Here is a 1,142,694-nt window from a genome sequence, read left to right as displayed (position 1 = left end):
TCAACATAGTAAGATGTTACAGAATCATTGACTATGTTCTCCATGCTGTACTACCATCCCCATGACCAGCTTATATTGTGATTGTGAATTATTGTGCCCCTCTATCCCCCTTACTCCTCCTTCCCTACCCACCCCAACCCCGCCTCCCCCTTGGTAACCACTAGTCCCTTCTCAGAGTCTGTGAGTCCACTGCTAATCTGTTCTTCCTGTTTTGCTTTGTTTGTTTTTGCCAGAATTTTTTTTATTATGGTATCATTGATATACAGTCTTAAGTTCAGGTTTCACATGAGCAACATTGTGGTTACTACATTCCCCCTATTATCAAGTCCCCACCACATACCCCATTACAGTCACTGTTCATCAGCATAGTAAGATGTTATAGAGTCACTACTTGTCTTCTCTGTGCTATACTGCCTTCCCTGTGCCTCTCTATATTATGTGTCTAATCATAATGCCCCTTAATCCCCTTATCCCTCCCTTCCCACCCACCTTCTCCAGTCCCTTTCCCTTTGGTAACTGTTAATCCATTCTTGTGTTCTGTGAGTCTGCTGCTGTTTTGTTCCTTCAGTTTTTGCTCTGTTTTTATACTCCACAAATAAGTGAAATCGTATGGTACTTGTCTTTCTCTGCCTGGCTTATTTCACTGAGCATAATACCCTTTAGATCCATCCATGTTGTTGAAAATGGCAGGATTTCTTTTCTTTTTTATGGCTGAATAATATTCCATTGTGTATATGTAACACATCTTCTTTATCCATTCATCTATTGATGGATGCTTAAGTTGCTTCCATATCTTGACAGTTACAAATAGTGCAGCAGTAAACATAGGGGTGCATATATCTTTTCGAATCAGGGATTTTGTTTTCAACAGGTAAATTCTTAGTGGAATTACTGGGTCAAATCGTTTTTCTGTTTTTAGTTTTTTGAGGAACCTCCATATTGCTTTCCACAACAGTTGTACCAGTTTACATTACCACCAACAGTGTAGGAAGGTTACCATTTCTCCACATCCTCACCAACATTTGTTATTTCTTGTCTTTTGGATAGTGGCCATCCTAACTGGTGTGAGGTGATATTTCATTGTGGTTTTGATATGCATTTCCCTGATGAGCAATTTGGGACATCTTTTCATGTGCTTGTTGGCCATTTGTATTTCTTCTTTAGAGAAGTGTCTGTTCATGTCCTCCACCCATTATTTAATCAGGTTATTTGGTTTTTGGGTGTTGAGGCATAAGAGTTCTTTATTTATTTTGGATGTTAACCCTTTTCCAGATGAGCCATTTACAAATATATTCTCTGATAACTGTGGGATGCCTTTTTGTTCTGATGGTGTCCTTTGCTGTACAGAAGCTTTTTAGTTTGATGTAGTCCCACTTGTTCATTTTTTGTTTTGTTTCCCTTGCCCAAGGAGATATGTCCAGGAAAAAATTGCTCATATTTGTATTCAAAAGACTTTTGCCTGTGTTTTCTTCTAAGAGTTTTATGGCTTCATGACTTACATTCATGTCTTTGATCCATTTTGAGTTTACTTTTGTGTATGGAGTTAGACAGTAATCCAGTTTCATTCTCTTACATGTAGCTGTCCAGTTTTGCCAACACTAGTTGTTGAAGAGGCTGTCATTTCCCCGTTGTTATATCCATGGCTCCTTTATCATATTAGTTGGCCATATATGTTTGGTTTATATCTGGACTCTCTAGTCTGTTCCATTGGTCTATGGGTCTGTTCTTGTGCCAGTACCAAATTGTTTTGATTACTGTAGCTTTGTAGTAGAGCTTGAAGTTGGGGAGCATAATCCCCCAGCTTTGTTCTTCCTTCTCAGGATTGCTTTGGCTATTCAGGGTCTTTTGTGGTTCCATATGAATTTTAGAACTATTTGTTCTAGCTCATTGAAGAATGCTATTGGTATTTTGATAGGGATTGCATTGAATCTGTAAATTGCTTTGGGCACAGTAGCCATTTTGATAATATTAATTCTTCCTATCCATGAGCACGGATAGATTTCCATTTTTTGGTGTCTTCTTTAATTTCTCTCATGAGTGTCTTATAATTTTCAGGGTATAGGTCTTTCACTTCCTTGGTTAGGTTTATTCCTAGGTATTTTATTCTTTTTGATGCAATTGTAAATGGAGTTGTTTTCCTGGTTTCTCTTTCTGCTAGTTCATTGCTAGTGTATAGGAATGTGACAGATTTTTGTGTATTAATTTTATATCCTGCAACTTCACTGAATTCAGTTTTTATTTCTAATAGTTTTTTGGTGGAGTCTTTAGGGTTTTCTATGTATAATATCATGTCATCTGCAAATAGTGATAGTTTAATTTCTTCCTTACCAATTTGGATGCCATTTATCTCTTTGTGTTATCTGATTGCTGTGGCTAGGACCTCCAGGACTCTATTGAATAAAAGTGGTAAGAGTGGACATCCTTGTCTTGTTCTTGATCTTAGAGGACACATTTTCAACTTTTCGCTATTAAGTATGATGTTGGCTGTGGGTTTGTTATATATGGCCTTTATTATGTTGTAGTATGTACTACCCTTCATACCCATTTTGTTAGAAGAGTTTTTATCATGAATGGATGTCAAATTTTGTCAAATGCTTTTTCAGCATTTATTGAAATTATTATGTAATTTTTATCCTTTTTGTTAATGTGAGTTGTATATTGATGGATTTACACATATTGTACCATCCTTGTATCCCTGGAATAAATCCCACCTGGTCATGATGGATGATCTTTTTGATGTATGTTTGAATTTGGTTTGCCAATTTTTGTTGAGTACTTTTGCATTTATGTTCATCAGGGATATTGTTCTGTAATTTTCTTTTTTGTGGTGTCTTTCTCTGGCTTTGGTATTAGAGTGAATCTGGCCCCATAGAATGAGTTTGGAAGTATTCCCTCCTCTTCTACTTTTTGGAAAACTTTGAGGAGAGTAGGTATTAGCTCTTCTTTAAATGTTTGGTAGAATTCAGCTGTGAAGCCATAGAGTTTTGTTTGTTTTTAGGTAGTTTTTTGATTATCAATTTGATTTCATTGCTGATAATTAGTCTGTTCAGGTTTTCTGTTTCTTCCTTGGTCAGTCTTGGAAAATTGTATTTTTCTGGAATGTTGTCCATTTCTTCTAGGTTGACCAAGAGAGTTTATTTTTAAATAAGAATAGGATCATACTGCACACCCTCTGTCACTTGCTTTTTGGTTGTTAGGCTATCCAAGGTAGCTTCACATGGCACTCTAGCTAGAGCTACCTTATCATGCCAACCACTGACATGGCTGCTCATTGTATTTGTACCATAATACAGCTCACTGGATGGATATTCAGGTTGTTTTTAGTTTCTGCTCTTAGAAACACTGCTGTAGTAAACACCTTTGTACAGATATCTCTGTTTTCTTGCATTAGTATTTCTGTAAGAGAAATCCTGAAAGAGGGGTTGGTAGGTCACTTGCTATCTGTGTTTAAAGTTTTGACACACACTGCCAACTTACTTGTCAATATTTTAAATTCAAGACATGTTCAAAGTGTGGGTTTTATTTTCAATTTTCCCTTTTTTAAGAGGAAGCTGAAAAGATTTGGTTTTGTTGTCAGGAAATTCTTGTTCTCTGTCTTTTGTAAGTGTTCTTTGAGTCTTAGTATCTGTAAAATAGGTATAATCTTATTATCATAGGGGATGTGTTTTGGCAAGTAGAAGATTAGTTGGCATCCATGATGATTATGGTTTTGCTTAGACTTTAATGTTGTTTGGATACGAGTAGGTGGAGATTGTGTCAAGTCTAAAATCCCAGTCTATATTTGAAACTGTGGGACTTGCACTGTGATTTCTCCCAGGGATGCAGAGTGGCTGAGAATGTAGGTCTGGAGCCAGAACCCACCTCTGCCACTCATTAGCTGTGTGATCTCTGTGCCCTTTGTAGTGGGGATAAAAGAGTGGCCACCCCCAGGGCTCTTGTGTTGAGCAAACCAGATCCCAAATGTGCATAAAGTACTTAGAGTGGTTCCTAGTGAGAGCCGGATTCTGCCCTTAGGATCTAGAGGAGTGCCTGTAGCTCCCTTCTCACTTCTGTTTAATCTGGGAATTTGAAGGTACATGTCACTGTGGTATTGGACAGATTGTATATGTGTGGTGGACGTGAGGAATAGCATTTGTGTCTGTGGCATGATGTTAAATCAGTTTGAGCATCCCTGAGCTTCAGTCATGCTGGATTATTTATACTGTTCGAGGCAGCTACCGGTGTCCGTTGCTCACCTTGCTTTTTGTTTGCTGCGGAGTCTATTGGTTCTCCTCTTGGGTAGAGCCCAGGTAACTTTAAGATTCATTTAACATTTATTAAGTGTCTGTTGGATACCATTCTGCCAGTACTGTCACACCTGTTACCTCATCCTTCCCCGTGCTCATTCTGGGAGGGTGGGCTGTGTCTGTTCTCCATGTAGAGGCTTGGGGTCAAAGAAGTTACTTGTGACTTCTTCATTAAAACTCACAAATTTTGAGTCAAGAGTCAGAACTTGAACCTAAGATTTCTGACTGCCAGGCTCTTGCCTTCATGTCATGCCTCCCACCATCCATGAGGTACTGTACCAGTGAGCCAAACACATTGCTTTGCTTAGCCTTAGTCCTTAACCTGAGTCTAAGATAGACAGTGATAGAGAAAAGGTATCAGGGTGCACCACTAGGTATTAAACTGTGTTAGTCTTCGGCAGGAACCCAGTAGCCCAGAACATTTCATGGATGATGGGTGATGATGTGTTTTAGGTGTTGTATGCTAATTTCAGTAGCTTAATTTACTCAACCTAGAAGATATTCCTACCTGCTGAAGTTGCTTTTACATAGACACTGTGTGGTCTGGGTGGAACATATTTCATATCAAGTAGTACCTTTAAAATAATACTTTGTATGTAATAAATGCTCAGTGAATGTGGACGTTTCTTTGCTCTCACTTAAAAATTAAATAGTCCCAAATGTTGGAAATAAAATATAAGAAACTGATCTAGTTCTGAGGTTACTCTCCTTCATCTTTGGCTGCCTTTTTCTTTTTTTAAAGAAGAAGAATTAAAGTAACATATGCACAAGGTTGAAAACCATATACACAAATATTATAGAATAGCTTATGATGAAAACCATGCTGGCCTTTAGAAAATATGTGGATTTTATTTTCTGTTAACAGCAGCAAGAGATGGTTTGTCCTAGAAGGTCTTTAACAGAGTTGTCTTCTAGAGGGAAATGAATTGAAAACTTTACTTAGTTCTTGTCTCTAAACTGAAATTTACCCATTTCAGTAATATACACTTACAGTCTTTATTTTTCTGGCATAGATAGATAGCTTTAGATTAATAAATGAATGTTTTCTGGCTTTTTTAAAAAGAAGAATATGACACATCAGAACTATTGTATTTACTGGTGGATTTAGCTTTCAGGTATTCTTAGCTCTGAGCCCCATGGCCTATGAGAGAAAAAGGGAACAGAATAAAACCGTGGAAGGGTTAGCAATAAGAGAATACCTCCTGAGATTGTTTAGCTAGAGAAGAAAATGAAACTAAAGAGAAACAAGACAACATCCTTTACACCAAGAATGGTCAGAAGAAAAGAAGAAAAAGTTTAAAGTGAAGCAGAAGGCAGTCCACAGTCACAAACAGGACATAATCCTAACAGTTGCTCAAATTGAATTTGATTATATCCAAAGTGGTTCTTACTTGGGGAATTTAATAAAAATGCAGATTCATTGCCCGACTCCACAGAGATGTGGTTTATAAGTCTTGAGTAGGTCTGAGAAATAATCTACATTTTTAAACACCCAGGAGACTCAGATTCTAGTGGACAGCCAGTTACAGTCTGAGATTGCCTTTTAAAGATTCTTCCTCTGAACTCCCAGATAGGGTCATGGACTTAATATCTATGAGCATCTTGAGGTCTCATTCAAATAGTAAATCTTTTCTATGTTACACAGACCACACTTAATAGGATCATTAGGGATAAATCAAATTTTCCTACCCCATTCACCTGAAGAACATTCTATATTATTAATCAATAGAACCAGAAAATTCTGCCTCAGCACACACTGATCATCAATATAGGTGTCCTTTACCCTTGCAAGGCCACGGAATGTCAAATTGAAATTTGTAAAAACTCTAAAATGACTAGGTCACATTTTTATCTTTTAATTGAAAAATTGCTTTAGGCGTGATTTGCTGCTTACAAAGTGTAAAAAACAAGTAAAACACATACTTTAAAAGAATGGTCTGTATGAGTAAACAAACCGAAAAGTGTATTAAAAGTGACAAAAGAAGATGGATACAGCAAAAATGATTGTTGATATTAGACAAAAAAGGATTAAACTGTATATACAACATTGTTTTGAACTTGAAAGTAGTTTTTCTTTAACCAGAAGGTAAAGTATCCAGAATATCAAATCCAAAGAGCAGCTTTCATGTATTTTGCTCTTGCCTGGGTACCTGGATGACCTTCTCAGTTCTGTAACAAATTATTCTTAATTATTTTTTCCACCGACACAACTTGCCAGATTTTATATTTCAGTATTTTGGTACATATTTGGGCGTATTCTCAGAGTAATTACAGACCAATGCAGGTTTTAATGTATTATGAGAAGCATAAACTACCTTGTTTTTTGATATAAAAAATTATGACTACACAGTTACCATATTTGACCACAAGAGGGCACTCTGGTGCCACTGAGCAGCCAGGAGGCAGTGTCTTCCCCCAACTCCGCCTCAGGGTTGGTTATGAAACAGTCAGTTTGGAGAAGTCCACAAACCCTCTAGTGTTCTGATTCGGAGTATCTCATTACAAGTATTTATTAAATATAAAGTTTTCAGAAAATGTAGAGGACTCGTATACATTTTGTGACTTAATCCAGCATGTGTGTGTGTAGAACCAGGGTATAGAACCCATACACCCTTCATGTGACTGGTGCCAGCCAGTAACAAAGTTTTCAATAGACAAAATGAAAAAAGCAAGGATACATGTCTGCATAATTAATCACTTACTAGCAAATAGTTATTAAGCACATACTATGAACCAGGCACCATTTTAGGTACTGGGGATATAGTGCTAAGCAGTAAAAAGGCATAATGCTGCCTTGATGGGCCTTAAAGCCTAGTTATCCCGTGGCAGCCTTACTTGACAAAATCAAAACTTGGCAACCTAAAATTAGAAAAGTATTTTCTATGTAATCGAAAGTCTAAAAACACACTTAAGTATATCTGTCCAGAAAAGTCAACTTTAAATATCAGTCAGTGAATAATGAATAGACCCATAGTTTTTCAAATATGACCACACAGTTGGGCTGGCTCAGCACTGTCCCCAAAGAGTTTTCTGTGATAATGGACATTCCATGGCTGTGCCCCCAGTTAGCTTCCGCCACATGTGCCTATTGATCACTTGAAATGTGGCTGGTGTGACTGAGGAAGTGCATTTTTCATCTTATTTAACATAATGTAAGTAACTACATGTGGCTAGTGGCCGTTGTATTGGGCAGTGTAGGGCTGGTTGGTCATACTTGAGTAATGAGCTATTTTGCCTTTGAGTTTCCATTACGGACTTTTTTGTTCCTGTAACTGGAAGAGCCCGCCTAGCTCCTATTTGCTTTGATTGCCATATTTAATTTCCCCTCAAGTCTGAGAAACAAGGAGAGAATTGCTTTCTGAATCATAGTTGATGTGCCTCAGATTGCTACACAGACAGCTCTTTGATCACAAAAGAGAACTACATATACTTTGTGTGTATGAGGGTAAACTAGTTGAAATATTAAAAGACCAAACGCTGTTTCTGATGAGAAATACTGAATCAGCAGAATTGAAAACACAACTGTGTGGTTCTAACAGGAATATAGTCTCTTCTGTCAGTCAGTGTTCACTTAGCATTCATTGTGTTCAGGGCAGTCGCTATGTAGGGAGAGAGACATCAAGGAGATGCTCAGCACATGTTCTTGAGCGACATTATTTGTTCCTATTGCAGCAGCCCAGGTCTCTAGCAAGAAGTCCAGCAACTCACAAGGAGTTCTTGGATAGAGGCAAGTTGTATGCAAAGGGATAGCACCTGTCTTCAAGTTGTTTTCATCAGTGATCTGTTGGCATGGATCGCACCTCATCCTGGAGCCCAGTGGCACCATTCTGCAGGACAGCAGGACAGGGGAGGAAGGGATGCACTCAAAATGTAAGCTCCTCCCTCCAGCACCTCCCCCCCACCCGCGGTGCACACTGTGCCTGTCTCACCCTTTGTATCTAGGGCCTCAAGCGTTCAGGCTGTCCCTCCTCCGTGCTCCATCCCAGCCCTTCCTTTCCTCAGTCTAATTCCAGAGCCACCTAACTGGCCTTCTTGTCCCCTCTCTGCTTACCTTCAGTTCACCCTTGCACTGCTGCCAGAGGAACGTCAAATACATTGCCCACAAATCCTGAAAAGCTCCTCATTTCCCCACAGAATAAAGCCCCTTTGTTAAAAATCTTTCTAATTTAGTTTCTCTATGTATTTTCTGAAAGCAGAATATTGCTTAATGTTTGTTTTTTATTTTGACCAGACACTCTGATGGGGGAGTTTAGACCGTGGGTGTTGGTTATGAATGCTCTGCTTTTCTCTCCTAGCCTCTCAGAGCTGGCCAGACCTGCGGGGTTCAGGCCTGTGCTCTCTTCTAGTGCGATCTTGGGCAGCCTGGCACCACCCTGGGGTCTGAATGTGTTTCCTTGGCTGTAGAAGGATAATCATGGTAACACTGTAGAAGTATTGTGAGGTTTAAACGGTATGTGCAAATTTTCTGGCAAGGATGTGGCACAGAGGGAGGGATTCAACATGTTAACTGCTATTTTTATTGTTAGTATTATCCTTTTTGCTTCTTGTCTTCTATATCTTATGTGAATCGAAATAGTTTCCCTTTAACTCTATCTGTTTAGAAGACAAATTCTCCATTAAAAACCCACCAGGATCAGATGACCAGCAGTTCCAGTCCCAGGTATATACCCAAGAGAATTGAAAACATACAAAAAAACTTACACACAAAGGATGTGTAAGCATTATTTATAATAGCCCAAAATTGGTAAAAACCCAAGTGCCCACCAATTTAGGATGAATGGATGGATGGACAAAACGTGGTATGTCCACACCACGGAATATATTTAGCCAGCCGTGAAAGGAATGAAGTCCCACCCCATGCCACAACGTGGCTGAACCTCAAAGATGCCATGCTACGTGAAAGAAGCCAGACACAAAAGCTGGGTGTTGTATGGTTCCACTGACACGAAATGTCAGGAATAGGCAAATCCAAAGACACAGAAAAGATTAATAGTTGGCAGGGACCAGGGAGAGGCAGGGGTTGGAGAGTTTAGGAGATTGCTGAAGGGTACAGGGTATCTCTTTGGGGGGACTGGATAATGGTGGTGATGGCTGCGCAACTTAAATATACCAAAACCCATTGAATTGTACACTGAAAGGGTGAATTTTATGATGTGTATTATTTCACAAGATACCTACCAGGGGTTATCTCAGAATTTCTACAAATACAATTTCTCACGTTGTATTCTAAAAAATTGACTCAAATTTCCTTTCACAAAAGGTAAAGTGTTTTGCTTTTAGGGTGTTACTCCTTTCAGTGCTCTTGCTATTTGAGGTTCTATGTATGGTCTCCTTGACTGTCAGTTCTGTCAGTCTTGTTTTCCTCGGCTCCACTCGTCATCCCAGTTAGAGTCAGCTGCAGCAGTCATTGACCCCCTCCTCCATTTCCAGGCCTGAGTCACACATCTGTTTCAAGAACTCTGATACCACCGGTTGTCTATCAGTCTGCACTCATTCTTGACATTCTTTGAGGAAAAGAAATTGAGACTTTACTGGCCTGATGATATCTTTGTTGCCTTAGTATATGTGTCACTGGCAACTTGTTTGGGTAGAACTTTCTTCCTTAGTTCATTCCTTCATTCAACAGCCATTTACTGAAGGTGAACATTACAGGTTCTCCAAGGGCAGAATCCTCATTCATCCAGCAAATAGTTATTAGTTGCTGAATAGTTGGGTGCTGGACAGGAGCATTTAAATGAGGAATGGGACCCTGCCTGCATGGAGTTTACCTGCTAGTATGAACAAGATGAGACCTTTCACTTTTGAGCTTGTGAGGTGACAGTGACCTGGGCTAGGAAGGGGTGAGGGGAGCTGCCTCAGACCTGGGGAGATGCCGGCTGTGTGAGCTAGGGGGGACTGTTCGGCTGAAGAGACAGCAGGTGCCAGGCCCCAGGAAAGAAAGGAGCTCACAGCCTGCAGGCCAGCAGGGCAGGAGCTTAGTGAGTGTGGGGTGTGGAAGGTGAACAGGTAATAGTGAGGCAGAGGCTTGCAGACCATGGGGAGGAACCTACACTGCACTCTGATGCAGAGGGACTCCATCGTAGGGTCTGGTTTACATTTTTCAAAGATCACTCCCAGCAGTGGTCTTACTCATGCTTGTCACCCCAATTTCATATTTTTTAAAAACAAAACTATACAGTTTTATTTGATTCAGTGTTTCCCATAGTCTTTTTTTTTTAATTGAGGTACATGCTATAAAATGCACAAATCTTAGTGTACAGCCCGATGAATTTTGACATGTGTAGACACTCGTGTAACCATCGCCCAGCTGAAGATATCACACATTCTCGCTAGATGTTTCCCCTCTTCACCAGCTGTGCCCATCCCCCCCTTGGCCACCACTGTCTGTCCTCTGTGTCTTTTTGTTTTGTTTGTGCATTTCCTTACTTAGATTCCACATGTAACCCTCATTTCTTTTAACATTTTTCTTGTAACCCCAATATTTTGTAACATAATTTCTTGTAAGTCCACATGTAACAAACTATTCATGGGTTCATTCAGTGGCTGGAATATATTGGGTATGCACCATGCCAGGAAATGGGCTGGACTCTGTGCCATTGCAGATGGCACACTCAGTGCTCTTACAAGTGCCTGATTTCTTTGAAATCATGGGTGCTGTGTGTTTATAAAATTAGTTGGCTTGTTACATCCTATCTGGTACATGCTAACTGCAGCCCTTGACTGGTCACACAGCAGTCCTTCAATATTACCCAACATATACAACAACAGCATTTTGGGGAGGTAAGGGGGCACTCTGGTTTCTTCCCATTTCTTCAGTATGTATTTGTCACTTCCACATTCCTTAGAGGGGGAAGTTACCTTTTTGCTCCAACTGTTACAGCTTTCTGCTGGGAGGAAAGAGGCTATGATCTCCACTCACTAATTCTTGCTACTCCAACTTCTTTCTTGCCTCTTCCTCTTAAGTCATTTAAGATTACTTTTTAGCTCAGCTATAACAGGTCCCTAACATTCTTCTAGGGGAAAGATGGCAATTGTGGAGTGATGTGAGCATTGGGATATATGACCTGATTGCTTGAGAGGTGTTGGTGGTAGTTCTGGAATGCGGCCTAATTAGGTACTTATGTTGAAAGGAAGTGTCAAATTTTCCATAGTCTTAGCTTTCCAGAATATAATTGGCTGCCTGCCCTTGAGTCGGAATTTCATTTTTAAAACAAGTGATTGGGAAGGCTCTTATCTTTATACCCAGACACACAGCTTCGGTTCCTCTTGCCTGGGAAAGTTAGCTCTCTGGCTATTACATAGTACACAGTGTTGCCTGGTTTAATCAGCTCCTGTGAATCCATTAAATCTCCCATTAATATTGTAAGGTGACAGTACCATTGATTAGACTCCCTCTTTTTGTCCTTCATTGATGCTATTGTTTATTTTTCTTGCCTTTTGTGTTTCCTAGTTTCCCCCTCATTCTTTGTTTTTTAATTGTGTTGGGTCAAAATCTTCCTTTTAACACTCTGATTCCTTTTTTTACCTGCATCTTGGTAATTTTTCTGTTTATTCTTTCTTCCTTTTTTCTCCCTTCATTCCAGAATCCTTTCCAACACACCTGCTTTTTCTCCTGTAAGGACTACGATATAAAAGAAAGCCTCCTTGACTGAAACTTCATATTGCTAAGCAGCTGCTTCAAATCCTCCCTGAAGCTGAAGGGAATAAGTGATAAAATCATGCAGTTAGACAGTGCATTCGAGTTCTTCAGAGAAACAGGACCAATTGGATATATGTATGTGTGTATCATTTATTATGTATATATAATTTACCATGATGAATTACTTCACAGGATTATAGAAATGGGGAAATCCAATATCTCCAGGACCAGGGTCCCAGTTCAAGTCCAAAGGCTGGGAGCTCCTGATGTTCCAGCTCAAAGGCCATCAGGCAGGAGAATTCTCTCCCACCTGGGAGAGGTCAGCTTTTTGTTCTAGTCAGTCCTTCAACTGATAGGATAAGGCCCACCCACCTCAGGGAGGGCAGTCTGCTTTACTGAGTCCACTGATATAAATGTTAATATCATTCAAAAACACCCTCACAGAAGCACCCAGGATAATATTTGACCAAGTATTTCAGCCCCCTGTGGCTCAGTCAAGTTGACACATAAAATTAATCCATTACAGGCAGCTCTTGCTTTCTTAGTAACTAAACAGTCTTGGGCTTGGGGTCATTTGTTGTTTAGAAGTTGAACCAAAAGAAGGAGGAACTCCCAGTTCAGAGCTATGACTTATTTTTTAAGTTGTACACCATTCTGGTTTTACATCCTGGTTATGTACCCTTTTACCAAGTTTTGCACATGCTCTTTTCACTGGTCTCTGGTCTGCTGTCTCCCATTCTCCATAGGAATTAGTCCAAATCTCCTCATGTGTCAAGGTGCCTTCCAATTCCTGCCCCTTTGCTCTCTGCTTAAGATATGGCCTCTTTCACAAATGGGAGAAACTGAGACTCAGGTTAGTTACTTTGCCCAAGGTCACACAACTTTTAAATGGTCAAACTGGGATTTACTTAAAACAACTAGAATGGTTAGTGCTGGGAGCCTGCTGGATGCTACATGCTATACGAGGTGCTACATGCTCTTAGTTTCCCAACACTCCCATTCCTGGAAAGGTGTGTCCTGTTTCAACCAGAAGTTTCCTGCCCCCTCCACATCTTACCTGGTGCAATCTTACTGTCTGGTGCCTGCCCCTTGGTGCAAAGGCCTTTAAAGGCAATTTGCTCCTGCAATTTTCTCTTATTTCCTATTTATTTTCCCTTTTATATTTATTACATAAACATAATTACCTTATTTCATCCTAAAAACCCTCCCCTGATCCTGTGTCTCTCTCAAATGATGGATCCCTCTTTTTCCTTTTACTCCCTATTTGTCTTTTTAATTCCAAGTAAGCCCTCAACCTGCGAAAACTACTTTCTGCCCATCCACTTAAACTATTCTTGGCAAAGTCATGGAAAGCATCCTATTTAATCAGACACAGTGACTGCTCTGCTTGACTCCATAGCATTTGTCACTGTTGACCATTTCTTCCTCCAGAAACTCAGTTCTTCTTTCTGGCACTGCTTTCCCCCCACTTTCTGCCCCACCCTGTGGGTGTGGAGGTCACACTGTGCATCAGAACCACCTGATCACCTGGAGGGTTGCTGGCTCCATGCCAGAGCAGATTCAGCAGGTCTCGGTGGGGCCCAAGGGGTTGCATCCAACTGGATTCCAGGTGATGCTGACGGAGTCCACATAAGCTGCTGAGGGTGCTCCAGAGACCACACTTTGGCACTGACATGGCTGGTTTTTCAGAGTGTTCTCTTATTGTGAGCTCTTATTAGTGCCAATCCTGTCTCTCTCAGATTCTGGTATCACTCATTTTCTGAAATTCCCATATCTCTCCAGTCTGGCAAGTACATGGCCTTTGAGATTGTCTTCAGTATTTCTTGGAAGGGGCACTTTTGGCATTTGGATGTGACAATTTGTTGAGTGAGACTGCCCTGTGCTGTGAAGGATGTTTAGTCACTCCCACTCCCTGCAAACACATTTCCGAATGTCCCTGAGGTGTGGTGGTGCCCCAGGTTGAGAAACCCTAGATTCCTCCCTTCTGTGTCTCCTGGATCCTAACACACACCTAGTCAGTCAAGCAGACACCTCTTTCTTTTGCCTCAACCTTCCTCACTTAATTGGTCACCAAATTCCAACCATTTATTCCTAAAATATCTCAATTCTGTTCCTTTTCTGAATTATACATGGTGTATCTAAAAGCACAGGTTTTGAAGTCTGGCACCTTGACAAATTCAAATCCCTATTTGGCCATTTAGTAACTGTGTGACCTTAGGAAGCTAACTAACCTCTGAGTCTCAGTGTCTCTGATCTGTAGAAATAAGGGAAGAACTCCTTCATAGTGCTGTTGTGAGGTTAGCGGTCGGGAACATGGAGCACTTTTTTGCTGACTGACAGGCCCTCAGCCTTTATAAAGCTCTCTGGCCTGACGGGTTCTCCCTTAGACCACTGCGGCTGCCCCTTCCTGCCTCCAGTCTCCGTGCCCCAGTGCTCGCTTGGCACTGCTGCAGCAGCAGCTTTCTGAAATGCAGCCTGGCCAGACCACTTTCTGCTTGGCAATCTTCGTGGGTCTCCACTGCACATACAGTTCACTCTACTCCTTAGCAGGGCCTACAAAGTTCTTTGGAACTATGGTTCCAACCTCATTTCCCAGCGTTACTCACGTCTGTCTGTCTGCCTGCTCCCTCTGCTTAGCCCCCCACCAACACTCTCTCTCTCTAAAGGATTCACGCCCCCACCCACTTAACGGCCCATGTTTCCTCCTTTCCCCGGAAGTCCCGCCCCTTCTAGCCCATCACCAATGCCGCATCCTCTTTCTCTGCGGAGTCATACCCCTCCCCGCCTCTGGTTGCCTGTGGCTCCCACTGTGAGACATGTGAGCCTCGGTGTGTTGCCTTTAGCTGGTTTCGGGTTTCTCCTTCACTTGCTGAGTGTGATGCATGGAAAGCACGGGCTCTGTGATCACACACACCCTGGACTGCATCCTGACTCAGCCACTCAAGTCGTATGACATTGCCACGTGGCCCTTTTGTTCCTGAGTAGCGTATGGGTTCTGCTGTCTGCCTCACTGGGTAGGACATCAATCACATCATGAAGGCACCTGATAGGATTCTCAGTAATGAGGAGGCATTGCAAAACGCCAGTCGGGGCTTTCCCTCGCCTTCGGCCCTTCCCCTAGGGAGGCACCAGCCAGGGCCATACTGATCATATGAGTTTTCTGTGGCTGCCAGACCAATTACCACAGACGCAGTGGCTTTGAGAACACAAGTTTATCACCTTACAGTTTGGTAGGTCAGAAGCCCGACACAGGGCTTGCCAAGTAAAATGAAGGTGTTGGCAGAGCTGCATTTCTTTCCGGAGGCGCTTGCGGATGATCCATTTCCTTGCTCATCTGAGTAGTTGGCAGAATTCAGTTCCATGAGACTGCAAGACTGAGGTCCCAGTGTCCCTGCTGGCTGTTGGCTGGGGGCCACCCTTAGGAAAGAGTGGTCCCTAAGAGCTTAGAACCAGCAATGGGACGTGTGATCCTTCTCAGTCTGCCCCCTCAGGTCCACTGTTCTGCCTCCCTCTTCCATTATAAGGACCCTTGTGATTAACTTTAGGCCCACCTGGGTAAGCCAAGATAATCTCCCCACCTCAAGGTCCATAACCATAATCACATCTCTAAAGTCCCTTTTTCCATGTAAGGCAACATATTCACAGGTTCCAGGTAGACATCTTTGAGGGGCCCTTATTCTGACCTCCATACCTATCATTTCTCTAAACTCTCTGATACATCACTATGAACAATATTCCCTTCCTTGACTGTCCTGTAGCCATTTTCTTCCAAAGAATCCTTTGTTTCTATGATACCAGACCATTCTTGGGTGGGGTGTTTTTGGCAGTCCTGGTCTGGCCCTCCTTTGGGTACTGGTACCCCAATTCTCCTTGGGGGCCTGCCCAGCTCCCATTCTCATTTGAGGTAGTGCTGGTCCTGCCCACCAGCTCAGGGGTCAGCTTGACAACACAGCTTCAAAGTGATAGGGCAAGGGATGGGGACCTGGCCCACACCAGGCCACTAAGACACGGTCCTGGGGCTTCTGCTGGAACTATTGGATAAGAGGCCTTTGTCCTTCCAGTGGGACAGGATACTGGGTAGAATGTCAGCCCAGAGATGGAGGCGGCATCTTGACATCACCAGGTTAGGAGAGAGCCTGCCAGGGAATGAGGCCAACACAGATCAGGGCAGACCTGAGCAATGGAAACCAACAGATTCCTGCTGACCTAGTTTAGGCCCCTGGATTCAGAATTGCCTTAATCCTGATGAGTACCTGCCTGGGCTTTTAAGTGATATGTGCCAATAAATTCTCTTTTTTACCTTAGCAGGTAAAGTTGAGTTTGAGAGGACCATGCATCTTGCCTAAAGCAGTGAAGGTGGAATTACAGGTTTTAAATGTTCAGATACTGTAAACTCTATCCTCCAGGTCTTCACTGAGATTTTGCTGAATGACCTTATACCATTTGTGGTGTTATTATTTCTCTGGAGTTTATCTGAGGATCAACAGCTCCTACAACCTAGTGGAATACCTCTCTTTAGTGACACATCTTGTTTCAGTGGTAGGTCATTTAATATTTTAATTTCTTAATTAATAATTCTGTGCCAAGCTGCAAGGAGATGTCTGCTTTTAGGGAGATGTTGGCAAGGCGAAGGGTGCTTGTACAGATGAAGCAGGCGGAGCTCTGAGGGGCCATGCACCCTGGCCAGAGGAGAAGGGAGTCCCGCCCGCTGCTGGCTGCCTGTTCCTGAGGCAGCCCACTGAACAGACGCAGTGCTCTCAGGCAGACCTTGAGGGACACTCGGGCACAAAGTATGCATCCAGGGAGCCCCCAGAATCGGAGGAAAACCAACATAGCGAATGGGAGGTGCAAAACTCAACAAACGAAAAAGAAAAAAACATGGAAGAAAGCATGACTCAGATAAGTAAGACTTTTGAATAAATATGAGAGAATATCACAAGCATGTTTATAGGCAAAAGCTAGGTATCTTGGTAATTACTGAACATTAAAAAATAATTACTTTCTAGGATATGATTTACTCTCAATCTAATTTAACATTTCAGCAAATCCTCCAAAAGCATGTGGATTAATGTACGTAGCATGGTAGCTGGTACACATGCTCTATAAACATTACCTATCATTCAAGTTAATAAAAGAAAAAAAAAGTTGAAGAATACCATTACAATATTTGTTTAATATAAATTATATAATTATACATATAATTATATAATATATGATATTATTAAAAATTATATTATTAAAACATAGAGCAAAACTTTAACTTCCTATACTTGCTTCAGCTGTATAGTGAGCATTTTTTTACAGTGAGACGGTATTCAAGTCTAGTATTGTTCTTTTAATAAAATAGATTTTTGTTTATGGTTTAAGTAAAGGAAAACATAAAAAATCCCACAAAAGCCTGCTATTACAGTATAGTTTCTAACATGGGAATTAGTTATATCCCCTTAGCACCAGTATTATAAGTGACTTAAAAAATATCCTTTGTGTTAATCCTTATTACTTTATAATCACCATTTAATCCAATCTTTTTAAGATGAAGGGCAAGATCCTTTAGAGGGTTGTGAAACCAATGTAGGGGATTATAATTATAATCAGCAGTTTCTTTAAAAAAAAAAAAAGGAAGGAAGGAAAATAGACAATAGAGCAGAACAGAATAGAATAAAATTTAAAACTTTTATGTGCTTCACAAGTTGTAAGGGTAAATATTGTGTTGTTCAACTTTGTGATGTGGAATGTATTTTTTAAAAGCTGTGGCTTGCACCCAAAAAATTCGAAAAAACCCTCACCTAATTCCTTTTTTTTTTAAAGCCAACTGCTGATCTATTCCAATAAAAATACTACATCCAGCATAAGAGATGGTTTTGAAGCTACCCCTTTTTCTAATCCAATTTCTTCCTGACTTTGTAAGGCTGCTAAACAAGACTGGATTTTTTTCTTTTATGTATTTGCTGTATGTATTATCTTGAATAATTAAACACTGAAGAAAAAAAAAAGCAAGCACCACAGATATATGCCTGCCATTTTTCTTAATAAGTGCCACTTTGAAAAGCACAGCCAAAAGAAGTTCTGGGTGTAATATAGGAATGTAGTCTGCTCCTTGGGCCTGCTCATCAGCACCATCAACCTGTCTCTCCCAGTAAGGTTCCAGAAGCTTCCTCTGGGTTCTAAAGTGGATCATTCCTTTGTAACTTAATAAGGGAAGTAGCCAGCAACTAAATGACCTGTCAGGAATTTCTTTTAGCCTAGATTTCTGTTGCAAAATATCAAAGAGAAACATTTAGCATCATGAGTGTTTCCGATTTTTCAATAAAGGATCAAGAAGTCATACAAAGAAGAAAGAATTTAGAAAGTAAATTTTCTGAAGTGTGTCTAGAGTAGGCATACAATACATCTTTGTTGTGCAATGTTACAGCTATATTTATCTAAATATATATATATATAATAAATTTTATTAATCACATACACTGTGTTTAATAAGAGAAATTTCTGAGGTAAACACATGACATACATTTACACACGGAGAGTTAACTGTCCCTTCTTTGCTGCTTTCTCCAATTCCAAACAGCTCACCGTGCATCCTCCCTTGGAGCTAAGTTGCCTGTTGACATGTCTGCTGCAGTGCCGGACTCATGATGACAGGCCTGGAAGAGTGTTAGTGTGAGGGAGTGAATGAGACACTCCAAATCTTGCACCAATATTTTTAAAGCCAGGTTAATTTAGTTAGCTGTCATTTCTGTTTTCCACAAAAGAGAACAGCTTTAATGATTCATAATCCCACATAACTGTTCTTTTTATAATACATTACACTGTGTGTAGTGTAGGATAGTTGTGATTATTTTTTTAATGTCCTATTTGGTATTCTGTCTTCACTTATCTAGTGCATTCTTATTTAGTGTGCTTAATTATCCAATCTTAATTTTACTGCAAGTGTTTGGACTATTTCCTTTTCGTAGAAAAGGAAACAAAACTAGATATACATGATGACGTTATTCAAACCTATTTGTACTTATCGAAGCAGTGCTCCTGCTGTTTGGCTCTAAGAACAGTGGGTCCTAAATAGAAAAACAACAACTAGTCGTGCCTTATTTACTCCTTAAGTAAATCCCACCTACCAGCATTCTCAGAATCAAGTTCTATTTCCAATCCATATTATTTCTTGGGATAGTCTTCCTAGGCTGGTGACTGGAAAAACTTTAGGGAAAGCCTTCAATTTTGTGTTCACACTTTCAATGGCCTTCTTTAGTGATCATTCTGATGGCAGTGCCCAAAGTGTAGAAGAGCCGTCAGTGTTCCAGTATGATTGGGGGCAAGGAGAGCCCCTTTGTCTTGGGGTGAAGGGGTAGCCAGGAGTTGGCTCTTGAGCAGATTCTCCAACAAGTGTGGAATGTCTCCTTGCCCCAGTGCCATCACCTCAGTAGCTGTGTAGGGACCTCCTCTGCTGCAATAGGCTTTATGTGTGTCCTGGAACATTAAAACATCAGTCAGAAAGGGACCAACGCTAGGGCACAGAGAGGTGCCACTTGTCTAATGGTGGGTGGTGGGTGGCTAATGATGACCAACACCTTATATAACAGAGGTTATGGCATAAACTGTTAGTTGTCTCTCAATAGAGTAGTCCATCTTCCTTTTCCCTTTGTATCTCATTGGAAGAGCTGACCTTCCACTATAGATATTCCCAGCCTCCACTGCGACTGGGGGAGGTCATGTGACCCAGTCCTAACCAATGAGATATAAAAGGAGTCTGCTGAAGAGCATCTAGGAAAGATTTTCCTCCCTGCTAAAAAGAAACATGCACAAGAAGAACTCTCCTTTCTCTTCTCATTCTGTTCTTGGATGCATTTATATGAGGATGTAATGCTTGGAGCTGTGGCAACCATCTTGCATCCATGAGGTGACAAGCCTAAGAAAAACCCCAATCCTCAGATAGTAGAAGAGAGAGCCTGCATCCTTTGTGACATTACGCTGAACCTTAAGACGTCTTCCTTAAGACTTCATGAGATGGTTAAGTGTTTCTGTTGTTTAGCTATCTTTATGTAGATGTGTTGTTACTTGGAGTCAAAAGTGTTATATATATATATATATATGAGAAAAAAATTTGACCTAGGAGAAGCTCATGGGTTTTTTTTCTTTTAACAGTATTAAAAGGACCCAAAATATCATTTACTCACTAGCTCATGGGTCCATTTTGGACCTTTCTTTGTCTTTTAGACTGAGGATTTTTAATGTCCTACCAGGGCCAGAGGACATGAGGGTGGTTGCTAAACTAGGGATGCTGATGATGGTCTAGAAAAGTGAGGAGGCTCTGAGAAGACAAGTGTGGCATCAGGGCCACCTGGTGGTCTGGTGATGGTGTTGGGGAGGGAGACCAGTCACTTGCAGGGAAAAAATATTTGGGGGATGCCTGAGTTCCTAAGTAGAAGGCAGGCTGTGAAGCAGGAGCATCTCAGAGGAGATGGAGAGGAGTTCCAAGTTCACAGATGTTCCAGAAAAGTGAAAGCTCCCTTCTCTCCTGTCTCCTCTCACCTGGCATGCTTCCCTGCCCCAGGACCTGGAAGGAACTCAGACTCTGTCCATTCTGGGGCCTGAGAACAGAACTGAAGAGTTAATATATGTAATGTGCTTAGAACTGTGCTTGCCACAGTGAGTGCTATATACTTGTGTGTCTGTCTGTTGTTATGCTATTATTATAGCTCTCAAATGATCAAACAGATGGACCTGCACATCTTATTTGAGTAGCCACTCATCAGAAGTGGGAGTGCTGATGTGAATTCTATGCAGGTCACTTTTGGGCAGATGGTCCATCTCTACACTGACGCTTGTGAGTGTCATGTAGGATTAGATCCCTCTGCTGCCTGTTTTAGAACTTATTTTCTAAAGGGTGGAGGCTGTAGGAGGCGCCCAGACCCCATCCCTTGCTCAGAGCAGGGCAGGTGAGGACAATGAAGCATCTGCCATGGGTAGTTCAGGTGGCATCCATGAAGGAAGGAGCCCCAGAGATGCCCAGGTGCCGAGGTGCAGCCAGAGTGTTCTGGAAACCAGCCAAGCCCTTCATGGGAAGGCTCTTGCTTTGCACGTTGACTCTGTGGGGCAGGGAGGACGGTGGACACTCTTATCTGGGAGGGAGTTCTTATCTCAAGAAGCATCAAGAAAGCTCAACTTGCCCCGTTCTTGGAGTGCATGCCCAGTACCATGCAGAGGGCAGGTTTTCTCCTGTTAGTGCCTGGGACCTGTACTCACGGGCTAACCACTTCCCCCTGAGGCTTCCCAGGGCTCCTGGAAAGCTCCCAGGAGTTTCTCTGGAAACTGGATGAAAAAAACCCAAACCAGGTGGTTGGGGCTCCCCTGACAGTAGGGGGCTCCCGTCACCCATATGACAAATGTGAAATAAATATTTTCATTACAGGAAATTCGGTAGTGTATTGGATGTAGAGTTTAAGATACATGCTTAAATATCTTTTACAAAGAAAATTGTAAAGGACTGTCGCTATAGAAGGTGCTTAAAAAGTAAAACCAGAGCCATTAGTTACAGCACCCAGTGTGTCTCAGATATGTAGCACGAGATACTTACTGAAAATTTTAAATGTTATTATCAACATTTACAGAAATTTTAATAAGTGTCAGACCCTGTGCTATGTGCTTTACATATATTTTCCCGGTCTTCCTGACACTCCCGTAGTGATGATGACGCAGGTACGTAGATGCCAAGTCCCGGTCCCGTGCCCGCCGTGGCCCCAGAGCTGTGCTCGCAGAGCCACCAGAACTCACTGCTTGGGAAGTCGTCCTCTTCCCTACAGACAGCCACGAGTGTTCTGGAAACCAGCCAAGCCCTTCATGGGAAGGCTCTTGCTTTGCACGTTGAAGGGCAGGGACAGAATATTTACCAGAGTCAGAGGCAAAAGGAAGAAAAGGAAATGGTCTCGTGTTCTGAAACCTGAAATCAAATGTCAGGTAGTGGAATCATTTCAGCCTAAGTGGGTGTTTGTCTCTGTTTACTTGGACCACTGCAGGCCAGGTTTTAGGGTCCACGTGTTCAGACCCAAAGGTTCTTTTCCCTTTGTTGGTGCAGGACGAGGCCGGCGGGCAGGAGGCGCAGCCCGGCCCCGACTGCTCTCTGGCTGCCGTGGGTCGCGTCCGTGCCTGCGACGGGCGCGCTCGCCGGCCTCCCCCGGGCTCAGGCCTGTGCTGTTAGCATTGCTGTCGGGAAGATGCGGGGGGAGAGCGCAGGCACTTGACGGAGACGTAGCTGCGCGCAAGATCCTCTGGGCCGCCTTCTGAAGGACGCCAGAGGGAGGGAGGGCAGAAAGCTCCTCCTGAGCGAGAAGAGCTCCGCGGAAGTGTGTTTCCCAGACGGATGCAAAATCCCAGGCAGTGACTTGATGTTCCAGTGACTCAGCCCAGTGGGTGGAAGTGATTTTAAAGCATGAGAGTATCAACCGTGTGCCTCCTCCCGTAGTTACACATCAGCAGACACTAACTCTCCGGCCTTGCACCCACTGAGGCCGCTGCTCTACCCTGCTCGGGAAGGGAGGGTACAACGCATCTGTCCCCGTGCGTCCCTCAAAGCCAGTGGGGTGCATCTGTTCAGCAATGTCCTTATCCCCAGAAACCAAGCCCAGGTAAACAACAGGGGACCAAAAGGTCACCTTGTATCTCCCCCAATTTTAAGCAGTCCTCTCAGAGTCAAGTAAGGCATAATTACAGCCACCACCATTAGGGAAAAGGCCACGAGTTAATAGGAAGGCAAGCCACCTAATTTCAGTTAAAGCATTTAGAGATGGGTAGCATTTTAGAAAGAGAGAGGCTGCAGTAATTGGATCTGGCAGCTTGCAGATGTCTCTCTTCAGACAGAAGAGGGGCATGAACACAGGAAAGAGGGCACAGGTTATGGCCTGGTTAGATCTAACGAGTTTCTCTGTGACTGGCACAGACTGACTCATGGGACCAACAGAGTGCCCAGCCACAGTGCCAGTCTTTGGTCATCCTTGCCCTTCTAGATGTGAGGGGTCAGTCAGGTCAGGGACTTTGCTGGGCCTTCCGAAGCATTGTAGGAACCCAAGCAAAATCCAAAGCTCTCAAAGCTAGCAGTGGCAGGAGAGACGAGAGTGGTTTCTTAGGAGCAGCTCTCATGAATAAAAATGAGTTGGAGATGGGAAGAATCGGATTGAAGAGAAATGCTGAGCAGAGAGTCCATTGCAGGAGCCAAAGGTCGCAGGGTTTGGAGTCTGTGGTTCCATCCCTTATCTTCGCCCACCCCAAAGCCTGAGGCTCCAGATGGTGAAGTGAGACCAAACATGATTCATTTTATGTGCATCAATTACAGAACATTCATTGTCTGCTGTCAGGACAAATACAAATTAAAATTTAATTTATGATTTAGATTTAAATTTTAAATATAAATTAAAATACAAATTCAGTCCTCCCTATTGAAAACAAAGGAAAAGATTTCCTCTCTCCTTTTGAGAAGTGACTTTAGAAAGCCTGCCATGGTAAATACCTTCTCTCTTTGAAAGAATATAAATCCTTTTGAAGTCTAGATTGACATTTTGCCAGCTTTATGATCCAGGAATGTCTTCCTCCAATCTAGGAACCATCTCTTTGAAATGTAAACATCAAGGGAGATAGTGCCCCAGTCTCCCAGCTTAAATGGGAGGACAGCAGCCAAATCTAGTGGGAGCGTCCCTCTAAGTTGCAAAATGAACTCTGGTCATAAAGCAGAAATTTGTTTTTCAGGTGGATAAAGCCAGTTAGTTAACACAGATGGTCACGCCCAATTACCAGGTAAGGTTAGGATGAACTATGTGTGACCAGCGGTGCCAGCAAGTCCCCTTACTTGAGAACTGGTAGTGGTTTTCCTTGAGAACATGTATGGAACATTGTATCTGTTTGGTTCATAAAGGGGTGAGACTGCTGTCTCTGTGATTCTTAGCTGATTGCTTGTACATCACATTCTGGTATAATGTTTATTCAATAATAAGACAGATTTTATTCTCTACTGCCTTTGTGAGGATTTCTGGATTGGGAGAAGATTTTTTTAACTGTATTTCCCCAACAGTACCCACCATGTGTCTATTCTGTGTCTGGCCTCCCACACTTAGTCCATATTTGTAAGCACAGTCTATGCCACCATGGCTCTTTATAGCTAAAGTTCTCTTCAAGAATCCGGACATTTTCCAAGAAATTAAAGCTCAGTGATTACTACTTTCATTTTGTGGTGGTTCCAGAGGGTAAAGGGCTTGTCCAAGTTCATGCAGCCTGGAGAAAAGCAAGGAATTGTTAAATCTCTGTACTCCAGGACACTCATACCTGCTGCCATATCACTCATCCCACAGGAACCCATATCATTTGGCTGTTCACTGTATTATAATATTCTAATTGTTTTTTTAATCACCTGCAGTATTTACTCTTCCCCCCAATTCCTGGTCATGGTCTGCATCATCACATTTGGTGAATTCTTAAAAATTCAGTTTGTTTTACTTCTAGGTCTGTGTGCAAGAGAAATAAGTACATATTTCCTTAGAAAGACTCATACATTAATATTCATAGCAGTCTTATTCATGATAGTCAAAACCTGGGAACAACCCAAATGCCTGTCAGTGGATGAAAGGATGAGCCAGTTGTAATATATCCATACAATGGAATACTATTCAGCCATTAAAATAAATAAACTGCTGATACATGCAATAACATTAGTGGCTCTCAAAAACATTACACTGAGCTAAAGAAGCCAGACACAAAAGAGTATACACTATGAGAGTCCACTTATATGAAATTCTGTAATAAGCAAAATTATAGTGACCGAAAGTACCTCAGTGGATGTCCAGGGTTGGGGTGGGAGAGACTGACTGCGAATGGGCATGAGAGAACTTTCTGGAATGGTGGAAATGTACTATATCTTCATTAGGGTGGAGGCTGCACAGATACCCATTTATCAAAACTCAAACTGTATACAGAAAATGATGTAGTTAACTGTATGTAAAGTATACTTCAGTGAAGTTAATTTAAAAAATTTTTTTACTCACACACCTCAACACCCAAAGAGCAAATAATCCAATTAAAAAATGGGCGGAGGATATGAACAGACACTTCTCCAAAGAAGAAATTCAGATGGCCAACAGGCACATGAAAAGATGCTCCACATCGCTAATTATCAGGGAAATGCAAATTAAAACCACAATGAGATACCACCTCACACAAGTTAGGATGGCTAACATAGAAAAGACTAGGAACAACAAATGCTGGCGAGGATGCAGAGAAAGGGGAACCCTCCTACACAGCTGGTGGGAAAGTAAACTAGTTCAACCATTGTGGAAAGCAATATGGAGGTTCCTCAAAAAACTAAAAATAGAAATACCATTTGACCCTGGAATTCCACTCCTAGGAATTTACCCAAAGAATGAATACAAGTTCTCAGATTCAAAGAGACATATGCACCCCTATGTTTATCGCAGCACTTTTTACGATAACCAAGCTATGGGAGCAACCTAAGTGTCCATTAGTAGATGAATGGATAAAGAAGATGTGGTACATATACACAATGGAATACTATTCAGCCATAAGAAAGAAACAAATCTTACCATTTACAACGACATGGATGGAGCTGGAGGATATTATGCTCAGTGAAATAAGCCAGGCAGAGAAAGACAAGTGCCAAATGATTTCCCTCATTTGTGGAGAATAACAATGAAGCAAAATGAAGGAACAAAACAGCAGCAGACTCACAGACTCCAAGAAGGGACTAGTGCTTACCAAAGGGGAGGGGTGTGGGAGGGCGGGTGGGGAGGGAGAGAGAAGGGGATTGAGGGGTATTATGTTTAGTACACATGGTGTGGGGGTCACGGGGAAGACAGTGTAGCACAGAGAAGGCAAACAGTGAATCTGTGGCATCTTACTACACTGATGGACAGTGACTGCAATGGGGTATGGGAGTGGACTTGATAATATAGGTGAATGTAGTAACCACATTGTTTTTCATGTGAAACATTCATAAGAGTGTATATCAATAATACCTTAGTAAAAAATTTTTTTTTCTTTATGCACAAAATTTGGAATAAAAACCAAAATGCAGTTTGCTTTCTCACCAAGGTGGCCTGATCCATAGGAGGACAGGAGAGCAGCCCTCTGAAGAGCCCTCTCAATATATCACAAGCTCAGTGCCACCATTAAGGTTATCCTAGTCCATCCCCAATCTTGGAAAAGATGTAAACATGGCTGGCTTATAACACACACAGCTGGGAGTGCCATGTTCCCAGGGTTGTGCTCTGGGGAAAGCCTGCACTGTCAGAAGACTCAAGTGCAGCCCACAGCTGGCAGGGTTCATGATGAATCATGATGCTTTTATAGGAATGAAAGACCTGTGATTCACACATGTCAAAGTTGAGGGGAATATTAAGGGCTCCCTTTCCCAAGGCAGGGAATAGAAAACTCTCTTTAAATATTACATGTGTTTTTAAAAATTGTCACTTCAGCTCCTCCCCATTTATTCATTTGGAAGAAATACCTGTCAGGTTTTGTATTTGCTGAAGTCAAGAACAAGAAAGTAGGGTGTAGGAAAATCACTTACCCCTTGTCAGTGTTTACTAAACGTGGAGCAGACACCTGCATCTCTGTTGTGTGAGCCACGCTCCTTGTCTCCCCACCCTCAAGGGCCATGCAGCAGGGAGAAAGCCTGGATTGTAATCTGGTGTTTAAAATAGACACCGTGGAGCTGGCAGGTCTGAGAATGGGATCCTAGAGAGATTTTTAAAGAGGCCTTTGTTCATTCCTCAGATTTCCATCCACCTTAAGCATGGGCTTCCTTGAGGCTTGGGGGGCAAAGTGATGGAGCATATATTGGAGTGATGTATCCATACGCCAAGCAACACAAAGATTTCTGGCCATCTCTATCAACTGGAGGAAAGGATGACACAGAGTCACCCTCAGGACCCTCAGAAGACACCAACCCTGCTGATACCTTGATTTCATACTTCCAGCCTCCAGAAATGAGGGAGAATACACTTTAGTTGTTTTAGCAGAAAGTGGACTTGTCTCAACAGTGTCCACATAACTATAAACCCCAAAGACAACTGTGGTCATACTCTATCCCTGAACCAACTTCTTTGGCTAAGAAATGGGAAGCTCTGATTGGCCAGTTTGGGTCATGTAGCCATCTCTGTAGGGCTGCTGCACAAAGGCTGACAGTCTCATTAGGACCTCACAGAATGGGCAAGGAGTTTCCCCAGAGGAACTAGTAGAAGGGGATGGAAGAGGATGCTGCTTAACACACTACATGCCCCATTTTCTTGTTTATTCACAAAGAGTATTCAGTTGACACTTCTAGGCCTGGAGTTGAAATGATATTCCTTCACCCTGTGTCACATTCTCCCTTCCAGAGTCAGCCTACCTATCTGAGCCCAACTACTGGCCTGGAGAGAGAACTTAAAATGAGTATGCTTAGCTTTCTCCCTAAGGCAGCAGAAATTCTTTTTTTTAACCATCTATCAGTTTGTTTATGCATTATTTATACACTACTTGCTTCTGGAGAGGATTTAAGGCATCTTATAATAATAACACAAATAGAATATAACCAGTAAGATGAAGGCACAAAACAGCAAACACCAAGTAAGAAGGGAGATAATGATTAAAAAACCTCTAAGCTGAAGAGGACTAATTGCAGCTGCTAATGGTTGACTAAGCACTTATCTGACCAAGCTGGCCACAAACTGTACCTATAATCTTTGGACACAGTACAAAAACAATTACCTGAAGGAACTGGCTGGGAACCAATTCTGGAAATATGGGACTGGCGTGGGGTAAGCTTTTGTTTTTTAGGGCTTCTAGACCGAGAACAGGCCTCAGTCTGCCCCATGTAAGATAGCTAAACTGCCAGCAGAGAACCTGAGTTCTTTCTGGCCTGGGGACTCAGAGGTGCTAGAGTTCTGGGAAACCACATTCCCTAGAAAGTGAGGGGAGAAATCAAGGAATGGAAAGAACCAGAGAGTCCTAAATTCTATATATAAACTTTGCCCAAATCTCTGATTCCTAAACCATGCATCCAAGGGGCAGATTGCAAGCAGCCCAGTGAAGGGTGTGAGAACAGAAGTGAAATCTGAGCTGCAGCTCAAGAGACAGAATTTGCAGTTTGAATCCAACCAAGTTTATTTCCCTACTAAAACAAAACTGATATTCATTGGAAGAGTAAAACAGAATCCAGAATCTCCACAACATAGCATTCATGATGCCCTGGATACAATCCAAAATCATTTAACACACAAAGAAACAAGAAAATGGACCTCATTCTCAAGAGAAAAGATCATTAGTGGAGGCTGAGATGACCCAGATGTTAGACCAAGCTGACAAGACTTTTAAAGTGGTTATTACAGCTATGCTCAATGACAGAAACAATATATGTACTAATTTGTCAGGAAATCTCAGCAGAGAAACAGAAACAATAAAAAGAAATAAATGGAAATCATGGAACTGAAAAATACAACTTTTGATGGGCTTAACAGGGAAGTGTAGATGAAAGAGGAAAAAGTCCATAAATTTAAAGATGGTCCAGTAGAAATTATCTGATCTAAACATGACTGCTTGCACTTGGCCTAAGCGTCCTGTCAGAAGCGCAACGGGAAGCCAGATGAATTGTCAGCCGCCAGGGGAAAGGCAGTTTGCCTGAATCCCTCCCCCGAGGAGTCATCACATTATGTTGCAAGAGGCTTTCACAGCCAGTCCTGAAGCACCTCGGGCCAGTTACAAGCCTGTCTTCTCAGCTCCAGAGGCCTTCTGCGCTCTGCCCTGCGATGCCGCAGGTCCTTTGTAGCTTGTGCCTTTTTGCCTCTGGGGAGCATGAGAGGGAGACCGGGAAGCTGCAGGACAGAGGAGGGGCTGTATTTCTGTTCACTTGCCATTCCTCTTGGCATTTCCTCTGGCCCTGTCCCCAGGCAGTTGCAGCTTCTGGCCTCTGGCTTCCTTCAACACTCCCCCCGGAGGCACCAGCACCAGCTGGGAGGTGTCTCCCTAGAGGCCTGGTGTCCTAGCTTTCTGGGGCCCCTCTTCTAAGTGTTTCATTTCTAGATAACCCCAAACTCTTCCCTTTACTCTGCTGACTGTAGGGGTGATATCTCTGTAACCTCAGTTTTTCTTCTGAAACCTTCAGCTTTCTTATACTTGTATTAAATTTTCTGTTAGAAAAACTTACATGGTTTCTGTTTTCCTTTGGCGAACAACTGGTACAAATCTCTTTGAGACTAATCACCATGTTGGGGCTGACTGTGAAAGATGAAGTTTGTTCTTGGATCCAGGACACCTCCTTTCAGGGCTCTGACCCCCAGATGCTTACTGCAACCATGCAAATTCTCCAGGCTTCATCCCTCCCTACCAGCTTAGACTCTTTCCTTCCCATCACCTATACCCTCAAGGACTGCATTCCAAAACCTAACATGTAGTCATGGATTTTGGTAAGATAAACAAATCCCCTAGTATGCTAGCTAGTTAAAAGGTTTCCTTCCCAAATAACCTACTTCCTTGGTTTACATAAACATGCTTCATAAGAAGCCTATGGAATGTCAGACATGGAGGGAATCTCAGGCCCAGTTGCCAACCAATGGTCTTCATACCTGTAGACACTCATCCACGCTGTCCATGTATAAGGAAACATGGGGGCGTGTGTTCCTTCTCCTTTTGACACCTCTCCAACTGCGCCAGTGGGAAGGCTAAAAGAGCTCATGAATTAGAGCAGAATCAGACTCATGCATTCCAACATTGTACAGTATGACAAAGGAAGGCTGCCAGAGCCTCAAAGATGCTATTTGTCAGAAATACAGCAAATTGTATTTAGCTGGTACAGATAAATTAGCTTAATTTTCTCAAGCAGTCAGTTTAAACAAAATTTGCTAACCTTTGCTTTGATTGAATGCAATTTGAGTTACTGGTTGTATGTAACTCTTGTCAGTTTGACAATGAACAGCTATCCTCCTTCCCCCTTTCTGTGGAAATGGGTTTTATTTTCTGTGATTCTTTCAGATCCCCCCATATTATGTATATTCCCATGCTCAGCTCCTAAACCTACAATTTAATCAACCAAGTGCTTTTAAAATATGTCAAGAAAATACATGGAAGTCCTAAGGCACAGGGGCAGGTGCTCAGTAAATGGTCACCATAAAAATATTGTGTCAGATTTTCCAGAAATGGTCACAGCAATCTTTCCTACCCCTCCTCATATTCTTTTAGAACCTCGTCATTGCCCCCATCAAGAGGTGGAGTCTGTGTTCCCTCCTCTTGAAACTGGATGGGCTTCTGTGACTGCATTGACCAACTGAGTATGGAGGAAGCGATGCTCGGAGACTCCTGATATTAGGTCATAAAACATCTTTCTCTCTCTTTCCGTCTCTCTCTATTCTCTCTACTTTCTTTGGAGCCCTGAGCTTCCATGTTAGCAATTTGACTACTTGAAGTCCCCACACTGAAAAGTCTGTGTAGCAAAATGTTTCAAAGAATGGTGCTCCAAGGGCCCTCCTGTCAGCTGTCAGTCACTGAGCCCAGGTGCCAGACATGGGAGTGAGTCCTCAGAGGGCTCTAGCCCCACTCACCATCCGAGTGCAGCTGCATGAGACACCCCAGAAGAGAACCTCCAGATCCATGCAGTAATAATAAATTGTTACTGTTTTATACCACTGAGTTTTGGGCTGATTTGTTATTTCATAATGCCTAACTGATAAAATATTTAATATTGGCAGGTTCTGACTATGAGTCAAACACTATTTGAGGGCTTTATAGGGATTGCCTCGTTTAATCCTGACTACCCTTATGAGATAAGCATTTTTACACACCCTTAGAGAAGTTAGTGATCTGTCCAAGGTCTCACAACAGTGAATGACAGGCTGATCTAGGATCCAGGCACCCAAACACCAAACCCTACCGCATGCAGCGTTCCCTTTATTCATGACTTTTCTGCTGGGTAATAGCATCTCTGACCCTCGCCCGTCTACAGCTCTGTCCCCCAGGAACAGAGAAGTGAGTGAGTGAATAGAGGAGAGGCCAGCACGGCCTCTTGAATCCAAGACTTCCAGCCAGTGCCTGAACCCCAAACCAGTTTTATTCCTTTAGCTTTAAGACTGTGCATTGTGATTTTTAAAATCTCCACTGGTGGTGGTGATGGTGGGTGGAGACATATTATGTCATTTTAGTCATTTATATTTAGTGAGGATGAGTTTATAGGAATCTCTCCTGTTGGAAGATTTTAATGGCAGCTGGAGGCAGGGGAGGGAAAGAAAGAAGACAGGCAGGAAGGGAGAGAAGGGAAAATGAAGGAAGGAAGGAAAACAGTAAAAATGTGGAGCAGACACTCAGGAGGAAAAGCGTTCAGAGGAGTCTGGGGTGCCAGAGGCACACATTCATACATTTGTACATTCAACACATATTCAGCTATTCATACAAATGAGTTTATTGTCATTCAAAAATTGTATTGAACACCTACAACATGCCAGGCCCTGCATTAAATGCTAGGAATAGCTTCTTCCTACCCTCAGTTAGTTCATAGGAATAGAGGTTCATACAATGTATTATAGGAACACTTACCCCTCAATGGGCAGATAAATCAGAGAAGGCTTCCTGGAAAAGGCAACAGCTGAGCTGAAGCTTAAAGGACAACAGTTAATATGCAAACAGGAGATGGAAGGCGTCCTGCATGAGAAAGGGCATGGAATGGTACATGTGGGGGCCAGGTGCAGTTCTGAGGTGCTGAAGGATAAAGTGCAAGTCAGGCTCTGCTGAGAGATGAGCTTGGCTTGGAGGTCGCAGAGAGAGCTGTGGTGGTCACTACAGAGTTTGGATTTTGTCCTGTGTGTGGTGCAGAGTCACTGAGGGAGCTTCAGAGGACTCTGAGAAATTGCTTATTGCTGATCGCCCCCTTCACTTCTGCCAAACTCTGCCTCGTAGGACGTGTCCAAATTCTACAAGTTGAAGACCTCCCCCAAAGCCAAACTTGTTCAAATTCCAGTGGCAAAATCGGGCAGGCTGGAGGGGCGGAAGGGCCCACCAGGGTGAGGAAAACTTCCCAATAGGGTCTACAGCTCTTCTGTCAGATCAGCAAGCCTGGCTTGGTGTCCTCCTGGCAGAGGCATTGCTCCCACCACTGCATGCATTTAGGGGCATGACTGAACAGACTTTAACAGCATCCAAATTCTCAGTTAGAAAAGCAAAAAAGAAGTTATTAAAAACCAGCAGCAAAACTGAAATGACAAAAAGCTGGTACACATGGGGCTGGGATATGGGTGCCTGGGTCCAGAGAATCAGCCACACGCTGACAGAGGGGGTGCTGGGCAGAGCGAGGTAAGGCCACAGCTATAGGGGTTGGGAGGGAAGGGAGAGAGGGGTAGGCCAAGGGGAGGAAAGGCCTCGGGTCTCAGAGGTCAAAACCAAACTGTGAAGACTGTGACTGTCAAGGCCTGGTGGCCAGAAGCTTAGCAGGAGCAGCCAGCCACCTGGACATAGTCCTTGTACTGGAGTGGCTTGCCTGGCAACTGTCACCCGCTCCTGAGGCATGGTGCCCAGAGAGAGCAGGACGGTGGCTCTAGGTTCCCTTGATGCCCTTCCTCAACTGTGCCTTCTTTGAATTCCTTTGACAGCACGCCACTCATGGCACTCATATCTTATCTTGAATGGTTAATTGATTTGAACTATATAAATACTAACTCTTGGACTAAACCGTAAACTCCTTCAAAGTAGGAGTTGTGCTTTGAACATTTTTTGTTCCCATTTATCATTTGTTCAAAATACAGTAAGGTAAGGTGCTAGGGCTGGAGACAAGAGGCCTGATCCACCTTCAGGGAGTTCACAGTCGGCCTGCGGAGGTAAGGAAGGAAACAGGAGATTCTGGCTGTTCTGCACAGTTTGGACCATCCTTTATCCATCTTGGAAATCCTACCCTACCTGAGAGGCTACCTCCTTCTGGCTTCAGAGACGGCACCTGCGGCCTAGGCCACAGGTATTAACAATCCTGCACTCGTTTCCTCAGCAACAGTGACTAGGCTTGTGACCAATAAGATGCGCCTGCTAAGGGAGTCAGGTGCTTGCTTTCCTGCTGAACTTGAGCCTGGGAGGGAGTAGGGCAGGAGCTGCAGCGGCTGCCTGCCTCCAGTGCCTGAGCCTCTACATTCTGCTTTGGCTCTAGTCCATCGGAGCTGAATTTTCTGTCGGCCAATAGAAAATACAGAGAGAAAATTATGAGAGAGGGGTGTTATGGGATCATATACAATTACATGTCACATGTGTGAGCATGAGAGAGATGTCTGATTGATTCTAGCAGGAAGGAGCACCTGACCTGAATCTCGACAGGCCCGCAGGAGTTAACCAAAGCCGTTCCAGGCAGAGTGGCAGGTCAGCACTTGCATCCTGACATCAGAGCAGGTGAAATTCCAGAGGCCTTTAGGGCCTCTGCACTCTACTCCAGGGCTTTCCCAGAGCTAAAAGAGTTTTGTGGAGGAAAATTCTTTCAGAAAATAGATGTGCACAGAGAAAACCATGAAGAAAATTCCTGAGAACAATATTGCTGTATTTTCTGCATTGCAGGTTTTCCCTGAGGCTTTCATATGTTAATGTGCACCTGACAACAGAATACTCGGTCTGCAGAGAACAAATTATGTTCTCTCTGTTGAACAGTTTTAGAAAGTTTATGAAGTGTACTTTTCTATGATGGTGTGAGTACTAAATCATCAGTAACACATCTTGCCATCCTGGATCTAATTGGCTACACTGTCATAAAACCAAATTACATTGTAACCAAAGACAATAAAAACATAATCTATTGGGTAAACAGTAGCATGATGGATTACTGAGACTTGTCAATAGTTGCTGTATCATTCAGCCTTTCTCTGTTTTGCACGTGAGTGGCTCTCACCCAGGCGTTATTCTGTAGTTCACTGGAATATGCGTGGACGGCCTGGACCAGTGGAATGCACGATGGGAGTATATGCACATTGGCTCAGTTAGCAGAAACCTCCAAGAGATGGGCCGGTTTTTACTCATTATGCCTCCGGCATTTGCAGAGACTCAGAAAGATGGTCAGGTGGTGGCAGGAACGGAGAGTTGGGATTTCATCTTTACGGTAATAGGAAGCCTTTGGAGGCTTTTTACTGATGGAATGCAATGATCAGGAGTGTTTTAGAAAGCTCATTCACAGGGAGAGAGGATTTGAAGTGGGAGCTGTTTGCCAGAGACAAAGAAAATAGGAAATTATTTCAGTGATGGGGAGAAATAGTTTAGGGGCTGAACTAAGGGGGTGGTGATAGGAATGGAGAGGAGGAAGGACCTGAGAAACAGTGGGGAGGTAGAATTGATTACTTGGCTCTGGAGCAGCTGTGGGGTGAGTCGGGGTGGGGGTAGGTGGGGGTAGGTGGGGGGATGCTCCATGACTTCTGGCTTGTTAACAGCCTGAACAGCTGTGGCTCTACAGTTTCTGGCCTAGAGTTCTGCCTGGGAGTAATGCAGAGGGGAGCTCAATTTGAATCCTGGTTCAGTCAACTACTTAGGACTGTGGCCTTGTGCAAGTAAGTTCACCTCACTGTAAAATGGGATGATGATACCCCTATCTTGCCAGTATAAAGTGACTGGCACTTAAGAAGTTTAAGAAGTGGAAGCTACTGATCCTGAGATAGAGAACACAGAAGGAGAGAAGCAGTTTAAGGAGAAATACAGTTTTATTTTAGAAACGTTGCCCTGGAGGTGACTTGGGCAGCTGCGTGAAGGTGTCCAGTAGATGTTAGGTGTACAGGTATGGAACTCGGAGTAAGGCATTGGCTGGAGCGAGAAACCACGGACCATCAACCTTCTGGAATTAGACCAAGGCAAGGATGTAAATGAGAACAATGGGAGGGAATGAGGGAAGGGAGAGAACTGGAGGGCCTAACAGAGAACTTTGGGAGCATCAGCACTCAGGAGCTGAGCAGGGAAGGGGCATCGGTAAAAAGGCTGGCACAGGTAGGCCCTGCCACTGATTCGCAGCTTCACTTTCTGTGGATTCGGTTACTCACGGCCAACTGACGTCCAGAAGCAGGTGTGGTAGACTAACGTGACAGTGCCTGTGCCATTCGCCTCACTTCCTCTCATCACACAGGCATTTTATCATCTCACATCATCACAAGAAAAAAGGGTGAGTACAGATATTTTGAGAGAGACCACATATGCGTACTTCTGGCACAGTATATAGTTACAATTGTTCTATTTTATTGTTAGTTTTCTTAATCTCTTACTGTGCCTAATTTATAAATCAAACTTTATCATAGATATGCATGTGGAAGGAAAAACATTGTATATATAGGGTTCTGTATCATCCATGGTTTTAGGCACGCACCGGGGGTCCTGGAACCTATCCCCTGTGGACTGGGGGTACCGCTGTAGCGATGAGGAATCAGGAGGCACAGACTGGAGTCAGAAGACCCAGGTTTGAGTCTCAGCTCCAGTGCTTACTGGCTATGTGGTCCTGGGCAATCCATGTCACCTTTCTCTCAGCCTCAGTTTTCTTATCTGTAAGATGGGAATGCTGCTGATAATACCTACTTCAGGTCACTCTGGTGAAACTGTTTTTTTTCCTTTTGATATTCTTAATGTACAATTACTTGAACAACGTTATGGCTACTAGACTCCCCCTATTATCAAGTCCCCCCCGACATACCCCATTACAGTCACTGTCCATCAGCGTAGTAAGATGCTATAGAATCATTACTTGTCTTCTCTGTATATACTGCCTTTCCCATGTCCCCCCACCACCCCTACATTATGTGTGCTGATGGTAATGCTCTGTTTTCCCCCTTATCCCTCCCTTCCCACCCATCCTCCCCAGTCCCTTTCTCTTTGGTAACTGTTAGTCCGTTCTTGGGTTCTGTGAGTCTGCTGCTGTTTTGTTCCTTCAGTTTTTGCTTTGTTCTTATACTCCACAGATGAGTGAAATCATTTGATACTTGTCTTTCTCCGCCTGGCTTATTTCACTGAGCATAATACCCTCTAGCTCCATCCATGTTGTTGCAAATGGTAGGATCTGTTTTCTTCTTATGGCTGAATAATATTGCATTGTGTATATGTACCACATCTTCTTTATCCATTCATCTACTGACGGACACTTAGGTTGCTTCCATTTCTTGGCTATGGTAAATAGTGCTGTGATAAACATAGGGGTGCATAGGTCTTTTTGAAATTGGGCTCCTGCATTCTTGGGGTAGATTTCTAGGCATGGAATTCCTGGATCAAATGGTATTTCTATTTTTAGTTCTTTGAGGAACCTCCATACTGCTTTCCACAATTGTTGAACTAGTTTACATTCCCACCAGCAGTGTAGGAGGGTTCCCCTTTCTCCACACTCTTGCCAACTTTTGTTGTTGTTTGTCTTTTGAATGGTGGCCATCCTAACTGGTGTGAGGTGATATCTCATTGTGGTTTTAATTTGCATTTCCCTGATGCTTAGTGATGTGGAGCATCTTCTCATGTGCCTGTTGGCCATCTGAATTTCTTCTTTGGAGAAGTGTCTGTTCAGCTCCTCTGCCCATCTTTTAATTGGCTTATTTGCTTTTTGTTTGTTGTGGTGTGTGAGCTCTTTATATAATTTGGATGTCAACCCCTTATCGGATATGTCATTTATGAATATATTCTCCCATACTGTAGGATGTCTTTTTGTTCTATTGATGGTGTCCTTTGCTGTACAGAAACCTTTAGTTTGATATAGTCCCACTTGTTCATTTTTGCTTTTGTTTCCCTTTCCCTGGGGAGATATGTTCTGAAGAAGTTGCTCATGTTTATGTCCAAGAGATTTTTGCCTATATTTTTTCTAAGAGTTTTATGGTTTCATGACTTGCATTCAGGTCTTTGATTGGTAAAATTGTTTTTTAAGCTATAAATCCTTATAAGTGGTTCCTTGTGATGATTTTTTTTTTTCCAGACTGAATCAGACTGGGTCTAAAAACAAGGTAACTTTAAGAGTGATTCAGTGACTCTGGCCTCACTTGCTTGGCAGGAATTCCAACCCACCCAAATTCCTCCCAGGTAGTTCTGGGGTTCTTAGGCAGGAGGTATGACCAAAGGGTCTATTTTGCTCTGAAGAAGGGGCTCCAAGCCCCTTCTGAGCAAATGGGTCCTTACACACCGGTCCTCCCATTTTCTCCCACTTGATGCCACCGCCTTGGCTATACCTGGTGGGACGAGGGGTGGGCCCTGCCCCTGCCCCAGGGCAGCTCCCCAAGTCTGCCCAGGGGACCCAGGGCTAGAGCCCCTGCCTCTTTCCTGTGCAGACGTTTGGACTTGGGTGTCCCAAGGGAGCCCAGTAACTGAGAGGGGTGGGAGCCTTGGCGGCAGGGTGCAGGCAGCTCACAGGGCACTCACAGCCTGCGGGGGGCAAGGATGGCAGAGCCACTCTACCTCCTGCTGGCCTCCAGCTGCTTGCAGTTTGCTTTCTTTTGTGCCTTCATAGTGAACTCCCACAGGTCAAGTGTTGCTGTGTCGTGTGGCTTAGAGGAGCCAACTGTGGGGAGATCTCAAGAACCCCTGCTGAGGGAGTGGCATTTGCTCAGAGTGAAGCCCATGGGCTACTTCACTGAAGAATGGAAACAAGGTTAAGTCTGTGGGCTGGGGGTAGTATCATGGCATCCACATGACAATAGACTCTTGCAGCCAGAAAACCAAGCAAGGAAGCTCTTTATATACTGGTATGGAGTGAGCCACAGGACATTTTTCTAAATGAAGAGCCTGAGGGTCAGAACAGTGCACATAATCTATCACTTATGCACAAAATGAAATTCATAAAACATCTTTGGACTGTCACACATAATCGAATGATATTAGTTGTCTATGAGGAGGGGAGTTGGGTGGCTGGTGGCAGTGATGAGAGCAGGAATTTTCACTGAATATCCTGTGATAATTTTTCTGTATCTTGAATCATGAAAACAAATCACCTTCTTATATAATCAAGTCAGAAAAAAATTTTAATGTGGCCTCTGATGTTGAGCAGTCCTGGGTTTAACAATTTATTGCTGTGTGATATTGAACAAGTTACTCAGTCTCACTGAACCTGTCTTTCTCATCTGTAAAATAATAACTGATAGGCCTGCCTGTCAGGACTGGTGTAATAGTCTACCCTGTGTGGCACATTGGAGCCATTCAACTTTGATTGGCTGCTGTCCTTGCCTATTTTCCCCCAAGGCATTTATTTGCCATTTCCCTCCTTGCCCTGTGTCCTGATCCTTAAGCTACAAAATTTCAGAGCAGTGTTGTTTTGTTTGCATTTTGCTCTTTTTGTTTTTTTTCTAGGAAAAAGACCTTTGGGTTGGGCTGAATAAATTAGAATCAGCCTCTGCTGTACTCAAAATAAGCTCTCCTCTTTGAAAAGGACTCATTGTCTTTGGATCCAGCCTATGCCTGACTCTCAATTTCTTTGGAGTGAGTTCTTCTCCCAGCCCTTCCTTGGGCCCTCCTGCAAAGAGTCTTTGGACAGAATCAAATGGATTCTCTAAGCATTTCTGAATTCCTGGTGAACACAGTCTACAGAAGGCTATTACTAGTTACTTTTATGGCCCCAATTCCCATCATCTTCAGTCACAGTAATTTTGTACACAGTGGTAACTGAAGTGTGGCCAGGACTCCAGCATAGTGCTGGCTCCTGGGCTCAGGGGCTGGCCAGAGGAGGGCCACGCTGTGGTTCTGGCAGGAGACAGACAGCAACCATGCCAACTCTGTTCCTATGTCACTAGGGGAGGGGCTGCTATCTTGTTTGCTTGTTTTCTTAGTTTTGCTTAAGCCTTGGAATGGCTGGGCCTGCTGTGATCATATCTCTGTGTGTGAACAGTAAAAGCTACAGGAATATGACTGTGGAAAGGAAAGCTGGGTCTTGGTCTGGTTTTCCCTCTGTAGGGAGTGTTAATGCAGATTCCCAGGCTCAAACCTCGGAACACAGGGTCCATAGGTCTTCACTAGGACCAAAATGCATTGTACTAAGCCCTCAGGTAAGAGTGGTACATGTGTTCCAAAGGCCAGACTTGGGAAAGCAACCATAGGTTTTTCCTTGCCTTTTCCTGTCTTTCCATGAAAATGTGTCTCCCGACCCACTCATGGTGGTGTTGCCTCTCCTGGGCCTGCTGATCTCAGAGTGGGTGCTCATATTTGTTATTCATCTATGAGAATCTTCCAGGCTTAAATTCAGGGTGCTCTCTTCAGAGAAATTTGCATTTGTTTCCACCAAGAGCCAGGAAGAGCTGCCAACTTGGAACCACTTCTACCTCTTCCAGTGTTGTGGTTTAACAGAAGAGCTCCCATCCTTGCCGCTGGCCCAGGTGTTAGTATCTGGATCATGGGGAGGGGTCCCTTGGCAATTTTCCCCATTTCCTGCAAGCCCAGCATTGCAGCAGTAAATATGCTTTATCTGGGATGTAGTCACCTCTCAGGTAATTGCCAGTGCACTACAATCGTATTCTGCCCTGGCTACCTTGCAGAGGCCTGACAAGACAAGAAGCAGAGTAATGACAAATTCTAGAATTCTTTTTGTGTCTGCACCTCCCCTATTAAAGGTGGGTTTGTTGGATCCTGTGGGCTTGGGATCCCCCCCTGGCATCTACTCAAGGACTTTGCTCCTTTTGGGATCCTCCCTCTGCTGCAGATTTCTGCCTCTTGGGGGGACAATTCTCATCCCAAATGTGCTCTATTTCCCATCTTTAAAAGCCCCACTCTTGACCCATGCTACTCTAACTCACTTTTTTATTCCCCTATAGAACCAAATATCTGTCGTTTGTCTCTGCATGCCACCATCACTCCTTCACTTTCCATTTACCTTCGTTGTTCTTGGTTTCTATTTATAGTGAGGTGACTCATCCACGTATTTTAACGAGGCATGTAATTCTTAAGACTTGTTATGAAAACTAGCAGCCCCCTGCTCTGCTTCCTCCATCAGAGACAACTACTTACAAGTCTTTTTGCTGATTTTTTGGCATTTAACTGTGTTTTTAAATGAATGCTAGTATTAAGCTATTTCTTGAACCCTTGGTTTTAAGCAGAATCTACTGACTTCCCCTTAGAGAGGATGAGGATTTAACTCTCATTCTTTCCTCTTCTCCCAGCACATCCATACACCCTTGTATCCTTTGCCCTTCCTTGCAACAGGGGAAGGAAATTGTTACAGCCTAAGTTTACTTAGCTCAAAAATCAGTGTTTACTTTCTTATGATTATATGTGATCTTGGGAGCTGAGCCATGTAGTAAATCTAGATTACTTTCTCTTTCTTATACAACTTCTAATTTTCCCTGGGAATAACTTTTTTTAAATTTGTTTAGTTTCCTATGTGCTTACCACCAGCTCAACTTCAAACTGTCATTTGTGTAACAAAGGAAAACTGAATTAAATCTCCAGGTTTAAAATCTAACACTAACATTAACTTGAAAATGAACTCAAGTAGCCCTCAATACTTTGTAACAACTAGCAGGTGGCAGTTTCTCTTTGTTCTCCCCATTTTCTGAGTCTCAGGGTCAAAGATAATGCAGAAAGCTGATTTTGCAGAATCCAAGCCATCCTGTCCCAGGATACTGAGGAGGAACCGATAAGAGAAACAAAAAGCAATTAAAAGGGAGTGATAATGTCTGCTCAGATCCTTGCAACTTGCTACTTTATGTGCCTGTGAACAACACCACAGCCTGTCTCCCACAATTTCCCCTTGAAAAGCCCTGCTTGTTTTGGGAAGACAGTGGTTCTTTAAGGCATAAGCCTACCACTCCCTCATTTGCTGGCAAATTAATAAACTGTTCTTTCCTTTCCTCAAAACCTTGTCATTGTGTTTTGTGATTTGACTTGGTGATGAGGACCAGTTTTCAGTAACAATTATTTAACTCTCCTTGAAATGTTTAGATGTAATATCAGTGTTATACTCTTGAAGAACATCTTCCACAGCCTTCAGACCTTTTCCAGTGTAGATCTTCTCCAGGTGCCCTCCAACCTGGGGCAACAAGGTCCTGGAGAAGGCCCCTGCACCATCACCTGGGACTTCTTCTCATCTTTGTCCTGGGTCCTGACTACAAACTCTTCTTTCCTGTTTTTATGGAACATATCTTCCAGTTACTTCTTGAGAAAAGTATATAGTAAGTAAATTTTTTGACACCTTGAGTGAAACTGCCTTTATTCTGACCTTTTACATACTTGATGGTTGGGCTGGGAATAAAAAGAATCTAGATTGAAAATAACTTCTTGAGAATTTTGAAAGCAATGTTCCATTGTATCTAGCCTCCAGTGTTCTGACTGAGAAGCCCAAAGACATTCTGATTCTTAAGCCCCCATATGTCACATATTTTTCTCTTTGGAAGCCCATAGGATCTACTCTTTGTCTGCAGTGTTCAGAAATTTTATAATGATGTGCTTTGGGATAGGTTTACCCTAATCCAATTTGACAGTTCAGTTCTAGAATTATTTCCTTCATCATTCTCTCACCTCTGTTTTTCTTATCTCTTTCTGGAATGCCTATTATTTGTGTACTGGACCTCTTAGACAGATACTCTAATTTCCTTGTTTTCTTTCCTATATTCCATCTCTTTGGCTTTTCTGTCTTGGTTTTATTTTTCCAGCCATCCTACTGAGTTTTTTATTTCTCCATCATATACTTAATTTCCAAGGGCTTTTGGTGGTGGTTGTTTGTTCTCTGAAGGTCCTATTTTATGTGTAATCTATTTTTTTTTATGATTGCAATATCTCCTCTAATCCTCTAAGCATATTAAATATATATAATTTTCTGGAAGTTTTCTTTCTCTTGTATAGTCTCTATTTTCTCCAGGTAGCTCTTTCATGTTAAAAACTTTCTTCAGGTATCTTGTAATACCTGCTTTCTGCTTATGCTTGACGATGAAGACCAGAACTCATTTGAAGCTTGCTTAACACAAGTGGGGCTTATCAGCTGTACATTTTGTAGGATAGTTATCTGGCTTGGCTATCCCCTTGGGAAACCCTGAGGTAAATATCTTTCCTCTGGATTGGTTAATTTCTTAATCTTAGCACATGTTAGCATACAGTCTCTTAATCTTCCCACTTGGTCTAGGAACTCATTGTCTATCTTTCCAGAGAATAAATCCAGTCTCTCATCAGGCTGGGGAAAAGCAATTAGAGATTATTCAGTATATGGTGCAGGGCAGACATAATTACCTTTTAAACTGATTTCTACTGATTCTCGTTGTTTTAATGCCAATTCCCAGCCCCCCGCCTTACCTCCACTTTTAAAGTTTCCTGGGGCCACCAATTCCTGAGACTTTGACGTGTGGGTTGTGTTGCCCTAAATTCCCTCAGGAGTTCCCTCAGGAGTTCCCTTAGGAGTTGCCCTAAGTTCCCTTAGGAGTCGGCGTCCCTCATCTGCTAAATCAGGTAAAACTTGCCCAGTGGTTTGCAGCCTTCAAAATTTTGTTGTTTTGTCCTCTCTCCTTCTCACCATCCTTATGGGTTTATGTTAAAGACAATCACTTTATTGTTGTTTTGCAGGGTTTCAAGAGAGAGTAAAATCAGGTGCATGTTCACTCGCTCACTGGCTCGTTAACCCACCCACCCGGCTCCGACTCGGCGCCTGCGCTGACCGCTCTCCCGAGTTCACCTCCAGGTTCTCACCTCCAGCCAGGCCGCTTGTCATCCTGGACTTGCCCCTCGGCTCAGCAGCCTTCCTCAAAAGCGAGCACACTCTTCTCAGCAGGGTCTCTTTCCTCGGCCTCAGGGACACCACACCTGTTCAGTCTCCTCCAGCTTCCCTGGTTTCCCCTCTGTTTTCTTCCCAAGTTCATTTTCCTCTAACGCATCCTCTGAAGAGTGGTTCCCTCAGGGCTGGGGCCCAGGCCATCCCTTTTCTCTCCCTGTACACCTACCTGTCATCTCAGAGAATCTCACGCTTCTGCTGATGGCTCCGACACTGGCCCATCTTTCACTTCCCATCTTCTCTATCCAATTACCTACTTAATTTCCAGGCACGTTTTACTTTAAAGGAACCAAAACAGAACTCCTGATCTTTTATCTCTAAATTTATTCCTCAGCGAGTCTTCCTCACCTGCCCAGATACACAAGCAGAAATCAGAGCGTCATTCTTCTCTCCCTGTTCCTCCCCCTGCCATCCCGAACACCGGCCGGCCTTTGGGACTCTACCTCCACAATGTGCCTCGACTCTATCCATGTTCTCCATCTGCACTGCCACCTCCCTTCATCTACAAGCCACTAACATCTATCTCTTGCCTTGATTATTGCAAACTGGTCCCCTACTTTTTCTCTTGGCTCCCTATAATGAGTCCTCCACTCAAGTGATCTTTTAAAAACTGAAAATCAGATTATTCTGTCTTCTGATCAAAATACTTTTCAGTGCTCTTAGAAAAAAATCCAAAGTTGTTACCATGGTCTACACCAGACACCATGGCTTTTCTACTGGGCACCTTTGCGATTTCCCTGGATGCCACCACTTCTGCGTACTGTAGTCGCCTGCGAGGACATGAAGCCCAGAGGTGCCAAAGCACATCTCTCTCCGATTTTTGTATGTTTCTTCTGGTTAGTAGTGTGTCAAAGGTGTGAAATTTATGCCCTAATAGCAAACGGTTTAAAATTTAAAATATATATATTTATTGAGGAATAATTGACATATGACATTAGTTTCAGATATACAACATGACTCCACATTGCATATACTGTGAAATAATCACCACGATAAGTCTAGCTAACACCCATCTACTCTCTTAGCAACTTTCAATACACTATTATTAAGTGTAATTATCATGCTATACATTACCTCTCGTGTCTTATCTATTTTATAACTGGGAATTTGCACCTTTTGATCTCCTTCACCCATTTGCCACACCCACTCCTGCCTCTGGCAACTGCCACAAACAGCTTTGAGTGAAACTGTTTTCCAGGTTTGCTACGGCCTCCTCCTTTCTATAGGATTTGGACACATGTTCAGAGAGGAAGGGAGCTGGGGAGGCTGAGGGCATGAGTGGGGCGGGAGGTGAATCCGGATCACCGGCTCTGGGCTACACTAAGAACCATCCCTCTTTCTGACAGCTGAGACCTTGCTTTTCGAGCAAGCTTGCTTTCCCCAAATCTTCCTCCCAGCAGGCTTCTCAGGCTCTCCAGCTAATAAACCAGATAGACTTAGATATATTTGAACAATTTAGTTTTAACTTGTTTCCTCCACCATCACCTACTTTAACTCTCTAATGATACCCCCCCAGCCCCTGTGACTATTCCCCCCTAAAATGTCTGCAAACATTCATTCTTTAGGGACCAAGAGAAAACAGTGTTCTAGTTGCTTATTCAATAAGGTGCTTTTTTTTCTCCCACAATCCTGAAGTTCTTACTTGACATGCTTTCATAAGAGTGAAACCACCTGTTTTCTGACTTGTGTGACAGCAGCAATTCAGAGTTCATAAGTGAGTTTGTCTGCTGGTAGCTGAGAACTGGCAATGCACATCAGCTAATTCAACCCTATGAAAGAATCAATCAGGAGGTAAAATCCACAACGCATATAATTCAAGAGGTTCTACCAGCCCACACATAATCTCACTAGCTCACTGCTCCCCAGTGCTGCCAGGATAATACGCTATGCAACATAGATAATAAACAAAATCAAACCCTCATTCTCATATTCACGGTTTGTTCCTGGATTTGGTCATATGATTGTTTATGAGGGAGTTCTAAAGTGTGAAGGGAGTATTTTTCACCCTATTTCCAGTAACTTCTATTTTTCTCAATTCTACATAGGATTACTCACAGCATAGACATGGCTTGGAACTGGAAAATTTCTCCCAAGGCCCTTAATAGTCTTCATCTTTCCTCCTGTGAACAGTAGGAGAGCACAGGTAGCTTTCCCACAGTGGGGTTGCCCTTGGAGAAGACCTTGAGGGGTCTCCACCTGGGTCTGTGGCATGCTCAGCGCCTTAGATGTAAGAAGTTAGTCCGCCCCGTGGAAAGAGCTCTCAAAGGGGAGACTGGCACTGTGATCAGTGCATGGACTTTGGTGTCACATGGATCTGGGTTTAAATCCTGGCCTTGGTGTTATGGTTGACATTGTACAAGTCACATATTCTCCATAAGTCTCAGTGTTCTCATTATGAAAATGGGTCTTTAAATAGCACTTACCTCCTGGTGTTGCTATGAGGATTAAATGAGCTAAGCCACATTTAAAGAGCTTATTATTCAGAGACCGGGACATATAAGTGCTCCATAGATGTTAGCTATTGTTAGTCATCAGAGCTGGTGGAGGCCACTGCCTCCTTCTGAGTGTACCTGTTTCAACCAAGGAAAATTGTCCATGTGTCCCAAAGGTCCATCTGATCCACTGTTTATCTGAAAGGGTGTCTTCGCAGGAATGGACACCCTTCAGTGTCCCCAGCTGGTTTCCATGGTCCCTCTGGATGCAAAACCAGCTGTATCTGTGCAGAAGGCTGGTCCTGCTGTGAACTTGGCCTCTCCATTTCCATAAGTGAAGACACAAAGAAAGCGAGGGGGGCCTCCACACTTTCGGAGCCCCACTGGGGGTTAACTTAGTTTGTTCCCACTCTTTGTCTTTCTCTGAGGATGCCAGGGTTTTAAGGACACTGTGTGAGAGCATCTAAGGTCAGCCCTGCAATGTCAAAAGCAGGACAGAATGAAGACCCAGCCATCTGTCAGTTAAGGATAATGAACGACAAGAATAAAACATTTTTAAAGATTAAAATAATAGCTACTATCTACTGAACACTTGCTATGTGTTAGGACCTGTGTTGAGAACTTTCCATGCACTGTCCCCTCTTCCCAAGAGCACTGTGAAGCATACCGTGCTTCCATTTCACAGATGAGCCCAAGACACAGGAAATGCCTATGGTCTCACAGTTAATAAGCCAGAGCCAGAACTGGAGCACAGCTTTGTTTGGCAGGGGAGGGAGGATGCAAAAAACATCCTAAATCCTTGATTTAATTACCCCCCCAATATAGGCAGAGTCAGATCAACGCCCATAATGGGTAGTGTACCAGGAGCTCATGCATCTGGACAACTTCTGCCTATAAAATTCTTGGTGGGCTGCCTTGGCTTCCCTTGCATCAACTCCTGAGCTGTTTTTACCAGCTTACTATGAATGAAAGACCTGGTTGTCTGCCTTGTTCATTTTTTTTCCTTCCTTGTATTTACTATAATCAGGAAGTCATGTTTTTCATTAAGATAAACCAATTACTTTTCTGCTAAGTGAAGACTAGCAGAAAGCAAAGTGACCCTATTTCCACATAAATTTTATGGAGACAGGATTGAGAGATGGCCTGACTTCCCCACATCTCACCCATCTCCTCTATATCTGTACCTTACCTGAGGGAGGCATCAGTCACAACAGCCACAGCCAAAACACGGCATTGACAGTGTAAATGACTGATCCTTTCCCCCTCATCCGGGAAATGAAGACTAAAAGTTGCCATCTGCTCCCCGGGGCTCTGCTGGGGTTTGGTCTACCTTTATACGTACATATGGTTAACAGTCTGCCTCACCCTAAGGAGCAGTATGGTAAATATGAAAATGAATTTGTCCTTTTTCACTTGGCTGGGACTCATTGTTATTTGTTTCGGTAGGCAAGCAACTCTGCAAAGGGAAATAAATTAAGACACACCATAGCTCTTTAATGATCAAAGGTCTGGGTTAACTGTCACATAATTAAGCGAACAGCAGACAAAAATTGTCTGCAAGTGCTTTCTGTTCTTTCAGAGAAAGTATCTCAATGATCTGGCCTCCTCTGTGCTACACGAATATTTCTGAGAACATGAAAGAGCCCCAAGAAACAGCGCCTCGCTGCTCCAGGCCCTGGTGAGGAGAACACTCCGCTTTGCTCCTTGAGCTTTGCCTTAAAATCCCAAACCCTGCCCTTCTGGGATCCTGGCATCGTAAACTAGCAATCTCCTGCCAAAAACATCAGCCAAAATCTCTTCCCTCTCTTTCAGTTCTTCTCTTTTCAGCAGATTTCATTTTTACAGGTGCCTACTGATTCTCAAACTGCTCTTCAGATTCACGTGCTGACAAAATCTTCAAGAGTTCAAGCTGAAGGTGCAATCAGAGAGAGCTGATGCATGGAAATGGGACCACCGGTCTTAATAAACACTGTAGAAGACACTACCCAAATCCTTAGAAGGTGCTCTTTCTCCAGACTTGGGAAATTACTATCCACCCCTCCCTTGTTCTAAAGAGAAGTAGAACTCCATGTGTGTGGACTGAGAGATCTAGGCTCTAATCTGTCTCTTCCTGACATTTAGAGTAAACTTTGGCAAATTTATTGCTCCAGGTGAAAGAGAAGTACAGAGGAGAGTATTAGTAATTCACCCAATACAATGTTAGAAGACACAGATAATGATGATGCTAAAGGTCCTTCACATGTAATGCTCTGTGGATGTTTTATCAAAACCTCTGGGTTTTCAGAATTCTCCTTGGAATTAGTGCTGTGCGATTGTGCCTTTCTGGATATATGCTTGCCTCTAATTCAGTCCCCTTTTCTTCTATTACAATCTACAGTTTGAAGTTGTTCTAGCATTTAAAAAAATCACCCATCTACCCAATCATCACCAGATTTTCCTCTCCAGGCTACTTCCACTAGAATGTGGCTCACATTCCCTTGTAAGAGAATGTATTGGTTATTCATTACATCTTATCGATGAGCTAGTACGACACAGAAAGGACATACAATGAAATCAGAAACTTGGAAACACCAGCAACTGCTTTGTCCTGGGTTTCCTTTGGGGGTATGACAGAGGGCACAGGACACTAATCCAGGCATGAGACAGGTTCTAAGACTTTGAAAGAACTTGATGAATCTCTTTAGAATTAACCCAAAGAAACTGACCTCCTTTCTCATGAGAATTACTTGGTTTATAGATTAATGGAGGGAGAATTTACAGTGTTTAGTTTCATATTTAAATTAATTTCCTATGAGTGTTTTGTGGTAACATGTCCACTTACTTTTTCTTTTTCTTCTCTATTGTTTGCAAGATTTACTTTTTCACCTTTCCTAACCTCTTAAATAAAGTAAAAAACTAATTTATCCTCTCGCTGTCTTAATATTTCAGCTTCCCTCTCTAGTTTTCGGCCTGGCGGTCACGTTTTCCCCATCTGTGTGCATCACATGAGGTGCGGTACCACGCACTTCCCCAGAAAGTCATTCTTCAGAGGAGAGAGATGCATGCACAGGTGGCCCGTGTGAGGTGACTTGCTGACTTTTTTTAATCAGTTGTGAGGAAAGGAATCAGATCTGGTGCTTTGGGATGCTAACGCGAGCTCTCTTCCTTTACAACAAAATCACAGCTTGAAGATCAATAAGGATGTGTCAGCTAGCCAAGATGGGCGACCGGGAGGGGGGCTCAATGGAAACTTTTTAGAAGCTTCCAGAAGGAGGGGCTACCATTCTGGTTTGGTTGTTGGTCCTGAGGGCAGGTTTAGGGTCCTGCAGAGCTTCTGTTCTGTCCTGGAACCTGACTGCCTCACTGAGGGTCTCCGCTCTCAGCACAGGATAATTGGGCAGAGACCAGGGATGCCGGATCACGGAAATAAGATGGGGGGTGGGAGTGTCTGGGCCCTAAGCCCTCTGTTCCAGTTCCCACAGAACAGAGCCGGGGTGGTACCCACCACAAGGGATTTTAAAGCCACTGATAATACAATTACTGATGTTACAAATGCCAATCAGCAGTAGTTTCTAGAGGCATCATCCACTTCATTGTTCTGGAAGGCTTTGTTTTGGCTAAGGCGCTTAAACTCCCTGATGCAAACTCCCCCTTTTAAAATAATTCTTTTTTGCTGTTGATTTTAAACTTGATGGGAAAAAAATGACCAATTCATGCCAGTTGAGTTAGAGATCCTGAACAGGTAGTTTAAGATAATTTTACTTGACATATTTACATTTATTCCTGAAATTTGGGGAAAAAATTCAATACCAACTAAAAAGCTATAATGAAAAGAGCACAGAGCCAACAGTTAGAGGCCCCAGCCACCAGCTGAGACTGCAGGTCTGCCCAAGAGAATACTACTCTGTACCTTCGGGTGATTCCACGAACCTCTCTGGGCTCTGATTTCCTACCTGGTAACATTAAAGGACTGGATCCGCGGATCTCTAAGCTCTTCTGGGTTAAAAAATTATTTGAGTTTACAGTGTTCTATTATAGCAAGGAGAGAGTCCATGATAAAAAAGAATGCTACTCTGTTGATAATGATTATGTAGCCACGATGGTGAAGGATGGAAAAGAAAAAATATCATTTAGTAAACTCAGCAAATTCACAGACATTATCTCCTGTGAAAACACATAATTTCAGAGATTTTCTTCTTAAGGAAGAGAGAGAGATGCAACTGTCGCTTCTTGGCCCAAACGTGCAGCGATAGCTAACAGTGACTGAGCGCTTTCTATGTGCCAGGCACTTTTTGAAGCTCTTTACACATACTCACACAATTAACTGTTCCCATTTACAGATGAGAAAACTGAAGCACAGAGAGGTTAAGTATCTTGCCCAAGGCCATCCACTTGGTAAGTGGCAAAGACGAGCTCCAAACGCAGAGAGTTGGACTCTGGAATCCATACTGTTAACCACATCCCCATATTGCCTCTTGTCATTCACTCATTAAGCAAACATTGGATGAGCACCAACTATCTGATGGCATGGAATTCATCCTTCTTGAGAATTTCAAGCTGACTGAGACAATGTTCTTGTCCTTGAGAAGTTTAAAATAAACACGGTAGATATTAAGAGATGTGTGTGGAAGGAGTGACCACACTTGACCTAAGCTACTTAGAACTTTACAGCCACCTCCTATATCCTGGAACTGCTCATAGTTCCATCCAAACCCACGGACAGTGCCTGGTAAGAGGGTCCCTGCTCCAGGTCCCCACTCTACAGAACCACTCTGGTCATTCAGCCCTGTTGCTCCCTTTGGACAAGGAACCCAGGGGCCATTGGATGTGTTCACCTGGAGTCTGAGCCCCAACCCTTTCTAACCTCCTTGCTGGATACCTGGGCCCTTGAAATTTCCCTCCCCAAAGGCCAGGACTGACTTTCAGAGCTAGAATTGGAAGCAAACCCCTTGAGGGCAGACCGCATCACCCAGGCCCAGATTCCTCAGCTAAAGGGCAGCAATTTGTAGGAGGGGAGTGTGGATGGAGCTTGGACTTGTAGGACCACAAGGACCCTTGCAGAGCAGGACAGACCCATGGCAGGAAGAGGAGTCATGCACTAGGTCAACTCAGCCTGCTCTGGGATGTTCAGCATAGAACTCCAAAGACAGAGAGGATTCTACATTAGAACCTGGCCTTTCAGGTTGTTGCAAAGATAACTTGTCAAGGGAAGAGGAGAGAACGTATTTTCCTTGAGTTTGCTAACTTGGTTTATAAAACTAACATGAGACATATGGTATGTGGGTTTCCATTCGTACTCTTGTCCAGCCCCTCAGGCCTGTCAGCAGGTACTGAATGAGCAATTGCCCCATCTCAGCACTTTTTTAGGGTTGCTTCACAAAGTCCTGCTGTTGTCTCTAACCATCATCCCTCTTCTCCCAGCTGGCTGCCTACTGGCCCCCACAGTGAAAGCTCCTTGGCCTCTGTGGGCCTCGCCACCTCCAGGCACATCTTCCTCCCCTTCGGCTCCCTCCCACCCTGCCGGGGTTCTATCTGCCACTATTTTAATCACTCCTTACACACTGCCTCCTCCCAGCCTTGGCTGAACCTTCGCTCATCAGAAACTTGTACCTGGGCAGCTGAACGCAGCTGAGGAATCTCCACCAACAGCAGGATGAAGATACCATCCTCAACTGGCTGCAGACCACCCCCCAGTTCTGACAGCTCAGTCTCCCAGTCTCTGGAATCATGATGGAATTCTTCTCTATGATCTTCTATCTCTGAAACCCCCTCTCTACCTCACTCTCAGTGGCTAATCTTGCTTTTTACCTCACAGAGAAAATAGGACCCACCCCTTTGGAAAACCCTCAGCATCCTAGTTCTAAACCTGAACCAGCCTGGCCTCACAGGGTCCCTGTAACACATTGCAAGTAGAGGGCCCACTGCCCCTGGAGCCTGAGCCCCTCACAGTTCTGTGGCCCTTCCTGCCCTGCCTATGTATTTCCATATCCTTGCCTCCTCCCTTAGCCCTAAACATGTTCAAACTTTTTCAGTTAAAAATCATTGATTTAGATTTTCTTTCCAGCCAATAAATGCTGTCTAATTCCTCACCTCTCCTTCACTCTTGAACCCACTTCAGTTTGGCTTTCACTCCCAATATTCCACTAAAATTTGACTTTCTGACTCTAAATGGCACGATCCTCTTTTCTGTTCCCATGCTACGCAGTCTGCCCTGTGTGCACGCACAGTTGGAACTCTGTTCTCTCGGGGTCTTTGGTTTGCTACTCTGCTCTTTTGCCTCAGTTGCCTTTTCTGGCTCTTTCCCTCTACTCACCCTCTGAATGCTGATCATCCTTTGGGCTCATTCCCAGGCTTCTCATGCTCTCTCCCTAGAATCTCATTTGACTTCTGTGGCCCCAGCCTGGGCTCCAGCTTTATATTTATTTATCTAACTGCTGACTTGCCAGCTTCCTTTAGATGTCACCTGGGAAGCTAAAAGTCAACATGCTCATGCTCCCTAACCTGGCTCTGATGACCCCACGTTCTCTTGATACTCTCTCTTTTCGCACTCACCATTCCAGCTCAGTCTTGTTTTCACTCTGCCTCCCAGAGCCTCGGCAAGCCTGGGTTGGAAGGCTACCTCTCTGAAGCGCCAGGCCACGTGGGCTGCTGAAACATCTCTGGAGTCAATCGGAAACTTGGTGCTGGTTTCCCCAGCTTCCAGTAACTGTCTCCTGGAACTGGCAAAACGTCAACTGGCCCCATTCCCAATTGGTACATTTATTACAGATCTTATTTTGAATTTGAAAAAAATTATTATTTACTACTTTCTATTGACTGTTAATGGAGGCTCTTCCAAAGCTGGGTACGGACAACACCTTCATCCTTCAAGTCTTTGACATACCTTAAGAAAGTATTAAGCAGTGGTTAGAATATCAAACTTGGAGTCAGATCCTGGGACAAAAAGATGTTGCTTTTCATAAGAAAGGAAACAAGCCTGGGAATAAGAGATTGCACTGAAGCAGGGGAGGCAGGTGCTGGGAAGGTTGAGCACTAGAAAACAAAAGCAGGAAAGGCCAAGATGTTTGGGAAAAGAGACATTTCTTCAGGTGTCTCGCATATATTGATATCCTAAAGTGATTGTTCTAGCTGAGACCTATCTCTTGAATGACAGGCTTGGAGCCATGTGATAATGAAATCTGACATTTATAAAAGCTATTTTTGCTCCATTTTGGCAAGTAAGCTAAGTGCTTTACTTTTGTGACAACACAAGTCTCACAGGCATCTCAAATTCAAGCCAAACAGTTTTCTTTGTCTACCCACCATTTCCAGACCTCTCCACCCCACTATGTTTGCCTCTAATATTCATCTCCTCAATAGGATTTGTGGCAATCCTAGCCGCCCTTCTGACCTCATCCCTGTCTCCAGGAGCCTCCTGATCCACTCTCAGAACCCACACGGGCCTCTCTGCCCACCCATTCTCCACCTGCCGCCAGAGTGACACTTCACAAAGGCAGGTCAGCTGCTGGCAGTGCGTGGCTTAGAGCCCTCCCGTGTTTCCCCTGCCTTTAGGATCAAGTCTAAACCCCTTTCTAGGGTTCTTTCCTCGCGGCTGGCCCCACCTATTCTTCAACCTCTTCTCCTGCTCACTCATTTCCGTTGCTCACCATGCTCCAGCTCCACGGGCCTTTCTTCATTTTTTAGAACTGCCTGGCACCTTCCCAGCTCAGGCTCTCTTTCCGTTTGGACTGCTCTTCAGGTGGCGCCATTACAAAGTAGTTGGCTGTGAAAGACATACATCACCATGGAACTGAGGGAAGCAGAAGCTCCTTTAGAAATGTTGAGAATTCTGTCCCTGAGAGCTGATTCTTCTAAAACCAAATACAGCGGCGCCTGAGGAAAGAAAAGAGAGCACAGGGCATCGGAGTTCCAGTGGGCTGGGGAGTAGCATATCCTGATAACTGCACCACCTCCACCCCACACAGCTGAAGCAAGGGAGGTTGAAGAGTCCTGCTGGGGCCCTCCTAAAAGGAGAAGCTAAGCCTGCAGGGGAGGCCAGCCCCGGCCCTGGGGTGGGAGTGCTGGCTTGGGGCTCACACGAGAAGGAGCAGCCCATGGTCTTGGCTCTGTGAGCCTTTGCTCACTTCAGCCTTGCGGATTCTAATTAGTGCCTGCCAGAGGGAAACCGAACAGCTCTGCCCTAAACTGGATCTTTGGCCTGAATTGCAATAATTAAATTGAATTACTACCAAAAGATTCTTTATTCATTCAGTGAGCATTTATTGAGGGCCTACTATGTGACAGGTAAATGCCCTAGACTTGGTGTGTCAACTGGATGCCATGTCCTAAATGTACTCTATATATAGACAATGTACTCTAGTCTACCTTCCATGCATTCTATAGGATATAAGGAATACTATACCTATATCTGTATATTTTATAAGATGTATTAAATGGTACATACTACAGTCTATATACAATGGGTAATATACACAATATATAGGTATTCTATTAGCAGCACTTTCTCATAATAGGTATTTAGTAACTATATACTGAATGAATGAAAACTATATTTACTCAACACCATGTTCTCTTCTGGCAGAGCAGGCCATCAATTTATTTTTCCAACTCTTCCCCTTTTTCAGCCCTTTCTTTGAAGGTAGTTGCCTTCTCTTCCCATGTGATCTGGCTTCTTTGGGACAGGTAATTTCGCCGGCCCACCCAGGTCTGAGCTCTAGGGTGCTCACATAGTACCCAGAGGGGAGTATGCACCAAGGTATGAAAGACAGCTCTCAATGAATTCCAGGAATGTCACAGCTGCCCAGTGGGCTAGGAGGGAAGCCCGCCATGCCTTCCAGAGCCATCCAGAGAAGCAGGGGGCCGGACAAGGGCCGGACGCGAACCTGCAGCATGCCCCATGGTTCCTGGCCTCTTGCTCTTGAGAGCAAAGTTTGAAGTCGCAGAACTGGGAAGGTGTTAGTGACAGAGTCTAGGGCAATTCACTCAGAAATCATAGCCCTACTCCCCAAAACAGCTAAGACTAAGCAGGGGCTCTGACTGCCCCTTAATTCTTAGTAGCAATTCTTCGTCCCCAGTTTTCCGGGCTGTCCGCGGCTCCATTGCTTTTGAAACAAGTGACCAGAAAGCTTGGGGTCTCTTCCCAAGCCCCACAGTTCTACCGGGGACGGATGAATGCAACAAAGAAGGAAGGGTGTGGTCGGAAGGGAGGGCAGATGGATAAATGGAAGGATGGGGTGGAGGGCTGGAGGCACAAGAACCTGGGAGCGGGAACCCCGGTCAGCTGGGCCGAGGCCCTCGAGGACCCCCGGCCGCCTCCCATTCCCAGGCCGCCGCTCCAGCTGCCCCCCGGCCGCCTCGGGCCCACCGAGGGAGGGTGCGGGGGAGCGCAGGGACCCGGGGCGGGGTGGGAGGAGTGGGAGGGCTCAGGGCGATGGGAGGAGGAGGTGGGGCAGGGGAGGGCCTCGGAGCGGGAGAGGAGGGGCACGCGGGCAGAGGGCGCGGCGGGGGCTCAGCCGCTCGCCGGGACGCGGGAGGGCGCGGGGACGCGATGCCGCCCGCGCTTTGCGGAGCTGGGCTGCGCCGCCGGGGCTGAGCCGCCTGCGCAGCGGCCGCCGGGCGCGCCCGCTGCGCGGGAGGATGGGCTGCGGCGGGAGCCGGGCCGATGCCATCGAGCCCCGCTACTACGAGAGCTGGACCCGCGAGACCGAGTCCACCTGGCTCACGTACACAGACTCGGACTCGCCGCCCAGCGCCGCCGCCGCGGACAGCGGCGCCGAGGCGGGCGGCCTGCACGCGGGTGAGTGCGCCGGCTCCTGCAGAGTCCAGGCGCTGGGAGGCTGGGGGCGCAGGAGAGAAGCGGGGCGGGAGCGGGCGCCAGGGCAGCTCGTGCCCCGAGAATTCGGTGGGACTGGGAGGGAGGGCGGGAGACCCGCAGACTGACGGACCCAGGCCCCGGGAGCGGGCGCCACGAGCGACCCCTGCGGAAGGCTGGGCTGTCCCCCGGAGCGCGGGGAGCCCGGCACTCGTCTGCCTGCTCCAAGGCGGGCTCAGGGCGGGACTGATGGGGTGGGGGTACCGCGCACCTGGCGCGCACACCTCTCCCTCCGCCCGCCCCGCCCCTGGTCCGCGTGGGTTCGCGTCCGGCCCTTGTCCGTTTCCTGCTCCAGCCGCCTGGGTGCCCGCCTGTCCATCCACTGGCCATCTGGCCCCTCTCCCCCTTGATTTAGAGACGCTGCGCCTGACCCCGGTGAAGTCTTCCTCGCCATTCTCCCTTTCTCCCTGATGGGAAGGAGTTTCCTCGCGGGCTTTGAAAACCAGAATCCTAGGGCAAAATGAACGCCCTCACCCCATCACTAGTTCTGCACTTCAGCTTACTTTTCCATCTGTGGTTTCATAGTCAGGACTTCCCTCCCTACCCCAGGGGGTCTCTATGCTTATATGAGGCAGGGCATGAAAGTGGGCTATGACTATCAATTAAATACTCTTATGGTTTCCCCTCTGGCAGAAATCTGATAGAAGCATATGCAAATAACTTTCTGGTCTGCTCACAAATCAGGATTTTATTTTTTAAAGCAGATACTAATAATCGTAGAGATGGAAATAGATTAACTGTTGCCACAGACTGGCCTTTAATCATAAAGGTGTTGGTGTAAAAGGAAAAAAACTTCACTGCTTACTGTATGGATATTGTCAAAGCCAGATCAATATTTGGATGAATATGTTTTAACTGTTTCCTGACCCCTTTATGTTGTCATTTTTGAATGATGAAATAAAAAATAGAAAATGAGGCAAATTTGAATTATAATGTGTATTATAAGGGGAAGGAAAAGAATGTGAACCACTCTTAAAAGATCAGTAATCCTGAATCCATGCCCCCTAAATAAGAGCTGTCACTTTCAGTGTTTCCATCTTTTAGGACCAAAGTTGTCTCTTTTTTCTCATGGAATTTGTGATTCCCCTTTTCCAAAGAGAGAACTGTCAGGGAAAACTGTGCAAGGCATAACACTGTATTTGTCTGCAATTTTTCAGACTCACAGAAGCAATCAAATGGTTATTCTGTGTTGCTGATGCTTTCAGCAAGTTTCCAAATAATATGTTGGCCCAATTCAGTGTCAGAATGAGGATAAGACATAAGCCTTCAAATAGGACCTGGAAAATGTTAGATCTACCAGCATTTCCCAAGGAGGTGTGGTATTTCTCAGCAGAGAGTCGAAGGCCAGAGCTGCACTCCAAGAAAATAGGGTTAAAAAAATATAGTGTGAAAAGGAACAAAGGACAGCTTCAGGGAATGGTAGCCTTGATGACTGGGAGTATATTTGTGTGTGTGTGTGTGTATGTACTTATGCATGGTGTGAGAGTTATGGGATGGCTAAATTGGTACATATGTATCCATTCCCAATGTTTATTCATTTATCACTCTGTCATTCTGAGTCATATTCCGTTATGCATCCTGAGATCTGGTTCCTGCAACAGGTGGGGCCTGGGATTCAAGCATGCTCATTTGCTGTTCCTTGCCAAACATGGGACAGCCCTGCCAGGCAGGTGGTCCTGAAGACTGGCTTGTTCATAGAAGAGGCTCAGCTCCAGTCTCAGGGGCATCCTAAAATTGGCAAGACTTTTAGATGGGAAGGATCATTTCAAATCCCTAGAAATTTCCATCAGCCTCAGTGTAGAGGCTGCAGATCAAGATGGAATCACGGCTTCCCATGAAGTGATTGGTATTCCTTAGAGCCTTTAAAAAGTGGCTTGATTTCTGTGGGTTTTTCAGACTGGAACCCTAATATCTTTAGTCAGAAGGGGTCATCCAAAGAAGTTGCAAGTCCCCTGTGTTTCCGCTGCCCAGGGAGATGAGCCAGGACTCTTTATCCTTTTCTCCCTCCACGCCTTCCCTGCCTCACCCCTGCCAGAGTTCCCCCTGTGAATTCAGTCTCTTGCTTTGGGGGCAGCGAATGGCCCACAGTGACTGAGTTGGGGTAGGAAGTCAGAATGCCATCTTTTCCTCTTTTCATCAATTCTTTCCTGATGGAGGACAAAAGGAAAGGCTGGATTCAGGAAAGTCTAGATTGTAAAATCACAACAATGGCTTCATTAGTAGCATCTAGACCTGGAGAGGGTCTCTGGAGGTCACCTACACAGGGCAGGTGGGACTCAGTAAATTGCCCTGATCAGGACATTTGCTCAACCACTTCCCAGCTCATATTTACCCGCAATTTTCTCAGTCTTCACTAGTTATTTCTTTGTAGGCCCCTGGTCATTCTCCTTTAGTGTCAAATTGAAGCCACTTTTCTTCTGGCCATGCCATCCTCAGGAGCTATACGGGCAGGGGGTGGACTAAATCATCTTCATCTCTTCCTTGCTAGCACACTGTGGAAAGTGTGTGTGACTGCTGGGTGGGATTTTATGAAGGTTTTCTGAATGAATAGGCCCTCTATCTAAACTGACCCTTCATTTTTATCAGCTCTTCCTAGATTCCCTCTTCCTTTTCTTTTCCTTGGAGGCCTCGCTATTGAAGTTTTCCCACTTGCCTTTCTGATCTCATAGCTTCTTTAAAAAGTCCCCCCAGTTTTACATTGAAGCACCCTGCCCAGCTCAAAGATTCCATTTCTTCTGGAGCAGCCACACAACCTGTCACCAGCTCCACACCCATGTCTACTGAAAAGCCCCATTTAAGCATCTGCTCATAAATCTCATTTCAACTTCCTGTAGTTCAATCCAGATGGAGGACATGTAATATGACAGGTGTTCAAAAATATTTGTTGGATGAATTTTGCATTTTATTGTAGGAGGGTTGCGGGTGGGCTGGGGTGGTGGATATGCTCTTCTGCCAGCCCCGCAGAGGGAAGAGTTTCTTGCCTCCTCCTCACCCAGGAAGTGATCCTGAGCCTTAGGTTCTGTTTTTGGAGATTCTCTTCACTAGCCAGCAGAATTCAATTAAGTTTTTAGATTCAGGTACTGTTGTAGGCTGTAATTAAAGACTTAGCGGAAGCCACAGTATCGATACCCGTTGCTTCCCTGTGTCACTGAAACCTGTCTCTCAATCACAGGAGGAAATTAAATTGGTCTGGCATGATTTAGTCTGCATAAAATCAGTTTGCTGGATTGATTTTTACTCCTGTTGTTTGACGGGGATCTCCCAAGGAGACAGGGGGTCTCTGAGGCTGCCATGCCCCAGCCAGCTCAGCCATTCCGTACACTAATAACTTACAGCTTCACCTCAATTTAATTACATCCCGAAGTAGTCCCCTTTGCACTGTTAGTTTTTTTCCCCAATTTTTCTAGGTAATAAAACATTTCAAATTTCTCTAAAGTGCTTCTACTTCCTAGTTTTAAATTGCCATAATAAATGCCTTCTACTTCAGTGCTTTAAATTGACTTAGTAAACGCAAGATGTAAGACTGTGGAATCAAAGCTTCACAGCAAAATGATTTACCTAAATAAATTGAAATGTGCCAAGTAAAATGAAGAGCACTTAATATTACCTTAAGTTAATCTTTTTTGATGACTTACCAGCGCCAGGTGCTGTCTTCAGCAGCACTTTATATAAATCATCTCACTTAATCCGTCTCACCATCTTCCTTTAACAAGTGAGGGGACGAGGCTCAGAATGTGCAAGTGCCTCTTCCCAGTCCAGGACTGGAGTCCAGCTCTGTCCCAATCCAAAGCCCACACTCCTGGATCCTGCCTCCCTGCTTCATGGGGAATAACTAAACTTCTCGATGTTACAATTGATGGGACTCAAAGTCTAGCCTGATCTCTAGATATTCTAGTCCAGTCTCTGCACAGTTTTCTTCAGCATCCCTGGGGATGGGACGGGTCTTTCCTAGGGAAGGAGGCCTCCTGATACCTTGTGGAGCAATTCCCCTTGCAAGAAACTCTTCCTGCTGCCTCATAGTTCTACCTGGTGATCTCTGGGCCCTTGGAATCCAGGCTTGCACAGGCAACTCTTTCAGTATCTAAAGCCAGCAGGTGCATCTCCCCTCACCATCACCCCTCAGGCCAGGGTCTGAGGTCTGACCTTCTTCCTCCAAACATGGTTTGTCAGAGTCCCTCTTGATACAGGAGACCCGTGGTGAGCTCCAAGCTGCTGATGTCAGCTGAGCAGCACAGGGCAACACAGGCACTGAGCCTCTCCTGGTGCGGTGAAGTCAGGTTGAGATTGGTTAGTTTTCTTGCTGCTCTTACTGTCATATTACTTTGATAACTCACATTAAGCTTGTGATTAGTTAAAACATTTAGATCTTTCTAGTGAAATTCAAGTTCTATGACATCAGGGACATTGTGTTTTCACTGCTATATGCCCAGCACCTGGGATGCTGACTGGAAGGAACATAAGTGGCACTCAGTATGTGTTTGAGTGAATGAGTTTTTGCCCCATGAATCCTGCATTGGTACTATTGATTTCTGTAACCCAAATCTGGGATTTTTGTATTTATTCCTTTTACAATGGTCTTGTTGTTTTTGGTTTGATGTTTAAATTTGCTGACCCCAATTCATTCTGATAGTGCCATTAAGACAATGTTCTAGGTCTGTTGACAGACTAAAGATAAAAGACATTTATTTGCTCTTTTGTTCATTTGATACACATTTGGTACCAAGACGAGTAAGAGATGGCCCTTATTCTCAAGAAGTTAGTTATATGGGTGAGAGAGACATAAGGGTGGACACACCTCAGGCCAGTGTGGTCCATATGGGGACAGCATGAGAGAAGCGTGCAGGGGACCGACTAGTTGGGTCTATCAGGGGAGGGGCCCATGTGTGTACAGACACCTGCAGTTGTCCAGCGGAGGCAGCAGGGCTGTTTCTGCAGGTTGGCACAGCCAGGGCGGTGAGGGAAGGGGGAAGGTTATCCTGGGGCTTCCTGAGGGGTAAGCCTCCTCCCTGCCCTCAGCTCCTTCAACACACCAGGTACCCTTTGTGGTTATATTTTTGAATAATTATTGACTAATGTCTCACCCTTCCAGGTGACAAACTCAGTGAGGTAAGGGGTCTTTTTCTCACCATTGTGTCTCTGTGCCTAATGCTGGCCCCGGCTATCGAGTGAATCTTCTGACATGTCTCTGTGTCTATTTCTTTCTTCCTGTAGTCCCGGGAGATGCTTTTTTTTTTTTAGGAGAGCAAGGCAGAGGCTTTTATTTAGAGAGAAAGCGAGAGGACAGAGCTCCTGGCTCAGGCCATGTTTTCTTTGCTCAAAAGATCATCTGCTCATCCTTTTCTGGTTGTCTACCTGCTTGGTGGCATAGTAAGAAAACATCCCCATCTCTGTACCTCCTTTGCCAAACCTAAGACTGTTATAAGTGTTGTTTTGCAAAAATCTCTACAAAAATCACGTGGTAATAAACCTTCTGAGATTGGGTCTATTGTCATTTAAATTCAGGTAGCATTTATCGAGCTCTACTACATATGAAAACATTTTTTTGGGGGGGACATTAGTTTATATAACTCTCTAAAATAGTCTCCTAAACCGTTGCTGTCACCATTTACCAGATGTGGAAACTGGGGTTCAGCAAGATGAAGAGATTGAGCAAGGTCACCCAGCTAGGAAGAGAAAGAGGCCCCAACAGCACTCAGGTCCGTTGTTTCTAAATCCAGGGCAGTGTCCTCGATTGCATTTTACTTTAACTCCCAAGCATGGATTTCATACCTTCCTCCACCCCATCTGCCTTAGTTCTTTTGAGAATGAGTCACTTGGAGAGGGAACCTTCTGCCTGCATCTGCAAGGCTCAGGACTGCAGTTCCTAAGGGGACATCAGCAGCCCTGGGGCACTATAGCTGCCCCTCCCTGACCCAGTGCCCAGAGCAGGGCTGCAGGAGGTCTCAGAAAACCACCTGTATCTACTCACCTCATGAGCTTGTTAAATAAACTGTTTGGGATGAATAATATTTTATTCTGGTTTCAAATGCAATGGCTGTTTCTTTAAAAATTTTAGAAAGTATGGAGCTGCACAGGGAAGGAATGCCTCTGTTGGCATTTAGGTTTCGTCCTTTAGGTCCCGTATCTAGGTGTATATAGGGCATGTTTCATCCTGGGTGGGGATTATATTTAATGTAAGAATATATAATTTATCCTCCTTTTGCCCCATGGTCCCAAGCACATAAGCTGGTGAGAATTATGCCTGGGGCTTGCCTGGGCTTCCTCCGCCTTATCTCTAAGCATCCTGACCCTCCCCCAAGGCAACAGGCCGAGTGGATCCGCCACAATAAAAGGCACCATGCTGCTGCCCCCCACCCTCTCTCTGTCTCTGTCTGTCTCGCTGCTCTCTTTGTCCCTGTCTCTCTGTCCCACCGCTTTCTCTCTCTCTCTCTCTCTCTCTCTCTCCCTCTCCCCACCCCCATCTGGGGCAGCCACTTTCTCCTTCAGATAATAAAGTCTCTTGTGTGGGCCCGTGGCTCCTGAGTCGTTCTGGGTAAGGAGGGTCATGGTGAGATAACCTTTCATTGGTGCGGTGACTTCGGATGAGGTTCTCCCATTGACTTTGCTCTTCCTCCTGGGACCTGAGCTGCTTTGGGAACCCTCACTGCCCGATCCTCCTCCACGGGCTCACCATCCATTTCCCCGGTCGCTTGTCTTCTCACCCAACACCGGCCTTCGATTTGGTGAGTCTCCCCTTCATGGTCGACTTAAACGTCCCTTTGAAACCTGGGAAGTGACCGTTGAGTGTCCAGCACCCCCAAGGGCTCCTCTGGGACAGGGGCACCCCCAACCACGACTTTCAGAGTCACGGTTGATCCCCATAGTCGATCCTTCTCTGCCTCCCCTTGGTGAGAATCCTCATCCACTGAGGCCCAGTCTCCCTTTATCTACGTTTCTACTCAACTCGAAAACTCCTGGTACCAGGTACCGAGCCTCCCCGGCGTTTTCGCCTCGACTCCATAGTTAAAGGTGGTGACAACCCCCTAACTGTGTCTGGTCTTCTCCGCGACCTTCTCAATCGCTCAGGGATGCCTCAGCGACTTCTGAACGGTCTCATTCTCACCATGGGATCTGGCCCCTCTGTTTCCGCAGATTCACTGCTAGGGTGCTTACTCAATAATCTAAAGCCCCTCCACCTCACTCCAGACCTCAAACCTGTTCACTACTTTAATGAGATCTGGCCACAATATCCCTTGGACAATCAGTCTAAATGGCCCCCAAATGGCTCTTTAGATCCTAAAATTCTCTGCGACTTATACAACTTCTGTGAGCGTACAGGCAAATGGAAAGAGATCCCATATATCCAGGCTTTCTCCTACCTCCGAACCAAGCTCTCTCTCTGTCTCCCCTGCAATCCTAAACACATACCACATACTTAAAGTCCTCACCTCTAAGCTTTTTTCACGTTCCCAAATATCCTCAGCTGCCTATAAAACTCCTAGACAATACACCACCACCATGGGCTCTCTTGTCCCCTCCTGGCTCATGCCAGGAGCTCTGTCCTCTCACTATATCATTACGTCTCAATCTGTATGTTTGTATCTAAGTGTGTAAATGAAAAATGTTTTTCTACCTCTGGATGGTATTAATAAAAATTGATTTAAAGACAAGCGCTTGTAAAAATTGGGCATTCTAAAACTTCCAGAAAATTCTAATAGAAGATATTAAGCATTAATGCTAATTTAAGTTGAACTGAATAGACATGTCCTTATGGTTATCAGCTGCCTAAGTTTTCCTAAAGTCATTTAAGTTGATGGTATCTGTTAAATCTTTCAAAGAAAAATGCTTAAAGTGAAGTGTAGCTTTGTCTAATGTTAGTAACTATTTAAGCAAGTGCCTTAAAACTTTTAACAGCTTCGCAAAATCAAATTCAAAAAGGTGCTTTTACCTCTAGTTCACTCTGATATTTTCCAGAGGGCCCCTGGAACATGTCAGAGGAATTTTTTCTCATTGGAGAAAATATTTGGCTAATTTGGCTTATTTACCTGCTTAATTACCTAGAAGGCACTGTCACAGGGAATGATGCTAAACTTTGTTACTGAATGTTTTGTGTTACAGAAAGATCCAAATTTCCCTATAACAACTGTCTTACAGTAAGCTCTCATCAATCTTTAACCGTTGTCATTTGTAAGTTTTTTTGTCATCTATACTCACTGTTTTATTACTCCTAAACTAGTAAAAAACTAGATTTCAGCAGAACAGGTATTAGTTACATAGGATTAAGTAAACTGAAGAAGATGATTTGGTGGCTTTTAGTTTCAAATGTTGTTGATAAAGTGTTTTAAACTTTTTCTCTTAAGCTGACAACAGTTTAGTAAATGACTATCTTTATAAGCAGAATTGAAACTTTATCTTTCTCTCTACCTGATCCCTCCAGAATTTAAAAACTCTCAGTGACTATTTTTATATTTCATGGTAGTATGTTTATTTGCATAAGTTCAATAAGAATCTGCTTTCCTTGTAAGAGGACTAATTAAGAACACTGGTTATATTACCAAGACTTTTACTGGAATGTCATACCTGAGAGACATGTGTGTAAACTCAGATATGAACAGACAGCTTTAAGGAACTAAGATTGACTTTATAAAGCCAACAAAGCCCCTTAGAAGAACTGGCCTGGTACCTTGCTTACAGAGTTCCCAGCAGCCTGACCAGGTGAGTAAGGAAGGTCACTTCCTGGCAAGTGCAGGAACCTCTGGAATGTCTTGGGAATCTCAAGAAGAGAGGAATTTACCCAAATCTACAGGTACTGCAGGCACAACCTGATGGCAAGACTGGCTTAGCTTTCTGGCCTCAAGAAGCCCTTAAAAGTTCAATCTGAAATTCCTTACAAAAAGTTACAGCAAAGCACATTTAAAAGAGCCTATGTAATCAATTGCTCTTCTTGCTGCACTTATGCAAATAATCAAGCCAAGTGTTACTTATTTTCTTAACCTGGTTACTTCTAATAAAAATGAGGGTGATTTAAGAGAAAAGTAGTGTTTCAATAATGCAGTCGTATCTATACTAAATCCTAATACTAGTCATTGAGATGTAAACTCGATCCAGAATTCTAGTTTCCCCATGATACCTGGCTATGATTCTCAATTAGACTCTTCATGTTTCTAGTTCTCATATTCAACTATGCATTCTTAATCTCATCAAGTTTGTCCTTCCAGAATGAAAAATCCAACTCCAGATGTTGCTATTTAACCTAATAACAATTTGTTCTGTCTTGCCTAAAAGCCACAAAACTGCAAATAGTAATAGAAATGAAACCTGGACTAGAAGCGCCAACCTTCCAAGGCCCTCTCAACTGACCAGTGATGGAGATCTAGCTGCACCCTTTACTGCGCCCCCTCTCACCATGAAGCAGCCAGAGCGGTCGTTGCCCCCTTTCCCTAGCAGCAGCTAGAGTCTCTATCTGTAGAGGGAAGAATGAGACAAGGGACCATAGGCTTAGAGTAAGGTGAGAGCCTCTGGAGAAAGCAAGGCAGGATATTTGCAGTAAGAGCGATGTATAACTACATGCTAGGAAACCACCCCCCTACTAAAACTATGTTGAACATTAAGCTCTAGAATCATTCTTCAGCGAGATCAGTTAATGTTCCCCAGATAAAGAAGAGTAGCACATGTTTTATTATGCTAATCATTTGTAACCATGTATAAGTTTACTTTAGCATACTAAAAGGCCCAAGCCTATGTGCTGTCTTTCCTCCTCCAGATCTGACGAGGTAATTTTGCAAACTGAGCAACTAACTGCAGACCCAGCTGTAGATGGCATAGTAAAAGGCAGGATTCTTTAGCAAATAGACAATGCCTCAGCCCACCTTGGAAGCTGAGCAGGCAGCCTTTTGATATGTTCCCAGACCAAGGCGCCGGTGTCCCAGAGAGAAATCAAGGCAGGAAATTCCTTATGTTAAGTTAATTTTTAATATTCAGAGAACACTTAACAAGTCCTTCCCCAAGCCTTTAAAGATAGTCCCCACCTTTTTGGACAGGCTCTAACACAAGACCCCAAATCCCTTACTCTCTCAAGCTCCACCGTCCTTCAATATGTAGATGATCTCCTCCCGTGCAGTCCCTCCCTACAAACCTCTCAACAGGATACTATTCTCCTTTTAAACTTTCTCTCAGAACACAGCTATCGAGTTTCACCCCCCAAAGTTCAGCTGTGTCACTTAGGTCACATACCTGGGAGTTCAGCTCTCCCCACGCTACAAGGCCATTATCATAGACAGGAAAAAACTTCTCCAAACCATGCCCATTCCAAACAAAGGCACCATCCCTAACTCCCAAATGGCAAGGACCATACAAAGTAACCCTTTCCACACCAACTGCAGTTAAACTCCAGGGTCTTCCCCATTAGATACACAGCTCCCACCGTAAGCCGTTTGTCTCAGCTTATTCTCCTCCCATCAAATCTCCCACAGGTTCCTACTCTACCTTGACAGGACCTCTTATCTTACTCTCCGCATTTCACACTGCTCATCTCCACTTCCACTCATCACTGAAGAAGTTTCTGCCAGCACGGAGTCCTAAGACATCCCTTACAAGGCCATGCGTCATGCCTCAAGATTGTTAACCCTGGTCTCAACACCTATTCTCTCACCAGACCTACCTTCCCAACACCGGACCTTCTCTTTCAGACTGTCCAAAAAATTGCACCATCAAAGATTCCCTTTGCCCTGCAGGTTGCTTTTCTGCCTACACATAGGTCCCCATCAATGCTATAATTCAGCCACCCTATGTAAACATAGCAATCAGCCCAAATGCAAAAAATTTCTAACCAAACCTTAACCAGCTTATATTACAGGATTACCAACCCCTCTCCAAAGACGGTGATCCTTATTGAACCTGGAACACGCCATCGCCACTGCAGACCAAGGGCTCATCTGAGGACCGCCCCCCATCAATACAAAAATGAACTTCATCGCCCCTAATCAGCAGGAAGCAGTTACTGAAGACTAACCTTCACCCCTTCCCAAATCCTCTACCACTTATAAAACAGAAAAGGGAGGAATGTAAGAATATAGTAATTTATCCTCCTTTTGCCCCATGGTCCCAACCACATAAGCCGGTGAGAATTACACCTGGGACTTGCCTGGGCTTCCCCCCGCCTTACCTCTAAACATCCCGACCCTCCCCCAAAGCAACAGGCCGAGCGGATCCGCCACAATAAAAGGCACCACGCTGCTGCCCCCCCCCCTGTCTGTCTCGCTGCTCTCTTTGTCTCTGTCTCTGTCCTGCCGCTCGCGCTCTCTCTCTCTCTCTCTCTCTCTCTATCTCTCTGTCTCTCTGTCTCTGTCTCTCTCTCTGTCGCTCTCTCTCTCTCTCTCTGCTCCCCTCTCTCTTTCTCTGTCTCTCTGTCCCGCTGCTCTCTCTCTCTAATAAAATCGTTTGCGTGGGCCCGTGTCTCCTGAGTCATTCTGGGTAAGGAGGGTCGCGGCAAGATACCCTTTCATTTAAAGTATGGGAAAAATCCCTCGAATTGCTTAGAAGCTCAAAGGCCAAGAGAAAACATTTTTATTTTTCTTTGTGTTTAGAAAAATATTTGGAGATAGTGGCTGCCAAAGTCTAGTTTGAAGGGAGGTAGAGCAGGGAAAGACCACGGGTAAGTGAAGGGATTTTTCTCCCTTTTTTCCTTTCAGTACAAAGCAAATGTAGTTGAATTCAGGTACATTACATCCACAACAGATGCATATTGTGACTCCAACGTTATTCTCCCCCTTTCAGTTTTCCTTCCAACCCCCACAATTGGCTCAGGCAGAACAAGCTGTTTTATATTCTGCCCAGCTGTTTTCTGGGACTGCAGATTGCTTTATGGATGTAGAAACTGGGCCTGTGGAGTGTGAGTGTGAGTGAGTGTGTGTGTGTGTGTGTGTGTGAGTGAGTGAGTGTTGGTGTGTGTGTGTAGGGACCAGCTCTCTGGGCCTCAAATGCCTGTGGGGTTATGTAGGTTGGCTGCACAGTGTTCTAGTTGGTATGCCCCGTATCAGCTTGGGGGCTCCATGTCGTTCTTCACGTCACAAGGGAACGATATTTTCAAAACACTTCCCAGGTCCTGTCACTCTCTTGTTTGATACTGCCTGGCAGCTTACCATTCTATATATGTAGAATCAGATCCCAACCGCTTTTCGTGGCCTGCATAAACTGGTGCCTGCTGCTCGTCCAGCTTGGTTTATCATGTCCGTTCTCTGTTGCGTGGACTGTTGCAGCCAGGCCGACTTCCTCTCTGCTCTTTGAACACCCCAGCTCTTTCCTTCTGCCCTTGCTGGAATGTGCCCCTCACCCACCTTTCCCCAGCAGACTCCACCTCACTATTCAGCTCTTAATTCAGATGGCCTCTCCTCAGGGATAACCTTCCTCAATTACTGTCTGATTATTTCCTTCCTGATATTGCAGTCTGCTTTGTCTCATTTATTTATTGTTTGTTTCTTTACTCCTTCACTCCATGAGGTCAAGGACCTGACAATCTCATTCGCTAAGGTAGCCCAAGTACTAGCACCTTGCTGGGACAGAGCAGGCACTCAATGAGTATTTTTTGAATGAAGGGAACTCTACTCACCTTTTTTATTTAATTGAAGTATCACTGATATACAAGCTTATATTCAAGTATACAACACAGTGGTTTAACAGTTACCCATATTATTAAATGTTACCACCACTGGTGTGGTTGCTGTCAACACAGGAAGATGTTACAGAGTCACTGACTATATTCTCCATGCTGCACTATCTCCATGACTAACATTATGATTGAGAATTTTTGTGCCTCTTTATCCCCCTCACCTCCCCACCCACCCACTCCAGCCCCTCCCTCATGGTAACCCCCAGTCCCTTCTTAGTGTCTGAGTCTCCTGCTGTTTTGTTCATTCTGTTTTGCTTTGTTATTCTACAAATAAGTGAAATCATATGATATTTGTCCTTCTCCACCGGGCTTATTTTTTTGCACTGAAGAAAATAACTGGAGGTAGGTAGCTACACTGTTCAAGGATGCTATCAAGGACCTGGGCTTTTTGGTATTTAAATACCCTGAATTTAAATCTTTCAGAATGGTCTTTTGACATTAAACTCTGTGTGGTGTATGTGAGATGCGCGGTGGGCATTCCTTTGTTTCCTGCTTCATTTTCCTGCAAAGTTAATGCCAGCCAGAAATGGATGTGCCAGCAGATACTCTGTGGCACTGATTTCCAATTTGTGGGAACATTTGTGGAGGTTCACACTGATGCTGAGGCTGGTGGGAGTGCTCTGTTGGGGAAGCAGCAGCCAGCCAGTTGGCTAATATAAAGAGTTGACAGTATTTCCTGTGGAAGTTCAAAAAAAATCACCCTATTGTCTCTAGGGATTGTGGACTTCAGGGTGTGAGGAATCTGAAAGGATTCGTAGAGAATAGCAGGGCTGTTTGGGAAGCTGGTTGTCATAACAACAGGGCACGGCAGTGGCTGTAGCTTGCATACCCTTCATAAGAGGAATGATTCAGGTTTAAGCACGAAACTGAGGCCTCATGAAATTATTACATCCAAGAATCACTTTTCGAGGACACTCTTCATAGCAGCCAGAGTCAGATTTGCTTGCTGGGGTAATACATGACGTGTGTGCAAACACCAGTGAGTCCAGCCACTGCCTCCTGAGTGTGGCTTCCATTGATGGCGTGCCCAGGCATTGCATATTTACTACCTAAGTCCACTCCCCCCCATCTGACAGGTGAGAGAAGTCAGCCAGGTGAGGTGACTTGCCCAAGTGCGTGCAGGTTGCAAGTGGCTGAGCAGGGTTTGGAACCAGGTCTGTCTTGTTCTGAGCCCTGCGGTCTTCCCTCTGGGCCAGCCCCTTAGCTGATCACTAGCCCAGTCCTCATTGCCTCCCTTCTAGACGTTCAAAACAGCCACTCCAATGCCTTTCACACCATGACCAGGTGAATATTCCCGAAGCACAGCTGGGACCATTAGTGTGTTATTCACCTGCTCAGAGCCCTTCAGATTTCTTTGCCTCCTGAATGCAAAGGTCTTGGCTGGCATTTAAGGATTTCTCTGCACCCTCATCTTGAGCTAGTTGTCTGCAAGTCCTTTCGACTCAGCCTGCCTCAGGTGCTGCCCTTTGCCCAGAGTGCCCTGCCCTCTTGTCCCCCCAAGCCCCCTAAAAGGCCTACAGCTCTGTGAGTCTGCCTCAGTCACCTGTTCCCTTCTGGCACACCCCTCTATTCTGTTTTGAATTTTCTTATTTATGGCCATGACTTATTTCTGCTGTCAGACTGCATACTCTGCAGGGCTGTCAGGAAATAGACTTGGAGATGGAATTTTACTGGGGAGAGCTTTGGGGAGCACCACTGTGAAGGGCAGACTGGGTGGAGGGAGAAGTGGAAATGCCGCTGTACAAAGCCTCAGCCGACTCTCAGGGAGCTCTGGAGCTAGGGTGGCCCTTCAGATATTATAATGAGAGGCATTTTTACTGTATGTCAACCAGGTATCAGATGCAGGCTGCCCCCAGCAAGGAGAAGTGACCTTGGGTGGGTCACCTCCTTCCATGGAGGGCAAGTCCTAGAGAGGCACTCAGCTGTGGGCCTTCAGTGGTTACCTCTCCTGGCAGCTGGAGGAGCAGCTGGTGGTCGTCATGTAGGGAGATTCCTCTGGGCACCACAATGACCTCTACACACAGGGACCACATGCCTTGCCTTATGGTCATTATCTGTCAGCTTCCCTAGTGGCTGCACAGCTGATTCGCTTGGGAAACCTAAAATAGAGGCCCCTTCCCTAGGGCTTCTGATGTGGTAGGTGGGGTGGGGCCAGAAATCTCCCATGTTTAGCAAGTTCTCTAGGTCAGTGCAGAGTGGAGTTCCACAGGTCTGGGGTGGGCCTGAGATTCTGCATTTCTACCAGTCATCCAAGCGGTGCTGACACTGCTGGTCCATGCACCTCTCAGAGAAGTGAGGTCCTAGGTCAGAGAAGTTGATAAACGTTTTCCGTAAAGTTCTAGGCGGTAAACTTTAGGCTGGTAAATTCTAGGCTTTGTGGGCCACAAGATCTTTGTTGCAACACTCAATTTTGCTGTTTTTAGCACCAGAGCAGGCATGGACGATACATTAAATGAGTGTGGCTAGGTGCCAGGGCCTTTGAGGTGACTGTGAGGCTCAGCCAGGTTTAGGAGACACTGTCTTTCACCCAAAGATGGGTTAGAAGACAGAAAAGAACAGGAATTACTCCCAAACCTCAAATGCGCCTCTGAATAGCTCACACTGACTAAGCCCTAGAGCAGTGTTGGTAGAATGAACAATAAATGGGATTAAGTGCACTTCTCACCTTGAAGGCAAATTTTAAAGGTTATTAAGGGATCTTATAACATTAAGTCATTAAGGTATTAGATATTTTATTATGCAAATCAAGCTCTTGAGTGAGATTTGGGAAGAAAATAGTATTATGACACCAGCCAGAGTAAGGCAGTTCCTGGTTATCTGAGGAGCTCTTACTCCAGGAATGTTGGGACTCTGGTGTCCCTTCAGCACCTGTCACCACCGATTCACAGCTGCAAGGGTAGCTGCCAGAGTTGCATTTCCCAACTGGCCCTCATTCAGTCTGTGTTCTTCTAAGGGTGGAGAGCTCTGCTGCTAGGAGGTGTGAGGAATAATCATCTCCCTTAGGTCTCTCTGAGCTTGGCTCACCTTTCTTTAAGTTACCCCCACAGGCTGAAACGCTGGAGTTGGAAATGTTTAAAAAGTCACTGCACGACGGTTGTGAGTCTGGGCAGCTGATAAATGGGTTGCTGTTATGGTGTTTACTTTTCAGAATCAGGTGTTCCTTTGTAGAGGCAGGGACTTCTAGCTATTACATAAGGCTTCAGAAAATACCCAGTGAGCTTAGGGAAAACATTATTTGAATAGAAGGTGCCAAAATGTTAGCAAAAGGACCCAGGAGAGTGTCCCCATGCCCGTTAGCCTTAGTATTTTTCCTTTTGCACATGAATTCAAAATTCACACTATTCTTGGAGCCCCCAAATTCTGTAGCCATAAGCAAAAATCAGTGAGAAATATAATAAAAGCTTATATGAGGTGATTTAACCATGCATACGCGCACACCACACACACACACACACACACACACTCTCTCTCTCTCTCTCTCTCTCTCTCTCCCTGAGATATGGGCAACTGAGCATGTCTCTTCCCAGCAGATACCAACTAGTTGCAATTGCTCAAAACAGGTCTGGAACACCTTAGTTGTAGTGCCAGGCACTTTTTAAACATAACATTTCAAACATATATAAAAGTTTAATACTTTAATAAAACCACATACACACGTATTTTACACAGATTGGAAGACTAGTACAGCAAACCTCCATGTGCCCATCACCCAGCTTCAGCAACTGTCAACACATGGCAAGTCTTGTTTCACTTCTACCTCTACTTTCCCTTCACCAATTGGACCAGTTTGAAGCAAATTCCAGGAGTCATGTCCCTTCATCCATAAAGTCTTTAGCATGGATCTCTAAAAGGTAAGGACTCTTTTTAAAAAGATATGACTGAATCGTTTCAAATTGTCATTTTTGGAAGTTGAAGTGGTATAATATCAGCAATGCTATATGCTTCACAATATATAACCTTCCTAATGTATAACCATAATACCATTATCACACCAAAAATTAATGAAAATTCCAATAATTCTCTAACCAGAATTCAATGTCCAAATTTCACAAATGGTCTGATAAATATTTTTTCTATAATTGGCTTGTTTGAATTGGGATAGAAACAATGTCCACACATTTATTTCATTGATATTTTTCTTATTTCTTTTAATTTATGTGTTTCTCACTTCCTTCCTTGCCCTTTCAATTTTTATTTGTTGAGGAAACCTGTTTTTTCTGATCTGCATAGAGTTTCCCATTTTTTTGGATTTTGCTGATTGTGTCCTTATGGTGTTTAATATGTCCTTGTATTCCCTCTAAACTAGTACGTAGAGCTACAAGCTTTTGGGGTTCAGGTTCAGTTTCTAGCACAAGAATACTTCATATGTGATGATATACTTTTCCCATTGCAACACATCAGGAACCACACAAGATCTGATATCTCTCACTTTTGTGATGGTAAGATCGGCAGAGACAGCCCCATCACCCGCTGTGAAATTCCTCATTAGCTCACAGTCATTGGTGATCAGCTGTCAGTCACTGATGATGATTCAGTAGGAATTGCAAAATGGTGATACTCAACCTTTTTTCAACATTTATTAGCTGGCACTCTTTCTTAAAGGATAACTTTTCCTTATTGCCCATTTGGTTTCCCTGAAAAGGTGGAGTAAATGCCTACTTCTTTCCCTTTAGTTACCAGCTGCCAGTGTGTTCCCTAGTTTCCTCCAAACTTCTTCATTTTTTTTTTTTAAAGTATCATTGATGCACAATCTTCTGAAGGTTTCATGCTAGTGGGAATCTCTTGATCCCTGACTCCTTTTTACGCAGTTCCAGTAGTCTCTGATAGTCCTTGCTTTCTGGTATGATTTGTTTTTCTAGGCTTAGCTTGTATTTTCCTGTGTTAGACTTGGAATTAGACATTTCTCTAAGGAGCCCCAGTTCCTTGAATTGAAATTTGGTATTTACAAACTACAGCCTGGGCACCTGGCATGCTCATTGCTACTGGATCAGTAGTTGTTTAAGTTCATGTCTTTTCCATGGAGTTGTTTTCTTTTTCAAAGGGACAATATATTTGTCTTGATATTATCAATTCAAAACTTCCAATTGTAGAGCTTTTCCTTAAATTTTTTTATTTTATATTTGTTCTTTTTTTTTTAGATGCTGAAAATTTTGGTTCCTAACAACATTAGAGGTACTTATTTGTCTTGTCTTATAATACATCTAACAATATGATTACTGAAGATATTTTAAAATTTTCATGGGGTTTTTCAATCCTTAGGGTATATCCCAAAGAGGTGTATAGTTAGGTTGCTGTTTTTAAAGTCACTTGAAATAATTTCTTGCTGTGCCATGTAGCCATCAACTTAGTACGTTCATTTGATTTTGCTTTTGTGACAAAATTGCTGTTTTTTAATTTCAGTTTAATATTGTTTTATGTTGCGATAAAAAATGTACATGGTTCCAATGACAAATCTACAAAACAAGCTACATTAAGTCTAGCTTTCATCTCTGCCCCCTGTAGTCTATTCCCTTTGTCCTTTTGTAGATAACCATTTATTAGGTTTTTGGCTTATCTTTTCATTAAACAAAATAAGTGTATACACAGTTACAGAGGCACACCTCACTTTATTACACTTTGCTCTCTTGTGCATCACAGATAACTGCATTTTTACAAATTGAATGTTTTGGCAAACTTGCATCGAACAAGCCTATTGCTGCTATTTTCCACAGCATTTGCTCACTTCCTGTTTCTGTGTCACGTTTTGGTAATTCTTGCAATATTTCAAACTTTCTCACTGTTATATCTGTGCTTTTGACTCACTGAAAGCTCAGGTGGTAGTTAGCATTTTTCAGCAATAAAGGATTTTTAAATTAAGGTATGTACATTGTTTTTTTAGACATGACACTATTGCACACTTAATACAGTAGTGGAAACATGGCTTATATGGCTTATAGTGGAAACTGGGAACCCAAACAATTCATTTCACTCTTCTTATTGTGATATTCACTTTATCAGAGAGGCCTGGGTCTGAACCCTCAATATCTCCAAGGTTTGCCCGTATATATAGTCATACGCTCTCCCTTTTAAAGATAAAAGGTAACACACTATACGATTTTGTGTCTTGGCCTTTTCACTTAATGTATTTCAGAGATCAGTTCAAAGGAGTATAAATAAATTCCTCATTCTTTTTTATAGCTACAATTGTGTGAAAATGTCCTAGTTCATTAAATCAGTCTCCTACTGATAGCCACTGGGTTTGTTTCTAAACTTCAGCTGTACAAGTAGTCTTTTGTGTGTGTATGTGTGTGTGTGTGTGTGTGTGTGTGTGTTTCATTTTGCTAGTGTATCTTTAGCTAGATTCCAGTAGTGAGATGGCTAGGCCAAAGGCTGAATGCTGGGTATTGCCAAATTCCCCTCCCCAGGACTTGTATATTTTGCCTTCTCTCCAGCAGTGTATGAGAATGCCTGCTTTTCCATACGTTTTACAACTGAGTACATTGTCACCTTAGGGGGTTTTGTCACTGTAATAAGTAAGAAATTGTGGCTTATTTACTTTTAATGTGCATCTCTATGAATGAGATTGCTCTCTTTTCATAAGATTTGGGGCAAACTATCTGTTCCCCCCTTTACACATATCTAAGCCTGTTCTTTTGACCATTTTCAGTAGTTGCAAATCTTGAGGATGACAGATATTTTGAAAAGCAGAAAGTCCCTTAAGCTATTTGGTGAATAAAATTGTTGGATCTTTGCTGCCAGATGGAACAGCTGGGAGCCGGCTGGGCATCTCTCTCTTAGTTGGGCATCTCTCTCTTAGTCTGGTTCCAGGGCTCTCCCATGTGGTCTTTCTTCACAGGCCAGTGTGGGCTTCCTCACAGCATTGGTGGCAGTCAGTGTTTAGGGAACCACTCTGAGCTTTAGCACACATCCCAGCTAAAAAAGCAGAAGCTGTAGCCCCTCTATGATCTAGCCTTGAAAGTCATACAGTTTCACTTCTGCATTCTGTTGGTTACGAGTCACAAACTTGCCTAGATTCAAAGGGAGGGAATTAGCCCTTACCCCTTGATGAAGGAATGGCAAGGTTCTAGAAAAGCATGGCAGTTTTAAGAACTGTGAAGGGTCTGAGCTTTTACCTGACAAGTTAGCCTGTGACATTTTCTCGGAAGCTGGTGAGACATGAGACTTGTGGGTCAGAAATAAAGGACTTTATTATATGGCCAGCAAGACTTATGAGCATCAGTGTATTTGCATCAGGTCCCCTTTCCTATAGGTATCAGGGACCACACAGATGGGTTCAAAAGGATTCTCGCACAAACAGTAGATTGCATGACAGGTTTCTGTGCCTAGTAATCTACTGAAGCTCTTCTCACAGAGTGATCTTGTCAGTGCAGAGTCAGCACTCATTACCCTTGGCCTCTCTGCATCTCTCAGCACCTATGTATCTTTGTTCACTCCCTCCTCCCTACTATGGAAATCAACTTCTCCCTTAGTTTCACTGCCACCACTGCTGGTGAGTGTCTCTTCTACCTCTGTCTTTGTCTTCTCTTCCTCATCCTCCTTCCCAGTTCCCATACCCCAACCCACAGGGGCCTGGCTGTGCACGCCCTGCCCCCACTCCCCCACCTCATTCAGTGCCCTTGCTCCTGGTGAGCTCATCCACACCTCTGACTTCAGTCATCCCCTTGTGATGTTCCATGATTCTCTCTTCTGATTCCAGTTCCACATTTCCAACTGCTCACAAGACATCAGACGACTATCAGCCAGATGCCTCAAATTCAGCTTGCCCCAAGCCAAGGTACCTCTTCTTCCACACACCTGCCCCTCCCGTGTGCTCCCTCTCAGCTCACTACAGGCACCCTCTGGCTCTCCAGGTGAAAGACTGGAGTTATTTTTGTTTTACTCTCATCTTTCTGTCTCCTCTGCACATCTAATATGAAACCAAATCCCGCAGACTGTCTCTGACATCTCTTGTGATGAATAGAGTCCTTCCTTCCAGTCCCAAGATTACTGCCCTAGTCTAGGCTCTTAATGATGCTCGGTTTTGATTCACCTCCTGTTGACTGAGCTTCCTGGGTGCGGGGTAACCTGATGGCAAGGCAGGTGTCCCCTTCCCTTCTTGGTGCTCCTGCTTGTCTCTCCCCAAACTACAGCTTAGTTGCATTTTATGTATTTCTCACACAGTGAATGCCCTTTTCTCCTTCCCTTCCTTCCTCTCCACAAATATTCCTCAGCACCCATTGTGGGGTGGGCACTGTTTTAGATATTGTAACAGTGAACAAGACAGGTAAGACTGCTCTTGGGGCTTACATTCAGGCTGGGGGTAGTGGTGATGGGCAGAGAAATAAATAAGCAAGGTGATTTTAGGTATTGGTAAGCACCATGAGCAAAACCAAGGTAATGATTCTCGATTTTTTTATTTGTTGCTTTTTTGTTTGTTCATTTGTTTTTTAGATTCCATATAGAAGTGAAATCATATAGTATTTTTCTTTCTCTGAGTTATTTTACTGAGCAAAATATCCTCTGGGTCCATCCACGTTGTCACAAATGGCAAGATTTCTTTCTTTTTATGGCTAATATTCTACTTAATTTAATTCTAATATTAATTGAATATGGCTAATATGTACCACCTCTTCTTTATTCATCTATCAGTGGACACTTCAGTTACCTCCATATCTAGGCTATTGTAAATATGGTGGTTTCCATAAGGCATGGGGGTGGGGAGAAGAGCAAAATAGGTGAAGGGGATAAAGAAGTACAAACTTCCAATTATAAAATAAAATGGTCACGGGGATGAAAAGTACAGCATAGGAAATATGGTCAGTACTATTGTAATAACTGTAGATGGTGACAGATGGTAACTACACTTATAGTGAGCATTTCGTAATGTATATAAATGTCAAATCACTATGTTACACACCTAAAACTAATATATTAACTCTATTTCAAGAAAAATTTTATTTAAAAGCCAAGATAGGGGGAGGACGGGTGGGGAGGGAGGGAGATTTGGTGCACATGATGCATGTGGGGTCATGGGGAAGACAGTGTAGCTCAGAGAAGACAAATAGGGACTCTGTGGCATCTTACCACACTGATGGGCAGTGACTGCGATGGGGTTTGGGGGGGACTTGATAATAAGGGTGAATGTAATAACCACATTGTTTTTCTTGTGAAGCCTTCATAAGAGTGTGTATCAGTGATACCTTAATAAAAAAAAAAAGCCAAGATAATGAAAGGGAGAGTAACTGGTGATGGGGGTGGGAGGAGCTAACAGATTGAGTGGCAGGCCTCTGAGAAGTGGTATTGAAGTAAACTGTGCGTGACAAGCAGTGTAACCTTTTGGATGTTAGGGGCCAGAGTGCTTCAGGAAGAGCCACCAGCAAGTGCAAAGGACCTGAGGCTGGAATGAGTTTGATGTGACTGAGGCACAGAAGGAGGCCAAAGGGACTGGAGGGCATGAGAGGGGTGAGCGGTAGGAGAGGATCTGTGCAGGGGATGGAATCGAAGGCTTGGTGACGGGCAGGAGTCTGGCCTTCACACCAGTGGCAGTGGGAAGCAGGGCTCGGACGAGGCCCCTGCTGGCACTTGAAGCCTCTCATTTCTGACATTTTTCTTCAGTCATTCCTCACACCGCTGCCAGAGAGTCTGGAGGTGGATGTGGTCCTGTCACTTTCCAGCCCAAAAACCTTCCATTGAGCCCTGTTTCCTACCAGACAAATGAAGAAGTTTTCTGCAAGGCATTCTAGGCCCTTGACCATCCGGCCTGAACCTCTGTCCCTACCAGTTCCACTCTCTTGAGTCCTCACTGATTCCTAGGCCTGCCCTTTCCCTTCTGCACTGACTTTCTTTAGTCTCATAGTTTCCAGTGATGGACATTTTACCTTCATACTTGCTCACTGTACAAGTCTGCATCTCCCCCACACACCCGCCATTGCAAAACTGCCCTATGTTCTCCCCAGGTGGAATAAACCTCTATTTCCCACGATTCTGTTTTTCCCCCTTTTCATTATTATTTTCACTGTTATCTGGTCTGCACTGTGTACACGTGCAGAGGTCTGCCCTACCACAGAATTGAGGGTTCTTGGGGTCAGAAATTGTGTCTTGCTCATCACCTGTTCCTGATGAAGTCCTGTATAGCTCTGCTAATGTTTTCTGAGATTGACAAGGTAAGCACAGAGCCACTTTGCTATCCCATCTTACACTTGAAGATGATGAACTGTTGCTCTGCCCAAAAACTGTGAGTTTTCAGGCATGACTGCATGGATATTTAGCTGTGTGGTTGCACAGCTGCATGCTCCAGTGAACATGTCAGTGCTTCACTGCCTGACCTCAGGGTTGTGTGTCTGGACTTTATGGCTGCATAGTTATATGGCTGTTTAGCTGCATGAGCGTATGGAAGCATAGCTGTCAGCCACAGCGTGCATGGCTGAATGGCTGGGTGGCTACTTTACCAAGTGGCTGTGTGCCTGCATAGCCAGTATCTCCATCACTCTGACATAAAACCTTCCCTTTGTCTTTTTGTGAGTTATGTCACAGTTTCCACCAACCTGAGCCTGGCTGTGCTTTCCACAGGGAAGCCGTTGGCACTTTGGGTGGGACTGCTGCCTGCATTACTAAATATCAAGCATCCCCTGACCTGCCACCGAATGGCAGCAGGGCTCCCCTGTCCTCAAGACCACCACAGTGCCCCTGTGCCTGTCTCAGCTACCCCAGTCTGTACCTAAGGCCCTGGGATCATGGGCACAAAGGGGATAAAGTGAAGGAAATCTACAAAGAAATCGTGGTCATCAGCAAAAAGTTATAGCTGAAAGGGATTCAAATAGTTGAGTACAAACTGTCATCCAGCAGGGCCTGCACCGTTTGCTTTTTCCTGAATGACCATACATTGTGGGCACAGGAAACAGATCTGTCTTAGGAGAGGAGGTCATCTTTGCACAAGGGAGCCAGAATTCAAATTTCTGCCATTCTGTGCTGTGCTTGATTCTTAGAGTCCCAGAACAAGAGGGAAGGGATATAGATTAAAAAAAGGAAGCAGAATCTAAATACTGATTGTTGAAAAGAGAGCAGGAGAGAGCCCTGCTTCCCCAGACTGATTTTTTTCCTCTACCAGGGACCTCCTTGAATCAGGGCTTGAAATGTAGAAGCTGTGTGGTGGGAAGGGGGAGCACCTGGCGGCAGGTGCCCTCTAAGCAGACTCTCCCAAAGGCAGCATGTTGGGGAGTGGGACACAGTGTTTACTGTTATCCAGGAAGACCTGATTTTATTTTTTTAAAGTTCTCCATAGTGCTTAGATAAATATGTTTGCATGTGTCTCTGGGTTGTTGAATTTGTTCAAATCCAGTGAACACATTACCATTAATGAGGTGCTTTTGCCTCTTGGAAAGCCTGGTAATAATCCTCTTAAAAGAAAATCATACCCATTTAATTTCTTCCTTCGTGTGTAATGCTAAGTACATCATCTAAACTGGACTGTACTACACGATGCCTAAAGTGACTTGGCTTGCCCATCACAGAACATATTAGGATGCTTTAAATCCAAATGGACTGTGAAAACACATATCTTACTATTTAATTCTAATGATTGGTAAATAAGACAAATCGAGAACTAAGAGTGATATCTGGGGTGAAGTGTAATCCTTTTGTGTTCATGAGTCACTTAATTCCACTATTCTTTCCAAAATGGTGCCTGAGTATCTATTTTGTTATCTAAGTTTTAAGTTTCTTTGGTGCAGGTTTTGCTTTTGGGATGGTATAGAAGTAGACATTATTGAAGGGCTGACACTAAGATATACCAAATATCGGTATCCTCCCAGTAAGAGAAGTGACCTTGCCTTTTACTCTGTATTAATGAATGAATGAATTTATTCAACAGTTATTAGGGAAGCCCTTAGGAAGTGTGCAGCATAGTCCTAGTCACTCAGGATAGATCCACGAAGAGCCTTGTGGGCTTTACAGTGTAGAGCAGCCCTGTGCGGTAGAACTTCCCGTCATGATGGAGTGTCCTATGTCTGCAGTAGCTATGGCTATGGATCGCTTGAAATGGGGCCAGTGCAGCAGGGTTTTTCATATGCCTTAATGTTAATTTAAATATGCATAGCTCAAAGTAGCAAGTGGCTACCACATTGGACAACACAGAGGATGAGCTAGAGGACAAACTGATTCACACAATTAATTACAGTTGTTTTAAGTACTGCAAAAGAGAAGCCAGGTACTATGGGAAAATAAAACTGGGAATGTAACGTAATCTAAGGGTTAGCCTAGACTTCTGTAAGATACTGACAGTTGTGTTAAAAACTGAAGAGTGCTCAGGATTCACTAGGTTGAGGTTGATGTGGAGAACCGTGTTACCGAAAGGGACAGCATGCACAAAGGCCTCGGGGCAGGGAGAGGTGGCGCTGCCCAGGCCGTGTAAAGAGAACATCAGGAAAGCAGTGAGCAGAGGAGGCAGGACTTGGTAGGAGGGGCTGGATCCCTGCTAAGGATCTTCCACGTAATCCTAACAGCAATGAGAAGCCGTGATAGGATTTTGAGTAGTAGTTTGATCGAATTTAATTTTTAAAATTTTTAAATATTTTTCAGGTATACATGTGCAGACTTTCAAGTCAAATAGTCTCTACAAGGCTTGCTATGAAAATCAACAAGTGCCCTGGTATGCTTCCTAGTTTTGCAGTTCCCTAGAGATTACTACTGTCAACGCTTTCAGTTCATTCTCTTGGTATTTACTTTGATGTCTCTAAATAATATGCAAGGCTTACTCTTTGATGTTTCACTTTAAGGTCAGGTCTGCTGATTACCCACATGCAAGGTGAGGATTTTGCTCTTGCACGCTTACCCCCCACCACTCCCAATGGAGTTGTAACACAATTTGGTTAGATCAATGTTCATTGTTTTTATTATTATGCCTTTGTAAACACTAGTCACAGCTGAACCATATGATATACTATGATTACTTTTCCTTTCACACAACATTTCATTTTTTGCTACATTAGAATTTGTTTTAAGAGGTTGAGCTTACCACTAATTCACATTAAACTGTCCTCTGGCTGTGTAAATCTTTCAAAATATTTAAGCACAGTAGGAATTCTATCAATTATTTTCTTTTTGAAGAAATTGCCCTTGAAGCTTTCTGACCTGCTCCGGTCTGAGCTAGTTGCTCTCCAGGCTAGCTGCATAGCCCTTGGCTCCAAATCTGTCTTCACCATTAACCTGAGGATCCTTTTGGTCTCTGTTGTGTTGAACTGATCCTGTATTTCCTGGATCCAGCATCTTCCTCTTTCTTGGCTGATTCTTTTATTTGGCCAAGAAATTGCTCACGTAGCTTCCTGTGTGGGAGGTAATGTTTTTTGAGGCTTTGCATTTCAAAAGTTTCTTTATGTCTTCTCTAGTTAATTGATAGTTTGGCTGAATGTAAAATTCTAGGATGGAAATCGCATTCCCTTAGAGTTTTTAAAAGTATTGTTCCTCTTACCTGTATTAGTTAATCCTACCACCATTGCTAAGTTCCCACCTGGGTTAGTGGTCATCACTAGGCTTTTTCAATTGCCCTGGCAACGCTAATTCTAAAGAACAAATTAAGAAATGATGGGTGGCCACAGGGACCTGTGGAGAGCAGAGAACAACAGTGAGGAGAGAGAAGGTGGACCTTGTAGAGGACTTCTGGGTTACCTGTTCAGCAACTCATCCCTTTTTAAGCCATTCTGTAGGTTATGAGGGCAGAGGTTTTGATTATTTAGCCTTCCTTCAGCTCCAATCCCAACTCCTATGGGTTAATGCCATCAGATCTTGTGAAAGGTGAGGATTGCCAGGAGAAATCCTTAAGGGATAAAGCACTCTGTAATAGGTTAGAAAGTGGACCTCAGTGGGGAAAAACTATTAGGGTCTGTAAGCCAAGAATTTTAAAGTGGAAAATTTAGATGTATTTTCTTGGTGGTAGCATGGAAAACTATGGGCAAAGGACTCAGTGATCTTTCACAATCCTTGCTAGGAAAAAAATGGTCATGAGAAGAAAAAATTGTTTGTTCCAGCACAGTTTTCTTCATTTTTAGTACAAGGATTGTTTTACAGTGTCAAAAAAAGCTTAAAAAGTAAAACACCCAAACTTTCAGTATTCAGTGATGGGGAAAAATTCACCCCACCCAAATTGACAAAAAGCTATTATGAATTCAGTAATGCTTTTAAATGATTTTCCATTTTTGAGTCTACTTGTATTGGGAAAGCAGTAGTTCACATGTGAAACATACCATTTATCCAACCTATAGGCAATGCTTAATATGTTGTTGAGTCTACAGACCTTGCTATATCCCACCTGGGCAGTGGTTCCAAAACATAACAGTCCTGACCAAGGTATCATTGGCCTGCAGTAAAATGAGGAACGGAGCCTGTGTGACAAGCTTTTCCTAGTGTCACTACAATGTTAGTCCTACAAGGAAAGGGGCTGTGTCTTCTTCATATGTTCACTTCTATATCCCCTAGTACAGTGCATGCCACATAGTAAGTGCTCAATGATTATTGAGTAAATACAAAATCATTCAATTTAAAAGACAATTTTTATTCTGATTCTGGTATATAGTAGTTTGAATTTTTTTAAGCTTTATTTGGCAAAATAAAAAGTTAACAACCCTGTGTGGTTTCCTGTATCAATTAGGATTAGAGTTAGTTGTGAAGCAGAACCCCCAAAAGTGGTGGTTCAAAACAAGATAGATGTTTATTTCCTTCCAGAACTGGTAGGGTGGCTTTAAAATTCCTCAAAGACTCAGGATTCTTCTAGCTTACTACTCTGCCATGCTCAGGTGGCCTTTGAACTTTTGGTCCAGGCATGACACCCACATTCCAGGAGCGGGATAGAGGAAGAGAAAGGAGAAGGACCTGTCTCCTTCCCTTTAGGAAACCTGCTAGCATCCTGAATCACTGATATCTCATTGGCCAGCACTTAGTCACATGACCACATCTAGTTGCAAGGGGAGCCGGGAAATGTCTTTTAGCTGATTGGCAGGTTAAAAACAAGATTCTGTTACTAAGGCAAAAGCAAATACTTAACATTAGATGGCAGCTAACAGTTTGGCACAGTTCCCCAAATTTTGGATCACTTTGGAAATATGGGAACCAGTGCTGCAGGCGGCTTTCCCCCTTCCATCTCCATTGTGGTCAATTATACAGGTTGAGATGTACCCTGGATTACTCCAGGACAGAGCTTGTCAGAATGTGGCAGAACTGTTTTATCCTCTTAAATGACTCATCTCTCTGCCTTCCCACCCTAAACAGTTGGGAGCCCAGAGACTTTTCTCTCTCTCTTTGCTCTGACTCTGCTTTAGCTTCCTCAGGGCTGAGCAGCAGAGACCTCACCTCTGGCCTCATGTTCTCTCTGTCTCCACAACTTCCAGTTTACTCTTTTTTCCTTTATTAGTATAACTCTCCAATAGTATGAGCTCCAGCAAGAGGCAAGGTTGCATTTGAATGACCGCAAAAAATACAAAATTGAAAATGTGTGCAAATCAAATGGCTCTGAATGACTCCTGTTTCCTCCCTTACTTCTGTTCCAGTGTCAGGATTGTTTTGTCATCGTTTCTGAAGGATATCCTTTTAGCAGTGGTTCCTGACCTGATTCCTCTCTTGCCTAATTATACTGGGAAAGGAATTCAGGTATAAATCTATTAACTTATAAGGGTCCAGGAAGTCACCACCCCCAGGCAAGGTGACTTACTTCAGCAATTTGTAAATGGTACCTCAAAACCTTTTGATTTAATCATTCATATGTATAGCAAGAGAGTTGAATACTGAATTAAGATTAGCTCCTTTGAATGCCCGGAAACTGCTATTGGGTGGCCTTTGGCTGGAGCAGAGTGCGAATTCTAAGAGGGCTTCCTTGGTGAATACACTAAGCACAGTGCTGAGCATCATTTGTACACTGAACTGAACTTCCTCTGTAGCAGGTCCCTGCTTTAAGTGTATCACCCTCTCAATTACTATTCCTGTTTTGTAGGTAATGAAATTGAGGCTTACAGATACGAAGGAACTTGCCCCAAAGCACACTGCTGGTGGAGCCAGGTTCAAACCAAGTCAGCCTTCTTCTCAAACCTTTCCCTGAAGCCATAGCATCTCAGACTTTTAGAATTCATGGGCCAGTAACATTTAAAAGGGAAAAAAATGTGCATAAAAAATTAAAAAGGAAAAAAAGATGTGACCGTGTGTGCATGCCAACATAGAATAGCTAATTTTTTGTTTTGCCATCAGGGCATGAAAAAGGCCTGACATTTATTATTACTATACACTCAGGAAGACCATTTCTAAATTAATTAAACAAATATTTATTGAGCATCAGTTATATGCTAGGCACTCTTTTAGGCACTGCAGAATATAGTGACAGAATGAACAAAAATCCCTGCCCTCATGCTTAAATTCTAAATAAGGCATGATGGATTAAAAGAAGAAAAAGAAGGGAATTTCATTGTGTATTAGAAATGCATGCTCTAGAAAAAATAAGGCTGGTATTTTGGGGAGGAAGCCCCTGCAGAAGGTGAGGGAACACTCCAGTCTTGTGAAGGGAGGACATGGGCAGTTCTAGCTCACACACACACACACACACACACACACACACACACACACACACACACACGCCCGCTGCCTCATCCCATTTCTCTCATTGTCCCCCACACCAGGGGGCTCACCTCCATGACCTGACATCTGGAAACCTCTACCCTGTGCCCTCGCTCTTAGACATTGAAACGGGAAGGTCTGGTGAAGAGGGTTCAGACTCTGCTTCTGGCTTTGTTTCCTCCCAGCCTTACCTGCCTGTGGGCTTTCAATTCCCAGGCTACTGATTGGGTGAGGTTTTATTCTGCCCAAGCAGTGATCAAGGAAGTTCCTCCTTATGCCTCAGTGTAAATCAGCATTCCCAAAGAAGAACCAAGAAAACTAATACTTTTGCTTTTTGAAGGCAAAGGCTCTGGGGCCCTATCTGCCTTTTCCTTTGCTAGACTTGCTAAAAGAGTTGAGCTGGTGAGGACTGGTTTCTTTTCCCTGTGGGAAGAAAATTTATACAAAATATCCTTTCATTCCTTTTATAAAGGCTTAACTTTGGGTTTTTGTTGCTGAAGTTGTCCAGAGGGATATTTCTTAAACTCTAGAATAAGATAGTAGGGATGTTTGGATCTCAGAAGTTCTGTTTCTCTTGATTGCCACCTATCTTATGTGACTTTTCCCACCTTCTTAGTAGCCTGTGTTCCTCCAGAACCCGAGTTTCTGGTTCCTGAACCCTGGTTTTCGTATCTGTGATATTGGGATAATAAGAGTATCTACCTTACATAGGGCTGTTGTGGTTATTAAATGAGGGAACATACCATAACTAAAATTTATTGGGAATGTATTCTGTGCCACGCACAATATTCTAAGTGCTTTGCTCATATGACTTAGTTGAATTCTCCACAAAGTCTTCCATACAAGAGCCATTATTGTCCCCGTTTTACAGAAAAAGGAACTGAATCACAAAGATGTGAAGTAGATTTTTCAGGGTCACTCTGTGTTCCTCACGCGGTAATGATTTTCATTAATACAGACTCTGGTGAAGAAATTAGGAGCCATCTGGTTTACCCTTGTCTTCAGATCTCAGCCTGTAGCTGCTGCTTAGTAGGGTAATTCCATTAATGGCAAGGGAATATATCAAAGTGTATTTCTCAAAATGTCAATAGGAAGGAGGTGTCACTATTTATTTAGCCCATTGGTGGGGGGTCACAGCTGGATGATACAGCAGAATGGAGAAGATGAGGGTGTGGTTATTAAAAGGGCCACACGAGGCATCCTTGTGGTGAGGCAGCCGTTCTGTATCGTGACTGTGGTGCTGGATACATGAACCTACACGTGTGATAAAACTGCATGGACCAAATAAAGTACACAAATGAGAGCAAATAACACTGGGAAAATCTAGATAGGTTGGGTGGATTGTGCCAGTATCAGTCCTGGATGTGATTTTGTCCTATAGTTCTGGGGTAAATTGGTAAAAGTCACACACACACAGATCTCTATGTATTATTTCTTACAACCGATCTCAAAAGTTTAACTTAATATCAAAACAAAATAAGTAGTTCAGAAAGAGAATATGAGAAACTGGTTGTTTTTTAAAATAGGCAGTGGAAAGAAGGAAAGCTGAGATAAGATTGTTAAATTAAATATAAAACTTATTGTGTTTTATGGGGCAAAAAAAGAAAAAACAGTCTTTGGGGTTATTCTCTCTAGTAGATAGAAAAGAGACTCATGATACACTATCAGTTCACTGAATTTTAAAATATTTGGGTCATGATCAAAGGCACAAGCAGTCATGCATACTCTGGAGCAGGGCTTCTCAACCTCTGCACTGGAGACATTTTCGGCCTGGAAAATTCTTTGTTGTGGGAGGCTGTTGGGTACACTGTAGGATGCCTACTGTCATCCCTGATCTCCACCCAGTAGCTGCCCCCCACTCAACACCCAAAACATTTCCAGATGCCTGCCAGGGGTGAAGTTAAGAAACCACGATTCTGGACAATCAGGGCCCGTGGAGCCAGAAGACCTTTAGGTGAGCTTGTTAGGAAGTGCGCCTAGCATGATATTTATCATCTTTGGCATTATTCCCAAGTTTTGGATAATTCTTCACAAATGAAACTACCAATTACAGGGTCACTGTGCTGGAAAGAAGCACAATGCAATCTATCAGGAGTCCCAGATGGTTCGCAGAACCAGAGCCTGAGAGGACTCACTAGGACTGGTCCAACCTCCTCATTTTACAGCTGAGGAATGAGAGTAGAGATGGCCTCCCTAAGGGAAAATTCTTGGCAAAGTGTGTTCAGTTAAACCCTCTTTTGTTCCATAACAGATTTGAGGCAGTCATTATGGAATCATTAAAACTTTGCGAGCACCAATTATGTGCCAGGTACTGTACCAGGCTCCAGGCTTGGACGATGAATAACACTGGGTTCCTGTCCTCAGGGTATGATGGTCTTATGGGGAGATGAAGCTGTGGGTGAACCATGGCTGGGAGATGAATGTTCAGTAGTGACAGTTGAAAATGGTATGGACGTGGGTGCAGGGGTGGGAGAAGGTCCTGATGCCCAGGTCTCAGGGAAGTCTAATGAGGACTGGAATTCCCAGTTCTTGGTCACAGAGGGGTGGTTGTACCCACTGCAGAAACCTAAAGTTGTTGCTCCTGGCCCAGAGGGAGTGTGAGGCCTGACAGTGATCCGGCCCACAGGGCAGGCCTTGGCCAGGTTCTGGGATTCCTGGTGGCCCACAGGAGAATGATAGAGAGATGGATGCAGAAACAGGGAGCTGTGAAGAACCCGGGGGAGAAAGGATCTGATTTACAGCCACAAGGTAAGGCCCAAGGTAGGTGGGCTTGTGGGAGGAGTGAAATTCCAAGGTGGAGAACTGAGGACAGCTGGAGCCCAAGGAAGAAGAAACAGCTGTGTTTAGCCACAGGTGTTCAGAGCCTGGTGGTGCCAGAGGCCCACTGCCATTGTGGGTTCTCAGGGATCTGACCCCCCAGGAACCTGAATCCAGGGCTTCAGTGCTGGCTGCACCGGGGCTCATGTGCTTGGCCACAGGGAGGAAATGCCTCCTGGGACTAAGACTTGGATGCCAACCTCTTAAGAAATACTTGGCAGAGCGTAAGTGGCTGACACGGGAGCTGTTTCCAAGATGTTTTACATGCAGAGCATCCACCTCACACACTAGCAGGAAAGGAGGGAGGCTTCCATCTTCTGCATCCTTCAAGCTCTCACCACCTTCCTCATGATTAATGATAGGGACCAGAGAGAGTAAAGTAGAAGATAGGGAGCAGTGGGATTTCAGGAGAGGACTGGACAAGATAAGGGAGAGAGTGAGGGGCAAGGCAGGGCGCTGCCCGGAAGTTCCAGGAGCTAGTTCAGTGAGCTTTCCCAAGGGAAACCCTTTCCGGAACAGAGGACAGTATGCCGAGGTGTGATGGCGATGATTGTGTGACGAGGAAGATAGCTTTGGAAATGAATGGAGACAGTGGTTTTCAGATCCCCAGATTTTATCAGCCCAACTTTTTAAAGACAAGCAACTGACCAAACAGCTGTGTAATGGCTTTTCTGCCCTCCTTTCCTTTCTAGGTGGTTAGATTAGAAACACTAAAAAACCTCCACAACAGCATCCCTGGGAACAAGCTTGATAGGGGAGAAGGGGAGAGAGGGTTGGTTTTCCTTTCCCTGGGATATGAGATCTGGGGTCCCTGTAAGGGTCCCCCTGCCCCTGCCCTTGTCACCCGGAGGAGGGTGGTTGTGCTGTGGGGGAGGAAGCGGCAGGGACTGGCTGTGGGAAATTGTAATTTTAGAGCATTAATCTTTGCAAAAGTTCCCTGGGTGTCAGGCTGTGACTGAGGATTCAGGTGAGTGGTTAGAGGGGACTCCATGCCACTAATAAAGTTCCCTGTGTGCTGGAGTTAAATGGTGTCTGCCTTAATGGGTATCCCCCTGGACCTAGTGGCCACAGCTACAGGGCATCTGGACCTAACAGCAAAACCAGAGTAAATGAGAATTTGTTCACTAGAAGCTCTTGTAAATACTAACATTTCTTAGCAGTTTCTGTGGGCCAATCATGCCGCATGGATTATTTCATGTAATTCTCACAACAATCCTATGAAAGAGGTGTCATAATATACTTGTAGGCAAGAAAACTAAGGGTTAGAGGGAATAAGCAACTTGCCAAAATGTCCCACAGAAAAACTGGAGGAGCCGAAGTTCAGACCCCTTAGGAATGGTGACTTCTGTGCTGCTTGGAAGAGGTCACATTTAGCTCTCGCTTGTCCCATCGCTGTGTGGCATGGCCCACCCAGACCGCGATGACCCCAGTTCAGACACTGCTCTGTGCTGTCCCGCTGGTGGCGGGGCCTGCTTTGGTAGCAGGTTTAAAGTTGCTTCCCTTTTTACCTGGGATTTTGCAACAAAGTGAAGCCGAGAACCTCCAAACCTGCGTTATAGAGTAAACGTAATGCTGTTCACTAGATGTGAATACACATAACCATTCTTTATGTACTGGATGGTTTGCAGTGTCATTCTGGGGCCAATGCCTGATCCCTCCTTGTGAATTTTTTGGGTGAAGCCCTCAGCTGGATATAAACATTGTTTCCTTCCTTGCTTCATCCAGGGCCTTTTCTCCTCTTGTCCCCCTCATTCTGCATCCATTGCTGTCTCATATCCCACCCTGGTTTGCCACAGAATTAACTAACACCCCCAAATCCCCCATTTCTTCATCTGCGATTGTGTAACATCTACACTCCATCTACATTTTCTGGGGAGGCTGTTTAGTGAGGCCCCAGCCATCCCCCTGCCCAGTAGGCTGTTGTTTAGATCTACAAGATGCTAGAGTGCTCAAACGTTTTCTCCTCCTTTAGATGAACTCTGCAAAGTGCCTGCTTTAGCCTATTAGGCCCAGGGGCTTTTCTTGCCCTATAGCCCATTCTGTGGTGCAAAGAGGGAGAAAGAAACTGAGAAGGTGGTTTTACATGGGCCACTGGGCTTTTAGGAAAAATTTGCCATCTGAAAATCAATTATCTCTAAGGAGACTTAAATGTGGATTAAAAATTAAGTGACAGGACTCCAGCACTATTTTCATGACTTCTGGAATCCAGAGGTGAGAGCAGATAGGAAGTAATTTCCATCCTCAAAGCATTAGGCTGAGAGGCCCTGAGGGAAGGACTGTCTCATGGATTGTGCTGTACACTTAGTTCGTCTGTCTTCATCAGGAGGCGCTAACTGGCCAGGAATCCCTGATGCCTGTATTAATCCCCAAATGCTTATTAGTGAGCGAGCTTTCAGCTGCAAGGGGCAGAATGTGCTGCCGAAGGCTGCTCGCCGCAGACGGTTAGGAGCTTGTGGTCTCCCACAGCAAGCCGCCGGGAGGAGGGCTGGGCCGGGGCTAGTTGAGGGCACAGTGCAGTGGGGTCAGGCTTCGGGGTCTCCCCCGCGAGGACGGGCCTCTGCTCGCTCTCATACAGCGCCTCTCAGAGGCGGGAAAGGCGGTTTCCTCCTTTGTCACCTTTCCAGTGGCATTTGCATCTCTAGACAGAACTTAACACTTGCCAACCTCAGAACAAATCACCGGGGAAGGAGAAGACAGTACCATCTCAGGCCAGTCCTGCTTCATCGTTTCAGGCCTGGGGAGGGGCTGCTGTGACAGGAGATGGGGTCTGCCAAGAAGGAAGAGAGCGGTGGGCAGCCAGCAATGTGAGCAGGAGTCCCTTGGGAGAATACCAAAGGTGGGGGGAAGGCTGCGGGATAGCAGGGAAGGTCGTATTTCTCTTTCTGTCCAAGACACTTCCATCCCCAAATCCCACTGTCCTTATTCCTCTGGTTTTGGCCCCAAGCCATTTGCCCTCTTGCCTTGCTTGAATAGAGAGACGATAGTCTAAGGGCTCTGCTGGTCCAACAGTGCTGTGTAGGTAGAATGGCTACGCTTCATGGGTAGGTGGGCAGACTGGATCTGGGGAGGGGGCACCGGGCAGTGATATAAGGTCCAGGTGATTCACACCTTGGGAGAGCTTCTCTGGCCCAGGTATCACGAGGAATGTCTCCCTGCTGTAGTGGACACGAGGGCTTCAGTACAACTGCCACAGAATTGCGAGCAGCGTCCATTCTTTTCCAACACAGAGGCTGGGGTGAGTAACTTCCGAGCCCCACCACCCGTCTTCCATGTTGCTCCACCAGCTTGGGCATGTAATGACGCTCATTGGTCGCGGGCGTAGAAGTCATGGTTGTATCGTTGGGATACCGGAGTTTGCAGAGCACTGTTAGTCGCTGACTGAGGTTGCTGCAGGCAGGGTGGGACAGCTACCCCGAGGCCGGTGTATTCATTTCAGGTGGCTGTTGTAACAAAGTAACACATGTGGTGGCTCCAACAACACAATTTACTATCTTCCAGTTCTGTGGTCTCACTGGGCTGAGGCGTTGGCAGGGCTGTGCTCCTTCCTGGAGGCTGTTTCCTGGCTCTGTCCAGCCTCTGGACGCTGTTCACATTGCTGGGTTGGTGGTCCCTTCCTCCATCTTCAAAGCTAGTGACATTGCTTCTCTCTGTGCCTTTCTTTTGTCACGCTTTGATTCTCTTCTGCCTCCTTACACTTCTAAGGACTCTTGAGATTATACTGTACCCACCCAGATAATTCAGGATAATCTATTTTAAGGTCAGTTTTAAATAGCAACCTTATATTGTAATTAGCAACTTCAATTCCATCCCTTTTGCCACCTAACCTAACATATTCACAAGTTCTGGGGATTAAGAGCAGACATTTTTGGGGAGGGGGCGTTGTTCAGCGGACCACACCATGTCCCCAGGAAGAGCTGTGGTCAAAACAGAGACGGCTGCAGGTTGTTTATTGAGTGCCTACTGTGTGTCAGACAGTAAGCCAGGTGCTTTGTAGATGATCTCATTTACTCTCTCCCAACATTCAACATATACTCTCCCAAATTTACAAGTAAGAAAATGCTGGCTCAAAGAGGTTTAGTGACTACTTCATGTCCCATAGCTGCTGACTGGAATTCTCTCTGCATGTCCCCAGTTCATGCTGCCCTCTGTTCCTCTTTGCTCCCTCCCAAATAGGCCCAGAGGCTTCCAAAGGTACATGAGCACATGTACGTATATGTGGGTGTGAGGGACAAGACAGAAAGAGGTCACGCCCTGAACCTGAAGCTGAGGGGAATTGACGTAAAGTAGATGAGAGAGGCAACCTGAAGCAGTGGCTCCTCCAAGGAGAGCCTGTGGACTCCTTGGCTGCTGAGAACAGAAGGCCGTCGAGGTGCAGGCTCAGGAGACCCAGCTGCACTACAGCACGGAAAACTGCCATCTACTCGATTGATTTATAACTTGCTGATGTAAGGGTACCTTTGGAGCCTGATCAAAGCAGGATCTGAGTCATAAAAAATCTTGGTTTTTTATCCGCCCTCTGTAAAGGGAGGGCACAAGTGCAGTGAAGGACAGTGGGGCTATCTTCCTGACCCCGGCTTTGCCACTCTAAAGCCTGGGTGCTGTAGCGTCAGAATCTTCCAGTTCTCTGTATTCTGATTCTTTGCTCACCAAGAAACTTTCTGCCTGATTTGGTCTCTCATAGCTGAGTGGCTGCCCTATAAAACCATGGTTTCCAACCTCAGCCAGTCTGTGTCGATCATTTGATTCACTTGAGATTGGCCTCTTTCTTCACTCTGTCCATCAGCACTCCAAACCTTCACCACCCCGAGGCCCGCATTCCCATCACAGGCCCCTTCCTTTTGGGGGAGCATGCACGCCTTCTGCTGAGAAATGGACACATGGTTTTCTCCTCCCAACTTTTCTAATTTTTTCCTGTGTTTTCATATTCTGGTTTTTGTTTTTGTTTTTTCCCCCCTAATTTCTGATGTTTTCCTCTATGCTAGGTTGGAATTTTCACATTCTCTTTCTATTCTGGTGGTTATCCTCAACTTTTAGCACATACTTTATCTGTCTGACTTAACTTCATTTAGTTTAATGCCTTAAAGATTTGTCCACAGTGTCACAAATGGTTTCTTTTTATGGCCAAGTAATATTCCATTGTGTGTATATATAAATCATATCATATTTATTTATCCATTGATGGACATGAGATAGGTTCTTCTGTGTCTTGGCTATTATAAATAATGCTGCAATGAACAGGGGGTATACTTACCTCTTCAAGATAGTGATTTCCTTTCCTTCATATATATATACCCAGAAGTAGGATTGCTGGGTCATATGGTAAATCTAGCTTTAATTTTTTGAGGAACTGCCATACTGTTTTCCATAGTAGCTGCACCAATTTACATTCCCATCAACAGTGCATGAGGATTTCCTTTTCTCCACATCCTCACATGCACTTTTCTCTCTTTTTAAAAAAAATATATAAAATAGCCATTCTGACAGGTGCAAGGTGCTGTCTCACTGTAGTTTTGATGTGTATTTCTCTGATGATTAGTTATGTTGAGCACCTTTTCATGTACTTGTTGGCCATTTGTATGTCTTCTTTTGAAAACAGTCTATTTAGGTCCTTTGCCCACTTTTTAATTGGGTTGTTTTTTTGCTATTATTTGGTACCTTATATATTTTAGATATTATATAGATATTTAGATATTGTATAGATATATTAACCCCTTATTTGCAAATATTTTCTCTGATTCCGTAGGTGTTGCCCTTTCATTCTGTGGATTGTTTCCTTTGCTGTGCAGAAGCTTTTTAGTTTGATATAGTCCCACTTGTTTATTTTTGCTTTTATTGCTGTGCTTTTGGTGTCAAATCCAAAAAAATCATCTCCAAGACCCATGCCAAGGAGCTTCTTCCCTGTGTTTTCTTCTAGGAGTTTTACAGTTTCAGGGCACACATTGAAGTCTTGACTACATTTCAAGTTAATTGTTATGAGTGGTGTAAGACAGAGGTCCAGTTTCATTCTTTTGCACGTGGATATCCAGTTTTTCCAACACTATTGAAGAGACTATCTTTGCCCCTAACGAAGCATTATACTTTAGTTTATGCCAAGGCCTCCCTATTTAGCTGGCTTGCATTACTGCCTCACAGGTGTTCCGGGAGAACAGAGATGAACATGCCCTCTAGAAAGAACCAGGTGTGTACTTTTCCCCTGTTGGGGCTCTGTCCTTGAAGTTCAACTGCGTATCCATGGAAGATGTCTTACCTCCATGGAATTGCAGTTCCATAGGTACCCCAAGTTCTTACCTAGAGGTCTGTTGTATTAGCTACACCTCCCTTAAATTGGTGTTTATTTCTTTCACCTTCCCATATACACCTATGGCAAACATTGTATTTCTTAGAAATGGTTGAATAATGAGGTATCTCAATCTCTGAATTTTCTTGGGCACTAGAATTGGAATAGAAAGCTATCCCTCATTGCTAACAGGAGGAGAGGAGATTAGGGCAGTTTATCACTCCCTGCCTGCATTATTCAGTTAGCTAGAAAAACCTTTCTGCAATTCTTAGAAATCTGCAGGTTGTGAGATAATTTTAAAAACAGCTTTTAAGAGGGAAAAACACTGAGGTTAAATATGAACATCAATTTTAAAAATATACCTCCTAAAAAGCTTTTGTACAGCTAAAGAAACCGTCAACAGAAGGAAAAGGCAACCTACAGTATGGGAGAATATATTTGCAAATGATATATCCAGTAAGGGGCTAACATCCAAAATACATAAAGAACTCATATGACTCAACACCATAAAAATAAATAACCCTATTAAAAAATGGGCAGAGGACCTGAATAGACATTTTTCCAAAGAAGAAATACAGATGGCCAACAGGCACATGAAAAGATGCTCCACATCACTAATCGTCAGGGAAAATGCAAATCAAAACTACAACGAGGTATCACGTCACACCAGTCAGAATGGCCACTATCCAAAAGACAAGAAATAACAAGTGTTGACAAGGATGTGGAGAAATGGGAAGCTTCCTGCACTGTTAGTGGGAATGTGAATTGGTGCAGCCACTATGGTAAGCAGTATGGAGGTTTCTCAACAAAATAAAAATAGAATTGCCATACAACCCAGTATTCCATTTCTAGGAATTTATCCACCCCCCCAAAATCTGTGATTCAAAAAGATATATGCACCCCTGTGTTTACTGCTGCATTATTTACAATAGCTAAGATATGGGTATCCATTGGCAGGTGAATGGTTACAGATGTACATATATACAACAGAATATTATTCAGCCATAAAAAAGAATGAAATCCTGCCATTTGCAACAACAAGGTTGGACTTAGAGGGTATTATGCTAAATGAAATAAACCAGGTGGAGAAAGACAAATGCCATATGATTTCACTTATATGTGGAATCTAAAAACAAAACAAAACAAAATGAACAAAATATGGTTCAAGGTTATGGTATTTTTAAAAACATAATCCAAAACGTCCTCAAGTCTCCCTGGCCTCTGGGTACACATGGGCTCACATGAAAAGTAAAGAGCTCATTTCACTGTTTCTTGCTTCCACTTGTTCTCTTAGGACCCTAGCCTTTTTGCAGTTTCCCAACGTATTTCAGGGGGTCTCCCAGGCTGTGTCTCACAAGTAAGACTGGCTTGCTTGCTTCTGTTCTTCTACCATGGGGTTCTGTTTTTGCTTTTTGGGTTTTAACTTTCTGGTTTAGAGGCTGCCCCCTCGCTCCCCACACACATCCCAGGCTCTGGCATAACTTCCAGGCACATATACTTTTGTAGCTGGGCATCACTGCCCCTCCAGTGGGCCCCGAAGTCCCCTCTTCTTAGTGCCAGAACCACTGAGACTCTAAAGCAGTGGGTCCCCAACCAGGCAATTTTGCCTGCCAGGGGACACTGGCAAGGTCTGGCAACGATGTGGGTTGTCATAACTGGGCGGGTGCTATTGGCACTTCGCATCTAGGGGCCAAGGGTGCTGCCAAACCACCTGCTGTGCTCAGGAAAGCTACAGCGAAGTGCTATCTGTCCGCAAACGTCAGTACCACTGAGGCTGAGGGACTGTGCTTTAGAGCCAGGGTATCTGGAATGAGCAGTTATGTTAAAAAGGGAAGGAAAACTCTCCCCTTTTTGTGTTAGGCTGTAGTCATAGCGGGACCTCCTGAAAGTGTTGCTTGTACCTGTGTCATAGATAACTTATGGCAAACAGCTTTCTAAATTTTTGCTCACTGCCCCGCTTCTCCCTGGGGTCAGGTTGTGCACAGAAGACAGATCTCAAGGACAAATGCTGATTCTCTTTAAAATTGTTCCTCCCTTCTGACCTGAGGCTTGGCTCTTTTTACTGGGTGAGGCCTGCTGGGCCTGGCTGATTCTCTTAGGGTGACTTGTTTTGGTGGGAGGGCTCTTCAGGCCCTAATGCAAACGTGCTGCTACCTCCCACCAGTTTGGACATGTCTGAATTCTGGAGCAGATCCCAGCTTAAGCTCAATGAGAGAATCTCGTCCAGGTACTACAGAGCTTAGACGACTGCTATTGAAGGGTAAAGCTTGTGGTTTGCACTGCATGTCAGAACTCTTTTGGTGGCAAGTAATAAATCAACACCCACTAAAACAAAATTCTAGGCCAGAGAAGGACTGCATTGGTTCAGATATCAAAAAAGCCAAGGGGAGGGCTGGCTTGTGGTGAGGCTGCGTTCAAGGCTCACATGATGTCGGGGACCCTGTGCCTCCTTCCCCATCTCGCAAATCCCTTCTTCTATGCAGACTCCATTCTAAGAAAGGGTCTCCCCTCAGTGTCCAGACCACTGCCAGCTCCCCGAGTCCAAGTCCACTGGGTGAGAGAGAGAGCCTCTGTTCCAGCAGCTCCTGCAGAGGCCCTGTGAGTCACCAACTTGGGTCATGTGACACCGCTGAGTCAATCACATGGTCAGTGAGAATGCATTGGTGATTGGCTGTGCCCTTGATCAAGTGCTCCAACCCGGCCCACCCAGTGTGAAAGTGGGAGGGTGGGGTTACTGGAAAAAAATACTGTAGTGGTGGGGGACAAGCCCTCTGCTCCTGTTGTAGAATATTAGGCTCTATTAAATGGGCTGTGGGACTATTAAGTAGATCAAGAGAATCTCTGATGAAGAATATATCTCTTTAAGATGAGAAAGGATTGATAGTTTTATGTTTAAGCACTGCACGGTGCTAGGTGTGGGGAGCAGGGAAGGTGTAGGGAGTTCTAAATGAACCTCTGATAGAAAACATTGCCTGCTTGTTCCTCCAGTTGGTTTCTGTAGCCCTGTAATTTGGTTTATACTCTTTAGTCTTTCAGGACATGAAATTTATAAACCCTGTTTGATTTTTCCATGATAATATGCCAAGATGTTTTCGATTGTGATGCATACTTATATTTTTCTGTATCTTAATTTATTCATGTTTCAGATGTTTCCTAAAATTGCTTGTGAAATCTCATTTTTATTTTAATAGGCAACTTTCTAAAATAATGTTTCATTACTTTCCTTAAAAAGTCAAAATGTGGCAATTGAAGTACTTTTAATTTCCATTAAAGTGCATTTATTCAACTGCATATCCAAGTACTATTTTTAAGCATAACTTAAAAAAAATCCGTTCTTAAGAATAAAAGTGCCTTTGTATCTGCCTCAGTACAGTTGTGAGGCTTAAAATAAAGCAACTAATTCAGTGCTGAAAGTGTGGTGGGCTCTCTCTATAACTAGAAACTCCCTTCTGCTTATTTTTAGAACCATTAAAAAATCTGATGAAGAAAAAAATGGAGTATATCCACTGCAGTTTGTAGAAATGGTGATGTTCCTGTTTGCCAAGAGGTTATAAGACTTAAAGCTAAGTTACAGCTCTAACTTAAATAAAATATGTAATTTAACAATTAAAAATTATTTTGAGAACAGATTGTGCAAGAATCTGCTAAAAAAGTATTGCTCTATTTCCAAAGCCTTATTTGAGAAAAATATAGTGTAAATGAGAGCAAAATCTAAAATGCCAAAGTTCTTTGAGAGCTTTCTTCCTGGGTTAGCATAGGGCATGTGATAGACTTTGTTCCTGAGGGAATGAACAGTTTAACAGGGGAGAGAAAACCTGGAAGCTTGGAATAAACAAGAAATCATTTAGTGCTGAATTGTGTGATGTTGACCTTAGATGTGGATGTTATTGAGCAAGCACTGACCAGTGCTGCCTTCCCCAGCCTGGGAAGAGGGAGGAGGGAGGATGCGCATTGCAGGCAGGAGGTCATCCTGAGCAGTAGCCCCCAGGTGTACACGACCCTGGCCCTTATGTGGAACCTAAGGCTCTACCAGCCTGCCTGCAGGCGAGTTGTGTGATTCAAGACAAGCCCAGATGATGGAGCACTGAAGAGCTGGGCAGAGGTGTTTGGATCTATGCAGTGGAGCGATATGGTGTGAGGAAGAAAGCCATGCTTTGGGGATATTGATCTTTCTATCTAGGGTATGTATTTTCCAGACAGTGGAGAGAGACTGGAATCAAGGAGCCTAGCTGTAGGCTATTGCAATAACCCAGAGGTGAAATGCATTGGACTTCTCCAATGGGGGCATAAATGGAGAGCAAAGAACTATTTGGGTAGATGTATAAAGGAAGAAATGATAGGGCTTAGTGTCAGACTCAATTATAGAGAACGAAGGAGAAGAGAAAGGAAGTAACTCAAGTTCTTAAAGCTAGAAGCTAGAAAATTGGTGGCATGCGTGACATAAATGAGAGAGTCAGCAAGGGGACCTGGACTGAAGGTAATACAGCAAGTTTGGTTTGGACAGTTGCATGTAAAGTGGCTTGAAAGACTTCCTTGTGGAAATGAGACTGCAGGACTGGTTCTTCTGGGCTGTCAGCACCTCTTCTTCCATCTCTCCCTCTTTTCTCCCTTGTCTCTTGAATCCATCCTGTTCCACCCACACCCATCCCATTGTTTAGCTGAGACGCTCCATTGCCTTTTGCCTCCCGATAGTGCACTAGTCCTAACAGATTTCCCTTCCTCCAGTCTCATCCTCTTTAATCCATCATCTTCCATGCCATTAAACTTTCTCTCTTATTTTATTGATGCTCATAATTTTGCTTTTCAGATTACTGATTCAGTATTTATCTAAGGACATTATAGAGCATTGCAGTGGATTATGAATGGAACGCCTTTGATTTTCTCTAAGAAAAGCAAGGAAAAGATTTAGGTTGCTTTCTAATAACTTACAAGTGTTGAAAATCGCTTCCTTCAGTCTAATGTCATTCTGTGAAGGGACCTGAGAAGGATGACTGGATTTGTAAGCACCGCATTGATTTCTCTTTCTGACTCTCTCACTAGATGTGAGCATCTGCAGGGTGAGGACCGTGATGAATGCCTGAGTCACCAGAGCCTGGTGGAACATCTGGCATGTGCTGGCGTTTAGCAAATGCTGGTTGAGATGAACTGATAGGAGCAGAGTTGGATATCAGATATGAGCTAAATTAGTGAAGATGGATGTAGTCTCTGAGAGAGAAGTATATTAGAATGTAGAGTGGGGAACAAGATTTTTAGGGTGGCCATCTTCTCAGTGATGTATGAGCTGCCATGTGCTGATTTTTCTGGACAGAACTAGGAAGCCGTGGGTGAGTAGTGCGGGAACTGAGTAAACAAGCCCTTGTACTGCAAATCTCTGAGTTCTTGCATGACCCTGAGTTCATGAAGCCTTCCACAGGGCTGCCTACCTTCTTATCTATCCCTGAGGTCTGATCCAGATATTTTGAATGGGAAACTTGAAGAAAAATCAGTTTTGCTATTATTGTTTTACACTAAACTGTCTTAGAGGATAATTCTTAGAAGGAATTTTTATTTCTCAGGCTCTCTATCCCCTGGTTCTGTTATGCCAAGCCCAGCAGAACTGTTTCGGAGTGGAATCTGTGCATTTGGTGTGGGATCAGGTCCAAAAGTAGGTTTATTGACTTCATGGATAATGTCCAAACTTTTCCACTGGAAAAGCCACCTCCTTCTGTAATTATCAGGAGCTTTAATATAATTTGAAGCAAAGCCAGCTGTACTTACTCCCAGAATCTTGCAAGAACTTGTAAGAAGGGGGGAGCTTGAACTTGAACTTCTCAAATAAAAAGTAAGCTTAAGCCTAATTTTAAGGCTACCCAGGGAAAGCTTCGGAGAGAGGAACCGTGGATTTAAGAGCCAATTATTGCATCTCAGAAATACAGTATCATATCAGCCCATTAGAGTTTTTATTTATGCTTCCAGTAGAAAACCGACAGCATCTCTGTCATTTGCAGATGGTGCAGAAAGATGTTGGATATCACCACCTGCTTAAACATTCAGAGGGAACTGAATAGTGAGAAGGTTGTCAAGCTTAATCCTGTTCATTCTGGCTGTGTCCTTTTGAAATTGTTACCGAAAACCTTTGTATCTAGATTGTGGTTACAGATGATTATCCTAATTCATTTGCTGCTGTTCTTCTTTAACCCCACTTCTTTCTAAGTACACAGTTGCACTTCTCAGGTGTGTGTTTTGGCAAAAGACATTTTCTGAAGTGGTGTAATTGCCAGCCACCGCCTTCGGAGAGTAGTTTCCAATTTGATGAGTCCAGCTTGGAAGACAGTCATCTCAAAAATGCATTCAGATGGCCAAGGGAAATTCTAGAAGGAGGCAGAGCCCCAAAGGCCAGGCTCTCCTTGCTGGACCCCCTGCCTGCAGGCTTGAGTCCTTCAGCAGATTCTCCCATGCTGTTCTGAGGCTGCCGTCACCCACAGGACACGGTACAGATTCCTTAACAGGGGGCATGCGGCTGCCCATGCTTTGGCCTCCACCACTCTTTGGACAGTTTTGTACTTAGCCACCAGCAATACTAGTTGGACGTATCTGTTCCCCACATTCCAGATATCACTGCCAAAGGACAAGGGCTGAGTCTCTCTCCCTTACTGCTTCAGCCCCAGCCCTGGAACAGATCCTGGCACATTGGAGAGGTGCAGGAAAGGGTCGTGACTGTGTGACCCACTCTACCATGGCCCGTTTTTCTGTGACTCCATCCATTTTTCTAAAGCACAAGAGAGGCCTGGTAGCTGGCCAAGCTCCAGATGATGTGTCTTTCCAGAGAAGGTGAGGTGCAGTGAGGGTTTGTAACTATTAGGTCTTATCTTTTATCCCTGTCACGTGTGTCACATGCCAACCCTCTGATAACATGTAGTAAACAGACCCTGATATAACAGAAATCTGCTCTGTAACCTGGGGCTTCTGTTGAGCTCAGCCTTCTGACCTCTTTATTTGGCTTTCTGGGTGTTAGATAGTTTGGGGTTACTGTGCCCTGACCAGACCTGGGACAAAGTTGTGGACTTGGCAGAGTTGCTCTTCGATGACACTCTCCCCATTTTCCTTCATCCGCCTAGTGCTCCACCCTTTCAGAAAGGATCTGAAATCAGCTGTGCGCATCTTGTTATATACCTGGGGGTGGGAAGTTGTGAAATTAACCCAGTGTGCCAGGCTGATCTCTCTTTTTCTTTGATCACCAATCTTTGATGCAAATGTCAGAATTTTTATTTTGTACCCAAGGAAATTGAGGCTTAGTGGGGCAGTGAGAGACAGGAGCAAGATGTGTTGGGAGTCACACAGATCTGAGTATTGAGTCCTGGCTCCACAGTTGTCAGGTTTGTCTTTGAGCAAGTTATTTGGCCTGTCTGGGCCAGTGGCCTAGTCTATAAAATGGGAATAATCATAGCAAAGAGCTTGACACCTTTTAGAACAAAAGTAAAGAAAAGGTAAGTGTTATTTAATTCTCTTGGGAAAGGTCAGACAGCTTGCAAGTGGGGTAGCTGGCATCTGCTCCCAGGCCTGCCCGGCTCCAGGGCAGTGTCTGTCCCCCTATAACCCTTCCTCCTGGGCGTACAGCCAGCAGGCCACCAGTGATGCTTGTTGAATTAGTATGAATTTAAGTCATTCAGCTCACAGATACTTAGGGCCCAAGAGGTTCAGTCTTAGAATGGAGTCAGATTCAGAGATCTGGAATGAAGGAAAAAAAGCAGTTCAAATCTTACTCTGTCTCACAGATAATATCACAAAGAAAGGAGTTGCTTTTTTTTTTTTTTAGCTTTATCAAGGTATAATTGACAAAATTGTAAGATATTTGAAGTGTACAATGTGACGTAATATACATACACATTATGAAAGATTCCCCCATCAGTCTAATTAACACATCTGTCACCTCACATATTTACTTTTATTTATTAATTTTTTTGTGAACACTTAAGTTCTACTCTCAACAAATTCCAATTATACAGTGCAGCGTTTCCAACTATAGTTGCCAGGTTATACAGTAGATTCGCAGGTCGTATTCATCTTACAGCCCAAAGTTTGTACCCTTTTATGAACCTCTCCCTATTTCCCCCAACCCCCAGCGCCTCGCAACCTCTTCTCTACTTTCTGTGAGTTCAACATTTTTTTCCCTAAGATTCTTCATCTAAGTGAGACCACGCAGTATTTGTCTTTCTCTGTCTGGTTTATTTCACTTAAGTGTAATACCCTCTGTTTTGATCCATGTTGTCACAAATGGCAGGATTTTGGAAGTTTACTTTCAATGCAAAACAAAAGCTCTTTGAAATCCTCTGACTCAGGCTTTTCTCCAAGCCAGGCAGCAGTGTCTCCCATCTCCCCCAATCTCTCCTCCCCCTTTCTGCCCCTGACACTGCTCTTCTGGTTGCTGTTCCTTCCCCACATAAACCCTATACATGAATCAACTTAGCATCCCTCTTTTCTTTAACTTCCTTTCCACCAGTTAACTACCTGGATTCTTCAGCCCAGAAGCAAGCCATGAGGTCATCCAAGTGAACAAGAATCCTCTCTGCTTTTAAAAGATTGGGAAAGGTGGAGAGGGGTAAATTTAAAGTTACCATATACCCTCTCTTGGAACTAACTAAATTTTAAACCTTAGTGCTGATCAGAGTGTAAAAGACCCCATAGCCTGGGTAAGGAATTTCAAGCATCAGTGGAGAGGAGGGGGCATTTTGGAGGCAGGGTCATCCTTCCTCTTCTGCACAGAGTTGGCCCTGTAGCCCTCCTGGCCTGGAATCGCACACCCAGGTGTCAGGCCCTTCTCACCTTGCAGAGCCCTATCGTCAAGGCTCCCCTTTGCCGCAGTGATGCAGCCATCTGCAGAGAGAGGCAAGGAAAGCCCTGTGTGATTCGCTCCTGACCTGGACCATTGCCAGCTCTGGGCCAGCAGCATTGCTCAGCCCTGTCACCAGCCCTCTCAGCAGGTGGGTTCAAGTGACCTTACTGAGCTGAAGCTCTTGTCTGCCTTCACCAGAAGTTGGGGGTGTTCTCATCGAGGAGCAACTGTCCCTCCTTCCTGCAGCATGGACTCCCAAAGGGCAAATGGAATCTGGGGAGCTCCATGGGACCGTCTTCACATTTGCTCTCAGCCCTGACTCCTGGAAAGATGCTGGGCTTGTTTGGGAGTCCTTGGGAGCCACTGCAACCTGCAGAGGGTGGGTGGCTGGCGGCATGTGACTGGTCTCGCTTTTGGGGCTGATTTCACTGTTTATGTGAGTTCTCCCTTCACTCCCTGACATCTGCCCAGTTTTCACAACAGCAAACGTGTTTCAAGTTTGCATTTGCTTTCTTTGGAGTTTCAGCCATTTGGTATACATCGTGGGGGAAAGCACAGAACACAGAGAAGTCTACAGGGCAGCTTCTGGCAGTGATGATATGCTCTGGCAACCTGCCCAACCATTCACAACTCCTTCAACAAACAGTTCTTGAATGCTAATATATGCCAGGCGTGGTATGAACAAGGCAGGCATGATCTTTGTCTTCCTGTAGCAACCAGGCTAGTGGGGCAGGCAGGCATGGAACAAAAAGGTCCAGCAGTGGTGAGTATTCTGAAGAAGTACAGGGGGCTGTGAGAGGGAAACGGGCCCCATCCAGGTGTGAGGGAGGCATCTGGGAAGGCCCCTGAGGAGGCGTGTTTAAGTTGAGACAGAGAAGTAGTCAGGTAAGAGAAGAGCATTGTGAGTAGAACAGCATTACGAAGGCAGTGGAGTGCCTTCAATGTTCAGTAAGGCTGGACCCCAGGAAACAGTGGGCAGAGTGTAGACCCATAAAGCCAGGGAGGCAGGACAGCTCACAGAGCCTCACAGGGCATGCAGGGAGTTAGGACTTTATCCTACAGGCATTGAGAGGTCAGTGAAGGGGTGGGTCAGGATCAGATGTGTGGCTCTAAAAGACTCCTGGCTGCCCCGTGGAGCATGGAATCCATAGGCTCCATCCCTTTTTCTTTTAGTTTGGCAGCCTCACTCTGTCCCCTTGGTAGGATCACCAAATGTCTGCAACCCTCTGGTTTTGTGAGCTTGCCCAGAATTATTTCCAACCCACAGCAATTAGCCGTGATCCAGCCTGGTGCAGAGATTGCCCAAGGCCCACTGGCTGTCATCCTGGAACAGGAACTGTTAAGCTTAGGAAATGAGCCTGGAGTGGCTTCCAAGTGTTGGGAGATAGATGAGGAATCTTCAGTGGGTGGCTCAGAAGGCTGAGCACCTGGCAGGAGGACAAGTCTCAGGGCTTCAGGGGCCTAAGAAAATGCACGAAGGTAGTTTCACTTATCTTCCCACTGTCTGTACTTCATTGTGACCTGGTTGATTCTGCTGGCAAGTTACTTGGATTCCAAAGTATTCTAAAGACCTTCTCTCTAGAGGAGTAGGACCTTTGAGCTGTGGACTATCTTTAAAACAACAAACAAAAAAACCTTTCATTTATTTTGATGACACCATGCATCCCCTCTTTATTGCCTAGCCCTGAAAAGGGATACTATGACTCATCATGGATTTTTAAAATTATGTTAGTAAACAGGAATGCATGTGAAAGCAAAGGTTTTGGCATCTGACAGACCTGGGTGGAAGCCTGACTCTGGCATCACCTGTAGGACCTCAGGCAGGTTACTTAACCTCCTTAACCTCAGTTTCTTCTTCTGCAAAAAGGTAGTGTTGGGTGGGGGGAGGGGGGGTGGGTGATGGCACAGGGTGGGTAGGGGGGCAGAGGATCATACCACCTACTTACAAAGTTGGTGTGACAATGAAGGAGAGTTGGGAATCAATTCCAATCCCATGCTCTTAGCTCCCAGTCATTTCAGGCATCTTTCTGTTTTATATCCTTAGCTCTGAGCATGAGGCTGGCACCCAGTGAGAACCCACAAATGTGAGTTTGATTTCATTTCTTCTATTAACCTTCATGCTAACAATGCCCACTCTTTCCTTTTAAACACTGCTCAAGAATCCTCTCCTCTGTGAAGACTAACCAGGCCTGATGGAGTCATATAAGTAATCCCAGGCTCTTACAACAATACAGTTGGTCCATCCATATTTACTGTGAGGATGCCTCATTGAATTGTCTGACTGCCCTGCAGAGACACAGATATATCATCCCTTGATTTTGAAACGGTTGAACTTGCTTCGTAGAATAGGCTAAAAGCAATGTGTTAATTCTTGGGTGTCATTTTTGTGCATCGTTATATGTGATCACTATATTTTATGGTTAAATATAATCTAATAAATAAAAAATAGACAAATATTCTGGGTGGGTCCAAAGCCATTATTAATAAGAAAAAGCAGAATATGACATCGCTCTAATTTTTAAAAATCATTTTTATTTCACAAGTAATATATTTAAAAGTAGAAATGTCATAGATAAGGTCCCAGTAACCACTCTCTGATCTTGGTCTCCTGCCTTTTCCCAGAGAAAAGCATTGTTACCATTTTGCTGAGTGTACACACACACACACACACACACACACACACACACACACACACACACAAGGGTTTATATACATACATATTTGTGTAGTATCCCTATGTGAAAAATATAAAAATAATAATGTTTAATAGAGTTTTATTTTTCTACATCAAAGCTGTCATTTTTATATACTTACCTCTATTTGCTTTTCTCCACTCATTATTATTTTTTGGACTTCTTTTTATATAAATCTGTATACTTTTATATTATTGTATAGAATTCCATAGTATAGGTAAAACACAGCTTATTTAGTAATTACAACTGATGAATGGCTATGTTGATTCCATTTTTCACTATTACAGTGGTATAAAGAATGTCCTCAACAAGCCTCTTGGTGCAGTGGTAAGAGGTTTTCTATAATAGACACTGAGCGTGAAATTGCTGAGTCATGATGGTGTGTACATTTTAAACTTGAATAGATTCTGCCAATTGTCCTCCCGAATAGTTCCATTTGCACCAGCAATATATGAGCGAACAAATTAACCCCCCACACCCTTTCAACATTTAATACCAGCCTTCTTAAACTTTGCCTTCCTGACCTTATCTTTTCTGATGGGTAAGAAACCATATCTTGTTATTTATATTTTGTATGGCTCCATCTTCCAGTAACTCTTAAATAAGCTGTTATATTTCTGATTAAATTACAGAAGCATAAAGGATTCAGGTGGACAAGTGTTTTATATCACCTATTCACAGCCCAGTGCTAGGCACAGGGTGGGCACTCATAGATGCTAGAGGATTGATTGATTGCTTTGGGTGATTTTAAAATTTCAAGAATTAAAACAATTCAATTGACCTCAGTCTTCTAATTCTCATCGGCCCAAATATATTTCTTATATTTAATAAGGATATATTACCTAATTTCTAATGTCCACGTAAGAGAACAGTTTAGTGAAGCTGGCCTGGAAAGAGCCTGCTGAAGAAATTGGTTATACTGAACTCAGAAAATGTTACGGAGTGAAAAAACAACCAGGAGAACAGCTGCCACTTTCTTAAAAGGCTAACTACTGCAAAAGTGATTGAACCAAGGCCTTAAAGGAAACAGGGAGGAAAATTACACTGGAAGACTCTTTTCCTAAGGAAAAGCTCCACTGACTAAGCAAGAGTCTAAAGGCTGGGCTGTGAAGACTAGCATGGGGCCAGGCACCTTTGGAGCCATGGAAGGGTGTAACCCCCCAGGGGGTTTTAAATCCCTGGCTGATTAGTTCTGCCGACTCTGTGGAAAGAAGCCAGGCCACGTGCAGGATACACAAGGAAGTGGGGTAAGAATAAAAGGTTAAAATAAGCCTCCCATTCAAGCGGAAATGAAGCCATGATGGGCAGGGCCTTGGCCAAGGAACACACTGGCCCCTGGAGGGGCTCCCTCCCTCCACCTGGCTTCTGGAACTTTCTTCTCAGCCATCAGTTCGGCCCTCTAGGAGAGTGTTCCAAGGGATTGCTCAGGCAAGCAAGTCTCCTGAGAGCCAGTTTCAGTCTGACTAGGACAGTGGGATTTAGACTGGGCCATATGAAAGAGGAAGGGGATGTGCAGGTAAGGTGTGTGGGTGGATACGGTTTGTTGTCTTCTAAATGGTTGCCTTCTGAATGTTCACTACTTTGTCTTGCCCTCTGCCTCTCACAGAGAACTGTGTCAACACCTTTGAACTGTGTTCAAATTCTTGTCCCTTCTTCCTCCAGTGGGCATGCAATGTTTCCCCTCCACTCCACAGTGTCCTCCCCGTGCAGATCTGGGGGACTTGGCAGACGAAGGGTGAGAGAAGAGAAAGCAGGCTGGTGAAGGGAGGCAATTAGTTGAGAGACTGCAACCCTATTGGGCTGCAGGCCTCAGCCTACATCAGCACCCAGCATGGTGCCTGGCACAAAGCTGGCACTGAATAAACCCTTTTCAAATGATTGGCTAATTGACAGACAAATGGTAAAAGAACAAATAAGTGATCTGTGATGAGGAAGACACAGATGGAGGAAGACTGAAGCTGAGTAGAAATATTGGTAGGTAAGGGGGACAAGGGAACAGTGTTGTGGTGTAATCTTATTTCTTAAAAACTATGTTTGCATGTCTATGCATTGAAAACAGTTTGGGGATGCAGTAGGCAAAATGGCAACTAATAGTTACCCCTGGTTGGTAGGATTATGGGTAGTTTTCATTTTCTTATTTTTTCTTACCAGTATAGTCATGTTTTCTTAATGAAACATCTATTTCTTATATAAGAAAAATATATAACATTATTTTATAAAGGGAAAAGCTAAGTGTTAAGTGCTGAACTGAGTTCCTGGGATCAAAATTCAGATGTTGAAGTCCTAACCCCCAGCACCTCAGAATGTAAGTGTATTTGGAGATGGGACCTTTAAAGAGGTCATTAAGGTAAAGCTATGTCACCTAGGTGGGCCCTAGTCCAGTAAGACTGGTGTCCTTATAAGAATAGGTGATTAGGCAAGTAGTGACTCTATAGCATCTTACTATACTGATGGACAGTGACTGTAATGGGGTATGTGGTGGGGACTTGATAATGGGGGGAGTCTAGTAACCATAATGTTGCTCATGTGATTGTATATTAATGATACCAAAAAAAAAAATAGGTGATTAGGACACAGATGCTCAGAGGGAAACAATGTGAAGACACTGGGGAAGTTAGCCATCTACAAGCCAAGGAAAGAGACCTAAAAAGAAACCAACATTGCTGACCCCTTAATCTCAGGCTTGCAGCCTCCAGAACTGTGAAAAAATTAATTTCTGTTGTTTAAACCACCCAGTCTATGGTACTTTGTTGTGGCAGCCAAGGCTAACTACTACTGAAGGTAGACATTTAAAAAGTTTAAGATAAGTATTCAAGGAGAGAAAAAGGGAAAAAGGAAGAGCATCAGGGAACTGTTCCGAGCAATCTGGGAGGAAAGCTCTGGAAAAGTGTAAGGTATTATGGTCATAGCAGTACTGCCTACTTTAGAAACAGTAAGATTTTTGATGGAAGCGAGAGCTGAATTTTTATTACAGAGTGGGGACAGCTCCACAGTGATCAACACGAAGATACGGCAGGTGCCCACCCTGGAGGGTCTGCTCTGTGGCGATCTTGGAGCGGAGGAGGAAGCTGCACGTCAGGGAGGGGCCGCTGAGGGGACCAAAGGGACAGAGAGAAGAGGAAGACTGACATCTCCGAGGGTATCCATGGGGAGAAGAAGAGTGAGATTCGGATTCTTCCTTTTGGCTGCTTCCCGGTTCAGTAGCTCGTCTGCTATCTCCTGGATGTCTCTGGGAATGGCAATCAGGCCTGATTCACCAAGGACAGATGGGGCCTCTCTGTGCTGCTTCCTGCGGCTCTTTCAGTTCCAGCTATTCATCTCAGCAGGCGTTTTCTTGCATGTGGCTGGGTACCGTGGGGAAGCCATTTCTGCCATCAGCCCCCACAGCCAGAGGCAGATGTGACAGGCTGGCTGTTCATCGCGGGGACCAGTGGCCCTCCAGTGCCCCCCTCGCCAGGACCCACACCCTTTGGGGGCTGTTAGGCTAGTAATGCAGTTGTCCTTAGTGATGTACGTCCATTGGTCAACCTCTCTCCCAAACCATTGCTCTTCAGAATCAAACGTGCCCCTTCATCTTCTTTAGTCAATATAACATTCCAAAATGTGTGGCTCACCATTTTTAAAATTACAGCTTTATTGAGCTATAATTCACATACCATACAACTGACTGTTGAACGTGTACAATTAGATGGTTTGTAGTTTCTCAGAGCTGTGCAACCATCCCCACATCAGTTTTAGAACATTTTCATCACCTTAAAAAGAAATCTGTATCAACAGTCACTCCTCATTCCCCCCCCAATAATCCCAGCACCAGGCAAGCACTGCACTCCTTTTCTGTCTACAGTTTACCTGTTTCTGGACATGTCATATAAATGAAATCATTTAATATGTGGCCTTCTGTAACTGGCTTCTTTCACTTAACGTAATGTTTCAAGGTTTAACAATGTTGTAGCATGTTATCATTACTTCATTTTGTTTATTGCCAAATAATACTCCATTTTACTTTTTTAATTTAAAAAAATATGTTTGTATCACATTTTATTTATACATCTCTCAATCGATGTGTATTTGGGGTGTTTCTACTTTTTTGGCTATTATGAATAATGCTGCTCTGAACATTCATGTACAAGTCTTTGTGTGACAGAGGTTTTTATTTCTCTTGGGGATATGCCTCAGAGTGGAATTTCTGGCTCATATGGTAACTCTATGTCTCCTCTTCAGAGGAACTGCCAGACTGATTTCTAAAGTGGCTGCACCATTTTACATTCCCACTAGCAGTGTATGAGGATTCTAAATTTTCCACATCCTCACCAACACTTGGTAATATCTGTCTTTTTTTATTATAGCCATTGCAGTGCATGTGAGGGTTATCTCCCTGTGGTTTATATTTATGTGTCACTGATAACTAATGGTGGTGAACATCTTTTCATGTGCTTATTGGCCAATTGTATATCTTTTTTGGAGAAATGTCTATTCAGATCCTTTGTCTATGTTTTAATTAGCTTATTTGTCTTTTTACTATTGAGTTGAACAAGTTCTTTCAGAGTAAGATCCTTTATCATAGTATCCCTTATCAGATAAATTACACCATTTTCTTCATGGTGTCCTTTGGAGCACAAAAGTTTTAAATTTTGGTGATGTCCAATTTATCTATTTTTTTCTTATTGCTGCTTGTGTTTTGGGGGTTATTTTAAAGAAACTGCTGGCTACTTCATGGTCATGAAGATTTATGCCTATCTTTTCTTTTAAGTGTTTTGTAGTTTTATCAATTATAGTTAGATCTTTGATCTATTTTGGGTTAACTTTATATGTGGTGTGAGGTAGGAGTCCAGCTTCATTCTTTTGCATGTAGATATCCGGTTGCCCTACACACTTGTTGAAAAAACAAGTCTTGCCTCATTCAGTTGTTTTGGCATCTTGCCCCAAATCAATTGACAATGAATGTAAGGGTTGCCTACCATTTTTAACGATTGTCTTTTATTAGCCATACAGAAAGTCACATGTCAGCTTCTTACACATAGCATATAGTCAAAAATCACTCGTCAGACTGAAGAAATGACAGCTACCTTCCCATTCTGGTTCATTTTGAAAAATGAGACAAATTCTAAGTGGCTGGGTAATTGCAGTTTATTTAATTTATACCTCAGTTCAGACAAAATTGTCATTGGCCATGTGTTCAGGGCCTGAGCTCAGACAGTGATTGATGAGCTCCATCTGATGTGACTTTCAGAGATTCTTCCCAAATAGACCAGTAACGTCTCAACTGTGGTTTCCAGTCATTGAGGGAATGACTTGCAGTTGATTTCAATGACTTCGGACAGACTGTGTTTACCTTCGCCAAGGAGAGCCAGGTGCTTGGGTTAAGGAGGAATTGCCCCTTGTCATTCTCTCCACATGGCTTCTGGATATCATTTTTAATTTCTATGCTCTGCCTCCCTCCCAACTCCATTTCCAAAATAGCACGAAACTGGCAAGAAGTCGTTGGTTGGAACTTCCCAGCCAGCTTTGGACGCAGCTATTTCTGGGACATGGAGCAAAGTGGCAAGGAGGGAAGAGGCAGTGTGGGAGGGCAGATGGAATATGCCTAGCATGCAGGGTATGTACGCTGTCGGAGCTTCAGTTCACTAGAAGCAGAGTCTGAGATGGGGGTTTTATGTAAGTGAGTTCTGGAGACCCTCCTAGGAGGTGAACCATGTGAGGGAGGGAGCAAAGGAAACAGGATGGCCGGGGAAGGGGCTGAGCAAAGATGTGGTTTCAGGGTTAATCTAGCCTCAGCCTCAGCCTCATCCTGTGGGTTGCTCTGGAGCAAAGGGACAGAAATTCTCCTGCTCAGAGGCAAGTAGTCTGGGATGTTGTATACACACACATAGACACACTTTTAGTTGATCATTGGCCATGGGCTGCACCTGATATAACTGGCCAGGCCCCTCCTGGTGAAGGGGCTTCCCTCAGCCAAGGGAAAGCCTTAGGAAAAGGTGGTAGGCATGAGCCATTGGCCACCAACATCCAGCACAGCTCAGGGGATGGGTGCAGGGATTGGGTTAGTGGACCTAGGTGGGCACCAATAGAATCTGTCAAGGATGTACACCTCCTTGTTAACAGGGAATATCCCTGGGTGAGGAGATAAAAATGATTTTTCTTATGTGTTTTTCTTATAGTTTACAAGTTTTCCAACATTGAGCCTATTATTTTTGGAACTGGAAAATACAAGTTAAATCTATGCAGCAAAATTATAGCTTTATTGCTGGTAGAAGTAACAGTAAATGACCCCATATTCCTGACCCCCTGCAGTGACCTCCTGGCCACACTGCGCAGATGGTCCCAGCTCACTGTTTGGCAATGCCAGTCCCTATGCCTGGCCCTGTTTCTCTGCTTATTTATCAGGCTCAGTGGGCCAGTTGTTTAGCACTTAAGGAGAGGTGATTGTGTGACTCATAAATCAAGAATGTAACTAATGTGGCTAATAGAGCACCATGAAGAGACGAGGCAGCTGGTGATGGGCCATAAATAAGTACAATGTATAAATAGGTAGGTCACATGGAAGGCAGTACAGCACGGAGAAGACAAGTAAGGACTCTGCAGCATGTTACTACACTGGTAGACAGTGACTGCAGTGGGGTGGGGGGATCTTGGAACTATGGGTGAATGTTGAAGCCACAATGTTGTTCATGTGAAACCTTCATAAGCTTATATATCAATGATAACTTAATTTAAAAAAATAAGTACAATGTATGTGCCAAACATGTTAGAACCGTTTCTGCTACCTGCTCAGCCCCTGGTGCTCCCAGCTTCCCTTTCCTGCTTTGTTGCATTCTTCTGGGTCAGCAGTTGGATTGCACTGTGGGGAAGGGGCAAAGGAGCTATGCTCCATGTCCTCTAACTCCCACCGGGGTCTGGCTGTGGGCATGGGGAGAACTGGGGTCAGGTGTGTGCCTTGAAATATCTTAGGGCAGGACAAGGTGATGGCCATCCCTTCCCATCCCAGAAGCACCATGGTACATTCAGGGATGGCTTAGTAGAGCCTCTTACCCAGTCTCAACTCGGGTGCTGAGTCAAGAACCACACAGACAACTGTAACATTCATACAGCCCAGTATACAGTCAAGGCAGTACTGGCTAGCCTTGAGTCCCACTCCACAGCCCCAAGGGCCGAAGGCATTTCTACCCTAGACTTAAGAAGTAGGGTCTCTGCCTTAGACTTATGCTTTCCTTTTCTGCCCTCCCTTGGCCCCACTCTTCCTTATAGAGCAAGTTATCCAGGGGTCAAGGGGACATACCTACCAAAGCCCCCAGTCCCCTTCAGGATCAGTTGCTTTATTCCCCCAGTCGTCATAAATATGTGGTCCTACCGTGCATAACTACCACACAGCTCACGCCACTTGTGCCTCACCCTGGCAGTGTGATGGCACTGGAACTGGTCTATATCCTATGCAGACAGAGAAGTTCAACCAGACAAGTTCACCTTTGGATGTCCAGCAATGTCAGGTTGCCACAGAATTTCTAAATGCTTGCATTCAGTTTTTAAACTTATTCCACAGCAGACCAGTGATGACTGTCTGGTCCCTAGACCACTCTAAGAATCTCTATTCTAGACTCTTCTGTGGGTGCCAGCACCCTGGAATTACCAGTCCATATCACCCTAAACCTGCTTCCAGGGTCTTCACGGCCCTCTGCTTCTGATCCATTATCCAGGTTTGCAATCTCCTCAGCCAAGAAGCAGCTGTTTGTGGGAACAGTAGGGATAGAGATTGAATATGTGTACTGGGGTGTCCATACCCATGCAGTTGAGGCTCTGTTGGTACAGGATGGAGGGGAGTTGGGAAGGGAAGTGGGACAGGCTGCCAGCTTGTGGAGGAAGAAAGGGCAGGCCCAGCTGAAGGAATCCTTTTCTTTGCACATCTGGAACCCATCCACAGGGCCCCAATATGCTATGGCCCCCCAGTTAGGAGACTCTATTGTGACGTTCAGTGTTTGAATTCTGATTTATATCCCATGGCCAGAATTGAGAGCCTCTTAGCGTTTTGCAGAGAGGTGGGTGATATAGAGACATGTGTGTTCTTTGGATTCACTGCTTCCTCCCTGAGCTGTGTTGAGACTGTAACCTCATCAGTTCTGTTCAGGCAACCAACCACCTCTCCCTCCCTTAGTATCAAATACATGATTTTCTGATGCATACCTCATGGCAAACGATTTCTCCACACTCTGGGAAGGGATTTTGTTTGTTTTCCTTAAGTTTGATTAAAAGCAAACCCAGGCAAATGGAAAGAAAGATAGGCAAATGACTTGACAATTTTTAAAAACCCACACAGTTAGCCAATGGGCACATAAATAACGTAATATCTCTAGTAGATCAAAAAGTGCAAATCCACACAATAAAAACTTTGTTGTACCTCTTAAATGGGCAAAGATGAGAAAAAAAAAGAAAATTCAGTGTTTGTGAGGGTGTAGTGAATGTTGCCAGTTCACTTACCAGTTAGCAGAGGGCAACAGGGTAATTGGAGAAAGATTTATAGAGGTAAATCTGGCAACGTATTTCAAAAGACTTTACAGTGCGCATAGACTTTGAAATCTTGAAGACATTGTTCCATAGTTTTCTTTTTGTTTACTAATGAAAGGTCGGATGTAAATCTCATTCTTTTGAAGCTATTCAAGTTATCAATGACATTCTAAAATTTCACTAAGATCTGGATATCTGGATTTATCATCTCTGGATCCCTAATTAGAAATTTCTAATTTCTGGATTTCTCTGGATCTCTGCCTGCATTTCTTAACATGGTTTTCACACATTCACCTGCCCCTCCCAGGAGCACTTCTTGGTGTGCTCTTCCAGCTCACTGAACTGCTCTTCATGGCTCTCCTGCTATTCAGTTTCTCTACTGAGTTGTCAAAATTCATTTCAGCAGTTAAAGTTATTACTTCAAATATCTCTAATTGAACCTTCTTGGTCACTTTTATCCTCATTTTGTGGTCATGTTATCTGCCTTCTGTCATTTTCTGAGCAGATTCATTACACTTATTTAAAATTCTCTGCAGCATACCGTTTTATCTCCCTTTCTTTTGGGGTCTTCGTTGTAGAGTTTGCTGTTTGTCTTTTATGGTGTTGGCCTTCTCCAAATGTGTGTTTATTCTTGTTTTTGTACTAATTTCTCTAACTGAAATTTCCTGTTAGAACATCAGGGCATCTATTTAAGAAGCCCACTTGGAAGGCAGAGATGGAAATTAGTACTGATTTAACTCCTGGCACTGTTTTCCGAAAGCAGCCTTCGTGGCATGAATTTCTCTTTCTCTCAAGCGTCACCAGCCCCTGAGGGCTTTGCTCTCCCCTCTGAGCCAAGTCCTTTTTTCTCTGATTCTTCTACTCAGGATAGTTCTAACATCAAATGCATGGGATTTTTCCCAAATCAACCAATTGTCCAAAACCAGTCAGCAATTGGGTGTCCTACAGTTAGTTCAATCTTGACACTAACTACCTGGAGTTAGCGCAGACCCCACAGGGTAAGACCTCAGTCCCGCAAGACTGCACCCAGGTTGCTACCTGAACTTCTGACCAGCTGGCCATAAATCAGGGTTCTTATACCCCCTCCTCAGGTCCAGTAATTTGCTAGAATGGCTCACAGAACTCAGGAACACTTTACTGATGTTTACCACTTTATTATAAAGGATACAAATGAACAGCCAGATGAAGAGGTACATAGGGTGAGGTCTAGAAGGGTCCGAAGAGCAGGAACTTCTGTTCCTGTAGAGTTTGGGGTGCACCACTGTCCCAGCACATGGATGCTTTTACCAATGTGGAAGCTCCCTAAACATTGTCCCTTAAGGATTTTTTACTGTGTTTTCATCCCGTAGGTGTGATCCATTAACACAACCTCCAGCTCCTCCCCCTTTCCAGATGGGGCTGAAAGTTCCTGGCTCCCAATCAAGGTTAGGTCTTTCTGGCAACCAGCCCCCATCCTGCAGCTATCTAGGGGGCCTCCAAGAGCCACCTCCTTAGAACAATGGTGTTCCTGTCACCCCTAGTGATACTCAGGAAGCTACAAAGGTTCTAGGAGCACTATGCCAGGAACTGGAGATGAAGACCAAATATGTATTTCTTATAATTCCATGATATCTCACCCTCACGGACCGCTCTGTCATTGCTGACTGGCCTCAGCTGCTGCAGGAGTAGAATGACTGACCTGCCTGGGCTGCCCCTGGCCTCCCTGAGGCTGTCACAGAGTCTCTGCCCCCTTCTTATCTCCCACTTGGTACACCCCTGCATGCTTCCTGGGCCACCTTTCCTCTTTTTTCCACCTTTCCTCTAACAGATACTCTTCATCCATTAATTGCTATTGTAGTCCTCTTGCTTTTCACTGTGACTGCTTATTTTAAACTTCATTCTATCATTTCTTGGTATTTTTATGGGAGGCACACATGGTCGGCCCCACACCTTGAGATGGAATTCTGTCAAAGTATATAACCTTCAAGCCAGTAATCCCACTCCTGGGAATTTATCCTAAGGAAGTAATTGAGAATAAAGCTTTAACCCCAAGGAGTTTGACCAACAGTAATGTTTATTATGAAAAAGTGAACACAGATATCCAAATCGAGGGGATTAGTTAAATAAATGGCGACACATCCGTACAATGACAGACTAAATGTGTGAAAAATAATATGGCAGAATACATTTAATGGCATGGAAAAATGTCATTGATGTATTAAGTAAAAATTTCAGACTACAAAATTATTTTAAAGTCTCATTTTTGTAAAAGGGCACATGTGATCTTATAGAAAAAAAGTTGTTCTGTGAGGGATGTGGGATTTCCTGGCAACTTATACTTCTTCTTTATGGCTATCTTTTCCCCACATTTTGGGGGATTTTTTGCAGCCACTGCCATGTACAAGACTTGAGTGCCGTCCTCTTCTCCCTTCCCCCAGGTACGCCGGAAGAGGGGCTGTCCTCCAAGGGTGTTCCCCGACCTGCAGCCCCAGGTGGAGTGCCCAACCCAGAGAAGAAGATGAGTTGTGGGACCCAGTGCCCGAATCCCCAGAGCTTCAGCTCAGGAGCTCTGACCCAGAAGCAGAACAGCCTTCGGACTGTGGAGGTAGGTCACAGGTACATGTTCAACTTGGGGCCAGAGAAATGGGAGAAGCCTGCTTCAGGACAGGGCCAAGCTGAGACTGTTCCCAGGGAAGGAGCCCTGGTGGCTCACTTACCAACAGAAATTCTCAGGCCCACTGTGTGAAACTCTTTGCAAAGAAAATAGCAAGACTGCACCCCACACAACTCCTGCCTTGAAGGTTGCTGTGTTTGGTTTAATCCACGGAAATGGGTCCTTGATATTTGCACTCTAAAGGAAGTCTGTGTTTGCTTAGATACAGCTTTGTTCAAAGATATCCCTTTCTGTGGCAACTCTCACCATGTCGACAGTGAGGACTGTACTGGTTACATGAGCCACTCAGACCAGATGGTCGGCCTGTGCCGGGTGTTGGCAGGGAAGGAGAGAGACCAGTGTGGTAGGAGACGAGCCTTGCGTCCAGTCTCCCCTTCCACCCGGGCGGGCGGTGGGAGGGACCGCAGGGCCTCTCGTGGCAGATGGGGCAGCCTCGCCCCGGACTGCTGATGTCAGAGAGGAATCGGGCCTGCGGAGTCCCTGAATCAGTTGGCATCCTTCTGACTCTTCTCTCCCAGGGAAGTGCTCCTCCTGCTCCCCGGCTCATCCCCTGGGAACAAATGCCCCTGGTGGCCAGCGTGGGGGTCTGCAGTCTCTTCCCCCTCCCACTCCATGCCTCCCTCCTGCTTCCTCATTGTCCCCATGCCCCAACCCTACTCAAAGGACACTGCTTGCCCCATGCTCCAAACCCCAAATTTCCCCTCATTCCTGTTGACTTAGCATCCTGCCCCCTCAAGCCAAGGCCACCTGTTTTCTGAGAATACAGTTGGTTATCTAGTGGTTGCTCACATTTGTGGGTTACTTCTCAGAAGTTTTGGTCAAAAAACCTATTGCAAATTCAGTGCTAATTTAGCTTATTAACTGAGTAGGCTTGCAAGAATCACTTAATCTCTTAGAGTCTTAGGCTCCTTTTCCACACAAAGGAAATAGTACCAAACAAGAGAACAGAGGGCCTGCTCTCTGTAACCTGAGAACTGCCATAGGCAAGGCAGTAAGGATTAACAGCGGATGGGTAAGCAAACAGCACCGTAACCCAATTAAATGAAACACTGCTGGTGGCTCTTCCCACAGCATAGAAGATGTCAGTTGAGGGGTAGATCTGAGGGTGCGGTGGCCTCCCTGGGGTCCTGTATTGCGTACTTGACCTGTACATTAGCCAGCCTTCGGGAGGCCTGATCAGCATCGCTGTCTCCCACGGCCTTCCAGGCCCCACAGAACTATGCTCAGAAGCTGGGTGACTGTTCTGGTGCAGGCCCTGGCTTGTTCCCTAGCCTCCTCCCCACACTTGTAGTCAGGATGGCTGTGGTGGGGAGGAAGGAGCTTTGCTTGGCATGTGCCGTGATCCATACACTTGTTTTTCCACCTCACCTCCTGCCCCATCATCCATCACTTAAAAACTGTGTTCTCCTCCTTACAAAGTGTTTTTAGGTCTACTGGGGCATGAATCCTCCCAAGAGCATTGTCAGGTAAACATCATCTCCATTTTATAGACTGAATAGGCTATTTAAGTGCTGAGGTGGGTGTCATTAGCATTAAATTGAAACAGGTGACTATTAGGTGGAGCACAGAGATCTTAAAGTATTTTTGATGATGAATGATGTATTAGTCAGCCATTGCCATAATAATGCTGCATAAGAAAGCACCTCAACACTCAGTGGTTGAAAACAATCTTTCTTCCCCCTCGCAATCAGCTGCAACTTGAACGGCAAGGCCTGACTTGAGGTCTAGCTCAGTTTGTTCCTTGTATATTATCCTGGGAGTCAGGCCAAAAGGGCAGCAGCTCCCTGAGGTGTATTCTTCTCATGACCATGACAGAGGGCAAAACTAATCTACTAAACTACTCAAAAACATATTTCATTTCTCTGCTCACTTCATTCTGACTAACCTCCTATTGGCTGAAGCAAGTCACATGGGCCCAACATCAGTAGGGTGAAGAAGTGCTCTGTCCCCAGTGGAGAGACAGCAGAGGACTAGGGGCAGTAAAGCCATTTACCACATATAATACGCAGGCAGAAAAATGTACAAGTCAGTTAGAGGTTCAGTGAATTGTCAGGGACACACCCCTGTATCCATCTTTCATATGAAGACATAGAACATTGTCACTACCCCAGAAATCTGCCTTGTGCCCCTCGTCATGGTGACTGGGATGTGCCAGTCACCCCTTACACCCAACTACTCCTCTGACATCTAACATGATAGACCAGTTTTGTTTATTTTTGAGACTTTTATAAATGGAATCATAGAGAGTAGGTGCTTTTCTTGTGTCTGACTTAGTGAAAAACATTCAAGTTGTTGTGAGTTGCAAAAAGTTCCTCATTTTCATTGTTATGTATATTCCATTATATGAATATACCACAGTTTAACCATTGTACTTGAAGGGCATTTGGGTTGTTCCCAGTCTGGGGCTATTGTGGACAGCACAGCTGTTAACATTCTTGTGCTTACCCTTGGGTGGACACTTCGTTTGGAATAGAATTGCTGGCTCATAGGATGGGGATATATTTGACTTCAACTGATACTGACAAATAGTTTTCCAAAATGGTTATACCACTTTACATGCTAACCAGCAGTTAAAATTTGTGTTTTGCCACTTACAAAGTATTTTTAGGTCTACTGGCACATGAAATCCTGCAGCCGTGGAGGACTTCAGTTATGGAATGTATGAATTTTTTTTCTAATTAAGGTATCATTGGTATACAATCTTATGAAGGGTTCACATGAGCAACATTGTGGTATCAACATTCACCCATATTATCAAGTCCACCCCGACCCCATTGCAGTCACTGTCCATCAGCATAGTAAGATGCTATAGAGTCACTACCTGTCTTCTCCATGCTATACTGCCTTCCCCATGACCCACATACATTATGTGTGCTAATCATAATGCCCCTTAATCCCCTTATCCCTCCCTCCACAACACCCTCCCTAACTCCTTCCCTTTGGAAACCGCTAGTCCCTTCTTGGATTCTGTGAGTCTGCTGTTGTTGTTTTTTCCTTCAGTTTTGCTTTGTTGTTATAATCCACAAATGAGTGGAATCTTTGGTACTTGTCTTTCTCTGCTTGGTTTATTTCAGTGAGCATAATACCCTCTAGCTCCATTCATGTTTTTGCAAATGCTAGGATTTGTTTTCTTTTTATGGCTGAATAATATTCCATTGTGTATATGTACCACATCTTCTTTATCCATTCATCTACTGATGGACACTTAGGTTGCTTCCATGTCTTGGCTATTGTAAATAGTGCTGCGATAAACATAGGGCGGCATATGTCTTTTTGAATCAGGGATCTTGTTTTCTTCGGGTAAATTCCTAGGAGTGGAATTACTGGGTTAAATCAGAATGTAAGAATTTAAAGCCAGTAAACTACGCTTAGTCCTCTTCTTAGGCATGTGGTAGCAACCTTCTAGGCACAGCACAGAATGCTAAGCCCTTCTTATATTATCTCACTTAATCCTTACAATGACTCTAAAATGTTGATACTGTCTCTGGCTTACTAATGAGAATGGAGATGCAAAGATAGCTAAGGAAAGCACTCCTCCATACCACACACATGCCCTCTGTGTGGTTGTTAAAATGGGGCAGGTGGAGCCTCCCCTCTGCCCCCTCCCAGGCTCCAACCACAGTGGAAACTGTCACAGGAGAGGAACATACACACCTGACCAACAGAGCACCACAGGGCAGGTGGTGCATACCGATAAGCTATGATGCAGCTTTTGTTTTCACTGTTCAATGAACACTGCCTATGTTGTAACTATTTCCAAAATAAGATCAGGGAGCAGGTAACTTCAGATTTAAGTGTTCAGGCAATTGCTAAAGTGCATCAGTGGTCTTGGTGTCCTGAGACCTCACCAGCCACCAGATGTCCTGAGTCCCTCAAAGGCCACAGCATAGGTTTTCTATGTAAGGTGTCAGTTTACAAGACAAATTTACCTCTGATTGAGGCTTCTGTCAGCGGAGCCATTGCATACCAACTCAGCTGTCAGCAGTCTAGAATCTGCCCAAAGGAAATAGTTTTCTTATTCTCTCCAGGGCCCTTGATATGCAACCTCTTCTGAGTCTTCTTCTGTGTCTGGTTCAGGCAGTATCCACTTGCCTCTTTCTGTCCTCCTTTGGTCCCCCAAGATGACCTATTAGCATTTCACAGCATCCCTTGTATCTCATCAGTCCCCTGACTGGTGGTTCTTTGGCATTTTTTTAAAGCTTTCCTTCTGCAGAAGAGGCCTTCATGAAGTGTGCATCATCATGCACATGCCTGCTGCAGTATATTCCCATTCAGATTCTCCCAACAAATTTGTGTGTCAAAGGCAATTCTCGCTAGGCCTGGAAAAGGTCCTCATCAGCTCCTATAAGCACTCTAGATTCATTCTTCTAATGTTCTTTCATCGAGTGCTGTCTAGGTGCCAGGCACTGTTCTAATGCCAAGGATCCAGGAGTGGAAAAGGTGCACCTGTCCTTCACTCTAAAGCAGCTGCCAATTTTAACAAGGATGAGAGTGGGGAGTCAGATAATATAGAATAAATGAACAAAGCCCTTATAGATTTGAAATAGTGTTATGAAGGAAATAAAAGGCCACAGGTAGGGGACAGCAACTACTCTATGTAACATAGATGTCCCCACAGTTCAAATCTCTTTCTGAAGAGTGGAGGGGCAGCTAATGATGCTAAGGACTGGGAGCAACAGCGTTCTGAGCCCTTCTCCACTTCAGATCCCGTCAAACCAGATCTTCCTTCTTTCAGTTCCCGCAGCCCCTGTCTTATGCTCAGTTTTACTAGGTGCTAATTGGCAAAAAGAATGTGACAAAGATGATCTTCCAAAAATCGGAGCTGTCTGTCTCAATAGGGAGCCATTCCTCTTTCTCTGCTGCACCCAGATTTCCTCCAGTCACCTGGGACATTTCTGACCCGGCAGCATCTGATTAACCACTGACTAAGTCCCTTTCCCCAGCTCCTCCCCTGGACTCGACAGACAACACAGGGGGAGGCTCTCTGCTTGCTTGTTCGCTCCAGCTAATTAATGCTCAGGAACTCTGGGCTGCCTCCTACCTGAATGTGCCTTTCCTCAGGCTCAGGACTCTTGTTTTTCTCCCCCAGAACTGTCTCCTCAAGTATTCAGCTAAGGTAGAAATGCATATGTGGATATGGCTCTGTGCAGACAGGTCTCGGAGTGTGTGGCTGGCCTCACAGTGAGGCTTCACGTCTGCATCTTTTTGAGTTGCTTTATTATTTTTGGCAAACTGGCCAGACCAGGACAAATGAATTCACTGATGCCCAGACTGATTCTCAGCGAAGGAGCTTCTTCCTTCTGCTCTCCCTCCCCCTTCTCCCTGGCAAGGCTTGGTCCAGTCCAGGAAGGATTCTGTGGCCAGAGGGGAGGCCTGATCCAGAAAGGAGGATGGGAGCAGCCCAGAATCTCTCCTGGATGGTAGTAATATGAGACAGAAGAATTAGGAAAGAAAATATGAGTTTCTCTGAGAAAAACAAAAGCATGACCTTAAAAGGAGAGAGAACAAAGGGAATCACCGAGGAAAGCCAAAGGGAGGGAGCCGGGTTAGAAAGGCACTAGTTCAAGCCTGGAAAAAGGAAGCGATTTAGCAGTGTAGGGATGTCAGTGTGCGTGCGCGCGCGTGTGTGCACGTGCGCACCTGTGTGGTGACTTCCACAGTGCAGCTATGCAGTGGCTGCTACCTTATGTAGATGAAAATGAAGAATTATGAGACTCACCACTCATCTAAGGGTCTGCAGAAAAACCAGTTCAATTAGAAGACTCTTGGGGAAGATTCCCCCCTATTCTTTACATCCTTGCGCACCCTGCCTCGGAGTCACGTGCCTTTTATGTACTCACAAGCCACTTGTTGATTCATTGAGACCGGCCTGTACTTCGCCAAGACTGGAGAGGTTCCCTGCAGCTCCACTCCCACCCAGGCCCTCCACCGCCACCATCACATGGTTGATGACTGTTCTATGGGAGCCCAGTTGCTTTTCTAAAGTGGGTTCCGCTGCCTTCCTAGTGTTTGATCTGAGGCTCAAGTTGAAAAGCACTTGATGACCTGACAGATAAAAACCCCTCAGCTAAGTAGCCTAAGTGAGGCCACATGTGGGGCTGTGGTCTGCACAGGATTTGCTCCCGGCCCAGTGAGTTCTTGAGTTTTGCCTGAGGGTTGGTCTGATCCCTGCCTTTGGAGGTTAGTGTTCTGGCCCTTGGTGGAGTTGCTTAGATTAAATGTTTCCTGATTTACTTCACATTAACACCACAGAAACTCATGAAGCAGCAGCAAGGACGGCTATGGAGCTTGGGAACCGCTAGGGGCTTGTTACTGTCTGGTCTTCCTTTAACAGGTCTGAGCGCAAAGAAGAAAAATGTTTTGAGTTGTAGTTGACAGTGCTCAGTCTTTAATCTTTTGGGATGGAGGAGAGGAGGGAACTAACATTTCCAGAGTGTCTCCTATGAACCAGACACACTATGTATGGCACCATCTTTAATCCTTCAGCTGTACGAGGTCCGCAGCGACATTCCTGACCTGGCCACAGGCTCAGAAAGGTTAGGTGTTTGTTCAGCATGACACAGGGAGGAGGGATTTGGCTGGGCTGGAGTTCAAGCCCTGTCTGTTTCCCTCCAAGCCCTATGCTCTTTCTTCCCATTACCTGAAACAAAATGGTGGGGAATTTAGCGAAAGTTTTGGCAGAGTCATGGGAGGCTGGATGTGGGACCCTGGGCTGCCATCTTTAGTTCAGATCACTACCTATGTGGGCATTGGTCTTGGGCACATTACAGTGGCCTAAGTGAGCTCGGCTCCCTCACCAGGAAAGGGAGCCCTGACATCCACCTGGCTCTTGGCGATGGTGCAAGGAACGATCAACTATAAGCATGACTGCAATCCTGTAGGAAGGTCCTAGGATGGTTAGACAGGGCAACACAAACAGGTTCTGTTCCTAGGAATTTTCTCTCTCACTTTCTTTCTAAAAATTTATCTTCACACATGTGTTCTTCATCAAATTATTTGTTGGATGTCCATTATGTGATAGACACTAAGCTCGATTCTGGAGACACCATGCTGAACACTGCAGACTGGTCCCTACCTTTTTGAAGTTTATAATCTGATGAGGTTGTAGAAAATAAGCAAGTAAACAAGCAAATATGTAATCCAATGAAGGAAGGAAGCAAAGAATATCAGGAGAGAGAATAAGATGGTCCCATGGCTGCATGTGCTTAGAAAACCTCTTCAGTGTTCCATAAGAAATCATGAGCCGTGATTAACTCTGGGGAAAGCACAGTTGTGGCCAGAGCTTTGTAGCAAGTATTACTTTTCACTGTGCCCTTCTCTACTCTTTGAATTTCTTTTGCCATAATTATGTATTGCTTTTATAATTAAAAATACTAGTCATACAGAAAAATTGGTGTCTGATAAATCATAATCTCAGTAAGCCTTGCTTTCCTCATTGTCTGCCAGGAACTATTAAAAGGTTAGTACAATCCCATGTTAAGTATAGATATGTCATGGAGTCAAAGTAAAGCTGAGAACATCTCTATTTCCATTTTGCGGGAAAGTGAGAGAAGGCTAAGCAGACTTAGCTGCACTCTTAAGTCCCAGCCTCAAGAGAGCAGCCAGGCTGCCCCCACTGCTAAACACCATGAGAATCAAGTTCACCTGGGTTTGAGGCCTCTGGGAAGTTATCACAGTCAGTCTGGTTGCCCTTGAGAAATGGCTGCCAAAAAATTCAAGAGGCAGTATCAAGAGGACTAAAATCTACCATTCACAGAATACAAAGCCTGCAGAAATGAGGCAAGGGAAGAAGAGAAAAGCTGTAAAACTGGGTGAGAAACAAGAGGGGGCCCATTCACAAGCGTCAATGGTGATAAAACTCACAAAACAAGAATTTAGAGGTGGAGGAAGGCTTGATTTAGCAGACAGCTGAAAAAAACAAAGGTGCCAAATAGGTTTCTCTCATCGTTGAGTTGGGAACCAAAAGGATTTTTTTAAGCCGGTAATTGCAATAGGATCGTTTCCCTGTCATTAAATAAAGGGGGTGAGATGTTAAATAAAAAGGTTTGGCTGACTGAAAACCAGAGGGGAAGATATCCCTGTTATACAAAATGTCATAGGCCCTGAGGAAGAGAAGGATGTAATTGTTCTGTGTATCCATATAGCTCTTTTCCCATAGGAGGGAAAGCAACTTACTTCTCAGAACAACTAGAGAAAATAATCTGGCATTGTAGTTCTCTGTCATCTTCCTCCGTCTCACCTGGGCTTGAAGTCTGAGGTTTCCAAGCTGTGACCAGATTACAGCAGTGACCAGCCTCCTGCATATCCATTCTGCTGCAAAGGGCGGACACCTCTCTGTTGATGTCTCAGACTTGAGAGCTTTTCCTTTATATAATGCTTCCAAGAAAGTGAGTTGTTGTTCTAGTTGTTTAATTTTCTCAGTTTAATACAGCGTAATTATTTGAAAGTGGATTTGTTTATGGCTTGGAACCTGTGCCCATCACTGGAATACAGCACTCCAGTTTGTCCTTTATCTAAATGTGTATCTTAGAGCATTATTATTATTGTTGTTCTTTAGAAGTAGGGATAGCAATAGACATAGTTTCAGTAGAATAAGAAGGTTTTCCATTTATATTTAGTATGTTTGACTGAGATCATCATTTTGCAAATAGAACCAATGCTAGTAACTATTATTGAGGTAACTAACTATCCTGATTTGTGGAGGCCTGAGGAAGTTCCTGGAATCTGGACTTCCAATTTTAAAACAGGTCAGCCTTGGGCAGACTGGGAGAAGTTGTCACCCTGTTAATGCTAAATGGTATGCTTATTTCTCTCAGAAAAACCTAAGAAGCAGGGTTATTTCTCCATTTTTCAGGTAAGGGAACCGAGACTCAGAGGTTAAAACAACATGTCTTGTGGCAGCTAACTGATAGCAAAGCCTTGCCCTAAACCCAGGACTCTCTGGCCCCAAAGCTTGTACTCTGAACACCTCCACTGGGCAAGCTTGATACACAGATTTAAGAAATTGCCACATTGTACTTGAGAGTAAAATCATGCAAATACTGTGGCTGTTCCCGGAATGACTATCTTATAGCTTTTGGCTCTTTACTCAATCTAGGAAATGAAGAATCATCAAACTACTGAACTTTTGCATGGATTTTTAAGCTTAGAAAAGCAGGCTGAAGTATAGAGTAGAGTGTTTTCTGTGTATAATCTTTAATGACCTTTTGTGAAATCTTGCCAATAACTCCAAAGAAAAGTAGTTATGCAGTTGGGAAAGTTTACATTTCCATACTGGAAAGTTCTCTCAGTGCCGACCAGTTTGAGGGGAATGCTGCCATTAACCTGGCTCATTTCAAATACAGACTCTGTGTCTATTCCTCAAAGCTTTTTAACAACACCCAGAATGGAAATCAAATGGAATTAGCTTCACATTTGCCACATTTTTTCTTTAGGAAACAAAATGGGTTGTGGGACTTTATGAGTTCTCTGCTTTAAGCATCACTGCTAGCCCTGGCAAGACCTGAGTATTGACTTAAACAACATTGACTGCTGGTTGTTAAGGGTACTTTGACCAAGGTATTGTGCTTATTTGTTCATTTAACCAAAGTTAAATTGAGAGACTCCTACGTCTCAGACTATGCTAGGCACTGGAAACGTGAAGAGGAAAACAATGAAATCCCATATATGAAATCAAAGCTAAAATTGCATATAGTCAAAACTATCCTTAAACATCCTTCAAATCACCTATAAAGTACTTTCTTAGGTCCAGTTCCTTAGAAGCAGAGCCTAAGATGAGGATTCTTGGGTAATTGACTGAAAGAATACTCTCTGGAGAAACCCAAAAATGTTGGGAGAGCAGGATGGGGCAGAGGACCAAGTTTAGCAATATGGGAGCTCAGCTGAACAGCTGTAATGTAGCCTCAGCTCGACCCCATAGGGAGTTCTGGAACAGGAATGGCAGCATAGATTTATTTCCCCTTGAGACAAAAGGGTCAACCTTTTTTATCCCCAATAATCAGACCTTGGCTTTGGGCTATCTCCAGAAATTAGGGCATAACATCTTAACATTTCTAGGCAAGGTGGCCCCAGTGAGATGAAGGCAATTCTCAGAAGTATGATGCTGTGAGCAGGTAGCAGCCACCGCTCATGGGAGTAGGGGACTGGATGCCCCAGGTAAGCAAAGAGAATCTGCAGGGGGCATCGCGAGTGGCTTCGACACAGGATTTATGTGACATTCATTTGTTAATAAACACAACAAACTGATTAATTTTTCTCCGATGGTGCAACAGTACACCATTTCTTTAGATGCACTACATTTCTCTAGTTGGCTTGTGTACAGGGGTCATATTGTATGAAAAATATGTGTCCATCACTTCTAGACTCATGTCTAGCAAAGGGAGACACTCATTCCCTGGGAAAGGCTCCCACAGATCTGAGACTATGTTTTCCAGGAAGCAGATGCTGAGATGTCTTTATACAGGATGTTCATTGGGAAATGCCCTGCCAACACCTGCAGAAGGAAGGGATGGAAGCAGGAGCGGGCAGAGGGAGAAGCTGAGCCAAAGAGCGGGCCTGACAGCAGCCTTGGCTGACCCCCCACCTATTGCTCTGGGGCTTAATGGCCTGTCAGAGCTGGCCTGGATTGGGCCCGAATGGCCTGACCTTTGTACCCCTGCATATATCCCCTCACTGGGCCACCTCAGGAAGGCTTGGCCCTCGGACAGGTGGCCCTCTGTCGCTGAGGCCATCCTGAGGGACAGCTGGAGACTACTTGCTAGCTGCTCTCCTGGAATGGGGACTGGGCGGCACACTGTCCATCCGCAATGGAGACGACTCAGACGCCTCTCATGCTCACTCCAAGCATACCTTCATTAAGTGGAATGGGCACAAAACTGTCCCCCACTGGTTGTTTTCCCTTGATGGGGGGACACATATGGTTGAAGAAGCTACAATTTAATCAGTGCTTTGGTGTTACAGTGAATTCTGGATCTTTATCTCTGGCTTATCTTCATTTAGAAGTGGATAATCTATCCTACTTTTTGCTTATTATACTTAGTAAGTCTTCTGTTTTTTTCATTTTTATTCAGTGACAAACATCGTGCTGACTACCTTATATGCATTACCTTATTTAATCCTTACAAAAACCTTGTGAGGTGGGTACTATTGTTATTTCCTGCTTTACAGATGAGGAAACTAAGGGCTAGAAAAACTTGCCCATAGTAAAGTTATCTAGTTAGTATTTGAACAAGTCTGTCTGACTCCAAAGCTCAAACCCTTAACCAGTGAAGCCAGCTGTGAAGCCATGTTGCCCGCTGGCGGTCCTTTGCTAATGAATGCATTCGTTAGCATTTTACCAAGCATGCCTTATGCCAGGCTCTATGCTAGGCTGGTATTGGAGATTCAACAGAGACACCTTTGAAAAGGAGTATTTGTGCATTTGTTATTGTGAGCCACTCTTCCTAACTGTGTGTGTGTGTGTGTGTGTGTGTGTAACAGTCTTAAGAGGTTAATGCAAATATGAGGATCTTCGGGTATTTCCTAGTAACTCAGTTCACTGTGTTCAACTTTTTAACAGGCTAAAAGAGATGCTAAGCAAATGTCTGCAAAAGAAGTCACCATTAATGTTACGAACAGCATCCGACAGGTGGACAGGAGTCGAAGAATCACAAAGAACTGTGTCAACTAGCAGAGTATCCAGCTGCCAGGGCAGGTGGACTGCTTTGACCCCCTTCATGCACTGCATCCCATCATGGAACCTGGAAGAAGCGGGTGCCCCTTGCTGAACGTGAACACTGCTGAGTGCCTTGAGAGACTGTCATGCCTGGCAGCCAACAGCCGGCTGCCTGAGCCGATGGGTCGTTCACAGCTGCCTACTGATTGCCTGAAGTGCTGGCGCAGTACTCGCACTTGGTAATAAACCACCAGTGTTCCGTTCAGTTCGCCTCTTTGCGACTCCTGCAATGCGGTCTGATGGAAGAGCGGTGAGCGAAAGCCACAGGCCAGTGTATGAAACAGAGGAAAGCAGGTTCCCTAGGAGAGAGGGTCACTAAGTTTGCTGGCCACGGGAGCATGCGCTGTCTCAGGCAGGCTTGTGCTCTTGTTCTTTTCTTTTGAATACCACCATCACAAAGCCTGTGGTCACTTAGAAGTTGACTTTCACCAAACTCCAAACCCAAATCTATGAGAAATCAAGAAATGGGAAAACTCCCTGTTTTCTTGTTTTCTTAGCTCAGTGTGAGACAGATTCAGATCCAGTTTCACTCAAACTAATGCCATAGCACCCATGGTGACTTTGGGAGGTCTCTATAATGCAGTCACATCCGTTTCTCATTTGGTCAGTGTCCCCCAAGCCAGCGTCCTTGGCAGCTTCTGAACCATGATACCGTGGCCACTGTTGTTAATGCATTCAGAGCCTAGGACAGCCCTCAGGGCTCAGCCAGACATGGCATTCTTCATAGCTCCCTGGGCCGCTTTGCTTCTATTCTTGAATGTTTTCTCTTTCCAGACAGGTCATTTGCAATTGTTAATCAAAGACGGACACCACTCACCCAGGGAGGTACCCTGGAATGTGTTGGCAGCACATACACTTCCCTTTGGCCTCTCTGACCACAGCCCCAGGCTATGTCATAGGTATCTGCAAAGAATCACTTCAGAAAGCCAGCACCTGGTGATGCATATTCACACTGACATGAGATTGATGTGTACTGTGTTAGAAATCAGAGGCAGTAAAAAAATGTTTCGATAGGAATGACATTTTCTAACATTTCTTTAAACATGTTGAGGTGGGAGTATTTTCCTCTGAAGTCATGTAACATGATTTTTACAGGACTGTTAAGATGCCTGAGATGGGAAAGGTAGGACTACGGTTGTACCAAACACTACCAATAAACTCTGTGCTTACCAGAAGTGGGCAGCCTAATGGTGTGTGTTTATATAACACAGTCCAGAGAATTGACATGAGCAGGTTAAAATTCAGATACTCGTCCTCCTTACTGGTCAATTCTGTAATTCCTCAAACACAAGTGAGTAGTGTCCTTCCTTCCTTCCTTTGGTAGATTGTATATTTACTCATGAAACATTAAACACCAGCCCTGTGTCAGGCACCTCACGGATGCTGAGAGATTTGGAATCTGGCCAGTCCCACTGGTGTATCCTGACTCTAACAGTGGACCTAATCACCAGGAAGTTAACTTACACCCAAGGTATCGTGAGTGCTGTGAGTTGTTCTGGAATGGAATCCCACTTTTATATTCCAGGTAAGGTTTCTGTCTTAAATGCCACATCTGGGTGTTCTCCGCATCACTATACAAGCCTTTATCATACGTGAAACCAGTTTCCCAAATGTCTGTCATTTTGTGATTCTTTGAGAAAGGGCTATTAGGGAACTTCATGTTCTAAAAATTTTTTTAATAATAACACAAATAAAAGCAAAACCTGTGACTCACACATCCCCAGTGGCATTACTCAGCAGGAGCCCCCAGCTGCCAAAGGCCGGCGGTTCTGCACATCGAAGGGCTCACTGTCCCAGGGCACACGCATTTGTGTGTGGTGGTCTTTCGCTGTCACTGTGCTGTCGGTCACGACCCAGGCCTAGTGTCTCTTTTCTACCTTGTTGCATCATTTAACTCCTGCACAGTGTTTGGAATTGATTGACTTGTGAGGGTGACCTTGTTTTATACAGAAACAGTTTCTCTCTTCTGGGGGAGAAGGGAATGAAGGACAGATGTGATCTGCCCCTCCCTGGGACCATCTGGATTTCACTGAGACAGGGCCAGAAGTCAAACCATGTTACTGGCAATTTTTTCATGTGTGTATGATATGGTAACTGATTCTTACTATCCTATTAGAAAAAGACTTTCTATTGCAAAGTTTGGTCAATAAAGTCATCAGTTTCAAACCTATGGACAGTTACAGAGAATCTTTACTAGAATCTTAAATTTGTATGTAGAGCTGTTCAGATTTTTTATTTCTTTTAAACAAAACCCTTTTACATAAGTGGCCCTATGAATCCTCCACTATTAGCCTCAGTTTATAGTTATAAAAGAATTTATAGTCCTCTCAACTAGTAGTGGTGGAGCAGGGATTCAAGGGAGGGAAGTTGGTGTGCAAATCCCGTGCTTTTTCCCACCATGTAACATGAGGCCTTTCCCGGCTGGAAGGTCTGGCATGACTGGGAGGCTCGGCCATGTGGAGGGGAAGTGTCATGCAGCCTGAGACCAGGCTGGGCCCCAGGCCAAGAAGGTGATAGCAGTGACTGGAGAAGGTGGGCGAGCTCTTGTGTGCTTTGGGTCTGGCCCAAGCTCCCTTCTCCCTCTGGAGAGGATGAATCTGACCTTCAGTGAAAGTCAGAAAGAGGAGACACTTCATGATTCAGAGGCGATTGAAACTGCCTCCTCAGGAGAGCTGCAAAGACCTAAAGGTGAGGCACGTCCTGGCAGCCGGGGCCCGTTCTGCCAGTGTCCTGACCTCATGGGGGTGCAGGCAGGGCGCGGTACTGCCTCACCTTTTCCCTGACCTCCAGGCTGCCGGCCACACTCCTCTGGGCACTCCCTGTCTAAGCCCTCCTAACCTTTGCCTGTTTATGATCCTCGCCAGCTCCACATGCCCCAGCAATGTGCTGTGGCATACCTGCTCCTCCAAGCAGGGCCGCTGAACCAAATGGCAGGCATGCTTTGTTCGGCTGTCATGGTGTTAAAACTTGAGCATGTCACAGAAAAAGCTAGCTCTGGCAGAGACTTCTAGTTTAGACCTCCAATATCCATTCTCCTCTTCTCCTTAGCTGGGCACATGTCCACCTAAAATAAAGATTAGACTTTCCAGCCTTCTTTGTAGCCAGGAGTAGCGACATGATTACGTTCAGGCCGAGGAAATGAAATAAGAGTGTGGCACAGAAACTTTCAGAAAATCTCCTTGTAAAGTGGCCAGGCCCTTCCTTTCCCCTTTATCCTTCCTGCTTCCAGGAATGAGGAGGTGTTAGCTGGAGCCACAGCAGCCCTCTGGGTCATGAGGTGACCTTGGGAATGGAAGCCATGCCAAGCTGAGCAACAAGTGAGAAGACGCCTGGGTCCCTGTGGCCACTGAGCCTCCATGAGCCCAGAACTGCACACCCACGGCCTCTTTCTGTCAGAGAGAAATACATTTCTGCCTCACTTCACGGCTCTTTCAGGTCATTACTCACAGTCAAACGTGGTTCTAACTGATGTACAAATTTTCCACCTTCTTTTGAAAAGTCGGAAGATCTTTCATCCCTGGGCCCTCTTTGCCACTTGGCCACAGTTGACTAGAGCTGATAAAGACGTGTTAGATGAAGCAGGGGGGTCTCCAAACTGTGATCCCCCCACTCATTATGGGTTACACATGCAGCCTCCCAGTTTGTGTTTCCTGCCTGAGACAGCGTTTGCAACCTCTGCTTCAAATTGTCTTGCCAACTGTTTTCATGTCCTTTCCAGGAGTCATATCAATATAGTATTATTTTATATGGAATATTTTATATTATTTTATTATTATGGTATTAATGTGGTCCTTTTCCATAATGCCAGTCTAAGAAGTCAATCTCACGAGAATTTTTGGAGTAGGCTAATTACAAACATGAATTAATTTTTAAAATTTTGTACTCATCCATTCTTTCATGTGTACAATATATATTTATTAAGAAGCTTTGGTGTGTCAGGAGGTGGGATAGGGTGAGAAGTAAAACAGAGCTGGCATTCTAGTGGAGGAACACACACTAGAAACATAAAGGAATAAATTATCTTGCTAATTTAAGATGGCGATAAATGCTCAAAGCATGTCAGCAGGACCGACTGGAGGGAGGCAGGAACGGCAGCCGGAGACCATCAGGAGGCTGCTTCCATTGCCATGAGGTGGTGATGCCGAGGACAGGGAGACAGCTGTAAGGATGGGTGGGAGTCGGCGGATGTTGAATACATTTTGGAAATAGAAACATCAAGATGTGCTGAGGGGTTGGGTGTGGGAAGGGAAAGGAGGGAAATCAGCATGATTCCTAAATTTTTTATCTGATCAACACAGTTCTTCATGAGATGGGGTAACACGGAATGAGAAGTTTTTCAGGTGGTTCACCCAGCTGGCCTCTATTTCCTAGCCTCCTGGGCAATGAGCTCCTAAACTACTTCAGCAATATTTAACTCTCCTTAAATTACTTCAGATTGTTTCCACAAACCAGCCCCCATCAGAAGAAATGCATACTAATTCTCTTGGGAATATGGAACTATTAGAAGATTCTGACATGACCGGGCAATGGATCAGCCAGATTTTTTAACCCAGCAAAAAAGCCAAGTCTGGGCACTTATTGCCAGAGCGAGTTGTGGCTTTTGTTTCTCAGTTAGGCCTCCTCCAGGTAGGACTCCACTATCAAAGGAAAATAATATTGCCCTTTCTGATCCAAACAGTCCTTTTCATAACATTGCCATGTGCCAAGGAGATAGATGAAAATTTGTGTTTGCCTTTTAATTTTGTATCATTATCCAGAGAACATCTCCTTCTGTTCTAATAGATAAATCAGCTGCAGGAGGGCCTATGAAACAAGGCGTGGCAGCCAGAGAGCTGGGAAAAACCAAGAATGCTGGTTTCAGGTACGTGAGACAGATCCTAAGCTGGGATTTTACAGCTGTGTGCCCTGGGGCAATTTGTGGAGCCTTTCAAGAGCCTCACTTCCCTTCAGTGGAAATAATGGCATCTTCTTGAGGGCATGTTGTAAGGATTAAGTGAAATAACAGATGTAGATAACACAGTGTCTCCACAGAATACTAATTATGGCCCTGTGCCAGGTATGGTGCTAGGTGTCACATGCCACCAAGTGAGCCTTCTCAGCCCCACTTTACAGATGAGGACACACCTGAAGGCCAAAGGCCACACAGCTACTAATGGCAGATCTGGAATGTGAACCCGTGTCTACCTGTCCATGAAAACCCTCTCTGTCCATTGCACCTGCGTAAGTGCTCAAGAAATGGGGCTCATTTCCTTCCTGTCATGATGGAAGGCAAGTGGCTTCACAGCTCTTTTTATAGCATCAGTATCTTGGCACTTCCAAGCTGTCAGTGCTAATGCCAGGATCAGTGAGAGTACCCTACACACACATTTGCCAAATTTCACCTGGGTTTCTTTTAACTTTTTTTTCTTAACAGTAACAAAGGCAGTAGGCATCTTCTGAGTTGTGCTACAGTATTAACATTTGTGGATAAAATGAAAGTTCCTGTGGCCAGGATTCTCACCTGGCCCTGCTCAGCTAGCTCACTGCACACATGTGGGCAATATGTTGCTATTGACTCTATATAAAGAGCTCCATCCAGTGCTCTGGGCGACATGGTGGCATGGCTGCAAGGCTGCAGGAGATCAGAACAGATGCTGGAGTGGCAGCAGTGCCAAGGACAGAGACTGGGATGGCTGTGTGGTCAGAGAGGCCCAGAGGACAGCTGCTCAGAGGATGGCTGTGCGGGCCGAGAGGCACAGAGGCAGAGACCAGCTTACTGCGTGCAGACTTGCTCTGAGTGGATGGGATTTTAGTAATTGATGTGCCACCGTGGAAATAAAGTTGGGTGCAACCCTTTCACCCCAAGAACGTTCTACTGTCATTTCTTTGGTCACATCGAATCCGTAGTGAACTTGCCTGGGGCTGAAACCCATTGGCAAGACAGCATTTTTTTGAAGGTAATACTAAGTTTTTTACTAACTTTCTAAAACTGCATTGCAAACGTGAGTAATGTATATCTACCATAGTCATCACTCCTTCCTCTTTGTTCCAGAATAGGAAAACAAGGCCTGAGACAGCTGGGTCCTCGAGGAGAAGGGACATGCTAGTGCACAGGGTAACACCACACCGTGTACACATAGCTTGTGTCTTCTCCACAGCTGCTTGTGGTAAGGAACAAAATGGAATAGAATTATTTTCTAGTTAGAAAAAAATTAGCAAGTGGAAAGATTACAGTTGCTTAGCACTATGGCTACACACTGGAATTACCTGGGGAGCTTTAAAAACTTTTTGTCTGTGCTCCATCCCCAGAGATTCTGGTTTAATTGGTCTAGGGTGCAACTTGGACATCAAGATGTTTCAAAACTCCCCAGAGGGTTCTCATGCACAGCCAGGGTTCAGAACCACCGGCTTAGCAGATCACAGATGGAATTAGTATCTCCAAAACTCAGTGCGGGTGTCCTAACCAGACGCTGTAGGTTTGGATCCCAGTATCACCACTCACTAGCTTTGTGGCCATGGGCAAGTCATTACACCTCCTCAGGCTCTTGTTTGCCCATTTATAAAATGGGGCTAATAATATCTATGGTAACAGGATGCAGTGGTAAGGATATATGCATAAGGCTCGTAGCTCAGTGCCCGGCACATGGAGATAAACACAGGTTTTTAAAATATTGTTGAACTGTGATTCAGACCTGAAATTTTCAGGCCACGGGCAAGGCCTGGAAATATAAAACTCAGTTCTCAAGGGAAAAGGCACCAGGGAGCTAGCTCTTTATTTAAGTACATTGTATCTTCTAACACCACAAATGCACCTATTTTTTTTTCAAGATAAACACTTCTTGTTCAATACAAAGTGTACCTCGGGCGCCTTGGGATGAAGAGAGCACCCGTCTTTATGGAATCTTTCTAAGGTGCGGGTACTGGCTCTGGGCAGAAGCACTGACTGGATAATGCAGATGAGAACTCTTGCATAGTTGATTTGGGGCTCTAGAGACTCAATGTTTCTCTTTAAACTTGTCTGAGCTTTCATTTGCAAGCTCTCTGGAGGGTGGCTTTTCCCACATTGGTTCCTAGCAAGTAAGACTTGATTTAAGAAGTAAAGGAGTTCCAGGTGAGGAGTTGTAGGGCCATGGATTTCAGGTTTTCACATTTCTCTTTTGCATCAACAGATTGTCCAGAACCTGGCATCTAAAATGCAGTGCTGTTCTTTGGCAAAGGAGAACACTCAGTTCCAGCATGTTTTCACAAAGCTTCCAACACGGACCCAGGGCAGGCCCCCGGTTCTCCCCATTCATTTAAGACGTCCCAGTTTTCTCGGCGTTACAACCAGGAAAAACCCTAGTGAATATGTGTATTCAGATACATCACTTAAGTGGGTACCGAACATCCAAGCTTTCTAAAGAAGAGATCCTTCTAAACAGCTGTAGTTGAGATTCCTGAAAGGAAGAACAGGGACAATTCACCTACTCATTCTTGTGCAAAATCAAGGCTACTTTTTGAGACACAGAAAAGCCTCTGGACAAAGAATGACTGAGACTCTGGTAAACCCTACATTCACTGCCAAAGCCTTGGTTGCGTGTTATAGACTCAGGCACAGGGCCTGGGATTCAGACAGACTTAGGCTCAACTCCAGGCTGGGCTACTTGTCAGTGTAAGCAACTCATTGGACATGATCACAGTGCAGCTCTATTTTCGTCTCTAACTGCTCCTTTAAAATGTATCCTAAAAGGGAAGGTTTTCTCCTTCCAGTTCCAGCAGCCTTAAGACTTTCCAGCTCAGGTTATGTTATCTGAAAGTCTGTTATCTCATGGATAACAGAAAGCCCTACAGTTGCTGAAAGTGGCAAACACGCTCCCAATTCAGAGATTAGAATGGCAAGTCCTGGGAATGTACCACATGTCAATCTTGACTCCGAGGTGAGCTCTCTCCCTCCCTGCCCCTTGTTAGGAAGCGGCCAACCTGCGGTAGGGAAGTTCTGATCAGCTCCTCTCCCCTCTCTGCTCACTGCCTCTCTCCTCCATTCTGGAGTTTGGGGAAAGGGAACCCAGAGTTCTTACTTGACAGTTAGAAGCTTGCTTCCGGTTTTAGGGTCTTCAAATAAAGTTCTTATAATTTGCATCTTTGGTGTTTTTGTTCTGTTTTGCCTTTGTTTTTTGTGTTCTCATAAACTCTCTTGCTGTCTCTCAACTGCACCTCCTGTGCTGGGGGCCAAGTGGCCTCCCTCCCCTCTACCCCAGTTCCAGGGCCATGTTTCACAGAGGCTGCCTCTGTGGAGGCCCACCACCCTCCCGGGCCATCCTGGGCAGGAACCCACAGGGCTGCAGCCTGGCGCTCGCTCCCTCGGGCAGCATGTGCTTGGCCCACGGCAGGTGGTGGGAGCGGGCCTCTCTGCTGAGGGGACATCTGAGCCAAGACCTAAGTGACTGGAAGGAGCCAGCTGCACAGAAGCCAGGCAGCGGGAAGGGCAGGCAAAGGGAAAGACAAGGACAAAGGCTCTGAGTGTGGCTGAGGCTTGGGAAAGGCCAGCCTGGCTGGAGCCAAGGAGGGGTGCGGGGTGGGCGGCGAGATGCAGAGCAGGCAGAGGCTGATCGGGACGGCCTCACGGGCTGAGCAGGGAGTTGGGGGGGTTACTTTTAAAACGTCCTTCTGACTTTTGGCGAAGTAGATGGATTTAAGATACATTTTAGAGGTATACCCACAGAAGTTCCTTTTTTTTGGCCTAGAATTAGGACAGAGCATGAGGGAGGAAATCAAAGATGATTCCTAGTTATTTAGTTCAAAAATTGGCTAGTTGATGGTGTCCTTTACTGAGAAAGAGAAGCCCGATTCCTGGATAGGGTGACAAGGAAAGATTCTGGGGTGTGGGTCGCAGGCAACTGGGGACAAGCAATCACCTCCCTCCTAGATCGGTGACCTTCTAGCCATTTTCTCCTTTGATGACAGCAGCTGAGGTAGAAGTAAGTATAGTCAGTGACTTTATCAGTATCTTCAAAGGAAGATTGTTTTCATTGTGTTCAATTCTTTTTTCTGTGTCAAAAGAAATACTACATTCATTTTGAAGGAGATTTAGCTTTTCCTGAGAGGAAATTATGAATGGTAATTACCATGTTTTCTTCTTCCTCCTGGGATAAATCAGAGCAAGAAAGAGAATCTTTCTGATGGCACCACAGGATTAATCCTTAAGACATTCATTGTTGATTCTAAGCTGGTGAGAAGGAGGCAGGAGAGAATACGGCCCCTCAAAGAGAGCCCTTCCTCTCCCCCACCAGTAACTCCTCCTGACCATCAACTCCTCCTGGCCCTTCTACTTACTGCCACAGCCTTTCTCTTCCTCCCTTGCCTCTCTCCCTTCCTAACACCACTTCCTGGCCCTATAAATTTGTCCTCATTAATGTGCTCGCCTCTTGCAGTCAGTGACCCACCAAACTGCCCAAAACAGAAACTCTGGGGTCACCTTGGACTATACCCCCACCCAGTTTTCGAATCTTGTCTCACACACTTCCCAAATGGCTCTCACGGCTGTCTTTACTGTTCATATCTCACAACCACTGCCTTCAGCCAGGCCACCACACCTCCTGGATTTCTGCAGTTTCCTTACTTCTTTGCCTCCCAATTTGCCTCTAGTCCAGACATCACAGTGCTGACAAAATTACCTTCTAAAATGCAAATCTGATCATAGCATTTGCAGCCTCAAGATTTAGATTCCAATAAGACTGATATACTAAATGCTCACTTTGAAACCTGGCTCCTTCCGTCACCTTTAATTAGTTCCTATATTCAGATCAGAGAATCTTCTGCATCTTCTCATTGGGAAAATGGGACATCATCTTCTGTTTGAGATTGCTTTATCTGTGGCAGGGATTCACTGGATTCATGTCAGGAAACATTCGTCATTTCCTCAGCTGGTATCTCTCCCTCCAGCCCAGCCTACCCTCTTGCACAGTGAATCTTGCAAAGGAGAGGCTGAGGTGTAGTGGGAGTATCAAGGGACTTGAGAGAATTCCATCTCTGCCCCTTACAATCCATGCAAATCATTTAATCTTCCTGAGCCTCATTTACCTAATCAGTAAAATGAGGGCACTCAATAAACATTAATTGTAGTAGTCCCCCTTATACATGGTTTCGTTTTCCACAGTTTCAGTTACCTGAGGTCACCTGCCATCTGTGAGGTCAGGGTTAGCCTAATGCTAACAATGCCTACAGCATTCACCTCACTTCCTCTCATCACATAGGCATTTTATCACCTCACTTTGTCATGAGAAGGGTGAGTTCAGTACACTAAGGTATTTTGACAGACAGCACATTCACACAACTTTTACTACAGAGTATTGTTATAATTGTTCTTTTTTATTATTGTTATTAAACTCTTACTGTGTCTAACTTATAACTTAAACTTTATCATAGGTATGTATGTGTAGGAAAACACATAGTATATAAAGGGCTCAGTACTATCCATGGTTGCAGGCAGCCACTGGGGATCTTGAACATATACCCTGCAGATAAAGGGGGAACTACTGTAAATCTGAGCCTTCCCTGCTCTAGATTTTCTGTAGCTCTCATTGCCTGACTTAGAACCAATTTCTCAGGCTGGGGGCTTTTCCAAGCCCTTCCTTTGCAGCTCTAACCAACTTACCATATTTTGTGCTTCACACCAGGCTACGTGCTGCTCTCTGAATGTGCTCGCGCTTTCTGCCTTCGGCACAGATCTCTGCTGGAGCATCGTCCTCTCTCCACTTGGAGTCTCATTCCTTTTCTGAGGTTCACTTCCAGTGCTTCCTTGTTCCTCACTGAAAATTTCTTAAACCTTTTAACCAAATGTAATCTTTCCCTGCCCCGAGTGCCCCTGCTCTCTCTCCAGCTTCTGGTAGCAGTCTACCTGTGTTATAGATGTTCTTATGCTTGTCTATAAAGAGATTAGGGTACTTGATCTCATTGTAAGGGCCTCAGCTCCAGAGAACATACCATGTTGGGCATTCTATAGGCTCAGCAAATGTTTATCAGGTTGAAAGCATTTATGGGACATAAGGCATTAGCAATGTCCATGACCTAACTGCTTAATTAGGAGTCCATTCATTCATTTGTTCCTTTATCAAGCATTTACTGAGTGATTTATGTCCTGGGGATATAGAGAGAATCTTAGACATAGTTCCAGCTCTGAATGATCTCATAGCATAAATCAGGCAGCTAATATAATTGATCTCATAGCATGATCAGGCAGCTAATATAATTTGATAAGTACATAATAGGAAATCAGAAGAAAAATGAGTATAAATACTTTATTATTACTGACTAATGAAATGCCCTAACATATTCTATTTTAATTGGCATTTCACAGGGAAGGCAGTACAGCATGGAGAAGACAATGACTGTAACATCTTACTACACTGATGGACAGTGACTGCAGTGGATGGGGTGAGGACTTGACTATATGGGTGAATGTTGAAACCACTGTGTTGTTTATATGAAACCATCACGTTAATAAAAAATATTTTATTTTAGTCTTTATAAAATCCCAGTATAGCTCATAAGCCATATTGCTTAGAAAAGGAACCAAGGAATCATGACTTGGGTGCCAGACAATGTATATACACTATCTCACTGTCAGAGATATTGTAGGATATTATTATTATCCAAATTTTAAAGAGGAGGAAACTTAGTAAGAGTTGTTGGGTAAGGTCATACAATTCGAAGTTCTTAGCCAGTTTTTAAACCTAGGACTCTTTAATATCAACTGCCCTGTGATACCAACTTTCCAGGCAGCAATCAGGCAGCTACCTGAGGGCCCCAGGATACCCTGTACTTTGTGCCGGTGTCTGTTCTAGGAACCTGAATTACTGATATAGAGCTGTGGGAATTTGCCTCTTGGCCAGAAGACCTAGACATCCAAGGAATGAGGACTATTTGGCCTGGAGACGATAAGACCTAGAAGCCATTCAACCAGGAAAGATAAGATATTCTAGGTAACAGCTGGGGTGGGGGGAATGGCCTTCCCTGAAGTCCTGCCTTTAAAAACTCCACCTCTTTTGAAGCACCACTCCAAGGCCTCAGAAAGGAAGGAAGGCCTATTTTTTGGTGTAAGTTTTTATCCGGTAACATCAGCTTCCACCCTAGTATTAGAACAGAGGAATGCAGGCAAACTGTGAGCATGTGGGTGACGCAGCTTGGAGTCCCTCGAGAGGAACACCATGTGGTTTTCAAGGATTAAGAGAAAAAGAAGCTAAACATTCTCGAAACATTGTGAAAAGCTTATGAAGATAGCTTTCTGGAGATAAAATGTAGTAATTCCTAAAGCAGATATTTTTACCACAAAATAGAAACAAATTATATGATGTGGTACGTTTTCACATTTGTGTACAAAAAAGTGAGGAGGTAAAGAGCAGACTTCGTATTTTTCTGTCTTTACCTAAAGACCTCTCAATTCCACTAAAGGTTGCCTTCAGTCTCAGGGAGAGACCGAGCAGTGGCTGGGTGGGCTTGTTCTGTGTCCACGTGGAAAATGGGGAGGATTGGGTCTCTTACTGCAGGTGGTACAAACATCAGTCCGCAGACGCAGGGGTTTGAGAGATGTAACCTTTTTTTTTTGAGTTCTATTTTCTACTATAGTCTTTCATTCTTCCATGTGAAAGAAATGTAATCCCAGTCTATTCAGGGTTCCTCCTTTTCCTAAGAGCTACTGCTACCTCCCAGGAGTGCCAGAGCACTGGGGTGAGGGTGAGGGTGAGAGAGCAGCTGGCCATCAGCCATTATCTGTGCACCCTGATGTCCCCTGAGGCTTCATCTGGACTTCGGGCTCCATGATTCCTCCTTCCAGGCTGCAAGGTCCCTTCTTACTGAGGGGTTTTCTTACATTCTCACGCACAGGAAGCACTCTGTGGCTTCCAGGCCATACTGGGCCCAGGAAAGCAGCTCTGTGCTGAGACACTATGTGTTTCATGCAGTTTGGGGCATCGCGGTGCTTGCGTTGCTGTGTGCCCTGCTGCCTCCTGCAGCCTGCCCAGCCCGCGCTGCTCCTTCCCCAGCACGTCTTCTCTCCCTGTGGCGGTTCACATACGGAGAATGGCTACAATGTGGCTTGCACACTGGGTGTCAGTCCTTTCTTGCCCCAGGCTCTGGCATGATGTCTTCCAAGGGAAGGGAGGACAGCAGCCCAGGACCCTAATCTGGTGACAGACCTGGCCTTACAAGGAAGCAAAGCAGGTGATGTGATTTGCATGGCACAGGGGTAATTAGGAGGCCTCACCTGCTCTGCCATCTTCCTCACCGACCTGCTGTTGTCTGGCTTTCCTCTTCCGCTGAGGAAGGTCTCAGGAGACGGACTTCTTTGGCTTAGAGGCATGAGCTCTGCTCCAGGGCTGGCCGCGCTGAGCTCACTGGGAGCAGCGCCACTGTCCGGGGAAGGGGCCCAAAGTGAGCTTCTGTCAGCAAAGCCTCTTAGGGAAACAAAATGTCTTCTCCCGCCAAAACGTCTCAAGAAAAGCATTTAGCTTTAAAAAAAAGAAAAACAAAGGAAACCCTGCTTTTGTTCCATGTGGAGAGAAGGCCTTTCAGCTGCTTTTTGCCTCTTCTGGCAGCTGCAGGTTGAAGGGCAATCGAAGAAACCAGACGCTTGCAGAGTGTTCTCTGTTCGTTCAGAAAGTCTTTTCCTCACTCTTCCCTCCTCCCCGTAAGAACTCTGAGCCCTCAGTGACCCAGTCTCCGTGCAGCAGAGCCGTCTCATCCCAAGGAACTCTGGTTTCTGTATCTTGACATCATTGGAAAATCCTGAGAAAGATGAGAGGTAAGAAGCCTCGATGCCTTCCTGCGTACGGGGGTGCCGGCAGGGCACAATGGCTTTTGCAACTAGCCCTCAACTCTGTGCTTCCAAAGTTGGTAGAACTTAGCTCTTCCTTCCTTCTTGTAAATGTTGATTACAAGCTAGAGCAAAATTTCCTTAGCTTTTATGAAACCTTTCAGAAATGTGAGTGCTAAAGACATTTTCTAGTTTTCTCTAGAAAGTGGTTTATTCTGGTTTGCTCCTGTTTTAAGATTCAGTTGCCCATGGAGCTTCGGGATTGAGCTGCTGGACCACGCTAGGCGATGGTCAGGAGAAGCAGCAGGGCCCCAGGGTGTACACGGAAGATTGAAAATTCTCTTATTCTCCTGCCAGTTCTCCATTTACTTGAGGCAACCTGGAGAAAATAGTTTGCGTCTTTGTGCTGTTTTCTATTCTGGATTCAAGTTGGGGAAAAACAATGCTGACTACATATTTAACCGCAGCTAATCAAGTTGGAAGTAAAACTTTTGCTGTGTCAAAGTAATTTTATAATGAATGGGGTTGTCACACATTCGTCATATGTAAGTTCATTCTGCAACCATGACATTTCATGTTAAGTTTAGTATAGAGAAATTTTCAACCTTCACTGCACATTAGAATAATCTGGGAAGGTTTAAAAAATACTTAAACCTGCCCCAATCTCAGAGATTCTCACTTAATTGGGTTGCAATGGGACCAAGGTATCGGTATGGTTTTTAAAAGCTCCCCAGGTGACTCTGATCTGAAGCTGGGGCTGGTAACCCCTGGTGGGGAGGAAAGAACACAGGGCTTGAAGTTGTACAGACTTCAGTTCAAATCCTGGCTCTATCATTTACTGGTTGAGTGATTTTAAACCTCCTTACACCTTAATCTACCTGTGATGTGATTGTCCTACTGCTGGGTTAATGCTTACACACATGTTGGCAATGAGTCATTATTGTTGGTGTTACTATATAAAGAGATCCACCCAGTGCTCTTCTGGGAGGCAGAGATGGAGCTGGACTGTGGACATGTCAGAGGGTGATTTTAAGCCCAAATTTCCTCTTCTGTCAAAAGGAAGATGAGATGGAGTTTAATGGACTTGTATTAAATATTAAATGAGGTAATTAAGATGTAAAATATGAACTTGCCAGGCACAGAATAAATATGCTATAAATATTTGTGTTCTTCCTCCCTTTTATTTGTGATCGTTCTCAACAGATTAAATAATAATCCCTTAAGTAAAAAGGGGCAAACCATACAGACCTTCTGTTTAGAATAGAAGTGAAGGCATTTAGTATTGATCACGGTGGTAGCAAAGGGAGATGAGGTCAAATCTCAGCTTGCTCATTGATGACACTCATACAAGGGTTGCACATCACAGCTCTCAGAACATTCTGGGTTGTTTTTGTTTTTGTTTTTTTCAGTTAAACCTTGTGGCACCATACTGTAGGACTATATTTTAAGTTAAACACCTAACTTTTTCTGAGGTGTTTTTAGATATCATAAATTAGTTGGATTTTCTGCTCCATGTACTTTTTTTATTTGCATGTTCTCCAATGGTGGCTATCATTAGGAAGCTTATGATGTTGAAAAACAAAACAATAATTGAAATACCCTGTGGAACAAGATACCTTTAGTTGGTTAAAAATTGGGTATTGTGGAACATGATTCAGTGAGTGTTTTTAAATAACCTTGTAGAAATTTTGTTGGAAATCAGTTGAGCAGAGAGTCAGTTTGGTGATGCAAGACCAGATCATTTTCTTGTCAGCACCAAAGAATAAGGAGCTAGTCTAGCACAGGGAATGACTCACTGTGGCATTGCTTTCCCTTCCCTTTGTTAAGGGATATAGACATTAGGTACCACACTGAAAAAAAAAAGAAGTCCCATAGCTAAAGAGAACTTGTGTCATTTACTCCAAATTTTGTCTCTCAGGAGAGTGTAGAGAAAATGTTTCTATGGCCAGGATCCTCACCTGACCTTAATCTACTTGTGATATAATTGGCCTACTGTTAGGTTAATGCTTACACACATGTTGGCAATGAGCCATTATTGTTGTTACTATATATAAAGAGATCCACCCAGTGCTCTGCTGAGAGGCAGAATGGGGCTGGATTGTGGACATGTCAGAGGCAGCTGTGATTCCAGCACTCAACCTGCCACTGTGAGAATAAAGCTTGGTATGAATCCTTTTACCACCACTGTTCCATTGTTGTTATTTGGTCTCACTGATTCCAGAGTGAACTTGCCTGGGGCTGAAACCCTATGGCAAGATAGAAGCAATCCTCAAATCATAATAAATAAATCCCTAATACATGGTTTTTTTTTAAAAGAAAGGAAGTTAAATTTTTCTTATAAAAGCAGTGTGCATACAAGTATATATTTTATGTCATACAGTGTGAGCTAAGTTTTTGGGCTCAGGAGGAAAACGTCTGTTCAAATTCCAGCTCTCCAGTTACTAGCTATGTAGCTATGCTAAGCTTCAGGTTCTTCATCAATGGGAGGAGAATAATAATAATGCATCTACATCACAGTTTTGATGTGAAGACCAAGTGCTAATGCTGGATGCAAAGTAGTCACTCCAAGTGAGCTTTTGATGTTAAAAATGTAGGTGAGATTACATGTTTAGAATTGATGACATATGTGGTTAACCCTGGCCCAATCTCAGAGATTCTGACTTAATTGCATTGGAATGGGACCAAGGTGTCAGTATTGTTTTAAAAATCTTTACAGGTGATTCTGGTCTGAACCTGGGGCCAAGAACAACCAGTGGGGAGGAAAGAACACAAGGTTTGGAGTTGGACAGACTTGGGTTAAAACCCTGGCTGCAGAGCACTTAGAATAGTGTTTGATATATAGGAGGTGCTAATTAAGCCTCAGCTATTATCATCAGTGTCATTGCCTGCCTCCTCCTCATCTCCACAGTAGCCTGGATTTTATTACCTGATGATGTTTAGTCCTGAGTTATTTTTGTGATGCCTTTTTTCTTTTCCCTCTAGTTGCCAATGAATTTATCCTAATATGCATGATATTTATTCCAATATTTCCCCCAAATGACTCAAAGTATTAATCAGCTCCATATGACCATAAGACAATGTTGAATTCATGGTAAACATTCAATATATATATTTGTTAATTGATATTTCAAAAAGTTACCTCTCTACATCGTTACTCATTGTATCAATGGTCTGACAATGGGACAGAACACTTAGAATTGAGACTTCCCAAATCATCAATCTACATTCTGTGATAAGGAAAATTTTTTAAACTTGGATAAACTTTGTCATCAAAATTGCTTCCCAGTCAAATTCTGTCCTAGGAACCCCATAGTATGCCTCTATCTAGAGGTGAAATGGGTCTCTCCTTACGGAGTGTCCTGCTGTGTTGCTCATTGGTGCAAAAGGATGCCAGCTTTCCTCCCGCCTGTCTGCTTTCTAGAGCATCTGCTCACAAACACTATCTCTACCTGCCAGTATTCCATAGCCTTACAAAAGATCATGTAAGTCTGATATTTTATTTCTATTAATTCTCATTGAGAAAAGGGATATTTACTGGCCATTGGCTGAAGAATGTGCAATTCTCTTCTAAGTACTTTAAATGCTAGAGTTTTATCACACTAAATCTGAGGATACCTATAAATAACTGAGGTTTATTAGTACCAGCCAGTGTAAAAGCCTACATTCATTTTCTGACTTAATTCTCAAAATAAGTCTTTGAGGATTCTCTTATTACCCCCCCTATGGCTGACACTGTGGATTGGCTACTCAAAAGTAATTTACATTTCTTTCCTCCTTCCTGATGACTGATGTGCTGATATGAGAATGAGGTTGCAGCAGCCATTTTGTAACCACGACACAGAAAACGTGAAGACAGAGGCCTCCTTGCTAAGGATGTCAAAACAGAAAGACAGAGAGACCCAGAACCCAGACAACATTCATGAACAACTACATTGGCCCTGGGTGGCCCAACCCTGGACTTGTCATTATATCAGAAAAATAAACCCTTAAATAACTGACAGATTTTTTTATTCCTTCAGCAAAACACATTTCTAATTAATGCACTTTATTTTATGAATGAGGAAACTAAAATTCAGTAAGTCTGAGTAACTTTTTCTAAGTCAAGCAACGGGCAGGTGTCAGAGACAGGACTTGTACCCAAATCTATCCAACACCAACACACATGCTCTTAACCAGAAAAGCAGTGGTGCTGCCCCCCATCATTGTATTTCTATGTTTACCATGGCTCATGCCTTCCGAATTATGTGTCACAGAATTCAGGGATGACTCATAGGTGAACCTCAGAAGAAAAGTTTCTGTGGTAAAATAAGAAACATTGCATCTTATATAGTATTGTTTTGTGTGTGAGAACTACAATGTATATCAATATATCAGAAATATTGCAACAAAGAAACCTGCATGACACTGATTAACTCAGTGTTTGAGTTATATGACCATAGGACACTTTTTTAAATTTCTTTAAAGTGAAATTCCTATTAATTTCCTTCAGAACATTGTTACCTAGAACACCAGTTTGGGAGGTCGTTCACTGAATTTTAATTATTTCCTCAGCTTGGGTTTAAAGTAAAAGGAGGTGAGTCACAAACAATTTGCTTCTTGTGAATCGTTGTTGAGGATTTTGTCCACTGTGCAACTCAAAGCCCCCTATGAAGCCCCAAATGCAACTCCTGAGGAAATTGCCTGCTTCTTTTTTCCTAATAATAAGAATTATGTGCCTTCTCTTTTGCTTTGTTCTCTGGAAACGCAGAGACAAATGGGAAACTCAGTGCCTACTGGTTCAGGTTCCTGGGTGTTATGTATTTGTTTTGTCATCTAATCTTGATTTTCCTCTTTATTTTCCGTGGTCCTTTTTCTGTATTTGAGTTCCATTGGTAGTATCGTGTATATTCTTGTGAGTGATATTATATTATTTTTGGAATGGAGTGGAGTATAAACAAACTAGCTGAACAAAAATCAAGACTATCCTGAAAAAATATGTCACATGGCCTCTGTCAACATGCTCATACCTATGGTATGATCAGAGAATCAAGTTAATTAAATCAATACTATAAAACTTGAAATTGCTTGTATAATGAATATAGGCATATTCAATATGTATTCATATCTATATGAATATGTGAATATATGAAAATGTCATATGTCAAAATATAGACATGGTCAATATGTCTATAATGTCTATGAATAATAAAAGATGAAAGTAAATCTTCAAATGGGAGATATATTTTTGAATGAAACATGCCTCTACTTTTATTTGAATATATTCTAATATAAATTCAACTTTTATTGGAATTAATTCTACTTCTCTAGATTGCTGAGCTAAGTCAATGTCCATGCCACCAGATTAGATAACCAAATTAATTACAACTGTAGGGAAAGAAAACTTTTCCCTTCTTCCCTTCTTTATTTTTTGGCTAGTCTAATAATGAAATTGACAAGGCAGAATAACAGGAGAAAAAAATTAATTTTATATGTATGGGAGCCCAGATATGAGACTCAAAGAAGTGACCAAAGCAGGAAGCTTTTATACCTTTTAGACAAACAATAAATTGGTGAAGAATTGACAAAACAAAGGGTTTGGACTTGGGGTGGGAAATTAATAAAGAAGGAGCAAGGCTTTTTTATCCAGCTTTCTCAGTCTTCAATTCCTGCCTCTCTCAATAAAGATACCTTCTACTCTCCTGGAACAGGGAGGATAACTTAACCTGAGATATTTATTTGCTGCCTTCAGTGGGACAAAGGAGGATCAGAGTGTCCTCCTTGCACCAGCGGTTTCTCAAGTAACTTTAAAATAATCAATTGCCAAAGTGGCATATTTTGGGGCGGCATATTCTGTTCCTCTTCACAACTTTTCAGAAAAATAAAATTAAGAAACTCAAACATACCCTGCAATATATACCTATTTCAGGAAACTTAATTTAGTTAACCAAGGTTGAATAACCATTACTTTCATAAGGGATAGAACTTACTATAATTGTCAACACCAGGAGCAATAAATTATTCATGAAGTTGATGACCTGAACCATTCATTAAAAGGGCAACCTGACAAGCCCCAGATCAATAAACAAATGTTAACTAAGGGCAGGCTGTGCAATTCAGTAGGAGATACAAAGAAATATGATACCTGTTGAGGGAAGAACTGCTCAGGTGTTGAGCAGCAGCTAGGAGGGGCAGTTCTGAATATGTTACCTGCAGCCTCTGTTTTCAAACAAACTCCTGTAGAACTGCTTTCAGACATTAAATTTATTGGTAACTTTTCTTTTCTCTCTATAGCTTCTCTTAGATTTTAAAGCTCTAAATTCCAGGCTTTAATCCAACATATGGTGACTGCTTGGATATATTTTATATGTGAAGATATACCATTTTGAAATATTAGCATTCACTTTTTGTTCACAACTCTTTAGGCAGCAAGATGTCCTCCTTATGGTTTTTAGAAAAGGGTAATTACAATATAAATGCAAAGAAACAAAAGGATTTTAGCCTTTGGGTTTCAGTGTTGACCTCTGAGATGGCAGAGATAAGAGAGAAAAAGGTTTTCAAGAACACCCTTGTTAACCTAGTTAGGCTGCATAAAAAAAAAAAGGCTTAAATTTAGAAGTTTATTTCTCTTTCTTGTAAGAGAAGTCTGGTAATGTAGAGCTGGTCTTGTCACCAGATATCCCGACTCCATCTGTATCTCAGTTCCCTCCTAGTACCAGCTAGCAGCCCCAAGATTGCCTCCTGATACAGATAGTTGCTATAGCTCCAGCCATTATATCCCTATCTGAGGCAATAGGGATTAGGGAAAATCAAAGACTATCCTACTGAGTCGGATCACTTATGCAGCCATCACAGAAGTCCCCCACACCACTTATGCTTAAGTTTCATTTGCCAGAATTTAGTCACATGGCCATGCTTAGCTGCAAGGGAGCCCAGAAGATGTAATCTTTTGTAGGGAACACAGCTGACCTAAATAAAATCAGCACTCTGTTACTAAAGTAGAAAGGGAGAAAGGATATAAGGTTGCAAATAGCAGTTTCTGCCACAACCTTGAAGAACTCAAGGTGTAAAGTCGGTACCATAAATATACATTGAGAATAGTCCTTGATTATGCAAGAGCAAGTTTTCTCACCCCAGGAAGAGAAAAACATCCTTTGGACTGGGCAATGTGGGAAGGAACAGAAAGGAAGTGAGGAGCAAGTGGAGGTTGTGGGTCTCCAAGCAGGTTCCTGTGCCCTAAGATTCACCACCAGATTGTCCAGAGAAAACTCAGATTGGGGAATCTGAGCAGAGGGTCTGCGCTGAGCCCTCAGGTGAAAAGCCAAGAGGTGACAGCCTCAGGGACCTGCCCCAGACCTGTGTGGTGAGACACCTCTAATTAGCAACGGCAGCCTGACATGTCTAGGCAGGCAGAGCCTGAGAAAACTGAGTTCACCTACAACCCTGGAGTAGTGTGGGAGCGCAACCAAAATGTACGTCCCTGAGCTCCTCCCCCTCCTCTAGGAGGGGCTCAGAAGTACCTGAGAGAGGCCAGCAGGCCTGAAGAGGCTTTGAATTTGAGATGAGTGGATGCAGGGTGACCTTCCTGGACCTTCTACCAGAGTTCGGATGGAGAACCCAGATGTCCAGGAATTTTCCAGCAGGGATAATGTACATTTCCATAGATGCTGGCAGGGACATATGCCTCCCCCACCTCCAACTCTGTGGCTTTGTGAAAGTTCCCCAGAATGTAGACATGATCCAGGAAATGGTGGGGGCATTAAAACCCCAAATTGGAAAAAAAATCCTGATTTGAATGAGAACACTCAGATTTAATTGAGTTTTCTCTAAAATGTCTAGGATTCAGTTATGCTACCAGACAGGATGGGGGCTTGGGATTAAAATAAGGTTGAGTGAGAGAAAAAAAATTTTATACAGCTCAGTGTATGACTTGTGAAAATCCATCTGCAGCACATGATTTCTCTCAGTTTGTCATTCTGCTCAGACTTTTGGCAACTTCTTTCTTCAAGGGTGTTATGAAAAGTAGTGACAAATGAACGTTTTGCTGTTTCTACTAGAGTTATTCTGAGAGAGCCGAATTTCACTGTTGCCATCGATTCGATAACATTGTACCTTACATCCATGACTCACAAACTACCTCTCCACTCCCTGCCAGCAAGCACCTACGCAGATGGCCTACCATGTATTTCCCAAACTTTAGCTGCATCTAAGGTGATCAATCTGTCCTGTCTTGCCCAGGGCTTTTCAAGTTTTAGCAATGAAAGTCCTGTGCTTTAGGAATCTTTTTAAAAACAGTCCCAGGCAAACGATGATGGCTGTTCACCCTTGTAGCAGCAGAACCATCCGGACGGCTTGTTAAACACAGATTTCCTGGGCTTCGTCCCAGAGCTTCTAACTGAGGGGTCCGGTGGAAGCCCAAGATTTTGCATTTGTAACAAGCTCCCAGGGGGTTTGATATTGCAGGTCTGTGGACCATATTGCACTGGTCTAAGAGACTCATTGGTTTTCTCCCAACATTAGTGCAACAAGGCAGTTATGTTGATCCACATATTTAATCAATGGTAAACTTGTGGCAAAAACTTTTACTAAGATCTTAAGTTTTTCTCCTCTTGTTTCATAGCAGTTTCCTGGCCAGGCCAGCTCAAACTAAGCTCATCCCTGGGGATTTAGCCTAGAGCCTGTCTCTCCAGCCGTTGCAGAACTTCTGTAAGCATCTAACTTTTTACATTAAGTCCCCTTCTGCTAAACTCAGTGAAAGGGTGTCCTGTTATCTATAACTGCATCCTGATTGATAAATCATGGGACACTAGAACACAGGGCTTGAGAAATGGTAAAGGAAAGGGGGAAAGAGTTTGTGCAGATTTCAGCAACCAAGGGAGAAGGAAAAGCAGAGAGACCTTCTGCAGGTGTAAAAGCCTGTCTAGGCAAAGATGCCCCCACACACCTTGGCCATTGACAGACAAAACACGTAAACCCAGCCGTAGGGCACCATATCGTTCTTGAACAATGACTACAGTCAGCAAGGAGATGACATCATCCTCTCTCTCAGTCATGACAGTAAGCTTGGCTCTAACTCTGTATACAACGAAAGCAAAATCTGTTCTCTAATAGATGGAAACGAGCAGGCGGGAAGTCCATGGTGATCTTTCTGTGATAACTAGCTTCTCCCAATTCACTATCACATCCTAAGAGATTACACAGTAAAATCACCTGAGGCCAATGAAGATTACTAGAGCCAGAGACCAACATCCTGCTGTACTGAGAAGTTCAGCGTGGTCAAAAAGAAAGGAATCCCCAAATGCCCACATATCAACTAGGAAATCAACTTCAAAGCCATTCCTTTTGAATCTTTACTTCAGCCTTGAAAAACCAATAAAACCAATTCATCAGGTAAGGTAGAAAAGAAAAAGAGATGACAAACACACTCTTAACCACAAGGTCACTAATTTGTTAAATCAAGCATGGAGGGGGAAAAGTACACCATGAATGCACATAGTCCTTGATATTAATGCAAACATGCCAATTAAATTCTTGCAATTGGATTATGCATGTGTAATGTATACCCAGCATTAGATATTAAAGTTAATATTTCTCCTGATGAAGTAGCTCTTCTGCTAGGCCTTGGTGAATTGTTCAGCATGCACTGATGGCCCATCCATCAGCAGTGGCAGTGACTCTCAGGGAAGTACCACACACTTTTTTCCTTTTTATTTTATTTTCCAGCTTCACTGAGATATAATTGATATATATAATAGTGTGAGTTTATGGTGTATAAAGCGATAATATGATACACATACTATATTGCAAATCATTACCACAATAAATAAGGTTAGCTAACACTTCCACAACCTCACATAATTAGCATTTTGTGTGTGTAGTGAGAACATTTAAGATCTACTCTCAGAAAATTTCAAGCATATAATATAGTATTGCTCACAGTAGGCACCATGTTGTACATTAGATACTGGAAGTACTTGCACATTGTATTAGCCTGATTCTCTGATGCCTGTGTAGGCATCTTATGCCACCATCTTTGACTTACTTTAAAATACCCTTTTCTGATTTGCAAAATAATTACAATTAACCCTTTTTATGTAAACTTGATTACTGTCCTGTAAGGTCTGGCTTTTACAAGACCAAAGAATCAGCATCATCCTTGTTTTTATCCTCTCAAAACTTGATTTATTATTCAAATAGAAACTTTTCACTCACAGGGCTATGTACAAGGTATAAAATCATCATATGTTACATTTTTCCTCTGTTTTTCTCTCCTGCTGCACTTGCAGTGAACTTACTGTAATTATCTCATCCATTTGTTGGAAGGCACTTTACAGCTCTTCAAGTTATGGGGTAAAATAAAAAAGGGGGCAGGCATGTAATATCTTGTTTATACTCCAGCACGTCTCTGATCTTCAAACACAGCAACATGGCCTTTTCAAAATTTAAACTCAATCAGGTCTCTGCATGCTTAAAATCCCTCAGTGGTTTCCCATTATATTCAGAATAAAAACAAACTCCTCTACATGGCATACAATAGCAGGCCTCTTGTCTACAGTGTTATGTAAGTTAATAAGTATAAAACTCAGAACTGTGCTGGCACATAGCAAATGCTCAGTAAATCTTAGCTATCTTTCCACTTCCCTCCTCACTAACTTCCTCCTCCTCATTATTATATGACAAGTCTTTCCATGATCTGTCCCTTGCCTCACTCTTCAGTATCAGCCACCTTCTTCCTCTAATATGCTGCATCCACATTGGTCATCTTTCTGATACTTCAACACATCAAGCTTTTTCCCATTTCAGAACATTACCCCAAACTGTTCCCTTCCTTTCTTCTAGAGAGTTCCTTCTCATGTTCTCAGCCAAAGTAGTTCCTTCTCAGAAAATCTGAGACATATAAAGATTCAGAAAGCGTGGCCCATACACTACGGGATGAGAGAGTGGGTAGAGGAAATCATTAGAAACATTCATGAGGAAGCCCAGATATTGGACTTTTTAGACAAAGACTTTAAAGCAGTAATTAAAAATATTTTCAAAGAACTAAAGGAAACCATATCTAAAGAACTAAAGAAAAATATAAGGATAATTTCTCATATTTTAAAATAAGGAATTTTCAAAAGAGAAAAATTACTGGAAAGAACTAGTACAAATTCTTGAGTTAAAAAGTAGAAAAGCTGAAATGAAAAATTCCTTAAAGGGATTGAAGAGCAGATTTGAACTGGCAGAATGAATTGGTGAACTTGGAGATAAGTCAACTGACATTGTCCAGTCTGAAAAAATAGAAAAAAGAATGAAGAAAATTGAACAGGGATCTGAGGGACACCATCAGGTATTTCAACATACTCAAAATGGGACTCCCAGAAGGAGAGGCAGGAGCAGGAAGAATATTTGCAGAAATAATGGATGAGAAGTTTCCAAATTTGATGAAAAATGTTAGTCCAAGAAGTTCAGTAATGAACTCCAAGTAAAATAAATGCAGAGATCCACACTTACACATACTATAATCAAACTGTCAAAAGACTAAGAGTTTTGAAAACAAGAGAGAAGTGATTCATCACATACAAGATATTTTCAATGATATTAAAGGCTAATTTCTCATTAAAAACTATGGAGGCCAGAAAGCAGAGGGATGACATATTCAAATTGCTGGAAAAGAAAAACAATAAGCTGTCAAGCAAGAATTCTATATCCAGGAAAACTACTTTCCAAAAATGAAGAGACTCTGTGCCCTTAGGAATGAGTTTTAACCTTTTATTATTTCCCTATAATTTTCTAAGTGAAACTAATATTAATTGCCATTTATGCATCACTGGAATTTTGTTAAAATTTACAACATATTAATCCTGAGCCAATCAAGCTAAGAAGGACATCAATGGGGCCCAACATGAGGCATGATCTCTCACCTGCAAAATAATACTTATTTGGCCCATATCACAGGGTGTTGCAAATATCAAAGGATGCTTTGTCTGTGTGGTGCTTTGCACCCACAGTATACCATATAAAATGAAGGGAATCACTACTGTTTAATAAGCTGGAGAAACAGTTCACTAAATTTTAGTTGTCTGAGTTACTGTTCAGTTCTCACATTTAAGAACACACCCAAATTTTCTATAGAAATTTTGGTCTTTGACAGATTGGTGTGTTATAAATACAAACTAATAATATTGTCATTAGCTGGCATAAATCATCCTGTTATTGTGACTAAAGGGCATGTCAACAACAAAAAAATCTAAAGTACATAATAAAATTTTCTCAATACATTGCCAGAATTTAAGACAGAATTGAGACAAGGATATAAAAGCACTTGATTAACTGTAAAAGACCAAATAAATGCCAGTTTTATTGTCTTTTGAACTCATTAAGTTTTATTCATTATCCTTTGTTTTTTAAGTTCACATTATAAAATACCAATCGATTTCCAATTCAGTCCCATGAGTATTTATTGGTGCCATCTGCTGGAAGTTCCTGAAAAATTGATGAGATTAAGAGGAACCAAATGGTAAACAGCACAGTATGTTGTATTTTAAGTACATGTATTCCTCATATATTGAAATTAATGTTGGTAAAGTTCCTGGCATGAATTTCTTGTACTAAAATTTGCTGTATAAAACATTTTGACGCTAAATAAATGAGTATGTTTCATAAACTGTAACATTCATTCAATCAATGTATTTGAGCTCTTGCCATCTGCCAGGCCCTGTGATAAGAACTAGGGATGCAGGGAGGCGTAAGTAACTGTTCCTGCTTGCAAGGGGTTGGGGTCCTCCATTTACTGGGAGAGATGACAGATCCACAAACTAAATGTAACACATTGGGGTAACCACATGCAAGACACTGAGGAGGGGACTTCCCAATCCAGGAGGTTGTTTGATATATTTTAAATATTGAAATCTAGCATCTTTGCAGGGGTGGAAGAGAGAGGAAGAATTATAGAAGAAAAATCTAAGTTGAGAAAGTGAAGCCATCAGCCAAGTAGAGGTAGGAATAAAAGAAACCCAAGGTTCCTCCAATCCTGTGAAATATTACAGGTGTCAAGTGGTCTCCATGAACACTGAGTTTGATTTAAATTAATCTAGCCTTTCATCTATTAAATGCACCACAGATTTCACTGTAGAATGTATATGCTCTGCAGACCAGTATGTTTATCAAAAATTCCCGCGTAATTTGCTGTACAATGAATTCAGACAAAGCACAACCACATGAGCTTTAATTATCTTCAGCAGACTCACCCTGATCAGTTCATTAATAACACGATCATGCAACCCTGCATTTTACACAACCAAAAGTTTGGGCCCCACTTAGGGAACTCTAGGATTTTGTTCTTTTTCTTTTTTTTAAGTTTAAATTATCCTTTTCTTTTTTTTAAATTGAAGTATCTTTGACATACAGTCTTATATTGGTTTCAAATATACAGCATAGTGTTTCACAGTTACTCATATTATTAAATCCTCACCCCCACTAGTATGGTTACTGTCTGTCAACATAGGAAGATGTTACAGAATCATTGGCTATATTCTCCATGCTGTACTACTATCCCTGTGACCAACTAATATTATGACTGAGATTTTAAAATTTTGTGCCCCTTTATCTCCACTACCCTCCCTATGCACCCACCCCAACCCCTTCTCCATGATAACCACCAGTCACGTCTCAGTGTCTATGAATCTACTATTGCTTTGTTTGTTTTGTTTTGCTTTGTTTATATATTCTACAAATAAGTGAAATAATAGGGTATCTGTCTTTCTGTACCTGGCTTATTTCACTAAGCATAATGCACTCTAGGTCTATCATGTCGTTGCAAATGCAGGATTTCTTTTTTATGGCTTAATAATATTCCATGGTATATATGTACCACATCTTCTTTATCTATTCATCTATTGATGGACACTGATGTTCTAAGATATCTTGCCTTTTGGAAGATTGCAGTGATAAACACAGGGGTGCATATATCTTTTCAAGTTAGGGATTTTATTTTCTTTGTGTATATTCCTAGAATTGAAATTACTGGGTCGAATGGTATTTCTACTTTTATTTTTGAGAAACCTCCATACTGCTTTCCATAGTGGTTACACCAATTTACATTCCCACTAACAGTGTAGGAGGATTCCCTTTTCCCCACATCCTCACCAGCTTTTGTTATTTCTTTTCTTTCCGACAGTGGCTATTCTAACTTATGTGAGGTGATATCTAGGATTTTATTCCTTAGTCTTTCTATTCTTCTAATACTATGGGCTGGTTTTTTACTTTAGATGGATTTACAGGTATGAGTAATGAAATTTGTCTTTAGACCAGTGGTTCTCAAACTTTGGTGTGAATCAAAATCACCTGGAGGACTTCTTCAAAAACAGATTTTCTGGGCCCCACCCAAATAGTTTTTCATTTAAGAGGTCCTGGGCTATGTCTAATAATTTGCATTTCTAACAAATTCCCAGATGATGCTGAGGCTGCTGGTCCAGGAACCACTCTTTGAAAACTCCTGTTTTAGATAATGATAACATAAACTTAAAAAGAAATACAGGCAAGGTATTCATCAGTTTTGTAAATGCTTAAAATTATTTATAATGATTTTTTTCTAATTTAAAAAGCAGTGTAAGATACATTGAAAAAAATTGAAACATAGAGATTAATTATAAAGAAGAAATATTGATTACTTAAAATCTCAAACACAGAAATAAACACTGTAAACATTTGGTATCTTTCCTTCCATATTTCTTTTGATATGTGATGTGTATGTATGTGCACACATATGCATATAATCGCATCATTTTGTACACAATTTTTTGTACTTTTTTAAATATTCTATTTTAACCATTTTCCACACTGTTTCAACAATTAGTTAATACAGGTTAATTAATAGTGAGATTATTGCTATAAGCAACTGAGAATCAAAACAACCTTTTATATTGTTGTTTTCCTGGGGAAAAGGTCCACTGAGCTCCTTACTTCATCATCTTGAAGTCCTGCCTCATCCTTCTTTACTTTTCTCATCACTGATCAACAGTGGGTGGGAGGAGCATGAGTAAGTAGGACGTCCTTGATCAAATGTATTCCCTTGTGGAAAGGTTCTTCGGAACAAATGAGAGAAAAGCTCATGTTGTTGGATCTTCCCATCCTTTGCATCCCCAACATTTTAACCACCAGTGAATAGTATTAACTTTGAATATATTAAGTACAGTAGGATGTAAGTTGCTGTGATTGGGACTAAGATCAACTGATTATCAAGGAATTAGACTAATTGTTTTAGCATTTCTAAGAAATATAATTTTAGATTTGTAGGTAAAAATTTAGAGAGAGTAAAGTTCAAGGCAGATCTATAATTTCAAAAACTTTAAAAAATATTCTTTGAATTCTGTACACAATGATGCCTATCATAGAAAAAAAGAGCTGTATCTTTCCTTCTCCAACAAATTATTTTGCTTGTTTGGGCATTCACTCTAGTTAGCAATCACTCTTGTTTTGGTCTAGACAGTAATCATTGCTTTTGTTTAAATCCTAACTCTGTTCATTTCCTTTTCACCATATATTACTGGTTAAGAACTTAGAGTCAGAATCTAGTCAGAAGTAGTGTAGGTATTTCAAATAGGAGATTTAATCACAGAAATAGTTACACAGTGTTGAAAAAAAAAAAGCAAGAAAGTGATGTTACCAGGCCCATCAGCTTCCATCCCTGGCGCTGCTGAGGCTCACTGGTGCCCCAGCTCCCACCCACCACCAGCAGCCTCTGTGGCCACTGCTGCTAAATTGCCAAAGGACACTGGAGTCAGCAGCCGTCAGAGGCTTCTCCCCTTCTGCCTGCCTACCCTCCACGCCGCCCATTGATACTGGGAATCTATTGAAGAGAAATGTCGTTTTCAGAATCTAGAATTCAGTTCTGTCCAGCAAACCCGTGCGCGGTGGTGAATGTGTTCTGTAACCTGTGCTGTCCAGCATGACAGCCACTAGCCAATGGGGACTACTGAGTGCTTCAAGTGTGGCTGTATGACTGACAAGCCAACTTTTAATTTTTATTTAGTTTTAAATTAATTTAATCTGAAAGGCCACACATGGCTCATGGTTTCTGTATTAGACAGCGCAGATTTGGTGCCCTGTGATGCAGAGCTGATCATGGAAGGGCAGGACTGCAGCTGAGAGCAAGCAGGTAAGTGGTACAGAATCAAAAGTCAGAGAGACTGAGGTTCCCTTCCTAGCTGCCTCACTAACTAGCTGCATAACCTTGGGCAAGTGACTCAGTCTCTAGAAGCCACCTGTAAAAATGGCAATAATAATAATGCATACCTCCTAGGATTATAGAGTAATTGGCAGAACTAAACAAGATGATGCAACCCTTCAGCAAATGCCTGACTCATAGTCACCTAAAGTAAATATTTCCAAAACTTTGATCATAGGGCACAAGGTAAGATGCAGGAAGTCTGGAGAGAGGGTAGCCCAATTTGTCTCCCAGTGTTTTTCTCAGATCTAATTCTGTGAATATATTTAGTGAACATTTCCCTCCTTTTCTGTGTCTTTTGTCTCTGTCTAGCAAGTGATTTCAGTCTTTCTGTTCTTCTTGTAGTATGGACTGGTTTTATTTCTTTGTTTTTTAACTTGACTGGCTTTATTATCATACTATTAAAACCATACTATTATGGAAAACCAACTTCATTAGCATACACTGTAGAAGTTCACCATTATGTCAAAATAATGTTTGTTGGACATGACACAGTGATGTAAGTTTTCTTGATATTTACTGTTTTGTTCCCAGGGCGATTTTTCTAACATCACTATGACAGGTTACAGGGCTTTAACCAGAGCACACTGCACAGTGTGTTTATGTCTAACTTTTCCTTATCATATTCTTAAAGGTAAGACAGATTTGTAAATGTTTTCTAATAGTTTGAACACACTGTGGGGCTTAATTTATTACAAAATATTTGGTGCCCACAATCTCTTCTGCTTTCTCAGTAGTTTAGGAGAGCAGAGTAGAATCTGGACAGTTATTTTTTCCACTAATAACATTGACATGGCCTATATATTGTCAGCTGCTTAGAGAATAAAATTCTAATTGAAGATGACAGGAATCTCACAAGGCATACCCACCCTTGCCGCATGTTGAAAGAGCATCTTATCTTGGTTCAAGTTTGAAATAGTGCTAATGAGACACACCTAGAAGTAAGAAGAGTCTATCGTGAGGGTAAAAAAAAACGTGTTTTTTCATTGCTCAACTACGTAGTTAAATATGCTATGTTTCTTAGATAATTTACAAGGGAGCCTTTTGAAGAAAGTGTAAACATAGAAGGAATGTTGAACCCTAAGTGGAATGTAACCTAAGAATAACAAGATTGGCCTGCTGCAGTATAGTGCACTGCTATTAGGACTATGTGGCGACATGTCCACAGGCACATCAGGCCTTTTCCTTAAGCCAGCCAAAGTCATATATTGCTCTGAAATTTTCCTGTGGAAATGCTATTAACACTAGTGGCAGCTCTTTACATTTAAGTAAAAAAATAATAATAAATCACAAGGCCCTCAGTCCTGCTATCCTCTCCCCCTCATATTAGAGCTAATCCTCAGGTCTGAGAGTTATCCTTAAGGACATCATTTGCCAACACAGGTCAGTTTTTTAAAAAGGATTCCAAGGCACTAGAACATGGAGATTAACAATTTGCTCCAATCTTCCTAACTGTCAGCAGTACTTAAGCCAGTGATGGTAAGTTAGCCCTTGTTGATTAGTGCTGCCTTTCAATTTTATTTCCACACTGGTTATGCATATGAGACTATCCCTTGAAGAAAATCACAAAAAAGCACATAAGAAGATTCAGATAAAGAGGCAAGCAGTTGTTTTACTACACTTAAGAGGACACAGAAAGGGAAATGTAAGAAAAACAGTAAAGCTTATAAGCGTTGACCTCTAACATTTGACAGTGCTATTATTACTGCTTTACAAAAAAGACTCCATCAGCTGCCTCTCCCCTCAGTTGCCGCTGCAGGGCACCTATAATCTGTTTAGTACCATATGAGACTCCTACCACGCACAACGCGTGGGCAAAAGAGGGCGATCTCTCTCTGACTTTGGCTTTCCAGACCACCATACTCGATTACCGATAAGAGGGTGGCCTGCACATTCTTGGGGAACAGAGACTCACAATATAGAAATACTTAATTGTGGAGTGACTTTGAATTTCAATTTGCTTGCACTCTCTACAGTTAATCCAACACTCCCACATAATTCTATTTCTGGAAAAAGGAGAAAGAGGGCCAGAGGAAGTGAATCTTGGGCTATGGAGCTGTAAGCTATCCTGAAGATCACAGAATCCCCTTCCTTACACACTGAGGTGAAGACTTCAAGAGCTGGAGTGACTTGCCCCAAGTTTCCCCTCTGATTTTCTCCATGACCCCATGCTCTACCTCATGAAAATGCATTCAGTAAAATTCACACTTTCAGCTGTGGGAGATTTCAGTGGAGGAATCTACTGACAGGCACCTGCTAAGGGTTTTATGCACATTTTCTCATATAATCCTCATACCAAATCTATGAATTGTTATTCTCATTTTCAGATTTATAAACTAGGGCTTTGAGAGTTTAAGTCACAGACCAGTAAATGCCTGGGCCAGAATTCAAACCCAGATATGTCTGACTACAAAGGCCATATATTCATACCACTATGCTCCACTGTATTGTCTACATAAAATATAACTCATTTTAAAGAAGGAAGTATTATGGAGAACATCACCAATGATTCTGTAACATCTTCCTATGTTGATAGATAGTAACTGCACTAGTGGGGGTGAGGATTTAATAATATGGGTAACTGTTGAACCAATGTGTTGTATACCTGAAGATAATATAAGATTGTATATCAATGATACTTCAATTAAAAAAAAAAAGGAAGAAAGAAGCATTGTCAGAACTTGGAGAGTAATTTGAGACCCCAGGAGACAGTAAGCTCCCAGGAAACACATCCAGGGCAGGAATCATCCTGTAATAATATTAAAAACAATGATAGCTGCATTAACTTAGTATCTGCTAAAGGCTAGGCATTTTGTATGTGTTCTTTCATTTAATTATCACAACCACCTTGTGAGGTGGGGGAAACTATATGCCCGTTTCTCAGATAAGGAAATTGAGAATTAGAAAAATTAAATAACTTCCTAAGTCACACGGTTGGTGATAAAATGAGACTTAAAGTTAAATCTAAGTGATTTGAAACACCATGTTCTTCCTTATCTTCAGATGAGAGCCTGACCCATGGAATCTGATGAATGGACATTGAATGCATGAACGAATGAATGAAAAAAATGAAAGAATGGAGATAGGAAATAAGTATATACCTGATAGGTAATGCCCAAATAGGCCTTGATAAGAATCCCTTAAAAGCAAATGAGTAATAAATACATAATATTTTGTTTTGCTCCAAAAGGTAGAACTGGGACAAATCAGTGGAAATTGCAGACTTCCTGTAGCTTCCTGTACAGGAATCTGGCTTCAGAAAGTTCATTGCCTGGGTGACCTTAAATTCTATGATTCAAAGATTCTATGAGAGTCAATGTCTTTATAGAGGCACAATAACAAAGAACATTCCAACAGTGAGAGACTCCCTGTAAAAAATTGACCTGCCCATATATGAAGGTGTTCTGGCTACATGACCACCTGCTAGGAGTGCTGTAGAAGATATTATTAAATTGGATAATGCAGAAGATTCTTTGCAAAAATAGCTGCACTTATTCCCTTCCCTTTATCCATTCATCTTTACAAGATGATGTTGACATTCCTCCCATTGAGAGATGGCATTTTCCCACGCCTTCAGTCTGTGCTGGCCTTGTGACTTGCTTTTCCAAAAACAATGCAACAGGAGCAATATTACACCAGGTATGAGTCTAGGTCTCAAAAGGCCTTGCAGGGTTTCACTCTCCTTCTAGAAACCCAAAGAACCCTGTGAACAAACCCTAGCTAGATAGTCTGCTGGAGATACCAGACTATATGGAGAAGAGAAGTATTGCAGCCAATAGCCAGCCAATCTCCAGAAGCACAGCCATCCCAGTTGACCTGCCCTGAACACTGGTGCATGAAGGAGCAGCTAAGACCAGAAGACCCACCCAGTTAACCTGTAAATTCATGGGTAGTAGTGGTTGCTGTGTGGTTCTGAAAATCACCTCATGAGATGAAGGGAAGAGACAGCGAATGCCTGATGTCCCAATCAGGCTACAATCATTTGCCTGAAGTACTCAAGTTAATCAGACATCTTACCACTTGCCAGGCAATAGTTCTAATGCTTCATGTAGATTAATACTTAAGCCTTGCAACAACCAATGAGAAATGTGTTATTATTATTATTGTAGTGATTTGATGTATGTAGAAACCAGGGCAGAGAACCAAAGGAATCTAAGGTACAGAGTTAGTAAATGTCCAGCCCAGGTTCAAACCCAGGAAGTATAAAGCTACAGCCTTTGCCATTAGCCACATTATACTCCCTCCTGCTTTCCAACATAAAGGGGAAGATTGTCTGCAGGCTCTTCTACTTACCTCCACAATACCTGGTTGTTGTAATTATCCCCCCATTGTCTTTCTCCAGGTTCTGTTTACAGAGCCTGGGATGTCACCAAATAACCTTATTCATTTTCCAGCCTTCTCCCACCTCAAAGTCATTTTTCTTCCTATTTCTAAGGAATTTCACTATTATACTGGAAGCTTAGAACCATGATCAGGAAACATGTTTAAAAAGACTCATTACTGAAAGCATGGGAGCAATTGGAAAAAATGCTCCTTTTTCCAAGAGAGAATCAATTTTCCACTGTGAGAATTTCCATCCTACCCAGTAATGGAAATGTGCACAAGTTAGGTTTAGAAAAATATATAAGATGGGTTTATGCAAAAGGCTGAAGCAGGGACTCAAATGTGAAATAAAATGATAAAAGCAGATCTAATAATCATGCCTAATGTCCAAGATGTGTCCAGTTTTTTCCTCCCTGATATAGTTTCCCTGCAGCTTATGATAGTTATAACATGTCTCAAGTCACTGTTTTTCTTTTTGAATACAATGCTTCAACCATACTTCAACCATAGTTAAACCAGTCCAACAGGAAATAAGCCAAGGAATGTATCTGCTCCAGCGCTTCCTGTGGTCTGTATATACAGCTCTCTGCTCTGAGATCTCTTAAATGGGAACTCCAGTTGCCAAACTAGATGAAACATGACCAAGACATACAGACTTTTCTAGAAATTTCCTCTGCCTTATCTAAACTAGGCAGTTTCACTAATTTCCATACCATTGTGTGTGAGTGTGTGTATATGTTTCTGACACCTCTCAGTGCCCTGTGTAGCATTCCTCCGAACCCTCCAACCCCCTCCAACCCCCCCCACATACACAGTAGGACTTAGTAATTTTTCACTTAAGTGATGTGGGACTGTTGAAATCCCCTATTATGACCCACCCCCATCCTACTGCTAGGGATTAAAAAAATTTTTTTTATTAAGGTATTATTGATATACACTCTTATGAAGGTCTCACATGAAAAAACAATGTGGTTACTACATTTACCCATATTATCAAGTCCCCACCCATACCCCAATGCAGTCACTGTCCATCAGTGTAGTTAAGATGCCACAGATTCACTATTTGCCTTCTCTGTGCTACACTATTTTCCCCATGACCTCCCATACCATGTGTACTAAACATAATGCCCCTCAATCCCCATCTCCCTCCCACCCGACATGCCCTCCCACACCCCTCCCCTTTGGTAACCACTAATCCCTTCTTGGAGTCTGTGAGTTTGCTGCTATTTTTTCCTTCCATTTTGCTTCGTTGTTATACTCCACAAATGAGGGAAATCATTTGGCACTTGTCTTTCTCTGCCTGGCTTATTTCACTGAGCATAATATCCTCCAGCTCCATCCATGTTGTTGCAAATGGTAGGATTTGTTTATTTCTTATGGCTAAATAGTATTCCATTGTGTATATGTACCACATCTTCTTTATCCATTCATCTACTGATGGACACTTAGGTTGCTTCCATTTCTTGGCTATGGTAAATAGTGCCATGATAAACATAGGGGTGCATATGTCTTTTTTGAAATTGGGCTTCTGTATTCTTGGGGTAGATTCCTAGGAGTGGAATTCCTGGGTCAAATGATATTTCTATTTTGAGTTTCTTGAGGCACCTCCATACTGCTTTCCACAATAGTTGAACTAATTTATATTACCACCAGCAGTGTAGGAGGGTTCCTCTTTCTCCACATCCTCGCCAACATTTATTGTTTGTCTTTTGCAAGGTGGTCATCCTAACTAGTGTGAGGTGATATCTCATTGTGGTTTTAATTTGCATTTCTCTGATGATTAGTGATGTGGAGCATCTTTTCATGTGTCTACTGGCCATCTGAATTTCTTCTTTGAAGAATTGTCTCTTCATATCCTCTGCCATTTTTTAAAAGGGTGTTGAGGTGTGTAAGTTCTTTATATATTTTGGATGTTAACCCCTTGTGGGATATGTCATTTAAAAATACATTTGCTCAACTGTAGGATGCCTTTTTGTTCTGTTAATGGTGTCCTTTGCAGTACAGAAACTTTTTAGTTTGATGTAGTCCCATGTGTTCATTTTTGCTTTTGTTTCTCTTGCTCGAGGAGATGCATTCAGGAAGAAGTTCCTCATGCTTATATACAGGAGTTTTTTGCCTATGTTGCCTTCTAAGATTTTTATGGTTTCATGACTTACATTCAGGTCTTTGTTCCATTTCGAATTTACTTTTGTGTATGGAGTTAAACAATTATTCAGCTTCATTCTCTTGCATGTATATCGCGTTCGCTCCTTGTGGCGGTGACGACAGCGATACGTACACAGACCTGGTTCACTTCAGTTCTTTATTGTTGCTCAGAAGGTCGGGAGAAGGTGAGTGAGAAGAAGCAACAGCCGGAGGGAGCGAGTGAGAGGAAGAATGAGAGGAGATAGAGAGAGAGAGAGAGAGAGCTTCTCTTTCCTGATTATGCCTTATATAAAGGAAGCTGGCCTATGGTGATCAAGATCATGCGTGACCTTTAAGCTGATTGGTAGCATGCCTTCTGCATGACTTGAGCACGAGCACGGAAGCATGGGGCAAGCCTATAGGAGCAACTTCCTTATGCTAATGCCACCAAACCAGGAAGGGTGGCACCCAGGAAGCGGGTGCCATCTTAGGGCGTTGGTCAGCTACAGTGGAAGGGCGGTGTTCAGCCATAGTGGGACTCAGCCTCGGCCGTAGGCCGGCCCCTACACATGTAGCTGTCCAGTTTTGCCAACACCAGTTGTTGAAGAGGCTGTCATTTCCCCATTGTATGTCCATGGCTCCTTTATCATATATTAATTGACCTTATATGGTTGGGTTTATATCAGGGCTCTCTAGTCTGTTCCATTGGTCTATGGTTCTGTTCTTGTGCCAGTACCAAATTGTCTTGATTACTGTGGCTTTGTAGTAGAGCTTGAAGTTGGGGAGCATAATCCCTCCAGCTTTATTCTTCCTTCTCAGGATTGCTTTGGCTATTTCAGGGTCTTTTGTCATTCCATATTAATTTTAGAACTATTTGCTTTAGTTCACTGAAGAATGCTGTTGGTATTTTGATAGGAATTGCATTGGATCTATAGATTGCTTTAGGCTGGATGGCCATTTTGACAATATTAATTCTGCCTATCCATGAACATGGGAAGTGTTTCCATTTATTGGTATCTTCTTTAATTTCTCTCATGAGTGCCTTGTAGTTTCCAAGAGTATAGGTCTTTCACTTCCTTGGTTAGGTTTATTTCTAGGTATTTTATTCTTTTTGATGTAATTGTGAATGGAACTGTTTTCCTGATTTCTCTTTCTGCTAGTTCATTGTTAGTGTACAGGAAAGCAACAGATTTCTGTGTATTACTTTAGTATCCTGTAACTTTGCTGAATTCAGATATTAGATCTAGTAGTTTTGGAGTGGATTCTTTAGGGCTTTTATGTATAATATCATGTCATCTGCAAACAGGGACAGTTTGACTTCTTCCTTGCCCATCTGGATGCCTTTTATTTCTTTGTGTTGTCTGATTGCCATGGCTAGGACCTCCAGTACTATGTTGAATAGAAGCAGAGAGAGTGGACAACCTTGTCTTGTTCCTGATCTTAAAGGAAAAGCTTTTGGCTTCTCGCTGTTAAGTATAATGTTGGCTGTGGGTTTATCATATATGGCCTTTATTATGTTGAGGTACTTGCCCTCTATACCCATTTTGTTGAGAGTTTTTATCATGAATGGATGTAGAATTTTGTTGAATGCTTTTTCAGCATCTATTGAGATGATCATGTGGTTCGTCCTTCTTTCTGTTGATGTGGTGGATAATGTTGATGGATTTTCAAATGTACTATACTTGCATCCCTGGAATAAATCCTACTTGATCATGATGGATGATCTTTTTGATGTATTTTTGAATTTGGTTTGCTAATATTTTGTTGAGTATTTTTGCATCTATGTTCATCGGGGATATTGGTCTGTAATTTTCTTTTTTTGTGGTGTCTTTGCCTGGTTTTGGTATTAGAGTGATGCTGGCCTCATAGAATGAGTTTGGAAGTATTCCCTCTTCTACTCTTTGGAAAACTTTAAGGAGAATAGGAATTAGGTCTTCACTAAATGTTTGATAAAATACAGTGGTAAAACCATCTGGAGCAGGGGTTTTGTTCTTATGTAGTTTTTTGCTTACCAATTCAATTTTGTTGCTGGTAATTAATTGGTCTGTTCAGATTTTCTGTTTCTTTCTGGGTCAGCCTTGAAAGGTTGTATTTTTCTAGAAAGTTGTCTATTTCTTCTAGGTTATCCAGTTTGTTAGCATATAATTTTTCATAGTATTGTCTAACAATTCTTTGTATTTCTGTGGTGTCCATAGTGATTTTTCCTTTATCATTTCTGATTCTGTTTATGTGTGTATGCTCTCCTTTTTTCTTGATAAGTCTGGCTAGGGGTTTATCTATTTTGTTTATTTTCTTGAAGAACCCGCTCTTGCTTTCATTGATTCTTTCTATTGTTTTATTCTTCTCAATTTTATTTATTTCTGCTCTAATCTTTATTATGTCCCTCCTTCTACTGACTTTGGGCCTCATTTGTTCTCCTTTTTCTAGTTTCATTAATTGTGAGTTTAGAGTGTTCATATGGGATTGTTCTTCTTTCCTGAGGTAGGCCTGTATTGCAATATATTTTCTTCTTAGGACAGCTTTTGCTGAATCCCATAGATTTTGCAGTGTTGACTTATTGTTGTTATTTGTCTCCATATATTGCTTGATCTCTGTTTTTATTTGGTCATTGATTCATTGGTTATTTAGGAGCATGTTGTGAAGCCTCCAAGTGTTTGTGGGATTTTTCATTTTTTTTGCATAATTTATTTCTAGTTTCATACCTTTGTGGTGTGAGAAGCTGGTTGGCACAATTTCAATCTTTTTGAATTTACTGAGGCTCTTTTTGTGGCTTAATATATGATCTATTCTTGAAAATGTTCCATGTGCACTTGAGAAGAATGTGTATTCTGCTGCTTTTGGGTGTAGAGTTCTGTAGATGTCTGTTAGGTCCATCTGTTCTAATGTGTTGTTCAGTGCCTCTGCATTCTTTCTTATTTTCTGTCTGGTTGATCTGTCCTTCAGAGTGAGTGGTGTGTTGAAGTCTCCTAGAATGAATGCATTGCATTCTATTTCCCTTGTAATTCTGTTAGTATTTGTTTCACATATGTAGGTGCTCATGTGTTGGGTGCATAGATATTTATAATGGTTATATCCTCTTGTTGGATTGACCCCTTAATCATTATGTAATGTCCTTCTTTGTCTTTTGTGACTTTCTTTGTTTTGAAGTCTATTTTGTCTGATACAAGTACTGCAACTCCTGCTTTTTTCTCCCTATTACTTGCATGAAGTATCTTTTTCCATCCCTTGACTTTTAGTCTGTGTATGTCTTTGGGTTTAAGCGAGTCTCTTGTAGGCAGCATATAGATGGATATTGTTTTTTTACCCGTTCAGTGACTCTATGTCTTTTGATTGGTGCATTTATGTCCATTTACATTTAGGGTGATTATCGATAGGTATGTACTGATTGCCATTACAGGCTTTAAATTCGTGGTTACCAAAGGTTCAAGGTTAACTTCCTTACTATCTAAGAGTCTAACTTAGCTCACTTCCTATGCTATTACAAACACAATCTAAAAAGTTCTTTTTTCTCCTCCTTTTTCTTCCTCCTTCAGTCTTTATATATTAGGTATCATATTCTGTACTCTTTGTCTATCCCTTGATTGACTTTGGGGATAGTTTATTTAATTTTGCATTTGCTTAGTAATTAACTGTTCTACTTTCTTTACTGTGGTTTTATTACCTCTTGAGACAGCTATTAAACCTTAGGGACACTTCCATCTATAGCAGTCCCTCCAAAATACACTGTAGAGATGGTTTGTGGGAGGTAAATTCTCTCAGCTTTTGCTTATCTGGAAATTGTTTAATCCCTTCTTCAAATTTAAATGATAATCTTGCCAGATAAAGTATTCTTGGTTCAAGGCTCTTCTGCTTCATGGCATTAAATACATCATGCCACTTCCTTCTGGCCTGTAAGGTTTCTGTTGAAAAGTCTGATGATAGCCTAATGGGCTTTCCTTTGGATGTGATCTTATTTCTCTCTCTGGCTGCTTTTAATAGTCTGTCCTTATCCTTGATCTTTACCAATTTCATTACTATATGTCTTGGTGTTGTCTTCTTTGGTTCCCTTGTGTTGGGATATCTGTGCACCTCCATGGCCTGAGAGACTATCTCCTTCCCCAGATTGGGCAAGTTTTCAGCAATTACCTCCTCAAAGACACTTTCTGTCCCTTTTTCTCTCTCTTCTTCTTCTGGTGCCCCTATAATACAAATTTTATTCCATTTGGATTGGTCACAAAGTTCTCTCAATATTCTTTCATTCTTAGAGATCCTTTTTTCTCTCTGTGCCTCAGCTTCTTTATATTCCTCTTCTCTAATTTCTATTTCATTTGTTGTCTCCTCCACCATATTTAATCTGTGTTTAATACCCTCCATTGTGCTCTTCAATAATTGGATCGCCAACGGATTTCATTCCTGAGTTCTTGAATATTTTTCTGTACCTCCATGAGTATGTTAATGATTTTTATTTTCAAATCCCTTTTAGGAAGATTCATGAGGTCGATTTCATTTGAATCTTTCTCTGGTGTTGTATTCATAATTTTACTTTGAACCAGGTTTCTATGGCGTTTCATATTTGTATATGGCGCCCTCTAGTGTCCAGAAGCTCTACTCTCTGGAGCTGCTCAGCCCCTGAAGCCATGTCGGGGGTAGCAGAGAGGTAGCCCCTGGTGCCTGGAGGGGAGGAAAGAGCTGTTTCCTGCTTCCCGTCTGCTATGCCTGCCTCCACTGCTAGAACCAGTGGGCGGAGCACACAGGTATAAGCTTCTATGCTTTGTGTTTGTAGTTGTTGTAGATGGGGTTTCCCTCTGGCTGGCCTAATACCAGGGTAGGGTTTGCCAGTTTGTAAGGCAGGTGGGGCTTGCTGGGAGAATGGCGCAGTAGGCTCCATATCACGGAGGGGGTCCTTTGAGCTGCGTAGCCAGCCAGGAAGTTGGAGTGCCTGAAGATCAAGAAAGTTCCCAACCTGCTGGGCAGAGTGCACCTGGACAATTTTGTCTACCTGTCCTTTCTCCTGAGCAGTAAGCTCTGTGCAATCCTTGCCCCTTTAGGAGCCCTCTTGCTATTAGGAAGTCTCTCAGACTGCCCACCTTTCTTTTGTCCCAAACAGCTGGATACGGATCCCTGCTTTCCACAAGAGGCTGGAATCTCAGTCTCTCCAGGTATTCTGCCTGTTTTAGCTTTCCAACCCCCTAATCATGAGAGTACCATGACAGCACCATGAAATGCAGGTTTGTGCTCCCATAGCAGATCTTCAGAATTAGGTGTTCAGCAGTCCCAGGCCTCTACTCCCTCCTCCCTCGCTCCATTTGTCTTCCTCCCACTGGTGAGCTGGGGTGGGGGAAGGGCTTGGGTCCTGCTGGGCCACAGCTTTGGTACGTTACCCTGTTCCATGAGGTTTATTCTTTTCTCCAAATGTATGCAGTTTGGCGCAGCCCTCTTTCCTGTTGTTATTTCAGAATTGGTTGTATTAATTATATTTTCGTATTATATGCAGTTTTAGGAGGAAGTCTCTGTCTCACCTCTCACACCGCCATCTTTAATCCTCTTCTACTGCTAGGGGTTTGACTGCTGCCTCTAGGCAGATAGTGTAAATACCCATCTATCTGCTTATGACCTTCCTTCTATTTCACTCATTTATCTAACTCATTTTATTTTAGAGCATTCCTATATTCTCAACTTGTTTTTGCCTATAGCTTTTTAAGGCCCTGATAGAGCCCCCTAACTTCTCTCCCCTCTTTAAATTAACCACCAGGCTCTCAAAAGATGCCAATCTTGTTCTGGGATGTTTTCACGGAAACTGTCCTTTTTCTTCTCCCTTTTTAGATGGACTTCATATTTCAAGGCAGTTCTGGGTTCACAGCAAAATTGTATAGGAAGTACCAAAAGTTCCCATACACCCTCTGCCTTCATAGACACACAGCCTCTCCCACTATCAACATCCCACACCAGAGTGGTACATTTGTTACAACGGATCAATCTACACTGACATGTCACTATCACCCAGAGTCCATAGTTTACATTAGGGTTCACTCTTGTTGTACATTCTATGGATTTTGACAGGTTTATAATGACACATCCATCATTATAATACTATACAGAATTAGTTTCACTGCCCTAAAAATCCTGTGTTCCACTTACTCATTGCTCTCTTCCCCGAGCCCATAACAACCACTGGTCTTTTTCCTATTTAAATCATCTCTCTCTTTTTAAAAATAAATAGTATCCTTAAGATTGTAAACCATTCAATTTGAGCAAAAGTATAGTAATTTAAGTAAAAGACATGTTTTAAAATTTAAAATGAAAGTGATTATCCAAAATTATATTTAAAAAGAGACCAAAATTGACCCAAGTTTTTGTTGTGGTTTTAGTTGTTCATTAGTAGATTCATTTGGAGGCTGAATCCACATTGAGTGTGGATTCTACTTTCAGACATGGTAGTATGGGGGAAAAAGATCCAGCCCATGGGAGAAGATAACAAAAACTCCTTGAAGGAAAGAAATTCCTCATCATTAATGGAGAAGGTGAAGAGTCAGGCCAAGCAATGTGGGAGAAAAATTTCCTCTTCCCATGAACTTTCTCTTGGCAGCAAAGGCCTCTAGATTGGAGGAAAGGGTGGAGGGACAAGACTGGCAGGGCATACCCTCATTTGACAATTTCTGCAATAAAGAAATTGCATGGACATGTACTGCCCAGTGCTCCAATTTCCCTCAAATAAGTAAGTTAGTAAATGTTTTAAGTTTACAAAAAAAATTTGACTTGTTCTACAAAGTTTATTATTAATAAAACCTAGGTCAGCCACCTCCCCTTCCACCATTCCCCATTTCCTAGAGGAAATCACTTCAATTCTTTATAATTGTTATTAACTGGCTCAAAATCCACCTGAGCTACACCATTTCCCTGCTCTCCATGGTACTATTTTCCTTCTTAAAAGAGGAGTGAATTCTGATTGTTAGGTCCTTGAAGCTTACTTGATTTTAATGACTCTTTTTAAAAACAGAAGGTAAGATTTCAAATACAACATTGGACAAAGCTTTGGAAAGGCCCCTGAAGCATAAGCTTCGTTAGGTTCATGCATATGCCCCTGCCTTCCAGTGAAAACACATAAAGTCTATTGTATTAAATTATCCCATTGCTACCTCTAAACTGTCTCCCAACCTACATACCATGTCTGAAACACGGAATCTTTCAATAATTTTACATTTCAGTTGCTCCCCAAAGCTTATCTCTTCCATAAAATCTTTCCTATTCAATTGCAAAAATAGTAATATTGCTTTAATTCCACTTTCTCTAAAATTCAATAGTACATTTTCCTTTATTTATCACCCTGTAACACATACTTAATCCCACTGGCTTTAAAGGCAATTTAAAAAAATTACATATAATCATTAGCAGCCTATGAGCACAATTAGGTATAAAGCTGGGATTGCATATTAAAGGAAATTAATTTAGTTATTATGTAAATTATTAAATTTGAAGCAGCAGCCATTTTCTATATGCTAAGAGCTTTAGGGAAAAATACCATTGCTAATCCTTCACTTAAAATGGCTGCTTTGTTAGGAAAAAGGATAAGATATTAAATATTAAAGATGACTATATTTATTAAAGTAGGTATTGAAGTCAGTAAAAACCAAAACCGAGTAAGGTAAACTCACAGGCATAAAAATGTACCTCAAAGCATTAGTTGGCATGAAACTGTCTTTCTTTAGCATTAGGAATCTCTTTATTTGCAAATGACAATACCAGAGCTCGAAGGAGGCCATCTTATACATCAAACTGTTATTAAAATATGTGGCTCTTTCTTGCAGTGTCATGTTACTACTGAAATTCTTATTTTCCAGTAATACTGGAGGCTGTAATTAGAATGTGTATTATTTCTGGCTAACCATAATGGATACAACTACAGGAAAAGGTTAATTGCTATGCTCCAAACACCACAGCAATTAGCTTTTAGAGCAAGGAGAGAGACAGGTAATGCACTTCAGGTGAAAGTTTGTAAATAAAGGCTATTCTCTGTGTTTGTCCACAGTCTCCCTAAATAAAGGCAGTAAGTTCAAATTCACACATTTTACTTGGAGGGACTGGAGCCATGGCTAGAGCTCTCAAGGTCTAGGCAAAGTAGTTTGGGAAAGAACTTCTGGAGGGAAGGAGCCCATGTAGCTGACGTTCCTCTCTTTCTCTCTGTTCTCTTCCATGTCTCTCTGCTCAGCCCAGCCTCCTCCAGCCAGGCCCCTACTGCTGTTTGCTCCCCAGAGTCTGGGCATCCAGCCAGTAGTCACAAGCAGGTCTACCAACATTGTATGTGTAGACCCCAGGCAGGAGAACAAAGAGGATACCATACTATATGTCTACATAGTTGAAAGTCATAAATCAAGCTAACAAATTATTATATAAAATGTGTTGTCTGTCCTCCTACCTCTATCCTAAGACAAAGTTTTTTTAAATATATAAAGCTATGTTTTAATGAACATGGGCAAACTATTAAAAATGAATACATATTATTGTGCATATTTGTATAGCCTAGAGATCAACTGGAGATGTTTGGATAAGTAAAAAAAAGAAACTTTCACTTTGCAAATGATACATTTACTCCATAGAATTTCTTCTCTTTTTCTTTGGCAAAATCACTTAATATGTTGCTATAATCAAGATTTTCATATAATCTATGTTCTACTGACAATAATGTCAAATTGTGTAACTTTCCTGAGTTATTGCAGCTCTTAGAATCTTTAAACATAATTTTAACTTGGTGAAACTGTTCTGGTAAGGCAGTAGCAACTGGGTGTCAATCAAATTCTTAAAAGAAACAGTTATTTTCAAAAATGAAGAATTGGAATTTCTGGTCTGGCATATAAAGAGCTTAGAAGTCATCACTTCATCCTTACAAGTAAAAAACAGAACAAACTGAAGTCAACAACTCTTCTTAGATCTGTCGGAGAATTGAGGTCACAAAGCAAACTGCTGCTCTCAAAATTGGAGAGACAGACAGGTAGATACAGAGAATCACAACTGACCAGAGCAGAAACCTCCAGGGGAACCAGTAGGGGGTAGGAAAACCTGAACTGTAGGAAAACCAAAACTGATGCATTGCTGGGGGCTCAGTAGACAACTCTGAGAGTTTAAAACTCCACAAGGGACTGTCTTCTGGGAACCCACCCACCCACACTTTTGTGAGTTTTACCTTCTAAAGGTCTATAAAATTCTCATGGTGAATATTGGAGAAAAATCCAGGGAAAACAAACCACTTTGAAATATACCAGAGCATTCTGTCCTTCTTAACAAGGCCTGCCTTCCACAGAATTATTTTACCAAAGCCTCACATATTGGGGTTTTATCAGAGCCTAATAAACCTAGGAGAAGGGAATTACCCAACCCAAGCCCCCTCTAGCCATACTGTCCTACATAAGGGGGGTATAAACTGAGAAGCATTTGTGAAATTCATGGCCCAAGGGCATAGGCTCACCAAAAGACTGAGATTTAATCACAGGTCTATAAAATGTTTCGCCACCCCACATCACTAGTCTAAGCTTCCACCTTTGGAAACTAGAAAAAGAAGAGCAAATTAAATCCATGTTAAGCAGAAGAAAAGAAATAATAAAAATTAGAGCAGAAATTAATGAAAATAAAAACAATGAAAACAAAAGATAGTTCTTTGGAAAGATCAATAAGAAAAATCAATAAGCCTCTACTCAGGCTAACTACAAAAAAAAAAAAAGGAGAGAAAAGACACAAGTTACTAATATCAGAAATGAAAGGACATCACTGCCGATCCTAAAAACATTAAAAGGACAATAAAAGAATACTATATGTGAGTAACTCTATGCCCAAAAATTTGATAACCTAGATGAATGGACCAATTCTTTGAAAAATACAAGCTGTCAAAGCTCACACAAGAAGAAACAGACAATCTATATCTATTAAAGAAATTCAACAGATAATTAGTAACCTTCCAAAACTGAAAGCAGCTGGCTTAGATTGGTTCACTGGTGAATTGTACCTAGTATTTAAGGAAGAAATTATATCATCTTTGCAATTTCTTCGAGAAGGTATAGGCAGAGAGAATACTTCCTAACTCATTCTATGAGGCCAATATTACTCTAATACCAAAACCAAACAAAGACATTACAAGATATAACTACAGACAGAATATCACCAACATAGCATTACAAACATAAAAATCCTCAATAAAATATTAGCAAACACAATAATATATAAAAATACTTGTACACTATGGCCAAATAGAATTTGTCCCAGGTAAATCAGGCAAGATTGATTCAACATTTGAATATCAATTCATGTAATCTATCACATGAACAGGTTAATGAGGAAAAAAATTACATGATCATATCAATATAAAAGAAAAGCCCTTTATGAAATCCAACACCCATTCGTGATAAAAACTCTCAGCAAACCATGAATAAAGGGAAGTCAAGTTCTTAAAGAACATCTACAAAAAAGCTACAACTAACTTACACTTAATGGTAAAAAACTAGAAGCTTTCCTGCTAATATCAGGAACAAGGCAAGATGTCCCTTCCCACCATTCTTTTTCAGCATTGTACTACAAGTCCTAGCAAATGCAGTAAGACAAGAAAAGGAAATAAAAGGTATACAGATTGGGAAGGAAGAAATAAAATTGTTTTTGTTTGCAAATGACATGATTGTCTATGTAGAAAATATGAAAGAATCAACTAAAAAACTCCTGGAACAAACAAGTGATTACAGTAGGCTGCAGAACACAAGGTTAGCATAAAAAGTCAACTGCTTTCTATATACCAGCAATGAGCAAGTGGAGTTTGAAATTAAAAACACAAGACCAGTTTGGAAACAACAACAAAAAAACACAAACCCCAACAATATCATTTACATTAGCCTTCCCAAAATACTTAGATTTGTATAAGGAAAATATACACAAGATCTATACAAGGAATATATAAGATCTATATGAGGAAAACCACAAAACTCTGATAAAAAATAAGAGAGATAATTGATGCACAGGGATAGGAAGACTCAATATTATCCAGGTATCACTGCTTCTCAACTTGACCTATAGATTCAAGCAATAGCAGTCAAAATCCCAGCAAGTCAATTCTTTGATATTGACAAGGTGATTATGAAGTTTACATATGGAGAAGTAAAAGACCTAGTATAGCCAACACAGTATTGAAGAACAAAGTTGGAGACTGACACTGCCTGACTTAAAGACTCACTATAAAGCTATGGTAATCAAGACAGTGTGGTACAGTGAAAGAATAGACAAATCAGTGGAACTTAATAGAGAGCCCAGAAATAGGCCTATATAAATGTAGTGAACTCACCTTTGACAAGGAAGCAAAGGCAATACAATGGAATAAAGATCGTGTTTTCAATAAACAATGCTGGAACAACTGGACATCCACATGCAAAAAATTGAATCTCATCACAAATCTTCTACCCTTCATAAAAATTACCTCAAAATGGACCCAGACCTAAATGTAAAATACAAAACAACAAAACTCCTAGAAAGTAATAGGAGAAAATCTCTAAGTCTGTGGGTTTGGTGATTACTTTTATATATAACACCAAAAGTAAAATCCATGAGAGAAGTAATTGATAAGCTGGACTTCATTAACATTAACTTCTGCTCTGGAACAGACAATGTCAAGAGAATAAGAAAATAAGAGACTGGGAGAAAATATTTGCAAAAAATATATCTGATAAAGGATTCTTATCCAAAATATACAAAGGACTCTTAAAACTCAACCATAAGAAAACAACCTGATTAAAAAATAGTCCGGAGACCTCAACAGACACCTCATCAAATTTAAAAAATTACATGTATGTAAAGCAAGCACATCAAAAGATGTTCACATCATGACATAAGGGAAATGCAAATTAAAACAATTTTTGTGTGAAATACCACTACACCCCTACTAGAATGGCCAATATCTGGAACACTAATAACACCCAATGCTAGTGAGGATGTGGAGCAACAGGAACTCTCAAACATTGTTGGTGGGAATGCAAAATGGTACAGTCACTTTGGAAAGTGAAATATTAGGTGAAAGAAGCCAATCTGAAAAACTACATACTGTATGATTCCAATTGTATGACATTCTAGAAAAGACAAAACTGTGAAGACAGTAAAAGGATCCCTGGTCGTCGGGCCTTAGAAAGGGAGGAGGGATGAAGAGGCAGAGCACAGGAGATGACATGTGGCATAGTTGGTACTAAAAACTAGGTTGACTTCTAAAGCAGTTCAACTTTCCATTAGCTTTCAGTAAAATGGTAGGACTGCCGGCCCTGTAATCCCATTGCCACCTGGGCCTCAAGTTGGTGACCAGACTCCCCGAATTCATAAAGGCGTTTTTTAAAGGCGGGTCATCATGAAGCTACCCACTTTCCAACTAAGGTCACTTGAGCAATTGACTTTACAGAGCAAAATAGCCAGTTTAAGAATTCTTGGATCCTGAAATCCGAAATGAAGTGGGTTCTTTTAAAGGAAGCTTTATTTAGAGGCTCACCAAGAGCTTCAAAAAACCTTCTGGGCTGAGCCCCTCTGGACCTGGATAGCGAGACAGGGTCCAGCCCGGTGCTTCAGGTACCATAGGCGGAAGGGGTGGGGGGATTCCCGGCCCCACAGCCGGACTGCGGCACCCCGACACCATTCACCGGGGCGCGGCCCCGGCCGGCACAGCGCGGGCGGGGCTCGGGCGGAAGGCCAGGCCTAGCCGCCGCCGCCGCAGCCGCCGCGAGCCCGGACCTGCCCGCCGGAGCCGGCGGCGCAATCTCGCGGGATCGCTCAGCTCTCGCTCCCCGTGCGGCTCCGGAGGCGGCTGCAGTCCGGGATACTCTCCGGAGCCGTCTCAGGTCTTGGGGGAACGGTAGGCTGGAGCGGGACGGGGAGGAGCGCTGCCTTCGATTGCCGCCCGAGGTGCGGCTCCTCGGGCACCGGCTGGGCGGGAGGCCGTGGCCGCGCGGGTCCCGGGGCGGGGCGGGCCTCCAGGGGTGCGGGGCGGGCTGGGGACGCGCGCCCCGCCGCAGGTGTGGGGGCGGCGGCGGGACAGGCCGCGGCCGCCGAAGTTTCCGCAGAAGTTGGGGCCAGCTCCGGAAAGGTGGTCTCGGGACCCCGCGCCGCCGAGCGGGACGGGGACTCTACTGACTGGCGCCAGGCCGGAGGCAGGTGCCGGGGTGTGGGGCGAGTTACCCTGCCGGCGCTGGGAGCCTGGGCACAGGGGGGTGCGGGTATTCGCGATGCGGAGCCCAAGGCCTTCTCCCCGGCACTCCGTCGCCCTCCCGGCACAGCTCCGCTCATTTTCCCTCTCGGTGGGATCACCACTCCCCCCACCCCGCGAAAACTAATTTCGCTCTTCCGCAGAAGTCCTAGACGTATCCCTCTAGCCGGCCTTTTGAAAAAGAATTCTAAGTATATTCCCAGAAGACTGCCACAATAACGGGCTCTTTGGAGTCTTTAAAGAGTTTCAGAACCCATTAAATCTTAAGAAATATACCTAGGACTCAGTTTTCTTGTTTGCAATAAGATATCCAGCAGGGGCCCTTAGATTTTAAGATTCTGTTCATCCTTTTTAGCTTACTACCAACCCCCAGCATTACTTTTTTTCTCCATCTCACTCATCCTGTACTCCCTTTTTGCCCAGTGTTCCATACATCACAGACCTGCTATCATCCCTAGAGATGAAATTTTCTCAGCAGATTATATAATCTGTGCTAAGGCAGGTGGAAGAAAGTCGCCCTAAGACGGAATTGTCTTTTTTTTTAGTATTAGCTACCTAGGGTGAAAATCTTAACTCTGCACTTTGACGTCTGGCTTTGAGTTTATGACAGATGTTGGTGATACACTCTCCTGATTGTTTTTACAGTAATTGACCCAGAACTCATTTTCAGGAAAAGAGCGACTTTCAAAATGGTAAAATAATAAAATGAAGAAGAGTTTGAATATTTTATCTGAGAATGAAAAGAGTGATAATCCAAGCCATGTGGTAAAGTCAGGAATTTGAAGAAAATGGAAGTGTTTGCATTTCTGTGGACATGTATTTTTCTGCCCTTCACAAGAGGGCACAGTCTTTTCACCTGTGAACCAATTACTGTTCCCAGATGTATGAAAATGGCCTACAACATGACATTTTTCCCTAATCTGATGGGTCATTATGACCAGAATACTGCTGCTGTGCAAATGGAGGTGAGTAGTCTTTAAACTTTATAGAAAAATAATTTATTCTCCGTTCTGGAATAAACTGTATGTATGACTTTTTTTGAAACACAGTAAAGGATTTCTTCACATTGTGTACAAGTCATATTTTAAATAAATTTTTTTGAAAAACGAAATTCCCCTACTATGTTCCGTGTACATTTGTGGCCCTGTTTAGTGGGTTTGCTTAAGGTGGGGTTTATTTGAAGGATAGTTATGAATGATTTCAAAATATCTTGCACCTGGCAAATATTTTACTTTCCTAATTCAATTACGGTAGTTTCTCCAGAAATGTGAATTCTGAATTTTTCCTGTCATTGAACATACAATCTGTATTAATCTGGACTAAAAGTGCCTGGATTTACATATATTTTCGTAAGTGGTTGCAATGCTCACTTGGCACACAGTGAGCCAAGTGTAACGCTCATAGTTTTTCTGAAACAAATCAATTACTGCAAGATTTTGGAGTTTTAGATAGTGTTTTGCTAAAAAGTGACTTTTTTAAAGCATAGCATTCGTGTATTCTTTGTAAAATAGCTGTTAACAGAAAAGAGGAGAGTGACATTAAAGATTGCCTTAGGTGCCTCACTCAGTTACCTGCCTCTGGTTTGGAGATAGGCAGATTGCTAGGGAGGTGTGGGAAGAGTTGCCTGTAGAGACAGGAACTTGCCCTCCCGTACAGATCTGTTAGATTGATAAATCTCATGAAGGAAAAAAGACAAATGTTCTTATAATTTTTCTCCAGAAAAACTCCCAAGGCTTTTTTCCCTCAGATTGTTGCTAAGAGATGAAATCTCTAACACCATTTTTAAAACTGACTAGACTTGATTTTGCAGCTTCAAAAAAAAAGCCTTCCGTTGTTTAGTTGAATAGTTGTATGACTACCTCACTAGACTCATGTGTAAAATAGAGCTTTTTAAATACTAAGTAGATCTACTTACTGTAAAAGGATATTACAAATTACATTATTGTAATCTTTCAGTGGTTTTTCAAACCAGTGCAAGATGTCATTTTGAACGTTGAGTAAATGATGCAATAGTACTTTCATTGATTCATAAAAACTATTTTGATGGTTTAATCTGATTAAATAAAGTAAGTAGTGGGAATACCTTCAAAGAATAATTATATCATTCATTCACATTTTCTATGATAATATATGTTTTATACCTCATGTCTCATATAGTTCTTAAAAATGTTTTTTTAAAATCTGTTTTCCTTTCTTTATAGTAGCTATGTACATTTTAAGTTTGAATGCTATCCCTGACCTTACAAATTCAGGTCATTTTGAGTTCCTTATCATTGAGTACTGTTATAAAGAAAGTGGAGAGAAATATCCTGCTATTAAATCTGTAATTGTGAGATGATAAGAGCTAGTTTTGTCCCACACATGTTTTTTTAAATCCAATTGTTTCTGACTTTTAAAAAAGTTTTTTTTAATTTTTTAAATTTACCTAACTTCTTTGCCAGGTAGTTTTGTGTCTGGACATTATCAAGAAGGCTTTTTCATTCTTACCTTCTTTATTTGATTGCCAAGATTACCATTATCTTCATTACCTAATCTTCCTCCTACACAAAATTTTCTCATGGCCTTTACTACCAGGTTTTATTCTGTAAGTCACACTTCAGTAGGTTAAGGATATAAAAGAAGAAAGCCATTGAGCAGTCATTTAATACCAACATTAACCTATCTATAAAAGAAGAAAGGGAAATGGAAAGGCAAAATAATATTAACATGAGTCAGACTTTAAATTCCTATGTATTATTTTTTTGGTCCATGGTATTGTACTTTTCCTATTTCCCCATCCTTATTTGTCCTTAGCCAGCAGCATTCTCTTTTAGTTCCTGTATTGAATGTCCAAAATCCTATAATATGAGAGTTTTAAGTAATCTCTTTAATCTCAATCTCTTGTGCCATTGATCCACTCTCAGAAAAAGAGAATATTTTAAAATTTAAATAAAATGAGTAGGATTACAAAGGAAAGCAATTACACTGAAATACACTTCTATTTTACAGCCCAGGTTAAGAACCCCTGAGCCCTTCATTATGTAGAAGAAACTGAAGCCCGGAGAAGTTAAAATATTTGTCCAGTAACTATAATCTAACACAATCTTTGTCAAGGTGGAACATAATGTCATTTTTAACTGTTTTTTTTTTTTGCTTCTTTTACCCTTAACCTTTTGGATAACAAAGAAAATATTTCAGTCTTTGTTGTTTCTTTGCAAACTTTGTTCTGTAAAAATTAAACTGGGAGTTTTTTTTTTAACCTCTATTGAGCTCTACCTCTTTCTCATCTTTGCCGGAATATAAACTCTCATCAGAATTTTTAGGTAAAAATTAAAATCCTTAATCTTCAGTCTTTCCCCTGTAGTGGTGTTGAAGTGACTTCATTAAAATGCAGATCCGCGCAGTCCACTTTGGGGTAAAAATTCTTCACCATTTCCCTAAAGCTGGAAAAATAGACCTGACAATAGCTTGACACCCAAGGCTCTTCATATGGGACCCTGCCTTCCTGTCCATCTTCCCATCTGATCTTTTCCCATATTCTGCTTCAGCCAAACTGACCTGTTTATAGAACTCACATCTATATTACTAACTCTCATTTCCTTTGCTCATGTTTTCTCCACTGCCTGGTGGGCTCTCTACCTACCCTCTTCACCTGCTTTATTTCTTGAAGCCTCGAAGCAGATGCCTGTGCTTAGTGAAGTCTTCTTTCACCTTTCTCCCAAGCATATTTAATCAGCTCACTATCTACACTTTGATAATACTTAATGCATATGACTGTTCTTATATTGTGTATAGTTACAGCCGGTTGTTTATATGGCTTTCTCACTAATTGTGAACTGGTTAAGAGTAGATACGGTGTTTTACTCATTTCTGTCCCTAATGCTTGGTGTCTCAAAGGATGGTGGATGCTCAATAAAGTTTAAATATTTGTCCATTAACTATAATCTAACACAATCTTTGTCAGAATAAAGAAAAAGGTGATGTTTCCTGTTCTAATAAACCAGCAGAGAATTTTCCCTCTAAATCTTTAACTTCCACCTCTATCTTCTGCATGTCCAAGTGAAAGACATTCTGGTATTTTTTAGGTGGTTTACGTATCATCCACTTTCCTTCTGCCTGAGCCTAGTTCTAATAAAATGTATCAGTTGACATTCTCTATGTTCTTTCTTACATTAGCTTGACATGTGTTTGTTAGAATTTATTTAAATAATTTGATTTTTAACCATATTATTATTTACATGGAATGAAGGAATTCCATCTTTTTTTTGGACTATTATAAACTCTATGTGTCAATTTTTTTTAACATTGTAGCTTAACACTATAGTCCAGTTAAGTGCTAAATTATAACTGCATATACCTTGGCTTTTAGTTTTAAAAAAGTGTTGTGTAGCTTTCCTATAAAACAGATTAGGTTTTACACCTCCAACTCAGCTGCCTTTGGTTCCTGCTGGTCGAATTTCTGGTGTTCACAGTGAATTAATGTTAAGATGAGGGGCGGCTGAGGAATTAACTGCTAATTATAACAACCAATTGTGCTTTCCTAGCTACCAAGACTTCATGTAAGTCAAGAGGTTTATCTCACTCCTTTTTTATGCCGTAGTGTTCATTTTATGTGATGGTTATCCTGGTTTATAGAATTTATGGCATTTATTGTCATTGTTTATCTGTGATTATATGAAATGGTTGAGAGCAGTGGTTCTCAAGTTTAGTTTATAGACCAGCAGCTTTTGAGCTTGTTAGAAATGCAAATTTTTTAGTTTTGTTTCAGATTCCTTGTTTAATTATCTGAAGCTGAAGTCATTTGTATTGCAAAGAGTTAGTTTACAATTCTGAATAGTAACTTGGCTTTGTAATGAAAAGGATGTTGTACAGGCTAACTTTCCCAAGTGGAAAAACAAATGGCTTCTGGTTTTCCATTGTGTTCCTTTTTGTTTCATATCTAGTGCATTGTTTCTCAGATTATGAGGTTGATGTCCCTTGAGAGACTTATTTCATCCAGAAAGAGCTGAGACTGATCTAGGGAAAATGAAAACAGGAATATTGTATTTTTCTTTTTGCATTGCCGTCATTGAAGTCTAGGCAAAAGCAAAGCTATGTATTGTGTTTGGAACAGCATGTGGTCAATCCACTTTAGAGCAGTCTAAAAGGGAAGTGAGCCAAAACAAAACAAAACAAAACAAAAACTTCTTTCCTTTCCACCTGTTAATATGCACTACTATAATGTCTATATTTGAGTACAAGTAAAGGGATGGAGGAAATTGTATAAACTTATAAGAAAAACATCTATATCTAATAGGCAGTGATTTTTAAACATTTTCCTTTTTCTGCTTTTAGAAGAGTCTAATGGACCCTTTCTTTTCCTCCTTACTCTACTCTTATGCCTCCTGTGCAAGGAAAGAAAATTGTAGTGTGACTAAACTCTGAAATTTTCGGGGAAGACTTTCTGAAAATAGCTGTAACTGTTCTAAAAGTAAGCGATTAGGTTATTTAAAATGAAATAGATATTTTAAAGTGTTCCAAGTCAGTTGTATGTGAAAGGGTATCTCGCCGCGACCCTCCTTACCCAGAACGACTCAGGAGCCACGGGCCCACGCAAGAGACTTTATTATCTGAAGGAGAGAGTGGCTGCCCCAGACGGGGGTTGGGGGAGAGAGAGAGAGGGAGAGAGCGCAGGGAGAGCAGGGGGACAGAGAGACAGAGACAAAGAGAGAGAGAGAGAGAGGGCAGCAGAGAGACAGAGAGAGAGAGAGCGAGCAGCGAGACAGACAGACACACAGAGACAGAGAGCAGCAGAGAGAGAGAGAGAGAGAGAGCAGCAGCGTGGTGCCTTTTATTGTGGCAGATCCGCTCAGCCTGTTGCTTTGGGGGAGAGTCGGGATGTTTAGAGATAAGGCGGGGGGAAGCCCAGGCAAGTCCCAGGTGTAATTCTCACCGGCTTATGTACTTGGGACCATGGGGCAAATGGAGGATAAATTACTATATTCTTACATTCCTCCCTTTTCTGTTTTATAAGTGGTAGAGGATTTGGGAAGGGGTGAAGGTTAGTCTTCAGTAACTGCTTCCTGCTGATTAGGGGCGATGAAGTTCATTTTTGTATTGATGGGGGGCGGTCCTCAGATGAGCCCTTGGTCTGCAGTGGCGATGGCGTGTTCCAGGTTCAATAAGGATCACCGTCTTTGGAGAGGGGTTGGTAATCCTGTAATATAAGCTGGTTAAAGGTTTGGTTAGAAATTTTTTGCATTTGGGCTGATTGCTATGTTTACATAGGGTGGCTGAATTATAGCATTGATGGGGACCTATGTGTAGGCAGAAAAGCAACCTGTAGGGCAAAGGGAATCTTTGATGGTGCAATTTTTTGGACAGTCTGAAAGAGAAGGTCCGGTGTTGGGAAGGTAGGTCTGGTGAGAGAATAGGTATTGAGACCAGGGTTAACAATCTTGAGGCATGACGCATGGCCTTGTAAGGGATGTCTTAGGACTCCGTGCTGGCAGAAACTTCTTCAGTGATGAGTGGAAGTGGAGATGAGCAGTGTGAAATGCGGAGAGTAAGATAAGAGGTCCTGTCAAGGTAGAGTAGGAACCTGTGGGAGATTTGATGGGAGGGGAATAAGCTGAGACAAACGGCTTACGGTGGGAGCTGTGTATCTAATGGGGAAGACCCTGGAGTTTAACTGCAGTTGGTGTGGAAAGGGTTACTGTGTATGGTCCTTGCCATTTGGGAGTTAGGGATGGTGCCTTTGTTTGGAATGGGCATGGTTTGGAGAAGTTTTTTTTCCTGTCTATGATAATGGCCTTGTAGCGTGGGGGAGAGCTGAACTCCCATGTATGTGACTTGAGAGGCACACAGCTGAACTTTGGGGGGGTGAAACTTGATAGCTGTGTTCTGAGAGAAAGTTTAAAAGGAGAATAGTATCCTGTTGAGAGGTTTGTAGGGAGGGACTGCACGGGAGGAGATCATCTACATATTGAAGGACGGTGGAGCTTGAGAGAGTAAGGGATTTGGGGTCTTGTGTTAGAGCCTGTCCAAAAAAGGTGGGGACTATCTCTAAAGGCTTGGGGAAGGACTTGTTAAGTGTTCTCTGAATATTAAAAATTAACTTAACATAAGGAATTTCCTGCCTTGATTTCTCTCTGGGACACCGGCGCCTTGGTCTGGGAGCATATCAAAAGGCTGCCTGCTCTGCTCCCAAGGTGGGCTGAGGTATTGTCTATTTGCTAAAGAATCCTGCTTTTTACTTTGCCATCTACAGCTGGGTCTGCATGCTAAGTTAGTTGCTCAGTTTGCAAAATAACCTCGTCAGATCTGAAGGAGAAAAGACAGCACATAGGCTTGGGCCTTTTAGTATGCTAAAGTGAATCTTATACACGATTACAAATGATTAGCATAATAAAACATGCTACTCTTCTTTATCTGGGGAACATTAACTGATCTCGCTGAAGAATGATTCTAGAGCTTAATGTTCAACATAGTTTTAGTAGGGGGGGGTTCCTAGCATGTAGTTTTACATTGCTCTGACTGCAAATATCCTGCCTTGCTTTTTTCAGAGGCTCTCACCTTATTTTAAGCCTATTATCCCTGTCTCATTCCCCCTCTACAGATGGAGACTAGCTGCTGCTAGGGAAAGGGGGCGACGACCGCTCTCTGGCTGCTTCATGCTGAAAGGGGGCGCAGTAAAGGGTGCAGCTAGGTCTCCATCACTGGTCAGTTGAAAGGGCCTGGGAAGGTTGGCACTTCTATTCCGGGTTTTATTTCTGTTACTATTTGCAGTTTTGTGGCTTTTAGGCAAGATAGAACAAATTCTTATTAGGTTAAGTAGCAACATCTGGAGTTGGATTTTCCGTTCTGGAAGGACAAACTTGACGAGATTAAGAATGCATGGCTGAATATGAGAACTAGAAATATGAAGAGTCTAATTGAGAATCATAGCCAGGTATCGTGGGGAAACTGGAATTCTGGATCGAGTTTACATCTCAATGACTAGTATTAGGATTTAGTATAGATAAGACTGCATTATTGAAACAATACTTTTCTCTAAAATCACCCTCATTTTTATTAGAAGTAACCAGGTTAAGAAAATAATTAACAGTTGGCTTGATTATTTGCATAAGTGCAGCAAGAAGAGTAATTATTACATGGGATCTTTTAAATGTGCTTTGCTGGAACTTTTTGTAATGAATTTCAGATTGGACTTTTAAAGGCTTCTTGAGGCCAGAAAGCTAAGCCAGACTTGCCATCAGGTTGTGCCTGCAGTACCTGTAGATTTGGGTAAATTCCTCTCTTCTTTAGGTTCCCAAGACATTCCTGAGGTTCCTGCACCTGCCAGGAAGTGACTTTCCTTACTCACCTGGTAAGGCTGCTGGGAACTCTGTAAGCAAGGTACCAGGCCAGTTCTTCTAAGGGGCTTTGTTGGCTTTATAAAGTCAATCTTAGTTCCTTAAAGCTGTCCGTTCATATCTGAGTTTACACACGTGTCTCTCAGGTATGATGTTCCAGTCAAAGCCTTGGTAATATAACCAGTGTTTTTAATTGGTCCTCTTACAAGGAAAGCAGATTCTTATTGAACTTATGCAAATAAACATACTACCATGAAATATAAAAATAGTCACTGAGAGTTTTTAAATTCTGGAGGGATCAGGTAGAGAGAAAGATAAAGTTTCAATTCTGCTTATAAAGATAGTCATTTACTAAACTGTTGTCAGCTTAAGAGAAAAAGTTTAAAACACTTTATCAACAACATTTGAAACTAAAAGCCACCAAATCATCTTCTTCAGTTTACTTAATCCTATGTAACTAATACCTGTTCTGCTGAAATCTAGTTTTTTACTAGTTTAGGAGTAATAAAACAGTGAGTATAGATGACAAAAAAACTTACAAATGACAATGGTTAAAGATTGATGAGAGCTTACTGTAAGACAGTTGTTATAGGGAAATTTGGATCTTTCTGTAACACAAAACATTCAGTAACAAAGTTTAGCATCATTCCCTGTGACAGTGCCTTCTAGGTAATTAAGCAGGTAAATAAGCCAAATTAGCCAAATATTTTCTCCAATGAGAAAAAATTCCTCTGACATGTTCCAGGGGCCCTCTGGAAAATATCAGAGTGAACTAGAGGTAAAAGCACCTTTTTGAATTTGATTTTGGGAAGCTGTTAAAAGTTTTAAGGCACTTGCTTAAATAGTTACTAACATTAGACAAAGCTACACTTCACTTTAAGCATTTTTCTTTGAAAGATTTAACAGATACCATCAACTTAAATGACTTTAGGTAAACTTAGGCAGCTGATAACCATAAGGACATGTCTATTCAGTTCAACTTAAATTAGCATTAATGCTTAATATCTTCTATTAGAATTTTCTGGAAGTTTTAGAATGCCCAATTTTTACAAGCACTTGTCTCTAAATCAATTTTTATTAATACCATCCGGAGGTAGAAAAATATTTTTCATTTACACACTTAGACAAAAACATACAGATTGAGAAGTAATGATACAGTGAGAGGACAGACAGAGCTCCTGGCATGAGCCAGGAGGGGACAAGAGAGCCCATGGTGGTGGTGCATTGCCTAAGAGTTTTATAGGCAGTTGAGGGTATTTGGGAACGTGAAAAAAGCTTAGGGATGTGGACTTTAAGGCAAGTAGTAGGTGTTTACGATTGCAGGGGAGACAGAGAGAGAGCTTGGTTCGGAGGTAGGAGAAAGCCTGGATATATGGGATCTCTTTCCATTTGCCCGTATGCTCACAGAAGTTGTATAAGTCGCAGAGAATTTTAGGATCTAAAGAGCCATTTGGGGGCCATTTAGACTGATTGTCCAAGGGATATTGTGGCCAGATCTCATTAAAGTAGTGAACAGGTTTGAGGTCTGGAGTGAGGTGGAGGGGCTTTAGATTATTGAGTAAGCACCCTAGCAGTGAATCTGCGGAAACGGAGGGGCCAGATCCCATGGTGAGAATGAGACCGTTCAGAAGTCGCTGAGGCATCCCTGAGCGATTGAGAAGGTCGCGGAGAAGACCAGACACAGTTAGGGGGTTGTCACCACCTTTAACTATGGAGTCGAGGCGAAAACGCCGGGGAGGCTCGGTACCTGGTACCAGAAGTTTTCGAGTTGAGTAGAAACGTAGATAAAGGGAGACTGGGCCTCAGTGGATGAGGATTCTCACCAAGGGGAGGCAGAGAAGGATCGACTATGGGGGTCAACCGTGACCCTGAAAGTCGTGGTTGGGGGTGCCCCTGTCCCAGAGGAGCCCTTGGGGGTGCTGGACACTCAACGGTCACTTCCCAGGTTTCAAAGGGACGTTTAAGTCGACCATGAAGGGGAGACTCACCAAATCGAAGGCCGGTGTTGGGTGAGAAGACAAGTGACCGGGGAAATGGATGGTGAGCCCGTGGAGGAGGATCGGGCAGTGAGGGTTCCCAAAGCAGCTCAGGTCCCAGGAGGAAGAGCAAAGTCAATGGGAGAGCCTCATCCGAAGTCACGGCACCAATGAAAGGTTATCTCACCATGACCCTCCTTACCCAGAACGACTCAGGAGCCACGGGCCCACACAAGAGACTTTATTATCTGAAGGAGAAAGTGGCTACCCCAGATGGGGGTGGGGGGAGAGAGCGCAGGGAGAGCAGGGGGTCAGAGATACAGAGAGAGAGAGAGAGCAGCGAGACAGACACACAGAGACAGGAAGAGACAGAGAGAGAGAGAGAGCAGCAGCGTGGTGCCTTTTATTGTGGTGGATCCGCTTGGCCTGTTGCTTTGGGGGAGGGTCGGGATGTTTAGAGATAAGGCGGGGGAAGCCCAGGCAAGTCCCAGGTGTAATTCTCACTGGCTTTTGTGCTTGGGACCATGGGGCAAATGGAGGATAAATTACTATATTCTTACAGTATGTGTAGTCGTTACTGTTGTGTTTTAAATTAGAAACCACAAATTTACCTTCCTTGGTGATGTTGTGTTCTAGTAGGGAAAGTACCTTAACTACATTTGAGTCTGTAGAACTAGGGTTAGACTTGTATGTGAACAGAGGGCAGTATTTCTCCGAGGAGGCTGCTGATAGGCACAGGGTTCCTATAGGGCCATTCCTTGGTATCCATTATCTAGGATTCTATTCTTACAGGCTCTCAGGAGAGCTAGTCCACAAAGAGACATGGTTCTTTCAGGCGATGGGAAGACTGTTGTGTTGTGATTGTTTACTTTCCTTGAGAATGTGGCATGTAGATAATGAAGTCTTTAACTTGTATATTTGTCATGTATTCATTCATTAATATTTGTTGAATGTGTACCTGAGTATATAGTTTTCCCCAGAATTATAGGTTTTTCAAGTTACAAGTTTTAAATTAAGAGACTGACTCTTCACTGCATAGATTCTTTCATAGTACCAACCACATACTGTGTATATTTGTCTAATTTCCAAAGGAATACTCTTTTGGAGAAATAATTTTAAAATTTATGATTTTAAATTTTACTCCCTGCTAAGAACTACTTAAAAATAACAAGTATTCCAGTGTGGAAATAATGCAAATTCCTGCTTTTTATTCTTTTCTTGTATACCAGGTTCCACTTTGCATTTTTTAAAGGAGCTGACTTACCTGAGATTGGTCACAGTCATGAAAGTAAATGACAGAGTTTGCACAACCTTATTATACAGCAGTCCATTAACATTCTCAAAGAATTTACTCAAGATCCTTGTAACCGCTTTAACAGTATTTGCTCTGTGAAATGTAAACATTTAAGGACCCCTTTAGGTCTCTGCTAAGTCTATTGTCCAGCTAAGCCCATCACCTCTTTTAAAAATCATTTTTTAGACTTCTTCATTTCTACCAGGAACCTACCATTTCGTTAAAGGAGCTTACTGTTTATTTTTCTGAACATTAAATCTATAATCACCCAGATTATTTTATTTATTATTGAGTGGTAGAATCTGAAAAGCATTATTGATATTTTATGTTGTGGTTAGTAATTGGATGAGTTTCTGAGCCTTCTTTGAGAATTAATTTGAAAAGGAGAAATTCGTAAGTGAGACCATGAAGGCACTGGGTTACTGAAGAGAGTTGAAGGAGGTGTGTCATGAAAGGGGAAAGAAAGGGAACAGACTTAACATACTAGGAAGTTTGAATCTTTGCTCAATTCACAGGCTTACTTATCATGCTAAATACTAATTTAATAATATGATGAGATCTAAGTGTAAGATTCAGGACATAGGAAATATCACAGTGAGTCAAGTTAGTAGTCTTTCCATCTCAAGGTTTGGTTTCTGAGAATGATACCTGAACATTTTGTGGAAGAGCATAAAAGGTTCTCATCAAGATTTTTACTTCAATAGATTAAGGAAATATGTTCATTCTGTTTCTTTTCAACTGATTGGGATGAGTTTAATAACAGGCTGACTACCTGTTATTTAAAATGCTTTTATTCTAAAATAATTTGTTCCAAAGTTACCTGCTTCAGGAGGTACATGTATCACCTGGAATGTGATAAACATAGTTTGAGGTTTTACAGTCTTTATGTGTCCTGTGAACATTTATTTTTTCAAACTGAAGAGTTTTGTTTCCTGTAAAAGATTAGCAGTCCTCTTTTGAAATCTTTTCTCCTTTTTGGCATTCCTGCTCCTCTTGTGCTTTAAGGAAGGGTAATTTTCATGGAGAGTTAGGTGGCAGCATGACAGGGTTAAAGAAGACATATTCTAGAGTCATACAGACCCCTGGTTCATATCCTGGTTGCCACTTACTACTTACATTACTCTGTAACAGTTGCTCTTAGAGCCCCAGTTCTGCAAAGCCTCCCATCTGCAATGTGAAGGAAGATAAGAGCATCTCTCTCACAGGATTGTTATAAAAAGAATTGATACATAAGAAAGCACGTGCCTAGTTTATGATAAGTGCTGAGTAGATTGACGCTCTGACATAACTATCAGTAGCAATACTATGGGTAAAAGTAGCATTAAATCAGGAATTAGGGCACTTAAATTCTAATTCAGATGACATTTTGGGATTTTAATAGCAACTTCAGTAAGAAATTGGATTCTGTTTTCTCACTGATAATCTGAAGGTTTGGATTATTAGGCCAGTGGTTTTCAAACCCCTGAAGGTGCTTTGAGCTCCCTGTAAGGAAGGGGGTCAGTGAGAAGTATCTCAGAAGTTCGGCTTCCTTTTCAGCCCGAGAGCTTGGCTTTTATTTATTTAATACATTGTGCTTCTTTGTAAACTCTTATTTAAAGAAAATGTTCCTTGTCAAAATACACACAACACACACACACTTCAACAGTAATAAACGTAGGAGCCCTCTCAGGTCTCTTCCAGATCTATTAGTTTGCAACAGAACTCGCAAATTAGTGGCCCACACAGCATCTGACCTGAAGACATGTTTTGTTGGTCTTCACGTATTTTTAATGTTTACATTGAAGTGCCAAAATGTAAAATTTGGGGATTTGACATAAAAATAGATTCTCTTTTCTTGTGAAAAATTGATATATCTGACAATTTGGTACCCCCCATTCCTAAATAATAGTCTCCTGGGGTTGAATAGCAGCTGCTTTCCAACTACTCTTACTGTCTTAATACCCCTTTGAATTTGCCTGATAGAGCCTCTGAAAGTATTTGAGTTTTCAACATCTGATTTGTCTTCAAATTGCATGAACATCAGTATTATTGGGTTAACCAATGTTGGCACTCTAGGAAAATTAAAGGTTGTAAGAAAATTGTTTTAATATAATAAAAGTACATGTGTTACTTTCATTTTGTCTACCCTTAAACAGACAATAACAGTTAAGTGGGACCATCAATTTATCGTAGCTATTGCAGAATGGCTTCTCAGTTAGAAGAATTAAACTGTGTTTTAATTCTTCCCATCATAGTATCTGATTACCATACACTCAAAAATTTTTGGAACTAGGCTTATTAACCCAGTTTATTCTTAGTAAACAAAGAAGTAAATGCTACCAGTTGTCCCTTTCTTCTACCTCAGTCTCGGAAGAGGTTACTCATACAGTCTGGGCTTTTCTCCCGTCAGGATAAAGAAAATTGAGAAAAGTATTCTGCTGTTTGCTCTCCAGCAGACTCCTGTTAGGTGGGAAAGGGTCAGGTCTCAGCATTCAAATAAGAGAGATACAGTTATGCCAACCGTGACAGCCCTGTCTTTGCTCAGTTACTTTGCTCCATGAGGACAGGTGAACTCTCCACTGGTCTAACGTCCCCCAAAGCTGTTGTCTTCTTAATTGTTGGGTGTGGAGTCTGTATGTGTCCTTGAAATCAGCTTGTTAATTATAGTGTTGTAATCACATTTTGTATTGACTTGTAATTTTTGTCTGTTTTGACCTTTCATTTCCTAAGAAATATGCATTGACATTTCTCATTACAATTACGGAATTGTCCATTTTTCCTTGTAGTTTTGTTGCTTTTTACTTTGGTTTTTTAGGCTATTTTACTAGGTATATACAGTATTAAGCAATGCATTTTAAAATATATCTATTGCAGTTTACCCAAGCAGGAGATACTTGCTTTACTGCTGAAAGTAGAAGTCCTCATTCCTTCTTTTGTCTTTAAGAAATACCACAATATTTATAGTTCACTGATAAGACTTTTCCCTGTTTTTTTTTAAATACAGCTATAGATTTTCTTCTTTTTTTTTATTTTGGTTTCATTAATCTACATACATGAGGAACATTATGTTTACTGAACTTCCCCCTTCACCAAGTCCCCCCACAAACCCCATTACAGTCACTGTCCATCAGCGTAGTAAGATGCTGTAGAATCACTACTTGTCTTCTCTGTGTTGCACAGCCCTCCCCGTGCCCTCCCCCCATTATACATGCTAATCATAATGCCCCCTTTCTTTTTTCTCACCCCCTTATCCCTCTCTTCCCACCCATCCTCCCCAGTCTCTTTTCCTTTGGTAACTGTTAGTCCATTCTTGGGTTCTGTGAATCTGCCGCTGCTTTGTTCCTTCAGTTTTTTCTTTGTTCTTATACTCCACATATGAGTGAAATCATTTGGTACTTGTCTTTCTCCATCTGGCTTATTTCACTGAGCATAATACCCTCTAGCTCCATCCATGTTGTTGCAAATGGTAGGATTTGTTTTCTTCTTATGGCTGAATAATATTCCATTGTGTATATGTACCACATCTTCTTTATCCATTCATCTACTGATGGGCACTTAGGTTGCTTCCATTTCTTGACTACTGTAAATAGTGCCACGATAAACATAGGGGTGCATATGTTTTTTTCAAACTGGGCTGCTGTATTCTGAGGGTAAATTCCTAGAAGTGGAGTTCCTGGGTCAAATGGTATTTCTATTTTGAGCTCTTTGAGGAACCTCCATACTGCTTTTCACAATGGATGAATGAATTTACATTCCCACCAGCAGTGTAGGAGGGTTCCCCTTTCTCCAGAACCTCGCCAACATTTGTTGTTTGTCTTTTGGATGGTGGCCATCCTTACTGGTGTGAGGTGATATCTCATTGTGGTTTTAATTGGCATTTCTCTGATGACTAGCGATGTGGAGCATCTATCTTTTCATGTGTCTGTTGGCCATCTGAATTTCTTCTTTGGAGAACTGTCTGCTCAGCTCCTCTGCCCATTTTTTTATTGGTTTATTTGCTTTTTGTTTGTTGAGATAGGTGAGCTCTTTATATATTTTGGATGTCAACCCTTTATTGGATCTGTCATTTATAAATATATTCTCCCATACTGTAGGATGCCTTTTTGTTCTATTGATGGTGTCCTTTGCTGTACAGAAGCTTTTCAGCTTGATATAGTCCCACTTGTTTTTGCTTTTTTTTCCCTTGCTCAAGGAGATATGTTCATGAAGAAGTCGCTCATGTTTATGTCCAAGAGATTTTTGCCTGTGTTTTTTCTAAGAGTTTTATGGTTTCATGACTTACATTCAGGTCTTTGATCCATTTTGAATTTACTTTTGTGTATGGGGTTAGACAAAGATCCAGTTTTATTTTTCTTTATGTAGCTGTCCAGTTTTGCCAACACCAGCTGTTGAAGAGGCTGTCATTTCCCCATTGTATATCCATGGCTCCTTTATCGTATATTAATTGACCATATATGTTTGGGTTAATATCTGGAGTCTCTATTGTGTTCCACTGGTCTGTGGGTCTGTTCTTCTGCCAGTTCCAAATTGTCTTGATTACTGTGGCTTTGTAGTAGAGCTTGAAGTTGGGGAGCAAGGTCCCCCCAACTTTATTTTTCCTTCTCAGGATTGCTTTGGCTATTCAGGGCCTTTGGTGGTTCCATATGAATTTTAGAACTATTTGTTCCTGTTCGTTGAAGAATGTTGTTGGTATTTTTATTAGGATTCCATTGAATCTGTAGATTGCTTTAGGCAGCATGGCCATTTTGACAATATTAATTCTTTCTAGCCAAGAGCATGGGATGAGTTTCCATTTGTTAGTGTCCTCTTTAATTTCTCTTAAGAGTGTCTTATAGTTTTCAGGGTATAGATCTTTCACTTCCTTGGTTAGGTTTATTCCTAGGTATTTTATTCTTTTTGATGCCATTGTGAATGGAATTGTTTTCCTGATTTCTCTTTCTGTTAGTTCATTGTTAGTGTATAGGGAAGCCACAGATTTCTGTGTATTAATTTTGTGTTCTGCAACTTTGCTGTATTCCGATATCAGTTCTAGTAGTTTTGGAGTGGAATCTTTAGGGGTTTTTATGTACAATATCATGTCATCTGCAATAGTGACAGTTTAACTTCTTTACCAATCTGGATTCCTTGTATTTCTTTGTTTTGTCTAATTGCCATGGCTAGGACCTCCAGTACTATGTTGAATAACAGTGGGGAGAGTAGGCATCCCTGTCTTGTTCCCGATCTCAGAGGGAAAGCTTTCAGCTTCTCGCTGTTCAGTATGTTGGCTGTGGGTTTATCATAGATGGCCTTTATTATGTTGAGGTACTTGCCCTCTATACCCATTTTGTTGAGAGTTTTTATCATGAATCAATGTTGAATTTTGTTGAATGCTTTTTCAGCATCTATGGAGATGATCATGTGGTTTTTGTCCTTCTTTTTGTGATGTGGTGGATGATGTTGATGGATTTTCGAATGTTGTACCATCCTTGCATCCCTGAGATGAATCCCACTTGGTCATGGTGTATGATCCTGTTGATGTGTTTTTGAATTTGGTTTGCTAATATTTTGTTGAGTATTTTTGCATCTATGTTCATCAGGGATATTGCTCTGTAATTTTTTTTTTTGGTGGTGTCTTTGCCTGGTTTTGGTATTAGAGTGATTCTGGCTTCATAGAATGAGTTTGGAAGATTCCCTCCTCTTCTATTTTTTGGAAAACTTTAAGGAGAATGGATATTATGTCTTCTCTGTATGTCTGATAAAATTCCAAGGTAAATCCATCTGGCCCGGGGGTTTTGGTCTTGGGTAGTTTTTTGATTACTGCTTCAATTTCGTTGCTGGTAATTGCTCTGTTCAGATTTTCTGTTTCTTCCTTGGTCAGTCTTGGAAGGTTGTATTTTTCTAGGAAGTTGTCCATTTCTTCTAGTTTTTCCAGCGTGTTAGCATATAGATTCTGATAGTATATTCTAATAATTCTTTGTATTTCTGTGGTTTCCCTCGTGACTTTTCCTTTCTCATTTCTGATTCTGTTGATGTGTGTAGATTCCCTTTTTCTCTTAATAAGTCTGGCTAGGGGCTTATCTATTTTGTTTATTTTCTCAAAAAGCCAGTTCTTGGTTTCATTGATTTTTTTTCTATTGTTTTGTTCTTCTCAATTTTATTTCTTCTCTGATCTTTATTATGTCTCTCCTTCTGCTGACTCTGGGCCTCATTTGTTCTTCTTTTTCCAATTTCAGTAATTTTGACATTAGACTATTCATTTGAGATTTTCTTCCTTCTTTAAAATGGCCTGGATTGGTATATACTTCCTCTTTGAACTGCCTTTGCTGCGTCCCACAGAAGTTGGGGCTTTTTGCTGTTATTGTCACTTGTTTCCAGATATTGCTCGATCTCTATTTTAATTTGGTCATTGATCCATTGATTATTAAGGAGTATGTTGTTAAGCCTCCATGTGTTTTTTTGTTTTCTTTGTACAATTTATTTCTAGTTTTATACCTTTGTGGTTTGAGAAGTTGGTTGGTAGAACTTCAATCTTTTTGAATTTACTGAGGCTTTTTTTGTGGCCTAGTATGTGGTCTATTTTGGAAAATGTTCCATGTGCACTTGAGAAGAATGTGTATCCTGCTGCTTTTGGGTGTAGAGTTCTGTAGACGTCTATTAGGTCCATCTGTTCTAGTGTGTTGTTCAGTGCCTCTGTCTCTTTACTTATTTTCTGTCTGGTGGATCTGTCCTTTGGAGTGAGTAGTGTGTTGAAGTCTCCTAAAATGAATCCATTGCATTCTGTTTTCTCCTTTAATTCTGTTAGTATTTGTTTCACATATGTCGGTGCTCCTGTATTGGGTGCATAGATATTTATAATGGTTATATCCTCTTTTTGGACTGACCCCTTTATTATTATGTAATGTCCTTCTGTATCTCTTGTTACTTTCTTTGTTTTGAAGTCTGTTTTGTCTGATACTAGTACTGCACCACCTGCTTTTTTCTCCCTGTTGTTTGCATGAAATATCTTTTTCTATCCCTTGACTTTTAGACCGTGTATGTCTTTGGGTTTAAGATGCATCTCTTGTAAGCAGCATATAGATGGGTCTTGCTTTTTTATCCATTCTATTACTCTGTGTCTTTTGATTGGTGCATTCAGTCCATTTACATTTAGGGTGATTATTGAAAGATATGTACTTATTGCCATTGTAGGTTTTAGATTTGTGGTTACCAAAGGTTGAAGGATAGCTTCTTTACTATCTAACTGTCTAACTTAACTCACTTATTAAGCTATTACAAACACAGTCTGATGATTCTTTATTTCTCTCTCCCTTCTTATTCCTTCTCCTCCATTCTTTATATGTTCGATGTTTTATTCTGTACTCTTTTGTGTTTTCTTTGACTGCTTTTGTGAGTAGTTGATTTTATTTTTTGCCATTAGTTAGTTTTGGGTTGGTTTACTTTCTTTGCTGTGATTTTATTTTCTCTCATGACATCTATTTAGCCTTAGGAGTGCTTCCTTCCAGAGCAGTCCCTTTAAAATATCCTGTAAAGGTGGTTTGTGGGAGGCAAATACCCTCAACTTTTGCTTGTCTGGGAATTGTTTAATCCCTCCTTCATATTTAAATGATAATCGTGCTGGATACAGTATTCTTGGTTCTAGGCCCTTCTGTTTCATTGCATTAAATATATCATGCCATTCTCTTCTGGCCTGTAAGGTTTCTGTTGAGAAGTCTGATGATAGCCTGATGGGTTTTCCTTTGTAGGTGACCTTTTTTCTCTCTCTGGCTGCCTTTAATACTCTGTCCTTGTCCTTGATCTTTGCCATTTTAATTACTATATGTCTTGGTGTTGTCTTCCTTGGGTCCCTTGTGTAGGGAGTTCTGTGGGCCTCCATGGTCTGAGAGACTATTTCCTCCCCCAGTTTGGGGAAGTTTTCAACAATTATTTCTTCAAAGACACTTTCTATCCCTTTTTCTCTTCTCCTTCTGGTACCCCTATAATACAAATATTGTTCCATTTGGATTGGTCACATAGTTCTCTTAATATTCTTTCATTCCTGGAGATCCTTTTATCTCTCTCTACCTCAGCTTCTCTGTATTCCTGTTCTCTGATTTCTATTCCATTAACGGCCTCCTGCACCTCATCCAGTCTCCTCCTAAGTCCTTCCAGAGATTGTTTTATTTCTGTATTCTGCCCCCTAACTTGATCCTTTATCTCTTGCATATTTCTCTGCAGGTCCATCAGCATGCTTATGACCTTTATTTTGAATTATTTTTCAGGAAGATTGGTTAAATCTATCTCCCCAGGCTCCCTTTCAGGGGTTCTCTGGGTAAGTCTGGACTGGATCAAATTCTTCTGCCTTTTCATGGCGATAGAGGTAGTCGTAGGCAGTTGGCACGTGTGTCAGCTGGGAGAATAACATACCGCACATGGGGAGCAGCTTCTGGTTTTATTTCCTGAGCCGCAGTGGTTGGAGCAGCTGTCGGGGCAGCCCAGAGCCCCGCGGGGAGAGGCAGGCGCACCAGGTGTGCTTTCCTGCGAGAACGGCGTCCTTTCACGCCCTGTCCCAGCTTCCTCTGTCTGTGCTGGGCTGCCGCACACTGGCAGGGCCTCTGAGTCTGGCCCGGGTGGCTGCGGAGGAGACTTTGGGCGGCTGCTATGGGCACGGCTGTTCTCAGGCTGCTCCCCTGCTAATGCAGGGCCATGCCAGAGGGAAAATGGATGGGAGACTGTTTATTGCCGTGAGTGGCTTCAGAGCTGTGCTGTCGCCCAGGGGGTTAGGGCACCTGGAGTTCCCCAGGATTCCCAGCTGCTGGGCTGAGTGTGCTGGGACGCTGCTGTCCAGCTGTGAGGCCCCTGTCCCTTTAAGACTTTCAAAAAGCACTTGCTTTTCTTTTGTCCCAGGGGCACCGGCTGCGGAGACCCACTCGCAGATTTTACTGTTCCGTTTTCCTAATATCCAGCACACCATGCAATGTGTGTCTGCGCTTCAAGTGGGAATTAGTAGAGATGGTTATTCAGCAGTCCTGTGCTTCCACCCCCTCCCCGCTCCGACTCCTCTCCTCCCGCCAGTGGGCTGAGGTGGGGGGAGCACTTGGTTCCCTGGCTTGTATCTTACCCCCTTTGTGAGGTGCTGAGTTCTCGCAGATGTAGATGTAGCCTGGCTGTTGTACTGTATCTTCTGATCTCTCTTTTAGGAATAGTTGTATTTGTTGTATTTTCAAAAATGTATATGGTTTTGGGAGGAGATTTCTGCTGCCCTATTCATGCCGCCATCTTGGCTCCTCCTATATTAGATTTTCTTTTTATATTTAAACTTTTTCTATCATTTCGTTGGCTTTTGGAGAGGAAGAAAATGCTAATATATAAGTTCAGTGCATTCTCCTTTAATCCGAATTTTCATCCTGTCTTACATTACATGTTCTCTTTGGGTAATTTCATTCAGTATTTCAGTTACCATTTTTGTGATGATTACTTCCAAATTTGCGTCCTTAACCTAAAAGTTTTTCCCCTGCAGACTCTATTTAACTGCCTACTAGTAGATACCCACTCACATGTCCCATGGGGACTTCAAACTGTCCATCAGTAGGTGAATGGATAAACAAATGATGGCATAGTCATCAGTAGAATACTACTCAGCAGTTAAAAGAATGAGCTAGTGTTACACTGAACAACATGGATGAATCTCAAAATAATTATGCTGAGTGAAAGAAGCCAGACAAAAAAGAATATATACTGTATGATTCCACTTATGTAAAATTACAGAAAATACCACTCTGTAATGACAGAAAGCAGATCAGTGTTTCCAGGGAGGTTTGGGCAGGAGGAAGGGGTGAGGGGGAGAAATAAGAGGGAAGGATTACCAAGGGGCTAAAGGAGACTTTTGGTAGTGATGAGTATATTTATTACTTTGATTGTGATAATAGTTTCAAAACCCATCAAAGTGTACATTTTATACATGTTAAGTTTGTCACACATTATATCTGAATAAAGCTGGAAGAAAACTCTCAGTGCTTAAGCCTTTTAACAGAAAAGCAATGTCCCTGCCTACCCTTCTCTGTTCCTACCCCAGATCATTGCCCCAAAGGCAGCAGCCACTTTTTACTCTTTTGGGTGTTCTTCTGATACATAGGCCATGTTCTCATTCTTTCCTGTTAGGGTAGATAATTTACTTCTCTTACTCCACTACTTATACTCCTCCCAATGTCCTAATACAATTTTTGGTTAAATCAGTAGTCAGTGCTAGCATTACTAGGAATATTAAATATCATGCATTGCTGAGTCACGTAGTATACCTTGATTGCATTTATTTATTTTTTAAATACCGTCCCCTCATAGTTAATGCAGTAATTGCATTTTTCCCCATTTGCTTTGTTTTTTATGTACCTATGGCTAATATTTTTCAGATATCCCAACAGACTTGTTAGACATATGGTAGCAATTTTCTCAGATGCTTAGAATATCATATAATCTGTCAGTTCCAAATTCCATTCCCAACCACTTGGAGACCTTCCTCCTTCAACTATCTCCTTCTATCAATATGCTCTGTTTGCTTTCTGAACTAAATACTTATCTATTGTGCCTGAGGCTTTCTCTGCCATTCTTCAGTGTTTGATCAACTAATTCTTGAGTTTGGGTCATTTTCCTTCCTGGTTTATTCATATGCTCTTTAAATTGGTTCTAGAAATACTACATTTTCTAGTTGCTTCCTAAAAAGGGATACTTGAAAGTTAAAACCTTTTATTCCTTACAGGGCCAAAAAAGGTCATTATTTTGCCCTCATCTAAATATTCAGTTAGGTATAGAATTATTCTGGGTTGAAAGTAATATTCTTTCATAATTTCAGAGTTATTTCTGCATTGTCTCCCAGCATCGGATATTTATTATCTTGATTGTGGTAATGGTTTCAAAACCCATCAAAATGTATACTTTGTACATGTTAAGTTTATCATGCATTAATTATACCTGAATAAAGCTGGGAAAAAACTCTCACTGTTTAAGCCTTTTAACAGAAAAGCAACAGCCCCTGCTCACCCTTCTCTATCAATATTATCAAATATTCAGAATTTAATTTCTTTGTATGTGACGTGTTTTTTCTATCTGGAAATATTTATGACCTCTTTATCTTGATGCTCTGAAATTTTTTATTGATATGCCTTGCCATTGTTCATTCATTGTTCTGGATAGTCATTCATTTATTTAATAAATATTTAGAGAAATTACACACACACACACACACACAGTTCTAGACACTAGGGATATAGGAGTGCCATAAATAGACAAAATCCCTTCCCCTCATGGAATTTACATTCTACTAGGAAGGCATAAATTAAGAAATAGAGTAGTATATAATGAAATGTCAGATACAGATGAGGACTATAAATACAAACAGAGTAATAGAACAGAGAATGATAGGATAATTTTTTACATAGGGTGGGCAGGAAATGTCTCACTCAGATGAGCAGAGACCCAAATCAGTGAGAACACAAGCCACGTGACTGGTGGAAGAGTGTTCTAGGTGAAGGGATGGCAAACACAAAGATTCTGAAGCAGAAATACACATGGAATGATGACAAGCAAAAGGCCAGTTTGCTGTCCATGGAGTGAATAAGAGAAAAGAGTAGTAGGAACCTAAATTGGAAATGTAACCAGAGACCAGGGAATGGACTTGGTAAGAACTTTGGAATTTGTTCTGTTAGAGTCTTTTGAACAGCACAAACTTACATTTTAAAGAGTCACATTAATGGGAGCATGAATTGGTATGGAAATTGACTGTAAGATTCCCAAGAGTGTTAAGTAGTGAGACCTATTCGGAGTCTATTTCAGTAAGTCCAGGTGAAATATGTAGTGGCTTAGATGTAGTGAGAAATGGTCAGAGTTGAATTATACAGAGTTTACTGATGGACTGGATATGGGGTTGGAGAAAGAGAGGAGTAAGGAATGAATCTTTAGATTTTTGGACTGAGCAGCTTGGTAAATGATGGCAACACTTTACTGAGATGGGGAAGACCGAGGTACTGTTTGGGGGATAGGATGCAGTGGGATTGAGCTGTGTTTTGGATATATTGGGTTTGAGATACATGTTGATAGGCAAGTAGAATTGTCCAGGAAGCAGGTGGTCATTCAAGTCTTGGCCTCACAGGAGAGATGGGGGTCAGAGATAAATTTGGTAATCCTTCATGTATAGTTGGTATTTAATACCGTGGTTCTTTGATGAGTTTTCCGTGAGGAGTGATACAGATATGGAAGAACTCTTGGGATTGAGTTCTAGAGCATTTTAGAATTTACCATTGGGAAATGGAAGAGGATCAGAAAAGAAACAGTCAATGAGATAGATCCAGAAGAGTTTTTGAAAAAATGTTTTTCAGGAGGGCAGGATTCACTCTGTCAGATGTTGTTAAGAGTTGAGTATGATAAGGACTCAGAATTAACCACTGGAGTTGACAATGCAGAGTTTATTGGTGACTGATAAGCAGTTTCATTGAAGTGTGGGGACAAAATCTGATTGAAAAGTAGGCTCAAGAAGGAATGGAAAGAACAGAATTGGAAAAAATAAAGACAACTCTTTTGAGGAATTAAAGGGGAACAGGAAAATGGAACAATGGCTGGATGGGGATTGGGATGTGGAGTCAAGGAAAGATATTAATGTTTTTTTATGGTGGGAGAGAATAGAGCAAGTTTGTCTAATAGAGGAATCACTATAGCCTAGGGATGGGGGGAAATTATTACAAGAATAGGAGACAATTGCAGAAGCAAAGTCCTTGGCCAGTGGGGAGGGATCCAGTGTATAAATGGAAGACTTGGTTGAGTATGAGTTCAAGCTGTGCATCCATTGAAGTAGTGAAGGCAGAGGAAGTGGATAAGGTGTAGGGAGGTTGGTACATTTGGCAAGGGGATGAGGACATTATCTGGTTGTTTCTGTTTTATCAGTGAACTAGTAACAAAATCATCAACTGAGATAAAGGAGTGTGGAATTGAGGATTTGAAAAGAGAGGACAATGTGAGAGAGATTTCTACAAACGAGGTAATTGACTGAAGTTTTAGCCCAGAAATGTGTTAGTAGTGGCTTTCAGTGTGATACCAGCCTTTTCAGTTTGGAAGCTAGAACCCTTCTGTTCTAAGAAATGTTCTTATATTCTTTATTTGATTATCACTCCCAACTCACTTTTCCCTGTTGTTCTTTCTGTAACACCTTTGTCAGGTGTTGGACACTTAGAAGACCTTCTGATGGGGAGGATTTTTTCTCTGGTTGTCTGATTGACCATCTCTTCCCTCAGGCTCTTCTTCTAATCCTTCTATAGAGTTTTTTATTTCAGCTATCTTATTATTTTAATTTTCCATGGCATCCTCTTCTTTTCAAATGGATGCAATAGCTTGTCATATAAGATATTAAAGTTTTTGTTTTGTGATCTGTTTTTTTTTTCTGTTCCCTGAATAATATCTCTTTTCTCTAAATTTCCTATTATCTGTTTCCTTGTTTTGGTCTCGCTTTCATATGGGAGGCTTTCTTCAAATGCCTGATTATCTTTGGCTGCGCATGTATATTGTGGGGGTGCTAAAAAGCTCCATGTGCATGAATGGGGCTTGTTATTGGTGGGCTTCGTAGTAAGGAGAGCTCCAGGGCAGCTAGCTTTTTCATTGTCAATGTGTAGAGGTCTTTCTTCTGGACTGTTCAGGTTTTTCAAAGACTGTGATTATGTGCCTGTCTGTCATCCTTCTGGGAATAGAGCAGGAAAAGGAAGACAAGGCCTTCAAGTTTCTGTAGATAGACTGTTATTCAGTCCCCCTCTCTGTGCTGTATCTTCGTCCTGCTCTGTGCCTGATATCTCACGTGCAGAACATCTCTAGCTCCGTTTCTCCTGGAAGCAGCCCTGGTAGAATGCAGTGGTCATACAGCTTTCTGGGGTAGGGGCCAGTGATGGGGGCCCAGAGAAAGGAACTGTTGAGTAAACATTCCTCCAATTTTAGCCTTTTGCACTACTTGGTACCTTGGAGAACTGAGTCTCCAAGAACTGAGAACATAGATTCTCTCTGGCCAGTAAGTGCATTCTTATCTGAATTCATCCACTCCTACTTTGTAATCCATCCCAGGTCCCTTTAAGTCTCTTAACACCTCTCATAGCTTTCTGTTTTTAAAAATTTGGGGCTTTTGTTTTTGTTCTCTGGAAAACGTAGGTATGCTAACGTAGTCCCTTCTGCCCACTTACTAGTGGATCAATACCTTCTTTTTCTTCATTATCATTTTAGTAAGGAAGCAAGAAGGAGGGAAGGAAGATAGGTGGTTAATCTAACAGGTTTATCCACAACCTATCCACACTCTCTAAATATCACAATAATGTTATTGAGTGCTTACTATATGCCAGACACTCTTCTAAGTGCTTTACATTTATTAACTCAGTATTCACAACAGTCTTATGAGACAGATATTATTATTATTGCCATTTTACAGATGAATAACTAAGGCACAGAATAGTTAAGAAACTTGACAAAGTTGTATGGCCAGTAAGTGAGACTAGGATTCAAACTCAGCTCTTAGACTATAGAGGCACTTCTTGCTTAAAACTCTCCAATAGTATTCCATTCCTTTATTTTAAAATCTAAGCAATTTAGCATGTCATTTGTATTCTCTATGATCTGGTCCAGTGTACCTCTCCATCTTACCTCTCTCTACTTTGTCCTTGACTCTACCTCTTTGACCTTACGTTCTAGCCATACTGAATTTCTTGCCCTGAACACACCATGTTCTTGTGAGCCTCACAACTTTTTCATGCTGTTCCTTCTGCTCCAACATTCCTTTACTCTCTACAATGCTCAGTACAGTGTTAAGGTATCAGCATATACTTACAAATTGAGTATTTGTGTAATTTATTTCACCTAGCAATCAACTTCTGCTTTTGATTTGTTTTGATTTAGCATATCTTCTTGAAATATGTATAATTGAATATAAATAATATTCCATTGTGTATGAAGGATTCATAAGTCTGAGATTAAATAAAAGTATCTCCTCAAAATTTAATTATATTGAGAGTGATATTCAAAGATTCTTTTGGAGTATAAGTGAAAAGATATACTTTAAATAGTATATGAATTAATTCCATTCATTTGTTATTAAAATGTTTTCTAACCTTACTTTGTTGTTTTTCTTATTAGCATTTTCTTCCTCTTGCAAATCTGGAATGTTCACCAGATGTTGAAACTTTCGTTTGCAAAGCTTTTGTACCAACCTGCACAGAGCAAATTCATGTGGTTCCACCTTGTCGTAAATTTTGTGAGAAAGTATATTCTGATTGCAAAAAATTAATTGATACTTTTGGTATCCGATGGCCTGAGGAACTTGAATGTGACAGGTAAATTATGTTTTCAACTGAAAGCTACTAATGATATCTTAATATTGGTATTAGTTTTCTAGAATGTTAGTGACAGGCTTTCATTATTTAATTCAACAAATGTTTATTGCACAGTTAATATATGCCAGCTACTGCGGTAGTAAGTGTAGAAGACACAATGGTGAGCAAAAAACAGACTTGTTGTAGGAAGTTATAATGGGGTGGGAGGAACAGATAATATTTTTAAAATAATTATAATAATAAATGTATATTACAACTATGCTAGATATAGTAATTCTATGAGAACATTTAAGAGGCCTTTGATCCAAATTGGGGGGAAATTATAATTTTTTTGCACATGAGTCTTGATTAATTACTTTTGTCTCCTATTCTCTAGACACTGGGGGCTTATAATTTGAAATATTCTACTGATATAATGGGACCTCATGTAATAAATCTGGGAAGAATTATTATAAATCTGGCTTTTTGTTTATCTGCAGACTGAAGGAAGTATAGAACCTTTGTGGAACTCTTACTTTGCAGTTGCATAATCATTTCTGAGAACAGTTGGTAATGTATAGTAGAGTTGAGGATGCACATACCCTACATCCTAGGAATCCCCTTTTACTTTTTTTTTTTTTAAGTATCCTTGATATATAATCTTATGTTGGTTTCAAATATACAGCACAGTGGTTCAACAGTTACCCATATTATTAAATCCTCACCCCCTCTAGTGTGGTTACTATCTTTTAATGTAGTAAGATGTTACAGAATCATTCACTGTATTCTTCGTGCTGTACTACCACCCCGGTGACCAGCTTATATTGTGATTATGGATTATTGTGCCCCTTATCCCCTTCACCCTCCCCCTGACCCACCTCAGTGCCTCCCCCTTGATAACCACTAGTCCCTTCTGAGTGTCTATGAGTCTACTGCTATTTTGTAGGAATCCCCTTTTATAGACACTTTTACACAAACAAATAATCATGCACAAGAATACTGATGGCAGCATTATTCCTAGTTTTTAAAAAACGGGAAGGTGGCTAAAAAGTCCATTATAGGAGAATGAGTAATAACTGTGATGTACTTACACACTAGACTACCACCATACAGTTGATAAAGTTCATCACCCACCTCTATAGACATGGATAAATCTAAAAATTATAGTGTTAAGTAAAAAAAGGAAGTTATATGCAACATGATGTCATTTATATAAAATTCAAAACCTGTGAAACAATACTATATAACATTATGGTTAGAAAGTAGCATAGTAACAACATTTTAAAATGCAAAAGGAGAATAAAAACTGAACTTGTAGTAATGAGTATTTCAGGGGAGAGAAAAAAGGAAATAGGACCACAAAGGGGCTCCAATTGATCTGTGTTATATTGTTCATTTAAAAAGATAAAAGGCAAAACTGACATAATATTAAGTTTTGAAAGTGTAGTAGATATATGAGTGTTCTTTTTATGGACATTTGTTATTTTCAGTTCTTATCTAAGCATACCTAAATTGCTTTCTAAGTAAAAACCCTCATTAATTTGTAAACTATATAGATCCTCTAAAATTATATGTAGAAACTCAACTCAGTAGTAAAGTTCTGCACAAAACAGAAATATCCCTGTATATCAGTCAGGTCAGCCATAAACAAAGGAGTCAAGAAGTACAAATTTCTGGTTATAAAATAAGTCATGGGGATGTAATGTACAGCATGGGGAATATAGTCAATAGTGTTGTATTGACTTTGCAAGGTGACAGATGGAAACTGTTTATTATGGTGACCTTTCTGCAATGTATATAAATGTCAAATCATTATGTTTTACACTTGAAACTAATATAATATTGTATGTCAATTATACCTCAAAAAAAAAAAAAAAGCCCCACCAACAATGAAAACCAGCCAAACTGAAACAAAATGGTGAAGTGAGTTAAGCTGGTCTCAGCCTATCTCTTGGTGATCCTCTTGACTTTCTTTAAGAACTTAGAGTTCACTTGAACTCTACCCTATCAGTCAAAGAAAGGAAAGGATCTATTTTCACTCATTTTAGTTGTCATCACCTTAGTCATATAGTTGATCCACTTTGTTCATGGGTATTAGAAAACAAAAATGAATTTCCCCAATACTTCATATTTCATATGCTATAAACAGATAATCCCACACTTTTTTGTCTAGAGACTATCAATTAAGATAAATTCTTCTTAAATATTTAATCTTGAAAGCAGAAATTTAAAAAAATTATTAACTAATTGGTTTTTGAATAAGAGAATTTTCATGCTTACTTTCCTTGTATTTAACATATATTAGTGTGTTGAGGCCTCCTAAAGAACAAGTTTTTAGTCAACTTCCAAACTTTCTACATAACTCTAGCCTGTAATCTTTTAAGTTAGTATGTCTTCCCATCAATTGTGAATGTATAAGGAAATATTTCATAGTTGGAAAGCATAGCATTAAAATAGTGAATCCATAAAAATGTTGACTTCATATATTTAATTTTTATAATCTTTACAGATTACAGTACTGTGATGAGACTGTTCCTGTAACTTTTGATCCCCACACAGAGTTTCTTGATGATCAGAAGAAAACAGAACAAGTCCAAAGAGACATTGGGTTTTGGTGTCCAAGGCATCTTAAGACTTCTGGGGGACAAGGCTATAAGTTTCTCGGAATTGACCAGTGTGCACCTCCATGCCCCAACATGTATTTTAAAAGTGATGAGCTGGAGTTTGCAAAAAGTTTTATTGGAATAGTTTCAATATTTTGTCTTTGTGCAACTCTCTTCACATTCCTTACTTTCTTAATTGATGTTAAAAGATTCAGATACCCGGAGAGACCAATTATATATTACTCTGTCTGCTACAGCATTGTATCTCTTACATACTTCATTGGATTTTTGCTAGGTAATAGCACAGCCTGCAATAAGGCAGATGAGAAGCTGGAATTTGGTGACACAGTAGTTCTAGGCTCTCAAAATAAGGCTTGCACTGTTTTGTTTATGTTTTTGTATTTTTTCACAATGGCTGGCACTGTGTGGTGGGTTATTCTTACCAATACTTGGTTCTTAGCTGCAGGAAGAAAATGGAGTTGTGAAGCCATTGAACAAAAAGCAGTGTGGTTTCACGCTGTTGCCTGGGGAATACCAGGTTTTCTGACTGTTATGCTTCTTGCTATGAACAAAGTTGAGGGAGACAACATTAGTGGAGTTTGCTTTGTGGGTCTTTATGACCTGGATGCTTCTCGCTACTTTGTACTCTTGCCACTGTGCCTGTGTGTGTTTGTTGGGCTGTCTCTTCTGTTAGCTGGCATTATTTCCCTAAATCATGTTCGGCAAGTTATACAACATGATGGCCGGAACCAAGAGAAACTAAAGAAATTTATGATTCGAATTGGAGTCTTCAGTGGCCTGTATCTTGTGCCATTAGTCACACTTCTTGGATGTTATGTCTATGAGCAAGTGAACAGGATTACCTGGGAGATAACTTGGGTCTCTGACCATTGTCGTCAGTACCATATCCCATGTCCTTATCAGGTAAAAGATCATTTGTATTATTTCGCTATTGTAACATAGAAAATCTTTTTTCCTTGACACATACTTGGATTAGTCATCAACATAAAGTTAGGTAGGTTCAGGTGATAAAATTCAATAGCTGGTTCCCCGTGCATTAGTTGAAACCAGGTTAAGTGTCTCAAGAGTTCTTTCCTCAAGTTTAACTTCAGTTACAACAGTAAAGTGCCTCCTATAAGCTATTCTTTTAAAAATTAAATTGGGTTGCAATGACAGATTAATAGTAATAAAGAACAGGTCTTATAATAGCAAAAGGGAAGTAGCTTCTGAATTGGGGAGTTGTTTTTTATTCAGTTAGTAGAGGAAAACCTTATTTGGGTAAATTTAATTTGATTGTATCATTCTATATAGTTTTGCTTAGTATATGCCTATGAAACAGAACTTAATTTTTGTCTAAACCATCCTGTCATTTCTTAACTGAAAAAAAGCACAGTTGAAACAAAGTATGTTTTACAGGTTTCTGATGCTTCTGATTAGTATAAAGGTGGTGTTTTTAGGATTAAAAAGTAAATCTCTGAAAATAGAAAATCTCTTAAAACATTTCAGTAGAGGTTTTTAATTAAGAAACATTGTTTTGTTTTTAATAGATTTTAATACATTTTTCTTGAATATTTATATATGGTATGAACTCATTATATTGAATGTGAGTAGCAAATCAAATAATGTTTGAACTGAATTATTTTCCATAATAATTTACATTATAGAAAGTTAATGAGTTACAAACACAGTGGAGCCTGTTTTATAGACTGATGTGTGGAGATAATGGTTTTATTTGCCTCATACACTGTCCGTAGTCTGTAACCTATAGTCAATTTTCACTATATATTTAATAAAGGAGCTGTCCTAAAGCGATCCCAGTATATTAAATGTCTCCTAGATTCCTCAGTATTTTTGGCAAACTAGGAGAGAAAAAAGAACTACTATATACTGCTAAAAATGTTCTGAGGTCTTAATATTTTTAAAAATTACGTTTCATGTAAAAAAAAAACTATGAAGTACTAGAAGATAAAATGAGAAAATTCTATTCTTAAAGTGGAGAAGGGTTTTATAAGTATATAAAATTCAGGAACTATGAAAGAAAAGATTGCTAAATTTGACTCAGTAAAAAAAATTTTAAGATTCTGCATGACAAAAAAACCCACCTTAATCAAAGTAAGAAGACCAATTGGAAAAATTTATTTACACATCACATCATAATTCAAGGGCTAATTCCTTTACTTTATAAAGAGTTCCTATAGATGAATAAGAAAAAGACCAAGAATCTGATATAAAAATGAGAAAAGAATATGAAAAGAGTTCAGAGAGGAGAATAAAAGAGCTATTCTTAAACATGTGAAAAATGTTATATAAGAGAAATGCAAATTATAATAAAATTATATTCGTACTTAGGACATGGCAAACATTTAAAGGTTTTATAAGTGCTATCTATATTAGTGAAACTGGCAGAATATACATTCTCAGACTTTGCTATTGAGTTAGTTCAACCTGTGGAAAACTTGACAATATTATTTAAAATGCACATACTCTTATCCTGCTCTTCTGAGAATTCATAAACAGATCTGCTCACAAATGTGAGAGATTACATACATACAAAGATAGTCACTGCAATATTATTTGCAATAACCTAAACTTCCATTAATAGGAGTAGTTGAATAATTTACAGTTCATAGGCAAAATGGAATAGAAAAAGACTAAAGAGCTCTATTTGTGCTAATATAGATTGGTCTCCAAGAAATATTACAAAGTGGAAAAAGCAAAATATAATACAGAGTATGTAGTATTTTGGCACTTGTGGAACATTTAAAAATATTTGAAAGTTTGTGCTTGAAAGAAAAGTGTGATTTAATTTTTATAAAATTTCCACATTTTACTGATACTTATTTTACTATTTTTATAACAAACATCAACAGTGAATAAATACTTAAGTATATTGTTTAATGAGTTTAAATGTATTTTTGGTAGGTTGTAGTAAAGGAAAATAGATAAATTGTTTTAACATATTTAAGTGTTTTCCCCTTTCTAGCTATATATTTTGATACACAGAAAAAAGTTCTTTGTTCAGAACTTCAGAAAGTATGTATTATACTTAAAGCAGTATTCATTATATTATGTTGTAGCAAACTTATAATAAAACAGATGGGAGATTAACATTTTTTTAAGTTTTACATTGACTATATAGACTTTTCTCTAAGGTATATCATTGAAATGTTGATTATTCACTATTTTTTTTTGTAGGCAAAAACAGAAACTCGACCAGAATTGGCTTTATTTATGATAAAATATCTGATGACATTAATTGTTGGCATCTCTGCTGTCTTCTGGGTTGGAAGCAAAAAGACATGCACAGAATGGGTTGGGTTTTTTAAACGAAATCGCAAGAGAGAGTAAGACCCTATTAAATTATCAGATACTGTTTTAAAACAAATAGATCAATTACCAAGGAAATGTTCAAATTATCATTGTACTGAGTTTTATTATATCAACTGTTCTTTCAAGTTTGGAAATCTTTTTCATGGAGAAATATGCTTTATTTTGGCCTTTTTTTTTATAATAGTCTTTGAGATATACTACTCTATTGAAATTTGAATGAAAGAGTTGTAGAATGTGCTTTTTATTTCCATGGCTTGTAATATATCTAGTATTATTACTGCCATCATTTGATTCATTATTTTGCATGCAGCATTTTTAATAATTTTGTTCTTTTTAATTAATAATAAAAGATTAAATAAGGTCAATTATGTATAAGGAAACCTGTGAAGTGTGATTCAAGTGTGATGTATGATCATTATTCACTACCTCTAAATTTTATTACACACACACACTGACTTAAAATATCACTTCTTTACCTTGCCAAAGATGGTAAAAAATTCAAAAAATATTCTTTAACAATATAGTAGATTAACATAAATAAATAGTCCACTTTAGTTGTTATATATAATATACATTGTATACAGCCTATCATCAAAGTACTATAGAGATTTTAACTTCTCCATTGCTTTGATTAATGAGCTTTTTTTTGTGATGAAAATTTCACAACTGTAGAGCTTTCATCAGTAAGTTTTTGAAGTCTGAAGAATTGCATTTAACTGGACTTTTTTTTGCATTATTATTATATGTCTATTGCATATTTACATATCCACACTAACTTTAGTATAACTTGCTAATTTTAATGACAGAAAGAAAACAATTAAATTTAAATAAAGACCATTAGTTATATTCTATGTCCTTTCTTTTACTTTTATATTTAATATATTTAGGGTACACATATAATCCCCTATTTAATATTACTTTGTTTTTTCTCGCACTCTTCCTTTGATTTTGCCTATTTACTTTCTTACCAGGCTCCTCTTTATGCTGACAGAAGCAACTAACATTGTAGGCGCAAAAATTTCACTTTCTGACAATCTATTCTTATCTCATAGTGTTTGTGATCCTGAACTTTATAAATAATATAAATCATGTAGAATTTATAGCTTTAATGAATAAGGATTTTTGACACAATGTATGTGATATGCTTTATGGCTTCTACTATCACCTAATCAAGTAAATCCTCTCCTTGGATTTCTTGCAGTCCAATCAGTGAAAGTCGAAGAGTACTACAGGAATCATGTGAGTTTTTCTTAAAGCACAATTCTAAAGTCAAACACAAAAAGAAGCACTACAAACCAAGTTCGCATAAGCTGAAGGTCATTTCCAAATCCATGGGAACCAGCACAGGAGCTACAGCAAATCACGGCACTTCTTCAGTAACAATCACTAACCATGATTACTTAGGACAGGAAACTCTGACGGAAATACAAACCTCGCCAGAAACATCGGTGAGAGAGGTGAGAGCAGATGGGGTGAACACCCCCAGATCAAGAGAGCAGGACTGTGGGGAACCTGCCTCCCCAGCAGCGGCCAGCTCCAAGCTCTGTGGGGACCAGGCCAACAAGAAAGGCCAGTCGGGGAGTGTGAATGATAAGAGCAGTGTGTCTGAAAGTGCACGGAGCGAAGGAAGGTGAGCTTTGATTTTGTTGTCTTAAATCATGAATCTTTTGAATACTTCATTATACATTTTTTACTAAAGTATAAAAAAAAATCTGGAAAGAAAGCATAGTTTGAGATGACATGTTTATATTCCTAATCCAGGGAAGTTTGGGTTCAGCCTGTAAACATGCTATTTCATAGTTGAATTCTTAGCTTTGAGAGAAGAGCCTTCATTTATATTGTTCAAGTAGAAATGTAATGTTCATTTCCATGGTAATGGTTAAGGGTTGTATGTATATTTAGGTAAATGTTTAAGACTCATCTGAAATACAGGCTATTATGTTTTAATTAGTACTACATTATAGTACTGTCTAAAGGTATTTGTCATTTTATATGAAGATGACTATGAAATGTGTTTATTTTCTGAACATGAAAGGATATTGACATTATCTTTAATGAGTTTTTTCAAATGGTAATGGGTGGTCCAAACACAGGTAAACATTGAATTAGTCAGAATATTGACAGCTAACTACTTTAAGGTCTCAAGGTTGTGTTACCTTGCCTTGCCAAATTAGGTGAAAATGCACCTTCTCTGTATTTCTACAACAGCTTTTGTATAGTGGATCTAATTAGATACACACCTTATTTTCCACTATATTTGTAAACTCCTCAAAGGCAGAACTGAGGTCTCAGTCATCTTTGTGTTCCCATTGTCTTACACAGTGACTGAGCAGTGGTGGGAAATCAATCAGTAAATGGAGGGCAGGAATCCTGTCTTATTAATTATATTCCCCATGAGACACTATGATCAGCCCATGTATGGGTAGTGATTAATGAAGTCTCTGAAGTTAGTGAAGCTTGTATTTTGAAAAGAGATTATTTGTATTTTGAGATGTTAGAGTATAATGAAGAATTTAGTTAATTATCCTCTGATAAAGGTGGACACTGGTTGGCAGTAAAACTCAGGAAAAGTAGATAGCAGTTATAAGGACATCACATCACGTTTGTGCTTTGGTATGTATGTATACCAACTTCTGTTCTTTTACCAGGGTAACTCCGAAAAGTGATACCACTGAAACTGGCCCAGTGCAGAGCAACAACCTGCAGGTCCCCAGTTCTCCAGAGCCAAGCAGCCTGAAAGGCTCCACATCACTGCTCATTCACTCGGCTGCAGGAGTTAGAAAAGAACAGGGCACCGGCAGTCACTCAGATGCTTAAGAAACAGGTCATCACATTACTAAGAAGCAGGTTTGGTTACACTGGAGGTGACAGTAGCTTCTTGTCAGAATCACTGTTATTTCTTCTTTTGCACTTAGGGCTGCATTGCCTACTGTTACACTGGAAACAATAGATCCCGAGAATAGTATGACTCAGTTCGCCCAGAGGGTAATGACAACAATACACCAGAAAAGCAGAAATGTGCGGGTTAATATTCCTTAAGTTGTGTGGGAGGAGGGAGTTAGAGGAATCTTCATTTTCTATTTATGAAGATTCTGTTAAAAGTAGTTTAAGATATACTATTTCACTTTTATGGTATAAAATCAAGATTTTTCTTTGCTGAAGTATTTAAAACTTATCTTTATACCTTTTTATATATTTGAAAATAAGTTTATGTGTATTTTAACTTTTTTAAGACATGCTGGAAAATCTCTTCAGCTATTTTGATTGTGTTATTCTGATCTCATTTTAGCACTACTTTGGTAGCTTTTACACTGAATTTCTAAGAAAAATTTAAAATAATACTCTTACAGTATGAAAAATATTTGACAGACCAAAAGGTGTTATAATAGGAATTCAACTTTAAAAATCCTCTTATCCTACCTTACCGTAAATTTATGAATTTTATAAAGTCTCATTGTTCTGGGAGTTTCACAGATCTATTATTCAGCTGAAATAAGGTGCTCACTGAGAGTGTTCAGTGTGGATTGTATCATGCTGCTTGCTGATCCTTTTGCATTTTTTAAATAAAATGTCCTGAAGGTCAGTAGATGAAATATTACTCTTTTATAAATTAAGCCAAGTGCAATTGATTTTCTCCTTTTAATGTTTCATGACCACCCAGGATTGTATTTTTATGACTATTTACAGTTGCTTGTACTTTTGTTTTTGAATGTTCGGAATACTATAAATGCTCTGTATTTGTGCAGTTTCTTCCTCAGATATTTTATAGAATTCCTTTCTGCAGCTAAATAAGATTTTGCTGAACATTCAAAAGTGTGTTAGCAATATTAGTGCCAATCAAATATGGAAAAAAATGTAGTCCTGATTTTAAGAAATGTGTTTTATATAACATAATTTAAAATGTTAAAGAATTTTCTTAATTTTGTTTCAATTCTGTTTCCTTGAATAGGTTTTCTGATGCTTTTGAAGTGTTTTTCTCTATTAACATTCTGTTATGAAAGCATAAGAAAGGAAATTATTGTACTGTTTGGAAAATGTTGTAAATATTAACTTTTCCACATTTTTGAACTTTGTATACAGAAACATTGTTTTGTGTGATCTTTTCAGTAATAAAATTTTCTCTGTAAGAGATTGTGGAGTATTCTGTGATTATGTGCAGTGGTCTTGGCCTAGAAAGTGGTAAAACTTTTCAGATAAGAGGCTCCATGACTAATAAGCTTTTAACTAGAGGAGAAGACCAGACACTTATTTTTTATTTGTCACAGTGCCATCCCAGAGTATAAATTATACAGCTCTATTAATCATAAATTTTTTAAGTGAGTAGGAGACCTGGAGGATCGGGTGAAGCAAACAGAACCCAGAACCTTGCTTTTACTCCTGACAGTGGGAAAGAATAGTCATCCTCAAGACCTCTTTTAAAAACAAATAAGATAATGAAGAATTGCCAGGCTAAGATCTGTGAGAAGAGAGAAATTAATACTGCCAACCCCAATATTCAGAGCTTCTTTCTCCCAGGGAGCATTTGATGATTGGGAAATAGTGGCTGAGAGCTTAACAGTTATTAACAGATTCAAAGGGATGGACAAGGAGAAGGGGGTCCAGCACACCACACTACACTTAGAACTGTAATTTCAAATTAAGTGAACTGTAAGGAAAGCAACCTGCTTCAAATTACCTAGGTGGATTAAATCTCTAATCCTGGAGTTAGAATAAGGAAGTACCTAATGGATTAGTAGTACCTTCAGGCACCAAGCAGAAGCAAATGAAAATCTTCCCTGTGAAAGAAAATTTCATTCTACATACGCTACAAATACTTTTTCAAATAAATGTCCATCATATAATCAAGAATACTCAGGCAGGCAAACGATGATACATGAACAAGAATTGGCACGAGCATCAGATGAGAGAAAAAGATGCAGAGGTACTCCTGAATTAGTAGGCACAGATTTGTTAAGCTCATGTAAGTTAAAAAGGTCAGCAAGACCATCCAAAAGACAAACAACAAATGTTGGCGAGGTTGTGGAGAAGGGAATCCTCCTACACTGCTGGTAGGAATGTAAATTAGTTCAACCATTGTGGAAAGCAGTATGGAGGTCCCTCAAAAAGCTCAAAGTAGACATACCATTTGACCCAGGAATTTCACTTCTAGGAAATTACCCTCAGAATGCAGCAGCCCAGTTTGAAAAAGACATATGCACCCCTATGTTTATCGCAGCACTATCTACAATAGCCAAGAAATGGAAGCAACCTAAGTGTCCATCAGTAGATGAATGGATAAAGAAGATGTGGTACATATACTCAATGGAATATTATTCAGCCATAAGAAGAAAACAAATCCTACCATTTGCAACAATATGGATGGAGCTAGAGGGTATTATGCTCAGTGAAATAAGCCAGGCGGAGAAAGACAAGTTTCAAATGATTTCACTCATGTGGAGTATAAGAACAAAGAAAAACTGAAGGAACAAAATGGCAGCATAATCACAGAACCCAAGAATGGGCTAACAGTTACCAAAGGGAAAGGGACTAGGGAGGATGGGTGGGAAGGGAGGGATAAGGGTGGGGAAAAAGAAAGGGGGCATTATGATTAACATGTATAATTTAGGGGGGCATGGGGAGGGCTGTGCAACACAGTGAAGACAAGTAGTGATTATACAGCATCTTACTACACTGATTGACAGTGACTAATGGGGTGTGGAGGGGGGGACTTGATGAAGGGAGGAGCCTAGTAAACAATGTTCTTCATGTAATTGTAGATTAATGATAACAAAATAATTAAAAAATAAATAAATAAAAATTTTTTTAAAAAGGTCAGCAAGGAAAATAATGAGATACCACAACACACTTATCAGAATGGTTAAAATCCAAAGACTGGCAATATCAATTTCTGGTGAGGATGCAGAGCAACAGGAACTCTCATTCACTGCTAATGGAAATGCAAAGTAGCAGAGCCACTTTGGAAAAAAGTTGGGCAGTTTCTTAACACAGCTAAGCATGGTCTTACCATATGATCCAGGAATCATGCTCCTACATATTTATCTAACTGATGCATGTAGATGGTCTACCCTTGAGGTGCACTATATCTCTCCACTCCTTAAGTCTGGGCACTACACAGTGACTTTCTTTGGAAAGAACTACCTCAGCCAGGTGGTGGAGGTCAGCATCAGCAGTAGTAAGGCATGTTGAGAGTATGTACCTTCATAGAATATGATGAAAACAGCACTTGACCTCTAGTCTCCCCCCAAAATCCATAACCTCAGTCTAGTCATGAGAAAAACAGGCAAATCCCAACAGATGGACATTTTACAAAATAACCTGACCAGTACTCCTCGAAATTATAAAGATCATCAAAAACAAAGTCTGAGAGACTATCAGAGCTGGGAGGAGTCTAAAGAAACATGATGAATAAATGTAATGTCTCCTAGAGAAGAAAAAGTACACTAGATAAAAACTAAGGAAATCTGAATAAAGCTTGGGCTTCAGGCATTCAATTCAGGGAAACACTCTTTAATTTTGTGTGGTAATTTCCTGCCTTTTGCTTGATCTTTTGCACTGAATCCCTTTTAATCAGATACTCGACTTCTTAGGTGGATCTTTTATAATTTTCTCATTGTTCCTTTTGGCCATCTCCTTATGTTTTTGTTCTCTGAGAAAATTTCTCAAATGCATCTTCTAAAATTCCACTGAATTTTTACTTGGGTCATATTTTAGTGTCACAGAACATTTTGTATCTCTGTTGGGTTTTTTTTTACATTTTTAAAAATTTTGGTATCATTAATATACAATTATATAAGCAAGACTGTGCTTACTAGATTCCCCCCCTTATCAAGTCCCCACCACATACCCCATTACAGTCACTGTCCATCAGCGTAGTAAGATGCTGTATAATCACTACTTGTCTTCACTGTGTTGCACAGCCCTCCCCATGCCCCCCTAAATTATACATGTTAATCGTAATGCCCCCTTTCTTTTTCCCCGCCCTTATCCCTCCCTTCCCACCCATCCTCCCTAGTCCCTTTCCCTTTGGTAACTGTTAGTCCATTCTTGGGTTCTGTAAGTCTGCTGCTGTTTTGTTCTTTCAGTTTTTGCTTTGTTCTCATACTCCACAGATGAATGAAATCATTTGATACTTGTCTTTCTCTGCCTGCCTTATTTCACTGAGCATAATACCCTCTACCTCCATTGATGTTGTTGCAAATGGTAGGATTTGTTTTCTTCTTACAGCTGAATAATATTCCATTGTATATATGTACCACATCTTCTTCATCCATTCATCTACTAATGGACACTTAGGTTGCTTCCATTTCTTGGTTATGGTAAATAGTGCTGTGATAAACATAGGGGTGCATATGTCTTTTTCAAACTGGGCTGCTGCATTCTGAGGGTAAATTCCTGGAAGTGGAATTCCTGGGTCAAATGATATTTCTATTTTGAGTTTCTTGAGGAACCTCCATACTGCTTTCCACAATGGTTGAACCAATTTATATTACCACCAGCAGTGTAGGAGGGTTCCTCTTTCTCCACATCCTCACCAACATTTGTTGTTTGTTTTTTGCAAGGTGGCCATCCTAACTGGTGTGAGGTGATATCTCATTATGGTTTTAATTTGCATTTCTCTGATGATTAGTGATGTGGAGCATCTTTTCATGTGCCTGTTGGCCATCTGATTTTCTTCTTTGGAGAAGTGTCTGTTCAGATCCTCAGCCCATTTTTTAATTGAATTATTTGCTTTTTGTTTGTTGAGGTGCGTGAGCTCCTAGTACATTTTGGATGTCAGCCGCTTATCAGATATGTTATTTATGAATATATTCTCCCATACTGTAGGATGCCTTTTTGTTCTACTGATGGTGTCCTTTGCTGTACAGAAGCTTTTCAGCTTGATATAGTCCCCACTTGTTCATTTTTGCTTTTGTTTCCCTTGCCCATGGATATGTATTCATGAAGAAGCTGTTCATGTTTATATTCAAGAGAGTTTTGCCTATGTTGTCTTCTAAGAGTTTTATGGTTTCATGACTTATGTTCAGGTCTTTGATCCACTTCGAGTTTACTTTTGTGTATGGAGTTAGGCAGTAATCCAGTTTCATTCTCTTAGATGTAGCTGTCCACTTTTGCCAACAGCAGCTGTTGAGGAGGCTGTCATTTCCCCATTGTATCCATGGTTCCTTTATTGTATATTAATTGACCATATGTGCTTGGGTTAATATGTGGACTCTCTATTCTGTTCCACTGGCCTGTGGCTCTGTTCTTGTGCCAGTACCAAATTGTCTTGATTACTGTGGCTTTGTAGTAGAGCTTGAAGTTGGAAAGTGAGATTCCCCCCACTTTATTCTTCCTTCTTAGGGTTGCTTTGGCTATTTGGGGTCTTTTGTGGTTCCATATGAATTTTAGAATTATTTTCTCTAGTTCGTTGAAGGATGCTGTTGGTATTTTGATAGGGATTGCATTGAATCTGTATATTGCTTGAGGCAGGATAGCATTTTGACAATATTCTTCCTACCCAAGACCATGGGGTGGTTTTCCATTTATTGGTGTCCTCTTTAATTTCTCTTAAGAGTATCTTGTAGTTTTCCGGGTATAGGTCTTTCACTTCCTTGGTTAGGTTTATTCCTAGGTATTTTATTCTTTTTGATGCAACTGTGAAAGGAATTTTTTCCTGATTTCTCTTTCGGCCAGTTCATCGTTAGCATATAGGAATGCAATAGATTTCTGTGTATTTTGTATCCTGCAACTTTGCAGAATTCAGATATTAGTTCTTGTAGTTTTTGGAGTGGATTCTTTAGGGTTTTTATGTACAATATCATGACATCTGCAAACAGTGACAGTTTAACTTCTTCCTTACCAATCTGGATGCCCTTTATTTCTTTGTGTTGTCTAATTGCTGTGGCGAGGACCTCCAGTACTATGTTGAATAAAAGCAGGGAGAGTGGGCATCCTTGTCTGGTTTCCGATCTTAGAGGAAAAGCTTTCAGCTTCTCACTGTTGAGTATGATGTTGGCCGTGGGTTTGTGATATATGGCCTTTATTATGTTGAGGTACTTGCCCTCTATACCCATTTTGTTGAGAGTTTTTATGAATGGATGTTGAATTTTGTGAAATGCTTTTTCAGCATCTACGGAGATGATCGTATGGTTTTTGTCCTTCCTTTTGTTGATGTTGTGGATGATGTTGATGGATTTTCGAATGTTGTACCATCCTTGCATCCCTGAGATGAATCCCACTTGATCATGGTGTATGATCCTCTTGATGTATTTTTGAATTCGGTTTGCTAATATTTTGTTGAGTATTTTTGCATCTATGTTCGCAGGGATATTGGTCTGTAGTTTTCTTTTTTTGTCAAGTCTTTGCCTGGTTTTGGTATTAGAGTGATGCTGGCTTCATAGACTGAGTTTGGAAGTATTCCCTCTTCTTCTATTTTTTGGAAAACTTTAAGGAGAATGGGTATTATGTCCTCTCTAAATGTCTGATAAAATTCAGCAGTGATTCCATCTGGTCTGGAAGTTTTGTTCCTGGGTAGTTTTTTGATTACCAGTTCAATTTCATTGCTGGTAATTGGTCTGTTTAGATTTTCTGTTTCTTCCTTGGTCAGCCTTGGAAGGTTGTATTTTTCTAGAATGTTGTCCATTTCTTCTAGGTTATCTAGTTTGTTGTCATGTAATTTTTCATAGTGTTCTGTAATAATTCTTTGTATTTCTGTGGGGTCCATTGTGATTTTTCCTTTCTCATTTCTAATTCTGTTTATGTGAGTAGATTCTTTTTTTTTCTTAATAAGTATGGCCAAGGGCTTATCTATTTTGTTTATTTTCTGAAAGAAGCAGCTCTTGGTTTCATTAATTTTTTCTATTGTTTTATTCTCAATTTTATTTATTTTTAATATTTTTATATTTTTAATATTAATTATTTATTATATTTTATATATATATAAATTATAAATATATATATAAAATATATATATAAATATTTTATATATATATAATTAATATTAAATATTAAATATTTTTAATATTTAAATACTTCTCTGATTTTTATTATGTCCTTCCTTCTGCTGACTTTGGGCCTCATTTGCTCTTCTTTTTCCAGTTGCAATAATTGTGACTTAAAACTATTCATTTGGGATTGTTCTTCCTTCTTTAAATAGGCCTGGATTGCTACATACTTTCCTCTGAGAATTGCCTTCGCTGCATCCCACAGAAGTTGGGGCATTGTGCTGTTGTTTTCATTTGTCTCCATGTATTGCTTGATCTCTGTTTTAATTCAGTTATTGATCCATTGATTATTTAGGAGCATGTTGTTAAGACTCCATGTGTTTGTGAGCCTTTTTGTTTTATTTGTACAATTTATTTCTAGTTTTATACCTTTGTGATCTGAGAAACTGGTTGGTACAGTTTCAGTCTTTTTGAATTTACTGAGGCTCTTTTTGAGGCCTAGTATGTGGTCTATTCTGGAGAATGTTCCATGTGCACTTGAGAAGAATGTGTATCCTGATGCTTTGGGGTGTAGAGTTCTGTAGATGTCTGTTAGGTCCATCTACTCTAATGTGTTGTTCAGTGCCTCTGCCTCCTTACTTATTTTCTGTCTGGTTGATCTGTCCTTCACAGTGAGTAGAGTGTTGAAGTCTTCTAGAATGAATGCATTGCATTCTATTTCCCCTTTTAGTTCTGTTAGTATTTGTTTCTCTTAACTGATTTTGTGGATAGCTGATTTTATTTTGCCTTTACTTAGTATTTTGTTGGTGTACTTTCTTTGCTGTGGTTTTATTTTCTCTGGTGACAGCTATTTAGCCTTAGGCATATTTCCCTAAAGCAGTCCCTTTAAAACACATTGTAGAGATGATTTGTGGGAAGTAAATTCCCTCAACTTTTGCTTATTGCGAATTGTTTATTCCATCCTTCAAATTTAAATAATAATCTCGCTGAATACAGTATTCTTGGTTCAAGGCCTTTCTGTTTCATTACATTAAATATATCATGCCACCCCCTTCTGGCCTGTAAGGTTTCTGCTGAGAAGTCTGTTGATAGCCTGATGGGTTTTCCTTTGTATGTGATCTTTTTTCTCTCTCTGGCTGCTTTTAATACCCTGTCCTTGTCTTTGTTCTTTGCCATTTTAATTATTATATGTGTTGGTGCTGTCCTCCTTGGGTTCCTTGTGTTGGGAGATCTGTAAACTTCCATGGTCTGAGAGACCATTTCCTGCCCCAGATTGGGGAAGTTTTCAGCAATTATTTCTTCAAAGGTACTTTCTATCCCTTCTTTTCTCTCCTCTTCTTCTGTACCCCTATAATGCTAATATTATTCCATTTGGATTGGTCACACAGTTCTCTTAATATTCTTTCATTCCTAGAGATCCTTTTATCTCTCTCTGCCTCATCTTCTCTGTATTCCTGTTCTCTCATTTCTATCCCATCAACAGTCTCTTCTACCCCATCCAGTCTGCTCTTAAGTCCTTCCATTGTTTGTTTTCATTTCTGTTATCTCCCTCTGGACTTCATCCCTTAGCTCTTGAATTTTTCTCTGTAACTCCATCAGCATGCTTATGACTTTTATTTTGAATTTTTTTTTCAGGAAAATTGGTGATTTCAGTCTCTCCAAGCCCTCTCTCTGGTGTTTGAGGAAATCTGGACTCAACAAGGTTCTGCCTTTTCATGGCAATGGGAGTGGTCGCCAGCAAGTGGCGCATGTGTCAGCTCGGAGAACAAAGTCCCTTCATGCTTGCTGGTCGCCTTGCCTGTCTCCAATTTCTGTGCCGGTTAACCGCACACAGGAAGCGGCCTCTGGGTTAATCCCCTAAGCTGCCGTGGGCGGGGCAGTCTTCCAGATGGCCTAAGGCAAAGGCAGGGGTCACAGGCCAGCAGCACGTGTTCTGCCACAAGGGCAAAGCCCCTTTCTGCCTCCCAGTCTCCGCACCTGTCTCCATTGTCTGTGCTGGTCAACCGTGCGCAGGGAGCAGCCTCTGGGTTAATGCCCTAAACTGCAGTGGGTGGTGCGGCCCTAGGGATGGCCTAGGGCACTAGCGGGGGTCGCAGATGAGCAGTGCATGTTCTGCCATGAGAACTAAGCCTCTTTATGCCTCTTGGACTGTGCGCTGGTCTCTGCTGTCTGTGCCAGTCAACCGCGTGCAGGGACTAGCCTCTGGGTCTAGGCCGGTTAGCTGCGCGCTGGGAGAAGCCTCTGTGTGACTGCTATAGGTGGGGATGCTCCTGGCTGTTCTGCATCATTGGTGGGTCAGCTGGTTTGCTTGCAGTGCCAGCAGTGCGGAAGGAATGGCCGGCTGCTTATCACTGTGAGGGCTTCAGAGTTGTGTTGCCACCCAGCGGGTTAGGGTGCCTGAAGTTCCTTAAAGTTGCCAGCCTGCTGGATTCAGTGTGCTAGGATGATTTTCTCCACCTGCTAAACCCTTGTCCCTTTAAGACTTTTAAAGCGCCTGCTTTTCTTTTGTCCCAGGGCAGCTGGCTGTGGGAACCTGTTCACAGTCTCAATCTTGGACCTTGCTTTTCCTCTCCTTCAATATCCAGTGCACCATGCAATGTGTTTCTGTGCTCCCGGGGCAGACCACCAGGGCTAGTTATTTAGCAGTCCTCTGCTTCCACTCCCTCCCCACACTGATACCTTTCTTCCCGCCAGTGTCGTGGGGTGGGGAGAATGGCTTGGGTCCCGCTGAGTCACAGTTTGTATCCTACCCTTTTCCGAGAGATGTTGGGCTCTTGCAGATATAGCCTGCCTCAAGTACTGTATCTTCTGGTCATTCTTTTAGGAATAGTTGTATTTGCTGTATTTTCAAAATACATATGACTTTGGGAGGAGATTTCTCCCACCCTCTGTTGTTTTTTAATAGTATCTTTCTCTAAATGGGAACCCTCCTACACTATTGGTGGGAATGTAAATTGGTGCAACTGCTGTGGAAAGCAGTATGGAGGTTCCTCAAAAAACTAAAAATAGAAATACCATATGACGCAGTAATTCCAATTCTAGGAATTTACCTGAAGAAAACAAAATTCCTGATTTGAAAAGGCATATGTTTATCTTCACACTATTTGCAATAGTCAATACATGGAACCAACCTAAGTGTCCATCAGTAGATGAATGGATAAAGAAGATGTAGTATATATATATAGAGGCAATGGGATATTATTCAGTCATAAAAAAAGAAATCCTATCACTTGTAGCAACGTGGACGGAGCTAGAGAGTATTATGCTCAGTGAAGTAAGCCAGGTGGAGGAAGACAAATACTGTATGATTTCACTTGCTTGTGTAGTATAAAAACAAAGCAAAACAGAAGGAACAAACAGCAGTAGATTCATAGACACTGAGAAGGGACTAGTGGTTACCCAGGGGGAGGGGTTGGGCTGGGGGCAGCAGGGAGGGTGAGGAGATAAAGGGGCACAATAATTCGCAATCACAATATAAGTTGGTCACAGGGACAGTAGTACAGCATGAAGAATATAGTCAATGATTCTGTAACATCTTTCTACATTGGTAGATACTAACGGCACTAGAGGGGGTGAGGAATTAATCACGTGGGTAACTGCTGAACCACTGTATTGTACATTTGGAATGAACAAGTTTGTATATCAATGATACTTAAATAAAAAGAGGTATCTTTCTCTTATGATTTCTTATATATATTTGAAGATGTATAATTTACTTTATAAAGATCATATAGAAAACACTCATTTTTAATATTTATTTTGTAACAGATGACTTTATTAAAGTCCCTTAGTCACCCTAATAATTCTGTAGTGGATTTTTCCTGGGTTTTCTATGTGAATGATCTTTTCATCTCAAGTAATGGTAATTTTATTTATCACCTGTTAGCTAGAACTTGGAGCCAATCATTAATAGAGGTAGCAGCAGGCATCCTTATCTTGTTTAATGAAAATGCCTATAGTACTGTTGAGAATAATATTGCCATTTGATAAGATATATTTTTTAATGAGTTGATAAAAATTACCTCATTTAACAATTTTTAAAAAATTGGCAGTGGCTGTTGAATTTTATCAAGTGCCTTTTTGCTATCAGCCTTAGTGAACATAGGCTAACTGCTATAATAATCCTCAAAATCTTCATAGTTTAAGAAACTGTTACTCATGTGACCCTTAGGGGCAGATGTCCTTGAGGTGGCCTTCCACTGATGACTCAAGGATCCACCACTTTCATCTCGTGACACTGCCATCCATCCATAAGGGCTTCAGATTCTTTTGCAGGATTCTCTGCACCCTGCCAGCAGGTGAAGGGAAAGAGTAAACAATTGCACAAGAAAAATGTTATGGATCAGAGTGGGAAATAGCACACATCATTTCCAGCTACCTTCCATTAGCCAGAACTTCGGCACAGATCCATACCTAACTACAAGGGAAGCCGGGAAATGCAATGTAGCTGTAAGGGAGAAGAAAAAGGCTTAGTGAGAAGTCGGCCAGCAAAATTTCAATCTACAAATGTGATGTAGTTAATATATTTCCTGATATAATGCCATTCTTTCATTCTGTGAATAAGCCACTTCAGATAAAATTTTGCATCTATATCTACCTGTATTCTAAATGTGTCTCAACCACAAGCATATTTGTAATCAGTAAGATTGAATTTTTATTCATGTTTACTAGCAAACTTCAAAACCATCATCTAATCAGTAAAAAAACAGCAGTTTCTCTTTTTCGTGGAACCAGTTTTGCTGCAAAAAGAGCCTGCTGTTTCAGAGGTGGTGACACTAATTTTTATAAAAATTACATAGCATTTTTTTAACCAAGGAAATTGACCCAAACTACTTAATACATTTACATCTACAATAACAAAGTTGGCATGAGCAACGTGCAGCTAAACTCAGCAGCAGTGAAGATGTGATTAAAGCAGCATTCACTTTGAAAATCAGTCATAAACCCTCAACAGAGTTTTATGGAATGCTTGTCTTTCAGAAAGACTTAGTACACCCATTGGGATCCAGCTGCTAGGCTAGCCATGAAGGACTCTTCCCTAGACTTTCCTTGAAAAACTAGACCAAAAACAGCTTGGAATTGCCATCCGTCATCAAAATCGCAATTTCAGGGCTTCCTTCCTTCTCAGAAATGCACCACTGGTGGGCATTTCCAGTTACTACTGCTGGAAAGTTTTAACATTGCCAAGGCAGACACTGGCACTCTCAGGAAATGAAAGAGATAATTTTTTAAAACCACGAAAAGTAACCTGCTGTTACTTTTCTGCATTGAAAGCATAATCTTTAATACCGCACTGCCCACAGCACAAGTCACAGACTTCAAATTCCAGATGCTGAGAGTTTAACAGTAGCTCCTGTGATCTGTCATGTGCAGAAATCAAACCTTCATTAACTCACAGTGGCAGTGAGTCAACAGAGAGAGCAGAGAAGAAAAGATTCAAAGGCTAATGCAAATTATCCACAGACACTGGCACCCGGAGCTAAACAGTAGTGGAAAGTTGCACAGTGAGGTTTACAGTGGACATGGCTGAAGGAGAGGCAACACAGGAGCAACATGAAAAGGAGTATGATAGAAGGAAAAGATTCAAGGACTGGTAGGGGTGGATACTAGTTAAAAATAAAAAATAAGTGCAAACATGATTGCAAAAATAAATACCTTTTAGTTTCCAAATCTGAGGTTTATATTTTCCACTCCAGAAGGAAAAAGAGGTAAGCCAGGAAAAGATAGCTTAGTATCTCTCCATCTTATTTTCCAGAATGCTAACTAAATTAAAACTGTCTAGCTTGTGGGTTTATTTCCCTGGGGGCCTATTCTAAGACCTAACTCATTGCCCTGTCAGGAAGACATAAATCTGAATATATAGACTCCAAGATTTATCTGGAAAAATTCACCAGCAAATTTTAAGCTCACCTAGTGGTTTTTTCAGTTCCTGTGAATGACCAGTGGCCTCCGTGAAAACCTTCATAAAACAGAACCCTCCAGAGCCTGTAAACTAAGCTGACCACCAGCAAGACCCTTGCTGGCATTTCAGCCTCTTCACTGCCACCTCTGTTAGCGAAGGCTCCAAGTGCAGGAGAACGGCGCGCTGTGTTGCTAGAGCTGGCCCTGTTGGCAGGCTGTGAGCAAATAAGAAGTACAGTAAGACAAAACAGGAGGACTGTGTTTCCTTGACTGACAGTCATCACTGCCTCTTTGTCCCTCGTCCTCAGATTCCAGCAGGGCCTTCCAGGCTTACCCAACAGATGCTGAGAGGTCCAAATGTTTTATGAAAGCAAAGATGAAGAAAGGGTGTACAACACGTCCAGCACCAAGGGGAGGTTGCCCCGGGGACTTTGGAGGCAGGGCAGAGTCTGGCTACCTAGACACCCTGAAGAGACCACGAACAGTATAAAAACCTGTTCTCTCCATTCAGCAAGTATACAGAGTGATTAAGGAGACTGAATCCACACAGGCAAGAGAAAAAGCATTCATAAAAAGGAATGAAATAGATTATATAAATAGGAATATCCAAGTGCTCCATGACATAAATGATATGTCAGGTACTGTCCCAGGTGTTAAGGTTATAAAGGGGGAACAAGGGACAAGGCCTCTGCTTTCACAGAGCTTATATTCCAGGGTTGAATAAGACAATAAGCAAGTAACTGAATATACAAACAAGATAAATTCAGACAAGGATTAGGATTATGCCAGAATAATATTCAGTGAATATAACTGAAGCATCATTTATAACAGAAACTTGTGTCTGCAAACATGCAACTGGTTATACAATTTATTCCATTATTAGAAATCACGATATCACATACGTGCACAGTAATCCTATTTGATTCATACTCCAATACTATTGTGTATGTATGTTTAAGGACTAGAAACACATGTACCAAACTATAGACAAGAGCTCTTTTAGAGAAGTGAGATTATAGTGAGGGTTAGGAGCAGGGAAACCTTTCATTTTCCACCTTTGGGCCTTCTATATTGATTGATTTCACAATGAGCATATGCTATTCCCCATTCACCTCCCAAACTGGGAGTTGGTGCTCAAAATGGTAGAAAAAGTAGCCTGTTTTGCAAGCTTTTATTACTTGTTTAATTTGACATTTCAGGTAAATGAAGGCTTACTGCAGTTCAAGATACACAGCAACATGAAGATAAGCAGCTTTTAGAATTTTATTATCGTCACTATTATTCTAGAATTTTAAAAATTATCACTCACCAGATAAATATTTCCTTTTTTTCAATTTTGTGAAAGACACAATATGCTTGTTCCTACATGCATAAAATTTCATTCATCCCATGTATCTATTAATGTATAAAATACATAGTTGTTTTTACTTCCTACTGTAACTTGGTTTGGAACTTAACTTTGATGAATGATCTGTGCCTCTGGATAGCAATCTTAGAGATATTTGACACGTCTTAGTCCTATGCTAAATTCTAAGTTAAATGTTTCAAGATGACTTTGGTCAGCCAAGCATGACTGCAGGCATGCAGACATGAGCAAATCACTAAGGAAAACAATTAAAACCCTTACTTTGGGTACGCAGCTTGGAAACCAGCATATCTGCTGAACTTATTAACAATGACTCATAACCACATGAGTTAAATATACTGAGGAATTAAATGTTTAGCTCATAGTTTTGGATGTGCTGAGGTGGATGACTATAACTCCAACATAAAACTGGAACTGAATTAAGTATACTGGACTTAATTCCTAACTTCAAGGCCAAGAGTTTGCTAATAATGTACTCTGTTGGGTGCAGGCAGAGGGGAGCCTCCCTGTCTCCCTCTGCCTTCAGTTTTCCAGGACTCTGTCAGACAGGAGGGGAAAATATCTTTGCAGCTGCCCGTGATGTAACTTGAATTTTTGCTTCTGATGTGAAATCCAAGAATGGAAGAACAAAAGGAGTGCTGGTGACAAGTTATAAGGGGAGCAAAGTCTGTACTTCCTCACCTTCTTATGAACTCCTAAGAAACCCCCAGGCTGATCCTACTTGTACCTGGACTCCCTCCACCAGTGGCAGCAACAAAGGGATGCTTGCTGGCACACTGTCATCTTCTCTCAGCACATTCCTGGCCTTGGGGTTCATCCCTCTGCAGCAGGAGCACCCCACAGCCCCAAGGTCCTTGCAGCCAAACCCTGTTCTCTAGAAAGGAGCTAATACACTTTCCCAGTCTAAACTATAAATGCTGATGGAGTGTAATCTTCTCAGATAAATGGACAAACTATGGAATTTTCCTCAGTGATAAAAAGAAGCTAACTCCTGAGAGCTGCACTAATGGATGGCTCACAAAAGCAATGCTCAGTGAAAGACACCAGATGCGAACACAAAGAGTACCTAGTCTAGAAGTGGGTGAGTGATGAGGCTAGATATATTAAAGGGGCTGTAAGTTTGCTCGGGCATGTCTAGAGTCTCTCCATAAAATGTGTGGGTCTGTCATCTACTTGGGAGCATTCAAAGTTCTGAGGAAAAAGGATGGTCATCTTTAATATCCGGTTATACATAACTGTGTTCTCAACCAGAGCTGTTGTTCCCCCACTCAGCACTTGTTCCCCCATCCTTTTTCATTACAGAACCCACTCAAGTAACAATTCTCTTCTACATAGAGTTTCCTCTTGATTTGCTTAAATCTCTTGTGGCTATCTCCTTTCTCTCCTTAAGGATTGTTTTACAGTTGGGTATGTGACCCCTTCCTGGCCAGTGAGATGTAAAAGGGCAGGGGGCTACCAGGAAAGATTCTCTCCCTCTTAACAAAGAGATACCACAAGAGCTGGTTCTCTTCTTTTCTCAACATTGTTGCATCCAATAGGAGCACCTCCACTGACTTTCTCTTCAGGAGGGATTATGACATGAGGGCAAAGCCAAAACCCTAAGAGTGGCAGAACATAAAGACAGAAAAAAAGAAAAATCTGAGTCCTTGATGATGTGGCTGAGCCACTGAATTATCCAACTCTGGAGCAGCCCTCCCTCTGAATTTCATATTAAGAGAGAAGATAAATTTCCTTATTGTTTAAGCCACACTGAGTTGAATTTTCTGTTACTTGCTGTTGAAAATACCTTAGCTGATATAATAATCAGCTTCTTGGGAGTGATGCATTGCTCCAAATACAGTGTCTGTCACATAAAAGACACTTGTTCAGTGTTTGTTGAAATATTATAGGAATGTATATATCAGACCCTCTGATGACCTCAACTAGAGCCTCATTATTCCATCCAAGGAAGCCTGAATTTGAGCTTGTATACACTGCAAAATAAAAGGACATGGTGGGATTTATGTGGAGTGAGCGCACTTGGGAATCACTGCTGGTTAAGAGTCTGCAGGGTAGCAACAGTAACCATCTGGCTGGAGAAATGTGATTTATGCCTGCAGGGACTCCAAGCTTCAGTACAAAACCCTTGAAAATTCTGCTATAAAAACTGAGGAATGATGGCAGAGCAAGATAATAAGTGAGAGCTGAAAGACTTTCCCAGCCTGAGTTCTGGTGAAGACAAGTGAAACAGTTACTTAGCCTCTAGAATAAAAGGTATAAAGCTTTTGTTTTGCCCTGAGTTTCTGTATTCTTTAGTACTCAGAGAAATACCATTCCATACGGATTTGCTTTGCATATTGCCACAGAGTGAATTTTGCAGTGAGGGAAATGGCAGTTTCTTTTGTTCACACAACCACCCAGAGCCATGACTTTAAGGTCAACACTGAACTATTTCACTCGGTCATACCCAATTTTTTTAAAGCAGACTTTATTTTTAGAGCAGTTTTAAGTTCACAGCAAAACTGAATGGAAATCACAGAGATTTCCCATATACCTCCTCCCCGACACATGCACAGCCTCCCCCATGATCACCATGGGGTACATTTGTTAGAACTGATGAGCCTACACTGACATATCATTGTTACCTAAAGCCGACACTTTGCATTAGGGCTCACTCTTGGTGTTGCACATTCTTTGGGTTGACAAATGTATAATGACATGTATCCACCATTACAGTTTCATGCTGAATAGTTTCACTGCCCTAAAAACACTACATTCTGTGCTTTTTAAAATTCATTCCTCCTCCACCATTCCTGGCAACCATTGATCTTTCCACTGTCTCCGTAGTTTTGCCTTTTCCAGAATGTGATATAGTTGGAATCATAGTATAATATGTAACTTTTTCAGATTGGCTTCTTCCAGTTAGTAATATGCATTTAAGAGTCCTTCATGTCTTTTCATGGCTTAATAGCTCATTTCTTTTTAGCGCTAAATAATCTTCCAATGTCTGGATGTACCATAGTTCATTTACCCATCTACCTACTAAAGGACCTCTTGGTTGCCTCCAAATTTTGGCAATTATAAATAAAGCTGCTATAAACTAAAAAAAAAAATGTGCATTTTTTTTCTTTCAACATAAGTATTCAGCTGATTTAACTCATGTTAATACCAAGGAGCATAATTGCTGGATCATATGGCAAGAATATGCTTAGTTTTGCAACAAACTGCCAACATGTCTTCCAAAGTGGCCACACCATTTGCATTCCCACCAGCCATGAATGAGAGTTCCTGTTGCTACACATTCTCATCAGTGTTTGGTGTCAGTGTTCTGGAATTTGGCCATTCTAATAGGAATGCCATAGCATCGCACTGCTTTTTTTAATTTGCAATTCCCTCATGACATGTGATGTGGAGCACCTTTCCATGTGCATATTTGCCATCCATACATCTTTGCTGAGGTATCTGTTCAGGTCTTTGGCCCATTTTTTTAATTGGGTTGTTTTCTTATTGTTTAGCCAAATTTTCAACTTCATTTTGGTGATAGATTTCAGAAAAGACGGATCCTCTTCCCAACCTGGTTCTATCCATCTGTTTCAGATGCTCTGAAACGCATGTGAAGCCAAGGCTAGAATTTCAGTTCAATTCAATGCACATTATTTATTATCTGTTATGTGCCCAACATATATATTGCTTTAAGTATTGTGGAAGATAGAAAAAAAAGGTCAGATACAGTCCCTGCAATCTTGGCAATCTTTGGGGAAGCCAAAACTATGGCAATGGAATAAATGAGATTATAGTAAAGAACATGAAAGGTTACTGCCAAATCTGTGGTATCTCCTCTAAGTACTTGCTATGAAATTCTCTTTAATTATAACTCAAATTTTCCATAATATGTGTGTATTTTAAACTTTCAAATATAAAAAGTTATTTTATGAAAGCTGATGATCAACTGGGAAGGTAGTTTACTGAGACCTTATAAACTGCACATACATTGTATTTTTGCTGGTGCACTAAACTATAGCAAACAGAATAGAAGAGGGACTGGAACGATCATCCTACACTTCTCTCAAATAGGTAAATTGGTGGAGAAAGTTTGTCACAAGGGCTCATACTTTCTTCTTGGGAGTGGGATATAAAACCCACATCAGTGGAAATAAAGACCTGTATGGAAACAACCAGCTAGGAAGCTAATGTGTAATAACAGTCATCATAATAGAGCTCTGGCAGCAATCATTAAGAACAATTTGGAGATAAATTAGTAATAATGGAGTATCTGCCAGCGGGCCGGTCCTTCAGGACCCTGACTACTGTAACGAGTCTTGGAAAGAACATAGCATCATGAGAGAGCCTAAGTTTCGTCTGAGGAATTACTAAGTGATAACAAAATGCCTGTGGAATCCTCACCAGAAAATCCAGCTTCTCAGTGACATTTCCCAGACTCACATGAGGCTCCTCAGTAAGTGGGGGCTACAAGTGATGACCCCAGGAGGGAACACAGCACATTCCACTGAGATTAGAATCCCTGGGGAAGCAGGAAGCAAACATTACAGTCAAGACACTGAGGAAGCAGAGAAATCTGTGCAAGCTCCCTGGACTTTTCACAACACACTCATGAAAATGGATCTTCTCAGGAACGTTCCATTGCAACCACACTGATTTGGGGCTACTTCCCTAAAAATAGAGCTGGGTTCTCTGATTAGCTTTTGTGTACTAGAGAGACTACTGGTACAGGAAGAGAGTATGTGTCATGGGTTAATATGTACGCACGGAACCTTGTGACACATCCTTTGAGCATACTTCCCCTGGTGCTTTATCCAAAGCCTGGATATCCAGAACGGAAATAACTGAAGGCAGATGGGATGAACAAATCTAGGGCTTTCCTGTGGTTGGCATGAATGGGGAAATGGTAAGATTATCACTAGGAGGAAGACTGTATTCTGTGGTAGACACTCCGTTGTCTACCCAATGCCCGCCACTCTCCCTTCCTCCTGGCTGATAGAACCCACATGTTCACGGTCCTCCAAGCAGTTGTGTCCTTGAAGACACAGTCTCTTTCTAGCCTCATGGGGATAATGTCTCTTGCCAAGTGATTTGTTTTAGGCAACAGGCATTGCAACAATCCTGGCCAATGAGACAGGAAGGAAGGGAGCCAGGAGGCCCCTGGAAGGCATTTTCTCGTTCTTGAAAGGGGACATGTGACAGGTCACTTCATGTTTCTGCCTCTGGAAGAATGCTCATCTATATTAATTTATTCATTTACTAATATTTACTCTTCAGCATGTGTCCTGAAATCCAAAGTCTACCTGTTGTGAACCAGAAAAGAAAGCTTTAAAAATATCGGTGAGCTCAAAAGCACATTCCAATAAAGCTCTATTCTTTCAATATGGAGCAGAAATGCAAGGGAAATGGACCAGAAGAAGTAAGGGCTGGGCCTCTAGCTGAATGCTCTGAAGGTGTAGGACGATGGAGAATCGAGGCGAGGAAACGCATGCTATGGACCAAGGCTAACGGCAAGGAGATGGGAAGGAGAAGAACAGCACCAGGGAAAATCAACGAATTGCAAAGCCCAGGAAATCACCAACAATCCAGAGAGGATGTAGTGCCAAAGTCCTGGGTGAGGCGCGGAACTAACAATCCAAGAATCGGAAGACCGATGCTGCTTGAACAGGGTGGGATTTCTAATCTTCTACTGAGGACGTTTGCGCTCTGTGGTGATTTCAGCTTCCTCACTGCCCAGGCCTGTGTGTGCGCATCCGCGTGCGTTTGGTCGGAGAGACGCTGAATCCCATCGGCTGGCTGCATCCTGAATACAGCACAGGCCAGGGTTCTTCCCCGGTTGTCGGGCCTCTCCTGGACTTCCTCCTCCTTTTCCCTCCTCTTTCCCAGGGCTCCTTTCCTCTTCTGCCCCGCCTATAAATCATCTGTTTTCAAACTGCGGTCCAGGTACCCTCGGGGGTGCCTGAGGCACTTTCAGGGAAAATGTGACATTAAAACTATTATCATAATAAAAATACGATGTCATTGGACCTTTTCACTATCATTCTCTCACATTCAGTGGAGATGTCCAGAGGCTACATGATGTATGATTTGGCAATAGAATGAATATAGAAGAAAATATGAGTATCCAGCTGCAAAAAGATTTGCAAAAAGGCAGACTAATGCCACTCTCCTTTTCAATTTGTTTTAGAAAATATAGCAGCTTTTCATGAAAATATGTTATTTATTCTAACATAAAATGGGGCTAGTAATTGCTATTTTTAAATGAATGAATAAGAAATATTTTTATTTTTTAAAACTCAGTTTCATTTTCTAATGTCTGGTGCCTGGGGTCAGTCCCCCACCAACCCCTTGCCACTCTAATGCTTTAAGACTGTTTCAAGAGAAGGTATCCAATTTCAGATCCCGAGACATGAACCACCTATTAAGCTTAGTTTCAGAGTTTTAGACAATATCAACTCACATCCTATTTCTGGAATGCAATCTGTGTCTTCCAGAATCAACTGCAATTGCCCAGTGCAAACTGCCCCCAAAGAGAAGGCCTGACGGGACACCACTGCACATTTGACAGTGTGTGATCCTGCCTGCTCCCTGCCCGGGTGACTGGACTATCATCACGATGCAAACATCCTCCTCAGTGATTGCTTCCACGCAGCAGTTCCTGGAATGCAGCAGATGATCTCAGGAAAGTTTATGCCGTCCTCTTGAGTACAACAGACCAAGGCTTCTCTCTCCCTTTGGTGACAGCCGTCAGATCTTTGTATCTTGTCTCCTCTTAGCCATCCTGCTCCAATTTTTTAACTGTTCCTTCCTAAGATGATTTCTAAACTCCCTTACCATCATGCGCACTCTACTTAGAAAATTTCCTGTGTTGTATTTGCCAAAATGCCTCTTATAACACGTTGCCTGGATCGAACACCGTACTCCAGCAGTGTTCTTAGCCAGGCAGGACAGGTTATGTCTGTCAACTCATTTATTTCTTACTGTTGTTATGATGTCACTAAGATTACCTTGGTTTTAGTTGCCATATCATCCTGGCTTTGATAATTGTGAAATGTGGAGCAATACAACGATAATCAGAGAGGAAACGCAGGACTTTGCCTTTGCATATGTGCATGAATATAGGCTAAGGAGGTGTGGTGACTGGGAGATAGTCCTGGAATGTAATATTCTACCCATGACCTTGACATGTCATCAGATACTTAATAAAGGGTTACCAAGAAGCAGAAGTTCCTGAAGACATATTAGATGCTGAGCCTGTGATCTGGCTTTTAGAAGAATTATACTTTAGTGAGAGGGATAGAAAAGACTAGGACATGGGTACAAATCTCCTACCATGCCCAAGGGAACAATCACCTTAAACACTGGGTGAGGGGGTCAAAAGGTAAAACTTGCAGTCATAAAATAAGTAAGTCCTGGGATGAAATGTATAGCATGGTGACTATAGTTAAAAATACCGTATTTTATATTTGACATTTGCTAAGAGAGTAGATCCTCAAAGTTCTTATTACAAGAAAAAAAATTGTCACTCTTCATGGTGGATGTTAGCTAGAGTTACTGTGTTAATCATTTCATTGTACATTGTACATACATTGTACACCTGCAACTAAGATCAAGTTATGTCAATTACATCTCAACAAAAATAAATGAATAAAAGGCCCATCACAGGACTCTGGTTACCTGATAGAGAGATTTCACAATGAAACCACATGCTCCAGGCATCTCTTGTCATGCTGGGTATGGGAGTCAGGTACAACTAGCCACAGCATTTAACCAGTGAATTTAAGATACAAAAGAAACTTTGTAAATAGTTGGGTTCAGTAGATGTTTATATCTGTTTAATGGATAAGTGAGAATTTTAATTATTTCCCATTATTCAATTTTAGGTGACTTTCTTCTGTACAACAATTCTTTGGTTTTCATTTAGCAAGTGGCTAATTCAATATTTGCCCTGCTTCCCCCACCCACTAACCTATCCACCCTGATCTTTTCCTCAGAAACTGCTGCCAAGCAGATCTTTTCCATTCGGCGTTGATGCAAGCAGCTTGAGCTACCTCTTTCAGGTTTGGGTCATCTATCTATTGCAAATCATGCTTCCTATAGAATCCATAAGTAAATTAGGGGGTCAATAGTGTCCACAAAGATAGGAATCATTGGCCAAGAGTTGGGTGGAAAAGGTCACAAAGGGATGTTTCTGATAATACTGTAATACTGATGATTCTGATAACACTGCCAAAGGATCTGATAGTATTGTCAAAGGGTTATTTTCAAGTCATGGTAAAGAACACAGGAAGGGAATTTGCCTAGAATTAATTTAAATTTTCTACATGGTGATTAGCAAGTCTTATAACTGGTAATTTCTATGCCATAATTAACAATGAATTATTCCACTAACTCTTGTTTTTTTCCTTTGGACAGTTCCCCATTTCTTGTTTTGTAAACAGATCTCTTGCTTTCTTTCTCCTTCCTGCCACCAGTCACTTCCCATTTTTTCACTATTTAGTGAAACTGCATTCAGCTTGCTTTGTCATTTGCTATCAACTCTAATCGGTGAGGGAAGAGATTAATATTATTGGTTTGTTTCCATTTCCATTCCAATGACCCGACTTCCTATCAACAAAGCGATCACTTCTATCACTTTCAGAAGGAGCTGGGAGGGAAATAACCAGAAATCATGGCATAGCTGATTGGGTTGGAGATCTGGAGGGAGACCTGGATACATTTTGTAAACCTAAATGTTTTAAGATGTATGCCAAATATCCTGCTTACTTTGGCTTTCTTTGATCATAAAACAGACGGTTCTTTGTGCCTTGAAAGAGACACACAGGCTGCAAAGAGTCATCTGAACTGCCCAGAAATGTCTTTAATCTTGACCATTTTTCAAACACAGATCTCCATGGTGAACAATTTTCTGAGGAATTCTTACAATGCAGAGTCTGTTCAGAGGATGCTGATTTCAAAAGCTCTGTACACAGGACATAATGAAGGGAGGAAGAAAGTGCACAACTTTCAGTAACTTAAGAAAAAGGGAGAAAATTCAATGGGAAATGAAAGACTACCCAAGTTGAAGTATGCAGCATGTTAGGATTCAGAAGGGATGACATGTAACTCTTCCAGGTCTAACACAGACTAGCTCTCGCCCTCAAGCACTGCAAAGGATGTACTACAACTTCCAGCTGTATAAATTAGCACAAATAAAAAAAGATGCATGAAGAATGTACTTACCATGATTGTAGGAAATGGATTTTCACTCATCTTTCATCAATGATTTAGGGTCTATAATTTTCCATCAACTTTTATTCGCTTAGAACTGTAACAGTTCCAATCATTCATGAAGTGGTAAAGGTGCTGCATACTTAATGTTTATCATTCAAGATATGGATAGATTAACTATTTAATACTGATCCGAATATTCTGGTAATGTAGGTATTTAGTAATGTGCATGAAGCCACTGTGTTGTTGAATTTTAGAGCTTGCTCGTTTGTGTGCACGTGTGAAGATGAGCCAGTGAAAGGAGGAATTCAGTCCCCGCTGTCAGGACTGATCAGTACTGTTTGCCCTTAAATCAATCCATTCTTCGTGCTTGTCCTTTTCTGCTCTGTATCACAGGGGGCTGACCTCTGCAGGTTGTTTCACAGGCTCTGTTTCAGGCACCCCTAGCAATGGTTTGACCAATCAGAGACTGGAAGGTGGAAAGAAGGGGGAAACCGGAGTATTGCCCATCTTCCTTCTCTGGCAGTGGCTTAATCTCTTTCATGGCCCCAGTTCCAATGGATACACGCAACGTGATTCCAGCTTTGGTCACTTCACATTACTCCAGTTTAAGGGTGGTAGCAGCTTTATAGCTTTGGCCAATTTGGGATTGTTTCACTCTTGCAGTGACCTGGGTTGGGGTTCTAGCTTTTGTAGTCAATTTCTTAGACCGAATTCATTCTGTTTTAAATACTCAGAATGGTTTCTGTTTCCTAATTGGATCCTGAATGATATAACTGATGTATAAGTTTCACTTGTTGAATCATGGCTTCCTTTAATTTATATGGAATCCACTAGTTTTTAATAAAAAATAGTAGCTAATATATATACAACACTTTATCGGTACCAGGTAAAAGTACTTAGCAAGTCACTTAAGCAGAGGAGAGCTACAGCATTAACCTCCGGTTTCTCTTGGCAGCAGCTGTGCTACATACTCTCCGATGTACCCTTAACTATTCCACAATGTTTAACTGGAACTAAATTAATCTATGATGGCAGAGGGCCTAAGTTTTAGACCAAGAAAACTCAAGTGCACTCAGGCAGTAAATTCCAGAGATGGTAGGATAAATGACTTTGCAAACCCACAGAGGTATACAGGTAAGCATAGTTAGTGAAGTGACTCAGACCCATAGTGGGAGTACTTTTGTGATAGTTTCAGGAACTGGGAGACAGGTAATGTGACAGCCCTCTGTATGCTGTAGAGAGCACTTACACATTATAGATTATTTTTGTAATATAGATAATGATATTTGGTTTACTTATCTTACAGTGTAATTTGATTAATTATGTGACTGTGTAGTTGAAAAAAAGGATGATTGTTAATACAGGTTCGCTCTTTGCTGAAAACCCGATATGGACCCCAAATTCATAAAAGAGAGGGACTACCTGAACTCACTGTGTGATGGCAGCTGCAACTGAGGTAGAAATTGCTATCGGACAGAAGACAGAGCATCTGTGTCCCTGCTCTCTTCTCCAGCCTCGAAACTGCTGCCACCACAGAGGTCTGGCTCCAGAAAGGGCATTATCTGGGCCCTTGCTCAGCCTTACAGAGAGGCAGTTTCATCTGTGTGGCTGCACTTAGAAGGGTCCCATGCTTGCTGTTTAGCTCAGTTGACACTGTCTTGAAATTCTTCATAATTTTTTAACAAAGAACCCTACATCTTTATTTGCTCTGGCCCAGCAAATTATGTAGCCAGTCCTGGTGTTAAGACCCATTTGGAGTTTTGCTTCTTCTGACAAAAAGGAATGAAGTTTACCTGTATCAGGCACTGGCCCAGGAGTGTGCATTCTTGCAATTGCCCTGTCCTGTTCCCAGGCCAGATGGATCCTTTTCTTTAATATTCATCAGTTGAGCCACTGTAACTTCCTGGGAACTGGTTGGGTCTCTAAAGAAAACCCTGCTGAATTGAATTTGACCTCAACAGCACTACCATTCTGCCAACATCATCCATGTTGTCCCAGGTGTGGCAAGACTTCAGTCCTGACAGATTCCAGCCAGTGGTGTATAAAGGACCCTACCTGTGGTGGCCTGGCCCCTGAGGATGTTCTCTTACAGAATGTATGAAGGAGAACAGATGAAAGGACAGAGGGGGTTAGAAAAAGACAGTATCAGTGGGAGGCCAAGAATGAGTACTCAAACTGACTTCTACACCTGAATGGTGCTTAACTTCCCTGGGCTTCAGTTTCCTAATCTGTGAATGGGGCAAGTAGAGAAGGTATCAGCCCCCACAGGATTGTCGAGAGGACAAAGAAATTTCTGTAAAAGACTTTGTGTGGTTCCTGGCGCCTAGTAAGTGTTAGCATTTCTTATGAACCATCAGTACTGTCATTTGGGTCATTGGCCTCTGGGAGAATCGGATGACAGCTATGGTTCCTTCCCCCAACGCCCCGCCCAAATTCACCTCCCCAAAAAGAGCTCGCTGACAGAACAAGGGTTCCACAACCCTTGAAGGCAGTTCCTGGACCCAGGGAAGACCCGTGCCTCTACAGTGTTCACTTAGGGGGTGCGATCTCCACTCCCGTCCTCCATGCTTCCACCTGTGGCTCCCTGACCACCAGCACCCGGCCCGACCCTACAGGCGGCCTCTCCACGCGGTGCGCACGGCCGTGGGAGGAGGCGGGTCCGGCCCCCGGCCCGCCCCACGTCGGGCTCGGGGCGGGGGCTCCGGCCTATTAGCGGACGGAAACTCCGGGGTCCGGGGGAGCGGGAGGGAGGCGCGCGGGCGAAAGGCTCGTTGCTGCAGCCTGCGGCGGCTTCGGAGCGCGGCGGGGCCCGGCTCTGATCCCGTCCGCGCCTGGTCTCCTCCTCCTCCCGCGACTCCGCGCGCCATGCGCCCCCAGGGCCCCGCCGCCTGCCCTCCGCGGCTCCTCGGCCTCCTGCTGTGTCTGCTGCTGCAGCTGCGGGCGCCGTCCAGCGCCTCCGAGCCCCCCAAGGGGAAGCAAAAGGCGCTGCTCCGGCAGAGGGAGGTGGTGGACCTGGTGAGCCCGGTGGAGGGGACAAACCGCGGGCGGCACGGGGAGGGCGTTAGTTCGGCTGTTGGGGGAAGGTCTGTACAGCCCCGTGTGTGCGTCTTGCGCGCGCCGGGGTGTCCTGCTTTGTCTGAGGCGACGTGTAAGGAAGGACCTGGGCTATGCGTGTAGTGGAGTTCTGGAACTCGCTGGGGTGACCAAAATGATAGGGCCATCGTGCATGGAGATGCGACGTGGGTTGGGTGGGACGCCCCAAAGTACAGGGAGTCGCCCAATAATTTCTTGTCTCTGAGGGAGACCCCGGAAGGATGGAGAAGGTTAGGGCGGCAATAAGAGTAGAATGAGGAGCTTGGGTAGGTTAGACTGTAGGTCTGGGGGCTGTCTGGGAGACGCTGGACTCGCTGACCCCCTGGGTGGGCTTCGTTGGACCAGGGCCCTGCAACGTGTCATTTCTTGGGGCTGGTGGCCACGTCTGCCTGCAGGAGAAAACAACCCTCACAAAGCATCCGTCCAACTCTTTGTAACTTGAAGACTATGAGTCATGTTGGTTCCTCTTCCTAGGAAGTATGGGCTGCAATTTACTTTGTTGGACAACCACAGCTGGGTTCAGTGGGTTTAAGGCCAGAAGGGGAAAATGAAGGGGCTCGGGCACTACCCCTCCAAGGACCAGTTTTATTGTGCTCTTTAGACAGATGGGCAGTGAGTCCTTTCAGACACCTGGGGTCCTCAGCCTGTGGCCAGCAGGTAGGAGCATCAGGTCGAGCTAAGGGAGAAGACAGTTTCTAGGAGAGCAAATACATCGTCCAAGTGCTTCTGAAGGGCGAATCTATGGAAAGGTCTGTTTGCTTAAACCTCTTTCCCTCTAAAAGTCAACACATCGAGTGGAAGGCAGAGCAGTTCTCTGTCCTGTGGCAAGAGTGAGCCTTTCACAGCTACCATATTTCTTGGCACATAATAAACTTCAATCCTCATGCCAGTCTTATTTGGAGACATTGCAGGACATAAATGGGGGGGTAGGGGGAGAGGAATTTTTAAATAAAAACTCTTAAATTTGTTAATCTGACATTGTAAACTGGTTAATAAACAAAGCTCTCTGGCAGCTAATTCTATGCCAGTTTCAGAAGCCCTGGAAAAAAATTATTGCCATTTCACACTGTACTTTTTTGGTGATGTGCTGTGTAATTTTGTTTCACAAGGCAGAGGATGTGTTCAGAGATACGGTTCTATTTTAAGTGTCTAAATTGTTAAAAACTACCAAATTACTGGGTTTAAGTGCAGTTTGCATTTTATGAATTTGTAATTATGATGCATAGAATGCCCCTTTTCCCTATAAAGCTAGCAATTTTTTTTCTTGTTCTCCAGGGATTTACGTACCTGTGGTTTCCCACAACTCTAGCCCAACTTGCAAACCTTAGTGTGCAGCCAGGCTCAGGTGCATCCTGCAGATTGGATTTGGTTTGGGTCTGGAGGGGAAAAAAAATCCACGTGGTAATTAAGAAGGTTTCAGCAGATTCCATAAAGCAACTTCTTTGTACAGGATCTTTCAAAGCGCTCCTTTCAAGCTTCCAGCAAGCTCTGCCCCCTAGTGGCTAATAGAAGAAACAAGGGTTCCTTCCACAGGCGGTTGGTTATTCAACCCTTACCTGGCCTTAGCTAAGCCATGTGCAGGATTCCCATTTTAAAGTGAAAAAAAAGATAAAATAATTGTGGAACTGAATTCAATAAAATTATGTGGCTTCTGAGATGCAGCTTTTAGGTAAAAAGCTGGATAAAAATTCTCAACCTTTGCACTATTGACATTTTGGGCTAGGTAATTCTTTGCTGTGGGGACTGTGCATCATCGAGTATTTAGCAACATAACATCCTTGGCCTCTACCTACTAGATGTCAAAGCAGTCTCCCCTTCCAACTTGTGACAACCAAAAATGTCTCCAGACATTTGCCAAGTGTCCCCTGCGGGACAAAGTTGTCCCTAATTTAGAACTACTGACATATAGAAAAATAAAAATTTTTATAGCATCTTGCCCTGAGGGGAATAATAGTGAAAAAAGTTAAAGAATACCAGAAGAAGTCTTACTGCTTCTCCCTTACCACTTGAAACCTGTGTCCAAACATTGCGTATTTCTGCTGGTGAAAGTCTGAAACAAACCTAAGTTTTTAAAAATATTTTATACGTTAGTGTGTCTTCAAATAGTTTTGCAATTTTGTTAAATACTTTTCTTACTATTTCTCTGGCAATAAATAAAAAAATTAATTTTTTCTTTTTACAACAGGAAAATAGTGTGGAAAGTCATGACAAAAATCATTTATCAAAACAAAGATCAAATTGGGGATGTGAGAAGCAAATTGTTTGGCAGGTATTGGATACATAAAGATCCTTTCTAGGTAGTGTCATTCCTTGACTTTATAATATGATCATGTCTAATCGCAGATGGTGAAGTTAAAAGATAAGCTTTGAAGTTATTTCAGTATGTACAAAGAACTTTTTTTTTGGTTCTCAGTGGACAGATCATACAGAATAATAGTTTAAGTGGATTATATTTGGGGTTTGGAGGGTCCTAATAAATGGACTGATTTAGGGATGGACACAGGAATTAGATAGATGGAGATCAAAATATCACCATTATCACTTATCCAACTACACTGGTGTGTGTGACTTAGGTGTGTTATCTGGCCGGTTTACTAATGCTCTCATCTCCAGGCCTAGACCCTGGTAAGGTCTCAAGGGACTGAGCACACTTGCCCAGGGTCACTGCCTCACCTGGGCTTGGGGAAATAATAAGAATGATCATGGCTGACATATGCTGTGCTTACTGTATGCCAGGCATGTTCTAAGTACATTATTATTAAGGTATCAATGATACACAATCTTACGAAGGTTTTACATGAGCAACATTGTGTTTCAACATTCACCAAATTATCAAATCCCCTCACAACCCCATTGCAATCACTGTCCATCAGCATAGTAAGATGTGATAGAGTCATTACTTGTTATGTCTGCTAAGCGCATTATTATATATTATCTCACTTAAATCTCATAAATAACAGATCCCACAAGGTAAGAATCTTTATTATACTCCCCGTTTTATAGATAAGGAGACAGGCACTGAAATGTTGAGTAGCTTGCCCTATGTAGTGATGGAGCCAGGATTACAATCCAGAGAATCTGGCTCTAGAATCCATGCTCTTAACTTCTACCTGATACTACTGATGTTCCTAACCCTAACCCCCATCACCACCTCCCAGAAAAACAGAGAGAATCCTAGTGAGTAAGAGGTTGGCAGATTACTGCCACTCTACTGAAGACCAGTAGTCACCTGCAACCAGGTCATTTACTCCTTCTCAAGGAGAAGTGAGGTTGGAGATGAGAGGTATCACCCGCATGATACTTCCTATATAAAAATAGGACAGAGAAGCAGGAGATGTGCATATCAACTTAGAGCTATTGCCAGTTTAAGGTAACTGTTAGCTGTTAAGATTATATTTTATAATTATATCTCTAGGAATTTATCTTAGGGAAGTAATTCAAAAAAAGAAAAAAGCAATGGATGAAAAATTTCATTACAATTATCTTGATAGAAAAAATAAAAATAACCTATGTATTCTAAAATAGTGCAATGTTTACATAAAATGGTAAAAGTGTCATCCTGAAATCCAAATCCCTTTATAACAGGTAAGGTTAAAAGAAAAAAACCTCATATCAAATCACATTCTGTACAATAAAAATCTGTGCAGCAAAAAGAATAGGAAAGAAATCTCAATTATTTTTGAAATAACTTTAAAAATCAGTTCTTTATACTGACTCATCTAGAACATAGCAAGTGGCATGAAGGGCTCAAAATAAATGGAGTTCTAATCAGATTGAGTCTTTGAATATTAAATGGTGAGATATTTTCCTCCTTTTCCTTTGTCTGCTGTAGTATAATGGAATGTGCTTACAAGGGCCCGTGGGGGTGCCAGGACGAGATGGCAGTCCTGGGGCCAATGGCATTCCTGGTACCCCTGGAATCCCAGGTCGGGATGGATTCAAAGGAGAAAAGGGGGAATGCCTGAGGGAGACCTTTGAAGAGTCCTGGACACCTAATTACAAGCAGTGTTCATGGAGTTCACTGAATTATGGCATTGATCTTGGGAAAATTGCAGTAAGTAATGTTGAAGTTATTTTAAAATTTAAGCAAAATTTAAAGGTTTTCATAGTTGAGTGTTAATTTTAGGTGCGATTTTATTTTATTTTTACTAAAAGACTCCTAAAAATTAAGGAATAGGCACCATGTGACTTTTAAAATTAATGAAAACAACTGATAACCTCTCAAAGTTAATTTTACAAAGGTATTTCTAAGATAAATCACTAAATTATTTTAACCCTAATAATATCTAAAATAACTTACTCTTTTTTAAAAAAATACAAACAAAAAGGGAAAGCATAGGTGTCTGTGTTGTATAGTAAGCAACCTTCCAATCTTGTCCTAAAGTGAATTTAAATTTAAATTAGTCAAAGAATTCTGCTGTGGTTCCAGACACAAAGCTGGGATGAAATTTCCAAGAAATTATCACATGATAGGAATATCTAGAAGTGGGAAATACACTGGTGTTTGTCCTTATTCTGGGTGGTAGGCCCAGCTTAAAATTGCTATGCTTAAGAGAAGTGGAATGGACCAGAGATGAACTACAGTAACCATTTAAAATTCTTCTGCCAACTATTAGGGGGAAAATTCTCAAAATAGCTTGTCTGGCAGTGCATTTTGATGAATGACTGAGTAATGTTTGCTTCAAAAGTAACTGGCAAGTCCACTGGGATGGCATAGAGTTGAAGAAGTTGGTGGTATTTCTAAGTCACTTTCTTCTTTTGTTGACCCACTCTGTGTGTGGTCCTATGCCTACAATATATTATTCTTTGATATTAACCACTACTACCACTAAGCAAATAAAAGAGATTTTATTTTCATAAAACTCTAAAGTTTTAAGAAGCAATCTGTGTATTATCCCTGCACCTCATCTCAGCTCTTTAATGTCTACTCTTTGATCTATAAAAATGTTTGAGGCTATCTTAATTTGATTTTCATATGATAGGATTTCCATATAGCTTCCAACTGTAAGCTTTATTACTTTCATATGTGACTTCTTAGAAAGCATTTTGTTAAAATGTTGTCTGTTTTAAATATCTGACATTGATAGATTGGTTACTTATTTATAATTCATCAAAAGTTGCTGATTCTCTCTAAAAGCTAACCATATGAACTCTGAATTATTAATATGTTTTTAAGTTCCTTTTAGTAGTGGTTAGAAGAGGTTTGGGAGCCTTCTGCAAATAAAAGTAGTAAGACCAATAGACAGACAATTATTGCAGAGATGAATTAGAAAAAAACCAGGTCCTTATAATTGTGTGTCCTGTAGGTAAAGACTAAAATCTGTACCTGTGCTTTACCCCTGACACTGTTGTTGCTCAAAAAGAAACAGGTCAAGAGAAAAAACAATGGACAGTGCTAGCCTAGAATGTAAGTTCCATGAGGGCAGATATTCTGTTTTGTTTACTGCTATATCTGTAGCATCCAGTGCATAGGTCTCAAACACTGAAGACTGTTTTTGGTAAAACTGAAAGATACCTTCAATGGGGTGAATAACTCTAAGAATGTTATAATTTGATTTTCTTCGAGTTCCTAATATCAGAGTCCTTAGATCTAGCAGAGAATCTCTCTCTATAAAAGTGAAGCTTTTTGAATGTGGTTTGGGAGAAAGGATAGTTAAATAAAATTCACAGTACAATTTGAAAGCATCTTCTTCATTAAAACTGCAAATGCTAATTAAACCCTATTTCTGTGTTTGTGATAGGAGTGTACATTTACAAAGATGCGTTCGAACAGCGCTCTAAGAGTTTTGTTTAGTGGCTCACTTCGGTTAAAATGCAGAAGTGCGTGCTGTCAGCGTTGGTATTTCACATTCAATGGAGCTGAATGTTCAGGACCTCTTCCCATTGAAGCCATAATTTATTTGGACCAAGGAAGCCCTGAACTGAATTCAACAATTAATATTCATCGCACTTCTTCTGGTATGTAGAAAAGTGGCTTTGCAGAATGTACCTCACATCTTTAGAGACCAGTCATGAGTTTTGAGTCCCCCAGCACATCAGGTCACTAGCCTGTAATAAGGAAACCTGTAGCAAGTTTTCAGTGCATAATTCTCCATCCTGAAATTTCCATTTTAGAATTTCCTGAAATGAATCTTTAGAAACTATACATGGATGCTTGGGTCCCATCTCTGACCAGCTGAATCAGAACCTGTTGGGGGTAAGACTGATACCACCACTATCAACATGTGGCTGCTGGCCATTTTGGGTTTCGTGAGTCACTGTGGGCTGGCATCCCATGACAGCATATGCTGGGGAAATCACAAGATGTATATATATCACTAGCTTTGTTTCCCTGATTTCTTGAAGGGATTTCTCAGTAATCTTGTATTGAAAAATGGTAGAGGGAAGGGAAACGATCCCCTCACTTTTAAACAGATGAAACTGTATTTCAGCCTTCTTTGGGGACCTGTCAGATACTGAATTCAGCAACTATGATAGCACTCTTATCCCTAAGAAATCAAGGGCATCCCTTCTACATTTTTCCTCAAATTCCCTCAATATCCTTGAGATATAAAGAAGATATTCTTATGCCCCTCTTTACACATAGAGAAGGCCCAGGGAACTCAAGTGTCTTACCCAGGATGGTAGGAGCAGGTTTGGTGGAGCAGAAAGCAGATCCCTGCCCTCTTGTCTCCCCAGTCCTCTCTTTGATTAGATTAAGCAGCCTCATCACTAAATCCTTAGATATATGTCCTGGAAAGGAAGATGTGCTTTCCATCTAAGCAGCAGTCTCTAATAAGAAAAATCTACATATAAAATTAAAATTTGTTTAGAAAGTTATATGTTGATATAAGCAACTTAATTTGTATTATCTTTAAGGTGTGTGTGTATTAATATCTTGCTATCATGTAAGCTCTCAGATGCAGAAACTGTGACCTATGCATGCATATATTTTATAAATTATTTAACATAGCTTTATGTAGCTGTGGTGTGGAAATCTATTTGGTGTGATCAGTTGAGTGGAATGTCAGAAGAAATTTATTATTCATAACAGTTTCTGTATTAAGATGAATTGAAGGTTACCTATATAATCACTTTCCTTTGCACACTGATATTCTTTCTTGAGGGAAAGGAAAGGGGGTGCACTTATAGTTAGCATATCAGAGGATGACTTACAGCCTTGAATATGCCCTTGGGAACTTGAAAAACATTTGAATGTCTTTTTACTTGGGTCTAGGAGGAAAATAGGTTGAAAGGCCCTAGTGCAACACATTTTAGGTGCTTAATAAGCTGCAGTAACACATCACCACAACAAAAGTATTCATTCATTCAAAAAACATTACTTCATTTGTTAAAGACCAGTAAGTGACTATTTGTAGCTGTGTGAGAGTGATACCAGACCTAAGCTTGTCTCATGTCCTGTAGGGTGAAGTGAACAAGTTTTAGGCCACAGATGTGAAGACCTCAGGAAAACCATGCACATTTCTGGACATTCCCACCTGCCATGGTGCTGAGAATACTAGGTTAAGTAGAACCACAGGCATCCTGCTTAGTTCTCCCAACTTTGAAAGGAGTCTGAACCAGAGTCAGGTCCCTGGGTTTTGAGGGATTTGCCTTAGTTTCATTGATGTGACAGCTAATGGAAGCAGACTGCTTCAGACCTACATCTCTGAGGCTCAGCCGGAATGTACTAACCTACCAAATGGGAAACCTGACCAGTCACATGACATCACCCTGACACTCCTTATATGTCAGGAGTCATTTTCTTACTCTGCCAGCCTCTGGTTCCTTTCCACCCTTACCCAGACATTAAGGAGCTTTTTGCCTGTTGAAATGACCACTGGGGGAAACTTTTTTTAATGTAGAAGAACCTTGGTAAGATGGAATGCAAGTTGTATAGGAGTATGTGAAAGTTCGGAGAGCTTGAGAAAAGGTGTATTGATAAAGCATAAGAACACAGAGGGAAAGCAGGGGGTTTTGTTTGCTTTTTCACTGTGAGGAAATTTTGTATAAAATGGTATTCCCGGATTGAAGAGCTGGCATAATAATCATGGTAGAATTTCTTTTAATGTTATAAAAATTCTTTCTTCTACTTGAATACCATCAAGTGTACAGGTAAGTATTGGGAAAGGCGGTCCTTAAAATATACTTGAATATCAAATCAAATTCTTGGCTTTTAAAAGTATAGGCCTCCTTTATTTAGTCAAATAAATGGCTGTTGTGTTTTAAGTCATCTCTAACTAAACAGATTCTGATTTTATGATTGAAGCCTGTAAGAAAACTGTCTGTTAAGCTTATAGCACAAAATGGATAGGTATACATATTTAACAAATATTTACGTGCTAAGAAAAAGGACTTACCTTTATCAAGTATTAAAATTTTTAATTCAGTGTACATTAAGTAGATTTGTTATCTGCCTTGCTAATGTCATAAAATTTAGCTAAAGATTTTTGCTTTTTGTTCGAAAAAAGATGTAACTTTCACCTTTGTTTTGCAGTTGAAGGGCTTTGTGAAGGAATTGGTGCCGGATTAGTGGATATTGCCATCTGGGTTGGTACTTGCTCAGATTACCCAAAAGGAGACGCCTCTACTGGATGGAATTCAGTGTCTCGAATCATCATTGAAGAACTACCTAAATAAACTCTTTAATTTTCATTCCCTACCTCTTTTTTATTTTACCTTTGAATGGTTCATTTTAGTGGCATTTTATATAATTATGTATACATCAGAAAGAAAAACAAAGCTTAATGTGTTTGCAGACCAAAGTGTGATTTCACATAGTTTTTAAATCCAGTATTAATTTTACTCACTTTCTTTCAACCAAAAATGGTTTTAGGACTTTGTAACTGATTAGAATATTTTCTTCATGTTACCATTCCCTGAACCTATAACTTGGAATATCCTTGTGGTCTGTATTTTTCCTGTACTCTTAGTATAGCACTTTTGAAAACATAAGAGCTGCCAGTCTTTATACAAGTTGTAAATGTCCAGAATTATTTTATATCTGTGAAATAAAACTTATTTCAAACAACTTTATCTTCAACCCAACTGACACTAAAATTAGAATGTCTAGTACTTTTTATCTGAAAAGTTGAGTATAAACCTAATTTTATATTTTATTCATTTAATAATTACATATTAAATTTTAGTACATGAATAGTACTATTCCATATTTTGCTGAATACAAAAACAAAGGGATATTTATTTGCTAGGAACTACACTAATACTTTAGGAATTTCATCTTTATTTAACAAAGAGTAAGAAGATGTGAAAATTGGTCCCATTTGCTTACCATTTGGTAGGGAGGATAAGATATATTAAAAAAAATAATAAAGTTTAATATGTTGATTACCATAAAAGTTGTTGAAGGGGATGGTATAATTCAAAGGAAGATGTATCACTCTGGTTGAGGTGATCAGAGATAATTCACGGTGAAGGAAGTATAGGTGTAACACTGATGAAGTTAAGTAAATTCTGCCCTGGAACTGGAAGTATCAGTGTGAATTCATAAAGTACTTTATCCTAAAGCTATGAAACAATAACAAAGAAATTCCCATCTTTGTTTACTGAAAAGGTCAGAAACTATGACCAGTAATGCCCAGATTGTGATGTTTACATACCATTTCCTCCTGAAAGGAATAAGGTTCCTTGAGGAAATGGGTAATTTCAGTTCTGGGGCAGAAAATGTACACTATCCCAGGACATCTTGGCATACCAGAAAACAAGGCAATCAGGAAAGACAAAGGATCCAAGGGCCAACTTGAATTGGTTCCCACTGGCAATGATAGAATTTAAGCATCAACAAAGATAATAATGGTGATGATTTGAAAGATCAAACATGTTTAAATGCATGAGTTAATAACATAAAATTTATTGGTCAACTTAGAAGATGCCAGCAAAGCAACTTACTATGAAATTTGGTAACTAGAAAAAAATAATTTATTCTGCTTTATATGAACTGTATTTCTGAGTAATCAAGTTGTTGATGATGGGAAATTTATTTTTATAGAAGTGTGTGTGTTGGGCTGTATTTTACAGTAATATATCTTGTATAACAAATGAAGCAAGAGTGATAGATATCCTCTTTCAACCCCTTGTGAATTAAGGGTTCTGGCAATAATCTTCAATGACTGATAATCCAAAAAGAGACAGATCAGACTATGTGCCTCCTAATGGAGTACATACATCACTCAAGAAGTAGTTTTGCCAGGAAACAATCAAAATCTGGATCTGATTTAGCCTCCAGATATAATCATTAAATTTTGGGAAGTACAGGGGATAGAAGAACATGTTAATTGACATAGAGTGGTAATCAGCAAATCCAGACTCGGGGAACTCAAAAGACAACTTGGTTTCTTCAACAAATAAATTGCAAGGAAATAGAAGAAGAAAAAAAAAGAATTAAAGAGACTGAAGGTAATATCAATCCATTACCATGTTTGGACTTTTGGATGTTTGAGATAATTGAGGACATTTGGACATAGACTGGATATTTGATATTAAATAATCATATTTTTTCAGGAGTGATAATGGCATTGTTATTTTTTAGAGATACTAAAATATTTTATTATAAAGTGATAGGATGTCTAGAATTTGCTTCAAAATAATTGGAAAGGAAAAGTGGAGTGAGAGGAGGTTTAGATGAAATAATGTTGACAGTAGGTAGACATTAACCAAGATGGGTAAATATTTTGACAAATGGGGACTGGGATTAAGGACATACTGGTGGGAACAAGAACATTATTTAAGACTTCTTTGAATCGGCACAGACTCAATTTTTTCCTATGTGAATGCCTACCAAAGGGCATCCACTGCAGAAGAGGATCTTAATGAGGTAGACAAAATACCACATTGTGGTTGTCAGTCAGCTGCTTTACCCAGCCACTGTAGTGCTATTTCAATGCGCCCATGAACAGAGGCTGTGGTGGCAAGGATGGAGGCTATGTACGGATTCAACAGCATGGAATTTCCCTTACTTAAGTTGGCTTGGCTAGAGCTATTGGTGAGTACAGACCAACATTGAGTCCCTAATACGACACCATTCCCAGGAGGGATGAGCCAACCACCTAGTTGCAGGCTGACTACATTGGACCTCTTCTATCATGGAGGGGCAGAGATTCCTTCTCATGAAAATAGATACATATCCTGGGTACACATTTGCCTTCCCTGCCCATATATGCTTCTTGACAGCACTACCATCTTTGCATTCAGAGAATGCCTTATCCACTGTCTTGGCATTTTACACAGCATTGCTTCTGATCAAGAAACTTCATTTCACAGCAAAGAAGTGCAGGCTCATCCCATGGAATTAACTGTTCTTACCACATAGCCATCACCTGGAAGTGGCTGGCCTAAATGAAAGATTAATGGCTTATTGAGGACTCATTATGGTACCAGTTGAATGACAACATCCTGTAAAAAATGGGGTTCTGTCTTACAGTGTGCAGTATATGCTTTGGATCAGAAAATGTTAGGTGGTGGCATTCTCTCCTATAGCCAGAATACAAACGGTAGAAGCAGGAGTGACTTCTCTCATTCTTACACCTAATAACCCATTTGCAGACTTTTTACTTCCTTTCCTGGCACCTTTGAGCTCTGCTGGTTTGGAGATCTTAGTATTCAGGTGGGGAATGCTTCTACCAGGGAACACAATAATGGTTCCACGGAACTGGAAGATGAGACTGTGTATTAGTTTTCTATTGGCTGAATAACAAATACGGTGACCTAAAACAACACAAATTTGTTTATCTTATGGTTTCTGTGGGTCAAGGGTCTAGGTACAGATTAGCTGAGTTCTCTGCTCAGGTGTCACCAGACTGTAATCAAAGAGTTGGCTGGGGCTGTGAATCTCATCCAAGACTCAGAATCCTCCCAGCTAATGTGGTTGTTAACAGAATTCAATTCCTTTCAGCTCTGTGATTAAAGTCCCTGTTTTCTTGCTGTCAGCTGAGGACTGGTTCTCAGCTCTTAGAGGTCACTCTCAGTCCTTGCCACCTGGGCCCTCTTCTCACAATATGGCTGTTTTTCTTCTAGACCAGCAAGAGAACTCTAATGCTTTTAAAAGATTTGCCTCATTAGGTAGGTTGGACCCACTCAGGATAATCCCATTCTGGAGTATAGTCAACTGTTTAGGGAACCCTAATCACATCTGAAAAATTCCTTTTGCCATATAGCATGATTTTGGAAGTGAATATCCAATTTTGTTGTTAGGTCCCAACAATGCTCAAGGGGATATTATACAAGGTGTTTATACCAGGGGGCAGGTCTTTCTTAGACTTCTGCCTTCCACTGACTGTCACCATTTTGCCCTTCTTGTACCAATTGAACCAACAGGTGAAATCTTTTTTACTGTAGTGATTGATCCCAATTACCAAGGGAAATTGTTTGCTGCTATGGTGGAAGCAAGGAAGAATGTGGCTGGAACCCAGGAGAGTTTCTGAGTTTCCTCTTAGTACTTCCATGCCAATAGCAAAGACCAGTGGAAAACTGTAGGAACCAGAAAGAGGCAGAATGATTCAGGATTCACCTTTCAGGAAGGAAGATTTGGATCACTCCACCAGGTAAAGAACCCAGAGCTGTGGGTAAGGAAAATATGCAATGTATAGTTGAAGATAGAAGCTGGAGATAGCAACTATGACCTGTGAACAATTACAGAAACCAGGACTATAACAACTTCATATATTTTCTCTTTGTTATAGGCATGTGTTTATTTACATATGCCAACCCCTTTCTTCTTTTCTCTCCTTCCCAATTTTACTTTATATGAAAGTTAGTGGTGGTCAACTTTGCAATGTCATCTTTAATTAAGAGAATATTCAGTGGGACCATGACTGAAGCTGAGGAGTTTAATATAGACAGCAATGGATTCAATGACTGTAGGGGGTTTTGTCTTCTCATTATGGGAAAAAGTCAAGAAGTTCACTTATCAGGATAGCTGTATCTTGCTAGGCTAAAATACAGTTAGTTGCTTTGTTGTTGTGAGGGAATAGAAATCTGTGTAGAAGGGTGCAGATGGAAGTTGAGTAGTCAAAGGGGTTGACTAAAGGTAGTTACCAGTTGTGGATAAAATGAAAGTTCCTGTGGCCAGGATTCTCACCTGGCCCTGGTTGGCTAACTCACTGCACAGGTGTGGGCAGTACATCGTTATTGACTCTATAAAAGAGTCCTGCCCAGTGCTCTGCGTGACACGGTGGTATGGCTGTAAGGCTGCAGGAGAGCAGAGAAGAGGCTGGAGTAGTGGCAGCACCGCGGACGGTTGTGTGGGCAGAGAGGCCCAGAGGCAGAGACCGGCTTGCTGCATGCAGACCCGCTCTGAGTGAATGAGATTTTAGTGACTGACCTGACACTGTGGGAACAAAGTTGGGTATAACCCTTCTACTCCAAAGATGTTCTACTGTCATTTTTTTGGTCACACTGAATCCATAGTGAACTTGCCTGGGTTGAAACCCATTGGCAAGACACCAGTTTATTGCTTATCAGCTCCAAATTCATCCTTCAGTACCCACTCTGTGCTGAGGGACTGGGCTATAAGCATTTCTTCATTAGAATGAGCATATTGAGTAGAGGATACTGGAAGGACATTGCAGGAGGAAAGAAGCTTGTCTTTCTGGTTTCAGTATGCTGGAGTTTGCTTTTTCTTGTTCCTGATGCATGATCTGGCAATGCTGTGTGTGTGCAGACATCTGGTGGTGCTTTGCTTCAGTTGCACACCTGGAATTCATAGTCCAACTACCTTGCAGCTTAGCCCAGGAGGCCTAATCACCTTGCTGCAGACATCTTGAGAGGGACATGTGGTCCTACCCTTATGCTTTAGCAGTGCCCTAAATTCCCCAAACATGCCCACCCACCAGTCTCAGCTTGCCTGCCTCCTACTGGATTGTTCTTGAGGCCTTTCCAATGTGGACAAAGCCTGCTTCTGGCTTTGTACCTGGAGAAACATTTCAACTAATTCCCTCTGCAACCTACTCACCAGCCTGTTTGGCCTGTGTCCTACAGCATGATTTTCCTGTGTATCATCACTTGATTCTAAACCAGCTCTGTCCCAGGCAACCCAGCAAACTTTCTCACCATCCAGTGGTCTCCAACCACACCTTCTCCAAAGAGGTCTGGATGCCAGAAGCGGCCCCTCTTCCAGGCTTGTCCTTTCTCTCCCTTAGCCATTGTACTGTTTAGAGTTCTCTTAATGTACTTATTTTACTCTATCATAGCCTGACAATTCTTTAAGCTTCTCCTGGTTAATTTATCATGCGCTTCATCTCCTGGTTAGACCTTCATTGATAGTGCTATTAGCTGATTGGAGTTTTGGATAAGGAAGTGAGTGTTAGCAGCACTTTCTCTCTCTCTTCTCTTCGGGAATAAACTGCTCACAGAAACCATGCATCCAGCCCCATTTCTCCTTGTCCTAAGTTTTGCAAGGGCAGGCTGTAAAACAGTCTTGTTTTGGTGCTGCCTGGGGTGGATGGCTATGACAGTAAGACTCTGAGGCTTGGTATAAGGGAGACTTCTTTTACACAGCTATAAGCCTCTGCCTTATCAGCCTTATTACTAATGAAGACAACATTCCATACTCCACTTACCTCTTGTCTATTTGAATTAGTTTAGAACTTGGGTGAGGAAGAGGTTAAAAAAACTTAAAAAACTTAAAAAAAAACTTAAAAAAAGCAGCTTGTTGCTTTTTCTTTTGACTTAAGTGTGAATTGGTTTTATCATTTTCGAGTCTTGAGTAGAATAAGACTGTTGTAATTAACATATACTGTAATTTAATATTAACACACAATCCTGTAAAATTTAAGTCAGAAAACAGACTAGGGCAACTTTCAAATCATCCAACTTCTGTACAGTTAGTCTTTCTACCATAAGCAGATTTTATTTATTTTTTTACTGGTCAGTCTTGTTTTATGTTTTTCATGGTGAATCCTTCCTCTCCCTTTAATTTTTTGAGTATGAAGGAATAATCTCTTTAATTTTTATGAGTATTAAATAACAGTAGTGTTTTCCTGTTTAACATTTTTTAATGTTCTGTAAAACATAATCTATACAACATATGTAAGGGGCCCAAAGTGCTCACTTTTCATATAGGTGATTTTGATTTCCACAGAAACAAGGTTTCACCAACACCATGACAGTTGATGAGAAAGTGACATATAGACCTTAGCGTGCATATCAGATTCTGTATCTAGGCAACTCTCAGTTCAACAATAGAAAACCTAATGAAGGATGGCTTAAAAAATAATTTATTGGTTCACTCAATTGAAAACTACAGAGGTACATGTTGCTAGAGGTGAGAATTGATTTAAAAATCTCATACTATGTGACTTAGGACCTAGTTTCTTTCCTTCAATTTTTAATTGTCATTTCCTTGCTGTTGACTCCATTTTGGACAAACTCAGCCCAAGTCATGATCCTAAACTGGCTTTGAGCTCTGAGAATAACGTGAATACTAATTTGTGAAAGAGCAAAGAGAAAATCTGTGTCAGTCTATGCAGAAAAAAATGTCTTTAAGAATCACTCTGCTTGCCAGCTTAGGCAACTGTGCCAATTCCAAACCATTCATTATGAACAGCAATGGCACACTCAGACTGGCTCTGCTAATCAGGGCCTCCTCTGGGGCAGGTGAGGACCATTCCTTTGAAATCAGAGGCGCGAATGGAGGGGGTAGTTTCTGAAAAGAAATCCAGCTACTTCTCCAAGAAGGAAGAAAAATAGATGCTGGGCAGCCAGTAACAGGTATTCCTCACAGGTACTTCCAGGGACTATTTCCTGTTTACTCATTTAAAATTAAATTTAAGACTTTAACCCAAAACTACACATATTTCTTGCACGTTACCTAACACATTTTCATAAAACAGACATGAAGAATAAATAAATCATTTTACAGTATTTTATTTCTGGGAGTACTTTTATAACCACTAGAGATGTTGCTATGAAAGTGGTAATAATACTTTATCTGGTGGATTTTATATTCAGTACAGTGTCCACATTTAAAAAATCCTCTCTGATGACTCATGAACTCAAACATACTTTTCAGTTGTTATCCCTTTTTTAGTATGTTTAAAAAACAAGGCCTTCTAAAATTGCCAGACCACAAAGCACGTATTGAAACGTAATAGTCTTCACAAGGCACAGCATCCATCATTGTCTTGGATCATACTCTACCATATGTTTGATCTATGGAGCTGAGCTCCAACAAGCGTTTACTTTTTGGGAGTTAGGGGGACCTGTATCTTAATCTTCAAGAGTTCTGGCTGACAACAATCATAATCTGGTTTTCCCTTTGCCAATTTCCCCAATTCCACTCCTTGACTCTCAGTACTTTTTCCAAGCAAAATTTCTCTACTTTTACCTGCTGAAATCTGAGAGCAAGCCTATAATGAAATGGATACTTAGTTTGCCCCATCTGCTTAGCTGCTTGCAATCTGTCTTCAGTCTCTTATGATTTGAATCTGCTTAAAGTTATCATGGCATTAATCTTCATTCTACTGAAATATTTACTTGGTTGATAACCCCTTTTTGAGTTTGTGCTTCTTATCTGATTGGTCTTCCTGTCATCCAAAGATGTAGCCATGTCTATTAGTGACTACACTTCTCTTTTATCCATCAAATAAAATCGAAACATTCAGTAAGGCTCTCAGAGTTCTCATCCATTGTTCAGCTCTTTCATTTCTTCCTCTCATTGTCACACTGATTGACAACTCACTGCTTAAGACATGTCACCTGTGCTTTCTTTTGTCTATGGTTCCCTGAAGGTCCCCTTGAAATATCTTCCTTTGAGGCCCAGCTTAAATATATTTCCCTCCATGAACCCTGCCAGACAGTCCTGCTCAAGCTGCACTTTTTCCAAACACACTGGTTAATGTCCACTTCTCCAACCTCCTTCCTGGCCACTCCATCCTTGCTCATCCCCTCTAGCCAACTGAATTCCTGCCTTAGGACCTTTGTACTTCCTGTTTTCTCTGCCTCAAATGTGCTTCTTCATTATGGCTTGCTTCCTTCCGTCAAAATATTTCAAATATCTCTCTTCAGAGAGATCTTTCCTGACACTAACCATCCTTTGTAAAATAGCTACACTATTCCCAACTCTGCTGTCCTTTTATTTGTAGCATTTAGTACCTGAAATTGTATATATATATTTGTATGTTTTTTGTCACTCACACTAAAATGAAAAATCCTGAGGGCAGAATTATTGTCCAGCTTATTTCCTGTTATACCCTTAATGCTTGGTACCATACCTGGTACATAGCAGGAACTATTTGTTTTTGAATGAGAGGAATGAGTTTTTTGTCTCAGGACTCGTACAGGACTTCGTAGAAATCATCTTGCACGTTCTTACTCAAGAACTGCAGTTATTTCATGCTTATTTATTTATTCTGCAAGCTTGTATGCTCTTAGAGGACAGGATTTGTGTTTTATTAACTTGGGGTACCCAGGAAGCACTCAGATACTGGCACTATCTCTAATACTCCAATTATCAACTACAGCTTGTCTTTTCATAAGGGACTATCAGGATTTCATATGAATTAGAGTATAATCCAGAATTTTGAAAAAATACATCACATTTAATTTACAAAGCATTCCTGTGCATGTTATAAGAGATTATAGTAAATACAATTATGTACTTCTTGTTTCATCTTTATTTTTATAACAATACCATTTTCAAAATATAAAAAATAGACCTATTTTCAAAGAACCATTTAAATATGGCTTTGAAACCCACAATATTTTATTTACAGAAGTAGATGAAAGTGCAAAAGCATTCATAGATGTTTATGATAAATAAAAATATTAGTATTATTCTGGCATCCTTTTGCAGCAGGCCTTAATGGATATTTACATCTCATAAAAGTAAAATCAATAAGGGCTATTAATGTAATTTGTATTTAAAACTAAGTATGAGCAACCAATGTAGATTAATCATTTATTTGGGATCTAGACTCATATATCTGAAAACTGAAGTAGGAAGTTAAAGTTTTTAATTTCCATATAGTTTGTCAACAAACATATCCCAGTCATTCCAGTATCTGTACGAAGTGATCTATTAGCAAACCCAGTAAGTGATTCAGAGCCAAATATACTAAATAAGGGCTGACAAAGCTGGATCCTGGTTCAGAATTTATGAATTTAAAAGACATTAAGTACCTATACCAAAACAAAACAACTGGATCCAGGATTACATTTTAAATTATCAAAGAGCCTCTGATAAAAAATTAATGATGGAATGACCACAGATGCCAGGTATTTCCCAAATTAAGAAAAGCACATAACATCTCAAATTTCCGGAGTTAGTGCATTCCAACTGAATTAAGACTAAAGCATAATTACAGTGGATTTTTTTCTCAGCAAAATTTCCTGATTCTAAAATGGTCCAAATTGGGGCAATGCCTTTTCTGTGAATTCTTAAAGTTTAATCTACCCTTGGAACAGTGATGACATTCTTTTAAGAGGCCATTTTCTTGCTATTGCACAGAGATCAATTTTAAAGCCAATCCAGGCAAATGTATTCAGAAAAAAAGCATATTTGACTAATCTATTTAGCAAATGTTGCAAATCAACCTCTATTTGAACAAAGAAATGGAGAAATTTGTGAATCTCTCCACTTGATGTCAGTTTTACCATTGTGCTGACGGCAGCCATTTCAGGCAGAGGTAGCCAAGTCCCATACATATGGGGAAGGCAGAAAGCAGAAAAATATTGCGAAGACTGAGCAGTTCTTTGACCTCTAATGATTATTGACCAATTTGAGTTATGAGCCATGTTTTTGCGCAGTAGTCTTCTGAGTTTTGTATCTCAAACCTAAATAAGTATGTTGCTGCCTTGGGCAGATGTATTGGAATTATTTTCTTCTGGTTTACTTTTTCTTTTCTCGAAGGTCAAGTAGAAAATGTGAGACATTTTCATACACCACAAAGGTAATACAGCAGGCTGGAGTCACTCTAATCAAATTGGGGGCGATTCCTTTGTAAAATCCACCGATGCCTTCTTTCCTTTATAGAGGGGAAAAATAGATAATACACTTAATTTCCTATGTAGCTTGCTTGAAGACACAGAAGTTTAACTGACATAGGGTATGGAGCCAGCAGTCAAACCTCACTGTGATTGAAGTCCATGTTTTCAGTGTCCTGAAGTAATGTGGTTTATGAGCCATTTGCAGGGGATCACATTTCCTTTGTGGACTGATTGAGGAAAAGAGGGCAGGGACACCTCAAAGCCGAACTGAAAAGTGCTTAGTGATAACCATCTTTCAAATGACCTTCAATGTATGAACATGCAGGAGTATTAACTCATCTAATGCAGGCATTAAAAATCTCAGAGCTTATATAAATGCTAGACAACACTAAATATAGCACACACAAAAATAAAACTTTATTTCTTTAACACCTAGAATACAAATATGGCCTTGGAACTTATTACTTAGGTTCTCAGTATTTACTGAATTGAACTGTACTTAAACATTCTAAATATTCTTTCCTGGCCTTTTAGAAATAAGCAGAAATATGGGAATATTTACCTGTAACAGTCCATTCCCATGTTGAGAACAAGCATCTTTCCATACATGGAGACAAGTATTTGCAAAAGTAATGGTGCCAATAGCAGGTGTGGGCTGTTCTTAATTGTATTAAACTAGGTTTTTTTATGACTTATTTTTTTTGACTTCTTATATTCAGTGCCATTCAAATATTTTACATCTAAAAAAATTTGTTAATTTGTCAAAGCACTTTCACAGATCTCTTTTGATTTTTATAACCACCTTGTCAGCCTAGATATTCAAAGTCTACAAATGAAGAAATCAAGCCTCAGAGAGATTAAGTCCATGGTCCATATGTAGGAAATGGAAAAGCAGGGGCCACCAGCCATGTTTTCACCACAGCACACTGGCCTTTGCTATAAGAAATGTCAACTGGCCATAGGAGGAAAAGATGGTGGAAAAAGAGGAGGAAAAGAGAAGTGAGGCAGAAACCTCCTCCCCAAATCACATAAAACAAAAAAACAGAGCGAATACAGCTAATTCTAAAAAGGTGACCTGAAGACTGGAGAACAGACTACCTACATCTGAGGAAAAGGAGAAGACCTCACAGAAAAGGATAAAGTAGAAAAGCCACAATCCGGTGCAATCCAAGCCTTCCCCACAGCCCAGCCCACAGGCAGGAGGAAGAGAAATGGGGAGGGGAGGGAGTAGAAACCCAGGGCTGCTGAACACCCAGCCCTGGAGATCTGCTCCAGGAGCATGAACCCACATTACATGGTGTTTTGCAGATGAGTGGGGATGGAAAGCAAAGACGGGTGGAATACTCGGAGAGACTGAGATTCCAGCTGCTTGTGGAGAACAGGTATGCACAACCGGATCCCCGGAACAAAAGAAGGGCAGGCAGTTTGAGGACTTCCCAGCAGCAAGAGGGACACTAAAGGGGCAAAGATTACACAGAGCCTGCTGCTCTGGAGAAAGGGCAGGTGAACAAAAACTTCCCGGCATGCTCAGCACAACAGGTTGGGAAATCTCAAGAGATTCAGACACTCCATCTTCCTGGCTGGCAACGCACCCCCGAGGCCCCGCACTGAGGTACACAGCCTGCCACTCCTTCCTCCTGGCAGGCGCCAGTCCCACTCACCTGTAGCCCCTACCATCATGCCAGGCCAGCTGGAGGGTGGCCCCACCAAGGGAGGTACAGGGGCAGACTTCAGAGACTCATCCCTGTGCACATGGCCCACTGCAGCTGGCAGTGGAGGCAGGTGTTACAGCTGGGAAGGCAGGAAAAACCTCCCAGAAGAGCTCTTTCCTCCCAGTAGGTGCTGGTTCCAATCACCTGTGACCCCCACCATTGCTGCAGGCACACGCAGCTCTAGAGAGTAGAGCTTCTGGGCACTGGAGGGCGTCGCCTATACAAAGTTATTATTCCATAGGAAACTAAAAAAATGAAGCAGCAAAGGATTTGGTCCAAACAAGATTACAAGAAAAAATGCCAGGAAGAGGGCTAAGTGAAACTGAAATCAACAATCTTCTTAATAAAGATTTCAAAATAACAGTCATAAACATACTCATGGAGCTACAGAAAAATACTCAAGATCTCAAGGAGGACCTCAACAAAGAGATAGAAACTTTGAAAAATACAGTATCTAAAATGAAACATACAATTGAGGGATTTAAAACTAGATTAGATGAGGTAGAAAAGATGGTAAATGAAATAGAAATTAGAGAACAAGAATACAAAGAAGCTGAGGCACAGAAAGAAGAAAGGATCTCTAGGAATGAAAGAATATTGAGAGAACTGTGTGACCAATCCAAACAGAACAATATTTGCATTATAGGGTTACCAGAAGAAGAGAGAGAAAAAGGGACAGAAAGTGTCTTTGAGGAGGTAACTGCTGAAAACTTCCCCAATCTGAGGAAGGAGATAGTCTCTCAGGCCATGGAGGTACACAGATCTCCCAACACAAGGGACTCAAGGAAGACAACACCAACACATATACTAATTAAAGTAGCAAAGATCCAGGATAAGGACAGACTATTAAAGCAGCCAGAGAGAGAAAAAAGATCACATACAAAGGAAAACCCATCAGGCTACCATCAGACTTCTCAGCAGAAACTTTACAGGCCAGAAGGGAGTGGCATGATGTACTTAATGCGATGAAATAGAAGGGCCTCCAACCAAGAATGCTCTATCCAGCAAGATTATCATTTAAATTTGAAGAAGGGATTAAACAATTTCCAGATAAGCAAAAGTTGAGAGAATTAACCACCACCAAACCAGGTCTGCAGTATTTTGGAGGGACTGCTACAGATGGAAGTGTTCCTAAGGCTAAATAGCTGTCACCAGAGAAAATAAAACCACAATAAAGAAAGTAGACCAATTAATTACTAATCAAACACAAAATTAAATCATCTAACTACAAAGTCAGTCAAGAGATACACAAAGAGTACAGAATATGACACCTAATATATAAAGAGTGAAGGAGAAAGAAAAAGAAGGGAGGGGAAAAAAAAGATTGTGTTTGAAATAGCATACTAAGTGAGTTAAGCTAGACTGTTAGACAGTAAAGAAGCTACCCTTGAACCTTTTATAACCACAAATCTAAAGCCTGCAATGGCAATAAGTACATATCTACCAATAATCACCTTAAATGTAAATGGACTGAATGCACCAATCAAAAGACATAGAGTTACAGAATGGATAAAAAAACAAGATCCATCTATGCTGCCTACAAGAGACTCACTTCAAACCCAAAGACAAACACACACTCAAAGTGAAGGGATGGAAAAATATATTTCATGCAACTAATAGAGAGAAAAAAGCAGGAGTAGCAGTACTTGTATCAGACAAAATAAACTTTAAAACAAAGAAAGTCACAAGAGACAAAGAAGGACATTACATAATGATAAAGGGCTCAGTCCAACAAGAGGATATAACCATTATAAATATCTATGTAACCCAACATAGGAGCAACGACATATGTGAAACAAATACTAACAGAATTAAAGGGGGAAATAAGATGCAATGCATTCATTTGAGCAGACTTCAACACACCACTCACGCCAAAGGACAGATCCACCAGACAGAAAATAAGGAGACAGAGGCACTGAACAATACATAAGAACAGATGGACCTAACAGACATCTACAGAACACTCCACCCAAAAGCAGCAGTATACATATTCTTCTCAAGTGCACTTGTAACGTTTTTCAGAATAGATCACTTACTGGGCCACAAAAAGAGCCTCAATAAATTCAAAGATTAAAATTATGTCAACAAGATTCTCAGACCACAAGGTATGAAACTAGAAACAAATTATGCAAAGAAAACAAAAAAGGCCGCCACAAACACATGGAGGCTTAACAATATGCTCCTGAATAATCAATGGATCAATGACCAAATTAAAACAGAGATCAAGCAATGTATGGAGACAAATGAAAACAACTCAACATCCCCAAACCTATGGGATACAGTGAAGGCAGTTCTAAGAGGAAAGTATAGCAATACAGGCTTACCTCAAGAAAGAAGAACAATCCCAAATGAACAGTCTAAACTCACAATTAATGAAACTAGAAAAAGGAAGAACAAATGAGGCCCAAAGTCAGTAGAATGAGGGACATAATAAAGATCAGAATAAAACAATATGAAGAATTAATGAAAGCAGGAGCTGGTTCTTTGAGAAAATAAACAAAATAGATAAACCTCTAGCCAGACTTACCATGAAAAAAAGAGAGTGCATGCACATAAACAGAATCAGAAATGAGAAAGGAAAACTCAAAGAAATATACAGAATTATTAGAAAATACTATGAAAAATCATATGTTAACAAATTGGATAACCTAGAAGAAGGAGACAACTTTCTAGAAAAATAAAATCTTCCAAGAATGACCCAGGAAGAAACAGAAAGTCTGAACAGACTAATTATCAGCAAAGAAATTGAATTGGTAATCAAAAGACTACCTAAGAACAAAACTCCTGACCTAGATGGCTTCACTGCTGAATTTTAACAAACATTTAAAGAAGAGCTAATACTAATCCTCCTTAATGTTTTCCAAAGAGTAGAAGAGGAGGGAGTCCTTCCAAACTCATTCTATGAGGCCAGCATCACTCTATACCAAAACCAGGCAAAGACAACACAAAAAAGAAAATTAGACACCAATATCCCTGATGGACATAGATGCAAAAATCCTCAACAAAATATTAGCAAACTGAATTAAAAAATACATCATTGTGATCAAATGGGATTTATTCCAGAGATGCAAGGATGGTCCAATATTCAAAAATCAATCGACATCATATACCACAAGAAAATGACAACACATGATCATCTCAATAGATGCTGAAAAAGCATTTGAAAAAATTCAGCATCCATTCACGATAAAAACTCTCAAAAAAATGAATGGGTATAGAGGTAAGTACCTCAACATAATAAAGGCCATATATGACAAACCAACAGCCAACATCATATTTAACAGCAAAAAGCTGCAAGCTTTTTCTCTAATATCAGGAATAAGACAAGGATGCCCACACTCCCCACTTTTATTCAACATAGTAATGGAGGTTCTACCATGGCAATCAGATAACACAAAGAAATAAAAGGTATCCAGATTGGTAAGGAAGAGGTTAAACTGTCACTGTTTGCAGATGACAAGATATTATACATAGAAAACCCTACAGAATCCACCCCAAAACTATTAGAACTGATAACTGAATTCAGCAAAGTTGCAGGATACAAAATTAATACACAGAAATCTGAGGCATTCCTATATACTAACAGTGAACTAGCAGAAAGAGAAATCAGGACAACTCCATTTACAATTGCATCAAAAAGAATAAAATACCTAGGAATAGACTGAAACAAGAAGGTGATAGACCTATATTCTGAAGACTATAAGACACTGATGAGAGAAATTAAAGAAAACACCAATAAATGGAAACACATCCTGTGCTCATAGATAGGAATAATTAATATTGTCAAAATGGCCATTCTGCCTAAAGCAATCTATGAATTCAGTGCAATCCCTATCAAAACACTAATGGCATTCTTCAACGAAGTAGAACAAATAGTTCTAAAATTCATATGGAACCACAAAAGACCCCGAATAGCCAAAACAATCCTGAGAAGGAAGAATAAAGCTGGGGGGATTATGCTCCCGGAATTCAAGCTCTACTCAAAGCCACAGTAATCAAAACAATTTGGTTCTGGCACAAGAACAGACCCACAGATCAATGGAACAGAACAGAGAGTCCAGATATAAGCCACACCTATATGGCCAATTAGTAGATGATAAAGGAGCCACAGATATACAACGGGGAAATGACTGACACCCTCTTCAACAGCTGGTGTTGGCAAAACTGGACAGCTACACGTAAGATAATGAAACTGGATTACTGTCCAATTCCATAAACAAAAGTAAATTCAAAGTGGATCAAAGACCTGAATGTAAGTCATGAAACCATAAAACTCACAGAAGAAAACATAGGTAAAAATCTCTTGAATATGAGCAACTTTTTCCTGAACACATCTCCTCAGGCAAGGGAAAAGCAAAAATGAACAAATGAGTCTACATCAAACTAAAAAGCTTCTGTACAGCAAAGGACACTATCAGCAGACCAAAAAGTTATCCTACAATATGGGAGAATATATTCATAAATGACTTATCTGACAAGGGGTTATCATCCAAAATATATAAAGAACTTACATGCTCAACACCTAAAAAACAAGTAACCCAATTAAAAAATGGGCAGAGGATCTGAACAGATACTTCTCCAAAGAAGAAATTCAGATGGCCAACAGACACATGAAAAGATGCTCCACATCGCTAATTATCAGGGAAATGTAAATTAAAACCACAATGATATATCACCTCATATCAGTTAGGATGGCCAACATCCAACAGCCAAGAAACAACAAATGCTGGTGAGGATGCGGAGAAAGGGAAACCCTCCTACACAATTGGCGGGAATGTAAATTAGTTCAACCATTGTGGAAAGCAATATGGAGGTTCCTCAAAAAAACTAAAAATAGAAATACCACTTGACCCAGGAATTCCACTCCTAGGAATTTTCCAGAAAACAAGATTCCTGATTCAAAAAGATATATGCACCCTTGTATTTATTGCAGCTCTATTGACAATAGCCAAGATATGGAAGCAACTTAAGCATCCATCAGTAGATGAATGGATAAAGAAGATGTGGTATATATACACAATGGAATAATACTCAGCCATAAGGAAATAAATCCTGTCATTTGTAAGAACATGGATGGAGGCTAGAGGGTATTATGCTCAGTGAAATATGCCGGGCAGAGAAAGACAAGTACCAGATGTTTTCACTTATTTGTGGAGTATAACAGCAAAACAAAACTGAAGGAACAAAACAGCAGCAGACTCACAGACTTGAAGAAGGGACTAGCAGTTACCAAAGGGAAGGATTGGGAAGGTGGGTGGGGAGGGAGGGAGAAGGGAATGAAGGGGCACTATAATTAGCACTCAATGTAGGTAGGTCTCAAGAAAGCAGCACAGCATGGAGAAGACAAGTAATGACTCTGTAGCATCTTACTATGCTGATGGACAGTGACTGCAGTAGGGGGGGTGAGGACTTGACAATATGGGTGAATGTCGAAACCACTATGTTGTTCATGTGAAACCTTCATAAGATTGTTTATCAATGATACTTTAATTTAAAAAAAAAAACAATGTCAACTGGGTAGTTTACGATTTGCAAGGTAGCTCCTAAGAGCCATTTTGACAAATATGCTCTCACCTCCATGTCTTTGTGATTACATCCAATACACCATTGTAGGACATGTGTTGATCCTGAAGACGAGCTCTCACAACTTGATATGGGTACGTTGCTGCTACAGCAAATATTTTGGATAGTGCTGCAACAGATATATATTCTACTGTGCTCTAAAATGACAATGCAAAACATTTGCTTCTTTAGACAGGATTCCTTTAAAAATATTAAAGTAAAAATTATATAGGAAAACAAACATTTTAGTGGATTTGTAAGTGAAAAATATTGTATCCTTCCTTAACACAAGCTCTGTGCAAAAAAGGGGTTCCATTTTTTAACATGTGTGTCATTAGCCTACAAAATATTTAAGTATATATTTAAAAAGTGACAGACACAGTAATCATCATGATAGAACTACCCACCAAAGTAAATGTGACAAAACTTCTATTAACCGCCCATAAAAGTAAATGATATCATTAAAAAAAAAAATCTCCTTACCAACTGGGCTTCTGGTAATCTATTGGTATGCTGGTTGTATTTCAACTTCAACAATTCATATGCCATAAACTGAAGGGCACCATGTGATGTTCCAAGCAGCCCAGGAATGAATCCCTGAAAGGGAACAATGTAAAAAAAGAAAGAAAGAGCTAAACTAAGTAAGTACCCAAAGAGACCACATCTTCCAGGGAGGGGAGTAAGGACTGGGTGACCTAAACGTAAGACTTAATGAAACGGTTACTCAACCAAGTTTTAGACAGTCCTTCTCACACACACCAGTGTCATGATGATACATCTTATGGGAATGAAGATAAACAGCTTAAAGTACAATTTCAATATTGTAAACTAGATTTCAATTTTCATCAAACTATCTTGTGCCTTCATTTGGCTTATTTTTATGACTGATGACAGGTCATTCAGACAGTAGAGCCAAGGGAAATTACAATGGTCAGTAATTCAAAATACACTGATAATAATTCATTACCTTATATAATCCACGTACACCTTCATACTTATATATTTTCACAAGTGTATCAAACATTCCTTTATATTGTCGCTGTGGGGGGTTAACAACACCATCATACTGTAACATAAGGCGAGTTTTTGTTACCCACAATGGATTTGTAATGCAGAGGGTCATGGCACCTAAAATCAGATTTAAGTAAGATTACTCAGCATACAGGTACTTTCTCACTTATGACAATCCAAATTAAGAACAGTCCATTGATAAAAAGAATGGGGTTTCCCAGGGCCTATCCCTCCAACAGTGAGATGTGATTTTAGGTTAAAAGGTAGACATAGTTTGATGTCCTAAAAAGATCTTCAGGGTGATTAGTGAGAGGTAAATTAAAAGGATGATGGAAGTGTGAAACACTTGACCTTTGAGATGGGAAGATAGCAAATATCTGCTGGCCCATAAACTATGGGGATCAGTGTAGAGACCAGAGAGAAATCCTGGGAGGCCACCTCCTGTAAGGAGCTAGAGATGCTGAGGTGTAGGGCAAAGCCTAACCCAGAGGGGCTGAAGATGAGGGGGAAAGAACCAGGAATCCTACATATTGATTATCAGTGCACAGGCACACATATCTCCACCCCAACTTGGCTCTAATCTTCCTCAAATCCATTCAAAGTAGCTACTACACTTCAAAAATTAAAGAACTAAGCAATAAAACATTATATTCATTATAGAAAGTGATAACTTTGTAAAAAAAAGTTCATCTAGTTAAGTTTTTCACTTGCTGAGTTTCCTAACAGTCTTTTATTCAACAATACTCAGTCCTGTTCTGATTCAGGTCTCTGTTAGTGGCTAGGTATTAAAAAATGAGTAAGATTGTTTTTTTAAGGCAAGAACTATCAGTAAACAAGGTATCAAAGGATGAGTTATAGAGACTTATGGGTTCTACTTTGTTTTTCCCTTCTGAATATTATACATACATGAGGAAATTAAGAATACTAAATTGTCTAACATGAAAACTGAAATTTACTTTAATTGAATAAACACTATACCGAATCATCTTCAACTATTAGGGATTCGTAACTTTTCCAAATTTTACTTCTCCTTCTGATAAATAAAATTATTGAAATCTATTCAGAGTAATCAATTGGAGTATCTGCTTTCTAAGAAATTTCATGGGATAACTGATTAGTATAGTTAGATGAGCATATTTAAACTCTGGTATTCAAAGGCAAAAAGACAAAATAAAAAAGTGAAAATCAGATTGGAAGTTGACATGTTACATTTCATACACTGCCTTACCAGCTTCAGCAGCTGAAACAAGGTATTCCATTGCCTCTAAACGTTCAGCTCTTCCTTCTGTCTTATATGATTTGATGGCATTATAACTAAAAGAATTAAACATGAATAGTTTAATAAATATTTGAATAGGTGTCATAAAGCAGTAAAGTCTGTTTTAAAATGTGTGTAACTTAATATAACAGTACCCAAAAGTAAAAGTCAGTGTATAATGCAACTACAAATAAGACCTTTTTCAAGAATGGATTTGCTGGAAATGGTTTATTGTAAGATTATGCTGCTCTCCCCACCTAGTGCTAGCAATTACATATGTAAAATATTGTAATCACACACTAATCAATTATTAAAAACAAGAGATAGGAAAACTGGGAGAGGGAGGTTGTAATGGTGGTATGACTGGGCAGACGAGGCAAAAGAAACAAAAAAAGACACCTAACTAATATGTGCTGAACACCTATGTTCAGGTCCTATGGTTGGCAATTCTGATAGAACACTCAAAGGCTCCTTCCTAACAGACTAACAAGGACCATAAGCAGCACATGATCATAATAAACACAGGACAGTATTGTAAGAGACTGAGACACTATCACAGAAATCACAGAAGGCTTTGTGTAGGAGGGGACATTGAGCTGGGTATGGAGAGACAGGTACAGCTTCAATAAGGAAACATGAGCGTGAGCAAAAGTTAAAATAACAAGGGTGGATGAGAAGACAAGGAAAACTGAGCCACATTTGAGTGGTAGTCTGATATTTGGGTTTTATCTGGCAGAAAATGGTGGGCCAGTAAATGTTCCTCAGCAGGGGAGTCATACCAGCTTCTTTCTTCTAACTCCAATTTTTACTTTTCTCTTAGAAGACCCCAACTAAAGAAATCCTTCCAAACTTTATTAATGCCACTGAAACATGAAACAAGTACACTGTTTTATTGTAAGAGTCTCATCACATGGAACTTATATTCTGATGTGTTGTCTTACAGACTCTTCCTTGGAGAACCTACACAACTCTGAAATTCATAATGGGATGGATTTTATGCATACAGTTTCACCCATCTAAGTATGTTTTAGAACTGAAAATAAGAAAACACATATCTGAACAATACTAAGGCTGAATTTTATTTTACTTCCACTTAAAAAACACTTTAAGATTGGTTTGGATGCCGCCATAAAACTGTGAGAAACAAAGTAAAATATAGGACACAAAAGAGAAAAAAGCAAATATATCAGGTATTGATGTTTTCCTTAAAGTGCCATCTATCAAAACAAAGAAAGCTCTCTCCACTCATGGATTCAGTTTAAAACATTAGAGGCATGGTCAGGGCAGCACATGTTCCTCCACTGCAGTACAAGGATCTTTGTTCCCAAGCTCTTTTAATAGTCAGCTGAATGTGCCTGCCACTGGCTCTTCCTGGCTTCTTCAGCAAGCACACAAAAACATCCAATGACACTGGATAGGTGACGAGATAAGGAAATGAATGAGCTCGGAAGGTGATGGAGCAGGTCAAATAAGAGGTAAGAAGGAACGTGTCTCAAACTCTTTCAACCATGCAATGGCTTTTACTTTACTTTCTGTGCTCAAGAGGGATCTCCTGTGGCATATGTGCTCATGAAGGCCCCAAGATCTGTCCTCTTCTGCTTTTCCAACTTTATTATGTATCAATTATATTTTGGTAAGGCATCTTCCTGAATTCATCTCACAGAAATGGCTTCTGTAAGAGTGTTTTTCCATCTCATCCTTTCACTTTCTTCCTATTAAGAACTTTCTTAAAGACCACTTGCCTTTAATAGCTGACAGAATGGAACAAATAAGCTATTTTGCTCTTTCTGACCCTTCCAATTCAGAGAAACTGATTAAATTACTCATCCTGCCTCATTAACTGATATGTAAAGATCACTAAAAACAAAAATTCCTTTTATTTAATATCGTAACTCTCTTAGATCTACTCACAAGAAAAAGTAGAGTCCCCAGGATAAACCTGCACCCCACACATTTGGGGTTACTCCTTGGTAAAGTCCTCGTAGTCCATCAAGTTTCCAAATGGTAGTCAGGCAATGCAAAATTCCTTTATATTTTGGTCTCAGCTCCAATCCATCATTCACTACAGTAAAGGATACACAAAGTTAGGTGAGAACAAAGTTCTAGCTTTGAGTCACATATAAACATAGATGTCACAAACAGTCATATTAAAGAGATATGTAGGCTTTCAACATATAATTGTTCAATTACTGTATCCCGAATATCTTGTTGCCTTTGCAGATACACTGTGCATGTATACATCTCTACCATGTTCTGGCCCAGAAGCCTGACCTTGCCATCTAGCCTCCAGTTTACGGGGGCTGGTGGGAGCCCCTGGCAGGAGATCAGAGGGATGGAAGAACTCATTCAGCTCCCTCCCTACGGGGTTGCTTTGGGTTGATTGCTTTGGGCAGGCTGTGTTCCTCGACTGAAGGTCACAGATCCACTCAAGGTGGCCCTCTCTTTTTTTATTTTATTTTATTTTATTTTATTTTTTTATTGAAGGGTAGTTGACACACAGTATTACATTACATTAGTTTCAGATGTACAACACAGTGATTCAACATTTATATACATGATAATTCTAGGTACCAGCTATCACCATACCAAGTTGTTACAATATTTTGACTATATTCCTTATGCTATACATTACATCCCGGTTACTTATTTATTTTACAATTGGAAGTCTGTTTATATATATATATATATATATATATATATTTTTTTTTTGTGAGGGCATCTCTCATATTTATTGATCAAATAGTTGTTAACAACAATAAATTTCTGTATAGGGGGGTCAATACTCAATGCACAATCATTAATCCACCCCAAGCCTAATTTTCGTCAGTCTCCAATCTTCTGATGCATAACGAGCAAGTTCTTACATGGAGTACAAATTCTTACATAATGAATAAGTTACATGGTGAACAGTGCAAGGGCAGTCATCACAGAAGCTTTCGGTTTTGTTCATGCATTATGAACTATAAACAGTCAGTTCAAATATGAATATTCATTTGATTTTTAAACTTGATTTATATGTGGATACCACATTTCTCTATTATTATTATTTTTAATAAAATGCTGAAGTGGTAGGTAGATACGAGATAAAGGTAGAAAACAGAGTTTAGTGTTGTAAGAGAGCAAATGTAGATGATCAGGTGTGTGCCTGTAGACTATGTGTTAATCCGAGCTAGACGAGGGCAATAAACATCCATGTATGCAGAAGATTTCTCTCAGAACATGAGGGGGGAGGTTCTAAGCCTCACCTCTACTGCTCCCCATTTTCTCACCAGATGGCCCCCTGCGACTGTGCCTGTCTTAGGTTGTTCCTCCCTTGAGGAATCTTACCCGTCTCTGGCTAACCAGTCATCTTCCAGGAAGGTGGCCCTCTCTTAATGACTCTCTCCCCTTATCCTCTGGCCCTTCAGGTGGCAACAGCTCAGACTATTTCTAGACTCAGAATACAACAGTATTCCTTGTGGTTTTCCTCTAAACTGTTCCTATCTTTGTAAACAATCCTTTTAAGCACCCCTCACCCTCCAGAATAATCCTATTTTAAATGTGCCTTCTGTTTCCTACAGGAAAATGGAATGAAAGAGAATGCCAGATTATAATCTAGATTACATTTTTATGAAATTGGTATTTTACTATATATAGTTTTGTATACTGCTTTTTCCCTCACTCAAGACTATACTGTGAGCATTTCTCCTTGTTAAAAAAAGATTTTGAAAAATGACATGATTTTCCTTCTTATAGATATTCCATCACCTACAATCATTTCCCTAGTTGACATGTGAAGTGTTTCTCTTTTTTTTTTGGCTAATATTAAAAGGTCTCTGGAGAATATTCTGTACAATTTGTACACATTCTTATGTCCTTAAAATTAGTTATTAGAAGGGAAACTAATATGGGTCAAAGGGTATAAATTTAAGGTTACAAATACATACTGAAAATGCCCCCTCAAGAAAGTTTATACAAATGACAGCCCACTAGCCATATACCAGCCTGTCCAGTTCACTATTCCCTTGTCCACTGTACATAATGGAGCCTGGCAAAGAAGAATCACTGTTCACTGTTGCCAAGCAAAGGGGGAAAAGTCAATGTGTTTCATCACTAACTAACTTGACAATGTTACACCATGAAATGAGATTAAAGTACACCAGGCTTTGACAGAAGTTCTGTGTATGTTATCTAACTTCCCTAACCAGCTATAGGATCTTATTCTTCCTGAGCTTCAGCACCTTCATTTATAAAATGGGATATGTATCACCTACCTTACATATTGTTAAGAAGTTTATATAAGTTTAAAAGCAAGGGACAGAGTGACTGGCTTTCAAGAGATGCTTTGCTGTGTACTTCATAATCTTTCTGATACTTCCCTTGGATTTTATGTCTGTTCTTTAAATTTCTTCAAAGAAACTTTTCATTTTCCTTTCAATAATCAGCTCACAATACAATCTCTCTTTTGAGGCAAAAAACAAAGCAAACCACAAAATACCATCCTTGCTTTTCATAGGCATGACCCAATGATTTTATTGTTTTAAGAAGTTACTTAATCATTGGAATATTAAGGATCTCAGTGATAGGCGCCAACAATCTATACTCTATACTTCCTTAATACTATCATCTTACCTACCTTATCATATTGTTAAAGTCAAACCTTTAATTTTGAAAGATAAGTCATTTATACACAGATATTATTTTTTTTAAAAAAAACACAAGAAAGCTATTTACTTAAAATTGCCAGGCAAAGGAGGAGTATAAACCTAAGTAGGACACAAGATCTGACCCTGATCCTGAGGAAGACATAATCTCAAGGCAAAACGGATCAGCAATCACATTACAAAGCTGTGAGAACTGTGGGAAATGAAGTGCTACTGGAATCTGGAGGCAGCATGAGAAATGCCCTGTGTAGAAGAAACTGGGGAGATACAGTAGGGCAACAGGGAAAGTGAGAGTGAAGACTGATCAGAAATTTGTCTTTGAGAAAAGAGAAGGGTTTATCCCTAGACAAGTGGGACAGCTGTTGTGCATACATGGGAGAACCATAGTGCCTGGCACTGTTTGGGAGAACTTGGAGGATTTGATACAGCTGAAGTGTGTAGCTGTGTAGCTGGAAGGAAATTAGGCTAGAAAGAAGGGCAAGGCCTATTATGGACTGAATTGTGGGTCCCCCAGCCCCCAAATTCGTATCTTGAAGCCCTAACTAGTGTCTCCCTATTAGTTAAGCAGCTAGAAGAGGTAACTACAATCCCAGCAGCGACTTTCTCACCTTCATTGCTTCTTAATCCATTGCATCTGATCTGGGCCTCCATGCATTACTGCAAATGCTTTAGTTAAAGATGTCCAAGTGCACTTGGGGAGTTCTCTCTTTCTTACTAACCCTTTCATAGCCTGACATTGTTTGCCTTCTAACACACTCTTCTTTGGGCTAGTTCCACACTACAGTCTCCTGATTCAAATATAATTTCTTTGGCCATTAAATTTCCTTTACAGTTTCCTTCTCTTTGGCCCATCCTTTAAATGTTGATTTTTATAGGCAATTTTCCCACATAACAGGGGTCGTCTTTCAGTCACTAAGTAGGTTCATTCACCATGCCTTGTGCTATGGTCTCTACATTTCTAGTCCTGATCTCATTCCTAACATTTAGACCTGGCTTCTGTTTTTACATGGTATAAAAGATGTGTTGGTCTGGCTTGAGCTATACTAAATTACCGGCTTATGGTTTTAAACTAGCAGCATAAGCTGTGGACTCAAACTTCCTGAGTTTGAATCCCAATTCCAACACTTAATTGTATGACCCTGAGTCAGTTACTTGTTTACTCTGTGTCTGAGTTTTCTCATCCATAAAATTGGAAAAATAATAGAACCTAACTATAAAAATTTCGAAAGGTTAAATGAGTTGGTACATATAGAGCCCTTAAAATCACACAGCAAGCATTCAGTAACTATTAGTTTTTTTATGCTACTGAGTCTGTTAGTACTATATACTTACACATTTATTGTGTTATTGATAATTGTATTTTTGATTATTGATAATAAATGTATGATATTCTTGCTACTGGACTCTACATTTTGGTTCCCTGGTTAACTTACAGATTACTACGCTTTCAGGTTATTTAGAAAATTACTATTTTCACACCTCATTCACCTTCTTTGTTGGGGTGCTCTCTCTCTGTCACTATCCTTGGTGATTTAAAATTGTATCTTAAAGTTAGAAAGGGTCTTAACAATCACCTCATCCAACCTATTCACCCAATATAGGAATATCCTCCAACCTTTACTATCTGACCTCTGAACCACTTCCAGTCATCACCAGTTTCATTTCTGAACACCACCACTTTGCCAGGCGAAATCTGCTTCTCTGTAATTTCCACCCAACCTCGGTCCATCCTTTAGATCAACCCACAGTAGATAGCTCCCTTTCCAACAGGGCAGTTCTCTACCAGGTACTTAAGTTCCTCCATGCCAAGCTAAGCTAGTTCCTCCAGTTATTTTTCACATGAAATGATTTCTAATCTTTCTACTGCTCTGGACACCTTTGAGTTCCAATTAGTACCTGAACCTATTGAAATATTCCAGGTTTGGTTTAATGGTACATTCAAGACTAAGACCATCTATTACTAGTATTATAATTTAAGGTCTTAAATTTTATGAAAGCATAAAAACTGCAGCACTAATACTGATGGCCAATCAGCTATTCTGATTTCAGTTACTCATCTTCCTAAACTTTCCTCCTTTCCATCACTATTTCACAGCCACACTTTATTCTTTATTAATTATTATACACTGTATTATTACAAAGTCCTGCTTCAACTCCTAGATCTTTACTTTTGTCCTCCCATCCAATCTCAGTCACCTTATCCGTCACCTCATCCACACTGGTCTCCTACTACTCTCCCCATTTCATCCAGATTAGCAATCTCTTTAGGTACCAAGAATTCTCTTTCTTCAGGTATGGTCTGCTTCACAGCAGGGTCTTAAGCTCTGCTAGTAAACCATACTATTCCTCAAAACTTGATTTTTCAACTGTCACCTCTTCTGCTCCTACACAAAACACGGGAGTCACCAAGTCATGAAGACCTGAACCTGCAGCCAAGTCCCAAATTCTTTCCTTAATGTTCAGGCTTCTGTGGAATTACACTAGGGATTCCTAGAGGTAGTATGGTAAGTGGTTAAGAGCCAGAGAGTTCAAAAGTTGGACTGCCAGGATTCAAATCCCAAACTTGTGACTTGAGCAAATCAACTTCTATTATCCTTGCTTATAGAATAGGGATAATAAATTCACAGGGTTGTTCACAGAAGTATTTAAGATAATGCATGTAAAGCTCTTAGTTCATTGCCTTGCTCCTAGTAAATTCTCAGGGGATGTTACTTATCATAATTTTTATTTGTGCTTTCCTCATAAACTCCATGGAAATGATATGCTTTTGTGAGTTTTCTTCTAGGGAATAATTTTCACAGTTATTCATTCATAAAATGGCTTCTTGCCTCCTCTCCAGCTGTCAAAATATTAGTCCTTTTAGGGGGAAACCTCAAGATGTAATAACTTGTACGGATACAGATAGCTATGACTATCAGCAATCTGTAATTTTCTTGATACTTTACTCATATTTTGACATTTGAATTCATTATATTTTGGCCTTGATTTTATGTTGTCCAGAATTATCTTTTATATGACTAAGTATCAAGCCTACAATTAGACAGTAAATTCCCTGAGGGCAAGAACTTTTTTTAGGTTCTTCTGTATTCCATACAGCAGTCTACAAATATTAAGAGAACAATATACTATCAAGTGAAGAGAATCTGATTCCTTAAGAAAACCACGTATACAGATCTAATTTTCAAGGCAGAACCTGTAGTAAGAAAACTGAAATACTGGAAAATAGCTCCTAAGTAGAATTATCAAAGGCCTTCTTTGAAACTACCTTTTCCAGAAGTTAGCGTTGAGCTTAACTCTAAAGTATATTATTAATTTCAATATACTTAATTCACTGAACTCAACGTACTTGGTTCAATAAACCTAAATAAAAAGGAAAATCGTATTTGGATTCTAGCTATTCTTTCACAGGACCTTGTACCACACGAAAAACGCCAAAAAAGAAAAACCTTCACGAGAATCCTACCCCAAATCCATTCTCAGCCACTTGAAGATTACGCCCAACCTTAGCCGCTGCCAAACACATGGACAAACCACAATGTCAAAGCATTTCTAAGTGTGAATGATGTAATAACCCCTTTTTTATTTTGCAAATCAGGCTTTGAGCCCCACATTCTACATCAATGAGAACTTTTCTCAGACTTTTCTATCCATGCTCTCCATCTCAGTCTTGGGAAACGGGGAGACGGCGGCCAGACCGGTTCACTCAAAGCCAGTTCTAGGTGAGCTCGGGCAGAGACCATCTTCAACGCTCGCTTGGCAGTACGGAACAAGCAAGGGAGACCAAGGCCTCCTTTTCCCTCTTCACCACACATTCTGGGGTGACAAGAAGAAGAAGGAGCCCAGGGTCTAAGCGGGCTCTTACCGGCGAAGCGGATCTTCACGAGATCGAGCGGATGCAGCGCGAGGTTGGACAGGACCCCGCCGCTCACGCCTGCTACCAGGGTCTCGTACCGGACGTGGCGGAATATCGTGCTCCATGTCGACGACCCGGACGCTGACTGGCCCTGGCCTGTCATAGTTTCGGGCCCCGCTGATACCACGCCCAGAGCCCCGGAGGTGGGACGAGATGCGGTGGTCGCCACCGTGGCAACGGTCGCTGCCCTGGAGCGGGAGCCCTCTTCCGGGACCAGGCGTACAGACTCAGACGCCAGGGCGCGGGAACCAAGCCATGAGACCCTAGAGCCGAGGGCGTGTGAAAGGGTCACAGCCCCGCGTCACGCCGACAGAGAACGCGAAGGGACGGGGAGCCTGCCTGGGCCGAGTCCCCGCCCCGCCCACGGCTGCTCCGGTTGGGGCAGAAGAAGGTGAATGGGAGAGCACAGCAGAGGAACCGCCCCCTCACAACTTTGTCCGCAAAACTACGGAGCGCCGCAGGGTCCAGCTGGCTTCCACTCCGTGGAAGTCACATAACAGGAAGTAGGCTAGAAGAAGCGGAAATAGCTCGTGCCGGAGCAGGGTGGCGGAAGACCGGAAGCAAGAAGGTTGTGGAGCCTGGGAGAACTAGCAAGATGAAGGTGAAGATGCTGAGCCGGAACCCGGACAGCTATGTCCGCGAAACCAAGTTGGACTTACAGAGAGGTGAGACAAGTTAGCAGGGAGTACCCCAGCCGTGGGTGTGGCTTCGGCTTCCGCCGAGTAAAGTTGAGACGAGACTGGCGCTCCAGTCTCGTTTTCCCTTTTCCCCTTTCCCTTAACCCGAGGCCGACTTTGTGCGGACGAGGTGGTTGTGGGACTGCGTAGCAGATAACTTTTTCTCAGTTCCTTCTTAAAGAACTTTCTCTAGTGGAAAAGAGGAAAGTTATTTATTTGGGGGGAATTCTTCCGTCTCCCGCTTCCAGCTGTTGCTCTCTGTTCGCAGGTTTCTGTTACAGGAAAGTGGGAACTTAAATGAGCCAAACTCGTGGATTCAAGGATTTTACAAAGAGGCTTCTCTGCATCTTCCTGCTGCTCTGACTTTTAACCACTTACTACTTAAAATTGCTCGCTAATGGATGTGGGAAGAGACAAAAGTGAAAGTTAAAGCCATCAGTTTTCTGAACTCTTGTGGAGAAATTTGATGGGGGAATGAATAAACTGAAGTCAGTGAGTCTTACCCGTACTGGTCCATTTCCCCTTTAACATGCTGACTACTTAAGAACTATATATTATGACAGCTCAATATTTAAATGACAAGGGGACCAACCATGAGTAAACAGACTATTCTCAATGAAGAGAATAACAGGTACAAAGGCCTTAAGGCAGAAATAAACTTAAGGCCAAAGGGAAGGGCCATGTCATCGGAGTTTGAGTAAGGGATGAGCCGTAAAAGATGAGGATGGAGCAGTATTTCAGTATTTTGATTGAGTAATAGAGATTGTCAACATCTCTACTTCTTGAACCTGTGGCCCCCATTTTCTATTTTAGTTTCACCAGTCATTAGTGTTCTGCAGGGAGCTTACATTGACGCTTTACAATCTGGGTGCATTTCAAGCATTTTCTTTCAGGTCTCCCATGGCACACACCATATTGAAATTTAGCTTCTCTGAAAAGTGATTTTTCCATACCTAGTCCCTGTGGGTCCTCGCTTCTACATTTAAGCATTCTTCTATGTTTCTATCATATGTTTATATTAATATCAATGTTTTTCTCTCATTGCTTCATGATTATTATTTTGATTATCAGTCTTTTGCATCCGACTGAGCTTTCAGAGTAGGAAAGAATTGTAGTTGTTCTATTTCCACTGTGTTTAGACAGTACCTGGCACGTGGTGGTTGCTTTATACATGTCTGTATGAGGGGGTGAGTTGTGTCACTGGCTCTTCATAGACTCTCAATGATAGGTTATTAGTCATCTGATCTTGTTGTTAAGGCTCTTATTTTCTATAACATCTTCCAATTTCTTTATACTCTTTGATGTAATAGCAAAGTGGAAAAACAGAGTATTGGAGCTCTTTAAAGCAAAATATAAGAACGATATTTGTTATCTTCTGTTACTCTTTCAGTCTTTTCTTGTTTAGGTATAATTTCCTTCAGGTAATACTTGAGCATTCTGATTCATAGACTCTGTGGTGGGCATCAGAGAATCTGTATTTTGAAAACTCCCTTGGTAAGTCTGACACAGCTGGTTAACATACAGATGTGTGAGAACAGTTTACCTAAATATACGCCAAAAGTTTGTTAGCTCTGATATCCTAGTGCTTGTGGCATATGGCAGGTGCTCCATATATGTATATTGTTGATGGAATATGAACTTAGAGGTAAGCATGATCATGGTTATTTGAAAAACTTTTTAGAGATTTAAGCTGAATATTTTTAAGGGATGCATAAGGTTTAGTTAGATAGGTTAGGAAGAAAGTTGCAGTACATTCCTGGTGGAAGAAATGAGTTTTGCAAGGACTCAAGAGTGGGAAAGTATAAGGCAGTTTTAGGTGACAGTGAGTAAACCAATTTGGCTGGAGCTGAGTTTCAGAAAGTACTTGAAGTCAAAGAGGTAGGATGGGGCCAGATTGAGAAAGACCAGAATGGAGCTTGAACTTAATTCTGTTGGTCACAGGTCCCTAAAATGGATGTACTGGGCTGTCCATTGCAGAGTGGAAGAAACAATACTTCAATGTACATTTCTTAAAAGCAAATCAATATTTATTTATATAATAGTTGCACTGACACTGGCACCCTCATTTTAGCTATATGTTAAGTAGTCACATCTTGGGTACTTCCCGTATCCCAAGGAAAGGCTGGAGAGTTGACTAAATGTGTGCTTGTTCCTACCTTCAGAATATTTTTCAGCATCTGACAGTTTACATTTATTGGGGTTTATATTTTAAATAATAGAATCTTTATAATAATTTATTAAGTGTTGGGGGCCCATGAAAATCTTCTGTGGAGGGCCTTGGTAATATCACGATAAAGCTTTTAGAAGAGTTGTGGAACATAATGATGAATTAAGCATTTCTTAAGTTTGCTGAATTTTTCTATGGCTGTGAATACTAGGTAGGAGTTTTTTTTTTTTAAACTCAGATGATCTACTTCAAGGCCCATTTTAATGAGTGATGAGCGATTGCTTTCAAAAAATCTTACTCTGGAGGCATCATTTTGAAAATATATATTTGGAAATGTTTCCATCATTTAAAAAATTTTGTATTAAAAATCATTTTAAAAATGTCATCTATAAAAATTCATTTTTACCTACATGAAAAATTGTTGAATGGGATGATCTATCTTGTTGAGTATTTTTTAAACTGTTAAAATTATTAAAACAAATGTAAGAACTGCTATTGACATCAGAATAAATGGATATTTTCTAGACATATTTCAGAAATAACCTTTGCAAAACTGGTCAGTGGGGCTGAAAATAAAATATACTAAATAAATGTAGCCAACTATGGATGTCTTCCTTTTGGATCTGCTTGTCTTTGTGACATATGTACAGGCAGTCCGCACTTTGCACAGTACCATATTAACTAAACCAGTCCTGGTCTTGACATGTTCATAGTGACTGAAGTTACATCTGTTACCACAAAAATATACAAAACAATAATTCGTTCTGGAATATCTGTGCTCCCAATAACAATACCATGCAAAACTGAGTTCTGTCTGTTAATCTTTTTCAACTACGGTGGCAGTTACAACCAAACACTGAAATGAACAAAGTCAAAATCTTTTAATCACTCTATCATAGTGTTAAATTGAGATTCTTCTTTTTAAAAACAAGCATCTTTAATTGTCAGCTCTTGTTATATATGTATGTATGTTACCAGGGAGAATGCTGCTCAAAAACTCTCTTATTAATGGGGTACACAATCAAGAGTTTGAAGACTACCCACAACAGGGAGCCTTTGAAAGGTTTTGAGCATGAGAGTGACAAGTAAAAAGCTACGTTTTAGGGTGAGTAGTCTGATAGTATAAACTTCCACCAAATAAAGTAGGGCTATTACAGTAGTCCCAGATATAAAGTAATAAGGGCCAAAACTAAGTTGCTTGAGGTAGGAAAAGAAAGAGGAGAATAAATGAGAAGTATTTCAAAGAGAGCATAAGCTGGACTTTATGTTTTTGCATTGGGGAATGTGGAAGATTGGATACATAAGAATGACCAACGTTTGAGCTTCATTGAATGTTGACTATATACCAGTAACAGGGAGTCAGAAGAAGAGAGAGCATGGTGAAGCTGTGGGCTAAGAATATGCATTTATTTGTAGACATTGAGGGGTTTCAGATGTAGAGGCTTAGAATTCTTTCCTATCCATAATTATTACCTGAGACAACATGTTTGGCAGCATAACATAATAATTAAGAACATGGATGCTGGAACTAGACTGCCTTGGTTTGAATCCAGGCTCTATCATTTTATAGGCAAGTTACCTCTCTGTGCCTCAGTTTCCCCATCTATAAAAGTGAGGTGTAGTAATAGAATTTAACAAATAAAGAATATAGTGGAAGTCTGCCCATGAAAGCTTACAACTCAGTTGAAGACTGTAGTAGGACATGTAAAAGGAAAAGCTTGTGTGTATACATATGGCCTAATTATTTTGCAAGATGTGTGTATTCCATGATTTTCTGGTAATATTGGAAAGGTTTCTGGATAAAAGTTGGCCTACTTTTGTATTCTCATAGTGCTAGGCACAGAGCAGTATCCCTAACAAAGGCTTATGAATAACGAATGATTAGCTTAGGAGGACCACAGGAAATATTAAATATGAATCATTTTATTAAGAGAAATCATTCTTATTTCAGTTCCAAGAAACTATGATCCGACCTTACATCCTTTTGAGGTCCCACGAGAATACATGAGAGCTTTAAATGCTACCAAACTGGAACGGGTATTTGCAAAACCATTCCTTGCTTCCCTGGATGGTCACCGAGATGGAGTCAATTGCTTGGCAAAGCATCCAAAGAGCCTGGCTACTGTCCTCTCTGGGGCATGTGATGGAGAGGCAAGTGTCACTCTAAATGTTGATACTTTTAAACAAACACTAGCAATGTTACAAATGTTCTTCCTTTAGTTTTGAATTACTGTAGGTTTTAATTGGTTTGATTTCATTTTTCTACATCCTATTTTAATTCTCAAGACTAAATGCTGTTTGAATTATTAACTTCAGTAGCTTCTTAGCTGAACTTTAGAAATTAAAAATGTAGCTTAAGGCTCAATTTGACAGTAAATAATAAAGCATGCTTACAATAAAGATACTTAAGTGTGAGTTTTTTTCCACAGAGGATGTTATTAAATATTCAACACTTAATTATTTCCCATTCTGGCAAGGAAAGAAAGCTTTGAAACACTTCAAACTAGAGTCAGAAGAGTATTTATATTTAACAGATAGAATTTTCTGCTTGTTGATATACTTATCCATATACATTGCATTATTTTAATTTACAGGATTTTGTTTTTAGCTGTCTTGGTAGAGTGAATCATATCTTTTTCAGTGTTGAATTTATTTTTCCTTGGAATGTAGTATTCCTGTACCTGAAACATTTTATATTTATAGTTCACTGAGATTTCCTGGTATGCTTTACAATAGGTTAGAATTTGGAACTTGACTAAACGAAAATGTATCCGTACAATACAAGCACATGAAGGTTTTGTACGAGGAATATGTACTCGCTTTTGTGGGACTTCTTTTTTTACGGTAAGTAAATGCAGTTAAGTCATTAAGTCTTTTCAGCATGTCAGACTGGTCTAAATGAATATTTTCTGAGTTCATTTATTTGTTCCAAGGCCCCTTTGGAGTTTGGCAATGGAAAATAACTTACTAAAACCTGTATGTAATCTGGCCTTCCCCACTTAATGTATTATTGAATAAATAGTCTTTAGAACACTGAAAAGTGGGATTAATGCAAAATGAGGCTGGAAGGTAATTTGGTTTACTCAGGAAGATTTTAAGAGGAATGAGTAATTTGTATTTTGTCAGAAAGATAAGCATCATTGAAGGATTTGTCTATGTGTGTTAAGTATGGTAACATAAAATCTGCCATTTTAACCATTTTTAAGTGTACATTTCTGTGTCATTAAGTACGTTTACATCATTGTGTTGCCATTACCACTGTCCATCTCCAGAACATTTTTATCTTCCCAAACTGAAACTGTGTGCCCATTAAACAATAACTCCTCATTCTTCCCTGTCCCCAGCCCTTGGTAACCGCTGTCCTTCTTCCTGTTCCTATGTATTTGACTATTCCAGGTACCTCATATAAGTGGAATCATACAATATTTGCCTTTTTGTGTCTGACTTATTTAACCTAGCATAATGTCCTCAGGATTCATCCATTTTAGCATGTGTCAGTATTTCTTTTCCTTCCTAAGGATGAATAATATTCCATTGTATGCATATACCACATTTTGTTTATCTATTCATCCATCAGTGGACATTTGGGTTATTCCCACCTTTTGGCTCTTGTGAATAATCTGCTGTGAACATTGGTGTACTGATACCTGTTCAAATTCATTGAAAGTTTTTTTAACAGGGGAATGAAAATCTTAGATGAGCTTTTGACAGCAGTAAGTGATCCTGTTTGGAGGCTGTTCTAATCTGAGTAGGCAGTGATAAGAGTCAACACTGGGGAGTTGAAAACACTAGAGCATGGTTGTTTAGAAAGATTTTGGAGAGAGGCATGGCAACTGAGGGGTACCTAGGAAAGTGGTGGTTCCTGTTACAGAAATGGAGATGTCAGAAATGTCAGAGAGTGGGAATGGGGAGGATATGGTGTGGTGAACTGGACTGCTATTGGGCTACTTAAGTGATGATGTCTGTAAGACCTTTACAGATGCAGGTCTGGAACTCATAAGGGAAGTCAGAGATAAACGTGATGTCAATACAGAGATAATTATTAAAGTCATGGTATGGAATCCTTGGGGATAGTGAGGGGGAGAATAGAAATACAGAAATGTTGGGGAAATTGCCTTGGGAAATGCCCACCTCTAGGAAGTGGGAAAACTCTTGGAGTAGCTGGAAAGCTAGAAGAGTCTGTAAACTAGCTTAATGTCCCAGGAGGAGGTGATAGTTGGTTGTGTGAACTGCTACAAAAGATGATAAGAATGAAGACTGAGAAAAATATTTTAGGATTGTAGACCTGTAAAAAAAAATAGAAAATTTACGTTATTCCGCTCTTTTAGTTCTAACATTGTTAGCACTTAGGTGTGTCTTTTCAGATGTTTTAACCTGTATATACATTTTGTGTATATATAACACTGATCAAATTTGTAAATCTTCCCAATTTTTTTATTTAGTGGTGTTTTTTCTTTTAAAGAACAGGTTGAGTAGCATGCTGGGTGCAAAAGCCAGATTGTAAGGTAATAGTAAAGGAAAGAGATGACTTCTGGGAAACCTGACAGCTACTTTTAAATATTTGAAAGATTGCCAAATGAGAGGCTTTGGACTTACTTATTGGTACATACAGGAACATTAGGAATAGGTATTAATGCTGAAAGATTGGGTTTGGTATAAGGAAAAACTTATTTGCTACCCCAAATCAAACTAGGCTGCTTTCCATAGCATGCAGTTGCTTTTCACTAGAAGGGTGCAGGCAAGCATTGTGACCCTGTGTACTATATGTTGTGGAAGAAATTGATGGGAAATTGGAGCAGATTGCAATAAACTTCTTCAGTTGCTTGTTCCTCTGGGTATATTGATTAGTTTAATATCCCAGCCATAGGATTTACTGGTTAGGGGGGTTTTTTATGCTTAAAATGAATAAAGGTTGAAGATGTTTCGTATTCACCCTTCATTTCTCCCTTCAGGTATTTTAAAGTATGTTTGGTTGGTTACAGATAAGACATATATGAAAAGTACTTGCTGGCATTTTAGCACTTAATGTTTCAAAAAATGTTTACAGTGTTGTAAAAGATATACTTACTTACCTAAATTTCATAGTATCTACTGTGTCTCAGTTTGTCGTACTGAGGTTCTTCTTTGGCTTGCTTAAATAAGATATTCTAGCCAAGTGCATATTCTTGTATAGGTCCTCATTTCTACACATGTTGTTATCCTTTCTCAGGATTAAGAATTGATGGTCTCCTAAGGCTTGTACTCAATAGACTGTATAGAACAGTTTACTCATTTACAAGGAAGTTTAAGTCTTGAACTTGCAGATAGTACTTACCAGAAACTTGATTGGAAAAAACAGTCTTCAGGGAGGGCATTCCCAGTGACATTTTATCCTGGCTTCACAAATGTTAAAAATTCCACTGGGTCGAGCTAGTTCAGCCAAGTACTAGGTAACATCTTACTGGCTCCCGGAAGAATTAAGTTTCCAGAATTGAATTTTGGTATGATGCCAGTAGCTTAGGTTCAGAGTTGTGAATAAGGTACAGCCCTATTAAGTACTTTTTGTCTATTACAAGCATGTTGTTAAGGATTCTCTTAGCATCCTGTCTGACTCTAATGCCAAGAACTTCTCTCTTAATCATTTTTATATTCTAGTATCATGGGGACTGTGAATTGTTTTGCAGGAAAAATTTTCCTTTTATGAATTTGCTGCAAGAATAGAGCTAAATTCACACTCTTCCCATAGATAAATACATACCTTCGTTAAATTTTTATTTAAAAAGTGGATGTAGATTATATATAACATAGAAATCTAACAAATATACCCTGTAATTCTACTTTCAGTCAAAACTCATGGTTTGCTATATATACAGTTGTTTGCCACATGTGTGATTGTTTTTAACCCCTGACCAGGATATATTACGTGTTATGTTTTGCAGCTTATCTCACCTAATGTCTTGATAATAACTGCCACATACCCAAGTCTAAATTACCATAGTTTGTTGCCTTGCCTTGCCTTGCATTGGGTTAAAGTGCCAATAGTTCTATCCACCAGTGCTTTCTCACCATCGGTGAAACTCATTGAAAAAGCAGCTCAGTGAAAAGGCAGACGATGTCTTTATTAACTTGATAAAAATAATTTTGAACTCCTGGACCACTGAAAAATTCTCTTCAGTCTTTTAGATGTCTGTGTTCATAGTTTGAAAACCATCGACTTAATAGTTTCTGGAGTTTTGTGTCATGCAAAGAAGGGTGTTACCTATGCCAAGACTATAAAAATATATTCTTTAAAGCATTTTTTGTTTTTATTTCATTTTTTACATTTAAAACTCTCTAGAATTTTGTTTTTATGTCAGGCATCATATTGGTTCAAACTTTTTAAATGACTAACCTGATAGCACAATACCCATATATTATAATTGATATTTCCCTCCTTAATTTGAATTGGCATCCTTTTTACAATATGCATTTTTTGCCATATATTTTACCTTATTTGTCCTGCTTTTGTTCTACTTTGCTCTACTCACACTGTTATACTTTTTTTTAAATTGAAGTATAGTTGATGTATAATCCTAGAGTGGTTTCAGATACACAACACAGTGTTGAGCCGTTATACATATCAAAATCTCACCCTCACTATATAGTTAGACTATCTCTCAGCATAGGAAGATGTTACAGAATCATTGGCTATATTCATGCTGCACTACTGTCCTGTGACTAATTTATATTATGATTGGGAATTTTTCACACTGTACTTTATGTACTTTATGTATTTGCCATGAATCTTTACTATACAAGATGGGATATAAATGCATCAGTAAATACAATGCTGGAAGGATATGGTATGTGTTATTCTTCAAACTGGGGATGTTTATAATTTAATGTATGTGTTGGCAAATTTACAGTTCATAACTGTTGTTCATTATCATCATTGTCATAAATATTTATAGGTTGGTGATGACAAAACTGTGAAGCAGTGGAAAATGGATGGACCAGGCTATGGAGAAGAGGAAGAACCATTGCATACAATATTAGGAAAGGTACAAAAATAACCTGACCCATACTTCACCTATTAAAATTCCTCCCTTTTACTTAAAATTATTTCATAATTTTAATCTCTAGAAAAAAAGAATGTAAATAAGAAATTAGAAACTTTGGATTGCAATAATTGACCCGTATTAAGCAATATTTAATGCAGTTAAATCCCTTTGCAGCTAAAGAATATGAATATTTTTGATGTTCATTGTAGTAGGTTTCAATTTTGGTTTTTAGCCAGATGATGCAGTAAAACATTTCCTATTGCAAGGCCATGGGAGGAAATCTGTAAGGTAAAAGGTCAGAGAAAATAATGCTTGAGCTTCTGTCTGAGTTACATCATCATAGATCTTAGACAAAGTAACTGAAAGAACCTTTAGGATTGAAGAGATGTAATAATATGCTTTTTATATAAATCTCATTTACATGTCTTACATTATTCTGCAAGTCAGATGATGTGGTTTAGTTATATCTTAAGTATAATTCACATCATTTACATTTTGGTATTAAGTGAACTAAAATTAGATATAATCTTTAAAATATGCATTTTAAAAATCACTTTGTCATTTCAGTATTATGGTTAGTATATATTTAGGTTTTGCTTTTCAGGTTTCAAGAAGTTCTAAATGTCTTAAAGGGACATGGAGATGGGTTATAAGTATGAGATGGAAATAATTTGCAGGGGGCAAAAAATTAGTAATTCCTAAAACAAAATTGGTTTCATTATTGTAAATGTTTTCTCTAGGCATCCCTAAGACTTTAAATATATTTAGTCTTAATACTACCTCTGGTAATGGGCATTAATTCTTTTTTTTTTTTTTTAATTTTTTATTAAGGTATGATTGATATACACTCTTATGAAGGTTTCACATAAAAAACAATGTGGTTACTACATTTACCCATATTATCAAGTCCCCAGCCATACCCCAGTGCAGTCACTGTCCATCAGTGCAGCAAGATGAGCATTAATTCTTTTTTTTTAAATTTTATTTTGGTATCATTAATCTACAATTACATGAAGGACATTATGTTTACTAGGCTCCCCCCTTCACCAAGTCCCCCCCACATCCCCGTTCACAGTCACTGTCCATCAACATAGTAAGATGCTGTAAAATCACTACTTGTCTTCTCTGTGTTGCACAGCCCTCCCCACGCCCCCCCACACACTATACATGCTAATCGTAAGAGCATTAATTCTTATTGTGGGAAAAGTTTCTAGGATTTCACTTTATGAATAGAATATAATTAGAAGCCTGCAGATGCTAAGAGTTCTTAAAGGCTGACAGTTTTTGGCTAAATATTTCCCTTTAATCTGCTTTGCAAACATTTTTTTATTATACAGTACAAAGACAGACTTTAATCGAATTTCAAATAGATCAGTTACATATTTTAAGTGAATAATAAGTTCATGAGATTTTAGTGCTTTAAATAATAATTGATGTCCACCTTGTCAATTTTATTCCTCCTAAATTTTAATCCAGTTGTTTCTGTCCTGGGAATCAGTACTTCATGTGTTAAATGTGAAACTGAGCTTTTTAGAAATTACCTTTGTATTTCATTAATTGGTTCTAAGATCCTTCAGTACCAATGATGATTTAGAAATTAGTTCAGTGATAGGTATTCAAACTTAATTAAATATATCCCATGTTAACATTTTTCTTTATTCCTAGAATATATGATAAGTTACATCACTCTGTATGGTACTGTTTTATCTTTTGAACAAGGGCTTCAAAGAAATATCTTTATGAACAAAGATTTCTTTAAAAAAGAGTATAAAATATATTTAAAATATTGTTCTGTAGATTTGAAGTATTAATGAAAAGATCTCCCTATAATAATAACTTCTTTGCTTTTAAAGACAGTATATACAGGAATTGATCATCACTGGAAAGAAGCTGTTTTTGTCACATGTGGACAGCAAGTAGACATTTGGGATGAACAAAGAACCACTCCTATCTGTTCAATGACCTGGGGATTTGACAGTATAAGTAGTGTTAAATTTAACCCAATTGAGGTAATGTTCTTTTCTGAAAAATGTCCTGCTCATTGTTTCCTTATTACTTAATAATTTCATCTCTGTTTAGGAAACTTTTGAACGTGTGATACATGAATTTTCTGAATTTTAATGGTGTTCTAACATTTGGTCAATTTTCCAGATTGTATCTGAGTTCTGATAGCTTTGGTCAGAATCTCTCTGTGTTCTCCCATAGTTTAGTCCTAGATACCAGTGTTAAGCACCGTTAGAAGAGGGTCTGTGCATGTGATAATGGAGGTGGAATTGAAGAAAATACTGTTTTGTGAAACTTAGTTTTATTCATGTGTTCAATACCTATGTTCCACAGATTGTATCATAGTACCTTTAGGAAAATGTTCATTGTTCTTAACTCTCAGAGGTCAGAAGATGGAGCATTGAGCATGTTTTCTCTAATTATTTGTAAGTGACAGAGGCACCAATGCTTCATGATAATATGCATGATATATTTTACTGCATGGTAATTAGTTACAGATATATTTTTCTTTGTTCAGAAGTCTGAGTTGTGATTCTAATTCCTTCCAGGTCTAAGGGAAGTGTTGGAGATTAACTACTACTTACTGTTTGTTCAGGTCCAAACTCAGGAAGGGAGGCTGCCTTGAAGACTCCAGACCTTTCCCTGAGCTTTTTCTGAATACGTACCAATAGATCAACTCATTGTCCAGAAGACTCAGTAGTGATGCCTTTTCCTGCAGAGAAAAGGAAATTGCTGCATGTATAAGTGATTTCAGAAGTTATCAGGAGATTATAATGTTAGATGGTATAAGAGAAAATACTGATATGCAAGTTTAACACTCTCAGACCGAAGCTGATAAAAGAGGGAAGAAAAGTTAAGACACGATGGCAGGGTATAAAAATTGTTTGTGTGATGTATTGGAACACTGGGTGCTGTAGTGTGAAGTGAACTTAGCCTTGTGGTGCTGCTGAGAAGTCAGTCAGAGGACACCCTTCCTGCTCCCAGAACATAGTTTACACACTTCTGGGTGGGCCTACAAGGTCTAGAGCAAAAGTTGGCAAACAATGCTCCATGTGCCCACTGCCTGTTTTGTAAATAGTTCTATTAGGATACAGCCATACCCTTTTGCTTATATATTGTTTGTGGCTTCCTTTGTACTACAGTGGTAGAATTGAGTAAATACTACAGAGACCTTATGGCCCATAAAGTGTACAATACTAACTCTGCAGCCCTTTATAGAAAAAGTTTTCTTTTTTTTTTTTTTGGGTAGAAAGCTTAATGATTTTATTTAAACTTTTAAAAAGGTCTGGTTCTCATTTCTGTATTTCTTTTGAACTTGAATGGTATTTCATTTTTTTTTTTTAAATAATTATTTTTTATTGAGGGGTAGTTGACGCACAGTATTACATTACATTAGTTTCAAGTGTACAACACAGTGGTAGAACATTTATATACATAATTCTAGGTTCCAGCTATCACCCTACCAAGCTGTTACAATATCTTGACTATATTCCTTATGCTATACATTACATCCCGGTTACTTATTTATTTTACCATTGGAAGTCTGTCCTTTTTTTTTTTTTTTTTTTTTTGTGAGGGCATCTCTCATATTTATTGATCAAATGGTTGTTAACAACAATAAAATTCTGTATAGGGGAGTCAATTCTCAATGCACAATCATTAATCCACCCAAAGCCTAATTTTCGTCAGTCTCCAATCTTCTGAAGCATAACAAACAAGTTCTTACATGTAGAACAAATTCTTACATAATGAATAAGTTACATAGTGAACAGTACAAGGGCAGTCATCACAGAAACTTTTGGTTTTGCTCATGTATTATGAACTCTAAACAGTTCAAATATGAATACTCATTTGGTTTTTATACTTGATTTATATGTGGATACCACATTTCTCTCTTTATTATTATTATTTTTAATAAAATGCTGAAGTGGTAGGTAGATACAAGATAAAGGTAGAAAACATAGTTTTGTGTTGTAAGAGAGCAAATGTAGATGATCAGGTGTGTGCCTGTAGACTATGTGTTAATCCAAGTTAGACATGGGCAATAAAACATCCACGTATGCAGAAGATTTCTCTCAGAACAGGGGGGGTGAGGTTCTAAGCCTCACCTCTGTTGATCCCCAATTTCTCACCTGATGGCCCCCCTGCGACTGTGCCTGTCTTAGGTTGTTCCTCCCTTGAGGAATCTTACCCGTCTCTGGCTAACCAGTCATCTTCCGGGGCCATACAGGGAAATGTGAAGTTGGTAAGTGAGAGGGAAGCCTTATTGTTTGAAAAGGTTAGCTTTTTACTTCTTTGCATATTTATGCCCTATGGCTTCTATGCCCAGCATTTGTCTTGAGGTATCTTTACCACTTGGAAGAATTATGATACTCGGTAAATTTGATATGAGGCACGAATTCTATTTAAGGGTTGTAATTAGGAAGGAAGAAGAAAAGCTATAGAAGTAGCAGGCGGCAGAAAACATGGAAGATTATTTCTTTGACATATCTTCTTGTAGAGTAACTTCAGCATATATAGGTTTTAAGCTACTACTTAAATTGCGCACACACATTAACATAATAGGAGTATAGTTACATAACCAAAGCATATCTGTAATTACCAGCCATCTCCAGTGAAACCAAGAAAACCAGTTAGGCACCTTAGGCATTTGTGAAAACTTATCTATGATATGGTGGATACTGTCCAACTGAACTTGAACAGTCTGAGAGAAATCAGACAAATTAAAACAACCCATTCCTGGGGACTGTTCACATGCCATATGTTCTTTTAACAGTAAATAGTCTGTAGTTGTATAGTTTTAAGACTTTGGAGCGCTACAATTTGCACTTCTCCAAATTCTTGGTTGAGTTCCAACAGTATAGATCCAGTCAAATTTGTTGTTTTACTGTATGCACAGGCCAGCTTAGATATCTCCTTCCTCATTCCCATGGCAAGTCCAGGAACTGGTGGGATGAGTGCATCTACAGCTGTAGCAGTGCATGGATCTTTGTTGGGGTTTTTTGATGATCATCTTCTGGCATGAGTCTTCCAGAGAGTGCAGATGTTGGAAGTTCTTTTTCATATCGTATCTTAGTTCATTTTCGGGGTAGCCCAATTAGGCTTTGATCCTCTGTATAAACACAAACAGACCCTTTGCCTACACTTTTATATGCCCTTTATACTCTTGTGTAGAACTCGTTGGAGGTTACCACACAGGAACTGCCCTTTTTTTTTTTTTTTTTGCTTTGTTTTTGGTATCACTAATCTACACTTACATGACGAATATTATGTTTACTAGGCTCTCCCCTATACCAGGTCTCCCCTATAAACCCCTTTACAGTCACTGTCCATCAGCATAGCAAAATGTTGTAGAATCACTACTTGCCTTCTCTGTGTTGTACAGCCCTCCTTTTTCTCCTACCCCCCCATGCATGTTAATCTTAATACCCCCCTACTTCTCCCCCCCTTATCCCTCCCTACCCACCCATCCTCCCCAGTCCCTTTCCCTTTGGTACCTGTTAGTCCATTCTTGAGTTCTGTGATTCTGCTGCTGTTTTGTTCCTTCAGTTTTTCCTTTGTTCTTATATTCCACAGATAAGTGAAATCATTTGGTATTTCTCTTTCTCCGCTTGGCTTGTTTCACTGAGCATAATACCCTCAGCTCCATCCATGTTGCTGCAAATGATTGGATTTTCCCTTTTCTTATGGCTGAGTAGTATTCCATTGTGTATATGTACCACCTCTTCTTTATCCATTCATCTATCGATGGACATTTAGGTTGCTTCCAATTCTTGGCTATTGTAAATAGTGCTGCGATAAACATAGGGGTGCACCTGTCTTTCTCAAACTTGATTGCTGCATCCTTAGGGTAAATTCCTAGGAGTGCAATTCCTGGGTCAAATGGTAAGTCTGTTTTGAGCATTTTGATGTACCTCCATACTGCTTTCCACAATGGTTGAACTAACTTACATTCCCACCAGCAGTGTAGGAGGGTTCCCCTTTCTCCACAGCCTCGCCAACATTTGTTGTTGTTTGTCTTTTGGATGGCAGCCATCCTTACTGGTGTGAGGTGATACCTCATTGTAGTTTTAATTTGCATTTCTCTGATAATTAGCAATGTGGAGCATATTTTCATGTGTCTGTTGGCCATCTGTATTTCTTTTTTGGAGAACTGTCTGTTCAGTTCCTCTGCCCATTTTTTAATTGGGTTATTTGTTTTTTGTTTGTTGAGGCGTGTGAGCTCCTTATATATTCTGGACGTCAAGCCTTTATCGGATGTGTCATTTTCAAATATATTCTCCCATACTGTAGGGACGCTTCTTGTTCTATTGATGGTGTCTTTTGCTGTACAGAAGCTTTTCAGCTTAATATAGTCCCACTTACTCATTTTCGCTGTTGTTTTCCTTGCCCGGGGAGATATGTTCAAGAAGAGGTCACTCATGTTTATGTCTAAGAGGTTTTTGCCTATGTTTTCTTCCAAGAGTTTAATGGTTTCATGGCTTACATTCAGGTCTTTGATCCATTTTGAGTTTACTTTTGTATATGGGGTTAGACAATGGTCCAGTTTCATTCTCCTACATGTAGCTGTCCAGTTTTGCCAGCACCACCTGTTGAAGAGACTGTCATTTCGCCATTGTATGTCCATGGCTCCTTTATCAAATATTAATTGACCATATATGTCTGGGTTAATGTCTGGATTCTCTAGTCTGTTCCATTGGTCTGTGGCTCTGCTCTTGTGCCAGTACCAAATTGTCTTGATTACTATGGCTTTATAGTAGAGCTTGAAGTTGGGGAGTGAGATCCCCCCTACTTTATTCTTCTTTCTCAGGATTGCTTTGGCTATTCGGGGTCTTTGGTGTTTCCATATGAATTTTTGAATTATTTGTTCCAGTTCATTGAAGAATGTTACTAGTAGTTTCATAGGGATTGCATCAAATCTGTATATTGCTTTGGGCAGGATGGCCATTTTGATGATATTAATTCTTCCTAGCCACGAGCATGGGATGAGTTTCCATCTGTTAGTGTCCCCTTTAATTTCTCTTAAGAGTGACTTGTAGTTTTCAGAGTATAAGTCTTTCACTTCTTTGGTTAGGTTTATTCCTAGGTATTTTATTTTTTTTGATGCAATTGTGAATGGAGTTGTTTTCCTGATTTCTCTTTCTGTTGGTTCATTGTTAGTATATAGGAAAGCCATAGATTTCTGTGTGTTGATTTTGTATCCTGCAACTTTGCTGTATTCCGATATCAGTTCTAGTAGTTTTGGGGTGGAGTCTTTAGGGTTTTTTATGTACAGTATCATGTCATCTGCAAATAGTGACAGTTTAACTTCTTCTTTACCAATCTGGATTCCTTGTATTTCTTTATTTTGTCTGATTGCCGTGGCTAGGACCTCCAGTACTATGTTAAATAACAGTGGAGAGAGTGGGCATCCCTGTCTAGTTCCCGATCTCAGAGGAAATGCTTTCAGCTTCTCGCTGTTCAATGTAATGTTGGCTGTGGGTTTATCATAGATGGCCTTTATTATGTTGAGGTACTTGCCCTCTATTCCCATTTTGCTGAGAGTTTTTGTCATGAGTGGATGTTGAACTTTGTCAAATGCTTTTTCAGCATCTATGGAGATGATCGTGTGGTTTTTGTCTTTCTTTTTGTTGATGTGGTGGATGATGTTGATGGACTTTCGAATGTTGTACCATCCTTGCATCCCTGGGATGAATCCCACTTGGTCATGGTGTATGATCCTTTTGATGTATTTTTGAATTCGGTTTGCTAATATTTTGTTGAGTATTTTTGCATCTACGTTCATCAGGGATATTGGTCTGTAGTTTTCTTTTTTGGTGGGGTCTTTGCCTGGTTTTGGTATTAGGGTGATGTTAGCTTCATAGAATGAGTTTGGGAGTATCCCCTCCTCCTCTATTTTTTGGAAAACTTTAAGGAGAATGGGTATTATGTCTTCCCTGTATGTCTGATAAAATTCCAAGGTAAATCCATCTGGCCCAGGGGTTTTGTTCTTTGGTAGTTTTTTGATTACCGCTTCAATTTCGTTGCTGGTAATTGGTCTGTTTAGATTTTCTGTTTCTTCCTGGGTCAATCTTGGAAGGTTATATTTTTCTAGGAAGTTGTCCATTTCTCCTAGGTTTCCCAGCTTGTTAGCATATAGGTTTTCATAGTATTCTCCAATAATTCTTTGCATTTCCGTGGGGTCCGTCGTGATTTTTCCTTTCTCGTTTCTGATACTGTTGATTTGTGTTGACTCTCTTTTCTTCTTAATAAGTCTTGCTAGAGGCTTATCTATTTTGTTTATTTTCTCGAAGAACCAGCTCTTGGTTTCATTGATTTTTGCTATTGTTTTATTCTTCTCAATTTTATTTATTTCTTCTCTGATCTTTATTATGTCCCTCCTTCTGCTGACCTTAGGCCTCATCTTTTCTTCTTTTTCCAATTTTGATAATTGTGACATTAGACCATTCATTTGGAATTGCTCTTCCTTTTTTAAATATGCTTGGATTGCTATATACTTTCCTCTTAAGACTGCTTTTGCTGTGTCCCACAGAAGTTGGGGCTTAGTGTTGCTGTTGTCATTTGTTTCCATATATTGCTGGATCTCCATTTTGATTTGGTCATTGATCCATTGATTATTTAGGAGCGTGTTGTTAAGCCTCCATGTGTTTGTGAGCCTCTTTGCTTTCTTTGTACAGTTTATTTCTAGTTTTATGCCTTTGTGGTCTGAAAAGTTGGTTGGTAGGATTTCAATATTTTGGAATTTTCTGAGGCTCTTTTTGTGGCCTAGTATGTGGTCTATTCTGGAGAATGTTCCATGTGCACTTGAGAAGAATGTGTATCCTGTTGCTTTTGGATGTAGAGTTCTATAGATGTCTATTAGGTCCATCTGCTCTACTGTGTTGTTCAGTGCTTCCGTGTCCTTACTTATTTTCTGCCCAGTGGATCTATCCTTTGGGGTGAGTGGTGTGTTGAAGTCTCCTAGAATGAATGCATTGCAGTCTATATCCCCCTTTAGTTCTGTTAGTATTTGTTTCACATATGCTGGTGCTCCTGTGTTGGGTGCATATATATTTAGAATGGTTATATCCTCTTGTTTGACTGAGCCCTTTATCATTATGTAGTGTCCTTCTTTATCTCTTGTTACTTTGTTTTGAAGTCTATTTTGTCTGATATTAGTACTGCAACCCCTGCTTTCTTCTCACTGTTGTTTGCTTGAAATATGTTATTCCATCCCTTGACTTTTAGTCTGTACATGTCTTTGGGTTTGAGGTGAGTTTCTTGTAAGCAACATATAGATGGGTCTTGCTTTTTTATCCATTCTGTTACTCTGTGTCTTTTGATTGGTGCATTCAGCCCATTAACATTTAGGGTGACTATTGAAAGATATGTACTTATTGCCATTGCAGGCTTTAAATTCCTGGTTACCAAAGGTTCAAGGTTAGCCTCTTTAGTATCTTACTGCCTAACTTAGCTTGCTTATTGAGCTGTTATATACACTGTCTGGAGATTCTTTTCTTCTCTCCCTTCTTGTTCCTCCTCCTTGATTCTTCATATGTTGGGTGTTTTGTTCTGTGCTCTTTCTAGGAGTGCTCCCATCTAGAGCAGACCCTGTAAGATGTTCTGTAGGGGTGGTTTGTGGAAAGCAAATTCCCTCAGCTTTTGTTTTTCTGGGAATTGTTTAATCCCACCGTCATATTTGAATGATAGTCGTGCTGGATACAGTATCCTTGGTTCAAGGCCCTTCTGTTTCATTGCATTAAATATATCATGCCCTTCTCTTCTGGCCTGTAGGGTTTCTGTTGAGAAATCTGACGTTAGCCTGATGGGTTTCCCTTTATAGGTGACCTTTTTCTCTCTAGCTGCCTTTAACACTCTTTCCTTGTCCTTGATCTTTGCCATTTTAATTATTATGTGTCTTGGTGTTGCCCTTCTTGGATCCTTTCTGTTGGGGGTTCTGTGTATTTCCGTGGTCTGTTCGATTACTTCCTCCCCCAGTGTGGGGAAGTTTTCAGCAATTATTTCTTCTAAGATACTTTCCATCTCTTTTCCTCTCTCTTCTTCTTCTGGGACCCCTATAATACGGATACTGTTCCTTTTAGATTGGTCACACAGTTCTCTTAATATTGTTTCATTCCTGGATATCCTTTTGTCTCTCTCTATGTCAGTTTCTATGCGTTCCTGTTCTCTGATTTCAATTCCATCAATGGCCTCTTGCATTCTATCCATTCTGCTTATAAACCCTTCCAGAGTTTGTTTCATTTCTGCGATCTCCTTTCTGGCATCTGTGATCTCCTTCCGGACTTCATCCCATTTCTCTTGCGTATTTCTCTGCATCTCTGTCAGCATGTTTATGATTCTTATTTTGAATTCTTTTTCAGGGAGACTGGTTAGGTCTGTCTCCTTCTCTGGTGTTGTCTCTGTGATCTTTGTCTGCCTGTAGCTTTGCCTTTTCATGGTGATAGGAATAGTCTGCAGAACTGGGACGAGTGACGGCTGGAAGGACTTCCTTTCTTGTTGGTTTGTGGCCCTCCTCTCCTGGGAGAACAGCGACCTCTAGTGGCTTGTGCTGCGCAGCTGCGCGCAGACAGGGTTTCTGCTTCCTGCCCGGCTATGGAGTTAATCTCCGCTGTTGCTGTGGGCGTGGCCTGGCTCGGGGCAGCTACTCCAAAATGGTGGAGTCGCGTTGGAGCAGGAGCTGCTGGGAGGCTATTTATCTCCGTAAGGGGCCTCCCTGCTCCCTGCAGCCCAGAGGTTAGGGTGCCCAGAGATCCCAGATTCCCTACCTCTGGATTAAGTGACCCGCCCTGCCCCTTTAAGACTTCCAAAAAGCACCCTCCAAAACAAAACAACGCCCACCAAAAAAAGAAAAAGAAAAAAAATTTTTTTAATTAAAAAAAAAAAAAAAGTTTTTAATTAAAAAAAAGAAAAAAGAAAAAAAAGGTGGTCGTTCGTTTTTCTTTATTCTCCGGTGCCAGCCTCAGGCCTCTGCTCACCGGTCTTTCTGCCCTGTTTCCCTAGTCTTGGGGTCCCTATCCCTTTAAGACTTCCAAAAAGCGCTCGCCAAAACAAAACAGCAAAAAAGCAAAAAAAAATGGTCGCGCGCTTTTCTTATGTCCTCTGTCGCCCAGCCTCCAGTGCCTGCTCACTGTTCTTGCTGCCCTGTTTTCCTAGTATCGAGCGCCCTGCACTCTGGCCCGGATGGCTGGGGCTGGGTGTTCGGCAGTCCTGGGCTCCGTCTCCCTCCCGCTCTGCCTGCTCTTCTCCCGCCAGGAGTTGGGGGGATGGGCGCTTGACTCCCACCGGGCCGGGGCTTGTATCTTACCCCCTTCACGAGGCGCTGAGTTCTCTCAGGTGCGGATGTGGTCTGGATATTGTCCTGTGTCCTCTGGTCTTTATTCTAGGAAGGGTTGTCTTTGTTATATTTTCATAGATATATGTTGTTTTGGGAGGAGATTTTCGCTGCTCTACTCACGCCGCCATCTTCTGCCCCATATATGAGAAAAAGTTTTCTGAACCCTGGTCTGGAGTATCTATTTCTACTAGATCTCATTCATGCCATCCTGCATCTCCCTTCCCTGTGTTCTCTTTGATTGTAGAAGTGAGATATGGCATGAAGGGGCAGGCAAGGTGACACTAGGCAGAAGCAGTCTGTAAACATAAGTGACTTGTGGGAACATTTTATGTCCTATTTGCTGTGCAGTTAAGTTAGAACTACATTTCCTACCAGCATGCCTTTGCATTGACCTTGTACAAGTCACACTTTTTCTTCTATATCTGTTTCTTTATTTTTAAAATGAGACTAATTATATCTTCCAGTGTACTTCATAGGTTTGTTGTGAGTGTAAAATGTGATAATATATGTGAATATTTTTAAAAGATGTTACCCAAATTTAAGATGGTGATGTTATTACTAGTAAAAAAAAGACAGATACTGATTCTTATTTCTCTGAGGGATAAACAAGATCTTTTGCTTCTCTCTTTTGATGAACATCTGTGTCAGAAGAGCTGGTGGCCAGTTCCAAAATCTGAACTATTATTAACTAATCATGAAATTAATATTCTGATATTAATTTTAATAAAATTAATAATAAAAGTGATGACCTATTGACCATGTTTTTCAAACTCTCCTGTATAACAACTCTGTTAAGTTGTGTTTTTTTTTCTTCAACCTGTTTGAATTGAGTGGCAAAAACAAATGGTGTGGATGTCTCCACTTGCTAGAAAGGGCATATTGCTGTGAACAATGGAGTGTATTTGTCTCCTCTAATCATTAATTCATTTTCTGATAAAATTTTTAGACTTAGAATTCTGATAAAACCAAAAGTTTATGCTAAGCTTTGCCACATTTTCCAGTGTGGAAGTTGGCTTTTGGTCTGGGTAGAATTTTGTGCTTTGCTCAGATTAAAGTCTTTATTTCTAGAAATGGAGCCTGGTCAGACCTTGAGGTGACATAGTGAAAAACCAAGAAAGGTAGAGAGGAGTCATTAACTCAGGTAAAGATTGGAAGTGATTTAACAAGGAGGGTTTTGGAAAGGACTGAGAAGAGATCATGATTGTATCATTAGCTGTATGATTTTTTTATTTTTATGTGCACACATGTAGTTGGCCATACAACTATTTAGTAAATAACTCTTCTTGTTACTTCTATGCTTGCAATAGGAAGTAGTAGTAGGCAGAAGCCAAGACTTGCACCAGGAATCAGAAGTGAGGAGAAATGGTGCTATAAATGATGGGATTCTGGGTTCCACTCATATGTAGAGGGTTTATTTTCACTTAAAGCCAGGGGTTGTGTGTGTACCTTTCACATTTATAACTGACTTACAAATAAATATTTGAAACATTGTAAACAATGGGACAAAGGACAGGCTTAGTTTATATAGAGGTTAATTTACTAATAAAGGAATTATTTAACTACTAATAAAGCAGTAACATAATTAGGAAATATTGCCATATAGATAATAACTTTTAAATAACATTTCCTAATACTGCCCTTTTGCAGTAAAATTGACATATTCCCACAGTGCAATGTATATTGGTATAACTCTTTGGAAAACAATTAACCCTGAATATCAAAAGACATAAAATTGTTCATACTTTTTAATTCAGTAATGCTGCTACTGAAATTTAATCCTTGAAAAAGAGGAGCTGAATGTAAGAAAATGTTTATTGACATGTTATTTATAATACTGAAAACAAGAAAAAACAGGTCTGAGTTGAAGAATGGATAATTAAAAATGTTCTGTTATAAAATAGAACACAGAATATCTGTATACTGTCATCACTGGCATCTGAAGGACATGCATGGGGATTTAATGAAAATAGGTTGCTGAGATTATAAGTGATTCATTGTACCCTCTTAAAATGGCTTTTAATGTTACAACTTTGCATCTTAAACATTAAGGATAATTAAATCATTTGTTCATTGAGTGGACATGCTTTGCTGCCAAGCTTGGCTTTTAACTGGTGATTGTTTTACTTACTGTTTAGACATTTCTCTTGGGAAGTTGTGCTTCTGATAGGAATATAGTACTCTATGATATGAGGCAAGCTACTCCTCTGAAAAAGGTGAGTTTCAATTTGTTGTCTTCTTGTTAGTGCTTTCCTCTGTAAACTGAATGTCTGAAAATATAAAAAATATTTCAGAATTAAAAAAATTTTTTCATGAAAATGTTCTTAGAACCCAAAGTGATTATAGTGGCATTCTCTTAGCTCCCTCTTGCTTTTTAAAGACCCTTAAATTTCCACCAGGTACTGTATCCTAGTAGTCTCTATATCTACTGTAATGCCAGTAAATTTCAGGCATCTAGTTGGTGCTTATTAATTGAAAGCTCTTAAGCATTGCATCTCATTACTTAAGGCCCCATGAGTATCATATGAGTCTTATTTATTCCAGAAAGTTTTGTAACTAATTCATATAACGTGTTTAATTTGTTTAGTTGCATGCTGATGGGTCTTAATTGACGTTTTGTTTAGACAAGCACTGTCCTGTTCAAGGTGACAGATTTCCCAACAGTTCTAAGGCAGTCATTCCAGGGCTTAGGTAACAAAGCAATCATGCTGACTCTCAAGAGGGAGAGAAATAATTGTCAGTAGAGAGAGGAGTAAAAGGATATAAAGTTGATTTCAAGTGCTAAAATTGTGAGCATACAGGAAGGGCTAGTCACATTCATGTGCTATGAGTCCATTGTCATAGCCCATGTGTAAAAGAATACTTTGAATATTCTTACTGTTCCTAAATCATTTTTATAATATGGAATAAATTCGGAAATACAGTAAGTATATATTCACTGAAGTTTAAACTCAATAAATAAGAAAATCTTTCCAAAATACTGCTTTAATAATATCACTCATTTATGTGATACAGTGGGAAGATCCTACATGAATTTTGGTGTTTGACTTTAATTAGGTAACAATCTGTGTTTCTTCTGTAAAAAGATGATATTAATAACCACTTTGCAGCACATTGGTGAGAATAAAACATGATATTTTAAGCATTTAGCAGAATGCTAATACAAATTACTGAAGGACAGTAGTTTCTATCCTTTTTCACCCCTTCATTCTCAATTTTTAATGCTGCTCCATTACTTTTTAGATTGAAGAAAAGAACTATAGCTTGCTTGTCAAGGCCTTCCAAAATCTAGCCCCAATTTGTATTCCATTGATTTGTTTCAGTCAATAAGGCAACATTTAAGTAGGGTTTGTCATGTACAGGTTACCTTGATGAATGCAAGGATGCTATTTTCTATTATTTCTTTGTTCTGTCTACTAAACTCTCAATGTTTCTTCTCCTTCCTGTCCTCTAAGTGCAGCAGTTCTCAATCAGGGGTTGTACTCCCTCACCATGTATATTGTTGGAAGTGCCGGGGGGGCGGGGGGTATTTTGAGACCGCTACTGGCATTTAGTGGGCAGGCACCTGAGGCTAAACATCCTACAGTGGACAGTCACACACAATAAAAGATTATCCTACCCAAAAGGCCAGTACTGTTACTGTTGAGAAAAGCTATAATGTACTGGTCCTTCGCAGGTCAGCTAAAATAAATCATGCTTGTCTTTTGCAACCTTTCTTTTCCACTTTAACCTTAAGTTTACCAGTAATTTTGCCCCTAATTTGATACTTAATCATTTATTGCTTCTTTGTTTATATTTTAACTTTTCTTAAATGTGTCTCATTTTCCTGACTAAATTAAAAGCTTTTGAGGTAAAGGGACCACTTATTAAGCATTTTTATATTTTTCAGTATTTACCATTGTGCCTATGTATTCAGGAAATAATTATATTGATTGATTTCTTTTCCTGTTGCACCAAGATAAGTTCTGTGCATGTAATAGGTGTTTACTAAATATTTGCTTCAATCAGTGAAAAAAGAAGGAAAGGAAATGAAGTGGGAAATGTATCCATTGTAGAAGGAATTAATTTCATGGTAATGAGTTAGCATATGCTTCCTTTTTCAGGTCATCTTAAATATGAGAACAAATACAATTTGTTGGAACCCTATGGAAGCTTTCATTTTTACTGCAGCAAATGAAGATTACAAGTAAATTTTCCTCTTTTTAAAACTTAGTTCTGTCAGAAATGGCTCAGTTGTATGTCTTACTAGTAAAATATATTTTCCCAGATACTGTTCTTTCATACATGTTAAAAAACTGTCACTGCTTTTACTGAAAACAAAGCAAAACAAAACATGTTTCCTCAAGTTGGATAAGAGCTTCTTAGAGAAGTATTCTCAGTTTTCAAAATTATATAGGACCAGGGGCAGTAAACTATGATATATGGACCAAATCCTGTCTGCTGCCTGTTTTGGTAAAAAAGTTTTATTGGAGTATAGCCATATTCATTTATGTATTGAATGTGGCTGCTTTGGTGCTATAATGCCTGAATTAAGTAGTTGCTGTAGAGACCGTATGGCCCACAACGCTGAAAATGTCTGTTATCTGGCTTTTTATAGAAAAGGTTCACTGATTTCTCATGTATAACATAAATAATGACTGAAGCATACATGTTTTACTGGAAACTAAAAATATCTGCCCACAAAATTTATAGCTCTTCAGGTAGCTGATGCTCATGCAGTCATGTTATCAGCTATTACTGTAGTTAGACAAAAGGAAAAATATAGTTTCAATTTTTACATTAATATTTGCAGATATGTTATTTGGTGACTCCATGTGAAGGTGACTTAGCAGCCTTGTGTTCTTGACCTAGATAGAATTTCATGATTCCTTTAAAACTTGAAGCATTTCACACTGGCTGTCTTAATCTTTTTAGTATCCCTTTAGGGGTAGGGCATGTATGTTATCTCCTTTTTACATGAAGTTATTGAAGCCAGGAATTTAATGTTCTAGTGAAGAAAGAGTACCTTTACTCATCTTTTTTTATCCATAGCATTTATTATTGTGTATGCATATGATGGATTTTTAATACATGTTTTTGTGAAAAGGTGGTTTGTCATTGGTTTGAACTTTAAATCTTATGTATTTAAGTTTTGTGTTCTCTCTACTGCTATTATTTACAACAGCATAAGTGAGCTCAGAACCAGGATTTACTGCATGATGTTTTAGTGTACCAACTAAAAACATCCCTTATGCCTTCCTATAGTAAAAAGCAGCTCAGGTGAGCTCTCATTAACAATACCAAACCAAACTAATAGAATCCCTTTTAGCTTTTATTGACATATTGATATTAAATGGCCTTGTTCCAGTTAAAAGCAATCAAACAAAGTCCTGCTGACCAATATTAAGGTTTCTAAAGTTTGTTCTAATTAGCTATTTTGGCAAGATACCTTTTTTCAGAGCATCCCTGAATATCCAGTTGCTTACCTTGGGAGGAATTATATAGGCATCTGAAACAAAGAGCACATCCTTTGTAAGAAGTGACTGTGAAAGTGCTGTAATTGTTCTTTCTTGGAGGTGATCTTACTGTGGTATCCTTTTTCTGTATTTTTAATATTTTCTTTCTTTTGTTACCCTTTAAACTGTCTAATCATTCTGAATTAGAAACCCAAGTTCAAATCTAGACCCAATCAGTAACTTCTGTAGAAATTTGGACAAGGCATATAAACTAACTCTGTGGCATTAGTTCCATGATCTGTAAGATAAAAGAGTTGGAATAGTTGATCCCTAAAGGATCCTATGACTCAAAAGTTTATTTATGTAAACATTTTCTATCCAAATGGGGTGATTTTCTTGGAATTTGAATAAATTCTTAACCTTTTGTGTAGAAAATAAAGCAGAATTTACTAAAAAAACAGGATGTACTAAAACAAACACTGCTCTAGATTGGGAATGTAAAGCAGTTGTCAACTCAGAAATTGAACCTCAAAGATCAGTATGACCTTGGCTGACAATCTTGTGGTATGTTAGAAGATTTTAAAAAGGAACAGTGACTTGTCTCTGGATGGGAATTTCCTGGTATTTGGGAAATTAGCATCAGTGACTTTTCATTTGAAGTGTTAGGTTATTTAAAATAATTTATTTTGAAGTAATTTTAGGCTTACTGAAAAGTGGCAAAAATAGTACCTGTCAGCCAATTTCCTCTAATGTTAACATCTTACATAACCATAGTTCAATTAGCAAAACCAAGAAATTAGCATTGATACAATACTATTAACTAAGCTGCAGACTGTCTTCCATCACCAGTTTTCCACTTGTGTTCTTTTTCTGTGTTAGGATCCCACAGTGCATTTAACTGCCATGTTTCCTTAGCCTGCTCAGTCTGTGACTTTCCTGCAGACTTCCCTTGTCTTTCACGACCTTAGTACTTTTGAAAAGGGCTTCCTAACTTGTTAATTATTTTGTAGACCACCTTTAATTTGGGCTCACCTGGTATTTTCTCATTATTAGATTGAGGTTATTCATTTTTTGCAAAAATATTACAAAACTGATGTGCCCTTTTTCGTTCATCAAATCAGGTACATGTTGTCAATGTTGTCTTATTACTAGTGACATTAACCTTGATCACTTAGTTAAGGAGGTGTCTGCCAAGTTTCTCCATTGTAAAGTGACGATTTTTCCTTTTGTAAAATATATATCTTTGAGGAGATACTTTAAAATTATGTAGGTATCTGTTTATCCTCAAACTTTTGCTCAACGATCTTCACATCTTGAAGTGTTTTGATGTTGGGAACTTGGTCACAGTAGCACTGTTTCACTGTTGCCCATTGTCCACATTAGCTAATTTTGAAGCACTGTTCTTTTAGCTGTCATTAAGAATTCTGAAACCTTGAAAATCACAAAGTCATTGTTTTTTCCGGGTGTGCACAACGTATAGTTTTTCTAATTCTAGTACACCCTTTGAAAAGCCATGCTCAGTCATATATCACTGATAGGAGTATAAATTAGTGCAACTTTGTTGGCAGTGGTTTGTCAACTTAGAAGCCTTAAAAATGCTCGTGCCTTTGGATTTAATAATCCTACTTGTGGAAATCTGTCTGGATTTGGTTCAATCTGTCCCATTCAGTTAAAGATTGAATGTCAAAAATTCAAATATCGTAATTCCATTTAAGAATTATTTCTAACAGTTGGAGACTTTTTATTAATTTTAAGTTTACTTAAATTAAAAAATAAATTATTAATTATTTTAACTCATATTTGAATATGCACCATGAAAATATTTTCAAAGTTTACTTAATGGATAAATACAATATGCTACATGAAAAATAAGAATACAAGGCTTTATATGTTGTTATCAATTTTATTTAAAATATATATTAGAAAAGATGAGAAATAATTACACAGAGCTGACTTTCTCTGGGTGATGGAATTGGAGGTAAGTTTTACATTCTTTGTGCATTTTTGAAATTTCCACATTTTTCTACCATGTGATGTTTTATAAAGGATGAAAGTGTGTAAGTGTAATTTTGAGTGTAATAAAAACTCAGTGTTTTTCCCTATCCTTTACCTGCTGTGTAAAGAACTGAGTTGTATATTTAGATGTGCATTATTTAGCTAACAGTCTTAATTTCACTAGGGTTGCTTAGTATTGTATATGCCTCTTTATAGAAACTTGTATCAGTTAATTTAAAATCCTTTTACAGCTTGTATACTTTCGATATGCGTGCCCTGGACACTCCCGTAATGGTACATATGGACCATGTCTCTGCAGTGCTTGATGTGGATTATTCTCCCACTGGGAAGGAGTTTGTGTCTGCTAGTTTTGATAAATCTATTCGAATATTTCCTGTGGACAAAAGTAGAAGCAGGTATGTGACTACCAATAAATCATTTGTTTTGTTTGATTTTTCCTTGTCTTGATCATATTTCATATATATTATATATGTATGTATGTATATATTAATCTTCTGAAAGGTGGTTTGTTTATGTGTATATAATGGGGCTCATAACCCTAGGTATTGTGACTTGGGTACCAACTTCACTTAGTAGGTAGAGGCCCTGGAATGATCAAGAGGTGAGAGGTATGAGTATTCAGCTGTCCTATACTCTGTGTGTCTCATTCTATAAGCATATTGAGTGTAAGTTTTTAAGACATGTGTTATTTGGTACAGCTTGGCCTCCTGCTACAGGTTGTATGTTATGGATGTTGTATATGTCTATACATCTATAATGTATTATATATTGTCATATTGAGGTAGTTTACAGAAAACAATGGCATTTTAAGGTTTTCGAAGGTAGTTTTGACTGTTCTTGAGTTTTTGCTTTACATGTTGACTTTAAAACCAAACTCTTGTGTTAAGATGCAGCCTGTTGCATAGTATGCTGTGGTTTACAGAGTGCTTCTCATACACATTCTTGTTGTTCCTTAGTAATGCCTTATACGTGTTTCTGGAAGCATATTCAAAGCTAATCCAAGTTAGAGGAGATTTCACTGTAAAGTAATGATAACTAACAGATTACAGTGGTATCGCTCATGCTTGAATATATGACCACCTCCATTTTAATACAACAAGAATATTGACATATTAAAATTTTGAAAGAAAGTGAATATTCTTTCTAAATTACCATATAATTAATAATTGTACAGTATATGCATGCATATACCTACATACATATACTTGATGGAGTGGCCTCCTCTTGCTTGATGGAATGAAAGTTCAGTGGGGAGAAGATAGATGGACTTATTGAAAGATGGCAGAATGACTAGAGATAGTAGAAAAGAAGGAGAAAATGAGTAGAATTAGGGAAAAGGAAGAACAGAGAACTTGGAGAGGGTGGGAGGTGATGATCTGTGCTAGAGGGCAACTGAGGAGCTGCTAAAGCCATTTACCCAGCTTCATAAAGATTGACGGTAGCAGACACTTTTCTGGGACCATTCCTTTACCTAAAAAAAATCTAGAGAACATTTAATTTGGTGGCGTAACTACAAAAGGGTGGAGAAATCTCATCATTGTAGTGCAATGATGAGAATTTTGATCATTGCTTTTAATGATAACTAGCTTCTGTAGTGCTGAACTTTCTGAATCTGCTGAAGAAATGATGGTTTTTTTCAAAGGCATATCATGTCCTCCTCCTCCCATCTTTCTGTTCCAGCAGGGTCAGGACTAGGGTGCATCTAAGTAAGGTGCCTGGGTGTGGATTTCAAGGAGTTACTCATTCTCAGGGTGGTTCAGGTCCATCCCTACACCTGCACTGCCCTGAGAGCAAGTGCCACCCAAGTTTACATGGTGGGCACCTCACTTGCTTCACCCTTGTCCCAGCCCTGTGCAGAGAAAATGTCTTTCAGATGGTGCCTCCTTCTGCTGGCTCCTCCGCACCTTTTTTTGTCATAGCCATTCTGCTTGTCTAACTCTTTGGTGTTTTTACTTATGATAGTTGCATCTTTCTCCCCTGTAATTTAAGGAAGCCATATTGGTTTCCTAAACCTTCTTGTATCATCAATTACCAGCAGATAATTATCATCATCACTGTGTATATGATTTAAAAGGTGCTTGAATTAAAAGTACAGACTGGAGCATACTGGTCGATAACTTTGATTTTCATTCCATCATGTCTGTTGTAGAACTTCTGGTGTTGATTCCTATATAGCTATTGCTTCCTTTGCAACTACCTTGATATTCTCCAAACTGTCATGAGTGGTTTGTTGGGATTTTTCAGTCAGGACCAAGGCAAGCCTAATAGTTTCCATTCTTCTCACATCTTTGGGAAATAATAAGAATCAAGGGATTGTGGCTCCCCATCATTTTCTTTGCACCAGAAGCTCCAAAGGTAGTAGGACAATAGTTTTCTAACTTGATTCAAGAGCAGACACAAAGAATGGGAAAAAGAACTAAGAAAGAGTAAGACAAATCGGAATGTTTAGGTACCTATGATTGCAAGGGCCCAGCAGCTGAGAGCAGTCTGGATTATTCTAAAGCCATTGTGAGCAATTCCATTCAGGTCTAGCTAAAAAGCTCAAGTTACTGCAAATTGTATGAAGTATGGAGTTCTTAAGCCCCGTTTCCAGGGAATTACCTTGTGGTGTCATTTGGAGCTTTTGAAATCAGTCTTAATATGTGTTACTTCTGTTGGTGTGTAGCTTTGTAATTGGATTTCCTCTGACCTTTGTCATCATCTGCTCGAAAGCTAGTTCTGGTTTGTTTCTATGCTCTGCTCTAGTTTCCTGTCATTACAAACATTAAATAACACAGGCAGTGCTTTGAATAATCTACTTTAAAAACAGTTTCCTTTGAAAGACCTTAAAATGGTTAAAGCATATTTTTTAAGTAAATCTTGAGTAGATTATTAAAAACTACAGTTACGTCAATATTTGAAGTTCAGCTTCATTTGGGATTTTATTCACTGTTTACTAGCAAACAAGTAAATCAGTTGTATTCACATGAAACAGCTTATTTTGACTGTGTGTTAAAGAACTTAAGTTTTTAACATGTGTCCATCTCCTAATAGTACAATTTTTAGTGAGCTTTGTAAATCTGTCGTATGTGCTAGCATAAACAGATCTAGATGATAAGAACTCTGCATAGGTTATCATTAGAAGGATTCTAAGTTGGTTAAGTAACCTTTGGATTTGACTGGTCTAATACACAAACAGGTTATTTTAGTGATTACCAAAGTCTGATTGAATTTTCTAACACTTAAATCAATTATGTTGCTGTGGGGAAAAAAGAGCCTTATAAGTAGAGATTATAAGGTTAAGATTTTAAGTATAAGATCATAAGGGTAGAGATTATAAGATGAATCTTGTAAAAGCAGAGCACTGAGAGAAATAAAAGCAGTCTGTGTCTACTACTTTTGATTTTAATAGCATGTTCTTTCTAACCATCCTCTCCCTTTTAAAATAAATTTCTTAGTATTTATCTCACATGTTCATTCAAGAGGTCAAAATGAATCTGTTAGAAGCAGTGTGAAGGACTGGCTTTGTGAGCATGTCTCAGTTTTGTTTATAGGCATGAATTCTGTTTGATTTGGTCGTCACATATGGGTTTTCTTTTTTCACTGGGTAGAGTATACTGAGCTTGTTTCCTTTTTCTCAAGTAGTCTGCATTTCGAGTCATTTAATCCAGATATAGAATATTTATTTGTTCAGAATTCTCACCTTATTAGTGTTTCTGACCTTGTCTTTTACTTTTTAATGCTTTTCTTAACACTTCCCAATATAGTGTCTTCTGTGAATTTTCTTACCATGTTTCACAGTGTTTCCAAATAAGTATGACATCTTATCTTTCCATTTATTAAATGATTCTTACCTCAGCTCATCAAACACTTTAGAGCCCTTCTTTTCACACATGTAAGTCATCAACTCTCACTTCAGTTAATTAAGCTTTTTAAACATTTTGACCAAAACAAAAATCAGACATTAGGATAAGCATGTCAGGATGTGCTCTTTGAATGCCACTGCACTTATTTTATTTTCCAGTAAAATGGAAAAAAAAAAAAGTGTGGCTGCTGACCTGAATTGCTTTTGCTTGGGGCAGGGTGGAGGGGGATGGAGTGAGGTGTGGAGGTAGGCATTCATTTTATTGTTCCAAAATTACTCCAGCTTCAGCATACTTTATTTGTATTATATGCCGTAAGTTATTTTGTGAACTTTTCTGGGTGTCTAGTTTTATTTGTGTGTGTTTTTATTAGATTGTAATTTCTCTGAGGATAGGATATATTTTTTAAAATTTCCCAGTACTTAGCATAGAACCTTGCTAGTTTGGCTCTATTTTTAATGAGAAATATGTTAAAATTAATTTCTTAGGACTGAAAAATGATATCCTGATACTTTGTAGTCAGTGGGGTTAAAGAAACACTGTACCCAAATCCTAAGGATCTTAACTTAATTCCTCTTCTGTAGGGAAGTCTATCACACAAAGAGAATGCAGCATGTTATCTGTGTAAAATGGACTTCTGACAACAAGTACATTATGTGTGGATCTGATGAAATGAACATTCGTCTTTGGAAAGCTAATGCTTCTGAAAAATTGGGTGTGGTAAGAGATCCCATTTTCTTTCATTGACATAAAACTAGGCTCTAATTTTATTGGGTACCATTATATTAAAGAGAATTTATTTGAAGTACTTTAGGTATTTTGATCAAGTTGATACAGCTGTGATAAAAAGAAATGAGCAACAAAACGACAAGACTGTTTTGAAATTTACTTTTTTCATGTCAGAGGCACGTTCAGAGGTCTTTGTTAATTCAGATGTTTGATAATATTTGAGCCTTCTTGATTCTTTGTGTTTTCCTTGAGGTAGGGAGAGAACATGTTTGGACTAGGGTCTTAGAACTTAGAATGTTTCTTCTGTTAAAAGAATAGTAATCAGGCAGATCAAAGACTGCAAGGCCCTCTGAGTTCTTTTAATATCAAAGACATAGTGAAACCCTTAACTTTAAAAAAAATAGAAATTCAGGATTTAAAAAAGATTCAATGAAAATATAACAAATGTTATTGCCTAGCTTCTTCGGGATTGTGGGGTTATGGTTTTTGTTCTTGATGTTTTTCTAAATATCTCATGTTCTAAGAAAATTCAGAATGTTTATATCAGAAACAAATATTCAGTATAAAAAGGAAAGGTTAAATATGAGTTATTTTCTATTTAGCCCAGCAGGAAAATCAAGATAGGATACATAGTAATTGAAGTCAGTTCTATTTTGGTTTTTAATCATTGGTAAATAATACATGATACCTAGGTTTCAACTCATCATTAAATGTTCCTCCAAATTGTATCACCATTGTGGAATTGAACACATTTTCTTTTCTGTTTCAGTAATTTGTACAGAAAAATAATTTGAGTGATTAATTTAGGTGCTTTTTCTTTTACTTATGCCCAGGAAAGGTTCAGGTCAGTGATCCACATGTCCCACCTGCTTAGCACTGTTTTTCACTTGGTGGCATCTGTCTGCTTTTCAGGTGTGCTGCCTGAAAGGCAACGTAGCGCTCACAGAGCCGGTGTTTCTGATACAACCTTGTAAAGGGTAGATTTACATTGGCAATATTGGTTGGTGTCATAAAAGTTTGGTTTTTTTGGGAAAAGGTGCTTCTTAGCTTTATTTTACTGAAGCAAAACAAAGAACTCACCATTCATTGAAATACCAAAATGTATTTTTTTAGCTCACATCACGAGAAAAAGCAGCCAATGATTATAACCAGAAGTTGAAGGAGAAATTTCAATATCATCCTCATATAAAACGTATTGCTCGTCATCGACATCTACCAAAATCGATCTACAGCCAGATTCAGGAACAGCGCATCATGAAAGAAGCTCGTCGACGAAAGTATGTTTGGGGGCATCTGACTCAATCTCAGTACTGTTTCTTTACTCCCCCCACCTCATCTCACCAAAAAACAAACATACCTGTCTTTCAAGGGAATAGCTGATGTGCTGTCATACATTGCAGATGTTTTCGAAGATTTCTCTGGGCTTCTTTTTCTTTTTCCTGACAGAAGGGAAAGTAGTGATCATCTGAGACTGTGAGAATTTCCATAACCTATTTTCCAGGTTATGTTTACAGGGCAACTAATGAAAATTATATAAAAATAAGAAAACACTTCTCAAACTAAAAGCTACTGTAAATAATTTTTTTTAATGACTTCTAATGTAGCTGGAATGAAGAGGTTATTTCGTATTTTACAACTTAAAGCAAAGAATTCATAGTGCACATTTTGTAAATTTTGTATATGTGCTTCATCATTAACGTTTTGGGTCTAAAGCGAAGCTCCCACAACCATATCCCCTGTGGAATATTCTCTTTGGGAAAGGATGCTGTTATGTAATAAGAGAAAAAGTGGAAGTTAACAAAAACTGAAAACTTTTCAATAGGTTGTTTTCCAGAGAAAGGAAAGGCTTTGTGATTTTTCTGAGAAAATTTTCTTTGGTTAAGATGGTTTTTCATAATTTTTCATCTTCCTTATATTTTGTATATTTTGTTTATTTCTAGGGAAGTGAATCGTCTCAAACATAGCAAGCCTGGATCTGTGTCCATTGTGCCAGAGAAGAAGAAACACATAGTGGCGGTTGTGAAATAATATTTGGTATTCCTACCAGTCCTGATGTATAATTATTAATTACATTTTGACTTGCAAACTCTACAAATAAAAGTACTGGCACTAGTATAATAACGAACAGTTCAATTATGTGTGTAAAGCTTTATTGTTGCTCATTTTAGCTACCCTGAAAAATTATCCTTAAAGGTGGCCTGGTTGATAAGACTGTCCAACATTTTGTCCTTGATTTGCTTTATTTCACTGAAGAATATTGTATTAACAAACTAATTTATTTTTTGCTGTTAGAAATCACAGATATACTTTTGTTCTCATCTGTTGTTACAGGCCCTGTACATTTGATTTACATTTAAGACCAAACATCTATTTTGTTACCTTAATATTACTTTTGGTAATTATTGCAATGATTCTTCCTATGATTCCACATGACATATAGAAGAATTATGCCAGAACTTTAAAAAATTACATTTATTTTGTGTGCTTTATGTTTGGATTTTTGAGACTAAAGATGATCAGCCTACATTTATATAACTTCTATAAATTACAAGTTATGGTCGAGTCAAGATAATAAAACATCCTTTTTCCTCAGCATTGTAACTTCGATCCATTTCTACTAAATAATTTCAACTATCTATTCAACAATAAATAGTTCTGTGTGACATAGGTTGGGTTTTTGTTTCTTTTTAATCATCAGCTTAGTAAACTCTAGTGTAAACATATAAGCCCACATTTTAGGAAATTATAAATAAAGAGATTTTAAAAATCCAAAGAAAACTAATGTTGTTTAAGAATACATGTTTGTAGTAAAAATACAAAGAAATGCACAGGAATGGTAAAGATCGAAATCTGGAGATGGGGAGGAGGATGCAGTCAGGGTGGGATATACAAGAGACTGTAGATCTTCTTGTAAGATTCATTCCTTTCTTTTTTATTAAAGTATTGATATACAGTGTTATGGTGGTTTCACATACACAGCGCAGCGGTTCAGCATTCACCCATATTATCAAACCCTCATCCCCTCCATTGCAGTCACTATCATAGAGTCATTAATTGTCTTCTCCGTGCTGTGCTACCATCCCTGTGACCTATCTATAGTATGATTGTGAATTGTAGTGCCCTGTAAGGTTCATTTCTTAAGCTGTATATTAATTCTATGATTTTTAATCCTTTCTTGGATATCTTGAATTTAAAAAATATTTTTCTTAAGGCTGACGAGATCAATCATCTACCTTTCAATCCTTATGATCTATTGTGGGCATAAAGTTACTTGATATTCAGCAAACCAAGTTCTCTTGTGCACATACACTGCAGTTAGTTGAGTGTGGTATCAAAGAAAATACGCAGATGTTGATCCATAAACATGACCTTCTGTATCAGTTTGAGTTTTTCAGGAAGCAGATGCCTAAGTGGGATTACACGTGCAAAAGAGGTGCTGGAGTGATCTGTCTGTAAAGAACTAAGAGGAGGGAGCAGGAGTAAGTAGGGAGATCCATGCATCTGTACTGTAGGCTTGATACCTGTGACAGGAGAGCAGGAAGAATGGGAGACTGGTAAGAAGAGCCTCTCAGATTGCAGGGTAGTTCTAAAAAGGTTAGGCAAGGCTCATGGGGTGTCCTCAAGCCTCAGTTACTTACCAAAGGAGTCCCATGTTGTACAAGAGCAGGCCATCACTAGTACCCTCACTGTGCTCAGTCAGTGTCAGGGAGCAGCCCTGGGGAAGCATGGCCTTGCAGTGAATGTGGCAGTGAATCCAGAGGGGTGACAGGGAGGACCTTCGGCTAGGACTCGACCAGCTGTACTCCCAGCAGCCCATTGTCTTGAAAGAATTCTGAGCAGAGCATTTCTGTAGCTGTACCGCTTGCCCTACACAGATCTACCTCTTGCAGGTTTGGAGAGCAACTCATTGATTCCCACGTCTGCCTCTCAAAAGAGGGAGTTTGGTTGTAGAATCACTATCTGCTGTCACTAAACAGCCACAACTAGTACTCATCTCTGTCTTCCATCATTCATTTAAGATATTCATCCACAGCCATCATCTTAGCAGGTCTTGGTGGCTTACCTAATGGTGTGATCCAAACCTTCATTTCTGAGTGTTCTGAACCCTTGGTAATCATACCCTCTTCAGGCTAGAGTTTACTCCATACATCCATTCACAGTTGCAGTGGATCAAGAGGATACCAGCAGGCACTGAAGGGATTGCCTGAGTTCTACATCTATTTCTCCATCCCTTGATTCCTGTTGATCAAAGTCAGTTACTCCTGCCAGGATAGTGACAGTTTCTGGACTACTGGTCCCTAGATGTAAGTCCAAAGTACAGCTTATAGTTCAGTAGGACTTTTGCTGTATTCCCTAGCAAGAGTGTGCCCTCTTTGGCCAATACTTTCAACCCTGCAGAGCCCTAGAAATGGGAAGTAGCATCCTCCAGTGGGTCACTGGGGTGATCTAATGAGAGCCACTCCTTTTTCCCCCTTGGTTCTTAGACCCATAAAAGGTTTGTGATTTAATGCATATGCTATATCCTGAAGGATGCTACTCCATCCTTTCCAGCATATTGTATCTGAGCTGGTCCTTACATTGTGTCATTAATAGGCCTTTCTAGTGATCTATGGGACTACGTATTTCTGGATTACGTATATGTGATAATGACCAGTGGGTCCTATCTCTGGGCACATTCTCTCACCCTTGCTGTGAGGTAGGACCCCAGATGAACACTGTTGCGTGGGATTCACACCTATGAGTTAGGCATTCCATTAACGCCAAGATAGTGATGCTGGCTGAGGCTTTATGACTCTGGGATCTGGAAATACCTGATAGATGGGTATCCTTGTGATAATGAATTGCCAGCCCTTCTGGAACCAAAGGTATCCAGTGTCAAGTTGACACCAAGTGATTTGTTCTTCTCAAGGAATAATGTCACTTTGGGGAGCAGCGTTGGTGTCTTCCTGACTGTTTGGACGGCCAGAGACACGATAGTTGTATGAGCTTTGGTAAGTGGGAATTCATCGGTTGAGCCCATTCGTAGCCTCTATCTCTGCCTCTGCCATAGGCCATTCCATCCTTGTGCCCATTTTGCCTCTTCCAGACTGGCTAAGATGAACTGATGGAGTCATTTAGTCTGTGGTAGCTCAGTGCCTTCATGTTGGAGATTTCTGGTAGACATTAAGTGTTACACGAAAATATTTACTATCTGCCCATTCCCTCACGTTCAGACCTCTAACTCAGAACTTGTCTGCTCTTCTGTCCCTTTTCCTTCCACACCCTGACCAAAGAGCCAGCCATTAACCACTGTCCAGGAATCTCAGCCAAGGCCACTTCTACATAAACTGATGACCATGTACATTGTTCATAGATCTGCCTGTTGGGAAGATTTTCCTTTACCACTTTCAGGGCCACTGCTTTTTGGGCCTGCAATGCAGCCACGGTCCCTTTGTGTTTTGCACCTATGCATTGAGCCAAGCTGACCCACCAGTGAACTGAGCCTGGGCATTACCCTCCTCCAGCTGGTTTCCCGCCCTCCCTATGTGGCTGTAGGTACAAGTGGGAGGAATAGCTGTGATGCAACCGTGCTGGGTGACATGGAGGTCTGTGCTACCTGTGCATATAGCTGCCTTGTCCCTCTGGTCCTGCTTGAGCCCAGTCTCAGATGTACTGTTTTTGTCTTCTGATAGACTGCTGTTGAATTCATAAACTTTATATCTTGGTGGTTCTGACTCAGCTTATAAGGGACACAATACTTGGTGCTCATGGTCAAGCATTCTGGATCTACCAGAGCTCAGTAACATGCTATTTCTCAAAAGTTGTACTTCTCCACTGCAGATTGCATGGCCTTGCTCTGTAATCATATGGTCTTGTGTTGTGATTCTTTCACTGGGATTGCCATAAACTCCATCATACATTGCATATTTTCCCACACTGCACTGAGCTTCATGTGCCATAAGATCTGCTGAGTCACGACCCAAGCTTCAGGGCTGGTTGTACCACAGCCTAGACCTGATCTGGGCCCCCCTGAGGTCTGGTAGCTTTCTGTGTTACCCAGCATAGAGCCAGAGCTGCAAGTGTTCCTGTGAGATGTGTTGCTGGCAGAACTCAGGGCCTGCCAGGCACAGTGCTGCCTTCCAATGCAGCAGTTACACTTTGGCAGAGAGAACATGGCATGCCCCTTACTGCTGGACCCCTAAAAAGTCACTAATGTGACAGATGGCTGAACCTTCATAGGATTAATTTCTCACCCTCTTGACCACTTGAGTCTTACCAAGGCTTCCAGAGTAGCAGCCATCTCTTGCTTGTCCCATCCAATCAGCAGGAAATCATTAAAGTTGATGCACAAATGTGGTGTTCTGTGGGCTGTCCATTCAGTCCAGATCTCTTTGGACTTATGAGAGAATGCGGGACAGCTAACAGCCCTAAGGCAAGATTAAATGCATGTTTTTGGTCTATGTGAATGTGTTCCATTTCTGAGCCTTTTTTCTAGCTGAAATAGAGAATATTTCTGCCAAATCAATAGCTGCATAACCACATACCCGAGGCCCAGCAATGTATTTGCTCTAGCAACAATACGATGTCCAGCCTGGCAGCTGAGGTCAGCACTGCTCCTTTCAATGGCAGTGGCCTACATTACAGTCATTCTCCAGGATCCATATGGTTTGTCCAGACATCAGATCGGCAAATTAAATAGAGACATCGGACAGATCACACCTGCTCTTCTTCCCTCCCCACATAATCTTTTAGGTCCTTAATGGTGGCATTAATCTCCCCTATTCTACCCACCCCCAGTGCAGTATTGTCTTAGATCTACTGTCTTGTTTGGGGGCATAAGGTGGGATTTAAGAGGTTTTTATTTGTTTTCTCTATCACAGCTCTTACAATAGGTCAAGGACACAGTATGGTGGTCACTGACCATATCATCCCCAATTATGCACTTGGGAACTGAAGGAATGACACCTGGGTAGGTGCATGGACCAGTTGACCTAATATAAATTAGACTTCCGATAAATCTCTGTTCATTAAACAACCCCCATAAGCTGCCATTCTAACACAAGTCATGATAATTCATCAGGTCTTTGGGAATAAAATGTCAAATCAGACCCTGCATCCAATAAGCCTTGAAATGCCTGGTATTCCCCTTTCTCCAATACACAGTTACCTGAGTAAAGGCCAGAGGTCCTTTAGAAGAACCACTGTAGTGTGTACTAGGAGCTTTGCAAGGTCCTTCCTCTGTGGACACAGCCACCTCTTCACTCAGTGGTTCCAGATAAAAAAATTGGCTCAGGTCTGGTCACTGAGCAAGAGATTGTGCTTTTTTATTTTGACTACATTTGCCCTCCTCCTCCTCCATTCTTGCCTCTTTCTGGTTGGTAGATGTTAACGAGTACTCTCATTGGATACCCATTTATTTTGCGTCAAAGACACGAAGCTTTAACTATTTCCACAACTCCCTGCAGATTAAGGCTATTCGGCTGCCCCTCCAACCTTGCTGATCGTTATTGTCTCCTGGTTTGTAATGGTTAAGCACCACCACCTGACCTTTATTACGGGCACATGCTTAGGGGAAGGGCATGATCACCATGGATTTCAAGGAGCCCAGCTCTGTGACCACCTCCCCTGCTATCAGCTCTGGCCTGTGAGGAGAACCAGCGCTGAGCTTCTTGGTGATGCTGGTTCTCCTCTCACTGGCACATTCTTGTTGGCCTCAGTGAGTGGTGTGTCTTCTAGGCTTTCCCATGGAACACAATCTGGTAGTCTTCTGGCCTTAACATAATACATCCATCCAGCTTGCCAGCTTCTCTCAGCTCTTTATTTCTTCTCTACAGGCTGCCAGGAGAACCTAGGCATTTCTACTTTGCTCAGCATTGGCCATCACATTCTGTGGGTTTCCAAGAGCCACCCTAACAGTGAGTTTGCCCCATTCCCAAGGGTGTCTGCCAGGATGTCAGATCCCATGAGATATGAAAGCAGCCTCAGTATAGTTTTTTATACTAGAATCTAACTTTTTCAGCGCTATGTTCCTGCCCCCTGGATCAATCCCAGCACACTCCCCCAGCTCCTGCCTGTCTGTACACACTAGCTAATTCTTGTAGCGCGTTTGGTATATAATCTATTTCTTCTCTTGTGAGGCTCAACATATCCCCAGCCAAGAAATGCTGGAAGGTAAGCGTAGTTATTGGCCTGGTAAGCCCAAATTGCAGATGGGGAGAGCTCCACACCTGTTGCTTTGCAGGGGAGAAGCCTCTGTGGTATCTTCCCAAATGGGAGAAGTACTAGCACTTATTAGGAAGGGGTGACCACTTCTAGGCGTTCAAGGTTTGCAGTGCCTAAATCCTTGGAACATCCTTGGAGATCGCATACTTCAAAGTCCTGTTTTCCCTCCCAGAGCTTTGTCCTTAGCAAAACAGACTTACATTGAGCATTTAATTGTCTCGGGAATTCTGCAATTTTCATCAGATCCCTTGTCTGCTCTTCAGCTTTATCTACACTTTGACTGCAGGAGGTAAGGGCTTCTTTGTGAGCAAATGAAGACTCTGGTCTCTGGTCCTTAGCCTCAGTTTCTCATTATTCCTCCTCAGGGCACCAGTACAAGTTAATACGCACGTTGTCCCTATAGACATTGTGCCCATCATAGCTTTCAAATGCTTGCAAGATTCATCACACCTGCAAAGGTAGTTTCCTCCATCAGGACATTTTCCTAGGTCATTACCATCGAAATCTTCAGTAATTGGGCCACTCAGGATGGGGCCAGGCAGTGAGCAAACTTGTTTGCAAAGTCTACTGTATTACTTTTTTCTTTAACCACTCCTATTACCACTTGGGTCTGTTCATTTTCTCTGAAAAAGACACCAAAACAGGGTTAGACAGACAAGAGATGTATCGGAGGGGGAGCTGCCTGCAAATAAATAATGGGAAGGGAGCAGTAGTTAGGGAGAGCCTTCCCACTGTACTGTAGGCTTGACACCTGTGACAGGAGAGAGGGAAAGAAGGGGGACGGGGTAGGAAGAGGCTCAGGCTGCAGGCAGTCCTAAGAAAGCTTTCGAGCCGATGGGGAGTCCTTGAGCAAAGTTGCCTATTAAAGTCTGATCCCTCAGGAATGGGCCAGAACTAAGACTCCTGCTGTTCTCGGTCTTTGTCTGGGAACAGCTGAGGACAGTGTAGCCTTGGCAGAGCCTGGTGGTAGATCCAGGGGGCTGCAGCTGGGGTTCTTAGCTTTCCTCTCCACTGCCAGTTCTCTTGAAGGAGATCTGACTGGCACACTTCCATGGCTGCCACAGCTTCCCACTGTCATACCCATGGTAATGATTTAATATCTGTATTTCTATATAGGAAATCTCAGATTATTTAATAAGTACAGTAATTTTTTATTTGTCCTGAACTTTATGTAAGTGAAAGTGCTTTTCATTTGCACAGTGCTATTTAAATATTGGTCTTAAGTGATATTAACTTAAAATTGTTTTAAAGTGGTATTAATTGGCATGGAATTGGAAGTGACTATGGCAGAGAAAGGAGCCAAATGCAACATTTAGCTCTTGGCAGGTAATGGGTGCTCATTAAATGTTTTTTAACATAAAATAAAACCCCGACTTAGGTTCCTGGTAAAATATACTGATGACTTTAATTATGTATTTTCATGACTTAAGGCCTTTTCTCTGAATTCCTTTGCCTTCCATAAACTAAAAATACAGAATATTCCTGTAAGGAGTGCCTTCATAAAATACATTTTTTTCCAAAATATCAAAAAAATATATTGTCCACATGCATGGATCAAAGCATGTGACTCAGTTTTTTGATGGTGCTAATATAAAAAATTTACTTGAGAAAATAAAAAGTTGATTAAATTCAAGCCATTGAGCTTTGTATCATAACTGGTTAAATTCACCTTTATGAAAATATTCAAGCTATCCTTTTCATCTATACCACACCTTAATTTTCTTTTTCTTTATTGAAAGTATAGTTGATACACAATATTATATTGGTTTCTGATGTGCAACATAGTGATTGGATTATATACATTAGAAAATGCTCACCACGGTAAGTGTAATTACTTGCTGTCATCCTACAAATATATTACAATATTATTGATGACAGTCCCTATGCTGCACTTTTCACTCCTGTGACTTATTTTTTATAATTGGCAGTTTGTACCTCATTATCCCCTTCACCGTTTTTATGCAGCCTCCCACCACCTTCCCCTTTGGCAACTACCAGTTTGTTCTCTGTATTTGTGAGTCTGTTTCTATTTTATTTGTTTTTTGTTTATTATGTTTTTTAGATTTCACATACAAATGAAATCATACAGTATTTGTCTTTTTCTGTTTGACTTATTCATTTAGCATAAGTCCTTCCAGGTCCATACATATAGTCACAAATGGCAAGATTTCATTCTTTTTAATGCCTGAGTAATATTCCTTTGTGTGTGTGTATAGAGAGAGAGAGAAATTGTGTACCACATCTTCTTTATCCATTCATTTATCAATGGGCACTTAGTTTGCCTCTGTATCTTGGCTATTATAAATAATGCTGCAATAAACATAGGGACGCACATATCTTTTTGAATTGGTGATTTTGGTTTGTTTTTGTTTTTGTTTTTTGTAAATACCCAGAAGTGGAATATCTGGGTTGTATTGTAGTTTGATTTTCAATTTTTTGAGGAATTTCCATACTGCTTTCCATAGTGACTGTACCAACATACATTCCTACCAATGGTGTACTAGTGATCCCTTTTCTCCACATCCTTGCCAACACTTCTTACTTCTTGTCTTTTTTGATACTAGTCATTCTGACTGGTGTGAGATGATATCTCACTGTGGTTTTTTGATTTGCATTTCTTCAATGATTGGTGATATTGAACATCTTTTTATGTGTCTGTTGGCCAGCTATAATCTTCTTTGGGAAAATATCTATTCAGGTCCTCTGCCCATTTTTTACATTGCATTTTTTTTTTTTGGTGTTGAATTTTATGAGTTCTTCATATATTTTGGATATTAGCCCTTTATCTGATGTATCATTTGCAATATATTCTCCCAGTTAGTATGTTGCCTTTTCTTTTCGTTGATAGTTTCCTTTGCTGTACAGAAGCTTTTCAGTTAGATGTATCACCACTTCTTTGTTTTTGCTTTGGTTTCTCTTGCCTGGGGAGATGTATCTAGAAAAAAATTGGTAATGCTGATGTTCAGGAGTTTACTGCCTATGCTTTCTATTAGGAGTTTCATAATTAGGTCTTTAATTCATTTTGAGTTTAATTTTGTGTATGGTGTAAGAGAGTAGTCTAGTTTCATTCTTTTGCACGTGGCTGTCCAGTTTTCCCAACACCATTCATTAAAGAGGCTGTCTTTCCCCATTATATACTGTTGCCTCCTTTTTCATATATTCATTGACCAAAGTGTTTATTTCTGGACTCTCTATTCTGTTCCATTGATCTATGTGTCTATTTTTGTGCCAGTACCATACTGGTTTTTGGTTACTGTAGTTTTGTAGTATGGTTTGACTTTGGGATGCATGATTCTTCTAGCTTTATTCTTTCTCAAGATTGCTTTGACTGTGTGGGGTCTTTTGTGATTCCATACAAATTTTAGAATTTTTTTGCTCTGGTTCTATGAAAAATGTCATTGGTATTTGGACAGAGATAGCATTGAATCTATAGATTGCTTTGGATAGTGTGGCCATTTTAACAATAATTAATTCTTCCAATCCATGAGCATGGAATATCTTTCCATTTATTTGACTACACCTCAGTTTGAATCAACTAATTAAAATAATTGATTCAAATCATGAAAATGTATCCATACACAAAAATGCAGTTAAATATTTAAAGTTAGGCTAAATGAATGTTACAAAATACCTTCCTGATATTACTGTTTTGTTGAAGAGTAATCACTATAACTGAAGCAGAAACCAGCCATAATTCTTAAGGGATGGGGGATAAAAGCACATAGATCAGATCATTCAGTTAAAAAACAAAGCCCCAGTTTTCCCCTTTGCTAGATTTCCTTTTAACCATGGTATGTTTCTTCCTTAATTTTACAAATATAAAGGAGGACCACAGATTTTATTATTTTATTAAAGGAGATAGGCAAGGGTTTTCAATTATGGAAAAACACTATTCCAGGATTCTGGCCTATCCACAAACCATCTGACCACTTTTGAAAGCCTATATATTTGCCATTACCATTTTTACTTAAGGGGAATGTCATGGGAAATGATGGAAGGTGAATGGTCAGAGTTTACTATCATGTATGATGACTGAGTTCTCAACTTGAAATCAAACAAAGATGTCAATTAAATGAACCTACAGGATAAACATAAGTCCCTTTTTTTGAGATACAACAGACATATAATAGTTTCAGGTGTAAAACGTAATGATTAGATATTTGTATATATTGTGAAATGAATATCAATAAATCTAGTTAACATTCCAACACCATACATAAACAATTTTCTTTTCTTGTAATGAGAACTTTTAAGATCTCTCTTAGTAACTTTAAAATATACAATACAGTATTATTAACTATAGGCACCAAGCTATATTATATCCCAAGACTTAATTTATTTTATAACTGAAAGTTTGTACCTTTTGAAATCTGTCCCCAACCCTTGCCTCCGACAACTCTCAATGTGCTATCTTTATCTTTGAGTTTCGGTTGTAAATCATTTTTTGTTTGTATGTTTCTTAGATTCTACATATAAGTGAGATAATTTGTCTTTTTCTTATTTCACTTAGCATAATGCCCTGTAGTATAAGCCCTGACAGTTGGCTTTTCTTTTTGTAATGTAAGTGCCTGACTTAAGCTTTGATTGTCAAGGCATCTACTTCAAAGATGGCTATTTCCAACACATGTATTGCCAGTTGCAAGACTACATAAAAAGTCAGGCTGCACCTCTACCCCTACCCTACTCCTTTGTTTTAGAGATCTTGGTTGATTTCCATAACTATTTGGGCCACCTGTTTTTCTTTTCCCCCACTTTAAATTCTCTCTCTTGTGTTTTAAATTCATCGATAAAGAGTGAGCATGCAAACCCTAGGCCCTCACCCTTCCAGGGAAAGCAGAACCCCAGGCCTGCATGCTCTCTGTTTTTCTCTCTACCAGTAACCTTACTATGTGGCCCCAGGTGTGCCAGGTAATTTCTAGGTTCTGTACATAAAAACCTTGTTTCTTTCAAAGTTTCCTGATGGTTATTGCTGAGGGTGTCTTGGAGTCATAATAAAGCCACAAAGGCTCATTCAGGCACACAATATGCCCTCGAGGTCCATCTATGTTGTGACAAATGACAAGATTTCCTTATTTTTTTATCCTTTCATCTGTTGATGGACAGTAGGGTTACCTTCCATGTCTTGACTATGACTATTGTGAATAATGCTGCAATGAACATGAGACTGCAGATATTTCTTGGAGATCCTGATTTCAATGCCTTTGGCTATATACCCAAGAAGTGAGATTGCTAGATCATATGGTAGTTTTATCTTTAATTTTTTGAGGAATCTCTATACTGCTTTCCTAATAGTTGCACTAATTGACATACCCACCAGAAGTGTACAAGGGTTCCCTTTTCTTCACATCATTGTCAACACTTACCATTTTTTTTCATAATAGACATCATTAAAAGTATGACATGATATCTTATTGTGCTTTTGATTTGCATTTCCCTGATGACTGGTGATGTTGGCTTTTTCATGTAACCATTACCCATCTGTATATCTTCTGTGGAAAAATGTGTATTCAGATCCTCTGCCATTTTTTAATTGGATTATTTGGGGTTTTTTGCTATTGAGTTGTATGAGTTCTTTATATATTTTGACTATTAACCCCTTAACCAATGTATGATTTGCAAATATTTTCTCTTATCAGTAGGTTGCCTTTTCATTTTGTAGATGGTTTCCCTTGTAGCACAGAAGCTTTTAAGCTTGGTATAGTCCCACATATTTCTTTTTGCTTTTGTGTCAAATCCAAAAATCATCGAGATTGATTTCAAGAAGATTACTCCCAATGTTTTCTTCTAGGAGTTTTATGGTTTCAGGTCTTATGTTCAAGTCTTTAGTCCATTTTGAGGTAATGTTTTTGTATGGTGTAAGATAGGGCTCCAGTTTTATTCTTTTGCATGTGATTGTTCAGTTTTCCCAACACCACTTATTGAAGAGACTGTCCTTTTCCCATTGTATATTCTTGGATCCTTTGTCATATATTAATTGACATAAATGTGCGGGTTTATTTCTGGGCTCTTTATTCTGTTCTATTGATCTATGTGTCTGTTTTTACACCAATACCACACTGTTTTGATTATTATAGCTTTGTAGTATAGTATGCAATCAGAAAGCATGATGCCTCCAGCCTTGTTCTTCTTTCTCAAGATCACTTTCAGGGTTTTTTTGGGTTCCATACAAATTTTAGGATTGTTTGTTCTATTTTTGTGAAAAATGCCATTGGAATTTCAATAGGAATTGCATTAAATCTATAAATTGCTTTGGGTAATATAGACATTTTAACAATATTAATTATTCCAGTCCATAAATATTGAACATCTTTCCATTTATTTGTGTTTCTTCAATTTCTTTAATCATTGTCTTAAAATTTTTAGTTTGCAGGTCTTTCACCTCATTGGTTAAATTTATTCCCAGGTATTTTATTCTTTTTGATGCAATTGTAAATGGAATTTTTCTCAGTTTCTCTTTCTGATAGTTCATTATTAGTGTATAGAAATGCAACTGATTTCTGTGTTTTTATTTTATATCCTGCAACTTTACTGAATTCATTTATTTTAACAGTTTTTTGGTGGAGTCTTTAGGGTTTTTTTATATGTATTATGTCATCTAACTTAAAAAAAACAGTAAAATGATGTTTAAAAAAGAGAGAACACTTGGCACATAATTTCAAATATCAGGAAGGAGAATCACTTCTGAAATAAGTCTTATTCCTCTAGCACTGAAGAGATCAATAAAAAACTTACTTTTTTTTTTTCTTAAAAATGTTTAAGAATAATCAGGATTCACAGCTCCTATTTACCTGGGAACCCAGCATTTTATCTTTAATCCCATGGTTCTCCACTGGGGGCAGTTTTATCCCCCTGTGTACATTTGACAATATCTGAAGACATTTTTTATTTTTATGATTGAGTGGGGTTCAGGGGTTGTTGATGGCATCTAGTGGGTAAAAGCCAGGGGGTTATGCTGCTAGATGTTCTACAGTGTATAGGACAGTGCCCCCATAACAAAGAATTATCAGTCCAATATGTCAGTTGCCATTGTTGAGAAACCCTGCTTTAGTCAAATTTAGTCATTATTTAGGGAAATAATAACAGAGTCTTTTTATTTAAAATCAGAATTTTGAAGTGCAAATTTTAAACAGCGTATAATTAATATCGGAAAAAAGATCCGTGTAGGAAAGCTTTTTTCATTATCTAGCAATATCTTACCCTTACAAGCAATAAGAATGAGCCTAACAGGAAAGAGCATATGTCCCTTATAGCTTCCCCTTGAGTAATCATTTCCATCACTGAGGCCAACTTTCAAGTGATTTGCAAAGTTCAGTAGAATGGAAGTTTACTTGACCTTTTTTTTCTTTCACTACTTTACTCTGATCTTTCTCTTTTGCTGTTTTTCCTGCTCATGTTTTGGCTGATCTAAAATCTGGCTGCACCTTAGCCCAGTGAACATCAGTGTTCATAACACCTAAAAACAGAGACAACCATAGTGTGGTGCTGGGCACTGCTGACTTGAAGGGCAGTGTCAACTGCTGAGTCACAACTACCTCCTGCTTCAACCTGTGGTTTCCATAGTGATTCTCAGTGAATTGCACTCTGCAGAACCTGACTGATTAAAGACATGAGCAATTTCCTGCAAGTCAAGCTTTTTATTAATCTAGAAATGGTAACAAGATTTTGGCCATTTTGAAATGTAACTTTGCCAGTCAAAATCTTCTGGAATAAAATGCACAGATACGTTTTGAAAGTGAGGTTGTTAGGGTAGAACCCTGAGGAAGCAAGGAAAGATGATGGTGATATGAAAGAAAAGTTGTGTCAAATGCCTTGTTATTAAGTCTTACCACTCAATCCCTGCTATGACCCTTATCTTTGATGGAACCAGAGAAAGCATATTGTATTCAACCAATTTTTTTTATAATCCCCACTCATCTTATTTTCAGAGAAAATGAGGGGAAAACAACAATAGATTTCCTCCCACCTGTTACCCGTTTAGTGATGTGGACATAAAACAGTCTTTTTGTCTTTCTCTCCATTCCCTTTGCCCCTTCCATCCTTTCTTCCTCCTCCTTTCTTTCCTCCATTTCTTTCTTCCTTCCTCTCCTCTACTTCCTTCTCATCTCCTCCACCTTCTTCTTTATATTCTATAATTTTACAATTATAGAACAAATTTAAGGAGATTTTAAAAAATTGGTGTGGTATCTAGGTACTAGGAAAACTTAAGGACTACTTCATGGTCAAAAAGGGACAGTCAGAAAATCAGGCATCTTAAGTCTTTAGAAAACATTCATGGTCAGCTTATAAGTTCGAGCAATGAATCCAAAACCCTGGTGATTATACAGGGCCTTAAAGCCCCATAATAGAAGGTACTAAATAAGTATTTGGTTATTCAGCCAAAGAGATTTAAAAACATGATGGATCAGGCTTTTCTAGTTTTTTAGTGTATGACACTTGTAATAGTGATAGTGGTGAATACATTTAAGAGGAAACATTAAGTTTGCTTTGAAAGTTACTGAATAGTTATGGTGAAACCAGGGGCCAAGAATTTATTGAGTGGATGGATGCTTTATTGAATGAGCATTCTTCCATGTAGTCAACATTTATTTGGTCTGAGCTATGGATGTATGTTTTAAGTCAGCTTCGTGCCTGGGTCTCACTATAGGCAGTCTCCAAAAATGAAATCATTTTGCTCTAAGTCCCAAATTCATCTGTTTCTGCATTGTCTATATCTGAATGGCACCTTACCCACAAAGATACCCAAACAGAAACCTGGATATAAGGTTGCAAATTTTATTATGAATAATAGTAGTGATCATACCAATAGCTGCTAATGTGTATTGAACACCCACGACACTGTACATTCTATGCATACATTTAATTTAAATTATCATAGAACCCCAAAAGGAAGGCCCTGTTATAATCCATATTTAGTCTCTGTACTTTGCACTTAGTCTATAAAAGATTCTGAAATGAACTCAGTCTCAAAGGATGCAGACATGAAAACAAATAATTTCAGTACATCATGATGCCTTCTCAGGATCCTATAGCAGCACCAAGAGGAGAAACCTAACTTCCTGCGGGGTGAGGAAGAAGCCCTCCAGAGGTGGATGATGTTCATCAAATGCCAGCTGGTTCTGGCATACTGCATGGCTGAGTAGAAATACAGCAGGAATGTTTTCAAGATAAATCTGCGTTCCCTCATTTAGATGCGTTTCTATTACTGAAAGAGACTGTTGCAGCAGTGCTCGTATCAGAAACTTACTATCCTAGGTCAAATAACACAGAAGGTTTGGGCTAATATTCTCCAGAGACATAAAGAGTTATAGGATAACGTTTATTATGTACTAAAAATTAGTAGATCAGAGAGCACAAAAAATATATTTAGGGGTCTTAGGCCTGGGGCCAAAGGGTGAGTGTTAGGCAAAGATGAATGTTGGTGTGAGAAGTGGAGGCACTGAGCCAGAGCAGGGTGTGGATCCTGGTAGACAGCCATGACAAGATCAGCCAGCAGCAACACAAACAGGCTCCAAGTAAGTGCGCACGCAGAGCCCACGCATCCGCGAAGGAGTGGAGAGCAGACTGACGGCAACAAAATGGAAACACATCTCTTCTGATCTTTGTCCAATAATACATCCAACCAAAGGAGCAAACCAGTTTTACTTTTAGGACCAGCTTTAAAATTACGCCTCAGTGACTTTGTGATTCCTGTCTTGCCCCCATTAAATAAAACATCTCTTTACTGCAACTAAACATGAAGATTAAAAATATAATGATTGGTTGAGTTGATACATTGATTTAAACACACTATAGCTTTATTGTAGATTGGAATCATTTTGTTGCAAGGAACAATATTTTCCTCAAGGCAATTGAAGACGTGTGTGGGGAGGAGTACCCCAGAAGCCCTGGGCCAGGAACCCCAGTACAGCTAAGCCAGAAAGCTGGGGCTCTGGAGCTGGGCGCTGGAGAGCCACAAGAAAGGAAGCTCCTTCTGCACTGGAATAGAGAGGTCTTAACCAGCTGCCTCTTCTGCTTGTGATGTCTACTCTTGCATAACTTGAGCTATTTCTGTCCTCAAACAGCTACCCCACCCCGACTCAACGTGACTTTTCAGTTCCAATGCCTGGTCAACTGGCTACTTACTGCTATGTCATTCAGCTTCAGTGTCCCAGAAAGGAAAACCCCATAGCTGGTACCAGCTACTTGAGGGCAGAGTCCCTTGTGGCAGAGCTGCTCAGAGGCACTGGCTAGCAGGTCTGCCCTTGACCACTTGTATAGCATGGGCTAGAGGTTGGACATCTTCAGAATGTGGGTACTGAGCCCTTAAAATGCTTAGTACATCCCACTTAATCATCTAAATAAATAGCAACATCCTGTCAGTACTTTGATAGAGACATGGAAGTGCAGAAAATAGGAAGGACTTGGGAGTCCAAAGTAGGGGACAAGTTGCTCCTAAGTTGAGAAAAGGGCATAAAAAGAGGAAGCTGATTTCAACCTTAACTCATTTTGACTGCCTCTGTGTTCCTAGCTCTTCAACCCCAGGTCTCCTGAATCTCACCCACTTTGGATGCAAACACCCTCCCAGGGTTAGTCTTGCCTCTTTTGCTCTTAATTGGGGTAGGAATTATAAGGGCTTTGGGCTTGGAACTCAGTTAGGCTCCCTAGACCCCAAGAGTCTCTCTCCAGATCTGCATGTAGATCCCAATTGCCATCCTTTCTCCGTGTGGCTCCACTCTGAGCCCCTGAGTAGTGCCATGGAACCCTAACTAGTTCCCACCAAATTGGATTCCACATGGCTGGATCCTTCTAGCCCATGCTCGGATTACTGGCATAATGGAAACTGTAAGTGCCTTGTCTGCTTCTTAAACTTTGCTCCTCAGGAACCCTCCTCTGTGCTCAGAGACCAAGCACTGATGAGCTCCACCCAGGCCTGCTAAACCCCAGCGAGGCAGAGAGCACGGCAGCCACTACCAGCAACTGCGGCCCCTGTTTTGCCAAGCCAGAGCTTCTTTGTTGTTGCTGAGGTCCCAGCATACCTTTCACCCCAGAAAAACACAAATTTTGCTGACTTCATAATTACCTCAAAGGGAATTTTATCTTCACCTTAGCAAGAATAAAATAGAAGATCTGTGCAGAGGTGTTGCTGCCTGCTAACACGTTCAGGAAGTCTTGCTTTGCATGATTTATGAAGCTTATTGTTGGCTTTAACACCTTGAACTTCTCTATGAAGAAACTTATTTCCCTGAGGATTCCTTAATCAAAACATCACAACACTAGATTTGTGAAAAAGATCCCTAAAGAAATTAGACTTTGTTGGGTTTGGTATAATGGTAATACATGTTCCTCAAAATGATTGTTTTCAATATTTGTTATTTTCACTTAAAAATTCATGTGGGCTTACATGTGTTATCACAGTACATAGAATTCCAAATAAAAAAGTTTCAAGCTCAAATATAACAACTAAGTAACTAGAACAAATATATTTGGGTCTAGTTTCAATTCTGTAAGGGAATAGGTCAGAAAATTAATTTATACAAAGCAATCTTGTTAATTAGATTCTTTACAGGTGAAATGTGAAGCTTTGAATAGCATTATCTATTCTGATTTATAATTAATGAGCTCAATTTCTATTGTAACAAAGAAATTTCCTATTCATCAGGGACATTCAAATCACTATCATTCATTTTTATTTTTTATTTTTTTATTTTGGTATCACTAATATACAATCACTTGAGCAACATTGTGGTTTCTAGATTCCCCCCTTATCAAGTCCTCACCACATACCCCATTACAGTCACTGTCCATCAGCATAGTAAGATGCTATAGAGTCACTACTTGTCTTCTCTGTGCTATACTGCCTTCCCCATGCTCCCCCCATGTTATATGTGTTAATCCTAATGCCTCTTATTCCCCTTCTCCCTCCCCAGTTCCTTTCCCTTTGATAACTGTTAGTCCATTCTTGGGTTCTGTGTCTGCTGCTGTTTTGTTCCTTCAGTTTTTGCTTTGTTCTTATGCTCCACAGATGAGTAAAATCTTTTGGTACTTCTTTCTCCACCTGGTTTATTTCACTGAGCATAATACCCTCTAGCTCCATCCATATTGTTGCAAATGGTAGGATTTGTTTTCTTCTTATGGCTGAATAATATTCCATTGTGTTTATGTACCACATCTTCCTTATCCATTCATCTACTGATGGGCACTTAGGTTGCTTCCATTTCTTGGCTATTGTAAATAGTGCTGCGATAAACATAGGGGTGCATATGTCTTTTTGAAACTGGGACTATAATTCATTTTATAGAGAAAAAATGTGAAATATTTCCTAGAGGAAATATATTTTAAAAAATAATTTTATTAATCATGTTTTGCTTCAATTGGAATACATAAGGTAGAAGAAATTAATTCCTCCAAATCTACTTATAATTCATAATAACCAGTGATGCCTTTAAGTGTGTATCTATAGGCAAAACACTTTTTTCTCTATGAGACTCAGTCATGTCATATGTAAAATTGGTATATTAAGGTGGGTAACTATACCTTCATAGGGCAGGTGGAGGGTGTCTAAGGAGACAATGCCACCCTGTAGGCAAATAGCAATCTTGACAAAGATGCTTGCCTCAAGATCTAAGAATCAAAGTCAAGGGTAGACCTAAGTGGTTGTTATTTGTGTTGGTCAGTGGGAGTAACTTGGGCGGAGTAACTCTTGGGCAGAATTCCTTTGCTGCCTGTAAAAACATTTCTGAAACCCTTGGATGAAATTCTACCCCTTCATTAAACTAACACTTCAGTAAATTATCTTAAGCAGCATGCAGTGTTCATTTGTCCTTTTTGTGGCTGCACAGCATCTAATTTCATGGGACTGCATTGTGTGACTCTTGCAAGTGAAGGAACCAGACACTTCCTTTCCCCATTCATTTATGGACATAGCCAGTTGGATGCTTCTGCCCAGCACTTTGAATCTGGAGCTAATGAAGCTGGTATGCAGGGACAGTCCCAATTTACTCAAGGAGGTGCATCCTGCGGCAGCTGAGGGCAGCAGTGGCAGTCACGTCCATTCCTGCAAACAGACCAAAATTCCCAAACAGACCATTCCTGCAGTGGGACTTTGGCCAGCTTCCTGCTCCCAGCCTTCCCTGGCTTCTGTCAAACTTCCAGCTTTGGACTCCAGCCTTCCAATCCAATCTGTCATTTATCCTATACTTTTCCAACAAATTCCTTTTCTGCTGAAGTTAGCAATAGTGAGTTTCTCTTTGCTTTCAAGAACAAGTATATAGCTCTTGGCCAAATAATTCATTAGGAAATTAGCTTCTGGTAGTTACATTAGAAAGGATCTTAATTTATAACTTTCCTTCAGTAAATCTTGCCTTTCTGAGAATTATTTTTCTTTAAAAAACAGTTGAGTCAAACTCTACAAAGAATAGCAAGCCCTATACAATCTTTCATCTGGGTATCTTGAATATGAACTGCCTCCTCTACTGGTTTTGATTTTTCTCTTATTGGGGCTGTATATTTCCCCCTCTCTCTTCCTTTGTAATCCTGTCTTGCTCTTTTCAAAAGCATATTCTCTCTTCTCTTAATCCCTGTGCCACATTCCTGTCACTGATCCACTGGTTATCCCCAGTTGGTCAAGGAAGGGGGATTCCTTAGAGAGAAGAGACACAAAGGAAGGGGAACCGTGGTGAACATCTAGGAAGGGAGAAGGGGCAGGAAGGAAATTCCCATCATGTTTCTACTTTAGTCAACTCCACGTTCTACAGTTCCTGCTCTCCACTCTCAGGGTGGAGAACTGAGGAAGGGGTAATGGTAGAAGAGGAAAGAAAACCTTGTCACTACTTCCCATCCTCAGCTTCTTATTTTCAACTAGATTGCAAGGGACTTTGTGTTGTTTATGGTTGATTTCTCAGTACATAAACAGAACCGATTATAGATGTTTGAGTTATTTGAATAGATGAATCTCTTCAATGTGATTTACATAGGTTGTTTTTCTAGCTATATTAAGCTTAAAATCTTATGAGCTAGTTTGGGAGCTTATCCACAATTTATAACTTGTTATACTGGAAATTATATTCTAGGAGTCCCACAGTGGTCTTACAGATAATTTTTGCAGGGCAATTCGAGGTGGGTCAGGAACTGCCCTTCCAGTGGAAGAGCACTAGTGCTGGCAGTGATGACTTAGTAAGTAAAGGGGACTTCAGCCCAAAGTTGATTTGAGTTGATAAAGAAAATATTAATGTGATCTTAATATATGAATTGACTAATAATCTCCATTTAAAAATATTTGCTCCATTTACAGCATCTTACTAAGCTGATGGACAGTGACTGTGAAGGGGTATGTGGGAGGGGGCTTGGTGAAGGGGGGAGCCTAGTAAACATAATGTCTTTCATGTAATTGTAGATTAATGATACCAAAAAAAAAACCCAATAAAATTCTGTATAGGGGGAAAAAAATATATTTGCTCCAATTCTGTCTTCAGCAGTAAATCTGTACCAGACAGCTAGAGTGAATTAGTAAAAAAGAAGTGTCTCCTGAGCTTGAAGATAGCCCACACCCACCAAGACTCCTCCCCGTGTAGTCCTAGGCGTCAAGGATGCCTTCTCCTCCACTTGCCGTACTGTTTTCCTGCATCCCGCCCCTCGGCTTCTACTTGCTCTGCAACATACTAGCATTGTTAAACTAATTAGTTTGATAATTACCCAAACACTCGATTTCTATCTTGGAATGTCCTTGGCTCCTCCCAGTTTTCCACCAGTCATCAAGTCCTAAGTACATCCTAATTTCCTTTGAATTTTCCCTCTCCTCTTTTTTTTTTTTGCTTGGGTAATCTGCACCTCATCATTTATTTTCATAATTATTAAAGTATCATTGATATACGGTCTTATGAAGGTTTCACATGAACAACATTGTGTTTTAAACATTTACCCACATTATCAAGTCCTCACCCCCACCATTGCAGTCACTGTCCATCAGTGTAGTAAGATGCTACAGAGTCATTGCTTGTCTTCTCCATGTTGTACTGCCTTCCACATGATTTACCTCTATTGTGATTATGAATTTTAGTGCTCCTTAATCCCCTCTTCCTCACCACTCGCCCTCCCACACCCCTCCCCTTTGGTAACTACTAGTCCCTTCTCAGAGTCTGTGGGTCTGCTGCTATTCTGTTCCTTCAGTTTTGTTTTGTACTTATGCTCCACAAATGAGTAAAGTCATTTGGTACTTGTGTTTTTCCACCTGGCTTATTTCACTGAGCATAATACCCTCTAGCTCCATCCATGTTGTTGCAAATGGTAGGATTTGTTTTCTTTTTATGACTCAATAATATTCCACTGTGTGTATGTACCACATCCTTATCTATTCATCTATTGACGGATGCTTAGGTTGCTTCCATATTTTGGCTATTGTGAATAGTGCATCGATAAATGTAGGGGTGCATATGTCTTTTTGCATCAGGGATCTTGGTTTTTTTTTTTGGGTAAATTCCTAGGAGTGAAATTCCTGGATCAAATGGTATTTCTGTTTTTAGTTTTTTGAGGAACCTCTGTATTGCTCTCCACAATGGTTGGACTAATTTACATCCCCACCAGCAGTGTAGGGAAAAGAGAAAGGGAAAAGTTCCCCTTTCTTCACATCCTCTCCAGCATTTGTTTTTTGTCTTTTGGATGTTGGCCACCCTAACTGGTGTGAGGTGATATCTCATTGTGGTTTTAATTTGCATTCTCTGATAATTAACAGTGTGGCGCATCTTTTCATGTGCCTGTTGGCCATCTGAATTTCTTCTTTGGAGAAATGTCTGTTCAGATCCTCTGCCTATTTTTAAATGGGGTTATTTGTTTTTTGGGTGTTAAGGTGTGTGAGTTCTTTATATATTTTGGATATTAACCCCTTATCGGATAAGTCGTTTACAAATATATTCTCCCATATTGTAGGATGCATTTTTGTTCTGCTGATGGTGTCCTTTGCTGTACTGAAACTTTTAAATTTGATGTGGTTACATTTGTTCATTTTTTATTTTGTTTCCTTGCCCGAGGAGATGTGTTCAGGAAAAATTTGCTCATGTTTATATTCAAGAGATTTTTGCCTAAGTTTTTTTCTATGAGTTTTATGGTTTCATGACTTACATTCAGGTCTTTGATCCATTTCGAGTTTACTTTTGTGTCTGGGGTTCGACAATAATCCAGTTTCATTCTCTTACATGTAGTTGTCCAGTTTTGCCAACACCATTTGTTGAGAAAGCTGTCTTTTCCCCATTGTATATTCATGGCTCCTTTATTGTATATTAATTGGCCATACATGTGCAGGTTTATCTATTCTGTTCTGTTGATCTATGGGTTTTTCCCTCTCCTCTTAATCCCCACTGCCAGCACCCTAATCTAACCCACCATCAAATCTCACTCAGACTACAACAATAGCCTCCTACTGGGTCTTTTTACATAAATTTCTCCCTCATCTAACTTGTTCTGTAAATCTTTTTAAAAAGCAAATTTCACCATGACTTGCTTATATTTAAAAGCCTTTCAGTAACTTACTGTTACCATTAGAGAAAAGCCCAGAGTCTCAACGTGGTTTACAAGGTTCTACGTGTAACACCATGTAGATGTTCTCTCCATAACAGCAGCCTTCCTTTTAATGTCACACTCCTCCCATCTCTGTGCAACCAACTGGACTTCTCTCAGTTCCGTAACCACATTGTGCTTTCTCCTGACTCAAAACGTCCACAGATTGTTCCCTCTGCTCTCATGGCTTGTCCCAAATTCTTGAGGTCTTCTCAAACATAATTTCCTCTGAGAATACTTTCCTGACCCTACATGGCAGGTAGGGCCCTTGTTATGTTATCCCAGAGCACTTCTCTGCCAACTGTGAGCTCTAAGAAGACGTGAACCATGCCTGTTTATCCTTGGGTGTATTCCCAACTCTCTGACCTCTCTACTTTGTCATATCTTTCCAAACTCTCTTTTCCCTGTACTCTAGGAGTAGATGTTATTTATTTTATTGTTTTCTCATTTCAAACTCTCTCTCAGAAGCCCGGTTGTCAATGAGAGGTCTCTAGTCAACCTATTTCAAAAAGCAATTTTAGAGAGAAAGAGTGATAGAGTAGTTCATGGCCCTTCAAATTAGACTGTTTGGGTTCAAATGTTGACTTTGCTGGTCACAAAGAGTGTAACCCTGGGTGAATTACTCAACTTCTAGCCTTATCTGAGTTTCCTCATCTGTAAAGGGGTGGTAATACTTACTTTAAAAGACTGTTGGTAGGATTAAATGAAATAATATATGTCAAACATTTAGAACAGTGCCTGGTATACAATACATATTATGCAAGTATTTGCTATTATCATTTCTTGAACACTTGGTCTGTGTCACATTAGACTAGCAAAGTTAACCATGTGAGGGTAGGGCTTATGTTGGTATTTATTTTTGTTTTTTCAATGATTAACAGTGCCTAGCACTAAGTAGTTGCATGTTAAATACTTGTAGCACAAAAATCAAGGAAGACTGAATGAATGGTCATCATTTGTTAGATATCATAATACAGAATAGGAGAGAAGGCACCTAACCTTTGTTGAGCAATTTCCACAAACCTCCTCTCCTTATCTGAAAATGGTGGTAATAATATCTTCTTTACAGGACTGTTTTAAGATTTCAGTGACAATAAATTATGTAAAATATTTATCCTGATACCCCACACACTAAGCTCATCAATTATTGGCTATTATTACTCCCCAAGCCTGGAAGCAAGTAGGTCCAACTCTTCTTTCTCTGGGTCCCAATATTGGTTTTCAGTTCTGCCTCCTTGTCTGTTGCCCTGTATTAAGGCATTTGTGACAAGATATTTTCTGTTTTTTAAATTTCTGATTGCTGTCATATAAAATCTCTATGAAAGGTCAGAAGACTCGTCTGCCTTCAATATTAGCCAACATTTTTCTCTGTCCATCCCTGCGGATATTGAGAAGATAAACTGAAGTGATTAGAATGTACTTTCCAAATATAAAACATGACAGTATATAAGTTTGCCAAAGGGGATTAATAACCAGATATCTGCAGAACTTTACAAAGCCTTTGTCTATCTCTCAACTTTAATGTCTAAGATTGTAGATGTGATAGAAGTCTGTAAATAGCATGTAAAAGCAAATTTATTGAAGCCTAGGATAACTGCATTACTGGCTGTATCCACTGTGTTCTTTCTTCAGATGCTGTGATAAATGAAAAAAAAGATTGCCATAGAAATAGTTAAACTATGCCCTTTGGCAGATTAGAAAGCCATTTCAACCTAGGAGAAGATAACATATTTTGCCTTTAAGTGATATTTACAGGTTATTTCTATCACCATTGCAACCCAAGTTATTAAAGCTCAAGTGATAAAACTATAAACATTGCACTTTATGAAGACTTTTGCTCTTCTGGTAAAACGTATTTTAACATTTATATACAAACCTTAAAGCTGCTATGTTTTTGCCTTGGAAAATGTATTTTTTTAACTTCTTCCCCCTAAGATATTATAAAAGTCTTCCTTGAAATCTATTCTGCCACAAAGTTGGCTTCATTTTCTTTGAAGCTCATTTTTTTATTTTTGAATCATTTGTCAGAGGCAATATGTAGTATTATAAAGGATGCATCAGCACAGGAAATGCTTATGAAACATGGAAAACCCATTTAATAACTCATAGTAAGTGTTAGCAGAAAGATTTGTGGATGGTAATATTCAGATCCTTATGTGGTCATTTAATCTGTTCTTCAAAATTCAGAAAGTAATCACAAATCCACAGTTAGGAAAATCTGCCAGCTAATGCAAGCATTTGCTGCAGGGACAAAATTTGTCAAGGTTAAGCTTATTTTGTCTCGCTGGGTAAGATAGGTTGTGTGGATAACAAAGAGTAAGCTGAATTTTTCTTTTTCTTTTTTTGTAAATTGAATGAAATTTATGTCATTGTAAATCTGACCACCATTCCCTGAAATATTGCTAATAAAATCTATTTTTCAGGTGTGATAACTTAAAAAGATTTGTATTTCCTAGGAAAATAATAATTTCCCTCTTTACCTGGCATTAGGGATTTAGTCATGACCTTCCTTTGCCCATGCCAACGTTTGGATAATTGCTTCCTTCCCCTATGCTGGTGGCAACTATTTATATTGGGGTGCATGTGTGTTTGTATGTGTGTGTGTGTAAGTAACTGTATGTGTTTAATTGTGCATTTAAAGGGAGGAAGAACCGTAGAAAAAAGGTACTTGCCAAATAATCTGAACTTCAAACCAATATCCCTTAAATTTCTAAATTTGGGTTATTTAGCTTGTCTCCCATCTTCCCCTCATCTCCAGTTCTGAATGGATTTCTCTTAAACATAGTAAAACCAAATGAGTCAATATGCATGAAGATTTTTTAGGACCTGGAAGGGAAGGCCACAGATCATTTAAGGTAGAATATCAGTTTTGTTTTTTGGTGAAGTAAAAACTTAAGCATGACTTTAATTTGTATAAAATCATATATTTATATTATGTATAAAATCAAAATTATTTTATTTCTTCATCTAAGAATCTCTAATATTTGTAATAAGGAAAAGCATAGCAGTAAAAGTTGACTAGCCTAAAACCCATTCCCCATCTTCTCCATTCCCCATCATCCACTAGAGGGCTGGAAATGCTGAATATTATCTTTTTCTTCCCTTACAGTTAGGGGTGACCATGTGAATCTGTTTTGGCCAATATGGCATAAGCAGAAGTCTACTGTTAGGTTTCTGGGAGTTTCTCTTTCTAATGAAGGGATAGATGTGTTTGGTGCTACGCCTTTCTTCCTCCCTCCCTTTCCCTCCCCCCTTCTTTATGCCGTAAATGAGAATGTGATGTCTGCCACTACATGAGTCCAAAGTATGAGGCTAAGAATGGTGGGATGAAAAGATATAAAAGGCCTGGGTCTTTGACAGCATCATTCAGGAGATCCAACCTCCTGTCTCCTAGCTTCTACTTATGAGACAGATAAATCCGTGTTGGTTTAAACCACTATTAATTTTATTTTCTGTATATTACAGCCAAGAAAACATCCTAACTGATTTAAGACTTGATTTGGGTTTCAGTCTGAGAATCACCCCCAATCCCAAAGGGTAAGTATTACTTTCCATTTTGTTTCTTGTCTATTTTAGGTGAGCTTGTAGTTATCTGTAGTAATCATTGTTTTTTTCAATTGAGTAAGTAAACTGGACCTGTCCAAATGGTGGAAGAGAGGTGATAATTAGTGTTATGCAAACATTAGCATGTTTTCAAGGTGTGCATATAACATAGTTCATGAATCATTCTTAGGATACTGATAACTTTTAACTAGTTTGGGAAATGAGTTCAATTACAGACCAGGAAGAAGAATATTTAGCGTTAATCTCTTTTATTCAGAGGTTCTCATGGCTCATATCAAGGCATTTTCTGTGGAAGTTAAAGAAACTGACTTCCATAAAGTAGAAGACATACCTTCCTTGGAAGGATTCTTACTTTTTCTACCACAATTCTGTATCTCCAGGAATAGAACATACTCTCCTGGCAAACTCACTTGTTTTTAGTAGAATGATGTATGACTCTTCTAAAGCACTTCCCCTGGTCCTAATTAGTACTCCACAGAATGGCACATGCACTTCTATAGTACTAAGCTGTCAGCTGCAGTGCCATGTACTATCAGCTTCATCATCTGAGACCATCAAGTTCCCAATGGTCTCCCAGTCACTTCAGATAGCCAGTCATGTTCAAGTTAATGTCACTTGTTCTGAACCAATTCTCCATCAGTTATGGGGAAACAAAGCTATCAGCTAAACTTTGAGCATTCACACTCATAAAAAGGATTCTCCTGAAAAGATAGTTTTTTATGATTTTTGGAAAATTATTTCAATTCAGTGGGCTATACCCATCATCAAAAGTCATGGATGTAACAATGTTGCATTCTGTTGATTCTGGCTTCAATTTGCATGTCAGATGATTCAATAATGATCAACTTCTTTTTGTTTTAAATTGAAATTAAATTCACAAGACATAAAATTAACCAATTTAAAGCATACAGTTCAGTGGCATATGGTGTATTCACAATATTGTGTAACCACCACCTCTATCAAGTTCCAAAACATTTTTATCTCCCCAAAAGACAACCCATACCAATTAAGCTGTCAAGCACCATTCTCCCCCTCCAGCCAGGACAACCACCAATCCGCTCTTTGTTTTTATGAACCTCCCTATTCTGGACATTTCATATAAATGGAGCCATACAATATGTAACCTTCTATGCCTGGCCTTTTTCACTTAGCATAAAGTTATTGAGATTTATCCACATCATAGCATGTACCAGTACTTTTTTATTTCTTCTTATGACTGAATAATATTCTACTGTATTCATACATCACATTTTATTTATCCATTTTTCCATGGATGAATGTTTGAGTTTACACCTTTGGGCTATTGTGAACAGTGCTGCAATAGACATTTATGGACGAGTATTTGTTTGAGTACCTGTTTTAAATTCTGTTGGCTAAGTACCTAGGAATGAAATTGCTGGGTCACGTTGTGATTTTATGGTAGCTTTTGGAGGAACCACCACACCGTTTTCCACAGCAGCAGCACCATTTTAGGTACTCATCAGCAATGTACAAGAGTCATAATTTGTTCACATCCTTACTGACACTTGTTGCTTTCTTTTGTTTTTTATCATAGCCATCCTTGTGGGTGTAAAGTGTTTTCTCGTTGAGGTTTTGACTTGCATTTCCCTAATGACTAATGATGCTGAGCATCCCTTTATATGCTTGTTGTTCATTACATATTTTCTTTGAAGAAAAGTATGTACAAATTCTTTCCCATTTTAAAATTGGATTGTTTGTCTTACTATTGTTGAATTGAAGAGTTCTTTATATATTTTGGGTACATCTCCCCTCTTGGTTGTATGATTTGAAAATATTCTTGCCATTGACATGGGTTGGCTTTTCAGTTTTTTGATATGTCCCTTGATGCACAAAAGTTTTTGTGATGAAGTCCAATTTATCTATCTTCTTCTCTTATTGCCTGTGGTTTTGGTGTCATATCTAAGAATCCATTGCCAAATCCAAGGTCATGAAGATTTATCACTGTTTTCTTCTTAGAGTTTTCAATCATCAGATGTTTCTGTGAAGTTAGCACAGCCTAACTGCTGAAAAGTAAAAAAGGAATAAAGTTTATGTAACAACCTGCTCCAGGGAGAGCTTACCTAATGCCAAAGACTTTTTGTTTCAATACTGTATAATTAGAGGTTGGTCCTGGATTCTGCTACCTAGACATCACATTGTCCTCTTAGCATCTAATTAATGGAGATTGTTAACTGATGAGCTGAGTGAGAAAAAGACAATTTAATAAGAAGGTTAGCATAGCCCTTAGAAGACAGGCAGATGGTTTGGGGACAACACGCCAAGCTTCTTCCAAATGAAGCTTGCCTATCACACAAATCCATTTTATTTCTTAAACAACTCCATTAGTGAATATCTTTCATTGAATATCAAGGCACAGCCCACCAGTAAGATGCTAGACACAGCTTTGAAATGAGTAGTAGGATGTCCTCATAATGCTCTCCAACAAGTGCCACCAGCCTTGGGAATGCTGGACTAGAGATTCAGTTTGTCTTCAATACCTATCGTACTTACTAAGGTTTCAAAGAAAGATAGGACAGCATCTGACCGACCTGTGTCCCAAATAGGAATGATTTGCTTGGTAGATTCTTCACAGATTTTTAGCTTTGCATGTTGAGAAATTATTATTTTTTATTTCTCACAAAATTGTTAAAGTTTAGAGGGAATTTATTCACTCTAACTTAGCTTACAAGCTGCTTTAAAAGTTAGGATGCCAATTTCAGAATTTACAGAATTTATATCTACTCAGAAATCAACATTAACTATTTGCTTGAACTTCCCTCTCTTAGTGGTAAGTCCACTTGGGGAAACAGATTCTTGGTGCTGCATGTTAGTAAAAATGCAGTGAAAGTGCAGGCAATGGTTGTAGGAAGTTCTCCTGCCTGTCTCCATGCAGTCTGAGGGCACTCATAAATGGATATTAGCTGATTTTCCCCAAAGAGTTTCTGTCATTTCACAGGTACTGCTCTTTGGTAAGTTGTAGCCTGGCCAAAAACATGTTCAGAGTGTCTGGGAACATATTCTATCTACATCTCTGTCTGTAGCTCCTTCCATACTAGAGATCTTGCTCTACAATTAACCTAAAGCCCTGTTGCCAAATGGCTGTCCCTCTGGCTTACACTTTGAGTAGTCCAGTAGATTCAATCAGTTAAAAGTAAGCCTCTGAACTACCCAAGTAGGAGGAAGTTAACTGTTTAATTTTCTCATGCTTTTTTCTCTCAAAAAGCAAGAAAGAGCCTGAAAAAAAAGTGAGGAATCTGTGTATCACCAGTAATATGTAAATTGATTTCAGCTGTCACACAGATGGAAAGCTTTTATCTTTAAGATTATACACTTATGTTAATGTGTGTTAGAAAAAGATCTAACTAGTTTATCAAACTCATGATATCATAGATACTCTTGCCTGGGATGAAGTTAAAGTGTGACAAAAATTCAGTTAGAATTGTTTTTAAAGAAGAACATTAAATAGATAAACAGATAGGTGGTATGAGAATGTAGCAAAGATGATAAAGGTAGTACCCAAAGACCAAAATTTGGCAAACACTGAATTTGTTTAACTTGTATGAGGTAACAAAGTGTTAGCAGCAATAATGGAATATATCCTGATAGCTGATTAAATATATCCAACTAATCACATTCCATTCCCTGTCTTCTGTTTTGACTAGTAGTAGATGCTTACTCCTTGATTGCCTGACATTACAACGCATCAGCTTTCTTTGGGGAAAAAAATGCTTACTAATGCAAGCTCTATGTGGGACCTCTCCCAATTTTCCTTTTCATTCAAGCATTCAAATTCAGCATTTATCTATAAATGCTTGCGATTATGCCTCATCCTAACTTCTCTTATCAGTAGGTCAGCCTTGCCGTTCTCCCTGTCTTTCTTTCTGCTCACCCACTCCTGAGCTGTATCTCTCTTGAAACTTCCATTTAGCAATTTATTTTCCTATCTGGCACTAAATGTACAGTATTTTCCTCAGCCATGACATTCCTATCCACTCCTCTTCCTATTTCTTTCTGCCTACTGCAACACTTGGTGAAAATAATGATAATAAAACTAGTTAGATGTAATTACTGGCCATTTTAATAAAATTAAGTGTAGCTTGCTTCTGTTCTATTCTAGGTATATTAACTAAATAATTGACATTGGTCCTCTGAAGGCGATGTGTCCTTCCATCTGGGTAGGCTGGATAAAACTAATATAGCTTGCTCTCCTGCCTTCCTTTCTTTAGGTCTGAGGCAGACTTCCAGTCTTCCTTCTGTTCTGACAGCACAACAAGAATTTGAGGCTCTGGCACTCCCGCTGCATAGGCCACAGCTTTCTGAGACCCAGCGACTTTAACTGGGCTAAAGGCAATGGTTCCACTGGAGACATGTTTATAAACTACTTAAAAAGTGAATCATTTCTGCAGATGCAATATTATCCAAGTTTTATTAGTTTTAATATAAGAAGCTAATCTTCCCTTGATCTCATCCCCAAATTTTGGAGCTATATCCCATTTGGAAATGTAATGAGTTACTGTATCCTTCCATGTGATTCCTCAGCATCTCGACATCCAGGCCCTAGTCTATCCTTGGATAGGGCCTTCCTGTCTTAACCAGGTCCCCAAATGTCTAGTGATCTTTGTTGACAGGTTTTTTAGATTAAAACGTGTAACTAAAAAAAGATAACCATTTCCAGTGGATGTGTGGGTTTAAAAGTATGGTACTCCTGTCCACATGGAGGTAAAAATAATGGAAATGGAAATAGGCTTTGTGTTGTTTAACGAGGGATAGGGTGAAGGATCTGGAAGTACTGGAGCATAACTGTGAGAGAAAAAGATGGACAAATGAAATGTGGAAGTTACTTAAAGAGGCACTTGGGGAAAGTTTCAGATGCATGGGAAACTAGAGCGGGGATAGGAGGTGGTAAGGATGCTAGAAGAGTCTAGTGGGAGAAATACATTGGCTCTATACAGATTATTTAGAAAAGGCTTGAGAAGAGGAAGCAGCAGCTTAAATCACTTCAACTGAATAGACAGAAAGGATCTTGAGATGAGAAATTTGATAGGATGGAATCTAAATAGAACTGTTCAAGCAGCATCTGGAGGTTGCAGAGAGAAAGCTGTCTTCAACTGGGACCAAGGAACAGTATATGGTGGCTAGAACTGAGCTGAATGACCAACTCACCTGGGTGAATTTTGAGAAGCAATCTGGTAAAATTTGGTTTAATGAGTGAGTTAGGAATCATCAAGGTGGTTTAAGAAGCCAGACTCCATTCCTGTCACACTGGATAATTTGTTTCCTGAAACATCCTCACTGCAGAACAGTCATGTTGATACCTAAGTGACTGACTGACAGGGCTGAGATAAGAAGACCCAGAGAGGAGAGGAAACTAGAAACCAAAAATTAATAAATAAATAAAAGGAAAGGCTACTGTCCATATGGCAGGTGGTGTTAGATATACAAAAAACATATTATTATCCCAAGGTATAAAAAAGGATTATTTTGGGGTATGAGACCTTTCTAGTACCCTTAAAATCCTGCCATGTCTAGTCCTAAGAATGAACTGAGGTGGGTCAAAATGCACTTAAAAAATACACACTGAATCTAATGTATAATTGATGCAAAAGTGAAGTATTTTTAGATACATTTTCAAATTAAATTTTTCCTGTGTCAGAAGCTAAACCAAAGAAATGCATGGCCAAGTTCTTGATTCTTTATCTTTCTACCACAACTGCTCCATTCTTCCCTACAGATAAAGGTTTATATTATCATTTAGGTTTCAATGATATGTTTTTGATTGCTTATGATTCAGATTACTTTTAAATTATTTGTTTCGAATGTGATAAAACTCTAAACACATTTTTCTTAGAGCCCTTCCCAATACCAAAGACCTATTCTATTTTAAATAGTTTTCTATTGTTGTTGTTTTTGGCTTGTTTTTAAAATAAAGCTGTTAATTGAAGCCAGTGGTTATCATAGGCAGCACAAAATTTTGATTTGGAGTTGTGGAAAAGATTTAGAATTTTACTAAAATGAAGAGACTTGGTGGAAGAATCAGACCTCTAGGTGAAAAAAGGAAAACAGGGCATCTGACACTGCGCTACCTCAGAAATGGGAGGCTGGTATCAAGTGTCAGGAATAGATGGCACCTGGCTCAGGGAGAGCCACCAACCAGATAAGATAAGCTTGGGGATACTCTCCTGGGCACTTTCCTTAGTGCCCTACCCTCATCCACTGCCATGGGATAAAAACTCAGGGCACATTTGGACAAGGGCAGAAAAAGCTGATCCATATTGCAGATAATAAAATGAGAATTTACTAAACATACACCTGGCACCAAACATGTAGGCAGAATTTGACATTTGCACATGCAAGCCTGAGGGGGCAGGTAGAGTGGGTAGGGGTGATGGATAAGGCTTTTTTTCAAGAGGGAGCAGTCACATAAAAAGCAACACTGTGTCTTCTCTACTTTCTCAGTCTTGACTTCACGCTGCTTCGTCTACATCGTCCTATCATGGTACTAACAGCTGCCAAGTCTGATGTAGGAAATTACTGCAGAGGAGTGACACTATGGTTGATACCTAAAACCCTTCTTCTCCAAGGCAAATTAAGTGAGAATTCATCCCCCTCCTGGCTTCTCCACCTTCCTTCCCAAATGCAACACATATGTGTGCATGATATTCAGGCTGTTTGTAGTCCTCTGTGACTTTTTCCCCCACTAACATGTCCCTAACATTCACCTGTAAATGCTTCCTGTCTCTGTGGAAATGGCCCTCTTCATATTCTCTGCACTACATGGATACTGAAGACCTACCAGAACACACTTGGTGGATATTCTTGGAGAAGAGCCTGTAGGTGGGTGTGATCTCCCCTTGGGACTGCAGCTTCCAGGAACTAAACTCTTACTAGTCCACACGCACCCTTTAGCAATTCCTTAACAAATTAGTTGTACTCTTCTTACCTGCTGCTTTGGCACCTGGAGTTTCTTCCTCCTGAGCTCTGCCACAAGTGAGCCAGTGTTCCCAATCTATATCTCCATGGAAGTTTCTGTCTTTCCTTGGATTTCAATGCACTTTGTTGCCCTGTGATAGTAGCTCTGTGATGGATTTAAGAAAAGGTATGATTATGTTGATTATCTTGATTTTTTTCTTTTTATTATGGGGGAAACAATATTCTTTCCAGCTCTCTATGTTCTAGATGGAAGTGGCATTATTTCTACTCTTTAATATATTTGATTTGGGCTGATGGCAGGAAAAGCATGCAGATATTTCTAAGAAGTAGTTACAAATGTGAAACACAAAGCATGAAAATTCAGGTGTCATCAGTAGATATGATCACCAAACCTTACAGAATAGATGATATTTTAGGGGAAGAATAAACTGGAAAGAAAAGAGCTGTTGGTTGGAGACACAGAATGAAGTCATTAGCTTACTGTAAAAAGGATAATGTTTGTGTATTAAGTGAGTGATGAGAAGTGGATGGTTGAACAAAACAGTAATTATACTTTCCTGGTAGCCTGCTGTCATTCCAGTTTTATATCTGATTTCCTGCTATCTGTGCCTTTTAGTGAAGCAGAACTGTTCCTTGAGAATCATCTGAAGGGTTTTCCTTTCTTTTTCTCTCAGCTAGTTAATATTGATATATTCTAGCTTTGTTAGAAAAGAAAGAAATTACTATTTCTTTCATTTTTTCCTTCAAATTCTTTTAATTATTTAAAGTGGTGCTGCTCCAAATAGCTAAAGACTAATTTTAAATACCAAATGGTGATTCCTTCATTTTCTCTGCACAGCCACATCTCAGCCCAAGGGCTCAGGATGGCAGCAGCATGAGGTTAATCCTGGAATCACAGGCTGCTTGCTTGAAAACTGTGTGGCTGCTCATCTCTCCTGGGTAGGGAGCTCCCACTAATTGCATATACAGAATGACACATGAGAATTAGGCTTTCTATTTAGGAGTTAGGTACTTTGAGCAAAATTAAGCATGGTGTAGGTAGAGTGGGTTAGGGTGAAATGAACCCCGCTCTGACAAAGTCCTAAAAATACACACATTCGGATAACAAAGTTGTATACACCCTCAAGAACAAGGTAAATCACATCTGAGGTGTCTTGCTAGTTTTATGATAAAATCAGCATAGTATGATAATTAAAGTAATTAGGGCTATGGACTTTGAGTTTAAATCCCAGCTGTATCACCCACTAGCTGTGGACCCTTGAAAAGTTATTTGGTACCCCCAGGTTTCAGTTTCCACTAATGTTATATAGGAGTTAATAATCACAATATAATTTCATTTTGAGTGCATAAAATTCTTTAGAACAACAAAGTATATGCATATGTCTTATTTGTTTCAGATTTAACAAATTGGGAGAAGGGTCAAAAGAAAATGTTCAGAATTCAGCATGGAAAAGGGATGGAAAACACAGAAAAGAAAGAAAATGATGAACGGGACACAGTGAATAGGTTTGATATATAGCTGGAGTCCCAGGAGACGAGAGAATGGGGAGAAGCTTATTATTTGCCAGACACTGCTCTAAGTGCTTTCCAGATATAACTTATTTAATCCTTATTAAAAACTCTATGAGATGGGTACTCTGCTTGCCACGCTGATTTTACAGATGAGGAAACCAATGCATTGATAAGAAACTTGCCCAAGGTCACTTGGCTTATAAATGATAGAACTCGGATGTAAAGCCAAGCAGTCAGGCTTCCCAATCCACATCCTAAACCAGTCCTATTGTGAGGACTTTAAATATATTAACTCAATGTGCTTACCAGAAGCCCCATGAGGTGAGTGCTATCATGATCCTTATTCAGTAGGTGAGAGAGGTTAGGTTATTTTCCTATTATACAGCCAGCTAATGGTAGAGCCGGCATACAATCCCAGACAAGCCTAGCTCTAAAGCCTGGTCAGAATCATTATATATGTACATCGTGTATATAAAATTAATATAACAATTTTTCCTTTTGGGGACTGTGTCTCCTTCAGAAACGTATTATGAGAATTAAAAGGGACCCTGTATTTCAGCACTTAGCCCTGTGCCTTGCACACACTCAGATGGCAGTGCGGCTCTTAGTGTTACTACGACTGCTGCTTATGCTCTGATGGCTCGTGGCTCCCTAAGAGCAGGAGTAGCATTGCAGTGAAGTAGGAATAGCAGGAATGCACAGGACACTACCTGAAATATGTGACCCTTGCTCTCTTGCTCTCTTCCTAAGATGTGGATCTTTGCTGGAGAATCCTTGTATCCCTGTTTACTTACCCTCATTGCCTAACTGCAATACAGCGGATGACTAGACACCAGAAAACTTGTAAGGGAAGAGAAAGGGCCTTAAATCTTTTGCTGGAAGTTTTAAAATTTAACAGAATTTGAATGTACCTGAACTGTGGGCTAGGTGGCACAGTGCATACGTCACTCTTCCCAAATGATGCTAAGGCATTTATGACAGTGGGAGCTTTTTTATAATTTCACGCTATGCCAAGTACTTGTCTAAGTGCATATGTGTTAATTTAAGTATTCCTCAGAAGAGCCTTATGAAGTGAGTGCTATTATTCTGCTCATTTCACAGGCGAGGCCCAGTGCCCAAGGCCACACAGTTAGTAAGTGGTACAATTGGGAATTGAACCCAGTTGGGCTCCAGAATCCACACTTTTACTTCCCTCTCACATTGCTACTAGCTTTAACATTCTTCCCACATTACTGACTGCTCATATATCTTATGTAAGAAACAAAAGACCAAATATGTAATATTAAAGGACAAGATAGGAATTTTTTATGAACTTGTTTTGGAGCCCTCCCAGTTAAGGATGCCTCTCATCTCTCTCCATTATGCACTCTGGATCTTTTACCTGCAGTGTTTTCAACCCTTCACTGAATGTGAGATTCTTAATAAGACAAAGGTTCTCAATCCATTTGGCAGAACTTGCTTGGCAGCAGTGTGGATAGAGGGGTCTTCTTGCACCTACAGCCAAGCCCTGTGGGGATACCCAGATAGGAGGAGGAAGTGGGGTGGGATCCCCTCGGCCTTTTATTACTTTTCTTGGAGTACAAATGGTTGGCACATCCTGATAACCAATGACAACTGCATTTCACCTTATATGGGATCCTAAGAGATCAATTTCTCCTAATTTATTTATGAAGAAATGTGTATAACACATATATTTCTGTATTCTAGGTATAGTATATAAATTATAATTTATCTATCTATCTATCTATCTATCTATCTATCTATCTATCTATCTATCTATCTATCTATCTATATACCATCTAACTATCTGTCTATATCATCTATCTATCATCTATCATATCAAAAGACCAAGTAAGCAGGATTTGTAAACAAAGATTTAGGGGATTTGTAGGTCTTACATGTTCTTCCTCAGTGTAGATATACAGCTTATTCTGCTTTTGGAAGGGGCACAGAAAAATTTAATATATCTTGCTAAACAGCAGTGGACAATAGTCATGGTCTGCTAATCCATCTGTTTCTCATGAGAAGAACAAAAGTTTACAAGGCATTTGGTCTCCTTCTGTAAGAGACTTTTCCTAAGGGTTTTACATAGCCACGTGGTTTGCTCATTTACAGCTTAGTGATACAGGGTTGAATAATCTATGCTGATGTGTAATACACTGACTAATTCATTTTGCAAACTCATAGCCAGCTTGGAATATTTCTCTAGATTAGATCATGTATCTTATGATATAATCTATAGATATAAATATGTAATATTTTGTAATATTTTTAGATATACTAGTGAAGGATTTTAGAAAATAAGAGAGAGGATAATGCTGAAACCGTTTCTTTGGATAGCTGTGGTTATTACTAATGCAAATTTACCCTGAAGCTACCAGTGAATTCTAGGAAGGCAAGGCTTTTGTTCTTGGAGCCCAGAGAAGAGTTTAACTTAGTAATTTGGATGTAGCAGATACTTTGTTAATATTTGTTGAACATATGCCTGATTAAATAAACATATAAATATAGATAGATACATCTTATAGGTTCTGTTTCTCTGGAGAACCCTCACTAACATAGGTCTTCATCTTTAGGGCCCCCAGTAGCAGCCATATTGGAGATATCAGGATGCAGGAAGGCCTGAAGGAAAAGCAGCCATGGGCAAGCTCCAGCTCTCTCAAGAGAAGTTCCCGGGCTGCCACAGGACATTTCCACTTACATCCCTTTGACCAGAACCTAGCCATACTGGCCACAGGAGCTGCAAATGGTGCTGAAAAATACAGTATTTATCCTGGGTGGCTATGTGCTTAGCTGAAAATTCTAATACCACAAAAGCAAGGAAAATGGATATTGGACACAACTAACAATCTCTTCCATAGTCTTCAGAAGTGGTACCTTCAAAATCATTTCAGTTAAATATTTACTTAATTAAAACGTTTCCCATGATATCTTTAGAACTTAACTCTCATATGTGATATAACTCAACTATATAAAATAAGGTCCTTAGAAAGAAATACTACTTGGTAAACACATTTTCACCATTATATCACTTTAATTTTCTTCTCATGTACAAGAATGAGAACCTCAACCATGCCTTTTAAAATTTATTTTATTTTTTATTATTACCTTTTTTATTAAGGTATCATTGATATACAATCTTTTGCTCAGGTTTCACATGACCAGCAATGTGGTTACTGCATTCACCCATATATCAAGTACCCCCCCCCACCCCATTGCAGTCAGTGTCCATCAGTGTAGTAAGATGCTATAGAGTCACTACTTGTCTTCTCTGTACTATGCTGCCTTCCTCTTGGCCTCCCTATATTATGGGTGCTAATCATAATACCCCTTAATCCCCTTATCCTTTCCTTATGCCTTTCCCTTTTGTAACTACTAGTCCATTCTTGGGTTCATGAATCTGCTGCTGTTTTGTTCCTTCAGTTTTGCTTTGTTGTTATACTCCACAGATGAGTAAAATCATTTGGTACTTGTCTTTCTCTGCCTGACTTATTTCACTGAGCTTAATACCCTCTAGCTCCATCCCTGTTGTTGCAAATGGTAGGATTTGTTTTCTTCTTATGGCTGGATAATATTCCATTGTGTTTATGTACCACATCTTCTTTATCTATTCATCTGCTGATATACACTTAGGTTGCATCCATATCTTGGCTATTGTAAAGAGTGCTGTGATAAACATAGGGGTACATATGTCTTTTTGAATCTGTGATCTTGTTTTCTTCGGGTAAATTCCTAGGAGTGGAATTCCTGGGTCAAATGGTAATTCTATTTTTAGTTTTTTGAGGAAACTTCAAATTGCTTTCCACAATGGTTGAACTAATTTACATTCCTACCAACAGTGTAGAAAAGTTCCCCTTTCTCTGAATCAGCATTTGTTGTTGTTTGTCTTTTGGATGTTGGCCATCTTAACTGGTGTGAGGTGATAGCTCATTGTGGTTTTAATTTGCATTTCCCTGATGATTAGTGATGTGGAGCATCTTTTCATGCGCCTCTTGACCATCTGAATTTCTTCTTTGGAGAAGTGTCTGTTCAGATCCTCTGCCCGTTTTTTAAATGGGTTATTTGCTTTTTGGGTGTTGAGGCATGTGAGCTCTTTACATATTTTGGATGTTAACCCCTTGTTGGATATGTTATTTACAAATATATTCTCCCATACTGTAGGATGCCTTTTTGTTCTACTGATGGTATGCTTTGCTGTACAAAAGCTTTTTCGTTTGACGTAGTCCCACTTGTTCATTTTTGCTTTTGTTTCCCTTGTCCAAGGAGATATGTTCATGAAAAAGTTGCTCATGTTTATATTTAAGAGATTTTTACCTATGTTTTCTTCTGTGAGTTTTATGGTTTCATGACTTACATTCAGGTCTTTGATCCATTTTGAGTTTACTTTTGTGTATGGAATTAGACAGTAATCCAGTTTCATTCTCTTACATATAGCTGTCCTGTTTTGCCAATACCAGTTGTTGAAGAGGCTGTTCTTTCTCCATTGTATGTCCATGGCTCCTTTATCATATAGTAATTGGCCTTATATGTGTGGGTTTATATCTGGACTCTCTATATTATTTCATTGATCTATGGGTCTGTTCTTGTGCCAGTACCAAGAAGTCTAGATTACTATGGCTTTGTAGTAGAGCTTGAAGTTGGGGAGCATAATCCTCCCAGCTTTATTCTTCCTTCTCAGGATTGTTTTGGCTATTTGGGGTCTTTTGTGGTTCCATATGAATTTTAGAACTATTTGCTCTAGTTCATCGAAGAATGTTGTTGGTATTTTGATAGGGATTGCATTGAATCTCTAGCTTGCCTGGGGCTGAAACCCTCAGGTGAGACAAGGGGTTGGTGGAGAGAAAGGGTTAGCCAAAGTACAGAGGATTTTTAAGGCAGTGAAATTATTCAGTGTGATATTATAACGGTGGGTACATGTCATTATACATTTTTCAAAATCCAGAATGTACAACACTAAGAATAAACCCTAATGTAAAGTATGGACTTTGGGTGATAATGATGTGTCACTGTAACAACTCTACCACTTTGTTGTTGATAATGGGGCATAATGGGATGCTGATAATGGGGGAGATTATATATGTGTGGGGCAAAGGGTATATGGGAATTTTCTGCTGAGTATTGCTGTGTACCTAAATGCACTAAAAAATAAAATCCATTTAAAAAATCATATGTAGTGTCAATTTTTGTGAATCAAATAATATTTTTTCATTCATTTAATAAATACTTATTGCTCTCCTACTATGTTCTAGGTATGACAGAAGATAAAAGCATCCTTAGGGACTTTTCAAAAAATCTGGGCAATAATCTGTTGAAAAATAAGACTTCCTATGGTCAAGCAGACTGAAGATTTAGGTGTTTTTTATGTAGAAACTGGAGGGACACACCAGTCTTTAGAGATAAGAGAGACCAGGTTCATCTTTTATTCAAAACAATTTTTTAAAGTCAATATTTGTTTTTAAAATAAAATTTTATTTCTATTAAAGTAGTTTTAAGAAGTGAAAAGTACTGAATTCATAGGAGAGAGGCACTAAGCTATTATAACAAAGATAACCCCAAATACAATGGCTCAAATAAAATAGAAATTAATTTTTCTCTCATTTAACAGGCTGAGGTATGAGGCAGTCCATGAGGGTGGGTAGCTCTGCTCCAGTGGGTTACCCAGGGATCTGGGTATCTTCCATCATTATACTCTCAAATCCCCTAGAGTATTTTTCTTTTCTGCATGGTTGTGTGTAAATTAATTAGGGGAAACCTCACTAACATGGCATAGGGAGGCCTGCAGTAGAAGCTCACACCCAACAGTCCTCATAAAGAGACTCCACAGGAAGAGACTGCCACCATACTGTTTTGCTACTTTACTACCTAGCAGGAAGAGGAAGGCTTCCATCTTGTGCCTCCCCACAAGGGCCCAGCCAGTAAGAGATTGTCACAACTCAGCCAATGAGAAGCCACAATACATGGGACTCCTAGTTTGCCCCAGTGACCTTTTTGCTTAAAAAAGCCTTCCAAGTTTGGCCCTTTCCTCTATAATAAAGAGTAGTTCTCTCATCTGTTCTCTGGACATGCCTATGGTTCTGCAGTGGCTTGTATGTCCCAGATTGCAATTCTTTGCTATTCCCAAATAAACTTGTTTTTGCTGGTAAGATAACTGGATGTTTAAAGTTTAAGATTAACAATTGAAACTGGCTTACCATTGATAAATCCATGTTCCAGCTTGAAGGAAGAGGAAAAGAAGAAATGAACACCAAATGGCTGCCTTTTAAGGACTAACTCCGTGAGGGGGAAATATTTTCCCAGTTTGGAGCAAAATATCTTTGAAACAAAAATCAGTCAAAAGGAGAAATAAAGTGGAAGAAACCCATTTATTGCTTACAAGTAGTCCACTTCTGCTTGCCCGTGTCTCTCACAACCCAGCTGCAAAAAGGGAGCCCACCCAACCTCTCCGGTCCAGATAAGCCCACACTCCTCCTTGTAATTACTATTGATAATGGAGATGGACTACTTCTCTCCACACCTTGGAAACACCTATTGATTTGGAGATGTACTAAGGCCAGGCAAGAGATTCTGGAAATATTGCAATTTTACCCACAAGGACATAAAATGGAAGCAGCAACATTTTTCATTTCATATCCCACTGGACACTTTAGCTGGAAGGGATGACAGGAAATAATCATCTTCAGCTGAACAGTCATATGCCCAGCAACAATTCAGGAGGTTCTTTTGCCAGAAAGACAAGGAGAAGAATGGATTTGAGGGCATTTATAGTCTCTGTCTCAAGTACTTGGAGGCTTTCCTCAAATGTCTGGTAATTCTTGGCTATCCACTCATATTTAAGAGTGAGGTACGAAGGAACTGATCTGAAGATTGATCTGCAGTAGTGAGTAGTACAGGGTGGAGGTGGGGGACTTAGGTTTCACTCTTGGTTTATTTGACAGTTGGCCAGTTTTTTCCTTGTATGTCAATATTTGTAGGTCTTTTTTCTGGGATTGCTCAGTTTTTCTAGAAAATAGTCCTCCAATTCTGTCTAAGGACAGATATATTAGTTTCCTTAGTGCTACTATAACAAAGTGTCACAAATTTGGTTTCTTAAAACAATAGAAATTGTTTTTTCACAATTCTGCAGGCTGGAAGTCAGAAGTCAAGGTATTGGTCAGGGCTATGCTCTTATTGCTGAGGAAGAAATTTCCTCTACCCATTAAGGTTCTTCTAGCTGGTCTAAGTATCAAATTGACATGAGACAGATTAATGGGAGAAAAAGCCAAAGTTAATTATGCAGTTCAAGGAATCCATAGATATAGATTCCGAAGACAGAGAGGGACAATAGGATTTATACGTCATCCTGAACCAAGGAGAAGGGGATGGAGGTCTGAGACTTCAAAGGAAAAGGGAAGCAATTCACAGGAATATGAAAGAATAAATATTTGTAAAATATTGTTGAGTAAAACAAGTATTTGCTGGGTCACAGAGAAACAATGGGGTACAGAGAGGAATTTTAACAGATTAGCCACATCCCTTCCTTTCTACCACACCTAGTTTGTATCTTGATGTAGTTACCTATGGTGATAACTCTCTTTCTGAAGCAGGTCCTCTATCTAAATTATTTTCATTGGCAGTAGCGGTAAGGTCAGAGTTTCTTTCCGAGCCCTTTTTATGGTCCTTGATTATTTTCAGCTCAACATAATCTGCATGTCACCATCTTGGGGTGGCTGCCTTTGGCCCCTACACTCTGAAGCCTCTAGGGAAGACTCTTTCCTGTGCCTCATGTTTTTAAAATAAACTTTTATATCTACCAAGTAACTTTAAAAAAACTAAATAGTATTGAATTAGTAGGAGAAAGGCCACGCTCTTGTATCAAAGATACCCCCAAATACAATGGCTTAAGTTTTAGCCATGTATTTGATGGCCCCTGGCAATGCTTCAATGCTGATGGCTCCTGGCAATCATTGGTGTTCCTTGGCTTACAGCTGCATCATTCCAGGCTCTGCTTCCATCTTCACGTGGCCTCTGTCTAGGTGGCCCTGTCTATTCTCTCCTCTGATGACGAAACCAGTCACTGGATTTAGAGCCCATCCTAATTCAGCATATGTCTTCTTAATTACTTCTACAAAGATCCTATTTCCAAATAAGGTTACATTCTAAGGTTCTGGGTGGACATTAATTTTGGGACACTTTTCAGTAGACTGCAGCAGGTGTTGTTGGCTCTTATGTGCCAGAATGAGGTTAGGAGAGGGGGTCCATTAGGTTTTCTTTATCTCTTATGTTGCCCCTTGTCTTCCTACTTCATCTCCATACCTGGGAACAGAAGTCCAGAACTGTTTAGGGTTCCCATATATCTACGGTATCTTGATGAAAGTGCATATATGGTAGGGGTGGAGGATGGTGGGGGTGGAGGATGGTGGGGGTGGATGTGGAGTAAAATTGCATGGGGTTGGGAAGGGAACCTAGGGAATCTGCAGTTGTTTTCTGTCCAGATTTTTCATCCAAGGTTTCTTTCAGCTCCAGACCTCACCTCTGTCACTTGCTTTATCCTGGGCCTTCAAGCTGAAGCCTTTTCATGGTTCCAGATTAAATCTGCTTCATTCTTTAAAATCCTCCCTGCTGGGCCCTCCCTGCTCCCCTACTCCCACCCCCAGGAAGCCCATAGGTGTTGGCCTAATCCATTTTGCTAAATCTGTTGCAACTTCTCCATCCATTCCCATGTTTAGGCAGATGTTCAAATCATATTAAATATACAAGAAAGGTTAAATTTCACATGGCCTTATGGGAATCACATGAGATGTATGTCTGAAAACACTAGGGATAGTAATTGTCATAGAGTAAGACTGATGCCAGGGTTCTTGTTCGCAGAGTAGAAGAATGAACTTCATGAATGAGCAAGGTGGGAGATTTACAGAGAAAGTTTGATTCGGGATAAGAGATATGGAACTCCCCACAGGTGCAGGGAGGGGCAAGGCTGCCACTTGGGGTGTCGGTGTCTAGGGCTTCATAGCTGTTGCAGTGGGAGCTGTCTGTTTTCTATAAGTTCAGTTAGAATGCTAGTTATATTTTAACCTATCTCATTAAAGGTTACCCTATTTTAAAATAATGTGCCTATGTCACTATGGTCCGCAAGCTCTTCCATATCACTGGGTGGTCGGGGAGGGGGACTTCTCTATAGATTGCTCATTGTTTCAACCTCAAGCACCCTGTTTTTTTTTCTTTACATTCCTGAAGTCTTAGTAAGACTTTGTCCTTTTCCAGGGGCCCACACTCTACTCTAACTGGGCAGGGGTTATTCCCTGCTGCTTCCCTATCTCAAGACTTGGGAAGATTTTATTTGAATCTGAATTTCCTGTGAAAGAGGTGTCTTTTGCAGAGCAAATTATGCCCTATTTTATCTTTCATGTAAATCTATATGTTTATATGTTGAATTTGCATCAGGCAGGCTAATACTAAAAAAATCCTCCTCTTTCATTTGGAAATATTTTCTTATGAATAAAAGATAAGTTTAACTTGTTTTAAGGACTCTTCATTTTTGAATAATAAGGCCAAATAAATTTTACAATATTATTTGTTTTAAAAAGAAAAGCTTGTTTTTAATGTGACATTTGATAAATATAATGAGTTGGAAAAATGCATTGTCTGGAAATTTTCATATGCAAATGTAGTATTATAAAGTTGTTCCATATATTTAAGATTCTTAAGGAATTAACAAATTTATATTTTTAGTTTATATGATCATACAGAGTACACTAATATTTTGAAGACAGTAACATTTTAATATAAAGTTTTGATTTTAAGATGTATTAAAATCCAAGAAGATATTGTTCAGGAAGTAAATGTACTAAAAACAATTAGTGTAGTTATTTGAAAATTTTCATAAAATTCTCAGCTTTACATATGATAATGCATTGGTATGTTAATAAAAAAATTGCTTCATATAGATTACAAGTCAACTTTTTGATCTTCAATTAAGAAAAAATGGGTTATATGGACACTTCTCTTTCTTCTTTTGTGCATTAGGATTTAACATTTCTAGTCACAAAAAAAAGTTTTTAAAGGAGTTTAAAAGTTTAAAAGAGTTTAAAAGTTTTCCTCTTTAAAAATGTTTTTAAAGAGGAAATATTTGACTTTGGAGTAGAATTCATTTCACTCCTACTCTTCCTCTGCTTAGGCCAGATAATTCTCTTATTCAACCATGATATAAATCTCAAATAAATTTGAGCTATTATGGGTTTATTAATCCTATGGGAGCATAGGAGGCATATGAGTTATTGCTTCATATCCATTCCCCACTTGCCCCCAGTCTATGAGGGATGGTGTCCTGAAAGAGTTTCCTCTCTCCTTCTGGCTTTTGGTGAGGTGTGAGGCTTTCTGAATTGGCCCCACCCTCTACTTAGGGCATAGCTGCGGCCTGTAAAGCTGCTTAGCTGTAGTGTGACACTGGCTGTTGGCTTCTCAGCAATAGGGTGTCCCCTCATTGGTGTGGCAGCTGTCAGGTCTCATGTTGTGATGTTGCCATGCCCAAGGGCCACAGGGAGTTGGTACCTTTGGATACCCTTCCTTTTGCTGTCTATGTAAGTAAGAAACTGTCTGAATCTAAAAAAGGGTGTTGTTTCTTTTCTAGCGGAATCTATTAGATCTTGTCTTGTGCTTGACAATAATAGGTAATAACAAAGTTTGTAAACATATATGTATATATACATATATATATGTAAAAAGTTTGTAAACCCATACATACACACCTATGCACACATCTTAAATACATCAGGAAAAGATGTATTATCCAATAAATCATTTTGGGACAACTGACTATTTAGGAAAAAATCTTTATCAGTACTTCATTTCTTACACTGTCCTCCTATGCAGTTCAGATAGATAAATTTGGATTAAAAAAAGGAAATGAAACCATGAAAATACCATTGGGAAAAATGGATACATTAAAAAAAATATTTTGGAGATGCGGAGGCCTTTAGTATGGTATAAAGTGCAGACTTTATAGAGCCAAAGAATAATGACAAAGTTGGCAACATAAAACTGAAATATTTATATGAGAAAAATGTACCATAAAAATATTCAAGAGGAGAAAAGCAAACCGGAAAATATATTCTTAACACATGTGACAGACAAATGACCAAGTTCCATCACATGTGAAGGGTTTTTTAGGCATCAGTAAGAAAAATACCATAAAGGAGAGGAATGTATTTTGTAGTAACACCCCCCAAATGGCCAATAAACAATTGTCATTCATAATTAAAGACATGAACATTAAAAGAGCAAGAAAATATTATTTTTCGTTTATTGGATTGGCAAAGACTAAAAATAGTTATAATATCCAGTACTGATGAGGGTTAGAGAAACAAGTCCTCTTGCACAGTTGGTGGGTGCATAATTTTGTGCAGCCTTTGTCAGAGGGCAGTGTTTGGCAGTCATTACAAAAATTTACATCTACCATTTGACCTAGGAATTTGTCTTCTAGGATATACTTGCATGAATACACAAAAATGTATAAAAAGATGTTCACTGTAGCATCGTTCATGGCAGCAAGAAAACTGGAAATAATTCAATGCCTATAAGTAGGGGATTGGTTAAATAAACTGACTATTTAGGAAAAAATCTGTATCATTGATGTAAACAGGAAACTAACAAAACATTAAGAATGCTATAACGCTACAGTGCTAATATGGAAAGGGCTACAAGATACATTTTAAAATAAAAATGCAAATTGGCAGAACAGTATTGTATTACCTGATTTGCCTTGATTATATATTATATATATATACATAATACATTTCTGAATGATTTTGAAAGAAACTTAATAATGGTTACCTCTGTAGAGTGGAACTGATGATACAGTGGCTGGCCTTTTTTTTCACCAATGATCATGTTCTTAGAGATTATATATATTATAATTTATTATTATAGATATACTTGTATATATTGTATATTTTTCCTGGTACTAAGTTTTTTGTTTGTTTAATTATATAACTGGTTATTACCTATACTCCAACACTAATGTGAACAGTTTTCTCAATCTCCACCTCCATTAAACTATTAACACCACTGAGGTATAACTAATGTGTTCTTTTTAAAGTCAGCAAACTTAAGCCTAACTTGCTCGATTTTGTTTTTAGTACTAATAAATCTCAACCTAGTAAGCTGCTGAAAAAAGAGGAAAACTTTTGACTTTTTGTTTGCTATGAGTGTAATTTATTTAAAAATATTTAATATCAATTGTAAAAACTTACACCACAACCACAATGAGATGTCACCTCACACCAGTTAGGATGGCCAACATCCAAAAGATAAGGAACAACTAATGCTGGAGAGGATGTGGAGAAAGAGGAACCCTCCTACACTGGGAATGTAAATTAGTTCAACCATTGTGGAAAGCAATTGGAAGGTTCCTCAAAAAACTAAAATAGAAATACCATTTGACCCAGGAATTCCACTCCTAGGAATTTACCCAAAGAAAGCAAGATCTCAGATTCAAAAAGACAGATGCACCCCTATGTTTATTGCAGCACTATTTACAATAGCCAAGATATGGAAGCAACCTAAGTGTCCATCAGTAGATGAATGGATAAAGAAGATGTGGTACATATATACAATGGAATATTATTCAGCTATAAGAAGAAAACAAATCCTACCATTTGCAACAAGGTGGATGGAGTTACAGGGTATTATGCTCAGTGAAATAAGCCAGGCAGAGAAAGAAAAGTTCCAAATGATTCCCTTCATTTGTGGAGTATAACAATGAAGCAAAACTGAAGGTACAAAACAGCAGCAGACTCACAGACTCCGAGAAGGGGCTAGCAGTTACTAAGGGGAGGGGTGAGGAAGGTTGGGTGGGGAGGGAGAAGGGGATTGAGGGGTATTATGATTGGTACACATGGTGTGGGGGGAGGTCATGGAGAAGACAGTGTAGCACAGAGAGGACAAGTAGTGACTCTGTGGCACCTTACTACGCTGATGAACAGTGACTTCAGTGGAGTATGGGAACTTGATAATATGGGTGAATGTAGTAACCACAATGTTTTTCATGTGAAACCTTCATAAGAGTGTATATCAGTGATACCTTAATAAAAAATTAATAAATAAAAGAAAGGTTAAAAAAAACCCTACACCACATATACTGTATAAATTTCTAAATTTGTACAAATCCCTAAAGATTTTTCCTAAATCATAATCTTCAAATTTAAATTTCAGTTTTTCTGAGTCAAAGCATTAAGAATAAACAGAGGCCCAGCTCATTGTATAACACTGTTGGACAAAAAAGGAGTTAAAAATATGGTGCATATCCTCAAGCAGCTTACAGTCTTCCTAGTAAAGCATTAAAAGAGAAGTAGCTCTTATCTGCATAATCTAAGTACAGAATTTCAGAAAGAGGTGGCATCTGTGTTGTAAAAGCTAGAGTAATGGAAAAGGCCTTATTCTGACAATGGGACTTGAACCGGACTTTGAAAATGAGACAATTTAGAGAACGGAAGCAGCGAGGTCATTCCAGCAATATACTGGCATTTGCACAGTCATTAAAGTAAGAATGTGCTTGGCATTGTGGGGGAAGGGCCTGGACAGATGTTCCTGTCTGAAATGAGTGTATGTTTTAGGCACTTCTGGGAAATAAAATTTATACAAGTAGGACAGAGTTGGGTTGTGGAGGATTCTCATTTCTCAGAAAGAGAAGGTTGGCCTTGATACTCTAAGTAATGCAGATTCTTGAGAGGATGAATAGTGACATGGAAATAATTATTAGAAATATTAATCTGATAGCCATATATGGATAGACTGAAGTAGTGTGAACTGCACTGGAGTAATAGCAGTAGAGAAGGAAAGGAAAAAGGAAAAGGAGACAAAATAGTTAAAACAGACCAAGCCTAGATGAACTGATCAATATGCTCTAGGTGACACTGTTAATTGGTTGATTAAAGCTAACAAGAACTGTATTTCTCCACACTTTATGAACCTCCTGGGTCTAATCTTCCCTTCAAATTCAGAAACATTTTATACACATTAAGATGTTTTCCCCAGCCATTTCTCCTGTCATTTTTTTCTAAATTATACTTGTAAAGACCCAACCCACAATTCCCCCTGATCTCCGTGCTATTTCTCTTTCATTTTTAAATTCTCTAAGCTTTCCTCTGAATTTTTGTCTTTTATGAAATATTATTTCAACTTGGTTAAATCCCCTACTCCCAATTATTACTTGGACAAAAAAGGAGTTAAAAATACGGTGCATATATTCAAGCAGCTCACAATCTTCCTAGTAAATACTTGAAGCCATTAGGGAGTTATCTTTGTACCAGCCTAACATAGCATTACATGGAACAGAAGGTCATCATCAGGCACCATGAGGATCTATAATTAAATTGATGATGGTAATAGAAATGTCCCAACATCTTCAGTCTTGTTTTGCTGAGATTTTCCTATTTTTGCTATCACCTTCTCTTTAGGGAAACCACATGAGTAGTTATGCTTAAGAATGATCTTATAAACTCTGTAAAAATATTACATACTGTCATAATATGATGTCTTTTTCATATAAAAGCTAAACATGATACTTTCTGAAGGTCATTCAATGCAAATTCTGAAAGGAAAATATCTAGGAGGAGACGCCAGGTAAATAACCCTAATTCTTTCATCTCCATTTTCATCTCCCCTTGGGAAAATTTGTGTGTCTGACTTTGAATTACGCTGGGTGACAAACTGTGGTCCAAATGTGGACAATATTTCCTTAATTCTCCTTAGGACAGAATAAATAGGTGGTCATTTTGAAAACTTTACTAAATATTAAGATAGAACAGAAAATTAAATAGGAAAAGAGCATAAAAGATATGGTTCTGATTATGAGATAATTATAAACTAACAACAACCTTAGATTACATCAGTTTTGCAAGCATGATTTCCTCCTTTTTATCTCCTTGCCTCTATATGACAGGGAATCTCATTTACCTTCAGAAATGATCTATTTTCATTATATACTGACTCATTTTTGGGCCAAGTTTAGGAGCCTGGTTTAAATGTCTTGTATTAACTGGAATCTTTTCATGCAGTTCAGGTTTCTAGCTTAAGGTATAGCGTATCTTATCCATAGTGGATTATTGGAATTATTATAATTCACACAATGAGTTTTCCAAATGTTTCTGGCTGAGGTTAGCAGATCTGCCAACTTCTTGAGCATTCTGTGAGGAAGTGATCTAAAGGATTATCATCATTACCATCATCACTGAATGACTTTAATCATATCACTATAATACATACACAGTAACAACAGGGTAGTCCTCTAATAGAAACACAGAGGGAATGATTAAAGAAAAAATATCAGCAATCCTGGAGCAGAAAATTATGACTTACTACCTTCTGAGTTAGAAAAGAGTTTAGTCATTTTTCCTTTTCTTCTAAAAAAATTAAAAGATATATTAAAACTAAAATGAAGGTGAACTCTAATTTGAAAATGTGGTGTTTCATCAATTCATCTAAAAGAGACATCTAAATTTTTTTCAATACTTACGTTAACAATAGAAATTAAAAGCAAAAGGAAAAATACTGCAACATTAAATGAAGAAAATCACATTCCAGTGCTTAAGTGTTTTTCTTCCAGATGTCAGCTTTTTAGAGTTCAAACACTGCCTACCAATTGTTGGCTTATTAGCAGAGCTTACTGTTCTTAAGTTAATTTCAATATATACTTAGTTGGGTAAAAGGCACTATGCTAGAGGATAGGTGAATAATTTCACACCTTCAGGAGTTCATAATCCAGTGGGGAAGACAGAACAATTATTAGAACCATTACCTAGGAATTTTTTAAGATTTGAGAAAGAGAAACTGCAGTAGTTATTTGCATGCTTATTATTTATTGAATCTGTTTTTAGAAATGAGATTTTTCCTTAACATGTCAATAATTCTCACTGCTACACTTTGCTGTGTTATTGTGGGATATTTAACACTATACAGTGCCTTCATTTCACTTGGCATTATTAGGAGCAGACTTAGTAGAAAGAAAAAAGAATTAGGTGAGTGGTAATGCTCTCAATTCATAAATAGAGAAGATTGCATCATAATTAGCTAGATTTGCTTTCTTCTTTTGAAGTGCAATGATTTCAGGAGAATTTTTCTGAATATTTCACATTGATTATATTTGAACTAAAAATGTGAATTAAAAATTAAAATGCCAGCCAGCTGCAAATCAAGTAACATTTGCACTAAGAAGCCTTTATCATCAGAGAGAAATTGGATACCTAAATTTCAACTCATAACATTTTGGTAAAATACATGTGGTCTCCATTAATAAAGTATTTTGCACAGAAATAGCAAAATATTTTTATTCAAAATAGTGGGTCTGTCATCACTTCCATTTGCAAAGGATGAAGACTGTCAATAATAAGTCTTGTTTGCAAGAACATCTTGGATTCTAATAGTTAGGGAAGGAGTAAGAGTCAAGGGGGTAGTTATGAAATAGATGAATGTTTTCCCAGGTGCCTTTTAAAGGAAAACACTTTGGAAGATCCAAAGGACATATGAAACTTTTAGATTGTCAAGGCTAAGAAAGCCACTGTGAAGGTATACAATATATAATCATCAAAAAATATCATCATCAAACACAGATATTAGAAAATCATGTTAGCCTCAAATTCATTCTGAAAGCAGAAATGGGATTCTGTAGGCTCTTGTTTTAGGGAGTGAAATTGCCTGAGTTATTTTACCCAGGGATCTATTGCACAATTTGTTCCTCTCTCCCAAGGGCAGTTCTGAGAGCTGTGATAGTTTTTTCCACCCACCCCAACTTCTTTCAGCCACCTAGTTCCACTATATTTGGAAAGAACTGAATCCACCATAAACTATTTTATCCTTCATTGAGTGCTCACTGTATGCAACTCAGTGCTGAATAGGAATATAATGTCCCTGGCTTCAAGGAACTTAAAATCTACTTAGGGAGGCAAGACTTATACACATAAAAGACCACTTTAAGGCAAGTCAAGGCAGAATTTTTAGTAACTGATACTGTCAAAGAGATACTTTTAGCTGGGCCTTAGGGACATTGGAGTGGACATTCTTGGCTCCATAACCAATATTCATTACCTGCTTTGCCATTACTAATGGCATCCAGACTTTAATTTGTATAATATCCTCTACCATAAACTCAGGTACTTTGAGGGAAGTGGATCCCACCCCAGGCTTCAGGAGGAGCTGTGGATAGTGTAATCCAATCATCTGCACATTCCATTTCCCTGGTAGTATCAATGATTGTTTCTATGGGGCTGAGGGTAGGGAATGGGAAGAGTAGGATGCAACCCAATAAAGTAAATTTCAGGACTTCTGTTTCGATTGCTGGGAAGAATCTCTCTCTTCGTTTAATGACATGGTGTATAGATGTGAAGCCTGGAACCTCTAGAATCATTTTTCCTGATGTAAGTCATCCTGAGGCCCAAGGAAATATACAGAGGAGGGCACTGCAGAGAAACAGAGGTAGAGTCCCTAGATCAAGCCAATCTGAAATCTGTTTTATCACTAGAACAATATATTTCTTCATTGTTTAGACTAGTTTAAGTTGGTCTTTTGTTTCATGTAGCTGAAAGTCTTATGATTTATATGGGTGCATTTCAAAGAAGTGAAGAGGCTGGGGCATTCTGTGCATAAGTAATACTGAAGAAATGCAAGTAAGTCAGGAACAAGTTGAAGACAGAGTAGACTAATATGTTTGGGGTGGAGAGTCTGTAGACTGTAATAGTAAGGGCAAGTGTAACAAAAGTGGTTCAGATGCAGATGTATAAAAATTAAAATTCAAACTATGGATTTTGGACTTGTTTTGTAGGCAGGGTAACTTAATGGGTTTTGAATGGGAAATACAGGAATAACAAACATTTATTGAGCACTTACAATGTGCCAAGCATTATACAGGCTATTACCTCATGTAATTTTTGAAATCTTTAATGAGGTGCTACCTTTTTTCCTGTTTGACATGTGAGGAACATGCTTAGTAACATGATTGGTAAGTGGCAGAGCTGACATAGAGTCCTTGCATTCTGACCTTAGAGCTGACACTCCTGTTGCTTTAGTCTGCCTCCTACATGTCATAATAAAAGTGGTGTTTTCTGAAAGGTTAATCTGGGAACAGTTTACAGAATGATTTGGAGAAGAGTAGAAGAGACTGAAGCAAGGGAAAATAGTTTTGGCCAAAATTTTAGAAGTGAAGAGAAAGTCCTATTCATTTTATAGAGGAATTTGGGGCTTAAAGATTTTAATACCTAATCTGACATAACTAATTAGTGGTAATACTGACTCAAAGTCCAGTGATTTTTTTCTCCTACAACATGCCTAGGATATTGCACTTATTTGAGTGGGATGTGATAATAACCTAGGTTAGAGTGGTGGCAATGAGAATAATTTAAGGGATATCTCTGAGACATCATAATTGATACCATGTAGGTGCTGATTAGATGTAAGAAAACATAAGGATAATGGGGTATGTGGTGGGGAGTTGATAATGGGGGGAGTCTAGTAACCATAATGTTGCTCATGTAATTGTACATTAATGATAGCAAAATAAAAAAAAGAAAAACATAAGGAATAATCACAGATTTTTTTGCAAATGATGATTTACTTGCTTTCACATTTCACAGTATATTTTATCATAGAAAAAAATCACTTTAAATGTAAAGACTTAAAAATGGGTTGATAAAAATGAAAACTAAAGAATAGTCAACATTATTTTTCTGCTGACATAACATATATTATGGTTATTTCCCCAACATCTATTTCACTCTTCCCCCATTCTGTGGCAACCATGTGGTTTGTGTTGGCTAATCCTATCAGGTAATCCCATTCTCTTGCTAAAGTGATAGGTTCAGATTAGTCAGACCTAAGTCATCAGCGCATGGTCTGCCCTGGCTACAGGGGTGAATGAGAAGTGCTCCAATCAGTGCATAGTTTAGAATGTCTGTTGAATGGTATTGGGAGCAGTCTAGCTCAGGTATGGAAAGGCCTTGATTGTTTTTGTCAGTCATATTATGTCAGTGAAAGGAATCATTGTTAAAACCATCACTGTGGACAGTCACCTACAGATCCAGAATGAAACCAAGTCCCTGATTAAACATAACTAGACTGCTGGATCAAGCAATTCGGAAACCTTATGTACTTACGGATTTTCTACTTAAATGAGTGAATTTCCGTATTGTTTGTCAGTGTCTGTTGAGTTTTCCTTTACACATCACTGAAAGCATCGTAAGAGGTGAAGCATTCTTTCTTTATTGTAAACTGGCTGTAGTTATGAAGAGAAGTATTGGAAGAGCTTCTACCTTTCAATCGCTGAACTCAGTTTTTTCTTCTTGACGGAACGATGCATGACAATTGCACAGAGCTTTAAAATTGAGCATTACTTATCCACTGCTTACATATGAGGAATGTGTCTGTTATCATTCTCATGGACTTACTTACAAATGAGCTCATTTTCTCAAGGGTATTATGATCTTGAGATGCCCTCTGGGATTTCCAAACCTTGGTATTGTTTCTCAAAGGAAAATAATGTTGCATCTGCCAAGTTCTCACCTTCAATGTGGTTTTCAAATGCTCCCATCTCTTAATTCACTGACTGTTGCATGAAAAAATTTATTATCTTACCAGAAGAAAAAGGTACATTTTAAAAGAAATAAGGAATAAAGACAATGTGGTATTTTTCATAATGTTGACTCCTTGCAATACAGATACTAACTGATCCTCTATCAGTGCTGCCCAAGAAAAATTTCTTCTGGGATGGTGCTATGCTCAATGGTAGCCACTAGCCACATATAGCTATTGAGCACTTGAAATGTGACTAGTGTAACTGAAGAACTGAATTTTTAGTGTTATTTAATTTTAGTTAATACAATAAATTAATATAAATTTAAATAGTCACATGTGGTCAGTGTGGCTATGGCTAGTGGTTACATATTAGACAACATAGCTCTTGATGGACCTGAGACTACTACAGGATTAAATAGAACAATGACAATAGATTTCTGTAGCCAAACAAGTGCGATTTTATAGCCTTATCTTTGGGATGCAGTTCAACATTGATTTAATGAGATTTTATTCACTTAAATTAAGTGAGACTACTGGATTCTTGTGTGGACTCACCTCTCTCCCTCATCAAATCTTACTTATCTTACATCTTAAAAGTATCTTAAAGCTATCCCCTCTTTTATACCTCCATTACCATTGTTCAGGTCCTATCTGACCTTTTTTTAATAGTGTCCCAATTTTCTCTTTACTACCACTCTTGCTTCTCTCCATTTCACTTAGGTTCATAGAGTAGTCTTTCCTAAACAGTCTCACCATATCACTTCCCTGATTTAGAATATACTTCACATTCATAATGTGGTCCATGGATCAGCAGTATAGGAGGCATCACTTGGAACTCATTAGAAATGCAGAATCTGGGCTCCACCCCAAACTAACTGAATCAGAATCTGCGTCTTTAATGAAATATACAGAGGTGATTTTATGCACATTCAAGTTTGAGAAGCAGTTTCAGGATGAAGTCCAACTTCATTAGCCTATAGAGGTTCTGTTCCAGCTCTGTTTTCAGCCTCATCTCCAATAACTATCCCTTCCTGGCCTCTTAAAACCCATATTCCAAGTCATACAAAATAATTTGCAATTCTGTATATTCATTTTTGTTCCTCTACCTAAATAACCTTTTTTTCCTGGTCTTCAAGAGATGGTCTTTGCCATTTGAAAAATTTATTTTCTATGGTTTCTCATAAGAGTTAGGTATATTCTCTTTTCACTCCCACAGAATTTTATAATTATTATAGCATGTACCACAATGCATTATAAAGTATCTGTGTGTCTCATACTAAACTGTGAAGTTTTTGAGGCAAACATTATTTCTTATATAGTAATGTTTTTCTCAATAGTTTCCAATACATGCTTGTTATTTGAATGATGTTTCAGAAGTGTTAGATAATGGTAGTATTTTATAGAATCATTACATTTAATAGGTATAAAGAATCTTACTGATCACCTTGTAGAGGATTTTTTACAAGAGGGAAATTGAAGACCCTTCAGATTGAATGACTTTTCCAAAAATATTGGTATGGTGTCATTTTCTCTGTATATATTAGGTATCCTGTAAAATATCCAGCCAATAAGTAAGATAAACTTATTTTTCTCTCTCTGGTATTTGGGTCAACTAAATTTCTCTCAACTAAGTAAGGTATACTCTAATAAATGGGTTATTCTTGATCTCTTCTGCTAATCTTTTCTTCACCTCTCTCTTGTGGGAAATGACAGGACTCGTTTCTATCTCCCTTTCAGTTTAGTGTTATATGATGCTAATCAGAAAGATAGTAAAGTAATTAGGGATGCAGTACCATCAGTACACAGCTGATAGTAAGCTTTGCATCTCCTTTCATCAGATCTAGGATGGGTGTCTTGAATTTCAGTGTCTGGCAGAGTAAAGGACACGGACGAAAGCAGTTGGATCAGGCACCATCTAGATAAGACTAAAACAAACCTTACAGGCAGAGGGAGATACTTAAAGCATACCGCAGCCAGTTCACAATGAGGAAGAGAAACCCATCCTAAATTTTTGAAAGCCACAATTTTGTGGGAAATCTTGGATGTCAGGCTATTCGTAAATGATTAGATCTTGGTCAAGATTTCTGTAATCACTTCCTACATGCTTTCAAATGAACAAGTATTTTTTCTTCCAATTGGGAAGCTTGCTATGGCTTTATCTCCTTGCACCAGATTTCAGCCTATGTGGATGGCTTCTATATGAATTATTATGCTTATCTTACAAATCCTAGGCAGTTTGATACACTTTTACTATCAATCTTCATTAGATGATGGGCTCAGTATTCTTTGTATTCCTATTAGTTATTTCTAGATCCCAGCTGAGGTCAAAATCTTGTCCTGGGGAAGAATATAATCTAATCAGAATTATTTGTCCTTTTCTAATGGAGAACTCATTAACTCTATTATCAAGCACATTTATTAAGTACCTAGCATGTAGTATGGTAATTACAGGATGGTTATAACATAGACCTTTACTCTAGGAACATACTGTTTGAATTTCCTAGATTTTCTATACCCATAACATATTGAGAATCTGAGCCTAATTCATATTACACTACATATGGTATGACTGGAAAATTTGAGGTGTAAACTGTGATACTTTTAAGAGTGAAAGGAGTTGCAATTAATAATTACACTTGATCAACAGATTAAACAAGAGCTGTCCTGGGCAAACTGGGATAGTGTCAGGCAAACTGGAACATATGGTCACCATAACTAAACATCAGCTTCTGTTATAAATGTTTTACACATTTTAAGTATGATAATTATTAGTGAGCAGATTAAATGTAACTTTTATGATACCTGTTATATGTCAGACACTACCTTAAAAATGTACTCAGATTTTAGTCAGGAAAATAGAATATGTACATATAACCATATTAAGCAATTGTGCATAGTGGCTTGAATATTGGACAGGAAGCCAGGAGACCTAGATATGAAAATGTGCCTTAAAATTCAATGTCTTTGGTCAAATAACTTAATCTTTCAGGCTATTTTCTTACTTATAAAATGGAATGCTCATTAATTATTCATAGGATGGTGTGAGGAGGTGTCAAAAAATGTGAAAGCAGTTAACATATTATCTATCAAATAATAAATTCTTGATAAGGGGTTTTCTGAGTTTGTTGATTTCCTAGCTGAATGAAAGGCAGCTAGAGTAGAAGTTAAAGACTCTTTTTCCAAAGACTTACATTATGAAGAATTTTTTACTATCTTCTATGGCCAATTTTACCCCATTCACACTTCAATCCATATTATTTTGAAGCAAATCTCAGATATCACATAATTTTACCCACAGGTTTTTCAGTATGTATCATTAAGGATTATTTTTTAATTCCGTCACAGTATCATTATTAACCTAAAAAAACAATTCCATTATCATCAAATATATACTTACTGCCCAAATTTCTAGCGCTCTTATAAAATTTTTTTCCAGTCTTTTTTCTAAATCAAGGTCCAAATCACATCCATGAATCCTTGCACTTTGTTGATGTCTTTTAAGTTTCATTTAAAGTATAGCTCCCCCTCCATCTCTTTTTTTCCTTGCAATGTATTTGCTGAATATGTTTTGTCCTGCAGGATGCTCTACAGAGTGTTCCACATATTGCAATCTGATGGTGCAGTCTAATATGTTCCTCTGTTCTCAGTATTTCCTGTAAATTGGTAGGTGGGTCTAGAAGATATTCAAATTCAGGTCTTTTTTTGAGACAGATTCATAGGTTGTGTTGTGTTCTTCCAACAGGAGCACATAATGCCTGGTTGATTATCTTTTATGATGTTAGCTGCTGTTGCTCTTTAATTTATATTTAATACCTAGATCGATTTGTTCATTAGGGATTTTAAATTTATTTCTGATCCCATCAATTCACTTGTTTTTTTTTACTTAAGTGGTCAGAGTTGTAATTAAGATGAAGATGTAATAAGAAAATAGTAACATCAATTATCCTATATGTTGCAATCTCTAATATTGTCCTATTCCACTTTGAAGATGTGCTCATGATTGCAAAGAAGAAACAAAAATAGAAATAACGTTATAATGCTATAAATGAAAATGATTAGAATACGATTTTCTCAGATCCTTTAATATAAATGGCTCTATGGGTCTTATGACACAATAATCAAGAAACAACTTCCTATATTGCTACATGTACAAAAAGTAATTAATAAAGCTTATCTACACTAACATACACTAATTTTTTCATTACTTCTTGGCCTCATGTCTTAATAATTAAGCTGAACTAATCTCTACCTTTTTTTTCTAGGAACAAACAATGTATTCTTTTTATGATGCTGTGCTCTTTCATTATCACTAATATAACATTGTTATTTTAATTTAAAATGACAATGTGGCCCTATAACCACGTTATAGGTTAAGCACGTTACTTTTCCAGTAATGCTGCTTAACTTTTAATAAACTAGTCACATTCTCTCACCCAGTTGCTGATCAAGAAATAACATGTCATTTGACAACTGGCAAAGATTAACAGTCAGCTGTGGCCACTGCACTAACTGACTCACCCAGGGATTTAAATCATAACCTTGGACTCATTATCATCTTGTTATAATCTACCGAGCCAAATAGACAGAAATATAATTTCTGAAGACAGGAAGTAAAAAATTCTGCTATTTGTATCTCCAAGCCTAAACCACTGCACATCTGTGTTTTTTTGGTAATTCTATTAGCAGGTGTTTCAGATATGGATGAGGAACTGAAGGCAGGATATTCTCCCAAAAATCAAAGCAGATCATCAGTTTTCTGGCTAAAAAAGCCTCCACTGCCTGTCTAGTGACTATAGAACAAATTCAAATTCTCTCACATAGCATATAAGTTTGTGGCACAAGCTTGTCACATCCTATTTCTCCAGCTTTATCTCTTGCTAAAACTCCCTGCCTCCCTCTCTTCATACTCCAATAACAGTGTTTTTTCTCATTATTTTGCAACTGCTCATGTAATTGTACACTGCATATTTATTGAGTCCCTAAAATACATGAGACAGTCTGGTTGGCTCTGGATGAACTAGAGTGAAAGGCAAATTCCTTGCCCTTAAAGAATTCATGGTCTAATTGAGGAGAAAGACAAGGAAATAAATGACTACATCACTGTTTGACAAGTACATTCTGTGACACTATGTACTATCTGTGAGCAAGGTATGCACAGTGCTGAGACAGCCAGGGGCAAACAGGTGGAAGGAAAGAAAGGGAAGGATGAGCATATGGTGCAGAAGACAAAGAAGTTAACAGAGAGGAGGATTATGGGAGAGGGAGTAGAAAATGTGATCCAAGATGAGTGAATAGAGTCACAGAGATGAGAAGCTACTACGTGTTCGTAATTTCAGGAAGGTTGTCATGGCTGAAGAGGGGGATGTGCTGGTTGGCTGGGTTGGAGATAAGGTTCAGACGTAGGCAGAATCTGCATCCTAAGGAACTTATATACCTTGACAAAGAGTTTAGATTTTCTCTGCCACTGTTTTCCACTTTTGAGAATGCTTTTTCTCTCCCCATGTGCTTCCCTTTTTGGGGAATGCCCAATTAAACCAATAAAGATGACAAATTGTCTCTACAGAAATTCATTCAACAAGTATTTGTTGGAACATTATGTGCTATGTACTGTTTTAAGTGCTTGGGATGCATTAGAAAAAATCCTACTCTATCAAGGGCTTACACATACATACATACATATATATATATATATATATATTTTTTTTTTTTTTTATTCAACAAGGTGTCTCTGATGATTAGCTATGTGGAACATCTTTTCATGTGCCTGTTGGCCATCTGAATTTCTTCTTTGGAGAAGTGTCTGTTCAGATCCTGTGCCCATTTTTTAATTGGATTATTTGCCTTTTGTTTGTTGAGATGCATGAGCTCTTTATATATTTTGGATGTCAACCCCTTATCGGATATGTCATTTATCCAGGGCTTATATTCTAATAGGGGGACATTGATAATTAATGATAAACATTAGAAATTGGGATATTATTCAACTTGGAGTAAAAGTAAATTTGTCAGAGAGTGGCAAGTTCTATGGAAAAAAGAAAAATAGGGTAAGGTAAAGGAGATTGGAGTGACCAGGGAATGAGTGGGGTAGTATAAAATGGGATGGGTAACTGAACAAAATTCGAAGAAGAATGAGTCAGCCACGTGAATATCTTAGTGAAGAATGTTCTAGGCAGAGGGAATAGCTAGAGGAAAGCCTAAAAGAAAGTAGTAGGCGAGGTCACAGAGATCACGTAAAAATGAAAGTCCAAAGACTCACAGGCTTCACAAACTTGTGTTCCTACAGGAACTGAAGAAAGGACTTGCATTTTGGTATTAGTCTGCAGCCTTTCAAGGAGACCTTGAGAATCGAATGATGAAGATGGCTAGTTACTTCTTGAGTTAAGTAAGAACAATGCAGTGTCAACAATGCATACACTTCAAATATGTGCATATATTTGAGGGACATGCCCAAGTAAAACATGCCATATAGGATACAGTGGAATGTGATAAACATTTCAAGTACAAATCTAAACCAGAACAAACAAAACAAAGCTTATTGTAGTTAGATTAAGAGAGAAAGACCTTCTGAAGGTATTTTGCTTGCTTTAGTTCTGAGCACAGCAGTTTTACATTAAATTGGGCCTACTACTTTGAAAAGTAGTCCATTCAAAATTCTGTGTGATATATTGTATCTAAATGGTTTTTTTGGAAAAAGTGTATGAATCAGGGTAGAAGATGGTATTAAGGTACTTCTACTCCTAAGGATTCTCTTTAATAGGAAAAACACATGTAGTTGTAGTGAAGAAAAGTAAAAAGGAAACACGGTAACAGCTCACTCACTTCTGCTTCAATCCTGTGAGAAGTGAGGTGTCTCTGTGGTACTGGCTCCTGCACACTGTATTTCATATGCTGGCACTCTCTCCAGGTAGATGAGAGGCAGTAGGGGTGCTGTAGGGAGACACAGCCACAGGCACCCAGCTTGCTATGTGACTGGTAGAAAATAGTGCAAGGCCCAGGATGTGACCCTCTACTGTAAAGGAAGCCAAAATTGTCCAGTTTAGACAACCACTTTTAAGTTCACATTTTATGTACTCAAAATAACTAAGCTATTTTAACCTCAGAGGTTCAGCCTCAGAATAGTGTGTGTATTCTGACTCCTGTTTCTGCTTGGGTTGATGGTTGGCGGGTGGAGGTGGTGTTACTTCTTCAAATTTGGCTCCGAAATAGTTGAATAAGCAGAGTGTTCCACCCATTGTTTTTGATTATTTTTAGTTCGGCTCTCCTTTCTTTTAAAGGAGCTCTTAGTGTATTTTAGCAGTACTTAGGGTATCCTAGGCTAAAGTCATAGATCTGTGTATTTACTGATACCTGTCATTTTATTTGAATGGAAAGTGTGGATATTAATAGAAAACATATTTCAATTTTAGGTAAAAAAAAAAATCAGTCTCTCTAGAAGAGTTCTTTTTGCTTGTTTTCCACTTGCCAGTTTCTCCTCCATTATCTGTTTTGCAATGCACATAGTGTAGTTCTCAACCTTTGCTGTAGTCACTTGGGAAATTTTCAGAATATACTACCAGGGTTCTGACCCCAGAGACTGATTCATTTGATGTAAGGCTGGCTCCAGGTGGTATTTTAAAATAGGGACCCAGGTAATTTTAATGTGCAGCTAGCATTGAAAACCACCATGGTTTCAAATTGGAGTAAAAGTATCTAGGTTCTAGTTGCAGTACTGCCATTTACTTGCTGGTGGATCTTAGTCCTCAATTTCCCCCACAGGATGATGAAGTTGGATTAGTGATTTACAAAAATTCTTTAACTCTAAAACAAAATTAAATAAATTAGGATGTTATCTAATTTGCTTAGCTTCAAAGAGATGAAAACTGAATTATTTGGAATATGAGTTTGTTTGAAGCAGATGAGTAATTAAAACAAAGAAAAAAGTACTTAACTTCCCTCTTTTGAACTACAAGGCATGAGAAAAAACAGACACAGAAATTTAAGTTTAGAAATCACAGGAGATTTCTAGGGCTGCTTTGCCTGTTCCCAGCTCTCTTAAATTGGGAGCTAGTCAGATGGTACCTGGGGACAGAGGGAGGAGGGAGAAAGCTTACTACACACCAATAAGGTATATGTAATACAAATCCCAGAGGCCTTACACTGCTCACTGGACCATAATCCAGCCTGGTGCTAAACATCGCGAGGGTGGAAGGCGGGGTAGGGGTGTGTACATACACGTACACACACACACCAACTCTGTCATCCACTGCTCTTGCCAACAGCACCCAGAAGAGGGAGTGGTCCACAGACACCACCTCCAGCAAGGCCCGACCTGGCTTCACCTCTACTCCTTCCTGCCAGCTCGCTGCCCCTCCCCACCCCACCCCACCCCACCCATAAGGTTGTTAGGGCTGTGGTCAGCCCCACCAAGAGTAGGTGGCGGCAGTGGCCACTGCTCTTCTGTAGAAGCTGGTTTTCTGTCTGCTCTCGACCTCTTTCACTGCTTCGAAAACTAGAGTCTGATTCTAGTCCGACCCTTGCTTTTCTGCCTAAACTAGGCCGACCCAAAAGGCCAAACAGACCGAACCTTGGCCCGAGCATCGGCTCATCACCCTGGGGGCTCATCCCTAGTCCTCGCACCCTCACAGCTTCCCGTCTCCTTCTTATCCTCACACCTCTCCCAGACGAACCCTAACTCCCCCAATCTCAACTTCCCACTTCCCCACCTTTCCCTAAATCCTCCATCAGTACCTCTCTCGTATTCTTCGCCATCAGCTCTGTTGTTCAGAACTTCCTCATCCCCTTCCTTCCACCGCGACCCCTCCGAGTCCCAGGTCCTAGACGTCCCCTGCTCTCCGCACCCGCTTATACTTCCCTTTCCCTCCCCTCAGGTAAACTCTTGGGTCCCCCGCCCGCCCCCCAACTCTCTTCCACCTTCTAGGACCCCACCCAAGACAACTCGGGAGCCCCTCCGTGCTCACACCGTCACCTCCGGGCCGGACACCCGAGAGCACCCTCCCTTTCAAAACCCCGGGTGCCCCCACTCCCCAGCCACACCCCATCTCCGGACCTGACCCTTCCCCCTCGCTCCCACTCCTCTACTTCCCGAACTGATCCACAGGGCGTCCGCATCCACCCAGACCCGCACTCTTCCCACCAAACTCGCGTCCTCCGGCACCCCCCACTCTCCATCCTCCCCCTCGAAAACTTGCTCCCGGACCCCGCCTCCCCGCTCACACTATTCCCCGCGCAGCCTCTCCCCGCCCGGCCCAGCCCGCACCTCGCGCTCGGGCGGGGCGGCTGCCGTCCGCGGGGGGCCCGCCTTGCCTGGGCGGCGGGGCGGTGACGCGGCCCCCGCGGGAGGAGCCCGGGAGGCGGAGGAGGTGCAGGCGGCGGCACCGAGCAGCGGCGGCGTAGGGAGCGGGCCTCTGCGCGGCCGCCACCGACCCAGAGGGCGGCGGCGGCTGAGGGACTGCGGGCGGGCGCGTGAGGAGGCAGGACGGCGCGGAACTCTGCTGCGCGTCGGGGCTCGCTGGGATCCGGGCGCGAGCAGGGGACGGGCCCCGGCCCCAGGACTCTCTGACGCTGGCCCTTGTCCTCCCTTCGCTTTCGCTTCCTCGCTCCAGCCCGGAGAGGTCTCCGGCGGCTGTCGCTTCTGGGGGGTCCTCCCTCCGGGGCGCTGGGAGCCCTGTGACGCGTCCGCCAGCGGGACCTCTGAGCTGCTTCTCTGGGAAATTAGCCCCGGCTGCCTCACTACCTTCTCCGCTCCCGCCTCGGCGCCTCTCCGGCTTGAGGGACGCTGCCTTCGGGCTCTCGGAGCGAGATCCTGGGACTCCCCCGAGGGGCTGGTGCGCAGCTCCCCTTTCCTCCCAGGGCGGCGCGCGCGCCTCCCGCCCCGGCCGGCGCGCGGCCCTGCCGCCGGTCACCCCACCCCTAGCAGTCCGCGCCACCCTACTCCACCTCCCTCTCCCGCCGCTCCGCGCGCACCTCGTCCCGGCCCGGCCTCCCGCGCCTCTATCCCCGAGACCACTCACTCTGCAGCCCTTTCCCCGGGGAAGAAGAAACATTTCCCGGAGCGCACTCCTCAGGCCTCGCCCCCTCCGCGCTCGTCTCCCCTCCCCCAGCTCGTTCTTTCTCGGGGGAGGGGGGCTGTCACCTCGGATTGAAGGCCATTGATTTGTATGTATTTGTCCCAGCGCTGGAGGCTGCCCGAGCCGCCCGCGCGGGTGCCGCCGCCGCCGCCAGGGGAGTTGCTTCCCTGCTTCCCTAGGGTGGTTAGGCTCCACCAAACATGTCGGCTCCTGTCGGGCCGCGGGGCCGCCCGGCTCCCACCCCGGCGGCCTCTCAGCCGCCTCTGCAGCCCGAGATGCCCGATCTCAGCCACCTCACGGAGGAGGAGAGGAAAATCATCCTGGCCGTCATGGATCGGCAGAAGAAAGAAGAGGAGAAGGAGCAGTCGGTGCTCAAGTAAGGACCCGGCTCCTTTTTCCCGCCTCCCTCCTCCCCGCCTGCCCTCCGCCCCCTCGCCCGCTGCCCTGCGGCCGTCGGCGCGCCCTGACCGCCGTCTTTCCTCAGCCGCTAGCGCCGGGGCCACGAGGGCTGCCGCCGGCCCCCGCCGCCGGGGCTGCTTTCCGGGTGTCAGAGCACGGGTGTGTGTGTCGGGGAGGGAGGACGCGAGGCCAGCTTAGGTGAGGGTGGCGGGCTTTTAGGCGTGGTAATTATCCCCGGCGTCCTTCCGGCTTTCCCCGCGGGCCAGTTTGGCTCCGGGACCCCGGTGGGGCTGGGGCTGAACCCGGGCTCCGTGCGTCCCTGCTCCTTTCCCGTCGCCCCCGCGCGGAGGCAGTGACTGGGGCAATGAATCCAATATGGCCGTGCACAGGTGCTCCCTGGCCGGGACCCGGGCGAAAGCGCGCCGGCCCGGAATGCGGGCGCCGCCGGGGCCCCTAGTCCCTCGCCTCCGCAGGGCGGCTCTGCCCCCAACGCGGGGAAGAGCAGAAATGCCCGGGGTCGCTGCGGGCAGAAGGGCGGCGGTGCGGACGAGGAACCTAAGCTCTGCTGAGTGTCGGGTGGGTGTGCGCCCGCCGCCATCTTCCAGCCCCTCCCCCTTGGCGGGTCTAACTCCCTGCACTCTGCTGCTCTTCTGTTTGCAACTAGTAAATCTGTTTAATCCCGAAGAGACTCTGAAGATACTCCAGTTCCTACCATTACTGCCGTTTGGGATGCTTCCTACCCTGTGAAGTTCTATTCGTGCTCATAGTCTAAGCAGCCAGGATTTTGCTGAGGGTGGAGACTGAAAACAGCATCCAGGAGTCGGTTTAGCGGCTGTGTAACTTCAGCACCAGGGAACTGTCCAGACTGAAATACCTATAGCTTTGAGACTCCTTTTCTTGTCAGTCTAGCAAAGAGATTTGTTTCTACAGGTTTGCTTTAAAATGTTTTATGGTTATTTGATTTCTCAGTTACTATGTGAAAGATTGTGCAGAGCATGTGTAATCTTTTATGTTTTTACAGCCCAACATTTTTCTTTTTAATTGAGATCAATTTTTCACTAAGATTAACTTGTACAGTTTATAGGCCAAAGGTGGGACCATTCTATTGGGTGTTATCAAATATACTTACCCCAGCTTCTCCAGAAGCACACAGTGGAAAGTGTAGAGTTCCTCTATGGAGGAACTTAACATACTGACCTCTAATCATGTAAATTAAAATAAACTAGGTTGTTGAATTCAGTGTTCTATAATACCCTTATTAAAAAAAATGATCTGTCTGTACATATACATTTCATATCTTAATGACAATAGTGTAATTTATGAAAACATCAAATATCAGTACATGTTAGAGGAAAGTACTATTTCTCAAAAAAGATTGAAGGGCTAAGAGAGCAAAAGTATTCCTGACTTGTTAATGGAAATGAAGAATTTATTCAAAGCTCATTTCTGAGTTTGAATACTTGTTTGGGAATGTGATTTATTAGTAGGCTTGGGAAATGAGAGAGGTTAAGAGGTTAACTTTATGTACTAACTTTATATACTAACAATGCCAAGCTTTTGATGACTTAGAGTTGTTATTTAGATATATAAATCCATATATTTCACTAAATTGCTCTAAAACTAGTGTTGCCAAAATCATGCTAAAATAAGATGTAGTTTTATTTCTTTGACCCATATATTTAAATGTAGAATGTGTTCATTTCTTCATAGTACGCTAAATCATAGTATTTATTGGGTAGTTCCAAATCAAATAGAAATTTAAATGAACTTTAGAATACTGAATTAAGGATTACTCAGAATGAACAGTATATTAGGAAAATGTGAAACGGTTTTTCAGGTAGGTGCATGTGAATGTGTTACATTTCTATGTAAACCTACATACTATGCAAATGCATATAATGTTTGTACATTTATATTAGCATAGTTTAGTTAGAAACAAACATTTTCTAAACATAAAAATTCATATAATCTATGAAATTACATTGATGAAAAATCTATTCATACTTATTTTAAATATCTTCTTGCATTTCCACCTAACTTAGTGTTAGAAGGGATTGTATCTCAAAATGGCCTAAGTCGTTTTAGAATTATTTTTATATTTATTTTAACAAGAGTTTTAGAGGTTAAAGCATAATATGTTTGAAAATTTAATTTTAAACATTCTCTAAATATGCTTTGGTTTTTGTAATAAAATAGGAGTAAGCAAGGAAAATGGAGAAAAGACTAGACTTTATAATAGGATTATAATAATGATAGACATACTGGTTTGAAGAATTTGACATTCTATTAAGTAAAATCAATATAGAGTATTAAGTTACTCATGCTATATATATATATATATAACTTAATGGGAAATAGTAATTATTGAAGAATATTAGCATTATTTTTTTCTTATATATATATAATGCTAATATTCTTCAATAATTACTATTTCTCATTAAGTTTTAGGGTCCATTTATCTGGTCATGACTATACTATCCTTTGTTTCTTTTTTAGTGATGTCCATTTAATTGCATGGTAGCATCTGTTCTGAGAGAAGGTCATGGTCAGAAAGAAAGAAGCTGAGATTCAAATTTGTATCTGCTGCCTTTTAACAATTATGTTAAAAAATAAGTGTGTAAAAAATTGAAACTATTGGATGAGAATATTTTTGCATGATCTGTGAGTTTCAGTATTCATATGAACTATTCATACAAAGTGGGCTGGCTGTACATACCTGAGGGCATTGTAAGATGATATATCAAAGTACAGGAGGAAAATGTTAAAACTTATATTTACATTTCTATTTTTCTTTGAAAAAGAAAGCAGTCCTTCCTGATAACATATAGACAGATAATATATAGACAGTGTTAAGATACATATAATTTCTAGGTATATGTATATTAAGAGGTTCATGCCTGAAATATTTTTAATGAGAGAGTGAGTGATCAAAACAGAATTAGGCCACACAGTAATTTCTCTTCTTAGGAGTCTGAATAATTAAAAGCTATTTATGTTTAGTTATTAGCAAAGCCTAACTGAGCATCCACATACTCAGAAAATCTTCCATCACCACCAAATAATTTCATTTTACATGCAAGTGAAATACTAGAATTTTGGAAGAATTTTTATATCCCAGTAAATCCCTCAAAAGATCAACAATTACTTTTTTTATCCTTACATGAATTCTTTAACAGTTTTAGTTTGGATAACCCAATCAGTAAAATCTATAATGTCCTTTTACTCATTAATGTTTTAAGCCTTGTCTTTAAGACTGTAAACTTCTTGAGGGCAAGAATAAAAATGTATTCTTCTTTGGACTTTTGTGTTTTGCAGCATCCTAAATACCTGCATATGGTAGATTCCTAATAAGTAATGTTGATTTGACTTGTGGTAATGTTAATGAGGTAGTTTACCAATTTTTTTGGGAAAATTAAGAATATTCTTTTTGAAAGAAGGCATAATTTATTAAAAGTTTATGTTTTCCAGTGAGGTTTTTGTTCTTGTTTTTTGATGTGGTATAGTGAACAAATTGTATGAGGGAAGCAAGCCTACTGACATCAATAGAAAATTGATTTAGAAATAGAAAATCAAATAGAAAATATTCAGTAAATATTTATTGAGTTTCTACTATGTGTATATCGTAGTCTTTCAGATGAGGTGTTTATGTAACAAAATAGAAGTTATGTCATTATCTTTCTATTCTCAGTTTAGATTTTCTGTTAATGACAAATGGATAATTTACTACCCAAATAAAAGAAGGCAATATGTAGATACTTCCATGATAGATTAGCATAATAATTTAGCTTATATTTGAAACATAGGCAAGCAGTTCTAAATTTCTTTTTAATACTTCAATTTTAAAAGTGCTTTACAAAGTCAATTGATAAACTTCTTTATTTAATAGGTAGTATACACACATGGCACAAAATTTATTAGCTACCTTCTTAGTTAGCCAGAGGCAACTACTATTGCCACTTTATTGTATACTCTTCCTGAAATATTCTGTGCATAAGAGTAGATGTGGGTATATATTAAAGACTGTGTAGTCTGTATATTTGTGTATGTGTGTGATGTATATGTATAAACATAAGAACAAAAACCAAATGTGTGCTGCAGCTTTTTAGGAGATCAATTCTACACCTGCTAATATATATGTCTCATTCATTTCAATGGCTATGTAATATCCCATTTTATGAATGTCCTGCAATTTCTTTACTAGTACCATATTTTTGGATATTTAAGTCAGCTCTGATTATTTTGCCATTAGAAACAATATTGTGATAAATATCTTTTTACATATATCAATTTCCACATTTATTGTTATATTTCTGGGATAAATTCCTAGAAATGGAATTTTGTTTGTTTAAAAGGTCAGTATATTTTAAATTTTAATAAGTATTGCCAAATTTACTTTCACAGAGGAAGTATGCATGAGTGATACATATGAGGGAAATTTCCACATCCTTGCCAATGAAGTTTGTGATAATCTTTGCCAATATTTTGGTGAGAAAGATGCCATTGTAAATTTAATTGCAATTTTCCTATTATCAGTGAGATTGAGAGCTTTTTATATTTGTTTACATTTGTTTTGTATCTCTCTTTGTGTTGGTCATTATTAGTCATTTGTAGAAGCTCTTTAATATATAATGTCACTTGGTTTATGACCTTTTTTTTCCCCTTTTTTACAGGTAAGGATTTTTCAAAATGTATTTGAACTTACTACTTTTTGATTTATGGCTTTTGGGTTTCTGATATACTTAGAATGATCTTCATTCTAATGTTAAAAAAAACCCTGTTTTTCTTTTTATAGCTAAATGAAATTTTATGAACATGGCATGTCATATAAAAGATTAAATTTAATCATGTAGACTTGAATAAAAATCATTATTGAATATGTAAATAACTATGGCCATTGACAAAAATAGGAAACCTACAGTTTTTAAAGATTCAAAATGCATTCTAAAATTTGATTGGCATTCTATGAGAAAGTACCTAATAAATTTTTAATACACATTCTATATTTTAAAGTAACTAGGACAATTAAATAATATCTTCTTCTTGACCGTATATATTGATAAAGAACTGATTGTACTGTGTGATGAGGAGAGAAGTAATGGAGGCAAGTGTGATGGACCAGGTAGATTTTGACTTGAAACCTTATGTTAGTAATTAATAACTGTTAAGGTCTTGTTTGCATTCTTAAACTCACTGGCCCATGTTCCCTCAGCTATATTATCAATTTTTTACCTTGGATGTTGTGATCAGTATAGATTATTTAAGTGTGTTGGCACAAGTAGGTTTGCAATAAATAGTTGTTATTAACTGATGATAGACAGTAGTCTCTAAATCTTAAGATTGTAGCATTTCTGGATGAAATCTCCCTGTACCCGCTTTTTTTTTTTCATTTGAGATTATTGTTGTGTACTCAGAAGTCAAAATATGCCTGGAAGAATTTTTTAAGCGACATCATTATTTGTCTAGAAGGCCAGGGATGAGGAGAAGAAGAAAGGTGACTAATCGGAAGCATTTTATTTAGCGAAACCATTCTTAGGGAGTCTGGTAACTAAGGGATTGTAGTGAAAATAATACTGACACCAAGCTGTTGGTTATTGACAAGACACTGTTTGTGGTAGGTGAATGTGAGGGAACTAATTTGTGGAAATTACTCTGATTGTCCTTAGGTTTGCCCAAGAGCAATTTTTTACTCTAGTGATAAACTGAAATATGTATTTACTTGTCTTGTCTTATTTGTATTCTATTTGAGAACTCAGAGAATCTTACCAGGTTATTCTAATTCTGAAGCATGCTTTTTAGAGCTTAGGATGCATCTGTTTTTTGTTTTTTTTTTTTGCATTGCCTGTTAAATACATGCAGTCTTTGTATGATTGCCTCTTTCTCATCCTTCTGACTTTAGCTTCACATCTGCCTCCTTAGAGAGCTCTTTCCTGACCATGCTTTCTTATGTACATTCTCTTCTTTATTCTTTATCACAACATCTCTAATATTTTCTCAATTATTCTTATTAAAATTACAGTGATTTCTTTATTTGGTCTGTCTACCTTACTGGATTATAAACTCCCAGAGATCAGTTAGCATGTCTGTCTTGTTCGCCATTCAGCCTCAGCTTCTAATTCAATACAATGCCTTACATATGTAGTAGTACTCAAAATTATTAGTTGTGTGACTGAGTGAAACATTGGAAATGAAATATTTTGTTTATTTAGGTGCTGGTTGCTTTCAAGGTAAAATTCAATAATCTAAAAGAAAAAGGTCTTCTTAGGTAGTAGTGCTATTATTTTTTAAATCAAATGTAATTTTTAAACATATGTCCAATTTTGCTTATTTGGAAGCAAACTTCAGTGTTTGTGTATGATTGCAACTCATTTTTCTTTTGGACTAAGAACATACCTGTTTTGACTAGAAACCAGAAGAGTGTTGTGATATATTTTTTTTAATGTAAAGATGTTACAAATTGAGGACTATTTTGCTTTAAAAATTGTTACTTTACTTTCAAAGCATTTGCACATATCCGAATGTATGGAATGTTTAGGATAGAAATATAGGCATACCTTGAAGATATTGTGGGTTTGGTTCCAGACCACTGCAATAAAGTGAATATCACAATAAGGCAAGTCAAATGAATTTTTTGGTTTCCCAGTGCACATAAAAGTTATGTTTGTACTACACTGTAGTCTAGTAAGTGTTCTATTGTACTGTGTCTAAAAGACATTGTGCATATCTTAATTAGAAAATACTTTATTAACAAATGCTAACCATCAGTCTGAGTTTTCAGTGAATTATAATTACTGATCACAGAGCACCAGAACAAATACAATAATGCAAAGGTTTGAAATATTGCTAGAATTATGAAAATGTGTCAGAGAGACATGGAATGAGCAAATGCTGTTGGAAAAGTGGCATCCACAGACTTGCTCTATATAGGGTGACCACAAACCTTCAATTTGTAAAAAAAAATACTGTATCTGTGAAGCACAATAAAACAAGCTATACCTGTAATTCATTTCTTCCAGGGGCAGGCAGTCTAAGGCCAACCGTAATCATATGAATACATAAAAATGTAAAGTGTCATGAAAAACACTGTAAAGATGTTTTTAGCACATTATCACCATAGTAAAAAATATGTCAGACTAGTCTAGCTAGTGAGTAGTTTGTTGCCTCTTTGGGAATGTTTGAGAGCATCAGTCAGTTTATCCTTTTAAAATCTTGAAGATACTAGAGATTAGAGATGCTTTTGTATTCTGTAGTCACCTAATGAAATGCAGATGTCTCTGGGTGTTAAAACCCTTTTAACCATTATCAACTAACCCTTAAAGAACTCACTTATAAGAAACATGATAAATCACAATTAAAATATTGTTTTAAGTTCTAGACCACTGTGTGTAGTGTATTACGGATATATTCATACAAGAGGAACATCTAATGCAATCTTGGGGAGATGACATGCTGAGTCTCAAAGGATAGCAGATGTTAGTTGGGCAGAGGAAGATATTACAACAAAAAAACTAAAAATATTGAAATATTGCTAGAATTATGAAAATGTGTCAGAGAGACATGGAATGAGCAAATGCTCCTTCCATGAGAGCAAGGAATGTTCCATAAAAGGAAGACAGACCTGGAGTTTTGAATAGATTCATGGTGTTAATATATCCAGCAAAAAAAAGGTTTATAAGCTATAAGGGTTTCTTCCATTTACAAATAGATTTCGGTCCTGATCTCCTAGTTCTCTCCTTTTTCTTTGCCTAAAGAAAAAGACTCTTCTTTCTCCCTTTTTGTCCTTTTTAACTACTGCTCTATTATTTCCCATGCTATCCCCACCATATCCCAAGTTGTTTGATAACTTTGTAAGGGGTAAAGTAAGCTCCTATGCCTGACTTGCTCAACTGACTGCTAAATATGATATACACCTGTCTTTGTTTATCTCCCTGATGGGCAGCCCTCTGAACTCAGCTAGTCTCAGGACCAGTATTCTCTTGAGGGAGTGGTTGGGAAGCAGCTTCTTTTATTATTTTATTTATTCTAAAGGGTTTACAATATGAGTATAACATGAATATGTAGAAGTGACTACAACTTGGGATATGGTGGGATAGCATGGGAAATAATAGAGCAGTAGTAAAAAGGGCAAAAAGGGAGAAAGAAGAGCCTTTTTTCTTTAGGCAAAGAAAAGGAGAAAACTAGGAGATCAGGACTGAATCTATTTGTAAATGGAAGGAACTCTTCTCAATATCTTAGCTTATAAACCTTTTTTTTTGCTGCATATATTAACACCATGAATCTTTTCAAAACTCCAGGTCTGTCTTCCTTTTATTGAACATTCCTTGCTCTCATTGACAATTTAGTCTCAGTGAACTTTTCACAGTCTGGTTTTGTATCATTCTTTGGTTGTTTTTAACTATTACACAGTCTTTGTTTTATATGTTAGATTTAATTAGGGCAAATTTCCTCGTATGTATTCCTCTATCACTTCTAAGGGAATTTTAGAAATGAAATTTAGGAAAATACAGAGAGGAGGAAATAGTAAGTTGCAGTTGGTAAAGCTTCTGTTGTTTTTTAATGTTAGCTTGCTGAATTATTGCAGGATTTCAGAAAGTATTTGTATTATGAGAAAGATAAATTTTGTTGGATTTTGTGATGGGAAGTTCTAGAAGTAGGATTTAGAGATAGGGTTATAGAAAGGAAAAAGTTAATAACAGGTTTAGACCCAGGAGTGATATAGTGTTATTTCACCTACTTTCTCTCTAGAACAGTTACACACACAAAAAAAATTGTGGACAACTAGATAGTATAAATTATGCTAAGAATGAGCAACCTTTATACAGTTTATATATTAAAGATCTGTATTAATATCTATATATACATGTCAAAAAGCTCTAATTTGTAATTTCATACAACAGAGTGCTAGCTGAATGTTTTTTAAAGACATTTAGAATTAAGTACTGTTGTACAGTTCATACAGTATAAATTTTTAGTATTTTTATGTAATACGCACGTAACTTGGTAGGTTCTGCTAAACAGAGGTGCTGGATAAATGCTCTTTTAGGCATAGGAGGAAGATGGAATTCTCTATGCCCTTCAGCATTTTTTTTTCCAACAAAGCTTAAGTTTAGTTGGAGGGGAAAAATAACTTTGCAGTTTCATGCGTCCTGCAACTAGGCTGTTCCAGGGTGCTAAAACTGGGGGACAAAGGATATACTGAACAGTATAGCTAGATAGCAGAATAACCACAGTGGTGTTTATTGGTATTTGGTGCTTTGGTATTGTTTAGTTGGCAGGTGAAGATGATGCTCACATCCATCTTGTCATTGTATTAGGTGTCTATTATACTTTATGTAATGGTTTGCTTCTCAGGCACATATATGAAAGATCTGTTTTATCACACATCACCTCACACATAATCCTTTTTGACCAGAAGCTGAAAGACTGAATTAATGCTTTTATTAGCACAAAATCTTTTTTCTGTCAAAAATGAACTTTGTGGTGGAGGGACTAATATCACCTTAACTAATACAAATTCTCTTATGATTATTATCTGAATTGCAACACCTGCTTTCTTCTCTCTGTTGTTTGCTTGAAATATCTTTTTCCATCCCTTGACTTTAAGTCTGTGCGCGTCTTTGGGTTTGAGGTGAGTCTCTTGTAAGCAGCATATGGATGGATCTTGCTTTTTTATCCATTCTATTACTCTGTGTCTTTTGATTGGTGCATTCAGTCCATTTACATTTAGGGTGATTATTGAAAGGTATGAATTTATTGCCATTGCAGGCTTTAAGTTTGTGGTTACCAAAGGTTTAGGGTTCGCTTCTTTACTATCTTACTGTCTAACTTAACTCGCTTGTTGAGCTATTATAAACACAGTCTGGTGATTCTTTATTTCTCTCCCTTCTTATTCCTCCTCCTCCCTTCTTCATATGTTGGGTGTTTTGTTGTGTGCTCTTTTTAGGAGTGCTCCCATCTAGAGCAGTCCCTGTAGGATGCCCTGTAGAGGTGGTTTGTGGGAGGCAAATTCCCTCAACTTTTGCTTGTCTGGGAATTGTTTAATCCCTCCTTCATATTTAAATGATATTCGTGCTGGATACAGTAGTCTTGGTTCGAGGCCCTTCTGTTTCATTGCATTAAGTATATCATGCCATTCTCTTCTGGACTGTAGGGTTTCTGTTGAGAAGTCTGATGATAGCCTGATGGGTTTTCCTTTGTAGGTAACCTTTTTTTTCTCTCTGGCTGCCTGTAATACTTTGTCCTTGTCTTTGATCTTTGCCATTTTAATTATTATGTGTCTTGGTGTTGCCCTCCTTGGATCCCTTGTCATGGGAGTTCTGTGTACCTCTGTGGTCTGAGAGGCCATTTCTTCCCCTAGTTTGGGGAAATTTTCAGCAATTATTTCTTCAAAGACATTTTCTATCCCCTTTTCTCTCTCTACTTCTTCTGGAATACCTATGATTCTTATATTGTTCCTTTTCGTTTGGTCACTCAGCTCTCTTAAAATTCTTTCGTTCCTGGAGATCCTTTTATCTCTCTCTGCATCAGCTTCTCTGCGTTCCTGTTCTCTGTTTTCTAGTCCATTAATGGTCTCTTGCATCTCTTCCATTCTGTTTTGAAGTCCTTCCAGAGCTTGTTTTATTTCTGAATTCTCCTTCCTTAGTTCTTGCATATTTCTCTGCAAGTCCATCAGCATGGTTATGACTTTTGTTTTGAATTCTTTTTCAGGAAGACTGGCTAAATCTATCTCCCCAGATTCCTTCTCAGGGGAAGATGTAGCAGATGCCGAAGCTGTCTGGGTTAGTCTTGTCTGGATCATATTTTTTTGCCTTTTCATGTTGACAGGTGCTATTGACTGTCAGCTGGGAGGGCCAAACTTTTCACTTGCTACTGGCCTTTCTTTACTGGGACAACTGCGACCCCTAGTGGCTTGTGTTGGGTAATTGCGTGTAGAGTGGGTCTTTGTGTCTTGCCTGGCCGGAAGGGAGAAATTTCCCTTTCTGTGGGCGGAATTTGTCTCAGGCTGCTTCTCTGCTTTTGCAGCGCCCAGTGGGGTGATGGATGGGGGGGCTGCTTGACTGTTTGCCTCCGTGAGGGGTCTCAGAGCTGTTGCCCAGGGGGTTAGTGCACCCGGTTTTCCCTGTAATTTCCAGCTGCTGTACTGTGACCTGGGTTGTTTCCGTCAAGCTGTTAAGTCCCTGTCCCTTTAAGACTTTCAAAAAGCCCCCGCTTTTCTTTGTCACAGGGGCATCAGCTTCGGCACCCGCTCAGAGGTCTTACTCCCTGTTCCCCCAGTATCCAGGGCCCCCTGGGCATGTACTGTGTCTGCGCTCTGGCCCGGATGGCTGGGGCTGGGTGTTCAGCAGTCCTGGGCTCCGTCTCCCTCCCGCTCTGCCTATTCTTCTCCCGCCGGGAGCTGGGGGGAGGGGCGCTCGGGTCCCGCCGGGCCGGGGCTTGTATCTTACCCCTTTCACCAGTCGCTGGGTTCTCGCTGGTGTAACTGTAGTCTGGCCACTGTCCTGCATCTTCTGGTCTCTCTTTTAGGGCTAGTTGTGTTTGTTGTATTTTCAAAAGTATATATGTTTTTGGGAGGAGATTCCCACTGTCCTACTCATGCCGCCATGTTGGCTCCGCCTCCCCTTCTGATTATTATCTGTTACTTATTTAACTTTGGAAAAGCTTTAAAGTTCACATCTGCATTGGTCACCTCAGAATTACTTCCATGGTACTGCATTTTATTACCACAGGCTGATATCTCTTCAGTAATTGTCTGGTCTAGGCTAACTTAAGTCTTAACCCAGCCATAGGATTCTTGAATACAGAATTTATCAGGAAGAGCCTGTTCCATTTTCTTGGTGACAAATGGGCTGTACCCCAACTGCGGATTTGTTGTTGAAGGTGCAAGAAGGTACATTCACTGTATCTTTGCTGAGGTAATTACACTGGAAGCAAATAAAGCACATAGACTTAAGGATGAGACAAAAATTAGCAATACTAAGGATCCATTTTAGAACAAATTGAAGCCCAGTGTTAGAAGTTTTGCAGGTCGGAGGCTAATGGTTAAATTCCATCTCTAAACTAAAGGTTAGAAAGTATTATAGAAATTTGACGTGAATTTTACAAGACTAGAGGCAGATATAGTTGAATGTTACTGAGCTTTATCATCGCATGTTATGTATTTTTTTATTCACCCCTACAGATCTACCCCACTTTTTTACTACTACGCTGTCAACTATAGGAGGCTGACTTCTATGGATTGTACCAGCTGGTTCCCTTGTTCTCTTACTTCCTGTTGGGTTCTGTTAATGTCAGACATTCCCAAATTGGAGGAGGAAAATGAGGTCAGATTGTTTGATCCTGGCTTCCTCCATACAAGGTCTTTGCAGTTTGGCTTTCTACTGAAAACAACAGTTCCATTTGGTTACCCTTTTAGTATAGCTGTTTTCTTCTGGTTCTGGAAATTGCTTTCACTGTTGCTGGCCTAGTACTGCACCATTCCTTGTTGGTTTCTTTAAACCCTCCTCACAACTTTATAAAACAGTCCTTTTGTTAAACTCTTCTTAGTTACTCAGTTTGAATATGCCATCTTTTCCTTCCAGGACCCAAACTGACACACTGTGGTTCAGTAAAAATTTATTGGGATTATGAATGTGAATGGATCATGACTTCGGGTATTCACAACTCATTTCCTTCTGTATAAGCATAGTAATCTTTTTATGAATCCCTCTGTGTATCATGCTTTTTAACTCTTTGATTATGCACGTACCCTTACTCTTTACCTAATGAGCTGTTTTGTTCTTCGCTCCATTGCTGTGAAGAGACATCTCTTTGATGCATTTCTGCCAGTTAACTGTCTCTTCTCTCAATTTCCATAGCATTTTGTATATAATTATTTTATAATGTTTCTGATATTTAATGGTAGTTACTAATCTCTATGTTCTCTTTAGTATAACTGGTTTCTTTGAAGTCATGGACCGAGCTTAATCATCTTTTTATGCCCAACGTGGTACCAGACAAACAGCTGTCAGTCAATAAACATTTGCTAATAAAAGCTGGTGGTGGTGGGAGTTGTTCCAATTCCTTTCCTCTTTCTCAGCTCTCAAACATAATCAGTCATCAAATCCTATCATTATTGTCTCCCATATAACTTTGAAATCTGTTTCCTTCTTTCTAGCTTCATTGTCACTTCATTGTTTCATGCCTTTATTAGATATTCCTTCATTATTCATTTCTAAACAGTCTCTACTTTCTGGTCACTCCTCTAATCCAATCTCCGTAATAGTACAGCACTCTAACACACAAATCTATTTAAAAATTCTTAATATTCTTCAGTGCCTCCCCATTGCATGTACCAAGCAGGCCAGATTTCTAAGTATGTCACAGAAGTCTTTTAGTGAAGTTTTATCAGTTCTTACATCCTGGCAGTCTTTCCTGAGCATCACCTGTTTTGATTATATCAAACTGTTTGAAGTTAGTTTCCTATTTTAAAAAAAATCTTCCATCTGTAGTTTACCATATACTGTTCTCTTTGCTTAGGGAGCCCTGCCCACTTTTCTCTGCATAAGTCCTACTAGTTCTTACCTAAATTCATCTCAGGTTATCAACCTACTGAAAACTGTGTTAGGTGACTTTTATGTGCTCATTACTCTGATTACATACTTCTATTATTACTCTTACTGCATTAATAGTCAAGAGCCAATGTTTATTGAGTGCTTACTGTGTGATTAATATGCTACATTAATTTTGCATTATCTAATTCAGCCACTGCAATAACCTTATGAGATAGCTATTAGTACTTCTTCCAGTTTACAGATGAAAAAAATAAAGACTAAAGATCTCTGCTCAAAGTTTTAAATATGGACCAAGGATTTAAACCTAAGCAGTCATATTCTAGAATTTGTGTTCCTAATATCAACACTTTGTTAAAATTCCTCTTTTTTAATAGATTGTAGAGAAAGGACAGTGTTCCTAGTGGGTGGTCCATTGTGAGTGGGTATAAATGTTTCTGTGATGAATAAGTCTAGCACTGCCTAACAGTGGATAGGTACTAATACCTCAAGAAATAATAATCTTTGGGATTTAGTGGTCATATTTGTAAGAAGTTTCATTGTTAACTTCTCTTGGATGTGAGAGCTGTTGGTTATAGTGCATGGTATTAAATTAACAATCTACGGGGAACAAACGAAATCAGTGAGAACAAAATACACTTAAAAAATACAATTTTTCCATTTAAAAACTTCATTTAAAAATACTTGATCACCAACATTGACCCAGAAAGAAACAGAAAATCTAAACAGACGAATTACCAGCAACGAAATTGAAGCGGTAATCAAAAACTACCCAAGAACAAAACCCCCGGGCCATATGGATTTACCTTGGAATTTTATCAGACATACAGAGAAGACATAATACCCATTCTCCTTAAAGTTTTCCAAATAATAGAAGAGGAGAAAATACTCCCAAACTCATTCTATGAAGCCAACATCACCCAAATACAAAACAAGGCAAAGATCCCACTAAAAAAGAAAATTACAGACCAATATCCCTGATGAATGTAGATGCAAAAATAATCAACAAAATATTAGCAAACCGAATTCAAAAATACATCAACAGGATCATACACCATGACCAAGTGGGATTCATCTCAGGCATGCAAGGACGGTACAACATTCGAAAATCCATCAACATCATCCACCACATCACAAAAAGAATGACAAAAACCACATGATCATCTCCATTGATGCTGAAAAAGCATTCGACAAAATTCAACATTGATTCATGATAAAAACTCTCAACAAAATGGCTGTAGAGGGCAAGTACCTCAACATAATAAAGGCCATATATGATAAACCCACAGCCAACACACTGAACAGCGAGAAGCTGAAAGCTTTTCCTCTGAGATTGGGAACAAGACAGGGATGCCTACTCTCCCCACTGTTATTCAACATAGTACTGGAGGTCCTAGCCACGGCAATCAGACAAAACAAAGAAATACAAGGAATCCAGATTGGTAAAGAAGAAGTTAAACTGTCACTATTGCAGATGACATGATATTGTACATAAAAACCCCTAAAGATTCCACTCCAAAACTACTAGAACTGATATCAGAATACAGCAAAGTTGCAGGACACAAAATTAATACACAGAAATCTGTGGCTTCCCTATACACTAACAATGAACTAATAGAAAGAGAAATCAGGAAAACAATTCCATTCACAATGGCATCAAAAAGAATAAAATACCTAGGAATAAACCTAACCAAGGAAGTGAAACACCTATACCCTGAAAACTAGAGGACACTCTTTTTTTTTTTTGGGGGGGGATAATTATTTTTGATTGAAGGGTAGTTGACACACAGTATTACATTACATTAGTTTCAGGTGTACAACACAGTGATTCAACATTTATATACATGATAATTCTAGGTACCAGCTATCACCATACCAAGTTGTTACAATATTTTGACTATATTCCTTATGCTATACATTACATCCTGGTTAATTACTTATTTTTCAATTGGAAGTGTGTACTTTTTTTTTTTTTTTTTGTGAGGGCATCTCTCATATTTATTGATCAAATGGTTGTTAACAACAATAAAATTCTGTATAGGAGAGTCAATGCTCAGTGGACAATCATTATCCTATGGCCTATGATAGTGAGTCCACCTGGATACTGGATTCAGAAGAATAAAAGAACCACACCAGTGCCCCATTCCATCCCTCCCCTGACTCCTGATGCCCAAGTTAGGGAAGAGAAACTAAACGGGAGCTTCTTTCACTTTCTACCCATATCCTGGTCTGGTTTCCAATGGCACAACAAACAGAGGAAACTACATATTTTGCTTTATGGTGGACAATGCACAATCATTAATCCACCCAAGCCTAATTTTCATCAGTCTCCAATATTCTGAAGCATAACGAACAAGTTCCTACATGGAGAACAAATTCTTACACAGTGAATAAGTTACATGGTGAACAGTACAAGGGCAGTCATCACAGAAACTTTTTGTTTTGCTCATGCATTATGAACTATAAACAGTCAGTTCAAATATGAATACTCATTTGATTTTTATACTTGATTTATATGTGGATACCACATTTCTCTCTTTATTATTATTATTTTTAATAAAATGCTGAAGTGGTAGGTAGATACAAGATAAAGGTAGAAAACATAGTTTAGTGTTGTAAGAGAGCAAATGTAGATGATCAGGTGCGTGCCTGTAGACTATGTGTTAATCCAAGCTAGACATGGGCAATAAAACATCCACGTATGCAGAAGATTTCTCTCAGAACAGGGTGGGTGAGGTTCTAAGCCTCACCTCTGTTGATCCCCAATTTCTTACCTGATGGCCCCCCTGCGACTGTGCCTGTCTTAGGTTGTTCCTCCCTTGAGGAATCTTACCCGTCTCTGGCTAACCAGTCATCTTCCGGGGCCATACAGGGAAATGTAAAGTTGGTAAGTGAGAGAGAAGCCTTATTGTTTGAAATGGTTAGCTTTTTATTTCTTTGCATATTTATGCCCTGTAGCTTCTGCCCAGCATTTGTCTTGACGTATCTTTACCACTTGGAAGAATTATGATACTCGGTAAATTTGATATGAGGCACGAATTCTATTTAAGGGTTGTAATTAGGGAGGAAGAAGAAAAGCTATAGAAGTAGCAGGCAGAAGAAAACATGGGAAGATTGATTATTTCTTTGACATATCTTCTTGTAGAGTAACTTCAGCGTGTATAGGTTTTAAACTACTAATTAAATTGCGCACACACATTAACGTAATAGGAGTATAGTTACATAACCAAAGAATACCTGTAATTACCAGCCATCTCCAGTGAAACCAAGAAAACCAGTTAGGCACCTTAGGCATTTTTGAAAACTTATCTATGATATGGTGGATATTGTCCAACTGAACTTGAACAATCTGGGGACTGTTCACATCCCATATGTTCTTTGAACAGTAAATAGTCTGTAGTTGTAAGATCTTGGAGCGCTACAATTTGCACTTCTCCTAGTTCTTGGTTGAATCCAACAGTATAGATCCAGTCAAATTTGTTGTTTTATTGTATGCACAGGCCAGCTTAGATATCTCCTTCTTCATTCCCATGGCAAGTCCAGGAACTGGTGGGATGAGTGCATCTACAGCTGTAGCAGTACGTGGATCTTTGCTGGGGTTTTTTAATGATCACCTTCTGGCATGAGTCTTCCAGAGAGTGCTGATGTTGGAAGTTCTTTTTCATATCGTATCTTAGTTGATTTTCGGGGTAGCCCAATTAGGCTTTGATCCTCTGTATAAACACAAACAGACCCTTTGCCTACACTTTTATATGCCCTTTATACCCTTGTGTAGAACTCATTGGAGGTCACCACACAGGAAATGCCTTTTTTTTTTGGTATCATTAATCTACACTTACATGACAAATATTATGTTTACTAGGCTCTCCCCATACCAGGTACCCCCTATAAACCCCTTTTCAGTCACTGTCATCAGCATAGCAAAATGTTGTAGAATCACTACTTGCCTTCTCTGTGTTGTACAGCCCTCCCCTTTCTCCCACCCCCCCATGCATGCTAATCTTTATACCCCCCTTCTTCTTCACCCCCCCTTATCCCTCCCTACCCACCCATCCTCCCCAGTCCCTTTCCCTTTGGTACGTATTAGTCCATTCTTGAGTTCTGTGATTCGGCTGCTGTTTTGTTCCTTCAGTTTTTCCTTTGTTCTTATATTCCACAGATGAGTGAAATCATTTGGTATTTCTCTTTCTCCGCTTGGCTTGTTTCACTGAGCATAATACCCTCAGCTCCATCCATGTTGCTGCAAATGATTGGATTTGCCCTTTTCTTATGGCTGAGTAGTATTCCATTGTGTATATGTACCACCTCTTCTTTATCCATTCATCTATCGATGGACATTTAGGTTGCTTCCAATTCTTGGCTATTGTAAATAGTGCTGCGATAAACATAGGGGTGCATCTGTCTTTCTCAAACTTGATTGCTGCATCCTTAGGGTAAATTCCTAGAAGTGGAATTCCTGGGTCAAATGGTATTTCTATTTTGAGCTTTTTGAGGAACCTCCATACTGCTTTCCACAATGGTTGAACTAATTTACATTCCCACCAGCAGTGTAGGAGGGTTCCCCTTTCTCCACAGCCTTGCCAACATTTGTTGTTGTTTGTCTTTTGGATGGCAGCCATCCTTACTGGTGTGAGGTGATACCTCATTGTAGTTTTAATTTGCATTTCTTTGATAATTAGCGATGTGGAGCATCTTTTCATGTGTCTGTTGGCCCTCTGAATTTCTTCTTTGGAAAACTGTCTGTTCAGTTCCTCTGCCCATTTTTTAATTGGGTTATTTGTTTTTTGTTTATTGAGGTGTGTGAGCTCTTTATATATTCTGGACATCAGGCCTTTATCGGATCTGTCATTTTCAAATATATTCTCCCATACTGTAGGGTTCCTTTTTGTTCTATTGATGGTGTCTTTTCAGAAGACTGTACAGAAGCTTTTCAGCTTAATATAGTCCCACTTGTTCATTTTTGCTGTTGTTTTCCTTGCCCGGGGAGATATGTTCAAGAAGAGGTCACTCATGTTTATGTCTAAGAGGTTTTTGCCTATGTTTTCTTCCAAGAGTTTAATGGTTTCATGACTTACATTCAGGTCTTTGATCCATTTTGAGTTTACTTTTGTATATGGGGTTAGACAATGGTCCAGTTTCATTCTCCTACATGTAGCTGTCCAGTTTTGCCAGCACCATCTGTTGAAGAGACTGTCATTTCGCCATTGTATGTCCATGGCTCCTTTATCAAATATTAATTGACCATATATGTCTGGGTTAATGTCTGGATTCTCTAGTCTGTTCCATTGGTCTGTGGCTCTGCTCTTGTGCCAGTACCAAATTGTCTTGATTACTATGGCTTTATAGTAGAGCTTGATGTTGGGGAGTGAGATCCCCCCTATTTTATTCTTCTTTCTCAGGATTGCTTTGTCTATTCGGGGTCTTTGGTGTTTCCATATGAATTTTTGAATTATTTGTTCCAGTTCATTGAAGAATGTTGCTGGTAGTTTCATAGGGATTGCATCAAATCTGTATATTGCTTTGGGCAGGATGGCCATTTTGACAATATTAATTCTTCCTAGCCACGAGCATGGGATGAGTTTCCATCTGTTCATGTCCCCTTTAATTTCTCTTAAGAGTGACTTGTAGTTTTCAGAGTATAAGTCTTTCACTTCTTTGGTTAGGTTTATTCCTAGGTATTTTATTTTTTTTGATGCAATTGTGAATGGAATTGTTTTCCCGATTTCTCTTTCTGTTGGTTCATTGTTAGTGTATAGGTAAGCCACAGATTTCTGTGTGTTGATTTTGTATCTTGCAACTTTGCTGTATTCCGATAACAGTTCTAGTAGTTTTGGGGTGGAGTCTTTAGGGTTTTTTATGTACAGTATCATGTCATCTGCAAATAGTGACAGTTTAACTTCTTCTTTACCAATCTGGATTCATTGTATTTCTTTGTTTTGTCTGATTGCCGTGGCTAGGACCTCCAGTATTATGTTAAATAACAGTGGGGAGAGTGGGCATCCTTGTCTAGTTCCCGATCTCAGAGGAAATGCTTTCAGCTTCTCGCTGTTCAATATAATGTTGGCTGTGGGTTTATCATAGATGGCCTTTATTATGTTGAGGTACTTGCCCTCTATTCCCATTTTGCTGAGAGTTTTTGTCATGAGTGGATGTTGAACTTTGTCAAATGCTTTTTCATCATCTATGGAGATGATCATGTGGTTTTTGTCTTTCTTTTTGTTGATGTGGTGGATGATGTTGATGGACTTTCGAATGTTGTACCATCCTTGCATCCCTGGGATGAATCCCACTTGGTCATGGTGTATGATCCTTTTGATGTATTTTTGAATTCGGTTTGCTAATATTTTGTTGAGTATTTTTTCATCTACATTCATCAGGGATATTGGTCTGTAGTTTTCTTTTTTGGTGGGGTCTTTGCCTGGTTTTGGTATTAGGGTGACATTAGCTTCATAGAATGAGTTTGGGGGTATTCCCTCCTCCTCTCTTTTTTGGAAAACTTTAAGGAGAATGGGTATTATGTCTTCCCTGTATGTCTGATAAAATTCCGAGGTAAATCCATATGGCCCGGGTGTTTGGTTCTTTGGTAGTTTTTTGATTACCGCTTCAGTTTCGTTGCTGGTAATTTGTCTGTTTAGATTTTCTGTTTCTGGGTCAGTCTTGGAAAGTTGTATTTTTCTAGGAAGTTGTCCATTTCTCCTAGGTTTCCCAGCTTGTTAGCATATAGGTTTTCATAGTATTCTCTAATAATTCTTTGTATTTCTGTGGGGTTCATCGTGATTTTTCCTTTCTCATTTCTGATACTGTTGATTTGTGTTGACTCTCTTTTCCTCTTAATAAGTCTGGCTAGAGGCTTATCTATTTTGTTTATTTTCTCGAAGAACCAGCTCTTGGTTTCATTGATTTTTGCTATTGTTTTATTCTTCTCAATTTTATCTATTTCTTCTCTGATCTTTATTATGTCCCTCCTTCTGCTGACCTTAGGCCTCATCTGTTCTTCTTTTTCCAATTTCGATAATTATGACATTAGACCATTCATTTGGGTTTGTTCTTCCTTTTTCAAATATGCTTGGATTGGTATATACTTTCCTCTTAAGACTGCTTTTGCTGTGTCCCACAGAAGTTGGGGCTTAGTGTTGTTGTTGTCATTTGTTTCCATATATTGCTGGATCTCCATTTTGATTTGGTCATTGATCCATTGATTATTTAGGAGCGTGTTGTTAAGCCTCCATGTGTTTGTGAGCCTTTCTGCTTTCTTTGAACAGTTTATTTCTAGTTTTATGCCTTTGTGGTCTGAAAAGTTGGTTGGTAGGATTTCAATCTTTTGGAATTTACTGAGGCTCTTTTTGTGGCCTAGTATGTGGTCTATTCTGGAGAATGTTCCATGTGCACTTGAGAAGAATATATATCCTGTTGCTTTTGGATGTAGAGTTCTATAGATGTCTATTAGGTCCATCTGCTCTACTGTGTTGTTCAGTGCTTCCGTGTCCTTACTTATTTTCTACCCAGTGGATCTATCCTTTGGGGTGAGTGGTGTGTTGAAGTCTCCTAGAATGAATGCATTGCAGTCTTTTTCCCCCTTTAGTTCTGTTAGTATTTGTTTCACATATGCTGGTACTCCTGTGTTGGGTACATATATATTTAGAATGGTTATATTCTCTTGTTGGACTGAGCCCTTTATCATTATGTAGTGTCCTTCTTTATCTCTTGTTACTTTCTTTGTTTTGAAGTCTATTTTGTCTGATATTAGTACTGCAACCCCTGCTTTCTTCTCACTGTTGTTTGCCTGAAATATGTTTTTCCATCCCTTGACTTTTAGTCTGTGCATGTCTTTGGGTTTGAGGTGAGTTTCTTGTAAGCAGCATATAGATGGGTCTTGCTTTTTTATCCATTCTATTACTCTGTGTCTTTTGATTGGTGCATTCAGTCCATTAACATTTAGGGTGACTATTGAAAGATACATACTTATTTCCTTTGCAGGCTTTTAATTCGTGGTTACCAAAGGTTCAAGGTTAGCCTCTTTAGTACCTTACTGCCTAACTTAGCTCACTTACTGAGCTGTTATATAAACTGTCTGGAGATTCTTTTCTTCTCTCCCTTCTTATTCCTCCTCCTCCATTCTTCATATGTTGGGTGTTTTGTTCTGTGCTCTTTCTAGGAGTGCTCCCATCTAGAGCAGTCCCTGTAAGATTTCCTGTGGAGGTGGTTTGTGGGAAGCAAATTCTCTCAGCTTTTGTTTTTCTGGTAATTGTTTAATCCCACCATCATATTTGAATGATAGTCGTGCTGGATACAGTATTCTTGGTTCAAGGCCCTTCTGTTTCATTGCATTTAATATATCATGCCATTCTCTTCTGGCCTGTAGGGTTTCTGTCGAGAAGTCTGATGTTATCCTGATGGGTTTTCATTTATAGGTGACCTTTTTCTCTCTAGCTGCCTTTAAAACTCTTTCCTTGTCCTTGATCTTTGCCATTTTAATTATTATGTGTCTTGGCATTGTCCTCCTTGGATCCTTTCTGTTGGGGGTTCTGTGTATTTCCGTGGTCTGTTCAATTATTTCCTCCCCCAGTTTGGGGAAGTTTTCAGCAATTATTTCTTCCAAGATACTTTCCATCCCTTTTCCTCTCTCTTCATCTTCTGGTTCCCCTATTATATGGATATTGTTCCTTTTGGATTGGTCACACAGTTCTCTTAATATTGTTTCATTCCTGCAGATCCTTTTATCTCTCTCTATGTCAGCTTCTATGCATTCCTGTTCTCTGGTTTCAATTCCATCAATGGCCTCTTGCATCCTATCCATTCTGCTTATAAACCCTTCCAGAGTTTGTTTCATTTCTGTAATCTCCTTCCTGGCATCTGTGATCTCCCTCTGGACTTCATCCCATATCTCTTGCGTATTTCTCTGCATCTCTGTCAGCATGTTTATGATTTTTATTTTGAATTCTTTGTCAGGAAGACTGGTTAGTTCTGTCTCCTTCTCTGGTGTTGTCTCTGTGATCTTTGTCTGCCTGTAGTTTTGCCTTTTCATGGTGATAGGAATAGTTTGCAGAGCTGGGGCGAGTGATGGCTGGAAGAACTTCCCTTCTTGTTGGTTTGTGGCCCTCCTCTCCTGGGAGAACAGCGACCTCTAGTGGCTTGTGCTGGGTAGCTGCGCGCAGACAGGGCTTCTGCTTCCTGCCTGGCTGCTATGGAGTTTATCTCTGCTGTTGCTGTGGGCGTGGCCTGGTTCGGGCAGCTACTCCAAAATGGTGGAGTCGCGTTGGAGGGGGAGCGGCTGGGAGGCTATTCATCTCTGTAAGGGGCCTCCCTGCTCCCTGCAGCCCAGGGGATTAGGGTGCCCAGATATCCCCGGATTCCCTACTTCTGGATTAAGTGTCCCACCCTGCCCCTTTAAGACTTCCAAAAAGCACCCACCAAAACAAAATGACCACAAAAAAAAAATTTTTTTTTAAATTAAAAAATAAGTAAAAAATGGCCGCTCGGTTTTCTTTATTCTCCGGCGCCAGCCTCAGGTATCTGCTCACCGGTCTTGCTGCCCTGTTTCCCTAGTATTGGGGTCCCTATCCCTTTAAGACTTCCAAAAAGCACTCGCCAAAACAAAACAGCAAAAAAAAAAAAATGGCCGCTCGCTTTTCTTACGTCCGCTGGCGCCAGGCCTCCGGTACCCGCTCACTGGTCTTGCTGCCTTGTTTCCCTAGTAACCAGGGCCCCACGCACGCACTGTGTCTGCACTCTGTTCCGGATGGCTGGGGCTGGGTTTTCAGCAGTCCTGGGCTCCGTCTCCATCCCGATCTGCCTCGTCTTCTCCTACTGGGAGCTGGGGGGAGGGGCGCTCGGGTCCCGCCGGGCCGGGGCTTGTATCTTCCCCCCTTTACGAGGCACTGGGTTCTCGCAGGTGTGGATGTGGTCTGGATGTTGTCCTGTGTCCTCTGGTCTTTATTCCTGGAAGAGTTGTCTTTGTTATATTTTTATAGATATATGTTGTTTTGGGAGGCGATTTCCGCTGCTCTACTCACGCCGCCATCTTGGCTCACCTCCCTCTAGAGGACACTCTTAAGAGAAATTAAAGGGGTCACTAACAAAGAGAAACTCATCCCATGCTCTTGGCTAGGAAGAATTAATATCATCAAAATGGCCATCCTGCCCAAAGCAATATACATATTCAATGCAATCTCTATCAAATTACCAACAGCATTCTTCAACGAATTGGAACAAATAGGTTCAAAAATTCATATGGAACCACCAAAGACCCTGAATAGCCAAAGCAATCCTGAGAAGGAAGAATAAAGTGGGGGTCATCTCGCTCCCCAACTTCAAGCTCTACTACAAAGCCACAGTATTCAAGACAATTTGTACTGGCACAAGAACAGAGCCACAGACCAGTGGAATAGAATAGAGACTCCAGACATGAACCCAAACCTATATGGTCAATTAATATATGATAAAGGAGCCATGGACATACAATGGGGAAATGACGGCCTCTTCAACAGCTGATGTTGGCAAAACTGGACAGCTACATGTAAGAGAATGAAACTAGACCATTGTCTAACCCCATACACACAAGTAAATTCGAAATGGATCAAAGACCTGAATGTAAGTCATAAAACCATAAAACTCTTAGAGAAAAACATAGGCAAAAATCTTTTGGACAGAAACATGAGCGACTTCTTCATGAACGTATCTCCCCGGGCAAGGGAAACAAAAGCAAGAATGAACAAGTGGGACTATATCAAGTTGAAAAGCTTCTGTACAGCAAAGGACACCATCAATAGAACAAAAAGGCATCCTACATGGGAGAATATATTTGTAAATTACATATCCAATAAAGGGTAGAAATCCAAAATATATAAAGAGCTCACGCACCTCAACAAACAAAAAGCAAATAACCCAATTAAAAAATGGGCAGAGTTGCTGAACAGACAGTTCTCCAAAGAAGAAATTCAGATGGCCAACAGACACATGAAACAATGCTCCACATCACTAGTCATCAGAGAAATGCAAATTAAAACCACAATGAGATATCACCTCACACCAGTAAGGATCGCCACCATCCAAAAGATAAACAACAACAAATGTTGGTGAGGTTGTGGAGAAAGGGGAACCCTCCTACACTGCTGGTGGGAATATAAATTAGTTCAACCATTGTGGAAAGCAGTATGGACGTTCCTCAAAAAGCTCAAAATAGAAATACCATTTGACCCAGGAATTCCACTTCTAGGAATTTACCCTAAGAATGCAGCAGCCCAGTTTGAAAAAGATAGATGCACCCCTAGGTTTATCGCAGCACTATTTACAATAGCCAAGAAATGGAAGCAACCTAAGTGTCCATCAGTAGATGAGTGGATAAAGTAGATGTGGTACATATACACAATGGAATACTATTCAGCCATAAGAAGAAAACAAATCCTACCATTTGCAACAGCATGAATGGAGCTACAGGGTATTATGCTCAGTGAAATAAGCCAGGCAGAGAAAGACAAGTACCAAATTATTTCACTCATATGTAGAGTATAAGAACAACGAAAAAACTGAAGGAACAAAACAGCAGCCAATTCACAGAACCCAAGAATGGACTAACAGTTACCAAAGGGAAAGGGATTGGGGAGGATGGGTGGGAAGGGAGGGATAGGGGCAGGGAGAAAGAAAGGGGTATTACCATTAGCATGTATAATGTGTGTGTGGGGCACGGGGAGGGCTGTGCAACACAGAAGACAAGTAGTGATTCTACAGCGTTTTACTACACTGATGGACAGTGACTGTAATGGGGTTTGTGGTGGGGACTTGGTGAAGGGGGTAGCCTAGTAAACATAATGTTCTTCATGTAATTGTAGATTAATGATACCATAAAAAACAAAAAACAAAAAACACTGAATCAAAGATGTGAGAGAGTAAACCACCTCTTTTGCTGTGCTAGTCAGTACATTTTTTGCTATAGGTTGGAGTATTTTTCTATTTGAAATATGGTTGTTAGCATTTTAGAAACCACCACCAACAAAAAATTCCCTGGTTAGTGATGATGGTAGTATTGCAGGGGTAGGACGCTAAGTGAATCTTGAGAGAATATGTGTAGTTGGATCATCTGGTAGATATACTTCAAAAGAACACATTAATTTAAAATAAAGGGAACTTGAACACTGATATTTAAATGATCATCTAGTACAGAGGGTATGCATCTTTGAGGACAAAGCATCTTCATTAAGACCAGGTTCAGTGTCTAGGATATGAGGTGATGAAGCTGATTTCTAGGTGATAAAGAATATAAAGAATATAAGAATATGAACAGTGACCACTCTTCAAATATGTTAACAAGAACAAGGTATCACGGTAACAATGTTGAGCTGAAGAAATGACCCAGAAGGTGTGTGTCTTATTCGATGTTTCATTTGAAGGAATCTGTGCTATGATTACTTTAAGTCTCTTTGTTCTGTCTATACCCCCATGTTTAATTTCTTGGTAAAGAATTTCCCCTTTCTAGTAATTTTCTTACAGTAAGATTAGAGTCTATTTTAGTTGCTATAATAATAAGAGCTTAGAGTACCCCCTGGAAACACTCTTGTGCTACCATAGATAAGCTGAGATCTGAGAAGAAATATGTGAAACTGGAGGAAAGAGAAGTGGACGTTCAGGAGTATGAGACTAATATTCAGTTTTTATCATATGTTCCATATAAAATTTTCTTTTAATCTCAATATATCTCTAGACTTGTAGCAGTAATTGAAGGAGGGAACTAACATTTGTTCCATGTCTACCATGTGTTAGGATCCATATCACAAAGCTTGTAAATAAATAGAACACAGATTTATAGCAAGATCTTTCTACCTCCAAAACCCATTATCTTTCCATCACATTGCTGTCTAGTCTTGTAGAAAACAGTTAAGAGCCTAGTGCTTAAGTGCCTGGACTTTGGAATCAAATAAGATTGGGTTTGAATCCCAGCACTATTACTTGGTAGCTGCATACCTCCGTGTGTTTATCTGTAAAATGGGGATAAAAATACCTATTTCAGAAGCTGTAAAAGCTGTAATGAGGATTAATTGAGTTTATATTTGTACAGCCCTTAAAACAGGTCCTAGCACATGATAAATACCACATAAGTGTTTGTTAAATACACAAATTAGCTAGAAGAGGAAAACATTAATAACTTCAGATAATATCAATCCAATTCATCATCATTAATTACTTTGATGAACCCCTGATTTTTTAATACCTGTTGCAAGGTAAAGCCTGGATTTCCAAGGATTTAGTAGTATTCCTTGTATTTGTTTTCTACTAATAAACAGTGGCTTAAAACAACACAAATGTATTACCTTGCGGTTCTGTAAGTCAGAAGTCTGACACAGGTCTCACTGGTCTAAAACCAGAGGAACTGGCTTCATTTTTTCTGGAAGCTAAAGGGGAGGATGTTTGCTTGCTCATTTGGGTTGTTGAAATTCGAGTTCAGTTCCTTGAGGTATTAGAACTGAGATCCACATTTCCTTGGTTATCAGCTGAGTGCTCTTCTGTCTGTCCTCCTAGAGGTCTCTTTCAGGTGCTTGTACATAGCCGCCTACATCGCAGAACCAACAGTGGGATGTTGAATCCTTCTCATGATGCTCTCTCTGTGCCCCATCTTCTGTCATTGCATCTCTCTCTGTCCATAGCTGGGAAAATATATATTTTTTAGGAACACATGATATTCCCGAATAATCTTCCCATCTTAATAACATCTATAAAATCCCTTTTGCCATGTAAGGGTACATATTTACATGTTCCTTGGATTAGAATGTGAACATCTTTGGAGGCCATTATTCTTACATTTCTTTAATGAATGCCACTAGATATAAATTTGAATATATGTTTTTTATACAGTAGACTTTGTGCCACTCTTATTTTTTAATTTTTTTATTGAAGTATCATTGATTTCAGGTATAAAACATAGTGGGTCAGCAGTTACCCATTATTATTAAATCCTCACTCTCACCCCCATTAGTGCAGTTACTATCTGTCAACATAGGAAGATGTTAGAGAATCATTGCTCTTTTCTCCATGGTGTACTACCATCCCTGTGACCAACTTATATTATGATTGAGAGTTTTTGTGCTTTTTTATCTCCCCGTCCGCCCACCCAACCCCTCCTCCATGTTAACCACCAGTCACTTCTCAGTATCTGTGAGTCTACTGCTATTTTGTTCATTTTGTTTTGTTTTGTTTTTATATTCCTCAAATAAGTGAAATATGGCATTGAAACAAATCATATGCCTGGCTTATTTCACTTAGCGTAATACCTACTCTTATTTTTTTGAACTTTGTATTCCAAGATACAAATTCCTGAATGATTATCTCCAAAATAATATTTTACAATGAACTTTTCCATGGGTTTATAGTACTTTATTGCCCTCAAATTACTGCCAATCTGCTCTTCACTTTTTATTTATTCAACATTTTCCTCCTGAATTAAAATGTTCATCTACCTGGGGGGTGGTATGGGGGGTTGGTGGTAAGTAGTAATGATTATTCTGGGCTTTGTACATAAAGAACATATAGGTACTCTTCCTAAGTACTCATTTTAGTTAATAATTGGATATATTTTTATAGAGGGAGGGATGATTTTGCCATATAATTAACAGTGAAGAGTTAATGAAATCTTTCCAAATTCAGTATTTCCATTATCTGATGGTCATTTTTATAGACTCAACATAAGCTTTATGTTGCAGTATGAGTAAATAAAGATTTGGATTTAGTCTTTTGATAAGAATATGGTTTCTCATGGTATGTTTGATTGAAGAGCTATTTCTTACCCCACAGTGTGTATGCTTTCACATATTATTAGTTAGGAGATCTGACTTAATGAAATGACAGTGTTTGTTTTATGACTTAAAGTGTATGACAGTGTTTAGAATATAATCAATTATTTTAACTTAGGTATGTAAAACATTAAAGATAGCTATGAAATAAAGTAGAACAAGAAAATAATCCAAGGTTGTCTTTCAAAATTACTAATTATTAATTCATGTTGTTGTATTTAGTTTTTATGTTAGATATCAGAGTCCAATCAGGAGACAGAAACTGCAATAGTAATTTGAACTGTGAGATTTTAATATAAAGGATTATTAACCTGTAGTAGGGAGCAGTTACCTCCTTTAGGGAAGGAACAAACTTGGAAGCTGCCTGTTCCCCAGGGCTAAGGCCTTGCTGCAGGGTGTGTCTGTGGTCATGGAGCTGCTACAGACTGGGCATGCAAAAAAGATACCGTGTGGAGGGGGTTGGTGGGGCTTGCTGACAAGCTGGCTGGAGCACTCAGGGAACTCACTGGGAAGCCACCTACTGGGGTGTCAGCAAGGCTTGTTGGAGTACTGCCTGCTAGGTGCTGCTGAAACTGCTGGAAGCATGCCCACTGGAGTGCTGGTGAAATGTGCTAGGAAGGTGAGTGCAACTGCATGTCCTGGAAGCTCTTGGCAGCCAAGCTCTGTAGGAAAAAACATAGCATCCAGAACTCAAAAGAGAAGCTTCTTCTTCCTTCCTTTAGTGTCTCTCCAGCTCCCTCTACTGACAAAGCTTTAACATTGTGCAACTGGTAAGGGAGTCCAGGCACTCATGGAGCAGGACACGGAAGAGTGGATTTGGAGCTGACAGGCAATAAAGTCATTGATTTACAGTAGTACGTTAACCCCAAATATCAGAGGCTTAAAACAACACAGGCTTATTTTTTTTCCATGTTGTATGTTTTCTCTGGGGGCAGTCTACTCCATGTCTTCCTTATCCTGGGACATAGGCTGAAGGAGAAGCTATCTGAACATTGAGAGCAGAAGAAAAGAGAGGCTATAGTAAATCGCCGGTTGTCTCTTAGAGTTTCCTCTCAAAAATATGTATACAACTTCTTATATTTCACCAGCCAAAGAATGTTAACATGATTATGCCTAACTCAGGTAGAGAAGTGTAATCCTACCATGTATGAAGGGAGAAATAGAAATATTGTTGAAAAATATAAGTACCACAAGATTGACAGGAATGGTATTAAAATTTTTGGCAATTCCTAGGATAATTAATTATAATTCTCCTTTTAAAATTTTATTTGCTTTGTAGTTTTTATGAATTTTAGTGAAAAATAACATCAACATAAAAATTGATGATGCTCTTTTTTTTTATTAAGGTATTGATGTACAATCTTATGAGCAACATTGTGGTTACTACATTCACCCATATTATCAAGTCCCCCCCACATTCCCCATTGCAGTCACTGTCCATCAGCATAGTAAGAAGCTACAGAGTCATAGAGTCACTACTTGTCTTCTCTGTGCTATACTGCTTTCCCCGTGCTCCCCCTACATTATGTGTGCTAATCTTAATGCCCCTAATCCCCTTGGTCCCCTTCCCCCACTTTCTCTTTGGTAACTGCTGGTCCCTTGGAGTATGAGAGTCTGCTGCTGTTTTGTTCCTTCAGTTTTGCTTATGCTGTTCTACTCCACAAATGAGTGAAATCATTTGATATTTGTCTTTCTCTGCCTGGCTTATTTCACTGAGCACATAATACCCTCTAGCTCCATTCCTGTTGTTGCAAACTGTAGGATTTGTTTTCTTTTTATGGCTGAATAATATTTTATTGTGTCTATGTACCACATCTTCTTTATCCATCATCTACTGATGGATACTTAGGTTGCTTCCATGTCTTGGCTATTGTAACGAGTGCTGCGATAAACATAGGGGTGCACATATCTTTTTGAATCTGGGATCTTGTTTTCTTTGGGTAAATTCCTAGGAGTGGAATTCCTGGGTCAAATGGCATTTCTGTTTTTAGGTTTTTGAGGAACCTCCATATTGCTTTCCACAATGGTTGACCTAATTTATATTCCCACCAACAGTGTAGGAGGGTTCCCCTTTCTCTGCATCCTCGTCAGCATTTGTTGTTGCTTGTCTTTTGGGTGTTGGCCATCCTAACTGGTGTGAGGTGATATCTCATTGTGGTTTTAATTTGCTTTTCCCTGATGATTAGTGATGTGGAGCATTTCTTCATGTGCCTGTTGGCCATCTGAATTTCTTCTATGGAAACGTGTCTGTTCACATCCTCTGCCCATTTTTTAATCAGGTTATTTGATTTTTGGGTTGATGATGCTCTTAACTTCTGGGTCAGTGACCTCAGACCAAACAGTGAACTTATCATTTGTGTCAAACAGTGAAGTTGAAAACAAATTTAAGGGTAAGAAATATTTTTTGAAGGTTATATACAAACAGATTTTTTTTTGAAACTTTGTATTAACAAATTTTTATATTAACTTATGCTTACATAAAATATGAAATGTCTCTTTATGTAGAAAAAGTTTTTTTCATTTATGGTCAGTCTTGGATAGGGGAATAAAAAATAAGATCTAGAGATCTGGATTAGAGCCCCAGCTTCATCATTTACAAGCAGGTTATCTTGAAGAAGTCACTTAAATTCCCCAAACTCTGTAAGACGAATACTGAAAAGACAGGTCCAAAATCCCTTAACTGAAACTTGTAGTGCCAGATGTATTTTAGAATTGAAACATTTTGGATTTTAGAAATTTGAAGATCCGTAAACCATACTGTGTTTTAGAACTCAGGATTTTGGACTTTAGAAATGTAAAGGTGCATATACCATGTAATATAATTCTCTGTGGAGTCCGGACAGCAGCCCCTAATTAAACACGTTTATATTTTTCTGATGAAACATGAATATTTACAGGTGGTTTAAATAAAAATTGTATATAGCCTCATGCTAATTAAGGTCAGGTATTTTGGCCCAGACTTACAAAAATGTTCTGTTTTTAGAGCTTTTTGGATTTTGGGATGTGGGTAAGGAATTACTGGCCTGTGGTATCTTTATCATAGGGTTAAAGAGACACTATGGAATTGAAAGTGCCTGTGAGCTATGAATTGCTTTAAATATTAATTATCATAATCACAGTGGCCATTGATGTTATCATTATCGCCAACCTTTAAAATAATATTTACAGGGAGGAATCGAAAATTAGATTTAGCTGCTGTAGGCTCACTTAAATAGACCAATATTGGGGTCTTTATTTACCCTGGATCTTTTGAATTTTTATTTAAAATGATTTAAATGGTACTGTTGTCAGAGCTTTTTACATGAAAAATCTGATCATGTAACTCTTGTTTAAAATAGTGTCTTCCGCTTGCTAGCAGTGTGCAGCCTTTAAAAGGAGTCCTTACTCTGAACCATGGAATACAAAATGATGAGTAATTATTTTTTCATTTCTCTCTGGATGGGTATATAACTACTACCATTCTAGATGTGTAAACGATAAATTAATTTATGCATACAATGATGCTTCAGTAGTTCAGAGCTTAAAGTATACAGTTCTTAGCAGGGCAAACAAGGCCTGTCTTGATCTGTCCTCTGTTTATTTCCTTTTTTGCAGTCTGATTTTCTCCTCTTCCACTGTATATTTTAACTAAATAGTTAAATTCCTCTACTTGGTGCTTCCCAAACTTTTTCAGGTTGTACAATACATAGAAAACAATAGTAGACATGTATGTCATATTGGGGTAAACTAGAAAAGATTTAGGAGCATTTACATGGGACTTTGTGAAAAAATAAATCACATTGTCTATTATATAATTATAAGTAAAATAAGATGCAGGGTATTATGAAAGATAGTAAGTGTTGAATTGTAAAAACCTTTATATAGTGTCTTTCATCTTCTAAAATGAGAAACAGCTGGCATCTATGAGCATGCTTAAAAAAATCACGTTTTTTTACTTATTCTTGAAACAGATATGCATAATTCCTAATCAAGACTGGTCATTGGTGTGATTTTTTTCAAACTCTTGTTGGCTTCCATTGACAAGCTCTACATAAACAGTTGGTAGCAAGTTGCAGGAAATAACTTACTTTTCTTTGATGCAAGCTCCTTTTGTCCTATTAGCCAGATTTTTCAAAATTCATCCTCTTTAATTTTCAATTGAACGGTGGTAACATACTTTCACTATTCTTCCTTTTCTTTCATTGACAAATGTAATGTTGAAATTTTTTCTGATAATGTGAATAGATTTCAAATCTAATTGAACTTTAAAAAAATCAGTTATTTTAGAGTAATGTTGATATTCTTCATGCACATAAAATACTAACCTTAATTAGGACTCAAATTATAACATTGTGTAACATTGGCAAATCATTTTAACCTGATTTTCATGAAGCTGAACTACTGCTTTAAATGTTAAATTTTGTCATACTCATTAATATGCTTTCACACAGTTCATGGAAATTTTTGATTAAGTTCATTCAAGTGTTCAAAACTGTCAGTTAAATAAGCCATTCTCTGAAGTCAACTACCAACCTTCAACAAATCTGTTAAGAGAGAATCACTCATAATGTCAATGCTTATTATTATTATTTTTTTTGTAGATAATTATTTTTTATTGAAGGGTAGTTGACACACAGTATTACATTACATTAGTTTCAGGTGTACAACATAGTGATTCAACATTTATATACATGACAATTCTAGGTACCAGCTATCACCATACCAAGCTGTTATAATATATTGACTATATTCATTACATCCCGGTTACTTATTATCTTACCATTGGAAGTGTGTACTTTTTTTTTTTTTTGTGAGGGCATCTCTCATATTTATTGATCAAATGGTTGTTAACAACAATAAAATTCTGTATAGGGGAGTCAATGCTCAATGCACAATCATTAATCCACCCCAAGCCTAATTTTCGTCAGTGTCCAATCTTCTGAGGCATAACAAAAAAGTTCTTACATGGAGAACAAATTCTTACATAGTGAATAAGTTCTTACATGGTGAACAGTACAAGGGCAGCCATCACAGAAACCTTCGGTTTTGCTCATGCATTATGAACTATAAACAGTCAATTCAAATATGAATACTCATTTGATTTTTATACTTGATTTATATGTGGATACCACATTTCTCTCTTTATTATTATTATTTTTAATAAAATGCTGAAGTGGTAGGTAGATACAAGATAAAGGTAGAAAACATAGTTTAATGTTGTAAGAGAGCAAATATAGATGATCAGGTGTGTGCCTGTAGACTATGTGTTAATCCAAGCTAGACAAGGGCAATAAAACATCCACGTATGCAGAAGATTTCTCTCAGAACAGGGTGGGTGAGGTTCTAAGCCTCACCTCTGTTGATCCCCAGTTTCTCACCTGATGACCCCCCTGCGACTGTGCCTGTCTTAGGTTGTTCCTCCCTTGAGGAATCTTACCCGTCTCTGGCTAACCAGTCATCTTCCGGGGCCATACAGGGAAATGTAAAGTTGGTAAGTGAGAGAGAAGCCTTATTGTTTGAAATGGTTAGCTTTTTATTTCTTTGCATATTTATGCCCTGTAGCTTCTATGCCCAGCATTTGTCTTGAGGTATCTTTACCACTTGGAAGAATTATGATACTCGGTAAATTTGATATGAGGCATGAATTCTATTTAAGGGTTGTAATTAGGGAGGAAGAAGAAGAGCTATAGAAGTAGCAGGCGGCAGAAAACATGGGAAGATTGATTATTTCTTTGACATATCTTCTTGTAGAGTAACTTGTCAATGCTTATTTTTAACCCACAAATTTTAAAAGCTTTCCCTTTGAATAGACAACACACTGAGATATGGAGCAGCAGAGTAATATTCTGCATCCCTGAGATGAATCCCATTTGGTCATGGTGTATGATCCTCTTGATGTACTTTTGAATTTGGTTTGCTAATATTTTGTTGAGTATTTTTGCACCTATGTTCATCAGGGATATTGGTCTGTAGTTTTCTTTTTTGGTGGGGTCTTTGCCTGGTTTTGGTATTAGGGTGATGCTGACTTCATAGAATGAGTCTGGAAGTATTCCCTGTTCTTCTATTTTTTGGAAAACTTTAAGGAGAATGGGTATTATGTCTTCTCTGTATGTCTGATAAAACTCTGCAGAAAATCCATCTGACCTGGGAGTTTTGGTCTTGGGTAATTTTTTGATTACCACTTCAATTTCGTTGCTGGTAATTGGTCTGTTTAGAATTTCTGTTTCTTCCTTGATCAGTCTTGGAAGGTTGTATTTTTCTAGGAAGTTGTCCATTTCTTTTAGGTTTTCCAGCGTGTTAGCATATAGATTCTCATAGTATTCTCTAATAATTCTTTGTATTTCTGTGGGGTCTGTTCTGATGTTTCCTTTCTCATTTCTGATTCTGTTGTGTGTAGATTCTCTTTCTTTTTATAAGTCTGGCTAGGGGCTTATCTATTTTGTTTATTTTCTCAATGAACCAGCTCTTGGTTTCATTGATTTTTTTTCTATTGTTTTATTCTTCTCAATTTTATTTATTTCTTCTCTGATCTTTATTATGTCCCTCCTTCTGCTGACTTTAGGCCTCATTTGTTCTTCTTTTTCCAATTTCAATAATTTAGATTATTCATTTGGGATTGTTCTTCCTTCTTTAAATATGCCTGTAAAATTGCTATATACTTTCCTCTTAAAACTGCTTTCGCTGCATCCCACAGAAATTGGGGCTTTGTGTTGTTGTTGTCACTTGTTTCCATATATTGCTTGATCTCTATTTTGATTTGGGTGCTGATCCATTGATTATTTAGGAGCATGTTGTTAAGCCTCCATGTGTTCGTGAGCAGTTTTGCTTACTTTGTACAATTTATTTCTAGTCTTATACTTTTGTGGTCTGAGAAGTTGGTTGGTAGAATTTCAATCTTTTTGAATTTACTGAGGCTTTTTTTGTGGCCTAGTATGTGGTCTGTTGTGGAGAATGTTCCATGTGCACTTGAGAAGAATGTGTATCCAGTTGCTTTTGGGTGTAGGGTTCTATAGATGTCTATTAGGTCCATCTGTTCTAGTGTGTTGTTCAGTGCCTCTGTGTCCTTACTTATTTTCTGTCTGGTGGATCTGTCCTTTGGAGTGAGTCATGTGTTGAAGTCTCCTAAAATAAATGCATTGCATTCTATTTCCTCCTTTAATTCTGTTAGTATTTATTTCACATATATTGGTGCTTCTGTATTGGGTGCATATATATTTATAATGGTTATATCCTCTTGTTGGATTGACCCCTTTATCATTATATAATGTCCTCTTTTACCTCTTGTTACTTTCTTTGTTTTGAAGTCTATTTTGCCTGATACTAGTACTGCAACACCTGCTTTTTTCTTCTTGTTGTTTGCATGAAATACCTTTTTCCATCCCTTGACTTTTAGTCTGTGCATGTCTTCGGGTTTGAGGTGAGTCTCTTATAAGCAGCATATAGATAGGTCTTGCTTTTTTATCTATTCTATTACTCTGTGTCTTTTTATTGGTGCACTCAGTCCATTTACATTTAGGGTGATTATTGAAAGATATGTACTTATTGCCATTGCAGGCTTTAGGTTCGTGGTTACCAAAGGTTCAAGGTTAGCTTCTTTACTATCTTACTGTCTAACTTAACTCACTTACTGAGCTATTATAAACACGGTCTGATGATTCTTTATTTCTCTCCCTTCTTATTCCTCCTCTTCCATTCTTTGTATGTTATGTGTTTTTTTTTGTGTGCTCTTTTGTGTTTCCTTTGAGTGCTTTTGTGCGTAGTTGATTTTACTTTTTGCCTCTAGTTAGTATTTGATTGTTCTGCTTTTTTTGATGTGATTTTATTTTCTATGGTTACATCTGTTTAGCCTGAGGAGTGCTTCCATCTAGAGCAGTCCGTCTAAAATACCTTGTAGAGGTGGTTTGTGTGAGGCAAATTCCCTCAAGTTTTGCTTGTCTGGGAATTGTTTAATCCCTCCTTTGTATTTAAATGATAATCGTGCTGGATACAGTATCCTTGGTTCAAGGCCCTTCTGTTTCATTGCATTAAATATATCATGCCATTCTCTTCTGGCCTGTAAGGTTTCTGTTGAGAAGTCTGATGATAGCCTGATGGGTTTTCCTTTGTAGGTGACCTTTTTTCTCTCTCTGGCTGCCTTTAATACTCTGTCCTTGTCTTTGATCTTTTCCATTTTAATTATTATATATCTTGGTGTTGTCCTCCTTGGGTCCCTTGTGTTGGGAGTTCTGTGTGCTTCCGTGGTCTGAGAGGCTATTTCCTCCCCCAGTTTGGGGAAAGTTTCAGCAATTATTTCTTCAAAGGCACTTTCTATCCCTTTTTATTTCTCTTCTTCTTCTGGTACCCCTATAATGCGGATATTGTTCCATTTCGATTGGTCACACAGTTCTCTTAATATTTTTTCACTCCTGGAGACCCTTTTATCTCTCTCTGTGTCAGCTTCTCTGTGTTCCTGTTCTCTGATTTCTATCCCATTAATGGCCTCTTGCATCTCGTCCATTCTACTTTTAAGTCCTTCCAGAGATTGTTTTATTTCTGTATTCTCCCTTCTTAGCTCTTGCATATTTCTCTGCAGGTCCATCAGCATGGTTATGACCTTTATTTTGAATTATTTTTCAGGAAGATTGGTTAAATCTATCTCCCCAGATTCCCTCTCAGGGGAGAATGTGTGTATGATTCTGGTCTGGATCAAATTCTTCTGACTTTTCATGGTGATAGAGGTAGTCATAGGCAGTTGGCATATGTGTCAGCTGGGAGAAACAAGGCCCTTTCCACTTGCTCCTGGTCTTCCTTTTCTGTGAGAATGGTGACCCCTAGCGGCTTGTGCTGGGAAGTTGCATGCAGATGGGGTCTTTGATTCCTGCCCGGGCCGCTGTGGAGTAAACTCCTCATGGTTGCTGTGGGCATGGCCGCTTTCATGCTGCTCCTTCGTGAGGCGCTGGGTTCTTGCAGATGTAGATGTAGCCTGGCTGTTGTCCTGTATCTTCTGGTCACTCTTTTAGGAATAGTTGTATTTGTTGTATTTTCAAAGATATATATGGTTTTGGGAGGAGATTTCTGCTGTCCTACTCATGCCGCCATCTTGACTCTCCTCCCCAGAGTAGTATTCTGAACTCATTTCTTTGTATGAAACCAAAAGTAGTTGGTATTGTAGCAGCTTGGGATTGATTAGATTTTTCATTTTGAAAACATTTAATGTAGAATTAGTACCCACAGTTAAGCTTTTACCTTCATGAGCTTCTCTGGTAATAAAATATTGTTACTTGAGTTTCAGATTTTGTAGATTGAATTCTGGTTGTAGTGTTTTTATACCTTTCTATCATTGCATACTTATACAGTATTCCTGTAATATTTTGTTTCAAAATCTTAATTTATTGATTTGACTCTTTCATTTTTTGGGGTACTTTTTTGTAGACAAGTAACATTTTTAGTTATTTCCATTCAGGGGCTATAATGTCAGTTATTAACTAGATTATTAACTAGATTTATTAATTTGCAACAAAAACTTTAGTTAGTAATCTTCTTGATTAGGGTTGTCTCTACATCCTCTCACATGCTGTCAATATGTTTACTAATAATATTGTTGAAAGTGTTACTCATTTTATCAGGTATTTTTTGTCCCTTTTTAGGTTTATGACTTAAAATATAATGTTGGCAGTTCCCATGCAAATGGGTAAATAAGTAGTTCTGCAATTGTGCTTTGTTATTTTTCATTTAAAGGCACTTTAAATAAAGTTAAAATATTTTGCTTTGTTGTAAGGTGCTGGCATTATTTACTTGGTCTCATTGCTTTGTAATAACTTTTTATGCAAGTAAGACATTTTGTTTGAGGAAGAGAAGAATTATCAGAACACAGGAATCCAAATTTGAGATCTGTATTATACTGCATAACTAGTGGTTTAAACTTTTACTTCAATAATTAAAGTTTTGAAAAATTCACATTTGTACTCATGCTTGATTAAATATATTTTTAAAAGTCTGCAGTCCTCTTAATTATATTTAGTTATGTTAATTTTTTATTTTTAAAATTAAAATGACTCATTCTCAAGTTCTGTCATGAATGAGTCTGTTGCTTATTGTTAACAACAAAAGCCAATATGAGGAATGAGACAAAGACGCTCACTCTTGCTACTTTTATTTAACATTGTATTGGGGTTTCTAGCCATGGTAGTTAGGCTAGAAAAAAAAAAAGTCATCAAACTGTAAAGGAAGAGGTAAAATTGTCACTATTTGCAGATGGCATGATACTGTATATAGAAAACCTTGAACATTCCACCAAAAAACTCTTAGAACTTAAAAGTAAACTCAATAAAACTATAGGATACAAGATCAAAATACAGAAATCTGTTGTGTTTCTATACACTAATAATGAACTATGAGAAAGAGAAATTAAGAAAACAAACCCATTTACAATTGCATCAAAAAGAATAAAGTACCCAGAAATAAATTTAACTGAGGAGGTAAAAGACTTGTACACAGAAAATTATAAGACATTGATGAGGTAAACTGACACAAATGGAAAGATATTCCATGCTCATGGATTGGAAGAATTAATATTGTTAAAATGTCCATACTAGCCAAGCAATCTACAGATTCAGTGCAATACCTATCAAAATTCCAATATCATTTTTCACAGAACTAGAACACATAATTCTAAAATTTGTATGGAACACAGAAAACCCCAAATAGCCAAAACAATCTTGAGAACAAAGCTGCAGGTATCGTGCTTCCTGATTTTAAACTATAACACAAAGCTGTAGTAATTAAAACAGTATGGTATTGTCATAAAAATAGACACATAGACCAATGTAACAGAATAAAGAGCCCAGGAATAAACCCACATATAAATGGTCAATTAATTATGACAAAAAAGCCAAGAATTTTCAATGGGGAAAGGACAGTTGTTTCAATAACTAGTGTCAGGAAAACTGGGTTGCTACATGCAAAAGAATAAAACTAGACCATAGTCTTAGATCATACGCAAAAATTAACTCAAAATGGATGAAAGACTTGAATGTAAGACCTGAAACCATAAAACTCCTAGAAGGAAACATAGGCAGTAAGCTCCTTGACATTGGTCTTAGTGATAATTTTTTTGGATTTGACATCTAAAGTAAAGGCAACAAAAGCAAAAAGGAAAAAGTGGGACTTTATCCAGCTAAAAAACTTTTGTGCTGCAAAGGAAACCAACAAAATGGAAAGGCAACCTACTAGATGGGAGAACATATTTGCAAATCATGTATCTGATAAGGGGTCAATATCCAAAATATATAAAGAACTCATACAACTCAATGGCAAAAACAACAATAGAATTAAGCAATTAAGAAGTGCATAGAGGGTTTGAATATGCGTTTTTACAAGTAAGACATATAGATTGCCAACAGGCACATGAAAAAATGTTGAACTTTACTGATTTTCAGGTAAATGCAAATCAAAGCTACAGTGAGATACTACCTGTAAGAATGGTTATTATCAAAAAAGGAGATAGCACGTGTTGGAGAGGATGTGGGTAAAAGGAACCCTTGTATACTGTTGGTGGAATGTAAATTGGTGCAGCCACTATGTAAAACAGTATAGAGGTTCCTTAAAAAATTAAAAGTCTATCATATGATTGAGCTAATCCACTTCTGGGTATTTATCGAAAGAAGAGGAAAACACAAATTTGAAAAGATGTATGTACTTCATGTTCATTGAAACATTATTTACAACAGTCACAATATGGAAACCTAAATGCCCATCAATAGATGAGTAGATAAAAAAGATGTAGTTTATATATATACAAAGGAATATTACTCAGTCATAGAAAAGAAGGAAATACTGCCATTTCCAACAACATGGATGGAACCTGCGGATGTTATGCTGAGTGAATTAAGGCAGACAGCAAAAGACAAATACTATGTGATTTCACTTATATGTAGAATCTTAAAAAATAAAACAAAACTAGACAGCAGATTGGTGGTTATCAGAGGGGAAGGGGTTTGAGGGTGGGTGAAAATGGTGAAGGGGGTTAATTGTATGGTGGTGCTGGCAACTGGGCTTGAGTCTAGTTACTATTGTGGTGATCAATTTGTAGTGTATACAAATAGTGAATTATTATATTGTACACCTGAAACTAATATGTTACATACCAATTTTACCTCAGTCATCTTAAAAAAAGCCAATAAGAGAAAAAAAGGAAGAAGAAGAAGGATAAACAAAAAATAGTCAAAATAATTTATGTTCTATTAGGGACATCTAATATGCTGATGCTGATGAGGATATTGAAAACAATCATACATACTTTATATGTTAGAAAAATGTGAATAGAAGGGCAAATTAAATTAAAAATAAATATTTTACATATGTATATAAAACAAAGAACTTCACTGTAAATAACCCTATTGTTGGCAAAAGTAATAATTAGATGACCTGAGATGATCAGTGGGAAGGACAGGGAGAGGTGCTACATGGTGCCACTTCTACAAAGCCACGTATACTTTGTACTCCCTAAAATAATTTAGAAAAAATAGGTATCCCCTTGTACATGTTTAAATTCATATGTAAAAATTTCCAGTATAGCATATAGTATAGGGAATCAAAGATAATGATTGTTTTTGGCTTAGGTATTTATTCCTTCTTCTTTTAAATGTGTCTTGAGTGTCTGCTATGTATCAGCCACTGTACTCATTCAGGAAATAGGAATAAAATCTAAACTCTACTCTTGAGGTGCTCACAATCTGGTGGGCAAGAGTCATGTAAATAAATAATTATAATTCATGTTAAATGCTTTAAAGTAGTTATGTATTAATTGTTGAGCTGAAAAAGTTTGGTGAGTATAGGAACATGCAGGATTTACGGAGAAGGCTTTATAACCAAAGATAGCATTCAAACTGGCTTTGCAGGAAAATTATTATTCACAATGTGGAGGAGAAGACATTTTAGATATGTGAAGACCATGAACTGTGAAAGAACATAGTGTCTTTGGGGCAATGGCCAGTATTCCTATATTGCTGGGTGTGTGGAAAATGGAAGGGACGTATGGAGTGGTGGAAGCTAGTTGGTGGGGGTCAGTTTTAAAGGGCCTTGTTTGCAGGTCTGGTATTCAACTGATATGCCCTAGTACAGATATGCACTAGTACAGGGATATTAGTTATTAAAATATTGAATCCGTTTCATGCAGATTGGTAAATTTTGTTGAGAGAGTAAGCTACCCAATGATGTTGTCCAGTGCAGTCTGTAGAGGTGGATTATGGGTCCTAGTAATGTGTTGGTGTGCATTAATGTGAGAGGGTCCTGAGGCACAGGAGTTTGACTCATGTTTTGTGGAAAACACTAGCATCCATATGTTTATGTGACAATGACATGCAAACAACAGGCCCAGCTGCCTTATAGCTGCAACAAAGTGCTGCTGGGTGCTAGGGACTATTTATTGTCATTTTAATGAGAAGATATTGGGAAAAGTTTGGTATGGTTCTAAATATCAAATCATGGCCCCATTAAAGATTAAATAAACACTTTGTAAAACTCAACATGATTTGGAAATTATTAAAATGACTATGTGAATAATTTACCCTACAACTCTTATTATACAGTAAGCAAATATCTACATACCTACATCTATAGTTTATTTGGAAACCTAAATGTCCATCAATAGATGAGTGGATAAAGAAGATGTAGTTTATATATTCAAAGGAATATTACTCAGTCATAGAAAAGAAGGAAATATTGCCATTTACAACAACATGGATGGACCCTGTGGGTATTATGCTGAGTGAATTAAGGCAACAGCAAAAGACAAATACTATGTGATTTCACTTATATGTAGAATCTTAAAAAACACAACAAGGTGGTTTTCAGAGGGGAAGGGGTTTGAGGGTGGGTGAAAATGGCAAAGGGGGTCAATTGTATGGTGGTGCAAATTTATGTATTGATTTGTATATTAAGTTTATATAATTTTATCAGTTGTTAAATATTCAGAATCACCTATTCTGGTATGCCTTGTTAAGAAAGTTGCATTTTTCTCCTTTGCATGTTTGATATCAGTGGAAGAGTTTAAAACAAAAGCATGATAGGGACTGTTCTGTCAATAGATTTTATTGACTTAGAAAATCTAACTAGTGTGATTCACAGGCAGTATGGCACAGAATAAGTCATTTTGCCACTCTCAGATTTGGTCTCCTCATCTATAAAGTGAGCGTAGTATTGAAGAGTGTCTTAAGATTATAGTAAAAGTTTCTTTGAAAAGATACACAAGCCCAGGGTTTGCTAAAGTAATCTAACAAATGTTACCTTCCTCTCATTCTCAAAAACAAAAAACTGAAAAACAAAACAAAACAAAACAAAATCTGACTAGTGGGAATTCTCATCAGTGTATTTCCACAGGACTGCTTCTGTCTTGTATTCTGTATCTTCTGTCTCTATCCTGTGTTTGTCTTCTGTATTGCTGCAAAGTCCCCTCTTAAAAATAAAACTTAAATCACTTGTTCCCTAGATTAAAGATCTCTCTAGGCTTCCTGTTGCTTTGGATAAAATTCAGACTCCTTACTTTTGCATCCAAGATCCTTCCCAGTCTCTCCTCAGTCTATATTTCCAGCTTCATCTTTCACTTCTCCCTTTCACAGATGTTTTGGTTGTAATAACAATTTCACTATTTCTGGGGCATTGAAGTAGGGGAGGGGACCTTCTCATAAGGGGGATATGTGTGGAATAAAGAACTCAGTGAATAAATGTACCATATATACTATATATCCTGAAATATTTGATATCGGGACTAAATCGGCGCTCTCATTTAAAAGCTATACTAAAATCACATTTTGAAGAGAATCAGATACTGACATAAAACTCTCATTATTCATTTTCTTCAATAGGAAATCTTACAGAATTGTTTTGGAACACATGCTTCCAATCTGCCACCAGATTTTGCAGCAGGAATTTATATAACCACACCATAGCTCAAACTGTTTCACAGTTTACCATATGTTTCAATATTTCCAGTGTTTTCAAACACTCTCCTCTTTCCCACCCTTTCCAGTTTATATTTCTCAGCTTTGTCCCAGTTTTCACCCTACAATTCTCATTCATTTCTGTTATTCATGAATAATCTCTGTTATAGCATTTCAGTTTAGAGTCAATTAATGATTCTCTTTTCTGGATGCTTTTCTAGACTATTAACATAAGCAGTGCTTCATCCTCAATTTAGATTCTTGATTCCTGGCCAAGGCTCAGCATTCTAACCTCACTGCTTGTTTTTATGGCTTTGCTCCTTGTCTTTTACCTCCTTTTAAAGTTACTATAATCAGCAATATCATAATTTATAGTGGGTTGGCAATATAAGATATATATTGATAGAAGTTCTAGTAAAAATTTCCCTCTTATGAATCTTGTTTTCATCTGGTTACAGTTTAGGACAAATTCTGTAGTCTAAATCTCATCAGTTAAGATAGCTTTATATAAGTAGCTGGATCTTCAGGATACTGTAGATAGTTCTTTTTTCTGCTTATTTTTTCTCCTAATCCCATTTCATTAGCTGGTTGCAAGGAATCAAGGCAAGAATAGAGCAAAATTTGTGTGTGTAAGCAGCATAATGGGAAGGCTTTGGCATTAGTCAACTCTGGGTCATATCATAGCTAGCTAGTTACTAGTTGCTCGCCTTGAGCAAGTCACTTAATCTCTTGGACTGTGTTGCTTTAAGTTGAAGACATCAATGCCTGTTTCATAGGGTTGTAGTGAGATGCAGATATAATGCACCTGGCACACAGAAGATATGCGATAAAATAAACATTAACAGGAAAAAATAGGCACTAAGCATTTTAAGTTACTTTTTCTGCCACCTGTTTGTGCTTGCCATCTCTGAAGTTAGATTCATTTATTTATATGAGGGTCAGTAGAGGTTAGATGAGACTAGAGTGAGAGAAAGTGAGAAGAACACAAGTGAAATTCTTTGGGGTATTTGTCCTTGAACATTTTCTTCACTAAAGGATTTTTGAGGTTGTGGAGTATAGCAGATAGCCACTTTGAGGCTGGAAGGTGTTTTTAAAATGATTCATTTAATTATTTTTTTCATAGAAACCATGAAAATAGTTAATTTGAATCTCAGCTTTGCTCTATTTTTGCCATTAGTAACCTGACAATTGAATTTTTAAAGTGTTCTATAACTATTTAAAAAATAATAGTATATAAAAATTGCTTTGTTTTAAAAATTCTGCAAAAAGTTTGTTCTAATCTAAGCCCTGCTATGGGTTTATCATGTAGGTTGACACATGTATATTTCAAGGCTGATTATAACAATTTTGGGTGGATCTAAATTGTAGGAGTCCTAAATTTATATTTTAATTCTATTTTGAACATCCTAGGTACTGAAATTACCATTTTTCACGTAAAAGACTAATTACATTATATAGAAATAGAAAATTCAAAGACTTAATTTTATCTCAATTTTAACTACAAAATTTAATAAAAATAATAGACATTCAAAAATGGACAAAACTCTTCTCTCTCACTTACCAACTTTACATCTCCCTGTATGGCCCTGGAAGATGACTGGTTAGCCAGAGACGGGTAAGATTCCTCAAGGGAGGAACAACCTAAGACAGGCACAGTCGCAGGGGGGCCATCAGGTGAGAAATTGGGGATCAACAGAGGTGAGGCTTAGAACCTCTCCCCACCTGTTTTGAGAGAAATCTTCTGCATCCGTGGATGTTTTCTTGCCCTTGTCTAGCTTGGATTAACACATAGTCTACAGGCACACACCTGATCATCTACATTTGCTCTCTTACAACACTAAACTAAGTTTTCTACCTTTATCTTACATCTATCTACCACTTCAGCATTTTATTAAAAATACTACTACTACTAATAATAAAGAGAGAAATGTGGGATCCACATATAAATCAAGTATAAAAATCAAACGAATATTCATATTTGACCCGATTGTTTATAGTTCATAATGCGTGATCAAAATCGAAAGTTTCTGTGATGACTGCCCTTGTACTGTTCACCATGTAAGAACTTATTCACTATGTAAGAATTTGTTCACCATGTAAGAACTTGTTCATTATACTTCAGAAGATTGGAGACTGTTGAGAATTAGGCTTGGGGTTGATTAATGATTGTGCTTTGAGTCCCCTATACAGAATTTTATTGTTGTTAACAAACATTTGATCAATAAATATAAGATATGCCCTCTCAAAAAAAAAAAAATGGACAAAACTCTGTATACTCTCACCACCCTACACAACTGATCATTTTTGTATTTCCCTTATAGTTTTTATCATATGAATTATAGTTCAAAAAATTTTTATCAATAAATTATAGTTTTAATAACATAATATAAATCATGTTTTATATATATGCAATTATGGTATACATACAATTCTAAATTCTGTTTAGTACTTTATTATATTTTACTTAATAGTTCATTATAAATGTTTTATCCATGAATATTTTTTCTCACCCTCTGTTACATGCTAAGGCATATTCAATTAACTGGGTTCCCCTTTATTCTAATTTTTAATACTTGCAGAACATTGCATTTGAAATTAATACTTGCAATTATAATGAAAAAGTTCAACATTTCACTATTTATTTTTGCTGTATGTTTTGCTTTTATCTCTACCCTGGTGTTGAGCCAATTTGGGACATAGCCCCAGTTCTCGGATTCTAAAGTTTTACTCTTAACAGACAGCTGTGTTCATAGTAGTTCTCTAAAGATTTAGGGATAATGATGATAAAGTTTCCACACAGTGGATACTTCAAAATTGAATTAGATTTTCTCATTCTTAAAAAGCATTTTACCATTTTGTCTGCTTGGAACCCAAGTTATGGCCATCTTTTTTAGCCCTACCTTTTTATTTCCCCTTTTTTCCTTATTTCCTCTCCTCTGTCCTATTTCTATTACTTTTTATACATGTATTTTTTTCTTTCAACCCATCCCTTGAAATTCCTCTTGTACTCTGAAGTAGTTTATTAAGGTATTTTTCCTAAATGCACATGCTTTCTTCCGAAAGACAAAAATCTCCAGTATCATTTGGTAAAATCTTTTTTCTCTGTTTTATTGCATAGGTTTTTCCATAAATTGTTGTTCAGTTTGGGGTGATCTTTAGGGGGTTTCTTGAGACTATAAGTTCACTTGGACCTTAATAGTATGAAAATGTGGGTTAGAGTTTTACTGTATCTACTTAAGAGAAAGGTTGAAGAGCACAAGGTTGACATTATAGTTAAATTTCACCATTATTTTCCTTAGGTTTATATACAGTATATTGATAATCTTGATTAACAAATCCTCTAAGGACAGAACTCCTTTAAAATCACCTCAGTAAAATAGAAAAAGAAATAATTAATCTTGTGAAACAAGGTTGTTGTGATTCTTGTGACCCAAAGACAATGTTCTTAATGACATGCAGCTTCTATTTATCTGCCCAAGTTTGATGATAAAGAAGGCTGGGTCATGGTAAAATCGTGAACTTGGTGGAACCTTACTTGTGTTCTTCCTAGTTTTCCTATTCAATACTTTTCCCCCATTTATGAATGACTTCTTTGGGTACCTACTGCTCTCCTACTCTTTAATCTCTAGCACATTAGGGAAAGAGTACTCAATCACTTATATTTTCACAAATGGCAAATAATAATAAGATAATCTTAAAATTTCCAAGTAGTTAGTAATAAAGTTATAACCTTAAGGAGATACTAATTTACTGGTTAACTCAATTATGTTTATTATGTGGAGACTAAGGGTGGGAATTCTGTGTGACGTGCCATTCCATTCCTTTCTGAGGTTAGTTCAGTGCCTCACAGCTAGTAGGTGCTCAGTAATGAATGTATGAATTAATTAAAGACACCTTGTTTAAAGAGTTTCAAGGAACTGACAGAGGATATGAAGGGGTACACTATCAGGGAATTGTAGAATAGTATTACAAATACTATTAAAAATACTCTAAAAGCTGACCCTGAAAGTAAACTTGAGTTAATCATTTTGGTATATCCAGAAATGAGGATGTGTGTGTGTGTGTGTGTGTAAGAGAGAGGAAATGGGGTGATGGTTTACTTTTCAGCATAGAGCAGAAAGAGTAGACATCTTGAATATTCAGTATCCATTCTGCTAATGTATTCCATGCCAAACTGTGCAGGTTCCACCTTCAATTTTGGATTGAGCATCAACTTATTTGCTGAGGAAAGGTGTGATTGACTTTTTCCATCCACTTCTTTGGAAGAAGGAGTATAGGAGACAAGAAATTATGTGGGGATTATAAGTGCATAGGAGGCACTTGCCCAAGGACTGAAAGGGACTTAGTGCATGTGCACATATGCATGTGTGTGTTTTAGGATTGTTAGAATCAAGTCATTCTGTGACTATTGGTTATTTTCCCTAATTCTGTGTTGAATAAGGAAAGGAGATAGGTTGAGAATAGACCAGTAAGCAGGAGTCAGATTAGTCAGGGACTTATACAACATGCCAAGGAGTTTGGTGTTATTCTAAATATAATGACAATGTAAGAAGATAGGTAAGTAGTAGGATGTAGGGGGAAGTAGTGGTGGAGAGTGTTTCACAGCAGGATAAGTGATGTAGCAAGTGTCTGGCTTAAATAAGAGTTCAGTTTTAAAGAAACGTGAAATTTGATTTGTGATCCTAAGTTAATAAATAAGGTGTCTTCAGATATAACTTGCAGATGTTTTTTTCAAGTTTTCAGATGAGTTAAAATATTTTGACATTGTCTTATTGCTGTCTTCTAAACATGTACGAGGTTTTCTTGTTTATTGTGGGATAATGATGATACATTTGAAGTGATGCATGAAATATAACCTAAAGCTATAAATTACAAATTCTATTTAGTTAAAATTAGTTTCTTGCCATGAGGCTTTAAGGCTAAGACGATGTTGCCACTCAAGTGGTGACTTGTGGTAAGAAAATATTTTCTAGGTATTGACAATTGTAGTTATAATAAAAATTGGATTTTAATTTAATCGGATTTTCTGAGGAAATAATTGTTTTTGTATTTGAATTGTTGATTAATTAAATTGAAAGTTTTCCAACCTCTTTTTGCCCTGAGTTTCATTATAATAAATAATGACATAGATACTATTGGTATACTTAAGAGAGAGGTGAAGAAGAAAGATAAAAGGAAATGAAGAGAGCAGAGAGAAATGGAGTGGATGAATGAGAAAGAGAAGATAAAAGAAACACAAAAATAAGGAAACAGAAAAAGAAGTGGCCCATGCCACTGAGTGTTGTATAATTAGATATACATATCTCATATAATAACTAATATGTATCTAATATAGTAACTCTAAATATTTCAAACAAAGGGAATTTAATACAGGGAATCAATTACAGAAGTATTGGTAGGGTTGGACAAGCAAAACGTGGCTGATGAATTTACCAAAAAATCAGCAACTGCAGGAAACCATTACCACTCCTCTGGCAAAGAGAGAAAAAATGAAAATGATATTAAACAGCCCATAAATACTATGATATTAAGGTTGTTGGAGTACCACTTTTGTACCCTTGGAGTTGCTGCTGCTTTTCAGGAAGCCCGGGAGCCTGTGCTTCTAGTGATGTAGAAAACCCAGTCTGGTTAATGCTGAACAGACCTCGGAGATCTAGAGCCTGCAGCTACTCACTGCTGCCCCCAGCAGGACTGCGCTGGTGTTGCAGCTGGTGTTTCCGTGAGAGTCGCCTTGTGTGGCCACTGCTGCCAGAGCCAGAGGCCGTGGTCAGACTTCGCTGAGACTCCTGGAATCTTGCGTGGTTTCCTCTGCACAAACTAGAAACAGGAGGAAAATAAATGGTTAATCTTCTCCCATCTAATTTTCGCCAGTGTTTCCTAGTGGTAGAACTTAATTGGAAACCAGCAATCAAGGGAGTGTAAGCAATGTAGTCATAGGCTTCTGTAGGCTTCTGTTCCATTAAGTAAAAGGAGATCCTGGAAGGGCAGGAATGGGGCTGAGAGCTGACAAAGAACCAGCACAGACAAGTCATAAAATGGTGATGGTAGATTAGGTAATTTGGACTAATTCTCTCACTGAGAACAGCTAGAGAAGCTGGATCAGATATAAACATCACCTGTTTGAATGAATCAGCGAGCTAACACATCAGTGAAGACTATGGGGACAAGATCCTGGAGAAGAATGAAACCTGAAGATGTAAGCTGGGTATGTGAGGCTTTTTCCCTCAGGAGAAATTTCTGTTTTTGGTAGAGGTGTCTGAAAGCTAAGCTGAAAAGAGCTTTTAACACACATGGGGTTGCGCTAAGGGAGCAACAGTTTTGTTCAAGGCCCACCAAGAAGGGAGCTTTCCAGGCTTTGGTTTGGAACCTAGAAGGGCTATGCCTTAGGAGAAAGGATGAACCAAAAATAGGATACTTTACTTATAAAATAAAACCCAACTTAGAATCATCCTTATCATTGATTAGATTAAGGGTATCCAGAATTGTTAGTGATTCTAGCCATCTGTTAGAACAAAAGTAAATCTTTTCTAGAGGAAGATAACATTATCCTAGTCCTCAAATAATTTCCACAGTTTTTACATAAAATGCCTTGCATGGACACAAAAATAACCAGGCATACAAGAGACAAGATCTTATGACTGAAAGTAAAGAGAAACAAACCATAGCAACAGACTCACAAGGAATTCAAAGAATGGAGTTTGCAGTCACTTGGTAAATGAAGCAGACAAAAAATTAGTGAAATAGAATATGTGAGCAAAATGATTAATATGCTGCACCTACAACATATAGGGAGCTCTGCACCCAACAACTGAAGAATACATATTCTTCTCAAGTGCACATGGAATATGAAAACGACCTTATCCTGGATCATAAAGTAATTATCAACCAAAGATCAGATGATTGAAGTATGTTTTCTGACCACAGTGCTGGAATCAGTAACAAAAAGATAATTAGAAAATTCTAATGTATTTATAAATCAAGAAATCCACTTCCAAATAATGCAAGAATCAAAGAAGAAATAACTAGGAAATTTTTTTTATTGAAGTATCATTGATATACCATTTTACATTGGTTTGAAAGGTACAACACAGTGGCTCAACAGTTACCCTTATTATTAAATCCTCACCTTCTCTAGGGCAGTTACTATCTATCAATGTAGAATAATGTTACAGATCATTGACTATATTCTGTATGCTTACTACCATCTCCGTGACCAACTTACATTGTGATTGCGAATTACTGTAGCACTTTATCCCCTTCCCTCTCCCCTCCTGCCCCAGTCTTTTGGCCTTGTTAAGCACTCGTCACTACTCAGTATCTATGATTCTACTGCTGTTTTGCTCCTTCTGTTTCGCTTTGTTTTTCTGTTCAACAAACAAGTGAAATCATATGGTGTTTGCTTTTCTCCCCCTGGCTCATTTCACATAGCATAATATTGTCTAGTACATCTATGTTGTTGCAAGTGGCAGTATTTATTTTCTTTTTATGGCTGAATATATTCCATTGTGTACATGTACCTTATCTTCTTTATCCATTCATGTACTAATGGGTGCTTAGGTTGCTTCCATATCTTGGCTATTGCAAATAGTATGGCGATAAACATAGGGTGCATGTATCTTTTTGAATCAAGGATTTTGTTTTCTTCAAGTAAATTCCTTGAAGTGGAATTACTGGATCAAATGGCATTTCTGTTTTTGGTTTTTTGAGGAAACTTCCATACTGCTTTCCACAATTGTTGCACCAATATACATTCCCACCAGCAGTGTAGGAGGGTTCCCATTTCCTCACATCTTCATCGACATTTATTATTTCTTGTCTTTTGGATAGTGGGCATACTAACTGGTGGGGTGCCCGTTGGCCATTTGTATTTCTTCTTTGGAGAAATGTCTGTTCTGGTCCCCTGTTCATTTTTTAATTGAGTTATTTGTTTTTTGGGTGTTGGGGTGTATGAGTTCTTTATATATTTTGGATGTTAACCTCTTATCAGAGAACTAATTTATGAATATATTCTCCCATACTGTAGGGTGCCTTTTTGTTCTGCTGATGGCGTCCATTGCTGTGCAGAAGCTTTTTTGTTTGATGTAGCCCCACTTGTTCATTTTTAAATTTTGTTTCCCTTACCTGAGGAGGTGTGTTCAGGAATAACAAGGAAATTAAAAAATATCTTTACTTGAATGATAATGAAAACACAACTTGTCAAAATTTATATGATGCAGTTAAGGTCCTTTGAAGGTAATTAATAGCTTTAGAAGCATATATCATAAAAGAAGAATGGGTGGCAATTAATGACCTAAGTATTTATCTCAAGAACGTGAAAACAAAAAACCCTAGCAAATTAAGGCCAAAGAAATCAGAAGGAAATAGTAAATATGGGAGAAATGGATGAAAAGAAAAGCAAACATGAAATAGAAGATAAACAAAGAAAATATTAATGAAAGTGATAGTTGAAATCACTGAAGAAAAAAAAAGATAGGAGTGATGAAAAAAAATATGAGAAAGAAGGCACAACTACCTAATCCCAGGAATGAAAAAGAGGATATCACTAAAGACCTTATAGACATTAAGAAGAAATTAAAGGATATAATGATTAATCTTATGAGAACAGAAATAAAAATTAATTGATACGGGTAAATGTATACACAAATAGAATTCTCAAAATTGCTACAAGAAGAAATAGAAAACTTTAACTATCCTGTCTTAATGAAATTGAATCTATAATTTAAAAACTTTCTTAGAACGAAAACTTGAAGATCAGATGGCTTACTAGACATGTAAGAAGGAAACAATGCTTGTCTGAAACTCAGAGAATAGAAAAAAATGAGAAGAATTTAAAATTCATTTTATGAGGTCAGCAAAATTTTGATAACAAAACCTCAGGTTAATTTAAAGGAAAATTATGGGCCAAATTTTGCTTAGGAATGTAGATGCAGAAGTCATAAATAAAAAGTCATAAAATAAAATTAGCAGATACATAAAGAAATAAAAAAGACAGTAGAATATGATTAAATTGTGTATACTCCAGGAATATAAATTTGTTTAAAACATTTGAAAATGTATTTATAAATCAAGAAATCCACTTCCAAATAATGCAAAGATCAAAGAAGAAATAACTAGGAAATTTTTTTTTATTGAAGTATCATTGATATACTATCTTACATTGGTTTGAAAGGTACAACACAGTGGCTCAACAGTTACCCTTATTACTAAATCCTCACCTCCTCTAGGGTAGTTACTATCTATTAACAGAATTCCAACATTAACAGAATAAAGGAGAAAAAAGCTGATGTCATTAGATATAGAAAATGTGTTTGATAAAATCCACTATGTATTTTTGATAGAAAGTCCTAGCAAATTGAGAATTGAAAGGTACACCATTAATCTGATAAAAATATTACAAAGACTGCAGCAGATATCATATTTATGATAATACATTGAAACATTCTTGTTAAGATAAGGAATGAGAAAAGGATACCCACTCTCACCACTTCTTTTGAGTTCTATAATATAATATGTTCTAATATGTTCTAAAATATAAAAAAGTTCTATTCTATAATATAATAAGGTAAGAAAAAGAAATACACTGAGTAGGTATTGAGAAGGGGAAAATAAAACAGTATTTGGAGATGTTAGTATGGGGAGAATTAAAAAAACATTATAGATACACTTAGAATTAATAAGGATTTTAATAAGATTAAAGTTTATTTCTATATAAATATAGGAATTTTAATAACATTAAATAATCTCATTAAATTTAATGAGATTAAAGTTTATTTCTATATAAATGCAGGAATCAAGTTTATTTCTATATAAATAAAACACCAGAAAATAAATCTAAAATATGACATCAGATAACTAGAAATGAATTTAAAGAAATATATGCAAGGCCTTCACACTGAAAGCTATTCATGTTATTTATGTTTAAATAAGAAATTAAGTAATCAAATAATGTTGATAGATTGGAAGTCTCTGTTATTAAACTTAATTCCAGCCAAATGTATCTATAGGTTTGGTGCAATCAAAAAGAATTAGAATAATTAAAAAATTTTTTTCAGTAAACTAATATGCAAATTCTTACATGTTTATATGGAAATGCAGAGGACCTCAATAGTCAGAGACACTCTTTTAGAAAAACCAAGTGAAAGCAATTGCTCTGTCAGACATTAAGAATTATTTTAATTCTTCCATAATTAAGATGTGGAGTTAATGGAGCAAAGGTAAGCAAATAGATCAGTGTGACAGAATGGACACTTGGATTTATGAAATGCACAGCAAAGCAGTGGGGAGAGATTGTCTTTTCAGTAAGTGGTGCAGGACCAGTTGTGATATCCTGGTGGGAACCAATTTACGTTTTCCTTTTGCTTTACACTATATCCACATGTCAATCCCATTTAAGTGTGAAAGCAAAATAATAGATTTTGTAGAGAATAATTTAGGAAAATACCTAATGATTTTGGGATGAGGAAATAATTCTTAAATAGAAAAAGAGCAGTAACTATTACAGCAAATGATTGGTGAACTGTATTGTATATTGAAAAGAACTCTCATTCATCAAATACTACCACTAATTACAAAGAAAGTCATAGAGTAGAAGATACTTGAAAATTTGGGTAAAAACCATGGCCTGACTGGACAGTCATGGTATCTTTTAGGTGGATTAATATGCATTGTATCAGATACTTGCTCTACTAAGTGATTTCTTAGGTTCTTTAGTATAGTTGTTCAAATGGGATCTTATAAAGTTCTTTTTGCTGGTAAAGCATCTAATTTTAAAGTATTATATTAAATAATATATTTAGTCCAAAGGGACTGCATTTTTTTCTATATTCTACTTATGACACTTGTAATAAAACAGTCTGTTTCTGTTTCTTCAGTAGACTCTGAGCTAGTTTTATTTATTATATAGTTTGAATTCATTATTGTTTGATGGATAAATGAATAGTACAGATTTAGGTTGGCAATGATACCACTAGTGGCAAACTATAAACATGATTATTATGTTTTAAAAGAGAAATTCCAGGCCATTTCTGGCTAGCCAAACTCAGTTTACTCACATACTGGAAAGTCAGTTTTTATACTTTTATACTGAAAATGGTGAAGAGTTTACACAATCCCCCCTGAGAATTGTGTAATGGTAAATGAAGGCTAGAAGTGAGCATTGTACCAGGAGTCAGGTCATCTAGGCTCTGGTCCTACCTCTTTGCATCAGTTCTGTTCCCTCTAAATTTTGTATCTTTATTTGTAAAATTAAAAGCCTAGGTTAGATTAAATCTATGTACTTCTTCCACTTTCAATGTGCTATATTATGATTAGAAGAATATTTAATTTCTACCCAATTGTTGCATTATGAAGCAAACAAATTTTACTTTAGATTTTTCATAATTTTGAAATGTAAATCTTTTTTTTTTTTTTTTTTTTTTTAGATAATTATTTTTTATTGAAGGGTAGTTGACACACAGTATTACATTACATTAGTTTCAGGTGTACAACACAGTGATTCAACATTTATATACATGATAATTCTAAGTACCAGCTATCACCATACCAAGTTGTTACAATATTTTGACTATATTCCTTATGCTATACATTACATCCCGGTTACTTATTTATTTTACAATTGGAAGTGTGTACTTTTTTTTGGTTGTTGTTGTTAGGGCATCTCTCATATTTATTGATCAAATGGTTGTTAACAACAATAAAATTCTGTATAGGGGAGTCAATGCTCAATGCACAATCATTAATCCACCCCAAGCCTAATTTTCGTCAGTCTCCAATCTTCTGAAGCATAACGAACAAGTTCTTACATGGAGAACAAATTCTTACATAGTGAATAAGTTACATGGTGAACAGTACAAGGGCAGTCATCACAGAAACTTTTGGTTTTGCTCATGCATTATGAACTATAAACAGTCAGTTCAAATATGAATACACATTTGATTTTTATACTTGATTTATATGTGGATACCACATTTCTCTCTTTATTATTTTTAATAAAATGCTGAAGTGGTAGGTAGATACAACATAAAGGTAGAAAACATAGTTTAGTGTTGTAAGAGAGCAAATGTAGATGATCAGGTGTGTGCCTGTAGACTATGTGTTAATCCAAGCTAGACAAGGGCAATAAAACATCCACATATGCAGAAGATTTCTCTCAGAACAGGGGGGGTGAGGTTCTAAGCCTCACCTCTGTTGATCCCCAATTTCTCACCTGATGGCCCCCCTGCGACTCTGCCTGTCTTAGGTTGTTCCTCCCTTGAGGAATCTTACCCGTCTCTGGCTAACCAGTCATCTTCCGGGGCCATACAGGGAAATGTTAAGTTGGTAAGTGAGAGAGAAGCCTTATTGTTTGAAATGGTTAGCTTTTTATTTCTTTGCATATTTATGCCCTGTGGCTTCTATGCCCAGCATTTGTCTTGAGGTATCTTTACCACTTGGAGGAGTTATGATACTCGGTAAATTTGATATGAGGCACGAATTCTATTTAAGAATTCATTGTAATTAGGAAGGAAGAAGAAAAGCTATAGAAGTAGCAGGCGGGAGAAAACATGGGAAGATTGATTATTTCTTTGACATATCTTCTTGTAGAGTAACTTCAGCATGTATAGATTTTAAGCTACTACTTAAATTGCGCACACACATTAACATTGTAAATCTTTTAAGAATTTGAACAGTACATATCCAGTTTCTGCCAATTATTGTAACATTTTCTGTTCTATGAATATGGCTTTAAAATTGTATCTCCTACAGAAAATACATTTAGGGTCAGTAACGTCATTTAAAATTATTTAAAAACTCTAAGAAAAAATCAATCACACTTTGAATAACAAAATATTTGCTGTAGTATTGATTGGCTTTATTGCATTTGAGTAAACAGCATAGGTTTTGGAAGCAGGCAACACTGGCCTATCATCTCTTATTTTGGCCTTTATTAAATGTATTTTACCCTAAGGAACTGTAATTTAAGGTAATAATTTTTACCTTGGAGGGTGTAAGAATTAAGTGAGAAGACATGTGATGTACCTAATAGAGTGCTTACCCATAGCTGTTAATTGCATTTAATAATTGATTATTTTCTATATATTTTCTATTTTTCTTTCTCTCTTTTCTATTCTCTTTTTCTATTTTCTCTTTAACAATACATAGGGCTCTTTACCTGAGGTTACATAACGACAAGAGAAATAGTTAGAAATGACACACTACACAATGTTCGATAAATAGCCAAGGTTATTTTAGGCACAAATATATACAATGAAGTACGTAATATCCAGGTGTAATTATTGTGTGCTTCTAGTGTTAATTTTCACTTATTCCTCACTTCAGTTATGGTGAAATGCTCAACGAAGTGTGGCTGAAAGAAATAGCTTTGTTATGGTCCCAGTCAGATCCTCTTTCATTTTTTGGTTCTCCATTGTCCACAAATATGATTTTCTGTTTCATTTAACTTTATTTCCCACTTGTTACATCACAGAATTGTGATTTATTAGGTCTAAATGTGGTCCTTGGAATGAAGAAAAAGTTTTCTAAGACATTGCAATTTTTACATCTCTTACCTCATTGATTGGTTTTGGCTGACTATGGGCCAAATCTGATCCACTCTCTTTTTGTATGACCTATGAGTTAAGAATGATTTTTACATTTAAAAATGGTTAAAAAAATTCAATATATGGCTTATGAAAATTATATGGAATTCAAATTCCACTGTTTATAAATAAAGTTCCATTGGAATGAAGTTATCCTCATTTGTTTATGTCTTGTGGGTGGCTGATTTTGCACTATAGTGGCAGAGTTGAGTAGTTAGGAGAGAGGATGTATGTGGCACCCTTTTCACTTCTGCTGGGTTCACTACAATTAAGTTGCAGTTAAAACTCAATGGCATTTTGAGTGCCATGTGTATTGGTGTACAGTGAAATTTAGCTCTGTTTATTTTTTACTTATCAGTGCATACCCATAATGTCAAAACAAGAAAAGTAGAACTTCAAATGTTGTGCTTTTAAAGCACAATGGAGTTGTGGATTATTTATTTATTTTTATCAAATTAGATGGCAAAGTGTTGTGTTAATAATATGTATTGACACTATAGTTTTGCTAAAAGAATGCAATATGTGTTGATATTACCATACTAAGCACCCATTACAGTGCTCCCATTTAGGGAAAATTAGAAAATTTATAGAAGAATTTCTTTACAAAAGTAAAAAATGAAAATGAGGCCTCAAAGAAAGTTTCCAAATGACTCATTCGATAGCTTGTCCATTTACAGTGGTTAATTAGTTTAATCACATTTTATTGCAGCAGCCTTTCAATGAGAACAGTTTCTTAGAGTTGAGGACATTAAAACAACATCTTATAGTCAATTAAAAAACAACACAAATTATTTTGAGTGGTTTTCCTTGTCTCTCACTGAATTGACAGATGCTATTGATACTGCTCTGTTTTTGTTTTGAGGAGTCAGTATTGAGTTTAAAGTGACTGAAGAATGCATCTCAATGTATAGAGTGGGAATAACAAAGAAGCAAGAACATTTTCAAAGAATTTGAGAAAAACACCATTTCAGTACAACCTAAAGTAGAATCTGGTAGGATGTGTTAAAATTGATGATAAAGATGTATATGGAGTAGAAAAAGGATAAATTAGACACATTTACAAAGTTTGTGAAAATATAAGATATGTAGGCTCATGGTTGTTTGTGTGTTATTTGTGAGTAGGTACTTTGCCAAAAATATTTGAATTTCAACAGTGAATTCATTCCCTCTTTTGGACTTAACCATCAATTCTGTGCTTTTTTTGTCAAAACAGAAAATTGAATAGCATGACTTGCTCTATTACATAGAAGTTTGATGGTTAAAAGTGGTAACATCTCTTATCCTTTTACCATATATTGATCCTTAATGATAAGTACTTAATATAATCTCCATTCTGCCTCCTGAATAGGACAGAACTACCTTACCTTAACACACTTCTAACCAGTGTGTTGTTAAAAGCCTTTCAAAGCTCTTCTTCATTGCCACTGTCAAATTGCCCATTCACTTTGAATATATATTAACTCCTGAGAGTTTAATGGCCTTATTTGCTTTCTTGGCATTCTTAGTCATGAAAAATGTCCATGTGTGTTCCTTCCAATTTTCTTTTTTGCCCCAATCTTTAGGCAAAACAAAAAAAAGTAAGCATAGTAGTATATAGGTGTTACACATGATGATTTTTTTTTTTTTTGAGAGGGCATCTCTCATATTTATTGATCAAATGGTTGTTAACAACAATAAAATTCTGTATAGGGGACTCAATGCACAATCATTAGTCCACCCCAAGCCTACTTCTCATCAGTCTCTGATCTTCTGAAGCATAACGAACAAGTTCTTACATGGTGAACAGTGCAAGGGCAGTCATCACAGAAACTTTCGGTTTTGATCACGCATTATGAACTATAAACAATCAGGTCAAATATGAATATTCGTTTGATTTTTATACTTGATTTGTATGTGAATCCCACATTTCTCCCTTATTATTATTATTATTATTATTATTATTTTTAATAAAATGCTGAAGTGGTAGGTAGATGCAAGATAAAGGTAGAAAACATAGTTTAGTGCTGTAAGAGGGCAAATGTAGATGATCAGGTGTGTGCCTATAGGCTAAGTATTAATCCAAGCTAGACAAGGGCAACAAAACACACATGATGATATTTTAAAACATTATGATTTATATATCATTTAACAAATATTTATCATTTACTATGTTCCATCCACTGTTTAGAAATTTGGGATACAGCAGTGAATTAAACTATCAAATAAATAATAATATCAACCCTGCTGTAGTTTACATTCTACATTAATGTTTCCTTAAGTAATTACAATATTCTGGCTCCATACACTTCTTTTCCCCAACACTTTCAGTTATAATTCAGGCCTAACTGGAAATGATTTTGAAAGTGTATATAAATCAAACATACATAAAAACATAGTTTTGCTGTGCTTGATGTATCTGTTATGTATAGGTACTATAGAAACAGTGCTGAAAGTGGATAATCTGTGCTTTAGTTCTAACTGTCATATAAGTAAATGGGCATTCTCCAACCATGTGTAAAATTAAAATGTAAGATTGGATCATTTCTAAATTTTCTTCAGCTCTAAAAAATTTCTGTGATTCTAAAGTTTGAAAAGGATATAAAAAGTACCTCCTTTATAGAATATGTTACTGTCCTAAGGATACTGTCAACTCATTGAGGATCTAGAATTCAAGCCTTATTCTTTATGGATTGAAACTATATCACCTGTATCGATCTGAATCAGAATCAAGGAGACTAGGTAAGGCTACTGATAAACCAAAATGCTTACATCTTTGCAGATTCTATACCTCAGCATTTCTACTTAAAAATTTCCCATCCTAGTTGTAGATAAGGATTTACCCAAAATATGATAAATAGTCAGCAACCTCAATACTGGTTAACTAGATGGTATGTTGAACAAAAAATCATTTCTGGAGCAGAACCAAAATTTAAAATGATGTGACACTAGCTTTTTAGGTTTAAAGAAATTTCTTTCTCTTTTGCTGGCCAGTAAGTACTTACTGAATTATATTGATTCATTAGGTTGTCAGTAACTGGAAGGTCTGAGATTTTTACTCTGCTTACAAGTTGGCCTGCTAGTTTCATGAATGCTGTTAGAAGGTATGAGACTCTGGGTCACAGATGGACAGTTGATAACTTGTTGCAAAAGTAGCAGTAGCCAGAATATCATCATTTGTGTCAATTCTCTGAACTCCTATTCCCATAGGGTGATATGAAGAGGGCCTATACATGCAGTGAGTTCAATTATAGGAGAAGAACTCTGAGCCTAGGATCCGCATATCTTTTATAACATGCAGTAAGCATGCCCTTTGCTTTGGAAGGAGACGTTATCTTTATTTTCCAAGTCTGTAAGCAAATCTGTCCTTGGCTTTGGAGGCAGATTTTATCTTCTATGTCTGTTTTCTATACAAACATCCTTGAGAAGATAGTATAGATGAATGAGAAGTCAGCATCTGTCCTCACAAAACATGCTGAAAGGAGAGAGCCATGGAGAATTGTCTCTCAATACATTCTTTAGTAGAATTGTTATGTTAAAGGATGAAAAAGCAATTTAGATTTCATCTTGTCTGTCTAGTATTTATCCACTAAAATACTAGAAAGTGATAAATGTATATAAAAATCTTCAGGATTGAGTACACCTGAAAGCAATATTGAAGTAAATTCTTGAATGTTGCCTGTTACTCATGTCAAACATTTGACCACATTTACTCTTTGAATCAATGAGATGGAACGGTAGCACATGTGATAATTCAAGTTACATGTACAGTTACATGTCCATGTCTAGGGATTTGGAGACTTGAAAAACACAAGGCAAACATATTGTACACTCATGAAATTTAACATGTTTTAATTTAAAAAATAAGTTTATTTCAAGATTCTCATTCACTTTATCAAATTCCTTAATGAGAAATGAAACCCCAGATACCGTATTAATGTTCTTTTGAGGTTCTGTTAATAATTAAAGACGTACTCTTTAAGTAGGAATCGGTTAGCAGCTTGACTTGTATTGCTTGCAATCAAATAAACAAACAAACGAGCAAAAAAAAACCTCCCCCCAAAAATCCAAAAATCAAAGACTAATGAAAACAAACCAAAATCAAAGCTACTATCTGTACCTTTAAATTCTTAAATGTGTTCTGAAATTTGTTTGACAAAGTTAGGTTGGTTTTAAAATTTAGCGCAGTGACTCAGTTGCAGCTGTTTCAAATAATTGGTCATGAGCTTTTTATACTATCTGGCTTAATTTAACAGAGTACAGCTTCCTGCCGTTTTTTCCTCGTTGTGATCAAGAATCTGAAATATCTGAAATCTTAAGGGATTGTCTCAGTTGTTCATATTTAAGACTATTTAAGAATAACAGTCTAGTATAGGCTTTATGAAGAACAGTTTTCATACATTTTTTATTTTAGGTACTTTCATCTGGATAGGTAAAAATAATAGGCATTCCAAATAATTATGTATTTTTAAAATAAGAAACCCAAGCTCATTGTGTCAATTTAGAAAATTAAGGCATATAAAGGAAGTACTCTTTTCACTTAGAGATAGCTGCTTAAACATTTAGTAGATGTCTTAAGTTGATCTATTGCTTTTGTAATGGTTAAACTTATTTATCTATCATGACTATGGAGGAACTTAAGCAAATGACCAGTCCTGAGAACCTTTTACCTTTAAAAAAAGCAAAATACTTAATTATATTACTAACAACAATACAATAGCACTAACAAAATAAAAAGGTATGCTCCTAATGTATCATGATTTAATGAATATTAGCTATTTGATAACCATAAAAATGAGTTAGTGCCTAAGTGACTGGGTTACTCAAGATGTTTATATAGGCAAATGTTTTTTTTGTCTTGTTTTTGATGGCCTCAAATCACAGTGTGTACTATTGCACTGCAATGTCTAAGTCTGTTGCATAGTCCTGGTCTTACCTCTGTATAAAGGAGGATCATAACTTTTTTAGCCCTGTGCTAAAGTTAATCTCGCCTTCCAATTCTCATCTCACATGTGTTTATTTGAAATATGATTATAGGGAAAGTGAACTGATTATTTTTATTGAAGTATCATTGATAAACAATCTTATATTGGTTTGAAGTATACAACACAGTTGTTCAACAGTTAGCCATGTTATTAAATCCTCACCCAACTAGTGCAGTTACTATCTGTCTACATAGGAAGATGTTACAGAATCATTGGCTATATTCTCTGTGCTGTGCTACTACTATCCTTGTGACCAGCTTATGTTATGATTGAGAACTTCTGTGCCCCTTTATCTCCTTCACTCTGCCCACCCACCCATGGTTACCACCAGGAAAGTGAACTGATTTTTTAAACACATCAGATCCTATAACTTTGAACAAATGTTGTCTGCTTTAAAGTAGTTACCTTGGGAGATTATGGGATTGTTCCGACTATTCTGTCATCACTATTCACATTTTTTAGGGATTAAGCGTGGTCACCTTTTTGTGAGAGTGAGAACAACAGAGAAGGTGAGTGGGGAGGGAGTGAGAACAAGAGCAGAGAGACAATTAAGTAACATAGCTCCATCTTCAGATTTTTAGCCACAGCTTTAGAGAATCCTAATGCTGGGGACTCTGGCTAGGTCCTATTAGGGCTCTCATTTGAGAGATGACAGACACATGGACTGAAAACATGTATGTGTACAGAAGTTCATTTCTCTCATTGTGGTTTTTGACTTGTATTTCCCTAATGACTAATGATGTTGAACATCTTTTCATGTATGTGCATGTCATTGGCCATTTTTATATCTTCCTTGAAGAAATGTCTGTTCAAATCCTTTGCCCAGTTTTGAATTGAATTATCTTTTTATTATTGAGTTTTGGGAATTGTATATTTTGCATACAAGTCCCTTATTGGATATGGGATTTATAAATATTTTTTCCCATTCTGTGGATTGTTTTTTGCTTTTGTGCTGATATCCATTGATATACAAAGGTTTTAAATATTGATATAGTCCAATTTATCTTTTTTTCTTTTGTTGCTTGTACTTGTCATATCTATACAGTATTGCCTAACTCTAAGTCAAGAAAATTTACTTCTCTGTTTTCTTCTAAGAATTTTATTGTTTCAGCTCTGACATTTAGGTCTTTGATCCATTTTTAGTTAATTTTACATTATGTGAGGTAGGTGTCTAATTTCATTTTCTTGCATGTGGATATTCAGTTTTCCCAGCACCATTTGTTGTAAAGACTATTCATTCCCTATTAAATTTTTTTGAGACTCTTGTTGAAAATCACTTCATCATTGGGTTTATTTGTACAATTTCAATTCTTTTGATCCATACAGCTCTCTTTATGCTGCTACTACAGCATTTTGATTATTCTAGCTTTGTAGTAACTTGAAATCAAGAAGTGACTAAACTTGCTCATCTTTTTCAACATTGTTTTGGCTACTCTGGGTCCTTTGAATTTCCATTTGAATTTTAGGATCAGCTTGTCAGTATGTGCAAAAATGCCAAGTTGGATTTTTATAATGATTGCATTGAATTGGTAGGTCAATTTTGGGAGTATTGTCATCTCACTAGATATTAATAATAATATCTCACAATATATTATGTCTTCTGATACATGGACATGTCTTTCTGTTTATTTTGATCTTGTTTAATGGCTATTAACAATGATTTGCAGTTTTCAGTGTACAAATCGTACCTCTTTTGTTAAATTCATATCTAAGCATTTAATTCTTTTTGATGCTGTTTTTAAATGCAGTTGTTTTCTTAATTTCATTTTGTAATGTTCATTGCTGGTGTACAGAAGTACAGTTGATTTTGTATATTGGTCTTTTATCTTCCAATTAATTCTAACCTACTCACTTAAGACTCTTCTCAAATATCTTCTTTAGGAAGTGTTCACAGACTCTTTTGTGATCCCTACTCATGCCCTCATTATACACTGCACTTCTATACTATTTTGTTATTATAGGTTTATTTCTAGGTTTATCATCTAAACTATTAGGTTGGCTTTCAATCCTGATGTTGTAACATACTTGTGTGCCAAGTTTAGTGAAAAGGTTTGCCCCAAATATTTCTTACTAACAATAGTTTGAAGTACTGAAGTTTGTGAATGATTTACTTACTACCTAATAATAGCTAACATTAAAACTGTAAATTCTAGCTTTAAAAACATAATAAGGGTTCTTTTTCCTTCTATTTTTCAGTGGCACTTACTCTGTCCTCTTATTTAAAATACCTAGAGAGTTTTGAAGAAGAGACCAATTTTGAAAAAAATAGAGTTCAGGATTTAAAAAATTATGTGTTCTGTTTCCTATTCTTTATTACTTATTTATCCTTGATAAAATGAAATTTTTTTGTTCTTTGAGTTCACTGAACTCACATGCATATCAAATGCTTTAATGAATAATTGTCTCCTAGTCCATTGATTCTCTGATTCTTTACTACTGTAAACATTTTTTTCAAGGAAAAAGTGTTGGTAGGAAAATGCAAATGTGCTTACAGATAGAAAAGGTTTAAACCATGAGTTCCTTAAGGGCAAGGAATTAGTTTGATTTATTGTTAGAACAGTGCCTGACACATAATAGTTATCAATACATTTATTATTAAGTGAATGTTTCCACCTGTAAATCTTAAAGAAAGCTTGTTAAAAAAATAATATTTATTGAGCCACTTACTAAGGGCCAGACATTCTAGACCTTGGGTTTAAATAATAATTAGAACTTTCATGAAACTTACTTTTTAGTAGTAAGAACTTAAAAACAGAGTTTTCAAATCAAGTCTGTAGTATTTATTGACAAAGTTGTAGCTTTTTACTGCTTCTCTAATATCAATTACTAAAAGTAGATATTTTGAAGTCAGTTTTGACTATCATACTATCCTGGTGACTAATTGGTCTACTTCTAATTTTTCTGTTTTCTTATCTGTCTATATCTATTCTCACCCATTTTCTTTTTTTTTTTCTTTTCTCTCCATCCCCCACATTATACATGCTAATCATAATACCCCCTTTCTTCTTCCCCACCCTTATCCCTCCCTACCCTTCCATTCTCCCCAGTCTCTTTCCCTTTGGTAACTGTTAGTCCATTCTTGGGTTCTGTCCTTCTGCTTCATCCATTTTCTTATCCATTCTTATCTGCCATCAGTATTATCATTAAAGAATGCAGACCTTATCACTCTATTATAAATTCCACTAAAGCAGCTCTCATGTGTATGTTTGCTTTAATACAGTTCCTGGCAAATAGTAGATATTCAGAAAATAGTCATTAAATGAATAAGTCAATGTTACTCTTTTTAAAAGCAGCATGATCCCTATTTGCAACAGAATAAATTTAAAATTCCTTAATATGATTTACAAAGTCCATGATAATCTGATCAGTTTACCTTTTCAACTTCAACTGCTTATTTTCCTTTTCCCACCTTACCCAGACCAGTCCGTTTGAGGTTTCCTGTAAATGCTGTAATAGGACATTTGTGGAAATAGGATATTAGTTTGAAGATTTGGCCAAGATTCTAAGGCAACAGATATTACCACCCAGTAGAGTTATATTCAGCTCTTTATCATCTGAGTTTATAGAGTAAAGCTATGTTCCTTGTGTGTGTGTGTGTATACATTTCCTTTCACTTTGTGATTTCTTAGACAAAAGATGTTATATTAGTACCTTTTTTTTGGGTAAAAAAACTTATCTTAAATAAGCTTAAGGAAAAAGAATTATTGGCTTATTTAACTGGGAAGTCCAGTAGGTGATAGGACACAGGGCCTCAAACAATGTAGGATTTGCTTCTCTGTTCTCTTGGTTCTGTTTCCTTTTACTTGTCTTCAAAAATTTTTTTCTATCTGCTATGCAACTGACAAAAACAGGCTACTTGCATATTTAGATAACATCCTCCAAACTTAGCATTCTTATGTATTTATAGTACCAATAAAAAGAGCAAGCATAATAGTAATGATATTAATAGTTAATATTAAATTATTTAATGCTCTTTATATGCCAGTGTCTACAGTAAGTTCTTTTTGTATTTTACTGTATTTAATCTTCATAATATCTGTGAAGTAGGTATTTTAAGTATCTACATTTTAAAGATGAGGAAGTAACAGATAGACCTATTAAGTAACTTGCTTAATCATTCAGTTATTTAGGGCTCGAGCCAAGAAATAAAATCCAGGCAGACTGTGCATGCTTACTATTATGATATACTGTCTGCTCAGTATCAATCCCGGGAAGAACTCTTACTATCTTTGTTTCAGTCACATGTCCATTCTCAGACTAACTCTATTCAGAAAAATAATGGTTCCATGTTTACTCAGAGCTGAGTTATCTACCTGGCCCCTTTGGCAGCCTTATTAAAACCACATAGCATGGGGGAGGGTATTCCCTAAAGAAAGTTATCTTGGTCATATAAAAAAACACATATGTCCACTAAACAAACATTTTATTGACCATGGTGCTTGGCAACAGAGAGCTCCATATTAAACATTGAAAGCTCAATTGTAACTGTCAGAGGCCAATGGTATTGTCAATTTGGATTATAGATCATTTAAATGTGTTTTTTGAGGTGACCATTTGCTGGAAGTATATTGAGTAGTTAAATTATGAAAACCTGCGACTAATACACTTTTTAAAACAATTCACTTGGGACTGTTTTGACACTTTAAAGCCACCTATATTTTAAGATAAATTTGATTTATAATAATATTAAAAAGTCTTAGATGGAAGAAAGGAAAATGAAGCAGATAAAATAATGACAAAAGATACTTTTCAAGCTATTCTTTATTTAAAAAAAAGTGAAATTCAGATAAGGTAAGACCAAACTTATTAAAGCAGATTAACTAGGATAACCTTAGTCATTAAGGCAGGATTTGTCTTTTGTCTTTAAGCAGATTTGATTTTAGATATTTGTGTTATTTTCAACTGGTATGTCAGTATTGTGTTTACTTGTTTCAGGTCTCTGCATCTTTCTCATAATTTTCCTCAGTTGGCCATTGACTCTAATAAGCTGTTTGGTTTTTTTCCCCCCTTCTATCAAAATGTGTTTCATCTGGCTAGTAGTATATGCAGACTCTATTCTTTTGTGAGGTGAATTTCTTCCTTGTACTGTAATCTATTTAGAATTATTTAAGAGACATTTATTGGATGCTTTTTAAAGAAAAACTGGATATCAAATTTGCCCTAGGTTTCCCCAGTTTATTAAATAAAAAGATATTTGGACAAAAGGTATTTAAAACAGTAATAATCCTGATATGGAGTGCTTTGGTTATTCTTTTTACAATAGTGAATCTTCAGACAGTAATAATTCCCTATAGCAGCCTTCCCTTGTGTAATTTCCAGTAAGACTGTCATGTAAAAGCAGGTATCTCTCAGCCTAATATTGTTCATAGCCATATCCTGAGCTCCTTGCCCTAGTTTAATGATAATATGTTTGACTTGTATGCTCTCACAATATCCCTTTCAAAGAATTTCATATCACTATTCCATGTAAGTCACTTGACTTTGCCCCATCAGTAAGCATTTATATCCATAAAGTTGATTGGAAAAGAGTTGGAATTTCCCTGAATCGAACATTTATAATTTGAAGTCATAGTTACACAGGGTTTCTTTACTGGAGTATAATATACTTACAGAAATGTACACAAATATTATATGTACAACTCAGTTAATTTTTACAGAGTGAGTACATCTTGTAATGAGCACAAAGATCTTGTGATAGATCATTATCAGCACTCTAAAAGGCTTCTTCATGCTCTCAGTCATTAACACTTCCCAAAGTTAATTACTTTGCTGACAACTGCAGTTTAATTCTTCCTGTTTTTGAACTTTTTATTATATATTCTTTTGTATTTGGTTTCTTTGTAAACATTATGTTTATGAAAGATTTATCCATGTTTTTGAGTTTAGTTCTTTCATTTGTATACTATTTAGTATTCAGTTATATAAATATATCATCATGCATTTATCCATTCTATTCTCAAAGACATTCAGGTCGTTTCCAGTTTAGGGAGTGTTGTAGGCCAAGTAATGGCCCTTCAGAGATGTCTATGTCCTAAAACTCAGAACCTGTGAATATGTTATCTTATGTGGCAAAAGGAACGTTATGGATATGATTAAGTTAATGTTCTTGAGATGAGAACATACTCTTAGACTACCCAGGTGGGCAAAATGCCATCAAGGGACCTTTATACGAAACATATAAGAGAGTCAGAGAAGAGGCCATGTGACAACAGAAGTAAAAGGAGAAAAGACAATGCAATGCAGGGCTCCAAACCAAGGAATGAAAAAGGCCTGTAGAAGTTGGAAAGGGATTCTTTTTCTAGAGTCTCCAAAAGGAAGCAGTCTGCCAATACCTTGAATTTAGCTCAGTGATACGTATTTTGGACTTTTGAGTTCAAGAACCATGAGAGAATAAATTTATGTTGCTTTAAGCCACTAGGTTTATGATAATTTGCTACAGCAGCAATGGGAAACTAATACAGGAATATTACAAATAATGCTGCCACAGACATTTTTTACTTTTCTACTGGTGTGTACATGTATTCATTTCTGTTAGGTATATGTCTCTAAGTATGAAATTGCTGGGTCATGGGGGAATCACATGTTCAGTTTTAAATGAAAGAGTTTCCCAAGGTAAACAGAATTTATTTAACTTGCTAAGTAAGAACTTTCTGGTTATGAGCCAGTTACAATTATTAAGACTGTAGCAAATGTATACCAGCCAAGTACCAGGGAGTCCCAGGAGTGAGGCAGAACCCAAAAGCATAGTTTTACACGGTAATCAAAGACATCTTAGAAAGAAAGAATAAATTTATAGTGAATGCAAACAATAGAGAATGATGTTATCAGAGTAGTCCAATTTTGGTGACACAGTGGTAGAATGAATAGATGAATAGGGGAGAACAGTGAAAGAGTAGGTTGGGTTTCCTAGGAAATAGATTCTGACACAGAGATTTGCCTGAAGGCAATTTATTGAAGAGTGCTCTGGGTAATACTGTGCAGGGTATTAAAGAAGCAGAACGAGGGAGAATGAGTACTATGTGATGCAGTTGCAACAAAGGCCTTAACCAATCCTTGGGGGAGTCCTGGAGGTGGGATGGCCCTTCAGGTTTGCCCTGACTTGAGGCAAAGGGGCCGGGATTTTGTGTGTCCTTATCCTGGGTCACTGGATGTGGACTGCCTTGGGGGAGGCTCATCAACTTGGATGAAGCGTCTCCCTTCAGCTGAGCGAAGTTTCTGGGGAGACATTCCATTATAAGCTGTCAGCAGGCAATGCTCTTGACAATACTGGGGTTTGTATGCCTTTGTCCCAAAAGGGGATCTGGGCAGTGCACCACAGCATACACTACAAAAATGTACAGAGTCTGCTTGATTAACAGGTGTGTTTAACAATTCTTGCGAGAAAAACACAGTTTTTTTTTCTTACAGTATAACAAGAGGGAATAGTTTAGGGAAACAATGGAAATATCAGATTTAGAACTGACTAAATTTCAGAAGTCAAGTATAGTGAGGAGGTTGCCCATCCATTGATATCTTCTATTGTGGTTTGGTGAAGAAAGGAAAAAATAGAATCTTAAAGCTTGAAAAGGAGTACCTAAATATATAAAGTAAATATTACAGATCTGAAGGGAGAAATACAGCAATACAGTAATAGTAGGGGACTTCAATACCCTCCTTTCAACAATAGATAGAACATTCAGAGAGAAAATCAGCAAGGAAACATTGGACTTAAACTACATTTAACCATATGGACCTTGCATACATTTACAGAACATTCCATCCAATAGCAGTAGAATGCACATTCTTCTCAAGGGCACATGAAACATTCTCCAGGATAGATCATATGTTAAAATAAGTCTTAATAAATTTAAGAAGATTGAAATAATATTGGGTATCTTTTCCTGCCACAATGGCATGACACTAGAAATCAATTATAAGAAGAAAACTGGAAAATCCACAGAATGTGGAGATTGAACAACATGCTACTGTACAACTACTGGAACAATGAAGAAATCAAAAGGGAAATAAAAAATATCTTGAGACAAATAAGAATGGAAACACAGCATACCAAAACTTATGGGATTTGTTCTAAGAGGGAAGCAGTTCTAAGAGGGGAGTTCATAGGAACATTTAAAAAAATGAGAGAGCTCCAGTTAACAACCTAACTCTACACCTCAACAAACTAGAAACCAAAAAGGTAGGAAATAACAAAGATCAGAGCAAAAGTAAATGAAATAGAGATAATAGAAAATATCAGGAAGTTAAGACCTGCTTTTTTTTAAGATAAAAAAATAGACAAACTGTTAGCTGGACTCATGAAAAAGAAAAGACTCAATATAATTACAAATGAAAGCAGTGTCACAACTGATGCTGCAGAAGTACAAAGGATCATGAGACTACTATGAACAATTACATGCCAACAAATTGGGCAACCTAGAAGAAATGGATAAATTCCTAAAACATACAACTTACCAAGACTGACTCATAAAGAACCAGAAAAATCTGAATAGACCAATAATAAGGAGATTGAATCAATAATCATAACCTACCAAAACCAAAAATCCAGCACCAGATGGCTTCACTGGTGAATTCTATAGAAAGTTTAAAGAAGAATTAAGACCATTCCTTCTCAAATTCTTCCAAAAATTGAAGAGAAGGGAATACTTCTAAATTTATTTTATGAGGTCAGCATTGCTCTGACACAAAACCCAAACAAGGACACTGCAAGAAAAGAAAAATACACACCAATATCCCTGATGAACAATGATGGAAAATCTGCAACAATTTTAGCGCACTGAGTTGAAAAGTACATTAAAAGTATCATATGCCATAATGACCTCGATTTATTCAAGGGATGCAGGGATGATTGAACATTTGCAAATCAATAAGTGTGATGCACCACATTAACAAAATGAAGGATAATAATCGTATGGTCATCTCAATAGATGAAGAAAAATAATTTGACAGAATTCAACATCCATTCATTATAAAAAATCTCAACAAACTGTGTATAGAGGCAACATACCTCAACATAATAAAGGTCATTTATGACAAGCCTACAGATAACATCATACCAAAGATCAGGAACAAGATATGGATGCCAACTCTAACTTTTATTCAATGCTGGAAGTCCTAACCCAAGCAATTAGGAAAGAAAAGAAATAAAAGTCAATCAAATCAGAAAAGAAGAAGTAAAACTGTTCCTTTTGGAAGTGAAAAAGACCTACCAAAAAGCTGTCAGAATAAATGAATTCAGTAAAGTTGCAGAATACAAAATCATTGTGAATTTATTCATTGTGAATGAATAAAAAATACAGAATGAATTGTGTTTATTACACTAATAGTGAAGTATCATAAAGAGAAGTTAAGAAAACAATTCCATTTCCAATTACATCAAAAAATAAAATACATTGGAATAAATTTTACCAAGTTAGTGAAAGATCTTTCTACTGAATACTATAAGGCATTGATGAAAGAAATTGAAAAAAGACACAAATAGAAAATATTTTGTGATCATGGATTGTAAAAGTTAAATATTGTTAAAATGTCTATATTATACAAAGCATGTATAGATTCAGTGCAATCCCTATCAACATTCCAATAGCATTTTTCACAGAAATAGAACAAACAGTCCTAAAATTTGTATGGAACCACAAAAACAGCACAGGAAATCTCGAGAAAGAGCAAAGCTGGAGGCATCACACGTCCTGATTACAAACTATATTACAAAGCAATAGTAATCAAAACAGACATATTGATCAATGGAACAGAATAGAGATCCCAGAAATTAACCCTTGAATCTATGGCCAATTAATTTATGACAGAGGAGAAAGAATATACAGTGGGGAAAGTATAGTCTCTCTAATAAATGGTGTTGGGAAAACTGGACAGCTAAGTGCAAAAGAATGAAGCTGGTCCCCTATCTTACTCTGTACACAAAAACAAACTCAAACTGGACTAAAGACTTGAGCATAAGACCTGAAACCATAAAACTAGAGAAAGAACTAGTAATCCCTCTTCTTGTATATATTCAAAAGACATGAAAACAGGGTATTGAGAGATATCTGCACTCTCAATTTTATTGTAACATTATTTACAATAGCCAAGAAAGGGAAACAACCTAAGTGGATATGGAAACAATTCATCAATGGACACACACACACACACACACACACACACACACACACACACACACACACACACACACACACTGGAATATTATTCAGCCATGAGAAAGAAGGAAATCCTGTCTTTTGTGACAACATGAATGGACTGATGGACTGTTAGGGCATAATGCTAAGTGACATAAGTCTGACAGAGAAAGACAAATACTGTGTGATATCACTTACATATGGAATTTAAAAATTTTAAAAGTACCTAGGGTTACCTAGGGCTGGTGGTATGGGTATTGGGGAGATGTTAAAGGGAACAAACTTGCAACTAGAAGATGAATAAGTTTTGGAGATATAATGTACAGTATAGCAATTATTGTCAACAACAACATGTTATATATAGTTGACTTTTGAACAACATGGGTTTGAATTATGTGGGTTCACTTGCATATGGATATCTTTCAATAACTATATTGGAAAATTATTTGGAGATTTGCAACAATTTGAAAAAAAACATTTTCCCTAGTTTATTTTATGTAAGAATAGAGTATATAATACATATAGTGAACAAAATATACATTAATTGATGTTAATGTTACCAGTAAGGCTCCTTGTCAACAGTAGGCTATTAGTAAAGTTTTTGGAAGTGAAAAGTTATATGTGTGTTTTCTGCTTCATGAGGGTCAGTGCTCCTAATTGCCTAGTTGTTCAAGGGTGAACTGCACTTCAAAGCTGCTGAGACTGGATCTTAAATGATTACACCACAAAAAAGAAATGATCATTATGTGAAGTGATAGAGGTGTTAGCTAATGCTAAGGTTGTAATCATTGCAAATATAAATATAAGTATAAATATAAATATAGCAAATCAACAGAATATAACTATTGTAATATATAAATGAATCAAGTCAACACATTGTACACTTTAAACTTTCACTATATGTCAATTATATTGAATTAAAAATGGCAAAATAAACAAAAATGTGGGAAGTTGTTTTTGGTACACATCTGCTACAGGTTACTCTCACTATTTCTCTTACGAATTGTGTTGCAGTGAACATGCTTATATATTTTGGATTTTAGTGTATTTGCACCTTTTACTCATAGAGGTTTTTCTAAATTGCTCTTCTGAAATTTATCTTTAATTGAACTAAATTTTATGTCATTTTTTCTTGAATAAAAACTTGTTTTGTAAAATTTTTTGTAATGTCTTACTTAATAATAAGTCAGTTGACTAGGGATAGATTCCAAATTTCAAAGTTGTTGAGCTATATATATATTTTCTCTTGCAAAATATTGAATGATCTACATTGGAATTTGTTCTTTTCTTATTAAGATATCATTGATACACAATGTTAAGAAGGTTTCACATGAGCTACACTGTGGTTAAAACATTCACCCATTTTATTACATTGCCCCCCACACCTCATTTTAGTCACTGTCCATCAGGGTAGCAAGATCCTATAGAGTCACTACTTGTCTTCTCTGTGCTATACTGCCTTCCCCATGACCCACCTACCTACATTATGTGTACTAATCATAATGCCCCTTAATCCCCTTCTCCTTCCCTACGCACTGTGCCTCTCCAGCCCCTTCCTTTGGTAATCACTAGTCTCGGAGTCTGAGAGTCTGCTGTTCTATTGTTCCTTCAGTTTTCTTTTGTTGTTATACTCACAAATGAGTAAGATCATTTGGTACTTGGCTATCTCCACATGGCTTGTTTCATTGAGTATAATACCCTCTAGCTCCATCCATGTTGCTGCAAATGGTAGGATATGTTTTCTTCTTATAGTTGAATAATATTCCATTGTGTATGTGTACCATATCTTCTTTATCCATCATCTACTGATGGACACTTAGGTTGCTTCTACATCTCGACTATTGCAAATAGTGCTGTGATGAACATAGGGGGTGAATATGTCTTTTTGAATCAGGGATCTTGTTTTCTTTGGGTAAATTCCTAGGAGTGGAATTCATGGGTCAAATGGTATTTCTACTTGTAGTTTTTTGAGGATCCTCCATATTGCTTTCCACAATGGTTGAACTAATTTACATTCCCACCAGCAGTATAGGAGGGTTCCCCTTTTTTCGCATCCTCTTCAACATTTGTTGTTCCTCGTCTTATGAATGTTGGCCATCCTAACTTGTATGATGTGATATCTCATTGTAGTTTTAATTTGTGTTTCCCTGTAGTGATGTGGAGCATATTTTCTTGTGCCTGTTGGCCATCTGAAATTCTTTGGAGAAGTGTCTGTTCAGATCCTCTGCCCATTTTTTAATCAGGTTATTTGCTTTTTGGGTGTTGAGGCATGTGAGTTCTTTATACACTTTGGATGTTAACCCCTTGTTGGATATGTCATTTACGAATATATTCTCCCATGCTGTAGGATGCCTTTTTGTTCTACTGATTGTGTCCTTTGCTGTACAGGAGCTTTTTAGTTTGATGTAGTCCCATTTGTTCATTTTTACTTTGTCTCCCTTACGTGAGGACATGTGTTCAGGAAAGTTGCTAATGTTTATATTCAAGAGATATTTGCCTATGTTTTCTTCTAAGAGTTTTATGGTTTGATGACTTACATTCAGGTCTTTCATCCATTTTGAGTTTATTTTTATACATGGAGTTAGACAGTAATCCAGTTTCATTTTCTTACATGTAGCTGTCCAGTTTTGCCAACACCAGTTGTTGAAAAGCCTGTCATTTCTCCATTGTATATTTATTTATTCTACATTGTATATATTATGAAATATATCCATGTTTCCTACATCATGTTAATTGGCCATATATATTAGGTTTTATCTCTGGGTTCTCTAGTCTGTTCCATTGATCTATGGGTCTGTTCTTGCACCAGAACCAAATTGTTTTAATTACTGTGGCTTTGTAGTAGAGTTTGAAGTCAGGGAGTGTAATCCCCTCAGCTTTATTCTTCCTTCTCAGGATTGCTTTGGCTATTTGGGGAATTTTGTAGTTCCACATGAATTTTAAAACAATTTGTTCTAGTTGAAGAATGCTGTTGGTATATACTTTTTTAAGTGGATGTTTTTAAAAAATTTTATTTTGGTATCATTAATCTACAATTACATGAACATTATGTTTACTCAAATCCCCCCATCACCAAGTCCCCCCCCGACATACCCCATTACAGTCACTGTTCATCAGCTTAGTAAGATGCTGTAGAATGACTACTTGTCTTCTCTGTGTTGTACCACCTTCCCTGTGCCCCCCCCATTATACATGCTAATCATAATGCTCCCTTTCTTTTTCCCTCCCCTTATCCCTCCCTTCCCACTCATCCTCCCCAGTCCCTTTCCCTTTGGTAACTGTTAGTCCATTCTTGGGTTCTGTGAGTCAGCTGCTGTTCTGCTCCTTCAGTTTTTTCTTTGTTCTTATACTCCACAGATGAGTGAAATCATTTGATACTTATCTTTCTCCACCTGGTTATTTCACTGAGCATAATACCCTCTAGCTCCATCCATGTTGTTGCAAATGGCAGGATTTGTTTTCTTCTTAAGGCTGAATAATATTCCATTGTGTATGTGTACCACATCTTCTTTATCCATTCATTTACTGATGGACACTTAGGTTGCTTCCATTTCTTGGCTACTGTAAACAGTGCTGCGATAAACATAGGGGTGCCTATGTCTTCTTCAAACTGGGCTGCTGCATTCTTAGGGTAAATTCCTAGGAGTGGAATTCCTGGGTCAAATGGTATTTCTGTTTTGAATTTTGAGGAACCTCCATACTGCTTTCCACAATGGTTGAACTAATTTACATTTCCACCAGCAGTGTAGGAGGGTTTCCTTTTCTCCAAAACCTCACCAACATTTGTTGTTGTTTTGTTCTTGGGTAGTTTTTTGATTACCAATTCAAATTCATTTCTGGTAATATGTCTGTTCAGATTTTCAGTTTCTTCCTGTGTCAGTCTTGCAAGGTTGTATTTTTCTAGAAGATTGTCCATTTCTTCCAGTTTATCATTGTGTGTTAGCACATAATTTTTCATAGTATTCTCTAATAATTCTTTGTATATCTGTGGTGTCCATAGTGATTTTTTCCTATATCATTTCTGATTCTGTTTGTGTGTGTGGACTCTCTTTTCTTGATAAGTCTGGCTAGGGGTTTATCTATTTTGTTTATTTTCTCAAAGAACCAGGTTGTATTTTCTTTGATCCTTTCTATTATTTTATTCTTCTTGATTTTATTTATTTCTGCTCTGATCTTTATTATGTCCCTCCTTCTACTGACTTTAGACCTCATTTGTTCTTCTTTTTCTAGTTTCATTAATTGTGAGTTTAGACTGTTCATTTGGGGTTTTTCCTCTTTCTTGAGCTCAACCTGTATTGCAACATGCTTTCCTCTTAGAACTGCCTTCACTGCATCCCACAGGTTTTGGGGTATTGAGTTGTTATTTTCACTTGTCTTCATATGTTGCTTGATCTCTGTTTTTATTTGGTCATTGATCCATTGATTATTTAGGAACATGTTGTTAAGCCTCCATGTGTTTGTGGGCTTTTTTGCTTTCTTTGTGTAATTTATTTCTAGTTTCATACCTTTGTGGTCTGAAAAGTAGGTTAATACAATTTCAATCTTTTTAATTTTCTTGAGGCACTTTTTGTGGCCTAGTATATGATCTATCCTGGAAAATATTCCATGTGCACTTGAGAAGAATGTGTATCCTCTGCTTTTGGGTGGAGTGTTCTGTAGATGTCTCCTAGGTCCACTTGTTCTTCTGTGTTTTTCAGTGCCTCTTTCTCTTTACTTATTTTCTGTCTGGTTGATCTGTTCTTTGGAATGAATGGTGTGTTGAAGTTTGCTCAAATGAATGCATTGCATTCTGTTTCCCCCTTTAATTCTGTTAGTATTTGTTTCACATACTTAGGTATTCCATTATTGGGTGTGGAGATGTTTATAATGGTTATAAATTATATATAAGTCTTGTTGTACTGACCCCTTTATCCTTATGTAATGTGCTTCTTTGTCTCTGGTGACTTTCATTGTTTTGAAGTCTATTTTGTCTGATAGAAGTATTGCAACTCCTGCTTTTTTTCTCCCTATTAGTTGCATGAAATATCTTTTTTTCATCCTTTTACTTTCAGTCTGTGTATGTCTTTGGGTTTAAAGTAAGTCTCTTGTAGGCAGCATGTAGACAGGTCTTGTTTTTTTATCCATTCAGTGATTCTCTGTCTTTTGATTGGTGCATTCAGACCATTTACATTTAGAGTGATTATCGATAGGTTTGTACTTATTGCCATTGCAGGTTTAGATTCGTGGTTTCCAAAGTTTCAAGGGCAGTTTATTTATGAACTAACAGTCTAACTTACCTTGCTTAGTACACTATTTCAAACACAATTTAAAAGTTATTTTCTTTTTCCCCTTCTTTTTCTTCCTCCTCCATTCTTGTATAGTAGTTGTCATACTCTGTACTCTTTGTGTATCCCTCAACTGACTTTGTGGGTAGTTGATTTAATTTTGCATTTGCTTAGTAATTACTTGGTCTGCTTCCCTTACTGTGGGTTTATGATTACAGCTATTTAGCCTTAGGACCCCTTCCATCTTTAGCAGTCCCTTTAAAATACACTGTAGAGACAGTTTGTGGGAGGTAAATTCCCTTAACTTTTGCTTACCTAAAAATTGTTTAAACCCTCTTTCAAATTTAAATTATAATTTTGCCAGGTAGAGTATTCTTGGTTGGAGTGCTTTCTGTTTCATTCCATTAAATATATCATGCCATTCCCTTCTGGCATGTAAGGTTTTTGCTGAGAAGTCTACTGATTGCCAGGTGGGCTTGCCTTTGTATGTGATCTTTTTTCTCTCTCTGGCTGCTTTTAATACTCTGTCCTTTTCTGTTTGATTATTATATGTCTTGGTGTTGTCTTCCTTATGTCACTTGTGTTGGGAGATCTTGCAGTTCCTTGACCTGAGAGACTATTTCCTTCCCCACATTGGTGAAGTTTTCAGCAGTTATTTCCTCCAAGAGACTTTCTATCCATTTTTTTGTCCCTTTTTCTTTTGGTATCCCTATAATGTGAACATTCTTCTATTTGCTTTGGTCACACAGTTCTCTTATTATTCTTTCATTCCTAGATATCCTCTGTGCCCCAGCTTCTTTGTTTTCCTGTTCTCTAATTTCCATTTCATTTACCGTCTCCTTTGTCTCATCTAATCTGCTTTTAAATCCCTCCATTGTATTTTTCAATTTAGATACTGCATTTTTCAAACTTTCTAAGTAATTCTTGATGTCCTTCCGGAGGTGTTGAATATTGAATATTTTTCTCTCACTCCATGAACATGTTTATGATTTTTATTTTGAAATCTTTATCAAGAAAACTGGTGATTTTAGTTTAATTTAACCCTCTTTCTTGTGTTTTAGAGATTCTCTTTTGTACAAAATTTTTTTGCCTAGTCATATTTATAATGATAACTATGGAATAATAACTGTGTGGGCGGTGCCCTCTGCAGAATCTTTATGCTCTGGAGCATCAAATCACCTGGAGAGATGGTGGGGTTCACAGGCGCACAGTGTTGGTGACTGCCGGTAGGAAAGAGCTCTTTGCTGTTTCTCAGCTGCAGTGCCTGCCTCCACTCAGGTCCAGTGGGCTGATCATGCAGTGAGGAGCTTCTGCTTTATGTCTCTGTAGCTGCCATAGGCGTGGCTACCCTCTAGCTTGTCTGGCGCTATCATGGGGGCAGCAGGTGTGCAAGCTGCTGTCAGGAGGAAGGAGTGGTAGGCTGAATGTCACTGTGGGGGGCTTCAGTGTTCTGTTACCAGCCATGGGGATGGTGTGTCTGAAGCTCCTGAAAGTTCCCAACCTGCTGGGATGAGTATGCCAGGACGATTTTGTCCACCTGTCCTTTCTTCTGAGCAGGAAGCTCTGTGTAATCCTTCCCTCTCCCTGTTGGGAAGCCTTTCAAAGTGCCCACCTTTTGTCCCGGAGTGACCGGTTGTGCATATCTGTTCTCCACAAGCAGCTGGTATCTCAGTCTCTCTGAGTATTCTGCCTGTCTTTACTTTCCAACCCCTCTAATCTCCAGAGCACCATGTAATGTGGGTTCATGCTCCTGGAGCAGATCTGGAGCAGATCTCCAGGAGTGGGTGTTTAGCAGTCCTGAGCTTCTACTCCCTGCCTGCTCCATTTCTCTTCCTCCCACCTGTGAGCTGGGGTGGGTGGAGGGCTTGGGTCGCATTAGATTGTGACTTTGCTACTTTAACGTTTTCTGTTAGGTCTTCTCTTTCCCCCAGATATAGGCAATCTGTTGCAGACTTTGGGTCACTCTTTCAGAATTAGTTGTATTTGCTGTACTTTCATGTTATATGTGGTTTTGGAAGGAGGTTTCTGCCTCACTTCTCATACAGCAATCTTCCCCACTTTCTTTTTTGTAATTTATCCTTTTATTAGTAAAGAATAAGAAGAAAATAAAATGTTAGCTCCTTGTAATATGAATCTTAATGCATTTTTCCCCTAAAGCAACATAAATATTTCCATAGCATAGTTGTATATGTATGAAGTGTTAAAGAAATGAGTAAGCCGTTTGGTAAAACAATGTGGTGGAAATGAGGTTCTTAATTCTGGTAATGGAAAAGTATCAAATAGATAAAGAATATATGTTTATTTGTTCCATCAAGCATTTTAAATAAAATGGGTCAAAATTATGGTAGAGAAGAAGTGATGATGGAACATAATAATGACCACTTTTTTTTTTTACTATGTAGTTCTAGCTGCACAAAAAGTTTAAATTTTCTGCCGGCCTGAGAGAACACACATAATAACACATTTCCATGTCTTTCTTCTCTCATGCATGATGCAGCAAAATTCTGTCAGCCTTTTTCCTTTCTGGCATAGCACATTATTTTCTTCTGGCCTGTTTCTTCTGTGTGCCTGTTTCTGCTTTCTCTTCTGGCTCTGGCTCCATTTAGCCTCCTACTTCAGGTTCTACTTACTTTCTTGGTTTTGGCTGTGTTTATCTTCAATTCTCTGCTTCCTTTGTGAGCCCAGAAGGTCCCACACCTCCTGCCTCTGCCTACTTAGTGTTTATTTCCTTTTCTCTGCTTAATGCTTATACTTCCCTTCTGCCTCTAATAAGCCTCCCTCTTCTGACTTGCTCTCCTTTGTAATCTTTTACACATAGAATTTGAAATTTGCACGATTTGAATATATATACATAGTGACCCAACAGCCTATTACATATGCATGTATAATAGACAATTATTAAGGTACCTCATGTTATTTGCCTATTTTTAAGTGTCAACATGCTTTCCTATACTTATGGAATATTCTGAAAATTATGAGAACTCAAAAGATAGATGTGGCCTGAGTTTATAAAGAATATTCTATCATTACTGTAGCAGAGTGTTTTTCAAACTTGGTGTCATGAAATAAATTTAGAGGGAGTACAACTAGCAATTAAGAATAGAAGAGAATATAGACTATTATAGTGTATTGCATTTAGTAGATATTATTCCATGGAATTTTATTATGTGAATTTATATAAATGTATATACTATATGTAAAATGTACTTCTTACTGTGGGTCAAGTTAAAAAATGTCTGAATGTCATTGAATAGAAAATATACCTTTAGCTTTGGCTGCTTTCATATGATACCTATTGAAAGAGACCATTCCATATGGTTCTGATCAACTTTAGAAGCATACATATAAGCCTTGAAAAAGTGGGTCTGAAATAATCTGATTTATAGTATAAGCCTTTAAATTCTATCATAGCCTTTGCATGAGTCCAGAAAAACACTCTCTCTGAGTTGTGTGACTTAGCAGTTAATTTTATGATGCCATCATGGAAATTGGTATTCCAAAGGGAAATTCAGCATTTGAAGCTATGTTTTAGCTTCTTTGGTCCTATGCTACATTTGGAAATGAGTAGACTAAGAGGAATGGACTGAAATATGCAGAGATCTTTAAGTACTTACTCATCTTCCTATTTATAATCTTACCAAAAATTAAATTCATTGAGGTAGCGATTTTTTTAAATCTGAAAAGTATACATTAGGGACTGTAATAGTGTGTTAGGACCAGAAATGTGGCTGACTAAAGTGGCAGCAATTTGTCAACAAATTAAGAACAAACAGTTTTAGAAGCAAAACCTTATCCTTATGCTTTGTCCTCATACCAGGACATTATTGTCACCTGCCTGAATGGGAAGTGTTCTTTGACATTATTATAGAACATCGTTTTTGCAGTGAATCCTAGTCTCAAAATCTTCCAGACCAAGAGCATCTCTTCCATAGTTTAAGATACAGAAATCTGGGTTTCAACTAAATACTTGTTCTGAAACTTGAGGTAGAGCTTATTTTTTAAAAAAATGTCCTGGCTTTAACTACAAGTAGTTCTATGGTCTACTTCTATGTAGAAGTGGGATGTTCAAGATAGGATATTTATTTTTTTGCAATAATTACTCTGCCATCTGTACATCTAGTAGCTAAAATGTTTTGATCTTTCAATTAACATAGAAGACCTACTCTTAGCCACCTCACCCTTGAATATTTTGTTTTCCTAATTTTGCCAAAAGCTAGGGAGAGACAGCTGACATGCAAGAATTGTCTCAAATATATATTAAAACTTCTCTTCATTTCCTTCTTAAAAAAACAACAGTAATTACAAGTGCTAATACTACCACTACCAATTGTTGAATACTTAATATGTAAACCATGACTTTTCTGTCTGTATTGTCTGTTTTATATAAATGTCAAATTTGTGAAGTATGTACTGTTTTAATTCCCTGTTTTTACAATTGGGAAAACTCAGGCTCAGAGAGAGAAGGGAATTGCCCAAGGTATCTCATGTAGTGGTAAAATCAGGAGATAAATATAGCATGTCTGATTTCAGAGCTTATATTCTTAATTCATGGTGATCATGGTAATTACCTTTTCAAGTTTCCAAGATTGATCTGTATAATCAGATGGATCACTAGAAAGCTATATATCTAAGTATATCTACTTCTCATAAAATAGATTCATTATTATGTTCTTGACAGTTGCCAAAGTCCCATAAAATTAACAGCTGTGTCATTTCTACATGTTTGGGATAATGTTATTAAGGATATTATTTACTGTTTTGTTCATTGCTCTTCATCTGAATACCCTTGTGACAGATTCTTAACAGATATTGGAAACTTTTGACTTTACTGGGGAACTGGCTTTTTTTTTTTCCTTTTTTTTGAGAACTGTGTATCTCATTACCTTTCTCTCTTTCACATCTAGCTAGTTCTTGTGTTTTATTTATGTTTATATCTTTTTTTCTTCCTGGATAATAGCTGCCATAAAAAAATTCTTGTTTATTTTTTAATTTTTTAACTATTACATACTTTTATTCTTTTATATAACAAGTAGTCTTCGAAGTGGGTGTGTGCTGGGGTTGGTTCCCGGTTCAGCTTGGTCATCAAGAAGCCAGCATCTTTCCATCCTTCAGCCCTGCCATTCTTAGGCTATTACTTTTATTTATTTATTTATTTATTTATTTATTTATTTTTGGTATCATTAATATACAATTACATGAGCAACACTGTGGTTACTAGATTCCCCCCATTATCAAGTCCCCACCACATACCCCATTACAGTCACTGTCCATCAGCATAGTAAGATGCTATAGAATCACTACTTGTATTCTCTGTGCTATACTGCCTTCCCCATGTCCCCCGCCCCACATTATATGTGCTAATTGTAATGCCTGTTATTTCCCTTATCCCACCCTTTTCTTCCACCCTCCCCAGTCCCTTTTCCTTTGGTAAGTGTTCATCCATTCTTGGGTTCTGTGAGTCTGCTGCTGTTTTGTTCCTTCAATTTTTGCTTTTTTCTTATGCTCCACAGATGAGTGAAATCATTTGGTACTTGTCTTTCTCTGCCTGGCTTATTTCACTGAGCATAATACCCTCTAGGTTCATCCATTTTGTTGCAAATGGTAGGATTTGTTTTATTCTTATGGCTGAATAATATTTCATTGTGCATATGTACCACATCTTCTTTACCCATTCATCTACTGATGGACACTTAGGTTGCTTCCATTTCTTGGCTATTGTAAATTGTAATCTTTTCTATGTTGGCAATTCTAATTGGTGTGAGGTGATATCTCACTGTGGTTTTAATTTGCATTTCCCTGATAATTAGTGATGTGGAGAATCTTTTCATATGCCTGTTGGCCATCTGAATTTCTTCTATGGAGAAGTGTCTGCTCATATCCTCCGCCCATTGTTTAATAGGGTTATTTGCTTTTTCGATGTTGAAGCATGTGAGTTCTTCATATATTTTGGATGATAACTCCTTGTCAGATATGTCATTTACAAATATATTCTCTCCTACTGTAGGATGCCTTTTTGTTCTGCTGATGGTGTTTGCTGTACAGAAGATTTTAGCTTTTTTAAATTTTTTAATGATTTGTTCATTTTTTATTTCATTTCCTTGCCTGAGGAGATGTGTTCAGGAAAAACTTGCTCATGTTTATATTTAAGAGATTTTTGCCTATGTTTTCTTCTAAGAGTTTTATGGTTTCATGACCTACATTCAGGTCTTTGATCCATTTTGAGTTTACTTTTGTGTATAGGGTTACACAATAATCCAGTTTCATTCTCTTGAATGTAGCTGTCCAACACCAGTTGTTGAAGAGGCTGTCATTTCCCCATGGTATACCCATGACTCCTTAGCGTATATTAATTGACCATACATAGTTCAGTTTATATCTGGGCTCTCTAGTCTGTTCCATTGTTTTATGAGTCTGTTCTTGTGCCAGTACCAAATTGTCTTGATTACTGTGGCTTTGTAGTAGAGCTTGATGTTGGGCAGCATAATCCCCACAGCTTTATTCCTCCTTTTCAGGATTGCTTTGGCTCTTTGGGGTCTTTTTTTTTTTTTTTTGCAGTTAGGGCTTGTAGGAGGATGTTGCTCTGCTGGCCATATCCTGGCTTCAATAACTCTCTTTGGTTTGTACACACAGTTCTATAGGAGAGGCAGCAATGTGTGTCTTTGGGATCTTTTGTGCTTCCATATGAATTTTAGAACTCTTTGCTCTAGTTTGTTGAAGAATGTTGTTGGTATTTTGATAGGGATTGCATTGAATCTCTAGATTGCTTTAGGCAGGATGGCCATTTTGACAGTATATTAATTCTTCCTATCTATGAGCATGGAATGTGTTTCCATTTATTGATATCTTCTTTAATTTCTCTCATGAGTGTCTTGTAGTTTTCAGAGTATAGGTCTTTCATTTCCTTGGTTAGGTTTATTTCTAGGTATTTTATTCTTTTTGATCCAACTGTGAATGGAATTGTTTTCCTGATTTCTCTTTCTGCTATTTCATCGTTAGTGTATAGGAATGCTACAGATTTCTGTGTATTAATTTTGTACCTCCAACTTTGCTGAATTCAGATACAAGGTCTAGTAGTTTTGGAGTGGATTCTTTAGGGGTTTTTATGTACAATATCATGTCGTCTGCAAACAGAGACAGTTTAACTTCTTCCTTACTAATCTGGATGCTTTTTATTTCTTTGTGTTGTTTGATTGCCAAGGGTAGGACCTCCAGACCTATGTTGAATAAAAATGGCGAGAGTGGGCATCCTTGTCTTGTTCCCAGACTTAAAGGAATAGCTTTCAGCTTCTTGCTGTTAAGTATAATGTTGACTGTGGCTTTGTCATATATGGCCTTTGTTATGTTGAAGTACTTGCCCTCTATAGCCATTTTGTTGAGAGTTTTTATCATGAATTGATATTGAATTTTGTCAAATGCTTTTTCAGCATTTATGGAGATGATCATGTGGTGTTTGTCTTTGTTTTTGTTGATGTGGTGGATGATATTGATGGATTTTCGAATACTGTACCATCCTTACATCCATGGAATAAATCCTAATTGATCATGATGGATGAACTTTTTGATGTATTTTTGAATTTGTTTTGCTAATATTTTATTGAGTATTTTTGTGTCTATGTCCTTCAGGGATATTGGTGTCTAATTTTCTTTTTTTGTAGTGTCTTTGCCTGGTTTTGGTATTACAGTGATGTTGAGCTCATAGAATGAGGTTGGGAGTATTGCCTTCTCTTCTACTTTTTGGAAAACTTTGAGGGGAATGGGTATTAGGTCTTCACTATATGTTTGATAAAATTCAGCAGTGAAACCGTCTGGTCCAGGAGTTTTGTTCTTATGTAGTTTTTCGATTACCAATTCAATTTCGTTGCTGGTAATTTGTCTGTTCACATTTTCTGTTTCCTCCTTGGTCAGCCTTGGAGGGTTATATTTTTCTTAGAAGGTTGTCCATTTATTCTAGGTTATCCAGTTGTTAGCACATAATTTTTCATCGTACTCTCATAATTCTTTGTATTTCTGTGGTGTCCGTGTTGATTTTTCACTTCTCATTTCTGATTCTCTTTATGTGTGTAGACTCTCTTTTTTTCTTGATAAGTCTGGCTAGGGGTTTATCTCTTTTGTTTATTTTCTTGAAGAACCAGCTCCTGCTTTCATTGATTCTTTCTATTTTATTCTTCTCGATTTTATTTATTTGTGCTCTGATCTTTATTATGTCCCTCCTTCTACTGACTTGGGGCCTCAGTTGTTTTTCTTTTTCTAGTTTCGTTAATTGTGAGTTTAGAGGGTTCTTTTGGGATTCTTCTTTCTTGAAGTAGGCCTGTATTGCAGTATACTTACCTCTTAGCATGGCCTTTGCTGCATCCCACAGATTTTGCTGTGTTGAATAATTGTTGTTATTCATCTCCATATATTGCTTGATCTCTGTTTTTATTTAGTCATTGATCTGTTTATTGTTTAGGAGAATGTTATTAAGCCTCCATGTGTTTGTGGGCTTTTTTATCTTCTTTGTGTAATTTATTTCTAGTTTCATACTTTTGTGATCTGAAAAGCTGGTTGGTACCATTTCAATCTTTTTGAATTTACTGAGGCTCTCTTTGTGGCCTGGTGTATGATCTATTCTTGAAAATATTATATTCTATGTGCACTTGAGAAGAATGTGTATCCTGTTGCTTTTGTATGGAGTGTTCTGTAGATGTCCATTAGGTCCATCTGTTTTAATACACTGTTCAGTGCCTCTGTGTCCTTACTTATTTTCTGTCTGGTTGATCTCTCCTTTGGAGTGAGTGGTGTGTTGAAGTCTCCTAAAATGAATGCACTGCATTATGTTTCCCCCTTTAATTCTGTTAGTATTTGTTTCACATATGCAGGTGATCCTGTGTTGGGTGCATAAATATTTATAATGATTACATCCTCTTGTTGGTCTGACCCCTTTATCATTATGTAATGTCTTTCTTTGTCTCTTGTTACTTTCTTTGTTTTGAAGTCTATTTTGTCTAATACAAGTACTGCATCTCCTGCTTTTTTTCTCCCTGTTAGTTGTATGACTATCCTTTTTCATCCCTTTACTTTCAGGCTGTGTATGTCTTTGGGTTTGAAGTGAGTCTCTTGTAGGAAGCATATAGATGGGTCTTGTTTTTTAATCCATTCAGTGACTGTGTGTCTTTTGATTGGTGCATTCAGAGCATTTACATTTAGAGTGATTATCATTAGGTATGTACTTATTGCCATTGCAGGCTTTAGATTGATGGTTATCAAAGGCTCAATGGAACTTCCTTACTGTCTAACAGTGTAACTTAACTCACTTAGTGTGATATTACAAACACAACCTCAAGGTTCTTTTTTCTTTTTCCTCCTTTTTCTTCCTACTCTATTCTTTATATATTTGGTATCATATTCTGTACTCTTTGATTGATTATTTATTAGGTATCATATTCTGTACTCTATCCCTTGATTGATTTGGGGGTAGTTGCTTTGATTTTGTATCTGCTTAGTAATTAATTGTTTTACTTTGCTGTGGTTTTATTACCCATGGTGACAGCTATTTAGCCTTTGGAGCCTTTCCATCTATAGCAGTTCCTCAAAAATGCACTGTAGAGGTCGTTTGTGGGAGGTAAATTCTGTCATCTTCTGCTTATCTCAAAATTGTTTAATCCCTCCTTCAAATTTATATGATAACCTTGCCGGTTAGAGTATTCTTGGACTGAGGCCCTTCTGTTTCATTGCATTAAATGCATCATGCCACTCTCTTCTGGCCTGTAAGGTTTCTGTAAGTCTGATGATAGCCTGATGGGTTTTCCTTTGTATGTGATCTTTTTTCTCTCTCTAGCTGCTTTTAGTAGTCTGTCCTTATCCTTGATCTTTGCCATTTTAAGCTTGGTGTTATCTTCCTTGGGTCCCTTGTGTTGGGAAATCTGTGCACCTCCATGGCCTGAGAGACTATCTCCTTCCCCAGATTGGGGGAGTTTTCAGCAATTATCTCCTCAAAAACACTTTCTATCCCTTTTTCCTTCTCTTCTTCTTCTGGTACCCCTATAATGTGAATATTGTTCCATTTAGATTGGTCACACAGTTCTCTCAATATTCTTTCATTCTAAGAGATCCTTTTTTCTCTCTGTGCCTCAGCTTCTTTGTATTCTTCTTCTCTAATTTCTATTCCATTTACTGTCTCTTCTCCTACATCTAATCTGCTTTTAAATCCCTCCATTGTATGTTTCATTTCAGATATGGAATTTCTTAATGATTTAATCTCTGTCTTAAATTCATCCCTGAGTTCTTGAATATTTTTCTGTACCTCCATGAGCATGTTTTATTTTTTATTTTGAACTCACTTCCAGGATGATTGGTGAGTTCAGTTTCTTTCATTTGGGCCTTTTTCTAGTGCTTTTGAGATTTTTGTCCAAACCAGGTTCCTTTGATATTTCATATTTGTATGTGCGCCCTCTAGTGCCCAGAAGCTCTAGTCTCTTGAGCTCCTCAGCCCCCTGGAGTGATGTTGGGGGCCACAGGGGATCGACATTGGTGCCTGGGGGGAGGAAAGAGCTGTTTCCTGCCTCCCAGCTGCAACGCCTGTCTCCATTGTCAGAACTAGTGGGCCAGCATACATGTGTAAGCCTCTGGGCTTCTGTAGCTGCTGTAGGTGGGGCTTCCCTCTGGTTGGCTTGACACCCCAGCAGGGACTGCTGGTTTGTGAGCTGGTGCCAGTAGGCCAGAAGGAAGGTGTAGGAGGCTGCTTATCACAGTGAGGAGTCTCTGTTCTGAGTTGGCAGCCAGGGGAATGGAGTGCCTGAAGCTCTTGAAAGTTCCCAACCTGCTGGGCAAAGCACGTCCAGACAACCTTGTTCACCTATCCCTTCTCCCATGCAGCAACCTCCATGCAAACCCCGCCCCTTCAGCAGCCCTCTAACTGGTAGGAAGCCTGTCAGACTGCCCTCCTTTTCTTTGTCTCAGAGTAGCTGGATGTGGATCCCTGTCCTCCACAAATGGCTGGAATCTCAGTGTCCCCAAGTATTCCACCTGTCTTAGCTTTCCAACCCCACTAATCTCCAGAGCACTGTGCAATGTAGATTTGTGTTCCTATAGCAGATCTCCAGGGCTGAGTCTTCATCAGTCCTAGGCTTCCACCCCCTCCCTGCTCTCTTTCTCTTCCTGCTGCTGGTGAGCTGGGGTGGGGGAAGAAGGGCTTGGGTCCTGCCAGATCAAGAGTTTGGTACGTTTCCCTGTTTTTTGAGGTCTGCTCTGTTTTCCAGTTCTGTTCAGTCTAGTGCAGCCTTCTTTACTGTTGCTCTTTCAGGATTAGTTGTATTAACTATATTTTCATAATATATGTGGTTTTGGGAGGAGTTCTCTGTCTCACCTCTCATGCTGCCATCTTAAATCTCCTACTTTTTGTCTTTAAGCTTTTCACTTCATGGTTGCAAAATGGTTGTGGCAGCTCCAGGCCTCACATCTTCACAGGGTAATATCCAAAGCAGGAAGCATCAGGTGTAAAATTCTTGTTTATTATATAAAACTCTTTTAGACACTGTGCTAAGCACTTTTCATATATTATTTCACTTAATTCTCACAACAACCTCAGATTATCCCTGTTTTTAAGATGGTAAAATCCTTTGTCTCAGAGATTTAAATAATTTGTTCCAGTGATGTAGAAATGACAGAGTTTATTAGAATTTAGGTATTTTTAACTCTTAATACTGTTTTTGGCATGATTCTATACTACTTACCATATGTTATTTTTATTCCTTGCAACCACCTCAAAAAGAATACCTGCATTTGAAAGAAAGAAGAGATTAAGCTGAGTTTTTTCACACAGCTAGAAAATTAGAGGTAGGCTTCTTTCTAGAACCAAGTGGCCCCAAATCTTATACTCTTTTCATTAAATTTTATCAACCACTTCAAAATATTTTTATTTTAAATTATTTGAAACACCTTGTTGAAATAGTTGAGACATGAATGAATATATATAAAGTAGACAAGGTAAAATATAAGGAAACATTTTCTAGTGTACTCAAAGAATACTTGTTTGATTGGTTGAAAAAGGTAACATTGTTGAGTTTTGCTTTTGTCAATGTAGAAGAGCATTAAAAGTGGCTTTGAGGTACTAGACATTTCAGTCTCCCTTCCCCTTCTGTGCTCAGACATCATTACATTTATTATGACTTTTAAAGTAATAATTTAAAATATTATTGTGACACTTTGGTGCCCTAATGCAGCTTATGCCAGTACATCTGCTCTTTCTTTAAATTAGCTTATATTGGATGTAGAGGTCTAGGGAGCTCAAATGTAATTTTAGACTATTATCAAGATGACTATGAATCAGAGGTTACTTGTACAGTAATTATCAGTCAGGGAGACTATTTACTGCTTGGCTGTATGTATTGGGCTTGGTCAAGTGGTGGCCAAGAGTCTTGCTGCTTTTAACTGAAGTTAGAAAAATAGAATTTCGGAATGATTGGATACTAGACACACTTGCTTATATTTTATAATTACATCATTTCCTTCAATTTATATCAAGTGGAGATGGAAATACTCATTTGTGTGTGCCCCTCAATTGGTCAATATTTTAGAAAAACAGTAGGCTTGCCATGTTGGGTCAGTCCTATATTTGTTGAGCTTAAAATACTGTCTTTGACAATGGTATCCCTGAATGATTCATTGGAACTTAGAGTTGTCCTTCATAATGCCAGTATTATCCTTCATAATGCTGATTCAGACTATAATGGAACACTGAGGTTTATCTGAAAGATAGAGACCTTAGATATGGAAAGATTTAATATATCCATATTTATTATATATATAATACTTATGTCGCATTAATATGCATAGTATTCCAGTTGAGTGATTTTTTAGATTTTACATTTCCTTAGGGACAATTTCTATTGGTTGCTTTTTTTCCTGTATGTGGTCCATACTTTATTTCTTTGCATGCCTCATAAGTTTTTGATGGACAGTTTATTTTTTATTTAAAAAATTCAAATTTAATTAATTTTTATTTTTAAGTTAAATTTACATTGTGGTATATACATACAGTAAAATGCACATATCTTAGTGTGTGGCTTGATTAATTTTGACATGTATGTATTCATATAACCATCACCCATAACAAGATATTAAACATTCTCACTAATTTTATTTCCCTTTGCCTAGTTCACCCATCCTCCCCCTCTTGCCCTTATGGCAGTCACCAGCCTGTTCTTTGTATTTATGAGTCTATTTCAGTTTTGTTTTTTGTTCATTTGTTTTGCTGTTTAGATTTCACTTATAAGTGAAATCATACAGTGTTTGACTTATTTCTCTCAGTATAATATCCTTTAGGTCCCTCTATGTTGTCACATATGGCAAGATTTCATTCCTTTCTATGGCTGAGTCATATTCCATTATATATATATGTCTGTCTATATATTATATATAATAGCACATGATTTTTTTTGGTCTCATTAATCTACAATTACATGACATCCATTGTGTATATGTACCACATCTTCTTTATCCATTCATCTACTGATGGACACTTAGGTTGCTTCCATGTCTTGGCTATTGTAAATAGTAATAGCACATGATTTTTATGCATGTATATATATATATATATATATATATATATATACACACACAACATACCCTATCTATTTTATTCTTTTATCTATTGGTAGACATTTAGGTTGTTTCCATATTTTGGCTATTGTAAATAATGCTGTGATAAACATAGGGATGCATATATATTTTCAGATTAGGGATTTTGTTTTCTTTAGATAAATTCCCTGAAGTGGAATTATTAGGTCATTTGGTATTTCTATTTTTAGTTATTGAGAAACCTTCATACTGCTTACCATGGTGGCTGCACTGTACCAATTTGTAATGTCGCCAGCAGTATACCAGGTTTCCCTTTCTCCACATCCTTACCAACACTTGTTATTTCTAGACTTGTTGATATTAGCCATTCGGACTGTTGTGAGGTTATATCTCATTGTGGTTTGCATTTGCATTTCCCTGATGATTAGTGATGTTGAGCATTTTTTCATGTGTCTGTTGGATCTCTGTATGTCTTCTTTGGCAAAATGGTCTGTGTTTTATAAAGTACTCCAGGGAAAAAGCTTTTTTGCATTGGGCAAGCTCCAAGTGAGGTAAAATATAGATAACCTTGCAAATGGAGTCTTCTAGGTACCACCAGATAAGTCAAATAATGGCACTTCTTTGGGAATGAGACTTTGAAGGCCCTCCTACCCCTTTCTGCTCTTTCTTTTGGCTGCCAGTCTGCTGTTTCACTGTGATTGTGGGTAGTTGATTTTCAAGGCTACTGTGGAAATAAAGCAGGGGGATGGGAGTACTGCAGATACTACAAAGCTCACTGTTCTTTCTGAAATCACCCATTTTTCTAGAATAAATGTTCCTTGTTGCTGTAAGCTTTTGGCTAATCTCCTGACTTCTGAAAAAGTTGATTCTGACAATTTTGCCAGTTTTCTTACTGCTTTGTGAAGTAGGTAACTTTTGGAGGTTCTTACTCAGATATTTTTGCTGATGTTGCTCACAATAGTAATATCTTTTAAAAAAATTGAAGTATAGTTGATATACAATCTTATATTGATTTCAAGTATATAACAGTGGTTCAGCACTTACACACATTATTAAATCCTCACCCCAACTAGTACAGTTACTATCTGTCAACATGGGAAGATGTTACAGAATCACTGGCTGTATTCTCCATGCTGTCCTACCATCAGCGTGACCAACTTGTAGTATGATTGAGAATTTTTGTGTCCCTTTATCATCCTTACCCTCCCCACCCATCAACCCCAACCCCTCCCCCATGGTAACCTCTGGTCACTTCTCAGGGTCTATAAATCTACTGCTATTTTGCTCATTTTGCTTTGTTTTTCATTTCCACACATAAGTGAAATCATATGGTATTTGTTTTTCCTTGCCTGGCTTGTTTCACCTCGCATAATACCCTCTAGGTCCATCTATGTTGTTACAAGTGTCACGATTTCTTTATTTTTATGTCTGAATAATATTACATTGTGTATGTACCACATTTTCTTTATCCATTTATCTGTTAATGGACACTTTGGTTGTTTCCATATCTTGGCCACTGTAAATAATGTGGCATTTAACAAAGGGGTGCATATATCTTTTCAAATCAAGGATTTTGTTTTTCTTGGGTAAATTCCTAGAAGTGGAATTAGTGGGTCATATGCTATTTCTCTTTTTAGTTTTGGAGGAACCTCCGATCTGTTTTCCACAGTGGCTGCACCAATTGTGTAGGAGGGTTTGCTTTTCTCCGCATCCTCACCAACACTTGTTACTTCTTATCTTTTGGATTGTGGGCATTCTAACTGGTATGAGGTGATATCTCATTGTGGTTTTGATTTACATTTCCCTGATGATTGGTGATATGGAGCATCTTTTCATGTGCCTGTTGGCCATCTGTATTTCTTCATTGGAAAAATGTTCAGGTCCTCTACACATTTTTTAATGAGTTCTTTATATATTTTGGGTGTTTACCTCTTATTGGATAAATTACTTATGAATATTTTCTATCCTACTGTGGGCTGCCTTTTTCTCCCATTGATGGTATCCTTTGCTGTCCAGAAGCTTTTTAGTTTGATGTAGTCCCACTTGTTAATTTTTTATTTTGTTTCCCTTGCCTGGGGAGATGTGTCCGGAAAAAATTTGCTTATGCTTATGTTCAAGCCATTTTTGCCTATGATTTCTTCTAAGAGTTTTTGGTTTCATGTCTTACATGTAGGTCTTTAATTTGTTTCAAATTTACTTTTATGTGTGTAGTTAGACAGTAATCCAGTTTCATTTTTTTGCATGTAGCTGTCCAGTTTTCCCAACACCAGTTATTGAAGAGAATATCTTTTCTCCATTGTATATTTATGGCTCCTTTATTATATATTAATTGACCATATATGCCTGGGTTTACCCCTGGGCTCTCTATTCTGTTCCATTGATCTATGGTTCTGTGCTTGTACTGGTACTATACTGTTTTGGTTACTGTGGCTTTGCAGTATGCCTTGAAACCAGGGAGCATAATACCCCCAACTTTGTTCTTCTTTCTCAGGATTGCTTTGGCTATTGGGGGGTCTTTCACGGTTCCATATAAATTTTAGGATCATTTTCTCCAGTCCATTGAAAAATGCTGTTGGTATTTTGTTAGGGATTGCACTGAATCTGTATATTGCTTTGGACAATATGGCGGTTTTGACAATATTAATTCTTTCTATTCATGAGCATGGATAGATTTCCATTTATTTGTATCTTTCTTAATTTCTCTTATCAGTGTCTTATAGTTTTCAGAGTCCAGGTCTTTAGCCTCTGTGGTTAGGTTTATTCCTAGGTATTTTATTCTTTTTGATGCAGTAGGTCTCAGTCTTTTAGTGGGTCTGAGTTTGCTACTCCTCTTCCCCCATGGCTAGAGTGGGCTGTGGTTTGGTATTTTCCTTTTCCCACATCAAAGGCTAGAGGAGAATATTATTGAGCATTTACCTTCCTCAGGCTTGTTTGGTTTTGGTAAAATCCTGGGTGGTTTGACCCTAAAAAAAGATTTCCCTTTGACTTTAGAATTGATAAGGAGAGTAAAGAGCTTTGGGAGTATTTCAAATGGTTACTTTCCCTTTCCTCTGCTGCATGCACAGAAAAATTTTTCTCTGGTTTTTCAGTGAACAACTGGTAAGGCTCCTACAGGTAAAATTTATAGAAGTGTGATGGTGTGCCTAAGACTGGAACCTTTTGGAATTTTAACTTCTCAATCTAGTCCACATTGAACCTCTAGGAATAGGTCAATTATAGTTAAAAGTTATCCTGCAGATACTGGCTCCAGGTCTGGGCTTCTACCTTGGTCCTCTATTCCTGGAAAACTGTGATGCTCTGCATCCACTGTCTGTTTCTTTATATTTGAGGACAGCAGTTTGCCCTGTGACCTAAATTCTTTGATGGCTATGAGAAGAGTTGTTGATTTTAAGTTTGTTCAGTCTTTTTCTTGTTGTAAGGATGGGAGTGATGATTTCCAAGCTTTTTTTTCTTTTCAGGAGAGCCAGGGTAGAGGCTTTTATTTAGAGATACAGTGAGAGGAAAGAGCTCCTGGCTCACGCCAGGAGGGGACAAGAGAGCCCCAATTTCCAAGCTTTTTATGTTATCAGACTGGAAACTGGAAGTTCCTCATACACTTTTGGGGATGTAGAAATATAGGGGTTCATTGTCAATAATGTTAGTGTATTTTCAAAGAAATACATGATATAATTATACTTCTGTATTAACACTTTATAAATTATCTCAACATTTTTGTAGTGAGATACTTTGAGGTTTGATTTTATCTAAAGTATTGGGAAAAAGGAGAATAATTTTATATATTTATCCTTGAAAAACATGAGGTTTAGGGCCTTGAATCCCCACACAATTGAAAAACCACATAAAACTTTTAACTCTTCCAATACTTTACTAATAGCCTATTGTTGACCAGAGCCTTAACAATAACATAAACAGTTAATACATATATTGTATATGTATTATATACTGTATTTTTACAATAAAGTAAGGTAGTTAAAAATGTTTTTCCAAATGTTTGCAAGTCCCCCCAAATTTTTTCAATGTATTTATTGAAAAATATTCATGTATAAGTGGACCCATGAAGTTCAAACCCATTTTGTTCAAGAGTCAACTGAACTCTGGATTGTTTTAAAGACAGGATAAATATTTTTACTATCATATTATGATACATATTTGATTTGAGATGCTGATATATACATTTGAATATTTCATATGTATGAAATATTTTACAAAACCCAGAAATAATTCCGGAATTGGTATTTAAAATTCTTATAGCTCTTAATTTTTTCAAGTAAAGATTTTGAAATTAGAATTTAATTTGTACTTTAATGTCATTTTATTTTTAAAAGCTTTGTCACTAATTAAGAACAACATGATTCCTTGCAGAGTATCAACCAGAACTTCTGTAACATATATCTTCTCATTTGCATATTATTTCAATATTTGTTGTTTTTAATATACAACATCATATATACAAATATATATAAAGGGTAATCTTGAGTTATTCTCTCCATTTTGGTGAGCTAGTATGGTAAGCTAGTATCTTTCGTGAACTAGCATTTTTTTTTGTCATTATCTATATAGGATCTGTTTTGTTATAAACTGTTAAGAGATTTTTGTCTTATCCTCAAGGAAAAGCAATGATTAATTTTCAGACAGAGTCCAATGTCACTATAGTTTGCTTGTGATATTTGGTGCTGAATACAGTCTTTTGTTATTAATCCATTATATGAATTTATTTAAATACTAAATGATTTGTCTTTAGCTGTAGAATGACTGTTACATTTTTTGAAGTTTATGCAGAGAACACAAGATACTCCTTTTTAATATATTTTTGAGATATATAATTGCCAATTATATTTATGCTATATATATTGTATACAATAATGTACCTGTCACTTATTGCTTATATCATTAAAAATAGGGAGACATTGGACATGGGAATCAATTTGATGTAAAGAGATTTAATTTACAGTGTTAATATATTTTCCTGATGAAAGCTCTAGATTTTGCTGACCAATTTTAGCTACCAATTCTTACTCTTCCTTTGGGAAAGTAAGAGTTAATAAGCTTATCACTGAATCGTTGGTTTACCTCTCAGAATCAGTCCCGGGCCAACTGTTAGAAGCCAAATTTCAGATGTATAAACCCTTGTGTATGATTTTTTTCTACCTTTTAAATATCCAGTGCTGTGTTAGTGAAGCACTGAATTGATAATAGTTTAAGTGAATTTTTAGTCCTTTATAGTTATATGGATAATTTACTTTAGCTTATAGATATTTTAAATTTAGTATACATACTTATTTTAGTAGCTATTTTTAGGCAAATTGGATACATAACTCCCAATTCCTTTATCTGCTCCTTTAAGCTGTAAATAAATTCATTTGTAAGACTTGTAAAATATGTTTGTAATGCCCTATATTTTATTTAAAATATTTATGTGTTTACTTCAATTTATATTAAGGCAGAAATTTAAAAAGTAAAGAGGAAATCTATTTACTTTTGGTTAACTAAGTATAACTGTGTTTAAAATGATACTCTAAAATAGTTATTTTAAAGCATTAGTATCAATAACAGTATGCAGAAAACTTGAGCACTAAATTATGAAATCATTTGAGCAGTAGTAGAGTTTTAATATAACAGCGATAGAGTTTAATATCCACCCTCTATTAAAAACAAATGACTCCTATTTTGTGTTAAATTAATTCAAATATGTAATTCCAATGTATAGCAAAGCATGAAGCTTTTCTTTGTAACAAAGTTCATTTTCATTTTTATATGACCACAAATCTGTAGATAGAAATTCTATCTAGTACAGTGCACTCAGTTGTGCAAACTTATCTTTTTAGGGTTAAAGAAGAACACAAACCACAACCGACACAGTAAGTAAATGTATTAAGAGTGCAGTAGGCTTGACTTCTGTACCTTTTGCCACATTCTGCTTTCTGCACCTTGGATGGTATTAGCTTACACTAATACTGGATAGGCTGCAGCTAGTGTGTCTTCTGCTTTCTGACTCTCTGGCTTGTAAGAGAGCTGCCTGCAGCTTCTTACTTCATCCACACAATGACTGGATGTAGTTTTTTGCTGCCTGCTTGTGGACTGGTTAAGTGTTCAAATTTAATTTCCCTACCTTCTGACTTGCCTGGATGGTAATTAGAGCTCACATTTCCATTGGCTGTAGCTTTTGTGCCTGTATTTTTTGTATTTTTATTATTATGGTAAAGAAAACATTTGACCTACCTTGTTATTCATTTGGTTATTCAGTCACATTATTTGCTTATTTAAACAGGTGGTTTCCCTTTAGTGGGATCACTGAACTGGTAAATAACGTTCTTCAGCCCCAGCAAAAACAACAAAATGAAAAGGAGTCCCAGACGTAAGTAAGCTGATCTATATAGATTAAGTACTCTCTCTGATAGTGTAACATACTGAAGAGTATGTTAAAAATACTGCCCTTGGAATAGTATTCCTTAGAAATGGAAATCATTAGGTTATGAGTTTGATTCTTTCACCTTTAATTATTCCGTGGAAGTCTAAAAAGGAAAGAACGATAAGCTATAGTGTAGTAAAAACGAAAAGGTGATTCTTCCCCCAGTTTTACAAGTAATGTAAACTGTATTTCTCTAGTAAAATATCTTACTCCAATAATGCAATATATTCCAAAGTGCGTTTCTTTAAAAAACAACTCAGAGGATATTAAGAGCAGTTAACCAACCCCCAATTCAGTCTTTGGTTAAATAGCTTTGGAAAGGTTTTTTTAAAAAAGGTTTAGGAGGTTTCTTCATTGTAATACTTGTGAGTGTCTAAGTATGCTCCCAAGGTGTTAGAGCACACAGCGTTTACTAAAATTATTCGATCACTGAATCCTGTTTTCACTGAACGTTACAATTTGGGAACTGCAGCAATTTTTTCTCACATTGACCTGAAGGTCAAAAAAAAATTCCATTTATTTTACTTGTCAACAGATTCGGATACATTCATTAAAGAATTCTGTACACTTTTATTTTTTTAACTTTGTGCAATCAGTGTTATTTATGTTACGAAGTGGAGGTAACTGAGAATGTGAGGAAGACTGCATGTATTTAAATTCTAGTCTCTCCATAACTGACATATTACTGAAAGTGCTCTTACCGCTCAACCTCTGTGCTTTTTAAAAGTAGGAGTTATGTCTGTGTAGAAGACGGTTTGGTTGTAGAAATGGACAGACTGAGAGGTGCCACGAACACTAGGAGAGAATGATAATGACTGCTAGGAACACTAAGATGAAATATTCAGAAAAACATGCACATTTTGCCTTTAGTGCAAACTAGAAGATAAACATCTTTTTTGTGTTGTTACTGATGAGAGTAATCCCCTTATCCATTTTATGTTACATTGTATGTATTTTGTTTAAAATTTTGTCAGTGTTTCAGTTTCAACTGAAGTGAAACTTACGTTGTGATACGCCACTTCTGTAGTTAACTGTAGTCCCCCTTTTCTGCAGAAGATACTTTCCAAGACTCCCAGTGGTTGCTTGAAACTGAAGATAGTACTGGACCTTAAATAATCGTATATTTTTTCCTACACACATATCTATGATTAAGTTTGTTATAAATTAGGCACAGTAAGAGATTAACAACAATAACTATTAATAAAACAGAGCAATTATAACAATATATTGTAATAAAAGTTATGTGAATATTGTCTCGCTCTCAAAATATCTTGTACTATACTCACCCTTCTTCTTGTGATAATGTGAGATGATAAAATGTCCATTGTGACATGCCATTAGGCTACTATTGACCTTCTGACAATTAGTCAGGAGGATCATCTGCTTCCAGGCTGCAGTTGCCCACAAGTTACTGGAACTGGGGAAAGTGAAACCACAGATAAGGGGGAACTACTGTTGTAGTTTTAAAATTGGAACTGTTACTGTGTTTAAGTTACTTGAAGTTAAGACCCGGTTTGTCTGTCTACTGTTTTATCTTTGACATCTAGCGGAATGTCTGATCCATAGTAGGAACTCAGTAAATATTTCTTCACAAGTGATTTTGCGTGTTTATCCTTTTATGTTATAAGAATACTGTGTCACAGGGACAGAAATTAATTAATTTTCTTATTAAAATTTGTATTAATATGGCACACATACTGTTTTGCTAATTTTTCTCTAAAGCACTGAAACTTACATAAAATCAATAGCAAAACATAATTAGAAGCAACTTTGCCTGAATTTTAAGTGATTTCAGTTATGTGTCTTTGTAAGTTTTAGAAATAATAAAGATTAAGTTATATCATGTAGTAGATTACAGTGTGCATTAAATAAAATAGGTATTCTGTTAGTAACTAAAAAGTCATCTCTGACTATTGAAATAAAGTGATTCAATTTGATTGGCATAAATAAAGATCAAGACAAACTTGAGAAGAAATAGCTTTACTCCATTAATAAGTATAATCAATTTGCATAATTTTTTAATGAGAAGATGGTAGGAGAAAAGACTAAAACTTTCAGATGTTTTAAAAATTAATTCTTGATTAGTAGATACTATTTCCATTAAAGTATCTTGGACAGCTAATTCATTCTTGTTGCTCTGTGATTTATGCAGTTTTAAAATGCAGAATTAATGTATTTTCTCAATAATTTCCTTCTTCATCTTATGTTCTTGTTACACAAAGATTTTTGGTATTCATTTTTTAGGAGCTTTGCTTTTATCTTTCTGATCCACAGACCAGGGTTACTTCTGAATCTTCTCTTTTAATTCATCTCAGAGTTCTAATACTTCTTTCTGGGTCATTCTCATTTTTTTGACACTCATTTGAATGGAATAACTTCCTGTCTATTCGCCTTCTAGTCATTCATCTATAAAATTATTTCTAAGATCTGAATTCTGGGTATTCATTTTAATTTATAAATGTTAAAAAGTAGGACTTAATATTCTTTCATACCTCTGTGTCAGCATTTTCATAATAGAGTAACTAAGTAAATATTCTATCAGTATCAAAAATCTAATATTCCCTGAATAGTTTCATTTTAATGAATTTATATAAATCCCATTTTGTGGTTTTTCAAAGCCATGATAATGTCTGTGTCTTGAGGTCTGTATTTTTGGGGTCTGTTTATTTTGTAGTTTTTTAAAGTAATATGACAATTTACTAATTTTGATTTGGGTAATTCATGTGATTGCAGGTATAAGTAGAACACTGTATCCAACTTTGACTTTATGTAATTTTGAGGCATAGAAAATTGATTGAGCCATTTGTTCAGTTGTCAATTAAGTCAACCTTTGCAGAAATTACTCAGTTTACAAATTAAATAATTTTAACTTTAGTTTTTCTTCTTTCTTTCACTATTTTTTGTGTCAGTATCAAAATGAGGGACAGTTTGTATAAAGACAGCATAATATACATTACATGTAAAGAGCAAAACAAGTCTAATCAATTGGATTTGTTTTGAAATTTCACATGATAGCAGTTTTATTTATGATACAATACATAATAATAAATATACTTTAAAAATACTAGGAACATCTAAAATTTGAATGATCTCCATTAAGTGACCACTTAATATAATAAAATCGTCTTTGGTTATGAGGTCTTGTAGTGAGAAAAATTATGAAGAGGAAGTGTTTTTAGCATAGAGAACGTCATATGTTAAAGTCTTTAGGTAGCAAAGGATCTGAGGTACACAATGAAGTCGAGTGTGGGTGTAATATAGTGGACAAGAGGGAGTGTGGCAGGAGATGAGGTTCTGGAGGTTGAATTTAGGACAGTGGTTTTATAGAGAATGATAAGGGGTTTGGATCTGAGTCTCAGTATAAATGGGAAATACTGAAAAGTTTTAAACATGGGATAAATGATTCAATTTATGTATAAAGATCAATCTGGCTGTTCTATGAGTAGAGTGAGAATAGAAGTGGAGAGAGCAAAGCTATTAAATTTCATGAAGGACTGCTAGAGATCATGATGACTTGGATCAGGTTAATTATGTGAAGAAGTAGGGAAGTAGGTGTGGGACATATTTGGAGGTTGAAATGACATGATTTGTTTGTGGAGTAGATTTAGAGGGAGGTAGTAAGGAAGAGAATGGCTCAAAGATGACTGCCATATTTTGATTGGAAGAACAAAATGGGTGGTGATGCCATAACTGTGATCAAGAAGAAGAAAGGATAAACAGGTTAGCAGTAAAAACTGAAGCTTAAGTTTTCAACTTTTAAAGCTTTTAAGATGTCTATAAGTTAGCCAACTTTGAAGGAGAGATATAGATTGGCTGGAGGTACAACTTTTGGAGTTGTCAGTGTGGTATGGAAAGCTAGAAGTATAGATAAGATAACTTAATGTGTGATGAAGAGCAGGTAAGAAGGTCTGTGATTGAGTTGAGGCCTGAAGAATTTTCAGTGAGCACATCAGGAATCCAGAGATAAAAGGAGATAAAAAGACTATGGTTTCTGCTCTCAAATATTTTGCATTCATGCGGGAAAAACATGCTAAGCAATTAAAAACGATATTGTGGAGACTTCTGGTTTCCTTTTTGATATGTAAGGAATTTGTATGTTGTCATTCCCATCCTTACAATAAGAAAAAAGCTGAACAAACTGAAAACCAAAAACTCCTATTAGATCCATTAGAAAATTTAGGTCACAGAGCAAATCAATGCCCTGAAAGTTGAAAAGAGGCAAACAAAGAGAAGTGTAGCTTACTGGGATCCAAAACCACTGGAGCTGAGATCTAGTAGGAAAAAGAACTGTTAATTGATGAACCACTGAAGGCTGAGTGTTAACTGACTGAGAGTTAAAAATACCTGGGAGCTCAGGGTTAGGGGAACCTCAACCCAGTTTTGTGAATTTTACCTCTAGAAATCTCACCGGATTCTCAAGGTGAAAGAGAGTCCTACCAGGAGGAAGGGAAAAGTAACCATTTTGAAATATTCCCAGAGGTTTTCATTCTCAAGAGAAACTGCTTTACCAGAGCCTAACCAACATAAAAGAAGGGAAATCCCTAACAGCCTTTCTCTCTAGCCTTCTTGTCCATCCAAAGGGAAAAAGAAGCCAAGAAGCACTTGTGAAGGTCACAGCTGAGGGGCACAGGTCCAATAAAAGACTAAGACTTTTCTATAATAGGATTATAGAATGCTTTTCTTTCAAGTGGCAACTCAGGGATCCAGGCAGCTTCCATTTTGTTGGTAAGCCAACTGCGACACATAGCTATCAGTGTTGCTGCATCAGAGGAAGTGAAACAATGGAAAACTCATATTTATTCTTAATTGTATAAGATAGGAAGTGTCTTAGGTCATTTTTACTCACAGCTCATTGCCCAAGACTTGTCACAGCCTCTTAATTAACTGTAACGATGTCTACAAAGTTTTTCTGGGATCCTAAAGAGAGGTCACTCTATGTAATGAGCACTAATAATATTTACTACAGTTGGCTTACATTTGTTTCTCACTTATTGCAATGAGAGGGAAATTTCAGGATTACAAAAGATAAAGATTTGCCAAAGGAATGCTTTGTACCAAGGAAAACTCCAGTGTTAGTACCCATTTGTGGTACTATTGGTTCTACTGAAACTGCTGTAATGAGTTAGGATCAAGGTCTAATTTTTATAAGACTGAAGATTAGGATTAGTAATATTAAGAGAATCCAAATATAGACCTCTGGAAGGAAGGAAATTTACTGTATGTAATATGTCAAGGTACAGCTATTAAATTTTCGCATTTGGTATTTGGGATTACAGGGAGATTTTGCATTATTTCCTTAAAATAATGAATTTTTCTTGCCAATTATAATACCTCAACTCAGGTTCAAATAGGGTATATATTAATTACCTAATATGTGTCAGACAGTGCTCTAGGTAAAAGATGAATGGTCGTAGATAGACAATATGCATAAGAATAATTACATTATAATATATTGTGCAGAGGTACAACATAAGAGTGAGTGTTCGGCTCTGCTTGGTGGGGATCAGACAGGGTTTGTTGGAACGTGACCTAGTCTTGAATTCTGAAAAACTGTGTACTAAGTGAAAATAAATTATGTTCTGGTTGATGGAATAACGTGTGCAGAGGTGTGAAAAAGCATGATGTACTTGGAGAACTGTAGGAGAATGTTACTGTTCTAGTGTAAATGTTAGAGAAGAAGCAGCCATAGATTAAGCTGTAGAGCAAAGTAGGATTCAAATCATGAATGAATCTGTATGGTAGTAGTCCTGAGAACCATCTAGAAGCTTCTTTAAAAGTTAGCTTCTTGGATCCTACCATTTGTAACACATGGATGGAGCTAGAGTGTATTATGCTAAGTAGAGTAAGCCAGGCAGAGAAAGACAAGTACCAAATGACTTCATTTGTGGAATATAACAACGAAGCAAAACTGAAGGAACAAAATAGCAGCAGACTTACAGACTCTTTGAAGGGACTAGTGGTTACTAAAGGGGAAGAGTTAGGGAGGATGTTGGTAGGAAGAAGGGGATTAAGGAGCACTATAATTCACAATCACAATATAGGTTAAGTTATGGCAAGGCAGTACAGCACAGAGAAGACAAGTAATGACTCTATAGCATCTTACTACACTGATAGACAGTGACTGCAATGATGGGATGGGGACTTGATAATATGGGTGAATGTTGAAACCACAATGTTGTTCATATGAAGCCTTCATAAGATTGTTTATCAATGATACTTTAATAAAAAGAAGTTAGATTCTTGGGTCCCTATTCTAGAGATTTAAATTTAGTAGTTTGGGGTGGATTCAGGGAATCTGCATTAAAAAAAAACCCAAACCCTCCAGGTAATTCTGATAATCAGGAAGATTTGGCAATCAGTGTAAAATGTTATGCAAATATATTTTACTAGTTTATAACCTTGTAATTTACATGCAGTTTTTAAAAGTACATTTTCATATATTTACTAATATTAGTTATTATTAGTTATTTTGATATCTTGGTTGCTAGCAAGATAAATAGCAATTGTGTTGCTGTATCAGGTAATAATTCAGGGTTTACAGTTATTTACAGCAACCTCAGATTAAGTACAATTAAGTTCACACAAATTGTACAAAATTTTACACATTGTAAACAATATGATCATTTTTTTCTTTTTTTGTTATTGTTTTTAGATGAGGAGCAATGTGTTTTATCCACCCAGCAGTGCGTAAAAGTGTTTTATTTTCCTGATATCATTTTCAAAGAAGTACATTGTATTGGTTAAGCAGAAAGAAGTTGAAGGTAGAATATTTATAATGGCTTAGAAGTTTTTTTCTATTTATCATTTGTTTTCAATTGACTTTGTTAGATGTATTTCTTTAAGAAACAAATTTCAGAGAAGCAATAAAACATTCTTTCCCCTCAGCATCAGAGATGGGTACCTAGGTATTTAGGATGAATCATTTCCTAGTGTAATAATAACCTATAAGCGTATTTTCTCTTATTTTAAATACTGGTCTCTAGCATCAAGAATATTTCATCTTGTGAATGGAATAATCATTTCAATTCCAAAGATCCTATATCTAGTGTTTATATAAAGTTTTTTTTTTTCTTTAAGAAATGGATCTTCTGAATTTCATTGCCTTTTGGGTAGTGTTTATGATAGCATCGTGAAATAGAGAAGCAAAGCGATTTGTATTAAAAATTATATTAAGGATAAAGGATTAATATTACCTAAAGAACTTCATGTAAGTTTTGATATAAAGAGTATTTCAATGTGGTTTTTTTAATTGTGCAATAGTTGCAAATTGAGTTGGAGAAATATTGTCAGCCTAAAGAGTGAGGCAAATATGATTTGTTTGAGACAGTTTTATATTTCTCAACTTTGTCTTACCGATTTTTGTAACTTGTAATTTCACAAACTAAGTTGGATATTAGATAAAACGGGAAATAATCCTTAGCATGAAATTTGAGATATTCTCTCACAAGCTGCTTTTTCAGCTTCTTCTACTATATTTCTTCCCTCTTCTTTCCTCTTGCACACTTTATGCCAAATGAGAATATTTTCAACTTCCTGAATTCTCTATATGCTTTTAGGCATTGTATACAAAATAATGCAGGTTGTATCATTCTTTATTTTCTGCCTATCACGGTTTTGCACATCTTTCAAGTCCAGGATGTGTGGGATTTTACAAAACTAAAAAGTGTCCCTCTTCTATTAAGTCATGTCAGTACCATTCACAATTAATGGCTCTTTGTGCTTCAGTACCATTTTACATATATATATTTATTTAGTATGTGTTTCATTTTGCCTTGTATTATAGTTCGTTTACATCTATCTCATGTCTATACCTGTCCATAAGTATTATCCTGTCTTTCTGATGACAGTACTTGGTCATTTCAACTCTACATTATATTTTTGCTTCATCACTTGTTAAATGGTACACACACAATACACAGTTGTTTATTCATCATCAATTCAAATGTTTGGTAACTATTTACTAAAAACTTGACAATGGACCATGCATTATGCCAGTCAGTGGGATAAAATGGACATCAGAAACAGAAAAACAATCCTGTCCTCATAGATGATATTTTCTAGTAAGACTGATGGGCATTAATCAAATAATCATATGTATAAATAGAAAAAAGCAATGTGGAAATGTACTATACTGTAGTGCTTTGCAAATATTTAATGGAGGGATTTGACATAGACAGAGATGTTAAGGACTATCTTAAAAAGAAGTGATATTGAAGTGCAATGAGAATAATGAGGAGTTAAGGAAATTAAGAGTAGAAGATATGGTTATATAGGCCTCATGAAATTGTGGGGAACTTGCTTTTACTTTTTTTCTGAAACAACAAATGGAACATGATAATATCTTACAGAGATCCTTATTCCCTTTTTTATATGCATGCTTTTTTTCAAGTTTGTGACTCCTATGGACTCATTCTCAAATAATATTTTCAAATGCATAAAATATAATATAAACAATAATGGGGAGCCAAGTAAGTTGAAATACAGATCCATCCATGGATTTCCAACAAGCTGGATTACAAGTTAAGGTGGAAAAATTTGACTTAAAAATTCACCTGTGAAGCCATATAGTTGGTTATTGCTTTTGAGGATTGGCAATAAATGGACTCACCATGTTAGTAGGAGGGAAGACTCAACATTTTAAAGATGTCAATTCTCCAAAAACTAATCAATAAATGTAACACAACTTCAATAAAAATTCTACCAGGAGTTTCAAGAGAACTGGATGAAAGAATTTAAATACTTATATGGAAGAAAAACGTGTTACAAATAATAAAATGATTTTCAAAAAGAATAGCAAAGGGGAGGCTCCAATTTGCCCAGTAATCAAAACAACTTAAAAAGCCAAAGTACTATATATTTTGGAATATGTGGAGGTCCTTCCTCCCTCCCTTCCTTCTTTCCTTCTTTCCTTCTTTCCTTCTTTCCTTCTTTCCTTCTTTCCTTCTTTCCTTCCTTCCTTCCTTCCTTCCTTCCTTCCTTCCTTCCTTCTTTCCTCCCTCCCCCCTCCCTCCCTCCCTCCCTCCCTCCCTCCCTTCCTTCCTTCCTTCCTTCCTTCCTTCCTTCCTTCCTTCCTTCCTTCCATTATCCAGTTTGTTAGCACATAATTTTTCATAGTATTCTCTAATAATTCTGGTATTCTTTTTATTTCCTTCACCTTTTTGGTTAGGTTTATTCCTAGGTATTTTATTCTTTTTGATGCAATTATGAATGGAATTGTTTTCCTGACTTCTCTTTCTGCTAGTTCATAATTAGTATACAAGAATGCAACAGATTTCTGTGTATCAGTTTTGTATTCTGCAACTTTGCTGAAGTCAGCTATTATTTCTAGTATTTTTGTGGTGGATTCTTCAGGGTTTTTTATGTATAATATCATGTCATCTGCAAACAATGACAGTTTAACTTCTTCCTTGCCAATCAGGGTGCCTTTTATATCTTTGTGTTGTATGATTGCCATGGCTAGGACCTCTAGTACTATGTTGAATAAAAGTTGGGAGAGTGGGCATTCTTGTTTTGTTCCTGATCTTAAAGGAAAAGCTTTCAGCTTTTTGCTGTTAAGTATGACATTTGCTGTGGGTTTGTCATATATGGCCTTTATTATGTTGAGGTACTTACCATGTACACCCATTTTGTTGAGAGTTTTTAGCAGGAATGGATGTTGAATTTTGTTGAATGCTTTTTCAGAATCTATGGTGATGATCATATGGTGTTTGTCCTTGTTTTTGTTTATGTGGTGGATGATGTTGATGGATTTTTGAATATTTTACCATCCTTGCAGCCCTGGAAAAAATCCTACTTGATCATGATGCATGGTCTTTTTTATGTGTTTTTGAATTTGGTTTGCTAATATTTGGTTGGGTATTTTTACATGTATGTTCATCAGGGATATTGCTCTGTAATTCTCTTCTTTGGGGTATCTTTGCCTGGTTTTGGTATTACAGTGATGCTAGCCTCATAGAATGAGTTTGGAAGTATTGCCTCCTCTTCTAATTTTTGGAAAACTTTAAGGAGGATGGGTATTAGATATTCACTAAATGTTTGATAAAATTCAGTGGTGAAGCCATCTGGTACAGGAGTTTTGTTCATAGGTAGTTTTTTGATTACCAATTCAATTTCATTGCAGGAATTTGTCTGTTCAGATTTTCTGTTTCTTCCTGGGTCAGTCTTACAAGGTTGTATTTTTCTAGAAGGTTGTCCATTTCTTCTAGGTTATCCAGTTTGTTAGCACATAATTTTTCATAGTATTCTCTAATAATTCTTCGTATTTCTGTGGTGTCTGTAGTGATTTTTCCTTTCTCATTTTGGTTCTGTTTATGTGTGTACACTCTTTTTTTCTTGATTAGTCTGGCTAGGGTTTTATCTATTTTGGTTATTTTCTGAAAGCACCAGCTTCAGCTTTCCTTGATTCTTTCTATTGTTTTATTCTTCTTGATTTTATTTATTTGTGCTCTGATCTTTATTATGTCCCTCCTTCTACTGACTTGCGGCTTCACTTGTTCTTCTTTTTCTAGTTTCATTAATTGTGGGTTTAGACTGTTCATATGGAATTTTTCTTCTTTTCTGAGGTAGGCCTGTATTGCAATATACTTCGTTCTTAGCATGGCCTTCACTGCATCACAGAGATTTTTCATTGTTGAGTTATTGTCTTTTGTCTCCATATATTGCTTAATCTCTGTTTTTATTTGGTCATTAATCCATTGATTATTTAGGAGCATGTTGTTAAGCCTCCATGTGTTGTGGACTTTTTTTTCTTTGTGTAATTTATTTCTAGGTTCATATCTCTGTGGTCCAAGCAGCTGGTTGGTACAGTTTCAACCTTTTAAAATTTACTGAGGCTCTTTTTGTGGCCTAGTATGTGATCTATTCTTGAAAATATTCCATGTGCACTTGAGTAGAATATGTATCATGCTACTTTTGGGTGGAGTGTTCTGTAGATGTCTCCTAGATCCATCTGTTCTAATGTGTGGTTCAGTGCCTCTGTCTCCTTACTTATTTTCTGTCTGGTTGGTCTGTTCCTTGTAGTGAGTGGTGTGTTGAAGTCTGCTCAAATGAATGCATTACATTCTATTTCCCCTTTTAATTCTGTTAGTATTTGTTTCACATACTTAGGTACTCCTATATTGGGTGCATAGATATTTATAATGATTATATCCTCTTGTAGGACTGACCTCTTTATCATTATGTAATGTCCTTCTTTGTCTCTTGTGACTTTCTTTGTTTTGAAGTCTATTTTGGCTGATCTAAGTACTGCAACTCCTGCTTTTTTCTTCCTATTAGTTGCATGAAGTATCTTTTTCCATCCCTTCATTTTTAGTCTGTGTATGTCTTTGGATTGGAAGGGAGTTTCTTGTAGGCATCAGATAGACAGTCTTGTTTTTTTATCCATTCAGTGACTCTGTGTCTTTTCACTGGTGCATTCAGACCATGTACATTTGGGGTGATTATCAATAGATATGTACTTTGCCATTGCAGGCTTTAGATTCATGGTTCCCTGAGGTTCAAGGGTAACTTCCTTACTATCTAAAAGTCTAATTTAGATTTAGATGGTTTATGGGAGGTAAATTCTCTCAGCTTTTGCTTATCTAGAAATTGTTTAATCCCTCCTTTAAATTAAAATTATAATCTTGCCAGGTACAGTATTCTTGGTTTGAGGCCCTTCTGCTTCATTGCAACAAATATATGATGCCACTCGCTTCTGGCCTATAAATTTCTGTTTAGAAGTCTGATGGTAGCCTGATGGGTTTTCCTTTGTATGTGATCTTTTTTCTCTCTCTGGCTGCTTTTAATAGTCTGCTCTTATCCTTGATCTTTGCCATTTTAATTATTATATGTCTTGGTGTTGTCTTCCTTGGGTCCCTTGTGTTGGGTTATCTGTGCACCTCCATGGTCTGAGACTGTCTCCTTCCCCAGATCAGGGAAGTTTTCAGCAATTACCTTCTCAAAGGCACTTTCTAACCCTTTTTCTCTCTCTTCTTCTTTTACCCCTATAATGCGAATATCATTCCATTTGCTTTGGTCACACTGTTCTCTCAGTGTTCTTTCATTCCTAGAGATCCTTATTTCTCTCTGTTCCTCAGCTTCTTTTTATTCCTCTTCTCTAATTTCTATTCCATTCACCATCTACTACATGTAGTCTGCTTTTAAATCCTTCCACTGTAAGTTTCATTTCAGATAATGTATTCTTCAATGTTTGTATCTCATTCCTGAATTCCTCTCTGAGTTCTTGAATATTTTTCTATACCTCCATGAGCATGTTTATGATTTTTATTTTGAAATCTCTTTCAGGAAGATTGATAAGTTCAGTTTCACTTGTCCCTTTTTCTGATGTTTGTGGGATTTTGGTTTGAAGCAGGTCCTTTGACATTTCATATGTGTGGCTCCCTTTAGTGCCCAGAAGTTCTACTCTCTGGGGCTGCTCAGTCCCTGGAGTGATGTTGCAGGTCGCAGGGCAGCGACACTGGTGCCTGGGGGAGGAACGAGCTGTTTCCTGCTTCCCAGCTGCTATGCCTGTCTCCACTACCAGAACCACTGGGCTAAGGGCACAGGTGTAAGCCTCTATGCTTTGTGTTTGTACCTGCCATAGGCAGGGCCTCCATACATCTGGCCTGATGCCAGTGCAGGGGCTGCCAGTTTGCGAGCTGGTGCCAGCTGCATGGAAGGTTCAGCAGGCTGCGTATCATAGTGGGGGGCCTTGGAGCTGCATAGTCAGCCAGGGTTATGGAGCACCTGAACTCCTGAAAGTGCCCAATCTGTTGGGCAGAGTGTGCTTGGACAGTTTTGTCCACCTGTCCTTTCTTCTGAGCAGCAATCTCTGTGCAATCATTGCCCCTTTAGCCATCCTCTCATTGTTAGGAAGTCTCTCAGACTGCCCACCTTTCTTATGTCTCAGAGCAGCTGGATGTTGATCCCTGTTTTCCACAAGTGGCTAGAATCTCAGTCTCTCTAGGTATTCCTCCTGTCTTAGCTTTCCAACCCCACTAATCTGCAGAGCACTATGCAATGTATGTTGTGCTCTCAGAGCAGCTCTCCAGGGCTGGGTGTTCAGTAGTCCTATGCCTCCACCCGCTCCCTGCTCTGTTTCTCTTCCTCCCACCAGTGAGCTGGGGTGGGGGAAGGGCTTGGGTCCCACCGAATCACAGCTTTGGTACTTCACCCTTTTCCATGAGGTCTGCTCTCTTTCTCAGGTGTAGGCAGTCTGCTGCAGCCTTCTTTCCTGTTGTTCTTTCAGGATTAGTTGTATTTGCTATATTTTCATATTATGTGTGGTTTTGGGAGGAGGTTTCTGTCTCACCTCTCACACCACCATCTTTAAGGCAATTCTGGAGTTCTTTTTTATTTTTCCTCCCAGACAGGTCTCTAATAAAAGACAATTGCTTTGTGTTCTTATTAAATCTGTCTTATTTTGTGAAGCCCTCAGTTTCTTTAGTTTGAACTATAAAGTATTGTTTGGAGAAGACACAGTATCCTAAAAGGACCTTAAATAAGCATGCCTATATCTATAGAGGTTACCTGATGGAATCTGTGAAAAAGGATATAAATATATTTGCATCATTTGAGAAATTCTCAGAGGTATGACCTCACAGTGACTAGTGTTGGAAGATGTAGTAAACAAAATTTTTAAAGATTACTCTAACAGAGGGGTAGTGTAAGTGGTCAGCTTATGGAGATCATGAAAACACACCTATAAGATGAATGGAAAAACAACATTAGCAACAAAAACATATGGGGGTGGATATAAATGATCAGGAAACAGCAGGATTACCAGGAACTAACATGTTGAAAATGTTCCAGTATCTCAAAGAACTCATAAGTGAAGAAAATTGACTTTGGGAAACACTGAGTTCAAGAGTTGCTTTAGTGACAATGGAGGCGTTGATATGGAAAACACACATAAAAAATTTGGATGAATAGCTTTAGGAAATAAATTGGAAAAACCAGTATTTCTGAATTAATGTATTATTGTATATGTCTTTAAAATATTTATTTATAATAAGTTTCAAGTTAAATAGGAATTTTACTTTAAATTTGCCTCATCTATATCAGGGATCTGCGAAACATGGTCAGTGGGTCAAATCTTGACTGCTGCATGGTTCAGTAAATGAAATTTTATTGGAACACAGACAAGCTTACTTGTTTATATATTATCTATGGCTCCTCCTGCATTCCAGTGGCTGAGTTGAGTAGTTATAATAGAGACCCTATTGCTCACAAGGCCTAAAATATCTATTGGTTGGCCCTTTACAGAAGAAGTTTGCTGGCCTCTGATTTACATTACTGGAAAATTATACATTCAAGTTTATATATTTAAAATCTTTTAGACCTTTCATTGTTTTTGGAGTTTGGTTCTGACCGTGTTGTTCTGGAGTAGGACATAATTTAAAAAACCTGAAGAAATAGAATACTGAGTCCATAAATAGCTCTACGCACATGTGAGAACTTAGTATATGATAGATTGCCATCACCCATCAGTAGAAAAGAGGATAGACTATTTAAAGGTGGTGGGCAAGTAGAATCTCTATATGGAGAAGATTGAAATTAAATTCTTGCATCATATCAAATATAAAAATAACTTCAGATCGATTAAAAGCCTAAATGTAAAGGACAAAATTATAAAGCTATTAGAATAAACTGTAGAATTTTTTGTGTCTGACTTAAGGATAAGTAAGGTTTTTTTATAGTAGCCACAAAAACCACATACCATGAAGAGAGAAATAGATGTATTTGACTACATCAAAATTAAAGATTTCAGAATTACAGTTTAACAAAGGGCACCATGTACAAAATCAACAGTTAGATGTCAGTCTAGCATATTATGCTTAATTTATAAAGGATTATCATATAGACTGTGTAGAGTACTGCAAATCAGCAAGAAAAATACAGGAAATCCAACAGTATTGGTAAAGGATGGAATGAGTAGGCAATTCATACGAGGAGCAGTCAAATTGTCTGGACTTCATGAGGAGTCAGAAACACATGAATTAAAAAAATGGAATATCAATTCATAGGTATCAAAGATGTAAAAATTTTAAAAGTTGAATCATGTCATATATTGGCATAGACAAGAGAAAACTGGAACCTTCATACCCTGCTTGCAGGTATGCTAACTGGTTTAAGCCATTTCAGAGAGCAGTTTAGAAATATTTAGTGAACTTGAGTATGTATTATATTCCTGCATGTGTACTCCAGAGAAAACTGTATATGGGTTTCTAAATATTTCATTACAGAAATATTACAGTAGTAAATGATAAAAGGCCAACTAGAAAAGTAAATGTATGAATAAAATGTGGCTTGTGGAAATAGGGAACATTATACAGCCATTAAAATGCATAAACTAAATGCAGAAACAATAGTGATAAAGGGCATGGATTCTGGAGCAACACTGAATTTGAATCTGACTTTAACACTTATCATCTGTGTGACCACGAGCAAAATTAATTCTTTGTACAATAGGAATAATAATAATAGTACTTGTGTGATACACAGTAAGTACCATATGCAATAGCTATAATTTACTTTATACATAGATTTTAATATAAAAATGTAAAAAAGGAAAAAAGTGTGAAGTTGGGTATCAAATATAAGAAGCAATATAAATAAGTGCAATTTATGTAAATCTACAATGCCAGTCACCTGATGGAAAGGAAATCACACTGGGGAAGGGAAAATATTTAAAATCGGAGCCAAGCATGGATCACTATTCCCAGACTTAGTATCAATTCTATATTGGGTACCTAGGGTTTAAAAAGAGAGAGAGAAGGAAAAAAAAGAAAATGGTGTGCATTGCAAATCCATTCTAGGCAGAGGCAATAGCATATATGAAATACAAAGACCCTGTAATGAAGTGAACCATGGTGAATCAAAAGCACAAAAGAAAGCCAGATGGCTTAACAGGAGGGAAAAGAAACATTGTAAAAATGAGGTCGAAGAAGTGAATGTACATCAGGACATTCGAGCTTTGTAGGTTTTCATAAGAAGTTTTTTCTTCTTAAGAGCAATCAGAAGTCATCAGAGTATTTTAAGCATTGCTATGACAATTAATTTGTTTTAGGAAAGATAATTTTTTCTGTAGTATACATAGTAGATTGAAAGGGAGAATTGTGGATGTGAACAGCTTAGTTATATCGTGGTCCTTGTTGGAAACAAGTTCTATGGTATTGAAGTTGCTATGGAGACAAGTTAAGTAGTCAAGGTACATTGTAGGAAGTAACATTGAAAGGACTTAAGGATAGATAAATTATGCATTTGAGGGAGAAAGATATTTCCAGAATAATTCTAGATTTTAGGCCTGTATAATTGAATGGTGGCACCATTTACTGAAATAGCGAACACTGGAAGGGATTCTGGTTTGCATAGGAAAATTAAGAGTCCCATTTTACACATAAGGAATTTCAGGGGGCATTGAGATGTCAAGTGGAACTGAATATTCAAGCACAGAGGAAAAGTCTGAGCTGGGGATTTACATGTATAAGTAATTTATATATAGGTAGGAAGCCTTAGGTATGGGTTCATTCTATAGAAGACATTACAGAATGGAAAGAGAAGAGTGCCTGAGTCCTTCAAAGGAGGAAGAAATGAAAGGCCATAGATACAGTAAAGGCAGGAGAGTGCTATGAAAACCAAGGTATTAGTGAACATAGGTGAACATAATTTCAAGTATTGTTGAGAACTCAGTAAGATGAAGAATAAAAAATTTCTCTATTAATTTTAGGTACAGGATGACCATTGATAAACTTGTGAGAATTAGGAATTTGATGGTAAACTATATTAGATTTGTTGAATGACTGGGGTGAATAAGTAGAGATGGAATTTTGCTTATTTATAAATGGGAAGGGACATATGCTCCTCTTGGCCAAGAATGTAGTTAGCTCCACAATCTGCCTGTATGCCACCACTTCTGCATTTTGTAGAACTGGAAAGATGAATACACAAAATCTCTCAAAAGGCCTTCTCTTACTACCTCAAACTATTTTAGTCAAGTCCTGCAGCTTCTCATTCTCTTTTCTCCCCACAACTGAGCATTTGATTCCAACCTGCAGCCTTAATAATGCTGCCGTCTCTGGAATTTCTACAGTTCTTACATAGGAGAGTTTTAAATAGTTCTAATCTAGCACTTTGGGATACATAATTTTACTTTGCTACTAATGTAAACTGGCCTTTGCCCCATGTGTGAGATGGGGCTTTCACTTCCCTTGAGGCATTATATATTAGAGTGCAGTTCAATTAGCAAGATGCCTGCTTCTCCAGTACCTGTAGAACTGAAAGGAAGCATTGTTCTTTCCAGTTTTCTTCCTTTTTCCTCTTTCTCTTTCTTTCAGTGGAGTTCAGCCATTTATTGAGAGTATGCCAGAGATCCTAAGTGTATGAACAGGTATGCTGTAGGGAATGTATAACGTTATCTCATACGTAGAAGGACAATTCTTCTAAACAAACAGTGGGAGAAGAACTGATGGCAGAGCCCATTCAATGTTTCACTTAAAATCATGCCTATTCCAGTAGCTATTTCATGGGCTTGAACCTCTGTTGCGGTGCTTGATTCATGTAACAGAGTTTCACTTAAACCTGGTGGGAGATCATCAGGGAGAAATAGTATATTATCTGAAGTTCCAGGAAAAGTCAGTAAAACTGGTATTGCTAGTATCTGAATTTACTGGATGTTAGGTATGAAATTGGAAATATGCTTTGTGATTATGAGGACTCAGTTTTAGAGCTCTATTTTAAATTTGTACTGATTTTAAGTTAGCACTTTGAAACTAATTTTTAGAGTCAGATTTTTTGAGGTATAATTTATTTACAGTAAAATTCAGCCCTTTGAGATATATATTTCAGTGAATTTTGAAAACATAGTTATAAATCTACCACCATAATCAAGACATAGAATATTTCCTTCTCTCCAAAAAGATCCTGTCTCATTTGTAATTAATCCTCTTGTTTTATACCAGCCCTTAGCAACCATTGATCTGATTACTGTTCTCATAATTCTGCCTTTTCCAGAATGTTATATAAATGAAATCATATATAGAAGCGAACAAACTATGGCCTATGGGCCAAATCTGGTCATTGCCTGTTTTTGTATAACTAATGAATTAAGAATAGTTTTTACATTTTAAAATGATCAAGAAAATTTTTTAATAATAACATTTGAGGCTATAAAAATGAGAAGAAATTCAAATTTCAGTGTCCATTAATAATATTTTATTGGAACACAGCCACACTCATTCATTTATATCTTGCCAATGGCTTCTGTCTGGTTCATATTTTTTATATCCTATTGAAGGAATACTTGCCTGACCTATATAAGGAGTGTTTGTTTAAAGATCACAATTTTCTTGAATGTTTTCTTCTAGAAGTTTTATTGTTTTTAGTCATTATAGTTAGTTCTATAATCCATTAAGTTGATTTTTATATAAGGTATGAGGTATGAGTTGAGGTTCACTTTTTTTACACATAGATTCCCAATTACTTTTTGCATGCATGAATTTCCCATTGTTGACCTGACTATTCTTTCTCCACTGAATTACCTTGGCACCTTTTTAAAAGATAATTAATTAATGACCATCTAAGTATTAGATTATTCTGGGCTCTATTCTGCTACATTGATATGTGTGTTTATTCTTTGCCAATACCATATTGACTTGATTACTTCTGTAGTTTTTGAAGTAAGTCTTGAAATCAGGTAGTTTGAGTCCTTCCACTTTCTTTTTCAAAATATTTTGCCTATTCTTGGAATTTTGCTTTTCCATATAACTTTAGACTTAGCTTGTTAATTTCTTCAAAAAATCATGCTGAGATTTTGATTGAGATGACATTAAATCAGTAGATCAATTTGGAGAGAATTGTTATCCTAACAATAATGAGTCTTCTTGTTATACAGTATATTTTTCCTATTTACATGTCCTTTGATTCTTTTTCACCATGCAGGAGGGGTAAGGGACTTCTGCTATGTTTTTCTATTGTCCATCTTTGACAGGCCCTTCAACTAGGGCCTTACAGATAAGGCTTGCACAGAGTTCTTAGCCTCTGCTTCCCATGGGAGAAAAATCTACCTTGTATCTTTGGTTTGGAGTGAGAGTCTGCACTCCTCCCCTAGTGATAAAAGGCCTTTGATATTTGGGTTGAATTTTCATGAAGATGCTTTCTTGTCCTTCTTTCACAGGTAGAGTGTTTCTAGCTTTCAGTCTTATCCCTGGCTGCAGGGGGTCTTTGGCTTTGCCTGTGGGATGACCAGAGTATACCCCTCTCTTTGTAGCTTAGAGCTTTGGCTTTTTTAGGAGTGATTGTCTGGGGAATTGTGCCTATGCTCTAGGAGCCACTGGTCACCACTTTTACATTTGTACCTGTGGATCCCTGAAAGATTCTTTGTTTTTCCACCCTACTCCTAATCTTCCTCATGAGTAACCAGTGGAGGCCTGCCGAAAAGTGTTTGTGAGTGAATGTGAACTTCCCTTGAATCTGGGCCCCTAGTTATTCCATACTGTCATGATAGTTCATGCTTGGCCTTTTACTATTTGTTAAAGTTTTAACTGATTTCCTCTTGCCTGGCTGTATGGTAGCCTCCTCTTTTTCCTGTGCTCAGCCAAAGGTGAAACAGTATGTCCTGCTTTTCTTTGGAGGGCTTGTTGCTTTTTGGAGGTGAGATTGTTTGCTTTATAACCTTAACTCTCAGATGGGCTCAAGAAAAGTTACGATTTTATAAATTATTTAGCCTTTTGTCATTTTTAGGATGGGAGTGGCATTATTTACAGTTTTGTAATGCTAAGCAGAACTAATCACAGTTTTAAATTATTTTTTATTTTCCTTATAAAGATAGTAGAAATGAAAAGTTTTATCACTATTATTTTTAGCTAGAGTAAATAATGCCTTTTATTTTAATTTTTCTTATCCTTTATTTTATGGTAAAACTTGGCCTTTTAGTTATACAGCCTTATTTAGTAGACTCCTAATATTTCAGTGTTTTTATAGCCAACTAATGTCCAGACTGTTAAACAGATTTAAACAATTAGTGAGAGCACTCATCCAGTATTCTTCCCTCTGTTTGGATTTTTAAGATCACTCCAGTTGAGATTCTGTCTCATTGATTTGAAGTTAATAGGTTTTGGCTTCATTGTGTATGTTAAATTAGCTCTGTCTGTTTGGGAAGCTAAACTGTTGAAAAATAATATTGTAAATATTTTAGGGCATATGATTGAAAATATATTGAAGATGGTCGGCAGAAATTTTACAATTATGATTGAAAGAAATATCTCCATGAACATATATTGTATTAATTGGTTCTTAAATTAACATGTATATCAGAAGGCAGAATTAGTTGTATACTTTTATCATGTGGCATGCCATATTCTATAATCAGAATTAAATTTTTATTCTTTATTTTATCCTACAGATATTTTGGATATAAAATTGTCTCTACAGATTGTGATTGTTATTATTTATTTTAAGACCATCAAGAAACCAGATTTTTCTTGTTTTCTTTGCAGAAAACTTCATCAGCAGTTTGAAATGTATAAGGAACAGGTAAAGAAGATGGGAGAAGAATCACAGCAGCAGCAAGAACAGAAGGGTGATGCCCCAACCTGTGGTATCTGCCACAAAACAAAGTTTGCTGATGGATGTGGTCATAACTGTTCATATTGCCAAACAAAGTTCTGTGCTCGCTGTGGAGGTCGAGTGTCATTACGCTCAAACAAGGTACAGCATGAAAATTGCATATAGTAATTCTCTTATAATTAAGCTTACTGTAAATAAAAGAAGACATCTGAAATTAATATTGAAGTTAACCAGTGAACAAACACCTTCTCTTCATTTTACATAAAAGAAATTTTTAATTTTTCCCTGTCAGTTAAAAAAAAATTTGTCTTTTTGTCTTTAGCTTATGATTTTGTTTAGAATCATATGACCTCAGACTTTCAGAGAAAATGAATAAAACTTAGAAATCAATTGGACTAACTCTTCTATTTTACAGATGAAGAAAACTCAGATCTAGAGAGACTAAAGTTCATTCTTGAAGTCACAAAACTCATTGTTAGAGCAGTGACACAGCTTTTTCCACTACTACATATATTTTACAAACTTTGTAGACCCACTCTTCCTTTTGCCCATTTTCTTTCCTTTTGAAAGGAGGCTCTTTCTAGCTTTGAGATTCTGTTTCATAATTTTATAGCTTTTGAAGCTACATTATCCTTTATTTTTATTTTCACATTAATGAAATAAACATCAGACTGTGGAATTTTAAGAAGAAATGTTAAGGAGGCATTTGTTTAGATTAGATTCTTGCATTTTATCCAACCACTTTGGGGATTATGTTAATGCTACCCAAGAAATGCTTTGTTGAAATTAACAAAAGCAATATTTTTAAGTGTTCATCTCAGTTAGTTCTTAAGGATTGCGTTCATCTTCTCATTAGTATTTTATCACTAGTTTTAAAATAGGAAGCTGATGTCTTTGCGTGTATTACTTTGACATAATTATGGGAATTTGCTTCCTTGTGTGATTTCATTTCTCCATTTTCTCATTCCCTTTTCTCATTATTTTGATTTGCCCAGAACTAAAAACTTTTCTTCATTTTTCCTAATCTTTCCCCTTGATTTACCTGGTATTTTTTCTCCCCTTGACTGGTTACATTGACTAGAAACTCCATTAAAATTCTGAATAGAAGTAGTAAGAGCAGGCATCCCTGTTTTGTTCTTGATCTTAGGAAGAAAGCATTCATTCTTTCATTATGAAGTATTATGTTAGCTGTCAGTTTTTCATAGATGCTGTCTATTCCTAATTTGCTAAGAGGTTTTATATATATATGTGTGTGTGTGTGTATATATCAGGAATAGATGTTGGATTTTGTCAAATGCTTTTCCTCCATCTATTGAGATTAATTATTTGTTTTTTTCTTTCTTTGTTTATATGGTAAAGTACATTGATTGATTTTTAAAATGTCAAAACAACCCTGTATTCCTGGGATAAATCACATCTGGTTGTGATACATTATCCTTATTATGTATTAATGGGCATTATATACACACACACATATATGTATACATATATATATATATAAGATAAAATATATATGTATACATATATGTAAAATGCATATATATATATACACACAAATATAATAGGGTTTATTGGATAAAAATTTATTTACAGTTTTTGTTTTTATATTCATGAGAGTTAGTGTTTATAGTTTTCTTATAATATCTTTCTTTGGTTTTGGTATCAGAGTAATTCTGACCTCATGGAATGAGTTGGGAAGTATTTCCTTCTCTTTAGTATTTTAGGAGAGTTTCTGTAGAATTGGTATTATTTATCCTTTAATGTTTTGTAGATTTTATCAGTTAAGCCAACTGGATATGCAGTTTTATTTTTTTGGGACGGTTTTAAAGTATTTTCATTTTCTTTAATAGATATAGGGTTATTCAGGGTATCTATTTTTTCTTGAATGAACTTTGGTGGTTTGTATTTTCATGGAATTTGTCCAGTTCCTCATAAGTTGTCAAAAATATTGGCATAAACTTTTTCATTATTGTATTCCATTATTATTATTTTAACATCTGTAGAATCTGTTATAATGCTACTCCTTTCATGCCTAATAATGGTAATTTGGTTTTATCTTTTTTTCCCTTGCTCAGTCTGGTTAGATACTTGCCAATCTATTGGTCTTCTCAAAGAACCAGCTTTTTGTTTCATTGATTTACTCTATTGTTGATTTTGTCTTTGATCCTTCTTATTTCTTTTCTTCTGCTACCGTGGGTTTAATTTTCCCTTGTTTTCTTTTGATTTCTTATGGGGAAAACTAAGGTCATTGTTTGAGATGTCTCTTCTTTTTTAATATAGGCATCGTGTGCTGTCAGTTTCCCCTAAATTTCAATATGTGACAATTTAGTGACATCCCCAAATTTCCAATATGTTGTCTTTTCATTTTCGTTCAGTTAAAAATGCTTTTTAATTTTCCTTTTCTTTTTTGGCCCAGAATAATTTAAAGTATGTTGTTTTTTCCCCAAATATTAGGTAGGGGGTTTCCAGAGATCTTTCTGTTAATGATCTTTAATTTAATTCTATTATGGTCCTGGACACTTTGCCTTGAATCTTTTGAAATATATTGATATTTATTTTATGGCCCAGAATATGGTTTATTTTGGTAAATGTTCTATGTATATTTAAAAAGGATATATATTCTATTTTTTGGTAGTGTTTTTAAATGTTCATTAGGTCAAGTTGGTTAATAAGAGTGTTGGAGTCTACTGTGTCCTTGTTGATTATCTGCCTATTTATTCTATCAATTATTAAGGGAGGGTTTTGAAATATACAGCCATATTTGGATTTGTCTTTTTCTCTTTACATTTCTATCAGTTTTTATTTTATGTATTTTTAAGCTCTGTTTTTAGGTGCATAAACATTTGGAATTATTATGTCCTATTAATTAATTGATCTTTTTATAACTATTAACTGATTTTCCTTATTCCTGGTAGTATTCTTTGCTATGAAATCAACTTTATCAAATCTTAATATAGCTACTCCAACTTTCCATTGGATAATATTAATATGGTTTATGTTTTTGTATTCTTTTCTGTTAAACTAATTTGTGTCTTCATACTTTAAGTATTTTTCTTATAGGCAGCATATAGTTAGGCCTGCTTTGTTATACAACCTGACAATCTCTGCATTTTAATTGAGGTATTTATGCAGTTTACATTTAATATGATTATTTGATATGGTTAGGCTTGATTATATGATTTTGCTCTTTTTTTTTTTCAACTTTACTCTCCCTTTTACTGTTTCCATTTAGAGTTTTCATGTCTCTAACATTGTGTATTTACTCTTGTTACATGAAAACATAGTTTTCATGTCTAGAATTTCAATTTTGGACTTTAAAAAAATCTTTCATGATCTATTTAGCTTTTTGAACATGGAGAATACATTACTTGTAATAATCTTCTGATGTCCTCCTCTAGTAATTCTAACATCTCTGTCAGTTTTGGGTTGGTTTTGACTGATCTTTCTTATTATGGCATATATTGTACTGACTTTCTGTGGTTGGTATCTTATGTTGAATGCCAGGCATAAATTTTATTTTCTTGGGTGCTGGATATTTTTGCATTCCTATAACTCTTCTTGAGTTTTGTTCTTGGATACAGTTAAGTTACATGAACACAATTTAATTTCAACTTGTATCATCTGATTTCTTTTTTCTAGTCTTCTTTTGGATTAATCAAGTAATTTTTATGTCTCAATTTTATCTCCTTTGTTGACTGGTAGTTTTGTTGGCTCTGTTTTGTTATTTTATTAGTTGCTTCAGGATTTGTAGTGTACTTCTTTAAATTATTGTAGTCAACTTTAACTGATATTATATCTTTCATATATATTATAAGAAATTTACAATAGTATACTTCCATTTCTACCCTTCTGGACTTTATGTTATGGGTGTCATGTATTTTACCTTCACCTATTTTATGAGCCCTACAATACATTGGTACTATTTTTTGTTTAAAAAGAATCTTTTAAGGAGCTTTAAATAATGAAAGGAACATTGCGTATTTACTCTTGTTATTACCATTTCTGGTACTGTTAATTTCTTTTTGTAAATCTGTGTTTCTATCTGGTGTCGTAGTTGATCTGCCCAAAGGATCTCCTTCAATATTTCTTGTAGTGTGAGTCTATTGCTAATGAATCCTTTCAACTTTTTGTGCTGGAATTTTACCTTTGGTTTCTAAAAGATATTTTTGCTAGCTATAGAATTCTAGATTGACAGTTATTTTCTTTTATTATTTTGAAGATTTACATTACTACCTTTTCCCTTTTACTGTTTCCATTTAGAGTGATATGATCCTCATCTAATTTATGTAATGGGTCTTTTATGTCTGATTGCTTTTAAGACAATCTTTTTATCACCAGTTATGTTTGATTTAATTATGTTTTTTGGTATATTTTTCTTCCTCTTTCTTGTGTTCAGTTTTTTTTTTTTGAGCCTTTTGGATCTGTGAATTTAGTTTTCATGGGGTGTTGGAAAATTTTGACCATTGCTTTTTAAGATATGTTTAATGACCCCTCTTCTCTCTTTTCTCCTTCAGGGACTCCCATTACTCATACATTTAGCTGCTTGAAGTTGTCCTACAGCTCACTTACATTCTTTTTGTTAAAGCAAATTTTCTTTTTCTCCATTTTCCATTTTGTATGTGTTTTATTGCTATGCCTTAAAGTGTAATGATCTTTTCTTTTACAGTGTCAAAATTTAATATCATTCAATATATTTTTTCATCTTAGACATAGTTTTCATGTCTATAATTTCAATTTTGGACTTTAAAAAAGTCTTCCATGATGTATTTAGCTTTTTGAACATGGAGAATACATTATTTATAATAATCTTCTGATATCCTCCTCTAGTAATTCTAACATCTCTGTCAGTTTTGGGTTGGTTTTGACTGATCATTCTCATTATGGCATATATTGTACTGACTTTCTGTGGTTGGTATCTTATGTTGAATGCCAGGTAGAAATTTTATTTTCTTGGGTGCTGGATATTTTTGCATTCCTATAACTCTTCTTGAGTTTTGTTCTGGGATACAGTTAAGTTACATGAACACAATTTAATGCTTTTGCATCTTTTATGATATGTTAGTTGAATCTGGAGCAGTGCTCAGTTTAGCACTAATTATTCTTTTCTGAGGCAAGGCTTTCCTGAATTCTTTAACCAATGTCCCATGAATTAAGAGTTTTTCTAGTCATGATGGTGGGTAGATCCATTGTTCTGTCTAATCCTTTCAGGTGATTTTTTTCCCCACTCCTGGGTATTTTGTCACATACATACTCACTGATCATTACTAAGTGGAATACTTATAGGGACTCTCTGCAGTTCTCAGCATGTGTAGTTTTCTCTGTTAAGTTGTTCAAGGAAATCTAGCTGTGTTGGCCTCCTCAGACTCTGAGTTTGTTCTCTTCAATTCAAGGTATCTGCTAAGCTAAACTTTATCTCTTCTGTATTGCTCTGTTGCTTGGAAAGGCTCTCAAAGCAGTAGGCTGGGGCAATTATATTGCTTATCTTGTTTGTTTCCCAAATTTCAGCTATCAGTGGTCTTTTTTGCATGAAGTCCAGTGTTTTGGAAACCATTCTTCCATATGTTTTGACTTTTTAAAAAATTTGTTTTAGGTAGGTGGAAAAACCTAGTCCTTACTACCAGATTTTGGTCACAAACAGAAGTCTGTAATGACATTTGATTATTGTTTGCTTGAAAGTATATTTTCTGGTTTCTAACTTTGGCCCCTGTATACAAAACAGAAATGTAGTCAGTAAATTAAGTACAGTGAAAAATTGGAATGCCCCTTGAAAACCTGGTGTATAGTAATCAACTATAAAACTCTGCGTATTGTTGATTAGCCTAATGGGATGGTTTTTAGAAGGAAGGAACCAGAAGCACTACTGCTATTGCTCATATTTTCTCTTACATCTGAAGGAAGTGTTAGGGGAATGGAGCTTAAGAAAAAAATCTAAATTTTTAGCTCAAAGAAGATAATCCTAAATTAGTTTTCTACATTTGCATTCATAATTTACTTGGTAATGCATTCCTTTGTATGATATGTATAAAGGTTGTCTAAGTTCTCAGTAAAAAAAAGTATTGCATCAATTTTTCTTTTCAAATTGTATCATCCTATATATTCACAGTTGCCTTATGTAACAGAAGAAGGCTTTTGCTTTCAGTAGATGATGAATATATTAGATTTATCAGAGTTCCAAAGGATTAAGCTCAGTGAAGTTTGGTCAGATTACTTTTTATGAAGTAGAATAATGAGAATACAAATATTTTTCTTAAAATTTAATTATGAAGCTTTAAAAAAATTGTTTTAATAATCTCCTAAGGGAACAAGATAAAAGTAACCCTTTGTTTTAATTGTGAGGCTTTTTCATGTGAACACATTCTTAACAATTAATGAACTCTTCTGAGGTACATTTAAGATACAGAGAGAATAAAGTATAGGACACATGGAAATGCTAATACAATAACATTTTATGAAATCTTGCTTTAATTTGTTTTCTTTTAAGGGGATCCCACTTAATAAACTAAAACTTTATATTTAGTCAAATTTAAGAACTTTATAAGGCAGAAATTATTACTTAATCATAGAATGGTAACTCTAGAAGGAAAGACATTAAAGATAATTTACAGTGAGGATTATTTTAAACTTACAATTATGACATTAATTTTTTATTTCTTTTACTTTTTGCTGGGACAGATACATTACCACATGTATAATAGGTAATCTAATTTTGAAAAAAATAAAGAATATTAATTTTTCAGAAATGTATTTAATTTACAAATGTAATGTGAATCATTTCACCATAAATTATGAGATTTGAAGCAGAATGATTTAAAACTTTAGAATGAATATAAAAGAAAGTGATCCTTAAGCAAGTCCCTTATAATATATTGATATGTATGTTCAGTATATTAGAGAGTAAGAATGGAATAATGTAGATGTCATACTTTATAACCAAGTCATTATCATTTACATGAGCGATTTTGATGATTTGTATTTAAATTGCACTAAGAGATAAAATAGTGATTAGAATATTTCTGCAATCCTCTAGGAAGTTTTTAAAAAAATTTCAAGTCACGGTAATTACCTGCAAGTCTATAGGTAGTGTGCTAGTGAAATACACAGTCAGTTTCCACATACCCAAGACAAATATGTTGTATATAAATTTTCTTTTAGACTTCATTGAATTATTGTGTGTCAGCATATTGGGAAAATTTTACATTGCCTGGGAAGAAAGTAGCTTAAGTTGAAACAATTATGTTCCTGTCTTGGTGTTGTGTGACTTTTGTTTGGCATGTTAGTTCATGTCTTAGTGTCCTGTTTTAAAATCTGTAAAATAGAAACATCAATCTAAATGATTTCTAGGTTTCCTCTGGGTTTGTTTGATATTGTATGGTTTTAAAATTAATAGTAGATTGCTCTTGATATTCTTAAAGTGCCTGGAAAATATATTCACAAAGCCAAATATTTCTATTGCTAAAGTAATTTTTAAAAAGGAATTGAGAAACTTCATTAATTCTCTTATGTCACTGTATCTAATGTATTAAGCTTTGCTTTTTATCTCCTCTCACATTTAAATAACATGGGAGTGTTGAGGGCAGTGCTCTTTTAGAAAACTATGTTCATAGGAATTTGAAGAATAAGTAAAGCAGGCAAGCTTATCAGAATTATATAATTTACAGTTCTACCATTAAGCAAGTGGTTGCATTAGGTGAATCCTCAATTTCAAGCCTTTAGTCTGAATAAATCTAGAAAGTGTGAGAATCTTATTAGAAAATGTTAGTAGAATTTAAAAGGAAGAAAGAATTGTTTTTCCTCATTGATGTCAACTTTCCTAAGTGCATGATGATGTAGTGACCATATGAAACAGCTTAACTTATTCTAACAGCAGAATCTTAGGACATTTTTATACCTCCTAATGTTTTTAGCATTAGAAGGAAGCAAAATATTTCAAACCCAGCATAATAGAAGACATTTTCACCAAAGTTCATATGAGCTCAATCCTTCTCCATATTGCATTTTTTGTACAGCTTTCATCTGGTTCAGTCCCCAAACCCCGACGTATCTGTATAAGCAAAATTCACTGTGGGTAACTAGAATATCAAGTGAGCTTACAAAAACTATTGTAGCTACCAATTTGGTGATGTTCTATTCAAGAATCTATGAATGATTCCATTGGCTTTTTGTACTTGGAGGTATGTGGCAATAGTCTTGCGAATAGTATACCCCTGCAATGGAAGGAAGGATTTCTGGAGAATAGATGGGTGTGAATAACTTATAGGGCAAAGATTTCGTATGCATTTTTCATTTTTTCTTAAAATTGGTCTACCTGAGAACACTTATTGTTTGGTGAATTTTTCTTTTCAACTCACTTTTATAATTGCTCTTTGACTCCTCAAAAGAAAAGTATGCTCCTCAACCCTGCTTAATCTGAATCTTGTCTTTATATAACATCATCATGTAAAAATCTCTGGGACACCAAATGAAGTAATAATTCTAGAATGCACTGTCCCAAGGAGAGCTCCATCATTATCTTTCATCTCTTGTGCGTTTGCTTACCCTGCTACTTTAAACTAAACTATAGCACTGCTTCCCCCTAGACCCCACTTCTACCTACAACCCTTATCCACTTGATGAACACTTACTCATTTTTCTGAATTTAATCATCTTTCCTCCATGATGCTTTCTTTGGGTGCCCATATAAGTTAACCACTCACTCATTTGTGCCTGAGTGGATTCTACAGACTTCTAATCTAATACTCATAACATTCTACTATTATTGATTGATTGTATGTCTCTAATTCCTCTTGCTTACTGTAGATTGCTATATGCTTGGCACATAATTCTTCATTATGAATACTTGAGTGAATGAATGAAAGAAAAATATCTGGTGTACTTATCATGGGCATGTTATTCTGGGTTAGGCATTGTCTTTTGATCTAGCTGCTTGCAACTCAGCACTGTGGTAATGTTTTCTTGAAGATGGCAGTCCAAACTTGTGGATGAATGAAGATAAATGGTATAGGCAGTATGTAATTGTTGCAGTTCTTGAAAAATGAGACCAGGCTTGACACAGAAGATGGAGAAATATTGTACTGGTGCAAAAGAGAGGTGGTTTTGGAATGATTGTAGAAGATAGGCAAAGAGAGAGAGACAGTGATGGTAGCTAATGGGAATATACAGCATTGGTAGAGAAAGAGGTGTCTGTCTTTTTGGCAATGCACAAAAGAAAGTATAGAAGGACTGAATATCTAGAGAAGGAGTCGAAGGGAAACTGATAGTTTCCTAGGTGACTGAGGAACTAATAACAGAAAGTTGCACAAAGAATAGATGTTGGCAGATGAAACTGCCACCATTCATCATTGTCTGAAATGGTACTATGACTATCAAGAGAAATATCAGAGAGGAAAGAGAACAATAGATCAATTCTATAGATGATCAGGACAAGAATATATTAATACTCAAGGTAGATTGATCTTGGAGAGAGGCAATGTGATTAGTTACAATCAGAAGAGATAGTAAGGATGGGCATAAGGAGAATTGATTATGAAGAAAAAATTTTTGAGTATAAAATTATTTTAGAAAATAAAACATACATTTTAATAGCTATTTAAAAAAGTTTAAATATATATGTCTTTATATATTTATACTATTAAATTGTTTAAAGATACTTCTGGACATTCTCTAAGTTATTATTAGAGTTTTAAAGTCTAGTAATATGACCTAAATAATTAATTGCTCAACTAAATTGTAGAAAAATATATAAAGCCAACAGAGGACACTCATTATAGAGGTAGTATTGTGTAGCAGCTTCAGCGCAAGTTCTGAAGTGAGACTAAGTTTGAATACAAGATTCATCATTTACTACCTATGTGACCTTGTCCAGAATGTTTAATCTCTCTGCCTAGTTTCCTCCTCTGTAAATAGAAATAATAGTAGTACCTATTGTGAAAATTAATTAGTATTTGTGAAGCACGTAGACATATACCTGACATACAGTAAGTGCTATGGGGGTGTGTTGCAATAATTTTATGCTATTAGATTTCTTACCTATTGTATATGTCAGGTATCATGCAAGATGCTGTCACATGTTTTCTTATTCAGTTAGGTAATTGTATTTGTATATTGGGTTAATATTTTTATTTTATACATAAAACAAGTCTGCCACAATGAATATGCATATAAAATATATAAGGCAATTTCAGTCTTTGAATTGAGCCATTTAGTTGTCTTTTAAAACACAAAGTACAAAGTTGAAATAAGCATAAGCACCCAAATGATTCATTGAAATTCACTTTTAAAGAACATTTTAAAATCCAAATTATCCATATGCTTAAAGTAAAAATAATCCTCCACAGTGACTTATTTTTTATATTTCATGTGACCTTTTAATCCATCTTTGTCTTAAGGTCCTTAATAATATTTTATATTTATACATTATATTTGCTCTTCAAGCAACTCAATTCCAGTTTGATTATTAATGAGATTAATATCACTTTTGACAAATGCAGTGAAACTACTGACTTAGTTTTATTATTAAAATCTGGTTAGAAGATGTAGCCAGTCCTTTGGTTTTGAATTGCTTTGCTTTGGAAGGCTTTTGGTTCAGAGAGAAGAACTATTTTGATTAGGGTTTATCATACTCATTCTCCTTCTGACAATCTCCTTGGGAGATTTATTCAGTCCTAAAGCTTCAAATATAGATATGCTGCTGATTTACAGTTATGATTTCATTAACTGAATTATTCGTTGAAGCTCCAGGTCCACCTACATAGCTGCCTACTGAAAATCTCTGTTTGGATGTATTAATAGGCACCTCAAATTCACCTTGTCTATACCTACATTCATTATTTTCCCCCAAATCTGTTTCTCATTCTTTTTGGGAGGTGGTTGTTTGTTTTTCTTTCAAGGAATTGTCCTCTTATCCTCCCAGTTATCCAAGGCAGACTCTGGGAGTCTTTCTCTACTTCCTCCTCTATCTCAATGAAGTCTTAAGGGGTTTTACCTCTCAGTATCTTCTAAATCAGTGTACTTTTTTCTATTTCTCCTGCTACTATAATAGTTAATACCATCGTCACATTTGTTTTACCCAAAATACTGAATCAACTTCCTAATTGTTCTTCCTTCTTCCAGACTTGTCGTCTTCCAGTCTGAACACTGTAGAATAGAGAACACTCAGTAAATAGTACCTAATAATATTATGTCTTTTTTATAAATCATATCGTAGACTTTGTTTATATATTTTTATTCTTGTTGAAATATTATGATGGCAGTATTTTTTCATATACCTATTGTAGCCAAGTTTTCCATGAATATTATAATAACATTGAACTTATTTTATCTGTTAAGAAGGATAAACTATTAGCAAATTGATAAGTTACAACTTCATTTTCTTTCTTTCTTTTCAATTTCTACAATGTGAGCTTTCTTGTGAAAGAGTTATGCTTCTAAATTTTTACCAGATATTAACACAGTTAACTATGGAGACTTTAGTTCACCCATATGTTGAAATCTAGTTATTCCCAACTACATGTATTCCAAATTATGCCAATCTTGTTTGTTTTTTCATGCTTTTTGCATATTCCATGTTCTTTGCATAAAATGTTTTCTCTCGCCAGTCTTGCTTGACATTCTCTTAATTCTCCTTTAAAAATGTGCTTGCATCTCAGAAACCTTCCTCTTAATCCTTCTCCAAGTTCTGTTGCCTCTTCAGTCATTTGTGTTTCCATAGTGCTTTGTTATTCCTGTTCTGCAATGATTTATTTCTCTGTCACATTTTAATTCCTTGATGGCAAAAACGGTCTTACTCATTTTTTATATTTTGGAAACCTAGTATATTACTGATACATGTATAATGAATGATCCATAAATGATTTTTGTTGGACTAAATGGTAGACAGTAGGTGTAGATGTCCTTGACTGTGTAAATAGCTTTTATATGATCTTTATTTTTAACATTTGTTCAAATGAAGCAGTCAAGAACATAGTAATGTAAAAGATACAATCCTATCCCTTTTATGCAATAGCCTATGTTTTAATAGACTAGAATATCAGATATAGAACTATGTACTAGGCATTGTAATGAGAACTTTTTATGTTATGTTATTCAGTTCTTTGAAAACCCTATTGTAAACATTAATACCCTATTTTGCAGATAAGGAAGTAAAGGTTTAGAGAGCTTAAGAAAATTACACAAGATATACTGGTAGAAATGTTATTTTAAAAAGGTAGAATTTTAAGAAGTCTAATTGCAAAATCCTTCCTTTTAGTCACAAGTATAATGTACTGCCACCAATATTTCAGAAAAACAGTGATACCTCAACACATTATTTTAGTTTCGAATGTATATAAGTTGTTAGATTATTACATTATCACTTTTACTAATATTATAATTATTTTATATTTAAATAAAGAGAAATGCAACAAGTTTAAAATTTAGCATATTTAAATATGTTCTCTTGACCAAATCATGTGTCTTACCATTTGCCATATTTGTAATATTGGGAAATTATGACCTCAAACTACCAATTATAATCAATAACATTTTATCTCTAATGACTTCTTCTAATTAATTTTTTTCTTTTTTTTAGTGGAAAAGTTTAACTTAATGGGACAAAAATAACTTTTAGAAGCAATATGCCTCATTCACATAAAATTGCATTTTGTGTATTTTTTGATAGTATGATGAAATTAAAGATAAATTTTTATTGTCTTTGTACATAAAAGCTATTTTCTTTAACATTTTTCAGTTTTCTTCTTTAATTGTGTGTTTAATTATGATTCTATTTGTGGGAATAACATTCTCCTTTATATTTGGGTATTTACTTGCTTTTATATAAATTAATCTGTTATATATCTTAATATGTTTTAGGATATAGCATGCTCTGCTTGAATGTATGGAAACGTTTTTCCTCTTAAGATGTTTATATTTTAGTCAAAATGTAATTTAGACTTTTCAGAATTTTCATTTCACTAACAAATTCTTAAAAACTCTTATTTGTTTTAAGAATGGAATTAATTATTTCTTTTTTGTTTTGTCTTTTTTGTCCTTTCTGACTTGCTTTCGTGGATATTCACACCAGGAGGACAAAGTGGTTAGAGTCTTTTTTCTGTCTAATATTATTTTTTTCTTATTATTATTGCTAATTTTAATCTTATAGCTGTATTTAATTTACATACTTTCATGTGTTTTGTTATAGTTTTAGTGCATGATAATTGCTAAACATTAATATATTTTAAGCATGCTATCTGATTTTACTAAAACACACATATTTTTTACTATATTACAGATTGAAATTTAATGACTTTGTTTGATTCTTAAAGAGGCTTGCATCCTTAGAATTTCATATTTTTTTAAAGGAGATATTCTATCATTCCTCATTGTGATAAGAAATCCTTTAATCTTATTATGTTTCCCTAAACTCATTGTTGTACTGGTGAGAGTTTTTAAAAGGTTTTGAGTTAATATAAAGATTCAACCTTTGTAATAATGAGTCATATAAAACATTGAACATGGATTTTCTGAAGTATATATTTGCAGTTAAGTACTTAATATATTTTTATTTTTATTAATAATTGTTTTAGAGATTGGTAAGATGTCTACCTCATATCCTCATGTAGAGTATCAGATATAATTAGAATTTAAAAATAGTTATAAAGAATTTGATTATATGCCAGGTTTTAATACTCTGCTAGTGTCTACCCTTAGAAGCCTAATTTGGATTGAGGTTTGCTCTGGAGACAGGTGGCTTCCTTCAAACATAGATAACATCTTTCTATTCTGATTCTTTTTGATGAGTCAGACTAAAACTTGAGGTCTTTTCAAGTTTTCCAAACTCAAATTGGCATAAAAGCCAAAGAGAACATCCTTTAGCTGACATCTAAATAGTGCTTACTTTTTTTTTCCAGAATCTTCTCATTTTTTTCAGGCTTCAGTTACTTATTAGGTTGTGGATAATGTAGGCGTTGGCAAATATAGATATATGTTTAAGATGAAATCTCTGAGCAGAAGAAAATATACTGGGACTATCTTCTTTTTCTCTCTACAGTAATTCTAACAAACTTCAAACTTTTGAGGGTTTTGAAGATGTACAGGTCAATTACTGTAGACATGTCTCAGATTGTGCATCATCATTCTCTTCAATCCAGAACAGGTTCCCTAGAGAACCTGTCAGCTTTCTATCAGGCAACCTTATTATCTCACTCTTAATTAGTGCAATTCAGGCAATTCAGAGCCTTTAGAATCTCTAGTGCTACTTTTGTGTCCAGAGTTAACACAGCATACAGAACGGTCTGATAATTGTCTGTAGTTTTCATAATGAATTCTGACACCTATTTCAGAAATGAAATACTTAGTGACAACTCAGCTGTAGAAATGACGTTCTTCTACTGAGAAGATTTCATAATGCAGTAGTCTGTATTTTAAAACAGATTGACTAACAGATAAAAATACACTAATTTTATGTGGATTTGGAACATTGCCAATAAAATTCAACAAGGCTTTTTATGATACTCTTTATGCAGCACTGTTCAATAGAACTTTTGCCAATGATGAAAATGTTTTATATCTTTAACATCCAGTACAGTGGGCTGTAGTCATATAGAGCTATTCAACACTTGAAATATGGCTATTGTGATTGAGGAACTGAAATTGAATTTTTAATTTAATTTAATTTTAATTAAGTTTAAAGACATATGTGGTTAGTGGCTAAAGAAACCCCAAGCTTAGATAGCAAATATTCTATGATTGTTTGGCCTCCAAGGCAATATCCTGTACTCATAGCAGCAGTATGATGTGTATTCGAGCAGTGGAGATAGAGGCTATACAGAATGCAAGAAGGGTACATTTGCTAATGCCAACCTTGTATAGAGCCAAGGGGGGTAATGGATAAAGAACATTGTTCCAAGGGCAGAAACAGGGAATGAGAATTCTAGCAGTCAAGGAAGAACTTCCCAGATAGCTGAATCGGAGTCTGGTAGATAGGATAACCAAGGAAATTAAGGTATTGTTTATGTAGGGATTGCTGTGTGCTATGGACAGTTGACCACTGTATATTTTTCATTCTTCACACTTTCTTTTTAAATTAAGAAATCATTGATATACAGTCTTATGAAGGATTCACATGAGCAGCATTGTGTTTTCAACATTCACCCATATTATCAAGTACAGCATACCCCATTGCACTCACTGTCCATCAGCATAGTAAGATGCTATAGAGTCATTACTTCCCTTCTCCATGCTGTAGGGACTTCCCCATGACCTTCCTATATTGTGTGTGCTGATTATAATGCTCCTTAATCCCCTTTTCCCTCCTGCCTCACCCACCCTTCCTAACTCCTTCCCTTTGGTACCCGCTAGTCCCTTCTTGGAGTCTGTGAGTCCACTGCTGTTTTGTTCCTTCAGTTTTGCCTCTTTGTCATACTCTACAAATGAGTGAAATCATTTGGCACTTGTCTTTCTCTACCTGGCTTGTTTCACTGAGCATAATATCCTCTAGCTCCATCCATGTTGTTGCAAATGGTAGGATTTGTTTTCTTCTTGTGGCTGAATAAAATTCCATTTTGTGTGTGTGTGTGTGTGTGTGTGTGTGTGTGTGTGTGTGTGTGTATACCACATTTTCTTTATCCATCCATTTGCTGGACACTGGACACTTAGGTTGCTTCCATGTCTTAGGTATTGTAAATAGTGCTGTGATAAACATAGGGGTGCGTATGTCTTTTTGAATCAAGGATCTTTTTCTCTTCGGGTAAATTCCTAGTGGAATTCCTGGGTCAAATGGTATTTCTTTATTTAGTTTTTTGAGGAACGTCCATGTTGCTTTCCATAATAGTTGAACTAATTTACATTCCCAGCAGCAGTGTAGGAGGGTTCCCCTTTCTTCGCATCCTTGCCAGCATTTGTTGTTCTTTGTCTTTTGGATGTTGGCTATCCTAACTGGTGTGAGATGATATGTCATTGTGGTTTTAATTTGCATCTTTCTGATAATTATTGATGTGGAGCATTTTTTCATGTGCCTGTTGGCCATCTGAATTTCTTCTTTGGAGAAGTGTCGGTTCAGATTGTCTGCCCATTTTTTAATCGGGTTATTTGCTTTTTGTGTGTTGAGGCATGTGAGTTGTTTATATATTTTAGATGTTAACCCCTTATCTGATAAGTCATTTATGAATATATTGTCCCATACTGTAAGATGCCTTTTTGTTCTGCTGATATTTTGGATGTTAACCCCTTATCTGATAAGTCATTTATGAATATATTCTCCCATACTGTTGGATGTCTTTTTGTTCTGCTAATGGTGTCCTTTGCTGTACAGAAGTTTTTAGTTTGATATAGTCCCACTTGTTCATTTTTGCTTTTGTTTCCCTTGCCTGAGGAGATGTGTTCAGGAAAAAGTTGCTCATGTTTATATTCAAGAGATTTTTGCCTATGTTTTCTTCTAAGAGTTTTATGGTTTCATGACTTACATTCAGGTCTTTGATCCATTTTGAGTTTACTTTTTTGTGTATAGAGTTAGACAATAATCCAGTTTCATTCTCTTAGATATAGCTGTCCAGTTTTGCCAATACCAGTTGTTGAAGAAGCTGTCATTTCCCCATTGTATATCCATAGCTCCTTTATCATATATTAATTGACCATATATGTGTGGGTTTATGTCTGGGTTCTCTATTCTGTTCCATTCATCTATGGCTGTGTTCTTGTGCCAGAAAACCAAATTGTTTTTATTACTGTGGCTTTGTAGTAGAGCTTTAAGTCAGGGAGCATAATTTCCCCAGCTTTATTCTTCCTTCTCAGTATTTCTTTCACTATACCAGGTCTTTTGTGGTTCCATATGAATTTTAGAATGGTTTGTTCTAGTTTGTTGAAGAATGCTCTTGGTATTTTGATAGGGATTGCATTGAATCTGTAGATTGCTTTAGGCAGGATGGCCATTTTGGCAATATTAATTCTTCCTGTCTGTGAGCATGGAATGTATTTCCATTTATTGGTGCCCTTAATTTCTCTCATGAATGTCTTTAGTGTTCAGGGTAATTATTGTATTTTCTTGATGAATCAGCTCCACTTTCATTGATTCTATTCTTTTATTCTTCTCAATTTTATTTATTTCTGCTCTAATATTTATTATGTCCCTCCTACTTACTTTAGACCTTATTTGTTGTTTTTCTAGTTTCATTAACTGTGAGTTTAGACAGTTCATTTGGGATTGTTCTCTTTCTTGAGGTAAGCGTGTATTGCAATATTCTTTCCTCTTAGAACTGCTTTCACTGCATCCCACAGGTTTTGGGTTGTTGAGCTATTTTCATTTGTCTCCATATATTGCTTGATCTCTGTTTTAATTTGGTCATTGATCCACTGATTATTTATGAGCATGTTGTTAAGCCTCCATGTGTTTATGGGCCTTTTTGTTTTTTGTTTTTTTTTGCACAGTTTATTTCTAGTTTCTTCCCTTGGTGGTCTGAGAAGCTGGTTGGTACAATAACCACCTTTTTGAATTTACTGAGGCTCTTTTTGTGGCCTAGTATATGACCTATTCTTGAAAATGTTCCATGTGCACTTGAGAAGAGTATGTATTCTGCTGCTTTTGGGTGGAGTGTTCTGTAGATGTCTCGTAGGTGCATCTGTTCTACTGTGTTGTTCAGTGCCTCTGTCTCCTTACTTATTTTCTGTCTGGTTGATCTCTCCTTTGGAGTGAGTCATGTGTTGAAGTCTCCTAAAATGAATGCATTGCATTCTACTTCCCCTTTTAATTCTGTTTGTATTTTTTGTACATATTTGGGTGCTCCTCTATTGGGTACATAGATATTTATAATGGTTATACCCTCTTGTTGGACTGACCCCTTTATCATTATGTAATGTCCTTCTTTGTCTCTTGTGACTTTTTTTGTTTTGAAGTCTATTTTGTCTGATATATAAGTACTGCTACTCCTGCTTTTTTCTCCCTATTAGTTTTATGAAATATATTTTCCCATCCCTTCACTTTTAGTCTGTGTCTTTGGGTTTGAAGTGAGTTTCTTGTAGACAGCATATGGTTCTTGTTTTTTTATCCATTCTGTAACTATGACTTTTGATTTGTGCATTCAGTCCATTTACATTTAGTGTGATTATTGATAGATATGTACTTATTGCCATTACAGGCTTTAGATTCCTGGTTAGCAAAGGTTCAAGGGCAGCTTCTGTACTATCTAACAGTGTAGCTTAACTTGCTTATTATGCTATTTCATACACAATCAAAAGTTTTTTTTTCTCCCTCTTTTTCCTCCTCCTCCACTTTTTATATATTAGGTGTCATATTCTGTACTCTTTGTGTTTTCCTTGACTGACTTTGTGGGTAGTTGATTTAATTATGCATTTTGTTAGTAATTAATTGGTCTACTTTCTTTACTCTGGTTTTATTTTCTCTGGTGACAGCTATTTAGTTTTAGGAGCCCTTCCATCTACAGCAGTCCCTTTAAAATACACTGTAGAGATGGTTAGTGGGAGATAAATTCCCTCAACTTTTGCGTATCTGGAAATTATTTAATCCCTGTTTCAAATTTAAATGATAATCTTGCCGGGTAGAGTATTCTTGGTTGGAGTCCCTTCTGTTTCATTGTATTAAATATATCATGCCATTCCCTTCTGGCCTGTAAAGTTTCTGCTGAGAAATCTGCTGATAGCCTGATGGCCTTTCCTTTATACGTGATCTTTTTTCTCTCTGGCTTCTTTCAGTACTCTGTCCTTGTCCCTGATCTTTGCCATTTTAATTATTATATGTCTTGGTGTTGTCTTCCTATCTTCCTAGGGTCCCTTGTGTTGGGAGATCACTGCACTTTCATGACCTGAGAGACTATTTGGTTCCCTAGATTGGTGAAGTTCTCCGCAATTATTTCCTCAAAGAGACTTTCTATCCCTTTTTCTCTCTCTTCTTTGCATCCCTATAATGTGAACATTCTTCTGTTTGGATTGGTCACATAACTCTCCTATTATTCTTTAATTCCTAGAAATCTTTTTTTCTCTCTGTGCCTCACCTTCTTTGTTTTCTTATTCTCTAATTTCTATTTCATTTACTGTCCCCTCTACCTCATCTAATCTGCTTTTAAATCCCTCCATTGTATGTTTCATTTCAGATACTGTATTTTTTAAAGTTTCTATCTGTTTCTTGAAGTCCCCCCTGAGATCTTGAATATTTTTCTGGTGCTCCGTGAGCATGTTTTATGATTTTTATTTTGAAACATTTATGAAGAAGATTGATGATTGCAATTTCTCTTAACCCTCTTTCTGGTGTCTGCTGTATTTTTTAGCTGTTTAATTTTTCTAGTCCTATGGTATAGTAACTGTGTGTAGGTGGCACCCTCTATTGCCCAGAAGCTCTACTTTGTGGAGCTGCTGAGCACCTACTGCAATGGTGGATGTAGCAGGCAAATGGCACTGGCACCTGCCAGAAGGAAAGAGCTTTTTTCTGCTTCCTGGAGCAGTGCATGCCTCTACTGCCAGGTCCATTGGGCTGTGTGCAGGGAGCGGCCTCTGTGCTTTGCCCCTGTAGGTGCTGTAGATGGGGCCACCCTCCTTCTGGCCTGGCACAATGATGGGGTAGCAGGTGTGGAGACCTGTGCCTACCAGGAAGAAAGAGTGGCAGGCCTTGTATCACTGTGGAGGGTCTTGGGGCTGCATTGCCAGACAGGGGGATAGAGAGTCTGAAGCTCCTGAAAGTTCCCAACCTGCTGGCCTGAGTGTACCAGGACGATTTTGTCCACCTGCCTTTCTCCTGAAGAGCAATCTCTGTGTAGTCTTTGGCCCTTTAGCACCCCTCTCACTGTTGGAAATTCTTTCAAAGTGCCTACCTTTCTTTTGTTCCAGAGCAGCCGGCTGTGGGTACCTGTTCTCCACAAGTGGCTGGAATCTCAGTCTCTCTGAGTATTCTGCCTGTATTTGCCTTCCAACCTCATGAATGTCCAGGGCACCTTGTAATGTGGGTTTCTGCTCCCAGAGCAGATCTCCAGGGTTGGGTGTTTACCAGTCTTGGGCTTCTACTCCCTGTATGCTCTGTTTCTCTTCCTCCTGCCTGTGAGCTGGGGTTGGGGCAGGGCTTGGGTTCTGCCAGATCATGGCTTTGCTACTTTACCCTTTTCTGTGAGGTCTTCTCTTTTCCCTAGATATAGGCAGACTGTTCTGCCAGTCTTGAGGTTGCTCTTCAGGATTAGTTGTATTTGCTGCATTTTTGTGTTTTATGTGGTTTTGAGAGGAGGTTTCTGCCTCACTTCTCACACTGCCATCTCTTTCCCCCTCCTCCTCATTCTTCTCATTTTTGAGTGAGAGTTTTTGTTACAGTAACCATTGTGTATGAGGTGTGTCAGGAACTGGTAGCTTGTTGTTTGTGTATGGGGCAGTGGTTCACAAAGATCCACACTCAACAATGATGGAAGGATTTGCTTTACTTTAGAGGTCCTAGATTCAGGGCTAGATTTTATAACTAGATGAGACTTTGGGATTATCTCCCTAATGGAGGAGGTGAATGTGTTACATGTGAAACATATGTATGGAACTTTGAATAAATGCGTTGAAAGAGCTGATTGTTCTAGATCCTCTTCAATGACTAGCCTAACAGACATTTTCAACTTTCTTATCTCTTGCAATCCCCAAGTGAAGGACGTAAGAAACAGAAAAATTTTAGCTTTCCTTGCAACTTGGAATAGATATGTGATATAGTTCTAACAAATGAGATATAAAAAAATGTATAAGGGCTTCTAGGAAGTCATGATATAAGAGTGAAGATGTAGCTCACACTACCTTTTAAAGCAAAAGTGATGCTTAAGCTTCATTCATTTGTGAAGATGAGAGAAAAATAAGTGTATTTGAGTCACTAGTAATGATATTGTTGAGAGACTGGGCCAACTCCGTGGGACCCCTTTCTTCAGTGTGAGAATAATCCCCACCCCCTGTTTTCTCCACCAGTAATCAGATTTTCTATTACAGCCAAAAGCATTTGTAATGGACACCTTAGCAAAGATGCAATGTGTAGCAGGGAAACCATACAATTATCTATAGCTGTGCTTCAGAAATACAGAAGTGGAATAAAGGTGTACATGTTAAGCATTGCTCAGATACTCATCTATCTGTTTTTGCCTCTATAAATGTTTGAAGAATTAGGATCACTTAACACAATGTAACATTCAGAGTCATATATTACAAACCACCTTAGGTTGCAAACAGCAAATTAATATGAATATGTTATCTTGGAGATTGACTATCTCCTTAAATATGGATCTATCTTACTTCACATAGAATCAAAGTAAAGAGGAATGAATTATTCTTTATAAAATTTGGATGTTTCTCAGACTTTTTTAGGATGTGTGGAACAAATAAGGTAACTAAACTTCTATGGTAAATTATTTGCTTTAGGTTAGAACATATTTCTAACTATCTTTAAAAATAGTGAGCTACTCATGCCTATTGAGAGCAGAGTGGAATTATGGTATTGGGAACAAAACGATGTTCCTTTCTCTATCTAGAGATATATCATTTATTTAAAGACCACTTTAATACAGATCTTAAATTTTTCCTCTTTAACTTTTTGCAGTAGTTATTAGTTCTCTTAGGTTACCTGTATCTCTTGAGACAATAATAAATAAAAATTTTACTCATTATTGACAGGTTACTAACCTTTATTGTAAAATATGATGTTGCTAATGATTATTATTGAAATGAAGAGTGTGGAAGGATGATATATGACTTGTAGTATTTCTCACATTTTAGAAGTATAAAGGTTATCTGTTGGGTTGCAACTGCAGCTATGTTATTTAGAGCAAGACGCTCTTTGTTTTCACTGCAATCCGATGCCTTTTCTGATTTAAGCACATTATCCAGGCTTTCATACCCTGTATGTATGTCTAGCTACCCAATGTTATTCTCATATGGGAGTTGCAATTCAGCATATACTTAAAAGTATTTTTCAGTTTATAGTGTCTTTTATTGTTCCATTTCATCTGGACAATAGTTGTGTGGAGCTGCATTCCTTCCTGTTAACACTGTTTAACAGTGGTAGATTAATTTATTTGCTTTTGCATTCCTATTTAATAATACAGTAACATGTATGACTTTAATAAAATTGTTCTAGAAACTGAACATAACAGCTTTGTTGGAGCCAAGCTTTTATAATGAAATGATAAGTTTAAATTCTACTATTCCCATTCTGCCTGTTTTATTGTAAGCCTGACAAAGACCTGAAGTCTTACATTGTTCAATGTAATGCAACACAGTGTAATACGAACATCTAGAGTTTTTCAATACAGAAATATTTTGAACTGTATTATTTACAGAACATAACAATTCAACAAGAATACAGGAAAAAATTCATTTAGAAAGCAGGAAGAGTTTAGAGTAAATCAAAAGATAAAGATTGCTGGATTTTTTTGGAATATATTATATATTCTAAACTTAGTGAAAAACATATAATTCTAAAACTTATTCACCTGATTACCTGCATAATTTGTGTAAGTGGGCAACTGAACTTGGAAAATCTGGTTATGGTCTCTTATAAATAGGACTCAAACATTCACATTGTGTAAGTTCTATGTATCATTTCATAGAAATGAAGTATCTCTAAAATAAAATATCCTACAGGAAAATTATGAAAAATATATATGACAAATGAAAATGCTGGTAATGATAATATGTTGAAGTTTTATAGAAGTTGATATTAGTAATAAAAACTGACTTAAACAGATTTTCAATTTAGTTACAAGAGAGTTCAGAGAAAGTTGGAGAGACTATAGTAAATATTTACAATTGCAGCATAGGGTAACAAGAGCAGAGAAAGGTCATACATATTCTGATTATATATTTTGCCACTTTCCCATCTTTTAGATAATTTTTCCTTTGATCAAATGATTACAATTGTGTATTCCATTCCATCCAATCTATAACTGAAAATGAAGCCTGTTTCTTTGTCTTCTAAGGGATTCCCATAACTTCAAACTCCCGTAGATGAGAGCTTATGAGCTCCTGAGATAGTACAAGTGTCGGTGGCTAATGGGGTAGTGGATTTGAGAATAGAGAGCTAAAATTCAGTAGTTTCATGGTTGAATAAAGAGGATAGAAAAGATAGAGGAGTCCATGATGATAATTAGATTTTTGCATTGAATGAGGATATTTGTGCTAAAGCCAGCATATGGAAGATAGAGGGAATATTTGCGACAGGAAGACAGCACAATTATTTTCGTTATGGAGATAGTTGAGTTTGAAGGGCTTTTAGGAAACTAAGCAAGAGGTGTTTGTTAATAATAACAGCTAACATTTATTAAATAATATGTGTAAAGAGCACTGAACTTTTTAACATATGTCATTTCATTAATTCTCATGACAGCTTCTCTCTAACAGTGAGCTGCGGGAGATGGTATAAAATGGGCTGAGGTGGGATGCAGCACGAAGTGGCTAAGAACATAAAGTCTGCTCTCAGAATGCCTGAGTTTAAAGCCGGGCTTTATCACTTTGCTGACTACATTATTGGGCCAATTACTTTGCATTTAAGCCTTGCTTTCTCATCTCTTACATGGAGGTAATAAATAAGTATATAATAACAGGGCCTAACTCATAGAGTTTTTGTATTTCAATATTGACTCCATCCGCAGGACTCCTAGGGTCCTCTTTCCTAAGTGCCTAAGGTTTACTTTCATAAGGAACGTAAAACTCACCATCATATTTCAAAACTAAATGGCAGTTTTGTTGCATTTTAACATAAAGGGTAAACTAGAACCAGATATGATACTGGTTTGGTCATTCTTCTGTGATTGTCATGGGGTCCAGTGGTGATCTAACGGGTCTTGGATGTTTTCTTCCACTCTTGGCTCTGCCTAGTCTCCCCAAGGCCCTCACTGAATTTGACTAGGACAGAGCCAGGAGAGAACACGTTATGGGCCAGCTCTTTTTTGTATGGAGCTGCTTGTGAGTCTTCATCCCTGGCTGAATAAACTAATTTCGTATTTTCATGATTCCTGTTTTCATTTTCTTCTTCCTTTAAAGTGGTCTCTGCTCTCAGTTCCCCTCCTACACGACTGGTACTTCAGTGTCCTTAACTCCTTCTTCGGTCCCATTCTGACCTCCAATTCCAATGTCTTTAGAGTATAGTACCTCATTATTACTGTGTTACAGTACATACAAAATGTTTATGCTTATTTTAAAGGACATTATTATGTATTTGGATGAGTAATATAGGGACATACTACAAAATTCAAAAGATTAGTGATAACGAAGTTTCTTTCCTGTGTTTTTTAACAATATGAGTCCTTTAAATATTAAACAAAGTAATTCCTTTTGACATATGCTGCAAATATTGCAGGTGTTCATTTTTCCTTTTGTTTATTTATATGTAAAAATGTTTAATTGCCTTGTAGTTAAGTTTATTGGTCTTTTTTGGCATCTGGGTTTTATAACACAAAGAAAACCCTTCTTTACTCCAAGATGCCAAAAACAAATTCTCCCATATTCTCTCGTGGCTTGTGTGTGTGTATGTGTGTGTGTGTGTGTATGTGTGTGTGTGTGAGGTATCCCATTTTTTAAGTATTTAGGACTTTGACTTGTTCAGAATTAATTTTAATATAAGCTATAGGACACAGATCCAGCTTTATTTCATACTGTTACCCATTTGTCACAGTGCTACTTATTTTGTAACCGATTTTTATTCACTAATGTACACAGCCCCCTTTTTCATATATGGAATTCCCATATATATTATGGTCCATTCTGGACCCTTTAATCCTTACATTGGTTTTTCTCTTCTTGAGCCAGAACCAAGTAGTTCATAGTTTAATGACTGTACCTTTTTAATATGGTTACTGGTACCTTATAGCACTGGTCAGTGGCCTATTAGGGAGTGGCAGTGGGAGTGGGCCCCCCGCCCTGGCTATAAGCAATAGAGGGGTGGGGGGAGAAATTATGTTGTCTGTCAAGAATAGTTAAAAAACTAACTAAAAGTTTATCATTATCTCCATATGAGATACTGAGGTACTTCTAAACCATTTGGTGATAAAATACTTCTCCCTACTGGGACTGATTGTGTCAGATCCCTTCGCCCCTCCTCCACTGTTACAACACTGGAGCCAGTTACCACACATTGCTCTTTTCCTCTCAAAAATTTCTTGGCTATTAAAAAAATTGAAGTGATACCTACAATAAAAATTTTCAATTTGTTTATTTATATGTAAAATGAATTCCTTTAAAAAAATTGAAGTGTAACTTACAATAAAATGTGCAGGATTTAAGTATAGTTTGATGAGTTTTGAGAAATAGGTATTTTCAACATTACCATCCCTCATCAAGATGTATATTATTTCCATCAGCCTAGAAAGTTCCCATGTCAGTTCTTCACCACCCTCTCCTAAGAGTCTATCACTTATCACCCTTCTGGCTTCTATTACCATACATAGTTTTGTTCTTGAACTTCACATATAAATAGAATAATAAATTATGTACTGTCTTCTTTCTCTCAAATCAAAGTCTATGAGATTAATTCATGTTTTTTCCTATATCAATAGTTTGTTCCTTTTTATTCCTGACTATTGATACTGAATGAGTATATCACAATTTGTTTATCCATTCTCCTGATGAAGGGCATGTGGGAAGTTTACATTTTTTTTGGCTGTATCAAATACAGATGCTATACATACAAACATTTGTGTTACAGGTCTTTGGTGGGCATATATTATTATTTCTCTTTGATAAATACTGAGGAGTTAGAGTTGCTGGGACAAGAAATTTGGTATATGTTTAACTTTAATTACAAACAGTTTTCCAAAGTTCAGGTATAATTTTAACTTCCATTAGCAATACATGAAAGTTCCATTGCTCCACAACTTCACCAGTATTTGGTGTTGTCAGTCTTTTCATTTGATTTATTCTGGTGAATGTGGAGTGATTTCCATTTCCCTCATGACTAATAATGTTGAGCAGCATATGGCTGTACATATTATGTATATTGTGAAATGTATGCTTAAATCTGTCCATTTTAAAATATCATTTTTGTCTTATTTATTATGGATTTGCAGGCATTCTCTATATTCTAGATATAACTATCAAATCTATATATTAAGTATATTTTCTCTCACCATATTGCTTGCTTTTTTATTTTTTAATGTTATTTTTTGGAGAACAGAAAAATTTAATTTTGATGTACTCCGGTTTATTAACTTTTTTCTTTTACTGTTAGTGTTTCTCGTAGCCTAAGGTAACTTTGCCTACCCCAAGGCTGCAAGGTAAGTCTCTTGGCCATATTTGTTCGTTTGTTTTTCCTTCTATGTGTTAGAATGAGTTTGTTCAGTTCTAAATAAATCATAAAAGTATTTATTTACTGGTATCATGTTAAGTTATGGATAAATTTGAGAATTGTCATCTTTATGATATTAAGTCTTCGTATTTAAAATTACAGTATTTTAAAATTTATTCATCTTTGTATCTTCTAGTGGCATTATTTATTTAATTTTGCATATTTCTTGACAATTTATTTTAAAATTATAAATGAAGTATTTTATTACTTTTTCTACTTTTATGTAATAGTATATTGATTTTTGTATGTTATTATATACAGCCACCTTTCTAAATTATACTGTTTACTATAATTTTTCAAATGTTTCTCTTGAGTTTTAGCCATATAAAACCATATGACCTGAAAATAAGAATATAATTTACCTCCTCCTTCTTGATTTATTTCTCCTGTTTAATTGCATTAGCTAGAACCTTTAGAACAATGTCAAATAAAAATATATTCACTTATATAATTAAAATAATCTACATGAGCTGTTATTTTTTTGTATTTTAAAATTTACTTTATAATGGTATGATTGCTTTTACTTCTTCCCCCTGCCCTGTACAACATGCAAATATGTTTCTATTTCTGTTGCAGATGTATCCCAGAATTGTATGTACTAATTGTCTACTTCATGGTTTCTAAGAGTTAGAAGTCATCCAGCTGTCTTACTTGTCTTTTGCTGCCTTTTGGCCAGTTTCAATTCTAAGGATAGTCACTGAGATGTTAGTGTAGGAATTTTTGGTCACTTAATAAAGTGGTTAAGAGGGTTGGAGTATGGGGATGAAAAGTCAGATGACTTTTTACTTTAACATGATGTAAAATTTTTGTAGAGATCAAGGAAGACAATGAAAAGAAAATATTTTTCTTACTGAGTTTGCCTTTATTTAGGAGTTTTTTTCCCTTTATTGATATCATTACATGATTTTTCTCCACTAATTTGCTATGTGGTAAATAAAAATCTTTGATTTTCATAAGCAACTTTGCATCCTTGGGGTAAAATTCACTTGGTTATGATATAATATTCTTTAAAAAATATATGCCTATTTCTGATTTGATTTACTAATATTTTATAGAGAATTTCTTTATCTGTGTTCATGGAGAATATTGGCCTGTAATTTTCTGTTTCTCAATGTCCTTTTCTGGTTTTGGTTTCAAGGTTGTGCTGATCTTATAAAATGAATAACTTTATTCAAAAGAGTTTATTTCTTCCTTAAACTTATAGCAGAATTCACCAGTGAGGCCAGCTGAGTTTAGAGTTCTCTGTGGGGAGTTAAAAAATTATGTGTTCAATTTTATATGGAGTCATTCAGATTATTTCTTATTATGTATTTTGATGTTTATTTTTGAGGGAAATTGGAAGTTGTTGAATTTGTTACCATAAAGCTAATCATCATAATCACTTATTAACCTTTCATGTTGATGTGATCTGTAGAGGTTTCCCCTCTTTCATGCTTGCTACTGATGATTTGTGTTTTTTCTCTATCACTGTTTCTGTCTACACAATCAGTCTTGGCAGAAGTGAATCAGTTTTTTTTTTGTCTGTGTTTTGCTTTGTTAAATTTTTGTTAAGTTGTTTTCTACTCTTTTCTTTATTATTTCCTTCTTTCTATTTACTTGGGTTTATTTTGCTTCCTTTTCTAGCATCTTAAAGTATAAGCATTATTTTTATAATTTCAACAGTTTTAATTTTCTATAATTTTAACAGTCCTTATTAATTCTATACTGTCCTTTCAATAACTGGCATTTAAAACTATGAATTTCCTACTAAGAACTCCTTTAGCTACATCACAGAAATTTTGATATGTATGTTTACATTTTATTACCGAGTTAAACTATTTTAAAAAGTTCCCTTGTTGATTTTTAAATCTGACCCATAGGTTACTAAAATGTGTTGCTCTATTTCCAAATATTTGGGTACTTTTTAGACATCTTACTAATTTCTAATTTAAAGCCATTGCAATCAGAGAGTGTGCTCTGAGATTTTGATCCTTTGGAATTAATATTGAGACAGCATGTAGTCTTTCTTGGTGAATGTTCTGTATGCACTGGGGAAGAAGATGATTTCTGATGTTGAATGTATTTTTCATATACATCAATTAGATTAAGTTGTTAATGACTTGGTTCAAGACTTCTAAATCCTTACTGATTTCTTGGGTACTTATTTTATAAGTTGCTGAGGGAGGGAGAGGTATTAAAGTCTCATAACTCTGGATTTATTTACTTTTCTCTTTAATACTTGCAATTTTGTATCATCTGCTGGAGAGCTTTTTTATTAGGTCACTCACATTCAAGATTGTGAATGTGAATGTTTTCTTGATGAATTGACATTTTTAATTATAATGTGTTTCTCTTTCTGTTTGGTAACACTCAATTTTGATGTCTACTTTTTTTGATATTATTGTAGCCACACCAGCTTTCTATGCTTAGTGTTTCTGTGGTAAATCTTTTGCTATTCTTTTACTTTGAAGCTGTCTTTATTTTTATTGAAAGTTTTGAGGAGAAAAGTAGACAAATTCACAATCAGAGTTAGGAGACTTTAACACTCCTCTTCAGTATCTGATAAAATAAGCAAGCAAGTACCCCACATGTCTCATGTTTACAATGAATTTCTTGTAAATAACATCTAATTGAGTCTTGCTTTTTGTATCCTGTCTGGTAATCTCTGCTGTTAATGAGTCTGTTAACATTTAATATAATTATCAATACGTTTTAGTCTACTGTCTTTGGTGTTTTTTTCTCTTTGTCCTCTGTTCTCTGTTCCTCTGTTTCTCCTTTCTTGTAAGTGCTTTTTTTAGTTTGTTTTATCTCTATTGACTTTTTCAGTTGTATCTCTTTCTGTTATCTTTATTATGGATTGCTTAAGAGATTACAGCATACATCTTTAATTTATCATAGTCTACTTTCAAAATGTTCTCTTACTTTATGAATAATGCAAGGCTCTTACATCAGGTTACTTCCTGTGGCCACCCTCCTGCCTTTTGTGCTCTACATGCCTTTACCTGTATGTGCTAGAAACCCCACATTACACTGTTATTAAAATTAACCATAAGTCATCAATAGTTTTTAAAAATAAATTGTATGTGTCTGTGTATGTGCATATAATTAAGTTTAAACAATGGTCTTTTACTAACATGTTTGTTCTTTCTGATATTCTTTATTCCTTTTTGTAGAACCAGATATCTTCCCTTCAGTCAAAATCTTTTAATACTTCTTGTAGTGCAGGTCTGCTGGAGATTTAATGTTTCAGTTTTTGCACATTTGAAATGTCCGTATTTCACCCATGTTTTTGAAGGAACGTTGGCTGGATTTAGAATTTGCATTGAATCGTTTTTTGTCTTAGCGCTTTTAAACTTTTTAACGAATTTAGTTCTTATGTTGCTTTCTGGACTCCTCTATTTTTATGTCAAACACTAGACAGCTACTGCTTATTATTCATGGAAAGACCTCAATTATCTGCAGATTTTCTCTCAGTCCTCCTGTCCTGCCCCTGTACCTCAACCGGCACTTTATGCCTGTTCCTCAGAAGGGGTCTCTCAACTTTCCCGTCCATCCCATTCCCAGCCACACTCTCATACTATGTCCAAGTGAAGGTGTACCAAGTATAGCAAAGAAAGGCACCCTTTCACTGAAGGTATAGAGTTTTCTGTATCCTAGATTGTGCATCATTATCAATTCAACTCAGCCCTGTAAGACCACGGCTTTACTTTTTTTTATCTTTGTGCTATCCCTGTGTAGATATTAAAATCTTAAACACAGTGTCAGTTCTGGAGTATACTGCTCTGGTTTGTATCTCCATCTTCATTTTTGGCACCTTAGCTTTTACTTCCTGTGTACTCAGCTTTGTATTTAAATTAATTTTTGTTTTTATAGGCAGGATAATGTTTAGATTATTTTCATATTCCATCTTCCTAGTTTTAATGAGCTTTGACTTGAGTTCCTTGAGATAATTTGTGGTGATTAGAATATTTTTTGTTTTAATACCTATTATATTTTAGTGAAGATGTAACTCTATATAACAATGGGTAATATAGATACTTGGACATCAAAGACCTGTTAATCACAAAGCTACATTTTAATGAAGGGAATGGTCCAATAACAAATAGCTTGTTCCATATTTTCACTAGCATGAGTTGACCTAACCAGTTTACTAGCTTTGAAATTGTGCATGAAAGGCCAATTATTTACAATAAACGATTTACCTAAGTTCTTTGACAAGGTGAAGAAATGTATTCTGGTGTTGAAAGGAATGTGGCTTTGATTTCTTTCAGATCTTACCTTGGACTAATTTTGACCTCTTGTGAGCAGTTATGAAATGGTTGGCATGAGTAACCTTTTTCTCTGTAGAATTTCTACTTGAAGTTTGGCACAATTTTAGTTTTTGACTGATTTTAATTTGAGAATTGGTTTTTACATGGAATCAATAGTTTGGTATGTTTTTGGGAGGGCTTAGGGGATTCTTGAAACATAATGAATGGTCTCAAACAAGTTTTGCCACCTAAAATGACTCCTATGAAGGTTTCTTTTTTTTTTTTTCTCTATTTTACCAGGGGTGATATTTAGCTAGAACAGAATCTTATATAGTCCTTTGTGAACAGGAGTGTATTATCAGTTATTTGGCTTGTATTCCTCAGATAAATACTCCAATTTACCTGTAAGGTCAACTGAATGTAAACCAAATTCTAAGGATGAAAGAGTAGATTATGGGGAACTCCTATGGCTTTAAATATGATCTGCATGTTTACTAATGTCTTAGTCCATCTGGGCTATTATAACAAAGTACCATAGACTAGCTGGCTTATAAACAACAGAAGTTTATCTTCACAGTTATGGAAGCTGGGAAGTCCAAGATTAAGGCATTGGCAGATTCCATGTCTGGTGAGGACTCACTTTCTGTGTCATAGATAGCATCTTTTCCCTGGGTCCTCACCTGGTAGAAGTGTTGAGGGATCCCTATGGGGTCTCCATAAGGGCATTAATCCCATTCATGAGGGCTCTGCCATTATGATTTAATCACACCTAAAGGCTTAACCTCCTAATACCATCACCTTGGGGATTAAGAGACAGATATTTAGTCCATAGCAACTAATGTTTTCTAAATGTGTATTTTAATCCTGACCTGTGCTGTATAGTCATATATCCTTTCTACTTGACATCTCTTTTGGATATATAATAGATATCTCAAATTTAATATGCACTCCCCAAAAGAGCATCATTGGATACCCTTTTCCTTGAACCCAAAGCCTAGGCATAATCCTATATTATTCCCCTTTCTTTATACAATTGAACTTTATCACTAAGTCCTGTTGGCTTCTCCTTCTAAAATATAGCTTTCCATTTCTATTATTATCGTTTTACTCTAAGCCACTATTTTCTGTCATTTGGACTCCAGCAATAGCTTCCTAATTAGTCTCTCTGCTTCCTTCTCCAACCCAGTCTCCATACATCTTTAGGGAAGATCTTTTTCAAAATGGAATCAGATTATGTCATTCCTGTGCTTAAATTCTCAAGTGCTTTCTCACACAACTTCTTACTGGGTCATGCGGGGAAGGCAATACCCATCTGGATCTGTGTCTTTTTCACATCATCTCACACCCTTTTTAACCTTATCTCATACCATTCTCCCCTCATTTCTTTTTTCTGTCCCCGAAGCCACCAGGTCCTTCCCTTCATATAGGCATTCGCATATATATTGCTTCCTCTACCTGGAATGCATTTCATCAGTTTTCCATGTGGAAGGCTCATTCTCATCTTTGGTACCAGCTCACCTGTCAGCACTTCAGAGAGGCCTTCTCTGACTGTGCTCTGTAAGGTGTTACTCCCATTCAATATTGCTTGCTCTCTATCATATTACTCTTAATTTTCTAAAAAAAACATATGTGTATCTTGTTTATATATTTGTTTATTTACTTATTTATTGTCTATCTTTCTCACTGGACTGTAAGCCACATGGAAAATAATTTCTCTATTGCTGCATCTCTAGTAAGTAGCTTGGGGCTTGGCACATTATAGGGGTTTCAATAACTATTTGTGAATATATGAATAATTGAATTAAATAGATATTTCCTGATAGCATTAATTTTTCTGTGCCCTTAACCAAAAATGACAATATGAAATAACAAAAGACATAAAATGAGATAATTACTTTTTTATTTTTAAGAAATAACAGCATCATAAAAGCAAAATTTTACATTTCAATCACTTGATTTACTTAAAATTTTAAAAAATTACATAAAGCATATCAAATGAGCTTAGGTAAGACTGACTCCATCAGGCCAAGTGATTCTTCCTCTGTCAACATCAGTTTTCCAATTTTTTCTCAAGTCATTTAGTATTAAGAGAACTTACAGAATCAAAGTGAAAAGTTCAGTTAGGTATTATGACAATCATCTCTTTATCATGTATTGCCCACTCTTCAGTGTGCCTTCCAAGATATTTCTTTATATGTGTCTTAGGTACCAATTGTCTCTGGGAACAAATTATAGTACATTCCTTAAGTCTAATAGAGTGCCTACTGGCCCAGAGTCTATTTCTTAATATTTCGGACCAGGTCTTTATAAGTACTATAATCATGTATTTGTGGTTTGTTTCGCTTTTGAGGGCCATTCTTATTATATTGGATGGTGGAACTAGATTAAAATGGGCATAAGTGAGAAAGGTATGTTCTCATCTGGAGCCCTCCTAGTAGATCTGGGTAAATAAAACCTATAATGGGAATTCAGATTTGGTGCTTTGTACAGCACACTCTCTGGATCGACACTATCTGAGAGCCCACCAGAGTGTAATCAGCCTGGGAGCTGAACAAATTGGATCTCTAAGAATAGCTCTGTGTTAACTCTAGCATCCACAGAGTAACTGACCTGGGCTTTCAGTGAATAGGTAGTGATACCTCAGGGACTTATGTCTGCTAGGCAGGATGTGCATTGGTAAAAGCTGGGTTAACTTTTTGTCCAAAATTTATTTTTAGGTATTTATCATAAGGGAATTTGCTGAGTTGTTTGTTTGACTTCTGAAAATGCCAGCACATTATGCTTCTTGGAAGTGAGGGTATGCTTATTTAGTTAAGATGGCACCAAAGGAGGCTAGTGTGAACCTAATAGCATAGTACTGGAATTTATTGTGATGTTGAAAAAGCAGGGAAGTGGCCAAATAAAAGATAATAATCATTAGGAATATACTGAAAGTAGCCCATACAAGAGCCCAAGTTCATGAAAATCTAAGAACCTTGACTTCAATAAATATATTTGGTTTGGGGAGAGGACAGGGTAATAGAGAAAGCTAGTAATTGCTATTGGGATTTAGTTACCTTGGCATATAAAGCCATTCATCTTGGGAATTTTTTTCTCTTGTGTTCTCTTAATTGTTTAAATTATTGCAGTAACATACACAAACATAAATTTTACTGTTGTGACTATTTTTAAGTATACAGTTCCATGGCATTAAATGCATTCACACTGTTGTGCAACTATCACCATCATCCATCTCCACAACTCTTTTTATCTTATAAAACTGAAAATCTATACCCATTAACCAGTAACACCCTTTCCTCATCTGGCAACCACCATTCTACTTTCTATCTCTATGAGTTTGACTACTCTAACTATCCAGTATAATTGAAATCATGCTGTATTTGTCCTTTTGTGTTTGGCTTATATCACTGAGCATAATGTCCTCAAGGGTTATCCACATTGTAGCACATGTTAGAATTTTCTTTCTTTTTAAGGCTGTATAATATTCTTGCTTATCCACTCATTTGTGGATGGACACTTGGGTTGCTTCCATGTTTTAGCTATTGTGAGTAATGTTGCTGTGAACAAGGTTGTACAAATATCTCCATGATGCCCTGCTTTCAGTTCTTTTGGGTATATACCTAGAAGAAGAATTGCTGGATAATATGATAATTCTGTTTTTAATTTTTTAAGGGACTGCCATTTTGTTTTCCATAGTGACTATGATATTTTACATTCCTACCAACAGTGCATAAATATTTCAATTTCTCTACATCCTCACCAATATTTGCTATTTTTTGTTTTTTTTGATAGTAGCCATCTTAGTGGGTGTGAAGTAATTTCTCATAGTAGTTTTGATTTGCATTTCTCCAATGATTAGTGAGGTTGTGATACTGTGATTTACAACAAGAAATATATATTTAGTCTTTGTCCCATTTCTGGCACAGTTACTAAAACCTTTGGAATTTCCTAAATGATGAGAATGATCAGGGTGTCTTTTGTTATGTTAATGAAGAGACTTAAGGACTGCACCTAAACATGGGACTAGGTTGCCTGGGGAACCAACCATGCGATTACCCCTGACCTCAGGGAAGGGGAAAGGGGCTGGATGTTGAACCAGTCACCAGTGACCAATGATTTAATCAATCATGCCTATATAATGAGGCCTCCATAAAAACCCCAAAGGGGTTTTGGCAGCTCCCAGGTTGGTGAACATTTGGTGAGCCTGGAGCGGTGTGGAAGCTCTACACCTCTTCCCGCAGACCTCATCCCATGGACTCATCCATCTGGCTGTTCCTGAGTTACATCTTTTTACAGTAAATTGGTGATCTAGTAAGTAAGATGCTTTTCTAAGTTCTGGGAACTGCTCTAGCAAATTAATTCAACCTGAGGAGGAGGTCATGATTACCTCTAATTTATAGTCAGTCAGTTAGTTAGTCAGAAGTTCAGGTAACAACTTGGACTTGGAATTGGCATCTGAAGTGGAGGGTGGTCTTGTGGAACTGAGCTCTTTGCCTGTGGAATCTGATGCTGTCTCTGGGTAGATAATGTCAAAATTGAGTTGAATTCTTGGTCACCATGCTAGTGTCAGAGAATTCCTCTTTGGTGTGGGGAAGCCTATAACCACTCCCGACACCCCTACTCCCGATACTTATACACATTAGAACTGGGTCCAGGAACCCAAGAGATTGAGCATCTTTTCATGCACTTATTTGCCATTTGTGTATCTTCTTTGCAGAAATACCTATTCAAGTCCTTTTTCTATTTTTGAATTGGGTTGTATGTATGCTTTATTATTGTTGAATTATAGGAGTTCTCTATATATTCTGGATATTATTCACTTAAATATATAATTTGAAAATATTTCCTCCCATTCTGTGGGTTGCCTTTTTTCTGTGTTGATAGTGTCTTTTGATGCACAATTAAAAATTTTTAATGAAGCCAAATTTGTCTATTTTTTCTTTATTGTCTCTGCCTTTTGTGTCACATCCAAGAAATCCTTGCCAATTCCAGTGTTCATGGAGTTTTACCCTATGATATTTTCTAATTTTTTTATAGTTTTAGGCCTTACATTTAGGTCTTTGACCATTTTGAGTTAATTTTTGTATATGGTTAGATAAGGGTTCAACTTTATTCTTTTGTTTCTGGCTATCCAGTTTTCCCAATACCATTTGTTTAAAAGACTGTGTTGGCACCCTTTTCAAAAATTATTTAACTGTATATGTGAGGGTTTATTTCTGGACTTCTTTTCTATTCCATTGGTCTATATCTATCTTTATGCCAGTACCACACTGTGTTGACTACTGTAATTTTGTAGTAAACTTTGAAATCAGAAGTGTGAGTTCTCTAGCTTTGTTCTTTTTCAAGATTGTTTAGGCCATTTAGGGTCCCTTAAGATACCTATGAATTGTAGGATGGGTTTTTCTATTTCTGAAAAAAATATTATCAGGGTTTATTTAGGGATTGCACTGAATCTGTAGATTGCTTTGGGTAGTACAGCATACCTCAGAGATATTTCAGGGTTGATTCCAGACCACTGCAGTAAAGCAAATATTGCAATAAAGTGAGTCAAATGAATTTTTCGGTTTCCTAGTGTATATAGAAGTTACGTTTACACTATACTGTACTCTAAGTGTGCAATACATTATTCCTAAAAAAACAATGTACATGCCTTAATTAAAATATACTTTATTGCTAAAAAAGTGCTAACCATCATCTGAACTTTTGGCAAGTTGTAACCATTGATTACAGATGACCATAACGAATAAAATAATAACGAATAACTTTGGAAATATTGTGAGAATAATCAAATTGTGAAACAGACATGAAGTGAGCAAATGCTTTTAGAAAATGGCACTGATAGACTTGCTTGACCTGGGTTGCCACAAATTTTTAATTTGTAAAAAGCTCAGTATATGTGAAAAGTAATAAGTGAAGTATAATATAACCAGGTATGCCTGTATTGGGATATTTGTCTGTAGATTTCTTTTCTGGTGGTGTTTTTGTCTGGCTTGGTACCATGATATCATTGTGGCCTGAAAGAATGAGTTAGGAAGTATACTTCCTCTTTAGTTTTTTAGAAAAGTTTGACACCTTAGTAATATCAAGACTTCCCATCCATGAACATGAGATGTATTTCTATTTTTTATGTTTTCTTAATTTCCTTTAGCAGTGTTTTATAGTTGAGATTGTACAAGTCTTTAATCAATGTGGTAAAGTTAATTCCTAAGTATTTTATTCTTTTTGATGCTGTAGTAAATGGAATTGCTTTTGTAGTTTCCTTTTCAGGTTGTTCACTGTTAGTGTACAGAAATACAGCTGATTTTTGTGTATTGACTTTGTATCCTTCTACTTTGCTGAATTCATTTAGTAGTTTATTTCTTCATGTGACTTGGAGTTACTGTCTAGTGTCCTTTCATTTCACCCTGCAGGATTCCTTTTAGCATTTCTTGCAGGACAAGCCTCATAATGAACTCCCTTTGCTTTTGTTTATCTGGGAATGATTGATTTCTTACTTTTGAGTCACAGATTTGCTGGATATAGGATTCCTGTTTGACAGTTTTCTATTAGCATTTTGAATATATCTGCCACTCCTTCCATCCTCAAGTTCCTGATGAGAAATCTGCTTATGATGCATTGAGGATCCTTTGTATGGGAGAAGCCACTTATTTGTTGCTGTTTTCAAAATTTTTATCTTTATCTTTGGCTTTAGGAAGTAGGAAGTTCGATTGTAATGTGTCTTGGTGTGGGTCTCTTGGAGTTCATTTTACTTGTTGGTTTCCTGCATGCAGAACTTGCATTTTATTAATTTCTTTATCATAAGCATTTAGCATAATTACTAAGAAATAGGAGATGGTTGATATTCAGATTATTTAAAAATTAACAGATCCTGGATGCCAACGAATCAGTCAATAAAGTGAGTCATCAGAAAAGACAATGGCTATGATGCCTTACTATTGTGTACTGGCCAGATATTAGTCCTGTGTGTTTAGTCAATGCCTGTAGATGGAATGAATGGTGAGTGGCAAGACCTTTATTCTTTTTTCTTTTTTTTCATGTAGTGATTGTGTTTGTTGGTTCTCCTGCATGAGTAAAAGAAATTGTCAGTCTTCTATGATTCTTTTTAAAAATTAATAGAAGGGAATAAGCTGAGAGAAATAATATTCTTTACTTCTATGGAAAACATTTTATTTTAATTTCTCAATTTCTTATCTGTTTTTTGTATAAACTTATTTTTATAAGTAATTATGCTCTATAGGAGCTGTAAGGGAATGAGATTTAATGTTGATATCTTTATTTTGACCATGATTAAAGTCATCTTACACAATTAAAAGACAGAATAAACATAAGACAGCCTCATCATGTCAGATATATAGATCCACTTTGGGGTTGAAAGCATGGCCTATTTAGGCTTTATACCTTGAGGCCTTTCTGAGGAGTGGGAGATGGTACACAAGAAAGGTCTCTGCATTAACAAGCACTGCCAAAATTCATTCTAAATGGTTATAGTATGATTTTATTAAAGTGTCATTGATATACAATCTTATGAAGGTTTCACATGAGCAACATTGTGGTTACTACATTCACCCATATTATCAAGTCTTCCACCCCACACCCCATTGCAGTTACTGTCCATCAACATAGTAAGATGCTATAGAGTCATTAACTGTCTTCTCCAAGCTGTAAGGACTTCCCCGTGACCTACCTATATTGTGTGTGCTAATTATAATCCTTAATCCCCTTTGTCCTCCCTCCCACCCACCTTCCCTAACTGTTTCCCTTTGGTAACCGCTAGGCCGTTCCTGGAGTCTGTGAGTGTGTTGCTGTTTTGTCCTTCAGTTTGCTTTGTTCTTATACTCCACAAATGAGTGAAATCACTTGGTACTTGCCTTTCTCCGCCTGGCTTATTTCACTGAGCATAATACCCTCTAGCTCTATCTATGCTGTTGCAAACGGTAGGATTTGTTTTCTTTTTATGACTGGATAATATTCCATTGTGTATATATACCATCTTTATCCATTCATCTACTGATGGATACTTAGATTACTTCCATATCTTGGCTATTGTAAATAGCCAAAGTGCTGCCATAAACATAGGGGTGCATATGTCTTTGAATCAGGGATCTTGTTTTCTTTAGGTAAATCCTAGGAGTGGAATTCCTGGGTCAAATGGTATTTCTATTTTTAGTTTTTTCAGGAACCTCCATATTGCTTTCCACAATGGTTGAACAAATTTACCTTCCCAGCAGCAGTGTAGGAGGTTTCCCCTTTCTCCGCATCCTCTCCAGCATTTGTCTTTCCTTGTCTTTTGGATGTTGGCCTCCTAACTGGTGTGAGGTGACATCTCATTGTGGTTTTAATTTGCATTTCCCTGATGATTAACTAAGTGGAGCACCTTTTCATGTGCCTGTTGGCCATCTGATTTTCTTCTTTGAGAACTGTCTGTTCAGATCCTCTGCTCATTTTTTAATCAGGTTATTTGCTTTTTGGGTTTTGAGGCATGTGAGTTCTTTATATATTCTGGATGTTAACCCCTTATCTGATAAGTCATTTACTAATATATTCTCCCATACTGTAGGATGTCTTTTTGTTCTGCTGATGGTGTTCTTTGCTGTACAGAGCTTTTTAGTTTGATGTATTCCCATTTGTTCATTTTTGCTTTTGTTTCCCTTGTCTGAGGAGATGCATTCAGGAAAAAGTTGCTCATGTTTATATTTAAGAGATTTTTGCTGATGTTTTCTTCTAAGAGTTTTATGGTTTCATGACTTACATTCAGGTCTTTGATCCCTTTTGAGTTGACTTTTATGTGTAGTATGAATTTTTATGAATTTTACATGGCAACAAATTATTGCTTAGTAGAGGCAGTTTAGAATTGCTAACAAAATTTGTTTAAGAAAATTCTGTATTTAGTATATTTAAAGAGTATTAATACCAAAATATTCTTTTTTCAAATTGCATACAACCAGGTACCTCTAAAAAGATAAAAAAGGATATATTCTTGAAAAATTATCTCCAAACAGAATTGTCTGTATTGGATCATTTTCTAGGATTTTCATTAAAAATGAAATGTGTGTTTCCATTCTTAAGGTCTAATTATTATAGCTGTTGTAATTAATACTACTGCAGCCTGTATACTTATACTAAGACACACTTTAGCTGTGTTCATGTGCCAGTTGACAAGCATTTGCAGGTGGGAGCATCAGATAAGCAAATTTTTATAAATGAGAACTTTATGCAGTATACTTAAAATATATTCCATGAATTTTAGTTCCTGAAATGATTGAAGATATTCCTTGATGGAAAGTAACAAATGTATTGAATTTACTTGTATTTAAGGATATCTATATATGTAATATATTAGCAACATTTATTTAGAAGTTGCTACCAGGTAGTGTGCACGGGGAATATAGAACTGGATAAGATATAGTCATTCCTCCTCAAGAGCTCAATTATCTGCATTTTTAATATAGAAAACAGAGTCACGAATAAATACTTTGCCCAAAGTCCCACAACTAATAAGTGTTAGATCTGGGATAAATTAGCTCAGGAGTTCCCTAATTCTGTGCTTGGATTGGGTTTGTCATAATTATCTGCAGGAATTTTTTTGCACATTTCAGTGCACACTGAGCTGACTGAATGAGCTGAGGATAGTGCCCAGGAATGTTTATTTTTATGTAATTACTCAGATTATTCTGATGTATCATCAAGTTTAGACACCACCCACTAATTTCTCTGACTCAAAGATGACTCCTTTTAAAACCTGAGGCACTGCCTTTCTCTCAGTGTTAACACATTCAAAAGTCAACATGCCATGAATCCAAGATTTCCAAAGATAGAATATATGTGAATAATAAAATTATGTGTAGGTAGCTTGTGGCTTAAAGCTTTCATCAAGAAATGATTTATAAATATGAACCTTGTTCCTGGATCAGAAAGCATATCTGCCCTTTTGCCATAATTAAGAATGTATGGGAAATGATTGCACTGAATAGCTATTGTTTTATGGCAACATGGGAAGTTAATATTCTGTTAGTGTTCAGGAGTATGTAGCTTTTCGTATTAGTAGTACTAATCGTATTAGTGACTAGTATTAAGATTGTAGAATAGTGAATGGAAGGGAGGAGGAGAATACATATAATTTTTACATGTCAAGTGGAACAGAAGATGTACTTTTTCACAGAAACAATTTTGTAAGTGATGATTAAATAGAGTATTAGGGAGTATTGCTGAATAAGCTATGCTGACTTAACGTAGATGGCTGCTGGCTTTTTGTCAGTCAGCTAGTGGAAAAGGGAAGAAACTCCTCAGTAGGTAAGGGCTTAGAGGATTTGTTGCAGAGGAGAGTGATCCACAGCCTACACGACTCTGCTCAGATACAATAGTACACTTTAGCACAGTGTAAGATGGCTACACATTGGGGAACTTGCTTAGTGTGGGGGTTGGGAGTGGAGGAGGATGAATGTTATAAGTAGCTGAGATGGCATTTCAGACATTGATCTTAAAATGTTTATTTCAGCCTTTTACTGAAGTTATAAAAAATTTTTACCTTATCACATACTTTTAAGATGATATCTAATATTTTCATCATGTGTTAAATGGTTGCAAAGGATATAATTTCTAACATTATTAATACCGACATTTTATAGTAGAACTGTTATGGTTCCTTCAAAAATGCATACAGTGGAATCCAAATAGTGTACCAGTTTGATAACCTCCATTATTCTTAAAAGTCAAGGAATGAACAAACTCTTGGAATGGTTGGAAGTTTTCTTCCTTGTTTTTCCTTCAAGTTGTATTTACATTCTACTTCTCCACAGTATTTTATCCTCGTGTAATATGTTTTCAGTGGAAAACTTTTAAAAGTCACCATTTTATACTCTGTTCCAGTAAAATATGTATAATAAAATTAAATATTTAAAAACAATGACCATAAGTCTTACTTAAAAAATTTTATAATGGATTGAGTTTAATTATAATTATTAAGGGTAATAGCAATAATAAACTATCACCAAAAATTATGTTTAATTATCAACTGATCACTCATTTAAGTTATTATGAATTCACAGTTGATTAACAAATAAAAATCTTGATTAAGAATTATTAAATATAAGAAATAAAATTTTATTAGAAATACATTTTTTAGTTAGGTAATTGAGACTAGATTTCTTTTAAATTTTGTACATAAATCTTTGTGTGACTATCACAATCTGAGACAGAATTCAGCATCAATTCTATTTCTATTTCTTTTATTTTTATAGATGCAAGTACTGAGGAAATTTGTTCACATGAATGACTAAGTATGAATAGAGGTGTGGTTATAAAAATTCATTGAATCCTTTGAACTCTTTCTAAGTTATGTGACATAAAATACAGTGGACTCTTGAAAATGCAGGGGTTAAGAGTGCTGTCATCTGTGTAGTCAAAATCCATGGGTAACTCTACTAATAGTCTACTTTTGATTTTATGGTAGTAAATAATAAAATAGACTAGATACATTTTATGCATTCATGACATGCCTTTTTCTTAATTTTTGATGTATCTATGGTATGTGGTTCATCTGTGAGCTTTTTCAAATTGTCATAAATCTCCAGGAAATTTTCCAATATGTTTCTTGAAAAAGATCTGCATATAAGTGAACCTGCATAGTTCAAGCCCATGTTGTTCAAGGGTCAACTACATAGTAATCATCAGCTGACTATTCATTTAGGTTTCCCTTCAAAATAAAGAACTGAAAATTATTTGGTGTCAGTTTCTGGGGGTTATATAAAAAGGCCTTACTAAACTTTTCAAATGACAATTGATTCTTACTACTTTTTCACTTAGAGGCACCTTGTTTAAGCCATTATATCAACAAGGATTTGGAAAATGTTAATTTAAGCTGCCAATGACAATTTATATTGACATAATTATTTTGCCTTTGTACGTGCTTTATTTTTTTATAAATAATTTAGAATTGCATATTTTGTTTGTTTGTGGAATATATGAGCTAATAGGCAAAGCTTATCCTTAGCATCACATCAGTTAGCCAAATGAAACTCTATAAAATAACTTTACTTTCCAATTTATATAAAAATATTAATACAATCCTTTGATAATCTTAATTGGATTTCTTAATGTGATTTCTTAATGTGACAAAAGCTATGTATGAGTGGACCAATTTACTCATGTGTCACTTGAAAAAATTAATATGCTATATTAATATAATAATATTCTCATTTTAATGATAGCACCTAATACTCTAATCAGTACTCAACTTTTTGGGAAAAGTTTCTTTATGAATATGAGTGTTCTTAACATATGGTTTAAATTCAGTTATTGTCCATGAGGCTATTACTTGTGATTACTCACTGAATCAGTGCTGTTCATGGAGATCCTTATATTCATTGCCAGCTAAATCCAAAAAAAACTGAATATTGGGTATTTCACAGTTTTGAAATCCCTTCTGTGATTGATTCCTGGTCAGGTCTCTGTGTGCCATAATTTTATGTTTTGTTTTCAGTATAACTGGTAATGATTGTTGTGCACAGTTTCTAAACAATGCCTTCTGTGATTCTATGAACTCTAAAGTGTGGTGGTATCTATACAGGTTTAATAAAATTGCACTGATGGACATACCAGCTAACATATCTTAGCTATTCACTGTGGAGCAGAATAAGATTTTTTTGTCATGTAAGATTTCCTAGTTTTAGCAGTGAGTAATACTAATTTGTAATCATTTTCTAAAGCTAGTTTTTATTACTGCTTATAAGTTGCTAATATGCTTAATTTTTCTTAATATATGAATGGCTTTCTTTTAGGGTTTGAATGTTTTGCAAATAAATGGTGCTGCAAGAGAGATGGTTTCACACTATTGCTTGACCATAATGTCTTAAGAACAGAGTCTCTGAGGGTGTCCCTGAAGCAATGCATTCTTCCACAAGTTGGATATATAACATTTGTATATTCTTATACCTCCCTTCTTAACTATGTACAAATTTTAACGAATTGTAAGTTATTAAATAACATTAGTTTTATTACTGGGTAGCATATCACAAACAGACTTTGTAAGGTATGATCTACTTATTAGCAATGATGATATTTTTATAAAGAACAGTGCCAGTTAAAAATAATAATCTCAACTGCTTCTTACCCTCAAATTATATTTTTCAGTATTATTGCAATCAGAATTAGGTTCTTACTATGCCTCTTTTTGAAGTTTGTTCAGCCAGTACCTTGTTTAGTCATGGGTGTATAACTAGCATCTTTAATGTTTTCTGAACACAGAAGAAAACTGCACATTTAATAAGCAAGTATTGGTCTTGCACAACTCCATTTATATCAGTAATCTGCAAGTATATTACATATCATGTATATATATAACAGGAAGCAGCCACATATTTCTTTATTCTCAAGCTATTTACCAGTTATATTTAATGACTAGAGATGTATTGATAAATTAAGAAGATCATGACTACATGTAGGATAAGACTTCCAGTTGAATTTCTTCATCTGCAGTTTCCATTCCATTGCGGTGATACTAGTGTCTGATTTGAAAGTATTCTCTAAAAATCAATAACTCTAGATTACTGGACATGAAGAAAAATGCACATTATAGTTTATTTACAACTTAACTTAGCTGTTAAGACCGTCAGCAATACAACTGAACTGATGTGTCACTGCTATCATCTCCTATAAATAAGCAGTCTATATTTCTGGATTATTTGTCTTATGGTTTTATTGGTACCTCAGATTCTTCTGTTTGCTTTTATCTTTTATCTTTCATAAGGAAGGAAGTATTTGAGGAAGCAGTTTTATTTGGTCAGACTGATCTAAAGCTTCTCCATTAAGTATACTCTTTGCTGAAGGTTTTTGGTATATAATCTTTACCAACCTAAGGAAATGGCCTTTTATTCCTACTTCTGTTATCGAATTAAAGAAATAAATTTGTATTCCTAGTTTTCTAAGAGTTACTTTAAACCATAAAATAGTGTTGAGTTTTATCAAATGCTTTTCTTGATTAATATGATCATATAATTTTTCTTTTTTAGTTTGTTTTGTTGCATTGTGTAAGTTGATTTTCCGATGTTGCACCATCCCTCCCTTCCTGGGCTTATTACATGGTGGTTGATTGTGATATGACATGTTTTTTAGTTGTCTTGTATTTATTTAAGTTTGAGCTTATGTTTTGGCTCCCTCTACATTTATATGAGTAGAATTTGCCTATGCTTTTTTTTTTCGTCAAAATTATACATGCCTCATAAAATGAGCTGTATGACTTTTGTTCTTTCTTAAATTTAATATTATGGAACAATTTATATAAGGATATGAAATTTGGTAGAATTTGCCTATTAAAATGGTAGCAATTGCTATAGGAACCCTTTTCATAGGCTTCAGCCCACTCCAGGTGACACCTGCAAATGGTTCCTGCATCTCTCTGCTTAAGGGCATTTTATGGACACTGCAATAGGTTTAGCCAGAAGGAGGACATAAGTGCCAGGGAGCTAATTGCTAAATACCCCACCTCCTTTACTCTTAGTTGGGTGATTCTGAAAGGGTTCCAACAAGACCAACTCTTATTGCCTCCAGCTTTAACCTGCTCTTTAATTGGCTGTTTGTTGGCTTTTCTCCCTTCCATGTTTCACTTCTCTGCTTTTTCACTGTACTTTTTGAGATTATCTTTCAAATAAATAACCCACTTTGCATTTAAGTCTTTGTCTCAGGATCATTTTGGAGAAGCTCAAAAAGACAAAAATCATCTGGCCTGAGATTTTCTGTAGAAGAGGTATTTAAACATTTTTTAAAATTGAGATATAATTCACATAACATAAAATTCACCATTTAAATTATACAAATTAGTGGTTCTTAGTATATTCTCAATGTCGTGCAACTGTCACCATAATTTAATTCCAGAACATTTCCACCATCCCGGAAAAGAGCTCTGTGCCATGCCCAACTCACTCCACACCCATTAAACTATTTTCTTTCTCAGTGGATTTACCTATTCTGGACATTTCATAAAATGGATTTATATAGTATGTGGCCTCTTGTGTCTGGCTCTTTCAGTTAACGTAATGCTTTAGAGGATCATCTGTGTTGTAGCAAGAATTTCTTTAATTCATTTTTATGGTTGAATAATATTCCATTTTAAGAATATACCACATGGTGTTCAATTGCTCACTGATTGAAGGACACTACGCTTATATTTTTTGGTTATATGAATAATGCTGTTTGGAGCATATATTTACTAGTTGTTTTATGAGCATATATTTTCAATTATCTTGGGTATTACCCAGTAGTAGAATTGCTGGATCAAAGGGTAAATCTATGCTTAAGTTTTTGAAGAACTGTCAAACTGTTTTCTATAGTGATTGCATCATTGTATATTCCTACCATGAATATACAAGGGTTACAATATCCCAAATCCTCACCAACACTTGTTATTTTCCATTAAAAAAAATTGCTTATCCATCCCAGTGGGTCTTCTGGGTTCAGTTGCTTCCATCCCTGTCCACCACAGGTATATCTAAAATCTTACATGAGCCAAGGAGATTTGACCCTGGGTACCAAAATTTTCTGCTATATGAGACTTAAGATGTACTTCACATGAAAAAAACTAATGTCCCTTGATCATAAGAGTCTGGGGTATGAAATCTGGCTATATTACTTATCAGCTGGAAGACCTTATGTATGTAACTTAACCTTTTCAGCCTTCAGTTTCTTCTACCATAAAATGATATGAATTAATTTAGATTCAATGAGATAATATTACAAATATACAAGAATTAGAAGAGTGCTTGAAACATAGGGAGAACTCAAAAAATGCGACTTATTTTTGTTTTTTTATTATTGTTGTGAGTAGCAATAGCAGTACCAGTGGTAATAATAGTGGTTATGGTTGTGGTGTTATTAATAATACCAGGGTTTGGGCTAGAGTCCAGAGTTTTACTCACAATCAAGTCTACTCTAGAGCCTTGCTATGCAAAGAATAAGCTGCACCCAGGAGAAGCAGAATCAGTTTGGAGATTGTTACAAATTCAAAATCCCTGTCTCTCTGCCCCCAGACCTGGTATCAGAATCTGCATTCTATAAAGATCCCTTGGTGATTTGAATACACATTGCAGTTTGAGAATCACTGGTCTAGTACATCATTTTGCTGCTGTTAACTTACCCAGTTCATTATAGCAGACAGTCTCCACACTTTTGTTTTAAATTTGTTTTAATAGTTTTACTTAGGTGTAATTGCTGTACAAAAACTGTACATATTTAAAATATACAATTTAATGTGTAAATTTGATTTAATATGTTCAATTTCTGTACATACAATGATGAATGTATAAACACAATCAAGGTGATAAACATATCCATCACCTCTGAAATAAGCAAATAAATGTGGTTCTCCCCTCCCTCAAACCTAGTAAAACTTAAAATCAGCTGGGATATATCAAAAATAGAACCTTGACTGAACAAGTTTGGAAATGTCTGAGATAAGCTATACATATATTATTTTCATTTAAATATTTAAGCAATTATAGTGCACCTAAAAGTAATCTTAAAATGCTTGTGCATTTTCAATTTTATTAAGCAATATTTTTATCAAGAAAATATACTTAATAAGATTTTAAATTGGAGAGTTCTTAAGTGTTGTTTTGTTTTTTTCTTAAAGACACTTTAATGAAAGACCATGGTATTTGGATTGTAGAAATTTGCTAAACAAACAGATTTTAAAGCAAGTAACATATAACTGTTATATACTTACTGTTCAAATATTAATTCACTCATTCCTTGAACACACCTTGGTATTTTTTAGGCACTTGGGATTATAGCAGTGAGTATTTAACTCCCTGGAGAATATACTTTAATTAAGAGATGTATGCAAAATATAATGTTTGAGATGAGTAAGTGTTAAAAGATGTAAGGGCACTGGAAAAAATTAAAATCTAGATACTTAATTTTGGGTGGTGTGGAATTTAAATCTGGATGACCTTGAAAACTGGCAGTTAAGCAACAATTTGAAAGAGGGGGTTAGCAGAAAAGCAGTACAGAATGAGGTAATAGTGAATATACAAAGGTCCTGTATATACCTGTATATACAAAGGTAGCGGCAGGCTTTGTATGTTGGAAAAATAGCAAGAAAGTGAATGTGGTGCAGCAGAGCAAGTGGGTGAGAATGGTGAGATGCAAAGTTAGGGATTACAGAGGACCTTTTGGATCATGTAAGGACTTTGGCATTTATTCTGAGCAAAATGGGGAGCATTACAAGTGTCCTGCTGAAAAATATATGATGTGTCTTACATTTTAAAGGGTTTACTTTAACTGTGTTGTTTAGATTAGTGGGGAGACTGAGAAAAGGGTGGAACCTGGGAGACCAGTATGAGGTTGTTGTAGTAATTTAGGCTGGTGATGGTTTTGGCTTAGACTAAGGTGGTTATAGTGGAGGTGGTGAGATGTCATCTCTGTAGATATTATAAGAGTAGAGCCAACAAACTTTCCTGGTGGAATCAAAGTGGGATATGAGAGAAGATTATTCTAGGATTTATGGTATATATCCTATACCATAGGATTATTCTAGGATATATAACTGGGAGTATAGAGAGTTACCAGAAACTACTATGAGTAAGACTGTGGATGGGGCAGTTTTGGGTAAAGATCTGGAATTCAGTTGTGTTAAGTTTGAGATGAGTCAAAATACAAATGCACTGAAGCTTTAGATATATAAGGTTGTACTTTTAATTTTGTGTTGTATCAACACACTAGAATTGTAATTCTTAGAATAGCAAGTCTCCTTTGGGTGGGCCAAATTGGACTTGCCTTACATTGAACTCTGCTTTCAAGGTCAGATGACTGTATGCGCTTAGTGATCTTATTGCCTTTTAGCAGTTATAGGAACAAGAAGCATAATTTGCAAAAGGAAGTTCATATAATAGTCCATGACTTCTGAAAATTTACTTGCAAAAAATCAAGGACGATCCTAAATAGTTTTGTTCATCAACCTTATGTTTTAAAGAACTACTAGCAAGAATCTGAGAGGCACATATATGAAGCTTTATAGTTTGAACTTTTTCTCTGAATTATTACCTCTCACTTAAAATTTCTCCTCCCCAAGATTCCTTCTGATTTCCATATCACCATAGTTTGTTACTATTTTCTTAGTATTGCCTATGGTCTTACACTGCCAATTCTCTTTAGTATGGATAAAGCATCTTCTTTACCATCTGCATACCTTCATATAATTATGTTCTGGCACTCTTTTCATAAGATGTCCACTTCAGAAATTATGTTCTGTTCTCCATTTTAAGTGAAACATAGTTAAATATTTCTATTTTAAGAAAAATTAAACTTGCTTTCACCCATTTTTAAACCATAATTTTGCTTTAAATTTATTGAAATGATTTTATAGTTTCATAATTTATATATCATAGCTAAGTTCTTCTAAACATTGGAAAGAAACTGTCAACTGATGGTGTGTTTGTATTTACTCTTGAATCTTTGAGTCAGTCAATATGTGATGGAAAATGATTATTCTGATTAATATCATTATGTTTGGTAATGTAGAATGATACTCTTTCAATTCATATTTTCATTTTATTAAAGTTAGTATATTTTTAACTGAAATTTAATTTATTTTTAGGGAAAAAGCAGGCTACCAATGCAGTGTTTATATGCACAATCCAGTGGGTTCAGATTGAAAAAGCGCTATAGCACAGACTAGTGGGAAAATTGAATAACAGCAGAAATATTCACTTTTCCTAATTTGTTAGACATACTTACTGTTTGGAGATTTGTCTTTCCTTTAAGATTACTGAGAAAATTTTAAGCTTAAAATGCAATTCTGAATTAAAATTAGATTTAAAAGTCAAATATTTATTATAAAGGCAACAATTACCAATCCTGATAATAATCAATACACAATCAGATTCTGCTCAATGACTGTTTACCTAGGCAACCACTTCCCTAGTTTTTTAATAAAATTTAATTTAAAACAGCAAATTTATGACATCAGTCACATGCTTTGATGAAAGGAAAAATGAAAAAAATACTACAAAATATGTACTGTGAATTGGTTGGTTACCTTTAATATATTCTGACTCCTTTAGTCACATCCCTCCAAAAAACAAAACCTTAAAAAGATAGCTATATTATAATTTAAAAATTATATTTTTAGAAAATTGTCATGAGTTTTCAGTTAACTAAAATATGTATGTTAAATACACATTTACTTTCAGTGTGATTATAAATATTATTTTCACTAATACAATCAACCTTAATTGGTTAGTAGTCTGACATTCCTACTTATACATTCCCATTTTCTCCCACTGTTTCTTCTTTACCCTCTTTTTTATTTTGAAATATTTCAAACATGTCAAGAAGTTTAGAGAATAACACCACGTTTATACAAATCTTAACATTATGCTATATTTGGTTTGCAATTTTATTTTAGAGATACAACAATTATCTTGAATACTTATCATTTCAAATGTATTTTCATTTGTATAGTCTGACTTTATACACACACACATATACCTACTAAGCTGTATATAGTATTATTTTACAAGGTTTTTAACATGTATCATGGATCATATTGTGTATAGTTTTCTGCAACTTGTTTTCTTTAATTCTGTATTTTGAGAGTTATCTCAAAATTTAGATTCATCTAAATCTAATTTATTCATTTTTGACTGCTGAATATAATTCTTCATGAGTATGCTACACTTTATCAATTGTCATGTTGCTTTAGGTTATCCAGGATTTTTTCTGATAGAAATAGTGTTCAATGAACACTTATGCCTCCTTGAGAATATCTCTAGGGTAGAAATATGATTTCTGGGTTATAGAGTGTATTGGTAGCCTTTTCAGTTTCACTAGGTATATATTGTAGGATGGCTCTTGAAACTGGTTGAAGTTTATAGTCCTAAGAGGAATGGTTGTTCTGATTCCTCTGCTTCCTCTCCAGTGGTTGGTGTTGTCAGATTTTTTAATGTTGCCAGACTGGGAGTGAAATAGTAACTAGCTTTAAATTTGCATCTTCTGACTGATGAGGTCAAGCACCTTGATTTGTTTCTTGTCCACTTGAGTTTCTCTGTGGAATTGCATATTCTTTCTTTGACATGTTATTCTACTGTGATGTTGTATGGGCATTCTCTATAGAGTCTGACTGCCTGTCCTTTGTTAACTGGGTACATCAAAATAAAACCTCTCCCAGACTGTGGTTTCTCTTTTGCTATATTTTATCTTATTATTTACTAGTCAACATTATTTAAACATTTTAATTCAGTAGAATTTTCTTTTTTAGTTAACATCCGTCATCTCATATAATGAAAAGAAACAAAAATTTCTCCCTGTGATGAGGACTCTTATAACTCTTTTATATATATCACAGAACAGTGTTAACTATAGCCATCATGTTGTACATTGCATCCCTAGTACTCATTTAAATTAGAACTGAAAGTTTGTGCCTTTTGATCACCTTCCTCCAAGTTCCTCCCACACCTTCCATCTTTTGTAACTACAAATATGATCTTTTTCTATGAGTTGAGTGGTTTTCTTTTAGATTCCACAAAAAAGTGAGATCATAATAGTATTTGTCTTTGTCTCACTTATTTCATTCAGAATAATGCCTTCAAGATATATTTACATTTTTGCAAATGATAAATACATTTTTAAAATGATTTCCTCATTTTTATTGCTGAGTAATGTTCCATAGAGTGTGTGTGTGTGTGCGTGTGAACTGTTTTACTTGTTCATCCATCAGTGAATACTTAGGTTGTTTCCTTGTGTTGGCTTTTATAAATAATGGTGCTCTGAATATGCAGTGCAGATATATTTTCAAGTTAGTGTTTCATTTCTTTTGGGTATATTCCCAGAAGTGGATTGCTGGATCGTATGGTAGTTCTATTTTTAATTGTTTGAGGAAATGCCAATTATTTTTTATAGTGGCTGTACCAATTTACAATCCCACCTTTTTCACTCCATCCATGGCAGCATTTATTATCTCTTATCTTTTTGATGATGGTCATTCTAACAGGTATGAGGTGATATCACATTGTGGTTTTAATTTGCATTTCCCTAATGACCATCGATGTTCAGTATCTTTTCATGTACCTGTTGGACATTCATGTATTTTCTTTGGAAGAACACCTGTTCAGGTCCTTTGCCTGTTTTAAATTGGATTATTTGTTTTTTTGCTATTGAGTTTTATTAGCTCTTTATATATTTTGGATATTAGCCCCTTGTCTGATATATGGTTTGAAATTTTTATTTTGCCATTCTGTAGGTTGTCTTTTCATTTTGTTGATGGTTTCTTTTGTTTTGAAGATTTTTAGTTTGATGTAGTCCCACCTGTTAATATTTCTTATGCTTCAAGTGTGATTTCCAAAAAATCATTGCTGAGGCTCACATCAAGGAGTTTTATTCCTATGTTTCTTTTAGGAGTTCCATGATTTCAGGTTTTACTTTTAAGTCTTTAATTCAGTTTGATTTAATTTTTTAAGTGGTGTGGGACAAGTGTAAAATTTCATTCTTTAAATGTGAATATCCATATCTTTTCTCTATTGAGTATTCCTGTTTGTCTTGTTAAGTATTAGTTGACTATATGCCTGGACTTATTTCTAGGCTCTTGATTCTGTTCCATTGGTCTGTTTGTTTTTATGCCAGTACCATACTGTTTTGATGATTCTGGCTTTATAGTATATCTTGAAATTGGGAAGTGTGATGCCTCCTGCTTTCTTCTTCTTTCTCAGGATTTCTTTGGCTATTTGGGGGCCTTTGTGGTTCCATATAAATTTTAGGAATGTTTATTTCTGTAAAAAATGCCATTGGAATCTTGATAGGGATTGAATTATATCTGTAGATGGTTTCTGGCAGGAATGACACATTAATAATATTTGTCCATCTAATCCATAGACATTGGGATACCTTTCCATTTATTTTTACCTTATGAAAGTTCTTTCATCAATGTCTTGTAGCTTTCAGAGTAGAGGTCTTTCTCCTCAGTGAAATTTATTCCTAAGTATTTTATTGTTTTTGAGCTTATTATAAATAAGATAAATTTCTTTCTTTTCCAGAAAATTCATTAAGTGTAGAAATACTACTGATTTTTGATTGTTAGTTTTGTATCCTGCAACTTTGCTGAATTTATTGATTAGTTCTAAGTTTATTTAGTTGAGTCTTGAGGATTTTCTGTAAAAATATTTTCTATAAAATTATGTCACCTGCAAATAGAAACAGTTATACTTCTTCCCAATTATAATGCCTTTATTTATTTTTCTTGCCTGATTGTTTTAGCTAGGGCTTCCAGTACTATGCTGAATAGGAGCGGTGAGAGTGGTTACCCTTGGCTTGTTCCTGATCTTAGGGGAAAAGCTTTCTACCTTTCATCACTGAGTATGGTGTTAGCTGGGGGCTTGTCATATATGGCTTTTATTATGTTGAGATGTTTCTTTTAAGCCCTAATTTAAGTGTTTTTATCATGAACAGACATTGAGTTTTCTGTGTCTATTGACATGATCATATTGATTCTTTTCTTTCGTTCTATTAATGTCATATATCATGTTGATTAATTTGCATGTGTCAAACTGTCTTTACATCCCAGAGATAAATCCCACTTCATCATGGTGCATTATCCTTTTAATGTGCAGTTGAATTTGGTTTGCTAGCATTTTGTTGAGAATTTTTGCATCTATATTCACCAGGGATATTGGCCTACAGTCTTCTTTTCTGGTAGTGTCCTTATTTGGCTTTGGTGTTAGGATAATGCTGGCCTTGTAAGATAGGCTTGGGAATGTTCCCCCTCCTCTTTGACTTTTTGGAAGAATTTGTAAAGGATTGGTGTTAATTCATCTTTGAATGTTTGCAAAGTTCACCAATGAAGTCCTGGTGAAGACATCTAGTCCTGAGCTTTTCTTTTTGGGAGATTTTTGATTATTGATATACTCACTAATAAGTGGTCAGTCTTGATAGGTTGTATGTTTCTAAGAATTTTTCCATTTCTTCTAGGTTGTCCAGTTTGTTGGTGTATAGTTGTTCACAGAAGCCTTTTGTGATCCTTTGTATTTCTGTGATATCATTTGTAATGTCTCCTTTTTCATTTATAATTATATTTAATTTATAGTTATAATAATTACAATTGATTTGGGCCCTCTTTTTTCCTTGGTTAGTCTGACTAAAGGTTTTGCAGTTTTATTTTTTCAAAGAACTAACTCCTAGGTTGGTTATCTTTTCTGTTGTTTTTCTGTCTTCTCTTTTACTTATTTCTGCCCTAATCTTAGTTATTTCCTTCCTGCAGCTAATTTCTTTGTCTAGTTCTTAAAGGAATAATAGACTTAGGTAGTTTATTTGAGCTCTGCCTTGCTTCTTAATATAGGCATTTATTGCTATGAACCTCCCTGTTAGAATTGCTTGTGCTGTATCCCATAAGTTCTGGTATTTATGTTTCCATTTTCACTTGTTTCAAGAAACTTTTTTTCCCCTCTTTAGTTTTTTGCTTTGAGCCTTTGGTTGTTCAGGAGTGTGTTGTTTGATTTTCACGTGTTTGTGAATTTTCAGTTTTCCTCTTGTGTTTCCTCTAGTTTCATACCATTGTGTTCAGAGAAGATACTTGGTATGGTTTCAGTCTTGTTGAATTTGCTAACAGTTGTTTTGTCACCTAACATATGGGCTTTCCTATAAAATGTTCCACGTGTACTTGAGAAGAATGTTTATTGTGCTGTTGTTGGATACTGTCTGTAAGTGATGTGGCCGAAAGGCAAGGAATGCTGGTAGCCATCAGAAACTGATTGCCAGAAAACAAGGGAATTATTTTCCCTAGAGCCTGCTAATGGAGTTCCTTGGGGACCACTGCTTCCTATTATTGAACTTCAATGTGCTACATTCATAGCTTGTTAGTAGTGAGCTACTTCCTTTGAAAAGAAACAGATAGCAGTCTCATAAACTCGAGGGATTCACTCACTTTTTGAGTATGCACCAAAAAAAGGGTTATCAAGTAAAACTAAATTGTTTTCAATTAATTAAATTAGTGAGCTGAGGTGATTAAATCATTGAATATTAATTTCCATGATAAATGATAAATAACCAATAAACAACCAATGAAATTAGAAAACAGAGGAAATCAGGTAATTGGGTAGCAATTTCAACTGCTTAATAATACAGTACAAAGTATGATGGGTTCATCTCACATATTCTGGCAATTTGAGATGTCAAATATTAATTAAAAGACAGGAAATGATAATGAAAATAAAAGACAATTTGGTTGAAAAAATCATTTATTGTATTACAATGTAGTCAGTTTTACTATAGATTTCAGATATCTGCACTCCTATTTATCAAAATAAAACACACAATTGCAACAACAAAAAAAGACCTACACAATTCAATTTATACTTGAAGCCTCAGGGAAATTATAGAGAATTAAAAATTATAGTGAGCTTTACCAGTCTGCCTATACTTTAACATTTATCCCTCTTTCTACTTACCCTAAACTCTACATGTTAAAGTAGTTTGTTCTATGCTATCATATAAATCTTAACTTTTAACATTTTTCTGCTAAAATAGACATGACTTTATAGAAGGATTTTTGTTTCTGTACCCATAATTTTTAGTTTTTAAATATCAATAAACACATTAAAATAAAATAAACCAGACGAGAAATTAAAGGATATGAGCAAAGCTGAAGCCTCAGGCCCACTGTCTTCCCCAAGCCAAAAAGCAGGCACTAGTGGGTGAAAGCATGGCTGGTTTGGGATAACAACTAAAAGTGCTCCATGTAAAATGAGAATCTAGAGTCACATTTACTTCTTGATGCCCAGGGCCTTCTTCATTAATAAAAGGAGCTGGGAAAATGCTCTAAAAAGCTGCCTCAGACTATAAATTCCATGGAGCTATGGGCACACGCCACACAATTTAGGCAAGTGTCATACAGTCTTGTAATAAGGCACTGAACAAAGCCAACCATGGTCTTGGTTTTAATAAGTGAATTTGCAAGATCACTAATATATTAATTCACAGTATTATTAACTACCGAGTTGGAGGCAAGGCCCACCTCCCTACTGAAGACCTGGTTCTGACTGGAGAGTCTAGAGACTGCTTGAAGGCAATCACAGAATTGTTATAAGGAAGGGATAAGCTCAGGGGAAAGTAAGAAGGGAGGGAAAGAGGAGGAGAGAGGAAGAAGGCAAAAAGCATTTCTCTGCAAGTAATTTTCAAAGCCACAGCCAGCAGAAAAGAGTATGTAACAATGAAGACTTGGTGATGTTCCAGGTTAAAGCTTCTTCTGTACTGTTGCCGTGTCCTGAGAGACCTACGGAATGCGCTATCAAACTTCCTCGCTTCAGCCTTTTACAAATGTGGCTATTGCTAGAGATGCCATGTGCAGTTCATGGGGAATTGGGAAAGTTTTACTGTTTGTCTTGGAGTATGAAATGAACCAAAATTTCTGATTTTTTTTTGTAATCCAGATGCTTATTATATAGAAATTACAGTGATTTCTTAATTGCTTAGGAACATATTTGAAAACCTTTATTCTGTAGGAGATGGGCCAGTTCTTCAACTTTTCAAATCCACCGTGCAGTGCTGGGGAAGGGCTTGTAGGTTGGTAGCCCAAAATGCTACTGAATTCTGCCTTTTAAGAGACAGAGACACCATGGATCTGATGATGGGGAACACTTGAGGGTCATGCTGTGATTGAGTTTCTCTGGATTTTCAGGGCTCTTGCATCCTTTTGAACTCCTCTGCATCCCTGTTTTTTCCCAAACATAGCTTAAGCTACAGGAGAAGAAAGCATCGCAGCATCTGTGGTGTGAATTCATTCCTTTTATATTCATAATTATGATATAAACATTTGTGCAATAATCATATTTACTTACTGTCTCCCCCACTACACTTTAAACACATCAAAATATATGTCTTGTTGAGCTGTATTCACTATTAACATAGTGTCTGGCATATACTAGGCATTTAGTGAATATTGTATGAATGAGTAAATAATTAATGAATTAGTGTTAATAGTTATTTGCCCATTTAGAAATAAATTGGAATTTTATGGTCTGAATCAATTTGTATGATAAAGTACATTTTCATTTGAGTTTATTTACTAATATTGAAGGTAGTATTAATCTTTTAGTAGAATATAGTAGGTGATTATGTTCAGTGGTGTGCTGGAAAATGCTAACAATTGGCTTCCTGTATAATACAGCCCTGATTTGTGGCATTTTTCCAATTTCCATTGTCTAAATATACCCCCCAGGGATGATTTCAAAGCTAACCTATATGACTCACTGAATATGGAGTTGGGAAGAAATGTGTATAATTGGTTGTTATGACTCAGTAAAAACTGGCTCCTGAACAACATGGAAGTACTTTTATAGATGAGTTTTAGTAACGTGTTGTTTTACACATACAAAGATTGTTCTGATCATATACATTCATTAGAACATGCACTTTAAAAAGATTTTTAATTAGTTAAGGTAATGCTATCAACTGTAAAAGATGAACTCAAAAAGTTTCTGTAGCTCAACCTAATAGAAGTCTATTTTTTTACCTATGTTGAAATCCACACTGGTGTGGCTGATTAGCCAGAGGGCTCTCTTCCAAGTGCTCCTTCAGGTTCCTGGACTCCTTTTTTGTGGCTCTTTTATCCTCCAGCTTCTTGGATGACAAGCAGCATAGTAACATATGAGATTGGGTAGTAGCATGTAAGAGTTTTTTTATTGTCATGGAAGTGGCATACATCATTGCACTTGTAATCCATTGGCCAGAACCTAGATGGCCATGGTCATCCCTAACTACAGGGGAGATTGAGAATTCAGTTTTCTAAGAGAAAAGAGAAATGTTTAATTGCTAGACATTCCACAGTTTTCTAGTCATGTGATAGGTTAAACTGATCAGAAAACTGATTAATACACACATTTATAAGCAGTCTGGCAATGTTTAGAGGTAGAGTCTAGTAAATTCTTTAACTACAGAGTTAACTGGATCTTATGAACTTGGTCTATGGTCTTACTAGTGCCAGTCTCTAATCAATAATCTTTCTCTTCCCTGAATTACTTTATTATTCATTATGCCTGTTTAGATGAAAACCAAAGAATTTTGTAGAACTTTAAATTCATTTGAACTATTGTATGTAAAGTTAACATAATTTTGATTTTTGCTTTCTTTGTCTATTCAGTTTATCTATTACATTTACCATTTTTATGAGAGATATTTCTTTTTTCCTTAGTTTTTTTCTCCCTTTCAACTCCACTAAGGATATTTGTGTAATGGAACATACAGTAACAAATGACAAATTTGGGTCATTAAGTGTTCCATCTCTTAATATTGCTATATTACTTTGAAAAATTTGTCATATTTAGATCTGTTATGAACAGTTAACTGTTAACTGTTTTTAAGAACAGTTAACTTGTTAACTGAAGTTAATAATATAATTTTGAATCCTATATATATCTTTGTATTCTCAGTGCCTGAATATTTTTGATAATTATGAGGACCAGCAAACTGAATAGACTCTGTGTGATTTACAGGCATATATATATTACTAAGATATTTTTAACAGCATTCATCATAAGATATATTCGCTGGTTAACTTAACTGGGTAAAGTGTTCCATAACAAATGTCCTGTAATTCTATTCCCAAATTGAATTTTGTTCCATAGACACAGAAGTTGCCTCTAATAGTCATTGGTTATTTCATAGCCAGTTAGTGAAAAGTTATCTCACAGCATATATAGGTGTATGTGTTTGTGACATGCAGTTAAGTTATCATCAGTTTATAAGTCAAGCTGCATGTGTGTAAAGGGCTCAAGCAAAAAATGTCAGTCCCTTTACTACTTGATGTGAGTGGATTTAGGCTTTCTGAGCTTTAAAGATTAATAAATTATTAATCCAAACTGAGAGGAGATAGTAAAAGAAGAAAAGGAAAGTGAATTGGGTGTTAGGATATGAGGATAATAAGAGGTAACAGTTCAGGAGGGAACATGACATCTAGTCAGAAGAATAGCAACTAATATGAATAGCTTACAGAGTATGGGGAGGACATATAACACACAAGAGAGTTTTCAATAGGAAACAAACATCCTTCATGCCTTATACTCATTTATCTTATATTAATATCCACTGGGTTTTTGCAGATGAAGAAAAGAAAGCCCATAGTTCTTCCAATTCTTTTTCTCATTTTGGGTCACATAGAAATGATACTATTACTACTTGTACAGTGAACAGTTCACACTGAAGTTAACTGGCAAGGCCGCTCATGGCCTGACATACTGCTCTGAGGAGCGCACGTGTAATCCATTCAGCATACTGAGTTGGGGATTTCTGCTTCAGCCATGGTTCTCTAACTTTATCAAGCATCAGAATCACCTGTAAGATTTGGCATAATAAAATCCGATTTCTGAGTCCTGCCCCAGAATTTCTGATTTAGCAGGTCTGGAGTAGTGCCTGAGAATTAACACTTCAGTGAGATCCCAGGTAATACTGCCAGTGTCCCAAGGTTATCCTTTCTGAATCCCTGTCCCAGAAGATATTAAAAAATCTGCTTAACTTTTGACAAATAATGAAGCAGAAATAGGTTGTTTCTGCTGATTGTAATTGGATAATTGTCTCATAAACTCATTTCTGTTTTCATTGTCAATAGGTACAAAATGCTATTTTCAATACTCTGAGTGTGACTTATTCCAGATAAAATCATATAATGCAATTATATAGCATGTATTATCACAATAATACAAGTAGTAATTTGTTTAAAATAAAACAAGTTGAAATTCAAAAACTAACTTCAACGTTATTTTGTGGTTCTGTATTGTACCTTTCACTTCTAAAGGAGATCGGTAATACCGACATTTGTCACAAGATGGCATCAAAAGGCTGAAGATTGTGGTTTAAATTTTTTTTTTTTTTTAAAGATAATATTTATCTTTTATGTGTATTCAAACCAAAAGAAATTTGAACTGCAAAGTGTATTGTAAAAGTTTGAGTGGGATTTTGGTATTTCTATATAAAAATATTTTACTTACAAAAATAAATAATAATACAAATATCATATTTCCTCCAGAAAGACTTCAAAAGAATTCAAGTTGCCAAGCATTTAGAAGGTCTTTCTGTTTTATGATTTATTGGGTCTTATTATGCAAATAGGAAGATACAGACGTTGTCCCCAGTGAGCTTCAAATTCAGCTGGGAGAAAATAATTATATATATAATTCAAAGAGAGAATAAAATAATAGAAAATGTTCAAGTACAATAATATATGATATGGACTGAACAAACAATATGAACTGGATAATGGATAATTAAACAAAATTTTTAAATGATATTTTACCAAAACATTTTTGTTTAGGTTGAAAACACCATACTGAATTTTTCTATTTATTACTGTGATTATTTATATTGTTATAATTTACTATGAGGAAATGTTTAGCAATTTGGAGGCCTGTGTAAGATTCAGCATTTGACATAAACAAATCATCAGAAATGCTCAACAGAAACATGAACTCATCTTTTATTTCATGAATACATAATTTTTATTTTTTCTGAATTGAGAAAGATTTTTCAGATGAGGGTGAAGGTTTTCTGGTCACACAGATCTTAGTTATAATATTCTTAGATTCCTGAAGTCTGAAAAGTGTATCTTTTAAAAAATCAAGTGTAGAATAGTGGTTACAAGGTAATGGGGGGAAGGAGAAAAGGGATTTGCTATTTAATGGGTATAGATTTTGAATTTTTAACATGAACAGATTTTGAAGCTTTGTTTCACAGTGTGACTATACCTAACACTACTAACTGTACACTTAAAAAATGGTTAAAATGGTACATTTGATGTGTGTTTTCAATAATTCACAATCACAATATTAAGTTGGTCACAGGAATGATAGTACAGCATGGATAATATAGTCAGTGATTCTGTAACATCTTACTAAGTTGATAGATAGTGACCACGATAGAGGGGGTGAGGATTTAATTATATGGGTAACTGTTGAACCACTGTGTTGTGTATCTGAAACCAACATAAGATTGTATATCACCTATACTTTAATAAAAGAAATGTGTGTTTTATCACAATTTAAAAAGGAAATGAGTTTCCTTTTACAAATTATAGGCAATTAATAGGTTTTTATTGAGGATCAACAATATTCCCAGTTTTTGTTTCTTTTAGCCATTAGGAAGTAGTTAAAAAAAAGCCCCTTCAAGAAGCTTGTAATTGGTGATAGAAGATTAACCTGATACTAGTAGGTAATTTGCTAGGTCTAACATATACCAGCCATTGTGCTAGACATTTTAATAAATTATTTGTGATCTTTAGTTCTCAAAACAATATTAGAAAATAAGTATTATCATCTCTGTTTCTCTGTTTTATCATTAAGGAAACTAAGTTTTATGTATGAAGGTTCAGAACCTTGTTCAAAGTTACAAAGTTTCTAATATTGAAGTTGGTCTTGAACTCAAGTCTGTCTAGCCCCAAAATCTGTTCTGTTTACTGCACCATACCTCTAATTTAAATAAAAAATAAAGAACACCAACAACTAGTAATTTGGCACTCTGGGTCGGTATTTCTACTGTTAGTAAACATTGTCTATTTCATTATAATTATTCTGACAAAATTAAAAGAAAGGATATATATATAATTAATGGTAGTATTTAATCTGGGCTACATTTTAACTTAAGAAGGAAAACCATGTAATTCTTTTGTTGGCTTGAATTGTTGTCTTTTTGTTTGTTTTTAACTTTTGGAAACACTAATTTCTTTTCCCTATGTATTCATGTGCAGGTTATGTGGGTATGTAATTTGTGCCGAAAACAACAAGAAATCCTCACTAAATCAGGCGCATGGTTTTATAATAGTGGATCTAATACACCACAGCAACCCGATCAAAAAGTTCTCCGAGGACTGAGGAACGAGGAGGCGCCTCAGGGGAAGAAAGCAAAACTGCATGAACAGGCCCACTTCCAAGGACCCTCAGGTGACTTATCTGTACCTGCAATGGAGAAAAATCGATCTCATGGGCTCACAAGACAGGATTCTATTAAAAATGGGTCAGGAGTGAAGCAGCAAATTGCCAGTGACATAGCTTCAGACAGGTAAACATTTTGCTTAATCTTTAGGTAAATATATTTTTAATCTTCATTCCAAACAGAAGTAAAAATACATGAAGTATTTGGGCAACCGTGAGTTGTCTGAATGTAATGTAAATGTTCGTATGTTTTATTAAGTGCTAAAAGTGATGTTCAGGACTTGAGCTATTACAGTTTTGAACAATCTTAGGTTTGATGAAGGAATGTTAGGTCACCAGATTTTACAGAATAAATAAGTGAAATAAAACAGGAGACTTGAATAGAAGGTTATTGTCACAGGAAAGGCAAACTGGGATAAGAATAATGGGCATGAAGGAGAGATGGTTTTAAGACACTTTAGAGAGATATTGATTGGGCTAACTGGAACTTGGAGTTAATAAGATGGGGAAGGCTAATTATGTCTCTATAAAGTTCTACCTAGGGCTAAAGGAAGAGGTGGTTTTCCAAGTGGATAAATGCAGATGAAAATGTTTCATGAATTTGATGTATCAATGGGCTAACTCTTTATTACTATTTGGCTCAATTCTATGGGCTTTTCAATATTCAAAGTGTTAGACTTTTACAAATAGTATTTATTAAGGTCCTTTTATTTCCTACCTTTGGTAGGGAGAGTGTAAAATTTTTATTGGAAGATCATTTTTCTATAACATATTTGAGGAAAGTTTTTAAAACAAAGTCTAGTTTACACTATTTCTGTTGTCCAGAAGTGGCTCATAAATTTCTGTGTGAACAAGTACAAAGTCATGCATTTGTGAAAAAAACAACTAAAATTTTACTTATAGGTTGGTGGGTTCTGAGCATTCAGTTATTACAGGTAATATAACTAGGAGTCACTTTAGATACTGCCTAAAGCCAGCACCCTGATGTGTTGCTACGTCTTTGAAGAGTAATACAATGATGGTTTCACCAGTTCTTTTGAAAACTAGCAAATGTGAATCCTTTCTTCGGGCAAGACCCTCGTGGTTTTATGGATGGAATACTATGAACAACACATCTTAGTGTAAAATCTCAGGAACCCAAGAATTTTAAGTTTAGAGACCATGTTAGGTTGAGGCCTACCTTAAGTTGACAAAGATTTGGGTCCAAATAGTTTATTTGAAAGGCAATCCTAGACACACCTATATGTGAGTGGGAAGTGATTCAGTTCAGAGAAAGAACAGAATACTGAGTGCATTCAAGAGCAAGTTACTTCTTCTGGAAATTGTGCCCCGTTTTACTGGTACTTCTGGGAGAGAGGGTAGAATGACTTCAGTTATCCCACCTAATGGGCAAGGAGACTAGGGTATTTATTCCTAACTCTCCTTTGCTATTGGTCTTAGGCTGTTCCTGGAGAGTATTAACTCTCTGGAACTCACAGGCCAAGCATGTTCCTGTGACCAGGGGCACTCAGGAACAGTAAGAAGACATTGCTGGGTAGGGAACAGTGAATGAAGAGGCAGTGGGATTGGGATAGTAGCAGTGTCTGCTGCCCAAGGACTTTAGAAATCAATAAAGTCTATAAAGTGGCAACTAAAATGGTCAAGGTATATGAGCTTGGATGAAAAAGATAAAAGATAACCAATGGATATAGAATTTTAATGAATGAATAATTAAATAAAATAGATAATGTGAACATATACTCATTCTTCAAAAACTAGATAGATGCACGATACAGTCTCCTTTGGAGCTTAGAAAGATAGGTTTAGGAAGAATAAAAGGAAATACTAAAACACTGGGTCGCATAATAGATTATTAAGTTTTGGAATGCATATTATCAGAAAGTTGTGAATATTAAAAGTAAATCCAACAAACCTATGAGTAATTAATTCATCACTGTAGTGAAGCAAGAAGCATTATCTCTAATCTTTGAAGGTGGTGATGGGAAGAAATATATCTCTTTCAATATGGTCTCAATGCTTCTTTCACATACAAGTACTAGACTGAATAAACAGTAGCATATGACCTATTGTGGGGAAGCAAGATATAGTTACTTCTTTTTTCTTTTGCCTGGTGCCTTTGGCTGCTCCTACTAGGAAATGCATACTTTAATGACTTAAAGTATCCTGTAATTATATCCTTCATTTTTGAATCTCACATAAGTCAAACCAATAGCTCCTTTTGTTTATAAGAATTATGTTAGTCAGGGAAGAAGTTAGGGTTTAATATCAGATTTGAGGTTATGCCTATGTTAATAATTTGTTTTAACTTTTATTTGGAAAATAACTTTCTCTTCAAGAATAATTCAATTCTCCTTATCATAAAGAAAGAACATTTGTTTTATTATTTTAAAATGCAGATTCTATAGTAATTAGTCATATATTTATAAACCCATAGAATTCTTTCCCCTAGAACAAGGAGTCAGTAAACTATGTCCCTGGGCCAAATCTGGCTTGTCACCTGTTTTTTCTAAATCAAGTTTTATTGGAACACAGCCACCCTACCCATTTTTTAATTGTCTATGGCTGTTTTCAGCTGCAACTCCAGAGTTGAGTTGTTACAGTAGACCATATGGCCCTCATAGCCTAAGATACTTACACTCTGACCCCTTACAGAAAAGTTTGCCAGTTCCTGCCCTAGAGTAATTAGTTCTTTTAGTTCTGTTGAAATGTATCATTTCTTTTGTCCATGTTTTTTTGTTAATGTTTAAATTATTTCAGTTAAGCCTGGTTTCTTGTTCCCCTCTCTCCCTTTCCTCTTCCCTGTCTTTTTTTCTCTCTCCCCACCTGTGTCCTTTCTTGCCAGAATGGGTCTTCTAGAAGTATTTGAGTTGGACAGTGAAATGGAGCTACTGATAAGGAATGTAACTCCAGTTTAAAGTATTATTAGTAATTTGTTTCTTTAATATCATGTAGAAACCAGTAGCCTCAAAAAGAGAAAACTGGTCCATAAATTTAAATCTCTATGGGTCTAGAATTATGTTCGACACATGTAAAAGTATGTTACATTTCCTTTTTTAAGAAGCCTTAGTTTTGTGTTTAACTATGTGCTAAAGTAGTTTTGACCTGTTTTATGACTTTTTACTTCTCTCACAGGTCTTAGCACAGGGCTTAGTATTTATTGAATGAATGAATACAAAGTTGGCTCAAGACCTTAATTTTGAGTTGATGAGTATTTGCTTAATTCATTTATTTATATAAATGGCTAATATCTATTATCAGTTTAGATGCAAAATAATGTTAAGTGTTTTCAATTTTTTTTATTTCAAAATAAGTTTTGAGGTAACCTTTTAAAAAATGTTATGTGTTGTTTGCTTACCCTTTGCTGTGTCCTCCAGGAATACCCTAGTGGCTTCTCAACCTTTAATTTACATATATAATAACTTGCTGTTTTTATTAAAATACAGATTTGAATTTAGTAGGTCTGAAGTAGGGCCTGAGAATCTGTTTTTCTAACAAACTTCCAAGAGATGCCAGTACTGCTAGTGCAGACCAGTAGCAAGGCACAAAGGCATCTAGAAATATATTAGGGAGAGAAACACCAGTGTCCTACAAGATCTTGAAAATATTCTAGTTCTAAAATTCTTTGTTATATTGTATTTTAAGGTCCTCAGCCATGGTATAAACTTGAAAGTATTCTTTTCCATTATTTTTTTCTCTCCTATAACTAATAGTATCATGTTCAATTAGTAGAGGATTATCTTCATTCATATTTTAATAATTCATTGTTATAATTCATTTATTCAACAGATACTTATTGAATTTCAGTATAGATATTACTTGTTACCACATGGCTCAACAAATTTACTATGGTTCATATTTGAAATTGAATATATTTGGCATATTAGGTTAAATCTCCAATAGGACATTTTGACTCTGATCTTATATTGCTATGTAATATTTCTTACTCTATTTTTCCCTATATGCTAATTCTATTATAAAATAAAAAATAACCAGTGATAGGGAAAAGTAACAGGGCTACTTGTTTCTAATGGACTAAGAGGTATTTTAAGAAGCATAACTACAAGGGAGTAATATTTCATAGGCAATACAGATTCTTAAGAATTTGTACTTTTTACTGTTTAAATAATAATCCTTAATGAAAATACTGAGAGACTTCATTATGATTTTATCTGGAATTTTAATTAGGCAAGAGTGAAAAACTAAAAAAAAAAGTCATGATGACCCAATTACATTTCAGGGCATTCCATTAAATGGTGAAAATGCTACTAGGTATAAGTGATGACGAGAGTAATAAAGATGTAAGGTGGTTATCTTGGATCTAAAATGTAAAGGTTTAAATCATGTTCATTATAGTGAGTATTTACGGTTTGGTAATCACCATTATTTCCGTAATTTCCAAGTATTTAACTCCTCCCAGAACAAAGTTCAGAACCTTAGGACATTCCAAGTATGTTTGTGATATTTGATTATTTTAAAGTAAAATTCATAAATTAAAATACATGCTTAAGACTTCTTCTTCCAGTATAGATGGAGTAATAGGTAGTGAATTTACTCTTCTGCCTGAAACATCTGAAAAAACAGATAATGTATTTGAAAGAATGGTTTTTTAGAAATTGGGCATAAGGCAACAAAAGGAAGTAATACTTGAGAGATAGGAAATAAATAGAATGAGCTCTGTGATCACCTTAGAGTACTGCTTTGATAAAGTTTCCATGCTGTTGTACAGGGAGGGGAGTCTAGGCAGACCCTAGAGGTTTTCCTGAGTTGAGACAGTTCTGAGGGTTTGTGGAGACCAAGGCAGCTGGAGTTTGCTAGACACAGTGCCAGAGAAGAGAAGGCTGAGCAGCAAGATACCTTGGAGATCTGCAAGAGGGTCCTCCTTGTGTATCTGGTAGAATAATGATTGTTACATGCATGTGAAGAAACTACTCAAGTCCAGACAGAGAATCTTCCAGGGTTATTAGAAGAAACACTAACCTGCATTCATACAGGATCAAGAATAGAATAGTGTTCTCCCAGCAGCCAGACTAAAGAACCTAAAGATTCCTGGAACCTTGGGTAGACTATTTTGGAAAGTCTTGCTTCAGCAGTGGGGAATAATTAATGCTAAATTGAGCACTGCTCTGGGACAGAATAACAAATCATAAAAGCAGGACCTGAAAGGACCAGACCATTTCCAAGTAATTTAACTCCTCTCAGAACAAAGTTTAAAATTCATAAGAATACAAAAATATGCAGCACTGAACTAGGTAAAAATTGGTGCTTACAAGCATTTATAATAGTTGGTATACAATAAAAAAATAACTCTGGGCATACAAAACACCAGGAAAACACAATCAATAATGAGAAAGTAATCAGACACTGGATACCAACCCAGTGGTGACACAAATATTTGAATTATCAGGCAGGAATATTAAAATAGTTATTATAATTATGTTCCATATAATTTAAAAAGTGAAATAGAGATATGTAAGATATTAAAATGACCCCCAAATTAAGCTTATAAAGGTGAGAATTGTAATATCTGAAAAGTACCCTTGTTAGGTATAATGGAAGGTTAGGTATTTAGGAAGAAAAGATTAGTGAATTTGAATAAAAATTAATGGAAGTGATACACAATGAAATACAGAATAAAAAGTGAATAAAGTAATTTGTAAAGGGAGAGAGCATCATGGGCTATGGGACATTATCAAGTACTTACTATACATGTAACTGGAGTCTTTGAGGGGGAGGAGAGTATAGAGAGTACTAAGAAAAATTTGGAGAAAGAATTTTTCAAATTTATGAAAAGTGCTAAACTGCAGATCCAAGAAGCTCTACAAATTTCACACACAACAAACACAGGAAAAAGCACACCAAATCACTTCATAATCAAATAGCTTAAAACCAGTGATAATGTGGAAATCAGCCAGAGAAAAAAACAAGGATAAAGATGGCACCAATTTCTTGTTGAAAACAAGGCAAGAGGGAAGAGAATGGAGCAAATACCTTTAAAGTACTGAAAGATTAAAAAAAAAAAGCCATCAATCAGTTTTCTAGACCCAGTGAAAATATCCAAAGAATGACTATTTCAGATATACAAAAGTTGAAAGATTCATCACCAGCATAAATTACGCTATAGGAAATATTGAACAGAGTCCTTCAGGCAGAAGGAAAATTATACCAGCTGAAAATATGTATCTACACCAAGAAATGAAGAGTAATGGAAATGATTAATATATTAGTAAAGACATAACTTTTTTCTTATTATTTTAAATATCCTTAGAAGATACTTGGCTATTTAAATAAAATAATAATGTATTGTGGTACTTATGCCATATGAAAAATAAAATACGTGACAGCAATGACAAAGTTTGGGAGGGGAGAAATGTAAGTACACTATTGCTAGGTTCTTATACTTAAAGTGGCATAGTATGGTTTGAAGAGGGACTATGATATGTTAAAGGTGAACTATAAACCCCAAAATAAACTGTTACAGCTAGTAAGTCAACAAAGGAGATAAAATGGAATGTAAAAGGAATATAAAATATAGTCAACCAAAAGAAGACAGAAAAGGTGTAAAAACAGAACAAGGACATGTCAGACAAATAGAAAGAAAAGAGCAAGATTGGTAGACAAACCTAATCATATTGATAATCATGTTAAATATAATTTGTCTAAACACCCCAAGGAACAGATTGTCAGACTGGTGGTAAATGAAGACCCAACCATCTCCTGCCTGCAAGAAACACACTGTAAATATAAAGACAAACATAGTGAAAAGTAAAAGAATGGAAAAGATATACCATACCAATACTACTCATAAGCTGGAGATAGCTGTAGTGGTTATACTCAGATCAAAGTAGATTTCAGAGCAAATAATATTACTAGGAATAAATAATTTTACTTCATGATAAAGAGGTCCGTTATCAAGAGGACATAAAAATGTTAAATGTTTATGTCTTTATTAACAGAGCTTCAAAATATATGAAGCAAAAAACTGATAAAATTGTCTAAGAGAAATAGACAAATCCCACAGTTGTAATTGATCAGCAAAGATATTGTAGACTTGAACAACAGTCTCAACTAGCCTGACATAATTGATGTTTGTAGCACAATCCACCAAACAACAGCAGAACATTCACTCTTATTAGGGGTACATAGAACAATCACCAAGATATACCATATTTTGGTCATTAAACAAATCTCATTAAGTTGAAAGTAATCCAAGTAATAAAAAATGTGTTCTCTGATCACAATGGAATTATGTTAGAAATTAGAAACAGAAAGATCTCTGGGAAATCCCCCAATATTTGGAAGCTAAATAACACACTTTTAGGTAATCTATAGATCAAAGAAGAATTCAAAAGAGAACATAGAAACCATTTTTAACTGAATTAAAATGAAAACAGTAGCAGAATTTGTAGGATGCCTCTAAAGCAGTACTTAGGCCAGAATTTATAGCACTAGGCACCTATATTAGTAAAGAAAAGCCTCAAAGCATTGATCTTGGCTTCCATCTTAAATTTAGAAAAGCAATGCTAATTAAGCTCAAGTAAGCAGAATAAAGGAAACAATAACGATTAAAGCAGAAAAGAAAATGGAAACAATGAATGCAAAAGCTGAATCTTTGAGAAGACCAATAAAATTATTAAACTTCTAGACAGACTAATTATGAAAAGAAGAAAAGAAAGAGAAGATAGAAATTTCCTATGTCACAAGCAAGAGAGCTAACATCAACACGAACTCTCATTATGCTAAAATATTAAGGAGGAATTATTTTGAAAAACATTATGCCTATAAAATTGACACATTAGCTGAAATGGACAATTCCCTTGAAAGACACAAATCACTGAAGCTCACTCAGGAAGAAATGAATACTTAAATAGCATTATATGTATAAGAAAATTGTATTTATGATTAAAAACCTTCCTACAAATAAAACGACCTGATGGCATCACTGGTAAACAGACTTTAAAGGAAGAAATAATGCCATCTCTACACATACTTTTCTGGGAAATTAAGGAGGATAGAATATTTCTTAGTGCCTACTTCCAGCCAACATTATCCTGAAACCAAAATCAAAGATATTACAAAGAAAAGAAACAAAAAAAAACAACTTGTGAACATCATTCATAAATATAAATGCAAAAATTCTAAACAAATTTAACAAATTGATCAATATATAAAAAAGGATAATGCATCATTTAAATGGTGTTTATCCTAGGAAAATAGAGTTAGTTTAACATTTGAAAATCCTGGTAATTCACTATTTTAATAAAATAAAAAAATTGTATTATTTCAATACATCCAGAAAATCATTTGACAAACTTAAGCATACATTTTTTTATTAAGGTATCATTGATATACAATGTTATGAAGGTTTCACATGAGAAACATTGTGTTTTCAACATTCACCCACATTATCAAGCCCCCCTGGCCCCCAACCCCATTGCAAGCACTATCCATCAGTGTAGTAAGATACTATAGAGTCATTACTTATCTTTTTTTTGTGCAATACTGCCTTCCCCATGACCTGCCTGTGTTGTGTGCTAATTATAATGCCCCTTAATCCCCTTCTCCCTCCCTCCCTCCTCAACCCCTTCCCTTTTGTAACTACTAGTCCCTTCTTGGAGTCTGTGAGTCTGCCGCTGTTTTGTTCCTTCAGTTTTGCTTTGTTGTTATACTCCACAAATGAGTGAAATCATTTGGTACTTGTCTTTCTCCACCTGGCTTATTTCACTGAGCATAATACCCTCTAGCTCCATCCATGTTGTTGCAAATGGTAGGATTTTTTTTCTTCTTGTGGCTGAATAATATTCCATTGTGTATATGTACCACATCTTCTTTATCCATTCATCTACTGATGGACACTTAGTTTGCTTCCATTTCTTGGCTACTGTAAATAGTGCTGCAGTAAACATAGGGGTGTATATGTCTTTTTTGAATCAGGGATCTTGTTTTCTTTGGATAAATTCTTAGGAGTGGAATTCCTGGGTCAAATGGTATTTGTATTTTTAGTTTTTCGAGGAACCTCCATATTGTTTTCCTCAATGGTTGAACTAATTTACATTCCTACCAGCAGTGTAGGTGGGTTCCCCTTTCTCCACATCCCTCCCAGCATTTGTTGTTCCTTGTCTTTTGAATGTTGGCCGTACTAACTGGTGTGAGGTGACATTTCATTGTGGTTTTAATTTGCATTTCTCTGATGATTAGCTGAGTGGAGCTTTTTTTCATGTGCTGTTGGCCATCTGAATTTCTTTTTTGGAGAAGTATCTGTTCAGATCCTCTGCCCACTTTTTAATCGGGTTATTTGCTTTTTGGTGTTGAGATGTATGAGCTCTTTATATATTTTGGATGTTAACCCCTTACCAGATAAGTAATTTATGAATATGTTCTCCCATACTGTAGGATGTCTTTTTCTGTTCAGCATCCATTTTTAATAAAAACTCTCAGCAAACTAGAAATAGACAGAACTTCCTCAACCTGATCAAAGATATTTATGATGATTCTGCAGCTGATATCACATCTAATGGTGAAAGACTGGATAATTTCCCTGTAAATAAAAGATAAAATAAAACCTGGGAACTATTTACATGCACAGAAACATGGATAAGTTTCAAAACCATTGTGCTGAGTGAAATAAGCCAGGCACAAAAGAGTACATATTATATGATTCCATTTATATGAAGTTCAAGAAGAGACAAAACAAATCTATAGAAGAAACCATAACAATGCTTTCCTTGAGAGAACTTTCTGGAGCCTTGGAAATGTTCTGTATCTTGACAGAGATGTAGATTACTTGTGGAATATATTTGTTATTAATTGTTGTGACATTGCACTTAGGGTCTGTATACTTTTTACTTAATATAAATTATATTTCAGTAAAAAAGAATTATGTGCATAATTGCTACACTAGAATTTTTTCTTCAAACATTTTCAAAGATAAAATTGAGATATAATTTACATATAACATAGTGTTTGTGTATAACATAATAACTTGATATATGTATATATTGTAAAATGATCACAATAAGTTAACATCTGTCACCTCACATAATACAAAATTATTTTCTTGTGATGAGAGCTTTTAAGATCTACTCTCTTATGTTTGCTATGTTTTAAAATCACCGGTTTCACTGAAATTTTATTGGTACTAAATGTTTAAGGTTTATTGTGGAATTGGGATTAGGAATAATGAATTTCTCTTCATAATCAACCTTTCAGCATTGGCTCAGAGAATGCTGTTAGTAGACCTAGAACCAAATAGTTGTATTTAGAATTTACAAAGTGTGGATTACATATGATTTAAGGACTAATGTAACTTATTTCTATGAGCTGTCCTATGAAACAGTGGTAGAGTTCTCATGAGTCTTATTCAAAATGGTTATCTGAGATACTTGGTAAGGAAAAAATAACATGAAGATCAGAGAAAAAATATAAAAAAGTGTAAAGGGAAGTAATTTTAAAAAGGGAATCAAAGTATTGTTAAGAAAGAGGATTAAACAACAAAGAGCTAAGGAACTAGAAAAGGTAGAACTCAATGGTTACCTTTGGGAAAAAAAACCTCAGTAACTTGGAAGCAGTGGTCTCATAACCTTTATTCCTAGATGGTTCTTCTTACAGTTTTTAGAATATCAGATGCAACAAAAAGGCAACAGCGATGGTTATATGTTTGTTGCCCCTTCTAGTGAATTATGCATGTTTAATAAATGCTTGGAGCAGATCAGGTGTTGAATTGGTTTTCTGTAATACTAATATATTTAATGTGACTGTTATCATTTTTGTAGCATCTTTGTCTTTTATTGGCAGAATGATCAATCATGTTCTCATATAGCCAACACTAGAGACTTCTTTATTTTTAAGAATATGATATGAGCTTTGAAGGATTGTGTGTCTTCTTTTGAAAAATGGATGTTTAACGTACTATGGTAATAGGTTTGACTGTGTAGAAGTCAATATGTTCTCTTGGAATAAATAACTAACAGTTTTAATGTTAATAGGTGAAAGAAGAGAATTTTTATTCCTATTTTCAACTGAATTAACCATTCTCAAGTTTCCTTCATTTAAGTGACCTGTAAATAGAATTACAATATGTGCCAGTTTGCCCAGAACAGTCCCACTTTACACCTGCTCTTCTGGCAGCCTGCATAGGTTGGCATTGTCCTGGTTTTTTCCTATGAAGTATTTAATTAACTGTTGAATTAAAATAAGCTGGCATGAGTTTGGTAGGCCTCCACTTTGATATGACTCATTCTGTGTGGGACCTGTGCAGTGAACACAGCTCTCATATGAAATACAACCAGCAGTAATTCATCTTTTCAGACATGAGAGAGCTCCCATTTCTCTTTAAAGGATGAGATGTAAGGTGCTTGCTGGCAAAATAAAGTGGGATCCAAAAGTCTCAGAGGTGATGGGAGAAGTGTTGGATATTGCTGCCCTCTTGTCCTTTGGAATATAGGTCAGTTTTGTCATGGCTCCTCCTTTAGCATTTGAGCTACAAGAAGAAATGTTTGTGGGAGACTTTGGAAATTATAACTTAGGTGTATGTGAAATATGTGACTGAATTATCATAGAATGTATAGAAGGTAGTCTGGATGTTTTTTCTACAGCAGCATTTCCATTTATTGTATAGCATAAACCTATAACTATTCACGCATTTTATTATTTCTGTAATTTAAAAAAATTTGCAATAAGTATTTAATCACTTTAGCGCTTTAGCAAGGTGCTAAAACATCCTCATTTTTACTGATGGATGTGTAATTTGCCCAGATTTCTTGTTTCATTTGCCATCCACCAGGGCGCTCACAGTCACTGAACACATGAATGCAAAAATGAAAAAATCTGGGGAAGAAGCAACAATGTCTATTTCCAAAGTTAGTGGAGTTGTTTTAAGGAGACCCAAAGATGACAAAATATTTACACTTACAGGTAGTGTATTTTACATGTTGTTCTGTGAAGCATGACTTTTCCTTTATGTTAAATGACTGTTCCTTAAAATTAATTTTAGTCATTTTCAATCTTAAGTTTTTTTGTGCACTGAAAAAGTAAATTATTGGCTCCATTAATAGAAGAAATTTACTGCACTGATAAGTGTTGACACTTAAGAAAGCACTTTAAAAGCAGTGCTGGTCAACTAAAGATATTGAAAATTTCACTATAAAAGCAAGGGAGGAATTGAACAAATTAAACAAATTTCATAATGGGAGAGCCATGTGGATCTTCTCCATCATTGTATTCCTAGCACCTCACACAGTAATTGATACATAGTGGTGGTCAGTGAATAGTTGTTGAAATAATGGCTGGAATAATAAAATGGCTTAAGGAAAAAGAGAGATGAATTATTAGGATATTGAAGTGTCTAACAGAACTCCAGGAAAAGAAAGAGGATAGACCTTATGAACAACCGGATTATGGACTCCAGTACTATGATCTCAATATCTCATCTCTATTTTTGAGCCTGTCTGTTGTATTCTTGTGTCTCTCCAAAATGGTTATCACTGCTCAGCTGTTCTACATGATGGGAAAATGACCATCAATAGAAATTTGTAAAATAAATGAGTGAAAGGAGTTTTGAAGTAACCTTCAAACTGAAAATCGGTAAGTTATCAGCGTATATGTTTTTTTTTTTTTTTTAAATAATTATTTTTTATTGAAGGGTAGTTGACACACAGTATTACATTACATGAGTTTCAAGTGTACAACACAGTGGTAGAACATTTATATACATAATTCTAGGTTCCAGCTATCACCCTACCAGGCTGTTACAATATCTTGACTATATTCCTTATGCTATACATTACATCCCGGTTTTTATTTTACCATTGGAAGTCTGTCCTTTTTTTTTTTTTTTTTTTTTTTTTTGTGAGGGCATCTCTCATATTTATTGATCAAATGGTTGTTAACGACAATAAAATTCTGTATAGGGGAGTCAGTGCTCAATGCACAATCATTAATCCACCCCAAGCCTAATTTTTGTCAGTCTCCAATCTTCTGAGGCATAACAAACAAGTTTTTACATGTAGAACAAATTCTTACATAATGAATAAGTTACATAGTGAACAGTACAAGGGCAGTCATCACAGAAACTTTCGGTTTTGCTCATGCATTATGAACTCTAAACAGTCAGTTCAAATATGAATACTCATTTGGTTTTTATACTTGATTTATATGTGGATACCACATTTCTCTCTTTATTATTATTATTTTTAATAAAATGCTGAAGTGGTAGGTAGATACAAGATAAAGGTAGAAAACATAGTTTAGTGTTGTAAGAGAGCACATGTAGATGATCAGGTGTGTGCCTGTAGACTATGTGTTAATCCAAGCTAGACCAGGGCAATAAAACATCCACGTATGCAGAACATTTCTCTCAGAACGGGGGGGTGAGGTTCTAAGCCTCACCTCTGTTGATCCCCAATTTCTCACCTGATGGCCCCCCTGCGACTGTGCCTGTCTTAGGTTGTTCCTCCCTTGAGGAATCTTACCCGTCTCTGGCTAACCAGTCATCTTCCGGGGCCATACAGGGAAATGTGAAGTTGGTAAGTGAGAGAGAAGCCTTATTGTTTGAAAAAGTTAGCTTTTTACTTCTTTGCATATTTATGCCCTGTGGCTTCTATGCCCAGCATTTGTCTTGAGGTATCTTTACCACTTGGAAGAGTTATGATACTCGGTAAATTTGATATGAGGCACGAATTCTATTTAAGGGTTGTAATTAGGAAGGAAGAAGAAAAGCTATAGAAGTAGCAGGTGGAAGAAAACATGGGAAGATTGATTATTTCTTTGATATATCTTCTTGTAGAGTAACTTCAGCATGTACAGGTTTTAAGCTACTACTTAAATTGCACACACACATTAACATAATAGGAGTATAGTTACATAACCAAAGCATATCTGTAATTACCAGCCATCTGCAGTGAAACCAAAAAAACCAGTTAGGCACCTTAGGCATTTGTGAAAACTTATCTATGATATGGTGGATATTGTCCAACTGAACTTGAACAGTCTGAGAGAAATCAGACAAATTAAAACAACCCATTCCTGGGGGCTGTTCACATGCCATATGTTCTTTTAACAGTAAATCGTTTGTAGTTGTAAGACTTTGGAGCGCTACAATTTGCACTTCTCCAAATTCTTGGTTGAGTTCCAACAGTATAGATCCAGTCCAATTTTGTTGTTTTACTGTATGCACAGGCCAGCTTAGATATCTCCTTCCTCATTCCCATGGCAAGTCCAGGAACTGGTGGGATGAGTGCATCTACAGTTGTAGCAGTGCGTGGATCTTTGTTGGGGTTTTTTGATGATCATCTTCTGGCATGAGTCTTCCAGAGAGTGCAGATGTTGGAAGTTCTTTTTCATATCGTATCTTAGTTCATTTTCGGGGTAGCCCAATTAGGCTTTGATCCTTTGTATAAACACAAACAGACCCTTTGCCTACACTTTTATATGCCCTTTATACCCTTGTGTAGAACTCGTTGGAGGTTACCACACAGGAACTGCTCTTTTTTTTTTTTTTTTTTTCTATCACTAATCTACACTTACATGACGAATATTATGTTTACTAGGCTCTCCCCTATAAACCCCTTTACAGTCACTGTCCATCAGCATAGCAAAATGTTGTAGAATCACTACTTGCCTTCTCTGTGTTGTACAGCCCTCCCTTTTCTCCTACCCCCCCATGCATGCTGATCTTAATACCCCCCTACTTCTCCCCCCCTTATCCCTCCCTACCCACCCATCCTCCCCAGTCCCTTTCCCTTTGGTACCTGTTAGTCCATTCTTGAGTTCTGTGATTCTGCTGCTGTTTTGTTCCTTCAGTTTTTCCTTTGTTCTTATATTCCACAGATAAGTGAAATCATTTGGTATTTCTCTTTCTCCGCTTGGCTTGTTTCACTGAGCATAATACCCTCCAGCTCCATCCATGTTGCTGCAAATGATTGGATTTGCCCTTTTCTTATGGCTGAGTAGTATTCCATTGTGTATATGTACCACATCTTCTTTATCCATTCATCTATTGATGGACATTTAGGTTGCTTCCAATTCTTGTCTATTGTAAATAGTGCTGCAATAAACATAGGGGTGCATCTGTCTTTCTCAAACTTGATTGCTGCGTTCTTAGGGTAAATTCCTAGGAGTGGAATTCCTGGGTCAAATGGTAAGTCTGTTTTGAGCATTTTGATGTATCTCCATACTGCTTTCCACAATGGTTGAACTAACTTACATTCCCACCAGCAGTGTAGGAGGGTTCCCCTTTCTCCACAGCCTCGCCAACATTTGTTGTTGTTTGTCTTTTGGATGGCAGCCATTCTTACTGGTGTGAGGTGATACCTCATTGTAGTTTTAATTTGCATTTCTCTGATAATTAGCGATGTGGAGCATCTTTTCATGTGTCTGTTGGCCATCTGTATTTCTTTTTTGGAGAACTGTCTGTTCAGTTCCTCTGCCCATTTTTTAATTGGGTTATTTGTTTTTTGTTTGTTGAGGCGTGAGAGCTCCTTATATATTCTGGACGTCAAGCCTTTATCGGATGTGTCATTTTCAAATATATTCTCCCATACTGTAGGGATCCTTCTTGTTCTATTGATGGTGTCTTTTGCTGTACAGAAGCTTTTCAGCTTAATATAGTCCCACTTACTCATTTTTGCTGTTGTTTTCCTTGCCCGGGGAGATATGTTCAAGAAGAGGTCACTCATGTTTATGTCTAAGAGGTTTGTGCCTATGTTTTCTTCCAAGAGTTTAATGGTTTCATGGCTTACATTCAGGTCTTTGATCCATTTTGAGTTTACTTTTGTATATGGGGTTAGACAATGGTCCAGTTTCATTCTCCTACATGTAGCTGTCCAGTTTTGCCAGCACCACCTGTTGAAGAGACTGTCATTTTGCCATTGTATGTCCATGGCTCCTTTATAAATTTTAATTGACCATATATGTCTGGGTTAATGTCTGGATTCTCTAGTCTGTTCCATTGGTCTGTGGCTCTGCTCTTGTGCCAGTACCAAATTGTCTTGATTACTATGGCTTTATAGTAGAGCTTGAAGTTGGGGAGTGAGATCCCCCCTACTTTATTCTTCTTTCTCAGGATTGCTTTGGCTATTCGGGGTCTTTGGTGTTTCCATATGAATTTTTGAATTATTTGTTCCAGTTCATTGAAGAATGTTGCTGGTAGTTTCATAGGGATTGCATCAAATCTGTATATTGCTTTGGGCAGGATGGCCATTTTAACGATTATAATTCTTCCTAGCCACGAGCATGGGATGAGTTTCCATTTGTTAGTGTCCCCTTTAATTTCTCTTAAGAGTGACTTGTAGTTTTCAGAGTATAAGTCTTTCACTTCTTTGGTTAGGTTTATTCCTAGGTATGTTATTTTTTTTGATGCAGTTGTGAATGGAGTTGTTTTCCTGATTTCTCTTTCTGTTGGTTCATTGTTAGTATATAGGAAAGCCACAGATTTCTGTGTGTTGATTTTGTATCCTGCAACTTTGCTGTATTCCGATATCAGTTCTAGTAGTTTTGGGGTGGAGTCTTTAGGGTTTTTTATGTACAGTATCATGTCATCTGCAAATAGTGACAGTTTAACTTCTTCTTTACCAATCTGGATTCCTTGTATTTCTTTATTTTGTCTGATTGCCGTAGCTAGGACCTCCAGTACTATGTTGAATAACAGTGGGGAGAGTGGGCATCCCTGTCTAGTTCCCGATCTCAGAGGAAAAGCTTTCAGCTTCTCGCTGTTCAATATAATGTTGGCTGTGGGTTTATCATAGATGGCCTTTATTATGTTGAGGTACTTGCCCTCTATTCCCATTTTGCTGAGAGTTTTTAACATGAATTGATGTTGAACTTTGTCAAATGCTTTTTCAGCATCTATGGAGATGATCATGTGGTTTTTGTCTTTCTTTTTGTTGATGTGGTGGATGATGTTGATGGACTTTCGAATGTTGTACCATCCTTGCATCCCTGGAATGAATCCCACTTGGTCATGGTGTATGATCCTTTTGATGTATTTTTGAATTCGGTTTGCTAATATTTTGTTGAGTATTTTTGCATCTACGTTCATCAGGGATATTGGTCTGTAGTTTTCTTTTTTGGTGGGGTCTTTGCCTGGTTTTGGTATTAGGGTGATGTTAGCTTCATAGAATGAGTTTGGGAGTATCCCCTCCTCCTCTATTTTTTGGAAAACTTTAAGGAGAATGGGTATTATGTCTTCCCTGTATGTCTGATAAAATTCCGAGGTAAATCCATCTGGCCCGGGGGTTTTGTTCTTTGGTAGTTTTTTGATTACCTCTTCAATTTCGTTGCTGGTAATTGGTCTGTTTAGATTTTCTGTTTCTTCCTGGGTCAATCTTGGAAGGTTATATTTTTCTAGGAAGTTGTCCATTTCTCCTAGGTTTCCCAGCTTGTTAGCATATAGGTTTTCATAGTATTCTCCAATAATTCTTTGCATTTCCGTGGGGTCCGTCGTGATTTTTCCTTTCTCGTTTCTGATACTGTTGATTTGTGTTGACTCTCTTTTCTTCTTAATAAGTCTGGCTAGAGGCTTATCTATTTTGTTTATTTTCTCGAAGAACCAGCTCTTGGTTTCATTGATTTTTGCTATTGTTTTATTCTTCTCAATTTTATTTATTTCTTCTCTGATCTTTATTATGTCCCTCCTTCTGGTGACCTTAGGCCTCATCTGTTCTTCTTTTTCCAATTTCGATAATTGTGACATTAGACCATTCATTTGGGATTGCTCTTCCTTTTTTAAATATGCTTCGATTGCTATATACTTTCCTCTTAAGACTGCTTTTGCTGTGTCCCACAGAAGTTGGGGCTTAGTGTTGTTGTTGTCATTTGTTTCCATATATTGCTGGATCTCCATTTTGATTTGGTCATTGATCCATTGATTATTTAGGAGCGTGTTGTTAAGCCTCCATGTGTTTGTGAGCCTCTTTGCTTTCTTTGTACAGTTTATTTCTAGTTTTATGCCTTTGTGGTCTGAAAAGTTGGTTGGTAGGATTTCAATCTTTTGGAATTTTCTGAGGCTCTTTTTGTGGCCTAGTATGTGGTCTATTCTGGAGAATGTTCCATGTACACTTGAGAAGAATGTATATCCCGCTGCTTTTGGATGTAGAGTTCTATAGATGTCTATTAGGTCCATCTGCTCTACTGTGTTGTTCAGTGCTTCCGTGTCCTTACTTATTTTCTGCCCAGTGGATCTATCCTTTGGGGTGAGTGGTGTGTTGAAGTCTCCTAGAATGAATGCATTGCAGTCTATATCCCCCTTTAGTTCTGTTAGTATTTGTTTCACATATGCTGGTCCTCCTGTGTTGGGTGCATATATATTTAGAATGGTTATATCCTCTTGTTTGACTGAGCCCTTTATCATTATGTAGTGTCCTTCTTTATCTCTTGTTACTTTCTTTGTTTTGAAGTCTATTTTGTCTGATATTAGTACTGCAACCCCTGCTTTCTTCTCACTGTTGTTTGCTTGAAATATGTTTTTCCATCCCTTGACTTTTAGTCTGTACATGTCTTTGGGTTTGAGGTGAGTTTCTTGTAAGCAGCATATAGATGGGTCTTGCTTTTTTATCCATTCTGTTACTCTGTGTCTTTTGATTGGTGCATTCAACCCATTAACATTTAGGGTGACTATTGAAAGATACGTACTTATTGCCATTGCAGGCTTTAAATTCGTGGTTACCAAAGGTTCAAGGTTAGCGTCTTTAGTATCTTACTGCCTAACTTAGCTCGCTTATTGAGCTGTTATATACACTGTCTGGAGATTCTTTTCTTCTCTCCCTTCTTGTTCCTCCTCCTCGATTCTTCATATGTTGGGTGTTTTGTGCTGTGCTCCTTCTAGGAGTGCTCCCATCTAGAGCAGTCCCTGTAAGATGTTCTGTAGAGGTGGTTTGTGGAAAGCAAATTCCCTCAGCTTTTGTTTGTCTGGGAATTGCTTAATCCCACCATCATATTTGAATGATAGTCGTGCTGGATACAGTATCCTTGGTTCAAGGCCCTTCTGTTTCATTGTATTAAATATATCATGCCATTCTCTTCTGGCCTGTAGGGTTTCTGTTGAGAAATCTGACGTTAGCCTGATGGGTTTCCCTTTATAGGTGACCTTTTTCTCTCTAGCTGCCTTTAACACTCTTTCCTTGTCCTTGATCTTTGCCATTTTAATTATTATGTGTCTTGGTGTTGCCCTTCTTGGATCCTTTCTGTTGGGGGTTCTGTGTATTTCCGTGGTCTGTTTGATTACTTCCTCCCCCAGTGTGGGGAAGTTTTCAGCAATTATTTCTTCTAAGATACTTTCCATCTCTTTTCCTCTCTCTTCTTCTTCTGGGACCCCTATAATACGGATATTGTTCCTTTTAGATTGGTCACACAGTTCTCTTAATATTGTTTCATTCCTGGAGATCCTTTTGTCTCTCTCTATGTCAGCTTCTATGAGTTCCTGTTCTCTGATTTCAATTCCATCAATGGCCTCTTGCATCCTATCCATTCTGCTTATAAACCCTTCCAGAGTTTGTTTCATTTCTGCGATCTCCTTTCTGGCATCTGTGATCTCTTTCTGGACTTCATCCCATTTTTCTTGCGTATTTCTCTGCATCTCTGTCAGCATGTTTATGATTCTTATTTTGAATTCTTTGTCAGGAAGACTGGTTAGGTCTGTCTCCTTCTCTGGTGTTGTCTCTGTGATCTTTGTCTGCCTGTAGCTTTGCCTTTTCATGGTGATAGGAATAGTCTGCAGAACTGGGACGAGTGACGGCTGGAAGGACTTCCTTTCTTGTTGGTTTGTGGCCCTCCTCTCCTGGGAGAACAGCGACCTCTAGTGGCTTGTGCTGCGCAGCTGCGCGCAGACAGGGTTTCTGCTTCCTGCCCGGCTGCTATGGAGTTAATCTCCGCTGTTGCTGTGGGCGTGGCCTGGCTCGGGCAGCTACTCCAAAATGGTGGAGTCGCGTTGGAGCAGGAGCTGCTGGGAGGCTATTTATCTCCGTAAGGGGCCTCCCTGCTCCCTGCAGCCCAGGGGTTAGGGTGCCCAGAGATCCCGGATTCCCTACCTCTGGATTAAGTGACCCGCCCTGCCCCTTTAAGACTTCCGAAAAGCACTCGCCAAAACAAAACAACGACCACAAAAAAAAACAAGAAAAAAAATTTTTTTAATTAAAAAAAAAAAATTTTTTTAATTAAAAAAAAAAGGTGGTCGTTCATTTTTCTTTATTCTCCGGTGCCAGCCTCAGGCCTCTGCTCACTGGTCTTTCTGCCCTGTTTCCCTAGTATTGGGGTCCCTGTCCCTTTAAGACTTCCAAAAAGCGCTCGCCAAAACAAAGCAGCAAAAAAGCAAAAAAAAAAAAAAAATGGTTGCGCGCTTTTCTTATGTCCTCTGTCGCCCGGCCTCCAGTGCCTGCTCACTGTTCTTGCTGCCCTGTTTTCCTAGTATCGAGCGCCCTGCGCTCTGGCCTGGATGGCTGGGGCTGGGTGTTCGGCAGTCCTGGGCTCCGTCTCCCTCCCGCTCTGCCTGCTCTTCTCCCGCCGGGAGCTGGGGGGAGGGGCGCTCGGCTCCCGCGGGGCCGGGGCTTGTATCTTACCCCCTTCGCGAGGCGCTGGGTTCTCTCAGGTGTGGATGTGGTCTGGATATTGTCCTGTGTCCTCTGATCTTTATTCTAGGAAGGGTTGTCTTTGTTATATTTTCATAGATATATGTTGTTTTGGGAGGAGATTTCCGCTGCTCTACTCACGCCGCCATCTTCCGCCCCTCTTCCCAGCGTATATGTTTTATATAATGCTTGGGAATTTATATGGTAAGTTAATTTAAATAAAAGCTATAGGGAGAGATTTAATAGTCAAGAAACAAAACTTTGCCTTGAAAATACAGTTAAGGTCCGAGATAACACATAGTTGAACTGGGATTTATGCTACTTAGTGTTGAAATAGATACAACATTAAGTATAAGCTCTGCCATTTGAAAGTTATTAAAATGTCTCATCATTTGATTATATGCATAGTTATACACATATAAAATATTTTAGGATGGGCTGGGTGCATTTTGGCCTGACAGTGAATATCAAGTTTGATCTTGCCGGTGGACCATACAAAAATTACTAGGTTAAATTAATTATTTATTTGTTAGCAAGTATTAAAATTTGTTTTGTTCAAAATGACTTAGTATTATTACTATAGCTTTGATAGCTACTTGAGAACTCACTATACTTATTTAAAATATGGTTTAAGATCTTGTTTCATAATTATCACAATATTTTGATTTGCATTTTCTCTTTGAATTCTTGTTTTTGGAATGAGTTTTATGACCTCTGAGCTCATGGAGAAGGATTTTCTTATGCTTCAAGGTATATTTCTGCTCCTGTGTATTATCCCCCTATTCTGTATACCTACTTCATACCCTAGCATCTTAATTGTTTTTCCTTCTGCAACCAGTTACTAATTTGTTTGTATTTTTATATATTGTACAAATATAGGAATATATATGTACTTTTATGTGTATACATACTTATTCCTTTAAAATGCTAACATATGTATGTATGTATATATATGTTATATGCATATTTATATAAATACATGCATTGTTATTTTTCTTTTTTCATTTAACAACATATGTTAGATTTACCAGTACATAAGGAATGTGCTTCATCATTATTTTTATGGATGTGTCAAAATGAGTCCCTAATGGTGGACAGTTAGATTATTGCAAAAAATGTTGCTATTACAAACACTGTTATAATAAATAATATATGTATATATTATAATTTTGTATAAGGATAAATCTGTAGATGAATAAAATGACCAGAAGTGGAATCACTTGGTCAAAGAATATGTGCAGTTTTAATTTTTTGTAGGCATTGCCAAATTGCTCACTATAGAAGGTGTACCAATTTATACTTTTGTCAACAAGTACTAGGGTTCCTGCTTTCTAACTCTTTAGCCAGTACATGTTATAAAACCTTTTTTCTTCTTTACCAATCTGACTGGTGAAAAATGATACTGCATTATACTTTTAATCTTTCCTTCTTATATCATAAATGAGTCAGGTTGAGCATTTCTTCATTTTTAAGAATATTTACACTTCTTTTTTTTAACTCTATTCACACATCTTGCCCATTTTTCTGAACTGTTAGTCTTTATCTAAATGGATTTTTAGCATTTCCATTTATATTATGGAAAATAACCCTATGTGGAATAGATTGTGTATTACCTTGCTATTGCTGTGTAATGAATTACCACAAACCTACTGGCTTAAAACAACATAAATTTTTCTTCAAAACCATCAGGAGAATGTTTATGCTGCTTTGACTCTCTCTGTCTTCTGTCTCTGACTTCTATAAACTCTCTTTTAAAGAGCTAACCTGCATGACCAGGCATACCTATGATAATTTCCTTTTGATTAACTCAGAATCAACTGAGTAGGGACCTGAATCATAGCCACAAAATCACTTCACTTTTGTCATATAATGCCATGTAATGCATTAGAGTGGTAATCCCATTGTACTCACAGGTCCTGCTCACACACGAGGGGAGAGGATAACACAAGGTTTGTGTATCCAGGTGGCAGGGATCCTAGGGCTCATTTAGATTTCAATTTACCTCAGATTGCACATACTTTCCCCCAGTTTGCTATTATCTTTTGGTTTTACTTACACAGTTGTCTTTCCTGTGCATAAGCATAAACATGTCTTTTGCTGTGGTGGAATATTTTTCCTTTTATGACTCTCCATTTAAAAATAAATGGTGATATAATTCCCTTGCCGTAAAATTTACCCTTTTAAAGTATATAATTCATGGGTTTTAGTATATTTATGAATTTGTGCAACCATCACCACTGTCTAATTCCAGAGCATTTCTATTACCCCCAAAAAGAAACTCTGTACCCAGTAGCAGTCACTCCCTGACCTCAGCTCCCTGGCAGACACTAATTTACTTTATGTCTCAATGGACCTGCCTGTTCTGAACATTTCTTGAAAATGGAATCATACAATATGTGACCTTTTGTGTCTGGTTTCTTTTACTTAGAATACTCTTCAAGATTTATCTATTTTGCAGCATGTATCAGTAATTCATTCATTTTTTATGGCTGAATAAAATTTCTTCGTATTGAGATATCACATTTCATTTATCCATTCAGCAGCTGATGGACATTTGAGTTGTTTCCACTTTGTGGCTATTATGAGTAATGTGTGCAAGTTTTTATGTGATTATATATTTTCAATTCTCTCGTTTGTTTTTTTGATTATAGTCATCCCTATGAGTATAAGTCTTACCTCTTTGTGAGTTGGCTTTGCATTTCCAGAATGACTAATGATGTTGATCATCTTTTCTTGTGCTTATTGGCCATTTATATATTTTCAATAGAAAATGTCTAGTGTAATCCTTTGTTGTGGCCCTCTCCTCTCTAAGATTAAAAAAAATTTCTATGATTTTTTCTAAAACTATTATGACATTAGTTTTACATTGTAAAACAGGGATCTTCCTGAAACTTAGAGTATGGTGTGAGGTGCAGATCCAATCTTACTTTCTTATATATGATTACCCCTTTTCCCACAGTTGTTTATTGAGTGATCATTCTTTTCTTCCCACTGATCGGAGATGCATTTTTATCATATATTGAATTACTGTATGTTAGGGTATATTTGTAGATGTTCTGTACTGTTCTATTGATCAATCTGTTTAAAGAATGTACTTAGTTTCGAAAAACCCATTTCTGTTACTTAATCCAAACCATTAGTATTGAAAGCACTGTTCTATTGATCAATCTGTTTAAAGTGTGTACTTAGTTTCAAAAAACCCATTTCCATTACTTAATCCAAACCATTAGTTATTGAGAGCAAGAAACTTGGCAACACGAGCTTTAATAATACATTTAATTTAGTTATTTTACTGTCTTATGGTGTATATTGAATTATGCAATGAGGGAATTATGAAGTGGAAACGTCCTGGAAAGTCAGGTTATGTTTTTACCAATAATACTTCTTCCAGTTATACAGTTTGAATGTACAGTAGCCACAGGAAAAAATGAGAAGAGAAATAGCAATTAGGATAGAAATAAAGAATGAAAGGTCCTTTTCTTATAATATATTGCTGGAAATGGCATTGATAAGCTGAATGGCAAGTAAAAGATCATTCAGCTTTTGAATAAGAATAAATCTGTATTTATAATTTTTGTCACCAGATGGCAAAGGTGCATCCCAAAAGCAAAACGATTTAATTCTGTGATTGTTCTTCCTGAAGTAGTTGCAGAGCTGGTGTAGGACTAGTAAGTGAATTAAGTTGGCACTTGAGATTGTGAAAAACAGGACTTATTGTGTATCATTGCCTTTCTTATTTGTATATAATATTTATTCCCAAATGTTTATTTCTGGTTGTGACATCTCCATGCACCAGCCTTGTGTTTACCACTGGATATTGTACAATCTTGCCTTGTGTTCCACAAATACTTGAAAATCAAAGTGCTCCAAATCTAAGTGTCTGTTCCTTCCCAAGTAACAGCTTCCTGTCATTCCCTAGCCCTTCTGATTGTACAGTCAATCATCCTGCTGTCCAAGTTAAGGTATTTAGATGTTATTTTCTAATCCTCTTTCTCTTGATTTTCATATTCAGTGAAAATTTATTTGTTTGTAGTCAGTTCCATCTCTGCTTCATTTCTTGCATTCAACCTTTCCCTTCTAATATGGATATTATCACTGTCCTCTTTAGGCCATAACTATGTCTTGCTTCTGGCTTCCTGCCTCTCAGTTTACGTGCTTTCTATTTTGTTTAGAAAATTATGATTTTTAAGTACAAATATGACAAAGTCATTCGTTTTCTCACTTTTGATGCCTACTCATTTTGGAGTTAAAGTCAAACCATTAGTTTTCTAAGGGAAACAAACATTTGTTGAGTACCTTCTATGGTCTAGGTTCTGTGAGAAAAAATTTAAGGCATTTAATTTTATAGTGATGTTGTAAGGTGAGGTCTAACATACCCCTATTTATATTGAAATCATTTCTCATGAGTCCAAAATTAGAGGTAGAGTTTTAGTTGAAAAAGGTTTTTTTGACTCAGAATCCTGTCTTTCTACTTTTGAGGTTATTACTTGTTCTTTCTAACCTCATCTCTATTACCTCTGTTTTTTCACCCATGCAACCTGTAATCTGTCTGTAGCACATGACTAATGAATTAAAAAACATCTTTCATTCTTAAAATTCCAAGTATATGCTAATGCTATTCCTCTTATCTAAAATTCTGTTCTAGCTATGCATACACTAATTCAACAAATATATACTGAGTGTTTGTATACTGTTGGTGTCAATATAAATTAGTGCAGCCACTATGGAAAACAGTATGGAGATTGCTCAAAAAATTTAAAATACCATATCATCCATCAATTTCAGTTCTGTGTATTTATCTGAAGAAAATGAAAACACCAGTTTGAAGAGATATATATACCTCTATGCTTACTGCAGCATTATTTACAATAGTTAAGATATTGGAAGCAAACTAAGCTTTCATCAATAGATAATGGATAAAAAAGATGTAGTATATATATATATATATATATATATATATATATACACAATGGAATATTTACTCACCCATAAAAAGAGTGAAATCTTGCCATTTGTGATAACATGGATGGATCTTGAGTGTATTATGCTAAGTGAAGTAAGTCAGACACAGAAAGAAAAATACCACATGATTTCACTTATATGTGGAAACTAAAAAACAAAACAAATGAATGAACAAATAAAACAAAACAGAAACAGAGGCATAGATTCGGGAAAAAACTGCCAGTTATTAGAGCCAGGGGAGGTTGGGAGGTGGGTGAAATACGTAAAAGGGGTCAAGAGGTACAAAATCTATTTATAAAATAAATAAGTCATAGGCATGTAATGCACAGCATAGAAAATGTAGTCAATAATATTGTAATAACTTTGGTGACAGATGGGTAACCACTTATTAGGGTATCATTTTGTAATGTATAAAAATATTGTCTCATTATGATATACACCTGAAATGAATAGGATATTCAATTATATGTCAGTAAAATAACAAAATAATAATGCATTAAAGAAATCTATAGGAGGTATGATAACTGAAAACTCTCTTATTCTTTTTAATGATTTAAAGGAAATTTAGATTTAAATTTCAAGGTTTTTCTTTCCAGAATCAAGTAAGTATACTTCCTAGGAAGAAAAAAAAAGTGTGTATATATATAATTTAATTAGTGTTGATTGTGTGCCAGACAGATTTCTAGGTGCTGACAGCATAGCAATAAACAAAACAGATGAAATCCCTCACAGAGATTGCTTTTCAGTTTGGAAGACAAAGAAATAAGAAATAACGGGTATACTGGAAAGCAATGTAACTTGAGGCCTTTGCATTAGATCTAATTGTACAGACTGTACAGAACAGAACTCCAGGGGGCGCCATTCACTTAACTGTGAACAGTAAAAACTGGCCTTGGCACCTCCCAGCCCCAAGAGACAAATGCTGTAGAGGAAAACAATACAGGGGAAGAGAGAAAGGAATTTTTTTGAGGGGGGATGGTTAACATTTTAAATTATGGGTTAGGGAAGGCCCTAATACTGAGTTAAGACTTGAAAGAGGTGAAGAACTAAGTCATGTGGATATCCGGGAAGAACATTCCAGACAGAGAAACAGTTAAGTGCCAAGATTCTTAAATGATGGTGTATGCTAGCCCTTCTGCCTAAATCTAACTTTTTTTGAAAGCCCAGCTCAAGTGTCCCTACTTACATATAAACCCTCCTCATTTATTTTTCATAAGAATGACATTTTTTGCTTATGAAGAATACTATAGTACTTTCCACCGTTTGACCTTCAGTACACTTGTGCTAATAATGTTTCTTTCCCTCTTACTAAATTTTGAGGAACTTGAGAGCATTCTGCCTTTTATACCTTTGTGTCCATACATGTTTGGTTTAGGTTCTTGAAATAGTAGGCATTCATTGAACATTAATTGAATTGGATTGAATTGAAATAAATCAAATCACTGAAAAGACGATTATATAACCAGTTATCTGTTCCATACCTTTTACCTGTTACAATTATGCTGCGTTTACAAAAATTGAATTTATTTATGAAACCCAGTACTGTGTGTTTCTTCGTCTCTTAGACTCATTCTTTTCATGATGTCTCTGTAAAAACACGTTAGCCTGCATAAAAGAACTAAACTTCTGTGTGCACATGTAAGATTGGTCTCTAGAATTTTGTTGTTTCTTAGACACCAAAATGATGGAGCATTTTAAGCGCCTTAACATATTTTTAAGGCAGTTTTTATGTGTGTTTGCTTTGACCTTCATATATTAGGTTAATTTTAAAGAATTCGATTTAATAATATCTTACTCTTTCCCATGTTCTTCAATCTATTTTTTGGATAGCATGACCTATGTCCCAATTGGTCAGGGCCAGTCCTTGCTTATACAGTATAATTAAGAGTGCCTATTTCACTCTCATACTGGTATGGACAATAAATTACATAATCTTCCTATTCTTATGGACTTTCTATGTGATAGCTCGTGAAAATACTGCACAAGACTTCTTAGATTTATGGAAAGTTCCCCATGGAACTATATTGCATCAAATATTACTTTAAGTACTTAGGCTGTAATATTTATTGAGTATATACTTTATTTATAACCCTAGTTTATATGGAGAAATACAAGGACAGTGGATGATGCTGTGTGCCATAGGAACTTATAACCTAATAAGTAAGTTAGGACTAATGATGTCATTATATAAACATAAATATGTCATCTTAGAAACATAAAATTAGTAAAAAAAAGTAATCAAATATAACTTAGAAATATATGGAAGTAGAGAATTAAATGAACATAGTAAAATGAAGGAATGAAATAGGGCAGGTTTGGGGATTTGTTTTGTAGATCAACAGAATTTTGGTGAAGGGATTTTAAAGACAGAAGATAGAGCATGATATAAAAATAGTAGGAAAGCAAATTGTGTAGTATACATATTCCAAGATCATCAGTGTCTCTTCTGCCACTCCTTATTTTATTTTGGTTCTCATTTAATTTTTTGGTTCTTATTTAATTTGTGAGTTTTGTTAATCATATTTATTGGTTTACGGCACTTCAGTGATCTCGGTATTTTTATGTTTTTTTTTCACCTAAATACCTATCTTTGAATAAGAAAATCTTCATTGTGTATGTATGTGTTTAAATTACATAAATGATATGGTGCTTTAGATATTATATTTAAAAAGATGTATTCATGTAGGCATACTAGTTCATTGCTCCAGATTGCTGCTTTATACCTATTGGTAGACAGAATAATGGTCTCTAGAGATTCTGCACCCTGGCCCCTGGAACTTGTGAATATATTACCTTACATGTCAAAAGAGAGTTTGCAGGTGTGATTACCGTTATGGACCATGATATGGGGAGATTGCTCTGGATTTTCTAGGTGAGTCCAATCTAATCATATGAGTCCTTAAAAGTGGAGAATTTTTCCTGACTGGATCAAAGAGATGAGGTAGAAGGAGGAGGATTCAGTGTACAAGGTGGACTGGCTAGCCATTGTTGAGTTTGAAGATGGAAGAATGAGTCAGTTCGGCAGCCTCAGGAAGGCAGACCACCCTCAGTTTACAGCCAAGAGGTAAATGGTGACTTTGGTCCTTGGCTGCACCACAAGGAACTGGATTCTGCTCAACCTGAATGAGCAAAAAAATGCATTCTCCTCTAAGGCCTTCAAAAAAATTTAGCTGGCACCTTGATTTTAGTTGACTGAGGCTTCTATCAGACTTTTTACCTACAGAACTGTAAGATAATTGACTGGTGTTTTTTCAAACCACTAAATTAGTGGTAATTTGTTATGGCGGCAATAGAAAACTAATACATATTCCCTAGTGTGTATCTACTATATTTTATTTGACAGTTCATTAGACATGAATAATTTAGGCTGTGTGAAAGCTCACAAACAGTGTATCAGTGAACATCCTTGTAACATGTCTGCTTATGGACCTATGCAAGACTTTCTCTGTTGCCTGTATATCTAGGTGTGGGATTAATGTAACATAGGGTAGGTATACTTTATTTCACTTGTTTTGTTCTCAAGAATGAGTCTATCCATACTCTTACCTGCAGTGCTTGAAGGTATATCATTACTAATACTTAATATTATTCAGATTTGCTTCAGCCAGTCTGGTAGATATTAAGGGATATTTGTTTTATTTTGCAATTTTATGGGTACACTGAAGGCAGACATTCCATATACTTGTTAGCTATTTGGGTTGTCATTACTGTGAATTATTTATTTATGTCATTCACCCATTTGAAAAAAAATTATCTCGTCATTTTTGTCTACAGTGTCTTTGTTGACCAGACATTCTTACTTTGAAGTAGTGAAGTTCATTACCTTTTTTACTTTATAGTTTGTCATCTTTTAGTCATGATTAAGAAGTCAGACTGACCCTAGATATACCCTTTAAACTAAACTAAGGTTTTAGTTATTTTTTCCCATATGTCTGTAATCACCTGTTATTTACCTGTTGAGATAGTGAAGTATGAATTCCAGTTCATTTCCCATATAGTGAGTCAATATTCCCTTTAGGGGCTATTAGACAACCATTTGCATACCACTGGTTTTTGGTAGAACTTGTGTTTATAACATGTCTATAATGTATATGTAGTTGGGCCATTTTTGACTTCTCCATTTTGTTCTATTGGTCTGTTTATCCTATGATAGTACCATACTATGTTTTTTTTAACATTCTTTGAGATTTTTTGCATAGATGATATGCCACCTGTAAAAAAGGCAACTTTATTTCTTACTTTTCAATTTGTAAGTCATTTATTTTCATTTCTTGTACTGTTTTACTGGCTACAATGCCAGAAATGGTGACTATGGCATCTTTGCCTTGTTTCCAGTTTTAGTATGAAGGTTTTGAGTCTTTCACAATATAATGTGTTGCTGGTTGTAGGTTTTTCATAGATGTTCTTTATGAAATTGAAAGAATTCTCTTCTTTTGCTAGTTTGCTGAGAGTTTTTTTTATCATGAGTGGTTGTGGAATTTTGTCATTGCCTTTTTCTACCTCTAATGAGATGGTATTATGTTTTTTTTACCTTGGTCTACTTATATAATGAGTCACACTGATTATTCTTGCTTTCCTGGATAGCCTTTTTGGTTATGATGGTATTATTTTATTTATATATTGCTGGATTTGATTTACTAATATTTGGCTGTACAATTTTTTATGTTCATGAAGAATATTGGTAGTAGTTTCCTTTCCTTTCCATCATTGTTTTTGGTATCAGGAATGCTGGCCTCATGAGATGAATTAGGAAGTGATCTTCTGTCTTCAGTTTTCTGTAAGAATTTATGTAGAACTGTTACTAATTTTTCTCTAAATAGTAGAATTTGACTCTGTTGCCAGGGGCCTAGAATTTTTGTTTGGCTAGGTTTTTTTGAATTGAATTTCTTTAATAGATATAGAACTGTTCAGATTATTTATTCTTGAGCATATGGATATTTTTACTGTCTAGTTGTATAAGCCATGGCAGCTGTTTTCATTCTGTGGATGTCCGGCTGATCATTTGGTAATCATTTGTCTTCTTTCTTTTAAAATGCTAGAGACAGAATATGATCATTTTGATAGAATACTTCTTTCCAACTTAACCTTTTCCATGTCCCATACTGATCTATATCTTAGAACTATATTTCATTATAATTTCAAGTCACCTTTATATCTGCAGTATCTTCGGGATCCTTCAGTGACCATCCCTCTGTCTCTGGCTGGGTTTATTTGGTGACTTTTCATTTTACAAGAAGAGGTACTGAGTTATAGTTATTTTCCTTTGTCTTATAGAAGTTTTATCTTTTGGTTTATTGTCCACCTGTTTTGGACAAGTGAGGAAGTTTTACCCACTTCCTTTAGAGTGTAACATGACTATACAGGTTTCTTTTCAAGTAGTTGCTTTTCAGTCATACTTCAAATATTATAAGCCAAATATTCATTCTTCTAATCAGTGACATTTAATTGACTGAGATTCTACTTATAATTTATTATTTCTTGAATGTTTCTATAAATTCATTTTTTTTTGATGGATTGTCCCTGTATTTTTATATACTTTGAACAGTCTTACAAATGTGAAAATCATGAAGATATTCCTGAATATAATACAATAAAAAAAATAATAATAACAGACATTATTCAAATTTATAATAATAATCAAATTAACTCAAACATAAAATGATATGAGAAATATTCAGGTCATATATACCAAAAATCAGTTTCTTATAATTACAATAAAAATTACATTATTGTAGTGCTGATTGCATGCAAGATATAGAGTCAATTTTGCCACAATGTGAAACATGCATTCTTAAAAACCATTGTGCTGTGCAAAATTGACCATACCAATCACAGGGCTTGTGGGAACAATGGGTTTAGGGGCACAAAACTCAACTTTGTCAGTAAAAGAGAAAAAAAGACCAAGAAACACCTTCATTAGTGACACATAAAAAAAACAAAGGACACTAATAAAATGGTAGTAATTTTTTACACATGTTCAAAGATTAAGAAGAGCATGAAAGCTAAAGTAACGATGGCATTTTAACTTGGAAATGACCTGATATTTGCTTATGGAAGTGGGTGGTAGAAGGCTGCAGCTTGTGAGTCACTGTAAAGGTTGTAAGGAGGGTTACCTGAATCTCATGGACAGTTGTCACATCAGATGAGGATGGCTTGGCTCCTAACACAGGGTGAACCGAGGTAGCTGGTAGATGTCTGAGGTGTGCATGTGTATGCATTTTGTGTATTCCTACATGATTCAGTTTAAAGCTATGCAATTCTCTGATTTTGTTTTGTATTTCTCACAAACAAAAGTGGCATAAGCAGACAGGGAAGTCTTGATGGGCTCAAGCTGTTCCTTATATATCAACTGCATTGGAACAAATATAAATTCATTTTTAATAAGCTTCTTTTGAGTGCCATATATTCACTTGTAAACTATAGTTTGTTTTGGTATTGAGAATTATATCAACGAAAATGCTTTAGTAGTAAAATCAGAAGTAAAGAAAACCTAGAAAGATGTTAAGATGGGAGGAATTTGTTAGTTGGCTTTGTTAGCCAGCAGCATTCTTTTAAAGCTATTGCTGAGAAATATCAAAATGACTATTTTTGAGACTTTTCGTTCATCCCAACATTAATGTATATCTTGGAGTACTCAAGTACCTCATGAAGTAAAAATATACAGTTTAATAAATTTTAAGAAGTTCTTAACTAACATTAGCATAAATGCTCATATAATCCTTTTTCACAGATTTTTAAAAGATATATTGACAGCAGAGATATATGTGTGAGTCTGCACAGTGAACTATGGTACTATATTGCATCTAGTCTGGCTTTTATGGCAATGTTGATGTTATATACTGACTTCTAGGTGGTCTCACCTGCCTTTCCCTTACCTTTTGGTTTTCCCATGTGAATCAAGTAAACCAATTGGTCAGAGGTGGGAAAGGGTGAGGGTTGATGAGTATAGAAATATATTTTAGATTTTTTAGTAAAGTGAATAAAGTAGTAATAGACAGAACTAGTTTGAGGTAAATGTTTACTTCTATATTTTTCACTGTATATTTTCAACTCTTCTAACTACTGTGATAAGACAGGGCTAGGATGCAACAATTGGGAGTAAGATGAAAGGAGAAGATGGGTGAGACTAAGAAGACAGCCACTAGATTGTCTTGTTGAGTACTGAAGCTAAAGGAAAAAGAATAGTATTTTCAAGGCTTACAAAAGGTCTAGCATATCTCATAAGAGTTAAAAAAAAAAAGGGAGTTGGAGTCAAAGCTTTAAATAAAGATACATTTTCCTATTTGATATCTTTAACTGTTAAAGGATTCATGAATCTGAATTTATCAGTCAATAATAACATGTATAATGCTAGTCAGTATCATGGTGGAGACTTTGAATTTTTTAATATTCATTTACCCTCAAGTATCTGTGCTCATATTCTCTACCTTCCTGCATGTTACTATAGATAACAATCCCTGTTCTAGTTCTGCACAGAACCTGTCTGTTTTTATCTACTGAATAACATAACTCCTGCAATTCCCTGAAATTGTGAATATATGGTATTGGATGGGGAATATTTAGTCATTCACAAAAATAAATGATCATAATTCAAATTTTTAAGCTAAATGATACTGAAAGCTGAATAACTTGAGTAATTTTCTCAATTTTAAATTTCATTCTACTTTGGGAGCATGACTACTTATTTACTTTAAATCAGGAACACCAATGACATGATATTGTATATAAAAAACCGTGAGGAATCCACTCAAAAACTGCTAGAACTAATATCTGAATTCATCAAAGTTGCAGGATATAAAATTAATACACAGAAATCTGTTGGATTCTTATACACTAACGATGAACTAGCATAAAGAGAAATCAGGAAAACATTTCCATTCACAATTGCATCAAAAAGAATAAAATACCTAGGAATAAACCTAACCGAGGAAGTGAAAGACTTATACCCTGAAAACTACAAGACACTCTTAAGAGAAATTAAAGAGGACACTAATAAATGGAAATTCATCCCATGCTCTTGGCTAGAAAGAATTAATATTGTCAAAATGACCATCTTGCCTAAAGCAATCTACAGATTCGATGCAATCCCTATCAAAATACCAACAGCATTCTTCAACGAACTGGAACAAATAGTTCTAAAATCCTTATGGAACCTCAAAAGACCTTGAATAGCCAAAGCAGTCCTGAGAAGGAAGAATAAAGCAGGGGGGATCTCGCTCCCCAACTTCAAGCTCTACTACAAAGCCACAGTAATCAAGACAATTTGGTGCTGGCACAAGAACAGACCTATAGACCAGAGGAACAGACTAGAGAGTCCAGATATTAACCCAAACATATATGGTCAATTATATATGATAAAAGAGCCATGGATATACAAGGGGAAATGATAGCCTCTTCAAAAGCTGGTGTTGGCAAAACTGGACAGCTACATGTAAGAGAATGAAACTGGATCATTGTCTAACCTCATACACAAAAGTAAACTCGAAATGGATCAAAGACCTTAATGTAAGTCATGAAACCATGAAACTCTTATAAAAAATATAGGCAAAAATCTCTTGGACATAAACATGAGTGACTTCTTCATGAACATATCTCCCCGGGCAAGGGAAACAAAAGTAAAAATGAACAAGTGGGACTATATCAAGCTGAAAAACTTCTGTACAGCAAAGGACACCATCAATAGAACAAAAAGGCATCCTACAGTATGGGAGAATATATTTATAAATGACATATCCGATAAAGGGTTAGCATCCAAAGTATATAAAGAGCTCATGCACCTCAACAAACAAAAAGCAAATAATCCAATTAAAAAATGGGCAAAGGATCTAAACAGACACTTCTCTAAAGAAGAAATTCACATGGCCTACATGCACATGAAAAGATGCTCCACTTCACTAATTATCAGAGAAATGCAAATTAAAACCACAATGAGGTATCATCTCACACCAGTTAGGATGGTCACCATCCAAAAGACAAACAACAACAAATGGTAGTAAGGATGTGGAGAAAGGGAAACCCTTCTACACTGCTGTTGGGAATGTAAATTAGTTCAACCGTTGTGGAAAGCAGTATGGAGGTTCCTCAAAAAACTAAAAATAGAAATACAATTTGACCCAGGAATTTCACTCCTAGGAATTTATGCTAAGAATGCAGGAGCCCAGTTTGAAAAAAACATATGTACCCCTATGTTTATCGTAGAATTATTTACAATAGTCAAGAAATGGAAGCAACCTAAGTGTCCATTGGTAGATGAATGGATAAAGAAGATGTGGTACATATACACAATGGAATATTATTGATCCACAAGAAGAAAACAAATTGTACTATTTGCAATAACATGGGTGGAGCTAGAGGGTATTATGCTCAGTGAAATAAGCCAGGTGGAGAAAGACAAGTATCAAATGATTTCACTCATATGTGGAGTATAAGAACAAAGCAAAAACTGAAGGAACAAAACAGCAGTAGACTCACAGAACCCAAGAATGAAGTAACAGTTACCAAAGGGAAAGGGACTGGGGAGGATGGGTGGGAAGGGAGGGATAAGGGGGAAAAAGAGGCATTACGATTAGCACACATAATGTAGAGGGGGAGGACGGGGAAGGCAGTACAACACAGAGAAGACAAGTAATGATTCTATAGCATCTTACTACGCTAATGGACAGTGACTGTAATGGGGTATGTGGTGGGGACTTGATAATGGGGAGAGTCTAGTAACCATAATGTTGCTCATGTAATTGACATTAATGATTCAAAAAACAAAGATGGTATATCAATGATACCTTAGTAAAAATAAATAAATAAAAATAAATAAAATAGGAACACCAAAATTTACAGAAAGTGATACAGTTTTGTGAGACTATCTTAGATTGAAGCAAGAGATTCTTCTGGTGGCTTTCAAGAAGTAAGTTACCATATTGTAAGGGGCTGTGGGAGGCCCACGTGGCAGGGGGAGTCCCTGGGAGCCAAAGGCATCCCATGGCTGATGACCAGCAGGAAAATGGGACCTCACTCTTAGCTACAAGAAACTGAATTCACATGAGCTTGGAAAAGTACCCAGAGCTCCAGGAGGGAATAGGGCCTGGCCAACACCTTGATTACACCCTTCAAATCACATACTTCTGACTTACAGGAACTATAAAATAATAAATGTATGGTTTTTCTTTACACCAGGAAGATTGTGTTGATTTATTTTACAGCAATAGAAAACTAATACAGGATATTTCAAAAAGAAAAGAAAAATTTTGTGAGAAAATTGGTATTACTCTACATTTGCAATTATCTGAATATCTTAAAGACAGCTGGATTCTTTTATCTCCTCTGTATTCAATATCTTGAGATATCACACATAATGTAGCCTCTGGATAACTCCACTGTACACCCATGAGAGAGTAAAAGCCCAAAAAGCAAATAGCATTTCAGTATTATTATGAATAAAGGTTTGGCCCTGCAGTCCTCTGAAAGAGTCTTGGGGACCCCTGCTCTGAGGTCACTAGACTACACTTTTGAGAATTGCTAGATTAGAGAATAAATTTTTAGTAGCCTCCTGTTCCATCACCAATAGAGTATCTAATTGTATATAGACAGGATTATATAAGATAACCTAAACTATACAGAAGTATCAGCTTTCTTGCCGGCTTTTCACTTGATTTTGTCTTTGAGCTTATTTCCTCTGCTCCTTATTGTAAATAAATGCAAATGATCTTTTCTGACTTTAGTTTCTAGGAGGAGTAGGTAAGATAATGTTTAATATGTGCTGGTTTGAAATAGAGTTTTTCTTGAAATGATCCTGACATCTTTTGACTGTAATCTTTACCTGCAAAGATGCTTAGCTACTGAGAGATTTGTTTATAACTCAGGAGGAGCTTTTAAGATGTACTGTTTTTTCATTTGGAGTAAATTTGTAATAATTGTCTCATTTTAATCATGATATCCATTTTTATGTGTGTGCATATGTGTATTACTTAATAATGGTACTAGTGCATATTTCTCATTAGTGTTTTTGTTTTGTGTGATCTCTTTTATCCCTAGGAATCCTGAAGAATGAATTAGTCTCATACATCTCCAGGTAGCTCAATACATGATAAATTGCTATTGTCCTAAGGTTTGGGATAGTTTGTTTTTAGGAACATTACTATAAAATCATGTGGGTTTCCTTTTTAGTAATCTGTGACTCCTCTAGCTTTCTCAAACAAGTAATGGAGCAAAAATAAATAGTGTAGATACTCAAAATTGGTGTTATGTATAATCAACTATTTTTATTTCTGTGAAAGGTATAGCTGGGAGATGCTTGTATATATTATTTGACACAGTTGGAAGTTTTGAAGTATGACCTAGAGCTTTTTGTCTGGAAAGAACGTCTTCCAAGGTCAATTTAAAGGTTATTGGTGGAACAGTTGTCACTATGCTTACACAGTGCTTGAACTGGAAAATTAAACTAAGTGTGACATCCAGCTTATGGTGAAGCCCCCTTCCATATTTTTCTTTTCAGTCCTTCTCTTTTATTATATTTCCACCTGAGAGTTTTTTTTTTGCCTACTTTTTAGATATTAGTTTTCAACTCATTCTTCCTGTTATATTTTCAAATTCCTATTGACTTCTCTGTTTATCCAATCTCTTTAACTATTTTACTCTTTTCTTTGCATGAAAATGATTTCTGTTGATAAAGCAGGATTAACAAATTTTAGTCATTTCTCTCAGAAAGTTTTAATTTGTTACACAAATAAGACTCCAAGACTATAAAATATATGGACTCAGAATTGTTATGTAAAATAACTGCTTTTCACATCTGTGATGCATATCTGAAATTCACTTATATAAATTATTTGATACGGTAAAAAGTTTTGAGGTATAATTTAAAATCCCTGTCTGGAAAGTGTTAAGAAACCTGTTTCTTTTGGTCAATTTGCTTAGTAATAACTGGAACCATGTGAGTGGGGAGGATTATGAATATTTGATTTTTTTCATTGCAGTATTCCCTGTTCTGCCTAAATAAATACATTTAGTGCATTACTGTGTTTTATTCTCTCCAAAAATGTGAGATTTGAGATTATGTTTATGTCCAAGCCTACATTGGTTTTTTAATTTACATTTTCCTCTCCTCTGTTTTTAAAATTCTGGGGACACTTATAAACTATAAAAGTCACTGACATTTTATATGAGAGCATTCATATGGAGTTGCTGAATGACAAAGACATGGCACTACTATGTAAGGAACACTAGATTTTGTATAAGGAGATGTGAATACCTATTCTCAGTTTGTCACCAACCACTTGGACAAAAATAAAAAATGCATCTCCCTTTCTGTAAAATGAGGGAGTTTAGATTCTGTTTTAAATGTGATAGTATATCATTGTAGGGGTTAAATCTGGAGGGAAAATGATACTATTTATGATTTTGCATGGTCATTCTGTTGTGAGGAGAATGGTTTGTAGGAGAGAAGAATTGATGCAGAGAGAAGTTAAGAGGCTTTTGAAGTAGTCTAGGAGAGAGATTTTGGTAGCTTGAACTAGATTATAGAAGCAAGATTGAAATGTTGATAGATTTGTATTTCACTTTGAAGGTGGAGTTGACAGAACCTGTTGATAGATTGGATATATGTGATGGAGTGTGAAAGGAACATATCAAAAATAGCTCCTTGATAAATCATGGTGTTTTACAAGATAGGGAAAACTGAGGAGGAACAGATTTGTGTGAAGAAATCAGGAATTCTGTTTTGTGATATTATATTTGAGGTGATCTTTTGATTTCCATTTGGGAATGTCAGGTTGACAGACATATGAGTTTGGGGTTCTAGGGGAAGATGTAGAAGTTATAACATATAGAATATATATATACTTTACCTATACATATTACATAGAAGCCAAGGGGTATAAATCACCTAGGGAGAGCGTGTAGATTAAAGAACAGAAGAAGTCTACCCTGTAGCCACAATAGAGCCTCAGATATTCCCAAAGTTTAAAGATCTAAGAGAGGAGTAAGAGCCAACAGAAGACACTGAGAAAAACTGCCACTGAGCAAGTAGAAAGTCAGGAGAATATGTCTCAGGAATGAAGAGTAAAAATGGTTTAGGAGCCATGGACAATATAGCATTAATGTCAAAGAAGGCACAGAAGTCATATTAAGAAAAGAAAAGAGAATTTTGTCTTTGAATTTGGCAACATGGAAGTCTTTGGTGAGAGCAATCATAATGAACTATTAGAGATGGAATTTGATTGTTGTCGATTGAAAAAAGAATGTGAAATGGGGAAGTAGACATAGCAATGACAGATAACTACTTCAAGAAATCTTGCTGTTAAGAGGAGCGTAAAAATGGGGTAGTACCTAGAATGTAATGTGGGATCAAAGGAGATTATTTTAAGATAGGAAAAATATAGTGATAAAATCACTGGTGCTTTGATTCATACATAAAATAAATGTAATTCATTTATCATTATAAGTATCATTAGAACTAAGAGGCTACTAAAATAGATTCAATAATTAATAACCTGGGTATTTTGAGGAAGGAGTTTGTAAGAAAAAGAGTAGGCTAGAAGGAAAATTGATAGAATAAGTCTTGTTTACATTATACTTTCTTTTCTTCTTTTGAATTTGGTGCTTAATCACCTTTGACTTATAAGTATCTGTGTTCTCTGATTAATCTTGATCCCTGTCCATTTCTAAGGGCATGTCTAATTGTATTTTTTTTTAAGTTGGTAGGATTGGATCAAAATGCATGTAGATTTGCATGAGTTTATTTGCATAGATAGAGTCTCCTACTTTGGCTGAACTAAGACTAAAAATTTTGTTTGCTTACCTGTCACCAAAGGAGGAAAGGGGGTTGATGAAGGAAGCTTAGAGGAAGTCTGCTCCCAGTCCATTTTCAGAGGCCAGGTCTGGTGAGTGATTTCAGGCTAAAAGAGCTATTTTCAGGAGAATTTTTTTGAAGCACAGGGTCACAAGTGGCAATTCTTTAGATTCCAGATGACATAATATATATAAACGCAGAGCGGATCATACCAGTTTTCTTAAAACATTGTCTTTTATTGGCTTCTAGGCCACCCTCCTGATTTCCCTCGTACCTCGTATTGGCTGCCCCTCTTTTTCCTTTACTACTGCATTTGCTTTCTAATTGATCTCCCTACATCCACAGGTAGTCAGATAATGTTTTAGTGTATTTATGATGTCTCCAGTTTTCCTTTTTCCCAGGATAAAGAGTAGAAGGAAATTGCATAAAAGAAAGGAATTGTGGATGGAAACTCTTAGAGGTCAGTATTATTGCATAGTATTTCATTTGTTTCCATATTTTGCTAAAACACATTTTAAAGTTGTGCCAACAATTATTCTTTCTAATTTAATATAATAACATGTGCAGTCAGTATTCCATTCTTGAAGAATCTAGGGAGACTTAGAAGTTATTGGGTGACAAAGTGCCTTGTGGAGGCAGTTTGCAAGCTTTAGTATGAATACTTGGAAGTCTCAATGTGAGAAACACACTAGTCCAAACTCAGTAAGTGGACACAGAGACAAAGAGAACAGCGGAGCGAGGCTTTGCTGGCGGTCTTGCAAGATCAGATAATAATGTCTGAGCAGATAATCACTCTGGACGTTTTCATTCTGTTGCTGGTGTCTGGTAAGCAGGCATACCTGGGGCAGTTGGTGCAAGTAATTTATTCCCTAGCACGTGCGTCCCTCCCCAGGTTCCTCATTGGCTGAGTACTACAGGGTTTACATTCTTTCCCTGACATCGCCTAAGCAAATTATAGCCATATGAGACTTTCCCTTACATTTCTCTTAATTTTATTGGCAGATTAAAACTTCTTTCTTTTCCCAAACAGGTACAGCCTGGTCCTTATCAACTCCCGACCCCCTACTCAGCCTGAGCAACTTCCAGGCATGTTTTTCACCTTGTGGCCCTTTGTTAATACTTTACTGTTAAAACGTTTGAACCTCCTGGTGAGAATAAATCACATTTAGGTTTTATGCTTTTTCTAACATCAAGGCTGTAAACGTCCTTATACTCTTCCTGGTGAATGTAACTATTGGAGATGGAGTTGGATCGTATTCATATTAATATAGCTTCCTGAAATTGTAGTGTTGCTTCTAGTGGCTATCTTCCTTGACAGTGACAACATACCTGATGGTTATCAAGGGAATATGTACTTGGAACTAGCAGCCCTAACACTGGAGGGACTGACTAAATTGTGTTTTCAGAGATCTTGGTTCTGTTTCCTCTAACAGGTAGAATCTCTAGGTGTCAGAGCAGATAATCACTCTGGACGTTTTCATTTTGTTGCTTAAGTCTGGGATTGGTACTCCCCAGCCTGACTCTTGTTTCCAGGGGAAAGATATTCTTGCTGCTGCCAGCCGGTAGGTGTGTGAACTGCTCTAGTAAGAAGTACTCCAGCACTGCACTGTTGAGGCAACCCTGTGATACCTCCCACAATGATGCATCTTGAGCCAAAGCAGCATAGGATCAGCCCGCATATTTCTGGCCTAGAAAGAGAAGTCAGAGAGGTGATAGTGTTGGTGGGGCTTCATACATGTTTGGAGGCTTTCGCTGTGCTCCCACTTTCCTTTCTGCATTAGATGATAGCAACTGTTAGGAAGTCTGTTTGCAGCAGCAGTCACAAGTAGGGACAGGCAGATACAGAGTTCAAGCTCCATAAATACTATAGAATTTTTTGTACATCAGAAAACAACTAAGCATCAACACGTTTTAAGAAACTTAATGGAAACTGCTATAGGAATTTTGAACCTAACTGTTTTTCTGACTTGTATCTTGTTGTGTACTCATTTAGGTCTGAATTATTCTTCTCTTCCATCCTTTCATATACTGTAAGGTCCACTAAGTTGGAGCACAGGCCTGTTTACCTTTATTGGATGCCTTTTCTTAGAAACCAAATCATCTGTCTTTTATTTCTTTGCTTATTTGTTATCTTTGAGGTGAATGGTTCTATAGGCTTATCTCGGAAATATTTACAGTGTAAGACTTTAAATTGCAAAACATATGAAGACATCTTTTTCTTTGAGCCATCTTTCTCATAATAGATGTTTATCAGTCAGATGCTTCAGATGGTCAGTTTAACAAAAATAATGCAGTAGAAGAGGTAGTGGAGTTGCTTCAGTTATATAGATAAAACTACATGTGTATTTTAAGAAAATGAAAAGTTCCTTCAGCATTTCAGAGAGTTTTGTTACAGATTATACATATTATATATCATATGGTTTCAGTAATTGCTTAGCTATGTTCAGATGTTTGCATGTATGAAGCATTTTAGCAGGAATACTTTCATACCCATAAAAACTCAAAATAAACCCAGATGTATTTAAAACTATAAAATTTAAATATGCTGAGAGGCTTGTGTTATTAATTTAGAAGAGCATAAGTTCCCAATTTTTATTTTTTTTATTTGACTTTTGAGTTTGTGTTACATTTCTTAAGGCATTTAATTTACAGCCACTAGGCATTTGTAAATCAATTCTTTTAATTGATTTTAATTTAAGAGAAAATACTTCAAGTAATTTTGAGGATGTTATAAAGAAGTTAGTGTTAAATGCTGTTTTCTCATTTGGATGTTTCATAGTTCTAATTAAACAATTTGATTTGTAGAATTTTAGGAACTTACTGATAAAGAAGAAGTTACCATTGGTAATGGTTATGACTAATCATGTGAAAACTAATAATCGAGAATTTGATTTACTTGAGCATTAATAAGAAAAAGTTTGTGGGTGAATATCATACTTAATATGTTATGGTTAATGATTTCATTGCAATTGTAGAGTTCTCCACAGTAGTAAGATTAAACTTTGGGCTTTTCTTGTGGCTGGTGTATCAAACAGTATAATGAAAAAAAAAATCTGTGATGTTTTTATTCAGAGATAATCAGTATTAACATTTTGTTGTTTATTTGTCTAGTGTTCGCTGAGATTTTGAACATTTAAAATTTTTTGCTACACTTACTAAATATTTCTCAAAAAAGTTTTACCAGTGTACATTCCTGCCAACAAATATGGTATGAGTGCTTATTCTTTAACCCTCTGGCCAAATCTTTGCCAATATAATAGGTAAAATTACATTACTTTTTTTTTTTGATTACTTTCAGATTGAACTTTTCAAGTGTTGAGTGGCTTTTTAGATAACTTTTAATGAAACTGCTTTGCTGTTAGAAGTTTCTTAACACTTCTGTGGGAACTCCAGTTAGCCCGTCGTTTCCATTGAGGTGCCTACTAGAACAGCCATAGGGAAACCAGTTGCCTCCACCTACACCATTTGTGAGAGTTAATGCCTGTCTGCTGGACTCAGTGTAAATATGGAGCTGACCTTACTTGGAGGACATTCTGAATTTATCTGATTTTCCCAGAAAGGGGTAAGCATAAGCTTTGCATCCTGTTACAGCCTAATGGAAGTGATAGAGCCTTGCCCAAAGAAATTCTATAAATATGTGTTGCATGAATAAATGTGATAAATAAAAGTTACTTGAACATAATTTTTAGAATCCTGGTTCCAATAATTTGAATCCTCAGAGAGTTAATAGTGAGGTTACTTTTAAATACTATATACTTTAGAGCTTATAAAATGCATTTATATATATGATATGTTTTAATACAATTAATAACCCTCTAAGGTCTGTGATATAGCTTATTTTACATGTGAAGAAACCATAGCCCAGGAATTCAAAGTGAATGTCTTGAGGTATTATGACTAATGAGGTTTGGAGTCAGTACTGAAATCTAGGCCATTTGACTCCAAGTGTCATGTTCTCTTTCCTCATAGAAGCTTACAATATTCATACCTGTGATCCTGCAGTATATAGAAAATGTAAAACAAATATTAGCTATAAATGTTCTTTACAGTATTCAGGATATTCATAAAAAATTATAAAGTACATCCAAAGCACAATGTTTTTGAAAATATTGGTCACTCTTATATTTATGAAACTTATAACATGGTGTGGTAGGGTAAAGCAAAAACAGAAACTAAGAACCAAATTAAGCCCTGAGTGGTTTCCTATCATATTTATGGGATGTGACTAAAAAATAATTGACTTTTTAATACAATTTAGGCTTCTTTTCATCCAGTAAATATTTACTAAGCACCTACTCCATACTAGGCACTATACTAGACAAAAAACAAATGTGAGCTTTAATTCATGGAATTGAGGGTAAAAGACATTAAACATTGTTTTCAAGTAAATATCTAGTTATACTTTTATCAAGTGCTGTAAAACAGTGAGGCCCTAATCTAGTTAAAAGAAAGTCACATTTAACTAGTCACATGTTCTTTTCTTCACAGAAAGAAACATTTAGCCCTTAAGAATGAATAGGATCAGGTGAAAGGTGGTAATGGTGGGGAAAGTGGGAGAAATTGCTTCTGGAATTCTGAAGGAAAGAGAGAAAGCTGACCAATGTGTGTGTTGTATGGTGAGAGCTGGAAAATAAGGCTCTGAGGAAGGCAACTTCTGTATTGTTTACTTGTTCAAAGAAGTCATGTTAAGTTTCATTTCAGTGATGTTCGCATCACTTAGACCATTTCTGGAACTCTTCCTATGATCTTTTCTTCATATCCAATTTTGAAACATAAAAGAAGCTTTTTTTTTTTTAAACAGCACCGTTTTGCAGTATAATCACTTCATTTAACAGATATGCTTGAAAAGGACTTTCTTTTAAAAATAGAATCTACCCATAAGGGGGAAATATATATACATATATATTTCATCACAGATTAGTATAAGCTTTGAAATGAAGAATCTAAAAATGTGTTTCCACTTAATAGAAATTGACCTTTATAAATGTTAAAAATCAGCTTATGATCAGAAGCATAATATTTTGAAGTACATGAGGTTGCTCCTGTTTGAGTTAAATGGAAGAAACCCATTTAAAGTTACTTGTGAAGTTACTTACGAAATTTAAAAAATTGAGATTTTTGCTGTAACTGAAATATCATTGGTCAGGTTACTGGCAGGTGGTTTTCCTATTCATCTCACAGAAACAGACCTATTCACAAATAGATGCATGTGTTTGTTGTGTGTGCATGCCCATGTGTGCACATATACAGAAGGTAGATGATAGGGGAGGAGCATTTGGAATGGAGTCCAAAGCAGAGACCTTCATTCAAATACTCTTATCTTTTACAAGCTGTGTGATCTTTAATCCCTTAAAGCCTGTCTCTTTTTATCTATAAAAGATAGCAGCATTACCTCAAATTTTAGCCCTAACTCCTTCTCTCCCCTTCCACACACATACCACTGTCTACATACAGGAACTTAAGTATGCTAGAACGTTTTTAAAAAAGTGGTGAATTATTTTTTGTGGATATTAATTAAATGTGGAAGTGCTTTATAAACCAGAAAATACTTTATTATGTATATATGTGAGTGAGTGTATACATATATATATATATGTATATATATATTTCATAAATAGATTAGTGTGCATCTATAAAAATATAAAATAATAAATAAGCCAATGAAGCACTCTTAGTTGAAGACAAACCCATAATTGAACATCTTAGTTTATAAAAGAAATAAATTGAAAATTTATATCATTGCATGTTTATTTTGTGTTGCTTTTTTGTGACATGTTTATTCATGTCGAAAAAGAATTCACCAGTTTTTAAAAAACTTACTGTCCCTATATGTCGATAGTGGTATGTGTATGGAAGAGGAGAGAGAGGGTTATGGCTAAAAGTTGAGGTAAAAAAGGGTTAAAAGCAATGTATATGTTAAGGAAATGTCATGGTTTTGGATCAATTAAAGATCAATAAATATATTAATCATCTCTATGAGTTGATTTTTTAAGTTTGGTTTACATTCTACCTTTAGAGCATCTTTTGTAGAAAGATGAATGTACCTGGATGTAGAATAACCTAAGATTTTTATCTGAACCAGAGCTATCCATTGATAATGGATGGTGATCTGGGCAATGTAAGACAACTGGAGCCTTCAGGAACTATCTTTTTCTGAAAAATGCTATGACCACCATTTTTGAAATAAGTTATTAACAATTAAAGTCTCCCTGGCCTTAGCTGTGTTTTTTTTATTTGTGAGAAAGTTCATATTTAATATGTGCTGTTAAAGTGATTTTTAATTGATGGTGTATAATTTCTTTCTAAAAGTACGTGAATAATCATGTAGTCCATATGTATGACTTTTAGAAAGGGACCAGAGATAGCATTATACACTGTTTTAAAAAGATAGATAAATAAAGACATTTTAAAATTAAATAAGTTAAGACAACTAAGTATATTTTTCAAGTATCTCTTTAGAAGTACAACATTACAAATGCAGCCCTATTGTCTGTCATATTTTTACTGCTTCGTGAAATCAAAAGAAGGATATATAATTTATTTTTAGAGTATTTGGTCCTATGCAGTAGTCTGCACATTGAAGAGACCTATATACTCTGTTGTTGGAGCTACTCATTTTTCAGGGAAAGAGAAAAAGGTTGGGAAATGCATAATTTCTCTTCCTCTTACCAGTAGTCACATTGAGAAGATACCTTGTCCCCATTTTTATTACTTCTGAGATTTTATTGCTGGCAGCCAGATGTGCTGAGACTCCTGACGACAGCATCTATTCATTGCGTGTTTTTAATAGGCTTAGAGAAATATGAGTAGAGTACATGAAAGCAGCTGAGCTTCACACTTCAGCTGGGAATGCCCAAAAAGCTTACTGCTGTTTAGAATTCTTGCTACAGTCAGGAGAAAGCCGAAAGCCGCTCGGGTACCAAATCTTCTACGACTGAATTAGAAGAAATAATGACTGTACAATTAACTATCAACCTCTGCTCATTTAAGCACAGTTTTTACAGAGCTCAGGAGAAATATGGAACTTGATTGGCATGTTTTTATTTGATGGTGTCTGCAAATAGATGACTTTAAAGACAGGTGGTAAGGAAAAATAAGAGAAGAAAAAAAAAAAAAAAGGAAAATGCAATTTGAGACATTGCGCCAGGTCTGCAATTCTGTTTTATCTCATTTTCATGGGGTTTTTTCATCCCCACCAAATATTTTACAAAATGAGCTTTTTGGACAAACACTGAACAATGCAAGGTGAGTAAAGCCAAACTATATTTTCTTTTAATATTGACATTTTCAGAATAATAATCTTATATGTCTGTAAAATTGTTCTGTTGAAATGTTAGTTATGATAGTGTTTTTTATGATAAATATGAAATTTATGTAGGATTCTTAATTGATTTTAAGAAGGAAAATAAGCTTACTTCAAAGCACAAAAAAGCTTCTTAAATTTAACTAGCTTGACCTCTGAAACATAAGGCAGGCTGTTTCATGATTTCTTTTTCTAATAAATAAAATGATTAACTTAAAAGGCCTGATAGGTTTTCTTTGTGATCATGGCAATGATTACATTGCATATATAGGGATGGGGCTATATAATCATATGTGATTTGTTGGAAAATGTGAATTAGCAATCATGCATGCTTTCTGTAAAACATGTGGAAGATGGTCTCTAGGTCTAAGACATTTTTCTATGCAGGGTAGATCAATAATCACTTTAAACAAGCTATATTATGGAGCAGTTAGTAACAGCTTTGTATTAGGTGGCTAGTTTGGAAGGATGCTTTGTTATAAATTCCTACTGCTTTTTCAATCTTGTGTGTGTGTATATGTGTGTGTGTGTGTGTGTGTGTGTGTGTGTGTGTGTGTGTGTGTGTGTGTGTGTGTGAGATGAAGGTTGTTAAATCATGAACATGTTTTAGATGGTTTCTCTGGCTTACACTAAAAGAGCTAGCCTATTAAAGAATGCTCTTAAAATGCAGTTTTATCACCCAGTTCTTCTCTTGTTTAATTTGTTTGCCTTTTGAGAATTTCTAATGTTCTATACCTAGTATAGAAAAGATCCCATTTTAAGTAAATATATGGCAGAAAGACAGAGAAAGAAATTCTGCGAACATGATAATGCACTGAAACCTTTTGGAAATTGAAGGAGAACTAATAGTGTATAGAATATTGAATGGTTTTGTGGTTTCTTTCTTCTAGGATCTCTGAACAATGTTGAGGCAGCCTATTCTACAGATAAAAAAATACTTATTACACAATATGTCCTAATTTTGCAAATGAAAGGGAGGCTTTAAAAATTTTTGATATTTAAAATGTCTACTGATGATAAATATATCTATGACCTTTTCATTGAATATGGAATAACATATCTGCTCTTTATAAAATTTCACTTCTTTCCTCAGTGTAGTTCTGTTCAATTGATTAATCTGACTTTTTTTAATATGTAGTGTTTGGACTAACTTAAAATATGTAACAGTATCTGAAATGCTGTGATATTCTATAATAGGCTGTCTGTATTTTAAGATACTGGGTTTTTAGTTTAGTAACACATCACTTGAGTGTCTGTAATTTGTGATAATAAACAATCTGTATTGCAGGTTATATTTAACTAAGAGAGGCAGTATGGCTTTCTTAAAATTTCCACTACCCAAAGGTACTAGAGTGTTAGAATTTGTACTCATGTTTTATGAATCTTTTCCTTGTTTGATTTCTATCTCTTTTCTTTAACATTACAAATCTATATGTTAAAAGACATTAATATTAGGGCTGGGTGTTATGTTCAGTTTAAAAATTATGCTGTTAACATTATGGTATAAAATCAGTTTTAAAGTAAATTTTATTTTAAAATATGAGAATATACATTTTTTTGAGGGAATCGTGCATCCCTATCATTATGCTTTTCTCTGTTTAGCTTCAAGTTTCTTTTATTGTTGGCATGCTTATAATTGAAATGCTCTCGTTAAAAATCTGGAATTTTATGGTGCTGCAATTAAACATAAATTGTGAAGTTTCTAATGCTTCTGTGAGACGAGACTTATTTAACTTACTTTCACTTGTTTTAATCTAAGATTATCTGAAACTTACCAGTTAATCAGTACTTACTCCATTTTAGAGAAAAACATCACTGCCTTTATATGTTAATTTCTTAGTCTTCAAAAAATGTAACATTTTTTATACAAGGATCTGTTGATTTCCATAAATAAATCAACTACTTAATTTACTTTTAAAATCCATCAAAACCAGTTATACAAATAGTTATCTTAGAAGTATGAAGAGTGAAAATAAGTTTATGTAACTCATAGTTAAGGCCACAACATATTTTAACCTTTTGATTACTTTGTGTTCACATCAGATTCAATGGTCTTTAAAAATTCTTATTCTGCTTAGATTCTTCTAAAAAAATACAAATGCCTAAGCATCAATATATAACCAGTTAGCAATGAATCAGAAAGTAAGATGTTGACTAAAAAATCATTCTTGAAGAAAAAAGTCATGGGGTAAGAATGATCTGAGTATGTCATTAGAAGATGTGATCTTAAACGACTTTAAAACTGTTCCTAAATAATAGGCCTTTCACCTTTGTGGCCTGGACATTAATGGTCTTGAGATTGGAAGCATCGATTATCTCACTATCATCCTGGAAAGAACAGTTTTGGTTATTATAATGTGAATAGTAATTGTTTGTTTGGACTAGTTCAAGTAGAATATTAAGTATTTGCATTGTGACATTAAATATGATCTTTGATAGAAAAATATCATAAATATGGACAATTATATTTTATTTTGATGATTGTTTTGTGGGAGAAATATTAGAATAATACTATGCATCAATTTTAGTCAATACATTAAAAGTGGACTGTTTCAAGTAGTTTTCTTGAGACTTTTCCTAGGTAACTAATCTCTCTATATCAGCAACTGAACTTTCATTAGGTTTTCAGGTGGTAGGGCAGTTTACTTCTATGGACGTATAAGCAATAAAAGGTCAAAAGATGAAAAGCTTCCATAATTATTACTCCAAAAACATTTCCAAGTTCAACTTGACAAAGGATCAAAGATTTTAAATACACCAATAATATTTTATGTATCATAAATCACTCAACTGGAGATTACTATAGTTTGTTATTTTAGTATGAAATAAATACTGGAATTTATTTATAAATGAAAATCATTAGAATATTTTAGACTAACTTTTGTTGGAAACCATATAGCATGACCCTTTTATTTCACGCTGAAATTTCTTAGTTTATTCTATTATCATTGTGGCTGTTGAGTACCATTTTAGTGCATAAAGAAGGTGGCAGGATATCCTCTGTTCTTTTACAGTGAAAATGAGGCAACTGAAGGTACAGCAAGAAAAAGAAAATCAGTGTCTGCATCCTATGTAAATTCGGTTGGTAGGTTTTGATGAAATACCACTTTAGTTTAAATTCTGATTATCAAGTTTTATTAATATAAACTAATTTTCCCCAAATTAAAGTTATTTAATCAGAGTACAAAGGTAACTGCTTTTGTCCCCAGCAAAAAGTCCTCACATACTAAATACATTATGAAATCTAGATTTTGTGATCTTGTCTTCAGAAGTAAACATAAATTTGGAACTGCTGGAAGGTATATTTTTAATAGAGTTCACTGCATTGAGTAATCAGTTGCTTTGAGCAGTATTCATATGAACATGATAGTGATGACTATCTTTTGTGATGAAATCTGTGGAAAAATGTACTTAATATACTCTAAATTTTTCCATTTACTAATTTTAGTAATCTTTATTGTACATGAACAAATATATATATATATACACACATATATATTTTTTAAAAATTTTTATTAAGGTATTATTGATATATACTATATGAAGGTTTCACATGAAAAAACAATGTGGTTACTACATTTACCCATATTATCAAGTCCCCCCCATACCCCAATGCAGTCACTGTCCATCAGTGTAATAAGATGCCCAGAGTCACTATTTGCCTTCTCTGTGCAACACTGTTTTCCCCGTGACCCCTCACACCATGTGTACTAAACATGATACCCCTCAATCCCCATCTCCCTCCCTCTCCACCTGCCTTCCCACACCCCTCCCCTTTGGTAACCACTAGTCCCTTCTTGGAGTCTGTGAGTCTGCTGCTGCTTGAAAAAATATATTTTTTCCTCCAGATGGAATTATTTCTTCATTGTTCAGTGTGTGACAGTGAATTTGCTGTGCTAACTGGCCACACAGGGGCATAATAGGACTGGAATTTATTCAGAGTAGGTGTAAAGACAGCTTTACTGTCCCTTCTGTCTACATAAAATAAAATATGCAGACTTTCATATTTAAAACTAAGATTACAAAAAACAGTAAATGAAAGAATATTTGAATTTGTTGGTGTTTTGAGTTACATATTAAAGTAACCATTTGGTCTGGTTTGCTTGGACTAATCCCAATTTGTGTCTGCTGTCCTCCACTAATTATTTCTTTTCTCTCAAAGTATTATTATTTGGCAATAACTTACAGGGCCACTCGAATTATAAAAATGAAATGTAGAGCTTGAATTCATCTAGTATAAATGGACTCTTTTCCATTGAAACATTCCCAAAGTTCTAAAGCATTAATATTGTTTTAAATAAAATTTGATTTTGCAAAATAAATGTTTATTTAGTCTGGGAATGTTTTTGGTCAGAAATATTTAGTCCTTTACATAGCATTTACTCTTGCTTTAGTTTATAATGAAGTCATCAATTTGTGTTCAGGATTTCTGGCACAGACACTTGCTATTCATCATGGCACATTAATGACTACTTTGACATTGAACGAACAGCATGCCTACTTTTCATAGCTCAGCGAGTGCAATCTGCACAGTATGCATTGTTTGCAGTTGGTAGGATCACAGCACTATCTATTTTTCATGATAGGAACATATTTCATGAATAGTCTGTATTCTGAAATAAAATGCACCCAATAGTCTGATGCACACATGTGCAAGTTTATGTGCATATGGAAACATTGTTAAGTATGTATAACAATTATTATAAAAATAATAATTATTTTATAGCCATAATACCGATTTTAACAATTATCTCTATTTCTAATGGAAATGACTTTGATTCATAAATGTGTATCATTAATATTTTTACCACAATATTTACTGTAGGCCTCAGCTATGTACCACAATTATTAATATAGATACTTAATCTGATACTGATACACAGTCTAAGTATTTCTTTATTGAAAGAAATTTTTATAAAGTTGCTGCTTTTATTGATGACTGACAGGTAAATGTTAACTATACTTTTTTACTATCAACTTCTATATGATCATAATAGGATCTTAGAAAACTCATAGAACTTAGTTACTAGTAAATTTTCTGTTTAATTCGGGCACTGTTCACTTAATAGTAAAATGAGTTCATTTCATATGTACTAAGGGCTACATATTCTTATCCATTTGTAAATTACTCACAAAGATTTATGTACCCAATAAAAAAAATCCCTAGGACTGATCTACAATATGAATTTAGTTTCTGAATTTGGGAAGTTTGAAGTATCTCAGATCTGTGTGTGAACATTTCTTTTTGGATAAAATAGAAAAAGCCATTGCATGGTACAGGGTCTTAAAACATGAGGGCACTTTATATTGCCTCATTTTTTAAACTATGCCTTTTGTTTTTAGTAGAGAACACTTACTTCAAAATCTAACTCAGTATGTAAAGCAGGTCAAAGTGGGGTAGTTCTGATTTAGAAAGTGGGACATGGAACCCATATTAGGCTCTAAGAAACACAATTTTTAGCTGCTTACTTAAGTCAAACTCTAGACTTCTCACTTCTTTATTTCACTGCTGTTTTGTGTTTAATGTATTTTCTACTTAATGTGTTGTTTTTTTCAGTTTGCTTTCAAAATTTCCTCTTTATTTTTTGTTTCTAATAATTTTCCTGAGATGTGCCTATATGTGATTTTTACTGTATTTATCTTCTTCAGGTTTGCTCTGTTTCTGCATTTTTCTACATCTCACCTACATTAGGTAAATTTAACTTCTACCTAATTTGATAATTTTTTGTTTATTGTTCTAACAATTTTTTTCTGTCCTCCATTCTTTCTTTCTCTTTTCCTTCTGATTTCTCAATTATCTGCATTTTAGGCCTTTTATAAATTGTCTGAAAAATTCTTGTAATTTTTTTCAATTTTTCCCAGTTCTTCAGATTGAGTAATTTTCATATTCCTTGATTCTTTCTTTCATAATCTGCTATCAGATGAAAGCTCATCTATTGAATTTTTAATTTCATATAGTTTATTTTTTGTTCTAAATTTTCATTTGATTATTTTTTATAGTCATTATTTCTCCTTTGAGATTTCCTATCTTTTCACTCATTATGAGTGTACTGACTTCACTTCCTTTAACATAGTTTTTATACTAACTTTAAAATCCTTTTCTGCTAATTTTAACATCTAGGTTATCCCTCAGGATTTATCATTGAGTGTAGGTTTTTTCTTGAGTATGGGTCATGTTTTCCTATTACTTAGCACATCAGATAATCCTAATTTCATTTTGGACATGGTTAACAAGACAAATAGAGACTCTGATACCTGTTCTGAAGAGTGTTGATTGTTTTCTAAAGCAGGAAGTTAACTTGGCAGAGCTTGAGCTGCAGACTTTGTTTCCCTGAGATATAGCTGCTGAAATTTTGGTTTATTTTAATTTTAAACGAGCTGCTTGAAGTCTTCCTTTATAAAATTTCATAAAATTTTATTTTTATTATATACAGAATCAATATATAGGGAAACACATAACTTTTAAATATTTTTTCTTTACTTGAGATTTGAGCAGTATTTATTATATACAGAATTTTATTTTTCCTCCTGGTAGCTTTTTTTTTGTCATACCCTTGCTCCCCACTTTCTACCTTCTGTGTTTGCTCAAACTCTTTCCTCTAGTTTTTCAGGCTGGTAAGACTCTGAATTTTCTAACATTGATTTAGCTTCCAGGCATTGATTTAATTTGGCTAAAAGTCATAAAAAAATGGGAACTCGCCCAGTGTCATTTCCTTCTTCCAAGTATCAGTTGCACCTCTGTGTCTGTCTTCTTTGTCACTAAATCCTTCAAATAATTGTTTGTTCCTATTTTGTCCAGAATTTATTGTCCCTGGAAGGGTTAGTATGATGGGAGCTCCTTAGCCATTATTAAAAGAGGAATCCATTCTTTAATGTTTTAAATTGTATTTGTTAAACACTTTGCAAGCAGAAATCATATTTGTAATTTCTTTAGTAATCCCATCTTCATTTTCTGTAATGTGTGCTTTTCCAAATATCACTGGATAGCCAGTTGTCCAGTGACTTATTGGGAACTGCATGTCTTAAATTATCATTGTATCTTTAGTATATAGGGAAACACATAACTTTTAAATATTTTTTCCTTACTACTCTACTTCTTCCATATTTTAATGACTACTGCTACTAGTAAAATATGAGTAACATGTGCACAGGCTTTCTTTACAGAAAATACAATATTGTTATCTTTGATCTAACTGTAAGAGAAAATGTTTCATCAGATACAGTGAAGAGACAAAACCACCATATTTATTCTTTATCTTTTAATTGGATGGTCATCTATTTCAAAGATAATTTCCACAGGGAATCATTTATTTATTTATTTATTAAGGTATCATTGATATACATATGCCACCATCTTTACTCTCTCCACAGGGAATTTTTTTATAGGAAATTTGATGATGTTATGATGAGAATGAGTAGGCAGAAGATGGAATTCCACTTTGTGAGAGTAGTCGCCAATTGATTCAATTGGTGTCAGTCACAGTATAAGAAATAAAAAGCATGTGCTGAAATTCTGATAACTGTTTATAATCATGACCACCTTTTAAATTAATAGATTTCCCAATAACACAATGTATTTTTTGTGTTGCATTCCCAAATGTTACTTCTTTGTGCCTTGCTGAGATATATCTTAATTTTGAAACAAAATTTGGTGAGAGTGGGTTATTAAAGTCTCCAAGTGTTATTGTTACTTGCTCTTATCCTGCTGTTGTTTTTTGTGTTTTGTTGTCAGTATGCTTTGACTTCTTTATCAGGTTTTTTGGTATAATTACTACAGGATTTTCCCTTGCAGTTACCAAGGTTTACATAAAATATCTTAAACTTTTAAGATCCTATTTTAAACTAATAACAATGTATCTTCAGTAAAATTTGTATACTTCATTGTTTTGTCCTCTTTACAGTTTAGGTTATTGCTTTTACAATTTACTTATTTTTTATATTGTGTAACTACTATATATTATTGTAGTTATGGTTATTTTTACTACTTTAAAAAAATCTTTTAAACTAGAATTATAAGTCATTTGTGCACCACTATTACCATATTGCAGAATCTAACTATGACTGTATATTTTTCATTAACACTGAGATTTAAACTACATTTTTAAGTTTTTATGATTTAATTAGTGTTCTTTTACCTCCACTCAGTAATTCCCTTTAGCATTTCTTATAAGGCAGTTCTGGTGGTAATGAATTCTGCCAGATTGTGTTTTTTTTGGGAAATGTTTATCCCTCCATTCCTGAAGGGCTTTTGCCTGGTGTGGAAGTCTTGTTTGACAGTTATTTTCTTTCAATATTTTGAATCTGTCATCCCATTCTCTCCTGGCCTGAAAAATTTCTATTGAGAAATCCATCATAGTTTTATGGGGTTCCTTGTACATAACTTCCCTCTTTTCTCTTGCTGCTTCTAAAATGCTTTTTTTGTCTTTGATTTTTGATAATTTAATTATAATATGTCTCAGTGTGGTCCTGTGTGGGTTCAACTATTTGGTGTCCTTTGGATCTCATGAATCTGGATGTCCATTTCTCTCCCAGATTCAGGAAGTTCTCAGTCATTATGGCTTTCAATATTTTTTCTATCTTTTTCTCTTCTAGAATTCCCGTAATGTGAGTATTGTTTTTTTCCATTGTGTCTCCTAATTCCTGTAGGCTCTCTTCTCTCGTGTTCATTCTTCTTTCTTTTTGCTCCTCTGACTGGGTAATTTCCAGTGTCCTATCCTCCAAGCCTCTGGTTCTTCTGCATGGTCCAATGTACTGTTGAATTCTTCAGTTCGTTATTGTATTTTTCAATTCTAGGTTTTCTGCTTGTTTTTTGATGGCTGCTATTTCCTTGTTGAACTTCTCATTTTGTTCATGCATTGTTTTCCTAATTTCGTTCAGTTGTGTGTATGATGGTCAGGCTGTGTACTATAGTCATTAATAGATGAGGCTATAAATTAGCTTTCCTGCCCTGGCAAGGCAGCAGGTTGGTACCCAGGGTCTATACAGCTTGTTGTTTGGGAACCCAGAGTGTGTACTAAATTCTCTGCTCAGGTGAGGCCACTAGTTTTGCTCTGCAGATGGTGGAAGCCATAGGCTCTGTTCTGCTCAAGTGAACTCTGTATAGGACTGTCAGATGGGCTCTGCAGGCTTCTGTGTGCTCTATTTAGGACAGGCTGAAGGCTGTATTCAGTGAAGAGAAGAGCTACAAACCAGATTCCATGCCCAAACACAGTAGGAGAAACAGTTCTAAATCTCATAAAACTCTTTGCTGTCTTAACTCATGCCAACCTGCACCCCAAGTTTCCTAACCGAACAGGGTTACTGGCTTTGCTGTCAAAGTGTTGGCTCTGTCTTCCACCTCCTGGCTTGAGTGCCACTGGGCTGCATATCTTCTGGTCAACTGGGGCTGAAAGTCAATGGATGAGGCAACGTCACGGCTCCATAGCTTCGGTGAGCAGGGCAGTGGCTGATCCAGGCTACTCTCAATTTCCTAAACAGGTTCTCCAGTTGGGAAGGGCTGGGAGCTACTTGCACCACTGGCTATGAATTAAAACCCCTGCCTGTTTATAGCACTGGAACACTACCTGCTCAGTATTGGCTTTGCCCTGGGGACAATTAGCTGTGCCCACCTGCCTCTCAGCTCAAGTACCACTAGGCCATAAGACTTCCAGGAGTTGTTGCCAGCTCTTCAGGTCAGATGGGGTCACAAGACATTCTCTACAGTGGATGGGGCTATGATTCAGCTTCTTGCCTGGGTGTGGGAAAATTAGGCTCTAAAATGGACAAAACTACTTTTTTAAGGATCTGAATTAGGCAGTTCTGCAACCTGCTAAGTTCCCTGACCAGAGTGCATCTCTGACTTGATTCTGCAGATGAGCAAAACATCTGGTTGGGATTGCTACTTGGGCACTGCAAGTATGAATTTGTTCTGCCAAGATCCATGTGCTGGTTTTTGCAAGCCAAAAACCTTCTCCCCTTGTGCATCACAGTCAGATTCCCAGTGGTTGGGCTACGGATTCCCCTGTAGTTGCTGTGGTGTGAGACCAGAGTAGGGGTTGCTGAAAAGTGACCCACAATGCTGAGGCAGCTAGTTGTTCCTCCTGGGCACTCTTTTCCCATTAGAGGAGCTGGAGGCTCAAGGGAAACCTCTCCGCATGGTGCTGCACTGGCCTGGGGGAGGGACAATCCAGTCATTGTGTAACCACTTCTCCTACCCCCTAATGCAGTCTATCTTATTCTGTGTGGTGCAGGGGATGCTTTATTGTCATCCCCATGTTCCAGGATTCTCAGCTGTCTTGTTCTTGGATAGTTTTAGTTGTTCTTACTGCAAGGTGGAGAAAAGTCAGGAACAATGTATGTTACCATCTTGATAACATCAGTCTAGCTAGTATAATTTAGTTTTTACTTTCCTTATTATTAATTTTGCAATAAATATCAACATTTTTTATTTTAACAGTTTTTTTAAAAGCTCTTTACAGGTACCTAGACATTTACTGTTTTTGGTTATCTTCATTGCTTTCTCAAGATACAGGTGTCTTTTTGGCATTTCTCTTCCACCTGAAGAAGTTCTGTTAGTGTTAAAATCTTTGAAACAGGCAGTAATAGCAGGTATATAGGAGGTCTTAAAGAACACAGGGTCTAGCATTTTCATGGATAATGTCTGCAGATTGCTGAGAAAAACTGTACTGTCTGTGGTAACATTAAATTAGGTTATATGGTCTCATCTAGGTCCTTAATGCAATTTCTGGGGAATTATTTATTTATTCTCAATAAATTAGTTACCACAACTTCCCATATTCTCCTACACACACCTCTATTGGGAAATTAATTTCTTCTTGATCTTTACCTCCAGAAACAATAAATGCTAAATCTCTGTAATTTATTTCCATATCTGAAACTGTTGCCTTCTTTCTTACTATCTCTGAAGAATAAGTTTCCATACTGTTTTCTCTCTCATACATGATATTACTTTGTGAATTATCTCCTTTATTTGGATGTTTATTGTTAAACAAGGAAATAACTAGACTTGACAATGTTCTTTCTTGGTGTAAATCTCCATTATCAGCAATGAGATGCAAGCAAGCGAATCAGGGTAAGATTTTCAGTCCTTGCATTGTGATGGTGCTTTGTCGTGTTGCCGCTATCTGCAGAAATGCAGGTGAGCCTTGTTAACCCACTCAGCTGGGCATCTCCCTCATCACATTTTACAGATGGCTTGGATGTTTTCAGATGTCTCTTAGCATCTGCTTAAAATTCTCAAACTGTTTTCACCAAATTTGTTTGAATCCTATTTGTGGTTATATTTGATTATGCATTTGTAGACATTTGAAGATTAGCATTGAGAAATAGCTCTATATTTTATACTTACCCTATATTAACATTACTTCTAGTGCAGCTATAATTGAGGTGAAAAATAAAAACAAAACCCAAAAATGTACGAGATTAGTGTGTTCAAGGAAATAGAGCTTAGCTTCATTTTATGTGGGTTCATACAATCTTGCACATAAAGCAAAATCTTAGTTTTCGATTGATTTTCATTATTCTTTAAGTGATTTGATAATAGAATACTTTTTGATGTCTTCAGTCATGTCAAATGAAAAAAGAACGTAGATGTAGTTTTTATTTTTGTTTCACAAATAGGAAAACAAAAAGGCATTGGAGAAACTATACCAAAATATTAACAGCAAATGCTTGGGTTTTATAATTAAATATTATTTAAAAAATAATGTGACAATGAATTTTATGAAAATTTAATAAGCTAAAATATATAAAGCACTTAATAAATGGTCTGACAACTTATGAACACTAAGAAAGTATAATAATAATAATAATAATAAATTACACCTTTTTTATATTCAGAATTTTTTATACTCAGAAAGATTCCCTGAAATCCAATTGTTAGGTCAAAAAGTTATCAACTTTTTAAGACTCCCATTCTTGCCAAATTGCTTTCCTAAAAGGTTAAGCTAATTATATTTCCACACTGGGCACATGAAATTACTTTTCATAATCGGCATTGGTTGCTTTCATATTGTCCATATTTTACTTCATTGGTTGTTATATGAGTTTTAGAAATATTTTAAGAAACTACTCATCTGCATTAGTTTGCTAGGACTTTCATAGCAAGATACCACAGATGGAGTGGCTTAAACAATAGACATATTTCTTTCACAGTTCTGGAAGTTAGAAGTCCAAGATAAAGTTTGGCAGGTGTGGTTTCTTCTGGAACTTCTTTCCTTGGATTGCAGATAACTGCTTTCTTGCTGTGACCTCACATGGTCCTTCCTCTCTGAGCATGTGTCCCTGTTGTCTGTGTTCAAATTTTGTCTTATAAGGACATCAGTCAGATAAAATTAGGACCCCATTCCTAATTTAGGTATTGTTACAATGGCAGGCACTCTTATACTAGCATGTTAGTATAAGGCTGGTCAGAAGGAAACATACTGCTTAATTAAGTGAAAAAACAGGAGATAAATAATGTGGATCTGAATATACAGACTGTAGAATAAAACAAAAATGCAAGAAAAGGGCAAACAAGGTCATAGAATGGAATTCATAGCCTTTGTAAGTATATTTGATAATCATTTTCCTGCTTTTAACTGAATTGAGACAGCTCTGGACCCCAAATATAGTTCTATTATAGCAAGAGGAATAGAGGGATTTGATCAAATCAAGTGACATAAATGTTACCTGCAGTTCACCTCAAAGTTTTTATGTTTTTGATGCTTTCTCTCATTTACTGCTTTGTTGTATTTCCTGTTTTTCCTACTATGTTGTCTTATACACTATTTAAAATGTTACCTGTCTTTCTTTTCCAAGAATCCTTTTTGTGCAGGTTCTTTTTTCTGTTTTTTCCTTTTTGAGACTTAAACAACCTTAGACAAAACTGAACTATATCCTTTAATTTTTATCTGGAACCTTGACCCTGGTATAGGTATTAAATTTTGCTAAGTCCTTTCCTAGGATGCTGCGTATACATAATTTTCTCCTGTGACAAGTTAAAAAAACATCTATTTTAAACAAAGGCAGCTATCAGGTATTTTTATCTATTCTTTTTTACTTAAAAATTATTACCTACAATTTGCCAAGTGCTTTATAGCACCCTGTGGGGGAAGTTGGTGAACGAGACAGCCAACCTCCAAGGTGTTATGCTTGGATTCATACTGTGACATGTCCACTCACTACAAGGAAAACCTGTGTTCAAAAGAACCACTCTTAAACCCGGCTTTTGGTCTCAACTTGAATCTGCCTTAATTGAAAAGCCACTTGCAGATGACTGACTCTCACTTCCTTTTTCAGTTTGTATGGACTCTTGGGCCTGAGGACTAGAAGTCAGAATCTTGATATTTAATTTATATTAATCTTGAAGTCTCCTATCTTGTTTTTGCCTTGCACTTGAAAAGTCTAGTTCATTAGAATTTGTGCTGGGTTTGAAAAAGAAAAACAGGAGTATCCTAGTGCAAGTTGATTAGAAACTGAGCATGACAGGAAATCAGGTATTATGTTTTTGAGTACATGCTCTTCAGGAAAAAATAATAAGGGAGTGAATGAGGTAGGATAGGGAAGACCTAGTGAAGGATGTGGTTTCAGGCTGAGTCTAGCCATGAGAGTGGGGGCCTCTTGAGTGTCTTGCCTGAGGGTTTCAGCTCTGGGCAAGTTCACTATTCAGTGAAACCGAGAAATGACAACAGAATATTCTTGGGGTAAAAGGGTTTATACCTGGCTTTCTTCTCATGCAGGTAGGTTGAGCACTAGAATTACATCTGCATCTAGCAGTCTGCAGGCCTGCAATTCACCTCCGTCTCTGCCTCCACCCACAGCACTGGGTGGAGCTCTTTATATAGTGACTTAGTAAATAATAGCTCATTGCTAGTGGGTGTGGAAGCAATAGCCTAGAAGTAGGCTAACTACATCTTCAAATAGTTTAGGATCAGATGAGGATCCTGGCCATAGGAACTTCCATTTTCCCCACAAGCACGAACCATTCCTCAGAGTTGTTCCTCCTATCCACATACCCCTATCTCATTGATTCCTTGGTTAAAAGCTATCCCTAGGATGCATGTCACCTCCTGGGTGAGATGGCTGTCCTGAGAGCATTTCTTTGGTGAACAGGGGTAGCTCTGAGCCATTAGCAGCCAATACTCACAGCAGCTGGAAGATGGGTACAGTGGCCTGACAAAGGGGATTTGGGCAGGCCACCAGTAATGTGTACTTTAGTGTATCCCTTGCACTAGGGTCAGTTGTTTCAAATTAAGTTTACTCCATTCAGGCACAAGTCCTCTGGGATTCTGTCTTTACAGTTTCTGTAGAAACTTGTATGAGGAGGACTATCTCCCCTAGCACTGTAGTTGACCTTATGACTATAGTTGATACTTATCAACTACATTTCCTCCCTACTTCTGTTGGTCTAAGTGACTTGCCTGGTAGGTCACTCTGACCCTCATCCCTGCAGAGTCTTAAGTCCCTTATCATCATGTCCTTATCATGGTTTCCCATTTATAGTGGTGACATGACTTACAAATAATAAGAGACACTCCAGTGGATAACCTGAATGTCAAACATATGCTCCTGCCCCCATTTTGTAACAACCATCTTACCTCCTTAAAATGATCAGGGTCAGTTTCTCCTGCCAGTATGGTTATTCTTTTCTGGCACAAGAAATACACAATGAGCAGGTAGTAGCCATAGCTTTGATTATGTATTCCTGTTGAAGCATTCCCTGCTTTGGGATCTCTAGACCTGTAGAGCCTAAAGCAGCAGTATGGTGCAAACTTCCCAAGTGGATAACTGGCAATAATGGTTAGTGGGCCACTCTCACTTCTATTCCTTGGTTCCTGGCTTGTGTGTTCTACCTATTGAGGGCACAAAAACATATAATAGCCTATGATTTAAGGAGTATATTGTATCTTTGAAGATAATGTCCTTTCCTTGTAGTGTATCTACTACAAGCTGGAGTCTCAGCTACATGTTTAAGAGGACATTCTACTGCTCTATCAGACTGAAAGGTTTCGGGTGACACAGTATGTGGTAGGATCAGTGGATCCCATGATTATTGTCCTCACTTCCTTACGACTACAAAGAAGACATTTATTTCTCCTTTGTTTAACTTGAAGTATGTTATGGTATACCCCTGTAGGTAAAGCAGGCACTCTGAGCACATCTCTACTGGTACTTGCTGAGGCACTTTGGGCAGGAAAGGTGAACCTATACCTGAATAACCATCTATGCCTGTTTAAATGAATTATGGACCCTTATAGGATAGAAGATCTCTAGTGTAGCCAACTAATTACAATATATCTAGTTGGTCTCTGTGAAGGATGGAATCATATTGGGGTGGGGGTTCAGCAGGAGCAGAGGCTTTATCAGTTATGATGAGAGTAGAATATGTTGTTGGGCACATGCATAACTTACATGTCTGCCACAATGGCTTTATTTCACTTATTGGAGTTGTGGGGTTGGTGAAGGCAGAGGCTGGCTGACATCTCACCAACTCATTGGTCTCCTTGTTATTTAATAAAACTTCCTTTGTAACAGGTACTCTCTGGCAAAGATTATGTGGAATACAAAGGTCCACATACCTTCACCACATTCCCGTAGGTCCATCTCCATGCCTCTTTATTGAAACTCTTTGTCTCAGACCCAGATCTTCCAATCTTGCTTTTTTTTTTCTGGCTACTATTCAATCAGCTAAGCTACTCACCAATATTCATGAGTACATATATGTTTTTTCTTTTAACAAAAGTGGATAACAAGATGTACTCCCTGCAGCTCTGCCTATGGCGAGGATGCCATCATCACTGCATTTCAGGGCCAACCTTGACACTGACACTGTCCAGCATCACACAATTTTTAGCTTATAGTCATGTACTGAGCTGAACCATTCATTATCCAAGCTTAGCTTCTTTCTTTCTTCTTCAGTTGATTGTAAGTAGACATGAACTTCAGACGAGGCACTGATGCATTAGTGTTAAGTGACTTGGTAGCCTCGGCGACTTGTTTGGACAACTTACTTGTGTCCTCTCAACCTAATCCCAGATGAACTGCTTTTATTTTATTATAGAATGCTCCTTAGCCTGTCTGAGGTTATGATTTGTTGGTCTCATTATGGCCTTTTTGGATGCAAGGTCACTTGATGTACTAAGGTAAGATGTTCTATCTCTACTAGGATCCAGAAACATGATAGAAGTTCTTTCTTTGAATGGTTCTCTGCTTTGATAGCATGGCCTTATTCCAGAATCATATAGGTTTGTATTGTTCTTCTCCTGTTGGGGCTTCCAGAATTCCACATAACTTCTTGTTCTATCACATATATCTGTAGTACTATAGGTAACGTGGGATTGTACAGAAGCCTGGACCCATTGCAGGTCTCAAATTTTTGCAAAGTTGAAATTTGAGCCTTTGAAAAAGGCTCCAAATAAGCAGCCTTTTTCTTCTCTGACAAAAATGGGTCAGAGCAATATTCTCAAGTATAGAATATGTTACTCTCAAGACCCAAAGGGTTCTAACAAATTTTAGACCTTTTTCTTAGTGTTTGTAGGTACAAGGTGCAACCAACATTCTTTTCTGTTGGAGATGTTCTGGCATGTTCCATACCACTGAAATCCTAAGAACTTAAACTTTTGAGGTTTATTTCTTACTTTAACTTTTGTAGTGCATGCAGGTTACTGTTCTTGTCCAGTTAACATGCTGTTACTAAGCAGTGGATCAGAATGATGTTCTGTGGAACATTTAGATGGCAAGTTTCCTTCTGACTATATTGTGTCAGAGAGCAGTAGAATTAACATGTCCTTGGGGCAAGTCTGTGAATATATACAGTTATTTGGCTTATATGAGTGTGAATTGTTTCTAAATCTCCTTTCTGGTGGTAGAAAAACACTTCCACAAAATAAATAATGACACGTCACATATTCAAGACTGTGTTCATCAACTTTAGTAACGGTATCACATTTGACACAGCAGTCGCAGCTGGGACTATTTTATTTATAATAGTATATCATCATTTTCCATGGTCCACTTGTATTTGCGAATGCCAGACAGGTGAATTACATGGGGATATTGTAGGGACCATCAATATGGTATCATTTAGTCTTCAAGGGTGTCACTAATCACAGACATTTCCCTCATAATGCAGTTTTTCATTTACTATCTTGACAGTTGTGGTGGGTGGCAGGTACTCTCCAGATTAAAATAAACAGTGTTACAGTCCTGCCAATTACTAAGTACGTCCATTTTGATTACACATTTGGGAATCAGGGAAATAATCCATGGATGGATCTACTGTGAGATAGATTTGGACTTGGATTGCATTTGTTATCTGACACTAAGTGCCCCTATTCTAATTGGGAGTGGGGGATCATGATGGCTCTTTAGGTCCCTGGAAATTATTGCCCATTTGGATCCTGTATTCAGCCCTAAAACAGTCTGGTTATTCTGTCCTATCATTCCCATTGATATTAGGGAGCAGAGTTTTTTAATAGCATCTTCTACCTGTGTCCTTGGCCTATGGAGAACAGCCACTGCTAGCTTCTCAGCTATGCTCATGTCCCCCTCACCACTGTATTTGTACCAATATGGTAAATGGCATGCCCCCTGAGTTCTCTGAGGAACTAGTCAGTCAGTGTGTTTTCCAGTCTTAACATACCAGAACTATTCTAGCATGCACAATTCACTAAAACTTTGGTATCTCCTTCCACAATCACCCAGGGAAATACTGGTGTCTCTACTTTGCTTAATGTAGATCATCACTTTTTAAGCATTCAGCAGCTATCTGACTGAATATTTATACCATCTGTTGTGGGCTTTGCCAGAGTGTTAAAATCCTATCTTATCCAAACTCTTAACCAGCTTTATATTTTTCCTCTTTGACCTAGCAGTTTTAGGGATCACTGCCAATTGTACTCTCTTAATACCTGTTGGTGTGTGTTAGCCAGGTTCTGTTTTGGTGTATAATCTCTTTCTATCCTTCACAAGCCCAGTACTTTCTCAGTTGGGTTATGTTAAGATTTGACCCTTTCTTATCAGCTAGCCAAGAGAAGAGGTAGAGGCAGATACTGAGGAGGCCAACACATTCTTCTAAAGCAACTACCTCATTGAAGAATTCTGCAGTCAAGAGGGTTTTTCATCTCCCAACAAGCAGAGGTGGGGGTAGGTCACTTCCATAGGCCTGAAAAATTCAGAGGAATCTTGTTTTAAAGACCTCTTGTGTATCTACCAGTACAATCTCAAGTCTCATGTTCCTATTGCTGCTCTGTCAGGACGCTCTCTTTGACATAAAAGATTTGCCTAGGCTGAAAATTTAGCCTTTTCTGAAGTTCTTTCACTTATAATTAAACTCTGCAACTTGATTACTTTAATTAGTCTTCAGCTCTGTCTTTCTTCTGGCTTTAAGAGAAGAGAACCCTTCAATTAAGGCATGGAAAGCCCTTTGACTTTCTTACTTTGCTTTATATTGGTGACTGATTGTCATGCTGAGCTTGTCATTTTTTATTTCCAGTGCATCCGTCTTGCTTTCAACAATAGCCATCCCGTTCTAGTATTTGCAATGACTATTTCTCCAATGAGATATTGTATGATCCAGTGTATCCCTTTCTACCTATAATCCATTCCAGCTCACTACAGGTAAAAATCTTAACAATTGCATTGCCATTGCATATAGGGAACCATTGATATTCAGCTTATACCAATAATAGATTACTCATTTCCTGTTGGCCAGTGAGTGATCCAATTCCAAAATGTCTTCCTTTGAGACGGTCTCTTAGGCACATTCCTGGCGTTAAATATCTTAGGTCAAGTTCATTAGAAGCAGAGTCTGAGCCAGGGATTTCTGTGTGCATGATTTGTTGAGGGACTGTTCTTTGGGAAAAACCTTTAAGGAAATGATAAAAGCAGGACAGAGAAGTGGTAAGGGCTGAAAAATGATGTGGTCTCAGCTAACGTCTAGCCTTGGTCTGATCTGGTGTGTGTACACATGGTGAGTGTGTGTTTGGGAGCTTGGATCTTGAGTGTAATACGCAAGGGAGTGTCTTGTGGCAAGAGTGGGCAAACTTTGGTATTCCTCATTGTGAGTAGATCATTGGCCCTGGGCCATGCCTGAGGAAGGAATTGCAGTGCTATTTTCTAGTGGAGGTGACTCCTGTCAGTTGATGAGGACAGTTTGCTGAAGGGGCGAAGTGCATGCCATCGTTGACATCAACACTCACAGCAGCTGGGGGAAGGATTTGTCAGCCTGGTAAAGGGGATCTGGAAGGACATGAACAGTGTCTACCATAAGGAGAAACAAAGTTATGTATATCTTCTTGGAGTACAGAGACTTAGGGACTGTCTGTAGGTTTCAGTGTTCTACCCTAAGAATTAGCTATTTTGTCTAGAAAAGGAGGGATCTGTATTTCATAGAGTAGTTAGTGAGAAAAATGTTGGAAAGAAAGATGATGTAAATATAAGTGTTTATAAGTAACTGCTAAAGAGGATCAATGTAGAAAAAGGCAAGCATTGAGTGAATTCCATACTACAAAGATAACAATAATTTAATATTGGAAAATATTCCAATATCATATCTAATAAAGAATTAACATTTATTTCTTTTTACTCACGTATCTAGAAGTTTTTCTTTAAACTTGAAGATAATATTACTGATGGAGTGCTACTGTTTAGGTACAGTTATTAAATCACATATGACTACATACTATACAAATGGAAACATTTCTAAGATTTGCATCTATGATTTCTATTTGTAGAGCAAAAGAATACTATCCTATTTTATGAAAACATTTTTGTGGAGTGGGTATTTAATTTTTAAATGTAATATATACTTTGATGGATAATAAATTGTCAAGCAAAATTCTCATTCCATCACCCTTGGGGTCCCTAAGTCATTGACAGCTTGGTAGATTTCCTTTGGTGCATGTGCCATTTGGAGTCCTGTTACAGAGGCTGCTAAGTACGCTATCTTGGAGGAAGGATCATCTTCCAGTGTAGCTCCCTGGTGCCTATTCAGTTCTCCAGTGAATGCCAAAGACCAAATGCTCTGGATTTTGGTTGAGGGAGAAGAAACTGTGGAGGTACCCTAATTCTGATCTTTTTATCTTTTGTAGCTAACTATTCTTTCTGCATGACTCTGACTTTCTAATTTTACTGTATGCTTGTATTTCCTGTTAACAACTCTAAGGAAGCAGAGCTAAGAAAGTAGGCTTGGGGTTTAGCAGGTAAGTCATATATTTTTAATGTGAATGATTGAAATGTACTGGATCTGTCCTGTTTACACATGATCTTCTTATCTGAAAGCATATTTAGAATCCTATTGCTTTTCTTATCCAGTACTTACTACTGGATAAGACTGCTAATTCTTGACTATAAAGAGTATTAGTTATATAATTTTCTATATTCACTCTATCACGTCCTCTAATAGGACAAGCTTTTGGTAATTTTAAGTACGTGTTAACATCCTAGTTATTTACTCACTTTGTCAAAATTTTAGGAAATTTGTTTTTAAACTCTTACTATACTTTATAGTTTTACATTGTGAATTATTTACTGTCATACGGTGTGAATTTTTATATTCAGTCTTAGCTCTTCTCATATTCATATAAGGTTTTTTCTTTATGATGTAATATGGTAGATGGAAAGGGAAAAAAGTGCATAGTTGCAGTCACAGAGTTATGTTGGTTTTCTTACTGATATTTTTTTAGAGCCAGAGAAACTCTTTTTAAAGTTGTTGTGAATTTTCTATTGCCATGTGTAATATATTTTTAATAAGAATTATAAGCAATTTGTTATTATTTTTTAATGTTTGTTAAGTTGACCTATAATTTTGATAATCCAAAAATATTTGTAATACCCTCAAAATATTAAAAAATCTGCTAATATTATGGGGATGATTCCTTGAAATAAAATTAATAATCTAAGAAAAATAATGTAAGTAAAAAAGTCATATTCTGCATAGAACAAATGAGCTTTCAAATATGTGCTTAACAGTTGAGCATATTTCTTTTTTTTCATGTTCAGAAAATAGTTTGATTTCAATATTTTTTCAATTGATAGCTGCAGAACAGTTGCGTGTCTGTGTATATGCCTATATATATATGATACATATTTACACACACATATATACATATGCAACCCAAAAGCTGAACACTCAAAGGATGACAGTTTTTTATCTTAAATAAATAAAGCCAAAGAAATTATTTGCAGTACTATTCAAAATGGGACTTAGTATATGCTGTGATGTTGTTTTCTGTATATATTGGTGATTGTACTATAAAGACAACGAAGAACATGAAAATATAATTCCACTTTTAGGAAAATCATTAATTAATTCATGATTCAGTACCACAAAGAGCCAAGAATCAGAGACATCTGGATTGTAGCTCCCTATCCCTCCTGTGTAGATGCTGCAAGAAATATTCAGGCAGATGGTATTTAAAGCAGTCTTCCACTGCAGTGTCTATATCCTTTCCCCTTACTGCAAGATAGATTCTAATGACTTTTTTTTCCCAAAACATTATCTGAGAGAGGGAAGGAGCTACTTTGACAATAGAACTATGGTTGCAACTTCAGCAGAACTGGATCCTGTTTTTTCCCATATGGCATAGTTAGCTGGTTTGCATAAGGGGAATCAGCACTAACAGAACTAAGAAACAGCAAGTGATGAACAGAATGTAATATGGATGCAATAGCAGTAGAGTCAAGCAGGGAATTGGAAACTAGTTTTAGAAGTTTAATTAGAAATGAATTAAGTACACACAAAAATGCTTTTCTTTATTTGAATTTTGAAAGTAAGATTATAGGTAATAATACACTGGTAATATTTAAATTCTACAGTTTACAAAGCATTTTTGCATACAAGTTTTAACTTATTAACCTGGCACAAAGTAATATCTGTGACTTTTGCATTGGAATGACATTACAAAATACTTTTCATTCAGAAGAAGCTGTCATGTCTGCTTTGTGGTAATAATTTTCAGTTGTAACTGATTAATTTGTTAGGAACAAGTTCACATGGCAACTTGGAAAGAAGGGACAAAAGGCACAAGAAAAGAAAGTTGAAGACCTTTTACAGTTTATCAGGATATGTCTAAAAGCATTCATTTTATTATTATTTATTATTGAGGTACATACAATAAAATGCACAAATCTTAGTGTATGACTCCATGAATTTTGATAGGCGTATGCACCCAACTAACCATCACCCAGATCAAGATATCAAACATTCTCACTAATTATTTTCCTCTTCACCTATTTCACCCATTCCCCTCCCCGTCCCCTCACCGTGGCAACCACCAGTCTGTTCTCTGTGATTGGTCTGTTTTTGTTTTTGTTTTTTAATTCCACATAGAAGTGAAATCATATGGTATTTGTCTTTCTCTGCCTGACTTATTTTACTTAGTGTAATACCCTCTAGGTCCATCCATATTGTCACAAATGGCAAGATTTCCCTTTTTTGGTGGGGGGGAGGTGCTGAGTATTATTCCATTGTATATGTGTAGTGCATCTCTTTTATCTATTCAACTATAGATGGATACTTAAGTTGCTTCCACATCTTGGCTATTGTAAATAATGCTGCAGTAAATATAGGAGCACATATATCTTTTCAATTTTGTTTTCTTTGGGTAATTCCCATAAGTGAAATTACTGGTTCATACAGTATTTCTATTTTTAGTTTTATGAGAAAACTCCACACTGCTTACCATAGTAGCTGCACCAATTTACATTCCTACCAACTGTGTATGAGGGTTTCCTTTTTCCACATCCTTGTCAACACTTGTTATTTCTTGTCTTTTGGTATTAACCACTCTGACTAGTGTGAGGTCTTATTTCATTGTGGTTTTGACTTGAATTTCTCTGATGATTAATTATGTTGAGCATCTTTTCATATGTCTATTGGCCATCTGTATACCTTCTTTGTAAATATGTCTACACAGGTTCTCTGACCATTTTTTAATCAGATTTTTTTTTTTGTGTGTGTTGTGTGAGTTCTTCGTAATTTTGGATATTAGTCACTTATCATATGCATCATATGCAGATACATTATCCCATACAGGAGGTTGCCTTTTCATTTTGTTGATGGTTTCCTTTGCTGTGCAGAAACTTTTTAGTTTGATGAAGTCCCATTTGTTTGTTTTTTTAGTAAAAAATTATTAATGCTAATGTTCAAGAGTTTACTACCTATGTTTTCTTCTAGGAGTTTTATGGTGTCAGGTCTTATGTGTAAGCTTTAAATTCATTTCAAGTTTATTTTTGTATATGGTGTAAGACAGTGATCCAGTTTCATTCTTTTGAATGTAGCTGTAGTTTTCTCAAGACCATCTATTGAAAAGACTCCCTTTTCTACATTGCATATTCTTGTCTCCTTTGTCATCTATTAATTTATCATATAAGCAAGGGTTTATCTCTGGGATCTCTTTTTTGTTCCATTGATCTGTGTGTCCACTGTTGCATCAGTACCATACTGTGTTGGTTACTATAGCTCTGTAGTATAGTTTGAAATCAGGGATCCCTCCAGCTTTGTTCTTCTTTCTCAAGATTGTTTGGCTTAAAAGCATTCCTGTTTAAGTAACCAAAGCATTCACCCTACTTATGACACATCTGCCATATATATAATATATATAATACTAGATGCAATAAAATAAACATCAATTAATGGTTTGTTTAATTTACCACCTTTAAGTTGGCGGCATAGTATAGGTAACTCAGGTTTTTTTAAAAAGCTTTCCAAAGAAGTTTCAGCTGAGTTAATTTTTTCCTTTAGATATTTTTGGAGACAGTGAATATCATTACATTAAGCTTTGAGTTTTTTCCCTCCAAATCTGCAGATTCTCAAAAGTTTAATAATAGCTAATAGAGTATTAGCTAGAAGGAAGAAGAGAGCAACTTGAAAAACGAATCTGTATCTTAGTTGGGGTGCAATGGCCTTCCTCCCTTTTCCACCACTTTGGGAAGGAATTATGATCCCCCTCCACAAAAACCAAGTGAAGGGAATCTCTGAGTTACTTTTAGTGATTAGAGGTTCTAACAGGAAGGGGGTGAAAACATTCTATTTCCTGGGCAGCTAACTACTTAGGTAATAGAATTATTGATCTGCCTATTCTTGTACCTATTTCAACAGAGGAAAAGACAGTTGGAAAGAAAGGGAGGAGGGGATGTGTGGACAAAGAACAGTTTTATTTCCATGTGTGGGGTGGAAAGGAATGTATATGATTCATGACTGTCAAGGTTATGTAGCAACACAAGCAACTCTGAGATCTTAGTGCTTAACATAGGAAACTAGTTTACATCTTGCTCTTATGTAATGTGGTACAGTATGGCCCAATACGGTACTCTGTGTGAGAGGGACTCTCCACAGCATTTGCCTCCTATGTGGTTCAGCCATACCAACTTTATCATCTTGCAGCTGCACTATCTGGTATGTGTGGGCAGAGAAGGAAGAACTGGAGAATTGGGTATGGGTTTTTGTTTTTTACCACCACCTCAGCCCAGAAATGATACATTTTCCCTCACAGTTCCTTGGCTGGTATCAATCATTTGGCCTCTTACATCTGGAAAGAGGATAAGAAGTACAGTTTTCTGTGCCCAGAGGGGAGGAAAATTTGATGTTATAGGACCTAGCAATGTCTACCACAGTGAGTTTCCTATAGTTCAATTCGATGTCATTGAAGATGTCTATACTTGAGCCATTCTAAAGTATATGGAATGGGAAAAGTAGATGTAACAGAACACAGTGGAATGTATTGACTGTAGGAAAATAGTAACATTTTCATATTTATTCCCTGGAAAGCTAAGACAGCTCACCAAATTACACACATAAAGAAATGGAGTGTTTTAAGAGTACGGGTTCTGAAGTAAAACTAACTTGGGCTCGAATTCAGCCTCTGTTACTCCCTAACTGCTTCCTTTTACTTATGCTAAGCCTCACTTTCCTTATTTATACAAAGGGTATTATAATAGAACCTTCTTCACACTGTTTGTTAGAAGCAAATGAGATATGGTAAATCAGCATGCATAGTATTTAGCAGATAGTAAGTAATCAAATGTTGCTGGCCATTGTTAGGTATTTTGGGGGCTAAGGAATGGGTGAACTGGAAAGAAACTAGGAATAAAGAAAATGATGTGGGGAAATAAATATGACAAAATATTTTAAATTCAATAATTCTTCTAGGTTTGAACAAAGGAAATGAAATTTGCTTTTTATACTGTGACTTCTACATATATAGTAAGCAGACATATCCAAAAATAATGCCTTTCATCATTGAGCACTTACTGTGTTTCAAATACTGTTAACCACTGAACATATATTAGCTCATTTAATTTTTATTACATTTCTTATTACCACTAATAGATCAGGAAACTGAGGCCACACTACTAATTCCAGGGTTAGGTTTAAAAATACCTGCCTATTATTTTGTTAAAGTGGTGTTCAGATTTTCATTCATTATAAGTAGCTATGAATATACTATAGTTCTGTTGTGGAGTGAGGTATAAAAAAAGTAATGTAACTTCTGTAACACGCCATGCATTATCAAGTAGGCAGCATACTAAGCATTTAATTACAAGTGCTTTTTTAAAACTAAAGACATTATTATTATTATTATTATTATTTTTTGAGAGGGCATCTCTCATATTTATTGATCATATGGTTATTAACAACAATAAAATTCTGTATAGGGGACTCAATGCACAATCATTAATCAACCCCAAGCCTAATTCTCAACAGTCTCCAATCTTCTGAAGCATAACGAACAAGTTCTTACATGGTGAACAAGTTCTTACGTAGTGAATAAGTTCTTACATGGTGAACAGTGCAAGGGCAGTAAAGACATTATTTTTTAGTTTTCTCTGTTATTTGTTATTTTCCCAGGTGTTCAACTGGTTTTAAGATTGACACTTTCTCTGTATCTTTCATCTATTGGGAGTGTTCACACAGAGCACAGTGTTTAAGGCAGCAGCTTTGGAACCTGAAGAGCTGTTGTTGATGTCCACCAGCCAAAGACAACTGGGAACATGTCCCTAGTCAAGTTTGATTTTATTATTTGCTACAACCATTAATTAATTTTACACTTTTGTGAAAATTAATTTCATTCCTTGTGGGCTATCTTAGCTAGAGCAGTTAAGGGAATCTTGTTATAGGATTTGGGCTTATATTAGGTGGTTTGAGGAAAGAGTCAAAGATGTAGGCATCTGTGTTGAATTTGGATGCTGTTAGAAAGCAGAGGCAGTTTGAGTATCTTAATTTTTGTTTAGGAGGTGGGAAGAACAGGGGCACTAGAGCTGTTCCTGGAGAAGAACGAATAGTCACTTTGCAGCTGGGGGAGGGGTATACTTGGTCATTTTGGTTGCACAGTGTCTTTGCTTTTATCTGTGTTCAGACATGCTGGAGTAGCATTGTTTTTGCCTTATCCTGTGATAGTCACAGAGAGTCCCTATCTGATGTTAATGTTTGTGAATTTGTTTACATTTCCCAGGGCGTACCGGTGCCCAGCTGATAGCAACTAGGCCATCTACAAGCTGATAGCTGTAAAGGCAGCCTTTTCTCTCACTAGTTTAAAATTCCTCCTCTGCCATTTACCAGCTGTGTGATTTTAGGTGAGGTAAATAACTTTGTGCTCAGTTTACACATCAGAAAAATGGAGATGATGATGGTATTTTCATCATAGGATTATTTTGAAAGATGAGTGAGTAGGTACATGTAAAATTCCCAGAATACTACCTGGTATATAATCAGTGCTTAGTTTAGCTAAATCATCACCACCACCAATAGAATAATAATAAAAGTAATAATTTATAATACTCTTCACCACACACATTAACTTATGGCATAATGTATCCAAGCATTCATACCCCATATCGAAGTTTATCTAATTTGTCTATCAAGTAGACAAAAATGCTTGTGTTGGCTAATCAGGTCATCCTCTCTTTTGTTCATTGGTGGAGAAACACTGCCAGATTTTAGTTGTTTAATGTCATTTGTGAAATACATCTATTCATTAGACAATACAACATATATTTTCCTACTAACTTTTTTCCTTAATTCTAAATCTATTCATTTAGTCCCTCAAGAAGTAAGATTCATAGTAATCCTTTGTTTCACTCATTTTCCTTCTCTCCTACATCTAATCTCACAAAGTTTTACAGATTTAACCTTCCAAAAATATTTTGTTTCAGTCCCTTCTTTAGTTAAGGATGTCATAATTTCTTATCAGAATCATTGGAATAATCCAGTTGATCTTCCTACTCCTTGACTTATCCTGTTCCTTGGTTTAATTGACTGTTGCATGAATTAACTTGCTAACATAAAATATCTGACAACCTCCCATTTGTCTACAGGATAAAAGCACAAAATGCTTAGCATAGTACAAGAGCCCTTTAAATATTCACCCAATTTTCATTTCTGGTCTTTCCTGCCACTTCTGAGTTTGATCCTGATTTTCTGTTTCTACTCAACTGTTTTCTATATTTTTTTGTGCCATTTCAAATTCTTTGTGCAAAGCATTATGGCATAAATAATTCTGATAAATAATATAAGTTGCAGAATATGAAAATATAGAATAATGAAGAGAATTTGAAAATAATTTTTATTGTGGGAGATCTCAAAATGATGATTCAGTTATATAATGTAGTGCCACGTAATGGTAAGGCCTTTCAGTTTTCTCTGTATAACTCAGTGGAGAATTTTAAATGCAGTTTGACAAAGTCTTTTCCTGCCTACTGTCCATACACTGACCATTGGATCTTTGGAAATCATACCTACAAGGTTTTTTTTCTGACTTCATAAATACACTTTAATACACATGTTACAACATGGAGCACAAACAAAAGGGTGTAGGATGGGGTGGAATGCCATGATCAAAGAATTGCAGAGATTTTCAGGTATTATTAAATTTAATCCTAAGGTGTTTGTTTTCCTATTTTGAATTCTTTTAAAAAGTAAAATTAACTCTATAGCTATCAATGACTGAGAAAGAATTCTTTTACTCTCCCTGACTCTCCCTTTCTCAAACAGTGACTAAGCTCCTGTTTAATGTCAAACTCTCTATTAAGTATACTTTGCACTAATGAATTGCTGTCTCCAGATGAATAGTGACGACTGGTTAAGCATTGCTATTTTTTTCTAGTTCCTTGTTTAGCTAAGCAGTGGATGTGCTGGTAAAATAAGCAGTGGCCTGCTGGTAAATATTTGACAATCAGCTCTCCATGGGAAAAAAATCCTGATTTATAGCATTTGCTAATTTTCATAATGTAAATATTCCCCGTATAGGTGATTTAAGCTACTTGAAAACTAGTCTGGAGATAGCTCAAAGATGATACAATTGCTCAAGGAAATCAACAGAGTCCTACATTCTTTTTTTGCTTACTGCTCTGCTACTCACAGTGTGTGGCTGTCAAACTCATGGTTGAAGGAGGGCAGATGAGTTAAAGGAAGCAGGTCTACATTCCAGTCATAAAGGAGGAAGGGCCTAAGTATGAAAGGTGTATGTCACCAGGGTCTCTCTCTTTCCATTAGGAATAAACAGCTCTGTAGAAGCTCTACCTAATAAACTTTATCTAAATCTTACTGGCCTGAACTATGTCATGTGACCACCCATAGCCACAAGAGAGGCTGGAAAATATTTAGACTAGGCCAACTGTTGATCTGAAAAAAATTAAGATTTTGTTTGTAAGAAAAGAAAGATATTTAGATACTCAGTAGGCAAGCAGCTTTGTTTGCCACATTCTCTTTTGCTTTTGTTCCTGGTTCAACCCTATGAACTCTATAAAGCTATAATTCCTTACTACTATCTCATCAACTTACAATTTAAAGCAAAGTGTATTTTGAACCTTAAACCATGACCCCTGTGTTCAGTAGAGCTGTTTTAAGTTAACACAATTCTAGACTTAAATGTTCTAGGGTTTTGGTGAATAGGTTATCCTCCTTTCTTACTCCTGTGTTGCCTTCCATGTAGAGAGAGCTACACCAGGATAATATGCTTGGCTTCCCTGGATTCCCTATATTACTCTGTCCTTAGGGATAAGAAAGGGAACATAACTAGCACTTTCTTTTTCTTCTCTTTATTTTGGGAGCAAGCTGCACGCAGTATGCATTCTTTTCTGTTCCTGCTTTGAGTTTTACAGGGACAGGCTATAAAATACTCTTAGACCAGTGTCATTTCTGCCTGGATAAGTATGTGTGTATGATTCTGAGATTTGTTATTAGGAAACCCAGTTTTACATAGATAAAATTCATTCTCCAATTTTAGTTTTATCAGTAATAGACATATTCTTTCATATGCTGCCTTTTTAATGTATTTCTGAATTAGCTTAGTAGTTGGGTGGGAGGTTGTTCAATGTGAATTATTTTAAAACAGCTTCTTGCTGTTTGAGCCACTTTGAGTGTGATTTATTTTTATCACTTTCTAGCCTTAAATAGAACAAGTCTAATGTCATACTTATATGAAATTTTAAACATGCAACCTCATGATTCTTGATCACAAAAGGTTTTGGTTTCATTAAATGACTGTATTTACTGTAAAACTGGAAATACTTTAAAGTATAAAACTGGAAACACTTTAAAGTATATAAATACTTGTATACCATGGACTGCTTGGTATATAAGGGTCCCGGCGTGCTTACTTTCTGCAAAGTAAAAACCATTTTCCATAGAAACAGAGTTCATAATAAGCATGATAGCTGATGATGAGAGAGTTATTTATAGGCTTTAGAGTCTGTATCACAGATTCTGTGTCAGCCAAGATTTCAGTTGCAAGTAGTAGAAAACTCGATGGAGTTCGGCTTAAAAAATAAAGGGAATTTATTGGTTTACCTGGTTGAAAAATCCAGAGGTACTTACTGCTTCAGGTGAGAATTGATCCTGAATCATATATATAACATGACTTGGAACCTAATTTCTTTCTTTCTATTTTTAATTGTCACTAAGTGGATGTGGACTCCATTTTGGGAATTCTCCTCCAACTCATGATCCTAAATTGACTTTAGTAGCTCTGAGAGTTACACAAATGCTCAAAGAACAGGATATCGGTGTTGTAGCAATGTCAGATAAGTGTCCTTAAGAGTCACTGAGATTGGACCGTTTAGGTCATCGCGCTATGTCATTATGAACAGCGGTGGTACTCTGCTTATTATGGCTCACGCCTAGGGCAAGAGAGACATATTCAATCCAAATCACGAAGCTGAAAATGGAGGAGACATATTCTCCCTTCCAAGAAAGAAGTGAAATGGGTGACAGAGGGCCAACAACATATATTCATTACAGTTGTTTCCAGAGTAACTTTTTTTTTTTGTTAATTTTATTTTGGTATCATTAATCTACAATTACATGAAGGACATTATGTTTACTAGGCCCCCTTCACCATGTCCCCCCCACATACCCGTTCACAGTCACTGTCCATCAACATAGTAAGATGCTGTAAAATCACTACTTGTTTTCTCTGTGTTGCACAGCCCTCCCCGTACCCTCCCCACACTATACATGTTAATCGTAATGCCCCCTTTCTTTTTTCCCGCCCTTATCCCTCCCTTCCCACCCATCCTCCCCAGTCCCTTTCCCTTTGGTAACTGTTAGTCCATTCTTGGGTTCTGTGCTTCTGCTGCTGTTTTGTTCCTTCAGTTTTCTTTTGTTCTTATACTCCACAGATGAGTGAAATCATTTGGTACTTGTCTTTCTCCGCCTGGCTTATTTCACTGAGCATAATACCCTCTACCTCCATCCATGTTGTTGCAAATGGTAGGATCTGTTTTTTTCTTATAACTGAGTAATATTCCATTGTGTATATGTACCACATCTTGATCCATTCATCTACTGATGGACATTTAGGTTGCTTCCATATCTTGGCTATTGTAAATAGTGCATTGATAAACATAGGGGTGCATCTGTCTTTTTCAAACTGGAGTGCTGCATTCTTAGGGTAAATTCCTAGAAGTGGAATTCCTCGGACAAATGGTATTTCTATTTTGAGCATTTTGAGAAACCTTCATACTACTTTCCACAATGGTTGAACTAATTTACATTCCCACCAGCAGTGTAGGAGGGTTCCCCTTTCTCCACAACCTCGCCAACATTTGTTGTTTGTCTTTTAGATGATAGCCATCCTTACTGGTGTGAGATGATATCTCATTGTGGTTTTAATTTGCATTTCTCTGATGACAAGCTATGTGAAGCATCTTTTCATGTGTCTGTTGGCCATCTGAATTTCTTCTTTAGAGAACTGTCTATTCAGCTCCTCTGCCCATTTTTTAATTGGATTATTTGCTTTTTGTTTGTTGAGGTGTGTGAGCTCTTTATGTATTTTGGATGTCAACCCTTTATTGGATCTGTCATTTATGAATATATTCTCCCATACTGTAGGATACCTTTTTGTTCTATTGATGGTGTCTTTGCTGTGCAGAAGCTTTTCAGCTTGATATAGTCCCATTTGTTCATTTTTGCTTTTGTTTCCCTTGTCCGGGGAGATATGTTCAAGAAGAGGTCACTCATGTTTATGTCTAAGAGATTTTTGCCTATGTTTTTTTCTAAGAGTTTTATGGTTTCATGACTTACATTCGAGTCTTTGATCCATTTCGAATTTACTTTTGTGTATGGGGTTAGATAGTGATCGAGTTTCATTCTCTTACATGTAGCTGTCCAGTTTTGCCAGCACCATCTGTTGAAGAGACTGACATTTCCCCATTGTATGTCCATGGCCCCTTTATCGAATATTAGTTGACCATATATGTTTGGGTTAATGTTTGGAGTCTCTATTCTGTTCCATTGGTCTGTGGCTCTGTTCTTGTGCCAGTACCAAATTGTCTTGATTACTGTGGCTTTGTAGTAGAGCTTGAAGTTGGGGAGTGAGATCCCCCCTACTTTATTCTTCCTTCTCAGGATTGCTTTAGCTATTTGGGGTCTTTGGTGTTTCCATATGAATTTTTGAACTATTTGTTCCAGTTCATTGAAGAATGCTGTTGGTAATTTGATAGGGATTACATCGAATCTGTATATTGATTTGGGCAGGATGGCCATTTTGATGATATTAATTCTTCCTAGCCATGAGCATGGGATGAGTTTCCATTTGTTAGTGACCTCTTTAATTTCTCTTAAGAGTGTCTTATAGTTTTCAGAGTATAGGTCTTTCACTTCCTTGGTTAGGTTTATTCCTAGGTATTTTATTCTTTTTGATGCTATTGTGAATGGAATTGTCTTCCTGATTTCTCTTTCTGTTAGTTTATTGTTAGTGTATAGGAAAGCCACAGATTTCTGTGTGTTAATTTTGTATCCTGCAACTTTGCTGAATTCCAATATTAGCTCTAGTAGTTTTGGAGTGGAGTCTTTAGGGTTTTTTATGTACAATATCATGTCATCTGCAAATAGTGACAGTTTAACTTCTTCTTTACCAATCTGGATTCCTTGTATTTCTTTGTTTTGTCTAATTGCCGTGGCTAGGGCCTCCAGTACTATGTTGAATAACAGTGGGGAGAGTGGGCTTTCCTGTCTTGTTCCCGATTGCAGAGGAAAAGCTTTCAGCTTCTCGCTGTTCAGTATGATGTTGTCTGTGGGTTTATCATATATGGCCTTTATTATGTTGAGGTACTTGCCCTCTATACCCATTTTGTTGAGAGTTTTTATCGTGAATGGATGTTGAATTTTGTTGAATGCTTTTTCAGCATTTAAGGAGATGATCATATGGTTTTTGTCTTTCTTTTTGTTGATGTGGTGGATGATGTTGATGGATTTTCGAATGTTGTACCATCCTTGCATCCCTGGGATGAATCCCACTTGGTCATGGTGTATGATCCTTTTGATGTATTTTTGAATTCGGTTTGCTAATATTTTGTTGAATATTTTTGCATCTACGTTCATCAGGGATATTGGTCTGTGGTTTTCTTTTTTGGTGGGGTCTTTGCCTGGTTTTGGTATTAGGGTGATGTTGGCTTCATAGAATGAATTTGGGAGTATTCCTTCCTCTTCTATTTTTGGAAAACTTTAAGGAGAATGGATATTATGTCTTCTCTGTGTGTCTCATAAAATTCTGAGGTAAATCCATCTGGCCCGGGGGTTTTGTTCTTTGGTAGTTTTTTGATTGCCGCTTCAGTTTCGTTGCTGGTAATTGGCCTGTTTAGATTTTTTGTTTCTTTCTGAGTCAGTCTTGGAAGGTTGTATTTTTCTAGGAAGTTGTCCATTTCTTCTGGTTTTCCAGCTTGTTAGCATATAGGTTTTCATAGTACTCTCTAATTATTCTTTGTATTTCTGTGGGGTCCGTCGTGATTTTTCCTTTCTCGTTCCTGATTCTGTTGATGTGTGTTGACTCTCTTTTCCTCTTAATAAGTCTGGCTAGAGGCCTATCTATTTTGTTTATTTTCTCGAAGAACCAGCTCTTTTTTTCATTGATTTTTGGTATTGTTATATTCCTCTCAATTTTATTTATTTCTTCTCTGATCTTTATTATGTCCCTCCTTCTGCTGACCTTAGGCCTCCAGAGTACTTTTTCCATTTTCCTCATTCAGAGGATTTTAAGTAACTCCCAAATTCACCTATTTTTAGTTTGTTACCTAACACATTTTTAGAGACTAGACATGAATTAAAGGTTAACAAGTAATTTCACTGTGTGGTATTATTTTCTATCAGTTACTTTCAAAATTGCTAAGGACACTTTTCTACAAATGCGGTCAAGTGCATAACTTATGTGGAGGAATTTGTATTAAAAAAACATGTTCCATCTTCAGAAGAAAGTAACTCCAGAGTCTAATGTGGTGACTCATCTTCATGGTTTCCAACATACTTCTTAGTTGATACCCTTCTTTTAATGTGATGTTTAAAAGAGAACATCATGTTTTAAATATTATCAAATTATACAGAAACACTTGTTGAAATTTAACAGCGTTCCTTCATTAAGCTCAGCTCCATCAGTGGCTTCCATCACATTCTGTTTCAACTTATTTGGAGTCTAGATCCAGCAAGCATCACACTTTGTTTTTCTCCCCTCCCCCCCACCCCCGGCTGTAATATATCACTGGCAGAGACACATAGACCAATGGAACAGAATAGAGAGTCCAGATATTAACCCAAGCATATATGGTCGATTAATATATGATAAAGGAGCCATGGATATACAGTGGGGAAATGACAGCCTATTCAATGGCTGGTGTTGGCAAAACTGAACAGCTACATGTAAGAGAATGAAACTGGATTACTGTCTAACTCCATATACAAAAGTAAACTCAAAATAGATCAAAGACCTGAATGTAAGTCATGAAACCATAAAACTCTTAGAGGAAAACATAGGCCAAACTCTCTTGAATATGAGCAACTTCTCATGAACATATCTCCACGGGCAAGGGAAACAAAAGCAAAAATGAACAAATGGGACTATATCAAACTAAAAGCTTATGTATAGCAAAGGATACCATCAGTAGAACAAAAAGGCATCCTACTGTATGGGAGAATATATTCATAAATGACATATCCGATAAAGGGTTGATATCCCAAATACACCAAGAGCTCATGCACCTCAAAAAACAAAAAGCAAACAACCCAGTTTAATGGGCAGAGGATCTGAACAGACACTTTTCCCAAGAAGAAATTCAGATGGCAAACAGGCACATGAAAAGATGATCCACAACGCTAATCATCAGAGAAATGCAAATTAAAACCACAATGAGATATCACCTCACACCTGTTAGGATGGCTACCATCCAAAAGACAAACAACAAATGTTGGCGAGATTGTGGAGAAAGGGGAACCCTCCTACACTGCTGGGGGGAATGTAAACTAATTCAGTCATTGTGGAAAGCTGTATGGAGGTTCCTCAAAAAAAACTCAAAATAGAAATACAATTTGACCCAGGAATTCCACTCCAAGGAATTTACCCTAAGAGTGCGGAAGCCCAGTTTGAAAAAGACATATGCACCCCTATGTTTATCACAGCACTATTTACAATAGCCAAGAAATGGAAGCAACCTAAGTGTCATCAGTAGATGAATGGATAAAGAAGATGTGGTATATATACACTGTGAAATATTCTTCAGCCAGAAGAAGAAAACAAACCCAGCATTTGCAACAACATGGATGGAGCTAGAGGGTATTATGCTCAGTGAAATAAGCCAGGCAGAGAAAGACAAGTATCAAATGATTTCACTCATCTGTGGAGCATAAGAACAAAGCAAAAACTGAAGGCACAAAACAGCAGCAGACTCACAGAATCCAAGAATGAACTAACAGTTACCAAAGGGAAAGGGACTGGGGAGGATGGGTGGGTAGGGAGGGATAAGGGGAAAAGGGGACATTATGATTAGCACACATAATGTAGAGGAGGGGCATGGGGAAGGCAGTATAGCACAGAGAAGACAAATAGTGATTCTATAGTATCTTACTATGCTAATGGACAGTGACTGTAATGGTGTATGTGGTGGGGACTTGATAATGGGGGTAATCTAGTAACCACAATGTTGTTCATGTACGTATATATTAATGATACCAAAATATATATGTATATCACTGGCAGAATGTAGAGGAGTGTTAGAGACAAGCTGATAAGAAGGTAAGAGACCTTTATTGAATGGAGAATTACTTCCAGGAAAGAGCAGAATTATTTAAAAAGAGGATGTTTTATGGAGCACTATTTGGGGTGCAATTTTATCTTCTTCACCTCCTCAGTAAACCTTCCTTCAAATTTCTTCATGTTTTAATGCTTTTGTGGTGTAGATATATGGTTCTGGGCAGACTTTCTGATACTGGGAATGGAATGAAACAGTAATACCACAATGAAACAAGAAATATACAAATAATTATGTCTTTGAGCCACTATTGAAGACAATTTGCTAAAGATTTTGCTGTATAGTATTTTACTGGTCTTAAAAAATTAATCAAGAGTATCTATCTTTTAGAGTATGCAGTACATATGTAAATGGTGGGCTGATTAATGCCTAATTTGAAGCAATGCATATTGCTATAGATAGCTAAGGAACACCAGCACATCATGCTGGCATGCAGATGTTAGGTGCTCTTTTCTCTGTTTGTGATAAAGCATTCTGCTAACTGGAAGATAAATCAGGTTTCTTTAACTGAATCAGAGCTGAATTTGCAGATCATGCAGACATAATTTGTGACAGTCCTTTAGGTTTACCAAGATATATAACATGGCATGTGTGTATTTATTGGCACATAAACATAGGGATTCTGTAGGAAAAGTTCTATAACTGCAAATACTAGTATAATGAAGATTCCCACAATTAAATAAAATATACTTCGCTTATTTTTTTTGTTTTGTCATAGTACATGCTCCAAACTGTACTGTATTGATATGGCTATTATGAATTCTCTTCCAAGAAAAATCGTGTTTAGGAAGTGCTTTTTTTTGTACCTGTCACTCTCAGAAATAATGTGATTGAATTGTATTCTCATGCAGATTGGTGACAGGTCACTTGACAGACTGATAAAGAGTCTTCCTCTTCTGCTGTCAGGAATCAGCTTTTCTTTGACTCCTCCCTTCTCCCTATTTCAGCAGTGCAGTTTTCACCGCATCTATGAGAAAGTCACTTAAATTCTCAAATCACTCTTACAAATCAACAAAATTGTCCAAAAAAGATACAGTAGCTGGGAGAGTGAAAGGTTGATATTCTCAAAACTCATACACTGAAGGTACATCTTTTGCTTGTTCACTTGAGAGTAGTATTCTGGGTGATTTGTGAGTTTGCTTTACAAGGTAAAATATAAGGAAGGAAAACAAGTAGTATGAATTTTGCCTAATCCTTTTAAGTTTATATTGTAGATATACTGGGCAAATTGGACAAGTGGCATTTATTTATCTCATAGTGTAAAAAATACCTTGTTGATGTAGCTTTATTTACTTATCATTAAATGTTTATTGAGTACCTATTGTGTACCACGTATTTGGAAATAAAGTGACCAAAACAATGATCCATGCCTGCAAAACTTGAGGAAATGGTAAAAAATGACAGATGAAAAAATACCACAGTTAGAACGTGACAAGTGTTAAGAAAATCTTTAAAAAAGCAAAGCAGGTTAAGGGGGTGGGGCTGGGAGCACAGGGGGTGGAGATGGAGATTGAAGGATTAAATAGGGTGGCCAGGGTTGGCTTCCTTGAGAAAGTGAAATATGAGGGAAGAATCAAAGAAGGTCACTCCTGATTAGAAGACTAAAAAATATCTTTACTTTTATCTGGAATATCAACATTCCAGGCAGGGGGAGCTGCCAGAGCAATGGTCCTAAAGTGAGAACAGGAGGGAAACCAGCACTGCTGGGTCTGAAAGTGCCAGGGATGAGCAGTAGAGCAGGAGGCCAGAGAGAACAGGTGCCAGATCCCATAGTCCTTGTAAGCAAAATGGGGTGTTACTGAAGGGTTTCAAGAATATTAGTAATACAATCTGATGTGCATTCTTGCTGCTGTGTTGAGACTGAGCTGCAGGCGTATAGAGTTGAAGCAGGAAGACCAGTGGGAAGTTTCTGCTGTAATTCACATGAGAATAATGGTGACTTCATCAGGCTTGTAGTAGTGGAAGTAGTGAGAAGTGTTTGGATTCTGGATATATTCTGTAGGTAGATCCAACAGAATTTCCTCATGGATTGGATGAGCAAATGGAAAGAACAATTACCATTAACTGAGATGGAATATACTGCTTCTACTTCAACTCACTTATCTATATATCTCATTTTAAAACACTGTATGATCCTTTTTCCCAATAAGGAAGTACACACTTAAGGTGAAAATAAGTTATACATAATGTTTATTTGCAGATAAGCAGCATCTGTCTTTTATTATAGCACACACTTCTAGATGGGATTGCTTCCTTTATAGGAAGCAATTTCTCTTCTCTGAATAGCTGTAGTTGTAGGCACCAACCAAAAATCTAAAAGGTGTTTTTTTGGAGCAAATAGTAAAAGGAGGAAAGAATGTAATAAGTGCATTAAGTGAGTTCAGTAAAGGAAATTAAAAGTCATATTAAAGTAATATAACTGCTTTAGGGGAGAATGGACTTAAAACAACTTTCTGAGGGCTTTCACTGATCATTCGGGGGGGTAGTTGTTAGATAAGCTTACTTATATATATTTTTTTCCTCTTTTGTTTCTCCTCTTCTGCTCATTGTACTTTCTTATATTGTTTCAATGAATATTTCTTTATTGTAGGATTGTTTCTAAGCCTGCTGTAGACTCAGATGGAGCACCTTAAAGAAGGGAAATAAAACCAGGTTTAAAGTATCTTCTAATATAGAATGGTTCCTAGTCTTTATGTCTTTTTTCTGACATGGTATTTTTGGGAGGGGTAGTGGGAAGAGAAGAATTGGCACAATGGGTTATTATAGTGAAGCATCATTTGTGCACTATTTTCTGAAGATTTGAATATACAAATTTCATCTTTCAAATATAAGTTGAAAATACTGTCATGAATAAAATAAAAATTAATTTAAACTGGTATCTAGTTCATAGAATCTTTTTGTTATTTTGTACTTAACGAAGGAGTCTATAGATTCTAAAATTAGAATTATTCTTATGAAAACTTTTTAAACCCCAGATTAGCTCATCATAAATTTGAATGCATGGGAAATACTTACCCAGAAAATTAAGAACCCCCCCAAAACAAAATATGAAACATGTAAAAGTAAAGAGTTAAAAATCGGAAAATAGTCCTAAAAGAACAGTATAACTCTTGAAGGGTAGAGAGGGAGAAAAAGAAGACCCAGAAAGATTGGTAGAGTGTAAAGTTATTAGAAAGGTTGTGAATGAAAGTCTGAGATAGACAAATAAGAGGAACACTCAATGGAGTTGGTGGTGGAGGAGGATCAGCAGCAGAGTGTGCATTGCAGTTGGGAGAACACTGCAAAGAGAACTCACTGAGATGGTAACATTTAATTGGAAGGAAAAGAAGGCTTGTTACCATAGCATCAGCTGTAATGTTGTTCCTGGAATCTTCTGGACTTATGAGCTTGGAAGAATCAAAATATTCTGTGGAATTTTTTTTCAGTTTGATATGGACTGTGGGGTCCAAATGGTTGAATTTTATTATTGGTTGACATTTCTATGAAAATGAGTTATTTTGAGTTTTTCTTGCGTTTCTGTTGGAATAAGTGTTTTTAGGAATCTCTGAGGGTAAAAATGACTGTCCCTGCTACTCCTCCACAATCTGAGATCTGTATTACTTCTAGGTGAGAATTTTTTAGATGAATGTAACACAATTAGTTGAAATGTGCTACTACATGTTCGTAGGCCCTCACTTGAACTTGAAACTCGGGAGACCAAAAAAAAGCACAGCACTTTGACTTTTCTTTCCCCCTTTAAACGCTGACCTTAAGTTTATTTGGAATCACTTAAATATAATTCTCAGAACTGTATTATTAACATATAGGTAATTGGCTGTGGGTAGAAAGAAATTGGTGATGTTATTTTCATTTCTATTTTTTTATGTTTTTGAATGACTGAATAGAGGCATTGAGAGGTTAAGATATAAAGTGAGCAAAGCTTAATTTAAACTCAGTGTAACCAATTTCTTAGTTCATGGAACACATTATTATTTTATTACATTTCTATAGAAAGTGTTATTTCCTGTCCCATTACACCTTTGGGGAAGCCTTCTCCTTTCCATAAAGATTGAGAAACTTCTTATAGAATAAATGAAAAGAAAGTACAGAGTAGGCCTATTAAACTATTACCATCTTTTGTTACCATTATACATTTGATAGTGAAAGCAGTGCAGTAGACTTATTAATAACAAACACAATGAATTCTGTTGTTTTAGAAGTACTGTAATTCATTTAAGAGAATGTGGTTTTATAAATTTCTGAATCTGTCTGTTTTAAGTATTGTGTCCAGAAATGCCTTGGATGTAGGATGCATTTGGTGTTCTGAATTGTGAGGCACTAATCAGCTAAGTATGATAATCCTCCTAACAGCGTACATTCTTACTTGACCTGGAGCTATATACAGCCGCATAATAACAGCATTAAAGAATAACCTGTTTCTTAACAGGCCCATTACTACAAGATTTTATGACTCCATCTGTGAATGAGTGTTATTTTATGTGTAAATTTTTAATAATTGAGTTTTGAAAGAAATGATTGTAAGTAGGTAGAGACTTTCAAATCCTTTGATTAAGGATGGATCCCTGTGATTTTGCCAGAGCTACGAGGATTAAATGAAAGCACTGCCTGGCACGGTGTTGATGTATTTTTGTCAACATGATGCTTCACTTTCGACAGATGTGCGTTGGTTAAGCAAAAGGTAAAAGTATAATAATGTGTTAAATATTGTGATATGTAAAAAAAGATTGATTAAAAAATTTTTTTTTGATTAACATACATTGATTTGTTACAGGAATTATAGGAATGAAACATAACTTTCATGTTTTATAAGATTGGATACTTCTGTTAAATCCTTTATTTAATGAGTCTTAACAGCTTCAGATTTCAGAATTTTATTGCAATGTTATGTTTAAATTATTTGGTTAGTGTTGTGTAATTGAATTAATAAAGTATCATTTAAGTTTATTTAATAATATCTATGCTTTATAAAGCTTTTTACAATGTAGAGTAAAAAAATCTTTTTTTCAGGTTATAGATTTCTTAAATGTTTCTATTTTTTAATAAAAATGAGTTATTTAATGATCTCTACTAGTAAGGATTATGAGTAATATTTTCATATAGAAGTGCTTAATTACAATGACAATATTAATTTACAGAAATTTGTAATCCTCCAATTCTTTACTTTCAATGTTATGATTCTTAAGAATTACATAGGTCCAAAGAGTTAAAAGTAAAAGTATATGAATATTAAAACTTAAGTTTCTGTGTAAACTCCACTGTCCTTATGAATGTTTTCAAATATTTAGTGGAATATATTTTCAGAGACTTGATGATTATTTTATAGTATATATGGTCAGTATTTTATGTAGTATAACACAAACCACATATGATGGTAAATATAGTAAATATTAAAATAGTGTGCTAAAAACACAATGAATTAATAATATACAGTATGTAAATTGAGACTGCCTTTGGGAAATTGTTGGAAATGACTTTAGTTGGGAAAGAATCTTTTTATTTGAAGATTTCCTATCAGTCAGTCTGATTTTTAGACATGGAATTTTAAAAAGACTAATTGGTAGAGTTTCTTGCTAAAACTATTATGCCTAATCAGAATGACATTTATAATGGAGTATCAAGGAATACATAGCTGGAATATTTAGAAATAGATTGAATAGTTAGTCAATATGACAAAAATGTATAAACAATAAACAGAAATGCTACTGACTGAAGTAGATTTAGTATATATATCTTTATGTGATTTTCTATAAACTGGTTCCAGTTAAGACCAATATAATATGGTGAAAGAGAAAATGATTGTAACAACTAGGTTCCAATAGAGACAATTAAGATGAAATGATTATTAGGTAAATACAAAGTGTACTAAATATGTACTGGTGGTGTTATAGCTTAAATAGGGATTGGTTGATACATAGGAATGAAAAGTAAGGCCCAATATGATGTCACAAATACATTTTCATCTAAAAAAAAAGGCATAATTTTGGATTCTGTCTCAATTTCTTATGGTCTTTGAAGGAAGGATTGAGCTAAATAAAACATTTCAGATGAATCGTTCCATTCTTCTGACTTAGAACTTCTACATTACATATTAAGTACTTTATGATTGTTTAGAGAAATGTACAAATTATCATTATATACTTTTACCTATTAAATGTTTTCCATCTGATAGTAATAAATGCTAAGGATTGCTAATTATAAAGGCCAGTGGCAAAGATAGAGATTAGAGATGTAATACTTAAATTTTCTTGGATTTTCTTCAGTTCCTGAAAAAATGTAGTATCAAAGAAATACAGCAGTTTTAATTTGAAGAAATATATATGCAATAATTCATGACATAGTTGCTAAAATTTTGACAGTATTTTAATACTTTGGAATATTATAGCAGATTCGTCATTGTTTGTTGAGGGTATTCTTGGAATAAAATCTTGCCTTGCTTCTAGCATAGCTTTAATATGCTGTAAGGTACTTTACCTTAAAGTGTATTTTTAAAAACTTAGTCCATGTTAAGTAATAGTGACAATAATCATTCCGAGTTCAGCAATCATAACCACTGTTCTATTTTTACTTAAATCCAGTAGAAATCAGCATCTACAGTAGGAATCACATGCTTCAGGCAAATTTCATAATCTCTAGAATCAAGTGATTGCTGGATTTAATATTGAATTTAATTTTTCTAAGTTATGATTTGTAAGCACTTAGATGGCTTGCTAAGGACTAATTAATAATAGATTATTCTGAATTCTGTAATAAATAAATATTCTTATTTATGAATAAAATAGAATATATTACCTGTGTTTAAAGGCTCACTGTCTTCACTTTATACCCTACTTATTTGCATAAATTTATGATAATTCCTTAGGAATGAAGTGTTCCTTTTCCCCCACTACCTCTGACCTACAATATCTAGTGTGATATTAAATATATTACTAGAAAACCCTAATGTACAAAGAAGTTCTGTTCTAAATGTTTAGTTGTATAGTGATTTTCACTCAAAATGCATTTTGCTTAGGAGGTTATTTTGTAAATGATAGTTGGATTTCTGAAGCCCAACAAAAGCCAAATTAACATATAATAGAGCTAAACCACACTGCTTGTAAAAATAGTTCCTTTTCTTTTGAGAGGGAGGGGTAATACTGTTTTCATTTTAAAAATCACATTTTACTTCCTTTTTTATATTTCTAAAATTCAATACGTGTATATAGCTATAAAATTTCCTACTCAGTCACACAGAATTTTAGGGAAATTAGAATTTGTTTAATTAATATCTAAATGAAATATTAAAATTTGTTTTTTTTATGTATCACATTAATCTGAGAAACACTAGAATCACTCTTGGAACAGTATCAATTTCTTGATCTTATGAATTTATTCATACTGTTGTTTTTTTAGAGACAAATATATTTATTAACTTAAATTGAAAACAATTGTTATACATTTTAATAGTTAGATGGTCAATTTGAGAAATAACTGATTTAATTGCTTATTCTTTGGAGTTCCCTAGAGAAATTCTTATTTCTCTCAGTACTTTTTTTCTTTTAGTACAGTAAGTTACATATTAGTAGTCAAGTAATGAGATGTGAGTATGTTGCAAATTGGCACCAGTTAATTACATCTTGACAGGAGTATCCTTATTGTTTTTTTGCTATGCTTGAAGCTTTCATTTAGTCATATCAATTTGATGAAATTATGGTATCAAGATTATAAAATTATAGTCCCCAAGAAATGGAAGATTCATTCAACATCTTAAAATCAAGATTCATCTCTTAATCATTTCTATATTCCTAGTCTGTATTACAGTGGCATTTAGTTCTTACCTGGAATATATTTGTTAAAATAATATATGAGTTAATGCATGTAATCTATGTCTATCACTTTAAAGTATACCCACTGAAAGATTAAATGGCTATATAGTTTCAAATAATTGTTTAATAGCAAAAGTTAATAGGACTAAGATACCCAGATCCCTTAATCCTAGTTGCTCATTTCATGATAATTTGCTACCATGCTGGAGTAATTTTTTAAGTCATATGCATAAAAATAATGAAATGAATTATGCGTAACAGACACACATATATAGGATGTTATCTAGGCCAATACTATGAAATTTATTTTGAGTGGTCTGGTTTTGAGTGTATGTTTTAAAATGTAGGAGTCTGGTTTTATGTAACAATTGTAAACTAAAAGATTTATAATTAAGTCCTAGATGGTTTATATGTAAATGTAAGAATGTAAAGGTAACAAAATTTTTTATGCAATTGCTTAGTCGTAAAACTTTGAAGGGAATAGACCAGTTCCTTCATTTACTGCAGTACTTTTTCCTTTCTGGTTCTAGGTTAGTCTAGCAATGCTTGTGTGAGATTTGAAAGGTAGAAAAGTTACAAAAGCCATCATTGTCAAGCAACACTTGTTGGCAGACAGATGGGCAATATGAGTCTTAGTGACTCCTTGGCAAGGTGCTGATAACTAACCACCCTAATGCTGTAGGCAGTGGATAATTGGGGACAAATTCTCAAAGACTTGAGATTCATAGCAGCTTCCTAATGACAATTTTGAAAACCCTGGTCTTTGGTTATTCAGGCTAAGAAAGGCAGCATTAATGCCTCTGTCCTTCATTCCTTAGCTGGTTCAACAGTTTTGTAGCTTCTGATTCCTGTATTAAAACCCTTACTCCTGGAAAACCTAGAGTGACTCCTGTTTTCGTTAATTAACCCTAATTGGTACATTGGCAGATTGTATTCCAGATACAGGGGAAAGGGATTCAGTGACACAGGGGAGATAGAAGCGAATGACAGGGTTACTGGGTTGGGTCATCCCACATGTATCCTTTCTCTGCTCCTGCTTTTGGGCCAAAAACAATTGTCTAAGAAATTCACAACTGAACTGTCTAATCCTCATCATCTTTAACTTCAGGTGACCCTACTTTTTTATTATCTGTTCATATATCCTGGTAAAGTCCCCTAACATTTATTCTAAACCTTTTCTGTCATCTTGATGATTCCAGTCTCATTGCTTCTCATGGATAGTAGTTGACATTATCTGAGTTTGTGACCGAGAAGAGGACAGTGAATATTTTGTTGTCAGGGTACTATGTGTGATTGCAAGGTCCACCAGATTATACCAGTGTTAGAGGGGCAGGTTGAAAACTTAATACAATCTATTCTTCTGAGGCTGTATGTAAATATGAGAGGTCAGGTATGAAGACAGAGGAGACATGTCATCAAGTTGGCCTAATCTTAACGAAGATGGAATAAAAGTAGCAGTCGTTTCTTTTTGCAATGAATTATTGTTGGTATTTATTTAAATTGGTTATCTCAAGTTAGAGCAATAAAGGAGGGTTGGAGATATAATCATAAGGTGAAGATTAGTTGAACCAGTACTAGGAGTGATCTAGATAGCTGATGAATGAAAAGTGATTTTTGAGAACCAACACGTAGTATTAGAAAGTACTCAACTCTTGAGCAAGTTGGTTTGGCTTCATTATGTTTTGTAGTAATTTTCATATCAACAAGTTAGGAATAAAGAGTACAGAAGGTGGAATTTTTCTAAGCTTCTCTATAACAGTTGGTAAAAACTGACGTATTGAGCCAAGCAAGGAAATTAGAATAAAATCTATTTTTGCAGCAGCAGAATTTGATGTCCATAATCTAATTTCAGGGCATAACTATATTTCATATGTAGTATGTCAGGCATCTAATAACCATATCAAAATACCTTTTTAATTTCCTATTTGAATGGAATAAAATGTATTAGTAAAACTTTTGTTACGGCATAACTTTAAAATTACATTTTAAAAAAGTAGCAGAAGAACTATTTAAATTTACCCGTCAACCTGCTAGTGAATCAATAAAAAGTAAAATTGTTTAAATGTTGCTGTTCTCATCATTCTTTTTTTGTTTTTGTTTTTGATTATGTAGGAAAAGAAGTCCATCAGTGTCCAGAGATCAGAATAGAAGATACGACCAAACGGAAGAAAGAGAGGAATATTCACAGTATGCTACTTCAGACAGTGCAATGCCTAGATCTCCATCAGATTATGCTGATAGGAGGTCTCAACATGAACCTCAGTTTTATGAAGAGTCTGACCATATGAATTATAGGGACTCCAACAGGAGAAGTCATAGGCATTCCAAAGAATATATTGTAGATGATGAGGATGTGGATAGCAGAGATGAATATGAAAGACAAAGGAGAGAGGAGGAATACCAGGCACGCTACCGGAGTGATCCAAATTTGGCCCGCTATCCAGTAAAGCCACAGCCCTATGAAGAACAAATGCGGATTCATGCTGAAGTGTCCCGAGCAAGGCATGAGAGAAGGCATAGTGATGTTTCTTTGGCAAATGCTGAAATGGAAGATTCCAGGATTTCTACGCTAAGGATGGAACGACCATCAAGGCAGAGATCTATATCTGAACGTAGAGCTGCCATGGAAAATCAGAGATCTTATTCAATGGAAAGAACTCGAGAGGCTCAGGAACCAAGTTCTTATCCACAAAGGACCACAAACCATAGTCCTCCTACCCCGCGGAGGAGTCCAATACCCATTGATAGACCAGACATGAGGCGAACTGACTCACTAAGGAAACAACACCACTTAGATCCTAGTTCAGCTGTAAGGAAAACAAAAAGGGAAAAAATGGAGACAATGTTAAGGAATGATTCTCTCAGTTCTGACCAGTCAGAGTCAGTGAGACCTCCACCACCAAAGCCTCATAAATCAAAGAAAGGAGGTAAAATGCGCCAGGTTTCACTGAGCAGTTCAGAGGAGGAATTAGCGTCCACACCTGAATATACAAGTTGTGATGATGTTGAGATTGAAAGTGAGAGTGTAAGTGAAAAAGGTAAGCACTATATTCTAATTACACTTTTCCCTGTAGTTGATTAGATAAGGATTTACTTTTTAGGTTGTACTTCTGAGTAAACATTTAATAGTTAGATTTATTTTTAAAGTTTTTTTTTTAGTGGTACTGGTTACATGAAGAAAATTTCAAGTTTTAAAAAGTGAATATATTCTGTTGTTCATGTAGAAGAAAAGTCTATTTATCTAAAATTGTTTTTGCTTTGTTTCTGAAAATTTTATTGCATCACTTGATGGCATACTTAAAGAATACCTATTAGGTATAGTTGTAAAAATAACATTTATTTTTTGTGTTTCCTTTTAAAATAAATAATATGTTTACTAACAAACATCTGAAAAGTTCCTCGAAGTGTAAAGAATGAAATGCAAACTATTCATAATCCTTTCCCTCAAATATCCCCATATATAACCATTGCTAACATTTTGTTATATTTTCTTCCCTTTTTCCTATGCATGTATATTTTATATGTTTATACAATTAGTATCATACTATGTATAATCTTGTATTCTAATTTTTTTCAATTGATATCATATCATGAGCTTTTTCCCAAGCCCTTAGCCATTCTTCAGAAATATGTTTTAAGAGGCTGCACTTACATTCTATCAGAAGGATGTACCATAAACTAAAGTTCCTTTCTTTAGGGGCATTGTAGTTGCTTCCAGTTGCTAATATAAATAATATTATAATGGCTATCTTTATACATGATTTTTTGCTTATATTTCTTGAGTATTCCACAAATACATATTTGTGCTTTGATTCTTTTAAGCTTTTAATTCAGATTACCAACCTGCTTTCCAGAAGGCTTATAATGCTCTTGTCCTCCTGTGAGATGTCCTCCAGCTTTCAGTCTCCATGAGCTAGGTCTTTGCCTTAAATGCACCACAAAAAAATTCTGTCTCTTGTCTTCTTAACTTGAATTTGATCATGAAGCTGAGTGTTTTGTATGTTTTTTTGGTGTTTGATATCTTCTGTGAATTAACTGTTTATTCTTTTTATTTCTTCTGTGCATTACTACCCATAATATTGGGTATTAATTAGTTTTTCTTTTATTGATTTGTGAGAACTTTTTATATGGTTAGGATTTTACCCACTGAACTGTCACCCATTCCAACTTTATTTCCCATTTTGGTGTTTACTCTACTGATTTTCTTTGGTCATTTGGAAATATTGAATTTAATATAGCTAAGTCTTTGCATTTTTCTTGATTTTTTTTTCTATTTCCTTTTATCCTTAGAAGCCCTTTACTGATTCCCAAATCAGTTAAATATTTAACTGTATATTTTCTTATGTTTTTATTCTAAATTATTTTTAACCTTTAACTTTTTACTTTTAACTTTAACCTTTAATTTTAACTTAATCTTTCTGTAATTTATTTTGGTGTATGCCAAAACACCAGATAGGTGAGTATTTAATATGAATCCCTTGGACTAGCCCTTGCCTCACACAATTTTCTGTCACCATTTGATGAATTATCAGGAGCAAATTATGAATTATCAAATTACAATTTGAAGAATCAACAGTAATCAATAAAGGAATCAAGAAGGCTGCTAGATATGGAACTAATATAGAATCATTTTATACTGTACTAAAAATAATCAGAAAGTTTAAATGAAAGACATTTCCTATTCAAAATCAAAAACATAAAGTGAGATTTAAAAATAACTAATAAGAAATGACGGGGGCCTACATCAAGAAAGCTACCAAATTTACTGAGTAATATAAAGGAAGATGTGAGTAGAGATTCATTTTATGTTCCTATTTGGGAATGTTAATACTATATTAATATATATGTCAAATTAAAAAGACATGAAAAAACTACCATTTTATTTGATATATTTTAATCTTAATATTATAATGCAACATTTTATTTCACTAATTGCATAGTCATGTTGGTCATTGCAGATGTCTTTTGTTTGTAAAATCTGGAGAGACTAGGCTAATAAAAGCAAGAATATGTGTGTATGGCAGTCTCGTAAGCTGTAAATTGTGAAATGTTTGATGAGTTATTAGACTCTTAAAAGTAGCACAGCATCCTTCATCCTTTTGCTAATTTTTGGGATACAGTGAATGGAAGTGTGAATGAAGGTGGGGCACTTTGGACAACTGACCGGGAATAGGAAAAAGGGGAGGTAGACTGCAAGCCTCCAGGTAGAAGCAGGGGTCTCAAAGTATTAAAAATAAACTCTAAAGAAGTCAGCTTTATTTATGTCTGAGTTTTGGTGTATCAAAGTAAAATTTATACCCTTGCATCATCTCAAGTTTCATGAAAGTTTAAATATTTAATCTGTTGCCTATGTTTATAAAGAAAATAGGCTGACATAGACAATATACATTAGAAATTTGAGGAAATACTAATTTATGGTATTTGAGACCAATTAAACATGTAAGGAATTCTGAACCAAGACTGAAAAATTTGTAGAAGAAGTTGTAATGATGGGAATATTTTTGAAATTTTCAATTAGCTATGTTATTACTAAGACTTTCACAAGTAAGATTTTTTAAAAGTCAAAGATTACTTTCTTGTATTTTCATTCCATCTAATGGTATTGTAAAATAATATTTTGCTAAATAAATATTCTAATTGTAACATGAATCTTAGAGCCCCACTAGGGAATAACACTAACTCAATTGCATCAAAGTTAACATGGATAAAATTAATAACACTGTTGGTTTATTAGGGAACATTATGAAATATTCTCTTCATGTCTTTTCCAAAAACAGAATACTTTTCATCAGATGAGAAGTTAAGTTGCAAATACACATTATAAGCTGATTTCAGACTTGAAGTAATATAACATAAATGTGAGCAAATTAAGAAGGTAAACTAACTCAAAGTTAATTTGTAAAATGTGTAGCCAGAAGGTATGTTTACAAATGAGAATAAAGGAGAATATTTTGTTTCTTGACAAACTGCAGCATATAAAATGTTTAAAATGGTAATTCCTTTCTTTGACAAAATATTTCATTTTTATGGATGAAACACTATGTTAACCATTTGCTTAAAGAAAAAGGATTGTTTTTAACTTAGTACCCAAGGCATCAAAGAAAAAATTTTACAGATTTCAGTTTGTGGGATATTTGAGAGGGTGCTTAGCTATTTGAATGAAAAATTAAAAGCAAAATTAAATTGTAGACTAGTCACTGAAGTTAGTTTGGAATATAGAAAATGTAAACTTTTAACTTAAAGTGAAGTTCAGTTGAATTAGAATTCAGTAGATGATGCCTAGATGTTGATATTTAGCACAGTTAAAAAATTAATGATGAAATTTGTTTAGTAGATAGACAAATATAAAATTTTGTAAAGATTATTTGATAAAGAGGCATATCAAAGCAAATACAATTTGCTTTGTTACAATTTCTGTATAAGCCAATTGTATTTGAGTTAGAAAACCATTGAAATAACCAAAAAGTTGGGTCTAAGACTAATTCAGTATTTCAAGAAAGATATAGTAGATTCGTTTATTCATTCTTTAATTCATTCAACTAAAATATATTAAATGTCATAATCTATAGTATCAGAGTATGAAGCGATATATGAAAGCATATTGAATCACACTAGAATTGCAGCTTTGTGGAACACAGTTAAGAACTTGTGCTATCAATTTGACTGCACTTATGCAAGCTAACACATCCAAGAAAATTGCACACAGGATGGGCTTTTGTTTTTGTTAGCTTGTTCTGGATGCTCTCTGTTTTCCTTTTTAGGATATATTCATGAGAAGGGCTTTTTGAGGAAACGTTTGGAGTGTGGGGAGGTATGTTTCACAGCAGAAGGGCAGCCCAAGTTATTGACATATATAAACCCATTCTTCCAAGAAACTGCTTATCTGCCTTTTTTGTAGGGTTTAGCTTAAGAACTCTTTATTCAGGAGCAAATAAAGTGAGCCTGACATACTAAAAGTTCAAACAAGGACTCCTACAGAACAAGACTGATGTTAATTCTTTTAACAAAGGACCTCATAAAATATAAATATTTAATTTTATAGGGATCTAAAATGCTCATACCTTTTGTTCAAATCTTTAAATATATCATTACATTAATTAATCTGTGGAATGAACTGTTGAATAAAATAGTAGCATCTATGAAACCATGAACTTTAATGAAAGACTAAGATTATAACAAGTTACACTATGTATAAGATGAACATCAAAAAAAAGATTGGGTAAAAGAAAGTAAAAGGGTGTTAAAATTCTGGACTAAGAATAAATGGGTATGAATTAAATACTTTGCAGTTTCTTTAAACCAAATGCATTTTAGGTATGATTATATTTTACCAACCAGTGCACATATTCGAAAGTGTGCGTGTATTCACATGCAATGTTGAAAGAGTCAGCATATTGAGTTTAAAATTTTATTCTTACAGGTGATTGTATAGGTCACTTTAGTTCACCTTGGGAATTTCTTAAAGGAAAATTTATTTCCCATGGGACTGTCCTTTGCTTTGTAATTAAGGATACCCATGGTTTGATTAACAGAATTTGGGTCTTATATCCTTTTCTTGAGATAATAGAAGGGGAAAACTCCAAATTTTGATGATGAAACAGGAAATATGTGCTTCTAATTTGAATTTTCAATGTATTTTTCCAAAGAAATAATAAGTGACAATAAATTATACCTCTTTATTCATTTGATTCTACAAATTTAAGGAATCTGTTCTAGCCACTAAGCTTGGATGTAAAAGACAAATGTCTCCATTTTGTTGCTTTGTTTCCTTTTTTTAATCTGGGAAATGTTTAAAGTTTGTCTTCATTTTTGGAGGATAATTTCTTTGGATGTAGAATTCTTGGTTGGCTTCCCCACCCCATGTCCCCTTTCAGCACTTGGTATATGTCATTCCACTGTTTTTCTAGAGATAAGAATTTGATCTCTTGCTGTTTTCAGTATATTCTCTTTGTCTTTGGATTTCAGCAGTTTGACTGTTCTGTGTCTAGGGCTTAGGTTTCTTGTGTACATCCTACTTGGGAATCATTAAGATTTGTGGATCTGTAGATTAATGCTTTTCCTTAAGTTTGGGGAGTATTTCTTCAATTATTTTTTCTGCCTCCTTTTTCTCCCAAGAGTCCCATTACATGTATTTTAATGTGCTTGATATTTTCCTACATGTATCTGAGGTTCTTTTCTTTTTCTTTCTTTCTTTCCTTTTTTTTCCAGAATTTTTTCTCTCAGTTCGTCAGAGTGGATGGTTTCTGTTGCTGTCTGGTAGGGTGTGCTGATTGTTTCATCTACCATCTCAAATCTGCTGTTGAGTCCATGTAATGAATATTTTATTTTGGCTATTGTATTTTTCAACCCTAGAATTGTAATTTGTTTCCTTTTATAGTTTTATTTCTCCACTGAGAATCTCATTTATTGAGACATTGCTCATAATTTCCTGTAATTCTTTGACATGGTTATTTCATTTTTGAACATATTTACCATAGCTGCTTTAAAATCTTAATAATAACTGCCAAATCAACCATTTGGTTCACCCAGAGTTAGTTTCTTTCACTGCTTCTTTACCTGGTTATTGGTCACATTTTCTTCTTTCCTTGCATGTCTTATAATTTTTGGTTAAAAACTGGAGGTTTTAGATGATGTATTATAATAGCACTTCTTATTTATTTTCCTGAGGATTGTCTTGTCTTTCTTTTCTTTTCTCTTTCCTTCCCTCTTTTCTGTAACTTCCCTGGACTTAAAGTGTGGAATCTGTCCCCCCTGTGGTATATGTCCACTGATATCTCAGTTCAGTTTGTTTTTATTCATATATATATATATATCTCCACCTTTCTATGGGTCATTCCTCTGTCTGCATAGCCTAAATGTTGGCCAAAGAATGGGCAGAAGTTGTGCTCAAGTATTTTGAACTTATAAGGCTTCTGCTCTCTGTCAGTCAATTTGTGTATAGTATGAGGACACTGAAAGTGCAGCCAGTTCTCAAGTCACCCTTGGGTTTTGCTTTCTACTAGGCTCTCTTGTGATCTCCCCTGAACATAGTTTCCTAGTCAGCCAGGTATGTGTCAAGAGTTTATCCAGCTTTTTCTGTGGCTGTCATTTCCAAGGCTTCCCTATCGAATTTCTGGTTAGTCTGCCATTTGCCCTATCTGTAATCTTAGGCTAGTAATGATTCCCAAGTAGGATATACACAAGTAAAGCTTTTCTTTTTGTTTACTACTAAGTTTGCCACTTCTAGCTGATAAAGGCAGGGGTCTTTACCACCCCCTCCTGAAATCATATAGCAAAGGTGCTGGTAGCAGAGCTGCTGGTTTTCCCAGCCAGCCCCACATTGCTAAAACTATTGATCCTTTCTGTAAATCCCTTCTTTTGTATTTACTGTAGCAGAAGGGGCCTATGGGAGCAACCCAGGAAAGAAGGTAACAACAGACTTCTGTTGTTATTATTTGAACCTCTATCAGTTTTTCTCAGATTTTATGTGCCTTTGTTTGATTTCCACAGTCATTTAACTATTGTTTTTGACAATTTCATCCAGACTTGCACTTGGTTTTGTGAAGAAAACTAGTTCACACTTGATGTCACTAAGCCAGAAGTCCTTTCTCATGATTTTGTGAGTGTAGAATTCAGATAGGGTTTAGCTGGGTAATTTTTTTTCTTCTATTTTGTATAAACCATGTATTGAGAGACAAGCTGCATTAACTAATCACTTCTAATTCCTGAAAATTAAAAGGGCTAGTGTAGGTGTTTTCTGTTTAATATTAGGCTACCTTGAGAACTACGGAGAAAAGAGATGTGTTATTATATTAAAATTTTAAATTTAGATGTGAATTTCTACATGATGCAAGGCATTTCACATCAGACATCATTTTAGTTATATTAAGTAAATAATTGAAGTATATATGTCACCTTGTATGTTTGAACTTACGTGTTATTTCTTAATAATTGCCTTGACTGCATTAGCTGTTGAAAAACTTTTAAATCTGTTCAGCAAAAAGTATAACATAATCTTTTTAGTTCTATGAATTATAGCTGTTACAGCCATTAAAATTCACTATTATCTTATTATAAAAATATATTGATATAGGAAACTATACTTAACATTTTATTTTTTTTATATAAGGTTACTAGATTTTATTCTATTCTGTAATGGTTTCTAATAGTTAAAAATTCTATAGATATGATTTTGAAAATATTTGTAAGAGTGAAGACCTAAATCAAATGATTAATATTTAAATTGTAAGTCCCTAGGAAAGATTAGTAGAAGCGAAAGGAAAATTAAAATTAATCAATGATGCAAAATGTTATTAAAGATAAATAACTATTAGGTTTCATATATGATAAGAATCTAGTTTAACTGACAGAACATACAATGATGCTGAATGATAATCAATTCTGTTTAACCATTAGCGAAACAGAACATTGTAATACCAATCTCTGAAACCCCACTTTCGAATTCTGTTTAATACAATTTAATTTAGGAAAGCAAAAAAAATATTGCATGCTCATTGTGTTCTTGATGCTGTGCTAAGTACTTTGTGTTAAAATGAATATAACATTGACCCTTGGGAAATAAACATGTAAGCAAATGAGCAATACAATATGATAGATGTGAAAGTAGTTAAATACAACACATAGATGTAATTCAGAGAACGTAGAGATAGTCTACCTTGACTCATCAGGGAGAACTTTACAGAGAAGTTGCTATGTGCATTGCGTTGTGAAGGCTTAATGTAATTTCCCAGGTGAACAAGACAGGTATGGTACGGGGATAGGTGGTCATTTTACTCAGTGGAATATAAGCATTGTGTCAGTAGGAACAACTTCTGTGGAGTACTTTTTATTTGTCAGGTATTGCTTGGTATTAAGGGGAGCACATTCAAAGATTCCTTTCCTTAATAAAATTATAAATTTATAAATCAATTTGAGAAATTTTTGAAATTAATTTTTTTAAGTTGAATATTGAAACATTTTGCATTTTGATAAATTTATTATATATACATATTTTCTTTTCTTTTCTTCTCTTTTCTTTCCTTTACTTTTTTTATTAACTCAGTGAAATTACTTTTCTAAAGCAGTGAGTACCTGGTTTAGGAGTGTACTCTGGATTAAAACCTCAGTTCCTTAGGCATTTTTGTTTTGTTTTTAATTTATTTGTATCTTATTTACCACATTTCTAAATATGTTATAATAATAACATCTACTCCATATGGTCATTTTGAAGATTAAATGGGTTAATGTATATATTTTAACAACAATAATGCCATACAAAAAATACTCTTCCAAAATTTGTTTTCAGTCTTAGTAATATAGTTTATTTATTTGACCTGTCAGATTTTTTGTAAAAACTTCCCGATAATATGTATTTGACATAAAGTGTCCCAAACAATTCCTATTATGAACAATGCTGAAATGATTATTTTAACTTAGTTTGAATAGTCTGTACTTCAAGTTCTGATAGTTACTTATATAGTTAGAGCCAACAAGCAATTTAAAGATTTTGTGAAACACTGTGTATACAGAGGACGTTTAATTAATGGTTAATACTATACTTGAATTTCAACTATAAATTTAAGGTTTAGAATATACTTTCTTTTTCCAAGAAATAGATAACTACTATTTCAATTTTATGTATTTGGATGTGTTTGGTAAAGTTAAATACATGGTATGTGGAATGCAAAAAGAGAGAGAGAAAGAGAGAAAGAACGAAAGAAAGAAAAAGAAACTTACACTCTATTGAGGAGTTAGAGGAGTGGATAGGTTTATTGATTATCCTTTTTTTATAGAAAGGCAGTGTGGTGTATTAGAAAAAGTGATGGATTGAAAAATACACACATCAGGTTCTATTCTTGGCTCTGCTAGTGACCCCACTGTAATCTTAAGGTTAGTAAATTTTCTGGGCTTCAATTTCCTCTCAGAAATGAGGAAAATAGACTAATCTGTTGTTTTAAAAAACTTTGCTCAATGAAACACCAGGTATCTGTGGTAACGTTTTGGGAACAGTTTAAGAGGGTACAAGGGCGTATCTATAAGGTTGAGCATCTGAGTTTTCCACTTGTTTCAACCAAACTTTTCTCTTAACCAGTTTTATATTTGGGGATTCCATAAGGAAAGAGGCTCCATAGCATAGAGAAGTGTGAAATGACCGTACTTGGTATGTTAATTTATTCAGTTAATATTTAAATTACAGGCACTGCTCCGTGTGCCAAAAACTATCCAAAAGTTAAAAAGATAAAACAAAAACCCAGACAAATTACCCGAGGTCAAAGGGGTAGTGGGAGGCCAGATCATGTAGGGCTTATTAAGTCAGTGCACAAATTTAGGCTTTTTCTCTCAGTAAGATGAGGAGCCATTGGGGAGTTTTGAATAATGAAATCACTTGATCTAATTTACCTTTTGAGGATAATTCTTGATGCTATGTTGAAAATAGAATTAATAGGAGCAAAGATGGGTGCAATGAGAAGAGTTAGGAGGCTAATCCAATGCCTAATGAGAGATTATGGTTGCTTGTACCAAGTTGGTAGTAGTGGGGGTAAAGAGAGGCAGACAGATTTTGGATATTTTGAAAATAAAGCCAACAAAATTTTCTGATAGGTTAGAGGTATGGTGTGAAAAGAAAGTAAGAGAGAAGTGGGTGAAGGATCACTGCAGAGATTTTTGTCTGAGGAAGTGGAAAGTGGGAGTTACCATTAAATAACATAAGGAAACTATGACAGATTTTTTGGGGGGGGGGGAGGAGGAAAGGAGTTTCAGGGATTCAAGTTTGCACATATGAAGTTTGAAATTTCCTGTTTACCAGTAGGAAAGATAGGAAAGCTAGGTAAGTAAGCTACTGCATTACTAATGTGGAACTCACCAGCATGATTTGGTTTGGATGCATGAATTTACAAGTCATCAATATATGTACGACAGGTACATCTGTGGAACTGCAAGACTGCTGATGGCATTTATTTCTAGGAAAAAGGAGCTGTCAGGATTAAGCCTTGGAATACTCCCACAATTAGAAGGGGATGAGGAAAAACCAGCAAAAGAAATTGAGAATAACTGGCCAGTGAAGTGGGAGGAAAACCAGGAAGAAAGTGGTCTCCCAGAAGACAACTGAAGAAAGCATTCCAAGAAGTATTGATAGTGTCAGTTGCTGCTTGGAAGTCAAATGATTATTAACCACTAGATTTAGCAAGGCAGAAACAGCTTGCTGATGTTGTGCCCTCTATGGGAGCACTTTTAGTGGAGTGATGGGTTTGGAAGTCTGATCTCAAGAAAGATGGAAAGGAAGGAATTGGATATAGTACAGACAGCTCTTTTGGGGGTTTTGCTGTGTAGAGGAACAATAACAAAAAAGAATGCTCATGGAGAGTGAGGGATGTTTTGTTGAAGATGGGAGATAAGACAACCTATCTGTGTTCTTATGGGAATGATCATGTGGAGAGGAAAAGCTGTTGATGTGTGAGAGAGAAAGGATCATTGTTAGAGCCTTATCCTAAGTAATTAAAGATGGGATTTAGTGCACTGGTGGGTGGAATAGATGGCTTGCAAAAGGAGCAGGAGCAATTGTTCATAATAAGAGGAAGGAAGGCAGAATATATGAAAACAGATACATGTAGGTTGATAAATATGGTTGGTTCTAAAAGTTTGGAAATATCTTACCTGATTATTCCTCTTTTTTAGAAGTGGGAAAATTAGCAGGGCTATTATCTGAGAATCAGGATTTGGGGAGGAGGTTAAAATTCTATGGAGAGAGAAAATGTGAAATTCTTAACTAGGAGAGTATGAAAGATAAGTACCTGAGGAAATTCAGTAGAATGCCTGGAAGTAATAAGAACTGACCTAGAATTAATGGTTAAAAATTTTAATGGAGACCAGGGTGTTTTTATGTTTTTTTCTAGATGTATTCAGCTGTGTGGGTTAAAACATGGATGTTTTAGTCCATTTGGATTGCTCTAACAAAATACTATGGTTTGGGTAGCTTATAGACAACAGAATGTACATCTTACAGCTCTGAAGCCTGGAAGTCTGCACTCAGGGTGCCAGCATGGTGAGGTGAGGGTATCCTCACATGGCAGAAGGAGGCAAGCTACTTCTCTCGGGTTTCTTTTATAAGGGCATTAATCCCAGTGATGGCGGCTCCACCCTCATGACCCAGTCATGTCCCAGAGGCCCCACCACATAATATTAGCATCATCTTGGGAATTAGGATTTCAACGTATGAATCTGGGGCTTTGGGGGGTGGGGGGACACAAACATGCAGACTATAGCATGGAGTAAATGGCAAACTGAATTTAACCAGTGCTTTGGTTTTGCCAAGTGTGTACCAAGAAAGGAGAGTGGGCAAAGGAATTGAAAGTATTTGCAAGTGTGTGATTTTCATAATGGACCATGGATTTACACTGTGTGTGGGGAGAAGTGAAGAAAACCAGAAAAAAAAAAGATGGAGGGATCTACGGGTTATAGGTCTCAGTGTGTTAGCTTATTTAAATTAGGGTTCTACAGGGAATGAACTTAATTATCTTTCATAACTGTTAGACTGCGACCTCCTTGAAGGTAGAAATCTTACCTATGTCCTTTACTATTGTATCCCAGAAATTAGCCTGATACCTGGCACATGGTAGGCTCTCAACAAATATTTTTTGAATAAATTGGTGAATGTATGGAGCAATATATTAGTGAGTGAATGACACAATATTTTTAAGATCTCTTTTTGCTCTAAAATTGTGTGATTTATGTCAGTTATACCTTAGCTTAAGAAAATTCTTTTGCTTTGTTTATAAAGCTCAGAGTACACTAAATAATACTAAGTAAAACAAATGAAAGAGCTATTAATTAAAAACAAAATTTGAACTATTTATAAAAACAACTTGCAAACAGTAAATATGTAGACTTCACATATACTTGGGAAAGCACATTCTCACAGACCTACTTTCCTGCTTGTAAGAGATTGAGGTTACCTCAGTTCAGATTAAATTAATATATTCCAGTTGATAAGAGGAATATTCACTAAAACTCAAAAAATGAATTTGCTAATAGTTTTTACCTGCTTCCTAGCATTAGATTAGTTTTATTTTTAGCCATTTTTAGTGGCTCCTTACATTTGTTTAAAATCCATCGATAGTAATTATTAAGAATCATTTTTAATATAATAAATTATTAAAGGCTGATTTGGATTATGTGACCTTTGAGTACTGAATAAGATCAAATTTGTGGGCTAATAATTCTATAAAATTTATTTTTAGCACAGGGTATAAGAATGTAGATTTTGGGAAACAGACTATATCAATTTTAATCCTGGCTTTATTATATCCTAATAATGTGATCTTTGGCAGGTTATTGAATCTCTCAGTTTTACTTTCCTCACCTGCAAAATGAATAATATTATTATCTAGCTGAAATAGTCACTGAGAGGGTTAAATAATAAAATCATGTAGCATGCATATTGCAGTTACTACAAATTACCCCCAAATTTAGTGGCATAAACAGTGGGATATGCTTATGGTATCTATGAGCCAGAATTTGAACAGGATGCAGCAGGGACTGCTTGCTCTGCTCCTCCCTGTCTTGGACTCCAGTTGGGGACTAGAACAGTTGTGCCTCCTTGGGTATTTCTCTCTCTCCCCCTCTCCCCTTGTCTCCCCATGTGATCTCTCTAGCATGGCAGTTTCAAGGAAGTGGATTTTTTATGTATGGTTTCATAGCTCCCAAAGTACACATGTCCCGCAAGTGTCAGGAGAAAACCATGCTGTCCTTTTAAACCTAGCCTCAGAGCACGGAAGTGTTACTCCCACCACATTCTATTGGTCCTAGATCTTTCTGGGTTCAAGAGGAGGGAATATGGACACCTGCCTCTCATAGAGTGTCACTGTCACAGTGTAAAAAGAACATGTGTAATGGGATGTGTAATGGTGCAGCTACCTTTGGAAAATACAGTCTACCCTAGTGTTTATGTGTCTAGTCCCTGGCACAAAGTGAGTGCCCAATAAATGTCATTATTATTATGAAATAAAACCTGAACTGGGCCTCAATTCAGGGTAATTACCTTATGGTGGTAGGTTATCATAGCAGATTATAATGTGTAGGTAGGTGTTCAGTCAGTCATTTATTCACTAATCACATTGTGTTAGAAGGGAAAGGATCTTTTGCAAATGATTTGCTTTGTAAAATGACTGGCTTAAGGTCATAATCCATTTCATGTTCAAAGTGGATTCTGATTCTTGTCTTCTGATTTATAATTCTCCATAAGTAGCCTCTAGGAACAAAGTATAGCATTTCTTCAAATTTAAGACACACATTTTTCTCCCAGTTTTATTATCTCTGAAATTAGAACATAATTGGCAGCATTTAATTTTTCTCTCTTGGTAATATATTAAAACAATGTTGTCTCATATCTGATGAAGTTATGTAAATTAATAATAGAGATCAATAATCCCAGCTCTTTTTTATAGTATGATACATAATTCATACTCAGGTCATATTCCTTTCGTAGAGATATGGGCAATTTCTACTTTATTGTAGTAGCTTTACACCTCTCCTTTCCTTCTTATTTAATAAACTGAGATTGATATTAGCATAGATACAAAGTAGACTTTATTCCAATTTAAAACATACTCTATCCTAAAAATTATATAATTTGTAAACTATGCTACTTTATCAGTAATAGCATCACTTCCGGTATTTTATTACTGTGTTACAACATAGTGTTTGAGAACCAGGTCATGAAATAATAGCAATTACAGATCCAGGGAAAGGTTATTTGTTAATATTCTACTACGTACCATTTCCCAAATATATCATACACATTATTTGGCAGTGATAATTTCATAAAGCCTCTTTTCTCTGTCAGGAATGTTCATGTTGTTTTCCTCTAAGAAAATAAAATCCTCCAGTAAGAAAAATTTTACAGCATCTTTCAAGGTTCAGTTTAAATATCACTTCATTTTGAAGCATTTCCTAGTATCTGTCCCCTTTCTGGAAAATCTATTTATTTTTCATGAAATGCCATAATTTTTTTATCCTAAGAAGCAGATTGTTTTCACATTATAGCATTTTGGAAGTAGGGATACTTCTTACCATCAAAAGATTGTCATTGTTTAATGGCAGCAGTTTTTCCTTTTCAGTGACATATAAAATAATGCACATATTATAATTGATAGTGACTTTGATGTAATGAAATAAGATAGTATGGGTGTATATTATATTAAGGTATGTATACTATGCTATGCTATGTTGTATATTTTACCTATCTACCTTTCTAGAATGTGATTTTTTTTGTGAGGTCCTATTTGTACTCACTGAACCTAAAACAGTTTCACACTATGTAGTTATTAAAATGAATTATAGTATATGTAATATATACAATCATTTAATCAATTACATGTTATTAAGAAGAATACATTGGTAATACCAATGGAGCAGGGTTTTTTAAAAACATAAGCTAATTATGCATAATGTTTTATCACCCTATTTCAAATGCTATTATTTTGGGTAGCCTTGGTTTGGTTTTGGAGGTTGAGACATGGCCTAAGGTTCTATCTGGCCTTTTAGATCTACTGACTTTTGTGTTTTGGTTTCTATCTTTAAAAATCTGCTGCTTTGAAGAACTTCTACACATTTACTGTCTCACAATATCTATTCCTTAGGAGTCACAGCATGGCTTGGGTAGGTACTCTGCTTAGCGTTTCAGAGCTACAGTCAAGGTGTTGGCTGGGCTCTTTCTTATCCGGGGGTTCAACTGGGGAAGAATCAGATTCCAAGTTCAGTGAGATTGTTGGCAGAATTCATTTCTTTGTGACTGGATGTCACCCAAAGTTCCTAGATGGTATCCACATTTCCTAGAGATTGCCTGATGTTCCGTTAATTGTGGACTTCCCATTATGGCTGCTTTGTCAAACTAGCAAAAGATTTGCAAGAGCAAGTTGACTAGCTAGGCAGTCTTATTAATGATATCATGGGAGTGATAAACATTCACCTTGCTATCCCACTATCTTGATTAGGAACGAATCCCAGGTCCTGTACAAAGGCATGAACACCATCAATCAGGTCTCCACATACCCTCCAACTGTGTTCCAGACTATTGGAACATAGTTTGTAAACCATTGCTGTATATAATATTCTCTCTGCATAACTTTTTTATTTTACTTGGACCTTGAGTCTCCTTTACTACTGAACATTTTGGTGGAGAAAAGACTTAAGCCTTATTATCAGCTTTAATGTCTATCTTATGAGGAAAAATGACCTTCCAGGAAGATTTCAGCATTGTGTCTTAAGTACAGTTCCTGGAGCACTTTTCCTGTGGGAAAGATTAGTGTTCCAATTAAGTTTGTAGAAATTCTATGTTATATAATTCTTGTAAAGAAGCATATTGTCATTGCTATATGAAAAATTCTGCACTTGAGAAATCTAATAGCATTTAATTCAGAGTTTTCCAAACTTATTTGACTAGAGGACCTTTATATCACTCAGCCTCTTAATATTTTGCAGAATCAGTGTCCCATGTTGGGAAATGCCAACATACATAGCCTCACAAGTTGAAGAAGGTAAAATGAAAGGAAAAATAAAAAGGTCATAAGTAAATTTTCCCTATCTCTTCAGAATGAAAGTTATGACTATGTTATTTTAATAATGATGAAGATGATGATACCATCAACATTGGGATGACTCTACAATTTGCAAAGACCTTTCATGACCATTTTCTTACTTAAACCTTTTAACGATATGTGAGGTATCACAAGTAATCTCATTTTATACAGATGAGTAAATGAGGCCTAATTATGTGATTTGCGCAATTCATAAAATTAATAAGGAGTGGAGCCAATATTTTAACATAAGCTTTGTGGCTCCAGCTATAAAACTCTCTTTGTCGCAGTGTGCTGTGACATTATAAACATGGTTAACTTAAAAAGGGGGATGTTGAAGAATATCTTTTTATAGTTGTGATTTAATTGCAAAACCTCTATTGTCCTAAAGTAATAAAAATAATGACATAAAACAGTTAATAAACTCTTGAATTCATTTATTGACTGTACAAAAAAATGTTAGAATATCTGAATTTCTTTTTCTGTGTGTGTTGAGCACACATACATGAATACACACACTATTGGGTTAGTTTATACATTAAAGTGACTTCACTTACATCTGAAGGAAAAATATCTTAGCTTAAAAAAAGAATATTTTGATTACTATTTTTGACCAGGTTTCATATTAAGTGTCCTTAACTTGCACTAACAGAATCATTAGATATCAGAATTATGTAGGATTTAGTGCACTTTCAGTGTAACTTCCTAACTGAAGCATTGGTCTTGCTCTACATATACTGATGAGTGATATTCTAACCTTTTCTTTGGACACTTCAGTGATGGGGTGATTTCTACCTGTGAAGGCAGCAACACATTATTTTTAATTTTGAAATTACAGATTTGCAGGAAGTTGCAAAGATAATACAGAAAGATCCCATGTGCACTTCATCTAATTTCCCCAGTTATTGCATCTTGTATAACTGTAGTGCAATATCAAAACCAGGAAATTGACATTGGAATAATATGTTTATATAGTTCCACGGTATCTTACTGTTATTTGGATTCATGTAACCGCCACTATTATAAAGATAGAGAACTACTCAAAGATCTTCCCTATGCTACCCCTTTATTATAACTCTTTCCTCCTCCTCTCGCTCATTCCTTATTCCTAACTTCTGCTAACCACTAATTTACTCTCCATCACTTTAATTCTATTATTTGGAGAATGTTATATGAATGTATCATATAGAATGTGATGTTTTGTGATTTTTTTTTTCTATTCAGCATGTTACCCTTGAAGTCCATCTGTGATGTATGTATCAGTAGTTTTTTCCTTTTTATTACTTAATAGTATTCCAGGGTATGGATATACCACAGTTGATTTAGCCATTGCCTATTGAAAGACATTTTGGTTGTTTCCATTTTTCAAATAGATAATCTTTTGGTAAAATTTCTCTTCATTTAAAGCATTCAACCTTTTACCATTAAATATAATCATACCTATTGGTGTTTGTTTGTTAATATCCTTTATTTTGAATGATGTCCTTTATTTATTTGAGTGAGTTATTCTCTATTCCTTGTTTTCTGAGAGGTTTTTAAAATTGTCATGAGTGTATTTTCTGTATCAGTGAATAGGATCATGTGAATTTTCTCCTTTAATTGTTGTATATAATAGGTTACACTGAATTTCAATATTCAACCAGCCTTGCATTCCAGCAATTAAGAATTATACACCCATTTGGTCAGAGTGTATAATTCTTTTCACATATTGTTGAATTCTATTTGCTAATATCTTTTTAAGTATTTCTGTGTCTTCATTCTTGAGGGATATTGGTCTTCATTTTTTCTGTTTGCAATTTTCTTTTTGTTTTCTGTTATTCCTTCCATTTTTTAATTTGTTTTCTTTTTCTTGCCTTCCAATGGCTTATTTGAACACTTCAGAATTTAATTGTGTTTCATCTATAGGGTTTTTTACATTTTTTATTGAAGTATTATTGATGTACAATCTTATATTGGTTTAAAATTTACAACACAGTGGTTCAGCAGTTACCCATATTATTAAATCTTATCCCACTCTAGTGTGGTTACTACCCATCAACATAAAAAGATGTTACAGAATCACTGACTATATTCTCCATGCTGTACTACCATCCTGCAACCATCTTATATTATGGTTGAGAATTTTCATACTCCTTTATACTCCCACCCACTCCTCCCAACCCCTTTCCCTTGGGAACCACTAGTCACTTCTCAGTGTCTGTGAGTGCTGCTTTTCTGTTCCTTCTGTTTTGCTTTGTTTTTTATATTCCACAAATAAGTGAAATCATATGGTGTTTGTCTTTCTCCACGTGGCTTATTTCACTGAGCATAATACCCTTGAGATCCACCCATGTTGTTGCAAATGGCAGGATTTCTTTTCTTTTTATGGCTGAATAATACTGCATTTGTGTATATATACCACATCTTTTTTATCCATTCATCTGTTGATGGACACTTAAGTTGCTTCCATATTGTAAATAATGCAGCAGTAAACAAAAAGGTGCATAGATCTTTTCAATCAGGGATTTTTGTTTTCTTGGGGTAAATTTCTAGAAGTGGAATTACTAGATCAAATGGTATTTCTAGTTTTAGTTTTTTGAGGAACTTCCATACTGCTTTCCACAGTGGCTGCACCAATTTACATTCCCTCCAACAGTGTAGGAGAGTTCTATTTTCTCCACATCCTTGTTAATACTCGTCATTTCTTGTTTTTTGTATAGTGGCCATTCTAATGGTGTAAGGTGATATCTCATTGTGGTTTTGATTTGCATTTTCTTGATAATTAGCCATGTGGAGCATCTTTTCATGTGCTTGTTGGCCATCTGTATTTCTTCTTTGGAGAAATGTCTGTTCAGGTCTTCCATCTGCTTTTTAATCAGGTTATATTTTTGGTTGTTGAGGTGTATGAGTTCCTTATGTATTTTGGGTGTTAACACTTTATTAGATGAATCTTTTATTAATATTTTCCCGTACTGTCAATGACTTTTTGTTCTCCTGATGGTGTCCTTTTCTGTACAGAAGATTTTTAGTTTGATGTAGTCCCACTTGTTCATTTTTTATTTTGTTTTCCTTGCTCGAGGAAATGTGTACAGGAAAAAATTGCTCATACTTATGTTCAAGAGATTTTTGTCTATGTTTTCTTGTAAGAGTTTTATGGTTTCTTGACTTACATTCAGGTCTTTGATCCATTTCTAGTTTACTTTTGTGTATGGAGTTAGACAATAATCATCTGTAGTATTTCTGAGTACATTTTCTTGCAAAGCTTTTTTTTGGGTGGTTTCTCTAGGTACCATATTACATTTGCACATTTTATCACATCCTACTGGTGTTGATATTTTACTAGAGTGGAATGTAGAAACCTTACATACTTCAAGTTCCTTTACCCTTTTCCTATTTTTAAGGTAATTGTCTTAAACACAGCTATGTATGTTGAAAAGCACATCAGTCAATGTATAGTTTTTGCATCAGTTATCAAACATAACAGAAAACTCAAGAAGAAAACTAAAGTCTATTGTATTTACTCATATTTTGGCTTATCACATTCTTTATTCCTCCTTGATATTTCCAGATTTCTTCTTTTTGTTTTTTGTTTCCAGAACTTCCTTTAGCCATTCTTTTAGTGCGGGTCTGCTGGTGACAAATTCTGTTAGTTTTTCTTTTGTTTGAGAATGTGTTTATTTCTCATTAACTCCTGAAAGATAATTTATCATATTTAGAATTCAGGGTTGACTCTACTTTTATTTCAGCAATTGAAAAATATCGTGCCACTTCCTTCTGGCTCCTAAAGTTTCTGAGATAAATCCACTGTCATTTGAATTGTTTTCCCTTTAGGTAAGGTGTTTCTTTCTTGCTGCTTTGAAGACAGTTTGTCTTTAGATTTTAGTTTGATTATGAGGTTTCTTGGCACAGATTTCTTTTGTATTTCTTATTTTGGATTTATATAGCTTCTTGAATCAGTAAACTTATGTATTTTTACAAATTTGGGAAGTTTTAGGTCATATTTTTCTTCAAATACATTTTCAACCCTATCTTCTTCTCTCCTGGGACTACAATGATATGAATCTTAGATTCTTTTGTTACAGTCCTGCAAGCCTTGGAAGCTCTGTTTATTTTATTTTATTCTTTAGTCTGTATTCTCTCTGTTTTTCAAATTGGATATTTTCTGTTCTATTGTCAAGTTCAGAGTTGTTTTCTCCTCTCCATTCTGCAATAAACCACAGCCATTTCCTTTTTAAATTTCATTTATTTTTCAGTTCTAAAATTTCCATTTGGTTCTCTTTTGTATCTTCTCTTTCCTTTTCTGGAACTGGAAAGCCCAACAATACAATTTTTTGTACTGCTTCTAAAGAAATGATATTTTATTATCCTAGTTCTGCCCTTTGAAGCTACATAAAATAAGAATATTAAATGAAAAGTAGTATTACCTAACTACTAATAGTCGTAGTAGTTTAGGACTATTTTCTGTATGATTTACATTGATTACTGTATTTAATTTTTATAGTAATACTAATTTTTATGTACAAATATTTACTGGTGCCTACTACATATGGCTGCTCTTTCATTGGTCAAACTGACAAAAATTCTTTTTTTGCATGAACTTCAGATGGCTAAACAGCTTTTTTCCTTTATTTACAGAGGAAAGACCTATATTTCTGCTTTTTTTGGTAAGCTGCAGGCATAGAGGGGGAAGAGAGATCGAAAGCTGAGTTCTCAGACCTTTACATAAACCAGCCAAGAATTTTCTTTTACAGTCTTCACATTATATTTAATCCAATTCAGAGTTTTGTCAATGTTTTGTTGTGGGACAATAGATTATCTTGAATGGGTTATACTTTTTCTGAGATAAAATAGTCTCAGTTTTTTGGGTAGTCATAAAATAATACTCATCAATTTGTGCCATGAAAAAGATTGGGAAGTACTTCTCAAGTTCAGAAATAAAAGAAGGTGTTTTTTGTGTTTTTTTTTCCCTACAAGTTAAATTTTGTGTGTATTAGCACAAGTTCATCATCCTGCACAAATAAACTTAAAATAATTGCATCCAGGAGTTCTCAATCACATGGTGGTCTTGTTAAAACACAATTTTCTAAACATCATCTACAGAATTTCTGATTAATTAAGTCTAGGGTTTGTGACCAAGAATTGATGCATTTCTAGTAAGTTCCCAAGTGATGCTGATTATAGTCTTTTGGGGATTTCACTACATACCATTTTTGTACTTCCTCATCTCCTTTGACTTCAGTTACTTCAATCAGATTTTAATTTTCATCATTCTAACAAAGTGCTTTCTCTAATATCCTTCCTGATCTTTGTGTTGCCAAATCAATTGCATACTTTTCAGTTCCGTATCTTACCTGATGTGTAGAAATCATTCTGTAGTTTATTTCTTCTCCTGTTTAGGAAGCTCTTCTATTTGGTTTGGAGATCTCCATCTCTTCCTCCTCCTTTTCTTTTTCTTCATTCTCCTTCATCAGTCTGTCTCTTTTTCTTGCAAATCAAACCCTAAATGTTAGAATTCAGTCTGAGTCCTTTTCATATCTTACTTTACCCTCTGTTCCTAAATGATCCACCTACTCCTATCTGTATGCTAATAATTCCTGATTTATGTCTCCAGCTCAGGATCACCTTCCCCTATTTTGTTTATCCCCTTACCCTTCTCCCCTCTGGCAGTCATCAGTTTGTTCTCAGTATCTGTGAGTTGTTTATGTTTTGTTTGTTTGCTTGCTTTGTTTTTTAGATTCCACTTATAAGTGAAAGCATATAGTATTTGCCTCTCTCTGTCAGACTTTGATTCTTAATTACAGCTTAACCAGTTGATTTCTTATATACCCACTTGAATGACTTATAGGTATATTGATAAATATATCCCAAATCAATCACTGTAATTAATTCTAAGGTGCATGTTTTTTTATCATTTTAATTTCTATGAATCTTATGGTCAATGATATCTAAGATTCTATGAAACAGAGTAATTCCTTTCTACCCCCTTTCTCATAAAAAGTGTTGTTCCTCTTTTTTTCTCCATCTTGTAAGTGGTTTTCCCTTCCATTCAGTTATTAATCCTGGCAACCTAGAAGTTATCATTGACTCTTTAGTCTTAGCTCTCTTATTTCTATCTCCAGACATCTCTCAATTTTCTTTGCTTATCATGTCTATTGCCATCACCTTTGTTCATGCCATAATTACCTATCCCATGGATTATAACAAATAGCTTTTAACTCTGGGTGTCTTCCAACTAAATCTCTATTTAGTACTTATATTCATCTTTTAAATATGTAAATCAGTTCATGTCACTATATTGCTTGAAATCCTTCAATGAATGAAATTAGTAACTTGAATATGGCATAAAAAGGCCTCTCTTAACTGGTTTATGCTGCCTCACCTTATTTAGCACTATATTTTCCCTCATTCTTTTTGGTTCAGACACGAATATTCCATCAGTTCTTTTATAGTAAGTAACTTGGTGTTTCTTCCTGCAATGCTCTTTCCAACACATTCCATCTGCCTATCTTCTTACTTATCCTTTAAGTCACATATTTCAGTTCTCATTTTAAACATCATTACTTTAGAGGTGTTGCTGACCCCAAAATCCAAGTTAGATCTTATTATACTCTCTGATAGTATTTTGAGAGTTCTGCCTTTTGTACTTATTATAGTCTCTCATAGTGTACCTTCCTGTATGACCCTGATAATTTATTTATTTTGTTTATTTCCTCTCTGTTGTATGTCTCATTGTTTTACTCATACAAGAGCCTAGCACAATGCATGCAAATGAAAGGTGTTTAATAAATAGTTTTAAATAAATGAAAACACAAATAAAGCTTTGAGAGATGTATGTGCACATAGAGACTAAAAAAGATATTCTTTCTCGTGTAAGGCAAATAAGGAACACATAAGTTTGGGAAATGGGCTTTCATTCTTAGTTGCCAACTACATAAATTGTCTGACAAAATTATTTTAAAAGAGAGCTTAATTTTTATGAGAATTTGATTTCTGAAAAAGTAGAAAAATTGTTTCAAAGTAATATTAAATCCATGATACTTAGGTAAAAGCTTATTTTATTTTTACTAATAGAAATTAGTGAATCTGTTTTTGTCATTTCATACAAAATTAGTCTTTCTGTAACTGATTTTTTTTGATCACCCAAATTTTTTAGGAGGTTTCAGCATTATAAAGAATATACTACTACATTCCAGGAACAACATTTAATTGGTTGGCTTTTTGTTACAGTGGTTATTGGCAAACCACTGTTTAAGTTTTTAAATGTTCCTTCATCTTTAAACACAAACTCATGTCTGCAGGCCAGCATGAAAATAATAGTGTAAAAGACATATATGATAATCTTTTTCTTTTTCAGAATATATAATTTTTTCATTTCTATTCCTGTTTATTATTGGCCTTTTCCCTTCTTGCAGGACTTTTCTTCTGTAAGATCTGTCTAGAGTACATAAACTTTATATTCTGCATTCTATAAATTTTACTCATTTGGAATTTTAGCCTTCTCTTCATATATATAGTGAGTCTACAGACAAAGTTCTTGAAACCAGACAGGATCACACAGCTAAAATGTTTATAATGTCTCTGTCTGTCCTTTTTTTCGCCGTCTCCTTTACTGCACTCTTCTGTCTGTCTGACTCTCACAGGAGACGTGGATCACAACTGGTTGGACCACACGTCTTGGCATAGCAGTGAGGCATCCCCAATGTCTTTGGTGAGACATGTGGAGCCTTACTATTTAATTTTCGTTATCATTTCACTTTTCCTTTTTTTATTTACACCTTTGCATGTTTTCTTTTTTGTATTTTTTTTTTATCCCACACCTGTAGGGGACAGTCAAAAGGGAAAAAGAAAAACTAGTGAGCAGGCAGTTTTGTCGGACTCTAACACCAGGTCTGAGAGACAAAAGAAAATGATGTACTTTGGTGGCCACTCTTTGGAAGAGGATTTGGAATGGTCTGAGCCTCAAATTAAGGACTCTGGGGTAGATACCTGTAGTAGCACAACCCTTAACGAGGAGCATAGCCATAGTGATAAGGTACTGAGATTGTGGAGCCTGCCTTTTAACCTGCTCATTTGGTCTTTGTTTGCTCTTTGTCACTCATTTAAACAGAACATAATAAAAGAACAGGGCATATCAAGGGTGAATGTAGCATTTCTTAAGGTGCAGAAAAGAAAAACAAAACCAAAACAAACAAACCAAAATATTTATTGCTTGCTTTGCTGTTTTTGTTGTTTGACGGCATACCAAAAAATAAGTAAATGAAATAAAAAATTAGGAACAAAGGAATGTTTTGTCTATGGTTGCATGAGAGAACTTTGTAACGTTAATATAAACCACAAACATAAAGAATTTTTGGATTGGCTTATTTGATTGCTTGCATTTATTTTCCTTGGGATGAAATTAAATTATTAATAGTTTGACTCCCAGGCAAAAGGGAGATAATTGGGTCTGTTTGCACAGAAAAAGTTGTTTTTCTTTTTTCCCTTTCACTGTCATTTTGCTCTTTTGTTTTATTGTCATAGCATTTTAATGTAGTATTAATTAACAGAGTCATTGCCATCTGCTTTGTCATTTATTATTTTTGCTTTTAGTATAGTGAGACTTTTGAAGTCTTTTTACCATATAGATGTGATTGAGTGGAACTTGTCTTTTGCCTGCTAAATTTTGCATGAAGATGTGCATGCTACCTTTTGATAACTGTGAGACTCTGATTACACAAGTCATTTTGCTTTGTTGTTTGACATGTAATTTGTTAAGGAATTGCATCATGATTTATAAAGGGCATGGTCTGGCCTGAAAAAGAGTTAACTCCTAACATTTTCAAGTTATTTAACAATGGATACCATTGAATTATCTAGAAAAATTAATTTACTAAATAGATCAAAGACCTCAAAGAATCAATGAACCTCCAAAAAGTGAGAAATACAATTGAGCCTCACCTTTGAATTAGGCCTATTTCTCTTATGCATATTTAATTGCAAAGTTACTGGGGTTTGTGTTATTTTTATATTTTAACATAGAAACCTATTTCAGAAAGCCCCCATCATAGGTTCAAATTTCATATTTTAGTATAATTTGACCTTTTAACTTTTAATAAAAGATACTTAATAAAGTCTTTCAAAGTCTTCCAAAAGTCTTTGAAGATTAAATTCTCATTTTAAAATTCAATTACATGGAATTTCCATCTACCTCTTCTGCTTGTGAATTTTTAATCTTGAGTGTGTAGATAGAATTTGCATATATTTTCGAGATATCTCATATTTTATAGCACAATATAACTGCAGTATTGTGTCAGGGCATTGTAAAAATTTGAAGTGATTAGATTTTGAAAAAATTCGAGATTATAAAATCGTGGTTATTAGCATAATGTAATAAACCCTTTTGATCAATATTCTGAAGGCAAACAGATTTGTGTAATCATAACACTTTGGAAATCTAAAGTTTATAGAGATTGTAGAAGGAGTCATTTCTAATAAAAGAGCATTAATTTTTTTTGTTGTTGTTAATGCAATATGTCAGCACCCTGTGACGTGGCAGCCATCTAAAGATGGAGATCGTTTAATTGGTCGCATTTTATTAAATAAGCGTCTGAAAGATGGAAGCGTACCTCGGGATTCAGGAGCAATGCTTGGCCTGAAGGTATATGATCAAATATATGGGATTTTGACTCTCTACTACTTTACAGGTTTATCAGAAAACAAGACATAGTAACTCTTTTTACTTATATCATCTTAAAGAGTGTCCAAATATTTGTGTTCATTAATCAAAACTTTTTCAGTTTCCAAATACTATTTGAGAAGTTGCCATCATTCTACAATGATACTTGTATATATAATTTTGGAAACTATAACTTGAGTTATATACTTGAATCCTAAATACATTGCTCAAACTTATTTTACTTGTACAGTTTGTCCTTTAAGTCTATATCTGTATTTATATTCTACAAAACTGATAGCTTTATTCAACTGCTAAATATGCAAATTTTGGAAATGTAATATATGTATTACATAGGTACATACTTTTTGTATTAATATAGCAAAATGTGTGTGTGTATTTGTGTATGTGTGTGTATGTGAAAGAGAATCCTGTTTGAAGTCTGTATATTCAAAAATACTTGTTAGGAGAATTAATATAAATATTGATTTATATTTTACTGCAAAAATTCCTGACAATTATTTGGTAAGTATACCAGTTAGAACTCTGTTTTGTGTGTGTGAGTGTGTGTGTGTGTGTAGTGTGTACCTCTATGGTGAATTAAAAACTGAAATGAGAAAAGAGGAAATGTTTTAAGGTAAACCATTGCCATAAAAGTTGTTCTGTAAATATAGTGAGAAATATTAGAAAACTTTGGGTGTAAGCGGAACTGGGCAACTAACATTTATTGGGTGTCTGCCATGTCGCTGCCACTCATGTGAGTATTTTATATCTACCATCTTATTTAACACAACAGATGAGAAATAGGCTTAGAGAAATGTTGTAATTTACTGCCACAAAGATGGTGATGAAGGTGAGATTTAAGTCCAGATCTACCCAGTATAGTATTTTAGTACAATAAAGGTTAGGAAGTCTTGGCTTGAATTCTAGTTACAGCAATTACTAACAACATGGCATTGAGCAATTAAACTCTTAGCTTCATTCCTCATCTGTGCAATGGAGATAATATCATGTACTGAGTTGTTGTAATAAGACTAAGTAAAGCAACATACAAACATTTAGCCAGTATGGATCTGTGTAAGATTTCAATAATAATAATAGCCAGTATGAATAATTACTATTATTGAAATATATTAAGCTATGAAAGGTTTTTTTTAATATTAATATAGGAATGTCAGCCTATAGTATCTATACATTTAATTTTCAGAATCAAACTATGGAATAACTAGTTAATATTAACTGAACTACAGTTGAGTATAATTCACTGCAATTTTGGAATAAATACAAAAGATAAGATCTATCAACAATTTTTAAAATTAAAATATCTTTCACACAATTTAAAAGAGGAAAAAACCATTTTAGTCAAGAAATTACTGTTGTTTTCTTAACTTGCTGTGAAGTTGATATAGTAATTGAATGGTAGCTGATCAGAATCAAAGTATTAGGTTTGTGAGGTGCCAGTCTTACAGATACAACATTATTGCTAACATTTGTTTCCTCTTTTTCTAAAAGATTAATATTAATAGAAACATAAAAATAGAAAAACTGGGATGCAAATAGTTTAGCATTTATATTAATTCTGATGAAATTAAGTAAATTTTGTAATTTTCTCAGGAAAAATCTCTCATCATGATGCACATTACCAATGTGACTAAAAGATTAGTAACTAATGAGATTTTGGTAGGTTATCATAATTATAGTAAAGGCAAAAAAAAGTATATGATTATAATACTTGAAATTTATAACTAGAAATGTTACTATAATTATGCAGTACTATAATAACATGTTTTTAGAAATGACAAAAGTCAGAAGTCTGTAATTTACAAATTGTTAAATTGTTTCTAAGGTAAATAATATTTTCAAGAAATAGTGAATTAAATTGCAAAACATTTGGAATATGTAAAATGAGTCTGTTCTTGGGACATGTACTCACTTCCTAATAATAACACTGTATTATTTTAAAAATTATTTTTAGTATATTAAATTATAGTTTTAAAGGCTGCACATTGTCTAGTTATTTTTTACTTGAATCTCCAGCTATGTTCATTTGAACAATATGCTTGTTTTAACATTTTCCTCTTTTAAACAGGTTGTAGGAGGAAAGATGACTGAATCAGGTCGGCTCTGTGCATTTATTACCAAAGTAAAAAAAGGAAGTTTAGCTGATACTGTAGGACATCTTAGACCAGGTAAGTTTCTTTGATTATTTACATTTAAACTGTTAACTTGAGTAGTTATAAAAAAGTTATTCTCATTTAGAAGTGATTTGAACAGTAACAAAGAGTTCATTTAACTTAAATATAAATCTTTACTTATTGATAGAAAGTTGTAATAATTTCTTGAGTTACATTAGATAAAAAGATTTTTATATTTATGATCTTATTTCTTTGTGATAGATATTCCCATTTTATATCTAGTGTTATTTTGTTTCCCATAAGTTTTCATTTTTCTTTTGAAAAAGTCCCAACAACGTAAGAGACAAAACTGCATGGATAAATACATATTTCCTAAAATGTGTTACTCCTTATCTCTTTGGTAATGGATACTATTGGAGAGATCCTTGTGTGCCTTGGAGAGGTTTCAAAAAGATGCTAAGTATTAAGCTTTTTACAAGAGAGTTTAGACAAGATGCTCAGTTGCATATATATATTGAGAAACCCACAATACAGTGTCATAAAACCTTCAAAGAGGCGACCGCTGGTGATTGTTTCTAGAATTAGAATTTCTATTCAGAAATCACAGAGATAACTTTTATTTGTAAGTTTTTCCCTTTGACCCCTGACCTTTTAGGTAAAATATATTAATCACCCTAGTCATCAAATTTTTTGCGTCTGATGCTGTTCTTAAAATGCATCTCATTCCATGATGGTGATTTTATGCTATGGAGTTTGTTACTGTTGAAGATCGTTCTTGTTTTGAGTATATTTTACAGGATTACTGGTTCTTCTAAGCTTATCCTTATGGATGTATATACTATAGGTGATGAAGTGTTAGAATGGAATGGAAGGTTATTGCAAGGAGCCACATTTGAAGAAGTATATAATATCATTTTTGAATCCAAACCTGAACCACAAGTGGAGCTTGTTGTTTCAAGACCTATTGGGTGAGTTGGTTTGAGTACTTTATATATGCATAAAGTTGACTACTATTAAATAATTTGTAATGTGTGATCCAAAAAAGTCTAATTGTTTGTAAAAATAAATTATTTTCAGGGAAATGTTTTTCTCCTTCTCCACTAAAAGCACCTTACCCAAAATCATGACTCTCTTTATTTAAATATGTTAGAATACATAGTTAAGTATAGAAAAAGAAATATTTAGTGTTTATTATTTTTATTATCTTAGTAGCTTAATAGATGGGGGCATTAGTATGAGGAGGGGACTATAGTAAAGATTACTTTTAAAAGAAGTTTCATGAACTATGAACTTCTCCATGGTAGAAATGACAGTCAGTGAATTTTACATATTTTTTCAAAATGGAGATTTCAATATGGGAAAGGAAGGGCATAAGGACATGCTATTTGTTGATAGAACAATTTAAGGAAAAACATAATCTTTAAGGAAACAAACAAAAATAAACAAGCACCAACTACTCTTTGATGTTTGCAATTTGTTACCTATGGGTTTAATGAACAATTCCCAAAGGTTGGCAATAACTATAATTCTTTTTGTCCGTATTATGAGAATTACTCATAAATAATCACAGCAGTGTTTCCTCTATAGAAGCTTATATTCTAAACCAATATAAAAGATATATAACTAAATAAAAGCAATAGAAAAATATAAACTAATAGCAAATTATTACATGCATGTTTGGAGTAAGAATATTTGAGGGTATAGGCTACAGGGATTCTACTTTGTTGTAGAATACTAAAGCCCAGTTTTCACTCATTTGTGTAGGAAATGATCAGACAATATCAGAAATGAAAAGAGAAAATGACTTAAGTTGGTAACTTAGTTTTATTAAAATCTTCCTTTCAAAGTAATGAATCTGGCACATGAAATTCTATATTTTTCATTTTGTCTTTTCATGGTTTTTGTAGTATGGTCAAACTGCAGTGTATCAGATTAGTGTGTTAGTCAAATATATTTCTTAGTATGAAGGATCTTCTAATCATAATTTTGTTTAATATTTTAAATATTCTTGTATATAACTTTTTGAATGATCTTAACCATTAATGCCTACCCCTCCTGGAAAATCTTAAAGAACAATGTACATAGTTTTGGTATAAATGAAGTTACAAGGGAATTTTGTAAGTCCCAGAAGTAATGTTTGCATTTTTTTCAATGGATTTATTACATTTTAAAAATTTCAATCAAAATCTGGATTAAAAAATTTTTCTTCTGTTGATATTTTATTTGCATTTCAGATTTAGAACAACAGGTAAAAAGAGTATAATAGAATTATGTATCATAAAACATGTATTAGAATGGGTAATTGCATAGTGAGGCACAGAGTAAATAAAGTGTATGTTTTTACAAATCTGCTATAAATGCATATGAATTATTTATTTTAAGTAGTTGGGGTTAGCTCAGAATATTTTTGTTAGCAATAAAAAGCTATGGCTTGTTCTTTTCTTATTTATATAATACCACTATCATGTACAGTTTTGTCATTTCATAACTGTCCTGTTATAATTTAGGTCAATAATAATCCAAATAGCAATTGCATTAATTGTTGAAACAATGTCTTGTTTTCTTTTCCTATCATTTCAGAGATATACCTAGAATACCTGATAGCACACATGTACAACTGGAATCTAGTAAGTTTCATTTGTTCTAGAAGAAATATTACTAATGCCGTTCATCAGGGTTCAAGAAGTATTTTATCTATTAATATGAAGTAAGAAATATAATAATCTTGTTATCAATTATATACTCAGGTAAAGATGGAAATTTTAGTATTATTTCATGACATTGTAGGAAAAAGTACAAAATTCTACAGTATTTTAGATGCTTTTTTAAGCCATATTGTGTAACTACCATGTATTTTTAGATAGCTTTATTAAGACATACACAAATATCTGTACATATTTAAAGAATACAAAAGGCTAAGTTTTGACTTACAGATGAAACTATCATCACAGTAAAAAATAATGAACATACACATTGCTCCCAAAATTACCCCCCATCATAATTTCCCCTAATTTAATTATATATTACTTTGTAACCTAACCTTCAATAAGTGGTGGGAAATGCTTGGGACAATCTAGTGAATAATTACATATATTCTAATTAACATTTTTAGAAAATGGGATAGTAGTTCTAATTTAACATCTGAGTAGTAATGGAACATAGACATATAAGTTTAATGTTAAATGCATAAATACTTTTTATTACTTGTGTTTGAATGCTATTTCAGATGTTAAACAAATGTATTTTTTTCCAATGAACTATGTTTCTTGATTGATCGAGAGTAAGGGCTACTGTAAAAGAAGAGAGGAGGACAGTTGCAGTTCAAACTGTTGATCAGTTAAGACCATATTGAGAAGGAAAAGATTGGAACAAAGATTTGGAAGAGTAGCTGTCTGGGGGGGGGAAGCTTTGCAGGTGCAGAGACCAGGCTGTGGAGTGGCTCTAAGGCAGGAAAGCCTAAGATGCATTTAAGGAAAAGCAAGGAGGCCAGTGCAGGGGAGGAGTGGGAAGGAGGATACGGGAGTGGCGGAGAGTCAAACTGCATAGACTTTATAAGCTGCTGAGAAGACTTTGGCCTTTACTCTGAGGGAAATCAGTAGCTGCAGATGATGGCTTTGAGGACGGATTTATGTTTTAAAATCTGGTTACTATGTTGAAAATAGTTTAAATGGATTCAAGGGTGAAAGCAGAGGGACCAGTGAGGGAACTGTTTTAGTATTTCGTATTTTGTTTGGTGACTTAGATCATGGTGGTAGCAATGAAGGTGGTAAGAAGTGGTCAGATTCTCTACACACAATAACTAAGAATACACTATTAAAAGAGATATTTGACTTTTATATTACAGTTATGAGTGTACGTTTCTTTAAAATCTTTACCAGAGTAGTGCAATCCTTTTGGAATGGCATGGTTCTATACTTTAAAATATGGTCAAATGACCTATTTCATTAGTATCTTTGGTGAGGTGCTCAATCACCTTATCGAAAATGACATCAGAATCACATAAACTACAACATAATAAATAAATACAAATATAATGGCCATTATTATGTATACTGATATCATCATCATCATTGCTCCTATTTTATTGAGTGCCTAGAACTGTGCTTGATGTTGTACCTACATTATCACATTTATTTCTTACAAAAGTCCTAGGAAGTAGGTTAAATTGTTATTCACTTACATAACATCATTCGGATACTGTGTGAGCAGGATGTAACCCTTTATCTTATTTTAACTATTTAAAAATCCCCTCGTCTACAATTTTAAAACTGTTCCTGTGGAGCGAGATGTCATTTGTCCAATTAGATTCAGTCCTTTATTCTAAAGGTTGAAGAATAGGTTTCTCCAAGGCGCAGTTCTTAACTTTCTATCCTTAATTCCTCAATTAATTCTCTTCTTGTGGTTTTAATTATCATATGACTCTTAAGTTTACATAATCAAAATGACCTGTCATTGTTCCATCATCCCTGGATGTTTAAAGAATATGTTGTTAAGTATCTTCCTGTTACTTGAAACTTAATATGTAGAAAACAGCTTATTTCTTACTATAAAGCCATTATTCTTTCTACATATAAATACTGTAAAAACTATTCCTGTTCATTCTTGCAGATTCCCATCCATACATACATGTTTTTAGCATTACAAGTTTAGCCCATCTTCAAGCTGCTTTATTGATTTTAGGTTTTGCTTTTAAAAGTTTCTTAATATGTTATTATAAGATATAAATTTCGTACACATAACAAAGTAACTAGGTCCTGAGTTAGAGATCTGTCTCTACTATAATTGGCTCAGAAAACGATTCACCCTTGGTCTTAAGAGATCCCCTAAGCTGCATTTCTGCTTCAAAATAAGCTCTGAGAACATTTGGGGCACTGTGGCTAAGAAAATGATCTATGTAATGACATTTTATGAACATTTTAAATAAATAATTTAAAAGATATATGGCATATATTATTAAATACTAATGAAGAACCCTCATTATTATTCTTTATGTATAATTGCCATTTCAGGTTCTAGCTCATTTGAATCTCAGAAAATGGATCGTCCTTCTATATCTGTTACCTCTCCCATGAGTCCAGGCATGTTAAGGGATGTTCCACAGTTCTTATCTGGACAACTTTCAGTATGTAATCACTAAGTTGTTTTCTGTTTTTGGAATATTAAGTAGTATTTTTACTATGTGATGCTAAGGTTTTTTTTGTTTTTGTAAACAAAACTCTTATGGTACAATTGAGTTTTTGACCACCAACTTTCTCATTCTTAGTAATTTTAATTAATTGAAATTCAATATTAAATATTCAGTATAGTGTTTCTTTATTAGAGTTAAACTTTCTGGAATTTAATGAGAGTTAGAAGTTGTGAAGATATATAAAACCTTTTTTTTACCTTAGTAATATTATTCCAAAATTCAAGGTCATGATTTTCCCTCAATACTTTAAAATGACTATAATTTGTCATAGTCTTTTAAGATAAATAAAAATGCTGTACTATACAAAAATGGCATATTTATGATGAAAGAAATATTTATATATTCTTCCCTGCTTTTCAAATTTAAAGAAGTTTGGAGTAAATTTCATAGTAATTATTAGGGTTTGAATATTGCTCTGAATATGAGACAGAACTAAGTAAATGGGGAAATAGATAACAAACAGATTACTGAGTACACTGGGTGATTTCATGTTAAGTGATCCATAATTTGAACATTTTATGATAAAAGTAAAAAATTCAGTTTTCATTTTATGTCCATATTAGAAGAGCTTTGCAAATATAAGCCCTGACTTCTTCTTTAATTTCTTCAGTTGTGATCCCCTTTTAAAATTGTTTAAAATATTTAAATAGTTTAATTTACCCAGTTATATTTTAGAAACATGCAGGTTAATATTTATAATAATGCTGGTAAGTTAAGAAACTTGAAATTTTATGAATATTAAAAACTATTCAGATTCTCAAAATCCAGACATTGAATTTTGGATAAAAAAATGTTATAATTAAAAGCTAAACTATTCTTGGGCTGCTGTTTTAAAAGCAATAGAGAAGCTTTTTGTTAAATCAGCTATGAAATTTCTCCTTTTGTTTTTGGGGGCAGGTGGGTGTTTGATTTTTTACTGAAGAATTTTCATTAATTAAAAGGAGATATAGAGAGTATAAGTAAAATAAACATTAAAAATTATTGAAGTAGTTATTAGAAATGTCTGTTCTGGGAGTATTTTTATCACAAAGGTGACAGTAACAAACGTTACGCAAGAAAGAAGATGGGATACTATTAGGAGATTGTAAATGTCTTACTAAAATGAATTTCTTCTCTTTATCATTTTCTTTTTCTTTCTCTTTCATAAACAGAGTGAACTTTTTCATTTGAGGACAGTGGTCTTTTTTCCATTTTCCACAATAAGTAGCATCTTTCTACTTATTCCCTTACGTATATTGACAGCATAGATGTTGTCATTTATGGTTACAAATGTATATGTATTTTCTTCCACCACTTTATAAAGTGCTAATAAGTGTTAGCTACTGTTTCTTGTTTTGTTTTGTCTTGCTTTTAATGATCATGGATCTGTTTAAATACTCCATCTTTAAGTAGTGCTCAGGAAGGCTGGAAGATGCCAATACACAAATAATCGGTGTGTGCCTGTAGTTGGCTTCATTTGGTAGAGAAGGCAGTGGAAGTTAGACTTCCATAATAAGTAAGTACCATTTTGTTACCATGTTTGAAATCCCAAGACCTCATAAGAAATTGGACTAGGAGGGAAGGGTGAGGAGCATAGTGCAGGCACGTAGACAAATTTCAGTACAACTATTTTTCCTCATGGTTCAAAATGAATATAGTAGAAAGATAAAACTGTTAAATTTGGGGAAATATAAACTTAAAAGCTTTACTTTTAAATGTATATATAGTGGTATAAAGTTATACCATTTATATTTATAAATAATGTTGATTTAAAATCCATGTAATTATAATTTTAAATGTACACAATTTTTATCATGTTCTTATGATTTGGAAAGGGTATGTTCCAGGAATATGTTTATAAATATAAAGCAAATCTGTTGTGGTAAATATGGAAATTATAGGTAAATAAATAAAAATAAAAACCATCTATGATCCTGCCTCTAAAATATAACCATTCACATACATATAAATTTTTTAAACAAAACTGTAATAAAGTTGTGTATGCTTTTTTGAAACCTGCTTTTCATTTAGTAATACATTGTGTACTTGTTTCCTTAAACATTTTTTCTTTAAAATTTCCTCTTAAAATGGTTGCAATAGCTATTTACTACTCCATTTTAATTTAGTTTACTTTTACGGGATATCTTGCTTGTTTATGATTTATATTATTATAAATAATGATGCCATGGAAATCCTTGAATATAAATTTACATATTTTGTTAGGACAAAATTCTTTTGTTGGCATAACTTCCAGAGGTAAAATTACAACATGAAAGGAAAAAGAAAAATTTTAAGATTCTTAAAATCTATTGGTAAAATTTTTCTCAAAAATACTTTTACCAATTTAAACTTCAATCATCTATTTAAGAAATATATGTCATGTTCTGACCCCAGGTCATCCATATACTAGTCATTGAGAATACAACAGTGAATGAGATAGACATGAATGTGACCCTCATGAAACTTCATTTTAATTTTATTCTTTGCATGCAGGAAAACATAAGCAAGATACCCTTCTGGATATAGTATTTCCCTTTATATTTAACCATATTTCTGCCAACTAGAGACAATTTCAGTTTGTTGTGATGATGTAGAGGTTGAGAAAATATGTGTCCACATGTATCACCCTTTGTGAAAACTCCTAAGAAGTCACAAGGCAACATTATAATTCTTGTATCCTTCCATTTTACTTTTGGGGATTTTTGGTTTTGTTGAGATTTTACCTGGGCCCATGACTCACAAAATCATGAGAGTCCTAATGCCTGAGAAAAAAGATAATTTGTATAGTATGTGAGCTGACCCTCCTAATATATTTCTGTCAGTTCTTGGATTGATATTTTCTCAATTATAAATGTATGTATAATGCAAATTGTCACTTAAACTTTCATGCTCAAGGCTGTTGATGACTTTTAAAAATTCATGCAGTTTATTTCCTCTCCATGCTTGAATTGTGCTGCTGCTTATTATTCTAGTGCATAACTATGAAAGTGCCGTTAATATACATTAACCAGTGATTGATTAATTTACAATTATTTAACATACAATTAATGTAAATTAATAATTACATCAATGCACTATTAATATATTAATAATACATTAATTAGTACCATTAATATGCATTAAATTAATATACACTAAGTGAGAAGATTTGTATAAGCTCAAGTTAATGACACTCAGACTATATGTTGGCCTTTTCAGAGACAGCCCTCCTTTTATGATTCTTTTTAAAATTTGCTCACTTCCACAATCTAATAGTTTCCTTCTTCAGATAATTACTCTTATAACTCTCTCAATATTTTTAGATTGATTTGTAGTCTTTGGTCAGTTTTTTCATAGAATGTTAAGGAAAAGTATAGACTTCAACTTTTTATAAGTGAGAAATGGCTCAGAATTCTTTCTTTCAGAACATACTGATTCTTCTTGACAATCATACTTTATTTTACATCAGGGCCTATGGTTAATTTATTGTTGCAATGTTTCCTAAGTTACTTTGTTTTAATTTTTTTCTGGCTCTATTTTTAATGATGAGTTTGTAAATATTGTGCATATCCATTTTATATGCCCATATAAAGGGATAAGTAACTGAAGAATAGGTATGTATCTTCTATATATCCTTAGAAACTCTGTAGTTTTTTTTAAACTTTATGTAAATGAAATTTTTGAATTTTTTATCTTTTATACCTCATCACAACCTTGTTACTCCAAAAGCGTTGCATAAAAGGAATGTCTTAAAGATAGTAGTGAAGTATATAGTAGGAAGTGACATTAAAAATAAATTTCACTTTACAAATGCAAATCTTCATTTGTATGAAGCTGAATCCTTATAGATTTTATCAGATATTTCATGCTAAAATACATGAATTAATGAAATATGCAAATTGCAATGAAAAACATATTTTACTATTCCTATGTAAAATTTCCAGAATTCATAGAGACAGAAAGCAGCTTAATAGTTGCCAGGAGTTGGGACAATAAGGGAATGGGGGAGTGATTATTAAGAATACCTTTGTAGGGTATTCTTCTAGGGTGATCTCAGAGTGATAAGTTCTGAAGCGAGGGAATTGGTGTGCACAGCATTGTGAGTGTAGTACATGCCACTGAATTGTACACTTTAAAATGGTTACTTGTATATTACTTGAATTCCACCTCCATTAAAAAAATAAAGAAGTATGTTTTTATAGCAAGTTTAATGTATAAACTTATAGGTGAAGATTAGGTTTAACTTGCCATGAATTTTAGACAACTCATTTCAGAAATCTGAATTGCCTGTTTGAGATCATTATAGAAGATAGAAAACTTTTTGCCATAAAGGATTAATTTATTTCAAAGTACTACTCCTTTTAAACGAAGTCTTTAGCTTATGAAGTAATATCTACTTGAAAAAAATCTTCCATTACCTTGATATTTTGGGTTTAAAATAGGTGGGACAGGTGAGAGGGCAAAGGAAGTAAATCTATTTGTAGAGTACCTGGTTAGTCCCTTCAGCATGCCTAGGTAATCCTTTCCCCATCTGCTAGAGAATTATCCACCTAGGGTTATGCAGACAGGTGACAATAACACACTCCCTATTTAAACACTTCCTCCTTTGGAAATTCTCCACACAAAAAGTAAGACAGCTTAGATTTGAGACTGGTTTTTGGAGAGAGAGAAAGATGACACATATGATTGAATGATACTCTGCTTTTAAGGTCTGCTTTCCTTTGGGTTTTAGATTGACTGTCTTGAACAGTGTCTGTCTGATGATAGTTGAATTGGGCCACTGTTCTCCTAGGACCTATTTTCTATTTCCTTATAGCAGTGGAAAAGTCTGAATCCTTTAACTATTTATAACTTTGAATTAGACAATACAAACGTCATGAGAAATATGAGGAATAGGATGGAATCTTGGTGAAAGAAGCAGAATTAAATGCCTTGAAATCTTTTCTCAAACCCAGAGATATGCTTCTAATTTTGCTCCTAATTTAACTGTTGGTATGTCTTAAAAAAGACACAAAATTCTGATTATTGTGGTGTCTTTTGGAAACTGTTTCAAAATCAAAACAAAATAAGTCAGAAAAGAAAGGAAATTCGGTTTTATTATAAGAATTTGAAATAGAATGATTCAGTCAGGACTGGGCTTTATTTTCTATCTTTATGTTATCTTTTGGTTTGCATTTAGGCAAGTGCATCTAGCCTTTTGTTACGTCACTGTTCTCTCATCCACAAACTGGAGATCATAGCAACTACCTTCTAATGTTGTTGGAGGCAATACACTTGAAATAAACTGTTGGTAAAGGCTTGGAGAAACAAAGAACTGTATAAATAAAAAGCCTTGAGATACCGTCATTAATAAGTATAGTTAGCAATAGACAGTGTTATCTCAAGTGGTATATGATAAGTGCCTGAAAATGGTGTTTGAATACTGGAACCTGGTATAGATTCTTAAGGTTTGAAGTAACTAATTCAGTGAATTCCAGCTCACTTATTTTTCTGTGTTTATTCTTTCAAGAAATGCTAAAGCTGACTTGGCTAATGTTATTTAGACTTTTGTTAGTCATGTCATTTTGGAGAAGTTATATAATTACTTCTACAAATGACTTTTCATTAATAATTCTATAATGCATTTTCATCTAACTTCTTGGACTATGCCTTTTTCTGTGCAGTGTGTTTAAGAGTGAAACCTGACATTTCTTGACTTCCAGGTTTTGTTTACACTCATTCTTTCAGAATATTTGAACCCAAATATGTTATTTTACATTCAGCCTTAATCTGTTATGTTGGTTAATATTCATTGCATTGAAGTACTTAATTTGAATATATATTGTTATGGAAAAGTTATATTTAAGGGATAGTTGTATGTGTTTTTTACTTTGGTCTTTTAGTTCCAGCGTGTTGTCCTTTTTGGTTTTGTTTTATTGCTTTTTTTCTTTAATTTTGCTTACCAGAGCCAAAGCCTTAGTAGAAGAACAACGCCTTTTGTTCCTAGGGTTCAGGTAAAGGCCTTGTCTGCCTGATAGAAACTAAAGTTGTGTTTTAACCCTTATTTGTATGTTTCTGGAAAATGCATAGTAGGAAAAGTTTTTTTGGTATGTTGCTTTAAACCATATTATTGACTTTCCAAGCATTTTATGAGCCAGCTTGTAAAATTCTGCATGGGGATTCAACTACAATAAAAATTTAAAGAGACAATCTTTGTTAGTGATTTTATGTGGTGAACTGAATACTAAAATTCAGTAGGTTTCATAGAGGCATTTCATGTAGATTCCATTTATATATGTAACATTGACAAAGAGCTAATTTTATACTGTTGATATTTTCCTTTATTACACTAAGGCTGCTGTCTCTTTAAATCATTCATTACATCACTTAGCGTCCACATTCTCTTGCATTTTCCAAGCAATAACTCCTCGAGGAGATTGGCAAATAAATTTGTACCTTTTCTAAAATACAAATTATATGTATATTATACATAAGGTTCAACTTTGGAAATTATATTACCTTGAGAGAACAAAATCACAATCCAGTAAAATGTTTTGGGTTTATTTTGTTTACATTTTGTAATTATAATTCCACTTAATTTTACTATCATACTTGAGTACAAGTTGTTTGCCTCTTTTCATTAAGAAATCCTTCTATGGTAAAGTAATATAGTTTTTTCAAAGTAGTATTATGCTTTCCTTGCTTTGCTGCATGTTTTTTGTTGTTATTATTGGTTTTGAATAACAGTAATTTGGCTTAAATTTTAAAAATTAAAGTTCTAGTTAATATTATATAGTGTAAAATATTTACTTGTGCTACCTAGGTTCTACTTAGGAAACTTAAAAGTGATCACATGGTAAAGCTGGAATGATAATTATATTAAAACAATTAAAATAATGCCAAGATTTTTATTAACAAAATTGAAATAAAATAAGTATGTCTTATCTAGAATTGTGGAAATACACGTTTTATTTTAGGGAGTCAACAGATATTTTTTAACCATCCATTTAAAAAGCAAGATAGAAATTTGGGAATGTGATAAAATAATGTAGCTAATAAAATAATTCTGTTTTGATATTGTGAATTGGGTATCTATTAAAAACTTCAATGCAAATCCTATATTATAAAATGAACATGAGGGCTATTGATCGATGCCAAATTTCAGACAGTTTATTAAAAAGTATAATATTGATAAAAAATCAGTAAAATTAAATGTACCTGTTTCATATTTATATTAAACATTTATGTTTTTGTAAAGTATAACTTAATAAACTGTGAAGTATTGTGAAAATATGAAAGCCATATGCCTAAAATCTGTATGAGAAATGAGTATTATTAATAAGTAGTGTTTTTGGTTTTCCATGGCATAAGAGAATTTAAAAAGAATACTCCTTATCAAGCACTTTATATACATATCTTAAATGTTTTGCTGAAATGATTTTAAAGGAGCAAAAATATTACCTCTGAAGATGGCAACAAGTGCTTAGTCTTAATCCCTCAATAAACAACTCACAAAAATCAGTAATTTGCTCCAATACTGATAGAGCTTAGTCTAATAATAATAATTGTTGATTCTCTCTTCTTAAGTATAAAGTTTATTGGAAAAAAATTTTCTTACTCTTTCAAAATATTTATGTTTTTGTAGTGCGTAATATTCATGTCATGATCCTCAGAGAAGGATTGTTAATATCATGGAAAAATAAGGCCTTATGCTTTTTTAGTGCTATAGAAAATAGAGAATATCAGAAATTAATCTGCTTTTGGTTACCCATTTTAGAAGAACAATGTTATTTGACATCTCTGTGTCATTTCATATACGAGACACCCTTGTATTTCTTACTTTCTGTTTTCCCCTCATGTCTTTTGCCAGAAGTATAGTTTAGCTTCTTTTTTCCACTTATCTTCATCTGTATCTATGTTCTAGTATTGTCACACATTCAATATTTGAGGTTTTTTCCATTCAAATGTTAGAGGCTTTTTTTCAAGTTTTGATCCCCTGTTTCTCAAACTTCAGTGCCCATGAGAATCACTAGGAGGATTTATTAAAATGCAAATTCACAGCCCAGTCTGACTCATCAGGTGAGAGTTGGGCCACAGAAATTTGTAACTTTTTAACAAATAAGCTAGATAACACTGATGCAGAAAGTTTGTGAACCACAATACTTGTCTAGAGACTACTTAGCAGCTCTATTAGGAAAACTTTTTGTTACACAACAGGAAGATAATACCTGCTTGAAATATAAGGATTTAACACAACATGAGGTGTAGTAATTATAATTTTAAAAATTTAAATATTTATTACTGTTATTCTTACAAGAGGGCTAATTACATTTGACAAAAAAGAAAAACGCATAATTTTGTATATTCTTCTGGGCCCTCAGTCTTTCTCTTCTGACTCAAGTCTTACTTAGCCTCTCATTCTCTTAAGATACGAAGTGAGACTCAACAAAGACAAGTTAGAATTGGAACTGAGCTACCAATATATCATATGTAGATGCATATTTATTTATATGATTTATTCATATATCCCAGAGCATGGCCCAGACTTGACCATATCTGTTTTGGAGAGGAGAGGGAAAGAAGAACTGACATGAAATGTATATTAAATTGTTCTAAACTGCTGCAAACATTGTACTTCCAATTTAGAGGAAAAAATTAACCCATTAAAAAAGAATATAACCATAAATTATGTATAAACCACAAATGTATGTATTATATAAATACAGTCTTATTCCCAAATTTCAAATTTCTGATTCATTTTCGTTTCAAGATAGTGATTAGCGATGTGCTGAGTTGGGAACCAAAAGTGTTTCAGAGCCATAGTTTTCACAGATCTTGACATGGTAGAGTCAGCTAAGTAGGTGCGGGAGTGTTAGATATGTGTGTGGGGGGTGACAGTTGTTAAATCAAATGAATTTAGCAGCTGGTTGTGAAGTTCCCATCCCTAATTAAGGCATAAGAAAATTATTCACATTTTCTCATCTCAAATGATAAAATATAGCCCATTATTCTTACAGATGCAATACATTTGCTTCACAAACAAAAACGAGACTTTGTGTAAGAAAAATTTAAAAAGATGAATTTACTATAGTTTTAAATACAAATTTAACGGGTCTGTTGACCAAAGTTACTAGTAATTTCCCCCTGCATAAAATTCTTAAAATGTCTTTTGCTGTGGAATAATATAAATATTTGCTTAAATGTTCCCTGTGAATGCCGTATAAATGAGTTATCTATTCAATTCATTTTGAGTACTCATTCTGAAGTCACTGTAGTAGGGGAACTAAAATGAACTACAGTGATTCTTACATAAACATCAACACAGAGCAATCATTATATATAAAGTCCTTAGTTATGGTAGTGTAATTGTTTATGTGCATGTTAATAAACAATGAAATTAGAATAACAGAAAGCCCAAGTTATTTATGAATCAACCCAAAATGTCTGAATTAAATCCTCTATTCATTGAAGTTATTATAGCATATCCTTTTATTTTAATTAACCACAATTTACTAAGTGAAATTTATGTTCTTTACTAATACTAGTGTAAGAGAATGGGGCAAAGATTGGGAATGTAAACATTATGTTGTGGTAGTAAATGTTTGAGCTGATAGATGAATATTTTTGCTTTTCAGATAAAACTATGGTTTGACAAGGTTGGTCACCAATTAATAGTTACAATTTTGGGAGCTAAGGAGCTCCCTTCCAGGGAAGATGGAAGACCAAGGAATCCTTATGTTAAAATTTACTTTCTTCCAGACAGAAGGTAGGAATATGAAACAAAATAAATGTTCTTGAAAATAAATGAGAAATGTTAATAGCAGTGGATATTTTGATTCTGTTTCACTTATTTTTATGTATCATACCAGTCAGATACTTATGAAGTTTAACATAAGCAGAATGATTCTTAGGAATCAAAATAGTGACAGTAAGTAAATACTTTGAAATTGTTTCAAAACTTACATCAAACATAGTATATTTTATTGAATGTTTATTTTAGGTTGTGTGGGTTATTTCTTAAGTAATATATGTTTTTATTTATCAAAATCACTAAGTATTATGCTTCATTAAGTAAAATGCATTTTTAACACAAACTATAAAGGCAAAAAGCTGGAAATGGTACTAAAGGTGTTGCCGGGCAGCTATGTCTGGGAAGGTCTCTTGCTGCAAACTCTTGACCTGGATGCTGGGGGAGGGTTCTTGCCTCTGACTGAGAAAGAATTCTTGAGTAGGTCCAATGAATAGGTAAGGAAGAACTTTATTAAAGCAAGAGTAGTAGGGATTAGTAGCTGCTTTACAGGCAGCAGAGAGCAAGGAAGGGCAGAGAGAGGAAAGGGAAGCTCATTGAACTCCTGCTTGGCATAGGGCAAATACCTTGCCACCTCCTAAATCCATGGTCACCTGGCATCCGTGTCCTCTTGGATCTGCAAGGCATAGGGACTAAACTCTTACAACCCCAAGACTGGGGGAGACTCAGAGCACTGGATGGAGTGAGAATATGTTCTGAGAACTCCCCAAAGGCAAAGAAAGGAGATTTTCAGGCAGGCTACTAAAAAGCATGATGTACACCTGCAGTCCTGTCCAGGTCACCCAGGCAATGGGGACTTGCAAGCCCAAACCAGAGCTGTCAGTAGACCCTCCCTACTTATCTGAAGTAGGACAGAGAGGGTGAAGACTTGTGCTTAAGTCTGAAAACTAGAATGAAATAGCAAAGTGACAAAGACACTTAAATCACTGGAAGAGTGCAGAGACAAAACACAGTAAGTTTAACAATGAGAAGGCTTTATTTAAAAGGTACACACTTGAAGAAAAGGGAGTGCAGGCAACCTCAGAGAGGAGGCACCCTGAAGGGCTTAGGATTCTGTCTTTTAAGGCTTTCAAGAATGGGGCAAAGGGCAGGGTGGAGGAGATTGTTGGGCGTAGGCTTGACTGTAGTCTCATGATTTCTCTCAGCGGTGAGAGACATTATGCCACTATCCACAGTCAGTCCTCTGGATGATTCTGTAAAATAAACTTAACACATGGAATTTACTGATCCTGTTGTTCTTCAAGATAGTGGTTTCCCTCAAACACTGGGAACATAGCAGTTAAGACTCCTTGTCCTGCCTTAAGATAGGGTGGGTTATTGTCTGATTACCAAATAATATGTTGGGAATCTTACCTCCTAACTCCCTGGTTTTTAAAATGGAATCTTAGCCTTCAGATGGAGTCCCTCTTGTTCTTACTATACTGTCTATATCTTGGCATTTTTCATCATAGTTAGGAGAAGCATCATGATGCTTGTCCCATGTCCCTGCCCATGTCCTTGGGGACTCATCTATTCCTCTCCAGTTCTACCTCTCACTTAGATATTATTGCTGTATATTCTGTAAAATAAATGAGTGTACTTTATACTTCATCACCCCATATCATCAAATAAAGTTTACCGCTGGCCAAGCAGCATATCAGCTGCTTCAAGTAGTATTTCCTTTATGTCCATGCTAATCAATATAAATGATGTCACTGTACCTGATTTAAATAGAGGAATTAAGATTGGAAAAATAGTTTATCAAACACTATCTATTCACTCAATTTCAGGCTCAGAAAAAATAAAAGATTATTCAATAGGCACCATGAAAAAAGAAAGAGTTGATGGCATTAATTACTCTCTCCCCTACTACTCCGCAAAAAGTCTGGTCATTTTTCTCAGGTTGGAAGTGGCTGGGCATGTTGTCTTAAACATGTTTGTCCAGTTTTGCACCCTCATTTACTTAGTTCAAGTTGAAAGTCATCTGGGTTGAGTTGAGTGCCAACATATCATTAGAAGAAAAATCAGAATAAAGAAAAGGACAGAAGACAAAGAAGTAGACAATTAACAAGGGCCTTACATTTTATTTGATACATATTTGCAAAGAAAATTCCTCAGAAAATATGTCCAGGTGCCTTAACAGCTAAAGTTCTTAGAAATGTTTGCTATATAATTTTATCTTACAAAGTTTGCTTGAAGAAAGTTGGTCTCTAACAACTTAGGCTGTCGTTTGGTGAAGGATACACCTTGAACTGCAAGAAAGGAAGAGAATATCCATATAAAGCTGTTAAATCTAACTTAAACTTCAGTTGATAACAGATGTCTCAGAAATACTGCATTTCCATCTATGCTTTTATGCACACTCATAGCTTAAATATTCTGCTTATTCAAACCTTTGAAGAAAAATATTTGGCTTTATAAGATGATACAAGTCTCAAATCATAGAATTTATTTCTTGATTATTTTTGTTTAGTTTTATTTTACATATCCCTGCACCCCACTTTCTGAGCAGATAGATCTTAAATGAAAGAGAAGGTCCCTTTAACTACTCCTGCATATTCCAGATGTAATGTTTTTAATCTTTTCATAACACCAATGTAAAGAATATTTAGGCAAGTTTGTAGCTTACTTTATTGATAAAGTTGGGTTAGGTTTTATCTTTAACAGAGAAAATAATTCTTTGGTTAACTCAGAATTATACATTATCATTGCAACAAATTTTTTTTTCTTTTGCTGTTGACACAAGTTTTTACACATGAATAAAGGACTTTTAATCTTTTTGGTATGAATTACTTTATTTTTCTTGACAATTTTTTTGAGAAACAAACTACTTATTAACCGAATGTAAGAACAACAGATGCCTTTTTATTGATAAGTACCCTTAGCTAAGTGAGGTTACATAGAGATTTAGTCTGGTATGTCACTTAAGCCATTCAAAACATTTTCTAAATAATGTACTGGGTATCCTAAAAAATAGCTGTGTGTGCTTTACAATCTTTTTTTATATCTCGAGGTAAAGTTGGTTACCATTCAAAATATATTTCTTTCTTTCATTTTGAGTGAAAACATGGTATTTGCATACTATTACTAAGTTAAGTTAAATGGAAACCAAAAGTGTTACGGGTTGCGTTTTTCTCTGTTTTTGTCCCCAGTGTAACAAAGAATTGAAAGGCAGAGACACAGTAGCGAAGGAGAGTGAAAGTTTTATTTGAATACACTCCAAGGGAGTAGTGGGCCAGAGTTAAGGTAGACAAAGGCATGGAACTTTCAGAGGAGGGTCTATTTATCATGACCTAGCTGGGAGGCACTTCTTTGATTGACAGGGTGAGGTCATTTGGTTGACTGTTCTAGTTACATACCCATTCCTCTTGGTGCGCATATCTTTTACCAAAATGCACACAGAAAAGCCCATGGGTGGTGGAGGGAGCAAAACTATAATTTTATTTTAATGAATTTATGAAGGTTTGAGGGATTCTTAGTTTTGTTCAGTTGTGCCTGCATTGGGACCTGGATGAGACTCTTTTTTTTTTTTTTGAGAGGACATCTCTCATATTTATTGATCAGATGGTTGTTAACAACAATAAGATTCTGTAGGGGGGACTCAATGCACAATCATTAATCAACCCCAAGCCTAATTCTCAACAGTCTCCAATCTTCTAAAGCATAACAAACAAGTTCTTACATGGTGAACAAGTTCTTACATAGTGAATAAGTTCTTACATGGTGAACAGTGCAAGGCAGTCATATCACAGAAACTTTCGGTTTTGATCACGCATGAACTATAAACAATCAGGTCAAATATGATTATTCGTTTGATTTTTATAATTGATGTATATGTGAATCCCACACTTCTCCCTTATTATTATTATTATTATTTTTTAATTTTTTTTTTAATAAAATGCTGAAGTGGTAGGTAGATGCAAGATAAAGGTAGAAAACATAGTTTAGTGCTGTAAGAGAGCAAATGTAGATGATCAAGTGTGTGCCTATAGACTAAGTATTAATCCGAGCTAGACAAGGGCAACAAAACATCCACGGATGCAGAAGATTTCTCTCAAAACAGGGGGTGAGGTTCTAAGATGGCCCCCCTGCGACTGTGCCTGTCTTAGGTTGTTCCTCCCTTGAGGAATCTTACCCGTCTCTGGCTAACCAGTCATCTTCCGGGGCCATACAGGGAAATGTAAAGTTGGTAAGTGAGAGAGAAGCAACATTGTTTGAAAAGGTTAGCTTTTTACTTTTTTGCAGATTTATGCCCTGTGGCTTCTATGCCCAGCATTTGTCTTGAGGTATCTTTACCACTTGGAAGAATTACGATACTCGGTAATTTCGATATGAGGCATGAATTCTACTAAAGGGTTGTAATTAGGAAGGAAGAAGAAAAGCTATAGAAGTAGCAGACGGAAGAAAACATGGGAAGATTGATTATTTCTTTGACATATCTTCTTGTAGTGTAACATAAGCATGTATAAGTTTTAAACTACTAATTAAATTGCATGCACACATTAACATAATAGGAATACAGCTACATAACAAAAGCAGACCTACAATTACCAGCCATATCCAGTGAAACCAAGAAAACCAGTTAGGCACCCTAGGCATTTGTGAAAACTTATCAATGATATGATGGATATTGTCTAACTGAATTTGAATAGTTTGAGAAAAATCAGACAAATTAAAACAACATATTCCTGGGAACTGTTCACATCCCATATGTTCTTTTAACAGTAGATAGTCTATAGTTGTAAGATTTTGGAGTGCTGCAACTTGCACTTCTCCTAATTCTTGGTTGAGTTCCGACAGTATAGATCCAGTCAAATATGTTGTTTTACTGTATGCACAGGCCAGCTTAGGTATCTCCTTCTTCATTCCAATGGCAAGTCCAGGAACCGGTGGGATGAATGCAGCTACAACTGCAACAGCGCCAGGATCTTTGTTGAAGTTTTTTGATGATCATCTTCTGGAATGACTCTTCCAGAAAATGTTGATGTTGGAAGTTATTCTTCATATTGTATCTTAATTCGGTTTCTGGGTAGCCAAATTAGGCTTTGATCCTCTGTATAAACACAAACAAACCCTTTGCCCCTGGTTGAGACTTTTTTGGCCTGAACCCAATAGGCAAGAAGTTATCTCCCTGTAAAGCATTTGTTATCTTCACATAGGACTCACTACCTGGACAGAGTTTGGGCAGTTTTTACCTTGACCCTTATCTTCTCCTTCCCTGGCTGCTCATGTCTACCTTTCTATCTAACAAAAGTACTGGTAACATGAAAATAAATAGAAAAAGCTTTACATTAGATTTTGTTTTTTTTAGAGAAGTTAACTACATTCTCAGTAATTTAATGATGCTGTTAGTGATCACTTCCAATAGGCTCTCCAGAAAGCTTGACGTTTCCTTCCTAGATGATTTGCTTCCTGTTCAGCCATTGATCCTCTCTAATAAGCTAGAGTAGTGATCTCTATAAAGAATGAGTGTGCCAGGAGATGAGTCATCTGTCAGAGTTCATGAACAATTTGAATTAAAAAAATTTTTGTTTTCATTTTTGTTTAATTTACTAGTGGGCACAATATGTTAGGAAAACAGTATAGTAATACATGTATATCATTCATAAATATATGTGCATATAATAGAATGCATTGTCAAAAACTTACTGAATAGAGATAGGCAGTGTAAAGATGTGTGGAAGACTCTTGAGCTGGAAGTCCCATTTTTAAGGGATGGCAGCTTTCATTTCAAGCCTACATTACAGTGGCTACCTCACACAGAAATAATTTTACAGTGTTTTTAAAGACCTGATGACTGTCAGATGGGCAAGTGTGTGTTTCTTGTACATAAGAAAATAACTTGGTAAAATGTAATTACAATTGGTCATTAGCTAAACTATGTGGATGTGAAGTTGTGAACATAACAATTTAGGAGATATCTGGTATCAGTTTTTGGTACGTTGAGTGAATAGTATATGTAATGATACTGGTTAACTTCTATTTTCGTTTCTAATATGGCAATATGTTAAAAGAATTTTAGTGTTGAGATTCTTCAATTTTTAATTAAGTTTTTAATTCAGTTTTTAATGATCTGTCATGGATAGATCTCAGATTTATTGAAGTATTGATTGCTCTTATAATGTGGTATATATCTTACAAATTTTAATAGTAATTTTAAGGATCATGCTATTTTTAACGTGGTAAATTTGTGATAAGACTTCAAGAAATTTTAAGCTTATAATTTTTAGGGGAAAACTTAAAGGTTTATAGAAATTCCTATACTTTTATTTTTATCATAGTGATAAAAACAAGAGAAGAACTAAAACAGTGAAGAAAACACTGGAACCTAAATGGAACCAAACATTCATTTATTCTCCTGTCCACCGAAGAGAATTTCGGGAACGAATGCTAGAGATTACCCTTTGGGATCAAGCTCGAGTTCGAGAGGAAGAAAGTGAATTCTTAGGAGAGGTATCTAGAATTTTTTTAAAATTTTGTTACCATTAATCTACAATTACATGAAGAACATTATGTTTACTATGCTCCCCTGTTCACCAAGCCCCCCCCCCACACCTCATTACAGTCACTGTCCATCAGTGTAGTAAGATTCTATAGAATCACTACTTGTCTTCACTGTGTTGCACAGCCCTCCCCATGCCCCCCCCACATGCTAATTATACATGCTAATCGTAATGCCCCCTTTCTTTTTCCCTGACCTTATCCCTCCCTTCCCCACCCAACCTCCCCAGTCCCTTTCCCTTTGGTAACTGTTAGTCCATTCTTGGGTTCTGTGAGTCAGCTGCTGTTTTGTTCATTCAGTTTTTCTTTATTCTTACACCACATATGAGTGAAATCATTTGATACTTGTCTTTCTCTGCCTGGCTTATTTCACTGAGCATAATACCCTCTAGCTCCATTCTTGTTGTTGCAAATGGTAGGATTTGTTATCTTCTTATGGCTGAATAATATTCCATTGTGTATATGTACCACATCTTCTTTATCCATTCATCTACTGATGGACACTTAGGTTGCATCCATTTCTTGGCTATTGTAAATAGTGCTGCGATAAACATAGGGGTGCATCTGTCCTTTTGAAACTGGGCTGCTGCATTCTTAGGGTAAATTCCTGGAAGTGGAATTCCAGGGTCAAATGGTATTTCTATTTTGAGCTTTTTGAGGGACCTCTATACTGCTTTCCATAATGGCTGAACTAATTTACATTCCCACCAGCAGTGTAGGAGGGTTCCCCTTTCTACGCAACCTTGCCAGCATGTGTTGTTGTTTGTCTTTTGGATGGTGGCAATCCTTACTGGTGTGAGGTGATATCTCATTGTGGTTTTAATTTGCATTTCTCTGATGACTAGTGATGTGGAGCATCTTTTCATGTGTCTGTTGGCCATCTGAATTTCTTCTTTGGAGAACTGTCTGTTCAGCTCCTCTGCCCATTTTTTAATTGGATTACCTGCTTTTTGTTTGTTGAGGTGTGTGAGCTCTTTATATATTTTGGATGTCAACCCTTTATTGGATCTGTCATTTATGAATGTATTCTCCCATACTGTAGGGTACCTTTTTGTTCTGTTGATGGTGTCCTTTGCTGTTCAGAAGCTTTTCAGCTTGATATAGTCTTACTTGGTCATTTTTGCCTTTGTTTCCCTTGCCTGTGGAGATATGTTCATGAAGAAGTCGCTCATGTTTATGTCCAAGAGATTTTTGCCTATGTTTTTTTCTAGGAGTTTTATGGTTTCATGACTTACATTCAGGTCTTTGATCCATTTCGAATTTACTGTTGTGTCTGGGGTTAGACAGTGATCGAGTTTCATTCTCTTACATGTAGCTGTCCAGTTTTGCCAGCACCATCTGTTGAAGAGACTGTCATTTCCTCATTGTATGTCCATGGCTCCTTTATCGTATATTAATTGATCATATATGTTTGGGTTAATGTCTGGAGTCTCTATTCTGTTCCTGTGCCACTACCAAATTGTCTTGATTACTGTGGCTTTGTGGTAGAGCTTGAAGTTGGGGAGCGAGATCCCCCCCACTTTATTCTTCCTTCTCAGGATTGCATTGGCTATTCGGGGTGTTTCGTGTTTCCATATGAATTTTTGAAGTATTTGTTCCAGTTCGTTGAAGAATGTTGTCGGTAATTTGATAGGAATTGCTTTGGGCAGGATGGCCATTTTGATGATCAAGAGCATGGGATGAGTTTCCATTTGCTAGTGTCCTCTTTAATTTCTCTTAAGAGTGTCTTATAGTTTTCAGGGTATAGGTCTTTCACTTCCTTGGTTACGTTTATTCCTAGGTATTTTATTGTTTTAGATGCAAATGTGAATGGAATTGTTTTCCTCATTTCTCTTCCTATTTTCTAATAGAAAAGAAAAGTGTATAGGAAAGCCACAGATTTCTGTCTGTTAATTTTGTATCCTGCAACTTTGCTGTATTCCAATAGCAGTTCTAGTAGTTTTGAAGTGGAGTCTTTAGGGATTTTTATGTACAGTATCATGTCATCTGCAAATAGTGACAGTTTAACTTCTTCTTTACCAATTTGGATTGGTTGTATTTCTATGTTTTCTCTAATTGCCATGGCTAGGACCTCCAGTATTAAGTTCAATAACAGTGGGGAGAGTGGGCATCCCTGTCTTGTTCCCGATCTCAGAGAAAAAGCTTTCAGCTTCTTACTGTTCAGTATGATGTTGGCTATGGGCTTATCATATATGGCCTTTATTATGTTGAGGTACTTGCCCTCTATACCCATTTTGTTGAGAGTTTTTATCGTGAATGGATGTTGAATTTTGTTGAATGCTTTTTCAGCATTTAAGGAGATGATCATATGGTTTTTGTCTTTCTTTTTGTTGATGTGGTGGATGATGTTGATGGATTTTCGAATGTTGTACCATCCTTGCATCCCTGGGATGAATCCCACTTGGTCATGGTGTATGATCCTTTTGATGTATTTTTGAATTTGGTTTGCTAATATTTTGTTGAGTATTTTTGCATCTATGTTCATCAGGGATATTGGTCTGTAGTTTTCTTTTTTGGTGGGGTCTTTGCCTGGTTTGGTTTTAGGGTAATGTTGGCTTCATAGAATGAGTTTGAGAGTATTCCCTCCTCTTCTATTTTCTGGGAAACTTTAAGGAGAATGGATATTATGTCTTCTCTGTATGTCTGATAAAATTCCGAGGTAAATCCATCTGGCCCGGGGGTTTTGTTTTTGGGTAGTTTTTTGATTACCAGTTCAGTTTCTTTGCTGGTAATTGGTTTGTTTAGATTTTGTGTTTCTTCCTTGGCCAGTCTTGGAAGGTTGTATTTTCCTAAGAAGTCCATTTCTTCTAGGTTTTCCAGCTTGTTCACATATAGGTTTTCATAGTATTCTTTAGTAATTCTTTGTATTTCTTTGGGGTCCGTTGTGATTATTCCTTTCTCGTTTCTGATTCTGTTGATGTGTGTTGACTCTCTTAATAAATCTGGCTAGAGGCTTATCTATTTTGTTTATTTTCTCAAAGAACCAGCTCTTAGTTTCATTGATTTTTTTCTATTGTTTTAATGTTCTTAATTTTATTTATTTCTTCTCTGATCTTTATTATGTCCCTCCTTCTGCTGACTTTAGGCCTCATTTGTTCTTCTTTTTCCAATTTCGATAGTTGTGATGTTAGACTATTCTTTTGGGATTGTTCTCCCTTCTTTAAATATGCCTGGAATGCTATATACTTTCCTCCTAAGACTGCTTTTTCTTAGTCCCACAGAAGTTGGGGATTTGTGTTGTTGTTGTCATTTGTTTCCATATATTCCTTGATCTCCATTTTAATTTGGTCATTGATCCATTGATCATTTAGGAACATGTTGTTAAGCCTCCATGTGTTTATGAGCCTTTTTGCTTTCTTTGTACAATTTATTTCTAGTTTTATACCTTTGTGGTCTGAAAAGTTGGTTGGTAGGATTTCAATCTTTTAGAATTTACTGAGGCTCTTTTTGTGGCCTAGTATGTGGTCTATTCTGGAGAATATTCCATGTGTACTTGAGAAGAATGTGTATCCTGTTGCTTTTGGATATAGAGTTCTATAGATGTCTATTAGGTCCATCTGTTCTAGTGTGTTGTTTAGTGCCTCTGTGTCTTTACTTATTTTCTGTCTGGTGAATCTATCCTTTGGGGTGAGTGGTGTTTTGAAGTCTCCAAAAATGAATGCATTGCATTCCATTTCCTCCTTTAGTTCTGTTAGTATTTGTTTCACATATGCTGGTGCTCCTGTGTTGGGTACATATATATTTATAATGGTTATTTCCTCTTGTTGGACTGAGCCCTTTATCATTATATAACGTCCTTCGTTATCTCTTGTTACTTTCTTTGTTTTGAAGTCTATTTTGTCTGATACTACTACTGCAACACCTGCTTTTTTCTCCCTGTTGTTTGCATGGAATATCTTTTTCCATCCCTTGAGTTTTAGTCTGCGCATGTCTTTGGGTTTGAGTTGGGTCTCTTGTAAGCAGCATATAGATGGGTCTTGCTTTTTCATCCATTCTACTACTCTGTCTTTTGATTGGTGCATTCAGTCCATTTACATTTCGGGTGATTATTGAAAGATATGTACTTTTTGCCATTTCAGGCTTTAGATTCATGGTTACCAAAGGTTCAAGGTTAGCTTCTTTAGTATCTTACTGCCTAACTTAACTCGCTTACTGAGCTGTTATAGACACTGTCTGGTGATTCTTCATTTCTCTTCCTTCTTATTCCTCCTCCTCCATTCTTTACATGTTGGGTGTCTTATTCTGTGCTCTTTTGCATTTCCTTTAACTGCTTTTGTGGGTAGTTGATTTTTTTTTTGCCTTTAGTTAGTATTGGTTGGTCTGCTCTCTTTGCTCTGATTTTGTTTTCTCTGGTGACATCTGTTTAGCCTTAGGAGTGCTCCCATCTAGAGCAGTCCCTCTAAAATACTCTGTAGCGGTGGTTTGTGGGAGACAAATTCCCTCAGCTTTTGCTTGTCTGGGAATTGTTTAATCCCTCCTTCATATTTAAATGATAATCGTGCTGGATACAGTATTCTTGGTTCAAGGCCTTTCTGTTTCATTGCATTAAATATATCATTCCATTCTCTTCTGGCCTGTGACGTTTCTGTTGAGATATCTGAAGATAACCTGATGGGTTTTCCTTTGTAGGTGACTGTTTTCCTCTCTCTAGCTGCCTTTAAAACTCTTTCCTTGTCCTTGATCTTTGCTATTTTAATTATTATGTGTCTTGGTGTTGTCCTCCTTGGGTCCCTTCTTTTGGGAGTTCTGTGTACTTCCGTGGTCTGAACGATTATTTCCTCCCCCAGTTTGGGGAAGTTTTCAGCAATTATTTCTTCAAATACACTTCCTATTTCTTTTTCTCCCTCTTCTTCTTCTGCTACCACTATAATGCGAATATTCTTCCATTTGGCTTGGTCAAACAGTTCTCTTAATATTGTTTCATTCTGGGAGATCCTTTTATCTGTCTCTGCTTCAGCTTCTATGCATTCCTGTTCTCTGGTTTCTGTTCCATCAGTGGCCTTTTGCATCTTATCCATTCTGCTTATATAAATCCTTCCAGAGATTGTTTCATTTCTGTAATCTCCTTCCAGAGGTGATTCCTTAGCTCTTGCATATTTCTCTGCAGCTCCATCACATGGTTATTACCTTTATTTTGAATTCTTTTTCAGGGAGATTGGTTAAGTTTATCTCCCCAGATTCCTTCTCAGGGGAGGATGTCTGGGTTAGTCTAGTCTGTATCAAATTCTTCTGCCTTTTCATGGCGATAGAGGTAGTTGTGGGGAGCTGGCGCATGTGTTGCTGGGAGAATGTCCCTTCTTGCTGGTTTGTGGCCTTCCTCTCCTTGGAGAACGGTGACCCCTAGTGGCTTGTGCTGGGCAGCTGCAGGCAGACGGGGTTTCTAATTCTTGCCTGGCCCTTGTGGAAGAATCTCTGCCCTGCTGCTGTGGGTGTGGCCACCTCAGGCTGCTGTCAGAGGGTAAATGGGTGGGAGGCTGTTTATCTCCATGAGGGGCCTCCAAGCAGCGCTGCCCCTCAGGGGGTTAGGGTGCTCAGAGTTCCCCGGGATTCCCAGCTGCTGGGCTATGTGTCCTGGAACGTTTTATGTCCAGCTGTGGGGTCCCTGTCTCATTAATTCTTTCAAAAACACTCGCTTTTCTTTGTTCCCGGGGCGCCGGCTGTTGGGATCCACTTACAGGTTTTACTGTCTCGTTTCCCTAGTATTCAGCACCCCACGCACTGTGTGTCTGCGCTCTGGTGCGGATGGCTAGGGCTGGGTGTTTAGCAGTCCTGGGCTCCCCTCTCCCTCCCTGCTCCAACTCCTCTCCTCATGCCAGGAGCTGGGGTGAGGGGTGCTTGGGTCCTGCTGGGCTGCGGCTTGTATCTTACCCCCTTCATGAGGTGCTGGGTTATCGCAGGTGTAGATGTAGCCTGGCTGTTGTCCTGTACCTTCTGGTCTCTCTTTTAGGGATAGTTGTATTTGTTGAATTTTCAAAAATATATATGGTTTTGGGAGGAGATTTCTGCTGCTCTACTCATACCGCCATCTTCTAGAATTATTTTAAACATTGATTATTCATGACATTTTGAATACTTTTGTTTATAAGGGTATTAGTAAAATTTCATTTTGAATATCTGCAAGAGTAGACATAATTCCTTAACAGAATGAGTTTAGCCTCTGCTTTAAGTCAAAACGTACTGCTGCCATAAAAAATAATGGTTCTAAATACTCTGACAGTTTTTACATGTTCACTCCTATTGTAGAAATCTGTGTTGAATGATGAAAGGTTGGTTTGTATTTCACGAATATATTGCTATGTTTTATAGTGTCTGTGTATCATTTCTGTTTACTGAATCAATTGTACCACTAGTAGTTTAATCATTCATTCATGGATTATTTTTTTAAGCTCTGTAATTCATCTGTAATGTGCTAAGGACCAAGGCTTCAAAGGTAAATAAGGTGTGTTATTTCCTTCAAGGATTTATAATCTGCTGGGGATACAGACAAATCAATAGGTAATGATAACATTGTATGGCACATGATGTTGCAGGGAAAAAGCAGTAGGAACACATGCTGGGCAGGGGAAGGGAAGTGGTCCAGGGAAGGCTCCACAGAGAAAGTGGAATTTAGCAAAATCGAGAGTGAAGTTCCTGCAGCTGGTATAACAAGATACTAAAGTTGAAGGGGTTTTGGACAACTTGCACTGAAATTGGAAGGGGAAGTGGTAAAAAAAAGAGGATCGAGGATTAAACGGACACCAACTAGGTCATGTCTCTTAATATATCATATTAAGTTTGGATTTTATCCTGTGTTAATAGGAACAAATGATAGATTTTTTTTTTTCCTCCTGGAAGAATTTTTTTTTGATTTTTACATTTAAAAATAACAAAGTAATGAATATTTATTGTAAATAATTTGGAAAAAGTCAAGAAAATACAAAGAGCAAGATAAAACATATCCATAAACCCTTTCAACCCAGAGAGACTCACTGGTAGCATGTTGGTACAAATATTCCAAGTCTTTTTTCTTTTTTAAATTTTTTATTAAGGTATGATTGATATACACTCTTATGAAGGTTTCACATGAAAAAACAGTGTGGTTACTACATTTACCCATATTACCAAGTCCCCACCCATACCCCAATGCAGTCATTGTCCATCAGTGCAGCAAGTTGCCAGAGATCCACTATGTTCCTTCTCTGTGATGCACTGTTTTCCCCATGACCCACCACATCATGTGTACTAAACATAATACCCCTCGATCCCCTTCTCCCTCCCTCCCCACCCACCCTCCCACACCCCTCCCATTTGGTAACCACTAGTTCATTCTTGGAGTCTCTGAGTCTGCTGCCATTTTGTTCATTAAGTTTTGCTTCATTGTTATACTCCAAAAATGAGGGAAATCATTTGGCATTTGTCTTTCTCTGCCTGGCTTATTTCACTGAGCATAATGTCCTCAAGCTCCATCCATGTTGTTGCAAATGGTAGGATTTGTTCCTTTCTTATGGCTGAACAGTATTCCATTGTATATATGTACCACATCTTCTTTATCAGTTCATCTACAGATGGACACTTAGGTTGCTTCCATATCTTCACTATTGTAAAAAGTGCTGCGATAAACATAGGGGTGCATATGTCTTTTTGATTCTGAGAATTTGTATTCTTTGGGTAAATTCCAAGGAGTGGGATTCCAGGGTCAAATGGTATTCCTGTTTTTAGTTTTTTGAGGAACCTCCATATTGCTTTCCACAATGGTTGAACTAGCTTACATTCCCACCAGCAGTGTAGGAGGGTTCCCCTTTCTCCGCATCTTTGCCAGCATTTGTTGTTCTTAGTCTTTTCGATGCTGCCCATCCTTGCTGGTGTGAGGTGATATCTCATTGTGGTTTTAATTTACATTTCCTTGATGATTAGTGATGTGGAGCATCTTTTCATGGTCACCTGAATTTCTTCTTTGGAGAACCATCTCTTCATATCCTCTGCCCATTTGTTAATTGGGTTATTTGCTTTTTGGGTGTTGAGGTGTATAAGTTCTTTATATATTTTGGATGTTAACCCCTTGTCAGATATGTCATTTAAAAATACATTCTCCATACTGTAGGATGCCTTTTTGTTTTGTTGATGATGTCCTTTGCCATATAAAAAATTTTTAGTTTGATGTAGTTCATTTTTGCTTTTGTTTCCCTTTCTCAAGGAGATGTGTTCAGGAAGAAGGTGCTCATGCTTATATTCAGGAGATGTTTGCCTATGTTGTCTTCTAAGGGTTTTATGGTTTCATGACTTACATTCAAGTCTTTAATCCATTTCAAGTTTACTTTTGTGTATGGGGTTAAACAATAATCCAGTTTCATTCTCTTGCATGTAGCTGTCCAGTTTTGCCAACACCAGCTGTTGAAGAGGCTGTCATTTCCCCCATTGTATGTCCATGGCTCCTTTATCATATATTAATTGACCATATATGGTTGGGTTTATATCAGGGCTCTCTAGTCTGTTCCATTGGTCTATGGGTCTGTTCTTGTGCCAGTACCAAACTGTCTTGATTACTGTGGCTTTGTAGTAGAGCTTGTAGTTGGGGAGCATAATTCCCCCTGCTTTATTCTTCCTTCTCAGGATTGCTTTGACTATTCGAGGTCTTTTGTGGTTCCATATGAATTTTAGGATGATTTTCTCTAGTTTGTTGAAGAATGCTGTTGGTATTTTGATAAGATTTGCCTTGAATCTATATATTGCTTTAGGCAGGATGGCCATTTTGACAATATTAGTTCTTCCTATCCATGAGCACGGAATGTGTTTCCATTTATTGGTATCTTCTTTAATTTCTCTCATGAGTGTCTTGTAGTTTTCAGGGTATAGGTCTTTCACTTCCTTGGTTAGGTTTATTCCTAGGTATTTTACTCTTCTTGGTGCAATTGTGAATGGAATTGTTTTCCTGATTTCTCTCTCTGCTAGTTCAGTGTTAGTGTATAGGAATGCCACAGATTTCTGTGTATTAATTTTGTATCCAGCAACTTTGCTGAATTCAGATATTAGATCTAGTAGTTTTGGAGTGGATTCTTTTGGGCTTTTTATGTATGGTATCAAGTCATCTGCAAACAGGGACAGTTTAACTTCTTCCTTGCCAATCTTGATGCCTTTTATTTCTTTGTGTTGTCTGATTGCTGTGGCCAGGACCTCCAGTAGTACATTGAATAGAAGTGGGGCGAGTGGCTTCCTTGTCTTGTTCCCCATCTCAAAGGAAAAGCTTTCAGCTTCTTGCTGTTAAGTATAATGTTGGCTGTGGGTTTGTCATATATGGCCTTTATTATGTTGAGGTACTTGCCCTCTATACTCATTTTGTTGAGAGTTTTTATCATGATTAGATGTTGAATTTTGTCAAATGCTTTTTCTGCGTCTATGGAGATGATTATGTGCTTTTTGTCCTTCTTTTCATTGATGTGGTAGATGATGTTGATGGATTTTCTAATGTACCATCTTTGCATCCCTGGCATAAATCCTACTTGATCATGATGGATGATTTTTTTGATGTATTTTTGAATTCAGTTTGCTAATATTTTGTTGAGTATTTTTGCATCTATGTTCATCAGGGATATTGGTCTGTAATTTTCTTTTTTTCTGCGATGTCTTTGCCTAATTTTGGTATTAGAGTGATGCTAGCCTCATAGAATGGGTTTGGGAGCATTCCCTCCTCTTCTATTTTTTGGAAAACTTTATGGAGAATGGGTATTAGTTCTTCACTAAATGTTTGATAAAATTCAGTGATGAAGCCATCTGGTTCAGGGGTTTTGTTCTTAGGTAGATTTTTGATTACCGATTCAATTTCGTTGCTGGTAATTGGTCTGTTCAGATTTTCTGTTTCTTCCTTGGTCAGCCTTGGAAGGTTGTATTTTTCTAGAAAGTTGTCCATTTCTTCTAGGTTATCCAGTTTTTTAGAATATAATTTTTCATAGTATTTCTAATAATTCTTTGTATTTCTGTTGTGTCTGTAGTGATTTTTCCTTCCTCATTTCTGATTCTGTTTATGTGTATAGACTGTCTTTATTTCTTGATAAGTCTGGCTAGGGGTTTATCTATTTTGTTTATTTCCTTGAAGAAACAGCTCTTGCTTTCATTAATTCTTTCTATTTTTTTATTCTTCTCCATTTTATTTATTTCTGCTCTAATCTTTATTATGTCCCTCCTTCTACTGACTTTGGACCTCATTTGTTGTTCTTTTTCTTGTTTCATTAATTGTGAGTTTAGACTGCTTATATGGGATTGTTCTTCTTTCTTGAGGTAGGCCTGTATTGCAGTATACTTCCCTCTTAGCACAGCCTTGGCTGCATCCCACAGATTTTGCTGGGTTGAATTATTGTTGTCATTTGTCTCCATATATTGCTTTATCTCTGTTTTTCTTTGGTCATTGATCCATTGGTTAGTTTGGAGCATGTTGTGAAGCCTCCATGTGTCTGTGGGGTTTGTTATTTTCTTCTTGTAATTTATTTCTATTTTCATACCTTTGTGATCTGAGAAAGTGGTTGGTACAATTTCAATCTTTTTCAATTTACTGAGGCTCTTTATGTGGCCTAGTATATGATCTATTCTTGAAAATGTACCATGTGCACTTGAGAAGAATGTGTATTCTGTTGCTTTTGGGCGTAGAGTTCTGTAGATGTCTGTTGCATCCATCTGTTGTATTGTGTTGTTCAGTGCCTCTGTGTCCTTACTTATTTTCTGTCTGGTTGATCTGTCCTTCAGAGTGAGTGGAGTGTTGAAGTCTCCTAGAATGAATGCATTGCATTGTATTTCCCCTTTTATTCTGTTAGTATTTGTTTCACATATGTAGGTGCTCCTGTGTAGGCAGCATAGATATTTATAATGGTTATATCTTCTTGTTGGCTGACCCCTTTATCATTATGTAATGTCCTTCTTTTTCTCTTGTTACTTTCTGTGTTTTGAAGTCTATTTTGTGTGATACAAGTACTGCAACTCCTGCTTTTTTCTCTCTGTTTGTTGCATGAAATATCTTTTTCCATCCCTTCACTTTGGGTCTCTGGGTTTAAAGTGAGTCTCTTGTTGGCAGCATATAGATGGGTCTTGTTTTTTTGTCCATTATGTGACTCTGTGTCTTTTGATTGGTGCATTCAGTCTATTTACATTTAGGGTGATTATTGGTAGGTATGTACTTATTGCTATTGCAGACTTTAGATTTGTTTTTACCAAAGGCTCAAGTTTAATTTCCTTATTCTGTAAGAGTCTAACTTAACTCACTTAGCATGCTGTTACAAACACAATCTAAAGGTTCTTTTCTGTTTCTCCTCCTTTTTCTACCTCCTCCATTCTTTAAATATTCAGTATCATATTCTGTATTCTTTGTCTATCCCTTGATTGACTTTGGGGATAGTTAATTTAATTTTGCATTTGCTTTGTAATTAGCTGTTCTCCTTTCTTTACTGTGGTTTTATTACCTCTGGTGACAGCTATTAAACCTTAGGAACACTTCCATCTATAGCAATCTCTCCAAAATAGACTGTAGAGATGGTTTGTGGGAGGTAAATTCTCTCAGCTTTTGCTTATCTGGAAATTGTTTAATCCCTCCTTTAAATTTAAAAGATTATCTTCCCAGATAAAGTAATCTTGGTTCCAGGCCCTTCTGCTTCATTGGATTAAATACATCATGCCACTCCCTTCTGTCCTGTAAGGTTTCTGCTGAGAAGTCTGATGTTAGCCTGTTGGGCTTTCCTCTGTATGTTATCTTATTTCTCTCTCTGGCTGCTATTAATAGTCTGTCCTTATCCTTGATCTTTGCCAATTTTATTACTACATGTCTTAGTGTTGTCTTCCCTGGGTCCTTTGTGTTTGGAGATCTGTGGTTCTCCATGGCCTGAGAGTCTATCTCCTTCCCCAGATTGGGGAAGTTTTCAGTCTATTCCTTTCTCTCTCTCTTCTTCTTCTGGTTTCCCTATAATGCGAATATTGTTCCATTTGGATTGGTCACACAATTCTCTCAATATTCTTTCATTTTTAGAGATCCTTTTTTCTCTCTGTGCCTCAGCTTCTTTGTATTCCTCTTCTCTAGTTTCTATTTCATTTATCGTCTCCTCCACTGTATCCAACCTGCTTTTAATACCCTCCATTGTGGTCTTCAATGATTGGATCTCTGACATGAATTCATTCCTGAGTTCTTTGATGTCTTTCCGTACCTCCATTAGCATGTTGGTGATTTTTATTTTGAACTCCCTTTCAGGAAGAGTCTTAAGGTCCATGTCATTTAAATCTTTTTCTGGAGTTATATTAATTTTTCTCTGGACCAGGTTCCTTTGGCATTTCATATTTTTATATGGCGGTCTCTAGTGTCCAGAAGCTCTACTCTGTAGCTGCTCAGTCCCAGAAGCAATATTAGGGGTCGCAGAGAAGTGATATTGGTGTTAGGGTGGAGGAAAGAGCTGTTTCCTGCTTCCCGGCTACTATGCCTGTCTCCACTGCCTGAATCAGTGGGCTAAGCACACAGGTATAAGCTTTTGTCCCAGAGCAGCCGGATATGGATCCCTGCTTTCCACAAGTGGTTGGAATCTCAGTCTCTCCAGGAATTCTGCCTGTATTTGCTTTCCAACCCCGTAATCATGCGAGTATCATGAAAGCACCATGAAATGTAGGTTTGTGCTCCCAGAGCATATCTCTGGAGCTAGGTATTCAACATTCCCAGGTCTTCCACTCCCTCCCTGCTCTGTTTCTCTTCCTCCTGCTGGTGAGCTGGGGTGGGGAAAGGGCTTGGGTACTGCCCAGCCACAGCTTTGGTACATTACCCCGTTCAGTGAAGTCTGCTCTTTTCTCCAGGTGTATGCAGTCTGGCACCGTCCTCTTCCCTGTTGCTCTCTCAGGATTAGTTGCACCAACTATGTTTTCTAATTGTATACAGTTTTAGGAGGACACCTCTGTCTCTCCTCTCACGCTGCCATCTTTTACAAATGATAGATTTTAGAAGAAAATGGTTTGATTGTATTTTACTTGAGAAAAACATTTTCAGCTGTAATGTGGAGAATGAGGTGGAAAGGGCCAAGATGAGAGAGAGGCAGTTCTCTAGCTGTTAACCCACTAAGTTATCTGCTTTCTGCCTTTTGCAGTGTCCTTGGTTTTCTCCTGAGTAAATTCAATGGTAATCTCATGGGAAAAACAGCAATCCATAAAAATACTGAACTGAAATTGTTAACTAAAGAATCAAAGAAAGGTAACATAGCTGTTAGGAGCAGAAACTGGTGCCAGCTGTTGGGTCTCCATTCCTGACACTACCTCTTCCTAGCCTTGTATTCTCGAGCAAGTTATTTAATCTATTTGTGCCTCAGTTTTTTCTTCAAACAAATAGAAAAATAGTAGTATGTAACTCAGGGATAATATGAAGGTTACATATGTGTGTGTGTTTGTGTGTGTGTGAACACACACATGAAATTTTAATTTTGAAAATGAGGAGATTTAGGAAGAATGAAAGAATAACTTGGCTGTGTTTCTCCTTTACATCCTATAGCAAAGTAGTGATTTATCATCATGTAGCAGTTCTCATATACAAAAAGAACAAGCACTCATATTTACACATGACCCTAAAAGAAAATAAAGTCATTTATTAAATCCATTCATTTTTTTCTTTCCTGTTTTGAGTCCTTAACAACATGTTGAACATAGAGTTTTAAGTAAGAGAAACTGATTATACCTCTTTCACTTGCTAACTGATGTGTGAGCTTAGACAAGTGCTTTCAACCTTTTTTAGCTTTGGTATTCTTATCTGTAAAATTTGAATAATAAGAACAAATTAGTAGATTTTTTTTCTCAGAGTTAAGGTAATATATGATGTGGTTCTTAACACATAGTAAGAACTTATCACACTTATAATTTCTTTTTTCTCTCATCATAAGAGTTTTTGTAAAGGTTAAATTAATCAATATAAATCAAAATGCTTTTTAAATTATAAAATGATGTACAAATATTAGTTATTATTACAGACTTTTAGTAAACAGTGTTATTTCTGTAGTTGCAAATTTAATAGCTTAGTAGGTTGGTGGTCAAAGGTCTACACAAGAATGTCTTAGATATTTAAAACTATTAAATCAGCAAGGGGTTACAAACAAATGGTCAATTTTGTAATGTCCAAAACATATGGGTAATTTTGTAACATGACCTTGCTTTTTTCAACTAACAACATTACTATTTTAACTGCCTTATAAAAGTTATGAGACCATTTAAGAAAATTTCTGTATTGTATATAACCATCCTTCATCTCTTGGCTTTGTAGATTTTAATTGAGTTAGAAACAGCGTTATTAGATGATGAGCCACACTGGTATAAACTGCAGACCCATGACGTCTCTTCATTGCCGCTTCCCCATCCTTCTCCGTACATGCCGCGACGACACCTCCACGGAGAGAGCCCAACACGAAGGTTGCAAAGTAAGTTTTCAGTAAACTTTATCATAACTTTATTGGATTATCTTGAATGATATATATAACATAGACTTTGAAAATACCATTATGGGTATTAGCAGGCGTCTTTTGGTGTTTTCATAACTATTTGTTGAAGCTTTTAAGTTGTTTTATACACTAAGATCAGGTTATACTTATAGTCGTCACTCATCACAGTATGATCCCAAATGAAGCAGAGGTATGTTTAAATTTTAGCCCTTAGAATCTTACTTGTAGGAATGAGATAGCTCATATAATAGAATTTGGTCATGTAGCTATAGATATCTTGTGCTTTCTTTCTGCATTATGGCACATATTTTATGAATATGTAGGATAACAAATATAACATAGTAGTTGAAGTCATGACCATGAACGTTACTCAGACAAACCAGAGTTAAAATTTTGTTCTCTGACTTAAGAACAGAATGACTTCGGGTAGGTCATCTCTCTATGCTTCACTTTCCTCATTTAAAAAATGGGAATAGTTGTACCTACATTACAGTGTGATTTTAAGAGTTAAATAATCTCAGGAATATAAGCTGATGTTGTTATTATTATTATTGTCAGTGTTTGCATTTTACCCTGAAATATTTATAGTCTAAAACTGTAAAAGAGAATCAGATCAATTCAGATAATCTTAAAGGAAAATCAGAAGTGTTTTGCAGATTGAAAAGTGGTGTTGTTGGTTAGTTACTCCTACAACTCTAGTTTGTTTTCCTGATTAAACTATTATTGAAAAGTGCGGTGTCTGCTTACTGCTTTGAATAGTATTCATGGGATAATTTTATCTTCATGAGTCAGCATGTTCCAGGTTTAGCAACATTTTTGTCAAGTAATGGTAAACTGACATTAACCAGATTTCAGAAGTGTAAATTTATACCCAAAATGCCCTATTGCTTATCAATCATGGTAAGTATATTTGGCAATATATAACCATTATGTGCATCACACCCTTCCTGCTGAATAGACAATTAAATTGTGTATCAGAAGGCTGTTTGACAAACAGAATTAGAGCAAAGAATTGGTCCTGTGGGGTATTTAGTCATAGGGAAGCCTAGAGAATTACTGTCACTCCTTTTAAAAGTAATCTCTCTAATGACTGGAATTTTATTTCTACTAGATAAAGTCTTTTACCCTTGGATGGTATTAACTGAACACTAATTTTATAGAACTCACTTCTTTCAGCCTTCCCAGGAGTAAACACCACCCACTGTTACCATTGCCATTACAACATCCTTTATTGTAATAATAACATTACCATGAATTTTATGTGGACTAGTTTTAGAGTGTTTTCTCTATCTGGCCACTGTAATCTACTCAGTACATTCTCTCTAAATCACAGTGTAGTATGATGGGTTACTACATGAAGGTTGCTAATATAATTCATGATGTAGTAATTCTTATAGTTTACATTTATTTGCTAATAATGCTAGCCACCATTGCCCTCTCTTACAGGGTTGGCCTTCTCCCCATTTACTCCAGTTGTTATTACAATAAAGAGTAGGTTTCCCGACTCTCAACATATGAAATTCTTAAGTTTACCAACAATTCTCATTATCTTTTTCCACCTAGCTAATTAAGAATAGAGTATGCCAGGAACAATGAAAATAGAATACTTTCTAGTTAGCTGTATGTATCATGGATTTTCATGAAGTTAATTTAATCAACTTTACAGCTTTTAATATTTTCCATTCCCCAAATGACTCTTCTGTTACTTAATTGTTAATAGTATTGATTTACCCATGGGTAATATAACAGCTCCATGTTGTGCTATGTCAGTCTTGTCACTACCTACTTACTCTTACTAAATCTAAAATTCATTTGGAATTAATTTTTGTATATTTTGCAAAGTAGAGATAGAAAAATTCATTCTTAATCTTTTGGTTGTTCACTTGACCCAGCACATTTACTGAAAAAAATCACATCTATGTGTCTAAGTTTCTGAACTCTATTCTTTTCAATTAGACTTTGCTATTCTTGTGCCAATACCAAAGTGTCTTAATCACTGTAGCTTATACTAAATTGTGATATCCAGTAATAAACCAAATTTGTTCTCTAAGATGGTTATTACTGTTCTTGACATTTTTTCTTACAAATGAATTAAATATCAAATAATCATTTTCCACAAACACCCTTTGGGGCTTTGATTCAATTACTTTGATTCATTTGGGTACAACAGACATCTCTCCATGGAATGAGAATTCCATCCATGAATCTGATATATCTCCAAATAATATTATAATAGGTTTCAGTGCAGAGGTTTTGTATCTTTAATAGATCTACAACTAAAAATTTGACTTAAATTGATGCAGAAATAAAAGTTATGTATTATTTTCAATGACTCCATACATTATTTTGAATTCTGATGTACAATATTATGTCATCTGTAAATAATGACAATTTCTCCTCTTTCAAATTGTTATACATTGCTTTTCTTTTTCTTACTGCTTTGGCTTGGTCCTATAATACAATGCTGAGTGAAAGTGATATTGTTGAGTAGAAGTTGATGTCCAAGTTTTGTCCCCCATTCCTTGGGAAAAGTTTTAAGTATTTCCCCATTATAGTTGATATTTATTGTAAAATTTTTGTGCCACTATGAGATTCAGGAAATTCTGTTTTATTCCTGGTTTGATAAAAGTTTTTAATCATGCATTGATGTTTCATTATGCCAATTTTTAAATGTGTATATGGATAGTAACCATGATATTTCTCTTTTATTCTATTAATATGGTAAATGCATTGATTTTCAAATCTTAAGGCAATCTATCATTCCTGTAATAAACTCAGCTAGCTCTTGATGCATTATCATTTTATCCATCTCTGGATTTACTTTGCTAATGTTACGTGTAGAATTTTTGCATTTATATTCATGAGATAGAGAAAGATTGTCTTTCATTAGCTTCTGTTATCAATGTTATACTGGCTTCATAAAAAGTATAGGATATGTTTCTTCTTTTCTGTTTGATGTCTTTTATTGTAGTAATCTTTTCCTTTATTGTAATGTTTTTAAGTTTTGATTTCAGTATTATGCTGGCCTTATAAATAGTGTTTGGAAGTATCATTAAGGTAGGCAATTTCGTTGTGTGTAGATTTTAAACTGCAATTTTAATTTCTCTACTAGATCTAGAACTATTCAGAATATTATGTCTTCTTGTGTCAGCTTCGTTAAATTGGATTTTTCTTGGAATTTGAAACTTTCTCCTAATTTAAAAAATATTTAAATAAAATTGTTCATTGTAACATCTAATTATCCATTTAATAGTTGGTGTGCAGTGATGTCCTCTTTTCTGGAATATTGCTAATTTGTTCCTTCTCTTTTTCTTCCCCTTTGGTTAGACTTGCTAATAACCTGTCATCTTATTAGTGTTTTCAACAAAAAAAATGTTTTTGTTTACTTTCTAGGTTGTATGTTTGTTTTTCTTTTCCATTATTTTTTCTTACTATTATTTCTCTACTTTCTTTAGGTTTACTTTGTTTTTCCTCTCAGAAGGATAGTTAATTATTAATGTGGTGTTTCATTTACTGATGAATTGTTCAAGAGGGTAATATTAAATTTCCAAACTAAAGAGATTTCTGGGTTTTTAAAATTTTTGGTTATTGCTGTATGGCATAATTTCCCTCTTGTCAGAGTATACTCTGAATAATTGGAATCTTTAAAATTATTTGTTTAATTTATAGTGATGCATGTAATTGATTTTCGTAGAAGTTCTTGGAAAGAATATTTTGTCATAGTTTGGTATATGTTCTATATATGTCAAATTCATCAAGCTTATAAATTTGGTTTAAGTTTTCTGTTTTTGCTGATTTTTTTTCTGATAATTGCATCAGTTATAGAGAGAGGTATGTTGGACCCTCCATGTATGGTTGTAGACATTTTCCTTTTAATTTTGTCACTGTTTGCTTTAAATATTTTGAGATTGTTATTAGATGCATACAAACTAGAATTGTTATTTTTTCTAATAGACTGATAATTTTAGCATTTCTTTTTTTATTTAGGTATCATTGATATACAATCTTATGAAGGTTTCACATAAGCAACATTGTAATTACAGCATTCTCCCATATTATCACATCCCCCCCCCCAACACCTCCACTCCATTGTAGTCACTGTCCATCAGCATAGTAAGATAGCATCTCTTTTTATATTTAGGAGTGTTTTTCCTTAAGACATACTCTTCTTAATGTTAATATTGCTGCAGCTGCTTTTTTCTGGGTTAATGTTTTTTGTGTGGTGTATTTTTCTCAGGCCTTTTACTTTTTACCTCTTTGTGCCATTTGTCTTTTGAAAACAATGTAAAGTTGGTCTTAAATCCATTCTGACAAGATATATCTTTTATTGGGGTAATTTATACATTTACATTTGATGTAATTTCTTACAAATTTTGCTTAATGTTTTACACATTATTATTAAGTTTTGGTTTGCCTTTTTTCTCCTTTCTTGCTTTCTTTTGAAATCTACATTATTTTGATTATATCAACAAATAATTAGTTACCTATCACATTTATGGTGCTGCTATTATGATTGATTCAAAGATTCATTATACTTAAATAGGAAGTAAAATTCTTATCCACACACTTGGATGTGAAATACACTTTTTTTTCCAAAAGTCATGTCTAATCTGGTTCTTAGGTACCTTTTGTCTTAGTCAAGTATCAGTATTTTTCCTTCTTACCTTTTCCCACCTCTCAATAGAGGTTCTAGGAAGCCCTAAAAAATGACAATTTTCAAGGAAGACATTAATTTTTACTCCTTACTAAGCTTCACTGACATGTCCCACTATACAGTGGTTAACTGAAACCAGGTCTACACATAGCAGTTTTTACTAATTCTGATTGCTCTGGTGCTTAGCATCCAGTCTTCTTACTGATCGTGGAGCTACTATCCTGGAATACTAAAATATCACTGGACTCTGGAGAGGTTCTTAGAACCTAAGTCCGTATTAGTCACAGGGCTTTCAAACCATCATCCTTTTACTAATTCTGAGAAATCTGGACCTTCAGCAGTGCTTACCTCCGTTTTTTGCCTCCTGTATACTCCTCTCTCTTTTCTCTCCTCTAGCAAAATCACATTAATAAATCTAGAATATGAAAACTGAAGTGTCTACATCTCACTTTGCTTTTAATTCTGAAACATAAATCTCCCTAATTAAAAGAAACACAAAAGTCTTTCTACTAAATGTGGAAGGGAAATATAAAGATAATAAAACAGTTTATGTCCCAGTACCCAATAAAGTCATACTTAATCTTTGACTTTGTATAGTTATCAAAATCATATATAGAAAGGAGAGGCTTTCAAACCTTTTTCAAATCTAATTTTTAAATGTAAAAATTAAAATTGTAAGCTTATATGGAATGCTATAGTAATGTAGAAGAAGTATGAGAGACTAGTACAAGCTGTGATAAGCATTTTAGCTAGGCCTGGAAAGAATAGATACAATGTCAACAAATGGAGATGAGAAAAGTAAATAGTAAGTTTGAGAAGATGAGCATATAAAATCTAAATAGTATGATGAGATTTATTTTTGAAAGCATTGAATGCCAGGCTAAGGATTAGGGGATTTAGCATTTTCAAATAGGATCTGAGGAAAGAAGTCTGAAAGAAATAGCACAATAACATCTTAACGTATCACCTCTCCTTGGTGTGCTGTAACCTAAAAAAAAAAGTCTTTTGAAGAGATGTGTTTTCCTTCAGCTTACTATATATGCAACTGCCTATCTTGCTTAAAAATGAATCCTCATGTATGTTGGAGTTGGAGAAAGTTAAATGGAGGAAATATTAGGGAAAGCAACAAACTGAAATGGGAAAAATTAGGGGGAAAATGGCTTTGCTTGCATTTAAAACACAAGTTTTTATTAAGTAATGGCTATAATGGTTTCCAATTGGCAAATGTCACAGTATGTAAATAATTCCCTATCTCCCCTCATGAAAATCCCTTTCAACAATTTTCAACTTCACAGTTTGGACCAAAATATATTCATTATTTTTTTAATGTTATATATGTAAAATTTTGTGTAATATATATCATGAGATATATTTTCAATATTTCTTGTTGCAATCCCTTCAATAAAAATTTAAGCCTTTAATTAATAGCTTGAAACATTTGACAGCTAACCTTTTATCTCATATAAAAACTGCTTTCATAAATGGTGAATTTTTTTTTTTTTGAGAGGGCATCTCTCATATTTATTTATCAAATGGTTGTTAAAAACAATAAAATTCTGTATAGGGGAGTCAATGCTCAATGCACAATCATTAATCCACCCCAAGCCTAATTTTAGTCAGTCTCCAATCTTCTGAAGCATAACGAACAAGTTCTTACATGACGAACAAATTCTTACATAGTGAATAAGTTCTTACATGGTGAACAGTACAAGGGCAGCCATCACAGAAACTTTCGGTTTTGATTACGCATTATGAACTATAAACAGTCAGGTCAAATATGAATATTCGTTTGATTTTTATACTTGATTTATATGTGGATCTCACATTTCTCCCTTTATTATTATTACTATTATTATTTTAAATAAAATGCTGAAGTGGTAGGTAGATGCAAGATAAAGGTAGAAAACATAGTCTAGTGTTGTAAGAGAGCAAATGTAGATGATCAGGTGTGTGCCTGTAGACTATGTGTTAATCCAAGCTAGACAAGGGCAATAAAACATCCACGGATGCAGAAGATTTCTTTCAAAACGGGGGGGTGAGGTTCTAAGCCTCACCTCTGTTGATCCCCAATTTCTCACCTGATGGCCCCCCTGCGACTGTGCCTGTCTTAGGTTGTTCCTCCCTTGAGGAATCTTACCCGTCTCTAGCTAACCAGTCATCTTCCGGGGCCATACAGGGAGATGTAAAGTTGGTAAGTGAGGGAGAAGCCATATTGTTTGAAAAGGTTAGCTTTTTACTTCTTTGCATATTTATGCCCTGTGGCTTCTATGCCCAGCATTTGTCTTCAGGTATCTTTAGCACTTGGAGGTATTATGATACTCGGTAAATTAAATATGAGGCACGAATTCTATTTAAGGGTTGTAATTAGGAAGGAAGAAGAAATGCTATAGAGGTAACAGACAGAAGAAAACATGGGAAGATTGATTATTTCTTTGACATATCTTCTTGTAGAGTAACTTAAGCATGTATAGGTTTTAAACTATTAATTAAATTGCACACACACATTAACATAACAGGAATACAGTTAGATAACCAAAGCAAATCTATAATTACCAGCCATCTCCAGTGAAACCAAGAAAACCAGTTAGGCATCCTAGGTATTTGTGAAAATTTATCTATGATATGATGGATATTGTCCAACTGTACTTGAACAGTCTGAGAGAAATCAGACAAATAAAACAACCCATTCCTGGGAACTGTTCACATCCCATATGTTCTTTTAACAGTAGATAGTCTGTAGTTGTAAGATTTTGGAGCGCTACAACTTGCACTTCTCCTAATTCTTGGTTGAGTTCCGACAGTATAGATCCAGTCAAATTTGTTGTTTTACTGTATGCACAGGCCAACTTAGATATCTCCTTCTTCATTCCCATGGCAAGTCCAGGAACTGGTGGGATGAGTGCATCTACAGCTGTAGCAGTGCGTGGATCTTTGTTGGGGTTTTTTGCTGATCATCTTCTGGCATGAGTCTTCCAGAGAGTGCTGATGTTGAAAGTTATTTTTCATATCGTATCTTAGTTCATTTTCGGGGTAGCCCAATTAGGCTTTGATCCTCTGTATAAACACAAACAGACCCTTTGCCTACACTTTTATATGCCATTTATACTCTTGTGTAGAACTCATTGGAGGTTACCACAAAGGAACTGCCCTTTTTTTTTTTTTTGTATCACTAATCTACACTTACATGACGAATATTATGTTTACTAGGCTCTCCCCTATACCAGGTCCCCCCTATAAACCCCTTTACAGTCACTGTCCATCAGCATAGCAAAATGTTGTAGAATCACTACTTGCCTTCTCTGTGTTGTACAGCCCTCCCTTTTCTCCTACCCCCCCATGCATGCTAATCTTAATACCCCCCTACTTCTCCCCACCCCCTTATCCCTCCCTACCCACCCATCCACCCCAGTCCCTTTCCCTTTGGTACCTGTTAGTCCATTCTTGAGTTCTGTGATTCTGCTGCTGTTTTGTTCCTTCAGTTTTTCCTTTATTCTTATATTCCACAGATAAGTGAAATCATTTGGTATTTCTCTTTCTCTGCTTGGCTTGTTTCACTGAGCATAATACCCTCCAGCTCCATCCATGTTGCTGCAAATGGTAGGATTTGCCCTTTTCTTATGGCTGAGTAGTATTCCATTGTGTATATGTACCACATCTTCTTTATCCATTCATCTATCGATGGACATTTAGGTTGCTTCCTATTCTTGGCTATTGTAAATAGTGCTGCGATAAACATAGGGGTACACTGATCTTTCTCATACTTGATTGCTGCATTCTTAGGGTAAATTCCTAGGAGTGCAATTCCTGGGTCAAATGGTAGGTCTGTTTTGAGCATTTTGATGTACCTCCATACTGCTTTCCACAATGGTTGAACTAACTTACATTCCCACCAGCAGTGTAGGAGGGTTCCCCTTTCTCCACAGCCTCGCCAACATTTGTTGTTGTTTGTCTTTTGGATGGCAGCCATCCTTACTGGTGTGAGGTGATACCTCATTGTAGTTTTAATTTGCATTTCTCTGATAATTAGCGATGTGGAGCATCTTTTCATGTGTCTGTTGGCCATCTGTATTTCTTTTTTGGAGAACCGTCTGTTCAGTTCCTCTGCCCATTTTTTAATTGAGTTATTTGTTTTTTGTTTGTTGAGGCGTGTGAGCTCTTTATATATTCTGGACGTAAAGCCTTTATCGGATGTGTCATTTTCAAATATATTCTCTCATACTTTAGGGTTCCTTTTTGTTCTATTGATGGTGTCTTTTGCTGTACAGAAGCTTTTCAGCTTAATATAGTCCCACTTACTCATTTTTGCTGTTGTTTTCCTTGCCCGGGGAGATATGTTCAAGAAGAGGTCACTCATGTTTATGTCTAAGAGGTTTTTGCCTATGTTTTCTTCTAAGAGTTTAATGGTTTCATGACTTACATCCAGGTTTTTGATCCATTTTGAGTTTACTTTTGTATATGGGGTTAGACAATGGTCCAGTTTCATTCTCCTACATGTAGCTGTCCAGTTTTGCCAGCACCATCTGTTGAAGAGACTGTCATTTCGCCATTGTATGTCCATGGCTCCTTTATCAAATATTAATTGACCATATATGTCTGGGTTAATGTCTGGATTCTCTAGTCTGTTCCATTGGTCTGTGGCTCTGCTCTTGTGCCAGTACCAAATTGTCTTGATTTCTATGGCTTTATAGTAGAGCTTGAAGTTGGGGAGTGAGATCCCCCCTACTTTATTCTTCTTTCTCAGGATTGCTTTGGCTATTCGGGGTCTTTGGTGTTTCCATATGAATTTTTGAATTATTTGTTCCAGTTCATTGAAGAATGTTGCTGGTAGTTTCATAGGGATTGCATCAAATCTGTATATTGCTTTGGACAGGATGGACATTTTGACGATATTAATTCTTCCTAGCCACGAGCATGGGATGAGTTTCCATCTGTTAGTGTCCCCTTTAATTTCTCTTAAGAGGGACTTGTAGTTTTCAGAGTATAAGTCTTTCACTTCCTTGGTTAGGTTTATTCCTAGGTATTTTATTTTTTTTGATGCAATTGTGAATGGAGTTGTTTTCCTGATTTCTCTTTCTGTTTGTTCATTGTTAGTGTATAGGAAAGCCACAGATTTCTGTGTGTTGATTTTGTATCCTGCAACTTTGCTGTATTCTGATATCAGTTCTAGTAGTTTTGGGGTGGAGTCTTTAGGGTTTCTTATGTACAGTATCATGTCATCTGCAAATAGTGACAGTTTAACTTCTTCTTTACCAATCTGGATTCCTTGTATTTTTTTGTTTTGTCTGATTGCCGTGGCTAGGACCTCCAGTACTATGTTAAATAACAGTGGAGAGAGTGGGCATCCCTGTCTAGTTCCCGATCTCAGAGGAAATGCTTTCAGCTTCTCGCTGTTCAATATAATGTTGGCTGTGGGTTTATCATAGATGGCCTTTATTATGTTGAGGTACTTGCCCTCTATTCCCATTTTGCTGAGAGTTTTTATCATGAATGGATGTTGAACTTTGTCAAATGCTTTTTCAGCATCTATGGAGATGATCATGTGGTTTTTGTCTTTCTTTTTGTTGATGTGGTGGATGATGTTGATGGACTTTCGAATGTTGTGCCATCCTTGCATCCCTGGGATGAATCCCACTTGGTCATGGTATATTATCCTTTTGATGTATTTTTGAATTCGGTTTGCTAATATTTTGTTGAATATTTTTGCATCTACGTTCATCAGGGATATTGGTCTGTAGTTTTCTTTTTTGGTGGGGTCTTTGCCTGGTTTTGGTATTAGGGTGATGTTAGCTTCATAGAATGAGTTTGGGAGTATCCCCCCCTCCTCTATTTTTTGGAAAACTCTAAGGAGAATGGGTATTATGTCTTCCCTGTATGTCTGATAAAATTCCGAGGTAAATCCATCTGGCCCGGGGGTTTTTTTCTTTGGTAGTTTTTTGATTACCGCTTCAGTTTCGTTGCTGGTAATTGGTCTGTTTAGATTTTCTGTTTCTTTCTGGGTCAATCGTGGAAGGTTGTATTTTTCTAGGAAGTTGTCCATTTCTCCTAGGTTTCCCAGCTTGTTAGCATATAGGTTTTCATAGTATTCTCTAATAATTCTTTGTATTTCTGCGGGGTCCATCGTGATTTTTCCTTTCTCGTTTCTGATACTGTTGATTTGTGTTGACTCTCTTTTCCTCTTAATAAGTCTGGCTAGAGGCTTATCTATTTTGTTTATTTTCTCAAAGAACCAGCTCTTGGTTTCATTGATTTTTGCTATTGTTTTATTCTTCTCAATTTTATTTATTTCTTCTCTGATCTTTATTATGTCCCTCCTTCTGCTGACCTTAGGCCTCATTTGTTCTTCTTTTTCCAATTTCGATAATTGTGACATTAGACCATTCATTTGGGGTTGTTCTTCCTTTTTTAAATATACTTGGATTGCTATATACTTTCCTCTTAAGTCTGCTTTTGCTGTGTCCCACAGAAGTTGGGGCTTAGTGTTGTTGTTGTCATTTGTTTCCATATATTGCTGGATCTCCATTTTGATTTGGACATTGATCCATTGATTATTTAGGAGCGTGTTGTTAAGCCTCCATGTGTTTGTGAGCCTCTTTGCTTTCTTTGTACAGTTTATTTCTAGTTTTATGCCTTTGTGGTCTGACAAGTTGGTTGGTAGGTTTTCAGTCTTGTGGAATTTTCTGAGGCTCTTTTTGTGGCCTAGTATGTGGTCTATTCTGGAGAATGTTCCATGTGCACTTGAGAAGAATGTATATTCTGTTGCTTTTGGATGTAGAGTCCTATAGATGTCTATTAGGTCCATCTGCTCTACTGTGTTGTTCAGTGCTTCCGTGTCCTTACTTATTTTCTGCCCGGTGGATCTATCCTTTGGGGTGAGTGGTGTGTTGAAGTCTCCTAGAATGAATGCATTGCAGTCTATTTCCCCATTTAGTTCTGTTAGTATTTGTTTCACATATGCTGCTGCTCCTGTGTTGGGTGCATATATATTTAGAATGGTTATATCCTCTTGTTGGACTGAGCCATTTATCATTACGTAGTGTCCTTCTTTATCTCTTGTTACTTTCTTTATTTTGAAGTCTATTTAGTCTGATATTAGTACTGCAACCCCTGCTTTCTTCTTGCTGTTGTTTGCCTGAAATATGTTTTTCCATCCCTTGACTTTTAGTCTGTACATGTCTTTGGGTTTGATGTGAGTTTCTTGTAAGCAGCTTATAGATGGGTCTTGCTTTTTTATCCATTCTATTACTCTATGTCTTTTGATTGGTGCATTCAGTCCATTAACATTTAGGGTGACTATTGAAAGATATGTACTTATTGCCATTGCAGGGTTTAAATTTGTGGTTACCAAAGGTTCAAGGTTAGCCTCTTTAGTATCTTACTCCCTAACTTAGCTCACTTATTGAGCTGTTATATACACTGTCTGGAGATTCATTTCTTCTCTCCCTTCTTATTCCTCCTCCTCGATTTTTCATATGTTGGGTGTTTTGTGCTGTGCTCTTTCTAGGAGTGCTCCCATCTAGAGCAGTCCCTGTAAGATGTTCTGTAGAGGTGGTTTGTGGGAAGCAAATTCCCTCAGCTTTTGTTTGTCTGGGAATTGTTTAATCCCACAGTCATATTTGAATGATAGTCGTGCTGGATACAGTATCCTTGGTTCAAGGCCCTTCTATTTCACTGTATTAAATATATCATGCCATTCTCTTCTGGCCTGTAGGGTTTCTGTCGAGAAGTCTGATGTTAGCCTGATGGGTTTTCCTTTATAGGTTACCTTTTTCTCTCTAGCTGCCTTTAAAACTCTTTCTTTGTCCTTGATCTTTGCCATTTTAATTATTATGTGTCTTGGTGTTGTCCTTCTTGGATCCTTTCTGTTGGGGGTTCTGTGTATTTCTGTGGTCTGTTCGATTATTTCCTCCCCCAGTTTGGGGAAGTTTTCAGCAATTATTTCTTCTAAGATACTTTCCATCTCTTTTCCTCTCTCTTCTTCTGGGACCCCTATAATACGGATATTGTTCCTTTTGGATTGGTCACACAGTTCTCTTAACATTGTTTCATTCCTGGAGATCCTTTTATCTCACTCTATGTCAGCTTCTATGCATTCCTGTTCTCTGGTTTCAATTCCATCAATGGCCTCTTGCATCCTATCCATTCTGTTTATAAACCCTTCCAGAGTTTGTTTCATTTCTGTAATCTCCTTTCTGGCATCTGTGATCTCCCTCTGGACTTCATCCCATTTCTCTTGCGTATTTCTCTGCATCTCTGTCAGCATGTTTATGATTCTTATTTTGAATTCTTTGTCAGGAAGACTGGTTAGGTCTGTCTCCTTCTCTGGTGTTGTCTCTGTGATCTTTGTCTGCCTGTAGCTTTGCCTTTTCATGGTGATAGGAATAGTTTGCAGAGCTGGGACGAGTGACGGCTGGAAGAACTTCCCTTCTTGTTGGTTTGTGGCCCTTCTCTCCTGGGAGAACAGCGACCTCTAGTGGCTTGTGCTGGGCTGCTGTGCGCAGACACAGTTTCTGCTTCCTGCCCGGCTGCTATGGAGTTAATCTCCGCTGTTGCTGTGGGCGTGGCCTGGTTCGGGCCTCTGCTCCAAAGTGGTGGAGTTGTGTTGGAGGGGGAGCAGCCTGGAGGCTATTTATCTCCGTAAGGGGCCTCCCTGCTCCCTGCAGCCCAGGGGTTAGGGTGCCCAGAGATCCCCGGATTCCCTACCTCCGGTTTAAGTGTCCCGCCCTGCCCCTTTAAGACTTCCAAAAAGCACCCGCCAAAACAAAACAATGACCACAAAAAAAAAAAAAAAAAAAATTTTTTTTTTGATTAAAAAAAAAAAAAAGGTGGCCGCTCGGTTTTCTTTATTCTCCGGCGCCAGCCTCAGGCATCTGCTCAACGGTCTTGCTGCCCTGTTTCCCTAGTATTGGGTTCCCTATCCCTTTAAGACTTCCAAAAAGCGCTCGCCAAAACAAAATAGCAAAAAAAAAAATGGTCGCTCGCTTTTCTGGTGTCCTCCGGCGCCAGGCCACCGGTGCCCGCTCACTGTTCTTGCTGCCCTGTTTTCCTAGTATACAGGTCCCCGCACTCTGGCACGGATGGCTGGGGCTGGGTGTTCGGAAGTCTTGTGCTCCGTCTCCCTCCCGCTCTGCCTATTCTTCTCCCGCCGGGAGTTGGGGGAATGGGCGCTCTGCTCCCGCCAGGCCGGGGCTTGTATCTTACCCCCTTCGCGAGGCGCTGGGTTCTCTCAGGTGCGGATGTGGTCTGGATATTGTCCTGTGTCCTCTGGTCTTTATTCTAGGAAGGGTTGTCTTTGTTATATTTTCATAGATATATGTGGTTTTGGGAGGAGATTTCCGCTGCTCTACTCACGCCACCATCTTCCGCCCCTCCGCTAAGTGAAGTCTTTTTTAAAGTAACAATTTTTTAAGTTACTAACTGTGTAATGCACCTCTATTACTCTCTTCTACAATTTTGTACTGTATACATTATGATCACCTCTTCATAGTACAGTTTTCTAGTATCAACTATTTACATGTGTGCTGTATTGATGGTACAAATTGTTGGTCTTCATATTCCTTTTTTAACTTCTGCTTTTTTCTTGTTTAGAAGGATTGTTGTAACTTTATCTCTTTTGTTATTTTCTCTATTTTTTTTAATAACGAGCTTCCTCATTTCTATTACATTGTTTTCCTTTATTTCATGGTATTCCAGGAGTTTTTGACATTTTGAAGTGTCAGTCTTTTCATTTTGGGTTTATGTTTGTAACTTCCACTGGAATCATTACTTTCTATTATATTTTAATCTCAGTTCAGTCAATAACTTTTATCCAGTGTTATGCTGGGGCTAGAGCCAGTTGTGAACTTCTCTTCCTTTCATATCCAGTGACATTGGTAGCTTGAAATTGGCTATAGGGGAGTATTTACATTGTTATACTGTAAGCATTGTTAATATATATTATATATTGTTATATATATAAAGTATATATTTATGTTAAATGTTACATATCACGGCTTTTTCCGCTGAGAGAGTTGTTACGTCTCTATCAACACATCACGGCTTATATCATATACCAAAATTAAATTAAAGTTTAATAAAATTTAAATGTAAAAAGCTAAAATGTTAAAGGGCTAGAGAAACATAAATGAGTATTTGACCAAGAGCTTTATGAAAGCAATGGAAGGAAACACAGATAGGAGTATCAGTATATTTTTAAAATATATAATGAATATATTAAATCTATTTTAAATGAAAATTTTGGAAAGGTAAGTTGACAACCTGATAATTAAAATTTGTGTAGATTTTTTAAAATCCCATTTTAGTCTAGTTGATTTCTTTATATTTAATTTGTGAAAATATGTACTGGATATAATGTTACAGTGCTTATAAAATTATTCAATTCTACTATTTTTGTAATTTCTGCAATTTTATACTTATGTCCTTATGAAATCCCTATATAATGGCCAAAATAAAGTTCTTTTTTTCCTTAAAATACATAATTTCAGCACTGTGTCGATTACTAATGGGACAGATCAGTCATGTAAGTTAATGCTAAAACACTACTTTATTTGTGAAATGAAGTTCAGAGTTATACTGTTCATATTTTAAATCTTTTAATTGAATATTAGAAACTAAGCTTCTGTTAACATGTGAACCTATTATTTTATTTTCCTCTGATATATTCTCTTTGGGCTAACAACTTAGATGTATCAGGATAAATAGTTATGTTTTTTTCCAGGTATTAAGGCATCTTTACACTAGTCTTATATTTTTGCAGCATGATAGTTCATACATTTCTTGAAATTACAATGTATATTCATAACATTTACTCATCTTTCAATATGAAAACCTTAATATTTTGCTACCTTTTAAAATGTTGTAAGTATGTATACATAGAAAAATCTAATTTTTATTCCGCTTAGTTGTGACAGTTTATATATATAAATATAAATATATAATTTTTTAATCAAATGAGAATGTCAAAATAACTTGTCCCCTATAAATTTTTAGTTTTCCTCTTCCAAAAGAAATCAAAAGAAATCAAATTTAAACTATACTTTTTCAAAATCAGGAATTCCTAAAATAAAATGTTAAACTACAGTATGTGTTGTAAAGCAATATTAGATTTCAATATCCCTAATATGTAAAGATTTTTAAATGTATTTTTGACATCATTTTAACATTTTTTTCCAGATAAAGCCTTATGTTCATATAATTCAGGTAAATTTTAGCATGCGCAATGTTTAATGCATGTATTCATATGCACAGTTTAATCAGTTTTGTTGTTTTGTGCTTTGTCTGGTTATTGTGCATATGTTAAATTCTTAAATAAAATGTCAATAGCCTTCCTTTTCTGCCTATAGTACTTTTCCAGTATCTCAGTGTTTACATCTTTATTATTATGAAAACCATTTGTTAAAATACAATGATTTTAATGTGTCTAATGTCATCTCCTTTAGTATGGTGCTATTTCATTGATGAATTATGTTTTAGTGTATACTGTTATTATGTATGTTTCAGAAAATTTGAATTTATATGGATACAATTTTCAATGTTTTGACTTATGGAGGGGTAGTATTAGAAATTCTAAGTATGTTGAATTAAAACTACAATGTTTGTTATAGTTTTCATCATTTTAGCCACTTTCTAATATCTTGCAAAGAAAACTGAATAGATTTAATTTTATTACTTCAATGTATTTATAACTTTTAAGTACAAAGTATATGTCAAGATATTTTAAACTGATGTTAAATTTTTAACTGATACTTCACTTAGTTTTAATAATTTTAATTGAAAATATTTAAAAATGTACTTAGCCTAGTGAACTTTTATATTTTTAATAATTATCCTCTTGAATTAGATGAGGAAGTAATTATAAAAAGCCTCAGGAATGCCACATGAAGTTTCAAATCTACTGAGGAAGGCTACCACTTTTAACTAAGATGGAATAAAAGAGACTGAAGTCACGTTTCCCACCTTAAACAGCAAAAATGGTCAAATAACAAAGCAATTGCTTGGAAAACACTGGCTAATCAGGCAACAAAGAATAATCATTACTAAGAGAAAGGAAACAAAAGAGTTGAACCGCAAATGAGTTGTCCTCGCCTACCACTTTAACAGAGTTTTCTGCACACAAGGGGAAAGAACCCATGAAGCCTATGGACTCCTTGAGCTGAGGAGATGCAGTTGAGGGCAGGGAGACCAAAGTGGCTACTGTTCATGTAACAGACTGCTGGAGAGAAAGCTCCAATGATCTGCAGAGGGTCCATCTCAGGTCTTCAGCTGAGTATTTATCAGTGCATAAATGGAGGTATCTACCCAAAGCTGGGGAAAGACTCACACAAAAGGATTTGAAGTTGTAATGCCTGAGAATAATGTCTGTCTGTTTTTATTTGTTTTTTATTTTTTTAGTGAGATAGGAAAACATCAAATTTCAAGAGACATTGCCTTAAGTACACAGTAGTATCTGCCTCAGTAGTGGAGAATAACTTGCCCTAGACTGAACATTGTATCACATAAAAAAATCTTAACAGCAAGAAATGAAAGGATTAAAATATTTCTAAATAATACAACAGAAAAAAATGTCAAGAATACTTACAGGAGTATAAAAATACCCAGCCAACAACAATATAAAATTCACAATGGTTGGTATCTAATAAAAAATTCCCAGCCATGCAAGAAAGAAAAAAAGAAAAGGCTCATTAAAAGGGATATAAATCAATCAAAACTAAACAAGAACTATTAAAATTAGATGTTATAATTAGTAGAGAAAGACATTAAACAGTTTAGAAATGTACTCCATTTGTTAAAAAAGTAATGGAGACATGGAAGCAATAAATGATCCAAATCAAACATCTGAAATAAAAATACACTGAATGGGATTAATGACAATAAATAATGCAAAGAAAAACATCAATAAACTTGGAGATACAGCAATAGAAACTACCCAAAGTGAAGCATAACTAGAAAGGAGAATTTTAAAGCAGTAACAGAGTATCTGTGAGCAATGGACAACTTGAAACTGCCTAATACCCAGCTAATTTAAGTCCCTGCAGGAGAAGAGAGGGAAAAACAAAACTATTTGAAAAATAATGGCTGACAATTGTCCATATTTGATGAGAACTATAAACCCATATATCCAGGAAACACAATGAATTTAAAACACAAGAAATATGAATAAAGATATACCAAGGTGCATCATAATTAAATTATTTAAAACCAGTAATAAATAGAAAATTTTAAAGGATCCATAGAAAAAAGACTCAGTGCATAAGTTGAGGAATAAAGATAAAAATGACTGCAGATTTTTTATTATATGGAATAGTGCAAGTACTCAAAGATAAAAATAATCTAGGATCTGATTCATTTCTTCAAAAATGAAAGCAAAATAAAGACTTTTTAAACAAACAACTGCTAAAGGAACATCATCAGAACCCATGTAAAAGGAAGCCCTTCAGGCAAAAGAATAATGAGAACAGATGGAAATACAGGATATCGACTTAAGTAAAGACATGGGGAACTCCAGAAATGGTAACTGCATGGTTAAATACATGATTTTTTCTTATTATTTAAATATCTTTAAATGTAATTGTTGCTTAAACAAATAGCAATGTAATATAGGGTTTGCAACATATGTAAAATATATGGCAATAGCAACACAAAGGATAGGAGAGGAAAAACATGTTTTACACTATACAATATGATAAGTAGTATGATAATCATCTGAAAGTAGATTGTAATAAGTTAAATATATTTACTCTAAGCCCTAAAACCACAAAAGGAGAGGGAGCTGAGTCATAACTAATAAGCCACCAGAAAAGATAAAGTGGAACCATAAAAATATCCATTTTATCCAAAAGAAAACAGATAAAGAGGAAAAGAGAACAAAGAACAGATGGGGACAAATTGAAAATAAACAGCAAGTTGATGGTGTAATCTAACCAAATCAATGATCACATTAAATGTAAATAGTCAAAATACACCAGTTAAAAGGCACAGCTTGTTAGGTTGGATTTTTTTTAAATGGCAAAAACCAACTATATACTATCTGTAAGAAACCTGTTTTAAATATAAAAACACATACAGTTTTAATATAAAAGGATGGAAAAGATATACCACACTAATACTAATTAAAAGAAATATTGAGTACTTATCTCAAAATCAGGCAAATTACATTTTAGAGTAAAGAGTATTACCAGGGTTAAAAGAGGTCATTTTCTAACAGTAAAGGGGTTAACTGATTAAGAGAACACCTCAGACCTAAACATTTAAGCACTTGATAACAGAGTTTCAAATTGCATGGAGAAAAATTTGTAGATTGTCAGACTGGAGTAAAAAATTTATAGATTGTCAGACTGGTGCTTTTAAAAGCTCAACATTGACAAACATTTAACTAATCTGACAAAGAGAAAAGATACAGATTACCAAAATCAATAAAGCTCTGGAAATCACTACCAGTTTAACAAAAATTAAGTGGATTACTATGGAAATACAATGAACATCTTTATGGCATGAAATTAAACAGCAGAGATGAAATGAACAAATTTCTAGACAGCCACAGATTGCAGAAACGGATCCAGAAAAGATAAAAAATCTGAATAAATCTATTTAAAGAAGTTAAATTAGTAATGCAAATCTTCCCACAAGGAAATCCTAGGGCCAGAGACTTCACTGATGAATCCTATCAAATACATGGAAAGAAATACCCATCCTTCTCACATTTCTTTTAGAGGAAAAAAGAGAAGGAAATACTCTCCAGTTCATTTTATGAAGCCAATATTATCCTGATACCACACAAAGCCATATAAACATGTCAGAAGAAAACTGCAGACCAGTATCCCTCATATCATCATGAAACCCTCAAAAAAGTATTAGTAAATGAAATCCAGAGATATGTGATTACATACTAACTGTATGATAACTGATAAATCCCGGTAATGTAGAGTTTGTTTCCTAACTAAAAATCAATTAAGTGTAGTTCAACATATTAGTAGAAAAAGGACAAACCACATGATCAAGTAAAGAGACAAGGAAAAAAGCTGTGACAAAAATCCGACACCGATTCACAATGAAAACTATTAACAAAGTAGGAATAGAAGGGAACTTCCTCAACCTGATAAAGAAGACCTACAAAAACCTACTGATGATACCATTTTTGATTTTAAAAGACTGAATGCTTTCCTTTTAATTGGGGAGTGGCAAGAATGTCTGCTTTTACTATTTTATTCAGCAGTGCACTGGAGAGTCCAGTTAGGGTAGTGAAGCAAGAATAATAAATAAAGGCATTAAATATTGAATGAAAAGAGGGAAACTGTCTTTATTCATAGACAAGGTGATTTTATATGTAGAAAATTCTCAAGAATATTCAAAAAAATCTACTATAACTAATAAACAATGTCAGAAAGTTCCCAAGATACACAAACAGTATACAAAATCAATTTTATTTTATATACTAGTCACTAACATTTTGAAAAGGAAATTAAGAAAAATATTTTCATTCATAATAGTATTCAAATTTTTAAAATACTTATGAACAAATTTCACAAAGTAAATGCAAATTTGCATATTAAAGAAATACAAAACATTGCTGAAGGAGATTAAAGGAAGGTCTAAATAAATGAAGAAATATCCCAAATTCATGGACTGGAAGACTCAATATTGTTAAGCTGCAATTCTCCCTCAAGTTTGCACAGATTCAATGCAATCCATATCAAAATGTAAATAGAATATTTTGATGAAATTAATAAGCTGATCTTAAAATTTTTATGGGAATGCATAGGATCCAGAGCAGCCAAAAAAGAACAAATTTAGAAAACTAATACTTCCTGATTACAAAACTTACTATAAAGCTGCAGTAATCACAACATTATGGTACTAGCATAATGACAGGTCTATAGATAAATGGAACCTAATTCAGAATTCAAGAATAAGTTTATGGTCTATTTATGGTCAGTTTATTTTCAGCAAAGGTGCTATGGCAATTAATGGGGGAAGATTTTCTAGCTTAATGCTTGAAAAATTGAACATCAACATGCAAAAAGATTAATTTAGACCCTATCCCACACTCTTCACAAAAATTAATTTAAAATGAATCATAGACCTAATTGTAACAGCTGAAACTATAAAACTCTTAGAAGAATACATGGCAAAAAAAATCTTTATTTCCAAGCAGTACAAGAGCAAAAATCAGGATCAATAAAAGAACATAGTGATAAATTGGACTCCATCAAAATTTAAGATATTTATAATTCAAAGACACCATTAAGAAGGTAAAAGATGAGCCACAGACTTGAAAAAATTTGCAAATCACATATTTGATAAAAGACTTGTCTAGAATATATAAAGAACTCTTTAAAGTCTACAGTGAGAGGACAAATAATGTAATCAAAAAGTGGGCAAAATATTTGAATAGTTATTTCACTGAAGAAGATACAGGATGGCACATAAATACATGAAAAGGTGCCCAATGTCATTAGTTATGAGTAAAATGCAAATTATAACAATGAGACATCACATTATATCCACTAGAATGATTGTAACAAAAAAATGGACAGATAATACAAATTTTATCAAGGATTTTAAGAAATCAGAACTCTCATATATTTGCTAATGGAAATGTGAAATAGTGTAGGCCTTTGGTAAACAGTTTGGTGGTTTGTTAAAGAGTTAAAAATAAATTTACCATATGATCCAGCAGTATACTCCTAGATATAAACCCAAGTAAAATGAAAATGAATATCCACTCTAAGACTTGGAGTATTTACAGTCATATTATTCATAATGGTCAAAAAAGTAAAAATAGTCCAAATATCTATCAATGGATGAATGACTAAATAAAATGTGGTATCTAAACAGTGAATTACTATAAGTAACAGAACAAAATATTAATGTGTAATACATGGTTTAACCTAAAAACTATCATGCTAAATAAAAGACGTCAGATACAAAAAGGTCATGTGTTATATGATTCCATTTATATTACAAGTACAGAAAAGGCAAGTCTGTAGAGCCAGAGATTAAATTAATAGTTCTATGGCTAGTGGTAGGAATAAGGAGTGACTGAAATGAGTATGATAAATATTTTTGGGATGATAGAAATGTTCTAAAATTGGATTGTGGTGGTGTTTATTCAACCCTTAAAGTTTACCTAAAATTATCAAATTGTGCACTTAGATTTATGTAGTATAAATTATAACTCAATTTTTAAAATACAGTGATAAAACTACAAAGAAATAGATAAAGCCACAATTAGAGTCAGAGACTTTAATACTTCTTTGTTAATAAATCATAGGACAAATAGAAAAGCAGTAATACTAGAGAGGACTTGAACAATACTAACAACTAACTTGATCTAATTAGTATTTATAAAACACTCCACATAGCAACAGCAGAATACACATTCTTTAAGCCAAATGCATTCAGAACATTTACCAAGATACCATATTCTGGCCAAAAAGGAAATCTGAATACATTTAAAAGAATTCATGTCATGCAAATCATGTTAGCTGACCATAACACAATTAAATTAGAAATCAATAACAGATATATCTCTGGAATATCTCCCAGTATTTAGAAACCTACTAAAACACTTTTAAATAACCAAAAGTCAAAGAAGAATTGAAAAGGAAATTAAAATGTATTTTGAACTGTCCGAAATGACATCACAACATACCAAAATTCATGGAGCTAAAGCAGAACATAAGAGGAAATTTACAGCACTAAACAAATATATTACAAAACAAGAAACATTGCAAATCAATGACTTGTTATCTCAACAAAATATAAAAACAGAGCAAATTAAACCCATTAAATAGAAGAAAGGGAGTAATAAATTCAGAACAGAAATTCATGAAATAAAACCAGAAAGGCAATCAAGAAAATGAATACAAAGATTAACTGTAAAATCAATAAAATTGATCTACTTTTAGGCAGAATGATTACCAAAAAGAGAAGATATAAATTACCAATATCTGAAAATAATCAGCTGATGTCATTATAGATTCTATGAATATTTAAAGATAGTAATGAAATGTTATGAATAACTTTATACTGATACATCTGGCAACTTAGAAGAAATAGAAAATTTCCTTGAAAGACAGGGACTTAAGGCTCACTCAAAAAGAAGTAACTTGAATAGCCCTATATCTATTAAAGAAATTGAATGTGTGATTTGAAACCTTGTCACAAAGAAAATTTAAGGCCCAAGTGATTTCATAAATGAATTGTACCAAACATTTAAATACAATATAACACAAATTCTACATAAACTTTTCCAGAAAATTGTAAAGTTGGGTATACTTCCTGTAAGGTTGAAGGCACTGGGGAGAGGGATGAGCACATCAGACACTGATGACGTGCTAAAGTCCCCGGCTGCTGCCCCCTCCCAACCTGAAAAATGTGCCTTAGGCTAGCCAATCCTCGCACCGCTGTAAATCTAAGCTCTGCCTCCCCCTACCTTCTTTAAAAACTCGATGCCTCACCGCTGAGTGTGACTTCCCTGGCCTGTAATAGCCAGACCACGGAACATCACCCAGGAATTTGTATTCAAATAAACTACCTGGCCCTTTGTTGCCTCTCTTCGCCTGCTTATTTTGGCTAGAATTTATCTTACATTTGGTGCTGAAACCCGGGAATGAGCGTGAGCGCGGGGCCCCGACTGGCCACTGGCAGCCCCACCCCCTCCTTCCCCGATCTAGGACTTCAACCTGCTCTCTGCTGCGTGGACTATTTTCCGGTGAGTCCCTCAGTTTCCCCCGGTCTGTTTCCCTTCCTAACTCTGTTTCACCTGGTCCATCTGAAATCATATATATATATATATGTCCAAGTTTGGGCATCCAGCCCATCCATTGCGGGTATCCAGGATACCCGCCCCTGGTCCTGCAGTGTGGGAGACGTCCCTCACCCAGGCTGCCAGGCCATCTCCCCTGACTTGGCATGCTTGGGACACTGGGCGCTCTTCTCAGCGGGATTAGTTGGGAAGTGGCACAGACATGGGGAACCAGCCCTCGAAAGCAGAGGCTCAGACCCCGTTGTGGTGTCTCATTTCTAATTTGACTAGTTTATGTTTGTCCCAGGAAGTTCGCAAACAGAAGCTAGTCTTTCTTTGCTCTGAGGCCGGGCCACAGTATCCCTTGGACAATCAATCTTGCTGGCCCCCTGAGGGAACTTTAAATTTTGGCCTCCTCACCGACTTGATTAATTATTGCCACTAGAGCGGAGAGTAGAGTGAAATCCCATATGTGCAGGCTTTTTGGACATTGCGCTCCTGCCCAGACGTTTATGTTAAGTGTTCAATGACTCAGGTTCTCCTGGCCCGATCTCCAGTTAAAGATTGTCAGCCTCTTACTCTGCCCAGTCCTTCTTCCTTTTCAGATCAGCCAGAAAACCTCAGTCGCCCACCTCCCTCAGCTCACAATCCCCTCCCCTTCTCTCCACCACCATCTTTAAGTCCTTTGTCTTCACACATGTTGCCGCCATCTTAAAGTCCTACATTCTTACCCATGCCGTTGTCCTGCTCTCCTCTTCCCATGGCTGCACCACCCCCTCCCCCTCTCCTTTCACCTTCACCACCCTCTTCCCCCACCAGAACATGCTCCTCCTGCCCTCTAGTTCCAGAAGCCACAGACAAGAAGCTAAAGAGAGGGAAAGCAATTAGATATCAGTGAAAAAACTAGATTTCAGCAGAACAAGTATTAGTTACATAAGATTAAGTAAACTAAAGAAGATGATTTTGTGGCTTTTGTTTCAAATGTTGCTGATAAAGTGTTTTAAGCTTTTTCTCTTAAGCTGAGAACAGTTTAGTAAATGACTGCCTTTATAAGCAGAATTGAAACTTTATTTTTCTCTCTACCTGATCCCTCCAGAATTAAAAAAAACTCTCAGTGACTATTTTTATATTTCATAGCAGTATGTTTATTTGCACAAGTTCAATAAAAATCTGCTTTCCTTGTAAGAAGACCAATTAGAAACACTAGTTATATTACCAAAGCTTTAACTAGAACGTCATACCTGAGAGACACGTGTGTCAACTCAGATATGAACAGACAACTTTAAAAAACTAAGATTAACTTTATAAAGCCAACAAAGCCCCTTGGAAGAATTAGCCTAGTACCTTGCTTACAGAGTTCCCAGTAGTCTTACCAGGTGAGTAAAGAAAGTCACTTCCTGGCAAGAGCAAGAACCTCAAGATGTCTTGAAGACCTCGAGAAGAGAGGAATTCACCCAAATCTACAAGTACTGCAGGCAAAACCTGATGGCAAGTCAGGCTTGGCTTTCTGGCCTCAAGAGGCCTTTAAGAGTTCAATCTGAAATTCCTTATAAAAAGTTCCAGCAAAGCACATTTAAAGAGCCTATGTAATCAATTGCTTTTCTTGTTGCACTTATGCAAATAATCAAGCCAACTGTTAATTATTTTCTTAATCTGACTACTTCTAATAAAAATAAGGGTGATTTTAGAGAAAAATATTGTTTCAATAATGCAGTCTTATCTATACTAAATCCTAATACTAGTCATTGGAATGTAAACTCAATCCAGAATTTTAGTTTCCCCGTGATACCTAGCTATGATTCTCAATTAGACTCTTCATATTTCTAGTTCTCATATTCAGGCATGCATTCTTAATCTCATCAAGTTTGTCCTTCCAAAATAGAAGTGCCAACTTTCCGAGGCCCTCTCAACTGACCAGTGATAAAAACCTAGCTGCACCCTTTACTGCGCCCCTTCTCAGCATGAAGCAGCCAGAGCAGTCGTCGCCCCTTTTCCCTGGCAGCAGCTAGAGTCTCTATCTGTAAAAGAGAAAATGAGACAGAAACCATAAGCTTAGACAAAATAAAGTGAGAGCCTCTAGAGAAAGCAAGGCAAGATATTTGCAGTCAGAGCAATGTAACTACATGCTATGAACCCCCCCCCCACAACACCCCTTGTCAGCCAAAAGCAGCCAAATCAAGTCCTTGCCCATTATGACCAAAAGGCTGGAATGTAAGGTTGAAGGCACTGGGGAGAGGGGTGAGCACATCAGACACTGCTCTGCCTCCCCCTACCTTCTTTAAAAACTCACTGCCTGCCCTGCTGAGTGTGACTTCCCTGGCCTGTGATAGCCAGACTGCGGAACATCACCCGGGAATTTGCATTCAAAAAAACTACCTGGCCCTTTGTTGCCTCTCTTTGCCTGCTTATTTTGGCTAGAATTTATCTTGCACTTCCCAACTCATTTTATGCGATAGACATTTTCCTGATACTAACACCTGAAAAATATATTAAAGGAAAGACATCTATAGACCTCATCAAACTTAAGAAATTAACCTTAGAAAGGTTTAGCAGAATAGAAATTTAGCAAGGTGAATACCACATTACATACAAAAGATCAATTTAAACCCTAAAATTATAAAAATCCTAAAAGAAAACCTTGTCACTTTTGGTTAAGCAAAGATTTCTTAGGGTACCAAAATCATGTTCCATTAAATAATAAGTTGATTAATTTGGACTACTCAAAATATAAATTTTTGGGTTTTTTTCCCCTTAAAGGCCGATGTTAAAATAATGAAAAGCCAAACCACAGGCCAGAAGAAATATTTACAAATCACATATCTGATAAAAAATTTATGTCCAGAATATGTAGAGAACTGTCAAAACTCATGAATAAGATGAATAAGAGATAACCAGTAAAAAATGGACATTGAAAAACCATTAAAGAAGATACAGGGATAAATACACACATGAAAAGATGTTCACCATTAGTCTTAAGGGAAATGCAAATGAGATACCTTTAGATACTTAATAGAATGGCTAAAATGAAAAAGACTATCCATACCAAGTACTCGAAGGATGGAAAGTGACTAAAATTCTCATACACTGTTGGTAGTAATGTAAAATGTTACATTTGGAAAATACTTTGGCAGTTTTCCTTAAAAAGTTAACATACATCTACTGTAAAATTCAGCCATTCCACTTACAAATGTTTACCAAAGAAATGTGAAAGCACATGCTCACACAACAACTTGTACATGAATGTTCATTGTAATTTGCTTTGTAACAATCAAACAACCCCAAGTGCCCTTCAGTTGGGTGATAGATGAAGAAACTGTGGTACAACCATAAAATGGAATATTTTTCATAAATAAAAAAGAATGAACTATTGATGTACATGACAACATGGACCAATCTCAGAATAATTATACTGAGTGAAAGAGGAGAGACAAAAGGAATGCATTTTGTATGATTCCATTTTTATATAATTCTAAGAAATGCAAAATGAATGATAAATGGATTAGGCATACATAGGTAATATGAGTGTAAAAGAGGTAACTTCAGTTAAAGTCAATATTAAAATCAGTTCAGTGAATGGGACTCCATCTATAAGTATATGCCAATAACTGAAAATACTGAATTAGGGACAAAATCCTAGAAAAGTAGTAGTTATAAAATTTTACTCAGTAGGAAATAAGATGTTTGAACATTTCTGTAACTACAAGTATAAATAATATGTTGAAAGTTGAAGTAAAACTTTTTTTTTACAAAGAAAACACTAGACCCAGACATTTTTACAGGTAATATATACTAAATCTTAACATATTACCTCAATGTAATAAAACTCTATGTATGCATAATATACATAAAGTGGGAATATTCCAAGCTCTTACAAGGAAATCAAAACTTATACAGGAAGTTGGCAGAGCCATTCCAAAGAATGAAATTTATAGACCTATTTCGCTCATAAATATAAATAGCAGAAAATATAAATGGCAAATCAAATCAGTAATTTTATAAGGAAATCTATAAACATGATTTAAAACAATTACAAGTTGAAGGAGAAAAACTATGTTCATTTTTCAATAATGAATTAAAAATTTGATAGCATTCTGAATTTATGTTGAGTTCTATCAGCAAATTATAAAGTAGAAAAGGGACTTCCTCAATCTGATAGAATGTCTATTAAAAATCTACAGGAAATCTCTCATCTAAAGTGGCCTATAGACTTATTCTTTAAATATATACATGGACAAGAGAATGATTGTAACAGATTTTAGGGCAATAAGACCAAGGTTTTAGAAATATTAAGTATTCAAAAGAAGAAATAAAAACTTTCATTATATGCAGATGACATAATTGTTTTTCTCAGGCTCTAGAAAGAATCTACAGACAAATTAGTTTACCAAGATGTTTGGATGTAAAATAGTCTTAACAGAGTTAAGTCAAGTTTTCATTTTCATTAGGGTAGGCCCTAATCCAATAAGACTGGTGTCCTTATAAAAAGGGAGAGATTTAGACAGAGATAGACATGCACAGAAGGAAGACAATATGAAGACATTCAGGGAGAAGATGACATGTGACTGGAGTGATGCATCCACAAGTGAAAAAACGCCAAGGATTGTTAACAAACACCAGAAACCAGAAGAGACAAGGAAGGGCTCTTCTGTAGAGCCATCAGGGAGCGAGGGAATGAGCATGGCACTGCAGATACCCTAATTTTGGACTTCTACTCCCCACAACTGTGAGACAATAAATTTCTGTTGTTTTAAGCCACCAATTTATGGTACTTTGTTACAGCAGCCCTAAGACACTAACGCAGCAGTGTTTTGTAGTTTAGGGTTTTCGGTATTTTGCACAATCTTTGTTAAATGTATTCCTAAGTATTTCTTGTGTTTGGATAGCCTTCTAACTGATAGTGGTTTTGAAATTATTCATTGCTATTCCGTAAGAAATAAAGCTCTTTTTTATATCTTGGTTATGCATCCTGAAATCTTGCTAAACTTAGCTTAGTAAGTTTTTATTAGCTTCATTAGGAATTTTAATTTAGATGATTACATTACTTATTGCTTTCTAATTCTGTGTGCCTTTTATTTATTTTCCTTTCTCTATTTTACTGTCATGCAAGTACAGTGTTGAATAGAAAAATCCAAATTAAACCACAATAAATTTATTAGAAATTTTAAAAAGGCTAACAAGGTGGTTGGTTAACATTATTTTATAATAAAATTGTATTTCTGTATGTGAGCAACTAGGTTAGTAAACATAATTTTAACAGTATTTCTTATAGTAATGGAAATTATAATATATGAATGCTCAATACAACAAATGTGGAAAATTTAAATGGCCCAAATTAAAAACTTCTTAAAAATTTAAGTGACGAGATTTAAATTTAATTGAATTTAGATGTTAGGATGTTTTGTGCAATTTGATAACCTGAGTCTAAAATTTAAATCAAAGTGCAAAGGAAAAAGATCCAATATATGATGCATTTGCATTTTAATATATAATGTTATAAAAAGACAGTTAGTTCTTCATTTATGGCTAGACAGCCTGTACAAGTTTTTAAAAAAAGGGCACTGAACAGCTCCTATGGATAGGTTACATGTATTTATGACAGAGCTGAGATCATGATCATTGGGGAAAACTGGAAATATTAAATAAACAATGCTGAGATACATGTTATCTGTGTGGAAAAAGCATCCATATCAGAAACTCAATTCAAGATAGATGAGAACATAAACACTAGAAGCAACATTTTCAAGTTTCAGAATAAAATACAGGATATGTCTCTTTAGAGGCTCAGAGTAGGGTTCTTAAACGAGACTGAGAACACTTCTTTTGAAAGAGAAGATTGATACATTCAGTGACATTAAACTTAAGTGCTTACTTCATCAGAATGTGAAGAGAAGATTCAAACAACATAATTGCAATATGTTTAACCTCTATGGAATTAATAGCAAAATAGGTCAAGACTACCACAGGAAACTAATCCATAGGATTTGGAAAGAAGCAACATTTACAAACCACATCCACCCCTTCCTCCCAAATCCACTCACACACACTCTCAGAGGATCCCTCACAAAAGCTGATAAAATAAACTTTTGTTTTTGATGGTATCTTCTTATTTTACACCAGAGGCATATCTGATTGTTGACCATTACCCAAAGCATGTAATCTTTGTGCACATTAAACAAATCATTACCCTGTACTTGAACATTTACAAGGTAAAACCTTGCTGCAAGCTGAGTACTAATTCTTGTTTCTCAATAGGTTCATCTGTGTTCTCTCTCCACTCTCCCAAGTCCACATATTATGTATGTCCTGATACTATAAATCCTTTTGTACCCAATCTGTTAGGATGTTGTAAGATAACTGTGATTTCCATATCAACTGGGGCCATAAGGGCCTCAGTTTTGATTGGGTCTAAAGTTTCATGATAAGGATTTGTAGGAAAAATAGTAATGAGTTCATTCAGTAGGAATACATGATCAAAACAGGTAGATGTCTACTACCCCACCATTAAAAGGACAAAAGCACAAACTGCAATTCCTGGCAACAAAGATTCTCCCTTTTCCAGGACAGCAGGGATTAAAACAAAGAAAATGTGCAGGGTATTTCTAAGAGAAAGTTGAAATATTGGAGGGCATTCTTAGAATCTTTAATTATTGCTCCTTTAGGTACCTTACAGAATGTGGGCTCTCAGTGTTTTCTAAACCTTACAGGAAAGCATTTATTTTCTGGTAAACTTGTTAGTCTACTCAATGAATGTTGTGCAGTGTGAGTAGACAGATAAAATAAGTCAGTTTTCAGCAACACTGTTTTCATTTGTCATTGTTTTCTGATACCAAGGGAAAAATGCTTTTATAAAGGATTCTATTTTATAGGGTGTATTTATTCTTGAGAAACATGTAGGAAAAAAAAGATGTATTAAAAAACAAATTATAACATGAATATATGTGATATATTTCATAATTTAGTGTGAAGACATAATCTGTGTTAGCCGTTAAAACTCTGCTTAATTCAGTTCAATGCTATTTTTGCCATGGAATAATTAACATTTAAAAATTTTGTTACGGATATGCTTTGTCATGGAAACACATGGAGCTCTTGAATTATAGTAATTATTGCTGGTGTGTCTTAGGCTGTTTCTTAGAAAGAATAACAGTTAACAATTTAAAAGTATTAGTTTGTGAATGATTTATTTCTCACTTCTCAAAGCAATAGAGAAATAGCTAAACTAATAATAGAGGAAGAATGTGTAAGGTGTCTTAAGTTATGCTTCCTCTTCATGATGTGAAAAATAAAAAATTGGGTACATTGAATTTATGAGTCATGCATATTAGAAAAAGACAAATGAATGCTTTTGAAAGGCAAAGAACCACATAATTTCACTTATTTGTGGAATCTAAAATACAAAACAAATGAGCAAACAAAACAGATTCATAAATATAGAGAACAAAGTGTTGCCAGAGGAGAGGGGCATGTGGGATGCGTAAAATAGGCAAAGGAGATAAAGCGGTTTAGTATTTAGGTTATAAAAAAAGTTAGTCACAGATATGTAAAGTGCAGCATAGGAAATATAGTCAATAATACCTTTATGGTGACATACAGTAACTACACTTACCATGGTGAACATTTTGTAGTGTATATAACTGTCAAATCACTGTTGTGCACCTGAAGCTAATATAATACTGTATGTCAACTGAAATTTAAGAAATTAATTAAAAAATTAAAATCAAAAAGAGACAATAAAATATTTTTTGTTTTGAAATTTACCTGAACTTAAACACCTTTGTCTAAAATCATCTAAAACTGACTAACTGAACTATTTTGAATTAGCTTTTAGTTTAGTAGATTTTTATCAATCAGCATCAAATCACATGTATGTTATTTAGTATTTAATATTATTTCAAGCTTTAAGCCATTTAGGAACTTTATCTTACACATTTCAAGAATTTGTTTTGAAAATAATATCTTCACATTGTGAAATATGAAAATAATGTTTGTGCATTCATAATGACTTTCCTTCTCTCTATATTATTTTATTCTGAAGTGTCCCATTCAAAATCTTCCCTTTTTTTTTTTTTTTTGGTCTATGAGGTTCTTTTTTCCCCCCGCTTAATTATCAGTAATTCTAATTATTGCTATTGTTTGCTTCATAGGATCAAAGAGAATAAGTGACAGTGAAGTCTCTGACTATGACTGTGATGATGGAATTGGTATAGTATCAGGTAAGAATTTCAGAATTATTTCACAGTAATAAGAAGGAAATATAATTCAGTATTTACCAATAAATAAATAGATAATTGACTAATTACTTAAATGAGAAAGAAAGAACTTGCCTCTTTATCCTCCAAAACACAATCTTACGGCAATGTAAGCTGAATAATTCTGGTTGCTGGACCATCTGTACCAATTGTTAGATTGAATGTTCATATTGAAAGATGTCAGGTAAGTGAATATTTACAAATTTTCTGTTTTTAAACTACTCAATAATAAGGACTTTGCTGTAAATTTGAAGAGCTATAACTGCATTAACAGTGAAATTGAAACAGTGAAATTAACAGTGAAAAAATAAAATATCTTTTTGACATCACCAGTATATCCAAATCAAATATTTGAATGACCATTTTCGAAAGTTTTTCATTGTTACTATGTTGATTAGTATCAGGTATAACTTCATTTTGAACTTAAATTATTGTAGTTTAAAATGTATAATTTATTGTCAGAAATTTATCTGTAGTATATTTTGGTTAAGTAGCATTTTAAAGTAAATTCTAGAAAACATGTTTATATATGTGTATATATATATATGTGTGTGTGTGTGTGTATATATATATTATTAATATAATAAAATGTTCGATTTTCTTCTTAAATGTTAATTAGCCTAACAAATTTCATAAATGTGATGAATTTTACCCTGGAAAATATATATTTCATTGTGTTGAAGTCATGCTGCAGTTGCATCAGTGACTGATAAATTTTGTTTGACAAATTTTGTTAAAGTATGGGTTAATTAGAATGCTCTCAGTGTACCACAGTTTAAAAATTCAAAATAACTATCTTTTATCCTTTTGTTTTTGCAAAAAATGAGCAATACTTTATTTACTAGAACTGCAAAAATACATAAAAGTTTTACTGTACCTAACACAATGCTGTGGGTATAGTACCTATCTACATATTTGAATATTCATCATAACTTTTTAAGTGTTTATAAAATATTATTTTATCTTAGTATTATGCTTTATTCATTATACTTTACATTTAATATATCCAAAATCTTTCAACTTTACCACATTTTGTGTTTTTCAGTAAAGTACAAAATACAAGAGGGCTCAGTATGTAGATAACTATACTTTTAATTTTTCTACCTTTAGATTATCGACACAATGGTCGAGATCTTCAAAGTTCAACATTGTCAGTGCCAGAACAAGTAATGTCATCAAACCATTGTTCACCATCAGGGTCTCCTCAACGAGTAGATGTTATAGGAAGGACTAGATCATGGTCACCCAGTGTCCCTCCTCCACAGAGGTAAGATAGTGTAATCATTTATTTGTAAGATGGTATTACAAATCTATTTGTCATAAAGTACCATTAATAACCCCTAAGATAGTAAAATGTTGTGGTAAAAACTTACAGAAAAATAACCTATATAATGAGAGTAATATGAAATACTGGCTGTTCTGTAACTTTGGATGACCTTTATGTTATTGTAAGAGTCAAAATTGTAAAGAAGACCCAGCTTTTTTATGGATAACTACATATCAATATCAGCAGGTCTAGTTAGAACCAACTGCTCATGAATGATATAGATATTGATAATTTAAGAAATAGGAAAAAAGAAACATCTGATGGGGCTTTAAAACAGGAACAATCATGCAAAGAATAAAAAGGAATGCATAGGAGTGGGAAGAATGGCTCAGAAAATAAGCAGCTCCAGATCTTACTGTCTAGTGGAAAACTAATCTACCCACTGAAGTACAGAAAGGCTTAATGGAGTAAGAGCCACAGAAGTAAAGTGTTAGCTAATAAGAAATTGATGTATAATTCACATTTTATATACTTGCATGTTTAAGAAAATTTGAAATCTTAGAATGGTAGCCTTATAACTCCTATTTTAAATGAGTAATTGAGTTAGTTTTAGACTTAGAATATTAAATTATAATCATAATTTTATATAGGACATTAGACTAAGAGAACTTAAGATATATTTACAAATTCAGCTTTTTAAATTTATAAGGATATTAATTCCTTAAGAAGTGTCAGTCTTGCAAATGCTGGGCATAGAAGCCACAGGGCATAAAAATGCAAAGAAGTAAAAAGCTAACCTTTTCAAACAATTAAGGCTTCTCTCTCACTTACCAACTTTACATTTCCCTGTATGGCCCTGGAAGATGACTGGTTAGCTAGAGACGGGTAAGATTCCTCAAGGGAGGAACAACCTAAGACAGGCACAGTCGCAGGGGGGCCATCAGGAGAGAAATTGGGGATCAACAGAGGTGAGGCTTAGAACCTCACCCCTCCTGTTCTGAGAGAAATCTTCTGCATCCGTGGATGTTTTATTGCCCTGGTCTAGCTTGGATTAACACATAGTCTACAGGCACACACCTGATCATCTACATTTGCTCTCTTACAACACTAAACTATGTTTTCTACCTTTATCTTGCATCTACCTACCACTTCAGCATTTTATTAAAAATAATAATAATAAAGAGAGAAATGTGGTATTCACATATAAATCAAGTATAAAAATCAAACGAATATTCATATTTGAACTGATTGCTTATAGTTCATAATGCATGAGCAAAACCGAAAGTTTCTGTGATGACTGCCCTTGTACTGTTCCCCATGTAACTTATTCACTATGTAAGAATTTGTTCTCCATGTAAGAACTTGTTCGTTATGCTTCAGAAGATTGGAGACTGACTAAAATTAGGCTTGGGGTGGATTAATGATTGTGCACTGAGCATTGACTCCCCTGTACAGAATTTTATTGTTGTTAACAACCATTTGATCAATAAATATGAGAGATGCCCTCTCAAAAAAAAAGAAGTGTCAGTCTTGAAAACTAATATATTAAATTTATAAACATAGTTTAAAATATTTGAAGATATTGAATTTTCTAAATTTGTAAATGGGACCAAAACTATTAAGTCTTTTGAAAAGTAATTGCTTAATGGTTGTTGACCTATCAAAAAAATAATAAGATCTGTAACATAGAATTCGAAGTTTAAGAGAGAACTATATTTTGAATTTGTAATTTTAATAAATTAAACCCTTCCTCATTAAAAAAAAAAAAAGCTTTGCTTTTTCCAGGGAAAGAATATTTGAACATTCCAGTAGAAAATAGATATAGGTTTTAGATTAGATTCTCTGCACATAATAAGAAGCCTGTAATATCAGGAGCTTGCATAAAATGTTTATTCTATTATGTAAAGAAAGTAAGTAGACAATCCAGGCCTAGAATGGTAGCTCAAAAAAAATCATGATTGATCAATTCTAAAGATACCAGTTTAGGTTTAAAAACACAAATAATAATCATTGCCACTTAAACAAGGTCCACCAGTATATTGTCAGTAGGCAACATGCTGAACCCATTTTCTCCACACAAGTCATTTCATCCTCCTGTATTTAATACATCTTGAGTATCACTACCAGAGACCTGAGAGTCATCTATTCATAGTTTTGATAATCTTTATCTCTATCCCCGTTGATATTAGTTTAATTTTATGTCGTATTTCTGCTACAGCAGCAATCTCCTTACTTCACTATCAATTTCCAGTTGAAATTTATCTTTCGCAAGAAACGCAATTAGTTAAAACAAAAAACTTGTACTTGATATTACAGTGATTTTGTCTTTTTTCGACTATCTTTATTAGTAAACCCTATTTCTTAGTATGGTATATGATTTTGATTTATTAAGATATTTAATGGATCTTGCTATTTCAGTCGGAATGTGGAACAGGGCCTTCGAGGGACACGCTCTACTACTGGACATTATAATACAGTTAGCCGAATGGATAGACATCGTGTCATGGATGACCATTATTCTCCAGATAGAGACAGGTAAATGTGATTAAATACTATTAGGTCTTATTACAATTACTACCCTCCAAAAGGTGTTACTATAAAATGTTTTCATCCTGAACTTGGGTATTTCTTATCTTAGTTTCTAAAACCATATATTTCCTTTATAATGCCTACATTCAATAATGACTGCTATATCATTAAAAAACAAATAAACAAAAACAAATTTTCTATGGTCAAAAAAATTATCTTGCTCTTGCAGTTTGGTCCTTTGCTAAATCAAACCAGTTAGGTTAGTGAATTTGCATATGAGGTTATAATGATAAGCATAATGAAAACAAGATTTTTTTTAATTTATCATAACCAATTATACATATAAAATACTTTCATGAGACAATAGATTTAAAGTCTTTTCACATTCACTAGGGATATTAGTGTGACTTTTTACATATAAAATAATTGAGACAAGTCTGTTTTATTTAAGAAACAAACACAAAAACTGATTCATGAAGACGTAAATTTTCTTCATGGCTGTCAGCAAACCGTTTAAGCATCTTAAACAATCATGCTTATTGATTTCCGCATTTGGAAGAGTTCTCTGAATTTGCTCCATTTAAAGTGATGTACTTAAAAGTAACACAGTATACATACATTAATTTCAATACATATGTTAATTACTACTAATTTTTTTTAACTTAAGCAAAATTGATAAACCCTCTAATTCATACTTTGGTTATATATAAAATGATGAATGCTGTGATATTTCTCCAAGACTTTCAAAAAGGTTTGAAATAAGGACAAGGAAATAAAGCTTAATCTACCATTCAGAGAATATTATGATAAAATAAACGGAAACACAGTTATCTCTTTGGATGTGTCCTAAAACAATTTTAGTAAAAATACTTAGGGCCTTTAACATTAATGGATATGAGAAACTGCTCTCAGTAATTATAAACTTGATTGTTTTGTCTAAATCTAGGGTTATACTCAATTTGTGCTTATAATTTCATTGTGTTTTAGTACTTTTCCAAAAGAAAAGGTAGAGAATATTTTAGTCTTCAATAGTATCAAACAGGTATTGGCTTTTGTATATGAAATCTAAGAATAAACAGGAAGTTATTTAATCAATATTTTTATTAATGTTGAATGAGAAGTAATATATTATTTCTTTTTAACTAGATTTTTTCATAATGATCTGTGTTTCTAGGGATAATTATAGGCATGTTACCTATAGAAATTGATGCTTATCAAGTACATTAATAATGAAAGATACTTATGTTGGCGTGATTAGGAGTTGAAAGGTGTCATATTAGGGTGGGTGAATGACTACTTTTGTTACCTAATAGATTCTGATGAGTTTGATTATTTCTGGAAATTACGTATACAGCAGTTCATAAACTCCTTGTTCATTTAAGGTTTGTTAAGGAAATGATGAGAGAGAAGAGTCTGAAAGGACTTTAAATCCTTCAAGTTTACATAAAGTTTTTCTTTTAATGGAAAATGAACTCAATATTTTCTCTGAAGTCAGTATAGTCTGAATCTTGCAGAGAAGAATAGAATAAATTAACCTCTAGAATTATACACATAAGCAAAAATAGTATCATATCAAACACATAATATTTCATCAATATTTTTAAGACAAATAGCCCTAGAGTTAATGATGAATAATTTCCTCTTAAATCCTTAGTTTTAGCTAATATACATCATTGAAATGTCATTAGGTTTTTCTTGTTTACTTTATAACTTTGTGGATCTTTTAGTTTAGCAAAAATGTTCAGGTAATTAAGAATTTTGGGGGGAAAGTGATCCATGTGGTTTCATTACTCTTTTAGAGGGGTATAGATTACAGTTCATAATAACTCTTAATTGTGAGTTGTTTTAAGTATCTTTTGAAATAAGTAAAATAGAAATTCATTTAAATGAGACCATAAAACCATTTCTAATATATTATTATGAGTTATCTGTGTAATCATTCATTAACATGAGGAACAAAAAATCAAAATGTATAGTATTATTCATGTAGGCAGTCTATCACGTTGTTGAAAATGGATCCTTAATTTTTGTTTTGTCCTAATATTCAAAGAGAGTTTAAATAATAGAATGCATGTAAGGCATTGTGATCTTAGTATACTATTTAGAATGTAAAATACTCTAGAACTCTTAAAGTGAATTTTCATTAACATTTTTAGAGTCAGTCAATAATATTGTTGATTAAAAAGCCTAAAGAGAATTTCCTTTGAGATAATAAGTAAAATTTAGGTATTTTTAGTGGTATTTTAATCTTTTTTGTCAGTAAGAATTGACATACTGGACCAGAATAATATTTCATTGAATGTACTCTTTTTCATAGGATTTGGAACCAAATGGCTTTGGGTTTGTACTTAGGCTTTTTACCACTTGCTAGCTGTTTGTATCTTTGGGAAAATTGACCTCTTTGACACTGGATTTTCTTATCTATAAGATTAGACTCTTAGTACCACTTTATAGGGTTGTAAGGTAGATTAAATGACAGTGCCTTCAGGTGCATAGTAGGTACTCAAAAGTTTTTAAATATTTTAAAAGGATCTTTTGGCTTACAAATAACTGATGTTTTAATGTGCTTAGAATTCAGCAGAAAATAGATAAAACAGTCCATTTAGGTAGCTTTAAAAAGCTTTGTAGAGAATGTAGAACATGAGTTGGGCCCTGAAAATAGGCATATTTACTTAGGCAATAACAACAGCAGAGGCAGAACCCTCATATGCATCAGAAAGACCCGGTATAAAGGGTGAAGGACTTGGAACTTAGTACATAGTATAAAGTTGTGCATGAAGATAATGGCTTTTACATTGGCTATATTGGGTGAAAAATGATACTATCTGACTTTAATTTATAGTAACTAGTTAAACTTAAGTAGTATAAGAAGGAGGTACAGTATTCATATCCTTTTCTTTTAGGTAGTGTAGAAAGAATTGCATATTAAAATTTGATTTGATCTTTATTTCTCTGACATCTCACTCTAATCATTAGTGAAAATCCTATTCTGTTTTGAGGAGAAATAGGTTCTTTACAAGTAATTCAGGAACTTGGGTACAGGGATATTAGCTAAAATGATGAATTTTAACAAACATTTTTCATCTTTGTCTCCATCCCTGCTACTTTTTGTATCATTGTTTCTCTGGTAAATCCTAGTAACTACTTCAACTAGGAACATAATTTGCCTGGAGCAAACTATGTGGCTTTACTATTAGCAGTCATTTCAAGGCCCTATTTATTTACATAAGTTAATTTACTATTAGACTGTGTATAGAGTACTAGATAATATTTTTCTGACAAGTCAGAGATATCCTCTAGTATGCATCTTTATGTCTATCCTAGAACACAAAGTATATTGGGTGCATTTAATTCCATGGAATATATTTTTAGTATAGTAAGAAAAAAATATAATTAACACTGGCAGAAGATATATTACCTCATAAATTTCTTTCTTTTGTGTATTCAATTAATACATCTGTATTCTGAAAATCAAAATGTCCTAATATATGGATCTTTGGTATACCTCACACACTTAATGCCATTTCTACACTCTTTATCAGGCAATCAGCTGCCAGAAAGTGTCAAACATACCCATAGCTATTTATACTCTTGTTGGTCCTTTCAGTTATCTATGTGGGAAACAAACCTCTGAAAGTATCAAAATATAGAGAAAGTAAATTAAAAAAGAATTCACTTTACAAAAATATTAAATTTTATTTATTATATTTCAGGGTGTATTTTAGCATAATTAAATAATATAGAGAATATTTTAGGGCTATAAAGTAGCAAAACATTAACAATATGAAAGACACAGAGTAGAAAGTTTTGCACTAAGTTGAGCTTTTCCTGAAACTTAGCTTTCAAAAACAAGGTTACTTAAGGATATTTTCCCTCCTCCTTTTGCAGTCCTTTTTATGTGTCTGGTGGTTCCTAAAGGGGGACATTCAGGCTAGCCTAATGAAGTGGAAGGATAATTCATTATAAGTACAATTTTGTTCTGTTTTTAAAGATAACATTTCTTTAAAAGGGTAAAAAGCACGTCTAGAAATTGAGTCAGTAATATAGTTTGGTTCTTTGAATAGTGACTTTTAAAATCACAATTTTATAATCTAACATCTTCATTTTTAGTAATTTAGTAGTTTTCTTAGTTTTGTGTTTTCCTTTTACAATGAATTACTGTTCTGTTCAATTTTTTAAAAAATTCAAACAGATTGGATTAAATGCAACTTTTAATATAACTTATTTGTTTAACTCATTATGTATATTCAAGACAGTTTTTATTGCTTAGATTTTATAATGTCCTCAATTTGGGGAGAAAAATAAACATCGTTTAGTGGAGAAGTGTAAATAAGATACTTTTATGTTGAATCAGGTAAATGCAGCAAAGGACCTTGGATGCATCTCTGGACCTTAGGTAGATTTTAGGGAGCTTGCTAAAACAGTGTGATTAATTTTATACACTATTTAGATGCATTTGTATAGTTTTAAACAGAATTTCAAAGGGAATCATGACCAGAATAGGTATAATATGACTATAGAAAAGTATATTATCAAGATTCTCCAGAGAAACAGAACCAGTAGGATGAATGGATGGATAGATAGATAGATAGATAGATAGATAGATAGATAGATAGATAGATAATAGATAGTAAGGAATTTCTCCCAGGATATGGAAGCTGAAAAGATCTACCATCTGCTGCTTGCAAACTGGAGACCCATGAAATAGTGGAATAACTCATTCAGAGTCCAAAGGCCTAAGAAACAGGGAAGGCCCAGGCTATGAATCCCAGTCTTAGAACCAGAGAGAGATCTGTCCAGCTTAAAAGTGAGGCAGGAAAAGAAGGGAGGGACTCCTCCTTTTTTTGTTGTATTCAGGCCCTCACCAGATTGCATGATGCCCACCCACATTGAGGAGGGTAATCTACTGAATCCGCTGAATCAAATGCTAATCTCATCTGGAAACACCCTCACAGATACACCCAGAAATAATGTTTAATGTGGGCACCCCTTGGCCAGGTAAGGTGATATATAAAATCAACTATCACAAAAAAGAAAATAAAACAGATACTTGATAAAAGTGATTCTTGATAAATGTTTTCTTTGGCATTATAGGGACAAAATTTATGATAAGGCTCTTCAAGGAAAATATTAGAAATTGGGCAATTACATAAGTTCTATTAATTTGAAAATTCTAACAAGCTTTGAAGTTTATACATTTTCATTACTTTGAGTTTTGCATTTTCCTTCTTCTGAGATAATCTATTCCTATTTAATGCAATAAATCCCAACATCACAACTGTGGGTGTTATTTCTACTCTTTGTAAAGCAAGGAATACCTTTTTAAAAATACTGTTTTCCTTATTTTCTTATACTACATAGGTTTATGATCTTCCGTTTACATTTCTAGGATGTTGCTATGATTATACAAATCACTGCTCTTTTTGGAGAGTAGGTTCACCATGAAAATACTGATATTCTGCTCTCACTTTTTAGTTCAGTCCTAAATGTATTTATTGAGTGTGTCAGCTATCATGTGCAAATTTTTTAAATAAACATCTTGGTCTAGATAAACAGGTGATCCAACTAGTTATACCACTAATATATACCAGCTAATTATACAATTACCAATTAATTATAAAATGTTGAGGGCTGTGAGGCCTAAGCATAATATTATTGGAACAAAATGGAGAGAAAATTACTTGTTTGGATCTAGTGGAAAAAGCTTCAAAGAGAAGTTGGACTTTAAAGATTGAGTAGAATTTTGAAAGGCAATGAAGTGGAGACAGAGGGTGATAATGGGTGCTCATAGAAGAGTGAGGAGCATGAATGAAGTGCTCAAGTTAGGAAAGTACGGTGTGTATAGAGATTCTTAGGTAGTGTGCTGTATGTAGGTAAAAAGTTGTGGTATGGGAAATGGGAAATGATAGGAGATGAAGATCAAAAGTAGTCTAGAACTTAATTTGTATGCCATTTTAAGATATGGGAAGCTATTGAAGAATTTTGGCAAGGAACCTATCTGATCACATGCATAATTTGCAAAAATGCTGTAGCCAGAGTGAGAATGGATTGAATCAAGAGAGAGTTGGGAAGGGAGACCTGATGGAAAGTTATTTCAATAGACAAGTAAGCCTGACTTAAGGTAGTGATACAGGAAAAGGAGAAGAGATAAATCTGAGTTATTTAGGCATTAGAACTAGCAATTCAATATAGAAAATAAGGAAAATGGAAAGTTAAATTCTGAGATTTTGAAACTTGGTTTGTTAAGTAAATATTTAAATCCTTAGTTGAAACTGGGATTACAAGAAGAAAAGGAACTGAAGTGTTTCCAAACAGGGATTAAAGAATTATATTTGAAACTAGAAGGGGCTTTAGATATCAGTCATTAGGTTCTAAGGAGGTACTTGGAAGACTGCTCTTGTAGCTAAGAGTGAAGCAAAGTGGGTAGGGGGTAGGCTTCTCAATCCCTCTTTAGCCAGAGTCATTCTGATTTTATTGGATTCCTATATATTGGTTTACATAAAAACTTGTTTGAAAAAACAAGTGATCTTCTCCTCAAAAAGGAAGTTTGAAAACTGCAGTTTGAGCGCCTCATTTCACAGATGGAGTATCAGGTGTCCAAATAAGCAAATGTCTCTCCCAAGCCTCACAATCAACATGTATTAATTGTGTCTACACAACACTCAAGCAGCCGTGTGGAGGGTCCCAAAAGCAGCTGGAAATGTGCTATGAAACCCAAAGAAAACATCAAGGCTAAAGCAAAGGGAGATTTTACACTATAAAAACAAATAGTATTATCCAGAAATAATGTGTTAGAATATAAAGAAAGTTGAAATACAAATTTTAGGAAACCTTTGCCTCTGAAGAATATAGAGAAAGGAAATCCCGTAATTGAAAGGGATAGGCAGGAGGCCATGCCGTATATATAACTATTAACGCCTGAATTTTTGATGAAGAAAGCCCCTAATTTAAAACCCAACCCCATTACTTACTATATGGCTGTGGGCCAGCATTCACAGCCTTAGTTTCTCTGCTTACAGGAATACTAGAACCTACCTTAAAGAGTTGTTACGAGAGGTAAATGAGATAAAGTAGGCAAAGCTCTAATGGAGTACTTGGCACATAGGGAAGATCAAGAGGAGATAAAAGGATTTTTGGGGGGACTTCACAGGTAGCATTCACAGGAAAACTTAAAAAGAATGGTAGAATCAGAAGATAATTTATATTTAATGTTTTTATGTTTAATGTTAATTTATATTTAACAGCTTAAATCATGAATGAGAAGTGAACTGGTGGCAAAAATTGCAGATATGTCTAGAATGTTTTATGATAGAAGGAACATCAGAAAGATGCAATGGCTTGAGAGGAAAGCAAGTTAGTAAAGGTTTTATTTTTAGGATTAAGTGCAGTTGAGGAAGGAAGTCATGAGACAATAATAAATGAAACAAAGTCACGTGGGAAGTAGGAGTACAAGAAGTCTTTCCTCTGGTGAAGAAGAAAAGGACAAGATATATACGTACTCTGTATTTCGAGGTAGTAATATGAAAGTTGAGAGAATTCAAGGTTAGTTTCCATTTTTTACTGAAACATGATGATCGTCTGCCAAAATTAAGTGATTTGGCATGAAGAGTTTTAAGAAAATAGAAAATTTTAAGTTAGTGTTATGAAAAGAAAATCAAATACAGATGGTTAAAAGGGTCAGTGTGCTATTTTGATGACTTGTGAGGCATGGAATGTGGCAGAGCCAATAGCATGTAATAAACATACGGGAAAATGGGTAGCATGCAATAAATTTAATAAGTAGAATTAATAAATAAGAATAATTTGAATCAGTTTGTTCCTTACTAAATGGAAGCTTGGAATTCCTTCTAGTTATTCTTAATTATTAATGATTGAGAAAGAAATAATTACCTTTTAAAATCTCCTGCATATGATAAGTATTAGAAATTACCTCTTTTAGTTTCTTCTTAAACTTTCTAGTAATTTTATTATTTTTCTCTTCTCAGCTTTCCTCCTAGAAAAGGGGAAACCATCTATATTGTATAACATTTTTTAGATGGTGAAGATGTTTGAATAATAGCTGATATGGTTTTATTTTGAAATTTGATTTGTTTAAATCTCAATTTGTCATATTTTTGTTGTGTTTTATTTTAGAATATTTAGAATATTAATTGTTAGCACTGCCATGTTATGGTGGATGTTGGGAGGAAAGAACAAGCTTTCTGCCAATAGTTTTCATTTGCTTTGCTTACTATCTGTTTATTCTTTTTGAATCTCACTTAAAAAAATTAAACTGTTCCTTTTCATTTCTTTCCTGAATCTCATTTCTATTCTTGTTTCTGCCATGCTTGCAGTCACTTTCTTACTCTACCTCGCTCCAGATACAGTCAGACCATTGAGCATCACCACAGGGATGGCAGGTATATTTTTCTTACAATTGAGTCTGTCTGTAGAATTGCATGTGCCTGTCTATTAATATTGTATAACTCACTTCTATTTTTGTTTTTTATATATACATTTATGGTTGTCAATGAAATACAGAAATATTGTCCTTACAAAGTAGTAGAAAATAAAACATATTAACCCTTTAATTGTAGAAGGGTGTCGAAAACATAGCATCCCTTTAATGAGTTAGGATCATCTCTTTGATTATCAAAAAATTTAGCTCACCAGGAATTACAGTTAACTTTTGATTACCTAGAAGGATAGATAAACAGTATTTTTAAAAAGTACTTTTAAAAAGCCCACCTTCCTCAGCAGAGTTCATACTTAGATTTTTGGACAGTGCTGGAGAATTTGTACATATCTGAACAACCCGCTTCCCCACTTCCTTCCACAGTGAGGAGTCAGTCCTTGAAGTCCTTAGGTTGAACAGATAGGTGTATGGTTACCTTGCCAAAAATGGCTGTGATCTACTTACTGGTCATAATAGATGATCTGGGATCCATAGAGAATACTAGATTTGGTAGAAAATCCTTGTTCATTTCTACTCTACCACAGGTCCCCTTATACTGAAGAGAAATATCAATCGTCTGGCATTTAACACAATTAACTAGAAAGAGAAGGGAAAGGAAGTCTCTAAATCTTTCAGTTTCTAACGCTGTATATGTAGCTTTATGGATTTGAGCCTGTCAAATTTCAAGATTTTGAGGCTTTGTAGGCAGAGAAGAGAATGTCAGTAATAATGTGGTGGTGGGTTCAGCTAATACACATAAGGAATTTTGTGTGTACTCACTCTGACTATTGTTTCAGTGATTTGGGTTATATGTGACCACTTTTATACTATTAATATAGTTAATTAAGAGTTTGTAATAAAAGAGTTTAGAAAAAAATTGAAACTAATGGGTAAATCTGTAAGGATTGAAATCATGTAGATACATGTGGAAGGAAACAGATACCATCAACAATAAATTCCTAATAATTCAAGTTTTGTGATGTCTTTCAGTAACTGTAATTGAAATGTGGTGCCTTTCAATTTATTTGTATGAGTGTTTTTTTTTCTGTTTTCTTTTTCTTTTCTTTTGCATTTTCTCAGTCTCTTTTCTGTTATTTTGCTTCAATATTAATTGTTTTTTTTTGTTATGTCTTTTATTTTTACTAGTGCTCTATACATCTTATTTTTTGGTTGCAATGATTATACATGGAATGTAAAAAATGTGAAAAAGTAGTTATATAACTGTCCTTATAGTTAGTCAGATCTTTCATAAGGTAGGTGATGTGGATGAGACATTACTGATTATAGGATTATTCTACTTATCTGGGATCTCTTCATTTAAATGTAGGTTAAAATCATGCACCACATTAGGTTTTTTTATACTCTATATTTCTTAGTCTTAGTTTTCAAGATTTTCTGCTCCATATCATTTATTCTTTCAATAAAATAACATAGATAAAATCAGTTTTCAATCAGCTCTAGGTTGTTTATCAATTTCATATACTTACCCAAATTCTCAACCTTAAAAGGTGATGTACTTTTATGAATAGCCTAACTGGCCTATTTTGAAGAATACATTTCTGAATTGCCTTTTGTAACATGATTTGGTTTGTGGCCAGGAAACACAATATTATTGATATTTATATTAAAGTAAAATAAAATCAATTTTAGAAAACAATCAAATATCTTGCTGTAAAATTTGCCATTGCTTAAGATTCAAATTTTTGAGTCTAGTGTATACCTATTACCAGATAAATTGGGTAGATTTTTGTAAGAATGAAGTTCTTCAGTTGTTCTTCAAAATATTACCTTTTATCATTATCACTTTGAGACATACAGAAGAATGTGTGCATGTTTCAAAGCATAATAATAAAATGAACATCTGTGAATCTACTACCCAAACCAAGATCCAGAATATGTAGTTACATTTTTGGCATCTTCCCATAGGCTTCTTGCATATTGAATCCATATGCCTTTTCCACAGAAGTAATGCTACCCTGAATCTTCAGTATCACATTTCCTTCCTTTGTTTTTGTTTTTGTTTTAAGTGACTTTGATCATCATATGTTTTCAGTCGGCTAATTTTCTGAGTTACTCAGTGCCTCTGATCCCTACCTCAATCCACTGTGAGATTCAGGGATTACTGAAGATGTAAAAGCTTATCTAGTCATCTACCCATTTTCCTGTATTTATTACAATAACATTCTATGCTTCTTGTTTTTAACTCCTGTGCCTTTGTATGTAATGCCAGTGAGCACAACCACCCTACTAGCCTTCCATGTTGATGTCATCTTTTGACCTCTTGGTTATTTTATTCACTGAAGATTCAGTACCTGATTTTAGTCTTCCTCTTTATCATAAATTCCTTCAATCAATGAAAGAGATGTTGGCATTCATCTGAATGACCTATTTAGAACCCATTCTCTTCCTTGACTGTCTTAAATTAGAGGTATTGGACTGTACTCCCAATTCTACTTCAGTCAGCCACTCCTATGGCCATACTCTGAGTTTTATCATCATTTGATATTGTTCTACCTTAGAAATCTTAATTCAAGTACTCCATTCTTGCACCGGAGATGCACATGGTTCTTTCTTTTTCACTGAGTTACTTCTACCTCACTAGTTCTTTTATCTCAGTGGAGAACTCCATTCTCCTGACCCCTTTACCTTTAACAATTAGTCTCTACTTTTCTTTACTTACTTACATATCCAAAGCTTGAATCTATTCTCAGATATATACTCAGTCTCCTTTCTACATTGTTCTTCTTTTATCAATTGGACAAAATTTAAATCTGGATCAATCTCTGTTTTAAAAAAGGGTTTTGAAGAACTCACATGCCTCAACACCCAAAAAGCAAATAACCCTATTAAAAAATGTGCAGAGGATATGAACAGACACTTCTCCAAAGAATAAATTCAGATGGCCAGCAGGCTCATGAAAAGATGCTCCACATCACTAATTATCAGAGAAATGCAAATTAAAACCACAATGAGCTATCACACCAGTTAGGATGGCCATCATAGAAAAGACTAGGAGCAACAAATGCTGGTGAGGATGCAGAGGAAGGGGAACCCTCCTACACTGCTGGTGGGAATGCAAACTAGTTCAACTGTTGTGGAAAGCAGTATGGAGAGTCCTCAAAAAACTCAAAATAGAAATACCATTTGAACCAGGAATTCCACTCCTAGGAATTTACCCTAAGAATGCAGCAGCCCAGTTTCAAAAAGACAGATGCACCCCTATGTTTATCGTGGCACTATTTACAATAGCCAAGAAATGGAAGCAACCTAAGTGTCCATCAGTAGATGAATGGATAAAGAAGATGTGGTACATATACATAATGGAATATTATTCAGTCATAAGAAGAAAACAAATCCTACCATTTTCAACAACATGGATGGAGCTAGAGGGTATTATGCTCAGTGAAATAAGCCAGGTGGAGAAAGACAAGTACCAAATGATTTCACTCATATGTGGAATATAAGAACAAAGCAAAAACTGAAGGAACATAACAGCAGCAGACTCACAGGACCCAAGAATGGACTAACAGTTACCAAAGGGAAAAGGACTGGGGAGGATGGGTAGGAAGGGAGGGATAAGGGGAATAAAGGGCATTACAATTAGCACACATAATGTAGAGGGGGGCACAGGAAACGCAGTATAGCACAGAGAAGACAAGTCATGACTCTATAGCATCTTACTATGCTGATGGACTGTGACTGTAATGGGTATGTGGGGGGGACTTGATAATGGGGGAATCTAGTAAACACGATGTTGCTCATGTGATTGTATATTAATGATACTAAAAAAAAAGGGGGTTTTGAACTGATTATCTAAATTCTCCCTCACTCATCTTCTTGATTTAAAACAACTCACCTTCTTGAGTCAAAACAACTGATCACTTAAAGAAAAGTGGCCTCTCTATTGAGGGTTCTGGGAGAAAACAAAGTGACACCAACTCTTAAGGGTCCATTTTCTCAGCCCAGATTTCAAGGTAGCATTTACTATCATGGTCTGGGAATTCCCCTTCTGGGGATGGATCAATATGTGTTAAATGTCTAAGTGGGTCATAGTTTGGCTATATGAAATCTGATATTTTATAAATGGAATGAATGCAGTAAACTCAAAATGGTATCCCCAGTCTGTGAAGAATCAGAATCACTGGTCTCTCTCTACACCAAGGTTGTAATGTGAAATTCATGAATGCTATTTCTTTGAAACAGATGAGTAGAGGCTTAAATAATGTTAGTTAAACTTCTTTATATTATTTCAGGGACTCTTTTTCTTTTGGCCAGATTATGCTGCCCAGTACAAAATTATTTCTGATTCATTGTCTATTTTAAAATGCAGTCACTATTTAAACAAACATATTTAGAATGGATATTGTGATTCCTTTTATTAATATCCCTTTATTAAAATATATCCCTTATTTTAATAAATATACCTTTTTATACTTTAAGATTTACCCCAATGTTCAAATTTTTGTCCTAGTATTTATTTCATTTAAAGGTATACACAGCATGTTAAGGAATCATTGGCATTGATGGTGGGCAGTGTGGAGTGTACTTTTATAAAAGATGTCATGGGGAAGACAACAACTAGGCCATATCTTAAAAGAGGAATTGGATTTAGATTTATATGGAGGTAAGCTAGGATGTTAGTGGAATTTCAAAGAAATGTATGAGCAAAGTCACTAAAGTAATAAACACCATGTTTTAGTGCTGTTGGAGCAGAAGGCAGGGAATAGCACAAAATGAATCTGGAATGATAGAGATGGTTCCTGATTATAAATAACCTTGTATGCTCTATTAAGGAATTTAGACCCAAGACTATAAGTGATAGAGGTACTTTGAAGAGTTTTAATTAGGGTATGGCTACATTATATTTATTGCTGTAGAATAATTAGAGACCATATGGATTGTTGATTTGAGAGAAAAGGGTGTGGAAAAGAAAAGCATGTATTGAGGTGTTTGCCTTGGTCTAGGAAAGGGGGATCTCTTTGAGGCCCTGTACTGTGTAAGGTAGTGGATGAAGAGATAGAGAGATGATAGATTTAATCAGTTAAAATCAGTAATGCAAGGTAAATAATAGGATTTGGACGTTGAGGGAGAGCAAAGAAGCCAGAAACATTCCCAGTTTTAGAGTGTGGATAACTGTGCATGTAGTGTCTTAACAAAGGTCGGGGAGGTTTTAGGTGAGGAATTAGTTTAGGTGAGAGACATGTTTAGTTTTGGAATTTTGAGAGAGCTTATGGGATCCCTCTAGAAAGGCATAAAATAAGTAATTTTCAAGCTTAGAGAAGTTTAAGCTACATAAAGCAATTTGGGTTAAATTTACTTCTAATGGAAAGGACCCACAGAAATAACAGTGAAATCAACCAGAGAAACAACCCATGAAATGAAGATGCAGGAGTTTTTCTCTGCTTTGGAAAGCACTAAACCTTAAGTGATAGATCGAGGAATAGAAGCTTCTGAAGGACATAGAGCAGGAAGATTGAGAAGAGTAAGAAGAATAGAGCTGAAAGAATAGAGAGTTTTAAGAAGGAATAGAGAATGTCAACAGTAAAGATAATAACTGAAGAATTCCCATTAGATTGGTCAAGTGAGAGGGAAAAAGCAGATTGTGGTGGCCTGAGACATGATTGGGAAGTAAAAAATGGAATACGCCAAGGCAGTGTGGAGGAGAAATACTGGATAGCGGAATGTGATACCAAAGTAGTTTTCTTTGTTTTAGAATAGGAAATACATCATGTGTTTATAGGCTGGAGCAAAGGACCCTCTGGGAAAAGATAGGTTGGGAATACAGAAAAAAGAAAGGATGGCTGGAAGAAAGGTCTTGGGGCAGGAGGCTGGTCTGAACACACAGACAGAGTTTGTAAAAAGAGTACTGCCCAAGATTCACAGATTCCAAGAAGGGACTAGTGGTTACCAAAGGAAAGGGGTTAACAAGGGTGGGTGGTGAGGGAGGGAAAGGGGATTAAGGGGCATTATGATTAGCACATATAATGTTGGTAGGTCATGGGAAAGGCAGTATAGATGACAAATAGTGACTCTATAGTATCTTACTACGCTGATGGACAATGACTGCAATGTGGTGTGTGGGGGACTTGATAACATGGGTGAATGTAGTAACCACAATGTTGCTCATGTGAAACCTTCGTAAGATTGTATATCAATGATACCTTAATAAAAAAAAGAGTTTGTAATAAGAAAGAAGCTCTTATTTACCATTTACCATTGAGATGAAGAAAACAGGGGAGAGTGGGAACTAAGTTTTTAAGTAAAAAGATGTTAAGTTGGAGGTAATTATGTTTGCTACCCTTAATTTTGTTGTCACTGTAATTAGGATTATTCAAGTGTAAGTAAAATAAAGTAAAAAGATTATTAGCAATACCAGAAAAGCAGAAGTTAGAAACCATGAATTTGCAGTGTGCCAGCTTGTATATATGTATGTTTTACTTAAGCAATACCCGGTTGCCTTGATATAGAGAAATCAGATGATAGTATTGAACAGTTTTAGGGTTCTGATGAACGTTGGGAAGATTGGGGTTAGAAGGGAATCTGAGTGCTGATATGGGAGTGGTTCAGATGATCCATCATAGAAGCTAAAATAGATGAGGAAGGAAGAAAGGCAAATGGTGATATTTACTAGCAGGAATTGGTGAAACCAAGGAATGAGAGGTATCAAATGAAGATGAAGTGAAGTGGGAGTGAGATCATGAGACACCTGAAAGAATTAATGGTTGTAATCAGAGCTTGAGATACTGCTGTTTAATATTGCTGAGTTTAAACAGATTCACTGGATTCTAAGATCCACAGTATTTCCTCAGAAAAGACAGGAAGTTGATGCAGGAAAAAAGCAAGGATCACTGAAATTTTGAACATCTTGCAGTTCAAGATTAGTGAACATTTTTCTGCATGTGCTTTGAAATCTCCTAGCATTACCATAGGAATTAGGGTAAAGAAGATGGCTGGCAACCAATTCTCCAAATTATCAGTGATTAAGATATAATTATTGGAAGTCAGGTGTTAGCAAAACCTGAATTATTAATGGATGTTTCAGCTAAGTATCATGCTTACTAGAAATAGGGCATATATATGTTATGGTGGGAGAGTAATGCCCAAAGTGTTTCTAGGGCGCCAACCCCTGCTGGATCCATGAACTAGGAAAAGTGAAAGAGTAAGTAGCTTCTGCAGACAAGAAGAGCATGCAAGGTTGAGCTAAATATTATCTAAGGTAAGGATAGGCAGAAAGCATTCTGCAGAAAGGTTGATGATATAAAGAAGTTTGTTAACAATGGATAAGGATTCTTGAAAATACAGCTAAGAAAATTAGAGGAGATTAAAATGGTGCAGAAGAATACAAGAGAAGAATTAAGAGAGAAAAAAATATCAGGGAGCAATTGTGCTTACCTTTAGTTGAAAACTAAGAATTACAGAGATAAGATGCTTGAATAGAAGTGATTAACCTCAAATATCCTAAATTAACCCTAAATTGTTTTGATGCTAGAACTGAGTAAGGTTCTGGGAAGGTACTGTCCTGAGTCTGGAGTAGCACTGAGGGATACCGTGGAGTTTGAAGAGAAGCACTGAATGGTCTCACAAGGTGTTTGGGTCCATGACTATGACCCTGATTACAGAAAGGATTCTGACAAAGCTAGTGGAGTCATGGGAGGGTGAGACTCCTATGTGGACTGTAGAATGTTTTCTTATAGATGTCCTATCTGGGCCATTTTACTAAAAGCCCTCAGTAAGTGTGGTCAAATCCAAACATCTCAATGTAACTAAGCTACCCTTCTTTTTGCCCTAATTTCTTTGCATTATTACCACTCTTTTCCCCTCTTACAAGTGTTTTGCATCACTTTTGTTTTTCTGACTATAACTTCTCTTAATTTTTCTGGAATTCTCCATTAATTATTTCTTATTTCTTTTGCATTTCAGTCCCTTTTCCTTTAATGATTTTGTTTCTTCTTAAATTACTGTTGAAGTTGCCTTAGTAATACCTTCTTTATATTCTGCCACACCTTCAGGCTACTTTGAAAATGATCATTTCTCTCTCTCTCTTACTAAGGTCATATTTCTTGAGTATGTATTTTTACATATGCTTTATCCACTCCTTCATCAGCTCGTAAGCTTTAAGCCTCTACAGTTTGGCCTCTGCCTCCAGTACTTTACTTAAAAAAATTTTTAAGCTTTAATTTAATTAATTATTTATTTTGTATCCAGACAGATTATTCACTTGTTCTTTTTTTTTTTTTTTTTGTATCATCAATGCACAATTACATGAGCACCATTATGGTTACTAGACTCCCCCCCTCATTATCAAGTCCCCAGCACCTACCCCATTACAGACACTGTCCATCAGTGTAGTAAGACGCTATAGAGTCACTACTTGTCTTCTCTGTGTTGTACTGCCTTCCCCATGTGTTCCCCCACTACATTATGTGTGCCAATTATAATGCCCTTTTCCAGTACGTTATTTTAAATGATTTTCTCCATGGTTATTATTTGCCAGATCTTTTATACATATTTTTTTCTGTGTTGCCTCTTTGCATCTTCCATTATTAATCACTTCTTTATTTTTTAGTTTCTCTAATGCAGCACTATCCTGATTCTCATTCTATCCCTTGATTGCTGTTCTGTCTCCTTCACTTCTGTCCTATTTCTCGTGTCCTCAACTTTTTGATGGTATATTGACCCAAATCCCATCATCTCTATGGCTTTGACCAAAATTTCTCATACCTATCTAATACCTAGTATATTGCCTGGCACATACTGTGGACACAATAAATAGTATTGAAAGAATGAATAATCAATGAATACTGAAATATTAATACTATAGAGTGACTTCTCAAACTGTATCTCCAGTACAAGTCTCTTCTTTGAAGCCCCAATTTCTCTTTTGACATCTATATAAGAATATTCTTCAACACTTAACAAATTAAAGCCCAAACCTGAAGTTACTATCATTCCTCCCAAGAATTATTCTGGTTCTGTTAAAAGGTCATCATTTCATTTTGGAGACTGGGAATTTCAGATTTTTTCTTTGATTTACTCATTTCTACATTTAATTTATATGGTGATTTGTCAAACATTACTGAGAAGGCAAACCATCCTTTTCCCAAAGAATTCACAGTTCAGTTAAGGTAGTAGGCTTCAGAATAAAAAAAAATTTTTTTTAACTTCAGTTCGACTTCCAGCTCAGAAAATATCTAATTGTGTAGTGTGTCCAAGTTTCTGTAAGCCTTAGTTTGCTTTATTTATGAAGTGAGAGAGATTAAATTAGATGACTTCTGAGATTCCTTCTAATGCTCATGTCCTGTCCTTTGCCATAGGCCCCCCATTTGACCCTTCCTCATGGTCTCCATCCATCAATCATTTTTATTTTAAATTCATTTTCCAATAGTTCGAACATCTGTCATTTTTGAGTCTGACTCTGTTGATTGCTTTGTCTCCTGTCAGTGGGCCTTATTTTTCTTACTTTTTGGTGTTTCTAATAGTTTTTTATTGACATGAGGTCATCAGTAGTGACTGAGGCAGATAGTATTTATGTCTGAAAATGTGCACATCTCTTGATCTGTTAGACTCGGTGTGTGTATGTATATGTCTGTTTGGGGGAGATAATCAGTCCTCTGACTGCTACTTCTGACTATATGGTTGTGACTGACATGAAATGGCAGCAAGAACAACAGACTGTGGTGTATCTGAGGAATTTGCACTGTGCCATTCCATTATCAATGTAAAACAAAAGGAAGGCTAGTGAATTGCTTAAAGTTGATCAGTGAAACTATTGAACATAGCACTCAGATATTCTAGTGGGAGGACCATGCTTCATTACATTTACTCACATATTACAGTAGCAGTGCATAATTCGGAGCTACATCTTTAAAATGTTTGTTATTTTATGGAAACTTTGAAGATCTTGGAAGGGAAAACAGAGAGCTAATAACTATCCCACCTTGGTAGAATGACTTGAATTTCTAAAATTGACAAAATGTAATTAAACTTTGATATCCATTGAAAATGGAATTTATTTAGTAAAATAAGACTGTTATAGATTATTGATGGTAATTATATTCTCATATACATATAAAAAATATATTTTAAAGATGTATTAATTTGCTGCGTGTTAATTGTTGCTGGGTAAATAATCCTGCTTATTTGTGTTTTTTTAAAATAAAAAAAATGAAAATCAAATATTTAATGAAGTGCTCAAAATATCTCCAAGACATTTACATCTTATATGTTTCTGTGTGTGCATATTTAATAATATGTCTTTATTGCTTAATATTATATTTGTCCCAAATCAGAAATTTAATCTTTTTTTCTTGCTGTCTCCAATAAGTATTTTTAAGAAAATATTTGTCTAGATATAAGAACACTTCTCTTTTTGATGATAAAATAGGCTTATGGGTAATAGTAATATGTTTTTCTACATTAAAGGTGTCTTTCTTTCTCTCATCAGTTAATGTGTTATTACCATTTCAGATTGTTATTAATTTGGCTGACTCTAGATATTGCTGTTACTTTTAACTGACATACAGAATTTACATCTAAATGAACAGAAATGTTCTATAGGGAAATGTATCATGCCTAAGGATAAATTAATCTATCTTCCACCAAAATAATACAGTATCCCTGTTTGTACACAATACTTATTTAGCATGATTTTCATGGTGATGTTTTATGTCTTTTAATTTTCTTAACTTTGGTAGCAATGCTGAAATAATACAGAGTTTTTAAAAGTTAAACTTGTCCCTTGCCCATTATGATGAACATGATAATCACAGAGTTGTCATATAATTACTTTAAATTTGTTATATTGTACTGTATTATATATTCTGATGTTCAGAAAATTTCAAGACATTCCACATACTTTATTGAAAGAGTAATGCTTTTGCTGTTAATCAACTTACTGTTTCCCACAATATGAATATAAGAGAGGTGTTCCCTGCCTCAAATCTGAGATTATACTTCTTGCCTTTCAGAGCTATGTCAAAGTTTTTTCTTAATTTAAGATAACAGTTTTATAAAGAAATAATTTATTTATAAAAAGGAAAGAAGTATAGCTAATTCCTAAATGACTTTACTTTTTACAAGTTTATTTTTCAAGAAAATGTATTATATCTGCTTATGGCATCTTTACAATCTAAACATGAAATAAATCTTGTCAGATTTAACTAGACTGTAAGTTCTGACTTACATTCTAGGACAATTTTCATTAATATCTGAATATTACTGTGAAGTTTTGCATTGTGCTGCTTGCTTGCTGTTTTTCATTTTATTGAGTATTCTTAGTAGCCTATTATACCTGGAGAGATACTCTATTGATTTTATGGTGATCTGGAGCTCTATCATCGAGACTGTTGAATATAGGTGGTTATAGGAAAGAATGCCCACTGACCTATTCTTCCCTGTTATACTCCCATGTAATGTGAGGATAAGGGAAATCAGTAGCAAAGATAATGAAATAAATAGAAAGTTGTGCCAGACACTCACAAAATTTTTAAAGTCTTTTAAGAACAACTGTACTGAGAAAAATTATTCAAAATGGTCAGTTTATTAGATGATTATAAAATTGTTTTTCCCTTAGAAATTCTTATCTCAAAATCTGCATGTGCTATTTATTTGCTTTTAAAGCTGGATTGTGACAATACTGGCTCCTTATAATACTGTCAGTCAATGAGTTGATTCTCTTTGTGGAGGGGCTATTAAACAATATCCTCTGTAAATGCTTACAGATCGGAATAGTGGCCACTAAATAACGCAGAGCAGTAATCTGTACCTGCTCATGTAAATGGCATATACAAATATGAAACTTTGAAACATATGTTAAAACGTATAAACTATTTATTAAAAAATAGAACCATAACAAATATCAATCACTTTTTAAAAGACAACCAAATTATTTACCTAAGAAACATTTAAATTGACAGTTGATTGGTTCCTAACCTTTTAAATGGCTTGCCCTTTGGCAATCTTGTAAAACCTATGACCACCCTTTTTAGAATAAGGTTTCAAAATGGATAAAGTAAAATCAAATAAATAAGTAGAGTTACAAAGGAAAGTACTTATATTGAATACAGACCCCAAGCTAAGAAATCCAGGTAAGCACTAGAATATTTTATGCCTTGCAAATGGCTATTATTTCCCATGTCTCAGTTGCTACTATTGAAAAGGAATAATTTGTAAGTTCTTATCTTAATATTAAAGTTCACTAATAATTTAGTTGCCAAGTTTTATATCTCAATAAAGAACCTACTATGAGACTTAGGCATTAGTAATATTCTAATACTAAATATTATCTATTCTTATGTAATGGGAGCAGGAGCCTATCTTGGCCTTCTATTCTGTCATCAAAGTTTAAAATATGGTAGCTTTCCATCCTCTTTAACTGTGGCAGAGCATTGCAATAAATGTCTACCTTCTACTGTGTCTCTTTTCAGGTTTCACTTAACGGATTTTCATTTCACACTATTATATAATTCATACTATTTATGAATATGGAGAGAAAACTAAAAGTAAAATGTATATTAACTACAGTCTTTAAAAAACTTTTTCACCAAAGAGATTTTTTTTAAGGGATATATTTCTTAAGGAGTGACCTGTTTGCTTCATGAATAATAGTGGCCTTTTAAGGACATTTAAGATAGCAACACATTTGAAATAATTTTCTGAATTTCATTCACAATCATGTATTTCAGTGGTTAAAAGTATAGTGTCAAATAAGTGGAAGTGTATATCCTAGCATTTCACTCTTTCTACTTAGAAAAATTGCTTGATAGAACCAGAATAAATCAAATTTTGCATGAACAAATGAAATATTAACCTATTTTTCTGCTGGGCTAATTAAAGATGTTTCACAAAGGTTTGTTCCTATGTGTTATATAATAATTTTATTATTAAGTTAAGATAATAGGAAATCTGAAAATGTAAAGATTGGTACTCTCCAAAAATAGGTTTTAAGGAATCTAATATATATATATATACATCTTTGATTCTAGTTATCTATTGTGATGCAGATATACAAAGATATATACAGTAAAAGCATTTAACAAACTATTGAGTGTATTTATTTCCAAAAAAAGTCTTCTTTCTAAAACAGTTTTTCAGGAACCAAAACAGCATTATGATTTCTTACATTGTCAGGTTGCTTTTTTCATTTCTCCCAGGGATTGGATATTGTATATTTATTTACATTTGATGTCAGCTTTTTGGACATATTCTGGATATACTTATGTAAAAATACTAAACTTAGGAAATCAATCATATTTGGTTCGTGGATTTAAAAATATTAGAAATTATTTGACTTATGTTCCCCTATGAATTTAAAGTGTAAAATAATCACAAGATATGTTGTAGAATAAACCCGGGATTCACTTCCTAAAGTCACCTAATCTTGTGTCTAGTGATCTAGAATTGTATGCCATGTAATTAATTATATTTGGAAAATTGCGTCCTTTTTTTTTAATTGCTTCTCTTTTTCATTATCAAAAATAAGATTGAGAGAACTTATAGGTAAAGTGAAGTCCTTGATACATTAATCTTGAGAGGGGCTAATGCTTGGTTTGCTGTCTATAACATATAAACATTTCCATTTCTGTGGTTATAACTAGGTAGGGAGGTAATAATAATTTGATATGAAGTATATTTTGGAGTATGTATTACTTTGGTGTTTTAGAGCCAAAGCTAGTATTTTGAGGTTGTCTCACAGACTATGGGGCTGGTGTTACAAAACATTTATTGATTACATGTTGGGTATAAATGCTAAACTCCAGGGATTAAAAAATCAATAATGTAGGTTAAATTTAAGTATACTTCTTCAACAAGAATTAGGTTTTGATATTGAATTTATTTATGATCAAAGAAATCACGTTGTTTCAGTACCATTATTATTTCACTCAAGTAATATTCACTCTGAATTTTATTGGTTGGCATTGCTAAAGTGCACTGAAATAGATGGCATAGGTTTGCTGATTAACCAGCTTTCTGTATACTGATTTTTCTTGCAGACCATGTTTAAATATGGCTATAGACTGCAGAGATGCACTGTTTTCTTACACACTTTGATTCTTCTGTTTGAATGCTCAAGTGTATCAGTATGCTACAATTGTACTGAAAACTTTTTTATATCTTGGTTTATATATGAATAAATAACTCCAGGGGCTGGAGAATTAGGGTTTATTCAGCTCCGTCACTCTTCTGAAAATGTTAGGAAAAGTCACTGGATTCTTTTAAAATAGAATACTTCACATATTTCACATATTTCATTTAGGGAATTCATTTTGGAAAGCAGGCAGTTTTGTTTGTTATTGATTATAACTGAGCAACTCTTATTATCTTTACTGAGAATTGCTGTTAAAAGCAGGTTTGGGTTCCTTAAATATTCTTAAGCAGTTTAGTGAGAAGTTGCTCAGAGTATGTTGGGGAAGAGAAATTTTTTACATACTCAATAATTTTAAACAATTACCTTTTTTCAAAATCAGTTTGATGCATCATAACCAAATAGCAGAAGGGCACTAAAGATCACTGAGCTGCTTTTTGACTAACGTTTCAGGGATTGTGAAGCAGCAGATAGACAGCCATATCACAGATCCAGATCAACAGAACAACGGCCTCTCCTAGAGGGGACCACCACCCGCTCCAGATCCACTGAACGTCCTGATACAAACCTCATGAGGTCGATGCCTTCATTAATGACTGGAAGATCTGCCCCTCCTTCACCTGCCTTATCGAGGTGAAAGATAAATCCATCAGACTAACTCTTCCCCTTTGCCCCACCAGCACACCATTTTATTTTCCCAGCAGATAAATGGTCTCTTCTGTCATCCTTGGCTGATCACTAATAACAATCAATATTAACCTCTTCAATGTAAGCACACTATTTATATTCAGTGAATATAATAGTGTGTGGCTCTCATTGTAATTTGTTTATTAACTGTCCTGACTGCATTTGTTTTGTGATTTCTCATTTATCAGGAGTCTTGGGTAAATTCCCACATAACGCACCTCATAACTATCATGTTCTTCTCCTACAGAATGAGAAATGTTTGTGTCCATTAGATATCACTTTTGGAATAATCATAACAATAAATGAAACTAGAATTTCAGTTTCTTTCTATCAATATTAATACCACATATTAACAAATATCTTCTTTAGTTGAATTTTGAATTGTTCCGGGTTTTATTTTTAGTTTCATGAGATATTTTCTAATAAAAGGATATCTAGCATAAGCCTGAGTAAATATCTCTTTGGATCAAGGGAGGGAGGTTAGTGCTTAAGACTTTGAAATCTGGTAGATGAAATATAAAGCATTATGTTTTATTTCTGAGCAGCAGAACTTTCCTCTTGCTTTTATATGGATAGAATACTAATTTACATTAATAATTCCATGGATTTTACTGTAGGACTTTGTGTGCATGTATCTGTGTATGTATGTATATTACATAAAAGTATAGACACTTTTGCTATTTAGATAATCATTCAAATACCCATATTTTGTCCTACTTTCCTAACCTTTGATCAGCAGCTAAACCTCTTTTAAAATTGCACGTAAACAGCTATCATGTGAAGCTGCTAACATTATTTAACTCATCCTATTGAAAATTAATATTAATGGTATATCTTGTAGGTCTCATCCTCGTACTGGGTCTGTCCAAACAAGCCCATCGAGTACTCCAGTGGCAGGACGAAGGGGCCGACAACTTCCGCAGCTGCCATCAAAGGGAACACTAGAGAGAAGTAAGTTTTATTTCTAATTATGTCATGTAGGAAATACACATGGAAGCTAAGGTGAATCAATATTTTTTTTACTACTTTTGTGCTAGTTTTTTCTTTTATTAATTGAACGCCTTGGCCACATTTGCTAGTAGTTATATTTATAAATATGTTTATAAATATTATATATTTACATTTTAAATTTATAATATTTGGAAGTAAAATAACCTATCCTTGCTTTTGGACATTTTTCATATTTGAATAAATGTATTTTAAAAGTAAAATTAATATTCTTAGATAAGCAGTTGGATGATGTTTCTTTGCTACAACTTAGTTTATGTAATTATCGATAGTTCCATAAAGTTTCTTAGTAACTAGCCAAATCAATTTTCACACACTGCAAAGGACTGGTTAGCTGATGCACAACAATGGTGATCCTTCTCAAAACTGGAGTACCAGAAAAAGGTAATCGTGAATATACAAAGAAAGATGCATGTTGTACTGATATTTTTAATACCTTAAAATTTTTGCTTAAGAGGCACTATTGTTTATACACAGATGAAAATACTCCCCAAACATCCATAAACTCTGGGATAAAGGACCTCTAAAAAGCATGGATGATAGAATATAATAATTTTGACATCACTTTTTTAAGTGGTCCCTTTATTTGATAACTGGATGTGCTTTGCCAAAAAATTTTGTATATATATTTAAATCACCATTTAACTTTTCTTTAATAGATGATACATGCTGTGCCTTTGGAAATTTCTGTTGTTTTTAACCCCTGTGCTTTGGTTCCCTTTTTGTTTTGTTTTTATTTTGTTTTTCCTAGACAATGGAAGCAAGGAGATAAAACCTTATGAAGGTCTGTACATAAAGCAGGGTTTGTTTTGTGCTGACAGCCTTTTTGGGGGGCTGTGTAAGCAAAAATAAACCCAACTGCAATTGGTGTCCCTCCGCTGAAAGGGCTTTTATACACAGCAAAATTATTCTGTTTTTAATTTTTGATAAAGTATTTGACTTTCATTTTACTTGAAAATTATACCAAGGAGTTAAATTTCTTTGGTTATGTCAATTAAGAATGCAAGGAGTTTAACTTCCTTTGAATGACAAGATAAAATTTTCTCTTAAGAAATTTAATTTTCCTTTAAAGTAGAATTCTATGTTTTGTGCAAAATTTTAACCAGAGATGTCAATTGCAGTGTATGTTTATGTCATTGAGGATGTACACCTAGTCTAGTTATATTTTACATCATATATTTCATTTTGTATTTATGATCTTTTATTTATCAAATTTGGCTTTGTAGAAAAGAAAGTTGTTGAATTAGATAGTGATTGTGGTTTGTATTTTCTATGATTTTTCATGTTGTAGCAAGACTATTTATATATATAAAAATTAAATATATACAGTTTTATTATCAGCACTGCATTATGACTCAAGAGAAAATACTGAGTTGTGATCTATGGAGTGTCATATATTTACTGAAACAATAAAAATTCCTCTGCCAATTATAGAATTCTGAAATTGATTTTGTAACTTTAAAGAACTGTTAGCTTCTATTTACTGATGAATTTCCAGCACATAGAATAATGTCTGGCATATTACAGGCCCTCAATAAATGTTTGTTTAATGAATGCATGAAATATTTCTTTAAAAACTGAAATGCTTCTTCAGATAGTATAGAAAGTACCACTGAAATAATCTTGTCAATCTATACACGTTTATGTTAAAATTCCTATTTCTATAACCTATTTGTAACAAATTTTTAAGTATACTGCCTTTGGGCAGCACTGCTTTTATTGCCTTATATAACTTGGAGCAAGTTTTGTTCTTCTTAATTGTGGTTCAGTGACTTACTGACTTCTGTTTTGTGGTCCTTTCTATTTACCATGTATGATGATTTTAAACAACTCAAGTGTCTATTACGCTGCTAATAAAAAGATGGCAGCAGCATTTGCATAAGAATTGGTGTGTATAATTTTAAAAGTGCATTCCATAAGGAAAGTTCTGTAGTACATAGGGAATTTTTAGTCTCCTTGGGAGTTTTAAAAATAGAGTTTTAATGTAATTTGTTGCATATAAAGTCAGAAACATCGTTTATGTCACATTTTTAAAATTCAGTTTTAATGTCTTTTACAGCAATAGTCTATTGTGATATGAATAGTTCCATTCTTTGTAATGATAAACATGCCAACAAAACTGACATATAGCTGATACTGAAAGTATGGGTTGAAGTTTTTGTCAGGTTTGTCAACAGATATTCTGTATACTATCTATTCTATTCTATATTAAAAAATTTCCTTTAATATAGTTTTTCTTTAATGTCCTCAGTTGCACTTTTCCATTTTTATACATAAAATAGAGGAGACCCAAAACATCTCTTATCCTTTTCAGTATGAAATAAAAGGAATTTTTGGGTTTTGTTTTTTGTTTTGCTTAAAAGTATGGATGATTTTAACAGTGTTTACTTAAGTGTTGATACTAAGACTTCAATAGATATGATTGTATAACTTCTTTAGCTTTGAAGGAGGTACGTAATATCTCTTTTAGAAGTCTGTTGATGGTCTAAATCAAACTGTGTTTGAATGATCTCTTCAAAAGTTGCCAGAAGTTGTAGTTTAATGGTATTATTTTAGAATCAAAGAAATGATGTCTGTTTTCTAATTCTGTTCAACCCCTAAAGAAACAAGCAAGTTCTAATTTAATTCATGTTTATTTTATGTTATATTTTAGTCTGTTAATTAAATTAATTAAAACCTTTATATACATTGGTCTTGATGGTGGAGCAGTACAATTAGAACCAGAGAAAATAGGAGCAGTTATTGCACAGTGGACTAAGCTGCAAGGCATTTGCCCTCCTAAGTTTGATAAACTAGAATTTTATAAAAACAAGAGTTTATAATATTATTATTTTTTGTTTCTTTTGAAGGACAGTTATATAATATTATTTTTCTATGAATATATCAAGTTTATGGACAAAATATTTTTCCTACTTTACAGTTATCACATATTGCCAGTGTTTTAGGGGTCACAGTTTCTCTTTTACAAATCAAAATCACCATGTGATAATTTATTAACAGTATAGTGATTTGCTTTCATAACTTGTCAGAAACTCATTAAAAGTATTTGGCTAGTCTCCTTATAATCACTTGTTATATCATGAATAATTTGGAATTTTTTGTTTCGTTTCACTGAAGAGTAACAAATATACATATCTGGTCTTATCTTTTTCACTTTTACTGTGTGAATACAGAAGTTAATGAAGAAACTGGGCATGTGGAAGAACAGTGGGGAGAAAAGCAGGGTGAAGAGGTCAAAGCAGGTCTGTCTGACTGTGTGTCCAAAATAAATAGTTGAGTGTTTTAGAAGTATGATTTCTCAATTTCACCTAAGACTTTGGGGACCAAATTTATAAATGTACAATAAGAAACAGGTTTTTTTTTCAGTACAAATTTAAAAATAAATTACCTAATTTTATTAATGGAGAAATATTATCTAAGCTATCTAGGTAAATTATCAGAGTATTTAATTTACTGATTTGAACATTTTCCTCAGTGTTTTAATCAAACTAGAACTATAGACAGTGCCTCTGACCAAAATTTCTATTTCTCACCCCAACTTTACATTTAACTTACTTATTTATTCAAAAATATTTGAGTACTTACTAAAAAACTAAAATTTACCATGTGTTACACTGAGGAAAAGTGCGCTCCAGTCTTAGCCTCTTCTCTCAAGAATTTTGGTTTGCTAGAGGCAGGTCACAATTAATATAGAGCCAGAGTATAAATTCCATTCCAAAACTTTCAGAGCCTGTCACCATTTTATCCATAAACTTTTTTCCTAAAATAAAACAATTAACAATAAATTCCTCTTCTTCAGCCTAGCTCAATATTGTTCTAATACTTACTGGAACTCTTAATTTCTCCCTAAAAGTCCTCTTTCTATACAGTATAGAGACTCTTCATTTTCATATTTTTAAAGTCTTTATTATGTTTACATATCATAATTTTAACACTTCCTTTGTCAGAATGCCTCTGAAAGGATTTAAAACTTAAAATATTATGTAATCAGTAAATATATTTATGTACTTTCATCAAATTTTCACTATTTTTTTGAAACTTAGATGTGAATCCTAATCTTATCTAAGCTGTCAGGTTTAAAATTTTTTTTAAAGTTCCTTGAACAATGCAGCATAACCTTAGATCTAATTTTGCCTTGTTGAGTTCATCATTTTCTATTCATGAGTAGTAGTGTGTACTTTATATACCTTTAGTTCTATCCTTTACTACTGTGTGAAAGCAGTGCCATTATGTATATCATGAATGAGATGTATTTTCATGGATGCACTCTCTCAGTTGTGTTTGTAGTTTAAGACAGAAGAACACGTAAGCAGCAATTGTTAATTACCAGTAACTATTATTAATGTCATAATGATGAGAATAATCAGAGTACATCTGATCATGAAAACAAAGGCAGGTGTAGATGCATATTTATAGAAATGTATAATCTTTGTTCTGAATATCTAATATTACAACTACATAAATGTCACAAATCATCCATTTTCCTGAAATGCTACAGTAATAACATTTTTATGGAATACTGCAAGAATGAACTTCAGCTTAATTTAGCTGTGAAGTTAATGTTTTCCTATTTGCTCATTCCTGTAAGTGTCATACTAGTCCATACAAATACTGAAATGCTTTCACACTGTTCATGAATTGTCTTCCACAGCAACATTACTTCTTAGTTTATCATTAGTTTGGATACTTCAGCAGGAGTTAATATCATTTTTGTTTATTTTTAATTTCATTAAGATAAGTGTATTTGTTGAACCACTTTATTGCCTATGCTTTATTCTCAAAATTAACTTAATTAGTGAATTAAATAATTTCTCAAATTAGCAATGCACCATTAACTATAATCTTCCTGGCTTATTATACAATAACTCTTTAGTCTTTTATGTTTGTTTTTATTTTCTCATAGGCTAGGAAGGATATAGTTTACTCCTTTGTTTATTAATGTGAGATGTCATATTTAGTGCATGAATTTGTTTCTCTAGTAGTGTGATATCATTTTTTATAGTGTGCTTGGTTTTCATTTGGGTTGTTAATGACATAATTATTAATCATTATTGTCTGTTTTCAATGTTATAAAGACAATGAAGGAGAAACACCTAGCCCACCTAATAATGGGAAAAAAGGCAAGTCTAATATGAAATTGAGTGCATTTCCATATATTAGACACTCAGTATTTGACATTAGTGATATGTGGGATAGGCTTCTTAAATAAGTATAAATACTAGTATGGATCCCAATTTAAATGATCCAATACTTAAAATGTCAGCTCTTTTCAATATGTATTTATGAATATGAAATTCATTTTTAAAATACTTACCTTTTTACTGAATCTTGGTACAGTACTATTTTGGGATGTATGGCATTAAAATCAGAAATTTTCTTGGCCATGTTAAGAAGTAAGATTCTGAGGAAAATAGTGTTGGTCATGTTATCATGTGTGTAGAAAAGCACAACAGATATTTTTCAAACCAGAAACTTTTAATATTGAACAATTTTTAAAAATATTTTAAAGCAGAAAATGAACTTGATTGTGAGTTCAGCAATATTAAACAAATGTAATTGTAGATTTTCAGTTCTACACATATTGTTAATATCATTAATTAAATCATATAAAAATGATTTGTCATTGAAATGTCCTTTAGTCTTGAATATGTTTTTTCTTTCTTTCCTTCTTTCTTTCTTGTGTTCATCTCTTATAAATAATGTCTAAAATGTCTAATATGAGATTGAATTAGCACCAAAATAAGTTTATAATTTTTCTTAGTGTGGAGTGTTAATTATTCATTAACACCTCTCTAAATACAATACTATTTTCAAATATGCTAGGATACTATAAAAAGGTAGAAACAATGTAAAAAAATAAACATAGTTAAATCAAGTATTATAAAATAGGTGTATTCTTGGTAAAAAATACAAAAATTTAAATGAGCTCTCAATATGTATTTATATATTGTCATTTTTATTTCTTGGCCTCTGTGATTTTTGCTTAGTATCTATGAAAGGACACATTCATATGTACTTAAGTATGTGTAAGTGATCTGAAAGAGTCAGTACATTTTCTTAAATGTTCAATTTTAGGGTGCAACAAGTTTTAAGAATATTTAATGTCATTTTGTATTTAAGTGCATTGAAATGTATCAAAATAGTATTTTCTTCACATTAGTACTCTCAGCAGATTTTTGGTTCCCTAATCTCTAATTGGCCCTCAATATTGGCAAATTTTTCACCTCTAAACTGTTTGCATTCTTTTTACGTGCTTTGATCTTGAATGTAAAGGTTCTAGTGACAATGATTATTGGACCAGTCACTTGCACTCATTAATTTTTTATCGTTTATGTGAAAATCCTCTCCACATGATTTACATAACATCATTCTTGTTATGTAAACCAATCCTGTGTATGATATAGTGGGACCTAGAAAGGACTTAATGAATAAAAATTTGAAAGATGAGAATTCTGTATGTTTCACATATGCTAACTCTTGTTTTTATTTACTGTAATTTTTTTATACTCTACCTATAATTGAGGTCTAGGTATCTAATTTTCCCTTTTGCTGTTTTCTTTTGAAAAGGACTAATTTCCTGTTGATTTTGAATCTCACAGTAAAGAGCAGGAGTAAGATTAGGGTGGAAGGGTTTTTTTTTACTTGATTAAAGGATATTTGTGGATCAGAGAAAATTCCAGAAGGGATGTTACTGTAAAAAAAATGATAACTATGAATTCCAGATGTAACCGTGTGTTAGAAATGCTCAAGTATTGACTGAGGAATTGTCATCCTCTCTTCTGATTTAAAATGCAAAAGGAGGAAATAATAAAGATAGCTTTATTCTACCTCTTGCTATGAAGTGCCCACATATCATTTTGGAATAAACATAGTGTACATTGCCCTTCAGTTAGTGAAATACGTGATTAGTCAGCTAGAGCTTCTCCATTAACCCTGAATTAAGGTCAGATTCTTTGGTATCTGAAATCACTTTCTGAGTTTTCAAATGACTGCCTAAGCCCGTCTCTTTTGATACATTTGGCCCCTCACACCTCTGATGAGCTAAAACCAGACTGTGCTTATTCCACAGCATGACACTATAAATTAAAACTCAGATACAGCGTAATTGGTGAGTTTCTAGCTACATATTTATATTTTTTTCATTTAGTTTTTCATTCTTTCCTCAAATAATTTTTGAGTATCTACTGTGCTCCAGTTTCTGTTCTGGTGCTGGAGATATACTAGAGTACATGTCAAACAAGTTCCCTGCCTTCATAGGCCTTACAGTTATTGGGGCAAGCAAATAATAAATAAAAGAATGCATCTTATAATTTCAGATACAAGTACAAAGAAGAAAATTGAATCGGCATAGTAGGATAGATAGTGTTCAAGAGAATAGGGTAAAATGATTTTGATTATGTATTCTGAGAAGTACTCCCATCTAAGTAAATACTTGAGCAGTGATCTAAATAAAGTCACAGAATTATCGTGTGAAGGTCTGAGAAAGAGGATGATCCTGGCAGAGGGAACAGTGAATATAGACTCTGTAATTGGAGCAAGCTTGACATAGTTGAGGAATAGTAAAGAGGTCAGTTGAGTGCAGGGTGGAGAATGGTGGCAGGTGTGGTCAGAAAGGGGCTGGGGGTGGGGGTTACTCATCTATGACCTGTCCGTTAATGTTAGGATTTTGTTTTTTACTGAATGAAATGGGAAGATTTTGATTAAAGTGACAGAATACCATTTCTTTTAAAAATACATTTCTTTTCACACATTTCTCTTTACAGTATGATCAGTTTAATTACTATGTTGAGAATAACCTGAAATAACTAAAATTGGAAACAGGCAGAACCATTAGGAGGCTTTTGAAATAACCCAAGAAAGAGATGATGGTGACTTAGACCAGAGTGATAGGAGTAGTTGAATTCTGGATAGATATTAAAGACAGACCCAATAGAATTTCCTTACTAGGGCGAGAGAGATTCAATGATGACATCCAAGTTTTGGGCCTGTGTAACTAGAAAAATATGGTGTTTCTATTAACTGATATATGGGAAACTTAAGAAGAGTAGATTTGTTGGGAATATCAGGTGCTCAGTTTGGGATGACATGAAAGATAAGATGTCAAATAGTTTAAAATATAGTCTGGATTTCAGGTTAGAGATTTGGACTGTAGATATAAATTTGGGAGTCATCTTTGTAAAGAAAGATTTAAAAAAGAATGGTAGAGATCACTGAGAGAACCAGATAACTAACCAAGATAACTAAAAGAAGAGGTCCAGGGACTATGAACTGAACGACTCCAGTGTTCAGAGAATTGAGAATATGAAACAGCAAGAGACTGAGAAAGAGTAGGAAGAGAAATAGGTGGGAAACCACAGGAGTATAGTGTTTTTGAGTACAAGTAACCAAGTGTGGAATGGTCACTAGATTTAGCAAGTAGGAAGTTACCATGTTAACCTTCATCAAGAGCAGTTTTGGTGGATTCATGGGGATAAGAGGGTGATTAGGGTGGATTTAAAAGAAGAGGAGAGAAATGGAGAGTAAGTATAGGCACCTTTGAAAGAGTCTGGCTGTAAAGGGAAGAGAAAAATCTAGAGCTGAAAGCAGGAGTCATGGGAACAGAATACATGAAGGATGTGTGCGAAACTGTTTGGTCTTTTTCTTCTAAACCTGGATCTCCTGGTTCACTGTGGAGAACCATCTGGCCTCAAGCCATCTGCCTATAGTTAGTTTACCAGCATATCTATCAGTATTCTGTGGCTTCACTCCTAGATTTAGAGTTAAGACTATTATATTGAAAGGGAACTTATAAATCTTTTAATAAAACTGCTTTCCTTTACTGATAAAAGAGCAGAATTCTAGAGAATAATTGACTTTCTTCATTCTACACAGTAGCTGATGTTTAGTCTTGACTCTTAGTCTCATGCATTTATATACTATGCCTCCTTAGATAAAGGGCGTTCTCCTTGCATGATTCCAACCATTTATTGTATTTTATATACTAGCTAATAGTTCAATTTAGTTCAGCAAATATCCGCTATTTCTAATGTTGTACCAGGTGGTCATTGAGGATGCAATAATGAAGAAGATATATTCCCTGCTTTGGAGAGCTCACAAGGAAAAAAAAACAATAATAACAACAAATGAAATGTAGTTTATGATATTATTTTATAGCAGTCACTTAGTGTCTTAAAACTGTGATACATGTAAGGTGGAGGTAAGTTTTCAGGGGTTCTGGCTAGGTTTTCAACCCAAAATATTTCTCCCACTACTTATCGTAGTACTTCATATTATGATATTCTCTCATGGTTTAATTATTCTAATAATGTAAAGTTTTTAGGCTTTCCAGAATACTGAAATGTAAATATTCCTGAGGGGACTGACCTGAACTATTATCATGTACAAATTTTCATAAGAATCAAATTAGACCCTATGAGTAGAGAAAATCAGCTGTGGGGAGAGGGATGCTTAAAAATTTAGTAGAGCTCTAGGAGCTTTGGGAGGGTATGATGGTAAACTCTGCCTTGAACTAGCTCTAAGCCTAAGTAGCATTACTTGCTCTATAAATATGCTATAAATTTACTTTCTTAGATATGGTATATTTGGTAAGTTGCTAGAACAATATGTGTCACATAGTAAGTATTATTTAAGTTATAGCTATTATTTCTTAGTGATGTCTTGCTATAATTTTGTATTTTCAGCACACAGTCTGAGTGTGCTGTAGACTAGATTTTAAATAAAATTAAACCTGATTATGGTCACCCTGAACCAATTATTCAATACATATTGTTTAGTAATTTTTAAGAAATTAGTAATCTTGCTGCTATTCTTGACCACATAGCTTGCATGAGAAACAATACCAGGAGGGAATAAATCAAATTGGATTACAGCATAAACTATTGCATAATGTGTTAATACATTGGTGCGTGTTTCAATCCCTGTGTAAAAATCAATATGCAAATATTTAAATACTTTTCTCTGCATTAGAGAACTATTAAAACCATTAAACTTTTCAAGTTTTGTAGATTTGGAGAACTCCATTAAAAGTCAGTGGTTTTAAGCTCAGTTCTACTAAGCTTACTGATACTAATCTTATATAATATTAACCTCCATTATGGAATATTAATTCGGTGATAGTGAGCTAGATGGATTTGAATGAAAAGAGTCTGTTGGCATATGCCCTTTCAGGGTATTTCAGTAGTTCACTATATGATGGACTGAACTAGGGCAGAGACTGCAGTGAAGAAAAATACATGCATTAAAAAATGTTCCTCTCCATTGAGATCCACAGCTTAAGTGATTCAGTTATAGAAGTTAAATCCTTGTAAGTAGATATTTTCTCATTTCTTTTCCTAAGCTTTCTTTTCCTTTCCTTTCCTTTCCTGGAGGCCCTTCCTCCTTATTTTACTTTTCTTCCATTTTTGCTCATTTTATTTCTCCTGTACTTCCAAAGCCTCAATTGACTAATCAGATTTAGGAAAGAACCCCCTTCCACTTCATTCTTTTTTGCAAATTTCATCCATTGTTTGAGGCCTATCATTGTTGACTTCCTAAATATAATCCTAAAGCCATCTCCTGTTTTTTAAAATAATAGTCTTAAGAAGGTGTTAACATTAGGAAGAGAAAGAGCACAGGTTTTGGAACCTTGGCTCAGGACCTGCCTTTACCATGGACCAACTGTGTTACTCTAGGCCCTTAACCCAAGTTAGTGCATCTGAGAAAAGGAAATCAACATATTTCTTTTATTCCCAATGTGCTACTTTGAGAATCAAATGAGGTCATGCAAGTGAAAAAAAATGTTTGTAAACTAGGATAGCTATTCAGTTCTTATCCTTACCAATCAGCTATTTGTTTTCTTACCCACAGAAATCAAGTCCTTTCTGCGCTTTATAGGATCAATTATGATGCTAAATGTGAAAGCTCGTTGAAACATACAGTATTGTACAAATACAATCCTGCTAATAGGGGAGTTGGTGCTCTTTAAATCAGTGTTGATATAGGATTGGCTATATGGTATCATGAAGACTAGCTGGAATATATTTTGTGGATATAAGGATTTGTTAAATAACACTTTAAAAACGCATCTCATAGTTAAGTTCATGAGTAAAATTACTCTTCAAGTACTCTAATATTTATTAAATCAATACTTAAGCTTTCCCATCTACAAATTAAATTCACAGCAATTTAAAAATACTCAGAGTTTTGGTGAAAATAAATTTATCCCCCTAGAACAAATTTTTTCTGTATTTGAATAAATTCTTAGTTTGCATCTCAGCAATTTGACATATATTCTTTCAAAGTAATATTTACCATTAAATTACATTATATATCTCCGATTTTCACTTTTACCCTTTGGGATTAGATACACAATACCACGGGGCCTACTGCATTGCACTTAAATTTCAGTTTTAAGATCGTTATCATTTAACATTAAGAAGACTATTTTTTAAATTGCAACAGTAGTTTTAATTAGAAAAGACTGTCTTTAAGGTACTGCATGCACAGTGATTTTTTGCTATTTTTATTTAACGTAACAAACAACTTTTGAGCGATTTTAACATTTTCCTTACATACAACTAGTTTGCTTTTAATTACTTTAAATGTCTCATTTTGACCATATGCTCTATAATTTAGAGAGAGCTGGGCATAGGTAGCTCTTAGCATTGTTTCTTTGGGTGATAAATGAATTAATGAGTCAACAGTCAATTCTTTTTACGACTAATTCTGTTTTAAAATAGAACTTGGATTTCAGTGTAGGGTTTAGTAATAGCCACATTTAGAACTTGAGGAAAATCTTCTAAACTCTCTCATTGTCTTAAGTTAATCATCTCCGGTATAAGTTCTTTTCAACAAAATCTAATCAGTCTACAATCATTGAGAAGCAAGAGCAACTTTGTAATTTATAGCTGGAAAATACTTCAGAAATTTTAAGAACCAGCTTTCAACAAGCTAGATGCCGGCTGTAAGTCCGGGAAAAGGAAATCCCGGGGCAAAATACCCCTAAAAACCAAAATCAGTCTAAGGGAGAAATAAAGTTTAAAACCCATTTATTGCTCACAAACTGCAGTCCCAGGCCGTCTTCTCTGCTCTAGCAGCAACACCACCGGCCCTCCCCCTCACCTCTCAGGTACAGATAAACCCTCGGTTGCCCAGGTAATTACCCATTGATAAGCAGAACTTCTCCACCCCTGAGGAAAGATGCAAATGCACTAAAGCCACATTTGTTTACACCTATGAACGCCTGTTGATATGCAGATACCAAAGCCAGGCGGGATACAGAGAAATGTTTCAATTTTACCCACACCGGCAAGGTTAGGAAACTTGTCTAAGGTTACTGAACTTCTCTAATGGCAGAAATGTTCCCAAACTCAGCATTCAGAACTCAGTCCAGTAACATGTATTACCTTTTCTATCAATCATTGATACTCCTGATCGAGGTTCTTCATTGTTGTATTGGCTGGTATTTACAAATTTATGATTATGGGACTTTTTTGGTTATTTGCATGTAACAGATTTTCAACAAATACTGCTAATTTCACTCTGTCAGTACAAGACAAATGACCCTGTTAACAATTTTTCATCAAATAAAATATTTGTCAACTCAAAGAAAATGCTTAAAAATTAAACGCGTTATGTGTTAGGGTTTTTTCCTCCACATTTTGGAAGATGCTTTCTGCCAATTTACATGCAGGCTGAACTATTTTCAAAATGAGCCATTTCTACTTCTACACACTCAATCTTACTTCAAATGGTAACATGTCTTCTATTTTTGGAACTTTACAAACTACCAAAAGATGAGAGGTGAAATAGCTTTTTAAAAAGACAAATGTATAGGGATTTTAGAAAATTTGATTTTAGGAACAATTTTGTAGTACTTATAAAATCTTTCATATTGTTTATTGGTATATAATCAAAAAGGGAGGTCATTCAAAAATCAATAAATATTTTATTACTAATGAACTTATTATTTTCCCCAACATGGGGAAATTAGTCTGTTGTTTTTTGTGTTATTACAGATTAACTTTGATGAAGGACCAGATGATTCCTTTGTTCTTGTAACTTAAGAGGACTTAACTGGAATGTGGGGATTTTTCAGAAAATGTATATATTCTTTAAGGGTTTTAAGAGTCCTCATTTTTACTGGCGATTGATTAAATATAGTATTTTTATCCAGATTGTTTATCATATGGAAATCCTATAGTGCATCTTTAGCAGATTATTCAATTAGAAAATCAGGGTGTCAGCTACACACTCAAGTGTAACATTAATACTCCAAAGCAAGAAGTTGGTTTCCTTGCAGTAGTTGATTTATGTTGGGCCAGAATAAAGTATCTGATTATTTATAGTGTTTATTTCAGATCTAGGAACTGGAAAATGCTTACACTTGTTGCAGTCAATTCTAACAATATAAATAATAAAAAATAGTAGTGTATCCAAAATCACCTATATTTTATGTTCCAATATAACATCCTTTCCCTATTTTGACAGTGACTTTCATCTTCCTGTTTGTGTTTTGCTTAGCTTACTAGTACAATTATTTATGGCTGAAGATAGATAAGGCACCAGATAATTGTGTATGGCATGGTGAAACTTTTGGGGAATTAAAGTGTACATAGATAGTAACTGTCTAATTGACTTACAGCATATGTATAAAAATACGTGAATAAAATGAAAGGCAATATGTGAATTAAAAAAGGCAAATATATACTTAAGTGTTCATGAATGATAAATATGTGAGATAAAGATCAAATGGTGACCAGTAAATCTTTTGATAGAAGACCTATGTTCTGTAGTCCCCTCACTTCCCATTCCATTACCTCTTTAACCTCATGTTCTACTGCTTCCCCCTTTGTTCACTCTACTTCAGCCACAGATATCTCTGCTTTTCTAAAACATGTCAGACATACTCCTACCTCAGGACATTTGTACATGCTGTTCTCCCTCTAATGCCCTCTCTCCATATAACTTTATGACTAACTCCCTTACTTCAAATTCTTTACTGAAAACTTGCCTTCTTAGTGAGGGATTCCTTAACTACTCTATTCAAACCATCATCACCCTGGACATTTCATTGCCTTCTTACCTACTTCATGTTTATCTTATTAACACTTAACCAATATTTAAGTCACAAGATATTCTATTCATTTATCTTGTTTATAATCTTTTTCTCCTACTAGAATATAAACTTTATGAGAGCATAGATTGTCTGTTTTGTTTGCTGGTTTATCCCTAGTGCCTAGACATGCCTGAATTACAGTAGGTGCTGTATATACACTTGTTGAGTGAAAGACTATTATACCACCCTAAAAATAATTCTAAATAATCTTAGATAAGTCAGGTAACTCATATTTAATTATACTAAATTGTTACTATTTTTATTGAAATAATATCTCACAGCAGAGAAAGTTTCTTGCCATTTAATGAAAGTACTAAATATTGCAGTAAAATAAATATTTAATCTTATATATTAAAATGGATTTATGGATTTTTCTCTAATTGTTATGTACAAAGACTCTGCATTTTAATTCCATATGAACATTTCATTTCACCACACAGTAACACAGTATTTAGCAAAATGTTCATTTCTAAAATAAATTAATATTATTTAATATCAACTAAGAAAATATTTTGTCAAACCTTTTAATTATTTTCTTCATACCTTGGCCCCATGCATTTTATTGTAAATAAAATTTGAAATCTACTGGAAGTAAATTTTAGTGCTGTGGATTTTGAAATTATAAAAATTCACATGCTGCATTACTATATTTTAAACATTAACTACATATTAATGGAACTTTATGGGAGACTGTAGGGGGAAAAAAATCTAAAAAATAATTGGATTCCTGAAGTATGTTTAGGTTCTTATTGTGTACATTGTCTGTGTTTCTGCCAAGCTCTGATTTTTTTGTTTTTGATTTATATTAGAAGTTACATGGGAAGACCAGCAGAAAAAGGTGAATGGTACAATAAATGATGACAAACCATTGCCGAAAAAGAAACAGCAATCTGAGACAGGTTTGTCAGGGTTTGGAAAACCACGGAAAGCATGAGACGATAAGCATTGCATTTCATGCTTTTTAAATAGATATGTGCTTTTTGTACCTCATTTTTCTCATTTTGGTGTGAACTTTGTAGTGTATAGATCCTATTTATATTATAGTGGTGAGCACTTCATTTCAAGTTTTTTTAGTAAACTAGTTCTACGTATTTGGAAAAAGAACAATTATTTTATAATTAAAGCTACTTATTTAGGAAAACATTTAAATTATTAAGTACAAATGGTCATATTTTACCTATACGTTGTTTTGACCAAATTAAAGTACCATAATGGAGAGGTTCTTGCTTCCCTAAAAAGTACTACAGAAAGATCAATGTATTATTTAAAGTTTGTCTTTGTAGACTATTCCTTGTTTTTAATTGCAAATGCTGTCAAGGTATTATGCCCTATCCTGGGAATTATTTATTTATACCTTCTGTAGCTAAAAATACTGCCAGCAACAACTACAACAAGGAATGTAGTAAAGCATGTGAAGGCAATGAAGCCTCCTTGGGGCATCCATTCTACCAAAGAACTGAAATGAAGTGACTTTATTTTCCTCTTCTTTTTTTTTTGCGATATAAGATTAATGAGATAGAAGACAAAAACTTCAGCCAGGAGTAAAAGGAAGAGCAGAAAAGTACAGGAATAATAAATCAGCTGAATAATCAGTACCACTTTTAATCAGTAATTGGATGAGAATACACTGAAAATTTCATTCCAAATTTTAGAATTCAAATGTTTTTAATAGATCATTATTAAAATGGATATGTCTATAGTAACAATATTAATGTATTTTTCCATATTGTCTCAGTTCATCTTAGATTTCTAAAACCTATGTATTAAAATATGTCAGTGTATAAATTGATAAATAATAAAAGCTAATTTATTAGTGAGTGTTCATTGCTCTCCTGTGGTATGCCTGGCATTGTGTTTGGCACAGTTACTGGGTAGACAAGACAGATGCAGCAATTGACCTCATAGAGCTTACATTCAAGCAAAAATACATGAATTAAAAATAATTATACCAGTGATTAAATTGTTACAATTGTGATAGTGTTATTAAGGAGAATAGGGTGCTTTGAGAAGAAAATACTTAGAAATTACATAGGTCTGGAGAACTGGGAAAATACTGCAGTGCAATGGTTCAATCTGTGAATTCTCATTTAGTAAATCAGTCACATATAAAAATTTAATAAAATAAGCTGGAATTCACATTGGAAATTTAAGTATGTTCATAAAGTTGTAAGAATTTCTTACATGTTTTTTCAAATCTTCATTTAGGAATCAGTTTATTTGGAAAATAATAATTAGCTTAATAGATTTTAAAAAGTAAATTAAGTATAAAATTAATGTTTTATTTTATGATTTATATAACAAAAGTTACTACTGTAAAAATCTTTCTTTGCTGTATTGTGTGATGTGGGTTATCCTTGGTCATAAACTTATTTGTTTGTCTTGTTTGACTACATGACTATGTGGACATATATATCTATGTAAATAAATTACATTGTAAATTAAAATCATGAAGCAATGCAATGTTTAGTTAAAATTATTTTAAAATCTCACAAGCAAATTTTTGAAAATTTCCTTTAAATATTATTAATTTATATATTCTCATATATATATAGGATATATATATATCCTATATATATTACGATTTTAGCCCTTGACCTGAATATGAGCTATGTGTGCAGTAGAGGAAAGTTAATTAGAGTGCCATAATATCATGGTTTAAAATATTTATGGATTTTTCTGTTTTGGCAATTGTGCATTTTCCTATATACCAGGAAATTCAAACTGGTTCTGGAAATTCAAACCCTAAACACATGAGTAAGTATGCAGTATGCAAGGCAGCAAATGCTATATTAAATTTTAGTGTTCCCAAAATATTTCTGTTTGTTTCCAAAAGAAAGGTAGGAGATGCACAGAATATTTTTAATTCTTATAACTTTGGGGTGATAAAATGAGAAGAAAGGAATGAAATATTAGGTGGGGCTAATTACATTTCAGTAACCTGTTCATGAGTCTGGGCTTTACAAAAGACATGTTTGAAGTTATTCTTTATTTGATATCTAAGTATATCTATGATATTAATTATCTGTTAAGTATAATCAGTGTTTAATATATAATTTTTACTCACCAAAGTCTAAGAGATCATTTTCCATTAATTGTTCAAGATTCTTCATCAGAGCATTTTACAGTAGACTTGTGGCATTAGAAAAAGTTTGTAAAAACTTGAACCCAGAGCTGAGATGCGAACTCAGCTATGTATCAATAGCATATCATTTTTACTTGCTGGTATATGAAAGTCTATGTAACAACAATACATGGGAATTTTGTCATTTTTAGTATGCATATTAACAACAAAAATATTCTTATTTTAAATATAAGACTATAGAACTGGAGGACTGTGTGGCATTATATAGACTAGAAAATGAAATTTTCAATATTTGGATGATTTTAAGCATTATGGACTGGTATCTGCATTTTTTTAAAGGAAAACTTGAACATTCTGAACTAGGGTGTCCTAGGATTATCAGCAAAAGGGGTGATTTATTTTCAGTATTTCAACTTAATTGACAGCAGTATTGATGAATATTCCTGGGAAATATTATATTTTCATAGTAATACCTTTTGTGTAAGCATAAAATATAAGAATCCTACAAATGATTTTAAGCTCCAGGTTTTATGGATAGTGTTTAGAGTAATTCATTAAATGTCTTCCTCATATGAAATATGAATTAAATTTTGTTTAGTCTGTGTTGTTAACAAAACATTCATAATATAAATCAAGGATTACATGAGCGTGGAAAATCTGTTTTTATTTTTTCAGTGATCACTATGGTCAATAATTATGCATTATTATTAAACAGTGGAAATAAACTTTAGTCTATTGAATTTTATTATTTTCACTTTGTGAATTTATCTTTAATAGTAATAAGAAATGTGTCTGAGAAAAGAGCATATTTTACATAAAATATTTATCTCATATTTTACTTAATCTCATCCCACGAAAGTATGGTGGGAAAGCTAACTTCAGTTAGACAGAATGATTGTTTTAGAATTGATAGTTTCTCAGTTTCTCCAAAATAAAAACTCTTGGACTTAAATAATTCAGAATCTACTTTGAGATATAATTTTAAATAATTTGATATGTTTGATGATTAATTGGTACTATTCATAAAAGGATTATCTGCTTTGATTTTTTATTTTCTAAGCATAAGGTGTGGTAAATCTAGGAAAATCTTGAATCAGCATAGCTACCCTTAGTGTAATTACCATGAAAACCATGCCAGGGCTACTTAAACTTGCTGTATCCTATCTGGAAAATAAATCAGCATTTTTCTGGAAGCATAGCAAAATACTTTTCTGCGTTACTGTGTCATTACATAATATTTTGGAAATTGAAAATATTCAAAGTAATGAGTTATGTTTTATTATTACTATAACCTCTTGTGTGGCTAAGCCCCTAGTTTTAACATTATGTGATTTAGGTAATGTATTAATCTTTAATTTCTTTCAACATGGACATTTCCATATTGTGTTCTTTATGGATCTATAACTGTGGTGAAGGTAGGATTTTTTTTTTAATTCTACCTTTGGAATTATACTTTATGAAATTTGTCTTAAGAAAAAGTAAATATTCAAAGATGTATTTTGTTAGTGAATTGTATACTTTAACAGTTTTCTTGAGTATTTTGATGTTATGGACTTCTGTTTCCTTTTATTAATGAATATTTTGACATGTTTAAAGGTTAGAAGCAATTTATTTCAGTCTAAGTCAGTATTCTAAATTAGTCTTATTTGATGCTTGGTAATACGTCTAATCTAGAAGAGTCAAGGTCGTTTGTATTCTTGGTCAGTAAACCAGACTGGTAATTTCTGGATTGTTACAGAGTGAATGTATTTTATTTCTGACAGAAAAAAAGTGATGTAAACAAAGTAAATATTTTATAAAACACAAATAAACTAAGAATTTTAGAATTAAATACTACTGGCACCTTTAGATGTAAATACAGCACTCTTTGTTAACAAGCGTGTTTTCTGTAAATAAAGTGAAATCTTATGATTTATGAATTTAGTTCATTTAAGTTGGTTCAGTTTCCTCTGAATATACAGATAAGTTTATAATGCCAAGCCTGCACTTTAATGACAGTCTTTTTTATGATAGTGTGTTATAGCTTGAAAATCAATTATTTTAAACTCCCTCAATACATACTCTAAGTTGATTTTTCTTGTGCATTTGAAGTTGCATTAAATGTGAGGTCACAAGAATAGAATCAGAAAAAAACAGCACAGCTAGAAGTAAGATAAACATTTTTTATTAATTAGCTTATAAAAATCTTGAAATGTCTAAAGAGATTGTACCTTATTTTAGTAGGTAGAAGTTATTGTTAATTTTCACTAATTTTGATTGTTGACCACATTATGGAAAATAACAATTAACTTAAAAGTAGTTTCAGATTACTTGGATTGAGGAATTTTTCAACACGATTTTTGTCACAATGGAGAAATTCTGGTTGAAATCTGTAACTTGGTAAACACTTTGCTTTTGTATTCTAAGTCTTTGTATCATTGAGGGTCTCCTATTAAGTAGATGCTCAATTAGGCTTTGCTTTGAAAGGTGTCTCTCGTGACCTCAAAGGAAACATTCTAAAAATTTATGACCTTTAAAAAGCCCTCATAATATGATTAGCTTTTAATTATGCAGAGGTTCTAATATACACTTAAATCTTTGGGCTTCTGTTTCATTGTCAGGAATCTTTTAAACAGAAATCTTGCTTCTATAAGACATATATTTTCTTAAGTACAATTAACTCTGATGAATATTATGTCTGTTGTAAATGGTGGTAAATAAAAATATTAGCCAATCAACAGTTTCAAATAGATGTTATACACCTTTGGTAAAAACTGTATTTATCGATAAACAGGCCCCATGTGTATACCTTTTTAAATTAAGTTGATTTATAGATTATTATTTCTGTTTGAACTTGAAATGTGTTCACTTAAAACCTAACAATAATTAATACATTAATGTTGGCAAGGGAAAAATTTTTGGTTTGCAAAAAATTGTATATAAAAGCTGACAGTATTCATTCTCAAAACCTACTTTTTTTAATCAAATAACTTAATGAAAATGGTTATTTTATATATCTATTTATTGTCAGTAGATTTTTTTTTTAATTTTTAAGGACCAAAATACAGACAGCTTGTGTGTGTGTGTGTGTGTGTGTATGTGTGTGTGTGTGTGTGTGTGTTTATGTGTGTTGTATTACTTTGTTTGATTAAAAACCCATCCTTTTTATAGTTTGTACCTTGATGGTACCTTAAATTTAAAAATATTTGTTCAAAAGTAATTTATCATAAGTGAGGAAATGATGTTTATGAGTTATTCCTATCTTATAAATTTCATCTATTTCAGTAATATACATGGAAGTATTTTATTTTTCCTTCATTAGTTCATATATTGGAAAGAACCAAAAAAAAAAAAAAAGCTGTACATTCTCTTTACCAAAGTCTTTGTATTTTCTAAGTCTAAAACTAAAATCCAACTGTAGTTGTGGCAGTAATGGACACCTATGAGAGTGTATACTTTTATTATTCTTAATCACTCTAACTGGTAATTGGTTACATGAAGCATTGGAAAGAGTTACATTAGAACTGCCATTAATAGCACTGCAAAGTAGAATGTTTGTGGCAAAGTGATTGATCAAAGGTAAAGTAGGGAGATAAGAAGAGTGAAGGCTTCTCAAGGTTCACTGAAGTCTACACTTCATTATAATAATGTATGTGAAATCAGTATTTATAGTTTATTACCATTTAAATAAGACATAGCTGCTTAAATGGTAAGGTTTGCTGTTTCTCTTTTAAAATAAGGCTTTTAATACAAATTACATATAATAAAAATAGTAACTACAAGGAAGACAAAGCCATAAAATTTTTAAAAATATATTTGATATAGCTGTAAATTACACATTGAAGTTTTATGATTTAAAAGAACATTCTGTCTGCTAATTAAAGTTAAGTGATTTTTTAAATCTAAGATCTGTTATAACCTATTCATGGATCATGTTCACATAAATGGAAAAATGGTTTAATGGGCTATTTCAGTTGGTACTGTGATCACTGTCAAGTCTTTCATTTTCATCCTTTGTATTATTTTCTAAAAGAAAATAAATTGTTGGTGCTAAGTGTTACTGTATTCTGCATGAGTATTGTTTAATTACTAGTGTAGTTGTAGTAAGTATCTCTTTTTAAAAACATTCTAATCAATACTATAGAATAAAATTTCCAGTTCAGGTGTCACAGTGAAATTTTTTGTTTTCCCTTGTTTGACTTTTTATTTCACTTGTTTGCATTGAGTTATATAGCATCTGGTAGAAAGAAAAATGAGCTGGTAATCAGGAGACCTCTGTTCTATTTCTGGTTCTGCCACTGAACTTGTTTTGTGACCTTTGGTAAGTCACTTGAACTATTTGTGCCTCAGCTATTCTCTATAATAAATTAATGAATGAGAAGAATTTTGAATGCTTTGTGTCCATATAACATGAAAAGTATTGCCTCAGTGCCATTAAAAATAATCCAGGGTACAGGAAAATACTAGGTAGACAAAGAAACTTCATTTACTTCTGTTTTTTTTATGTTTTCTGCAAAAAAGGAAACCCAAATATTTTCTTAGAGGTGGAATAATTTATGTAGTTATTTCATCAAATTCATACCAATTTCATTTCAACATGCAAGGAAGTTATTTTAATATATGGTAAATATGTATGATGTATGTAGTGGAGTTTTGCATAGAAGAAATAATTTCAAGATATGATAGAATTCAAAGTTAACCTATGTTACTAATAAATCTCTGATTTTTCTATCTTCTTTGAGAAATGGGTGGATTGGGAATGAAAGCAAAATATGACATATATTACTGTATGAGTACATTTCAGGAGAATAGTACCTTTCCTACTGGCCAATCTTATCTGCAGAGTCTGGTTTGTAACACAATTATGATGAGATTTAGTAATTTGAATAGATCAAAGATGTGCATGTATTATAATCAAAATGATGCTGTTAATTTTCAAAATGTGTCACTCCTTTTTCAGTTCTCTAGTATTTATACTAGGATTTCTGTTATTTTTAAGAAAAAGAGTTTTGGTCATCTTAGCACTTTTTTTTTTTTCTAGTAGAAAGTTTTCATTTTTGCACTACTCATAAAATGATAAATTGGTACAGGAAATAATCCTCTCAAGAGTTATAATTTCAATATATCTATATTCCAAGTGTATTTTATATATGTTTTTCTATAAATCTCTCAAAACCTATGATGCAGAAATGAATATGGTGTTCTAAGAATTTTGTTGTACATGATTAAAAGCTAAGCAGGCAGTTAAATAGGAGATTTTAATTTTGTGTTATATTATTTATCTGCATTAGTCATACTAATACTAACTCATTAATACCTTTGGAAGTAATTTTTTTCTCAGAATGCCGAATTTAGCGATATTTTCCATTTCAATCACTCTATAAATGTCTTCTGAAATTACCTACTAGCAATGGAGAAACAAGTGTTTCCAAAATGTATATCATATCTATTATAGTAGATGTTGGATTTTGATGGGGTAATTTAAATGGAATTATCAATGATATGTGGTGTCTGTAAGAATTTTCTGATAAATAGGCATTATAAGGAATATGATTAAAGAAAATCTATCTAAATTGAAGGCTAATTTGAATTTGTAATATTTAAATAAAGTCATATAGTTCAACTAATCTTGTAATGAATTTTATTTGTTATTCTTTATAACATTCTTATGGTAATATTTTGCTGTACTGAAGCAATTTCAGTGAAATATTGACATGATGGCCAAACTTAATTTTCATGTGCATACTGATTAATTTAGAAATTTTTAAAAGTCTAGAAAACTGTTGGAACTATTTTTATTGCTCTTTTTGAAGTTGATTTAATTAAATTCTTCTTTAGGTGATAATTAAAAATTCTAAAAGAATCTCCACGGATTTTAAATGGACTCAGAAATATCTTGAATAATATGGGCATACAAGTAAAATTGTTTTTACTAATGGTATCTTTCTTTGGCATCAGTATTTAGGATTGGCTATTCATAAAGAATTACAAACTCTTGAATCCTTTTTATTTCACACTAACTTTATTTTTCTTATTCTGCTAACCCATAGCAGCTTAACCAACACCATCAATTCTTCTTTAAATATGATATGTATTTGATTATATCTTCCCTACAACTATGCACAGGATTCTTTCTCAAAATGATTTGGGGCTCTTTCCTTCAGTGTCACTTTTTATCTTTTGAGTACATCCACTCACACCCATCTCCTTTGTCTATGTCTGTCCATTACACGATGTGATCACAGAAGAAGTGGACTCCACAAGGAGAAGACATGCAGGTCTGTCTCTTCTACTGCTTTTCTTTGTTATTTATTCATTTATTTAACTTGTCTAAAGAATTTTTTACTATTTTTTTAATTCACCTCATAATTTTTCATTCTCTTCTAAATATAACAAAATGTTAAATCTTGCAGGCATTTTTATTTTAGGTAGTTGCATATTCAACTTTTAACAGCACTTGATCTAATTAGATGGAGAAAAATGAAGTGATTTTTATGTAATATGTATATATATATATTTTTTTTTCCATAACTGGGTAACTAACTCCAGATCCAAACATATGTCATTGTATGTGTTTGTGTGTGTGTATAGTCAGCTTGATTAAATTAACAAATTAATCATAATTTGTTCTTCAACTTACTTTAGACTTAAAACTAGTTTTTAACTTAAAAAAAAATAATTCTAAAAGTATTTTATTTCTATCATCAGTTCTGCAATGTGCTAGACTGTGAAGAATACTAAAGACATAATACAGGCCCTAAACAGGCTAGCAGTATCACTGAATAGTTAAAATATGCAGATAACATGCTATGTTTATGTGCCAACATGGATGACTCTTTTACAATACATTCTACAAATCTAGAAAGACTAATAAAATTTGTTCCACCCAGATGGCCAGAAAAGGCTTCATGGAAGAAGTAGCACTTGCACTAAAATCTAATATTCATTCAACACTCACTTATTAAGCACATGCTGTGTGTTACTGTTCTAGGTGCTGGAAATAATAGGACACACAAAATAGCCCTCTATCCATGTAGTTTTTTTTTTAGTGTGAGTCTGACAAGTAAGCGCAATAATACTATAAGTGCTAGGAGAAATTTCTCTATAGAGAAATACAATGGAATCACAAAGGATGGTATGATCATTTTCACCTGAGAAGGATGGACATTAGTTCAAGAAAGACTTCATAGAAGAGATGACTCATAAATCAACTGTTATGTTGGCCTCGTGCAGAGAGCATTTCAGGCAGAAGAAATGATATGGACAAAGTGGCTACAAACAAGTTTAGGGAAAGCAGGTAGGATAGTATTCCTGAAGATCATGTAAGTTACTGAAAAATGTAAAGCAAGAGAGGAAAAATATCAGATATTTGTTTCTAGAAAGATTACTTTGGAAACTATATAAAAAATGGACTGGAGCAATATAAGCAAAAAGATCATTTATGAAGATATTGCATAGATCAGAAAAGAGATTATAATGGGATGATTTAAGATCAGTGGAAGCAGTTGATATCTGAGAAGTTATTTAAAGAGGTAGAATCTGTAAGACTTAGTGACTGAATAGACATTGATGCAGGAAAAAGAGGAATAAGATCTCAAGTGACTGAAATGTTTGGGATGGTGGCATTCTATCAAGATAGGGAATATAGATTGAAGAAGTTTTATGGGAAAAATAAAGAGTTCAGTTTGGGAATGGGTTGAGTTTCAGGTTCTTTTGCAGTATTCAGGTATGAATATCTAGTAAAAGTGATTGGATATATGGGTCTAGAACTCAGGAGAAAATTCTGGGCAAGAGACATAGGTTAGAGTATCATCTAATTGATTCCATTAGAATGAATGAAATGCCAAAAGCATTATGAAAAGTATAGAGCCAAGATATATGTATATATACTTATACTCAACACAGAATAATGCCAGAGGAAGACAAATATGTTGTTAAATGATAAAACTAATAAATATTCTTTGCCTAATTGGTTCCAGTGAAGTTATGGAAAGTGGAAGCCAGATTGAAAAGAAGGGAAGGGAGACCTAAAATAAATAAATGGAAAAAAACAAAGAGAAAGGAAATGAATTTAGAGTAGGATTCCTGATGACTTGGGATATTACAAAATTAAGAGTAGCTTACCATGGGAGATGCAAGAGGGAGATCACCGAAGAAAAGATATGTTGAATGATGATACTTAAAGTGAACTTAAATTTACAATGTCATTGAGTCTCTAAGATTTTGTGATTGTTTCATTAGCACACTTCATGTATAATCATTAGGATCTACGGTTGGAAGTTAGTAGGTAGCTACAGTAGAAAGAAAAAGATGTTGAGGATGCTGAGGAAGCTGGCAAGGAGAGTGCTGGAAGTGCTGTCCCAGACAGATTAGGGAAGAGAGTGGTTGTGTTAAATCCTGTTTAGATGCAGAGTTTTCTGTGAACTGAAAGAGAAGTGGTACAATTAAAGAACTGGAGTTGGTTCGGATATTGAAGGCTAATAGAAACAACACAGAAGGTTATTTTTGGAGATTGATTTACCGAGGTTTAGTATTTTCAGGTATTAGAAAATCCCAAATAATGTAAAGATTCAGGGTTTGCTCCTGGGAGTGGGTTTCTGAGATGGATCATGGATTGCAGTTTGTGAAGGCAAGTAAAGCAACATACTTTGATACTAGAATTTTTTAGGTGTTAAAGTCACTGAAGGCCTAAGTATGACTGACCATGGATGAAAAAAGTTGCTTTGAAAGTAGATAAGAGCAAGGAAGTATAATGATATGAACACAAAAGGAGCAGATATTACCTGAAATTAGAAAAATAAACGTGGATGCAACAATACAGATCTAGAAGAATGCTGATACCACTTCCAGAGTTCTATAGTACTTAAGGTACAGGATTTTGAGCAGTTTCCCCTTAAAATGTTTTTGAGGTAGGTAGTATTCTTGTTGAAGTATCAACTTTCCATTCAGGCTAAGATGTGAAATGAGCATTCTGTAATGAGGCTGAGGCTGTGTAAGATTTCAATAAAGGGGGTCATGTTTCAGAATCTACAGTGGAAAAGATTAGGATGTCTCTAAGTAATAATGCAGAATTAGAGAAAGAAGCTCAAGATAGGTAAGGTTGACAATACAGATTGGAAATGTTAAGAAAAAAATAGATACCAGGCAAATGGGAGAAGGAATTATTTAGTTTAGTAGGGGAGAAAACCAAATAAGGAATTTAAGCTAAGCTTGGGGAGGAGAGAATTCAACAGGGTTGAACAAAGAAATCTTCATGATGTCCATAAAGGCAAAGGGCGAGTACTTAGTTGAGGGAGTTTGAAGATTAGGGAGAGGAGATTAATAATGGAGGCAACCTTAAGAAAAAAATTAATTGTATCTAGGGCATGTGTGGAATGGTTATAGAGGGAAGAGAATTCTGTTGGATTCAAATATTAGATCCTAAATTACTCTTAAATGTTACTTAAACTTAGTTGAAGTAGCGTAAACTTTAAAATTGCAGTTGTAGCTATACATCTATAACCCTTCCTTCCTGGCGTGAGGAAGCTGAAGAATGAGCTTTCTCAGTTCTAGCGGTAGGCCCCTGATACTGTCAAGTGGGGACGTGGTCTGTATTAACTAGAAATAAATTTAGGATTTCGGAAGTTCTCTAAGTCTAGAGATAAATGAAGCATTGTGCATTCTCTTTCAAATGAAGTGAGAGTAAAGAGGGAATGATAGAGAAGGTAATAAGAGCTTCAGAGAAAAAGGAAATAATTTTAGAAGAAAGAGCACTAAGTTTTGTAACAGTCAATCTAGACTGGATTTCAACTACTTAAAAGTCAGATAAAGTTAGGGCTTTTCAAGAACTGACTGGAGTATGTGTGACCAATAAAATGTAAGATCTTTATTAACTTATCACTCACATCTCTAAGGAATATGTAAGTTGGTTATATTTCTCTGTCAACACCACCTGTTAATACTTCAACCAAAAATGTAATGGAAAAATAATTTCATAAGGCTAATCATTTCCTTGACTTATTATATTGAAGTGTATGTTTTATATTTATACCACAATCTTAGGATCTTCATTTATGTTAGTAGGTCTACATATAGTCACTGCAGTTTAATTCTATACAATGAATGGAGGAATGGAGTTGATCACATATTTTGAAGAAGCAAAAGAACATTGATTTTAGCTCTTACCAATCGTAATTAAGTTACTTTTAAATTAGAAGTAGAAAATTTTATTAGAATTTATACTTTTTCTTCTTACACTTATGAAATTTCATATGGTAATTTTTAAGTAATTATAAAACAAGTTTTAGAGACCATTTGAAAGAGAGCTAACAATACAAAAGGGATTTTAAATTACTACTTGGTAAGTTCCATAAAATGCCATCTGCTCATGTTTTTGAATTCAACTTTCAACCTCATACATTTTCAGAACTCCTTCCAGACCTGGTCTAGAGCATCTGATGATCTTAGTGCTTGTGTAATATATGTTTTTATTCATAAGGAGATCTCAAGAACAAATGATGTTTGTCAGTCATATTTCTTACTAATTCCTCAGGTAAATTATTATATTATAATACCAATTACTGTATTACGTTAAGTAGCTATTACATTATTATTATAGTTGGTTCTGTGCTACATCAAGAGTTTTAGAAAGTATGTTTAATAATTACTGTATCAGCCTGGTCCATTAACTTCCCAGGTACTAATATTAATTTGAAAAATGTAACAATTCAAGTTGAATATTTTCAAACACTTCTTAATAAAAATACAATTGGGAATAAGTAAAATATACTTCATATTATAATCATAATTCTTTAAAAATTTTTTAAATATATTTTCATTTCCTTAAAATTTTTTTCCAGCTTCTTTGAGATATAATTGACATGTAACATTGTGTTAGTTTAAGATGCAAAACATGATTATTTGAATATGTATATATTGTGGAATGATTACCACAATAAATTTAGTTAACATACTCTATAGTTCTTAGAATTATTATTTTACTTCCTGTTAGTGTTAGCTAAGGAAAATTTTTCAAAATTAATACAATTACAGTATTCTGTTTTTTATTGAGGTAACATTGATATACATTCTTATGAAGATTTCACATGGACAACATTGTGGTTACTATATTCACCCATATTATCAAGTCCCCTGCCCCCCACCACATTGCAGTCACTGTCCATCAGCCTAGTAAAATGCTATAGAGTCATTACTTATCTTCTTTGTGCTATACTGCCTTCCCCATGACCCCTCTACATTATGTGTGTTAATCATAAAACCCTTTAATCTCCTTCTACCTCCCTCCCCATGCACCGCCCCCCCCACCTTCCATTTGGTAACTAGTCTCGCTAGTCTCTTCTTGGAGTCTTAAGTCTGCTGTTCTTTTCTTCCTTCAGTTTTGCTTTGCTGTTAATACTCCACAAATGAGTAAAATCATTTGGTACTTGTCTTTCTCCGTCTGGCTTATTTCACTGAGCATATACCCTCTAGCTCCGTCCATATTGCTGCAAACGGTAGGATTTGTTTTCTTCTTACGGTTGAATAACATTCCATTGTGTGTATGTACCACCTCTTCTTTATCCATTCATCTATTGATGGACACTTAGGTTGCTTCCATATCTTGGCTGTTGTAAATAGTGCTGTGATAAACATAGGGGTGCATATGTCTTTTTGAATCAGGGATCTTGTTTTCTTTGGGTAAATTCCTAGGAGTGGAATTACTGTGCCAAATGATATTTCTATTTTTAGTTTTTTGAGGAACCTCCATAATGCTTTCCACAATTGTTGAACTAGTTTACATCCCCACCAGCAGTGTAGGAGGGTTCCCCTTTCTCTGCATCCTTGCCAGCATTTGTTGTTACTAGTCTTTTCTATGTTGGCCATCCTAACTGGTGTGAGAAGATATCTCATTGTGGTTTTAATTTTCATTTCCCTGATAATTAGTGATGTGGAGCATCATTTCATGTGCTGTTGGCCATCTGAATTTCTTCTATGGAGAAGTGTCTGTTCACATCCTCTGCCCATTTTTTAATCAGGTTATTTGCTTTTTGGGTGTTGAGGTGTGTGAGTTCTTTATATATTTTGGACGTTAACCCCTTGTCAGATATGTCATTTACAAATATATTCTCCCATACTGTAGGATGCCTTTTTGTTCTGCTGATGGTGTCCTTTGCTGTACAGAAGCTTTTTAGCTTGATGTAGTCCCATTTGTTCATTTTTGCTTTTGTTTCCCTTGTCCAAGGAGATGCATTCAGGAAAAAGTTGCTCATGTTTATATTTAAGAGATTTTTACCTGTGTTTTCTTCTAAGAGTTTTATGGTTTCATGACTTACATTCAGGTCTTTGATCCATTTTGAGTTTACTTTTGTGTATGGAGTTAGACAATGATCCAGTTTCATTCTCTTGCATGTAGCTGTCCAGTTTTGCCAACACCAGCTGTTGAAGAGGCTGTCATTTCCCCATTGTATATCCATGGCTCCTTTATCATATATTAATTGACCATATATGCTTGGGTTTATAGCTGGGCTCTTTAGTCTGTTCCATTGGTCTATTGTTCTGTTCTTGTGCCAGTACCAAATTGTCTTGATTACTGTGGCTTTGTAGTAGAGCTTGAAGTTGGGTAGCATAATCCCCCAGCTTTATTCTTCATTCTCAGAATTGCTTGGCTATCTTGGGTCTTCCGTGGTTCCATATGAATTTTAGAACTATTTGTTCTAGTTCGTTTAAGAATGCTGTTGGTGTTTTGATAGGGATTGCATTGAATCTGAAGATTACTTTGGGCAGGATGGCCATTTGGACAATATTAAATCTTCCTATCCATGAGCAAGGGATGTATTTTCATTTATTGGTATTTTCTTTAATTTTTTTCATGAGTATCTTGTAGTTTTCAGAAATAGTTCTTTCACCTCCTTGGTTAGGTTAATTCCTAGTTATTTTATTCTTTTACATGCAACTGTGAATGAAATTGTTTTCCTGACTTCTCTTTCTGCTAGTTCATCGTTAGTGTATAGGAATACAACAGATTTCTGTGTTAATTTTGTATCCTGAAACTTTGCTGAATTCAGTTATTGGTTCCAGTAGTTTTGAGGTGGATTCTTTATTTTCTTTTACATACAATATCATGTCATCTGCAAACAGCAATATTTTAACTTCTTCTTTACCAATCTGGATGCCTTTTACTTCTTTGTGTTGCCTGAATGCTGTAACTACGACCTCCAAGTTCTATCTTGAATAAAAGTGGGGATGGGGCATCCTTGTCTTGTTCCCGATCTTAAAGGAAAAGCTTTCAGCTTCTCACTGTTAAGTATGTTGTTGGCTATGGGTTTTTTGTATATGGCCTTTATTATGTTGAGGTACTTGCCCTCTATACCCATTTTGTTGAGTGTGTTTTTTATGAATGGATGTGGAATTTTGTCAAATGCTTTTCAGCATCTATGGAGATGATCAGACAGTATTCTTTTTAACATGAAAACAATTCCTCTTTTTTTCTTTATTTCTGATTATTCTGAATGTTGTCCATTGATATGTATTATTTCAAATCTGCAGTTCAATTCTTATCAGATTTGCTTGGCATGTATGCCATGTTTTGAGTGCTGTATGCTTTCACTTGACATTTTCTTCTACTTGTATTATGTTGTAAAGTTAAAGAGAAGTAGCATTCATTGTAGGGGAAATTTAACATATACATGTATATGTACATGTATAAATGCATATATAAGCTTATACTGAAATTTGCCCAAACTGTTCAATTATTGATTTATTATCAATCTTATCATTATACATTCTACTCATTTTATAGGTATTCTCTGTGCATTGATTACATCCTATATTTAATGGACTCAATTATTGATTAAAGTCTAAGACACAGATGCTTAAGATTTTGCTTAGTCATGAAAATCATAACCCTAGTAAAATGAAATCTTACTAGAAAATGTAAATCACTCAGTTCATAAGGAGGCATGGACTGTCAACTGTCTATTTAGTACTGTGGTTGACAGATGTTCCAAGAGAGACAGTAGCTTAGAGGTATATTTATACCAGGTTAAGCTTAACATTTTATTGAGTGCTATTGTGATATTTTAACCAAAAAGTCTGAAGTGAAATATGTATATGTGCCTATTTATATATACATATATAAACATATCTTACATGAAAGCTCCTATTGATAAAGTATAATACAGGATATTAATTCTCCAAAGCATATAAATCTTCAAATATAAAAGAAGAAAGTTAAGAAAGTTTTTGGAACTTGAAATAATAGGTATACCCAAACAAGAAATAAATGTGATCTTGAACATTTCTTCCTTGTGTGGATGGTGTGGAGGAAATTGGATTACTGGGATCAGAATCAAAAGACTTAGTTTTAGACCTATTCTTGCTACTGAGCTGTGTGACCTTAGACACTTAATTTAATATCTTTGGTTTCAGCTGCCTCTTATTGAAAATGGAAGTTTGGAATACATTGTTCCTTACTTCTTTATGGATATAAAATTCCATCTTTGTTTGAGGATAAATTCTGAATTTAAGATGTTACTGATAAATTCTCAAAATATTATTCATGCATTCTGAATACTCTAACATTCAATCTTACCTAGGTCTATTGTCCAAGTTAACTCTCTTTCCTAAAAATTGCAGCTATTGGGGAAACATTTGTTCTTACTTGTAAGAAATGGTAGTCTGAGAAGCACTATTAGAGGACAGACTGTGGAACTAGACTGCCTGGTCAGCCCCATCACTTAGTTGCTGTGTGATCCTGAGAAATTTACTCCTTGTGTCAAAGATTCCTTATCTCTGATATGGGGATAATAATACTACTTCAAAAGGTTATTGTAAGGATTATTTTAGTTAACATATAACATGTCAAGCACCTCAAAACAGTGTCTGGTACATAGTAAGCACTATATAAGTGAAGCTATTATTTTACTTATAAATACATTAAGAAATGGAATTTTTATTTTGAATCAACTGTATTGAAGTCTGTGCATGTGATGTGTAGGCATTCTTTCTGTGATACAGAATTAATTCTTTTTGCTATATACAATACAAATATCTTATTCTCGTTTTTGGCTACCACTTAGGAGATAGTTGTCATACAGACCTGTGTATCATGACTGCTGCACCTGTACTGTTGAGCCTTATCGTTTCTGAGGCAACAGATTGGTAGAAACATCAAGATTTTGAAATCAAGTAGACTTGAATTTTAATCAGGTTCTGTCATCCACTAGGTGTGACGTTGGACTACTTGCTTAACACTATTAAAAAAAATAAACTTTACTTAGATTAAGGTGTTAATAATGTTTTAGTGAAAGGATAAAGGAGTTTCTCTCTGGAAAGAGGAAGCCTTCCTAAGAATAAAAGACTTGACTATAATGTGGCAGGTATAAACTTCAGAATATCAAAATCAGCAGAAAAAATTAAAGGCAAACAACAAATTGGGAAACATATTTGTAGCAACTCAGAATAATAAGAGCCTTAACACCTGAATCACTTTGACAAATAGATAATATATTATATAAAACTCTAATAGGAAAATGAGCAAAAGACATGTACAGATATTTCACGCAATAAGAAATTCAGTGGTCAGGAAACAGATAAAAAAATTTATTCCATTCATAACCAAATTGATGACTTTTTTATTAAATGAGATACTGTGTTTCACCTATTTAAAAACAACATTCTAATAGGTAAGAGTGTGGTAAGAGTATAATCTTTATAAAAAGTAATTTTTCAATATAAATTGAGATCCTTAAAAATACTCAGTTTTGACATGGTGGAAATAGTGATGCAGATAAAAATGCATGTACAAAAGTTTCACGAAAGCATTATTTGTAGCTTTGAAAAGGATGTTTTCATGAATGTTAAATAATGGGGGAGTGACTAAATTATAGTGCATATACAACTATGTAGTTGAATAATTCTTGACAGAAATTAGAAACACTTATTTCTATATTTTCGTGTAATTTGAAACAAATTGAAAGTAATAATACCTGTAAAGAACTTGTCACAGTTTTGTCCCTACTGCATAATCAAAAAAATTGTAGCTTTTATAAATTAATACTACTAAAATAAATTATCCAAAAGATTATTTTTTTCTGACAGATATGTAAATAACCTAAACAATGAAATTGAATCCTTATTAAAATAGGTAAAAAGTCCAAGGCAGAGACTTTTAAGATCTCCTTGTAAAATAGCCAAATCATCTACAAGTTTGACTCTGCTAAACTCTAAGCATTCTCTAAGTATCATAGTGGCATATTAAACTGTCATATAACATGGTGGCCTTCAGTAAAAAAGAGGTTATTCCTGATATTCTCATTCCAGTGATATAAAGGTTCTTCAATCCTAGAAATTAATTTGTCAGACAGTTATCTTCTAAACATGTTTATATGCCAGACCTTATTCTAGATGTTGGGACATCACAGTGACAAGCAGACAGGCTTCTCCCATCATGGAAATTGTTTTCTTGAGAGAGCAAATGGTCACTAAACAAAGCTTAGATTGTTTTAAGTGCTATTATTTAAAACCCTTGTGTAACCTCGTGCAACTGGGGTGGGGAAGGAGTTATTTTAGATAAGTGATCCAGGAAGTCTTGTCTAAAGAAGTAGCATTTGAACCAAACCAGAAGAATAAAGAACAAAGAACAAGCTACAGAAAGGAGATACATATGAAATTAAGATCAATAAACAAAAGATAAAGTAAGGGCATTTGAAGTTTGGAAGAAAATGATAATTTTTGTTATAAAACTTTTTTTCCAAAAAGGAATTTGTCAGTGACATTTGAGAAAATTTTAAATATTTAAGATTTGCAAGGAGATGGAAAAATAAAATGTAGCTCTGGATGGTAGTTATGATTAAAATATTTTTAAAATAATTTGAGTTGAAAGGAAAGAGTATATAAATAATAAGTTAGTAATCAAGTTATTTAGTATTACTATGTACACACTTTACCATTAGAACGTGGTAAAAGAAGTTATGATTGTTTTCAGATCACTTTCTTCCTCTTATTTACATTTCTATACTTTCTTATCTATAATGAAAATATTATACAAGGGTTGGCATGAAAGATAAATGGGTTTCGTATGAAAGAGGGTAAGTTGGCATGAATAATGCTCCAGTGAAGATAATTTCTAAGAAAAATTAGGCTATAATTTAACCGAAGACAAGGATGCCACCTGAGAGATACTGGTTTCTTTTTATCAGCCTGTATGGAGATTGAGGGGATGGAGTATGGGATGTGAGAGCAAGGATGAGGAAGGTAACTAAAGGGGGAAAGGCAAAGTTTAATGGAAAGCAAAATGATGATAAGTAAAAGTAATTGGATTAATTAATAATGTGATATGACTGATGGGGAGAACATAGTTATAGGTTATAAGGTCATGCAGAATGTGAAGGAGGTTGATAGGCCAGTTCAGATCAAAGGGATGAGAAGCCAAAGGAGTCTCTAAAAAGAAGATTAAAAACAACTGTATTATGTCTAAGGTTGGGTTTACAGGGAAATAAGTTGAAGCATTCTTAAAAAAAAGGCCAAAGAGGAGATGCAGCTAGAAAAGAAAAAGGGGAAATGCTAAAAGGGAGGATGCTGAAAAAAAGGAAAAGAATTAAACAGGAATTGAAGCTATGGACTTAGATAAAGTCACTCAGAGATAGAATAAAATGAAAGTTAATAACACACTTTAGGAAATGCGTATATCTGGAAGGTGGGCTGAGAAAGATGAGCCAACAAAACAGTCTGGTAATGAATGAACGGAAGGAATGGCAGAAAAGTGCAACGATAGACAGTTGAAAGAATTTTATCAGATGCTTCAGTGAGGTCCAGTGGAACGGGGCTGAGGAATGATCACTAGCTTTGGCAAATAGGACATTCCTGGTAACCTTTGAGGGAGAAATTTCACAATATCGGAGTTACCTTAGCTACAGTACCCAATTAAATTTTCCTTTGAGTAAAGTCACTATGAAATAAAAGAGCCCCAAGCAGAGGAAGTTCTTATTAAATATGCCAGCACTAACCAAATAACATGTTACACTTGACTCAGTACTGGAGAAGCAGTTGGAAGCTCTCAACATTTGGGTATTCTTACTTTATAGCTCAAATATATAAGGCTTATTTGTATAAGCACAAGTGCTCAAGTCATGTATAAAACCATTATTTTAATACTACATACAGTAGATCCCACTTATAAGACTTGGAATGGTGATGAATAGTTGATGACTAGGGTATTAATTCTACATACTATAGTTTACTGTTGGGAGACCTGGTATAAAAACTTAGACAAGGGGATTAAGAGGGTTTTACTTTAGAGTAGTTGCAGAACAATGGCTCAGTGATTAAAACCAATTTTTACTTTGCATTTCCTCAATCAGAGATTTCTTCTGGTTGTTAAGTTCTGCTTTCCAAATGCAGCCCATATTTTGGGCAAATAAGTCACTGTAGTATTATTTTAATGCATAATTGAGTTTAGGACCCTTCGTAAGTACTATTTTTATTTCTAGTTTACAGACTGAAAAAATTGAGGCACAATAAAAATTCTCAATCTTAATATATATTGGTGACGGGGATGGTAGTACAGCATGGAGAACATAGCCAGTGGGTCTGTCACATCTTCCTATGTTGACAGATAGTAACTGCACTAGTTCGGATGAGGATTTAATTATGTGGGTCACTGTTGAACCACTGTGTTGTATACTTGAAACCAATATAAGATTATGTAACAACTATACTTAAATTTAAAAAAAAAAAAGGAAAGTCAGGAAACACCAAAGTCCATCTTGGCTCATGAAAAACAAACCCCTATTTGTTTGCAAATATCTTCCAAGTGAAAAACCTACTTTTTTTCTTTTAAGAGTACAAATAATCAATCAATATTTTAAGTTAAAAAAAAAATTGAGGCACAGATCAGTTGAATAACTTACTCCAACCATTTGAAACTGGAATTTAAACTGAAACCATTGGTCTTTGTTCCAGAATTTATGCTGTTAATCTCAGGAAACGGGATTTACTTTTGACAATGTGGCGAGTATAGAAATGTTAAAGCCAAGACAGAGGGACATTGTGCAGAGAACACTGTACAGGTTATGAGAATTCAGAAAGGGAGCTTTAACAATATCAATGGAGACTGACTCATTCTTGTTCAGTTTTATTTAGGGTCCTCAGTGTAACCGGTATTCCTATGTGGGTATTTGGAAGGTTGAATGAAATTCAGTTCAGTTTCTGGTTTAGCTTAGTCTCTCATGATGGCTCTTCATTTAGTCCTCATCTGTCCTTCTCTGAGAGGGATCACATCTAATTGTTATTCCTCTTTCTTCTCATATTGCACAGAAACATGTTATAAAATGTCCCTATTCATGGAACAGTATAAATTTGGAATTCTGATGGAGTGTTCTACTATATGACATTAGTTACTTTGCATAGTCATTCTTGTTCCCTTGACCAGTAACAAGCATCATTAACACCTTTGGAGAGATACAGCTTGATACCCAGGCATGAGTATTATTTAAAATCCATATATCTAAGTATTTCCTTTTCTCATTGTAAGTAATAATCCCCAACATAATTTAATGATCCTAATTTAATGAAAAATGTTAATTTCATTTTGTGAAATATTTATTTAGCTAAGATGGATAAAATTATATAATAAAAATTAAAATATACTTATTTTCTTTTAATCGTACTTGGTACTTAGGCTTCACTCATTTTTATTCCAGTTTGTAATCCAAATATATAGTCATTTTCTAGAGTGATCACTCATTTTCTAGAGTGATCACCAGATATGGAGGAAATTACTTTTACAGATCATTTTCTCTATTCTTGTATTGGAAGCTTATGTCACATTTGCAGTTTATGACCATAATTTATTTTTGTGATGTTTTCTTAATTTCAGTGTCAAAAGTTATTTTTGTCTATGTATCTTCTCAGTTTAATTTTTCAAGTATATTATTTTAGCTGACATGACTGCTGTTTGCAACATGGTATTAACTCTATAGGAAAGTTGAAGATTTTAGAACTTTTATGCATAACATCATTGAAAATATGAAGTGAAATATCGTATCTTACAACTGAAATTTATGTTCCTCTTGGTAATTTTGCCCAGTTTATTCCACTCCTCTCCCTGTTCAGTAACCCCTGTATGATTCTGCTATTCTTGGAAGGAACAAAGCTAGGTTCATCATTTCACACTTTGATTATGGTTTGGGGGATATAATCACATGTGTTTGGATCCTTTTAAGAGTCTCTACATTTTAACAGTTGTACCATGAATTATTTCTCACTTCTTACCTACCTCTTTGTTCTTAGAAGGTAAAAGATATCTTTCATACTTTCCAAAGTATTTTATATTACCACTTTAATACCATAGTCAATATAATTTAAAAAGTCCTCACAGGAGTCTTAGAAATGCTGAAATGAGAAATAAAGAAGTAATCATTATGAATAATAGTAAATATCACTAAAACTAATTGTTGGAAGTTATATTGTTTGGGTTTCATTTTTATTAGCTACATACCACAGGTAAAACATTTCGGTAATCATTACTATCAATTCATTTTCAAAACTAAGCTAATAATCTTTATGAGGTGGTTAGAATTATTTATGTAGGAAAAAGTCTATGAACTTTACTAAACACAATTTCATAAGCAAATATCCAATATTAAAAATTCCAAAATCTCACCATGTTTTTGGAATAATACCATGATAATTTTTAAATAAGAACTGAGTATCAATAACAAGTCTGAATACAAGTTGGAATTCAGAGAGCTCAATTTTAATGTGACATGTACAGACTTAAGTTAGTTTCAATTTTATATAAAGAGTATTATGTACTATAAGTGTTTCTAATTTACAAATAAAATTTTGGGTCTCTTTTCTAGCATAGGACTTATCTCAGTTTTTATATGATACATATTTTTATTTTCATGATTTTTTTCATCCTTTTATTTAATTAACTTATTTTTACAATTGAAATATAGTTGACGTACACTATTATGTTAGTTTCAGGTATACAACATAACGATTTACATTTATATACAAAATGCTCATCATGATAAGTGTAGTTACATCTGTCACTGTAAAGTTATTACAATATAATTTACTATATTCCCTATGCTGTACTTTTAACCTGTGACTTATTTATTTTGTAATTGGAAACTGATACCTCTTAATCCTTTTCACCTATTTCCCACCCCTTCCAATCCTCTCCCTTCTCACAACCACCAGTTATTCTCTGTAGTTATGAGTAATAAATAAGATTAATATTCTTAAATAAGATTAATAATCTTAGGCTTCCATGATGTCTGTAATCATGAATCCTCTCATTTTTTCCTGAATTTCAGATACAGGAAATATCTCTAGATACAAAAATCTACTTAGGACTTTAAAAAAAAATCTACATGTAACTTTTTTTTTAACTTGATTGACATATCAGCATTATAATTATGACTCTAACTTTCTGGACATGTTAAGTAGTATTTTTTTTTAAGTTCAAAATAACCACAAAAAATAGTTAATTGATTTAAGAATAAGTAAACCTCTTAAATGGTTTTTATCAAGATAAATAGCTTATAGAATATGTTATGTGATTTTAAGAAAACATTTAATCAGGATCAACAAAATATTGAATTTTTAAAATTCAGTGACTGAGAATGGACCAGGAGCTTCCAATCTGAGAAGAAAAAATATTCTGAGGTATTTATGAATTTCAGAACATCTACGATCTGACATTTTTTTTGTTTTTCTCTGCCTTAAAATTTTTAGAGTGAAAAAAAGCTTGTTGGTTAATTTAAATGCATTATTAGGAATAGCAATGAGGCAGCTTTGATAAAAATATTGTTTTCAAGTAGCAGTGTGAAAATTGATGGTATTCAAAGTATTTGTATATACATGTCCAAAAATTACAGGGCCATCACTTCCAGCAGCATAATGTAAATGAACTCTGTAATTTATGAAATAAGAGGTTAATGAACCAAAAAAAAAATCATGTTTTCTTAGTTTACTTAGTTAATAATTTACCTTATACCAAAAAGAATTTTAGGCAATTTGAATAAAGTTAAATTAATAAAATGTTATTAAAATATTAATTAAAAAATTAAAAATTGAACAAAGTGCACTGAAAGAGATTATCACTCAATAGACACAAATATATGCAAACTTCTGTTGTAAATGAGTTTGTCCACAAAGTCTGTCTCATTAACTCTTAATTAGCACTTATCATTTGAAAGTACTTCAACATTTAATGTGATTTTTACATGTAATAACTACTATTTTAAGCATACTCAAATTATAAAATGAAATTAAACTACTAAGATGTCTTCTGTAATAAGCATAGTGTCATCACATATAAGAGTATGTGTACTAGAGATTCTTAGATAAATTTACCTTTTAAACCTATGAGGTAGCATTTCCCAAAATGTATTTTTGAGACTATTTCAGCATGGTATTAACAGATAATAGGTGGGAGGAGGGGAAATTTCTGTGATCAAATGATTATTTATTGTACAATTTTCAGGATCTTTTATGTGCAAATTTGTACTATAAATCTGAGAGAGAAGATTTAAAAAAACCTGCCTCTTTAACACTTTCACTTATTTTCCTTTTATAGAGTACGGCATAGGACGTCAGAGTGGAAAGAAAGTTTAGAAATCACATATTCCATTCCTCAACCAGATAGAGAACAGTTCTTCTACAAGCACTGATTCCTCTAAATTGTATTTCATTCCACCGGGGAAAGATGAAGTTTGGTTGAAACCAAAATAATAATATTGAAAATATTTCTAGGTTATTTTCCTTAGAGAAAAGGACCAGCAAAGAAAAATCAACTTGCTAGTGAAGAATTCTCCTGTGATGGATCTTTTTACCAATAGAGTGCTCTCGTCTCTAAGGATATTATAGTTTGTGGAATGTTTCTTTGTGAGAATAAGTTGATAAAAATGTAGAAAAGGAATGAAAGACTTCATCTGAGTCAAATAATTTTGGAGAAAGCCATGTCTGATTACTGTTTGGCCTATGGATTGGCCTCCTAGGAGAATTTATACTTATAAGCTAAAAAGTATATGTAGCCAAGTTTGCTACCTACATCTGTTAAGATGGTCCCTTGAAACTTCACTGGCTAAGGCACTAACCAATAATTTTTCCATTTAGCAACCATGTCTAGATGATGATTGAGTCTGGAGATGAGAGATGTGTTTGAGATTGGAATTTAGTTGGTTATATTATCTAAACCAACTAAATATCTAAATGCTTATATCACTTTTTCTATTTACATCTTTGTTTGCTTATAACAAATACAGGTTAATATCTTCCTTAAACTTCCCCACCCGCAATTGATCTGTTAAATAAATGATGTTCTGTAAACCTGATTCTACAAATCTTTAAACCATTACTAAGGTGGAAGGTTTTTTTGAGAAGCAATATTAAACTAGTATCCTTTAATGCAGGAGTCAGCAAACTATGGCCCACAGACCAAATCAGGCCTACTGCCTGTTTTGTAAATGAGATTTTTTTGGAAGACAGCCACCCTCATTTGGGCATGCGTTGTCTATAGTGCTTTCATGTTACAACGGCAGAGCTGTGGCAGAGACCAAATGGTCAGAAAAACCTAAGATATTTCCTATCAGGCCCTTTACAGAAAAAGTTTACCAACCCCTGCCAGCATATCTCATTATTACCTAGTAATCAGAAAGAATTTAATGTAGCTTCGTAGAAGGTTGATGTCCAGAAAATAGTATAAATATTAGAAAATGCACGTATATGTATGTTTGTATGTGTATATGTATATATGTGTATATATTTATATATGTATATATAAAATGTGTTTAAACTTCTTTGTCTATAGGTGCTATTCATATTAAAATACTAGTTTGCTATGATATATAAAAATGAAACTTTTAAAAATAAACTTCCCAAACACTAAATTTAGTAAATAGTCTTTCAATAATTTTTTGATCCTGGGTTGGCTTTTTTGTACCCTTGTCCTTGGAGAAAATAAACATATTTGCCTGAGAATATCTCCTGAGGTACAAACCAGTTGTACAATATTGGTACAAAAAATTCCAAAATTGTATTTTAAGAGACTAATAGCCATTTATACTTTACTATATTTCACATCCATATCATGGAGGCACTCATTTGATTTTCTGTATCATTAAATTTATATTAACATAATATTTATATTCTCCATTTTATAATTTGTCACAGAATCAATTAATCAAATCATTAAAATGTGACTTTTAAGAGGAACAAATTACCTCACTTTATTGAACAGGTTATTTAGGTTTGCTATTAGAATTAGAGGTCATATAATGTAAGCTCTTTATACATTCTTTTATTCAAAATTTTTTCACTCCTTGTTGAAACTGTTTCTTCCCGTTTTTATCTTATTTTATTTAATCAACTTTTACTTAAAATTTGTTACTAATCAGAATTATCTGATATATAATGATTTTTTTTTCAGGATGAGTATTAAAATCCCCATTTTTGAATAGGCACAATTTTGTCTAGGTACCAAAATTTTACTGCAGTTTTAATTATGATCTTAAGCAAGGGGTGTGTATGTTTATATTTCTACCCACACCCAGTGCTTGTGTATTTACATGACAACATTTTATTATAGATAGCCATAGCCATTTTGGCCCTCTAAGTTATGATTATTTTTCCCAGTTTGTAGATTTGTAGGATACAATTGAGATTTTGTTTTTCCTTTATGCCTATTTATGAGCAATGGAATTTTACTATAAAATATCTCTAATAAAAATCACAAATATACTTTTAAAAACACTTTCATGTTTGCAAAGATTTGCTAGAATTTAGTTCTTGTTCTATCCAAAGTTTTTGGGCACTTTTGATGTCTACAACTGATGTGTTTCAAGGTAAAACTTGTTATAGAGAGCATTCATCTGATTTTTTAAATAGGTTTACCATCTCACATTCTTACCTCCTGACGTCATTTTTCTTTTTCTGAAATGATTTCAGTAATACTTTTTGTCTTTACTGGCATGGTATGTTCTCAGGCATATTATTCCAAGGGCCTTTTTCTTGATCCTGTTCTTGAAAATTCAAGGTCAAAATATCTTGATAACTGCCCCCACATGTAAGCTGGGGCAGCCTGTTCTAATACATGGGCTAATCTTACGATAATAGTTTCTAAATGCTACTGTAAAATTGTATTTGAAATCAAGTAAACTTAACTTTTTTTCAGTAAATTGATTAAATCTTGGTGAATTATAAGTCACAGGCTTAATAATATTATCAAATAGAATATTGTCAAATTTATGTGCTGGACATACATGTACCAGAAAGTGTTTTCTATCTAGTGAATATTTGTTTTTCTGTTGAAATTCATTTATGTTTTATTCAGATTAAAATAATTTTACATACTTAGTAATCATGCTTTTATTCACCAAATTGCATTCTTTAAATAAAACTAAGAAATAATATGATAGTTAATTTGTACATACTACCTTGAATGAAACTAATATATCAGCCTAGCATTTCTTCTTTTATACGTCCTGTTAGTAGGACTCAGGAATAAGAACTGAACATTAATTTTATGGGTCTTTTTCTACTCGATAGGTGCTATGGATATAGAGGAGAGAAATCGCCAAATGAAAATTAACAAATACAAACAGGTAGCCGGATCAGATCCCAGACTGGAACAAGATTACCATTTGAAGGCAAGACATTTTTCTTTTTAAAAGTTGTAAAATAATCAATCATATGAAACCGTTAGACTCTCTTAAACTGCAGAGTACAGTTTAGTCAGACACAAACATAGAAGGCAATGGCCCCATGATATTAAATGCCAAAATTTATAATGTGTTTATATACCAATTTTTAGGGATAGAATTTGTTTTATTAAAAAATCATTATATAGGAAGTTAAAGAAATGGAACTCATAAATTATCTGAAAAACAAATCTTAGAATTTTTCATTTTATAAAACCTATAAAGGCTCTAACACCTTCAAAAATGTTAAGGTATAACTTTTATTATCTTCTCATAGTTTTCCTACATACTTTTTTTACAATTTTGTAGTACTTTAATAGAATCTGGTTTCTTAGTGAGTTATTGGAGAAAAATACATACTCATGAGGTGTTGTAATGCATTTGAAAGTTTTTTAGTGAGAATCTTTTTAAACTATTTTTGGGGAATAAGTTGAGGTATGACGTCTACCAAGGCAGACTCATGCTCTTCGTTACTTTAATATTTTCAAAACCTTTCATGGTTCTTAATATTATTCACACCCAAAGTCATGAAAAGACTTTGCTGATGTGCCATTTAAGATTTAACAAAAGGATGAAAATAGCAAAATTTACTCATAACATTTAGTTATTACGTGCTCTGTGTCTTAGTAATGTAATCATTGCGATCATGTAATATTGGTGGTCTGTGTATCTGTGTGTTAGAAAAAAGCACCTTGGATTTTTACAAACTCAGAACTATTGTGTCCTTATGTAAGTAAGGCCTAAATGACTTTGTTGGATATGCCAAATGTGGTGGTGGGCAGCACAGGTTTCTAGTTTCTCCACGATGCAACCTAGAGGAGGCAGAGACTCTTACATCAGCATTATCTTCCAAACCACCAGTCTCTTCTCCAAATGACATGAATCCTGACATGGTGAATACAGGATTATTCATCCAGATTCTGGGGTATGGAAGTGACATGGGCCCAAAGCCAGAGAAAGGTCAATTTAAGACAAACATTACTCGACAGGTCCTAAGTTTCTAGGAATTTTTTAAGTGAAAATATGAATAACTTCAAATAGGTTCAGTGAATTTCATAGAATATAATTCTTTGGTGATAAAATATTTCAGATATATCATTAACCTTTTGAACTTGATGTCAGAAATAGTATCTGTGCCTTCCCAGGTACTTCTTTGATATTTCTGCCTAGGGCTAAATAGATACACCTGATCTCTGGTGGCATCTGTTATGCTCTCATATCTCATTTATTCATTTTATATAATCCAGAGACCAAGGCATGAAGTCCTAATAAGATAGGATATTAAAACTTTTGCAAACATGTCTCCAGATTACACAGATAAGTTTTGTTTATATCCCTCTTCAGAAAGAAATGTTGATGATTTTTAAAAATACATGTAATACTCTTAGTAATATTGTCTATGAAGAAATGGGTGTCAAGGAAAAGTGAAATCAAGACAAAACAGAGAAACAGAAGAAGTAAATCTGTGAACAAAGTGCATAGTGTGAGATCCTGTACACCTGCTGCATGTGGGGTGGCGGGTGTATCTGCATGACTGTGAGCATCCTAACGGGCAGCAAAGGCAAAGAGGGAACCTGGGTCAGTTGTTTGACTTACTTTGTTCGTACAATAAAAACAGGTTCTTATGAGCAATACCAATGATTCTTGTTGGGATAACAACAGAAAGTTATTACAGGAGGATGGGCCACAGGAATACTATAAACATGGCTTGAAATTGCTTTTTCAGAAAAATAAGTTATGATTGCATTCCAATGCATAAATGAATGAATGCTTGAGCCTTCAAAGTTTTACAATATGGACACCAATTATTTTAGGTTAGAAAAAATTTAAGTATTGGCAAAGGACTAATTACTAAGGAGTCTAATTTCCTAGGTGCTCTCTAAGGCAGTGGTTTTGAAAGTGTAGCCCAAGACCAATAACATCAATACGTCTAAAGACTTTTAGAAATGTAGTTCTCTGGCCCCCCTCCATCCAGACCTGCTTAACCAAAACTCTGGGGATGGGGTCTCTGTATTTTAACATCACAGGGGATTCTGATGTGATCTAAAGTTTGAGATCAGTCTTCTGCTCTAAGGGGGGCTCTTGTAAAATTTACTTCCAGGTTAACTGTAAAGCTGACTTCCTCTATTAGGGTTTTGGCTAGAAGCCAGTGATGAATGATGTCAGTAAAAAATGGAGACTTGTTTTGAGGATAGATGACCTGACACCTTTACAAGGCCTCTCATAGTTTATAACAAATCCTATCACTTGAATATAGAATACTGTCATTATGTTTTCTATTGCTGGATTTATGCATTTAGCTTAACCAAAACTGTTATTAAATCATTAAGGTACAACTTTTAAAAAGATCCAAAACACAACTCTGTTTTGTTCCAGTACTAATTATTTCCTGATGTGAAACTCCCTTTACTGGGTCATCTCTCTCTCTCCCCATCATCCCTAGTTTGATCTCTCTCTCTCATGGATCAAAAAGAAATTACAGAGGATTCTTTTTTAGTTCCGGGCATATATAGATTTAGTTATTATTAATTTCCATACTAACAGTTCCTCAAGTTAAAATTTTCAACAGCATCCCTTTCTTTTTAATTAGGGATAGTTAATGTATTTCTATTCTTTTCTTTCTTATTTTTATAACAAGTGCCAATTAAAAGCTTGCTTTTGAACTATGTGCTTTAATACAGTAGATCTAATTCTTAAAAATCATAATGGAGATGAGAGAAATAAGTGTAAAAAGGTTAAGTAATCTATCCAATTTCATATAGCCACAAAGTCATGAAAACTATTATTTGTGGCTAATCTGCTTTTCAAATTTAAAGTAACTGAGATCAAATCCAAAACCCAGACATATGGAGCATATGTTAATACTTCTCAGCTATATTCCAAAAATTCCAGAGAAGCTATTAAGAAGCTTTGATGCAATCTATGTGTTTTTTTTAAACTAAACATTCCACATTTTAAATGGCATTGCCTTCCTGAATTTCTCAAGCCTTCTGCACTGATAGTTGCAAACAATTCTTACTAATTAAAAAAAAATCACTTAGTAACTTACTTTGAAAGCATCTATAGAGCAATGACTATTAAATTACTGGCTTTCTAAGAATATTTTAAGTATATTAAGAAATTTGAAAGAATAGATTCTATATTTAAAAAGAACAGCAAAAGGCGTGTAGACATGATTCCTATTAAATTGGGGGATGATTTCTTGGAGGATTTTCTCTTAAAGCAGGATTTAACTATGCAGCTAATACACTTTTTCATGCCTCTTGCATTCCCTTTTTCCCAGCTTAAATGTGATTGATCCATTCTATCCTTAGCAGAAATTTATAGATCAGCTTTTTTCTATAAAATTGGTTTTTCTATAAAACCAATATTCTCTTCTCTTCATTGGTTCAGAAAAATGTGGTCTATCTACTAATTTAACAGAACAAATTACAATTCAACACATTCCAACTACTCTTCTCTGAATTATATAATGATTAGTTAACATAATTGGCAAAATTGAAAGTCAAACAATGTAAATATATCTGAACAGTAATATGGAGAATTTCATGTTTATTTAAATATGTAATGTTTATTTTATAAATAGTCATATTTAATATTTTTAAATGACCCCAGAAGATATTTTTTAAAAGGATAGTCCATGACATTTAACAGAGAATGCTTTACAGTTCTTTGGTACAGGATTTATTTGGAACTCAAGCTTATATCTCTGTAGAGATAATGTTCTTTTTTAAATGGTGATAGTGTTCCCAGAAAATTATCACAAAAATATCTTATCCCTATTACAGCACTTATAATTTTCTATTTCCTTATTTATCTCTGTAGACTTAAATAACATAGCCCAAAGTTGCTCAGAACTTTTCAAATGTAGACCAGACATCCATACTAATCCATTTTATCCATAATTAATAGATAGAGTTAGTGTTCTGGGAACAGAGGACAGTGTAATAAGGGAAAGGAAAAGAGTTTTTCTCTATTTACTGTGCATGCCTGATCCTAGGCACTTGTCACCTTTTCTCTCAGGCCTCTCCTTGTCCTCCTAAGGATCCACTCGCTGATTTCAAAGAGACATTAGGAGGAAAGCAATCCAACTAAAGTAATTTACATTATAATATGAGTAACACAACACAAAAATGGTTTAATTTAAAAAACCTGTAAATATAAATAAAACTTACATTGAATTATAGGCAAAAATCAATATAAAAATATAAGACAAAGTGTTTTTGGCAAGTAAATCACAGTGTTAACTGAGCTGTTCCCTTTATTAGAGTTTATTCTCTTCTCAACACTAAGAATACACATTCAGTGCCAGCCTTGTGTTTTAAATTAACTTCCAAAGGGTAGGCAATAGAAGAGGGGAGACAGGTCGGGGACTGGTTAGGAGTGGCCATCCATGTATGGGCTCTGTATAAGTTTGATGTCTGCAAGTCAGGAGAACTTTAAGACCCCAGCATCGTCATATGAGGCAGCAGCACAGATGAGCATGTGCTGTAGATGAGGGCACAGCCTGGGGCCAGGCAGACTCCACCTTGGGACTCTGGGTCGGCTAACCCCTTATTCTCAGTTTGATTATTAAACAGGGCTTTGGAATCTGTTTCATAGGGCAATGATTGGGATGACATGAAATAATGTATATAAATGGTTTAGCATTTAGTAATATGCTAAATAAATGGTGCAGATAATATTCATTATATTACTTATTATAGCAACAGCAAATGTAATCATAAGCACCAGAAATGAATATGATGAAGTCAAAAAGAAATGGTGAAGGAACAGTTGAGCTAATGAAAAGGATTTTAGTGTAACTCAAATATCATTGAATAAATGTTCCCTTTATCTCAAATAAAGAAGTTTAAGCATCAGAGGTCTACAAGAAAAAATCAAATTTAGGGGAAAATAATTTATGAATCTTCAAAGTATATGGAAATTTTTAAAAAAGAGGCTGGAACATAATGTGTACAGAGAAATTACAAACTAAATTACTGAAATTAAGAAATCATGTTATCAAGGTTGAGAAGTGATTAACATGTACGCATATGAGTATAAGTATTTAACAAGAAATACTCTTTAATAGCAGTGACACAAATGGATCTGTAAACTGAAGGACTACATTTATAAAAAGTAAATTTTTAAATGTAGATTGTGTGACCATGTACAAATTACTAAGAAGATACATGAAAATACATTATTAGAAGTAAAGTGTTTATTAGTACTTATTAGAAGTAAAGAGTAAAATGTTCTAATTTTACAGCGGTAATTGAAATAAAACGCTTGAAATTTTTTTTTTTTCCCTAAACAGAAAAGTCTAGTTGCTGGCGGCATGTAATACAGCCCAGTAACAGTACAGTTGAATTAGGGCTTGCGCCCTCTGGAGGGAGAGCTGCTGCAGTTTCAGTTCTCAAGCTGCTAAGAAACCCTGGTATATACATAAAACAGACACCATTGCACTAGTGAGAGTTAGAGGCATCCCTGGATGAATAGAGCAGGAGAATTCTAACAAGAGTGATGTCAGTATACTAATCACTGTTCTGCAAGGTCCTCAAGGAGTAGGTTACCATGTTCTGTAGGAAGTAATGAAACATCCTCTCTTGGAATGAGCTGTCTACTGTTTCATAGCCAGAAGTAGGATTCAGATTTTCAAAAAAATCCCTGCTAGTCTAACCAGACAGCCAACTGAATGGTTTCATTTTTCAAAATCAGAATGAAGATCACCTACTCATAGTTTCCATTCAAAGCCGGGTCAAAAAATCTTACCATTTACTGATGAAGATGCCAGAGAGAAAACCAGTGGCTACACCCAGATTTCTTCAATGAAACCCATCATTTCTCTAAACTTCTATTCTACTTTGTCAGATTTTTCTATTGTTCATTTCTACATAACCCTGTAACCAGTTAGCTTCATGTTTTATAATGAAACATGAAGAAAATCCCAAGAAAAATTTCTGGAAATCAGTGAAACTGCTGATATGGGAGCATAGGGGAAGAAAAGACAGGTTACATTAACCTGGAAGCACTCTTAGTGCCATGCGGCCTACAAGGCTCTGAGAGGGCATGCCGAGTTCTGGGTGCTGCTGCCAGGTCTCACATTCCCCTCCTCTCCTCTCCCTGCTCAGGATACATTTTGACCAAGCACTGCACACTTTAGATTGCTTCCTTGGCCCCACACTAGGCCACACCCTTCAAGACTGGCTGCTTGTCCAAGCCAGTCGGCCTCCAAGCCTTTAATTAGTCACCTGCTATGTCCTTTTTTTTTTTTTTAACATCACCTGATGGTTGTTCCTTTACCAAGTGTATTTAAAAGAAATAAAACTAGAATTTAACATCTAGGTTATTAAACTAGCAAGTAAGAGCAGCAGTATACAATATGGCCTTAGAAGTGCAAGACGTATTAATGATAATCTTGCCAAGGCCTGATTAAAAACAACTTCAGTCCCACCTACAAAACTGACTAATGGCTATATAGCATAATTAAAAGAGAGTTATTATTGAAATGAAAAAGGAACTAAATAAAATTATGTTTTAAAAGACTTCCATATCCTATTTTCCCTCTTCTATAGTTTCTTCTTATTTCATGTTTGTGAGGGTAGATTCTCATTTATATTATGTTAAACATCTACCAAAGTATTTTAAAGTATTGCATATTATGACTAAAATTTACTAAATTACTAAAGTAAATAATATATATATTATATATATGTATAATTTCTTCCTTTATCTTTGAGATAAATAAATTAAGGGATGGTCAATCAAATTAAGCGAGAAGCTGCTATCGAAACTTCTTGCTGTTAGTGTGCACTGTCAGTAACCACAGTAGCAGCTATGTTCACAGCACAGCCTCTGAAGTCTTCATTATAGTAATGGAGATATAAAGGCAGTTTTGTTAATCCAATTTATTTTTAGTAACTTTGGTTAAATATACACTACAGAGCAGTATTAACAGTGTGGACTGAAGAACCAAACGGCCTGAGTTCCAACCCGTCCTCTGTCATTATTTGTATGACCAAGGGCAAGTTACTTGTGCCTAGGTTTCTTACTCTGGAAAGTGTGACAATAATAATACCTACTTCATAGAATTGTTTTCAAGATTAAATCTGTTTTTATGCAAGTATAACTCTTAAGCAAAGTTTGGAATATAATAGGGAATAAATAAGTGTTAGCTGTGATATGGTAATGATGGTGACGATGATGATGATGGGGAGGAAAGAGGAAAAAAAAAGTCATTTCCAACAGACAGCTTGCTCTTACCAAAGCCCACAGAGGTTCAGGTCTGTATTTGTTGCCATAAACAATTTACTAGACATCTAGATAAGTATTTCTTTAAGGCAATCTTAAAAATATGTGCTGGAAAGTGGAAAAGTGTACAAATTAATGGTAATTTAAAAAGTGTAACATTGATTTGGGTTCTCTTACCAGTTTAGTCAAATTTTTATCTACCCCAAATTATTATTCTTACCATTTCTACTTCTTAGCAAGCTGGTTGTACTTCAACTTTAATTTAAAGACAGAGAGAGAAAGAGAGAGAAAATTATATTTACATATAATTTATTTACAAAAGACACACACACACACACCACACCACACCACACCACACCACCCCCCTCTCTGAGCCAAAGGAGAATTTCTCTCCTTTATATTTTCGCTGTTGGAAGCAACAGCTATTCATTTCTTCCATGTCTCAAGGGCACAAATATACCTTGCCTTAGTAAAAGATCTACATTTAAAAACTTAATGGTAAATAATTTTAATGGAATTTTAGAAATTTTATATTTTCTCTGTGATTAATTATTGAATTTCAAAGTTTCTACTTTCACATTATTTTCTTTTCCATAAAATCTTGTATTAGTTTTCTAGGGCTGCCATAATAAAATGCCACAGACTTAAACAACAGAAATTAATTATCTCACAGTTCTGGAGGCTGGAAGTCCAAGATCAAAGTGTTGGCAGATTCAGTTTCCTCTGAGACCTCTCTCCTGGGCTTACAGATGGCCACCTTCTTGCTGTGTCCTCTGTGTGTGTCTATGTCCAAATTTCCTTTTCTTATAACTATACCAGTCATATTGGATTAAGGCCCACCTATATGACCTCATTTTGCCTTATTTACCTCTTTAAAGGCCCTATTTCCAAATGCAGTCAACATTCTGAGGCATTAGGAGTTAGGATTATAATTTATGAATTTGAGGGTATTATGCTGGGAAGAGTTAGGGTTGGTATCATAGGGAAGCCAGACAGAGTGAAACAAAAGTCAAGAAAGATAGAAAGTTTATTATGCTCTGTATCAGAGCAGGCCCCAACTTGATGTCTGACAGAGCCCCTGTGTTCAGGGAGGACTTCTTTTTATGTAGTTTGAAAGTGTTTTCAGGTGGGGTGAGGCATGCTAACAAGCACTGATTAACAGCTCAGTAGTTTTGTCTTCTTACTGGTTGGAGACACTTGCGGTGGCCCAAGCCCTCCTCCTGCGAATATCTAGCTTCCTGCTGAACACACAGTTTAGCCATACATATCTCTACACATTAATTAATGTCCTTTTAAATTATCATTTTAATGCATTATGAAAGCATATTTGATTATGGTGTCAATAGAGATTGTAAGGCAACTAACTAGCAATTTTGTTTCAAACTTTTTTTTAACTGAAGTATAGTTAATATACAATGTTATATTGGTTTCAAATATACAACACAGTGATTCGGCAGTTGCACACTTTATTAAATGCTCACCCCAGTTAGTATAGTTACAACCTGTCAACATGGAGAGATGTTACAGAACCATTGACTGTACTCTCCATGCTGCACTTTCATCCCATGACCAACTTATATTATGATTGAGATTTTGTGCCCGTTTATCCCCTTCACCTATTTCGCCCACCTGCCCACCCCAACCTCTCCCCAATGGTAACCACCAGTCACTTATCAGTACTGTTTTGTTTTGTTTTGTTTTGTTTTTAGGTTCCACATATAAGTGAAATCATATGGTATTTGTCTTCCTCTGCCTGGCTTCTTTCACTTAGCATATACCTTCTAAGTGCATCCATGTTGTTGCAAATGGCAGAATTGCTTTCTTTTTTATGGCTTTTTGATCTATTGAAATTTTGTTACTTTTCTTTTTCTGTTTGTATAACTTCACATGCTAGGAGACAAACATTTTTTTTGTGTTTACAAGTTCATTTTAAAAACTACTTTTCTTAGTCATAAAACCACATTTAAATATGGTTTTCTTAGCTGTAATTTTATTTCATAATGCATTGAACCATAGGTCCTTTTCCTTTACCTGTATTTGTGAATTCCTACGTGCTACTATATAGCAGGCTAGGAAATACAAATGAGATATTTTTTTAATTATGAAAAAGTCATTTGAGATGACTAAGCAATTTGCATGTTATAGAATACTATAAATTACGGAAGAAATTTTAATTTCTTCCTTTAAGTCAATATAGTATTGCTAAAAACTAAGGAAAGAAAGCATTTTAGATAAATTGCATCCAGGTACCTACTGTTGAAAGGACTGTTTGGTCTTTGTTATTGCCAAGAGCATAGTTTCTTCCTGCATATTGTCTAAGGGTATAGGAAGGATGAATGATAATGGGTCACTGAGGGGAGAGAGATCTTGCTTTATAGAAGTAAGAAGGATATGGGTAATGAGGAAGGAAGAAATGATAAATAGGGCAAGAAGGTTATTTCTAACTCAAATTTCATATAATCTAAAAGGATTAAGTATAGACATAATAAAAAGTTAACAAATACAAGAATATTCAAAACAATGGAACATATACCTTTTGAACCAGCCATGGTATTTATCACATCCAAAATTCACATAGTCCATCTGAGGTAGTGATTATTTGCTTATTTATTATCTTTCATATTAAACTACACACTTATTGAGAGTGGGGCTTATATTTTATTAATCTTTGTAGTCTCTCCAGTGGCAGGCACTTTGTCTTGGCTATAATAAGCAGTAAGGGATTTTTTGTATGTAAATGAATTTGGACACAGATGGCAGCTAGAATGGTTGGGGTGACATACTTTGGGAAAAATTTTAGAGGAGGTGAATTTTTTAAGCATTTTGTACCAAGATGAGGATAAGAAATGAACTTTAGGAGAAGGTATGGATAGGTTATTGCATAAGAGTCAAAAGCAAGTTTTCTGATGGGTATATGATTATTGATTTCTATCCAGAGTTACTCATAGGAGAAATAATATTGAGAAAGATTTGGAGTATTTGGATTCTAATTTTGATACTACCACTTACATGAAAAGACTTTGGATAAATTGCCCAATAGTTCTTCATAATCCAACTTTTTTCTGTGTACAAATTGAGGGAATCCTGTAATCTATAAAGTACTACGTCAGTATATGGCACTTTGGAGACTGCATTGAAAAAAAATTACTATGTATAAGCACTTGGGTTTTAGGCAACTTCATCATTAATTAAGCAAATCATTTAATCTCATAGCCTAAAACTGAAATTAGGTTTGAACTAGATTTTCTATATTTCATTTCCTTCATCTAATATTGTTTCATTCATTGATTTGGTAATCTGATCAATCAGGCTGTCTACTAAGTCTATTCGCACAAATGATTGAATCTACATATTTTTTAATTAACTTATGGCATAATTATGATTTAGAGAATAAATTTATATGTATAATGTTGTTGCCTATTACTTAACATGAAATAATAGCTAAATTTGAATTGACACTTAATTCAAAACCTTTAGTCAGGGCAATTAGTCAACTAGGACAGCATGGTGCGGTCCACATCTATAATTTGGTTGATTACCGTTTGAACATATCTACAGTTTTATTATGTAGTAGCTTTGTTTATTAACACAAAAATTAACTGTAATTTTTTCTTCGGTTGGAAGGATTACAGATATTATTAATTAGCAAAACTAAATTTACTAGTGTTTTCCTAAACATAGAATTTTTATTATTTCTCTTCATCATTTGAAGATTATAAAATAATACTCCAGTCTGGGAATAATATAACTGCCCTCAGAATATATCTCATAGGAGAAAAGGAATTTTTAACTGGTGATAAGTTCAGGAGGTAGAAATATTATATGTAAAAGGGTACAGAAGTTGGTGTGGCTTTTGGGTGTGCCCAGTAATGTAGTAATTTTTATTATTTATTGTAATGTGTGAGATAGGGGTAATATTGCCCCCTTCCTCACTTGCACTCGAACTTACATTTAAAAAAAGATACATTTGAACTCCATTCTGATGGATAAACCAAAACCCACCACTTCAGTAGAAATTCCTGACTAAGGAAATGGCTGTGATTTTATGATTTGCACAGCTCTGCAGTTCATTTTCCTGACTAGGAATAGTCACAGCAAATGTCTCTGTCCTCAGGGTCCAATCATGTATGAATACATTACTTCTTAAGCCTGTTTCCATTTTCTGCCAACAACAAAAAAAAAGATGTACCTGAATTGTAAATAGAATGTAAAGTGATTATTTCAATAAAATATAAAGCATTTTTTTAAGGTAGTTTGTAGGATTTTTTTATTATTTTAGTTTTAATTGTTTAAAATCCATCCAATTATATCTATAAGTAGTATTGTAGTGTGACATTCATGCTGTTTTTGTGTTCTGATTATATATACAAATCACTTTAATTTTCAAAATTTCAATACAGGAAAAAAAGCTTTGTTTTAAAATATACACTTAAAGATGAAAATAATATGTGAATATTCCAAAAAGAAATGACAGATTCTAAATATGCTTGCCTAGTATCCCATTACATGTGAAATTAGAGTTCACAAAACTTTTTTAAGTGAAAAGAAATAGAAAGACTTTAATAATAAAAAGTTGTGTAAGCTTAGTCAATTCACTTCACTCTCAGTTTTCTCATCTATAAAATGAGGAAGCTAAATTAGGTCCTTTCTGAGGTCACTTTCAGCTTTTAAATATTTTGGTGTTTGAATGACTCAGTGATGCGCGGAATAACTAAAAGTATGTTTGAGCACCAAATAACTTCTGTAGGCTTTTTTCTTAAAGGGTGGTTATCTAAGTCCCCTTTTGTATATATGAGCATATTTTGTGATCTCAGGAAACGCTTAGTAACTTCCTCTTCCTGCAACTCAGAAGTGTGTACCTGGGATGTTTTGGAAGCTGATCAACTGTATTTCTGGATTCTGGTCCTGCAACATTAAAAGAAAAAGAAATTGCCAGAGAAACAACCATACAAATAACAATAAAATGAAAGACAAAATAAATAAGGAAGGAATAAAGGAGGGAAAGGATGAAGGGAAGGAGTAATATTAAAAAGAGGGGGGAGAGAGGATGAAGAGAAGGAAGGAGGAAGGAAACTGTGAGGGAAGCAGGCAAAACCTTGTTTTTCCAGGGATCCTGGAAAATTAAGTTGTTTTATTTGTTATTGTTATTAGACTAACAAAATAAATCTGGATTCTTTTAGTAAAGAACAGAAGAGGAGAAAGAATACTGGTTGTCATCCAGTAGCTACTATGAAAAATAAATGGTGTAATGGACTCTGATTACCACATGAAAGACCAAGGTTCCAATCATAAGCCCCAAATAGTTAAATATTAAGATATTGGTTCCATAAAATGATTAAGTAATATTTCTTGACTGATTAGAATGGAGAATATTGGAGAAGCCAAAGATAACTCACAAATTTTCTAGATTTTTGTTGGATATTGAAACCTATCAATGCAGGGAGTATAAGAGATACAAGAACAGCTAGTTTGGGGTAAAGGAGAATAAATTTGGTTTTGGACACATTAAATTGAGATGTACCTATAAAACAACATATGGGAGATGTCCTTTTAACATCTGGAAATACATGTCTGAAGTTTGGGAGAAAGGTGAGGACAAAAGGTGAGGGTTTATAAGTCACTCCATGGTAGTTAAAGTAGATAGATAATAGAGTAGATAATCCTGGGTCAGTATGTATAGTGAAAAGAAAAGAGGGTTAGAGATTAAAATTTTGTGAAAATAAAATTTTAAATCAGGTTAGGGAAAGTGAAGCCAGCAAAGGAGAGTATGAGGATAGTCCAGGAGATAGAGGAGAAACCAAAGAGGACCACACAATATTACAATATTAAACGTAATAGCAAAACTAAGAAAGAAGAAAACTAAAAAGACACTACTGGCTGGTAAATTAGGATATTATTGCTGTTTTGTTTCTGAGAACAGTTTAAGTAAAGAGATTAGAATGAGTGAAGGTTATGGGTCCTAAGGAAGAAGTGGCGAATGCACTTAAGGGCAAAAGCATGAGCTCTGCAGCCACCTAAGGTCTCAAAACTGAAAATCATGGCACAACTGGCATTTCTGAAAATTATGAGGTATCAGTGGAAGTAAATAAAGGATGATGTTGCTCATAGAGCAGCTGATTACTAATAGACATAGAGTTCCCACAGAGCCAAACCTTTGGGAAAGTCATAACTGAGTACCAGCAATACTTCCTCCTCTACAAATTCTCCAGGAAAAAATAATATAATAACCTTAAATTTCCTACAGTCCAAGAGAAAGTTGGCTCTTTAGTAAGTTCTTGACCTACAAGCCAATGGCAACCCTTTCTCTGGTTATCGTTTTTTACCTCAAGTTGTTCTTGCTGTTCTTTTAAAGATTCTCCTGGATGAGTAATTTAGATATGATATCTATTGTTCCTTACTTGTTGTCTTCTAAGATGTCTTAATAAGTCCTACAAACAATGCATTTACTTTCAGATGCCACACTGGTAGTGTGCGCCACCTTGGCATTCAGAGACTTGGTAGCTTGAAATTAGCCTTGCTATTCCTTGGAAATGAGCAAACCGTTAATCAAAATGGTTTCTCCTTGGATAGCTGGTTGTTAAACAAATCCCCCCACACCACTGCCTATTCCCACCACAGAGAATGAAGGGAGTAGGTTACTAAACTCTATTCAGCTATCATCACAGTATTTTATACTCTGAGTTGATAGTTCATACTGGAGATAATACTCTTGTATATAGCCCAGAAAAAACCATTCCATTCATTCTGATTTATTAACATTCATTGAGTTCCTGCTACATGCCAGGCACTGATCTAGATAATGGGAATACTAGTAAAATAAATAAGATAGTCATTATCCTCAGGGAGTTTATAATCTAGCAGGATAGATAGATAATAGATAGAAAGATATATAGATAGATAGGTAGATAGAGGTAGATAGAAGATAGATGATAGATAGATAGATAGATAGATAGATAGATAGATAGATAGATAGATAGATAGATAGATAGATAGAAAGAAGATAGGAGAGAGAGAAATACACATATGATAAAACTATCCCAGTTTTCTAGCTGAGATATCATTTGTAGAATATTATTTACAAGGCTAAATCTTAACCTGGCCCTCAATTTTCTGTGGCCTTTTCTCACTGTCTTCTCCCTCCCAAGTAGAGATCCTATCACAGAATACCTTCTCTAAGGAGTCCTATTTAAACAAAATTATCTCTTACAAAAAGACTTTTGCACAGTGCAGCACTGAAATCAGGCACTATAAGAGACTTGGCTAGAACAGAGAAAAAAATCACCTGGAAATAACTCCTCAAAGAGAGTACCTGTAATTGTGATACTATCAAAAGACAATAGAAAATCTCTTTGAATCATGGTATGAAATAAAAATAGAATGGTGAAAATGAGAGCATCTTCTTGCTCACGTAATTATTTAGTTCACCATAGTGCCAGGACTCCCTCTACTTTGTTCTTGTCTCCCTTAGACCCTCAGACTGATAACAAGAGCTCTTCTCAGAACTTCCACCTTTCCTCCCTCACCCCAACATTATGTATGCCCTATTCTTTCTATATCTTTTGATCTGCTCATTGTGTTTTCTCTCTGAATATGATAGGAATATTCCTCCAAGGGCTTCTTGATGGCATAAAACTTACTTTTCTTCAAACTTGGGCTTTCTTACTGCCAGGTATTTTGCAATAATCAAATTTTGGGCCAGAGTGTTAGACAACAAATTGTAGTTTTCTGCTGAGATTTAATAAATTCAAGACAGGCAATACCTAATGGAACTCTCATAATCCCACCCCATGTTCTGTCTGAGAAGTTCATGTACAAAACTCAAACAGCCTGAGTTGCTGAGATATTAGAGATCAAACTAGAAAATTACCTAAGAATTTCAGTATTTTCAGAATTTACTGATTTCTCAGGAATATTATTGTAAAATTTTCCTAACTTCCCTTTCAATGGAGCTTTGCTGACATGCTGTTACTTTCTGCTAATGTTAAATAAATAGGGACAACATTAACTTTTCCAGGCCACTTAGGAACTCTTTAGAATCTGGAACATACTGAAAAATAATAATTTCCTGTAAATTTTTCTAGTTCATGATCTGCTTAATAGTAATGTACAGAACATAAAAATGTTGTTGGGAAAAGCTTTCTCACTCTCTTCCAAGATTTTAATGATCTCCAATCAGAGCCCAATTTTCAGCTGAAACTGTGTAATCCTATGCAATAAATCTTTGTTTGTTCTCCATTAGAGAGAATGATGAGCATATCATTTACTGTTCATCTGTCAGCGGTAAACTAATAAGTGCTAATTGTTTATTGTATAGTGCCAGGACAACACCTACCATTTCCTAAGAAGTGAACTTTTTATGCACATTCATAACTCATTATCTTGGTATAATAATAATTAGCATATTCTACTTCACTATTAAAGTATATAACTTTTGTTAATCATCCGTCAAGAAAAGCAAAAATACATTTACGAGAAGCAAAAAAAAAAAAAATACCATTTTAAAAGTAAACTCCAGTATTAGGTCATTTATTACTTTGATTTCTGGGTTTGTGAGTTGTATATGTGAAGATGTTATATTCTAAATATATTCTAAATATAGATGGAAGTATTCCTAAGGCTAAATAGATGTAACCCAAGGGATAGACAAAGAGTACAGAATATGATTCATAACATACAAAGAATGGAGGAGGAAGAAAAAGGAGGAAAAGAATATGTTCTTCTGAAGTTTTATTTATAAAAATGTTTTTCCTATTATTTCTCACTTTACAAATTTCATTGTTTGTCATGTGTCTGTTTGTCATGGAAACCTGAGCTATATCCAAAGATAAACATGCTCAGTTGCTTAGAAGTAGAGAAATAAATGCACTTGATATAAGCCTTGAATAGAGCATAATCATCAAACTAGAGCTTCTAGCTAATTTGTATTCTTTCTTTATATGAACTATTCCATTCATTGTCTTTTTATTTAATGACCTTCTGCATTACGTGCTAGAAATGAGCAGCTGTTATGTTCTAAGCACATTTTATTTTGAATATATTATTTCTCTTATTCCTCACAACCATCCTTAAAATGGGATTTATCCTTCTCTTACTGGTACAAAAGCTAAACTGGAGTTTAAATTGAATTAAATCTTATCTTTGACTCTTAGGTGCTAATAGAGTTACGAAGATAAGGAAGATATTGTTCTGGACCTTAGAAGCTTATATTCTAATGAGAGTTTGAACGTTAAACATGAACACACATATACACAAACATATACACATGACACCTGTAACAAGAGGTAGCATGTGATGAATTATAAAAAGGCAAAATACTATAATATGTAGAATCATAGCTTCCCTTAAATTTGGGGTATCCAAAAATTTAGCTTACAAACTAGATTACCTGAGAAGTCTTAGCCAACAATAAATGCACTGTATGCCAAGTGTGTTTTAAAAAAACAAATTTGCCTTAATACACTTATGAATCACAGCAACAGTATCAAAAATCATGATGACCTAAAAAGACAAAGGCTAGAAAATGCAAAGTCAGAATCCTAACTACTGAGCTACTAAAGTCAAGTAAGCAGTTAGGATTCAGAATTGAAAGCAAAACATAATGAGCAAGACCTGATCACAAGACATGGGATACACCGATACCAGGTGGCTTTGGAAAGTAAAAGAGACAAATATTAAAAATGAGACATCTTCTGTGTCAGCCAAGATGTATCACATATTTCCTGATATGAAAAAGCTATTCCTCAACCTGCAGTTAGAATTAGTAGTTCGCCATAAGATAATAGTACATGGATGAACCTGGCCAAATGGGGAAGTTGAGGCCTAAGGACATACTAGGAATGAGTGGAAAAGTTTGTTTTAATATTTTAATTTTGATTTATAAACATATTTTCTGAAATGATAGTTCTGTTTTTATTGTGGCTTAGAATAGTCTTAAAATAATATATTTGTTATTGGCTATTTCTACCTAATATTTCTTTCAGTAAAGATATTCCTGGAATTGCTGCTAAGCCAAGATTTTCCTGGAATTGCTGCTAAGCCAGTACTATGAGCTACTGTCTAATCATCATCATCACCATCGCCATCATTTGTCATTTATTAAACACCTGTTATATGTCAGATATTGTGCTAAGTTCTTTACAAACACCATATTTAATCCTTTCAGCAAACCTAGGAGATGGGTACGATTGTTGTCCACATTTTAAAACTGGGACTCATAGAAGCAGTCAGCCTAAGATCATTTGCAAATCTAATCATTTTATGTTGGCAGGATTCAGACCAATGATCGGTGTCACTCCAGAGCATGTACTCTTGATTATATTAATAACCATACTATTTCCTAGAGTTAAAACTTATGGTTTTTATTTGAATTCAGATGATATAATAATTCCATGAGTGAAACCAAAGAAAAAAATAAAACTGCTTTTCTATCAAATGATAAATTATTTAAAAATATATAATATCAGACTGCTTCTCTTTTTTATTATAAATTATATGAGAAAGTCCCTCAAATACAGTACAGTATCTATTGAACAGTTTAATCATTTAAAAAAATTTTTTGAAAGATTCATTTTTCATATAGATGAAATGTCCAAAATAAATATAAATAAAATACTTTCATTTAGTCAACTTGAGACCATATTTACGTTTAATAAATTTGGTGAAATATATATATATATATATGTATGTATATCCAACATTACCAATGTTAGTCAATATATAAAATATAAATGTTTGTTGATTTTAATTATGCATTTATATATAATATAATGTTATATTATAACATACTCTAATACATCTATATATTTATATATACTTGCTAACACATAATGTTGGATCCACCCACTGAAATGCTGTCTAGGCAATGACTGAAGACATTGTCATTTAAAGTAAATTGTTTTTGATATTATAAAATGACAGTTTGAAAAAGAATATCATAGATTAAATTATGTCCAAATAAATCCCCTATAAATAAGCAGTTTTCCTTTTAAAATCAAACATGAAGGTTCTCTTTACATATATTTCCTGAAAAAAGGCAGGAATCTTTTGAAGAATTTAATTGTATTCTTTTGATTATTGAGAGTTCATCCAATAAAGTAGAAAGTTAAATAGACCAAGAAAGGCCAATATTTCACCTAACTTGAATGTCTATTTCTAGATTAAGGATTTGACTATTGAAATTTTATGGAGCTTTAAGAATAGTCCCTTTATTTTACATTTGAAGAAAAAGATCAGTTATTAACTAAAAAAATAGACAACTAGATACTGGGAGATTCCGGAAATAAAAAAAACAGATCATTGAATATCATTTAATGTTTCTACTACACCCTCCTGCCATTCAATTTATCTTTGTCAAAATGTTTTTTATTTATCTAATATTTGCAGTAAATGGTTATTGATACCGAACTGCTGATTAGGTAATGATTCTCCAAGTCACAGTAAATGCTTTATATAAGATAATCATTTTTCTAAGGCTTTGTGAAATTTGTCAGTATCTATAATTAGAAAAATCTCCTTTGTAAACTTGATGAAGTAAGGATGTTTTAGCATTCTGTTTGAAGTGCATATAAATAAAGAAAAATCTAATAGTAGATACTCTTTTAACCCACTAATAGCTGTCAGGTAACAATGAAACAGTGAAAATACTGATTGCATTTACATTATGCAGGATACCAGACATGTATTTTTCTAAGTTTTGAAGCAACCCTGCAAGGAAGTTATTATTGCTATTATTGTATAAACGGGCTTTGAAAAGTTCGGCAATTGGCTCAAGTTTATCCAGCTAGTAAATTTTCCTTACTAGGATTCCAAAGTCAATTCTTTTTCATGTCTCAATATCATTAACATAAAGCATCTATGATAGTTCTCAGTTTACCAGAACATCCGAACACCCAGAACCCTGCACCCTACCCTGGCTGTATCACATAACTATCTGAGTATTTCAATTCCAGGAAGTTTGGACTATTATAAATAATAATGACTCTTTCTAGTATTCCTAGGATTCATCAAAATTCCAGCAACCATTCAGAAGTTAAACTTCTCTTTTCTCTTGGCTTTTCTAAAAAAAAAAGTTAGTGTTCTAATAATTAGATTTTGTATTATCTCTAGGTTTTCAGTGAAATGTAATGGATTAAAGAAAATGGATGCCTACTAAAATTGGTTTTTATAAGTTACAATAGTAACTTTATCATGCTTTCTTTCAAATTTTATTCAAAAATAAAAATAACTCTACTTCCTAATTTTAAGCCAAATATTTATTTCCCAGATTTTACCTAAATGTTCTTCCATTGCTGTTGTGAAACTGTTTTAATGGCCTTCCATTGGGGTGTGGTGAAAATGCTCTAATGGCCTTTCCTAAAAACAAGGGTTTCATATAAATTGAATTTTTCTTTTAGGATAATTGCCATTCACTTTTGTTTTATATGCATCTGAGTGGGGTTCTGCAGTATCCTCTGTGGACAATTAAAGTGCTGAAATAGGAGAAGGTAATAATTACTCTGTGTGGTAATACTGACAATTTGTGCGTATTTGTCAATCTGTGTTAACAGTATCGATCAGGATGGGATCCTCATAGAGGGGCAGATAATATTTCCACTAAATCTTCGGACAGTGATGTAAGTGATATATCTGCGGTTTCAAGGACTAGTAGTGCTTCTCGTTTCAGCAGCACAAGCTACATGTCTGTCCAGTCAGAACGGCCAAGAGGAAACAAGAAAATCAGGTGAGTAAGGGGATTTGAGTAGGAAAATTCTTCTAAAAATATTTTAGAATGTCAGTATTGTCTTTGGATAAACATAAAACCCTTTTTTCTAAAGGTTTAATATATATCATTAAGGAAATAAGACATTCTGTACATATTTTTACTACATTTTGGTGTACATTTCAAACTTCTTGCACAGAAAAGTTTTTTAGAACTTATAACAATTTTGTAAGTAGATTACTTGAAATAGTATCATTAGATATTTTTTTATGTTTGCTATTAAGAAATAATTCTGTTTCCATATTGTCACTGAAATTAAAATGATGGTTAAGTGAAGACTTCATTTTTGATGGTCCCAAAGATATGAAAAATACTATTGTGGAGGGTTGTTTTTTTCCCTAGCTCAGTACACTTCAGAGACTCGGAATACATAAGAATATCACTTTTTTAGTAGGATTCTCTCTTCCATTCTCCTGAGACTTTTATAAATGCGTGGAAAACGTCCTCAGTTTCTCAAGAAAATTCATAAATGTAATTATAAGTTAGTATAATTTTCATTTATCACCTGACTGGATTTTATGGGTACCTGAGATAAATTATTTTTTTCTACTCTAATTGCATCGAAATAATCTATAAAGGAGTGACCACAACTTTTTTCTGTCTAACTTTGTAACAGAAAAATATGGTTTACAAAGAATTAGGAGTAAGTGTTCATTACACAATGCTTCTCTGGTACATACTGGAAAAATGTTTTGAATGTTTTAAAGATGTCATTTTATTTATGTTTTAGTAATTTTCATTATATTTCTGTTTAATTTTGTATACATTTTTTGACTTTTTCTTTCTTTCTTTGTGTTTACTTGCATGCCTTCGACTTGTGTTGTTTTCAAAGGCCAAAGGGAATAGAAGAGGGAGGGACAGAAGGGGATAAGCATGAAGAGGTAGTTCTTGAGGAGGAAGAAGTAAAGGAAGAAAGAATTCATGAGAATGGGAAAGGGAAAGGCATTACAAAAATGTGTAATCAGGAGAAAAACAGAGAATCAGGAGACAAGGAAAAAACACAAGATATGCCTGAGCAAGGGAAAGAAACAGAACAGTGGAATAAAGAGGATTTGCAAAGGCGGTTCTCACAAGATGATGACAGGTAAAATTTGCTTATTTTTGTAGACTTATCCCAATAGTAATATAGTCCTTTGTCCTTCTCCTGAAAACTATTTTGCCCTATACATTTGGTTTCTTTTCTTGTGTTCTACCTATTTAGTTTCTAATACACTTAATTAATGTGTTGGCACGTCATTATCAAATAGATTGAATTATTAAATAGTTTTTAATTTGTACCCACTAGTTCTGAGAGTCTGATTTATGTGGTTTTCAAGTTCTTTATGACTAGCTGAATCAAATGTATATTTCCCTTTAGTTTTTTTTAGCATGAATTACTGTATATCTTCCCCATTTGTAGAAGTCAAAACATTTAAAATGAGGCTCTGAAGGGGATGAAAAATTTCGCCTATTTTATAAGAAATAAAAGCTGGCAAAAAATAAGCTTTCTTGAGTCTCTGGCTGCTTCACTTCTTAGTTTTCTGATGGGTTCTGGTGCAGTTTTGAGCCTGAGGAAGCTGGGACCATGCTCTTTGATACTCTGAGAAGGGATAGATGCCCTAGGGCTTGTTAAAAGGCAAATGTGTTGGGTTAGGCCCTTCTAGCTGAAACTCATTCAGCTAGAGAAATTGCCAGCGGAGGAGCTTTGAACAGGGGAGAAAGGCAGGAGACAACAGAAACAGCAAGACACGTTCACTGTCTGGCACGAGGCCTGTGAAAGCAGGAAGCTGTCTTTGCAGCGCTGCACCGAAAGTCCGAGTAGTGCAGGTGTGCAGTCAGCTTCACCTTTCTGCCTGAGGGAATGAGGTTTCTCTGACATGGAGAATTGCAAGTCATGTACGTTTTGGAGGAATTTGCTTTCATGGTAGTCTATCCAGAATTTGATTTTTGTGTTAGTGCAAAGTCAGCTTGATAAGCACACCCTGTAATAAGCCAAATTTTGCATTATTGTATCCAAACCCAATCTCAACTTGTGCTTTCCTCATAATTAATGAGAAAGATAATTGGGACAGATGTTTACCCCTTGGGTATGCAATTCAGTGGTTTAGTCTATGAGAGTTTATTTTTTTTTGTCTCAGGTTGATAGATTTAACTACATCTGTGATCTATGAAAGTTTTTGTATAACAGACATTAAAAATGAAAGTGAATCTTAAGTTAGGCGTATTTTGTGATTTGAGTCTGAACTAATAATTTTAAGTCTACCTTCATTATTTATCTAACTTTTGATAATTACATTAGTTTATTAAGAAAGACCATTTTTCTGATTTGTTGGGCAAATCTACCTTGATGGTGCTTTCTATTCCCATGGCTTCAGGTAACATCTATATGTTGATGACTTCCAAATCTGTATTTCCAGCCCAGATCTCTTCATTAATCACCTGTCAGATCTATCCAGTCCTGTTCTGGCCATCTTCTTGTCTGTCCTGTGGACATACCAAACTCAGCATGTAAAATTAAACTCATCATACCCCTCACCAAACATGTAACCAAAATTAATAACTTGCTTCTCCTTTTGTACCTTCTTTGTCAGTGCATGACACCATTGTGTTCACACCTGCTCAGAGCAGAATGCCTCTGTAGTCTTTCTCCACTGAGCACAAGGCCCTCCCTCCAGTCACCAAGTCTTACTGATTCTAATGCTTAATTATCTCTGAAATATGTCCATTTCTTCCTGACCCTATTTCTACTTCCATAATTTAAGCTATTATCTCTATGGAGATTAGTTTCATAGGAAATTTTTATCTTTTGAAAATAATAACCCAGAAATCTGAGCTCATTATGCAAAATGAGTTGTCAACTTCTCTGAAGTAGTTCATTAGTGTATTATATACTTTATGAAGATGAATTTTAGGTTATATGAATTATATCTGGAAAAATGCTTGAAAGGTCTCTGCCAAAAAAAAAGAAGAGAAATCTACAACCTATGTTGATTCTCAGTAAATATTGTGAGTAAGTATTATGAGTATAGTGGTGATAAAAGGCAGCTGAAATTTGTTTAGGGTTTAGTTTGTCAAAGCATGTTTTTGTTCTATCCCAGTACTCCTAAGAGCCACCTTTCCATAAAATGTTCATCTCTTTTTTAAAATTTCTGCATACATTTTTACATTACTATGATACTAAAGATGAATAAAACACAGACCTTATTCTCAAGAGAAGGTGATGATTTTCTTTCTCTTTTTTTCAGCCCACAATTTATCCTTTACACATAAATATATATGATTGTTGGCCTAAAACTGTGCACTTGCATGCACATGTGCTCTCTCTCTCTCTCTCTCTATATATATATAGAGAGAGAGAGAGAGAGAGAGAGAAACATTTCTCAGTTAATAAGTAAATACACTCATCTTATAAAAATGTGGGAAAATTATTGGATTCAGTGTTGATTCTCTATCATACTATTTTTCCATACATAGTAAACCAGAGTATACTTGTGATTTCAGTCTGCATGTTGGATCACTGAAAGTAAGAGATTTGAGATTGTATCATGTATATGGTCTGAAGAGGAGGAGCCTTTGAAGATAGAGTACTGAGAATACGGAGCTACTAGAGTAAGAATCTGAAGATGGAAGAGGGGTTTGTGTCAGAAGCATAGGTGGATGGACTGGATCAAACCCAAAGGCAGATACGAAAATTGATCATTTATTAGACAGGGAGTTCAGAAGTTAGCTGCCACTGCCTGATGGCCTTAATTTTCTCAAACATGTACAAGGCAAGAATATAAGCATTTGGAAGTTGAATTAGATACTTGATTTGAAGATCTGGAATAATCATTGAAGAAAATAAGAAAAGTAGCCAGCTGATCAAGGACAAATTAGAGAGTGAAGAAGAGTTCCAAATATAACTCTGCAGATCCAGCTGAGGACTGGAGACCAACAATTTCAAGAGACATCAGTGTGGGAGAGTAGTGTGATCTTTTCTAACACTACTGAGTCAATCCAAGGGCAGAGACACAGTCAGACTGTAGTGTTTGTGGAGCATGGGAGTTTTGATGGATGAGGTTGTTGGAAAAGAGCAGTGGAAAGAAATTGAGGGTGCTTGTGTAAATGTCAGTGCTAGATAATAAAGAAGAAAAGTCCAGATGGGATCTGATAGACAAGGAAAATAGAGAAAATCCAAGAATTAGAAAATTATATCATGTAGTAAAAAAGCAAGTTTAGGATGCTGGAAGGGTGATAAATTTTAGAGTTCATCTTTGAAATTTAAGGTTTTGTGATGGAGCTGTTTCATTAGTTGACAAATTCTGAGATACAAGCATTAGAGTGAGTAAAATAGAGTGGATGAAAAGAATAAATATGAAGATCACTGGTGATGTGCAAGTTTTAGAATTTAGAATTTTGGCCTAGGTCTTCTTAATGAATACTTAAGTCTCATAGAATTATGGTAAAATTGAGAATTGAAAAAGAGGTGTAAGCTAGCTCCTATAAACCTCAGTGAATGAGTCAGTAACTATGAGGTCAACAGATAAGGAAGAAAGGAGAAAAAGGGAGAGGTATATGTTGGCATAGCCAGAAATCATAAGCTGCAAAGAAATTTAAACTTTTAAATAAAAGTAGAAGAGAAATACTGAAGAAAAAATAGCCAGCAGTTAGAAACATTACAACCTATGAAAAAGGGTGCATATTTGTCACTAGAGGATTTCAGGGGAAGCAGTGTTTTCAAGGAAGCACCAGGTGATCTTTTCAGCTAACTCATAATATTGATAGTTCAATTCCACATTTCCATTCTTTGATATGAAATTGGAGATCAGCATTAATTAAAATTTACTGCCACATCTTACATAAATTTTAAGAGACTTACAAAATTTAATTGGCTTTATAATGTAATCATTATTAGCAATTTCTGTTCATTTGTATTTCTGTGGTGACTGGTTATTCTACCCTGTTATAACACAGAAAGTCTTATTCAGAGATGCCAATATGGATTCATTTTTATTGATGAATTGAGTATATTATGGTTAGAATAGTGTTGTAAACATTATTAAATGTCCATTACCATTCATTTATATATTGAACTCTTGTTTCTGGCATTACCACAATTGATAAATCTATAAATAAATAGTGCTCCTGTAGACTTGCTGCTGTAATGAATAAATTCATTTTTATGCTCCTTTTTACATATATTTCTATTATTTTCCCCACTGGCTCTATGTTAAGAGAGTGAGGTAAATTCAGTGTAAAAGTTTAGAAATAGTTAAATTGGAATGACTTCTTCCATATAAATAATACCAGTAGCTTTTTAAAAAAAACTGCTGCAGTAGCTTTTGTCATATTCAATATTTATTTTTATAAGCCAATAAGGATAATTAATCTACAGCTATTATTCTAAACTAAATGCAATATTCTGGCCAGTGACTCCTAATAGAACTACAGGTATCTCTTGGGATGAAAAATTTACTATATATAGAAGTTTTATTTTTATAGAAAATATGAAAGTAAGATCAAGTTTGAAGTCAAAGAATTTCCATGCCTGTGTATTATTATGTTAGATGTCAGTATATTAATATAATAAGGTATGATGTAGTATGGCTTCATTTTCAAATTCTAATTCTCCATGTAGAAAAATGGGATCTAATCTTAAGGAAGTAAAAGTCAAGGAAAAAAAATCCACAAACACTGAGACTTTGGGACCATAATGACAAAATTCCAGTCTTTATTTTTTAGACTTATCTTAACTTAAGCCTTTCATACTCAGTGACACACTTCTTACATGTTCTTACTTTTATTCCTCTGTGTGTATGCTCACATTGATTCTTGTGCCTGAAACACAGTTTCTTTCTTTCCCCTTTTGAGTACACTACCTATCCATCCTTCAATACCCAATGCAAATATAAATTCATCCAAGAAATAACTTCTCTCCTTTTCTTTCACAATTTATCTTTGTTTTCACAATTCTTTTACAATAACAGTTTCTCTTGTGGCACTCATTTGTGATAATATATCACAGGCATCCCTGTGATAACAGTTAGTTATGTATATATTTAACCTACCATGGTTGACCATTAGTTAACCTGTTGAGGATAGGACATCTGTCATTTTTATCTTTCTATTGTCTTACCTCCCAATATGAACAATACCTCACAAACATTAGGCAAACCCAATAAAAGTTTCTGTATGAATGTATGAATAATAGACTTGTGATAAAGCTGTTAGAGACATGAAGAGTTTCCAACATAGTGCTTCTGCCATTGTGTAATACCCAACATACTTATCTCAGTCTTTGCTGACAAAAATTTTTAAATAGTCCAAGAGATCATTTTTTTCCCCAATGGGAACAAACTCATTTATTTCAGAAGCTAGTGGACTTTGCTTCATGGAAATTTGTTTTATATATATGCCCATGTATTCCATTCAGGAAAGATTTAGTTGATTGGTTGGTTTATTGATTTGACAGATGATGAATAGTCATTTCTTTCATCTTTGCACCTTCCAATAGGACTTGAGAATTCATTTATAACTATTCTTTTGGACACATTAAAGTGGTATGAGTTTGTCTAATCTTTAAATACTGTCTAATGAACCCTCTTGTCATCTTTTCTTATGTGCTTTTCTCCCTCTTGTTAGACTTCATACAGGATTTTTACATATAAAATAATGATTATCATTTGGGGATGGTAAAAATAAGAAAACTTGCAAATTAGTCTTCTGAGGCATTCTTTCAAAATACTTTGAAGATGATATATGGGACTTAATATTGAAGTCCTCTGAAGACAACTGCATATTTTCAGGGCAGTCTGTGGGTTGACCAACTGTATTCTACTGTTTCTGTTTATCATGGAGTATGGAATACAGCCACACATGGTGCACCTGTCAATGTAGAGACTTAGCCTTCCAGTCTGGCACATTGGGGATACAGCTGGCTTGCTTGGCAAAATTGTAAGAGCTTATGCCATGTTTCACTGATTCATATAGTAAGCATGGTATCACTTATCATCACCCAAAATTTATTTTTAATATTACAATAAATACCTAAGTCCTCTGAAAATATACTTGAGAGATAATACAGCATAATGGTTAAAACTTACTCTGGATTCAGACATAACTGGATTGATCCTGGTTCTGCCAGTTCTTAACAGTATCAACTTGGGCAAATAAAAACCAAATTATTCACCTATATATGGGAGATAATAATAGATAATAATAGTAACTATTTTGCAGGGTTGTCCTGAAATTCAGTAAGATTATATTTTTAAAGCTCTTAGTGACATTCCTGACACATGATAAGAATTTGATATATAGTAGAGATTAAAAAAGAAAAGGAAAGAGAATTAATTTATAAAATTCTCTTATTTTAGCTCTTTAGAACTGCGTATTTCATAGACACTTTCCTGTAACACTTTGCCAGATGACAGTTCAGAATAAGTTAGATCCATCTTACATTTTGTACAAGGGAAAATGCTTTACAGAATGCTAAAAAAAGATATCATTAAAAGATAATTTCATAAAGTCATGGTAGAGATTCTGGAAAATGTTTATAAGGTTTGTTTCATAGTTTGGTATGGTTGACCTTTAATGTTCTTGGAGTTAAGATGATCTTATTGCTTAAATTGCCTTCATTTAGTCAGCAAATATTTTGAACATCTCCAAATGCCAGATCCTATGAAATACTGGTCAACAAGACCTATTCCCTTCCCTCAAAGAGCTTGAAGTCCAGAGGGGAGATTGAGAAGTAAATAAATGATTACAATATAGAATTTAAGTGATAAAAGTAATTATATAATTCGATAATACTTCCTCTCAGTAAAACATTTTAATAAGCCACTTAATTATCTTATTTAAAGCTCTCTACTAACTTTGAAGTGCAGATGTATGGAAAATTGAAGTTATAAGAGGTTATCAAAATTACCTAACATTAAGTAACTTAAAAGTCAAAGTAGAAACAGAAGTCATATCATTTGACACAGAAGTCCAGTGTTCCTCCTACTTCATTGTATGTAGAATGCCTTTAACATAATAGATAAGCAAGAAGAGCCAAGTGACGTTCAGTGTTATACAGGACAGGAAAACTCTTTCTGTAAATTGGTCCATCTTACTTTTAACTTGATGTCTTCCTATTTCTAATTTCCTAGATTCCCAGAGTTGGTTTTACATTGTTATTTAATGTAGTCCTTGACTCCCATATCTAATACTTTAACACATCATTAAATTTTACTATTTCTGCCATTTATTGGAATACACCCTTCATTAAAAGAATTATTTCTACATATTATATAGAAGAAACAAGAGAACTCTTTTATCTTTAAGGGTATATAATAAAGTATTCATCAAGGTCTGTCAATATAATAACAAGCAAATATAAGAAAATTTATAGAACCTTTTAATTTAATATGTAACTACTTCATTATGCTATTATATTTTCAAAGTCTTTGCCATTTTATCATTGTTTTATTTTAATAAATAATAGTATCAAATATACAGTGCTCTACTTGTTAAAAACTGATTTTATATATCATGTACAAGTATGTATATATATGTAATATATTCATATATCACATGCATATTTGTATATTAAGCATCTATGTATATGTCATGAGATATTAACAGTAAACCCGAGAGATTGAAAGGTCAAGTTTTATTATTTACATTTTGAGGTGAGGATTCTCCTGGTGTAAGATTCTGATGCTACTCTAATGAAATAAATTTAAAATTTATGTTCAATCTCTACAAGTGATTATCACTACAAAAATAAAAAGAACTTATAATTTAAGCATGCTCTGCTCAGAAAACAATGATTTTGGGGGGTGATTCAAATTTCAGCTTTATAGGAGCAGAGTTTTCATCTTTCTGGCAGTACTGTATCCCCAGAGCCTGGAACACTGCCCAGCATAGTATGAGTCCTCAACAAATATTTCTTGAAGAATGAGTAGATGAATGGATGGCTAATTATTTTAAGTAATTTTTATGTGGCTTTTCATTAAAACAGATGAACTTAGCAAATGTGTGAGAAAGATAATTCTAAAGATTTTAAAATACCAAGTAGTCAGATAAAATTGAGTGCCTTCCTTTAACTGCTTTGAAATATAGTAATCATCATATTCCCTCTTCTTGATTACAATTTTTCTTGCTAATGATTCACTCTTAAAATCTTACGGTAGTGCTTCTCCCTCATAGTTAGACCATTATACACAGAAAGCCTCAGACAATTATTGAAAGGGACTTTAGAAGTTATCTAGTACTCTGAACTAACATGACTCCTTCTATATCGTTTCCAAACCAAGCTCAAACAAATTATTAGGGGAGCTTTTCAAAAACCTAAGTTCTCTGCACTTGACATGAGGCTTATAGTCCAGTATATCTAGATGGGAGGATTACATATTTTAGTGTACATGAAATCAGTGAGATGTATCTAACCAGTATGTTAAGATATATACACGTAACTAACTCTTTGGTGCAATTCTTCAGATTTTTCATATAGCCTTTATGTTCCAACCCTAGATTGCTGATCTCAAATTATCTGTTTTTTTCAGTGCCATAAATTTCTCTCACCATAAAATCTTACTGAGGGCCACTATAAAATATTTAAGCAATTCACTGATTTTTTTTAAAAATCCACAGTTTTTAGTCTTTCTACCACAATGTAAGATGAGATAATGGAATAACAGCATATAAAATGATAAAACTAGCTACAAATAAAGAAAATCTCATTTCGTGATCTATTTTGTAGATATTTTCTGTTATGCAGCTTATTTATTATTAAAGATCTGAATTTGTCTGTTGCAAATAAATTTTTCTGATTTTAAAATTCCTAGTCTATGCCAAATTTCTACTGGAAAGCAATTTTCTTTTTCTCCAAGTGTGTTTAAAATATTCTGACTGTTATTTTTAAATTATTATTTACCTTTAAGACAAAACAAGACATACCTAAGAAAAATTCCACCTTTGCATTTTACATAGTGTTTATTTCACGAATAAGAGTTTGTCATGTTCCATTGATCTCTATACATTTATATGTGCATTTCACCTCCTATGTACAAATTGTTTCTTCATTTGAGGTTATTACACAATTTAATATTAAATATTTTCATCAAGCCTTCATGCTCCAACCCTAGATTGCTGATCTCAAATAATATGTTCATACATCTTGTATTGAAAGGTTGCAAATACTTCGAAGTAGTGAAAACTTAACATCTTAAGCACAATTTCAAAGCATGTTTGTAACAATAATATGAAAAAAATGCAAAAAAAGGAAGATGAAAGATAAAGAAAAGGACAAAGATATTGAAAGATTTAGTTAATTTATTTTCTTTAAGAAATATATAAATGTGCCATAAAGCATTCTTATTAATCTTTCACATAAAATCAATTCTAGTGATTAGTAGTATTTAAACTCTTTAGAAATTTGCTCATAAATGTTAAAGGCTGATATTCCTATTAGCCAAAGTAAGACTCTAGAACCAAATTCATTTTGAAAAATTTCACAATTCCATTTTTCTGAATTGATGGATTAGATATACACACCTTAATCATCAGCAGAGCTGCAGTGGAGAATGACAGACTAAAAACCCAATATTCCTACAATGCTTTTATTGTTCAACTTAATTTCTTTTCTAAATCATTAAAAATTTTCATTTATAAGAAAGTTAAAAGAAAACTAAGATATGATAGCTTTCTAAGCTTGTATTGGAGGAACTGCAAAATTTTAAGCTCTAATAGCTATGAGAACACCTGTGAGTCAGATTCCTTTATGAATTCAAAATAACTAGATGCATGGTCTCAGAATATTACTACATAATAGTTTATAATAATTATTCTGAAATGATAAGATGTAATAGTGCTCTGAAGCTAAGACTCTAAAGGTATTTAAATTTGCATTCAATTAGTATTAACTCTAAAATATAATGTTAAGATAATGGTGATTAAGTTATTCAGCTTTTAGCAAAATAAAAATTGCATAAGAATAACAGCTGCCTCTCATTTCTTTTTATTTCAGAAATAGTTGTCTATTCAAGAAGGTGTTTGTTCATTAAGTCAAGGATTAAGTTTTCTCAGCACTAGATTGACAATAACATACTTGATGTCTTTACTGAGTCACTAAATATTCCTGGTTCCAGTATTTGCATATGTACATTAAAATCACGTGCAAAGAAAAAATACTTTGGTGATCTTTTAGGTGGTTCAGTGAGAAGGAGGGTAGGATTTTTAACTTTATTAGAACAAAAGCTTAATTGTTCCTCCTAACAACATAGAAAAAGTTGCTAATTGTATGTGGTATTGATCAACTAGAAACAAACTAAATAGAATTGTTATTAACCATATTTTACCTCTGTGCTTTACCAGAAATAGGAAGTGACCATAGAAACTTCCTACATCAAGGTAACAGATTTCTTCTAAAGGCAACTCCCATGGAATTTTCTCCAGACTTAAGTTTAATTTCTATGACTCCTACAGTTACAGTGTTCTAATACTAATCTGGAGACTCTCAAACTCAGCCCTCAAGGGGCCAAGCAGGTAATATAAATGATGAAAATCAGGTTTAAAAACTAATATGTGTTGGAAGCTGGGGCAAAGTGAACATCACATGCTCCCCTTTAAAGGGGAAAGCTGCTGCTGGTCTTCAGCTAATCCTTGCCATTCAGGAATGCAGGCAGTGTTGCCAGATCTGATGTCTCAGGACACCAAAGCCTATAATGCTTATGTTGACTTTATAATGACCCTTAGTTCCAGAAGTTCCAAATGGCCAGAAAGGGAATCATCAAGTTCTTCATATCATTCATTCTAAGTCAGAAAACTGCTCGTATGTTGTGGTACATTCTTTAATACAAATAGATTAGTCAGAATATTGAATTTCTAAAGTATTCTTGTTACTGATTATCTAGATAGGTTAGAAGGCAGGTAGGTAGGTAGATAAATTGATAGAAACTCTGGATCAGCCTCATTTTCTCAGATAACAGGCAAAATAATAGGCTGTTATATGGAATTATGGTATAGAATACTATAAGAACCTTTTAGATGAAAAAGAAGTGCTGTGATGGTTTTTAACAGTCTAGGAGTGGAGCTAATTATAGAAATGCTAAGTAAGTATAAATAAATGATGGTGCTCATGTGGAAAACTTCTATATTTCACAATATGATTATGTAGATTAAGGGGAAATTAAATTAAGCTTTATTAGCATTGCTAGAAAATAATTAAGTTGGTTCTAAAAAATGGTTTTAATAAAAGCAACTCTTTAAAATGCAAAATTAAATAACTATTCTAGGATTCACATTGTATATAGTGAGTTGGATTGAATTTTATACTTTCAGCTGGTAGTTTTGGAATTTTGGAGATATTGTTTAGTTTACCATGAAAAAGGATGGTTTCAATTTTGTTTTTAACTATATGCAATGTGCATCTAAAACCAAAAAGCATGGCATTATTGTATTATAATTATCTTAATTATAATATAATGATTATTGCTATTTGTAAAGATAAGATTTCTTTAAAATAAAACACCTTCCATTATCAGTCTAACTTAAGTGTAAATGGTGGTCATAATATACTTCTCAGATTATTTTTTAAATGATAAAGAGCTTTTCTTATATCACTGGAAGTATATAAAGTATGTTGTGAATTTGAAATAATTCTATATGCAGTAAATAAGTCAATAACTATGCATTGGATATCTGCCCACAGCTTTGCCTTTTTTTTATGATCAAGTAACTCAAAAATTTATTTGTACAAGTTTAATTCAGCTTTGTTCAAAATTCATTACACTGTACACATTAATATTTAAATCATGTAAATGATATATGAGTATACAGCATGTATATTGGCATATATTCTGTATTTCACAGATATAATCTAATGTATTCAAATAGGCTTAATGTTTTCTGGTAGAGGAACTTTAAAATTTGTGTAGGGATATGTACATTTGAAAGAAAATTTATCTTTGAGAATTTCCAGATGTAATTTTGAGCAAAATAATCTTGACATTTTCTGTTGATTAGGTTAAATGGAGAATTATCTTCTTGTCTAATCAACAAAACCCATCTTCTATTTCTCTACAGCCATATCAAATTTCTGGTTGCCCTGAGGCTGCCCAATATCTGTATACAGTTAATATTTAAATACATAATTTAAGGGAATCCTTAAGCCAACAAACTGATCTCTTATTAGGGCATTTATATTGTGATTACAAAGATTGTTTAGAATTATATCAAGGATACAATAAATAGAAATGCACAGCAGTTCTGGACAGCATACTCTGTCCATTGCATTGGGTCCTGAAAATTTCAGCAGAGGAAATGAAGTAAAACTACTAAAAACCAAGAAAACCATCCCAATGAAAGAGGAGTTTCCTTTTCAAATGCTATTTTAGCTATTTATTTTGATAGATAAGAAGTATAAAAACATTAGAATTCTCTATGTAGTGTGGTACTTATTACTACAAAGAAAGAGCTGCATAAGAAAGGTGTTTATGAAAATTTCATAGGAAAACACCTGATAAAAAATATTCACTCTATTTCCAGTTGATGATTATAAATTCTTAGGTTACAGAACCAGAACTTTGTGTGTGATTATAGCACTTTAGGCATGCTATAAATCCAGATATAAATAGCAATTAAAGAAAAACACTTAGCAAAATCCACTTTGCCCATGCATTTGAAGAGTAACATTTTCAAGCACATTCAAAATGTCCCAGTATATACTTATTCATTAGAGTAAGACTGTCTAAATGTAAATTAAGGTGATTATTTTTAAGTTAAAAAATTATGTTTTTATTTTTGTTTACTTCTAATTTGATTTCTCAGTGTTCTTTCTGAAACAGAATTGACAATATCAAAAAAGCTATCAGTTCCTGTAGTCAACTTCTACCTGTTTTGGTGCCCATGGATCAAGTGCTCCCAGGTTGAAGCTGAATGAGGGCAATTTACCATGATGGCCTGTCATATTATTGCTGCAGCCTCATTCAAAACAAAATCCATGGTGACTGAAAAAGAACAGTATCCTAGAGCTTTCAAAAGAGATACACATCCTTATCCATTGCTTGAACAGCAAAAGCAAATGCATCAATGGACAGAAATTTTGATTGAGATTTACTCTGTCATGTTTAATAGGAGAATTTCAGAACTCTATTTTACTTAAGCATAGCAAGGCTTGTATTTTTAGATAAATGTAGAGCACATTGTGATAAGCAGTTAATGTCCAATAATTTCCCAAGCATATTTCCATATGTTGTAGTAGAAACAGCATTCAGTTGGATAGATTCGAAGCCATTTGGCTACAAGTACTCTGTGAGACCTACAGCAAGCAGTTTCATTTCCTCAATTTTCTCACTCATATAGAGAACAACCAGATGATCTTCAAGTCTCTTTCACTTACACAGTTAAGATTTAGATCATCATAATTTTAACACTGAAGTAACATTTCATGTAAACATTTAGCATTTAATCTAAACTTCAAAGAATAAGAGCATAATTTATAACTTTGAAAAATGAATTTTTTTTGGCTTTTTACCCAATAATATAAGGCATTTTTATATTACTATTTGAATGAGCCATTTAATTACTCAAGTTAGTTATTGACAATTTCTCAAAAAAGTATCTTGTAACCTTTTCACCCATGTTTTCTTCCTCTATTGGATAATTTTGAGATGTGTTTCTAGACTGTGATCTTCATGAGGCTGAAGACTACATGTTAGTCATTTCTGTATCCACCAACCAAAAATAGTAATTCATTCTCATTGAGAATTGTGTGTTGTCTTAGATTAAACAGATAACTCATTAGCTAAAAAAGTTAAAGGCTATTTTTATTCCCTGTTTTGGTTCATTTTATAACAGTGTAAACCAAATTAAGCAACAATGGTTTTTACTTAAAACTTTTTAAACAACTGTACTAGGAAAAGTATTGGACTATTGATCTTACAGTAGTATTAGTATTAGAATATTAATATTTATAATACTGTTATTACAGTATTATAAACCTAAAATACAAAATGAAGGAAGAAAAAAGAAAAAGAGGTTAAAGAAATCACATTTTTCAGTGTCAAGACATAATTAACTCCATTGCACTGTGGAGGAAATTGCACTGTATATAGGTGTGTAACAGATTCAATCCTTTCCCTTTAGTCACCACTGAAATACAGAAAGAAATGAGCATGCAGATTGATTAAGTGGCCTCTCTCCTTAGCAGTGTTTGACAGGTGAATTAAGTAATTAACTTCCTTCCTTGGGAGATAGCAGTTAAGTTCTGAGTCACAAATTCTCCTCTCTGATTCCACCATATTTCATTGTATGATACATCATCTCAGAGTGTTATTAACTCTTCCAATTACCTGAATATTAAGTCATTTCCATTTGCTTTTAGTAAATGCTGGACTAGAGAGAGAGCGAGAAGGGAAAAGAAAGGGGAAAATGCAAAAGTATTACAAAGAATGAGTCAATATGTTTTGATAACTGAATTATTTCATTCATTTATTCATCAAATATTATTGAGTGCTTATTAAGTGCCAGGCCCTATTCTATATACTTGGGATATAGCAATAAACTAACAGACAAAATTCCTTTCATCATGGAGTTTGTATTCTGTTGGAAGAAACTGACAAAGTAAAATATACTGGGTGTAAGATGATGAGTAGAGGGCAGTAGTGTGTGCCAGAGTCAAAGGAAGTGAAAACTGCCTCACTGACCAGAGAGCAGAGTGAGGTTTGGAATCCAGAAAGTAAATAGAGATTTAAGAATGCTGAGCTTCATGTGGTGACTAAAATTAACAGGATTAAAGGGACTAGATCATGAGACTGGTCCTGATGGTCTCAAAGCTGATAATGGAGTTGAGGCTGTGTTTGCTGGAGTTAGGGTTTCTTACCAGGAACACCCAGAGTTCTAGGGCCCACTTCCCTCAAGAATATGGTGGTGGAGAAGGTGATCTTACATGAAGCAATTGAAGCTTTGGGGTTCCCTCTTACCCTGAACGTAGGGAACAAAGGGAATGGAGGAGGTAGAAAACCTCAGTGTTCCTATTTTTGGTAACTGTGACTGTTGAAAGAAAAACTGGGAAGTTAAAGGGGTTAGGAATTTTGAGGTGATGAAAAGTTAAAGATTTTTTAAATTTAAAAAATTTAAAAGGCAAAAAATTCGCTGGAAACTAATTGGAGAGTGATCTGCATATTTCTATTTAGATTCATACTTATAATCTGCTGAAATGTAATAAGAACAACCCATGTTATTGTTACAGAAGTAGATGTTAACTCCATGTTTAACTTCAGTTTTTAAAACTGTGGTAATAAAAATAAGGCATTAATTATACCACATAGGGATTATTTTAAGTGATTTCTTTTGCAGATATTTAAATTTCCTATTACCCTATATACTTTCTGAATAGAGTACTTGACAGTCAACACATTACTTTTTTCCTTTCAGAATTCCAACAAACATAAACCTAAATAAAGTTTCTCTTATTGCTGAATAAATTCAAGGCAGAATTATATGATTTACCAAGTGACACTCTTGTTCTAGTATCTTAATTTTCAATTTGCTAAAACATTTCATTGTTGCCTGGAACATGTCCAAAAAAAAATTGCTCATGCTTATGTCCAAGAGATTTTTGCCTATGTTTTCTTCTAAGAGTTTTGTGGTTTCATATCTTACATTTAGGTCTTTGATCCATTTCTAGTTTACTTTTGTGTATGGAGTTAGACAGTAATCCAGTTTCATTCTCTTGCATATAGCTGTCCAGTTTTCCTAATGAATTATTTAAATGACTGTCTATTCCCCATTGTAAAATCTTGACTCCTTTATCATATATTAATTGATCTCATATGGTGTGAGTTGTATCTGTGCTTTCTGTTCTGTTCCATGGATCTGTGGGTCTGTTCTTTTGCCAGTACCATACTACTTTGATTACTGTAGCTTTGTAGTATAGTTTGAAGTCAGGTAGTATAATCCCCTGCTTTATTCTTCTTTCTCAGAATTGCTTTGGCTATTTGGGGTCTTTTGTGGTTCCATATGAATTTTAGGAATGTTTGTTCTCGTTCATTGAAAAATGCCATTGGTATTTTGATAGGGGTTGCACTGAATCTGTAAATTGCTTTGACAGTATGAATTTTTCCTATCCATTAGCATGGGATAGATTTCCATTTATTTGTATCTTTAATTTCTCTCATAAGTGTCTTACCGTTTTCAGAGTACAGGTCTCACTTCCTTGGTTAGCTTTATTCTTAGGTATTTTATTCTTTTTGATGCAATTGTTTTCCTAATTTCTCTTTCTGCTTGTTCATTGTTAGTATATAGGAATGCAACAGATTTCTATGTATTAATTTTGTATCCTACAACTTTGCTGAATCTAGTCATTAGTTCTAGTAGTTTTTTGGTGGAGTCTTTAGAGTTTTCTACAAACTAGTATCATGTCATATGCAAATAGTGACAGTTTTACTGCTTACTTACCAATTTGGATGTCTTTTATTTCTTTATCTTATCTGATTTCTGTGGCTAGGACTTCCAGTACTATGTTGAGTAAAGTGATGAGAGTGGACATCCTTTTCTTGTTCCTTATCTTTAGAGGAAAGCTTTCAGCTTTTCACCATTGAGTATGATGTTGGCTGTGAGTTTGTTGTATGTGGCCTTTAGTATGTTGAGATACATTCCCTCTATACCCATTTTGTTAAGAGTTCACTTATTGTGAATGGATGTTGAATTTTGTCAAATGCTTTCTCAGCATCTATTGAGATGATCATATGGTTTTTATCCTTCTTTTTGTTAATGTATCACATTGATTGATTAATGAATATTGTACCATCCTTGGATCCCTGGAATAAATCCCACTTGGTCATGATGGATGATCCTTTAGATGTATTTTTTGATTCAGTTTTCTAATATTTTGTTGAGGATTTTGTATCTATCTTCATCAGGAATATTGATCTATAATTTAATTTTTTTGTAGTGTCTTTGTCTGATTTTTTTGGTATTAGAGTGATGCTGTCCTCTTAGAATGAGTTTGGAATACCTCTTCTAGTTTTCAGAATACTTTAAGAAGGGTGGATACTAGCTCTTCTTTAAATGTTTGGTAGAATTCAGCTGTGAAGCTATCTTGTCCTGGAATTTTGTTTGTTGGGTATTTTTTGATTATCTGTTCAATTTTGTTACTGGTAATTGGTCTATTCAGATTTTCTGTTTCATCCTGGGTCAGTCTTGGAGAGATATTTTTTTCTAGGAATTTGTCCATTTCTTCTAGGTCATCCCATTTATTGGCATATAATTTTTCATAGAATTCTCTAATAATTTTTGCATTTCTGTAGTGTCAGTTGTAACTATTCCTTTTTTGTCTGATTTTGTTTATTTGTGTCCTCTCTCTTTTTTTCTTGACAAGCGAGTCTAGGAGTTTATCTAATTTGTTTATCTTCTCAAAGTACTCGCTCTTTGTTTCATTGATTTTTCTATTGTTTTATTCTTCTCAATTTTATTTATTTCTTCTCTGATCTTTACTATACTTTGGGTTGCATTTGTTCTTCCTTATCTAATGTCTTTAGTTGTGACTTTAGACTATTTATTTGGTATTGTTCTTGTTTTGTGAGGTTGGCCTGTATTGCTATTTACTTCCCTCTTAGGACTGTTTTATGGTATCCCATGAATTTTAAACTTTTGTATTTTTGTTTTCATTTGTCTCCATGTATTGCTTGATTTCTACTTTGATTTGTTCACTGATCCATTGATTATTTAGAAGTATGTTGTTTAGCCTCCATGGATTTATGGGGTTGTTTTCTTCATGTAGTTTATTTCGAGTTTCATACCATTGTAGTCCAAGAAGTTGATAGATACAATTTCAGTCTTTTTTAATTTATTGAGGCCCTTCTTGTGGCCTTTTATGTGATCTATTCTGGAGAACATTTCCATGTGCACTTGAGAAAAAAATATGTATCCTGCTGCTTTGGGGTAGCGTGTTCTGTAGATATCTGCTAAGTCCATCTGGTCCAGTGTGTTTGTTGTTCAGTGACTCTGTTTCCTTATTTATTTTCTGTTTGGCTGACCTGTCCATTGATTTAAGTGGTATGTTAAAGTCCCCTAATATGATTAAGTTAAGTTGCAGTCTATTTCTCACTTAAGTTCTGTTAGTATTTGTTTTACATATTTAAAACGTCTTGCTGCCTTTGCTCACCTTCCTGTTTTTCTTTGTGTTTATTGTTTCTCTTCTGAGAAGCAAGGTTACATGTTGACTAACTTAGGTATTTCTGTGCTCAAAATTAGGAGGTAAGATAGATGAAAGTAAAATTTATTTCAGTGCTGTAATACAAGTATTTTCCTAAAAACCAAATTCTGTATACTCCTAACCCTGAGAGCCAGAGGGTCCTTTTTCCCTGATAGGGAGGAATTGGAATTTTGCTCAAATTTTGCATCTTTTCCTTATGTGTTACTATGGCTGGAAAAAAACAAGTTCACTCCAACTTTATTTACTTATTGAAAAGTAATAGAAGTATGGAAGCTGATAAATTCTTGTCAAATGAAAAAGAAAAGGTTGGCCAAACCAAAATAAATAAATAAATATGCTAATGCATAAATGGAAAGTAATATTTTACAGGTTCTTCCACCTTTTTACAACTAAAGTGAAACATTACAAATTCATTTTAGCACATCAAAACTCTTCCACAGCTAGACAATAAATAATGCCAATGAAATCAAGTGATGCATACAATTTAAAAAATAACCTGTGGGGCAATGAAATATGTTGATGTTCTGTTGATGGGTATATTACACCAGCACTGTAGTACAGTAGTCATGCAAATAGTCTCTAGGACCAGGTAAACTTGGGTTTAAATCAAAACCACTCATCAGTGTGTGACCCTGAACAACTTACTCCCCAAATAATCTGTTTCTTTATTGGCAGAATAGGAAGAATTACCTACCTTAAAGATTGTTATGAACATGAAATGAAATAAAATATATGTGAGGTGCTTATCACAATAGCTAGCATAGAGTAAGCCATCAATGGGCATATGTTTGATAACTTCTTAAGTTACTGTTTTTGAAATAATGTGATAAAGAAATTTTGAATGGAACTGAAAACCCACATCACATTGATGGCATTAGTGAAAGTTATATTTTTTTAAAAGGCAAGAAATATCTTCTAATAACATGGTTTTGGTCTTTGATTTCCTCAGTAATTTTCAAGATAGTAAAACCATATAGCTACAGTAGCCTCCAGAGATAAGGGATCAAAAAGTGTGAGTTTTCAAAACAATTTTCATTATAGCCACTCTGAAACTAGTGCCCATTCAGTCCTAATTCCAAGTTACCTGAAACTCAGAATCATAAATGATATTTATAAGGATTATCCTAGTCATCAAGGAAAAGTTATATCAGTGACTTTTGTAAAAGGTAGGAAACTACATAATACTATATATATGTGTGTAGATATATATATATATTTTTTTAATTTTAGTCATGTTAACTCTAGAACATTTACTTATTCCACATTAATTTTTTCTATAAATGTATGCTGTTCTAAAATATTAACCTGACCCTAAGGTTGTACTTACTTTAATTCTAATGATAATTACTTAAGAAGTGACTTAAGGGTTCATAAAAGTATAGTAAATTAGAAGTAAAACCATTAATTCAACAATCGTCTTCTGAAAATCCCACCCCTCTGTGCCCAATGCCAATATTCAGCCCAGAGCTGGTGTAGATAGTAAGTGCCCATTTAATGTTAGAAAGGATGGGTGAATGAGTAAATGAAAGAAAGAGTAATGTGTGTAAATACAGCATTACGTTTAAGAGTGCAGTCTCTGGAAGCAGACAGTTGGTTTTAATCCTGGCTTTCCCACACTAGTGTGTGTGTGACCCTGAACAAATTACTTAGTCTCTTTAGGCCTAGTTTCTCATTAGATCATCTGAGGATTAAATACATTAAAATTAACAAAACATCTGTAAAAGTGAACACTGGTACATATTTGCTAAAATAAACACAATAAATAGGAAATAAGCTACAACTTTAAAGGCAAAACTTTTATGTGAAAACTTATTTGTTCATTCATATAACAAACTTATTGAATTCACTTATTCAATAAATTCTTTAGAGCTATTTAGGGCCATAAATCAGGTACTAGGATACTGAAATACACTGACAAAATGAACTATCCGTGTTCCATGAGAAAAGAGTAAACAATTTCAATAGAATTTCTATAATGGTGGTAAAACCCTAGGGGATCACTTTAATTGGCGTCCAGAATTTCATGATGTAAAATGTAATGTTACCATGTTGTTAAGTTCATGAAATGATCTGGGTAAACCTGTGCAGCTAACTGCCTTGCTACATGAATTTAAATGCCCAGATTCCAGTTGCTGTTTGGTACCACGTGGCGGCAGTTGTCTACTCCAGTGAAAATACCAAAAGTGAAGGTGATTTCCGAATCCTGTTGCTGTCTAAAACTTTTAGTATAGCAGCAGAGTCCAGGTATATCCTTGGTGGTTTTCCTACAATATGGTGGTTTGCTAAATGGCTGTGTGAAAGAAGGATGTTTCTGAGATAGAAGAAAAGTGGATGTCAAGGCATAGAAAACTGAAAGTATGTAGGAATTTCAAGTAATTACCTTAATGGTGTATTTCTAGAGCATAATGTTTGAGAGGAAGGGGGGAAGGGGATGAAGTTGGAATGTTAAACATGGGTCAGAGCATTACTTAATCCTTAGGATATGCAACAGAATTTCTGTCTTATTCTATGTAGGAAGAAGCCATTAAAGAAATTTTTGCATTAATTTTATTTGTAAAAGATCACTATAAAACTCAGTATTCTCATCTGAAAAGTAGAGATAATAACACTTCATAGGATGGTAGGAGTTAGAAAATAAGTGAAATATTTTGCATAGAGTTCAATGCAAAGCATTTGATTAGTAGCTATTAATGTTATATTCATATTATTGTAATTAGTGATTGGAAGGGGAAGGGCTAGAAGCTTGTAGGTAGCTATTTTCTAAATTAATAAACACATGTATTTTCTGTTTCAGTGACAAATCCATGTATACATTTAAATAATTTTGGAAGCTATTCCTTTTACTTTCCTATTTTGTACATTAATGTAATTAGAACTAAGCTAAATGCATTTTAACATATTTTTTTCTTAGATGGAATATTCATGTTCTAGGCTACTCTAAGCTTAGCCTTAATAAAAAATTCTGCCTTGTGAACTTTCTCTTTGGGTCATTTTAGAATTTCTGTCTTTTATAATAGAATTATATTACATTCTGTAAAATTCATTCCCTTAAGTTTATAATTGAGGAACTGAGTCCAGGGAGATGAAGTCATTTGTCTAAAGGCATATGCTTTCTAGTCTTAAAGTCAAAAATCCAGTCTCATGAGTGTAATTCTTACTTATTAACCTAATTTTGTTAAAATTTAAAAGCACAGAACTACCCTCTAATGGACAAAATACTTCAATTTCTACCCTAACTCATCTCAACCTACAATTATGGAAGACATGAAAGCAAAAAAGCTGACCAGGTAGGCAGATAAAACCAAAACCTCTGTGGGGATTGCAAACTCCCTGACTAAGGCATATAGGAGAATGGATAAGCACCGTGAACACATGTAGCGTAATGTCTATAAAGGGAAGTAAAATAGCAGCTTGTAGGTAGATAGTAAATGCAAGGCTGAAAGAACTGAACAGAACAAAAGGGGTGACCTGAATGTTTACCAGGCAGCAAATGAAGGCTTTCTCCCTTTTCACATGGGATACAGTGGTACTCTCAACCAGTGATTCGCAAAATATGGATGCAGGATCTGCAGCATCAGCCTCATCTGGGCACTTGTTAGAAATGCACATTTTCAGACATCAGACCTACTGAATCAAAAAGTCAAGGAATGGGGCAGAGTACTCCATGTTTTAACAAGCCCTCCAGATTGTTCTGATGCCGGCTAAAGTTTGGCCACTCCTTCTCTAAGCTAGTGGAATTCTTTTTCACCTTTTTGTGGTACTGGTAAAATGTGATGGCTAAGAGTATGAGTTCCCATCCATGAAGCTGGGTTCAAGCACCACCTTCACGACTTACTAGCAAAGAGACCTTGGACAAACTCATCACCTTCTGTACTTCACTTTCTTCTTCTGGGCTTATGGTAGATCCTATTTTATAAGGTTATTCTGAGGAGTATTTCAAGTGGGTACAATATCTGTGAAGGTGCTGAAGTGGAAAAGTGCTTAACATTTCAGGAATTTAAAAGAGGCTGCTGTAGCTGGAAAGTAGTTTATAAAGAAAATGAGATGAGGTGAAAGAGAAAGTCTTGGACCAGATCATGCAGTCTTGTAGGACTTTGGAGAAGACGGCGGGATCCTGAGCTCCAGTGAAGGCATTGGTATTTATAAGGAAGGGGGCTTTTTGTTGTTGTTATGGGAAGGAATACAGAGAATAGTGTATAGAAGCAATTAGGTTTAGAGACTGATAGTTGGAAGATAAAGGAACTTCTTCTGATAGCTTCTATATTATTGATTTTGGATTTTTCCTAACTACAGTGAGAAGACATTGAAGAAATTTAGCAGAAGAGTGAGATACTCTATTTGTATTTTATAATAAAATCAATCTGGCTGATCTGTGGAAAATGCAACATGAGCAGCTAGGTGCTACTGCAGTAGAGCAGACAAGAGTAGCATGGACTTGAGTGGTAATGTCAGGGTGGGGAGAAATGGAAGGATATGAGCATGTTTTAGAGGTAGAATCTGTTGGACCTGGTGATAGATTAGGTGTGGGGTGAAGGAAAGGGAGAAGTCAAGGGTGCTTCTTGGATCTCCATCCTAATCAAGGTATATTCTTTACTGAAATGGAAGACTGAAAGAGGAATATATTTGAGAAAAATGGTTAAATTCAGGTTGAGACACATCCAATTTGTGATATCCTGTGTGATATCTGAGTGTTTATTATAAGTATTGGGTAGACAGTTATGTAGTTCAGAAAAGAAACTTAGCTAACTTAAAGATGATAGGTGTATATGTGAGTGAGTGTGTGTATATTGATAAGATTGGCATATATCTATATTATTTTTATGACAAGATAATTTATTCTGACAGCTTCTGTATTCTTTGTGACATACAAGGAAGTTATCTTCTGAGAGGAAAGCAGAAAGTGGGAGGTTTGAGTAGTGTGAAGAAAGATTGCAGTGATTATTGTGGGAAGTGGGAGTGCATGTGCAGAGGCCAATGATGGGGAATTAGAGTAGAACCAATGTGTCCTACTGAATTTAAATTTTTTTATAACAATGCTCAAACATTAAGCAAGCATAGAAGAAGCATGTGATAGTAGTAGTTCTGACAGTTGGATACCATATATCATGAGGAATACTAAAAAGCCTGAGGGTATTTGGAAAAGAGTGGTTGAAATGAGAAGCATGGAATCTAAGTTAATTAAGCATAACCAAAGATGAGGGGGCTGATAGTTGGAGAAAAAGTGGGGAAATTGAAGTTCTCATAACAGTGAAGAGTAAAGATTACTGATTAAATGAACTAGGAAAAAAGGAGAAAGTCTTAGAGCAACTTTCTAGATAAGGTTGGGGTATTATTATCCTCATTTTACTTAACAGGGCAACTGAAGCACAAACAACTTTGGTTACTTAGTTACTGTATGAGTAATGAAGCTACATCTTGAATGTGAGTGAGTGGCAAATTCACTTGGCTTCCCTATAGGTAATTGTTTTTCTTACTAGATACACAAATCACAGATATTCTTTGTTTTAAGTTTAGGAAACAAGGTTCTTAACAGAATAGAAATATGTGTGTCCTAAATAAGCATTAAAGTAGAAAAATAGATTTTTCATTTTAGAGCCATGTTTCTGCCTTATCTTTTTAACATTTACTTGCTAAATATTCTTTTACTGCTTTATATTTTTGTTTTCAATGTATTTTATGTTTTATTTTGAGTGTCAATTGTATTTTAGTTATCTTTAGTTTCAAGCTTACTTAGTGTTTTGTCAATGATATTTGATTTTCTTTGTAAGGTTTTGTACTAGTCATTCTATTCAAAGAACAACACTCATTTCATAGTTCAAATCAAAGGAAAATGATAATTTACACAGGAAAATACATTTTCTATCAAATATTTTTCCTGGAATAAATCTATGCCATTTAAATCAATTATCTAGAGCAGCATTGTCCAATAAAAAATAAAATGTGAGCCAGAAGCACATGAAAAGTGCTCCAAATCACTAATCATCAGGGAAATGCAAATCAAAACCACAATAACATATTACCTCACATGAGTTAGAATGGCCACAATCCAAAAGACAAGAAATAACAAGTGTTGGTGAGGATGTGGAGAAAAGGAAACCTCCCTACACTGTTGGTGGGAACGTAAATTGTGCAGCCACTGTGGAAAGCAGTATGGAGGTTCCTCAAAAAACTAACAATAGAAATACCATGTGACCCAATAATCTCACTTCTAGGAATTTACCCAAAGAAAACAAAATCCCTGATTTGAAAAGATATATGCACCCCTATTGTTTATCGCCACATCATTTACAACAGCCAAGATATGGAAGCAACCAGTGTCTGTTAGATGAATGGACTAGGAAGATGTGGTACATATACAAAGTGGAGTATTATTCAGCCATGAAAAAATATCCTACCATTTGTGACAACATGGATGGATCCAGAGGGTATTATGGTAAATGAATAGGCCAGGTGGAGGAAGACAAAAAGCATATGATTTCACATATTTGTAAAATCAAAAACAAACAAAACAAAATGAACAAAATAACAGTAGACTCATAGACACTGAGAAGTGACTGGTGGCTACCATGGAGGAGGGGTTGGGGTGGGCCTGTGGGTGGGGATGATAAAGGGGATAAAAGGGCACAGAAATTTTCAATCATAGTATAAGTTGGTCGCAGAGATGGTAGTACAGCATGGAGATTATAGACAATGATTCTGTAGCATCTTTCAGAAAATGATTGTGTGTCAGCTACAGGTCCAGTGGATTTCCTAGTCTTGAAAGACTAGCATTATGCATTCTGAGACATCATCCCAGAGGAGAAAAAAATTCACAATCTTTGCAGGATGATGGACTTGGAATCTAAGAAGGAAAAAAACCAAAGTTCAGATTTTAACTGGCTAAAGGCCTTCCTTTAAATGGTTCCAAGGTAGATTCAGTATATGTGATCGAGGACATCTTGTCAAATGAAATAATAGCTTTCATTTTAATTATTGAAGGAGATTATGATCTTCCTTTTCATGGTGATTTCTGAGTGACATAAAACAAATTTGTACTTGCATAATGATGACTGGATCATTGTCTACATGTACAAATATAAGGTAAACAAATATTCTAAGTCCAATCAGGTATTTGCATGTTTTTACATGAAAGAATAATAACATTTCCTTTAGGGGCAAATAAAGGGATAATCTTGGAAATTTTAATACATTGGATTTATTAACACAAGATTTAGTCAAAGAGAAATTACTGGTGTTCATCTAATTAGGCAAGGAAAGTTTATTTTAACAAACAGTAATGGACTCCTGTGATAGAAAGCATTTTGCTTTCCACATGAAATGCCTAAATTCAACTAAAAAAAATGCAAGTTTAAGTCTTAACCTAGATACTGTGCTATACTTCACAAAGTAATTTATATATTCATGCTCCCTTGGAATTTTGCTTCATATCCTGCCTAATTTATCATTTTGTTTTTCTAAATTTATTAATTAGGGCTATAAACCATGGTCCTGCACAAGAAGTACAGTCATCTTATGTATATATACTTACATACTGCCTGTGTTCTGTGTGATGGTCAGTTACATATGGCTACAAGAGGAGACACAGGAGAGACTCAGGAAAACAAAGTTTATTATAATAACAGGATCTAGGAAATAGAGAAGCCAGGCTATGCCATCCAGGGCTACATGGGCAAGCAACAGTGTAGGTCAGGAAGCAGAAGGGATTGGAGTGCGGCAAAAGTCAAATCTAAGGGAAACAGCTAACCTCAATAAAAGCATCTTTGTTTCCAGAAATAAAGGAATAATAAATGTATGGGTAATATATATTTGGCCACTTGAAAAAAAATTCTAGAATGCGTTTTTGGTTTTTTTAATCCCATGGGATCCAGAACTCCTGACAGATTCTTCTATGCAAATTTGAAAGATTGATTTTAATTAGATATGGAAGCTGAATAGATAATATTTAGAGTTATTAATATATATGTTTAAAGCATGTTCTCAGTCTCTAAAATGATGCAATGTGACCACACAAAGTAGAGTTGTTTTTTTTACTTGGATTTGATTTATAGTCAAGTTTTCAAAAAAAAATTAGAGTATTATATTTCAAAATATGGGACTAATGTATTTTGTACTTATAATCTGAGGAATTACTATCCTTAATATATAGTCATTTATACATTTTATACACTTTGAAACACATCTAATGATTTTATATGGGTAAAAGCTACCATCAAGAATATCTTCCTATTATGGTTTGGCTTTCAGTATAATGTCTAGAGACCTAATGTGAATTTTTATTTAGTGTAATCACTTCAGTAGTGCAAAATATTCATCATATGTTAAATACTCTACAAACTTGATACCCTGATTATAGAGTTGGATGATTAGCAGGAATAAATAAAAGCTCTCAGTTTTATCTTCACAAAAACTTAACTGTTAATGTTCCTTTGATATTAGTAAGAATGTGAAAAATGTAAATCGATGTTTTAAGTTAAAGGCCAGTGAACATACCTTCTGATAATTTGTCATGGACCTTTTCATGTTATCAGAAGTACTATGTAATTATGTGGTAAAATCAGAAGACGCTAAAATGAAAATGAGTTCTAAGGAAGTTTATTCCTGACTAAAATACTTAAATATAGAAATAATCAGGTTTAGCTGAAAAGTACAGATGAAACAAAAAGTATAAGGGGATTTTGTACACATTGAATTGCTGGCTTAGAGTTTTGGAGTTTAATCTGGAAATCTGTAAAGGGAAAGATGTTATTGCTGAAAGATCATATACTGAGGAATATTGTGTAAAATGATACAAAAAGCTGAATTCAAAAGAAAGAGGAAAAGAGCCATGAAACCTGAAAGGAATCAGTTATTTAAAAAATTAGCAGAGGTAGGATAGTCATAGAAGTTCGAAGATTAAAAGTATCTTAACAATCATCTGTAACCTTATTTGCTAGGTTAGGAAAAGGAGTCCAATGAGTAAGAGAAATACAAAAGCTGAATGCTCTAAATCATACTCCGTTTGTCTTGAGTTCTTCAACTCACGTATTTCTCCATCTTGAAGGAAATTTTTTGTATCAATTCTTAGCTTTCTTCTTAATCATTCTCTCTCCTCAAGGCCTTTTGATTTTGCCTAAAAATAAATAATTATCCAGTAATCCTTATTTTAGTAACTTTTTTCTCCATTTTGATGCCCCCATGAGTTTACTATTTCTTTCTTAGTCTTCAATAGCAAATTTCTCCAAAATGTTATCTGTCTTCATAGCTTCTACTTCTTCCCATTAGATTCCCTTGTTGACTCCTGTCTTAAAGGTCAGTTGTGCCTTCAGGCCTCCTTCTGCAGCCCTACTTAAATATTACTGCTGATTAATTCTTTGCATCATTTTGACCACCTCAACATTCTTAAACTTTGTTCTTCTGTCTTCTGTGGAAATTATTTTCTTCTTTCGTTCTTCTGTTCCCTTCAGTCACTCCTCTTCTTCCTCCCCTTTAAATGTTAAGTATTCTTCAGAATACCTTCTCAACCCTTTTCATTCTTTCTCTTTATACTCTTGGCTTGCCTGCTTCAGCCACCTCCTAACTGTATCTATCCTCCCCTGTTCAACAAATATTTATTGACTCCGTCTTTTTAGCCCTGACCATTCCCTTGAACATGTGGCCTAAGTATCCAGCTTCCTCCTACTGAAACTCTCCATCAGGAAATTCCAGTGGTTCCAGTGTTGATTATTCCTAACCAGTGCTCTCTAAGGGCTTCGGTTTCCTCTTCTATAACAATTGTGAGGACAACAGGAATTAATTCATTTAAAGCACCTAGAATAGCATCTGGCATGTAGTAAATGCTTACTAATTTGAGCTAGTATTATTTCCTTATTGCCAGAACCAGCTACTAAGCTATATAGGTGGTTCCTTCCAAGTAACTTTTACATGAATCTTTGCTTTCTATTAGCTCCACATTTTAGGGAAGGAATAGTATTTAAGACAGAGAAAGATTTTAATCAGGGGAACTTTAGACAAAAGCAGAATCTGTTCTTCCCTTTCCCCCACCCAAGGAATATGCCAGAATTGAAGAAAATGGCACTTTAAAATCCAGACATCTGCCCAATCATTGGCAACTGGTGCAATCAGGTATGAGTTCTCAAAGTGAAAGGTATTCACTTTGCTCTTGGCACTTGCCTCTGGGAACACAACAGTGGGAGAGAAAAGGAATTAAGTCTTCCAAGGTGCCACAATTTTGGGAGTTTGGCCATGTCCCTGGGTTTTTCCTGCTCTACAATTATTACTATTGTCTTCTAACTTTAGAGCCTAGAGGCATTCTCTAGCACCACCTCCTATCTCAAGATTTTATACATCTTTCCACTCCTGGAATTATCTCTGTCTATGTCCTATCCTCAAGTGTCTTTTCTGTTCTCATGCGGCAATTCTCATTCTCCATTGTAGTACCTGCTGGAGCCTCTATATTTCTAGCCACAAAATTCTAAATCACCTTTGCCTCTAATTCTTTGAGTAAGTTCTCTCCTAACCACTTTTCTGGCTCTCAATAGGATGAAATATTAGTTTTGAAATGACTATATATTTTATTTACAGCATTACTCTTATGCCCATTGAAATATTTATCTGTAAACTGACTTATCGGTTCCAGTTAGTTTTTTATTGTATGCTGCTTGATTTTGGCCAAATTCTTTATAGTTTTTATATCCAGCCATGAAAATTAAAATGCAAATATCACAAGAACAATAAGCAATATTTTGTATATCTTTGATACATAGGTACCTTCATTGGTAGGTAATAGACTCGGTGACTCTTTTAGAAAAGTGTATGTTTAGGGTAAAAATTCCTATATAACAGGAGCATTAGATTACTGGGACTATGGAATATGTTATTATTTTCACAGCCTTAGTTTCAACCAAACTTTGACTTTTCTAGTCACACCTTTTCTGATGACAGCATACTATGAAAATCATATATTGCATTTCTGTGTTTATTTGTCCAGAATACATGCAATAAACGATATCTAGGGTAGCAAAGCATTTAATAAAGGGGACCCTAGATATGGCAGGTCAAAATGAGGACAAAAAAGTGTTTAGGAAGACTAAGAAATAGAATTAGAGATAAGAGCTCACCTTAATAGCTCAATTTTCTAATTCTCATCCTTTAAATGATGTATGTTTCTGCTATACCTTGGTTTTCATTGTTTTTCTTTATTTCTATAGTTATGTTATACACTGACATTATCAGACCAAATTAGAGCAGAAAATATGACTCTCTAACACTGAGTCAAAAAGTGACATGTAAATAAGTCTTCCCATTCTTGCAAAGCAGGCTTTTTTCTTCATACTCTTCAGAAGTTTATGGGGCCAGCTGGGTAGCTGGCTTCCAGATTCTTTAACCCCTACGCCAGTCATCACAGAGAGCCCAGCAGCCTTTCCTGAATTACTCCCATTGGCAGTGTTAGTCTAGTAGTAGATTGTCAATGAGCTCGTTTGCTTCATTGGCTCAGTGATGGCTTTCTGACCACATTGCTGAGAAAACTGATGATTTTTTTCTTTTACATGAATACAAGAGGGAATTTTTTCTTTATTTTTGGAACATAGACATATCAGGAAATATGAAATTATGTAAAGTGAAATAAATTATTTTTAATTCAAAGCTCATGAAAACATCAATCCCTGTTAGAAAATTTAACCATCATTAAATAAGCCTTATGAAGTTTTCCATAAAATGAGAAAACTTGTTTTAAAGGGCCACTCTTAGCAGTGGATGCTGTAATTTTTGCCATTTTTTGCAAAATTCCCCCACTCATCTAATTTCTTTTTGAAAATGATAGTAAGGCAAATTAGAGAAGAATGCTTTTGGAAACTTCTTCCTTATGTTGTATGGCTGCCTGAAAACATATTTTCACTGGCAAGGCAGCCTGTTCTCTTAAATGAGCCTACTAATCTTTTGTGAATTTCTTTTTCCATGTGGCTGTGCAAACCAGTACCTTCTTTGACAGCAGTAATGAAATCATAAGTCTGATTTTACATAGTTGTATTAGGTTGGCCCTGAATAGTAAAGCCCATTCAAGAGCATGGTATTGGACAATTTTTAAAACCTAAAAATGTGTCCCATAAATGATATAATTTATACTCCATATGTTTCATCTAAAGTACATTTTCTCTTTTCCTTTTTACTCGTGTCCTCACTTTTAATGATCCATCGGCCTACAGTGTCTTTACATCCAAAATGCAAAGCAGAGAAATGGGCATCTCAGGGAAGAACATGACTAAAAGCACCAGCATCAGTGGAGACATGTGCTCGCTGGAGAAGAATGACGGTAGCCAGTCTGACACTGCAGTGGGCACCTTGGCCACCGGCAGCAAAAAGCGGCGCTCTAGCATCGGGGCCAAAATGGTAGCTATTGTTGGACTCTCCCGGAAAAGTCGCAGCGCCTCGCAGCTCAGCCAAACGGGTAGGCATTTTTATGTTACTTTTAACTTCATAGTTGAGCTTTAATGAAAAGAAGTTTTACATTAACATTTAAGATAATTTAAAAATACATATTCTTTCCTTTTACTTATTTGATTGCAGTAATATGTGGAAGATGACATGTTCCAGAGGAAAGGGGCATCTTAAGCTAGTTACTTTTTCTGAAAATAAAACAGGTACTTTGTTTTCCAGAAGTGAATGAACCTGCTTCAAAGTGACCCTTGATTACTGTTTTTGAAATGCATGTATGTCTCCTCCTTAGGGAGGAGTTAAGCGATGGTACCCTGATTGCCAGTTACTGGTCCTTTGTAAGGTACTCTGATCTCTGAGATATTTGCTTTTCTTTAGGTTCCTCAAGTTGGATCAAGCCAAATTAATTTTCATTCCCAGCAAGTTACCAAGATGAAGATGACACCTCATATTTTGTGTGACTAATTTAGTTCTTTTATTGCTGACATCCTAACTTCTTTTTCAGTTTGTAAGCAGCATTTGCCAGTAGTATCAATTTACTCACTGAAGTTTTTATTTCCCTGTTAAAATCTCAAGCAGCAATATTCTTCAGCAGCAGGAACAGAGGAATTTTCTGCTGACAGTGAAGATATTCAAAGCTTTCCTACTTTAAAATTCAGTTTCTAAGTCACATCTGCAAAAATAAATTAGATACAGCACTCCCACTCAGAAAAGCCACTGTTAGCAATTAAGAAATTTGTGAGTCAAAGCAATGCTGCCTTTTCAAATGGGTGTTGATAATTAAACATTAAATCCTGGTATTTTGGAAATAATAGTAGATCTTCTACTTAACAAACAAAAGCTTGTAATATGGTGTTTCTTTTACAGCAAATAAATTATAGGCAAATGGATTAAATCTCATTGATGCTTGAATACTAGGGTTCTTGTACACAGAAATCAGGACACGAATCTACAACGTGAAAGAATTTAAGGATGCATTAATTCCTGGACCCGGCTAATCTTGATTTCATAAACTATGACAGTGATTTGGCAATTTGAGCCTTATGTACTAATATTATATGGAAATAATTACTTGGTGGTATTCTTTATACCTTGGTTGTAAGTCACTATAGTTAATATAACTATTGTCACAGGAATTTTTCATTTGGTGTCTAAAACTTTTGCATTTTAATATAGAAATAAAATTTTAATTTATGGACACATAGAGACCATAGTTAAATGATTTTTTTAATTGCTAATATTTGTATGTAATTAGCTGATTGAGATAATATGATAGATGCTGGGTTGAGGGTTTTTTAATATATCTCTAGCAGTTAGAATTTTATTTATTGCATTTTTCTCTTTAATAGTTGGAAGTATCTATAAACTAAACTGATGTAGAAATAAAGCCTATCAATTAAAAAAACTAAGAATGTAATCAGATATTAATAAGATTATCTTACTAATTCCTTAAAAAGTTAAGGAATATGTGGTGTTAAACTAAATAATTCCATTCATTTAGGGTTTTTTGCTAAATATTGAGTGCTAACTATGTACTATGCACATGGAGAATAAAGATGAGTAAGAAATCACTTATAATCTGATTTGCTTATAATCTAATAGAAAATAGAAACTTCTGTATGTTGATAAAACTAGAATTACTTAGAATGTGTGTTGGGGTGCTTAGAGGAAGACCAACTGGGATGAATACCTGATTTGAGGCTTGAAGTGATTGCTAACCAAGCAAAGGGCATTAGAAAGGTGTCCCAGACAGAAAGCATGATGAAAAAAGACATAGAAGCATCATATGTACAAGAATGATAGGCAATTAGGTATAATTTTAACATAAAATGTTGGACTGAATGTGGCTTGAGATCAGGCTGATAGATAAGTAGAGACCAAAGCATCAAGAATCCTGTAGATCATACTAATTTACAGGTGATAGGAAGTTTTAAAAGGTTTTCAGAAGAGGATTCATGTGGTCATATTTGCATAATGTATAATTTATAGGCAATTCAGGTCGCCATTTATTTATCTAACAAGTATTTTTTGAGCATCTACCATAAGCCAGGGACTACCCTAAAGAAAACATGAACAAGAGAGATACTGCTCTGGGCACTTAGACTCTTGTAGGACTGCAATACACAGTAAACTTAGATCAGCATCTGGTAAAGAGTATTTTAGGATGAACGTACAATGATTCAGACAAGTAGTACGATAATTCAGAACAAGAGATGTGATCCTGAATTAAGTCAGTTGTTCAGGGAATTTTATGAAACAGTTAGTAGTCACTCACCTGATTTAATGACTGGTTGGATATGCGGAGGTGAAGGAGAGAGGTTCCAAGAGAATTCCCGTGTTCCTGGCTTGCATCACTGGGTCGATGGCATAGTGCTGTTAATGGATATTGGAAGTCTGAAAGAAGGCGTAGGTAGGGGGAAGAGAGAGAGGATGTGTCCTTCAGTTTAGGACATTTCGAATTTGAGGTATCTATGGGACATTCTAGTAGAAATGCCTGGAACCTATTTAAATAAGCAACTTCTGAAGTTGGTATCAGAACCAGGGACATAAATCTGGGAGTTATTAAGTTTAGATGATGCGTAAAACCATAAACATGGCTGAGATTGCCCAAGGAGAACACAAGAGACAAAAGAGAAGTAGGCCAAGACAATACCCCGTGAAAGATTACCATTTTAGAATTGGGAGGAAGAAGAGTTTGCGAAGGAGGCTAAGAGAACATGAAGCAAGGACAGAAACTATGAGGAGTGTCACAGGCACTGAACTGAATGTGAAGGATCTCAGGAAGAGAATGCTCAGTATTTCTCAGTGGTCAAGTTCATATTTTTACAGTTTTGATATAAATATCCCATATATCTATTTTTTAAATAATATTCTAATTTAAAAATATAGGCCTATTGACCATACACTGAGATTCTGTAACAACTTTGATTTGGTTTTTATCTTCAAAAGCATTTTATGTTGGCAGACTTAAGAAATACAGTCTTGGTCCTTATTATATCATATAGCTCCTTTATATATAGATATATGGAAAAAATCAAGTATTCCCTTTTGCTGTTGTCTTCATTCAGTAACACTGTAATGGTCAAAATTTTTTTGTTCTTAAATGTGCAATTTTTCCACCTACCCACCAATAGTTTTGACTTAATGACAATAGAATTCAGAATATCTCTCATTTTAAAGCCCAAGTTTAGCTTTAAAATAGCCAACAGAGATTGTTTTCCATTACTGGACTCCAAAATTTAAATGGGTTTCTAAGTTACATATTTGTGTCTACACATATATGTGTTTCAAAGTAAGGACTTTGTTTTCTTAAGAAAAAAATGCCATCACAAGCTCCAACAGTATTTAAAACTAAAATCTTCAAATTTAATGTCTAAACTATTTGATCATATAACATTATGTAAAGTAATTATTTTTATGATATTGGATCTTACAATAGATCCTTTTTTTAGGCATAAGATGTGTTGCCTAACTACCCAAAACCAAGATATATAATTTCAACTAGAAAGTTTGCATTTTCAAAGATTCATTTAATATTGTCTTGATTTTCCTGGCCCCTATGGAAATCTGCATGTAATCAAGTTACAGAGTTACCATTTAATGAATGTATACCATAATGTTTTCAATTTTTTTAAGGTGATATTTATCATTATAAATATAAATATCATTTTACCTCTGTGGATTTCAAGATCAGACAAGACAATTTACTTGTCTTCTGAGGGTAGAAAACTCAACAAAATGGGATCTTTTAAGGAACAGTGAAATTATTCTGGATGACAATAATTGGCAAATGGGAACCGTTTTTGAAGGTATGTTGGCAGGTACACATGGCAGCTGAGTCATGTCTCTCTCCTGATGCTGGGCTTTTTGTATGCTCCTTCGCCTGTTCATTGGAAACCCACATTTCTAAAGATCCCAGCTCTGGGATACGCTAACATTTAGAAATCAGGAAAAGAATCCACAAAGGAGACTTAAAAAAGAGCTGTTGTTAAAAGAAAAGAAGGATATAGTATGGAGACCAAATAAAATATTTTAAGAAAGATGATCAGTTGTGTTAAGTGCTTCTCAAATGTCCGGTAAGATGAAAACTGACAATTGATCATTGGATTTGGCAAGATGGAGGAATTTGTTAAACCTTGACAAACCTTGCTGTGGTGGGCAAAGCCTGATTGGAGCAGGTTAAGAAAAATGGGTGGTGAAATAGAGTCAATGAGAATAATTTCAAGGACAAATATAAGAACACCTAATACTTAGCATTCTTCTATGCTAGGTACTATTCTAAGCACTTTACATGTCATTCATTTAAACTTCACAACAATGTTATGAAGCAGGAATTAATTACACTTTTCCTTGTTTTACAGATAAGGAAACTAAAGGAAGCAAAGGGGGAATATCTTCCCCAAGTTTACTCAATTAGTAAGAGTAGAAATTGGGATTTGAATCCGGGCAGTATAGTTTTGGAGACTTCACTCTTAATTAGACTTTTATAGTCTAGGTTAGCACTGTGCCTTCAGCAATGGTGGCAGTGTTGTCTACCTGTGCTATCCAAAACAATGTGATACCACTAGCCATGTGCAGGTGTTGAGCACTTGAAATGTGACTAGTGTGACTGTGTAATGGAATTTTTTATTTTTTTACATTTTAATTTAATTAAATGTAAATAGAAGCATGTGACAGTACAGATGAAAACGCCTCTTTCTAGGGTCTTCAATATAAAAGGAAATATAGACATCGGACCATAGGTTGAGGGAGATGGAGTCAAAAAGAGTTTGTTATTTTAATGAGAGAGGGAATACTTGTGGGAGCAACTGAATAGGTGAAAAAGCATTGGATTCAGAGCCCAAGTGGGTATCAACTGTTATAACCTGTAGTCACTCAGGAAATCTACGCCCTTTTCATCTTGTAATAATTTCTAAGCTCACATGGTATTTTATATTTACTCTGTTGATAACACTTAGGAGCTGTAGTCATTTATTTATCTGTCTATATCCAGACTAGCATGTTTTTCTTATAATATATATGTTTCTTGGTGTCTGGTATAGTTTCCAATATAGTGCTCTTCAGTGTAAGGCATATGTACTCCTTGGGGTGCATGATTAAGTTCTCCGAGGAATGGAAAGAAAATGGAGGAACTTATTTTCATTGCTTTAAAAGACAAAGAAGAAATTAAACATTACTAATATGTGATATGTGCTTTGCCCTTGTGTTCTCAGTTAGTCTGGATGTCAGGTGGTCTTGTGTTGCATGTCTTTCTGAGGGGTTAGTTAACTGTCATAAGATGGGCAAGTGGCTTAAGTAAATTCCTGCAGTGAAACTGTGGATGAACATAATACTAATGTTACAATTAAACAAAAAAAGAAGACCTGAATAGAGATTTATATCCACTGTTATTAACAGTGAACCTCACCTACCTTTATACTTTACATGGACTATAGGTATGTTTTTGTGAAGTTTCTTTTTCAACTATAACATCGTTTAACTAAGTATGAGAAATCTGAATTTGGAAGTGGATTTCAAATCGCTCTATTCATTAGCTAATATAATGCCAACTGCTCTAATATATAAACCTTGAAAACAATACAAAAGAAGTTTAATACCAAGTCAATACCAGTCCAACACAATTATTCCCAGTGGGTGATGGTCTTCTCTTGTGGGCATGCAGCATCTGAAGGCCCTTTTGATTTGTGACTTTACCCTCTTCCAGGGGCTTGGAGCACTCTCTGTTCAGCCAGCACACATGGGAAGTTTTTATGGGCAGGAAATGAAATGGTGGTCCCTTTTGCTTGTATTTCATTGGCTACAGCTGACTCTGGACAATAGGAGGTTGGGAAATGTAGTCTAGGAAGTACTCAGGGAAAAGAAGAAGCATGTTTGGGGAGCAAACCAGTATTTTTGAAAATAATGCACGTTACTTCAGACATTTTTTCTAAGAGCATGAAGTCTCATTTTACCATTATAAGTAATGATTTGCAAGTATTTATTGCATTTTAATCTTTTAAAATGTTTATGTATATTTTACCTATTGTTGAAGTATAATAGAATGTGTCATTTATAAGCAATTTTTTACTGAAATGGAGATATTTTAAAAGATTTAAAACAACTATGTAACATGTATATCTAGTATGTGATTCTAAAAGGCTTAAAACCACAGTTCTAATATTTAATAGTTCTAAGTAAATGTTTGCTGAATTCGCAGGTCTATTTAACAAAGAACTTTGTAATAATGAAGAATAATAGAGAAGTTAAATAGTAGTAGTGTCTTTTCCTGTCATAGATCTCAAGGTAGAACTACAGGATAAACAGGTTAAGTATTCTAAGAAAGAATATGCCTTTAACACTAGATTTAGGCGTATTTCTCATTTTTGAAATTATGTTTTAACACTAATAATGCTATCAACTGTTACTAATCAAAAGTTTTGATAATCATGCTGTTATTTGTCAAGTGGTTCTTACAGGTGAGGTAAAGTATTCCCTGTAAGTGAAAGGTGGTGTTAACACCTTATGAATTGTAATAAGAGTACTTCTGTGGCAAGCTCGGATCAGTAAGTAGCTGAGAAAGATAGTAATTTTATTGTTAATGGAAATCAATTTAGCATTTCTTAAATTTTATTGAATTTGTATTGTTTGTTCTTTAAAGAACCTTATTTTTTAAATTATGGCAAAATACACATAACATAAAATTTACTTATTAACCATTTTCAAGTGTACAGTTCAGTGGCATTAAGTACGTTCACATTATTGTACGAACATTATCACCCTCCATCTCCAGAACTCTTTCTTCTTGCAAAACTCAAACTCTGTGCCCATTAAACAATTCCCTGTTCCCCCTTTCCTCCGTCTTCTGGCAACCACCATTCATTTTCTGTCTCTGAATTTGACTACATTTGGTACTTCATATAAGTGGACCTATACAGTATCTGTCCTTTTGTGACTGGGTTTTATCATGTATCATAATGTCCTTAAGGTTCATCCATGTTGTGGCATTTGTCAGATTTTCTTTGCTTTTTAAGGTTGAATAATACTACATTTTGTATATGTGTGTGTGTGTTGTGTGTGTTTATACACACACTGCATTTTGTTTATCCATTCATCTATGAATGGACATTTTGGGTTGCTTCCACCTTTCAGCAGTTGTGAATAATTCTGCTATGAACTTGGATGTACAAATATCTAGAAACCCTGCTTTCATTTCTTTTGGGCATATACTCAGTGATATTACTTGATCATTCAGTAACTCTCTTTTTGATTTTCTGAGGAACTGCCATACTGTTTTCCATAGCAACTGCACCATTTTACATTCCCACCAGCAGTACACAAGGATTGAGGTGTTCCACATCTTTGCCAATACTTGTTCTTTTTTGATAATAGCCATAATAATGTAAGGTAGTATTACATTATAGTTTAGATTTGCATTTCCCTAATGATTAGTAATATTTAGCATCTTTTCATGTGCTTATTGACCATTTGTGTATCTTCTTTAGAAAAATGTCTGTGTGAGTCCTCTGGCCATTTTCTAATTGTGTTGTTTTTTTGTTGTTGAATTGAAAATTTTTTTATAATAGAAAAATATAAGCCTGTTTTCTGATTCTTAAGGGTTATTTGTATAGTAATAACATGTTGTATTATTATTATTTCTCTGAATCCCATTAGACTATAAATTCCTTGAAAGGAGGGACTATATCTCTTTCTTTTTGAGATCTCTGGTACCTAAAATAATAGTTGATATATTACCAAATACTCAGTATTTGTTAGAATGAATGGATGAAGAAATTCAATTCATCTTTGTTATAGAGAAGATAATTTAAAACTGTGTTCCTCAAGATATTAAACTGGTACACTAAAGTTTTAAAAGCTATAAATGATCACATAAATATATGTCAAATATTTTTTAACATCTCATATTCTAGTGTTCTGTTATTGTTATTTATAGAAATTATAAATAGAACTCTTGAAAACTATTGTTAAGGAAGTAGCCATTTATATCTATAAATGCAAATTATCTTGCATTATCCCTTCCCAAACATAATGATTATACTTATAATCAGGCCATTTAAGTTTTTCTAATGAATTCTTATGGTATTTTAATTACTTCCCTAAAGTATTTACATATTTATTCATCTCATTAAATAAACACCTTTTTTTTTAATCAATTACCCTATTTGCAAGAAAGGCATTTTGGAAGGTGCTGTGGAAGATAAAACTTGACAAAATATAGTCCCTACTCTTTCATAGCTTTTATACTCAAGGATCTTAATATCTATTACAAGAAATGAGTTTTAGACTTGAGTAAACATAAAACCAGGTTGAACATGATAAGGACAAGCAAGAACAAAGAATATTCTATAAAGAAGTGTTGCAGAATGGAAAAAACAGATTTTAGAGTTTTAGAGTTTAGATTACAACTCTGCTACATGATCGAGTTACTTAACCTCTCTAACCCTCCATGTGCTAAGCTGTAAAATTAATGGAGTCTACCTCCCTACCTCAAAAGGTCATTATGAGAATTTATGAAAGCACTTATAACATTGTCCAACATATACTAAGTTCTTAATAAATGGCAGTTGCTGTTGTTAATATTATTGTTAGCATTAGTTTAGCTGTTAGTAATATTATCATTATTACCAGTGTACCAGTAGAAATTATCATTTCCAACACTGATGCTAAGGTAACAGTTAATCTGAGCCTTGAATTATGGATAATGTTTAAACTGTGAAAATGCTGAGAATAAGCCTGGACATTTCAGACATGGACAGTATTAGACCCAGAGAACAGAAATGCCATTTATGTGTGAAGAGAGCAGAGAGTATTTGTACACAGTGGGAGATGAGAGTATCAATAGAGTTTGAGGTCATTGACAAATAATTTAATGTTATGCCAAAGAGTTAGAACCATCGAATTGGAAGTCGGGAGCTATTGCAGGGTTTGCAGCAGAGTCATGACAGAGCAAGAAAGATTTTATCAGTAAGAAAGAGATTAATAATGAGAGATCATTCTATTATTTGAGAGCAGAGATGATGAAGGCCTGATCGATCGATGGTGTATCAATTTTCTGCTGCTGCCATAATAAATGACCACAAACTTAGCAACTTAAAACAGTGTAAATCTACCATTCTGTCAGAAATCTGGGTGAACTCAGCTGGTTTCTCTACTCTGTGTTTCACAAGACCAAAATCAAAGTGTCATCAAAGCTGGGCCTTTTTCTGAAAGCTCAAGGGAATATTCCATTTCCATGTTCCGTCAAGCTGTTATCAGGATTCAATTCCTTGCCCTCATAGCACTGAGGTCCAGTTTTCTTTGACACATGGCCCCCTTCATCTTCAAGCTAACTATGGCACAGTTGAAATTTTCTGTGCTTCTCTCTCTCTGAGTACCCATTCTGTTGCATTTCTTCTGCCCTCCAGCTAGGGAAAGTTCTTTGCTTTTAAGGTTTCATGTAATTAGACTGGACCAGTTCAGATGATCCAGGATAATTTCCCTGTTAAGATCTTTTAACTTTATTTTAACATCTTCAGAGTGCATTTTGCCATGTAATATAATGTATTTTCAGATTCCAGAAAATAGTTCATGGACATCTTTGGGGTCCATTCTGCCTACCACAATGGAATAATAGTGGAAGGAGATAGAAAAGTGAGGAGATTTCAGAAATATTGGAGATACACTTTATAAAAGTTATTATTATTAATGTATTTATTATATGCTTTCTGGAACTCAGTGCAAAATGTAAATCTTATAGTCAGTCTTTACAATTTATACTATCTGGCAAACAACACATACCAGTTACTAAGATATAAGCTTTTTTTCTAATATAAAATTCAGGAAAGAATTGATCAGTCATTAAGAAACATATTTAGCAATAGCTTGAATTTGTTCATTTTAACTTTTACAACCTAGATGTATGCATAGCACTCCCATTTCACATGTCAGAAAACTGAGACTCAAGGTTCATGGTGGGCAGACACACTGCAAAGGTGATGCTGTTTATGTGACCCACTGTCGCTAGCAATACGCTTTTATAATTAGTTCTTTCCATATCATTAGAGGAGAAAAACTTCCTCTTCAACCTAAAAATTTCTCAGGGAACTACTTTTAATTTAATATAGATTTTTTCATTTAGTTCAATTGGATATAATTTTATCCAAAGGCATTTTATGTGCTAGTAACTCTAAGTAACTAAACCATCAAGAGTTTAATTGTGAGCTGAGAAATATATACTAAGGAAAAGTAATCTTTTGATTTCATTAAAATTAAATGCTTTAAGGTTTTTGAGATTCTGAGTGTATACAGAAATGTAATTTTAAGGTACAGTCCATTTGTAATAAAATTCCCCTACTGTCTAAATAGGTATATGGAGGTACTAGATGCTTTTTATTCAATTGAGTTCTATTCCTTTTATTTACTAGGAAGACTTCCAAAGAGACAGCTGCAGATATTTGTTGGAATTTTAATAAAGCCCTAGCTAAGCAGTGTAAACTACTAGGGGTGATGGTAGCTCATTCTTGCTGCATATGGGAAAATGCAGGAGTGTCGACTCATTGGCCTCTTGGGCTTTGAAAGCTGTTTGTAACTCAGACTTTATAGAATGAAAAACCCTAAGGCAGATTCCATCTTTCCTTTCTGATGCTGCTGTAAGTGGACAAATCCTCTGACTTTTTACTGTAAGATGAAGGCTTCTTGTTAAACTGACACTCTTATTCACTACCATGTAACTACCTAACATTAGATTGTTATTCAGTAAATAATTATTAAATTTCTACTTTGTGAGTGTATATCAGTCATACCTCAATAAAAAATAAAAAAAAAAAAATTCTACTCTGTGACAGACACCATGGTATGTTTTAGCCATGTATGACATGGTGTTTATATTCCTTGTATGGCATTTGTATTCCAGTGGGAGAGACAGGCCTTAACAAATACAAAGTAAGAATTACAAAGCTTGCCTTGGAAAGTACCAAGTGGCGTTGGAGTGTATCCCAGGAGATCCTAACCTAGTCTGGCTCATCTTTCTATCCATTAAATACTTTGCACATAGTAGGAGTTCAACAAATCCCTGTTCAATGGTATAAAATGTTGCACGTTGTATGCACTGCCCTTCTGTCTCTGTTTGGTTTGTTTGGTCATCTCTGCATTTATGAATATGGTCCACAAATCTCCTGTGGGGTCAGTGTGTGTGTTTGTATGTGTGTTTTCTGTTAAAGACAACTCTTCTTCTGCTAAATGGTCATCTGAAATTGGATTTAAATTCAACTGTGTTGGTTCTGAATATGTGTGTTTTGTATACCATGAGGGGAAGAAACAGTAGATTCTATTTTAACCTACAAATATGCTTCAAGTTAATATAGTGGGAAGTAGTCTAGTACGCTTTTCTTAGGCATTAAAGTTTGGTACTGACATAGAATGTAGTTTCTGTAGCTTTTAGTCCAAAGAGTGGTTTTGCTTTGTTTTTGTTTTTCTTCTGGTATCTGAGGAATTCATTGCTTTTTACTTGAAGCTTCATGATTGCTTAGAAATGAGAGCAGTGCAGAGCCAGTAGAGAAGTATGAGGTGAGATGGGGAAATATTCTGATGAGGAAATGATGGTGAGGCAATGTAATGCAGAAGTGTAGGAAAAAATTAAAAGGTGTTAAAGACAAAAAAATAATCTCAGAAAACCACAGAGAACCACCAGGGGGCTGTACTATTATAACAGGCATTTCAACACCTTTCAACCAAAATCTCCTTCCCAAAAAAGAAAGTAGCCAGAGGTAGAACAGTGGCCACCAGCCTCCTATCGTACCCCTTCTAATACCTTTGACATTTGAAGTGTCTCATTCCCTATCCCCTTTCATTCTCCTCCTCCTCTGCCAGCAGTCTTTTTATCCTGGAATCAGAGCTACTGTGGTTCCCTCTTATCCACAGGCATTATATTCCAGACCCCCAGTGGATGCCTGAAACACAGACAGTACTGAACACTATATATATACTGTGTTTTTCTTATACATGTATACCTATGATAAGGTCAGATTTACAAATTAGGCACAGTAAGAGATTAACAATAATAACTAGTAATAAGATAGAACAATTATAGCAATATAGTGTAATGAAAGTTGAGTGAATGTGGTGTCTCTGTCAAAATATCTTACTGTACTGCACTCACTCTTGTGATGCTGTGAGATGATTAAATACCTACATGATGAGATGAAGTGAGGTGAATGACACAGGCATTGTGATGTAGTGTGAGGCTAGTTATTGATATTCTGACAGTACTGAGGAGGATTACCTGCTTCCCGACCACACACAGTTAACTGCAGGTAACTGAAACCATGGAAAGCAAAATGTGGATAAGGAGGGAGTATTGTATCTGTGTCAAAGGGAAGGTGGATAACCAAGTTCTTCCAGTTGTGAAATTGTCTTACTGGAAGCAACAGAGTTCTGTTTCAGTATGTTAAGATAGATTTCTTAAAAAAAAAAAAAAAAAAAAAGGCTACTTAGAATCTGTTCATTTGACTTATTTCATTTGGAAAGTTTTCCAAAAAAATAAGGGCAATAAAAATTGTTTACAGAGATAAAAATACCTGTGTTTTAAAAACAACATAGTAGACGTAATGAACAATGAGAAAGACTTCATACCATATAACTAAATACACATAACTATATGTTTGAAAATCTATTTCCTATTTCTAACAAATGGAAAACTGATGTTTATTTCCTTCCTCAAGGAAGGAACTATCTCTTCCTTCCAAATCATACAGCACAGTGCACAGTTTTGAAGCTATACGGTGTCCTCTCTTTGAATTGTGTTCTAGAATTTAATCCCATTTACAGTCAATTTTTTTTGTTTTATATTTTATAGTAATGAAAAACAACTGATTCACATTCTTTATATATTTGAATAAGCTTTCCTATGTTAAGACATGAGTTAGCCTTCTTATTCTGGGTTATACAATCTCAGTACCAGTAAAATTTCCTCACAGATTTTGCATGCTGGATTATTCCTCTTTTTAATCCCATCAGTCATATTAATATTGTCTGGATGTGTATTTATTTTACATTTATCTTAATGTGTAGATACTTATTTTTTTCTGGCTTTTTCATGGAATATTAGGGAGAGTCTATAAAATCATATCAGTCTTTTTGCTTCACTTTTAATAAAAGAACTATCTTAAATTCATTTGGTTTTAATCTGCTTTATCATCTTGGTCTTTTGTGGTTGACACTTCTTTCTTTATCTATTCTTGATGTAAATTTCTTTTTGTTCTTAATAGTTCCACTGAGTTTCACTCAATTTCCAATGAGACATTTTAATCTACTAAGGTCAATTAAAACTCCTCTGCATTTAAACATTGCTTAAAATTTTAATAGACTATCCAGACTAGAACTAGACACTTTTTAAAACTATTATAAATTTAAAATATTTAATCAATATGATTAACTGTACTTAATTAAACAAAGGTGTTGTGCAGGCAATATGGAATACTTAAAAATTATACAAATCCCATACATATCATAGACCCATTCTCAAAAAGCTTAGGATCTATCGGGGCAGATATGTAAGGCAGAACATCAGTAGCACTCAATGCTGTACAGTTTCAGAGAGATTCTGACTGACGTGAGATTTTGTGTGGCTTTTTGTGAAGTTCTGGGAAACTTTATGATTCAAACTAGAATATGAAGATTAAGAAGCACTGCAATGAAATGATATGAGAAGCATGGGAAACTTTAGTAGTATAAGATCAGGAAAACAAAATATGAGTCAGAGAAAGATCAGTGATCTAATTTGACTAAAGAATTGGTTTCCAAACTTTTTTTCTAAGCAATTGGAACCCTTTTAATATTTGGAAAAGTCATGCTTGAGGAACTAAACTATATGATGTGTGCCTGAAGCATAGAGAAGAACAGGTAGAGTTGAGATATAAGGCTAGAGAGCTGGGCTGAGGAATATCTTAACCATCACATCAGGAATTTGGTGTTTATTTTTAAATTATTGATAGTTGTACCAAAGGGAGAAAGATTAGAGGCAGGCAGATGCAGCTAGAGAGCTTTGCAGTGATTTCTCAAGAAAGAGTAGTGGCCTGGACTATCAGGTAGTGATGAGGAGGGAGAGATACAGACAGGTCTGATAGACTCAGTAGGACTAATGGTAGGTTAGAGGTAAGGAGGAGAGGGGACTCAAAGCTTGTTTCTGAGAGTGCCTTGAGTGACTGGGTAGGCAAAAGTTTTGCTGTTTATTGAGATGGGGAACCAGACAAAGAGCCGTGAGAACCATGAAGTTACATATTTATTTTGAGGAATATAATATGTATTAGTGCTTACTACAATGCTAGATACCATGCTAAGTGTTTCATATGCATTTTCTTCAATGCATTATCTATTAAACATTTTTGATGTATTACCTAATTTAATTCTCAGTGAATATTAGCTTTTAAATGTGAAGGCAGCCAGATCATCAGGGCTTAAGGAAGAAATACGTGTTAAAAATTGGAGGTACCAGTCATAGAGAAGCAAAGGGGGAAAAGCTTTGGTGCAGGGCCTCGCAAAGGATGGAGCACAGGCCAAATTCAACATGCTGCTTCTTTTTCTTGATAATAATCTTTTTCTTTGATAAATTTTTATTGGAACACAGCCATGTTCATTTGTTTATTATTACCTTTATGCTTGTGAGTTTTTTTGTCTGTGGTCACTTTTGTCCTACACTGGCTCAGCTGGGTGGTCGCCAGAGGAAGCTGCAGGACCCACAGCCTACACTACTCACCACCGAGCTCTTTGGGGACAAAGCCTGCCAAGCCCTCTCCTAGTGTGAGGCAGGTGGGTGTCCGCACGTGGCTTTACCCTCCAAAATGAGAAAAATCCTTCTGTTTGAACATAAAGGGAAGAGAGTAACTGAAGATAAAAAGAAGAAATGACTAAGTGTGGAAAAACATCCAAATATTTTATTGGATATTTTTTAAATCTCAAAATATAAGAAAGGGCTTTAAATGTCACTTAGTCCAGCAAGCCTTTCATGTCATTTTTAATTGTTAGGACTTTCCAAACTCCAGAAGGAGTTCTCTACTCTAGCTAAGCTGCTAACACCAACATTATCCAGTCCAGAAGCTTTTCTCTTTTGTTGTGAGAGGTGGAGTTTCCACTATAATAGCCTTGAAGTCTTATCACTGTCCATACCTTGCTGTCTAGCACATTTCTTGTACTCTCTGCATCAAACTGCAGCTGTCCTGCCTGTTCAGCACCTCTGCTCTGGGATCACTAAACGATGCTTCCTCTCACTTTTGGTCTTATTTTGGTGTGTGTGTGTGTGTGTGTGTGTGTGTGTGTGTGTGTGTGTGTGTTTTGATTAGTATATCAAAAGTATTTAAGATTGGAAAACAAGTATAACAAACTTAATACTCATATGTTTAAAGAAAGAATATTTGCAATCAGTGTTCATTTTCATTTCTCCACTTTATCTAGAATGCTATTAAGAGAACCTTGATTCTTATCATGTAAACAAGAATTACTTTTTCTGGATTTCAGCAGTCTGAGAAAAAAGACATAATCATGGCACTTAGGCCATGATTCTTCCAGATAAATGCTGTTTGGAAAATGCTGTTCTTTGTGAATAACTGTAGGTTAACATTAACTGCTGTTGCTTATTTTAATGAGCATGAGATTATGTTAGTGGTGTAATATTCAATGCTTTTTATTATGGATTTGGTCATGAGAGTTTCTATAATGTTATTAGATGAAATTCTTTTACACAGAACAAAGAAAAAAGTACAACCTACTGTTTTCTTAAAATGTTATGGAATAGTGATATTGGGTAACATGAAAGGAACATTCTAGCCATGACTACAAAAGCTTGGGGAAAAGGAATAGAATAAATAAAGCTTAAGCCAGGCCCCTGAGCTAGTTGATAATAGGTGTCCTGAAATCTTTTTTTTGGAGATGAAGGTTAAATGACAAGTTGAAAGATTCTGGGCTTAAAAAAGCACATAGAGCTAAAAAAAAAAAAAAAAAGCTCAGGAGTCTTGCTAACATATTATCTTCTTGGTGTTTATTTATTGTCATATTCATTGAGGAAAAGTGCTTTTTTTTCTTGAACCCAATGAAATAGAGATAGGAGATGAGCAGGAGAATAATGGACCTTTCCTGGAGTACCAGCTGTGTTCTAAATTAATTCTTTTAATCCCCACATTTGCTCTTTGAAATAGAGATTGTGCTCCCCATTTGTCATTACAGCAAGCTGAAAGAAGCAATAGGAAGAAGAGTGATGGGGGGAGGAGGGAAACAGAAAATAATAAAGCTTTAGCAAGTCCTGCTCCAAATTGTGAAGCAGATAAATTTCCTCTGGTAGTCTCCGCCTTCTGCTCCCTGCTGGTGGGTTCCCTTCCTTCCTATAGCTGGTCCTCCTTAAGTTATTTGTAGTTTCTTTCACCATTTTCTTTTATCAGGAAATAATTGACTAACTCATTCCCGTTAAGATACAGAATAGTTGGAAATGCTTAAATACCCTCTAGAAGTATTTGTATTTTCAGAATTAGAAAGTCTTAGGCCAAAGGAGTGAAGCTATGAAGGTGGGATGACTGACATCAGCAAGTGGAGAGTAAGTAAAATCAGGGGAGGCAGAGTCCTCTTGTATCTCCAGAATCATCCCCATAGTGATTTTTTAATCTCCTTTCTTTTGCTATACCCAACTTTACCTTTGAAGAGCTGCTGTTTTTGTTAAGCCAAAATATGTGTCACCTGCTAAAACATTCTGGTCTTTGCAAAATGACTTTGAAATGACTTTAAAGTTGCACGATCGAACACAACATAGACTTCTCTGTTCACATTATAAGAAATTGAATCCCCCCCAAAATATATTGAAACTTATTATTCATAGAGATGGACTTTGAAGAGTAGATATACTAGGAGAAAGAACAAGCAGAGAAAACTGTACCCTCATTAATCATATAAAGCTTTCACACTGTGAAGTTCTTTCTGCATCTGAAGCCTCACTGAGCAGGCCCTACCAGGGCCTGTGTCTATTTCTGCGGAGCTGCGACATGGTCTCTAGAGATGGCCCATCACTAGTGTGACTTATTCCACTTTTCTTTTCCCCGAAGAGCAAAAAATCTGAGCAAAGCTGCATAGTCCTTTTTATCCCAGAATAGAAAAAAATCTGTAGCTATGCTTCAAAACCAGTCTGCCTTCTCAGGATGGCAAATTCATTCTCCGTGTGTGTGTCTCTCATATTGTTCTACATACAGTATCATCTCTGGCAGGAATTATATCAGTCTCAACAGTCCTTGGCCCCTTTGTTTCTTACCTATTATTCTAACCTGCTTGCATACATGCCACTGTGCATGGACCCCTGGCAACATGTGCTCCCTTACTTCTGGCTTCTTGGCTTATACTGATTCATGCCCTTATCCGTATCTCCAACCCCAACTCTTCTTTTCCTGTCTTCCACTCTAAACTCATCCAAAACACTAAAGTAATGAGTAGATTGACTAAGCATTTCTCTTCTGGTTGTAATCAGGAGCAATGCAAAAATTCTCTCTGAATCACCACCACTACTACCTCCGCCATCATCATCATTCTTGCCAATCTGTTCCTGCACACTAGTCCTGGCCTGGCTTTAGGTCATAGGTGGCATGGTTCCATTTTGTAGCCCTTGATTCCAATGCTTTAAGCTATTGGTTTATTTTTTTCTCTCCTCTTTGCTGTGAAATTATAGATAATGTTTCCATAGTAACAGTAATAGTATCTCCATAGCTATGGAGAGACAAGGTAAGCCTTTCCATAATGAAGAAAAGATAAATATATGATAGTTCTCTTTTTAAGTAAAGTTAAACAGAAATAATTGAATGACCATCATATTACTCCCACCAGGCTTCCTCAATATTTCTGTACTATATAGAAGTTATGTATGTTTTTCAGCTTATATCTAAAAAGGAGAAACAGCACATGGTTTTATGTATTACTCCTATTTTATCATTAGCAACCTTTACAAATATTTACTTACTATAATCAGTATGGTTATTACACATCAGTATGTGTAAAAAATGTGACAAAATCAAGTGAATTTATGTTGAAATATGGAAGGCTAATATGCACATATGCATAGACTAGTTCTATAATATATTAGTCAACTGTGTTTAAATATAATTTACTATAATTATGTTTAATAATATACTATATTTCATTTGCATCTAAAGGACATAACAATATATCTTAAAACTTGAATTACTTTTCTCAGTAGACTAAGACAGGTGGTAAGATTGTTTCATGGATGTGAAACAGAAGCAAAAATTGTTAAGTGGCTTCCTCAAGATCTTGTATAATAATAAAGCAAAGATAAAGCCTAGTTCATTGTTCAATAATATGATCAAGACTTTTTTGTACTAGGAAAATTTCTTTTTAAGTTCATAGCATATTCTATGTAGTAGCTATTTCTGTAAGCAGTACGTTAGGATGGCAAATTTTTATACCTTATGTGTAATATCTTTACTAAGCTGGCTCCTTGCTTAGTAAGAGCTCACAAATATATGCTCAACTTGTGGCTTTCATATGTCAAGCAAGATGAAGTGCTACTGAAAAATGTTCCTAACATAAGTGATTACAAAGGTAAAATAAATTTAAATGCTTAAAGGTGATCTCTTCAAATTAGTCATAGAGGCAAAGAAGAAAGAATCACATGTCATATGCATAGATATAAGGTAGTAACAGGCCAAGGGAAAGTGGTCCTTAGTAATAGTGACCCCCTAATGCACCTCTCTTTGAGCTTTGCTTTCTTTGTTCTGGCTCGAGGGAAGACATCAAAGGGGCATATAAGGACCTCTAATGTAGATAGCATCTGCCATGTGCAAGCAAGCGAGAAACGAGGGTGGGCTAGAGTTTGCAAGATTATATTGGTTTTCTATTGCTGCTTTAACAAATTGCCACAAATTTAGATGCTTAAAACACAAATTTATTATCTCATACTTTGTGTAGATAGAAGTCCAGGCACAGTATAGCTCAGCTGGTTCCCTGCTAAGAGTCTCACAGGCCAAAGTCAAGGTGTTGGCACGACTGGGTTTCTTTCCAGTGGGTCTGGGGATGAATCCTCCTCTAAGCCCATTCAGCTTGTTGGCAGAAGTTCATTCCACGCAGTCGTGGGACTGAAGCCCCATTTTTTTCGCCGAATGTCAGCCAGGGGCTCATTGTCAGCTTCTGGTGGCAACCTGCAGTCCTTGGTTTGTGGGCCGCCTTCTGCTTTCAAAGCCAGCAACAGCGGGTCAGATCCTCCTCACGCTTCCAGTCTCCCTGAACTCTCCTGCTTCGCGTCTCCTCTGCTGCAACTCCGACGGACTCTCTGCCTTCTTCTTCTTCTGCTTGTAAGAACTCAATTACACCGGGCCCACGTGGATAATCCAGAACAATCTCCTAGTTCTAACTTCAGTACCTAGATTAGTGTTTGAATAACCACAGGATAGGAATCTTGTGGGGACATTGTTCAGAATTCTGCCTCCCACAAAACCATAGAAACAGCCATATTTATAAACGAGCTTATCTAGTTTCATATTTAAATCTAGATTTTGTTGTTGATACACAAGCCTTGGTGAGGTCATATTTAACTGTTCCGATATTCCCTCTGCTATGCTTCAGGGAATTCAGAAAAAGGTTGTACACTCAACCATACATACTTAAAACAGGACTGGAGGAGGAGTGTACCAACGTGGTAGTGGCAATAGCAGTTAGCAGAAAAGTTCTTGGATAATAAGAGAAACTATATTTACATTGTCCTCCATGTGGAAATTCTTGCCAACTTGAAAATTGGGATTTTATGTTACTAAGGAGAATGAGTTTCTTTGCAGTTACTAAGGAATACCAAGCTAAGTAGTAATTCTTAGACATTTACCTGAATTGACATTGTCGATTGTTGAGCCGTAGTGCTGGTATGATCATAGCTGTTGGCTTTTATTTTTGCTGAGATGTCATTGGACATAGGGAGCCTAGGCATAACAATAAGAATAGCTCAGGTTAATCTAGAAAAAAACAAAACAGATGTCTCCTACTAAGAATAAGAATCTTCTTGGTTATTTTCTTATTACAAGAACAACAAACATGCATTTTAATAGTTTGGTGATACTGACTCTATGAAATACCAGTTCAATGAAGTGATTACATTTCAGTAATATAAACTTCTGGTAATCCCTAAATTCTTTATGCTCATGTTTTATTATTTTATCAAAGCAGATTCTAAGAAAAATGTTTTCTGGATTTATACTGAAAAAATTGACTTCTCCTTTGCTCTGTTATTGTCATTTACTAATGATGCACAGGAGAGTCTATTTTTACTTGATAAAATAAACTGTGGTATTTATGCATAATTTTATATAACTACTAACTACTAAAGAGAACTTGCTCCTTTAGAATTTGTATAGTATCTATTTTGTTGCTAAAAACAATCAGCCACTGAATTTAAGTGGTTTGACTAGGAAAATGTAATAAAATGATAGCAAATTACTTTAAATTGTAACTCTGGTGAATATACATCTGTTACCTAAATATAATCATTACCTGTCTTTCCACGAAATCATGTATTTGTGTTATTAACTTAAATCAATATCTGGTTTTCTTTTTTAAGAAACAAAATAATACAAACACATATGGTAGAAAATAAAAGTTGCTTCCTCACTTACCCACCTGCACCCTTTGATCTCTTCTCCCAGAGTTAACCACTGTTAATGTTTTGTTGCATAATCTAATCATCCAAACTTCCTACACATATCCAGTGTATGCTCTTCATATGTATTCTGCTGCAATTTGCTTTTTTGTTTTTCACTTAAAAACAAATTTTAGAATCTTTACATGTCTGTGTATATAAATCTATCTCATTTGTGAGGATTTCTGCTGAATACTTGTCAATCTCAGATTTAACATGATGCCCTATTGAAGGACATTGAGGCTTTTTCTATACAGTGCTACATGAACATGCTTATACTGATCCTAGTTTATGTATGACTAATCTGTAGGATATTTTCTACAAGTAGAATAACTAGTTAGCTAAAGGAGTTTGCACATATTTAATTTTGAAAATACTGCAAATTACCCTCTAAAAGCATTGCATCATTGATGGGCATTCTCTCCAATAGGGTGTGAGAGAGCTTGTCTTTACTCACTCTTGGCCATACTTGGGTTAATTTTTTTTCATCTTTCCAGTCTAGTTCAAATTTTCATTTTCACTTTATTCAGTACTCAACAAACACTAAATGCATTCTTTGATTATTGATTAGGTTAAGAATACTTCCATGTACTTACTGGTTTATTAACCATTTTTATTTCTTTTTCAGTGAAATACTTGTTCCTAATCTTTGTCCATATTCTTGGTTCTGTGTTATATTTAGTAAACCCTTTCCTCTCCAATACTATAAAAAATTATTATATTTTATTCTCAGATGTGTGTAAAGTTTTTATGAGTTTAGTTCTTTGATGCATCTGGAATATATTTTGTGAAAAAGTAGAGCTCTAGACTAATTTTTCCCAAGTAGATAGTTGAACCTAGGTAGTTCATTGAATAACCTAAGTTTTATTTATTTATGTAAAAATCCCCTTTTTGTGCATATATTGTCCTTATTTTTATTGTTACTGGATTTTCTGTTTTAGTCCATCAATTTTAGAAGTTTAAAGTATCAATATTTTAAGTACTAACCTAGCTTGATTTTACTAGCTTGTAGGTCAAGACTTCCTTTATTATTCATCTTCAAACTTCTCTTGGCTAAATGCTCATATTCCTTTTCTTAGTAAACTATACATTTAAAATTGCATTAAAATTTAGACTAATTTTTAAAGAATTGGCATCTTTGTAATATAATTCTTCAGATTCATAGTATGTCTCTCCATTGATTCGGGCCTTCTTTTTGATGTCTTTTAGTAACACTTGGTCATTTTCAACATTATCTTCTGGTTATAACTTGTTAATTTTATTCCTAGATATTTTGTAATTTGTATTACTATTATACATACCATATTCTTTTCTATTATGTTTTCTAACTGGTTATTTTTCATATTTACTTATTAAAGTTATTTATGTAAATAGTGTTTTGAATCTTGTATCAGGCCACCTTACTGAAGTATGATTAATTCTAATACTTTTTTCTCATTAATATTACTAGTTTTCCCTTTAGGTTTTCTAAACACAACCTCTGATCTTCTAAAAATAATAATTTTCTCTCTTCCTCCAAATGTACTTTCAAGGTGCCTCAGCTCAGATCTATCATAAATTAATTGGAGAAATGACTTGAGGTATGTTCAGAAATGATACCACATTTGTTCCTTGCTACTATAGAAAATGAATCACTATGACTTTCTGCTTTTAAAGAGAAGTAGTATTTGTTTCCTCCCCACCCCAGATCTGCATTATATAAGTCGTGTTGTCAAATAAGAAAGCAAAATTAAGTTTCATTTGTACTGTATCCTTTGGAGTTCTTCAAAGCATAAATTTTAATCTGTGAGTCATTGCTTTTAAAGGTCAGTGCACTATTTAATGTATTGATATGATACTGGGTCTTTTGCCAGTCTAAGATCTATTTCCAGTTATCAATATTTTTAAAAGCATGAAAAGATAAATTTTAAAAATGAATTATCAAAGTCACAGGAACAAGGGCAATAGTAATCAGAAGCAATATTAAGAGCTTCTATGCTTGTGGCATTCTAACTTTTCTCATTTAAGTGTGTTGTTAAAAATGGACAGTATCAAGCATCATGAAAATGGAACTTTTCACCTACAGTACCATATCCCAAAGTGTATCCCACAGACTAATAGGTCTTTGGATGCCAACAGATTTTAAGCAGAAAAATAAGGTTTCATGGTCAAATAAGTATAGAAAGTGTGAGTTAAACAGTTTCAATTTTTTTGAATTGCAGAACTTGGTAAAGTCCTTTGGTATGTTTATGCATTTTGTGACTTTTCAAAGAATATGTAGCTTGTCCCTGAATTCATGCAGACCAAGTAGTCCTTTGTATATGAGGCGTATCTTAGAATTAATATTCCTTATACTTTGGAAAACACCTAAACATCCTCAAATTTAAATTGTAGCATGTGCTTTAGGAAAAAACAGAGTTAGAAAAAGTAGACAAAAAAGTTTTCTCTGATTATCTAATTGATGTCTAGTTGCACATCTCTATTTGCATTTTCCTTGAATGGATTGATTTAAGGACTAAATTGACCTGTTTAGTTGTTGTTGTATCTTTCCATTCTTTCACTGAATCATGAAGACAGCATTCAGTACTTACTCAGTGGTAATAAGTGAGGTGAGAGATGTGGTAGGAAAAAATAAGGGGCAATGATAGAGCAAAGGAGCCAGGTGGAATTAAGGTGTGGTGATGTAGCCAGACATGAATTGGTCTAATCTAAAATGGTACTGAAGGCATTAATGGGACTTGTAGATTTGAAATACATTGTCACAATAAAATGTAGTATAAATACTGTGATCATTTTCAAATGTCCCTAATGTGTTTGGGGAGAACTGGGTGGGGGAGTGAATTAGACTGACATAGAGTGAGATTTATACCACAGTTGCAACCACCAAAGGCAACAGTTGAGAAAATTTTACAAAAAGGACCATTCATTTACAAAACAAAGTTACTGATATGCATATTAAGAATAAAGGATATTGGGAAAGAGTCAACAGGGCTCTGACATTTAGTCTAGACAAATACATGCAAAAGAAATAAAATGTGAGCCACATGGGTAAACATAAATTTTCTAACAACCCTATTAAAAAGTAAAGGGAAACAGGTGAAATTAATTTTAATAATATTTTGTATTTAACCCACTATATCCAAAATATTATTTCAATGTGTAATCAATAAAAATTACTGAGATATTTTACGTTCAATTTTTTTTACCAAATATTTGAAAACTGGTGTGCATTTTATATTTACAGCACATCTCAATTCAGACCAGCCACATCTCAAGTGCTAAATTGCCATGTGTGGCTTGTGCTTGCCTGTCAGACAGTACGGGTTTAGACTCTACCGCTTCGTAGGTGTGCATCCTCTTGAGTCTCAGCTTTCTCATTTGAACATGGAGATAACATCCATTTCAGTGGGTTAATATGAGAATCCAATTATAAAATATATGTGAGGGTACTTTGTAAATTGTTACAAACATTAATCATTATTTAATTATAAGTCATGGAACAGTTGCAACTATTCCAAAGAAGCAGCTGAAAGCACGTTCTTCCTTAAACCTCAAAAAAAATGAAATAAATGAAGGCATTAAAAATGAATCCATAATGATACAGAAGTAACTATAATTTTTATCACGTGAAAGTTATTTTGCTGCTCAGTATTCTGTTCTGTCTGATGGAACACAACTAAATAAAATAAATGCTTTATGTCTGAGCTTTCCAAAGAATTAAATTATCAGAAGAATTGCTTTCATATGGAAGAACTGATACACTTTTTTTGTCTATTTATTTACCTCTGTTACTGCTTTTGACTTGGGCTGCCAAGAAGTTTGGAGTTAAATTTGCAGTTCAATTATAACAATTAAGTAGGACTTTATATGTCTACTCATTTACATTCTTTTTCATTTTTTTCTACTTTATTTACCATTATTTTTTCCATTTATCCTTTTTAAGTAAACTAATATATTTGTAAAACTAGTAATGTAAATAAAGATAAACTAAAGTATAGGTATTTCACAAATTTGCAAGGGAAAATTTTCACAGATTTTTACAATTACAGATTGACATTCAAATTAGACCATTCTAAATACTAAAATGTCATTCACATCAGAATGCAAAAGTTCCAAAATATCATGAAAAAAAAAAGAACATTATTTTGACAATAAACTGACTTTTTTTAAAGAGAGGAATATCAGAGTTATCAAGGAATATAGAACTGAAATTGTTAGGAAATGCTACAGATATTCCTGTAAAAAAATTGAATTCTGGACAGCTCATCAGAATACAAGAGAATATGGTTTTGTTAAGTGTGAGATCCATAACTATTACTAGAATTAAATGAGGTTTAATAAAATTAAATCTGTAGTCTGTATTTGATAGTCTTATTAATTATATGTATTTTCACCATTAGAAGACTTTTGTGAAAGCAGTTATTAGTTGAAGTTTTACAGATACAGATATGTTGAAGTGTGATCTAGACTTAAAAACTATGGAAGCAATATATTTTTGGTAAAATTTCCTGTAACACTCAATGGCTCTTACATTATAGGAATGTACAAGGAGAAAAGCATTGTTTCTTTAGTTGGTACTGAAGTATCCTTTTGTTGATATTAAGATTATGAAAATGTGGAATGTGTCAAAAAAAAAAGAAACACTGTGCTTTGTATGTTAGAACTTATAATCTACCTCAGTTATGTAGGAAACATATATAATGTGATTTTTTATAAACAGGCCATCTATGCACCAAGGACAAACAAGATAAAATTTAGGTACACAATATTTCTTTCCTTTTCTTTTCTTTTTTTATTTGAAATATCTTATGTCAGTTTCAAGAATATAACACAGTGGTTCATCAGTTACCCATATTATTAAATCCTCACCCCACTAAAGGCACACAGTATTTCTGGGGCCCTGTGTTTTCTCAAGGTCATCATGTCTATACTCTCCTTAGATTGCTCATACTGTTAAGTTGCATGCTTCTCAAGGGCAAAGACTCTATCTTGTATATAAAATATTCTCAAAACGTCTTCACTTAACTTTGTATTTTTTATGTAATTTGACTTACTAGTTCTATATTTAGATTAAAAACTATTAGAAAACATTTAATATAACTCTTTTACCTATTTCATGATATCTAAAACTATTTTTATTGGATAATGTGAAAGGTATTTCTTGTTTGGTCATAAATCCTATTCCTGACATTATCAAGATGACAGCTGTCACTGACTATAGTCCTAAGTCTCTGTGATTCCTCTTCTGATATCTAGGTTTGGGACTGTTTCTAAGAAGATCAGTGATATTTTCAGTAGTTACTGTTGAATGACTTTTAATTTTATTTGGTTAATCCTAAAAGATTCCTACTTCTTAGAAATCCTTAGTAAATCAAAGATTTATTTACCAAAAAATTAAGAGCAAATCAATTGAGACTCATCTACCTCCTTTGAAAAGTACTGTGTTTAAGAAATCTTTTAGTATATATGTATATACATATGTATCATGGTTAAGAAGTTAGTTTCAAGCTAAAATTTATAATTAAGAAGAAACACAGGAAATTCATGATTGATGGGATAGTTTTTGTTTTAGTTTTATTATTGTGGGTATACCAATAGTACTTACTGGCTAGCATCTTTTCTGACTGATGAGTTACAAAATATTTTCTGTAGTTACCTGGCTTGCGTGAAGCATAATTGTCTTGATTATATCTTTTTATACATATGAGTAGGCAAAAATGTGTTTGAATTTCTCCAGTTACATTTACATTTCACACCAGGAACCTAATTTCAACTCAGTAACCTATGAGAATAAAACATAAAATCTTGCTTAAGCCAGCAATTAATTATATTTCATAGTAAACAAAAATGATTTCATTAAATTTTTATGTTTTTTCCTTACTGGTAATAGTGGGTTATGTATAAATTTTTAAGTATCCCTGATCTTTGTAACCATTCAAAGTTGTCATTTTAAGTCTTCATTTATTTTCTGATTAGAATGAAGAGCTATGCAACATGTCTAAAAAATGTATATAAGTGGTGTTCCAAAGGGCCAAAGGCCACTTCACCCTTTCTAGATTTGCCTGGATGGGTGTTATCTGTAGCCTGACAAAATGCACCAATGCAAATAGTAAGCATTATACCAAAAGAGAGCCTTAGGCTATGGAGATACAGATAGAAATTAAAGAGATTTATCATTAAAACTCCAAATGATGTAATCAACATCTAAAGGTTCAACATAAATTCATTGTTTTCTTCCTCACTAAGTATCTCTTTAGTTAACAATTATTTCTACCATTCTTCACTCACAGGGGTCTGACTTCTAGCATTGCCAGGGTGGAGAATAGAGGATGTAGAAAAAGTTAAGGAGAAATAATTCTCTTTGTCTACAGAGCTGACTACCCATGTTGCTCCGTTCTCAGAGTTCCAAGGTCTCTTACTGGCCCTTCATGTTGATCTTCAGGCCTGTGGCCTTCTCCGTTAATACCTTCCACCGCTACAACCTTTCGTTTAGGTCTCACCTACTCAGAGATGGACGAGTTGTGGTGCAGAAAGGTTCCCAATACAAGGCCAGATTGTTTTCCTTATTTATATTAGAGAATATTTGATATTCCATCTCCTTGGCCTTTTACCTACTCCAGCACCAAGTCAGGATCCAGACAGCCCTCGTAGCCTGAAATGCCCATACCCCTAGCATAATTCCAGTAGTCTGCTGGTGTTCCCAAAATGCAGGAAAGGATATTATTCAAACAGACTGAGAAACAGAACAAAGCCTTAATACTAAGCTTAAAGCTAAAGTTATGTGATTTTTATATGTTTTCTCTTAGAGGAAGTCAAATGGATACCTGTGGAGCAGAGTTATCTCTGCAAAAGTCTTTGTATGACTCTTACCTTTTCCTTCACAGGTTTCATAAGGCAAACTCTTAGAAGAAATCTAAGTGTGGAAAATATATGTTCTTGTAAATTCCAAAATAATTCAATATACCCCCTTAGTTCTTTTGTTTGTTTTTTGGGGATTAGTTCCTCTTCACTGTGAGAATTTCTTTTCATTGTTATAATATGAACAATATGCTGCTGATGATGTTAGTGTGTTTAAGAATAAATGTCAAGGATCATAGTGATGTGACAGGCAAATAGTTTCCTGCTGCTAATGAAATATCATTGCAGGGTTAAAATGGCCCTAGAAAATAAGTCTGTAGGTGAAATGGAAACATTTCAAAGCAGGAGCCTTTTATTCTATCACTATGTTCAGCCCTAGCATAGAAATGTAACTCCATTTTCATTTAGATATATTCCTACTTGAAAACTAAATCTCTTGCTTTCAACATTAAAAACAACACATATACTTTTTTACAGTTTTATTTGGAGGCTTGAAATCCATTTTGTTTGGCTAAAGTCTTTTGTTCCTATATTCTTATTGAATTACTTTAATTGATTTTATGGATAATTAAGGAAATAAAATATAATCATATTTTAGGTATATTATTTATTATTTAGAAATCATGAGAGTCTGAAGAAGTAAGATCAGCCAGACTTTTTAAGACTTCACTTTGATAAAAATTTATCAGGCTCAACACAAAATCTTTCCCTTTATAGTGAGTACCTTCCAACATCACACACACTTTTTTGTAGAACATCTTATTACTAGAGTTTGAAATGATACTGAAATATTTTTTTAACTTTTTAATTATGAAGTTAACAGGAAGTTGTAAAAATAACACAAAATGAATTCTGTATCCTTCATCCAACTTCCCCCAGGTAATATATTCTATAAATATAATATACTGTCAAAACCAGGAGATTCAGATGTGTACAATAATGTTGACTAGACTACAGACCTTGGGTGTCATGAATGAATGTGAGAGGAGCGTAGGAAGTTTCCCTTATTTGAGACTTACATGACTGATTTAGTAGTCGTCATAGTCTACTGGGCTGCCATAACAAAATCCCAGAGAGTGAGTGTCTTAAACCACATGATTTTATTTCTAGGTTTTGGAGCCTAGAAGTCCAATCAAGTTGCCTACCAATTTGGTTCTCTGGTGAGGGCTCTCTTCCTGGCTTGCAAACAGCTGCCTTCTTGCTGTGTCCTCTAATGCTTGAGGAAGAGAAAGGAATCAAGTTTTCTGGTGTCTCTTCTTATAAGGGCACTGATCCATCATGAGAGCCTCACTCTCATCTAAACTTAATTAGCTCCCAAAGGCCACATCTCTAAATACCAGCATCTTGGGGGCAAGTGCTTCTACATATGTATTTGGGGGAGAGGCACAATTTAGTCCATAGTTATGGTGGAAGCATTATCAAAATAGGGAGTGCAGGTGAGGAAAGAAATAACCATTGCCATCTTAGGAATGATGATTTTTGAAATGCCTGTGGTGATAGCTAGGAAGCAGCTGATGTACCAGTTTAAAGTTTAAGGGATTGGAGTAGGCTGTAGAAATAAAATTGGAGATCAAGGAATCATAAAAAATTAGAGTATTTATAAGATAAGAATTGATGAAACCTAACATATCTTTCCATATTCCTTTGCTTAGTGGTTGATAAAGTTACAGAAAGGAGACTTCAGCTTGGGTACTGCATTTGTCAGGAAAGGTATCCTTGAAGAAGTAGGACTTTGAGTGGTTTGTTTACAGTGGGTCTGTGCCTGTGTGTGTTTATAAAATCATCCAAGTATAGAGTTGATACTATCTAGATTTTTATCTAGAGCCATCCTGAGCTAAAAATTCCTCAAGATTCCTGGTCTCCATTTCAGAATTCTTCTTTTAATCAGTAGGTTAATTTTTATTGCTATATATCCAATTCACAAAGAGTAAATAATAGACATTTCTAGTGTCCATTATGTGCCAGGCATTATAGAAGCCCAAGATAGCCAAATATAAATAAGATTTATATATTTCCTATGCATGAAACACTCAAAATCTATTAAGTAAATCAGATAAAATGTGTGCCCAATCTGAGAGGTGTAAAATAGTTAACATTTTAGTAGGTATTGTGGAGAGATGTGGCACCAAATTGAAAGTTTGCTCTATATGCATGGGAAAAGGCTCACAATACATTAAGTTTAAAAAAAAGGAAAGATACAAAATTATAATAGAGTATGATTCAATTTTCATTCTATTTAATTACAGGTAGTACACACTCCAAAATACTCTCTTTCTGTTAGATAGTAGAAGTATGAGGATTTTAAAAATTAGGCTTTTCAGTATTTTTCAGGGTTTCTACAATAAACATATCATGCTTTTAAAATCACATATTTTTTTTGTATCCTTAAAGTAACAGTAGTTGTATGGACAGGGACCACTGGTGAGCATGACTAGACTTGTGAGTTACAGATAGTTCAGCCTTTCATAAGTATTCCTGCACTGGTGTGCCCATGTCTACAAATTGCTCGGTCTTCCTTCACTTGAATTGCTCCTTATAAATTAAATTATGTTTTTGTCTTTCAAAAAATAAACTGTGTATTATTGGCTTCTTAATAATTATTTATCTTAAGAACAGCAAACAGCCAGACTTTTCCATAAACTACCCTTACAGGATAGCTGTTTCTATGAGAATCTGAAAAAGAAAAAGAAGCTTTCAGTGAATTTTCAAAGAACAAATGAGAAGAAGGAAACAGTAAGCAGCATATTCTCTCTCCTTATTTAAAGCATTTGGCATTAGAGACACGCTGTAGCTCCCAAGTGCTTAGGTGTCTGACAGAGATGAATCATGAGGCTCTTGTCTCCGGGGCACTGGTCCGTCCTCCTGACCCAGGGACGTCCTCCTGACCCAGGGACGTCACGGCACTCGCCACTCCCATAGGTGCTTCCCTTTAGCTCCCATACCCTCTTACTGTTGAACTGAACCTGTTGTTTCTGTAGAGGTCCAAAAGAATGAACTCACCAGAAGATGCTAGCATAAAACTCTGGAAAGGCCTGATCAAATGTCCAATGAGAACAAAGAAGTGTATGTATATTACAAATATGTATGTATGTGTATATATATATATACAGATATATATGCAGATAGGTATATATCTATATTCCAAATGTATTCCAAATATATATTCCATGTATATGTATGTATGTATACACACATTTAAATGATATATATTCCCCAAAATTCTGAATAATGGCTACTAAATTATAATTTGAGGTAGTATCTATTTTTTTAATTATTAAATTACAAAACAAGCCAGTTTTTAATCTGAATCTCTGAAGACAAAGAAAAACTCATTAATCACTTTGCTTCGGAGAGCACAGAATACAAGAACTGGAGGGACCATCTGCTGCAACTATCCGTTTGTTTCTTGACTCTCCTCATGTTATCTTCCGTGGTCATTGCCCTGTGCTAAACCCCTGCAGTGACAGGGAATTCCCTACCTAAAGATAAGGATACTTGCTCCATCTTCCCAAGAGCTTTGATTCTGATTTGTATCTGCTCACTGTGATGTCCATCTTGGTGGACTTAAACTCTTTGAACTAACACAACCCTTATATGACAGTGTTTCGTATTTCTAAGAGAGTTCTGATGTCCTGCCTGAGTTTCTTTTTTAGTCTTTACTATCCAAGTCTCCAAATACTTTGATTCTTCTGCTCCTGCTTTGTTCAAGTTTGCCTGTCTTTCTGCTTAAGCTTAGCACTGAAACATGACGACAGAGTGTGCAGCGAATGGCCTCTCACCTCCTTTCCTATAGTTGAGAGTGTGCGTTATTTTGGCAGCCTACAAGCACGTTGACTTTTTGGGTCACTGCTTAATAATAGCCCTACTGTTTCACAGATAATTTCAAACCATCAAAAATAAGAGGATGCAGTTGCCAACTGTCAGGTTTTGAGTAGTCATAGGTTGCAACTATTTTAAAGGATCCTATTCCTCCAGTATCTCACTTTCTCAAATGTGTGAGAAATGTTACATTTAATCTTTTTCTTTTCTGTTTGTAACTTTGTTTTAATCTTTCCTTTACTAGGGTAGGAAACAGTAGGGAGAGGTGGTGGTAGTATGTAGGATAGAGCAAAGGTATGCAGTCATTTCTATATAAGGACCAGAGGAGATGGTGCTACATAAAATGTCCTGCTTTTTTGGAGTCTCTCTTTTAGCAGGATCTGATTTTTATTATTTGCTCCTAAAAAAAAAAGGTAATTTGTTAACTGAAACATACTCTCAGTTCTCAAGGGATTTATAGTGGGCTCTCACGACAGTTATAACCAAGCCTATCAATTCAAGTCTTATTTTTGTGAAGATGATGCCATAGCTTCTGCCTGTGAAATGAATAGACTGCTGCAAAAAAGATAGTTGTTAGTAAATTCCCATTTTTATTAATCAGCATACTCTTCCTAATAAGTATTTTTGTGGTGGAAATAATCTTCTAATTCGTATCTATTTCATATGTATCTCTCAAGACTCAGGTTCATCAGATCAGATTTAGTAAAGCAAGGCACTCTGCATTCTAGCGTGAATTCTATGCTTTTCCAAGAAACGAGCTTCAGAGCAAAAGATAAAGAGGTTTAGAAGTATATTGAAAGTAATACCTGACTTAAAAACCAGAAGAGGTCATTTAGAAACTTTAGAGTTCTAAATATTATCTAAGTGCAAATTATCTTGAATTAATCAGTCTTTTAAGTTTGTAATATTTGGCTATTTCTAATCTCTTAAGAATTAGCAATCAATTGGTACAGTGAAGATTTATTAGTTTAGAACTGATCAGCACAGCCCTTTGACAAAATTCTGTTGAAGTAAATTATCCTATGTCCTGGAAAATAAGTTCATTTCCCAAGAGGAGCAGTTATCCTAGAAAAAAATTTGTTTCCAGGAGAATTAAGCCTAATGAAAATTGTCACTATAATATGTATGAGCAGAAAAAAAATGTGGTTTTACTGTAAAAGAGAAGTTAGGCTGCTGATGCAGTTAAAAGATTCCTTTTGTGACAATTCCTTGGTAAGAGTTCTGTCCATTGCAGGCAGCAGTGAATGGGCATTTATGAATTCTGTTGGGGAAATCAAGGAACGGTATCTGCATTGAAAGGATAGGATCATTTGTTCAGTACAATATAATATCTCTCTGGCAGTACTTTATTTGGTGACAAGTGAAATATGTTGAAAATGCACAGTGTGAAACTGAGGTGAAGTGCTGGTCTGAATCATTTTGTAATGTTATGTTACAAACTGAAAGAAAATTCACTGGCAGCATTTGTGACTAAGACATTACAATACAAAGAACATAAAATTCCTATTTTGGAAGGAAAATTATAATACACCTACTTTAAATTTTGAAAGAAATTCACTTCTTGCTTTATGAGTAGTAGTATCTATCTGGTACTAAAAATGCTGAAGATAAAAATCTTTATTCTCTCCATTTTAAGTGTATTATCTAATACAGAAGTGGTTCAGTTAGTGCCACATATGAGTATCATTAAAAACAAAATTGCTGCTTTATCTGCTTCACTTAAGTGAAATATAAGAACTTATCTTTTTTGAGATGAAACCTGGAATTAATACTGAAAAGATCCCTGTGAAATTTTTTTCAAGATTTTAAGTTCAGCTTTTGGTTTTCTTTTACCATAAATCAGACCAATATGAAATTGTACATTCATTCATTCCTTCAACAAATATTCTTGGATTATCTACTGTGTACAAGCACACTACCAGGTTGTGAGGATATAGCAGGGAATAAAACTGGTATCCACTGTTACATGGATTATGACCTAGTTGTAGAGAAGTATAATCACACTCTCAAGGGGTTGAAATGAAGCAGCACAAGAAAACACCTAGACAAACGGGGTGGAGAGGGGTCACACGGGTCCACAATGGGAGAAGAGTTTCTCTCTTCTCTTTCACTCTCTCTCTCCTTACTTCATCCCCTTTAATCCCCATCTTTCTTCTTCCATCTATCAGAATGGTTATTTTAATATGTTTAATGTGTACTTTAAGTATGTGTGGGTGCTCTTGTAAAATATGCATTATTATTTTATATATACATACATGCATTTATATATGCATTTTTAATTTGCATTCTCTTTTTGCTTTTCCTATGGAGCATCATGGTTTTCAGAGCGTCTATGTGTACATTTAGTCCTAGTTTTCTGATTGCTGCATAGTACTACATGGTATGCATTTACCACATTTTTCCTCTCTTGTTCTTCAATGCTGAACATCCAGATACACTCCAACTCCTGCCACCACAAATATCACTGAGAGGAATATCCTCATATAGCTCTCCTTATGAGCCTGGGTGAGAATTTCTTTTACATGTATCTATATAGACCCAGAACAAGATTTATTGAGTTATTCAGTGTGTGTTTAATTAATTTGGCCAGGTTCTGCCTGCTTCTTCACTAGATTACCTGCTCTAGTCTACTTTCCCACCAGCAGTGCACAAAAGGTTCTCTACCTATATCCCCACATTCATGCCAACAATTAGCATTACTTCCTAATTTTTAATATCAGTATTTCTGATACTAGCATGAGTGATATTAGCAATGAGTGATTGCACATTGTTGTATCACTTTGAGTTTCTCTAATTTAACTCATGAGTTTGAAAATCTCTCCATACCCATCAACCTTTTTGTTTGCTCTTGTGCAAATTGCTTATGCCTAACTTTTGCTCATTTTTTTTGTCTGTATCCTTATCTTTTTTGGTTTTTACAAGTTTCTGACATTAGTTCCTTCTTTGGTTTGAGATATTATAAAAATCTTCTCTGTATCTGTCAGCCGAGGCCTTTTTTTCATTATGAATGTGCTGGGATAAAATCTGGAAGAATCCAAAACCCCTCAAAATAAGACTTAACCATTAAGCATAGTGCCTAGAGCTCTGAAGAGCTTCAAATGGTCTTTTTCACAGTGGCTGCATTGTTTTCCAGCCTGCTTAGAATAAATTCCCATAGAAAATATCAATATTATGAGAGGTTTTTTTTTCAAATTTTTAACCTACTCTTATAGTCTACTTTTGTATTTAAATCTTTCTTATATATGATTCCTCTGTAACCATCAAATATTGTGGCTCAAAAATTCATTTTCTGGAGCAAGCTTCTTGCAAATAGTTTACCAAATTATGAGCAGTTAATATTTTAGAGTTTATAAATATTATTATTATTTATACCATATGATCATATAACTTTTCAAAATCTTCATGGTGATTTGTAATCAATAATAATTTTTTTAAAGTCTTTATATTAAGGCTGAATATAAAAATAAAATTAAAAATGTTTTTGAGCTATTACTACATAGAAAATATTTTGTTAGACATATAGGGTGAGGACATGAATGTGAATGGAAATAAATTCAAATGAATAAACACAGTAGTGTTTCTCTTGAAGTTAATTCAGTTGGTTATATTCACTCATTAACAAAGGTCATTTATTGAACATTTGGTTACCTGGCACAAAAAATGTCTGGCCCATTATAGGTGTCCAAAAAATAGTTTATGTATCAACAAATGAATGAATGAATATAATATAGTTATAACACAGTTATAGTTTTTAATACTATGTGGTAGAGACAGACTCTAGATGATGTGGAATCTTAGAGAAGGGGCATCTACTCCAACCCGAGGCTAGGAATGTTCCCTGGGAGATACCTGAACATGTAAGTAGGAAATGTCTAGGTAAAGAGGGAGGAGGGAAGAGGGCATGCCAGGTACCCCCACCTTCACAAACACGTTGGAGGTAAGAGGTCACCTGGAATGTGCAGCGCAGCCCACACGATCGAGCATTGCTGGAGCTAGAAGACAGGAAGAAGGAAGAGATAAAGATGGGTCGTAGGAATACCTTTCAGTCCAAGGAAAGGGAAACCACTAAAAACTTTTTAAACAGTGATGGACTAATCACTTTTTAAATATGCCACCTGGCTTCATGAAGGACAGATTGGAAGGTACTTAGACTGAAAATAGAACAACAAATGAGGAATATTTTAAATAGCAGAAATAAGAGATTGTGAAGTCCTGAACTAGAGAGAAAATATCAATTTAATAGATATTTAGAAAGTATGAATTAGGGCTTGATGATTGATTAGATGTGGGTGGGGGCTTAAGAAGAGGGGGAGCAGTAAAAGATGACTCCTGGTTTTCTACCCTGGGTGACTCAGTGAATGAAGGGCGCTATGATGAGGGAATATGGTATTAGGAGCAAGTTTGTCAAGGAATGAGGCATTTTTTTGGTATTTTGAGGGTTTGATACCTCTGGAACTTTCAAGTAAAGATGTGCAGTAAGCAGTTGAATAAGAAGTTCAATAATAATGCAGGAAGACTATGGTAAGCCCCCAGAGAGAGAAGGAGATAAGGGAATTTCAAGTAGGGAGACATCACAATGGCCCAGGGAATTCAGAGAGCTGGTGGGATTAAACTGAACTTGAAGGATGGGCAGTGTATCAATAAACAAGATGCATGAGAGCATTCTGAGTTCAACACACACTAGTGTCTTTAACAGAATTGTATTTGCAAGCCTGCTGGGACCTGAATTCATATCCTGAGGGTTAGGAGGAAGGCAACTTGAACTGGGTGAGGCTAGGGTGCTATAGAGCTGGGCCTCTTCCTGAAGGTCCTGATTCACACTCTAAAATGTGCTATAAAGAGGGATGTGATGAAACTGGTCCTATTTGGTAAAAGGAAGTAGGAGGCGCATGACAAGAGAACTCGCTTAAAGATGGCAATACTCTGAGTCAGACTAGTAGCTATGATTCTAAGGGGACAGAGGCAGAGGCTATGAGGCATCAATAGCTTCCAGCCCTGCATGAGGGAGCAATTAGGGTAGCATTTAGCTCTGGCACAGCAGACAGGAGCTTTGGACAAGAAGATGCACTCCACACCCTACTAATGGGACCAAATGAAAGGAAATAAGGGATGAGAAGCAGAGGTGTGCTTGGGGGTCAGTGAATAGAGTAGCGAAGCTTGGTTTAAGCTGGATGTGTTTGAAAAGTGGGAATAAAATTGGGAAGGTTGGAAACCCTGAATTCCAAGATTAGTAGATAAGGTTTTGTCCTATGAACTCACTGAGTTTGTTGTTTTCCTTAGTAAGAGACTTGATTAGGAAAAAAAATCTATTCTAGGAAAATGAATCTGGCAAAAATGTCCAGGATGGATTAAAGAGAAGGACTGAAGGCAGGAATGCTAATGTGTGGGTTGTGAAGGAATCCAGACACCAAGAAAAGAGGGGTGGTCCAGACTGGAAATTGAAAAGACGTATTTGCCATTGTATTTTAATCTCTGAGTTGGTACCAGCATCAGTTGTAGTTTTTAATCTTAAAACTATACCAATGTGTACTGAAACAAAGTTTTAATCCTAGCATAAGAATTGACTTTTGAAATAATTTCAAGAACATAATTAGATATGTTTGCTTTGTCTTGTTTTAATATATAACATAGGTATAGGGTCATAAACACATGCTTAGATTTATAGGAAACTTAAATTGCTAGATAGATCAGGGTATCCCAACACCAAATCAGTAACAACATTTAGGGTCTCTATATTCCAGAACTATCAGAAAATTCTCAAAATAAACTAACTCTCTTCAACTTTATATATATTAGTGATGATGTCTAGGAGAAGGAGATGGTCATGAAAGCAAATGAGCAATAAAGGGATATAAAGAATTCAATATCACAGGTTTAAATGATGATATGGGGCTGAGATGTTTTAGAAATAGAAGATTTTACATTTCTGTTATATTAAGTACCTAGAAAGTGGAACAGTTAATTTTTAATGTATTCAGTGCTTAAAAAATTAACCAGTCTTCTTGTACTGAACACTGCAAATGACAAAAATGAGAAGCATAAGTTCGCTTTTGATTTGCTTCTTAATAAGTGGAGGTATAAAAGATGTATTCAGGGCACCCATTTACTTTGGTGAATTGGATAAGTTATAATTGCATTTTGTAGGACTTTTTAGATATCAAAAAATGTAATGTGTAAGTAATGATTTAGAATGTTAATGAAGAAAAATCAATTCCAAAAGCCACAATCCATAGTAATAGTAGTCAGGTGATTCATCCTCATTCACCACAGAAGCTGGTATTAACAGTTTTAATTTTAAAATCTTTTCCTTAAAAGAATAATGAAATGAGAAGTCAAGTATGCATATTGATAATGAACAGTTTCCTTTTTAGGATTTACTTAGATAAAACAGTATCCTTAGAAGCAAATCATTGAGCCAGGCCCTCATCATTGTTGTAGGCCTTTGGAATTAGAATAATACAATAAAATACAATTTCTGTTCTTAAGAAAGTTAAAGTTTTATGTGTATAAAAGTGTAGCAACAAGTGTATTTTTCAAGAGACTATATAAATAATCTACCTTTGTTTAAACTGGAAGCATAATATCCACTATTGGTTTGGAAACACTAATTTTCAGAACAGCAGAAGTAATTAGAAAATACCATTTGATTTATGGAAATTCACTTTACAGCTAAAACTTTATTATACAGAGATGTGTTCTTTAGGGACAGCAAAATAGTATAAGGTGTTAAAAAATTTAGAATAGATCTAAGTTGTGTTAAGGAAATTACTTAAATTTTTAGACAAGAAACTGGTGAAAGTTTTTGAAAGCACTATAAAGCTGAAGATTATAGAAGACTTAATTTATCTCAAAAACATTATGTTACGTTGCTAGGGCTGCCATAATAAAATACTATACACTGGGTGACTTAAACAGCAGACCTTGATTTTCTCATAGTTCTGGAGGCTAAAAGTCCTCTCCCCCTGACTTGTAGATGACCATCCTCTTACTGCCTGTTCACATGGTCTTTTCTCCATGCAAGTACATCCCTGGTGTCTCCCTATGACCCACATTTCTTAGAAGGACCCCACTCATATTGGATTAGGACCCTACCCAAGCAGCCTCAGCTCAACTTAACCACCTGTTTAAAGACCTTATCTCCAAATATAATTACATACTGAGGTACTAGGGTTTGGTACTTGAACATATGAATTTTGAGGCAACACAATTCAGCCAAAACACCTTGAAGTTTTTTTTTTTTTTTTATTAATAATTATTTTTTATTGAAGGGTAGTTGACACACACTATTACATTACATGAGTTTCAAGTGTACAACACAGTGGTAGAACATTTATATACATAATTCTAGGTTCCAGCTATCACCCTACCAGGCTGTTACAATATCTTGACTATATTCCTTATGCTATACCTTACATCCCGGTTACTAATGTATTTTACCATTGGAAGTCTGTCCTTTTATTTTTTTTTTTTTTTTTTTTTTTTTTTTTTTTGTGAGGGTATCTCTCATATTTATTGATCAAATGGTTGTTAACGACAATAAAATTCTGTATAGGGGAGTCAATGCTCAATGCACAATCATTATTCCACCCCAAGCCTAATTTTTGTCAGTCTCCAATCTTCTGAGGCATAACAAACAAGTTTTTACATGTAGAACAAATTCTTACATAATGAATAAGTTACATAGTGAACAGTACAAGGGCAGTCATCACAGAAACTTTCGGTTTTGCTCATGCATTATGAACTATAAACAGTCAGTTCAAATATGAATACTCATTTGGTTTTTATACTTGATTTATATGTGGATACCACATTTCTCTCTTTATTATTATTATTTTTAATAAAATGCTGAAGTGGTAGGTAGATACAAGATAAAGGTAGAAAACATAGTTTAGTGTTGTAAGAGAGCACATGTAGATGATCAGGTGTGTGCCTGTAGACTATGTGTTAATCCAAGCTAGACCAGGGCAATAAAACATCCACGTATGCAGAAGATTTCTCTCAGAACGGGGGGGTGAGGTTCTAAGCCTCACCTCTGTTGATCCCCAATTTCTCACCTGATGGCCCCCCTGCGACTGTGCCTGTCTTAGGTTGTTCCTCCCTTGAGGAATCTTACCCGTCTCTGGCTAACCAGTCATCTTCCGGGGCCATACAGGGAAATGTGAAGTTGGTAAGTGAGAGAGAAGCCTTATTGTTTGAAAAAGTTAACTTTTTACTTCTTTGCATATTTATGCCCTGTGGCTTCTATGCCCAGCATTTGTCTTGAGGTATCTTTACCACTTGGAAGAATTATGATACTCGGTAAATTTGATATGAGGCACGAATTCTATTTAAGGGTTGTAATTAGGAAGGAAGAAGAAAAGCTATAGAAGTAGCAGGCGGAAGAAAACATGGGAAGATTGATTATTTCTTTGATATATCTTCTTGTAGAGTAACTTCAGCATGTATAGGTTTTAAGCTACTACTTAAATTGCACACACACATTAACATAATAGGAGTATAGTTACATAACCAAAGCATATCTGTAATTACCAGCCATCTGCAGTGAAACCAAGAAAACCAGTTAGGCACCTTAGGCATTTGTGAAAACTTATCTATGATATGGTGGATATTGTCCAAATGAACTTGAACAGTCTGAGAGAAATCAGACAAATTAAAACAACCCATTCCTGGGGACTGTTCACATGCCATATGTTCTTTTAACAATAAATAGTTTGTAGTTGTAACACTTTGGAGCGCTACAATTTGCACTTCTCCAAATTCTTGGTTGAGTTCCAACAGTATAGATCCAGTCCAATTTTGTTGTTTTACTGTATGCACAGGCCAGCTTAGATATCTCCTTCCTCATTCCCATGGCAGGTCCAGGAACTGGTGGGATGAGTGCATCTACAGCTGTAGCAGTGCGTGGATCTTTGTTGGGGTTTTTTGATGATCATCTTCTGGCATGAGTCTTCCAGAGGGTGCAGATGTTGGAAGTTCTTTTTCATATCGTATCTTAGTTCATTTTCGGGGTAGCCCAATTAGGCTTTGATCCTCTGTATAAACACAAACAGACCCTTTGCCTACACTTTTATATGCCCTTTATACCCTTGTGTAGAACTCGTTGGAGGTTACCACACAGGAACTGCCCTTTTTTTTTTTTTTTTTGCTATCACTAATCTACACTTACATGACGAATATTATGTTTACTAGGCTCTCCCCTATACCAGGTCTCCCCTATAAACCCCTTTACAGTCACTGTCCATCAGCATAGCTAAATGTTGTAGAATCACTACTTGCCTTCTCTGTGTTGTACAGCCCTCCCTTTCCTCCTACCCCCCCATGCATGTTAATCTTAATACCCCCCTACTTCTCCCCCCCTTATCCCTCCCTACCCACCCATCCTCCCCAGTCCCTTTCCCTTTGGTACCTGTTAGTCCATTCTTGAGTTCTGTGATTCTGCTGCTGTTTTGTTCCTTCAGTTTTTCCTTTGTTCTTATATTCCACAGATAAGTGAAATCATTTGGTATTTCTCTTTCTCCGCTTGGCTTGTTTCACTGAGCATAATACCCTCCAGCTCCATCCATGTTGCTGCAAATGATTGGATTTGCCCTTTTCTTATAGCTGAGTAGTATTCCATTGTGTATATGTACCACATCTTCTTTATCCATTCATCTATTGATGGACATTTAGGTTGCTTCCAATTCTTGGCTATTGTAAATAGTGCTGCGATAAACATAGGGGTGCATCTGTCTTTCTCAAACTTGATTGCTGCATTCTTAGGGTAAATTCCTAGGAGTGCAATTCCTGGGTCAAATGGTAAGTCTGTTTTGAGCATTTTGATGTACCTCCATACTGCTTTCCACAATGGTTGAACTAACTTACATTCCCACCAGCAGTGTAGGAGGGTTCCCCTTTCTCCACAGCCTCGCCAACATTTGTTGTTGTTTGTCTTTTGGATGGCAGCCATCCTTACTGGTGTGAGGTGATACCTCATTGTAGTTTTAATTTGCATTTCTCTGATAATTAGCGATGTGGAGCATCTTTTCATGTGTCTGTTGGCCATCTGTATTTCTTTTTTGGAGAACTGTCTGTTCAGTTCCTCTGCCCATTTTTTAATTGGGTTATTTGTTTTTTGTTTGTTGAGGCGTGAGAGCTCCTTATATATTCTGGACGTCAAGCCTTTATCGGATGTGTCATTTTCAAATATATTCTCCCATACTGTAGGGATCCTTCTTGTTCTATTGATGGTGTCTTTTGCTGTACAGAAGCTTTTCAGCTTAATATAGTCCCACTTACTCATTTTTGCTGTTGTTTTCCTTGCCCGGGGAGATATGTTCAAGAAGAGGTCACTCATGTTTATGTCTAAGAGGTTTTCGCCTATGTTTTCTTCCAAGAGTTTAATGGTTTCATGGCTTACATTCAGGTCTTTGATCCATTTTGAGTTTACTTTTGTATATGGGGTTAGACAATGGTCCAGTTTCATTCTCCTACATGTAGCTGTCCAGTTTTGCCAGCACCACCTGTTGAAGAGACTGTCATTTCGCCATTGTATGTCCATGGCTCCTTTATCAAATATTAATTGACCATATATGTCTGGGTTAATGTCTGCATTCTCTAGTCTGTTCCATTGGTCTGTGGCTCTGCTCTTGTGCCAGTACCAAATTGTCTTGATTACTATGGCTTTATAGTAGAGCTTGAAGTTGGGGAGTGAGATCCCCCCTACTTTATTCTTCTTTCTCAGGATTGCTTTGGCTATTCGGGGTCTTTGGTGTTTCCATATGAATTTTTGAATTATTTGTTCCAGTTCATTGAAGAATGTTGCTGGTAGTTTCATAGGGATTGCATCAAATCTGTATATTGCTTTGGGCAGGATGGCCATTTTAACGATATTAATTCTTCCTAGCCACGAGCATGGGATGAGTTTCCATCTGTTAGTGTCCCCTTTAATTTCTCTTAAGAGTGACTTGTAGTTTTCAGAGTATAAGTCTTTCACTTCTTTGGTTAGGTTTATTCCTAGGTATTTTATTTTTTTTGATGCAATTGTGAATGGAGTTGTTTTCCTGATTTCTCTCTCTGTTGGTTCATTGTTAGTATATAGGAAAGCCACAGATTTCTGTGTGTTGATTTTGTATCCTGCAACTTTGCTGTATTCCGATATCAGTTCTAGTAGTTTTGGGGTGGAGTCTTTAGGGTTTTTTATGTACAGTATCATGTCATCTGCAAATAGTGACAGTTTAACTTCTTCTTTACCAATCTGGATTCCTTGTATTTCTTTATTTTGTCTGATTGCCGTGGCTAGGACCTCCAGTACTATGTTAAATAACAGTGGAGAGAGTGGGCATCCCTGTCTAGTTCCCGATCTCAGAGGAAATGCTTTCAGCTTCTCGCTGTTCAATATAATGTTGGCTGTGGGTTTATCATAGATGGCCTTTATTATGTTGAGGTACTTGCCCTCTATTCCCATTTTGCTGAGAGTTTTTAACATGAATGGATGTTGAACTTTGTCAAATGCTTTTTCAGCATCTATGGAGATGATCATGTGGTTTTTGTCTTTCTTTTTGTTGATGTGGTGGATGATGTTGATGGACTTTCGAATGTTGTACCATCCTTGCATCCCTGGAATGAATCCCACTTGGTCATGGTGTATGATCCTTTTGATGTATTTTTGAATTCGGTTTGCTAATATTTTGTTGAGTATTTTTGCATCTACGTTCATCAGGGATATTGGTCTGTAGTTTTCTTTTTTGGTGGGGTCTTTGCCTGGTTTTGGTATTAGGGTGATGTTAGCTTCATAGAATGAGTTTGGGAGTATCCCCTCCTCCTCTATTTTTTGGAAAACTCTAAGGAGAATGGGTATTATGTCTTCCCTGTATGTCTGATAAAATTCCGAGGTAAATCCATCTGGCCCGGGGGTTTTGTTCTTTGGTAGTTTTTTGATTACCTCTTCAATTTCGTTGCTGGTAATTGGTCTGTTTAGATTTTCTGTTTCTTCCTGGGTCAATCTTGGAAGGTTATATTTTTCTAGGAAGTTGTCCATTTCTCCTAGGTTTCCCAGCTTGTTAGCATATAGGTTTTCATAGTATTCTCCAATAATTCTTTGCATTTCCGTGGGGTCCGTCGTGATTTTTCCTTTCTCGTTTCTGATACTGTTTATTTGTGTTGACTCTCTTTTCTTCTTAATAAGTCTGGCTAGAGGCTTATCTATTTTGTTTATTTTCTCGAAGAACCAGCTCTTGGTTTCATTGATTTTTGCTATTGTTTTATTCTTCTCAATTTTATTTATTTCTTCTCTGATCTTTATTATGTCCCTCCTTCTGCTGACCTTAGGCCTCATCTGTTCTTCTTTTTCCAATTTCGATAATTGTGACATTAGACCATTCATTTGGGATTGCTCTTCCTTTTTTAAATATGCTTGGATTGCTATATACTTTCCTCTTAAGACTGCTTTTGCTGCGTCCCACAGAAGTTGGGGCTTAGTGTTGTTGTTGTCATTTGTTTCCATATATTGCTGGATCTCCATTTTGATTTGGTCATTGATCCATTGATTATTTAGGAGCGTGTTGTTAAGCCTCCATGTGTTCGTGAGCCTCTTTGCTTTCTTTGTACAGTTTATTTCTAGTTTTATGCCTTTGTGGTCTGAAAAGTTGGTTGGTAGGATTTCAATCTTTTGGAATTTTCTGAGGCTCTTTTTGTGGCCTAGTATGTGGTCTATTCTGGAGAATGTTCCATGTGCACTTGAGAAGAATGTATATCCCGCTGCTTTTGGATGTAGAGTTCTATAGATGTCTATTAGGTCCATCTGCTCTACTGTGTTGTTCAGTGCTTCCGTGTCCTTACTTATTTTCTGCCCAGTGGATCTATCCTTTGGGGTGAGTGGTGTGTTGAAGTCTCCTAGAATGAATGCATTGCAGTCTATATCCCCCTTTAGTTCTGTTAGTATTTGTTTCACATATGCTGGTGCTCCTGTGTTGGGTGCATATATATTTAGAATGGTTATATCCTCTTGTTTGACTGAGCCCTTTATCATTATGTAGTGTCCTTCTTTATCTCTTGTTACTTTCTTTGTTTTGAAGTCTATTTTGTCTGATATTAGTACTGCAACCCCTGCTTTCTTCTCACTGTTGTTTGCTTGAAATATGTTTTTCCATCCCTTGACTTTTAGTCTGTACATGTCTTTGGGTTTGAGGTGAGTTTCTTGTAAGCAGCATATAGATGGGTCTTGCTTTTTTATCCATTCTGTTACTCTGTGTCTTTTGATTGGTGCATTCAACCCATTAACATTTAGGGTGACTATTGAAAGATATGTACTTATTGCCATTGCAGGCTTTAAATTCGTGGTTACCAAAGGTTCAAGGTTAGCCTCTTTAGTATCTTACTGCCTAACTTAGCTCGCTTATTGAGCTGTCATATACACTGTCTGGAGATTCTTTTCTTCTCTCCCTTCTTGTTCCTCCTCCTCGATTCTTCATATGTTGGGTGTTTTGTGCTGTGCTCTTTCTAGGAGTGCTCCCATCTAGAGCAGTCCCTGTAAGATGTTCTGTAGAGGTGGTTTGTGGAAAGCAAATTCCCTCAGCTTTTGTTTGTCTGGGAATTGTTTAATCCCACCGTCATATTTGAATGATAGTCGTGCTGGATACAGTATCCTTGGTTCAAGGCCCTTCTGTTTCATTGTATTGAATATATCATGCCATTCTCTTCTGGCCTGTAGGGTTTCTGTTGAGAAATCTGACGTTAGCCTGATGGGTTTCCCTTTATAGGTGACCTTTTTCTCTCTAGCTGCCTTTAACACTCTTTCCTTGTCCTTGATCTTTGCCATTTTAATTATTATGTGTCTTGGTGTTGCCCTTCTTGGATCCTTTCTGTTGGGGGTTCTGTGTATTTCCGTGGTCTGTTTGATTACTTCCTCCCCCAGTGTGGGGAAGTTTTCAGCAATTATTTCTTCTAAGATACTTTCCATCTCTTTGCCTCTCTCTTCTTCTTCTGGGACCCCTATAATACGGATATTGCTCCTTTTAGATTGGTCACACAGTTCTCTTAACATTGTTTCATTCCTGGAGATCCTTTTGTCTCTCTCTATGTCAGCTTCTATGCGTTCCTGTTCTCTGATTTCAATTCCATCAATGGCCTCTTGCATTCTATCCATTCTGCTTATAAACCCTTCCAGAGTTTGTTTCATTTCTGCGATCTCCTTTCTGGCATCTGTGATCTCTTTCCGGACTTCATCCCATTTTTCTTGCGTATTTCTCTGCATCTCTGTCAGCATGTTTATGATTCTTATTTTGAATTCTTTGTCAGGAAGACTGGTTAGGTCTGTCTCCTTCTCTGGTGTTGTCTCTGTGATCTTTGTCTGCCTGTAGCTTTGCCTTTTCATGGTGATAGGAATAGTCTGCAGAACTGGGACGAGTGACGGCTGGAAGGACTTCCTTTCTTGTTGGTTTGTGGCCCTCCTCTCCTGGGAGAACAGCGGCCTCTAGTGGCTTGTGCTGCGCAGCTGCGCGCAGACAGGGTTTCTGCTTCCTGCCCGGCTGCTATGGAGTTAATCTCCGCTGTTGCTGTGGGCGTGGCCTGGCTCGGGCAGCTACTCCAAAATGGTGGAGTCGCGTTGGAGCAGGAGCTGCTCGGAGGCTATTTATCTCCGTAAGGGGCCTCCCTGCTCCCTGCAGCCCAGGGGTTAGGGTGCCCAGAGATCCCGGATTCCCTACCTCTGGATTAAGTGGCCCGCCCTGCCCCTTTAAGACTTCCAAAAAGCACCCGCCAAAACAAAACAACGACCACAAAAAAAACAAGAAAAAAAAATTTTTTAATAAAAAAAAAAAAAAAAAAATTTTTTTAATTAAAAAAAAAAAAGGTGGTCGTTCGTTTTTCTTTATTCTCCGGTGTCAGCCTCAGGCCTCTGCTCACCGGTCTTTCTGCCCTGTTTCCCTAATATTGGGGTCCCTGTCCCTTTAAGACTTCCAAAAAGCGCTCGCCAAAACAAAGCAGCAAAAAAGCAAAAAAAAAAAAAAAAAATGGTCGCGCGCTTTTCTTATGTCCTCTGTGGCCCAGCCTCCAGTGCCTGCTCACTGTTCTTGCTGCCCTGTTTTCCCAGTATTGAGGGCCCTGCACTCTGGCCCGGATGGCGGTGGCTGGGTGTTCGGCAGCCCTGGGCTCCGTCTCCCTCCCGCTCTGCCTGCTCTTCTCCCGCCGGGAGCTGGGGGGAGGGGCGCTCGGCTCCCGCGGGGCCGGGGCTTGTATCTTACCCCCTTCGCGAGGCGCTGGGTTCTCTCAGGTGTGGATGTGGTCTGGATATTGTCCTGTGTCCTCTGGTCTTTATTCTAGGAAGGGTTGTCTTTGTTATATTTTCATAGATATATGCTGTTTTGGGAGGAGATTTCCGCTGCTCTACTCACGCCGCCATCTTCCGCCCCCTCACCTTGAAGTTTTAGAAAAGGGATATTATATATGAGATATAACTCACAATAAATTTTCTTCAATTTACTAGGAATAACTGTGGACTAAGATATAAAGGATAGTAGTGTCTCCAGTTTAAAACTTCCATAACCCTGGAAGTACAAGAGATTGGGAAGCATCTTTCCCAATTATTTAGAAGAGAAATGTAGTTGATTGCCTTCATATAATGTTGTGCTTATAGAGATTATACCAGTACCTTCTAAAGACATTTTCAAATCTTCAAGATACTGTCATTCTTCCCCATCACCTAAATACAAAATGATTAATCAAGCCTAGAAACTAAAAAGCATGTATAATAGTAACACACTTAATAAAATTATCTGGTTCTTTTTCCAGAAATAAATAATTTGGGGGAATAGAAAATTATGTATAATTTTTAATACCACAAAATTTCATTACATAATATATGGCTATTATTTGAAAAAGAATTGCATTAGAAAAGATGTGAGCTTTTAAATAGAAAATTTCTCAAACTATTAGTTATATCTTATCTCATAATATATTAGGGCCCAGATGCAGAAACTTAATTTAAATGACCAGATGGACTCTGTCTAAATCAATAGAATTAGATAATTGAATTTTCAGCACAAGTTTTAGTTGAAAGTGATTGAATTCTCAACACAAGTTTTAAAAGAATTATTTTTCATGTAACTAGAATCCATACTTTTTTATTTTAATTACACTAAATGAAATAATTGAAGCAACTAACCATTAGAAACTACTTCTGAAATATTCAAACTTTGATTTTCTGCTTTGGGAACTTGTATAGAGAACTGCTATAGCTACTTCTCAGTTAAGTAAGGGAAGAGGCAGTCAATAGTTCAAATAGTTTAAATTGACACTTCCAATGTCTACAAAGCTGTTTCACAATTAATATGGCAGAGTAGTTGATGCAGAAACACTCTACCTCCCTTCAACTCACATGAAAATGTTAGATGAAATGGAAAACCATTTTGGGACATAAATTTATCCTGAGTCCATCTGGCCACTTGAATAAAATAAAAAACCTGTCAGCACTTACTCACATGTGGACTTACATTGAAATATATATAAATACGTCATACAGTATCCTATATTGTGAACTGTCTATATACAATGGTTAAGGGAGAATTCTGAAACTTTGTAATACGTGTTACATTTTAATAATCTTTGTGGTATTCACATTACAGTCATGAAGTACTGCAAACTAGGTGATAAACTTAAGTCCTAAAAGTGGAATGAATCACTTTGAGATGGCTGCTTTGTCAGCTTGATATTACTTAATTGAAAATTTGTCCAACCTGATACTGTTATATTAGTGTGCAGTATCTGTGTATGGTATTCCTGTCTGCCTCAGAGGAGTGTTGCACAGAGACTGGTGTTAAATTTCTATGCACAGTGTTAATGAGGTTTTAATATATTGAAAATATATGCACTGGTAGATCTCTAACGTACAAATGTCTTACTGAAAAACTGGCCTCAACTCCTCAATCTCCACCTCTAAAACACCTGATTAAAAAAAAAATTACTTGGCCTTTTTAGCAAATCCATGTTCAGTTTTAGAGGAATGAGAGTACAGGCATACCTCTGAGTTACTGCACAGTCAGTGACAGATCACCACCATAAAGCATGTGTCACAGTAAGGCAGGTCACATGGATTTTTTGGTATTCCAATGCATATAAAAGTTGTGTTTATTTTATTGTCTTTTATAAAGTGTACAAAACAATAGCATTATGTCTTAAGAAACAATATATATATATCTTAATTTAAAATCCTTTATGGCTTAAAAGTTCTAACCGTCACCTGAGCTTTCAGCAAGTTGAGATCTTTTTGCTATTAAAGGATCTTACCTCGATGTTAATGGCTGCTGACTATCAAGGTGGTAATTGCTGCAAGTTAGGGTGGCTGTGGACATTTCTTAAAATAAGACGACAATGACGTTTTCCACATCGGTTGTCTCTTCTGTTCATGAATGATGTCTTTATAGCAAAATTGGGGTCAATCCTCTCAAACCCTGCTGCTGCTTTATCAGCTAAGTTCATGTAATTCTAAAAACTTTCTTGTCATTTCAGCAGTCTTCCCAGCATCTTCACCAGGAGTAGATTCCATCTTAAGAAACCACTCTCTTTGCTCATCCGTAAGAAGCAATTCCCCATGCATTAAAGTTGTATCATGAGATTATAGTGATTCAGTCACATCTTCAGGCTCTGCTTCTTATTCTAGTTCCCTTGCCATTTCTACCACAGTTGCAGTTACTTCCTCCACTGAAGTCTTGAACCCTTCAAAGTCATCCATGAGGGTTGGAATCCTCTTCCAAAATCCTGTTAATGTTGGTATTTTGATCATTTCTCATGAAGCATTAATGTTCTTAAGGACATCTAGAATGGTGTATCCTTTCCAGAACGTATTTTATTTATTTTGCCCAGATCCATCAGAGGAATCACTATCTGTGACAGCTAAAGCCTTCAAAATGTATTTCTTCAAAATTAGCACTTGATTATGGATATTACTCCTTGATCCATGGGCTGCAGAATGGATATTGTGTTAGAAGCCATGAAAACAGCATTCGTCTCATTGTACATCTCCATCAGAGCTCTTGGGTGACCAAGTGCCTTGTCATGAAGCAGTAACATTTTGAAAGGAATCTTTTTTTTGCTGAGCAGTAGGTCTCACCAGTGGGCTACATACCCATTAAGTCATGTCAACAGATGTGTTGTCATCCAAGCTTTGTTGTTCTATTTAGAGAGCACAGGCAGAATAGATTTAGCATCATTCTTAAGAGCCATAGGATTTTTGGAATGGTAAATGAGCACCAGCTCCAATTTGAAGTCACCAGCTGTATTAGCCCCTAACAAGAGAGTTGGCCTGTTTTGAAACTTTGAAGCCAGGTTGACTTCTCTCAAGCAATAAAGTCCTAGATGACATCCTCTTCCAATAAAAGGCTGTTTGCTGTACACTGGAAATCTGTTGTTTAGTGTGGCCCCCTTCATGAATTCTCTTAGCTAGATCTCTGGATAACCTTCTGTGGCTTCTCCATCAGCACTTGCTGCTCACCTTGTGCTTTGATGTTGTGGAGAAGCTTCTTTCCTTAAACCTCCTGAACCACCTCTGCTAGCTTCCAACTTTTTCTCTGCATCTTCCTCACCTCTCTCAGCTCTCATAGAATTGAAGAGAGCTGGGGCCTTGCTCCCAATCAGACTTCAGCTTAAGGGAATGCTGTGGCTGGTTTGCTCTTCTATCCAGACCACTAAAACCTTCTCCATCTCAGCAATAAGGCCACTTCCCTTTCGTATCTTTTGTGTGTTCACTGGAGGAGCACTTTTAATTTCCTTCAAGAACTTTCCCTTTGCATTCACAACTTGGCTAACTGTTGGCACAAGAGACCTAGCTTTTGGCCTATCTCAGCTTTTCACATGCCTTCCTCACTGAGCTTAAATCATTTTTAGCTTTTGATTTAAAATAAGAAATGTGTGACTCTTCCTTTCATTTGAATACTCACAGGCCACTGTAGGGTTATTAGTTGGCCTAATTTCAATATTGTTGTGTCTCAGAGAATAGGGAGGCCCCAAAAGAGGGAGAGAGACAGGGGGACACCAGTCAGTGCAACAGTCAGAACACACACATTTATTAAGTTCTCCACCTTATACGGGCACAGTTCATGGCCCCCAAAACAATTAAAATAGTAACATCAAAGATCACTGATCACAGATCACCATAACAAACATAATAATGATGAAAAAGTTTGAAACATTGCGAGAATTGCCAGAATGTGACACAAAGACATGAAATGTCTTGGAACAGTGGTGTGGGGTTAACACAGGGTTGCCAAAAACCTTCAAATTGTAAAAACTTCAATGTCTGCAAAGCACAATAAAGTGAAGTGCAGTGAAACAAGGTACGCCTATAGCTGTACCAAAGCCAGAACTCTGGAGAACTGAGCCCAGAGAAGAATCTCAGGAGAGCCTTGTTTGTATGTGAGAAAAGTCACCCATTCCAAATTATAAACACTCCAAAAATTTGCCTGCATATTTTTAAAAACCACTTTTAACTCTCCCTGAAATTTCACTAATTAGTTAAGGATATTGTTTGAAAGTAAAAAGATTTCTGAAAGGTGAATTCATTCCCCCAGTTTATTTTCATCCTGAAACCAGCCTAAGATGAGCAATACTTCCGGAGCAGGAGTCTTAATTGCAGAATGGATGACAAGGAGTGATGGTTTGGCATTTCTGATCTTCATTTCACTCTGAAATGAGGCAATTCTCACAACAACCTGTAAGGTCATTACTATTATTAGCTGCCATTTACAAGTGAGAAAACTGAGATACAGAGAGTTTAATTCACCCAAGGTCGTACAGCTAGGAGGCAGAAGGGCGGGGATATATATTCAAGCCTGTCTAATTCAAGCTCACACCATTGATCACTGTATCTTCAGGTCTCCTAAGTAAGTTTGAGTAAACATCTGACCAGGCCATTTGGAGGGCACCGCAAGGAGTAATGAGGCCTAGCTTCCAGTTACATGTATTCCTGCCCCTTCACGGGGATGGAGAGTGGGGACTGTCAGCGCTGTATGGAGCAAAGCAGAAAGTTTAAAACTGCAAACTAGTAAAGCTGGAAGGGAGCTCAGTGACCTGTATAAACAGTATAGAAATGTTATGTGACCTCTTTTTAGGAAAGAAGTCAAGGGACTGAGAGATTAAATGACTTGCTAAAATCACACATCTGTTAAAGAGATACCTAGTTAGTCCCAGAATAAAAAAACAGACTTCTTTTGACACATAAGACTTGAAATGTCTACCAAAGACCAAAAAGAGGAGATGGAGGCTCTGTTTTGCATAGTCGCTTCTGTTTGAAGAGGAAGAGCTGGGCCTGTCTGACCATTTCTGCTAGACCCAGCTCATCCTTCCCTCATGGATAACCATTCTGTGTCCAGCTGCAGAGCTAGCCAATAGGAACTGGCATATTTTATTGAGCCAATAGGAACTGGCATATTTTATTGAGGCCAAATAAAATTTTTAATTACAAAATCCATTCTAATGTATCTCTAATGGCTATGTAGATGGAATCAAATAATAATATAATAATAGTATTATTAGATGGTTAAATAATGACAAGTAATATTTGGCTGCCTGTATTGTGGTCCTGAAGTTCTGGGCCTGCTCCCACTTTTTCATCTTGGGAATGACGTGCATTCCCATCAGTAAGAGCAGCTCACTGCGTAAATGAGTCACAGGTTCTTTAGCGAGGTAAGTGTTAGTTTTAAAGCCCTCTTCCAACAAGTGAATGTTGTGTTAAGTAATCACTGAATTATGATACTGCTATGAAGAATTCCTGGCCACAGATATAGTACATTTCATGAGATCTGGGGAAATATGTTTGGTGGGAATTGACTGACCTTTACATAGTTCTCTTTAAACTGAAATATGAGAAATAAGGAGAAAAAGATCTATTTTAAATAGAAGAATACTTTGTGTGGTGGGTATCAATATGACATAAGAAAAATCGCAATTGAGAAAGGTGCTCAGTGATTTGTTAGAGTAAATAACAGAAGCTGAATACCACAGGAGAAGTCCTATGGGGTAGTAAACAAGGAAAACCTGAAAAGGAAGGGGAGGCAGGGGCAAGAGGGACAAGTGAACTATCCCCAAGACTTTGCTCAAACTTAACACCATCTTGCTGAGCACCACTCTGAACTGTCCTCTCCCACCACTTGTGATTCCCCTCCTGAACTCCCTTACTGTCCTGTACTCTTTCCATAACACTGGCCATCTTTTAACTTCCTTCATAATGTACTCATTTCTTATGTTTGTTGTTTGCTGACTGTCTCCTCCTGCTAGAACTTGAACCTCAAGGGCACAACGACCTTTGATTTGTGTACTAATACATCTGAGGTACTTAGAGTTATAGGCATGTAAAAGTGTTTGTTAAATAAATGAAATATCTGAAAGGCTATCTCATAGAAGAAGAATTAAACTTTTTGCCTGAATACCTGAAAGGCACAAACTGAGAATATATTGAAATTATAATTATACTATTTTGGCTGAATAATTACACTTAAAGGAAGCAGAAGAGGCTTAAATATATAATGATGACAGTAGACTAAAAACTGACTTGATTCTAAGCTTTAAAAAGTGAGAGGGGAGAACAATAAGAAACCATTGTAGGCTAAGCGAGGAGCTTCTGATTACTACATATTTTAAAAGACCTAAGAATGGAGGAGAAGTAGAGGGAATACAAAGAAAGATGCTAATAAATTATAAAATGAAGTGGTGTAGACCTCCAAGTATAATACCAGAAAGACTAAAAGTCCAAATAACCCATACTTTTAATACAGGTAGAGGCACAAGGAACAAAAGAGAGAGGGGAAACAGAAAGTTGTGGAAGAAAGTATTATCTTTGTTTTATATATTCCAAGACTACCCTATGGAAGAGGACTTTTTCTGTACCATTACAGAAAGCACAAATAGAACTAATTTTGGAAGGCTGTTTTTGACATCATAGGAATAATTATTTAATAACTAACACTGCAATTCTCCATCATTGGAAGTCTTTGAGACTTCTGATAGAAATTCTGCACTGCATAGAATGTTAAACTGTACCTATCACTTCAACTGTATCATGGAATTTTACTGGGCTTGTGGTTGGTATGAAGGTCCTGAAGTTTGAGTTCTAGAAGAAAATTAAAGGAGATTCTTTTAAATTGAAAAAGACATTTATGCAAAGGATTTATTCCTCTCCTGCTCCCCACATATATGTACCTCTTATTTTCTTTAATGTCACTAGATTCCTCCCATAAAATTCAGAATGCTCATATTTGCCCATGGACTTTTGCATTATGGAGATGCAGCACACAGAGCCTTTCCATCTGGCCTTTCCAGAGTGGCAGGCTGCTTCCCCTTTCTTTTTCTACTCTAAGTTCTACTCCTTTCACTAAAATTGGCATTTCAAGGCCAGTGACAATTGGTACAACCTGAAGCAATATGTTCTGATATTTTACTAACATGAAAGAAGCGCAGTTCAATTAGGTATGGACAAAATGCAGCTCTGACATAGAGCTTCTTTGGATTAGGAGTAAATTGACTGACTTAGCAATCGCAGGTCTGTTGAAATAAAACTTCCATTATAGGCTTTAGGACTCAAGAAATGTTTCCTCTGGATGTTCAACATCACACAATATAAAATGAGGAACTAGATTTCAAGCTAGTTCAAAACTGGAAGCTCACAGTGAAATTCTATTTTATTACATTAACTCAACAAGATTACATGTCTCCTAAGCATTAGGCACTGAGTAGGGAAAGTGTGCATTAGTGAATAAAACAGATTTTTTTTTTTAACAGATGATCAGTTAAGTAGGGTTGGGGAGAGAATAAAATATAAACAAATAGATATACTTGGAAACAATATTATGAAGAAAAAGACAAGGATACCATGCTAGAGAATAAAAATGACCTCCTACTTTGGACTGGATGAGCAGAAAGGTCTTTTAGGCTGAGTCCTAAGAAATGAGAAGTCAGCTATGACAAAAGGCCATGAAGCAGAAAAGAATTTGGCCTGTTTGAGGGGTGGACCCATGTGGTCTTAGCCTGGTGATCAGTGGCAAGTGTGGCTTGTGATAAGGCAGGAGAGACATGCAGGTCCTTGTAAGCCATGCTGTATGTTTGTATTGTACTGTAATTGCAGTGAGAGGACATCAAAGGGCTTATGCAGTGTTATACTGCAGTTCAGAGTATTGATGACAGAATCAGAGGACCTGATTCACATTCTGGGTTGCTACTTGTTGCTACTTATGACACTGGACAAATTATAACATTGTATATCAGACAAATTATAACATTGTATATCAGGCTTAAATTTTGGTTTCTTGGTAACCTATGTGACCTTGGACTTACCCTCATTATTCCTCAGTTTTCTCATTTATAAAATGAGGATATTAATAATAATATCTCCCTCATAGGGTTGTGTGTTTATTAAATGAGTTGATGTGCTTGTTTGTAAAGTTCAGGAAAAGGCCTGGCATATAGTAAGAGGGACATGTGCTAGACTATTCCACCAGAGTATGAGCTCCATGAGATCTTTGTATATTTTTGTTCACTGCTGTAGCCTAGTGACTAGAATAGTCCCTGGCATGTGGTAGGTATTCAACGTATATTTACTGAATGAGTATGCCTCACTTTTATTGTCTGTAAAATGAGAATAATGAGAGTAGCTACTTTATAGAGGTTTTTTTTTTGAAGGCTAAATGAAGTAATGTATATGAAGAACATAACATTAGCTATTACCATCATATTATTATTAAATATAAGGGGTCATAATTAATATTAGACTCCAAATATTTGGTTTCTCCCTGTATTGCCTAGCTATTCTGCTTTTACAACTTATGACTTTGATCTTTAGTTTTTACCCTTCATTTCTCAATCAAATCAGCACTATTTTTTAGCCTAATCAATAAATTAATTTGCTTACTTCTGTGTACATTTTCTGTCATAACATAAAGACAAATTTATCATGAATCTCATTACAGAAATAATGAAAATGCTGATCATTTTAATCTTCCTTTTTCATCTTATCATATCCTAAACATTTTTTGACTTCTCTAACCTTTGTGCAGATTTTGCATTGACCAGCTGCTAAAGTGTAACATCTGCTATTTGCTTTCAAAATCTGCTGATCAAACACAAAAAAATACTTCTGAAAAGTGAAGTCACAAAAGCTTACAATTTATTTGTACCATATTGGCATTAAGCTGGGGATGGGAACAAATATTGTATTTTGGAGTTCATATTCAGGTCAAGAGTAATTGCCCAAAACTTTTAAATACTTTAAGCAATTTGAAGTCAGTGCAAAAATGTTGAGTACATGGATTTTATTTCCCATTACATAAATGCAAAGATATTTTGTTACAGAAATATATATATACTTTTTGTACTTGTAGATATATATACTTCCCAGAGTAACTTTTCTCCTCTTCCCTTCACTTTGTTAGTAGTTTGCATTCTTATCCTCCTAACCCACATCATCTTTAGCATAGAAAAGGGCCAGATACAACTGTGTTCCTGATTGAACTGATCTGAGGTCTAGCCACCATTTAAATACAACGTTTTTCTGTATCCACTTAAGTGACCAAGCCTCTATTTCAGGAATAAATTAATATACTTTAAAATTTTGGTGGTTTTTTCTTTTTGAGAAACTATTACCAAAACTGATATATAAATGACATGTAACTTTCCAGCCCTGTTAAGAATTGACCAGCTGAAAAGCATATATGGCTATGTAATAGTCTGACAAAAAAGGCAAATGCAGATTTACATCCATATATAATTTTTTTAAATTATGGCCTTAAAGATTTATTTTTAATATTTATTTAATTTTGAACCAAATAATTTACTGTACAGTAAATATTATATCTATCATCTGTTTTTGTGTAAGTATATATGATGTGACACACCTGTGATATAGTATACAGGGCACTGAACCTGAAATCAGACAATCTGAATTTGAGTCCTGCTCTGCCACTTTCTAATTAAGCAAGTAATTTAATACTACTGAGTCTTAACTCTTCTATGAAGAAGAAATAATGATGACACTCTCAGGATTGATATAAGAACTAAGTGACATAATTAGTATGATATGTTCCATATTCATCAAATAGAATGCTATGATAGTATATGCAAACTATCTATGTATCTTTTCTTCAAAAGATGATTTTCATATTAATTGGTAGAATCTATTTTCAAGGCCACATTTTGTTTTTACAAGGCAATTTATTGTGTTTATTTGTGACTCACCTTTTTTTGCTGGTTATTGGTGGATGAATAAGAAAGTTATAAATAATTCGAATACTGGATTATGCTGACTCTGAAATTATACTTAGTTTTATATAATGAAGCTGTAGAGGGACCCAAAGCTACATCCAAAGTCATTTGAATGTATATTCTGATACAGAGGAGTGACATTCCAATCTTTTACCAGTTGTTTATTTTTTAATGTAATTTTTAAAATTCTTTTGGGGGTGGTAGTACTTATATCAGAATGGAATAAGAACTAATAAGTCACCTTGTTAAAAATATATAAACCAGAAATATTACTTATATAATATTTATTATACATAGGAAATCCATTGAGCATAGGACAAAAAAAAGTGGAATTCTAAATTTTCTCAGTAAATTCAGTGTATGTCACAAGTTATCATTCAAGACTAGAGATTTCTGACCATTATTGTGGTTTGTCTCTCTGCTATCTATGTGCCAAAATTATTCTTTTCCCTTAAAGCTTTCTTCCCTGAAATAAGATAATTTTCTTCTTCTCTAGTTCTCCCAGCTCCTTCCCATGCCATTCTTCTATCACTTGTCTCTATCTCTAAGATCCTAACTATAGGCAAAAGTACCAAAAAGTTTCCCAGGACAACCTTTTCTGAAACTGCAAGAGAGAAATGATGCTCATCTAGAAATCCATGCATCTGGACTATTCCAGACCAACCTTTGCTTGGTGCATAAAGCCAGGTTATTGACACAGAGAAGGCAGGGCCCCAGCAAGCCAGACGTGACCCCTGATTCAGCTCTTAATTCCTATCCTCATGCAATCACTAGTAGAAACCCAAGAGAGTCCCTTTCCAAGGGACCATCATTGTGATGTCCTGAGATGCCAAAGTAAAGCTTTTCCACACCAGCCAATTTATTTTTCAAAGATTTCCACTTCTCTTGATACTTTACTCTTGAACATAGCTTAGTACAAACATGCACATATGTGCGTGCACACACGCATACATATTTATGAAACAATACTATAGTTGATGCAATAACTACGTGGGCTACACTCTGATATTTTATTTCATTTTTTTTAGAATGCTGATCAAAACCTAGTAAGTTGTTTTCATGACTCACCAAAAATTTGTGACCCACAGTTAAAAATAAATAGACGACTTTCAATAATCCTTTCGGTTTCTAAAAGTCTGTAATTCTCCTTATTCTTAGAATGAAAATTTCATTTAATAAAAACATTTCCATTCCCTGAAAAAAAAATATGGAATTTAAAGTGCTCATAAATTTTCTGGTTTTATCTATGTTCTATTGAAATGCTGATGTTTGAGGAAAGTGAATAATGAATAGGAAATTAAACTGAGAGAGTTGTAGGAACATTGAGAAAGAACAAAAAAAAGCCTATCAGAAAAAACGGAAGCAAGAAACCTGCATGATCCTAAGTCTAAGCAACTAAAAGTTGTTACTATGTGATGGCACTATTATTTGTACTGAAAGTTTCCTGGTGTTCAGAAAGATTTTAGAGGATCATTACTTGAATGCATTTTAAGTAATGTCCAATGGCCAGTGTCATTAACAAACCTAGAAGACCCGGTGTGATCTGCCCCCTTCTCTGCCTCTTATATCTCTGACCTCCTTACCTTCCCACCCAGTGCCTCCACTCCAGCTACCCTGCCCTCTTTGCTGTGCCATAGACACAGGAACCTTTGCACTGGAGGTTCTCTTTGTCTCAAGCTCTCTTCCTCACATATATGAATGGCTAACTTCCTCAGCTTCTTCAAACCTCTGTTCAAATGTCAAATGAGCCCCTTTTAAAAAAAAACTGCAGACTGTCCCATACCCCTTAATTTTTTTACACTTGCACATATCCCACTTGTAACATATCATTGGCTGATTTATTGTGTCTCTCTTCCCCGACTAGAACTGCATGCAGCATGAGAGCAGGGATTTTTATCTGCTTTGAGCGCGACTGTGTCCTAAGTGTTTACGAAGGTACCTGGCATATACTAGTAGCTCAATCGATATTAATTGAATGAGTGTGTGTGAATCACCCAGTACATCAAGCAAATACCTGTACAAATATACTACTCAGAAAATATTTATTGTATGAAAGAACAATCTTAGATTGTAATTTACATTTTATGAAACATTCTTGAAATCCCCTTTATATATACCCAACAATTGAGCTGTGATATGATTAGGACTGGAATCATTGTACTGTCCCTTCCCATCCCGCTGGATAGGAAACAGAGGTTGTGTACAAAAAGTGCAGTAGTCTTCCAACTGCTATTAAATCAGAATATGGTTGCTTTACATTCTGGGACAGAGATTTGCAGTTTGCAGAATGCGACATGTTACTTCACTTATAAGCTGTTTTGTTGCTGGTATGTCTGTGTTGCTTCTAAATTTATGTTGAAAGTGTTACCTTTCATTTAGATGTTAAAGCCTTACACTGCATTCTTAGCAACAGGTAGCAGATTATTTCATGTGGACAAAGAAAGCATTAAAAATTCCTGAAGTTAAAACGAAGTTGATAACAGCATAGTACTTTTTCAGTGTCGGTGCTTTTTCAGGCTCTCGATTTTTTTTAACCTTTTTTCTCCTCTGTTGACTTTTTATATTTTTAATTTAAAAAGGAGGTAAAAGAAAGCTTAATTTTAGACGTTCGTGGAACCTGTTAAAAATTAGGGAGTCTTTGTGTTATGATTTGGAGAAAATGTCATTATGTCCTGCTGTGCTAGAGGAGTGTTAACAAATTGTAAGTGAAACTGAGGAAAGGGAAAGTGACCTCCAAAAGTGTGCCTGACATGTCACCCACCTGCGCTGGCCTGCGTGTTGTATCTACTTAACCACCGTTCGCGGGCCTTGACCGCGCCGGGGAGAGGAGCAAAGAGCGCGACTCCTGGGGTCCGAGTCCCCCGACCTGCGGAGCGCGCTCGGGAGCCGCCAGCCCGCCGCCCCCCTCTGGCTGCTGATTGGCGGGGCGGCCGCCGCGGCAGCATCTCCAGCGAGCGGGGCGCGCCGCCCTCCGGCAGCCGCGGCCCCGGGATCCTCCGCTCCCTCCCGTCGACACCGCCGTCTTGCCCTGCGAGCCGCCGCGTCTCCGCCCGCCGCTGCCGTCCGGTCCTCGTGGCGGCTCCCCAGCAGAGGGGAGGTCCAGGCCGCCGGTGCCGAGCGGGGCAGGGAGGCAGGGGACCCGCGGCGCCATCCCGGCCCCCGAAACGCTGCGGTCGCCGCGCCCCAGCCGCCAAGACGCCTCGCATCTTGTACCGTGGGAAAAGCGGGTCTTCGTCCAAGATGGGCCGGCAGGGCCTGGGGGGCGCCGGCGCTGCGGGGCGCTCCATGCAGCGCTCTCAGAGCCGGAGCAGCCTCACCGCCTCCTTCGAGGCGCTGGCCGGCTACTTCCCCTGCATGAACTCCCTGGAGGAGGACGAAGGAGGTGAGCCTCTGGCTGGCGTTTCTGTTCACCCCTCGCGTCTCCGAGAAGTCCGTGGTTGAGGGTTGGCGCGGGGCGCGAGAACTCGGCGGGCAGCGGTGCCCCTACCCGCCTTTGCTCGCGGGACTGCTGGGGCGAGGGACCCCCAGAGCGCGCAGCCCAGCCAGAAGTTGGGTTCCCTGGTTCTTGGAGAGCTCCACATGCGCTGGCTTGGGGAGCGGCCTTCCTAGTGAGGTTGAATTACCAAGTGCTTGCAAGTTAAATGAGGCTGTAGGCTGGTGGGAGGCGAGGTAGCACCAGTGCACCCCGGTCGGTCCCGCGGTCTCAGTATTAGCATTTGGCATCGAGAACAGAAATACTCAAAAATTAATGGGAAAGGCCGCAGCACAACTTTGAAACAGGAATCTCAGCCTCTGAAATCCTAAGATCCGGACGAGGGGAAGGGTGATTCAGTGGACAGGTCAAAGGGTGACGGTACCAAAGGTGGGTTTGCGCTGAGGACACTTGGCCCTGTTCACAGGGCACAATACTGTGAATCTGACCGCCGGTCTTTGAGCGATAAATGATGATCATTCCAATTAAGCTGATGAGATAGACGGGGAAGGGGACTCACTATTGTTAACTTTTCAGCAAGTCATTTGAAGTTCTTCATAAAGTTTTGAATAATACAACATATATTTTCTTCATGAAGAACTCTCCTATAAGTTTGAACAAGTAACACTAAAAATGTAATTCGTAAGTCAAAGTAAGAATTGACAGCCAACAGCATCCCAACATTTGAAATATTAATTTTGAAATATTAATGTATTGATATGTTAGTTGCAAACTGTTCATCTTCATACATGTATCTGGTGTAGATCAATTAGCATCTCATGTTAACTTTGTTACTGTATATAATATTTATTTTGCTTTTATTCTGTGACAATCAGTGACCTCTTAGGAAATCTATAGTGAGCCCTGATCTAGAACAAAGAACCAGCTCTAAGAACAGGTGGAAATAATTTTCTCCCTACTTTTCCCAGGGAGGTAGAAGATGGAGGATGAATAGTGTCTGGAAAATGGTCTTCAAAGCAAAGTGGTCTTCACTAATTGAAGCTATCCGTATTTCTTCTAGCTTATTGGTGCAATATCAGTTTGCTATAGATTAATACAGGTTTAATACTTCCCTATATAAACATGACTTAATTTTCATATTAATCCTTTGCTGTTCTTGTTTGTACATTTACAATTCACTTGTTTTCTATTGTTTAAAGTCTCAGGAAATGTAAACAAGTCTAGAAACTGGAAAATCAAATTGTGTAAATGGATGATCATAATTAAAGCTAAAGCTTTCAGTATTTATTATTAATCAGATACTGTTTAAAGAACTTGGCACGTTTTTACACTTTTAGGCCCACAACAACCTTATGAGGTAGTGCTTTTATTATCCCCACTTCACGAATGAGGAAACTGAGGCAGAGAGAAGTTCAGAAACTTGCCCAAGATCACCCAGCTAGTGGATAATAGTTGGCATATGAACCCAGGCAGCCAGCAATACAACCTATACACTCAACTCCAGGCTATACTAGATTATTATTTGCATTATTATTAGCATTTGGCATCAAGAACAGAAATACTCAAAAATTAAAGGGAAAGGCAAGAGCAAAACTTTGAAACAGGAATCTCAGCCTGTGAAATCTTCAGATCCAGATGAAAGGAAGGGGTGATTCAATGGACAGGTTAATAATACACTTGGCCACAATCACATACCTAGTAAGTGGCCAAGCTAGAACTCATATCCTGGGGTGCCTGAAAATACACATTTAAATAAAACTCATGATTATACACTAATTTCTCAGCTTTTAATTTTTATACCAAGTCTTCAGTCTTAAGTTTGCTTCAGATAAATGATGATCATTCCTTCTCAAGTCATAACTAGAATTGTTGGATTTACAAAATACCATCCTAAAAGCCTTCCTGAAATAAGAAAAGCTTATATAAATATGAAAATTTTTCAAACTTTAAAGTACATTCACTTAACCTTGCCTCAATACAGACAAATCCCTAAGGAAATTCATACATCTACATATGGGAAATTGGGACAGATTTCTGTCCCATAATATGGCTTCTAGAGTTGCCAAGACAAAAAATATTCATAAGGAAGCCAGCGTTTTTAAAATGAAGAATAGTTCTCTACAAGTAACTAGGGAGTAGGCACTCCTTGTAAATGAAGGTCTTTCCACTGGGTTACAGTTGTTTTATAGCCAAGAGAAGAAATCATAATTTTTTCTTTGATTTTGCAATACTCCAACCACCCTTGAGTCCTGACATTTTTTAGGCTATTTCAGTATACTCTGCAGGGTTGTAAAAGTCAGAAATCACTGTCTGGAGCAGTGCCTCTCTGCAGTTGTTTTCTGATAGGACGCCCACACAGGACATGTGAAGTGCATGTTGGTAGCACATGCTCATGAGCTCACTCAGGAATATGTTATTATAGTCATAACTGTGAAATCCATTCTAATTTGTAAAGACAAGTAAATGCATTGCAAATGATGATTTCACACTGGTTGAGAACAACTTGTCTAAAGAGAACAGTAGTCTACTAATCAAGTGATTTGACTAAATTAACTGATCAGTTTCATAAGGCTGGCTGATTTTAAAGCTGTTTTTTATTTGTATTTTTTTTTGTCTCTTCAGAAATAATGCAATAGCTAGTAATCTCAAATGTACTCTGTCTTCCAGTTCCATGTCCTCATTTTATTCTTGTACAGCATACCCAGACATTACCATTCTACACAAGAAGTGCCAAAAAGTTTATTGAGAGGCCATATTCGTTTCATTTCTTTGTTCTTTCAAAATATTTACTGAGGCTATTGCATGTGTTAGTAGCTATGGCAGTCCCTGAATTAGACGGATATGCTTCTATCCTCTTAGAGCTTACAGTCTAATGGAGATCGATATTAATAAGAGTAGTTATGTAATTAAAGCTGTGACAGGTTTTAGGAAAGTGAAGTACAGAGTGCAATAATAGATTATAAGGAAAGCTAATTTAGGGATTAGACAAGGACGTCCTGAGAAAGTGAGGGTCAACCTGTATCTGGCGCCAGTGACAGCTCTCTGTTTCTCACACGCCTCCTGCACACCTCTGCAAACATTCTGCCTGGAGCCCACAGCTAGCGAGGCGTGGAGCCAGGATCTGAACCTCCAATCTGGCTCTGGAGTTTACGATCCTAAATCCTGTGTATATTGTTTCTTCATTATTACACAACAGTTTTTGTAATATGCTATGGTCTTGAAAACCAAACACAATAATAATAGCTACTGTTTATTGAGCACCTTCTATGTGCCACATCTCTTTCATGATAATTCTTCAAGGAAGTTACTATTCTCATCATTTTTCACAAGTGAAAACTGAGACTTAGAGAAGTTCAACAAGTTGGCCGTGGATTGTAAATCTCAATAGGGCTGCCTTCAGTGACAATGAAAGGGTCATTCCCATCAGCAAGATAAGATTGTTGGCTGGTCTTTGCAGCATCTTTTTGATATGCTTGCAGTTCTTTTTTATTTTATTTTGTTTTTTTTTGCCTCCTTGGATATATTTCATATCACTCTTCTCCAAATCTGAGTAGTTTTTTAAAGAAAAAGTAATAATAATAGTACCTTATATGTTATTTAACAGTTTAAAATAATGTTTATTGACCCCAATGAGATAAGTATTAGCTTCACTATACGGAGTGGTTGGCCCCAACATTGTGTTTCCCTCCCTCAGGTAGAGTATTACTGTATGTAGAATTTTTTAACATTGTAGATAATTCTAAGAAAGAAGGAACCACTTCAAGGAAAAGTTGCCATTTTTAGTAGGAGAAGCAACCCTGTAACTTCCCACCCATTGATCCCAGGGTAAATATTTATGGTCATATAACATAGAAAAATGGTACATTTCCTAATACTTGGTAGATCAGGCTTTCAGAGTACATCATAATGTCAGTGGTTCTGGGCTCGTGGTTTTGTTCAGTTATGCACATATAATATGCGATAAATTTGATTTGCTTGATTTTCATGGCCTGCCTTCTTTGGTTAAAATATGGCTTGGTAATCATACAGAAGAGATCCTATCAACTTAATGCTATCTAACTGAATAAATGAATTAATTTAACTTATTTTATATGCTACTAACTTGAAATTAAATTATAGAAACTGTCTAAGAAACAGGAATAGTTTAAAAATCACCAGAATAACTGAGAAAAGTTTCTTTGCATGTGATAGAGAAGCTATGAAGAATGAATATAAAGGAAACTAAAGAGATCATAATAGACCTATTTAATTCTCCCCCACTAGTCCATGGAATCCATAAGAAGAGTATAAAAGACATTATCTTGGTCTTATCTTTGTATATGGTACATAACACACTTAATTCTTAATAAGCAGTCCAGTTTGATGAAAATGGAGCTTAACACTCCATTGGAATAAAAAATTCTCCATGGACTTAAATGTAATCCTCCTAAGTACAGATATCATGCCTAGCACAGTAGGTATTCAGTAAGTATCAATAATGACAGTATATAGTTTTACAATTCTTTTCAAGCTGAATATCAGTATAACTGCTACCCATTTATCCTGTTTTTAAATTATAATATGTGATCTAGACTTTTTAAAATTCAGTGATCTTAGTTTTTGCACATCTTCACAATGCCAATATTGGGGGCAAGACATAGATAGTTATAGTCTAAATATCTATCTCTTGGAATATTATTTTTCCTAGATTATTGTTGATTATGTATAATAAATCATTTCATAAATAAGTCCATACCATATTCAATAATAGCACAATATTTTTATGTTAGATTTACATTCTAGGCAGATAAGATAAAATGAAAGATTTTAGAATTCCAAAAAATAAAGAACAGTTCTATTCAGAGTGCTCATCACATATTACCTTTTTAATCTGAGATTCAGAATCTTTCACTGTTAACTGTCCAAACCATACCCTTAAAGTAATTTAGAACTTTCATACAAAAGTCAAGTAAACCCCACTTTGTTTTCATCCTTCAGCAGATTCACTAAATTCAAAACTAGAAATGGGGATGAACTATTCCGTGGCGACATCTCGTACAGAATGATGCCCAAAGGAAACCCACTACAGAGCCGTAATGGTGGCATCCCGTTGCTGCCAAGGTCTCTGGTTTGCCGTAAATCTATGATGTTCCTAAGTGGGCCCTTATCATTGACCAGACAAGACCATTCTATATATGTATCTTATCTCATATTGTAATGGTGTTTGATAGGAGAGGAGGGGGATTTACCTAGTGCGATGTATATATAATTGAACAATTAAAGAAAAAGCTAACATAATAATGCTAGTATAAATTCTAGTTATGAAATAGTATTTCTTACAATTTAGATTTTGCCTAATGAGACTAAAATGAAAGGACCATGTATTTTAGCTATTTCAGCGATCAGTTGTTCCTTTATTATCCTTGTGAATCAGGGACCAGGAAGGTAACATAATCAGTGAAGCAGCCTAGATGTAAAACAAAAGGGTAAAGCAAGGACTCTGAAAAGCTGGAGAAAGCTTATCCATCCAAAAGTAATGGTAATACTCAGTTCTGGGCAGTTGATGCCAAATTGAATATCAGCCTAGAGCTGGCAAATTTACTCTTCTTTTTTTCCCTGAGAGAAAAGCTATAAATTTTACTTAAAACCTTTAAACTTTTAAATGTTGACACCTAAATGAGAAAGTGTAAACATTATTATTTGGGCCAAACAAAACATACCTATTGACCAAATGTGGCCCAAACACGTGCCACCAGTTGGCAACTTCTGCTGAGGAAATGCTTCCTTCCCAACTTTTCTGTTCTCTTTCCTCCTTTCCCTTCTCACTGGCACCACGTTAGCTCATCTTTGAAATCATCAGAGTCTCTCAACCTATTCTCTACTTCTCCCCACTCCAGTCCAACCTCATTGACCCTGTCTCATTTCTCTTAAACATCATCTTGATCTTGACACTACTCTTCCTCTAAAAACTTCTGTAAATTCCCATCTCCTAATAAATAAAGCCTTTAGCCTGACATTCAAAGTCTTTCACAATCTGGTTCTTACATACTGTTTAGCTTCCCTGCCTTCCAAGGCCCTTTAGGAACCAAGTAATTCAGTAAAACTAAGCCTCCTTCTTGCTCCTGGCCTCCAAATTTTTGTTCATACCCATTTTTCATCTACATACATCATGTCTAATTGCCCTTCAAAGTTCAGCTCATAACCCATCTATTCTATGAAGTCTTTAGAAGCTGTATAAACTTTTGTAGGCAGAGAAAAGGTGAATGGGCATAGAATTAGACCTGGGTTGCAGTATCAGCTCCACCTCTTCCTAGTTGTGCAAACTAAAAGCAAGATACTTAATTTCTTTGAACTTTGGTTTCCTCATTTTTTTGTGAATTGTATATAATGATGCTTATCTTGGAGACATGTTGGGAACTAGTGTTATTATGGTTATTATTCCCTTATAAACCCATTTCAAAATATTTTTACCTTTTTCTGCACCTCTAATTTTGTGCTGTCCAATATGGGAAGCACTGGTCATATGTATCTCTTTAATTATAAATAAAACTCTTTAATTATAAAAAAAAATTAAATTAAATTAAAAACCAGTTCCCCAGTCACATTAGCCACATTAAAAGTGCTTAGCAACTTCACATGGCTAGTGAGTACCCTATTGGACAGTGTAGAATTATAGAACATTTCCATCATTCACACAAAGTTCTATTGGAGCACAACTCTAGATACTTCATACCACTCATATAGCACTTAGAATATATTGCCTTGGATTGCCATTACTTCCTTACTACCTTAACCTCCCCTACTAAATTGTAAAATCATCAAGAATTATATAATCAAAAGTTACATACATTTATTATTTCCCATGGTGCCTTATACCAAGTAAGTACTTAGCAAATATGTAGTGAATAAATAAATGAATAAGTATCTGGCTGGTTTCTATGTTCATATCATGGAATAGAAAGAAGCTATCAGCACCAGAAGGGACCAGATTAATTAAATAACTATTTCCATTCTTGCGGGTATAAGAGTGCTTGAAAGGGATGTGTTCTTTGTGCTACACATAGAAATTGGGTATACTTAGCTCCATGTAAACTATAAATATATATATTTCTAATATAAATTGTAAATGAAACATTTGTATGCAATGTGTTTCATTTAGGGTACCTAGAAACAGATTTTAGCAATTTAAGAGGGTATTTGCTAAGGGGTATTGGCCACAGAATCTCTAGGAAGACTGGATATCCTGGGCTAGAGGTTAGGAAAGTTGCCCCAAACCATACTGGAGAGCTAGTCCTACCAAACTCCCACTGCTGCTTGGCACAGACACAGCCTGCGCTGCCATCAACATTTGACGCTGAATCTGCATATTACTGTAGGACACCTCCTGGAAGTTAGATACCATGGTTATCACCCTCACTAAAATGGGAACCTGTTCTGTCTTGGTTTCTTTGCTTCCATAGCTCCAGTCCCAAAATTTAGGGCACTGATGTCTGATCAGCAGAACCTCAGCCATTTGTTCATTGCCCTAATTGCCAGGTAGGCTGGAAAATGAGACCTGACAATTTTAGCTTCTACAATTGAAGGATGGATTGTTTTCATACCTGGGAAGAGGGTTCAAAATGCTGGTGAGACAAAAACATTAACAAATATCCACATAAAATAATTACCGGTGGGAAAAAAATATTTATTTCAGCCTAACTACCTATTTTTTAATTTTTAATAATACTAGTTTTCTATTTGGTTATTTTCTTCTTTGCTCAATGAGCATAAACACACAGGGAAGGAAAAAAAAATCTATGAAAGAAGCTTCGGGTAAAGAACACGGCTCTCTTAATTTTAACTTTTTCTGAAAATTGGCCACCTAAATATCTATACACCCTCTGATTTTGCATATAGAACATAGTTAATCCCTCCCCAGAAAGACAATCTTTAAATATCTACTTACTGCATGCAGGTTGAATACAGGATCTTTGAGAGGGGTATAGTCCTCTCCCTCATACCTAGATGTGGCCTGTCATGTCTTAAGGCCCTATAAACCTAAGGACAAGCTATCTTCCTCCAATATATCCAATTGAAATGGTACAGTAGCAAAAGGACTACCAAAATAAAAATTCTCATTTCAAGAGGACAGAATAAGAAACACAAAGCAGTCAGTCATCCATATGAATGATCAAATCCCACTCAGAAAGAATGGCTAAGATGGACAGTAGAATACATTTCTTGTTTTACTCATCTGGCAACCTTGGGTCTGTTTTCTGTAAAGTGTTTCTTTGCCCTTTGTTCCTCCTGGCCTCTAAGATCTGCCCTGAAGAGACTTCATAGCTTCTGTATTTTGCTTCTTGCTAGTGCAGGTTAGGAAACTTAGTAGTTACTTGAAGGGCTGAACAGACTTTTGTGTGGGGGCTATTTTTTCTCTATACAGGCCCTTTAGAAATACTGTAGGCTTACAGTCTGTTTGATTCCACTCAGTTTCAGGTATGAACAATCCCAACTGAATACTTCACTGGGTAAAAATTTAAGCTTCAAGATTCTGTGCTTTTAGTTTCTAGCTTCTGTGCCCTGCCCACTTCCTTTGCTCTCAACTTCATGGCAACCACCTAGATATCATCTGAAAACAGTGGGTTGGATGGGAAGGCAACTAGTCAATCCAGTTTGGCCAGCAGGCTCTCCCCCATGTATGGCAAAGCCCCACTTATTTATGCATAGTTTTCTTCCTGTAAGTTTAGGATTGTCTCAGTTATTCCAGTACTTTTTCAAATAGGATTTGTATAGCATATTACAGTTTTCAAAATTCTTTAACATAGATTGTTGTAGCTGATCCTTATTCATCACTGTTCATTAAATACCACAACATGTAATGTATCTTGTAACATGGGCTGAGTATGACCTCAAGTTTGCATGAAAGAACTCAAGTTACTACCTGCCCAGAGTTTACAAAAGGCCAAACGGGCATTTGAACTCATATAATCTGATTCTAAATTGGCATGCTGTTTCCACAAAATGCCATCTCAAAATGGCTAACTTGAGAGTTAAGAGGTTGGTGGCATTTCATGTCCATTCGTGAGAGAAAAGCAGGCACAGATATCAGTGGACTGATGCATAGCTCCATTTTTTAAAAAAAAAGCCAAAATTTGGGGGGAATCAATTTTCTGAATAATTTGACTTTGAATCAGGACTTGATTATTTTCTAGTAAGCTTTGACTTGATCAGCATTAGTGCCATTATAACAACATCTAGTAGGAACAAGAAAGTTGTCATAAAAATGACAAGTCCCAAAAGAATAAAAATAAGAGCTATAATTTCTTGTACTGAAATGTGTTAAGAATACCAAAATGATAAACCTTAACTTTTATTTTTTTAAAAATTGAATGATCTCACTGTGAAAGAGTCATAAACCTGGTTTTATTTCTTGTTAAAAATCAGGATTAACAATTATAGGCACTCACAGTGGGAACACAATGTTCTGATCTTGTGACGTGGCCCCTTTGTTTTGTGAGAAACCAGCAAACTGTCTTCCAGAGTAGCTGCACCAGTTTACATTCCCACCATCAATGAATGAAAGTTCCTATTGCTTCTCATTCTTGCTAGCATTTAGTGTTTACAGTGTTCTAGATTTTGGCCATTCTAATGTGTGGGTAGTGGCATTTCATTTTAGTTTGCATTTTCCTGATGACTTATGATGTGGGGCACCTTTTCATATGCCTATTTGAATTTGTATATTTTATTTAGTGAGGTGTGTGTTAGGGTGTTTGGACCATCTTTTAATCAGGTTATTTGTTCTTATTTGAGTTTCAAGAGTTCTTTGTATATTCTTTTGCAAATATTTTCTCCCAGTCTGTTGCTTGTCTTCTCATTCTCCTGACAGTGTTTTTTGAAGAGCAGAACTTTTTATTTTTAATGAAGTCCAGCTTTTCAATTCCTTCTTTCATGGGTCATACCATTGGTATGCAAAAAGTCATTACCATACCCAAGGTCATCTAGGTCTGCTCCACTGTTATCTTCCAGGAGTTTTATAATTTTGCATTTTACATTTATGTTTATGGTTCATTTTGAGTTAATTTTTGTGAAGGTTGTAATGTCTGTGTCTAGATTCATTTTTATGCACATGGCTCTCCAGTTGTTCCAGCACCATTTGCTGAGGAGACTATTTTTTGCTCCATTGTATTGCCTTTGTTTCTTTGTCAAATATCAGTTGATTTTATTTATGTAGATCTATTTCTGGGCCCTGTGCTCTGTTCCATTGATCTATTTGTCTATTCTTTCACCAATACTATTCTATCTTAATTACTGTAGCATTGTAAGTTTTGAGGCTGGGTAGTATCAGTCCTCCAGCTTTATTCTTCTCTTTAATATTGTGTTGGTTATTCTAGGTCTTTGGACTCTCCATATAAATTTTAGAATCAATTTCTCGATATCTACAAAATAACTTGCTGGCCTTTTGGTTAAGATTGCTTTGAATACATAGACCGACTTGGGAAGAACTGAAATCTCAAAAATATTAAGTCTTCCTATCCATGAACAGGAAAAATCCATTTATTTAGTTCTTTGATTTTACATACAAGTTTTGTAGTTTTCCTCATTGAGATCTCATACATATTTTGCTAGATTTATACCTAAGTATTTTATTTTTTGTATCCTAATGTAAATGGTGTTGTGTTTTGTTTTTTGTTTTTTTCCTCTTATAAATCACAATATTACAATGTTTATTATGTAGTTTTGGCTCTTTGGGGTCCCTTGAGAGAATGGTATTGTGTTTTTAATTTCAAATTCCATTTGTTCATTGCTGATTTAAGGGAAAGCAATAGATTTTTTGTATATTATACTTGTATACTGCAACCTGGATATAGTCATATATTAGTTCCAGGGATTTTTATGTCAGCTCTTTCAGATTTTCTACACATTTATGGCCTTTGTAAACAAAGACAGTTTTGTTTCTTCCGTCTCAATCTCTATGCCTTTTATTTCCTTTTCTTCTCTTATTGCATTAGCTAGAACTTCTAGTACAATGTTGAAAAGAGTGTGAGAAGAAACATTCTTGCTTTGTATCTGATCTTGGTAGGAAAGTTTCAAGTTTCTCATTATTAAGGATGATATTAGCTGTAAGTTTTTTAAGGAATTTTTAATCAATTGTGGAAGTTGTCTTCTATTCCTGATTTACTGAGAGGTTTTATCATGAGTAGGTGTTGGATTTTGTCAAGTGCTTTCTCTACCTCTGTTGATGCGATCATGTAATTTTTTTCTTTTCTATTCTGTTGATAGGATAGATACATTAGTTGATTTTCAGTGTTGAACCAGCATTGCGTAACTGGAATAAATCCCACTTCTTCATGGCATGTAATTCCTTTTATACATTGTTGGATTTTATTTGCTAATATTTTGTTGAGGATTTTGCATCTGTATTCATGGGAGATACTGATCTATAGTTTTCTGTCCTTATACAGATGAGGATCAGGACACAAAAGGGTCAAAGTCCTTTTCAAGTCCACATACTGGCAAATCCACAGTTTTTCACAATGTGTTTGGTACTATTTGACTGCTGTGGGCACCATTTGATGAAATCTCTACTTTTCAGTGTGGTTAGTTTCAAAGCGACATGCTAAAAGATAGAGGTACATAATGTATATACTAGTGACTAGCTGTTTTCATCACATTTATTTAAATTTTACAATAAAAATATGTTACTTTCATGTTCCTGAAGTCAGAATTTAGCAATGAAATGGACATTTTCCCATTTTTCATGAGAATAAGAGAGAACAAATGATCTGAATCTCAACAATGTCCAGAGAATAATTTATTTGAAGTTTCTTTGGACATGCAGAGAGAACAGGAGATGATTCCAAGTTACTAATTATTCTGGAATCAGAAATTACTGTCCAAGATACTAACTGAAGATGGAACAAGTCTAAGCTTTGACATTGCTAGGATTTGGGTTCAAGTCTCATCTACATCACTTGTCAGCTGTGTGAATTAGTCAGTATTCTCACACAGTAAGTGATGGCAATAGTGCCCACCATATAACACTGTTATGAGGACTAGAGACAGGGAGATTTATATCCAAAGTGTGTTCACATAGTGGTGAGTCAAGAAATAACAGCTCTTTCTTTCCTCCCTTTTGTTTTGAATTTAATAATTGAAAATTTCCCAACTTTTATTGTGACATATTTTAAACATAAGAAAAAGGAGTAGTACAATGAACATCCGCTGTATAGATTGACTAACTTTTAGTTGACTTTATCTTTCCTGTCTCTCTCCCCACTCCCTTCAAATGCACACATATGGTACATATTTTTGCTGAACATTTGAGAGTAAGGTAAGTTGCAGACATCATGTTACTTATGGGCAAAGTACTAAAGTATGCATCTCCTAATTTTAAAAAAACAATGCAAACAGTAAAACTAACAATCTCTATCATCTAATATTCCTTCCACATTCAGTTTCCTTCTGTTGTCCCACAAATGTTTTTATAGATTTTTTTGTGTCATTTTTCTCTGCAGTCCAGGATCTAGTTGACCCTCATTCACTGCATTTGATTGTTATGCTTAGTCTAAAATGGTACTTCTACTTTTTTTCATAATACTGACTTTTGAACAATCCAAAGTTGTATTGTAAAATGTCCAACATTCTGGGTTTGTCTGATCCTTTTCTCTATTCCCTGTGTTTCCTGTAAAATGGATATTAGGTCTTGTGTCATGATTAGATTCGGTATAAATGTCACAGATGATGTAAACCTCATGGACCCATCAGTAGACAAATCATGTCAAAATTTCTCACTCTTACACATGCAGTTTGATCACTTGTTGGGAGGTGACTGCCAGTTTCTCTCTATGGAAGAAATATATCTTTCCCTTTATATTTGCTAAGTAAATGCTGGGGTGAGGTGATACTTTATTACCATGTGAATAACCTGTTACCCATAAACTTCTTGTCCAATGATTTTAACATCCAGTGCTGATCCTTACCCGAATCTATTATTATACTGAAGTGGTGATTTTAATTTAATTTTTATCTGAAGTGTACCTAAACTTATTTTAATAAACTATTTAAAAATAGTATGTTAACTCTGAACATTTACATTATGCTGTGCCATATAAATTAGTTTCATATTGATAACTTATTTTCATACTTCAGAATTTTTCACTTATGACAAGTAATATTTTCTGTTTTTCTATAGATGAGTATTTTCAAGTTATGTATTGTTTTTACTGAAAAAAGTGGTTTCACACTATGGGTATATTTATACTACAGTGAATTATCATACTGCATGTTAATTTTACAAACAGAGCACAAACTGAAAGGAGTTACAAATATAAAAGAATGTCAGGAATTAGAGACATTAGAAATCTGTCTCTGAGAGAAGCCTAAAGAGATAAGATTACTAAATATAATGTGACATCATGGATAAGAAAAAAAAAAAAACTTAAGGGAAAAACTAAAGAAATCTAAACCACATATGGACTTTAGTCAATAGTCATGTATCACTATTAGTTCATTAATTGTAATAGATGTACCAGTTATCACCACTAGTTGTGACAAATGTAAAGTGTTAATAATAGGGGAAATTGAGTGTGGAGTACACTGGAATTTTCTGAACTATTTCATAATTTTCCTGTACATCTAAAATTATTCTAAAATTAAGTTTATTAAAATTATTTTAATGTATTTAAAATATGAATCTGGAATTTAAGAACAACAATTATAATGTCTTTAAGCAACTTGTAAGATAAAAGCCAAAGAAGGAGTTACAAAGTAGAATATTAAATGCAGAGTTTTTATAAACAGAGCTGTATTCGAAGTAGTCAATAGTTCAATGATATTAAAAAAAAGAAAAGTTACAAAAAGTGACAATCTCTTAGTCACAGGACAATGGAATACTGTCTTATGGCCATTGTATGTGTATCTGTCAGAACAGGTTAGGTTAGGTGGAAATAACAAGTGACTCAAAATTATTGGTAGCCTAACAAAAAATGGATATCTCACCCCTGCTGTGTGTCCACTGAGGGTCATCCTTGTGGCTGTAGGCAGACACCCAGGCTGGAGGCACCTGTTATCTGCCTCCCCATAGAAAAGGAGGGACACAGTGGGTCATGTATTGTTGAAGCTTTTACCGTCAAGTTAAATGGGCAGATTGCCTCACAGTTCACTGGCCAAGCAAACCACACTTAACTTCAGAAATGGGGGGGAAAGTGAAAAGTGAAACAGTCCTAATGTCTGCCTTAATTGTGACCTCTGCTTGTAGCTCACTGTGCTGTAGCTATTAATTACATAACTTTCAAAGTGTTGTGACAAAGCTGTTAGAATGAATGGATTTGTGTTAAACTGTGAAACAATTTTGGAAATCAACTGTTAATTTCTATTAGTTTCTATCTTATTTTAGTTGTTAATGCAGACCTGTTTTAGACCAAAAGAAATAATCAGGTATCCAGTAGTCTCCCCAGTCTCCATGGTGGCTACTGTGGACATAACTGAGATAGACTTTCAGAGGTTTGAACTGTATCCATTATAGTAAGAAGCCCTGACAAACATAAATGTCAGTGTGCGGATTTATATGCAGCTACAGTATTCTCTTCATGACTGTCCCTTATTGAGGTCTCATGGAACCAAACAGGTAAATAAGTCAGCCCTTTTCATGTCTTGATATAAAAATCCGCCAAGTTATGTCCACAGTAGTGACTGTGGACATTGGGGAGAGTACTGGAAGCTGTTCTGGTTTTTGTTTTTTGGAAGCAATTCTTACGCTTGAAGGTTTGAGGAATTAGAGGAGCAAGGTGGAAGAGATTTAAAGTACGTTTGAACTTACTACTGGTTTTTAAAGATGAAAATCTACTAAAGAGGAACTACTCAGTGTGGACCTCAACTATTCTCATCACTGCAATGTGGGAGTACATAAACTAGAAGTACATAAACTGGATCCCTAAGATTGCTTCTGAAATTCCATGAATCAGTAATTTTAGAAATTCTAACGTTTACTGCATTTTTAAAAATATTTGTAATGAAAATGGCTTCTCTAAATTATGCACACTCTGGAAAAATGGTAATTTTGAGTAAAATGCAAATACATAGTGCCTTAATAACTCAAAGCACATAAATTGTGGTCAAATTAAAAATTAAAGTCAGTTTTCAGAATCTATCAACTTGTTTTCAACTTGTTTCCATAAACCCTTCCCTTATCAACAATCAGAAAATCCTGACTCTAAAGTCTGTCCTCAATAGGAAATGAGACCTGGCAGGTGAGAGCAAGTAGGAGTGGGTTCCGCAGATTCAAGATTAGGATAGAGGCCACCATGACACTAGGCTTGGCATTTGACTGTGAGCCTCGTCTCAGGGTTTGGGGAAGTTTCCAGAACAGTAGCAGAGAAAACCTTTTGGTTTTTGTTGTCAAGTCACTCAAAGGGTTTTCTGATGCTGTAGGGGAAACTGACCTAACTAGTAGCTTGCTTTTCCTGCAGAGGGTGCCAAGGAAACGAGTCATTGGACTAAGCAGAGCAGAATAACAAGGACACTTCCTGTGTTCTGTTTTCTGCCTGTGATATTTTGCAATTCAAGAACTTGATTTTTACCTGAAGGCATCTTTTCCAAAGGCACTTTGGCTCGCAGCACCTAACCCCAGAGTGAGCGGTTTCAAGGCTCTACAACTGCATAATCTGGGCCTTAGTTCTGCAGCTTCGTTACCTGAGTATTTTTTAAAATCTCAGTTCACATGCATATTATACATGCATGTAGTATATACTATGTATATATGTATACATATATATACTTTAAAAAATGCACTTCTCTTAATCATGGCTGTTGAGTTCTTACACAGAATTTCAGTTGATTCACTCTTATGGTCACAATAGGTTATTTTTATAGATCTCCCCATTAAAAAATTATCTAAAAAATTACCTATTGCTCCTTAACAATTACCACAAATTTAGCAGCTTAAAACTACACCCATCTATTAGTTCACTGTTCTGTAGGTCACACATCTGGTACAGCATGGCATGGCTGGGTTTTCTGCTTAGAGTATCTCATGGCTAAAATCAAGGTGTTGGCTAGGCTGAATTCTTGTCCAGAGGCTCTGGGGTAAAATCCGTTGCTAGGATAATTCAGGCTGTTGGCCAAATCCAGGTCACTGCAGTTACAGGCCAGATTTTATTGCTGCCTATCAGCCAGCAGGTGCAGGCTGCCCTCAGGTCGCTTCCACACAGTCCCCTCCTTTTTGTGTTTCAGATTTCTCTAGTAGACTCTTCTGGAACCAGCCATAGAAACTACTCTGCTTCTAAAGGGTTCATGTGGTAGGTTAGGCCCACTCAGATAATCTCCCTATCTCTGAGTCAATGGACTGGTAACCTTAATTGCATCTACAAGATCCTTTTTGCCGTGTAACTTAATCATGGGGTCTAGCTTAGAATTCTGCCTACCACACTGCCCTTATATAGACATTTGCTGTTATATAGATTCCGTCTTAGGTTGAAAAACATGAGAAAGCATTTGGAACATTAAATGCGAGTCACCATAATGAATTATATTTAGGTTAAATTACTTATATTGTGAATGTGATGTAAAGGATTTGTGGTACAAGTACATTTAACAGACATATTTTAAAGAGCTATTATAAATGCTTAGGATATTCCCTAGAATTTCACTTCCTCAGATGACAATAAGTAGCATTATCTCAAGGGATGGTGTTAGGCATGCTCTTCATACACTAACCACACAAACTCATAGACTTTAGAACTAAGAGAGATCAGAGGTCATCTGTTTCCCTCCCCACTTCTCTGCCTTTTTCAAAAATGAGGAGCCAGAGACTCAGAGAAGGCCACAGAGCCAGCTAGTTAGTGGTACAGATGGACCTAGAATACATGTTTTCTAATTCCCTATCTGGTAGTAATAGTAACAGCACCACCATTAACTGAAGATTTTCTATGTATCAGCACTATCACAGGTACTTTAAACATATTATTTTCCTTAATCCTTACAAAAATCCTGTAAGGGAGGCATTACTATTTTCACTGCCATTTCACAGTTTGAGAAAACTGTCCCAGAGAGGGTAAGTAACTTGCTCATCATTACCCAGCTTGCACATGGTTGAGTGGGGATTCAAAGAGAAATAGAGCGACGCCAGGTCCTGACCTGTGCTCTGTGCTCTGCTCTTCCCACCCCACCGGCTGCTGCTAACAGGACCTTCCATAGGCCGCCACAGAGCTGGCTTGGCATGGTCTCCATAGACAGCTGTACAAGCTCCGCATTGGTTATATTCTGACAACGAATCAGTGAAGTGAATGAGAATTTGGAGTCAGGGAACTGTGTTTAAACTCTGGTTTTGTGACTTTCTAAGTGGCTTCAAGGAATTGTGTGACCCCCTGGGGCCCTTGGATGCTCCATTTATAAAATGCGGATTGTTAGACTTGCTCTGAAGAGGACGCATATAAAAAGCAGTCCATAAACAAAAGGATTACATTTTCATTGTACTGTTGTTCTTTGATAAATGGTGTCTCAGTCTTGTTACTCTGTAATAGCTTTTCCAAGTCACTTTTGCTGTGACAGTAAGACATTCAATAAAAAGCAGTCGATCTTTGACATTGCAGAGGCTATGTATATCCTGAGATCTTTAGGAATCTCATTTCCATTGAAAGTCCTATGTTTCCTGTATATATCCTCATTCCACATTTCAAACTTTACTGAAGTTGTCTCACTTGTTGATGAATTTTCACGCAGGTATTTGTCACAGTAAAGCTTCATGGAAAGGTCAGGACTCAGCCCTTGGCCTGGTTCCTGCACACCAGCCAGCACCTTCCATGATTCCAGTTCACACCTGGATAGAATTTTATTACTTTTTCATGTGGGCATTTGGGGATCACTGTCAAATGAAATCATATATATAAACTTATGAGGTCTATTCTTCATCCTGGTCCTTTTTTTTAGACATCTAATCCTCTTTATGTATTTGTATATACCATTTGAAAATAATTGCAGACAGTATAACATTTCAGATCTAAACCCTTTAGTGTGCATCTCCTAATGCTAAGGAGATTTTTTAATAATATATGCCAGTATCTACCTAGGAAAATTAATGATTTTCTTATTCCATTTAATAGCCAATCATATTCATCTTCCCTACTTGTCCTAAAATTACTTGAGTGTTTTGCTTTTAGGGTTTCTTCTTTTGCTTTCCCCAGCTAAGAAACAAATACACACACACACACACATATATATATTTATAGTCCTAGCATTTAACGGTTACATCTCTGATATTTTTTAATCTAGAACTTCCCCACTTGGTTAGTTTGTTTCATGATACCAGCATTTTTAAGAGACCAAGCCAATTTCTTGAACAAAGTCCCGTGTTTTTGGTTTGTCTGATTGTATGTGTGTCTCATTAATTTTGTTACTCTATACTCTATTTTTGAATACTGAAAGTTATTTCCAAAGACCTGATTTTAAATGCATTGTATCTTTTTTGTCCAGAACAACTTAGTAGTTGGTACTGTGTACATATGATTTCCCCACTATTAGTGTATAAAGTTTGGTCACTTCATTAAGATGGTAATAGCCAGGTCTCTAAGTGTTAAAAGTATATGTTTTTCTTTAATAAGTAGAACTAACTTGTGGAATGCTTCTTTTGATTCATATGATTATGCTTTCATGTAATTGTGTTAGCATCTATTGATGTACCTCATTTGAACTATTCCATTGGAGGTTACAAATTGGTAATTAAAAAATATCTTCATTCCTTTTACATGTATAAACTAACATTCCTTGGCAAAGAAGAGCTTTCCCTCATCGGTGGGGGGTGCTTTATATCATCTTATAGTTCATATCAGTACAACATGTTTACCAGCATCAACATTGTAAAATATCAGCCTTAGATTATGGGGCTGAGTTGTAGATCAGTCATAACTAATATTTATATATATATACTTTAAAAAATATTTTGATGGACATGAAAGTTGGAAGTGGAGAAAAGATGAAATTTAAAACAGTGTTTCAAAATGGTGAGCAAATACTGTAAGAGGCTTAGTGAAGGGGATCTCACCAAGTCTCCAGCAACATCAGCAAATATTTATTGATCTAAAATGAAATTATTAATGCCAGGAACTGAAAGAACTTACTGCATCCCTAAAAGTTAATGATAAGCATAGTCAGTGTGGATAAGTATTTAGGCCTGATGAGGAGTAAATTAATGCAAATATTTTGGACTATCACCTTATGCCCTAGCTTTTGTAGTCTCTCAATTCCACATTCCAACGTGCAAGGCCCTTTATAACTAGGGCTCAGTTTCTTGTCTGGCCCACCCTCGTCATTATTTGACCAGGTATTTGGGTTATTTCTACCATCCTTCAGCTGCACATGTTCAATCCTGTCTCCACACTGTGGTCCATGCTCTTTCCTTGCCAAAAACATTCTTTTCTTACCTCTTCTCAGGTCCCAGTCTGCCTATTTTCAAGCCCAGCTCAAGTCCTATACCCTCTTTGAAGCTCCTCTCTTGCTTCCTTCTCTAGATAGCATTTCTTACCTCTGTCACATCTGGGGTGCTTGACTCATTTTCCTCTTTGGTCTTCTAATTGGCTTCCGTAAGTAAACCTCATATCCAAACTATGGAAGATCTTTAAGGGCATGACTTTCTATGACCAAAACTGAAAAAAACTCTTTTTCACATGAGTTGGCTGGGTTTTTGCATTCCCTTTGAGAATCTCTCTGAAAGTTACCAACAGATGTGAAATGATTATCAAATAGGGCTATCTCCTTTTATAGCTTTCTTTGCTTTCAAATATTATCATGCTACAAAAGACAGGTTTTTGTGTGGAAGGTAGGGCTGGAATTGAGGATAGCTCACCACCTGTTCTTTGGAACTAATGTGGAAGGCCTAGTTACTGTACCATGATACAAAGAAAGGAAAAAAAAATCTTGCATTTAAGTTATTACAATGAAAATAAAGCTTATTATATTGTCCTTAGGTTGAACCTTTTTATTCCTTTTGTTACCGGTTTGAACACTGTTTTAAATGGAAATAAAACAATGGTATTTTGTGCTTCTTAAAGATTTTTAGGAAAATTTTCATCCCACTCAATAAGACATTGTTTGAAATACCTATTCTTTCTGTGTCCTTAATAAGAGCACTTTGTATTTATGCAGCTCTTTTCACCTGAGGATGTGGCTGACATTTTTTGTTACCAGATGGTGACAAAACCATCACCGCTGTGTTTTCTGTCTGTGCAGAAGCAGGGGGTAAAAAGCTCCGGAGCACCGTCCAGCGAAGCACAGAAACAGGACTGGCTGTGGAAATGCGGCACTGGATGACCCGGCAGGCAAGCCGAGAATCCACAGATGGCAGCATGAACAGCTACAGCTCAGAAGGAAAGTGAGTGAGGCCGTCTGTGCTGTGTGTCTCTTCCACCCTTGCCAGAGACCACCTTTTCATTCTCACTCTCTGCCACCAGAAATGGGATATATCTGGCTTTTTATACCAAGGGAAATAGGTTTGGGGATAAAGTGTTCTGCTTTAATGGCAAGATGCTAAAATGTAACTGTCAATACAGGCAAATAAAACTTTGTGATAGCGTGAAGTAATATAGAAAAGCACAGAAATAACAAGCACTTGTCCCAGACCACGTGAACAATGCTAATTTTTAAAATCATTGCTCTAAGAGTTATTACTAAAAAATATCGAATACTGATACATACTTAGTTCTATGCAGTAACAAACAGTTCAGATAAATGTAATAGCCAAAAAGAAATGCCACAGAATAAGTTGGTGAGCTTTTCCTTTATGTAGTTGTTACGTAGCTTTCTCTTGAACCACCTGTATCCAAGGTATTTTTCAATGGTGAAGATTGTGTAGCCCTGTCACCAACAAATTAACAATAATGAGCAACTACAGATTGGTAGATGGGTGCATAAAGGACATTAATAGAGGAAAGTGAGGTTTACTGACCTCACTCTGTCATCACCATGGAAGCATCAGATGTTTGGACAACATATATGTAGCCATTCACAGGTGTGAGGCCACAGGAGCTGGGCAGAGTACTGCTGATATGCCCTACAGATCATTTTTCTAGCACAGTCAAATAAATATAAGAGATGTATCTGGTTTCCACACATTTATAAGTAAGGCTTTGCGGGATACTTATGGAAACATTAAAATGTTTGGATTAACTGCATATTTGGGAATTAAGGTTGGGGGAAGAAATGTTTTTGATGTTAATCAAGGAAGTCCTAAAAGAGATGGAGAATCAAGTGAAAAATAAACGTGCACTGAGCACTGTTGTTGTGAAGTGCAGTGTTAGGTGCTGTTAGGGGTATAGAAATGTGTGAACTACGACCCTGCACTCCAGATGTTTATAGTCTTATTGGAGAAATGGGATGAATACTCAGGAATTCATTCAATAAATATTCCCATACCTTCTAGGCACTGAGCTATGAGTCAGGGGTATAAATCAAAGAAGACAGAATCAGTTGACAGTTAAGACCATGGGCTTTAGAATCATACAGGCTTCCAATCTCATCTGTTGTTCAGTTCTGTGGAAACATGAGCAAGTACTTAATTTTTCTGAGCTTTATTTTAATTAATTGATGGAGCTTAACAAGTGTTCATTGCTTAACAGTATTCCAGGCATGATTCTAGGTGCTGGAGATTTATCAGAGAACAAAACAGATGAAAAAACAAAAACCTAGCCTCAGCAAACGTACAGTTTAATTGATCAGATAAACACTAAACAAGAAAAGTTGTCAAAATGTATGTATAAGAAAAATAGTAAAAGACATAGTCGATTAGGTAGTGTAAGTGCTAAGGAGAAAATTAAGTAAGAGAGATGATAGAGGGTAAGAGGATAAGGGTAGGGTTTTATGTAGGATAAGATAAGAAGGACATATTTTAGTAAAGATCTGAAGTTAGGGAGCATATAGGTATTCGAGGGAAGAATATTCCAGGCTGAAGCAATGCTGGTCAGTAGTGAAAAGAGCAAGCAGTACTGTGGAGTAAGGACACACATAGGAACAAACTGGAAATGAATTAGGAGCAGAGGTGGACAGCTTCTGTTGTCCTTATACAGCATTGTAAGGACTTTGCTTTTACTCTGTCACAGATGAGAAACGAATGGAGGATTTTGAACAGAGGGCTGACATCATCTGTATTCAGCTTTAACAGACCACGCCAAGTGCTGTGGGGGTGGGGGGTAAAGGTGGCGGCAGGGAGACCATTCACAATTGCTCGGGGAATACAGGAGACAGATGATGGCTTGGGCCAGAATGGCAGCATTAGTGAGGTCGGATTCTGGTTGTAAAGCCAGTAGCATTTATCGAAGCATTTGATGTAATGAGAGAAAGAGAGTGATTAGTCTGCCTAGGCTGCCATAACCAAATACTACAAACTGGGTGGCTTAACAACAGAAATTAATTTTCTTAGAGTTCTGGAGGCTGAAAGTTCAAGATCAGGGTATCAGCGGGTTTGGTTTCTCCTGAGGCCTCAGCCCTGGCTTGCAGATGGCCGCCTTCTCACTCTGAGTATTTCCTCTGATCTTCCCATGAGTCTCCTTACATGGCCTTTCCTCCATGCATGCACAGCCCTGGTGTCTCCTCCTGTTCTTACAAGGACACCAGTCGTATTAGATTAGGGTCCCACCCTTAAGACCTCATTTAACCTTAATTATTTCTTTAAGGCCCTGTCTCCAAATACAGTCATACAGGGGGTTAAGGCTTCCACATACGAACTGGGGAGCAGGGGGAACATAATTCAGTCCATAACAGAGGAAAGAAAACTCCAAGGTTGAGCAGTTGAAAGAATGAAGTTGCCATTCTTCTGAAGGTGGGAATCCACAGAGCAGAACAGAGTTTGATTTTTTTTGTTTGTTTAGGGGTTGGAAGTCAGTTTGGGACAAGTTGAGTTTCAAATTCCTACTAGACTTCCAAGCAGATATGTAAACAAAGCAGTTGGAAGACAGGTCTGTGGCCCAGCGGAGAGGTGCAAACTGGAGATGTCAATCTAGACTATACCAACATAGACGGCATTTAAAGCCATGAGACTGGGTGGGATTACCAGGGGAGTTAGGACATAGAGAAAAGACAGGAAGTCGACAAATCAAGCTTCCAGTATTGAAGGGTAGAACAAGTGAAGGAGGCTAAGGTAGAATGGCTACAGGGGAAAACCAGGAGACTAGAACATCCCAGAAGCAAAGCAGAGAAAGTGTTCGAAGGAAGAAGGAAGAATCCATTGTGTCAAATGATGCTAAAGCTAAATTAGACAAGTATGAGTGTTAACAGATAGGTTACTCCTGTGGCTATTAGGTAACCTTGATCAGAGAAATCTTGGTATAGAGGAGAAAAATAAAGCAAGGAAAAACTGATCAGAGTTTCAAGAGCGGATGAGAGGGAAAAAAATTAAAGCTAGCACATGGACACAACTCTTTCAAGGGGTTTCAGGAGAGATGGGGACGTAGCTGGAGAAGGAAGTGGGGTTAGGAGAGGGACTCTTTTTTTAAGGTGGAAGAAATAGTAGTATGTTTGTGTGATGGTGGAAATGATCTGGAAGAATTTCTTTATCTATAGAATAGGTTAAATAAAAATCTATCTCAAAGTCCAGCTAAATGGATTAAGTGTGATAATTCCTGGAATTAAGTCTCAGTAAGTATTGAGTACTATTGATAGAAATCACAGTCCATGCCCTCCAGACAAAGAAGAGAGAGACACATAACCAGAAGCCTGCAATGCAGTGTGAAAGTGTTCCTGGCGATGTACATGGGCTGCTAGAGAAAAAGGAGGGATGGGCACAGGACGCGGAGTAGGGTGTTCGGGTCCAATTCATAGAAGTGACAGGATAGTGGTACCAACTGCTTCTGCCACAGGAAGGGGGAGAGAGGGAAACCTGAGCTGCTAAAAGTAAATAGGAGTTGAGGATTTAATCCCATGTGTTATTTTACTTTTAGTCTGATTTTCCCTGGTGTCCGCTTGGCCTCTGATAGCCAGTTCAGCGATTTTCTGGATGGCCTTGGCCCCGCCCAGCTAGTGGGGCGCCAGACTCTGGCTACACCTGCGATGGGTAAGAATTTCTGTCATGTGATTTCCTTGTTTTTCTTCTAGATCACTGAAAATTGCACTCTAATTTCATAGGATCCTTAGCAGTATTACCAGTTTAGACTTTAACAAAAAAAAAAATCTTTGATTAATTTTCTTCCATTTTAATTTATATGCTTTCTATAGTAAGATATCATTGATAGAAATTTTAAATATATTTGAATTTAGGAAAATATATGGGAAATTATGAAATTCAGACCATTGTGTTAAACCAAGGTCTTCAGCATAAGCATTTTTCTCAGTGCACTTGTCTATTAAGTCCTGTTTGTTTCTTCCTCACATTAGGTGACATTCAGGTAGGAATGATGGACAAAAAGGGACAGTTGGAGGTGGAAATCATCCGGGCCCGTGGCCTTGTTGTAAAACCAGGTTCCAAGACACTGCCAGGTAAAAACATGAAATTCTTCCCTTATTATTCATAATCCACACTTTTCAATTCAGAGACTTTGTTTTTGACTAGAGTTGAAAACATAATTTTTAGATAATCAGGGATATTAATAAATACATCACTTATCTGTAGTGGTTTGTTTGTTTTTCCAGAGTGAGCATCCCGTTGGGGGGATAATACAAGGTGTTAAGTAATATGTAGTGGAAACCACTGCAAAATAAAAACTAGTACAGTTAAATCATTCATTTTGTACAGCATGTACATGAGAAGTTCTTTTTCTGGTAAGCTGGTGTTTTGTGTTATTCTTCAGTTTATCTGGAGCTTTAAAATTCTCCTTGAGAATCCTTAGAGTTCTGGAATTAGCATAAAAATAGATGCAGTCCCCTAAAGTAACACAAGCCTATGTATGAAGTACATTCGAATTAGAAGACTTCTACTTCCTATAGTGCATCAAGAGAGGCCACATTGTAAGTTTTTATCATGATATCACATATTTTGTACTGAAATGCCATCTAAGGTGTGTGAAGTCACAGAAAATGCTACAGCCTCTAGCTACATTGTGCAGAGATGTATAGAACGTTGGGTCTGATATATAGAACAGTTACAGATGATTCCGAAACTTGATTTCTCACCACAGCACCTCCAGTGACTGAACTGTAATTTTGAATCTCTTAACTTGCCTATCTTTGCAGAAATTCTAAATTACACTATGTATTACCCATTGTACAACCTTGCAGTGGTAATTCAGACCTTTGTGTTTATAATGGTCTTGGAGCTAGTCAACCCGCTCTGCTATAAAGCGGTCATAATTTGTACATGCATAAAAATGCTTCTATGAAGAGTCTGTCAGATAAATTTCAAGCTATGGAATTCTAATTAATTGCCTCTTCTCAGCTAATTTGAACACAGTATACATCAAGCACTACCTATGATTTGTACCCATACCACCATCAATAAATAAACTCTTTTGAGTAATAAAAAAATGACTTGTGGGGATGGGTGAATAAGACAATATATTTAGTTCTAAGTGTTGATAAATGAAAGATGAAGACATCACTCTTGAATATTGTTCAGGACTGGAAGCATTTCACCTTATTAATGCAATGTTCAAATCTGTGTAACAAGTTGATCACAAAACAGTAATCAACTCAGAGGCTGTGTCAACATTGCCTAAAACTGTGTGAATGGCTAATAGTCACCTATTGCATATCTAATTGTTTTGACCTAATGTAGAAAAGCCAGTCACTTGATTGCTAGCTCCTTCCGCCTACGGCCAAGCTGCTGCTGCTGTCACCTGGGGTTGGGGGCTCCATCGCCACTGCTCCTCACTTCCCTCTCTTCTGCTTTCTGTCCCAAGCACCATATGTAAAGGTGTATCTATTAGATAATGGAGTCTGCATAGCCAAAAAGAAAACAAAAGTGGCAAGAAAAACGCTGGAACCCCTTTACCAGCAGCTATTGTCTTTCGAAGAAAGTCCCCAAGGAAAAGTTTTACAGGTATTTACCAAATTGTTTATCGCTTACCTGTGACTCTCTTGGAGTCAAAACTTGTATCCACCATCTTTGTTATCACATTCTTTTCTGTTCTTCACTGCTGAAATTCTCACGAAACTTCAAAGCTGTAGACACTGTAGTTGCCTTTAAAGTGAACTTGCAAACGCCATCACACATAAACCCCAGGCTCCCTGGACTGCTTATCATCTTAACACTCCAGTACAGTTTTTCTAGTGTGCTTGTGGATTCTAGTAGGTAAACACAACTATCCCAGTAATTAAATACAACTATTTAACTTAGTGTTTAATATTAGTCTACACATTAACTGAATGTATTTTAGTTTACAAATTTTCATGTACGTGATTATACTGACATTCATCCCCGTTTTATTTTACCAACAGATCATCGTCTGGGGAGATTATGGCCGCATGGATCACAAATCCTTCATGGGGGTGGCCCAGATACTTTTAGATGAACTGGAGCTATCCAATATGGTGATCGGATGGTTCAAACTTTTCCCCCCTTCCTCCCTAGTAGATCCAACCTTGGCCCCTCTGACAAGAAGAGCTTCCCAGTCATCTCTGGAAAGTTCAACTGGACCTTCCTACTCTCGTTCATAGCAGCTGTAAAACTGTTGTCATAGCAACCAGCGTTACAAAAAAAAAATCACAGGTCGCAAACCCTGGTAACACTGCATGCTTAATGTTGTGTCTTCTGAGCCTGTTTCTAGGGATACAAAGCGATCCTGTGTTCTCAGAGGAAGTTGCACACATTGTGCCCTAAAGAAGGCCCTCAGGTGAAAGAGCAGAGCTGTGAAGAACTATCAGGTTTGGAGTTCAATAACACTCGAGTTTTGGTCCAATCTGAAGCCATGGATTAATTGCAAAGCATCAGTCAGTTTCATGCAACAAAAACCCTTTTCAATGGCACCTTTATATTTTTATCGTTCCTTTTTCTTCCTTTCTCTGACCCCAAAGCCCTGTTAGGCCACAGAAATTGAGCTGTACAGCCATTAAACCATGTTATGAATCAAAGAATGAAGTGCTAGGAAGCATCAGGTGAAAAGCAAGAGACCAAAGAAGTGGGCCAGTACAAGACAGCAGCCCTCCTTTGGAGGGGGACCAGGAGCCGCCAGTCCGACAGGAACAGTGGCAGACTTCAGAGCTTCAGCAGGCACGCCGTTCACAAAGGCCAAGATGTGCTGGACTCTGAAACACAAAAATCTGTGGCTACACTGTACTGAATGAAATTAAAGAAACCTTTTTTGCATGGACACAGATTAAGCTGAATACTTAAATTATTTTCTTGGGGCTGCAACTTGCAAAAAATAAAAATCAGCCATTTTCAACAATTTATATTATTTTTAAAAATAAATTTCACTAGTGCATGGTTTTAAAAGGGGGAGAGAATGCAACAGGGTGGTACAAAGACACACCATGTTTATTCTTTAAACTAATCATAGTCTGTGTTTTGGCAGACATTACAAATAAAATACTTTCTAGAAGATACTTACAATTCTCTTTATGTGACAAATATGCGTAGTATATTCAAAATTTATTTCCACATTAAATATACAAATCTTACAAAGTTCACTATGTGCAAATTGTTCACATCTTTTCCTCCTTGTCTCTATCTCACTTTTCGTCTTTTCCCTCTTTTAATCTTTCATTTTCTTTCTCTCTACCAGAGTGAACATTATACGAAAAAGTTGCAAGTTTTTGACCTGATCCTCTCTTACATCCCAGGTTTGATTCAGAGCTATTGATGCTTCTGAATTTATTAATTTCTCAAGGGAAAAATAAACTAAGAGCTTTCTTTATTTCAAGCATGTTGAAAAGGATTTTGCAACATGACTTGGGAGTACATTAAAGTAAATCAGCATGTATTTGATAAAGAAGATATTTGAACTTTTGCAATTTATTGTACAGTGCATGGTAATTTTATTTTCACCTTCAAAGTTCAGTTTACAGGAAAATCCTAAAATCATGTGGCCATTGTAATGTCTAATAAATTTGTTTTTAGCACCAGCATTATTCATACAGGAGTTAGAGTATTATTTCTAGGAGGTCTTAGGTTTTGTTTTTTAATTAATCAAAGCAATTTCTTTAGCCAATTTCCATTTACTATGTGAATAGAAACACTGCTAAAAATCTGGAGTCCTGAAACACAGGGCTGTTTATTAATTCATTTTTCTGTGGTAAAGTTCAATTTTTCACAAATTATATTTCTAAAGAAATATAGTAAGCGTGAATTTGCAACAAATAATTTTAAAGCTCCAATTTTTAGGACAGTCAAACAAAGTCCGTCTGCCTATTAATAGTTCTTTGATGCCATCACCAAAGTCCACACCACACACCCCTGAAGTCAACCCCTGCCTTTGGTTTAACAGACAGCTATTACCATTGGGTGGTGCTGCAAGGTCAAATTTCTCTTAAGTTCCCCCGTTTAGAGGAAAAGGCACTGGTTAATGGAATAAACCACCCATACTTTCTGTTTCTTTATGCACACTTGGATAACACATCCCTACTGGTTGGTATTAATTTCTTAGAATAATTTTTGAAATCCACATACATGCCATTGGCTTCAGGCCATGCACAAAAACTGCTTTTTTTTTTTCTTTTTAAATTAAGTACTGACTATTAAAAACTGTCATGCTTGGTATGGTACAAAAGTTAAAATGAGTTGTCACTAAAAATGCCTTCTCTTTATGTAGTGCAATATGAAATACACTGAGACTGTGTCTTGACATTCTGAGATCTATGATGCACCCAGGTCAAGTTGTTAAAAGAATGAATAAAACCTTATGGAAATAATTTAGGCACTTGTGTACCAGCAACAATTGATTTAATAGACCTATAGTGTCTATACTTTCCCTTAGAATAAACATTTACCATTTTCCAGATACTAAGATGCAGTCACATAATCTTTTGTGCATATTCCTATATAAATTATTTCTAATTTTAATAAGAAGGACATGGCCGTATGGAATATTTGTACATACTTGTCATTATGCAGTATTTATTTAAAAGTTGGTGTATTCTTTTTTTTATTTTCACATGTCTGCACCTCGACTTGTGGTTTAGTCATGTAAATAGCACTATTCCAGTGACCATTGCTGCCCTGTACATAGTATGTTTTAAAGTCAAGGGAATTCCAGTTGGAAAAAAGAAAAAAAGGGGCAGATCAGTCCTGTAACGAACACCAACGATGTAAATCAAATTCATTCTGGTGATGGTATTTAACACTTTAAATAAAACATTTTCTTTACAGACGTTGTATGCATGACTTTCTCTGGCTTCTCTTCTCCTCACACATCCCGAAGCCTGCTGCAACCCATTCCCTAACCTCACACATCGTTTAAAGACAACAAAAAAATTTCTGCTACCTCTCCAAGGCAGAAACAGACTGCTGGTCTTTGCAGACAGCCCTCCATAGAGCATTTCTTTAAAATGCTGAAGAATTCCTGCTCATTGGCCTCATTACAAGTTGCTGTTTTTTAAAAAAGGTTGTTATTCTGCACTGAGTGCTTTCTGGTTAAATGACTCGCAGATTTTATGAGCAGGAATGAGTGAGATTGGTGTGTCAGTGTCACCCCGACTGGTGGCTGAGTCACAGAGAATCACACACGGGCTCTGCCGGTCCCCGGGTGGAGGCGGCGAGGGGGGCGGTTGGCTTTACACTGCGTGTTTCCACTGACGTGTCATTTCGGCTTTGGAGGGGTGGCGGCTGCATTTTCATTTTGGGAGACATATAATAACCTGACCTGTAACAAACCTGCCCAGAGACTGGCTTCGGTCGTGGGAGTAGGGTTTCTCCGTGTCGTAGGTCAGTTGCTCTAACGAAGAGCACCCCAGCGGCGCTTTGACGGGAGTCCTCCCCAGCCCTAAATTTAAGAGCTAGTTTGATTAATCAGAAATCCAGTTGAAATCCAAATCTAGTCCTCTCCCCATTCCTGGAAACAGCCATTTCTTCCATTGCCAAGGACTCAGTTCCAGCCCAGTCCCCCATACCTATCCCGTATTTTTCGTTTTTCAGTATGCACCCCATACTCGAGTGAGGTATTTCTTTGCTGTCCATACACTCCTATTATAAAAGTCCCCTTGCCTTTCTTATATGCCCTCTCTGGAAAAGCCCTCTACTTTCCCAGAAATGACCCATGTTAGACCCGTCCTTCAACTCCGTTTTCGGACTGAGTTCTTTAGTTCCTGGTGAAACCCTAACAACGTGGCTGCCACTGATGCCAACAGCTTCGCTGTCCCAGGAACTCCCGAGGCCAACGCTCCCAGGCAACAGTGGAGGACACAGTGTCACTCCCGTGGGGACTGAGAGAGAATTGTTCAAGAAATTACCAAAGCCTGTGCGGACTTAACCTTCAATGTTCTGTGCTTGTAAAAATGTTCTCTACTTGTTTGTCCCCACTCACTGAGCTCACAATGCCCTCAACATCCTGCTGGCATTCATGGACTGAACAAACAAAAAAAAGCTCACATGCCCGCCTTTGGTTTGTGAAATGTGTATTGAGAAGCAGTATGAAAGAGGAAATTAAAGAAGAACAGTAACACTCGTGCCATGCAAATTCTCCATGTGGCTGGACTCAAGTCTCTTAATCTCTAGCATTTATTCCTTCATCTGGGAAATAAGGAGTTTGAGTTACATACTCTTCTACCATCAAAAGCAGCACTTTGATCAACATGTAAGCTCCTTCAAGGCAAGGACCACGTCTACTTTTCTCCCCTGTTCTGTCATCAGGGCCAAGAACAATGCTTGACACATAGATGCTCAGTAAATATCTTCCAAATTAATGAATATTTAGTGCCTGCTATTTTGGGACACAGTTCTAGGAATCATAGTGAACCCAACAAGCATGGCCCTCTCCTCACAGGGCTTTCATTCTTCTAAAAACACACATTGGGTAAAAAAATGACAAGTATGGTAACTTTCCAAAAGGGAAACTCCCATGGTGTTATAGGAGCACACAGCAAAGTATTTTAACCCAGTTGAGAGAGTCAAGGAAGGCCGGTATCTAAACAAATGGATCAGAGTTACATGAAAGATGACAGCAGTGGGAGACGGGAGTGAGGCGAAGGGCACACAAGGCAGGGCAGCAGATAAGAAATTTGAGGGAAGAGAACTATGACTACAACTTTTACTACCTTATAGAGTGTCTAAAGTATGGGTGAGCACCTAAGTGCCTACTGGTGAATGAATAAACAAGTGAATACAGATTTCTGCAGCTTGGGCTATTTCTGAGCCTTTGAGAGTTTCTCTGAGAAGTTAGTTTTAATTTAAACTTGACATAAGATCTACTTGTAGGTGAGATAGTTGATAAGGGCTAATCCTACGTATAATTGTATTTTAAATGATTCTCAGATTGCTGCTTAGTCCTTAACCCCATTCAGTTGTTAGATCTTGGAACATAGGAACCAGGACCTGTAGTTCTTCTGTTCCCAGCATAGCACCTGCTCAGTGCTGAGCACATGATAGGTGTCAGACTTAACAACGAATATTCCATCAGTGATTCTCAGATTACTGTTATTGCCATGGAAGATTCCTGAGTTTAAAGTTTATGCTCATAGTTTGCATGTGGTTGAGTCAGAAAGCCTTTAAACATGTGGTGTTCTTGATGCTTTTTGAGTACCAATTTTCTGTCATTTTGCGGTGGGGTAAGGTGCTTTTCTGATCCATCCATCCTGTTCCCATGAAACCTGCCGTTTTCTAACTAATCCCATTCTCCTGGCCCCACTGATGGTGGTATAGGGGGTATAGACAATCTGTATCCTTAGTAGTGAAGATTTGTCATCTTTAGTTTCATTTTATTTTGCCTTGGTACCAGAGAAACAGTCCATCTCTTGTGACAGAAACTATTAGATGGAAAAAAAATGGTCAGGACTGCCAGTGGCTATGTTTTCTAATATATATATATGATGGAAATTGAATTACCGGAGGAGAAAGTCAACAAAGCCAAGTGAAGACAAGGATGGAAGACAGTCCTACAGGCTGCATGTTCCTGATCCCATTAGAATCGAGGATCCGCTGAGTCCTGGCTCTTCCAAGGAAGCCTGTCTATTCCAGCTGTAGCTAGTTGGATTCCTGCTACTTGAAGGCAGGAGTCCTAGTTAATACATTGTGCTCAGGAAAAGCCTAATGGAGCTGTGAATCTTGGAGGAGTCACTGAGGTTACCTAGGACACTGTCATAGCATTAAGAGGAGCCCTAAGAAGTGGCCATCAAGCCCTGCTTGGTAAGTGCCTGGAGAAATAAGCTCTGCGAAGCCCCCCATTCCATAGTCTTTACCAGTTCGACTCTTCTTCCTAACACGTGGCCTAATACTTATTGCCTACTATATACACTTAACGTTAGCAAATGACTCCATATCAGATGGGGGACCTTGCCCCACCCAAGAAGAGTACTATGCTGTGGCCTCTACTTCTATAAACACAACCTGTCATTCACTCTGTGGCCACCTTGCATAGTTCTTTAGGACGGGACTGGAGGTTGACAGTTCTCCCAGACCCTCCTTCATGTGAATGGCTTCTCTTTGTCCTTATGAATTTTGGTTTGGGCCAAGCACAGATGTAAAAGTTCATTCTTGGGAAATATTTTTCTCATTGGTTCTATCAAGTAGTCCAGGTTGCCAAAATCACTATGACCATCTTACCTCTAGCATAAACTGAGTCATCAAGATTGTCAAACGTACTCGCTTTCATTGCCAGCTCTGCGTCACCTGCAAATCTGATAAGGTTGTTTCCTCTATCTTCATCCATGTCTTTGGTAAAATGTCGACTAAAATAGGGTCAAGATCAAAGCTTCGTAATTCTCTACTGACAATATTAGTTTCAATCATAGTTATTTTAGTTATTGTCATGTAATACCTTATAGTTTACAAAATGACTTTAATATACATGATCTAAGTTAATCCTATGACTACCTTATGAGGTAAGTAGTCGTACTATCTTTATTTTGCAGATAAGGAAACTGTAGTTCAGAGAGTTTAGAAAATGGGAACAAGGTCCCCCATCTGATAGTGGCATGTTCAGATGCAAACCTAGGTCCTCGGGCAATAAATCGGGCTGTTCGATCAATTGTACAACCATTTTCCCCTACCATCAGCCACCGGACATTTCCTGGCTTTATCCTCACGGCGTTTATCAGGTCCTTTCTCAGATGACCTGCTGGAATACAGACCTACTGCCTTTACATTTCCCTCCTGCCATCTATGTGCTAACAAAGCATGGTGGCCCCAAAAGAACTAAAAGGGCCATTTTTATTACCTTAAGCATTTTTCTAGTCTCACTGTGTCCTACCCTTCAGCCTCCAGCCACTCCTATAGGCACAGGCCCTGAGTCCTCATTTTCTCATCAGAGCTCATCAGTGGAGCCTCTCCCAAATTAGACTATTTTTATTCATATACTTGTTTGATATATTTCTGTTTTGCCTGCCTTTCCCTTTTTTTCTTGTTGGAATATTAGAACTTTTTATTCCTAGATATTCCCATGCCTCTTTGGCCATTACCAATCCTGCTGGGGAATCATCCTAAATCCTCGGAATTGTTTAATACATCAGTTTAAAAACTCTAGGCCACGTGTATTGATAATGTCTGATAATGCCCAGTGTCTTCCTTCCTCACTGTCATGACTATAAAAGAAATGGTGACTTATGAGAGTGTAAATGAGTAACTTCTGTATCACAAACCAGTTTGGGTGGCAACTTATTTGTTTAGTTTGCTTTGGTTTTTGTTTTTAGAATCATACTCTACTGGCTGATATACTCTATTGCCACTTAGTGTTCAGCCTTGACAATGTAATTTATATTCTCTGAGTCTCACTACACACAGCTCCAAATGGGAATACTAAAATCACCCAGGTCACTGGGTTGTCTTGGGGATTAAATGAGGTAATGCATTTAGAACACATAGCCCTGCGAGTGGTATAAAATAAACGCTAGTAAATGCCAACTATTACAAGCCTAAGTAATTGATTAGAATGTCCTAAAGACCATTTCATTTTTTGCTGGTTTTGTCTCATCAAAGGCTACAAGTCCTCCTAAGGAAACACATAGTTCCCCTGAACATTCAGGGCCAAGCTGGGTTGTCAGCTGCTGGGTTTGGAGGTAGTTCTGCCGAGCTCCCTAAAGCAAGTCTTGTTGAATCTTCCCTGAGTGGATTCAGCAGTCCACTGTCTACATAAAATACAGACCCCAGCGAGGAATTGCAAGCACCTCGGGGCCTTCGCAGAGGGAGCAGCTGGACAGACAGCATTCTACAGTCATCCAAAAGATAGGCCCTTAAAGATACCCTGGGAGAGGTCACTGTGTGGGCTGGCCCAGTAATGGCTGCAGAGAGGAAGTCCTGGCTTCTGGAAGGTAACACTGCATGGGGACAGGCTGACCACACAAGGCTCATGGGCAGATCCATGAGTTTTTATCATGCAGCTTCTCTGGTTGTTTCCCAAGCAAAAAATAGGGCCTGTTCTTCTCCGGTTCTCACATCCAGAGGCTGGTCTCCCCTCTGTTGTAGGTCTAACGGTGGGCTGCCCAGTGGCTTCTTGGGTGGCCGTCCAAAGACAGCAGGACCCCTGTAGACTGCAATGGGGCCATAATGATGTGCTGGGGTACCAAACCCAGAACCGTGGATGACGTGGGCCCATCTAGGAGTGAAGGCAGCAAGAAACTGCCTTGTGAAAGAGAAAGTAGAGGGAGGAGGAGGGAGAGGAGAAGAAGATGATGGGAAAAGAGGGAACTTGGAGGGAAAGAAAACTCAAAAACCACTTAGCCCTGAGCTAGAATTCCATCTGTTTTCTTATCTAGGGTTTGGTCCCTGGTTCTCACACTGAGCTCAGAGTGAGGCAGGTGAGTGGGTACAGCATGAATGGTCTACAAATGTTAATTAGACCAAGTTGGTTGATATTGTTAAAATCTTCAGTTTCCTTACTGATGGCCTAGTGGTCCTGGCAGTTACCGAGCAAGGTAATGATAATCTGCAGCCATAGGTAGGTCTGCCCCCTGCTGCCTCCAGTCCTGTCCGCTGCTTCCCTTCCTATGCTCTCAACCTCAGTTACTACTTGCATAACATCTACGATCGTTATGTTTTCCTGATTAACCAAATCATCGCTATGCGGTACCCTTTTGCCACTGGTAATATTCCTGTCTGCGATTTTACTTTGTGCTGAAATGCTGCTTACACTTCACTCTTCCACCCTTTTAGGAAGGATGGGTGGGTCTTAGCCTCTCTGGGTCAGCTTATCTATGAACATGACAGGGTTTAAGAGTGCCATCGTGGAATTATTTCCAAATTATCTATCTGCTTGTGGTTATCTGTTCTTTCCCTGTCTTTTGGATGAATGCATTTTTTTAAATATCCCATTTTAATTACTCTATTTGCTTTACATTGATTTTTTTATTGTTGCTTTTGGAGAGATTACAAACAAATCCTTAACTTATTACTGTCAACTTACTGTCAATATTCTCTTAGTTCACATAAAATGTAGGAACCTTATAACAGTAAATTCTATTTACCTACCTATTGTTTTTGCTATTGTTATTATTTATTTTGTCTACAAAAGTAATAAAACACCATAATGCAATATATTATTTTGCTTTAAATAGTCAGTTGTCTTTTCAAAAAAATTAGGAGATGAAAAAGGGTCAATAATATTTACTGTTTGTGGTTCTTTCATTCTGTCCTGGAGATCCAAGTTTCTGTCCAGCATCATCTCTTTTTAGCTTAAAGAATTTTCCTTAGCATTTCTTATAATACAGGTCTGCTGTCAACAAATTCTCTAGGGTTTTGTTGTTCTGAAAATCTCTTTATGTCACTTTAATTTTTGTAGTATATTTTTGCTGGGTGAAGATTTCTGTACTGAGTTTTTTCCCCCCCTGCAGAACTCTGAAGGTGTTATTTCGTTGCCTTCTGGCCTCCATTATTTTTTATGAGAAGTCAGCCATCACCCATGCCCTTCTTTCCCCTTTTCAACTTTTTTAAAAGTATGGCTGATTTTAAAGTTTTCTCTTCATCTTTGCTTTGCAGTGATTGACGGCAGTGCACCCAGGCGTACTTCTCTCTGTAGTCACATTGCTATCAGGTCACAAGTGGGTTCTTAGGGTTCCGTCAGGCTTGTTTCATTCTTTGTTAAGGCCATTTCCGTTTTGAACTTAGTTTGAAGGCCTCGTATCTAGGCCACGGTCTTTCTGGAGTCATAACTGAATATATAAAGTACTCGAGGAGGAGTCTCTACTTTGGCTGGTCTAGAATCTCACCATCTCCCAGCATCATCTTTCCGCTAATATCCTCAAAATATTTGATCTCTGGAGTCTAGCCCTTTCACACATAGTCTGGCCTTTAGCCAAGGAACTGAGGTGAATTCTCTGCTGACTTCTGGGGTCACCTCTCTGTACAGCTCCCTTTTCTCACGTGCTCTAGCCCACAAATTTTAATTTATAACAGCCCAGAACCTATCTCCCTCACTTCTTAGCCCCGCAGGATGAAACTCTGCTTGGCTGTGCCTCCTTACGCTGAGCCAGCAGAGTGTCCCGTATGGAAGAGCAGAGCGTCCCTGGGCTCACCTCCTGAGCTTCCTCCGCAGGGTCACGGTCCTGACCCTGCATGGGGGTGAGGCAGCTGTCGGGGCAAGAGGAACAGCCAAGGAGACTCAAACACCTTTGTAAGGAAGGAACACGCACTGAATTTGACTTAGAGCTTGTATGTTAAGTATATTTATTGGTATTAGTTAAATACTTAGAAATAAAGCTTTCCGACATGTTCTCTTAAATATTAATGAGTGTCCTCTGTGTACTAGGCACTGTGCTGAGCTCTGTGGATGAACCAAAAAACCCCATAGTTACTGCCTACCTGGATCTTTTGCTGTACCCCAAGTCCCTTCTGAAGGGACAAACCTGCACAGCCATTCTCTCAGCCTAAGAAGCAGCAGGCAGCCCCGGTATGACTGTGCTGTGCAGCGGTGGGAAGTCGGTGTGCGCTTGGGTCGTCTGATGCCTTGTTCTCATTGGCCGCTTTCCCTTTCAAACTGGGTGATGTCTGTGCTGTGTGGGCTGCCAGATATTTAACTATCACCACAAATGACCGATAATGTAGACTGATTGTACTCTCTCAAGGGAAAAACCTTTAAAGAATGAGCTCTGCAACCCAAAATTGTAGGAGATCAGAAACATGGTTAGACATGGAAGAAGCTAATTGGTAGCAGAATTTTAAAAAACAGATGTTTAAGACTGCAATTTCATCACAGTCGTGGCCCAGTGGTAAAGCTCTGCCAACATGCTTTGACAAATCTTGAATTCAGAGCCATCCTTCAGCCACAGATCCTTCAGCCACAGACTGTGGAGGCCCCTCCCTGTCTCAGATCTCTTCTTAGCCACCCAAGGGATTCTCCTGATCACTTCATGTGATTCCCGACACTAAATCCCCCACCTTCCTTAAACTACCTTGAGTGGGTTTCTGTTTATTTAACCAAAGAGACAAGCTAAAACTGTAATATAATCTATTATAATTCAGGATATTTGTTAAGCCATAATGCCAGTCCTTTCTTTAAAGCTGAGTCCTGTGTCACTGCAGCTAGAAGCCTAATGTGTTATGAGCAGATGAGCAACAGGAAGCCCAGAGATATTTTCTGACCATCCTGGGTAGTGAAATCTACTCAGTTCTCATGACTTTATGTCTTAATAGATGATCTGGAGAAGTGGTATTCAAACATGAGTGTGCATCAGAATCACCAAGAAGAACTTGTTAAGATATAAGTGCCAGATTTCTGAGTTAGCAGGTCTAATGAAGTCCTCAAGAATTTGCTTTTCCAATAAGCATCCAGTTGCTCATGGTGCTACTACTGGTCTGGGGACCACATTTTATGAACCACTGATACAGAGAGTTCTCATAGCAAGTTCATGTTTATGTTTATGCGTTTTTGTTTCCCACCTTTTAGAAAGTCACCAGCTCCCTGGTCACTCATTACTGTACAACATTACGTCATCTGTATTCCCAGATGGGTAGGTTTGGAAGCTGATATCCTAGAGCAAGGAGAATATTTTAAGGATCCATTTCAGTAATAATGACTTTTTTTCCTGGAAGAAATAGCAGCAGGGAGATTTGAGGGTTTCCAGTTACTTCTCCAGTGTTTACTGTGCTATGGATAAACAATTGTAAGTATACAACTGGGGTCTAGCAGTATTTCTTTAATAGACTTTTCAGGGGGAAGCTAATGATGGTGAACTACAGATGTTTCTAATATTTAGGGGGTTATTATCACCAGCAGTACATCTCTAATTCATATAAAATGAAATTTCACAACCAAATCACGGCCCATCTTTTATTATTTACAAAACTAAAAAGCAACAATCATAACACTAATTACTGCCTAGGATTTATATAGTTCTGTTTTGTCAAAAGTTGAAATTCCCACATGAATTCCCTTCTTAGTCATACAACTTTTCTGTGAATCGAGGCCATGTCCTGGTGCTTCTCTACTCAACTAATGTTTATGACAAACCACTGACAGTGAAGAACTGTGCTCTGTGAGGAAGACAAGGATGTATAGGATGTGGCAAATGCACGGAGGAGAGCTTGCTGTCCAGTAGGAGAGATGCAATTTCTGCAGGAATTACTGTGACAGCAAGAAGCAGAGCTGAGCAGATGCCCTTGGGGTCAGAGGACAGTGGAGTTGCTTCTGGTTGAAGGGATCAGAGGCTCTATGAAGAAAGTGGCATCTCGGCAGGAATTTGGTAGTCCTATGTGGGAAGAAAAGCAAGGACAGGGAATTAATTCTGAGAGCAGGAGAGGCGCCCACTCAGGGAACATCCTATTTATAGTGAGGAAACTGGTTTAGTGCTCATGTAAGATCCATGCAAAGGAGCAGCAGGAGGGGAGATGAGAGGTAAAAGAAAAGAAATTCTTAAATTCCAGATCAAGGATTGAGGGTTTATTCAGTAGACAATGGGGACCCACTGAAGTTTTGGAGCAAAGGAATAATATGATCTAGATATTTATCTGTATCACATTCATGAATGGCCAATGACAAAGGAAGCATGGTTGGTCACAGAGTGAAGAGAATGGAGCAGAGAGATGACCAATAAGTGTGACAGTCCAGGAATAAAGGGACCAGGGCCACACCCAGGAGGCACCCCTGGGATCAGAGCAGGGACAAAATGTGGCAACTGGTTGTATAAAGTTTAGGTGTTTAGAAGAGTGTTGGTGCTATTAACCAAAATAGTAAAGTCTGGGCGGAAGTACACTTAAGGGTTGGAAAGGAGAATGATAAATATGGGTATACGTATGTTGGACTTATACTTAACTAAGCCTGATAGAAATCTTGAAGGAAGCTGGAGAAGTAGAGCTTGAGTTTGAACTTGAGAAAAAAATCTAATTGAGCCATTATATTAATCAGGGAAGGCCAGGTTATGCTACAGTAACAATCTGTACCTAAACCCCAGTGGCTGGTAACAATGGTGTCTATTTGTAACTCACACCCCATGGTCACTGCTGTTTAGCAAGAAGACTCTGTTTTTTTCTAGTTTCTCAGGGACTCAGTTTGATGGAGGCTCCATCTCAAAATATTCTCAGTGCTCACAGGGACTGGGAAAGGGAAACATGGGAAATAAAGTGCCAGCTCATTAAATTGCTGCCCTTAAGTGTCACATGACACTTTTTCTCACATTTCATTGGTAAAGCTAAGTCACATGATCATTCATGAGCTAAAGTGAATACATAAAAACAATCCTACCTGGGCCCAGGGCAAAAGGACTGCCATTTGTGACTTGCTGCCCTCAAGCCTGTGATTACATCCAGGTGACAGATGATGAAGACAGCACAGTAGATGAAATCTTTGATGTAAAAGAGGGAGGGAAAGCAAAGCTGTAAGGACAGAACCTCAAGAACACTCTTCCTGATGTAAGGCAGGATTAAAGATGGCAGTGTGAGAGGTGAGCCAGAGGCCTCCTCCTAAAATCATATATAATATGAAAATATAAGTAATACAACTAATCCTGAAAGAGCAACAGGAAAGAAGGCTGGTCAGACTGCATACACCTGGAGAAAAGAACAGACCTCACAGAACAGGATAAGGTACCAAAGCCCTGATCCAGCAGAACCCAAGCCCTTCCCCCACCCCAACTCACTGGCAGGAGGAAGAGAAACAGAGTGGGGAGTGAGGAGAGGCCTGGGACTGCTGAACACCTAGCGTTGGAGATCTGCTCAGGGAGCATGAACCTACATTACATGGTATTCTGGTGATTAGTGGGGGTTGGAATGCTAAGACAGGTGGAATACCCAGAGAAACTGAGATTCCAGCCACTTGTGGAAAACAAGGATCCATATTCAGCTGCTCTGGGACAAAAGAAAGGTGGCAGTCTGAGAAACCTCCTAATAGCAAAAGGGCTGCTAAAGAGGCAAGGATTGCATGAAGCTTATTGCTCAGGAGAAAGGACAGGTAGACAAAATTGTCCAGGCTTGCTCTGCCCAGCAGGTTGAGAACTTTCAGGAGGTTCAGGTGCTCCATCCCACTGGCTGGCTATGCAGTTACAAGGCCCCACAACATGATACACAGCCTGCTGCACTTTCCTCCCAGCCAGCCCACACCTGGCTTGCAAACCAGCAGCCCCTGTCCTGGAATTAGGCCAGCCAGAGGGAATCCCCACCTATGGCAGCTACAAACGCAAAGCATGGAGGCTTACACTTGTGTGTTTGGCCCACTGGCAGTGGAGACAGGCATAGCAGCCAGAAAGCAGGAAACAGCTCTTTACTCTCCCACCCCCAGGCACCAGCGCCACTCCCCTGTGACCCCCCAACATCTCTCTAGGGGCTGAGCAGCTCCAGAGAGTAGAGTTTCTGGGCACCAGAGGGTGCCACACACAAATATGAAATGTCAAAGGAACCTGGTTCAACCCAAAATGTCACAAACACCAGAAAAAGGGTCAAATAAAACTGAACTAATCAATCCTCCTGAAAGAGATTTCAAAATAAAAGTCATAAACATGCTGATGCAGGTACAGAAAAATATTCAAGAACTCAGAAATGAATTTAGGACAGAGATCCAATCATTACAGAATACAATGGAGGGTTTTAAAAGCAGATTATATACAGTGGAGGAGCGATAGCTAAAATAGAAATTAGAGAAGAGGAATACAAAGAAGCTGAGGCACAGAGAGAAAAAGGATCTCTAGGGATGAAAGAATATTGAGAGAACTGTGTGACCAATCCAAACAGAACAATATTCATATTATAGGGGTGCCAGAAGAAGAAGAGAGAGAAAAAGGGATGGAAAGTGTCTTTGAGGAGATAATTGCTGAAAACTTCCCCAATCTGGGGAAGGAGATAGTCTCTCAGGCCATGGAGGTTCACAGATCTCCCAGCAGAAGGGACCCAAGGAAGACAACACCAAGACATGTAATAATTAAAATGGCAAAGATCATGGATGACAGACTATTTAAAGCAGCCAGAGAGAGAAATAAGATCTCATACAAAGGAAAGCCCATTAAGCTATCATCAGACTTCTCAGCAGAAACCTTACAGGCCAGAAGGGAGGGATACACATGGTGGGGAGCTCACAGGGAAAACTGTGTAGCACAGAGAAGGCAAATAGTGACTCTGTGGCATCTTACTACACTGATGGACAGTGACTGCAATGGCATATGGTGGTGACTTGATATGGGTGAATGCAGTAACCACATTGGTTTTCATGTGAAACCTTCATAAGAGTATATATCAATAATACCTTAATAAAAATAATTACATTGTGAAAAAAAATGAACGCTCTTACTTATAGGGCAATAGTTAAAAGAAGCAAAATAAAAACACATAAAAAAGCAAAGGCCTCAGTTTAGTTCAGGGTCACATCCGTGAGAAGCATCTCAGGAAGATTCCTCACTGGCAAATCTGGAGAGAAGTCAAAGACGTTGAGGCCCAAGGAAGGCCACTGGGTCTGAGCTTGAAGGGGACATGGCTGACCTCGGAGGGAGCTGCTCCAGGGAGGCACACTCATATCCCCAGGCTGGATATGAAGCCAGACTGCAGAGGGAATGATTACAAGTGGAGACAGAACATTGGACTGTGGGGAAAAGGAAAGCAAATGAGATGGGCGGGTGAGGGAGCAGCAGAATCAAAGCTGCTTTGCTCATCGAATATGACAGCTTTTTATTCATTCATTCAGCAAGTATTTACTGAGTGTTTACTCTTGTCAAACATTGTTTTAGAAGCTGAAAAGAAAGCGAGCAAGATAAGTTTTCTGCTCCGTGGGCCTTTACCTTCTGGTGGAGTCTGACATACAATAAGCAGGTGAGCAAAGAAATGAATGAGAAAGATCATTTCCAGTTATAATATTCAGTTCTGATAAAATGAAATAAATTATATATAATTCTTCCTTTCCCTCTGAAAGGAAGTGCCTGGGTGGGTGAGGAGTAGGGCGTGAAGGGTAAATCCTAGACTAGTCAGCAGAGTTCTCTCAGGATGCCGTGACATATAAGCTGACTCCCAAAGGACAAGAAACATCAGCTACGCAACTACTTGGAGCCAGAGTGTTTCACAGTATGCAGAGGCTCTGATGGAAAGATCAAGTTCTCACATAGAAAATAGCGGCTAGAAGGAAAATTAAAGATGGCTGGGTGTGTGTGGGTTTGTGTGTGTGCGAGTGTTTGTGTGTAAATATCTACAGTAAATGAAGGTTCTGGAAGGCATTCACTTCTTGGTGCACAGGACTTACTAGTTTCAAAGCACCTGCCTTATCTTTCAGGTAACCCTGCACCAGAACCGCCCTCAATTGTTAGGGAAGGTTTGCTGCAGGGTAGAGATCTGCTGAGGTAGATTCTTTTCTCAGGGTTTTTACTGTGCAGACTGTTCGTTTTTAAAGTTTTTGAACCAGCCCTTCCTGGCTTACCAGGAAATAATGCTTTTTATACTCGCATTCTCCCTAGTTTCAGGTTCACAGACTGTAGTCAAATATTTGGATAAACCCGACCTTTTTCACATGTCATAGTGGACTTTGGGTACATTTTCCTGTGCCTGCTTTTCTACCATGTGGATTTTTAAAAGAGAAGTTAAACAAATCTCTGCAGAACTCTGGGACCAGGCCCTGTGGCCATACATGAGAGCAGTCATCATGGCATTACGCTCTGCCACTGGGGAAAAGGGCACACATTTTAAATTGGGGGTGTGCCAGTGTGGCGGGATAATCTGCTAAAAGATAAATTTGTGTTAACTTATTTCTATTTATTCAGACTAATTGTTTTTTGTCCTCACTGCCCTCCCCCCCTGCCATAAGCTCCATGAGGGCCGGAATATCTGTTTTGTGCACTTATGTATCCCCAGCTCCTAGAACAGTGCCCCACACAGGAAAACCTGTGCTCAGAGAAGCAGACTGGCCCCCCCAGAGGACCCAAGTGTGGGGAGGCCCCTTCCTTGAGTCGTTTGAGCACCAGAGATAGAGGCATGTCTCCCAGGAGGAGGGGGCCCTACCCATTCTGAGAAGAGAGCATAAAAGTGTATTATTCTGATTTATATAAATTTAAAAATTCCAAAAAACCTTAAAGGGCAAAATGGGAAACAAGGTCGGGATTGTGGCCACAGCCGACATGCACTTTTTTCGCCCAGGCTGTGTGGGATGAAGTGATTAGTGCTTTACAGTCATTTTGTCACCAAGGTCACCAAGCCACCCTGGAGGAGGGTAGGGTTGCAGATGGGTGGACTGCGGTTTAGAGGATGGTTTAATCTGGAGCTGCTGGTGGCTAGTGTGGCCTGGAGAACCTCTGCAGTCAAGGAACCGTGGAAGGCTGGGGAGCAGGATCTCAGAGCGGGGGAGACCCATCCCCAGGGACAGACAGGATCGCCTGCAGTGAGCAGTGGTGAGGCAGAGGATATGGCTTAGAGGAACAAGGCAAGGGGACAGGTGAACCTGTCATTGGCTGTGGATCTCCCACTTGGAATTTCACTCCTGAGGTTTTATTTTAATATGCTGGCAGTTTGGGGAACTCAGGCCAGAAGCACTGGGAAGGCAAATTCTGCTTTCTGTGTGTGTGTCAGGTGAGGGAAACGCTCTGAACAGAGCTCAGCACTGGGGCAGGAGGCCCTGTCGGGGAAAACCCTGATCCTATACAGACATTGCCTAGTTCACACCCCACGCTCGGTGGCACATTTCCAAAAAGAGGGAAGGACAAACAGAATAGGGTAACTGATTGTTAAAAGCCTCTCTGCTATCTAATTTAAAACCAAAAACATTAGGAGTGATCATTTGGAGAGCAGGCCCCTGCCTGCAGGGGCACTTCAAGAGAGGAGAGGTCCCTTTCCCCAGGCCCTCCGTGGAGCATCCTCTTGCCCCTGGGAGGTAAGGAGAGGCTCGGGTTTTCCACGTTTCTGCTCCAACAGGCTGGGCACGCGGTTCCCTCCAACAGAGAAGACGGAGCAGCCTGGTCGTGGGGCCTGTATCCTCCGGGGACACCAGTGCCAAGGCCACGTGCCCCCTCCTAGTGGCCCGACGCCCTGAGAAACGCACCAGGCGGTGAGGGGGCTCCGACTCAGGATGCACGCGGGGGTCCATTCTGTTTCCAGCATCTTGTCTTCGCCACCATCAGTGCTGCCTTGAAGGGCCAGCGTCTTCAGGGCCAGCTGTGTCACCCCTGTGCTGCGGCAGAGAACCTGAGGCTGTGGGGCGCCCGGCACCAGATGTGCTCGGGAGCAGAGGCCAGGCCCAGCCTGCGTGCAGCCTGCCGAGGGCCTTTTGTGCCTTCCGCGCTGTGAGCCCGGCGTGTGCTCAGCGCTGACGCCCTGTGACCCATGGAGTGTGGGCGCCGCGCCTCCCCTGGGCTCCCCGCTCCTGCAGAGGGAGCCTCAGCGGGGAAATCGCTCCCAGAGAATTTATCTCCGCGGGCCTGAGGAGCTGCGGGCTCTGGGCGCACTTGAAGACCCATGACGAAGAGAGATCAACATCGTGTTTGCAGCTTTTCACTGTCCTCCCAGACAGCCTGAACTAATGTGTGAGAACAGAGAAAAGTGGTTCCAAGGGGCAAAGTACTTGGGGGCAGACGAAACTGGCAGCCCCTCCCTCCGCGTTTCCGTCTCTCCACGGCCTCAGGGCCAGCACTGCGCCTCTGGGAGACATCCTCTGACCTTTACTACTATGAAGATTTCTCTCTTCTCTCAGATTATTTTCCAACTAACATTTACCAGTCCCCTACTTTATTCTAGGCAAACGAAAATGACAATGACACCATCCTACCCTCTTGGGGAGCTGGAGGGAAGCCAGGCCCTCACTAAAGCACTCATAGTGTGTTAATGCCTCAAGAGTGTGACCTCATCTGCCTGTGTATATATTTGTGTGGCAATTATATATACACATATGTAAGTGCATATGCATAAATGAATCAGTTTTCCATAAGATTATAAGCACTCTGAGTATAGGGCTGTATGTGTGGTAATTCCTATATAGTAATTCCTTTTGAAAGTGAAAGGAAATGAATTGGAGGTAGTAGGTGCGGTGGTCAGAGCATCTTCTGGAAGAAAAAAGCAAGGTGTTCATGTTTGTCACGACTAAGCATTCATTGTTGGTTTCACTGGCACTTTTTCCGCTTGAAAAAAAAAAACACCATTTATGCAGCTAGAACAGAACAGAATCCTACTGCTGATCTCAGGAATATGCTGTAGGCTGATAGTTCCCAGGCATATCTTTTCGAGGCCAAAATAGGCCAGTAAGAATCAGGGAGGGACAATCATAAAGGGAAACTATTTAAGTTGGATCCCTGTCTCCCACCGTACACAAAAACTAATTTCAGATGGATTAGAAATTGAAATGTAGAAAGAAAGCCTAGATAATTAAAGTTTGTCTTTGTAGTCTTCCAATAAGAAAGGCCTTCCTAAACAAGACAAATCAAAACAAAAAACCCAGAAAGCATTCATGAAAAAGACTGACAGCTTTGTGCATAAAAAAATTAAAAACTTCTCTAGTAAAGAAAAAATACTTTTTAAAAAGCCACCGTACTAGATAGTGATCAGTAAAAAAGGTGAATTTTTCCAAAAAGTTTATCTAACAGAAAAAAAGGATTTAAAAAAATGACATAAGCAGAAAATTTACAGAAGAATACAAATGGCCAATAAGGAGAACTTTAATTTTTGTCTCAAGATAATCTTGTGTTTTTGTTGCCATTAATTTGTTTTTGTCTCCATAGTGAAATTCATTTTGTTATGTGATTTCATAAAATAAGGCACAGTTCTCTGATTAAAATCTTTTAGAAAGGATTTTATCCTTTTGAGATATTTTACCTCTTTGCAACCATCTAGACTCTGAGTTTCCTCTTGCTGGCCTAGAAATGAGAGGAAAGGTCAGCAGGACCTCAGCTCTGAGAAGCCATCAGTGGAAGATGAAAGCCGCATGGCAGAGCCTCCTACTCATTGCCGATGGAGAAGCTGCTGTGATTATCACAGGATCCAGCGTTCTCTACAGCGATGAGACAAATCTGTGCTCCTTGGTGGCTGCGAGTAAACAGTTTATTTTAGTCCCTTGATGTTTCAGACCTTCCTCATTCAAAAGCAAGATGACTTATATCACACGTTTCCTGCACATAGAAAGATATGATGCCATTGTATCCCCAGGCATTAGGGGCCTGAACACTCACTTACCCATTAGCTTTCTCCTCACCTGACCCCCTTTGCAGGGCAGGGAGCTGCTCGCACAGCTGCATGCTGCACAGGTCACCTGCACACCCAGACCCAAGGGGGCAATCGGGAATATAAGTATATTTATGTATCTGTGGAAAAGGCTGGTAGGAGAGTGGGAAGACAGATTCTGAGACTCAGAGAGAGACTTTGAAAGGAACAGGAACAATGGTAACTCAAATAATTGGCTGTATAGGTAAAGTGTACCTTTTGTTAAGTGTGACTGGAAAGTTAAGAATTAGAGCTGGAAGTACCTGGGAATGTTTGTTAACCATGTGCCTGAGGTTGCTAATGGCATATTAATTAACTCCCTGTCCAGCTCAAGGGCCTACAGAGTCAGTAGCACAGGAAGCTGTCCCACCTTCCTCCCAGCACTTCTCTTCCCATCCTGGTGTGGAAACCACGGCATCCCCAAATTTATTGCTGGCACACTTGGAATTCTTAATGAAAAATTTCTCTTCTTAATTACCCTAACAAGGTATCAAATGCTAAAACAGGTATCCCACTCATACTCCTACCAAATTACTATAAATGTATTGGACAAATCACTGTCTTATTTTGCCTGCCTTATTAGTATGAATGAGCTTATCCTTCCTTCCTTCTTGTTCCATACCTTTTCAGCATATTTATTAATTAATTATAATTTTATCAATTATATAGATTATATAGGTTATGTAAATAGGTACATATATATTATTATGTATTTTCGGGCACATTTTGTAATACATATAAAATACATACATTATATATAGTTTATTAGAGAGCATTGTGAAGGTAGCCAGGTACAAAACAGCTACAGGAATCCAGGAAAGTATATCAGCACAGAACAGAAGCAGGTGAACCCTGGGGGTATTGTGGGCACCCCACGGGTCTAGAACATTAGTGCCCAGCAGGATGGGATCAAAGTGGGGAGGCAGATGAAAAGACCACCACAAACTTCTAGATTTCAGAAAGAGTTATACCCACAGAGAAAGGGGAAATTAGAAAAACAAAAACCAATGCAGCACCTGGAACCAGTCAACAGGAAAAGCTGTCAGTCTGGGAGTCAGTCCTCTCCCAATCCAAGCATTGTCATTTATGGTTGACTCTGGTCTGTGGTACCCTCATTTGTCAAGTAAACACTAGTCACCACTCAACTCTCAAGGACTTAAACAATTTCCATTGACAGATTTGCTGCAAATATGTGTTTACAAAGAAAAAAATTGCAAAACAGAAAATGAGACAATATTTCATTAATGAGAATCAGAATAAAAAATAATAGAACTGTAAAGACTTCTAATTATGAGATTATCAAATATAGAATACATATTTAAAGAAACAAAGTAGGAACTGAAAACACAGAAAGAGCAGAAGACTGCTGCTATCACCAAAGTGACAATATCCAAATTAAGTTAGAAAAATATCTAAACAGAACCTATAGAAATAAAAATTATAATAAATGAAGTGTAAAATATTAATCAATGGGTTAAACAGCAGTTTGAATCAGGCTAAAGAGACAATTGGTGAACTGGAAGATAGATCCAAATAAATTACATGGAAGGATAGGAATCAAAGGAAATATGAAGGAGGGGTTAGGAAACACTAAAGATAGAGTAAAAATGCTAGTATACATCTAATCAAAGTTACAGAAAAGGAAGACAGAGAGAATAGGCTAGAAGTAGAATTTTTAAAAGAATGAGAATGAAATATGCTAATAAAAAATATTAATAGAAGGGGAAATTGGGCATGAGACATATGTTCTACCTTCTATCTTTGCATTATCTTTGTGCTTCTGTAAATTTAACATTATTTTAAAATAAAAGGTTTTATTAACATACCTTTTACAACAACAACAAACAAAAGAGATACATTTTCCAAATACTATAAAAGACATAATCCTTGGATTCAGAAAGTCCTGTGACTTCAGAGCAGAATAAAAAAAAGAAGGTGGACAAAAGACACATTTTAGCAAAACTGTAGATGTCAGAGGCAGAGACATCTTTAAGACAGCCAGTGAGGAAGGGAAGGTAATGACAAATGAGTGACATTTAGAATGACAGCTGATTTAGCAGCAACAGCAGGAATCATAAAACAGTAAGAAAATATCTTCAAAATTCTGAGATAACTGTCAACTAAGCAATCTTGAGAAAATGAACAAAGCTAGAGGTATTATGCTCCCTGACTTCAAGCTACACTATAAAGCTACAGTAATCAAAACAGTATGGTCCTGGCCCAAGAACAGACCCACTGATCAAGGAAACAGAATCAAAAGCCCAGAAATAAACCCACACTTATATGATCAATTAATATATGATAAAGGAGCCGTGAATATATAATGGGGAAAAGGCAGTCTTCAATAAATAGTGTTGAGAAAACTAGACAGGTACATGGAAGAGAATGAAACTAGATTACTGTCTAACTCCATACACAAAAGTAAACTCAAAATGGATTTAGACCTAAATAAAAGACATAAAATCATAAGACTCTTAGAAGAAATCATGTCCCTGGGAGTAAGGGAAACAAAATTAAAAATGAACAAGTGTGACTACGTCACACTAAAAGGCTTCTGTCTGTACAGCAAAGGACACCATGAACAGAACAAAAAGGCAACATACAGTATGGGAGAATATATTTGTAAATCATTTATCCAATAAGGGATAAACATCCAGAATATACAAAGAACTCATACAATTCAACACCAAAAAAACAAATACCTGATTAAAAAATAGGCAGAGGACCTGAAGAGGTGGTACATTTACACGGTGGAATATTATTCAGCCATAAAAATGAAAGAAATCCTACCATTTGCGATAACCATGGATGGATCTAGAGGGTATTATGCTCAGTGAAATGAGCCAGGTGGAGAAAGACAAATACCATATGATTTCACTTACTTGTGGAATCTAAAAACAAACAAAATGAACAAAACAGCAATAGACTCATAACACTGAGAAATGACTGGTGTTTACCATCGGGGAGGAGTTGGGGTGGGTGGGTCAAATAGGTGAAGGAGATGAAGAGGCATAAAATCTAAATCATAAGATAAATTAGTTATGGGATGAAGGTATAGCATAGAGAATATAGTCAATAGTTGTAATTTTTTTATGTTGGTAGATAGTAACTACAGTAGTTGGAGTGAGGATGTAATAATGTATATAACTGTTGAATCATTATATTGTAGACTTGAAACCAATATAATATTGTATATCAGCTATACTTCAATTAAAAAAATAAATCAAAAAAGATAACTATCAACTTAGATTGAAATACTTAGCAGAACTACGTCTCAAGAACAAAGGCAAGCTAAAGACATTTTACCTGAGAAAGTTGACCTCCAAACTTCCACTAATGGAAATTATAGAGGTTGTAATATAAAGAGAAAAAGAAAAAGAAAAAATAGATTCCAGAAGATAGTTCTGAGATACAAGGAAGAAGGGTAAATAAATTTTTAAGGAATTCTAAATTTGCAAACATCTAACACTGATGCCATAAAAAATAATACCCAAATGGTGAGGTAAAAAAAAAAGAGCTAATATTCTCTCTGAAAACTATAGAGAATCCTTTCTGGCCTCTTCTTAGCTTCTGGTGGTTTTTTAACAATCTTTGGCATTCCCTGGCTCATAGATCCATCGTCCAGGCCTCTATGTCACCTCCATCTGTTTCCGAATTTCCCCTATTTATAAGGACACCAAATCAAATTTGATTAGGGCCTACCCTAATGACCTCATTTTGACTTGATTACCTCTGTGAAGACTATGTCCAAATAAGTGACATTCTGAGGTACTGGAGGGTTAGGATTTCAATATATCTTTTGGGAGGAAGGGAAGCGCCATTCAATCCATAACATAATCTCAATTCTAACTGATGATTTTAAACTCCAGACCTCACCCTTGATCCTAACTGCTACCGCATCTTTCTTTTGCACTCCCATCCTTTCAAACCCACAAAGATGATGGTTCTGTGTTCCATCCTCTTACATGGCTGGTTATGAGCTGAATTGTGAACCCCCAGGACTTCAAAATGTGACTGTATTTGGAGATTGGGACTTTAAAGAACTGTTTGAGTTAAAATGAGTCCATTAGGGCGAGCTAATTCAGTATGACTGGTGTCCTTACAGGATGTGGAAATCTAGACGCACAGAGAGACGCCAGGGATGCACATGCACAGATCAAAGGACCTGTGAGGACTCCTGAGGCAGGGTCCATCTGGAAACCAAGGCCTCTGGAGAAACCAAACCTGCCGGCACCTTGATCTTGGACTTCGAACCTCCAGAAGTGGGAGAAAATAACTTTCTGTTGTTTAAGCCACCAAGTCTGTGGCATTTTGTTATGGCAGCCTGAGCAGACTAATACTCTGCTCAAAGCTGCTGCCCACTACACTAGGCAATGCTTCTGAGCACTGTCCCCAGGCCTCACTCACTCCTCCCCAAAGTGGGCTTTCCCTGACTGATGTCCCTGGGAGTCACTGTGTGAAGCCCACATAGCCATCTTCTCAGATAAGGTAGGTAGGCCTGGGGGCCACCGAGAGTTTGTTATGCTCCCACCAGCTACCTAGGGCGGCCTGTGGAGGCCACTGCCCTTCTGGCTGTGATGAGGGGCTTTGGGAACAGAGGACGGATGGATTCCAGCAGTTTACTGGTCTGAGCTATACTCATAGGAGCGGAGAATGGAAAAGGGGATCATGTGAACATCGGGCAGGTCGCTGAAGGAGAAGCTTGACTGGACAGCTCAGCTGAGACTTGAAATTCTCGTTTATTTCTATAGGTCCAGAAATGGAGAAAGGAGAGTGCCATGCTTCCTTACCCTCTTTGCCCTTCACATTATCACTCTGCCTTTCTTTGACATTTCCCTCCTTGTATTTTTCTAGGAAACGGTTTTCTTTTCTTAGTGGATATCCAGTTGTTCCCCTACCCAGGGTGAATTCCTGCCTCATTTGGCTTTCCACATGTTTCCTGCCCTTTTCTACATAACAGGAGTTAACACTGCAAAGAGCCTTGGGTGTTGACCAACCCACTTTTCTGGGCTCTGTGGACACGGCTGTGGCAGATGGGATTGACTTCAGTTCATATTCTTGGGCTCTGGGGGCCAGAGATAAACAGAAAAACCACCAGAGAGCAATCTGCTGAGAATTCAAATGGGGAGGCAAGGCTGCAATTGATCAGGAGACGGCTTGAGACTGAGGGACTTTCGGTGCCACTCCTGGGAGTCAGGGAGCAATTGACAATCTATGATCTACAACACTGTTAAATATCGGGCTGCAAAAGCACCAGATACATGACAGAGTTCTGCTATTTGGGCTCTAAGTCACAATAAATAAATAAAATTTGCTTGTCTATATCAGACAGAGAGTATAGTCAGACCTGGTTAGAAAATAAATAGCAAGCGTGAGGTCCCACTTCCTTTGTCTGTTTAGAGGACTTTAAGCCATTACAAAACTTTCTCATCAGACCTTTGATAAGAAAACAAAAACCAGGAGACACACATTTAAGCTGCCCTGGTACTTTCCTCAAGTCCCAGCATGCCAGGACATTTGGAAGTGACTTGGGATCCTAGAGTCAGACACTGTCCCTCGGGCCCCAACAGGAAGCCCAGGGAAGCCCCCTTTAATATGGGGTACACCTTTGTCAGGGGCCAAGGGTTCTGGGGATACAGCACAAGGTCATGTCCTGTGGGGCTCCACAGCAGGACTTTGTGGGGGCCCAGAGGGGAGAGGGCTGGGGGGTATCTGAGGAGCAAAGGTGGTATCAGAAGCAACTGAAGCCTCAAGACCCCATACACACCCCAAATGGCAAGAGAGAAGGTTGGGGTCTTATCAGTGATGTTCATGCCAAGGCCAACACACTGACCTTCAGCTTAGGAAGTGACTTCTTGGTCAGTCGCTGCTTTTGAGAGGCCTGCCAGGATTTGAAATGAAGCAGCCGTTCTTATTCCTGCCATAAATCTAAATTATTTTTAACCCAAGTGAAATAGTGAGATAACTTGACATTTTGGGTGCTTAAATTTAGAACAGATTACAGAAATTGAATACCCACGTCATAAGCTGCTTCATTTAAGCACAAGACATATACCCAGACTGAGTTGCACGTGACTTGTATCTTAAGAGTGCTTCCCTTTTTGCCAAAAATTTTAAATCTTAAGGTGGCTAATGAATATCAGCCTGAGCATGAGGCCACCTGACCTCCAGTCCTGGCTCTCACTTGGCTAAGCAGAGGGGCCCCTCTGGGCCTCAGGGAAGCCCTCTCTGAGATTCCGCAGTGAACTGTGCGATGCCTGGCTCATAATCCTGACTGGCTTGGGATCCCAAAGCCAGACACTGTCCCTTAGGCCCCAGCATTAAGCCCAGGGGAGCCCCCTTTCATGTGGGGCACACCTTTGCCAGGGACTGAGGGTCAGGGGGATACAGCACCCCAGGTCTTGGGGGCATGCCCTATAGGGCTTTGTGGCAGGACTTTGTGAGGGGCTGCAGGGGAGGGGGTCAGCACACACATCTCAGTGTCTGGGATTGTGTGAGTAGGAAAATACATGAGATTACCTTGAAATCTGTGCTTAATAAAGGTTATTAACAGCAGGTACCATTTACCAAGTACTTCCCATGTGCTGGGCACTGTTAGAAGCCTGCTTTGCTTAATTCTTCTCATCCTCATTACAATCTTATGAAGTGTCACCATTTTACCAATGAAGAAACTGAAGCTCAGAGAGGTTAAATAACCTGCCCAAGTTCACACAGCTCTAAACAGGGACCCAGGATGTGAATCCATCTCAGCACACTCCTCCTGCCTTGCAGCCTCTGGATATGTACCCCCGAGCGCCTCCCGCCATCACCGACATGGAGAGATGAGTGATTCTGGCCCAAGATGGCTCCTTACGGGGTGAGGGGAGATGCAGGATTGTTTCTGGGGCTGGGGAGAGAATGACTTACCTGGAAGAAGGAGGGATGGATATAATATAAAACGGTTGACTCAATTTAGAAAAGAAAATGCCCCATTGCTGTGAGCAAGGTGCAATGTTTAAAGAAGTTTCCTTTCAAGAAAATTGCTATAGATCTTAGAAAAATGAATCTAATAGAAGAATGAAAGAAGGGTGAAGGGAACCCAGTGACTGGAGTATGAATATGCTCTAACGCGTCTTTTCCCATGTAAGTACCGCCTTTCATTCACCTTGGCGCAGAGTCCCGGCTGCTGAGGCTTGTCTCCACTCTCACTTCCGAGGCTGGCTGGGATGGTCAGGCAGGACCATCTGTGCTGGAATGAGGCTTCTTCCAAAGACCTGCTTCTGATTTTCTAAGAGCTATATGTGACAACATACACTTTTAAGAGGAACTTCTTCACTTAATTTTTTTTACCGAAGTATAGTTGATAAACAATATTATATCAGTTTCAAGTGTACAACATAGTGATTCAACATTATATACACCAGGAAGAGCCCCCAACAGTAAGTATAGTTACCACTGTCACCCTACAAAGTTATTACAGCATCATTGCCTATATTCCCTATGCTGTACTTTTCACCCCCGTGACTTATTTATAACTGAAGTTTGTGCCTCTTGATAGCCGTCGCCTGTTCCGTGCCCCCCCCACTCTCCCCTACAGTGGTCCCCAGTCTGTTCTGTGTGTTTATGAGATTATTTCCATTTTGTCTGTTTGTTTGCGGTGCCTGCCCCCAGTACTCTGCAAGCTGGACAGTGGGGAGGAGGGTTACTGGGTGGGCTGTCTCCTCTCCTAGGCCGCAGCCGCAGGACCCAGCAAGGGCAGAGTGCAGCCAGACCTGCTGGTTGGTTCTGCAGGAGGGCAAAGCATCCAGACCTGAGGGTCATGCCTAGTTAGAGCCACTGGGTCTAGTCTTCTAAATCTTTCCTCATTTTCTCTTCTCAAAGTTGTTAGAATGAATTCCCCTAGCTTTCTGTGGTTTGCTTGTGGATAACTTTGCTGACCACATTAACACACCTGTATGTTGTAGTTTCACCCTTTCTGTCACCTAATTTAAGTCCAAAGTGGGTGCTGTGGGGGTGAGGAAAGGGGAGAAGTTCAGCATCACAGAGAATTATGAGAGTTCCTGAACTCCAGGGGGAATTCAAATTAAGTAACCATCTAATCTTTAAATAGATCAGTTTAAATCAATACATACAGTACGAGACCGTGTAGGGGCCAAGGGCAGCCTGCCCTGTGATGTGACACTTTGGCCCAATGATTACCTTGAGTTAAAGTGACTGGAGACACAGCTGGTGCAGGAGGGACCCTCTGTCCCTCCTCTGCCCACCCCTGAGACCAGGGAGTAAATCTCCCTTGTGAAGGGTGCCCTCCCAGCACCAGGAGGCAGAGGGATGGCCTCATCACCAGAGGCAGAGAACACAGAGCTGAGAAGCCTGCACAACCAAATCTTGTTCCTTTTGTCTAATTTACTACCCAAATGCCATTTAGAATTCCTTACTACTTGAAGCTCCCAGATACAAATTTTCTTCATCCTATCACTGCCTCGCAGAGCTATTGATTCTTTGTTTTAGATATATAAACCCATCTCAGCACACTCCTCCTGCTTGGTCACTTCCTTGGGTCTCAGTTTCATTACTGGGCCCTGTGCACACACAATAAAACATTGTTTTCTTCTTCTGTTTATCTGTCTCACATCACTTTGATTCTTAGATCAGCTAGAAGAACCTTGAAGGGTAGAAGAAACTTTTATTTACCCAACAAGGGTGATCCCTCTTGTCAGAGCTGAACTATTCAATATTCTTATTAATAATATTAGTAATAACACCATTTACTGAGTATCTTTACTGTGCCTGGCAACAACGATGTTTGAGAGGTGCCACCCCTATTTTGTCATCAGTAGACTTTGTGAAGCCGTCCAAGCCACTACTACAGAGTGAGTAGTGAGCGGCAAAGCCACAGGTCTGGGTCCAGATGAGGAAACCAGCTTGCGGACTGGCAATCTGACTTGTCATGTGTGGGTACAGAACGTGCAAAATGGTGCAATAAAGGGAGTTGAGTCTGAGGACTGGGTTTGAGCCCTTTCTGAGATTTCCTACTTAGGACCTTAGGAACATTGTATAACTCTTCGTGCCCTAGTTTCTTCATTTTTCCAATTTTCATACTACCAACCAATTCCTGTGAGTGCTGAATGGGAAAATATGTATGGAAAGTCTTCATTAACTCCTCCTGGTTTGTGTAAGTACCACACAAACTAACAATGTCTATTTTAACTACTGGTGAAGCAAGGCCTGTTCAACTATTGGTGAATTGAGAAATAATGCTTCTAGGAGGTAACATAAAATAGCATCAGCTTTAACCTTTGTATCCTGCAAAGAAAGTATGCACCTCATTCCCTGGATCGGTGGCTGCTTGGCCCTCTGATGCCCTGTTCTGGCAGGGTGCAGAGCGATCCTATGAACTCCTCGCAGAAATCATTTTACACAGCCTCAGCAGTGAAGCTGCTGTTTCTGTCTGTGTGGAGCAAAGCTGTCTTCCACCATCAGGTTCCCTCTTAAATCACAGGGAACAGCAGTGAGATTTACCTGACCCATAGGCTGAAGTTCCTTTGTTTATGGAAGGAGGTTCACACGGAAATTGTAAGATATCTTGCTTGCTTGCCTCCCCTCACCGGCAAGGGCCCCAGTCCAATGGAGGATGATTCATAGAGTGGATTGCGGGTGCTTCAGAGCTGGTGTGGCTACCAGTGAACCCTGACATTCTCAGCACAGCTTCCCAGGCCAGTGAGGGTCCCCGAGGGCAGGCCTGGCACACCCGCCTATGTCCTTTCCTTTCTGCTTAACTGGCCCATGACCACGGCTGAGCTCCAGGGGTTGTGGTGTTGAAGCAGGCGCCCTGTCAAAGAATGCCAAAGAAATCTCCAAGCTGTCTTTCGGAAGAGGTATTAAGCGCCTCTGTGCCTAAAGCCACACTCGTCACAGCCTGGCAGCCCTGATTAATGTCCCGGAGGTAAGAGCCTCTACTGTGCACTGAGTACTTCCCCTGCACCTGGCTCTCTGCTTGGTGCTTTTCCAGGGCTCTCCTGCCCTCCCAGAGTCAGCAGGGAAGGCTCTGTCCTCATTGGACAGTGGATGAATTCAAGCCTAGAGCAGTCAAGGGCAGCCCAGCTGGACAGAGCCGGGATTTGAACCCAGGCCTACTCTTTCTGCTAAACTTAATTCCAGCTCAGCAAGGCTAAGCCTAGATTGATTGGTGCCCAAAAGTGGCCTTGCACTGGGGCCATCCAGTCCACATCAGCTGTTACCACAAAAGTAACAGCTGCCCTTCATCAAACTCTTGCTCTATGTCTGACCCTGTGTTTTACCATCAGTAGCGCATTACTTTTTTACAATCCTATGATATCATTACCAATGTTTTAGGAAGCAAGGGCTCTGGGAACTTCAGTTACTTATCCACAGGCCACAGCTGAACTGGGCTAAATCAAGTTCAAGCCCAGGGCTGTCTGACATGAGGCCCCACACACTCCAAGCCAGTGGGCTCCAGTGCCCTGTCCAGTGGTTGCTGACTTTCATCTTAAGAGTGCATCCTGCCTGGGCTGTTGCACATGGCAGGCAGTGGGTCCTGAAGACAGGCAGAGAAAGGGCATTGCATATGTGGAAGGCCAGCTTGGGTGTGAGCTCTGCCATCTGTCTCCATCTGGTTGGGATTCAGCTGGGTGTGCCAGGCACTGGGAGGACGCACTCACATTTATGACATTGCTTAACTCTCAGAATAACTTTGTTAAGTAGGAGTAATTATCTCCATTTTACAAAGCAGGTCAATTCTGGCTACCTAGGTGAAGTGACTCTCCTGCAGCCTCATAGCTAGTAAAAGGCAGAGCTTGGGTAGGAATCGTTGCTGGCTAGAAAGTGTTCGAAAAATGGGTCTTCTGACAGATACTAATTGTTGACTGACTTGCAGATAGTCCCACTGCCTTAACCTTGGCACCCCCCAACCCTTTATAAAGGGCAGCTGCTGCCTTTCTCAGGCCCTGGTATGGTCACATGACACAGTTCCAGCCAATGGGATATCAGTGAAAGTCGATTACAGGCTTATGGAAAGGTCCTTGCCCTTTCTGATGAAAGGGCTGATTCTGTTAACTCTACCTCTTCCTGCCTTCTGGTTGATTTAATGGGCTCGTGTGCCTTAAGGAACACCCACCATTGTGCAGCCTTGTAAGAAAGGCCAAGAGCGGCTGGCCCTGAGGCCACTGAGCCACTGGACCAACATGATCAGCTACTAACCAAAGATTTCTTGGGATGCAGCAAAGGTACCCTTTTGGTTTAAACCCCTGTGCATCTGGTTTTCTGTTGCTGGCAGCCCAGCACACTCCTGTCGGACACAGGGCCCTATAGGGGAGAATGGAGCAGTAGTGCACCTTCTGTTGCCCTAGTCCTGTTGCATCTATTGATTAGTAAGTGCTGAGGAATGAATTCATACTTTCTCCAGAAATAAAGATCTTGGATGTGATTGTGAAACTCTTGGCATAACTAGCCTTATGTAAAAGTGGTGCTTCATTTCCCCAGAGTAAAAACCATGAAAGACAGATCAATGGACAGGCACAGATGAGCTAAAATCAGTGGACTGTCAGGGAGCAAAGCTGTCAGGGGCTGCAGTTCCTCTCTGTGGCCAGTCCCTCGAGATCCTGTCAAACCCTGGTGGAAATCTGCCTGAGAAGGATGGAAAGGAGAGCAGTTAAGGAGGACAGAAGTCAACGCTGGAGACCCCAAGGGACATTTCCCAGAGAGTTCCAGGAAATGTGGGGATACTGGGGACTTTGCCTAGCAAGCTCCTTCCTCCTCCACTCTCTTGCCATCATTTGGGTGTATAATTGGTAATTTAATGCACGGCTAAGAGGGTAGGCTTCAGATTGCTTGGGTCACATCTCAGTTATGAATACAGTTCTAATCATGAAACTTACTCTCCGTATGACATTCGGCAAGTTACTTAGGTTCCATAAGCCTCTACTTTTTCAGCTACAAAATGGGCTAGATCATGAAGCTTAAATTGGATAAGCCAAGCTATGTGTGTAACTTGGGACTGGCACATGGCACATAGTTGATGATGTTAGTTATTGTTAGGGTCTTCAGGGAGAGCAGGTGGCTATTTGTCCACAGTGCTTTTCTTGACCTGTTCTCACATGGAGGAGGCCATCTTGCCTCTAAGTACTGCTCTCTGCTGGAGTCCTGCTGTGCCGGCCATTATTGTTTTATATTGTTAATTCCTCTTGAGGTCAGAGAAGCAGGTGGCTGGGATGGAAGGCAGTCAGATCAGGACCATGGCCAACATGCCAGCTGGAGGTCCTGGCCAGCAGCCTTGACCTCGCCAGTGCTAACCTTCTTACCCAACAGGACGCAGTGCCATGGGTTAGGTCAGGACACGAGCAGAGCTTTGAGGAGAGAGCCATCCCACGAGATCAGAATGGGAGTGGGCCAGATACCCTCTGGTGGCCTTGCAGCCTTATGATTTGGTATTGGCATAAAACTGAGTAATGTGATAAGTGTAACTGTAAGGGAGACAACATGGATCCTCTCCCCCCGACCCCCACACTGCTACCCCAATCTAAGTCTGGGAATCCTCCCTATCAGTCAAGAGAACAAGCCATAAATCCCTCTGGATGCAAGTGCTGAGCACACAATACACTCTGCTGTCTACCTTGTTTCGAGAAAGGGTTGATGGATCCTTCCACTCACATTTATTTCAGCCACTAACATGGCACAATAGAATTTCAACAAGACAGAAATAGAAGACAGAAAGGATGGTCCTGTCAAAAACTTTTAACATAATTACCAGAGTCCCACCTCCATATGCACCCCCATCCCTGCAATGATTAGGCTGCAAGATGCTGGGAACTGAACCGAGGTAGGGGAGGGAAGGGACGGCAGGCTGAGAACATTGTGGTCAGTGCAACGGCTGCTGCTTCTCTGCAGGAGGAAGCTGGGAAGCTGCAGCCCTGCCGGCTCCCTGGGAACTCTGCAGGTTCAGGAAAGCCCCAGTTAGAGCTTGGATCATCAGGAGCAATTAGAGATTTCAGTTGATGCCTTATAACTTTCCCCATTCCCCTGAGCTAGACCCTTTGATGAGCTCAGTTATGTAGCAATATACCCTCATCACCCCCCACACCCACAGTGTCTGCCAAAGGTGGCCAGGAATATCTAGGCCATGGCACCAGGCTTGAGGCGTGGCAGGAACTCAGAGTCAGCCCCAACCTAGAACATCCAGGCTACCAGGAGGAAAACACAGTCCCTCTTCCCTTGAACATTTGCTTTATGTTTAGTGTTTAATTTTCTCTTTGAAAGGCAATCTCTGGAATGAAAGAAAGCAGTCCCCAAAGTCCGTTCTAGCTGTCTCGTTTCCAACTTAATTTCCATCCTAATGTGTATGTAGCTTCCACCATCACTAGATATTATTATTCTAATTCTGTTGCTGTTGTCCCCAGGGTCTGCTGTTCTGTCAGGGCCTTGCACTGTTCCACTCCAGGGTTTGGGGGCAGAACTCAGAGCTCAGGTGGCAATGGTGGGGGCTCGGAGGGACCCGACGCCCTGGAAATGAGCTCCCCATGGCTTCATCCCTCCTGGCCCCAGAGGTAGGCCGCCCATTAGTTCTGCTGGCTGCCAGTGTCCCTTCTACACTGATGCCAAGTGACAGAGCCCTGTGCTTTGTACATGGAACAGACTCTCGTCCCCAACACCTGCTCTCCATTTTCCATGCCTGGCCTCTGCCAATGGCAGTCTGACCGTATCTTTAAGTTTAGCCTTGGAAAGCACAATCTACAGCTAAGTTGGGCTGCCTTGGGTTTGGATCTCAGAACTGCCACTTACCAGCTGGTGTGACCCTGGGCAAGTTCTTTAACTTCTCTGTGCCTCAGTTTTGTCATCTGTAAATTGGGTACCAACAGGACATTGTTAGCAACGTTAGGCTGTTGTTAGCATTAAAGGAGTTAATAGATATAAATTGCCTGGAAGAGTGCAAGAAACAGTCAGCATCAGAGAGGGTGGCTGCAATCACCGTTACCCTTACTAGTCCCTCCTGGGCTTGGCCTGGATGCAGAGACTGGAGCTGCAATGCCCAGCTTGCCCAGCAGGGTGTGCCCTGCGTCTCACCTGCCGCAAGGTGTGTGGAGGAGGCAGCCAGCACCGCCCTGTCCATGGATGCTAACTGCCTGGTACCCGCATATTGGGTTCCTTTGGACCAACGGGTGCTTCCCTCCCTTCACAGGCTCCTTCCTTAACCCTTCAACCCGCTTGTCCTGGTGATCCCTGGAATATGACTTGTCTGAGGAGGCCAGGCAGGCAGGGAGGAATCTGATTCTCATCTTCACAGGGGTTCAGTCACTAGGCCAAGGCCGCTGACTAGCAAGTGGCATTTCAGGTGTTCATATCCCCATTGGCTTTAGCAGGTGGCACTGAGGGGTTCACATCCCCATTGGCTTGGCTCCCAGGGGCACTCTTGCCAATGAGGCCCCTTGGGGTGATGGCCCTATTGCCAGGGGCTGCTCTGGGCCATTCCAGGCTATGGATTGGTGAGTGGCGTGGATGATCCCACCAACAAGCTCTGAAAGCAGAAATGAGGCTGTGTTATAACCTCCTAAGGTTGGAGATATTCCAGGAGAGAGAAGCTGGCCTACTTTACAAGTCTCAGAAAAGAAAGTTCCCAACCTTCTCCAGACACAGGGTGAGCCGCCACCCTCAGGCCAAGTGTGCGTGATAGGGCCTCTTCCTAAAGTTCTCCGGCGCCAGTCTGACCCTTGTAGGACCCAACACCTCACAAAACTCTGCTCCTGCCCACTGACAAGGAGCCCCATGATCAAGCTAGAGCCTGTGGCCTGCTGACTCCCTACGTGGCCCCACTTCAGGCCTCTGTGGATAAAGCCTCTGCCCCTGTCAAATCCAGTCCCCTGCCAGGAGGATGCACAGTTCTCTCTGTCAGCCACACCCCTGCATTTTCCTAGTTCTTTTGTATCACACTGTCTGTTGCCTCAGTTAGTGGCTGCCCAACAGTGTAGAAAAGCCAAGTGTCTGCAGCCACTCCAAGATTCCAGGCTGCACTTGGCCTCTGACAAGCTGGGCAGTGTGGGTGAATGCCAGCAGTGTAGGTTTCCTGACGGCTGGGCACGGGGTGTGGGGTGGACGGAGCTGCATGTCTGTAACCTGCCATCAAAGCCTCCCAGGGCCTTCCGTGCCCAGGACTTCCCACCAAAGAGGCCAGGCCCTTGCCCCTGATGATCTGTCTCTTCAGGCTCTGGTTACATCGCCTGAGGAGGGGCTGTGATAGGAAGAATTTCCCTAGATAAAGGCTACACCAGTGCTGGTCTTGGCAGGCAAGGCAGCCCCAGGTTGACTTTAGAAGCTGCCAGAGTCTTTGGTGTCAATCACTTTCAAGGAATCTGCCAATCTGCCTGCCTGGCAATCTCAGCAAATGTGAAGGATCTGGGATTCTACGTCATGCCGCTGCTATTCTGGAGCCTTCACTGCCTCTGTTTTAATCCATCTTCTGGAGGCCCCTACAGAAGTGGATGGAAGAGATGTTAAGCACAGAACCTGGCTTTGGGGCCAGATCTGAGCTTTAGACCTTGAGTGCTATGTGGTCCTGGGCAAGGGGTAGCTCTACTCTGCAGCACACTGCGCACAGAAGAGTAGCAGCTCTGCTGTCATTATGAGAGCAGGTGATAGCACAGCGGTCTGTGCACAGGACATTCCACACACTCTGAACTCCTTAGCTGCTTGCTAAACGATTTACCATTAAGCTCATTACCGCCCATCTACCATTAAGCATGGCCACTGGGCTGGGCATGAGGTCCTGCTGAAAGGAGGCTGGGTTCATTTGAGTTTGGGAGAAAAGGTAGGGCGTTACCTTGAGCCTAGGCTCTGCCTTAAAAGGATAGCAACAAAATCCATAGTTCCCCTGAGCAGAAGAGGGAGACACTGAAGGCATTTGGGAAAGAAAGAGAAGAGATGACAAGGGCAATGCAAATGACTGCCTGTTTAGCCATTTTGCCCGAGGATGAGCCATCCTCAGGTGAAGTCCAGATTCTGGAGGTCCCTGCCCACGCCCCCCTGCAGCCCACTCAGGTCCCATCGCTTCATTGCGTTGCTCTTGCAGAGGCAGCCGATTCCCTGAGAATGCAAACACTTGTCTGTGTCAGGGGGATGGTGGCAGAAAGATGTGGCCTGCACAAGCCATTAAGGAGGTTCTCAGGATGGAAATCCTATGTAAGAATGAGGGGCCGGGGAGGACTTGCTGCTAACAAGGTTCCTGGGCCACCTTGGAATCCCTCCCAGGCCTTGTGCTAGTACAGTTGACAGCCAGGAAAAACGTGAGAAGATGTACTGAGATGTGTATGACTGAAAGATCAGGCTCTTGGATACACGGATGCAGCCTCTTGGAGCTTGGAAGATCTGCTGGCTAGAAAGTAGTTTTGGTCCCACAGAAGAGCCTGGTCATCAAGTACCCATCTGGCTGTGTGGCCCATGCTGCCTCCCTCAGGGCCACCCACCTACAGAAGAAGGGAAGGGAGGGTCTCGAGGAACAAGAGGTGTGAGCAGGCAGGATGTGGGGCAGCTGGGCAGGGGCTGAGCTGGGGGCCCTGCCAGGTTCCCTGCCTGGCAGCCTCATAGGGAACCAGTACCCCCTACCCCAGTTCTGCCCCATGAGAGCATCACAAATAATCACAGAGAGGAGGCATGCATGCTGGTGCATTTTCAGTGTTACAGACACAAATCAGGCAATTTCCCTGATACCCACATGACGTTTGATTTAATTATTCATAAGCACCATCAGAAACTCCTGATCTTCAGGGCAATGAATGAAGCTGCCTGGGTTCGGTGGAAGAAGGGCAATGGGCATGTACGGCCCCAGCCAGAGATGCCGGGAGTTGTCAGGCGCCACTTCCCCCATTAGCACTCAAAGCACACGTCCCTTCCATCAGTCATTTCCGGCCTTATCTTATCGATCCTTTTAATAGCAGGCAGTAACAATTTATTAGCAATTTTCCAGAGCCTCTGCCTCCTGGCTAAATCTTTTTCCATCTTGAGAGCCGAAGTAATATTTCTTCTAAATCTGGCTCTTCAAGGCACTGAGCGAGGCCAGTCTGAGTGAGCCTGTGATGCCTACAGCAAAGGAACAATTAAATTTAGACATTTCCAATTTTCCCCTGCTTATTTGTAAAAAAAATAATTTCGTGATTTCAAGTGAACAACTGTGGTGGAGTTGGGGGAGGCAGCAGGGCTGGAGGGTCCCACGGATACCACATGAAAAACAAGAGTCGTTCATTTCAATCTTTTATTTTCTCTTACAAAAATCTGATTCTTAAAAGCAGGGACGGAGATGAAGGCGCCCGTGCACGTCGAGCGGGCGGGTGGGGGCTGGAGCCGGGCAGCGCAGCCGCCCCGCCCTGGGCTTCCGACCCAGGCTTTGCTGTCTCAGTTTTACCCACGAGCAGAACTAGGGGAAGAAGCCACTTCCCCGACTCAGGACCCACGAGCTGATTCCTGACCCGTCTTCTCCTTGAGAATGAAAAACTGCAGGCCAGGCGCCGAGGGGGCGCTAACCGCGCGCTGGCGGCGCCGCACGGCGGAGGGAGGAGAAATTCGGCGGCGGGGCCGGGGCCCAGGCAGCCCCCTGGCCTGACTTCTCAGCGGCAGGCCGAGCCGGGAGGCCGTTAGGGACTCGGCGTGGGCAGGTGTCTGTGGCCCTGTAAAGGCCAAGTGTTTATCCTGTTGGCCTAAAGGACAGAGGCCAAGATGAGGCCAGGGACTAAGAAAGCGCCAGATTGGGAAGAAGTTACAGCCGCCTCCTCCTTGGAAGCCAGAACTTCCCCAAAGGTGGAGTCATGCCCAGGGACGCTTTACTCCCCCAGGGGGGCCGTGCTCTGTCGCCATCTGGCGCCTGGCCTTCTGGACCCCAGGGAGCCGGTCCCAGAGCTGATACACCAGCCACCTGCTCCCTGCGCTGCGCCGGCCTCGCGGCACGCAATGCACCTGCCTCACATTTAATTTCCCCGACGGTCATAGATGTCATTGTGCTCGGAGCAAAACAGAGACTCAGGAAAGATGACTTGTCCAGGACCACACAGCTGGTAACTGGCTTCAAAGGCAGGTCCATCTGCTTTATGATTTACTTATTATTTTTCCAGTATTTATATTAGAGTAAGTTATTGGCTTATATATTTACATAAATATATTCATAAAATAAACATATGACTTTAATATATTTCTGTTATGTTTTTTTAAAATTATTGGTGGGGTTTTATGTTATATATCTTTTGAAAAGCAATAGTTATATGGTATTCAAAATTCACACTATACCAAAGGAATGCTGTGAAAAGTTGCCCTCCTCTGCCTTTGTCCTTCAGCCACCCAGGTCCTGTTCAGGGGCAACCACAGTTTATCAGGTTTTTTTGTGTATTCTTTCAGAAACAATGATGGAGGTTTAAAATAATACACCTAAATATTCTTTTCTACCCTTTTTTATATAAATAGTGCATGCAGTATATCTCATTCTGCTCTTTGTTTTTTTTCCAATCAGAATTTATTGGAGAATATTCCATTTTAGTGTATAAAGAGCCTCTTCATTTCTATTTATGGCTTCATGGTACGAAGATACTATGTTAAATTATGTATTAATTGCAAGAGGTAAATTCTCTGCCCCCTCCTGTTTTCAGCATTTATTTAAAAAGTTCATTCTTCTGTTGAATTTAACTTTCCACTTTGAACTCAGGTCTTCTAGTCTGGAGTGAATTTTTTGTGTGGGGCATGCAGTGGGGGACCCCAGGTCTGACCCTACATGACCTGCTCTTTGGCAGGGTCTCTGCGGGCCTCTGTCTGGCCCACTGCACAAACTGAAGTCCCTGCCTTCTGCAGGGCAGGCTCCTCAGCCATCCTCTGGGACCGGGTCATCGCTGCCTCCATCTGTGAGCAAGAAGCATTTCTGGGATTATCCTGCCATGTGCAGGGCCCATGTTCTCAGAAGTCAAGGAGGTTTGACACCATCTTATGGGTTTAAAGAGAAAATATTTGGAAATGCTGTAACTTTTGATGTCAGTGAGAGCTAAACATTCGATGAATTTTCAGTAATAGAGAATATGGTATAAATAGTAATTTTAAAAATAGGTTTTATTTCTTAGAGCAATTTCAGGCTCACAGCAAAATTAAATGGAAAGTACAGAGTTTCCTAAGTACCCCTGCCTCCACACATGCACAGCCTCCCCCACTATCAACATCCTGTACCAGGTAGAATACAATCAATGAGCCCATACTGATGCATCATAATCACCCAAAGTCCACAGTTCACATTGTGGTTCACTTGGGGGTTTTACATTCTGAGGGTTTGGACAAATGTATAATGACATGTATCCATCATTATAGCATCATACTGAGTAGTGTCACTGCCCTGAGGACCATCTATGCTCCATCTATCTGTACCCTCCTCCTCTCTAATCCTGGTAACTTTTTACTGTCTCCATAGTTTTGCCTTTTCAGCATATAATATTATTGGAATTACCAGATTAGTTTCTTTCACTTATTAATATGTATGCAAGTTTCCTTTATGTCTTTTCATGGTTGATACTCATTTCTTTTTAGCACAGTATAATATTCCATTGTCTGGATGTACCACAGTTTATTTATCCATCCACCTCTGAAGGACATCTCAATTGCTACCAGGTTTTATAAACATCTGTGTGCAGGAGTTTGTGTGGACGTAAGTTTTAAACTCCTTTGGGTAAGTACCAAGGAATACAATTGCTGGATTTTATGGCAAGTGTTCGTTTTGTAAGAAACTTCCAAACTGTCTTCCAAAGTGGCTGAATCACTTTACATTCCTAGCAGTGAATGATAATTGGTATAATAGAATTTAAAGCTAGAAATGACTCTAGAGGTCATTTGGGTGTACAGTGCCACATTGCAAATGAAAAACAGAAGCTCAGAGCAGTTGACTTCATTGAGAATGCAGTTTGACAGCCAGTGGCAGAGGTGTCTGTGATGTCCAGAGAAACACCTGTAGCATTTCCTACAGTGGCTGCTTGACTTCACGCCACCAGGCAGCTGATGTGGCTAAAGAAGCAAATGCCAGCAGCTTCTCAATGTGAGCTCAGGATATTTATAGCAATTTTACCAATGACTACTGTCTGATATTATCATTATAGTCAATGCTGGTAAGGGCACTTTGCAATCTTAACAGATTCTGCTCTTTGATAAAATAAAAAATATGGTGGTTCCTAATGAATGCTAACATAATGGAAGCATCAAGAAAGGTAAACAAGGATGTAACTCTGGTGAGTGAGCTAAAATATGCCTCTGTTAAAATAGTTATCTTTCTATGCTAAAATCCTTTTTTCATATTTGAGTTCTCCACCGGATTAGGAGTTCCTCAAAGTTAGAGATAGTGGCCTATTCCTTCTATAGCCCTAGTGAGTAGCTTGGTATTTGGTGCGTCATTTGTTCTCAATAAACATTTGTTAAGCTGAAACTGGGCAATGTTAAATATAGCTCTTCATTGTTCACAGACTATGAGGTGGCATTCTGTCATTGCACATATTATTCAGTTTGTTATTTTCACTTTGGTGTCCCTTAGCAGGTGGTACACTTAAACCATTTTGTCACTTGCATATTACACAGGTCACCCAGTCACCCAGGCTGGAGCCCAGTGGGCCTGCTAGGCATGGTATGCAAAGAGGCAAGAAGAGAGGCAGGAGAGAGCTGTGGAGGTCTCAGGAGTCATGAGGAGGAGTTTGAACTGTGACCTGTAGCAATGGGGACCAGGTGTGCATGTTAGAAAGTGTGTTCCTCATCAGAGGAACAAAATTGAAAATATGCATCTCATGAACTTCTCATATGTTGATTCTTGGAGTACTACTGAGCAATAAAAGGGAATGAACTACTGATACATGCAACAATATGGGTACATCTCAAAATAATTGCTCTGCATAAAAAGAACAACAACAAAAAGAAAACACATACTGTGTGGTTCCATCTGTAAAATTCTAGAAAATAAAAATTAATCTACAGTGGTAGAAAGCAGATCAGCAGTGGCCTGAAGATGGGATAGAAGGGGGTGGGGGAAAGGAAGGGGTCACAATTGTGTACCAGGAAACTTCTGGGGTAATGGGTATGTTCACTATCTTGACTGTGATGATGGTTTTGTGGGTATACGCATATGTCAAAATATCGAATTATACATTTTAACTATGTGCACTTTGTGGTATGTATACATTAATAAGTGGTGTTTAAAAGTGGCTTGACCTTAAGCTGATAATGGGAGAAACTTAAGTGCATATTACTAAGTGAAAGAAGCCAATCTGAGAAGGCTATGCTTTGTATGATTCCACCTCTATAACATTCTGGAAAAGACAAAACTATGCAAACGGTAAAAAGATTAGTGGTTGCAGTGGTCGGGGGGAGCGAGGGATCACAGGTGGGTTTTTGGGGCAGTGAAACTATTCAGTATGACTGAATATTCACTGTAAGGGCAGGCACAAGTCATTATACATTTGATAATACATTATACATTATACAATGATTTTACCGCACCAAGAGTTATTTGTAATATAAACTATGGCCTTTGGGTGATTATAATGTGTCAGCGTAGGCCATCCACTGTGACAAATTGCCCACTCTGCTGTGAGCTGCTGATGGCGGTGGGCTGTGCCTGTGTCCTGCAGGGTGTGTATGAGACATCTCTGTGTCTTCTGCTCAGTTTTGCTGTGAACCCAAAACCGCTCTAAAAAATGAAGTTTGTTTTTTAAAAGTGGCTCAAGCAACTGGGATATTTGGGGGGATATTTTGTCAGGGGTCTGGGGGCAGGAGAATGAAGGGTTTGTTCAGGGACTGCCTGCCATTGAGGACCCAGGTGCTTCCCATCGTTTGGCGCTGCCTCCCCTCGCTTTTCAGAAATGGTTGCGGCTCTTCTGGAGTCACGTGCAGGCACAACCACAGCTAGTAAGATGAACTTACTTCTTCCTGTGAGCGTCTTTTTAAGAGAGAGGGACGTTCTTCTACAAGCTCCTTGTAGACTCCCCTTGGGTCCCCCTGGCCAGGGCTGAGGTGCCCACAGTCTGATCGCAGGGAGGCCAGGGAAAAGGGGGGAGGGTGAGCTCACAGCAGGGCCGGACAGTGGCAGTCGTTGGGCTCTGTGGTTTGACTCGTGCTCCTCCCACGCGCCGCGTCTGGTGAACTCATCCTCACCCTCCTGTGCCCTCTCCCCTGTGGCTCTCCTTCACTCCACCCTCTACCCCCGAGACGGTCCAGGGATCCTCTCTGGGTTTCCATAGGCCTTTCTATGTACTTCTTCATTCCTTTGTCTAGACTTCCTCGCATGTGCGTCTGTTGTGACGGCCAGACCAAGCTCGTGGAATCAGGGGGCCTCGGCACCCAGCACGGGCCTGGTGCACAGTTACGCTTGAAACAGGAAAAGTAGCCGATGGAGCTAGAAAAATATCCTGGAGAGGACAAAAAAGGCGAAGTGGGACTCAGGGGATGTGGGTGCAGAACACCAGAAGACTTCAGTGTTGAAACAGCAGAAATGAACAAGATTTTTCATTGTAAAAGACATAACTTGACAATCTTAGAAAAATAGACATGGGAATATCGCTCCAAAAGTAAAAGGAGGGACTTTTAGAGTAGAGACGGTACACTGGATTCATGGGACAGAATTCTCTCATTGGTCATTCAACATATGAAATTTAGCACCTCTAAGAGGTAATTCAGGAAAGACTACAGCAATTTCTAAGGGGCTAAAAGCTACTAAATGGACAAAATGGCAACACTTGTCTATGCAAGGCCTTACAAAACAACTTCTCCTTATCTCAGTCCTCCAAAAGGATCCCTTGGTTGGATGAATCATGAGTCTTAAATGATCCTTGTTTCATCCATACTTCATGACTCATCAAATTGAAAATCCCTCTGTGGGACAGAGACGCCATGGCAGCTGCTCCTGGCCCTGGGCCCTTACAGTAATCTCAGCCCTGACTCATGCTGCCCGTCAGCCGCCTCAGGCAGAGCCCTAGAGGTGCCCTGGACCTCCGGCCCTGGTTTAGCTGGCTGGTGGCCACCAGGCCCTGGCACTGGGATCAGGATGAACCCTGTGTATCAGGCCTTCTAAACCATTTCTGCTCTGAAGCTATTCATCTGAGGCATACAGACACTCTCAAAGAGTCAGGCTCACTAATTTCAGACTTTCGAAATCATTAAGGAACATTTGAGCTGAATCAGGTTAAACTTCCCTGCTGAGCATAGCTTTCCCATTCTCTTAAGTTCCTGGGAAGCCCAGGAAAGGAATCTTGCAGCAATAGCAAAATCTCATCCTCTCGCCTCCAGCCCCTCGACCCTAAGCTGTACCCACTTTTCGGAGTCTCTAAGATCTAAACCCAGTTGGCTTTTTCTCCCACTCCAAAGCTTGGGCTCTGCTGGGGGCTCTCTAAACCATGCTCACTCTTCCCGTGATGGCCCCTAAGCCTGGGGGTCCGTTGCTTTCCTTCTCTAGCCCTGTGCTCCCTCTAGCTGCTGCTCTCCATGAGCCAGCACCCTCTGTCTCCCCTCTTTTAGCAGAAGCCCCCTCTCCTCCTTCCCCAGGAGGACTGAGACCATCCTCAGCAGCTTTCCTTCTTTACTCATCTTAGCCCTTATTTCATTCTCCTTTGCAAAGTTGATATACTAAGTTTTCTCCACTCTTCCTAAAACCCAAACCATTGTTTCTCTACTGCTGCCCTCTCCCTCTCCATTTTCCTCCCCAGCACTACTAGGAAGTGATGGTTGGCTTGCCCCTCCCCTCCTTGCCTCTGGACGGCTCCCAGCCCTCTACCGAAATGGCTCTTTCAAGGGCACTTAGTGACCCTACAACCAAAATCTGGGGCCATTTCCTGGGCCTCCTTCTCCTTTTCACCCTCATGTTCTCCAGCCTGCCTCTGGTTCTCCATTCCCCAACTCATCCCTTTCTTAGGGCTCCCAGTGTAGCTTCTAGATTACCCAATCAGGCATCCACACTGCGGTCTGGACTTTCTTATTCAAGTGAAAATATCTTGGTTCTACAGCTTGCTTCACCTTCAGGACTAAGTCAGCAGGCTGACATGAAGGGCTCTCAGGCATATGAACCTGGCAGGTGTGCCTGCATCATTTGTGACCACCTGGCCCTAGTCCCTTACCTTACATTTCAGTCACAACCAGACTTTTGCAGCTCTCACTGGTCTCCAGGCATTTGTATATGCTGTTTCCTCTGCCTGGAAGGCCTTCCTTCCTTCCCCCCATCACCCCTCCTGAGGCCAGGACAGGCCTCTTTGCCTTGCTGGAGGCAGACAGGCTTCTGAAGCACTCCCTGAAGGTATCTGTGAGAGCAGCCCTAGCCCTTTGAGGGCCAGGAAACTGCCCTGCAGCCCAGTACATGCTAGACCGAGATCCCCACTCTTTGCTCTTTTCTCTCCATGTTGTCCCCCTCTGAAAATCCATTTGGTTTCATAGTTTCAACTTACAACTCAATTCAACAGAAATGCTCTGGGTGCTATGTTATGGACACTGTCTGGCTAATTCTCATCTCTCTGTCTTTGTACCTCACATCTTCTCCTAAGGCCAGGCCCACATTCCTGGCTGTTTACAGCATCTTCCTAGGACTTGATTTCTCCAGCCACATTTCCTATGAACTACCACGTTCTTCTCAGCTCAGACAGAAAGTTCTGATCATCACTGATTCCTTTCCTTTCTTCCCTCAGCTACCAGTCTATCCATTCACTCTTCAGAGCCTAGACAAACATCTAATCTAGATGTTAATGGGAAGGTATATTTTCAATGAGATTAACATTTGTGTCAGTAGGCTTTGAGTAAAGCTGATTATCCTCTATAATGTGAGTGGGCCTCATCCAATCAGTTGAAGGCCTTGAGGGGAAAAAATCCAAGAAAGAGGGATTCTACCTGCGATCTATCTTTGGACTTGAGCTGCAATATCAACTCTTCCCTGGGTGTCCCGCCTGCCTGCCCACCCTGCAGATACTGAACTTGCCAGTCCCCACAATCACGTGAGTTAATTCCTTAAAAATAAATCTCTTTCTCTTTCTACACACACACACACACACACACCCTATTGATTCTACTAGTCCAGAGAACCCTGACGAATACACTGATCCTATCTCCTAACTCAGCTCCCTGTCCCTATACTCAGGCCCCTCCAACACACTCCAGTGATGGCCACTGACTTTTGTAATATAAATTTGCTCATAACATTCACTGGATCTCTACTATTTTTTGAAAGATAGTCATATGATATCCCACCATTTGTGTCTCTTCACCATGATGTTTGCTAAGAGTTTTCAGGGAGCCATCTATATAATTATTTATTTTGCACCTTTTTTTTTATATCAACCCTTCTCAGGAATGTTTGCATTTTGGCAGGAATCTCAGTCCAAAGGTGAACACCAATTTTGTAGAAGGGTTTTGAGGCTTTCCTATCCTTGTAAGATAGAGCAGGGAAATGGGAAAAGGGTCATGCCATTATAAAATCTATTTAACCTTCAAAAAAGGCCCAGTTTATTCTTTAATTTAATCTATATGCTGTTCTTTCTCTTCTTCCAGCCCCTTAATCAATAGTAATTTTGTAACCAGGACAAGAGACAGATCTCCAAGAGTGTAAATGAATCTACATGGGTGAGGAATTCCTAGAGCTGGATCAACACAGTCTCCTAAATAACCCTGTTCTTAAGACAAAACTTTGAAGGAATTATTAATCATCTGAATACATCATGCCTTATGCCAACACTATCCAAAAGACCCCATAAATCCCAAACCCTAAACCCTTCAGCCTGCCTCCTCTCTGAGGTCACCTGCACCCCCATCAGTGTCTACTGTCCAATGAAATCAACTTTATTGTTGCATAAGCCTATTACACTTGGTCTCTGAACTTTTTTCACAATAAAGACAAGAACTTGCTGACCTCCACCTCCAGTGATAAATGTCTGTTATTTTGCTATTTCATTCAGCCTTCTAGTCTTAACACAGTCCTTTTCCTCTCTCCCTGTTTTATTTCAGACCAGCAGGAGAGTGGAAGTTCTCAGAACACAATCTCACTCCATACAGTGCTCCGTGGCTTCCCCAAACTTTGGGGTGGTAGGTAAGTAATTTCCACACTGTGCAGATCAAGCAGACAGTGGATGCCAGATTCACAAGGGAGTTGCCCTATGCTGCTCAGTAGTTCAATGAACTTTCCTTTTCTCCCTCTGTTATTCCTTGCTCTCTACTACTTGCATGGCTGCTGACATTCACTTCTACTCTTGCTCTAAAGAATTCCTTCCTCGCTGGAAGATATTTGACCTGATTGAGAATTCTTTCCTGATCAGAATTAAGAGCCCTTCCCTCACAATGTTGAGGTCTCACCTAGTGCACAGGGAGAGAACTCCCCAGACACAGCTGCCCAGCAACATCTGGAACCACACAAGCTGCTCCTCTTGACTTGGAAGCTGAGTTTATAAGATGGAAAGTCCCTTGCAAGATTGAGAGTCCCTTGCACAGATCATGACACCTGTCTTGTGTCATCAGTGCAGAGGTGGCTCCTCCATGCAGTCTGCCTCTTCACCTGTGGATGGGAGTAAGGACGGTGCAGGTCTGTCATGGCCCTGCTGCAGGAGTAGGGTGTAGAAAACTGAGGGGAAAGGAAGAGAGAAAGAGACCATCCAGGCTTTCATGACTCACTGTCTTGTGTTTGAAAATGTCCTATTTCATTATTTTCTACAATTGATTTCTGTAGCATCTATTCTGAAGACAATACTAGAAAGAATATGCAATTCCTTTGCACGGATTTTGTCAATATTAAATGACTTAGTCACTTTGCAAGGGAAATAAAGAGGTTGATTCATGGCGATGTGATCCTCTTGTCACTTCTGGTTCCTTTTTTCCTGTTCTATATCAAGACTCAGAGCCCATGGGAAGTGCATTTTTGCAATCAAAGAAGAACCTGACAAGAACCCGTAAGTAAACCTTCAGAATACTCTTGTTCTTGCAATTACTCTTTTTTATGGAAAAATTTAGTAAATTGAAATAAACAATTGAGACCAGAGGATACTTTAAGCTCCCCCCTCCTCTACCCCTGGCAGTTTACCTCTGGACAGAAATAGCAGAAAATCTTTGTTAATGTTGGCCTGAGGGATATGAATACTCCCATCTCAGGGAAGACCATGGCATGAATATCCACCTCACAGAGCAGCTTGTGAAAACGCGCCATACCCCAGCTTTGGAAGGCTCAATCCCTGTCACCCAGCCTCCTGACGGAGGGGCAGAGCCGGGCTGCCCCTGTCCTGCCGCGGAAGAGCTGCCAGGCCTTGCTGACAACACCGCACGCAGTGATGGGCTGAATTGTCCTGTAATGCTCTTCTGTTTGCCCGGTAGCTTTCATTAACCTTCCCTTTCTTGTGTGAAGGCTGCTTTCACAGAGGAAGGCATTTGCTGGCTTTCCTAAGGCAAGAATGATCAAAACAAAGTTATGAGGAATTCATTCCGCCTCAAACAGAGGCCTTGGTGACTGCCTGAGCTATTTTGGCAGTCTGCAAGAACAGTTTGCTCCCGACCAGACTATAAGGTTGCAAGAGTTTAACAAGGAAGAAAGGAAAGGATGAGAAATCCTCTATTCTTTGGTCCCGCTTGCAGGTGCTGGGCTGCTGCAGAATGCCAGGGCCTGGAAACAGCTCACAGCCTCCTTTGCCTTTTATCTCAGACTATTGGGCTAGCAGGGACCTTAGCACTCAGCTAACCTGAGGGAGCTGCAGTCCTGAGAGGGGAAGTGACCTACCCAAGGTCTTACAGCCTGTTCCGGGTGGAGGCAGTCTGGGCCACACGTTTCCCATCTTCCTGCCCCTTGCTTTTTTCCTATTCCACTCTGCCCTTTGTCTCAGTCTCCTTTAAAATGCAATTCTTATCAAGTCCTGAAGACAGTGAGAGTGCCTGATGGGTTCAGACCATGTTCCCACAAGGGACTGGTTGGAGGAACACAGGAAGAATAGAGGGATCATCAGCCTGGGTTTATTTTTCCCCAGGGTGTCTACAGACCATATTTGGGATTGTTGAGCTTAAGCCACGGCTTCTGCATGAGGAGCAGGGGCTGAATGAGCTAATCTCACTTAATGGAATTTCTGGATGTCAGACAAGGTGGGTGATTTGCAAGTGGGGAAACGGGGGAGCAATAGGACAGCTCCCGAGGTCCTCATCATCAGATCCTGCCACAGGGAAGGTCAAATTGATCTCTCTCACACCTGCAAAAGCAGCAATCCTGTGGGTTTCTGTTGGGCAGCCCCGGAGTGGCGCTGGTGCTGTGCGTCTTCAGTGTCCCCATCTAGTAGGCTCGTGGGGTGGGCCATTGATTGGGAGGCTCTAGTTATTAGCTCATGGCTGCGTTTGTCCTGGCTGCTTAGCAGGCCTTCTGTCTGACCCAAGGATGCATTCTTGCACCTTGACAGCTGACCTGTGCTCAAAGAACGGTGTTCAAAAATGTTGTTCTCCTTGACTCCCAACAAAGCAGGCTAACAGGGCTCTGGGGGTGGGGCTGCAGCCGGGAGCCTATGCCCTCCATGCCAGGGATTCTACTGACATCCCCCAGGGAAAACAATGAGGCCGCCTTGTGTGTGCTTCACAGTCGGTGTTTATTAGCATGTGCAAGGGTGATGGAGAAGGCTGCTTCTGTTTCCCATGGCAGCAGCTCAGCGCTACATGAAAGCAGACAGTGGGGGCTCAGGCTGGACACACAGACCGCACAGACTGCATGGCTCCAGCTTGGACCAGGGGCTCCTCATCACCAGCCCTTGTTTCCTCCCACCCAGCCACCAAAATTGCTTTAACCCCATGGAAGAGATGGGGCCTTGATGGTACTCTCCTGTGGACTCCAGAAGTGGTTCCCTGGCCCCAGGGTGTAGTTTAAGGATAAAGGCAGGAAAGTGGTCATGACTCTCAGGATGTTGCTGTTGGTAAAAGCAAGAAGCTGGTGCTCTGTTCTGGGCAGACAAGGATGCTGAATCAGGCAATAGACATTACTGATAATGGAGGCAAAATAAAGAGAAATTGCAGGTTAAAGGGATCAGGTTAGCCTTTTGGAAGCTGCCAGAAGATGCCATTGAAAGAGGTAGGGAGGGGCTCCATCTAGCAGCATGAGAGGAGGGCATAAAATAGAGTGAGAGATCTTTGGGCAAAAATAAGTATTCCCAAGGCATAAGGAAAAGTCTTTTGCATGAGATTGGAAACTGACCTACAGCATGATTTGAAAATGCCCAGGGGATTAAAAAAGGGAAAGGTACTTCAGATGAGAGGAGAAGAGGGAGCATATGGTGAGCAGGGAGGCAGAGCAGAGGGCAAAGGAGGGCCAATGAGGATTCCCCAAAGACCAAGGGTTGCAGACTGGCAGCCAATGACCAAAACCAGCAGTCAGAGCATTTAAAAATAATTTGAGGCAACTTTTCTTATTTCTAATTAGGAGATGTCACCCAAAGAAATATAGATTCCTCACCTCTTTGAAAAAAATCAGGAAATCTAGCAACACTGGGTCTCTATATAGCCTTGAAGAAAATATGCTGGGCTAGGGCCTGCTACCCCTGTAATTTAAACTGGGGTCTAGGCTCTCTGGCCCCTGAGACCACGGCTCTCACCTCCAGGAAGCATCTGCAACTCCTGATTTACTTCACTCTGTACAGTGCTCGTCGGCATTTGAAATGTGAAGTGCTGCCGTCACTGCTCTGATTTGCCCAATCCTGACCCCCAACACAACAGAGAAGGTGGGATCACCACTTAATGCACTTCTTATCTCCCCGACCTAGAGCGATGGCTCAGTTGAGAAAGAGGGCCCTGCAGCAAGGACCTCAGACCAGGATGGGCCTGACACCAAGATGGGCCTGGTTTAAGGGATGCATAAGTGAAAGCCTAACGCTGGCTTGAGCAGCCTAGGTAGAACGTGGCAGCATGACACAGCTGAGCAAAAGTTGGCGCAGGGAAAGGAGATGCATGGTTGGCTCTGGAGGGTTCAGTATGGCTGTGCTGGCAGAGAACGTGGAGGACCCCAGGTGCAGGTGACAGCACAAGGAGAGCTTACACCAGTGTTACTGAATCCATTTCAGGATATGTGCGTGATGCTGGGAATATTTCAACCAAAATTAGAAGCTCCTCTTTGAAGACCATGTTAAAGAGGGTCTGAGAGGCTGCTCATCCTGAACCCTCAGTGTCACTTAAACATGGGTTAGAATCCTGGCTCTTCCACTTATTAGCTGTGTGACATTGGGCAAGTTATTTAACCTCTCTGAGCCTCAGTTTCCTCATCTAAAAGATGTATACATAATAATAAAGAGCTGCTATGAAGATTAGACCTAATGCATGTGAGATGCTAAAGCAGTGGCCAGGCACTTGGTTAACAAATTTATAACTATTATCTGTCATGGCTCTTTTTTTTCCAGGTCTCAGATAGAGGCACAGGCTATAGTCTTTATTTTGTGGAGCCTGAGGCAAGTTTGGTATGTGGGAAATTTAAACTCCATTATCCAGGAGTACTGGTAAGGACTTTAAAACAGGGTTCATGAGAGGTCAGAGATGAGACGGTGACCCTGTGTCACTGAGTAGTGGGAAACTGGGGTCCCACTGCCAGCTCTGCCTCCAATGCCAGGATGGCCCCAGTGAGTCCCTTTGCCATTTTGGATTTTCATTTCCTCATCTGTGGAAACCAGCCAGATAGGTGTCAATCGTCTAGAGCTGCACTATTCAACACCTAGACACCGGCCACCCATGACTATTTAAATTTAAATTAATTAAAATTAAATAAAGTTAAAAATTCAACTCCTTAGTCACACTGGCACTATTTCAAGTGCTCAATCACCATACAGCTAGTGCCGGTCGTGTAGGACAGCACAGATACAGAACATTTCCATCATCACAGAAAGGGCTGTCAGACAGTGTTGAGCTCTAGAACTTCCTATTCAGTGTCTGGCTCTCTGACTGAGCAGCCTCAGCCCCACCCGGGGAACTTGTTAGAAATGCAAAATCTCCAGTGTCTCTCTAGACCTTTGGAATTGAAACCTGCATTTTAATAAGTTTCCCTCAGTAATTACATACTCAGCTTTAAGAAACTCTGATCAGTAAGATTCTTTCTAGCTCTAAAAATAAAATTTAAGAATCAGATATCTACTTGACAAAGTCTTTGGGAAAGAAACAAGCAATCAGCTCATCCAAATTCTGACTCAGTGACTTGCTAATAGGGAAGAGGTGGGCTATGTGAAGAAAGATCAGCAGAACCGCTGCACCACTGCAGGCACCAGAGGAGAGCCTCAGCAGACAGCTGCAGGAGACGCATGAACACCAATGCTGAGCAGGCAGTCCAGCCCAGCTCCTAGCACGAAGCCTCCTGTCAACCTGGACATTCAGTCCCTGCCTAAAGGTCTTCAGAGAATGGAAGGGCTCAATGTTCTGTGGCCGCAAGGAAACAAGAAGAAATGGGCTGCATTTACTGGACACTTTCTCTCCAGGGCATCTTAAAGTGCTTGCCAAACCTCACCTGGTAAAGCTTACCTGGAAGGAGATCAAGCAGGTCTTATATTCAAGTAGGGACAATAAAGAGCAGAGAGGATGGAGAAGAAATGCAGGCCACACTCAAGAGTGACAGGAAGGGAGGAGTGGGACACCAGTCCCTGGGCTTGGAGCCCACAGTCCTGCTCTATGTGACTTGAACTATAAAGTAGGAGAGAATGCATTTGGTTCTCTTCCTGCAGAAAGTTCCTTGGGTGTCCTTGGGTGACGTGCTCTTTGTAGCACAAAAACAAGAAGGATAATACTAGATCTGTTGCGCATTAAGAAAACATATGCCTCTTGCAGGGCAAAATTGCAGTCATATATCTTATTTAATTGATATCGGATTTTATTGCTGAATGTTAAAGTTTTAATGTGTCCATAAATCTGTTCCTTACTTTCACAGAAATATCTGTATTAAGAACACACTGTACAAAATGAAGGCAAGACAAGGGAAAAATGAATCCAAAATATACATTATTAATTTTTTAGGAAGCAAGCAAAAGGATGCCTCATAAAGGATATTAGAAAAAATAAAATAGCTGGGATCTCTGAATATGCTGATTTGAGACATGTCTTTACAGGGCCAACTATAAAATGGAAAAAAAATGAGGGGATAGAAATGCATTCGTGATACATAGGCCTGCTCTTCAGCTGTCACTGGCAGAAAGTGTAATGTGTTTCCAGCAGAAAGACAGTGAATTGAGTGTCCTGTCACACAACCCAGAGTCATTCAATCTGGGCCTGGAGCAGGTGGCAGGGAGCTCACCCAGGAGTCAGGGAGATCAGGGCTGAATATCACCGTACCACCTACTCTCAGTGTGATGGCGGATACATTTCAATCAGCACTCTGAGCCTCACTTTCCACTGGATGAAATGCAGAGTGTTCCTCTCCAAAGGCTTCAGGGAGGATGTAGAGAGCCGCTTTATGTAAAGTGCCTAAAACATAAGAGGTCATTAATCCCTGCTAGTGTATCAATTAGTCAAACAATGGCTTGGAGTCAAATTTGAAGCTGAGACAATTGGGGATGCATCTGGGAGGAGCGGCAGCACTGCGCTGGCTCTGGGGCTCGGTGTCCTGCCTGCTACCCTCCTGCTCGCTGCTGACTGCTCAGGTCTTGCTGCCAGGCCTCGAGGTGGCTCTGACTCAGGCTGGCAATGCTGGGAAGGTTCAGGAGCACTGATGCCCTTTGGTGATTTCTGGGGGTCAGAGTGGAGTGGGGGGTTGGTGCATGGAGCACCACCAACCTTCAGAGCAGCCTCTGATTCCGAAAGGAAGCAAGCTTGCAGGAAAAAAGCTGCATCCTTTGTTAGGTTCTAATGGCCATTTCAATCCCCTTTTTTCATGAGAGAGTGAGAACACCCTTTTATGAAGGGTCTTGAATCTCTGATAAGGCCGGTCCCATATAGAAATGACCCTTCTTCAACACTTAATCTCTCCGCATATCTCTTTTCTGTGTGAGCATTTGCCTTCAGATCACGTGATAGGAGCTGCAAGCCCCCCTATATTATTGCAGGAGAAATTCCCACACGTTTGTTCCTAACCTGCCAATGTCTCCATCCCATTTCTGTCTGTCATGACCCTCATTCAGCCTCAACACAGAGAGAGAATTATTTCCTCACCTTGGGTTACTCAGTTCACACCCTCTAGGCAATGCCTAGATACCCCTCGTACACTCTCAGTGTAACGCATGGTTCCAACAGTACTAAGCTACTGCAAAAATCCAGCCCCATCATATTCAATGTGAGAAGGGATTTATTTGAGGATGTTAAAAAAACTGATCAATGTCTTTATTTAAGTCCCATATATATGGTATAATGCTTGCATATATATTATATGGTATACTCAACGCACATATATGGTATAATTAGATGCATGCATATATATGGTACAATAGGATATATCATGTCAATCAAGAGAGAAATGTCTCAAATTGATTTTATATCAGTCCAAATGAACACAAGGTTCTCTGAGTTCATCACAGACTCGGCATGACTGACAGGGCAGTAGCAGCCTCATAGAACCTTCATTTGAATTACGCCTGATCTGGGAGAAAAAATATGATTAACTCAGTGACAAAATATTCTTGTTTTCCTTGTAAGATTCTCCAGGGGCAACTGCCCTCAGAGGGGAGGGGCAGGGGGAGAGGGAGTGGAAGATGCAACGGTCACAGAGCAGACCCAGTGGCCTCAGGGCACCACCACACTGAAGTTCGGATGCCCTTGGTGTTTCTTTCTGGTCCTAAAACTGGAGCACAAGGAAATAGATGACTATCAAAAAGCAATCTTACATAATACAGTTAATTGACAGTTTAGCCTATCCATCAGCCCACCTCCATGAAATGTCCATGCCCTAATGCACCGAACCTGTGAATGTGTTACCTTACATGGCAAAAGGGACTCTATATGTGTGTGATTAAGTTAAGGATCTGTAGATGGGGAGATTATTCTGGATTATCTGGAGGGGTAGCCCAATATAATCACAGGGGTCCTTATAAAAAGGAAGCAGGAGGATCAGAGCCATAGAGAGAAGAGAGTAGACAGAGAGAAAAGAAGATGCAATGCTCCTGGCTTTGGCATGGAGCAGAGTCCCCGAGCCAAGGGAATGGGCAGCCTCTAGAGCTGGGAAAGGCAAGGAAATGGATTCTCCCCTGGAGCCTCCAGAACTGTAAGAGAGAAACATGTGTTTCCATAAGCCACTAAGCTTGTAACTTGCTATAGCCTCAGTAGGAGACTAATACACCTGGACTTGTTAAAAAGTTAGCAGCAGGGCTCTGAGAGTGAAGCAGGAGTGAATCATAGACTCAGGACGGGCCTGCAGCCACTTCCGCCATACTTGGCCATTCTATTGGCCAAAGACATCACAAGGCCATTCCAAATGCAAGGGTCAGAGAAATAGACTCACCTCTTGATGGACTCTGTTTCTCTCACTTCTTGATGGGAGAAGCTGTAAAGTCACCTTGAAGGCATATGGAGATAGACAGGGGTAAAGAATTACGGCCATTTTTGGCAATCAATCCACCACCAGGCCCTTTACAAAGTGACAGAGGACATTCAAAGGCAACAGTTGACCCTGGTTTCTTTCTCTTTCATTTCCAGGGATATAGGAAGCATGGGTGTCTGGAGCTCAGGCACTGATATCATCCTAAGTCTTTGGGGGACTTACGTGGCTCCCAGAAGCCGAGGATGGAGGGACCTCCTCCAGCATTTGGGAGTTTGCTGCTGTGTGGCTTTCACTTCCGTGGGCCTCCTCTCTGTGGCCTTCCATTGGCTTCTGTCCTCATTTGGGGTCCTCACCTCCTCCTGGATGATCACGTGCGCTCTGCTGTGCTGCTCCAGGCGCGCCCGGTGCTTCGTGCTCCTCTTCCTCCTCTCCTGCGGCTTGCGTGAAGGCCGGGGTGCTTTGATTGCAGCTGGCACAGGGATGGTCATCTTTGGACATGTGAAAAATATTTTTCACAACTTTAAAGTTCTCCTGGACAGTATGACTTGCAACCTAAGGGCAAAGAGCTTTTCCATATATTTTCCACTTTTGAAAAAATATATTGAAGCAATTCAGTGGATTTATGGCCTTGCCACGCACCTAAGTCTATTTGATGACCTTGTTTCTTGGAACCAGACTTTGGCGGTGTCTCTTTCCAGTCCCAGCCAGGCCCTGGAGGCACAGCTAAACGACACCAAAGGCAGAGTTCTGGGTGTCTTGTACAGGATGGTGACGGCAAGTGAGGTGTTGTCTTCCCTGGGCCAGCAGCTCCTTGCCCTCACGGGGCTTGTCCTGGCTCTACTTGGCACTGGCCTCTTCATGAAGCGATTTCTGGACCCTTGTGGTTGGAAGTTTGAAAACATCTACATCACCAGACAATTTGTTAGGTTCGATGAAAGGGAGAGGCATCGCCAGAGGCCCTGTGTCCTCCCACTGAACAGGACGGAAAGGAAGAAGTATGTCATCATCCCGTCGTTCTGGCTGACTCCTGGAGAAAGGAAGAACCTGGGGCTGTTTTTCCTCCCCATACTTATCCATCTCTACCTCTGGGTGCTGTTCGCAGCCATAGATTACCTGCTGTACTGGCTCATTTTCTCAGTGAGCAAACATTTCCAAAGCTTGCCAGGGCTTGAGGTTCACCTGACACTGCACAGAGAGGTAGGCCCTCACAGGGACTTCTCGCAGCGTCCGCCGGCTCGTTGGTGGTCTGTCTCGCAACAGATCACGATTCAAACAAGGTGGGCCAGTGTCTTGTTCACCTCAGGACCCCTGTGCTGGCACAGCACCGGGCATGCAGAAGGAACCCAATTGCTGGTTAAATCGAATCGAACTTCTGATGTTAGAAAATGATATCATTCTGGAAATCTTTGGTCACTGTTAGTTACCTGTGGCTGCTGTTACAAATTGTCACAAACTGGGTGATTTAAAACACAGAAATTTACTCTCTTATGGTTCTGGGGGCAACAATCCAAAATGAGTGTCACTGGGCTGAGATCAAGGTGGTGTTGGCAGAGCTCCCCCCCACTTTGGGGGGACCCCCTCTGCCTCTTCCAGCTTCCGGTGGCTGTTGACATTCCTGGGCTGCTGCTGCTGGCTGCTTCACTCTAACTTTGCTTGTCTTCACATCGCCTACTTCTTGGTGTGTGAAATCTTTCTGCCTTCCTCTTAAAGGATGCGTGAAATCGAATTAGGGCTCATGAGGATAATCCAGGGTAACTTTTCTATCTCAAGATCCTTAACGTAGTCACATCTGCAAAGTTCCTTTTTTCCAAATAAAGTAATACAGATTTCAGGGATTAGGACGTTACATCTTCAGACAGGCATTTTTTGGCTGCCTACAGTGAGCAAATACTGAAACGTGGAATAGGTGTCTCTGATATGGAACGTAAAGTTGATTCTTAAGTGGAATATCTAACATTAGCCTAAGAGGTAAGTTAGTGCCTGACTTCTTCCTTCCCTCCAACTTGTGCAGGTGGCCTTTGAGCACCTCCTCTGAATAAGAACTTCTTTTCTTTGCTTCCTGAGTCCTTATTAAGCCTGGAAGGCTCCCAATGCATCAGTGTAGTGATAGGTCATTGATAAAGGGCTGCAATAAAATGGCTGGTGCTATTAACATCCACTACAAAAACGGAAAGAGCTACTCTGTCTTTTTAGGACAGTAGCTCTCAACTGTCAATATGTGTTGACAATTTCCTGGAGTGGATGCAGAATCTCAGGCCTCAATTTACAGAAACTCTGTTGTAAGCAGGAGAGCACTTACAATAAGCACTCTGTGTGATTTCAAAGTAGGTGGCTCGTAGTATTCTTTGGGAAACTGGCCCGTGTGCTGGAGATCAAGGGCCTTCTAACCAGTGGTCCTTGACCAGGGCTGCCCAGCTTCGGCACTGAGCTAACGTGCAAACAAACCTGATACTCTGCTCTGGCCACACAGGGATTCACATTTAATTGGCCTGGGGTGAGGCCCAGGGGAACAATTAAAAAAAAGACTCCAGGTAATTCTAATGTGCAGCCAGGATTGAGAACCACTGTTGTAAACCCGCCACCTAAACAATGGAGCCAAAGTTTAACCTCTTAAAGGCCACAGGAGGGATCTATGAAAATCTTAATGAGCCATAACGGTGTGTTCCTCTGAGCTGGCGCCCTCTGAGTCTAAGGCAATCTGCCTTCCCTTGTCCGTTCTTGCTCTTTTGGGCAGCTGTGTCCCAACTGAGAAAACTGTAGGTTTTGCACATTCCATCTTTTCTCTTTTCCTTTTTCCTCTGTGGAAATTTGTGATTATGTGGCCAGTTGAGTGGATCTGGATATAGTCAGGTATAGTCTTATTTTTTCTAAATCCAGAGATTGTGAATCTGAGCTAGGTGGGATGTGCACGTGTGTGTGTGTTTGTGTGTGCGCTGTGTGTCATGCATGCACTGTTGGTGGGATGCACTAGCCCAGGCTGGTGAAAACACTAACAGCTGTTGGCACACGTCTGATTGTTCTTCCTTTTTATGGGGCTACAATACGTTATGCCGGCTGCTGGAGGAATCTCAGAGGGAAAATGGCAGAAGGAGTGCCTGTAGACCCTCCTTTGAAGGCCCACTTTCCATTTTGTCTCTCCGGGCCTGGGATCCTCCTGCTACACCAGCACTTTCCCTCCCATTTTCTTCTGGGTCAGCAGGTACCTCCTGGCTCCCTCCCCTCCTAATCCTGGGCTGCTTCTCAGAGTTGATTACTCTGAGCACTCTGCTTCCCCTGAAGAATTCAGCTAAGTACAAGAACCCTGTTGCTCTATATATCTGCGGCAGGGCAGATAATGGAAGCCTAACAAGGTTTTCAGACGTGCTTGTACCTGGGGGGCAGTGGGCTGATAAAAGGGCCTCTCTTCCCGCATCCCATTCTTCTCCTTATCCTCTTTTTTGGTCTTCCTTTCTCAGTTCCTCCTTTCCTTTCTCCGTTTGTGTCTCTCTCATTTTTTTCTCTGTCAGCCAACACCCATGCCTGTTTTGGTGAATTCTCACTGTTTTAGACAGAAGGCAAAAAAGCCAAGTTCTGCTTTCCAGAAAAAGCACAGAAGTGTTCCAATGACAATGTCCTGACAAATACCTTTTGGGGAATTGCTGGGTAGGAATGCAAAGATGTCTAGGGCATGCGGGCTGCCACGGAGGCTCACGTCCTGGTTGGGGAGGTTGCCAGGCACCCTCATGGCAGCAGGGCGGTGGGCTCCAGAGCAGATGTGAGTGTGAGACTGCCCTGGGAGGCCCTCTCAGACTCTCCCCTGCTGGCCTGGGGGACTGCCAGCAGCTGGCTTCCACATGCCCGGCACTGCCCACCCTTATCCCCCGATGCCCCTGGAGGCTCCTGGTCTGTCTGTCGCGGCAGATTTGCCAAGGAGAAGTCAAGCAGGATGAGGAACATCAGCTCAAGGATTTGCCAGCATTTCTCTCCCACTTTCATAGGATTTTAAATAAATGTTTTACGTAAAGAAGAAAGGAGAATGACCCAAATCAAGCGACCTGGATGGGTGGGCATTGTAAATAAAAATAGCCATAGTTGTTACTTACTGAGCACAGCACTGTCTGCATTAACTTTTCAGGACTGATACCAGAGCGGGCCCTCCACCCATTCTTTAATGCTGTCCTAGCAAATTGTTTACTTAAGAGAGGTAAACACATTTTAAAACATCAGGGTACCATTTAGGATATTGCTCAGCATTTTGAGAGAGTTCATTTGTCTTTCACATTACCCTTCACCAACCCCATACAAAAATGTTGATTCAACCTTTATGAGGCCCTAACTCCCAACAGCAGAATCCCTAGTTAGATTCCTAGACTAAATAATTTCTCCCCAGACCGAACACCCGCTGCTTTCTTATTGCAGGATTTCTCATCACTGACTCAGTCGATGTGTTTGTTTCTTTAATAGTATTAAAAAAGAGTGAATGCCTTTGCTCTGGGGACCCAAATCTCTCTAATTGTAGGTGAACTGTCTTTTTAATAGGAGAGAAGGAGAGGCAACACAAATGCTTTTCATTGCTTAGGCACAGTGCTGGGGAAATTATAGATTTGTCTTGATATCTGTGTAGAGGTCCCAGGTTTGGGGTTTCCAGACTCTTCACAGGTGCTGGGGTAGATCCCAGGTGCATGAGGTGCTCTGGGTGTGGCTGGGTTCTTTCCGAGAAGTCATTCACCTCCTCCTGGCCCCAGGGCTCTGGGGTGCTGGGGCGATAATAACTTACTAAGTACTCCAGTCTGTAAGGTTAATGTTCCATCCCCAAGGTGCTTCATTTACACTGGGAGTAGTTTATTCATGGGCATGATCTGGCCCATTAATTCCTGTTTTACCAAATTAGAAAACAAATCCACCAAGAGATTAAAATGACTTTCTCAGGTCAGGGAAAAGAAAGAGCTGAGTCAGCACACACTTCTTTTGCTGGTGGCTTGGCTCGGTGGTTCAGCGTGTCAGTCTCGGGGGGCAGCTGGCTTGTTCTCTGCCTCCCAGCAGGAAGGACTGTGCTCCTCTCGAGCATACAAGAGAGGAGAAAGTGTCCTATTTTGAGACCTCTATAAATAAGACTTTACAGCCACCTTCAGTAAATACTAACTAGTAAACTATTATTTATATTAAAATATAAATTACTCGCTGAGAGTAATCCCCAGATCCCAAACTCTATAAAGTTGACTTAGAACATAATTTAGCGCTCTGCATCCTTGTGACCATACATATGTCTAGATGGAGAGGCCCTGACTGGGTCTTAAGGGGCTTTGCTCCGAAAAATCTCCCCCAGTGGAGCTAAAGCCATCTTTCATTATTCCCACATACCCTAAGGTGTAGAAACACAGGTTGTTTTTGACATTTTATTTACATTTTTTTCAAAATGAGAGGCTAAAATATAAAACAATTAATGTGTCTTTATTTCTTCCTCATTCTGGAACTTTAGAGGTAATAGAATCAGTATTCAAGGATCTTTTTTCTCCCTCCTAGGTACTTTGAGTATAAGGGGAATTGGACCTCATTCTATGTAGTATATACTGAGCAGAGGAGCAAGGGGCCTCAGATGTGCATTTATGGAGAACTGCTGGCTGGAGTTAGAGGCTTCAACAGTGACTCTTCAAAGAAGGGCATCATGATTCTCCAAAGAAGGGACAGAGCAGACAAGCTTTTTTGATGCCTTTCTCTCAAGGACATCTCTATTTCTACAAAATCACTTGGGATGACACTGCAATAGCTACAAATAGGACTTAGCCCTTCTCCTTTCACAAAGTGGAGCTCCTTCAGCAAAGCTCCCTACATATTTTAAGATAACTGGTACATGTTGCAGGGGAGTATTGAGAAAGATGAGGACTGAGTATGAAAATGGCATGGATATTGATGGTTTTATTCTTTAATTTTAGGAGCAAGGAACTCAGGACATCATTCATGATTCTTCCTTTAATATATCTCTGTTTGAACCCAACTGCATCCCTAAACCAAAGCTGCTTCTGTCTAAGATCTGGATTCCCCTCAGTATTATTCTTGTGATCCTAGTCTTGCTAGGACTGTTGGCCTCCATCCTGACGCAACTTAAAATCCTGGTGTCAGCATCCTTCTACCCTAGCGTGCAGAGCAAGCGTATCCAATACTTACATGCAAAGCTACTGAAGAAAAGATCGAAGCAGCCAGTGGGAGAAGTAAAAAGGAAACTGAGTCTGTACTTTACAAAGGTAAGGCCAGATGGTGGTATAACTGGTAATTAAGGAAATTTTGTGTTTGAAGGACATGTGGAATTTCAAAGTTCTTCACCTTCACATTAGGGCTTATATCCCAGCAACAGATGGGACACAGGAGGAAAAAAATCAACAGATTTACATGGCTAAGACTCTTAGCTTTGTGATTTTGCATGCTGGTTCAGAGAATTCTACAAGATATCCTTCAAAACACTGATTTCAAGTGAGTCTATTCAGTCACATCATAGAGAGGATACCTGGGAAGATGCTCTGTAATGGCCACTAAAGGGCAGGGCCCAATAAGAGTGACTTTACCAGGTCAAGACTAAATAAGTAACAAAGAGGGAAATATCTACTGCAACTTAGAATTTCCTCATTCTCCACCATTTATATATATAAATGTATACCATATATATATATATATATACACTTATACATATATATGGTAATGATGACTTCCACACACATATAAAATGAACACTTGTTAAAGATTTTATTTAACTTATTAAAGACAGAACAGTAAGAAGTTTCAAACAGTTCAAAGCACACACATATATAGGCCAAGGGGAATACCAAAATGAATTTGCTTAATAGATGTAAGACTAACTTCTCCCACATGGGTGGATGGGAGGATCAATTATACTCTATAAAGTGAAAATCATTTGTATGTCTGTTACTGAGAATCATTTGCATTGTTGCTATGAGCTATCTACAACTTACAGAATTGGAAAATAGCTCAAAGACAATGAAAACCCAAGATAACCCACAGGGATAAGCCATCTCAAAGGCTTTTGCATTTTTCCTGACACCAGTAACCCACAGTGAGAAGGTTATGCCAGAGGCATTTGAAATTACTTGAATGCTTTTTCATCTACCTTTTTTTTTCTCTCCAGATTGATTTCTGGTTTCCGGTCCTGAAAATGGTGCGGAAGAAACAAAGGGGCTTTGCAGGCGAAGGGGATCCTTGAAGGAGCCCGAGTCGCCCCTCGGCTGCCCTGCCCCAGCAGCCCGCCTCGGGTCCACTCGGGGGCCTCTATCCCCGCCCAGCAACGGAGGATGTAGTGCACGGACGTGTGGGATTTGAGCCTGCAGAGCCAAACCGTTTTTCTTCATAAGGCCACAGATCTACCTGTGTCAGTGGTAAATGGTTATGTTGTCTGTCTTCTGAACAAGGCGCATGCTCGGGACCGTGTCACAGTGTAACAGGATTATAAACAGGCCCTTTGAGGACGAGTCACAGCATAGACTGCTACTCAAAGTAGGAAAAACAGGAAAAAATATATATAAAAAAATCAAAACCTTATTGCAGACTCACAAGAAAATGGCAAAAAGAACATATATGCATAATGCCAGCAAAATATCTTTAAACTCCCTGTCCCTTCTCTGCCCTTCCTAAAATATCCATAGCGACTCCCTACTCCTCACAACTGTCTCTCTTCCTCTGCCCCTTAATTCAAAAGCCAAGAACTCTTTCTGAAACCCACCACCAGCAGCTCCTAACTTCCTCTCACCACCCCCTCTGCTCCTACCCTTTACTTTCCTGGATTGTTTCTGCTTTTTCCTCTTCTACCAAATCCTCTATCTGGTAGTTAGGACGAGGTTACCTAGGAACCACATGTGTCCAATCATATGAATGCTTGTTTAAAAGCACATCTTGGGCCCCTTTTCCCTCTGCTCAGTATATACTATACAGTACAGGAGCCTATTTTCCCTATACTCCAAGTACCTAGGAGGGAGAAAAACCTCCTTGAATATTGATTCTATTATCTCTCAAGTCCCAGAAGGAGAAAGAAATAGACACATTAAGTTTTTTATATTTTAGCTTTTCATTTTGAAAATTTTTCGGACTTACAAAAAAGTTGCAAAATAGTACAGAGTTCCATTTACTCTCATCCATCATCCCCAAATATTACCATGCTATATAACCATAGCACAATTATTAAAACCAGGTAAAAAAAAAACAGTGAAAAATGCATGATCTACAGAGTTTATTGACTCTTTGTCAATTGTCCCACTAATATCCCTTTTCCAGTACTTAGTTCAATCTAGGCTCACACACTGCTTTTAGTTTTCATAGTTCTTCAGTCCCATCCAGTCAGGGACAGCTCTGCAGTCTTCTTTCATGACCTTGACTCTTTTAAAGAGTCCCGGTCAGTTACTGTGTAAAATGTCCTTTGATTTGGGTTTGTCTCATGTTTCCTGGTAAGTAAACCCAGATAATGTACATTTGCAGGAATACTACAGAATGTGCTCTGCTCAGTGTCCCCTTGGATCGTGACGCTGAGGTCCCTCATTACTGGTGAGGCTGCCTTACATCACTGGGTTAAGATGGGGTCTGTCATGGTCTTTCACAGGAAACTTACTAAGTTTCCCTTTGCAATTAACTAGTTTATTGTGGAGAAATACTCTGAGACAACGCAAACATCTTGTTCGCCATTATTCATTTACCCTCTAATTTTAGCATCCATGGGTGCAAAACTGGGGAGGCCAAATAGTGATTTTCTATTTTCATAATATTTTCTCTATTTCTGAATTGGAAATCTACACTATCCCCAGAAAGAAACATTTTTTTTCGAAGAGTAGGTATTTTACATGCATGATCGCATTTGTGTTTTACAGCAACCCTGTTGGGGGTAGGTCTTATTACCACTTTATAGATCAGAAAACTCACCCTCATAGACATTGATGTAGCTGGCCTGGGATGAGGCTTGGGCACTGGCCTGTTTAAAGCTCCCTGGTGATTCTAATGGGCAGCCAGGATAGAGAACCGCCACTCCAAGAAGTTTTACAGAATTGCAGGTCTTGCATTTCAGGTCTTGGATGGTGAAGCTTCTCTAACAGAAGGAGCCTACAATAGAAAACTGTCTGATTTAGCAATTTCCCAAAGTGTGTTCCTCAGATCCCTTGTCCCTTAATTGTTCCATAAAGAATTACATGATGCTAGTGAATCCATCCTACCTGCCTTCCAACCTTGAAGATTCAGAAACCATGTTGGCATAATTCAAAAACTTGAGAAACTCTGTAATAAAGAAATCTCTCTTAACTTTGTTTCACCTGGAATTTCCCTAAATTATTAAACCATGGAATAATTGTACCTATAATAACTATTAACATGCAGGACCAGTTCTACAGCCTATATTCAGGAAAATGGTAATATAAATGGCATGACTTTCAACCAAAAAATGATCGGAGAAAGTAAAGATGCCTTTGTGGTTCTGGCCTATTTAAATATTCTGATGATTTTACACATTGTTGCATTTTCTAAATAAACAAGTGTTTATAAATATATTAATAAATGGATACAATGTGTGAACTTCTACTCTCATTTTCCATGTATTGCTCCTATACAGAAGGTATATGCTCCATATTAACTATGGCAAAGAATGAACTGCTCAACTTTTAGAGGGAATTGGATGCTCTTGCACTTCTAAATTCTATTCATTAACTAACTTATCTACCTAACAACATCATCAACATCTACAGCAAACATTTGAACAGACTCAAAGAAGGTGCTGGTAATGTCAAGATAGTTCGCCTTGGTCCCTGCCTTTGGGATGCTCCCAGTTTAGTTGGGAAGTCAGTGTTTAGTGCTTAGATGATAATTAACATTATGTAGTAGCATTTAGTGCTACTATACTATATATAATATAGTAAGTGCCAAGGCACAGGGGAGGCAGTCCCTTTAGGGACCCACGGCCAGGTTCTCTCCCTCAGTTTACCCTTCTTCTCAATGAGAAGGGCATTAGAGAGATTGGTAAAGGGATCTTAATTTCCTTCAAATCGAAACTACCTATCCTAAGTAGCATAATCTCCATTGTTTCCAACAGACTGGGACTTTGAACAGTTCACCAGACTTCTGGGAAGTATCTTGCTGTCTTCACCTGTTAGGCATGCTTGCCCTTACTCTGAAGTACTTGTCCCTGTTGGAAGGACTGTCTGGCAAGGAGATGCTGTCACAAAAGACAATTTTGATTCTGAAAACATGATTTAGGCTTGTCTATTAGAGCCAGTTTAACTTGGGACATAAAATACTTATTTAACTGCAGCTTATTCATGTTAGATTTAAAGGAATGGTTAGTTAAATTTCTTAAGACATCTCTTGTGAAATGTGCTGTTAATCTTGTAGAAGCCAAAAGATACTGCCCACGGTAATTTAATAGAGCTTCCTCGTTCACCTCTAATTTTAATTGCTTATAAAAGTGTACTGCATTTTAACCGGAGTCACTGTTTCTCATCTCATGAACCCCACCGTGGTGGCTATACTGGGTGGGGGTCTTCCAAGTGTCATTCTGATGTCCTCACTGACTCCAAGTTTGTGGTCAGCCATATTTCACTCTGGCAATAAGATACAATAATTCGAAACACTTTCATAGTAATAGAATTATTTTATTGTTCTACGTGCAATGTTAAACATTGTCTTCCCTCTTTGTAGATTATATATCTGCAGCTTTCTCTGTTAGGACTTAATCAATCCTAATTATAATATGGAATATGTTGAAATCTTCACACATCATATATTTTTGTGTTACTCACCTGAGAGAAACAAGCATATCTAATCCTAAATGAGTAAGAACTAGCTTTCTCATCCACTCAATAACACTGGCAAAGACCATTGACAGCAATTATTTCATTTAACTTATACTATGGAAAAGAGAGAAACTTGTTAAAAAATTAATGTGGGTTAAGTGTGGTTATATACCTATACATAAAAGCCTGTTGTATCAGGCTGATATAACCCCCATGCAGTGGAGAGGACAGATTTAAGTTAATGGGTGACTGAGACTACCAAACGTTCAGGGTCTGAAGTCCCTTTTGGTTTTAATCCTTAATGGTTGCAGTGACATTTTTTAAAAGTGGGAGAGGAAAAGGAGATGAATAACAGGGTACACAGGATAATAGCCTTTTGTCATCTAAATTCTGGGTATCCATAAACCTGAGTTTTATAGTCAGGTTGCAGAAGAAATCAGAGTTTGATCTGTCATTTGAGGTGTCCTTTGATGAATGTTCACAAATGCAAATGGAAAGCAGAAAGGCCATGATAGAAATGAAAGCATAAGTAGCCACAGTAATTACAATGGAGGCAGAACGTGTTTGCACTGCTTTACCGGATGCTGAGAAATACATGGTGTGGTGCCCTGGTCCCCAGCCTCATCCAGCCAAGACAAAGAACAATGTGCCCACCGTCCCCAGCCTGGGGTTCAGGAAGAGGATAGGCTTAGAGGGAGGAGGGGAGGGCCAGCAGGGCTGCAACAGAGATACAGGTGTCCCTCAGCTCACTTCCCACAGCAGTGGTTCCTCAGGCTAGCTGACCATCAGAGTCTCTTCCAGAGGTTAACAAATGAAATAACATTACAGATTCCCAAACCTAAACCCAGGTATACTGACTAGACAGCGGGGGAGGATCCTGGGAGTCCATGTGTTAAGGGACTTCACTGGTGATTCAGACGACTAGGCATATTTGGTACCCATTGCTTTAGAAAATTTTAGCAAGTCTTGGAGAGGAGGGATTACTGATCACATAAAAACACATCAACATGGTGCCTACGTAATTAGTTGTGTAGACATACACATGGGATTCCCATTCCGCCTGTTGCTGAAGGGATCATTAATCCATCAAGTTTCTTCAAATATGCAAAATGCTAATTGTTAAAAAATGCTCTGTTCTAAATTTCTGCAGTCCAACTCTCTCACTTGTGTGATTGACCACTCAAACACAATACTGATTACAGCATCATGGATTAGACCATTTTCACCCATCGCTAAGTACTTATCAAATAATCTGGTAACCAGCATTATTTTTTAATTAAACTATTTCAATTTAGGCAATGGTGTATCAAGTGTTTTTAAACACAGAAAGTAACCTTGACTCTGAGAATCATGTGGTATACTAGATAGAGATTTTTAGAATGGGGAAGGCTGGATTCAAATCCTAGTTCTGCTAATAGTGACATCAAATTTAGGCAACTTAGCTCTTATCTCCGTGAGCCTCAGCTTTCTTATTTATATAATGGGGCTAAAAACAGCAATCTGTCAGCATCTTCCTGAGAATAAAATGAGATGACACATACGAAGTCTCCCCAAATTGGATAAAGAAATGGTAGCTCTTTCTTTTTTCTCCTTTTCCATTATTCCCTGCCCAACCCGCTTTCTTCAACTTTTGACAGTAGGGTCTGATACAAAAAGAATAAAAGCAAAAAGGATTTCAGCTAAGCTTGGTACACAGCAGGGTGTGGCAGACTTCTCCTTGTAGGGACAGACAGTCAATATTTTAGGCTTTGTAGCCAGGGGCTTTCTGGTGCAGCTGCTCTGCCTCTGTAGAGAGGATATAAGTAAATGAAGGAGCGTGACTGTGCTTCAATAAAACTCATTTGCCAAAACAAGCAGCAAACTGGATTTGCTGTGCTTAACAAGGCAAGAAGACTTCTTAGGATTCCATGAGTTGTTGCAGGACATGATGCAATGGGAACTCAAAGTCAGAAAAAAATGGGTTCAAAATCCCTTTTCACCCACCAACTAGCTTGGTGACTTTGCAGAAGTCACTTCACCCTCCTGAGCTTAATTTTCCCATCTACACGATGAAGGCGGTGGGCTACAGAGTCTCTGAGGAAGTGGCCATCTCTTCAAGTCCTGACTCTCTGGGAGCCCGCAGTCTCTGGGAGAGGGCCACCCACATGCTGACATCCACGTTTCCGCTTTTGGGTGTTTTGTTCTTTCATGGTTGATCAGTGAATCATAAAGAACAACAGAAGCTCTTGGATCGTAAGTATGATTTATTTGATGAAAAAAGGAAAAAGATAACATTTGGTCAAAATAATGTTTTTTTCTCCACAGACACAAAGAAGCTACCAGACTAGTTATTAAATTCTAAATGTCATGTGTAATTTCATACAGCTCGAAGTCAGGCTTCGATGTCAGTGGCTGAAGACCTGAAAATGGGAAGTCTCGCTTTTCAAAGCAAGCAGTGCACTCACTCTAAATGCGATATGTTAATGAGGGAGTGAAAGAAATCAATCAGCATGGTTTTTCCCGAAGGAAGCCATTGCTGAAGTATGTTTGTACTGAAACAATACTGGTGCTATGTCTTGCAAGTGCAAATGCTAGCACATTCAATAAAATAAATAATACCCTGCTTAAAAACATTATGCAATGAAAGAAAAAGAATATTGAATTAGAAATTAGAAGAACTGACTTCTAATTCTAGCTCTAGCTTAGCCAAAGCCCTTCCCTCTCTTGGCTCAATTCAGTCCTTCAGAGAAAACATCATAATAGCCATTATTTATTGAGCCCTTACTAGGTACCAGATACTTTTTATGGTGTCTTATTTCCGTTAGTGCTCACCAAAATCTCCTGAAGGAAGTTCTCATGCTATTGCTATTGAATAGATGGGGACACTGAGGCACAGAGAGGCTAAGAAACTTGTCCACAGTGTGTTCTGAAGCAGTATTTGGACATAGTTACTCTCTGTCACGCTGCCTCCTAAAGCATGGTTTTTATGTGTCATTTCCCAGCTCAGAGATCTGGATCCACATGTCCTGGTGAGCTGACCTTCCCCCCACCAGGCCTTCCGGCTCTCCTCCGGCTTGACCCCGCCTATTTCCCCACCTCATGCCTCACTCTCCCTTGGTCTGAACCCTCCCTTTAGTGACAAGCTCTTTCCATCTACCCCCCCCTGCAGAGCCACCTTCAGATCCTTCACACTTGGGCCCTCCTGGATCTCCCCGGTTCCTCCCCCAGTCACTGCCCGCCTCCTGCAAGGCCGTCCCCAAGTCCCGCCTCCTCAGGAAGCAAGCCCAGGGGGAAGGACGCGGGTGGGAGTTACGTGACTGGGGGCTTGTCCTGGCTCTGTCATCAACTCCACATGGGAACCGCCAAATGTCATTGACCCTCTCTGGGCCTCAATCTCTTGGATCAATTAAGTGTTGGACTCCATTTGAAATTTTCAAACTTAAGTTTTAAACAGCAGATTCTTCCTCTGATTCACTCTTTCAAGCACAGATTCCCAACTGAGTGAAGACACATTTGCCCTGCTTGAAATAGAGGCGAGTGGCCTACAGCCAGCCTTCTGTCCTCTTGTGCTCCTTGGCCATTGCTACAACACCCGAGGGATCTGCAAAATGGGGCAGGAGGACACCGGACTAACTGTGGTCATCCATGCAGGCCCTCTGCAATTTTTTATCATATTGACAGAGGCCATGCTCTCTCATGTACTTAAATGTTCTTTCAGTCAACTCAGAATTTTTGCTTAAATAAGTCCATTCTAAGAGGAAACCTTATAACATAATTGTAAATGGAAAAATGGTATCACCTTCCATAAATAGAAAGTAATGTGTGTGTGTATACATCATATATACTTTATTATATACAAATATTATACGTACATTATACACATAGTACGTACACTTTATATATGAATACATAAAGTGACAACTTGCACACACAAACAATGAAAACAAAACATTTTTACAGCATTAACTTCTAGTGAGTTCTTTCCCTACCAAAGCCAGCATCCTAGTCTCTGTGTTAAATGGCTTGTAGGACCCGTGCATAGAGGTTATCTCTCCGAGGGGTGCAGGACTGGGGTATCTATACACCAACTCCTGCCAGTTGCTGGCTGTGGGCTGTTGTCGCTTCTGGGTGTTATTCATTCCCTGGATAGCTGACTCTCCTTGGTTATGAAAAAGCCCCCAGGCAAAGCACAGCAGAGCCGGGCAGCTGGAAATCACTGGAGCACACTGAAGTGGTGTGGCCCCGGGGTGGAACTAGGCCCCCACAGCATCTGCTAAGGCTCCATTTCCTACTAGTGAGCTGGGGAGGGGCTGCGTTCCACGGCGGCTGAGGTCTCATTCAAGTCCCACTGGCGTCATGGTGTAGTTCTCACAAAGCATTGAGAATCCTTTGCTCTTGCTCCTGATTCCTTTTCTCCAATAAATGCTTAGCCCTGGATTAGGGATATTTATACACCTAGAAAATAATTTTGCTGAAAAATCAGCATAATTCTCCCTGTTATCTACTGAAAAAGTTGTCACTAGAGAGTGCAAAAAAAGACACAGTATCATTAATTCAGCTTAAATAAGTGATTGATTTCTTTTTGAATGTCTGCACCATTCAACCATGAAATCCTGGACAATTTCCAGAAAACTGTGGCCAATCACAATCAGAACACTGTAAGAACACCCTGGGTGAAGAAGTCTTTACTGCCTTTTTTTCCCTTCTCAAATGGTCTCAACTTTTGTAGATGGCATTTATGAATCTATCAGAGAAAGGCCCCTCAACAGGATGAGTCAGCAGCGAGCCCTCTGATGCAGCTTCTCTGATCTAGTTAAAAATAGGAAGTAGGATGTTTTGCATAAGTCATCACCAATGTGCAGTATCAGAGAACTGATCACTTTTTTTGGTTTCCACATCCTGTTACTTTATCTAAAAATAGTTGAAAACTCTGTCCCTGAATTTTTGGACAAGATGTGACCTAGGCTCTCTGGTTTTTCTTGTCTCCCAGCTCCTTTGCTAGCTTCCCTTCACCCTCCGCCATTTCTAATCCTAATTGTTAGCCTTGGGCTCAGGGCATCTGTCCTTCTTGCCCGGCTCCCAGGGGCTGCAAACTCCAGGGCCTGCGGGGGACGAGTTGTGAAGCCAGCCAGGTGGTGGGGCAAACCAGCCTGGACCCATCTGAGAGGAGGGCAGCTCTTTCTGAGTTTCTCACACATTAGCTGACTTTTCCCAGAGCAGCCAGCAGCCCAGAGTTTTACGAAAACTCACTGAATCTTTCAATGTTAAGAATGAAGCTAAATATAATTTAAAAATATAAAGTAGAGGTCAAACCATGAGTTTGTGGTCTGTGGCCTCTGCTCCATATATTCTCCCTTGGGAAACGTGTGTTACCAGCTACAAAGTGGGGTTCTACAAAATTTACATCCATGCGTCTAAACCCTCCCACTTTTTCAGTGCTTGATTTCTAATTTGGATTATGACGGGAGTCCTGGACTCTGATATTGGTTCTGCCCTTTGCTAGACATGGAGCTCTAGTTGAGTAGCTTTCCTTCTCTGGACCTCGGTTCCCTTGTCTGTAAAATGCCACTTGGAGTCGATGAGTTTGAGGACTCTGCTAAGCTCTGGTAGCCCGGGAATCTGATGGATCATCATCTTCATTCCCTCTTACTTGCCCTCCTTGATCTCAGAGATCAATTCCCCACCATAGTCAGTGACCCAGATATTTTCTAGAATTCTTTCTCCAAAGACAAAATAAAAAATAATTTAAAAAGCACTTTGTTTGGAGATTTTCCTTGGAAGAGAATTTACAGTGGTCATTATAATCCCCATTACTTATCACATGTGACCCCCAGGTTGCCTGCTGTCCTTGCAGGTGGTTAATGAGTCATCTCAGGCAGCCACCATGTTTAGTGCACTAGCTGGGCAGGAGGGAAGGTTCCAGTGGTATGCGGCACAGCCAGGAGCCGCTCCCCAGTAGCCTTTCATCACGGTATCAGTCAGGCATTTCTACTCCCTCAGGGGGAACTATAAATATTTAGGTAGAATCTCAAATGAATTACGCATTATGGGTAATAATGTTACCAATATCAGGGGACAAGGAAATCTGAATTTTTTTTTCTTCCAAAAGTACAAAAAATAATATCACCCAAAAAACAAACTGGGCAAATTGCCATTTATCCTTGGGGAAGCTGAACACTGGAGGTGGGATAAAATTCAAGAGATTCAAACTTCTCACCTTTATCTAGTTTTCTGGTTGGGGAATAGATATTAGCTGCCTAGGGCTGCTATAACAAATTACCACAAACGGGGGGCTTGAAACAACAGAAATGTATATTCTCACAGGTCTGGAGGTTAGAAGCTGAATAAAGTCTCCAGGAAAGACTCCTTCCTGTCACCTCTACCTGCTGGCAGGTGCTAGAAATCCTTTGCATTCCTTGGCCTATGGCAGCATAACTCCCAATTTCTGCCTCTGTCTGCACCTGGCCACCTTCCTTCTGTGTATAATGGTCTCTCTTATCATTAAGAACAGCAGTTGATGGATTAAGGCCCACCCTAATCCAATATGCCCTCATCTTCATTTGGTTACATCTTTGAAGACCCTACTTCTAATAAAGTCAAATTCAGGGATACTGGGAATTAGGACATACTTGAACATATTTTTATGGGGGACACAATTCAACCCAGTACAGTGAGCAAGCAGCAAAGACTTTCCCCTACAAGAATTACTCCATGTGCAGTATGCACAACCAGCCCTTTAGAAAAATCTCTCTTACAAGTTGCAGTTCACATGAACTTTATATATCCCCTTTAGCTCTAAGTGCAGGCATAGAAAGAGCAGGAGAAATCAAAATTGGATTTTTGATGCTTACTCAGAGGGAAGTTGTTCTAAGGAACTTGGAATTATACCTTAGCCACAATAAATGGTCTGCTATGTAGAGGCCCATTGAGCATTGAAGGAAGGATAAAGATGGAAGACTTCTGTAATACATTGAGCTGAGCCTTGAGAGGTCTTTTAAGTGAGAGATACCAAATGTGGGAATCAATATGGTGCTTTATGGGAAGGTAGGGAATGGCTGGCAAGGACCCCAAGTGAAGAACAAGACTAGCTGCTGGGCCAACGACAAGCCTATCCACACTGGCTACAAGTGACCACTGTTGTGGCAGACAGTTCTGCCAACAGATGTAAAAATCCACCTTGAAAATATCCTGAACTGGCAGTAGTGGGCCTCATCTGAGTGCTTCTTAAGTCTTAGACGTTTACAACTGAGAAAGTGGCGTGGGCAAGTCACTCAGAGTCTCTGAGTGGAGCCAAACAGATTCTAAGAATGGGCTAGATAGATCCTTCTTCATTATAGCACTGAAAACCATGTTGGGAACCTTAAAAATACAAATGGTCTGGTGTAATAAGAATGACAGAGTAAAATAAAATTAAATGTGCACTGTGACTCTTGCTCCTACATTTCTTGAGACACTGTTCAGTCTCCTTCAGTATTGAGGGTGAGACTGCTGATTATGACAGTGACCAATGCTGGGGTTGAGTTCCCAGATATAGGTGGAAGTTTGAGAACCAGACATTATTTGGGGAGCCAGATGCTTCTCCTGGATTCTCTTTCCAGGGCTCACGTACATTATGTGTGGGAAAAACAGTTTTGAGAGAGTCACTGAAAAGGGCTGACAAGGAAACTTGGTTTGCAATGAAGTTATGGAGAAGTTTTCTATTTCTAGTTGAAAAAAAAATCATGTCCTAAATGCATTTAAGTGCATCTTAAAAATTAATTTCTAAGAAGATGATGTTTCCTTAATGTAAGACATTCTGTATCGGGAAAGGATATAAATGCAGCTGGGGACTGAATAAGGTACAACAATGCCTGGTATCTAGAGACAGGTTGGGTTTGGCATAATGAAGGAGCAAGATGCCATGGAAACAAGCCACTAAGTGGACTGTGACTATTTTGAGCGCATCTACCATATAAAGAGAAGGGAAGGAGACCAGAGATGAGCTAGATGGCCAGGAGTTCTCAGGAGGCACAGTGTGGATGGTCTTGGGATTAGCTATCTGGCACTAAGAAGAAAGCCAAAGGCTGTCAAAAGTCACCAAAATGGGGAATAAAATTCAAAGCTTATTGGGTATTTTGAATTTGGCCTTATTCATGTGTTGGTTCATTCCAGTGAACACTGACTGAATGCCTTCTGCATGCTTGGCAATGTGCAAGGCAGAAAGGCTAGAGAGGAATGAGACACTGCACCAGGTCTCAAGGAGCCCGCTGTCCCTAATTGCCCTCTGGAGGAGCATGACCTAAACACAGGTGTCTCACTGCTGGGAATCAAGCCTCCCTTTGCCCTGCAGCCCTGGCTCTGTCCCAGGGAGCCTTCTAGGTTTCCTTCTTGCCCAGTGGCATTCTTTCCACCCTGCCTAGCATTCTACCTCCTTCAGAACTGGTCTTGGCCTCCAATCCCATCCCTGTGGCAGGTCTTTACACCTGTTAGCTCACATGTCTGTATGCTTTTCATCTCCCCTGATGGCCTCCTGCTGGGCTTTCCCAGAACTTGCCTGCAGCACCCACTGAGTGCAGCATCCTGGCCCTCCCAGCCAGCCAGCTTCTCCCTGGTTCTTGAGCAGTCCTAAAGGCATGCCTATTCCTGGCTCTGGCTTTTGTATGGGACCCTCAGTATGAACAGTGCTGTGACTCACAGAATCATAAGCTCACATCACAAGCTGTCACCACCCACTCAACACCTCTGCCTGGGGTGAACAAACCCCCAGCCTCCGCCAGCGGGACCCGGCCACACCTCCTCCTTCCCTGCTGCTATCGCTGAACTCCCTGTGGGCCCCACTGCTCTCTCCCTTCCTTGGCACTCTTCCTTCTGTTATTACTGGCACCTCAAAAGTGCCCTTCCATTATTACTGTCATCTCACCAATTTATTTTTAAATCCCCATGGCCTTTATAATCTCTCCTGGTCTGAAACATTTTCAGTAGAAACCACTTTCCCAGAGTAACTGGCTTTTTGCTCATGACATTGAATTGTAATGATATTCCACTCATTACACCTATATTGTTTATTGTCCAAAACCTTCACTTCATTTGTTGCTTTTGACAGTGCAGGAAAGCAGGCAGGGCAGGTATTATCATTTCCATTTCATGAATCAAGAAATTGAGGTTCAGAGAGGTTTTGTGACTTTCCCCAGGTCACCCACTGAGAAGCAATGAAAGCTGTCGTCTCCCTCCAAGCTGTGGGCTCCTGGTCCGCGTTGCGTGTCCTTTTGTGTAAGAGGCACTGACTTTTGGGGCTGAGTCCTGGCCCACACCAGGCCCCACTCTTTATTCTAAGGGTGCTTTTTAATTCTCAGTGTTAAGCCACTGTCTGCCAAAGGATTTCAATAAAGAGAAACGCCAGCTCACTCCTACGTTTAACCCTTTCCCATTAGATCCCGTGGTAATTCTAGGATCTTGCAACTCAGGTTCAGGAAGCTCCATCTTCCATTTTTTGACTACCAACAAGAAAAAAAGAGAAAGCAACACCTAACAAAGAAACACAAGAAGAAAATCCTTTTTTTCAGGAACTCTTGAAATCCCAGCACTGCCTGCATAGTATCCATACACTCCAAGAAGCCTAGTAATTTTTGGACTCCTGGTAACGTTTTTATGATGAGCTCCCCCAGGGCTGCGTCTCCAACCTCCCAACGTGCTGCAGGCTCTCCCCCGCTCAGCAGACCCAGGCAGGGCCAGGGACTGTCAGTCCGCGGGCCGGGGCGGGGCGCGCTCCTTCAGACGGGGTGGTGGGGGGAGCAAGCCGTTTCATTCTAGAATTCCCAAGACAAGAAAATTATTTACAGTGCGACTGGCCCGAAGGTTGTAAGACCAGCCCGAGTACTGTAAACCATTAGAGAAGAGAGCCCCGACCTTGCGGGAGGTGGGGGAGTGGGGAGCAAAGCCCCAAGACGACGGTCCGCAGCGCCCGCGAGAGCTGCAGAGCTGCGGACGCGGAGGAGGAGGCGCCCACCCGGCTGGGCCTCGGACAGCGCAGTCGGATTCCCGCTGAGCGGGACAGGCGCCATCACGGGGTGTGCGGGAGGCTGCGCTGCCTGCCTCTCTTCCCTCAGTCCCTTTCGGGGGCCCGCAGTGACTAAGGCAAATGGCCCTGGCTGGGAAAGTTGCGGTCGCCCTCCTTTACCTGCTGCTCGCCCCCATCCAGCTCCGTGCTGGTTGCTTGTGGGCACCGTCTCCTCTGGACCTCACAGAAAATTCTGACAAGCGCGCTCGTGCCGCATTTACAGAATAAGAACCCGAGGTTCCCTGAGAGGTTAAGTCTCTTGTCCACGATGCCCCAGCTGCTGAACGCTGGCTTTTTGACTCCAAAACCTGTGCCCCGAGCCCACTCTGAAAATGAGCCCTTACAGGACATCTGATAGGCAGCAATTTCACAGACTTGATCTTTGTGTGCCTCACAACAACCCTGTGACCCAGGCTGGGTCAATCTTATCACTTCCCCGTGGATATTGAAGCTCAGAGAGATTGAGTGGCTTGCCTCAGGCCACACAGCTAGAGAGAGGCAGAGGAAGGCAGAGAGCTTAGGCCTGTAGATACTGATGTTAGGAGCCTGCTGCTGCCAAATCTTACTCCGTGGTGGTCACGTCTTGTGACTATAAGCAAAGTCACTTTTTGGAAGTCCCCACAGGTTTCAGCCTGGGGAGTGGGCGGAGGGCACAGGTCCATGACCCCAGAGGCAGTAAGGATGGAGCAAGCAGGGTACAATACCTGGCCCAGATGGGCAATCCAGAGGTTCTTGTTGAACTAACAAAGGAATCTGACCAGGAAGAATGCTGTTATAGCAACTTCAGCATCACAAATCGTCTCCACACCCAGCCCAGGACCTAAGGGGGTTTGCACAGTGCCTACTGCTACATCTAGCTCTCTGACCACTCATTTCCCATCTCTCTCTCTCATATCACCTGGAAGGACTTGGTTTTTCAGCCCTGGAGGACCACTGAGGGGGTTGCAGCTAAGCCCCTTAATGTGTGTGATATCATTAGGAGGCTCACTATTCTTTCCCCCTCCATCTGTCCTTCAGACATTCCAATCACCTAAACTCCTAAACCCCTCACTTAAGTCTTACTTTTAAAATGGTTGCGTGCTTTTCTTTTTTAGTTTTTATTGTGGTTAAATACATACAACAGAACACTTATCATTGCAACCATTTTTCAAGTGTACAATTCGGTGGCTTTCCATACATTCATGATACTGTGTAACAATCACCACTCTCTAATTTCAGAACATTTTTATCAGCCCCCAAAGAAAGCCCATACATACCCTTGAAGCAGTCACTGCCCATTTCTCCCTTCCTTTAGCCCCTGGCAACCACCGAACTGTTTTCTGCCTCTGTGGACTTGCATATTCTGGGTATTTCATATAAATGGAATCATACAATATTTTCTGGCTTCTTTTACTTATCTTTACAAGGTTCATCTGTGTTGTAGTATGTGTCAGTACTTAAATTATTTTTATAGCTGAATAATATTCCATTGTATGGATATACCACATTTTGTTTATGCATTCAACAGCTGATGGATGTTTAAGTTTCCACCTTTTGGCTATTATGCATAATGCTGCTATAAACATTAGTGTACAAATTTTTGTTTGAACACCTCTTGTCAATTATTTGGAGTATATACGTAGGAGGGGAAGTGTTAGGTCATATGATAATTGTTTAATCTATTGAGGAATTGCCAGCTGCCTTCCACAGCTGTACCTATTTTTGGCCTGGCTTCATTGCTAGGCATTGGAAATGCAAAGATGAGTAAGCTGTGGTCTTTGTCTGGAGGAATTCATAGCCCAGTTAGAAGAATGGCACATGGTTGGGGAAAAAACAGGAGTGTGTAACTGGACTTGGTTTACTCAAACTCAACCCTTTCAGAGACTGCCAAGGTGAGGACTCTGGGGGGGACAGTGAACTGGGTGGGCTATTAGAACTCCAAACTCTTCTAGAATGTTCATGGCTGATGGTTGTCAAAATTGTATATGTCGTGCCTTACGAGAGCTCAGAGAACAGACTGTGCGAGTCAGGAATTGCTTTGAGCTTGGACTAGACACAAAAACAGGAAAAAGGTAACAGCTACCATTGATTTATTGCCCCCCCCACAACACCTTTCCACCTCAAAGGCACAGTAAGACGTAAAAGGACCCACAATCTGAGAGAGAGAAGGGTTGATTCAACCCTTACGTGGCCCCAAACCTGTTAATTACACCAGTTTTGTTTTGTTATGGTTAACTGTCAATATGTGTTTATTCAACGAGCTTAGCTTTTTGACTTCCTACTATATGCCAGGGATTGTGTTAGATGCTTGGGAATGGTGATGAATTTACCCATCAAGGTACAGGTTATGATGAGGAATAAAAAGAAAGCAAAAGATCTGGCTCTTGGTGATGAGGAAATCCTATTGAGAAGACAGCCCCAGCATGTGCAAAATAATTGCCGTGACAAATAACAGTGCTCTTTCTGGGGGTGAGGCCAACCATAACTGCAATGTGGCATTAAGAGTTAAGGGAACTAGAGAAGCTTCAGGAGAGAGGACAGAGGCAGTGAGATGGGCAAAGAAGGTTGAGAAGGGGTTGCTGGAGATACAAGGGGGATCTTTGATTGACATCCTCCCTCTCTGCTCCCAAAGCCCCCTGCCACTGCCCCAGTCCTTACCATACTGTACTGGAAACACTGCTTTCTTGGTCTGTCCAGTCTCCAGGACTCTGAGCTGGCCCTTCATTGTTATATTCTGGCATCTAGTTCAGGTGTCTGGCGCACCAAACAAAAGACACCAGAACTCTGCAGCAAAAGGACTGAACACACCCTCTCCTATTTTATAGCTCAGACCACAGAGAGGGGCTTTGGACCATGAGCCCAGAGGCTGGGGGCCCAGTCCACCCTTCCTGCCACTGTAGAGTTGGACCTTGATTTCTTCTCCATTCTCTGCTCATTTTCCCTACTTGAATATAAGACCTGCCAGAGTTCCTTCCTGGTGAAGTTTAACAAAGGGAACCATAGCAACTATCTTAAAGTCCCCTGCTTGTTAAATTAATTAAGAAATCAATCAGCACAGTGTCAATGAAGTCAAATGAAATGTGAGTTTCAACAAGAGATTTTATGTGACTAACAGGGAAGGTGAGGAGACAGTCATCGTGCGTGGTGACTGGTGAACTTAAGGGGAGGGAGAAGTCTTAGTCCAGTAGTTGTATGTAGGTCCCAAAATGCAAAGTTTTGAGGAATGAATACAGACTCCTCAAAATGGGTGGGAAGGAAAGACAGACTGCGGCTTGAATCGAAAATAGGGTTGAGGAATTCCTTTAGGATGGGAAAAACCTAAGGAAAAGAGAAGGCACTAAAAACAGTAATTGCTAGGCTAACACTGAAAGTTTATTATGTGCTAGACACTGATCAAAATACAATCAATTTAAGCTTCTTGACAATTCAGGGAGGGAGACAAAATACGATCAGCATTTTAGAGTTGACGACGTCAGGAGCAGGGGCTCGGTGACTTGCCCAGAGTCACAGGTTGGGATTGTGAGTTGCTGGAAGAAACTGCACCAGATGAGTGGGGAGAAAGGGAGCAGAGAGGAGAGAAGAAAATGGGTGTGGTTGGTGAGAAGAGTCAATTTATGTAATCAGATTCAGTGTTTCAATTATTATCCTAGACTGGACTGTCATTTTGTCATCACTAGCCTGGAGTTGATTTTCTAATGCCAGAAGAAGGCTCCTATTACTTGGTATCTAAGCAGACTCATCAGAGCTATGGCATCTGCTCAAAATTTAACCCAACGGAGGAGAGAGATTAAAGTTACTTTTTGACTGCACCCTTCCAAGGCCAGCTCATCCATAAAGGGGTGATTTCCTATTTCCTGAACCCAGCACATTACCTGAAAAAAAGTGTGTTAGATGCTACTGCTCAGAAACTGGGCTTTCTGGTCCACAAGAATTAGCCTTTATGTCTTGTTATTTCAGTTAAGTTAAGAGGCTGCTACAGTTGAGCTGTTTAATCTTCCTTCCTTTCTGGTCTGCAGTTTCCATTCTGCTGCCCTCCAAGCCAATCCACCCTTTGTACTAGAGCTCCAATGATCCTTACCAAATGCAAATCTGATCAGGTGATCAGGCCATGCTTCTGCTGAAGATCCTTCAAAGGCTTCCCATTGCTCTTAGGATGAAGAAACACTGCCCTGGCTCCTGCCTGCCTCTCCAGTGCTTCTCTCTCTCTTTGCCACCAGATTCTTCAGCCTTCATTCCCTTACTCATAATACCAGGTCCTGGCCTCCCCATCTCCAGCCTCATAGAATGTTCTCTGCCCTGCTCTTCCTGGCTATCTCCTGCTTATTCTTTAGGTCTCAGCTCATACATCACCTTCTCTGGGAAGCTCTTCCTGACCATTCTCCAAATCATCAGCTCTCTCCCAGGTTCTTGTTTCATTGTATACCTCTTCTTTGCAGCCCTTGGAACCATTATAAATGTAGGCTGGTTTGTGATTATTTGATCAACATTTGCTTTTCCCAGAATGGCAGGGACCATATCTGCTTCTGTTTATAATGTTATATCTGGTGCCAATATCTGGCACATAATAAACAATAAATATTAGCTGTCCAAGAGCAGAGCTAGCAGTGAATAGTGGAGCCAGGAGGGAGTGGAACTGAGGGCAGGATAGCCATGGGGCCGCATTGCTTCCTCTCTCTTATGTGAGGCTGAAAGGTCTTTCTAGCCTTTTATCTCTGTGACTCTTTCATTTCCTGCCTGAATGAAGTTTAAGTCTGATCCACGTTTGAATGCTTCCAACAAACAAATGGTTTTTCCTCTCTCTTCCCATTCTAGTATGGGTTCTGATGCATGAACTCCTAGCGTTCAAGTTTGGTTTATGTGAAAATAAAATTTCAAAACATTTATTACTTTGGAAGAACTAACTGCAGAAATGGTTTAATTCCATTTATTGTTAACATCTCATTCCCTAATAATTAACTCAAATAATATATTTTATGAGACTGACAGACTTATGTTTAGTTGCTTGTGAGAAAATCTGATACACAGTGAGTTTCATTTCTCATGTAGTTTCATAAATTACTGGGGCAAGAAGATGGGCTTGCCCACACCTTACTTTTAAGTCAGAGAGGAAACAGAAGGAAATGGGAAGATCATAGTCAATCTCTATGGAACCTCTTCCACAGAGAGATCTGCTTTGTGCTTTAGTTCTCATTTTGTAACTGTACTACTGAGCAACAATGGCCATAAACCATGACTCAGAGGAGATGGAAATTTCCTAAGGTGGCATTAGATGGCCTTGTTCTGTCTCAACATAGAATAAACAAAAAAGCATTCAAGCTCAAAGAAATAACAGTAGCTGATGTGGATTGAGGTCTTTGCTCAGCACCATGTTCAGCATTTATGCCTTATCTCATTGAATTCTCCCACAAACCCTAGAGGCAACTAACCTTTGCAAAGGAGGTATTAATTGTTCCCACCTTACCAGTGAAGAGACTGAGGTCCAGGAGATCAAGTATGTTGATCAATTGGTTCAAATCTAGCCTTTGCGGCTTTAAAGCCTGTGACAGGCCGATGATCTTTCCCCTACAGGATGCTGCCTCCTGGACAGTGGGCAGGCAGAGGGAGGAGAAACAACTGGGAGAGACATCCCAGCTGTAGCTGGAGATGTTGAGCTGGGGACCTGCTGGACCTGCAGGTGGCATTTGAGAGCCAGCTCCACCCATCCCACCCATGCCCCTGCTCAGACTGCTTGTGTGGTGCCAGGCCTAGGGCCACTGACCTCAGAGCCCTCTCCAGACCCACACTACGCTCCTGCCCTATGCCTGCTCTCATTCTGCCCTTCTAGTTTTGGCGTCCATGTGTTCGGAGCTGCCAAAGAAGCTGGCACTACCAAGCTGGTGAGCTTCCCCATAGGAAGAGAAGAGTTAAGACTTTGGCAGTCTCTGAGTATCACATTGTTATTGTTTTGTCATAGGCTATTAGCATTATAATCCTAACTGGCATGTGCACCATATAGTTTGGGCTTCATAACCCCCACAGCAACCTATTATTCTTATTTTATAAATGGAGAAACTGAGCACAGTAAGTTTAATTAAACTGCACAATGACAAGGAGCTCAACCTTATTTGGACTCAGGAAAATGCAAATCACACCTCCAGTAAGATACGTTTTCCACAAATCAGAGTAGCGAAATTAAGAAATTGGACAATATCCAATGTTGGTGAGAATGTGGAGTAACAGAAAGACCTACCCTCTGCTACTGAAGGAAGGACTGCACTTGGGAGGACAGTCTGCCAGGACCTAAGAAAGGGGAGGCCATGTTCACCTTAGGAGCCTCCACACTGAAGGCATGTCCCCTAGAGAACCTCCCACAGTGTGCAGAGGGAAATCTCTATAAAAATGCTTATAGCAGCCTGTGTTTTGATAGCAAAATGATGGAAACAACCTAAATGCCTATCAACTGGAAAATGAGTAAATTCATGGTGATGTGGTTACACAATGAAATACTACACAGCAATAAAATGGATAACAAGAGCTAGACCTGTCAAAGCAAGTAAATCTTGAACAACTTGACTGTAAAAAAGCAGGGATCAAACAATACATTCTAAAACCTAGCAAGAAACCAATACATATTATGTAATGTTTTTATAAGGCTTAACCACCTACTGTTAGTGCTTAGAAATATGTACCTGTAGAGGAAAGGTATCAGTGATGTGCAGGGGAAAAAACACCAGATTCAGGACCCTTGTTACCTTCGGGAAGTGTGGGTAAATAGAAGTTTTCAACCAGAATTCCTGCCTGGCCTTGATAGTGATATGCATCTGTTTTGCACATCAATGTGATGTTTACCATGGCAGGGTGGTGGTGGTGGTGGTGGGGTGTCTGTCAGGGGATTGCAGGTCCTGGGTAAGGGGTGGGGAGCAGCAACCATTCTCTCCTCCCCTCCTTTCTTGATATGTATTTGGTCAGCTGCCTGCCAGTCACTAGGGACCCGCCCACAGAGTTCCTGTCAGTAAGTTGGGGCCGGCATGAAGCAGAGCGTGGCATGGCTGGAGAGGGAGCGCATGGTAGAGAGCCGAGGGAGGTGGGGCAGAGTGCAGGGAGAGAGAGAGTGGGGCAGCTGGGGCTCAGAGCACAGTGCCATGCAGAAGTGAGACTGAGCCATGACAAACAAACCTATAACCTCCAACCTACCCTTTCCCTTGTCTTCCTTCACCAGATTCATAGAAAATTTGCCCTGGGCAGGGAACCCCCTTCCTCCCAGAACTACAGGGAGGAAGGGGAAATGGAAAGGGAGAGGAACACAGGACCCTGCAGCTTTCTTGGTGAAGTTGTATTTCTTAAATGGGGTGATAGGTAACAGGTGTGATTATGGTCACTTTTTGCTTTTTGTGTGTTTTAATACACTCATATTTTAATGTTAAAAATTACTCAAGGCCTAACAGCTAATAAATAGAAGTTCAGAGCTCACAATTTTTTGGCTTTCCAGTACCTCATATTGCTCAGTAGGGAGTAGGTGGTGGCACATAAATGTGAGGAAGGAATACTACTAGTTCCACCTATTTGTATAGACCTTAACACTGCACTGTGAGAAGGGGATCTTACTTTACCAGAAGTGATCTGGAAAAACATTCTATTAAATATTAATAGCTTGCATCATGTTTTCCTATTGACTTATACTATTTACAACTGTTTCTACAAAAATATTCTCAACAAAGCCTAATAAAAGCAACAAGGGATCCCCACCTTCATTTTGAATGACCTTGTTAATGCCGAACTCTAGAGCCATTTCATTCCCCCAAAAAGCTCTATCCATAGATAATGTAGTCTTCATTTAAAGCACACTTACACTAAAGTACTCCACAAAATTTGTATCTATTTTGTGAAGAGTCCTCACTAAGTTCATCGACATCACTTTAGGGACTTAACAGGAGCTCTTTTACATCCTCCTTTATTTAAAAATTAATAAATATCCATCAGATGACCATCAATTGCCAGGCACTCTGCGATATGCTGGGAGCATAGTGGTGAACCAGACAGGCCCTGCCCTGAATGAGCTTTCAGTTTCCTGGAGAAGACAGACCAGAAAGCCAGTGGTTATAATGCAATGCGACAGGGTGCTGCAGTGGTGGACGTGGTCAGCCCTGCAATGGGGGAGCAGGACAGAAACCTGTTATGCCCATCTGGGAAAGCCTCTGAGAAGGGTTGACATTTAAGCTGAATTCTAAAGGATGAGTGGGAATTGGCTTCTATATAAGAAAGCAGTTTAATTATTCCTCTTCAGAGGATTCAGTCTTCTTAATGTGGAGTTTCTATTGTCAACCAAAGAGGAGGAGAAAATATTTTAATGTATCTCTTACTTGAGAAAAAAGACCTGTGAATCTTCTGTAGCTGTTGTTTACCACCCTTTTTTCTGCGTGTTCAAAACAAATCCCAGTTGAATAAACCGGCTTCCTACCACTTTTTTTCAAGGGTTTGAATACACCCCTGATCTTAGTGAGCTAGTCAGGGGCAGATGTATCTGCAATGAGAGTATAATTGCCCTGATTTTACCCAATGTTTTTAAAAGCCCTCTTGACCTAGTTGCCCAGGCGAAGAAACAAAAGCCCAGCTTCCCTGCACACACAGAGGAGTTACAGTGCAGACCAGGAAGGCCACGGGGGGGAGGGGATCTCTGCATCTTTCAGCCGTGCTGATGCCACTGAGTTCCCTCAAATCCTGCTCTCATCGGTGTGATGGGATAATTTGCTTGGAGTAATTCTGAGGTACAGTATCTAGTTTGATTACCTGGGGGTTGCTGAGGGACCTGATTCCAGGAGTTGCTGAAGCAGATGTCACCCAGGAAATTATGCTTTTGAATCAAACCCAACCTCCCAGAGTCCCAATCCTACTAGTTAGAAGAAGACACACGTAAGTCAGATAACAGAACATAAACTAAAGATCTAAATGTTTATTAGTTACAATGAAGATCCAAATGTGTATCAATTATAATAGAACGTAAAACCACAGAGTTTGCTATTTTTGAGCAAATGGAGCCATTAAAAAAACCTGAAACAAGAAAGTAATAAAAAAAAATTCATGGTAGGAAATCTAGCACAAGCAAGGTGACATTTTAAAGTGTCATCAGTGAATTTGCACACAGACTTTCCATCACAATAATATTCATTTATATCTTCAATCTTACACAGCAACAAAGTCACAGTGAGGAAGACAGAATTGCTTCTGAAAGGGAATCAAAGAGACCTAGAGCCATTATTTTTTCAAAAGGATCTTGGGGAGTTGAAATAAGGCCTGCTTCCCCATGGGCTGACAACATTTAACTGTGATGGGAAGAGCAGCATCCTTCTCTCTGATTTTACCTTTGAAGAGAATAAAAGGAACTCAGTGTAATATTCTCCCTCACAAAGAGATGCAGAACTCAAGCCTAACCCCCAAGAAATGCTATAATCAAAGTAAACACCCATCCTGCTCCTACAAATGCTGTTAATAGCATATTAGAGCAAGCCACAGACATTTTTTCTCTTGCTAATCTTCCTCTGAATTTTTAACACAATCTTCCTAGATTGTAAGAATAATTCCAATAGTCAAGAAATGACAAAAAAGCTGACACTTTTGGCTATACAACATTGTTGAAGACTCACAATATTATTTATTGGGAGTACAGGGCCTCATTCAAGTCAGAGAGTTTATGTAGGGAAGTACAGGTTATTGTAATGTGGAAATGTACCAAAGCTAACTGGGTATGTATAAAACTAGTCCAAACAGTGTCACAAATTAACACAAAATCTATCCCCATCCATCATGCCTCTTGTGTTGATTTTTTGCAGATTGCTGTGTTGAAACATCTGAAAACATATCATAAATTCAAAAAAACTTAAGAGTTGAGTCAAACTGCAATAGCAAAACACATAGATTACATGAAGACAGTGGACGTGATGTTGGAGAATCACAGCAAAGCTTCTCCCAAATAGAAGTTTGTGCTTGAATCACAGCAAAGCTTCTCCCAAATAGGCATCTGGCAAAGCAGAATCAGAAAACAACTGCAGAATAAGAAAACTGACAAGGATGAGGATAACAGGAGCTTCCAAAGAGAAACATCTCAATATCAAAAGTCTTAGAGAAAACTGATGCAGCACTCAAATGTTTTTTTCCAAAATGACTCTATAATATTATTCTAAAAATTAAGTGTAAAATAAAGTACCTCAAACACTATCAATTTTCCTGAAAAATTATATCCCCAAAAGCAACATTTGGTTCATTTTTCATTCAAAGTTCTAGAACATAGTTGCTTCATCAATGTGAAGATGTTTTACCAGATAAAGTCCTAATCAAATACTTTATATATTCTGACCATGAAATTCTACTCTCTGTTTTAAGTAGTGCCAGATTTCCTCAATAACAGGTCCCTCTCTATGTTACCAGCCTACATGCCTCTTGCTCCTGTTTGATTCTTCAAGGCTACACCGCATGTTTCCTGACATCTCCGAGAATAAATCTTGAGTTAGCCCAAGGCCTTGTTCAGTCTGGAGGCTGATCTAAGTGTTCTGTGTCAAGAGGCCTTTTAGCAATCTTCCCTTGGCTAAACTGTCCTTACGTCACTTTAAAGGCTTTGACCTTGACCTTGGACTTTTTAAATTGAAGAGATGCTAATTTTATGTGCCATCTTGCAGGAAGGCTTTGCCCACTGTCTCTTACCAAAAGCATCCGGCTCAGGGGCGAGCCTGTTTCCCGGGCCCGGCTGTGGCGTCTCCTTTTGTCCCTCCAGGCTTCACTGTGATGACTTCTCCCGTATAGGGCTCACGCTTCACAGGGGTGGGTGTGCAAGTCTGAAACAGAGCATTTCATTTTCCTCTTGAAGCTTACTGACTTCAAGAATTCAAAGCTAACTGCAGCTCCCTTAATGAACTGTGAGAGGAAAAATGAATCTTGTAGATTTTTTACATGCTTCCCACCTCTTGTCTTCTCCTAGAAATTCCTCGCAACCTCGGGTACCTGTGTTGCCTCAGTCTCTGCTGGTGTTAATCTGCGTCAGACGAAGGGCCAAGGGACACTTCTAAGGGTAATTCTTTCCACTGCAACTTGTAGTGGGGCCTCTGCCATATCCTCACACCTTGCTGAGTTCTATTAGGAGCCTTCAGTTCTCTCAACATTCTCCCTTTTCTTTTCATTTCAGTCCTGGATGCCTGTTGTCCTAGAGTGCTTCGTTGTACCTCTTCTAAGACTCTCAGCATATTTCCTCAGATCCCAGTAACTTCTGTGTATTTTTCTCTTTTTCCCAACTGCCTATGTGTAACAGGCCTAAATCTCACATCTCTAACTACATCTCTTGGGTGGCCCCCTGGGCAGCAGAATCCGTGACTGGATTCCGCTGCAGTCAAGGCAGCGCTTGAACAGAGTTTAGAAATCTGGACTTTATAAACAAAAGAATTAACCCAAAGTAACTAAATCATAACTGTTTGTAAACACAGACACAAATTCACTGGCAGGTCGAGAGGCAGTAAACCACAGTGATCAAGGGCAGAGGTGCAGGAACCAATTTGGCTGGGCAGGTTACTTAGCACAGCGCTTCAGATTCCTCGGTTGTAAACTGGGACTAATAACAGCACCTACTTTATAGGGTGGTAGTGAGGATTAAATGTTAAGAAGATTAAATATGAGCAAAACCTTTAGAATAAGGCCTACCATACAAGAAGTCCTTAACAAATAAATAAATATGTGTATGTAAACACACACTCACACACACACACAAATAATAACATTTGTCTTATTTGGACCAGCAAAATTAATATATTTAGTGATCAACAGTGTGGGCTTTAGAGTAAAACAGATCTAAGTTTGGGTTCTAGCTTTGCCATTCACTAGCTGCCGCAAACTGGCAGGCTTATAAACCTCTTTGAGCCTCATCATCGATGAAATGGAGAGATTAAAAGCCATCTCTCCCAGATACATGAGATTTCCCAGGTATAAACCATTTCCTTCATTCATTCAATAGGTATTTATTGAGCACAAGCAGCCCCAGATATTCTGCCAGGCACAGAGGATAAAGCAAAGAACAAGACAGAGGCCATCCCCACAGCTGCGGCATCTGAAGCATAGAGCACGCAGTGGAAGGCAGGACCCCTGCCCTTCGCTCCCCAGTCTGAGCCGCAGTCCACTTTCTGCGTCTGGGTAGGCGCTCTGCTGGATTTCCAGGTGGGCTCCTTCATGCCTGCACCGCCACCTCAGAAACAAACGAGCCTCTCTGGGCAGGCTCTTCTCTCCCACACTTCACAGTCTCCTTTGATAGACAAGTTGACAGGAACCAAAGACAATTTAAGTTCTGGTCTCAAGCCTCCCAGTACTTTTAACCTTTAACTATTTTCTTATCCTTAGAGATGGATTACATAAACTCTTTAATGCCAGACTCACATCGTGTTCATCTTTGTACTGTCTGTTGCCCCTGGCATTGTGCTCTACATATATTTTAGAACCTCAGTAAATGTTCACTGTGACTAAATGGAAAGGTGACGGCACTCCTTCTGTAGAATCATAAGCCATCACTGTGTTATTTAGAGGTTCAGGGGCACATTTGTTTTCTAAGTAGACCTAAGCTACAACTCTTAGGAGAAGTAGTCTTGCGACTTCTGTGGGTGACCACGACAAAGGTCTGTCTGAAGTGTGAAGGGCTGAGCAAGGCCCTGGGCGTGTGGTGGGACCATTGCAGAATGACCATGGGTTATACTCGCTGTTGGGTCCAAAATAGAGTGGGCTCCTTTCTGCCGCATGCCAGATGAGTAGGGTGATGACATGGACTCTGTCCTGAGTCTCCCAGCTCAACACGTACCTACGTTTTAGAGGCCAGTTCTGCAGCATGACATACACAGAAAGAGCAGGATGGAGGATCTGAGGGGTCTTTTTCCTACTTCATGTCTCAGCTTTTTCAGGCTCCTCTGCCGGGTCCTCTTCCCCTCCACTTCTGAAGGTCAGCAGCTCCAGGGATCCTTTCTTCTCTGCCTCCACAGTCTCCCTAGTGGCCTCAGACTTACGGTTGTCAATGTCTGTGCCATGATACCCAAATTTTATGTCCAGCCCTGATTTTCCCAATCTCTAGACTCCCCTATCCAAGTGGCGAACTGAGAACATCACAGGGAGGTGTGAGCAACTCAAACAGAATGAGAACATCAGCACCACAAACTGTAGCTGAATCAGAAGGCAAATTTCAGCCCTGAGATCAGGGACCGCTGACCTTTTATACCTGTATCCCCAGTGCCTAGAATAGTGCTTGGTGCTCAAGAGATGTTTGTTAAACAAAGGAAGGTTTCTGACTGTAGGATTCCTCAGAACTTTCTACGTGACATTGGTCAATAGAATCATCTGAGAGCAGCACCATCTACAATTCTTTGTCAGCTTTCCCAAGTTGCACCTCAAGACCCAAGAGCCCCAAGAACACACCGCTGCAGGGCTCATCTGGGTTGGGGCATCTTTTCCCCCCAGGAAATCACAATTAGATGCACTCACCCCACCAGCAGGTCTTCCCATCTTGATGATGTGATGATGTCACAAGTAAAATGGCTTGAGGGTAAAAACACGAGTCTATCGTCAGTGATGTGTGACTTAGAGAGACAGCACCTTACCAACTAGGGTGCTGGTGGTTTACTTTGGTAGGTGAGAGTTCATTTTAAGTTCACAGTGTTTTAATGATGACTGTCATTGTGATGAGATAATAGGAAGACAAAAATGAGAATTATAACACAATATATGCAGTGCTGTGAACAAATTTAATTGTAATAGTCTTCACACTTGTATAATTGCAGAAATGCTCTTTGGTTAGCTGATCAGGGGAAAGAGGAAGCTTTAAGTTGATAGAAAATTTAACTGTGTTGTCTGCAGAGAGTGGGGTACTGGGATGCTAGATTTTCTGAGACTAGCAAGACCCACAGAGAAGAATCCTAGACCCCGAAGGAGATACCGATTATAGTTACCATGCTGCCCAGGGAGGCTAAGATACTAAAATACCAACGAAGACAACAGATGTCTCTAACACCAAACAGCAGACACTGGCCCAGCACTAAGCAGTCCACATGAACAGCAACTCCCTGAGAATGAAATCCACGGGTGGCTGGTGAACAGAGGCACTGAGCTCACACTGAGCTAGGCTCCCCAGGGACAGTGAGTCACTAGGACGCGAGGACTAGGTTCAGTAGAGGCGATCTGTAACAGTGAAAACCTGCATTTCAATAATGTTTTATTTTAAAGTTCACCAAATATTTCCATTTAATCCTCCAAATACCCTGTAAGCTGTTTCTTATGGACACTGGGGCAAAGATGGGCCCTCTCATTTCAGGGCTGGCTCCTCTGGTAAGTCTGCCAGTCTGGAGGAACTGAACTCCATGTGCAGGAGGGGAACTGGAGTGGCAGTGTCTGGAGGATGGGGGGGGGGTGGCTATGTGTTTGAGTAGGAATTAAACTGTAATTAATATACTGCAGAGGTAGAATGAAAGGGATTGGCTTTGCAGGTAGAAAAATCAGGGTTTGAACTCTGGTGCTTCTACTTAGTAACTATGTAACCTCCATAAGCCTCAATCTCTTACTTTATAAAATAGGAATACCACTACTTATCTCAGAGGGTTGTTGTAAGGCTTAAACTATGCCTGGTACATAATTGGTCATCAATAAATATTTGCTGAATGAATGCTGAATGGTCAGACATAAAGCAAGAACAGTGAGTATCTAGAAAGCCCCTGTGTACTGTGGTGTGTGGCAAATGTTGACAGCCAGCCCTACCTCCCCTTCTCCCTCCATCCCAGAAGCCCTGATCTGCAGCATGTGCCTATTTCTGTGGTGTAAATACTTCCACCCTGAGTGATATCAAGCTATCTGAGTGACATCATTGAATGAGGAGCTTGGAAGAGATAATACAAGTTTCTGTCATGAGCCAAAATGAGTTGATTCCAACATACATATCACCTTTTATAATTGTTAACAATCAATGCGAGAAAATTAGGATTATATGGCAGTTAAAGACATGTCTTATTTTTTTTTGAACTACCACATTGACAAAAACATTGGCAAGCTATTATTTCAGAAATGGAGAACACCCATTTCAGAGACCAGCTAAGCCATCCACTCAATTTTACTTTATCTGAAGGGCAAATTATGCTTATAGTTGCAAAGTTACAACCTACTTAAAAAGCTTTGGAAGCAGTATTCTGAAACTGTGTATTACTCCATGATGCTATTCCTGTTTCTCTTTTATAAAATGCAATGTTTATTTTCCAGAATACATTGGGTGGTTTATAAATGAAAAAAAAAAAAAAAAAGAAAAGATGACTCAAAGAATGTCTGTACTTACAATTTTGGGTGAAAATTTTAACACTCAAAACACACAAAATTTCTAGAATAATCCATTTGAGTTTAAAAAGCTATAGTTTTTGGTTAAGAATTGACACTATGTAATTTCACTTTGTTCTTCCAGGATGCTCTTGAACATCTAAGTTGCTATTACTTTTTTTCTTCTTTTATTTCTCATTCCTGCATCCCTTATAACTCTTCCTTATATAAAATTAAAATCCCCTTATAGCTCTTCTTTATATAAAATCTTCCTTATATAGCTCTTCTTTATATATAAAACTAGAATATGTATTTTATTATGTTATATTTATCAAATAAAGTTTGATGTCTTATTTTCTGATTTAATTTTTTTTCCTTAAGGATCAGCTGCTTAAATGTTAAAATGAATAAAGTAACAATTTCCCAAAGCTATCCAATTGCATTAAAATGTCATTTCTTTCCTTTGAATTTCCTCACAATATACAGTAACAATGATAGCTTCCTGGCATGATACTGGTAAGCTTTATTAAGTAATAAAATCAAGGACAAGAATCAAGCCCATAGATAACCCCACTATTGGAATGAGTCGGGGATAATCTTCTGGGTAAATTGATGTAAATTTCCTTCTAGGCTCTGCAACTATAGTTTTTGTTCCTTCCATTTTCAACTAATTCATTTATTAAATACCTACTATGTACCAAGCCCTGGGCATGAAAATATAAGATGCTGTCCTCCAGGAACTATAACATTCCAGCCAGGAGACCAGCCGAGTTCTGGAGCTGGCAAAGGCTGATAGTCTCTATAATCTGTGCTTCAGGAGCCAATAATGGTAAAGGATTAATTTTCTTGCAAAGGATGAGAGGTGAGCAGGAGAAATGGTATTGGTCATTCTTACTTGCTTTCAAACTCTTACCCTCACTCACAAAAAAGTCTGAATATTTTAAATGAAAACCAAAGCAAGAGCCCTAATAACCTCATGTGAATTTAAATCAAGGATTCCTAAAACTCTTTTCTTAACCCTAAATTGATAGTTTTCTTCTATAAAATTATCTTTGCCTAATGGAAAATAAAAACATTTGAAATGCCTCCAGATGATCCTCACACCTCATTTTCCCCATTTTATTTGGTACTTTTTTCACATCAACTTTTCTTAAGTAATGAACTTCCCCTTGCTTTGAATTTCACAATCATTTTCTGCTCCTTTCTTGCCCTGCAGAGCTCCCATGATACCGGGGGAATCAGAAAGGCCTTGTCACAAATCTTGGCTCTTACTGTTTTGTCTTGTTAGTGGGTTTCAGCCTTGGGCAAGTTCACTCTTAGTTTGGTGAGACCGAAAAATGACAATGGAACGCTCTTGGGTTGAAAGAGTTATACCCAACTTTATTCCCACAGTGGCAGGTCAAGTGCTAGAATCCCGCCCACTCAGAGCAAGTCTGCATGCAGCAAGCCGGTCTGCCTCTTGGCCTCTCCACCCCTGCAGGGTGGAGTCTCTCTCTCTGTTTCAGTCTGTTTCCGTGGAGCTGCCACTACTCCAGTCTCTGCTCTCCTGCAGCTGTGCAGCACAGAACACTGGGCAGAGCTCTTTATACAGAGTCAATAATAACGTATTGCCCACATGTGTGCAGTGAGCTAGCTGACCAGGGTTAGGGGGTAATCCTGGCCACAGGAACTTCCATTTTCTCTACATATGTTTACTTACTGCTCAGCCCTAGGCAAATTATTAATCTTGCTGAGATTCAGCTTTCTGTTCTGTAAATAGGGGATGATAATATCTACCACATGGCCTGTTGTGCAGATTAAAAAGAAATAATAAGTATAAACCACCTAGCACAGTGCCTGGCAGAGAGTAAGTGCTCACAACAACATATGGTAATAATGATAACTATTACTTATTGTTGTTTCAAGAGCAATAATGCACTGGAATGCCTACAAAATTGACAATATCAGAAGAAATTCTATGAAACTAAACTCATGAAATTGACAGTGAACTCTTAAAAAAGGAAGTCGACATTAATTTTGCCAGCAAACATAATATGATAATTTAAACAGGAGAGTTGATGAAGCCAGTCACTTGGCGGTCTCCGCTGCTTCAAACATCCCTACAAGAGGAAGACTTATTCTACCCGGTGTTCCCAGTTAGTCTGGCGACACTGCTGGTGAGCAACTGGGACTGATCACCCAGCCCACTGCTGACTCTGTCCACTGATGGCCTAAGACTGCCCCTTGCTGTTCATCCCTTAGATTACTCCTATTGCTTCATGGGTGAACCAGTTGCCATCAGCGCCTCCAATCCTGAGTAGTTTTTTTGAGAGACTATTATTTTCCAAACCTAGTGCTGAGTAATTTGTCTCCCATTAACTCACTTAATGCAATCTTTATGATTTACAGCATTGTTTAGTTTTTGGAGTCAGATCACCAGAGTTGATGTTTCGGCCCTGCCCTATACTAGCTGTGTGACTTGGATAAGTTTATTTTTTGAAGCTTCTGAATCTTTCAAATGGAGGAAATAATACTTCCTTCCCTCAGAGGGGTGTTGTTACAGTGACAGAACCTTCACACCATGCCTTGCATTCAGGAAGCATCAGGAAATGTCAGTATTACCCTTGTCTATAGCATCAGTACGCAGAAACACATAGGATTCTTATAGTTACTGCCTACCTGTCATCTGTCAGTGTCAGCATCTACAAATTAGTCCCCAGCAAAATGAATCATACCCTTGGACATTTTGACTGAAATACAATATATAAAGAATTGTAGCATCGTGAGAGTTTAAAGCGTGCTAGAGCATTCACTTACTTAAAGCATTAGGAAGTATTTTTTTTTTAAATGGATGAATCTTGGGTATGAATCTCTGGTAATTCACAAGTAAAATTTTTTCACAAGATGTTAGAAGAGAAATCAAACAGATTACAAGACCCAAATAAAATGAATCAAAAAACAGCCAGAGAACTTTGGAAAAGAAAAGCATATTTTAAAATGGAAAGAAGAGAGAGAAGCCTTAGAACTAACTCAGGGGTTGCACACTTGAATGTCTACGTGGCAGGGAAGGAGCATTAATGAGCGAAGCCTGCCGGTGAGAATCAGCAAGGCGGCCACTGCAGGGCCTGTCCATCCAGCTCTGGCCTATTCTCCCCATGGAGCACTGAGGGCACGGGTCTGTGCCCTCCCAAGTCCAGCAATTTAGATGATTTTAATATAAAATTTTCTGACATGTTAGTGTATTTAATGAAGTGAAATTTAAAATTGTTTTAATTTTCAGTTTTGTGAAAATTAAATTTCACAAGCCTAAGATACATTGAGAAAATATCCGTTTTATAATAACAGAGCTGTTACAAAGACTAAGGGGAACTTTATTATAGATTTGATCATCAAAAGAGGAAAGCAAAGAGGCAAAACAAGCACTTATTCACCTCCTACTATGTTTTTTATATTTTAAACTCTCATCGGAGCCTTACCATGTGCTAAGGAGGAAATGCTGCTGACATTTTCTAGATGAGGTAATTGAGCTCACGGGGGAGAGAGAAACTTGCTTTTGACCACAGAGCTAGGAAATGGGAGGGCAAGGTAGAATTCATATTTAGATCTGCCTGACCCCAAAACTCCACCATTGCTCTGGTGGTCATTAGAATACACCTTCAGACATTCAACTAAAGGGCACATAATTTTCCAAGGGGCCACTTCTGACTTCTGAACTCTATCCTCACGTTTGCATGGAGGCCAGCCTCCCATGGCTGCTCCCAGGCAATGACAGCCCACCCATGTCACTGGCTGACAGAAGACTTGGCTCGAGGGCTGCCCAAAGGCCTCGCTCAGCCCACCTTAGACTGTAGGTAGACCAGGATGCTTCCACCCCTTTTTCTCTCTCTCTCTCTCCTTCACTGGGGTCAGACATGAATTTCAGTCTGAGGGCTCTCCCAGCCTTTCCTGGCTTCCTCCCATTTTCTCTCATAGGTGTTGCCCCTAATAAATGCATCACAACTTTATCCCTCTTGGAGTCTGCTTCTCAGAGAACCCCTACTAATGCAATTGTCAGCCTGCTCCCAGAAGCCTTGAATTTGCAGGAGAAAACCTGACTTGGTCCATCAGGAAACCCTGAAGACACCAATAGGCAAGGGAAAATGCATCCATCCAGTGAATCTTTCTTTGAAAACTGGCATTTGTCTGGAACCTTTCCTATCAATGTTGACATTCCAGGAATGTACTAAACTGACTGTATGTGACAAGAACACCAACAATGTCCAGGAGCCATTGAAGGGTCCAGCTGGTGGTACCAGCCCATGTTGGCACAACTCACCTGGTCCCGCTGCTTGATCCGCTTGTAAATATATTCAGCGAATGGTTTACGAGGAATAAACTTCCCATCTCCTGCTGAGACATTGAAAACTCCAGCTTCGTACACCACTTTGCCTCTGGAAATAGTCACAAGCGGCACCCCATGGCAAACCATGCCCTCAAAGATGTTGAAGTTGACAGCCTGATGATGAGTTTTTGCTGAAATAGTCCTGTTTGTAAAAACAAAGAAGCTCCAGCTCATCACAAGCTCATCTGACAAAGATAAAATATTCAAAGAATGACTTAGAAGAAAATTTAGAAACTCTATTAAGCCATAGCTTCATCTCTGGAACAAATGACTTTACAAATAGAATATAGCATTAACATTTCATTACGAAGTAATTACATTTTCTGACAGAAAAACCTAACAGATCACTCTTTATGGTGATTAATGAGGACAGAGCACAGGGAAAGATGGCATTGTCTCTCACGCATACATTTTTTAACTGTTTTTATTTATGTGTTTAAAGAACAAATATTAATTGTAGAGCATTTCCCACAGAGATGAGTCTCATGTATACACTGACCCAATCCCCAGCTCTGCAGAATTTTACTGTTTTTGCAGATGCAGGTGAGAATCCCTCAGTTCCCACCCCCAATTCCATTCCTGTCCCTCCCTTCCCACATGCAATCGCTAGTTAGTAGTTATCCAATAGAATTTGGTAGTTTTCAAGGAAAATTGTATCTTGAATTTCTTTCCCTTGTTGGTGGCAAAAGTGGAAATTTGAGGATAATAAATATAATAAAATACGTTAGCATATAATCTCTTAGCATATTCTATGTCATGCATTTGCATACTCATCATCACTCAGTAGTTGATTAATGCTTTCTGTCTTCCAGAACATGACTGATGACTTCCAGGCTGGATATTTGGAAATGTTGGATGTCTCCTTTCCCTATATCTCATTAAGTGGAAAAGGGGGTGGAGGGACTCTGGCATCAGTGAATAATATGAGCATAATCTGAATTCTCATAGAAGTTTCTACAAACCCTCTCAGGAAAGGATTGAAGAGAAGTACTTTGCTAAAAACCCCTAGACTGTTTCAAAGGAAGAGTAAGCAAAGCTCCCCCAACCCTCATCTGGAAGGGCAGAGTTGGGAGACACCGCTTTGGGAACTGCCATCCTGGCAGTGAATGAGATGATGCTGGCCTGGTCCTTGGCCCCAGAATCCTACACCCAACTACTCCTACTTGATTTTTACTTCTAACATATATCTAAACAGAATTCATGATTTTCAGTGGCTACCACAAACCACTCACTCAAGTTTGCTCCACCCTGAGTTTCTCATCTGGGCAAACGATACCACCATTGGCCTTTCCGCACCCCTCAAGCCATTATCAAGCCTATTAATTCTGCCTCCAAAACTATAAGCCCTAAATCTGCCCACTTCTCTCCCTCTCCATTGCTCCCACCCAAGTAGGTCTCTCATCTGGATGACCTAAGGCCTCTTGCTGGCGTCTTTGTCTCCACTCTTACCCTCCCCCACAACCCTCACCACTCTCCACAAAGCTGCGCCAGTGGTTTTCGAAAAATGAAAATCAGATCATGTCAGTTTCCTACTTGAAATTCCCAATAGCTCCAGTCAGCTCCCCAAGAGCCAAGTAACTGTGTAAAGAAGCACAAGGGATAAGAAGAATCTGTTCCTTGTAAGAAATATCACCATGGAAAAGATGAAGAGGGGCCTCCTGTATGTCAGGCAGATACCTTAAACATCTTACTTCACCTTTATAACACCTCTTCAAGGCACAGTATTGTCTACACTATATAGGCAAACAAATTGGAATTTAAAAAGGTTAAATAATTTGTCAAAGACATATGAATAGTTTGAGGAAACTGGGATCTTTTTATATTTTTAAAATTAATATCAATAAAAAATTACCTTTTTGGTGTATGGTTCTATGAATTTGACACATATGCAAAGTTTGTTATCCTCACAACAACTGGGACACAAACAGTTCCATCAGCCCCCAAACTCCTCCTATCCCTTCATAGCCACACTCTCTTCCCACCCAATAGATTCTGGAAACCTGTGATCTATTCTCTATCACTGGATCTTTCTCTTTCCAAGAATGTCATATAAATGGAATCCTACAGTATGTAATCTTTTGAGACTGACTTCTTCCCTTCAAGGTAACTATTTTGAGATTTATCCAAGTTGTGTTTATCAGTAGTTCACTCCATTTTAATTATTGAGTGATATTCCATTGTAGACATACACCACAGAGTGGAGTGTGTATCCATTCACCTAGTCATCTACTGAAGGACATTTGGGTTGTTTCCAGTTTTTGATGATAATGAACAGAGCTGTTATAAACTTTCATGTACTTGTTTTGTGTGATTGCATCTGCACTGTAAATATCCAGGAGTGGAATCAATGGGTCAGATGGCCAGTGTATGCTACAATGAAAAAAGCTTTCAGTCGCTTTAGGATCCAACTTGCTGATATAAGGACAAGTTTAAAAGATCACTAATGGGTAGGAAGTAGGTATAAGTATTGTACACATAATTTCAAACACTAAGGAGGAGAGAGGGATGCTGATCAAATAGTAAGTAATGTCTTCAAAGTAGGAAAATGAATAAAATATTTAAAGGGTTACTAAGCACAGAAATGAGTTATGATAAGTTATGAGTGGGGGATGAAAGACACAAACTCAAAGAAATCTAGAGAATAATACAGAGGTGCCTCATGTTAAAGTGACTTTTTATGACCATCTGATCTCTCTGTGGTACTTCCAGACTCTGGGCTGCTGCTTGCCTATATATCACAATTATACTGATGGCAGATACTCTTGAACTTACATTGTAAAATATTACATAAGCATGTCTGGACTAATGCATTAGTAAGGCTGCTATACAGAGAAAGTAAAATGCATAAAAATTCATGCTGAAATGGTTACTGAAGTACAAGAATGGGAGAGAGAATGGGAAAGCCCTAAATCATAAAACTTCATTTTTCTTAATGAGAAGTTAAGAATTACTGATGCTCCTAGGAAAATAATAACAGAAGAAATATACTCTATATACAAAGATTGTCATTATGGTATTGCCTGAACTGTTGAAAAACTGAAACATAACAATTTTCTAATGACTGTTCCATGGAATATTGGGCACTATAAAAGACTGGAATTAAGACTACATTGGGGAAACAAAGAAAACAATAATTATATAGTATTAAATGGAAAAAAGTTATAGAAAATATGTACACTATATCTACAAAGAAAATACATATGCATGTGGGCAAATATAAAAGGAAATATACAAAGTAAAGTGTTTTTGTGTGCTAAGAAAGAAGGAATATGCAAAAAAATTATGAAAGCAAAATGGCTATGACAGCAAAATATCAAATCAGGTTTCTCTATCTCAGCCAAACAAAGGTCATTACCTGGACATTTCTCAGCCTTGGGGTTAGCAAGAGAAAGAAGACAATTAGGCAACATCTGAGTGATTCTTTATAATAAGGCATTATGTAAATGAGGTCAGATTAACTCAAAATGTAAATTCTAGGCATTATCACCAGCCACAAAAAGAATGTGCTTCTGCTTTCACATTGGAAGGTGTCTGACAGGGTGTCATTCCTCACCCGACTTTTTCCTTCCAGTCGGAGCTGCAATTCTCCAAGTCTTTAGCAGCTTTCTCACTTCTGAATCTTCACACGCATGATTCCCTTTACCCAGAATGCCCTCCTCATGCACAAATCTGCCCCTCTCCCTTCCCTAACTAAGGTTCTGCTGGAGAATCTTGTCCCGTGTCAATTACATCTCGATAAAGCTGGAAGAAAAAAGAAAAAAAAGGTACCCTGGTCCCTAGAAGCCGACCCTGATGACCCAGGGCAAAGCCTAGGCAAAACTGAGCATCTTTTCTCCGTGGCCTTACCATTATCTGAATTGTGATTGTAATCATCGTGTGGTAAGTCCCTCTTTTCCTACTTGGTACTCACTTTAACACAGAGACCAACCCCAAAGTTCGGTTGTGTAATTAACAGTTCTGGTGAGCTGTAGAAGTTCCTTAGTAATAAATAAATAAAATAAAATTGTTATGATTATCATTCTTAGTTACAGCTTATCAAGTTATATGAAATGCTTATTCATCAATACCTAGCAATATTTAGCAATACCAATATTACCAGCACTAATAAGTACTCAACTAAGCAGTATTATTAGGTAGAAAGATACACATGAACAGTCGGGAAAGGAGAAGATAAGGTTCAAGGAGAAAAGTGCCCAGTTAAGGAGTCCCACCTGAAGACAACAAAGGCTTTGCCTATCGGGACAGGCCAAACAGGTCCCAACCAGATCACAATGCAGGAGCAATCGAACAAAACTAAGAACTGCCCAAACCACCCCTCATCATAATCTCCTTAAAACTGTGGTCTTACCAGTCCCACAACAACTGCCAACTACTCTCCACGCTTTTCTGTGTGCATTTTGAGAAAAGACAGGCACACCAAAAGGAATGGGAATATAACTAGAACTGCCAATCAAATGACCTCACCCTGTCAATCAAGGAGGCACCTCCTGGCTAGGACTTGATTAATAGACCCTCCCCTAAAAGTTTGGGGCCTTTGTCTACCTTGACTCTGATTCACTTTTCCCTTGGAGTGTATGAAAATGAAACTTTCACTGTTTTGCTATTGTGTCTCTGCCTTTCAATTATTTGTTTTGGTGGGGTTAAGAATGGAGGAGAACAAACATGATCTTAACATATTTGATGCCATGACTTGGATTGCTACTCCTGCCATTAGGTGTGCTAAATAAAGCCTCCTGCAGCTTTAGGTCTCAACAGGGTCTCTTGACTGAATTCCTACCTTCAAGAAGACAGGAATTCCACAATCCACTGCCCAGTAACAGTATTATCCCATGTCCCTGACAAGGCTGAAATAGAGCTAAGTATAAATTTGCCCTAGAATCACAAAGTTTGATATTGAACGAGCCTCTGAGAGGCTGGAATCACTTCCAGTTTTTGAGAATATGTAGTTTATCTGTAACCCTGCCAAGAGTTTTAAAATGTGTGCATTTTCAATATTTGATTGCTTTAAACAAATACAGAATGCAATACTATCATAAGATTAATAAAATTATTACACAATGTACTTAAAATCTACTCATTACTAATGCAGTATGGAAGATTTGGTCCATTAATGGAATGAACACAAGCTCAAACAACTGCCTTTATAAGGACACCTGCTGTTCCTTTGAAAATGCTTCCTCCAGGGTAGAGGGCTTCTGTTTGAAGGCAGAAGCCAGGAATATGCCTTCCCAGCCTCTTTTGCAACTGGGGCCCAGTCATGGGACCTGGCCTCCTCCAAAATGGTGCCCTGGCAACAGACTTTACATGGCAAGCTAATGACTCCAGGAGCAGGTACAAGAATCCATGTTGGTGAGGAGGGAGATGGATAAATCTTGCTTTTAGTGCCACCTGTGACAGAGGTGTGCAGTACGGTCCAAGTTTCACCTCAGTGAAGCAGTCCATGGTAACTGTTCCCAGGGCAGCACAGGAGCTGTTTCCTGTGGAAGGCCTGGAGCACTGGTCCTGGCTGCAGAGCCTCTCAGCCTGGTCCTCTGGCCCTCCTGGAGACTCTCTGAGCTACCCAGTGACCTTTAATACACTCCCCTTTTGTTAAGTACCTAGGGTAGATTTCCCTTGGTTGCAGCTAAGAATCCTGCCTGATACATCTTTTTCTTTTAATAATTGCAGTGTATTTCTGAGACTTTTAGAAAAATATCCTTTTGCAATAATCCCAAAAGTATACATTTGAGGCACTTCTTGAGCATGCAGACTGAGCTCAGCTGCCATCCAGTTCTCATCCCTATGATAGGCTCTGGACAGAGATGAGCATTAAGCACTTCCCATCCAAGACCATGCAGGATACACGAGCAGACCCATCCTTCTCAGAACTTTATGGAAAATATTGAAACATCCCATAGGTTTTCACACATTGCTCAAAGGGGCTCCCTTGGATACAGCACAAGTCCAGGTGTGAAGGCCAAAGTCAGGCTCACATAATGTCTCCATGCAGAGCTGGTGGGTTTCATGTCATCGGTGAGCTGGCAGTGCTTTGATACCTGGAGACCACCTTAGAAGAAAGCTAGTACACACATGCCCAGGCTCTGACTAAAAGGGAGATCCAGTCAATGGACTAACATGTCATCACAAGCTTCAGAGACACTGTGAGATAAACTGGAGCAGGTGTCATGGAGCTTGCAGTGTATTACAGACCTTAAGGGGGTTGCATACACGAGCCCATCCTGAGAAATGCAGGGTACAAGCACTGGGATTTTATCCCTTAACACCCACTCTCCCTTCCTCTGGTGTTGGCACTCTAATTCTTCTTTTGGAAACTTCATTCCCCTATTGGAGATAATTTGGCAAGATGATTAGGCATGGTGCCCTGTTCTTCCTAACCAAGAGATGGGCAATTGCATTCTGTTTTTCAGGAATTTGAGTCTGGTAGAGTGCAAAGATATTAAAAGAGATTGGAGGGTGCATCCCTCAACATAGAGCAGCTCCTGTGCCATGCTACTGAGAGCCGGCCTGGGCTGTGCCCTCGCAAAGCCTGGCGCATTGACTGTCATTTGGTCTGTGAGCTCCCCATGGCCTTCCCGCAGTGTGTCTGTGCTTAAGTGAAGGCGAGGTCTTTACTATGGTTTGCAGCCAAAGACCCTGACTGATAAAGACCTTACCTTCGCAGAGTAATTCCCTCAGTGAAGAGTCCATGGATGTCTCTGAGGCAGGGTTCAAAAAGGTTCTGACTGAAAAAGAACTTAGCAGCTGTTTTCACCCAGACCTGTCTGCAGAACAGTTGCAAATATGGGGACATGCTCTGATTCCATTTGTAAGCAAAACCTAGGGGCAAGGTACATCATAAAATGTTTTTCAAATTTAACAATATGCACATCAGCTCAGGAGAGCAGCAGTTATGAGAAATACTTTCTCTCTAATTACTGATTGAATGTCTAGGCTATTGGCCTGTCCCTGCGGTGACAGGAAGGAGAGGAATAATTAATGCCTCGTCTGGTAAGTGAGGCCAGGGCTTCCCAGCCATTAACTCTTCATTAGCAGACTCACAGGAAGGGCATTCTCAGTGGTCATTCTGCCCCAACGGAAAAGCTGCTCTTTGTCAAGCTGCCTTTAATCCTTTATCCCACTGCATGCCTCTCTGCAGAGGGGTGTCAAGGTTGTCTTATTGAATCCCAATTATACACATCTCCAAGGCTCAAGCTGACAGGGAAGCAAGAGCCCTAAAGATAACATTAAGCTATTTTCCAACTTAGTCAGTAACTTTGATATCACTCACATCACAGCTGCAGAAAAACATTCAGTCCCTTTGCAAATAGCTTTCTATGCAAGAGCCTGAGCTCTTATAGATGGGAAAATCACGGAAGCAAAGCCTGCAGGAGTCTGCACCACCCCCCGTGTGCATTCAGAGAGAACACTGTGGCAAGGAAGGGAATTTCTCAGAGCACCTGTGGGTCTTTCTGACCCCAGAGAAATGACTTGTTTAGGTATTTTGTTATATTTTCCCCAACTCAGTCACTTTGTCTGTGGTGCAGATGGATACTTACCATGTTGCCATGAGAACAAAAAAAGAGTTAAAAGGATCAAGCCAGGTCTATTAATGGCTTCTTTAAATCTATACCTCATCATATCTCTGCATTGTATTATATAATATCGTGTGTCTGCACCAAGAATAATCATCATTAAATCTTCCCAATAGTGCTATGAGGTAGGCACTATTTTTACTCCTATGCAAAAGATGAGGATGATGAGACACAAAAAGGCTAATAACTCACCCCATGTTGCATAGCTAATATGTTCATGCAGCTCAGATGAGATCAGAATGTGGGCTCGTAACAAGTACAGTATTGCCCCTTGAAAGCTCAGAACAGTAAAGCCCCTTGAAGCTACCTGGAAAGCATTCTATCAATAGAAAGAGCCTTCATCCACCAGAAAACAAATGGGAAGTGGGTCATTCCATACATCCTGATGTTTCTTGGTCTGTTTTCTGTTTAGCAGCAAGGAATTTAGGATACTATTAAAACTTCCTGTAACTGAAATTGCCTGGTCATTCTCAGTGTGATCATGATGGAAGATATTTTTTTGACATGTGTTCCAAACATCTATTTCAAACTACCTCTTCTGTCAATTTCTTGGACATGAGGAGGTATAAAATGGGGAGAAAAGCAGCCTCATCTCTGAAAACACTAAATGGTGCAACTTCATGTACATCGTCATTATTAAGCCAAGTTGCTGCTCACTGCACCCATCAATCTCCCGCCCTCTGCTCAGACTTCTACACCCGCCTCCCACAGAAGAGAAAATGGGAATTGCTTCAGCCACGTTATGAAATTTAAATTGGACAATAACTTGGAGCTCTATTGGTGCTCTACGGATGCCAACATATTTAATGCAGGTTCATAAAAATGCTGCCCAAACATTGATTTAAGAAAAGAAACTGACCAGGTAACACTCTATTTTGTCCTTGTAGTTACATCACGTAGGTCACAGATGGTGGTGTAGATCATGGTGAGACAAGCTGGATTTGGACCCTGGAAAGCTGATCTTGTGAGTAGGCACCACATCCCTCACCCCATGTCTTGCAAGGCATTGACCAAAGAGAGGCATTTTTATTAATATTTGTTTATCTGAAAACTAGTTATTAGCAAATTTATACATTACTACCCTATATAAATATCTCATGTTCTATATACTAGTTTTCAGAAAGAAGAACTAAAAATAATTTAGTGTCTTGAAGGAACAGGAACTGAATGTGAATCAGCAATGCAAGCATGGTACTGGGATGTATGTCCTATGAATATTAAACAGGTAAGTGCTTATAGTGAGGGATGATCATTGGCTTTCCAAAGGCCAGGCTGCTGGCCTAACATATTGGTAAGAGTTAGAAATAACTTCCCCAGGGTGGTGTGTGGACTTGATCCTGTAATCACATTGTTACAATTCTTAATGAAGCTGCCCTGCCCTTGGCCAGATGACGTTGTTTGACAGCCAATCTATGGGCACAACGTGGGCAGAAAAGGATGTCAGTTTTTCACATAGGAATATACTAGGTAAAATTCACAATACCCTTCCTGAAAATTCCAAGTAGGCCAGGTACTTATTATTATGCTTAGCTCTAACTCCATATTTTCGGAAGGAAATGAAATGACTGCAGTATAAAGGGAACAGTGATGGTCTCTACTAAAGGGATGGAAAAGAGGAAGTCGGATAACAGAAATGGCTGGGGTCTTCTAAACTTTACTCTTTTTTTGAAAGGAAGAAGATGACCTGTTTTCTCTCCATCCCTACAGAGGACCATGAAAAGAGGTAGAAAGTATAAATGCTGGCATACGAAATGCAGTGTGACCTGGTACATGACTTGTTGGCGACTGGGAGTGTGGTGTGTTAGTGAAGGAGAAAAGCAAAGTCTGTAGCCAGGTGAGGGAACCGTGGGTGCAGACTGCCAAAGAATTGGTGGACTCCACAATGGGCTGCAGTATGTCATCAAAAGTCAGAGAATTTCTAGCTCTGCAATCCTAAGAACAGAGGCCTGGCCTTGGCATTCCTGAGGGGGTGATGAGGCAGACGTAATGGCACATGATTCTTTTCCTGAGTACTTTAATTAGGGACTTCAGAAACTCCACAATCATCAAAAACATTTTCTTAAAATAACCGTAACAAATATTTATGGACTGTTTACTGTGTGATAGGCACGAAAAGCATTATCTCCTCTAATCCTCACAGTAAGCCTATGATATTCATCTATTATTACTACCCCTATTTTATGGATGAGAAAACTGAGGCTGTAAGGGATCAAATTGCCTAGGACACAGCTAGCATGTGGCAAAGCTAGATGTTGAACTTAAAAGACTTGCTTTAATGATGAAGAGCAGCTCATTTTAAGCAGACTGCAAGGTGTATAAGTTTTTTCAGAAGTGGCCTGAGACAATCAGTGGATAACTATGCAAAGGGTGTGGTGCCAGCACTATGCTTACATAGTTCTGCCATGGCCAGCAAGTTTTACCTAATGCCCACTGCTCAAAAACCATCAGTCAGTTTTAAATGAATGGAGCCACTTACGATCCAAACGGACTCTCTCTTGAATCTTTCAGACTTGAATGGTATTCAGTTGTGAATAACAAGGTAACTCTTTCCAACCATTTCTTGATTCACTGTCTAAAGACTGTACTGTGGAAAAATTCAGACCAAGAGCCCTTGAGGTATGAAAGCCTTCCTTGGTGTCATGGAATGAACTGGAGAACCAGGATGTCTATCAGGCCCCTGACTTTGGATGTTCAATGAGAGGAACCTGTAATCTCCAAAACTCTAAATCAGGAATTGGAACACTAAAGCTTGCAAGTCAAATCAGGCCCATGGCCTATACTTTTTAGTAATGTTTTATTGGAATACAGTCATGTTCATTCATTTATGTATTGTCTGGGGCTGCTTTTGCACTACAGTGGCAGAACTGAATAGCAGCAACAGAGACCCTGCGGCCCATGAAGTCTATATACTTACTATCCGGCCCTACAAAAGGAGTCTGCTAACTCCTGCTCAACATGCTTCCACTGGTGAGAAATACAAGGACCCTGAGAAGATGGCAAGACCTAAAACCTTGACAAGAGAGAAAGAGCCACAAAGAGGAAACTAAAAGTGCCACAAAGAGAGAGAGAAAAGGAGGAGGGATAAGGAAAAACAATTAATAAAAAGAGTGCAAAGGAGGACAAGGAAAGTGACCACAATGTTGTGAGGCAGAGGCATGCCAGAGACCATCCCTGCAGGTTCCAGGTATCATCACTGCCCATTAAACATCTGCTGAAATCTGGTGCTTCCCTTTTCTCCTAAGCAGTAGTCTTAATGGTGGGCCTAAAATATTCAGTAAACATATTGTAAACAGATGGGCTGTCATCCAGACTTTGCTGTTCCATTTAGAGAGCACAGGTAAAGTAGATCTAGCATCATTCTTAAGGGCCCTAGGGTTTTTCAGAATGGTAACTAAGCATTAGCTTCAACTTAAAGTCACCAGCAGCATTAGCCCCTAACAAGAAGTTGGCCTGTCCTTGGAAGTTTTAAAGTCAGGCATTGACTTCTCCTCTCAAGCAATCAAGTCCGAGATGGTATCTTCTTCCACTATAAGGCTGTTTGCTCTACTCTGGAAATCTGTTGTTTAGCATAGCCCCCTTCATGCGTTCTTCTCTGCCAGATCTTCTGGATAACTTGCTGCAGCTTCTCCATCAGCACTTGCTGCTCACCTTGTGCTCTGACGTTGTGGAGAAGCTTCTTTCCTTAAACCTCCTGAACCACCCTCTGCTAACTTCCAACCTTTCCTCTGCAGCTTCCTCACCTCTCTCAGCCATCATAGGATTGAAGAAAGTTGGGGCCTTGCTCTGGATGAGGCTTTGGCTTCAGGGAGTGTTACGGCTGGTTTGATCTTCTACCCAGGCCACTAAAACCTTCTCCGTCTCAGCAATAAGGCTATTTCCCTTTCTCAGCTTTTGTGTGTTCACTGAAGGAGCGCTTTTAATTTCCTTCAAGGGTTTTTCCTTTGCATTCACAGCTTGGTTAACCATTGGCACAAGGCGCCTAGATTTTGGCCCATCTCAGCTTTTGATGTACCTTCCTCACTGAACTTAATCATTTCTAGCTTTTGATTTATAGTGAGAGATGTGTGACTCTTTCACCTGGACACTTAGAATTCCACTGTAGGCTTATGAATTGGCCTAATTTAAATATTGTTGCATCTCAGGAATAGGGAGCCCAGAGGAGAGGGAAAGAGAGGAACAGGCAGTCAGTGGGGCAGTCAGAACACACACACTTACCAGGCTTACCATCATGCATGAGCAGTTTGTGGCGATTCCCATAGTAACATCAAAGTGCACTGGTCACAGATCACCATAACAAATATAGTAACAAAAGCTTGAAATAATTGCGAGAATTATCAAAATGTGACACAGAGACAGGAAGTGAGCAAATGCTGTTGGAAAAATGGTGCCAGTAGACTTGCTGGACACTGGGTTACCCACAAACCTTCAATTCATGAAAACTCAATATCTGCAAAGTGCAACAAAGCAAAGCCCAATAAAACAAGGTGAGCTTGTACCTTGCTAGAGTCTCCAGTAAGTGACAGGGCCAGAAATGACACACAGGCAGGCTGACTGCCCCTTCCACTCTCCTTCCACCATATCCAGCCGCCAGGGACCATTCTCCTGTTGAAAGGACGAAATCACTACCTTCTTCACTCATTAGAAAGGTTACCAGAATGCTTGCAATAGAGTTATCTGCTTTCCATCTGGGCAAGAATTTGGTACATTCTAGTGTTTCATCGACTCCCCTTAAAAAAGAGCAGTTTGGAGGCTCTGAGGTAGAAGCATGGCCCCAGAGAACCAACTGGCAACAAGGCCGTACAGCTCAAACTTGACCCCACCCAAAAGGCACCCTCCTCTGCGAAGCACTGAGACAGGGACCCTGGGCTCAGGCAGAGCAGGGTGAGGGCCTCTGGAAAAAGACAAAGCAAGATAACCATTGTGAGATTTGCTTTGACCTGCTGGGGGGCCCAGCTTATTTTTCTAACTTTACCCAAGTGCTGCTTTCCTTCCTCCAGTCCTAAACAAATGATTTGTTGGAACTTGGGCAATGTAGCAAGCAAGCCCAAAACTACTACAAACCAAGAATAACATAGTAAAAAACAGGAAGGATTCCACCTTGAAACCCAAATAGTTAAAAAGTAAGACAATAACTCAGCCCACCTTGGGAGCAAAGCAGGCAGCCTTGAGTGATATGATCCCAGACCAGGAAGCTGCTATCCTGGGAGGAAATCAGAGCAGCAAAATTCTTGTAAATAACCAGGAAGACTAATAAGAAACTTAGTGTTTCTTCAAAGTATTTGAGACCACTTAGCAGGTATACATGCCTAGCCCTTTGTCTCTCAACTGCCTGTAAAACCCCTAGACAACACACCACCCAGGGACTCTCTTGTCCCCTCCTGGCCTGAGGCAGGAGCTCTGTCTTTTTGCCTTCTCTCTAAATAAAAGCCTCCGCCTTGCTCTCCTACCTTGACTGTTCATGAAGTTTATTCTTTGTCTCCGTAAACAAGAACCCCAGCATCAGCACCATCAGGTCATTCGAACTGATGTAGTCACTGAAATGCCACCTCTGACTGCCTCTAGCAGGGCAGGTGGCCCAGAATCCAAGCAGTGATGCTGAGAAGGTACAGAAATGCAGCCAATGAAACTGGCTCAGCCACACCCCAGAGCACACCTAAGGGCAGAACTGGCCAAAAACGAGGTAGGGGAGGGGATATACACCCAGGGGGTGCTTAGGGGAATGCTGCGGTCAGCTCTCTAACACTGCGGACACCCGCTGCCTTGAGCAAACTGGAGTGGTAACTGCCAACATTCATGGGGTAATTAAAGCCCTGGGCACTGTTGCAAAGAACTCACATAAGTAATGCCCTGACTCTACTGTGCAGCCTTTGAGATGGGTATCATAACCCTGCTCCTTTGACAGAGGAGGAAATTGAAGCGAACCCAGGTGAAGGGATTTGCCCGTACACTGTCAGGTAGCCGACATGCCAGATGACAAAGCCAGGACGTCGGACTCCAGAGACCAAGTCTTAGCCTCTGTGCTGCGGTGCCCCTGCCTTCCCTGCCCTTCTGGGAGGCTACCTTTGCAGTGTGTAGTGTTTAAGAAATTTGACACGTCAGCCAGGCCTGCTCTGAATCTCAGCTCTGCCCTTTCCAGCTGTGTGATCTGGGGCAAATGACTACCCCTCTGAGCCTCAGTGTCATCTTAAAATGGATACCCACAATGCTGATGGCATCTATGCCTCAGAAGGTGGAGGGAGAAGTGAAGCAGCAACCACTTTGCAGCCCAAATTCTCGGCTGGCTCATCTCCTGGCGTGAGGAGCCACCCGAGCTGCACCTGCTCCCCCTTCCCCTGGATCCTCCCCCAGCTGCTCTGACTCCTGGGCAGGTGTGAGCGGGGGCCCCATGACCGGAAGCAGAGACCCACCCACACCACCGAGGGCAGAGGTGGCCAGAACCAGCACAGCTTCCACTCCGTCCCCTGGGGCTCCGGCTTGTGCTTGGGGTCCCACCTGTCCTTGTTCTTCCCACTTTACCTCTGTCTTTCCTTCCAGGCTGCTTGCTCTCTGAACTTCAAGTTCTAGCTTCAGATGCAAAGATAGCCTTACAGACACTGCTTAACCTTCCCCTACAATTATGGAAGGTCAAATCTATAAACATATATGTATGTGCACATGCACGTGTGTGTGTATGTATATGTATGTATATACACATGTGCATATGTATATAATGTGTGCATATATATCAATACCTATATCTATATTAATACCTGTATCTATGTCAATACCTATACCCATATCGAGATCTATCTATCTATACCTATGTATCTATATCTAGATCTAGCTCTACTTCTCTGTTTAAACCCTGACTAATAAATTCTGGATGGGTGGTTTACATGACATGTCTGGCATAGTTCTTGCAGGGATCTCTCTTTCCTTGCCTTTTGCTATCCAAAAGCATTCACCTTTGACATTTTTACCTGCTTTTCTTACATTGACTAATAGCAGTCAGTGGCTAGGAGTCATGGCCAAATCATTAATGATGAATCTGATAATGATAAATAATAATATCCAGTTGCAGCCTCCATTTACTGTATGTTTATTATATGTTAAATCCTATTTGAGCATCTTTTCATACATTATTTTATTAAATCCTCCTTATAACTGAATGGTAGCAGGGATTTTTAAAAGTACCTGTTGTATAAATGAAGAGATTGAGGCCCAGGGAAGCTGAGTAACTCACTTAAGATCATAAGAATCTGTGACTCAAATACTAAGTGCTTAACCACTATGTATTGCCTCCCACTACAAATGATCAATCCAGAACACAAACTTGGAGTGAAATGCGTATTTATGTGAAATTTTACCCCATCTTCTTCCAGAAATACTAAAAGGAAAATGTAATGCAAGGGAGGATAAGTGGGGATAAAATCAGAACATAAAAAGTTTAGGAAACAAGACGGTACCAGGCACCTGTGGGTAGTATTTTAGGTCTATACAGGAGATTATACTTATTGCATAAATTTAAATGTAAAACCTTTCTCCAAAAAAAAAAGCTGCCAAAGAATGAATCAAATTCAAGGCATGCGGTCATGATTCCTTTTAGACCTGTGTACAATTTATTCTCATAGGTGCCAGAAAACAATAAATTGAGCATAAGAGGACTAGGAGGTTTGCCATTTGTTTAGGAATTAAAAATGCTCTTACATTAAAAACAAAACAACTTGGGTCTTTTATCATATTGCTAAAAGCCATGCTGGGGCATTAAACTCTTCTTGTCTTTGGTTTGTCATTAAATAAACGGGGTAGAAGTACTAATCAGGCTTACAGGGGTGCCGTAAATACAGCTAGGTTCTAAGAAAGGCATTTCATAAACCCAGGTTGTACGACACTGTTTCACAGCCCCACGCAACTCTCTTCACTTCTGGCTAGAGGCAAAAAAGAAAATGAAATGAAGTCATCTTGGTGGAACACTGTAGAAAATCCCTATCCACCTGTGTGTTTATCTTTTTCTTTTTTTTAGATAATTATTTTTTATTGAAGGGTAGTTGACACACAGTATTACATTACATTAGTTTCAGGTGTACAACACAGTGATTCAACATTTATATACATGATAATTCTAGGTACCAGCTATCACCATATCGAGTTGTTACAATATTTTGACTATATTCATTACATCCCAGTTACTTATTTATTTTACAATTGGAAGTGTGTACTTTTCTGTTGTTGTTGTTGTGAGGGCATCTCTCATATTTATTGATCAAATGGTTGTGAACAACAATAAAATTCTGTATAGGGGAGTCAGTGCTCAATGCACAATCATTAATCCACCCCAAGCCTAATTTTCGTCGGTCTCCAATCTTCTGAAGCATAATGAACAAGTTCTTACATGGAGAACAAATTCTTACATAGTGAATAAGTTACATGGTGAACAGCACAAGGGCAGTCATCACAGAAACTTTAGGTTTTGCTCATGCATTATGAACTATAAACAGTTCAAATATGAATATTCATTTGATTTTTATACTTGATTTATATGTGGATACCACTTATTATTTTTAATAAAATGCTGAAGTGGTAGGTAGATACAAGATAAAGGCAGAAAACATAGTTTAGTGTTGTAAGAGAGCAAATGTAGATGATCAGGTGTGTGCCTGTAGCCTATGTGTTAATCCACGCTAGACAAGGGCAATAAAACATCCACGTATGCAGAAGATTTCTCTCAGAACAGGGGGGGTGAGGTTCTAAGCCTCACTTCTGTTGATCCCCAATTTCTCACCTGATGGCCCCCCTGCGACTGTGCCTGTCTTAGGTTGTTCCTCCCTTAAGGAATCTTACCCGTCTCTGGCTAACCAGTCATCTTCCGGGGCCATACAGGGAAATGTGAAGTTGGTAAGTGAGAGAGAAGCCTTATTGTTTGAAAAGGTTAGCTTTTTACTTCTTTGCATATTTATGCCCTGTGGCTTCTATGCCCAGTATTTGTCTTGAGGTATCTTTACCACTTGGAAGAATTATGATACTTGGTAAATTCGATATATGGCACAAATTCTATTTAAGGGTTGTAATTAGGAAGGAAGAAGAAAAGCTATAGAAGTAGCAGGCGGAAGAAAACCTGGGGAGATTGATTATTTCTTTGACATATCTTCTTGTAGAGTAACTTCAGCATGGATAGGTTTTAAACTACTAAGTAAATTGTGCACACACATTAACATAATAGGAGTACAGTTACGTAACCAAAGCATACCTGTAATTACCAGCCATCTCCAGTGAAACCAAGAAAACCAGTTAGGCACCTTAGGCATTTGTGAAAACTTATCTATGATATGGTGGATAATGTCCAACTGAACTTGAACAGTCTGAGAGAATTCAGATAAATTAAAACAACCCATTCCTGGGGACTGTTCACATCCCATATGTTCTTTTAACAGTAAATAGTCTGTAGTTGTAAGATTTTGGAGTGCTACAATTTGCACTTCTCCTAATTCTTGGTTGAGTTCCAACCGTATAGATCCAGTCAAATTTGTTGTTTCACTGCATGCACAGGCCAGCTTAGATATCTTCTTCTTCATTCCCATGGCAAGTCCAGGAATTGGTGGGATGAATGCATCTACACCTGTAGCAGTGCATGGATCTTTGTTGGGGTTTTTTTGATGATCATCTTCTGGCATGAGTCCTCCCGACAGTGCTGATGTTGAAAGTTCTTTTTCATATTGTATCTTAGTTCATTTTCGGGGTAGCAAAATTAGGCTTTGATCCTCTGTATAAACACAAACAGACCCTTTGCCTACACTTTTATATGCCCTTTATATCATTGTGTAGAGCTCATTGGAGGTCACCACACAGGAACTGCTTTTTTTTTTTTTAACATTAATCTACACTTACATGACGAATACTTTATTTACTAGGCTCACCCCTATACCAGGTCCCCCCTATGTACCCCTTTACAGTCACTGTCCATCAGCGTAGCAAAATGTTGTAGAATCACTACTTGCCTTCTCTGTGTTGTACAGCCCTCCCCTTTCTCCCACCCCGCTATGGATGCTAATCTTAATACCCCCCTTTTTCTCCCCCTCCTTATCCCTCCCTACCCACCCATCCTCCCCAGTCCCTTTCCCTTTGGTACCTGTTAGTCCATTCTTGAGTTCTGTGATTCTGCTGCTGTTTTGTTCCTTCAGTTTTTCCTTTGTAGTTATATTCCACAGATGAGTGAAATCATTTGGTATTTCTCTTTCTCCGCTTGGCTTGTTTCACTGAGCATAATACCCTCCAGCTCCATCCATGTTGCTGCAAATGGTAGGATTTGCCTTTTCTTATGGCTGAGTAGTATTCCTTTGTGTATATGTACCACATCTTCTTTATCCATTCATCTATCGATGGACATTTAGGTTGCTTCCAATTCTTGGCTATTTTGTAAATAGTGCTGCGATAAACATAGGGGTGCACTGATCTTTCTCATACTTGATTGCTGCATTCTTAGGGTAAATTCCTAGGAGTGGAATTCCTGGGTCAAATGGTAAGTCTGTTTTGAGCATTTTGATGTACCTCCATACTGCTTTCCACAATGGTTGAACTAACTTACATTCCCACCAGCAGTGTAGGAGGGTTCCCCTTTTTCCACAGCCTTGCCAACATTTGTTGTTGTTTGTCTTTTGGATGGCAGCCATCCTTACTGGTGTGAGGTGATACCTCATTGTAGTTTTAATTTGCATTTCTCTGATAATTAGCGATGTGGAGCATCTTTTCATGTGTCTGTTGGCCATCTGTATTTCTTTTTTGGAGAACCGTCTGTTCAGTTCCTCTGCCCATTTTTTAATTGGGTTATTTGTTTTTTGTTTGTTGAGGCGTGTGAGCTCTTTATATATTCTGGATGTCAAGCCTTTATCGGATGTGTCATTTTCAAATATATTCTCCCATACTGTAGGGTTCCTTTTTGTTCTATTGATGGTGTCTTTTGCTGTACAGAAGCTTTTCAGCTTAATATAGTCCCACTTGTTCATTTTTGCTGTTGTTTTCCTTGCCCGGGGAGATATGTTCAAGAAGAGGTCACTCATGTTTATGTCTAAGAGGTTTTTGCCTATGTTTTCTTCCAAGAGTTTAATGGTTTCATGACTTACATTCAGGTCTTTGATCCATTTTGAGTTTACTTTTGTATATGGGGTTAGACAATGGTCCAGTTTCATTCTCCTACATGTAGCTGTCCAGTTTTGCCAGCACCATCTGTTGAAGAGACTGTCATTTTGCCATTGTATGTCCATGGCTCCTTTGTCAAATATTAATTGACCATATATGTCTGGGTTAATATCTGGATTGTCTAGTCTGTTCCATTGGTCTGTGGCTCTGTTCTTGTGCCAGTACCAAATTGTCTTGATTACTATGGCTTTATAATAGAACTTGAAGTTGGGGAGTGAGATCCCCCCTACTTTATTCTTCTTTCTCTGGATTGCTTTGGCTATTCAGGGTCTTTGGTGGTTCCATATGAATTTTTGAATTATTTGTTCCAGTTCATTGAAGAATGTTGCTGGTAGTTCCATAGGGATTGCATCAAATCTGTATATTGCTTTGGGCAGGATGGCCATTTTAATGATATTAATTCTTCCTAGCCATGAGCATGGGATGCATTTCCATCTGTTAGTATCCCCTTTAATTTCTCTTAAGAGTGACTTGTAGTTTTCAGAGTATAAGTCTTTCACTTCTTTGGTTAGGTTTATTCCTAGGTATTTTATTTTTTTTGATGCAATTGTGAATGGAGCTGTTTTCCTGATTTCTCTTTCTGTTGGTTCATTGTTAGTATATAGGAAAGCCACAGATTTTTGTGTGTTGATTTTGTATCCTGCAACTTTGCTGTATTCCGATATCAGTTCTAGTAGTTTTGGGGTGGAGTCTTTAGGGTTTTTTATGTACAGTATCATGTCATCTGCAAATAGTGACAGTTTAACTTTTCTTCTTTACCGATCTGGATTCCTTGTATTTTTTTGTTTTGTCTGATTGCCGTGGCTAGGACCTCCAGTAGTAGGTTAAATAACAGTGGGGAGAGTGGGCATCCCTGTCTAGTTCCCGATCTCAGAGGAAAAGCTTTCAGCTTCTCGCTGTTCAATGTAATGTTGGCTGTGGGTTGTTCATAGATGGCCTTTATTATGTTGAGGTACTTGCCCTCTATTCCCATTTTGCTGAGAGTTTTTATCATGAATGGATGTTGAACTTTGTCAAATGCTTTTTCAGCATCTATGGAGATGATCATGTGGTTTTTGTCTTTGTTTTTGTTGATGTGGTGGATGATGTTGATGGACTTCCGAATGTTGTGCCATCCTTGCATCCCTGGGATGAATCCCACTTGGTCATGGTGTATGATCCTTTTGATGTATTTTTGAATTCGGTTTGCTAATATTTTGTTGAGTATTTTTGCATCTACATTCATCAGGGATACTGGTCTGTAGTTTTCTTTTTTGGTGGGGTCTTTGCCTGGTTTTGGTATTAGGGTGATGTTAGCTTCATAGAATGAGTTTGGGAGTATCCCCTCCTCTTCTATTTTTTGGAAAACTTTAAGGAGAATGGGTATTATGTCTTCCCTGTATGTCTGATAAAATTCCGAGGTAAATCCATCTGGCCCGGGGGTTTTGTTCTTTGGTAGTTTTTTGATTACCGCTTCAATTTCGTTGCCGGTAATTGGTCTGTTTAGATTTTCTGTTTCTTTCTGGGTCAGTCTTGGAAGGTTGTATTTTTCTAGGAAGTTGTCCATTTCTCCTAGGTTTCCCAGCTTGTTAGCATAAAGGTTTTCATAGTACTCTCTAATAATTTTTGTATTTCTGTGGGGTCCGTCGTGATTTTTCCTTTCTCGTTTCTGATACTGTTGATTTGTGTTGACTCTCTTTTCCTCTTAATAAGTCTGGCTAGAGGCTTATCTATTTTGTTTATTTTCTTGAAGAACCAGCTCTTGGTTTCATTGATTTTTGCTATTGTTTTATTCTTCTCAATTTTGTTTATTTCTTCTCTGATCTTTATTATGTCGCTCCTTCTTCTGACCTTAGGCCTCATTTGTTCTTCTTTTTCCAATTTCAATAATTGTGACATTAGACCATTCATTTGGGCTTGTTCTTCCTTTTTTAAATATGCTTGGATTGCTATATACTTTCCTCTTAAGACTGCTTTTGCTGTGTCCCACAGAAGTTGGGGCTTAGTGTTGTTGTTGTCGTTTGTATCCATATATTGCTGGATCTCCATTTTGATTTGGTCATTGATCCATTGATTATTTAGGAGCATGTTGTTTAGCCTCCATGTGTTTGTGAGTCTTTTTGCTTTCTTTGTACAGTTTATTTCTAATTTTATGCCTTTGTGGTCTGAAAAGTTGGTTGGTAGGGATTCAATCTTTTGGAATTTACTGAGGCTCTTTTTGTGTCCTAGTATGTGGTCTATTCTGGAGAATGTTCCATGTGCACTTGAGAAGAATGTGTATCCTGTTGCTTTTGGATGTAGAGTTCTATAGATGTCTATTAGGTCCATCTGTTCTAGTGTGTTGTTTAGTGCCTCTGTGTCCTTACTTATTTTCTGTCTGGTGGATCTGTCCTTTGGAGTGACTGGTGTGTTGAAGTCTCCTAGAATGAATGCATTGCTTTCTATTTCCTCCTTTAGTTCTGTTAATATTTGTTTCACATACGTTGGTGCTCCTGTATTGGGTGCATATATATTTATAATGGTTACATCCTCTTGAAGGACTGAGCCCTTTATCATAATGGAATGTCCTTCTTTGTCTTTTGTTACTTTCTTTATTTTGAAGTCTGTTTTGTCTGATACCAGAATTGCAACACCTGCTTTCTTCTCTTTGTTGTTTGCCTGAAATATCTTTTTCCATCCCTTGACTTTAAGTCTGTGCATGTCTTTGGGTTTGAGGTGAGTCTCTTGTAAGCAGCATATGGATGGATCTTGCTTTTTTATCCATTCTATTTCTCTGTGTCTTTTGATTGGTGCATTCAGTCCATTTACATTTAGGGTGATTATTGAAAGGTATGAATTTATTGCCATTGCAGGCTTTAAGTTTGTGGTTACCAAAGGTTCAGGGTTAGCTTCTTTACTATCTTACTGTCTAACTTAACTCACTTGTTGAGCTATTATAAACGCGGTCTAATGATTCTTTATTTCTCTCCCTTCTTATTCCTCCTCCTCCCTTCTTCATATGTTGGGTGTTTTGTTCTGTGCTCTTTCTAGGAGTGCTCCCATCTAGAGCAGTCCCTGTAGGATGCCCTGTAGAGGTGGTTTGTGGGAGGCAAATTCCTTCAATTTTTGTTTGTCTGGGAATTGTTTAATCCCTCCTTCATATTTAAATGACATTCGTGCTGGATACAGTAGTCTTGGTTCAAGGCCCTTCTGTTTCATTGCATTAAGTATATCATGCCATTCTTTTCTGGCCTGTAGGGTTTCTGTTGAGAAGTCTGATGATAGCCTGATGGGTTTTCCTTTGTAGGTGACCTTTTTTTTCTCTCCGGCTGCCTTTAATATTTTTTCCTTGTCTTTGATCTTTGCCATTTTAATTATTATGTGTTTTGCTGTTGCCCTCCTTGGATCCCTTGTCATGGGAGTTCTGTGTACCTCTGTGTTCTGAGAGGCCATTTCTTCCCCTAGTTTGGGGAAGTTTTCAGCAATTATTTCTTCAAAGACATTTTCTATCCCCTTTTCTCTCTCTACTTCTTCTGGAATACCTATAATTCTTATATTGTTCCTTTTCGTTTGGTCACTCAGCTCTCTTAAAATTCTTTCATTCCTGGAGATCCTTTTATCTCTCTCTGCATCAGCTTCTCTGCGTTCCTGTTCTCTGTTTTCTAGTCCATTAATGGTCTCTTGCATCTCGTCCATTCTCTTTTGAAGTCCTTCCAAAGCTTGTTTTATTTCTGTATTCTCCTTCCTTAGTTATTGCATATTTCTCTGCAAGTCCATCAGCATGGTTATGACTTTTGTTTTGAGTTCTTTTTCAGGAAGACTGGCTAAATCTATCTCTCCAGGTTCCTTCTCAGGGGAAGATGTAGCAGATGCCGAAGCTGTCTGGGTTAGTCTTGTCTGGATCATATTTTTTTGCCTTTTCATGTTGACAGGTGCTATTGACTGTCAGCTGGGAGGGCCAAACTTTTCACTTGCTACTGGCCTTTCTTTACTGGGACAACTTCGACCTCTAGTGGCTTGTGTTGGGTAATTGCGAGTAGGCTGGGTCTTTGCGTCTTGCCCGGTGGATATGGATGGATCTCCCTTTCTTTGGGCGGGGTTTGCCTTAGGCTGTTTCTCTGCTTTCGCAGCGCCCAGAGGGGTAATGGACCCGGGGGTGGGGTGGGGGGCTGTTTGGCTGTTTACCTCCGTGAGGGGTCTCAGAGCTGTTGCCCAGCGGGTTAGTGCACCCGGTTTTCCCTGTAATTTCCAGCCACTGGGCTGTGACCTATGCTGTTTCCGTCCAGCTGTTAAATCCCTGTCCCTTTAAGACTTTCAAAAAGCCTCCGCTTTTCTTTGTCACAGGGGCATCAGCTTCGTCACCCGCTCAGAGGTCTTGCTGCCCTATTTCATTAGTTACCAGCCCTCCACGCATGCACTGTGTCTGCGCTCTGGTGCGGATGGCTGGGGCTGGGTGTTCGGCAGTCCTGGGCTCCCTCTCCCTCCCGCTCTGCCTACTCTTCTCCCGCCGGGAGCTGGGGGGATGGGCGCTCGGGTCCCGCAGGGCCGGGGCTTGTATCTTACCCCTTTCACCAGGCGCTGGGTTCTCGCTGGTGTAGTTGTATTCTGTCTGTTGTCCTGTGTCTTCTGGTCTCTCTTTTAGGATTAGTTGTATTTGTTGTATTTTCAAAAATATATATGTTTTTGGGAGGAGATTCCCACTGTCCTACTCATGCCGCCATGTTGGCTCTGCCCCCCTGTGTGTTTATCTTTACTCACTCATGTAATGTGTATTTCTTGATCACCTACTTAATGCCATACATTGTCCTAGGCACTAGGAATGCAGCAGTTAATAGAACAGACAAAAATTCCTTCTGAATGAAGCTCACACTCTAGCCATGACTATTTCTGCATTTGCAAGGACCTCTTTGTTATAAACATGATTCTAACATATGAACAAGGTCAATTTTTCAACATTAATAACATGTATACAGTGCTTTACAGTTTATGCAAAACACTTTCATGTCACTGTAGCATTTATTCCTCAAAAGGACCTTTGGAGAATTTGCAAGAAATATAACAGACCATTTAAATAGAGTGATAAATAATATTATGCTGTCAAAAGGAAAAGGAACAAAGGGGATGAACAGATATTTCTTTAAAAGGAAAAAAATGAAAAAGTATTCAGCTTCTTCAAGTGCTCAAAAATATGTAATTTATAGTGGAAAGATAACAATTTTTACCTGTAAAAGTAATAAAAATGAAGAGAAAAGATTGTGCACAGGGCTGGTAAGGAATCAGGAGGTGGTGACCTTGGTGCATTTACGCATGGTAAGCCCTTCAATGCATGTGCCCTTTAACACAGTAATTTTGCTTTCAGTTATCCACCCAACAGAAATAATCAGAGATTTGGGTTTAAAATAGCAAAACGATTTTAAAACTGCAAATGTTATCCAAGTTACATGAAACCTAGATGAAGCACCTAATGCAAATAAATCGTACCACAAGCCTTCCCTGGAAGGAGATCACTGCCACACACTGTCAGACGTGCAGACTGTGCCGCAGCCCTGCGTGGAGTGGCCAAGGGGCACTGTGCCAAAACTGAAGGCCAACTGTGCCCCACTGACACGCCAACTACAAACTGAATGTGTGGAAGAGGATATGTATAATCGGGGATGAAACTACGATTGACAAAACAAGCTGTAATTCTGAGACTATTGTTGATTTATCCCAGTTTTTATTCCTCTAGCATCTCAGATTACAAACCATTTACTTTGACACCTCCCTGCTAGTGTGTAAATAGCTCACATCATCATTCTGTACATGATCATGAGAATAATGATATTAATGTTTCTTAAAGATTTATAATATGTCATGTTCTATGTTGAAGGCGTTATCTCCTTCCAGAGGTTGGTACTATTATTAGCATATCTACATTTTGCTGGGAAGAAACTGAGCCTCAGAGACATGAGTAACGTGTCCAAAATCAAGCAGCCAGTGTTGGCAGTGATCCAGTCCTGCTCTAAATCCCAGGTTCCTTGACCAGTGAGCCACACACGCCCTGATCTTTGACCTTATAATAATAGTTACTTGGATTTTTTTAAATCTATTGAATTAGGCCCTAAATTATACTAGGGGAATACATTTCTTACTCAACTTAGAGTAAAATGTATTATACCCAGTTGACAAAAAATGCTTGAGTCATAAATAAATAAAGCTGTACTTGTTTTGAAGTCACTTCTGAATCTTCTACCTTATTCAAATTTAAATCTTTAAGTTGTTTTGTTGGGGAGCTTTTCCTTCCAGTGGAGAGTATCTAAATCAATACCTTTTTTTCCCATTTTTGGTGACATCATCTTGTCTGAGACTCTATCTCCTCACCCAGGCCCCACCAATAGCCTCCTGACCAATCTTCTAGACTCCAACCCATCCATCACGTTCATCACCTCAAAATACCATTTAAGCAAAAGGCTTCCCATCTGGTGAGCCGAGATGCAAGCCCCAAACTCCCAGGTCTCTGGGCGACCGAGCGTGGGCAGAGCTCCCAGGCGCCAGGGATCCTGGTAGAGGCTTACACTGAAGGGGTCGTCTGGACGTGGCACTTTCAGGGCTAAACCAGGGAAGCTGGTTATGCTACATTCTTTTCCCAGTCTCCAAATCCTCTTCTCTTAACTGCTATGTATTCTGCAAATATCATCAGTTTCTACTTGTGCCATGGAAAAATTGGGAAGCGCAGATTTACAACAATTCAAACTCCCTTTCAATAGCTCATGCTGCCTAACAGAAAATCCTCTATTCTTAAAGTAACATGCAAAGCCCTTGGCAGTCTGGCCAGGACTAACCTTCAACCATCTGCCCATCCTGACCCCACTGCCCAATCTCTCCAGTCTCCTGATTACCCCTTGAATGTAGCTTTTCCATTTTCCCTCATTTACTCAGAGCCACCCCCAAGGATTCAGTTGGCTGAAAGCCACTTCTGAAGCCCAAGCTCGTCTTCCGCAAGGTCTTGAGGACCTCACCTTAGGACAATCCTTCGGGCCGCCCCTTGGTCAAGGAGCCAGGCACATGGGAGCCTCCCAGTTCTTGAACTTGAACTGCTGTGTTGAGCTATTACTGTTCCTCTTCCAAGAGTTATTTATCCTTCCCCATGTTTATATTTTGTCTGTCCAGCCAGAATGTAGTCTCTTTGGTAGCAGCTGTGATGCCTTATATTTATGTCCCCCACAGTACTCAGCAATGCCATTTCTTATACAGAATTGGCATGCAATAAATACATGTTTATAGATAACTGATTAATACTTTCTCCAAACTGGCCATGTGAGGAATTCAGTAAACCTTCCACACAAATAAAGCCTCCAATATTTTTTCGGGTGGGTAAATTGCCTTGTCATTATTCTGACTCCAGAATCTTAGCTTTCCTTAAATGCCTGGTAGAAGATAGAACCGAGAACCAAGGATGAACACTTCCCTCCCTGGGTGACAGGAAAAGGGCAGCATCACAGTGGGGGTGGAGAGGGACAGGAAGAAATATTAGAACGACAGGAAGAAAATATTAGAAATGTAAAGAAACCACTTTGAAGAACTTTTGGAGAGGCAGAGAGCCTTCCAAATATAGAAAAAAAAAACAGAGGAAAGGTAGGATAAAAAGGGCTTCACAGTACAGAAAAAAGTAAAATGAAGCTGTCTGTATTAGAGTGTGGCCAGGGGAACATGTGCAAAAAGGCCAGCACAGATGCCAGTCTCTGCCTAGAGAGGGGCAGCCTGCTTGACCCCTCCAGAAGGGCGCCTTCAGTGCACTCTGTGCAGATGGCAGACCTCATATGCATGTCTGGGGAGGCCCCTCATTGCCCACGCAGCACAGAACCCCAATTACAGGACTGAAGGCAGGCACAATGAACCGATGGAAAATTTCCTTCAGGCAACATGATCTCAGCATAAAAAACAATATTGATCCATTTGCCTCCTGGCCAATGAGAAATCAAGTTAGATAAAGGAAATTAGGCAATAGCTTTAATGTGACTCCAACTGCAGCTGCAAAATAAACCTAATGTACCCTGACTTTCCTGCCCAAGCTCTCTCTGGTTTGCACAGGCCACTCTCCTGGGAGGGCACTGAGTAGCTGTTTCATAGGCACATGGAATCTTTTAGAAAAACAACTCAACTGCCCTCTGGTGTCCAAGGAATCCCACTGCCAGGATGTGCTGGGAAGTGATGTCCAGGAGCTGGCAGATTTGCAGGGACCCATGCCACCCTCTGGCCAAGAGCACACTTGTCACTGAGGATAGAGCGTGCAATCTGCTGCCCTGCAGTGCAGTGAGGAAACTCTGACCTTGAATTCACTGGCAGCCTGCTCAGCAGCCCCAGCTCACTGCTCCGCATGAGCCTATATATATATATATATATATGTATATTCCTTAACCTCAGTTCATACATGATAAAAGTGGGGCAATCAGGGCCCTCTTGCACAATTGTGCAAAATCCATGTGGCTCTAAGCGGAGACCCTGATTGAGAGGAAAGAGTTCTATGTCTGTGTGCACGTGTCTTGGGTGAGTGCCCATATTCTCTATTTTAAGAGGTAGGTATGCAGTTAGAACAACAAAATACAGAGGCCAGCTCTAAAGTGAATACTTGCTGGGTCACCTCAGGGTGTAGCAGGGGTCATGAACCCAATTCGTCCAACTGTATTTCCTCCAACCCCACATCCCAGTACCACAGCCCATCTCACTCTGCAGTGAGACCTAATAGCTAGACCACCAGACTCACACTTCAAGACACAACAACTGCAGCAAAAAGTAAAGCCACCACCTGTCTACTTGCCCTGCCCCTGCAGCCCTGGGTAAAGGGTGGCATTATGCCATATTCACTTTTGTCTTCAGCAAGCTATCATGGTCTCTGGCACATATCAGGGGCACAATATATGGCTTTTAATTACTGAACAAACAGATGTGGGCCAAGATAAAATATAATAGAGACAAATGGAAAGTCTTTCATTTAGTTACAAGAATCCAGCAATTTTATATTTCTACTGGCAAGAATTTGGCAGCATTTGATCTAAAATCAGGGGCTAGATGGATGTCCTAGAGAAACTCTCACACATGTACACAAGGATGTACATAGTGAAACAGTGAAAGACTGGAAACAACCAAAATGTCTATTGGCTGAAGAATATATAATCAATTATGCTATAGTCATAAAATCGAATGCTATACAGCAGTGAAAAGGGACGGAATAACTTACACATTTCAACAACCTACACAATAAGGCCCACCAACATAATACTGAGAAAGTTATACAATAATACCTGAAGTACAATACAATTCATACAAAGTTAAAAATACACAAAATATAAAGCTAAAAATATATATGCATATATATACACATATATATAATGGCTTTGCAATGTATCTATATATAGTACCACAGAAAGAAATGCACGGGAATAATAAACATCAAAGCCAAGATCCAAAGCAGTTGTTGGGGAGAGGAAAGGAGATGGACTTGAGACGGTTAATATGCAAGTGTTAACTGAACTATTCTTTGTACCTTTTGTTTTTATTAAATATTGCACCTTTTTAAAATTATGGACATTGTAAATTACTGTCTGCTCAAATGAATTAAAAGTGCAATATGGAAAAGCAATCATTTACTATAATCCCAGTCATCTTAACATAAACATCAGAGAAGAAGACCCAATACAAATTTTAAAATTGCTGACTGAACAAATATGATATTAGAACTTCATGCAACAGCTCACGTTTCACTGTTTTTAACCTTCAAACAGCAATTTCATAAGATGTATCCTGGAAAATTTAATAAAGGAAATTAAAAGTTCTACATTGGAGTTGTAAAACTAACAGTCTCACATGTTCTTGCTCTGGTAGTATTACAGGCAGAATTCTGTCCAGTTCTGGGACTCCCATCTTCATAGGACATGGACAAGTGTGTGTCAAGAGAAGCCAAGAAGAGTGGTCAGGACATTGGGATTCTGCTAATCATAGACCTAATGATCCACTGGGGGATCTGAGAATGCTTACCTGGTCATGAGAAAGTTTATTTGGGTCAATGACTTCCTTCAAATATTTGAATGAATGAATGAGTGAATGAATGAATAGACTGTCCCATGAGAGCTCAGATATATTCTGCATAGGTCTAGAGGCCAAACATGTTAGGAAATGGAAGTAGGTAATTTTAATGCAACCAAGGGACGCTCCTAACAATTACAGCCATCTCAAAAAGGACTGAACACTTTGGTTAGATGGTAAGTTCCCTAAAACTAGTAGTAATCAAGCAAGGCTATGAGGAACTCTGGGGAGCTAACTGGACTTTATGAGTTCCAAATCTGGGTGCACATCAGAATCCCTGGAGGACTCTTTAAAACACAGAAGGCTGGGCTCCACCCACCACGTTTCTGAGCCAGCAGCTCCGGGCTCACACCTGAGAATCTGCATTTAGAAGAGTGATTCCCAGATGATGCTGATGATGCTGATCCAGGGACCATACTTGGAGAAATCTTGATTTATAAAAAAAAAAAGACAAATCAGCTTTAAGTAAGTTTTCTGGAGTTTTGTTCAGGCTATTAAAAAGACTGCCCTTCCCTAAATTACTGCCTCCAAAGAGACTTCCACTGTGATCCTCTCCTGAAGGAAAGGGTGCATTTTTACTGATACTTTCTCCAAAGTTCTTTATAGGAAGCCATGGCTCTTTGCTATGTTTAAGAATACAAGGACCTTGGGATTTTCTTTTCAGGTAGTGATATTAAATTTCCTTTGATCCATTTCACTTCATCTTCTGTTTCCTCCATAACCAAGGGTCCACGTTTTTAAGATAGCTGGTCAGAATTAGGAGTGTGTCTGAGATAGAAAAAATAGAGTTGTTCGGCCCACAAAAGATCCAACCAGGCTTAGGCCACATTCATGGCCAGGCCAGCAGTGCCACTGGCCACTGACTCTGGAATGCACCTTTGTCATGCACTGCATTGGGGAAGGAGAAGGCAGAAGTACCAAGAATTCTTTTTTCTTTTAACTCAAAGGGAAAAAATGTAAAACCTGGATCTTGAACCAGTTCCAGGAACAGATAAATAAAGCCCAACCAAAATTTTTAAATCACACATCTGTTCACTGATCCAAGATTATTAGTATCTGGTTTACTCACTCAACAAATAATTATTGCACTCTTATGTATGCCTGGCACTGTTTTGGTACCTACAGATACAGCTTGCAACTAAGACAATAAAATGTCAAAGACAGAAACATATATAACATATATCAGGTATGGAAAAAAATACAACACGTGTTTAGTCAGAAAAGCCTATGCCTTTCACACAAACACCCCCTCCCTTGGTGCTTATTTTTTGCCCAAATCCTAATGCTTAAAATAAACTGTGCTTACTCTGGCAAAGGCAAATGATCAATGATAGAATGGGTTGCTGTGATCTGTTCCTAAGCTGTTTTTCTTGTATGATTTGCAAAAAAAAAAAAAATGCAGCTATTAGTAGCAAAGTCCCTGGAAATCATTTCTAGATCACTTGAAAGGTACAGTTGCATAAGAACATGTTTAAATAAACAACCTGGAATAAACAGTGGTTAAAAATGTACTCGTATGTAATCAGCAAAGCTAGCATTTTTTTATGCATAGTCCAAAACGCTCTTTAAAGCAAATGTCTTTCTGAAGGCCACAAAATGGATCTTAGGTAGTTAGAACAGTTCCACTAAAAATAATTTTTCAAAGGACTTAGCTCTGGGGGCACTTAAGAGTTCTGGTTTAATCAGGTTATCTTAGCCAAATGAATCCATCGAAGCTTCTTACTGTTAGTCATTCTTGATGCAAATTGGAGATGTGCATGAAATACAAGAGGTGAAGCTTTCCTATGAAATATGATTCTAGTACCTTTTGGTCATGTCTGCAGTAAGGCATTACTGTACAGACTTTTGAATCACAACTATAGCTAGTAACAGCTCCCCTTATTTGATAAATTGATCATCTAATACTTCTGAGCCCTACTGCATGCCAAGCACCACTGAACACTATGTGCCAAGCATTTTAGTTATTTTGTTTTTTATTTATTATATCAAGCATTTTATGTGCCCTATCTTAAACTCTCACAACAACACTATGAAATAAGTATCATTGGCAGCATCCCTACTTTACAAATAAACTGAAGTGCAGAAAAATTAAATAACATTCCTAAGGTCACATCCAGTTTGGAAGTGGCAGAGTAGGAATTTAACTCCAAAGACTTTCTCTTTACAGGCTCTGTTTCTGTCCCCTGTAGCCGGGATGAAGGGCTGGACATTAGGTGGGTTAGCAAAATACACTTATTCCTCAAGATTCTTCGCTATCAAAAGCCAGAAAATTGTTGTGATTACTATAGAAATCTGCAGTAACTACTGTGTGAAGAGTGTCCTGCAGCTGTGCAAAAGTACAACCCAGGTAACCTAACCCGATGGCCTGTTGCTTCCATGAACATATACAGAACAACACAGTGAAAATGATGCCACAAACCATCTTCACTTCCACTCATGCATCTGGTACAAGGCCTCCGCACTCTCTGCACCCCTCCCCCCCACCAATGTGCTCTGCAGTGGTGGGGACTTGAGGCCAGGCCAGGGGGAGGGAGGAGTTAGTTCTAAACACACTTGGAAACAGCTGGGTCTTTGGCTGACCAATTTGTATGAGCAGCAAGGCAGGTGCTGTGTTTACGGGCACATGTGAGTGTGTGCCAGCATGTGTACCTACACTTCCTTTGAGGAGAAGGAAGATGGTGCACAAATTGGTCAATGATACACACACCTTTGTGCAGTGTCAAGGTAAAATGCCCAGTAGCTTCTGTGAAACACCTAGAATAATACACCATAAGCACCACTCTGCCAAAGGGCACCTTGCACACTGTTTCTTATTTACCCCCACACCCCACAATCCCAAGGATCAAACAGGCGCTCTCCCCTTGCTTTCTTTCACACACAACACCCCCTCTAGAATCCAGAGGGGCACTTTCATGAGCTGCAAGTCATTACACCTCACAGAATATAAAGTTAAATTCATTTATCTCTACCGTCAATGAGAAAGGGAAGGAAATTAAGCAGGAAAGGCTGCACAATGCCTCCAAGAATGGTGTATTCAAGGTCAAAGCCTGCTATAATCGAGTTACAAAAATAATAAATGAAAATAACTATGAACAAACTATGCCTGCTCTGCAGATACAGCCCAGCTACAAGTCTTCATTAAATGTTCCAGCACACACAACGTGTTAGTTGTGTGCTTGTGTGCTTGAGATTCTATGAGATACCCTGTAGCTCATAAATACTGAAAAGGGACAGTTGCCATAGAAACTAAGTGCTCTTTAATGAATACCGAAGAACTGAGGCTCACAGGATAGTCTTAAATTGACAGAACATGAGTTACTGCTGCTGCTATGGGCTTGCAAGTAATTTGCAGACCATCTTCTCTAATAAGACCTTTAAGAAGTTGGCCAATATGACCAGCCTCTGTCTTGACCACATGACACCACAAAATTCTGTCGTGATACCACATAAAAATCATACCCCTGGCTTCTTCCCCTGGACTCTAAGGACACAAGATATTCTGCAGAAACAGGGCAAACATTTAGATTGGGACTGTGTCCTTAAATTCGAAGCTTTGACCCAAGTAGTGGGGCGTGAGGACACATACCTCTGTCACAAGCAATAGACACGGACTCAATGAGCTGTCAAGCTGAATACAGCGGACTCGTTTTACTTCTGGAAAGGGAGGTGCTCTGGATGCACCAGATGTAGTTTGTTTTTATTGTGCAATGACACAGAAGAGCTACTGCAGTTGATTTTTGCAGCAACTTTTTACAGGCTAGTAACGTCTTAGATAATCTTTCATCAGGATGTCCAGACTTTCTCTACTGACTCCCACGCCCAGTTCTCTCTCACCGTCCATCCCACATGTCAGATCCCTCACTCTGAATCATCTGGGCTCTTTTACAGATTTAAAAGAAAGAAAGCATGGCTGCACTGCTTTTCTTTCCCCTGGTCTCCCTCAGTAACTTAAATGCAGTCCATGTTTAAGGTTACAGATTATGTTGCAAACATACTTAACATTACACGCCATTAATAAGTAACGAGAATTTTTTTTAAAGGAAAGAAAGAAAAATATCTGTGTACCGTGAAGCCAAAAATCATCAGCAAATGCATCCGTTCTTCCTGAGGCTGGCCAGTTCTTGCATAACCGGCCCCCTGGTGGGGCCTGCTTGGGGCCCGAGCTCAGTGTGGGCTGTGGGTGCCCCCTTCAGGGCCTGGAGTGAAATGCATGTTGCTCTCACTTGATACTAACTTGTCAGGGGGCCATTGTTTTTGCTTAGATCTTTCAGGAAATTTCAAAGGAAAATTTTGACAAATCTCTACTGGACCTCAGACAGTAAGCCTTCACACTGCCAGATTTCAGCTAATATTAAAATCAAGTAGGTAAAATTTAATATTAAAAAGGAGCATCTTGCAAGGAAAATACCCCTTTAGGTGTATCCATTTATTCATTTGATTAAACAGTATTTTTCCACTCAAGGAGTTCTGCTTAAAATTGTAATAAACAAAATGAAAACTGGAGAGAGCAGCCTAAGACCTCCTCACCTTCCCACTCCCTTGCACAGCTTGAAACTGTCTCTGTTTCATGGAATGTCTGGCTTTCACTGCTTCCTCCCAGGCCTCCCATCAGTGCCTCAGTTTATCTCGCCTGTTTAGTCTTGACTCTCAGGGCGGGAGGTGCCATTGACTCTCCTCTTTGGTGTGACTGCACTAATGTCAGCTGTCTTCAGTGCCATTTTGTTTTTGCCTCTCATGTCATATTCTTAACACGTTCCTTCTGAGACTGAGAGTACCTGACTTTATATCTCCTCTCCTCTCCCTAGACTATTGGCTTCCTAAGGGCAGGACCCGGCTCTCACACGATCTTGACCTCACGTCTGGCTGAGTGAACCTGTGAGTGAAAGAACACAAGCTCCTATTCACTTTATTTTTTTGGCAGTAAGAGCTGCTTGACCAGTTAATAGCTCCCAAACCTCAAAAATGAAGAGGACACAAAAAAATACAACCAGTGAAGCAGTTCTTTCTTCTCTCTTTGGAAAATCCTTTCCACTGACAGTCATCTTTATTCATTCATTCTTGCAACAATCGTTTACTGATAACTTGCAATAAGTTAAAAACATGAAGTGAAGAAGTACAACTTTTACTTTTCCTCTAACCATAACTGTTGCTGAATAAAATCTTTCCAATTTTCTTTTATATCATTTCTTTATTTTTCCCAGCTTTACTGAGATATAATTGACATAAAACACTGTGTAAGTTCAAGGTGTATAACATGTTGGTTTGTTATACTTACATATTGCAAAATGATCACCACCATAGCATTAGCTAACACCTTCATCATGTCACATAATTACCATTTCTTCTTTGTGGTGAGAACATTTAAGATCTACTCTCTTAGCAACTTTCAAGTATATAATGCAGTTTATGCCACTTTTGAATCACAGCAATCTTCCATGCATGTGGAAAGCTGTGTTCTTCTCACTCACCTGTTCAACATTTACTGTGCTTCTACTCTGTGCTGAAGTGAGCCAGGCCCTGGGGATGCAGGATCTACTAAAACATAATTCCCCACTCCTTAAGTGTGAGCTGTGCACAGTGATTTCCTTCAAAAGGTACAATATGGAAAAGGAGGAAGTAAGTAACTGTACAGTGGAAAACATGACAGTCTACCTGGGCTGGCTGATCCAGTGCAACATCAGCAGGGAGGGATTATGTTGACAGAATGTACCCTTGAAAGGATATAATGAAAATGGTACTTTACTTGTATGGTCTTTCCCCAAAAACCCACAACCCCAGGCCAATAATGAGAAAAAACATCAGAAAAATCATGAGAGAGACATTCTGCAAAATACCTGACCACTATTCCTCAAAACTGTTAAAGTCATCAAAAGCAAAGAAAGCCAGAGAAACTCATAGACCACAGGAGCCCAAGTAAATATGAGGAGTAAATGCCCTGTGGTGTCCCGGGTGGGATCTTGGACCAGAGAATAGTAGGCAAAAACTAAGGAAATCTCAGTAAAATATGGTATCTAATTAATAACAGCACATCAGCATCGGTTCATGAATTATAACAAATGTACCATAGGAATGTACTATAATAATAATGGAACCTGAGTGTGGGGGTATACAGGAACTCTGTACTGTCTTTGCAATTTCTCTGCAAATCTGAAACTATTCTGAAATAAACCAGTTATTTTACAAAATGGAATTAGGCTTCAAGAATGTTAATGAGGGAGGAAAACAGTGAATGAAAACTGTGGTACAGAATTGCAAGTGGGCGCGCAGCGGTCCCCAGGACTCGGTCTGCTCGGGGACAAGAGGCAGGCGTGACGGTGGTGAGGTAGTGGCTGAAGGCAGTAGGAAGCTGTGGGTGATGCATGGACAGTGAGAGAAGGCTAAAAATATTGTGGTGCATCAGAAAGGTCCTCACTGAGGTCATCAGCATAAATTTTGGTCAGGAACAGTCAGCCCAGATAAGCAACTTTCTCATAACAACCAGGCTAAGAATAGAGAAAGCTGGTGCTGTGGTCAGTCTAGATAAGGAATCAGCATACGGTTTCCACAAATTGAAATGAACCATGATAAATGCATTCTCTTCCTGTTCAAAGATCTACATTCTTCCATATCCACTATTCTATGAAGCCTCTTCTTCAACTGCCCCTTCTCTCCTGCCTCCCACATACTCTGCAGGTTTCACATTGAAAAAGATGAATAATGACACTGCAAAATATTCTGATGGTGGCTTAGAGAGAATTCCTAAGATAAAGGGTTGGAGAAACAAACGACATGTAGAAAGAGTCAAATAAATTCAAAGGGGACTATATCGTTTCAATACATCCTGCCAAGAAAGGATAATATTCCTACATTTTTCAAAAGGACAGTAAAAAAAAGAAGCATAAAACAAAGGTCTCCAGTTTTTAAAGATAATCTGAGGGTCAGAGAAATAGAACCCTATGGTTCATCTGCCTCCCTGGCTGCCACAGGCAAATAGCCAACGATACCTAAAAATGAAAACATACTGTAAAGAATGACACCAGCCAAACTAGATAAATAGAAAATTACCATAGTAATATATATTTGGATTTGTGAAACAATTTCTTGGTTTACAAAGCATTTTCACATATATTATCTCATGTGATTTTTAACAAGAACTTTATGAGGTAGACATAACTATTATTAATAGTCTCATCTTATACATGAGAAGAGACTAGATAGTCAGAGACCTTAAATGACCTGCCCCGGTCCCCTAGCTGGACCAGAACCTACATATCAGGCCTGCAGACAGTCGCTGCTGGCCTTCATCATGCCCGGCACCTAGGGGTGGACAATAAGCAGACGGAGATGAAGAAGACTTAGAAAAAGACACATATACAAAAATGTAAACACTGAATTTTCTGTTGCCATTAGGGTTATAAAGTGAAGGACAGGTATTACAAAGAAATATTAAAGAACTGATAAGAGGAAGAGAAAGAAAGGAACTTACAAGCACCAAAGCTTTTTAGTTTGACCTTAAGTTAGTTATTCTTAACTGGAAAGGAAGGAAATAAGGCAGGTAATATATAGATCTTAAAAAACAAGAACTGAACATCTGGATCATTCTTTGCTCTTCTGAAACAACTGAATAGGATGGGAAGGACAAAGCAATGTTACAGAAATCAGTAGCTAAAACTTGCAAGAAAGTGGTCTAAATTTATATATTCTAAAAACATGACTCAAAGGGACACAATCACAGCCTATAAATATCCTCCAAGCAATAATATATGTGGAAAATAAAGTAAGTGAATTATTCACACCCTTAGGTTGAGGTCATTTCTCTTTGTCCAGTTGTCTACGGAAGACAATGCTTTGCTCCTGAGCTGGTATCACCCTCACAAATTAAAACTGCCGAGGAGACTCTTACGGTGGATACTGCTGGCAACACCCATATGTAAGGTGAAAAAGAAGAGCCACGGGGAACTGCCTCCCTCGGCCCTTGACATTATCAGAAATGAGACTGGATGGTCACAGCACATGATAGAGTGTTTTCATGTCTCCCACACCTTTGAAGAGGAATGATAGAGCTCTGGTTACTGGCCTACTTGATTGGAAGACAGAATGGAACATAAAAAATCCAGTACAATACAGTGTTCTGCTTTGATATCAGGAGATACCTTGGTACTGAAGCTCATGAAAAGCATACCACGAGTTTGCCAAATCAAAGACCCTGTATCAGAGTTCTTGTATCAAACCTGTTACACCAGAAGGTCCTTTGGGCTATAGATTTCTCATCACCCTAAGGTGGTCATATTGTCTTTCTTGTAAGTTACATTTTAAATACCCAAAGCACTTTTAAAAACTAATGAGAGCTGTGCAAATGCAAATTATTACTAATTATTATCATTATTATGACTTTCTCAGATGCTATTTTTCAAAAATGCCATTTCCCACAGATATTTCTTCCACATGAGAGCTTTTACCCTTTTTGAATTTCTCAGTTTTCTGTATTAAGTCTCATGATCTCCTTACCACAGGTTATTTCAAACGACCTATCTGGTCCCAGCACTTGGAGAAGCCTAAACTGTTTGAACTGCCACAGAAACATACCTGGGCATCCCCTGCTGAGCATACAACAACCCTCATAGAGTCATTTAAGATATCAGGAGCTCTCTAAACACAGCATGCTCAATTCATCCACAGACCAATCCAAATCCAAGCCATCTTTTTCTCCATTATCTTTCCAAGGACAATTTTTCTAGCCCGGTAGATATGCTGCCTGCATTTGGTTTTACTTGTCTTCATCTCTTATGCAGGGGGAGAAGTCTAGACCATTTAAAAGGCAGATATTTAGTTCTTAAATGGGCAATAGTTCCTTGTTAATATCATAACAATGATCCTGAGCTGTGCCTTGCTGATATCTTAGGACAGTTACATAAATAAAATGTCTATACCACCATTTGCTGCATTGCATGGATTATAAGTCAGTAACAAAGTGACAGCCGTTCACTAGAGGCTACTTGCAATGACCATGAGCAGCCAGTTATGTATGTCAGCTGGTGCTCGAGTTGGGATAATGGGTGTCCAGAGGAGAATGTTAAGCTCAGAAAGACAGGTGTCATCTAAGGAAATATCTGGGGCTCATAGCAATGGTGGCCTAGTGCTTCTTTGAAGGTCTTCTTTTCCCCAGAGGGTACCCCAGAAATGCATCAACGGAAACTGGGTCTCTGTGATGACATCACCCCCCAAAGAACTATAGATTTTGCTTACTGTAATAAAAAAACCTAATAAACTTTGAATAAATACCTATTCAATGAAGGTAGAAGTTCCTATGTGTTCCTGTTTACACACATGTGAGGGTACACACACACACATACTCAAAATGTGTGTGGGATTTTCTCTATTGCAACTGCAAAGCTTATGAAAAACACAAATCAGGATGCAGGTGTTATCAGTGCTAACATCTTATAAGGAGAAATTACCAGAGCTTCAGGCTCTATTGAATGCTTTCCTGAGTTGGTGGAATTTGCCAAAGCTGCAGTATTAACATAGAATTATAGAGATTGGAAACAAAAAACTGGAGTCTACTGGGAATGATAAGTTCAAGATGAACTCAACTGGAAAATTTGGCTGACTAAAAGTGATATCCTTTGCACTGGAATTTTTCTATCTGAAAGTTTTAAAAAGGCTGTAATTATTTCGAGTTTTCAATTGAGTCCTTTTCAAACTAAGCCTTTTATTTTCTTCATTGCTCTGTTCATTTCCTCCATATGAACTCAGGTGTTTGCCAAGCGCTGGAGTGGTAAATTCATATTGGTTTTAAACATATATCCATTTCCATGGAATGCCAAGCAACACAACTTTTGCATCCTCTATGCCAAGGAAAACAAAGGAATATTTGTATATCAATACCATTATTTTGTGCACAATCTCAAAATACCTGAGCATGGCTAAATACATCGCCTGGTAAGAAGTGGCTGATTAGGGCCAATTTCTTTGCAGGTTAAGTGCTTTTTCTTCATGGGGAAACCAAGGAATACAAGAACTGAGTCTTACCTTGTGGCTTTTGGGTCCCAAATCACAATGTCAGCATCTGACCCCACAGCTATTCTTCCTTTTCTTGGATAGAGATTAAAAATTTTAGCTGCATTTGTGCTGGTAACTGCCACAAATCGGTTTTCATCCATTTTACCACTATGCTGTAAAACAATCCAAGAAAGAAAATGCATTTGCTCTAATGGTCAAATACAAAAACATCTCCTATTGATAGAAGTATAAGACTTATATCTCTTAAAATCAAATAGAACTGCACCTAACTTTTTATATTGTGAAACCAAACACATCTGTTGGTGCTGATAAATCTTAAGTAGTCATATTGATAATGAGCGGAATGATGTGGTAACATATGGAAGCCTGAAGATAACTTTTTACAAACCTACTAGCTTAAAAAAACACCCACTCTAACTTTTCCTGTCCTTCCCAGAATCACACCAACAACAGTTAAATGTTGGCAGTGGTATTTTCTATCCTTATTTCAAGTTTACTACCACCACCTACTACATTATGATCTGCAGACTTAAGATTTATGAGATGATCATGTAGATGAAATATTATAGAGTTAAAATAAAATTGACCTTTAAATCAGTTGACAATGCTTTCAGAAAGAGGAAAAATCAACTCAAAAGGTTCGATTTTGTGCTATTGAAATTTACATGAACTAACAATGATAGGTAGTCATTGCAAGAGATTTTAACACGGATAAACTTTGGATGGATGTGATCACTGTAAAATGATTTTTTTTAAATGTTGAGTTTATCCCCATGTACATTTATATTGCTAAGAGCATCCTTAAGGTTTATTTAATTATCAAAGGGTCCCTGTCTCAAAAAAAGGGCCATGTTCTGAAAATAATAAGCTCATAAGTCATCTTAATGTTTCCAGAAAAAAATATAGCTTTCTATATGTTATTAAGAAATATCTGATTACTTTAAAGCCATTTACACACTTTATGATGAAAATGTATAGTAATGAAGATACTCATTGTAACAACACAAGGTCAAAAAAAATGACTGAACTGTTATCAAGAAAATCTAAGCAAAAATGAGGAGAAGAGAAACCCTCTGGGATGATAAGAGTTAGGGTAGAGGTAAAAGGGGGTGAAGAGGAAAATTAGCAGAGGATAGAGCTTTATTTTCGAGATGTTTTTGGAGACCCTAACATGTAAATTAATTCCTCAAATATCATCCTATAAGTAATGGAGAAAATTTAAGGATTTTAGAGAGGAAAGTAGCATGAGCAGACCTTCATTTCTGAATGGCAACTCTGGTACTGGAATACAGAACAGATTGCAGCAAGTGAGAGACTAGAGGCAAAGGCACTGGCTGTGAGACTACTGCAATGGTCCAAACAAGAGATGGGCCTGGAACTTGAACAGTAGACATGAAGATGGAAATAAGGAGGCATATGGGAAATAAAACTGACAAGACTGGTAAACAATTAGAGTTAAGTGTGTGGTACATGTAGGTGTTCTGAGGTGTGAGATATGAGTAGTGCATTACCCAAGGGAGGCTTTCTGAGGGACGGGTGAGCATGACATGACAATGCTGACCGCAGAAATAACCAGGCAAGTCTCCCCTGATGGTCTTCACAACTACCCATCACCTGACTGGAGAGGTTAATGTATGAACATACAGCCTTTTGATTCTTCTCCATCCTCAGGGAGAAATTTTTTAATTATGGAAATCTTACAAAAATCTCTTTTTCTAGACTTTGGATTATTACTTATGGGACCTCATGTAGCAGTTTTTAAAATATGATACTCAAAGTTTCTTAAAAGGTTTATCTACAAAGATTTTGTGAAAAGGGGATATGAACATGTTAAGATACTTCATATATTTTTAATCATTCCAAGTATTTATACCACTGATACATGAGGAACTTGGATTTTAAAAAAATGAGAAATCAAGTAGAAGAACTCTAGCATTTCAAAGAGTTCAAGAATAACCCTCTTTGTACCCAATCTAAATCTATTCTCTAATGTCTCTGACGTGGTGCAATGCATCTTCTTAACTAAACTATTCAGAAAAGAAAGTTATTCTTATTATTGTCCTGGGGGATGAGGTGGTGTCCCATTTCCAGTCTCCACTCTAGTAAAAACAGCCAAAAAGCTTCCATGTGAAGGCCTGTGGCACTCTGGTCCTACAATGGGCCAGATTCTGACTGAAGAAGTCAGCAAAGCAGGCTGGATCCGGCGAAACTCACCACGCCTTTTTCCCAAATCACTGACATCCGGTCCTCCAGGCCATTCACCCCATTGGGAATCTTAGTAAAATCATCCTTCCCCAGAGCTTTCTGGCAGGTGTTGAAAGTGCAGTTGTCAGTCCCTGTGGTGGTGAGATCATCACTGTAAAAGAAAACACACAAGACAGATGAGCGTGAGCAGGTAGAATACGTCAGGAGGAATCTACCATAATCTTTCCTGATTTCCTGATGCAGCTGAAAGTCAGGGAGCTGCCATGGAGAGTGAACAGCTTTTCTGAGTATGCACATTGCTCCACACCATCTCTATTATAGGAAGCACTCTTACAAGAAGCGTGATGCAGGATCACACTTAGATCAGAAAAACTGGGTTCTGGGCTCCATCACTTACTGGCTCTGGAATTATGAGTTTGTCCAATGTTTGGTTTCTCATCTAGAAATTGATAATTATATGTACAGGATAGCAATTATTTCAGGGTCCCTGGCAATAATGTAAGTGAAAATTCCTTGTGAATGGAGAACTACACAAAGATGACCTATGGTGGTCCACGGGAACAGGGGCAGCCCCTGGCCAAACAGCAGTGCTGTGATGAGCAGAGGTGGCACACTGGCTGAGGGTGCTGGCATCACCAGCGACAGGAATCCTGCTCTGACTTGTGTGTCATCTCTGGGGTGCAGCAATACGAAGGAGGAAGACTGACAGGAAAGAGAAAGTGTACTCCTGCACAGTCTGTTGTGAAAAGCTCTTTGTTAATTTGGAACTGTATATTTGTGAACCATGTGTATCCAGATACCCATGGATGGTGTTATTTATCAAGAAAAATGATCATAAGATCCCAGAAAGGTGCATCTTTGAAAACAGTTTGGGTGGCCTTTCAGGGGACTAACCTACTTGAGAGCAGGATTTTGCATCTTACCCTTATGGTGGCTCCGCCCCGGATCATGACCTGCTGTACCTATACAACAGGCACATCTGGTTCCTAGGTTTTCTTAGCTCAGAAAAATATTCAAGAATATTCTGAAGGATAACAACAAGACCTAATGAAAAGGCCTGGCACTAAGCAACAAGAGATAGAAGAGACAAGGAAGAAATCAGAAAAGAGTAATATTTCAGTCAAAATTATCTGATTTCTCTTTGTCCAGGAGAGATTTTTGTCACCATATTATAAGTAAACCAGAGTTTTTTGACTTCCAGGTGAGGGACTCCCAAAGGCCTGACAGGCCAAGTAGAACAGAATAGTGGGAGGTGAATGGAAGGTCCAGATGGCAGGACAAGGCCTCCTACATTTAACCTGAGACTCACAGAACACCCTATTTTGGAAAAACACTTCACAGTCATCTGCTAAATGATTACTTAGCCAAGAGATTCATGAGGAAGTCTGGCGTTGATGGGTCTGGTCGCAGGGGTGGGCTCATAACATAGTGGGCTGCGTGATGCCACTCTTTATTCCAGTAGTGAGTACCGTCCGTGCCGAGACATGCTGCAGTGGGCTCTCCATACACCACCTTCCCTGGAAATGTCAAAGGAAGCATTCAGCGCCATAACTGGCTCTTTAGAGAACCATCTGCCAAACACATAATATTAGTGTTCTGTGTCTTAGCAAAGGATAACAGTAGTCCCAAAGTATAACTTACCTTTTGTAGAAAGGATTTAAAAATAACAACTGTTCACTGAGTATTTCCTATGTTCCAGTCAATGTATATATTGTGTGTCATGGTAGAAGGTTGTACCCACTCACTGACATGAGGCCTGGCCATATGGCTTACTTTAGTCAATTAAATATGAATGGAAGTGACATGTGCTGCCTCCAGGTAGGAAGTATTAAAGCCCCACTGAGTTTTCCTTCTGTCATGAGACCAGCAGAGGCTGCTTCGCCAGTTCGGTCTCAGAATGAAGAGACTATGGAATAGAGTAGCTGAGTTAGCTCCTGAGGAACATGAGTATGAGTGAGAAATAAATCTCTGTGGTTGTAAGTCACTGATATTTTAGATTCATTTTTTTTATTGCTTTTTAACCTAGCAAAAGCTGGCTTTTGTAAGTACCATTCTAATGGAACGTCCTCCAAAACCCTATCTAGAAAATGCTATTATTATCTCCATTAAAAGATGAGGATAAAGCTTATGGGGTTAAATAACCTCTACAGTTACATTACATGCACTTGACATTGGTGGAGGGGTGGAGGTAGGATTTGGATCTAGGCATTTTGACTCCGACTTCTATGCTATATACTATATTGATGATTATCATATGGTCATACGGAGTTCAACCACAGTATACCTCTGTTGCAAATAGATTGATAGTCTTTTCACACCCTAAGGGGAAAAAGAAATCTCCTCTAAAAGCTTAAATAAAAGAACATTCAGATAATAAAATTGTAGCCAGAAGTGGATATTTTAAAAATCATGCAAATGAGACTATCAAAAAGCACACGTTAGAATAAGTTAATTGTGTGTAGTGAATTTGACTTTAAAATCAGAATCCTATCTCTGATTAGCATTTGTCAGAATAATAGATTCACTGGCATCCACCTGATCATATCTAGCAGTCATAAAGGAGTGTGCATAGTAAAGAAATACTAGCATACCAAATTAGTTCACTCTGGTTTATCACATGCCAGATTTTAGTTAAAATCCTGATACATAACTGAAATTAACTGATTTGCTCAGAGAGTACTGACAGTGGAAGGCCACCAGCTGCCTGAGTCATATTAAATTGGAATGTAGCACCCTATTAGCTCACAGATCTTTTCTCCCCCAAAACAGCCACCTCCCTCTAGCTCGTCTGGGAATCTGAAAAACCATGAAAGCAAGACTTACAGATGACTAACAAAGTGCTTTCTTAGTAACCAAGTATTTAACCAGGTCTATACAAGTTGTCCCCCTGAACTCAGCCACTGTTCTGATCCTTTGTTTTCATGATGCTCACACATACTAGGGGAATCTCATTCCCCTCCTGTTTCTTGCTGTCCTACTCCGAGAAAAGAGGAGATACCATTAGTGTTCTGGAGTGTTGGACAAAAAGCAATTATTCTTAATGTGAACTAAGAGGTAATGTACTATTTACTGCAGAGATAATAGGATGGACACGGTATTTTATTTGCAGGTATGAAGAGACCCGCAAGAGAACTTCTTACAGATGCTTGACCAGTGAGAAACTCAAGAGACTTGATCTGCAATCAGTTCACAAGTTGCCAGCTCAGGGTTTTCTGCAGTGCTTCATCAGAGAGGAAAGATACTTATCACATGTTCTATTCAATCATTTGGCCCATCAAGGTGATATGGGAATATAATTCCAAAAGTTCTACAATTTTAATAGCTCTCAGGAAAAATTAAAAGTGTCAGCATCTACCAGGAGTCTGCCAGGACTGTTTTAAAACCAGAAGACAGGTAATTTCCTTGGAAGGACCTTGGCACCTTTACCATGTGACAGGCCACTTTTTTGGTATATACAAGCTCTTTGTTAACTCGGCTATTTTCAACTGTCTCGCTATTAAGCACCTGTAAATATATTTTTAAAAATTAATGAAAAAGTAAAAATTCGTAACTACTCTTTCCCCTATTTTGCAATAGTTTTAGGACATTTTTAAAGGACTAAACAGCAAACAGGAAGTATAAAGGGAAAGGAAAACGAGGAGCTTAGGTAATTCGTAAATTACAGAATCAGACTGGATAATTCAGCATAATTGTGGATTCTGTTAGATTTGGGTAAAAAATAATATAATAATGAAAATAGCTAACATATGTATGGCACTGTATAGTTTGCAAATATAGGATGAAGGTCATATATCTCATTTGACCTTCAACGTAAACCTCATGCTGGTTTGATGGATAAAGAGACTGACATCTAATGAAACTAATTTGCCCGAGACACACAGGTAGTGAGTGGTACACTAAAATTAGAATCCTGGTATATGACATATTGCACACATGCACTATGTTACTAGAAGTTTCATTTTCATTTGGTAAAGAGCATGTATTTTTAAATGTTTAAGTCAACCACAAGCTACCTGTGGATGTGGCTGAGCACTTTACCAATTTCACTTCCCGGTTTCATTTGCTATGATTACGAGGTAATGAAAACCATTGTATCTGTCCTAGTCTGTTACTCTCCTGATTACACCTGAGGCCAGATGGTTTCACCAACTCTGGGAGATAGCACATCTTCCCTCATTAATCTCCCACTGTCTCAGCAAGTGTCACATTAGATAGTTCCCTGTCTACACACATGGGTGCTCTCCTTTCTCCATCCTTCGGCACAAAACCAAGAGAGACTCTGCACTTAGGAGGCAAATCTCCCACTTAAGGGAGTTTTGCCCTCTGAGAGATTCTAAAGATTTTCAAATAAGGAAACACGTCAAACCAACCCAAACATCCCCCTGACCGGACAACCCACTGATTAGATGAAAGCACTAGGGCAGATGCTAACACCCTGCCTGGACTTGGCAGCAACACTTAAGTCCCGAGACCCGGTCGAGCAGGTTGAAAGATGCACGGAGGGTGGCACACTTGCCCAGGACTGGAAGCATGGCTGCCAAACAGAAAGCTGCACACATTTATAAAAATAAATTTTCCTGGCTAGAAGGATAGAGTAGAACCTTCCTGAGCTCTGCTTTGATTCAAAACATTATTTACAAAGGAAGAAAGTAATTGAGAAGGATACTACATAGAAGCAGCATAACGGGTAGATCACACAGATTAACGTTCAAATCCTGATTTTGCTACTTTTTAATTGGTGACCTTGCACAACACGCGTCATTGCACTTAGTCTTTTCTCCTCATCTATGAAATGGGACCACAGTGTCCCTCTAGTGTGACAATTCTGAGGGATCAAATACTTTAATGTATATGAAAGTAAATAGCACCTTCTTGGGACCCAGGTGTCACTTCATGTTATGGATTGAGTTGTGTCCCTTGCCAACATTTGAATGTTGAAGTCCTAACCCCTAGTATTTCAGAATGTCACTGTATTTGGAGATGGGGTAACTAAGCTCATTACCATTGAGAGGTAATTATGTTAAATGAGGTAATTTGGCTAGGCCCTACTGCAGTATGACTAAGGAAATTTGGACACATGCACACATACAGAGGGAGAAACAATGTGAAGGGAGAAGACAATCACCCACAAGCCAAGGGGAGAAACACATCCTCCTGCACAGCCTCAGCAAGAACAACCCTGCCAACCGTTTGCTCTTGGACTTTTAGACTCCAGGACAGTAAGAAAATTAATTTCTGTCCTGTAGGCCACCCTGTCTGTGGGTCTTTGTTACAGCAGCAAACAAATACATTTCACAAATGTTAACTTCCTCATGGTTACACAATTTTTTTTTTTTTTAAGTTTTAAAATGGCCAGTCTCCAACTGCTTTGCAGTTGGACATCAGGTCAATTATCTTGTTCTAAATTTAAAGGACAAGGGATGTTCGGATGTTCATATACAAGAAAGAAAAAGAAAGTCTGAGATTCAAATCCCCCTTGACTCAGCTACACTTTAATCTTTCCTTAGGAACAGCAGTAGTTACTGAACACCATTCATCCTGTGTGTGAACTTCACTCTTGTTCAGCTCTAACCATCGATGGGTCAACGTGACCACATGGGGAGAGAGTGGCCTCTTGGACGGACCTTTCTCCTCATCTTTTAAAACACAAGAGGAATATATGAGAGGCAGAGTTTAAATAAAATGGAAAATAAGACATCTAAAGCCTCTCTGTAAGAGAAGTTTATATTTTACAGTATTCAGCCTGGAAAACAAAGCTTTCTACAATGAAGATAACCAAAACAAACCAAGTCAAACAAACAAAAAAACCCAATCACAATGTAGCCAAATTCTTAGCTGCTTGGAAAATTCTTTGTCTTTGACTTTTGACGATTATAATGTGTCCCAGGGTAGCCCTATTTGGATTCAATTTTGGGGGGTCCTTCAATCCCCATGGATCTGCATGTCCATTTCTCTTCCCAGGTTAGGGACGTTTTCAGCCACTATTGTTTAACAAAACACTTCATTTCCCTTTCTCTTCTTCTGAAATTCCCATAATGGGAATATTGTGTCTTTTCATTGTGTGCCATAATTCCTGCAGGCTTTCTTCACTCTTTCTCATTTATTTTTCCCCTTTGCTCCTCTCCCACACGGTCAAGTCTACTTTCCAAACTCTCTAATGAATTCTCCCATTCAGTTATCGCATTTTCAACTCCAGGATTTCTACTTTTTTTCTTTTTTTTTTTTTTTTGATAGGATTGCTACTTCATTGTCAAACTTCTCGTTTTGTTTATGCATTGTTTTCCTAATTTCATTTAGTTGTCAATCTGTGTTTTCTTGTACTTCACTAAACTTCCTTAAACTGAATTCTTTGACAGTTCAAAGATTTCCATTTTTTTAGGGTCAGTTATTGGAACTTTATTGGTTTCCTCTGGTGGTGCCCTGTTCACCTGATTCTTTGTGACACTTGACCCCTTATGCTGGCATCTGCACCTGTGAGTGACTGGGCAGGTCCTCCTCTAGGCTTCACAGGCTTGCTTTGGCAGGCCGTTCTTCACCAGACAGCTTTGGGTGTGCCTGCTGGTAATGCCTTTGGGCAGGTGGGGCCTGCAACTATGATCTGTTCAAGCTCTGAGCATGGGGTGAGGAGGGGGTGCTGCTGGCTGGGAACAGTTGGCTAGGACTGCTGGCTTAGTCCCTTACCTGTGTGAGGCTGTGGAATGGGCTCCATGGCTGCATGGACTCTCTGTTCAGGCTTACTAGATGGTCAGGACTGGGTACTCTATTCAGTAATAGATGAATTAAATTCCCTGTCCTGGCAGGGCACCAGAACAGGACCCAAGTCTGATACAGCACTTTTTGTGGGAGACCTGGATCAGGCCATCAAATTCCCTGGTCAGGTGAGGCCACTGGTTTTGAGCTGCACACAGGGAACACACACCCTCTGCTCTCTGCTCAAGTGCTATGTATGCACTCTGTTGAATGCGCCATGCAGCTTCCTGCGTGTTCTGGTTAGGTTCCTGATCACATAGGCTGGAGGTGGTATTCAGTTGTAAGCAGGGCTGCAAATTAGATTCCTTGCCTGGGTGCAGCAGGAGAAGCAGTTTCAAAGCTGGTAAAGCTCTTTTTTGCTATCACAGCTCAAGCAGACCCATACCGCAAGTTCCTTAGCTGAAGAGGGTCCCTGGCTTTGCTCTGCAAACTATCGGTTCTGTCAGCCGTTTCTCTTGGCTAGAGTGCTGTCGGCCACGCAGCTTTTAGATGTTCTTGCTAGACCTTCTGGTCAGATGGGGCAGGAAAGACACTCCCCACAGTGGGTGAGGCTGTGTCTCAGCCCCATGACAGGGTGGGATGGGGAGTGGGAGGCTCTGGGAGCTCTGCTCAGCCTTGGCTGTAAATTAATCCCCCTGCCAGCGCTCCTGGCCCAGGAATGTGACTCCGATGATACTGGCTTTGCTTTGGGGGCGATCAGCACTGCTGGGCCACCGCCTCTCAGCTCAGGCACTGCACCGCTTCCAGGAGTGCTCACCAGCCCTTCTCAAGTGGTCAGATGAAGGCACTCTCCTCGGCGGATGGAGCTGTGACTCAGAACCTTGCCTGGTGTGGGAAAACTGGGCTCCAGGGTAAGCAAAACTCCTTGTTTGCAGACTCAAACCAGGCAGATCTGCACCTGCCTGAGTTCCGTGGTCAGAGTGAGCCCCTAACTGGGTTCTGCAGATGGAGAAAGCCTCTGGTTGGGATTACTACTTGGGCACTGCGGGTATGAACTTGTTCTGCCAAGATCCACGTGCAGGTTTTTGCAAGCCCCTCCCTCCGTCACAGTTTCCTAGTGGTTGGGTCCCACAGATTCCTCTGCGATGTCTGTGGTGCCAGGCCAGAGTAGGCGCTCCTAGAAGTGACCCTCATGCTGGATGGGGTCGGTTGGCCCTCCTGGGTTCTCTCTTCCCACTGGAAGAACCCGAGGCTCAAGAGAGACCTTGTCTCAGGCACCGCACTGGCCTGGGGGAGCGGCACTGCTGTGCGTGGAGCGCTCTCCTGTGCCGTCCTGCAGCTCCCCCGCTCTCTGTGCTGCAGGGCGTCTCAGCCTCACACTGTCTTCTAGGATTCTCTCAGTGGCATCTTGTTCTTGAAGAGTTGTTAGCTGCTCTTTTTGTGAGGGAGAGTGAAGTCAGGAACAACCTATGTCACCACCTCGGGGACATGACTCCTACCATGTTTTTTTCTTTTAATAATGACAATAAAATATAACAAAATGATGATACTGTTTTAAATAAATTTTTAAATGTAAATCCAAAAACCAAAACCAATTAAATGTAAACTTGAAAGCCATGTTTCCCAACTCTGTAAGCCAATTTCTTCCTGAACAGAGTGGAGAATAATGAAAAAAATTTGAGCTTTGGGATCGGGCTTGAATTCTAGGTTTAGCACTTACTAGTAAGTGGTCTTAAGCTTAATTTACCAAACTTTTCCAAGCCTCAGTTTCATCAGCCAAAAACAGTGATAAACTTTAGCTTAAAGCATTGTTATGACAATTTAAAAAGACAGCACATATTAAAATGCAATAATAATATAATAAAACCTGAAATAAGATAAGATACACTAAAATATGTGTCAGGCCTATTTAAGCATTCAACAAATAATGTTGGTTGTTATATAATCATTAACCTTCACTGTTTCTCTCTTCTGGGCATATAGTTGGCAATTCCACAATAAAATCAAACGTAACAACTTTGTATTTCTAGGCTACTTTAATAGAGAAAATAATTGGATACTTTTTGTGTCTCCTAGAACGCTGATTCTCAAACATTAATATGCATATGAACCACCTGGGGTGCACATTGTGACTCAGTGGGTTTGGGATGGGGTCCAAGGTTCTACATTTCTAAGGAGCTCTCAGTGGATGCCAGTGCTGCATTCTAGGGACTATATATGCTCTGGACGGTGAGGCCCTAGATGGTGGCATGGGTTGGCAAAGGCATTTATAGACAGGAAATGTTTATACTATAAATCCAAAAGGCTGAATTGTTTCTTATTTAGACAATTGCTCTTTTATATTCACAAATTATTTTGGACAATAAATGAATGCAGAGTAGGTGAATCTTCTATATGGTCCACCGCCTCTTTTTCCTGTGTACTCCCCAGGGATCTGCCCTTGGCTTGGCTGATGCAGTCACTGTGTGAACGAACGATCTGGCACTGCTTATGCCCAACCCTTCCCCTGCTCTCTTGGGGTTCCTGCTCCATCATATGCAAGAGGTCCTGTACTGTGGTGGGAAACCTCATGCTAATTTACTCTGGCCCACTACTGCTCCTGACAGTTGTGCATTAGGTATTTTTCACAACTGCTATTAAAGTGTGACTCAACTAAAACATCTTGGTTGATATTTACTGTATTTCATATTTACAACCCTTTTGGGGGAGGATTTAACAATATTCGAAAAGCACATAAACATGAACCAGTACTCCCACTCTTAGCGGGGACTAGCAGAGCAAACACAGCAGCATACTCTGCACCTTTAAAGGGAATGAGGAAACGCTTTGCACCTAATAGAAGCTGACCTTTAGGATGTGTTTTCAAGCGGGAAGAAAAGCAAGATCCAGAACATTATGTACAGATTTTTACCTTTCATGTAGGAAAGAAGCAGAAATATGAATATACATATATTGCTTTTTGGTAAAGAGAACCACTATAAAGATAGGCCAAAAATAAGTTAATAAAAATAATTACAGGGTGTAGGATGAAGGAGCTTGGGAAGGAATAAGACTTTTCTGAGAATAAGTTTTTAATACATATTTTTGACTTTTGAATTATGTAAATGTGTTACATATTCAAAAAATAAAATGAAAATGAAAATTTTTAAAGTCCATATTTAATTTTAATAGGCTTCTGCCTATGATTCATTTCAAAATCTTCCCTAGACTTTTACTCTGCTCCTAATGGAATTCTATTCCAGTACAGAACAGATAACCAAGATTAAAAAGTGTTTCCTGACAGAACTGTCAAAATCGTAGCTTGCTGGTAGGTTCAAATTGACCATTTCTGCTGATTTTACTATTTCTTAAATCATATTCTGACATTATGAACCTGACTGGCAGTCGATAGGGCATAGCATACGATTTACAATCAAATACTTATGCAACTAATTCTAGGAAGCTGGCCACAGAGCCATCTGGTGGCAGAAACCAAGTACTATCCCTTTAAAATGGCAGTATTTTCTTTGTAAAGTCCTGAGCTCTTTTACACTGAAATTATATTACATGGGGGGAGAAAGCGTTGGTAGTAAGACCTTATTAGTTCCTTTGTGAAAATGACTTTACTCTAAATACACATACTGATTACATTTTTAAAATGCCTTAGGCTTGCACAAAATCCTTATTGAAACCTCATGCAATAGGAAGCAATTTTGATTAAATTTATTTTAGTGTCAATGATAGAGGTGTCAAGCCTATTTTCATAGTTTTATAATCCATATTATTAAAATGCAGTCAGTTTCAGTGTAAACAAACTGCCAGGATGATTTATAAGACTATTTCTAATTCTCCTGGTTCCTAAAAGTGAGATGTCAGAAGCTGCTAGCACATCCCAAGGCAGGGTCTATTATATAGAGGGGGAAATTTTTTTTTTCATTTTGGTATCATTAATATACAATTACATGAGCAACACAGTGGCTACTAGAGTCCCCCCATCACCAAGTCCCCACCACATACCCCATTACAGTCACTGTCCATCAGCATAGTAAGATGCTATAGAATCACTACTTGTCTCCTCTGTGCTATATTGCCTTCCCTGTGCCCCCTTCTACATTATGTGCTAATTTAATGCCCCTTATTCCGCTTATACCTCCCTTCCCACCTATCTTGCCCAGTCCCTTTCCCTTTAGTAACTGTTAGTCAATTCTTGGATTCTGTGATTCTGCTGCTGTTTTGTTCCTTCCGTTTTTTTCTTTGTTCTGATACTCCACAGATGAGTGAAATCATTTGATACTTGTCTTTCTCTGCCTGGCTTATTTCACTGAGCATAATACCCTCTAGCTCCATCCATGTTGTTGCAAATGGTAGGATTTGTTTTCTTCTTATGGCTAAATAATATTCCATTGTGTATATGTACCACCTCTTGTTTATCCATTCACCTACTGATGGACACTTAGGTTGCTTCCATATCTTGGCTATGGTAAATAGTGCTGTGATAAACATAGGGGTGCATATGTCTTTTTCAAACTAGGCTCCTGCATTCGTAGGGTAAATTTCTAGGAGTGGAATTCCTGGGTTAAATGGTATTTCTATTTTGAGTTTTTTGAGGAACCTCCATACTGCTTTCCACATGGTTGAACTAGTTTACATTCCCACCAGCAGTGTAGGAGGGTTCCCCTTTCTCCACAACCTCGCCAACATTTGTTGTTGTTTGTCTTTTGCATGGTGGCCATCCTAACTGGTGTGAGGTGATATCTCATTGTGGTTTTAATTTGCATTTCTCTGATGATTAGCGATTTGGAGCATCTTTTCATGTGTCTGTTGGCCATCTGAATTTCTTCTTGGAGAAGTGTCTGTTCAGATCCTCTGCCCATTTTTTAATTGGATTATTTGCTTTTTGTTTGTTGAGATGCATGAGCTCTTTGTATATTTTGGATGTCAACCCCTTACCGGATATGCCATTTACAAATATATTCTCCCATACTGTAGGATGCCATTTTGTCCTACTGATGTTGTCCTTTGTTGTACAGAAACTTTTTAGTTTGATAAAGTCCACTTGTTCATTTTTGTTTTTGTTTCCCTTGCCTGTGGAGATATGTTCACGAAGAAGTTGCTCATGTTTATATTCAAGAGAGTTTTGCCTATGTTTTCTTCTAAAAGTTTTATGGTTTCATGAATTATATTCATGTCTTTGATCCATTTCGAGTTCACTTTACTTTTGTGTATGGAGTTAGAGAGTGATCCAGTTTTATTCTCTTACATGTAGCTGTCCAGTTTTGCCAACACCAGCTGTTGAAGAGGCTGTCATTTCCCCATTGTATGTCCAAAGCTCCTTTATCATATATTAATTGACCATATATGCTTGAGTTAATATCTGGACTCTCTATTCTGTTCCACTGGTCTATGGGTCTGTTCTTGTGCCAGTACCAAATTGCCTTGATTACTGTGGCTTTGTAGTAGACCTTGAAGTTTGGGAGCATAATCCTCCAGCTTTATTCTTCCTTCTCAGGATTGCTTTTGCTATTCGGTGTCTTTTGTGGTTCCATATGAATTTTAGAACTATATGTTCCAGTTCGTTGAAGAATGCTGTTGGTATTTCGATAGGGATTGCATTGAATCTGTAGATTGCTTTAGGCAGGATGGCCATTTTGACAATGTTAATTCTTCCTAGCCAAGAGCATGGGATTAATTTCCATTTATAAGTGTCCTCTAAAATTTCTTTTAAGAGTATCTTGTAGTTTTCAGGGTATAGGTCTTTCACTTTTTTGGTTAGGTTTATTCCTAGGTATTTTATTCTTTGTGAAGAAATTGTGAATGGAATTGTTTTCCTGATTTCTCTTTCTGCTAGTTCATCGTTAGTGTATAGGAAAGCAACAGATTTCTGTGTATTAATTATGTATCCTGCAACTTTGCTGAATTCAGATATTAGTTCTAGTAGTTTTGGAGTGGATTCTTTAGTGTTTTTTATGTACAATATCATGTCATCTGCAAATAGTGACAGTTTTGACTTCTTCCTTACTAATCTGGATGCCTTTTATTTCTTTGTGTTGTCTGATTGCCATGGCTAGGACCTCCAGTACTATGTTGAATAAAAGCAGGGAGAGTGCGCATCTTTGTCTTGTTCCCAATCTTAGAGGAAAAGCTTTCAGCTTCTCGCTGTTAAGTATGATGTTGGCTGTGGGTTTGTCATATATGGCCTTTATTATGTTGAGGTAGTTGCCCTCTATACCCATTGTGTTGAGAGTTTCTGTCATAATGGAAGTTGAATTTTGTCGAATGCTTTTTCAGCATCTATGGAGATGATCATGTGGTCTTTGTCCTTTTTGTTGATGTGGTGGATGATGTTGATGGATTTTCGAATGTTGTACCATCCTTGCATCCCTGGGATGAATCCCACTTGATCATGATGGATGATCTTTCTGACGTATTTTTGAATTCGGTTTGCTAATATTTTGTTGAGTATTTTTGCATCTATGTTCATCAGGGATATTGGTCTGTAGTTTTATTTTTTTTGTGGGGTCTTTGCCTGGTTTTGGTAATAGAGTGATGTTGTCCTCATAGAATGAGTTTGGAAGTATTCCCTCCTCTTCTTTTTTTTGGAAAACTTTAAGGAGAATGGATATTACCTCTTCTCTAAATGTCTGATAAAGTTCAGCGGTGAATCCATCTGGTCTGGGATTTTTGTTCTTGGTTAGTTTTTTGATTACTGATTCAATTTAATTGCTGATAATTTGTCTGTTTAGATTTTTCTGTTCTTCTTGGGTCAGTCGTGGAAGGTTGTATTTTTCTAGAAAGTTGTCCAATTCTTCTAGGTTATCCAGTTTGTTAGCATATAGTTTTTCATTGTATTCTCTAATAATTGTTTGTCTTTCTGTGGTGTCCATAGTGATGTTTCCTTTCTTATTTCTGATTCTGTTTATGTGTGTAGATTCTTTTTTTCTTAATAAGTCTGGCTACGGGTTTACCTATTTTGTTTATTTTCTCAAAGAACCAGCTCTTGGTTTCATTAATTTTTTCTATTGTTTTATTCTTCTTAATTTTTTTTTTTTGAGAGGGCATATCTTATATTTATTGATCAAATGGTTGTTAACAACAATAAAATTTTGTATAGGGGACTCAATGCACAATCATTAATCAACCCCAAGCCTAATTCTCAACAGTCTCCAATCTTCTAAAGTATAATGAACAAGTTCTTACATGGTGAACAAATTCTTACATAGTGAATAAGTTCTTACATGGTGAACAGTGCAAGGGCAGTCATCACAGAAACTTTCGGTTTTGATCACGCATTATGAACTATAAACAATCAGGTCAAATATGAATATTTGTTTGGTTTTTATACTTGATTTATATGTGGATCCCACATTTCTCCTTTTATTATTATTATTATTTTTTTAAATAAAATGCTGAAGTGGTAGGTAGATGTAAGATAAAGGTAGAAAATTTAGTTTAGTGTTGTAAGAGAGTAAATGTAGATGATCAGGTGTGTGCCTGTAGACTATGTGTTAATCCAAGCTGGACAGGGGCAATAAAACATCCACGGATGCAGAAGATTTCTCTCAAAACAGGGGAGGAGAGGTTCTAGGCCTCACTTCTGTTGATCACCAATTTCTCACCTGATGGCCCCCCTGCGACTGTGCCTGTCTTAGGTTGTTCCTCTCTTGAGGAATCTTACCCGTTTCTGGCTAACCAGTCATCTTCCGGGGCCATACAGGGAGATGTAAAGTATGTAAGTGAGAGAGAAGCCTTATTGTTTGAAAAGGTTAGCTTTTACTTCTTTGCATATTTATGCCCTGTGGCTTCTATGCCCAGCATTTGTCTTGAGGTATCTTTAGCACTTGGAGGAATTATGATACTCGGTAAATTCGATATGAGGCACGAATTCTATTTAAGGGTTGTAATTAGGGAGGAAGAAGAAAAGCTATAGAGGTAACAGACAGAAGAAAACATGGGAAGACTGATTATTTCTTTGACATATCTTCTTGTAGAGTAATTTAAGCATGTATAGATTTTAAACTACTAATTAAATTGCACACACACATTAACATAATAGGAATACAGTTACATAACCAGTGCAGATCTATAAATACCAGCCATCTCCAGTGAGGCCAACAAAACCAGTTAGGCACCCTAGGCATTTGTGAAAATTTATCTATGATATGATGGATATTGTCCAACTGCACTTGAACAATCTGAGAGAAATCAGACAAATTAAACCAGTCCATTCCTGGGAACTGTTCACATCCCATATGTTCTTTTAACAGTAAATAGTCTGTAGTTGTAAGATTTTGCAGTGCTACAACTTGTACTTCTCCTAATTCTTGGTTGAGTTCCAACAGTGTAGATCCAGTCAAATTTGTTGTTTTACTGTATGCACAGGCCAGCTTAGATATCTCCTTCTTCATTCCCATGGCAAGTCCAGGAATTGGTGGGATGAATGCATCTACACCTGTAGCAGTGCGTGGATCTTTGTTGGGGTTTTTTTGATGATCATCTTCTGGCATGAGTCCTCCCGAGAGTGCTGATGTTGAAAGTTCTTTTTCATATTGTATCTTAGTTCATTTTCGGGGTAGCAAAATTAGGCTTTGATCCTCTGTATAAACACAAACAGACCCTTTGCCTACACTTTTATATGCCCTTTATATCATTGTGTAGAGCTCATTGGAGGTCACCACACAGGAACTGCTTTTTTTTTTTTTAACATTAATCTACACTTACATGACGAATACTTTATTTACTAGGCTCACCCCTATACCAGGTCCCCCCTATGTACCCCTTTACAGTCACTGTCCATCAGCGTAGCAAAATGTTGTAGAATCACTACTCGCCTTCTCTGTGTTGTACAGCCCTCCCCTTTCTCCCACCCCGCTATGGATGCTAATCTTAATACCCCCCTTTTTCTCCCCCCCCTTATTCCTCCCTACCCACCCATCCTCCCCAGTCCCTTTCCCTTTGGTACCTGTTAGTCCATTCTTGGTTTCTGTGATTCCACTGCTGTTTTGTTCCTTCAGTTTTTCCTTTGTTCTTATACTCCACAGATGAGTGAAATCATTTGGTATTTCTCTTTCTCCGCTTGGCTTATTTCACTGAGCATAATACCCTCCAGCTCCATCCATGTTGCTGCAAATGGTAGGATTTGCCCTCTTCTTATGGCTGAGTAGTATTCCATTGTGTATATGTACCACATCTTCTTTATCCATTCATCTACTGATGGACATTTAGGTTGTTTCCAATACTTGGCTATTGTAAATAGTGCTGTGATAAACATAGGGGTGCATTGGTCTTTCTCAAACTTGATTGCTGCGTTCTTAGGGTAAATTCCTAGGAGTGGAATTCCTGGGTCAAATGGTAAGTCTGTTTTGAGCATTTTGATGAACCTCCATACTGCTTTCCACAATGGTTGAACTAGTTTACATTCCCACCAGCAGTGTAGGAGGGTTCCCCTTTCTCCACAGCCTCGCCAACATTTGTTGTTGTTTGTCTTTTGGATGGCAGCCTTCCTTACTGGTGTGAGGTGATACCTCACTGTAGTTTTAATTTGCATTTCTCTGATAATTAGCGATGTGGAGCATCTTTTCATGTGTCTGTTGGCCATCTGTATTTCTTTTTTGGAGAACTGTCTGTTCAGTTCCTCTGCCCATTTTTTAATTGGATTATTTGATTTTTGTTTGTTGAGGCGTGTGAGCTCTTTATATATTTTGGACGTCAAGCCTTTATCGGATCTGTCATTTACAAATATATTCTCCCATACTGTAGGGTTCCTTTTTGTTCTATTGATGGTGTCTTTTGCTGTACAGAAGCTTTTCAGCTTAATATAGTCCCACTTATTCATTTTTGCTGTTGTTTTCCTTGCCCAGGGAGATATGTTCAAGAAGAGGTAACTCATGTTTATGTCTAGGAGATTTTTTCCTATGTTTTCTTCCACGAGTTTAATGGTTTCATGGCTTACATTCAGGTCTTTGAATTTACTTTTGTATATGGGGTTAGACAATGGTCCAGTTTCGTTCTCCTGCATGTAGCTGTCCAGTTTTGCCAGCACCATATGTTGAAGAGACTGTCATTTCGTCACTGTATGTCCATGGCTCCTTTATCAAATATTAATTGACCATATATGTTTGGGTTACTTTCTGGATTCTCTAGTCTGTTCCACTGATCTGTGGCTCTGTTCTTGTGCCAGTACCAAATTGTCTTGATTACTATGGCTTTATAGTAGAGCTTGAAATTGGGGAGTGAGATCCCCCCTACTTTATTCTTCTTTCTCAGGATTGCTTTGGCTATTCGGAGTCTTTGGTGTTTCCATATGAATTTTTGAATTATTTGTTCTAGTTCATTGAAGAATATTGCTGGTAATTTGATAGGGATTGCATCAAATCTGTATATTGCTTTGGGCAGGATGGCCATTTTGATGATATTAATTTTTCCTAGCCACGAGCAATGGATGAGTTTCCATTTGTTAGTGTCCCCTTTAATTTCTCTTAAGAGTGACTTGTAGTTTTCAGAGTATAGGTCATTCACTTCTTTGGTTAGATTTATTCCTAGGTATTTTATTCTTTTTGATGCAATTGTGAATGGAGCTGTTTTCCTGATTTCTCTTTCTGTTGGTTCATTGTTAGTGTATAGGAAAGCCACAGATTTCTGTGTGTTGATTTTGTATCCTGCAACTTTGCTGTATTCCGATATCAGTTCTAGTAGTTTTGGGGTGGAGTCTTTAGGGTTTTTTATGTACAGTATCATGTCATCTGCAAATAGTGACAGTTTAACTTTTCTTCTTTACCGATCTGGATTCCTTGTATTTTTTTGTTTTGTCTGATTGCCGTGGCTAGGACCTCCAGTACTATGTTAAATAACAGTGGAGAGAGTGGGCAACCCTGTCTAGTTCCCGATCTCAGAGGAAAAGCTTTCAGCTTCTCGCTGTTCAGTATAATGTTGGCTGTGGGTTTATGATATATGGCCTTTATTATGTTGAGGAACTTGCCCTCTATTCTCATTTTGCTGAGAGTTTTTATCATGAATGGATGTTGAATTTTGTCAAATGCTTTTTCAGCATCTATGGAGATGATCATGTGGTTTTTGTCTTTCTTTTTGTTGATGTGGTGGATGATGTTGATGGATTTTCGAGTGTTGTACCATCCTTGCATCCCTGGGATGAATCTCACTTGGTCATGGTGTATGACCCTTTTGATTTATTTTTGAATTCGGTTTGCTAATATTTTATTGAGTATTTTTGCATCTACATTCATCAGGGATATTGGTCTGTAATTTCCTTCTTTGGCGGGGTCTTTGCCTGGTTTTGGTATTAGTGTGATGTTGGCTTCATAGAATGTGTTTGGGAGTATTCCCTCCTCTTCTATTTTTTGGAAAATTTTAAGGAGAATGGGTATTATGTCTTCTCTGTGTGTCTGATAAAATTCCGAGGTAAATCCATCCGGCCCGGGTGTTTTGTTCTTGGGTAGTTTTTTGATTACTGTTTCAGTTTCTTTGCTCATAATTGGTTTGTTTAGATTTTGTGTTTCTTCCTTGGTCAGTCTTGGAAGGTTGTATTTTTCTAGGAAGTTGTCCATTTCTTCTAGGTTTTCCAGCTTGTTGGCATATAGGTTTTCATAGTAGTCTTTAATAATTCTTTGTATTTCTGTGGAGTCTGTAGTGATTTTTCCGTTCTCATTTGTGATTCTGTTGATTTGTGTTGATTCTCTTTTTCTCTTAATAAGTTTGGCAAGAGGCTTATCTATTTTGTTTATTTTCTCAAAGAACTAGCTCTTGGTTTCATTGATTTTTGCTATTGTTTTATTCTTCTCAATTTGTTTATTTCTTCTCTGATCTTTATTATGTCCCTCCTTCTCCTGACTTTAGGCCTCATTTGTTCTTCTTTTTCCAATTTTGATAAATGTGATGTTAGACTATTCATTTGGATTGTTCTTGCTTCTTCAAGTGTGCCTGGATCGCTATATACTTTCCTCTTAAGACTGCTTTCGCTGCATCCCTCAGAAGTTGGGGCTTTGTGTTATTGTTGTCATTTGTTTCTATATATTCCTTGTTCTCTATTTTAATTTGTTCGTTGATCCATTGATTATTTAGGAGCATGTTGTTAAGCCTCCATGTGTTTGTGAGCCTTTTGGTGTTCTTTGTAGAATTTATTTCTAGTTTTATACCTTTGTGGTCTGAAAAGTTGGTTGGTAGAATTTCAATATTTTGGATTTTGCTGAGGCTCTTTTTGTGGGCTAGTATGTGGTCTATTCTGGAGAATGTTCCATGTGCACTTGAGAAGAATGTGTATCCTGTTGCTTTTGGATGTAGAGTTCTATAGATGTCTATTAGGTCCATCTGCTCTACTGTGTTGTTCAGTGCTTCCGTGTCCTTACTTATTTTCTGCCCGGTGGATCTATCCTTTGGGGTGAGTGGCGTGTTGAAGTCTCCTAGAATGAATGCATTGTAGTCTATTTCCCCCTTTAGTTCTGTTAGTATTTGTTTCACATATGCTGGTGCTCCTGTGTTGGGTGCATATATAATTAGAATGGTTATATCCTCATATTGGACTGAGCCCTTTATCATTATGTAGTGTCTTTCTTTATCTCTTGTTACTTTCTTTGTTTTGAAGTCTATTTTGTCTGATATTAGTACTGCAACCCCTGCTTTCTTCTGTTGTTTGCCTGAAATATATTTTTCCATCCCTTGACTTTCAGTCTGTACATGTCTTTGGGTTTGAGGTGAGTCTCTTGTAGCAGCACATAGATGGGTCTTGTTTTTTTATTCATTCTATTACTCTGTGTCTTTTGATTGGTGCATTCAGTCCATTAACATTAAGGGTGACTATTGAAAGATATGTACTTATTGCCATTGCAGGCTTTAAATTCGTGGCTACCAAAGGTTCAAGGTTAGCCTCTTTAGTATCTTACTGCCTAACTTAGCTCGCTTATTGAGCTGTTATATACACGATCTGGAGATTCTTTTCTTCTCTCCCTTCTTATTCCTCCTCCTCCTTTCTTCATATGTTGGGTGTTTTGTGCTGTGCTCTTTCTAGGAGTGCTCCCATCTAGAGCAGTCCCTGTAAGATGTCCTGTAGAGGTGGTTTGTGGGAAGCAAATTCCCTCAGGTTTTGCTTGTCTGGGAATTGTTTAATCCCACCATCATATTGAAATGATAGTCGTGCTGGATACAGTATCTTTGGTTCAAGGCCCTTCTGTTTCATTGCATTAAATATATTATGCCATTCTCTTCTGGCCTGTATGGTTTCTGTCGAGAAGTCTGATGTTAGCCTGATGGGTTTTCCTTTATAGGTGACCTTTTTCTCTCTAGCGGCCTTTAAAACTCTTTTGCTTGTCCTTGATCTTTGCCATTTTAATTATTATGTGTCTTGGTGTTGTCCTACTTAGATCCTTTCTGTTGGGGGTTCTGTGTATTTCCGTGGTCTGTTCGATTATTTCCTCCCCCAGTTTGGCGAAGTTTTCAGCAATTATTTCTTCCAAGATACTTTCCATCCCTTTTCCTCTCTCTTCTTCTTCTGGTACCCCTATAATACAGATATTGTTCCTTTTGGATTGGTCACACTGTTCTCTTAACATTGTTTCATTCCTGGAGATCCTTTTATCTCTCTCCATGTCAGCTTCAATGCGTTCCTGTTCTCTGGTTTCAATTCCATCAATGGCCTCTTGCATCCTATCCATTCTTCTTATAAACCCTTCCAGAGTTTGTTTCATTTCTGTGATCTCCTTTCTGGCATCTGTGATCTCCCTCCAGACTTCATCCCATTTCTCTTGTGTATTTCTCTGCATCTCTGTCAGCATGTTTATGATTTTTATTTTGAATTCTTTGTCAGGAAGACTGGTTAGGTCTGTCTCCTTCTCTGGAGTCTCTGTTATCTTGGTTTGCCTGTAATTTTTTCTTTTCATGGTGATAGGAATAGTTTGCAGAGCTGGGACGAGTGATGTCTGGAAGAACTTCCTTTCTTGTTGGTTTGTGGCCCTCCTCTCCTGGGAGAACAGCGACCACTAGTGGCTTGTACTGGGTAGCTGCGCGCAGACAGGGCTTCTGCTTTCTGCCCGGCTGCTATGGAGTTTGTCTCCGCTGTTGCTGTGGGTGTGGCCTGGCTCATTCTGCTGCTCCAAAGTGGTGGAGTCGCGTTGGAGGGGGAGTGGCTGGGAGGCTATTTATCTCCGTAATGGGCCTCCGTGCTCCCTGCAGCCCAGGGGTTTAGGGTGCCCAGAGATCCCCTGATTCCCTACCTCTGGATTAAGTGTCCTGCCCTGCCCCTTTAAGTCTTCCAAAAAGCACCTGCCAAGACAAAACAACGACCACAAAAAAAAGTAATAATAAATTAAAAATAAATAAATTAATTAATTAAAAATGGCCGCTCGTTTTTCTTTATTCTCCGGCGCCAGCCTCAGGCATCTGCTCACCGGTCTTGCTGCCCTTTGTCCCTAGTATTGAGGTCCCTATCCCTTTAAGACTTCCAAAAAGCGCTCGCCAAAACAAAACAACAACAACAAAAAATGGCCGCTCACTTTTCTTATGTCCTCCGGTGCCAGGCCTCCCGTACCCTCTCACCGTTCTTGCTGTCCTGTTTCCCTAGTATCCAGGGCCCTGTGCACGTACTGTGTCTGCACTCTGGTCTGGATGGCTGGGGCTGGGTGTTCAGCAGTCCCGGGCTCCCTCTCCCTCCTGCTCTGCCTACTCTTCTCCCGCTGGGAGCTGAGGGGAGGGGCGCTCAGGTCCCACCTGGCTGTAGCTTGTATCTTACCCCCTTCGGGAGGTGCTGATTTCTCACAGGTGTGGATGTGGTCTGGGTGTTGTCCTGTGTCCTCCGGTCTTTATTCTAGGAAGAGATGTCTTTGTTATATTTTCATAGATATATGCGGTTTTGGGAGGAGATTTCCACTGCTCTACTCACGTCGCCATCTTGGCTCCGCCCCCTATTCTTCTTAATTTTATTTATTTCTTCTCTGATCTTATTATGTCCCTCCTTCTGCTGACTTTGGGCCTCATTTGTTCTTCTTTTTCCAATTTCAAAAATTGTGAATTTAGACTGTGCATTTGGGATTGTTCTTCCTTCTTTAAATATGCCTGGATTGCTATATACTTTCCTCTTAGAACTGCCTTCACTGCATCCCACAGAAGTTGGGGCTTTGTGATGTTGTTTTCATTTGTCTCCATATATTACTTGATCTCTGTTTTAATTTGGTCATTGATCTATTGATTATTTAGGAGCATGTTGTTAAGCCTCTATGTGTTTGTGAGCCTTTTGTTTTCTTTGTACAATTTATTTCTAGTTTTATACCTTGTGATCTGAGAAGTTGTTTGGTACAATTTCAATCTTTTTTAATTTACTGAGGCTCTTTTTGTGGCCTAGTATGTGGTCTATTCTGGGAAATATTCCATGTGCACTTGAGAAGAATGTGTATCCTGCTGCTTTTGGGTGGAATGTTCTATAGATGTCTTAGGCCCATCTGTTCTAGTGTGTTGTTCAGTGCCTCTGTGTCCTTACTTATTTTCTGTCTGGTGGATCTGTCCTTTGGAGTGAGTGGCATGTTGAAGTCTCCTACAGTGAATGCATTGCATTCTATTTCCTCCTTTAATTCTGTTAGTATTTGTTTCACATATGTAGGTGCTCCTGTGTTGGATGAATATATTTATAATGGTTATATCCTCTTGTTGGACTGACCCCTTTATCATTATGTAATGTCCCTCTTTGTCTCTTGTTTCTTTCTTTTTGTTGAAGTCTGTTTTGTCTGATAATAGTACTGCAACACCTGCTTTTTTCTCCCTGTTTGTTTGCATGAAATATCTTTTCCCATTCCTTCACTTTTAGTTTGTGTATGTCTTTGGGTTTGAAGTGAGTCTCTTGTAGGCAGCATATAGATGGGTCTTGTTTTTTTATCCATTCTGTTACTCTGTGTCTTTTGATTGGTGCATTCAGTCCATTTACATTTAGAGTGATTATTGATAGATATGTAATTATTGCCACTGCAGGCTTTGGATTTGTGGTTACCAAAGTTTCAAGGGTAGCTTCTTTACTATCTAACCATCTAACTTTAACTCTTTTATTACGCTATTATAAACACAGTTTGATGATTCTTCATTTCTCTCTCTTCTTTTTCTTCCTCCTCCACTCTTTATGTTAGGTATTTTATTCTGTACTCTTTGTGTTTCCCTTGACTGATTTTGTGGATAGCTGGTTTTATTTTGCATTTAGTTAGTGTTTGGTTAGTCTACTTTTTTTGCTGTGGTTTTATTTTCTCTGGTGACAGCTATTTAGCCTTAGGCATACTTCCATCTAGAGCTGTCCCTTTAAAATGCATTGTAGAAATGGTATGTGGGAGGTAAATTTCCTCAACTTTTGCTTATCTGGGAATTGTTTAATCCCTTCCTTCAAATTTAAGTGATAGTCTTGCTGGGTACACTATTTCTGGTTCAAGGCCCTTCTGTTTCATTGCATTCAATATATCATGCCACCCCCTTCTGGCCTGTAAGGTTTCTGCTGAGAAGTCTGATGATAGCCTGATGGATTTTCCTTTGTGTGTGAACTTTTTCCTCTCTCTGGCTGCTTTTAATACTCTGTCCTTATCTTTGATCTTTGCCATTTTAATTATATGTCTTGGTGTTGCCCTCCTTGGGAACCTTGTGTTGGGAGATCTGTGGACTACCATGGTCTTAGAGACCATTTCCTTCCCCAGATTGGGGAAGTTTTCAGCAATTATTTCTTTGAAGACACTTTCTATCCCTTTTTCTCCCTCTTCTTCTTCTGGTACCCTTATAATGTGAATAATGTTTCATTTGGATTGGTCACACAGTTTTCTTAATATTCTTTCATTCCTAGAGATCTTTTTCTCTCTCTCTGTCTCAGATTCTCTGTTCTCTGATTTCTATTCCATTAACAGTATCTTCCACCTCATCCAGTCTGCTCTTAACTCTTCCATTGTTTGTTTCATTTCTGTTATCCCCTTCCTGAATTCATCCCTTGGGTCTTGAATATTTCTCTGTAGCTCCATCAGCATGCTTATGACTTTCAGTTCAAATTCTTTTTCAGGAAGATTGGTGATTTCAGTCTCACCAAGCCCTCTCTCTGGTGTTTGAGAGGTTTTGTACTGAACAAGGTTCTTCTGCCTTTTCATGGAGATAGGAGTGGTCACTGGTGAGTGGCGTGTATGTCAGCTGGGAGAACAAAGTCCCTTCCTGCTTACCGGTTGCCTTGCCTGTCTCTGCTGTCTGTGCTGTTTAACTGCATATAGGGAGCAGCCTGTGGGTTAATCCTCTAAGCTGCCATGGGTGGGACGGCCCTCAGGATGACCTAGGATGCTGGCAGGGATCGCAGATGAGCAGCGTGTATTCTGCTGTGAGAATTATTTTAAGATTTTACGATTTAAGAATTCGTGCATCCCAGACTCTGCCGCCATCTCCTCTGTCTGTCCTGGTCAACCGTGCAAAGGGAGCAGCCTCTGGGTTAATCCCCTATGCTGCCATGGGTGGGTGGCCTTTGGGATGGCCGGGGGTGCTTGCAGGGGTTGCAGGCGAGCAGCACATGTTCTGCCATGAGAACAGGGCCCCTTCATGTCTCCCAGACTCTGCGCCATCTCCTCTGTCTGTGCTGGTCAACCGCATGCAGGGAGCAGCCTCTGGGTCTAGGCTGGTTAGCCGAGCACAGGGAGAAGCCACTTTGTTAAACTGTGTGGTTGCTGTAGGCGAGGCTGCCCCCCGGCTGGTCTGCAGTAATGGCAGGTCAGCCAGTTTGCTTGCAGTGATGGCAGGGGGGAAGGAACGGCAGGCTGCTTATTGCTGTGAGGGGCCTTGGAGCTGCATTGCCAACCAAGGGATCAGGGCACCTGAAGTTCCTTAAAGTTCCCAGCCTGCTGGGCTGAATGTGCCAGGACGATTTTGTCCGCCTGTTAAATCCTTGTTCCTTTAAGACTGTTAAAGCACCTGCTTTTCTTTTGTCCCAGGGCAGCCGGCTGTGGGAACCTGTTCGCAGTCTTAGTCTTGGATTTTGCTTTTCTGCTCCTCTAATATTCAGAGCACCATGCAATGTGTGGCTGTGCTTCTGGGGAAGATCACTAGGCTGGTTATTTAGCAGTCTTGTGCTTCCACTTCCTCCCCACTCTGATTCTTTTCCTCCCACCAGTGAGCTGGGGTGGGGTGGGTCACAGCTTTGCATCTTACCCTTTTCCGTGAGATACTGGGTTCTTGCAGATGTAGCCTGGCTGGTGTACTGTATCTTCTGGTCACTCTTTTAAGAATAGTTGTATTTGCCATAATTTCAAAATATATATGGTTTTGGGAGGAGATTTCTGTCACCCTACTCAAAACGCCATCTTTTCCTCCTCCAGTTTTAAAATCTTAAAATAATTGTCATAAAAATACTACTTGGATAATTGCTTCAATCTCTCCAATATCCAAGGTGCTACTAGACAAACCAATTCAATATAAAAGAAATGTGTTGCACACCTAGCAAGTACCCGGCACCATCCTGATTCAGGTACTGGGGGTAGTGGAGATGCCTAAAAACAGGGAATCTTAAAGTGAACTGGAGAGCTTGCATTTAGCCAGCAGATTAAAAAGTGGGCTGCTAGTGGCTTCAAGGATAGGGACTGTGGCTGAAAGAAATGTCCTGAGGTTCCAAGGATGGCAAAAAATAACTGAAGGAAAAGAAACAGTAATGAAGATGAGCAAAAAGGAGGATGAAAAGAGTCATGTGCAAGGAGGATAGAAACCAGAAAGGACGCCTCATAAAGTGAGGAGGAAACATTGTGGAAATCCATGTGCAACTCTCTCATAAGCAAAGCAGAGGCTGCCACTATTTTACTTTACTCTTTAGCTAGCACAGAGACAGAGTCACAAGGAAGGCTCTGGTTCGGGCATTACCTTCTCTCCTTGCATCCGCTATCACCTTTGCTGCCGACTTGCTCATCACGTGCACGATGTAGAGAGGGCAGTTGATGGCGCTGGCTATGGTGATGGCCCGCAGCGTGGCCTCTGCCTCCACTGCTTCGGGGCGGCACAGCTCATGGCCCTCGGGACCTGTTATGCCCAATGCCAACATCTTCTTTGCCCCCTAAAAAGACAGCAGAGGCATACATACATACATGCCAGGTTTATTACTGAGAAATACCAATAATTTATTGGAAATTAAATAGACTACTTTGAGATCTGATAGAGGGGTGTGTGTATGTATGGGAATATGTGTGTGTGTACTGTGTATTTGGTAATAATAATTTTTATACCCTGAAATTAGGTGTTAATTTTTCATATGCATGGTTCATGATTAAATTATTTTCATTGAAAAGCTGCAAAAGATATGAGGTGAATTCTAATTACATTCTTATTATTGGTTTAGAACAAAACATACTAACTCCCAGTATTAGATCATGTTCAAGTCACTCATATTATATCATGTATTTAGTTGTACTTTTTCCCAAATTATTGTCTTTATGCCTTCCCCTACCCACTGAGTGATACTGGACCAGTTATTTTCCCTCTCCAAAATGTTATTTCTTCTTTTCAGAAGAGGCAGGATGTCAAGACTTTGTGTGGTAAAATGACTGGCCCGGTGTCACACAGCTCGGAAGAGGAAGAGTTCAATTTAAACCCTGTCTGAGTCTATAGCTCATACTCTTGCTTCTCATTCTCCCCCACTGCCTCCTGGCACTAAGCCTCACTCTTACTGACTTTAATGGGAACTGGGCCTAGGAAGAGAAAAACCAGCTAATACAAAGGGTAAGCGATAGCTCTGTAAATCTTGAAGATAGTATACCCTTTAGGCATTAATAATGGAACTAATGTGAGAAATAAATATCATCTAGATTCCTCCAGAGTACATTTTTAATTTAATTTAATTTAATTTTTTATTTTTATTTATTTTGGTATCATTAATCTACAATTACATGAAGACATGTTTACTAGGCTCCCCCCTTCACCAAGTCCCCCCCACATCCCCGTTCACTGTCACTGTCCATCAACATAGTAAGATGCTGTAGAATCACTACTTGTCTTCCTCCAGAGTACATTTTAATACCCAGTTGCTGAAAAGGGTTGGGCTTTAAACAGCTACCTAATATGACTGCCCTGATATCCATTGATTGGCATTCTAAGCCAGTAGCCTGAGTTCCTAAAATTAAAAAAAAGTGCTGAGATACACAAAGCAAAACATTTGTGCTTTTATCATAAAACATATCTGATATCTAATAGCTGAACTGTAAAATGGAAACCCTCATTTGAGTAAATATACCATACCACCTGAATAAAACTCAGAATATGGACTCAAGTAAACCAAGTCAAGTGTTTCCAGGCCACAGAAAATTATTTTCTGGATTTTTGCTTTTCCAGCGCATTAAATGAGTTTACTCACTTGGGGCCAATCATCCTCACCTTAAATTATGGCCATTTTCATTGCTGTAGAAGCTCTGGTATGCAAAATGCTTACCTCTGCAATTAGGTCTCCATTTTCTGCATGGACCTGAGCAATTGCTCCAATTTCTTTGCACCAAGAGAAGGCCGCGTACAACTCCACATCTCTCACCATGTACAGATCTTTATAGGCCATAAACATCTTGAAAGAGTTCACACCTTTATCTTGGGTAAGGATTTTCATCTCTTCTTTGACCTAAAAGGGAATTAACAACCACAACATATGTCACTCTTTAATTTAAATGATGATTTCAACATTCTCTTCAACATCAAAAATGTTACTTTTTGAAGAGATTAAGTAAATTAAGTAAAATAAGGACAACAGTTTAATTTCAGAAAAAATGCAATGAAGGTCTAGATCTTTCCCCCAGGTTGGACCCCTTTTCATCTGATGAATTGCTGCTATGATACTTTTAAATTATGAAAGAGTTCATGGTTTTCCTCAAACTACTTCATTTCTATACTTGGACATAAAATTGTGAGCATCTATCTCCTGATGTGAGGAAATTATTCTAGAAAATGAAAGCAAAGTTGTTTGGCAGCAAAAGAAGCAATCTTGTCTCCAGAAGGAATCGAAGCTAATGTGAGGTAGTTTGAGTTCGAATATGAAACCCACGGGATGAGTTCTTAGAGGAAGTAGATGTGCATTGGCCCACTGGAAGCTCTGAGGAGGTGAGAGATCCTGGACCAGTCAGAATTCTCAGGAGCCTTCTGGTTTGTACGGAACATGCTAAGATCAAAACAAGCTTAGTAACTGTAGATTCAATTAAAGTCTCTATAAGAAATAAAAACCTCAAAGGAACAATCAGGAGATTTGACCAAATAAACCTGTTTAAACTTCTCTATGTTAAAACACACATGCACACAGATATAGTAGGCATGGGATTATTGCTCTTAGTTGATATTTTACCACCTTGATAAGAAAACTAACATCCCAGGTGAAAAATGTAACCAACAATTCAAACAGTAAATGCAAACATCTAATAAACATGAAAAAAGTTAACCTTTCTGATTAAAAAGTGCAAAATAAAGAAATGCAATTTTTTCCATTGAATCAGGGAAGTTTATAATTGACAATATTACGTGTTAAGTTCCTCACTTCCATCACTATTTATTTCTTACTAATTGTCCTTACTTCTTTCTATGGTACTTTATCACGGCATATTTTATATCTGCTTAGTAATGGCCTGCCTTTCCCTCTAGAATTTCAACCCCATGAGAGCAGGGGCTTTTTAGTTTGTCCACTGTCATATCCTAGAACACTGCCTGATGCATAGTGGCCAGTCAATAACCATGTGTTAAATGAATGAGTGAATGAATACATATATAGTGTGTGTGTGTGTGTGTGTAAATATACATAACATGGAAAATAGACCAAAATGTTGAGGATGGTCATAACCGAAGCAACAGCCTGGGTTCCAAGATATGTTAAGTGACAACAGCAAGGGACAGAACATGATATAGTATGCCTCATTTTAATTTTTTACTTTTCCATAGTTTCAATTTTTCTACCATGACTATACTATTTTTATAGTAAAAAATTATATATATATATATATATATGTTTTAAACATTGTTAGCATACTGTCTTGCCATGGGTTTCGGCACCCGGCAAGTTCACTATGGATTCAGTGTGACCAAAGAAATGACAGGAGAATGTTCTTGGGGTGAAAGGGTTATACCCAACTTTATTTCCACGGTGGCAGGTCAGTCACTAAAATCCCAGCCACTCAGAGTGAGTCTGCATGCAGCAAGCCAGTCTCTGCCTCTGGGCCTGTCTGCCCGCACAACCATCCAATTCTCTGTTGTTGGTGCTGCCCCCACTCTAGCCTCTGCTCTGCTCTCCTGCAGCCTTGCAGCCGTGCCACTGTGTCACCCAAATCACTGGGCACAGCTCTTTATATAGAATCAGTAACAACATCTTGCCCACACATGTGCAGTGAGCTAGCCAACCAGGAGCAGATGAGAATTCTGGCCACAGGAACCTTCACTTTATCCACACTCCACCCCTCCAGGATTCTTGCCTCTCAATCTGTATGCCCTCAGTCCTCTGCAATGGTCCCTGTGCAAGGAAGCTGGAACATTGTAACCAAATTCCATAATCTATGACAATATATCAATAGCAAAAATTACAACAAATTATAATAACCCTCAAGCCTGAGGTGATCCATTGCCACCACGTGGTCATCCTGGCTGTATTCAAACCAGTTCTACTCAAATGAGTTAACCTAAAGGACCGTGTGGGCCTTGGCAATACCCACCTTCTCTAGCCTCTCCAGCAAAAAGTCTTGCAGACACACAGGCTGATCTTGTTGCTTTATCTCTGCCTCTGCTTCATCCTCAGCAGCTGGAACCACACCACTCTGGTCTCAATTGCTGCCATAGCTCCAGTCATCCAATTTCTTTCTGCCTGCTTCTGCCTTTTCAAACCAACCCACATCTGGGTCCTTGTGACCCTCATGGAGCCCTTTAAATTCTTCCTTCAAGAAGCAGACTGTATTTCCTTTTGTGCTTGTGCCTAAGGACAGCAGCAGAGCATGGAGTGCTCCACAGCCTGAGGAGGGGGTTGCACCTCTCCTGGAAGAACCTGTGGTTGCCAAGTCCTTCTGGCTTTCCACCAGCTTTCAACCAGGTGCGGTCTCAACTGAGGAGGGGCTGATACCTCCGGCCCAGGCAGGGCCTCCATGCCTACCTGTTCATCAAACCTCCACTCCTCCATTTCTGGGGTTGATGGCTCTACTACATCCTCCACCGGCCCCACAGCACCTGGCACCCTGCAGGCTCCCCCCACTGCTGCTTCTCGGGCCTCTTCCTTTCCCTGCCCCACGGCACCTGGCAGCCTGCACACCCACACTGCTGCTTCTCGGGCTGCTGCTCCTTCTCCTGCTGCTTCCTCTTGGGCCACAGCACTTCATAGTGACACCATTTCAGTCAGCTTTCTCTTGGGGTGAACCCCAGTCCTCCACCCCATCACAGTACCACATGTCCACAGGGGACACTTGAAGGTCCCCCTGTCCATAGGTGCAGCCTGCTGAAACACTCCTTCCAGGAGGGTAACCTGTTCTTTTTCCTTGGTCACCAATGAACCCTGACTACTGTACCAATTGTCTTGCCAATGGGTTTCAGCCCCCGGCAAGTTCACTATGGATTCATTGTGACCAAAGAAATAACAGTAGAACGTTCTTGGGGTGAAAGGGTTATACCCAACTTTATTCCCATGGTGGCAGGTCAATCACTAGAATCCGGTCCACTCAGAGCAAATCTGTATGCAGCAAGCAGGTCTCTGCCTCTGGGCCTCTGTCCTCAGCGCTGCCACCACTCTAGCTTCTGCTCTGCTCTCCTGCAGCCTTGCAGCTGTGCCACTATGTCTCCCAGAGCACTGGGCAGAGCCCTTTATATAGAGTCAATAGCAATGTATTGTCCACACATGTGCTGTGAGCCAGCCGACCATGGCCAGGTGAGACTCCTGGCCACGTAACCTTCACTTTATCCACACATACTTACATGGTGGGATTCCAGAGTGGATTATGTTCAGATGAAATACCTATTTCTCTCTGAGTGGAAGAGCCTTTCTGAAGGCAGCCTCATTAATCACCCTCAGCCGTGGGTAAACTACTTGTGCACATTAGCTTAAGCCTTGCTTCTCCAAAAGTGTGGTACCTGAACCAGCAGTGTCCACACCACCTAGGAGCCTGTCTGAAATGCAAAACCTAATGCCCCGCCTGCCCCAGACCTACCGGTATGGGTTCACTGGTGTGCCCCCAAAATTCATATGTCGCTGTCCCAACCCCCAGTATCTCAGAATGTGCCCTTATTTGAAAATAGAAGTATTGCAGATGTGATAAGTTAAGATGAGGTCATTAGGGTGGGCCCTAAAATATGAATGGTAACTTTAAAAAAGGGGAAATTCCAACACGGACGTGCGTGTAGGAAGAACGCCATGTGAAGATGAAGGCAGGGATAGAGTGGTGCTTCTACAAATGAGGGAACCAGCAAACCAGCAGAAGTTCGGGGAGAGCCACATTCTCCCACCTGGGCCCCAGAAAGAACCAACCCTGTCCACACCTTTATCTCAGATTTCTAGCCTCCAGATCTGTGATAAAATAAATTTCTGTTGTTCAATTTACCTAGTCTGTGGTAGTTTGTTACAGCAGTTTGTTACAGTGTAATACACTTACTGAACATATCTGTATTTTAACAATACTTACCAGTTAACCATTTGCATATTAAAACTGTGATAAACACTGGTAAGGGCAAACATCTTCAACTTTGCTCTATCTTATAAAATAAAGAGAGGGAGGAAAGAAAGAAGGAAGGAAGAAAGGGAAGGAGGGAGGGAAGAAGGCAGGTGAAAAAAAAGCAAAAAGGAGATCAGATGCATCCCTTAGAATGACATTTGTGGAGAAAAATTAACTTTGCTGTGTACTATAAACCTTCCTAATTTGTTTCCTCAATTATCTATTAAAGATTAATTACTTGTTTTATATTAACTTGATCTAAAACCCAACTTTTAGGGGGAGCAGAGGATATCAGTTGCATGGTAATCTCAAAATAAAGTCACCCTTTTGAACCCTTTCTGGTAAAATGATTTTACAATTCAGCTCAGTATAGAAAAACATGTTGATTTAAATCACAAAAATTTCTCCTAAAGTACACATACCCTTTTCTATGGGGGAAAATAAACATATTTTAACATCTCTCAAAACTGTATTTTTTATCTAAATCATGTTATCATTTCAACCATGGGCTAATTGTCAGAGATGGAAGCTGGGTTTTAAGCTATATTGCAACCTGACCTGACCAGGTGTTGACATCAGCAGAGTTTCCAGATGAAAATAAATGCAGCTGGGAAAAGGCCCTGGAATCATTCCTGACCGTCTCTTCCTTGGATTTTCTCCAGATACTATGTATTTCTAATTGAAGTTATAATCTGCAGAAAACTACTGCTTAAAAGAGTCTGTAGCTGTTGAAGTTGAAAAGTTCAGTACTTTTTAAAATTAAAGTACTTACATTCATGAATGAAATTTTAGGAAAGGTTATTGTGAATGATTATGTAAGATTTATCCTATCACCTCTATATGCTTTTAAAAAAGTTTTAGTTCTTTAACTGATAATGCTTCACAGGATTCAAAATTCACAATTCAAAAGAATATGCAAAAGACAGTATTTCTTCCAGTTCTGACTTCCAGTCATCCAGGAAGCAACTAACCTCGCCAGTGTCTTACATTTTGATATTATCAGTTTCTTGAGCTTGTACAGAGCAAGGACTAGGGTACTTAATGGAAGAAACTGGACCCCTAGGGGGTTCACCTGGTCACTCCACCATGTCACTCCCACATGAAGGCTGTAGTCACAGCAGACTCTGGGATCAGCCCAGCTTCGCCAGGTCTCGAAGGCCTCGATGAGGGAGCTGCCTTTGTGAGGAATGGCAAAATCAATGATTGTGGTGGTGCCTCCTGCCAGGGCAGCCTGAAATCACAAGAGAATTTCAACAGGTTAGCCATCAATTTTCTAGTTAAGTTATATGCGCTGCCGAAGTGAGCACAAGTAATTTATCTTTTTAAACAATATGCATTTGCAAGCATTTGAGCAAACTTGATGTGTCCAGGAAATTGCACAAAGATGTTGCCTATTTAAAAGACCCAGAGGGACATGAATAGACTTTCCATAAATTAAAGCTTGAAGAGTTAAAACTGCTGGAATGGTTTCTGTTAAAAGAATGACATACCTGACGAAAAGAAAATGGCTTTGATGCAAAGAAAACAGAGTGACAACTAAGAAAAACCCCAAGTGGAAAAATGGAGAAGATTCAAAAATTTTCCTTCTCAAGAAAACTTTATTCATTATTGTAAAATTCCATTCCATTAGACTCAGTCTTGGCAAGTTCTAGCTCCAAATACCCTGTGCTCCAGGCAGAACCCTGGGAGACTCACATGATTCCTGCCTCAGCTGCAATCCCCACAACCAACTGGTAACCCTGCCGCCTCTCCCTCACTCCCAGCCATCCCCTTGAGTCCATCCCCATTGTTCTGGCCTTAGTTCAGGCTCCTCTTATCCCCCATCTTTCTGTCCCCAGTTTTGCTCCCATTCCCTCCAGTATAAACCCTCATTACAACCAGAGGCATGTCCCAAAGCACACATGTGACTGTTTAAACCTGAATGCTTCTCACTGCCTCTGTAATAAAGTCTATTGTTCTTACATGGTCTGCAAGACCCCACGTGACCTCTGCCTCAACGCATACATTCTCCTCGGCCTATTGTATTAGATTATGACTAACTTAAAAATCAAGTTGCTTAATCAAGTGTCTTTGACCAGTTACTGAAGATGATATTATTTAAACTAAAATCAGGAGGTGACTAATGTACTTTTAACTATTGTTATCAAACAATGCAGGTGAAGGCAGCATTGGCTCAGAAGTGCTGACCAAGGAGGCTTCTGGGCACAAGGCTTGGCTTCAGCGCTCACCAGCCATGGGACCCTGAGCAGTTCACCATTTCTTCCTCCCTCCCTCCCTCCCTCCCCTTCTCTTTTTACGTGTCTCTCCCTCCCTCCCTCCATTCCTTTATAATTTAAGAATTTCCAGTTTTCCTGAGAGCAGAAGAAAAGAATTGCTCCCCCCCAGCATCACTGACATACAATTGACATATCACATAGTGTAAGTGTAAGGTGTACAGTATGTTGCTTTGCTACAATTATATAATGTGAATGATTACCACAGAGAGTTAGCTAACATCCTCCATTATCTCACATAATTACCATTTGTTTTCTGTGGTGAGAACATTCAAGATCTACTCAGCAATTTTCAAGTATAAAACACAGCATTATTAACTAGTCATCATGCTGTACATTAGAACCCTGGAACTTAACTAATCTTCTAACTGGAATACCCTATGACCAACATCTCCCAATTTCCCCCACCCTCCTGCCCCTGGCAACTACGACTTAACCCTCTGTTTCTCTGAGTTTGGCTTTTTTAGATTCCACATTGTAAATGATATCATATGGTATTTGTCTTTCTCTGTCTGACTTATTTCACTTAGCATGAGGCCTGTGAGGTCCATCCGTGTTGTCACAAATGGCAAGATTTCCTTTTTTATGGCTGAACAATATTCCACTGTATATACCACATCTTGATCCAGCCACCTATAGACACTTTGTTTCCATATCGTGGCTACTGTGCACAATGTTGCAGTTGATATGGGGGTGCAGGTACCAGTAATTTCTTAACCTCTGTGTGTCTTTGATTCCTTATCTATAAAGTGAGGACAGTAATTGTACCTAAACCAAAGGGTTGTTAGGAGGATTAAATTGAGGTGATATGTCTAAAGTATTTGATACAATGCTAGACTCATGGTAAGTGCTTTACCAGCTTCAGCCCATAATGTGCATGAACCTTTGCACCACTGCCTTAGAATTAGGCATGTTTCACATTTTCATACATCTCTTCTTCTCACTACCGGAAATGTAGTTATGTGATAAAACAGAAAAGGGTGCCACCAGCCTCTCTCCCAGGTCCCTCCAACTGCACCCCTCCACCCTCCCCCAAAGCCCCCCAACATACCAAGAGTGGTTCCACATCCCACCTGGCCCACTAGCTCTATTCTACCTCCTTTTTCTTGCTTACTTCAATAGATTGCTATTTTTCCTAAGTTCCCTGGCCCCACTCCAATTCTTTTTGCTGTCAAAAATCTCACTGTCTGTACAAGGTCCTATACTATGTTTCTACCTTTAAATAACATTGCCTTATTCATGGCAAACAAAACACATTTATATTTCTTAAGAAATTCCAAATGGTGTAATGACAAAACTAGAAAAAATTCCCCAGGCTCTGTATTTTTATTTGAATGCAGATTAATCTTCTCACCTTTTTCCTTCTTAAAGTGCCTTCCCAATATGATACAGACATCCCTTGAGGATGAAGGGCATTTTTCTAACAGAAAGTGCTTTTAATTACAGTGTTAGAAGAAAGTACTTTTTTAGTCTCTACTGAAATATAAAATCAAGCTTAAAGAACTATTGTTTCCATATTAAAAGTCTACCACATGTAGGATGTGGGGAGACTAAATACACTACTGGTGGAAATGTAAATAAGATGGTGCAGCACTTTGGAAAACAGTTTGGCAGTTCCTCAGAAAGTTAAACATAGGGTTACTATATGCTCAGCAATTCTCCTCCTAGGTATATATCCAAGAAAAATGAAAACATGTCCATGCAAAAACCTGTACACAGCATATCCACAGTAGCCAAAAAGTAGAAACAACCTAAATACTCATCAACTGGTGAATAGGTAAACAAAATGTGATATATTATTACAGATATTAAAAACAGTGTATTACTGGGCCATAAAAAGAATGCTGACACATGCTACAGTGTGGACAAACCTTGCAAACATTAAGTGGAAGGAGCCAGTCACAAAAGATCACGTGTTATATGATTCCATTTATAGGAAATGTGCAGAACATGCAAATCCATAGAGACAGTGAGTAGAATAGTGCTTGTCTGGGGCCGGAGGGACTGGGGATAGTCAGGGCGACAGCTAAAGGGCACAGAGTTTCTTTCTTGGGGTGATCAAAATGTTCTAAAATTGATCGTGGTGGTGGTTGCACAATTCTGTGAATATACTAAAAACCATTGAACTGTACATCTTAAATGGCTGAGTTGAATTGTGTATGAATTTTATCTTAGTAACATGGTTACCCGAAAAAAAGTCTACCACATGCTCATTGTATGAAGTGAGGGTCGTGGGGGAAGGGAGTATACAAATCATCCAAGATTCTGCCCTTGGGTATTGACAGTCTGGAGGGGAAGATGGAAATATGAATAGATAATCATAATAAAATATTCAGATTGTCACAACAAGTAGCAAGTATACTTCTATAATAAACAGTAGTATAGAAATTGCTAAAGAGAGGTAAAAATTGCTAAGCTCCTGAGACTAGATCCAAGGAGAAGACTACTAGGTTTTCAGAGGAAGAAAAGATAGACTCGGAGATCAGAAGAAGCTTGGACTTATACTGGCATTAGGACCTCCATGTGACGTTGCCGGTAGGATAATAATACCTAACTTGCAGTGAGCGCTTGTGAGGTGCCAGGAGCTATGCTGACGTTCTAGATGGTTTAACTGTTGTAATCATCTCACCAGCTCCATGGCAGGTAATACTGTCAACCCCTCCTGACAGCCAAGGAAACTGAGCACAGCTCCAGTCACATGCCCAAAGCCTCACAGCCACGAGTGACAAAGGCAGAGTTGGAACCAGGTCATCAGGCTCCAGAGCTGTGCTTTTAGGGACAGCCCACAGCACAGGAGCTCTGAGGAAGGGGCCCATGACGAAGAGCCGTCCAGCAGCAGGTGGTGAAGAGTGGCAGAATTAAAATGACTCTGGACGGTGCAAGGCGGTTGTTCTCAGAGGAGGGAGGCTGGGGCAGTGGCTGCATGCAGGCGTGATGGGAATCCAAGAGCCCGTTTTGACTGGGATGACTGAGAGGGTGGCGGAGCAGGGGACAGAGGGGCGGAGGAGATCTGGCATTTAGAGCGAGCATGAGTTCCAAGCGGAATCCTGAGCATGAGGTGCTCTGTGTATTTGCAGATGGAAAGAAAGGTAGGCGTGATGCATAAGAGCAATCAGGGGCAGGAGAAAGATGCAGCAGTGCCCTGGGCATGGATCCTGAGGGTCCAAAATGGCCAGGGAGAGAGAAGCGAGACATATGAGCCACAGCACATGCTCCAGAACATGCCAACATGCAGCACAAAAACAAAATGGTACTGAGCCAAGACAAAATATTTACAGTGCCTGTTTCTGGGAGGCATGGTTACTGGTTGTTTTAACTTTCCTCTAGTTAAATTTCATTTTCAATATTTGCTAAATTTTAACTTTTATTTAAAAAAAAGATTTTACAGATATAACTACATGTATACGCTGTATAAATCACACAGACTGTTGATGGCCTTCGTAGTAGACTGTACATGTGACGGTCAAAGGGCCATTTTCTAAAACTACAGCTGATGGAAATTCCTGGGACTATAATTTGAAAGAAAGTTCCTAAGTAAGGATTTATTCACCTCCCTAATTCACCAGGAATATGAAAGGAGCAACCATTTATTTTTTTATTTAGTTTTTTTTTTTTTACTTTTATTCACCATTTTTTTTTTTACTTTTTTATTTTACTTTGTTCTGTTTCTGCTCTTCACTCTACCTCCCTCTCCTCACCTTCAAAATGCAAAGAAATTTAGAGAAGCTGTACTGAATGAGGCAGAAAGCATGGACAAACATGGGAAAGACAGAATCTGTCTTTGCTAAACCACTTGGGTACCTGTCACTTGCTGCAGGATCCCTGCTGCTATCTTGGGTTCTGGCGAGCGGCCGCCAGGCTCTGCCTGTGCCCCAGCCTTCTTTGAACTTCTACCTTCTGCCTTTTCTCATTTCTCTGGCTACCTAGGGTCCCTTCACTGCCCAAAGTTATCTCAAATCCCTGAACATTATTTTAGGAACTGACATGTTCCCTTCTTTCCACTGGATCCAGGGAGCCACACGCCAGAGGTGCAGACCTGTTATCCCAATCAGAGCGGCCCCGCAGAGGGTGTGAGGGTGACTTGCTCCTTGCAGGAGTTATTTGCCTCCAGAAGAGGAGCTTGTTCAAATGCCCAGTCCTGGGCTAAGCTTCTCATACACATTAGGCCATTTATTAAGCCTGGCTTTGGTTCAGAGAGGTAGGGATTGTTTCTCTAATTTTACAGTTGAGGATACTGAGGCACAGAGATGTCAGACGACTCTCCAAGGACACACGGCTGGTAAACTCTCATTGGTAACGTGGAGGAAGATCCAACTTTGAGCAATAAATCTTATATTCAGCCCACTCTGGGTGTCAACACTAGGCAGGCCATTTCCCTTTATCCATCTTCTGTTTATTGTGATCTGATTTCTGACTGGTTGCTCCAGGTCCTCAGTGAATCATTACAGAAATGCATAGGTTGGTGAAATGAATCGAGTACTTAGGAAACTAAAAGCCATACAAAATGAAAGAAAAAAATCCCATCAAACTACAAATTGTAAATCCACAAATGAAACACAATTTTATTAAGCTCATTTGATGTTCATCCCTGGGATAATTGCTATTGAAATAATGTGTCCCTAAAAGATTTATAAGGAAGGGCCCTATACTAGTGCTTCTTCACCTTCACACACCTACTATCCTTGGGATAATCTCCTTTATCCAGCAAACCAGCTGGTGAGAACATCATATTCTTGGTGCACCTTAGATATTCTCCAGATTCACTTAATTGCTTTTAGGATCAGATGCTTTTAGACTCACTTCGTGAATGTTCATCAGGACTTACCTAACATTTGAAGAGAATGAAGAGAGGTTAAGTAGGGGAGGAAGAGCCATACAGGGTGGATTTCTTTCATATTTCCGTACAAAACCTAATTGTTTCCTTTGTTTTCAGTGCTGACTGACTTAGCTCCACTTTTATTTGTCAGAGCCAAACATGGTGCCTGCACCTTATCTCATCTTGGCTCATAAATCAATTCTTTCAGCTCCTAATTACTTTGGCTGTTCTCTCCTGAATACCTTCCAATTTATCTAAAACCTCTTGCAGGGAGGAGAGCATGTGTTGTCTCAGGTGCAAATGTGATAGAACATAAATTGAGATAAACTCTAACCAACAGTGGGGTCACAGTAACACAAGATTTTATGTAAGACTGTATTAGGTTATAGATCATGCTGAAAGCATCCCAAGCATGTTCTTCCTTTCATTGGTGCCACTGAACTGTCATTTCTAAGCTCATCCTGGAACAAGTGACTTTGTTTCACTAAAATCAATCACAGGACCTTCTCAATCCAAGTAAGGCAAAAAGAAATCCAACTGTACATCTGAGTCTTAGGGAGAAAAACACTTGGCTGAATTCTCAGCTTTCAAATAGCCACTAAGACTTAAGAAAACAAACGTCATGACCCCAGTTTACATTCCACCTCCAGAAGCACATTTGACTTTGTAAGGATGACCTCCACATTGCCTCTCCCTGCTTATCACCTTGTCTCCTCAAATTTGGAATATTAATCATGCCATCATCCATTCAATCGTGCAAACCAGACTTCAGAGTCACACTTGACTTTAACCTCTCTTCTTTCCTACATCCCCAAAATCCGAGCCACCAGCAAACCCCACCCCAACAGATTCCATGAGTCTCCTTGCTGTCGGCATCTTCCCCTCCACTGCCTACAACTACCTTCATCTTCTGACTGGACTAAAACAGTAGCCTTTGCATTGTCACCTCATCACCAGCCTGCTTGCCACTTCTAATCTTTCACTGACTTCCTGTTGGTCTTAGAATGAAGACAAGTATTACACTTCCATAAGGCCCTGCCTGACTTTCTATTGAATCGCCCCCCTCCCAGTTCACTCACCCAACTCCAGTGACACTGTTCCTCCTGTCCTTGGAGATCTTTGAACTCCTTTGTACCTCAAAGAGAAACATCACTCCTGCTCCTGCCTCCCAGCCCCTCTATTTGGTCCAGTGACTCTAAGCCTGGAGGCACAGTAGCATTGCCCAGAAAAATGTATCCCATCCCCCCAAAATTCTGATTCAATTGCTACAGTTTCATCTCTGCATGCCCGGTGCCCATTACAGTACCTGGTACATACATATTCTTTAAATGTTTAAGAGAGAAAGGAAGGGAGGGACCAATGTATTTCCCCCAAGAGTTATCAGCTGGAATAATGATGATGGTTCATTTTTCCAACAGCAAGATGGGAAAGCAATATAAGTTGCATGTTAATGTGGAATTTCATCTTTCAAAAATACTACTAGCCCTGGCCATGTGGTTTTCTGGATCCTTCTGTGAAAATATTAACATGGAATCTAGACTCTGGACACATTTGAAAGCTGAATGCTCAGTTTTGTCCAAAGCTTAGTACCTTATCTGTATTAACTAGGACTTCTACTATAACAGAATTATAGTCTATTTCTATATCTATGCCTCAAATAATTCCTTGTTTTAAAAAAAGATTACAGTTAGCTTTATTTTAAGCTAATTTTTTGGGTCTTTGTTTTCATGTGTGAGCAGATCCCCAGGAACTCCTGACTACCGCCTAACATGCAATTTTTCCACTGGATGCAATGAAACATAACTGAAACACTGGCATGTCCTCTCTCAATTTCTTACTTGACATGTGATAAGAAGAGCACAAAGTGGTCTGGAGTTGACTCTGGGCAGTTGCCAAAACTACTTATTGGCCAAGTAAACTGCTCATAAACACAGCTTGGTGGTGCAAGCTATTATGATTGGCAACTTTGCAAAAAGGAAAATGCCAGACATCAAGTATTCACTTGAAAAAGTCACAAAGTTAAGTCTACAAAAGTCTATTGTATATAATTTATTATTAAGACCAACATAAATTAGAGCCCCATCTACCTCTAGTCTGTCTGCCATAGAGAACAAAAATCATGGTGTTCATCTCTTTTAACTCCAATCACGATGCTTGGCATTTAATGGGTTCCCAGGAAATACTCCTTGACTGAATTAATAGAATTTAACCATAAACTTGAAAAACCCTTAGTTTAGGGTTAACCTGAATTTAATAGCAGTGACATGGTCCAGAATATGCCACTGTGGCATAAAAATCATTTTGAGCTGAAGGAATTTGAAAATAGGCCCTTTTTTCCTGAATACCCTTATCTGCCTAAAAAGCAAAGCTTCCCAAGGTATCCAATTTTCATAAATCCTCTTCCAGGAACTTTCAGCACCAGGGAAGACTGACTCATCACCTGAAACTAGAAACCTATACCACACCTTAACAGCCCTCTTCAGAAAAGTATCATATTGCCCACCTATTACCCTAAGCCCATTTGTCTTTCCCAGAAGTCATGTGTTTTCCCATAAGTGCCCTTCCTGTTACCGCCTTCTTAGTAGGAAGTCATTTATTTTCCCATATATGCCCTTCTTCTCCTCTCCTTCCCTTGTCAAGGTTGTATATAAGCCCCAAATTCTAAATGCCTCGAGTCACATTTTTCTGTGAACTACATATTCCTGAATTTTAAAATCTGTCTTTTCTCTTGTTAATCTTTTGTCAGTTTAACTTGCATGCCCCAAGAACTAAACATAAGAGTTTACAGTAAAAGTTTTCATGGAAACCTTGATCTCAATACTACCTCTGTTAGATGTCGAAAACAACCAGTCCAGGCTAATAAGGGAGGAAGCAAGTGCTGGAACAAAAGCAGGGAGAAGTCAAGTGCTAAGGCCTGAGAAAAGGCAAGTCCCAGATTCTGTTAAGTTCAGTGAAAGGATTCCTAATAGACAACATCCTCAATTGGTGTATTTAACACTGTTGGGAAGAATTTTCTTATACCCTTCAAGGTTCTCCTAACTGACAAGAGACAGATTAACAGGGGAAAAAAAACTAAAGTTTAATTAAGTATGTATGGAGAACCCAAAGATGTGAGATCCCAAAGATAATGAGGAACAATGAAGTATATATGTTATCCTGAACTAAGAAGAAATTGGGGGTCTGGGACTTCAAAAGCAAAGGGAAGCAATTCACAGGAATATGAAAGAGTAAATGTTTGATATACAAACGTTCATTGAAACAATGGGACAGTGTGGGTAAAACTGTAGTATTTCCAGAATCTCTTGCCTGGCCTTAGTGCATCTCCATATCAACAGGTGTTTCCAAGGGATGGAGAGAAGTAGTCCATCTTCACAATCAGAGGTAATTACAAGGGTGAGGGGAGCAAGGGTATATCTGGACAGGAGAGGTTCTATGGGGCCCCTTTTGCACAGCTGGGTGGTGAGAGACACTGGCGAGCAGAAGTGGATGACTGCTTGTAACCAATAAACGGATTTCTCCCACTTTATTTCTCCCTTTGACTGATTTCGGTTTCAAAGGTAATTTGCCCCAGGCTGGGAGAAAGACTTTCCTTTCTGGAGTTACAGACAGAAAGGAATTTAACAGACTGCCACATTCTTCCCTGTCTACCTGGTTCATATCAAAATATACTTACCTACAGTGATAGCTCTCATTCTATCTAAATCCTGTTTATGCAGTTAAGGGGAAGGTCAAGGTTTCTTTCCAAGTCTTTTGTGCCTTGATTGTTTTCAGCTCTGACAAAATTTACATGCTAAAGTGGCAAATCTTGGGGTGGCCTGCTCTTAGCCCCCTACACCACCAAATGGTCTCAAATTAATCTTTGAGTTTTTTTTTCTTCCTCTAATTAGTGCAAAGATTAACTTTGTTATCAGTAAAGAGCCACTCAAAGAAATCATGGAATTATAAACTCTTAGAGCTGGTACATGCAAGCTATTAGCACAGAATATTCAAAGTTCAGTCTCACCAGCAATTAAAGAAATGCTCATTTAAAAAGATTAAGAAATTCTATGTTTTTCCTACTAACTTGGCATTGATTTTTTTTCAAGTCAATATCCACAATTAGCTAGGATGCTGTGAAATAAGAATTCTAATCAATTTCTCATAGAAGCCTGAATTGAAGAGCAATCTGAATGTATAAACTCCTTAAGTCACGTCTAGTACTCACTGGCCCAGTCATTTCTCCTGAGGGGTGATTTCAAGTCAATCACCAAGAATCCAAGTGGTGATTCACATCATGGCACCATTATACACAAGCAAAAAACCACCCAAATGTCCAACACTGAGAAGATGAGAACACAGTGGTTAACAGTTTTGGAAACAGGATGGAAAATAGAGTGGGCACTTGGAGGGAAGGATAAATTTGGTTTGGAACATGCTGAGTTTGAGGCACCTGTGGGGCATCTAATAAGGCAGGGCAGGGACATGGGACAAGCATCGTGATAACTTTTCCTGCCTATGATGAAAAATGCTGAGACATAAACAGTATAGTAAGGGTAGGAGGGACCCTATCTTAAGGCTAAGATTCCATTTTAAAAAGCAGAGAGTTGAGAAGTAGGATTCCAAACACATTCTTTAGTAATCAGACAGTAACCCACCCAATCTTAAGGCAGGAAAGCAGTCTTAACTGATGTGTCCCCACTGCTGAGGGGACTGTTAATGAACTCCTTTCTTACCTACACTCTTTCTATCTTGGAGAAGAACAGAAATAAACCCCTTGTGCTGAGTTTATCTTACTGAATCACCTAGAGGCCTGACTGTGGTGAGGACATAGTGTCCTTCACCAGAGAGAGACATCATGAGACCACAGGTCAAGTCTATGCCCAACAACACCCCCTCCGCCCTCTGCCCCTTCTAGAGAGCCTTAAAAAGACAGAATCCCCAGTTTTTCATACTGCCTCCTCTCTGAGGAGGCCCGCGTTTTCCTTTCTTTAAATGCATACTTTTAAATAAAGCTTTCTCACTGCTCAACTTACTGCGTTCTGTCTTTTTGCTATTTCATTCTATTTCCAGGTCTCCATTTTACCCCTGATAAGTAGGAGGGGCTGCTGAGAGCTCAGATTTGGGCCTGCAAGTTCCCCTCACCTGGGTGGCCCAGCAGAACTGCAGTTGCAGGAGCGTGCATGAAAATCCCTCTTCTTTGGGAAGTTCTCAGAACATAATCTCACTCCATCCCATGCTCTGCAGCTCCCCAAATCCTGGGGTGGTAGAGGCTTAGTCCCCACACCGCACCGATCCAACTGGACACAGGACACCAGGCGACCCCGGCTTTAAGAGTTGGCAAGGGAATCTGCCCTAGGCTGAGAACTTTCCCTGTTTCCCTCTGCACTTTGCTGTCTTCTGCTGCCTGCAAGGCAGCTGCCATTTCCTACTGCTCTTGCTTTAATGAACTCCTTCCTTACCTACACTCGTCTGACCTGCTTGAGAATTCTTGCTTGTTCAGAGTCAAGAACTGCCCCCACCCATCCAGGTTGAGGTTGCACCTAGTGTGCAGGGAGAGCCCTTCCCAGACGCAGCTGCCCCGCAACACTATCTTGTGGTGTCTTCAGACAGACAGAAATGGAAGCCTGATGCATAAGAAATACCAAGACCAGAGAGAAAGCTCTGAGACCCAGCCTCAGAGGAGATGATGCTGCCATGGAAATCACATTCTCCTAGGATAGTTAAGGTCATGGGGAAATGTTTAATGAACAAGGCTGACTTCAAAGAGTACACACAATTTGGCAGAAGGAGAAAGGTTTATGTGCCCCCATAGAAAAACCTGGAAGGACAGGAAGCAAAGTGTTTAAAATAAAGGTGATTTAAGTATTATTTTCCTTTATACTCGTTTCAATTTTCCTTTTATAAAAAAAGTTTAATTCAACTACTACATATTGAGCTATAATGCGCTAGCATTTTCCTGAAGGCTGGATAATGAATATGTTACCATCACTTCTAAAAATATTTTTGTAATTGACGTTGTTCTTCCAATCAGTGCCTCATTTTACAGATGATGAAATGTTCACAAGCTGAGAGGAAGTGACGTGTTTAAGGTCACACAGTCAGCCCACACATCCTTTCAAGCCCAGAGTGGACTTTGGGCAAGCAACAGAAAAGGGTCTTGGTTTGTAATCAAGTTTTCTGAAGCACAGCTCTTCTACAAGGTGTGGAAGCACTATAAATACAACCATAAATGTGTGCTTAATCACAGACCTTCCACTGCTTTATTCTAAGTAATCATTTTGATGGCATTTTTACCAAAAAGTTCCAGAGCAAAGTACAACTTCCTTTCTCAGTACTTTTGAGAACTTTTTGTCCTTTACCAAAAAGTGTTCTGCATGTTTTTCCCATTAAGAAAAAGATCCTTCCACCACTTACTGCTGCTGCCAGGTTTTTACTGCAAGTCCACCCACTCCAAGATGCATATATGTCTGAATATAAATATATGTATTTGAAAATTGGCTGAGCTCTTGTAATTCACTCTCTTATCACAGCATGTAGTAAAAGCAAGGTCATAATTCCTCCAAGTTTATCTAATTTACCATATTCGTTTGAATAAAAAATCCCATTGTCTTTCCTCAAGGATACTGAATTATTGGAGACCTCTATAGACAAACAACATGAAATATGATTTCTTTAAAGCAGAACATTAATTCCATTAGTTACACCAGAGAGAAAGCTTTTACCTATAATTATGTAAATCAATTATAGGCTTTAAGCCAACCTCTGGTATGAAATAGATTTATAAAATATAACCTTTCGTTGACCTATATTTCATTGTTTAAATTGGGCCCCATACAATCTAGTAATCAATAAATAGAATACCACAAATAATATCCTTCTATTTGTCAGGTATTACAAATGATCGGCCTGGTGGATACAGAAAGCAAATACCTATTGGTCTAACATTTTGGGGCCCATCTTCTGAAAGCATGATGCATCATTTTTTCTTTTTTTCTGTACTTAAGGTACACATTTCTGCACCCCCACAGATAATGTGGTATGAATGCATGTACAAATGCCTCCAAAACCTAATGTCTGAGATGTGCATTTAAGTTGATAACCTTACCTGCCTCTAGTATTGAGGTGAAGGGCCACTGTATTTCTTAAGGATGACTCTGCCCTATTTTTGAGAAAAGCAATTTCACATTTGTATGCAGCTTATACAGCTTTTTCTCCCATCAGTTGTTACTCTGAAAAATAAAACATTAGATGTTTTTCAACAGTCCTTCCGAAAGGAAGAGAACAGAGCAGGTAGGTAAGTGCTTTAGCGATGGCAGGCAGCACTGATTTTGAAAAGTCACTTGGAAAACAAGTTCTCAGATTCAAAAAGACATAGGCAACCCTATGTTTATTGCAGCACTATTTACAATAGCCAAGATATGGCAGCAACCTAAGTGTCCATCAGTAGATGAATGGATAAAGAAGATGTGGTACATATACACAATGGAATACTCTTCGGCCATAAGAAAGAAACAAATCCTACCATTTGCAACCACATGGATGTAGGGTATTATGCTCAGTGAAATAAGTCAGGCAGAGAAAGACAAATACCAAATGATTTCCCTCATTTGTGGAGTATAAAAACAAAGCAAAACTGAAGGAATAAAACAGCATCAGAATCACAGACTCCAAGAAGGGATAGAAGTTACCAAAGGGGATGGTGGGTGGGGGAGGGAGAAGGGGATTGAGGGGTATTATGATTAGTACACATGGTGTGGGGGGGATCATGGAGATGACAGTGTAACACAGAGAAGACAAGTAGTGACTTTGTGACATCTTACACTGATGGACAATGACTGCAATGGGGCATGGGGCGGTACTCAATAATATGGGTGAATGTAGTAATCACATTGTTTTTTATGTGAAACCTTCATAAGAGTGTATATCAATGATATCTTAACAAAAAAAAGTCACTTGGTCACTTAATAGGTATGTGACCTTATGTGTGATATAAGATTCAGTTTCCTCAATTGTAAAAAGTAGATAAGGGCCCATGGGATTGTTGGAAAATGCACAGCTTAGCACAGTACCTCGTACGTTGGAAGTGTTTAATAAAATAACAGTATTAATAAAATGTTTTTCAAGGTTAACATATAATATGACCAGCATTTATAAAAGACTTCTTTGCCCCTCTTTCCCAAAAGCAGAAAGTCCACCAACATTGCCTTGAGAATTACTGCGAAGACTCTGGAGAAGAGGACAAAGTGATGCCATGATGCCCTCCTTTCAGAACTCAGGCAGTGCTTTCTGGCTCCGTTTTATCTTTATTTACCCATCTTGCTCTCTTAAGGACTCTCATCTGTTTCTGGGCCCGGAGCCATTATCTCCTGGGATCCAACCAATTTTGAAGCAGACTTTTGCAACTTAAGCCCTTTGTGAGTAATGTTTAATATTTAACATGAGTTTAGCCTTTGCTGAGTTTTTTACCTTAATCTCTCTGACCATATTGTTTTCTGCTTAGATCCTTAAGCTCATGAAGAACATGTTTTTATTTAATGTTTTAACAACCTTTTTGTATAGAAGTGCCTAGAGAATGTGCTGGTGGATAAATTCTTTCAGATGTTGACAACAGACTGTCAAATGCTACAAAGATCTGCCTTCTCAGTATGAAACTGTAAATCTCTCCAACCTAGGAATCCCAGAATGGCCGAATAACAGAAAGATAACTAAGAACCACTTCCCAGGACCTTGGAGCAAGCACAGATAACCTTGAGAGAGGGAGGGAATGTCCCTCCCCCACAGCATTCCACCCCCACCCCCCCTTCTTGACTGCTTCCTCTGGAACCCTGATGAAAGAAAGGGAGATGGAGGGAAGAAATGATGCTGGGGGGTCTGGCAACTAACTGATGGTCAAAAATAGTGGCTCCTCACCTGGAAAACGGAGGTATTAGTGCAAGGCTTGGCATGAGCCAAGTGCTTTGTTAACAATGCCCCTGTGATAATAGTGTGTGTACTGTAACTGAAAGCAGTAGGTTGCAAACTCCTATGTACAGATACACACACATACACACATGCACAAAACAATCTCAATTATGTCAAATAAAGCACATTAAAGAGCATAAAGAGAAAACACCAAAACATTGGTTGTCATCAAGTGTTAAATTACAGATAGTATTTTTCTTGGTTCTATTTTCCTATATTTTCCCAATTTTATATAATCTTGTATTGCCCTGATATCTGAGAAATGTATTTAAATCGTAAAAATAAGTTCATTAAAACTTAGCAAATTTCACTTTTTAGCAAAAGGGAAAAATGAAGTCAATTTTCAAAACAGATAATGATCTCTCCTACAACAGACTTTGACCCTTGCTCTGATGGTGAAGGTTGATAATTAGTGAATAGGAGGAAACTTTCCAAATATTGATGTGAGCAGCCTGCCCCAGACCCTTCTCTCTGGGTGGAGTCGTTTTTTTTTTTCTATTAAACATTCAGGTCAATCATAGATGATTGGGGATGAGGGGGGAGATGTAAGGACAGTAAACTGTTAAAAAGGAGTACAGTAAATGAACGATTGCCCAGGCTAAACCTGCACCTGCCGCACAGCCTGGGCTCCATAGCCTGGGTTGTTTCATGCACATCAAGGCATGGCCCTGGGGTAAATACAGGCACAACATTGAGTTTAGGCCTTAGGGAGTCAGTACTTCCATTTTGGAAGGGTCCAAAACGCAAGTCTCAAGGAGTGTGTGGGTTTGGCTTTTAGCTGAAGTGTTCAGTGGGGTTTCAACTTTACAGTCCTGTGAGGCAGCCCTGTTCATCTCCTGTCCTTGTTTTCAGAAGCTTTGGAGAAACGCTTGAGGTTCTTTTCATTGACCTGAGCCTCTAGGCTTCTGTGTCTAGAGAAACCCAAGCCTCCCTCACCTGGGCACCAGTGATCTGATCCTTCCACACCATCAGCAAAGCTGCAGGTGCTCAAGCAGCAAGAATCAGGGTCTCTAGTTGATGTTCCCAGGGCAAACAGGTGGAGAAGATGTGGACCAGGTTGCCTTGGTGCAAGGGTGAGGGCTGGGAGACCATTCCTGTAATATTTCTCCTCCAAACCCTTGTCAGGGGCTGTGTTTTTTCTACTGGAGGGCGGAGGCAAGGGCTGTGGGCACGATGGACTTCAGCCTGCCCGGACTTACCATCACCCAGCACACATGGCTGACTTTGAGTCAGGCAGAAGCTATTAGATGAATGGGTTTTTTCAATTGGTTTTGGCTGGGGATGGAGGATGGGGAGAAATATCTGGGAGTGGCCACTAAACAGAAAGATTCTATATAGAAATTTTGAAAGATTTGTGGATGTACATAAAATACCTATGAAAATTGTTGGGGGTTGCAGAGTATACTATTTAAAGAAACGAGGGTTTGGGTTTCTTTAAACATGCCAAATCACTTAGGTTAATAACCTTACCCTCCTTAAGGAGGAGTCGGGGGAGTCTGGCTTGGCCGAAGCCCAGCTGATGCCACGGAGAAAGGGCGCCTAGAAGGGAGCTCAGCGCGGGGACCCTTAACCCCAGGCCTGCGCCCGCTCGGTGGCTCCTGCCCGCTCGTCCCTCCGCGCTGCGGCCCTGGGCCGCCGGACAGGGCGCCGCGGGGCGTCCTGGGGTGCGGGCGCGGCGGCGCGTACCTTGGTGCCCTGGTGGAAGTCGTCGATGGACCGCGAGCCCATGAAAGGGAACTGCAGGTGCGTGTGCGTGTCGATGCCTCCGGGCAGGACGAGCTTGCCGGCGGCGTCGAGGACCCGCAGCCCGGAGGGGGCGGCCCCCGGCGGCAGCAGGTCGCGCCCGAGCGCGCGCACCACGCCGTCCTCCACCAGCACGTCGGCCGCCTGCGAGAAGTCGTCGTTGACCACGCGGCCCCCGCGGATCAGGAGCCGCGACGGCGCCGCCATGGCGAGGGGCGCACGGGCTGCACGCGGGGCCGTCCTCCTTCACGGCCCCCGAGGACAGTCGCGACCCTCCTGCCCCGGCTGCAGAGCGCGGGCAAGTCCGGGGCGGCGGCGCGCGGGCGGGCTTTTGGGCCGGCGGGGCGGGCTCCACCCCCGGGGCGGGCCGGGTGCTGTTGGGAGCCGGGGCAGAACGGAGGAGCCCGGGCCAGACCCCAGGTGCTGGTTCCCTGACCGTGAGAAGAGGTGCTTTGGGAAGACAAAACCCACCTCGTAGCTTCCCTTGATGAGGGGCGTTTGTTTGTGCCAGATACACACACACACGCACACACACACTCTCTCTCACTGGCTGGGGGACCACTACCACCAGCAGCAGCAATGAAAATACCCTCTTCACAAAGAACCACTTGGTCTGGATTTCCTTTGAAACATTCTTTAACTACAACCAGAAGCAAATCATTACATAATTCCAGTAACTGGCAGAGTATGAAAGTTCAGGGTGAAATAGTTCATTGTTTGAAACTAAAACTATTTGGTATGAACTATTCTCCAGGTTTTAATGATACAATGTATACCAGCAAGTTTTTCCTTGGAAAATAGTAGGTAATATAACTCTAAAGATCTAGGTTTTTCACTCCCAGATTTTCTTTAGCTCAGAGGTCTTTAGGGAAATCTGTCCTCTTGATTCCTCAGTTTTCTCATTTACAAAACTGAAAGAATGCATGTTCTTCCGTTCCAGATTTGTTTTGAGACGCACATACGGTGATGGATATGAGTGGACCTTAATAAAATGGGAAATGCCACACAAATGTATTTAACGAATGCTAGCTTTGTTAGGACTGATGGTGGAAGGGGGTTGGATAGGAGGTAAGTGATAAAGATGAACGATATTCCTGCCCTCAAGGAGCTAAGAGCAAACCATGACACACAAACATATTTCATTATTTAACAGACTGTATTAAAAGAAGTTCTGCCTTTGAGAGAGGATAATGATAAGAGTTTAGAGGAAAGAGAGAGTTAATTTCTGCCTTGAAGAAAATTAGATATGGAAGATTCACAAAGAGGTATTTGAACCAGGCTGTAGAGATCGTGAACATACAGAGCAAAGGGGCAGAAAGAGGCATGGTATGCTAGAATGTAGGTAAAGGCACAGAGGAGGTGATGGAAGCTGAGTCTGAACTCCAGGTGGCTAGGGGGATAGGGCTAGACAAGTGTGGACCACCCCTTTCTTCACAGGGGAGGAGGAGGAAGAGGAGACGGAGGAGGAGCAGAGATAAGGGAGACCCGGGAGCCCAGGGCGAGGGAGGGCAGCGGTACAGAGTTTCAAGTGGGGCCCCAGGACTGGATGAAGCTGGAAGCTGGGGAGTGTGGTGGCTCTCTGCTGTTGGGCATCTCTTCTCTTCCTCATCATGGGAACAGTCCCTGCATTCTCAGGAGCCTTGCCTAGGTGAGCTGCTGGGCCCCTGGGCTCTGCCAATCACAGCGGGATGTCCTCGCAGCTGCAGGGATGGGCCTGCTCCCAAGAAGACTGACTGTGCTCAGTGAGAGCGATTCCAAGACGTCATCAGGTGGGCAGATGAGAAGCCTGTTCTTCCCTGCTGGACTTGAATCCAGGAAGATATGAACGACAGGCTTCTGGGAGCCATCTAGACAACACAGTGAAACAGTCCTGTGAACAAAGCCAACAAGAGGACAGGATGGGGAGAGGGCAAGAGACTAGGTTCTCATGGCCTTGTTGGAGCTTGAAACAGGCCGTGCCTGCACCCCCCTCCTCGAGACTTCCTGCTGGTGGCTGACGCTTGTTTACTCTGGGGCTTTTGTCATTTTCAGCTGTCAACCAACAGCAACCAGGAAGATATCATCGAATTTGAAGACTGCGTGGTCACACATGACCTCAGAGATGGCTTTTGCAATAGTGAAATGCAAGATGTTATTATTTCCAGATTTCCTCAATCCTCAGATGATATAAGCCTCAAAATGATTAAAAATTAGAAAGCTTACATAATTTCAAGTTCCAGATTGGGCTGTCAAGCCAGAAACAAGAAACTCAGGAAGTTATGCAATTATTGTCAAAAGACTATTGTGTACAGGTGAAAGGAGTCATTATAAATATAATGAAACTCCTACAAGCTATACAAATACCACCACCCTAGAATGTAAGATTGGGTGTCAGGACGGTTATGACATCCTTTCTGAAACTGTCCAGATGAGTGATTTCAAAGTTTTCTTCATCTTTGATACTTTATGCCATGACATGCCCTGCAACACAGCACAAAACAAACTTCCCACCTTTAATTAACCCCAACTTTTATCAGAAAAGGGAGTTTGTAGAATGTCACTGAAGCAGGAGGGAATGGCTCATTGAGAGTCACTGACAGCAGCAGAAGAGAGAGGTGGGGGAGTTTAAGTAGAAATGTTAGCTTACCAAAGTCACCCCCCTTTCTGACCATCAGTGTCCCAGCCAGCTTGCCAGGCAGGACGAGCCTGGGCACATGTGCTCATGGAGGAAGCTTGTCCTCAGACCACTGCCACCTGCCTTTTCCTCGCCCTACTCAGCCACCTCCCTACTTGGACCCTTGCGGCCTCAGTGGGCAGTAAAGAAGTGCCATGGAGACAGACGCTATGTGGGCACTGGGAGGAAGGTGGAAAGCGAGACTCTGCTGTTTTGCATTCTTCTTGCTGGCGTAGGAATCTGAACCTGTTTGATTAACTAACAAAGTGTATCTCTGAACACATTACTCTTCAGAGCATTAATTTTAAAGGAGGACTAGAACGATTAATGCTCAACCACAGAAGTCTATCCACTTTGGAGTATAGGTGAGAGCAAGTCATCAGGAAGGCCTCCCAGCCCTGACTGATGGTTGAAAGGGACAGCGAGGTGACTTCCTTCACTCAGTGGATGCAAACCTGCCAGGCCCAGTGCTTTTTAAGTTCCCAGCAATCCTGGAGCCACTGAGTTTGTTTTCCCTCCCCTCCCCACTCCCACTTAGGCCCCTGTGGCCCTGAGAGGGTGTCAGGCTATTGTCCCTGTGGCAGAGTAAGCTCTGGGAACAGTGTGAGCAAGAACAGAGCAGGACAGAGCTGGGTGTCTCCAGACAGCATGCCCAAGCTGGGGTCTGTGCAAAGCCTCTGTCTGCTGGGCCACACTTGGACTGAAGTCCCTGGCAGGGTTATGGGGCTACCCCTGCATCAGCAGCAGTAGAAGAGGGAGTGTAGGAAACATGGAAGTGTTGAAAGAAAAGAAAAGTGGAAAGGAATTAGAATTAGCAGTTTACTCTTGGCTCTGATGCCAACTTCTGGTGTGAGCTTGAACACATCACTTACTTTCACTGAAAACTAAGGAGCTAGGTGGACAAGAGCTTGCAAAACCACCCTTTGCACTTCTAGAGTGTTGTCATTCTGCGAACAAGGACAGAAGCCTATCCAGAGAGGGCCCAGCATAGTTCTAGGGTTGAACTCTTCTTGGGTCAAGATCAGTGAACTGGAGGCCAAATAGGACTTGGCTTCTCTTCAGGACTATTTTATTTCTGGTTGCTCCACTGAGGCAGATGAGATCTGCTTGGAGAGGGTGCCTTGTACAGAGTATAAAACCTGCAGTCATTGGGAAGCTGCTTGGTGGGACTGATCCTGAAGTCTTTGTGGAGATGCGCAGGGACAACATTTTTATCACTGCTTGACAAAGAAATGCATGACAGGGAATGGCCCCCTGACTCTGGAAGGCCAGGGAGAGAGAGCTGGCCACTGCACAGCTCCAGAGGATGCCCTTTGCTGAAGCACCACTCCTGGGCAGCAGAGAAGCAGCCGCCCTGAAGAACACCACCAGCAGCAGCAGCTAACATGTGCTGTGCACTCACATCAAGTCAGTATTGGGTTAGATTCTACATGTGCATTGAACTGCTTCATTCTCATTACTCTGGCCTAAGTACTATTTGTGCCTATAATAGATGAGCCTTCTGAGGTACAGTGATTTGCCCACAGTCACAGAGCAGTAATGCTGGAGGTCATTGTGGGACCTATAATTTACCCATTATGTGACTCCAAATTCTAAAACCAGGTTCAAATCAACTTGGGCCTCAGGTTACGTCAGTGGACAAATGATGATGTGAGAATGAAATCCTACACCCCTGACACTTACCTCTGCCTCCCTGGCACTGCCTCAAAGTTGCTTCTGTGGTTACCTAGCTTGGGATGACAATATTATTCAGCCACTCTATGTTTTTAGTCAAATAACTAATGTCATGAGATCTGAAAAAATTATAAAGGGATCTTTCCTATAATAAATGAACAATTTTGGTGTGACCAGATCCAACTCCCTAACACTGATGTGCCTGGAGAGGGGTCGGGGGGCAGGGGGCGGGAATCTGTCAGGAAATACTGTTGCGTAACACCAAGAAAATCAGGGAAATGCTTTTTAGTAAGTTCTTATCTTCTGTACAGTCTGGTGGTATTACATGGTTTTTGTTTGTTTGCTTGCTTGTTTTGTTTGTTGAAGATACTCTGGCGCTCAGCTAGCGTTCCAAGCACGTCCTGGAGCCGTTGGCTCTGGCAGTGAAAGTTCATGCCCCACAGCGGCTCTAACAAAGGCCCAGGAAACACGCTTGAGAGGAACACAAATTTCTTGTAGTTAGAGAGCCAGGAGTCTGAAGTCAGTGTCACTGGGCTGAAGTCAAAGATGTTGGCAGCAGCGATTCCTTCGAGGGTTCTGGGGGGGAATTTTGTTCCTTGCCTCTTCCAGCTTCTGGTGGGCGCTGGCGCCCACAGGGCTGCGGCCTCTTGCGCCAGTCTTTGCCTCTGCAGTGACACTGCCTTCTCCTCCATGTCAAATCTCCCTCCACCTCCTTCTTGTAAAGACTCTTGTGATTACAGCTGGGCCCACCTAGATAATCCAGGGTACTATCCCCATTTCCAAACCTTAACTTCATATCTGCACAGTCCCTTTTGCTCTATTAAGGCAACATTCACAGGTTCCAGGCACTTTCTAGAAAGACATCTAGATAGCTTTGGGCCCATTTTTCTCCCTGGCACAGCACCTGTCATTGTTCCCCTTGAACAGAGATGCCGCCTTCTCAAGTGATGGTGTTAGGAACAACAGGCTGGGCTCAGAGGGTTCATTCTGCCAGCAGCACTAACCTGTGCTTCCAGAAACTCTCCTGGTCCTTCAACTTACAGTGTGCCGTGGCTTCCAACTTATTTTGAGCTTTCTTAGCAAAACATATTCCAGCAATATAATAATACTTAAGGAAATAGCAATGTGCTCCCTTTGTTAGAAAGAGTATAAGAGAGTAAAATAAATAAGTCTGCACTTTGGAGCCAAGAAAGTAAAATAAAGAAATAAGTCTGCACTTTGGAGCCAAACTGATGTGGGTTTGAGTTAAGGATTATTACCTATCCTCTGTGGATTCTTGGCTAAGTTTCTTAACCATTCTAAACAAAAGCAAATTATTTGAAAAAAATACTATTTGGACTTTTACTACACAGACCAAATAGGGTTTGGATGTTAATTTTTATTTATTTTTAAACTTTTTAAATAACAATAGAGTAGAATGCATAGAGAAAATTCATCTTTTTAAGCATACAGTATTATGAATTCTGACAAAGGCATGCAGTCTTTTGTCAGTAACTACCACCACATTCAGGATAACAAATATTCCCAAGCCCCCAACAAGTTACC

At 37.8% G+C, this 1,142,694-nt stretch overlaps 8 protein-coding genes and 1 long non-coding RNA gene across 71 annotated transcripts; 6 read left to right on the top strand and 3 right to left on the bottom strand.

Moving 5' to 3' along the window:
• Nucleotides 1–17,532: 17,532 nt before the first annotated feature.
• Nucleotides 17,533–20,943, bottom strand: LOC130682847 (uncharacterized). The gene is made up of 2 exons (XR_008996223.1): nt 19,433–20,943; nt 17,533–19,363 (listed from the first exon to the last, which is right to left on the bottom strand). It is a non-coding gene; the product is annotated as an uncharacterized LOC130682847 (long non-coding RNA).
• A 33,531-nt stretch (nt 20,944–54,474) lies between these two features.
• BAALC (BAALC binder of MAP3K1 and KLF4) lies at nt 54,475–129,714 on the top strand. Of its 7 annotated transcripts, XM_057497846.1 has the most exons (5): nt 54,475–54,793; nt 104,034–104,073; nt 115,596–115,762; nt 126,901–126,966; nt 127,389–129,714. In XM_057497846.1, exons 1-4 carry the CDS (start codon nt 54,634–54,636, stop codon nt 126,963–126,965), a joined length of 432 nt encoding a protein of 143 aa, XP_057353829.1. In that variant the 5' UTR covers nt 54,475–54,633; the 3' UTR covers nt 126,966; nt 127,389–129,714. The 7 variants fall into 7 exon arrangements, 5 of the variants coding, with proteins under 5 accessions (XP_057353829.1, XP_036732352.2, XP_036732358.1 ...); XR_008996221.1 differs by lacking the exon at nt 104,034–104,073 and having other exon boundaries at nt 127,389–127,460; XR_008996222.1 differs by lacking the exons at nt 104,034–104,073; nt 126,901–126,966; nt 127,389–129,714 and adding an exon at nt 71,184–71,365 and having other exon boundaries at nt 115,596–115,731.
• Nucleotides 129,715–176,627: 46,913 nt separating this feature from the next.
• FZD6 (frizzled class receptor 6) lies at nt 176,628–214,038 on the top strand. Of its 6 annotated transcripts, none has more exons than XM_036876330.2 (7): nt 176,628–176,780; nt 177,802–178,096; nt 203,801–203,997; nt 206,486–207,503; nt 209,775–209,923; nt 211,111–211,539; nt 212,558–214,038. In XM_036876330.2, exons 2-7 carry the CDS (start codon nt 177,920–177,922, stop codon nt 212,724–212,726), a joined length of 2,139 nt encoding a protein of 712 aa, XP_036732225.1. In that variant the 5' UTR covers nt 176,628–176,780; nt 177,802–177,919; the 3' UTR covers nt 212,727–214,038. The 6 variants fall into 6 exon arrangements, with proteins under 6 accessions (XP_036732225.1, XP_036732223.1, XP_036732222.1 ...); XM_036876328.2 differs by having other exon boundaries at nt 176,634–176,830; XM_036876327.2 differs by having other exon boundaries at nt 176,634–176,830; nt 177,777–178,096.
• A 24,977-nt stretch (nt 214,039–239,015) lies between these two features.
• CTHRC1 (collagen triple helix repeat containing 1) lies at nt 239,016–248,018 on the top strand. The gene is made up of 4 exons (XM_036876358.2): nt 239,016–239,306; nt 243,217–243,438; nt 245,126–245,342; nt 247,861–248,018. Exons 1-4 carry the CDS (start codon nt 239,157–239,159, stop codon nt 248,001–248,003), a joined length of 732 nt encoding a protein of 243 aa, XP_036732253.1. The 5' UTR covers nt 239,016–239,156; the 3' UTR covers nt 248,004–248,018.
• An 8,874-nt stretch (nt 248,019–256,892) lies between these two features.
• On the bottom strand, nt 256,893–276,790 carry SLC25A32 (solute carrier family 25 member 32). Of its 2 annotated transcripts, none has more exons than XM_036876276.2 (7): nt 276,354–276,790; nt 269,760–269,910; nt 267,819–267,904; nt 266,547–266,707; nt 266,063–266,176; nt 265,592–265,737; nt 256,893–258,343 (listed from the first exon to the last, which is right to left on the bottom strand). In XM_036876276.2, exons 1-7 carry the CDS (start codon nt 276,505–276,507, stop codon nt 258,208–258,210), a joined length of 948 nt encoding a protein of 315 aa, XP_036732171.1. In that variant the 5' UTR covers nt 276,508–276,790; the 3' UTR covers nt 256,893–258,207. The 2 variants fall into 2 exon arrangements, with proteins under 2 accessions (XP_036732171.1, XP_057353827.1); XM_057497844.1 differs by having other exon boundaries at nt 256,893–258,338.
• A 121-nt stretch (nt 276,791–276,911) lies between these two features.
• Nucleotides 276,912–312,287, top strand: DCAF13 (DDB1 and CUL4 associated factor 13). The gene is made up of 11 exons (XM_036876275.2): nt 276,912–277,069; nt 281,200–281,399; nt 281,985–282,092; nt 286,178–286,267; nt 288,121–288,276; nt 299,741–299,818; nt 301,706–301,788; nt 305,284–305,448; nt 309,480–309,615; nt 310,738–310,901; nt 311,565–312,287. Exons 1-11 carry the CDS (start codon nt 277,000–277,002, stop codon nt 311,650–311,652), a joined length of 1,338 nt encoding a protein of 445 aa, XP_036732170.1. The 5' UTR covers nt 276,912–276,999; the 3' UTR covers nt 311,653–312,287.
• A 63,875-nt stretch (nt 312,288–376,162) lies between these two features.
• Nucleotides 376,163–954,639, top strand: RIMS2 (regulating synaptic membrane exocytosis 2). Of its 44 annotated transcripts, XM_036876374.2 has the most exons (34): nt 376,163–376,338; nt 472,897–472,929; nt 473,340–473,426; nt 493,952–494,162; nt 507,079–507,090; nt 555,226–555,536; nt 647,420–648,345; nt 671,661–671,869; nt 673,355–673,474; nt 675,579–675,678; nt 676,469–676,592; nt 678,205–678,251; nt 680,634–680,746; nt 686,716–686,763; nt 690,385–690,515; nt 696,818–696,989; nt 711,277–711,430; nt 727,275–727,301; nt 742,992–743,060; nt 744,207–744,363; nt 746,782–746,898; nt 755,226–755,291; nt 769,863–770,042; nt 770,938–771,047; nt 794,506–794,538; nt 813,797–813,897; nt 833,727–833,899; nt 834,771–835,022; nt 865,277–865,518; nt 945,632–945,773; nt 949,333–949,445; nt 949,766–949,867; nt 951,226–951,365; nt 951,764–954,639. In XM_036876374.2, exons 1-34 carry the CDS (start codon nt 376,163–376,165, stop codon nt 951,980–951,982), a joined length of 5,217 nt encoding a protein of 1,738 aa, XP_036732269.2. In that variant the 3' UTR covers nt 951,983–954,639. The 44 variants fall into 44 exon arrangements, with proteins under 44 accessions (XP_036732269.2, XP_057353816.1, XP_057353818.1 ...); XM_057497833.1 differs by lacking the exon at nt 507,079–507,090; XM_057497835.1 differs by lacking the exon at nt 834,771–835,022.
• A 42,976-nt stretch (nt 954,640–997,615) lies between these two features.
• DCSTAMP (dendrocyte expressed seven transmembrane protein) lies at nt 997,616–1,013,620 on the top strand. Of its 2 annotated transcripts, XM_036876491.2 has the most exons (3): nt 1,005,779–1,007,586; nt 1,012,302–1,012,610; nt 1,013,507–1,013,620. In XM_036876491.2, the coding sequence occupies exons 1-3, from the start codon at nt 1,006,558–1,006,560 to the stop codon at nt 1,013,579–1,013,581; spliced, it is 1,413 nt and encodes a 470-aa protein (XP_036732386.2). In that variant the 5' UTR covers nt 1,005,779–1,006,557; the 3' UTR covers nt 1,013,582–1,013,620. The 2 variants fall into 2 exon arrangements, 1 of the variants encoding a protein (XP_036732386.2); XR_005022897.2 differs by lacking the exon at nt 1,005,779–1,007,586 and adding an exon at nt 997,616–998,884 and having other exon boundaries at nt 1,012,302–1,013,614.
• DPYS (dihydropyrimidinase) lies at nt 1,003,789–1,137,142 on the bottom strand. Of its 7 annotated transcripts, XR_005022895.2 has the most exons (11): nt 1,136,766–1,137,142; nt 1,120,123–1,120,281; nt 1,114,829–1,115,008; nt 1,113,271–1,113,460; nt 1,089,113–1,089,269; nt 1,087,762–1,087,903; nt 1,085,557–1,085,699; nt 1,046,717–1,046,924; nt 1,015,285–1,015,461; nt 1,006,351–1,006,404; nt 1,003,789–1,004,384 (listed from the first exon to the last, which is right to left on the bottom strand). XR_005022895.2 is itself a non-coding variant. In XM_036876485.2 (10 exons), exons 1-9 carry the CDS (start codon nt 1,137,027–1,137,029, stop codon nt 1,037,823–1,037,825), a joined length of 1,560 nt encoding a protein of 519 aa, XP_036732380.2. In that variant the 5' UTR covers nt 1,137,030–1,137,142; the 3' UTR covers nt 1,036,362–1,036,472; nt 1,037,809–1,037,822. The 7 variants fall into 7 exon arrangements, 6 of the variants coding, with proteins under 6 accessions (XP_057353815.1, XP_036732382.2, XP_036732381.2 ...); XM_036876485.2 differs by lacking the exons at nt 1,003,789–1,004,384; nt 1,006,351–1,006,404; nt 1,015,285–1,015,461 and adding exons at nt 1,036,362–1,036,472; nt 1,037,809–1,037,939; XM_036876484.2 differs by lacking the exons at nt 1,003,789–1,004,384; nt 1,006,351–1,006,404; nt 1,015,285–1,015,461 and adding exons at nt 1,036,740–1,037,128; nt 1,037,809–1,037,939.
• Between the last annotated feature and the right edge of the window lie 5,552 nt (nt 1,137,143–1,142,694).

This window comes from Manis pentadactyla, chromosome 3, assembly GCF_030020395.1.
Source record: "Manis pentadactyla isolate mManPen7 chromosome 3, mManPen7.hap1, whole genome shotgun sequence".
Classification (NCBI taxonomy): Eukaryota; Metazoa; Chordata; class Mammalia; order Pholidota; family Manidae; genus Manis; species Manis pentadactyla.
Note: the sequence above shows the minus strand (reverse complement) of the source record. Positions and strands in the feature narration are given on the sequence as shown.

Bases quoted from the DNA above. Each gene is read 5' to 3' on its own strand.
- BAALC (XM_036876457.2), top strand. From the start codon at position 54,634: ATGGGCTGCGGCGGGAGCCGGGCCGATGCCATCGAGCCCCGCTACTAC. The intron at 54,794-115,595 runs GTGAGTGCGCCG...CCCTTCCCCCAG, and splicing joins GGCGGGCGGCCTGCACGCGG to GTACGCCGGAAGAGGGGCTG. The intron at 115,763-127,388 runs GTAGGTCACAGG...ACTTTTTAACAG, and splicing joins ACAGCCTTCGGACTGTGGAG to GCTAAAAGAGATGCTAAGCA.
- FZD6 (XM_036876330.2), top strand. From the start codon at position 177,920: ATGGAAGTGTTTGCATTTCTGTGGACATGTATTTTTCTGCCCTTCACA. The intron at 203,998-206,485 runs GTAAATTATGTT...TAATCTTTACAG, and splicing joins GAGGAACTTGAATGTGACAG to ATTACAGTACTGTGATGAGA. The intron at 207,504-209,774 runs GTAAAAGATCAT...TTTTTTTTGTAG, and splicing joins ATATCCCATGTCCTTATCAG to GCAAAAACAGAAACTCGACC.
- CTHRC1 (XM_036876358.2), top strand. From the start codon at position 239,157: ATGCGCCCCCAGGGCCCCGCCGCCTGCCCTCCGCGGCTCCTCGGCCTC. The intron at 243,439-245,125 runs GTAAGTAATGTT...TGTTTGTGATAG, and splicing joins TTGATCTTGGGAAAATTGCA to GAGTGTACATTTACAAAGAT. The intron at 245,343-247,860 runs GTATGTAGAAAA...TTTGTTTTGCAG, and splicing joins TATTCATCGCACTTCTTCTG to TTGAAGGGCTTTGTGAAGGA.
- SLC25A32 (XM_036876276.2), bottom strand. From the start codon at position 276,507: ATGACAGGCCAGGGCCAGTCAGCGTCCGGGTCGTCGACATGGAGCACG. The intron at 267,905-269,759 runs GTGAGTAGATCT...TAATTCTTTTAG, and splicing joins TGGGGACTCTACTTTTTCTT to TTATAATGCCATCAAATCAT. The intron at 266,177-266,546 runs GTAATGAATTAT...GTTCCCTTTCAG, and splicing joins GTGTACGTGGATTATATAAG to GGATTCATTCCTGGGCTGCT.
- DCAF13 (XM_036876275.2), top strand. From the start codon at position 277,000: ATGAAGGTGAAGATGCTGAGCCGGAACCCGGACAGCTATGTCCGCGAA. The intron at 277,070-281,199 runs GTGAGACAAGTT...TTCTTATTTCAG, and splicing joins CAAGTTGGACTTACAGAGAG to TTCCAAGAAACTATGATCCG. The intron at 305,449-309,479 runs GTATGTGACTAC...CCTCTTCTGTAG, and splicing joins GTGGACAAAAGTAGAAGCAG to GGAAGTCTATCACACAAAGA.
- RIMS2 (XM_036876374.2), top strand. From the start codon at position 376,163: ATGTCGGCTCCTGTCGGGCCGCGGGGCCGCCCGGCTCCCACCCCGGCG. The intron at 696,990-711,276 runs GTATCTAGAATT...TTGGCTTTGTAG, and splicing joins AAAGTGAATTCTTAGGAGAG to ATTTTAATTGAGTTAGAAAC. The intron at 813,898-833,726 runs GCAAGACATTTT...CTGTGTTAACAG, and splicing joins AACAAGATTACCATTTGAAG to TATCGATCAGGATGGGATCC.
- DCSTAMP (XM_036876491.2), top strand. From the start codon at position 1,006,558: ATGGGTGTCTGGAGCTCAGGCACTGATATCATCCTAAGTCTTTGGGGG. The intron at 1,007,587-1,012,301 runs GTAGGCCCTCAC...CTTTAATTTTAG, and splicing joins ACCTGACACTGCACAGAGAG to GAGCAAGGAACTCAGGACAT. The intron at 1,012,611-1,013,506 runs GTAAGGCCAGAT...TTTTCTCTCCAG, and splicing joins TGAGTCTGTACTTTACAAAG to ATTGATTTCTGGTTTCCGGT.
- DPYS (XM_036876485.2), bottom strand. From the start codon at position 1,137,029: ATGGCGGCGCCGTCGCGGCTCCTGATCCGCGGGGGCCGCGTGGTCAAC. The intron at 1,089,270-1,113,270 runs GTAATGCCCGAA...TGACATTTCCAG, and splicing joins AGCGGATGCAAGGAGAGAAG to GGAAGGTGGTGTATGGAGAG. The intron at 1,046,925-1,085,556 runs GTAAGACTCAGT...TTTTACAAACAG, and splicing joins TGGGACCCAAAAGCCACAAG to GACTATTTCAGCAAAAACTC.